At 46.6% G+C, this 1,102,131-nt stretch overlaps 2 protein-coding genes across 4 annotated transcripts; one reads left to right on the top strand and one right to left on the bottom strand.

Moving 5' to 3' along the window:
- The first annotated feature begins 51,672 nt into the window (after nt 1–51,672).
- Nucleotides 51,673–603,778, top strand: LOC138492612 (solute carrier family 2, facilitated glucose transporter member 9-like). 3 transcript variants are annotated; one of them, XM_069619904.1, is made up of 14 exons: nt 51,673–51,733; nt 241,907–241,998; nt 286,725–286,841; nt 320,140–320,238; nt 354,078–354,238; nt 450,886–451,010; nt 483,515–483,644; nt 495,185–495,333; nt 504,796–504,983; nt 517,787–517,897; nt 519,827–519,928; nt 591,427–591,502; nt 600,945–601,072; nt 603,432–603,778. In XM_069619904.1, the coding sequence occupies exons 2-14, from the start codon at nt 241,948–241,950 to the stop codon at nt 603,636–603,638; spliced, it is 1,644 nt and encodes a 547-aa protein (XP_069476005.1). In that variant the 5' UTR covers nt 51,673–51,733; nt 241,907–241,947; the 3' UTR covers nt 603,639–603,778. The 3 variants fall into 3 exon arrangements, with proteins under 3 accessions (XP_069476005.1, XP_069476006.1, XP_069476007.1); XM_069619905.1 differs by lacking the exons at nt 51,673–51,733; nt 241,907–241,998; nt 286,725–286,841 and adding an exon at nt 290,219–290,367; XM_069619906.1 differs by lacking the exons at nt 51,673–51,733; nt 241,907–241,998; nt 286,725–286,841; nt 320,140–320,238 and adding an exon at nt 290,239–290,367.
- Nucleotides 603,779–787,626: 183,848 nt separating this feature from the next.
- Nucleotides 787,627–1,094,562, bottom strand: LOC138492615 (solute carrier family 2, facilitated glucose transporter member 11-like). The gene is made up of 12 exons (XM_069619908.1): nt 1,094,433–1,094,562; nt 1,085,984–1,086,082; nt 1,048,192–1,048,352; nt 942,733–942,857; nt 924,446–924,575; nt 852,772–852,920; nt 849,501–849,688; nt 831,955–832,065; nt 829,445–829,546; nt 811,225–811,300; nt 789,962–790,089; nt 787,627–787,988 (listed from the first exon to the last, which is right to left on the bottom strand). Exons 1-12 carry the CDS (start codon nt 1,094,550–1,094,552, stop codon nt 787,782–787,784), a joined length of 1,596 nt encoding a protein of 531 aa, XP_069476009.1. The 5' UTR covers nt 1,094,553–1,094,562; the 3' UTR covers nt 787,627–787,781.
- Between the last annotated feature and the right edge of the window lie 7,569 nt (nt 1,094,563–1,102,131).

Raw genomic sequence — 1,102,131 nt, forward strand, 5'->3', positions numbered from 1 at the left:
CAGAACGGGGACAGACAGTGGCAAGATATCACCATTTCCCCGGTAGACTGCTGCGATGGAGGCTGGCCTCAGATATTCCAGTGCAGTGGGGCTTGGGCGGGATCAGTCTTCCCCAATGACTCAAAGTACCCACACCTGTGAACATGTATTCTCGTTTTTACAGTGTGGGTGGAAGGTGAGGGAGTATGGGGGGTGAGTGCCAGACTCTGTGCTTGATTCTGCTAAACAGCTGTATTTAATTGCTGCTCGACTTTAGTAGGAGGGGCAGGGACGTCATTTCCGGGTCGCCAGGGGTGACGCCTAGGGTCTCCCTAGCTACCCCTGTGGCCTCCCTTGCTGCCCCGAAAAAACAAAATCTTTTTTTTTTTATTTAAGCTCCTGTGCTGGCTCTGGACTGTGCCACATGGATCTTTGTTTCTGGAGTGGCCAGCTTTTTTGGTCAGGCCGCTTTAAAAAAAAAAAACATGGGTTTTCACAAGTGTAACACTTTCAGCAGTGACCCTAAATAAGAACGAATAGGAATAACAAATAATGTGTCGTTCTGGAATTCTATACAATAGTTATTAGACTCATTTTAGGGGTGAGTCACTGATTTAGTCTGTTCCTAAACACCTCAACTCAGCCTTTCACCCTTCTGAGGTCACTAAATGACTACTAACGTAGGTTGGGTGATATTGTATGTATATGTGTTCTATAAAAAACGGTTAAGTGTAAGTGCTTTATAATAACACATCTTCATCATTTAGCCTTGGACGTCTGTTTATATTCACAGTAATGGGCCTATAAACACTGATCTTAATGATACATATGGCGATTAATTCGTGTATAAAATGTATGTCACATTATAGTGATATCGTAAACATATTTTTCGTTGTGTACTTAGGAACAATGCTATGTGATGCCCCTTCCTGTTTTGTCAAGAGGTGAAAGGTCGTGTTCCATCGCTTCCCGTGATGGCACTTTGGGGCTGGGTCAAATTAAATCACTTTGTGTGTTGTCATCAGAGGTCAAGGGTCGTATGATGTCACTTCCACTAACCCAGGCATTTTTGTGAAATTACGTCCCTGAAGAGGAGTGGCAGAAAAGGGACCCAATAATAAGGCTGGTATATTTTAACTGTACAGACCTTTGGAAGCGGTAACTGTTAGGGAGAATTCTCCAGGATGGGTAATTTCCCTTACCTTTTAAGTCCCTCAGCAGCTTTGCTTGATTTGTAGGGTTTAATTGTTTTACCTGGTAAGAGTGTGAGACTTTTTCCCACTATTACAGGTGTTTTGCTGTGTGTTGTACATTTTTATGCTCATGGACTATGGAGTCTCACACACTCGATAGGCATCATCTTTTTACTGTGTGTCACCAAGCACCTTTCGTGCAGTGACACAGGGTTGTCTTTTCAGACTTCCCACTTTAAACTCCATTTTCTGGGACTGACTACTGTCTCCCAGAACATGTAAAGTTGCCAGTGACTTTACTAGTCTTTTTAAATTTACAGACCCAGTACACCCTATCTTCCAATAGAGTACTGGAGGGGTTAATAGTTATCCCCTTTTGTCTGATTCTCATGGAACATTATTTTGCTCCCATTTCTCTATGATTTGGCTGGTGGCAGTGGTATCTACCATTTTTATTTTACCGTGGACTATGAAAATAGCCTCAGTACCGTTAGACGCTATGGTGGTAGCCTCGAACGAAACCCGGCAATCCACGTTTATTCTAACTTGGTTCCAGTCGAGTTCTTTTGCCATATCTTTTAGTAAAGGTCTTTCTAGTGTTTTACTCTGCACGCCAAACAAGTTTCTCCTTGGATACCCAAGTCACACTCTTGTTTGATTGGCTAGGTGGCTGTCCTGCCAGGACAGCCACCTTGCTGTGTGATTAACAGTCAGGCTGTGTGAATGGTGGATTTAGTGCATAAAAAGCCAGTCTCTGGGACTGGAAGGCAGAGTCACCACTGGAACAAGAGAATCAACGAGGAGGTGAAGGAAGACGACTGCTGCTACTACTGGACACCCGGTGAAGCCCTGCTGCAGGTCGGAATTGCCTGAAACTTCGATGACAGAGGAGATCTGCAAGGAATCGTCTTCTCTTGAGCTTGGTGGGAACAACCAGGTCGCCAAACGCCAGGCAGCGGTCCTCATCCTGGTCGAATTTTCTATGCAACACTGCAGTAGATCGGATAGCCAGTGGAAAGAGAACCAGTTTGGGTTTTAAGGAGCGCACCTTTTATTCGACGTTTTGCTCCGCTGCTGGCTTCTTCCCTGGGCAGTGCAGGACCCTCCAGCTGTCCTCCTTATTGTCACCATGACTGAAGCTTCAGGAACCGCATTCCCACAGGAACTGCCAGGAACAACTGCCCCAGCTACAGCATTCTTCTTCTTTTAAGGTAGTGAGCAAATCCGGTCGTTCTTTCCATCCGACTGCGATGAAAGTGCTTGAAATCTTTCCCCTCTCCGAAGGCTTGTCGTTCTCTTCTCATTTAAATAACTTTTCCTCCGACCAACTTCGTTTTGAACTCTTGGCAAAGACTTAACCGCGAACTACACTGAACTGTGTGATCCTCTGCAAAAACTCTGAACCATTAACATTGTCCCAGGCCTGTTGACTTGAAACCTAGTTGTAGAAGCCGTTTCTAGATTTCCCTGCCTATAACTTGTTGATGTTGTTGATTTTGAATAACCTTCTCTTTTCTCCCTTTTAAATTGCTGGAGTGCCATTGTGCTCACACTTCAGTTTGAGCGTAACTTGTCCAGAATTGATTGGGTGTTATTGTAGTATAGTAAGACTGTGATTTTCTGCTGCTTTATATTAGTGAACTGTTTTATAAGTGATGGTGTAAATAAATGTATATTCTTTTACTCAGAAACCTTGAATCAGTGTGTGTTTGAACCATAGCAATTGCTGTCCTTTGTGTAACTTCTTGTACTGCTCATTTTACTCTTGAGATAAGTCTGGCTGCTCAGCCATCGCTACCACTTTACTGTGTAGTACAGGCTTGTACCAAAGGTGAAGTTGTACTGTCATTTGTAGTCTGAATTGTGTGTGATGTTTCCAAAGGGTACTGCATATGATTCTGCCTAACAGGAAGTAAGATTCCAGAGGGGAACACTTGTCTGAAGGGTTGACCCCAAAATCACTTTTTACAGTGTAGATTGCTAAGTGTTCATCTGGGGACTTCAAGTCTCTTCACCAAATCATCTCCTGTAAGTAGGCATGAAAACATCCAGGAGCCAATGAGCAGGCTGAAGCTTCATCTGACACTACAATAGAGCATTCTTTGACCAATAGCAATGCCTGTGATGCAAAGGCTATCCCTGCCTCAAACTCTATGCACCAACATCTACCTTCACAGTCTATACACTACTTCAAAAGTAGACCCATTAAGGGGGTCATTTTCCAAGAAATCTAATTTGCATGCAGGAGACTGCCAACATTAACACGTACACGCTGTGGAGGACCCTGCATGTGATTGTGCAGCTCTATGAGGCGGTTCTTTGTTCATTTATCGGCAGTCATTTTTTCGATGGGTTTTTGCTAAATTCTTTCCTCTCAAAAAAGCCAATCAGAAAACAGTTTGTTTTCTTTTTGGGGGGGTTCCGCCAGCCTCTTTCTCTATTCATTTGCTACTATTCCCGACCCCTCCTCGCCCCTTACATACCCTTCTCCAGGCCCCCCTATTTCTTTCACTGGGCTTTTCTGAAGAAGAAAATACAGCAAAAAAAACATCGAAAAAATGACTGTCTATAAATGAACGTCGTACCCCGTGAGGCGAGGTGGAAAAAGAAAGAGTAAAAGTGAGTTGAACTCGCTTTTTCTCTTGTCATTTTCCACTCGGTCTCGTGTGAAAGTAAACAGCGCCTGCAAATATGCTCTGCAGGTGCCCTTTACTAAAGGATTCCTCTGGAATCCGGCTGGTTTTTGCCCAGGTGGTAAACTGAGGTGGATTCCAAAGGTATAATTCATTTCTCACCTGCATGAAAATCATGAGCTGGCACCATTGAGGCCCACTGATAAGACGGAAGAGGACTGCATGGCGGGGATCTCATCTCGTCATTGCGGCAAAATGAGGCAGAGCGAGCAATGAAGGTGTAAAAGCATTACGCTTGCTTTTACACCTCTGTGTCCTGCTCCACCCCATTTAAAATGAGGCTAAAAGTATTTATTTATTTGTTTGTTTATAACCCGCCACAGGCATCAGGGCACACATAGAGACTCAAGACATAACATCGAAGACAGGACAACAAGACATTCTTGCAACATCTTTGTCACTTCTTCCAAAAAACATTCCTCTGTCATTTTGCAATAAATATTAATTACAAGCAAGGGGCCACCATCGTTAGAACTTACATGTCGCTGGGTACCCTCAATGCAATGGTAAATATTTGCAAAACCGATTGTATAAGTGAAGAGGAAAACTAAGAAAAATCATCCTTTGCTCTGCACTTTTCCTCACCTCTAAATTATGCTTTGCAGACATTATTTTTAAAATGGATTCCTATTGACTTTACCTGCTTTTAGCAGGTGGTAAATGGAGGCAGATTCCATTGCAAATCAAATCATCTTGCACTTGCATGAAAATCTCTTGGACGGGTGAAACGAAAGTCACTTTCGAGATGGAGGAGGAAAGCGTGACAAATATGTTAACTCTGCTTTGGGCCCACTAAGGGTGTTGCTAGGTCTGGAAAAGATCCGGGGGTGCAGGGACTCGTGGCTAGCCAGCCTTTTGGTTGTAGCCCCTGAGCTTCTATCTGGGGCTACAACCCAAAGACTCAGGGCTATAGCTCCTTTAGCGCCCCCTAGCAACGCCTCTAAGCTCTAAGGAAATAGAGAATGGCCCGGAGTGGTAAATGAAGCCATAAAAGCATCATGCCTTACTTTTACACATTAATGTACTGCTGCACACATTATAGAGTGACCCCATTCTGTCCTGCATTACATTGAAATGACCAACCCTTATTTTATTGGCTTACGTTTTTTCTGCAAAGGAAAATGTGAATTTCAAAATACTATGCCAAGAAAGAATGCCAGTTTATCTGTTGTGAGGTGTTAATGCCTATTTGGCAAGCATCACCTTGTGTTTGGGTCTAAACCCTTTCCTACATACTGTGTGAGCGACTAGTCTGTAAAGTTGACTTTCAGTGCCATAATAGTTACACCATGTTTTCTCAATGTGTGCAGCATTTCACCGGGAACAAGGTTATTTGTTTTCAGCAAACCCCCATTTATCAAAGCATCAATCTGGAAGGCTAGTCTAACCTTTCAGTCTTTGAAAGGATTATGCTATATCTGTTGGTATACTGACAGTACACTTTTCAATGCAAACGGTATTCTTAAAAGAAGAAATGCACCACTAGGATTGATAAACACAATCACTCACATAGATTCTTCATGGTATACCATCTTGCGATACACTCTAGTCAGGCCGCGTGCTGAGAGATTTGGAAAGGGATGACTATCTACAATACTATTATCATTAAGATCCCTGAGGTCAATACATAGCCTAAGCTGCCTGCAAAGCTTCTTTGTAAGTACAACTGGCCTATCCATTCAAAAAACGCTGTTCATTCACCCCTTTCGTAAACTGCTTTTTTTACATTTCCATAGCTCCAGGCTGCCGATAACAGGCACTTACCGTACTTTTTGCCTTCTAGGAGCAGTTCCCATTTCAAATATGATATTTTGCTGTAAAAACAATAATTCTGTTAACTGATCACCAACCACCGAACCATGTTTCTCTATAATGTCCTCCAAAAACATTCCCTTCACATACATGAGTTGTTTTCTTTTTAGAATTTAGATTTTTATCACATTTTTTAAACACACATGGCATATTGAATGTGTCCTTTGTTAACCGTAACTAATTTCTGTTTTCAAGTCTCTGCTGGGGCCGCATTCTTGTAACCCTGAATCAAGCCTCCCTAAGCCTTCTCATAGCACCTCAATGCCTGAGGGCTACAGTGCGCTTTACAAATGCAAATAAATAAATAAAATAAAATATACACTGTATGGCGATTCATAATACGCAGGCAATACATGAAATCACAGTGCCAACGAACATAGGCTAGCCCAAAATCATATTGCAGTCCATAAGGTATGTTGCAGCGTGAACTTCAATATCAACGCCCACCTCCTGCCATTACCATTTCCTTTCCCATCCCCATCCAAGTCACTGTGCAGGCTACGATCCAGCTGTTATGGCAGGCTACGGTCTTCGAAAGGGTAAAGCTTTCACTGAGCAGTTCGTACATAAGAGTGAAAGTGAGCCCAGGACGCCTCTTTCCTCTCCGTGCCGCATCCCCACCATGCCATCAACCGAGGACCCCGGTAATATCCCCCATGTCGACAGAAAGTCTGACTCTCTGTCCAATGCCCTGTAGATGACCTGCCCATAGGTACCAGCTTTAACCATTTCAGCATCCCACATGGTAGCGGTTGGGCTGCTCCACGATTTTCACATTCTCAGCACCAGTTGTTTCGCTACTTGCAATGCAGTGGACACCCGCCATTCCTCTAGATCAGTACAGGTGCTCAGCCCTGATCATGTAGTATACAAAGTGCTGAGTCCCAAGGATTCACCCTACCCAATGTGCCATGCATTCTCAGGAGCACACTCTCCCAGTAGCTCTGCGGCTCGGGGCAGTGCCACAGGATGTGTAGTAAGTTGCCTCCAGGGGAGAGACACCTCCAGCAATTGACTGTCTCAACCAGCTCTGCCTTCCGAGTTTATATGGCGTCCAATACCAATTGTGGAGGATCTTAAAGTGCATGAGTCTTAGACATTACTCCCATAGCTGCATAGCATTCCCTTACTCCTTTCTTATGATAGCTGATCACCTAGCATCGCCTGCCATTTCAACAGTATCCCTGCCTTGGTCAGGTACCCGAGCTTTGAATTAAGCAGGGTAGCATAAAATATACCAATCATACACCTTTCCCCTCTCCAGGTCCCTGCCAGCTTGGCGATGGGTGAGCTTCCTATGGGCGACTTGCACAACCTCTGTACCGCAGCTAGGCAGTGAGCCAGCTGACTGTATCTCCATGCTTCTTTAGTAGCTAGTCCTAATGTCTCTGCCACCTCTCCATAACTCCTGGGGCAGGAACTCCCCCACATATCCCTTATTTGGCGAACTCCCTTAGCAAGCCAGCTCGGCCAAAAGACAACTTTGTTTGCTATCCTTATTGCACAATGATGCCATACTGAGGCCTCTGTGTATCCGAGGCTATCTGTCCCCTTTCCCACGCCGCTACTGTGGTGTCCATGATGGGATGTTTCTGCATCAGACCATTCCTATCATATGGCATCACTGTCCCTACCCTTCCAGATAGAGTTTGCTCCCTTCTCGCCCACAGTGGCCTATCCTCAGGCTCCCAGGAAAAACACAGCCACCTGGGAGTGCTGATGTGCTAAGTAATTCTGAACTTGGCAGCCTCAGTACCCCCCACTTCCGTCAGTGAATGGAGCTTTTCCAGTTTCAGTCTAGGCCTAATGGTGCCCCATATGAATGATCGAATACCGCACATTACTCTCTTCATGATGTTGGGAGGTATTCTTAGGGGGAGCTTTCCAAATATGTAGCTAAGCCTCGCTATTATCACCATTTTGACTGTTTGCACCCTCCCCCAGATAGAAACCTTTAGGGCGGACCACCTCACCAAATTCTCTTGACTCTTGTCCCATGACCCTCCTGGATTGTCCTCAATCAGTTCCCCGATGTCCCTATGCAGATATATCCCTAGGTACGTGAGCCTGGCATCCGTCCATTTATCTCGCCCTCCACTGATACTCTGTTTGGTTGTCATATTATTGAGGGGCATAGCTTCTGACTCATCCTAGTTTACCCAATAGACCCAAACGGCTGAGAAATCTTGTATGATCTCCATCAGTGCCGACACAGATGTGTCAGGTGCGGCAAGGGTCAACAGTATGTCATCCGCATACGTAAACACATTGAGCTCCCCCACCGGTGTGCCAATGCCCTTTATTGCGGTGCGCGGATATAACACCAGGATGAAAAGCATAGCAGAGAGAGGACACCCTTGCCTGGTCCCTCTGCCAAAGCGGAAGGCCTCTGACAGGTGTCCCCCACTACTCATCCTGGCACTCAGGGTTCTCATATAATACCCTTACTTTGTCAGGAACCCCTCACCAATCCAAACCTATTTAAGATGCGAAATATGTACCCCCACTTCACACTGTCAAATGCTTTCTCAGCGTCTATAGAAAGAGCGATCCCCGTAGCCGTCCCTCCTGACATAATTTTGTTCTACTATGCATACAGACTCAAAGTAGGTAAACGAAATTTTCTTCTACAGGATGAAAAAAAATATGAATTCTTGTAAAAATTGTAAATCAATTAAACAAGTAACAATAAAAAAAACACATGTTGATAGCTGCATTATGCTCCTCCCTCAAGGTTCCCTTATCTGCGGCTTCGTTAAACATCTTAGTCAGGAGCTGTGCCACCACCATTTCCCCTGCCTTGTAGAACTGAATGTGGAAGCCATCTTCATCTACTGCCCTTCCCCGAGCCGTGTTCATTATACTGTCCCATACATTCTGCACAGTGATGGGCCCTCCCAGTACCTGCTGTTCCTCTTGGTCCAAGCGAGGGATCTGAAGGACCCTCATGAAGGCATCCTCTACCAAGGGTTCTGACACCGGCCTGTAGAGTAGAGCTTCCTATAGAAGGCTTGAAACTCTTTCTGGATCTTCCCTGGTATGTGAAGCCTCTGATCATGCTGAGTAGTTCCCCGTTTTCCCCAGGACTTTTCAGGAGCCTTGTGTTCATCCTCCACCTATTAGTTCCTCGTCTCTACAGCGACAAATCTAACTCTATGGAGATGGCGCAGGGGTCTGATATCCCACCAGGCAGGATTTCACCGCAGACCACTTTGAAAAGTAGCCTACGTGACACCACAGAGTAATCTATTCTGGTGCGCATGATTTTTAATGTGTAATCTCATGCTGTGGGATTTTCGAGCCTCCAAGGGTCTTCAAGACCGTGATCTGATAAAACCTGCTTGAAGATTCCGCTATACCTCTTATTCCCATGTACATGCATATCTGATTTGTCTATATAGGGGTCTAGATGGAGATTCCAATTACCCCCAATAATATTTATTTTATTTATTTTTATTTTACATTCATAAAGCACACAAAACCCTCGAGCATCACATTGCTGTTACAACCAATTACACCCAAAGTGCGAGAAAGTCAGGTACTTGTGGCTATGGTTGTAGCCAGTAAAAGTACAGGTGCTAAGCGACTAGCCAGGTTTTCAGAGCCTTTCTGAAGGTCCAGTAGGAGGGTTCTTCTCTTAGGTGATATGGGAGGGCGTTTCAGTGGTTAGCTGCCACAAGTGGGAAACTTGCACCGCCACTCTTTACCCTTTTACATTTGGGTGGGATCAGTCTGTGGGTGTAAGCCTTTCAACCAGGTCTGGTGGAGTGGGCTTTTCGGAATCTTTGTACAAGGTAAGGTGGGGCAGAGTTGGATATGCATTTTTGGGTGATAGACAGAGTGTGAAATATAATTAATTCCTTCACTGGCAGCCAGTGGAGGTTCCTTCTAGCCTTGGTTGTGTGCTCTCTTTTGGGGATGTTAAGAGCCACACGTATGGCATTGTTTTATATCACTTGAAGCTTGTGGATGTTGTGTGCCGAGGTCCCTGTGAAGAGGGCATTGCAGTAATCCAATCCAGCCGCGATTATGGCTCTGGCAATTGTGAGGCAGCTATTTGGGGTAAGGAATGTTCCCATCTCTGCCAGATCTCTCTGCATGCATGAGAGGAATTCCTGCCTGTACACTGATGGGGCATAGATGGAGCCCACTACAACTATGCTGTCTCCCAGGTGCAGTTTCACCGCCACAAAGCGCCCCTCCACATCGAAACCTATCTTGGAGACTTTAACAGGCATACGTCCACGTATCAGAATGGCTACCCTGTTCCTCTTCCCACCCTTCCTGCAGCTATGGCACACCTTTCCTACCAATCTCCTCTAACTTATCCACCTCTGCTTTGTAAGATGAGTCACTTGTACTAGGGTAATATCTGCCTGCTGAGTCTTAAGATAGTCTAAACTCTTTTTTCTCTTGATGTTGTGGTTAAGGTCGTTGATGTTCAGTGAAAGAATTTTAAGATTCCTCGTTGTCATGGGCTACCCGCTTAGCTTGTTGCCCGGGTGCTCTTTGCTTTAGTATGGTTAGTGCCCTCCTCAGAGGCATGATTCGCAATGGAGCCTCTCTTCCCCTAAGGCCATAACTAGGGCCACTTAGCTGCATTCTAAGAAACAACCAGTGTGAAATCAACATAGACATGAACTCGTTCAAACAGATATTTAATCTCCACACAAGCACTGATTAAAAGCATACAATCCAGCCCCGCCAATTCCCACAGAACCGCTTTCTTTTAACCAGGGCCACCATGAAGCCAGCACCCGTCCGCACCGCAGGCCTCCTCCACCCCTTCTCACTCTCCTCCCCCTCCCCTGTAGAGCATTTGACAATCAGCATGTAAGCACCTCAGCAAATTAATGTCAGATTGTCCCCCATGTCTGCCATCTGGCATGCCTATTTTCTCCACTCTGGACTCACCTCCCACCTGCCTTCTCACAAGGCCACTCCATTCCCACGACTCTGGGAGGTCAGGCCTCAAGTGTCACCATCTCATGAGTGCAGCTTGAGGGGTGACCTGGATTTCTCTCTGGGTCTGTCCCCACTCTCATCCCCATCTTGACCCATTTTATCAGACAGCAGCTTACGCCTACATCCCTGATGTCTTATTCTTTTCCATTCTCCTATGATTTCTTGCAGGCTCCTCCCTTTTCCCTCTTTAGTGAGCCAAGCCACTTGCAATGTTTCAATTGGGAGCGACTCAAACTGCTGGAGGAAGTCCCACAAGGCCCCCAGATCCAAGAATTCCTTGGTTATCTGAGTCTTTGTGATGATAATTGTCGAAGGATCTAGCAACCCATGTCTTGTGCCAAGTTTCATCACCAGGGTCTCAGGGACTCAAACATTTTTCTCACCTCCATCATATCTCTGGAGTAATCAGGGGCTGCAACATTTTTGTGACACTCCGACACAACCAGGCTCTTCTTCTTTGCCTCCGTCCGGATCTGTTGGACATGTTGAAACCGTAGAGAACATGCTATCAGGGGTCAGGCATTTTCAGGTTGGACGGATCCCGCCTTCTAATCCTGTGCACCCTCTGAATCTCCTGCGGTCTCGCAAATTCCTTTTGCATTGCAGTGCCGATCCTGCTCTCCACAAAGGTGACTGCATCCCCCTCCTCTACTTGCTCTGGGAATCCAAAGAAACAGACATTGCAGCACCTGCTACGATCCTCAAGGTCTGACTTTGCGACCCCAAGTTCATCCACCTTTGCCTGGAGGGAGGAAACTTTGTCGGCTACTTCTTTTTATGCACCTGACCCTCCCCTCCACTTCCACAAGTCTGTCATTGAATTTTCCCATCCCTAACATTACTCATAACACTTCTATATGCGTGCCCTTCACACTGCCGTCGATGCCAGAGTTAGTTTTGCTGATTTTGGCAAATTGCTGCAGGAGGAGATCCATCGTCATCCCCTTGGATGAGTTAGCATGTTCTGCCATGACTGTGTGAGGGGTCAGAATTGTGAGGCAGGCAACATTTGGATGATTTCTCAAAATTTGCCATTTTACTAAATTATAAGCTCCACCAAATGCCTCACTATCCCTACCGTGACGAGGATTTCCCTGTCTATCAAAACTAAAGGAAGCACTGGAACAAAGAATATCCGGCCTTTACACTTAAACATAAAATATGTAAGAAAATATATAGCAATTGATAACAAATATCAACAATTGTATTTCTAATATATTCACAGTCTCTCTTTATAACCTGGGTGAACTCCTCTTCCCCTAGTTTGAAGTTAATTTCAGTTCCAACTTTCAACAAAAAGAAACAAGGAAATCCGGGTTTGCAACAAAGTTCCAACTCAGTTCTTGGCTCATTCACTTTGTCAAAAGAAAGTTCTGTTAACCAACGTCCAACCAACAGAAAGATTTCTCTTCTTGAATAATGATTTCCACTTCATCAAATAGCATGAGTGATGTTCTGAATCAATACGCTTGGCCACAACTTACGAATGTCAAAGAAGAAACACAGCTCCATGCCAGATTCAAAGAAACACAACTTCTAGCACGTTTAACTAAACACAGCTTCTTGTTAGCTCTTCTCAATTCCACATGGAACAGTGCTTCTGAAGTTTTAAATTTACTGACAACCAAAGTATTACCACAGCTTCGATGGTTTGTGACTTCGTTAGTATGAATTTTTTTTCAGAAGAGACAAGATTCACTTTAGTGTCCCTCAACACTTCCAAGTAAGAAATGCACTCTTCTTTTGAACAATCACTTTCCTGTTGCTTTGCCACTCTTGTCTTTCTGCCACATCAACAACCAAAATGCCCTTAAGGATGCAATTCTACCTTTCCTTCTTGTGGCTTTTGCAATATGAGTTATACCAACATTGAGAGAACAATCACAATCAGAAAGCTTCACCTTTTTACAACCTTTCAATCACCGCTTTGCTTCTTGCAACCAGAGTAGTTTAATGGTATGCTTTATTGTTAGTCTTGTTTGGCTATAGACAATGGGCCTCATTACGACCCTGGCGGCCGCGGTATGAATGGTCAGACGTGCATACCGGCACCCGCGAGCAGACCAGGATGCTAACAATGTACCCGTCATTAATGGGTCCGTTGTTAGCATCCTCCCCATTCCCATTGAGCCCTAGGAGGGCTCAAATGGGAATGGGGACTTCCCGGGTCCGGGTCCCGAAATGGGAACTACCGGGCCCGCAAAAGTCGGAATGGCCCTTTTTACGGAACCCGGACATGAGTTTGGAGGTAGCCATGCCGGTAATGAGGCCGAATTATTGTACTATTCTTGCTAGTACGCCTCTTGGCCTTGGGCAATGCTTGCACCACTCTTGGCTTTTGGAAATGCTTGTTTCACTCTTGGCTTGGGCAATGCTTGTTCCCCAGAACTCACAATTATCAATGTTCAGTCACTTAACTTCAGCGTTACATTATTTTCAACTGCTTCACAATTGACTCTTCGGTTAATGTATACCTCAGAATCACTTTTAACCACACGCGACCTGTCTTTCATCTGTTCTTGGAGGTTTTAGTATTTTATTAACATGGTATAGAGTGTTTTACTCTTACGCAAGTGATATTAAAGAAGTTCGCTCATGCACGAGTGCTACTTTTCTAGCTTCCCATTGTCTGACAATCAACTGTCGGTTTAATACTGCTTTCACTCACACACGAGTGGTTCTGTTTGGCTACCATTACGTGTCTTTGTCCGTGCAAGGGATCAGAACACTCAGTAACTCTCACAGGCTTCTGTCTTGCTCCCTTCACGCACTGCAGGACTTCAGCTGCTTCTGGCTTTGTATGGAAATACACTCTTCCTCAGTGAAGGTGTGTTAGTTCCTGCCATGCAGTCAAGGAGCTCGTCTCATTACTGGGACCCTCGGCTGTACACCAACTTTCAGCCACAGCTGTGGGTACGCTTCCTGCTACGCAATCCACAATGTGGTTCAAATGGGGAAAAGCAGACTTCCTTCATTCCCTCCACTGCACAACCTCTTCACTTCAGATTTAGGGGCAATGAGACCCTCTCAGGACAGGTAGCTGAAATCTGCTTGGTCAAAGTCTCAGCATCCCTTCTTTCCACCAAATTCTGCCTGGATTGGCAACAACATGCTCTCCTTCCGCTGCAGCTACTGTTGCGACTATTCCGGCTCCATCTCCATCTAATGGCCTGCACCTGAAGGACCCTTCTAAACCTCGCTGCTTCCCTCAGGTGTGGGTCATTATTCTTTACAAGGTGACTAATCCTGCAACATCGCTTTGAGCCCTCTTCCTCGTCCGAGTACTTAGGGAATTGTGAGACTTGTAGCCCATAACAACAAAATTAGGTTTTCTCATTACTTCTACTTGGCAATAAGCCATTCGAAGTGTGGGATTGTGGGGAAAGTTAAACAAGGGGGGTTCCCTGTCTTCCTGACCTGTTTCCCCCCATGTGATCCTCCCGCAGAACACCACCCCAGGGTCGGGATCAGGAATCATCTGCCCTTCCCTGGCCACATGAGAAGTGTTCGAGGCCATGTTTGGGGGGGGCATTGTTAGGCAGAATTATATGCAGTGCCCTTTGGGAACACCACACACAATTAAGACTACAAATGACAGTAAAAGCATGGACTACACAGTAAAAGTGGTAGCGATGGCTGAGCAGCCAGACTTATCTCAAGAGTAAGTGAGCAGTATCAATAGTTACACAAAGGACAGCAATTGCTATGATTCAAACAAACACGGACTCAAGGTTTCTGAGTAAAAGAATATACATTTACTTACACATCAGTTGTATAACATTTCACTAAAGTAAAGCAGTTTCAAAATCACACTCTTAATACACCACACCACTCCCAATAAGTTCCAGACAAGTTAAGCTCACAAAATGAAGTGGGTCCAAAATGGCACTCCAGCAATTTAAAAGGGACGGAAAGACAAAGTTAATAGAAATTGAACCACACCAACAGGTAAGTGCTCAGGGCAACTGAGCAAGAGGAACTACAGTGATAGAATTAGGTAAAAAAGGCTTAGGGCCAAAGTCACTAGGACAAAGTCTTTTGCTCAAGATCACACGGTTCAAGGTAGTTTGCGGTACAGTTCGTGCCACGAGTTCCGGACTGGACTGGGGAAAGACTTCACACACTTTAACCGCATCTGAACAAAACGAACAACCGGATTTGCACAGTACCTTAAAACGGAGAAGAAGCTGTACCTGAGGCGGACGTTCCTGGTAGTTCCTGCAGGCTCATGGCTCCTGAAGCGACTGTCAGACTGACAAGAAGTAGGAAGACTGGGCGGTCCTGCACTACCCTGGGAAGAAACAGCAGCAGAGCAAAACAACAAATAAAAGGTGCGTTCCTTAAAACCCAAGCAGGGTCCGACCTTCCTGGCTATCCGGCCCACTGTAGCTCTGTACAGCGAATTCGACCAGAGGAGGGGTCCTGGCTTGAAGTTTGGGCGAACTGGTTGGTCCCACCAGCTCAAGGAAAGAAGATTCCTGGAGGATCATCTCTGTCGTCGGAGTCTGAAGATTTGGACCTGCAGCAGGGCTTCACTGGGCGGTTCAGTCGTTGTAGGGGTCCTCATTTGTCAGCTCCTTGTCGGCTCTTTCATTCCAGTGGCGACTCTGCCCTTCCAGTCCCAGAGACCTGCTTTTTATGCTTTTATCCGCCATACACAAAGCCTGGCTGTCAATCACACAGCAGGGTGGCTGTCCTGTCAAGGACAGTCACCCAGCCAATCAAACAGGAGTGCGACTTGGGTTACCAAGGGAACCCATGGCAGGGGTCCTATAACCCCTCCCTCACATCCTGCCTACCCAGACTTTCAGGTGCCCAGAGGAGGGCTTCTGTGCAGACGCCCGCGAAAAGACGGCGAACAAAGGAACCAAACCTGGTTTGGTGCGTAGAGACGAACACGAGAAAGACATTTTCAAAAAGAAATGGCGACTAAACCCAGCCGGAACAATATTAAAAACAATTTGGTCAAGCGGGTTTAGGTTCGAGGCTACCAAGCTAGCTTAAAACAATACCCTGGTTATTAAGATAACCGCGGTATTAAAAATAGGGTGGTTACCACTGCCACCAGCCAAGTCTTGATGAAAAGGGAGCGAAACAATGCTCCAAGAGAAACAGACAAAAAGGGATAAAAATTAACCCTTTCCAATACTCCATGTAAAATGGGGTGTACTGGGTTTGTGGTTAAAGAGACTAAATAAAGTTAATGGCAACTTTATATTTTCTGGGGGACAGTAGTCAGCCCCAGAAAATGGAGTCAGAGGTGGGAAGTCTGAAAAAGACAACCCTGTGTTACTGCAATGAAGGTGCTGCGTAACACACAGTAAAAAGATGATGCCTGAGGAGTAGGTGAGGCTCCTCAGCCCAAGATCACACAAATTGTCAAAACACTCTCAGCAAAACACATGTAAGAGTGGGAAAAAGGCTCACACTTTTACCAGGTGAATAAAATAAATCCTAGAAATCCAGCAAAGTTGCTGAGGGACTCAGCAGGTAAGGGAAATTAGCCATTCTGGACAATTCTCCCTAAGAGGCATCATTGCTGGTTCATCACAGACTTCCTCTGCTCCCTGCAGGTATTTCTGATGTCATGTCACTGCTTCAGTGACGTATAACGGTGCCGGTGAAGACTCCTCCAAGATGGCTGCCGCCCTCGTCTGCAAGGTGAAGCTCTCGCCACTGGTCCATGTCTTCCGGGATTTCTATACGCCCTTGAAAGCACACTTAGCTGCCCCGGTATCCACACCAGATCGACCTCTGATCTTTGGTTTGGGGTGCCAGAGTGAATCCACTCTGGCCGCCTTCTCACCTCACTATCTGGTGCTTTCATTGACACTGGGTGCAGCCGCTCTCCATATGGGGCCCACTGTCATCAAGCATTGTGGCTTGCAGACTGCTCTGCATGACAGACCACGTCCTTCATCTTGTCCCCAACACTGGCACCGCTCAGCTCTTTACAGGTACGGGCACTCCCTTAAGCAGAGGGAAAAGCCATGTCATCGGTCGGATCCCCGTCCTCCTAGGAGTCAGATCTCCCATTTGGGAGCACAACTCAGGCTTTATTAGAGAAAATAACAGGGAAGGGGGATGCATTTAGCAGAGCTCCAGAGCTAGGCAGACATTTTTCGGGCAGCTGACCATACCCCCCACATACATGACTTGTTGGGTAGAACATGGATCCAGAATCATTTTCAGTTTTTCTTACGTGTGGACAAACATATTCTGCATCAACATACAAAACCATCAGCCTCAATTTTCACTCAGGCATTTGCACCCCAGCAAATATTTCATGCGGGCAACTTTGGCATGTATGGCAAGTATGACACTCAGGAAGTCACAACAGGACCAAAACAACTTACAACACTTAACAAAGGTAATTCATTGCCTGAAGACTTACGTTTTTGGTTCAGGGTCTAAAGGTTGGTAACAAAAGGCTGTCATGCAGACTTCAGGCTGAGAAGGCAGCATCAGCAAGGATGGCCTTTTGCTCCCGCCCCTTTCTGGTACCTTTCGGGGGGAGTCATCTAGCACCTTTTTCCGCTGCACAGCCAAACCCCATTACCTGGCTACCACCGGCCCCCTGCTGCCGCCACTTACCAGTTGCACCCCGCCTCACTCTTCCTGGCTTCTCTGTAGACCGTGCCCCTACAGACATACAAACTGGAGGCAGCCTTAGGAATGAGGGCCTTTTGTATGGAGGCCTACTGACTGCAACCATATTTTTAACTCCTCTGTTAGTATTCCATGAATCCCAAACAACTGCATTTTCTTAACATCAAAACTGCCAGTAACAGGGGCTAGATCTATGCCAGCTGTGGCTTCCCTAGAAGCCAGACAGAATATGGGAGTTGGATTGCACAACCCCTGTATTTTACATGTTTAAAATGTAATTTCTAATCATATATTTATTTATTTACTTTGAGTGGTTTATTACAAACCTCTCACCTACCACTAAGATCACATAATACAAAATGTACGAACAGAGCAAATTATCGTGATAAAATCCCTTGATAACTTACATTACAATTCACGTAAATACATGTAATTCATACCGCTTCCCTTCACTAAGCCGGAGGTCATTAGCTTGTCCAATATTATCAGTGTTCTTAAAAATCAATAATCTCCACTTAAGACATAAAATTCATTCCCCCTATAATTTGATATGTGGCCCCTGTTACCAGCTTAGCTTCAATTGCTTTTTAAAGATAATGATTGAAAAGATTCTTCGAAAAACCTTATTAAAGCAAAGACCAAAGATAATTTTTCCCCATACAACAATGTAGGCCACTACTCTCTTTCACACTCAGTGATCTCCTCTCTGCAATGAATTCCTCCAGATATCGTGTTCTCATCCTCGTAAGTCAAGGACAAAACAACAAAATGTGGTTTACTGTCTCTATTTCTTTACTGTCTAAGCAGTATCTGTAAGACTTGCCTACTGGTCCCTCCTTCTTACATGCCCTTAATACCTCTTTAGTTGGGTATAAATTCATGCAGAAGAGTAAAAATTGAGTTTGGTGATAAGCGCTCGGAAATTTGCTTAAATACTTGGGTAATGTGTTAAAGGCTTTTGTTTTGTGATTTGTTATACTAAATAGCTTATATTATTTCCTTTCAGCCTGTTTCTGAATCCAGTCCAGGTGCCATACATCAGGACTGGACACCAACACATCCTCTGTGGTTTCCAGGTTATGCACAATAACTCAGCAATTAGTTTTCCATTGCTTTAACTCGCATCCATCCCCAGACACCTTCTTAAAAAGTTCGAATTGGGGGGACGCGTCATCCTTTACACATTTGTGAAATAGGGTCAAATTCTTCCAAACCACTATGGCGTATAAAGATAATAAATCTGAATCGTACCTAATTACCTGAATTGGTGCACCCTTCGGTAAAAGTAGCACTTACCTCCAAAATATTGCTTCTAGAATTGGCCAAATGTCCCACGATAAGCTAAGGCATGCATCTGCTCCATAGATGAGTATCGCTACTGCTTACTCGTGGGTGGTCATTTAAGCTTGAATTTAAACACATGTCCAAGTAAGTGAGGGATTGAACTCGTGTTATGGTCTCCAGTCCTAAGGTCCACTTAAAGGTGGCCTTACACTTGCATCTCATTGTTCTGAGGCACATTATTCTGGATTTGGCCATAGTTATAGCTAACTATTTTGTGTTACATAATCCTGCAATAGTATGAACTGGCGCTGTAAGCCGATAGGAGTCTGGCCAATCAAGGTCAGATCGTCGGCGTACAGCATCCAGCCTATTGCCTCCCCATTGATCTTAGGTGGGAAAGTAGCGGCTCTCCCCAGGGTGAAACCCAGATCGGATAGGAATAAATTAAATAAGGCCAGGGGCAGGGGAAAATGCTGTTTCAAGCCCCTGTTTGTCCATATTTCTTTTGATCAGTGGCCCGAAAGGTTTAATCTACTTGCAAGATGGTTGATGTGTATACAACCTTTATGATCTGGCACAAGTCATCTGGGCAACCCCAGGCTATCATTTTCTTCCACAACAGGTCCCTATCAACACTGTCAAAAGCCTGAGCTATATCAATAATGGCAGGTAGATTTTTGATCGAGATTTAATAGCTCTTGTTTTCCGAATGTTCAGCAAGAATTTGTTTAAACCGGTTCCCACACCCTTGACAAAACCAGTTTGGCAGACACCATAAAGCTTTGCATTCTCCACTCATTCAGCCAGATCTTTGAAAACAAGTGAAGCAAAGAATCTACCCAAGACATCATGGAGGGCAATAGGGCGGTCATTGTTTGGATCAGCCCTACTGCCCTTCTGAAATATGGGAACTATGACTGCTGACTTTAATGATTTAGGTACCTCTCTCGCTTTCATCACTTGGTTAAGAAGCAGCATCAAGAGGTGAGTCGACAGTCCCAGCGATGCCTTAAGCATCACATTTGTGAGCCCATCGGGCCCAGGTGCATGAGAATTACTAGCCTTCTTAATAAGCTCTATCATATCTGCCTTTTCAAATGGGATGTCCCATCCTCGTAGCACTGGTTCCCTTTTCACTTCCTGACATCCCTCTATCGAGGTAGAGAAATCTCCTAGATGTTCAGCCCAGGTTTCTTCTGTCACAACATTAGCCTGAAGGGCTAGCTGTGGTGTATTTCTAAAACTATTTAACTGTCAGATTTGGGTCGTATTATTGGAACAAATCACCCTTAACATCTTTTCTGCATTGCGCTGCAGCATACATGCTTTATGTGAGATTATCCATGTCCTGTTTTGTTGTTTCCTCTTCCTTAACAGTTAATTTCTCTCTCCATTCAGTAGCAATTTAATGTGTCTAATGTCCACTCTTAACCTTTTCTTTTCCTGCACTATCACCATATTATACATGTGTCTGTGCTTGAACCCAACCTTTCGCTCCCCCCTCCCATGTTCAACAAAATCAGTCAACAAAGGCACATAAACGATTACTGCCTTTACACCATCCCCATATCCTCTGGTCAAGCATCCCTTGTATTTCTCAATGAGTGCACCCACCTCTCTTGACTTCATTCGTAATTGGTTTCTACCCTGAGTTAACTCCAGGTCATAGGCCCACCTCACCTCCTCACCCCTTTTGGAATCACCCCAGATCACTTTCAAGATGGCATGGTCACTATTGATTGTCTGGATCACATCAAGATTCTTACCAACCAGCTCTGTATTCCAGGAGACAAACATATAATCGAGAACACCAAGCTGCAGACCCCTAGACCAGGTTGGCCCCACTGGTATGTCCCCTCTCGTTTGCCCATTTAATAGGTGAAATTCTCTCAGATTCATTTCTCTTAACCATGCAGCAGTTCTTTCCTCTAATGGGTTTGGTCTTTCTTAACATTACCTTTTTATCCACAGATCTTATGTTTAAGTCTCCACACACAATTATGAAAGCACACATCAGCAGCCTTGACTCATGTTCATCTTATTACAAGGTACAGGGTGGAATATATTATAGTCCAAAGCGAGGGTAGAAACCTTGGGTACTGATGGTGCGATACAGAATGAGTGAAGAATGTGTGAGTCAGCTCGATCTCAAGCCTCCCCCTGAGCCATTACCCAAGCCTCCCAGGTGCATGCCATAATGATATAGGGCCTCATTACACGGTAGGCGGTGGACCAAGGTGCTATTAGCACCTTGGTCCATGCCGGTAAAATACCCGCACCGCCTTGGAGGAAAGGGGAATTACCGCCCTATTCCAAGGTTGGCGGGGCGGTAATTCCCCCTTCCCCCATTGCCCTTCCTCATGTTCATCTTATTACATCAAGCTCCTGGCCTTAATCAGACCATTCCTTGACTCACCCGTCTGTGCTACTCTTGCCCGTGCCATCATCGGTGCCCACCTTGACTATTGTTCAAGTCTTCTGCAGGGCGTGGGTAAAAGTGTACTCAACCATCTTTCAAAATGACACGGTCGAGTGGTCTTCGGTCTGTGGAGCTCTGCTCATGTGTCAATGGCAACGAGATCCTTACACTGGCTGCTAATTGGAAAGAGGATTAGGTTTCGAACACTGCGAAATACCATGCCTGTCTCCATGGGAAAAGTTCTGTCTATCTCGCGAATCAGTTGCCTTGGCTCCCCTCTAGACGAACGCTGAGGTCTAAGAACTCTGGCCTGTTGCAAACACCAAAAGCCAAATGATCTTTGGTGGCAGAAGGGTGTTTCCCTGTGGCAGCCCCACGTCTTTGGAATGCGTGGTCCCTGACCTGAGGTCCTGCCCTTCCCTGGACACTTTTAAGCATAGGCTGAAGACTATTCTGTTTGAATGACTTCTCTCTATACTGGCCTGCTGATTTTTATAACTAGTTATCAAAATTTCTTTATGTATTTTGTGAGTTTGTTCTGTATTAGCGCTTCTATTACTGAAGGCCCTGTTCCAGTGCTTTAGAAATAAATAAATTAAATAAATGATTCTGGGGTCATTCATATTGATATGACAATAATCAATGAGCTCTATCACACCTGAAATAAATTCCTGTGTATTTATTGCTACTGGATTGTAATACAAGTTAAAAATCACCCTTAATCTAGACTATGAGGATTGTTGGGAAGGTTATGAACCTATCCCACCCCCCCTAAGCACTTTAGAGTAAGGCAAATTACATAAATACACGTGTGATGTGCTATGGAGGAGGGGGCATATAAAGAGGCCCTGCATGAACACAATACTATGCTAAATGTAGATGCTTAGACTTAGTGTGCGCATATACACAGGAGCCATTTTTGTAGTTATGGTAGACACATTCTGGCCTGCATGACTGTGCAGTAGACACAGACACAAACCCAACAAAGAAACCTGAATAGTCCCAAGCGCTGATGATAAAGAGACCCAGGCTGTTTGCCTCCCTAGATACTTCCCTTTGTTCCACAACTGTTGCCAATACACATTATCCCAAGAAGGTATGTGCCCTGAAAGGCCACGAGACAGTACCAGGGTTCCTCACAGTGCACCTTTATCGCAGCCCGGCCAAAGCAGGCCTCGGATCCCCACCCAGCCAACCCTGAGTTATGACACCCACAGCTGTTCCAGTCCAAGACACCTGAATTTCACGATAGTAGGTGACCACAGACCACCAACTATAAACCCACTGGCTATAAAAGATTTAAAAGGACACAACCATTCCACTTTATTTGATAATGACAATAGCAGTAATACAAGGTACAGGGTGGAATATATTATAGTCCAAAGCGAGGGTAGAAACCTTGGGTACTGATGGTGCGATACAGAATGAGTGAAGAATGTGTGAGTCAGCTCGATCTCAAGCCTCCCCCTGAGCCATTACCCAAGCCTCCCAGGTGCATGCCATAATGATATAGGGCCTCATTACACGGTAGGCGATGGACCAAGGTGCTCTTAGCACCTTGGTCCATGCCGGTAAAATACCCGCACCGCCTTGGAGGAAAGGGGAATTACCGCCCTATTCCAAGGTTGGCGGGGCGGTAATTCCCCCTTCCCCCATTGCCCTTCCTCATTCCCATTTTTGCCCCATAGGGGCCTCCTCACATCGGGTGTTCTCTGTATCAGGCCTTTCAATGAATGATCTTTCCTGTCTGTAACCCAGCTCTTGGTCAGCCGGGGCTGGTCAATGTTTCCGTTGTCTGTGTAGACTGGTTCATAAACTCATCTTCAATGCTTTGTTGGCTCTCGTTGTTTACTTCCTCTATCATCTGACTTTGACCATCATAGCCATTTGTTGCTGACGTTAATTGCATTTTCTTTTGTATACTTTTATTCGCTACCTTCGCACTATTCGCAAGAGCCGGAGGAGACTTTGGAAGTGCCAAATCGCCCAGAGATTTATTTGCATCATTTGACTTTGTTTTTTTTTGCTTTGGCTCATATTCAGAGTTTTCTTTTGCACTTGTTCCTTGCTACTTGTATCATGCCAGTTGGCTTGCTTCTTCTTCTTCAGCTTCTTCTCCTTTTTCCTGCTGAAAATTGGACAATCCTTACCAGAGGACTCATGCTCCTCGCCTTCACACTGCTGTGGCGAGGATACTAAAGACTCTTCCATCACCGCAATCTCTTGCACAGAGTCCATTAGCACTCTCTCACGTCCTCATTACTCGCGGGCGCGTCATGATCCAGAGATACCCTCCCTTCGCTGGTTTGGGCCATTCCTTTCTCCAATGTTAAGGGCTCAATTCTTGCTGGGACTGCATTCACACTCCCCACAGCCTGCATGCTGCTCAGTCCATTCATTCCGCTGACAGGTTGCACTTGCGATGGCCTTAGTAATGTGGCTTCTGCTAAGACCTGCTTCAAAAATACTTTTCATCCACTCGGTGGACCCCACAATAGTTTTTTCATCCGTAAAGTCTTACTCTATGTAGGTTAAGATTTTCTTTTGGTGGATGTTTGTCATCTCTGCCTCCTGATCCAGTCTACTTTGAAGGGCAGTCAGAAAGGCTTCCATGTAAATCGCCTTACAATGCACCATTGCCAACAGCATGGCCTGGTCTTTAAAGTTTTCATTAATTGATTCATATAACTTCAAAAAGGGTGCCAAGGTGATCGTTAGCACTGCCATGATGCTATTTTGCACCTGGATCACTAAAGTATCTAAATTTGAATTAGGGCAGTTTCTCCCATTCGCATCAGGCAAAAAAGAAGACGAAGCATCCGCTGATGATGAGGACCTGGCGGAGCTCACTGCCCCTTTGAGAGGGACTTGTCTTATCGTTTGCATTGCCCAATTGCCTCGTTTCCAGATTGCCAGAGGGCCACTACTCAATCTCATGAGGATCAGTCATAAGGGCCTCATCATACCCAAGCGGTACTGGCCTCACACACACCTCCCTCACATCTTCTGATCTTTTTTTCCGTTCCAACCTCTGGACAATGTTGATTCTAGCCCTTTAGGTTCAAGGAGTGGGGTTGCCAATAATGTTTTTTTCACCTTAGCTCTATTGGAAAGGAAGGGTGTGGAGGTCAGCGTCAGGTCACAGGCCACTGGCTGAGCTCCAAGGTGGCCGACAATGCCCTTGCCCCCCTCGGCCTCTTTCTCCCCCATTCACGGACCCTCAACTTCCAACATTTCATCACCTGTCATATCGAAAACCAGGCCATTACTATGCTCTTTTAATAACCTAGGCGTTGAGCTTGTATTAACACATGCCGGGTAAGTAGTAGCCTTCTCATTCACATACTCAATGGTTGTCGTTGTAAGCTTCACAATTTCAAAATCAACTGTTGCCAATGGGTTCCCTTAAAGATCGCAGCCGAGATACCCGTACCATCGCCCCAGGCCTCCAATACAAGATCATTACAGATCACAGGTTCTGGGTGTAACTACATCTGAGTCAGTAATGGAGGTTCTGAAGTACTTGCTGGGATCAGGTTATGGCTCTGACCACCTCCTCTCCGACTCTCATGACCAACCAGGGAGTTTAGCTGGTTATCCTCTGTGTCACATTGCTCGGGCGTATCACTCACCTCCATGTCAAGTCGGCGAGCGGGGGTGACTTGCTTCTCTTGCAGCCGCATCTGCCTTCCCGTTTGTGCAGAACATCCAGAATCTCAGACGTGAAAGGTGGACACTCTTCCTGCCGCCTGACTGCAGTTTGACTGAACTCGCTGCCGAACTAACACGCTGGTGCTATGCGCCAGGGCCAGCCTTTATCCAAGCTCCACAGAATTAAAGGGGGGCAGGTTTACCAACACAATGTTTTTCTAGCAATGTCTTCATCTTGAGTGAACTCTCTGTCGAACTCACGCCTGGTTTTACTTCATTTAGAGTGAGTCCAAATTCTCCCAATGTAAAGGGATCAATTGGAAACATCTAACTAGGCTGTGCTTTTACGGCAACTGTAAGTAGGGGACGTCTGAAAGAAATTAAATAATGTAACTGTAATTAAACCGGTCTGAGCCAGATACATTTCACTCCAGGAAAGTTACAGAGTTGTTACACCCTTAAGGCTTCCAGAAGGACTGACTATCCTTAGAGGTGACACCTGACTCAGATCATGCGCTGCTGTTAATGGCATGCTCTCTTGATTTATCTCAATGAGGTCCAGATATGCTGCTTTGACCGCTCTTGGAATATCCTTTCTTGGTCAACATGTTGAGGTGCGCGTGGCCTTTCTGACAAGGATTGCCATTGCAGGCATAGGTGGTACTACATGCTACTCTCCCTCTTGGTGAACATGTTGTACAATGTTGATGCAATGTTGATATTGCTTAAGCAGAACACTTTCATCATCATACACAGCTGAATGCATGGCACAGAAGATGGTCCCTTTTATGGTTCTGCATTTAGTGGAAATAGGAGGAACTACTTTTTCTACAGTGGCACCCCTAGAAATAACTAGATTGGGTATACGTATTCAGGGGACTCCTGGATTGTGGTTGTACTCAACGCTGTTGGGAATTTGCTCATGCTCCTCCCTTCCCAAATTGGAAAGAACAAGGACAGCCTTGCTATATAATGGCTTTGACATACTGTTTATCATACCCATATGAAATCAATACACACTGCATAATATCAGAGCATACTCTACTTCAAAAATCTAGCATTCAAATTGCCTACTACATTAGTCTATATCCTACAACAGCATAGCACACATACACATACCATACCATACTGCACAACACCATACATTTAATTATATGTTGTGCTTTGTATATGGGAGGGAGTAAAATGAAACATTAGGGGGAAAAATAAATTATGGCATTTGCAGCGAGTCACGGTCCCTTACCTTGCAAATCGATTATCAAGATAACTATGTTAGGAGAGACCCATTGGAGCATGTCATCATACAACCCTCCATACATGCCACAGTATACCATACGGTGCCATACCATACTATACATACCATCTACACCATAGCATGCCATACCAACACAATGCATGCCATAACATCCATTCCATCCATATGTTACTATACCATTTTATCCCATACAAATCCGATCATGCAAAATGATTCCATATCATCCATAAAGTACCATACTATACCACACCATACCATACCATACAATGTCATACCATAGAATACCATACCGATACAATGCATACCATTGATATCATCCATATGTTACTATACCATATTATCAAACACCAACCAGATCATGCTGTGTGATTCCATATCGTCCATCCTGGCAGGGTCACAATACAGAGCTTTCTGGGTGACTTGAGACCACTATGGTGATGATGGGCAAAGTATAAATACTGAATAACATGACATAAACATAATGTAACGTACTATACTACACCACACAATACCATACCATAGCAATACAATACATACCATTACATTGATATCATCCATATGTTCCATACCAACTCAACCATACCAAATGATTCCATACCATCCATAATGTACATACTATACCATAATACTTATTTACTGATGCTGTACCATAGCATAATACTCTACACTACACCATATCAATATATGCCATCCCATCCGTACCATGTCATCCAGTACTAACAATACCATATAGTACACTTTATATATGGAACAAAGTACCACCTACCATGTGTTATAAGGATATTGTGAGCCCCCAAGGAGTTCTGTGACCAAATAGAGGAATGAGCTTCATGAGACTCAGAACTGCTGAATTCACTGAAATACAGATCCGTGCAGGGGGCAGGCAGTAGCTGAAAGATTAGGGAGGGTTTGGATGGTCCAGGAAAGAACACAAGATATTAATTCCCAATGCACAAGGCATACTTTTCTTAAATTAATCAAAGAATAACCAGATGTAAAAGGCCAGGTGCTGACTAATTATAAGTTAAAGCTACATTCGGAATGGATTGACCAAGTCCCTAGTGGTTAGAACGGTATAACACTCATGTTCATTTAGCTAAAATTGCCGTAAATGCATGGTCAAATAATTCATAACATGGACCTCTCACACAGACTTATAATTCAAGAACAGTATCTATTCATTAGGGCCAGGCACAGACAAGCCCCTGTGTCAACTCCCCACATACTCTAGGAACCAAGGCATCTACCAAGATAAAATACAAACGAAGCCTCTGGCTCATGGCCTAGGGATAAAGTATAGTGCCTCCTTTCTTTGGGAGGGAGCAGTTTCTGGGTGCCTCTCCCACTACTCCCATTTATGGCCCATGTGTTGATGGCCTGACAATTGCCCAAGGCTGGTGAGTAAGGTGCCAACCAATAGAAACTCTTAATATTGTGCCACCCAGTATATTGTGAGAAACCTGAAGGTGTCTAGCTGACTAGTCCCCGGGGGTCTGTCATTTAGGTGGCCAGGTCACGGCCATTGCTATTAGATCCAGTTCCTTGAGGTGGACCAGTGAGGGAGTATCACCTGGATGGGGGTATCTTGGGGAGTGGAAATTGGACACCGACCGGTGAGACACAGTGTCCCCCTTCTTCCGACAACTTTTCCCCAACACGCAGGATACACAATCCCAGTGGTTCTGGTCAATTGCCTGACTTTGCCTGTCCCTGGTGTTGGGACATGTCAGGTAAATGGCTTCAGTGTTAGTCCATCGTCCCTCGTAATATGCAAAAGTGTTCATGTCCGAAAGGGGGGAGGGTTTGTATCCTATGTGGTAGGTGTTTTGCTTTTGTTGGGCCACACGTGCAAAGCTTACACTGACAACCCCTTGTCTTCTGCAAAATTAGTTATTGGATTCAGATAGGCAAAGAAATACACATGACACAGTTGCTATAATGAATATATGAATGGCTCATTATAGGCCCTTTATTCAAGTACAATATCTATGCCTATATAGGTAAGACAGAAAAAAACATAGTTAGACATACAAAACATAGAAATGTAACATCACCATTAAAAAGGTAGCGGAAGATACCTTCATCTCAGCCACAACAACACTGCTTAGTCCCAGAGCAGGTCGGCAAAGAGATTACGGGTCTTAACAGGAATCTGAGGCAGAGCATTCTCCCACTTAGCGAGACTGCATCACCCAGGGTCTGGCTTCTAACTAACCGTTCCACATATCTTCACTTGTTTTATGGGCTACTTTTGATCCCCTCCCATCATGGTTGACCACTGCTCCTGGCGCAAGAGCAGACTACAAGCATGAAGAGCCAAGAGTGAAATATTCCTAGCTTTCGTTCCCAGTGTCCCTTATCACCACACCTGCAGCGCACTCCAACTCCCTTTCTGATTTGTCCTTCAGCGGACAATACCATAACTATTCTCTCAATTAGCTCAACTGACATCAATCTATGACCTTGACTCAATGGCAGAAATACATGTTTACTGAGCCCATGAAAACGTAGGCTTTCATTGCTTTTTCATTGCGGTAATAGAAATGAGTGTCCAAAATGGCCATGCATCATCGCCATGTTGTTTAGCTCATTTTTCGCACACACACTACAGTAGGTTGGGGACATGTTGTCAGTAGAAGGGGGACACTATGTCTCACCGGTTGGTGTTCCACTTCCACTCCCCGGGGACCCCCCATCCAGGTGATCCTCCCTTACTGGTCTACCCACAGGAACCGGATCCAATAGCGATGGCTGTGTCCTGGCCACCTGGATGACAGACCCCCAGGGACTAGTGGGGGAGACACTTTCAGGTTTCTCAAATACCCTTCCCACATGCGCTGTAGCCACATTTGTTTCACAGGGGAACCGGGAAAGAAAATATACATTTCCCTGGCTTTTCCTTTTCGGTGTTCTGCAGTGAAACAATAGGGTTGTAGGTCTAGAAACCATCCACTGACCTTAGGGTTAGACTCTTTATGTTGGCTATTACAAACTAGGGGTGAGTGATCTGTGTTGAGTGTACATTTCCATCCTAAGAGGTAGTATCTAAGATGGATTGTGGCCCATTTGATGCCCATGACCTCTAGCGCTAACACAGAATATTTATTTCTCAGTGGAAATAGTTTGCAGCTGGTGAATAATATGGGATGTTACAATTCATCGCGAACTTGGGATAGGACTGCTCCTAATCCTGGAGGCATCCATTGTCATGATGCCTACCCCCGGGCATCAGGACCAAGGCCCTCAGCTCTGGGAGCAGGCATCCAGACATTTGTTTAAACCTCAGCAGCCCCGGCTAGGGGCTGTCTGGGTTCAGTCCTGGTGCCTTAGGCGCCAGGTTCATCATAGAAATCAGTCCTGGCGCTATAGGCGCCAGGCTCATAGACTTTACTCACCTGATGCAGACCATACTGCAAAAGAGTCCAAGCCTACATGAGGGCTGGATGGGACTATTTTGTTACAGGGACTATTTTCTACTCGGGTGTGGCTCTAGGGAACTTCTCACCTGGAACTACTTTGGAGGCTATTTAAACCACACCCGAACAGCAGCACATGTTTCGCGTTATTCTGCATCCAGCAGCGTGACGCTCACCGTGCCTGCAGCCAGCATCCAGTCTTGTGCAACGCCCGTGTGCCTGCAGCCAGCATCCAGTCTTCTGCCACGCCCGCCTCGAATCCGGAGCTCCTAGAATAAAGAAGAGGAAAAGGAGAAGGTTAGGAAAACAAACTTATTTCAAATTCCTCACCTAATTCAGGAACCATTTCATCTCCGGACCTGAAAAGTACATCAGTCCTGCACGCGCCATACTCACCAGTTCTCACTGCATCTTTCGATCCGGCACAGTCTCCATCATTTCTTTGCTGTAATCCGGCACCTAGGGGACACAAGAAAAAACAAGGTGAGCCAAGGGAATCAACAAATACAACCTCTTACCACCATAGACTTACCTGATTTACCACCGGCGGTATTATTCCATAACTCTCCACATTTTCATATGCCGCATCTGTAAAGAGGGAGAAAAACAACACGTTAACGCATGCAATAGTTACCGGATAGAGTTGGGTAACACAGACTCTTACCTGAACGCCAGCAGCAGCTACGAGACCTTCTTCTCACGAACTCAGTTGCAACTTAAGGAAGGAAGGGGACAAGAGTGAACATCAGGCACATTGAACTCTTTGAACTTGATACTTACCAATCCCGCCAGGGACTTCAGAGTCAGTACTTACCGGAACTCTCCCAATGACTTCAAACCAGTGAAGTAACTGGTATCTACGCGCCCCTGCAAGAAATGCAGGATGGAGAGCTCATCTTTTTTGAACATAAGGTGAGGTTACTAAGGGGATATTGGAGGTGATTAGTGGGAGAGAGCGAGAACAGTTGGGAGGCCATCACTAAAACCCACAGGTGGTTAACCCCTGTCTCCACTTGCAGGAAAATACTTCTTCGGATCCAGCAGACAAGACTAGGCTGGCCAGTCCAGACAGTCATCTCTGCACTACGCATCACGTTGAAGGAGACCGCAGCTGTCCGGGTCCGATCGACACCCCTGTGGGGTCCAGGTGAGCGTAACAGAACGCAAAGCCTCTCTACAAATACCCACCCGGGTGTTATGGAAACCTCGGAAACCGACCAACTGGCCCAATTATTGGGGGAACTTAGGGCGGAAGTACATGCCGCTCGCCAAGAGACTAATGCCCTCAGGAGAGAACTGATTGTCTCAAAGGAACGCACGGATGATCTGGCTAGGCAACTACTGCAAAACCAAGCTGGGCAAACGCCCCTACCTGGATATGGGGGAAACCCAACCCCCGTTTCATCAAGCAATCCTGTGCAAGTGGTTTTACCAGGAAATATTCCGTTAGCTCCACCCGAACGCTTTGCTGGGGACCCCAAAACGTTCGCTGTGTTTATGAACCAATGCCGCTTGCACCTTTTATGCAGACCGGGAGCCTTTCCAAATGACCAAGTCAAAGTAGCCTTTGTATTGTCATATCTTAGTGGCAGCACAGTGGATTGCTCCATTCCATTAGTCAACCAGGATGATCCTTTGCTCCGGGATTTTCAGGGTTTTCAAAGGAGCATGGAAAAACTATTCGCCAGACACTCACAGGGTCAAGCCCTGGACAACAAACTTTTATCCTTACGACAAGGTAACCAGGATCAGCTAACCTATATGGACCACGAATTGGTGTCAAGGATGAATCTACCTCTTTGCAAAAAGACCACTTCGGATGTCATCACCACAGTTGATGGAACTGAGATTGCCTCGGGGCCTGTAACTCATTCTACTACAGAGATGACACTGTTGAGTCAAGATGGGCATCGAGAGATTATTGTGTTTGATCTAATCAAAGCCCCACAGTTCCAGATAATACTGGGGATGCCATGGTTGGAAACACATAATCCTTGTATAGATTGACGAGAGAAGAGAATAACCTTCCCGGATTGTGCACACACCTGTTACCTGGAGAAAACTTTGAACAAAGGCCTGGATACAGTCGTTAACCCAATCGGGCAGTTACCTCAGGAATACCAAGAATTTCAGGATGTTTTTCAAAAAGAACAGGCCAATACATTACCTCCTCACAGATCATACGATTGTCAAATCGACCTCCTACCCGGTGCACAACCCCCATGCAGTAGAATCTACGCCCTCACGGAACCTGAAAATCGTCACCTACGGCAATACTTGGACCAATACCTTGCTAATGGCTTGATTCGTCCTTCCAAGTCTCTTGCATCCTCAGCTTTATTCTTCGTGCCAAAAAAGGAAGGTGACCTTAGAACGTGCATAGATTACCGCGCATTAAATCAGATTACTGTAAAAAACCGATACCTATTGCCTCTGATCCCCGAATTACTAGACCAAGTAAAGGATGCTTGTATCTACACTAAGTTAAATCTCCGAGGGGCATATCATCTGGTACGTGTCAAGAAAGGCGACGAATGGAAGACTGCCTTTTGCACCAAGTACGGATTATTCGAATATGAGGTGATGCCCTTCGGGTTGTGCAATGCACCAGCAGCATTCCAGTATTTTATGAACGATGTCCTTCGTGAACTCATTGACGTCTGTGTCGTCGTGTACATAGATGATATTCTAGTGTACTCCTCCTCAGAATCAGACCATGTTAAGCATGTGCGTGCAGTCCTTGAGAAACTACGCCATCACAAGTTATATGCAAAATTGGAAAAATGTGTTTTTCATGCTACGGAAGTTGAATTTCTTGGATTTATCCTGACTCCAAAAGGAGTCCGAATGGACTCTCGAAGGGTGGACGCAATTCTCAAGTGGCCATCACCCAGTTCAGTCAAAGGGGTACTAAGCATGCTCGGATTTGCTCATTTCTACCGCAGATTCATTCCGGACTTCTCCCATGTTGTACACCCCATCACAGCCCTTTTGCGAAAAAACAAACGCTTCTTGTGGACCGAAGAGGCTGAAAAGGCCTTCCAAGAGCTGAAAGCAAAATTCACATCAGCACCTGTCTTAAAGCATCCACGCCCTGAGCTTCCATATATAGTAGAAACTGTTGAATCCAGTTTAGCCATGGGAGCTGTCCTGTCCCAGAAGGATCCTGAAACCGGTCAACTTCACCCAGTAGCGTTTTGGTCCAGAAAGTTCTCAGCACCTGAGTTAAACTATGCGGTTACCGATAAAGAGCTATTAGCCATCAAATCTGCCTTTAAGGCTTGGCGGCACTATCTTCTTGGTGCCAGGCATTTTATTACCGTAATCACCAATCACCGGAACCTGCAGTATTTAAAAACAGCCAAAGCCCAATCATCGCGACAACTTCGATGGGCATTGTTCTTTGCCGAATTCGATTTCGTGATCACTTATCGACCAGGCTGCAAAAATGGCAAAGCAGATGCCTTATCCCGAATAGGGATGGGAGAAGCATATGCAAACTTGGAACTGGTGCCAATAATTCCCGAGCAAAGAATTCTTGGCATAACTACTCTACAGACACTAGAAGATATTCATTCAAAAATCCAACAACTCTTCGATCCAGCAACCCTGCAGGACTGGGTAAAGAAAGGCCCGGACTACTCAGTCGTCAATGACCTACCTTACTATCAAGGACGTCTATTTCTACCACACAAGGAAATACAAGAACTAGTCATCTCCAATTACCATGACACCCTGATGGAAGGGCACCCAGGTTTCGCAAAAACTGAAGCGAAAATTAAGAGACAGTTCTGGTGGCCCACTTGGCGAAAAGATGTAAAGTCATTTGTGATGATTGTGGCATTTGCGCCCAAAACAAAAGCCAGAAGAAAAAACCTGCTGGCCTTTTACAACCTTTGGATATACCACCTACACCAATGCACACCTTGTCTTTAGACTTTATTACAGATCTACCTCCATGTAATGGATTTAACGCCATCCAAGTTATTGTGGATCTTTTTTCCAAGATGGCCCACTTTATTCCTTTAAAACGGTTACCTTCTGCTTCGATTCTGGCCAAGGAGTTCCTCGAAAACATTGTTCGATTACACAGATTCCCTTCCGTATTGTTTTCTGACCGAGGTAGTCAATTTATCTCGCATTTTTGGAAGAAATGTTGTCAACTGGCACAAATCGACGTGAGGCTATCAACAAGTCACCATCCCTAGACCGATGGTCAGACGGAAAGGACCAACCAGACCCTTGACCAGTACCTACGCTGCATGCTACACCAGATCGAAAGCAATTGGAAAGATATTTTATGCATACAATAACTCTGTACATTCAGGAACCGGACAAAGCCCTTTTTATACCATATATGGACATCACCCTCGAACCTCAGAACTCGATTCGCCTCAGCACTTAGAAATGCCCACAGTTAGTCATTTACACTCTACTATTACACAAGCCTTTAAGGAAGCCACAGAACATTTGAAACAAGCAAAAGAGAAATACAAGAAAAATGCTGATCAACATAGAAGTGAAACTCCACAATACCAGATTGGGGATCAAGTCTGGCTGGCTACAAAACTTATACCTCTGAAGGGAACTCAGACTTTTAATCCTAGATATTTGGGACCTTACACCATTAAGGCCATTATCAACCCGGTGGCCTTCAAATTGGAATTACCCTCTAATATGCAAATTCATCCTGTCTTTCATGTTTCACTTCTAAAACCAGTTCAACCAGGGACAAGATTAACCAAACCACCTGACCCCATCTTGATAGATGGAGAACCTGAATTCGAGGTAAAAAATATCCTGGACTCCAAGATGATTAAATCAAAACTTTTTTATTTGATCGATTGGAAGGGCTACAGACCACAAGAAAGATCATGGGAGCCTAGCGACCACGTTCATGCACCTCGGTTTGTTGGGGGGGAAATTCTGCCGGGGTCGGCCGGACCGTCCGCAGACCTCCGGGCAGGGAGGCCCCAACTCCTCCCGTATATCCCAAAAGAGATAGAGTATGAGACACACGCAAGAAGCAAGGTGACTCTGCTGTTTATTAGACAAAACGGTAGGGATGGGTCAAGGAGCGTACGCGTCCGTCCTGACACACACACAATCGTGGGGCTCGCAGGCCCTTTTTACCTTAGTATGACGCGCTACTTGCGTCACTTGGAAAGTTTTAGCAAAAACCTATCTCCACTCTGGATTGGTTACTCGAGTGGTAGGGTTAGTATAGCGCACATATAGAGAATGGTGTTAGTGGCTGAGAGTTAGTCAGGTGGTATACCTGGGCTGTCCCTTCAATTTGATACATGAAAATTGTTACATGAAGACCTCTGAGGATTGGTCAATGTGAATGGCGTCAGTGATAAGAACCCCATGTTCTAATTGGTCCGCTCGCGAGCCTCCCAGTCTGGGACTATCGCTGTTCCCAGCTCGCGATGCACCTGTCATTTGCAACAATGTTTTAATATGGGTAGGTGTAAACAATGTGAGGATTTATTTATATGTTGGGAGGTCGAATACTCCCACTGCTGCAGATGTCCAAATGAGTCCTTTAATTGTATCTGCCTGTGTCTCGAAACGTGGGATTCAGGCGTCTCCTTCCTCCTGGGCTTGGCATCTTGTCAGGTTTGACTTTGTCACGTGAGGTGGAACCGTGTTTGAGGCAAAATTCAACACAATTAATATTGTTTTTCCTACTGTGTGCCTGGTTTATCTTGCAGGTGCGACCTTGGCGTTGGCTTGCAGCGTGCAAGATTGCAACATCGTGCCCTTGGCGGTGTGCTTTCGCCGGGCTCATTTTGCAGGGTCAGCAACCCAGTTCTTGCTCACTCAATGTTCATGGAAGCTTTTGCCTGCGGCCTACTTGGGCCTGGTGCATAGGTGGAACCGTTTGATGCAGGGCGCTTTAGGTTCGGTATCATATTGCTTTATCCTCAGTATCGTGTCCCCGTTATATTCTTCATTATGGTACATGGCTCTTAGAAGAAGCGTGAGCAAGCCTTTTTTATATAAGTTCATGATGCGTCTTGTGTTTCTGCATTTTGAGAGCCTATGTGGAAAATAATAAAGATGTACGTCCGTGAGTATGTCTGTCACCTACGTCATAGCACTGAGTATATTCTTCGTGTAGATTGGTGCAGGAGTGTCCGGTGTGTATATTTGCACAGGTGTGCTGACCGTTGGCTAGGTCGTCATGGCATCTCTAACGACGTGTAGGTTTAGTCGAGTTGGTCCATGCCGCAGGTGTCGGCATGGACAGGGCGGGCTGCTGGGCAGGTAGATGGGCACATCCGTATGTTCCTGTACCAGGGTATTTGGTCGTCCGGTAGATAGGCAAACTCCTCTCGTGGCGGGTGTCTGGGCCGTGATCCTCTAGGCCAAGCGCGAGAGGGGAAGGGCGGGAGCCTGTTCTTCCATTCTCCCACTTCAGTCCCCCCTCTGGTCGACTTGTCGACCACAAACATATCCTTTTCTTTATCTCCTCTTACTCTCCATATTTTAGTTATTCCTCCCAAATGTCCATAGTGGTTAACATGGTCTTCAAATGACCAATACATATATTCACATGTTCCTCCAGGAGTGCAGTATACCCATTTCCCTATGTAGCTCCTTGGGTTTCTTGGGTTTTCGAGCTTCACAGATGGTGGGTCCAGGTGGTTGGTGATGATCTGGTTGCGCAACTTCTCTCTCTCTTTTATTATTGTACCTGTGTGTTGGCCGTCATCTGTTGGCATCAAGAGGTGTATACCAACCATTTAGATCATCTCGTCTGTGGTGCGTGCCTTTCGGCCTTTCCAAAATCTTATTATGATCAATGTAGCTCCAGCCAGAATAGTACATCCAACTATAATCTTCAGTCCATCTGACAGCCACGATGGCATCCATGACCATAATATTGAAAACCAGCTCTCATCCTTTTTCACACCTTTACTTTCATCCATCATTTTTGAGTGCATCTGGGCCAATTGTGATACAGCTTCCGTGAGTGTACCATTGTCAGCATCGTTAGCAGGAATGAATGTGCAGCATGATTGTCCTATCTTTGCGCAAACTCCTCCTTCCATTGCTGTGAGGAGGTCCAGTACATATCTGTTCTGTAGTGCAACCATTCTTACTGCTCGCAATTCCTCTTTTATTGCATTGAATCCATTTACTGTAGAGTTGATTGTCATCATTAGTTCCCACCTAGTTATCTGGAGCCATTTTGCGTTTGCGTAAGCCTGCAGTCCAGGATGTATTATTGAGGAGAAGAACATAGCTGCTCTGCTGAATAGTCTGTGTTCCGGCGGTATTGAGGTCAGTGCTGTTTCCGACCTTCCCCACAGGTAATTTCCTGTCAGAGGTTCTCCTTGTCTTTTCCTTCTGTTGAGGACAGTGTCGTTGCTGTTGCGTCTGTTCTCTGATCCTTTCCGAGGCTGTGCAGATCTCTTCTTCCTTTTGTTTCCTTCATCCATCTTGGGGAAATTTGCCATATTCACATGCTTCTGGGGTACCACTAGTGATGGTACATTAACGTGTACTATAGTGCATACACCATTTCACAAAGGGGGCAGTGTGTGATACGCCTTGTCTCCACAGGCCCAGTAATGGTCCATTACTACTGCTGTTCCTGCTCCCCCGTCAGGTAACTCCATCACGCTTTCACAGTTGGTATTGTATCCTACATCCACCTCTCCTTTATGTTGGTAGCACACCTTAGGCGCAGTTAAAGGCAGGTTTGTTATTGGGTCTTCATCCTTCTCCATCCACGTGAGCATGGGTACGTACTTGATCCAAGTCATCCAACATCTATGGTTATGTCCATCAATAGTTGAAATATTTTCTCTTGTTACCATGTTGCTGCCAACCACTCCTATGTCCCATTTATTGTTCATGTACACCTTCCCTGTTATTGTAATCAGTGGTCTTTCCCAACATCCGTTTTTACCAGGGACTTCAGTGGCGTACCAATCACATGGTAGGTACTGCAGTGTTACTTTCCTTGTTTCTCCTTTTTCAGGACCACTTCTTATGTATCTGAATCCTTCAGCATGTAAACTGCTCTTGTGGTAACTCAAATAAGTCTTGAGGAAGTTATTTTCATATGGGTATGTATCTCGTGTTTTCCACACCAGTTGCACCATTGTCCCTTGAAATCTTCCTTTCGTCTGGAACAGTGCCAGGTATATTATACATCGTGCTATTTTTCCATCTATCTCCGTAGCAACAAATGTTCGAGAAGTGCTCATGGCATATGGGATCAATGAGCAAACGTAGCAGCTGTCTTCTGTTGTCTGCTTGCCTATTTTGGTCATGTGTTGGTACCACATGTTGTTAGAGACGTGTGCTGAATCTTGTACATAGTTGTCAATGCCTTTATTATCTGAGTATGTGCTGCGTTTAACTCTATTTTCTTGGTGTGGGGTTTTACTAGTACCACCTGACGTAACACCTGTTGCAGCTGGTGGTGGGGGTATATAGGTTTGGGTACAGCAATAATATCAATAGCATAGCTGTACTGCCATACAAAGGCAGCCAAGAACCCGGTGATCATTAAAATCCCTATCAATTTTATTACAAATGCTAATTTCACCGGCATTTTGCTCTTACCTTGCTGCAGTCCGGCAGCTTATTCTTGCGACGTTACAGTTGCCCGCCTGAAAATTCTTAATATGCTCGTTATTAAGGTTAGTTATTGTTATTAAGCTCTCCCTATCAAGTAGTCATTCAGTGCCCAGGCGAAGAGCTGTTCCCACGCCAATCTAAGCGATCTATCTCTTAGGGCAGGCAAGTATGGTTGGAGGTGGGGCATTGAATGTTCTATGGCCAAGAGGAATGCTGTGTAATAGACACGTACCCTCCTTCCTTTCAGGTACGTTTGCCGTTTTATTTCATATACAAATTGGTGTGACAATTCTTCCAGGTAATTATCGTCTGAGGGTACCATCTACTCCTGGGCAGTGAATTAGTTAGTTATCTACTTTCTTATCAGTACAATAATACGCTTTACCTGCATGTGCAAGAGAAAAGAAAGAGAACATTCAGGTGTTTACATGTGTATATGTGCAAAACAATGTCCTTCAGTTCAGTTATTACTACAGTGGGTAGGGGGTCAATGGGCAGAGGGTTTGGGGCTCAGGCTGGCGGGAGTCTCTTTACCCTTTTATCGTGTAACCATGGGGTGGGCGGTATGGGGATCACCCCTTTCTTTTCTAATAGTTGTCTCTGGGGAATCTGGGGGGTGGCAGGGTATGGGGACACTTAGGCTGTTAGTTGTGGGAGAAGTCTCTTCCTCCGTTGGTGATGCTGTTGTTGTTCTTCCTGTGGCCCTGTCGGTGGCGCTGGGGCAGGTCTGGAGTTTGTAGATCTTTACGTCGTGTAGGTGGTTCCAAGCACGTTTGTCCTGTAACTTTACTGCTCTCGTTGATACCTCTTCTACCAGATGGGGGCCAGTGAATCGTGGACTGTTCCACTTTCTGTTGAAATTGCGAAGTAGTACGTGGTCACCTTTAGCAACTTTGCACAGTCTTTCCTTTTCCAATTCTTTATCCACGTCTTCTTGTTGGTCGCTGTTAGACCCGCCCCGCGTGCGCTCGAGCTGTTGAGACACAAACACTACACTAGTAATCAAAGAAGACACATATTGGTACATTTCATCACCAAGAACACTCGCAGTACTCTTGTGGTCAGTAAATGCTCTTGATGTTGGCGTTAGGAGAAGGCGCATTTGACGTCCGGTAACCACCTCGTGAGGGGTGAGGTGGTGGTCGGACCCTGGTCTATTCCTTAGCTCAAATAGGGCTAATGGAAGGCAATATAACCAACTCTTCTTTGTTGTTTACTGTATCTTTGCAATTGCCTCCTTTAATAGGCCGTTCAGGCGTTCACATAGACCGTTGGCCTGTGGGTGGTATGCACATGCAAATTTATGCTTGATGTTCAGCAAGGATGTAATGTGCTGGAACATTTCGTTTGCGAAATGTGGGCCATTGTCTGACCTTAATACCTCACACACTCCCCACCTAGGGAAGACCTCCCTCACTAGGAATTTAGCTGCTCTAAATGCATCTGGGTGTGAACAGGGCCCTGCTTCAATCCACCTCGAAAATGGGCATACTACTACAATCATATACCTATTTCCTTGACATACGTTGATCATATCAACATAGTCAATATGGAGATGTCGGAACGGTCCCTCTGGCCGGGGTATAGTACCTCTTATCACCTTCAGAGTGTGGCCGGCCGTAAACTGTTGGCATGTGAGACAGTTGCTGATAAAATTTGACACATGAGAATTTAACTCGGGGCAGAACCAGTCTTCCCTAATTCGTGCTGCAATTACTTCTTTGCCTGTGTGGGCTGGGTAATGTAGTTGGCTCAGGGCGGTGTTCAAAAGTGCCAATGGTATTACAACCTTTCCAGTGTCACCCTGGCGCCATAGTGCGTCGGTTGGTGACATTGTGCATCCTCTTTTTACCCCTATTTCTTTTTCGGCCATTGGTGCAGCCGCTTGTAGCTCCATAATCTGTGTGGCTGGGAGATGTGTGTACCCTTCTCTTATCAACATCTCCTTAGCCATTCCCCTCCTTCTCCCTCTCTGTGACTCTGGGGGGTTCCATATCTCACCAAAGTATGCATCATACTTCGCATGTGCGTCTGCTGCTGCATTCCCTTTTGAGATGTGATCTTCGCCATTGGTGTGTGCGGTGCATTTCACTAAAGCTAATTCTTGGGGGTCATTTATTGCTTCAATTAGTTCAGCCAATAGGAGGGCATGTTGCACTGGAGTGCCATCAGCTCTCCTAAACCCTCTTCTTCTCCATTTCGACAGCCCTGAGTGGACAGTGGATGTAACATACGCGCTGTCGGAGTATATGGTCACTCGTTTGTCAAAGCTTTCCTTCAACGCCAAGATCAGTGCAACTAATTCCGCTGCTTGAGCGGAGTAATGCAGTGGTAATTGTACACATTTCATGGCCACACACACCGGTACCTCCATCATTTTTACCACTGCTGCCCCAGTCCTCCTTACACCATCCCTTTGGTCGATAGTTGATGACCCATCAAAGAACAAGAGCTCACCTCCCTTTAGCGCGTTTTCTTCAACCTTTCTAGAACATGAGTACATGTCAGTTATTTGCGTACAGTCGTGGGCATAATCTCCCTCCTCAATTACTTCTGCTAGGAACCTTGCAGGGTTGACCGTGCTACATCTAACAATTGATAGTTCAGCTCTGGATAAGATGATCTCATAACATGATGCCCTTTGCGTGGTTAGGGTGGACTTAGGTTTATTCAATATGGCAAATAGTGCATGTTCCACAAACAGTGTAGTTGGGCACCCCATGGTTATTGCTGATGCTTTCTCTACCGCAAAAGCAGCTGCGGCGAGACCTTGTTCGCAAGGGAAATGACCTAGCATCACAGGATCTAAGTGGCCGCTGTAAAATGCTACTGGTTTGTAGCCCATGCTTGTTTTTTGGGCCAACACTGCTTTCATTACTGCTGAGTCGCAATGTGAAAATATAAAAATGTGTCGCTCATAGTCTGGGGATGCCAGTACCGGAGCAGTTGATATCGCATCTTTCAACTCATCAAAAGCCTCTTTCATTTCCATTGTCCACCTCAGCTTTTTCTCCCCTTTATTAGCTTCCTTTAACGCCTCAAGCAGGGGCCCTATGTATGAACTGTAATCAAATACCCATGCTCTACAGTAGTTGCATAGACCCAGGAACTGCTGCAGTTCCCTCACTGTTTGTGGCACTGGTGTGTTTGAAATGGCCTGTGCTCTTTGTGGTGCAATCTTTCTTCCATGTTGGAATATGAGCTGACCAATGTAAAGCACCTGTTCTTGACAGTACTGTAACTTTTCCATGTCTACCTTGTAACCTTTCTCAGCCAATATTGTCAACATCTTTAATGAGTCCTCTCTGCATGTTCTTTCGTTTTTACTGCAAATTATTATGTCATCGACATACTGCAACACTGTGCTTTCCACTTCAATGTTACCCAAATCCATCTGTATTACTCTGTTGAAAATTGAGGGTGATTCGCAATACCCTTGTGGCAATCTGGTGTGTTTCCACTTTGTGTTTCTGTAAGTGAAGCTTGTCAGATCTTGTGAGTCTGGGTGCAATGGTATTGAGAAGAATGCATTTTTAAGGTCGATCACTGTAAATCGTGATGCTTCTGCTGGAATGCCACACAATATTGTGGCCGGGTTTGCTGCTATGGGATACTCTGCTTCTACTATGTTGTTCAAGGGCCTGAGATCCTGTATGAAGCGCCAAGAACCCCCTTTAGCCTTGCGCACTGGGTATACAGCCGTGTTACATGGTGATTCTGAGGGGACCAATATGCCATTATTTATAAGGGCCGTTATGGTTTCATATATGCCCTCATCTGCCTCTTTTGATAGTGGGTACTGTTTCACTCTGGGGAGTATTGCACCTTTTTTCAATTTTATCCTTACTCCCCCTATACTTTTTATGCACCCCACGTTATAGGGGCTAGTAGTCCACAGTGATGTGGGTACCTTTGTCATATACTCCTTAAAGAAGGGGACTGGGGTGCATGCGGGTGCCTCAAGTGCCATTGCAATTTTCCGTGCTTCTTGTTTGTACGCCACTCTTAGCCATATTTCCACACTCATCATAAACACCATTTCACCTTCCTCCTTTTCTTCTGAGAACAGCTCCTCATCTGACACCTGGGTGAGTCTACATCCTTCCGCTAGTGCTATCACTGCCCTCCATGCCCTTCCTTCTCTGTCTTGGGCATGTACAGCAATGTAATCAGCTGTTGCTATAATGCTCTCAATGTCCACTGGAACCACCTTTCCTTCTGGCTCATTGACTGGTGTTTCTGGTCTGAACAGATAGGCTGCTGGCCTCCTCCACATTTTTCGCTCTATCCCTGGCATCCATGCAAATGCCATGTCTGTCCCGTACTGGAAGAGCTCGCTATCTACTGGCTCCGCCCTAATCGCTGTTTGTCCGCAGTATGCTTGCATAATCTGTCGTGCTGTGAGCATGTTAATCCCTGGAGTGGAGCAAATTATGCCGTCCTCAGTAAATGAGATCGTCATATTCAACCTGTTCATTATGTCTCTCCCCAGTATATTTACTGGTGAGGCACTATAATATAGAAGTGGGACTGACAGGTCATAATCTCCTATAGATAAGGGAATGTTATCAGTAAAAGGAACCAACCCTTTAGCCCCAGAGAATCCTTGGGTGTTCATGGCTTCGCCTGACATCTTAAATTTACCCTCCCTTATGCAAGACCGGGTCGCCCCGGTGTCAACAAGGAATGATAACTTTTTGTCACCTATCGTTACCTCTATGCGTGGTTCCTCCGCACTATTAGGTGTTACTGACAGGATGGGACACACCAAGGCCGTCTGTGGGATGTCCTATTGAGGGTACAACGATTGACCATTTCCTGTGTAAGGGTTGTGTCCCAGGACCGTCACCCTACCCAGTTGTGTTTGTTGTACTTGGGGTTGTTGTGTTATCGCTACCTGTTGTTGTGGCAGTGAATGTGTCTGTGGCTGTTGTTGTGTTATTAGTTGTTGCTGTTCATTTCCCTGTTGCAACGTCTGCTGTTGCTGTATGCCCTGCTGTTCCTGTGTGGGCCTTGGTTGTCCCTGTTCACTCCATGATGGTGTTCCTGGTCTTACTCTACACGTGCGTGACATGTGCCCTAATAATCCACAACTCCAACACACCGGTGGTTCCCTACTCTGCCATGGAAAGCTCCCTGTGTTGTCCTGGTATACTGGTTGCCCTGTGGGATAGGAATTTCTAAGTCCTCCTACCTGCTGTTGGGTATTATATCCGTATCCTCACCCTCTCATAATTCCTCCTCTCCCCCTGTTGTAATTATAATACCCAGCTCCTGGCATTGGGTATCCTCCTCCCATGTTGGTCGTGTATGGTTGGAGTGGCTGCACCTGTTGTGTTATAGTCTGTGAAGGTGGTATTTGGGAGGGATCTTGTGCAGCCACTACTTGTGTGGGGCTTTGGGTCATCGTTGTAGGCGTAGTTATTAGTGCCCCTTCCATTGTGTATTTAGTAAGCTTTTTCTGTACTAGTTTAGCCTCTTCCGTTTTCCTGTCCTCTTCCTTTTGTTTCATTTTTCCTTGCCATGTCCTGCAATGATGCACTATAGTCAGTTGTATTTCTGGCCATGCTTTTGCTTCCATTCCCACTACTTTCTTCAGTTGTTTCTGAACTCCTTCCGGGAGCCCTTGTACTAGTATATGATAAAATATTGCGGGTGTTTTGTCCCATTGTTCTCTAGTTTCCATGCGCCCCTTCTCTTGGATTTCCTGGATATAATCAACAGGATCTTTGTTCTTACGCATCTTGCGGGAGGTAATTGCTCCTATGTCTGATGTGTCTGGGTACTGTACCCTCAGTGCCTGCCATAGTGCATGTCTGCAGTTTGCGAATGGTGCCCCATCATGCGATGTGTTTGTTATTGTTACCCCAGGGAATCCCGCTCTCTTCCAAATGTCATCCGTTGCATCCCCTAATATCGATATTAGAAGGCCCTTCACATCTCCTACTGCCAGTTTCTGTCCTGCGGTGTGTTTTTCCATTTCATATATCCACTTACCCGCACCTCCACTTAATGATGGGAGCCTGCATTTTATATTTTCTTTGTCTGCATGCTTCCAAGGGACATACTGTGGCCTAACCCCTCCCCTCTCCAGAAGTGGCATTAAGTTATGTCTCGTTTTACCCTTTGTGTTCCATAAAATCGAGTCCTCACACCCTTCCTCTTCTTCCCTTTCTTCTACATCGTCATTTTCATCCGTATTTCCCCTGCTCGTAACTCTTTCTTCTCCATCTTTTCCCCTTCTTCCATCATTTCCTGTATTTAATGTGGGCATGTGTATTCGCCTTTCCTGCCTGCGTCTAGGGAGGTCCCTAAGTCGACATGCATAGGGTGTCAGTTCATCTGTGAAGGGCGCAAGTTTTATTGTGCGTAACGAGCGTGAGGTGGTTGAGCATGTAGGGTGCGATGGGAGAGGGCGTGATGGGGACGGTGCGGCCTCATGTGTCTGTCTTTCCGCTATTCCTTGCTCATCCTCCTCACTTCTCTCCAGCTCATCCTTTCTCCTACGGATCCATGGCGAGTCTGTGTTGGTCCGGGTGATGTATAGTTTATCTAGGCTTTCCCTTTCACTGTTTCTTCCTTCCTTCTCCACTCCTTCTCCTTCCTCACTACAAAAGTCAGTCATAAACGGCACCCCCCACTCGGTCTTTTTCCCCTTTATTGTTACTGTTTGTAAGTCTATTAGGTCCAGTTCTCCTTTTTCTCCTTTATCAACCGCTCCCCTTTGCGCTGATGTTGTTGCTACTTCTGTGTCTTTATATACATCCCCCCATACTTCACTCTCCCTTCTCCTATCTTCTCTTTCTCCTTCATTTCTCTCCTCCATCTCCCTACCATTTTCCTCCCTTTTCCTTTTTAATTCCTCCATTACTTCACTACTCATCTGTTCCAATATTCTTTCATCCTCTTTCTTCCTTTCCCATTTCACCCTTTCCCTTTCTAATATGCTCTCTATCACCCTCCCTTCTTCGTATTTCTTAGTCGTTTCTGATAGTATCTCCTCTTCCACATTGCCATTTCTTTTTCTTTCTCTTCTTCTTCCCTTTTCTTTTCTCGCAGCACTGCTCTTGATACCCTTTCTGCTGCTGCTTTTACCCTTTCAGCTTCTCTCCTTTGCTCCTCAGTTCGTTCCCTTATTTTTTCCAATTCGTTCTTACCTTCTTTCCTTTTCCTTGCTCTCTCTCTTTCCTCCCTCTCGAGCTGTTTGATCAATTCATTCTGCTCATCCCTTAATTCTGCTAGTTGTTCCTCCAAAATCTCTTCCTTTCTCCTTCATTTCTCTCCTCCATCTCCCTACCATTTTCCTCCCTTTTCCTTTTTAATTCCTCCATTACTTCACTACCACCCCCCACTCACTACCACCCCCACTCGGTCTTTTTCCCCTTTATTGTTACTGTTTGTAAGTCTATTAGGTCCAGTTCTCCTTTTTCTCCTTTATCAACCGCTCCCCTTTGCGCTGATGTTGTTGCTACTTCTGTGTCTTTATATACATCCCCCCATACTTCACTCTCCCTTCTCCTATCTTCTCTTTCTCCTTCATTTCTCTCCTCCATCTCCCTACCATTTTCCTCCCTTTTCCTTTTTAATTCCTCCATTACTTCACTACTCATCTGTTCCAATATTCTTTCATCCTCTTTCTTCCTTTCCCATTTCACTCTTTCCCTTTCTAATATGCTCTCTATCACCCTCCCTTCTTCGTATTTCCTAGTCGTTTCTGATAGTAATCTCTTCTTCCACATTACCATTTCTTTTTCTTTCTCTTCTTCTTCCTTTTTCCTCTCTCGTAGCACTGCTCTTGATACCCTTTCTGCTGCTGCTTTTACCCTTTCAGCTTCTCTCCTTTGCTCCTCAGTTCGTTCCCTTATTTTTTCCAATTCGTTCTTACCTTCTTTCCTTTTCCTTGCTCTCTCTCTTTCCTCCCTCTCGAGCTGTTTGATCAATTCATTCTGCTCATCCCTTAATTCTGCTAGTTGTTCCTCCAAAATCTCTTCCTTTCTCCTTCATTTCTCTCCTCCATCTCCCTACCATTTTCCTCCCTTTTCCTTTTTAATTCCTCCATTACTTCACTACTCATCTGTTCCAATATTCTTTCATCCTCTTTCTTCCTTTCCCATTTCACCCTTTCCCTTTCTAATATGCTCTCTATCACCCTCCCTTCTTCGTATTTCTTAGTCGTTTCTGATAGTAATCTCCTCTTCCACATTGCCATTTCTTTTTCTTTCTCTTCTTCTTCCCTTTTCTTTTCTCGCAGCACTGCTCTTGATACCCTTTCTGCTGCTGCTTTTACCCTTTCAGCTTCTCTCCTTTGCTCCTCAGTTCGTTCCCTTATTTTTTCCAATTCGTTCTTACCTTCTTTCCTTTTCCTCGCTCTCTCTCTTTCCTCCCTCTCGAGCTGTTTGATCAATTCATTCTGCTCATCCCTTAATTCTGCTAGTCGTTCCTCCAAAATCTCTTCCTTTTGCCGTAACAGCTCTTCCCCTCTCATTCCACTCTCCCTGGTATTATCCTCGTCTGTTTTCCTTACTACCTCCCTCTCTTCCCCTGTTAATGAACCTCGTAATTTTAATAGTATCTGTGCAGCTACCCACTCATCATTTCCTATTTCCACAGTTTGTTCTTCTCCAGTCCTCCCCTCCCCTGCTGGCATCTTCCCATGAGCCACATATGGTGGAGGGCTGTATGCCGGGTTCGAGTACCCCTCAGCCGCCCTGAACTGACCTCTTTCTATTTCTCCTAACTCCCTTAAAGGGTACAACCCCCCTCCCTCCGTTTTCACTCCCTTTGCTAGGGGTATATCGTTGCTCGGTTCCTTTTTTATTTCAGTTGATGTATTATTCTTTTCTCCTCCCTCTTGTCCGTTCCCCGTGTTCTTTGGGTCTTCACTCCCCTTTTTCCCATCCTCTCCTTCCTCCTTAATCTCTTTTTCTTCCAGTATTTCCTCCACAGTGAACATTCCGTTTGGTCCTGGTCGGGACCCTTGGAACATCCTCCATAAGTTAAACACCTCCACGTGGTTTACCAACTTCTTCCCTTTGTATGTATTATGCAGATGGTTTAGTAGTGAATGTTGGGCATATGGATCGAAGCTACCATTAGGCGGCCACGGTGTTATCATTTTGTTGTCCGTCCCCTGGGTCCATTCTATACTATACTTAATCAGTTTCTCCCTATGGGGTGACAGTGTTGTACATATGTGCTGTAGTGGGGTAGTGAGGGTGTTCCCCCACCCTCCCGATCCTGTCCCGTATGACATAGTAGCGCTCCACTTGTTACCCTTCCCCTATTTGGTAGCGGTTATCTCACTAGCAGTTTACAATATACAGCCTTATATCGTTACCTGGCCCCGTAAGTTTGGGGACTTGCGATAGTCCGCTAAGGAAAGTTATAAAAATATAGTATTTACATTTGTATATTTTCTTCTGTCTTTCTTCCTTTACACGACACCCTTACGGCCCCCTGCGGCCGAGGCGCACGTAGCCCCCTGCGGCTGCGTGCCCCTTATGACGTTCTTATACAGTCGTCCTATTTTCACTTGTTCCTCCTCCTTCTTCTACACTTGCCGTGGCCGGCGCTCTCCGTGCGCAGCCACGTCCCCCGTTTCACCTTTCCCCGATCAACTCATTACCATTTGTCTCCGTTTCCACTCCCTTACCACAGTTCTCTTCCCCACCACTCTCAGAAAGAAAGATGCCTTGTGCTCGGGATATCCTATGAAAGCCCTACTGGTGACGTCACCGATCTCTTCGAGCTACTGGTAAGTTCTTCATATATTCTTTAAGTTCAAAATACACTTGCAATCTACCCCCGTTAACCTCACAGCTGTCTTCCTGTCACTCCTGGAACAAGGTAATCAATAATATAATCGGACTGCGCACACTGCGTCGCCTCGCGTGTGATACGCCCCTCGACAGGAGGGCTTAACCAGCCAATTATCTTCCATATTGGGCAACTAACTAGCTACCGCCTACAGGGAAACGTCATCTACCTATCGAGTTTCTTGCTCGAACAATAGGGATCCTCATCTACTCATTGATCAATAAATGCCAAATCGTAGGAAACCACACACACACACACCCTTACACGTAGTCGCGACCTAGGCCAATCAGTGTCTACGAGCGGCCGCACGTGATGTTTTCGTGCTCTGCCCCCCCCTCGCGTAACGTAGCCGACTGCTCTCACACTCGTTCGGCTACCATTCATTCCATTGCCAACACTAAATTGTCAAACCTTCGCCGCCCACCTGTACAACACCTCCCACCTCCCGTATTTAATTCCTCCCCCCTCCCTCACAATTTCACATTGCTTGTTGTGTGTGGCATGCTCACCAAGTTCTCTTGATGCGGGGCCGCTCGACTGCGTGCACCCCTCCAAGCGGCTCGCCACCTCCCCTCGTCTGGACCACGTCTGGACACTCGCCAACCGCGGGCGGGATACTTCTCAACCGGCTCCCGAGGGCCAATATCCGGATTGCGCTGTTCGGTCTTCTCGCAGCTCCGCGATGGTCCTGTAGTCCTCAGAAGGGGGCAACGGCAGAGGGGACCGCGCCGCCGGGCCTCCTCGCAACGTGATTACCTGGAAAAAGTAAAAATAAAAAAGCAGATCTTAAATAGATCTCAGCAGTGCCTCCAACTTGTCGGGGGGGAAATTCTGCCGGGGTAGGCCGGACCGTCCGCAGACCTCCAGGCAGGGAGGCCCCAACTCCTCCCGTATATCCCAAAAGAGATAGAGTATGAGACACACGCAAGAAGCAAGGTGACTCTGCTGTTTATTAGACAAAACGGCAGGGATGGGTCAAGGAGCGTACGCGTCCGTCCTGACACACACACAATCCTGGGGCTCGCAGGCCCTTTTTACCTTAGTATGACGCGCTACTTACGTCACTTGGAAAGTTTTAGCAAAAACCTATCTCCACTCTGGATTGGTTACTCGAGTGGTAGGGTTAGTATAGCGCACATATAGAGAACGGTGTTAGTGGCTGAGAGTTAGTCAGGTGGTATACCTGGGCTGTCCCTTCAATTTGATACATGAAAATTGTTACATGAAGACCTCTGAGGATTGGTCAATGTGAATGGCGTCAGTGATAAGAACCCCATGTTCTAATTGGTCCGCTCGCGAGCCTCCCAGTCTGGGACTATCGCTGTTCCCAGCTCGCGGTGCACCTGTCATTTGCAACAATGTTTTAATATGGGTAGGTGTAAACAATGTGAGGATTTATTCATATGTTGGGAGGTCGAATACTCCCACTGCTGCAGATGTCCAAATGAGTCCTTTAATTGTATCTGCCTGTGTCTCGAAACGTGGGATTCAGGCGTCTCCTTCCTCCTGGGCTTGGCATCTTGTCAGGTTTGACTTTGTCACGTGAGGTGGGACCGTGTTTGAGGCAAAATTCAACACAATTAATATTGTTTTTCCTACTGTGTGCCTGGTTTATCTTGCAGGTGCGACCTTGGCGTTGGCTTGCAGCGTGCGAGATTGCAACATCGTGCCCTTGGCGGTGTGCTTTCGCCGGGCTCATTTTGCAGGGTCAGCAACCCAGTTCTTGCTCACTCAATGTTCATGGAAGCTTTTGCCTGCGGCCTACTTGGGCCTGGTGCATAGGTGGAACCGTTTGATGCAGGGCGCATTATGGTACATGGCTCTTAGAAGAAGCGTGAGCAAGCCTTTTTTATATAAGTTCATGATGCGTCTTGCGTTTCTGCATTTTGAGAGCCTATGTGGAAAATAATAAGGATGTACGTCCGTGAGTATGTCTGTCGCCTACGTCATAGCACTGAGTATATTCTTCGTGTAGATTGGTGCAGGAGTGTCCGGTGTGTATATTTGCACAGGTGTGCTTACCGTTGGCTAGGTCGTCATGGCATCTCTAACGACGTGTAGGTTTAGTCAAGTTGGTCCATGCCGCAGGTGTCGGCATGGACAGGGCGGGCTGCTGGGCAGGTAGATGGGCACATCCGTATGTTCCTGTACCAGGGTATTTGGTCGTCCGGTCGATAGGCAAACTCCTCTCGTGGCGGGTGTCTGGGCCGTGATCCTCTAGGCCAAGCGCGAGAGGGGAAGGGCGGGAGCCTGTTCTTCCATTCTCCCACTTCAGGTTGGTGAAAAGATTCCATCGGAACTTCCCAGACAAACCGGGGCCAGAGGGAAGAACAACTTTAGGAGGGGCCTTGGGGGGGAGTGTTGTCATGATGCCTACCCCAGGGCATCAGGACCAAGGCCCTCAGCTCCGGGAGCAGGCATCCAGACATTTGTTTAAACCTCAGCAGCCCCGGCTAGGGGCTGTCTGGGTTCAATCCTGGCGCCTTAGGCGCCAGGCTCATCATAGAAATCAGTCCTGGCGCCATAGGCGCCAGGCTCATAGACTTTACTTACCTGATGCAGACCATGCTGCAAAAGAGTCCAAGCCTACATGAGACCTGGATGGGACTATTTTGTTACAGGGACTATTTTTTACTCGGGCGTGGCTCTAGGGATCTTCTTACCTGGAACTACTTTGGAGGCTATTTAAACCACACCCGAACAGCAGCACATGCTTCGCGTTATTCTGCATCCAGCAGCGTGACGCTCACCGTGCCTGCAGCCAGCATCCAGTCTTCTGCCACGCCCGCGTGCCTGCAGCCAGCATCCAGTCTTCTGCCACGCCCACCTGGAATCCGGAGCGCCTTTTCCCATTTGTATGGCCTCAAAGCGCTTTGTGGTAGGAACACCCTCAGGGAGCAAAGTCCAGATATGGGAAAGTTCTAAGAGGAGGCTTAAAATGTGTGTGTTCATTTGACCAAGATTAGGAATTAGGAGGGCCGGATAGGCTCCAGTAAGCAACCCAAGAGGTCAGGCACGTGGGCGGGTGCAGATGCAGGACAGAGCGCTAGTGCTGGAGACTCGATATGTAACCAGCTAGACCGAATTTTGTCATAGGTTGTCGCTGTATTCAAATGGCAGAGTTGTTGAGGCAAGTCTGGTGTTTCAGTGTGAAGTGGTCATGTGACCAGCTAGACCAAATGTGTCATAGTCTTAGCTGCATTCTGCAGTGTGTGAATGGATAGCTCTGCCTACTGAAGAGGTACGTTTATAGATACCTTAAGCTCAGATGGAGCTTATCTTTGATGTCACTGTGTCATCCATATTTTTGTGAGAAAGAAAAAGTCAGCTCGGGAGGATAGCTCAGGGCCAACGTACTCGCCTTGGAAGCAATACGACACAGAGCAACACAGGTTCGATCCCCGGTTCCGCAACACAGGTTCGATCCCCGGTTCCGCGCTTAGAAACCTCTGGGTATTAAGAGTGTTATAAATAACCTACCATATCATATCTCTGTAGACTTTTCTAGGCACTATGGACCGGCTTCCCTTAAGACCACCAAGTGCAATAAGATGCTTGTCCTAACACATCTTCTAGGTGGGACAGACAGGCTTCCATAGAAACTAGGCTAATGGGATTGCCTGAGCCCAATAGGCGGGGTTACCTTTATAGTTTTACTACGTATCTTCCATATGGCCACTGTCCCCTAGTGATGGGATGTGGCTGGCTCACAGGAGACACATGTAGGCACCTGTGTAGGGCCTGCTGCTCATTATTCCGATCCCAGCAAATCCAGAGTTAAACGGATCGCTGCGTGGCTGCCTGACGTTAGTAAACAAAGATTAAACCATTAGGTATGTCAGAAGTCAGAAGTCTTTATGTAAATCACTACTCCACCTTTCAAAACTGCCTCTGGGTCTCAGATGTACAGTGCGTCTGTGTTATTTGTATAATTAAATTGAAGATAAATTGCCTGGTCTTTACAAATGTGATCATTTTGCCAGTGAGTTCTCCCCGGTCATGGTTCTACAAGCAGCCTCTGGAGCGGGTAGTAAGGAGAGGTAATGTAATATTGTATTTATTCAATCCATTATTCATGGACATAGTTAATTATGATAGTTTGGGGTCAAAATAAAAGTCATTGTTGTCCATCCAAAGAAAAAAATCATGGAATAATATTGTATGTATTTGTAAAACATGGCCGCCCGCAGTATCCGTATAGAAGCTTGGAAATAATTTAATGCAGGGTAGTTGTGACATCACAACTGACCTGTAAAAGGAAAATGAAATCACAACTGCTCTGTAAACAGTTATTACGCTTCAGTTGTGACGTCACAATGCCTGCTGCTTGAGCCAGGTCAGAATTCCAGCTGTCACTGCAGCCGTTAAAGGCTTTTCAAATTCCGTGCTTGTTAAATAGTTTTCTGTGATACTTTACAACGATTAATTGCAAAGGAACTGTTTATGGTAGAATGTTTAATGTGTGCTCTGCTAAAGTTTAATACATGTGAGCAAAAAGCTGAATGTTATTACTTATCTTAAAGTACAAAATGAAAACGTTTTTTATACATTTCGTGAAAATGTTTAAACAATTTTTTTGCAACATTTTGAGAGCTGTATTTTTGCTTTTTTAAATCCAAACAAATTCTATATTGATTACGTGGATCAACAACAAATGGAAGATCTCTTACATTAAATTAAACCAGAGGCCAGGTATTAAAGGGGGTGACAGTGTGTGGCCATGTCTTAACATCTAGTTCCGGGCAAAGCCCGGCGAAGTGCAGCATAGTCCGGCTTAGCTGTCTTCAGCTCAGCAGGGGACCTACCTGTAGTGTTCTCCTCTGCTGCGCTGTGCCCATGCATGATCCTGAGAGCCGTTGCTCGGCTCACTTCTGCGTCTGGCTGAGGATGCTGAGGATGCTCTGCACCTCCTGTCGAGGTTGTCGTCTGAGGGATTCTTTCCTCCTCAGCTGGTCGGCGGCATGTCGGCTCTGCACGGGACCCGTGCCTGGGTCCGCCTCTTCCTGGACAGACCTGCCCACTGCCATGGGACCCAGGACTCTTAACATCTTATTCTGTGCAAAGCCCGGCGAAGTCGGGCAAAGCAGTTTAGATGTCTGCAGCAGTCCGCCGACAGGAGCTATACTAATTTCTTCTTTTATACGGACATTTTGAACTTCACTATGTTTCTTTCTTTTCGTTCCCATCACCTGCAGTCTGCTTTGTGGTTTCCATCTTGCCTGCTCATGCTTCCACCTGTGTGTCTAGCCTCTTCATGTATTGGCCATAATTTCCTTAACCACTTGGCACCTGTTTTGAATACTCTGCTCATAACCTTCTTTCACACTTCACACGTCTTTCTCTATTCCTACTTTATACTCCGATCATCTTCCCCCAACTTATTCTGCCTCTCAGATTTGATCAAATCTCCACTATCATCCTTGCGTTGACCTCCCTCCTCCAGTTAATATTGCCACATGGAACGCACGTTCCCTCTGTAATAAGGTCCATTCTATTCTTGATACTTTTATTCATATTAATCTACATTTTATGTGCATTTCCGGAAACCTGGATTTCTCCTTTGATCTCTGTCACACCCGCTGCTCTCTCTACTTCCTGCCGTTCTTTCCTTCACACACTACGCCCTTCTGGCCATGGTGGTGTGGTTGGTTTACTTTTTCATTCTTCTGTTTTTTTATGCTCCTGCCCTTCCCACTCTTCCTGTCTTTCCTTCACTTGAATATCACTAAACTTCTTTTTTAAGGCCCCACTCTTTTCTTGTAATCTACCATCCTCCCGGCTCTCCCGGCTCCTTCTGTGATGATCTTGATGCTCTCCTTTGCTCGCTTAGTCCATCCCCCAATCCTCTAATTGTCTTGGGTGACTTTAATCTTCATCTTTCCTCTACTCATTCCTTTCTCCCTTTACTTTCCATTCTGGACTCCTATCACCTCTTTCCTATTTCTACCCCTGCTTCTCATATTCCTGGCTCTCACTTTGATCTTCTATTCTCTTCTGCCCTATATACCTCTTCTGTCTCGGCTTTTCCTGTCCACTTCTCAAACCACAATTGTCTCTCCTTTCCCATCATCCCCCCTCCCTTTCACTCTTCTGTCTCTTCTCTCATTTCTCCTCATCACACTGTCCAAATGCTCTGTGAACCCCCAGTTTAAGCAGACATGGTATGCCGGGAAATCCCAGACTCAGAAACTGAAATAGTCAAGGTAAATGGCAAAACCTGCTTTACTAACAATCCACATAAAACAGGGACAGCATACCAGCAAAATAGGCTCGAGCTCTCGGCTCTTCTCGGGCATGACAATGGTTTAGAAAAATAGAAAACATGTTATCATTGACGTCCTATTACAATCTCGGTTACAAAAACATATGGGGTTGAGGGATGTGATTAAGGGAATTGCATAAATATAGAAGTCATAGGGGTTAGTCTATCCACTGATTACGCTTAATCTGATGGCTCCACCCAGGACCACCTCTAATTTGATAATAGAGAATTCATGTCATTTTTAAGTTAGTTCATTGCTTACTGCAACATATACTGGGCACCACAACATTAAGAGTTTCTATTGGTTGGCACCTTACTCACCATCCTTGGGCAATTGACAGGCAATCAACACATGAGCCAAACATCAGAGTAGGGGAGAGGCATCCAGAAAACGCTTGCTTCCAATTAAATAAGACACTATCCCTTATCCCTACGCCATGAGCCAAAGTCTTCTTTTGTATTTCTCCTGGCTGGGGGCCTTGGTTCTGAGAATATGTGGGCAGTCAATGCAGGTGCTTGTCTGTGCCTGGTCCAAATGAAAGGACACTGTTCTTGAATTATAGGTCAAGTGTGAGAGGACTATGGTCCGAATTATTTCACCCTGCATGTACTGACATTTTTTATTCTGTGAATGCAAGAGTTATTACCTTTCTAACCAACTTGGTTGATCCATTCCTTATGAAGTTTTAACGTATAATTAGTCGGCACATTGCCTTCAAGGCTGGTTGTTCTTTGATTAATTTAAGAAAAATATGCCTTGTGCCTTGGAAATGATTATCTCGCATTATTTCCTGAACCAGCCAAGCCCTCCCTAATTTTTCAGTAACCTAAGAAAGGGCCCAGCAACTTCTTCCTGCCACCTGCATGGATCTGTATTTCAGTGGTTCTGAGTCTCATGATGTTTCGGAGCCTTCTATTCATTTTAATCCGTGCAGCAACTTCCATTTTAATGAAGATGGCTGCATTCTATTGTTGTGTTTCTATGTTAGTAAACTATATACATATATCACTCCCCATGCCTTTCCATGTATACATTGTTCAGGGTATGTTCTTTGTGTCTTTATGGTTGCAATGTCATGATTCGCTCCCTTTGCTCCCATTCCCGCCACTTTGGTGCCTGATGTGGGGTTTATTCCCTACTGGACTTGCCTTCCGGACCTCAAGTGACATTGCTGTGGTGTATCGGGAGCGCTAAATCCTTATTTTCCATGTTACTTTACTTCTGGATCCATTCCAGGTTTTTGGCAGCCAGTATGCTGCTTTAATCTAAATGGTTCCCAGAATACCTGGCCCACTGCTCCATCTCCACCTTTTCAGGACAGGGATGGCTGGAGGCTGGCAGGTGCAGCAAGCAGCACACCTGAGGTGTGTGCTCATTAGCCAGCTTTAAAAGCCTCAGATTGCTTCAGTCCAGCACTGGTCATTGGTGCAGTGTTCCTGTTTGTGATTGGTCTCTTGATCCTGGTTCTTAGCTTATGGTCCAGTTCCTAGTTTCTATTTTCTTGATCCCTTTTCCCTGTATTTCGAATTTAGTGTGCTTATTAGTAATTTCTGCTTCCTGGATTCCCTTTCTGTCTCCCTCTGTTTTGCAGTCAGCACTTCCTAGTGCTTGCCTTTACTTCCCTGGGTGGGGATGGAGGAGGTTTTGACCTTGTAATTTCGTTTTCCCTGCTCCTGTTCCTTTAATTTCTCTTGGTGTCTGTTCCAGGTTGTCCCTTGCACTTCTCCCTTTGTTCCATTTTGATTGTTAGGTGTGATGTGCTGTTGTAGCCAGCTCTTGTGTGAATGACTATGTTTCCCTCACTATTCTGTAATCACTATTCCTACTTGTCCCTTGTCAGGAGTATGATGTGTAAATTATCCTCCCTTTGCTGTTATAGCCTTTCTGGGTCCCTGTTTGATCAACAGGGTTTGTGGCCTTTGCTCACATTTCAGGTGGTATTTCTCATGCTCGCGATTATTGTCTTCAAGATACCTCATACAATACCATCAAGTATCAAAAAGTCTCTTGCCACTGTGGGCCTTATATATTCAAATAATAAACAAAGAGTTCCTTTTCACATATAAATTGGGTGCTGACTTTTTCCACCCCTGTGTGGCCCTCTTCCGGGCAGGGACCCTTCTCAATTGTTAGCCTCCCTCTGCTGGGTTCACTATGGCTTTCAACACAATTTTTTTGTGACATTCACAAATCTTAATGTCCTTTTTAAACAGTTCACTGTGGACATCCCTCGACCTGGTTCACTCTTGCCAACACACTATATTTCGGGACTTTAGACTTTGTCCCCTCTTTATCGGCATCCCTCGTTCAGGTTCACTCTTGCCAATTTGTCAATTGCACCTTTTCCATTCAACTCTTACGATGCAGGATTCACTTCCCTTAGCTTCACAATCTTCTATCGGTCCAAAACTTTCAACTGTACACAGGATTTTACAAGACCCCTATATGACCATTTTGACCCCTTTTTCACCTTTCCCAAGACCTTCTGGTTATAGTAGTTTCAACAAATGGGTAATCGTCCACAATTTACTGAGTGAGCTTGCATCTGATGACAGACTCCTTGATCTCTTAATATCGAAGAGAAAAAGGGAGAAGAGCCGACCATCTATCCCGACCTAGCCTTCGCCCAGCGAAATTAAGCTTTTCTACAAGCAATCCCAGTGGGAGACGGCTTAGAAAAGGGAAAGCCATTTTTTTTTCTTTAAACAAGGATTGCTTTATAGAAGAGAGACATCCTTGGAAGGTCTAGTAAAAACACAATTGGTAATACTCAAGAGCCATGAAAGGTTGTACTGGAGATTGTGTATTCCCACCTTACTGGGGGCATTTAGGACAATCTAAAACTCAGGCGCATATTAGTCAGATGTTTTACTGTCCAGGTATTCACACAGATATCAAAACATTAATTCCAAATGAGCAATATATGTCAAAAGACCAGCACTCAAATCCCATTACCAGCCCCTCTAAACCCATTACCAATCATAGAAATCCCCTTGAATCAGCATGGACATAATTGGTCCTCTAGAAAAATCCCTTTTAGGCAATAAGTATGTCCTTGTGATTGTGGATTCTGCAACTAGATATCCTGAGGCCTTTACCGATGCAAAATAATACCACACAGTAGATCCTCAAACATCTGCTACCATATTTGTCGAGAGTCGGTTTTCCCAAGAAAATACTAACAGACCAGGGTTCAAACTATATGAGTAAGCTTATGGGCAAAGTCAAAGAGCTACTCCACATTACCACTCTACGAACTTCTGTGTGCCATCCCCAAACAAATGGCCTGGTAAAAAGATGCAATAGGACCCGAAAACTGATTTGACAGAAATTGGTCGGCAAGGACGGGAAAGAATGGGATCGAATGATCCCACTGGCACTATTTGTGGTGAGAGAATCGCCCCAAGCTTCCACAGGGTACTCACCCTTGGAACTCCTCTATGGTAGGGAGCCCAGAGATGTCCTAGACATGCTCTGGAAAGCCTGGGAATAACGAGAGGAAGTTCCGGTCATTTGCACTAGTAAGTGCGGAAATAAGTTCTAGAAACCAGGCAAAATCACCCTTATGCTCCTTATTTTATACTTTCCAATACAAATGATGTAAATGCCACCTGCCATTTACGCATGGCCGGCAGCATTTAAGATGGAATCCGCTGGATCCACCTGCTGTTTACTGGTACAATGAGCAGATGTATTCCATGGTGATCCTAAGCATTTGCACAGCATGAAAGTGCCACGCTGTTGTAAATCCTTGCGCGTTTGTATGACACAAAGGATGGTGGTGGCGGAAAGGGTCACTCAATTCTGTGCCCCCGCTCTGTTACACTCATGAGTTAAAATCTCGCAAACCACCACCAGAATGCGAAAACATATGAAATTGATCCGATACTTGGTGTGTACAAACATGGAAAAGGCCCAGAGCCAACCAAAAGTCACTTATGATAAAAAAGTGAATTTAAGATAATTGTGCATCGGACAGAAAGTACTAGTCCTCTTACCCACTTCAGAAAACAAACTTGTCACTAAGTGGCACATACCATATCAAATTATAGAGAGAACAGGAACCTGTACTTACAAAGTAGCCCAACCGGACAGAAAACAAATTCCAGTTATATCACATAAATCTCTTGAAAGAGTGGAAAGAGAACCCAACAGCCACCCATGCCAAAGTACTAGCCTGTCTGGTTCCTGAAGAGATAGATAACTTTGACTTAATCCCTCCCGAGCTATCTATCTAACAACAAGAAGATTTAAAAGACGTGGTAGACTCATTTCTCAATGTATTCTCAGAAAAACCAGGAAGAGTAAAAGGCCCATACCACTATATCAGAACACCTAAGGGTTAAGTGGTTAATCTAAAACTGTATCGACTACCAGAAGCCATTAAGCAGATAGTGATTGAGGAAGTCAGCAAAATGTTAAAGGCCAATATTATTGAACAATCTTTAAGCCCATGGTCCTCTCCTGTCGTATTAGTCACTAAACCTGACCGTTCCTGGAGATTCTGCATAGACTTCCGTCAAGTTAATGCTATCTTGGACATCCATGCATATCCCATGCTCGCCATCGATGACCTGATTGAGAAACCTGAAGCAGCCACCTTTCTATCTAACCTAGATTTAACCAAATGGTACTGGCAAGTCCCCAAGTATGGGCCAGATAAGGAAAGAATCGCATTCTCAATGCCTCTACGATTATTTCAATTTAAAGCCCTGCCTTTTGGCTTACACAGTGCACCAGCTACCTTCCAATGCCTCATCGATTAAATTTTACAACCATACTCTGATTTCTGTGGAGCTTACATTGACAATCTCGTCATTTATAGTAAGACCCGGGAGGACCATCTCTTCCATCTTTATACCATCATAAAAGTCCTCAGAAAAGCTGGCCTACCTGCCAACCCAGCTAAGTGCCGATTGGCCCAATCGGCCTTGAAATACCTAGACTTCTTTGTATGGAATGGGAATGTACAGCCCCAACATGAGAAGGTAAAAGACCAAAAGAAAACTTAGAGCGTTTCTCAGGTTAATTGGATATTACTGTAGGTTTATCCCCAACTCTTCGGATGAAACAGCCTGCCTAACAGATAAACTTAAAAAGGCCAAACCACAGAAACTTCAGTGGAACGTAGAGGATGAGATATGCTACAATGCCATGAACAAACTCTGAGACAAAATCTGATCATAAAGGTAGTTGACTTTCCTAAAGAGATAATTTTAAAAAACGGATGTTACGCTCACCTGGACCCCACAGGGGTGTCGATCGGACCCGGACAGCTGCGGTCTCCTTCAACGTGATGCGTGGTGCAGAGATGACTGTCTGGACTGGCCCGCCTAGTCTTGTCTGCTGGACCCGAAGAAGTATTTTCCTGCAAGTGGAGACAGGGATTAACCACCTGTGGGTTTTAGTGATGGCCTCCCAACTGTTCTCGCTCTCCCCCACTAATCACCTCCGATATCCCCTTAGTAACCTCACCTTATGTTCGTAAAAGATGAGCTCTCCATCCTGCGTGTCTTGCAGGAGCGCGTAGATACCAGTTACTTCACTGGTTTGAAGGCGTTGCGAGAGTTCCGGTAAGTATTGACTCTGAAGTCCCTGGCGGGATTGGTAATTATCAAGTTCAAAGAGTTCAATGTGCCCGATGTTTACTCTTGTCCCCTTCCTTCCTTAAGTTGCAACTGAGTTTGTGAGAAGAAGGTCTCGTAGCTGCTACTGGCGTTCAGGTAAGAGTCTGTGTTACCCAATGCTGTCCGATAACTATTGCATGCGTTAATGTGTTGTTTTTCTCCCTCTTTACAGATGCAGCATATGAAAATGTGGAGAGTTATGGAATAATACCGCCGGCGGTAAATCAGGTAAGTCTATGGTGGTAAAAGGTTGTATTTGTTGATTCCCTTGGCTCACCTTGTTTTTTCGTGTGTCCCCTAGGTGCCGGATTAGAACGAAGAAATGACTACTTCAATACAATACAATATTATATGTATGTGCTTTAGCCCCACAGATAGGCTGACAGGGTGGGCTGGTTTGGGATGTTCAAGTGTAATGGGATTGGAGAAGGAGAAGCCTAAAAGTTAGTTTATTAAAGTTTATTCGGAACATAAAATTCCATCAAACTCACACCATTAAAATCATCATTCCTCACATAGGCTAAGACATAAAAAACATACAATAATGAACATTGCAAACCGAATTGTGCAGTAACTTAAAAAGGGGAGATCTCAAATAATTAGGTTCATAATAAAAGTGCGTTCTCCATATAAAAGTAAATAGACTGTGCCACAAGAACATCTGGGGTAGAAAGGAGAAGCCTCAGGGCGGCTTGAAACATGCCTCACTTTCCTCACCCTCAACAATGAAAGAAGGAATCTCTTTCTTAGGATCACAAATACAGGGCAAAAAATAGGAAATGCTGTAAACCACACGCATTACGCCAAGAGCATGCACATTTCTGGTCATCAGTGCCGCTGTTCTGTGGCCAAAATGCTGGTTCGTTCACAAGAAGCAAGTTCGACCTTAAGCAGAGAATAATTTCCCTTTTCCTAGGGTTTGTGAACCAGCAGGCATAACTATGCCTGGGAACTGTGGGCATCACATTTTGTAAAAAAATGGCACCATATGTTTTTGCGATTAAATTTCCCTTCTAGCAGTTGCTAGACAAGAGACATAGCTGAGCACAAACTCCCTTTCTTCAGCCTTACCTAGCAGTATTTCCTCAGTGAAAAGACATGTGGAGCCGGGTTTACGGAATGAGATCTTGGTATAATTTAACCAGGGTGAAGGGCAGACAACATTTGAGGCCATTATGTTTCTCACCAGAGCTCGAGTTAGGGTTATATTGGGATTCCCCCATAAACGTAAATACTCGATTAATGGTTGGAGACAAATGTGGTCCTGTCTATGGACCAAGTCGGGTTCTTCATGCAGCAGGAATCCCGGGAATCCCTGTGGCACACCCAATGCTTTTTCTAAAGAATTGGTTTTCACAAACCTGCGGTGACTTCGCCTGCTGATGACCCCAGACGGCAGAGCTGTAAGTCAACAGCGGCACCGTTTTGGCCAAATAGATATTGGAAATATGGTCCAATGGCAACCCACCAATTATTGAGCCAAGCCTCAAGATTGAGCCATCGATTTGCAATGACTTCAGTGTTTGATCTCTGATGCGAGCGGACCACCTCATGTTGCATGTTTTTGTGACACCTAGGTAGCGGAACTTCCTTTTGCTGTCTATCCTGGGAACGTCGCTTATCAGGTCGGCCAGTGCACTTGGGGGTGAGTTTATATAGAGGTTAAAAAGAAGCGGGGCTATTACACATCCATGCCTCACCCCTTGGGGTTACTGGAAATGCCTGGGTTGTTTGGACTCTAGTCCCCACTCGGACTCTTGCCAGCAGGTTTGAGTGCAGCTGAAGGTCACACAGAACTTCCTATAACTTATCGTTGGATACACAATCAAAAGCAGTGGAAAGATCCATGAAGCCCAGGTAAATCGCTCCCTTGTAGACATGTAAATACTTGTCCAAGATTGAGCTTAGACTCAGGATCCGATTGGTCATGGCAGCTCCCTCACGAAAACCATACTGGTACTCAGAGAAAATCTGATTTCCTTTGGCCCAATCCAAGATCCTACCAGGCAACACTCGCCCGAACCATTTTGCTGAGGTGTTGATTAGGGAGATCGGGCGATAACATGCTGGATCGCTTTGATCACCTTTATGATAATCGCCTTTCTCCAAGAATCTGGTGTGACCCTCATTTGCAACATCGTATTTAAGATCAAGCTAAATACCTTCCTAAATAAATCAAAGACACACTTCACTGGTGAACATGCAATTTTGCTTTTCACTGGTTGGGGGTGGGGAGGATGGTCTTGTTTTCTGAAGTGAAGGGACAGGTGGCTGGTGGGGGTAAAATACCAAACACTGCAGGCCATTTTTCTGCAAAGTGTAAATTGCACAGTGGAGACATGTAACGTTTTCACTTAGGTGCTAACAGGACTCCTCCATGCAGTTCCGGTCATTTGCACTAGTAAAACCAGGCAAAATCACCTTTATTCTCCTTATTTTATACTTTCCAATCCAAATGATGTAAATGCCACCTGGCATTTACGCATGGCCGGCAGCTTTTAAGATGGAATCCGGTGGATCCGCCTGCTGTTTACTGGTACAATGAGCAGATGTATTCCATGGTGATCCTAAGCATTTGCACAGCATGAAAGTGCCACGCTGTTGTAAATCCTTACGCATTTGTATGACGCACAGGATGGCGGTGGCGGAAAGGGTCATTCAATTCTGTGCCCCCGCTCTGCTACACAAATGAATTAAAATGTGGAGTGGAGTAAAAAGCATGTGCTACATTTGTACAGCTGCATTTTACGCCTGCGTTTTACTCTCCTCCACGTAGAACAGGACCCTCACTGTGAGTGGTTGCGCTGAATTATCTTCATTTGTTTCCTGCTAGACCTTAGTAGGAGGGAAGGCACAAGTTTAACTGAACTGTGATGCAAGTTTATTGTAACCAATCTGACATCTAACCATATCCTTCACCTCCAGGGCCTGCCAATCCATGGTACTTTGGGGGTGAGGGGCAGATTCAAATGTGCAGGATCACCCACCCCAGATGAGGAACCCCATCTGCCACTGTAAGTGATATGGTTAGTGTAATTTCCCCGAATAAATTTCCTAGAAGGAGAATTCATCTAATTATTTTTTTTGACAGGTTGATTTTTCTGCATATATATGTGCCAACATCTGTTGCAAAAAACGCAACAAATTCTCCTTCGACAAAATGTATTGCAGCAAAATCTCCCATTCCCAAATGATACTTCCTCCCTCCCTCCCTCCCTCCCTCCCTCCCTCCCTCCCTCTTTCCTTCCCTCCCTCCCCTCCCTCCCCCCTCCCTCTCCCCTCCCTCCCTCCCTCCCTCCCTCCCTCCCTCCCTCCCTCCCTCCCTCCCTCCCTCCCTCCCTCCCTCCCTCCCTCCCTCCCTCCCTTCCTTCCTTCCTTCCTTCCTTCCTTCCTTCCTTCCTTCCTTCCTTCCTTCCTTCCTTCCTTCCTTCCTTCCTTCCTTCCTTCCTTCCTTCCTTCCTTCCTTCCTTCCTTCCTTCCTTCCTTCCTTCCTTCCTTCCTTCCTTCCTTCCTTCCTTCCTTCCTTCCTTCCTTCCTTCCTTCCTTCCTTCCTTCCTTCCCAAAAGCTACAATACCAAAGCTACAGGTAAGGTGACAGAGAGAAGAGGGCTTTGAGAGAAGGACGTTTGGTTGTTATAGTAACCAAAAATGCCTATGGCATGAAATGGCCAGATCCCCAAGTGCTTATTTAGTATAATGGAGCTTTGTAAAGCAATGAGTATGGGCGTTATTGACTGTGAGCCAATTAAATTCTATGGGCCTGACTCACGGAAGTGTTTTATAATGGCGCAATCCCATAGGAAAACGTTCCATGAATCAGGCCCTACGTTGGGAAAGGGTGCCAGCTGTACATTTTGTAACGGGGTGTGGAACATGTTTTGTTGGGAAATCAATGCTTTTACTTAACCAATGAGAATGCTCTAGAGAGTAGTGTGCAATAGGATGTGTTTGTGGCTTTGAGTAATATGGGGGGATGTTTGTTGTGGATTGGTTAATAGGATGTACTAGGTGGACCTTCATGGGAAGTGTGTGTGTTCCATGCGGTGTTTCACCATTTTCCCTGTAGCAACAAAGCGGTAAGTGTGTGTGTGTGTGTGTGTGTGATGTCTCAGGGAGCAGACAGTAGAAGTATGTATGAAATGACAGAATTGTTTGAAAACTTGTCACTAAGATGAATGCTTTCAGATGCCTAGTAGTCACATGCATGGACACACATAAGGTCATATTTGTGCGCACACGCACATATGAAAAAAAACACAAGTGTAGATTTTTTTTTTAGAATGTTTTATTGTGATATTGGTTGAAATGCAACCTTACTCAAAATACTTCATTACACATAAAATACACATGTTCACCTACACACATTTACAGACACATACACAGCGCTTGTTGCATTAAATTAAAATGACAAACATCTCTATATCTAGTAAAACATAGCATTTCATAGGTTAAAAATGCAGTTAAAATAATTCATAATGTGCAAACGTACGAGCTGGATCCAGGTCACAGTACACAGGCTGCATTAGCTCACGGGAATGAGCCCACGATTTACACATATTTAAAATTCATACATTCACCTGCTATTTACATAGTCAAAATATGGTGTGCCTTCGATATTTGTGTTCAACCTTGTCCATTACATTCAGAATCACACTTCTCAGAATATTTACTCTAGATCACCTTCCAGGTTTAATTTAAGTAGGAACTGAACTGTTGGAATATTTAGGGAAATATGCTGTGCATGAAATAACCTGGACCACATGTCTATTGCGTTCAATCCTTTGGATTTTCCCAAATATTTGTAAAAGTGTTCCTTCCTCCATGCTCCAAGCTTTGTGCAACTAATGAGGAGGTAGGTGTTCTAAAGTTTCCTTTTCCGTTGATAATTTACAAAATCTACAGTAACTAGGAACATTTGTTTGTTAGTTGCCCCGGGCTATTACGTCTCTCGTTCGTTAGCCGTAAGTTATTTTAAACATTTTTTGTAACTAGTTTATCCAATTTACTTTCATACAGACATTTAATGATAAATACAAATCATAAGTTAATTTAAGTTAACCTCAGTGTAGATGTACACTAGAGGTAGTCCGCGCAACCTATGTATACAATTGCACAGCCTTTTAAAGATATCGATCTTCTCCCTGATTCATGGATTATTTGCACCGAAAAAAACAGGATTTGTGTGCCATTCTGCCTGCAAAACCCCATTTGTTAAACAGGTAAGTGCATGTATGTTCATCCGGCCATGCATGTTGCTTCCTATTGCTGATTTATTCCACAGCAAATAGTTCTGGAGGTAATCATTCCTTGTGCCCTTTGTTCTGTTTTATTGAATTAAGCTCCTGCTTTGCACAGGGTATGGATGGCCGTGTGCAGTGGTTATTGAGAGGGTGCCAGCACACTGGAATCGGGTGCCAACTTTCCGTGGTGATCGGTTGCTGCACAGAGCAGGCTTCGGTCCTGGCTGGCTTCTGAGAACAAACTCATTGTAACCAAATGACAGGAATGTACAACTTTGAGAGTCTTAGTTTGAAAAATGCCCTCACGATTTGAGTCCAAACTCCAATTTGTACCATGTTCTGGGGCAAAACCCTGCTAATTATGATTATTGTAGACAATGTGTTTAAGCTAGAGACATGTAAAGTTACTGGGATATATATGGAAGGGAAATGTACCTTTGTATAATTTTTGATGAAAATCCCATATTGCAAAACCCACTAAAATCGAACATAAATTGCCATTTTTGAATGCAAGCTCCTAGAAACGCCAAAGTCGGGACAGGGACTATCTTTAGTAATATATGATGTGTGTACGTGATGTCAAACAACTGTGTTCCTTGGAAATATGTATTTGAATCAAATATAGATTTGTGGGCAAATTGACCAGGGGAGGATCCTCTGACCCATAAACAGACCTCATCACTCTGACTCACAACCCAATTCCCCCAATCATGGGAGAGGGGAGAATTGGGCCAATGCCAAGTAGAGAGGGGCAGGCTCAGTTATGCCACGCACACACCCACTTCCAAAACACAAATAAATGAGACTGATGGGACAGGTAGGACATTCAATTCCATTTTCTGCGGGACGCTCTGCCGGGAGACTCCAGACTTCACATCCATCAATCTTCAGAGACCAGAAATTTACTTCAGAACTTAAGGCAAGGGCCTAAACCCACAAACTGAGAACTCTTCTTAGCAGTCCTCAGCATCCTTAAAAATCATTTGCAAACTATTCCACAGCCGGGCGAGCTTTTGGAATTCTTTGCCAAGAACAATTGCCAGAGACCAGACCAGAGATCCATAGAGACCCAGACCGCTGTGAGCAGAACCAGTGCCTGATTGACCCACCAAGCAGAGAGAACCGAAGTCCAGTCCAGTTGACCAGATCCGTGACGAGGCCCATTCATTTCAAAATTAGGAGTGAGTATCCGTCAGAAGTGTGCAGAACCCAATCTCTTAGTTAAACTAATCTAATTCAAGCTATTTTAACCTAATTAGAAAAGCCTCCTAGAAATCGTGTCATCTGTCATTTTTTAAGCCGCACAACCGTCACCTGTCAATTCTGGTGCTGCAAGCTGTCACCTGTCATTTTGAGTTTTACTTTAAATCCGAAAATATACCTTTATTAAATCATCCGTATCTCCGGAACCGTTTGTGCTAGGAACGAGATTTAACTTTCATCTGAAAGCTTAGAATCTAGGCTTTCCAACGAACTTCCTACTCCCTATACTTATTCAGTAATCGCGAGACACGCACTCGCGAAATTTACAGCGATTTGCGATTTGGCCCGATTTCTTCATCTGTAGAAATCAGCAGCTTTTTGCTTCTCTTTGCTAAAATTCGTTTGCAATCTGCTAATCATTCATAGAGTATTGTTAAAGTGAGCCTGAACTAATATAAAGTGGCCATCACCTACCCTGAACCTCTAGAGGGAATTAAAAGCAATTTTAGCACCTTTTCACTTCCTTGCAAACCACATTAAAGTAATTTGCCTGTTTTCCCTAAGCTTGCCGGGAGAACTGGAACTGTGTATTGCATTATAAAGTGTGATTTGTTGGGATTCTTGAAGACTGTGTGCTCTCCTTCCATTTCTTGTATTGCATAGGGGGGAGTGAATTGTCAAAAGAAAAAGTGATCATATTACCTTTTGCTAAAATCATAACAAGTTATTTCTGTACTGCATTTCATTCATCATTGCGTTTCCTTGAGCCATATAAAGCATTCTTTCCCACCTTATTCTTCTGTTCCTATTCATAAGTTACCTCTTGCTGATTACTGCTCATATTCGCAAGTGTAATATCCATTATCAATTTATTTATAGAAGTGTGATATATATATATATTGTTTAAATTTCAAATAAACCTTTTAATTTCCAAAACAAACCTACTTCTTGGCTCAGTGGGATCAGGGGGATTCTAAGAGGGGGGTGTTATACAAGGGTTGTCATCCAGAGTACTGAACTGGATATAAAAATACATCAATAAGGGTTTTCCTCAGCATCCCAGACTAGGCATTGACTTAGCTGTAGTGTTGATTGAATATCGCTTACAACTGTTTTTGTAAATTGCATTTTTTTTAAAAAAAGCTTCCCGCAAAAAATGCTCTGTGACATACTTTCATCCCCATCACCAAGGCCAACACTGATGTATTGCTGGCCTGTGAGAGTTACTGCAGGAAGACTCGTAGAATCCCTTAGCTTTAATTACATTTCTTTTAGATCTAAAGAAATTACAAAGAACATGTTAACTAGATGACACAACTTTTATTAAGGCTAACAATCAGGTTTTATAGTGTGAACACAAGGGAGGGATTAGGGGGAAGCGCACATTCTCTGAAGGACTCCACAGCTAGGCCCTTCAGAACAGATACCTATATAATCAAAGGTTTCTGCTAAATGTAAAATCATGCATTGCCCACCATGCATACGTCCTAGTCTGTTAAAATGATGGCTATTTAGCAGTTCAATGGATGGTTAACATGTATTGGGAGAGAGATAAACGGGGACGGGGCGGACAAGGTAACACTGCATTTGTGAAAGCATAAAAATGTTCAATTAATACAGGCGAGAAATTTTATGTAATGGAAAATAAACACTATAGCCACCCGGAACCTGAGCACATGCGTTCTGTATTCTGGTGTAAAGAACTAACTTTTTACTAAACTGTATTGCAATAGAGCACTTAAAGGGGAAGTTTGCTCAGAAATTGTACTGGCCCAATCGATCAGACATGTTTTTTTGAGCATACATCGATTTTTCGTAAAAAACGATTCCAATGCATCTTACCTTAGTTTTTCTCACATATAAACATGCAAAACTAATAGGTCTGCTACTGCCATCTTGTGCTAAACATATCTGTTGATCCATTGCCCTAAGTTCAAGTGCCCTTGCGGCAGTAATTCAGCTCACCCGCACCGTAAAGCTGACATCACTAGTCAAAACGATATGCTTCACCTATTCTCATGATATTCGAGGACAGCGGAGCCAAACATACCCTTTCATCACTAATCTCATAACGTTACCTAACACAGAACCTTGAAGATAAACACACTCATCCACAAAAAAGTGAAAGTTTTGTTTCTTTTCACAAAAAGGAGAAATAACATACGTTTTGGAGAAAATAGTAATAGTCAGCAATGTTACAAGTGCTTCTTGAATAGTTATCGAAGTTGAATCTCAGTCCTTTTTTCAATGTATGTATTAATAACAGTGTTCAATAGAAAACATACATTAGTATTAAAATGTAGACCACATCAAACACTCTAAAATAAGTTTAGGTGCATGTCGCTTGGCCTCACCACTTGGATATTTGACCTGTCTGTGATTTGCTCCATGGTAACGGTCTATACTTCCATCAGTGTAGTCTATGTAAAGACAGGAATGGTAATTAACACATTTACCAAAATAAACAATTTTAGAGGACGCTACATACATTTTTAAAAAGGCTCCCATTGCACTGAACTATTTGTGTACCCAAAAACTAGGGATACACAATGTAGTCTAAAGTGAAAATGTATAAACTACTGTGCATTGTGTTGCAAAGGAAAATTGTGTAATGAAATTACTAACTAAATACATTTTTATATAGCGCAGCACTCACCCAAAAGGTCTCAGGGTGCTCACAGGACAAACAAACAAGGAACAAATCAGCTCAGAGTAGGGGAAAAAAGACGTTGCTTGAAATAGCGACTGACAAGAGTCCTTAAAAATGGCCGGGTTATCATATACTAGTGAGTAACTTTAGACATCAAAGAGAAACGTCTTAAGACGTTTTCTAAACTGTTGCAGAGTTGTACATTGTTTAAGATAGAGTGGAATCATATTCCAACTTTTCGGAGCCCAGGAAACAAAACTTGCTTAACCTAGTTTCTTCAAGGAGGTGCATGGTTGGACCAGTAACTTCAGGCTGTTAGAGCGCAGGGAGCACTTTGGTGTGGGCCATTTGGATCCTAGATTTCAGATATTCTGGGGCCTTACCTGAAAGACATTTAAAGACTATTACTAACCCTTTAAATTTCAGCCACTTCTCAATGGAGAGCCAGCGTCCCGGGAGGGTAACTCAGTGGCAACGTGCGCGCCTTGGAAGCAAGACAACACGAAGCAACACAGGTTCGATCCCCGGGTCCGTGCTTAGAAATCTCTGGGTTTTTAAGCGCATTATAAATACGCAACTAATACAAAAACAATTACGCAACTAATAAACAACCAATTCCTGTAACAGCGCCTCGATGCATGCGGGCTACGTGAGCGCTTTAAAAAAAAAAATAGCAAAACAAAAGCAAGTGTAGTTTTTTTCGATGTTCAGTGTGGAATTCCAAGGCGATGCCGGCCGAGGGGCGACCTGCCAGGTAAGCCTTTCGGAGCAGTTCGTAATATTATGATATCTCTAATACCTTGCTTCTTTCCTTTTTTCAGATCCTTCGGTCCGGAAGATGCGCTGATCCAAGGAAGCTGGTCACAAGAGCTGTGGGTGTTTAAAGTTGAAGATTGCAGGTAAGATGCTGCTCCTAATGATGTTCCTTTTATCTCCATGCAGGTTCTGCTTCTCCGAAGTTCGCGGGTATAGCTGGACACGGTGAGCGTCACGTTGCAAGATTGCAAAGTAACGCGAAGCGTGTTAACCAATTCGGGTGTGGTTTAAATAGTTTCAATAAAGTAGTCCAGATAAAGTAGTTCCTAGGCTACCACACCCAAAACACTATACCGCATAGCCTGGTTCCTAGGAGCCAAGCTATGTGGATGCATCCATGTTGGCTGGCAGATTCAAAATAAAGTAGTCCCCTAAGCACGTGTCTTTTCACTGTGTATGAGCCTGGCGCCATAGACGCCAGGACTGGCTCCAAGAGGGCCTAGGAAGTGGATGCCAAGGCTTCTTAGAGACCCGAGCCCATACCTCTCCTGGCCCATGGGCTTGCCAGAGGGGTTTTTGGATGTGGGTCGTGACAATATGTGATTGATGACTCAATCCACAAACAGCCCGTACAGCTCTGTTTTGTATAGTTTGAAGACTTCTGATGTTCCCTTTGGAGGTTCCTATCAGAATACTATTGCAGTAGTCTAATTAGGTGTTGAATATAGCTGCTGCAATAGATGCTCTACTAGCTTCTGACAAATATGGATGTATTTGCCATAGAAGGTTACTAAAGAAGCTACTTGACGATCTCAGGTAAGACACATGTTTCTGAAATATCGATAGAAATATTCCACAAAACAACAAAACCTTTCATCATGTTTTTTTGACGCACTATTTCAATAGGTTTTGTGATCATTTAGAAGACATATGTATAGAGACCAATTGAGTACACATGAACACACATAAATATTTCAACGTCCACTACTCACCCGAGTCAGCGTGTGCTGAAATTTAGTTGGAACTGCAATGGGAAGCGATTTGCGAAGGCGTCTGCGGGTACGCTTTTTAGTTTACTTTGATGGCTCATACATATCTTCTGAGAAGTGCATGATGCAGATGCGGAATCAATTGCCCCTCACGTCCTCCAAGACATCCTTGGCTCTGCTTTTAATCTCGGACACTGCAAATCCACAGTTCAACAGCCATGTTCTTGTTAAATTTAAATTCTTTGGGAAAACATGCATCACTGGACCATGAGTTTTGATTGTCTAGAAGATCGATTAAAAAAATATATTACAGTTAATAAAGTATCAAAGTGAGAAAATCAACCATCACATAGTAAGAGACCAGGAGATGCATCGCATGACTAAAGAATGAAGATCTGTATAATTAAGGCAGCCACGTGGGTGAGGGAGAGGGAAATTAAAGGAAAGGACCGACAAATGTGACCAAAGCATGGCGGCCATCTTGGTAGCCCCTTGGAAGGGGCTAAAGAGCCAAACAAAAAGAATAAGTACCCCAACAAGTGGGGGTTACATGTCAGCCATTTAGAGGAAAGGCCCAAGAATATGGCCAAGCACGGCAGCCATCTTTGGGGAGGAAGAAGAGTTGGGGCAAAGAACATGCAGTGAATGGAGGGACCACTGAAATAGAAAAAGGACTCTGGGTTTGCGCAGCAGCCATTTTGGTTGATGATAAGGCTGATGACCGAAAACACTTGGCCACTCATCTTCCTTGTTGCAGTACTGCAGCAGGGTGCTCATCTTGGATGGGGGAAGAAAGAAGAATAGGCACCTACACTCATTAACAAAAGCTGGCTTTTGCACGAATAGGCGTATCCCTTAATTTGCTTGGGGCACACCAGAGCAATAGAGAAGCAGGATTGTGTACAAGCAGTCCTGCAGCCCCACTCAGGAACAAGTGAAGACATCAACAAACACAAAGTCTTGAGTGACTTGTCCTCTTCGTCACCCTCTTCCTCGTCGCAGTACTTTTGAAAAAAATATTATAATAATACATTTAAAGAAAAAATAAAAGAAGAAAAGAAAAAGGAGGAACATCAGAAGCCTGCAAGGGCTGGCCTGCTGAGCCCTGTGACACGCAGGGAACAAAGAAAAGGAAGAATGGAAAGTACAGAGGAAGTGGCTGATCTCGTAAGGAGAATATAGCTGCCGCAAGAGACAAAGGCGTGGAGTCATTGCTCAGACAACGGCAAAGGAGGAGAGGGAGCAGGAAGCAGTGGTAGTGCTGGAAGATGCCGAGGGAGAGGACTATGTGCCACAAACGTCCCCAGAGAGTGAGCGACCAGAGCCCAAGGAGAAGGAGAGCGAGACAACGGGGGGATATTTTCCGAATCACCAGAGAGAATGGACGCAGCTCTGAAAAGGAAAGGCATTGAAGAGGAGAACCACCCACCAACAGCCAAGAGATTGCAATGAGCCAGGAAAATATTGTGGAAGGTGGCAGAAGCTAATGGGGAGGCGGACCCCACTAAAGCAGAAGCAGCAGGCAAATGCCAAGAATAAGAATCCGCTAGGGGCTTTACCGGCTGCGGCAGACCAGGACGCATTGGTTGAGAGGATCGCAAAACTGGTAGAGCTGCAGGTAGAGAGAGCGATGAAAAATTTACATGACAGCAGGTGGGTCGAAAATGTGAATGCTTGTAGTGATAAGAATGGGTGGCAGGTTGGGGAAAATGCGGGAGGAGGCCCGAGAACAGTGCAGAGGAGAGAAGCAGGCCTGCAACAGGGGGAACCAATGTAGCCATTGTGGATGGTGGAGTGCTGGCAAGGGGTGAAGCTGCACCCAGTCAGTCACTGCAGGGGAGGGGCGCAGCTCCCAAGCTAAGCAGGGGAGATCAAGCCAGAAAAGACAGATCCAGGCCCCTACCAGTGGGCTTTCCTGGGGAAGCATGGGGGCTCCAAAAAAAAAACAGGGGTGACCAAGGGGCGGAAAGAATAGCAGCCATTTGTGCATCGGCGATGGGGGTCACTAGGGCTGCAGGCTTAGTCTGACACGTGCATTGGAAATCAAGGAAATTATCTGGAACACGGTCTTCATCCACTTGTTTGCTCTGCTCGAGTTAGAGCAGGTGGGGATAGACAAAGTAAAGGAGGCCAGGAAGGAGGACGACAGGAGGGATAGCAGGAAGGGAGCGAGGAAGGAAAGGAACATCATGCATTGGCTATATTTCTTCAGAAGGTACACCTCCATCATGGTGGAAAGGTACCCAGGTGACTCAGCTGCGCTCATTACATACGAGCAGCGCATCCATGAGGCACATGGGGGGATGCTTGGCTCAAATACGATGAGGGCTTCAGGTTTAAGATGCAAATGTTTCCCAGCATGAAGTGGGACGACGAGGATGTATCAGGGTACATTCATGAGATGATATCGAGCAATGGGCACAAGAGTATGCCGGTGGGTGAGCAGCGGGCAGGGAGGAATGAATACCCAGATTGGGGGGACGGAGAGTAACAGAATTGCAAGAGGGAAAGGTGCCCCCTTCCGTGCATGGGTGGTGCCTGGCCTAGGGACAGTGGATCTGGGAGGGACACCTCCTGCTGCAAATTCGGCAAAGGTGATCTGCACGTAGGGAGCCAAGTGCAAGTTCAGGCACGCATGCAGCATATGCGACGGAGACCACATGGCTGCCTGGTGTAGTATTAAAGAGCAGCAAGTCCCCAAGCAGACGGAGCAAGCAAACGGGAAGGGACGTGGTCAGGAATTATTTCTAGGGCCACGGGGAGGGAGGCCAATCTTGGCTGAGGTCCCAAGGAGTGCCTGGGTATTAGAAGAGTGAGCAGTTCACCGGGCGGTCAGGGGTTGGCACCTCTTGTTCAGAGCTGGTGGAATGCCATGAGAGGAGGAGGATGAGAATGATAGGGCAGTTTTTGGCAGGAATGGGGTTGGCAAAGGGGCAGAAACCCCTTTTGCTGTGGTAGTAACTCAGGCGATCGACTAGTGCCTAAACTAACCTCCTGAGGGTGGTTTAAAAGGACAAAGGGTCACTGGCCCCCCGGTAGCCTAACCTAGCGAGGGGCCGCATGGTTTAAAGAGGAGGGGCACCCCCATGGTCATCAGCTTCCAGCTTGGGCTGGTGGACAAGAAAAGCTTAACGCCACTCCCTGCAGCCCATCAGCGGTGCGGGCCAATGTGTGTTGCCCAGACCGAGGCTCTGGGAGGTTTGGGGAGTGGTGGCCTAAGTATGCTGGAAAGGAATGGATAAGTGAGAGAAGAGCTGACTGGAAATAATGGAAGGAATAGAGAAAGGTAAAAATGTCTGTGCCATCGAAGGTGTAAACAGAAAGGTGCTACCAATCGTTTGGGATTGTAATAATGTGATAGCGTGAAATGCTTCTAAATAAACTGCAATCGTGTTATGCCACAAATTGGGAAAACTGATCTGGCCTCAGTTATGTAGCCGAAGGGGGGCTACAATGGGATTTATGTGTGTCTTGGTAGCTGGGGGGCAAGCAGTACTCGACTGCCCATGTTAGCACATGGCACAACCCCAAAGGGGCTTGAAGCGACAAGGCATAACAGGGTGCAGTGGCCAAGCCCCCCCCCCCGCCCCACCTGCTGCCTCACTGAGGAGGCAGACGCAGGAAACGTAATTAGGGCCATATACCATGGCCCCTATATATGGTACCTGCGCGGGAGAGTGGCCTCTTTGCACATCCGCTCCCCCTGCAGCAGGATCAGCATTGTCCCATCCAACCCACCCTAACATGTATGTTTCTTTTCAGGTCATCCAATGAGTGTGTTTTCTGTTGCAGGCGGTAACTCAGGCTATCGACCAGTGCATAAACTAACCTCCTGCAAGAGGTTTAAAAGGACCAAGGGTCACTGGCCCCCCAGTAGCCTAACATGGTGAGGGGCCGCACGGTAAAAAGAAGAGGGGCACCCCCGTGGTTGTCAGCTTCCATCTTGTAGTGGTGGAAAGGAAAAGCATTCCGGCACTCCCTGCAGCCCATCAGCAGTGCTGGACAAGAGGCTCTGGGAGGTTCGAGGAGTAGTGGCTTAAGTATGCTGGAAAGGAACAGATAAGTAAAAGAGCTGACTGGAAATAATGGAAGGAATAGAGAAAGGTGAAAAGGGGTGTGCCAGGCAAGGTGTACACAGAAAGGTGCTACCGATCGTTTGGGATTGTAACAGTGTGATAGCGTTCAATGTTTATAAATAAACGGTGGCCTTGTTATGCCACAAATGAGGAAAACTTGTCTGGCCTCAGTTATTTAGCCGAGGGCGGAGCTAAAACAGGATTTATGTGTGTCTTGACAGAGGGTGGGGGGGGGAGGCGAGCAGTATCCGACTGGCCAGGTTATTGCATGTAATGTAATAATGTTAAAAGGAAAACAAACACTATCACCACCCCGAACCAGAGTACGTGCGTTCTGTATTCTCGTGTACTAACTTTTTGCTACACTGCATTGCAATACAGCATTCAAACTTAGCTCTGACCGCCCTATTAACTGAACGTGGGGGTCTTAGGAAAAATGGCTGTGATAGGGTAGGACAGAATGTGCTGGCGTGCGTGTTGCAGGGCTATGGTAAGTGGCTTGATAGTATAGGTATAGGACAGGAATAATAGTGCTACATACCCACACTGTACAAAGGCTTTACTTTTCAAATACTTTTTGTTATGCTCTTATGATATGATAGGTTATTTATAACGCGCTTAATACCCTGAGGTTTCCAAGCGTGTACCCGGGGTTCTAACTGGTGTTGCTCCGTGTCGAGCACGTTGCTGCTGAGCTATCCTCCCGACACTCTTAATATGAATGCTCACTGTAATTTGTTGTGCACTTTAGTTTGCTGGCTGGGGAGGGGTCACTTTCCAGTGTACACTTTGTTGTTTGGGAGGGGAGTGCTTCTGTGCTTGTGGGGGCAGGGATGGCGTCAGGGACTTAAGTTCTTGAATTTGGAATGGGCTTTCAGCCAGGGGTGTTGCTAGGTCTGGAAAAGACCCGGGGCTAAGCTGATGTCAGTACTGTTGGGACTCGGGGCTAGCTAGTCTTTTGGCTGTAGCTCCTGAGATTCTATCCGAGGCTACAACCAAAAGATCAGGGGCTATAGCCCCTTTAGCCCCCCCCCCCTAGCAACGCCCCTGCTTTCAGCGTCGTATGTTTGCATTGTTACTGCTTACTACCAGAAATATTTAAGTTATTACGTTACATGTGTGCTTTGTTCTAGGCCGCACTTCCTGGCTACTGTGATTTTAATGTAAGGCTTTACATGTGTGCTTACATGTGTGCTTTAGTGGGCCAGAGAGCATCTAGCAGCATTGTTTTTAGCTTCTTGCAGAAGACATGTGGTGTCTGGTGGGGGATGCCTGCAGGTCTATGTTTAAAGTGTGGTGTGGAATGTGGCCTTTTTTTCTGGCGTTGGGACATTATTTTGCAGTTCCTTGGACATGGATCTCCCACCTTCCACCTCACTGAGAGTGTGCCATTCATCACATGTTTAACACTCCTAAAGTAGGAGGGCTGCTATAGCTGGTTAACTATTTTCAAACGTGTTTAACATTGTTTGAGGGTAACTTCCTTTTTTTACAGTAATTACTAAGGCTGTTAAAGGGTGGTATGTGTGTGTCTTTTCCTAACTAGCTTGGAAGTCCCTGCGCCCAGCAGAAGCGTTGAAGGTGTGTTATTGCAAATGCTTGCTTGTTCTCATTTGTCAAATGTTAGTGGTTTCTATAACGTCTTGCAGCTCTTTGGTTCTCCTCTGCTAGTGCCTTTTAGAAAATGCAGCTTTCACAGTGCCCAGCTGAAAATATACTGCATGTAGTTTATTTCTTTTATGTTTCTACTGCTGAATGTGAGGATGTACTTAATAGCTTCTTTCTGCCATTGTGCGACAGTAGATGCGAGATGTCTGTGATTTTGTGCGGATGGTTTCACTGCTTGTTTCATATCCTTCTAGTGGGGCTTTTTCAATCGGCTTTGCAGAAATGTAAGTTGTCTTTACATTTGTTTTGTGCACTGTGAAAGGTAGTGCTAGGACTGGGGATGAATTGCTAGGCACTTGCTTTAGTGATCCAGATATGTTTTACTTTGAGGCTACAGTAGAGCATGTTTTATGTCCATTTCAGTATATCACATCTGCAATTACTTTACAGTGTTAGTGGGGTTGTATCTCTTTCTCTAGATATATCTGTCTGTATCTATCCCTCTCTACCTATCTCTATCCATCTTTATCTCGCTAACTAGCTATATGTTTATCCCTCTATCTAACCATCTATCTCTTTCTCTATCTATGTCTTTCTCTCTCTATCTGTTTCTTGGTCTCTATTCATCTATGTATATTTCTCTCCATCCATCTCGTTCTATCTCTATCGGCCTCTCTCTATATCCTTCTGTACCAAGCTCCCTATCTAACTATCTATCCATTTCTACCTATTTGTGTATCTCTACCTATGTATGTATCTCTATCTATCTAGCTCTTTTTATACCCATATTTCTCTCTCGATCCATCCCTTCTTATTTGCTCTGTCTATCTTTACATATCTATCATTCTATCTCTATATATCTCTCTATCTCTTTTTATCTCTCTCTCTCTATTTCTATCTCTACCTATCTATCTCTATCCACCTATCTCTATTCGCCTATCTGTACCTTTCTGTTTATTTATCTACCTATCTCCACCTATCTATCTATATATATATATATATATATATATATATATATATATATATATATATTTCTATCTAATTCTTTATCTAGTTATCTAGGTCCATCTATATCTAGCTCTATCTAGCTCTATATATTTCTATCTGTATATGTATCTCCATTTCCATCTAACTATTACTATGTATCCTTATCACTATCTATCCATCTATCTATCTATCTATCTATCTATCTATCTATCTATCTATCTATCTATCTATCTATCTATCTATCTATCTATCTATCTATCCATCTATCTCTACATATCTGTCTCTGCCTATCTATCTCTATCTCTTTATCTCTATCTATTGTGTTGTCTCTCTCTATCTCCCTATGTATATCTCTCTAGCTATCTCTTTCTATCTCTCTCTATCATTCTCTCTCTCTCCATATTTATCAACCTATCTCTCTATCTAATTATCTATCTATCTCTTCCTATTAATGTATTGCTACCTATTTATGTATCTCTACCTATGAATGTATCTCTACGCATCTATCTCTGTCTATACATATTTCTCTATTTTGATCTATCTCTTCCTATCTATCTCTTTCTATCTCTACCCATCTAGCTCTATGTCTCTAGCCCTGTCTCTCTATCTCTTTATCACTACCTATTTATCTCTATCCATCCATCTTTATCTATTGCTCTATCTGTCTTTCTCTATTTCTCTCTGTGTATATTTATGTGTATCTATCTTTCTTTCTCTATCTCTATCTTGCTATTCATCTATATCTCTCTATCTCTCTCCCTCTATCTCATCCTAACTATCAACTATCTATGAATCTATCGCTGCCTTTCTATCTCTTTATCGCTATCTATTTGTAATCTCTCTCTCTCTCTTCTCTCTATATATATCTGTCTCAGTCTTTTTATCTCTCTCTCTCTTTCTCTCTCTCTCTCTCTCTCTCTCTCTCTCGCTCTCTTTCACTCTGTCTATCCCTCTCTCTCTCTCTCTCTCTCTCTCTCTCTCTCTCTCTCTCTCTCTCTCGCTCGCTCTCTCTCAGCCTCTCTCTCCACCCTTCTCTACCTATCTCTCTCTGTATATCTAACTGCTATACCTATTCATGTATCTCTACCTATCTACGCATTTCTACCCATCTATACACGTATCTCTCTATTTCGATCTAGCTGTTCCTATCTAGCTCTATCTCTACCCATCTCTCTCTCTTTCTATCCCTGCATATCTATCTCTATCCACCCATCTTTTTCTATTTCTCTATCTCTCTCTCTCTCACTCTATTTTACTCTCTCTATATTTATTTATATCTCTCTAGCTATCTATATCTATCTCTAGCTCACTATTTATCTATATCTCTATCTCTTCCTATCTACCTATCTATTTATGAATCTCTTTCTATCTATTTCTCACTCTTTATATCTGTATATCTACTTCTTGCTCAGTCTCCTTCTCTCCATCTATTTCTATCTCTCTCTATCTCTACCTTGATCTCTATGTATCATTCTTTCTACCTATCTATCTATCTCTACCTGTCTATCTCTCCCTACTCCACTCCCCCTCTATCTCTAAGTCTCTCTCTATATATGTGAATCTCTCTCTGTGTCTCTATCTATTTCTTTCCATCTAACTATTTATCTTTATCTATCTTTATACATCTCTCATTCTATCTATCTATCTATCTATCTATCTATCTATCTATCTATCTATCTATCTTATCTATCTATCTATTTTGCTGTACCTATTAGTTTCTTCATGTATCTCTACTTATCTATCTATACCTACTGCTCTATTTCTACCTATCTATTTCTCTCTGTATCTATCTATCTCTAGCTTTCTCTCTCTCTCTCTCTCTCTCTCTCTCTCTCTCTGTCTCTCTCTATCTCACTTTTATGTATATCTTTTTCTCTCTCTCTCCATCTATCTCTTTTTCTTTCTTTATCTCTCAGTTAATCTATCTCTACCTATCTCAGTTTATCTATCTCTACCCATTTATCTATATCTACCTATGTATATCTCCCATATATATATCTAGCTCTACAAATCTCTTTCTCTATCTCTGTCTATTTCTAGCTCTCTTTATCTCTTCTTATCTATCTCTACCTATTTATTCTACCTATCTATCCATCTCTACCTATCATCTATCTATCGCAACCTACCTACATCTCTATCTCTACCTATCCATCTCTCTATCCCTCTCTCTACATCCCTCCATCTCTATCTTTATTTTTATCTCTCTACCTATCTATCTTTCTCTCTCTCTCTCTTTCTATCTGTATCTACCTCTCTACCTATCACTGTACCTATTGCACTGCCTATCTCTCGACCAATTTCTACCTCTACCTCTCTCTATGCATTTATGTATATCGTTATCTATCTCTTTCTTTCTCTCTCCCAAATATTTCTACCTACCTCTCTATCTCTCGTTATATCTATCGATCTATCTCTACCTATCTCTATTTCTCTATATATCTCTATCTCACTGTATCTATTTCTTCCTATTTATGTATCTCTACCTCTTTCTCGCCAGATTTCTTTCTTTCTGTTTCTATATATATCTATCTCTATATCCATCTCTATCTATCTCTATTTCTCCTTCTATCTCTACCAATCTCTCGCTATAGACCTCTCTCTCTCTCTATATATATGCATATGTACACACACACACACACACACACACACACACACCTCTCTCTCTATATATTTTTTGATCTATCTCTACCTGTCTATTTAACACTACAATCTGTCTGCGTCTCTATATCTCTATCTAGCCATCTATATATCTATGTACCTATGTATATCGTTCTCTTTATCTATCTCTACCTATCTCTTCATCTCTATGAATTGATCTCTAGATATCTCAATCCCTCTATTTCTCTCTGTGTATCTCTATCTCCGCCTATCTCACTGTATCTTTCTCTACCTATTTATATATCTCTACCTACCTATACAGCTCTACCCATCTCTCTCTCTCTTACTTTCTTTCTCTCTCTCTCTCTCTCTCCCTCTCTCTATTTCCATCTCTCTCTCTCTCTCTCTCTCTCTCTCTCTCTATATATATATATATATATTCAATGAAAAAAGTTTGTTAAAGGGACGTTATGGTTAAGTTGCACTAATAAAAACCTATGAAATTCAATGAAAAAACTTTGCTACAGGGACGTTATGGATACAGGTAAAACCGAAAAACCTCCAAAATTTGCCAGTTATGGAAAGCTAAGCAACCATAACTCACGCGACCACCGTGCACTGCTAAGACTAACACCCGGGACATTAAAGATGACATTACAAATGTCATTGATGACATCACTGATGACATCACATGTGAAATTAATGTTGATGAAAATTTCCTACCTACAAGGGGTTGTTTTTATTATGTTGGTAACAAGATGTCAGGGGGGATTGTGTAATGTTAAACACATAATAACTAGCTAACAATTCACGACTTCCTACACACTTGTGCTAGTACAAACAATACATATGAAGACCCACAATGCATATAAATCAGAGGCACATACAGGGAAACTAAAGTAAGGAAGAAAGAAACAGCATCATCAGAAAATGTTAATAGCATTACAGTTTATCTTCCTGTACACAAATGAATTGTGTGTTTGAGGCCTGCCATTGCCCCATGCATGTGCACCATGAGCTGAGACCAAACCCCAATCAAAGTACTTTGAGAACATACAACAAGGTTAACGTTTTGATATACAGCACCTTTAGAATTTAAATATTCTGATTGTCAGTGAATAAAACCACCTGGCCTAGATTTTTCAGTGAAACAAAATAAGTGAGCCAGATATGTGATGTCAGTGACATAGATATCATTCCTTTTTTTGCCTTACATTTTGGTAATTAAAAAAAAAAACTACTGGACAGATTACACCAAATGAACAAAAGCACGCTTTCGGGCCAAGCCGCCGCTCCTACCGCAAATTTGGTGAAAATCCATCCAGCGGTTTGGGCTGTAGGCGCGACAGACATTTTTTCCGATTATGTCTATGGGAAAAAAAATTATTTTGGGACACGCCGTATAACTTTGCCCCTCTTCACCAAACATGCAAGTTTGGTGAGGATTCGTCCAGGGGGAGCAAAGTTATAAGCCACCCAAAAAGTGCTCTTTCTATAGGTTCAGCAACTTAACCATAACTACATGGCCGCTACCGCAGGCCATGTAATATATATATATATATAAATATATACATACCCCTATATCTATCTCACCGAACAATGAAAGTGGACTATGAAAATAATTGTCATTCAAACCTCCAGATAATTGCAGGACACCAGAAGCAATAGTATACACAAAGAGAGTTTGGCAGGATATTACAATATTAGAGAAATCTAAAACACCTGACAGCTTCCGCAACTTCAGCAATGAGGAGAGAAGGGCCACCAGAAATGTAACCTGCAACAAGGACATAGTAATCAGACAGGCTGACAAATGAGAAGCAGTGGTGTTATTGGACAGATCAGCTTACATTAATGAATGTATCAGGCAACTTGGGGACAATGTGTTATACACTTAGAAAAACTTGAAAAAGCCCTACAGAGAGAGTGGATTTCTAAGCAGGAATTTGAATATCTGAATGTTTTTAAACCATCTACACCAAAATTGTACATCCTACCCAAGATACATAAATCCTTGGTCAACCCTCCGGGTCGCCCAATTGTATCAGGTAAGGGGTGTTGTTAGAACCATTGCCCAAGTTTGCAGACAAATATCTGAAACCCCATGTGACGACCATGTATTCATATATTCAGGATACAACAGAGGTGATTAATCTGATAGAAAACTTACATGTTAACCCTGAAACTCAACTACTTGCAAGTCTCGATATTGGATCGCTTTTTACATGTATTCCTCAGAAAGCCACACTCAAGGTCCTCGAAGAAGTTCTTCTCACGAAAGGACTACAGGAACCACCCAGAACAGTTTCATCTTGTGGTGTGCCGAAATGGCACTCACAGAAAACTACTTTAGTTTTAACAAAACATTATACCATCAAACCCACGGCACAGCGATGGGCTCCCCAGTAGCCCCTACTGCGGCAAATTTGCATGTGGAATCATTTGAGATCCAGCATATCTACCATGCCTCCAATCCCTATTTTGATCAAATCGTGTTCTGGCAGAGATTTATTGATGATATTCTTACCATCTGGGAAGGAACGGAGAACTTGTTTGTTGAATTTACACAATGGATGAACCAGCAGAATCAATTTCTGAAATTTACATCTACATACAGTGGAAAGGAGATCAGTTTCCTCGACATCTCTATTGGATTGATCAAGAAGAACTAGTTCTAAAGATCAAACCCTACCACAAGCCTACAGATCGTAACGCCCTATCGAATTTCAATAGCTGCCATCCTAGACACACTCGAGAATATCTGCCTTTCGGTCAGTTTTTGCGACTAAACGCAACAGTGCTGAGCTCCAAGTTACTGAAAAAGGGATACCCAAAGAAAATAGTGAAGAGAGCCTTTAAAAGATCAAAAAATAACAACATAGAAGCACTATTAGAATACAGAAATAGAAATGAAACGAATACCGAAATCGTGTTTGTCAGCACCTTCAATACTCGGTCTAATGATGTCACCAAGATAGTCAAAAAACATTGGCACATATTGGAAGGAGGTGATTGCCCACTGTCAAAACTTTTGTGCGCTTTCAGGCGAAGTGCGAATCTCAAAGAACTTGTCATGAAAAATGACATTTAATTAAAAACCAATATGCAGACAAGTATCACAGAACAATGGGGTTTACCTACCTTGACAGGTCACTCATCTTGCGTCAAATGCTTTAATTGCATATATAATAGTCGCTCTAAAGAAGTAGACCTTGGACTTGAAAGATCATGGAGACAGACAGGGTTCACCAACTGTAACTCCACAAACATAGTGTATGCCATTTGGTGCCCTTGTCTGAAAATGTATATTGGTATGACCGAAAGGAAGGCAAAACAGCGGATCAGTGAGCATCGCAGCTGTATCAAAAATAAAGTTCTGACAGCTCCCCTTGTTCCCCATTTTTTGGCAATGGAGCACTCTAGTGATACACTTAAATGGACCATTTTATGGCACCCGCAAAGACTAACAATAGAGCAGCAGATGCAAAGAAATTGTTCTTTAGAGAACAGTGGTTCATCTTTTTAACCAAAGCATCAGAAGTTGGCCTGAATGAAATGATCACTTGGAGCAATTTCTAAACGTACTCAATGCAAAACTTAGAAGTTTTATAGAAATAGCTTCCATCTTGCCTGGCTTCTATAAACCTTTAATTGCGCTCTATCTGCAAACACATAAGTTAAGGCTCGTATCACTATAGTAGAAGGAGCAGTAAGATTTTTTACATACACCTAAAAACTGTCACCGCCAACGTGAAACTCAGGATGAGTGTAGTGCCAATACATGGGGCATGACAACAACACCAAGGACACCACCCAATGCTAAAACTTCTTGATCATGATAATTAGAACTGGAATTACGAGGGACATATATTTAAGCACATCAGAATTTTACTAATTTTTTCAATGTTAGGTACCTGTGGCTGAGCACAATAGAAATTGTTTTCAGTCATGATTGTGCCGATACACACTCGGAGTAGAGAACATTGGAGTAACGGATCAGTCGCAACGTGACGCGCGACATGTGACATCATTATGCAGTCAAGATCACCTGACCAACCGCGACGGGTATATGGTAGACAACAGAGAATCATACCTACACGGCAAGGGTAATCGAGCGGACGCAGACACATCGCGGATACATCACTGAAGTCTTCAAAAAGAAGCCTCATCGAGAGCTCCATCGGCGGTAAGCAATACTGATACTTTTTTGGCAGATTCGGAAGTCGGCCAGTTAGTCGAATTTGGGCAGTGTAAACTTAGAACATATACCGAACATTCAATGTTTTAGGTATATCTAACCGCCTTCGAGTCCTGACAACTAAAATGGACAACGGAGAGGTGTTTTGCTAGTTACACATCAGAAAATAGACTACACGGTTCACCCTACGGATGCTGCACCAATACGTGATTCTTTCTTGCCTAAGGTAAATTTCCTGAATTTCCCTTCCTCTCTCTCTGTCTTTGAATTTTTGGTCTACTGAGTAGACCTCCAATCCAAACTGAACACGTGTTAAAGGGAACAGAACTTCACCTTTTAACACGGTAAGCCTTTGTGAGAAAATTAATTTACTGCTCAGGTGGGAGGCAACTAACAGCCATAATTTGTTGCTAATTGTCTCCCTTTCTCTCTTTTTTCTTCTTTTCTTCCATCCTCCATCCCCCCCTTTTTTTAGGTCTTTGGACTTCGTGCTTTCACACTTCATACGTTTGGAAGGACACAATCAAGTGCCTTTTGGAACAGACATTAGTTATAAGAAGATGTTAGAGACTTTGGGGCCGATTCATGGAACAAACGTGTGCCGAAAAAATTGGCGCAAGCGTGAAAAAGCAAGCGCCCCGGACTAGCCTTTTTGGGATGCCTGGCGACCAGGTCTATGGCGGGTATAGGTTTCCACCTTGTATCATCCTAGACCTGGTCAGGGAGTGGGAAGGTGACCTTACATCACTCACCCTGTGCTCCCAAGCATTGAGCCCCTTGGAGAAGGTGCTCAATGTCCTGCATTTTTTGGCCAGTGGGTCATTTTAGCAGACAACTGCCATAGTTGGGGGGGTCTCAAAGGCCACGCAGTCACGCTGCCTACACCAGGTGTTGGCAATCATGACTCCGTGCCCCTCAGTCCCCTCGTACATGCCCAAAAACCCGCAGAAAGGCAGGCCGTGGTCTAGGACTTTTACAGGATGGCACACTTCCCCAAAGTGCTTGGTGCCATTGATTGCACCCATGTGGCCCTATGTCCACCTAGGGCCACTGAGCACATCTATCGAAACCGCAAGCACTGGCATTCCATGAACCTGAAGGTTATATGCGATGCCAAGGGAATCATCACCTCTGTCTATGCAAACTACCCTGGCTCTACCCATGACAGTTTCATATACAGAATGTCCACCCTGAGCCGGGCCCTGGAAGCTGGGAAGCATGGCGATACATGGCTCCTAGGTGAGTACAAATGCCTGTGCACATGCATGCATGTCACACACAGACAAATACACAAACCCAACTAATCACAACCATTAACACCTCCCCAGGGGACAGTGCCTACCCTCTGAGCAACCACATGATGACGCCAATCCGGAACCCCACCACACCACCCCAGGTAAGATACAACGTTGCCCATATTGCAACCAGGGGCATAGTGGAGCGCACATTCGGAGTGCTCAAGTCACTCTTCCACTCCATTGACCGCTCTGGCAGCCAGCTGCTATATGCACCCCCAGTAGTTTGCAGGATCATTGTGTCAGCATGTGTCCTGCACAATGTTGCAACACGGCGGGACGTACCGGTGGACATGGTGGTGCCACCACATCCCCAACCACATGCACAGGCGCTGCCCATGGGAGGGGAAAGGACACGTGGCGAGGCAGCCCAGACCCAGCTTGTGGCCACATTCTTCACCTAAACTCCCACCCCTGCGGAGTGCACACGGGCCTGGCACATGCCAGGTGACAATCGATGATGACAAAGAGACAGTCAACTGTCACAACCTTACCACCCTGAGAATGTTGCCATGGAAGTGCTACATTGTGTGCATCCACAGCTACTTAAACATAACCAATCCCATCTGACCAAAAGGAACACATGCAAGGTGTGTATCACACCCCCCCCGCAAAACAGGCCATGACAATCCCTGGTATGTCACCCAAACCCTCCCAACCCACATCACCCTTGTCTGCCACACCATGACATGGCATGCAATAGTAAAAGCCCAACACATGACCAATAAGATACGAAGTGACATGTGATAAATGGAAAGTGGCCCGAGACAATGACGCCTGACATGGAATCAGATGAAATGACTGACCAACAACCTCCCACACATACCAAGTCATACACAAATGCTTTCCACCAGTGGTAGCATGAACAAAACACTGAATGCCTGTTCACATGCACATTGGGCAAGGCAAAATCGCTACTTCCGAACCCATGTACTGTGTGTGTCTCCTGCAACACACTGCTCAGCACACAGCACAGTGAGCAGCCATTGTGTTGGGGATACACCTTGAGCATCACATGAAAAGGACAAACAAAATAAACAACCTATTGATGCATGTACAGGATCCCCAAATGGTAATAGATCATGCACTGCAGGGACACAGCGTGCCTGAGAAGGCAATCTGTGTGCACCTGTGGGCATGGAAGGGTGGTTGTCGTGTGGTGGAGCATTGTGCAACTGTGTGTGTCAGTAAGGACATGCACTCAATATATGCATGTGAAATCAAGTGACCCTCAATGTCCTGTACACATCACATGCGAACATTGGCCATGTGTACACCCCAGCATGTCAAACCACAACAATCCCCTGACACCTGAAAAGTAAACACAACACAGGAACAGGCATTGACCAGAGGGACACATCATGTATATAGTACCCCACAATTACAATGTCAGAGAGTGCCCAAACACTGTAGCCCAAGCCAACTGTCCAACAACAAAAGGCCCTCCCTCATTTATACATCACCATGACCTTCTGAACAACTGTGTCTGGGGTATGTAGCCTTCTTCCTTCAAGTCTACCTGGCTACAGGATCACCCTACCCCTTGGTCTCCATGTTCCACCTTGCGTGTAAATAGGGTCCGGCCCCCTCAGAGGCCACCTTGACTGGTAAAAATACCAAATTGCAGAGAACTCCCAGGAGCATAACCCCAGAACTAGGGAAAAATCCTGCAGGCACCAAAAAACCCTTCAAGAGTCTCCAGTAAATGACTTGAAGTAGCAGAAAATGTCCAAGCACATGTCCAAGCAGAATGATAGAAAAACCAAGGTAGCACAGTTCAACAATGGTTCAACAGGATGGGTACCATTTTCAGTACACAATATGCAATGAGGATGCAACAACTGATGGGTAGTGTCACAGCTCCGGTCTCCAGGCGCAGGAGTGGCATGAACCAACCACCCCCTCCGTGGTCAAACTTACACAGGCCTCCGAGACCACCGTGGGGAAAGAGGGTCAGGGATCTGTCTTTGGACAGGCATTGGTATTCAGGACAACTGGAAAGAGGGGCAGGAGAGGGGAGTTGGATTGGCAAGGGAAAGTAGGCAAAATACAAAATGCAGCTATTGACAATAACACATACTCAATCAGAGAAGCCATGTTCTTCATGCACATTGTCCAAAATGAGTCAAATGCAAGCCAAAGAGAGACTTATCTCTGGGGTGAGTGCTGGCCTCCTGCCTGCGCACTCTCAGGTCCGGTAACAGGAGCAGTTCAATGCTGCAAAGAGAGCGTGAGTTACTAATCTGTGTGTGTTTTTAACACACACAACACCATTCATGCCTCAAACTAAGTGACTGCTCTACAAACAAACACTCTTGTCTGATGCTTTGTACATATACGTTAGCTTGCCCCTGTGATGGTTTATACACTGTCAATGCAGTAAGGCAGGCGCACATGGCCGCGTGGTAAATGGAAGACAAATGTGTCAAGAATCACACATGAAAGAAAGGTCCCTGGGTGAGCTGCAAGACACATTTAGTGAGGTGCAACTTCAGTACAAGTTGTGTTCTGGCAGCTGCGGATCTCAATAGGTACTGCACGTGGCAATTTGCACATGCAAATGATATGCACTGCACTCGAGTCTGTGCCTCGCTGGCTGCCCCCGTGCGCTGCATTAGTGTCTGGCTAGGAACACCACTGCGCTAACAACTCAGCTTCTATGGAGCAGGGGGTACTCGAGGAAATGTGCGATGGCCCCTGCGTGTGCCCCTGACAACTTGTAAAGCTACTTGGCTTTCGTTCCTCAACGCGTCTTAGTTGTACTGTGCGCTTCTTCAACAATGCCTGGCCATGCTCCCCAGCACTGGCGCTACTTAGCAAGCATGTGCAAGTGGCCTGGTGGAAGGTTGGCTGTGGTGTGGCTCACCTTGCTTGGAGCTCCTGGAAACACGTCTGCTTCTGTCGGACGTCTGACCACAAGCCCTGTGCTTCTGCTTGCGCACACATGCGCACATGTGCACCACCCAACGTGGCCAGGTTTCAGTAGTTCTTGGCCCCCTGTCTGCTGGAAAAGGTAGTCTGGAGGTTCATTTTCCTGCATAAAGGGCATACAAGATATTAATAAGTCAGGAAAGTTCCCTGTGTGTGTGTCGTCATGCTGGTTGTCACTGGCCCATGTTGGAGACCTACATCGGAACTCCTCCCACCATCAGTGTGACTTTGACAGCCAAAGGGTGCAGGCAACTGTCTACAGCATGAAGTGCATCAAGCTCATATACAGGCAAGAAAAGAACATACATCACAATCAACATCAATAAATGGACATATCAATCATGGACTCACCCAAATTTATTGCAGACATGCCGTGGAGAAAAACCGCTTAATACCCACTGGGGCTGTTAACACAAGTAGTACAGCAGCAGGCATGCCACAGAAATGATGAAAATCCAATGCCCTTGTTTAAATTACTGTAACACCGAACCATCCTTGCAATCCCATGGATAAGGGAAGCAGGAGAGGCCTATGTGAGTCAGGACCCCAAGCTGCAAACACATACACGAGACAAGCTTGAAGTGCCCAGCTGGGACAGACAGTGGATGCTTTCAAAAGCCACAAAGCACCACACCATCACATGAATGCACAATAGACAAGCAATTTTAAATTATATTAACTAATTAAACTAACTATAAAAAATCTATATTAACTATTTAAACTAACTATGAAAAACCATATTAACTAAATAAGCTAACTACAAAAATCAAAAATGGCGACATATGACCTGGGGTGGAAGGCAACCAGGAGGGGGGAGGTACAGGGTGCACCTCAACACCCACATGTGATGCTGTTGAGACAAAAAAAACCTAGACGCGGGGGGAAGGCAACCAGGAGGGGGGAGGCACAGGGTGCACCTCAACACCCACATGCGATGCTGTTAGACAAAAAAAAAACCTCCATGGGCTCAACGCATGCACAGCCCGACCTGTGTGGGAGATAAGTTGTTGTCCTTATCACCCTCTGGCTGAAAAGGTTGACGTGGCACAGTACCCTGATCACGCCTATGCACAGCCTGGTTCTGTGAGGCGATGACATGTAGGTCAGCATGTAGAACCTTGCGTGATACGCGCGCTTCCTCTTGCAAGGTAACATGTGTAACACAGAGTTCTTCCTGCATGGCCTGGCTGGACAACTGGTACACCGCCCGGCACGCATGTAGCTCACCCGAGATGGTATTCACTAGCTGCTCCAACCTCTCCTCTGACCGCTTTCTCTGGGACATCAAGAGCACACCCAGAGTAGATCTGAGGGAATCATACTCAACCCTCATGGCCTCCATGTGTGCCTCTGCGTGAGCAGCAATTGCTTGCCGCAAAGACACCATTTTAGCCCGGCGTGCCTTGTCTTAGGCTGCCATGCCCAGCCTGAGCAAGCGGGCCGTGGACTGTGCCGCCCGCTGCTGGAGTTCCACCTGCCTAGCAGGGGGGAGCACGGATTAGGCCACACGTTCCATGCTCTCAGCGATGTTATCAATTGCTGCCCCCTGGTGTTCTGAATTGGCAACCATGGCTTGCTCCCACTCAGTATACCCCAGTGGTGCGCGGCCACCACGTTGCTGGGCTTGACACCTGCGGGGCCCAAGGAGCCGACGTCCTTGTTGGGTCAGCACCGCCCGCAGCTGCAGGACTACATTCCTCCGTTCACGTGATGCCCCAGGAACATCAGCAACTGGTGTGGAGGGTGACCCTGCGTCTCGATCCACCACAGGCGGAGTTCCCACCACCGTCTGGCCTCTCAGTGCAGGTGTCGCGGACAGAGGAGCGTCCACTTCGGAATCACTCACCCCTGACGAATGGACCTGATGCACATCCAACTCGACATTGTTGTCAGTGTGATCATCCGGGCTAGACTCATTGCCAGCCGTAGACAAGATGGTCTGTAACACAAGTGGGTTCTCGTGGTCTACCACCCCACGACCCCCACTTGTGCCGGGTTGCTGGTGTGATAGCAACCCTGTGCCTGGCATGACAACACCATCCTCTGGCTCCATTGCGTCATCATCTGAAAAGTGGAGAAAAATAAACATTAGTACACATGTCAGAAGCACATAACACACACACACACACACACACATAGACATCACATAGACAGCCAACACATGAAGCAGACATGTCACACACAAATGAGAACCTGGCATGCATCCAGTGGCCTTGATATGCAAACAAATCCCAAAAGCAGAAATGGATCTGTCTAAATAGCAAAGCCTATACAAGTACAAAATGTCGTATATGAACTCCATCAGACACCACCTCTGTCAGGCACATGTCACAGGCAGAAAAGACAGATGGCAACTAAGAGATGCAACACACCATATGCATTTCTGAACTGCAAATTGACCACTGCTGCAAGTGAATCCAAACACACAATGACACAGGTAACATGCATGTAGACATGCATCACTAAAGCACCATCAGCAATATAGCTCCATCCATCTGCAGCTAGGCCCGTACCGGGTGGCATGGCCCATGTAGATATAGTGAATGTACCAAGTAAAGCAAAGGCCTGCAACCAGGCATGAGGGACCATAACGCCCAGTACTGTCCAAGCTGCAGGCCATGAGGCCTCCACAACACCCCTCAGGGCCTGATTGAGCACATTGGGCTATGAATGTGCCCTATTCCATCATTCCTTGTGTAAAATCTCCACGCCGGGACCCACCAGATTAGCTAAGTGGGCCTGGGCATATACATTCTGCACAACAGTGAACCTTCAGGATCATGCCAGTTCCACATAACGTGCGCAATGCAGACATCTCACCAGCATAAACGTCAATCAACTACATATTAGTCAGTCAACATGTAAATGAACACTTTCACAAACACATAAATGAGTACTCGCAATGTTGCACTACACAACGTTGAAGCTGCTTGCATATATACATGTGAAAGCGTTCAAAAACACCCATTTCCCCATACACCTGTATTGTGAACATGACCAGCATCCAATACACCAAAGCAAGCAGCTACAACGCTGCTTGCTTTGATGTATGTGAAAGTGCACACATACACACGTGAAGGAAGCGCCACATTCATTACAAACCAATTGGCAGGCTACATTCAATCAGCGCCCTATGCCAGTTGGTATAGGCCGCAGATTGAACAATCAACTCATCTAAACAGTGCCTCGAGGCAACTCGCAGGGAGTTGGAGGAGGCCATGGCTGCATCCCTGCGAGACCTCGGGGCCAGGGAGAGGCCCGCCTCCAGGACGTTAAAGAGGAGTTCGATGATGCCCTGGCCCGGGACATCAACAAGTGAGCCGTAGGACTTGCCCGCCGCCATTGTATATAGTTCATTAGTGTTAGGTTTCCTTTGTATTTTTATTTCATTTGAGGTGCATGGCCTATGCCCCACCTTTTTGTATATAGTTCCTTATTAGGTAGGGTTTTTTGTAGATTTCCTTGGATTGTTGGGCTCATGGACCCTTGGATGTTCTTTTGTAAATCGTTTTCAATGTGGATTTCATTTTCTTGGACCCATGGTGGAATACATTGCTTTTTTTGGACTCTGATTTTTTTTAATGTACAGACCCATAGGAGACATTTTAGTTTGGATTTTATTGTTTGCAGCATTTATTTTTTTTGGTCATTTTTGGACTTCCGTACTTGGATTCTTTCTTTTCATTATTGTGTGATTTAGTTTTATTCATTTTGTTGATTCTTCAATATACTTCTTTTTCTATACTTTACTTGTGTGGTCTTCTATCATTTGTTTTGTGCATGTCACAATGTTGTTTTTCACAGTCATGTGTCACCATTGTGTGGGTCTGAGGGACATGTATTCATGGGCATGCTGGTTATGTATTTTCTATCATGACTTTGGGAATTCAATGTGGGGTGTTTGGACTGGGGTGGCCTGGGGTGGGATTTGGGTGGCCATAAGGCCCATGGGTCTGGAGTGTGATGACATGTCGGTTGGGGGGACACTGCTGGGTGGGTGGGGGTACAGCTGGACATGTATCGGGGCCTGCTGGCAGGTTCCCGTCACTGTTGGGTGGGTGGGGGGGTCAGGGGGACATGTGTTGGGGCCTGCTGGCAGGTGCCCGTCATTGGTGGGTGGGACATGTGTTGGGGCTCACAAGTGCATGGTGTCATGTGGGCTGCCTGCGGGGCATGGCCAGGGTGGATGGGTTGCCTGCAGGGCATGCCCAGGGTGGATGGGCTGCCTGCGGGGCATGGCCAAGGGTGTTGTGTAATCTCCTGTGGTGTGGGCTGCCTGCAGGGCCTGGGGAGGGGGGAGAGGGCACACCCGGGAGTACCCACACTGCCAAATCACATGTAAAACTCCCTGCGCACCCCTCAGAATACACGTACCCCTCTCGCACTAGTGAAAACAAATGTGAAAATCCCCACGCACCCCTCAGAATACACCTACCCCTCTCGTGCCAGCGAAATTGCGTATAAAACTCCCTGCGCACCCCCGGAATACACGTACCCTACTCGCACCAGCAAAATCGCGTGTAAAACTCCCCACGCACCCCCGGAATACACGTACCCTGCTTGCGCCAACAAAATCGTGTGTAAAACTCCCCGCGCACCCCCGGAATACACGTACCCCACTCACGCCAGCGAAATCGCATGTAAAACTCCCTGTGCACCCCTCAGAATACATGTACCCCTCTCGTGCTAGCGAAAACACGTGTGAAAATCCCTGCGCACCCTCAGAATACACGTACCCCTCTCGCTCCAGTGAAATCGTGTGTAAAACTCCCTGCGCACCCCCGGAATACATGTGCCCCACTCGCGCCAGCGAAATCGCGTGTAAAACTCCCAGCGCACCCCTGGAATACACGTAACCCGCTCGCGCCAGCAAAATCGTGTGTAAAACTCCCTGCGCACCCCCGCAATACACGTACCCTGCTTGCGCCAGTGAAATCATGTGTAAAACTCCCTGTGCACCCCTCAGAATACACGTACCCCTCTCGCGCTAGTGAAAACGCGTGTGAAAATCCCTGCGCACCCCTCAGAATACATGTACCCCTCTGGCGTCAGTGAAATCACGTGTAAAACTCCCCGCGCACCCCCAGAATACACGTACCCCACTCGCCCCAGCGAAAGCGCGTTTAAAACTCACTGCGCACCACCGGAATACACGTACCCCACTCGCGCCATCGAAATCGCATGTAAAACACCCTGCGCACCCCTCAGAATACACGCATGCAGCCCATCCACCCTCCCCATGCACCACAGGCAGCCCATCACCCCAGTGCATGCCCCACAGGCAGCCCACACCACAAGGGGGACTTTTACCACACGTTTTCGCTAGCGCAAGAGGGATACGTGTATTCTAAGGAGTGTGTGGGGAGTTTTACACGTGATTTTGCTAGCGCGAGAGGGGTATGTCTATTCTGAGGGGTGCGCAGGGATTTCACATGCGTTTTCTCTAGCGCGAGAGGGGTACGTGTATTCTGAGGGGTGCGCGGGGGGTTTTACATGCATTTTCGTGGTTGGGGGCTGTATGCTGCTCCACTGGCCTTTGCGCTATGTATTGGATTTGTGCGATGTTTATGGTGCATGGGGCGGGGTTGGGGGCATAACTGGTGCTGCTGCAGGGTTGCTGCGCCACTCTGTGCCACGGCTGGTTATGGATGTTGAAATCCATGAATACGCTGTGCGTTGAAATGGGTTTTGGCGCACGTGGCTGGTGCAGACCGCCGCACGTGCACACTGTGCACCAGCCGTGTGCGCCACTTGTGCATCGATTTCTATGACTTACCCTCTTTGAGTTTAGCTCAAAAAATGTGTAGTTGGTTCCCCTGAGGAAGTCTACAGAAAACAATTTCAATTTCTTTTTGATGGATGAAACATGTTGGGTCTTACACATTGGAAAGTAAACAGTGTGAACAATCGGTATTAGATTGAGTTCATGGTCCCCTATAGGCAGAACAAGGGTGACATTAGTTAGTGGATTTCTCCAGCTAGGCATCCTCAAAAAAGAGGAACTGTCTGGCTCTGTCAAACCATCACTCAACTTTATTTTGCACTTTATTAGCAACTTTGCACATTATCATTGTACTGTAAAGGTATTTGTAGGAAACACTGCACTATTGTTTTTTATCTTTGTATGGGAAGGGTGTTTTTATGAACCATTTTTATGTATGGTTTTACACTTTAGGTAGTTTTAGGATACATTTTAGAATGTTTATTGCATAAACTGTGCTCTTTTGGTACATGTTAGTTGTCTAAAAACATTTTGATGTGTGTACATTTTTGATAACATACGTGTTTTTGATGAATTAATAAAGAGAATGTTGAAAAAATAGAATTTCTGACTCAGGACCTATTTGGTACGCGGACCGAGTCATTTAAACAGTGGATGGAAGAAAAGGATAGACACCCTGGTTCCTGAGTCCTTTGGCAGTTCGAGGGCTGAACCTTGGTGTCTTTAAATTTGCCCAACTCGTCTCTTTTTGTTTGATGTGGAGCAAAGTTATAAGCCACCCAAAAAGTGCTCTTCCTATGGGTTTAGCAACTTAACCATAACTACATGGCCGCTACCGCAGGCCATGTAATATATATATATATGTATATGTATATATATATATCCCCCTATATCTATCTCTATCTATCTCTATCACACCTTTTATCTCTACCTATCACTCTCTATACATCTATATATCTCTCTCCATACATATTTACCTACATCTCTATCTACCTATCTTTCTATCTACCTATCTATCTCTGCTTCTCTTTCTCTTACAGTCAGTCTCTGTTTCTATCTCTCTATCTCTCTATCGCTATATCTGTCTCTACCTACCTCTGTACATATCTATTTGTCTCTCTTTCTCTCTGTATCTATGTACATCTCTATCTATATCTTTCTATATCTCTGTCTATCGCTACCTATCTTTACCTATTTCTCCAACTATACCTATCTACCTCTACTTATCTCTCTCTCTCTATCTATCCATCTATGTACCTCTCTCTATCTCTCTCTCTCTCTCTCTCTCTCTCTCTCTCTCTCTCTCTATAGCTATGTATTTCTATCTCCATTTATCTATGTATCTCTATTTATCTCCATCTCAATCACTTTCTATCTCTATCTCTTTTTATCTCTATCTCTGTCTATCTCGGTATCTATCTCTGTCTATTTCTCTCTATATATGTATCTCTATATATGTATCTCTAGCCCTCTCTATTTATCTCTATTTATTTCTATCTCTATTGTCGTGGTTTATTACATGGCACACGCACTTCCCTTACTATAAATGTGGCGCACAACAAAAATGATTTGTTTTTTATACTTTAGATCCTTTTGTTGAGGCCTCTAACCCATCTCGCACCAATCCCCATGAATACCCCGTGTCCCAATTGACTAGGAACCAGGCCGGTGTGTATTAAGAAGATATTTATTAATGTATCATTGATGTCGAATTAGAATAGACAGCTTACATCAGCCACCAATGTTGTGGCAACCCAAAGAGACAATATCCTTTTTTGTCAAGCACACTGAGATAACTCAAAAATATACAATAACAATCATTTCCTTTTACTTTTATCACCACTACAATCAGAGAACAGTTTGAAGCACACCAAGAAAATGAATGCAAACAAACAGGAAATAGAAGACACATAGAATGATGTGTTGGTCCCAACAACCCTCACCCACCCCCACCACCCTCCCTCAAACATCCACTAGGCATGTCTCTTTTGGTTGGAAAGCAGTGGCAAGGAGTGGGAATACAAGGGAAAATTGGATTTTCAGTTGTGCTCACAGAAACAATATGACAGCAAGAAAGGCAATGGGAGTATTCGTTTTTAGAGCACAATGGTAAAATCGGGTTGTAACTGTTTAGCACCACGGCTATGGGAAAGAATGGAAGTAAGGGAATTCATTTTTCTTATACTTAAAGGACAGACAGGGATTTATAGAATATCAGTTAGCACACAATGGGAAAATCGGATTTTGAAAGACTTGATCACTAAAACAATAGAGAGGAGACAGGGATGCAAGGGGAAATTCGTTTGGCCATCCCTGGCAGGAACACACAGGGTTTTAGGTTTATGGTCAGAACAGGATGGGAAAACTGATTTTGAGATGTTTAGCACAATTTCAATGGGGAAAGAGAAATGCAAATGGAAATTTGTTTTTACTTTACAATGGGGAATTAGGAACAGCATGGGAAAATGGATTTGGGATGATGAGCACAATTTTACTGGGGAAAGAAAAATGCAAATGAGAATTTGTTTTTACCTTATAATGGGACACACATGGAAACAGGGCTTGTAGATGTCAATTCCTTTGCAAATCTTTAGGGCTAGACTGGCTCACAAAAAACACTGGAAAAAGATTGTTGGTTTCGAATTCCACCAATACAGATCGCAGGGATTCAATGGTGGAATTAATTGATTTACTTTGACAACTATGCTAAGGATCTACACAGGCAAATGGGGATTCTTCAATGGGGCAATGACTGAAATACACAGGCAAACAAAGGATTCTTCAATGGAGAAATGACTGAAACATACAGGCAAAGGGGGATTTTGAAAAGGGGAAGTATCTAATGCCATGCTACAAGAATACAGGGCCTGCACACTCTATGGGTTTTTGTGGTTCAATTCTACTTACAGGAGAGATCTGGACTTATCATCGGGGAGCATCAGGACACTGCTGGGACAGCCAAAAAGGGGTCAGTCAAGGTCTCTGCTGAGTCCTCCAAGGGGTCCCAAGTCAGCTTCTAAATCTCTTGGCCTGCCTACAAGCTGGGCCTCTTACTTCTGGGATGTTGCTACATATTTCGCCAGCAGATCACCTCTGGGGTTAGTGGGAAAAGTCCTGCTCTGAGGCGGGCTTACTGAATTATAGTACAAATGACATTACCAATGTGTCATAGTTCCTGCAGAAGGGATTGGTTGAGTGTCACTAGTCCACTCCCTTATGTGTGCTGATAGATCCAGAAAATGTGGGAGTGCTTTGGGACACCATGGACGGAGACCACTTTACCATTTCACTTCGACAGGGGGCTTGGTCTAGTTTGTGGACTTAGATATCTCAATTCTTGATAAGTGCCCTTAATCTACAATCTACATGTTTTGACGGATATGAATGTGTTTTTTAAACCTATATTTTACTATGAATCAATTAAGCCTAGTCAGGTGTCTGTACGTCATTCCTGTGCCAAGATACAGTTTTTCTTCATTTACTCCAGAATTATATCAGTGAAAAATATGGCCCTTGGTGGGCAGCATATGAATCATACTGGGCACACTTTAATCAATTTTTATATCTCTCAAATTTACAAGGAGGGCCACATTACGTTTTCATTAATAACTTTAGCTGTGTTGATCCCACAAAAATCATTTTGGGATGACCAGAAGGGTCTAGCTGACACCTTTCCAGAAATCCCACAATAACTTTTGTGGGATAAATATTGTTGATTTTACACAATGAAATGCATTTCTCCTATTTCACACAATGGACACCTAAACCACTCCTTTGCTCTGACCCCCACCTTCCTGGAGCACATGACACCAGCAGAGAGGTCTGTGTTTAGATTAGCTTGCTCATTCCAAGCCAAGGGTTAATGACTAGCTAATGCATGTTTTATTGCGGCTTGTATAACCTGGGGTCACACATGCTGGGGAAAAGACATGTCTTTATTTTGTCCGGCATGTGAATTTGATTTCAGAGCATCTTATTCTGTGTATTTTTAAGGGAAGGTACACGTTTGAAGTTGCTGGCCTCTCTAGGTCTCCATGACAACCAAGGGAAGGAATGCAGTCCACATCTTATAGTACTGATTGATGATGACACCCCAGGACTGCCTTCAGGACAGCAAAAGGGGAGGTCCTAGAGCGAGCAAACGGCTAGCAGCAAACCTAAATGCATTTAAAATGACCTCTTATGAAATACAAGTTTCAGTATATTACACAGCCCACGGTAGCGGCTGTGTAGTTTGGTTAAGTTGCTAAACTCATAGGAACACTACTTTTTCGGCTTATAACTTTGCTCCCCCTGGAGCAATCCTCACCAAATTTTGCAAAAAAAAGTAAATGGCCAGCTCTGAATTCTTTCAGCAAATTTGGTGAGGTTTCGTGCAGGGGGGAAAGATATAGGGGGTCCCACATTTTTTTTCCCCACAGACTGACATGACAAAAACTTTGCGGACGACTACAGGCCGAGCAGCTGGACAGATTTGCACCAAATTTGTGGCAGGGGCTTGGGTCAGAACGCGTGCTTTTGTGTGTTTGGTGGAAATCCGACCAGTACTTTTGTTGCAAAGAACTGAAATGTACGTCTAAAAAATTGTGTGATATATGGCTCCACTCTGAGGACCCATTTCCCTGTTTGCTCCATGGACAGAAGGATCATTGGCTTGCAGTAGGCTGTGCTGTTGATGAACTTTGGACGCGGCCTGTGGTTGGCTGGAGAGAAGCATGCTGTGCATCAACATTTTTGGGAACCGCTGCCATGGTGTATTGGAGGGCAGTGTGCCGGCGAAAGGGACTGACAAACATAATATATGGCATGTGGTGGTAGGAAGAAGGGATGGAAAGGGTGGGAGAGAGAGAAGCGGAACATATGATATATTTGTTCAGGTCGAAGAAGACCGCAGTGTACGAGTGGTGTATGCGAGCACTGCACGAATTTGGTCGTGCCGCTAGGGGTAGAAAAACATGGTTTGCAGGATCGGGTGGGTGAAGGAGGAGGTGAAAATTTTGGGGGAGGGAAAAGTTACACATATGATACATTTGTTCAGGTTGTTGTCGGTGGTAGTGGGACGTTTGTGAAGTATGGTACGTGGCCAAATGTTGCCATGCATGCCTGTATTGCCTTGCAGTGGTTGTGGGCAAGGCCTAGCTTTTTGGGTTCATGGCCAGAGTAGCTCATCAGGGCACTACCTTCTGTGGCGACTGCGTGGCCACTCCCTTGGGAGTGGGGGCTGCATTGCAGATGATTTAAAGTAAGTGAGAATGCGTGACATTGCCACATGGAAGGATTTTGTACCATCACTGTTTTGCAATATGGACCATTTACACAGCTACGCACATATCCTTCGTTGGCGGGTAGCTGTGCAGGCAACTATCATTCTTTGGTGAATGCAGGCAGACTCCATTGGGGGGGGGGTGTGCATTGGAGACAATGTGGGAAGTAAGTTTGAGAATGTTGCCTTGTTTGGGTCCGTTAGTATACCCATATGTACCTCTAGGCAGGATTGCTACGTGGCCACATGTTACCATGCATTGCTCTATTGCCTTCTAGTGGGTGTGTGCACAGACTAGCCTCTTGGGTGAATGGGAGGAGGCCGTAGGATGGTGTGGGTTCCCATTGTGTTGTGCTGGTGGGTAGGGATGGTGGAGGCAGTGGTACGTGTGTCAAGTATGGTATGTGGCGCTATGTTCCCCTGCATGTCTCCATTGCCTTGTAGTGGTTGTGGGCAAAGCCTAGGCTTTTGGGTACATGGGCGTAGGCTGTAGGCCTTTGCATGCACCCAAGAGGCTAGGCCTTGTCTACAGCCTTGCCTCAAGGTGTATGTGGCGCAATGTTCCCCTGCATGTCTCCATTGCCTTGTCGTGGTTGTGGGCAAGGCATTTGCTTTTGGGTGCATGAGCGGAGGACCAAAGATGCTAAGCCTTGTCTAAAGGCTTGCTTGAGGGAGGGCAGTAAGACAATGCCACATGGAAGGATTGTTTTACCATCACAGTTTTGCGATATGCACCTTTTATGCAAATACTCAGATAAACTTCATTAGCGGGTAGTTGCACAGGCGACTATCATTTTAGGTGACTGCAGGCACACTGAATTGGCGATGGGGAGTGAATTGGAGAGAATATGAGGATATTTGCAGTCGGTGTACTATGTTGTCTTGTGCCTGCAAAGCCCCTACCTGTAGTCATGAAAGTTACATGGCCACATGTTCCCATGCATGGCTTTATTGCCTTCTAGTGGGTGTGTCCATGCACTAGGCTATTGGGTGCATGGGCGTAAGACGTGGGTCTCCGCATGTACCGAAGAGCTTAGCCCTTGAGTACAATCCCTGCAACGCAATGCAGCCATGTATGTGACTACTGTGATATTGGTATGTGCATTCTGTTTGCCTTAGCTCATTTGGATAAGTTATTATAACCATACCTTCTGACATCCCATAGTGTTTTAAATATGTAAGTGTCCTAACGCATTCACGTTTGCAGAATCATTTTGGAGGACACGTTAGAGGTCTTATAGTAGCAGTGGTGAGACATGCCACCGATTGCCTTTGTAATAGTGTGGCAGTGAACAGAGCCTTGCTTCAGGGAGTGCAGGAAGAAATTGGAACATGCAAGGGAGCACTGTCATAATGGTATCTCGAGTGCACACATAGATAAACAGAGTGTATGTCATTTGGCTCTGCTAACTTCAGTAAGTTATTAAAAACATTCTTTGTTCCATCCAATATACTTTACAATATGTGACAGTCCTAAGGTACACACCTTTGTAGATTCATTTTGAAGGATATGTTAGACTTGCTATAGCAGCATAGGTGAGATATGCCACCATTTCTGCAGGTACTCACATATCCTTCATTGGCGGGTAGCTGCACAGGCGACTACCTTCCGAGCCCATTGGGGATGAGCAGAGTATTGCAGATGATATCGGGAAATTTCCATTCACTGTACTATGTTGTATTGGAAGTGGCAAGTCCCGAGTGTCTTGTGTACATGGCTAGGGCCCTTTGCATTAACAGTCTAGATACAGGTTGGAAGTAGGTTTCCGAATGTTGCCTTCTTTGGGTTAGTTCCTACACTGATATGTAACTCTAGCATACACTCTTGCAAATATGCATGTCTCCTGTGGGTGCTCACCATTACAGAATGGTTGCAGAGGACATTTTGCAGTTGGTACACCACCACAGGTGGCGTGAAGTGCCTGCTCTTGCATATGGCGCACGTCTTTGGACTTGTTGCCGTTCATGGACTGACATGCCACCATTTGTGTTTGGTGTGGTGTGCCCCTGATAATACCCTGTGCTTTGAGAAAAATGGAAGATATGGCGACATGACACGAGTTACAAAGCAGTGCACATTTACAGTATGGATAATGTACAGACCGACCCACATATATTTTCACTGAACAAAATCATCAAAGCTGTCACGCCCTGCAATATACAGGACGGCAGGTCATCTGACTGTCAGCTTTCTTTTGCGTAATTATTGAGATGACCAATGAACGTGGTTGGCAGTCCTATTGTGTGCAATTGTAATGTGTGCATCGCTTTCATTACCCGTACCTGTGGGCAACATACACCATCGCAACAGTCACTGGCATAGCTGACTTTAGTTGTGGAAAATTCTTTACGCACAGAGTGCACTACAGGTATTTTTGTTACGTGCATGCCAAGCATAGCATACTCTGTCAGGTGAGGACATAGCTCAGGAAAGAAACAACACAAACAAAAGCAAAAGCAGACATGCGCACACAGTGCGTACAGTTCCAGAAAAATCCCATACTTTACCAACAACACTGTGAATCGTTGCAAGTCCTTTATTTTGCTACAGATTGTACACACGAATGTGTAAGGTGGCTGCCATCATCGCTCTTTTATTTTGCAAATAAAATCCAGTGTGTAATGCCGTCTGTGCACTTCTGTACTTCTTTTGTCGTCCAGCAAAGTGGAGAAAGCATGTTGGTTCGTATTGCCGGAACTGCAAATGGACATAACGGTTGGGCCAGATAACAACAACGGAAAAGACATAGGTCATGGTATTCTTGCAATGCTTGGTCCACCACCCGTCTGTTGGAATGTGGAAGGGGTGGCACGTGTAGAAAGGTGCCAGGTATCTGACAAGAAAGAGGAATAAGAATAGATGTTAGGAACCGCTATTAGTGGCAGCGTACAGGAGAAGAGTTAGCGGGAAGCTTGTCATAGTAGGTGGCTACCTCATGGACCATGTAGTGTGCATTATTGAGTAGCGTCATATGTTAACCTACGGCTTTGCTCTCTGATTTGTAGGTGATACTGTCCTTGAACGGCTCCACACAAGCAAAATGTCTTTGACACGCTGTCACCAGAAGCTCCTTTCATGTGTTTCCTTTTTAACAAAAAATGACAGCGGTAGTGAGTGTTGATAGACCCACGGCATAATGTCTCTGTGTATGTCCAAATAAAGAAAATAAAAAAAACAATTGTAATGGAGTTCCCCTCGGATTGCAGGAGAATGCAGGAGCCAGTTTGCTTAAAAATGCAACATTGAAATGTGAGCTGTTGATGTTTGCGTGCCGGTTGACCGATGCGTGAACTTGTGGCCATTATTACTTTCAATCCAATGAGGGGGCGTAGAACTGGTAATTGTTTGAAAGTGCAGAGTAAGGGCAAAACAGGGAAATTAGCACTGCACGAGTGGGTATAAGGTGTGCAGTTTCACTCTACGATTTGCCTTCCCTTTCCGTCTTGTACTTTATGTCTGCATTGGCAAGGGCTGGTTAAGAATGGCAACAAAACGAAGTACTATCACAGTTACAATTTACAGGGAATGGTGGAGACATGCCACTGTAATGGCGCATGATTACTGCAGTCACAAACCTCTGTACAATGCACACAGAGAAAGTGTGCGGTACAGTAAATTTATAATTATGCATACAGAACTGCAGCTTAATAAATTTTAGTCGTAATACACATGAGATGTAAAGTTGTACTTACATAACTTCCGCAAAATCCATGCTTCTATTGGGTGGGGAACAAACTGCAGTGTACGGCGTGCAGAATCGTTGCAGACTAACTTTGGGGCACATGGGCAGAGCAACTGCAGTATAAATTATGTATCCTTTTTTTCAAGAATTCCAATCAATGTCTGCCCTTGGAGCTAATCATGCTTTCCACTCAAGGCTGCTTTACAATGCGCATTTGTCCTGTTGAAGGATAGGTATGTTAGGTTTCGCTTTCCGGAGATGATGCTGGAAAAAAAAAGATTCAGCAGGCAACGTGTTTTGATTGTACCATGCAATTCCGAATGTTGGTGGTGTCATTACAGTGAAGTAAGTACAATGTATAAGTAGAGATGATGGTGCCCGTACACATGCTGCCCTACATGCACAGATGGAAAGATGCATAAAATGTGCCTTTACAGTCCCTAAGGAACATTTATATGTGCAGTGTCTTACGAGCCAATGGTATCCTTACGAGGAGGATGGCACACTGTGTGTGCATTGCCTCAGCATAAGTGGGTGACTCGACCATTGTACGCAGTTTGGTGTGTTGCAGGGTGAACATGTTTGGGGCTGTCGTTGCTGAAAGAAAAGGAATTACTGCTTACGTCCTTCAAACATTGTAAGGGGGTTATGGTGTGCAAAAGGTGTTTACATTATACAATGAGAAAGGGAAACAGAAGTTTAAAAATGTAAGGCGTAACGCAGTGGTTGAAAAATGGCTGCTGAGCTATGTATCATGTGCTGCCATGAAATCTGTGGTGGATACCTTCTTTTGATATGGTGTACATAAGAATGAAGATGACCTAATGGCCTAAACGGTGCCAGTGGAACGCAAAGAGCCAAATGTTGCAGCAGGTAGGACAGTTACGTAAGATGCATGGATGCATTGATCAATTTGCATTGTTGTGATGGTGCAGATTATCGGGCAGGTTACTGCAGTGTAGCGCATTCAGTGTGTCCACTTATTATAGGCTTCTGTGAACAGTGTACGTAGGAAACAGGTTATCTATGATGTTTGTATGCATAGTTGTACAGTGCAGCGGTAGTTGTGGGCAGGGTCTGCAATATTGAATGCATGGCTGGAGCCCTTACACTGTACTGGATGTAGTGAAGCATGTAGGGCGTAGGCACAAGGTGTGTAGTGTACTGTAGGTGTGCATTGCAAATTGTGGCATTGCTACATGTATGGCAGAAATAAGTGCATACCATGGGCATAGGACATGCAGGGATAGGTGGGACAAATCCCCCCACAATTTTAAGTGGGGGGATATAATAGCTTTTATCCCCCCAGATTATTTGTGTCACTGAAGTAAAATATGACTGCAGCCTGCACTGCAGGCTGCAGTTGTCATGTAAGCACTGGCGTAACTGGGGCCCCCCACCCCGTGCGGTGCGCTGGGCCCTATACATGTCTTGGTAGGGGCCCCTCAGACAACATTTTTTTATTTAAAATATTTATTTTACAAAAAAATTTCAAAACAGAAAAAACGATTTTTTTTTACAAATAATTTCTTTATGAAAGCAGAGTGACAAAAAAAAATCTATTTCTTTATGAAGTCTGACAGCTCCCCCACCTCATGACATGGAAGCCTAAAGGCTAGTGGCCTCCAAGTCATGGGGCGGGGAGCCCTGTGACTGCAAAAAGAAATAGGGCTTCATTACGAGGTCTGCGGTAAATGGCTGGTGTGACCAGCGGGTTGCCGCTGACCTCGTAATACCATTTCCGATAACTAGCTTCCCGGTGCTACCGTGACATTACAAGTCCTGGTGGACTGGGAAGTTAGGTGCCGGAAAATGTTGGTCCCCACGGGTTCACGGAAGCGCCAGCACTGCCACTAATGGTGCCTGTGCTTCTGTGATGAGTCTGTCTACTCAGGCCTCTGCGCCCACCAGGGTCAGACCTGTCGGGTGCAGCGGTCCCAGCAGGCATACTCTGAGTGTGGCGGTCCGGAAACAAGGGTGCTGGAAAGCTTGCCAGCACCCTTGTTTCCGGACTGCCACACTTATTATGAGGCCCATAGTTTATGTTTGTAGTAACTCTGCCTTCATAACAAAATTATTTGTGTTCCGGTTTGGTTCTTTAACGAAAATAATGTCTTTATGAAGTCAGAGTGACTTCAAAAAGAAACCATTTCTTTTTGAAGTAATGGGACTCCCCTCCACCCCATGACAGCGGGGGCCTCCCGATCCTCTGCAGATGACGGGAACAAGCATTCCTGTCTACTGCAGGGAGCTGAAGGTCTCGTTGCCTGGACCAACGGGTTAAAGGTAAGAACATTTATTTTCTCTAAATGTGTGTGCGTGCATGTAAGTGTGTGTATATGTATGTATATAATGTAATATGCATTAATGAGTGAGTGCATGATGCGGCCTGAATATGCCTGTGTGTGTGTATGGTGAAAGTGTACACACTCAAATGTATGGGTGGCTGGGTGTGCGTGTGTGAGTGTACAATGAAAAGGTACACACTTAAATATGTGGGTGGCTGCCTGGGAGTGCCTGTATGGTGAAAGGATGCACACTTAAATGTACAGGTGGCTGCCTGGGTGTGCTGTATGGTGAAAAGGTACACACTTAAATGTATGGGTGGCTGGGTGTGCGTGTGTGTGCATGTATGTGGATGGTGAATAGTGTGTGTGCTTGTGCTCAGGGGTTCAACAAAACCTACATTTTGGGAGACTGCTAACCCTTCAAATGTTGCGAGAGGCGCTAACTTCACAAGCGGTGGGGGAGTGTCCCATTTATTCATGTGGGGTCATTTAATTTCTTTACGCATTCTAATGAGACTATTCTAGTGCAGCTTCAATGTTACAAGCAGTTACCTCCCTCCTTTAAGTCTGAAAGCACCCACTTATGGACTGCTGTGAGAATGAGCGGTCTCCTGTCCCCTCTCTAACCTTCCAATCGCTCCCCTGGCATGCAAGTACTAAACCCATATCATGATTTCAACTGCCTAAAAACGAACAGTGGAATGCTTTACGTTAGTATTTACTGGACCTTTAGGAACAAACACAGGTGCCGTTTAACATCTGTGTCCTGTTTTGTCCGGCAACGGATTTGTATGTCAGCCAGGTCGAGTCAACATAGCCCAAACTTTCAGGGGGTGGGAGAAGAGGACTAAAGCCCAGTCAGATCAATGGTGTTGTGCCACTGCTTGTGTTTAATGCCATGATTACTTATTTATAATCTTCATTACTCGTATCCCCATTCTTCCTCATCCCAGTACTTGTGAATGAGGCACTTTGCCTCATACACAAGTACTGGGATGAGGAAGCGGGACATGGAGGTAATGCCTGGCTTAGTTACCCGCCATCTTCATTACTTCTAGCCCATCGTCCCAGAATTACCTCCACATCCCTCTTCCTCGTCCTTGTACTTATCTATGAGGGAAGGTGCCTCATATGTCAGCACTGGGACAAGGAAGGGGGATGTGGAGGTAATTCTGGGCCGATGTGCTGATTTTGGGGGTTGGAGCAGGTGGTTGGAGGGAGGGGGGATTTGTGGGAGCAGGGATTGTGGGATAAATCGTAATTGCAATCCATCTCCAGGCTAAGCAGGCATATGTGGTATTAGTGGCTTGAGAGGCATTTTGGTGCAACCGGTCTAGTCAATTTCTTAGTTTGGCTTGACTTTCTTTAAATGGGTATTGCCGATTAAGCAGTCCTGCTAAGTGTAATTACCTGGCTAGACTGGCTTTTGGTTGCTGCCAGCCTAGCCGTTTCTTACTGTGGCATTGTATATTTTTCTGGGCATCTGTGATAAAATAACCATGATAAGTGTTATTGCTTTGACTGCCATTTTGGTGCAACCAGTCTAGGTATGTCTAAATGTTGCCATGCTTTACTGTAATATGTTATTACGTGTCTAGACTGGTCTGCATTGTACAGCCAGTTGGACATGTTTTAATTGTGGCATGTCATTTTTAATAGCAAAGCTTTCCATTAATGAAAGCATTAATGTTCCTGTGCACTGTTGTTGACATGCATGTATTGGATTTTTGAACTGGTGTTACCCTACAAAACAATTGCAAACGCTCTGGCTTTTTAGCCAATTTTTCTCAGAAAGTGTGCTGTTTATAATGAACGTGTCCAGGCTGGGGAACCAACAAACTGCACATGCTCTGCCTGCCCAGTGCACTGCTGCGGGGCTTCAGCCTTCGTTTTTCAGAACGAAGGAGAAGCCAGGCAGTGAAGCGTGCTGCAGTGACTCTGTGCTCATAACAGCATGTGTGTTATCGAGGGAGACCGAGTGAGAACAGGCTGAGCAGGCAGCAGCTACCGTAAGGTTAGTCAGCAAGCCCCCCCCCTCCTCTCAAAAGTGCAGGGCGGCATGGGGAGGATTTATTGGAGGGAATGTGCGGCAGTGCCAATGTCAGATATAGTTTCTAAACACACGCAGCGCATTGCCAAACTGATCAGGGAATGCTGGCCCTTAATGTTTAAATGAAAACTTAATAGGCCAGGATTCCCTGATCAGTTTGCAACGTGCTGCGCGTGTTTATAAACTGTATAGCTGACATTGGCAGTGGATTTATTTGGGGTGAATTCAATGTGCCAATGTCAGATATACAGTTTCTAAACACGCACGGTGCATTGCAAAACTCATCAGGGAATCCTGGCTTCTTAATGTTTCAATGAAACCTTGCAACGTTCCGCGCATGTTTATAAACTGTATATCTGACATTGGCAGTGGCACACTTTCATGAATTGAAAAACCTGAAGCCCTGCCAGTGTCGCCCTCATGTTTTTCAATTCATGAAAGTGCGCCAAAGTCCCTGCCAAAGAGGAACATCACATTCGGATTGACTCTTTGTTTGTTCCTTACTGATAGGCAGCCAGGGCTCAAATTAAAGCTCCGAGCATTGGCCAACACGGGCTTGCAAAGCCGCCCAAAAAAATATGGAGGCCATTCACCTATACAGCAGAGGATCAAGGGTGCACAATTGAAGCCGGTATAAATTGACATGTACATGCAGTTTCTATACAAATGCCACAATACCGTTTGATATATTATGTATTGTCTTTTTTAAGGAGAAGGGCGTGATGATTATTTTTGCTGCTTACACTATACTAGTGCCCCTAAACCGACAGGTTACTTTGAGATTGTTTCTAGTTTATTTCCTTACAGTTGGATCATGCTGACTGCACCTGATACGTTTCTCTCCAAAAAAAATGACACATTCTATGTATCTATAACTGCTCCCCCAAAATGAGACACGGTCCCCCAGCTGGAGGTGACATCTATTGCTGTGACACTTTGTCCTTCTTCACACTCACTCAACATGCTTAGCATACATGGAGCAACAAGAAACTCTGTTAGAATTTTTACGATTGAGGCATTTCGTTATAGTGTACACTGCCAACTGAGTCACTTCTAGGTGATCCCAAGTAAACATATATAGAAAATAATGCACAGTGGGGGGTCACACGATTCGCCAGGATCACACAATCTGGCGAAGACTGACATTTCTCCCAGATGTCTCTGTACCCCAGGCCTGGCTTGCAAAGTGCAGACACTGCCTGAGATATCAGCCTGACATTGTATACAAAACCCTCATGAAACCATATAAAGTAAAATGAGGATGAGCCAATCTCAAGAAGGGCTGCTACGTGGGATGTGTGCTCTTTTCCATATTAATGTCTAAGGTAGGCAAGGGAAAACACTTGATGTATACTCTAATATCAGTAGGCCTCACTTAAGGCACACCCCTCCACATCTTCCAACCAGCTCACACCTGCTTGAAGTTTAGATGGTACCACACCTAAAGCTTGGTCTCTGACATGAGGGCTACCTGCATTTCGCTAGTTCAAACCCAGCAGCGGGATGCACTTAACCTTTCATAAATTCAGTGTTGTTCAAATAAGGGTAATAATGCATGTTATTACATTTGCTAGAAGCTGAAAACATCTAGCATGAAGCGCTATGACCAAACGGTTATTATATTCCATAAAGCAAACTATTACCAGCCCAGACCTGAACTCTGTCCCTGCCCAAAATAAACCATTTGTTGGTGCCTATCCTGCGCATTTCTTAAAAGAAATCAAGTGCTAATCTTCTGTAGGTCTTGGCTAAGCTTCACCCTGTTTTATTCAGCCTGGTTGTTTGTCAGCGTACTTGAGTGGTCACAGTGCGATCAGATTTTGGGGGTAGAGCCTCGGCAGTACGTGGGTTTAGTGACTTCTGTGTCTGTCCCCCCTTCCAAATATCCATGCTCCTGACTATTTCTTAAGAGTTAATGCTTGCAGGTATCAATGGCCTTTTTAAAGTCATGGATCTGGCATGCCTGTTTCAGCTTATTCTGAGAAACTATATGGAGTGGTTGGTCATGCAAGGCGGGCAATAGAAAACCTGTGAAATGTAAGCCAGGATATCGAGGGTGCTCAAGTGTAGATGAGAGTTGTGGGATACTGGCCATGGGGGAATGGGAAGCGAGGGACTGGGTTGCAGTAGAGTGTGGGACTGCAAAGTGAAAAAGGGTAGAAAGGGTGCAGAGGACAGAAAAAGAGAGGAGCCAGGGAGGGGAGAGATAGGAACAAGAACGTAGTGCAGATGAAAGATAGTAATGGTTTGAAGCACAGGGTGACTAGTGTGTGCAGGGGAGAGAGAAGTGCAAGAAAGACCAGGTCGAGTGGTGTAGGGCAGAAATGGCCTAGGAGGTGCTTAGGGTTTTGCAAATGAGAGAGAAGTACAGACAAGTGAGAAAGTGCCGAGGGCAGTGTGTCAGAGGAGTGACTTGGTGTGGGGTGCAGGGAAGGGACTTGGGAGAAAAGGGTGTACAGCAGATGAGAATGTGGAGTAGAGAAGGGTACAGAGGGGAGATTTGTACAACGAAGAATGGTGCCTCGCCTCATGTTCCCAGATAAAGGGTGCAGTCACAAATGCATCTTATTCTAACGCTTGATCCATTCTCACGAGGCCTAAACGAGAACGATTAGAAGTTGTTTGTTGGAATAAATGCAGATATATACACTACACCATATCTGTCTGCACATTGATTGGGCCTGATAATACACAAAGTGGCCCCCTTCTCCCAGGTGCAAGCCGGCATGGGGAGGATTTATTAGAGGGAACGTGGGAGCTCGGGCTTGACGCTCTTCCACTGCCCCATTGTCATCTGCGCTGCTGTCTGGTTCCTCTCCAGGACGAGACAGTCACAGCAGGCTGGTCCTGCATCAACTCCCTTTTCTCTCAATCTAACCTTCAGCCTAGGTCTGAGGTCAGGACTAACCTTAAATGATGTATATATTCACCTCTGACCTGTCCTGTAGTGGGAGCTTGTGCCAGGGTGCGTGGCATCTTGCCTTGCAACACAGCATCATGTTATTTGGGCTATTATAGCAACTTTCATGGGTTTTATGGTGGATGGATGCCACGTGGGCTGCAGACTCATTTTTTACGCCATAACCTATTCCTTTAAAAAAACACTAGAATGATCTATAAAGGCCACGTAAAGTGCCAGTTCTGGTTTAGATAAAGCCACTGACTTAGGGATGTTTACTACAAAGCCCTGTGTAATGAATAACTTAATTGGAGCTGGGAACATACTACTGGTGTAATACAAATGTCTTATCCAGGGATGCCTTCATCCACTCCTTTTCTCCTTAATTGTTCTTTGCACTCGCACTAACTCAAAATTTCGTCAGGCTGATTATGGTAGTTATTCTTCACATTCTTAATTGTTTCAAGGACCTGTAGGAATGTAACTGTATTTCTCCTATGCTCCCCCCTGAAGCGTTTTGAAACACATTGTTCATAGGCGCTATACAAATAAACAATGCTTCAATCAAAAATGAATCAATAACTCTATTAGCACAATGCATTTCCTTCACTGAAGTCCTGCTAAAAACCAGCAATGGCAAGTGTTTGCTTGTCTATACGTATTGGCTTTTGCCAGGCACTGCTATTAAATGTTCAGGTACTTGCACCATTTTGCAGCTGCTGCCATCAGTGGGTACCGAATACCACTATGGCAGTGCTTGGTAAGGGCCTTTTCCATGCCTACATTAAAGCTCAAATGGTTGGTGTTGCCAACGCTGGTTTTAAAATAGGGATGCAACTGCATTTTTGGTACCCACCACCAGCTGAATATTGAGTTGTAGACCAGTTTTAATAGAGGCCACCATAAGCCATCTGGGTGACCCAGAAAAAAATAAAGCAGAGCCTCGAGATTCAAAACAGCACTTGTTCCGCTATCCATGAAACACCAGTGAATACCCTGGTGCTGAGGTATGATTGCAGCCCATACGCTGCTGCAAAGGGGCACACTCATGTTCCATCATTGAGGGTTCAAGTGGAATAGGATAGGAAGGGTTGGCCAAACTCCATAAAGTATCTGCACTTAAAGCGCAGGTGAGAGTATTATAAAAGATCTCTCTAAAGGTCCATTGCTGGGTCCATTGCTGGGAGGATTTTATTCTCTGAACTGCTCTTCCTTTTCTTAATTTTCTTCAGTTTTCTTTTCTCTTGTTTTATACAGTGACGATATATGTAATTTAATACATACCGCTGTTTTAATTTTGCGAAAAGTCGAGTTCTTTGACTAAAACACAACAAATAAATGAAAAAAACAAAATCCACAAGGTGTCCCGTGTCCCCCCCAGATTTTATGGGTCTCCTACGCCCCTGGTGCACACATTGCACTGTGGACATTGTAGAGAAGTATGATACCACTGATTGCATAATTACTGTTTGGATTGGGGAGGGCCTGTGCTGTTTGATCTGTATGGATTGTGACATGTTGTAGTCATCGTTGCTCCAATATCTGTGGGAAAAGAGATCGGAACATGTTAGAGCAGGTATTTCGTTACTTTGTAGTTTAATACATTGTATATATTTATTTACTTTGTGGACCCTCATAACTAGTACTTTATAAGTACTATGCTTTGAACCAGTGTACTGTGCAACGCGCGCAGTTCCTGTGTTTCTTTGCATAATCATTGTTTCTGTGGGGAAATAAATCCATGCTTGATTAAAAAAAAAAAAACCTTCCAAATATCTTTGCTGCTATGCTGCACAATAAAATACAGTAACGTTTGGAGTGGCTATAGCACTTTTTAAGGTGTACTCTTGAAGTAGGAGGAAATGTAATGGTTTACACTTTCTGCCCTATAAATGTTGGTAGGGTGGGTGGCATTGTATAGCAGTTGGTGTTTTGTAAATGTTTACTTGGTTCCTTTTTGGTAGCACTGTTTCTCTATGCCTTTGGTTGCTGCTGGTGGTTTGCACGTATTGTGCCATTGTACTGTGCTACTGCAGAATTGTGACAGTAGTTACATACCTGTTTGAACCCGCGTACTTATTACTTTCCCTTTTACGTATCCTGTGGAAAATACAGCAACTGTGATTTCTGTACACGTACTGTTTGTGTGAGTGTACTCAATGGGTTCATTGGGGATAAAAATGTCCAACACACACTGTAATGCATTTCTTCCATGCTTGCTGTATGCTAAGTGGCTTTAGGTTGACAGTGTGGAAGGACATTTTTTTTAGTGCACATACGCAGGTACTGGTTGGTGCTGGGGAGTAAGGTATAGTAGGTTTGTACATTAAGGACATTTTGGCTTCAAGAAGATTAAGTAGGCATTTGCAAGATTTGCAGGTAATCTCTGCTTTGGAATAATGGAAGTATCATTGCATTCCCTCCATGACCATTGCTTTCTGATGTCTGCAGCATAGTGGCCTCCACTGGTTGTGTCGACTGTGTGGTAGATTATGGCTACTGTTGTGAAGGTTGTCTTGCCAAGTGAGACCTCTCCGTGTGTGAAGGCAGTAAATTTGCAGTTGCTTTTGGTTCCTTCGGCATTGTATTTTAAGAGCATTAATATTACATATTGACTATGTGAGTGTATATGTGGCATTGAGCGATTATCAGAATTGCACGACATACACAACATGCTATGGTTTGCATTTTGCACCAGTTGCTAAAGTGGAATGGAGTCACAGTTAGGTATTGCTACATACACAAAGCATTCATTAAGGACTTGTTCCTGAAAGACATGGTTGCAGAGACTCCATGTATATTTCCAAATGTAGGAAATGTGAAAGATTTACTTGATGAGTATGTTTTTCCTTTCCAGTATTTGTAGTAAGTACATTAGAAATTCCTGTGGATCTTCTTGTTGGTTTAACGTGAATTTCACCATTCCAGCACTGTAGTCCAATTCTTGCCTTATTCCTGAAACACTGTAAATGTTGTCAGGATTACTTACTGCATTTCTGTGAAGGACGGGCATGTGAAAACACAACTGGTCTGCGCAATTCACATAAATGTGTTCAACAATTGCTGGCATTTGGAATAGAACATTCATTGTTACATTTGCAAAGCAATTAACACCTGTTGTATTGGAAAATTTGATTGGACCAGGTACTTCTGTGTCTGAGTACTTTGATGAAAGGGTACATGGTTTCTTTGAAGAGGTACTTTTTTGTGTGTGGAGCTGGGTATGTCTTGTCTTATGTACTCCTTTTGTTTGTGCTTTTGGTAGTTGATGTAGTATAAGTTGATTTCAATTTCTTTGATGGTACTGTTGCCAAATCATTTACAACTTCTGATTGCATGAGCCTTCTTTTCAAACCTTTGGGTTTCTGAGGAACAGGATAGATGTTCAGATGGGGTGTGTGCAGTGCATGTAGTCTATTGTACTCTATGATGCAAGGAATGCCTGCGCTGACTGTAGTTGCATCAAAATTCACTAGATACAGTCCTTCCAGTGTGTGTAGCCGTGACAGTGCTATGTAACTCATGCCTTCTTTGAAGACTGTGGTGCCAATATCAATCAATGCTTGATCTAAGGTTAGACTTTGTGATTTATGAATAATTACTGCATAAGCTAGCAATGTTCTCTGCGTACATACATGTCTTTGAAAAGAAGGAATTGCGCCGTTGTGCGTCCTATCTTTTTAACTTCTGATAGTTTGTCAAACTGGATGTTCACGAACTGAATGCTTTTGTCCAGTGGGTATGTCTGGATGCCAACAACTGTACCAAGTGCTCCATTAACCAAGGTTACGTTTCAGCATTACTCTACAGTTGACACATAATGTTAAAATTGTCTCCAAACCTGCTGTGTTGGAGATAGAGTTTTCTAAAGTATGTAGTCGTGCTATGCCGTGTTGACACATCAGTATTGTCATACCTTGTACGTCCAGTTTGTCTGTGGCATGAATTTGCACTAGTGGTTGTTTTTCTTTTTTTAGCATTGTTGCATTGAATTGTGCACAGCTTGCTAGAGTTGGCATTAAGGATATACATGTGCCATTTTGGAGAGCTAATTGTTCCATGACATAAGTAGCACATGTGTTACACCCGTACAGCTCATGGATGCATCTAGTATTGAGAGTGGACTGCGCCTCCTTTGTTAGCACACCAATCCGTATGTTTTTTAAAATGTTGACGTAGGTGAGGTCTGCAGACTGACGCATGTTTTGAGTTAGTTCTCTGTATTGGAAATGTTGCCAGAGATTCACATTCCCAATGCTTCCAAGACTTTTACGGCACACTTTGTGTCCTAAGGTTTTGAAGATAGGTTCACCTTTCACTTGTGTTAACTGAAGAAGATCTCCGAAAACAATGACATGTATTCCTCCAAAGAGTTCTTTGTAGTCTGTTTTGAGGACCTCTTGCAATCTGAGGTGAATCAAAGCCAACATTAGGTTGGAGATCATGCTCATATCATCTATTAGGAGCATTTTCATTTGTTTCAAAACTCTGCATAGCTCCATAGCAGATTCTGTTGAAAGGTATAAAGTACTGTAATTTGTGTTGGTGTTCTACTGGAAGGAGTAGCAATTGGTGTAGAGTGACTCCACCTATGTTGTAGGCAGCCAAACCTGTAGGGGTGGTTACAACAGCTGAAAGGTTGTTGTTTGTTAATTGTTGGAGGTATTTACTGATAATTTTTATTAAGAATGTTTTCCCTGATCCAGCTTCACCACTTACATAGAGCAGTACAGGTTTGTAGTTGTCACAGGTGCAAGTTTTACTTTCGTGCTGTAGACCATGTTCAATTTTTTCACTTACTTCTAGAAAAATGGTACGCTGCTCATTGTTCAGTTGGGATTTCAGTACAGCCAACTCTTCTGCAGATTGTTCATACTGAAACATGGTGGTGGCTACTTCCGTCTTGGCTAGTTCTGCCTCATTTGCTATGAGTGGCTGTCCTAGTGGTTCTTGGCTGCCTGTTAAAGAAGGTTCACTGTTCTCAGAAGTGTCTAGATTTAGTTGTACATGAAGTTCTTCTTCTTGTTGGCTTTCATTGTCCAATATGCTTTTGTACCATGGAAAGTTTTCATATGTGATTGTACTTTCACTTGCATTGAAAGGATCTTCATAGGATGCGTGGGTGCCTAATAAATCTTCTTCTTTTCTCCATGGTTTGAAAAGTTGCAGTAGAGCCATGTAGTACAGTTCTTTGTGCTGAGAACTGTACTACATGGCTCTACAATTTCATATGATTAATTAGGCTGCGTTTGGTAAGTTTCACGAGGCTGCCTTCAACTTTCCACTCTGTATCTACTTTTTTTCTCATCTGGTTTAATGTTATTTTTGTATGCAAAGTTGTGGGTTATCTGGTACAGGCACAAGGCTTCTAAGGTAATACTCCTGTTTGGGTAGTATGTGTCCAATACGCTTTTCTTCAAAATGTCCTAGCTATTGGGATCACTTTTGGCTAGTGTTTCTATGTCTTTGTATGATTTAAATACTTTATTTCTGGATGCAGCAGGACCAATGCTTAGACATACTATGTTTTCAGAGTTCCCATATAAGGCGGTGCCGGTTAAACGGTCTGTGGCTTCAGAGCAGCCACGTTCTCTGTGGGACAGCATTTTTATGCCAAAGCTGTACAATTTTTGTGCCAGTGTTTTGTCAGATGATATGTCATTCCAGAGGCCTTTGAGCTCTGTTTTCTCTGCTTTGGTTAAGTAGTCTGTGACATATCGTGCAACTGCAGTGGAATTGTCTGCAATGTACTCTACATCAACATGATCATTCCACAGGAGGGCAATTATTGCATTGTAATCCTTGATGTACTTTGATGCTTCGCTCCTTTTTATGCAGTATGTGTTCTTAGGAGATTTCCCTTTCAGAATGTGTCTAACCGTAGACATGAAGCTGTTTACTTGCCCTGTTGTTGAAACTGGTCTAGGGAAACCAAAGCAGAATTTGGTGTAGTATTTTCCTCTGTTCTTATATTTGCGTTGACAATACTTGCCACACTTGTGTCTTTGGAATTGCAAAATGTGTGTGTGTAGGACACTATGTGTACTTTCTGAAGAGATTTCGCAAGTGAAATATTTGTGAATGAACTGTAAAACAGTTTCATCACTCTCCTCACCAAATTTAGGACCATTTTTATTCCACAAAAGCATCCTCTGGCTTGATATTCTTTTTTCCAAAAGAAGTGTTCCACTTCTCTGAGGGGAGTCAGTGCTTTATTGCAAATGAAGTGCAGCATGGCAAGGAAGCGATGATGGAACTACTGTGAAACATTTACTGGATCAAGACTGCAAAGTTTTTCTGGTGTTTTCATCTCTACACCTGTTTTTGTTTGCTATGCGTAGGAAAATGTGCAAGTCTTCCCATGCATACTCTGCACAACTTAAAGTGACAAACCATGTCGATGGGCCAAGGTTGCGTAGCATGCACCGTACATCTGCGTGCCATCAGAACCAGTACTCTTTCGTACCAGGCATGTTTGCCAAGAGATTTGTAATACTTGACTGTAAAACTGTGTCCTTCTCTTGCACCTTTTGAAGTAGCTATGTAGCAGACATGTTTTGGAAATGGGAACCTGTTTTCAATGTGTTGGCAACTCCATAGCATAGCGTTGCCAGTTCACTTTCAAAGAGGAGGTGGAATATGTACTCCACATTCTGTCTAAATCTAGGGTCTTCAGAATACATTTGTAAACAGCAGTATTCTGGTGCTGTTATTTGTGTGCATCTTTCATCATACCTTCCACCTTTTCCAGTCGGGAAGAGTAGAGGAAAGGCTTGTGCTTCTACACTTTTTCCCCATATACTGATTGGCACTCTTTTGGCTTGCCTCATTTGATATGTTTCTAGTGCATCGCCTTTGGTGTCTTCGGAGTGCAGTGGATGAATTGTATAGTGGTCTAAAATATTGGAGGCAGCACTAGGATTTAAACGTTCAAATTGGCCAGTTGTTATGGAGTCCTGAATTATTTCGGTTGTTTCTTTCAGGTTTTCTTCAACATTTATTTTCTTGTAGTATTCATTGTTTTCTTTAAGGTATTGCAAGGCTTCCCTAACTTTGCTTAAATCCACTTTTGTAGGTACACCATTTACCAGGATAATCAAAGATTCTTCTATTGGCCTTTGCACTCATAGAGTGTCTACATTTTCTTTGAGGTCTAACGATAAATAAACTACTTTCCCACAAATGCCTCTTGGTAATTAGGTGGGAGGCAATTTTGCAGTTTTCGGGTGAAGTCGCTTTTTTGCTTGAAATTGGTGCAGTGTTTGGATTATAATGCTCTCATACAAATTAAGCTTCTGCAGTGCATTTGGCAATGGAAATGCTTCCAAATTATTGCTGATTGCCGGTGAAGGCCTTTGGTTATTGTCATTTTTTGCAGTGCAGTATGTGCACAGCATGGAGGTGTTCGTAATTTCGTATTTGTTTTCAGTTATAAGGCACAGAGCTAAGTGAAACGATTGGGATTCCTCATTGCCTTATATTTTCTGCATTATATCGACAGTCTTGGTGCGCTTTCTAGAGAAAGTTCTATGACAACACACACATACTTGGTCTGGCATTTCAGCAGATGTGCTTTTGAACTTTTGTATTTCTTTTCTGTATGTGTGATATAAAAAGTTGATAGCTGCACTGTTGTCAGTACTGTTGTTTGACAATGCTGGAGTTTGTAAGTGCTCTTCAGTTCCACACTATTTTCATTGGATGTGCTCTATTTCTTCAAGCACTTGTTTGGCTGTACCGTGCAGAAGAATATCATTTAAATGTTGTAGTGCTAAAGTTGGACTTTTTGCATAGTATAGTTTGTAAACTAGATTTCTGACCGTTGAATAGTGGGTTGATAACATTTTGAAATGATGGAAGGTGCTTTTGCAAGCAGGTCCAGAAATACAGGCTAAAGAATGTCCTTGTATTCCTGTGTAGTTGCGCACTGGACAGGGGGCCATAGTTTGTAGTATTTTTCTATTCTTTTCTCATTGCCTTTGACATACTAATTGAGGAATTGCTGCAAAGATTTGATTAGGCATTGACGAACATTACACATTGATGTGCAAGGCCATTTGTAGGTGAGGCATGTTGGTTTGGTGGAATGGAGAGTGACATATAAGTTGGGTGGGGATATTTCTGAAAGCAGTGTTTCTTCTTCCATTGTGGTGTTGTGTACCTTTTCATACCCTAATCCACTCCGTTGTAAGGCGATTTGGTTTGTTTGTTCTTGTTTGTACGAATCTTAATTGAAGTATGGCTCTGTGTTGGTGGTGTGACTCCACTCACCTGTACAGATGTGGCCAAAGGTGTCTATGCTGATATCGCATTTGTTGCGAAGTGGTGCTGGCAATTTATTAATTCATCTGGTTAGTGGTTTCATTCTGTTCAAAATTACTATGAACAATTTCCGTTTCACAGATTATTGCACTGTCTACAAGAGCTTCCAGGATGACTTTTCTGCTGTAAGTTTTGAGGGTTGGACATGATTTCTGCCCTCTATGCATAAGGTGCTGAAGGTCTCTGTGGTGGAAAATATTTAGTAAAATAATTTTTTTTGGAATGCTTGCTTGTGGTTACATTACCATTTGTACGTGCTCTGTCAGTAGTTGTGTGCGTTGCACTGTTTTTAGCGCTTTTCTTTTCATTCTCACATTTTTGACAGATGAACTATACTGTCTTTACTGGTAGATGCATCTGTTGTCCTTAATGGCTGGATTAGCTCTTCTCTTTAGACTTTCTGTAGAAGTTCTGCTTGCAGTGGATGGCTACTTTCTATGTTTTTATGTTGCATGGCTCTATTTCTGTATTGCTTTCTACGGAGTTGCAGTTTGGTAGGCATTGTGTAGTAGGTATTGGCGAAGAAAAGGAAGTGTGGGTGTGCAGATTTTCAAATGTATATGTGTGCAATGAGCATGAGTGGATCAATAGGAGGGTAGGTATATAAATGGAAGTGTGTCACTGTGTAATGGCCTCTAACGTTCGGTTGGGGACACTGTCTTACTATGTGGGTATTAGTCTAATGGTGGTGACATAACAAACACTGAGCACCTGTAGAGGTGGCATGAGGAACAATGAAGTACATACTGGTGGATTGCTGCAAATCTATATGCTACACTACTGTGCTACCTGGTGAAAGTAGGTTTATTGCAGGTTGCATTTTGAAGTGCCCACACCAGTGGCTTTCCGGAGATAGGTGGGTACTGCTCCTATATGATAAGATGGTAAGAAAATATGTTGGCTAATGGCATAGTGCTTACATTTGTGCAATATATTCTTTAAAACTCTAGGTGGATGGCTAGGCAGGAAGTGCAAGTGTGTGTGTATAAATGCATGGCTTACGATATGACTGGGGTCTTGGGCGCATAAGCATGTTTGTGAAGGCGGCAGGTCGATTATTTGGGAGTGTATTTTATGACGTCTTATTGAACACGTGTGTGTATTAGTGATGGAGTATTTGCTTTCAAAATGGAATACTGCGCATTGTGGCAGGATGACAAAAAGGTGTGGAAAGATGTACAGAGTGCAAAGCGGAATATTTTTGTGTGTGCATTTGCATGTACTTCTCTGCATACACATACTTGCTACATGAGTGGAGCCATTGTTTCCGGTCTTTAATTTCCTTATGCACATTTATGAATGTTACTGCTGTCAATGCGGACATACATTTTTTGATTTTGTAAGTAATGTTGTAATCTATGAAGTGTGAGAGGTAAGTGGCAGGAAACTGTTGTCGTGCATGCAATGTATGCACTTGGCTTACTTTGGTGGGATACGTTGCCTGATACTTTTGTGTGCGATTTTTACATATTTGATAGGAGGTGCGTTAATGGGGGAAAGCATCGTAAAAAATGACAGACCAAAAGAACAGAGTAGCCGTTTGCATATAACAATGGTTGCTATGGGCAAATGCCAACTTTGCAACCACCTACCACAGTAGGAGCTATTTAATGGTAGGTGTTGGGAGAAATAACAGTATGAATGTATGAATGTCAAGTACGTTATGGAGATTAAGTGGCAGGTAACCTGTTGGTACAGACGTATAACACACTTGCAAATGTACTGTACAAAAAGTAGTAATACCTTCAAGGCGTGGCGACGGGTAGGTATGGCGATGTATGTGGATGCAGAACATGTAGATCATTTTACAGTATTTTCCAGTGCAGTTGCTTTTGATTTACGGGACACTTGACATCTGCGTGTTTAACGGTTGGTATGCACTGTTCAACAGAGGTGATAGCGTTAGATGCAGAATTCTTGGATGTAATTGGTGGATGCGTATGTGACCGTTTAACAGTAGCTAATGAGGGAGTGCTGAGAAAAGACTACTGGAAAGGGAGGAAGGACTGGCCCTGCAGTACTGGGGTGCAGCCCTCGCAGTAGTTGGGGAAAGCACACCTGCTACATGCTGTCTTTCTTCATATGCTTGCCATGGAAATGGGACTACGGATGATTGAATCAGGTCCATGGTAGGATGTTCTTCTGTGCTCATGAGAACCTTAGTACTTCCAGTATGACGCTTGTCAGTGGATTTGATATTTTTTTTCTGTCTACTAAAAATAGTCTTCTGTTCTACAATGTATAATGCACATTGCAGACACTCGTGTCATAATTTAAGGAGGAAAAGCAGACAGCAATCCCCAACAACTACCACACAAAAAGGTGTTTCTTTACACGTCGCTTTACAAAAATAAAAAATAAACACTTTTCACAACTACCAACAAATCGCCCATTCTCTATCATGCTTCAAATGTGTTTGTGCAGCCCCCGCCCACACACAGGACACTATGTTCACGAAAGCGTCAGCATTTGGAGATGTGCACATGCTACATCCGGGTCTTTTCAGTGTAACTGCAATGGGAATGTGCAGGAGTTGGATTGGTCAATACGATTTCACGGGTGTGGTGTGTAGCAACAGATTGTGCCAGAACGTGTGCAGATGGCTATGGGTGTTAGAGAGAATTCTCCAGATGGCTAATTTCCCTTACCTACTGAGTCCCTCAGCAGCTTTGCTGGATTTCTAGGATTTATTTTTTTCACCTGGTAAGAGTGTGAGCCTTTTTTCCCACTCTTATATGTGTTTTTGCTGTGTGTGTTTAACATGTTTGTGTTCATAGACTGTGGAGCCTCACCTACTCCACAGGCATCATCTTTTCACTGTGTGCTACACAGTGTAACGCTCACCTGACTCCCACGGGGGCGCTTGCCTGGTTCGCGCTGCTGTGACCTCGTCTAAGGTGATGCGCAGGGTTCGGAAGACGGACTGGACCGGGCCCCAGATCTGGCTTGTCTGACTCGCAGAAGTATCCTTCTGTAGGTGAGAATAGGGGGTTAACTGTCTGCGGGGTAATGCAATCGGCCTCCCACTTACCCCTCTCACCCTCCTCAAAACCCTTCTGTGCTTCCCCGTAGCGTCTCACCTTAGGGTCTGGAAGGACGAGCTCTCCATCCTGCTTCTGATGCAGGGGCGCGTTGGTATCCAGTTACGTCACTGGATTTTCGGATGGGTGAGAACCAAACTTGCTTGGCTTCCAGGTAAGTTTTTCTATAAGTGGTTCCCCTTGTGCTCATGCATTAATGTTCTAATGCTAGTGTCTTTTTCCCCATAGGGGCCGGGGTACGGAATGCCGGGGAACAGGCACCGACCCGAGGTGAGCGGTGAAATCCTTGTGGAAATCAGGTAAGTCTTTAATGAGTGTTTTGGTAATGTCTTTTCATTCACTCGTTAACGCTGATGTCTTTTTCCCCTTAGGGGCTGGGGTCCGAAAATGCCTGGATGCGGCGCGGACCCGAAATGAAAAGGGAATGACCCAACAGGTAAGTCTTGACATGGAGTTTTAGCTTCCCTTTTCCCTTCTTTCTCTCACCTTTGTTCTTGTCTTTGTCTCCCTAGGCGCGGGGGCGCGACTGCGAATCCGGATGGTCGCTGCTGAACATGGAGGCGCCCTGTAAAGGTGAGTAGAATGCGGCGCTGCAGCGATCGATGCGATGTGCTTTTAAAAATAAATGTCTTCCTTTTCTGGATTGTCAGGCGAAATGTCTCTGGGATGCAGATTTAGCAGGTGAGGCCTTTTCCTTCTTCTGTTCTCTTGTTCCCTTCCTTTGCAGGTGATTCAGGATGCTGGCAGGTGTGGCAGAAGTCAAGATGCAGGAGCAGGCACGGTGAGCGTCCAGCTGCTAGATGCAGAACAACGCGAAGCACGTGTGGCTGATCGGGTGTGGTTTAAATAGCCTTGGAAGAAGTTCCTAGAATGTGTCCTTCCTCCAATCAGGTATGTATCCTTCCCCGACCATGCCCGGGTGGTAAATGAGTCCCACAGGTAAAGTAGTTCCTTTCAGGCCTCAAGGAGGCTGGGGTTCTGCAGCATGGTCTGCATCAGGTAAGTGCACCCAAACACTTTCATAATGAGCCTGGCGCCTATGGCGCCAGGGCTGACGTTTTCTATGAGCCTGGCGCCATAGGCGCCAGGATGCTGTCCAAAGGGCCCCTATAAGGGGTTGCTGGGACCTTCCCCGGGGACTTGATGTCTGCTTTCGGGGACGCAGGGCCTGAGCCGGCTCCCCGGGAGCGGGCATCGTGACAGCACTCCCCCCCAAAGCCCCTCCCAAGGTTGTTCCCTCCGGGGGTTTTGGTTTGTTTGGGAAGAGTCGGTGGAATTTCCTGACTAATCGAGGTGCATGCACATGGTCACTGGGTTCCCACGACCTCTCCTGAGGTCCGTACCCCTTCAAATAAATTAGGTAGAAAAGCTTTGACCTAAACATTTTTGAATCTAAAATGTTCTTCACTTCGAATTCGGGTTCCCCATCTATTTGAATAGGTTCTGGAGGTTTGAGTAGTCGGGTTCCGGGTACCACTGGTTTCAGAAGTGACACATGAAAAACAGGGTGAATTTGCATATTAGCTGGTAAATCAAGTTTAACCGCTACTGGGTTAATTATTGCCGTAATAGAATAAGGTCCCAGATATTTTGGGTTAAAAGTTCGAGGCCCTTTGAGCGGTAAATGTCTGGTAGCTAACCACACTTGATCCCCAATCTGATACGGAGGTGCTTCACTCAGATGTAGGTCAGCATTCTCCTTGTATTTTCTCTTGGCTTGTTGTAAATGCGTGGTTGCCTCTTTGAAGGCTCGGGTAATGGTAGAATGCAGATGTTCTACTGCGGGCACTCCGAGGTTCTGAGGTGAGCCGAGGTTTGAGGTTCGAGGGTAATGTCCAAACAAGGTATAAAAAGGACTATGGCCAGTTCCAGAGTGTACCGAATTATTATATGCGTATTCGGCTATCCAAAGAATGTCTTTCCAGTTGCTTTTAGATTGCTGTAACATACTCCGTAAGTACTGCTCAAGGGTCTGATTTGTCCTCTCGGTCTGACCATCGGTCTGAGGGTGGTGACTGGTCGATAATCTTACGTCGATTTGTGCCATTTGACAACATTTGCGCCAGAAGTGGGAAATGAATTGGCTTCCCCGGTCAGAGATTAGTATAGATGGGAATCCATGTAGCCGAACAATATTTTTGAGGAATTCTTTGGCTAGGACAGAAGCTGAAGGTAAACCTTTCAAAGGAATGAAGTGGGCCATTTTGGAAAACAAATCCACAATTACCAGAATGGTATTGTATCCCGAACAAGGAGGCAAGTCCGTAATAAAATCCATTGATAGGGTGTGCCAGGGTGCTGGCGGTATGTCTAGAGGTTGACGGAGACCGGCTGGTCTTTTCTTTTGACATTTATTTTGGGCGCAAACACCACAGGACATCACAAAAGATTTAACATCTTTTCACCAAGAGGGCCACCAGAATTGTCGTTTCACCTTTTCCATTGTCTTGGCCCTCTATTAATGTATCATGATAACCTGAAATAACTAGTTCGTGTAAATCCTTGTGCGGCAGGAATAAGCGTCCTTGGTAATAAGGTAAACCATTATCTATGGTAAAGTCTGATCCCTTTTGTATCCAATCCTGTAGGACTGTAGGGTCCAGGAGTTGTTTCACTCTGACTTGAATGTCTTCAAGCGTCTGTAACGAAGTCATGCCTAGAATTCTCTGTTCGGGAATTATTGGTACTGGTTCTGAGTTTGTATCAGATTCTCCCATTCCAATTCGGGATAAGGCGTCTGCTTTGCCGTTCTTGCAGCCAGGTCGATAGGTAATCACGAAATCAAATTCAGCGAAAAACAAAGCCCATCGGAGCTGCCCTGATGACTGAGCCTTGGCGGTTTTCAAATACTGTAAATTCCGGTGATCAGTGATCACCGTGATGGTATGTCGAGCGCCAAGCAGGTAATGCCACCAGGCTTTAAAAGCGGACTTTATGGCTAACAGTTCTTTGTCAGTGATTGCGTAATTAATCTCTGGTGCCGAGAATTTTCTGGACCAAAATGCTACGGGATGCAGTTGGTTGGTTTCAGGATCTCTTTGAGACAGAACTGCTCCCATGGCTAGGCTGGATGCGTCAGTTTCGACGACATACGGGAGATCTGGACGTGGGTGTTTCAATATAGGTGCGGAGGTAAACTTAGCTTTTAAATCCTGGAAGGCCTGCTCGGCTTCTTCAGACCATTCAAAACGTTTATTTTTCCTCAAGAGTGCAGTAATGGGTTGTACTATGCGTGAAAATTCCGGGATAAACCTGCGATAGAAATTGGCAAAGCCGAGCATGCTTTGAACCCCTTTTACAGAGCTAGGTGATGGCCATTTGAGGATGGCATCCACTTTTCTTGAGTCCATTCGGACTCCTTTGGGTGTCAGGATGAAACCGAGAAACTCAACTTCTGTGGTATGGAAAACACATTTCTCCAGTTTAGCAAATAGTTTGTGTTGGCGCAGCTTTTCCAGAACTGCCCTAACATGTTTTCTGTGATCAGATTCTGAAGAGGAGTACACTAGAATGTCATCGATATAGACGACAACACAAACATCGATGAGTTCCCAAAGGACATAATTCATGAAGAATTGGAAGGCAGCAGGCGCATTTCACAACCCGAAAGGCATTACCTGGTATTCGAATAATCCATATTTTGTACGGAAGGCTGTTTTCCATTCGTCGCCTTCTTTTACTCGCACCAGATGATATGCCCCTCGGAGATCTAACTTGGTGTATATGCAAGCGTCCTTCACCTGGTCAAGGAGTTCAGGGATCAGAGGCAGAGGGTAACGGTTTTTAACCGTTATCTGGTTCAATGCGCGGTAGTCGATACAAGTTCTAAGGTCGCCTTCTTTTTTGGGCACGAAGAACAAAGCCGAGGATGCCGGGGACTTTGACGGGCAAATAAAACCATTGGCTAGGTATTGATCCAAATATTGTCTCAAATGCAGGTTCTCAGTTTCAGTAAGGGCATAAATCCTGCTACAAGGGGGTTGTGCACCGGGCACCAGATCGATTTGGCAATCGTACGATCTGTGGGGAGGTAACGTGTTGGCCTGTTCCTTTTGGAAGACGTCCTGAAAATCTTGGTATTCCGGAGGTAGTTGCATGGAGGCAGAGGTTACAGATGCTAGACTAATCTTCAGATTTTCTGGGTAGCAGGTTTCTGCACAATCCGGGAAGGTTATTCTCTTAGCTCGCCAATCAATTTGAGGATTATGTGTCTCTAACCAAGGAATTCCAAGAATAACCTGAAATTGTGGAGCCTTGATTACATCAAACACAACTGCCTCCGATGGCCGTCCGGACCAATAAGAGTCACCTCAGTAGTGGAATGTGTTACCGGTCCAGAGGCAATTTCAGTTCCATCGACTGTGGTGATGACATCTTTGCTGGTTTTAGGACGGAGAGGGAGGTTAATCCTAGAGAACAATTCACGATCCACATAGTTTCCAATAGCCCCACTATCAATGTATGCCTTTATTGCATGCAACCGCTTAGGCTTTTCTGGATCTACGAGTACCATTGGCACAATGAAATGCGAGGTCTGAGAGTTAGTTTTCAAGCTCGGCAAGCGGACCCCTACGCTTGTCGGGCTGAGTCGTTTCCCGAAACAGAGTCTTCATGGTTTTTATCAGCGGCTCCTACCGCTTTTCGGGGGGGTTTTGCCGGGCAATCTCGTAGAAAGTGTCCAGAGTTCCCACAATAAAGACATAATTTTAACTGCTGCCTCCTTTCACGTTCCTTTTGAGTTAAGGGTTCTTTAACCCCTCCAATTTGCATAGGCTCAGAGACATCAACTCCCTTGGGGTTAGCGTGGGTCTTGACCAACACCCGGGTCTCAAACCTGAACCGATCTGTTTTTCTGTTTTGAAGTCTGTGATCCAATTGGACCACTAAGTCTATATATTCTGTGCATTCTTGGGGCGGATTTACAACTTGGGCCAAGACATCTTTAAGTTCTCCGCGTAGACCTCGATAAAATAACGTGATTCTTTTATCCTCTGGCCATCCTGTTTCCACAATTAGTCTATTAAAGGTTGCAATATAGGATAGGAGGTCCTGATTGCCCTGTCGCAGGGATAGAAGTTCGTCATCCAGAGCCTGCCCCTGAGAGTGTCGAGCAAATAACCTTTCCATGCTTGCTTTAAATCCTTGAAAATCACGGAGAATCGGGTCATCTTGAGTAACCAGTGGAACTGACCAATCGGCAGCGCAGCCGCTGAGATATGACAATACAAAGGCTACTTTGGTCTGATCATTAGGGAAGGCCCCAGGTCTGCATAGGAAGTGCAAACGACACTGATTCATGAATACGGCGAATCGTTTGGGGTCCCCAGCAAAGCGTTCAGGTGGGGCCAGCGGCATGTTTCCAGGTAGATTAATCTGCACAGGGTTACTGGGAACCACAGGAGCGGGGTTCCCTCCGGAACAGGGTAGAGGAGTTTATCCAGCTTGACCTTGCAAAAGCTGTCTGGCCAGGTCATCAGTTCTTTCCTTTGACATTATTAATTCCCTCTTGAGGGCATTAGTCTCTTGACGAGCGGCATGTACTTCGGCCCGTAATTCCCCAGTAATTGGGCCAACTGATCAGTCTCAGAAGTTTCCATAGCGCCTGGGTGGGAATTTGTAGGAAGGCTTCGCGTTCTGTAACGCTCACCTGACACCCACGGGGGCGCTGGCCTGGTTCGCGCTGCTGTGACCTTGTCTAAGGTGATGCGCAGGGTTCGGAAGACGGACTGGACCGGGCCCCAGATCTGGCTTGTCTGACTCGCAGAAGTATCCTTCTGTAGGTGAGAATATGGGTTAACTGTCTGCGGGGTAATGTAATCGGCCTCCCACTTACCCCTCTCACCCTCCTCAAAACCCTTCTGTGCTTCCCCGTAGCGTCTCACCTTAGGGTCTGGAAGGACGAGCTCTCCATCCTGCTTCTGATGCAGGGGCGTGTTGGTATCCAGTTACGTCACTGGATTTTCGGATGGGTGAGAACCAAACTTGCTTGGTTTCCAGGTAAGTTTTTCTATAAGTGGTTCCCCTTGTGTCCATGCATTAATGTTCTAATGCTAGTGTCTTTTTCCCCATAGGGGCTGGGGTACGGAATGCCTGGGAACAGGCACCGACCCGAGGTGAGCGGTGAAATCCTTGTGGAAATCAGGTAAGTCTTTAATGAGTGTTTTGGTAATGTCTTTTCATTCACTCATTAACGCTGATGACTTTTTCCCCTTAGGGGCCGGGGTCCGAAAATGCCTGGATGCTGCGCGGACCCGAAATGAAAAGGGAATGACCCAACAGGTAAGTCTTGACATGGAGTTTTAGCTTCCCTTTTCCCTTCTTTCTCTCACCTTTGTTCTTGTCTTTTTCTCCCTAGGCGCGTGGGCGCGACTGCGAATCTGGATGGTCGCTGCTGAACATGGAGGCGCCCTGTAAAGGTGAGTAGAATGCGGCGCTGCAGCGATCGATGCGATGTGCTTTTAAAAATAAATGTCTTCCTTTTCTGGATTGTCGGTGAAATGTCTCTGGGATGCAGATTTAGCAGGTGAGGCCTTTTCCTTCTTCTGTTCTCTTGTTTCCTTCCTTTGCAGGTGATTCAGGATGCTGGCAGGTGTGGCAGAAGTCAAGATGCAGGAGCAGACACGGTGAGCGTCCAGCTGCTAGATGCAGAACAACGCGAAGCATGTGTGGCTGATCGGGTGTGGTTTAAATAGCCTTGGAAGAAGTTCCTAGAATGTGTCCTTCCTCCAATCAGGTATGTATCCTTCCCCGACCACGCCCGGGTGGTAAATGAGTCCCACAGGTAAAGTAGTACCTTTCAGGCCTCAAGAAGGCCGGGGTTGTGCAGCATGGTCTGCATCAGGGAAGTGCACCCAAACACTTTCATAATGAGCCTGGTGCCTATGGCGCCAGGACTGACGTTTTCTATGAGCCTGGCGCCATAGGCGCCAGGACGCTGTCCAAAGGGCCCCTATAAGGGGTTGCTGGGACCTTCCCCGGGGACTTGATGTCTGCTTTCGGGGACGCAGGGCCTGAGCCGGCTCCCCGGGAGCGGGCATCGTGACACACAGCACCTTCAATGCAGTGACACAGGGTTGTCTTTTAGACTTCCCAACTCAGACTCAATTTTTCTGGGAATGACTACTGTCTCCCAGAACACATAAAGTTGCCAATAACGTAATTAGCCTCTGTAAAACCACAGACCCAGTACAACCCATATTACATGGAGTACTGCAAAGGGTTAATACTTATCCCTTTTTGTCTGTTTCTCTTGGAGCATTGTTTCGCTCCTTTTTCATCAAGACTTGGCTGGTGGCAGTGGTAACTACCCTATTTTTCCTACCGCGTTTATCTTAAATAACCTTGGCATTGTTTTAGGCTATCTTGGTAGCTTTGCTTCTAGCTTCAGCTCAAGAGGAGGAGGAGAGTGAACCCCTACCTGACCTCCTCAAAGGCCAACCTTTGGATGAGAAAATAGAAGGAGTCAATCTCTCTTCTCAGCTGACATCTGAGTAACAGGAGGAGTGCAAAGTTCTGTTAAATCAGTTTGCCTCTCTGTTTTCACTTTCACCAGGCTTGACCCCTTTGGGGCCAGCATGATATTCTCACTGGTGACTGTCTACCTGTAAAAAGCAGGGGTTACAGCATGTCAGAACTTGTAAGATCCCATATCAAAAGGGAGGACAACAAGATGCTTGATCTTGAGGTTATGGAGGCGTCTACAAGTCCATGGCCTAGTCCAGTTGTTCTAGCACCAAAGGCAGGATCCAAGGAGTTGAGATTCTGTGTGGACTATAGAGCTCTAAATGCAGTCACTAAGACTGATGCCCATCCTTTGCCATGGACAGATGAACTAGTGGATAGACTTGGTTCAGCCAAGTACCTCAGTATAAATGATCTGGCGTCAGGCTATTGGCAAATAGCCCTGACAGACCATGCCAAGGAGAAAACTACATGCTCAATCCCAGTAGGCCTCTACCAGTTTAAGGTTATGCCTTTTGGACTAAAGAGTGCACCTACAACATTCCAAAGGATAGTCAATGAAGTTTTGAATGGGATGGAGGACTTCTGCATGGCATACTTGGATGACATTGCAGTGTTCAGCCCTACATGGAAAGAACATATTGATCACTTAGGAAATATTTTGCAGGCTCCTGAGCAGGCCCATCTGACCATAAAGGCAAGCAAATGTCAAATTGGTCAGAGCAAAGTGGTCTACCTTGGTCATGAGATAGGAGGAGGTGAAATAAAGCCATTGCCTAGCAAAGTACAAGCTGTACAAAACTGGGCCACCCCTACTACTCAAACCCAAGTGAGAGCTTTCCTAGTTCTCACTGGGTACTACTGGAATTTCATAGAGAGCTATGGGACCATAGCTTCTCTCTTGAATGTGATCTCCTCTCCAAAATTCCTAAAAAGGTTAGATGGAATGAGGAGTGCACTCAAGCATTTGAAAACCAGAAGAAAGCCCTTTGTCAAGCTCCAGTAGTCCTAAGAGCTCCTGATTATCACCAACCCTTCATTGTGCAGACAGATGCATCCAATACAGATATAGGTGCAGTCCTTAGTCAACTAGATGAGAAAGGTAGGGAGCACCCCATTTGCTTCGTCAGTAGGAAACTGAAGGGACCAGAAACAAGGTGGGCAACCATGGAGCGTGAATGTTTTGCCATTGTGTGGTCTCTGAAGAAGTTAAGACCATACTTGTATGGATCTACTTTTGTGATTCAGACAGACCACCAACCCTTGAGATGGTTAATGCAAATGAAAGGGAAAACCCAAAACTTCTGAGATGCTCAGTCTGCCTGCAAGGGTTTGATTTCACCATTGAGCACAGAAGAGGATGTCACCACCAAAATGCTGATGGTCTCTCTAGGATGTTTTTAACTGATTAGAGGTAGAGATTCATCCAGGAGTGGATTAAATCCTCCTGTCTCTTAGTCTGGGGGGTGGGGGGGTGAGTGTTAGGGAGAATTCTCCAGAATGGCTAATTTCCCTTACCTACTGAGTCCCTCAGCAGCTTTTCTGGATTTCAAGGATTTATTTGTTTCACCTGGTAAGAGTGTGAGCCTTTTTCCCACTCTTACATGTGTTTTTGCTGTGTGTGTTTAACATTTTTGTGTTCATAGACTGTGGAGACTCACCTACTCCAAAGGCATCATCTTTTTACTGTGTGTTACACAGCACCTTCAGTGCAGTGACACAGGCTTGTCTTTTAGACTTCTCAACTCAGACTCAATTTATCTGGGACTGACTACTGTCTCCCAGAACACATAAAGTTGCCATTAACTTTATTAGCCTCTGTAAAACCACAGACCCAGTACAACCCATCTTACATGGAGTACTGGAAAGGGTTAATACTTATCCCCTTTTGTCTGTTTCTCTTGGAGCATTGTTTCGCTCCCTTTTCATCAAGACTTGGCTGGTGGCAGTGGTAACTACCCTATTTTTCCTACTGTGGTTATCTTAAATAACCTTGGTATTCTTTTAGGCTATCTTGGTAGCCTCGAACTTAAATCTGCTAGACCATATATGTTTTATTAGGTTCCAGCTGGGTTTATTCGCCATTTCTTTTTATAAAAGTCTTTCCCGTGTTTTACTCTGTGCGCCAAACCAGTTTAGATTCTTTCGTTCACCGTCTTTTCGTGGGCTTCTATGCAGAAGCCCTCCTTAGGCGTCTGTATGTCTGGGCGGACAGGATGTGAGGGATGGGTTTAGGACTCCCTGCACAGGGTCTCCTTGGATACCGATGTCGCACTCTGAAATGATTGGCTGTGGTGACTGTCCTGGTGGGACAGCCACCCTGCTGTGTGAATGGGGGAAAACTGCATAAAAAGCAGGTCTCTGGGTCTGGAAAGGCAGTGTCACCACTGGAATGAAAGAACTGATGAGGAGCTGACGGAAGAGGACCCCTACCATGACTGAACCGCCTGGTGAAGCCCTGCTGCAGGTCCGAATCCTCGAACTCATACGACAATGAAGATCCTCCATGAATCTTCTTCCCCTGAGCTGGTGGGACCAACCAGTTCGCCCAAACTGCAAGCCAGGACTCCCTCCTCTGGTCGAATTTGCTGTACAGATCTACAGTGGGCCGGATAGCCAGGAAGGTTGGACCCCCTTTGGGTTTTAAGGAGTGCACCTTTTATTTGTTGCTTTGCTCTGCTGCTGGTTTCTTCCCTGGGTAGTGCAGGGCCCTCCAGTCTTCCTACTTTGTGTCAGTCCGACAGTTGCTTCAGGAACCGTGAGCCTGCACGAACTACTAGGAACGTCCGCCTCAGCTACAGCTTCTTCTCCATTTAAAGGTACTGTGCAAATCCGGTTGTGCGTTTCGTTCAGCCGCGGTGAAGGTGTGTGAAACCTTTCGCCAATTCGAGGGCTTGTCCTTTTCTTCTCTTTAAACTAACTTTTCTTCTGACCAACTTTGTCCAGAACTCTTGGCAAAGACTTAACCGCAAACTACCCTGAACTGTGTGATCTTGAGCAAAAGACTTTTGTCCTATTGACTTTGGCCCTAAGCCTATTTGATTTGGTTCCATCACTGTAGTTCCTCTTTCTAGATTGCCCTGCTTACTTACCTGTTGTTGCTGCTCATTTTTAGCCTAATTTTGTTTTTCCCTCCCTTTTTAAATTGCTGAAGTGCCATTTTGCTCACACTTCGTTTTTGAGTTTAAACTTGTCCAGAATCTATTGGGAGTGGTGTGGTGTATTTGTAACGTGATTTTTCAACTGCTTTACTTTAGTGAAATGTTATACAACTGATGTGTAAATAAATGTATATTCTTTTACTCAGAAACCTTGAGTTAGTGTTTGTTTGAATCATAGTAATTGCTGTCCTGTGTGTAACTATTTGATACTGCTCACTTACTCTTGAGATAAGTCTGGCTGCTCAGCCATCGCTACCACTTTTACTGTGTAGTACAAGCTTGTACCAAAGGTACATTTGTACTGTCACTTGTAGTCTTAATTGTGTGTGGTGTTCCCAAAGGGTACTGCATATAATTCTGCCTAACAATGGGTACGGATGTGCCGTTCGGTAGGCAGACTATATGGCTTTTGGGCCTGGATACATTGGGTACAAGTTTACGCAGAACGCTGTGCACTGGTAGCACACCTTGGGTTCCATAATGTCGATGTGCAATGGTACAGAATACGTGGGATGAAGTGGCTCCATGTGGGTCCTCTTTGTGCCAGTTTGGTGAAACTCGCTCATCCAGACATTCTTATTGTACATTGTGGAGGGAACAGTTTAGGGCATGTTAGCGGTATCTCACTGTAGTTTGCAATGAAGGAGGCATTACGTCAACTCATGGAAATGTTTCCAACGTCACACATCATTTTTTATTGCATTGCCCCGAGACAGAGGTGGCTACGTTCTTCCTCGTGTGGGCCATAAATGGAGACAGTGCAGGGTAATGTGAACAAGGCCGTTTGCGCTTTCTTGCGAGATGTTGGCATGTCCTCCTTTCACAATGAAAACATTACGTTTTGTAGTAGCAACATTCTTCGTTCAGATGGAGTTAATCTGACTAATGCTGGCAATGAGCTGTTTCTGCGTAATATCCAAAATGCAATGTAGCGCTTGCAACCATTTTCCCTGTGGGTGTTCATCCATTTGAATGTTGCAAACACAAACAATACAAAAAGGCTCGTTTCAGAGCCACCACTTCGTTTTGAGAATGTGTACAATGTTATTGACAGCTTCCCGCCATCCAGTGTTCACAACTGTGTACGCAGAGCTCATAGGCTGCGCCACCGCCTGCATGCTTTCATTCAAATTCTATTTTTGCACAGTGCAAGGTGGCTCTTAAAAGAGCCGTTTTGTCCCCCCCTCACCACTTCTGGTTGTTTTGCATTTTTTCTGTTGTACGACACGCCACAGAAGGACAGGAATGGGAGGGAGGTTTGGCAAAGGGAACCAACCACAGGGACACAAAATTGCACATGGAGAGCACAAGATGTTGCATTGACCTCACTTCGGTAGGGGGCAGTCTTTGTCATGCTGCCGGACCGAAGCCTCAAAAGCACTTCAAAATGTTTCCCCCTGCACAGTACTGCATCGCAGTACATGCACAAGACAGTGACCTTTGAAAGGTACAGGTCTGTAGTGGTGCGTATGTCCTGCAAGGCTGGTTGCGAGTAGCGCTGGCCCACTGGAGTGTCCCTAGTGGTGGCAGGAGCAGATACATAGGATACTGTAGAGGAAAGTAACCTACTGCCTTCTTGGAAGGGGACAACCCTCCGAACAGCTGCCTTGTGGTTTGATTTCAGGCGCCGCTGCATGGAGGTGGTGCTGTAGCTGTACAAGCCAGGTTTTCTGCGACCGATTACTATGCCGTACTCACTACATTTTACCTGTTTTGCACAAGATTTGGGCACATCTCCAACGGTCGTAAATAGTTTCCACACCCACGACTCATGCTGATGTGGCTGAGCTCTTCCACCTACTAAAACTACATCACACTGAAGTGGGAGAATGGAAGACCAGGCTCCCGCCCTTCCCCCCTCGCGCTTGGCCTAGATTATCACGGCCTAGACACCCGCCACGAGAGGAGTTTGCCTATCTACCAGACGACCAAATACCCTGGTACAGGAACATACGGATGTGCCCATCTACCTGCCCAGCAGCCCGCCCTGTCCATGCCGACACCTGCGGCACGGATCAACTCGACTAAACCTACACGTCGTTAGAGATGCCATGACGACCTAGCCAACGGTCAGCACACCTGTGCAAATATACACACCGGACACTCCCACACCAATCCACACGAAGAATATACTCAATGCTATGACGTAGGCGACAGACATACTCACGGACGTGCATCTTTATTATTTTCCACATAGGCTCTCAAAATGCAGAAACGCAAGACGCATCATGAACTTATCTAAAAAGGCTTGCTCACGCTTCTTCTAAGAGCCATGTACCATAATGAAGAATATAACGGGGACACGATACTGAGGATAAAGCAATATGATACCGTAACCTAAAGCGCTCTGCATGAAACGGTTCCACCTATGCACCAGGCCCAAGTAGGCCGCAAGCAAAAGCTTCCATGAACATTGAATGAGCAAGAACTGGGTTGCTGACCCTGCAAAATGAGCCCGGCGAAAGCACACCGCCAAGGGCACGATGTTGCAATCTCGCACGCTGCAAGCCAACGCCAAGGTCGCACCTGCAAGATAAACCAGGCACACAGTAGGAAAAACAATATTAATTATGTTGAATTTTGCCTCAAACACGGTCCCACCTCACGTGACAAAGCCAAACCTGACAAGATGCCAAGCCCAGGAGGAAGGAGACGCCTGAATCCCACGTTTCAAGACACAGGCAGATACAATTAAAAGACTCATTGGACATCTGCAGCAGTGGGAGTAGTCGACCTCCCAACATATGAATAAATCCTCACATTGTTTACACCTACCCATATTAAAACATTGTTGCAAACGACAGGTGCACCGCGAGCTGGGAACAGCGATAGTCCCAGACTGGGAGGCTCGCGAGCGGACCAATCAGAACATGGGGCTCTTATCACTAACGCCATTAACATTGACCAATCCTCAGAGGTCTTCATGTAACAATTTTCATGTATCAAATTGAAGGGACAGCCCAGGTATACCACCTGACTAACCCTCAGCCACTAACACCGTTCTCTATATGTGCGCTGTACTAACCCTACCACTCGAGTAACCAATCCAGAGTGGAAATAGGTTTTTTACTAAACTTTGTAAGATGACGCAAGTAGCGCGTCATACTAAGGTAAAAAGGGCCTGCGAGCCCCACGATTGTGTGTGTGTCAGGACGGACGCGTACGCTCCTTGACCCATCCCTGCCGTTTTGTCTAATAACCAGCAGAGTCACCTTGCTTCTTGCGTGTGTCTCATACTCTATCTCTTTTGGGATATACGGGAGGAGTTGGGGCCTCCCTGCCCAGAGGTCTGCGGACGGCCCGGCCGACCCCGGCAGAATTTCCCCCCAACAAGTTGGAGGCACTGCTGAGATCTGTTTAAGATCTGCTTTTTTATTTTTACTTTTTTCCAGGTACTACTGTTGCGAGGAGGCCCGGCGGCGCGGCCCCCTCTGCCGTTGCCCCCTTCTGAGGACTACAGGACCATCGCGGAACTGCGAGAAGACCGGACAGCGCAATCCGGATATTGGCCTTCGGGAGCCGGTTGAGAAGTATCCCGCCCGCGGTTGGCGAGTGTCCAGACGTGGTCCAGACGAGGGGAGGTGGCGAGCCGCTTGGAGGGGTGCACGCAGTCGAGCGGCCCCGCATCAAGAGAACTTTGTGAGCATGCCACGCACAACAAGCAATGTGAAATTGTGAGGGAGGGGGGAGGAATTAAATACGGGAGGTGGGAGGTGTTGCACAGGTGCGCGGCGAAGGTTTTGACAATTTAGTGTTGGCAATAAAATGAATGGTAGCCGAACGAGTGCGAGAGCAGTCGGCTACGTTACGCGAGAGAGGGGGGCGGAGCACGAAAACATCACGTGCGGCCGCTCGTAGACACTGATTGGCCTAGGTCGCGACTACGTGTAAGGGTGTGTGTGTGTGTGGTTTCCTACGATTTGGCATTTATTGATCAATGAGTAGATGAGGATCCCTATTGTTCGAGCAAGAAACTCGATAGGTAGATGACGTTTCCCTGTAGGCGGTAGCTAGTTAGTTGCCCAATACGGAAGATAATTGGCTGGTTAAGCCCTCCTGTCGAGGGGCGTATCACACGCGAGGCGACGCAGCGTGCGCAGTCCGATTATATTATTGATTACCTTGTTCCAGGAGTGACAGGAAGACAGCTGTGAGGTTAACGGGGGTAGATTGCAAGTGTATTTTGAACTTAAAGAATATATGAAAAACTTACCAGTAGCTCGAAGAGATCGGTGACGTCACCAATAGGGCTTTCATAGGATATCCCGAGCACAAGGCATCTTTCCTTCTGAGAGCGGTGGGGAAGAGAACTGTGGTAAGGGAGTAGGAACGGAGATAAACGGTCATTAATTGATCGAGGAAAGGCGAAACGGGGGACGTGGCGGCGCACGGAGAACGCCGGCCACGGCAAGTGTAGAAGAAGGAGGAGGAGCAAGTGAAAATAGGACGACTGTATAAGAACGTCACAAGGGGTACGCAGCTGTTAAGACGGATTTCTGAACTCTGTCCTGGTGGCGCAGAAGTTCAGAAGGCCAACCTAATTACTTGGAACAGGGTAACCTCTGGACGAGCCAGACCAATCAAGGTAGCGATCGCGGCGGTCAAGACTAGGTCTCAAGAGGGGTGAGGGTGACTGAAAGCCCGCAATGAGCACACAAAGCAAGAGCGCTTACAAACTACTCCAAACAGTTGTTATATCAAAAATATATACACATTTATTTTAAGGCCTTTAAAATAATGACCGTAGCGAGAAAATCACAATATCACAATATTAAGCCAACACATACCATATCAACACAATATATATACAAATACGACAGTCGCAAGCATTATATGCACGAAATGTGTAGTCCACCTGAAAGGGAAGGAAAACAGGCAGTGCGATAATGCTTTAGACTCAGTTCGCCTTCAGAGGCACCTAACTAGATGGAAGTCCGAGCCCTGCGAAGAGTGGAGCCTTGTGCTCAAAGTACCTGCACACGCTGGTGCCAACGGGCAAAAGGAGAGTCTCTTCTAAGGAAATCAGGCAGTTCAGTTCAGTGCACAAATGAAGGAGAACAAGTTCCGCGACTCAAGCGCAGCCTCCACAGTGGGCAGAAGCATAGCGCGAGTACGGACAAAAGGGTGCTGTTTTTACACAGCGGGGAAAAGCAATGGGCTACTGCAGGAGGGCGACCAGATCCTAGCTATACTACTCACCGGTCCCCGATGCAAGCAGACCCAGGCTTCTCCACGTTAGTTTCAGCAGCTGGCAGGTTCAGAAGAGCCGGGAATGCCTCGTCGTCGTGTAGAGAAAAAAGACGTCCCAATCGAAGAAACCTGCACAGTTTTGTCACCACAGCAGGGCAACGGAGCGGCCATGTGTATCTGAGCCAAATGTACACTACTCACTTCAGACTTGGGAACGCCAAGTGTACGAAGCGTGTGAGAGTGACCAGGACTCGAAATACAACACAACCTGGCGGCGGTTACAGAGCAAGGCTCCCGTGTAAACTGGTCAGTCAACTGGATGGCCCAGAGACGCTTCCGAAGGCTTACTGGCAGGAGATGATGAAGTCGCCAAGAATAGCTGTTCCTGCTATTCCAAAGGTCGAAGCACCAGTACATGCCTTCTGGTTCGATCAAAGGAGGAAAGGGTTTTACAGGACGACAGCAGTGCAAAGGAGGAGTCCTTCAGCGGATCACCAGCGATTCCTCGGTCCAGCCTTTTGGTTGCAGGATACTTGGCTCCTGTATTCCTTCGTTCGTGAGAACTCAGGAGATCGACATGGTAGTGGTGTTTCCAGCCCCCTCTTATCCACGGTTCCCTTCGCGCCAAAACGGAGGGGACCTAATGGGAGATCCGCTCATCAACACTCACACCATACGTGGACCAATCACGGACCACGGTGGTCCCAGGCATTCACACCCCCCTAGACTCTCTGGCACCCAGGATGTGTATTGGGACCAGACATCCCAGCCCACACCCTGGAGGCACACAAAAGACATGTAGAAGCCCGCAAAAGCAACCAGGTTTCGCGGGAAAGTACATGCCCAAATAAGGAAGGCCCCGGGTCGCTCGACCTGGGGAAGGTGAAGGGAGCAAGACGGTCAGTGGACAGGACAAAGGAGCCTCGTGGTCTGGCCATTTTGGGAGCCAGGCCACCATTTTGGGTTCAGCGCGAAAAACGCACTTAGAACGCCAAAAGGAGCTCAAAATACACAAAACGATCGCTGCCACCATTCCAGTCCCTGAATGACTTGCACCGATCAAATACATTCCTAAACGAGTATCTAGGGCCCGTAGAAGGCTAGAGACCCAAGAGAGCTGTAACTTAGCTTACAGTGCCCTCTTGTGTCATGTTGCACTAAAGCCGCAACATGATAAAAGAAACTACGGGAAACAGCGTTCCCCGGTACTGACTGTCTTAAGGGCATGTCAGTTTCCCCATAAGAAAAGGAGCGAAAGCCCAGAGGAGTGCGGCAGAAGGCTGCACTTCTCTGGTAAAGTCAAGAACAAGGTGAAAAACAACAGCAAAAAGTTTAGGGGTTGCCACATGGAAGGAAAATTACCTACAATTACGAAATCTTTCCTAACAGCAGCCGCAGGGGGCTACATGCGCCTCGGCCGCAGGGGGCCGTAAGGGTGTTGTGTAAAGGAAGAAAGAAAGAAGAAAATATACAAATGTAAATACTATATTTTAATAATTTTCCTTAGCTGACTATCGCAAGTCCCCAAACTTACGGGGCCAGGTAACGATATAAGGCCGTATATTGTAAACTGCTAGTGAGATAACCGCTACCAAATAGGGGAAGGGTAACAAGTGGAGCGCTACTATGTCATACGGGACAGGATCGGGAGGGTGGGGGAACACCCTCACTACCCCACTACAACACATATGTACCACACTGTCACCCCATAGGGAGAAACTGATTAAGTATAGCATAGAATGGACCCAGGGGACGGACAACAAAATGATAACACCGTGGCCGCCTAATGGTAGCTTCGATCCATATGCCCAACATTCACTACTAAACCATCTGCACAATACATACAAAGAGAAGAAGTTGGCAAACCACGTGGAGGTGTTTAACTTATGGAGGATGTTCCAAGGGTCCCGACCAGGACCAAATGGAATGTTCACTGTGGGGGAAATACCGGAAGAAAAAGAGATTAAGGAGGAAGGAGAGAATGGGAAAAAGGGGAGTGAAGACCCAAAGAACACAGGGAACGGACAAGAGGGAGGAGAAAAGAATAATAAATCAAATGAAATAAAAAAGGAACCGAGCAACGATATACCCCTAGCAAAGGGAGTGAAAACAGAGGGAGGGGGGTTGTACCCTTTAAGGGAGTTAGGAGAAATAGAAAGAGGTCAGTTAAGGGCAGCTGAGGGGTACTCGAACTCGGCATACAGCCCTCCACCATATGTGGCTCATAGGAAGATGCCAGCAGGGGAGGGGAGGACTGGAGAAGAACAAACTGTGGAAATAGGAAATGATGAGTGGGTAGCTGCACAGATACTATTAAAATTACGAGGTTCATTAACAGGAGAAGAGAAGGAGGTATTAAGGAAAACAGACGAGGATAATACCAGGGAGAGTGGAATGAGAGGGGAAGAGCTGTTACGACAAAAGGAAGAGATTTTGGAGGAACGACTAGCAGAGTTAAGGGATGAGCAGAACAAACTGATCAAACAGCTCGAGAGGGAGGAAAGAGAGAGAGCGAGGAAAAGGAAAGAAGGTAAGAACGAATTGGAAAAAATAAGGGAACGAACTGAGGAGCAAAGGAGAGAAGCTGAACGGGTAAAAGCAGCAGCAGAAAGGGTATCAAGAGCAGTGCTGCGAGAAAAGAAAAGGGAAGAAGAAGAGAAAGAAAAAGAAATGGCAATGTGGAAGAGGAGATTACTATCAGAAACGACTAAGAAATACGAAGAAGGGAGGGTGATAGAGAGTATATTAGAAAGGTAAAGGGTGAAATGGGAAAGGAAGAAAGAGGATGAAAGAATATTGGAACAGGTGATTAGTGAAGTAATGGAGGAATTAAAAAGGAAAAGGGAGGAAAATGGTAGGGAGATGGAGGAGAGAAATGAAGGAGAAAGAGAAGATAGGAGAAGGGAGAGTGAAGTGTGGGGGGATGTATATAGAGACACAGAGGTAGCAACAATATCAGCGTAAAGGGGAGCGGTTGATAAAGGAGAAAAAGGAGGACTGGACCTAATAGACTTAAAAACAGTAACAATCAAGGGGAAAAAGACCGAGTGGGGGTTACCGTTTATGACTGACTTTTGTAGTGAAGAAGAGGAAGGAGTGGGGAAGGAAGGAAGAAACAGTGAAAGGGAAAGCCTAGATAAACTATACATCACCCGGACCAACACAGACTCACCATGGGTCCGTAGGAGAAAGGATGAACTGGAGAGAAGTGAGGAGGAAGAGCAAGGAATAGTGGAAAGACAGACACATGAGGCCACACCGTCCCCATCACGCCCTCTCCCATCCCACCCTACATGCTCAACCACCTCACGCTCGTTACGTACAATAAAACTTGCGCCCTTTACAGACGAACTGACACCCTATGCATGTCGGCTTAGAGACCTCCCTAGACGCAGGCAGGAAGGACGAACACACATGCCCATATTAAATACAGGAAGTGATGGAAGAAGGGGAAAAGATGGAGAAGAAAGAGTTACGAGCAGGGGAAATACAGACGAAATTGACGATGTAGAAGAGAGGGAAGAAGAGGAAGGGTGTGAGGACTTGATTTTATGGAACACAAAGGGTAAAACGAGACATAACTTAATGCCACTTCTGGAGAGGGGAGGGGTTAGACCACAGTATGTCCCTTGGAAGCATACAGACAAAGAAAATATAAAGTGCAGGCCCCCATCATTAAGTGGAGGTGCGGGTAAATGGATATATGAAATGGAAAAACACACCGCAGGACAGAAACTGGCAGTGGGAGATGTAAAGGGCCTTCTAATATCGATATTAGGGGATGCAGCGGATGACATTTGGAAGAGAGCGGGATTCCCTGGGGTAACAATAACAAACACATCGCATGATGGGGCACCATTCGCAAACTGCAGACATGCACTATGGCAGGCACTGAGGGTACAGTACCCAGACACATCAGACATAGGAGCAATTACCTCACGCAAGATGCGTGAGAACGAAGATCCTGTTGATTATATCCAGGAAATCCAAGAGAAGTGGCGCATGGAAACTAGAGAACAATAGGATAAAACACCAGCAATATTTTATCATATACTAGTACAAGGGCTCCCAGAAGGAGTTCAGAAACAACTGAAGAAAGTAGTGGGAATGGAAGCAAAAGCATGGCCAGAAATACAACTGACTATAGTGCATCATTGCAGGACATGGCAAGGAAAAATGAAACAAAAGGAAGAGGACAGGAAAACGGAAGAGGCTAAACTAGTACAGAAAAAGCTTACTAAATACACAATGGAAGGGGCACTAATAACTACGCCTACAACAATGACCCAAAGCCGCACACAATTAGTGGCTGCACAAGATCCCTCCCAAATACCACCTTCACAGACTATAACACAACAGGTGCCGCCACTCCAACCATACACGACCAACATGGGAGGAGGATATTCAATGCCAGGAGCTGGGTATTATAATTACAACAGGGGGAGAGGAGGAATTATTAGAGGGAGAGGATACGGATATAATACCCAACAGCAGGTGGGAGGACTTAAAAATTCCTACCCCACAGGGCAACCAGCATACCAGGACAACACAGGGAGCTTTCCATGGCAGAGTAGGGAACCACCGGTGTGTTGGAGTTGTGGATTATTAGGGCACATGTCACGCACGTGTAGAGTAAGACCAGGAACACCATCATGGAGTGAACAGGGACAACCAAGGCCCACACAGGAACAGCAGGGCATACAGCAACAGCAGACGTTGCAACAGGGAAATGAACAGCGACAACTAATAACACAACAACAGCCACAGACACATTCACTGCCACAACAACAGGTAGCGATAACACAACAACCCCAAGTACAACAAACACAACTGGGTAGGGTGACAATCCCGGGACACAACCCTTACACAGGAAATGGTCAATCGTTGTACCCTCAATAGGACAGCCCACAGACGGCCTTGGTGTGTCCCATCCTGTCAGTAACACCTAATAGTGCGGAGGAACCACGCATAGAGGTAACGATAGGTGACAAAAAATTATCATTCCTTGTTGACACCGGGGCGACCCGGTCTTGCATAAGGGAAGGTAAATTTAAGATGTCAGGCGAAGCCATGAACACCCAAGGATTCTCTGGGGCTAGAGGGTTGGTTCCTTTTACTGATAACATTCCCTTATCTATAGGAGATTATGACCTGTCAGTTCCACTTCTATATTATAGTGCCTCACCAGTAAATATACTGGGGAGAGACATAATGAACAGGTTGAATATGACGATCTCCTTTACTGAGGACGGCATAATTTGCTCTACTCCAGGGATTAATGTCGGGGAGAAGCTGGATCCCCCCCCACCCCCAGGGCAGTGGGGGGCCAGCAGCCATAGCCTCACCAGCTATGGGAGGCCCCAACACCTCCCATATGGCCCCCAGAAATGCAACAGAGTGCCGAGCAGGCAGCAACATGTTTTCAAACTGCATTTATTTCTAGGCGAAGAAAAGGAAAAAACACACAAAGCATTTTGCACACCGCGAATTCAGGCGCCGTCTCCCCCGGGGCTGTCTTGCAAGTAAGTTTTATAATCACACTGCAGGCTGACCTCACAGAATTGGATCAGCTCCCAGAAACCTATCTCCTCCTGTTATTGGCTGCAGAGTGGTGGGTTACATATGTAGCCCTTATAGAGAGCCTGATAATTGGTTATTAACCTCCTGCGTCAGTGGGTTGATTTAGCTGTGCCAGCCCCCATTACCTAAGTCTAATCTTGTTGCAATGTGACTTTGTTCCCATAACTTTTCAGCTGAACAAGCAGTTCGCACCTGGCTTTGGCTTGTTACAAGTTATGTTTCAATGTTGTGCGTGTCCTTGAGAAAATGTCTTTCTTTCCCAGAAAGAAAAAAAAAGCACACTGGGTTGCCGTGGTTTATTCGCATTTGTGGATAATTAAAAAATGTCTGTCTGCAGAAAGCATTTTTATCTTGAATTTGCGGCCTTGGCAGGTCGGACTTCTTTTGCGAGGAATGTTGATAAGGCTCCCGCAGCCAGTGTTCAGTGTTCAGTGAGTGAAATGAACTTAGCTGTAATTTTCCTGAAACATAGCTTTACACTGTGCATTTAGACCATGTTAATTCATATAGGCATTTGCAAGCCTTTAAACAGGGATTTTTGTGTTTGTAGATTCTGATATTGCAGCATTGATTCTAATGTAGCATAGAAGTTGCACTGTTGGTGAAGTGGGTGTGTTTCAGCATATTTGTCACCCATGGGTGCGCTGGGGCGCTTGGGGTGCGGGGGCATGGATTTGGTCTCCATTTTACCTCTTCAGTCCCCCCTCTGGTCGACTTTGTCGACCACACCACCAAGCAACATTCACCTCCTTCCGGTCTGCATATCTTTGCCAATTCCTTGAAGTGTCCATAATTTTCTTCATTGTTGTTGATCAACAGTACATATAGGAGTGTTCCCCTTCTGTGTTCCACCACACTCACTTCCCTTCGTACTTCCTCTGATCACAGGGAGTGGCCACCTTTATTACTGCTGGAACCATGTTGCGCACCGCTATCTTAGTCCGGCTCTTCCTTTCACCATGTCTCTTATTTGCATTCCGATAACTTCTTCTGTTGTTCTCTTGCAATGTATCTCTATCTTGCACAATGGTGCTGTGCTCGGTACTCGTCCTTCCGTTATCACCTTCAAGCAACCAGGCAGTCATGATGTCATCCATTACCATGCAAGCACTAGCTAGTTCTTTGCTTTCTCTTTTCAGATACATTTTTTGCTGATCATTCTTTGGTATGCTGGTACTGCACCCACTCATTCTTCTTTCTCGCTCGAGAAGTAATTCCCCCCTCTTTTTACTTCTCTGTCTGTTTCTCTTCTTCCGTTGTTTTCCATCTAGGTGAATGTGTCACTCTTCACATCTTCCTTGGTCATCACCAACAAGGGCATGCTGATGCGCACCAATGAACACTCTCCTCCCCAATTCAGTGGTAGTTTCTCTTGACCTTTGGATGCATGTGGTCAATAGTAGTCCATAAGCAGTGATGTTCCTGCTCTCATCTCGCAACTTCTCTCATCCTTCTTGCATCCAGCATGATTGTCCACTTCTTGTCACTGTTGTGCTGGTAACATAACGTTGGTACCTTAACAGTATACGTCCTTCTTCAGTGACCATCTTTGCTCTTTTCTCTCACTCTGTTAGGCACTTATCATATTTTTGTCTCTTATTATTTTATTTGTTCTTCTCTCCTTTTGTTTTTCTTTCTTCTTTTATTATTTATTTATTTATTTATTTTTCAATCTCAATGTTGCTGTTTTCCCTTGCAATCTTCTTCGCACCTTGTCATACATGGGCGTCGTGCTCTGCTGTAGTAATTTCTGTTGTAATCAATTCTCTTCCGGCATATGTTAAAGAACAGTCAGGACAGCTCTCTCCAGTGGTGTCCCTACCAATTTTGTACATGTGTGCATGTTGTTGGTCACTTCTGATATGTGTGTTATGCGTATGTTTTACTCCCCTTGTGTCTGCCTTTAACTCTCCTTACTTTAGCAGCAGCTTTTCCTTACCCACTGACGCCGTAACTGTTCCTGCTTAGGTTAGGGAATGTTAGCAGGGGATACAGCGGTAATGCTCATTATTACAAATAATTTTCAAAGTACCACCCCCATAATTTCGTTCATCATTAATAGTCCCATCGTGAAGGTAAAAGTCCTTATTTGCTTGCCCATAACCACTTACGCTGCTGGGTCCTTGCAGCTGATGAGATGATAAAGTTGCCTGCCTGAAAATCGCAAGAAAAGCGTTAATACGTTAGTACATGTTAGTAACATCAAGCTCCGCGAACTAAACAATCACTAAGGGCAAAATCAAACCTCCCCCTGGACATTTCGTGTTTTCAAAATTTATCAATATGGGTAGGGAAAATCTTGGGCTGTTTATTCAATGGAAGCAAGGAAATATACTTCAGGGAAACATGCTCTAAGGGGTCTGAGGTTCTTGATAGGGTGGGCAATTGAGTGGGGAATGCTTCACAATGTTTTACTCAGTGGACCTCACAGTTTCTAATGGAAGATAACATTAAGGAAATTTCCTACACATTTCTAACAGCATACATACGCAACAACCTGCATGTGCGGGGAAAAGAGAAGAAACAAAACAGTGTTACAGCTGTAGGTGCACAAAATGTAATATGAAACTCAATTAAACTTTGGAAATGCGTGTGTCTGTCCCTATTCTAGTTGCTAGTGTGCGTTGGACCATGGGATGGCCATGTTTCCCTAACTCGGGAGAGTTCGTGCTATTTTGCAGTTCATGAAAATCTCTTGCGTTGGCCCTGTTGATCGTTGCTCCCTCGTTGCCAGGGTGGCCACCGCTTTGTAGGGCTTGACGCCTTACACTTCTGACAAAGTCTGTCAGGAGGGGAAAATGTCCCACTGTAGTCCATAGCCATTGGGTGTTGGTTGTCCGTTGTCTTCAGGCCTGCCCTGGGTCCTTTGTATCTGGCGAGAAATGAAATGGAAGCGCTTGAGACCTGAGAATTTACATATTCTTCAATTTCTTGACCTAACCTCTCTGCACTACTCTCACACTATTCAGTGTCCTAGTGGGAGGAGCCAATGGTACACCTATGCACCATCCTGTCACCACCTGGTGGCGTTCAATGGCGGTCTGACTGTAAATTATTACACAATTCGGAATGTACCCAGAAAATGGGTAGGCACTTAATTTTTGTGAAGATACTCATTACACACTTGGATCATATATATGCAATTTGGGTGCTAGTGTACAAATGGGCCTTTGGATCTTTGTATTTACTGTGCTTTTGTTATAAGTTATTTATAGTGCGTGCCTTTGTCCCGTGGGGCATCAGGCACTGACAAGCTAAATAGGGAAACATCAGGGTGGCAAATTTGTCATATGGGGTGGCTGTGTTTCTAAATTAAGTGCACCATGTTACTTAGTTAAGATAATTGCAGGGTTTTAAAATCTTTTTTTTAATTTATTTATTTATTTATTTTTTTCTATGGCTCCTCTCACACTTCTCAGGGCGTGCCTCGCAGTGAACTGCAGGCACTTTAAGCTGGTACTAATGAAATCCGCTACCAATTTACTCCCATTCTCTCTATCCCACCCCATGTCCACTTTTTAAAGCCTACCTACTCTGTTAATTACTCGTTTAATCTAGTATTTTATTACTCCACTACTGTAATTACTGTTACATTTAAACAATATATATTTCTAATTACTGTTACATTTAAACAATATATATTTCTCCCCCCAATATCTGCTCTCAAATTTTAATACAACCATTATGCTCCAGTTCGTGCAGCAATGACCTCTTTCCCTATGTGTGTTGGCTAATGCATTTGTGCCAGTGTTATTTTCAAAAGCGCTAGTGGCAGTACCACTTGCACTGTTATTGTGTCGCCAAATTAATTCTGTTGGGAACATGGATCATCCACCCTTTACCCCTATTTCTCTCCTCCTGTGGTGAACTGTCAATGAAATGTAGTCCTCCCCCCTCAAGTGCACCTTCTTCCACCTTGTGTGTCTCATTTAATTGTTCTGTGTTAATCGTGTATTCATGAGCCCAGTCTCCTCACTGAAAGATGTGTGCTCAAAATGTAGCTAAATGTACTCTCTTGTGATGCGCTATCATTATGCACCCCCCTCTGTACCGTGCACCCCCATTATTCTTAAACAATCTTCCTTACTTTCAACATGTGTATGCCTGGTGTTTAACAAGTTATGTATTTCTCTGTTAATAAGGTGGTCATATCCACATTGCTCATGATGTCACAAATGTCTCTTCCCTAATGCATGGCCTAGTCGCCCCACTGTCACCCAGAAAAGAAAATGTTTTGATACCTATCACCACCCCTATGCAATTGTCCTCTGCATTATTGAGTGTGCGTGAGTGTGTGTGTCGGCGCGCGTCTCGCCCGCTCTGTCGGTGAAGCGGAGCATGAGTGTGTGTGGCAGAGTGAGTCAAATCAAGTCTGTCTTGGGCTGTCCTATTAGCGGTATAATGTCAATCTATGTCCTTTGAAAGATTTGTTCCCCATCAGGAAGACCCCACCTAGTCATGTAACCGGTACCATTGCTATTGTGTCAGTGTTCTGTATGGGTGCTGGCTGCTGTGCAGTGCCCCTGTGTTGTTATTCTAGTCAGTCCTGGGGTAGTGGTGCTGTCATTTGTTGTGTCTGTACATGTAGTGGTGACAGTACCTGCATTGGTGCTTGTGGTGTCTGCTGAAATGATCCCATCCTGCCCCATGTATCCTCCCCACATGGGCGGTTCATATTGTGGTGATTGTTGACACTGCTATTGTGATTCTTGTGCGTGTGTGTTGAAGCTGTTTTTAACTGCCCCTCCCATCGCATGCTTGAATGATTTATTTTGTGCCTACTTGTCCTCATCTACCTTTCTCTGCCCCTGTGTCATCAAATATTACACTCCCGGAGGTTCAGAAGGATGAGTCCCCTCTTCCCTCTGCTCGTGTTTGTTCAACATCAGCTGACCCCTCGCATTTTCCTTTTCCTTCGTGCACACAGTTCAACTGTAGCCATGTGCTTTTAAAGCTATTCCCGTGTAAGTGCTGTGTATGTGTGTCCTTAGCGATTGCTGCACATGTGCTTTTAAAGCTATTCCCGTGTAAGTGCTGTGTATGTGTGTCCTTAGCGATTGCTGCACGCTTCTGGAGAAGCCGCCTATGAGCAGCCATGGTCTTTTTAATTTACCTTCAGTACTTTTGAATCTTTGCACACTATGTTTTACTGACTTATTTCAGCATGGAAGCTGTGTGCTACACAACAAGTGAAGGGGAGTCATTTCTGTATTGTGTGATACATTTTACCTCTATTCAATTCGAAAATTTCGGTAGTCCGCTGTTCAGGGAGCAAAAGTTAGAAAATAATTGAACATTTTTTCAACTTCTGTGAGCCTTCTTTGCTCCGCACCTTAGCCAGTGCACTCCACGTGCAATCCATCTTCACCAAACCATTGCCTTCTCCGGCACACTCCCACAATCTTGCGCATGTGTCTTCCACACACCGCCTCTTGGTCACCTATTCTCCAAATCCAAAACCACACCACTATCTCCTCACCATCAAAACTTTGTGTCCTTATGCATCAATCTGAAGGTGACGTCACCAAACTAAAAACACAATGCAAATGAAAAGACAAATGTGCATACACAGAACAATAACCCATTTCTCCCAACCCCACAAAAAATCCCAAAATAAAACCCCACAATCCCCACAGCTGTCTTCCTGTCTCAACTGGAACAAGGTAAACCACAATAAACTCTTATAATTGGACTGCACACACTGCGTCGCCTAGTGCATGATACGCTCCTCACCAGGGGACCTTAACCAGCCAACTATCTTCCGCACTCGGGAACAATCTAGCTACCTCCTGCGGGAAAACATCATCCACTCACTGAACTAAAACGCTCAATTAGCAGGGAACCTCATCTACTCATTGATCTATAACGTCAATTCATAGGAAATCCAGACCCCGTACATGAAATCACCATCCAGACCAATCAGCGCTGCACTCCTGTTCTAGACCAATCAGCGCGGCACTCCTGTTCTATGTGTAGGGAGTCACTACCCCACCCAATATGCTCAAAAACACAAGAAGGGACCACTGCCACCACCCCAGTCCCAACTACAATTCACGTGCCGATCACTACCAATGCGCTGAATTTTGTGACAATGTACAATCACCCACCACCCAATTTACAATCCCTCCCTAAAAAAAAAAAATTAAAAAAAAAAAAACACTTTAACATTTCTACTTTAAACATTTCCCCCCCTCAGAGCCCATGTTGCTGGTTTACTTACATTTTCCTATGCTGCACTGGCAATTGCACCACTGCTGGACACTCCCTCAATGCGCTTCACCGGACCCCTTCTCCTGCAGGGCTCTCACCTGCCCTCAAGCGGGGTATTTCCAAGTGGCCCCCGAAGCCTTTAGCCGGTTACGCGTTTTTCCGGTGGTCTTCAGGTGCAGGCGAGGGTCTCACAGCTTCCTTGAGTCGGCGGCAGGGAGCTCAGTCCATCGTAGAGCTTGCGCAGGCAGAGCTCAATTACCCATGTTACAATGAGCAATGAGCCTCACAGAGGGCACCAACTTGTCGGGGAGAAGCTGGATCCCCCCCCACCCCCAGGGCAGTGGGGGGCCAGCAGCCATAGCCTCACCAGCTATGGGAGGCCCCAACACCTCCCATATGGCCCCCAGAAATGCAACAGAGTGCCGAGCAGGCAGCAACATGTTTTCAAACTGCATTTATTTCTAGGCGAAGAAAAGGAAAAAACACACAAAGCATTTTGCACACCGCGAATTCAGGCGCCGTCTCCCCCGGGGCTGTCTTGCAAGTAAGTTTTATAATCACACTGCAGGCTGACCTCACAGAATTGGATCAGCTCCCAGAAACCTATCTCCTCCTGTTATTGGCTGCAGAGTGGTGGGTTACATATGTAGCCCTTATAGAGAGCCTGATAATTGGTTATTAACCTCCTGCGTCAGTGGGTTGATTTAGCTGTGCCAGCCCCCATTACCTAAGTCTAATCTTGTTGCAATGTGACTTTGTTCCCATAACTTTTCAGCTGAACAAGCAGTTCGCACCTGGCTTTGGCTTGTTACAAGTTATGTTTCAATGTTGTGCGTGTCCTTGAGAAAATGTCTTTCTTTCCCAGAAAGAAAAAAAAAGCACACTGGGTTGCCGTGGTTTATTCGCATTTGTGGATAATTAAAAAATGTCTGTCTGCAGAAAGCAATTTTATCTTGAATTTGCGGCCTTGGCAGGTCGGACTTCTTTTGCGAGGAATGTTGATAAGGCTCCCGCAGCCAGTGTTCAGTGTTCAGTGAGTGAAATGAACTTAGCTGTAATTTTCCTGAAACATAGCTTTACACTGTGCATTTAGACCATGTTAATTCATATAGGCATTTGCAAGCCTTTAAACAGGGATTTTTGTGTTTGTAGATTCTGATATTGCAGCATTGATTCTAATGTAGCATAGAAGTTGCACTGTTGGTGAAGTGGGTGTGTTTCAGCATATTTGTCACCCATGGGTGCGCTGGGGCGCTTGGGGTGCGGGGGCATGGATTTGGTCTCCATTTTCCCTCTTCATTAACATGCTCACAGCACGACAGATTATGCAAGCATACTGCGGACAGACAGCGATTAGGGCGGAGCCAGTAGATGGCGAACTCTTCCAGTACGGGACAGACATGGCATTTGCATGGATGCCAGGGATAGAGGGAAAAATCTGGAGGAGGCCAGCAGCCTATCTGTTCAGACCAGAAACACCAGTCAATGAACCAGAAGGAAAGGTGGTTCCAGTGGACATTGAGAGCATTATAGCAACAGCTGATTACATTGCTGTACATGCCCAAGACAGAGAAGGAAGGGCATGGAGGGCAGTGATAGCACTAGCAGAAGGATGTAGACTCACCCAGGTGTCAGATGAGGAGCTGTTCTCAGAAGAAAAGGAGGAAGGTGAAATGGTGTTTATGATGAGTGTGGAAGTATGGCTAAGAGTGGCGTACAAACAAGTAGCACAGAAAATTGCAATGGCACTTGAGGCACCCGCATGCACCCCAGTCCCCTTCTTTAAGGAGGATATGACAAAGGTACCCACATCATTGTGGACTACTAGCCCCTATGACGTGGGGTGCATAAAAAGTATAGGGGGAGTAAGGATAAAATTGAAAAAAGGTGCAATACCCCCCAGAGTGAAACAGTACCCACTATCAAAAGAGGCAGATGAGGGCATATATGAAACCATAACGGCCCTTATAAATAATGGCATATTGGTCCCCTCAGAATCACCATGTAACACGGCTGTATACCCAGTGCGCAAGGCTAAAGGGGGTTCTTGGCGCTTCATACAGGATCCCAGGCCCTTGAACAACATAGTAGAAGCAGAATACCCCATAGCAGCAAACCCGGCCACAATATTGTGTGGCATTCCAGCAGAAGCATCACGATTTACAGTGATCGACCTTAAAAATGCATTCTTCTCAATACCATTGCACCCAGACTCACAAGATCTGACAAGCTTCACTTACAGAAACACGAAGTGGAAACACACCAGATTGCCACAAGGGTATTGCGAATCACCCTCAATTTTCAACAGAGTAATACAGATGGATTTGGGTAACATTGAAGTGGAAAGCACAGTGTTGCAGTATGTCGATGACATAATAATTTGCAGTAAAAACGAAAGAACATGCAGAGAGGACTCATTAAAGATGTTGACAATATTGGCTGAGAAAGGTTACAAGGTAGACATGGAAAAGTTACAGTACTGTCAAGAAAAGGTACTTTACATTGGTCAGCTCATATCCCAACATGGAAGAAAGATTGCACCACAAAGAGCACAGGCCATTTCAAACACACCAGTGCCACAAACAGTGAGGGAACTGCAGCAGTTCCTGGGTCTGTGCAACTACTGTAGAGCATGGGTATTTGATTACAGTTCATACATAGGACCCCTGCTTGAGGCGTTAAAGGAAGCTAATAAAGGGGAGAAAAAGCTGGGGTGGACAATGGAAATGAAAGAGGCTTTTGATGAGTTGAAAGATGCGATATCAACTGCTCCGGTACTGGCATCCCCAGACTATGAGCGACAATTTTTTATATTTTCACATTGCGACTCAGCAGTAATGAAAGCAGTGTTGGCCCAAAAAACAAGCATGGGCTACAAACCAGTAGCATTTTACAGCGGCCACTTAGATCCTGTGATGCTAGGTCATTTCCCTTGTGAACAAGGTCTCGTCGCAGCTGCTTTTGCGGTAGAGAAAGCATCAGCAATCACCATGGGGTGCCCAACTACACTGTTTGTGGAACATGCACTATTTGCCATATTGAATAAACCTAAGTCCACCCTAACCACGCAAAGGGCATCAGGTTATGAGATCATCTTATCCAGAGCTGAACTATCAATTGTTAGATGTAGCACGGTCAACCCTGCAAGGTTCCTAGCAGAAGTAATTGAGGAGGGAGATTATGCCCACGACTGTACGCAAATAACTGAAATGTACTCATGTACTAGAAAGGTTGAAGAAAACGCACTAGAGGGAGGTGAGCTCTTGTTCATTGATGGGTCATCAACTATCGACCAAAGGGATGGTATAAGGAGGACTGGGGCAGCAGTGGTAAAAATGATGGAGGTACCGGTGTGTGTGGCAATGAAATGTGTACAATTACCACAGCATTACTCCGCTCAAGCAGCGGAATTAGTTGCACTGATCTTGGCGTTGAAGGAAAGCTTTGACAAACGAGTGACCATATATTCCAACAGCGCATATGTTACATCCACTGTCGAAATGGAGAAGAAGAGGGTTTAGGAGAGCTGATGGCACTCCAGTGCAACATGCCCTCCTATTGGCTGAACTAATTGAAGCAATAAATGACCCCCAAGAATTAGCTTTGGTCAAATGCACCGCACACACCAATGGTGAAGACCACATCTCAAAAGGGAATGCAGCAGCAGACGCACATGTGAAGTATGCTGCATACTTTGGTGAGATATGGAACCCCCCAGAGTCACAGAGAGGAAGAGGGAGGGGAATGGCTAAGGAGATGTTGATAAGAGAAGGGTACACCCATCTCCCAGCCACACAGATTATGGAGCTACAAGCGGCTGCACCAATGGCCGAAAAAGAAATATGGCTAAAAAGAGGATGCGCAATGTCACCAACCGACGCACTATGGCGCCAGGGTGACACTGGAAAGATTGTAATACCACTGGCACTATTGAACACCGCCCTGAGCCAACTACATTACCCAGCCCACACAGGCAAGGAAGTAATTGCAGCACGAATTAGGGAAGACTGGTTCTGCCCCGAGTTAAATTCTCATGTGTCAAATTTTATCAGCAATTGTCTCACCTGCCAACAGTTTACGGCCGGTCATACTCTGAAGGTGATAAGAGGTACTATACCCCGGCCAGAAGGACCTTTCCGGCATCTCCATATTGACTATGTTGATATGATCAACGTATGTCAAGGAAATAGGTATATGATTGTAGTAGTATGCCCATTCTCGAGGTGGATTGAAGCAGGGCCCTGTTCACACCCAGATGCATTTAGAGCAGCTAAATTCCTAGTGAGGGAGGTCTTCCCCAGGTGGGGAGTGTGCGAGGTACTGAGGTCAGACAATGGCCCACATTTTGCAAACGAAATGTTCCAGCACATCACACCCTTGCTGAACATCAAGCATAAATTTGCATGTGCATACCACCCACAGGCCAACTGTATATGTGAACGCCTGAATGGCCTATTAAAGGAGGCAATTGCAAAGATACAGCAAACAACAAAGAAGAGTTGGTTATATTGCCTTGCATTAGCCCGATTTGAGCTAAGGAATAGACCAGGGTCCGACCACCACCTCACCCCTCACGAGGTGGTTACCGGACGTCAAATGCGCCTTCCCCTAACGCCAACATCAAGAGCATTTACTGACCACGAGAGTACTGCGAGTGTTCTTGGTGAAGAAATGTACCAATATGTGTCTTCTTTGATTACTAGTGTAGTGTTTGTGTCTCAACAGCTCGAGCGCACGCGGGGCGGGTCTAACAGCGATCAACAAGAAGACGTGGATAAAGAATTGGAAAAGGAAAGACTGTGCAAAGTTGCTAAAGGTGACCACGTACTACTTCGCAATTTCAACAGAAAGTGGAACAGTCCACGATTCACTGGCCCCCATCTGGTAGAGGAGGTATCAACGAGAGCAGTAAAGTTACAGGACAAACGTGCTTGGAACCACCTACACGACGTAAAGATCTACAAACTCCAGACCCGCCCCAGCGCCACCGACAGGGCCACTGGAAGAACAACAACAGCGTCACCAACGGAGGAAGAGACTTCTACCACAACTAACAGCCTAAGTGTCCCCATACCCTGCCACCCCCCAGATTCCCCAGAGACAACTATTAGAAAAGAAAGGGGTGATCCCCATACCGCCCACCCCATGGTTACACGATCAAAGGGTAAAGAGACTTCCGCCAGTTGAGCCCCAAACCCTCTGCCCATTGACCCCCTACCCACTGTACTAACAATTGAACTGAAGGACATTGTTTTGCACATATACACATGTAAACACCTGAATGTTCTCTTTCTTTTCTCTCGCACATGCAGGTACAGCGTATTATTGTACTATTAAGAAAGTAGATAACTAACCAATTCACTGCCCAGGAGTAGATGGTACCCTCAGACGATAATTACCTGGAAGAATTGTCACACCAATTTGTATATGAAGTAAAAAGGCCAACGTACCTGAAAAGAAGGAGGGTACGTGTCTACTACACAGCATTCCTCTTGGCCATAGAACATTCAATGCCCCACCTCCAACCATACTTGCCTGCCCTGAGAGATAGATCGCTTAGATTGGCGTGGGAACAGCTCTTCGCCTGGGCACTGAATGACTACTTGATAGGGAGAGCTTAATAACAATAACTAACCTTAATAACGAGCATATTAAGAATTTTCAGGCGGGCAACTGTAACGTCGCAAGAATAAGCTGCCGGACTGCAGCAAGGTAAGAGCAAAATGCCGGTGAAATTAGCATTTGTAATAAAATTGATAGGGATTTTAATGATCACCGGGTTCTTGGCTGCCTCTGTATGGCAGTACAGCTATGCTATCAATATTATTGCTGTACCCAAACCTAATACACCCCCACCCCCAGCTGCAACAGGTGTTATGTCAGGTGGTACTAGTAAAATCCCACACAAGGAAAATAGAGTTAAACGCAGCACATACTCAGATAATAAAGGCATTGACAACTACATACAAGATTCAGCACACATCTCAAACAACATATGGTATCAACACATGACCCACATAGGTAAGCAGACAACAGAAGACAGCTGCTACGTTTGCTCATTGATCCCATACGCCATGAGCGCTTCTCGAACATTTGTTGCCACGGAGATAGATGGAAAAATAGCACGATGTATAATATACCTGCCACTGTTCTAGACTAAAGGAAGATTTCAAGGGACAGTGGTGCATCTGGTGTGGAAAACACAAGATACATATCCATATGAAAACAACTTCCTCAAGACTTATTTGAGTTACCACAAGAGCAGTTTACATGCTGAAGGATTCAAATACATAACAAGTGGTCCTGAAAAAGGAGAAACAAAGAAGGTAACACTGCAGTACCTACCATGTGATTGGTACGCCACTGAAGTCCCTGGTAAAAACGGATGTTGGGAAAGACCACTGATGATAATAACAGGGAAGGTGTACATGGACAACAAATGGGACATAGGAGTGGTTGGCAGTAACATGGTAACAAGAGAAAACATTTCAACTATTGATGGACATAACCATAGATGTTGGATGACTTGGATCAAGTACGTACCCATGCTCACATGGATGGAGAAGGATGAAGACCCAATAACAATATTGCCGCTAACTGAGCCTAAGGTATGCTACCAACATAAAGGAGAGGTGGATGTAGGATACAATACCAACTGTGAAAGCGTGATGGAGCTACCTGAGGGAGGAGCAGGAACAGCAGTAGTAATGTACCATTACTGGGCCTGTGGAGACAAGGCGTACCACACACTGCCCCCTTTGTGGAATGGTGTATGCACTATAGTACACGTTAATGTACCATCACTGGTGGTACCCCAGAAGCATGTAAATATGGCGAATTTCCCCAAGATGGATGAAGGGAACAAAAGGAAGAAGAGATCTGCACAGCCTCGGAAAGGGCCAGAGAACAGACGCAACGGCAACAACACTGTCCTCAACAGAAGGAAAAGACAAGGAGAACCTCTGACAGGAAATTACCTGTGGGGAAGGTCGGAAACAGCACTGACCTCAATTCCGCCGGAACACAGACTATTCAGCAGAGCAGCTATGTTCTTCTCCTCAATAATACATCCTGGACTGCAGGCCTACGCAAACGCGAAATGGCTCCAGATAACTAGGTGGGAACTAATGATGACAATTAACTCTACAGTAAATGGTTTCAACGCAATAAAAGAGGAATTGCGAGCAGTAAGAATGGTTGCACTACAGAACAGATATGTACTGGACCTCCTCACAGCAATGGAAGGAGGAGTTTGCGCAAAGATAGGACAATCATGCTGCACATTCATTCCTGCTAACGATGCTGACAATGGTACACTCACGGAAGCTGTATCACAATTGGCCCAGATGCATTCAAAAATGATGGATGAAAGTAAAGGTGTGAAAAAGGATGAGAGTTGGTTTTCAATATTATGGTCATGGATGCCATCTTGGCTGTCAGATGGACTGAAGATTATAGTTGGATGTACTATTTTGGCTGGAGCTACACTGATCATAATAAGATTTTGGAAAGCCCGGAAGGCACGCACCACAGACGAGATGATCGAAATGGTTGGTATACACCTCTTGATGCCAACAGATGACGGCCAACACACAGGCACAATCATAAAAGAGAGAGAGAAGTTGCGCAACCAGATCATCACCAACCACCTGGACCCACCATCTGTCAAGCTCGAAAACCCAAGAAACCCAAGGAGCTACATAGTGAAATGGGTATACTGCACTCCTGGAGGAACCTGTGAATATATTTATTGGTCATTTGAAGACCATGTTAACCACTATGGACATTTGGGAGGAATAACTAAAATATGGAGAGTAAGAGGAGATAAAGAAAAGGATATGTTTGTGGTCGACAAGTCGACCAGAGGGGGGACTGAAGTGGGAGAATGGAAGACCAGGCTCCCGCCCTTCCCCCTCGCGCTTGACCTAGAGGATCACGGCCTAGACACCCGCCACGAGAGGAGTTTGCCTATCTACCAGACGACCAAATACCCTGGTACAGGAACATACGAATGTGCCCATCTACCTGCCCAGCAGCCCGCCCTGTCCATGCCGACACCTGCGGCACGGATCAACTCGACTAAACCTACACGTCGTTAGAGATGCCATGACGACCTAGCCAACGGTCAGCACACCTGTGCAAATATACACACCGGACACTCCCACACCAATCCACACGAAGAATATACTCAGTGCTATGACGTAGGCGACAGACATACTCACGGACGTGCATCTTTATTATTTTCCACATAGGCTCTCAAAATGCAGAAACGCAAGACGCATCATGAACTTATCTAAAAAGGCTTGCTCACGCTTCTTCTAAGAGCCATGTACCATAATGAAGAATATAACGGGGACACGATACTGAGGATAAAGCAATATGATACCGTAACCTAAAGCGCTCTGCATGAAACGGTTCCACCTATGCACCAGGCCCAAGTAGGCCGCAAGCAAAAGCTTCCATGAACATTGAATGAGCAAGAACTGGGTTGCTGACCCTGCAAAATGAGCCCGGCGAAAGCACACCGCCAAGGGCACGATGTTGCAATCTCGCACGCTGCAAGCCAACGCCAAGGTCGCACCTGCAAGATAAACCAGGCACACAGTAGGAAAAACAATATTAATTATGTTAAATTTTGCCTCAAACACGGTCCCACCTCACGTGACAAAGCCAAACCTGACAAGATGCCAAGCCCAGGAGGAAGGAGACGCCTGAATCCCACGTTTCAAGACACAGGCAGATACAATTAAAAGACTCATTGGACATCTGCAGCAGTGGGAGTAGTCGACCTCCCAACATATGAATAAATCCTCACATTGTTTACACCTACCCATATTAAAACATTGTTGCAAACGACAGGTGCACCGCGAGCTGGGAACAGCGATAGTCCCAGACTGGGAGGCTCGCGAGCGGACCAATCAGAACATGGGGCTCTTATCACTAACGCCATTAACATTGACCCATCCTCAGAGGTCTTCATGTAACAATTTTCATGTATCAAATTGAAGGGACAGCCCAGGAATACCACCTGACTAACCCTCAGCCACTAACACCGTTCTCTATATGTGCGCTATACTAACCCTACCACTCGAGTAACCAATCCAGAGTGGAAATAGGTTTTTTACTAAACTTTGTAAGATGATGCAAGTAGCGCGTCATACTAAGGTAAAAAGGGCCTGCGAGCCCCACGATTGTGTGTGTGTCAGGACGGACGCGTATGCTCCTTGACCCATCCCTGCCGTTTTGTCTAATAAACAGCAGAGTCACCTTGCTTCTTGCGTGTGTCTCATACTCTATCTCTTTTGGGATATACGGGAGGAGTTGGGGCCTCCCTGCCCGGAGGTCTGCGGACGGCCCGGCCAACCCCGGCAGAATTTCCCCCCGACAACACATTTGTTGGCATATCTTGACCAGGCGCTGTGTTACCAGAGGTCACAGGAAGAGACATGTATGTGCGAAGTTGTGCGACGGACAAACGTACGATCCTATAACTACTTGCAGGCAATTCTGTGCATGCAAACATGCGGCCCGTAGTCGCGTCCTACGAATGCTTCCATTGTGATTGCGCCTAGGGCACCCAGGTGCGGCAGCCGTACAACTCCTCCATTTCCCTCACGTGCGATCATCCCCACAGTTACAATGACCTTCTTAAACCAAAGGAAAAGGCATATACAGAATCAGTAATAATTTACATATCAACCTTTATTAGCACACATTCATAGCCACTATTCGGAAAAGGAAGTGGGACCAGAATCAGATACATATACTGGGGATTTTGGTATTTCTACAAGTTGGTGGTGAGGGGAAGAAGGGATTGAGGTCTCATCGAAGTGTCTCTTATGACATGCAATCTGTGGGGATGGGGAGCTGAGAAATGGGGCAGGGGGCATGTGCAGGTGGGGCAATGGTGTCTTATGTTCTCCATAATATGTTGTTGTACAAAATTTTGCAAGACAGCAAAATTGTTCATCAATTCATCCATTTTGGCATCTAGGCGGTCTAGTTTCATATTTACAGTGATTCCTTCAGTTTCTGTGGCCATATGTTGCTGTGGAAAAGGTGCTGCTTCTGGTGTACTTCTTTGTATTCCTGTATGTTCTGTTAAAGAAAAACAAATGTGTTCAGTATACATGATGCAATGTATTGTAATTCTGTTACTTTTCACAGTGCGTTCCCTACCTATGGGGTTACTATGGTCACTCATTGCGTCATGCGGGAAATTCTCCTCCAGCCATTCTAGAATGCTTTCCCTTGCAGTATTTCTTTCCCTTTTTACACTGCGCCAGATAGCAATGGGGTTATCGTCCTCACTCATTTCTTCATGCGGAAAATTCTCCTCTAGCGACTCTAGGGTGTTTTGGCATAGCTGCGCACAAACAGAAAACATTATGCTTTCCTACTATTGTACACTACAGGACCTGTGCAATTATACCATAAACTTTAGTGTACTTACCACGTTGCAGTGACGTTCTACTCTCAGTAGTTGGTGTCCCTAACTCTGCCTCTTCGTCCTTTGCTGCAAGGTGAAGCAGGTGTGCGGTAAGATTATTGAACGCAAACGTTACTTCTCGTGTTGGTGCATTCCATTATGCTGCATGACCTATACCTTTACACTGTTTGTTTCGCCAGTGCAGACTTTGTGCAGCTACTGCATTTTCCGTTCTCATTCCCGCACTTGTTGCTGTTTGTATATGTTTCTTGTCTTTGCTACAAGGTATGACTTTGTACGACCACCCCTGTCTTTCTGGCCAGTTTGGAGTCTACCTGCTGTCCGTGAACAGGCACACTGTTTGCAACCACTGTGGCTATTAGTATAGACCCACCGGTTTCAGTATGCTGTATAGTACATCTATACAAACTAAGAGTATCCTGTTAAAAACCTTTGGAATTCAGTGAACAAAACATTACTATATAGACGCTATGATTAAGTTGCACTACTAAAACCCTATCACCTTTACTAAAAAAATATGCTAAAGGAACGTTATGGTTAAAGTGCCCTACTAAAAACCTATGAAATTCACTGACAAAAACCATTGTTAGAGGGACGTTATGGTTAGGTTGCGCTACTAAAACCTATCCCCTTTACTAAAAAAACAATGCTAAAGGAACGTTATGGTTAAAGTGCCATTCTAAAAACCGATGAAATTCACAGTCAAAAAACATTTGTAAAGGGACGTTATTGTTAAGTTGCCCTAAAACAGACCTACCAAATTCAATGCAACAACTATTTCAAAGGCACATTACAGTTACTTTGCACTAATAGCAACCTATCCATATCATGGTTACAAGTAAATCTGAAAAACCCCAGAAATTCGCCAGTTATGGTAAGCTAAGCAAACATAACTCGCTCAACCACCACGCACTGCTAAGACTAACACCCAGGACATCAAAGATGACATCACACATGCCATTGATGACATCACTGATGTAGAGACTTAAGGGCTTTGTGGATGGCCCAATATGAACCCTCCGCTCTTGGTGCCTGAGGGAGCGCATCCCATTGCTTGATGGCAATGACTGGGAAACTTGAGCCACCCGCTTTTGCTTGTTTGAATTTGGGAAGAGCCAGTCTGTGGGTGTAGGGGCTTCTGATAGGTCTGGTCGAGTGTGTCTTTGTAATTCTTTGAAACAAGTAGGGCGGAGAAGGTTTGGGGATGCACCTGTGGGTGACAGTCAGAGTCTTGAATAAGATCCTTTCTCTGATGGGAAGCCAGTATGCTGCTCTGTGGGCACCAGAGATGTGTTCTCGCTTGGGTATGTTGAAAGTGGTACAAAGGGCGTTATTTTGGGCAGTCTGTATTTTCCTGAGGTTTTGGGCAGAAGTACCGGCAAACGGAACATTACAATAGTCCAGCCTGGTATCCACTACAGCACGGGCAATCTTAAAGCAGCTATCGCTGGAGAGGAAGGGTCTGGCCACGCTAGGAAGTTTGGTTGTGTGTGCCACCGAAGATGAGATAGCATTTACTTGTCTAGTGAGTTGCATCCAGATAGACTCCGAGGGTTTTGGCAGCTGGGGACACTGGGATCAGGGATCCATCCATCTTAAAGGCTTCATTCTTGGGGTCTAAACCACCTAGGGCCAATGATGAGAAGCTCAGTTTTCTCACTGAGACAGAGGCCGTGGGTAGCCATCCAAGCTTGGATGGTGGAATAGGTAGCGCACAGTAATGCATTGTCGCTGATGTGGGAGCCTGAGAGTGGGAGGTGGATTTGCATGTCGTCAGCATAGTTGGTGGTGGCTATTCTGAGTGAATCTAGGAGGTAGAAAAGAGGCTTTGTGAATATATTATAGAGAGTAGGCGAGATGCAAGATCCTTCGGGTGCACTGCAATTGATAGGGGCCGGCGCTGCAGACGCATTCTCAGAGAATACTCTCATTACTCTACCTTTAAGGAAGGAAGCAATGCAGGAAGCTGCCTTGTGTGAGAAGGAGGCTGCAGAAGTAAGGTGGTGACAGAGAATACTATGGTTGACTAAGTCGAAGGCTGCGGACAGGTCAAGGATGAGCAATGGGCAGGTTTCCGTTGGTCCCTAATCTCATCCATTTGGTTTTTCAAGTGGATGAGAGCTGACACAGTGCCACAGCCTGGGTAGAAGCCAGATTTGTGGGTTCCTAGGATAAGGTTAGATTCTAAGTGGTGTTGTATTTGAATGGAAGCTGCTCTATCAAGTATTTCTAGAATGAAGGGAACTGTTGTATTGGGTCGGCAGTTATTGGTAGCGCTGGGTCAAAAGTAGTTGTTTTAGAAGGGAAGGGTATAAACGAGGCTTCCTTAAAGCTGAATGGAACCACCCCTTTTCAGAAGGGCGAGTTGATGATAGCCATGATAAAAGGCACCAGTGCTTCAGCACAGTCTTTGACCAAGGGGGCTGGGCAGGTTTCCCCTTTGCATCTTGATGGTTTTAGGCTTTTTAGAATGTGTAAGGTTTCTTGGGTGGCAATGTTGTGGAAAGTGAACAAAGGGATCTCAGATGGGTTGGTGAGGCGCATGTGTGTGGCCAGGCTGGAGTGGGTAAGGCTAGCTTGTTTTGCCAACATTTTTGTTTTTAGCAATTCTATTTTTAGCAGCGTAGCATTTTGAATGCTATCGTACCAGGCTTGGTGTTTTGTCAGAGAGAAGGCTTAGGCGACTGGGGCTTCCAGTTCCCTAAGGATAGCAAATAATTCTTCAGTGCTTTAGCTATTCTGGCATTGTAGGTAGTAGCTTTGGCATGGATGATAGCTTTTTGTATTCTAGGGAGAGGTTTGAGAAAGTTAATTTGGCAGAATCTGAAGGTTTCTTTACCTGGTGGATTTCCGCAAGTCTTTTTTTAGCTCTGAGGGCCGTTAGATCCTGGGTGTACCAAGAGTTGAGGTGAACAACCGGTGTGACTTTTTTAGTTCTAGCGGGGTGATGATGTCAATTGCGTTGGCCAATGTTTTGGTGTATAGATCCACTAGGTTCTTGGTGTCGGATGTGTCCAGTAGCTCTGGTTTGAGGGTCTCTAAGAAGGGGTGTAGGCTTTCTTTGGTTGGTTTCCGGGAGCTACGGGCCAGAATTGGTGGCAGCATCTTGGTAGGTGGTTTGTCAGATGGGCCAAAAGGGATTGAGAAGGAGATTACATGGCGGTCTGACCGTGGGCAGGGGACATTCCTATTGACAATGATGTGGCAATTTAGATCCACAAGCCAGTCTAGGGAGCACCCTTTATTATGTGTGGGGTTGTGGATGCACTTTCAGAAGCCTAGGGCAACCGAGAGGTGGCAGGTAGGTCAGTGCAGTCGTTAAGACCTAGGTTGAGATTGCCTAAGAGGAGCACTTGTGAAGACGGCTTTTGAAGAAGACTTAATATTATGACCAACAGTGTGAAGTAAATCTTCTTCGAATGCTAGAGTGGGACCAGATGCGCTAAGATTGTGTTTGTCGAGGAGGTGAATGTCGCAGTTGTCCTTTAAGGAGGTGTTGAATTGTCTAAGGTGTAGGTGGTCATTTGCTATGAGGGCAATACCCCCTCCTCTAGTGTTCCCTCTCTCATTTCTATAGATTGTGTAACATGGAGGGATTGCAAGGGCTAGGGCTGGTCCAGATGCTGCATGTAGCCAAGTTTCAGTGATAGCGAGGGCATCAAGGTTGTTCGCTGTCAGCAGGTCATGGATGTCTAGGGCATGTGCATGCAGAGAGCACGCATTTATCAGAGCTAGGTTGAGGTTTAGCTTGGGTGGCTTGCGGAGGCCTGCTTGAGTGGTGATGAGTTTGGCGCAGTTCTGTGTGGAGGAGGCTGACATGAGAGAGGAGATGGCTGGGTTCTGGTCACCTTTATTTATTTTTATTTATTTGTTTATTTATATTGCACCGAAACCCTGCAGGCAGTACTACCTTTGGCAGTACTGTTAATACTGGTACTGAAGTTAGCATAGCACACAGTGGGCAAGGCTTGGCTAGTAATACAGTTAGCTGGGAGACATTTGGCAATATTGTCAGTGCAGGTGATACACTTATCAGGAATACATTTGGCAATATTGTTGATAGTGTTACTACTGTTAACAGGGAGACATTACACATCGTGGGCAGCTGAACAAGTCAAGGCTTGGCTAGTAATACAGTTAGCTGGGAGACATTTGGCAATATTGTCAGTGCAGGTGATACACTTATCAGGGATACATTTGGCAATATTGTTAATACTGGTACTACTGTTAACAGGGAGACATTTCACATAGTGGGCCGGTGTGCACGACAATGCTTTGGGAAAATACAAGCTGTGATGATCTGTCAGATGGTGAGATAGAGTTGATCATCTGGGGTGAGTCCCGTGCAGCGTGTGCAACAGTGTCAGTGTTCAAGGCCACGAGTTGGGGGCTGGGTGCTTTAGTCATAGAGGGGCTAAGGTGTTAAGGGCAGGTTTGTTCACTGCAGGGCGAGGAGGCGCGACATGCACCTACAGTAATGTAGGCTTGTGAGCCGTGGTGATGGGGATATGCGATAGAGAGGATAGGATGTGGAGCTCAGGTGCATGTTGCGGACGCTGGTCGGCATGGGTCTAATGTGGATTTGGGTGCCAGTTGTGAAGCGGGCTGTAAGCCACAAGTTTCAAAGGGGAGCAGTACGGGGTGCAGACACGTGATGGCTAGACGATGTCGGTTCAACGGCATGGAGCCTCAAGGGGTGGATGTTGAGGGGCACTTTGAGAGCAGCGGGCAGAAACAGCATTGGCTGGATCGAGGTGTGATCCGGCAAATCGTTAGACATGCGTAGTGAGAGGATATGATTTGCAATGGAGGATTGTACATACCATAGCGCGGTATAAGGACTGTGGAGCCTTCCCGGATCCTGACAGGTCCAGACAGGTGTGTTTCCTGGCCTTCGGTGTGGGCTGGCCACCTGGATGTCCGTTTCTTTGTAGGCCTGTTGGCCTATTGGAGCACACTGGAGGCGGTAGTAAGCAGGGATTGCAGCTCTGCTGTGAAGCGGTGCCGCAACAGCAGACTTCTTAGCTTGGTAGGGCTCTTTTCTTCCAGAAAGCCCAACTGGGCTTATCATCTCCTTCCTGCAATCCTTTCCAAGATGGAAGGGGGCAACTAAGTGATCCGGTACTTTAGAGGAGGAACAGCTCCAAGCAGGTTTGTTTCCTGACCTTGTGTGAGGACCTTCGGTGTGGGCCGGTGAAGCCTGCAGGCTACCAGGATGTCCGGATTTTCATAGGCCAGTTGGCCTATCGAAGCACACTGGAGGCGGGTAAGCAGGGCCTGCAGCTCTGCTGTGATGCGATGATGCAGCAGTGGCCATCTTAGCTTGGTGGGGCTCTCTCCTTCCAGAAAGCCCAACAGGGCTTACCATCTCTTTTCTACAATCCTTGACGGGCTGGAACGGGACAAGTAGGCACTCCGGTGCCTTAGAGGAGGAAGAGGTCCAGACAGGTGTGTTTCCTGGCCTTGTGTGAGGGGTTTCCGTGTGGCCCGGGGAAGCCTACCGGCTACTAGGATGTCTGTATCTTTGCAGGCTAGTTAGCCTACTTGAGCACACTGGAGGCTAATAGTAAGCAGGGCTTGCAGCGCTGCTGTGACGAGGTGCTTCCACGGTGGCCATCTCAGCTTGGTGGGGCTCTTTTCTTTCAGTAGGTCCAACAGGGTTTACCATCTCCTTCCTGCAATCCTTGCCATGCTGGAAGGGGGCAAGTAGGCAGTCTGGTGCCTTATAGGAAGAACAAGTCCAGACAGGTGTGTTTCCTAGCCTTGTGTGAAGGCCCTATTGTGGGCTGGTGAAGCCTACCAGCTACCAGGATGTCCAGTTCTTTGTAGGCCAGCTGGCCTATCGGAGCACACTGGAGGCAGGTAGTAAGCAGGGCCTGCAGCTCTGCTGTGACGCGGTGCTGCCGCAGCGGCCATCTTAGTGTGGTGGGGTGCTTTCCTTCCAGAAAGCCTAACAGGGCTTACCATCTACTTCCTGCAATCCTTGCCCGCTTGCTGGGGCAATTAGGCACTCCGGTACCTTAGAGGAGGAACAGGTCCCAGCAGGTGTGTTTCCTGGCCTTGTTTGAGGACCTTCAGTGTGGGCTGGCAAAGCCTGCCAGCTACCAGGATGTCTGGTTCTTTGTAGGCCAGTTGGCCTATTGGAGTGTACTGGAGGCGGGTACTAAGCAGGGCCTGCAGCTCTGCTGTGACGCAGTGCCGCAGCAGCAGCCATCTCAGCTTGGTGGGGCTCTTTCCTTCCCGAAAGCCCAACAGGGCTTACCATCTCCTTCCTGCAATGCTTGCCGGGTTGGAATGGGGCAAGTAGGCACTCCAGTGTCTTAGAGGAGGAGCAGATCCAGAGAGGTGAATCTAATTCTACTTTTCTATCTATATCGTTATATATCTATCTCTATCTATCTGTATAGATATATCTCTAGCCTTCTCTTTCTATCTGTATCTCTCTTTCTCTATTTCTCTCTATTTCTCTCACTATATCTCTATCTGTCTTTTTCTGTCGATTAATCTGTCGATTAATCTATCTCTACCTATGCCACTCTATCCCTACCTACTTATCCATCTCTACCTATGTATATCAACCTATCTCGCTAATTCTCTTCCTATCTATCTCTTATATAGTTATCTCATTCTATCTATATATTTCTCTATATCTCTCTCTCTATATCTGTATCTATTTCTACCTATCTCTCGCTCTTACTCTCTCTCTCTCTTTCTATCTGTATCTATTGCTCTACCTATCTCTAGCTCTATGCATTTATGTATATCTTTCTCAATCTCTTTCTGTATCTCTCTCTGTCTATCTACCTATCTCCTGATCTCTACCTATCTCTGTCCTCTTTCCCCCTCACTCTCTTTCTCCCTCTTTTTCTCTATCCATCTATATATGTACATAGGCATATCTTTCTCTATACATCTCACTCTATGTTCATCTATTGATTGCTACCTAACTGTCTGTCTATCTATCTATCTATCTATCTATCTATCTATCTATCTATCTATCTATCTATCTATCTATCTATCTATCTATCTCTATCTCTCTATGTTTATCCCTATCTATCCATCTCTATCTGTCTATTTATCTCTACAATCTATTTCTCACTCTATCTCTCATTCTCTCTACCGCTATATCTATCTCTACCTATCTCTCTACCTATTCATTTCTCATCTCTATTTCTCTTTCTCTCTGTATCTATATATATCTCTTTCATTTCCATGTCTATCTCTATCTGTCTATCACTAGCTATCTCTACCTATCTTTCCAACTCTATCTATCTCTTTCTACCTAGCTATCTCACTCTCTCTATCTATCCATCCATCTCTGTAGCTATCTCTATCTCAATCTCTATCTCTATCAAACTCTCAAACTGTCCCTATCTTTCTCTATCTATCAATCAATCTATATATCTTTAACTATCTATATCCATCTCATGCACTATTTATCTCTATCTATTTAGCTCTACCTATTTGTTTCATTATCTATCTCTACTTATCTAGCTATCTCTACCTCTCAATATTTATCTCTCTCTATCTGTATAGATCTATCGCTAGATTTCTCTATATATCGATCCCTATCTCTCTATCTATTTATCTCTATCTATTTTTCTCTCTATATCTCTATCTGTCTTTATCATTTGATTAATCTATCTCTATCTATCCCACTCTATCTCTACCTATTTATCTATCTCTACCTATGCATATCTACCCATCTATCTAGCTCTACTAATCTCTCTCTCTCTTCCTATCTATCTCTTCCTATTTATCTCATCCTAACTATATCTCTCTCTATATATCTCTCTATATCTCTAGCTATCTGTCTCTACCTATCTCTCTATCTCTCTTTCTACCTGCACCTATCTCTCTACCTATCTCTATGCATTTATCAATATATTTCTCAATATCTTTCTGTATTTCTCTATCCATCTTCATCTTTTGATTAATCTATCTCTATCTATCTCACTCTATCTCTACCTATTTATCTATCTCTACCTATGCATATCTACCCATCTATCTAGCTCTACTAATCTCTCTCTCTCTCTCTCTCTCTTCCTATCTATCGCTTCCTATTTATCTCATCCTATCTATATCTCTCTCTATATATCTCTGTCATGGCCACTGGTCAGGGGCTATTTACTTTATGCCCTACAGGGTCTCAATGGACCCATTCCTGGTGCCTCTGACACCAAGCTCATTTAAAAGTGTGCTCTGCACCTAGTAGGCTTGAAGCACGTGCACCCAGGCTGGGCGTGGCCATACAGAAGCATTGGAAGCATGTGCAAAAGACAGGGGAAGTGGCAAGGTGGGGCCACAAGGCGGGGCTTAACGGGAGTGGCTGGGGCCAGGTTATATAACCCAGCCCCACCCACATGCTGGTGCTTCGCTTTAGTCTGCTGGAGCAGCGTAACGCTTACCGCTGTCTACAGATCCTACCTGTTTCCAGTTCAGCACGAGCATCTTTAGTCTCCGGAACCCATCCTGCATCTTACCTGAGACCAGTCACGTCATTGCTCGAAGCTCTGCTACCCGACTCTGACTCTGCAGCTACCGCACGCATCTTACCTGAGACCAGTCACGCCATCGCTCGAAGCTCTGCTAACCAACTCTGAATCTGCAGCTACCGCGTGCATCTTACCTGAGACCAGCCACGCCATTGCTTGAAGCTCTGCTACCCGCTTCCAACTCTGCAGCTACTGCGCGCATCTTACCTGTCTCAGCGAATCCAACTCTTGCAGCGCCTTGCATCCTTACCTCTCCCGAACGCCCAACAACACGGGTTCATCTTCTGGCTCAACATCCTCATGGATTCTTCCATCTGGCAACCTACAGGAGTTCGGAGCACCGCTCACCATCAAGCGCCGACTAGCTGAACCTGCAAAGGAGACAGAAAGCATAAGGTTTGCTTCCATCACAGCATACTTGTGGGCCTTCTTCATACCTAAAGGGGTAGGAAAGGACAATATAAAGTTACGGACAATAATCATTGGGGAAAATCACCACAAAGGATACGGACAATAATCATTGTTATAAAACACATACCTTCAAGGCGGGATTGGTCGCAGCTGGTCTGGGCCACCACGCATAAGGACCAGTGACGCAACTTGGTCTATCAACGGCACCCCTGCTGAGAAAAAGCAAGACGGAGAGCTCATCCTTACAATACAGCAGGTGAGGTTGTATGGGAAAACGCATGCTCATTCCCTTTTGGCACAAAGGGTTTGAGGGGGATTGCCATTCCACCGCAGTATTCTCATTGCCTCTTACCTTCTCCCAGGGGTATAACCAGCAACCCGAGCAGTCTACACTACCGCAGTTGAGGGAACCAGAGGAGTCCAGTCCAGGGAGGGCTCCAACCGTGCCCCAATGCCCCCCCGCAGAGACCAGGTGAGTGTAACAATCTCTCGATATCTCTTTCTATCTCTACCTATCTCTCTATCTCTCTTTCTAACTGTACCTATCTCTCTACCTATCTCTACCTATCTCTATGCATTTATCCATATATTTCTCAATCTCTTTCTTTATTTCTCTATCTACCTATCAATCTCTACCTATCTCTCGATGTCTACCTATCTATCTCTGCCTATCTCTCTCTCTCTTTTTCTCTATCCATCTATCTATGTAACTATGCATATATTTTTCTATATAGCTTGCACTATGTTCATCTTCCTACCTGTGTACCAACCTACCTATCTATAGCTATCTATGAATCTATCTCTATCTATCTATCTATCTATCTATCTATCTATCTATCTATCTATCTATCTATCTATCTATCTATCTATCTATCTATCTATCTATCTATCTATCTATCTATCTATCTATATCTATCTGTATATATCTCTATCAATATCTAGCTCTATTTCTATCTATTTCTATCTGCATATATCCTGATTTCTATGCATCTGTATCTATGGATCTTTATTTCTTTCTTTCTCTTGGCTTATATGTCTATCCATTTCGATCTAGCTCTACCTATATGTCTCTCTATCTCTACCTATCTATGTATCTCTATCTCTTGATATCTATTTCTCTATATTTTTTCTCTCCCTCTATGTATCTATGTATATCCCTCTCTATGTATCTCTTTCTGTCTCTCTACCCCTCTCGTTCTATCAGTCTCTGTCTATCTTTCTCTACCTATATCTCTGTCTAACTAGCTATCTATCTCTACCTATTTATGTTTCTCTACCTATGTGTCAGGCATCTGGAGGATAGCTCAGGGGTAACGCGCTCGCCTTGCAAACAATACAACGTGGAGCAATACAGGTTTGATCCCAGGTCCACGCTTAGAAACCTCTTGGCATAAAGCACATTACAAATAACCTATAATAATAATATGTATGTATCTCTACCTATCTATCTCTATCTATACCTATCTCTCTGGCTCTATATATTTCTATCTCGCTCTATTTCTACCTAGTTCTATCTGTATATATCCCTATTTCTATCTATCTATTTCTATGGATCTTTACTTTATCTCTTGATGTTTATTTCTCTCTCTATTTTTCTCTCTCTCTCTCTCTCTCTCTCTCTCTCTCTCTCTCTCTCTCTCTCTCTCTATATATATATATATATATATATATATATATATATATATATATATATATATATATATATATATATATATCTATATATATCTATGTATCTTTTGCTAGCTCTCTATCTCTCGCTCTCTCTCTCTCTCTCTCTCTCTCTCTCTCTCTCTCTCTCTCTCTCTCTCTATCTTTCTTTACCTATATCTCTATCTAACTAGTTATCTATCTCTACCTATTTATGTATCTCTACCTATGTATGTATCTCAACCTATCTATCTCTATCTATACCTATCCCTCTGGCTTGATCTATCTCTTTCTATCTATCTCCATCTCTACATCTCCATATCGCTCTATATCTATTCATCTCGCTATCTCTACCTCGATCTCTTGCTTCTTATCTATCTTTATCTATCTCTACATCTCTCTACATCTCTCTCTCCCTCTATATATATATATATATATATATATATATATATATATATCTTTTTATCTCTACTTATCTATCTTATCCATACATATCTCTCTACTTCTCTCTCTGTAAGCATTTGTGTATATCTCTCTATCTTGCTATTTATCTATATTTCTATTTCTACATATCTGTCTACCTATTGTAATGAATCCTATGGCATCCTCACAAAAACCCTACCTAAAGTCTCGTCTCAGGTGGCCAGGGAAAGGCAAACGCTTCCTGAACCTGACCCGGGGGCAGTGTCATCCGGGAGGATCACATGGAAGGTGCAGGGCCCCAGGAAAACAGGAAGACTTCATGGGATGAGACGCAGTACTTGTCTACCTCAAGGAAGGAGATATTATTAATGCCAACACATGTAATATCATGTTGTCAAAGAGAACGCATACTCCCTAAAACTGATTGTAACAATGTGGGTGTAGATAATTATAACCGGTCATGTATTAAGGGTGAGAAAAGCTCTTACACAAATTATAACATTCCCAGAAATAGAAATTCCTATGAGTCTCAGGAAAGGCATGCAGAGAGGTCTTTTAAAACTACCAATCTGAAACTAGAAAAACCTCAATCCTCTGTCAAACCGAATATATATTTTTATCCTTGCAATACTCCCTTAAGGAATATGTTTAAGGAGAAAAGGGAACTTTTTGGGGAAACTATTATTGAGAAGACTAATTTTTGTGTTGGGGACTTCATGTCCCAGAATTCCCAGAGTACAGGGACGAAGAAGAGGGCTGCAGAGGAACAAGGTTGCAGAGTGCAGCCTATTGAGGTTAATGACCCACACCTGAGGATGGCTGAGAGGCATAAAAGGCCCCCCAGGCGCAGGCCAGGAGAAAAATGAGGAAGAAGGCAAGGCAGCTGAAGCAGCAGCAGCAGCAGCGGGAGAGCAGCAGTAGTAGCAGCGTGTGGCGAAGTATTGGAGTCTCCACGGAGCAGCAGAGGAAAAAACTGTGGAAAATCCAGGACACCTGGACCAGGGTGGTGAAAGAAACTGATGCCCGACTTGAGAAGATCGTATGGGCTCAAGATTTCAGCTTCAGAGGGCGCGCAGCAGAAAATGCACCTTTTTGTGACTTTCCCCATTGTGAAGCATTTAGCAGTGACAGGCGAGCACCAAATCGCTGGGGAGGTTTTGACTGCAGAGGTCCCTCAGCGGGAAGCGTACCTTTCTGTGATTTTCCAAACTGTGAACTGATCAGAGGTAGCAAGTTTGTACCTGATCACTAGGGGAGCAGCAAGGGCTCTGAGAGCAGCCAGCACTCAACACTGGAAGCCATGCAGGAGAAGAGGCCGGACCATGTAGTAGAGCTGAAGCAGATGAGCTGGAAGCTGCGAGGCAAACCGGTGTGCATGCCAAACTGGTGAGTTCACTATGCTATTGTGACTGCCCGTTGCTTGAATCCAGTTTTTCTTCTGAATACCAAACTGATATGAAACAAGTTGATGATTGTGACACATATCAGGCTGATAGAAACTAAAATAGTTGGCATTAAGAGACTGCCAAGATTCCATCTGAAGGAGGTGACTGTTGCATAGTGGGGTATCCTAAAAGCCAACCACACAAAGGGACAATATCTCTGGAAGGGAACTTGAACCATCAATGTCAAAGCCAAAAGGGGATGACATGCAGGCAATTGGTAAACAAGCAGGGCTGCCTAAGCCGAAAGGAAATAACTGGCCTAATAGCGAGTGCGAAGAATATTGCCTAGTGTACAGAATGTTTCAAACCCACATTGAAACCCACATTGCCAAAGCCAAAGAAGTATGAAGAAGTTACTATCAGCATTTGGGAAATAATTCAAAGGTGGAACAAGATTGGCAGGAGGGTTTTCCTTCTTGGCAAACACTCAGGTGCAATAAAGAGCACCAATGTGATTCTTGTTCTCTTTGAAGATATTTTCAAATTTAATTGTCTAAAACTAGAAGACATTGTTAAAACCTTTGAAGTTGACCCTTACCACAGAAGTACTTAGAACTGGTAGTTTGGCCTGGCAAGAGAGTAAGCCAGGTCATAGAACTTTGTACCATTTGAACCGTTATCCTTAAATTGTCCAACTCTAAGCAACTTAAAAATACAACCACTTGGTATCTTCACCAGACCAAATTGGAAATACAATCTAACATGATGTATCTGGGTCATCCGATTATTGCAAGTCCCTTGAAAAGCTTTTATAGAAATTATTTAAGGGAAAAGGCTAGAATACATGCAATTTAATTGAGGTATGTAGATAAGAGGTATGGCAAGTGTTCCATTATCCCGACTGTTAGATTTTTTTATTGCAAAGGTGTTGCCTGGATTCTGTTACGGATTGGTGTTCTTTTCCTCCTGGATTCTGGCTGAACTGGATTGTTATGAGGCTTTAATCTGGCAATCCGTTCTGTACTATATTCCCAAATGTGTGACATATGCAGCTCTCCATTTTGAATTGGGTTTATACTCAATTCAGAGTATTGTTGTATGAAGGAGATTACATTTCATGCAGAAATGATATGCAAGCTCTGAATGTACACTATATCATTTATTGAGCAGGGATGCTAAAACAGGAAACCTTAGAAAAGGATATATCTATGATCTGTACAAGGAGAGTCTGCATTTACTGTATATAGCGTTAGTAGCTCTGGAACTACTCTTAACAAGGCCCTTAAAGATGAAGAACATTTTACAACTCAGAGATCGGGCTAATACAGTAGATTTCCTTTTAGGTACCAGTCTATACGTAAAGGTTGTGTCTACTTATCAAGAGCCAGGTACGATGGAAGCGTATGTGAAACGTTTCCCTAAGGAAAGCTTGAGAAATTATTTTAAGCGTTTTAGGTTCAATGTTTTTTTACCAAATGAAATTTTAAGTATTAAAAGAAAGTTGTAGATATTGTCAAAATAATGATGAAGTGGAAACGTTGCATCATCTGCTGCTCTCCTGTCCTGCATTGAGAAATCAAAGAATTGATTATTGTAGTAAATATGTATCAAACACTGAATGGGTACCTCTTTATCTATTTTGGATGAATATCATGCATGGAAAATCAGTTTCACTAATCTTAACGGTACTGAGGTTTTTAAAATTTGTCTGTAAAAACTGCTAATGAATTGAGTACTTTTAAATATGTTAATATTCTATAGTAATGATCTATGTAATGGTTTTAAGTAATGAATTTTGTGCTATTGTTATGTAATAAATTGTACTTTGTAAAGGTGTTTATAAAGCATAACAAATAAATACCAACACAACTTTACAACACTTTGGAACATTAGAATCATATTACAGTAATCACAAACCATTATACACGGGGGAGCGGGGTCCGGCTCTGTGCTATCATTATAGGTGATGTCATCTTTGATGTCCTAGGTGTTAGTCTTAGCAGTGCACGGTGGTGGCGCGAGTTATGGTTGCTTAGCTTACCATAACTGGCGAATTTCAGGGGTTTTTCAGTTTTACTTGGAACTATAATGTCCGTTTAACAAAGTTTTTCCTTTGAATTTCATAGGTTTTTATTAGTCCAACTTAACCATAACGTCCCTTTAACAAAGTTTTTTCATTGAATTTCATAGGTTTTTACCAGTGCATGCTTTTTTCCTACAACTTACTGATATCATACTTACCCAATATAGCAATATTTATGTCCAATTTCCAAAGTTTCACCTTAAAACTCTGCCATTTCCCACCATCTGGAATAATTTTTAACACTTCTATACACTTCTTGCAACTATTTCAACTAGTTTTGCATCCGTAGACGTCTACGAACATCTGACTTCATAGCGGACCCTCCGGACAGTGCCACATGACCATACACTGGCGTGCGGCATAATGACGTGTCTGAGAACCCGTCTGCACTTCATGATAAGATCTGTGCTTGACTGACAGTTTGGAACTGCATTTTCTACTGATCTAGGAACTTCGAACTTCACAATTTCCCTTGCACAGCTCCAACACCTATTCCTACTCAATATCCATTAACAATCTAGTACAAAGTACATACTTTTAGCAAAACTGCTATTTATCTTAAAATGGGATCAGCTAATGCCATCCCTCCTCCCCAAGAGCCACCACCACTGCTGTAATCAAGGAGCATGAGAAACAGTGCCCCCTAACTTAGAAATAACACATGTGCAACATTTTCCCCTGTCCACCTACCCCTCCACATTAGTGTTTGGTTGCTCTTCCCTCATTTCCCTCCCCACCTTTCGTTCTCAGCTCTCCTGCCAAAAAAAAATACATCCAAAAACAACAAACGACATATTCCTTTAGGAACCACCTTTCAGAGTTAAAAAATAGAACTAAAAAAAAAATGTATAGACTCCATCTACTTTATATTTCTCAGTAAAGTACATAGACTAAATAATGCAAAGTCTTTTATTGGTTAGATATACTTTTAGCCAAAAAGGCGTTGTATAACACAAAGACATACAACATATACAGGTCATCAATACACAAGGCTAAAATTACACAATTCTAAAATATGGCCTCCAATACACATTAAAATTCATCATTCAATACATTTTAAAATCGCCACAATCTTTACATAAAAGATGACAAAGTAGTATATTAGGTTGATGTCATTACCACGCATAAAAGACATCCATCATTCAGTTGTGTCTATCATATCGATTGCATTATTAAAAGATTTAAAAGATTTGGTTCTGATCGCAGTCAAGCTTTCACAGTTCATAATTAAGTGGTAAAGTGACTCATAAACATCATTACCACATAAGCGACATTTTCTCATTTCTTTTGGGATACCAAGTATATCACCTTTAGTTGCCAATACATTTGTCATATTAAATTTCATTAGAAGATAGGCGCGAAAAGTGCTGGTGCTTGGGTATGCCACAATATATTTTGGAGGCGTGATTCTGGTTAGGTACTCTTCAAGATATGGACCACTATTTGACTTGGAGGCAACACTGGTTATATTTTGCTCATTCCAAAGCTCAAACACTTTCTTTTTTATATCTCTTTTTTGGGCAGCAATCGTTAACATTCCTGGAGTACTCCCAGGCAAACACTTTCTATAAGATCTTTGTAAAGTGCCAAGAGTACCAACAAGCACATTACCTTCTAAGCGAAGGTATGCTTGCACATACGGCACAATAATCGTGTCATTTGCTAGGGTGACCACCTTTTCATAAGACAGTACGCATTGGCATGTATAGGCACACCAGATAACTTTGATCGCAAACTCCAAATACAGGTATCCTACACTAAGATTGTGTGGTAGCCTTAGTAGCTTCCTCAATAATTTAGCCTCAAATACTACCATGCGGTTGACAAAAGAGTGACGCCATATCTCAACGGCATATAAAATCATTGACTGTATTTTGGCCAAATAGATGTTAACAACCAGTATGACAGAATAGCCGCTGTTTCGACCGATAAAGGTACTCAAGGCATTTGTGGACACAATACACCGATTCTGAAGTGCTGACCATTGGGATTCCCAAGTGAGCCTCTCATCAACAATAATACCAAGATATTTGTATGACGTTATTTGTTCCAGTTTTTTAGAATCTAGATTCCACAAATATCTCTTATGTCTTTGTTTTTTTAGAAAAGTCCATAATTTTGCTTTTATCGATATTGATAGTTAGGCCATTGGCAGCAGAGTAGGCCACCAGGGAATCAAGCATATGCTGGAGACCTACTGGTGTATAGTCCAGTGTCACCAGGTCATCTGCATAGGCAAGCCAACCAACAATCACACCATTTACTTTCACAGGATTAGCATTAGTTAGATTGAAAGCATTCATCATATCAGACAGATAAAGATTGTAGAGGATTGCCGCTATCATGCACCCTTGTTTTACCCCACAACAGGTTGCCATATTTTTTGATAACCTGCCAGCTGCATTGAGTCTAATTCTTACTGAAGTATCGGTATGAAGCAGCATCAACATCCTCAAAAGACCTTGTGGAATTCCCCAAGCGTTACGTTTTTGCCACAATTTATTACGTAAGATTGTATCAAATGCGGCAGAGAAATCAATATAGGCACAATATACATCTAGATGCCGTTTGGCCCAGGCATGCTCAATAGCAGATGTGAGTAACAAAAGGTTGTGTGTGGTATTGGATTTCTCATGAAAGCCTATTTGATTTAATGGTAATATGTTGGAGGCGGCGATCCATACATTCAATTCTTGGAGTAGAACTTTAGTGAAGATTTTGGAAGATACATCAAGCATGGCTAGCATTTTAAAGTTAGCCGGATTTTCCCAAGATCCTTTTTTGTGTACCGTCAGAATATGGCTAGTTTGCCATGAAGGGGGAATCGCACCCAACCTACCAACTTGTTTGAATAACAGTAGTAATGCTGCACCCCATAGAGCAGGTTGTTTTTTAATTACTAAATTACAAACACCATCAGGTCCTGCTGCCTGGGAATTTTTCAGTTTGTCAATGATCTTAATGATATCAGCTACAGATGCATTACAGTCCCATGAGGCTTCCAGCAGCGGAAGGATGTTATTGGACAGTTCAGTTTTACCCAGTGTTTCTTCAATGTATAGGGCCCATGTATCCTCAGAAATACAATTAATGGACAAATCACGTTTTTTATGTTTTCGAAGGAGATGCCAAATGCATCGGTTGTTATTAGACATAGCCATTGTGGCGATTTTTCTCCATAATTGTATTTCAGTTTCCCTTTTATGTAACGTTTTGAGTGTTCTAATGTGACATGCAACATCCAGGACAGATAGTGTTGGGACAGTTTTCTTCACTACCATTCTAATTGCATTACGGAGATGCTTCTTTGCTTCTCTAATTTTATTATCATTGCCCATCCTATGAGGTATCATAATATTAGTCCCTTCACCAGCAGATTTGTAGGTCCTGCATTCACAAACATGTTCCCGAATTTTCTGCATTAGCAGACTAAATTGGGACAGAATAGTACTCGCAGTCATTTGGTCTGAGGCCCCTTTTCTCAATAAACACAGGTAACAAGTTAGAAACAACATGGTTGACATTCTCAAGGTTACGACTATGCCAAACTATTCTGTTATTACCTTCATTCACATAGATCGTCCCATTATCATCGTAGTCGGTTCCAACATCACATTTACCCGGGAGTGTAAACAGAAGGCATAGTGGAAGGTGATCACTTTCTTCACGTTCCACGATGCCCATGTCCCTTATGGAATGGAGGCCCAAATTATTAGTGATGATGTAATCAAGAATAGCAGCTGATCTTCCTTCAACCCTGGTAAATTTCATCATGGCATCACCTGGTGTGTGGCCATTTAGTATGATAAGACAATGGCTATTGATGAGATTAGCCCATTTACGACCTTGTCTGTTAGATTCCTGGATGGTTGCTGATCGCATCAACCCATCGTTTGTCTCAGAGTTATTACTAAGATCACCAATTTTAACATTCAGGTTGCCTAGTAACCAGATAGAATGGTGATGACTATACATCTTAAGAACAGCATCTACAGTACACACATTTTCAGTTGTATGGACCATATTAGGAGGATCGTAGACATTAATAACTATTATGACTTCCAATAGCCAGGTTAGTTTTGCAACTAACACATGTTGAGTGGACAGAGGGAGCTTTACAATCTTCCATGGTGATTGAACCGATATCAACAATCCCGCTTTTGGACGGCCAAGAGGGCCCTTAGTGGCTACCTGATGTATGGTACTTCTGTCATCTAGTTGGATCTCAGAAGATAGCCACGTTTCTTGGAGTGCAACAACTTTAAAGATAGACAAGTATTCGATAAGGCCCCCCACCTCAAATAGATGTGAGTAACCTCTTGTATTCCACGAGTATAACAATTGTAAGGAGGGCAGTCAATTACGAGACTCTGCAAAGTGGGATTTAAAAGACAGTGGTAACCATTGCCAATATCCTTCCGGAATGTCGTCAGAGCCACCATTAACCATATTCACTGCAGAGGGATTTCTTGTAAGAGGAACAGGTGGGCTTGACCCATGGGTTGCTAATCTATACCCACTTTTCGCCATTGGGCTGTGTTCCTGAATTAATTGTGGTGGGACACACGGGACGGTAAGAGTGGGCTTGTCCTGTACCATGTTGGTTCGAGATTTCACAACTGGTATCATTGCTTTATGTACGGCATAGCCCATATGTAATAAGTCCACCTCATAACACAAAACATAATTCAGAGTACCTTCTGCCTCAAAGCATATGTTAGAAGTGTATTCATTTCTTATTTCTAACTGGTCAACTAGATGAATATCGCTGGATGTAATTACTCGTAAAGGCACGATGGATTTGAATATACTCAGAATTGCTGAACGATTCAGCGGAAGGGGAGATGTGTCTATGTGCACTTGGGTGATTTGAAATGCGGACATCATTCCAACAGCAGTTACTTCCTTGATACAGCTATTAGATATTCCATTGCCAGAATGTTTCAACACCCGGGGATCGGGCAATATCATGTGCACCGACGCTACTGCATTACCATTTGTTTGGGCAGACGCTGCCGCACATACCTGCTTCGGCACTGGTGTGTTAACCATGGCCAAATGTACCACGGATTCGTCTAACACACAGATTTGGTCCGACGCAGCATCAGTGGTTTTGCTGTGAGCCACTTTAGTTTTTATATTAGCACCGACTTGCTTTTGTGTGTCATCATCATCAGTGGTTTAGACTAGTGGTGTGGGAGCGGCATAAATAGCAGCAGTTACAGCAGCATTGGAGTCTACATGTGGAGGCTTTTTCCTTTTCACAATTCTCTTGCTATACATAAAGGCTTGGGTAACACTTAAGGGTTTTCTTTTGACTAAGATAGGCGTCTTTCCTTCATTCATATCAATGCATTTTTTAGTCGGTTTTTTCAAGTTTGCTACTGCGGGAGTAGTTGCATGTGACAACACACACTTTTTTACGCATTCTTTACAGCATAACTCTTTCAGTCTAGTATGAATTAGCAATGATTGCACATCTATTTTTGTTTCTAAATGTAAACACTTCTCAAGTAACATTGAAAGTAAGTTTTCAAGAGCATTAAACATATCATCCGAATTCATACTGGTATCTGCATTGTTTTCACTTGAACCTTCCCCGTCTTCAGTAATCACATTTCTAAATGGAAGAGGGGACTTTTCAGACTTTCCATTCGAGGTGAAACTGAAAACAGGTGGTATGTTTGGATTATACGCCAATGCATGCTTTGGAGCTGGTTCAGTGTGGATGGCTTCTTTAATTATAAACTGCGGGGCCAGCACCATCTTTGAGGGGGGAGTAAAGTACAAGGGGGTGGCAGCTGCATCAACCAGGATCAGGATCGATGCCCATGTACTCAATGTCTAAGTCAATAAGCTCAGAGTTTGACATATCAATAGCACTTATGGGTTGACTGTTAAATTCCCTATGTATAGCTGCAGCAGTACAGGTATTGCCATGAGATACACTATTACCACTAGGAACACACAACTCATCATTGACAGACGGCATTTTCATCACATTAGGCAGTAAATCATTAGGAAGAAAATCATTGGCTTTTGGGTCAAGAAGACTTGGAATGGAATTAGTGGCAGCATTTCGGGCCTTATTACCACCTTCAATACAATCGTGTAGTTCTTCAATGGGGCCACATAACACATCACATAACAATTTTGCACTGACAAATCCCAAGTCACTAGTCAATTCAGTAACCAAATCAACAGAAGCAGAGTTGAGGGAAGCAATCTCGATGACCTCTGCCACCTCAGCCTCTGATGTTGCACATGGCATTTTCCCAAAGTAGTCATTGATCGAGTTTCCCTGTAAAGGGCATTTTTTAGGGCGCGAGATGATTTTTGGAACACAAATGCTGCGGTTGCGCAGATTCTTGTGCATGGCAAGTTCCTTCTCATAGTCATCCATAGTCAATGTCCTAGTCAGAATGAGGCACTAGTACAGGAGTGGACCAAAAAGCATATACCGTTCCTGCTTGTCTTCTGTTCCCACCTTCTTAGTACTCACGTTGCCTCTGCATCCGCATGTCCGCTCACACCAATTGTGCAAATAGCACAACAGAATGTGCAGCGAGGGGAAGGGCCGCTTCCTCAGTTCTGCTGCACGCCTGCAAAACAGCCACTTCTGAACCACCAAGCAACTTCTCGGAGCGCGCGGGGATTATGTAAACTACACAGGCTGTAATTGCACTCTGGGTCAAAACACTGGTTGCTCAAAGACTTTAAGAAAAGCCTGCAGTCGCATCCGGAGACCACATAGTACACAGCCTTTCAAACACTAGCTGCTCTGCTATCCCACACCAAAAGAAAAATGAGTGATCAGATTCAGATCAGATTCATTCTACTAATAACCAGCAGCCAGTGGAAGCCAGTTCAATTTAAATCATATATAGGTAACGTTTAAAACACAGCAATCTACTGCATGTAATACAGAGGTATTTTTAACGTGCTAGAGGTAGTGTATGTTCCAAGTACTTCCACCTAAAGCCAGTGGGTACGGAACTCCAGCAGCGACAGGTAAAAGCCTCCCCTGCTTACCGACCATAACCACAATAAAATGGGGAGGGAAGAGGTAGCTTGAAAGGGTGAATTCGAGCTTCAGGCTCACGACAAGCAGAGCAATAGAAAACCAAACCAATGCGTACCCCACTGCGTACCCCACTTGAGCTCAACTTGATTCAAACCGATTTGGCTACGGATTCAAAGCTCCCGGCTCCGGAGTGGCACAGCCTTGCTCGTCATGTCACGTCTCAGAGCGTCCCAAAGCCTCGTACCACGTCTTATCCAGGAGCAGCAGCAGCAGAACAGCAGCACCGTGGCACCGCAGCACCGTACCGCTGTTCCTTGGCCTCCACTGAATTTCCGCTAGAGGAAAGGACCTCACACCTAGACTAAATAAGATTTTCCAACATTCCCATTTGCATTTTGTGTTATGCTAATGGGAATATTGTGGCATTCATCCTCTGTTCCAGGGACTGGAACGGTGGATACCGGTCCAGCAGCCCACGTCATCAGCCCAAGCAAAGCGAGCGTGGATGACGAGGTCTCTGGACCATTATCCCCCCATTCCAGCCCCTGAAATAGGGGATGAAGGCCATTAGCACCCTAGGTTCCCAAAGCGGGAACCCGGGGTGTTAGAAAATAGGATTTTTCTTCCAACACCGGGACGCCTATGGCGTCCCGATGTAGGAAGGAAAATCCTTTTCCAGGATGGCCACCATGGAAAGCGAAGGTGAGGGTTCCATACAGGGCCCCTCTTTGCTTTCCATAGCAGCCTGCAGAAGGCAAAAAGAGAACCCTATGACCATATTAACACCAGCACATTTTTCTTTTAAATCTATCCTAATTTCGAATAACCTTACCACAAAGCCAGTCCCAGGTGGACATGGCCACTTTAATCCTATGTTTTGTCCCTTGTGGTCATGGCCAGTAGCCACATTGTCCCGATCATGACCTTTTTCCATGACCCGGACAATCTGGCCACTGCCCATGGCCACAGGCTACCCCTCAGTCACTAAAGGTATACTGCTATTTTTTGTAGCTACATTATGACACTTGTCAAATAATAAAAAACTGGCACATTTGGAAAACCATGCTTTCAGGTCCTTCTCAATGCTCCTTACGCAAGTTTGCTGGAAATCCACCCATGTTTTATTTTTTCAAAAGTGTCAAATGTATGCACATACAATCATCATATAACCTAGCCTCCACTTGACAAAATCCATTCAGACTTTACGAAAACATCTAAATCTAGCTTTATAATCTTTTTGCAAACCTTTGTGTAGATTTGTCAAATGGCACCTCATTTATTAGCCCTTACATTATTTTGGGACCCGCCCTCTAATTTTGCCCCCTCTTCACAAAATCCTAACAAACTTCAGAAAAACATTCATATCTAAATGTATTATCAGTTTCCCAAATTAAGTGAGGATTCATCAAGTGGCACCTCATTTATAATCCTTTACATTATTTTGGGACCCCCCTCTAATTTTGCCCCCTTATGAAAGGATCCCACCAAACTTTGCATACTCACTTAGAATCAGCCCAGGAATATACATGCAAAATGTCATGCAGTTCCATTAAGTGGTGCCAAAGTTATAGGCCATCCAAGAACTGCATTTCACCAACCCTGTAATGCTAAGGTGTTTGCGAACTTTCACAGGACTGTTTGTGAACATCAGGACTGTTCAGGGACTTTCGCGGCATAAAACACCCGTTTATTTGCTTCTTGCAGCCATATCCCATCCCATCATCATCAGCCCTCACCTCCCCAGAGATTATTTGATAAGTTTGACAAGTAGAATGCTGTGTTTTTTCATATGTTATTACCGCGATGTCAGCGGACCTAACCCGCTGTCCGTGAATCCAAGATGGCGGGCGTTTCCAAAAATCTGACGCACTTCACGCTCCTGACCATCCAATCAGTGAACACGTCGCATGTCCGCGGACATGACGCAAGCCGATTAGCCAATTAGGACACTGTCAGCGGAGCCAACAGGGAAGTGTGTCCGCGGACCGGACATAGATATCAGTAATTTTTTGTGACCTACTTTTTGGTCATTTTTTAAGATCTACTGGACGGATTTTCACCAAATTTACAAAAGCACGCTTTCGGGACCAAGCTGCTGCTCCTGCCGCAAATTTGGTGAAAATCCGTCGAGCGGCTTGGGCTGTAGGCGTGAGCAAAGTTTTTTCCCCATTCAGTCTATGGGAAAAAAAGAAATGTTGGGACCCCCCTATAACTTTGCCCCCGTCGACCAAACCTCACCAAACTTTGCAAAAAAATTCAGAGTGGGACATATCATTTTTTTGCAAAGTTTGGTGAGGATTCGTCCAGGGACAGCGAAGTTATAAGCTGCCCAAAAAGTGCTCTTCCTATGGGATTAGCAACTTAACCATAGCTACACGGCCACTAGTGTGGCCGTGTAATATATAAATCTGTACAAGTTTAATAACAATCTCCACTATTTCACTGTTCCTTTCTCCTTATAACTCAAAACTCTCTTCTTCAAGTTTGTCGATTATATCTTTTACTCTCTCCTTTCTATATACATTTCAAACTCTCTCAATCCACACTTTCCAACTCTCCCCTATTTTCCCATACTTCCTTTCACATTAACTACCTTCACTCTCGCCTCTCTTCTGTCTCCTATTATATCGATCTTCTTTCTTTAACTCTCAACCCATATCTTTTCCTGTGTTCTTCCCCCTCTTCCATCTCTATACACTCTCTGGCCTTTATTTATAAAATCTCTCATAACTTGTATGCTCTTTTATTTATTTAATCCATAATTACCTCCTTTATTTTTTATATATACTCCACAACATGATCATTAGGCTAATTTGATAGACTTTGCCAAATAATGTATTTCTTGACAGTATTTATATGTAAATAATTATAAGCCACCTTTAAATAACTAGCATATTTCATTAACCTTCATAGTTCACTAAATGCCTGCAAAATAGCTACATTAATTGTCACTTTTCCTCAGTAATAAAAAAAATATATATTACAAACATAATAAATAAATGTTTCAAAACATAATACACTTATTTTATCTCTCTATCCCTATTTGGATCAATCTCTGAATTGCTCTCACCTTGCTCATGCTCTCCTCTCACACTCTATCGTTATTAATTAAGTATAATAACTTAATTATTCTATAAACATTTTATTTTCTATGTACCTGTCTTAATAACTTTGTCTCCATCTGAAACTGTCTCCCTTAGCTTTCTAGCAATTTAGCATACCTTTGCCTCCTCTTAGTGCTGCAATCTACTCCAGGGAAAGTGACTCCCTCCCAGAGGTCTTTTCCACATTCAATGTAATTCAAAAGCATAAGGGAATGAATCTTCCTTGGAATTTTCTTTAAACAGTCCCACAACTCGGGTGCGGGTCCCTGACTCACACAACACCTGGTTTACTCCCCTGCCAGGCTCTTTTTTCACCATATGTTCTTGGTACTTGTGGGTCTATTTCGTTTTGCTTCCTAATTTGGTTAAAGTCACACTTGCTTCATTACCAAGCACTGGTTTGCACTTTATTCTGTCTTATGCATTGTGATATGGATTTATATGTTTTTAACATAAGTGCTGTCTAGTAGTAGTGAATGATCATGTTATATGTTGTTGTGTATAAAAGCATTATCATAACATTTATATATACATTTTTCATCATTGTTTTTCATTGCTTTCTTCCGGGGTTCAAGTTGGTTCTATGCCCATTGATTTCAGCAGGCTTTGTGGATTGTTGAATGGGATTATCACAATATGCCATTGAAACATGAGGAGTGGTTGGGATACCCCTAAAAGGGGAAGGGGGATACCATTTCTCATTTGACAGTCCCCCCCTGAGGGTTGCCTACCCCCATATGATCTTCCCTCGTGTAGCCACCCCCGGGTCTGAATCAGGTAGCGGCTGTCGTCCCCTAGCCACATGAGCAAAAGCTACCCCTGGGAAATGTAGGGAAGGCATGGTATCAAATTAAGACATACATAAGTGATCACTGTTCAAGGGTGTTTATTAAACTGTAAAATGGGTGATATAAACGCCTTATTTAAACCTGAATCTAAGATGGTAGTAAGCTATGACAATCAAATACTAATATTTCAGTCATAGAAAAGGGGCCTATACTAAGAAAACCTATTGCCAATCCTTACCGCTATGCTACAAAAGAGTGTTGGATAATGTTCACAAGAAAAGAAAGAAGTTTTCGCAAATGATAAGTCAGGATGTTATAGCCGGGGTCCCCCTTCCCCACATTTTTAGCACAGGACAAGGTGGGACTCTTGAGCACTGCACACTCCTGGGCTTCTTTGGCACAAACTTACAGTTCCTTTCCTCAATATCAGGGCCTTCTGTGCCCAAGTTTCTTTTTATGCAAAGCCTCTGTCTTCAGGGGGCCTGATATATCATAAACACAACAAATCAAAAGTTCCTTATGCTAATCTTCATGTCAGTTGATTACGATTCACCCTAGGATCCCCCTCAGCCGGGCTCCGATCCTTCTCTCCACGATAGTCTCCCTCAATCGGGCTCAGGCCATTTGCTTCATTGTGGACATCCCTCGGTCGGGTTCACGCTTGTCACAATGTTCACTGGGGTATCACTGTTCAACTAAATTCATAGACATACCTCAGTCAGGTTCACGTTTGCCCTTTTCCATAGTTCACCTAGTTTTCTTACGAATGCAGTAATAACTCCCCTTAGCTTTCACCTGGCATGCCTCCTTTGGGTTCACACTTGCCACAGTTCACAATTGAATAGGCTCATCAGAAAGCGGGGTTCCCTTCCCCAAGCTTTCTCCTGGCATTTCTCTGTCGGGTACACACTTGCCACAATTCACTGTTCAACAAAAAGTCATTCTAGAACCCTTAGGTTCTTCCCTGTTCCTAAGTCTGGGTCTCAGCCCCCAGTCAGGCTTTCGCTTGAGCCTCCAGTCAAGCTTTCCCTTAAGCCTCCAGTCAGGCTTCACATTCCTTCCACACTGGGTCAAAGACCTTCGACTGTACGAGGGATTGGGCTTGACCCTCGTATGACCACTTTGACACTTCACACCGGCCTCCCCTAAGGCCTCTTGGTACTTGTAGTTTGCTCAAAGTTAGTTCAACACATTCTCTTTGCTCAGGAGAGGTGCACCAGTCAGAGCCCTTTCGAATGAGCACCCACATGGTGCCGGACCATTCTGTTTCTGGTACCAAGTCCATTTACAAATCACTTCTGTCTATTATCTTTGTTCTTCATATACAATGTTGCCACTGCAACCTTGAGCCTAACACAGTTCGGTCCACTATCAGTCTCTTCCGACTCATCGGCTGTGCTGAACTCGTTGGCGTTTCCTTTGCTGATGGAGCCAAGGACGGTACCACAATGGCAACCACTTCTCCTCGCCCTGGCTATAAGTTTGGGAGGGTCCCATGTACCGCTGACATCGGTCACACCACTGGCCAGCTACGATTCCTGGTGTTACATTTCCTTTCTAAGAGACTTCACAGGTCTGAGTTGAAAAGGGCAAGGGCAATTCCCTCCTTGTCCTTTCAGATCTTGCCGCCTTTCTCGTCCATTTGAACTGCCATCCTGGAATAGCTGCTTCCTCATGCGTTTGGCCTTGCTCAAAATGTGCTCTCGTGCTCTGCCTTTTATCCCTGTGGGGAAAGGAAAGGGCAGTCAGGTGTGTGCACTTATCGGCAATTGCCTGACCTTGCCTGACCCTTTTGTTGGGACATGTCAGATAAATGGCTCTGTTGTTAGTCTGTTGTCTTTCATGATGTGAGAAAGTGTGTTGGAAAAGGGGGAGGACAGAGTTTCTAAATGTCCTATAGGATAGGATGGGGAAAAGGTATCACAAAGGGGAAACCGCATCTCGCCCTTCAGTGACCAACTTCTACCCCCTGAAGTCGCCTCATCCAGGTGATCCTCTCGCACTGGTCCACCCTCAGAAAACTGGATCCAATAGCGATGGTTGTGTCCTGGACACCAAGATGACAGATCCGCGGGGACTAGTAAGTGAGACACCTTCAGGTTTCTCACAGAAAGGAGCAACGGCATCATCACTTTTCTCTCTCCTATTACTTCCCTTTCCTTCTCCATATTGCAACTTATATATCCCCCTGAAACCTTCTTACGCACTTTGCATGTTTATAAGCAAATTAAATTAAATTTTGCTATTCAGTAAAAACAATACCACAAATGCAATTATTTAACAGATGGGAACCCTGCAAGAAATCATTGAAAATCCACAAGCAAGCAAGTCACCTTATCAACTCCCAACAAAAATCAATGTAATAAAATGCACAAGTAAAACACATAATTAAAATACTAAAGGAGAAGAAAAATGTCTTCATCACTTGGCATTAGCCGATGAAACTGAATCCATCAAAGCAACTTGCTACAAAGAAGACATTTACGAATACACTAAAGAATCATACAGACTACTAATTCAAAATTATATAATAAAATAACATATTATTATCATCACCAAACAAACGTTTCAAGAATAAAACCCGTACCATCAACTAATCAAATAGAAGCAGAGCATCATCTAAGTCCTCCAGGGCCACCTAAATCACCAATTAAAACTACAAAAACAGCATCCTTGAGAACACTTTTTGCAGTTGCAGAAACAGTAGAAGAGGAAAGAAAAGCAACTATAACCTTACTTCTACATTTTACTTTTAAGCACTCTACATTTAACTTAACTTTTCTTTAGTAACAAACCCACGACCAATATAAATTTCCCTACAGAATGAACACTCTAACAGCATTCTACCTATTAAATACAATGGGCTTCATTCCGAGTTTGGAGGTAGCCGTCCAAACCAAACCCGGGTCCGGGTCCGGTCTGGCAGAAAGGGGACTTACCGGGTCATTCCGACCTTGGAGGACCCGGTAAGTCCCCAGTCTGTAGACCATTCCCCATTCCTATTTGAGCCCCCACAGGGCTCAACGGGAATGGGGAAGGCGCTAATTACGGACCCGCAAATAGCGGGCCTGTTATTAGCGCCCTGGTCCCTTGGCGGGACCCTCAAAGGACGTTTGGTCAGACCACACGTCCTTTGCGGTTCTCGCTAAGGGAACTCGGAATTGGGCGGTAAGGGTTTACCGGCACCGGTCTCCTTACCGGTGCCCGTAAACCCTTACCGCCCAACTCGGAATGAGGCCCAATGTAGCTAAACGCACACTAAATGGCACTGTCATGGTCCAAGGCCCTCAGGCCAATCTCCTCCTCTTTGATAGGCGCTTCCCTCGCCTCATCAATTTCCTCTCATCTCCTGCTGTCCCCTCAACTCCCCCCTTGGCTACCTTGCCCTCTCTCTCCTCCTCCTCCTCTGCCCCTCCTAGGGCTCTTTCTCCTCCGCAGGGCGTACCTCTGATCTGTACCCCTCCCCGGAAGGTCTTTAAGGCTTGCAGCCTTCTTCATATTGCCACTCTCAACTCTCGCTCTGCCGTCAAACACTCCTCTGACATCTGCCACCTCCTTGAAGAACTAGACCTTGATGTCCTTGGTCTTACTGAGACATGGTTCACGGCCAGCTCTGTCATGAGCTTTGACACTCTCCTCCCTGATGGCTACAAGATCCTCTCAGCACCCAGATCCTCCCGGTCCGGTGGGGGGGTAGCCCTGATCTTTCCTGAGTGGATTCCTGCCTCTATCATTCCCACTCAGACCTACTCCTCTTTTGAATGCCTTGTCTGTAGTCTTTCTCTCTCGCCTACCCATTCTCTTACTGTGGTTACCATCTACCGGCCTCCTGGTCAAATCACCTCATTTCTCTCTGAGTGGGCAGACCTCTCCTCCTCCCTCCTGGCCTCTACCACTCAACTCCTCCTCCTCGGTGACCTAAATATACATTTAGACTCTCCATGCTCCTCCTCTGTACTCTTCCGTAACCTCTGCGACTCCCTCTCCCTGTCCATCCTCCCCTCTGTCCTGACTCACTCTGCAGGGCACACACTCGATGTCTTGATCTCCTCTGACCTCCCCCTCTCCATCCCTCTGACCACTCCTCTCTCCTGGAGCGATCACTCCCTCCTCTCATCTCATCACTTTCTCTCTTCCCCCAAGCCAAGCCTACCCCAACACTGCCACCTACCTTCTCGGACATCCGGCCCATGTAGCGTGTGTCAGTTGAGGCTTTTGCCGCCACTTTCTCTCCCCCCCTCCACCTTTGGCTGTCTCACATCCTGACACAGCCCTGCCTCTGTTCTACTCTACAATTTCTGATACGCTTGATGCTCTTGCCACTGTCATGAGGATCCGTTTGAAGTCCAAAGCCAAGTGCAATTCCTGGTATGACTCTGACCTAGCTACACTTAAACGTAAGTGTGGGGCAGCTGAGAGGAAATGGAGGACTTCCTGTTCATCCTCTGACAAACTGGCCTGTCACCTGCTACAAAGGCAATACCGACTCTCTGTCCTCACCAAGAAGAGAGTCCACATTCAAGCTCGTGTCTCTGCGGCATCTAACAACTCAGCCAAACTCTTTAAAAATCAGCAAGAGCTGGCCAAGCCTGCTGCAGTCTCTACCCCTCCTGTTGCCTCCCAGGCTCTTTGCAATGCCCTTGCCTCTCACTTCATTTCAAAAACCCAGGACATCCTGTCCACCCTCTCCACCCACACCCCTCCTCTTCCCTCTCCATCTGTGCTTGCTGACCCTCCTTTAGCCACCCTCCCACCATCCTTCTTGTCCTTTCCTCTTTTCACCCCTAACGAGGTCACTATACAAGTCCGATCTATGAAAGCCTCTTCAAAACAGGTTCATCCCTGTTCCTCTAAAACCATCAAGGACCACATTGACACTCTCGCTCCGGCCCTTGCTGATTTTTGCAACCACTCATTTGCCTCTGGATCCTTCCCCTCCCCTCTGAAGCACTCCTTTGTGCATCCTCGTCTCAAAAAACCCACAGCTGATCCTTCTTTTCCAGCTAACTATCGCCCAATTTCCATTACTCCCTTTCTTGGCAAACTCCTGGAAAAGTTGGCCATCTCCCAGCTTAACCTTCATTCCAATTCTGCTGGCTGTCTCCATGACCACCAGTCTGGCTTCAGAGCTGCCAGAAGCATGGAAACTGCTCTCCTGAACATCCGCCAAGATCTGCTCTCCAACCTTGACTCTAACATTCTCTCTGTCCTCATCCTCCTCGAACTCTCTTCTGCCTTCGACACGGTCAACCATACCATCCTGCTCAACCGTCTCCGTGAAAACCTGGCTATCACTGATCAGGCTCTGGCCTGGCTGACCTCTTTCCTCTCAGATCGACACTCCCAGGTCCAATTTTGGTCCTTCCTTTCATCTATCTTCCTCTCTACCTGTGGTGTTCCCCAGGGGTCTAACCTCTCGCCCTGGCTTTTCAACCAATACCTGGCAACTCTCGCCCACTGCATTGCCACTTTCTGCTCAAATTTCCAGTGCTACGCTGACAACACTCAACTCATTTTCAGGCTGCCCTCTGCCCCCTCCTCTCCCTCTCTCATCTCTGATTGCCTAACTGCCATTCAAGATTGGTGTGCCGCCAATGATCTTTGTCTGAATGCCAGCAAGACTGAGATCCTCCTCATCGGCACCCCTTCACCATCCTTTCCCCTCACTCTCTGGCTGGCCTCCATTGGCCCTTCTCCTACCCCCACCTGCGAGGCTAAGAACCTCGGGGTCATCTTTCACTCCACTCTTTCCTTCTCCGCCCACATCTCTGAGGTCTCTAAAAAGTCAAATTTCTGACTGCAGCTCCTCAGAGGTACTCTGCCTTTCCTCTCCTTCCCCCAGAAGCTCATGGTATCCCAAGCTCTGGTTCTCTCTAGCTTGGACTATTGTAACAGCCTTTTTCTAAATCTATCTGCCTCTACTCTCCGCCCTCTGCAACTAATCCAGAACTGGACTGCGAGACTTGTCCTTGGCCTCAAGCCCTGGGATCGAATCTCTCTAGCTCTGAAATCTCTCCACTGGCTCCCAGTGGATACAAGGATTAAATTCAAAACCCTCTGCATTGTCCACAAGGCTTTCTGGTGCCTGGGTCCAAAATACCTTCAGCTATCCCTCTGCAAATACCTCCCCTCTCAAGCTCTTCTCTCCTCTACCTCCAACTCCCTCAGAGTCAGTCGTTTTTCAAAGAAACGAGCTGGGGGTAGATCTCTGTCTTCGGCTGGGGCCTCCCTCTGGAGCAGCCTCCCCGCCACTCTAAAACCTGAGGAGAACCATCTCCGGTTCTGGAAGCACCTCAAGACCTTCCTCTTTTCTTCTGCCTTCGCTCCACCTCTCCCCTGCTGATCTGTTCTCTCTTTGCACCGTGCACTTGGCGACCCTCTGTCCTTCGGGCCCAGGTACCTGCTCACCCTGCCACCCTCCCGTACTGCCTCCGGGCCACCCCTTGCACTGGGGTCTGTATCTGAACCCATACAGCCCCCTCCTTTTTCTTCCTGCACTTATCAGACCTACCCTGTCTGCTGCCTTAAACCTAGCACTTGCAAATTGCTGGCTGCATTACCACTGTTTGTTGCCTTTATTATTTATTTATTGTTATTTATCTGTTTCGCCTCTGCGTGGCATTTTCCACTTCTCCCCCCTTCCATGCACTTTTCTCCTCCCCCTCTCCCATGCACTTACGCGTTCTCAATGTCACTGGACCTAGTAGGATCGCTGTTTTGTTCTCCCTTGTTCCCCTCCCTTGCCTTGTTGCGCGCTGAAACACTTGTGTACGAGCGCGATAGAAATAAAATATCAATCAATCAAAAACATAATACTTTGCCTTCATACCTACATGCTTTAATAAAAAACACCCCTTATGTCTTTCCACATGTAAACACTGCATTCCCCCAACTCTATTTACTTTTCCAAAAGAAACACAATTTTATAGAATATAACACCACAAACAAGTCTTCAACACAATTAAACAACTACAATACAGCGGTTGCACAGTATCCTTGACATAGCAATGTATTTACTGATAATAAGTACTGTACTAGCTTCAAGTAAATTCAAACCAAAAGAACTGCTCTAATCAACAACACTCCAAGGTACCCTTCACAGAGGAGAAATATCCATTTGCATATCAGTGTTTGTCCCACGCACAAGGGCAGTCCAGCACCGAAATGCTAGGCAATTCTCTTCTGAACAAGAGTACCATCAGCAATTCCAGACAAGGGTTTTAGCCTTATTGGGCCTCCTCAGTAAGTCAGTAAGGTGAAGCTGAGCCTCTCTAAGGTGCAGTGAGCAAGGGGTCCACAGACGGATTACCCTTGGTTACTTAGGGTGAAAGCTCAAGTTTTACAAAATTGAAATGGAATGTGGGAGTCCCTCTACCGAGAAAGAACCTGAGTCAAATATCCTGGTCTTTGGAATTTCTTCCACTCAGGAGGGTCTACAACCACGTTTTAGTTCACTGCACCCTTCACAGAGGAGAAAATATCAATTTGCATACCAGACTTTGTCCCACCCAAAAGGGCAGTCCAGCACCAAAATGCTAGACAATTCTCGTCTGAACACAAGTACCATCAGCAACCCCAGAACCATGTTTCAGCCTTGTTGGGCCTCTTCAGTGAGGTGAAGTGGAACCTCTCTAAGGCATATTGAGCAAGGGGTCCACGTCTGGATTACTCTTTTCTACTTAGGGTGAAAACCCAAGTTTTACAAAATTTAAATGGAGTGTGGGAGCCCCCTATCGAGAACGAACATGTGCCAAATACCCTGTTCTATGGAATTACTTCCACTCAAGAGGATCCACAACCACGTTTTAGCTCACTGCACCCTTCACAGAGGAGAGATATCCATTTGCATATCAGTCTTTGTCCCGCCCACAAGGGCAATCCAGCAATGAAATGCTATGGCAATTCTCCTCTGAACAAGAAATTAAAGTAAGCTAAAAGTATTGTTTACCTTTCAAAATATTTACATCTTCAAAATCAACTGTTATACACACATTGCCTAATTTACAAAAGCCTTTTCCAGTGGAAATATCCTATTAAAACATGCTATGTAACTCAGACCCACAATGTAAATATCAAACCTAAAAAAGTACTTAGCTCAACAGGACAACTACCAGAATGTTTACTTAAAAACTACTTTAAACTTCTCACGTAAATCTGGAAATAAATAATTTTATACCATGTTAGCCTAAAAAAAAATATATCAAAATTGTCATACCTTTTTAAAAAACGAAGTGGTAATTCCATAATCTTTCAAAGTGTATTCACCCAATATTTGCCATGTAATGCATAGTTTCCTAACACTTTAGCACAACAACTCTAATAAGTAGAACCCCGTAAAAAACTGTAATGCTCTTGTACAAACATTTCAAAGGTAACATTCAAATCCAAATTAAAAAAAAGAATATATATTTCAATCCCTCCCTGCGCAATCAAGCTTTTTAGGTACACAATCTTCAAATTATAATATTAAAAACATAATACATATTATGATCTTCCTAACAGTCACAACCAAATTATTATTTGCAACAACTAAAATGCCCAAACAACTAAAAAGAAGCACCCCGCACCAGTGTGTTAAAACTATAACATTACCAAAAATGAGTACACATTTTTGCAGCCTCTATGCTAAGCTAAAATCATACAATAGGTCAACCAGAATTACTTAAGCCTATGTGTATGCATATAATGAAATCAATACAAAAAGAGCTCTTTGCCAAACTGCGCAAACTAGAAACACCCATTGCCCCTCCAACCAACTGTCTCAAGGACCATACTTGGTGCACCAGCATCCAAAATGTGCTCCTGGGCAAATTAGAGTCACTCCAAATTAAAATCCAATCTAAAAGAGACAAACTCATGATACCAGAACAGCCACTACCCCCTTAAAATTGCCTCTATACTGCACTATTTGACTTCACCCAGGTATCTGTTCTAGAAGTGAAGAAAATCAGCTGCTTAAAACCAATAAGATGCCAATGGGATTTATGTCCAGCATCAGTCATCAAAGACTGCGCCACCGAGTTAGCCCCATTTATCACAGCCATTGTAAACTCTTTCCTCACGTCCAGCATGGTCTCTACTAACCTCAAAGAGGCCTGGTCCTCCCCCTCCTAAAAAAACAAATCTTGACCCTAGCATCCCAATTATCGACCTATTGCAACTGTCCCCTTTATCCTGAATATTCTAGACAGAGTAGCATACGTACAAATTCAGAAACATCCAGTAACCAACAACCTCCTTAGCCTGCGCCAATCTGGATTCCGTCCAGGCCACGGAACTGAATCAGCCCTCCTTGATTTAAAGATGCAAATGGACGACTGCATGGACAACGGAAATCTTGCCCTTCTCCTCCTCCTTGACCTCTCTGCCGCCTTTGACCTGGTGGACCACAATACACTTTGCCATCACCTGGCCTCAGCAGCACACTTCTCGCCCAAAGCGATCACCTGAATCATATTGTTTCTCTCCAACAGACCATGATAGTCTACTTATCCAGAACAGGACTGCAAGACTTGTCATTGGTCTCAAGCCCACGGATTGCATCCCTCCAGCACTGACATCTCTCCTTTTGTGGTCATTGCCGGGTCTTGTGGGTCCACTGGGAGACAAATTGTCCCATCAAGAAGGCTTTACATGCATCCCAGCATCTGGGTATTTGAGTGTTGCTAAATTGAGTCTCCCCTGAGGGATATTTTGGTGTTTGTGCGGATGCAAATGCATAGTAGTGCAGGGACATGTTATGCTGTGTTGTTGGGGGTACCTTGCACTGATCTACCATATACAATCTATTGGCTGGAATTTAACAGAAGTCTAGCCGGGCATAGCCACGGTGACGAGGAGAGGAAATAGGTGTAATCTTTTTCCGTTGGGTGTATGGTTCACCAGACATCAACAATTTGAAGCGCCGCCATAAGTGTGGACAATGGCGCACATTTTTTGGGGACCTGTTGAGTTGAGGATGGCGTGGATTGCCTATATAGTTTGTTAGATAATGTTAAAGTCCCCATCTATGAGCATCAGTTGGCCCATGCATGATGTTCATGAGCTGAACAGGTGGGTCAAAAAGCCAGGGTTATCTTCGACAGGGCCAAATATGCTTTTTATCGCTAGCTGTTGATGGAACAGGGTCCCATCACCATTACGTATCTACCTTCGGGATCTACTTTTGTGGTAACCTCTATGAAAGGGACCTTTCTATTATTCAGGATAGAGTCCCCCCCACATTTCCCAGGGCATGGCGCATGATGTGCCTGACACACCCATCCACTGTAGTCTTTGTCTGACTCTGCTTTGTCTGACTCTGCTTTGCCTAGATGTGTTTCCTGTATGAATTTTGTATCTGTTTGTTTGTCTCTCAAACAGTTTAGCATTCTACGTCCTCTGGTCGTGCTGCCTAATGCCTGACTGCTCATGTTTATACATGTGAGAGAAGTCATATCAATGATGTTCTTCCTGTGTGTTTATCTTGCTCACTGCCTTTTCTCTGGTTGTGCCATACCTATGTTCTCTGTCTTCCCCTTTTGTCACCTAGTGCTCGGAGGCCCTGCTTGTTTGTTGCTGGTCTGATGCACCTCCATTGTTTTCTATATGATGTAGTTTGTCCGATTTCCCTGTAACATGGTATAAACCTTTTGTATCAGGATTTCACAGGCCTTGCATGTAGATTAAAGACATGAATTGCAATAACCATCAGGCTACACAGTGGGACACTAAAGGAGGTCCGCAATAATAGCAAATCACTGCCTAAGCAAGTGATGCTGGGGGTGCCCAATTGTGGCCCTATGCCGAGCCCATGTAATAATGTCCCCGCAAAAATGTCCCCTGACAAAAAAAATACCTCTTTTTTTGCGGAGACATTGTTACATTGAACATGTAGGGGACATTATTGTTTTTTGCAGCAACATTATGCATGGGGACATTATGTATGGGGACAATATTACCTGATAGCCCTACCCTATGCCAGCCACTTCACATAAGAACGATTTGGATGGTAATGTTTTGTATGTTGCTGTGGGGGTAACCACATTTTACAGAAGCATAATTTGGCACTAGTGGGGTCTCCCCACCGGAGAACGAATGCAGTGTTATGTGGGCTTTTGGGAACATGCCAGGCCTAGGCTGGTACCCAACATGTTGGTTGGGTTTTCAGCAAGTCTGCCCACTCTTTGAGAGCTAAAAAACAGGTTTTTTCCCTTTATTTATTGTTCACAGGGGGTGTGTGTCGAACAGCGATAAGTAATATGAGATCACAGCAACCAACAGACACTACCCTCTCCTCCCTTTCCCGTTTTGTTTTCAAAAACAGTTACTTCATGAATCTTGTAGTTTTATGCACATGTTTCACTACACAAAAGACTCCACCTCTTTTTTAGAAAAACATATAAATCCGAATTATATTAAAAAATTGCGAGTGGTTTATACATGTCAATTGTCCGTTACATCTCTCTTTTTCGAATTGTTAAGGTCAAGAAATAAGGGAATATTTCATACTCCCTGTTCACGCTTGTGGTTACAAGCAAGAATCCTTAAACTGTACTGTTTGAATTAAATTAATCACATTCACTGACCCCTATTTTGCACATAACTCTGTATTATATGTATTGTGGTGTTATGATGAACTGCCTAAAGGAGATAAAAGATTTATATAAGTTCCAGAAAAAATAATACAATTTGGATTTATGAAAAATATTCATAAAGCTACAGGATTCACGCGGTAACTGTTTTTGAAAAGGAAAACGGGAAAAGGAGGAGAGGGTAATTTGTTTTGGTTGTTGTGTTCCACTCCCTGAGTGTGAGACACAGACACCGTTCTCGGTTGTTGTGCTTTTTAACCACGCCGAGATGGCGTGGAGCCGAATTTTCGAGTTCCTCTTGTCTGCAGATCAATTTTTTTAATTTCTGAGTATCTTGGGCGTATATGTCATTTCTGAATCATTTTCCAGCTGTGGTCCTCTGGGCTTTCACGCTGCCTTTTCCCAGTTCTTCCAGGCATCATGGTTGGTTGTATTTCGGTGTCATTTGAGTTAAGACAGTCTGGGCCTCATTACAACCCAGGCGTTAAGGGGTTAACGGCGCCGTAAAAGGTGTCGGCGCCATTAAACCCTTAACGCCTGATTACGAGGTCCCTTTGCAGGTTGCACTTTAACGCCTGCTTTTTGCAGGCGTTAAAAAACCAACCTGCAAAGGGATCTAGGAGCCAATTACGGCATCCTAATTTACGTTGCCGTAATTAGCGCCTTCCCCATTCCCATTGAGCTCTATGGGGCAAAAATGGGAATGGGGAAGGGCCATGGCGGCATGGGGAATTACCGCCCCACCAACCTTGGAATGGGGTGGTAATTCCCCATTCCGCCATGACAGACTCCGGCATGGACCATGGTGCTAATAGCACCATGGTTTAGCGCCGGAGTCGTAATGAGGCCCATTGTGTCTTGTGCTGGAAACACCATATCGCTGGGAATTGGACATAGTAGCAGTAAGCAAGAGACTTCAGTGCCTCAAATAGCATGTGGAATTCTTTGCGTCTTCTGGACACTTCAATTGAGAAGTCATTGAGCATGTGTATAGTTGCACCACTTTGTGTATTATGCCCTTTGATCAGAAGGCCTTCATAACGTTGGAAGTTCAAGAAGTGTTTTGTTATCCTCATTCTCTCACCCTTGTTAGGCTTTGGGGTTGGTGCTCTGTGTGCCCATTCAGTCACGTGGTGCTGTGGTTTTGGTAATTGCAGATCATCTTGTAGCATCCTATAAAGTGAGCCTTTTAGGTCTGTTCCTTCCATGTTTTCTGAAACATCGACCACTCGCACATAACTCCTTTTGGAGCGAGTTTCCTGGTCCTCGATTTTGGCGCACTCACCGTTGGCGGTAACAGTATTTCCGTCCGGCAGAATTACCTCCGTAAATGAGTTTCAGACAGTAAGTCTGCCTGGAATTGGCAGAATTACTTTTACCACTGTCACATTGGGTGCTAATTCTGCTGTTAGAATTACCACAACAGAATTACTGCCAGCGGAAATAGCACCATCGCCACAATGGAAAACGAGGTGGCGGCCATTTTGAAAAATCCAATTTAGCCTGATTATCCTATTTCCTGGTGCCACCTGGAGACAAGGATTGGCAATAACATGTCCCGAGAAAATGGGAAAGGGAAGGTGCCAGAGATGAGACTGTGGAAGCACATATTTGTGGAGGATAAACTGCAGCTGCGGATGTATTAGGTTGTGTCTCATGCTAAGAAGCTGTATGGAGGGAGACATCGGAGGACCTCTGGCCAGAGAAGGGCTGCCATTTGGGTGGGCATACCGAAAAATTGTTGTGGCAGTGGGCATTGTCCCACGTGACAGTCAAGACTGCCGCAAAAGGTGAAACTACTTGAAGGCCTGCATCCACAGCCTCATCGCCAAGCACAGACGTGAGACATTCTCCACAGGAGGTGGCACTGTGGAACCACTGCCCTCTACTCCATTGGAGGAAAAGGCCAGCTCAATCCCACACATGGAAGGGATAGAGGAGACCGGTAGCACTGAAGTGTGATCAAGAAGGCAATGAGATGTGGGTGAGTCTTTAAGTTCCCACTGCCATGTGAATGCACTTGCCAAAAGCATGGGTCCCCCAGCATAGATGAGCCCAATGGACAGGGGAATGGGCACCCACATGGCAATCTGTGCAAAGGCACATGGGACTACATGCATGTGCAAGGGAAGGTGGGATACTGTAGTAATACACATGCACTGTAGGGGAAATGTGCATGTGAAAACATGGAACAATGAGAATCAACCATGTGTGAGGTGAAAGTGCTTGTGGCATAGTGAACCCTCTCCTCCACCACAACAAACCATATTGTCAGGCCAACAGGCAATGTGGCCATGCATGTGCCATGTACACTCTCAACAGACAAACCTGTGTCACTGCACTGAAGGTGCTGTGTAACACACAGTTAAAAGATGATGCCTATGGAGTAGGTGAGGCTCCACAGTCTATGAACACAACACTGTTAAACACACACAGAAAAACACATGTAAGAGTGGGAGAAAAAGGCTCACACTCTTACCAGGTGAAAAAATAAATCCTAGAAATCCAGCAAAGCTGCTGAGGGACTCAGTAGGTAAGGGAAATTAGCCATTCTGGAGATTTGTCCCTAACACTTCCCCCCCAAGCCCCCAGACTAAGGGACAGGAGGATTTACTCCACTCCTGGATGAATCTCTACCTCTAGTCGGTTAAAAACATCTAGAGAGACCATCAGCATTTTGGTGGTGCCATCCTGCACTGTGCTCAATGGTAAAATCAAACCCTTGCAGGCATATTGACCATCTCAGAAGTTTTGGGTTCTCCCCTTTCATTTGCATTAACCATCTCAGGGGTTGGTGGTCTGTTTGAATCACAGAAGTAGATCCATACAAGTATGGTCTAAACTTCTTCAAAGACCACACAATGGCAAAACATTCACGCTCTATGGTTGCCCACCTTGTTTCTGGTTCCTTCAGTTTCTTACTGATGAAGCAAATGGGGTGCTCCCTACTTTTCTCATCCGGTTGACTAAGGACTGCACCTATACCTGTACTCGAGGCATCTGTCTGCACAATGAAGGGTTGGTGATAATCAGGGGCTCTTAGGACTGAAGCTTGACAAAGGGCGTTCTTCAATTTTTAAAAGGCTTGTGTGCACTCCACATTCCATCTAAACTTTTTAGGGAATTTTGGAGAGGAGATTACATTCAAGGGAGAAGCTATGGTCACATAGTTCTCTATGAAATTCCTGTAGTACCCACTGAGACCTAGGAAAGCTCTCACCTGGGTTTGAGTAGTATGGGTGGCCCAGTTTTGTACAGCGTGTACTTTGCTAGGCAATGGCCTTATTTGAACTCCTCCTACCTCATGACCATGGTAGACCACTTTGGTCTGGCCCATTTGACATTTACTTGCCTTTATGGTCGGATGGGCCTGCTCAAGAGCCTGCAAAACATATCCTAGGTGATCAATATGTTCTTTCCATGTAGGGCTGAACACTGCAATGCCATCCAAGTATGCCATGCAGAAGTCCTCCATCCCATTCAGAACTTGATTGACCATCCTTTGGAATGTAGCAGGTGCATTCTTTAGTCCAATAGGCATAACCTTAAACTGGTAGAGGCCTGCTGGGGTTGAAACTGCAGTTTTCTCATTTGCATGGTCTTTCAGGGCTATTTGCCAATAGCCTGACGTTAGATCAAAAGTACTGAGGTACTTGGCTGAACCAGGTCTATCCACCAGTTCATCTGTCCTTGGCAAAGGATGGGCATCAGTCTTAGTGACTGCATTTAGAGCTCTCTAGTCCACACCGAATCTCAACTCCTTAGATCCTGCCTTTGGAACTAGAACAACTGGACTAGACCATGGACTTGTAGATGGCTCTATAACCCTGAGATCAAGCATCTTGTTGACCTCTCCTTTGATGTGGAATCTCACATGTTCTGACATTCTGTAACCTCTACTCTTTACAGGTAAACATTCACCAGTGAGGATATCATGCTGGCCCCAAGGGGTCAAGCCTGGTGAAAGTGAAAACAGGGAGGCAGACTGATTTAACAGAACTTTGCACTCCTCCTGTTGTTCAGATGACAGCTGAGAAGAGCGATTGACTCCTCTATTTTCTCATCTAAAGGTTGGGGAGGTCAGGTAGAGGTTCACTCTCCTCCTCCTCTTGAGCTGAAGCTATAAGCAAAGCTCCCACTTCTGGTCTCGAGACATATGCCTTCATTCGGCTGTGAAAGACTCTGGGAGCCTCCATAGGTCTGCCTAAATCCACCAAATAGTTCACCTCTCCAGGTTTGCCCACAACCTTGAAGGGTCCTATCCATTTGTCCTGCAAGGCCCTCTGCCTTGTTGGCACCATAATTAACACAAGCTGGCCTTGAGTAAACTCAACCATGTTGGCCTTCTGGTCATGCCAATGTTTGACCAGAGCCTGACCTGCTTTCAAGTTATCACTAGCTTCTGCCATCATGTGTGACATTCTCCTCCGGAGACCTATCACATAATTAGTCACTCTGACTGGCTTGGGGGAAGGAGCACTCTCCAACCCCTCCTTATTCAGGGCCAACGGACCTCTGGCTAGATGGCCATAGAGAAGTTCAAAGGGACTGTAACCAACTCCCTCCTAAGGGACTTCCCTATAAGCAAAGAGAAGGCATGACAGTAGAAGGTCCCACCTTCTTTTAAGGGGTTCCTCTAAAGCACCTATCATGCTCTTCATAGTACGATTAAACCTCTCTACCAGTCCATTTGTCTGTGGATGGTAGGCTGTAGAGAACTTGTAAGTGACACCACCGTTATTCTACATGTTTTGCATGTAGTGGAACATAAAATTGGATCCCCTGTCGGATATCACTTCCTTAGGAAACCCTACTCTGGTAAAAATACCAAGTAGAGCCTTAGCCACAGCCTGAGCCGTAAAAGTTCTCATAGGTATTGCTTCTGGGTATCTTTTAGCATGGTATACTACAACCAGGATAAACCTGTTCCCTGAAGATGTGGGAGGGTCAAGGGGACCAACAATGCCGATGCCCACCCTCTCAAAAGGAACTCCCACCAGTGGGAGAGGCACCAAGGGTACCACATTCTTGGCTCCACTCTTGCCAGAGGTTTGGCAAGTATGACAGCTCCTACAGAATTTGTCAACTTCTGAACCTATTTTAGGCCAGTAGAAGTATAAGGAGAGCCTTTCCTTGATCTTTTTGAAACTCAAGTGACCCGCCAAAGGTATCTCATGGGCTAACTGTAGGAACTGGAGTCTGTTGGCAAGGGGCACTACAATTCTTTTGCAGTGCCCAGGGATAGACTCAGTCAGTTCACTGTAGAAGAGGCCATCTTCCCAGGTTAACCTATGCTTTCCAACTTCTTGCCCATCAAGTTGGTTAGCAGCCTGTTGTTGAAGACCTTCAAGAGGAGGACACTCTCTCTGTCCTCTGCTGATGTCCACCCTGTTGGGTCCACCTTCTGCCAGTAAAGACTGCAGCTCAGGATGGTCAACAGGGTCACGATCTCCAACTAAAACAGTGCCTTCTTTCAGATCTGATTCTTCAGGATGTTGCACCTCACACTCTGCCTCAGCAGGTGGAAGGATCACAGGTGTGATCTTGGACAATCTTGGGGATGTCCTTGTTGGAAGCACAGGGGTGCTGTCCGTCTTTTTCCTTGAGGTCTTGGGTTTCCCCTTTGCCTCATTCTTTCTAGAAATAGCAGTGAGCAATTCCTGTGGAGTGGGAGTGATAGTTTCCTCTGTCAACTCCTCTGGAGAGCCTCTCAAGGTCCTCTCCCTTGCAGGCCTAGTGAGCTCCTGTCCACTCTGACTGGGAGGGCTGGGGGTGCTTGACATAACTCCAAGAGTTTTCAGGTCATTACCCAACAGGACTCTCCCAGGCACTTCACTCTGCACACTAACAGGTATGTTGACAGTCATATCATTACACTGGATGAAAGCTGGTAACTGGGGAAGCATTTGCACAGGGCCTCCAGTCTCTTCGGAGGCATGGGTTCAGATCCCACCGCTGCCACCAGTGTTAGACAGAATTATATGCAGTACCCTTTGGGAACACCACACACAATTAAGACTACAAGTGACAGTACAAATTCACCTTTGGTACAAGCCTGTACTACACAGTAAAAGTGATAGCGATGGCTGAGCAGCCAGACTTATCTCAAGAGCAAGTGAGCAGTATCAATAGTTATACAAAGGACAGCAATTAGTATGATTCAAACAAACACTGACTCAAGGTTTCTGAGTAAAAGAATATACATGTATTTACACATACGTTGTATAACATCTCACTAAGGTAAAGCAGTCTAAAAATCACAATCTTAATGTACCACACCACTCCCAATAGGTTCCAGACAAGTTAAGCTCAAAATGAAGTGGGGACAAAATGGCACTCCAGAAATTTAAAAGGGGGGGAACGACAAAGTTATGCAGACATTTAACAGTACCAACAGGTAAGTAAGCAGGGCAATCTAGAAAGAGGAACTACAGTGAGGGAACCAAATTAAAAAGTCTTAGGCCCAAAGTCAATAGGACAAAAGTCTTTTGCTCAAGATCACACAGTTCAGGGTAGTTCGCGGTTAAGTGTTTGCCAAGAGTTCCGGATGAAGTTGGTCAGCAGAAAAGTTAGGTTAAAGAGTAGAGAAGGACAAGCCCTCGGATTGGAGAAAGATTTCACACACTTTCACCGCAGCTGAACGAAACGAACAACTGGATTTGAACAGTACCTTTCAATGGGGAAGAAGCTGTGGCTGAGGCGGACCTTCCTGATAGTTCCTGCAGGCTCGCGGTTCCTGAAGCGACTGTCAGAATGACACGAAGTAGGAAGACTGGAGGGTCCTGCACTATCCAGGGAAGAAACCAGCAGCAGAGCAAAGCAATGAATAAAAGGTGCGCTCCTTAAAACCCAAGCTGCTAGGCCATAAAGACTGCATATGGAAACAAAGGCATAATAACGGTATACCAGAGTGACACGTCAGACGCGAGGTTCATTTTCCAAACAAGTCTGGTTTATTTCAATGTATCCTCAGTCGGCCGACTGGGTCTCACCGCCTCACGATGTGTGTTCCCAAACACAGTAAAATGCGAGAGAGCGAACAGTGCTCAAACAGTAATATATATACATTGGACATATCCTTTGTTAAGGCAATTCGACCCACGCACATACGTGTCATACAGGCTAGGGTTCAGTTATTGACAATTATGACAATTATGACACGTCTTCATTCAGCCTAAACATAGTTATTTTAGCAAAGGCAGCAAAGACAGCTTTCTGTTATGGGGAACATGGAGCTCTGGCTCGGCAAGGGTATCGTGTTCTTAGAAGGGAAACATTCCTTACTACGTTATCTGTGTGTTTCGGCTCATGAGCTAAGGGTCAGATAGTTCTGAAGCAGAAAATACCACTCTCCGCGAAGGAGCACCGCTAGGAGAATATAATTCATGTTTAACTGCCTTTTACAACAGCGCTTGCAAGACAACCGGCACCTGGACTACTTATTAGATGCAGCTTCTGCTCGACTTCAGGGATTTAGTGAGAGAGAAAAACAATGTATTTCTGCACAGTTTTACATTCCTGTCTGTGTTAGTATTTCAGCATTCAAGCCGTGGCCTCGCACGGTGTGCGAGTCTAAAGCATAGAATGCATTTGCAAAGAGTTTTGACAGAAAGGAAAAAAGCAAATGGCTGACATTTCACAAAATGGACGCCCTTTAGTTACATTGATGATTCTTAGATTGCGACGTTTGTCACATGATGCGATTGGCTTCTGGCCAACATATTTTATATATCATTCGACCTTAAGGTTTACTTTTCTGGTATAACAAACCCTCCTTTTGGCTTTAAACCAAGAGCATCATCCATACATCGCGTCTTCATCGGACCAAATGTCCGATTCCGAAATACCCACGTCGCTATAATTGTCATCAGAAATATTAATTGCCATAAATTCTTTAATTATTTCATTTTCGTGTTGTGCACCTTCACTTAACATGCAAGGAGGTTTAGTTCTAATTGTATGTACACACCCATTTGTAATTTGAGAGCAGAGGACTGGCAGGCATTGTGTGGAACAACAGCAGAATATGAGGATTCCAAATATCATAACCAAAATTGCAATTAGTTTCCATCCCAATGATCGTAGCAGTTCCCAAAACCATGAACTTATATTCAGATTCCAACCTCCTGTGGGAACATGAATTTCAGAACTTAGGACATGCAATTTCTTAATTGCATCAAATATCCTGGGGGAGCAGTCACTTATGAATACACAGCACGCTGACCCCACCAATTTGCATACTCCTCCACGATCAGCCAAAATTATATCAAGCACCATTCTATTCTAAAATGTAATTTATCTGATTGCTTTTTGTTTCAATGTCATATTATAGAGTATATCTGTTGTCCCATTTATCGTTTTTTCTAACAGCCTGGACAGTTTTCTTATATTCCATGAGTTTATTGCTTGTCCGCAAAATGGTATAAATGATTTCCCTATATCCCCAACAATCTGTCTTGCGGTATCATCTCGGTGTGGCAGAGATCTAGATCATTTTGCTATTTCAGAAGTTTTGGAAAGAAATACACCAGGTAAAAGTATACCTAAATAACAGGTCCCTTCACAAGTTCTAGGTATCCATGGATAGGCCTGATCTCCACATATAAAATAGATAGAACCTCCTATATATAATGTTTTTTCTTCTTGTTCAAGTACAGCAATATTCATGCATCTAGTGAATGTTCCAACTGGATAGGAACCTTTTTTCCACAAGCAAAATGGGACAGAAAGTGGACTATGATTAATTGTATAGGAGGGAGGCACAGCATCGTTGTTTCCTACCGGAGCCATTTTAAAAGTGATTAGGGACTGCTAAGGCCTAGAGAGCCTATCTACTGGACTTGTTGTTACTGGTTTTATTTTGCATTCGCTTGTAAATACGGACCAACCCAACGGTTCTAATACCAGTCTTTCAAATTCATTTATGTTTGTTCCATCAAACTGACCAGTGACACTATCTTTCCATTTTCCAAAAAATAGCGCTCTTAATGATGCATAACAGGCAGTATTAAGTGGCAAAGGATGTACATACCAACCCATTCCTCTTTCCCTGTGTTGGGGTAAATGGGAACAGACCCAACAATTGGACCTTTTCAAGATAGCATGGGTCATATTCATAATCAGTAGTAATGTATTATTATCATACCCTTTTCTATGTTTCACTTCTTGTGAAGGGAGAGTATAAGAGAGCACATGTACTGGGCTGCTCATGGTAGGAGCATTGGTAGCAGTCAAGCGAGAGTTTAAGGGATGCACAGTTTCTAGATACCAAAATATTGGGACCAGTGTAATCAAAATGTAAAGCGGTATCATAATCATTAGCATATTATTCTTTCCGAACCAAGTCTTTCTTGGAGTAGGCTTATTCTCTATCTCTATATCATCAACAGCATCGGTGAAAGAGGGAGCAGGAGCGAATATAGGCATTATCTGGAATGTTTATTTCAGGAAAAGTTTTTCAGTGTCCGTCAGGGAAAGTTCTACACAGCAACACACGTTAGCAACAAACGTTCAGGCCAGTCCAGGCTAGCCTGCTTATAGATGATAGCAAGCTGATGTTAATTTGCACAGAGCTCCAAAAAGGCAGGAGCAAGTATCAATTTTATAGTGTCAGTACCATTTGCTAGGATGCAACGGTCCTTCACTTTCAATGGTAGCACTGGGAAGCCGTGTGTCAGAGCTTTCAACTCGATATAGCTCATATGCTCCTTTTCCCTAGGCCTCCATTCCCAGGTTCATCCGTGAGCTAGGAACAAAGGCGAAACAAAAACTGATAATTTCTGATTTTGTGAACATAGATTGTACCTTACAGCTCCAGGTATAGTATGATCAATGAACAATGCACTCTCATTTCCAGATGCAGGATCAGTGGCAACGTGTGATGCACTGTGTGATGATGATGAGGCAGCAGTCGGACAAAGTTGAGGCAACTTTGGCCTTTCGATCTTCGTTGCAATCTCCCCAGGCCCTTTCTCGGGCTTAGGAAGTGCTTCTGACAGAGAACTGGGGATGCTATCTTTGTGATCAAGTGCAGCTGTCTTTCTTTCGACGTCAGACTCATCAATCTCTTTCTCATGTGGCAAAGAAAATGGAACTCTTTTCGGGTGTGTTGCGTGGATCCAGTGCTTGCGGCCATTCACTCGGACTGCAGTCTGTGTTGCCAGTAGCACCTGGAATGGTCCCATCCAGCGCGGTGCAAGTGAAGATTTTCTCTCAAAAATGTTCACCAAAGTCCAGTCTCCAGGCTGCAGACAATGTCCTGGGCCAGTTTACCTGACAGTAAGAGCCTCCTGCACCTGCTGATGAATCAAAGGCAAGTTTTGAGTCAACTGTTGGCAGTAGTCAATAAGTAATGGGTATTCAATATCCCTCAACCATTTTGGCCGAGGCACGTTCCAGACATTTGCTGGTCTCCCCATCACAATCTCGTAAGGGGAGAAACCAATCCTTGTCTGCACAGCTGTTAGCATGCAAAGTAAAGCTAGGGGTAGTGCATCGGGCCATTTCAAATTGCCCCCGGCACAGATTTTCAAGATACCATTTTGTCGTTTTACCAAACCGGCACTCATCGGGTATCTGGCTGACTGGAATCGTTTATCAATTTGGAGACCTGCGCAAATATGCAAAATCACGGCCACAATAAAGTGCAGGCAATTGTCTGACCATATGACACGGGGTAACCCGTATCGGGGAAAATATTCTTTTAGCATGGCTTTAGCTGTGGACATAGCTGTACAATCTTTCAGGGGATAGGCCTCTACCCATTTGCTGAATGCGCAGACCACCACGAGGACATACTTATAGTTTTGGCACCTCTCCATTACTATGAAATCAAAATGGATAACTTCAAATGGCATAGACGGTGGGCCAAAACTTCCTACTGGTGTCACTGTTCCCTTTCCAATGTTATGTTGTAAACAAGTCATGCAATTCTGAACCAATCTTTCAGCAGTTTTTCTAATGTGTGGATTCTGCCATACAGAATCCAAGTGTTGTATCATTTTTCTAGCACATATATGTGTCGGACTGTGGGCCATAGTGACCATGGCCATCACATAGGCATTTGGCAACATCCATCGGTTATTTTGCTTTTCCACCCAACAACCCTCAGAATCTAATTCTGCTGGACCATCAGACCAATTTTTTATTTCATCTGCAGTAGCTTCTGCTTGGATTTCCTTAACTGTTGCAATTCCATTTTCTATCATGCAGGGTACTTCTTCTATTTTTTCGACATACATTTTTGTGTGTAAATCAGTGGCAGTTTGTTTTGCAATTTTGTCTGCAAATGAGTTTCCCTTTCCAACATTACATGTTACTTTTTTATGTGCTTTACATTTCACTATCGCTAGTCGCTTGGGAAGCGCAAGTGCTGACAACAGTTTCACTATCAAAGTGCCATGTTGGGTTTTGTTTCCGTGTGATGTCAGGAGACCCCTTTTAGCCAATAATGTACCAAAATTGTGTACCACCCAAAGGGCATACTGACTGTCAGTATATATGTTTACATTGAGGTTTGCAGAAATTTCACCTGCTCTTGTTAACGCTATTATTTCTGCAGCTTGTGCTGAGTTATATGGGATTCAATTGCTTTCTATAATAGTTTTCAGTGTGTTGATGGCATAAGCAGCAATTGATGTGCCATCTGGTAATTTAAAACAAGAACCGTCACAAAACAGTTCTCCATCTGGCTCTTTCTGTGGGGTGTCAGTTAGGTCAATTCTTCATTTTGTCTCTTGTTCAGTAACCATTAAGCAATCATGGGAGAATTGTTTTTCACCCCCTTTCTCATTTGGAGCAGGCATTAACTTAGCTCGATTTAAAGTGCAACATCTCTTAATTTGGATATGTGGTGCAAATAGAACAATTTCATACCTTGTTAATCTGGCTGATGTGAGATGTTGCAGACAATTTAAAAGAATGAATGAGGTACCATTACGGTTAAAGCGTGTCCTAAAACCATTCACTCAGTTTGTTTTACTGACACAGCAGCTGCAGCAACAGCTCGCAAACAACGTGGCAAAGCACATGAAACAGGATCCAACGTGGAAGAGAAGTAGCCGCATGGTCTATTTCTCCCTCCATGTTCCTGAGTCAAAACAGCCAAAGCACATCCATTGTTTTCATGCACAAATAATTTAAAACTCTTGTCGTAATTTGGCGTGGCAAAAACTGGAGCTGAACACAATGCAGTTTTGAGCAGGTCAAATGCTTCTTGACATTCCATGTTCCATGGCAAAGGTAAGGTAACATCCTTCCTTCTCAATGCCACTATCGGTTTCACAATCATTGAAAAGTTAGCGTTCCACTGCCTACAATATGAAGCCATGCCAATTAAAGCCCTGACTTCTTTCTGCGTATTTGGAATAGGCATATCAGAGATGCTTTCTATTCTTTCTGGTGTCAATCTTCTTCCCTCCTTCGAAAGGAGGTAGCCCAAGTAAGCCACTTCCTTTCAACAATACTGGAATTTTTTTAGCAATGCTTTGTGTTCATGCACTGCTAAATGAGCCAATATTGCAACTGTACTTTCTTTACATATTTCTTCTGTGTCTGCTGCTATTAACAAATCATCTATGTATTGTAGTAATACGCAACCTATTGGTAGTTCAAGCATATCTAGTTGTTCCTTCAATGCTCTACTGTAAATACTTGGACTCTCAGTGTAGCCCTGTGGAATTCGTGTGAATTTAAATGAACGTCCTGTCACGACCCTCGCCCAGAACCCCTTCTGGCAAACCCATTGGCCAGGTGGAGTCACGACTAGGGCCTTGTCATGATCTCTGCTTCCAAAAGGTCAGGGTTTTCCCAACTCCCTTGGAAGCAGATCCATAACCCAGGTTCCGAGTGCCAACCAGTCCCAATTGGGACCTTTTGGACCCAGTTCTGGCGCCAGTGGCACCAGGCTCATAAATATGCCCAGTCCCAGCGCTGGAAGCGCCGGGCTCATAATGCTTGGGTGGACTTACCTGCAGCAGACCATGCTGCTTACTTGCCTGCCAGTTGAGCCTCTGATCCTCTTCTGTTTGGAACTACTTTTCCTGTTGGGTGGGGCAGGAGCCACTCCCTAGATTCAGAACACTGGAACTCTTCTGGAAAACAGGAACTCTTTTCTTACCTAGGCGTGGCTGTGGAAGGAGACACCTAGGCACTACAGGAGGCTATTTAAACCACACCCGATGGATGAATCTTGCTTTGCGTTATTCTGCATCCTCTGCAGCAGAACGCTCATCGTGTCTTTTGCATCTGATCCTGGGCCTAAGGAAAAAGGCTTACCATCCTGAATCCAGTCTTCAGCAACACCTATAAAGACAAGAAAGAACAGGTTAGCATTACGGTCTTCAGTGACAGCGCTTCACTTACCAGGTCCATCGGCTGTCACCAACGCCTCGCTCTGCATTCCGGCATCTGAAAGACAAAGGCTTACCTACTCTTCGTGCGCTCCGGAGGTCTTCACACTGCATTCCGGCATCTGAAAGACAAAAGCTTACCAACTCTTCGCACGCTCCGGAGGCCTTCGGCGCTGCATCCCGCATCTGAAAGACAAAACAAGGTGCGTTTAAAGACATTGGGGAACTTTAATACTCACGTGCCATTACTCCTTTCCACATCTAACCCAATGGGTATTCCGGCACCCTGCAGCCGCTCCGAACTTGTACCTGCAAAATAAAAGACAGTTAGAGCGCATCGTGAAGCAGGCAACAAGCGCTTACTTACGTGCTTCCAGGCGCTTCTATTCATCACACGGGCTCCATCTTCAACTCACTTCAGCCCGTCATCCGCCATCGCCGGAACCCTGCAAAACAAGAGACATCATTACTAAAGACTTTAAAGACATTAGAATTACTCGAAACTTACCGTTCGTGCAGTAAACGACGGACAGCAGTCCTCTGAAGTCAAGAGGCCTGCTCCCCTTATCCAGTGAAGAAACTGGTTACAGCACCCTGCCCCGAGGCAGATGGAGAGCACAGCGTTCACTTACCTAAGGTGAGAGCGTTAACCTTTGGGGTTTTACAGGAGAAGAGAAAGGGAAGAAGAGAGAGACATTCAATAACCCAGTTCCTCAATCCCATATTTTCTATCTGCAGACATCTTACCCTTCGAGTCAGACATACAGTGCACAGAGGTCCAGCCCAAAGAGCCAGCCGTGTGTTACACATCACCTTTGAAGATACGGTATACGCCCAGTCAAGACCGGCGCCTCTACGGGAATCAGGTGAGCGTTACAGGCCTCTAGAGCCTGGCATCCTCTTAAAAAGTCCTCATGGGGCCAGTCCTGGGCCTATGGCGCCGGGCTCATACACCATGAAAAACAATGTGCTTGGGAACTACTTTATTGTATTGTCAGCCAAGGCATCCGCATAGCTTGGTTCCTATGAACCAAGCAATGCGGTCTAGTGTTTTGGGTGTGGTAGCCTAGGGACTATTTTACCTGGACTATTTTGTTGGGGCTATTTAAACCACACCCGAGCAAGAAAACACGCTTCGAGTTACTTTGCAGCTTGCAACGTGACCCTCACCGTGTCCAGCTATTCCCTCAAAGCTCGGAGAAGCAGAACCCGCAAGGAGACAAAAGGAACATCATTAGCAGCAGCATCGTACCTGCAGTCTTCATCTTTAAACACTCGCAGCTACTGAAAACAGCTTCCTCGAATCTGCATGCCTCCCGGACAGAACGTCCTGAAAGAGAAAGATAGAGGCAACATTATGAAAGCAGTAGAGACATTTACAAATTACGAACTGCTCAAAAGGCTTACCTGGCTGGTCGCCTCTCGGCTGGCACCACTCCGGACATTCCTCTCGCGCTGAAGAACACTGCGACCTACAAGGAAGGAAAACACAGGTTAGCAAAGGCAAGATTTTGCAGCGCTGCGCATAGCTCTTACTTACCGCATCATAGTGCTCTTAATGCGCCATCATTTACCAGCGGGGCTTAACCAAGCCAATTCGCCGCGCTGAAGCTCCGCATACCCCAGGGAGAAAAAAGAGACATTTTAAACAAAGAAAGGCATGCAGGATAGCAACAAAACTAAAGAAAAGCAATAAGACCTACCTGAACAATATAAAACGGGCCGGCATCAGTGAAGTAACTGGACCGCACTCGCCCATGAAAGACAACGCGTCCCTGTAAAGAAGGCAGGACGGAGAGCAAGCCTAATTCTACCACAAGGCAGAACCTTCCCCGCAGACCACATCAGGGAAAAGCTGAGAAGCATACCAGCGAGTAACTCGGCTGGGTGGCGCCCCTGTGGATACCAGGTGAGCGTAACACGTCCTTCTAGTGTAAAAGCAAACAAATATCTATTATACGGATGTACTGGGATACTAAAAAATGCATTTTTCAAATCGATTACACTAAAATATGTTGCAGAGGCTGGAATCATAGTCAAAATTGTAGTGACATCCGGGACTAATGGAAATTGCGGATCAACCACTTATTCACTCCGCGTAAATCAATTATAAAACAATAAGGTTTATCATTACCTACTTTCTTGTAAACTGGAAGAATTGGACTATTGAAAATACTACCAGTTTCAATTACGTTTCTTTTAATTAAATACTGCGTGATACGCAGCAAGGTAATTCCTTCTTTCAGAACAATCTTTACTGGCTCTACTTTCAAACAACCAACATCATTGTCGTTCACTGCCCATATAGAAACCAGTACTTTACTCAATTCAGTCGGTAGTGGCTTAGATACAAATTGTGATACAGGAGTCTTTTGTGGAGAAATTGTCAAATACACTCCATCAGGAGAACAATAAATGACTGCATTCAATTTCTTCAGCAAATTTAATCCCAAAAAATGTTTGCCGCAATTTTTTGTCAAAAGAAATGGGCAAGACTCTGTGAATGGACCTAGTGTTATAGGTATTGGTTGTGACACTGGACTAATTACTGGCGTACCTGAGAACCCTACTGAGACATTTTTATGCCCTGACAGTGGTATTTCTGGAACCCGCTGATGGTCAATTGAACATTTTTGTGCACCTGTGTCCACAAAATAAAATGTGCTCCCTGCTCCCAACCTTCATTTCTATGTAGGGCCCTTTCTGGTCAACGGGAATAGATACTGGTTCCAACCTCTGTCTTGGGCTGTCCTAGTAGAACAGTACATCGTCAGATGTAAAGTCGCCAGAGTAATATGCATTGGACTGATTATCAAAAACATTCCCACCATTTGTATTGTTTCGTTGTTGATTCTGATTACCCTGATTTTCCTGAAATTGTGGCACCTTTTGGTTTCTATTCTGTCCTTGTATTCCCAGATGACCTCCATTCTGTCTTCTCAGAAAAGTCCCATTTCTATTCTGTATATGCGGGCACTGTGCTCGCCATGGGCCTTCTTGTCTACAAAAGGCACATTGATTAATCCCTATTGGACCCCCTTGCATATTCGATGCTAATGCAAACTGGACTCTGGACGGTGTGTTCCCACCACTTCTATTATTGTTGCTACTTGCTGTAAAAATACTCTTGTTTTCAAATTCCCTTTGTCCCTTAGTTCCTTATCCTTTTCTGAATTTACTCTGTTCTCATAATATTGGGCCATATGTAATACTTCACTTTGTGTTTTTGCTTGCCATGCACTTTCAGATGTCATTATTAAACTTTGGATTTTCGGTAACAACCCTCGCACAAACCTATCAACAAACAATCTCTTCCCGGGTTCAGTACTTAGATCTTGACCACTAAAATCTGCAAATACTTCTTCAAAGCGATTAAAATAATCCATTGCTCCTTCCTCTTTGCCCTGTAAACAAGCAGTCAATTTATCCCAAGCTATTCTTTTTTCGGGCACTAAAGTTTTCAATTTCTCTACTATTCGCGATGGCAAAGCCAACATTACTTGCGGTGGCTTTTCTCCAGCCTTTCTCTCACTATCAATTCTAATCAAATTCTCCCATTTTTCCCCTGACATCGGCACGTCACTTATATTTCTAACCTGTTTCCATTTGTCTACAGGAAGAATCACGGGAAACAATAAATCAATGTCACTCAATGTAAAAACAGATTAATTCAAAACAGATTCAATTTCCTTATAGAATCCTGACAGATTTTTCCTAATATCAGGAATCATCTGCTTTACAGTATTTACCTCTTGCCTAGAAAAAGGGACATGTACAAACTGTGTGATATAATGAGCTTCTATCATTGGTGCTGGAGCTCCTCCAACGGCAGCAACCTCTACTTTCGGGACAAACATGGGAGGCACCTCCCTCATGGGTAATTGCAAACTAGGCGATTCTACATTCGTTCTTCTATTAAGCAACAAAGCTAAATCAAGTGAAAAAGCAGTTGTTCCAGTTTTAGACAAAAATACTCTTTTATAAATTGTCATTAGGTCAGCGGGACAACATATCTTATTCTTCATACATTCATCCTGTAGGTACTCTACCATAACCTGTAATACCTTTCTCTGCATTTCTGGTGTATACTGAATAAACGTATCATGCACTTCAATTGGGGAAATGGCGGTACCCGTAATCCATCTAAGCGCATCTCGCTGAAGGGGCCCCTAGGGGACCCTCGCGTAGTGGAAACAAGGCAAATCACCACACACGAACTGACATGCCAGACACAAGGTTTTATTCCCAAAAGCTAGGGTTTATTGCAAAGCAAATAGTCTCAGTTGGTCAACTCGGTCTCACGCCCCGCGACGTGTGTCTCCAGACATCGAGGGACGCAAGAGAGCAAATAACATACATCAGTTACATATATACGAAATGGACATCCTGCAATCAGTCATGACATGTTCATTACGGCCATTGTACAGTTTCTTTGAACTGGGCCTGATGATTGACAATTTCGACGAATATGACACCTTCAAACATCTATTTTAGCAACAATATGCAACATTGCGAGTCTAGAGACATATTTCTTTGTTGAACAGCACACAGTGCTTCTGTTCTTGCAGGCAAGCTGCGCACGGGGGAAGAGTCGCATTCCAGGCCTTGCTATCTCCTATTTGCTATTCGTGTCCTGGGAGTCAGCATGCTCTGCTGGGTTTAGGAAAGGGGGGCCGTAAGAAAAGCATAATTCAAGCCTTTAGCTGTTTCTTTCTATCATTTCTACCATATTAACGAGACTGGCTGGCATCAGTGAAATGATTAAATGCTGTGTTTCTCTCCTCCAAGGCTATATGCGGGAGGGGATTGGGCATTCCTCTCTGGGGCTGCCTACATTATGTTTCAACGAATAACTCCCAGCCTCGCGGCCTTGCTCTTTCGCTTTGAACAAGAAAGTAATCAGTGAAGCAGAATAAGCAGAATAAGCAGAATAAGCTTTTGGCTAAGCAGTTTTGAACAAAAAGCAATGAGCAAACGTTAGAGAACAAAATGGCAATTCTAGCTACATCAAAATGGCCACACATTGGTCAAACTTATGAGTCTGTATTTCTGACGCTTAGTGCATGAGACGGTTGGTCGTCGGCCAATATGATACATTGCCATTGGTCGTGAGAGGTATCTATTTTTCTAGACTGACAAACCCCTCCTTTTGGCCGATTGCCAAACGCCTTATCCATACATTGCATCCTCCTCTGATGATGTGTCTGAAGTATCTGAATTTGAATTTGAACCTGACTCTTGCATGCCACTATATGAGTCTTCATTCTCACCAATATTTATGGCCATGAATTCTTCTATTGTTTTCATTTCATGAGTATCTTTATGATCTTGGCCATATGTTTGTTTTTGGGTTACCATATGCATACACTCTTCACTTATCTCAGTGCAAACTAGGGGCAGACAGTGTATGCAACAACAGCAAGTCATAAATATTCCGAACACTACTACTAGTATTGCAATTAACTCCCATCCCCACGCACGTAATATCCCCCAGAACCAGGACCCTGCCTCCCAGTTCCCATTCATGGTATGGAGTTCAGAACTCAGGACGTGTAACTTTCTTATCGCTTCAAAAATCTTAGGGGAGGAGTCATTTACAAATACGCAGCACGCTGATCCCACGATTTTGCAAACCCCCCCACGATCAATCATGATTACATCAAGAGCCATTCTATTTTGCAACGTCATTAATCTAATCCCCTTTTCTTCTAACGTCATGTTGTATAGTATATCTGTTGTTATGTTTATTGTATTCTCTAATATTCTGGACAGTTGCCTTATGTTATAGGAATTTATTGCTTGGGCCAGAAATGGTACGAATGATTTTGCTAAGTCTTCTGTAATCAAAGCGCCTTCTGTACTTCTTCGCGGCCTAGATCTGGATAGCCTAGCTACATCTGCTGTCTCCAAGAGGAACACTCCTGGGAACAGTAGACCCAAATAACATGTGCCTCCCCAGTTTATGGGTAACCAGGGATACGCTTTTTCTCTGCATATAAAATAAACAGGATCACCTGCATACACTGGTTCTACTTCTCTTTTGAGAACCGCTGCATTCATGCAACCAGTAAACGTTCCTACTGAATAGGAGCCTTTCTTCTTTAGGCACAAAGGGACAGTTTGTGGGCTATAATTCACTGTATAGGAAGGGGGCATTGCATCTTTATTTTTTTCTGCTCTAACACGAAACTTGATTACTGATGTTTTGGATGGTGGAGACAATCTATCTCGTCGTACAGGTTTGGGCGTAGGTTTTTGGATTATCATTCGTGCTTTATGAAATATAGAACAGCCTACGGGTCTCATAATTATTTCCTCAAATTCATTCATGTTTGTTTTATCTAATTGACCCGTATCACTCTTATTCCATTTCCCATAAAATAATGCACTCAGTGATCCACTGCATGCAGAACTTAATGGTAATGGCTGCACATACCTACCTATTCCCTTCCCAGCATGCTGCGGTAAACGGGCGCATACCCAGCAATTATTTTTCTTTAAAATTGCATGTGTCATGTTCATTATTGGCAATAGGGTATTATTCCCATATCCTTCTCTGTGCCTCTCCTCCATTGGGGACAAGGTGTAAGTAATTACATGAACCGGGCTTTCAGTGGTAGAGGTATTAATTACCGGCAAGAGCATATTCAGTGGGTGTGTTGCTTCCACGTACCATAGTATCAACGCTGTCATTATTGGTGCTAACATACTCATAACACACATAACTATCGTTAAGATCAGCATACAGTTTTTTGGGCAATGTGTTTTTTCTAACTTTTCAGTCTTTATACCTTATTTGTTATCAGCAGCGGTGCAGGAGGAGGCTAAAGCTGGTTCTGGCATTCTCTCTCTCACAGTCCTTCTTCTTCCGCAGTGGTCATCGTGAATATCTCTCCTTGTGGCACTCGTCCAAATGTCAATAAGTTCGATAAATGTCAACAGTTCATTCTGCCAGTTCTTAGCAGCCTGGATTGCTTACTAGTTTAGGCAAGATCATTATGCATTTGCATGTTGCTCAAAAGGACTCCAGAGCAGTTTATCAATTGCCTTTGTACCATGTGCGCCCCGCTTGTTCACTCGGGTTCTGGACACATGGGTTTTTATGATCGCACCGAGGAGCCGCGAGTCTTGTGTTGCCCGATTTGCACAACTCTCACGCTTCTCTCCTCTAGACCTCCAGTTCCTTCTCCATCCGTGATGGGAACCAGAGGCAATGATGAAAGATCAATGAAATGTAGATTTGATCACTACTTCTTTCGAGGCCGCAGATTGTCCCGTTTAGCTCCTGGTACAGTGTGGTCAATGAATAGTGCCGGTGCACTCCCAGACTCAAACTCGGAGTCTTGTGGCGCAATAACAAGTGGCTGTGGGCGCCGCAGCGGTGATGCACATTTTGTTTCAGGCAGTGGCACAATGGCAGATGCTGGTGGGCGCCAAAGTGGTACACGCTTTGTGTCGGCCCGCAGTGATGCAGATTCAGCTGGCCAACGTTGGGGCACTCTTTGCCCTTTCTCCTTTATAGCAATCCTTCCAGGCTTCGCTTCAAGCTTCACTTCAGGTTTAGGCAGATTCTGTAGTAAGGGACTGGCAACAGTTTCTTTCGATTCTGGAGCTGCTGTTTCTTTCTGGTCGTCTCGGTCAGGCAAGTCTTTCAGCGCCGGTGGGATCTTTTTAGCATGTGTGGCATGGATCCACGCCTTCCTCCCATCCACACGAATCGCCGTTTGCGTTGCCAGAAGTACTTGATAGGGGCCACGCCATCTGGGTGCTAACGATGTCTTTTGTTGGAAGTTTTTAAGTAGCACCCAGTCTCCTGGCTCCAGCGCATGCCCCGGACCAGTATACCTCACGGATAAAGCCTCCTGCACCTGCTGATGAATCAAACACATTTTTTGTATTAAAAGGCCACAATAAGTACTAAGCACAGGATGCTCAACTTCGCAAAGCAGCTTAGGCTGAGGTGCGCACCAAACATTTGCCGGCCTCCCCATGACAATTTCGTACGGGGAGAGCCCAGTCCTTGCCTGTACTGACATGCGCATGCACAATAGCACTAATGGTAATGCGTCCACCCAACTCAACTTGCTTCCTGCACATATCTTACTGATCTTATATTTTAAGATTCCATTATGGTGTTCAATAGGACCGGCCGAACTCGGATGTCTCGAACTATGGAATCGCTTATTAATCTGGAGACCTGCACATATCTGTAATATCACTGCGCCCACAAAATGTGGACCGTTATCTGACCATATGACACGGGGCAAGCCGAACCGGAAAAATATTCCTTTAGCATTACTTTTGCCGTGCTCATTGCTGTGCAGTCCTTTAAAGGATATGCTTCCACCCATTTGCTGAATGCACATATTACCTCTAGAACATATTTCAAGTTTTGGGATCGCTCCATTTCTATGAAATCAAAATGGATTACCTCAAAAGGCATAGAGGGAGGGCCAAAACTTCCTGTCGGAGTCACCGTTCCCTTTCCTACATTGTGCTGTAAGCACGTGATGCAGTTCTGGACAAACCTCTCTGCATTCTTTTTTATGTTTACATTCTCCCATACCGTAGCTAGATGCTGGGTTATTTGCTTGGCACATATGTAGATAGGGCTGTGGGCCATTGTGACCATTGCATTTACATAGGAATTTGGCAACATCCAGTTTTTAGTTCTCTTGTCCACCCAACAGCCCTCCAAATTTAATTCAGCAGAGCCCTCAGCCCACCCTTGTATCACATCAGCAGTAGCTTCGGCCTGCATTTCTTTGACTGTGGCAATCCCATCTTCTATCATGCAAGGCACTTGCTCAGACTGTACTGTCATCATTTTGGTATTTAATTCAATGGCAGTTTGTTTCGCAATCCTGTCTGCAAATGCGTTTCCCTCTCCCACTTTACATGTCACTCTTTTATGCGCCTCGCATTTCACTATTGCTAGGTGCTTTGGAAACGTGAGTGCAGACAGCAATCGTACAATCAAAGGGCCTTGGATTCTGGTCCCATGTGATGTCAAGAAACCCCTCTCAGCCCAGAGTCGGCCAAAGGTATGAACCACGCCAAAGGCGTACTGGCTATCAGTATATATGTTCACATTTAAATTCTCAGTATCTCACAGGCTCTGGTCAAGGCTATTATTTCTGCGGCTTGTGCCGAGTTGTAGGAGATTCTTTTTTTTTTTTCATTATTTGAAAAAAACTACAGTTTTTACATAAAGAAAAAACTTTGGTTTCAAATGACATCCTAAAAAAAAGAAACTCCAATCAAGCCAACAAAACAGAACAAACAAAACAGTCTCTCCAATGTTACACAGTTCTTACTATAAGATATAGCAGCGCCCAATCATGTTTCTTGTCATCAGAGTATAAAGTGAGTCCAAAAAGAAAACCAAGATAATGTACTCAAACACGAACACAAATAACCGAGCAGCTATCCATCATGTATCATTTCCACTGAGAACATGAATAACCAGCTACCGACATTTGGACAGCGGTTATCTGCAGAGGCCACAGGGCTATACTATAGGGTCTACAACAACTTCAATAGCACAAGTTAACAAGGGAATTGCAGCAGCACATTTAAATAGTTTACAATGGCGCAAACGTGTTTCACATTGTTGCCACTGGAGATTAGACGCCACCAAGCTACCATGTCTCCATCAAGGGGTGCAAATTGACCAAGGTACTTAGAACGTACATCACAGATTTCCTGGCAGTCAAGAATCAGATGTTTCAAGGTTTCAACCAGACCTCGGCAAAAGCGACATAAGTTGTCTTTAATCAATGGATCTTTTCTTTGCTATAAGATTTCCTTGGTTTTCAAGATATTTAGTCGAAATCTGAGGAATTGCTCACGATAATATAATATGATGATTGAGAATTTAGTTTTTTATGGGCCGAACTCAGCCATTTTGTAGATGCCATATTTTTGTGTTCTTCCAAGTCGACAATCCATGCCCAAGAATCACATTTTCTTTTTGCGTGTTGTGTTCGAATAAACAGGTCATAATTACTGATTTCTGCGGCAACTACCCAATCTTGTACTCTTTACTGCCAATGATCTAATAGAACGTCTCGAGTACACTCATCAGTTCTTGGAAATATACGGTAGGCCACTGGTTTACTTTCTTCTTTCATCTTTCGCATCAGTGCGATGGATTTCCATATCATATGACTGTAAAGAGAATTTAGTGACAGTTCATGCCGTAGGGCAATGAGAGAAACACCTTGCGGGAGATTTAAGACTCGTCGCCAAAAGCAACCCTCTTAGCTGGTCCCAGGTTTGCTCTTTAATGTTCCAACTTGCTTCTGCACCAAAGGTGAGAATAGGTACTACTTTTTGTTGGTAAAAAATTAGAATTGGTGTTAGTGAAAATTTGCCAAAGCTTTTATTTATTTTTACCGCTTGAAGGGCCAGTCTTGAAGATTTCAGTTTCTGGTCTTCTACCGATTGGTGTTCACAGAGTGAGTTGTTAAACTGAACGCCCGGATAGCGTATGGATTTAACTGAGGCTAAAAGATGGCCTCCAACAGCCCACCTGAAAGCTTTGTCTTTCCTGCTGGTCACAGGTCCGACAGACACAATTTTAGTTTTTTCTGTGTTTATTTCTAGTTCATTGATGGACAAATAATCATAGAGACAGAGAAGAAGTCGCTGCAATCCGACTTGGGTACGATCCATCAAAACCAGGTCGTCTGCATAAGCAATGTATCTTACGGCAGTCTGGTTTATTTTGGGAGGAAAACAATGGGCTTGATCTAAATGAAGAGGCAGGTCCGCCAAGAATAGTTTGAATAGGTCGGCTGCCAGAGGACATCCCTGCTTTACACCTCTTGTTGTGGATATTTTGGCTGATAATTCTCCCATCTTATTAAGGCGGACCCAAAACGAAGTGTTTGAATGAAGCGCCATGATTGGGTTAAGAATGGTAGGAGGGCACTTCCATTTTTGTAACTTTGACCAAAGCAGATTGTGATTTACGCCGTCAAAGGCTTGCTTCATATCAATGAATGCTAGATGTATTTTAGAGTTTGCTTTCTGGGCTTCTAATTTCAAGATGGTTAATATTGCAAGATTTTACATCAACACCAATGCCCTTTGAAAAGCCAGTTTGACGGTCATCAAGAATGCCGGCCTCTTTAGGGCAAGCCACCAACTTCGTTCTTTAGCCAAAAATGTTGTCAATTGAATCGAGTAAGGCAATTGGGCGATAATTCTCCGGAATGTCCCACCGTCCCTTTTTGTGAATAGAAACCACAATTGCTGTTAGCCATGACTCAGGAAGTGTTTTATATTTGGCAATTTTCTTGAACAAGCACTCAATAAATGGAGCCCATGACAAGATATTTTTTTTACGCGTCACATTGCTAATCAGGTCAGGGCCAGCAGCACGCGAGTTCTTTAGCGATTTGATTGCACAGATTATGTCGACTTGCGACATTTCTACGTTCCAGGGCCCACGGTCACTCTTGCATTTTTATTCTATTACAAGATTCACTCTGTTGAACACTTTAGCAAAGTGCTCACACCAGATATCACTAGAGATGATATTCTTAGTCGTGTTCGGGCTGTTCGTAAGGCCCGTATTCAAAATTTGCCATATGTCGCGAGTGTTTCTGGTAATCATGAGTTTCATCATTAGTTCAGCATGATCCTGCTCAAGAATTATTCGATTAGACGTTGCCCAGTTCCTGTATAGTGCATGTCTTGCCTTTACTTCTTCTTGTGATTTACATTTTGATATGTTTTTTTTTATTTGTCTCAAGTCCCTTCTTAGTTCTTTTTTTTTCTCATCCATAAGCTTACAGAAGAGATTTTTATGAATTTTATGTTGTTTATTTTGATCCTTCTTGTCTGTCACATATACCGATAAGAGGGGGGTATAATTCACCCCAAGGGGCAGCCTCAAGAGTCTTTCAGTTAAGCCGCCAATCTGATTCACACTCAATCGGGTTCCACTCGTGTTTGTTTCTACTGTTAGATTGTATAAAAATGTAGAGTTAGATATAGGCAGCAGACATTTAAGATTTAGTAGCCTATGATCACTATGAGTCATGTTTTGAACATGCAATGTGTTAATCTTGGCTTCAAAAGGTCTCGAAATCCAGATGTAATCAATAATACTGTGTGAAGACTCTCTATGCCAACTTGGTTGTGCGGGCGTGTCACCTCTTACCGCCCCATTTAGCATTATACAGTCACGTATTTTCATTGCATTCAACCATCTTTGAGCCCTCTCTCCAAGATCTTCTTTGGGAATCATCTTGTAGGGGATTCTTTTGCTTTCTACAATGCTCTCTAGGGGAGTGATAGCGTAGGCGGCAGTTGATGTGCCATCAGGTAATTTAAAACAAGAGCCGTCACAAAATAACTCTCCATCTGGCTCTTTCTGTGGGGTGTCACTTAAATCAACTCTCCCCTTCGTTTCTTCCTCAGTAACCATTAAACAATCATGGGGACGTGATTCGTTGTCACCAAATTCCTCTGTGGGCAGTGGCATTAATTCTTCCTCCTTGTTCCTGTGTCAAAAGAGACAATGCACATCCTTCACTTTCGCATACAACAGTCTAAAAATCTTCTCATAATTTGGTGTGCCCAAAACTGGAGCAGAACCTAATGCAATTTTCAACAACTCAAATGCTCTCTGCCATTCTTCATTCCACTGCAAAGGCATCACAGCATCCTTTTTCATCAATGCCACCATTGGTTTCACAATTAACACAAAGTTTCCAATCCACTGCCGGCAATAAGAAGCCATGTCTATTATGGCTCTGACTTCTTTCTGTGTTTTTGGAATAGGCATACCAGAAATGCTCTCTATTCGCTCTGGCGTTAGTCTTCTCTCTTCTTTCGAAAGTAAGTAACCCAAATACGCCACTTCCTTTCGACAATACTGAATTTTATTCAAGCTGCCTTTGTGGCCATGCACTGCTAAGTGTGTTAATAGTAAAATGGTACTTTCTTTACAAATCTTCTCTGAGTCTGCAGCGATCAACAGATCGTCTATATATTGTAGCAATACACAACCTGTTGGTAGCTCTAGCATATCTAGTTGTTCCTTCAATGCCCTGCTGTAAATACTCAGACTTTCTGTGTATGCTTGTGGAATGCTCGTGAATGTGAATGACCGTCCACCTAAAGTGAACGCGAACAAATATCTACTGTCCTTGCTCACTGGAATGCTAAAGAAAGCATTCTTTAAATCAATCACGCTAAAGTATTCTGCTGATGCAGGTATCATTGTCAAAATGGTGGTGACGTCTGGCACTAAGGGAAATTGAGAGTCGACTACCTTGTTTAACACGCATAGATCAATTACGAAACGATAGGGTACCTCGTTATCTCCTTTCTTGTATACCGGAAGAATGGGGCTGTTGCATGTACTACCTGCAATTTCCTCAATTACCCCTAATTTCACCAAATCTGAAACAATCCTTTTCAATCCTTGCTCTCCGTCAGCTGAAATTCTGTACTGTGGAATACGCGGCAGCGTGACCCCTTCTTTCAAAATCACTTTTACTGGCTCTATCTTTAAGCATCCCACATCATTGTCATTTATTGCCTGTATACAGATTGGCAACTTACTCAACTCTCCGGGCAAGGGTTTAGACAAAAATTCAGACACCTGTGCATCATGTGGCCAAATTGTTAGAAACACACCATCGGGAGTGCAATGAATAACTGCACCTAGTTTTTTCAATAAATTCAATCCCAAAAGGTTTTCTCCACAATTATCTGTTAAGAGAAATGGACAATGCTCAGTGAATGGACCTATTGTTACTGGGACTGATTGGGACTCTGGGTTAATTACTGGTGTACCTGCGAACCCTACAGAAATATTCTTTTGCCCTGACAGTGGTTTATCTGGAATCAAGTGATGATCTATTGAACACTTCTGCACTCCAGTATCTACAAGAAAATGGTGCTCCGTATCCCAGACTCTCATCTCTACATGGAACAAGTGGGGGAGGGTCCCTTCTGATTCACGGGAATAGACACTGGTTCCGACCCCTGTCTTGGGCTGTCCTATTGAGGGAATAACACATCGTCCGATGTGTAATCACTGCTATTGCTGTAATACGCATTTTGTTGTGTATCGAAAATGTTCCCACCCCTTCCTCTAGCTCCCCCATTCTGGGTATTCCCATGTTGTTGGTTACTCTGGCCCTGACTCTGGTTGGTAGTGTTCTGATGCTGAGCTTGATTCTGACCTCCTTGGTTACTTTGGTGCTGCTGCATATTATTTCTATTCGGTCCATTTGCTCCTGGGTGCCCCCGGTGCTGTCTTCTCTGACCACCCCCAGTTCTATTTTGCAAATGTGGGCATTGCGCTCTCCAGTGCCCTTTTTCTTTGCAGTATGCACACTGATTCTGTCCCAACGGTCCTCCATGCATATTTGAATTACTCCTTCCTTGTGCGTTCCCCCTCCCTCTGTTGTGTCCCGCTACTTGCTGAAGTAGCACTCTCGTCTTCAATAAGCATGCTCTCAAATCCTCCCCCACCTGTTTTAACAATAATAACTCATCAACAATCGCCTTTTGCGTACTCCCTTTCCCAACGTCCTTGCTTCTATACCCAGGTGGGGTAAACATTTCAGCATATTCATTATCAAGTTCATTTTTAAGCTCAAAAAGTCCATATACATGGTCCCTTACTTCTTCATCTCTTTCTCTACAACGTGCTAATGCATTCAAATCTAACAATCGTTGTGGCGGTAATTTCCCAATTAACTGTTTCCATCTTCCCACTAAATATTCACCCATGTATTCCAACACTACCTGTCTTTCATTGCTTCTTCGGAAGTCATACATCGAGGCCAATGCTGTCATCCCATCGTTCCCATCTATATACATCTCTGCCTGAACTTGCAATTCCCGCTTCCTCTCCTTGCTGAACGCACTTCGGGTCACTCTTGTGCATCCACTTTGTACAGTCCCATCTCTCGCCTCCGTAGTTTCAAGTTCAACCGCGGGTGGGACGGACAAGACTGTGTCTGTTTCTAGGGCGGGAGGTGCGGATGGGATAACACGAACGGGAAGTGACTGTTGTGGTACTGGCTGGCTAATGGGAGGTGCTATATGCGCAGTCTGCGGTTGTGCTAGGATTTGAACAATTGGGAGGGGTGCGGGGGTTTGGGCAACAGGAGGGGGCTGAACAGTGGTTCCTGACACGTTTGTTTTACTTTCTGGTCTTGGACCCCGCTTTGTATTGGTCAACATTTTTTCTATTAAATCATCTGCCATATGCAATTCTCGTTGTGGGTATATTCTTTCTATGTTCAACTGTTCGCGTCTACCTGTCCTTCTCAGACTCTCAGTCCACTTCTCCTCCTCCTTTTCTTTCGATATTTCAGTTTTTGATTTATGCCTGCGCGCATGTTTCTCTCTACTTCTCCAACGAAGCATAGCTTCCCTTCTCCAGTCACTTAGGATATCGAATGCTGCGGGACGTGCTTCTTTCTTATCAACACCTTCTCCAAGTTATCTATTCTCTCAATCTCAAAACTCCCATTAATCAGCCACTGAAAATCTTCTTGGTTTCTGGTTTGCTTATGCCAAATCTCACAGAACATTATCGCACCCATACCATACTTTACATACATCTCGTACGCCGGCGTTCCCCCAGGTGGCGCAACTTGGCCATCTTCCAAAGATTGTCTACCGCAGCGGAAAAACCCCACTAGGGTGGACAATACCCCAGGCATGTTTTAACCTTACCCTCGGCTAATCAACCTTACACTGGGCGTTTGATTTTGCAAAGTCAACTCTCAACCAATATCAGGGCTATTTCGATTCGGGGTACGACTCACCTGATAAGTCAAGTTGTCTTCCAAGACACAAGTCGTCCGTATACTGCCGCAACCAATGACGTTGTGTCTGAGTCTCTTGGCTCTGCCTCGTTTCGGGACCCTCCCCTCCTTGTTCTCTGGCCGGGTACGTCGATCAGGGATCAGATGTGTGCAGATCTGCATAGGTGTCTCATCGCTTACACAGGGGCGCCCCGAACACCTCTTGATCCCGGCTTGATCATCCCGTCCTCGCCGTTCTCTCCACCTTTCTTATCTTACAACGTACACGATGGAACAAGTGGGGGAGGGTCCCTATTCGGGCGCCATCTTGAAGGGGCCCCTAGGGGACCCTCGCGTAGTGGAAACAAGGCAAATCACAACACACGAACTGACACGCCAAACACAAGGTTGTATTCCCAAAAGCTAGGGTTTATTGCAAAGCAAATAGTCTCAGTTGGCCAACTCGGTCTCATGCCCCGCGATGTGTGTCTCCAGACCTCGAGGGATGCAAGAGAGCAAATAACGTACATCAGTTACATATATACAAAATGGACATCCTGCAATCAGTCATGACATGTTCATTACGCCCATTGTACAGTTTCTTTGAACTGGGTCTGATGATTGACAATTTCGACGAATATGACACCTTCAAAAATCTATTTTAGCAACAATATGCAACATTGCGAGTCTAGAGACATATTTCTTTGTTGAACAAAACACAGTGCTTCTGTTCTTGCAGGCAAGCTGCGTACGGGGGAAGAGTCGCATTCCAGGCCTTGCTATCTCCTATTTGCTATTCGTGTCCTGGGAGTCAGCACGCTCTACTGGGCTTCGGAAAAATGGGGGCCGTAAGAAAAGCATAATTCAAGCCTTTAGCTGTTTCTTTCTAGCATTTCTACCATATTAACGAGACTGGCTGGCATCAGTGAAATGATTAAATGCCGTTTTGCTCTCCTCCAAGGCTATATGCGGGAGGGGATTGGGCATTCCTCTCTGGGGCTGCCTACGTTATGTTTCAATGAATAACTCCCAGCCTCGCTGCCTTGCTCTTTTGCTTTGAACAACAAAGTAATCAGTGAAGCAGAATAAGCAGAATAAGCTTTCGGCTAAGCAGTTTTGAACAAAAAGCAATGAGCAAACTTTAGAGAACAAAATGGTGGTTCTAGCTACATCAAAATGGCCACACATTGGTCAAATTTATGAGTCTGTATTTCTGACGTTTAGTGCATGAGATGGTTGGTCGTCGGCAAATATGATACATTGCCATTGGCCGTGAGAGGTATCTATTTTTCTAGACTGACATCGCGTACAAATTCGCATCTCTTCACTAACAGGTTTCAACGGTGGTAAAAACCATTGCTGGACATACAACATTTGTGGTTTATCGTTTTTCAATAATTCTTTATGCAATCGATCAAGTTCTCGCTTAAACAAATATTCGGCCTATGAGTTCTCATACTTTCGTCGCATTATCTCGCAAATTCGAAAGAACAACCAAATCACGCAACTCTTGCGGTACCACTGTATTGGTCAAATCACTCCATATTTCCACAAGATAATTCCCCATGCATTCTAACAATACCTGCTGTTCACCAAGGCCTCTATGATCAGATATGGAACTTTGCACAGCCACTTCATTGTCATCATCAATATATGTTTCAGCCCATTCTTTCAGTTTTTCTTTCCTTCCTTTGCTAATCATGCTATGAGTCTGTCTAATGCTTCCTTGAGCAGGCCCCCATCTCTGTAGATCTGCCTGATAAAGTGGCTAATTCATGCTCTGGCGGCGGTGGAGGAAATGATATCACAGGCATAGGGGGAGAAGAACTGCTTACTGCAAGTGCAGATGGAATAACGGGAATGGGAGCTACATAAGGAGGAGGTGCAACTAGATCAGTACTTTGATGTTTATTTCTCCGCTCATTTAATATTTTGTTTATTAGTTCATCTGATGTATGCAAATCTTGCTGGGGATATATTTTCTGTACATCTAATTTGAAAGCCCTGTCCATGTTCCTAATGGCTTCTGTCTGCTGATGTTGGTCATGCTCTAGCGCTTTCTCTAAATTTGTTTTATGTCTGCGCGCGTTTTTCTCCCTACTTGTCCAACAGAGATTAGCTTCCTTCCTCCAGTTTCTTAAAACTGGAACGCTGTAGGTCAGGTCTTTTTGCGCAGCAATACTGATTCTAGGTGTTCTATACATGCTAATTCAAAGCTCCCATTATTAGGCCACTGAAGGTCTGATACACGTCTGGTCTGCCTATGCCAAATCGCATTAAACACTATTGCCCCTATACCATACTTGATATACATTTCATGTGCCGGCGTCCTTTCGGGTGGCGCGACCTGCCCAGTTTCCAAAGATTGTCTACCGCAGTGAAAAAAACTCACTAAACGGGAAGACAATTTCCCATGCATGGTTAATTCGTACCCTTCTCTTACCCTGGGCGTTTGAACTTGCAAGTGCAACTCTCTACCAATATCAGGACGTTTAAGAATCGGGGCACGACTCACCTAATCAACCAATTTGTCACTCAGGACACAATTCGCCCATATACAGACGCAACCAAGAATCGTCGTGACTGTGTGTCTGGCTCAATCTGCCTCGTTCCAGGAGCCTCGCCTTGATGCTCTCTGGGCGCTGCTCGTCGATCAGAGATCGGCTGTGTACAGATCTGCGTAGGAGTCTCTCATCACTCTCCGCGAAGGAGCACCGTTAGGAGAATATAATTCATTTTTAACTGCCTTTTACAACAGTGCTTGCAAGACAACCCGGCACATGGACTACTGATTGGATGCGGCTTCTGCTCGACTTCAAGGACTTAGTGAGAGAGAAAAACAATGTATTTCTGCACAGTTTGACATTCCTGTCTGTATTAGTATTTCAGCGTTCAAGCCGTGTCCTCGCACGGTGTGCAAGTCTAAAGCATAGAATACATTTGCAAAGCGTTTTGGCAGAAAGGAAAAAATCAAATGGCCGACATTTCACAAAATGGACGCCCTTTGGTTACATTGACGATTCTTAGATTGCAATGTTTGTCACATGATGCGATTGGCTTCTGGCCAACATATTATACATATTATTCCACTATAGGGTTGCTTTTTGGTCTAACAAAGCAGTGTCCGACCTTCCTGGCTATCCGGCCCACTGTAGCTCTGTACAGTGAATTCGACCAGAGGAGGGAGTCCTGGCTTGCAGTTTGGGTGAACTGGTTGGTCCCACCAGCTCAGGGGAAGAAGATTCCTGGAAGATCTTCTCTGTCGTTGGAGTTCGAGGGTTCAGACCTGCAGCAGGGCTTCACTGGGTGCTTCAGTCATGGTAGGGGTCCTCCTCTGTCAGCTCCTCGACGGTTCTTTCGGTCCAGTGGTGACTCTGCCTTTCCAGCCCCAGAGACCTGCTTTTTATGCAGTTTTCCCTCATTCACACAGCCTGGCTGTCAATCACACAGCAGGGTGGCTGTGCCGCCGGGACAGTCACCACAGCCAATCATGTGTTACGCTCACCTGGTATCCACAGGGACGCCACCCAGCTGGGTTACTCGCTGATATGCTTCTCAGCTTTGCCCTGATGTGGTCTGCGGGGAAGGTTCTGCCTGAAAATACAGGAGGACTGTGTTCAAGACTGACCAACTGGGGTAGGTATCCTCCCTCCACCCCCGTATGCATTCAGTCCCTCTGGCGCCCTCTCCTCACCTTGTGGTAGAATTAGGTGTGCTCTCCGTCCTGCCTTCTTTGCAGGGGCGCGTTGTCTTTCATGGGCAAGTGTGGTCCAGTTATTTCACTGATGCCGGCCCCTTTGATATTGTTCAGGTAGGTCTTATTGCTGTTCTTTAGTTTTGTTGCTATCCTGCATGCCTTTCTTTGTTTAAAATGTCTCCTTTTTCTCCCTTAGGTATGCAGAGCTTCAGCGCGGCGAACTGGCTTGGTTGAGCCCCGCTGGTAAATGATGGTGCATTAAGAGCGCTATGATGCGGTAAGTAAGCGCTATGCGCAGCGCTGTGAAATCTTGCCTTTGCTAACCTGTGTTTTCCTTCCTTCTAGGTCGCAGTGTTCTTCAGTGCAAGTGGAATGTCCGGAGTGGTGCCAGCCTAGAGGCGACCAGCCAGGTAAGCCTTTTGAGCAGTTCGTAATTTGTAAATGTCTCTACAGCTTTCTTTAATGTTGCCTCTATCTTCCTCTTTCAGGTCGTTCTGTCCGGAAGGTGTGCAGATTCGAGGAAGCTGTTCTCAGTAGCTGCAAGTGTTTAAAGATGAAGACTTCAGGTAAGATGCTGCTGCTAATGATGTTCCTTTTGTCTCCTTGCAGGTTCTGCTTCTCCGAGGTTCGAGGGAATAGCTGGACACAGTGAGCGTCAAGTTGCAAGCTACAAAGTAACACAAAGCATGTTCTGCAGTCAGGGTGTGGTTTATATAGCCCAGGTAAAGTAGTACCAGGGAAAGTAGCTCCAGGCCTGCCACACCCAAAAAACTAGACCGCATAGCTTGGCTCTTAGGAACCAAGCTATGTGGATGCCTCCTGTTGGCTGACAATACAAGCACATTGTTGTTCATGGTGTATGAGCCTGGCGCCATAGGGCTTTTGAAGAGGATGCTTGGCTCTAGAGGCCCGAGTCCTGACTCCAACTGGCCAATGAGTTTGCTAGAGGGGGTTTTGGGTGAGGGTCATGACATCATGTCAGAGTGCGACATGGGTCTCCAAGGAGACCCTTTTGCAGGGAGTCCTAAACCCCTCCCTCAAATCCTGTCCCCCCCAGACATAAAAGGCGCCAAAGGAGGGCTTCTGTGTAGAAGCCCGCAAAAAGACGGTGAACAAAGGAACCAAACCTGCTTTGGCGCGCAGAGTAAAACACGAGAAAGACTTTTACAAAATGAAATGCCGAATAAACCCAGCCGGAACCAAAATAAAACATATATGGTCTAGCGGGTTTAAATTCGAGGCTACCAAGATAGCCTAAAACAATACCAAGGTTATTTAAGATAACCGCGGTAGGAAAAATAGGGTAGTTACCACTGCCACCAACCAAGTCTTGATGAAAAGGGAGCGAAGAAATGCTCCAAGAGAAACAGAAAAAAGGGATTAGTATTAACCCTTTCCAGTGCTCCATGTAAAATGGTTTGTACTGAGTCTGTGGTTTTACAGAGGCTAATAAAGTTAATGGTAACTTCATATGTTCTGGGAGACAGTAGTCAGTCCCAGAAAATAGAATCTTAGTTGGGAAGTCTAAAAGACAACCCTATGTCACTGCACTAAAGGTGCTGTGTAACACACAGTAAAAAGATGATGCCTGTGGAATGGGTGAGGCTCCACAGTCTATGAACACAAAAATGTTAAACACACACAGCAAAACACATGTAAGAGTGGGAAAAAAAAGGCTCACACTCTTACCAGGTGCAAAAAATAAATCCCAGAAATCCAGCAAAGCTGCTGAGGGACTCAGTAGGTAAGGGAAATTAGCCATTCTGGAGAATTCTCCCTAACATGCAAGCTTCAACTTTTTCCTACACTTTTATTTTAAAACTAAACCATTCCAGAACGGTTTCTTTTTAAAATAAAAGTATAGGAATGGTGAAACTTAAAAATAAAAAGTATAGGAGCACCGCTGTCGACCACTCCCGTCCACTTCGACCTCTGGTCCTGGTCTACAGCATTGGTCACTCCTGATGTTCCCTAGGAGAGATTAGAGGACAGAACTTGTTTCTTTCTTGAACGGCTCCTTCTTCACCTTTGGGGGATGGCTTTGGACATTGCAACTGATCCAAAGGACTTCCACGTGAGAACCTTCAAAACGTCTCTTCGTCCTTAAAGGATCTTTGAGGAACTGAGGGAATTCTGCTGAAGGGGTGTGAAACTCCTTCTTTTAAGGGCACAAGTCCTTAGATGATTGGTCTAAAGCTGGCCAGCCTTACGTGACCAACCCCTGCTCTTGGCTTGAGTGGACTTTGCCCTGTTGATCTTGCACCCAAAGTGCTTTGTTCCCGAGGAAGTGGAGGAGACAGGAAAGGGAGAAAGAGAAAAAGAGAGAGAGAGAGAAAGAGAGATAGAGAGAGAGAGAGAGAGGGAGAGAGAGAAACACAATGGTGGAAAGCTTCTTCCAGTTTCCAGAGCACTCCTGCCTATCCTGCCTCTTTCCCTCCTACTGACAACAACGACTTTCGGATATGCAACACCCTGGTGTGAGGCTACCCCTGAATGGGTGTGCTCCTTTAATACCTGGACCCAGGACAAGAGCCTGCTTTGTGGCTGTCTATGTGAGTGGGGGTACCATCCCTCACAAAGGGGATCAAAGAGAGGCTGTCTCCTCTGGGTTTCTGTTTTGCTGTGTGGCAGTATCGGCCCTTCTGACCCAAATACACATTCCCTTCCACAGCAGAGCTGACTCAGAGGAGCTAACACATGTGCAATATCAATTGGGATGTGGCAGCAATGATCATAAGTATCACCATGCACTATGCCTAAACTCAGGCATAGCTTATTTTAGAGATTACTCTGTCACCAGCATGGGATACTCATGATCATTGTGGGTTGGGTACAGGGGCATATCTTAAATGTCACCACTGTGGTGCAGTGAATGTCGCTGCAATGGTCAAGTTGGCATCTTGTGACCTTTGAACCCGCTCTCTGCCCCTAGCAGAGCCGGTGCTGTGGATCAGGCTACTGATGCAGCAGGGCACAAGTGCACTATGATTTTTGCATGGAGTTTCGACAAAGGGGGATATGGTTAGCATATTATACCTTTAGACAAAGAATCACCTGCATCATTTTATGTACTTATAAAAAAAAAGGCAGGGTTTGCACCCTTGTCAGATGGCAATTCCTAACAGGTCCCGCCTGTTCACATTCTGGGAATTGGAGTTTGAGGTATGGCTGGGCATATTAAAAGAAAAGGATGGGAGGCCAGCAAAGTGGACTGCACATGATTTGCACAGTTGTACTAAGCAGTTCTTTGGGTAATGTTCTGTCCCTTATGGGCATGTGGAGCTTGGGTGTAAGTATGTCTGGATATTTATGGAGAGGGATGCAGTGTGTGATGCAGCCAGAGTCCAATGTCACTCTGGTCTTATCATGTATTTTCGCTTTTCCCCCCAACGGGCAGGGTCAGACTGGGACAAGAAATAGGCCCAGTACCCAAAAAAAATGGGCCAACCCTCGCCTCAAAAAAGTGGCCCACCTGTCGCCTCATGACTCTTGACCTCTGATGACATCAACGGAAGTCATGTCCTTTGACCCCACCCCAAAGTGACATCCCGGGAAGCGATGAAACATGACCTTTCACCCCTTGACAAAACAGGAAATGGCATCAAATGGCATTGTTCCTAAGTACACTACGTAAAATATGGTTATGATTTCACTAATGCGATCTACATTTCATACAAGAATGTATCACCATATGTATCAATAATATCTGTGTGTATAGATCCATATTGACAAATGACTGCGAATGCAAGCAGACGTCCAAGGCCAAATGATAATATGTTATTGTATAGCACTTACGCTTAAACTCTTTTTTATAGAACAAATATACATACAATATCACCCAACCTGTGTTGGTACTCATTTATCGACCTAAGAAGGATGAAAGGTTTTTTGAGGAAAACAAATGTTTTAAAAAAAATATTTTTTCAATTTTCTTTTCTCCAAACCAGCCCAGGCATGGCCAGAAACCGGCCCCCACTCCCTAGGGACGATTTCGGTCCAGCCACAGGCCAATCTGACCCTGACAGCGGGTACCCGTTGCTATATATCAATGGCTCTCTCCCTCTGGGGCTCGGCATGTGGGGACTTGGCTTCAGTATTCACCCATATCTCCCAGGACAGGAGTGTGCCTCAGGCAGTTCGTCTATTTTGTTGTTGTCGGGGAGTCAGGGGCATGGTGCCCTACCCAACTCAACGTCTATTAGCCTCTTCTAATATTAGTGGACTCGCTCTCACTCTGTTGTCTAACCAGCAGCACCGGCATGCCTGCATCCAGAGCGGGCATGTTGCAGCACCCACACTGGTGATGTTGCGGCATCAAATCTGTCCAGAGCAGCTGTGCACTGGTTATTTTGCTTTTGTGGAGAGCCGCTCTGCTGCTTCTACTGCCCCATTTCTGTGCATTAGCGGCACCCTCGGCCCCGCCCTTCTCCCCTCTGCGTTGGAGGCAAGTCTGGTGATGGATCTGCTCCTTCAATACGCTGTCAGGGCTCCTCAAGAACCGCAAGAGCCAGTCGCTCATAACTTGCTAGGGAGACAGGCATCTCCTACAGGTCCTCAAACCTGACAAAGTTGGTCGACATGTGCCAAATCTCAGGATCACACCTTACCTGTGGTAGCACGTGGGCCCTCCCTGGGAAGAGATAAGATATGTCCTTTCAGGAATTTGTATTTGCATTTGTATTTGTATTTATTTATTTATATCGCACACCCAACCCTTAGGTATCTGGGCGCTTTGCTTATAGTTACATAGGTTGCGTGTTACAAACAGTAGGAAATCACATATAGAGGTTACTTTACAGTAGTTTCATATGGAGCAAAGTAGAATACAGGGTTGCAGATCACATATAGTTAAGATTATCAAAAATAGTAGTGTCATAAGGTTACATATGGTACAGAATACATTACAGAGGAATACAGGGAGGGTAGGTGAGGGTACAGGTGAAAGTACACAAATTACATCAGTGCAATTAAAGGGGAAGCAAATACTGTAGTAGGTGGAGCCTCGGCTTACAGTTCATGGGAGGTGAGCCATGTTTTTACATTTCTTCTGAAGTTAGTGTATGATGGTTCTTCTCTTAAAGATCTGGGTAGTGGGTTCTATTTTTTAGCTGCTAAAACCGGGAAGCTGTTGCCCGCTGCTTTCTGCAGCATAAATCTTGGTATTTTGAGGCAGTGTTGTTGGGCTGATCTGGTAGGACGGTCAGAAAGACGTCATACAATTTTGTTCCTCAGGTATTTGGGTGCCTGGTTTCAAGACATTTATGCGTAAGTGAACGTAATTTGAATACATTTCTTTGGTTAATTGTGAGCCAGTGTACACTACGTCTCATCTCAGATATATGGTGGGATCTGGGAACATTCAACAGTGATCTCAGTGCATTGTTTTGTAATGTTTGCATTTTTATTTAGGTGACGTTGGCTTGTACCTGCGTAGAGGGCATTACAATAATCTAATTTAAATAAGACAAGAGCCCTAGAAATAGTAATGCAGTTGGCCATGGATAAGAAAGGCCTAAATGCATTAATTTAATTTACATTGTAAATAATTTAATTTATTAATATGCTGTAAATGAGGCTGTCGCGTTAACAGGTCTTGTCAGTGTTAAGGATGAGTCGAGGTACATACCTAGTGTTTTCACCTCTTTAGACACTCTTATGTTATTGCCATCAATGTTGAAAGAGTCAAGTTGTTTGTCCAACCTTTTGAGTTTAGTTTGAGATCCTATAAGAAGGAGCTCTGTATTGTCGTCATTGAGGCACAGTTCATGTTTTGCAATCCAGGCTTGTAAGATCAAGTGAATGTCTTTCAGGAGTTTAGAGTCTGTGTCATAGTTGCCGGTAATTGGTATGAGTATTTGGGTGTCATCTGCGTAGTTGGTATAGGAGACACCCAAATGGTCTAGATCATCGAAGAGAGGCTTCGTAAAAATGTTGCAGAGCATAGGGGAGACGCAGGAGCCTTGGGGGACTCCACATGTGACTAGCGTAGGTTCTGCTGTTGCTGTGGGTGAGGACACTCTTGTGGTTCTATTGTCCAGGAATGACTGGATCCAAGCAGTAGCTTGGTCAGAGAAGTGAGCTACAGTCGTGAGGTGGTTGCATAAGACTTTGTGATCAACTAAGTCAAATGCAGCTGAAAGATCGAGTAACAGAAGGAGGGCTAGGTTATTCTTGTCTTTAATGTTGTCCATTTGTGTTTTGAGGTCTATCAAAGCAGTTTCTGTCCTATGTCTTGATCGGAAGCCATATTGTCGTAGTCCTTAAAGGTTGTTGTTTTACAAGTGTACCTGAATCGGCAAATATGCAGCCCTGTCGATGATTTTTAAGAGGAACAGGACTGTGGTGATTGGTCTATGGTTTGTAGGGATGTTTGGGTCAAGGGTTGTTTTTTTTAGGAGGTTGAGGTCCCAGGCATCTTTCAATTTAGTAGGAACAGTGCTTGTTTCGAATGAGGCATTGATAATGCAGGTTATGAAAGCAGCAATCTCCTTAGCAAGCTCTTTAACAGTGGTTGCAGGGCAGGTGTCTGCCTAGCATCTTGAAGGTTTTAATTTAGTGATTATGTCCCCGATGTCATTGGTAGAGAGAAGAGAGAACTTTATCATATTTTGGGGGTTAGGAAAGGATGCCAGTGTTTAGTGTCTGTCTCAGGTGGGGGTATAGGTGATTTTAGCACTCGAAGGATACTAAATAACTAGTGCTTGACTTAGCTTTAATGATTCTGTCGTTATATATATATCACTTTTACTCTTGAGGATGGAACTTTTGTAGATTGAGGATGCTGTTAGGAAGTTGTCTTTATTAAGTGCAGTGGATTGTTGCTTCGAGAGAATTTATGCTGATCTTTAATTTTTTCACAACGTTCTGAGTTGCGGGGTGAACCAGGTATTTAAGTGAGCATAACGTTTGGCCTTCCACATTTTTAATGGGGCAATTTTGTTAATGGCGTCACATAGGGTGTCATTGTACAGATCAACTAAAGAGGACAGGTCATTCCTAGCGATGGGGCCATTGATGATTGTTTGTAAAAGGGGAGAAGTATCTGTGCTGTAACATTTTGTAAGTTCCTAGTAGGGTTGGGTGGAGCAATCAAGGTACAGTGATTAGGAGGGTTGCTGTTATGAAGAGTGAATAGGATGGTATGGTGGGCAGACCAGGCACAGGGAGAGTTAGAGAGGATATTAATTTCACAATTAATGTCAGCGATCCAATCCAAAGTTCTTCCTTTGCTATGGGTGGGCTGATCGATGTGATGAGTAATGCCTAGTTCAGTTATGCTGTTAGCAACAGCTAGTGCCTTAACGCCTTTAGAGTCATGTAGGCCAAGGTTAAAGTCTCCTAGCAATATGACTTGGGACCCTCGCTTAATATTGGTTTTAAGTCGAGCAGTAATGTCTTCCTCCAAGGAAGATATAGGTCCAGGTGGTCTGTATAGTTGGTGGATAGTAATAGTTTGTGATCCCGTGATGGGCAGCTTGATTGATAATAATTCGGCGGAGGGGATTGCGTGGCTAGGAATATGTCCAGTGAAGTTTTAGCAGTAAAGGCGACGTCGCCACCTTTGGTAGATTCTCTCTCTAATCTAATGCTGGTGTACTCATCAGGTATAGCGACTGAAAGTGATGGCCCAGATGCAGGGTGAAGCCAGGTCTCTGTAATGGCAAGGAAGTCTAAATTGTTCTTGGTTATCAGGTCAGCTATATCTAACACATGGGCTGTCAAAGATCTAGCATTAATAAGCTCCCCCTTAATGGGAGGGGAAGAGCTAGGTATTTTCATTTTTGTGTTAGATGTGTTTTTAAGTGGTAGTGGCGTGTTCGGAATGATGTGGTGTTTCAATATTTTTGGTTTAGTTGAGGCAACTTTTTAGTGGAATTCTTTACATCATAGGTTTGTACAGGTCTGGTTGACAATGCTCTAGAGCCTAGTCTGGTGTTCCTGATATTGGTTGGGCATGGTTGGTTGGCAGTAAGTCTGGTAGTGAAATGTGTGATTCATTGGGCTGGGGAGATCAGTTGGGTGTCATTTTGAAAGCTATGATCAGAGTAGAGCAGTTTAGTGACCTTTTGTAAAGCAGGGGGTAGAAAATAGGAAGGAGTGACTTTGTCTGAAGGAAGTAGTGTGGCGGTCATAGTTAGTGATATGCACAGTCATAAATGACTTGCATTGCAGTGAGTAAGAGGTCAGGGAGTGGTGAATAATGAAGCCATGAGTAAGGGACATTATTAAAGTCAATGCACCCATGGTAAGTAATGAAAGCACAGGAATAGGTTTAGGGGCGCTTGTGGTAATTCTAGAAGGTGCGTGCAAGCTTCGTAATTACAGGGGTAATCGGGAGGCTTGTTAGGACCGAAGTGGGAATCCACCTCAATCTCTGATTGGATAGGGAGGGAGGCATGCTTCAACTAAGGACAGAACCCAATTCAGGGAAAAACTCCAGAAAGGAGAAACAACCCTGTAGACAGCTGACCTGGATGTTAGTGGATCTGCTGAATGGTCTTAAGGCAGCAGGTAGAAATAGACAGAGAGGAAGGTAAGTTCAGAATACTGTGATGAGGAGGAAACAAAGGGAGCACTGGAGTGAAGAAGGTGGAATAGGAGAAAAGGGGAGCTGTGGAAATGGCTCCACATGTGGACCCCTAGCAGCCTGTGGGTTTTCCTTGTTTTTATTTTTACATTTTACCAATGTATTGCATTTTCCCAAATGCATTCTTTGAGACACCTGAAGTTGTCAAACTTATTAGTCCCAATGGATCTGTCAGGACACGGCCATCGCTATTGGATCCAGTTCCTGGGGGTGGACTAGTGAGGGAGGATCACCTGGATGGGGGGTCCTTGGGGAGTGGAAGTGGGACACCAACTGGTGAGACGCGGTATCCCCCTTTTTATAACACCTTTTCCCCATCCTACCACGTAGGATACTCAAACACTCTACCCCGCCCCCTTTTCTGACACTAACAGTTTCGCACACCATGAAAGACAACGGACTAACACCAGAGCCGTTTACCTGACATGTTCCAACACAAGGGTCAGGCGAAGTCAGGCAATTGACCAGAATCACACACACCTGACAGCCATTTTCCGTCCCCACAGGGCTAAAAGGTGGAGCACGAGAGCACACAACGGGAAAGGAAGACCGCATGAGGAGACAGCTATCCAAACACGGCAGTTCAAGAGGAGGAGAAAGGTGGTGAGAACCAAGAGGGTGATAAGGAGAGAAGCAACCTTGCGCTTTCTTACTTAGACCTGCAAATCCTCTTTAGAAGGAAGTGTAAGACCGTGAACAATAGCCAGTGCGTGTTGCAGCAGTTGTCAACGGTACACAGAGCATGGCTACATGGATAAGCAGGACAGACCGAGGCACCTGCTACCGTGGTTCGGTCCTTGACTCCAGATACAAGAAAAGCCAAGTGGTTCATCACAGCCGGTGAGTCGAGGGAAGTGCCGGTAAGAAACCGAACTGTGTTGGATGAAGGTGGCAAAGTGGCAAATTAAGGGAAGTTCAAAGAACTGTTAACATTAAGGGAAACCCAGCTACAGATGGGTTCGGCACCATGTGAGTGTTAGCTTGAGAGACTCTGGTGGATCCTGCGTTTGTTGAAACTACCAATACCAGAAGGCCTTAGGAAAGACGCAAGGAAAAGATCAAAGTGGTCATACAGGGGTCCAGCAAAATCCTCTGTACAGTCGAAAGTATTTGACCGACAAGCCATTGGCAAGCTAAGGGAGATGAATCCTGCGTAGTGAGAATGGAGAAGGAACTATGTGGTTGACAAGAATGAACTCGATGGAGGGATGCCAACAGGATGGAGCGAAGCATGAACATTGTGATGACAAGAGTGAACCTGACAGAGGGATGTCCACAGTGCGTTTTTTAAAAAGACATTGTGCTTCATTACGAGTCCAGCGGCAACCTGCCGGTTTTTCCGGCTTGCTTACCACCGGACTCGTATTACCATTCCGCCTCTGTGACTCCCGGAATTACCAGGGCATTACGACCCTGGTGTCCCGGGAATTCTGGAGGCGGAATTCGGTAAATCACCATTCCCATTGAGTCCTGTAGGACTCAATGGGAATGGGGAAGTGGAAACACCGGCACCATCTCGTGATGGTGCTGGTGTTTCCACGTCCGCCTGCAGGCAGGCGGTGTCAAACCCACCAGGTCAGACCTGGCGTGAATGCCACCTCCCGCCTGCAGGACTCGAGATCGGGTGGTCCGGAAATAACAGTGGCAGCGGGTTTACCGCTAGTGTTATTTCTGGACCGCCCAACTCGTAATGAGGTCCATTGACAGTAACATTTTGTGGATCTGAGCCCGGAAGAGGGGAATCGAAGGGTGGTAAGCCATCACCCAAAGACAAGTGAATGCTGTGGTGAACCCGATGGAGGGAGGCAAACAGATGAGAAGGGTCTGAGCCTGGAAGAGGGGGACCCAGGGGTGAAGTCATCACCCAACGTACATTGGAAAGGAACTATATGTTTGTTATTTTTTTACACATCAGGTCCTCAGAGGCAAGAGACTTTTTGTAAAAAAGACACTAAACCATCGAAGGTCCTGATAGCTGAGAACGGAACTATTGTCTCATGCTGGGAAAGCTCGAGAGTGTGATGTGCTCAGGAGTCCTCCCTTGTCCCATGCTCAAAACATGGGGAAGAGAGACCCCCAGCTACCACATCCTGACTTATCATTTGTGAATACTTCTTTCTTTATTGTGAATGCCATCCCACACTGTTTTTGTATTTAGTGTAAGGATTGGCACTAGTTATTTTTAGTATAGGCCCTTTTATTTGACAAGATGCCACTAGACTGCCTTATTATTATTTGAGGGTCATAGCTTGCTCCCATCTTAGATTTAGGTTTAGATTAGGCATTTTTCCAACCTGCATATACAGTTTAATAAACACCCTTGACCTGTGTTCACTTGTTTCTGTCTTAACTGTTGCCACCATGAGTTCCTTACAATTCTCAATCTTGCACTCTATGCAACTGTATATTTGTTTTTCCCTGCCTATGAATCTGTATTTGAAGACTGCATTGTGATCTCTGTAGTTGCTTGGCTCCTGGCACACTAGACATTGCCCATCTTTGACCCTGTGTTCCTGCACTGTATGGATAGCAGCCATGTTGTCTTTAGTATGTGTGTATGTGTGACAGTGTCTTGCTATGTGTGCCTGTGCAGAGTTCTCATGTTATTCCACTCTGTGTCTCCTGCACCGTGTGTAAATTGTGGTGTGTTGTGGAACCCTAACCCTGCTCCTGACCAGACAAAGGGCGGGCTCTGCATGAGGGGGAAGTGACAGCCTTTTTAATCGTGTGGAGAAAAGGCTCTGGCTCTCTTTCTGGGTTTCCTGCCATGGTGTGCTGAATGTGTGGGTGGGAGCAGGGAAGCTGAGGAGGCCCTTTAGCAGGTACCATTTTCCCTGCTTGTCCTTAACCCTTACCAGCCCTCACCAACCATCTGTGCCCTGTCTCTGCCCCTCTCTCTCTGTCTCCCTCTCTATGTCTCTCTCCCTAACACACTTGCCCACTGTCTCTCTTTCTCTCTCTGTCTCCCTCTCTCTCTGTCTCTCTCTATTTCTCTCTCTTTCATTATTATTATTGTTAAGGTATTTATTGAGTGCAGACCTAATTTCGAGAAGCAACAGAATGCTTTACAGAGGTATACAACAATACAGATACACAATGGAGCACTTTACATAGGTATACAGCAGTACAGATGCATAACAGAGTGCTTTTCAGAGATAACAACAGAACAGGTATACATCTTTTTCTCTTTCTTTCCCTCTTCTCTAAGCCCTCACTCTCTCTACCAGACCCTTCTCTCCCCTCTCCTGCTACCTTCCAATGGGGAATTGTGTCCTCATCAGTCCCCAGTCTCTCACTCTCATTGCTTCCCTGCTGCTCATTCTTTCGTCTCTCTCCTCTCGATCCAGTCTCTCTCTCGCTCCTCCTTCCCAGCAGACTCCCCACTCAGCTTTTCCCTCTTCAACGCTTCCCTTCTTTTCTTGTTGTCCCTTCTTCTCCCCCCTACTTCCAAGTGTACTCCACAGGCCCCCGGTTCCCATGAAAGTGGGTGTGCCTAGCTTATATGCATGCCATCAATGCCCCGCTTTGTGCCTGAAGCCTAGTGCTGACAATCATCTGTGTTCAGTGTGCCCAGCTTACTCTGCCAGAAACAAACCTACTTTTCTGCATGTAATAAATCATTCATTGGTGTTCCCACTTTTGCGTGTAGCCTGCCTGTCTTTGCCAGAGGGGTTCCCAGTCCGTCTGCACACACAGCACACACTCATCGGGTCTGTTAATCCCTGGCCCAAAACTGTGGCTCTGCCTGGGGTCTCCCACATATCCTGCCCCATTTCGGCCTGCCTCCCACGTCTACAGTTTTCTGGTGCCGTGACTCAGATCTAGAGCTGGGTGTAGGTCCCTGATCACGTGAAGAGCACCTTAACTTCTGCACCTTCTATGACGAAACTCATCCCAGTTCTGCGACCTGCACTCATCTCATTTGCCCATATTCTGCCTTCAGCACCAAATGGACCGGGAGCAAAATGATGTCTTACGATCCTCTTGCTCCCGGTCCATTTTTTGTATATACTCATTGCTTACCTGGAGGACCAAGAACATACCAGGTACCCTTTCTTTTGTGATTGCCTTCAGCAACAGCCATTTCTATCCACATGGATTTGAACTTTCCCCTCTTTCAGAATCTACGGACCAGTTCCAGAGAGGAGGCCCTGGCTCCAACATGCCTACTGAATATGTGCCTGGCTACAAGTCTGTCGGATCAGGCTGTAAGGTAAGACCTGGAGCACCAGTCACACACACTGATTTTGCCAGCTTGTAGCTTGTGGGGAGGGCTCCTAGTCTCTGAGGGGGATCATTACACTGAGGGTCGGTCAATATACCCTTCCAGTCAAACCTTACCCCACTTCCAAAGCTGTGAGGTGCTAGCACATTGCCACCATCAGAGGAGGACCTGCACACCCAGACATCACACAATTGTACTGCCAAATTGTAGGGTGTACCCTTCCGGATAATCTACCCAACTAGTCATAGTCTCCAGATCGCAACCCCTAATTTTATCCGGATTTCAGTTTTAACCCTGAGAGTTCCTCAGGAGAGCAGGGTCGCCTACTCCATGAAATTTCACCTTCTAGGCCCATATTAGAGGGTAAACAAGGGTAGCTGTGGCTCATTGCTCACTTAGAGGCTCCTTTTCGAGCACACTGCTTGGCAATTAATTCAGTTTACCAGTACCAGGGTCACCTAGACTGCACCAAACTCATCTCATAGACATTCACTAGGAGTGAACAAGGCCAGTATAGAGCCCAACCTCACCCACTTACCCACTTTGATTGTGTCCATATCCTAGACGTGAGAGCTGTGTATTTCTTTAGGACCACTAGATTGGGCCTCTAGAGATTGTCTTTGCCTGGAACTCTTTTGTGTGGAGTGCCTGGTCTGCATGTCTGCCCAAATCTGTGCAGTTTACCAGGAATGTCTTGGAAATGTACCTGACACTCTATTTGGAAGTGAACCAGTAGCCTGGCATTACCATGCCCCCTGTCCTGCAGCAGTTTATCACCCAACCCCTTCCCTAGTTGAGCGCCTTTGAGTGTCATCTGTGAGTGCCTGTGACCGATTGTGAGTGTGCTAAAGTAACTCTGGTTGACAGACTTGGATAGTAGGGACTTAGTGCTGATGACCTCTGCCCTGTAATGATTTAGTATTTGTCCTGAGAAAATTGTCAATACATTTTGGTTCATGTACGACACCTTTTTGCCTGTCAGAATGATAATTTCTGTAAGCCAGGGAGTGAGCCTTTCCCCTGATTCCCCTTTGGCCCCCATGGCCACAGTGCATGGCCCAGATATTGTCAGATGGATGCCAGTATGGCATAAACAGATGAAGCTCCAGAATTTACTAATCTAACCCCAACAAGACTCCTTTGAGGAGACTCACCTAGCTGCAGTGTGTAAGGTCCTAAAAGGGAGAAAAGGAGCTCAGCAGTTAGGCAGTGGGAGGCCTTCACACTGTGGTCCCAGCAAAGTGTGTCTGCAGCCAGTATGAAGTGGCTGAAACAGCAGTGACACTAAATAAAAAGATAGGACAGCATAATATAGAGAAAATGAGAAATGACCCAAGTTATAGGTGTGACCGCCGCCTGTATCCAGTGTTGCCCCTATTAACCCCTTCTTCCCAAGAGGATGTTGTAGATCTTTCTGCATTTCCTCCTCCATCCAGCTATTCTGCTCCATTCCCAGCCCCTGCCCCTTGTGCATATGCCCCTGCTGCATCAGCCCCTTTACTGTCTAACCCCGCTGCATGTGTGCACCCTGTAGTAAAGGCCAGGACAGTCATAAATCGGCTATGTGTGAGGTGGAACATCATGTATTATTCGAGAAATTTGGCCCAAGCCAGGCTCTACTACAGCCAACCTAGGAAGAAGCAGGAGGACACTAAAGAGAAAATCATGCAGCTGAAGTTTACCCCTCTGCAGATGCAGGCTGATGCAGCCGCTGCTGCTGCTATGCCTGCATGCCCAGACCTGGATGTGACTGCCCTCCAGATGGTGCACGCATTCCAATTGGGGGCAGTATGGGGCTTCTTGAGAGCAGCATATATTTAGCAGGGGAGGCAGAGGGGGAATCATTTTGGGATGAATTTTAGTTTTGGATTCTGAATATTGATTTGTCAATTTTGTTGATTTTTGAAAATTTTATATTTTTGAATTTGAATATTTTTGCCTTTTTGACAGCTGGGAATTGCGATATTTAGAATATGATCAGTTTGGTGTCTGATCTGGATTTAGGGTGTGACAGTTCTGCTTTGAGTGTCTCCCAGTCTCTGATGAAGTGTGACCATCGTACAGCTACAGGGTACTAAGCTCACTTTGCTTTAAGTGTATTTTATTTTTACATTTTCTGTTCCAGAAGCCTTGACTTTCCTCTTTCCTTATTGCCCTAGGCCATTGTACCGCCTTTATGTACCAGCTTTGATTTCTTTTCAGCTTGCTTTCTTGTGGGGTCTCTGCTTTCCCCTGGACCTAGTGAAATTTCCATCTGCTCCCTGAAGGACTTGGAGGACAGAGGGACTCCGACTCATGTGCACACACTCTGGTCCAACCAGGTGTTCTTGCTCCCTGTCGGTCCCGAAAGCCAATCTGTAATGTCTGACATTAGCCAGTTAATGCCCGTTGCTCCTCCCTCCTGCTTTAACAGTCTACCAAGAGAATTCTTTCCTCCAGATCTGCCATTTGGCGGCATGCAAACTCAGCTGTTAGGTCTGTGCCCATATGCCTCCCCATGAGGGCGCAGAGTTCCCACTTCTAGCCGCACTTGTCAGTGTCTCCTCTGCCATCCCTGTAAGCCCAGTGCACACCTTGAAAAAGTGACACTAACTGTATGGTACAAGGCTACCTTCCCAGTGTGATTCGAGTGGGAAGGTCAAAAAGGGGCAGAAGATGCAGACACCACCACCAGATGCCAGTCCACTGTGCTCTGGTTGCACGAGTGCCCCCAGGTTACAAAACAGCCCGCCTACTACCTTACATTGCATGCTGGGTATGGAAACTACCCTTGCCTAACTGCCAGCCAACAAACACCTGGTTGGTACCTGAAGACCTCTTCTGGATCTGTGGCCGCAAGGCCTGCCAGCAGTGCCTGAACTCCAGAGCGACCACTGGGCCAAGTGGTGCCCACCATTAGGGTCACAAAGAAAGACCTCCCGGCAAGATCCAAAATGCCTATGACCTACAATAAGCAAGCCCATGATGTAGTGAACACATACACTCCTCTGATGGATGCACAGCTGTATGACATCACAGTAATACCCCAGATGGGTGTCATGAGAGTAGGTTTGGCTGTATATCAGTTGCAGGCAATTCTGGTAGTGCTGGTGAATGAAACTACTATCTCATTGGGAACACTGGCCGTATCTCAAAAAAACCACAACATGATATTGGCTTTGCATGGTGGAGTGTGTGCACTTATTAGATCAGAATAGTCTGCATTTGTTTGAGACTCCTCTGATGAAATCTTTGACCACAACACTCAAATTACCTCCTTTGGGGCCACAAACAGGGATACATCCAAGGACTTTATGGATCGAATAAAAGACTGTTTCAGATCTTTCTGGGGAAAGCTGCTTTCATATGTCCTGTATGCTGTTGGGGGGGTTGCTTACACTAATTGTCATCAGCACATTACTCTGGTGCCTCATATCAAAGTGTTGCCAGATCTGTGGGCTCTACTTTACCATGGCACATATCCCTCATAACATCCTGGATTCCAGACTCCCTAAACCAAGAACTTTACAGACTGGCCCGGGTTGACGTTTGGCACAGGTCCCCAGCACAATAGATGTGGCTCCTTTCGGGACCAGATGGGTGCTGTGGAAATGGCAGTCTCCATGTTTCCAATGTATGTCACTCGCTGTTTACTATTGGGTTTCTGTATTATTTATTTACATTTTACCAATCTAGTGCATTTTCCCAAATGTATTCTCCATCTAGCACTCTATTTGACTATATATTTCATTTCCCCTGCCTATGAATCTTGTGCCTATGAATGGTTATGCATTGATGTTTCACTGTACTTAATTTCAACATTGCAGGCACACTGCGTTTTGTACTGTTACTTTACGGTCTCTCTAGTTGCTTGGCTCCTGGCACACTGGACATTGCCCACCTTTAGCCCTGTGTTACTGCAGTGTATGGAGAGCAGCGACTCTGTTTTTAGTGTGTGTATATTAGTGACCCTGAATTGTTAAGTGTGCCTGTGTTGAGTTCTTATGTTCTTCCACTCTGTGTCCCCTGCACTGTGTGTATATTGTAGGGATGGTGTAGATCTCTAGCCCTGCTCCTGCCCAGCCATAGGGTATCAATTCCCTCCAATTCCTGGCCAACCCTCCCCCTTCCCTCCTGACAACTAAACTTGTTCCCAGCCCAGGCAACATCTGCAAGCTTTTACAGCCAGTGAAAAACCTGCAGTCTGGGGGCTGGCCCTTTCCTGAGAAACTTCCTATCCTCCCCAGGCCTGTCTTCAGCTCACCTGTCCCACACTCTGCGACCTCCTTCTCCCTTCCTGTCCCTGTAGGGGGGAAGTGACAGCTCTTGAGAGAGTACCTGTCCCTGCAAGTGTTTGCCCTACATTGTGTGACTCCTGCCCCCTTCCGCCTTGGACCCTGGGAACAGCTGTGTTCATCATGGGGTGGCTGCAGCTGGGCTCTGCATGAGGGGGAAGCAACAGCCTTATAAGCATGTGGAGAAGAGGCTCTGGCTCTCATTCTGGGTTTCCTGCTGTGGTGTGCTGAACATGTGTGTGGGGGCAGGCAAGCCGAGGAGGCCTTTTAGCAGGTACCCTTTTCCCTGTTTGTCCTTCACTCTCTCCTCTTGTTCCTCTTTCTCCCCCAACCTGCTCTATTTTTCCACTGGTCTGCCTCTTAGCCATCTCTGCTCCTGTCTCTGCCCCCCTCTCTCTCTCTCTCTCGCTCTAAAGATAATTGCCTTATACTGGCCAGAGCTTTAATCCTATCAAGACTTGACTATTGCAACGCCCTTTACAGTAGTGCCAACAAAACGATCATTCAAAACTCCAAACTCTCTCTCTCTCTCTCTTTCTCTTTCTCTCTCTCTTTCTATCTCTCTCTCTTTCTCTCTCTCTTTGTCTTCTTCTGTCTCGCCCTAACTGTCTATTTTTCTCTCTCTATTTATCTATTCCTGTCTCCTTCTCTTTTTCTCTGTATCTCTGTCTCTCTTTCTCTCCCCCTTTCTCTTTCTCTCTCATGGTCTCGTTTTCTCTCTTTCCCTCTCTCTCTCTCACTCTCTCTTTTTTCCCTCTTCTCTCAGCCCTCACCCTCTCTACCAGCCCCTTCTCTCCCCTCTCCTACTACCTCCCCACCGACTATTGATTTCCTCCTTGCTCCTCACTCTCTATCTCATTGTTCCACAGCTACCCATTCTTTCTTTCCTCTCCCCTGTATCCAGTCTCTCTCTGACCCTCTATCCTCCTTCCCATCAGCCTCCCCACTCAGCTTTTCCCTCTCCAACCCTTCCCTTCTTCTCTTGCTGTCCCTTCTCCCCATGCATCCAAGGCTACTCCACAGTCCCCCAGGTTTCCTGAAAGTGGATGTGCTTTGCGTGTTTATTTATTTTTACATTTATAAAGCACGCAAAGTGGCCCGGGGGCATCGTGGCACTGTTGCAGCAAGCTTACTTGGTTACATGAAAACATCAGTATCGCCTGTCTGTGGTTCTTGGTTACAGTGAACCGGATAAGAGACAGTTGATGGTTACATTGACATTGAAATAGTGGGCAAAGTTACAAGGCAAAAAGAAACACAGAGGTTTCCACGGTTCCATGGTTACAGAGGAGACTGAGATACCATCAGATTCCTGGAGCCGCTGTTTGCATGGGCCTTGTGAGGTGAGCTAATTGAATAGCTTTGTTTTGAGTGCTTTGCGCAATAAACGGTGAGAGGACTCATTCCTTATTGTCATAGGGAGGGCATTCCAGTGTTTGGGATCTAGGAATAGGAAGCTGGAACCTTCTACTTTGGCCCTTTTGAAGGTAGGGACATTAAGCTGATTGGAGTGGTGCGAAAGTTTGGGTCTGGAAGAGGTGGCTCAGACTATTTTCTCTGAGAGATAGGAGGGGGAGTGAGAGGATATGGCTTATGGCTAGGGTCTTGAACAGAATACGTTCTTTGACCAGTGGAGCCAGTGGGCATCACGCCTTGCGTGGGAGATGTGCTCCCTTTTGGGAATGCCCAACACTGCCCTGAGAGCATTATTTTTGAATGATCTGTAATCTGTTGAGGTTTTTTGCCGAGGTGCCGACAAAGAGGGCATTACAGTACTCCAGTTTTGCCCCAATGGTGGCTCTGGCTATGAAGAGACAGTATTCTGTGGATAGCTAAGGTTTGACTGCATTGATCAGTTTGGTTGTGAATGCAGCAGAAGATGCAATGGCGCTAACTTGGCACGTCATGGTGAGGGTGGAGTCGATGTATACCCCCAGGGTTTTGACTGCTGATGAGACAGTGATTTGGGTGTTGTCTATGTTAAAGGAGCTGTATTGTCTGTCAAGCTTATTGAGCATTTCCTTGGGGCCTACAATGAGGATTTCGGTCTTGTGCCCATTGAGGCACTGTCCATTTGCTGCCATCCATGCTTGGATGATGGCGTAGCTTTTGCGAGGTGTTTCTGCTTCTTTATCGTAGGAGTCCGAGAGTGGAAGGAGGACCTTGGTGTCATCGGCATAGTTTGTGTATGCTATGCTGAGATTGTCCAACTTGTCGAAAAGGGGTAGGGTGAAAATATTGTACATGGTGGGTGAGGTGCAGGAGCCCTGTGGGACTGTGCAGTGGATGGTGATAGGTGCCGCACATGCTTGATCTGAGAAGATCTTCATGGCTCTCCCTTCGAGGAAGGAAGTGATTTAAGCAGTGTCTTCAGGAGTGAATTGGGCTGAGTTCATGAGTTGTCTGCAGAGTATCTTGTGGTACACAAGATCAAACACTGCAGACAAGTCGAGGAGGAGTAGCAAAGCTGGCTTGCCTTGGTCTATTATTTCTCCAAGTTGTTTTTTTAGATCTAGTCAGGCAGATTCCGTCCCGTGACCTGGGAGGAAGCCTAATTGCCTCTTGCCTAGGATGCTGTTGTCTTCCAGGAATTGTTGAATTTGGGTGTATGTAGCTTTGTCTAGACTTTTTAGCAGGAATGGTACAGTGGTGATGGTTCTGTAGTTGGTAGGTGAGGCCGGGTCTAAGGATGTTTTTTTTAAGAGTGGGCGAACCCAAGCCTCTTTAAGGCACGGTGGGAAAAGGCCAGATGAGAAAGAAGCATTTATGAATACTGTCAGGAATGGTGCTAGGGCATCTGCGCAGTCCTGGAGGAGGTTGGCCAGGCAGATATCACCCTTGCAATTGGAAGGTTTTAGGTTTCTGAAACATCTCTGAAGGAGAATGCGTCTTTTCCTGAATGTGGGAATTTTTTGTTGGCGAGATGGGTAGGTCGGATTTTGGCAGGGCATTATAGTGAGCCTTACTTTTACTCTGCAACAGGTCTATTTTGTTAAGCATGGCTGTTTGGATGCTCTCGCACCAGGTAAACATTTCTTTAGACTCTGATTTAGCATTCGTAATTCTTGTGTTATAGGATGTAGATTTGGCTAGAGTGGTGGCTTTGTTATATTGGGTGGCAAGTAGTTTGTAGGCTTCGAAGGTGGATCTGATTGCCACTTGTTAAGATCGAAGCAATTGAGAGTGCGTAATTCTTGGAGTTCTGCTGTGTACCAAGAATTGGCTTGTTTCTTTCCTTTTGCTTTCTTTCTCTCTAGAGGGGCAATGGAATCGACTGCTTATTTGAGTGTTAGATTATATAGTTCTATTAGAGCTAGAGGGTTGTTCGAGAATAGCGGCTTGAGGGCAGGAGCCTCTAGAAACAGTAGGAGCTAGTATGCCTGTCATCAATGCTCCGCCTCGTGCCCACAGCCCAGTGCCGATACTCGTCCATGTTCAGTGTGCCCGACTTACTCTGCTGGCAATATACCTACAATTACAATAATATGTAATTCATTGGTGTACCCACTTTTCGGTGTAGCCTTTCTGCTTTTATCAGAGGGGGGACACACAACACCCCCCCACCGTGTCTGTTAATCCCTCACCCAAAACTGGGGCTCTGCCTGAGGTCTCCCACACAGCCTTCCCTATTTTGGCTTGCCTTCCACCTCCACAGAGCAATATGGAACTAGGAAGCAGAGGAAGTATCGTGGCAACAAGGAAATGAGTTGTGACGCAATAGCTTACCGGCCACGTCGGTTCTTGAACTGGTGATTCAGCTGTGTTAACACCTGCAGCATTCTGTGTTGCATATGTGCTTATGCTACGCCATGGACTCCACCTTGGAATGGTGGCTGCCATCTTGGAATGGGTGCAATTTGTCTCCAATGCTTCCATAATGACCAGCCTGGACTCACACTGACACCAAATCTATTTGAAAATTGTAAATTTGCATCTCCAGTGTGGGAGCACTGCTACAGAGCGGCTATCTTGCTCGGGCTCAAGAGCACCTCCACCAGCATGACATTTTGATACTGGCACAAATACTTTGGATTCTTACTGCTTTTTACACCCACTATGAGCAAGTTGATTAAAAGGAATCCATTGCAAACATTGGGCCTCATTACGAGGCAGGCGGAATGGGTTTAATGGTGCCGGTAATGGTGCCGGTGCCGTTAAACCCACTCGGCCCTATTACGAGGTTCCCTCGCGGGACCTGGGAAGGACGCCTACTCAGACCAGACGTCCTTCCAGGGCCCGTTGTTAGCTCCCACCCCATTCCCATTGAGGCCCTATGGGGCTCAATGGGAATGGGGATTCATTTTTACTGGGTCCATTGAATGGGCAATTAACGGGTCCGCCAAGGTCGGCATGACCCGGTAATTGCCCATTCAATGGACCCAGTAAATTTTCATTACCGGCGGCAGCCGTGCCCTTAATAAGGGCAATTCTACCACCAGCCTCGTAATGAGGCCCATTGCCTTAAATGCATAAATGGGAGGCAGCATTTATTTAATTTGTACTAAAAGCAAACATTCTAAGGCATTAAGGCAATGATTCCTGCATTTACACCTTTGTTTTACACTTCATAATGCAAATGATTAATATTGGATGCAGGGGGACCCGGATGCATTTAAGTGCAAACATACAAGTACCCTCCATGCAATTTACCATTTTAATATAATGAAAATATGTGCCACAGTCCAAATATTTTCGAGCATGCCTATTACACATTGGAGCTGGAGCTCCATGCTAACAGTTGAAACCACCTATGGCTGCTCCATAGAGTGTCACGTAATAATATTAACTTGCATTTATATAGCGCTGTGAACCCTCAGGTATCTGAGCGCTGCTTAGTATGGGCCACGGTGTGTGGTGGTCATTTATCAACCTCTGAAGAATGAAAGGCTGTGTTTGGCAGTGTCGGGATTCGTGCTTGCGTCGGCAGGCTCTGCACAGATGCCAAAGCGGGCGCTCTACTCGCTGTGCTATCTGACCAGCATATTTGAGGTTAAAGCTGCAACTCCAATTGGTCCATTGAGCAGGGGTGGACTACGAACGAAAAGAGGGCATGGCAATCATTTTCATAGCAGCCCCATATTACACATTTTCAGCAAGCCCAATCCTTTTCCTATGAGAACATTTGAAAATAAAATAGGATACCACACAAAAGAGGCCCAGGGTGCAGAGGCCTACTGGGAAATCACCAGTGTTCCCTATAGCCAAGTCCATCTCTGCCGTTGAGGGTGATGAATGCTTTGTGCAATTTACAGATTATCAATCGACATAACATGTCAGTTGTATCTGAAAATAAAAGGTTGTGTTTTTTTAAAACACATCATCAACATACTGCTCTGCTCCTATCAGTGGCAAGTGGAATGTTAAACACCTGCTCACTGTAAAAAGAGCCAGCATGCTTTCCTTCTACGGGAAATTGGGGGAGAAATGAAGGTAAAATCATTACTGAGCTGATGAAGTTGCCTGTCAAACACTGCAGCAAGATCTTCCTGCATAGGTTGTCACTCATGACAGGCGCTTCTCTTCGGTAATGGCCGGCCTTTTCACTCACCTTGCCCTTGTGTTGGGGCTGCTGCCGGGTGACTGTCCTGTTGTTGTCAGCCCAACCTGCTGGTTATTAGATTAGCCAATTTGCAGCAATGTCGCGCAGGCTGAGTAGAGCAGAGTGGGGGGCCTGGACAACATGCGTGACAGACATTGTCACCCTCCAACTCATTATTACTGAACATGGATAAGTGGCCCTGCCCTGCCAACCTGGGTGATCAGGTTCCTGAATAACCGGGATGCAGAGTCCCAGGCAAGCGCACACCAATGAAGTTGCCCAAACACCACAATACAATCAAGCTGGGATCAGAAATAAGTTCCATCACTCAGAAATAAGTGCTCGTGCTGAGCCCTAGCAAGCCCCCTACACACATTAAGCACCGTGTGCACACAATTCTGAAGAAGCACACCGCCTTCACTGAAGGTAGTGCCCTTCGTTTGCTTACACACCTCCAGCTCCTGGCTAGCCACTTGTCTGCTGACGTCACGTGTCTCGTGGGCCAGACCGCCCTCTTCCCTGTGTTACTTATTACTGTTGGTAGTGTGCACAGTCGTCCTTACCTTTCCCCCACTCACCTGTCAACCATAGCTGAGACGGCACGCGCCCCGCGCCGCTGTGCCTGTGCTTAATGAACTGGCACGTGGCCTGGTTAATGGTTGTCCGCACGCTTCACTCCTCACCATGACAAGGCCCTTTTGCCATCTGAGAGTCCCACTGAAGGTGCACTGCCCTGTACGGGTGCAGCAATGCCCACTGATGGCCCAATGCTTCTGAGAGCTGGGTAGTGATGGGGGGGGAGTCAGTCACAGTGATGTGCACTGTGAATAGAGCAGCGTGGCCAGGGCAGAGTCAGACCCACGCCAGGCACATGCTGATGTGGGACTGACCCTAACTCAGACCTACTCGCCTCCAAGGGGCATTGCTGTATAGTGGAATGGCCAGAATACACCTGAGGGTGTTTCCAGTTCACTGATCAATGCGTCCAGTCAAGCACAAAGGACCTTCTTAATTTTGGGAGATTATTTTTGACTTTGTATGAGTATAGTGGTGCTTGGAAGCTTCCACTTGCATTACCTGCAGGAATAACAAAGAAGGATAAGGCTCGGGAATCTTGCATTTCTCCCATAATTTCCCACGTTGTTTTGGGAGTATAGCTCAGGGGCAACGTGCTCGCCAAGGAAGCAAGACGATGCAGAGCAACACAGGTTCGATTCCCAGGACCGTACTTAGAAACCTCTGGGTATTAATTTAAGCGCATCTGCAAACAGGAGCTGGCTCCTCATTCATAGCTGTCGGTGCCGTGACATGCAATAGATCATCATGGCCGAATAGGTCACTGGTTTCAAAAATGCAATATTCACTTAAATTCCCTAGGAATCAATCTACCCCGCCCCCAACCCCTCAACCACCCGTTAGGGGGCACTTACCTGGTAGGTATTTGCCTGGGTGCCGACCTGGGGGCATATACAGAACTTAGCAAGGCCTCTTTGAAAGGCTTCTCATGAGCAGCTACACAAATGCAGGCCCCATTTAGTACCGGCCTGTTTCGTTGACACTTTGAGGACCCGTAGGATGTGGTTCACGGAATCCACATGGTTGTTGGTCCCTCAAGTCCATCCCTCTCCAGCCCTGAATGGACAACCACACTGAAGGCTGTCCTTTGGAACCTAAGCAGATCTTGATGAATCGCACACATAACGGGGACTCTTCAGGCAGCTCTCTCTGTGTGCTCACCAGGTGTAGCTTTCGACTCTCCGGATCATCTTCCAAGGCTATACGCTCACACTGTGCTTCGCCCTCCGGATCTGCCGCTGTTGAGTGGTTCATCTCTTGGCTTCCACCTTCTGCCTCCAGTCCGGCTCATGGTGCATCTGGGGAAGACTTGTTGTTGTTGATCAGGGGTCACTTCCTCCACTCCTTTTTTATAATTTTGAGGTAAGAGAGGCTCGTCCATATTTCCTTCTCTGACCACTTCCCTAAGAGCCGCAGGCTCAAATCTGAACCTGCCCGTAGTCTTCCTGTTTTTCACCAGTACTTAAACAATAGCAGGATTTTTGTCTCCCCAGCATGGCTTTCATCTTGCATTTGTGCAGAATTAATATTGTTGAACCTACATCCTGTTCATGGTCAATGGGCACTATGCCAGATGTGATGGGATGGTGGTCCGCAGGGGCCGACCCTTTGGCATGGCTGCTGGGGTCATGCCTTTAGAGGCATGTGAAGTGGCAAGGCAACCATGCAGGAATTGGTAAAGTGACCTCTCCATGTTGTTGAACCCTTCATGATCAATCTGCAGTTTCCTCTTGAAGGTGTGCATACACTTCCATTCACCTGAGGCCAATACTAGTGATGGGGATATCTTTTAACCCCCAAATCTTCCACACAAATACAATCTTCACCTCCTTGGAAAGGGAGGCACTTGTTGGTCTTCAGCACTTTAGTTAGGTCAAGTGCTGCCAACATGTTCTCCAACTTAGTGAACTCTGAACTCGTCGCTGTGAAGGTGACCACTTCAACTGCTGAGAAAAATCATCACCATCACGAACACGTGGTGGCCTGTAGGGATGGACCCGAAATCCACATTTGGCCTGTGTCTACTGATCGGTGGGGCTGGTCTCTCTAGGGGTCCAAGGCTGGACAGGGAACGCAGTTTGGTATTGCCTCCACCACAGCCTTCTTCACACTACCAGCTGCACCTCCTCAGAGGTATTCTTCCCTTCCTCTCCTTCCCCCAGAAGCTCACTGTCTCCCGAGTCCTGGTTCTCTCGAAGCTGGACTACTGTAACAGCCTCTATCTTAATCTGCCTGACTCCACTCTCCGCCCTCTGCAACTCATCCAGAACAGGACTGCGAGACTTGTCCTTGGCCTCAAGCCCAGGGACCGTATCTCTACAGGACTGAAATCTCTACACTGGCTCCCAGTGGCTGCGAGGATTAAGTTCAAAACCCGCTGCATTGTCCACAAGGCCTTCTGGGGCCTGGGGCCTAAATACCTTCAACTCTCTCTTCCTAAATATCTTCCTTCCCGATCCCTTCGCTCATCCGTCTCCAACTCCCTCAGGGTCAGCCGTTTCTCGAAGCAACGAGCTGGGGGTAGATCACTCTCCGCGGCAGGTGCCTCCCTCTGGAACAGCCTTCCTGCCTCCCTGAAACTTGAGTAGAACCATCTCTGGTTCCGGAAGCACCTCAAAACCTTCCTCTTTGCTTCTGCTTTCTCTCTCCCGCTCCCCTGCTAAATTCTTCACTGAAACTGCACTGAATCTGCAACTGGGCCACTCTCTCCGACCTCGGTCCTTGGCCGAGCCACTCTCCACTTGCACTGCCTCCCTGGCAACCCCTGCACTGCGGGACTGTCTCTGTATCCCTACAGCCCCCCCCTCCCCAGCACTTGTCTGCACTTACCTTGCACTTGCCACCAGCTGGCCCTATTATATATTTTTTTATTCTACTTACCCTGTACTGCACTTCCCCCCTCCCCTTCCCCTTGCACTTTTCCCTCCCCCCTACCCCTGCACTTGCGCGATCTGAATGACACCTGGCCTAGTAGGATTGTTGTCTGTCTTCCCCTTGTTCCCCCTCCCTGCCTCGTCGCGCCTTGAAACACTTGTGTATAGGCGCGTTACAAATGCCATATCATATCATATCATACCACTGAACCACACTTTCTCCTACACCCTGGCACTTGTCTTGTTTGTGCCCTGATGCCCGACCTGTGTGAGGCAGATTACCCTTTGAGTAAACTTTTGGGGGATGACAGTGTGGATAATGTGCAATAGGAAGTCCTCTTGCATGGTGGACATCTCCATACGGGCCCTGGATAGACATTCATGGATCTTACGTGATCTTTTAGTGCAGTGTTGGTGGGTTGCCAAGAAACCTTCCCACCGGCCACTCCACACGGCTTCCCTGACAATCCACAAGCACTCGTCCACCTCCAACACCTCAAAAGTCACCTTCAGCTACAGGGCCTTGGAGGCAGCTTGGTCAACAAGAGAGCAGACATGCGCCTCTGCGTACCTTGCTAGCCATTGCGTCCTCTTTGTGGCAGCCATGTGCCATCTTCCTAGTAAGTCGACAGGGTTGTCTGAGCCAGTTTGGCATATCAGGCCAAATTCATATTCCTGCAATTCAGGTCTTGACATCTAATGCACATCGGCGGGTACCGGGCAAAGCCCTTGAAAATGGTACTGAGCGACTTATGGTCCATCGCTACAGTGAAGCATGGCCATGTACGCACACTTGAAAATGCCGCCCCTCCCCCCAGAGTCCTGCTATGGAGTCTTTTTGTTCTGATAATGATCTTAGTTCAGGCAGCTTTAATGGCCAGCTGGCACATGCAACTGGCATGATTGCACCTTGATGATCATCCTGTGGCAGAACTACACCCAACCCAAATGGGATAGTATCCATCCCGACCTCCAACTGCCTTGTGGGATCAAAATATGCCATTGCGTTGTCTGATGTCAGGGCATCTCTGATGGCCTTGGATGCCTGTTGATGCTGAACGTCTTAGACCCATGGCTCCGTCGACCAAGTAAGAGACCTCAAGGTTCACCTTTCATGTTCAGATTTGAGCTAAATCTGCCTTTATGTCGCTGCACCAGCGGGTGTGGCGCACTGCCATCGACTGTGCAAAGATCAGAATATCTTCACTGACTATAGATAATCTTGGAATACCAGCCAGAATCCCCTTCAATTTGCCCTGAAAATCTTTCATCATAGATTAAACCACCAAAGCTCAGGCCGAGGCCAAGATGTGAGAATCACTTCACCGAGGCGGCTGTCACCCTGGAAGGCAGGGCACCGAGGCAACTGGCATGAAACATACAAGCAGGCATGAGAAAGCAATGAGAAACACAGGCCAAGGACAAAGACACACAAAATGGAGCATGCAACAGGAAAGTTGATGTGAAGACAGAGTTCACCTGGACTGGATTGAATTGTGTCAAACGTGATTTGAACTGAAAGGAGCGTTGAGATGCACTCAGCAGCTGTTAACAGACTTCAGGAAATTCGATGGTGTACCATGATTGTTAGGCAGAATCACATGCAGAACCCTTTGGGAACACCACACACAATTAAGACTACAAGTGCAAGTACAAATTCACCTTTGGCACAAGCCTGTACTACACAGTAAAGTGGTAGCGATGGCTGAGCAGCCAGACTTATCTCAAGAGTAAAGTGAGAAGTATAAACAGTTACACAAAGGACAGCAGTTAATATGGGTCAAGCAAACACTGACTCAAGGTTTCTGAGTAAAAGAATATACATTTATTTACACATTCATTTGTAAAACAGTTCACTAAGTAAGCAGCAGAAAAATCACAATCTTAGTATACTACACAACACCCAATCAATTCTGGACAAGTTAAGCTCAAAATGAAGTATGAGCAAAATGGCACTCCACAATTTAAAAAGGGAGGGAAAGACAAGGTTATACAAAATTAAGCAGCACCAACAAGTAAGTAGGCAGGGCAATCTAGAAAAGGCTTGCTACAATGAGGATTCAAATAAACAGGCCTAGGCCAATGTTAGTGGTTCAGAGTCTTTGCAGAGGATCACACAGTTCAGAGTAGTTTGCGGTTAAGTCTTTGCCAAGAGTTCGAAACAAAGTTGGTTGGAAGAAAAGAGTAGAGAAGGACAAGCCCTCGGATTGGGGAAAAATTTAAAACACTTTCACCGTGGTCGGACGGAACAAACAACCGGGTTTGAACAATACCTTAGAAGAAGAAGAATGCTGTAGCTGAGGCAGAGGTTCCTGTAGATCCTGCAGGCTCACGGTTCCTGAAGCGACTGTCAGACTGACATGAAGGAGGAAGACTGCCCAGGGAAGAAACCAGCAGCAGAGCAAAGCAACAAATAAAAGGTGTGCTCCTTAAAACCCAAACAGGGTCTGGTCCTCCTGGCTATCCGGTTCCCTGCAGCAGTGCACAGCAAATTCGACCAGGGGAGGAAGGCCTTGTTTGGTGTTTGTCAAATTGGTTGGTCCCTCCAGCTCAAGGGATGAAGATTCCTTGCAGATCTTCTCTGTCGTTGAAGTTTGGAGATTCGGACCCGCAGCAGGGCTTCACCGGGGGTTCAGTCATGGTAGTGGTCCTCTTCCTTCAGCTTCTCTTTGGTTCTCTCGATCCAGTGGCGACTCTGCCTTCCAAGTCCCAGAGACCTACTTTTTATGCAGTTTTCCCCCATTCACACAGCCTGGCTGTCAATCACAAAGCAGTGTGGCTGTCCTGGCAGGACAGTCACCTAGCCAATCAAACAAGAGTGCGACTTGGGTTCCAAGGGAACCCTGTTCACGGGTCTTAAAACCCCTTCTTCACATCCTATATACCTAGACTCTCAGGCGCCTAAGGAGAGCTTCTGTGCAGAAGCCCGCCAAAGGACGGCGAACAATGGAACCAAAACTGGTTTGGCATGCAAAACACGAGAAAGGCCTTTACAAAAAGAAATGGCAAATAAACCCAGTCTGAATCAAATAGAAGTAAATGGGATCCAGTGGATTAAAGTTCGAGGCTACTAACATAGCCTAAAACGGTACCAAGGCAATTTTCATAGGCTGCGGTAGGCAAAATATGGTAGATACCACTGCCACCAGCAAAATCTTAAAGAAAGGGGAACGAAATAATGTTCCACGGGAGACAGACAAAAGGGATAACTATTAACCCTTTCCAGTACTCTTTGTACGATAGTTTGTACTGGGTCTGTGAATTTAAAAGACTAATAAAGTCAATAGCAACTTTACATGTTCTGGGAGACAGTAGTCAGTCCCAGAAAATGGAGTTTAAAGTGGGAAGTCTGAAAAAAACAACCCTGTGTCACTGCATTAAAGGTGCTGTGTGACACACAGTAAAAGGATGATGCCTATGGAGTAGGTGAGGCTCCACAGTCTATGAACACAAAAATGTTAAACACACACGGCAAAACACATGTAAGAGTGGGAAAAAAGCTCACATTCTTACCAGGGGAAAAAATAAATCCTAGAAATTCAGCAAAGCTTCTGAGGGACTCAGTAGTTAAGGAAAATTAGCCATGTTGGAGAATTCTCCCTAACACGGCCCGGTACATGTCACGATGGCAACCAACAAGCCCTGGACAATGGTGTGTGCCTGGTGTCTGTGGATAACATGTCATCCTACAAATGGCCCGCAATGGTGTAATGTGTGTGGATTTTGCTTGGGACAGCACCCCTAGAAGGGGAAGAAGGACCTAGATTGAAAAAATAGTTGCATGGATGCCATGTGGCAGGCAAGACACATGTGAAAAGTGCAAGGAAACCCTCACCACCACAACCATCAGCATATGTCACAGCACTCAAACAGCTGTGCCTGCCACCCTCATGACAACTCTCCAACACAGGCCCTACAGTGACAGACCCCCTAACAACTATGAACCTACAACCACTGCCACCCTGACTGTTTTGATAAAACAGGAGGCATAGACACACCAGCCTACCATAACCATGTCTCTCCCTGCCACAAACCACAACACAAGTGACACATTGAGTGCCCTTCACTCATGTGCACAGGGTACCCGCCTGGCTTGCATCCACTGCATCCCACCTGGAAAGACATTTTCAAATTGTGAAGATATGCATTGCACCAACAAAAAGACACTGGACATCCATGGCAACTCATGTAGGGAACAAGGAAATAGGCATGGACCACCCAGCGTCGAATGATGACAGAGTGCAAGAGGGAGACAGGACACAGAGGGCCTCATTAGGACCCAGGCGGTAAGGGGTTTACGCCGGCGTAAACCATGCCGCCCCTTACCGCCTGAGTACGAGTTCCCTTAGCGCCATGGTGATTTTAACGCCTGCTTTTAGCAGGCGTTAAAATCCATGGCGCTAAGGGACCTTGTTGTTAATTACGCCACCGTAATCTACGGTGGCGTAATTAACGTCTTCCCCACTCCCATTATGCCCTATGGGGCCAAAAATGGGAATGGGGAAGGGTAAATGGGGATTGGGGACTTACCGCCCCGCCAAGGTCGGAATGGGGCGGTAAGTCCGCCAACCACCATGGCGGAGTTGGCAGCTTAGCGCCATGGACCATGGTGCTAATAGCGCCATGGTCCTCCGCCAAGGTCCTAATGAGGGCCAGAGTGACGATTGCCTAGCAGTGTAGTGGAGCGCCAGAGAGAGAGAGAGGGACAGCTGAAAAGCACTGCTAGGAGGACACTGGCTGGAGCGGAGATGAGGATGGATTGGTCTGACTTCACAGTCGGTGAGGGCAGATAGAAGTTGTCCAAGCGGGTAAGATGGAGAAATGAACACCTTTGCAAGAAGCATCCTGGTCAGAGACTCTTGAAGGATCAGAGATGGAAAAGTGCCACATGTATTAGGCCATGAATGTTAATGTCAATTTTAATGTTAAAGGACATTTGTACCGCACACTATCATCACCGGAGTGGTCCCCTGGCGCTCTGGCGGCTCTGAAAGAGGAAGGGAGGGTGAGTTAGTGGGAGGAAGCTGGAACAGTGCAAGAAAGCAGTGATGTACTGTTGGCAGCCTCAGCCCAGTGGGTCCGTTGGCGGGGCCTGGGGTGTTTGCTGCCAGTAGTCATTGTGTACTCTGTGTGTTTTTGTTTTGTTGTTGAAGTGTAGTGAAGTTTGTGCAGTTTGTTGTGCTGTAGGTTTGTGGTTGTGTTTGGTTAGGAGTTTGAGAGGTGTATGCAGAGGGGGACATTTTTAGTGGAATTGGTAAATTGGCATCTCTATCCTGAATTGGCATGTTGGGCTAGCCTAGTCTCTCCAGATGGGACGGGGGCACCCTGCGCCTCTGTCCTGATCTGGGCCCATCCGGCATTCAGTGTCCCTTTCACATCTCGCTCCCACCTCCACCAGCCTCCCTCACAACCCCATCTGACCACCCCAACCACTCAAATGGCCAGTGCACCTGCCAGTGTCCACAACTCAGTTAGTGTGGTGATTGGCAATATCCTGATAATTCCACAACATTGTGGTACCTAGTAGCAACTAAGGGACGAGTGAAGATGTTGGAAGGGATTGAGTGGGGTTGTTAACTCCGTCTCTATGGGTGTTGTCTGTGTTTCATTCTACCCAACGTCACCCGTCCAGGTGCCGTGGGTGCTTCTCATCGGTTCTGGGGCTTGTCAGTGTCCTTACCGGTTTAGTCATTCTTTTTTCCTTTCAGTTGTTTTAGTTTTTAGTTTTATTTGGTGGTGTTGAAGAGCCAGGTTTTTAGCAATTTTCTGAATTTTAGGTGATCTTTGGTGTTTCTTATTTCTTTTGGGATGTTGTTCCAGTTTTTTGCGGCTAAGTGGTAGAAGGAGGTGCCTCCAAGTTTTTTCTTAAGGTACGGTTTTAGTTCCAGGCGGATTTCGTTGCTTGACCTGAGGAGTCTCGTTGGCTTGTAGATTGTTATTTTCTTTTGTAGGAATTCTGCTCCTTGTGCGTTATGCACATTATTTTGAAGGTGATGCGATGTTTTACTGGGAGCCAATGCAGGGACGTCATTTGGGGGTCGCCAGAGGTCGCAAGAGCGACCTCTGCTGATTGGACAGCGACCTCTGTCACTCTCTTGCGACCTCTGGGAGGGGGCTTGGCTTCAGCCACCAAGCGTTGCGTGCTGCGTTCCTCCATTTTGTGAGCAGCACGTGTGGTGTGGCACGGCGCTCCTGCTTCACGCTGCGTTCCTCCATTTTGTGAGCAGCACGTGTGGTGTGGCACGGCGCTCCTGCTTCACGCTTTCCAACAAACAACAAACACGGTAAGTCAGTTAAAGTTATTAGATTTATGAATGTTTGTCTCTCAGGTCGTCACGTCACGTGTAGTGTGCTGCTGGGTTGGGGTGGGGTCTGGTGAGTGGGGTCGGAAATGCGGCGTCCTTGCCGCGGCGGGTTCCAGTGCTGAACTCCCCTGCGGCCGCGGCGCCGCTAGCCAAAGGCCCAGGCTGAAGTGTGTCACAACTCGGCCTGGGTCGAGCCTGCGCAGGTGACTCTCAGTTGCCGGCCTCCCCGTCCCATTAGAGAGAAACCTGGGGGAAACTCAGACACGTGCTGTTATTAACGAGATGCCGGCACTGGAGGTTCCCGGGGGCTCTTCTGTCGCCCCCTCTCTTCCCTTTCTACTCCACCCTGTGATCTATATTACGCGGGGGCCAGAGCCCGGCTCTGGTGCCTTATTCTGTGTCCGCGTTCAGCGGCCTCTCTATCTTGCACCGGGTCTGTCTTTATCCCGGTCCTGTTCCTCGCGGCTCTCTCCCTTCCCCGCCGACTTGCTGCTTGCTTCCGCCTCCCCCACCCTCCGCCAGCTTCTCCCCTCGGTTATTTCGTGTCCCCACTCCCCGTCGCCTGGTCTTCCCTTCTCCCCTGGTTCTCACGTCCTTTGTTTCGGCCCCTCAGTTCTCTGCCCCTCTGTTCTCTGCCCCTCTTAAACCCCTGCCCTCCCCTGCTTCTCTTGTTGGTTTTTATCCCGTCTCTCCGCCCCTCTTATCGTTTTATCTCGTTACTTTTCTCTTCCTCACCGTCTTCTTATTTTTCTTCAATTTGTTTTCTATTCCCGTCCTATAATGTTTCTTTTTGTTTGTTTCTCGGCCTGGTACTTCCTGCCCTGCCCCCCTCCCCACTTTCTCACCTTCGTGTCCTTCTCATCTTCCTTCACTGTGTTTAATTTTTCTTTTCAGCCTTTTCCTTTCTTCCTATACTCTGCCTTTACGCGTCCTCCTAATTGTTTTCTCGCTCCCCACCCTGCCCTTTTGATGGCTTCTGTTTGAATTTTCCTTCTGAAAGCTCGTAAATTAGCGCCCCCCTCCCCAGCCCTCAACGTAAAATGTGTATTCCATCTGCCAGTCAGGTGCTGGAAACCTGAAAAAACGACTCAGCCTTTTATCCTCCCTGCGCCTGTAGATTATCATGAAAAACATCTCCTCTTAGTTACAGCGCTTCGAAACGGCACGACCTGTGGCAACAAGCGCTCTATGAAAGGTGTCATTCTTGCATCTGTGTCGAAAACCTTCCGCTTTCCTTGCTCTTATTCTTTATCCCCTCCCCCCTCCTACGCACCATTCTCCCATCTTCGTCTCTCCTTTTTCTTCTTCTCCACAAACCTCCTCGCGCATTCTTCCTTCCCATCTCTTCCTCTCTCCCCCTTTATTTTTCTACATGTAGTTCTTTGTCCTGGTTCGCGGAGTCCCACTTTTCTGTTAGGACTGTAATCTTCCCTTCCTTTTTTTGTATCCCTTTCCTCTGTTACTGTACTCTGCCTCTTCCCTCTCTATCCCCCATTCGTCTGTTACCGCAATCCTTCCCTTCCGTCCTTCCCTGCTCCCTTTCCTCTGTTTCTGTAATCTCCCGTTTCCTCCCTTCTCTGCCCTGTTCTTCTGATGCTATAATCCCCCGTCCTACTCTCTCTGCCTCTTTTCCTGTTACTGAGCCAGTGCTGACGGCCAGTATGTTATAAAAAAAACTTGACAAGAAAAGGCAAACAGCTTGTTGTATAGGAGAGCACGCTTGAACAGACGGTTGAACATATTCCTCTCCCCCTATTGCAAAGTTGAAGTACTTTCAAAAGACACTTCACATGGGCACATTGCAACGGATGTGAATATTATGAAACATATAATATTGCAGTGATCATGTAAACATGGTCAGGTGTAAACTGTAAGCACCGCACCGCCATCCTGTGAAGACATTTGAAACACTTGTTGACCACCCTCAAATGCCCACACAGTGGTGTGGTGCTGTGGGTGCAGATGTGTGCCCTTTCTGTGCACGTCTTGTGTCATACCCTGCCTCCAGAGACACTTGCAAGGGAAACGCACGGAATCCCGTCCCCCTGCCCTTTTGTGTTTCCATGGACTAATTCCTCCAGTGGAAACGAGAACAGCTGGATTTTTGAGTGCACAGCCCAGGACATTAGCACCAGCAAGTGACAAGATTCATAAATGAAAGGCTAACCAGTCTAAATAATGTTACTGTGTGTCTACTGACGTCGCATATGCTGACTTTGCATGCTACATTAACGTTCACTATTACAGATGTTCAAACTCTAGGCTTTTTCTTTTTTTTATGTTTTCTGAACACACATAGTGTGCAGGGAGGTACTTGCCTCCCACAAGAATCCAATTTCCCATGGAAGACCTCCCGATCAGTGCACTCGCATACCCTGGAGAAATACAACACAACATTGTATATTTCCTCAATGGACGTCGCAAACTGTCTTGAGTTCATCGGACCGCAACCCCCACTGCTTGATAGGTGTCCTCTCCTGTGTATTTTGGGAAGCATTCCAGCCTGCTAGCATTCCAGACCTCAGCTCATGTGTCAATCCATTAAACCCATCAGAAACTCGTCTCGGTGTGACAGCTTTCAGGGTCTCCCCACCAAACCACCCCATGCATCCCCAGCAATAAAAATGCACAGCGCGCCTCATAAACCCAGGCTAGTAGGAAGGAGCTACACATCCGGGACTACAATGGTACATTTTACAGCACACATTTTGTGAAAGATTTGGCAAAAAGCCATGTACTCACAACACCTGCTAGGATCACTCAGAACCCTATGAGCCCATCCAGAAATCAGAGGCTGGCTCTGCCAAAAAATAAGTTGCCTTTACCTACTCCTTTAGAAATATGGACCTGTAAGAACCACCAAGATTAAGTAACCCTTTCTGGTCTCCCCATCAAAGTGTGTCATGTATCCACTCTGCTGAGCTCAAATGCCCATCCTCGCAGAAGCCTGGTCATGCCATCCCTGCTAGCTAGAGCCCCTAGGACCAGACGCGCGATTAGGCATGTCCCGCACTCACGCTTAAAATGTATATGTAAGGAGGAACATTTTAGGCAGAAAGGTCAGGAGAAAGAAACTGAAGTACAGAATAAGTGACTACGTGACAGGCAGATGCTGTGTGATTGTGTTACGCTCTGCCACTTGCCTTTGTTAGTGGTTCACCTAAGGCCTGTCCCGGCCAGAGTGCAGGGCAGGGCAGAGGCAGGGCAGAGTCACATAGCTGTCAGGTCACTGGATTGCTCTGAGTCCAATCAAAGTAATCACCTACCAGCCACTGTACAGACAGACTAATGATACATATGATGATCCATTCTTGTATGAAATGTCACAATACACTGATATTGTAACCATTTTTTTTCTTAATGCACTGAGGGATAATGCTTTATTAGGCCACTTCCTGTGATGTCATGGTGGGGGCGTGGTCTAATGACATCACATCCTGTGGGATGTGGTCAAATGACATCACTTCCTGTGGGGGGTGTGGTCAAATGACATCACTTCCTGTGATGTCACTCTTGGGGGTGTGGCACTGTGATGTCACTTCCGCTACCCCTGGCATTTTGGTGAAATGACGTCCCTGAGCCAATGTAGTGTTTTTAGGGCAGGAGTGATGTGGTCTCTTCTGGATAGCTTGAGGAGTAGTCTGGCTGCTGCATTTTGGATCTGTTGTAGTTTCTTCAGGAGGTATTCTGGTATTCCGAGGTAGAGGCTGTTTACATAGTCAATTTTTGACATGATGAGGGCAACGATAGTGAGTGTTTTGTGCGTGAAGGAGAGGAAAGGTAGGATTCTTCTTGCTGTGTGGAGGAGGAAGAAACATTTCTTGATTGCTGCATTTATTTGTGGTTCTAAGGTTAGGGTGTTGTCCATCAGGACTCCCAGATATTTTACTACCTTAGATGGTGATGGTGTGGTTCCCATTTCCGTTGGCCATGGGATGGAGGTTTTCTTCTCTTGGTCATTGGATATGATCATGATTTCTGTTTTTCCTGGGTTGATTTTCAGGTAGTTGGCATTCATCCAGATGACTTCTTTTAGGCAGTCGATTAGGGTTCAATGATCGGTTTGGGTGTCTTTGATTTTGTAGATGATTTGAGTATCATCTGCGTAGTTGTAGCATGTAATGTTGTATTTTTTGAATATTCGGATAACTGGGGTTTGGTAGATGTTGAATTACAGTGATAATAGTGAGGATCCTTGTGGTTGTCCACAGTCGAAAACTTGTGGGGTGGATTTGAGGGGTTTAATCCATATGGTTTCTGTTCTGTCTGCTAGGAATGATTTAGTCCAGCTTAGTGCTGTGTCTGTTATACCTATGTCTTCTAGTCTTTTGGTTAGGGTGTCATGGCTAACTGTGTCGAAGGCTGCGGAGAGGTCAAGCAGAATGAGGGCTGAGGTTGTGTTTGAGTCTGCGTTAGTTTTTAGGTCATCCCAGATGGATAGTAGCGTTGTTTCCATTCCTCTTGCGGGTCTGTACCTGACTTGAGCTTAGTCTAGCAGGTGGTGTTTTTCTACGTGTTCTTGGGTTAGTTTGTATATGTAGGTTTCCAGTAGTTTTGCCCGGTAGGGAATGTTTGAGATTGGTCTGTAGTTAGAGAGGTCTTCTAGGTCGCCACTTTTGTTTTTTAGAAGTGGTTTGATATATGCTGATTTGAAGGTCCTCTGTACAGTTCCTGTTGCTAGTGATAGATTTAGAATGTTTCTGTAATATTCTGCTGGTGTTCCTTGTGCGAGGATTGATTTGTAGATGTCCGGAGGACAGGGGTCCATGGGTGAACCAGCTTTCTTGCTGTGTTTTACCAGCATTGCAAATGCCTCTGCTGATATTTCAGGAACGTTTTTGAGTTTGTGCTGTGTTTCTGAGTTAGGTTTGTTTGGTTGTATGTTGTGGTTGGTTGGTCTCTGTTGAATGGTTTGTCAGATGTCATTGATTTTTTTCTTGAAGTGGTCTGCCAGGTCGTTGAATAGTTTCTCTGAGGGGGTTGGGGTGTTATCACAGCCTGGTGGGTTTCTCATTTCTTTAATGATGTTAAGCATTTCTTTTTGTGTGTTGGTGGCATTGGTGATTCTGTCATCATAATGCCTTCTCTTCGCCTTTTGAATTTCCTTCTTGTATGTGCGGATTTGTTTCTGGAACAGTATTTTTTTGTCTGGGTTGTATTCTTTCCTCCATTCCAGTTCCATCTATTTGTTTTCCTTTTTCATGGTGCTTAATAGTGGGGTGAACCATTTTGCCGTTGCTCTTTTTTTTGATGGGGTGAATGGTTTTCCTGGGGTGATCTTGTCAATTGTATCTGCAATCCATTTGTGTAATAACTCCGCTTTCCTGTCTAGGTCAGCTAGCTCTAGTTCTGTAGTTGACGGTTTAGTTAACTCCAGTTGTTCGAATAGGTTGATTTCTTTGACGTCCTTCCAGTTTGTTTTTGTAGTGGTTGTGAGTTAGGGAGGTTGGATGCAGACTTGAGTAGGCAGAGTGATCACAAATGGGATGATGAGATGGTCGCTTCACAGTATTTGTATCGGCGGTGCCGTGGTGATGAATTTTTCCTTGGCAAAAATTGCGTCCAGGGTGTGTCCTGCCGAGTGTGTTGCCCCTTTTACTAGTTGTCGTAGTTTAATGCTATTGAGTTGTTCAATCAGTGAGTTTTCGGAGTTGGCGTGACTGTCTTCGAACCAGATGTTGAAGCCCCCCAGGATGATTAGGTGTTCATGGTCAATGGCTATGTTGGTGATGGCTTCTATGAAGTTGTCGACGAAGGCTGCATCATATGTCGGAGTTCTGTACACCAAGATGAATGTGATGTTGGTTTTTGGGCTTGCTGTTAGGTGTATAACCATGGTTTCACAGTTCAGGATGTTGCGTGGTACGTCTGTTTTTATTTTCATGTGTTCTTTGAATGCTATTGCAATGCTACCCCCTTTTTTGTTTTTCCTGTTTATTTGAAGGCATTTTAAGTTGGTTGGAAGGCAGCTTTGGAGTATGATTTTGTAGTTGTCGTCCAGCCATGTTTCTGTGATGAATAGGATGTCAATGCCATTGTCATCAAGTAGGTTGAAGATCTCTGTAGAGTGTTTTGACATGGATCTTGCATTTATTAGATTGCAGTGGAGTTTGGAGGTGTAGTTTGGTTTGACTTTTCTTATTAGGGTCTTCTTCTGATTTTGCTGAGGGGTAGGTTTCGGGGTGTCGGCGTCTTCTAATAGTTCTTCTAGGTTTTGTCTTAGGTTTTTGTTTTCATCGGGTTTGTCTTCCAGGAGTTGTGGTTGTTGATTGGATGTTCTTCTAGCTTTGGTGATGTAAGGTGTTATCGCATCGGTCGTGTGTTTGTTGTTTCTGGTGTTGATCATCCTTCTTCTGCGTGCTTTTGTTAGGTTGTTTAATGTTGTTGCTTCTAATGTTGGGTTGGTTGGTCTGGTGAGCAGTTGTCTGCGAGGTATGGAGTTAAGTAGAGGGATTTGTCTTTTCTCTCAGTGTTGGTTCGATTTTTGTTCCTGTCTGTGGGGGTGTGTTCTGTAGTTGTGTTTCTTTGTTGCAGTTCCGGAGTGTTTGTTCATTGTTCTCTTTTTCTTTCCCTTGGGATGGGTCATTTGCACGGCATTATAAGATTCAGTGTTGTTTAGTCTTCGTTTGTTTGCTGATGTCCAGTTGGTTCTGCTTTAGTCTGGTTATCTTGTGGTGTAGTACTGGGTGTGGAGGGCTGTCCGCTACCGGTTTTGGGCTCTGTCTGTAGGTGGTATTCTGGATGATGTTGCCTACTCGCTGTCTTGGTAGGGATATGGGAGGTGGTTAAGGGTTACATAATTGGGTTTTTTCGGTGGCTCTCTTTAGTGTCCGTTTCCCTGAACGCGGTTCACTGCTGTGAGCTAGCTATGTAGGTTTAAGAAGGAAATGTACTAATTGAAGAGTGACTTTGAGGGGCGCAGCTAGGACTTACGCCTTATTAGGCGTAAGCCCCTAATCGGAGTGTCACTCCACAGTAATTCACTGGTGGGTTCTGTCTCACTTTAGAGTGCGTTGGTAAGTGAATTTGAGAGACCTGTATAGTGGGGGAGAGGCCTATCAATGCAATCTAACTATCACACAATACGATCTGGACACAGAACTCCGGCTAAACTTTGAGAGACAAAAGTGGGGACAGAGAAGGGCAGACTGGCAAAGAATGGGCACATGTCAAAGGTCAATCATCAGCTCTACATCAGAGAAACCACCACCCACCATGGCATGAAAAACAGAAAAAGACCCATGTACGCAGCATCCACGCAAAGAAGTGCCTACAAGCACATACCCATACCCTACACCAACCAACATTCACCCCTGATGGACACCACTGAAAATCAGCCTCAGGACAACATGCAGCTGTTCATCCACCTCCCAACAGACCACACACCCTGAGTGAGACTGTCCCAGTAAGTGTGCATTGATTCCAGGGTGCACACGCAACTCACACAGAGAGAACAGATGAAGACAATTTGTGGGGAGTGGACAATGTTACACATGCATGGGCCCACAATGTGCACACACAATGTGCACTCACTGACAGTGCCGGAAGACACGACCAAGGAATGCAAACCAAAAAACATGCAAAACACCCCGGAGTAGATAACCAACTGAAAGAAACACTGCACACAGGGTGATCTCATTGGGTAACACAGAAGCAGTCTGTCAGGGGTTCACATGCGCATATCTGGCCAACCCTACATGCATCAAGTGTGACAAATCTGTCCTTTTGAGTCAATGTGCACAAATGGCCAGAATTGTGTCACTAGAGGCAACGCCATGAAGCGGTGCAGCGGAGGATGGGCATACCTGATAATCCACATAGGTGGTACTGAGCTTATGGCCATTTGGAAACATGCATGCAATGGATGGGTTCACAGATAACTCTGAGCCCAAATAACCTAACCAACTCAGGAAGATGGCAAAGTACTGTTTTATTAACAATTATCTAAAACAGGGAGTTACAATGAACATCAACGGACTGACGCTCGATTTCTCTCAGCGATCTTTTCATAAAAACCCATTTATATACAAAATACGTCAGAGGTGACGTCATACTACGTGGCACATAATAGAAAACCTACTGGGGATTGCAATAGGCTTAAGGGGAACATCAATGTACACATTATACAGGAACTAGGATTGTGATTGGCTTCCCACTGTCAGGTGGGCAATATATGTCCACCTCTAAAACATGTCATCTTTAAAACCATTAGATACGTCATTTCTTATTGGTCTTCAAACTATAAGGTCCTTCATTATATGGACCACTACAATTGGTTGGCACTCTTGTGCTATGTATGGAACATTTGTTTCATTTAGCAGGACATAAGCCCAGACCCAGGTGCTCGGAGATGGGCTTGACTCTACCTCCCCACCCAATTACCAATTAGCCCAGCATCTCCCATCACGCAAGCCTTCTACCATGAAGATTGCATTTGAACTTGGCCTTGCAAAGTATCCTTGTCTCTGGGAAAACACGAGAGTGCAGGCACTCACTATCGTGGTCTGGGAATCCAAGTTCGACTCTATTTTCACCCTTGGCTCACGTGACAAGAGACCACAATTTGGTCCATTTTGCTGGTTTTAAATGTCTTAAATGAATACAACTTGCCACTCTTGGTATTCTTTCTTCGCACCTTAACAAGGGATGATTCATCCTTCGCACGTTCACACCTTTCCAGAATAGATAGCTGACCTTGGCTGCATCAGTCTTGACTCCAGGCTAGATAACCTGCCCATGCAGCTCCACAATTTGCGCATATTCTTGCTGCAACACAATTCTCCCTTTCCTCGTCATGGGTCCTGGCTTACTAAAATTCATGATACTGAACCTCGGTATCTGGGGCCCTTTACGATGAGGTAGCAATACTTAGAGATGGATGGGGATGCAGAACATACTCATACGTCAATAATCAAACCGTCTCAGTAAACTTAGTACTGTTTTATTTGCAATTATCTAAAACAGGGAGTTACAACGGACATCAACGGACGTCACACAGTACGATCTCAAAGCATCTCATAAAAACATTACTTTTATAGTAAAGATTCTTCATCATTAACGTCACACTGCGTGGCAAACTTCAAAAACCTACTTGGGGATGTGATAGGCTTACAGGGAACATATAAGTATACGTTCCATACTGATGGGGGTTATGATTGGGTCTCTAACATCAGGTGGACAACTAAGCAAGCCATCTTCATCTTCACAAAATACACGACTATTCATTGGTTACACAAACGAAAGGGCTCTCTGACACGTGACCATCTACAATTGGTTGGCACGCTTGTACCCTTCTAGAATATTACAGTTGCTAGCAGCAGGCAAGCTGGTCACCCCAGGTGCTGGGACGGTCGGCCTGATTATGTCTCCCCACCCAATTAGCCCAAAATATATCATCACTCCTGTTTCTTTATGTTTGCAACTGTAAAATCTGTTCATTTATAGCAATAAGCAGTTTTCTTATCACTGGGCCGTTTTTAGGATCCTGTAAAAAAGTGTGAATATTACATTAACAATAGCAAGTTAAGAATGCAAAAACCGCAAGCACAAGCCAATGAATGTCACTATTGGCAGGTACCATATGTTTCATTACTTAAAACAAATATTCTCCACAAAATGAATCTGGATACTGATCTCATTTCCAATTTCTGATCAAGAACTTACGTTTAGGCATATTTCTGATGCATTATTTTCTGCTTCATTTTGTATTTCTTAAAGTTCATTTCAAAATTCCTGGAATTCTCTGCACACTTTTTCACACGCTGCTAAAATATCTATAAGGAGTGTCCATTGAATTCCAGTCCAAATAAAGCATGTATTAATCACTCGTTGTTTTATCGTCCTTCTTCAAGATCATCGATCGGGGCTGCACACGCAGAAATTCTTGTTGTTGTCTTGCTCCTGGATCAGCAACAGAGGGAGGGAAGGTCTCACCTTTATAAATCTTGACACCACCCAGCTGTAGCCAAGCTCTTCTTCCTTGTATCTTGGCAGCAGAAGGGGACACTTCTTCAATAATAAAAGGGCCAACGAAACATGACTCATGCTGCTTCCTGGTAAACACTTTGAGTAACACTAGGTCCCCAACATATAACTTAGGTGGTGGTAATAGCTCACTTGGATTGGTTGCCAAATTATCTTCTTCTGTGTTCTTAGACTGACCCCACTGGCACTTGACTTGATCTGAAATTAAAGAAATACTAGAGGTCATACATGTCAAATGATCATGCATCTCATCACCTAAAGTTTTAACTACTCTCTGGGCATCACTTCTACTCCTAGAAAGAGGGGTAAGGGGCATTCTCATTCAATTCAACACCCTGGGCTTCATTCCGAGTATGGAGTAATCATGGCGCTATCTGCGCCATGACTACCTCCAATACCGGTACTGAGTCCGCCCTGGTTCAATGGGGACTTACCGGTCTATTCTGACCTTTGCGGGACCGGTAAGTCCCCACTGAAAAAGCCATTCCCCATTCCCATTTGAGCCCCCATACGGCTCAATGGGAAGGGGGAAGGCGCCAATAACGGTACCACAAAAATCGGTACCGTTAATAGCTCTAAAGTCCCTTAACGGGTCCCGTCCATAACGCCTGGTAAAACCAGGCGTTAAGGAAGGGACCTGCTAAGGGAACTCGGAATAGGGCGCAAAGGGATTACCGCCACTGGTGTCCTTACCGGTGCCTGGTATCCCTTTGCGCCCAACTCGCAATGAGCCCCTGTCACTAGTTCGTGTAGGGTGAGGTGGTGGTCTGATCCAGACTGATTCTGAAGGGCATATAAGGGTAGGGGTAGGCAATACAGCCATCCCTTTTTCAAAATCAATTTGATCTTGACAATCCTTTCCTTGAGGCTGTTGAGTCTCTCACATATCCCATTTGCTTTGAGTGGATAAGCAGATGAAAACGTGTGCTTTATGTTAAGTAGAAGCCCTATCTGCTCAAATAGCTCATTGACAAAATGTGTCCCATTATCGGATATTAGCACCTCGCACACACCCACCTCGGGAACACCTAATCTGCTAAAACTCTTGCTGCGCAAGTGGCATCAGGGTGTCTACACGGACCTGCCTCGATACACCTTGAAAAGGGCCACACCACCACTAATATATACCTATATCCATTACATGTCTGCAGCATATCAACAGTTGAAATGTAAATGCTGAAATGGATCATTCGGTTGAGGCATTACCACTCTAATCATTCTCAGTCTATGCCCATCAGTAAAGCTTTGACACATGATGCAGTTCATCATAAATAGTGCAACCTGTTCCAACAAATTAGGAATGAGCTAGTCTTCTGCAATACTAGCAGCAAGACTCTCTCTAGTTGCATGTGCGGGGTAATGCAGCTGTTCAAATGCAACGTTTAATAAAGTTACTGGCATCATTGACTTTCCAGTGCTGTCCTGTCATCATAATGCTTCAATGGGGGATAAAGAACACACCCTTGGTTTCTATCATTCTTGTTCTTCCTGTGGTGCACTTCCTTGAATCTCTATTAATTGGGTTATTGATAACTTATTAAACCCCTCGTGCACTAACATCATTGTAACTAAATTTTCTTGAATACTCACAACATCAAAACTCTAAATTTCTGGAGAATATGCAACCCTTTTGTCTTCTTCATCTGCGGCTTCGTTCCCACAAGCGATCAAATCTGTTTGCTTAGTATGCGCTGCACATTTAAAAACTGCAATGGCCACTGGGAGTTGCAGTGCCTTGATGAGCCTATCGAATAAGGATACATGCTCCACTGGAGAGCCGTCTGCGTAGATGTAGCCCCTCCTTTTCCAATGTGCTAACCCTGCGTGTACGGTTGATGTCACGTAGGCAGATTGGCAGGTACCAGCGCTGAAATACTGCAGGATCAGACAAATAGCCCACCAGATCACCCAAACAATTTTGCCCAGCAGACAATTACTACAACTACTGAGTAGACCAGCCCAGGGGAAATGGGAAGTGGATAATATAACAAATCATCAGGATTCCTCCTGTTTCTTTTCCTGCTCCTGGATCTCTAAACTCCTGGAAAACCTGCAATAAATGCATCTCAAGTTAACATAGTCATAAACATAATTTTCACTTTACTCAAATATTTTTTTCCTACTCCCTCCTTTTCCTCCTAGATTACCTGACAACCTCCACCCAAGGCCTGGAGGCAATTTGGGTAATGACGATGTACTAGTTGAATTGCTTCACTGTTCTGTGCTGCAGTTTATCCACTCAGCTGCTTACTAAACTCATGCACCAAATTCAGGAATATCAGCGTTTATTTACTTTTTTTACTTCACTGCTCCTTTAAGTAAATGAAGAGTTCTTCAAAGAATGCATTTCCTAAATTCTTCTTCAGTTCATTTACATATTATGTATGCATTACAAGTATAAGTTGTACATGCTCCTTCCTTAATTTCAAAATAACAAAAAATTGTCTTTTAACTGATTTGCCTTGCTGGGTGACTCTGCTGTGTTTCACCTTGACTTATTTTTCTACTTGCTAGTACCATGCTGCTTGTATATATTTCTTATGTGGGAAAGAATTTACAAGACCTTTCAGTTTGTATAAATAACTATGTGGAACTCTGCAGCGCTTCGCAGTTACTGAGTTCCTCAGCGAACGCGCTAAAACAAAAAACACTTTTCATCAAACAATGCTGCGTTGGGGCTTATGGCTTTCACTGTAATGTATCATTCCTACGTGCTTCACATTAACTGCTTTTTGTAGTGAACACGCGTAAATAAGCAACTCACTTCTTTAATTTATGCTGTGTTAACCTATGACATTGACTATATTTGCCGACTCCTCTGAATTACTGAAAATCCCATTGCTTCTTTGTACCTCAGCGATATCACAAAGTTAAACGTGCTTCTGAAATGACATGGTGAAACTTTACCAGATGCTCATACACCCATTGCCGGGTCCTTTTCTCAAAAGCAACTCAACTAAAATAACGAGCTCGTAATAATAACAATGCCACGAAAAATGCCTATGCATACAGGGCCTTGCAAATTGCACATGCGCTGGCAACTATAAACAAAACAAAAAACAAATCACTGCTGTGCAGGAAGTTCTCCATCTTGAACTCAGACAATAGTAGCTGGCTGATATCATTGTTAAGGACATTTTGTAGTCACATTCAATCCAACCGTCCTTAGCATCTACAACTACCTGTGCCACCTAAGAGTACCTGAACAATCTGAACTATCGCCTCCTGTTACCTGGGGATCTGACACAGAGACACTGTACACCGTCACTTCCTGCCCTTCATGTTTCTCAAGTATGACAATAAGCGCTACTAATTTGTCTTTTTGTGCTGAAAAAAGAAACAGTAGCTTTGCACTTGCCACTACTTCTTATTCTCCAATTAACCCGTGTCTCATCACTGAGGCGCCTGAATGCCTTTCCCCGCTAGTCTGATCAATTTTCGAAGAACCATCATTCCTACTAAGGCATTCTCTTCCACACAGGGTATATTGTTAAGCAGGAGTGTATGCAGTACCCCTTGGGTGCACTACAACAACCCTGGCAACCCTGGCAATAGGAACCCAACCTTTGGTATAAGTCTGTCCTACACAGGTTGGTAGTGTGGTCGAGTAGCCAGGCTTATCTCAAGAGGGGTCAATGTGAGCTTTAGGGGAGTTACACAGAGATTCACATTGACAAGTATTTAGATACAACTCTTACACACAAGCTTTCTTGAGTAAACAATTATTAATTTATTTACCAGTCAGTTATTGTAGCCTTCTTCAGAAGGGAGAAATGTTAAACAACACACAAATACACTTAAAAAATAATACAGACTCCTAGTTTTCTGAATCAGCAGATACCCATTGGGGTGGCTCACAGGCACTACCCACACCCTCAGTGATGATGGTGCTGCAGACATTGATATATCACTGTTTGCATTCAGAATTTCCTAGGAGAATGTCAAAGAAAAGAGGATCAGAATAAAACAAGTATTCACACAATGATTATTAAGCAGGTAAGTACTTTCAATAACTCCCGATGCAAATTCAGTTAAACCTTTCCTTTAAGGAATGCAAACACACTTAAACAGAGGAGAGAAAAGTAATTCAGGGAGCCAAGCCAGCCAATGTTTAAGTTAGCAAAGGTCAAGGTGAACTGAATCACTTCTTGCAGGTAAGTATGAAGTCTTTCACAATGTTTGAAATGTCTTGGTAGAATAGAAGAAATCAAAGTAGGGCCCCAAGATGATTAGGCTTGTGAAGTAAAGAAGCTGATAGTAACTCTACAGATGCTACCAAGCAAGTCTCCAACGAAGACAGGTAGCTAAACAAAAAGAGGTAAGTTCTCTTAGACTTTACAGTACTTTTAGGTTGATCAAAAAGTACAGCAGATGACTTCTGTTCCTGTGCAGCTCTGCATATCTCGCTGTTCCTAGGCCTCAGTCATGGGGCCAAGAGGAAGGACTTCTGGGGACTCCTGCACTACAATAGGACGGTCGCCGCTTGCAACCAGCAATCTTCACACAAGTGTCACTTCGGTGTTTCAGATCCTCGCGTCTACCGCAAATAGCAACACAGCAGTTCCTGGCTGTCGAGATGGGCTTTCTTTGCATCTGGGATCCCGCACTCTGTTGAGGGGGCTCAGGCTCGGTCAGTCCTGCTTCCTGGGAGTATGGAGGATCTTCCTGGAGCTCTTGGCCAGCTGAAAAGCAACACACATGAACTGGTGTTCCTCTCCCTGGCTATCCGGTTCCAGCAGCGACTGCAGTGGAAACTCGACCAGCTTCGAGGGGATGTCCAGGTGACTTACTTTGGAGTTGATTGGTCCCACCAGCTCAATGACAGAAGTCGTCCTTGCAGTGGCTTCTCTGTCGATATGAATTTGGAGTTTCAACACAGCAGCAGAGCTTCACCAGGCAAACCAATGGTCGAGGAGGTTCAGCAGGCATCCTCTTCAAGTTCTTCTTCAGATTCCTTCGACCAGTGGTCGACTCTGCCTTGCAAGCCAAAAAGCCTCGAATTGTATGCAGCTTGATCCCATTAATTCCAGCCTAGCTGTCAGTCACCCAGCAGGGTGGCTGTTCTTGCCGGACACCCAGGCGGCCAATCACCTCAGAGTGCATTCCTGTCTCCTAGGAGACTAAGCACAGGGAGTTTCAGGCACCTCCCTTGATTCCTGCCCCCGCCAGACACCCTGGAGCAAGAGGCGGGCTTCACTCGTGAATCCCACCAAAGGAAAAATGAACAAAGGGACCAAATCTGGTTTGGTGCACAGAGTAAATCTCAATAAGGAACTTTACCCAAAGAAATGGTGAAAAAAGAAGACAGGGGCCATTTTGAAAAAAATGGCCCCATTGGGTGCTTTACTGCAGCTGGGAACGCAGCCCACGGTAATTGCACACCACGGTAGTTAAAAATAAACCACTGCCACCACAGTCATTCAATGAGGAAAGGGCAACATAAAAATGTTACATGAGAAGCTAGACAAAGGAGATACTAAGTAAACCCTCCCACACCCTATTGTAAGATAGTGTGTGCTGGGTCTAGAAAGTTACAAATGTAAGTAAAGTCAATTTCACTTTACTGCTCTGGGAAACAGAAGTTTATCCCTGAGAAGGTATTTAAACCTTTTGGAAATCTGAAAGACTTCCCTGTGTCACTGCACTGAAGGTGCTGTTTGACACAATTTAAAAGATAATGCCTATGGAGTTTGTCAGACTCCACAACCAAAAAGAAATGCAGTGTACAAAATCACATAAAAATACATGAGAGAGTGGAAAAAGGGTCTCACACTATCCAGGTTCAAAAAATCAAGTCTTCAAAATCCAGCAAAGTTGCTGGGGGTCTCTAAGGTACAGGGAATTAGCACATTTCAGAGAATTCTCCCTAACATACATCATCATAAAATCAACAAAATAAGCACAGTCATGTACATGATCGCCTTCTTCTACTGGCTCAGCAATAAATGTGACAGGGTTCACTATTTTACATCTTACAATTTTAATCGCTGGGTTAGAAATCATTACCTCATAAACTGAAGCTCTTTGGGATTTCAATGTGCCCTTGGGTTTCTCTGAAATGGCAAATAGAGCATGCTTCACGAAGAGGGTCATAGAGCAGTCCATGACAATACTTGGAGACTTCTCAATCGTGAATGCAGCAGCTGCCAAAGACTGTTCACAAGGGAAGTTTCCTCTCATAATTGGCTCTAAAATCCCACTGTAATATGCCAAGGGTTTGTACCCCAATGTGGTCCTCTGTGTAAGCACTGCTGTCATGACTGTCCCATTTGTGTGCGAAAACAAATAGAATTCCCCAGCATAATTAGGAATTTCTAAATCAGGGGCTGTGCAAATTGTTTTTTTCAACTCTTCCAATCCTTCATCCATTTCTTTAGTCCATTCTAGTTTTGTTTTACCAACTTGCACTTTCTTTCATGCTTGCAGAAGTAGCCTTGTAGATGTGCTATAATCAAACACCCAGGCTCTAACATAGTTGCATAAACCCAATAACTGTTGCATCTGCCTCACTGTGTTTGGTTTCGAGGTTTTCATAATTGCCTCAGCTCTCTGGGGTGTCACTATCTTTCCTTCATGTTAAATAAACTGACCTATACATAACACCTCTTCTTGGCCATATTGTTACTTCTCTTTGTCTACTTTATATCCTGTGTCTGCTAGAATAGTCATCAACTGAACAGAATCCTGTATGCACTCATCTTCTGTGGTGCCATAAATTAAGATGTCATCTACGTATTATGTCAATCACTTCTGAGATCAATATTACCTAGATACATCTGTAGGACTCATGGGGACTCACAGTGCCCTTGAGGCAGCCTAGTATGTTTGAGTCTTTTTTGGCAAAACGTAAATGAAGTCAAGTCTTGTGAGTCCTTGTGCAACGGGATTGAGAAAAACACATTCTTTAAATAGATCACCGCAAAATATTGGGCTTCCACTGGGATAATGCACAATATTGTCGTCATATTAGGAACTAAAGGAAACTCTGTATCTGCAACCTGGTTAATCGACCTCATATCCTGAATAAATCTCCACAACCCCAATTTAGCTTTTTTTCATTGGATACACCTCAGTATTACACATCTCCTTGAGGGGTACTTGAGGGGTACTGTTTTGCTCGAGGTAAAATCACTCTGGGCTTAAGCTTTATTTTAACCTCTCCTATACACTTCAATAAGCCTACGTCATAAAGGCCTGTGTTCCAAAGGACACTTGGTACCTTTTCCAAATCTTCCTGAAAAAAATGCTGGTCTTTGCCCTTTTTGTCTGTGATAAAACAAACATTATTTCTGGTTTGATTTTTCATTTACCAATGTTTATTTTGTATTGTATTATTATCTGTAATTGTTTTTTGTTCTTGTACCATTCGAAATTGTACTTGTATTGAACTATAGAAAATGTAATGCAGTTTTTTATTAGCCCTGATTTGAAAAGGACACTGGTGTGTCGAAACACGTGTTATCTTGAACGGGCATCGTTTGTTAATTTATGCCAGTGAATCAAACTACATAAATCCAAACCAGTTCACTTACTCAAGTTTTTCAAGTGTGTGGCATGTTATTTCACTGTGTTTCAAAGGGGTTGGGGTATGTGCCCCTTTTTTGCCCCACACAGCTGCAACACTATTTTGAATTATAAATAGATACTAAGCGCATGGGTATAAGTTAAGTTGGTACCAACAAAACCCCAGAAACGGTGATCAAGTTTGCCGCATTATCGCCATTAGCAGTGGGACTTCCCTTTTCTCTATCCTTATCCAGTATGTAATCCTCATGAAGAATACCACTTCATCATCACTTCGGTCATACCCGAACATATCATCATCAGTTATGCCAGTCAATCTATACCCTTCCTCAAGAGCTATCACCATTCTCCATGGTCTACCCTCGTTCTCTACCCCTTCGAGCATTGCCATTTCCCTTCTTACTATGGCTGCTTACAATTCTATCAGAATAGCTATCCACCTTGCTCATCCATAGGTATTTGTGGTCTAAACTGAAACTCATCAGGTATTCTCACAATCTTTCCCACCAGGCCAGGTAGCCATGTCAGTAAAATGCTCAGTCCATTTAGAATAAACTCTGGATCTACCGGAACACCTTGCAGAACCACTTGTGTTAAGTTTTGTCATTAAATCTCTTCCCAAATTATTAACCAGTGTCTGTCGTGAATATAACAAGGGAACAGACATGTCACATTCTCCTACAGATTCTGGTAATGTATCAATAAAAGGAACTTGACTGGTAGCTCCAGGGAACCCATGAGCATTTATGGCAATACCTGACATTGGATATTTCCCTCTCGTATACACGAACAAGTTGCTCCAGTGTCCACAAGAAAGGAAAAGGATTTTCCATCTATCGTCACATCGACCCATGGTTTCTCTTGGGGATCTGGTGTCACATAGAGTACTGAACACATCAAGTCACCCTGTGAGCTGTCCTATTGTGGATACAGGCCCATCCCCATCCCTGGGAAAGGATTTCCTCATATCACAGTTAAACCTCCAATTCTGGGTGTCAATACTTGTCCTGTGTTTGCATATTGCTGTGTCTGCATAGGGGCTTGTTGTGACTGTCCTTGTGGCAGATTCATCTGCTTTTGGCCCTGCTGTGGTACCTGTTGTACTTGCGGTGCTTGTGTCTGATAAGATGTGTGATCCTAGGCAAAGCCTTCTCTGGTCTGTGTGCTATATGTTGGAGGTCAAGCTGTCCCCCCTCTAGAGAACTGTCCATTCTGTAAATTTCCTTGGCTCCCACATATGCGTGCAATGTGTCCTGTCATTCCACAATTCCAACATACTGGAGGAACCCTCCTATTAGTCCCTCCTTGGTTATATCCCGCCTGAGAATTCTGGTTCTCATTCTGTGTCCCTTGAAACCCACATTTATTATTTTGAAATCTACCTCCTCTTCCTCTATAATGCATACTTCTGCCTCGTGGTGTAAACCCATATCCACCTTGGTCCATCAGGGCAAGCTTATTCGCCTGTGATGCACCCATTACTTCCTGCATTCCCAATGCTTCTCTATTTGTCAATACTGCTCCCTGACACATTTTGACAATTTTTTCTGAACTAATTTGCCTTCCTCTTTTTCATATTCTCATCCTTTTTTTAGTTTTTCTCTTGTAATAACCGACAATGGTGCACTGTCGTCAGCTGTATCTCAGTCCATGGCTTTGCTTCCATCCCTACTTGTTTCTTCATCTGCCTCTGTACTGACTCAGGCAACCCCTGACATAAAATGTGGTAAAATAATGCCTCTGTCTTTTCCCACGGCTCGCTAGTTTCAAGTTGCCATTTCTCCTGAATATCCTTAATGTAAGCAATAGGGTCTTCATCTTCTTTCATCTTACGTGTCATAACTGCACTGATATCTAATGTGTCAGGATAATGTACCCTGAGTGCCCTCCAATCATCTGCTCTCCAATTATTAAAGGGCAGTCCATCATGGGCTGTGTTTTGTGCAGTCACACTTGAATGTTCTCCTCTCCTCCATATGTCATCAGCCCTCTCTTCAAGAATGGCTGCCAGGAGACCTTTTATGTCCCCCATGGCCAACATATTTCCTCTTGTTATTTTTTCTAATTCATATATCCATTTCCCAGCACTGAGGTCAAACTAGTGAGCTTGCATTTCAAGTTATCCTTGTCCATCTGTGGCCATGGAATATATTGCGGTCTTGCTTCCCCTCGTTCTAAAACTGCATAAACCCCATCCTATAGTCGGATCCCACTATTAGCCTATTCATGTCATGGATAATCGTCCCTGTCTGTCTCCTTGTGGGTAAGGACCTTAACCTGCTTACATATGGTGGAGACTCTCCCTTCCCACTATGTGATCGTCTCCGGGCACGCTCAGGATATGCTGTGGAATCTGGTATTCTATCTTTAGGTTGTTCCAAATCTGACCATCTCACTTCCTTATCCATTTGCAAACTTCCTTCAGGGGCGCACACGCTCCCTCCTTCTGCCCCAAGACCAGACTATCTTTCCTCATCTGACATATCTAGTCCCCAACTAGTGTGACTATCATCCCCTTCACTCTTATCTAAGTTCAGTCTGCTCGAAGACAATGCTTGAAGTTCATCACTAAACAGGTTTCCCTCCTCACTTCATGATTGAGGTACTGGAGATCGATCACCATTTCCTCAAGTTCCATACTCGCTACCTCACCTTAACTATTGATAGATCTTATCGATCCTTTCTCCAATGTTTTCAGCATCAAATCGTTCTTCTTCTAATGCTACTCTAGCTACTGCTGGCATTACTTCTGTTATTGGAAGAATCTCTTCCACTCTGTCCCATCGTATTTCTGGGCTCTGCCTCATTTGTTCTTTACAAATGAGAGTGGCATCGAGACCTTGCTCTGTCCTTTTCCGTTCTATTTCTTCATCTCCTTCCCTTTGCTTTCTTGTATCCCTTCTAATTCTTTCATCTTCTTGCCTTCGTTCTTCTCCTCTCCATCCCTTCTTTCTTCTTCTTCCCTTTGTCTCTGTAATATTTTGTCTTAATCTTTGTGCTTTTTCCTCCTCTCTCTTTCTTTCCTTTCTATCCCTTTCTTCTACCGTTCTCTGTCTATTGTCGTACTTTCTTTGTTCTTCTGCCCGTACTTCTATTTTCTCTTGCTCCTCCTGCTATATCTGCTCTTGTCGCTCCCTGCTTTTCCTTTTCTGCCTATCCTCTTTCAATCTCTTCTCTTGTTCCTTATCTTTACTTTCTTGTTCGTACCTATCTTCTCTTTGCCTAACTTCCTCAATACTTTTCCCTTCTATTTTGAGTGATATCTGTCCTCCCATCCATTCGTTCTGTATGAGCGCTACCTCGTCAGCCTTATCTATCTCTCCTTTCCATTAGTTAATCCCCCTGTCTGTTTCTGTCAACACATTTGACTGCTCACTCTTTTCTTCCTTGTCCTGTATGATCTTATAAATCTCTTCCTTTCTCTTATTCTCCTCCAGACTGTTGTCACTAATATAAGTGGGGGTGCATATATCGGATTACTATACCCCATCGCTGCTCTCAATTCCTTTAACAGATACACCGCTATTTCTTCTGTAGCAACACCCTTTACTTCATTTGAGGTAAGGGGATCTGAGGGCTGTACCCCTTCCTTCTTATGCTGATTAAGCATACACTCATCAGGTGGCGGGTCTTCTCTTTCCTCTTGATACATCTTCCAGAGCTCTAAAATCACTAATCTTTTCTCTAATTTCTTCCCTGTGTATGCAACATACAAGTATGTGGTCATGTGTTGCAAAACCGCTTTGACATTGGTCCCCCTTGTGGCCATGGCATGAACATTTTATCTGCTGTGCCTTTTAACCATTCTGCACTATACTGTTTCAGCTTGGGCATATGCTTTGGCAGTGTCTTGCATAGGTGCGTAAGAGGAGTATATCCCATAATGACAAATCTTGCTTGACTGTTGATACTTTTCAGATTGTTAAATAAACCTTACACTTCGGCTTAAATCACCACTTTTCAATGTTTTTTTTAAAACAACAAATATGAGCATATACCATCAATCGCTACTAAAGCCTCTTATTTTAATATTCTGTATATTCTCTTAATTGGCAAATATATTCTCTTGATTGGCGTATCTGTTCTTTCGATTGGCGCCAATCATTTTGCTATACTCAATCACTGTTGCTCCTCACCTTTTTTAATTTTTCACAATCTCTATCACTCTTTGATAGTTTTACTCAACAAACAACATTCAGCCTAGTCAAACAGTACACATGATAAACACTGTGACCACCTTTTATCTCACCTTTATTTTATACCCTATACAGGGATTGAGACATCACATTACGCAATCCTGATTCCACATTTTATATTTCACTCTACCTCCACTGGGATTTGAGATGTCTCCTTCAAACTCCCTGAGTCAGGGCTTCTAGGCGCTACATCTTCTCTTTGCAATTTTCCCATTACTCAAAAATGATCACGACTCCGTCCCCTTATTTGCCATTCCCCTTAGTTTACTCACCATTCGTTAATCGACTCCAGGCCTTCGGTATCGACTGCTCCTCCAATCCGACCACTTTGCCTTCCATCTGCAGAGTGCCGACGGACACTGGGTAGGGATTTTGTCAAAGGGGTACCTGGCCACCATCTCGGTTCTTCTTGCAAGTTTATTTCTATCGGCCACTCTCTACAGGAAATTCTGCGATCTTCCAGCTAATGGGCGAGGATGCCTGATTGTCCAAAATACTGGAGACAAACTAGTTTGGATCTTTTTGAACCATCCGCACCGCTATCACATGGGTCTATGGCCCTTTAGGAACGTGCATGCAATGGATGGGCTCACAGAATTAATTCCAAATAACCGAACCAACTCATGAAGATGGCAAGGTACTGTTTTATTATCAATTATCTAAAACAGGGAGTTACAATGAACATCAAGAGACATACACTCCATTTGTCAAAACAATCTTCTCACAAAAATACATTTATATACAAATAATACATCATAGGTGATGTCATACTACGTGGTAAATAATATAAAACGTACTTGGGATTGGGATAGCCTTAAGGGGAACATCTAAATACACATTATATTGGAAATAGGATTGTGATTGGCTGCCCACTGTCAGGTGGGCAATATATGCCTACCTCTAAAACATGTAATCTTTAAAACCATTAGATATATGCTTTCTTATTGATTTCTTATTGGTCTTCAAACTTTAAGGTATTTCGTTATATGGACCACTACAATTGGTTGGCACTCTCCATGATTTCAGGTTATTCTTGCTGTGACACAATTATCCCTTTCTTATTCATAGGTTCTGTCTTACTAAAATACATGCTACTGATGTCCAGCTCCTATACAGTGGTGGCTTCACCTGCATTCTATTCACTACATATAGCCAGCTTCTAGGATGACTTAGTCTACTTTGCATTTCAACATCTGTACAATGATTGAACGGTTGTATCTTTGCAATACTTTGTGCACGTGTAATCTTCTTATGCCTGATGCAAGGGACCATGCCCGTTGATGTAGTGCCCCTGTTGTTGGCTGCAGGTCTGCAACCCTCCCTCAGACATGAGCCCCAGGACCTGAAGCAAATTCATGGGAGGGTTGCCTTGCAGCCGTAACCGCTGCAGACATTGGGGCCCACCACTGACTGGACTTGTGAGGTCACTCACCTTCTCCCTCTTTGAGGTATACCCATCTGGTTCAGCATCAAAGCCAGTTGAGTCCGAAGAGCCTGAAGAGTCTGCAGCACGACTGAGGATGGTCTGGAGCACCAGTGGGTTCTCATGCCGTACAACACCACGTCCTCCACTGGTGGTCTGATGCACCACTGACTCTTCTTCCTCTTGCCCCTCCTCTGCATCTGGTGCATCCTCACCTGCACATGGACAGAGAACGACACATCCAGCCATGTGCAACGAGACACATGCACATTAGCATCAAAGTGCACTGAGACAAGAAATTGCATGACACGCAGGCATCAGACATTGTACATTCACAAACTGTGAGCTGTAAGCAACGTTTGCATGCCATTTGCTGATTGGTGTCCCCCTCCGTCTCCCACTCATGTCCATGCCAGTAGGTGAACACATTGACATATAAAGGTGGCATAAAAGCACAATGATGGGCCATGCAACTGACATGTCACCACACAAATCAGGGGAAAGTAATACACATGTGACATTGTAATGCTGAATGACATCACATGGCAACAGTCAGCCACCCATAACCACACACACTGCCACGGTCAACACATGGCACACAAATCAGGATTAGGACAAAGAACTGGAGACATTGATGTCCTGAGGGAAGGTGAGAAAGGGGACAATTCCTCTGACTATGCTCAGCTGAAAGTGGGCCCTCTGGGTAAAGTCTGTGAGAGGGGATTCGTGCATGACAGCAAGGTCCACAGCCCCACAAGAGGGTGACTGGAGGGGGGCCATGGAGTGTGGCCGGAGTGAGGGAGGGTAAGAGGGAGCAGATGTCCCAATCAGTAGGCTCTCTGTGTCATTGAGGCAGACATTTGTAGCAGTACACCCTGCTTGTACAGAAGAAATCCAGTAATGCATGAGAGAGGATGAGGGGGAGGTAGGTAGTGAGGCTTGTTTGAGAGCTGTGTGTCATCTACATTATACTGGCATGGCCCTACCTTGTCACTTCTGCTCCAAACATGCTGGTGTGGAGGCTGGGTATGTGCAAATGTGGAGGGCATAGAACATCTCCTGAGACACAGTAGTTGGACATGGTGATGGTGTTGGGATGACCTCATGACCCATAGCCATACCAAGGTGGTGGCAGCCCTCAACACGCAACCCACCATGGAGGTGTACCACGCTGGCTGCCACTGGTTCAACCAGATGGAGCTGCGGGTACTTGAGAGGTTCTAGCCAGACCTCCACTCTCAGATCTTGGCCTGGAGAAGTCGTCTGGATGCCGCTGGTGATTACCAATGTGGGACAATGCTGTACGGCGTATGTGTGGCATGTAAGTTTGGAGATGCTATATCCGGTTTGTGGTTTGTGTGTGCTGTGAGAGGCAGCTAATTGCTGACTCATTCAGATTCTTGGCATTTCCGGCATCAGGCATTGTATAGTGGCATTTGGGTGAGTATTGGAAGATTGAGCATGTATGGCTTATTGAACTTCAGCACGTTTAGTGTGTGCGCATAGAGCAGGTGATTGGTCATGAGAGATGGGAACATGCTATGTTGTGGGCATGTGAGTGACATATATGATGTACAAGTTCATGCGTGGCACACCTGACGTGCAATTTGTTCACCGATATGTGTGCCGGTACATGTTGCTTGCTTGCAGGTCATGATGTTTTATGTGCACATTTTTGCCTTTGGTAGTGTGGGCAGGTACCCTCGCACATGGCTGCATGTCATTTTTGTGTTTGTTGTTCATTGTTTTGGTGGCATTGCCTGTTTTTGGAGATGTGTTGTTGGCCACTGTAGAATGTGGGTTTTGGACATGTGCATGTGTCATGACTGTGATTGTGCCTTCACTCATGCAGCATTTGCATTGCTGTTTGCCTGGGCACATACATGTGTGTGTGCATTGTGTGTGTGTCAGTTGATGGTTGGTACATGGTGCATGATTAGTCATGTTTATTTTGTGTGTGGCACACATCCATTGACGGCGAATACTGATGTCAATGCTTTTTTGTCCCAATTTTTAACAGTTGCTGCAGCTCGGAAAGGGGGCAGAGGCATTGCGATGGAGCATAAGGGAAGGGACAGAACTACCAATCCTAAGTGCACACCCCAGCCAGTGTGACTTCACTCCACATCATCTGAGGGTGAGTTTTCTGGGGGAGCGCAAGTTCCATTGGGCGGAGCTGCTGCGGGTATGTCCCAGGAGGTTGTTGTTATGGAGGACTCCTCAGTGGCTGCGTGCCAGGGTGCTGTGGAAACAGAGGGGCCAACCAGGAAGGAAGGCTCTCTGGAGATGGGTAGGGGGGCGGTGGAGGAGGAGGGAGGTGAAGGCCAGTGCACAGGGTTGGGTAGGGTCATCCAGGACAGTGTTCAGGCTTCACCCCTGGACCAAGGACAGGAGGATGTGCAGTGCACCGTGGAGGGAGCTTCCCAACCACATCTCCGTGCTCCATCTGGTGCAGCAATGACCACCATCGTGGATGCCTCCAACCAGACTGTGCCCCCCGATTGGGGCCACAGGGATCATCCCTGAGATGACGCACGCCCTGCTGGCTGGCTATTGCACGATGGACGGCCATGATTCAGATTGTTGTGAGAGTTTTGTGTTCCAAGGTCTCACTGAATCACAAATCGATGTCCCTCTACCTGGGTTAGCTGGCACATGAGCTGCTGTCGGGTGGCGTCTGCGTGCAGGCCCATTCAGTTTCCCCCTCCTCTACTACCTCCTCTGTGCCCCAGGTGTCCTTTGGGGGGCCCTCCTTGCCATTTTCCATCACAGCCCCCTCTACTCCAAGCGCACCCACACCGCCATGTCTGGTGGTCAGCACGTCCCTGCCTCAAGTGGAAGTCACAGCAAATACAAAGGTGGTGGTAGCTGTGCCTGACCAGGCACCTGCACAGGCATCAGTGGGACAGCTGACACATCAGGACAGTGCTGGTACTGTACCCCCCATGGTACAACATCCAGATGGCTAGGAGGTACTTGCATTGTGTATGCTTGGCCAGGCAGCGGCAGCATAGGAGTGGGCAATCCTTGCAGGGCCCATCAACATCGAGGAAGCAAGCGGGACAGCTACATGCAGTCACCTGGCAGGAGGAGAGCAGGTGCTTTTGCGAATTGGTGTGCGTCCAGATGGGCTTCAGGATGCAGCTGATGGCGGAGAGGCAGCGAGCGAGGATGGCACGGGTTGCTAGGACAAGGGCAGAGGTGATGGGAGGAAGGACACAGAGGTGGGTGAGTCGCCATACTAGAGGAGGCTTGTAGGTTTACGGAGGAGGATTGGAGGTTGAGGGAGAGCCTTTAAGCCATCCAGGAGCAAAGGGTGGCCCACCTCCAAGTGGAGGAGGATGAATGTGGCTCTGCCCTCGGATGTCATGAGGGTCTACTGAGCCTGCTGCCTATGTATATAGTTCACTGTGTTGTTTTTATTTTTGGACGTGGTTGCATTTTTACCCTTGGACGTTTCCCCCTTCCAAGTAGTTTGTTGTCATAGTGTACATATTTCTAATACAGTTTTATCTTTGTTCTTCAGACAGTTGTTGTAGTCTGTTCATGTGCTGCATATTGTTTGATTTCATTTCCTTATGCATTGGTTCAGTGACTTTCACAGGGGTTGTGACCCTAACTGTGGATGTGTGTCATACACTCATCAATAGTGTAGTTGGGGGGGGTTGCATAGCCACCTACCGACACACATCATGTACAAGCCAGTGGGTGCTCTCATGTCATACTGCACATCTGCCACTGGAATGCTTCATCATCACATGTGAGTTTTTTATATCAGGCTGCACACATCATCCATCTGCTTGGCTCACACACTGCTAGACTTCCTTCCCATCACCCCGACACATGGCTGTTCAGCGTGTGATAGTTGCAGGGCCTTGAAATGCTATGCATTCCTACCTGAGTCACTTCATTCATTGATTGATGCTTGCTACTCTGCCCTCACATTACATGTGATTATGTTATATCAGTGATGTCTTGGAATTGTGTACTACTCAGTCATTCACCTACAGCACTTTGTGCCATTGCAATTGCACATGGGCACAATGATACGTCACATTGAAATCCATGGCTTTACTGTGTCACATGTACATGATGCGTTCACTGTGTCGCTGGTGCTACATTATGCTGTCCTGTTGCTGTGCCACTGGTTGTGATGTACCAGGGAGTCCTGTGATGAGCTACACACATGGATGATTCTGCATCAGTGCCCCCAGTTGTCATGTCTATGTGAGGTTCTGTGGCCAGTGTAGTTCAAGTTGGTGGCATGCCAGTGTAGTTGAGGTAAATTGTTGTTCTACATTGGACTGGTAGGGGGGTTCTGTGGCAGGGCCAGTATGGAGTGTCGTCAGAGGTGAGGGGGGCTGGTGGGTGGTGTCAATACTTGAGTGGGATGCCTGGGGGTGGTGTCAGAGGTGAGGGGGGTTTGGTGGGTGGTGTCAGGACTTGAGTGGGCTTCCTGAGGTAGTGTTGGAAGTGAGTGGGGCTGGCGGGTGGTGTCAGGACTTTAGGGGGCTGCCTGGGGTAGTGTCAGAGGTGTGGGGGTGGGAGGGTGATATGTGGACCTGAGGGGGAGGCCTGGTGTAGTGTCGGAGGTGATGGGGGCTGGTGGGTGGTGTCAGTACTTGAGTGTAATGCCTTGGGGTGGTGTCAGAGGTGAGGGGGCTGGTCGGTGGTGTCTGGTCTTGAGCGGGCTGCTTTGCAGTCGGGGTATGGGCCAGCAGTTACTGTGCAGGGGCAGTAGGGGGGACGGTTCGCAAGGGGTGCAGCCGTTACTTACATGGGACCTCGTGCAGAGTAGCTGGGGTGCAGCCGTTACTTATGTGGGACCTGGCACAGAGTAGCTGGGGTGCAGCTGTTACTTATGTGGGACCTCACGCAGAGTAGCTGGGGTGCAGCCGTTACGTGGAACCTCACGCGTAGTAGTTGGGATGCAGCAGTTACTTATGTGGGACCTCGCGCAGAGTAGCTGGGGTGCAGTCGTTACTTCCTGGAACCTCGCGCAGAGTAGCTGGGGTGAAGCCATTACATACATGGAACCTCGTGCAGAGTACCTGGGGTGCTGGATGTTGTGTCAGAGGTGGACACTGCAGAAAGGTTGGTCTACGGCTATGTTTTTGGTTTGCGTGGGGGCGTGTTGTGGGTGTTCTTCGTGCAGCTCGATTCCCTTTGCGGGTCGAGTTGAAATGAGCGTTTGAATCCATGATTACGCAGAGCGTGCAGATTTCCTTCTGCGCGCAGGCTCGCGCAGAGTCATTCTCGGAACACAGGATTTGCGAGTCAATGTGCACAATTGCATGAATCAGGCCCTGTGTCTTCATCGCGGGGTGCAGTGTCCATGCAATGGACCAGCATCAGCAGAGAGGTGGCTGCAATGTACGCAATGTCCTCACAGGGCTGCACCTTGATCCTTCACCAAACCTGAGGGCTGTGGAAAGCTCCCTCCTCTGGAGGAATGTCACCCTTATCCTACTTCACTGGACACACCGTCCAGCATTCTGAGCAATATATAACCCAGTCTCCATGGCTAACTGCCCACATTCGAGCGCAGAACTTTAACTCTGGACCATCGGTGCCCGCGCGTTTCTACAAGTGTGGCAGGAAAGAGATCAGGCCACGACAGGTGCCAATTTGACCCTCCAATGTCTAACCTACTCCACAACCTAGTGAGTACCTAAACCAATGTTCTTGTCTGATACATCCATGCTCTATACTTAATATGATTAGGTGTTGCCATTTAACACAATGAATGACCTTGTACAGCAGAGGTAATGTATTCAATTGCGCGATGTTATGTTTTTCGATGTTATGTTTTTCGATGTCATGTACAACCACCCGGAATCCACGTACGAATTGGATGTTGGAGTATTTTACTAGTGAGACTAGTTTTGGAAGTTGGGAGTGCAATTATTTTTTAGGGAGATAAAAAGTAATTACATTCCCTGTGGGACGTGTCACGAGGCGAGAAAAAATAGATTTTGACTCTAAAATACATTTTTGCAATCCATACTTCTTTGAATCTAGAGATCCAGGCAAATGAAGATGGATGTTCACCTTGCAGTCCCTCTCCAGATGAGGCAGCAATGCTATCAGAGTGTTTCCTGCGGCCCTGCTCTGCTGCGTGAGTGGGAGCAGGTTGCAGTTTAGCAGGTGTGCGCTGTTTTCTATGTGTCTAGGAGTTTTTTTACTCCCTTTTATTTTTTCGTTTGGAATATTTGCTTGTATTTAGGGGGTAAAGGCAACGGATTCGCTGCTTATCGGTAGGTCATGTACCACAGTGCCTAATGTGTGGGGGTGTTTGCCAGGACTCTGCCTGGCACGGGTGTTGTCTCCGACTCACTTTAATTATGAAGTGGTGGTAGTCAGTGCACCCATCAACCACAATGAGCAGGTTCGAGCTGTAATGTAACCCCAACTGTGTCGACACTGTGGGAAGCGGCTGTGGGTGGGGGCAGCAGTGGTGGGGAACTGCCCACCACCAGTGTCGCAGGAGGGCTATAACATATTTGGGCCCTGGCACTTATTTATTTTTTAACGAATGCGACCTTTACATGCTTCTTGGCGCTTTGAGTCCTGTAAGAAAAGCCGGGTGGATAGATGTGGAGCAGGGTTGCTTTTTTGCTGAAGTGGTGATTTGTAGCCATTCTGGTCACCCACACTCTGGTGCGTGTGTGCATTTACATAATATGGGAAGTGTGATAATGCGTGCTCTGCATCGTGCTGGCGCAAGGGGGTCAGGTTGCTTGATAGTAGAAGGCACACCAAGACGTCATCCTAGTCTGGGTGGGCGTGCACTTGGACAGGCTTCGTCGTGTTGCTCAGTGGGTAGTGCAAAGGTGGAGAGGAAGCAGCGTATGCACAGGTGCTTGCTGCATTTCCGGGGTTCTTGGAATTCGCGCTGTGAATATTGATTAGCTGCAAGTGATGTGTGATACTGTACTGGATTATAGCCGCTTCCGTGAGCTGGAATATTCATTCATCGCGGGGGTTGGGGGTGTTTGGACACTTTGACAATACTCTCCATGCCTATTGCAAGGGCTGTCGGGTGAGCGCCATTAAATACATCTGATGACATCACATGTGTATGTACTTTTCATGAAATATGTGTACAAGGGATTCTTATTATAATGTTGCGAAAAAAGTGTCAAGGATCATTACAATAAATATCATACCCTAATTAGTGCATTGAAGGATGCATTGATATAAATAGCATTCTATTATGGGGTTCTATCTAGTATACTAAGCTACTCATGCAGAAACATAGCATTGTGTGCAGCGTACAAGATGAAGGTATAATATTCGTAATGTTAATATGTTGAATAATGAAATGATAATTGTTTTCTTAATAGATTTTTGTGTACTGTGAAATATGTAATAAGTAGCTAATAAAACCCATGTATTACATAATTGCATTACTATAGACAAAACACAAAGACACAAGAACACATACCAATATGGGTATATACAGGGAAAGTGAAGTTAGCAAAAAAGCACAAGTAGTAGCACAAACAATTCATAACCTAACTGATTATTTTCATGCAAATAAATGATTGCTCTGTTTCAAAGCTGCTATTTACCCTATGTATATGTATCACTTGATGTGATTGGACCCTAAGGAAAGTAGTGCGAGTACAATGTATACTAATATGACCATATACAGGGAAAGTATACATTCCAACAGGACAGACACGGGGCATGAACGGGGGGTGAGGGGGAAGAAGGAAGACACGGGGCATGAGCGGGGGTGGTGGGGGAAGAAGGAAGACACGGGGCATGAGCGGTGGGTGGGGGAGAAGAAGGAAGACACGGGGCATGAGCGGGGGGTGGGGAGGAGAAGGAAGACACGGGGCATGAGCGGGGGGTGGGGGGAATGAAGGAAGACGCGGGGGTGGGGGGTACAGGAGGGAGACACGGGGCAAGAGCGGGGGTGGGGGGTACAGGAGGGAGACACGGGGCAAGAGCGGGGGTGGGGGGTACAGGAGGGAGACACGGGGCATGAGCGTGGTTGGGAGGGAAAGATGGGAGACACGGGGCATGAGCAGGGGGTGGGGAGGAAGAAGGGAGACATGGGGCATGAACGGGGGTGGGGGAAGAAGGGAGACACGGGGCATGAGCAAGGGGTGGGGGGAAGAAGGGAGACACGGGGCATGAGCGGGGGGTGGGGGAAAAGAAGGGAGACACAGGGCATGAACGGGAGTGGGGGGGAAAGAAGGGAGACACGGGGCATGAGCGGGGGATGGGGCCCCCACCCCGGGGCATGAACGGGGGTGGGGGGGAAGAAGGAAGACACAGGGCATAAGCGGGGGGTGGTGGGGGAAGAAGGAAGACACGGGGCATGAGCGGGGGGGGGAAGAAGGAAGACACGGGGCATGAGCGGGGGGTGGGGGAGAGAAGGAAGACACGGGGCATGAGCGGGGGGTGGGGGGTAAGAAGGGAGACACGGGGCATGAGCGAGGGGTGGGGGGAATGAAGGAAGACACGGGGCATGAGCGGGGGGTGGGGGGGAAGAAGGGAGACACGGGGAATGAGCGGGGGGGTGGGGGTAAAGATGGGAGACACGGGGCATGAGCGGGGTGGGGGGAAAGGAGGGAGACACGGCGCATGAGCGGGGGGTGGGGGGAACACAAGGGAGACACGGGGCATGACCGGGGGGTGGGGGGGAAACGGCACACACGGGGCATGAGCGGGGAGTGGGGGGGACAGGGCACACACGGGGCATGAGCGGGGGGTGAGGTGGACAGGGCAAACACGGGGCATGAGCGGGGGTGGGGGGAATGGGAGGAACAAATGGAGCATCAGCGGGGGTGGGGGGAACAGGGGAGACACAGGGCATGAGTGCGGGGGTGGGGGGAAACAGGGCACACACGGGGCATGAGGGGGGTGGGGGGTAACAGGGCACACATGGGGCATGAGCGGGGGGTGTGGGTGGGAAAGGAGGGAGACACGGGACATGAGCAGGGGGTGGGGGAAAGGAGGAGACACAGGGCATGAGCGGGGGTGGGGGGAAGGGGAGAGACACATGGGGCATGAGCGGGAGGTGGGGGGAGGGGGAGAGACACACGGGGCATGAGCGGGGGTGGGGGAGAGTTGAGAGACACACAGGGCATAAGCGGGGGGTGGGGGGAGAAGGAAGACACGGGGCATGAGCGGGGGGTGGGGGGGAAAGAAGGAAGACATGGGGCATGAGCGGGGGTGGGGGGTACAGGAGGGAGACACGGGGCAAGAGCGGGGGGTGGGGGGTACAGTAGGGAGACACAGGGCATGAGCGTGGTTGGGAGGGAAAGATGGGAGACACGGGGCATGAGCGGGGGGTTGGGGGGGAAGAAGGGAGACACGGGGCATGAGCTGGGGGTGGGGGAAAGAAGGGAGACACGGGGCATGAACGGGAGTGGGGGGGAAAGAAGGGAGACACGGGGCATGAGCGGGGGGTGGGGGGAACACAAGGGAGACACGGGGCATGAGCGGGGAGTGGGGGGGACAGGGCACACACGGGGCATGAGCGGGGGTGGGGGGAATGGGAGGAACAAATGGAGCATTAGCGGGGGTGGGGGGGAACAGGGGAGACACAGGGCATGAGTGGGGGGGTGGGGGGAAACAGGGCACACACGGGGCATGAGGGGGGTGGGGGGAGCAGGGCACACACGGGGCATGAGCGGGGGGTGTGGGTGGGAAAGGAGGGAGACACGGGACATGAGCAGGGGGTGGGGGGGAAAGGAGGGAGACACAGGGCATGAGCGGGGGTGGGGGGGAACAGAGGAGACACAGGGCATGAGCCGGGGTGGGGGGAAGGGGAGAGACACATGGGGCATGAGCGGGAGGTGGGGGGGAGGGGGAGAGACACACGGGGCATGAGCGGGGGGTGGGGGGAAGGGGAGAGACACACGGGGCATAAGCGGGGGGTGGGGGGAAGGGGAGAGACACACAGGGCATGAGCGGGGGGTTGGTGGGGGGGAGGGGAGAGACACACGGGGCATGAGCGGGGGGTTGGTGGGGGGAGGGGAGAGACACATGGGGCATGAGCAGGGGGGGAGGGGAGAGACACACGGGGCATGAGCGGGGGGTGGGGGATAGGGGAGAGACACACGGGGCATGAGCGGGGGGTGGGGGGGAAGGGGAGAGACACACGGGCATGAGCGAGGGTGGGGGGAGGGGAGAGACACACGGGGCAAGAGCGGGGGGTGGGGGATAGGGGAGAGACACATGGGGCATGAGCGGGAGGTGGGGGGGAGGGGGAGAGACACACGGGGCATGAGCGGGGGTGGGGGGGAGGGGAGAGACACATGGGGCATGAGCGGGGTTGAGGGGGATTCGAGTGACACACGGGGCATGAGCAGGGAGTGGGGGGAGGGGAGAGACACACAGGGCATGAGCGGGGTGTGGGGGGGAGGGGAGAGAGACACGGGGCATGAGCGGGGGGTGGGGGGAAGGGGAGAGACACACGGGGCATAAGCGGGGGTGGGGGGAAGGGGACAGACACACGGGGCATGAGCGGGGGGTTGGTGGGGGGGAGGGGAGAGACACACGGGGCATGAGCAGGGGGGGAGGGGAGAGACACACGGGGCATGAGCGGGGGGTGGGGGATAGGGGAGAGACACACGGGGCATGAGCGGGGGTGGGAGGGAAGGGGAGAGACACACGGGCATGAGCGAGGGTGGGGGGAGAGGAGAGACACACGGGGCAAGAGCGGGGGGTGGGGGGAAGGGGAGAGAGACACAGGGCATGAGCGGGGTGTGGGGGGGAAGGGGAGAGAGACATGGGGCATGAGCAGGGGGTGGGGGGAAGGGGATAGACACACAGGGCATGAGCGGGGGTGGGGGGAAGGGGTTTGACACACGGGGCATGAGCGGGGGTGGGGGGAGGGGAGAGACACTCGGGGCATAAGCGGGGGGTGGGGGGAGGGGAGAGACACACAGGGCATGAGCGGGGGGTGGGGGAGAAGGGGAGAGAGACACGGGGCATGAGCAGGGGGTGGGGGGAAGGGGAGAGACACGGAGCATGAGCCGGGGGGTGGGGGGAAGGGAAGAGACACACGGGGCATGAGCGGGGGGTGGATGGAAGGGGAGAGACACATGGGGCATGAGCGGGGGGTGGAAGAACAGGGGAGACACGGAGCATGAGCGGGGGGTCGGGGGGAAGAAGGGAGACATGGGGCATGAGTAAGGGGTGGGAGGGAGAAGGGAGACACAGGGAATGAGCGGGGGCTGGGGGGGAAAGAACAGAGACACGGGCCATGAGCGGGGGGTGGGGGGAAGAAGGGAGACACAGGGCATGAACGGGGGGTGGGGGGGAAGAAGGGAGACACGGGGCATGAGCGGGGGGTGGGGGGAAAGAGGAGAGACACACGGGGCATAAGCAGGGGGTGGGGGGAAGGGGAGAGACACACGGGCCATGAGCGGGGGGTGGGGGGAAGGGGAGAGATACGTGGGGCATGAGCGGGGTGTGGGGGAAGGGGAGACAGACAAAAACACGAACATGAGTTTGTGTGCAGGCGGCAGATCCCGATCCTCGGCCCTCCGCTGTCCACCGTGTGCCGATGGCGTGAGCGGGGGGTGGGGGGAACAGGAGACAGACACGGGCGTGAGCGGGGGTGGGGGACTTACTGTACAGGCAGCAGATCCCGCTCCTGCTGACCTGACAAAGCCTAAAGCCTCTCATGCGAGAAAGAAAGATGGGGGGGGCGTCTCTGAATCCATGACGCACTGCACGCTTTCACCGCATCCAATGAGAGAGCACGTCAGATGTCGGCGGACAACACGCAACCCGCTTGCCCAATCCCTGTCCTGTCCGCGGAGCGAACAGGGAAGTGTGTCCGCGAAGCGAACGCAGATATCACTAATTTTTTTTTACCTACTTTTTGGTCATTTTATAAAAAACTACTGGACGGATTTTCACCAAATTTGCAAAAGCACGCTTTTGGGACCAAGCCGCTGCTCCTGGTCCAAATTTGGTGAAAATACGTCCAGCGGTTTGGGCTTTTGGCGCGAGCACATTTTTTTCCCATTCAGTCTATGGGGAAAAAAAAAGTTTTGGGACCCCCCCTATAACTTTCCCCCCCCTGGACGAATCCTCACCAAACTTTGCAAAGAAATTCAGATTGGGCCATATACTTGTTTTGCAAAGTTTTGGGGAGCGAAGTTATAAGCCACCCAAAAAGTGCTCTTCCTATGGAAACAGCAACTTAACCATAACTACATGGCCACTACCGTGGCCATGTAAAATATATATATATATATATTCAGTGAAACAACTTTGTTAAAGGGACGTTATGGTTAAGTTGTGCTACTAAAAACCTATGAAATTCAGTGAAAAAACTTTCTCAAAGGGACGTTATGGTTCCAAGTAAAACCGAAAAACCCTTGAAATTCACCAGTTATGGTAAGCTAAGCAACCATAACTCACGCCACCACCGTGCACTGCTAAGACTAACACCCAGGACATCAAAGATGACATCACAAATGTCATTGATGACATCACTGATGACATCACATGTGTATGTATTTTTCATGAAATATGTGTACAAGGGATTCTTATTATAATGTTGCGAAACAAGTGTCAAGGATCATTGCAATAAATATCATAGCCTAATTAGTTCATTGAACGATGCATTGATATAAATAGCATTCTATTATGGGGTTCTATCTAGTATACTAAGCTACTCATACAGAAACATAACATTGTGTGAAGTGTACAAGATGAAGGTATAATATTCGTAATGTTAATATGTTGAATAATGAAATGATAATTGTTTTCTTAATAGATTTCTGTGTACTGTGAAATATGTAACAAGTAGCTAATAAAACACATGTATTACATAATTGAATTACTATAGACAAAACACAAAGACACAAGAACACATACCAATATGGGTATATACAGGGAAAGTGAAGTTAGCAAAAAAGCACAAGTAGTAGCAGAAACAATTCATAATTTAACTGATTATTTTCATGCAAATAAATGATTGCTCTGTTTCAAAGCTGCCATTTACCCTAGATATATCTATCACTTGATGTGATTGGACCTTAAGGAAAGTAGTGTGAGTACAATGTATACAAATATGACCATATACAGGGAAAGTACAGCCATAAAAACAAAAAAAACAGAACTATCAGAAAGTGCTCATAAGTCTATTGATTATCTTTATGCACAAAAAGGATTGCTGTCTTTCAAGCTTGTGTCTTCCCGTGTGTATATGTTTCGTGTGATGCGACTGGACTCTAAGGGAATTACTGTAAGAACCTACTTGAAGGATACGTCTACAAATAAAATAACATTTTTAGTTTCTGACTGTTACTGAAGAAAACCATGTGGCCTAGATATGTCAGCAAAAGAAAAAGAGTAAGCCAGACATGTGATGTCATCAGTGATGTCATCAATGACATTTGTGATGTCATCTTTGATGTCCTGGGTGTTAGTCTTAGCAGTGTACGGTGGTGGCGCGAGTTATGGTTGCTTAGCTTTCCATAACTGGCGAATTTCAAGGGTTTTTCGGTTTTACTTGGAACCATAACGTCCCTTGGACACAGTTTTTTCACTGAATTTCATAGGTTTTTAGTAGCGCAACTTAACCATAACGTCCCTTTAACAAAGTTTTTTCATTGAATTTCATAGGTTTTTATTAGTGCAACTTAACCATAACGTCCCTGTAACATTTTTATTAACTAAATTTTAAAGGTTTTTATTAGTGCAACGTCACCATAACATCCTTTTCAATAGATGAAGACCACTAACATCTTATGTTCTGGTAAAAAAAACAAAAACATTTTCCTTCCTACACCGGGACGCCTGCGGCGTCCCGGTGTAGGAAGGAAAATGTTTTACCAAGATGGCCACCATGGAAAGGGAAGGCGGGGTGTATAAAGAACACAACAGGGCATGAGCGGGGGTGTGGGGGGCACAGGGGAGACACATTGGCATGAGCGGGGGGTGAGAGGGAACAGGGTACAAACGGGGGATGAGCAGGAGGTTGGGGGGGAAAAGGAAGGAAACACGGGCCATGAGCAGCGGGTGGGGAGGAACATGAGGGAGACACGGGGTATGAGCGGGGGGTGGGGAGGAACACGAGGGAGACACGGGGCATGAGCGGGGGGTTACAGGGCACACACGGTACATGAGCGGGGGTGGGGGGAAAGGAGAGAGACAAGGGTCATGAGCGGGGGGTGGGGGGAACACGAGGGAGACACGGGGCATGAGCGGGGATGTGGGGGGTAACACGAGGGAAACACGGGGCATGAGCGGGGGATGGGGGGAACACGAGGGAGACACGGGTCATGAGCGGGGGGTGGGGGCAACAGGAGACAGACACGGGGCATGAGTGGGGGTGGGGCCAACAGGAGAGAGACACGGGGCATGAGTGGGGGTGGGGAGAACAGGAGACAGACACGGGGCATGAGCGGGGGGGTGGGGGGCAACAGGAGACAGACACGGGGCATGAGCGGGGGGGTGGGGAGAACAGGAGACAGACACGGGGCATGAGCGGGGGATGGGGAACAGGAGACAGATACGGGGCATGAGTGGGGGTGGGGAGAACAGGAGACAGACACGGGGCATGAGCGGGGGGGTTGGGGGCAACAGGAGACAGACACGGGGCATGAGCGGGGGGCTAGGGGGCAACAGGAGAGAGACACGGGGAATGAGCGCAGAGTGGGGGGTACAGGAGACAGACATGGGGCATGGGTGGGGGCAACAGGAGACAGACACGGGGCATGAGCGGGGGGTGGGGGGCAACAGGAGACAGACACGGGGCATGAGCAGGGGGTGGGGGGCAACAGGAGACAGACACGGGGCATGATCAGGGGGTATGGAGCAACAGGAGACAGACACGGGGCATGAGCGGGGGGTGGGGGGAACAGGAGACACACACGGGGCATGAGCGGGGGGTGGGGTGCAACAGGAGACAGACACGGGGCATGAGCAAGGGGTGGGGGGCAACAGGAGAGACACGGGGCATGAGCGGGGGGTGAGGGGAACAGGAGACAGACACGGGGCATGAGCAAGGGGTGGGGGGAACAACAGACACGGGGCATGAGCGGGGGGTGGGGAGAACAGACACGGGGCATGAGCAGGGGGGTGGGGGGCAACAGGAGACAGACACGGGGCATGAGCGAGGGGTGGGGAGAACAGGAGACAGACACGGGGCATGAGCGGGGGGTGGGGGGAACAACAGACACGGGGCATGAGCGGGGGGTGGGGGGAACAGACACGGGACATGAGCGGGGGGAGTGGGGGCAACAGGAGACAGACACGGGGCATGAGCGGGGGGGTGGGGGCAACAAGAGAGAGACATAGGGCATGAGCGGGTGGGGGGAACAGGAGATAGACACAGGGCATGAGCAGGTGAGAGGAGCAGGAGACAGCCACGGGGCATGAGCAGGCGGGGTGGGGGGCAACAGGAGATAGACACGGGGCATGAGCGGGGGGTGGGGGGAACAGGACACAGACACGGGGCATGAGCGGGGGGTGGGGAGAACAGGAGACAGACATGGGGCATGAGCGGGGGGCGTTGGGGGCAACAGGAGACAGACACGACACATGAGGGGAACAGGAGACAGATACGGGGCATGAGCGGGGGTGGGGAGAACAGGAGATAGACACAGGGCATGAGCGCGGGAACAGAAGACAGACACAGGGGGCATGAGCGGGGGTGAGAGGGAACAGGGTACAAATGGGGCATGAGCAGGGGGTGGGGGGAACATGAGGGAGACACGGGGTATGAGCGGGGGGTGGGGAGGAACACGAGGGAGACACGGGGCATGAGCGGGGGGTTACAGGGCACACACGGTACATGAGCGGGGGTGGGGGGGAAAGGAGAGAGACAAGGGTCATGAGCGGGGGGTGGGGGAACAGGAGGGAGACACGGGGCATGAGCGGGGGTGTGGGGGGTAACACGAGGGAAACACGGGGCATGAGCGGGGGATGGGGGGAACACGAGGGAGACACAGGGCATGAGCGGGGGGTGGGGGCAACAGGAGACAGACACGGGGCATGAGTGGGGGGTGGGGCCAACAGGAGAGAGACACGGGGCATGAGTGGGGGTGGGGAGAACAGGAGACAGACACAGGGCATGAGCGGGGGGGTGGGGAGAACAGGAGACAGACACGGGGCATGAGCGGGGGATGGGGAACAGGAGACAGATACGGGCATGAGCGGGGGTGGGGAGAACAGGAGACAGACATGTGGCATGAGCAGGGGGGTGGGGGGCAACAGGAGACAGACACGGGGCATGAGCGGGGGGCTGGGGGGCAACAGGAGAGAGACACGGGGAATGAGCGCAGAGTGGGGGGGTACAGGAGACAGACATGGGGCATGGGTGGGGGCAACAGGAGACAGACACGGGGCATGAGCGGGGGGTGGGGGGCAACAGGAGACAGACACGGGGCATGAGCAGGGGGTGGGGGGCAACAGGAGACAGACACGGGGCATGAGCAGGGGGTGGGGAGAACAGGAGACAGACACGGGGCATGAGCGGGGGGTGGGGTGCAACAGGAGACAGACACGGGGCATGAGCAAGGGGTGGGGGGCAACAGGAGAGACACGGGGCATGAGCAGGGGGTGAGGGGAACAGGAGACAGACACGGGGCATGAGCAAGGGGTGGGGGGAACAGGAGACAGACACGGGGCATGAGCGGGGGGTGGGGGAACAACAGACACGGGGCATGAGCGGGGGGTGGGGAGAACAGACACGGGGCATGAGCGGGGGGAGTGGGGGGCAACAGGAGACAGACACGGGGCATGAGCGAGGGGTGGGGGGAATAGGAGACAGACACGGGGCATGAGCGGGGGGTGGGGGGAACAACAGACACGGGGCATGAGCGGGGGTGGGGAGAACAGACACGGGACATGAGCGGGGGGAGTGGGGGGCAACAGGAGACAGACACAGGGCATGAGCGGGGGGGTGGGGGCAACAAGAGAGAGACATAGGGCATGAGCGGGTGGGGGAACAGGAGATAGACACAGGGCATGAGCAGGTGAGCGGAGCAGGAGACAGCCACGGGGCATGAGCGGGGGGGTGGGGGGCAACAGGAGATAGACACGGGGCATGAGCGGGGGGTGGGGGGAACAGGACACAGACAAGGGGCATGAGTGGGGGGTGGGGAGAACAGGAGACAGACACGGGGCATGTGCAGGGGGCGTTGGGGGCAACAGGAGACAGACACGGCACATGAGGGGAACAGGAGACAGATACGGGGCATGAGCGGGGGTGGGGAGAACAGGAGATAGACACAGGGCATGAGCGGGGGGAACAGAAGACAGACACAGGGCATGAGCGGGGGGTGGGAGGAAGGGGAGAGAGACACACGGGGCATGAGCGGGGGTGGGGGAAGGGAGAGAGACACACGGGGCATGAGCGGGGGGTGGAGGGAGGGAGAGAGACACACGGGGCATGAGCTGGGGGTGGGCGGGAGGGGGAGAGACACACAGGGCATGAGCGGGAGGTGGGCGGGAGGGGGAGAGACACACGGGGCATGAGCGGGGGGTGGGCGGAAGGGGGAGAGACACACGCGGGGCATGAGCGGGGGTGGGGGGGAGGAAGAGAGACACACGGGGCATGAGCGGGGGGTGGGGGGAGGGAGAGAGACACACGGGGCATGAGTGGGGTGTGGGGGGAGGGAGAGAGACACACGGGGCATGAGCGGGGGGTGGGCGGGGGGGAGAGACACATGGGGCTTGAGCGGGGGGTGGCCCGGTGGGGGAGAGACACACGGGGCATGAGCAGGGGGTGGGCGGGAGGGGGAGAGACACATGGGGCATGAGCGGGGGGTGGGAGGGAGGGGGAGAGACACATAGGGCATGAGTGGGGGGTGGGCGGGAGGGGGAGAGACACACAGGGCTTGAGCGGGGGCTGGGCGGGAGGGGGAGAGACACACGGGGCATGAGCAGGGGGTGGGCGGGAGGGGGAGAGTCACACGGGTCATGAGCGGGGGTGAGGGGGAGGGAGAGAGACACACGGGGCATGAGCGGGGGTGGGGGGGAGGGAGAGAGACACACGTGGCATGAGCTGGGGGTGGGGGGAAGGGGATAGAGACACACGGGGCATGAGCGGGGGCTGGGGGGAGGGAGAGAGACACACGGGGCATGAGCGGGAGGTGGAGGAAGGGGAGAGAGACACACGGGGCCTGAGCAGGGGGTGGGGGGAGGGAGAGAGACACACGGAGCATGAGCGGGGGTGGGTTGGAGGCAGAGAGACACACGGGGCATGAGCGGGGGTGGATGGGAGGGAGAGAGACACACGGGGCATGAGCAGGGGGTGGGGGAAGGGGAGAGAGACACACGGGGCATGAGCGGGGGGTGGGGGAGGGAGAGAGACACACGGGGCATGAGCAGGGTGTGGGGGGAGGCAGAGAGACACACAGCGTTCGTGTGGAGGCAGCAGATCCATTCCTCGGCCCTCAGCTGGGCACTGAGTGCCGATTGCGTGAGCGGGGGGCTGGAAGAACAGGGATGACACAGAGCATGAGTGGGGTGGGGGGGACAAGAAGGACACACGGGGCATGAGCGGGGGTGGGAGGAACAGGAGACAGACACAAGACTTACTGTGCAGGAGGCGAGGAACAAAGATGGCAGGCGTCTCTGAAGCCAGACGCACTGTACGCTTTCACTGCACTACCGTGACCATGTGATATTACATGGCCACGGTAGTGGCCATGTAGTTATGGTTAAGTTGCTGTTTCCATAGGAAGAGCACTTTTTGGGTGGCTTATAACTTCGCTCTCCCTGGACGGATCCTCACCAAACTTTGCAAAAAAAGTATTTGGGTCACTCTGAATCTTTTTGCAAAGTTTAGTGAGGATTCGTCCAGGGGGGGCAATGTTATAGGGGGGGTCCCAAAACTTGTTTTTTTCCCATAGACTGAATGGGAAAAAAATGTTGCTCGCGCCTACAGCCCAAACCGCTGGATGGATTTCCACCAAATTTGGACTAGGAGCAGCGGCTTGGTCCCGAAAGCGTGCTTTTGTAAATTTGGTGAAAATCTGTCCAGTAGTTTTTTTTAAAATGACCAAAAAAAAAAATTAGTGATATCTGTGTTCGGTTCGCGGACACACTTCCCTGTTCGCTCCGCGGACAGTGTCCTGATTGGCCAATCGTCTTGCGTGATGTTCGCGGACATGCAACGTGTTTGCTGATTGGACGGCGTGGAGCGTGAAGCGCGTCAGATTTTTCGGTAGCGCCCGCCATCTTGGATTCGCGGACGTCCGCGGACAGCGCGGTGAAGCTTTGTTCAAAATGTGTATTTTGTAGAGTGTGTTGGTGTGTAGGAGTGTTTGGGGAGGGTGGGAGTGTATGAGATAGGATGAAAGTTGTGTTTTTTATGTGTTAGACGTTCTTTTTGTGTTCGATTTGTTTGCGGACATCACAGGTGTTCTGAAATGTTCTAAATAAACTGACTGGGGGGTGTTCTAAGGACTCAATATGTGTCCGTTTTGTTCGCAAGCAAAGTGAAACTGTTCTAAGAACACTCCCGGTGTCCGGGGAGTGTTCGTAGGGGGTGTCCTGAGGACGCTGTCCGTATTGTTCTCTGTCAAGTTGAATGTGTTCTAAGAACACCCGCGGTGTCCTGAAATGTTCGCAAATAAACAAAATGGGGGTGTTCTGAAGACGTTTTTGAGAACACTCCCGGTGTCCTGAAATGTTCGTAGGGGGTGTCCTGAGGACGCTGTCCGTATTGTTCTCTGTCAAGTTGAATGTGTTCTAAGAACACCCGCGGTGTCCTGAAATGTTCGCAAATAAACAAAATGGGGGTGTTCTGAAGACGCTTCTAAGAACACTTGCGGTGTCCGGGGAGTGTTCGTAGGGGGTGTCCTGAGGACGCTGTCCGTATTGTTCTCTGTCAAGTTGAATGTGTCCTAAGAACACTCGCGGTGTCCTGAAATGTTCGCAAATAAACAAAATGGGGGTGTTCTGAAGACGCTTCTAAGAACACTCGCGGTGTCCGGGGAGTGTTCGTAGGGGGTGTCCTGAGGACGCTGTCCGTATTGTTCTCTGTCAAGTTGGATGTGTCCTAAGAACACTCGCGATGTCCTGAAATGTTTGCAAATAAACAAGATGGTGGTGTTCTGAAGCCGCTTCTAAGAACACTCCCGGTGTCCTGGAATGTTTCGTAGGGGGTATCCTGAGGACGCTGTCCGTATTGTTCTCTGTCAAGTTGAATGTGTTCTAAGAACACCCGCGGTGGCCTGAAATGTTCGCAAATAAACAAAATGGGGGTGTTCTGAAGACGCTTCTAAGAACACTCGCGGTGTCCGGGGAGTGTTCGTAGGGGGTGTCCTGAGGATGCTGTCCGTATTGTTCTCTGTCAAGTTGAATGTGTCCTAAGAACACTTGCGGTGTCCTGAAATGTTTGCAAATAAACAAGATGGTGGTGTTCTGAAGACGCTTCTAAGAACACTTGCCGTGTCCGGGGAGTGTTCGTAGGGGGTGTCCTGAGGACGCTGTCCGTATTGTTCTCTGTCAAGTTGAATGTGTCCTAAGAACACTCGCGGTGTCCTGAAATGTTCGCAAACAAACAAGATGGTGGTGTTCTGAAGAAGCTTCTCAGAACACTCCCGAGGTCCTGGAATGTTCGTAGGGGGTGTCCTGAGGACGCTGTCCGTATTGTTCTCTGTCAAGTTGAATGTGTTCTAAGAACACCCGCGGTGTCCTGAAATGTTCGCAAATAAACAAAATGGTGGTGTTCTGAAGACGTTTTTGAGAACACTCCCGGTGTCCTGGAATGTTCGTAGTGGGTGTCCTTAGGACGCTGTCCGTATTATTCGTTGTTAAGTTGAAAGTGTTCTAAGAACTATCGCGTTGTTCTGAAATGTTCGTAGGGGGTGTCCTGAAAACGGTGTCCGTATTGTTCGCTGGCAAGTTCAAAGTGTTCTAAGAACACTCACATTGTTCGCGGACATTAAAAGTTTCCCATAGATCATAGTTGAAATGTTTGACTCTATGGATGTGATATGCTGCGGTGGTTGTTGCCAGGGCATAGAGTCTTGGGTGCATGGCCAACCACCGCAGCATATCACATTCATATTTGCTTATAACTTTGGGTGAAAAACAAATGTATAAGGAACAAAGGTATTAGATACTATGGATGTGATATGCTGCTATGGTTGTCCTTATTATTGTATACTTACTGTTTGGTCTAGTAATGGGAGTCCATGTTTTTCTTCTTCATTTCTGTGATAAAAGAAAATAGCATGATAGTATTAGTATTTTGTAATGACTTATTACATTGTATAAGCAATATACTTTTATTTTTTTTCGACCCTCATATTTAGTAGAGTACAAATCAGAGTACTGTGCAATTTGCTCAGTTTCTGAATATGTTGCTAAAATCATTGGGTCTGTGGGAGAAAAAAAAATCCATGTTGGATTAAAAAAAAAAACTTTTTTGTTATGCTACAGTTTGTTTGTTTGTTTTCAGTGTTCACTTGTTGTTTCTGGCTAATGCTTTATACTTTGCTTTGTTGTATTTTTTTTGGAGCAGTAACAGATTCTTCATTTGTTTTGATATTATAAAATTTTGGAGCAGTTAGATACCAATTCGCGTATTCTAACTGTCTATTTATTTAATATATTTTAGTGGTTTTGATTTATCTATTGGATATTGTTAAATTTTGGGACAGTTAGATACCAATTGGCGTATTCTAACTGTGTATTTTTTGGCCTAATTTAGTGGTATTCATTTATCTGATTAGTTGTTGTAGAATCTTTGAGCAGTTAGATAGCTTTTGGAGTATTCTAACAGTTTATATTTTTTAACACAAATTTACTTAAAGGTTTAAATACAGTTTATTTATCAAATTTTGGTTTTAAGAACATCAAATAAGCGTTTGTAAGATTTGCTGGTAATCTCTGCTTTAATGGTACTATCATTACATTCAAACCATCCACATTTCTTTTTTATATATGCAGTGTAGTGCCCTGAATTGGTTGTGGCTCCTGCGTGGTAGATTATACCTATTGTTGTGAAGGTTTTCTTACCAAGTGATATTTGACCATGTGTGAATCCAGTCAGCTTGCAGTTGTTTTTGGTACATCTGCATTGTAACGTAGAAGCATTAGTATTACGTATTTACTATGTGTTTGTATTACTAACGTGGAGCGATTATCTGAATTGCAGGTAGAGCATAATCTACCATGGTTTGCATTTTGTACAAGTTGCCGAAATGGAATGGATTCACAATTTGGTATTGATATATATATGAAGCGTTCATTGGGGATTTCTTCTTGTGTCACATTGTTGCAGAGAGTGCATGCATGTTTCCACACGTATGAAATCTGAAAGATTTCATTTATAGGTATGTTTTTGTTTTCCAGTACTTGTAGTAAGTACATTAGAAATTCTTGTGGATCTTCCTGTGAGTTTATAGTGAATTTCACCATTCCAGCACAGTAGTCCAATTGTCGTCTTATTCCAAAAACACTATATGTGTTGTCAGGATTGTTTGCTGCATTTCTGTGATGTACTAACATTTGCAAACACAATGGGTCTGTACTGTGTAAGTAAATGTTGTTAACAATTGGTGGTAATTGAAATAGAATATTCATTGCTACATTTGCATAGCAACTTACACCAACTATATTTGAGAATTTAAATGGTCCAGGTAGTTCTGTATCTAACTGCTTTTTTTGGAGTTTGTCTTCCTTCTTTAAAGAAGTACCTGGTTTACTTTCTCTAATTGATTCTTTGTTGTTTGTGGTACTTGATGAAGTGTTAGTTTCTTTTACTCTCTTTGGAGGATTTGCAGTGACGTCCTGTTGCATTTCTGTTTGATTTAGTTTTCTTTTACAACGTTTTAGTTTTTGTGGAACAGAATATGTGTTTAGATGGGGAGTGTATAGTGAGCGAAGTCTATTATATTCTAAAATGCAAGGAATATCAGCGTTTACTTTACTTGCATCAAAGTTGATTAGAAATAGACTGTCAAGTGTACGTAAGCGTGATAGTGCTACGTAGCTCATGCCTTCTTTAAAGACTGTGTTACCAATATCTATCATTGCTTTGTCTAGGGTAAGACCTTGTGATTTATGAATCGTGACTGCGTATGCAAGAGTTAGAGAAAATTGTTCTCTGCGAACATACATATCTTTGAAGAGAAGGAATCTAGCTGTTGAGCGTCCTATCCGTTTTACTTCTGAAAGTTTGTCAAAGAGTATATTGACAAACTGAATTTTGTTGTCACGTGGGTATGTTTGAAAGCCAACAACTGTACCCAGTGCTCCATTAACTAGTCCTTAGTCCACGTCAAGGTTACGTTTAAGCATTACTCTGCAATTTAAGGATAATTTTAACATCTTTTCTAAACCTGCTGTGTTTGAGATTGATTTTTCTAAATTATTTAGTCTTGTTGTGGCTTGGTCACACATGGGTAGTGTCATACCATGTACATCTAGTTTGTCTGTGGCGCTAATTTCCATTATTGGTTGCATTTCTTTACTTAACATTATTTCATTGAATTTGAGACAGCTTGCAAGAGTTGGCATTAAGGCCATACAATTGACATTTTTGTGGGCTAATTGTTCCATAACATCTGTAGCACATGCATTATCGCCATAAAGTGCATTAATGTGCCCGGTTTTCAATGTTGCTTCTGCTTCTTTAGAAAGTATACCAACTCTCAAACTTCTTAAAATGTTGGCATAAGTTAGATCTGCAGATTGGCGCATGTTTTCTGTTAATTCTCTGTATTGGAAATGTTGCCAAAGGTTGACATTTCCAATGCTGCCAACAGTTTTACGGCAGAGTTTGTGCCCTAATGTTTTAAAAATAGGTTCACCTTTTACTGGTGTTAATTGAAGCAGATCTCCAAAAACAATAATGTGTTTTCCTGCAAAGAGCTCTTCATAGTCTGTTTTGAGTACTTCTTGTAATCTGAGGTGAATCAAAGCTAACATCAGGTTGGAGACCATGCTCACTTCATCTATTAGTAGCATTTTCATTTGTTTCAATACTCTGCGTAATTCCATTGCAGCTTCTGCAGAAAGTTTGTAATAGTCTAATTTGTTCTGGTGTTCTACTGGTAATAGTAGTAATCGGTGTAATGTAACACCACCTATGTTGTAGGCAGCTAAACCTGTGGGGGCAGTGACAACAGCTGACAGTTTGTTGTTTGTCAATTGTTGAAGGAACTTACTAATGATTTTGATTAGGAATGTTTTTCCAGAACCAGCTTCACCACTGACATACAGTAGTATAGGTTTATAATTATGGCAGGAACATTCTTTATTTTCATGTTTTACACCATGTGCAATTTGTTTTGTTACTTCTTGAAAAATGCTACTTTTCTCATTGTTTAGTTTTGATTGTAGTATAGTTAAGTCTTCCTTATCTTCATACTGACACATGGTGTTTTCTACTTCTATCATAGCTAATTCTGCCTCATTTGTTATTAGTGGTTCTTGGCTTCCTGTTACAGAAGGTTGACTACTGTCAGGAGTATCCTTATCTAGTTGGGCTTGGTGTTCTTCTTCATGTTGCTGTTCATTGTGCAACATTGTTTTGTACTGTGTAAGGTTTACATCAGTTATAGTGCTTTCATTTGCTTTGAAAGCATCCTCATATGAGTCATAGTTATCTAGTAATGGTTCTTCTTTTCTCCATGGTTTGAAGAGTTGTAGCAGGGACATGTAATATACTTCTTTATGTTGAGGAGTCTTCAATGACAATTTGATATGCTTAATTAAATTTGGTTTAGTGAGTTTAACTAAGCTGCCTTCACAGTCTGTCACTCTATATTTACCTTTTTTTTCATCAGGTTTCATATTATTTTTGTATGTGTAGTTTTGGGCTATTTGGTATAGACACATGTTTTCCAAAGTATTACTTCTGTTTGGGTAGTATGTGTCTAATAAATTGTTTTTTAAAATGTCTTGGCTGTTTGGATCATGTTTGGCTATTGTTTCTATATCTTCATATGATTTTAGAACTCTTTTTCTAGATTTAGCTGGACCAAGACTTAGCCATACTATATTTTCAGATTTACCATGCAATGAAGTATCAGTTAAACGATCAGCTGCTTCATAAGATCCACATTCTCTATGGGTGAGCATTTTTATGCCCAAGCTGTATATTTTCTGAGATACTGTTTTATCTGATGATAGGTCATTCCAGAGGTCTTGGAGCTCTGTCTTTTCTGCTTTAGTTAAGTATGCTGTGACATATCGTGCAACTGCAGTAGAATTGTCTGCAATGTACTGCACATCTATGTTTGCATTCCATAAGTGGGCAATGATTGCATTATAATCATTGATATATTTTTCTTCTTCTTTTCTTTTTATGTAATATGTATTTTTAGGTGACTTACCTTTAACACTATGTCTAACTGAAGACATGAGGTTGTTTACTTGACCTGTATTTATAACTGGTCTAGGGAAACCAAATCGGCATTTGGTGTAGTATTTGCCTTTGTTTTTATATTTGTGACGACAATATTTTCCACATTTGTGTCTTTAAAATTGTAAAATTTGTGCATGAAGATCACTATTTGTGGCTTCTGATGGAATTTCACAAGTGACATATTTTTCAATAAACTGTAAAACAGTGGCATAACTGTCTTGACCAAATTTAGGAGCATCTTTAATCCATAAAAGCATGTGGATATGTGGTGCTCCTCTGGCTTGGTATTCTTTTCTCCAAAAGAAGTGTTGCACTTCTCCAAGGGGAGGAACAGTTTTATTACAAATAAAATGTAGCATAGCAATGAAGCGATGGTGAAAATATCTTGAAACATTAACAGGATCCAAAGAACAAAGTTCTCCAGATGTTAGAATATCTATGTTTGTTTTGTTTTTATTTGATATGCGTAGGAAATCATGTAAATCTTCCCATGCATATTCTGCACAACTTAATGTAACAAACCAAGTGGGTGGGCCAAGGTTTCTGATCATTTAACGTACATCTCCATGACGTCGAAACCAGTACTCTTTAGTACCATGCATATTTGCTAATAGATTTGTAATATTTGATTGTAAAACCTCATCCTTTTTTTAATATGTGTGCAACTCTGTAACATAAAGTTGCTAGTTCACTTTCAAAGAGTAGGTGGAATATGTATTCCACATTTTGTCTAAATCTGGGATCTTCAGAATACATCCGTAATGAGCGGTATTCTGAAGCTGATATTTGAATAGGTCTATCATCATACCTTCCTCCTTTGCCAGTAGGAAAGAGTAGAGGAAAAGCACGTGATTCTATACTTTTTTCCCATATACTGATTGGCGATCCTTTTGTTTGACGCATTTGGTAAGTTTCCAGTACATCTTGTACGGTGTCATTACAGTGCAAAGGATGAATTGTATAATGGTCTAAAGTATTTGATATTGTAGCAGGATCTAGTAGCTCAAATTGACCAGCTTCTTGTGTTTCTTGAATTATTTCAGTTGTATCTTTCAAGTTTTCTTCAATATTAATTTCTTTGTAATATTCATTATTCTCTTTAAGATATTGGAAGGCTTGTCTAACTTTATATAAATCTACCAGCTGTTGCCATATTTTTTTGTCTTTTGTAGGTACTCCATTTACTAATATAATTAAAGATTGCTGCATTGGACGTTGCACTCCTAGAGTATGCACATTTTCTTTTAGATTTAATGGTAAATAAACTACTTTTCCACGAATGCCTTTTACCAATTCAGAGGGAGGTAATTTTGCTGTTTTTGGTTGAAGGCGTATTATTGCTTGAAATGGGTGTACTGTTTGAATTATGATGCTCTCATATAAATTAAGTTGTTGTAGAGGTTTTGGTACTGGGTATAATTCCAAATTATTTGTGATAGAACGTGAAGGAGTTTGGTTGTTGTCAAGTTTTGTAGAGCAATAACTGCAAAGTATTAAGGGCTCAGTTATTTCATATTTGTTTTCTGCTACTAGGTAGAGAGCTAATTCAAACCATTTAGAATCTTCATTGTCTTCTATTTTGTATGATAGGTCCACAGTTTTTGTGTTACTTTTATAAAAAATTCTACGGCAACATACACATACATGGTTTGGTACTTCAGCTGATGTACTTTTAAATTTTAGTATTTCTTTTTTGTATGTGTTTAGCAAAAGGTTGCCATGTGTAGAATTGTTGCTTAATTGGTTTAAAGCTATTTAATTCTGTAAATGGCTTTCACTTCCAAAATATCTTTTCTGGATATAGTGAATTTCTTCAAGTAGGTATTTTGCTGTACCATGTAGAAGGATGTTATTTAACTTTGCTAGTGCTAAAGCAGGATTTTTAGCATAGTACATTTTATAGACTAGATTTCTTATAGTTGAATGATGTGTTGATATCCTTTTGATATCATGGAAAGTGGTTTTACAAGTAGGTCCTGTAATGCAGGCCAATGAATGTCCTTGTAGTCCTGTGTACTTGCGCACTGGACAGGTATCTATATTTTGCAGTAATTTAATTTTGATTTTGTCATTGCTTTTTACATATTTATTGAGGAATTGCCGTAAAGATTTGAAACATTGTTTGGGAATGTTACACATTGACGTGCATGGCCATTTGTACACTAGACGTTCTGATTCAGTTGAATGGAGGGGTAATTCTAAGTTTTCAGGGCATATTTTTGTAAGAAGTACTTCTTGTTCCATTATAGTATTATTCACTTTTTCATAACCTCGACCACTGCTATGTATGGCAATTGTATTCGTTTGCTTTTGTTTGTACGCTTCTTCATTAAAACATGGTTCTGTGCTTGTAGTGTGATTCCATTCACCTCTGCTGATACTTAAGAAGTTCTTTCTGTTGATATTTCGCTTATTGAGAAGACTTTTTTGTAATTTAGTTATTAGTTTTGTTAGTGGTTTCATTTTGTTTAACAGTAAAATAAATACATTTCTTTTGAGAAGAATTGCACTGTCCATCAATGCTTCTAAGATTAATTTCCTACGATAGGTTTTAAGCTTTGAACCTGATTTCTCTCCTGTTTTTATAAGATTTTGAAGGACTTTGTGACGGTATATTTTGGCTAAAATACTTTTCTTGGTATGCTTACTTTGCACTATATTAAAATTTGAAGAAGTAGTTTTATCTGTACTGATAGCTGATTTTCTGTTAATTGTTTTTTGGTTTGTTTTACATTTTGATAGAGGAAGCAAAGTTGATTTACTTGAAACTTCTTGTGTTTCACTAAATGATTGTATTAGCTGTTTTGTTTCAACTTTTGTTTACAAATTCTGCTAGAGATGGATGCTTTATTTTCATTTGCTCTACTTTTGCGTTGCTTTCTACGGACTTGACTTTTGGTAGGCATTCTTTAGGGTCTGTTGAAAAAAATAAAGAAGATATGGGTTGGGGTGTTCTGGAATGTATGTATGCTGTGTGCATGAGTGTTTGAGTAAGATGATAAAGATGTATGTAATGGTGTGTGATTGTGCATTGGGAACTAAAACTAGTAGGGATAGGTATTCTTGAATTCATGTGTTACTAAACTGGGATTCAGATGACAAAAAAAAGTAAGCTAGTGGTGTGGAAAAGTACAAATAGTAAATCTAATGTATACAATTAAAACAGTTGTTTGTTCTATAATATGAAAATTGTAGTGGTTCAGTTGGGTAATTTGTGTGTCCAAAAATAGAAATTTGTGGGCCATTCTGGCTGTAAATCGCTGTTTAAGCCATGGAAATTTTTTGACAAAATGGTACAAAATCTCTATTTTTAGAAACCGAAATAGCTCGTATTAATGTTATAGTACATTTGATTAATAATACAAATATTATGGTCATAATTTACTTACTTCTTTTTTAAATTAACAGGTAACTTCTTAGTTTTTCTTTCTTCTTCGAATTCGGCTGCTTCTTTTCAGGAAACTGGTCTTCACTGCAATTGTAAAAGCTTCAAATTAGTAACTTTGTTTGTATATAGCACTGTTTTTAATTTAGATATTGATTTTATTTTTTTAATTGAAATCCTCAGTGCCTTCTGTAAAGCCATTAAACTAATTTATGTACATAAGATACATTGCATCAGTTCAGTACATATGATATGTTCTTAATGAACACATTGTATTGAATGACTAACTGTAGCAAAAAAAAATATCTTTACTATGTCTTGTGAAATTTATAATATATTAGTGAATACCAGTATTTCTGTAAGTAAACTGTTCTAGGTAATAGCGCCTCAATGTCATGTCTAACTTAAAGTAATTAAGTAAATAAATAAATAAAAACAAAAAATATGAAATTGTATAAGTATTTTTATAAAGGTTTAAACACAGATTGTGTTTGCATGCAATTTTGTTTGAATATATGTAGTCTATATATTTCATTTAAAAAATGTTAGTTTAACATGATTTGAGTGTGTGTGTATAATGAAAGTAAATAGTATAAAGGTTTATAAGTGATAGTTGATTTTAGGAAATTGAAAAAAGTACAGTAAATTCATTTTACAGATTTTACAAGGTAAAAGTCTGTTTGAAAATGTGTTCATCTACTATACAGAAAATATGCATACCTGAAGTTTGTGTTCATGCATATGGATATGCATGGAGCTGCAAGTAGAAATCTTGAAAACTTGTACAGTATTTCTGGTAGATGCTGCTTGCCAATGATATGACACTTGTACTCAGAGAGATTCAGAGTACATTTGCAGTGCTGATCTATGATGATGCAGTTAGATGTAGAGGTCTTGAATGTGATTGGTGCATGGTCATGTGATTTTTGAGGTACATCCAATGAGGGAATGTCAGAGAGAGTGTAGTGGAAATGGTAGAAGGGCTGTTCATGTTACAATATGTCCGCGGACATGGCGATAGTTCGCGGACATCGGGAGTTAATCCGGGGATTTTTGGGTTCAGAAGTCATGCAAATGAGAATAAGCACTGAAAGGGATTGGTCAGGAAAGTTTGGTGGGTGTGTTGTGCCAGGAGAGATTTTCTCAGATACTCTTTTTGCTGAGAGAACAAAAGATAGCTATGGCTGTGTGTTTCAGAAAACAGATTGTTTGGATTTTAGGAGATTCGTGGATACATTGGTTGAAGGTGCATGCAGAAAGCTGTGGAGTAGCTGTAGATCTTGGATTCCCATATATGGAAGTACACTGGCATGGAGTACGTGGAATGAAGTGGTTGGACTTGCTACCTCTCTGTGCTACTTTGGAGACAGAGCAACATCCAGACATAATTGTAATTCATTGTGGAGGGAACAGTTTAGGACATGTGAATGGAATTTTTTTGCAATTTGCTATGAAAGAAGGACTTAGGAAGGTTATGGACATGTTTCCTAATTCTCAAGTGATATTTTCACGGATTGCGCAGAGACAAATGTGGCTTCGTTCTTCTTCATTTGGTCCACAAATGGAAAAAGCAATGTGCAATGTTAATCAGGCTGTTTGTGCCTTTCTAAGAGATTTTGGCATGTCTTCTTTTCACAATGAAAATATTATGTTTTGTAGTACATACATTTTTCGCAGAGATGGAGTCCATCTTACTTATGCTGGCAATTAGATTTTTCTGAGAAATGTACAAAATGCATTGCGACCTTTTTTGGAATTACAACAACGATTTTGAAGTAGATGTTAAGCATTTACAATTTTTGACTTACAAACACCACCCAAAGGCTCTTTTCAGAGCCACCACTTCTTTCCAGAGAAAATTACAATGTTTGTGATGGCGTAGCAACCCAATTTTTTTAATGTTCGCGAACTGTCCGCGGACTTCTAAAAAATACAAAGAGCCCTGCTTCATTTATTTTCACTTCTATTTTTTAACTGGGAAAGGCGGCTCTGAAAAGAGCCTTATTTTTTTTTGATTTTTGTAATTTTGTATTTTTTTTTGGTTTTTCAGACACGACACACTAGGAGAGGAGGGTAAAGGAGGGTAAAGGGGGGGACACCAACCACAGGGATAAGAAAGGGCGAGCTGAGAGAGGAAGCTGTAGAGTGGGTTTTATTTGGGTAGTGAGCAGGTCTTCTCGTGCTCTGAGACGATAGTCTCAAAAGCACTCCGAAGTCACTCCCCCCTGCAGAGTACTGTGTCACAGTACATACATACAACTGTGACCCTCGAAAGGTAAGGGTCATCAGCATTCTGTATGGCCTGTGAGGCAGCTTGAGGAAGACACTGTCCCACAGAGGTGGTCCTTGTGGTGACAGGCTCAGAAACAGAGGATGAAGTAGAGGAAATCAACCTGCTACGTTCTTCGCAAGGTACAACCCTGCGAATAGCCCCAGAGTGAAATGACCTCAGGTGTCCCTTCATAGTAGTGGTCCCAAATCTGTACTTACCTTGCTTCCCGCGACTGAGTATCATTTTGCACTCATTGCAGGTAACACGTTTCGCACGAGCCTTAGAAACATTACCATGAATGGTAAATAACCGCCACACCCAAGACTCACGCCTAGTGCGGGTAGTAGGGTTTTCCTCTACCTCATTCTCATCATCCTCTTCTTCCTCCTCCGCATCCTCACTCCTGTTCCCCTCTTCAGGCCCTTGGGGAGGTGGCAGTGGTGGAGGGGGTGGGGGTGGTGCTGAAGCAGGTGCAGCACCAAGTGGCTGTTCAGCAGCCAAGGATGCCATCTCGATGATGGTGTAGTCTGCAGGTGGAGGCAAAAATCACTGTGTTCTGAAGAATAGCCAGAAACACAATGGGAATAAGCTCTTGGGCGTGGTCTTTTATAGGGGTGCTTGTGCGCGGTTCACGGTCATGCGCACTGTCCGCGGACAGATTGAACACAAAAAAAGGATCGGAAAGTTTCAAAAGGTATATAGAAACTCAAGATTGCTATGTGGGACTTGTGCCATGGTGAGATTTTATTGAAAAATATTATGGATTAACTGAAAATGTACTTTTAAATTGTTTGGGGACACAAACAGTGTCCGCATTTCAGGACACACGATGAGCGTGGGCGCGGTCATATGATCCGTTTGCGAACTAGTCCGCGAAGGAAGCGCCTGTCCGCGGACACCAAGTGCACGGAGATTGGTTAGCGCATGCGCATTGATGTCCTACGGACACTGTTCGGGTTCTGAAGTAATTAAAAGTGCGTCACACGTGAAACGAACATTTCAGGACACCGCGTGTGTTCTTAGAACAGTTTAAACTTGGTAGCGAACAGTAAGGACAGATATAGTGTTCTTCAGGACACGTGTAATTTCGTTTATGTACGAACATTTCAGGACACCAATTGTGTTCTTAGAACAGTTTCAATTGGGTAGCGAACACTACGAACAGGTATAGTGTTCTTTAAGACACTTTAATTTTTGTTTGTTTACGAACAATTCAGGACACCGCGTGTGTTCTTAGTACAGTTTCATGTTGCTAGCGAACACTACGAACAGTTGTACTGTTGTTCAGGACACATCATTTTCGTTTATTTACGAACATTTCAGGACACCAATTGTGTTCTTAGGACAGTTTTAAGTTGATAGCGAACATTACGGACAGATATAGTGTTCTTTAGAACACTTTAATTTTTGTTTCTTTACGAACATTTCAGGACACCACGTGTTTTCTTAGAACAGTTTCAACATGCTAGCGAACAGTACGAACAGGTGTGGTGTTCTTCAGGACACCTCCATTTTTGTTTATATATCAACATTTCAGAACACTCGCACTGTCCGCTGCCACTTTTATTGTTTTAAAAAAAAAAAAACAGAAACTATTCACAATATAATATAAAAATTAAACTTTATTTAACATATAGTAATAATTTATGACAGAGAATGTGAGGCAGAAACAGAAACAAAAACAGGAGAATTTGGGGTTTCATCATGATTGGTATTAGGTGAAGAAAGGATGGAAGTCTCATCAAAACGTTTTGGATTATGGAGAGGGTTTGGGGATAATTGACTTGGATATGGTGAGGAGGGACAGGTACATGTGGGGCAATGGTACGAGGTTTTTGGTTTGAAATGATTTTCTACAAAAGTTTTTAAATTATTAAAAGTAGCCAACAATACATCCATTTTTTCTTCTATATTGAGAAGACTGTTATCCATAACAGGGTTTTCTGAAGTTTTTTCTATTTTGGTATGCTCTGTACAAAAAAATAATATATATGTTAAATGTATATAAAAAAAATAATAAATAAATGGTTTATATTATAAAGTGTTTACCATTAGTTTCACTATCTTGTGACATTTCTTCATGTGGGAAATTGTCCTCTAGCCATTCCAGAGACTAGACATTTCTGTGAGAAAAAAAAAAGATAATATATTTTTTAATCTAATACAGAAAGTTTATAAATATATGAGTAAAATGAGGTACACTTACTATTTCTGGTAAGATAAATCCTATGTATTCAGTGGGTCTGGTCTTGTTCTCAGTTTTGTTGTGTCTGTGAGGTAATTATGTTGGAAGCCAATTTATCTTCTTGTGGTATATTCCATTTCAGAACATATTGTATTTAAGTGAATGGTTAGTGTGTTACATATATGGGTTACATTTCTTATGTATTACTATATATAATGTGTTTGTGTGCTGCTTTTTGAATTTGTTAAATGTTCCTATATTATGATATAACAATCAAACATACCCCACCACCCCTTCCCCCACAGTTTTTAGGTAGTGGTACTGTTCTCCAAACATGTCCGCGAACATTAAATAAGTTCGCGGACATCAAGTTCATAAGAAGAGATCTAGTCAGTTCCATATGACATGTATATAAAGTCAAAGTCATTATTGTTAAGTTGTGCTACTAATAAAACTATGAAATTCAGTGAAAAAACTTTGTTAAAGGGACGTTATGGTTCCAAGTAAAATCGAAAAACCCTTGAAATTCGCCAGTTATGGTAAGCTAAGCAACCATAACTCGCGCCACCACCGTGCACTGCTAAGACTAACACCCAGGACATCAAAGATGACATCACAAATGTCATTGATGACATCACTGATAACGTCCCTTTAACAAAGTTTTTTCACTGAATTTCATAGGTTTTTAGTAGCGCAACTTAACCATAACGTCCCTTTAACAAAGTTTTTTTCACTGAATATATATATATATATATGTATATATATATATACAATCATTGGGGAAGATGTACATTGCTACGGTTCTATTGAATGTTCAGTATAAGGTACTCATGATTCTTTGTATGTATGGGTATGGCAAGTTGTAACAGATAAGAATTGGCCAAAGCATCTGGTTAATGGCCACAGACCTGTAGGTGGAGCCGAAAGGTGGTGAGCCTTGTTGCCTGACTTGTTGAGTGTCTGTTCTTTCATGCTTATTTGGTCTTGTTTCTAATGTGGCTAATATTTTGCTTTCAAAAGTTAAAATAATATTGTGTTATAGAGATGACGTTTAAAGTATGCCAATCACATAATGAACCAGCCTGACAGAGCCTCATATACCCTTTGAGAAACATGTTACGCAACAATACCCTTTGAGAAACATGTTACGCAACAAGGGTTTGCAGGTAGTTTTATGGTCCTCTATCTGCAATGAAGACCACAAGTACCACCTGGCTTTTGTGTGCAATGTAATGAAAGGCCATAATAATTAGAAAAACATGTTTTGTGCATGAAAAGCAAGTAGACATCATGGAAATAAACTGGACAGTTCAAAAAGTTGTGGGGGGATTTCCTTTGTGACTCAAATTAATAGCCTCCCCACCCTTGCAGGGCCCTTACTTGTTCCCTACTTGGTGGATTCAAACTCTATGGGCAAACCTCTCGGGAAGTTTGAAAGTTCACGGGAATCAAAAACCCCAAAATTCAAGATTTGTCTGAGGCATTTCGCCCACCAGTTCAACACTAGTCACTATTGGGGTTACTATGCTTTTGCAGGTGTTTGGTGCTTCTGTGGGCCTACTTTGCAGGGTGTTTTGTGCCACAGGTGGTATATATTGGTGATAGTGATATATAGTCCTCTTTAGAGTGAGCGCGCGCGCTGTAGATTAGAGGGCACAACAGAAGAAAGAACAGAAGAGTGGAGCGACTGCAAGTTTTCTAAAAACTTGCTTAGTAGTGTATGGCTTCACACATCATGGCGAGATTCGGGCAAGGGGTATCTCTTGCGAAGATTATGGGTGCATGATGACCAGGCTCGAACTGGCCTATAGAGCAATAGTGTAATGCACGATGACCAGGCTCGGACTGGCCTATAGAGCAATAGTGCAATGCCCGGAGGGTAGGCCCAACATGCTGCCATGTGCCAATTTGTGGGTCAAAGTTGGCCAGTTCTTTTGGGTCAAAGTTGGCTATTGTTTTCAGTTACTTCAATGTGCGGCTGGTAGTTTTGACCAATGTTATTGGACAAATATTCACTAAAATTCACTATTTGCAACACATTTTACCCAAGAAACCTCTCTTGGGTACTACTCATACAGTCTATACTCTATCATGAATGGGGCAAATTTACATTTGCCTGGGGACACGTTTTCATTGGTGACAGAAGGCATTTTATGCCACAGTCTGACCCTGACGTTAACACATTGGTTGGGAGCCACTGGGAGTGCAAGAAACAAAGGTAACGGCAGAAACATTCCAGGCGGCCAATAGTCAAGATGTTTTTGTCTATCTTTTGCAGGTCCATTATCCCAGGTTATTTCAGCTGATCGTTGTCCTGGGATTTGGAGGAACGTTCCAATATGGCTTCCAAATTTCGGTTCTCAATTCCCCGTCACCGGTAAGTACAGATATCTTTTGGAATGGACGTCTGGCTGTCTCTCTGTCTTCTGCTCTTGGGAGTCTCATATCTCTCTGCTTGGCTCTTTCCAAACCGCTCTCAAAGCCTGGGTACATTTCCCCACCATTACTCACCATTAATCTTCAGAACACTGAGCCCTGGTCACTCTTGGAGCACTCCTTTGCTCTTGGGAGTTTGGCCTTGTTCCAGAAAACAGAGAATTGAGCTACAATTGTACAATTAACATAATCCCCTATCCTTTGGCAGAAAACCCTGAAACCTGATCCACATCTGGGGGTTCATGAATAACCAAGACTACCTGAGTGCAGTGGTCTGCAGCCATTGCCTCTCCAGATGGTTTATTTAATTTTATTTAATTGCTTGTAACGCAACACAGCCGCAGGAATCGGGGTGCAGAGTTGTGAACTACAGTACCCATGAGGCCAAGCCAACATAGTCAAAGCTGGGGGATCGTGGGAGTCATAGTCCAGGCCACCTCGAGAGCCATTGTGCCCAAATGGCACTGAATCAGTCTTGCACATAGAACACTCAGGCAGAAGGATGTTGGTATTTTAGCATAGTGATATGGAAGAGGGAGAGAAATGGAGTGAAAGGGTGGGCCTTACAGCACGGTCATCCAAACAGTTTGTCTTGAAAATCCATACATTTTTCATGAAGTGTTTAAGGAGTTTTCTTGAGCGTTTCTAACTCTGTAAGGTCCGTAGTTGTACCTAGGAACAATCAGCCTCATTACCAGTTTGGTTGTATCTCGGCGATAATACCACTGAGATACGACCAAATGATATTACCATTACCACCACTTCGTCCGGCGGTATTACCACCGGTGTATTACCACTGGAGGTATTACCACTGGATTACAAGTGGTCGTAGGCACTGTTAGTCCACAATAATTGGAGTCCATAGTACTCCATGGTGATTTTGGCGATATTACCAATGGTGGTATTACCATCAGCATTAATACCGCTGATTTGGGCATTTTATGGGTGGCAAGGAAGAGAAATTACCTCCAGCATTCTGCTGGAAGTGTTTCCTCTGCCTTACTTCCAAACCTGTAGTTCAGCGGTTTGGTAATGCAGCGGTAATCCAGGGGTACCACTGCATTACCACCACTTTTTACGACACCACCAAACTCATAATGAGGCCCATGTCCTCTGCAGCAGTACATACATTTAGGGCCCAATTCATGGAATTATTTGCATTGAAAATAGGGTACTTGTGTGCCATTCTGCATGCAAATCCCTGTTCATTGAGTCATGGAATCGAATATGTTGTACTTTTTTTTAACTTGCGTGGAGTTCGTGCAGAGTCAGCACGTCTCTGCGAGCCGTCGAGGGCCTTGCACAAGGCTCCATGCAGAGTGTGGGCGTGGCTTGCGCAGAGAGTTGTGAAGGGGCGGAACTCCAAAAATGGGTAAGAACTTGCTAAGAAATTGGCATTCCGAGGGACGGCCTGCAGGCAGTCCGTTGCACGCCCACAATTGCGCAGCATGAGACGTATTCATGAATTCGGTCGCGCATCCTCTCGACCGGTAAATGGCCACACATGTCCTTCATACTATCTGCCACCCGAAGGCAGGTGTAAGTACACTTGCGCGTAGGAATCACAGCGCGGAGGTGGGGTTGCATAACGGATATAGGATTACATGTACTCAACTGGGATTCCGATCTAACTTAGAGGTGCATGTACGCAGTTTAGCAGGGTGCAGGAAGAGTTTATGGGGATTCGCTTGCAGATTTGCTGAGTAATTACAGAGTTAAGATTTTTCATATGCATGTTGCGGTGCCGGATAACAGTTACGGGTGACCCAGCGCAGGTTCTCTGAGATGTAGGCCTGCTTGCAGGGGATCCCACGCACTGTTTGAAGGGTGTGTGTATTTGCGCCCGGGGGAGCGTGCAAAGTGTCACACTGTATTAGGACGGTCACACTCAATTTAGGGAGTTCCTTTCCCCCTCAAGCAAGGTGGTGCACAATAAAGCGATTTACAGATTCAAATTTGGTGAGGCCTTCTACGCATCTCGCAAACTCCCTCCCCACTGACAAGCACCCTACCAATGAGCTAGGAACCAGGTCGGTGTATAGTCAGAACATATATTTATTTTAAGTTTGGACCAAAAATAACAAGACAATCACAACTCAGCCACCAATGCTGTGGCTTGACACAATATCACAAATTCCAATTGTCTCCACCAACAGACTAGCATATATTTCCACTAAGCTTTTTGTTACTACAACATAAAGATAGAATTTCGAGATTTCCAGTCTGAATTAAATTTAGGTTTTGTTGTAAAGGAAACAATATAAAATATTCACAATATAATACAAGATCCACAGCGGTGGCTTCATTTGAAACAATACTTTTCTCCCAGCAACCCCGACCCTCCAGGCTTCAATTTAAATTGACCCCTTTGATTTAAAGGCAATGTGCAGGGAGTGAGAGCACAATGGAAAAATCGTTTTGGCTTCTTACTCAAAAAGGCACTGTTTGTGAATGGAATTCAATGGGAAAAATCGTTTTGGCTTTTTACTAGAAATACAATATTAGGGAAAGGAATACAGTGGGAAAAATATATTTTTTTGCAACACACATGAAAATGAAAGGCAGGGCTTTGTGATTTGAGTCATAGAAAAATGGGAAAAAGAGGAAATTTCGTTTTGCAACACACGTACAGGTGAGGTCCAATGCTTTGTAATTCTGATTTAAAATGAATGGGGATGAATGGGAAATGTTGTTTTGCACACTCCACGCTGACTTGAAAGGTAGCGTTTAGGGTTACTTATTTTGGGATTATGGACACCGCCCTTCGGGACAGGAGTCAAGGGTTTCAGAAGACAGTCAACAATGTCTTTATTGTCTATAACAGCTCTAACACACTGGGCATGAACTGCATTAGTTTCGAATTCTAACAACACTCATCCCATGATTTTCAATATGGGAATTAATTGATTTAACTTCAATTCAATGCGCTAAGGATTTACGCAACTCCCAGGGCCGGTGCAAGGAATTTTGCCAGCCTAGGCAAACTGTCAGGTTGGTGCCCCCCAATCCATATCCTAACCGTTCTCAACCAACTGTCCTCATTTGGTTACCGATTGCCACAAACCAATTACTGTTATGACCACTGTGAGGGGGCACAAGTTGTGCCACAAGCAGGCTCCCACCAGAACCCTGAGGGCCTGCAAAAGGGCTCCTGGAGCCAGTCCTGGTGCCTTTGGCACACGGCTCATATGTAGGAAGGAAGGGCTGTTCAAACTAGGTTCCATTTATCTAAACGGGCCTTTAAATCCAACATGGAAGCACCCACACAGTGTAGTTCTAAGAACCAAGCCATGCGGTCTAGTGTTTTGGGTGTGGCAGGCCTGCAACTACTTTCCCTGGTACTACTTTACCTGGGCTATATAAACCACACCCTGACTGCAGAACATGCTTTGTGTTATTCTTCAACCAGCAACGTGACGCTCACCGTGTCCAGCTCCTGGTTTTAAGCATCTTCCTGTAATCCTGCAAGAACAAGAACAAGATTATTCTGTCTTACCTGAGAAAACACCATCCAGCACTCAGCATCTCAACTAGGCTGCAAACTGTGGAAACCGAGAGAAGAAGAAACATCACTCACCTGTGAGTACAAGCTTAACGACTTCCAGCGAACCGCACCACAGCAACATCTGCAAAGGAAAAGAGACATATTCAGGTTCGCTTTCAATATTAAACAACCGCGCAGCGCTATACTACCTTAACGGATTCCAGGGGCCTGTTTTTCATCGTGCTCTCATCCACTTGCAGCACCACAGCGGCCTGTGAGGAGAAGAAGAAGAAAACACAGGTTAGCTTCAAAAGACAATAAAGGCACTGCGCTTCACGATTTCTCTTACCTAGAAACGTGCCTCTCCATCGGCACGCCAGCATCAAGACATTCGCACCCGAAAAGAAGGAGATAAAGACATTAACGAATTCCCATCATAAACAGAACAAAGACTTACAATTAACAAACCTACCTGCCTACCAGCAGATTCGGGGTCACAGCAGGCCTGGGCCCAAGGAAGGCGTACTGCACCAGCAAAGCAACTCGGCAGCTCGCCAACAATCGTCAAGTGCCCCTGCCCAAGAAACGCAGGACGGATAGCTCACCCTACAAATAACTCAGATTCATTATTCAGCACTGGGCAACTACGCATCCAGGGTTCCAGATCTCAGAGCCTTCCAGACGCCCCCGGCGATATCAGGTGAGCGTAACATTACCTCCACCTAAATTGCCATGCACAGCAACCTTTGAAAAATATTCTTGAAAAAAACAAAGTAAATTGTACACCATAACACTTGTACATATAGGGTTGTGCCACAGTAATACATGACTGAAAAATCATTGTGATATTGGTATATGAGTTATAATACCAAAGTAATAAGAAAGGAGCTTTTGTTGCCATTATAGACAATAGGGATGAATGAATGACTGAAAGAGAAGTGTGTGGATGAGTTTGTTTTGGGTTAGAAGTTGACTAATAATGTTATTGAGTATGATGAACTGTTTAAACATGATGAATTGTTTTAAATTTGTGTAGATTTTTTGTATTATAAAAATAAAATATTTTTTTAGAAGTAAGCAATAGATTGATTTCCTTGTCATCCTACTTACTCTGGTTCGAACCCCTTTATACTTTAGATGAACCAGAGGGTTTAACAGGTAACCCCTTATAATTTTGTAAAGTACACATAATGTCATTATATGTTGGCTCGCATCCGTGGGAAGGGGGCTGATGTGAGCATTTCATTTTGCTGAGGCAGATGGGCGAGGGATGTCTTCAAAGTAGCAGCTTTAAAGTTTCACTGCGTTTGTGCAAGTACATTTTTCTGATTCTGAACAAGCACAGTCAAACTTTAATACCGCCAGTTTCAGGAAAGGCTTCCCTCCTCACCTCTCTTTCAATAGCAAGTGCGCACATCAGCCTCTTCCAGGGGTGCATCTAGGTTAACATGGCAAGGGTGGAGGGAGCTAACCCTTCAAATGTAGGTACTAACTTCAGAGACAGTGGGGGAGGGGCAAACTTACTTGTGTGGGTGCATCTAACTACTTTACACATTCCAATGATACTATTCTGGTGAAGCTTCAGTGTCAAAAGCAGAAAACTCTGCCTGTTACCCCTGAAAGCACCCACTCAAGGACTGCTGTGATAATGAGTGGTCCTCTGTCCCCTCTCTAGCCTTCCAATCACTCCCCTGGCATGCAAGTGCTAACCCCACATCACAATTACGATTGCCTAAAAATGTATGCATATGAATGCAGGTGCTGACAGGGAAATGCTGTAGGTTAGTAATTGCTGGACCTTTGTTAACAGCAAAGCCCAGGTGCCGTTTAATGTCTGTTTTCTGTTTTGTCTTGCCACAGCTCTGTAGGTCTGTCAGGTTGAGACAACAGAGCCCAGGATTTCAGGGGGTGGGGGCTAGAGCCCGATCACTCAATGGTCTTGCCCCCACTGGTCACAAAGCACCCACTTAATCTGTAAACTGTATATCAAACAGTGGCTTAGGAGTATATTTTCTTTGGGTTTATACTCGTCACCCACCCACCCATGCTTTGCACAAAGACCAGACTGCATATCAACACATCGGGAATGCATGTGAAAATTGAGTTCCATTTTGCAACTATAGTCTATGCTAGAGTCACTCATCCAACAACAAATCGGGGCCACAAACAAACACTGTATAAAGGCTGCAGATCGAAATGCAAGGATTGTGTCCAACCAGGGCCAGGCAGACATCCGTAGATAGGCAGGGACATTTCAGAAATTCTATCATCATGAAAGACTTATGTACGATAGGACGACACTGTGGCACTGGCAGGGACACACAGCCTGTTATGAGGCCATCTTACTCACAAGAACGTGGGGGAAGGGCATATGTTGGTCCGCAAAGGGTTATGGCAGCGCCAGGCCATAGTGCAGTGCATGCAATGCACCATGTTGCACATGCAGAACAATCCTCATTAGGTGGTCATGGGGCATTGCTGAGCCCAGTTTTGTATATTTCGTTGTCTGGTGTTTTCATTGCACCTCCTTTATGTTCTTGCAAGAGATTTTGTCAAGTGAACACGGGAAGTGCGCCAAAACCTACATTTCATTGCATAATCTAATCATGTCCGCTCCGGGCGGCCCGGTTGTCACTGCTGACCTGAATCAATCTGCTTTCTCCACGTTCTGAGCCAGACGTGACTGGTGTCGGTCCATCGGCATCCCTGATCCTAACTAACAAGTCTGACGACCAACGCACAGAAGGCAGAGCAAGAGGGGCATGTGCAGTGCTTGCTCCGTAAGGCACAGGTGCCAGCGCTCGCTACCTGCGATGCGGCCGTGCCCATGCACATGATGCTGCGCCCACACCCATAATGCCACTCGTGAGCAGCATAACGCAGGCCTGATCCCCAACCTTCACGGCACTGCGTTGCCTGGTGTCTTGATGCTGGCACCAGCCGGCTGCACGCTGCAGACAGTGTGCAGGGTCCAGGGACAGGGCCGGTACCATCACAGGAAAGGCAATTCTGTCAGCATTTTGCCGCTCTAACATTTTGAACATGTAGTCAAGTGCCTACGCTTGCCTAGTGATAGCACTGGTCCTGAAAGCTCCCCCCGACCCACAATTTACTGGAAAGGATTAAGGCGTGCTGCTCCCCAACAGAATGCAATTTCAACAGAGAGGGTGGTTCTCTATGGGGAAATAATTTGAATGAGATTTGATAAATTCTGTGAAGGGCCTACCCAGTTTCACCCTCCCTTTAACCACTAATGGAAAGGGATAAAGGCAGATTGCTCCCCACGCAACTGATGGCTTTGGGATCTACTTACATGGGACCTCTTTTCTCTTTGCTCAGGGAGCCAGCCAGATTTGTAGGGCCCTCTTTTGGTAGGCAGTTCATAGCAGGCCTCTCCCACAGCAAGGTCACTCCAGATAGGCCTCTCTCATATAGGGCTTCCAGGTTTCTAGACAAGGTTTACCCTGATGGTCTTGGTGGCTCTCCTTGCCTCTCTGTTAGTTGTTCCTTGCTAGAGTCCAGCAGCAGGCTATCTCCCAGAATAAAGTGGAAAAGCCCTGTTCTGATGCAAGCATGCCCTCTTATAGAGCTGATGACATTACGACATTGTCCTACTTCCCACGGTCAGGATTGGATAGCTCTCCCCCTTCCACTCCCCCCCACACTCCCTGCCTGCTGATAGGACCAGGAATTGAGAGGAGTGTATGATGTTGGCTGAGGGAGGAGAAAAGATACATAATTTCAAAATGACAGGAAGTTTTACATTTTGTGTTCTGAAAATATATGAACATGACAACGACCTTAATATTTCAGATAACCACCTGAATATATATTTATTTGACCTCTACATTTAATGGCAAGTCACCCCATACTCATTTTATTTCAGCACACCATTCCTGGGTGGAGTTACAGTTTTTCATGGTTTGCTACTGCGCTGAAATAGCCAAAAATAGAACATTTCCCTATTCAAACCTTGCTTTCATGATCTATCATCTTGCCAGCTTTCCCATTTCTCAGATGTATGAAAATGGCAGAATCATACATTTTATCATAACTTAAGTTTTGTACATCACACAAATTTTATTTTTATATGGTCCCAATGGGCTTTTTATCCTGTTTAACACAAGCCTGAATGCATTACATGTGTCAACAAGTTTCATTTTTCCTCCAACCAATTCTTAAGTTTCCATTTCCCAAGTGCACTTACAGGACACCTGGCTTTCAGACCATGTGATTTTCAACTCCTTGACTTCAAAGGTCTTGGTTAGGAGCTAATGCACTTTTTATGAGAAGGCCTGACCTTAAGGTCACTTCTGTTGGTTGTGTTATCTGTAAATACAATCATTTCAATCTACTTCTTTGTATATCTTAGCATTTAAATTGACAATCAGACCTTCTTCTGCTGGGGTCCTTAGCCAGAGGTCTTGAGTTCAGATTTTCAAAGGGTCTTTGGTCCAAGCTGATGCACATTTAATGTAAAACCCGACCTTACAGGTAATTTCTGTTGACCATGTTATCTGTGCATCCCATAATTCAGATCTCTTTCTCTGTGTATTCAAGCATTTACTTGAAACCAGCCCTGCATTCCTTGCCTGCTTCAACCAAAGTGCTGTGAGGTCAGGATCCAGATACCCGATTCAGCTCACAGGTCAGTGGGGGATTTCAGGTCTGAGAGAAAAACAAGTTTAATTTTACCATTCTGAAAAGCTAGCATATTGCATTTACCCACCATGCACATGTACCTTTCAATACTGCACCAGGGCCTGTTGTTCACAATATACTCCTTTATTTATACAATATGTGGACAGGGATCAATGAAACAATCTCCTGAATACAAAATAGGCCATAGTTTGCACAGGGAATCAGTGTCCATTTATGAAAAATAAAATAGGCCTTTCTCTTACAAATGTCATTTTGATGTGCTGAAATCAAGTCTCCTTTTACAGGATAAAAACAGTCTGCTTTTGACTTTATTTCTGATTTGAAAAGGCATTATGCCTCCCTTTTAGCTTCCAAATGCACTGTTTTTAAAATATATCTTTTCTTTCTTTGTGCACTTTTGCAGTTTTGAATCTGTCAAAGTGGGCACTCACATAACGTCAGCATCTACAATGCCACATGTACTTGGAATCCATCGACCACAGTTAACAATATTCCAGTTCTAAGTCTCACTCTTTTCCAGTTGAATGCCTGTAAATTGTAACAAAACGGAGGGAAGCCCATTTTTGCTCATTCACTAGGCCTCATGTTGAAATCACTGCTTTGTACTGGCTTTTATATTTCAGTGGAACTGCACACTGAGGCAGCTTCACTTCTCACAATGGGGCCTAGCATGGCCTCTCCATCTCTGTCGGTCTAGGGCTGCCTTTTTACCCCACACATCCCCCCGGCTCTTTGATTCAGGTGACTCAGAGAAAAGTACAAGGAGAGAGTGTTTTTTCCCCTCGCTGGAGCACGTCTGCTCTTTTTTCTGTCCTGAGAGGGTGATGCTCTGTTCTGCACTCCACTCTTTTTGGATTTTGGGGTTTTGTTCCTGAACCCTTCACCTTTTGGAAACCTCACCCATCCCCGATAAAGGTAAGGAGTTATTGAATCTGCAGAGAGTAAAAGAGAGGTTAAGTATTTTAGAAAGCACTTCTATCCCTGGTACATAGGGATACAACTTGAACAACAAAACAGCAGTTTATACATTTCAACCAAATGTTAACATTGATGTCACTTGACACACACAATTAGACAATTTTATCTGTCTCTAAGTTTGGTGCATTCCTTATAAGTATAATTTTTTTTTACTGCATTTAAATGTGATATTCTCCATCCGGGTTTCCCTTCTTTCCTTTTAATCTTCAGATGGTTCCTGGGCTCTACCCTCACTGGGTTCTTCAATCAGTCATAAAGTCTGTCTGGGGTGACAGCCCATCAACTGATTGATATGGAACCATTTATCTTCCGTATGCTCTCCTTTGGGGATGCAGATCTTATAGGTGTTAGGCAAGATTTTATTGACAATTTCAAAAGCACCACGCCAAAAGGGGAGGACCATCCGCTACTTTGTCTGGTTCCTTTGGAAATTGTACAGGTAGACCCTGGGCCTCATTACAACCCTGGCGTTAAGGGGTTAACGGCGCCGTAAAAGGCTGCAGCGCCGTTAAACCCTTAACGCCAGATTCACACTTTAACGCCTGCTTTTTGCAGGCGTTAAAGTCCATCCCGCTAAGGGACCTTGGTGCTAATTACGGCACCGTAATTTACGGTGCTGTAATTAGCGCCTTCCCCATTCCCATTGAGCCCTATGGGCCAAAAATGGGAATGGGGAAGGGGCCATGGTGAATGGGGATTTACCGCCCCGCCAACCTTGGAATGGGATGGTAAATCCGCCATCCACCATGGCGGAATCCGGCATGGACCATGGTGCTAGTAGAACCATGGTCCCACACCAGGGTTGTAATGAGGCCCCCTGTCTCTTACTTCATAGTCCTTTTTGGACGTTTTTAAGTCATAGGAAGCTTTAATTCCTTCTGCCGACTTTTATAAATTGAGCTAAGCGTAAACAAAAGCATGCTGAAGGTGTTTTTGTAAATGTTGAATGTACTCATGGGTCATGGACGCATTGATCAGGGTCTTCTCTTGGGTTCAATAGGGCAGATGCTGAGGTAGCACCATTTTCCATCTAGTCATGAGCTTAAACTGAGACATTTTGTTTGCAGAAGACGACATGGACCTTATGGCCATCAGGACAAGCGGTAATCAGATGTCCCAACTAGGTCCAGAGTCTGCCACAAAATTCTTCAAGGTGCCCACAATTGTTTTCTTCTACCTCTCAACTCCCCTGCTCAAAGCTTGGCGGTAGGAAATGTGGAGTTTTCTCTTCACGCCTAGTATCTTCCACATCTTGGTAATTACCTTGCTGGTAAAATGAATTCCTCGGTCCGACTCAATCCTTTGGGGAAGGCCAAAACAAGAGAAAATGTGATTGATCATTAGTGCGGCAGCTGTGTCCGCCTTACAATTTGGGCCAGAAGACATTCTACCCACTTGGTAAACAAGCATGTCATGGTCAACATGTACTTGTTTTCTCTAGAGGAGTAAAACACTGGTCCAATGAAATCAACTTGCAATTCCAACCAAGGCAGTGTCATTTACCTTTTCTGTAGGGGAACTCTGTGTGTGAGAGAACTCGACTGAAACTGAGCACACACAAGACACCCCTATAAGTAGATGTCAAGGTCCTGGCCCATCTGTGGCCAATATGCGACCTCGTGCAAGATTTCTAATGTTATTTGAAACCCCCTATGACCGTCAGTGGCCACACCATCGGCGTCACTTAACACCAGGCTTCGGAATGAGGGAGGTACCTGTCAGGAATCTGCCTAAAAGTGAGCCCAGGTTATCATGCACACTCACTGCCATTTCTCCATATATAGGGAACAGGTCTTTGTACTTGGCTTCTCAGCCCCATTCATTTGCCAGGCAACCTACAAGTATACTACAGGAATGGCCCAACCTGCTGTGGAGGTTGCCGTGGCGACGTTGGGAGCCTCTGCATACACGACATCATGTAGACGTGCATACGGCAACCAATGAGAGGACCGGCCCTTGCAGTTAAATGACACGCTGTACGTTATGTGCATCACAGAATAAGTATTGCTTTCGCCGGTAGCCCAGCACTTCTGATTAGAGGTGTTCCTTGATTCTACGCACTCCTTGCTACCTTTTTGATTCTTCGTTGCTGACCTGTTTCTCTGACCCAGACTCGGCCCCCTGCTTCATCCCTGGAATCGATTGACCTTGGCATTGTTGACCAGGACTGCTTACGGATTGCTTTTTCCTTACGTTTCTGTTCCTCGCTGCCTGCTACATGCTGACAACCTGCTACGTGACCGGATTGCATCGCTTACTGCTTATGCCTTTTCTGCTGCCTGCCCATTGACAACCGCTTCTGTCCCTCGGATTGTTGTGCTACTGTTCTCCTCAAGGTATTTCCTAAGAGATGCTCTGCTGAAAACCACTTACCTGCCTTCTTGTCATTTGGATTTTTCTCCGCCCGACGCTACTGACTGTGCACAGACTAGAGACGTTTGTTGTGATTGCACCATCCCATGCGATTCAGATGTCCTCGTGCCGCTAGGACAGGTCCCACTAACCATTCCTTTAGCTTGCGTGCGTACCATACTTGGATTATTTGGGATCTATGCTTTTCAGCACTTCACAGATTAACTGCTCCTGGTAAGACTACTACCTCTGTAATCATACTGTCCCCATCTTATCTTTACCCAGTCGTATCTATCATACCTGTTATCCTCAGATAATCTCTGCCAATTTGGGAACACAAGGACTCCTGCTCCATCATAACACACCCATTACTGCTCCACTACGATGAGGCAACTCCCACTCTAGAGGTTAGCACTAATTCTCTCTGCTCTATTGTTATCAGAGAATATCAGTCTGTGTTGCTAATTTCTGTATTTTCCATATTACAGCTGGTGGTTTATGTGGTGTTTTTAGCATCTTTAAATTGATTAATTCCTCTGCTTGTTCCATAAGGATATCAGAGGGGTACATTTATAGAAAGAACTCGTCCTGACTTCTAAGTTTCTTGCAGTGTTTCAGATTCCTCAGAACCCCTGAGGCGGTGAGTCATAACAGAATCAGAAGCCATCTAAAAATTGACACTTCTGATGCTTTGGCCACCATTGTTCAATTGGTCTCTGAATTACGGGCAGATATAATGGCGGCAAATGAGGCTACTAACCATTGTATAGATGACTTGCAGACGCACCCACCCTGGGTAGAGGCCATCACCTTGGCAGTGCCTTCTGGGTCTGCTTACCCATTGCCCAGACATTGCCCTGTCCGCTCAGTTTCCTTTGGCTCCCCTGGAGAGGTTCAATGGAGACAGTAAACATTATAGGACCTTCATTAACCAGTGTAAGCTCCATTTCCTCTGCCGTCCTGCCTCCTTCCCATACTCTACCACAAATGCAGCTTTCATATTATCCTACCTGGGAGGAATGGCTGCTACTTGGGCAAACCTACTCCTGGAAAACAACAGCTATATGCTGTATGACTGTGACGCCATGATCACAACCATGACTCGTGTCTTTGACACAAGGTATAAATCACAGGCCACTGACCTGGATCTATTGAGTCTCTGATAGGGTGAAACACCCCTACTAGCTTATTTAGCTAGGTTCAATCATCTGGTAGCCGAAACAGGTTGGCAAGAGGATAAAATGGCTTCTATATTCTATAAAGGTCTTTCTGACTCATTAAAGGACTTTTTGTCCACCGTTCCTGTTGTTCCTACGGCCTTCCCTGAATTACTAGACCTGTTGATTCAGATTGATGCCAGAAAGGCTGAGAGGAAATGAGAAAGGAGAATAACTACACAGGTTCCCCCACAAGCTGAATCTTCATTGAGTGGGGACATAGAAACCCATGCAAATTGGTGCGGGCGTGGTCCACTAACACCAGCCAAAAGGGAAAACAGAAGGAAGAACAACTTATGTTTGGTTTGTGCTTCTTCTGAGCATTTTTTGCACTCTTGTCCTAAAAGACCATTTAAGAAACCGGGAACTCCAAATCTCGACAATAGAGGGAGTCCGATTGTCGAGCGAGTGCCTGGCCTACGGACTTAGAGTTATCTAGCGTTATGACCCCGTTTGAAGTTCTTGTCCTTTTCTCATTTCTTTCAGGCAAGCCCTGGATGACCTTGGCGGTTATACACTCAGGTGCAACGGGTAAGTGTCTTGACTTACAATATGCCAGAGAAATGGGGATTCTGGTTGTCACGAAAACTTCACCCAAAGTAGTGAATGAAGTGGATGGAACCGGCCTGCTTTCTGGCCTAGTGATGGAACGTACCACCGAGCTGGACATGTTCACAGAATGTGGACATACTGAGTCTCTGTCTTTTGATTTGATTTCTGCACCTCAATTCAGGGTGATCCTGGGCCTTCCTTGGCTCTTCCAGCACAATCCTGCCATAGACTGGAAAAGCCAGCAAGTCTGTTTTCCTTCAGACTATTGCGACTCTCACTGTTTTGGTTTTATCATTGCCCAACACAGAGGTCCTTGCTGTCCTTTTCTTGATACAGCATTGGTCGGTGGGGCTGTGTCGGCCACACTGGTCACAACTCTTCCTAAGGAGTATGAGACCGTTCAGTACGTTTTGACAAAGGGATGGCAGAGCAATTACCGCCTCACAGGCCCTAGGACTGCCCATAGACCTGATCCCCGGAGCCAAGATACCCACCGGTCGTGTGTACTGCCTTACCCAGAAATCAAACACCATTCTGAAAGAGTACATAGACGAGGCACTACGTATGGGTTTCATCCATCCCTTACGTTCTCCAGCTGCTTCAACTTTATTTTTTGTCCCGAAGAAGGAGGAAGACTTAAGTCCTTGAATCGACTATCGGGGTCTCAACGCAATCACAGTACGCAACCAGTATCCATTGCCTCTGATTTCTGTTTTACTTGACCAACTGGGATCATCTGTTCTTTTCATTAGGTTGGACCTCCACAGGGCCTACAACCTCGTTCTTGTTCGTGAGAGCGATGAGTGGAAGACCTCTTTCAAGACCCACTACAGTCTTTTCGAATACTGTGTTATGCCCTTTGGGCTGTGCAGTGCCCCTGCAACTTTCCAGTATTTCATGAACGATGTGTTCTGAGACATGCTGTATCAGTTTGTAATAATATACCTCAATGACACACTAATATATTTTCCCTCCTACGAACAACACATTCTACATGTCTACTATTGTATGTCAAGGACGAGAAGTGCATCTTCCATGACACAGAGGTGGAATTCCTTGGGTACGATTTGACCAGCACAGGTGTCCGAATGAACCAGTCCAAGGCTAAGGCCGTACTCGAATGGCCTACTCCAACCACACTGAAGACACTTCAATCGTTTCTTGGCTTCACCAATTTCTACAGGAGGTTCATCCGGTCCTTCTCCTCCATGGTAGCGCCTCAAACGACCCTTACCAGTAACAAGACATCCTTCTCTTGGAACACTGAATCCCAAAACATGTTTGACGTGCTTAAGGCTGCTTTTACATCCGTGCCTATATTACAGCATCTTAATCCTGACTTGCCCTTCATAGTGGAGGCAGATGCGTCTGTAGTAGCAGTGGGTGCTATCTTGTCCCAAGAGTGTCCAGCCACCAGTGTTTTACAGCCTGTTGCTTTTTACTCCAGGAAATGTACACCTTACAAACAAAACTACACAAAAACAGAACGGGAACTATTGGCAGTACGCAATGCCTTCACGGACTGGAGGCATCACCTGTTGGGTGCAACTCATTCTGTACAGGTCTATACAAACCACAACAACCTCTTGGCACTCAAGTCCATCAAGAGGTTTAACAGCCCAACACGCCAGGTAGCACAAATTATTTTCAATGTTTGACTTTTGTCATCACTTACCGTCCAGGGAATCTACACTCTAAAGCGAATGCTCTTTCCCGCCTACATGGGACCACAGTGTCACATGCATCCCAGGGTTCCCTCTTGCTCCGTAATCAGGTGGTTTGTGGCTGTACACCTCAGTCCTCTCCCCACTCCTCCATTCAACAATGGGTTTCTGTACTATCCAAGTACAATATGAAAGTTTTGCACGGCCTGCCCTATATACAAGGGTTCCCTATATTCCCGATGATGTATCCCGACAAACCGCTTTGCAGTGGTGTCATGACTCCAAACTAGCAGCTCATCCAGGCAGGAGGAAATCCCTAGACCTGTTACGTAAATGGTGCTGGTGGCCTTCCATCCACCGAGATGTGGCGGAATAAATCTCATCCTGTGCTGTTTGTGCACAGTGAAAAACCACTCTGAATAAACCTATGGGCCTGCTACAACCACTTCCTATATCCCAACAACCTTGGTATATGTTATCCATGGATTTCACAGTGGAACTCCCCATGGTATAAGATAATAACACCATATGGGTCATATCCAATTACTTTATGAAAATGGCTCTCTTTCTACCGTGTCGTGGCCTTCCATCTGCCCCTGTGCTCGCCAATTTGTTCCTGAATCAGGTGTTTCGATTTTTTGGGCTTCCGGCAATCATCATCACCGATAGGGGCTCGCAGTTCACGTCACACTTTTGGAGAGCCCTCACGTCCTCCTTTGGTATTGATGAGAGGTATTCTAGTGCCTACCACCGTCCGACTGACGGCCAAATGGAGCGGCTCAATGCTACACTCGAGCAGTATCTTTGATGCCTCATCCTACAACATCAGTAAACCTGGTTGTCAGTGTTAGGGACTGTGTAATTCGCCTATGTCAATTCTGTGCCTGCCTCCAGGGGTTCCTTAGCTTTCTTCTCCCTTTATGGACAGCACTCCCATGCTTTTCCCTTGAATCCTGTTCCTCCTCTTGACAGCCCCTCTGCTCATGCATGTGTCAGGGACTTGATTGAGCTGCATCTGGAGATCAAACAACACCTTGTGGATGCTCAGGAACACTCCAAGGCATTCACAGACCAACACTGTGCACCTGCCTCAGAATACCAAGCCAGGATACAGGTCTGGCTCTCTACTAGGAACCGCCAGATACCTGGTCACAAGGCCTTGCTGCCACACTTTTTTGGTCCTTATGTGATTTCCGAGATCATTAATTCCATGGCTGTACACCTTAATTTTCCTTTGCACTGGAAGAATCACCCTGTTTTTCACATTTCTTGATCAAAGCTTGGCTTCCTGGCACTCCCCTCTCTTCTTGTCCTTCTCCTGTGTCTGTTCATGGTTCGGACATCTATGAGGTTGATGCTATCCTTGACTTCAAGTTCCGTAGGGGCGTGCCTCAGTATCTCGTTGATTGGAAGGGGTATGGTCCTGGGAGCCTCTGGCTAACATCAACGCACCTTTGCTCCTTTGTCGTTTCCATGCTTCATGGGGTGTGGGGGGGATTTTGACGGAGGGTGCAGTCAGGAATCTGTCTCAAAGTGAGCCCAGGTTAAAGTGCATTTTGGGACATCCAGGTCACATACATTCCTATGTATATACATTGGCGCATCGCTGCAATCTAATTCACTACGTAGCCAGCCTTTTGAATACTTTTCCTTACTTGCATTTACAGCAACTGTACACGTGTAAACTGATTTACATATTCTTCAGTGTTTCTATAGACTGAGCATCTTCATCTCGAGCATGAAATGTTGCTCATCTGCACCGTCTTTTCTTGACATCTTTAGAGAATACTTGTTATGTTTCTTCTCTCCTTCCAGCTTCTAGTTACTTCAACTCCCTTTCATGTGATGTCATCATGCTCCTTTCTGTGTTCAAATGCACATTTCTTTTGGTACTTCATCCAAAAGAGTGCTATGTCTTCATCCAGTTAGACACGGTTTCCTTAATGGATATCTTGTCTCGAAGGGTCTCTGCGATATTGGTACACTAACTGGGACTGCACATGTCGTCATCTCTGGTTCCCAGCATATAGGCAACTTAGGGGCGGAGCTTTGAGCGAGGATGTCTGACTGTACCTCTACAATATGTTAATTATACACGGTTCTATCAGATCCCATAGGTGCTCCTGTAGCTTCATAAGGTCATTTGCATATAAGCATCTGCAAGATTTTATTCAGGATTTCTTGCTTCTTGCGGTTTCTGTGTTGCTGCGGTTAAGCTGATGACAAATTAATAAAATCAAAGACAGTATGTGTATGTATCTTTCCTCTAACTTATAGAACTGTTACACGTGTTCTTCAAGTATTTGGGTGTGTGTTTGTGTCCCGATGTGCGGATGGCATGTGTGCTTCCTGTCTAATGCTGCTATTTCGTGGTGTCTCTAACGACGTCAATAACGTTTCTTCCTGGCGCTTTAATCAATACTGTCATTTGAAGTCTCCTTAGTTGCAGCCTGCTGCCCTTCATCCACTCTGGTTTAAGGTTTGTACCGCTCCTAGTCTGTAGGGCTGGCTGAGTGGGTACCTCTAGACATACTGATCGATCATTGGAGCACTAGAAGTTGGTCTGAAATATTATGGGCAATAACGGTATCTTCTGTTCTTCTTCCATGCTTTGCGCCTTATAGGAGGAGCAGAAGGGGGTGAATTTGCCCATCCCTCTTCAGTCCCCCCTCTGGTCAACTTGTCGACCACATCCTTATATGACCATCCTTTTGCTCTGGGCTGCCATATCTTCGTTATTCCTCTGAGGGGTCCATAATTTATGTGGTCATCGAATGACCAGTGCATGCAACAGAATACTCTCTCGGGGTTGCACCAAACCCACGTCCATTTATAGAACTTTGGATCATGGGGAATGTCCAGCTTTATGGTCCCGGCTGGAAATAGTTCACACTGTGTAATCTTTGTTCTTAGCTTGTTTCGTTCTGCAACAATATGTTTCCATCCATCAGGATCTGCATTCCAGTAGCCTCTTCTGCTGTTTTCTTGTATCTTCCAGTGCATATCTTGATCCCTCATACTGATGCTACTCCCAGCACGAGGGCTCCAGCTATCACCTTCAGTCCATCTGACAAGCCATGATGGCATCCATGACCACGGGCCTCATTACGACCCTGGCGCTAAGGGGTTAACGGCGCCGTAAAAGGCTGCGGCGCCGTTAACCCCTTAGCGCCTAATTACGAGGTCCCTTTGCGGCTCCCGACCTTAACGGCTGGTCTGGACAATTTGCGGTACCGTAATTACCACCTTCCCCATTCCCATTGAGCCCTATGGGGCATAAATGGGAATGGGGAAGGGCCAATGGTGCATGGGGAATTACGGCCCCCCCAACCTTGGAATGGGGTGGTAATTCTGCATTGCACCATGGCGGACTCGTTACAATGGGCCTCATTACGACCCAGGCAGTAAGTTACCGCCTGGGCCGTGACTTTACCACCATGGCGTAAACTACGTTTACGCCATGGTGGTAGGCGGACTTACCGCCCCATTCCGAGGTCGGCGGGGCGGTAAGTCCCCAATCCCCATTTACCCTTCCCCATTCCCATTTTTGCCCCATAGGGCATAATGGGAGTGGGGAAGGCGTTAATTACGCCACCGTAAATTACGGTGGCGTAATTAACTCCATGGTCCCTTAGCGCCATGGATTTTAACACCTGCTAAAAGCAGGTGTTAAAACCTCCATGGCGCTAAGGGACCTCGTACTCAGGCGGTAAGGGTCGGCGCTGTTTACGCTGCCGTAAACCCCTTACCGCCTGGGTCGTAATGAGGCCCAATATCGGCAGCAACCATGGTGCTAATAGCGCCATTGGTTACCGCCGGTGTTGTAATGAGGGCCCATATGTACGCTAGCCAGCTCTTGTCCTTCCCTGTTCCTCGGTCTTCATCCTCCATCTTCGCATGCATCTGTGCCAATTGTACAACTGCATATGAGAGAGTTCTGTTATCTTCGTCGTTAGCTGGTATTTCTTCATTTAAAGTCTTTTTTATTGGCATTTGTTCAATTACATTACACTAGTTCCAAGTACCCTTGTACCTTTCTGCTCATTTATGTGCATTTCTACAATAATTCAATAGGATCTTGCCAGTATAACAAACACAGCAAAACCAAAGAACAAAACCTAACAAAACAAAAACAAAATAACAGTCCTCGCACATTGGATTCAAACTCACATATCACTAATACACATTAAAGGCCGGGCCATGGGACAACATTCTATATGATTCCGATCCCTTTACAGAGGTAGGCAAATAAGCAGTGCACAGCAATCGCCCATCAGTGTGCGTCAATCTGGGCACATAACTGCAGCCAGTTAATACATTAGCGTTACAATACAATACATTGAATAGTGGTTTTCTATTTTCAAGGGGGTTTGTCATTTGTTGGGTGGAACATGTCCCAAACTTTCCAAGACTTGTATGCGGCACTGGCGAGCACCTCCTGCCCCCTGATTGCTCTTCCCTATACTTTTGTTTCAATTTCAGTCCAGAATTCGAGGTCTTTGCTCCAGCATGTATTTGTGGGCTACAATGGCAACGCTCCTCTTAGCTAGGATGCACGCCATGTCCACATATTTCACTACATGCTCGCATTTACTATTTCTTGGGTAAGCACCCAAAAAACACTCCTATGGGGTTCAATTGTACCTTGTTATGCCAGCACTTCTGCAAGCCTGCTCAATTCGTGCCGAGTAACTTTGCACCCTCACACAACTCCAAAACATGTGCATTAAATCCGCCCTCATGTTGTTGCACCATGGGCATATCGGCCGGACCTTGCTATTGTAGCTAGCCAGCATCCTGCTTGGTGTCATGTAGGTGCAATACAGCACATTCAGCTGGAGTAATCTAAAGCAAGAGTTTCAGGACACCTCCCTGGGGTAACCCAGCATGTTGTCCTATTCTTTTTCATCAAACTACACCCCAAGATCCAATTCCCACCTGGCCCTCAGCTCAGCGCTCCTATGGTTTGGCCTATTTACCAAATTCTCATATAGCCTGGACACCGGTTTCCAGCCATCTTCCAATGCGTACATCAGGGACCAGAGTGGTGTTGCCTCTGGTTCCTCCGGCCTTTTCCACCATTTCCGTTTCGCCACTGCCCTCTCCCGCAAGTACCATAAGAATTGACCCATGGGTAACCCCACCTGCTCAGATAAGGACACCATCTCTCTAAATATGCCATCCACATACATTTCTCCCCATGTTGAGATCTCCCAGCCCTCCCAGAGCCTTGCCACTGTAAGTTCAGTTTTGTTCTTGCATACATCTATAGCCATTGGGCCCTCAGACGAGTATGAGTCCTCCAATTTTAGAAATGTCTGTGTTCTGTAATACACTTGACAGCCCAGAGTCCCCAGCGCAGGCACGCCACCCAGGCATCCCAATGGGAGCCATAAATCCTCTTCTAAGTGTGCCGGGGCTACCAGCTGCTGAAGTAGTGGCGTTTCCAACATGAGTTCATCGGAGAGCCATTTGGCGACAAAGCTAAGCTGTGCTGCGAGATAGTATCTTTCCAAATCTGGCTATTGCACCCTGCCCGCCCTGTAGGGCAGACACAGGGCCTCATTCTGAGTTGGGCAGTAAGGGATACCAGGCACCGGTAAGGAGACCGGTGCCGGTAAACCCTTACTGCCCAATTCTGAGGTCCCTTAGCGGGAACCGTAAAGGACGTGTGGTCTGACCACACGTTCTTTACGGGTCCTGCTAAGGGACCAGGGCGCTAATAACGGGCCTGCTATTAGCATGTCCGTAATTAGCGCCTTCCCCATTCCCATTGAACCCTATGGGGGCCCAAATGGGAATGAGGAATGGTTGGGTGAATGGGGACTTACCGCGTCCTCCAGGATCGGAATGACCGGGTAAGTCCCCATTCAGCCACACTGGAACTGGACCCGGTATTGGAGGCAACCATGGCGCTAGTAGCGCCATGGCTACCTCCAAACTCAGAATGAGGCCCACAGTGTCGATAGCGCAAACTTTGTCTCGATGGTCCCCAAAAAAAGTTTTCCAATAATCGAAAAAAGGGAGGCGCAATGTCATGATGTTCGTTATGGAAAAAATACAAGAATCTCAGTAGTATTATCATTTTTGTTATGGCCACCCTACCCATCACCGACAAAGGCAGTTGGAACCAAAATGTCATGGACCTCCTCAACCCCTGTACCACACCCCCAGTGTTGCGGTCATGCATATCATCAGATGTGTGCGTGATATGTACCCCCAAGTACATAAAGGATTCCAAAATCCAAGGGAGCCCTGAGTCTGGCAGATCGCAATTCACTAAACGCCTTATGCCAGCCAGTGGGAACAAACATGACTTCTCCCTGGTAAAGCATTTACCAGATACCCTGGCAAAATTATCAAGCACCTCTAGCACCAGTGGTAGGTTATGTTGTGGATTCTGAAGATAGAGTAAAATGTTGTTCGCATACAACGAGATCAGGTGGCCAACACCTCCCACCCATATTCCTGCCTCCAGAAACTCCTTGCAGAGATAGATTGCCATCGGTTCAAGTGACAGAACATTTAGCATGGGTGACGATGGACACCCCTGCCTCGTTCCTCTTTGTATATCCCAGACTGCAGACACCTGCCTACCCGACTTTACATGCCCCGCCGGCATAACATAGAGTAACCTCACCCAATTGATAACTGTACTCCAAATCCAAATGCCTTCAGCATCTCAAATAACCACTCCCAGTACAGAGAATCAAAGGCTTTAATTGCATCTAAGGATACCACCACGTATTGTTCTTGGCAATCAGCAGTCTGCGCCACAATATGTTGCAAGCGTCTAAGATTTAAAGCAGTACTGCGCCCGGGATAAAACCATTCTGATCCCCATGAACCAATCCTCCAATTACTCTGCAAAGCCTTCTCGACAATATTGTCATTAAAATGTTCATATCATACTTGAGCATGGCTAGTGGCTGATAGGAATCACAGTGATGAGTGGACTTCCCAGGCTTGGGGATCGGGACAACCAGCGTTTCCCTCATACTTTTCAGGAGCTCACCTCTAGCAGAAGCCTCAGTGAATACTTTGTGTAGCACCAGGGCCACCACCTCTGCGTATGTTTTATAAAACTCTGAGGGTATACCATCACTGCCTGGGGTCTTGCTGGTGGCCAGTGAGCTGATTGCCTCCTTCACTTCATCAACTGTAATGTCTGCATCTAATGCCTCCCACTGCACTTCCCTCAGCCTAGGAAGCCCTATCTCCTATAGGGTGCCCAGACCCTCCTCCTGCAGAACCAAACTCTTGTGTCTGTACAATTTTGAATAATAGTCTTCAAACACATCGTTAATGTTCCACTGCGTTCTATGTAGTTTACCTTCCCCATCCCTCAATTCTGGTAGTTTACCTTCCCCATCCCTCAATTCTGCAGTTAGATGCTTCGGGTGTTCCCTTTTACATAGCCAGGACAGGAGTCTACTGGGTCTGTCCCCTTCTATGTGGGCCCTGGTACTCTTAACTTTATGATCACATTTTTATAGTCTAATCCATGCCTCCAGACAGCATCCCCTAGTGTCTGCTAGTTTTGTCTCATTTATCTGCTGTCCAGTCCCTGGTACCTCAGGCTGCCTGATTTCCTCCTCTAGCCTTTCCAGGTCTGCCCGGAGAGTCTTCCTTATGCCCCCCCGCGCTGGCCACTACTTCGCCCCTAACAATCACTTTCACTGTCTCCCATACAGTTCCCCACTCCCTCACGCTGCCCATATTGTGCTCCAAGAACACCAGTTTCACTTTGTTAGCTGGTGTGAATGTGCAACATGAACTCCCTATCTTTGCACAAACTCCTCCTTCCATAGCTGTGAGGAGATCCAGAATGTATTCTCCCTCACGCTGCCCACATTGTGCTCCAAGAGCTCCACCAACCTTATTGCTCTGAGCAGCTCTTCTTTTATGTCGTTGAACCCATTTACTCTGGAATTGATTGTTACCATCAGCTCCCAACAAGTGATCTGTAACCAGTTAACATTTGTGTACGTTTGTATTCTTGGTATTATTGATGCAAAGAACATTTGTGTTCTGCCTAACAGTCTGTGTTCTGCTGGGATCTCATCCATTGCCATTTCGGTAAGGTCTGCACGCACTCGTAGTTCATCAAGATCCTGAACGTTGGCCTTGTTGGTCATGGAAATTCTGTTGCCAGGTGAGGCCACTGCTTTGTAGGGCTTGACATCCTGAAGATGATTCCAAACTGTCTTTCCAGTGAGTCTGACTGCTTTGTCCGCTACAGCCTCAACTACGTGAGGGCCAGAAAACCTAGGCTCAATGTCCCCCGCCTTTACTAAAGGTTTTTGTTCACTGTTTGTTGTTGTGTCATCGCAGTCAATCTCTTCAGTGGGCCTCATTACGACCCAGGCGGTAAGTTACCGCCTGGGCCGCGACTTTACCACCATGGCGTAAACTACGTTTACGCCATGGTGGTTGGCGGACTTACCGCCCCATTCCGACCTTGGCGGGGCGGTAAGTCCCCAATCCCCATTTACCCTTCCCCATTCCCATTTTTGCCCCATAGGGCATAATGGGAGTGGGGAAGGCGTTAATTACGCCACCGTAAATTACGGTGGCGTAATTAACTCCATGGTCCCTTAGCGCCATGGATTTTAACACCTGCTTAAAGCAGGTGTTAAGTCCGCCATGGCGCTAAGGGACCTCGTACTCAGGCGGTAAGGGTCGGCGCTGTTTACGCCGCCGTAAAACCCTTACCGCCTGAGTCGTAATGAGGCCCAGTGTCTTCAAGCTCTCCCTGGATTTGCTGTATCTGGTGAGAGATAAAAGAGGCGCTAGAAACCAGAGAAGTAATATACTCAAACCATTGCTGTACTAACACATCAGCACTGTTCTCACAATCCTTGAAAGCACGTGTGGGAGGAGCCTGGTGAAGATGCATGCGCCGTCCTGTCACTACCTCATGGGGTGTTAAATGCTAGTCGGACCCTGGCTAATTGCGCAATTCAAATAAGGCCAATGGCAAACAGTGAAGCCAGTTTTTCTTGGTGCTCTGCTGAGTTTTGGGTATGCACTTTGATAGGAGTCCATTCAGGCTTTCACACTCCCCATTTGTGTGCAGGTGGTATGCTCAGGCAAATGATGCCTAGCAAGGCTGTGATGCGCTCAAACAGTACATTGGAGATGTGTGGGCCGTTGTCAGACTACTGGACCTCACACTTGCCCCATCTTGGGAAGACTTCCCAGACCAGGAATGTAGCTGCCCTGATGGCTTCCACATGTGAACAGGGTCCTGCCTCTATCCACCTTGAGAATGGGCAGACAAACGCTATCATGTAGCGGTATCCTTGACAAACGTGGATCATATCCATGTAATCCACATGGAGATGCATAAATGGGCCTACAGGTCTCAGTATGGCTCCTCTCACAACTCTCAACGTATGTCCTGCTGTAAACTGTTGACAGGTCAAGCAACTGCTAATAAAATCAGTTACATGTTCATTCAAATTCGGGCAAAACAATGTTTGCCCAATGCATGAAGCAATGACCTCCTTGCTTGTGTGTGTTGGATAATGCAATTGTGCCAATGCTGTTTTCAGCAATGCCCGTGGCATGACCACTTTCCCTGTGTTGTTCTGTCACCATAGGGCATGTGTTGGAGACATGGAGTATCCTCCCTTTATCGATAGGTGCTTATCCTCCTGTGGTGCATGTTCCTCACCCCTCCCTGGGCCTTTGGTCTCTCCTCCAGTTCCCATAGTTGCCAAAGTATGCTGCACACCTTGCCACATAATCTGCTGCTTCTTTCCCTCTTGAGATAGGGTCTTCCCCTTTTGTGTGAGCCTGGCGATCACAGTATCTTCTGTTCTTCTTCTGTGCCATGTACCTTAATGGAGGAGGGGAGGGGCTGAATTTGCCCATCCCTCTACACTCCTCATCCCTCCTTCTGGGTATGGTGGGGAATTCCCCCCACCTCCCTGACTGTGGAGGTCTTTAAGATGCTCTTTTGAGGCCTAGACTCTGGTTCTTCTCTGTCAGCAAAACGGACACACTATTTTTGCTCGGTACAGTTGAACTATGGTTTGTAGCGACCAGCCTCCCTGTCTGCTAATAAATAGACTTAGGGTACGTACAATCTTTATGCAATTATTTTTATTTTGCTCCCAATTTACTATCCAATCAAGTCTATCATCTATGACAACACCAAGGTATTTATAATGTTTGACTATCTCAATTTCTTCATTGTTGATCTTCCAGCTATTTTTTGGGATCGCTTTTGTTTCACAGGGCAGACCATAACTTTGGTTTTGTTGACATTAATTCTTAATCCATTCACCACAGCCTAATTCTCTAAGGCAACAATACTGTGGTGATCATCATTAAATATCTGCCAGCAATGCAATGAGGCTGTTTGTGTTGAGTGGTTTTGGATACTAGAACATGTTGTTGTAGTTTCTGCAAGGAGGGAGTGATTGAGTGGCCACACAAATTCAACACTCTCTTTACCCTCCTTAGCAGATAGAAGAGACACTGGTTGGAAGTGTGGAAAGCTACCAGCCTTTCTTAGCTGAGATATTATACTCCTGGACCAGTACCAGCACTTCCAGGCTGGGCTATGATACATTTACTGGAAAGAATAGCAGTGATTGTTTCAGGGGCAGCACCAGAGCTCCAAAGAATGACTACTGCACTTTAATCGGTGCATGCACTTCTCCTCAGGTCTACTGTAGAGTATTAGGGTAATGCTGTATTCAATGAAAAGGGAAAGCTGGGGCACCACACCTGGTCAGAGCTAAATTATACCTGCATGCTCATTAAAAGAGTCACTTGCACCTTACGTTAGTTCTCATACACCTGATAATGTTTGGCAATTATCGTTGATGTTTTTGATTTTTCAAAACCTTTTATTTTGAAGCATTACCTTTACATAAGAAAAGGAATGTCTCAAACAGTTATTGGGCTTCATTCCGAGTTTGGAGGTAGCCATGGTGCTATTAGTACCATGGCTACCTCAAAACTCGGGTCCGGGTCCGTGGTGTCAGAATGGGGACTTACAGGGACATTCCGACCTATGCTGACCCGGTAAGTCCCCATTTCGAAAACCATTCCCCATTCCCATTTGAGCCCCTATAGGGGAAGGAACTATTAACGGGGCCGCAAATTGCGGACCTGTTATTAGCTCCATGGTCCCTTAACGGGTCTGACTAAGACAGGCTGTTAAAACCAGCCGGTCCTGGTGGGACCCGCTAAGGGACCTCGTAATAGGGCGGTAGGGGGTTAACGGCACCGGCATCCTTACCTGTGCCGTTAATCCCCTAACACCAAGGTCGGAATGACCCCCATTATGTTATTGTGTGTTATGGACTTTTTACCATGCTCCGCTGCTATATTCAAGGTCCCCGGGCATTCACATGGCTGTGAAGTGGAAAGAAGGGTAGGGGGAAGCGAATGGGACTGAAGGGTAAAGGGCAAGTATAAGGGTGTGTGTAAAAATGGCAATCATGCAGCATTTATTCTGCAACTGCCACATTACCACACCACCATACTTCAAGTCTGGTGGTAAACTGGAGGATTTACCTGCATCAAAAAGCTGTAATTCTACCAAAATCCACATGGAGTGCTATGGACACTGAAAAGGGGGATTAACACCACCCTTCTACCACTTGCAATCCTGCAATAAATCCGCAGGATCATGTGGCGGTAATCAAGTTTGGCAGTAACTTAGCAGATTTACTTACGAATTACGACCATACTCGTAATGAGGCCCAAGGTGCTGCGCTTTTCTGCTCATATGGCAAGAGCAACTTGCGTCTGTGTTGGAGTGTGTTTTCGGTGGATTGTGGCATTTACGCCTACGGGCCCAGAGGTACGCCTAGGGGCCTAGAGGATGGTTTGTGTGTTTGGACCATTGTATGGGTTTAGAAGCTGATTTGAGAGGTGTAGAATTGTGACTATCTTGGTGTGGGTCGAGGGTTGTGTTTAGCCATTTGCAATAGCGAGTTGCTGAGTGTGTGCTGAGTGAGGTTGTGTGAACAATGAGGTTGTTGGTCGGTTACGCTCCTTTTGGATTGTATGTAGCGCGTTAGTTTGACGTGCTGGGATTTTTCATTGGTCTTGATGATGGGGAGTTTTTGAGAGAGGGTTCATTTTCATAAGTTCTGGCTTCGGCAATGCTTTAATGAATATGGGAAGATTAGTTTTAGCATTAAATTGGCACTGCTTGAGCGGTGAACTGGACCAGTGGCATTTTGTTCCAATACTATTTGAGCATTCATGGAGGTTTGTTCCTGTTTGTTAGCTTGTTCCTTGTGAGATTTTCTTGTTTGGTGTGTGTTGGTTTTCCGGTGGAGGTAAAGGATGAGGGTTGCGCCTGTACCTTATGTTGTCCAAAGATGATAATAGTGAAAGAAGTCTGTCTTTTCTTTCTTGTTGGATGTTTGTTACCTTTGTTCATTCAGGTAGGATTGGGGTGGGCTGGGTGGGGGTCAGGTCGACCCATAAGGTTGCGTTATAGCTGTGTGCTATAATCTTTGTTTTAATATCTGTTGTAGGTTGTTTTTGTCCTGCAGACTCTGTGGTCTACTACTTCCGAGCTGTTGGGTGACTGCCTTTTGTGTCAATTGTTGTTTGTTTGTTCCATGAGAGATTTCGAGATCCTCTGGTAGTGGCACTGGTTCCCGAAGGGCTGTGCCTGATTGGCATGCTACCCCAATGAGAATGGCCTGCTGGGGTTTGGGTTTTTGTTGTGTTGCTCCTTGATGAATATTTGACCATTGTGTTCATTGTGGTGCATTGTTTGTTGGATGGCAGGTCTTGCAGCAGTGGAAATTTTGTGGTGGTGTGTTGTAGTTGGTTTGTCTCTCGCTAGGTTGTTCAATCAAAATATAGAAATACAACTGTCAGTTTCAAATGAGGCTACAAGCAGGACTCGGGTGTGATACAGTGCATCTTGCAAGAAGGAGTAGATCTGCCTTGGGTGACTTTCTTCCATGCACATGTTGATGTTGGCACTGGAGGTGCTCATACTCTTTATTTATTTATCAATTTGTAATGCACAACCCGGTACCCGAGGGCTTAAGGGCGCAGACGTACCACATAAAACAAGAAATAGGTATAACTACTCTGCAGATTGTGGGTGTGGAGGCCAACCGTTAACCATCAGTGTTAAAAAAAAAGAAAGGTGTGTAATTTCTTCTTAAAATCCAGTGTCGAGACAATGTTTCTCAGAGCGGGACTTAAGGAATTCCATGCGAGGGGGGCCGCTATGATGAAAGTTCCATTGCAAGCTTTATTGGTCTTGCAGCGTGGTATTTTCAGCAGATTTGTGTTGTCTCATCTAAGAGGACCAGTGCTGGGTTTCTTCACAATGTCATCTATTAGATACAATGGCATGTGACCACTCATGCATTTATGTGTTATAAGCAGGAGTCCAAAGCGGACCCTTGCCTGTTCCAGGAGCCAATGCAAGTTCCTTCTCGCCTCTGACACATGGTTTCTGCGATTAAGTCCTTTGATGACCCTCACAGCCACATTCCGCACCACCTGAAGGTGATGAAAATATGTTGTGGTAACGCCTATCAGCATGCTGCCACAGTAATCCAGTTTGGAGCAAATAATGGCTTTTGCCAGGGTTTCAGTGTTTTTCTCGGAAATTAAGGGCCAGAGACGGTGTAGTATCTTGATCGAGTATGAGGACGAAGAAACCAAACTGCTCACTTTAGCCTTCATATTGAGGTTCTTGTCTTATATGATGCCTAGTATCTTGACCTTGCTTTTGACTGCAATGACACATTTATCTATAAAGAAATTCATGTACAAGGGGCCTAGCTTCTCCAATTTAGTCTCAGACCCAACAAGCAAAGGTTCCGTTTTGGCACTGTCAAGTGCCAAACCATTGGCCACCATCCATTTTTGGATCTACAAGTAAATTTGATTGATGAATAATTCATTGTTGCAATGTACTCCTGAAATTGGGATAACACATTGCATGTCATCAGCGTAATAAGGGACAACAATCCCTACCTGCTCTAACATAAAGAAAAACAGAATCATAAAAATATGATAAAAACAGGGGGATACACAGGCTCCCTGAGGTACCCCAAATAGTAAAGGGACTGGGTTTGCCTCTGCCGAGTCACTAGCCACCCTAACCTGCCTGCCACTAAGAAAAGAGGAGATCCATAGGACGGCTTGGGGTGAAAAGTTAGAAATTTCACTCAACCTGGTGGACAAGATGGAATGGTCCACCAGGTCGAAAGCCACTGAAAGATCGAGGATCATCAATAAGGCGGTTTGTCCTTCGTCCGTGCCTTGATGTAAATGGAATTTTAAGGCTAAGAGGGCTGTCTCGGTCCCGTGGTGTTGATGAAAACCAGATTGAAATTCATGCAAGATATGATTATTGTTTCGGAAGAGTGATATCTGATTGTACGCTACTCTGTCCAAAATTTTCATCAGGAACATAATGTTAGTTATTTATTTTTTAATTTTTTATTTTGGTTGGCTGCCAAAGTCAACCTTTCAAAAACTCATGTCATACAAATCATATTATCATACAATTTCATCTCAATTTTGATCATTCTCAGATACATTTAAAACTAGGTTATGGTAAAACAACAAATAAATTAAATTCATAAAGAGGCAGATAAAAACAGCATAGGACGACTGCTTGCCATCTATATAGATAATTTGTCACTGACTGTACCCTTTTGACAGCTATTTAGAATAGATGTTTGTGTCAGAACCACATCAAGAAACTGTACCAGAGCAATTTTAACCGACATTCTAGTAGTGGTGAAAAGAGCTTGCCAAATGTCATCACGACTCTCATACATACCAATTCCATAAGATTCTTAAAATACATTTCCGTTCTGACTTCAGTGCAGAACACTCTACTACCAAATGCTATAGAGTTTCTTTGTGCAGTTTCATTGCAAAAGCGGCAGAAATTCAGTCCCTTAGATATAATACCTCGTCTGGCATGTATTTCGTTTGTGGGCCACAAGTTAATTCTCAATCTCAAATACTGATTTCGGATACAGGAAGAAGGACAGCGTGCTAAGTAGTACGCCATCTGGCCTAACTTCTTATGAGAAACATTAACACATTGAAATCACTATATTTAGTGCATTTCTCTCGAGTACACACCCAATCATATCTGTACAATTTCAGCTTGAATTTATCCGGATTTGTTAGTAGTTCATCAATTGATAAATCAACAGCAATGATTATATCTAACACATTGGGCCTCATTACGAATGTGGCGGTAAGGCACCAACGACGCTGGTAGTGCTACCGGCACCTTTGTTACCATACCTCCACATTACGGTCAGACCAGGCGTGCAGAGCAGCACCGGCAAGCAGAATTCGTGTTTGCAACCATGCTCCCCACCCCCATTCTGTCCTATGGGGCAGAATGGGAATCGGGAGCCCGGCCATACCGGCACCGCAAATGGGCAATTACCAGCCCATTCAACTTGTAATGGGCCGGTAAAGGCGCATTCGCGGGTGCCGGGGCCGGTAGCAAGTTTGGCGGTAGCCGTGCCCTTATTACCGCCAAACTCGTAACGAGGCCCATTGTTCCTCCACGTAGTTGGGAATTTGTCCATTGATGTCAGCAGATAGCAAGCTACAGTACTGAGTACTGTTCGTGATTCAACACCCAACATACATTTCCTAAAAAAGGAGCATGTTCTCCAAGCCACCTGAATAGCTAAGGATACAGAGCCTAATTCATACCTCATTAGGGCCATTGGTACACAATTAGGGAGTTTCAAAATGTCCCTCCAAAAGCGTGCCTAAAGCCTCTCCCATTTTGCAGAATCCCAAGGCAACATCGCTTCTGCACCATATGTAATGGTAGGGACCACTTTTTGATGGAAAAACAACATAATGTGGAAGTATGAAAATTGACCATATTTGTGAGCTAAAATCTTGGCCTGGGAAACCAGATTTCGGAGTTTCAGCTCTACAGTTGTCTGAAAAGTGGGGCTGGCGATATGACCACTAAACATCACGCCCAATTATTTGTACTGTTCTACGACCATTAAGTTCTACTGGTGTAATTTCCATACAAATGAGTACGATTTCTTCCCCACTTTTGCCCCACATATAACAACATGCGTTTTTTCGGTGTTAAACAAAGGTTGTTATCTTTTGCATAATCTTCCAATTTAGACAGCAAATTTTGCAGTCCCTGAGGTGTCTGTGACAACAAAACTAAATCGTCAGCATAGAGTAGCCAAGCCAATTTATGTTGGCCAAGTTTGGGAGCATCTGCTAGGGCCTCATCAAACTTCCACCCGATATCTTGAATGAATAAGTTGAACAAAGTGGACGCCAGAATACATACTTGATGTAGGCCACGATGAATTTCAAAAGTGGAAGACAACAGACCCTGAAGAGTGAGACGCACCTGCATAGGGGTGTTTGTGTGTAATGATTTTTATTAAAGTTAGCAAAGTGGGGGGGCATTTATAGGAAGTTAGTTTATTAAACAATATTTGGCGATCAATTGAATCAAAGGCCATATATAGTGGCTATTTCCGCATGGCCCCTTTTGCTCTAACCATGTTTAATGTTATTATGTTGGGAATAGTGCCAAGTCCCGCCATAAAGCTCTCCTGAACAGGATCTCTGTTGTGAGAAGCTATGGTCCATTGATTCAATTGTTTTAACATTATGTGGCTGTAGATTTTCCCCAGGGCGTCAAAGAGAGCTATTGGTCTGTAGCTCTGTGGTTTAGTGCAGTCACCCGTTTTTTAGATGGGTATCACAATTGAGTGCTTCCATGATTGAGGAAGCTGCTGTGTAGTGTTTATATAGGTGAACATCTCAAACAAGATAGCTGCCCAGTGTTCCGGCTGTTGTTTCAATAGGAAGTTTGAAAGTCCATCAGGGCCCGGAGCTCTGGATTTGCTCACCTTATGTCTAAAGTTGACAATGCCATCCTTATCAAACTTTAAACTAAACAACGAAGACTCTGCAGCTTCCGATATTGCGACCAGATCACTTGGTTTGGCATTTAGCTGTTTAAAATGTGTTACCCATTCAAGCTCAGAGACTCCGTTTACTTGCACACTAACTTGAGAGGCTGCACCTGCCTGGTTTAAGGTCGCCCATGTACGAGCTGTGTTTTTAGTTTGAATTAGTTCTAACATTTTCTCCCCATCTTTCAGATACAGGAGAGCTTTATGTGCCCTCATCCAATTTTTATGCTTAGTTTTGATTTTAGTTAGTGCACTTAACCTACCCACTAGTGTATGTTATTGGTCTATAATTAGAAGGCGTAAGGGGGCAGAGGTTGGATCTTTTTAGTAGAGGAATGATCCATGCGTTTTTTATATCGTTTTATATTATCTCCATGACCCCTGCATTGGTATCGAAGACACTACCTAACCATAGATTAAAATCACTGAACAATAAAAATGTAGTGTTGGGATGGGCCTCATTACACGGATGGCGGTAAAATACCGCCTTTACCGGCATGGCGCTAACAACGTGTCTGCGTTGGCAAGAGCCCGCTAATTGCGTGCCATTACGAGTACGCGGGCACGAGCTTAGCGCCATGCCGGTAACGACCCTTGCGACATGCCGGTAAAGACCCCGTAAAGACCCTTAGCAGCACTGATGAAAGCGCTGATAGCACTTCCGACCTCCTGCAACACGGCATTAGCGGTGACCGCTACTAGCGGTCACCATAATTAAGTGGAACCGGAAGTAGCGTCATCGCACAGGAATGGGAAATTGCACAGCGCCCATCTTTAAAATCACAATCCATTGCCATCCTCTGCCCCCAGGACCTGCATCCACACCAGTGCCATACAAAATCATCCAAGACCCCCTGACAATGCCCAAGGCAATCAAAAAAGGAGCGGACTGGCAGCGGAAGGAGCGATTCACCAATGAAGAGCTCAGCATGCTCACAGACACGCTTGCCGCAACGCAATAGGCTATTAGCGCCATGGCTACCCCCTTACCGCATTCCGGGTCCGGGTTCCCGAAATAGGGACTTACCGGGTGATTCCAACCTTGGAGGACCCGGTAAGTCCCAATTCCAGGAACCATTCCCCTTTCCCATTCGAGTCCCCATAGGGCTTAATGGGAGTGGGGATGGAGCTAATAACGGTGCCCTTACCGGTGCCGGTAATCCCTTACCGCCTACCGCGTAATGAGGCCCATAATCTCTATCAATCTCTCTGTCATTAATGTTTCTACTTCCTGAATTGAGGTAAATTCTGAACATTGGGAAAAGTTAGATGAACATATAGTATGGCATTTTTGCATACAAACGCTGTAATTATGCACTGATCGGTTATGTAGTTCTCATATAGCCATATACATGATCTAAGAAGGTTCAGGGAGGAGCGTTCTTTGGCGTAACTCCTATATTATGGAACTCGCTACCTGTCTCTTTGAGAGGTTTGCCTTCACTGAGTCTGTTTAAGAAGGAGCTCAAGACCTGGTTATTTCGGTAAGTAGCCTAATTTCCGATTTCTCACGCCCACGGGTTTATGGATGAGCGTTATAAATAAATAAAGTCAAAGTAAAGTAAAGTAAACGTTAATTAAGCATGTGATAGAAAGAAATAATTGATTATTGCAATTGCCAGTGCACCATTTCCAGTGGTGGGTTCTGTAGAGGACTCCTAGCCATATGGAATGTGGTACATGAAAGAGGCAGCATGATAGCACCCATATGGAATGTGGTACATGAAAGAGGCAGCATGATAGCCCTGCAGTGCAAAGAGGCAATAGGTTCAGCCAAAAGGCCAGGATCTATACAAGGCTGAAAGGGCTGCAGCAAAGCTTGAATGGCATTGTCCCTTAACTGAACTATAAAATGCAGCTATGGGGCACTCAGTGAAATTCACTGGTTCCTATGGACATTTGACATGTTCTCCTCTCTCTTGCAGTTCATCAAGGCCTTTATCAATGAGACCTGGCTCCGACGATATAACTCGCCAATAACTGGAGGTACTCTCACTCTGCTATGGTCCCTAATCGTGTCAGTTTACAGCATAGGCGGGCTCATTGGAGCACTCGTGTCTGGATATTTCATTGGACTATATGGAAAGTAAGTGGTGGAAACAGTCTCTCTCTCTCTCTCTCTCTCTCTCGCTCTCTCTCGTTCTCTCTCTCCTTCCAATCAGTTCTATTATAAAATGCTCAATATGGATGAATACATTCTATAACAATGCAACACACCTATCAGACAGTAACTGATTTCAAATGTGGATAAACACAACCAGAGTTGTGGTCATGGTCCCACACATGAGCATATTATGTGATGCTAGGAAAATCACTCCACTGCTTTCTCCCTCCACCATATACACAGACGTCTTTTGGGTCATTACGAATTGGGCGGTATACCAGAAGTTAATCTGCTGGAATACTGCCCCATGAAATGACCATTACCACCACTTCCTCTTGCGGTATTACTGCCAGATTACAAGGGGCAGTGGCAGTGTAAGTCCCCATTTTATTGTTGTCCATTGGACTCAATGGGACATTTTCGGCTCAATTACTGCAGCGGTAATTCTGCTGTGGTAATTTCGCTGAAAATGGACGGAAAATTGCTGGCTTTACCTCCAGCTCAGAGCTGGAGGTGAATCCTCCAACTTTCCACCCAACTCATAGCTAGGCCGTGCAGTAATACTGCGGTAATGGCATTACCACTGCATCTCTACTGGACTGCCTAACTCGTGATGAGGCCCTTCGTTTTCTCACTGGCCCTGCTTGAAAATCCCTAAAAGGCTAATAGTATTTGGAAATCATTTGCATGAGCCAGAGTACATGTCTATCTGGTCTGTTTTGGAGCAAATTCATTTATGTTTTGACAGGTTTTAATATGTGTTTTCAAAGGGATTATGAGGGGTTTCCTAGTGTAATGGTGCCAAGTTCACCATTTCACCTGACTGCCATAAAGATTCCTTGTCTGTGAGTCAATTTTTGGAGCACACTTGTTTGTGTGTTGCGGAGGCATCATGAAGTAAGACACAGACAACAGATTTAAAGTTCAAATAAAAGCTATTTATTAACTTGAATATCAGGCCTAACTTGCCTTATGCTAAGGTGGGATTTCCCTGAAACTAAGGAAAGTCTAAGTCAACGAGTTCAACATCAAAGTCTGTCTGTGTCTAAAACCTATTCTTGCCCTCACAACGAATGGTAACCAATGTGTAGGGATGTTACTAACACAAGGAATAGTGCTTAACTCAAAGTTCTGAACTTCTTCCAGCTTGCAGCTCTCTTTCAGCTGCCTTTCCCCAAGTGCAAGAAAGTTTCACAAAGGTCTCAAGGTTATCTTTCTCCAGTTCGAAATAATACAGTTCTAAACAATGATATGATATGATAATTTATTTATATCGCGCTCATACACAAGTGTTTCAGAGCCCGACAGGGCAAGGGAGGGGAACAGGGGAGAACAAAATAACGCCCAGTGGCATTGATAACGCGCAAGTGCATGGGAAAGGGAAAGGGGAAAAGTGCATGGAAGGGGGAGAGTGGAGAGTGCAGAGCAGAGGAGAACAGAATAAATAATAATAAATAAAAATAAATAGATAATAGAGGCAGTAAACAGTGGTAGTGCAGCCAACAAGTGGCAAGTGCTGTGTTTAAGGCAGCAGACTGGGTAAGTCTGATAAGTGGAGAAAAAGAAGGAAACTGAGGGGGGCTGTAAGGGTACAGATACAGTCCCCAGTGCAAAGAGTGGCTGCTGGGAGGCAGTGCAGGAGTGTGGCAGGGTGAGCAGGTACCTGGGCCCAGGGGACAGAGGGTGGCCAGGTGCACAGTGCCAAGAGAGAGCAGATCAGCAGGGGAGAGGGAGAGCGAAGGCGGAAGCAAAGAGGAAGGTCTTGAGATGCTACCGAAACCGGAGATGGTTCTCCTAAAGTTTTAGAGTGGAAGGGAGGTTGTTCCAGAGGAAGGTCCTAGCTGAGGACAGAGGTCTACCCCGAGCTTGTTTCTTTGATAAACGTCTGACCCTGAGGGAGTTAGAGGTAGAGGAGTGAAGAGTTCGAGAGGGGAGGTATTTGTGGAGGGATAGCTGAAGGTATTTTGGACCCAGGCACCAGAAAGCCTTGTAGACAATGCAGAGGGTTTTGAATGTAATCCTTGCATCCCGTGGGAGCCAATGGAGAGATTTCAGGGCTGGAGAGATACAATCCCCAGGCTTGAGGCCAAGGACAAGTCTTGCAGTTCTGTTCTGGATGCGTTGCAGAGGGCGGAGGGTAGAGGCAGGTAGATTGAGAAAGAGGCTGTTGCAATAGTCCAACCTAGAGAGAACCATAGCATGGGAGACAATCCTCAGGGTCCCCTCCCCAGGTTCCAAGCAATACAGTTCAAACACAAAAGGTCTTGAGATTTAGATTCTCAAGACAAGATAGGCAGTTCCTTAAATCTCAAGGTTTCCTTCCCCAAGACTTCAACTTCACCACTTAGGCTTGTTTCAGTCTTTTCAAAAGTGTAACACAATTTATGTTCAGCTTGACACTTTTTCTGGCTTGACTCACCAGTACACTCACAATGCTTCCCCTTGATTAGTTTCTCAATTGTTAGGGAGAATTCTCCAAAATGGCTAATTTCCCTTACCTAATGAGTCCCTCAGCAGCTTTGCTGGATTTCTAGGATTTATTTTTTTCACTTGGTAAGAGTGTGAGCCTTTTTTCCCACTCTTACATGTGTTTTGCTGTGTGTGTTTAACATTTTTGTGTTCATAGACTGTGGAGCCTCACCTACTCCATAGGCATCATCTTTTTACTGTGTGTTACACAGCACCTTCAGTGCAGTGACACAGGGTTGTCTTTTTCAGACTTACCACTTTAAACTCCATTTTCTGGGACTGGCTACTGTCTCCCAGAACATGTAAAGTTGCCATTGACTTTATTAGTCTTTTTTTTAACTTTTATTTATTAAAGAGAGCTGCTTCATGGCGGGGCCATTACATAGACATTACATTAAGGATCATGCATAATTATGTCATATATATGCACATACAAGGTGATATATACATGGAATCATGGGGAGGATGGAGGCGTTGTATCCGCCTCAGGTAGCAGATTACACAGATAAAGCCACAGCAGTGACCATATGTCCTTGGGGCGGCAGGCTGATGTAACAGACAGTACAAAGAGTTCCTCATTTTCGTTTACCATACATAAGTCTTTCAGGAAGTCAGGTCAAGTTGGTCTCGCTGAGGATTTCCAACACTTCAGGATACTTTATTAGTCTTTTTAAAAATCACAGACCCAGTACAAACTATTTTACATAGAGTTCTGGAAAGGGTTAATAGTTATCCCTTTTTGTCCGTTTCTCATGGAACATTAATTTGTTCCCTTTTCATTAAGATTTGGCTGGTGGCAGTGGTATATACCCTATTTTTCCTACTGCGGTTATTTTAAATAGCCTTGGTATTGTTTTAGGCTATTTTAGTAGCCTCGAACTTAAACCCGCTGGACTATATTTACCTTTATACAGTTCCGGCTGTGTATATTCGCCATTTCTTTTTGTAAAAGTCTTTCTCGTGTTTTACTCTACGCGACAAACCACGTTTGGTTCCTTTGTTCGCCGACCTTTGGTGGGCTTCTGCACAGAAGCCCTCCTTAGGTACCTGAATGTCTGAGGGGGTCAGGATGTGAGGGAGGGGTTTGAGACTCCCTGCACAGGGTCTCCTTGGAGACCCATGTCACACTCTGGTATGATTGGCTGTGGGGTCTGTCCCGGCGGTACAGCCACCCTGCTGTGTGATTGACAGCCAGGCTGTGTGAATGGGGGAAAACTGCATAAAAAGCAGGTCTCTGGGACTGAGAAGGCAGAGTGGCCACTGGATGGAGAGAACCGAAGAGAAGCTGACAGAAGAGGACCTCTACCACGACTGAACCTCCCGGTGAAGCCCTGCTGCCGGTCAGAATCTTCCAACTTTGATGACAGGGAAGATCTGCAAGGAATCTTCTCCCCTTGAGCTGGTGGGAACAACCAGTTTGCCAAACTGCAAGCCAGGCCTCCCACCTCTGGTCGAATTTGCTGTGCACAGCTACAGTGAACTGGATAACCAGGAGGATCGAACCCTGCTTGGGTTTTAAGGAGTGCACCTTTTATTCGTTGCTTTGCTCTGCTGCTGGTTTCTTCCCTGGGCAGTGCAGGTCCCTCCAGTCGTCCTACTTCGTGTCAGTCCGACAGTCGCTTCAGGAACCGTGAACCTGCAGGACCTGCCAGGAACGTCTGCCTCAGCTACAGCCTTCTCAATTTAAGGTACTGTTCACATCCGGTCGTTCGTTCCGTCCGACCACGGTAAAAGTGTTTGAAATCTTTTGCCAATCTGAGGGCTTGTCCTTCTCTATTCTTTAAAGTAACTTTTCATCCAACCAACTTTGTTCTGAACTCTTGGCAAAGACTTAACCGCGAACTAATCTGAACTGTGTGATCCTCTGCAAAGACTTTGGTCCATTGACTTTGGCCCTGGCCTCTTGATTTTATTTCCTCACTGTAGTTCCTCTTTCTAGATTGCCCTTCTTACTTACTTGTTGGTGCTGCTCAACATTTGTCTAACTTTGTCTTTCCCTCCCTTTTAAATTGCTGGAGTGCCATTTTGCTCACACTTCATTTTGAGCTTAACTTGTCCACAATCTATTGGGTGTGGAGTAGTGTATTAAGATTGTGATTTTTCAACTGCTTGATAATAGCGAAATGTTTTATAAATGATGTGTAAAGAAATGTATATTCTTTTACTCAGAAACCTTGATTCAGTGTTTGTTTGAACCATAGTAATTGATGTCCTTTGTGTAACTATTGGCACTGCTCACTTTACTCTTGAGATAAGTCTGGCTGCCCAGCCATTGCTTCTACTTTACTGTGTAGTACAGGCTTGTACCAAAGGTGAATTTGTACTGTCACTTGTAGTCTTAATTTCGTGTAGTGTTCCCAAAGGGTACTGCATATGATTCTGCCTAACAACAATGTTGTTGGTTTTGTCACATTCACGGCTTACTGGTCTAGGTGCAGTTGTCAGACCACACGTTCCACCCATCACAGGTCAGGCAACCAGGATCCCTCAGTTCTGAGGCCACACAGGTTCTTCACACCTGCCCCTGTCTGCCAAGTCTCCTTCATTTAATTCCTCTATTTTGGCCTCTTGGCTTCATGTGCATGTTTACACTACTCTGGCTTCTCCTTATCACCCTCTTGGTCCTGCCATCACGTGGCACACACCACTTGCCAGTCTTTTCCCTTGACACACCGCATTTATTTATAAAAGTTTACTTTGTATGGGTTTTGCTCATACTCCACCTTTTGTGGCACTCTTTCACACTTGCGCCTTTTCCTGTAGTTTATTTTCACATGGACACTTTGACTGTCCTTCAATCTTTGCTCTGCACTTAGCTTCACAATTTCTTCCAGTTCAGTATTCAAGATGCATGCGTTATGCTTAGTTTTAAATGTCCATTCAGTTCGGTATGTACAATGCCTTCGTAATGCTTAATTAAAAGTTTCCATTCAGTTCGATATGTATTATGCATTTGTAAAGCTTAATCTTAAATTTCTGTTCAATTCGGTTTTCAATTTATAGTCGCTGCTTTCAAGGACAGTTGCTTAGTTACAATCTGCAAGGAGAGCTCCGGTGCTCAAGTGTTCTCCCTGACACTCAGCAGCTCTTCTGCGTCTCCTTTCGATGGCCCTGGAAGCTTCCTCCTTGCTTGCGAAGCCGGCAGCCATCTGTCACTAGCCCTGCTCAATTGCCTGCCACATTTCTCTGCATGCTAGCAATTGGAGAGATTTCTCTCCAGACGCAATGGCGTCCTCTCGCAACCTGGTTTACCCGCAGCTCCTGGAGGCTTCCACACCTGTGTCGACAACACAGCCCAGTCGTCTTGTTCCCCACAGGTTCCCTGGGAAATCTGCTGGCATCCCGGCTCCTGCTTCAGTCCCACCATGGCTACCCCCATACCTCAAGGGTCCTCTGCTGGTCTCACCCACTCTGGCCTCCCTGTAGCTCCCCTCATACTGTTCTCTGATCCTCATTTGATACCTCTGCAACCATTTAACTGGTTGCAGCTGTGGACCCTTACCTAAGTTTGCTTGACTATGATTAAGGGGACATGCCTGACCCTGAAAACTCTCTTCAGGAATCTTCTTCGTCCCAGTACCAGAGTGGTAAAATGTAAGTGTAGTGTTCATCACTCTTGGTCTCCTCTTCCTTGTCGCAGTACTTTTAAATGTACATTTGGGGAAATTAGGGGATTGGTCTTGCAGTAGCCCATAAAGATTTGGGAAGGGTTAGCTTGGTCAATAACAGGGAAATGGGGATAGTATGTGTCGCCTGTGGTACACCACTCCCAATCTCTGAGACCCCCCATCCAAGTGATCCTCCCTGGCTTCTCCACCTGCAGGTGGATCCAAGAGTGATGGCTTTTCCCTGACTACCTGAGAAGAGGATCCAGGGGGGAGGGAGTGAGAATACCCTCAGGTTTCTCACAGTGTCAATTCTATTTACTCCACTTTGGGCCTTAAGACTGCAATGCTTCACACCCACTTCCAGTATGCTGGAAATTCCACCTTACACAGAGGTTTGTACAGCCCTGTACAAAGAGTAGATTTTCCACTGAACTGATGTTTGAGTGTTGGTTGAACAGTGTATTTCTGCGCTAGGGCTAACATGTTAATTCAATATGGGCTCAATCCAACCTTTGGGACTGTTTGTTAACCAGTTAATGAAACTCAACGCTACACCATTGCAAAATAATATAAACAAGTTGAGAAGACTGGTCCTGCCCTAAGTGCCAAAGTGCACTCATATATATTTCAGATCTCATAGAGAAATCAGACATATTTATTTGATAAAAAGAAAAAATCAATAGATTGATATTAACTGCAATCACATGAATACATTCAATGGAAATATGCACTGCCCGTGTTTCTGTGCTGTATGCATTCATAGATACAATGATATATATGTTAAAATGTTTGTTTACCAATTTCAGTAATATTTAAGTTAATATCATCAGCGGAAATGTTCATTACATATTTCGTACATTGTCCAAGTGTAAATAACAGGACCAGTCTTCTCAAATTGTTCCCCCTGAACTCAGCTGTTTTCCCAAAGTTAATGGTTTCTCCTTACTTGCACCTGTTACCCTAACTGGTGACTGGAGCTCAGGACAGTGAGTGTATATTGAGATTATTCCCAGAGGAGCCCAGCAGCTGCCTAACAGGGGCCCAGTCTCCACAACACCGAGCTATTCCCAAAGGTTTGCTGGTATTCTCAGCAGAAAATCTACATGCAGAAGGACACCATTACATGAAAGTCTATTGAGGGCCACCCACTTATCCTTACTGGAGAGCTGTCTGCTTATGACTGTGGGTCCCTCCAAGCTCTGAGGGTGAAGAGCCTTGAGGGATTCCCTGTGGCTGCAGGCAAACAACATTAACACCTGTCCACCAAAAACTGTAGCACTGGAGAACTGGAGAACTGTCTGATTATGACTGTGGGGCCCTCCAGTGCTAGAGTTATTGGTGGACAGGTTTTAATGCTGTTTGCCTGCAGCCACAGGGACTTCCTCAAGGCTCCTCAACCTCAGAGCTTTAAGGTGGCCTTAATGTGTTAAATAGAAATATAACTGAGAAATGTGTTTACCTTATAGCTAAGCATATTTACACTAATTAATGGACTTGAGAACAGCCTTACTATTTTCCTCTGTGTTAGTAGCAATTGTGATGGTTTGTAAGTCCTTACAGCGCCCCCATTGATCTTTGGGTATTGTTGGTTTATTTTAGTCACCTATATGTTGCCCATGAAAACTTTTCACACAATCGGGTGCCATACTACAACACGTCATACTACTAGAGTGCCAGGCTACAACACGTCCTACTACTAGGGTGCCAGACTACAACACTTCATACTACTAGGGTGCCTGACTACAACACTTCCTACTGCTAGGGTGCCAGACTACAACACTTTCTACTATTTGGGTGCCAGACTACAATACTTTATACTACTAGGGTGCCAGACTACAACACTTCATACTACTAGGGTGTCAGACTACAACACTTCCCACTACTAGGGTGCCAGACTACAACACTTCATACTACCAGGGTGCCAGCCTACAACACTTCATACTACTAGGGTACCAGACTACAATACTTCATACTACTAGGGTGCCAGACTACAACACTTCATACTACTAGGGTACACTTCCTACTACTAGGGTGCCAGACTACAACACTTCATACTACCAGTGTACACTTCATACTACTAGGGTACCGGACTACAACACTTCATACTACTAGGGTGCCAGGCTTTCACTGCGTATAGAAGGAGAGACACCCATTCAATCCCCTGCTTCTTCCTCCTATGTTTCCTATGTTTCCATTAATATTCACATTCAACAAGCACAGAGCCTATTCTTGGCTTGGCCACTCTGGACCTCCAGGCTAGGCAGTGCCAGTATTACTGTTCTGGATTTGTTTGGTTGGAGAAATTCAATTAGTACCCGGCGAGGGTGAACCTCGACAAGAAGGCTCTGAAGTTTCTGCTTCTCCGCCGCAGCCCCGCCGCAGCCCCGGGGTTCCTTCCCAGATTGGTGGCCATGGAACGGGAAAAGGCACTACGTGTAGTCCTTCCTCCCTTTACATGGCGGCCACTTTCTTTGTTTACTATGGCCATCATGGAAAGGGAAAACAGAATACGTTTCCCAGTCCGCAGCAGGCATTTTATTTTCAGAAATACAACACGTCACGCAACCGAAAAAAAACACCATTAGTACTCCGGTCTAAAGGGCTGGGGTACTAATGGGAATAAGCCCCTCGCCAGCAGGCCATTAATGAGTCTGATAATGCCCCTGGGGCCTTCGTTAAAGCCCTCACTATACTCAGGCCTGTAACTATGGGCCCCAGGGGCATTACCTGACAAGGTAATTGCCCGCCAGCTCGGGGCTTATTGGCAAAGTATTCCATAACAGCAAAAAGCCTGCATTCTTTAAGGGGTTCACTTGAGCACACCTTGAGTTCATCAAACAGCCACAGACTGCAATTAATTATACGTCCATGTGTCTTTCTTAAAATTGCCTTCAATTAAACAATTCCTGCTCCTTACTAACACCTTTGAATTTTCCCTGTACATTTTCTGCACTGTGAATCAAGATCTAGGTTTGGCTGGATCAACATGAACCAACGCTTTCACAAACATCATCACTCTCCTTCTTACCTGCCTCGCCTCTGCTTGAATCCCTGTTTGTTTTATCTTTCCCTTCCCTCTCCTATCCTTATACCTATATTCTTTTTCCACTTCCTCCGCTGACTACATTCTGGCTATCCCTGGTTAGGGCACAATGGGGGTCATTACAAGTATGCCGGTCTGGAATTAACGTGCCTGCAATTCCGTTTACCGGCACATTTCTGGACCAGCATACTCCAAGTTTGCAGATAAAACTTACTGGCAAAAAAGAGCTGGGACTCCATGGAATGGGGATTAACCATTGTTGCCTACACTCAAAATATGAGGGTAATTCTGCTGTACCGAGTGCCATTAACAGTATTCCAGTTTGGTGATATCACGCCAGATTTACCCGTGGGATACCACCAAACTTGTAATGAACCCCAATATGCCAACATTCAAGACAAGGCTCGTCGGTTTTTTGGCGCAGCATAAATGCTTTGTAACATAACATCACTTCACTGTCTAATTCATAAGGTTCCTTGATGGTACGGTTTGATGTTAAGTGCAACATGCAAGGTTTATGTAGATATTTACATTGGAAACAAACAATATTTTAAGAAACTATAACTTTTTTAACCCTCCATTGTTTGTTCAAGTTTCCTGTATTTGTGATTGAATTCATTGCATTCGATCATTGATGCACTGCTGCTTTCGCTCTAACCTGTAGCCACCTCAAAACACGGTTGGATCTGTTAGATGTGAGATTAAAAAACCCTATCTACCCTCAGGCTAGGCAAATCTAATGAGGAGTGCTACAAACTACAATTACCAAGTCAATGTGACCATAGGAATAATGAACCGATACATGACAGTGTTGAAAATGGGTCCAGCCATTGCTCATGCATTGGGAACACACTCTGAGATAACATTTTCAGTCGTCTACGTTGAAACATATCCTTTCCACGCGCATGCTGCTAACCTCAAAAATAGCAACCCATTCGTTGACAGTGTTGGGATGCATGGTGGAATGCATGTACAGCACCGCAGCCAGGCTAAAAGTTTCAGGCTGAGAAAAAGCTATTATTAAGCGCCACAGTGGGAGCAGTTTGAGTTTGGTGCGGCAGAAGGCGCACATATCACTTGTAGTTAGTTTTGACACATAATAGATACATCATATAGAAACACAGAATGAGCACCAAATGTAGTAATGTTGCGGTTTCAGAGGCTATAGATAGGGCAGTGTGTTATAGTTCCTGTGTTTAGAAATAGTACACAAAATTATGTTTTGAGTGAAGTGCAAGAAGGGAGCTGAAGTAGCAGAAAAATTGAGTCCGAAAGATATTATGGTAAGAGCAAGGTCAGCAGGTCGACATGACAAGAGTGCCACCATAATGAATTTTAAGTCCTAGTACACAAACAGCAGAATGTAGGCCCTGATGTGGAGCTGCGGTTCTGTTTAGCTCAGTTCCAAGGCAAATCCCCTGTCCATCCCCCAAGAGACAAGCCAAGGCCAGAGGAACCTGCGCTGTGCAGATAAACACTAATTGAATCCAGCTGTAGAGCTCGCAGGCAGTGGAAATGGAATGTTAGATGTAGGCCAGGAAGGTAGGGATGTGCCCTTTGAAGGACAGATTCATGAGAACATGTCACAAGGTTTTGGGATGCCAACAGGCCAGGCGAAGATTTAGTGCACTACTACCCTCACCCAAAGGAGCAGCCATCCCACTTCAACCACAAGTAGACGCATTATCAAAGCAAATAAATCCCTGAAATTGAAGCCCAAGTTGTGCCCTGGAAACGTCATAACTTGGGACTTGGGGTCTGAGGGAAATAAGGGGGGAACCATGTCTGGAACATACCGTGATTTTGGATAGAAGGAGCACGGATGATGCCACTAAATGTAGTCCAAGGTTGGAGATGCAGCTTGTATGTGTCACACCGTGTGGTGTAATGATAAGGCCCATTGTTTTATTAAAGCAGAGTTGGCCTTGCCAGTCTTACTTTGAACATGAATGGGTCAGAGGGGTGCACATCACATGACGGTTGAGATGTATTAGTTTTTCAATATACCTGTTAGCTAATCATGTACTAGGATTCAATAGTGACCATGAAGTGGGCCACATGCATATGGGAATGGGCTTAGATAAGGTGTAGCCAATAGGTCAACGGACTGTAGGGTGATATTAGCAAGAAAACAAGAAATGTTGACGGGCACCTCCCAGTCTTCTTTAATTATTCTTCATTGTTCATAAGTTAACAAAAATTTGAAAATCTTCTTAAATAAATTTTGAGGTGCATACCGCCATAAAGACCTAGAGACTCCTAGGTCCAAAAGGATCCAAGAAAACAAAAAAAGTGGAGTGTTACACACCCCACTAGACGGTTGCTCTCTCTTTCGTACCTCTGATTGAGGTTACCGTATTAAGTTAGAACAATATATGTCATTGTCAAAAAGTCATGCGTCCAAAAGTGATGTATGTTTCTTCACACTTGGGTGCTCATACTTTACTTAGTGTAAGCATGTGTATTCCATTAGATCATTATGGAAGAAAACTACCACATAGGGCTCGTATAAAACAGAGGGGTTCATTTTAATGTTGCCAATGCATTTCGGAGAATATTTATCTCCTTCGTCAGGGCCATGCCCCCTAAGCATCAATCGTAATATTGACATTTTGCAAAACCAAACAAAACAAAGATTATAACATATATGGATGTGTAAATAGAAAATTACATACCAATAGCCGAATTCAGGGAGTTTTCAAATCCAAGAAATGAGATAAAACAACAAAACAAAGTGTACATCAATTACAAGGCCTTATTATATAATACATTTCTCCTCTCTTTTTCAACTCTTAATTCAATACCTCTTTAATTTCTATTCTTCTCGAGATCACTAAACACAATGTGGTTCAGAAAACAGAATTTCCCTGAAATTAAACATATATCGTGTCAGAAACACCTAATCATCCCGATCATTACTGTGAATCACTCATATAGAAAAAGGTGAATGCACACCGCTTACTTACACGTTGTTCCTTGTCTGCATGTAGCTCACGTAGAGTAAACTCACTCCTTTAAAGAAAAAAAGAGAGTTAACCTTGTAAGTACCCATAGTAATATCCAGATCCTGAAACTATTCTTAACTTCTCCACAAAAATCATAACGCTCTACAAGGTCAAGTATCACCACTTCTATTTCTTATACCTTTGGCCGTGTAATGGGGAACGCGTACGTGTGCCTGCTGTACTCGTAAGTACTCATAGCCAACCGGGGTTAACCCACCCGCGTTGAGATAAGCCGATACTTAAACACAGAAAAGATCAACCTTGTAAATGCCTGTGATAATATCCAGGTCCTGACATTACCCGTAACGTTTCTACCCAGAAACACAACGTTACACATGGAGCAGCCTCTCTGCTTACCTTAATTCTCCTTTGTCCGTGCAGCGAGGAACGCGCACGCGTCCTCGCAGCACTTGTATATATTGGTAGTTATGGTAACAAGCGGCCGACGTCCGAGTGTGACACACCCGTAGGTGTGTCACAGCTCAGACGCCTCGTACCCCAGCTGTGCTCAGAGAACAGCTGTGCTCAGAGAACAGCGCCGGGATGCGTTGCCACCATATTAGCTGTGATCACACGTTTTTGACACTATCCACAACGTTTCAACCCTTTTAAACATAACGTTCAACACGGAGCAGCCTTTCTGCTTACCTTTCATTTCCCTTATCCGTGCAGCGAGGAACGCGCACACGTCCTCGCTGTACTTGTGTATATTAGTTGTCATGGTAGCTAGCGACTGACGTCTGAGTGCGACCCACCCGAGGATGTGTCGCGACTCAGACGTCTCGCGCCCCAGCCGCGCTCGAAGAACAGCGGCCGGGACGGGCTGTCACCGTATTGGATACGACCACACGTTTCAGTGAAATAAGCCAAAAGTGATCAGATTTCTAATAATGAGCAAAAGTTATTCCATACCTCGACATATGGTAAATAATACACCTAGTTAAAAAATCGAAAATTTGTGATGGCTAGAAGGACAATGTGTGTACAGCTGATTATAGAGGCTTTACAAATAGACAATTCTCATACAATGATGAGGAAGGCAAATCAAAAGAACAAAATAACAAAATATAAGCCATATAATAACAAGTCACTTAATGGGACAGGATACACTTCTAGAACAACAATGTGAGGTAATTTAGATGTGCATTTAAAAATAACAGTAGTACACAAGTGGCCTATGCAGTTACAGATAACAATGGTAGTTAATCTCATCGTTCATTCCTGCTGGACTCAGACAGCCCAATTTATCAATCCAAAAAGTCTCTCTTTGATCCAATTTGATGTTCATATTATCATGTGGATTCCTTGACCTCACTACTTCCAGAATCTGAAATCTTATCTGAGATACATGATGTTTATTTTCTATCCAATGTCTCGCTACTGTTGAACCCATGTTGGCATTTCTTATGCACGACCGGTGCTCGTTCCAACGTACTTTGGCCATTCTTTTAGTTTTACCCACATAGTGTAAGCCACATGGACATTTGATTCATAGAATCCAGCGCACAAGTAGCGCACGCGGCTGGCGCACAGCGTGCGCCTGCGATAGTCTGCGCCAGGCACGTGCGCTAAAACTGATTTCCGCGCACAGCGTATTCATGGATTTCATGCTCCCAAACCAGCCGTGGCGCAGAGAATCGCAGCGAGCCTGCAGCAGCGCCAGTAACGCCCCCAAGAACGCCCTCGCGCAAGGAAAAGCCATCAAAATCGCCAAATCATCGCTAAGGGCTGCGCTAACCCTGGACCACTTCACAGGGCAGGCAAACAAGGAAAGCAAAGCGGGCAATCTTCAAATCAGGAGTACGCGGGAAGTTCTACACGCGACTAGGCAGGGAACGTGAATTACAGGGGTACGCGGGAATTATCACACGCGAACAGCCAGGGAACGCGTATTACAGGGGTACGCGTGAAGTAGAACACGCGATAGGCCAGGGAACGTGTATTACAGGGGTACGCGTGAAGTAGAACACGCGATAGGGCAGGGAACGTGTATTACAGGGGTACGCGGGAATTATCACACGCGAACAGCCAGGGTGCGTGTATTACAGGGGTAGCGGGAAGTTCAACACGCGATTGGCCAGGGTACGTGTATTACAGGGGTACGCGTGAAGTAGAACACGCGATAGGCCAGGGAACGTGTATTACAGGGGTACGCGGGAATTATCACACGCGAACAGCCAGGGTGCGTGTATTACAGGGGTAGCGGGAAGTTCAACACGCGATTGGCCAGGGAACGTGTATTACAGGGGTACGCGTGAAGTAGAACACGCGATAGGCCAGGGAACGTGTATCACAGGGGTACGCGGGAATTATCACACGCGAACAGCCAGGGTGCGTGTATTACAGGGGTAGCGGGAAGTTCAACACGCGATTGGCCAGGGTACGTGTATTACAGGGGTGCGTGGGAATTATCACACGCGAATAGGCTGGGTGGGCCCTCACAGGTGTACCCTGTACACCCTCCACGGCCCCTGCAGGCAGCCCACAAAACAGGGGACTACCCTGCACACCTGATCATGTCCCCCTGCACCCCCATCCACCAGGGGCAGCCTCCACCAGGCCCCCACCCATGTCTCCCACCACCCCCACCCCCCAGCAGTGCAGGGGCACCTGCCATCAGGCCCCCACCCATGTCTCCCACCACCCCCACCCCCCATCCACCAGGGGCACCCTCCACCAGGCCCCCACCCATGTCTCCCACCACCCCCACCCACCAGCACTGTGGGGCACGTGGCCAGCAGGCAGTCAGGCAGCAGCAGATGGCAGGTGGGAGCGTGCTCAGGGCTCTGGGGGACTGTAATTTGGCCTCCTGGCCAGAAGCGTGGTCTTTCGTGTTTGAACGCGTGGACAGCCTGATAGGGAGTGATTTAGCACGTGAAAACCACACACTCAGCGAATCGCGCGAAAACCCGTCACCAGCATATGTGCGTCTATAGTTACCTGCACGTGCAGTGTCAAAGCGTGTGATTGGTGAAAATGGATCTACACGCAGGAGTGACAAAGCGTGTGATTGGTGAAAATGGATCTACACGCAGGAGTGACAAAGCGTGTGATTGGTGAAAAGTGAGCTACACGCAGGAGTGTCAAAGCGTGTGATTGGTGAAAAAGGATCCACACGCAGAAGTGACAAAGCGTGTGATTGGTGAACATGGGCCAAGCACGTACACGCCGTAAGTGACGCTGTACGTGTGGGCCTGTATATAAGGTAGTGTAGAACACCATTTCCTTGTACGTGCTTTTCGTGGAGAGCGAGTGGGTGAATTCTGTACTTCTTGTCGTTTCACACGCGATTTACTTCACGGCGTTTCCAGTTCGTACTCCCTGTTACCTCTGACAGCTTTTTCTCTTTTTCCTCTTGTACTGGTTTACCTGGGCCTGTTCCCTCAAACAGTGTCCCCTTCTACTGTTGTCCTGTCTCCTCAGACAGCGTACACATCTTCTTTTGGCGGGGGTGTTGCCAACCAAACGCGCTCATTTTTCACGCTCTTTTACCTGGCAGACGGTGAGTCACGCACGTATCTAACTTCTGTGCTTGCCCCGTGTGTAGCCTACCCCTTCAGAGGTCATTCTAGGCTGCGTGTGACACGCATACGTTCATTGTGTTACTGGATGCCACAGCGTAGTGCAGGGTTTTCCATCAGCACACGTGGTCTAGGAGGGGTATTGTGCACGTCCCTTAACTTTTCTGGGGTGCCTGTGCGTTGCGTGACCCGTCATCTTTCCCCAGGGGTGTCATATAGCCTTGCCACTGCACTAGGGTACGAATACCATCTGGTACCCAACCCCTTTGACACCCAATTGCCCAGGACAATTGTGCACACCGACTCCCATACGCACAATAACATCAGTGCCATGGTTGGGAGGCGTGCAAGCCGTAAGGGTGGCAAAGGTGGCCGAGCCACACGTGGTGGCCGTGGAGGATCCACTAGGGGACGTGGTTGTGACTTGCAGGGTGCCCCTGTCCCCCCCAGTCTGGAGGACCAGTCAGGGACACCCATGCCCCCCCCCTCCCCCCCCCCAGTTGAGGGTCATGTGGCAGATACCAACCCTGATCAGCCCTTGTCGGACCAGCCCATTGTGGCAGCAGACCTGTCCGAGGGTGATCCCATCGCTGACATCCAGGTCAGCAGGTCCACTGCACGTGCACCGGTGCACATTGGTGTCATCAGGGCACGCGCATCTATGCCAGATAGGTCATCTGCTGGCCCCCGTAGCCAGGGTGTGGCTCCATCCACCCCACCTCTCATACACCCTGCCAAGACTGTGTCGGTCCTAGTTCATGCACCTCAGATCAGGCCTGACCCCATCCCACTACCCCCAATGCCTGCACCTACTCCCATGCTGAGTGTGCAATCCCACACACCCAGTACAGAGTCCACCACGGCTCCTGCCCCTAGTGTCCACAGCGGCGTAGGACACTCTGGATCCCCACCCCCTTCCAAGCGCAAGAGGAAGAGTGCACGTCCGGCACAGGCTGATTCCCCAGGCACGGCTGCACAGTCCGGCCCATCAAGGAAGCCAAGCTTCACAGACGCCGAACTGAATGCACTTGTTCAGTATGTGTCAGATCATGATAGGGAAATGGTCATCGTTGCAGGGTCCAAGACCACACATGCCAGACGCCAGGCACACTGGCAGACCATTGCTGACAGAATAAGTGCCCTTGGAGTAGTGAGGCGCACAGCTAGTGATTGCCAGAAGCGCTGGAATGACCTTAAGCGCAGGGCAAAGGATAAGCTGGCCTCAAGTCATGCCGCAACCTTGGTGACTGGAGGTGGGTCCCCAGCACAGGAAATAGAACTCACACCACACGAGTCCGTAGCTGGATCCTACGTCACCGAGGGACAACTCCAAGGTGTGGGAGATCTCCCTGATTACGAGGCATCATCCGGTGAGTGCACATGCATGTGTGTATTATCCATGTGCATGGTGTGTGTGTGAAGCATTCATGTTGGGTGCCTGTCAAGGGGGTGTGTGGCAGAGTTGATAGTGGCACCCAGGTGCCTCATCCAGTATGTTCAGTGCAACACCATCTGCCCACAGCACTATCCCAACTGGCAACAGTGCACATATGGCCCTACACCATGGAAGTTGCCCTTGAATTGTCATTTTGTCACTACATTGTTGCTCATACTCCCCTGTCTATTCATCTGATGTCTTACATACCATTCCTATACTTTCCCCCAGCCAATCAAGTTTCATCTTCACATGCCTGACATGCAATGATACCACATGCTAATGCGTCCTCTGTATATAAATGCCAACCAACATGCTGTCATACTGTGGATGTTGCCTTGACATCCACCTCCTACCTGTGTGCTTTGGTACCGTCTGGTTTCGAGCCCCATTCCCTCACACTCCATGCTGCTCTTCATGGTCTATCTTCCCTGACTTCTACAGTTCAGACCATCGTGCCCTACTCACGACACCTGCTTGCTAACAGTCAAATGAGGGCACCCTGCCCTCCAATGCGACCCACCCTATTGCTGACAAGTGCATCTGAGCCTACTCAAAGCCAACTCTCACTGACATCTGCTCATACATGCCTTTGCCTGTCCCATAGACCCTTCACATGGTCCCTGTCCTCTCTCCTTGCTCCTCTTCCACCATCAATGGTGGGACCCGTTGGGGTGTACTCCTGGCCTCCTTCCAATCCTCAGAGGCCACAATTGATGTGCATGGTAATGGGAGCATCTCAGTCCAAGGCCCTTAGGCCAACCTCATTCTCCTTGAGAAATGCTAGCCACATCTCATCAACTTCCTTTCCTCTCCTGCTGTCCCCCCTCCTCTCTCCTCATCAATCCTGCACTGCCTCCCTGCACCCTCCCATGATCCTTCTCCGCCTCCCACTCCAACTCCTACACATGCTGCACCTCTGATCTCTAGCACTCCCCGTAAGTCCTCCAAGGCTGTCAACCTCCTCCACAATTACACTCCTTTCACTGCGGCTGCATCAGGCATTCCTCCGATATCTGTCACTTACATGAGGTTATGCACCTTGACATCCTTGGTCTCATGGAAACATGTCTGACGGCCAGCTCTGTCTGCATCCTTCACACACTCCTACCTGATGTTCAGGAGACCCTCTCCTTGGCCCGCCACTACTGTGCAGGGGGGGTGTGCCCTTGGCTTCCCTGAGGGTATTCCTGCCACTGTCACTCCTACTTAGACCTACTCCACTCTGGAATGGCTTGTGTGACGTCTCTCTCTACCACACCTTGACATTCACAAACTGTGCGTACTGTGTCTGGGAAAACTGGTCAAATGTACTACTTCCTTTCTGAGTGTCCTCACCTCTCCTCCTCACTCATGTCCCCAGACACAGAAATCCTCTTCCTTTTTGCTGTACGCATCCACCTGCATGCTTGTTGACCCCCCCACGTGACCTTTCTGTGACCTCAGCAACTCCCTCTCACCCTCTAGACTCCCGTCTGTCCCTACTCATTCTGCAGGGCACACTCTTGATGCTCTGATCTCATCTGACTTTCCCCTCTCCGTCCATCTCTGCACTCCTCTCTCCTGGAGTGATCACATTCTCCTCTCCTCCCAGCTCACCCTCACCACCCCACAGGCAAAGCCACCCTCACCACTGTCACACACCTTCTTGGTATTCCAACCCATGAAATGTGTGTCAGTCGAGGCTCATGCTGCCAAAATCTCCCCCCCATCCAGCTCCCCCTTAGGCTCACTCCCATCCTGACAGGGCCCACTCCATGCTCCACTCTATGTCAGGTACACTGGATGTCTTTGCCACGGTCATGACCACCTGTCTGAAGCCCCATGCCAATGCAGAGTCCTGGCATGACTCGGATCTTGTGAACCCAGACCACAGGTGCCGGGTGGCAGAGAGGGAATGTCCTGCATCATGCTCATCCTCTGGCAAACTGGCCTGCCACATGCTCCAAAGGCAATAGCGCCTCACCCTTTTCACCAAGATGAGATCCCCAATCCAAGGGCACATATCTGCGGCATGTGACAACTCTGCAGGACACATAGAAATCTGCAAGGACCTTGCCGAGCCAGATGCAGTGTGTACCTCCCCTGTCCCCTCCGAGCCCACAGCACTGCATGATTGTCTCTGTACCCCTATAGGCCACCCCCCCCAGCACTTGTCTGCGCCTAACACCATCTGCCCTTGACGTTAAGTCCTACTTACCTTGTACAGCACTTCCAGCCGCCACTTCCCCTTGCACTTCATTGTGCCACCCACCCCTGCACTTGCGTGACATGAATGACACCAGCACCAGTAGGATTGTTGACTGGCATCCCCTACTGCCCCACCACCCCTCAGTGCTCCGCTGTACCTTCATACATTTCTGGACCGGTGCTTCACGAATGCTATATGATTCCTTTACAGGTGATGGGGAGGTGGAATCTCATTGTTTACTGCATTTTGTTGATGTAGACAAGGCACTGTGCATCGTGGCCAATTTGGACTAGCAGATCCATGTACAACATGTTAACTTATTGATGTGATGATGCAATGTCAGGACCAGAGTGGTAGAAATCCAAAAAAGTTGCCCTCCTCTCCCTCTTCACTTGGTGGCTATGTCACATGCCATGTGTGTGATGGCATGTGCCTTTGACATGGCAATCACCGGCCAATGTGTGATGGCAGTGCTAGGCAGCATGGTGAGCAGGCGTTGCTCTCCAATCTGTACATTGTATGCCCTGAGCCTCCCCTACAGACCCAGTGATGGTGAATGCATAGGAGGTCTCCCAGTCATGTGGGACATGTGTCGTAGAACTACTGCCTCTGTTGTTCATCAGCCCTTGTTGCATGCCATGGTGCTAATGCCTGTTTCCATTTTTCTCTTTCATGTCTTTGCAGGGGACGAAGCACTTGTTGATGCTGGGGATGTGGTGGTTGAGCCGTCCCAGGAGGGCAACCCGGGCCGACCTTCCACAAGTGAGGGACGTGGTGTGTTTGTGGGTGAAAACCCACAAGTGCTGCAGGTCGTGCTGTCGAGGGGTGTCTCTGGGGGTTCCTCCCCCGAGCAGTATTCAGGTGTAGACTCGGAGGATGACACCTATGTGCAGTCGCAGGTGAGTGTTCTTGGGAGAGAATCTCCTCTGTCCGACCCACCTGCAGCCGGGCCATTGCCCTCAATGGGGATGTCAGTGTCGGCAGCTCAGCCTCCGGTGGTTACGGATGCAGGGCCACACCACACAATCTCTGATCCTGTTCCTGGGGCTGCAGATCAGAGAGGGAATGCAGTCCTGCAGCCTGAGGCCTTGCCGGCACAGCAAGGCGCAGTCCGCCTTGCCCCAGGCAGGTGTGGTGCCCGTCAACGTGGTGGCCGTATGCCACCTGGCAATACCGCTTGGGAGCAATCCATCTACGGTATGGCCAACCAACAGGCAGCATCATCCGAGATGATTGCACAGGCCATGGATAGGGTGGCCACTTCCATTGTCCCCCCAGAAAGGCTGATGGAGCGACTGGAGCAGGCTACAGAGTCCATCTGCCAGGCACACAGGGAGGATATGTTGGCGTCCAACAAGGACAGGCGGGCGGCACTGGCGACTCTGCGGGAATCACTTTCCATGGAGTCCCAGCGCCACAGGGAAGGCCTGAGGGAAGAATTCCATCACCTCAGGTCGACCCTGTTAGAGCTTGAGGCTTCATCCCATAGAAGGACAGAGGAGCAGCTGGAGCGTCTGACACGGACGCTCTCGGCCAAGATGCAGGCAACTCGTGCGGAGGTCAGGTCATCCCGGAAGTTACTGCATGGGGACCTCCGCATGATTATAACCCAGAACCAGAACTACCAGACCCGCCTGCTTGCAGCCATGGAGGAGCAAACTCGTGCTTTGCGTGGGCTGCCTCCCATTGTCACACCATCTTCTGAGGCAGCTCCCCCACCTCCTGAGTCAGCTGCAGGGTCTGGCCAGAGCGATAGCGACTCATCTCCCACAACAGAGTAGCCGTGTGGGCCACGAGCCTATGGGGTGTTTTAGTTTCCCATGATCCACACAGGTGGATTGTGGCGTGCATCCTGTCCTCGGACCTCATAGGTGCCCCCCCCCCCCCGCCGGCCCTTTCATGGCCATTTTTTCTCAATTTTCTTTTTTCTTTTCCAAGAGTGTTGCCTTGTGTGGGTACCTGGGCATACACTATTGTGGCTGGGCACATGCAGGCTTGTCCTGAGTTTGGTTTCGATGCTTGGGTAGCAGACATCCACACCCCTCCTGCTTCCGTTTCCATGGGCTTGCAAAGGGTGTGCCCAAGTGACAGCAAATTACACGGTGACATTGGACTCCCATGAGCTGTTGGCCAGTCCATAGTCAATACTGTGTAGACATTCATAGTGTACATTGTTGTTGCACCTAACTATGCATGATGGTTTGATATGTGCCTCTACTTACATATGTTGCTCATGTTTTGCAGGTATTTCACACAGTTCTTCACACGGGCATACTCTCTGGAGTCAGACTACATGTCGGTAGATGTGCACTGACACTTTTGCGTGGCGCCATCACTGTACATCTGGACGGTGAGGACATACCAGCAGAATCAGGTAATGAGACTACCATTGATTACATGCATTGTGTCTTGTTTGGGTGGGCTTCAGGGTGGGTTGGTGTGTAATTTGATTGAAATTACTCTTACACAGGTGTGTAGTAGTGGCTCCAGCGCGGTTAGCTGTTCAAGTGCGGCTATGTTCCATTTGGGGCACTGCTATTTGTGACACCGGTGTCATGTTGTGATGGCCAGTTTGTTTGCTCTCACATACCATGACATGGTGTCCTCAGTGGCGGGACTGTGAAGGGAATGGGTGACATGGCAATGTTGTCATGTAGTGAATCGCCTGTGGCAATGCATATTTGATTGATGGAGTTGTGTCTTTTCGTTGTGATGCATTGCTGGTGTATGTGTAGGTAGGGGTGCACACATAGTGACACTTCCATGTTAACAATCTCAGGCTGATGTGTATCTGACAGTTTATTGTCAAGTAATTTTGTGACATTGTCAGGTAGTGTCATCATTGATTGTCAGATGGTATGTGCCAGAGCAGTGTGCACTAGCCAGCACTGTGATTCCTAGGTGAAGAAGTTGGCCACCAGTTGCGTACGGGCTGCCACCCCCCGTGCCCTTTCCCCTCCCATGCGCAGCGGGCGTGCATGTGGTTGTGGATGTGGGGGCACCACCATGTCCACGGGCAGGCCCCGGCGTGTTGCAACGTTGTGCAGGACACATGCTGCCACTATGATCCTGCACACTATTCGGGGAGCATATAACAGCTGCCCGCCAGAACGGTCAAGGGAGCGAAAGCGTGACTTCAGCACTCCGAATGTGCGCTCCACTATGCCCCGTGTTGCAATGTGGGCTGTGTTGTACCTTACCTCGGGTGGCGTGGTGGGGTTCCGGATTGGGGTCATCATGTGGGGGCTGATAGGGTAGGCACTGTCCCCTGCGGAGGTGGTGATGGGTATCATTAGTGGTGTTGTGTCATGACCCAGTATCTGACATGCATGCATGTGCAGTGGCATTCATGCTCACCAAGCAGCCATGTATCTCCATGCTGGCCAGCCTCTAGGTCCCGGCATAGTGTAGAAATTCTGTAGATGAAGCTGTCGTGGGTGGACCCGGGATAGTTGGCATATACTGATGTGATTATTCCCTTGGCATTGCATACAACTTGCACGTTGATGGAATGCCAGTGCTTGCGGTTTCTATAGATGTGCTCTGTTGCCCTGGGTGGACGTAGAGCCACATGTGTGCAGTCAATTGCACCAAGCACTTTGGGGAATTGAGCCACACCATAGAATTCCTGGATGCACGTCCGCCTTTCTGCATGAGTCCTGGGGAGATATATGTGCCTGCGGACTGATGGCCGTGCAGTGATGATGTTCAAGACCTGGTGTAGGCAGCGTGACTGCGTGGCCTGTGACACACCACCCACTATGGCACTTGTCCGCTGAAAGGATCCAGTGGCCAAGAAGTGCAGTACATTCAGGACCTTCTGCAGGGGGCTGAGTGCTTGGGAGCACAGGGTGGGTGATGTGAGGTCATCCTCCCACTCACTGACCAGGTCCAGTATGATGTGTGCTGGAAACCTGTACCTCCCATACACCTGGTCATCAGGCATCCCGAATAGGCTGGTTCTGGGTGTGAATATTCTGGCCCTGACTCTCCTCCTCCTCCTCCTTTGGTAGCCCACTGCCACTGCTGCTAGGAACGGTATGTTCATCCTGGCATCTGGCTTGTTTATTGATAAGTGCGCAAATTAATGCCTTGCGCGTGTTCTAGGCGAGCGTGTGACCCTCGCACCCCTGGAATCTAGTTCCCACTCCAATAGCGTGTGGAAATTCCCACGCAGCAGGCATACAGGTGCGCTGACGTACTTGCGTGTGTAAGTGCCCGCGCACCCCTGAAATACACGTACATAGGCCAATGGCGTGTACGCGCACTTTTGGCCAATTACACGCGATGTAATACACGTACATTGGCCAATCGCGTGTACGCGCACTTTTGGCCAATTACACGCGATGACACTCTGACGTGCAGTATTTCCACGTGTGCTCCGTCATCACGTGCTGAGTGGGGAACGCCCGTGCGGATCACGTCAGACGCGCTTACGCGGTGAGGGACTCTGGTCCAATAGAATCGCGTATGCGTGCTGACGCACTTACGCGCTAAGGCCCTTTCCTCGGATTTCACGCTGACGTGCAGGAATTTCACGTGCCAAATCACTCCGTATCAAGCTGGCCACCCGAAAACACACGGAACACCACGCTCCTGCCCAGAAGGCCGAGTTACTGCCCCCCCAGTGCCCTGAGCAGCCTCCCACGTGCTATCTGCTGCTGCCTGCCTGCCTGCCTGCCTGCTGCCACCATGCCCTGCCATTTGGTGCCTGCACATCAGCCATCTGCAGGGGTCCAGTTGCTGTGTCCACCCCTGCTGGAACTGAAGACTCCCAACTGGGATTACATCGCTCCACAGCCCAGCCCCAGGACCCAGTTGCCCACCCACACCTGCCTCTGGGGTTGCCATGTCGGGCACTTCGACATCTGGCACCAGTGGCAACCCCAGGCCAGAGGGGCAGAGGGGCACCAGCTTCACTGCCACCGAAGTTGGTGTCCTGGTGGAGCATGTCCTGGGGCAGTATGATGCCCTCTTTGGATCGTCCCGCGCCAGCAAGGAAGGACGGGAGAGGATCTGGGCCGACTGTGTGGTTGCCATCAATGCGGAGGGGGTGGCAACCCGCAACGTCCAGAAGATCAAGAAGCGCTGGGAGGACTTGAGGTCCAGGACCCTTGTGAAGGCCCGGCGCCTCGTGGAGGGGGGCCGGGGCCGCATGAGTTCCATCCAGAAGAGGGTCCTGGAACGCGTACGCCCAGCGCTCCACGCCCAGGTCCTTGAGAGGGAGGCCCGTCTGGAGTTGAGCGGTAAGTGTGCAAGCATTACTGTGTGAGACAGGGCATGTTGCGGTGTGCTGGTTCTATGATACTTGCCTGTATGTGTGCCATGGGCCATGTATGCATGTATGTGTGCAGGGACATCATGGTAATGCATGTGCGACCAGTGATGTGTGACCCACATGTTTGTTGCATGTGTTGAAATGTGGCATGGGGAGCCCTATGCAGATTTAGGACATGAGAGCATGCCAGTCTCTGTACCTGGACATGGATGGGGGTGAAGGATGGGTGCTGATGCCAGGTACATATATGGTAGCCATGTCTGTGTGCCTGACCTGCGTGTCTGTGACTTGTGCATGCCATGGATGCATGACACATGTGTGTGACAATGCACAGATTCTGTGACGCACCCAACTAACCCTTGTTTCGCCTGTGTTCGTTGTGTTTGGGGCCAGATGGATGTGACTGAGGTGAAGTGTGTGCATGTGATATGCATGAGCCATGATGCATGTGAGTTACATATCATTGAATGTTTCAAGAGTCAATTGGACATGCATGGAAATGTGCATGGCATGCACCATGCCTGTTACTGTGTGTGTTTTGCCTGGACTGACCCATGTGTTGTGGAGGGACATGATGGAAGTGTACTTTGACAGGGGTGCTCATCTGCTATTGCTTCCTGTCTAGGGGACCATTTTACAGTAGCCTGATGCTTGTGTCCTTTGTCTCCCTCTACGCAGCGGCTAGTGAAGAAGAGGGCGGAGACGGCGCTGTGGAGCAAGGCGGCGGGGATGCCCCCACGGCTGCAGCGGAAGGGGTGGGTGAGCCCCCACAGGGGCCTGCTACGGCGGGAGACGGTGAGGAGCCATCCAGGTTGGTGGTTTGCACAGAGGAGGAGGAGGCCGACACTGGTGCACACATGGGGCCTGGTGGGAGCATCCCTGCTGGTGCAAGTGGTGCAGTCCAGGGCCAGGGGCAGGAGGCAGCACAGGTCACCGTGGAGGTGCCTGTGCATGTCGCTGTCCCTGACCCTGTGAGTGCACCACCATGCACCAGCAGGGATGCCCCGTCCCAGGCCCGTCCGCAGGTAGTGGGGATGTCCATATCAACTGACTCCCCTCCACCTGCGGCCGTGGGAACCCCTGGCCGCGTGGAGCAGGTCCTGATTGGGGTCGCGATGCGCACGGCTGTGATTCGTGATGACGTGCGTGCTTCCCGGGAGGAGCACGCACGTCATCACGAAGTGCACCGTGCCGACGTGGCCCAATTGGGATCGGCCATGTTCGGGGGGTTCCTGCATGTGTTGGCCAATCTGACGGCCCTCTCCTCCTCTGTGCAGGCTATCCACCGGTCGTTCTCCTTGCCGTCTTCCGGCCCAGATGCCACCATGGCCCCCTGTGGACCTGCCCCGACCAATGCAGCCAGCTCGGTGGGGATCCCATCCCTGCCACAGTTGGGAGTCGGAGGTCCAGCAGGGGTGGACGACACAGCAAGTGGACCCCAGCAGATGGAAGATGTGCCGGCATCATCGGGCAGGGCACGTGCACGACGGCGTCGGTGGTTACCATCAGCCAGGATGCCGTCGTGCTGGCAGAGGCAGTGGTGTCGGAGGCAGCAGCGGGCTCGACGTGGGAGGCATCATGGCTCAGGGCCATCAAGATCAGAGGGGCAGGCATCGGCCGGAGGGCAGGGCAACCCTGGCATGGCGGTGTGTTCCGTGTGGGAGGAGTTTGGCCAGCGGATAGGTGCGGAGCGGCAGCGGGCGGAAGAGGAGCGGCTCGCCATGGCCAGGGCGGAGATCTCCATGCGTCGGGCATTGAGGCGGGCTGAGTGCCTCGAGGAGGCTCGCAGGGATTTTGGTGAGCACATGGGGTTGTCCCTGCGAGACCTCGGGGCCAGGACAGAGTCCCGCCTCCAGGACATTGACATGGAGTTCGAGGATGCCCTGGCCAGCATCACCAAGTGAGCCGCAGGACTAGCCCGCTGCCTTTGTATATAGTTTTTTAGTTAGTTAGTGCTAGGTTTCCTTTATTTATTTTTATTATTTTGGACCGCTCGGACAATGGCCACTTTTTTGTACATATTTATTTTATTAGTTAGTATTAGGTTTCATTTGTGCTGTTGGGCTCATGGACCCTGGAACATTCCTGTATATATTGTTATATTTTGGGAGATACATTTTTTAATTTTTTTATTGTTTACACCATGACGTAATGGTTTTTCTTTGATTTCCTACTACATGGTTTTGCTTTGGACAAATTATATTGATTTTTTAATCCTTTGTTTTTTGGTTTATCATTTTTGTTCTCGGACATGGACCTTTTATTTACTTTGCCACATAGTTGTATGTTTTATTGGTTTACTTGATTTGTGTTTTTAATACATTTTTATATTATCTTACACTTGTGTTATTTTCTCTTTGGTTTCTTACATGTCATGATATGGGTTTTGACATTCACTTGCACCCATTGTGTATGTGTGTGTGACGGACATGTGTTCTTTTGCATACTTGCCTTTGGGGTTGTGTCATGTGATTGCATTCACTATGTGGGTGCATGCAATCCTTGCCTGGGTGTTTGTGCTGGGTATGCTGGCCATTACTGCCATGATTGTGTATCGTCAGGACCTGGGGCCAGGGGGACATGGGTGGGGGCCTGCTGGCAGGTTCCCCACAGTGCTGGGGGTGGGGGTGGTGGGAGACATGGGTTGGACATGGGTGGGGGCCTGCTGGCAGGTTCCCCACAGTGCTGGGGGTGGGGGTGGTGGGAGACATGGGTTGGACATGGGTGGGGGCCTGCTGGCAGGTTCCCCACAGTGCTGGGGGTGGGGGTGGTGGGAGACATGGGTGGGGGCCTGGTGGAGGGTGTCCCTGGTGGATGGGGGTGGGGGTGGTGGGAGACATGGGTGGGGGCCTGGTGGAGGGTGCCCCTGGTGGATGGGGGGTGGGGGTGGTGGGAGACATGGGTTGGACATGGGTGGGGGCCTGCTGGCAGGTTCCCCACAGTGCTGGGGGTGGTGGGAGACATGGGTGGGGGCCTGGTGGAGGGTGTCCCTGGTGGATGGGGGGTGGGGGTGGTGGGAGACATGGGTGGGGGCCTGGTGGAGGGTGTCCCTGGTGGATGGGGGGGTGGGGGTGGTGGGAGACATGGGTGGGGGCCTGGTGGAGGGTGTCCCTGGTGGATGGGGGGTGGGGGTGGTGGGAGACATGGGTGGGGGCCTGGTGGAGGGTGCCCCTGGGGGGTGGGGGGTGGGGGTGGTGGGAGACATGGGTGGGGGCCTGGTGGAGGGTGTCCCTGGTGGATGGGGGGTGGGGGTGGTGGGAGACATGGGTTGGACATGGGTGGGGGCCTGCTGGCAGGTTCCCCACAGTGCTGGGGGTGGTGGGAGACATGGGTGGGGGCCTGGTGGAGGGTGTCCCTGGTGGATGGGGGGTGGGGGTGGTGGGAGACATGGGTGGGGGCCTGGTGGAGGGTGTCCCTGGTGGATGGGGGGTGGGGGTGGTGGGAGACATGGGTTGGACATGGGTGGGGGCCTGCTGGCAGGTTCCCCACAGTGCTGGGGGTGGGGGTGGTGGGAGACATGGGTGGGGGCCTGGTGGAGGGTGTCCCTGGTGGATGGGGGGTGGGGGTGGTGGGAGACATGGGTGGGGGCCTGGTGGAGGGTGCCCCTGGGGGGTGGGGGGTGGGGGTGGTGGGAGACATGGGTGGGGGCCTGGTGGAGGGTGTCCCTGGTGGATGGGGGGTGGGGGTGGTGGGAGACATGGGTGGGGGCCTGGTGGAGGGTGTCCCTGGTGGATGGGGGGTGGGGGTGGTGGGAGACATGAGCAGGTGTGCAGGGTAGTTCCCTGTGGTGTGTGCTGCCTGCAGGGGCCGTGGAGGGTGTACAGGTAATGCCTGGGAGCACACAGCCAATTCGCGTGTGGAACTTCCCGCGCACCCCTGAAATCCACGTACCCGGCCATATCGCGTGTGGGACTTCCCGCGCACCCCTGAAATCCACGTACCCTGACTAATCGCGTGTGGAACTTCCCGCGCACCCCTGCAATCCACGTACCCGGCCATATCGCGGGTGGAACTTCCCGCGCACCCCTGCAATCCACGTACCCTGACTAATCGCGTGTGGAACTTCCCGCGCACCCCTGAAATCCACGTACCCGGCCATATCGCGTGTGGAACTTCCCGCGCACCCCTGAAATCCACGTACCCTGCCATATCGCGTGTGGAACTTCCCGCGCACCCCTGAAATCCACGTACCCGGCCATATCGCGTGTGGGACTTCCCGCGCACCCCTGAAATCCACGTACCCTGACTAATCGCGTGTGGAACTTCCCGCGCACCCCTGCAATCCACGTACCCGGCCATATCGCGTGTGGAACTTCCCGCTCACCCCTGAAATCCACGTACCCAGCCATATCGCGTGTGGAACTTCCCGCGCACCCCTGCAATCCACGTACCCTGACTAATCGCGTGTGGGACTTCCCGCGCACCCCTGAAATCCACGTACCCTGACTAATCGCGTGTGGAACTTCCCGCGCACCCCTGCAATCCACGTACCCGGCCATATCGCGTGTGGAACTTCCCGCGCACCCCTGAAATCCACGTACCCGGCCATATCGCGTGTGGAACTTCCCGCGCACCCCTGTAATCCACGTACCCGGCCATATCGCGTGTGCAACTTCCCGCGCACCCCGGTATGCACGCACACGTTTATTTTTTCTCTCAGCGCGTGTCTGTGTTTGTGGGTACCCCTTTGTACGTCATTTGTCCTGGAGGGCCACAGTATTGGACATTGATCATGTCTGTATATAGGTGCTATTTGTTGGCGCACCTTTTAGCGCACATTTCTTGCAGGCGCAGAGACGCTACCGCCTGCTTTCTTGTGGCGGTCGTGTTTGTGCCTGTTTGTGCCTGTGCGCTGCTTTGAGCGTGCGCTTTTTTGCCCTATTCTATTCCATGAATACGTGTTGTATGCGAGCGTGTGGGCGTTCCGCGCACTTGCCTCCTATACTTTCCCCGTGCCGCCCACATTCTTCCCCATTCCGAGTGTTGTGCCCCATTTTATTCCCCATTCCGAGTGTCCCGCCCTGTGTTCCGCCTACTTTAGAGCTGTGCGCTGCGCTCGGAGTGATAGCGCAGTGGCCGTGGCGCACGACGTTGGTTGACCTGTGCGCCGGCCTGCGCCGCGCGCTTTTTCAGCGCACGTCTTCTGCTTTTCTTGCGCACGGACTTCCATGAATCGACGTGCGCTGGTTTCCCTGCGCTTTTCGCTAATTTTCGGCGCAGCGCACGTATTGGCCCCTCTGCGCCGGGATTTTCGGCGCACATTTATTCCATGAATCGGCCTAACAATCAGGTAAATGATGTTAGTACTATCACATGTGGCGTAGTCTTTGAGTTTGATTTTCTGGCCTGTATGTGAATGGCTGACTGTGTCCCCTTTGGTAACGAAGTTGCAATTAGTACAATCTAAACATGGAAACGTTCCCTTTCTGTCAGTACTGGTTTTCCTTGTGGGTGGTCTTGTGGATATAAGTTTATCTCTTAAATTCCTACTTCTTTGGTAGGCAAACGTAGGAAATTCTTTAAACAGATGTTGCACCCTGTTGTCACAAGTGAGTATCGGCCAGTTCTTCTTGATTATGTTCTTAATCTTTTTGCTTTGAACGGAGAACTTTGATACATATACCAAATTAGGTGAATCTCTGGTCTTATCTCGAGTTTCTAATAAACAGTTTCTGTTCATGGTTTCTGCTCTCTCAGTAGCTCGAGTGATGTCTGTTTCTGTTTATCCACCTGCTAGAAATTTGTTACACATGTCCACTTGTTCCTGTTCATATTCGGATGGATCACTGATTATTCTCTTAATGCGTAACATCTGGCTATAAGGTAAGTTCTGAAATAAACTAGGCTGATGGAAGCTTAACCGATGAAGGAGATTATTCCTATCTGTCTCTTTACGGTATAAAGATGTTTTGAATCCAGTGTCCATTTTACTGACAAGTACATCAAGAAAATGGATCTGTGTACTAGAGTATTCATAGGTGAATTGAAGCCGTTGATCTATAGAATTCAGGTATTCAAAAAATTGTATAAATTCGTCTTCTGTTCCCAACCAGATTCCGAAAATGTCATCTATGAATCTGGTCATAGATGTATTTGTTGCTCCCATCTAGGATGCTTGAGTATGTGATCTGTTTCAAATTTGAACATAAAACAGTTCGTGTATGTGGGAGCCATCACGAATTTTCGATTTTTTAACTAGGTGTATTATTTACCATATGTCGAGGTATGGAATAACTTTTGCTCATTATTAGAAATCTGATCACTTTTGGGTTATTTCACTGAAACATGTGGTCGTAACCAATATGGTGGCAGCACGTCCTGGCCGCTGTTCTTTGAGCGCGGCTGGGGCGCGAGACGTCTGAGTCGCGACACACCCTCGGGTGGGTCGCACTCAGACGTCAGGTGCTAGCTACCATGACAACTAATATACACAAGTACAGCGAGGACGCGTGCGCGTTCCTCGCTGCACGGAAAAGGGAAATGAAAGGTAAGCAGAAAGGCTGCTCCGTGTTGTACGTTATGTTTAAAAGGGTTGAAATGTTGCGGATAGTGTCAAAAACGTGTGATCACAGCTAATATGGTGGCAACGCATCCCGCGCTGTTCTCTGAGCACAGCTGTTCTCTGAGCACAGCTGGGGTACGAGGCGTCTGAGCTGTGACACACCTACGGGTGTGTCACACTCGGACGTCGGCCGCTTGTTACCATAACTACCAATATATACAAGTGCTGCGAGGACGCGTGCGCGTTCCTCGCTGCACGGACAAGGGAGAATTAAGGTAAGCAGAGAGACTGCTCCATGCGTAATGTTGTGTTTCTGGGTAGAAACGTTACGGGTAATGTCAGGACCTGGATATTATCACGGGCATTTACAAGGTTGATCTTTTCTGTGTTTAAGTATTGGATTATCCCAACGCGGGTGGGTTAACCCCGGTTGGCTATGAGTACTTATGAGTACAGCAGGCACGCGTACGCGCTCCCCATTACACGGCCAAAGGTATAAGAAATAGAAGTGGTGATACTTGACCTTGTAGAGCGTTATGCTTTTTGTGGAGAAGTTAAGAATAGTTTCAGGATCTGGATATTACTATGGGTACTTACAAGGTTAACTCTCACTTTGTTTAAAGGAGTGAGTTTACTCTACGTGAGCTACATGCAGACAAGGAACAACGTGTAAGTAAGCGGTGTGCATTCACCTTTTTCTATATGAGTGATTCACAGTAATGATCGGGATGATTAGGTGTTTCTGACACGATATATGTTTAATTTCAGGGAAATTCTGTTTTCTGAACCGCATTGGGTTCAGTGATCTCGAGAAGAAAAGAAATTAAAGAGGTATTGACTTGAATTAAGAGTTGAAAAAGAGAGGAGAAATGTATTATATAATAAGGCCTTGTAATTGATGTACACTTTGTTTTGTTGTTTTATCTCAATTCTTGGATTTGAAAACTCCCTGAATTCGGCTATTGGTATGTAATTTTCTATTTACACATCCATATATGTAATAATCTTTGTTTTGTTTGGTTTTGCAAAATGTCAATATTACGATTGATGCTTAGGGGACATGGCCCTGACGAAGGAGATAAATATTCTCCGAAATGCATTGGCAACATTAATATGATCCCCTCTGTTTTATACAAGCCCTATGTGGTAGTTTTCTTCCATAATGATCTAATGGAATACACATGCTTACACTCTAAGTAAAGTATGAGCACCCAAGTGTGAAGAAACATACATCACTTTTGGACGCATGACTTTTTGACAATGACATATATCTTTCTAACTTAATACGGTAACCTCAATCAGAGGTACGAAAGTGAGAGCAACCGCCTAGTGGGGTGTGTAACACTCCACTTTTTTTGTTTTCTTGGGTGATATTAGCAAGTCATATAGGTGGTAGTTAATGAGGGTGGTGGGATGACTTTGTAACCTAAGAAAGATAATGTGTGGTTTTCCGTTATATAACTTGTAACTTCTTGGGGTGTGACGAGCTCCGTGTCAGTTCAGTTCTATGGGACCGTCTGAGACTTTTGCAAATAATAAACCTTGCTCTCCCTTGCAAAAGCAGTGCAGTGGTTATTTGACCTTCTTGGATTATTATTATTATTATACAGGTTTTGGGTGACGTCTCTCTACAATGGAAAAGCAACGACAAGTTGGATGCACCAAGTTTCAGAAAAATATAGTTTGAGATATTGAGACACCTAGACAATCTTTTCAATATGGTTATTCTTATACGGTCTGGTACATAATATTTGTGTTATATGCCATCCTCTGCTTTTGTAAATTAATGCTCAACCATTAGCCCTCTCAAAGTGTGCATTCTGCAACACTCTCATGCAATGTAATGATGAGATGCGAGTTATTCCCTTTCAGTAAATTGTACTATGACCCTGATAAAGAACCTTTGAAAATCTGTTCCCATGTACATGACAACAGAAGGGGGTAAATAGAACATTATGGCTTAGACAAATGGAAGCACAACCTACAGCCGCTATTGGTACATTGAAACCATAAGGGTACAATTGGGATGAAGAATTGCATGTATTTAAAAAGAATGTGTGGTCTTTACAGAAGGGGGTTAACTCTGATTGCGGCATGGCAAAATGTATACCTCTCAACTCTTTAGGAAGGTGGATCGTATAATGTTTTCATTGATGAGTTTATAAACATAGAAACTTAATAGCACTAACTCATTATGCCGCTTGAGCCGGATAACCAATGAAGGTGCTGTTGTTGCGTGTATAATTGAATACACGCCACATATTTTAAGTATGTATGATCATTTGAGCTATGCACCTGAGCTATCAAAGTGAAAGCAAGAGATAAACACTTCAACACATTTGTAACTCTGATTATTTTTCGAAAAATAATTGTGATAATACTAATTATCTGCTTGCTCCTTTGCTTCGTTTCTCCTCTCTGGATAACTGCCCATACTACAGGGAACTAGCATTCAGATGTTCTGAATGTTCCGACATAATAATATGATTTTAAAACAATAAGTATATTTACCTGATCTCAAGATGTATGCATAGGAATAAAGTGGATAGAAATACATTTGAGATATTTAATTACCTAATATTCCCATATTTGAATTGCAATTTAATATTTTTTGGATTTTTACATATGTCTGTAACACAATTAAATTTTTATTTTCAGTAATATTGATGGTTTATGTGATTTAATACTGTTTTATTTGTAAAGTAATGACTTAAAGTCCATATTATGATTGGCTTGAATGTTCAATATATTTTATATGTTTACTAAGCATTGGGAAACAAAGTGATTCATAAAGTGGTGGAGGCTTAGATAAATATTTAACTATCTCAATTATTTAAATGACTGCTAAATACCTAACAAAGGGCCCCTTACAAGTTGGCCGGTGCAGCCTTAACATATCAGTATTAACGTACACTGGCACGTTTCTGCACCGGACAACTACAAGTTTGCCAGTGTAGTGGGGGACTTACCTCCAGCTAATCCCGCCACCCTACTGGTAAAAAATCACCAGTATTACAGGCGCTGGGGAAACAGCTTGTCTGCATATCTCTGGAGGTCTTCTAGGGTGATGTACAGTATTATAAAATGGATGAACAATTACAGCATTACAACATTACAAAATGCACACTTAAAAGAACATGAAGAAAAATGCATAAATATTACAATCAAAGAAAAAGATTAAAAAAGTGCAGTGTAGCATGAGGTAGATCAAGATATAGATCAATATTAAATGAGAAACAGATAATAAACCAAGTATTAAACCTGGTCAGGAAAGGCTTTCCTGGTCATATACCTGTTTAAAGCCTTTCTTGGGGCTAAAGAAGAGGGAAGAGAACAACTAACTCTCCTTGGGTAGAAATGGTCACACTCTTGCTACTGAGGACAAGAGGCCATGGTTTGAATTATTAGCACAAATGAATTTGGCTCTAGCCAGCCTCTCAGATTGGCACTTCTAGTGACTCTGCTCCCCCAGAAATATGCAGATTGTCTGCAAGATAAAAAGGTGTTTTTCTTACTACAGCCTTGACACCCCGGAATAATATCCCAAATAATTAGGGACGTGTAATGGTCACCAACGAAGATGAAAATGAATGGGGGTTAAATTGAAATTTGTGGGTACCCACCATCAACCAAGCAGCAAAACAAAGGAACAATTACAATTATACTTGCTGGAAAACATTAAAGAAGAGCTTCTCCACCATCCCTCTAGGTAAAAGTAAAGCTTGTAGCACAGAGAGAAAGTTTAGAAGAAATAGTTGCATTCGTCTGACTAGAGATAGCAGAAATAATATTTCTGGAACAATTTAGAGATGTGGTGGAAGCAAATTACAAATAAATCTAAAGTGAAAAATAAATAGCAAACTTAAGAAACAAGTGTGGGTGTCACAGAGAAGGCGGCAAACCCAACCCAGATTGAGCAATAGAAGGTAAAGACGAAGGAGAGGAAATACACATAAATATGATTTTGGAGAGAGAGTGAATAGATATTCAGTTCTCTAGAGCACCCAAACAGTCCCTAAGGTGTTAAATACCTGCCACCAATGGTGCCTTTCCACCAAGCCTCCCGGGGGCTCCAAGCAGATGTTAAATAACAACGGGCAATATTGAACCCTGGGGTACTCCACAGGTAAGCAGAATGGCACTCAACCTGAATAGTGCAACTTCTGCCATTGTGAAGGGGGAGTTGTTGCACTAGTAGTAATTAAAGGTGAAGCGGAAGGAGAAGTGGAGGCAAGTTGTGAAACTGGAAAAGTTGATGAATCTAGACTGGACCTGTTTTCTGTGTAGGTGTGTGTTTCTAGGTCGGTTGTGTTGAGGCTATTATGGGTATGTGTATCTCAAACTGAGCTCCAGGTGTAGGTAGGTATTATGCTCAGTTTACTACTGGTGAAGCCTGCCCTGAGTGGGAAGAAGGGTTAAAGGCTTTTGGAGGGCTTGGTGTGAAAAGCTGGGAGGGGCAATAAAAGTTTGGCTGGTCTTTGTGTGCGGGGCAAAGGAGTAGTATCAGGTGTTCACCTAGAGTGTATGAGCGGCTAGGTAATAAACATAGTGTAGGGTGTCAAGTAGAAAGGGGAGCAACGAAATGAGAGAAGAAACATTCAGGAAGCCATATATATGAAGGGACAATCAATCAGGGAGGACTGTGTAATGTCACAATTAATAAAGGAGTAAAATATATGAGGCAGTGATCGAGGGAGCAACACACAAGCAGGATGCAAGAATCAAGGACCTGTAAGTACAATGCAAGAGTCAGGGATCTATACACGGGGTGCAGCAACAAGGAGCACCCTGTAATAGACAACAATGAAGGAGAAGCATGCGAGGTGCAAGAGACACCCTGCTGGGTTTAACTAATACTTCTATGTAACCACTTCCACCATTTAATCTAGGAGACACTTCATTGGTTCCCCACACAACCCACACATTCCCACAAACACACACACACTTCTTGAGGGGGTTTCATTGTTAGGAAGAATTATATGCAGTACCCTTTGGGAACACTACACACAATTAAGACTACAAGTGACAGTACAATTTCACCTTTGGTACAAGCCTGTACTACACAGTTATAGTGGTAGCAGTAGTGGAGCAGCCAGACTTATCTCAAAAGTAAGTGAGCAGTACAAATAGTTACACAAAGGACAGCAATTACTATGATTAAGGCAAACACTGACTCAAGGTTTCTAATTATATTTAAAAGAAAATATATTTATTTACTCAACAGTTGTATAACATTCCACTATTCTAAGCAAGTCAAAAATCACAATCATAAATACACCACACCACTTCCCTTAAATTCCAGACAAGTTAAGCTCACAAATGAAGTGGGAGCAAAATGGCACTTCAGCAATTTAAAAGGGAGGGAAAGACAAAGTTATTAGAAATTAGGCAAAACCAACAGGTAAATAAGCAGGGCAACTGAACAAGAGAGACTACAAGGGTAAAATCAGATAGAAAAGGCTTAGGGCCAAAGTCAATGGTTCAAAAGTCTTTTGCTCAAGATAATAGGTTCAATGTAGTTCGCGGTAAAGTTTGTGGCACAGTTTCTGGACGAGGTTGGTTGGTAGAAACGTTAGTTCAAAGAGAAGAGAAGGACAAGCCCTCGGATTGGAGAAAGATTTCAAACACTTTCACTGTGGTTGAGCGAAAGGCACAACCGGATTTGCACAGTACCTTAAAAAGGAGAGGGAGCTGTAGCTGAGGCGGACGTTCCTGGTGGTTCCTGCAGGCTAACAGTTCCTGAAGCGACTGTCGGACTGACACGAAGTAGGAAGACTGTAGGGTCCTGCACTACCCAGGGAAGAAACCAGCAGCAGAGCAAAACAACGAATAAAGGTGCGCTCTTTAAAAACCAAGCAGGGTCTGACTTTCCTGGCTATCAGCCCACTGTAGTTCTGTACAGCGAATTCGACCAGAGGAGGGGTCCTGGCTTTTAATTTGGGTGAACTGGTTGGTCCCACCAGCTCAAGTGAAGAAGTTTCCTGGAGGATCTTCTCTGTCGTCGGATTTGGAGATTCGGACCTGCAGCAGGGCTTCACCGGCGGTTCAGTCGTTGTAGGGGTCCTCTTCTTCCTGTTCCTCATTGGTTCTTTCGTTCCAGTGGCGACTCTGCTCTTCCAGTCCCAGAGACCTGCTTTTTTTGCAGTTTTCCCCATTCATATAGCCTGTCAATCACACAGCAGGGTGGCCGGCCTGGCAAGGCCAGTCCTCTTAGCCAATCAGACAAGAGTGCTACTTGGGTTACTAAAGCAACCCATGGAAGGGGTCCGAAGATCCCTCCCTCACATCCTGCCTACCTAGACTATCAGGCGCCTTAAGGAGGGCTTCTGTGCAGGAGCCCATGAAAAGACAGCGAACAAAGGAATCATCCCCGGTTTGGCGTGCAGAGAAAAACACGAGAAAGACTTTAACAAAAAGAAATGGCGAATAAACCCAGCCAGAACCAAAATAAAATGTTTTTGGTCAAGCGGGTTTATGTTCGAGGCTACTATAATAGCCTGGAACAATACCACGTTTATATAATATAACCGCGGTAGGAAAGTTAGGGTAGATACCACTGCCACCAGCCAAGTCTTAAAGTTAAGGGAGAGAAACAAGGCTCCAAGAGGCACAGACAAAAAGGGATAAGAGTTAACCCTTTCCAGTACTCCATGTAAGATGGCGTGTACTGGGTCTGCAGTTTAAAGTGACTATATAAAGTTAATGGCAACTTTACCTGTTTCTGGGGGACAATAGTCAGCCCCAGAAAAATGGAGTCAGGGGGAAGTCTCAAAGACAACACTGTGTCACTGCACTGAAGGTTCTCTGTAACACACACAAAAAGTGATGCACTTGGAGTAGGTGAGGCTCCAGTGCCCAAGATCGCACAAACTGTGAAAATACATACAGCAAAACACATGTAAGAGTGGGAAAAAGGCTCACACTCTTACCAGGCAGAAAAAATAAACCCTAGAATTCCAGCAAAGCTGCTGGGGGACTCTTTAGGTAAGGGAAATCAGCCATTTATGAGAATTCTCCCTAACATTCATAAAGCAAGCAGATGCAGAGCATGAAGTCCATTTGTTAAAATGGAGTCGCAATGGGGATATGGATTGGGGGCAGGACAGAGAAATGTCAAGAATATGGTTCACCATGTACAGATAGTTAAACATATTGACAGTACTTGCATCTGGGTGGACGATCTGTGGACAGGGATTGTGGTAGTATTTTCCCTTTCTCATGGGTGGGCATTCCAATAAAGGAGGCAAGGAGAGAAAGAGAACAGAAGCAGGAGCCAGCACACACATTATGGGGGATCAAGAGATGAAGTAATAAGCTGCAATGAAACATGTCAGTAGGAGAGCGGGGTGTAATAGGGTGAGCAAGGCAAGTGTAGGGCCAGAGCATGGTTGTGTGAGTATGAGAGTGGTGAGTAATAGGGTGAGCAAGGCAAGTGTAGGTCTAGGGCATGGTCGTGTGAGTAGGAGAGCAGTGTGTAATAGGGTGAGCAAGGCAGGTGTAGGTCTAGGGCATGGTCGTGTGAGTATGAGAGCAGTGTGTAATAGGTGAGCAAGGCAGGTGTGTGTAATAGGGTGAGCAAGGCAGGTGTAGGTCTAGGGCATGGTCGTGTGAGTATGAGAGCAGTGTGTAATAGGTGAGCAAGGCAGGTGTAGGTCCAGGGCATGGTCATATGTGTAGGAGAGCAGTGTGTAATAGGGTGAGCAAGGCAGGTGTATTTCTAGGGCATGGTCATATGTGTAAGAGAGCAGTGTGTAATTAGGTGAGCAAGCCAGGTGTAGGTCTAGGGCATGGTCATGTGAGTAGGAGAGCAGGGTGTGATAGGGTGAGCAAGGCAGGTGTAGGTCCAGGGCATGGTCGGATGTGTGTGAAAGCAGTGTGTAATAGGGTGAGCAAGGCAAGTGTAGGCCTATGCATGGCGTGTGAGTAGGAGAGTGGTGTGTAATAGGGTGTGAATGGCTGGTGTAAGTCTAGGGTATGGTAATGTGAGTGGGAGAGCAGTGTGTAATAGGTTGAGCAAGGCAAGTGTAGGACTTGGGCATGGTTATGTGAGTAAGAGAGCAAGGTGTAATTGGGTGAGCAAGGCAGGTGCAGGTCTATGGCCTGGTCGTGTGAGTAGGAGAGTGGGGTGTAATAGGGTGAGCAAGTCAAGTGTAGGGCTAGGACATGGTCGTGTGAGTAGGAGAGCGGTGTGTAAAAGGGTGAGCAGGGGGGTGGACCACTCTGGCCCCCCTGCAAATATATCTCAGGGCGGTTGTGCACTGTGTTACTGCAAATAGGACATACACGACAAACCAAACCAAACACTAAGAAATAGACACGAGAAATAAGATAACAATGGACACAAACGAAAGCACACCAGTCAGTCTCAAATATAACAATGGAATACATTTATTCAGACACAGCAATGCATGATAAGCACTTCTAGCAAAACCCAAATGTGCACCCCTTATGTTTGGGTGCAAACTGCAATAAATATAAGCCTTTCAGGCTTCTAATGCAAGCAATTGTATTGCAATTATTCCTGCTGAATCTATAATGCATTGCAGCCCAATAATAACAAATGCTAAATAGCAAAGTACATTGGACAAGCATTCCTCTTCAATCCACACCACACTTCTCTCTCTCTCTCTCTCTCTCTCTCTCTCTCTCTCTCTCTCTCTCTCTCTCTCTCTCTCTCTCTCTCTCTGTGAGCAAGGCAGGTGTAGGTCTAGGGCATGTTCATGTGAGTAGGAGAGCAGTGTGTAATAGGGTGAGCAAGGCAGGTGTAGGTCTAGGGCATGTTCATGTGAGTAGGAGAGCAGTGTGTAATAGGTGAGCAAGGCAGGTGTAGGTCTAGGGCATGGTCGTGTGAGTAGGAGAGCAGTGTGTAATAGGTGAGCAAGGCAGGTGTAGGGCTAGGACATGGTCGTGTGAGTAGGAGATCGGGCTGTAATAGGCTGAGCAAGACAGGTGTAGGTCTAGGGCATGGTCGTGTGAGTAGGAGAGCAGTGTGTAATAGGCTGAACAAGGCAGGTGTAGGTCTAGGGCATGGTCGTGTGAGTAGTAGAGCGATATGTAATTGGGTGAGAGAGGCAAGTGCAGGGCTAGGGTATGGTCGTGTGAGTGGGAGAGCAGTGTGTAATAGTGTGAGCAAGGCAGGGGTAGGGCTAGGACATGGTCGTGTGAGTAGGAGATCGGGCTGTGATAGGCTGAGCAAGGCAGGTGTAGGTCTAGGGCAATGTGATCAGGGATCTGTCGGGCATGGAGAGCTGGCAGCATGGAGCCGATGAACAGAAGTAGGAGAGGAATGGGGGAAGCTTTGTAGAAGGCCAGTAGTGCCGGGCTTCACAGAGTGCAAACCCAGATGTGAAGCCACGGAGCGCTGCACGACAAAAAAGATGCAGTCCAAGGATGCAGCAATATTGATGCAACTATGATAGGCTTCTAAGGGCACCCTTGAAGGTGCGTAGGGAGAGAGCTGCAGAGGTTTATAGGCCGGGGTATGCTTTTAAGGGACCCATTCTTGAGTAATCTGTTATTGGGTCTGCAGTTGTGCACCTGTTGAATAAATATTCCGGTTAGTTGCACAGGATTTGACATTGGTAACTGCACTGGTGATCCCCTCCCTTGCTTTCTTCCTGCTTCGTGATAGGAATCAGGTTTCTCCTTTTTCATCACCCCCAGAATAAGCGGCAAGCCTTTAAAAATCTCATCCCACATTCTTCCTGTATTATTTTTCTTTGCCAATATTTACCGGATTTCAAGAGAAACTTTGTGTTTCATTTTTCTGTTGCTCCACAGGGTACCACAATTTTTATTAGCATCACATTGACCCTCACTACGTTTATATATAGCACAAAATATACACAAAACAATGAAGCTCTTGCCTCATCTTTAGGCAACAAATGCAGATGGAACTGTTAAGAACATGGGTGGAATTGCTGCCTCCATAGCGGCCTCATGAGGAACGACTCCCTAGATCCGGTTGGGCCACCTAAGTATTAGCCCAGGTCACATAGCAGATTTATTGTATGCAGCAAATACAACAGAACACACATGAACGCACAGGCCAAGTTGCTCACGGCAGACAGGCCGCCCAACATGAGGGCAAGGGCAACCCCCTAAGATCATAACAAGACCCAGTCATATTAGCATTGGCCTCAGGGGCTTCAAACAGGGATTTATTACAAGGTGAGGCACAGAAGGATGCATACTGCAGCACAGTCACCCAACAAAGCAACTTTAAAGTACCCTTCATAACAGCCATCCCGCCCTCACATCTACCTCCTTTAAGAGGTGTGCTCTCTGCACATAAAGAGTAGCAATGTTTATATGTCGTTGATGGGCCAAAGGAGTAGAACGGGAGACTAAGAAATTCGTCAAGGTGTCATGTTTCACCGCTGCAAGGCGGTAGCTGCACCTTGGTTGCTATGGTGATGCTGGCTCTGGTGTCGCGCCAGCCCATTCCACCATGGTGGATCTTCCAGGCAAAGGGCGCATGTCGGCGTCCTGACATCACGTACCTGGAAGACGGGAAGAGCTGAAGTACTATATGAAGATCCTCTGATCGGCAGCTCCTCGCGTTCCAATATTGCCTACACTGCATAACGCTTGTTACCTTTCTGGTAAGCCTTGCTTGTTTCTTCTGTTGTCTCCCCTTTATTTCCTTCCTGGCTTCCCCCTTTCGCTGCCTCCTTCTGTCGTAATACTGGGAGTTGCTTGCTCTATTCTCTGCCTTGGAAACTCCCTGCTTTATCACCCTGGAAGTACCTTATCTTGTCAACCTGCAAGTTCCCTGCCTTAACATCCTGCAAGATCTCTGCTTGTCTGCCATTGAAGCTTCCTACTGGCCTGAATTGGAATTCTCCTGCTTACCTGGTCTGCATTATTCCAAGGACTTGCCATCACCTTCCTGCTGTGGGATTGTGACTCGTAATTGGGTTGTTTCCCACTGCTGGATTCCATATTCCCTTTGCAGAGCCAGTCATCCCCCTTTCATTACCTAGGTAATGGTTCCTGCCCATGGGAAAGGACGCCACAACCAACCTAAGAAAACACCTTCAGCCAACAAGGTAACGCGTGATCTTGATAGATTGCAATGCCTAGATTTGAAAGAAAACATTTACCAACTTCAGGATTTGCTGAACACTGTCCAAAGGCTTACTCACGAAAATGCAGCAGCTCCAACTGGAAAACGCTCAACAGCGTCATGCCCTTATGGCCCTTGAAATGGCCCCTGTTCCTTTGCCAAGCCAACCTATCATTGAAAAGTACCAAGGTGTTCCCACGAAACTCCAGGAGTTCCTGGATGCCTGTCTGGTGATCTTCTCATTCCGACAAAATGCATTTCCATCCAATCGCTCGAAGGTTGGCTTTTTGATTACTCTTTAACCGGCACTGCTCTGGCCTGGGCAACACCCCTCGTTGTAGATCCCCTTTTGGACAATTATGCAGGATTCGTTGCAGCCTTCAGGGGTATGTTTGATCAACCTGAATTGATCCATGGATACTCTGACATATGTTAGCAAATGTAAACAAGTAGCACAAGATGGCCTGAGGAGTATTGCTTCACTTTGTTCCATAGAGGGCTTAATGAGGAACTAAAGGATGGATCAGTCCAGTTCCTCATCCACAGACCTTTGATGAACTAGTGAAATTCACTGTGCAAAACGATTTCCAGATACAGGAATGGAAATCAGAAAGGACAAAGAAAACAAGCACGACTTGTAACCCTTTGGTAACCGTTCTAAAAAAATCAGAGTCCTCAGAACCCATGCAAATCGGAACTGCTGATCACCTGTTACATCTTTGTCCTGTGGCTCCTATGTCTCAAAATTTGACAAATTGATTCGAGTACACAAATAATCAACTCAAGTTATAAGTACAACTGTAGTTCAGAAAAAATGAAATAATTCCAGAGAACGGAAATCATACTGCGGGATGAGTGAATCGATGCAACAGCAAATTATGCTCCAGTAACAGAGAATGAGGGTCCAATCCAGTTAACAATCTGCAACATACCAATACGCATTGGCAGCATTTGCTTCTCAGCACAGATTTCGTTGCTCCCATGCATTTTTCCAGATCTATAGAAAATCGCACCAACAGCCCTGAGGATGAGCCTAGCTCGAAACACGTGTTGGCTGATCACATGTGGGCCAATCACATGCGTCTTCTAGATTTAATTTCCAATTCCATTCTCAACAGATGGATTCTATGTGCTCACTGGAATTATTTCATTTTTGCTGAACTACAGATGTACTAATAATTTGATTTGATAATATGTGTCCTCGGATCAATGTGTCAAATTTGGAGACATATGAGATGATTTGTCATTATTTTGTCTTGTATTTTGATGAAAACGATTTGCCTTTAATTCGTCTTGCATTATGATGGAATAATCAGTAACTCGTATATACTCACAACACTTTAAAAATCAACAGCACATGACTCTTGATTCATGAGGTGAGGCGTCCAGTGAGACTTACAGGCCGATTCATGTAATTCCTCACAAAAGTGTCGCACGCGGCTGGCACACAGCGTGCCCGTGCGAATGTCTGCGCCAGCCGCGTGCGATAAAATCAATTTCCGCGCACAGCGTACTCATGGATTCTCGCCTCCAAAAGCAGACGTGGCGCAGAGTGGCGCAGCGACCCTGCAGCAGCGCGAGTTACGCCCCCAAGAACGCCCTCGCGCAAGGAAAAGCCATCAAGATCGCAAAACCATTGCAAAGGGCTGCGCCAACCCTCTACCAGTTTACCGGACTGGCAAACAGCAAACGCAAAGCAGGGAACGTGTATTACGGGTTTCGGGAACACGCATGCACGAGAAGTTTCACACGCGATCTGGCCTGGGGGAGCGTGTGCGTGTTTTTCAGGGGTGCGAGAGAAGTCTCACATGTGATCGGGCCTGGGGGAGCGTGTGCGTGTATTTCAGGCGTGCGCGAGAAGTTTCACACGCGATCGGGCCTGGGGGAGCATGTGCGTGTATTTCAGGGGTGTGCGAGAAGTTTTACACGCGATTTCAGCAGGGTACGTGTATTTCAGGGGTGCGTGAGAATTTTCACACGCAATTTCAGCAGGGTACGTGTATTTCAGGGGTGTGCGAGAAGTTCTACATGCGATCGTGCTGGGCGCGTGTATTTCGGGGTTGCGCGAGAAGTTCCACACGAGATTGCGCTGGGCGCGTGTATTTCAGGGGTGCGCGAGAATTTCCACACGCAATTTCAGCAGGGTATGTGTATTTCAGGGGTGCGCGAGAAGTTTCACATGCGATTTCAGCAGGGTACGTGTATTTCAGGAGTGCGCGAGAAGTTTCACACGCGATTTCAGCAGGGTACATGTATTTCAGGGGTGCGCGAGAAGTTTCACACGCGATTTCAGCAGGGTACGTGTATTTCAGGGGTGCCGGGGAGTCCTACATGGGATTTGGCAGTGTGGGTCCTCCCAGGTGTTCCCTGTACACCCTCTACAGCCCCTGCAGGCAGCCCACACCACAGGGGACTACCCTGCATCCCTGGTCATGTCCCGCAGGCAGCCCACCCAACATGGACATGCCCCCCAGCAAAGGCACATGTCTCCTTGCACTACTGATCACCAACTCATGTCCCCTTGCACCCCCACCCCAGCATTGCGGGCACCTGCCAGCAGACCCCCACTCATGTCCCACTCATGTCCCCCTGCACCCACACCCCCCAGCATTGCGGGGCACCTGCCAGCAGGCCCCCACTCATGTCCCACTCATGTCCCCCTGCACCCCCACCCCCAGCATAGCGGGGCACCTGCCAGCAGGCCCTCACTCATGTCCCACTCATGTCCCCCTGCACCCCAACCCCCCAGCATTGCGGGGCACCTGCCAGCAGGCCCCCACTCATGTCCCACTCATGTCCTCCTGCACCCCCACCCCCCAGCATTGCGGGGCACCTGCCAGCAGGCCCCCACTCATGTCCCACTCATGTCCCCCTGCACCCCCACCCCCCAGCATTGCGGGGCACCTGCCAGCAGGCCCCCACTCATGTCCCACTCATGTCCCCCTGCACCCTCACCCCCCAGCATTGCGGGGCACCTGCCAGCAGGCCCCCACTCATGTCCCACTCATGTCCCCCTGCACCCCCACCCCCCAGCATTGCGGGGCACCTGCCAGCCGGCCCCCACGCATGTCCCCCAGCCAACATGTCATCACAATCTAGATCCCTGGCCCTTATGGTCAGCCTCCAAATGCCAAACACCCACCCGAGTATTGCATCCACCCACTTAGAAATGGCAATGACATGATAGAACCCCAATTGCAAGTTTGGAAATGAACACATGTCCCTCACATACACCCAATGGGTGTCAGTGAATCTCAAAACCCATATCATGATATGCATGATACCAATGAGATGATACTACACATTGAAGTTTGATGAAAAAAATGTATTAAAAACAGCATAAATTGAATTAAAAATAAACAAATGACAATGGGAATCAAAAATGAAAAGCAGCATGTCCATAAAATAATGAAAAACCACAAATCATAATCCAAAGGAAAGGTGTCCAAAGTCACAGTTCAAGAAAGTAAATCCAAGGTAAAAACAAAACTGAAAACCATTCCTCCATGGGTAAATCCAAAAAAAAAACTAAAATCCAACAGTCAACTATTTACAGATAAACAATCCAGGGTCCATGATACCAACTGAAGAAATGAAACCTATATAAAAATACTACCTAATAAAAAAACTATATACAAAAATGTGGTCCATTGTCCAAAAGGTCCAAAATAAATAAAAAAGCAAAGGAAACCTAACACTAACTACATAACTATTTACAAGGGCAGCGGGCTAGTCCAATGGCTCACTGGTTGTTGTCATGGGCCAGGGCATCATCGAACTCCTGTTCAATGGCTTGGAGGCGGGCATGTTCCCTAGCCCCGAGGTCTCGCAGGGATAATGCAGTGTCCAGATCCAACTCCCTGCGAAGACCCTCGAGGCACTCAGCCCGCCTCAGCGCCCTCCGCATGGAGTTCTCCGCCCTGACCATTGTGAGCCGTTCCTCCTCTGCCCGCTGCTGCTCCGCACCTATCTGCTGGCCCAACCGCTCCCACACGGAAGCCACTCCCATTCCAGGGTTCTCCTGCCCTTCGGCCGATGCCTGCACCCCTGATGTTGATGGCCCCGAGCCATGATGCCTCCCACGTCAAGCCTGCCGCTGCCTCCGACGAAACTGCCTGTGCCAGCACGAAGGCATCCAGGCTGATGGAATCCACCGACACCGTCATGCACGTGCCCTGCCCGATGATGCCGTCACATCCTCCATCTGCTGGGGTCCAGTTGCTGGTGTGTCCACCCCTGCTGGACCTCCGACTCTCGACTGTGGCAGGGATGGGATCCCCACCGAGGTGGCTGCATTGGTCGGGGCAGCTCCACAGGGGGCCCTGGTGGCATCTGGGCCGGAAGACGGCATGGAGTACGACTGGCGCATAACCTCCACAGAGGAGGAGAGGGTCGCCAGAGTGCCCGACACATGTACGAGACCCCCGACCATGACCGCTCCCAACTGGGCCACGTTAGCACGGTGCTCTTCGTGATGACGTGCGTGCTCCCCCCGGGAAGCACGCACCTCATCACGAATGACAGCCGTGCGCAACGCGACACCAATCAGGACCTTCTCCATACGGCCAGGGGTCCCCTCGTCCGCAGGTGGAGGGGAGTCAGATGACATGGACATCCCCCCTACCTGCGGACGGGCCTGGGATGGGGCATCCCTGCTGGTGCATGGTGGTGCAGTCACGGTGTCAGGGACAGTGACATGCACAGGCACCTCCACGGCGACCTGTGCTGCCTCCTGCCCCTGGCCCTGGACTGCACCACTTGCACCAGCAGGGATGCCCCCACCAGGCCCCATGTGCGGCTCAGTAGCGGCCTCCTCCTCCTCTGTGGAAACCACCAACCTGGATGGCTCCACACCGTCTTCCGCTGTTGCAAGCCCCTGTGGGGGCTCACCCACTCCTTCCGCTGCAGCCATGGGGGCATCCCCGCCGCTTAGCTCCACAGCGCCGTCTCCGCCCTCTTCTTCACTTTGCGCTGTGTAGAGGGAGACATAGAACACAAGCATCAGGGTACTGTACAATGGTCCCCTAGACAGGAAGCAATAGCAGATGAGTGGCCCTGTCAAAGATCACTTCCATCATGTCCCTCCACAACACATGGGTCAGTGCAGGCAAAACACATGCAGTAACAGGCATGGCGCATGCTATGGACATAAGCAAACATGTGCAAGGGACTCTTGAAGCATACAATGTTGTTTTTGGACTCACATGCATCATGGGTCATGCCTATCACATGCACACACTTCAACGTACTTTCATCCATCTGGACTCGTACACCCCAGACACAGTGGATGCAACGATAACTAGGCTGCATCAGTGATTCTGAACATTGTCACAGACATGTGTCATGCATCCATGGCATTCACAAGTCACAGACACGCAGGTCAGAAACACAGACATGGACACCATACATGTACATGGCATCAGCACCCATCCCTCACCCCCACCCATGTCCAGGAACAGACACTGGCATGCTCTCATGTGTCCATTCCGCATAGGGCTCCCTATGTTGCATTTAAACACATACACCAACTGGTCTCACATGCATGACCATGATGTCCCTGCACACACACACGTGTACATGGCCTATGTCACACATACAGGCAAGTATCAGACAACCAGCACACTGCAACATGCCCTATCTCACACAGCAATGCTTGGCCACTTACCGCTCGACTCCAGACGGGTCTGCCTCTCAAGGATCTGGGCATGGAGCGCTGGGCGTACGCGTTCCAGGACCCTCAGCTGGATGGTACTCATGCTGCCCCGGCCCCCCTCCATGAGGCGCCGGGCCTTTATGAGGGTCCTGGACCTGAAGTCCTCCCAGCGCTTCTTGACTTGCTTGATGTTGCGGGTTGCCACCCCCTCCGCGTTGATGGCAACCACAAAGTCGTCCCAGATCCTGTCCCGTCCTTCCTTGTCGGCGCGTGGTGATCCGAAGAGGGCATCATAATGCCCCAGGACAAGTTCCACCAGGACACCAACTTCCTTCTGACTGAAGCTGGTGGCCCTCTGCCCCTCTGGCTGGAGGTCGCCAGTGGTCTCGGATGGTGTTTGCCCCGACATGGCGACCCCCGAGGCAGGCGTGGGTGGGCAACTGGGTCCTGGGGCTGGGCTGTGGAGCGATGGTATCCCAGTCGGGAGTGTTCTGTTCCAGCAGGGGTGGACACAGCAACTGGACCCCTGCAGATGGCTGATGTGCAGGCACCAAATGGCAGGGCACGGTGGCAGCAGGCAGGCAGGCAGCAGCAGATGGCTCTTGGGGGAGGCTGCTCGGGGCTCTGGGGGGCCTTTTGGGCAGGAGCGTGGTCTTCCGTGTGCTTATGCGTGGCCAGCTTGATACGGAGTGATTTGGCACGTTAAAATTCTGCACGTCAGCGTGTAATTCGAGGAAAGGCCCTTAGCGCGTAAGCGCGTCAGCACGCATACGCGATTCCATTGGACCAAAGGCCCTTAGCGCGTAGGCGCGTCTGTGACGTATCGCGCACGGGCGTTGCTTTTCGTGGGGTGCGGTGCGTGTGTTTTGCAGGCATTGGGGTTCACAGGCTATTACTTCACAGTGGGTGGGTGTTGGCTACGCGTTCTTCTACACGCAAGGCAGACGGTGAGTGGTACCCTGCTCCCCCAGGCCTGATCGCGTGTAATACCACCCGTGAGCCCCTGAAATACACGTACCCCGCTCCCCCAGGCCCGATCGCGTGTAAAACCACCCGCGAGCCCCTGAAATACACGTACCCCGCTCCCCCAAGCCCGATCGTGTGTAAAACCACCCGCAAGCCCCTGGAATACACGTACCCCGCTCCCACAGGCCCGATCGCGTGTGGAACTTCTTGCGCACCCCTGAAATACACGCACCCAAGCCATTCGCGTGTAAAACTTCTCGCGCACCCCTGAAATACACGCACACGCTCCCCCAGGCCCGATCGCGTGTGAAACTTCTCGCGCACCCCTGAAATACACGCGCACAGGCCAATCGCATGTGAAACTTCTCGCGCACCTCTGAAATACACGCACACGCTCCCCCAGGCCCGATCGCATGTGAAACTTCTCGTGCACCCCTGAAATACACGCACCCAGGCTATTCGCGTGTAAAACTTCTCGCGCACCCCTGAAATACACGCGCACAGGCCAATCGCGTGTGAAACCTCTCACGCACCCCTGCAATACACGCACCCAGGCCATTCGCGTGTAAAACTTCGCGCGCACCCCTGAAATACACGCACACGCTCCCCCAGGCCTGATCGCGTGTGGAACTTCTCGCGCACCTCTGAAATACACGCACACGCTCCCCCAGGCCCGATCGCGTGTGGAACTTCTCGCGCACCCCTAAAATACACGCACCCAGGCCATTCACGTGTAAAACTTCTCGCGCACCCCTGAAATACACGCACACGCTCCCCCAGGCTCAATCGCATGTAAAACTTCTTGCGCACCTCTGAAATCCACGCACCCAGCACAATCGCATGTAGAACTTCTCACGCACCCCCGAAATGCACGCACATGCTATTATTCACACAGCGGGTGTCCGTGTTTGTCGCGTATCCCTTTGCACGTCATTTGTCCAAGAGGGCCCAGTATGGGACATTCATCAGAGCTGTATATAGGTGCTTTATGTTAGCGCACAATTTGGCGCACATTTTTTTCCTGCGCAGGGACGCTACCGCCTGCTTTCGTGTGGCGGACATGTATGGGCCTGTGCGCGTCTTTGGCCGTGCACTGTTTTTCCCTATTCGATTCCATGAATACGTGTTGTAGGCAAGCGTGTGGGCGTTCCGCGCGCTTGCCTCCTGTACTTCCCCGTGATGCCCACATTTTCACGAGTTGTTCCCCATCCTGCATGTAACGCCCCGTGTTACGCCTACTTTTGTTATGTGCGCCGTGCTATGTGCGAATTCGCTGTGGCCTTATCGCACGGCGTTCGATGACCTGTGCGCCAGCGTGCGCCGCGCACTTTTTCAGCGCACATCCCACATTTTGCGCGTGCACGGACTTCCATGAATAGATGTGCGCTGTTTTCTATGCGATAATCGCACTTGCACTGCGATTTTCGCTATTTCACTGCGAATCGCACGTTTTCGCACGCGTGCGCCGTTTTTTCAGCGCACATTCATTCCATGAATCGGCCTGTTGATGTAGTTGTACTTTTGCTTCATATTTGTAGCAACTGCTTTGATCATATCTTTCTGTCCTCCGCGTTCACCTCCTCTATACTATCTGTTGACCCGTCACCTTCAGACTGCCCTTACATCAACTTCATCTTCTTCATTGCCCCTCAACTCTCACTCCCCCCTCAACCATCACCAAAAGAAAATGTAAGCAATACTCCATGATCAACTACCTTAAACATTTAAGGACCCTCTTCCCAATTGCTCACTCTTTTGAACTCATCGTCCCTGATGCAAACGCAGAACTTACTTCCTCCTTTGACTTTCGTGTCCAGTCTGATGCTTTACCCCCTCTTGTCACCATGCTAAACCTTGGATCTACCCAGCTATCCAGTGTCTGAGGAACAACATGTGCCTCCACCTGCACCACTGGCACAAAGCTGGCTCTCCTACTCTCCTTACTGCTCACAAGGGCTCTTTCCTTACCTTCACCACAGCTCTTCATTCGGCAAAACCCTCCTACTACAAAGAGTTTATACCCTCCCTCACTCTCTACTGACATCTTCGCCTCATCCTTCGTTTTCAAAATACCTAAAACACATAACATCCTATTCTCCACCCTTCATCTCGCACCTTCAAACACTTGTGTATAGGCGCTTTATAAATGCTATATCATATCATATCTTCTATCACTCCCCTTTGCTTTCCCCACCTCCTTTGCTCCAACTCTATCTTCTCTATTCACTTCACTCTCACTTTCCCTACTGAGTCCATACCCTTCACCCGCTCAGCTATCCTACAAACCTGTTGATTCTGTTGCACCCCTATCAATCAAAGAGCTGTTACGTACCACCTGATCTTACCTTTCCATGCTCTTCCATCTCTCTCCTTCAATGGGGCTCCTTCCAGCCTGCTATGAAATAGCCATGATCATAAACATCCAAAAAACTGCTTTTGACCCGGATAATCTCTTTCTCTACAAACATCTCAATGTCTTATTCCCTCCACTCAAAAATCCTTGAGTGAGTTGTCTTTGACAATATCATAAACGACTTTGAAACTCATGAATTATTCAACCCTAGGTAATCTGGATTTTGGAGTAAACACTCAATTGAAACTGATCTCAATCATGTCACCAAATTTATGAACACTGTTCAACCTCATACCATATTTGTGATTTCTCTGACACCTTTAACAGCGTGTGTTTTCATTCCCTTTCTCCGCCAAACTGTTTCCTCCCTGGGATTCAAGGACGCCCTTATTATTTGGGGCACATTGCATCTCTCGGACCATTCCTTCTCCATTTCCTTGAACTCTGGCAACTCCTCCCCTTACTTCTTCCTGTAGGAATACCTCAAGGATCAGCCATGGGCTGACTTCTCGTCCACATTTGCACCTAAACCCATTGTATGACAATAATTGCTCACTCCTCATGATCCTTCTACTTGTCTTTGAATCGATTGACAGTCATGTCCCTCACTACCTTGCTTGCTGACTGCACCTGTCTCTATTCTCATCCTCAAAATGTATAATCTTCTTTCCTCAACAAACTATCTGATTCCTCCACCCGCCTGTGTCTCCTTCTCACTATTTGAGCCCATACACTGAAGTGCTCTCCCCTGCCATCAGAGCAGTGCAATCAGTGTAACTGCTCAAGACTAGACTCAATATTCACTCGAGGTTTCATACCCAGCCCCCATTGATACCCCTCCTCATTCATCCACCAAGCCTGACTTTCTCGTCAATGTTACTACAGTTGAATTTATTTATGCCCATTTCACAAATGTATGTCCTGGCTCAAGTCCGAAATGCCTATTCCTATCTGTGTTTGAGAAAGGCACAACCAGCTGAAGGTATCTTAGTGTAAATATACAGTCACTGAAACAAGGATATTGTATTGTATAGACACTTGAAAGAGCGCAAACCAGACCAATGAAGGCATCAAGGCGCTGGGTAGAAGGAGAGACGGTCACTCGGAGAACTCAAAACAGAAGAGTCTTTGGGTGCTTACGAAAAGAGAGAAGCTGCGGAATGGTGGGAATTTCAACTGGAAGAGCATTCCACAAGGTGGCAGCAAGCACAGAAAAAGACCGACCTCCAGCCCGAGTATGAAGGGTCTGTAGATCTTTGCGTTTACCGCGAAAATAAAAGCCAGAGACGAAAATGGCGATTTTTCCCCTCGCACAATTCAATGCAATTTCATGCGGGGGCGACCCCCCCTTACCCGACCCCATGCCCCATCGCATTATTTATTACCCTAATCCACACTGCCACATATAATTGCCTTGAAATTTGCAGTAAACTTTTCAGCATTTTTGTCAGGGTTATTTTCAGCTGCGGAGCAATGGGATGATACTGTGTTTGTATCTGTACTGTACTTCATGTACTACATTTCTGTTTTAAATATCCTCCAGATTTCCAAATTAATGCAAACACACACAAAAATTCAAGTTAAGTTGACTCCTTTTTAAGGCTGTGCGCATTTACTAGCCATCATACCTGTGCAAGACGTTAATGTGTGTTCTTCTTGGTAATTGCTCCAAAGGTAGCATCGGCCGAGGCTCAACTGAAGATCCCCTTAGTTTAAAGTGCTCAGATCTTCAGCCAAGCCTTTTCTGTGGCGGGACCCCATTTTTGGAACTCTTTTCCAGTTTCTCTTCGTATTGTCCCTTCCTCACCACAATTTTGCAAGGAGCTCACGTAAATGGGTGAATAGCTTAAGGGCTCGCCTCAGAAACATGATGCCTAGCCACTTGCGTTTGATTTTGCAGTCTGGCATTCCTAGCCCTTCCTTCACCAACCTCCGCAACCCACGTCAATAACTTGTGTACTATGAGTCGTTAATAATACAGACACCTATTACAGCACTTAGAAGTGGAATATGGCATGGAGCACTATATTTATTCATTTATTTGCATACATACATGGAAACAAGCTCTTTTGGTCATAAAGGAGAGTACAAAGTGTAACATGGCTGCTAAACAGGAAGCAGTGAGCATCTTAAAATGGGGATAGTTTGAGTGCCATGATGACTGGGTTTCAGAAGGTGTTTATTGGACAGATAAGGAGAACAACACCGTAGACAACCTTAAGACAAGTAAGTGTCAGTGTGTAGGCAGTCTTGCCAGTTCAGCATTAGCTATGACCTCAAATTATTACGTGCTAGTGTGGTGGGGAAAAGAGAGGGAAGAGCCTGATTAGCAGTGAAGGAATGTGTGTGTAGTACAGCAGGAGTGGTGAGTCAAGAGGATCGCTCAGCAGCGAAGAGGTCAGCTTTCAATTTGCTTTTGAATACATCAATGTGGACTGTATTTCAAATTTCAGAGGAGTAGGGAGATCCAAGTCAGTGGAGCAAGAAGAGTGAAAGAGAGGAAGTGAGAGGAAGCACCGGGTGGGGGAGGTGCCACAATGGTGGTAGTAGATGCAGAGTGAAGACTGCGAGAGGGTTTCTAGGGGGTTGTTAAAAGGGAAAAGATGTTGCAGTGCCTTACCGTAGATGAATGTATGCACTAGCAGGAGAAATTTGAATTTGGCCCTGTTTTGCATAGTTCACCAGCCAGCTCTGCTGCCGATAGGAGGAAGTAGGGGAGAAACAAGAGAGTTCAAAGAGAGTCCTGGTAGCAAAGTTAAGAATCTTGTCAATGGGACACAATGCATAGTTTGGAAGACCAAAGAAGATACTGGCACGGTCATCCAGTTCCGAGATGACAAGAGTGGTAATGAGAAGTTTGCTGGTTTTGAAGGGAAGGAGATGCTTGGTTTTCCTGATATTTAGGAGGTTGAGGCAAGCCGATGTTGCAGTTTTAGAGATGAAGGTAGAAATAAAGGGTCATAGATGACATCAAGGTTTCTAGCTGAAGATTAGTAGGGAAGAGTGTCAGTGGGAACTGGATAAACAGGGAAGGAGAAGAGCGAGAGAATATGGCAGGGGAGAAAAGCACCTCTGATTTGGAAGAGTTAATAAGAGAGTGCGCGACCATCTATTATTTGATAGCACTTAGACAGTTAGAGATTTTGGTAGATAGGTCAGTGGAGAGTTCAGGAAAGGAGAAAGAGATTTGGGTGTCGTCTGTGAAGAGTTGTTACAAGAACCCAAAGGAGGAGTTAAGTGCCCTGGCAGCAGAAGTGTACAGTGTGAACAGGACAGGACCCAAGACAAAACCTTGCGGAACACCAACAGGTCGAGCAGTGAGTTGAGAGGTGTTGTTGTTCCAGGAAACAGAGAATTGACAAGGTTCAAATAGGATTCAATCAAGGCAAGGGCTTGATCACAAACCTATATATATTATAGTAAGGTGAGCGGTCAGTTCCATAGAAAATAAAAATGCTAATAGATTTTGACTTGTACAATGAATGTGGCTGATATTTAACAGACAATTTTGTACACATGGTCCTCCCCCAGACTGGAAAATATTAATTAAAAAATAAAAAAGTTATTAAGGAAACAAAAAAGCACTTTTGACCTAGTCCCCATTCATTTTCTCACAGAGAAAATGGGTAATCTTTTTTTTTCCGATACGACAGACAACTGCGGTTATAACCGCAGCTACTGAAAAGGACATTTGCAGCACGAAAAATGACTAAATGCCATCAGGCTAGAGTACACAAAAAGACGTTCCCGTTTATGAAATTAGTTAACTTTGGAAGTACAACTTATGCTTTTTAGATGTTGTGGTGATTTATCACATATTTTTACAGATCTATGGTACCTGTATATATATTGTAACATAAATCCTGTGAGTTTTCAGGGTCTCAATGATGCCAAAATTGAAAAAAAAGAAAAGAAAAAGTAAATAAAGTGTACAACAAATAGTTTTCTAAATTTTTTTAGTGCAAAAGAAAATTGTCTGAAATTCATGAAATAGAAATTCTGGCTTAATATAGCGCAGATGAATCAAAAAGTGATACAAAAGCTAAATAAAATAGAGCAACTTGCGATTATTTCAACAATTAAACAGTGATTGTGAAACAATCTAAATGTACATTTGAAAATAATCATATGGGGAATAGCTAGCAACAGAGAAAATATTGTTGTGAGGAAACACAAACAGTAAGTACGAAAACAGTTTCAACATGAAATGGAAATGTCTAAATGCCACCAGGCTAGACATGGGGGGTGGATCACTGAATTAAATGTATGCGATAAATGTGCTGGTGGATAAATCCCTAGAACACAGCGGGAGCAGCCGGCACTTTGCGGGTTCAAAACCCTACAGCAGCGCTGACTTAGCCTTTCATCCTATACAGCTTGATGCGTTCAATACCATACAAATTGGTTTATAAAATCCACTTTGCTTACAGCGTGACAAATTCTGTATGAAGTCTAAATAAGCATAGAAAAGATTATTCTAGCATTAACCACCAAGATCTGGGCTGGGCCTCGGCATAATGGCCTGCCATCCCGAGCGCAAGGGCCTCTGTGACGGCTCGGTCCATTACCCATGCCGACGTCCGGGGAGTTAATATTCCTTTTTTGAAGGTTTTTATGGGAAATCGGCTTCACCAGTTCACACCTTTGCAAGTCTGCGAGAAGGGAAGGACTCACGAAGGCTCAGGTCAGTTACAATCGGGGCACGCGCAGAATCAGATGGTTAAGGGTGTTAGTATGTGCAGTATAGAGGATGGATTGCACACCTAGTTTGTATATGCACGTGAACTGTACCATAACTACACTTGATACTAAATGGGAGCTATCAGTGATGGTGCCACCTTGGCTTTGTCAGCTGGTATCAAAATATAATGGCTGGGCTCATAGAGACTTCCATGAGAACACTGATGCTCGACCCATAGTATTATTTTATTATAATTATTATGATAGATATTGATTGCAAACCTAGTTTTGAGAAGTAACTGTGGGCTTTACAGAGGCATACATCAATAACGGAGTGCTTTACAGATGTGTACAACATTACAGATGAATAACAGAGCGCTTTTGAGAGGTAAGAACAGAACAGATATACACCAAGGGGTAGGATACAGAGGGGTGCAGAGGAGGGGTATTGCTGTACAAGGTGGTGGGGAGCAGAGGGGTGGACGGCATCTAGCGATCCAGCTGACGCAGGGGGCGATGTGATGGTCGAGGATGCGCCCGTACGAGCAAGGTAAGAGCCCCTCACCTCAGCGGCGCATTAACTGCGCACCCGCACCTTAGCCCCGCCTACCCCCTCTGCACCCCCATCGCAGTACTGGAGGAACGAGCGCCTATGCTCGAGGCTCGTCTCCTCCTCAAGTGCCCGTCACGTCCCGATCTCTACCGCGTGTATGGCAGCCCTACCCCCGCATGGCCACCACCGCGCCTCCCCACACATGTGGAAGACACCTAATTCCTGCAATTTGACCTACCAGCGGAGGCACCCTTGCCTGCAGGACTCCTGCCGCCCAATGCCCCCTAATGCCTTGGCAGGCACACCCACCCACAAATTAAGACTTCCCCAGGACACCTCAACCCCAACAGATGGGCCACAGAGAAAACATTCCCGAGTGCACACAATGCGGTAAGTGCATCAGAGCATGCATGCTCCATCACTTCCATCACCCCCAAATCTACTAAATGTATTTCAACCGTTGCCTCCTTAATTGATGCCGGTGCCACTACTGTTGATATAATTAATGCCACTACTGTTGATATGGTTGCTGCCACTACTGTTGATATGGCTGCTGCCACCACTGTTGATATGATTGATGCAACTACTGCTGATATGGCTGCTGTCTGTACTGTTGATATAGCTGCTGCCACTACTGTTGATATGATTGATGCCACTACTGTTGATATGGCTGCTGCCACTACTATTGATATGGTTGCTGCCATTATTGTTGATATGGCTGCTGCCACTACTGCTGATATGGTTAATGCCACTATTGTTGATATGGCTGCTGCCACAACTGTTGATATGGCTGCTGCCACTACTGTTAATATGGCTGCTGCTACTATTGTTGATATGGCCGCCCCTATGATGAGTGAACGACACTCTGTTGCTCCCATGATTGATGCTCCTAACACAGCGGCACCCATGACCGATGCTGCCAAAAAGATCAATACTACAGTACCCACATCCAATACTGCCAAACCAAGCACTACACACAAGTTCAAGTGTTCTTTCATCAATGCACGATCACTCCCAGCCCATGCTCTTGACATCCACAACCTCCACTGTAACTCAAACCTCAATCTACTATTAATTAATGAGACATGGCTTCACGAAGCCTCTGGTCCAGCCCTCGCCCTCGCCCTGCCTGATGGATACACCATTTTATGCCAAGACCAAGGAACACAGAAAGGAGGAGCGGTTGCATTGATCGCCAAGTTTGTAAAAACAGTTTTCGTGGAAGTGGTAATTTGTCAATTATATATACATATGTATATATAAAGACTTCGTCAGTTTAACACATTGGTTTTCTGATAAGAAAAATGCACCTTTTTCTCTAATGCTGAACTGCCCCTCGTGCGTTCACTGAGTAAATAATATAGCAGTAAATACACACGCACGCTCGCAGCCTGATCCAAGATGGCTGCAAACGTTACCAGAGCTAAGATGGCCGACCAAACATAGAGTTTTTTCCGATCTTCTTGAAAGCACTTTATTCTATAGAGGCATCATAGCGGGATGGCGCTTAGTAGTGCAAGCATTTCCAAGGCTTTGAGGCACCGCGCAGACGCATTGATGCTCTGTCCTATGTACCATAACAGCAAGCGAGGTAAGAGCTGTGTTTAAATTGCTAATACAGCCTTATAACATTTACTGCTGCGTTCGTAGAAATAACGAACGCTTCTTGACTCACTCGCATCATTTTTTGACTGCTGGTTTGTCCATTGTTTTTAGACTTTATACCAGCCAACGCTTAAGCTGACAGCGCGATATTCAGTATCCACAGCGCTCTGGCGCGCTCTGTTCCCAGACATTTCGGAGCGGTGACGTTTCTCAGTATAGTGCGGTAAGATCACGCACAGACTTTAAGGGGCTATAAGGTTATCCCACTTCCTTTATACCTGTAGGCACGGTGGTTTAGACTCTGGAGTCCCTCCGTGCACGTATGTACACAACCACCCTCTTCCTCCCCCCCTCTTACCTTTGTCTCCCCATTGTTTTATGTAATAATAGGCACTACTTTGGACACATTCATTCGTTCACTATAGCAAGTAAGCCTAGTGATATCCTTAGATACACCTATGATAAGCAATAGAGGCATAGTAGTATACACCAGTAGCAGTGTGGATGGAACACAATGTGACTATTCCACTTTCTGTTTCTCTTTGATTCATATCCTATAGGAATAGAAATACACACGTAAGGGTGCAAGACAGCGTTCCCAGACAGGGAGTCAAGACCTTACAAAACAAAGTCCTGATGAAGATGACCCGAATAAGATGTGGTTATGAAACCGGTCGACCTTGATACAGCATGAGCTGGTCTCATGTGTTTTTTTAGATCTGTGTATAGAATTGCCTACATAGACGGTGTTACACATTTTGACATCATACTGTGTCTTATGTCTATACAAGTGTTTAGATGTTAAAAAGGACCCTTCCATTAAGGTGTCTTTACAATCTAAGCATCGTGTGTTATCGGTACAAGTGGTTTGATTCTTCTAGTTGCTGGCACCCTAGTGGCCATTAAATATTCATGCACTGGTTTGCAGATATAGCACTAGAAAACTCCAAGTACATTGGCATTATCTAATGTAAAATGCCTTATGTGTGTTTTTTCAGCTCTTACTTACACACTTGGTACTGATTTTTATTTGTTGGGATTGAATAAGTGGAACCTCTCTCTGATTTTGGAAAGAACCATGGACATACTGTAACGCTCACCTGATTCCCGTAGAGGCGCCGGTCTTGACTGGGCGTATACCGTATCTTCAAAGGTGATGTGTAACACACGGCTGGCTCTTTGGGCTGGACCTCTGTGCACTGTATGTCTGACTCGAAGGGTAAGATGTCTCAGGTAAGTGAACGCCGTGCTCTCCATCTGCCTCGGGGCAGGGTGCTGTAACCAGTTTCTTCACTGGATAAGGGGAGCGGGCCTCTTGACTTCAGAGGACTGCTGTCCGTCGTTTACTGCATGAACGGTAAATTTCGAGTAATTCTAATGTCTTTAAAAGTCTTTAGTAATGATGTCTCTTGTTTTTGCAGGGTTCCGGCGATGGCGGATGACGGGCTGAAGTGAGTTGAAGATGGAGCCCGTGTGATGAATGGAAGCGCCTGGAAGCACATAAGTAAGCGCTTGTTGCCTGCTTCACGATGCGCTCTAACTGTCTTTTTATTTTGCAGGTACAAGTTCGGAGCGGCTGCAGGGTGCCGGAATATCCACTGGGTTAGATGTGGAAAGGAGTAATGGCACGTGAGTATTAAAGTTCTCCAATGTCTTTAAACGCACCTTGTTTTGTCTTTCAGATGCGGGATGCAGCGCCGAAGGCCTCCGGAGCGTGCGAAGAGCTGGTAAGCTTTTGTCTTTCAGATGACGGAATGCAGTATGCAGTGCGAAGACCTCCGGAGCGCACGAAGAGTAGGTAAGCCTTTGTCTTTCAGATGCCGGAATGCAGCGCGAGGCTTTGGTGACAGCCGATGGACCAGGTAAGTGAAGCGCTGTCACTGAAGACCGTAATGCTAACCTGTTCTTTCTTGTCTTTATAGGTGTTGCTGAAGACTGGATTCAGGATGGTAAGCCTTTTTCCTTAGGCCCAGGATCAGATGCAGAAGACACGATGAGCGTTCTGCTGCAGAGGATGCAGAATAACGCAAAGCAAGATTCATCCATCGGGTGTGGTTTAAATAGCCTCCTGTAGTGCTTAGGTGTCTCCTTCCACAGCCCCGCCTAGGTAAGAAAAGAGTTCCTGCTTTCCAGAAGAGTTCCAGTGTTCTGAACCTAGGGAGTGGCTCCTGCCCCACCCAAAAGGAAAAGTAGTTCCAAACAGAAGAGGATCAGAGGCTCAACTGGCAGGCAAGTAAGCAGCATGGTCTGCTGCAGGTAAGTCCACCCAAGCATTATGAGCCCGGCGCTTCCAGCGCTGGGACTGGGCATATTTATGAGCCTGTTGCCACTGGCACCAGGACTGGGTCCAAAAGGTCCCAATTGGGACTGGTTGGCACTTGGAACCTGTGTTATGGATCTGCTTCCAAGGGAGTTGGGAAAACCCTGACCTTTTGGAAGCAGAGATCATGACAGTACCCCCCCTCAAGGCCCCTCCCAAACCGGGCTTCTCCGGGGGTTTTGGCTTGTCAGGAAATGTTCGGTGAAATCTTTTGATTAGGCGAGGAGCGTGGACATATTCAGCAGGTTCCCAGGATCTCTCTTGGGGGCCGTAGCCTTTCCAGTCAATTAGGTAAAATAGTTTAGATTTGGAGATCTTGGAGTCCAGAATGCTTTTGACTTCAAACTCGAGTTCTCCATCAACTAGGATGGGTTTTGGAGATTTAGTTAGTCGGGTTTGAGGTTGCACGGGTTTTAATAGAGAGACGTGGAAGACCGGATGTATCTTCATGTGCGGGGGCAAGTCCAACTTGACCGCTACTGGGTTTACAATGGTAGTGATGGAATAGGGACCAAGGTATCTTGGGTTGAATGTGCGTGGCCCTTTTAGAGGTAGATATTTGGTGGATAACCAGACTTGATCCCCTACTTGATATTGAGGGGCTTCCTTCCGATGTTGATCTGCTCCTTTCTTGTATTGTTCTTTAGCCCTTTGAAGGTGAGAAACCGCTTCCTTAAAGGCTTGGGTGATTGTAGAATGCAGGTAGTCTACTGCTGGTGTTTCAAGATCTTGGAGGGGATCCAACTCCGAGGTTCGAGGGTGACTGACGTATAAAAGAAAAAACGGGGTTTTCCCAGTTCCCGAATGGACAGAGTTATTGTAGGCATATTCGGCTATCCAAAGGATGTCTTTCCAAGTTTTTTCAGTTTGTTGCAGCATGCAGCGTAAATACTGTTCCAGAGTTTGATTGGTCCTCTCGGTTTGTCCGTCGGTCTGAGGGTGGTGACTGGTCGATAGTCTCACATCAATTTGAGCCGACCGACAGCAACTTCGCCAAAAATGAGAAATAAATTGACTACCTCGATCCGAAATTAGAACCGAAGGAAAACCGTGCAGTCGGACGATGTTTTCGAGAAATTCTCGGGCCAGAGTTGCTGCTGTTGGCAAGCCTTTGAGCGGAATAAAATGCGCCATCTTGGAGAATAAGTCCACGATTACTAGAATCGTATTATATCCGGAGCATGGAGGTAGATCGGTGATGAAGTCCATAGAAAGCGTATGCCAAGGGCGAGGTGGGATGTCAATAGGGCGTAAGAGGCCTGCTGGTCTTTCCTTTTGACTCTTGTTTTGGGCGCATACCCCACAGGACATTATAAAGTCTCTGATATCTTTTTTCCAAGACGGCCACCAGAAGTAGCGCTTGATCTTTTCTGAGGTCTTGGCCATACCGGGATGTCCTTCCATTAAAGAATCGTGATAACAAGAGATTACATTTTTCTGTAAATCTGTGCTGGCCAGGTATAATCGTTCTTGGAAATACAATAAGTTGTCCTTTACTGCAAAGTCCTTTCCCTGCAGATGCCAATTCTGTATGTCTGCTGGAGTTACAAGTTGCCTGGCTTTATCCTTAACTTCCTCTATGTGTGTGGCGATTACACCCAGAATTCTTTGTTCGGGAATGATTGGTACAGGTTTAGGGTTGATCAAGTGTTCTTCCACTCCCATCCGAGAAAGGGCATCAGCTTTAACGTTTTTTGTACCAGGTCGATAGGTAATTATGAAGTCAAACTTGGCAAAGAATAATGCCCAACGGAGTTGTCTAGAGGATTGGGCTTTTGCGGTTTTCAAATATTGCAGGTTTCGGTGATCGGTAATCACAGTAACGGTGTGTCGGGCCCCCAGCAGATAATGCCGCCAAGCCTTAAAGGCAGACTTGATAGCCAGAAGTTCCTTGTCAGTAATCGTGTAATTGATTTCAGGAGGCGAGAATTTGCGGGACCAAAATGCCACGGGATGCAACTGATTGGTTACCGGGTCCTTTTGTGATAGAACTGCCCCCATGGCAAGGCTTGAAGCATCAGTTTCCACGATGTAGGGGAGTTCGGGGCGAGGGTGTTTTAAGATTGGTGCAGAGATAAATTTAGTCTTCAAATCCTGGAAAGCTTGTTCCGCCTCGGTAGACCATTCAAAACGTTTGTTTTTCTTTAACAAGGCAGTGATGGGCTGGACTATTCGAGAAAATTCGGGGATAAACCTGCGGTAAAAGTTAGCGAAGCCTAACATGCTTTGCACACCTTTTACGGAGGATGGTGATGGCCATTTGAGAACTGCATCGACCTTCTTTGAATCCATACGCACTCCGCCAGGTGATAATATGAATCCCAAGAATTCAACTTCAGTAACGTTGAAAACACATTTTTCCAATTTAGCGAAAGGTTTGTGTTGACGCAATCTTTCGAGGACCATTTTCACGTGTTTCCGATGTTCGGATTCCGATGAAGAATAAACGAGGATGTCGTCAATGTAAACAACAACACACACATCTATGAGCTCTCTGAGGACATCGTTCATAAAATATTGAAAGGCGGCCGGGGCATTGCAAAGTCCGAAGGGCATGACCTGATATTCAAATAGCCCATATTTGGTGCGGAAGGCCGTCTTCCATTCATCACCCTCTTTTACTCGTACCAAGTGGTAGGCTCCTCTAAGATCCAGCTTTGTATATATGCATGCTTTTCTGACTTGGTCCAGGAGTTCAGGGATCAAAGGTAACGGATATCTATTCTTGACGGTGATCTGGTTCAGGGAGCGATAATCTATACAAGTTCTAAGGTCTCCTTCCTTTTTTGGAACGAAGAACAAAGCTGAAGAAGCAGGGGACTTGGAAGGACGAATAAACCCATTTGCCAGGTATTGATCCAGGTATTGTCGAAGGTGAAGGTTCTCAGGCTCGGTGAGGGCATAAATTCTACTACAAGGAGGAGTAGATCCAGGTATCAGGTCTATCTGGCAGTCATAAGACCTATGAGGAGGTAGAGAGTTAGCCTGGTCCTTCCGGAAAACATCTTGGTATTCTAGGTATTCAGGAGGTAACTGGGGAGTCTCTGAAGAAATTGCTGCCAGTGCAACACCAGGTGGAGGGTGACAAGTAGAGACACATTCTGAAAACTGGACCGTTCTTGCTCGCCAATCGATCAGAGGATTGTGTTTCTCTAACCAAGGTATTCCTAGAATAATCTGAAACTGAGGAGCCTTGATCACATCGAACATGATCTTCTCATGGTGTCCATCTTGACTTACTAGCGTCACTTCTTGAGTGGTATGCGTTACTGGTCCGGAGGCTATCTCCGTTCCATCCACCGTAGTAATGACGTCCTTTACAGCCTTGGGACAAAGAGTTAGATTCATCCTCAAAACCATTTCATGATCCACATAATTGCCGATGGCACCGCTGTTGACGTAAGCTTCAATTGCATGTAATCGATCCGGATTATCAGGGCTAATGAGGACCATAGGTATCACGAAATGCGAGGTCACAGAACTGGTTTTCACGCTCGGCAAGAGGACCTCTATTCTTGTCAGGCGAGGTCCTTTCCCTGCTCAGAGTTTGTAACTTTGGTAACTGCAGCTCCTACTGCCTTCTTGGCAGGTTTCACCTGACAGTCTCGAAGAAAGTGCCCTGAGTTTCCGCAATAGAGGCATAATTGCAACTGTTTTCTCCTTTCCCGCTCCTTTTGTGTTAGAGAACCTTTCAGGCCCCCTATTTGCATGGGTTCCCCGGAGTCTACTCATTTGGAGGGAGTTGGCGGTTTGGAAAATACTCGAGCATCAAACTTGGAACGATCGGCCTTCCTGTTCTGCAGTCTGTGATCTATTTGAACGACTAAGAGGCCGATTCATGGAATAATTAGCGCGGCGCAAGTGGGCAAAAACGTGCGAATCGCAGTGGAATAGCGAAAATCGCAGTGCAAGTGCGAAAATCGCACGAAAAGCAGCGCACGTCGATTCATGGAAGGCCGTGCGCGAGAAAACCAGCGGATGTGCGATAAAAAAGTGCGCGGCGCACGTTGGCGCACGTTGGCGCACAGGCCATCTAACAGCGTGCGCCAGGTCACAGCGAAAATCGCACAGGCCACAGCGAAATTCGCACATAGCGCGGCGCACGCAATAAAAGTAGGCGGAACACGGGCGTAACACTCGGAATGGGGAACAACTTGCCAAAACGTGGGCGTCACGGGGGAAGTACAGGGCACAAGTGCGCGGAACGCCCACACGCTCGCCTACAACACGTATTCATGGAATAGAATAGGGGAAAAAAGCGCACGCTCAAACCAGCGCACAGGCACAAACACGACCGCCACAAGAAAGGAGGCGGTAGCGTCTCTGCGGCTGTAAGAAATGTGCGCCAAAAGGTGCGCCAACAAATAGCACCTATATACTGCCATGATGAATGTCCCATACTGTGGGCCTCCAGGAAAAATGACGTGCAAAGGGGTACCCACAAACACGGACACCCGCTGACAAAAAATACGTGTGCATGTATACCGGGGTGCGCGGGAAGTGTCACACGCGATTTGCAGGGTACGTGCATCACAGGGGTTCGCGTGAAGTCATTCACGCGATCGGGCCTGGGGGAGCGGGCTACGTGTATTACAGGGGTTCGCGTGAAGTTCCTCACGCGATCGGGCCTGGGGGAGCGGTCTACGTGTATTACAGGGGTTCGCGTGAAGTTCCTCACGCGATCGAGCCTGGGGGAGCGGGCTACGTGTATTACAGGGGTTCGCGTGAAGTTCCACACGCGATCGGGCCTGGGGGAGCGGGCTACGTGTATTACAGGGGTTCGCGTGAAGTTTCACACGCGAATAGCCTGGGCGCGTGAATTTGAGGGGTGCGCGGGAAGTTCCACACGCGATCGGGCCTGGGGGAGCGGGCTACGTGTATTACAGGGGTTCGCGGGAAGTTCCACACGCGAATAGCCTGGGCGCGTGTATTTCAGGGGTTCGCGGGAAGTTCCACACGCGAATAGCCTGGGCGCGTGTATTTCAGGGGTGCGCGGGAAGTTCCACACACGAATAGCCTGGGCGCGTGAATTTGAGGGGTGCGCGGGAAGTTCCACACGCGATCGGGCCTGGGGGAGCGGGCTACGTGTATTACAGGGGTTCGCGGGAAGTTCCTCACGCGATCGGGCCTGGGGGAGCGTGCTACGTGTATTTCAGGGGTTCGCGTGAATTTTCACACGCGAATAGCCTGGGCGCGTGAATTTGAGGGGTGCGCGGGAAGTTCCTCACGCGATCGGGCCTGGGGGAGCGGGCTACGTGTATTACAGGGGTTCGCGGGAAGTTCCACACGCGAATAGCCTGGGCGCGTGTATTTCAGGGGTTCGCGGGAAGTTCCACACGCGAATAGCCTGGGCGCGTGTATTTCAGGGGTGCGCGGGAAGTTCCACACACGAATAGCCTGGGCGCGTGTATTTCAGGGGTGCGCGGGAAGTTCCACACGCGAATAGCCTGGGCGCGTGTATTTCAGGGGTTCGCGGAAAGTTCCACACGCGAATAGCCTGGGCGCGTGAATTTGAGGGGTGCGCGGGAAGTTCCACACGCGAATAGCCTGGGCGCGTGTATTTCAGGGGTGCGCGGGTAGTTCCACACGCGAATAGCCTGGGCGCGTGAATTTGAGGGGTGCGCGGGAAGTTCCTCACGCGATCGGGCCTGGGGGAGCGGGCTACGTGTATTACAGGGGTTCGCGGGAAGTTCCACACGCGAATAGCCTGGGCGCGTGTATTTCAGGGGTTCGCGGGAAGTTCCACACGCGAATAGCCTGGGCGCGTGTATTTCAGGGGTGCGCGGGAAGTTCCACACACGAATAGCCTGGGCGCGTGTATTTCAGGGGTGCGCGGGAAGTTCCACACGCGAATAGCCTGGGCGCGTGTATTTCAGGGGTTCGCGGGAAGTTCCACACGCGAATAGCCTGGGCGCGTGAATTTGAGGGGTGCGCGGGAAGTTCCACACGCGATCGGGCCTGGGGGAGCGGGCTACGTGTATTACAGGGGTTCGCGGGAAGTTCCACACGCGAATAGCCTGGGCGCGTGTATTTCAGGGGTTCGCGGGAAGTTCCACACGCGAATAGCCTGGGCGCGTGTATTTCAGGGGTGCGCGGGAAGTTCCACACACGAATAGCCTGGGCGCGTGAATTTGAGGGGTGCGCGGGAAGTTCCACACGCGATCAGGCCTGGGGGAGCGGGCTACGTGTATTACAGGGGTTCGCGGGAAGTTCCTCACGCGATCGGGCCTGGGGGAGCGTGCTACGTGTATTTCAGGGGTTCGCGTGAAGTTTCACACGCGAATAGCCTGGGCGCGTGAATTTGAGGGGTTCGCGGGAAGTTCCTCACGCGATCGGGCCTGGGGGAGCGTGCTACGTGTATTTCAGGGGTTCGCGTGAAGTTTCACACGCGAATAGCCTGGGCGCGTGAATTTGAGGGGTGCGCGGGAAGTTCCACACGCGAATAGCCTGGGCGCGTGTATTTCAGGGGTGCGCGGGTAGTTCCACACGCGAATAGCCTGGGCGCGTGTATTTCAGGGGTGCGCGGGAAGTTCCACACGCGAATAGCCTGGGCGCGTGTATTTCAGGGGTGCGCGGGGAGTTCCACACGCGAATAGCCTGGGCCCGTGTATTTCAGGGGTGCGCGGGAAGTTCCACACGCGAATAGCCTGGGCGCGTGTATTTCAGGGGTGCGCGGGAAGTTTTACACGCGAATAGCCTGGGCGCGTGTATTTCAGGGGTGCACGGGAAGTTTTACACGCGAATAGCCTGGGCGCGTGTATTTCAGCGGTGCGCGGGAAGTTTTACACGCGATTTCTGCACGGTACGTGTATTTCAGGGGTGCCGGGGAGTCCCACATGTGATTTGACAGTGTGGGTCCTCCCAGGTGTACCCTGTACACCCTCCACGGCCCCTGCAGGCAGCACACACCACAGGGGACTACCCTGCATCCCTGGTCATGTCCCGCAGGCAGCCCACCCAACATGGGCATGCCCCCCAGCAAAGGCACATGTCTCCTTGAACTAATGAACACCAACACATGTCCCCTTGCACCCCCACCCCCCAGCACTGTGGGGCACATGCCAGCAGTCCCCCACCCATGTCCAACTCATGTCTCCCACCACCCCCACCCGCCAGCACTGTGGGGCACCTGCCAGCAGGCCCCCACCCATGTCCAACTCATGTCACCCACCACCCCCACCCCCCAGCACTGTGGGGCACCTGCCAGTAGGCCCCCACCCATGTCCAACTCATGTCTCCCACCACCCCCACCCCCCAGCCACCAGGGTCACCCTCCACCAGGGCCCCACTCATGTCTCCCACCACCCCCACCCCCCAGCACTGTGGGGCACCTGCCAGCAGGCCCCCACCCATGTCCAACTCATGTCTCCCACCACCCCCACCCCCCAGCCGTGCAGGGGCAGCCTCCACCAGGCCCCCACTCATGTCCCCTATCACCCCCACCCCCCCGCCACCAGGGGCACCCTCCACCAGTCCCCCACTCATGTCTCCCACCACCCCCACCCCCCAGCAGTGCAGGGGCAGCCTCCACCAGGCCCCCACTCATGTCACCCACCACCCCCACCCCCCAGCCACCAGGGGCACCCTCCACCAGGCCCCCACTCATGTCTCCCACCACCCCCACCCCCCAGCAGTGCAGGGGCAGCCTCCACCAGGCCCCCACTCATGTCACCCACCACCCCCACCCCCCTGCCACCATGTGCAGCCCCCACCAGGTCCTCACAATCCCCAATCATGTGCGTAATGGTCAGCCTCCACAGCCAAAAAGACCTACCAAGTAACCCATTCACCCACATGGAAATGGAAATCACATGTTACACCCCCAATGTACATGAAGCAAATGAACCCATGTCCGTCACACACATATTTTCAAATTGAATGGGAAAACACACAACATGACATGCATGAAACCAATGAGATGAAACCACACAGTGAACAATGGAAAAAAAAATGTATTGAAAAAAATACAAATGCCAAAGAAAGAAAACTAACTACAATGTAAATGTGAAAAAATAAGCTGCATGTCCGCATAAAAACACAAAACTAGAAAATCAAATCAAAAAAATCATGTCCAAAGTGAAATGTAAAAACTCTCCATGCAACAAAGAACTATGTACAAAAATAACAAGGGTCCATCAACACAACTGAACTAAGGAAACCTCCTAAAAAACCTACCTAAATATCAACTATATACAAAAAGTGGAGCAGTGTCCGTCGACTCCAAATAATAATAAGAACGAAAGGAAACCTAAAACTAAAGAACTATATACAAAGGCGGCGGGCAAGTCCAGCAGCTCACTCTGTGGTGTTCCGGGCCAGGGCATCATCGAACTCCTGTTCGATGTCCCGGAGGCGGTCCAGTTCCATGGCCCCGAGGGTCCGCAGGGATGACGCCGTGTCCTCCTCCAACCCCCTGCGGATTGCCTCGAGGCACTCGGCCCGCCTCAGGGCCCTCCGCATGGAGTTCTCCGCCCTGACCATTGTGAGCCGCGCCTCTTCCGCCCGCCGCCGCTCCGCACCTATGGCGTGGCCCAACCGCTGCCACACGGAAGACACTCTCTGTCCTGGGTCCTCCTGCCCTCCGGCCGATGCCTGCCCCTCCGATGTCGAAGGCCCCGAGCCTTCATGGCTTCACCATCTTGCTGCTGCTGCTGCTCTGCCTCTGCCCGTGCACTGCCTCCTGCTGCCTGCACATCCTCCGCCGGCTGGGGTGCACCTGTTGATGTGGCCACCCCTGCTGGACGTCCGACTCCCGACTGTGGCAGGGATGCCTCCTCCACCAGCCTGGCCGCACTGTCAGAGGCAGCTCCACAGGGCACCCAGGTGACTGATGGGTGGGAAGATGGCACAGAGGACGACTGGCGCGTAGGGGGTCCAGTTGAGGAGGGGGTCGGAGCAAGCCCCATCAGACAGCGGAATCCGGCCTGGGTGACCTGTCCCAGCAGGCTGACGTGGTCAACGAGCCATTCGAGATGACGTGCAGTCTCTCCATGAAAAGACTGCAGGTCACCTCGCATGGCCCGTTGACGCAATGCCACACCAGCCAGGACAGGCTCAACCCGGTCCTGGATGGCCACGTCCGCAGGCAGAGGAAGGCCAGTTGACGTCAGCTCATCCCCTGCCTGAAAACGGGTCTGGACGTAGGCATTCCTGCTGGTGCAAGATGATGCAGGGACAGGATCGGGGACAGGATTGCACACAGGCACCTCCGCGGCCGCCTGTGCTGCCTCCTGTCCCTGGTCCTGCACTGCACCACTAGCACCAGTGGGATCCCCACCTCCAGACCCTGTCTCTGGTGCTTGCGCGGCCCCCTCCTCCACCAAACCCCCCACCAACCTGGATGACTCTGTGCCATCTTCCCCTGTTGGGCCCTGTGGGGTCCCAGCTGCCCCTTCTGCTGCCGAGGAGTCCAACTGCAACCTCCGCCTCTTGGACCTCCCCCCGGCAGCTGCGGCCTGGGACGCTGCACCGGACTCCTCACTCCCCGACGAGATGACAACACGGGAGGGGAGCCGGGCCTTGCGTCTCCGGCTGGCGGTCGGATCCCCGCCGCTGTGCTCCACAGCACCTTCTCCGCCCTCTTCATCAGTTGACGCTGCAGACAGGGAGAAACAAAACACAGGCATCAGGGCACTGTACAATGGACACATACACGCATGACAGTTGCACATGAGTGGCATTGGCAAACCTCAGACATGTCATCACAATCCCCAACACACATGTCATTGCAACTGGCACACATGAGCCATACCACAGCCATATCGCAACTGCCACCACCATCCCTACACATACAACAGCATCAGCAGCCAAAGGGGAGCCATACATCACATGCAACACAGGAAGTGCACCACACATGTACACACACCACCACACTTGCATGCATGTCTACACCTCTGCCAAGTGTCGCACTGTTCAGACGGGCATCCATGTCACATCTGCCAATCATGCTTCCACATACCGCTGTCACATGCATCCATGTAGCATCACTGTTGCACCTTTGACAAATACACACACATGCACATGTACACAGTGCTCATACATGCAGCCGAAAACAACATACATGCCTGACATCACGGACATGTCTACTTACATACACATTCATCCAAACATGTGTGCACGCACAACTGCATTTGCCATGCAAGCCCACACACACAAGCACCATCCATGTCTCACACATTACAGCCCTCGCATGTGTCAGCCCCACGGCCCTGTACACCCCCACCCATACTCCACCCCATACAAACAGATGTGCAACCGGCACAATGGGGAATGATCACCACACGCCCTGCTCACAACCAGGATGCATGTACTCTCACCGCTCGACTCCAGACGGCTCTGCTTCTCTAGGACCTGGACGTGGAGCGCTGGGGATATGCGTTCCAGGACCCCCATCTGTTCTTCCGACAAGTGGCCCCGGCGCCCCTTGGCATCCGCTGCCTTCAAGAGGCGCCGGGCCTTGTTCAGGGTCCTGGACCTGAAGTCCTCCCAGCGCTTCCTGACATGTTGTAAGTCCCGGACTGCCACCCCCTCCGCGTTGATGGCAGTCACGATGTCTGTCCAGATCCGAGTCCGTCCTTCCTTGTCGGCGCGGGAACTTCCAAAGAGGGCATCATACTGCCCCAGGACTTGCTCCACCAGGACACCAACTTCGGTGGCACTGAAGCTGGTGCCCCTCTGCCTCTTTGGCCGGGGGTTGTCAGTGGTCACAGATGGTGTTAGCCCCGACATGACAACCCCAGAGGCAGGAGTGGGTGGGCAACTGGGTCCTGGGGCTGGGCTGTGGAGCGATGGAATTCCAGTCGGGAGTCTTCTGTTCCAGCAGGGGTGGTCACAGCAACAGCACCCCTGGCTGATGTGCAGGCAGCAAATGGCAGTGCACGTGGGCAGCAGGCAGTCAGGCAGCAGCAGATAGCAGGTGGGAGCGTGCTCGGGGCTCTGGGGGGCAGTAATTCGGCCTTCTGGGCAGGAGCGTGGTCTCCCGTGTGCTCACGCGTGGCCAGCTTGGTACGGAGTGAATTGGCACGTGAAAATCCTGCACGTCAGCGTGAAAACCGAGGAAAGGCCCTTAGCGCGTAAGTACGTCAGCACGCATACGCGATTCCATTGGACCAAAGGCCCTCAGCGCGTAAGCGCGTCTGTGACGTGACCCGCACGGGTGTTTCCCACACAGCACGTGATGACAGAGCACACGTGGAAAGACTGCACGTCAGAGTCTCATTGCGTGTGATTGGTGGAAATGGCCGTACACCGGGATACAGGTGCGCTGACGTACTTGCGTGTGTAAGTGTCCGCGCACACCTCATATACACGTACATAGGCCAATCGCGTGTACACGCACTTTTGTCCAATTACACGCGATGAGACTCTGACGTGCAGTCTTTCCACGTGTGCTCTGTCATCACGTGCTGTGTGGGAAACACCCGTGCGGGTCACGTCACAGAAGCGCCTACGCGCTGAGGGCCTTTGGTCCAATGGAATCGCGTATGCGTGCTGACGCGCTTACGCGCTAAGGGCCTTTCCTCGGTTTTCACGCTGACGTGCAGGATTTTCACGTGCCAATTCACTCCGTACCAAGCTGGCCACGCGTGAGCACACGGGAGACCACGCTCCTGCCCAGAAGGCCGAATTACTGCCCCCCAGAGCCCCGAGCACGCTCCCACCTGCTATCTGCTGCTGCCTGACTGCCTGCTGCCCACGTGCACTGCCATTTGCTGCCTGCACATCAGCCAGGGGTGCTGTTGCTGTGACCACCCCTGCTGGAACAGAAGACTCCCGACTGGAATTCCATCGCTCCACAGCCCAGCCCCAGGACCCAGTTGCCCACCCACTCCTGCCTCTGGGGTTGTCATGTCGGGGCTAACACCATCTGCGACCACTGACAACCCCCGGCCAGAGAGGCAGAGGGGCACCAGCTTCAGTGCCACCGAAGTTGGTGTCCTGGTGGAGCAAGTCCTGGGGCAGTATGATGCCCTCTTTGGAAGTTCCCGCGCCGACAAGGAAGGACGGACTCGGATCTGGACTGACATCGTGACTGCCATCAACGCGGAGGGGGTGGCAGTCCGGGACTTACAACATGTCAGGAAGCGCTGGGAGGACTTCAGGTCCAGGACCCTGAACAAGGCCCGGCGCCTCTTGAAGGCAGCGGATGCCAAGGGGCGCCGGGGCCACTTGTCGGAAGAACAGATGGGGGTCCTGGAACGCATATCCCCAGCGCTCCACGTCCAGGTCCTAGAGAAGCAGAGCCGTCTGGAGTCGAGCGGTGAGTGTACATGCATCCTGGTTGTGAGCAGGGCGTGTGGTGATCATTCCCCATTGTGCCGGTTGCACTTCTGTTTGTATGGGGTGGAGTATGGGTGGGGGTGTACAGGGCCGTGGGGCTGACACATGCGAGGGCTGTAATGTGTGAGACATGGATGGTGCTTGTGTGTGTGGGCTTGCATGGCAAATGCAGTTGTGCGTGCACACATGTTTGGATGAATGTGTATGTAAGTAGACATGTCCGTGATGTCAGGCATGTATGTTGTTTTCGGCTGCATGTATGAGCACTGTGTACATGTGCATGTGTGTGTATTTGTCAAAGGTGCAACAGTGATGCTACATGGATGCATGTGACAGCGGTATGTGGAAGCCTGATTGGCAGATGTGACATGGATGCCCGTCTGAACAGTGCGACACTTGGCAGAGGTGTAGACATGCATGCAAGTGTGGTGGTGTGTGTACATGTGTGGTGCACTTCCTGTGTTGCATGTGATGTATGGCTCCCCTTTGGCTGCTGATGCTGTTGTATGTGTAGGGATAGTGGTGGCAGTTGCGATATGGCTGTGGTATGGCTCATGTGTGCCAGTTGCAATGACATGTGTGTTGGGGATTGTGATGACATGTCTGAGGTTTGCCAATGCCACTCATGTGCAACTGTCATGCGTGTATGTGTCCATTGTACAGTGCCCTGATGCCTGTGTTTTGTTTCTCCCTGTCCGCAGCGTCAACTGATGAAGAGGACGGAGAAGGTGCTGTGGAGCACAGCGGCGGGGATCCGACCGCCAGCCGGAGACGCAAGGCCCGGCTCCCCTCCCGTGTTGTCATCTCGTCGGGGAGTGAGGAGTCCGGTGCCGCGTCCCAGGCCGCAGCTGCCGGGGGGAGGTCCAAGAGGCGGAGGTTGCAGTTGGACTCCTCGGCAGCAGAAGGGGCAGCTGGGACCCCACAGGGCCCAACAGGGGAAGATGGCACGGAGTCATCCAGGTTGGTGGGGGGTCTGGTGGAGGAGGAGGCCGTGCAAGCACCAGAGACGGGGTCTGGAGGTGGGGATCCCACTGGTGCTAGTGGTGCAGTCCAGGACCAGGGACAGGAGGCAGCACAGGCGGCCGCGGGGGTGCCTGTGTGCAATCCTGTCCCCGATCCTGTCCCTGCATCATCTTGCACCAGCAGGGATGCCTACGTCCAGACCCGTTTTCAGGCAGGGGATGAGCTGACGTCAACTGTCCTTCCTCTGCCTGCGGACGTGGCTATCCAGGTCCGGGTTGAGCCTGTCCTGGCTGGTGTGGCGTTGCGTCAACGGGCCATGCGAGGTGACCTGCAGTCTTTTCATGGAGAGACTGCACGTCATTTCGAATGGCTCGTTGACCACGTCAGCCTGCTGGGACAGGTCACCCAGACCGGATTCCTCCGTCTGATGGGGCTTGTTCCGACCCCCTCCTCAACTGGACCCCCTACGCGCCAGTCGTCCTCTGTGCCATCTTCCCACCCATCAGTCACCTGGGTGCCCTGTGGAGCTGCCTCTGACAGTGCGGCCAGGCTGGTGGAGGAGGCATCCCTGCCACAGTCGGGAGTCGGACGTCCAGCAGGGGTGGCCACATCAACAGGTGCACCCCAGCCGGCGGAGGATGTGCAGGCAGCAGGAGGCAGTGCACGGGCAGAGGCAGAGCAGCAGCAGCAGCAAGATGGTGGGAGCCATGAAGGCTCGGGGCCTTCGACATCGGAGGGGCAGGCATCGGCCGGAGGGCAGGAGGACCCAGGACAGAGAGTGTCTTCCGTGTGGCAGCGGTTGGGCCACGCCATAGGTGCGGAGCGGCGGCGGGCGGAAGAGGCGCGGCTCACAATGGTCAGGGCGGAGAACTCCATGCGGAGGGCCCTGAGGCGGGCCGAGTGCCTCGAGGCTATCCGCAGGGGGTTGGAGGAGGACACGGCGTCGTCCCTGCGGACCCTCGGGGCCATGGAACTGGACCGCCTCCGGGACATCGAACAGGAGTTCGATGATGCCCTGGCCCGGAACACCACAGAGTGAGCCGCTGGACTTGCCCGCCGCCTTTGTATATAGTTCTTTAGTTTTAGGTTTCCTTTGGTTTTTCTTATGATTTGGAGTCGACGGACACTGCTCCACTTTTTGTATATAGTTGATATTTAGGTAGGTTTTTTAGGAGGTTTCCTTAGTTCTGTTGTGATGATGGACCCTTGTTATTTTTGTACATAGTTCTTTGTTGCACGGTGAGTTTTGACATTTGACTTTGGACAAAATTTTTTGGATTAGATTTTCTAGTTTTGTGTTTTTATGCGGACATGCAGCTTCTTTTTTCACATTTACATTGTAGTTAGTTTTCTTTCTTTAGCATTCGTATTTTTTTCTAATACATTTTTTTTAACATTGTTCACTGTGTGGTTTCATCTCATTGGTTTCATGCATGTCATGTTGTGTGTTTTCCCATTCAATTGGAAAATATGTGTGTGACGGACATGGGTTCATTTGCTTCATGAACATTGGGGGTGTAACATGTGATTTCCATTTCCATGTGGGTGAATGGGTTACTTGGTAGGGCTTTTTGGCTGTGGAGGCTGACCATTACGCACATTGTGAGGACCTGGTGGGGGCTGCACATGGTGGCAGGGGGGTGGGGGTGGTGGGAGACATGAGTGGGGGCCTGGTGGAGGGTGACCCTGCACTGCTGGGGTGTGGGGGTGGTGGGAGACATGAGTGGGGGCCTGGTGGAGGGTGACCCTGGTGGCTGGGGGGTGGGGGTGGTGGGAGACATGAGTGGGGGCCTGGTGGAGGCTGCCCCTGCACTGCTGGGGGGTGGGGGTGGTGGGTGACATGAGTGGGGGCCTGGTGGAGGGTGACCCTGGTGGCTGGGGGGTGGGGGTGGTGGGTGACATGAGTGGGGGCCTGGTGGAGGGTGACCCTGGTGGCTGGGGGGTGGGGGTGGTGGGAGACATGAGTGGGGGCCTGGTGGAGGGTGACCCTGGTGGCTGGGGGGTGGGGGTGGTGGGTGACCTGAGCGGGGGCCTGGTGGAGGGTGACCCTGGTGGCTGGGGGGTGGGGGTGGTGGGAGACATGAGTGGGGGCCTGGTGGAGGCTGCCCCTGCACTGCTGGGGGGTGGGGGTGGTGGGTGACATGAGTGGGGGCCTGGTGGAGGGTGACCCTGGTGGCTGGGGGGTGGGGGTGGTGGGTGACATGAGTGGGGGCCTGGTGGAGGGTGACCCTGGTGGCTGGGGGGTGGGGGTGGTGGGAGACATGAGTGGGGGCCTGGTGGAGGGTGACCCTGGTGGCTGGGGGGTGGGGGTGGTGGGTGACCTGAGCGGGGGCCTGGTGGAGGGTGACCCTGGTGGCTGGGGGGTGGGGGTGGTGGGTGACATGAGTGGGGGCCTGGTGGAGGCTGCCCCTGCACTGCTGCGGGGTGGGGGTGGTGGGAGACATGAGTGGGGGCATGGTGGAGGGTGACCCTGGTGGCTGGGGGGTGGGGGTGGTGGGTGACCTGAGCGGGGGCCTGGTGGAGGGTGACCCTGGTAGCTGGGGGGTGGGGGTGGTGGGTGACATGAGTGGGGGCCTGGTGGAGGCTGCCCCTGCACTGCTGGGGGGTGGGGGTGGTGGGAGACATGAGTGGGGGCATGGTGGAGGGTGACCCTGCACTGCTGGGGGGTGGGGGTGGTGGGAGACATGAGTGGGGGCCTGGTGGAGGCTGCCCCTGCACTGCTGGTGGGTGGGGGTGGTGGGAGACATGAGTGGGGGCATGGTGGAGGGTGACCCTGCACTGCTGGGGTGTGGGGGTGGTGGGAGACATGAGTGGGGGCCTGGTGGAGGGTGACCCTGGTGGCTGGGGGGTGGGGGTGGTGGGAGACATGAGTGGGGGCCTGGTGGAGGCTGCCCCTGCACTGCTGGGGGGTGGGGGTGGTGGGAGACATGAGTGGGGGCATGGTGGAGGGTGACCCTGCACTGCTGGGGTGTGGGGGTGGTGGGAGACATGAGTGGGGGCCTGGTGGAGGCTGCCCCTGCACTGCTGGGGGGTGGGGGTGGTGGGAGACATGAGTGGGGGCATGGTGGAGGGTGACCCTGCACTGCTGGGGTGTGGGGGTGGTGGGAGACATGAGTGGGGGCCTGGTGGAGGGTGACCCTGGTGGCTGGGGGGTGGGGGTGGTGGGAGACATGAGTGGGGGCCTGGTGGAGGGTGACCCTGGTGGCTGGGGGGTGGGGGTGGTGGGAGACATGAGTGGGGGCCTGGTGGAGGGTGCCCCTGGTGGCTGGGGGGTGGGGGTGGTGGGAGACATGAGTGGGGGCCTGGTGGAGGGTGACCCTGGTGGCTGGGGGGTGGGGGTGGTGGGTGACCTGAGCGGGGGCCTGGTGGAGGGTGACCCTGGTGGCTGGGGGGTGGGGGTGGTGGGTGACATGAGTGGGGGCCTGGTGGAGGCTGCCCCTGCACTGCTGGGGGGTGGGGTGGTGGGAGACATGAGTGGGGGCCTGGTGGAGGGTGACCCTGCACTGCTGGGGTGTGGGGGTGGTGGGAGACATGAGTGGGGGCCTGGTGGAGGGTGACCCTGGTGGCTGGGGGGTGGGGGTGGTGGGTGACCTGAGCGGGGGCCTGGTGGAGGGTGACCCTGGTGGCTGGGGGGTGGGGGTGGTGGGAGACATGAGTGGGGGCCTGGTGGAGGGTGCCCCTGGTGGCGGGGGGGTGGGGGTGGTGGGAGACATGAGTGGGGGCCTGGTGGAGGCTGCCCCTGGTGGCTGGGGGGTGGGGGTGGTGGGTGACATGAGTGGGGGCCTGGTGGAGGGTGACCCTGGTGGCTGGGGGGTGGGGGTGGTGGGTGACATGAGTGGGGGCCTGGTGGAGGCTGCCCCTGCACTGCTGGGGGGTGGGGGGAGTGGGAGACATGAGTGGGGGCCTGGTGGAGGGTGACCCTGGTGGCTGGGGGGTGGGGGTGGTGGGTGACATGAGTGGGGGCCTGGTGGAGGGTGACCCTGGTGGCTGGGGGGTGGGGGTGCAGGGGGACATGAGCAGGTGTGCAGGGTAGTCCCCTGTTTTGTGGGCTGCCTGCAGGGGCTGTGGAGGGTGTACAGGGAACACCTGTGAGGACCCACCCAGCCTAATTGCGTGTGATAATTCCCGCACACCCCTGTAATACACGTACCTGGCCAAATCGCATGTGAGAATTCCCGCGCACCCCTGTAATACACGTACCCAGCCGAATCGCGTGTAGAACTTCCCGTGTACCCCTGTAATACACGTACCCAGCCAAATCGCGTGTGATCATTCCCACATACCCCTGTAATACACATACCCTGGCCAATCGCGTGTAGAACTTCCCACGCACCCCTGTAATACACGTACCAAGCCAAATCGCGTGTGATAATTCCCACGCACCCCTGTAATACACGTACCTGGCCAAATCGCATGTGAGAATTCCCGCGCACCCCTGTAATACACGTACCCAGCCGAATCGCGTGTAGAACTTCCCGTGTACCCCTGTAATACACGTACCCAGCCAAATCGCGTGTGATAATTCCCACATACCCCTGTAATACACGTACCCTGGCCAATCGCGTGTACAACTTCCCACGCACCCCTGTAATACACGTACCAAGCCAAATCGCGTGTGATAATTCCCACGCACCCCTGTAATACACGTACCTGGCCAAATCGCATGTGAGAATTCCCGCGCACCCCTGTAATACACGTACCCAGCCGAATCGCGTGTAGAACTTCCCGTGTACCCCTGTAATACACCTACCCAGCCAAATCGCGTGTGATAATTCCTGCGTACCCCTGTGATACACGTGCCCTGGCTAATCGCGTGTAAAACTTCACGCGTACCCCTGATATGCACGTTACCCGCTTTGCGTTCCTTGTTTGGCAGCCCTGTGGACTGGTCCAGGGTTAGCGCTGCCCTTTGCGATGATTTAGCGATTTTGATGGCTTTTCCTTGCGCGAGGGCGTTCTTGGGGGCGTTACTGGCGCTGCTGCAGGGTCGCTGCGATACTCTGCGCCACGGCTGGTTTGGGAGCCTGAAATCCATGAATACGCTGTGCGCGGAAATCGGTTTTAGCGCACGTGCCTGGCGCAGTCAATCGCACGCGGACACTCTGCGCCAGCCGCTTGCGACACTTTTCTGCGAAATTCTATGAATTACCCTGTAAGTCTATATAGTCCGAACAATCTTGTGGGTGATTCACTACTTGGGCTAACACATCTTTGAGCTCTCCACGTAGACCTCTATAAAACAGCGTAATCCTTTTGTCCTCAGGCCATTGAGTTTCCACTATCAGTCTGTTGAAAGACGCAATATAAGCCAAAAGGTCTTGATTACCTTGTCGCAACGAAAGAAGCTCATTGTCCAAGGCCTGCCCCTGTGAATGTCTTGCGAACAGTTTTTCCATACTGAGCTGAAAAGCTTGAAAATCATGGAGGACCGGATCATCTTGATTTACTAGAGGGATCGACCAGTCTGCCGCATTGCCACTAAGGTACGAAAGCACGAAAGCTACTTTAGCTTGATCAGTTGGAAAGGCTGCTGGCCGGTATAAGAAATGCAACCGGCACTGATTGATAAATACTGCAAACCTCTTTGGGTCACCAGAAAATCATTCGGGCGGAGCCAGAGGTACATTCCCAGGTAGGTTGATCTGCACTGGATTCATAGAGGATGTAGAAGGAAGATTTCCCCCAGATGCGGGTAACGGGGTCTGTCCGGCTTGTGACTGTAGCAATTGTCTAGCGAGATCATCTGTTCGCTCCTTGGAAATAATCAGTTCCCTTCTTAGAGCGTTCGTTTCCTGACGGGCTGCATGCACTTCTGCCCTTAGTTCCCCAAGTAACTGGGCTAGCTGGTCGGTATCCGAGGTTTCCATAGCGCCTGGACGGGAGTTTTGCGGTAGGCTTTGCGTTCTGTAACGCTCACCTGATTCCCGTAGAGGCGCCGGTCTTGACTGGGCGTATACCGTATCTTCAAAGGTGATGTGTAACACACGGCTGGCTCTTTGGGCTGGACTTCTGTGCACTGTATGTCTGACTCGAAGGGTAAGATGTCTTAGGTAAGTGAACGCCGTGCTCTCCATCTGCCTCGGGGCAGGGTGCTGTAACCAGTTTCTTCACTGGATAAGGGGAGCAGGCCTCTTGACTTCAGAGGACTGCTGTCCGTCGTTTACTGCACGAACGGTAAGTTTCGAGTAATTCTAATGTCTTTAAAAGTCTTTAGTAATGATGTCTCTTGTTTTTGCAGGGTTCCGGCGATGGCGGATGACGGGCTGAAGTGAGTTGAAGATGGAGCCCGTGTGATGAATGGAAGCGCCTGGAAGCACGTAAGTAAGCGCTTGTTGCCTGCTTCACGATGCGTTCTAACTGTCTTTTTATTTTGCAGGTACAAGTTCGGAGCGGCTGCAGGGTGCCGGAATATCCACTGGGTTAGATGTGGAAAGGAGTAATGGCACGTGAGTATTAAAGTTCTCCAATGTCTTTAAACGCACCTTGTTTTGTCTTTCAGATGCGGGATGCAGCGCCGAAGGCCTCCGGAGCGTGCGAAGAGCTGGTAAGCTTTTGTCTTTCAGATGCCGGAATGCAGTGCGAAGACCTCCGGAGCGCACGAAGAGTAGGTAAGCCTTTGTCTTTCAGATGCCAGAATCCAGCGCGAGGCGTTGGTGACAGCCGATGGACCAGGTAAGTGAAGCGCTGTCACTGAAGACCGTAATGCTAACCTGTTCTTTCTTGTCTTTATAGGCGTTGCTGAAGACTGGATTCAGGATGGTAAGCCTTTTTCCTTAGGCCCAGGATCAGATGCAGAAGACACGATGAGCGTTCTGCTGCAGAGGATGCAGAATAACGCAAAGCAAGATTCATCCATCGGGTGTGGTTTAAATAGCCTCCTGTAGTGCTTAGGTGTCTCCTTCCACAGCCACGCCTAGGTAAGAAAAGAGTTCCTGCTTTCCAGAAGAGTTCCAGTGTTCTGAACCTAGGGAGTGGCTCCTGCCCTACCCAACAGGAAAAGTAGTTCCAAACAGAAGAGGATCAGAGGCTCAACTGGCAGGCAAGTAAGCAGCATGGTCTGCTGCAGGTAAGTCCACCCAAGCATTATGAGCCCGGCGCTTCCAGCGCTTGGACTGGGCATATTTATGAGCCTGGTGCCACTGGCGCCAGGACTGGGTCCAAAAGGTCCCAATTGGGACTGGTTGGCACTCGGAACCTGGGTTATGGATCTGCTTCCAAGGGAGTTGGGAAAACCCTGACCTTTTGGAAGCAGAGATCATGACACATACTGAACAACTTTTTTACTGCTATAATAGCCTGATGAAATGTTTATACATATTAAAATATGTTTTGAAAAATCACTTCCTCTATAGACCGTGATTGAGTGTGACAATGATTTTGTAATTCTCGGTAAGAATTGAAATTAAACCTTGTTTAAGGTTCAAGTAGATTTACCCTTAGTGTTCTACAAGATCTAAGAAGCCATGCTCAACAAACTAAACACCTTACAAGAAAAAATCATCAGCCACCAAAAGCATTAAAACAATAACTATCGGACCTACACCGGAATGCACCAGCTGAAATTCCATCATTCTCATTCCACGAAATGAAAGAACAGGAAGTCCTAGCTATACTTAATTCGATCAAGCCCTCCAGTTGTAAGGGTGACTCATGTCCTGCCCAGCTCATCAAAGACAGCGCTCCTGCACTGGCACCTTTCTTCACCGCTTTCATCAACGCTTCCTTCAAATCCAACCAAGTGCCCTCCTGCCTAAAAGGAGCCTGGGTGCGTCCATTGCTGAAAAAACCTACACTGGATCCAAAAACTACAGTCAGGCTTTCGCCCCAACCATGGAACAGAGACTGCCTACTGGACCTCAAGAACCAAATAGATAACCTCAGGGACGTAGGCAAGCCTGCCCTCCTACTACCTCTTGACCTATCTGCGCCCATCGACTTGTTCGACCACCATATCCTTTGCCGCCACCACTCAACTGCTGGCAACTTCTCACCAAATGCCACGGCATGGATCTCCTCCTTCCTCAGTGGTAGAGCGATGAAGGTCTTCTCAGACCAAACCTTCGCCCAACCCCACCTAATTAAATGTGGAGTTCCACAAGGGTCCTGCATTTCACCCACCTTGTACAACCTTTTCACAAGGTCACTATTTAATTACCTAGATTCCATGGGCATCACACACACCAGTTATGCTGATGATACATAGGTCCTCATTCCTCTCACGGGAGACTACAAGGCGGACCAGAAAACCCTCAATTCCATTTACGCCACCATCCAGTCCTGGGTGGCTGAAAACTGGCTCTGTCTTAACAGTGAAAAGACAGAACTCCTAATAATCCGATCGCAGGACACAATCAGAAAGATGGGCTCACAATATGACTACTTTCTCCTCAACAACACTCGCATCCCTATATCTCAGTCAGTCAAAACATTTGGAGTATATCTGAATTCGAATCTCACCATGACCAGACAGGTGACTGCAATGCCCTCAGCAGCAGCCTACCACTTGAAACTCATCACAGCTGCCAGACCATTCTTTTCGCAACAAAACTCCCTCACCATCGCCAGAGCAATCATCGGATCTTGCCTAGACTACTGCAACGCGCACCTACTAGGCACCTCAGCAAAGAACATCAGGAAACTCCAAACAGTGCAAAACAATGTCCTCAGAGCAGCCACAGGCATCTACACGAGAGATCACATCTCGTCCATGAGGAAATCTGTTCATTGGCTACCCGTCAAGGAACGTATCCTCTTTAAGTCCTTGGCACTTACCCACAAATGTCTCCATGACACTGCACCTCTGTACCTCTCTCAAAGATTCTCAGCGCCCCCCTCGAACAGTCTCACTAGATCCAGCTACACTAACCGTCTGGCCATCCTCAAAAGCCTCAAAACCCGGGCAGGCGGCTCAAGTTTCCCAGTGATAGCAGCCACCAACTGGAATCTGCTCCCTCCCACAATCAGAAGCATTGAGTCCCACGCGGCCTTCAGAAAAGCAATCAAAACAATACTGTTTGTATAACTCTAAGTAAGGATATCACTAAACTACCACTGTACTGGACAATTTCTCAAGTAACTCTTGTATGTCACCCATTATTTCACCTTCACCCTGTTAGGCCCTTGCTACCTGTAACCCATGCATCGGCTTGTACTTTTTTGTGACTAAGACACTTTCTTGAAACAGCGCCTTGATGCCTCCGGGCTGCTAGGCGCATTACAAATACAAAAATAAATAAATAAATAAAAGGTGGCCTAGGTTTTGAGGAGGAGAGACTCCTTGAAGAGATGGGTCTTGAGTTCTTTTCTGAATTGTAGGTGTGTCGGGGGAGGCTGATGCTGATGTGGAAGAGGTTCCATGATCTTGGGGCCTAGGCAGAGAAGGCATGTTTTCTTGTCCTTTCCTTTTTGCAGCACAGATGTCAAGTCTGCAAGTGTCCTGGCTCCTGGTGGTGCACTGTCACCGGAGATGCTGAGTTTCTCAGCGAGGTAGCTGGGTGACTTGAGGGCGACTGCCTTATAGATGATGCAGCAAGACATGAAGGTGACTTGTGAGTGCAGTGGGAGCTAGTGAAGGTCAACAAGGGCCGGGGTGATGTGGTGGTATCTGCATAGACCCTTGATGAGGCATGTGGCCACGTGTAGCATACTTCTCAGGGGCACAAAGGAGGACGACGGGGGGCCTTTGAGGAGTTAATTGCCATAATCCACGATGGGATAGGACCAGTGCTTGAACAGTGGATTTAAAGCCTTCCGGAGGGAGGAAGGGCTTGATGTTCTGCATGAGGAAGGGCTGATACCAAGCTATATGGGTTTTCTTAGCTATGTGTGTCTTGAAGGAGAGGTGTTTGTTGATGTGGGACCCGAGGGACTTTGCACAGGAGGTGAACCAGATGTGACGCCTTCAGTGTTAATTGTTGATAGCCAGGTCTGTATGTCTGGGCGTTCGGTGTTGCTGGTTAGGAGTAGAAATTCGGTCTTGGACGGGTTGAGCTTCAACCATGCACTGGACATCCAAGACTGGATCAGCGAGAGGCAGGTTTTGATCCTATGGATGTCCTTGATGGAGTCGATCTTGAGGTATAGCTGTGTTTGTACACTCTGTATTGTTATTGTGAAGGATGATTAATTGGCTTTATTATCCAAGAGGAAGGATACATTTCCCTGTTAAAACTGCATAAATTGCAACTCCATAATAAAAGATCCCATATACAGCATCCAACACAAGGACACAATCTACTTATATCATTTTGCTACTTGGGTTTCTCAGATGTCATTTATGGAATCAAATGTCCCTGTGGCAAGTTCTAAACAGGGAAGACTCGTTGAAAAAGTCAAAATTAGATGGAATGAGCATCGCTCTTCCATCTGTTTGAAAAATCTCAACTCATCACAAGCTAGACACTTTATTGACAATCATCATAGTCTTGCACAATTACAGTTTTGCATTTTAGAAGCGGTACCCTAACGGAAACGTGGTGGCGATCATGATATATTTGTATTACAACGCAACATCTTTTGGATCAATTTTCTGGACGATCATGGATGTGAACTTTTGATGCTACACCAAGTGTTTGTTTATCTTACTGAGCACACAGCATTCTAGTGGTCATATATGGAGCGTTCGCCATGCCGCACGTAATGACATTATACCTTTAAATTACGGGATCATCACAGATTGGGGCCATACGTGGCTCGCCGCTATCGATATTATAGTTATTGTGCCTTTGTTTTGCAGTGATTCTTGGCATGCAGACTGGGTTAAAGCTGTCTATGAGACTGGTACGCATCATTACAACAAATCTAGATCTTGGGCATGGTGGGGAGTACTTGGTGTGGATGCACATTGAGTATTTACAATACATTGCTCATTAGGTCACACACCTTTGGTCATTCCGGCGTCCTAATATTTGATGGCTAAATATGAACTTGAGTATGACGTTTTTTCGATTTTTATCTCTTTTTTATATATACTCTGCAAAGTCATCCTTTGACATGATGTTCACTTATCTTTTCTTCCACCAAAGAGTTGTGAAAATGTGTTGGAATTCAGACCTGTTCTGCTGCAATACTTAAAAGGGGTGTTGGGTGAAGCTTTGTAATGTAGAAATGTCCTTAATAAATGAATTCCTAACCTGTAAATTATATTTTCTTGATTTGTAGTCCTCAATACTTCTCATGAAGGTCTTATGACAGAAACGTGTAAAGTGATGAGAACCCACATTGGTTTACCACTTGAGGCCACTTCTTTTTAAATAAAACCACAATTTAAGAGACGGAATGTCTTATTTGCACTAATATTGTCAGCAGGATTTCACTCACCTATTTGTTTCTCGATAAGATATTTCGGAATTGTTGGAAAGATTACACTCTTTTTGAATGATTTACTGGTCTTTCGCTGCAATTATTTATGTTTAAATGTGGATATTATTTAACAACCAGCAATACCCAACTCACCGTTTCCCGGGTCTGTAGATGACAATGCACGTGGGGGTCTGCTATAGCCTTGTGAATGTTATACTATATCCTAAATTCCTGTTTTTGAAAAAGTCGCCACATCAGCAATCTCCTGTAATCACCCATACAGATAGCACAGGGCCAGACCCCGCCCTGTGCAGGGCGAATGGGTGGGGTTGGTCAAATGTCACTACCGCCAGTATATCCCAGACTGGTAGGCCAATCTTGTGCCAAACATTCAGCCCACAAACTGTTAATGGGACTGGAGCCAACCCCGAACATACAAACGTTACCAAATAAATATATAGATACCCAGTATACATACATTATGGTTCGAGCATCAGTGGTATCATGAGTGTCTCTATAATCAAACCAGGCCCTAAGGGTTTTAGCATCCCAGGCTAACAACTGGAGTGCTAATGTTCCTTTTTTAAAGGTTTTTACTGAAAATCGACTTTATGCATTTCTTGAGTACTGACTTCCCATAAAGAAATATACAAAAAAAGATGGCCACCAGGGAAACAGAAAAGAGATATGGTTGCTTTTCTGTTTCTATGGCAGCCAACGAGCTTATGGAATGAGGCACTGGGGCAGAAGGCAGCAGTAGGTATAGAGGTGGTGGGAAGAGGGAGGGAGGGGAAGTTGGGGCTGGCATGACTGAGGTGCCAGTAGAAAGAGGGATCCCCAATACCAGTGGCAGTAAAAAGGAATGGCTGGGGGTGTGGTACAGGAGGCAGCCAGCGAGGAATGGAACACATGCTTATACCAGCAGCGCAAGCCTGCATTTGTAGCCTCCTGATTGGCTACCACCCCCCCCCTGGTTCTTATACTAATTAATCCCATGGAGCCAGTTTCTTTATTTATATTTCCAGCAATCTTTACCTTTCTCAGCTCCAAGCATCCTCTCCTGGTCTCCTGCAGGCTTTGCAATGTCACTCCCTATGGTAGGAGGGTGTGCGGGGGCTGTGAGGGTGTCAGCTTCCATCTAAAGTGATGCTTAAGTTTCTGCAGATGATGACCAGATAATTCAAGCTTCATTAAAGATTAGGCTTTTCCTTTAAAGGAAAGTGAATTTGGGGAGGGTTTGCCTTGGATAACTGAAATTGAACCAATGAGACCAACACACCTGCCAATAGTGTTTTCTGAAAGGAAATCAAAAGACTGGAAGTATGGGGTCTATGTGGGACCGAGACTTCGGGTGGCCCTATTCTTGCAACGTCTGCCCTCCCATGCAGCATCTCCTTCCCGCTGCCTAAAATAACCACATTTTTAGCAAACACTGGAAAATAAATATATATATTGCTTTTGCAAACACCGGAAAAGCCATATTGTTAGACATTTTTCTGAGGAAAAACGAGGAAACACGAATAAACCCAAAGTTCATTTAAAAAAAAAAAACGCTGGTAAAGTACCACTGAAATTCATGGAACATAACAATTGAAAAAAGGAAATCTTTTAAATATCACCTAGCATTCATACATATTATGCAGACATTTCTAACATGACAGGCTCAGTCGACATTAAAGGTGAACTCACCGTTAGGGATTTGACTTTTGCTCATGTAAATTAATTCGAACATTGCAGGTTTTTTTCAGTACATCACATATTAACTTGACTACATTGAGTAAAGGTGTTAAGCATATATTTACTAACTTTCTCTTAATGCTCACAAGGTGAGAGGGAGCAGTCAGAACTCCTTTGTACCCTCGCGGCGAGCTCGGCATAACCCCATGGCAGATTTAGGGCGTCAGTGCTTTCATTACGCCCCATAATGAATGGTGGATGAATGGTGGATGAGGGTTGCTGCTTCTACATAGTTTCCATTAAAGCAATTCATTCTTCTTTGGCGAAGACAGATGCCCTGCCCAGGCCACTGGAAGGCACCTCACCTCCCAGTGCATACCCAGGTACCATCCAAAAAACTTTGTTTTTCACAAATCACAAATCTGGTTCCCAAATGGAGTTCATTTACTTTGCCTGGGACACCATTTTGTTCCAATCTGACGTTGGTAGGATGCTCGAGGCCAAGTATTTAAGATTCCCTAGAATTTGGACCAGAGTTGGCCAGCCTCTACGTAGGTCCAAGGGGTTGAAGGTACCCTGCGTAGTGAGTTAAAGCTGTATTTTCAGTTGAGAGGAATAGCGTTGTTACTCATGCAAAGTTATACCAGTAGCTTAGACATCTTGCACCCCACTATGCACATGGGAGGTGTGGGACTAGTTGGTGGTTAGCCGGCCCTCATGGTTTCAATTGGTGCTCACAGATTCTATGCAATAAGCTGTGGAGTGAGTGTTTGGGTCAGCACCTGACTTTTTTAGTTGAATGTCTTTTGTTTGGAGCCATTTGAAGGTGCATGTTATATTATTTATTTATTATTTATTATTTTTACATTTATATAGCGCACATACATCCCATGGGCATCGCTGTGCTGTTACTTGTGGCTAGCTTAGTTACAGAGAAAACGTATGCATGTGAGTCAAATATACATGTCAGACAGATGAGTACAATCATAGAATACATACATTAGGACATTTCTGATCATGTGGTGATGGATCACAAGTTAGCTGGGATTGGTCAGTGCTTTATGTGAAGAGCAGTGTTTTCATGGCTTTGCCGAATGCTAGAAGAGAGACTTCTCCTGGCAGAGGTGGTGGTGGGCCTTCCATTGCAGACCTGATAAGTATGGGAAGCTAGCGCCTCCTGCTCGGGCTCTCTTGACTCTGGGATTGAGAGCTTGTTTGCATAGGGTGTTATGGTCGGTCTTGTGGAGACTGTAGGGTGAATTCTCTCAGAGAGGTGGGGGGGCAGTGTGGTGGATAAACTTATGAGTAAGGGCAAGGGCTTTAAAGAGGACTCTCTCTTTAACAGAGCCAGTGTGCTTGTTTCCTGGCGGCCATGATGTGTTCTCTTTTCGGGATTCCGATGGCTGCGCACAGGGCATTGTTTTGGATTACTTGTAATTAAGCCATGTTTTTAGTAGAGGTACCCAGAAAGAGGGCATTGCAGTAATCTAGTCTAGATCATGTAATAGCTCTTGCAATGGTAATGCAATTGTGCTTGGAGAGGAAGGGTCTGGCTGCAGTCATGAGTTTGGCATGATATGCCGCCGAGGAGGCGATAGCATTGACTTGCCTGGTCATTGTTGAGTTGGAGTCAAGATAGACTCCCAGTGTTTCTACTGAGTTAGCAACAGGGATTCTGATGCAGTCGATCATAAAGTGACTGAACTGAGAGTCGAGGTTCTTAAGTGTTTCCATAGAGCCTACCAGGAGCACTTCAGTCTTGTCAGAGTTCAGACAGCAACCATTGGCTGCCATCCATGCTTAGCTAGTGTTGTAGATGTCGCTGAGCGTCATGGAGTCAGTGTCGTAGTCTCGTGTCAGAGTGAGGAGGATCTGGGTATCATCAGCGTAATTAGTGTACAAGATACCCAATGAGTCGAGAATGAAGAAGAGGGGCTGTGTAAAAATATTATAGAGGGTGGGCAAGATGCAGGATCCTTGTGGGATGCCACACAGGATGATAGTAGGTGAGGCTGAGGCCAGGTCAGAGAAAACTTGCATGGTCCTTCCTTGCAGGAAAGAAGAGATCCATGCAGTGGCGCTAGATGAAAACTTTGCTGTGTCAGATAGGTGGTGGCATAGGACTTTGTGGTCGACAAGATCAAATGCTGTCGATAGATCAAGGAGGAGGAGAAGAGCAGGCTTCCCTGAGTCTCTTGCGTTATCCGTCTGTTTTTTAGGTCACTTAGGGCAGTCTCAGTCCTGTGCCCTGGACGGAAACCCGATTGACGTAGCCCGAGAAGTTGATTCTCCTCAAAAAATTGGTGTACCTGTAGGTAAGCTGCTTTTTCCAATATCTTGAGCAGAAAGGGAAGCGTGGTAATGCGCCAGTAGTTATTGGGCGAGGAGGGGTTAAGGGTGGGTTTTTTGATAAGAGGGCAGACTCAGACTTCCTTAAGGCAGGACGGGACCTTACTGGTGGCAACGGAAGCATTCACAAATGCTGTAAGAAAAGGGGTAAGAGGGCTAGCACTGTCCTTGCTGAGTTCGGCTGAGCAAATGTCACCTTTGCAGTTAGATGGCTTAATGGATTTCATGATATTGATCGAGTCCAGTTCTTTAATTTCCTTGAAGGAAAAGGAGTTGGAAGTGACTGGGGGAGGTGGTGGTGCCGAGGCAGGGGGGATATTCAAGGAATGTCTGGTTGTCTGGATTCTGGTTTGGAGGGTGTTGAGCTTGCTGATCATGGCTGATTGGATTCCGTCACACCAGGTCTTGTCTTTGGAGAAATTCTATGGATTGGACGTGGGGGTCTCTAAGTCCCTAAAGATAGAAAAGATCTCCTTGTTATTGGATTGAGCTTCCTGGATCCTGGTTTCAAAAGCGATAGCTTTGGCACGGATTATAGCTTTTTTGTACTCTTTGGCCCTGATTTTGAAGCCCAGTTTGCTTCCTCTGTGTGGGTGGTTTGCCATAAGGATAAGGTTGCACGTTTCTTAGATCATAGTGCAAGGAGGTCAGTGGTAAACCAGGCATTGGTGTGGCTGGTCGGTTTAGCCTTCCGTAGTTTTAGTCACGCGATAGCTTCATGGTACGAGCTAGGATCTCTGGGTCAGCCGAGAAGGGGTGCCTAAAGGCTGGTCCTGATAGGTATGGGAGTAGCCTTTCTTTAGTGAGTTGCCGAGAGCTTCTGGAGAGGGCTTACAGCAGGGGTGGCGCAGAGATATACTTGTTCCTCGTAGTAGGGATACTAAAGCGGATAACATGGTAGTCAGACCATGAGGTAGGTGAGTTGGTGGTGATAGTAAGGGGGCAGTTGTGCTGGGCTATCCAGTCCAGGGAGCAGTCTTGAATGTGTGTGGGTCCAATAATAGCATTGGTGAACCCTAGGGTCTTGAGTGCGGCGTTGAGTGACTTGGCTGCAGGGTCATTAACCTCATTGAGCCCCAGGTTGAGGTCCACAAGTAAGACGGCTTTGGTTGAGTGTTTCAGATTGTCAGAGATGAGGCGAGTGAGGGCTGCTTGGAAATCGCCTATGGGACCTGGTGGTCGGTAAATCAGATGCAGAGTGATAGTGCAGTGGTTGGATAGATTAATTTTAGCGAGGAGGTAGTCGCTGATGTTATTTATGTCTTTATCTGTTTTTCCGATAGAGAGGGATTCTTTTACTATCAGAGCTACTCCTCCACCCATAGTGGGGTGGTCTGGTCTGATGATGGTGTAGCCTGGCAGTAGAGCTAGGGTTAGTGCAGACCTGAGGATTCGTGGAGCCATGATTCATTTATCATGAGGATTTCAAGGTAATGGGTAGTGATGAGGTCATGGATATCAAGGGTGTGGGCATTAATGGACCAGGCTTCACTCAAGGAACACCTCAGGTGCAAGCTATCATTGTTGCTCTTGGTAGTAGAGGTTTTAGTGGGGAGGGGAATAGCAACAATGCCAGTATCATCAGTGGTGTTAACCTTCTTAACGGGGGTAGTGTTTGTACCAGATAGTGGTATGCAGATGGCATCACTAGTGGTTTTTAGGATGTTAACAATGTTGTTATTGTTGGTAGCGTGGGGCATGCATAAGGCAGCAGTAGCAGTAGTAGCATCAGTATTTGTAATTGGATCATGGGCATTGTGTGGCATACATGCGGCAGCAATGGCAACATTGGTAAGAATCACATCATTGGGCATACATGTGGAAGCAGTGGCATCATTGCTAGGAATCACATCATGGGGCATACATGCGGCAGCATTGGCATCAATGGTAGTAGTCATGACATGGGCATCACAGGGCAAATATGCAGCAGCAGTGGCAACATTGCTAAGAATCACATCATGGGGCATACATGTGGCAGCAGCTGCATCATTGCTAAGAATCACACTATGGGGCATACATGCGGAAGCAGCAGCATCATTGCTAAGAATCACACTATGGGGCATATATGCGGCAGCAGCAGCATCATTGCTAAGAATCACATCACGGGGCATACATGTGGCAGCAGCAGCATCATTGCTAAGAATCACACTATGGGGCATATATGCGGCAGCAGAAGCATCATTGCTAAGAATCACACTATGGGGCATACATGCGGCAGCAGCAGCATCATTGGTAAGGATCACATCATGGGGCATACATGCGGCAGCAGCATCATTGCTAAGAATCACACTATGGGGCATATATGCGACAGCAGCAGCATCATTGCTAAGAATCACATCATGGGGCATACATGCGGCAGCAGCATCATTGCTAAGAATCACATCATGGGGCATACATGCCGCAGCAGCAGCATCAATGCTAAGAATCACACTATGGGGCATACATGCGGCAGCAGCAGCATCATTGCTAAGAATCACATCATGGGGCATACATGCGGCAGCAGCATCATTGCTAAGAATCACATCATGGGGCATACATGCTGCAGCAGTGGCATCATTGCTAGGAATCACATCATGGGGCATACATGCGTCAGCGGTGTAGTGTTAATATTACCACAAGGGGCCTTACATATATAGGCTTGGAGTTTGCATTGTGTAATGTGGGGCTTAGCGAAGTTCCTCCATGATAGTGTTTTGGTCGGGTAGTCAGGCTCAGTTTTGGAGGCGGGCTATATGCTTTGTGCATAGCCAAGACAGGCGCATAGCGGGCCGGTGGGGACATCCTGCCGCCAATATGCTTATTTCAGTACAAGAGGGAGGTGGAGCGGCCAGGATGTGGCACTGTGATGGTCCGTGCTCAGAGGCGTGCTCGCCTGATGTTGTGAGTGGGATGGTTAGTGTGATGAGGGGCAGTGATGGTGAGGGGACCACTAGGTCCGGTTAATTGCTCACCTTGGACTCACACAAAAGCAGTCGGGCCGGATAGCTTGTGAAGGCTCTGGTGCGGTATCGTCGATCAGCGGGCAGTGGTAGAGAGCAGGGAAGGCCTTTTCTGCTGGCCTTCTCTGCATGGCTTCGCCTGCCGGCACTCTCCAACTCCCTTTAAGGCAGGAGGGGAGGCGCTGGCAGGGCGAGCCACCCAGTCCGGACACGGGCCGGCGGCGGCAAAGCTTCCATGGTGTATTGTGTTGTCGTGGGTCTCCATGGCAAGGCGGTCGGCCACTTTGGACACGGGGGAGATCGCGTGTGCAGGCAGGCACAAAATGGATGCAGTGGACATGCTGGGGTTCTCCCGTGTCCTTGTAGGCAGATGAACAGCTTAGTCAGGCATCTGGTCTTCTGTGGGTCACAGCAGAGCGGCAGAGAGCAGGGAATGCCTTTTCCGCAGACCTTCTCTGCTTGCAGGGTGAAATGAAAGATCTTATACTCACGGTATATACATCAGGTAAGTCCAAGGGTAGGTTAGTAGGAAGGTACACAGGAGACATCCACCAACCTTCTCTCTCACAGGCTGCTTCACTCCAACTGACATTCATGGAGCTTACAGGGGCATCACAACATTCCACAGGCATTCTCTAAGGCAAGCACTCATGCAGGACCAAGGCAGGGAACACAAGACACAACACATGTCCCTCTTTAACAGAAACCAAGATAAAGGTACAGAAAGAAGTATGAGGGAAAATACACAAGGTAATGCCACCAAAGTATGAACCAGCAATGCTCTGGTCACCTCCACTCCAAACTCCAAAACTCCAATCAAGACCCACTCACTCCATTCCGAAGAACAAGGAGACATGCCTCATGCTCCCACCAAACCCCCAAAAGCCCTGGATTCCAAACCCCCCAAATCTTTGGCACGGGTGCCAGAACACACCTTTAAAACCAGTGACGGGTTCCAAACCCCAAAAACCAAAATAAAATAAAAAATAAAAATGAAACATAGTCCCTTCAACGACCTGCAAAACAGCAAATTCACTATCCAACATACTTAGAGTCTGTAGCAGGCCTACCACAGACACTCAGACCAAGGAGCCAGTCTTAACTCTCAACACACCAGCATTGCCACACAACCCCAAAACAACACCCTCATTCATCCTGGTGTCAACAACTGAGGTGCACTGAAACACAGCACACCCTCCATCTTCTAGTATACTGCCAAAACAATTAATCAATGCTCAAAATGCAAAGAGCACAGGCACCCACTCCGTGCATGGCAGGTGTAGAGGACCACCCCTTAAGGTACTGGCATCCAACTCCCCAAGGCACAGGCAGGAAATCCCCTCAAGTGCAGTGTCCAACACCCCAAAATTAGTGACACGGGTGGCAGAACTGCCCTATAAAACTTGTGTCGGGTTCCAAACCCCACAAATTGTTGCACGGGTGGCAGAACACCCCTATACTACTAGTGCCTAGTTCCAAACCCCAATATTTGTGGCACGAGTGGCAGAACACCCCTTTAAAACTAGTGCCAGGTTCCAAACCCCAAAAATGTTTAGCACGGGTGGCGGAGCACACCTTTAAAACTAGTGCCGCGTCCCAAACCCCAAAACTTGGGCCATGGGTGGCAGAACACCCCTATTAACACTTGTACCGGGTCCCAAACCCCAAAAATCTGTGGCATGGGTTCCAAACCCCCAACATTGTTAAAAGGCAACACTTCCAACATTTTACCAATGCACAGCATGTGTATGACACACCCATCACCCTCAACCACACACAGGATAATATAGTGCTAGCCATACATTGACACTCTAAACATTTTGTGAAACAGTCCATAAAGTACACGTTAGTGCCAGATATATCACATACGCATTCATTAAACCCCACTTCACTAGATAAGTCTCGACAACATCTCAAGGACAGACCTCCCATGAGATCTAATGCTATATCACTTCATTTCAAAAATCAACCAAAGGTCAACAGAGCGTCTCTAAGATGGTGAAACAAATCACTGCTATGGACAGCAGAGCGTCCCTCTGCAGGCCATCACCTTAGGTTCCAAAACGAAATTGGTGCTGTACTCCTTGCCGTGTTGGAAACAGTTTTTCGAGCATCCCGGCAAGGCGTTGACAGCAGCCCATCTGGTCGGCCTCAGTTCCTGAACGCGTTTCCCCACAAAAGAAATGCACTGGCTCTTGGCAGATACCAGGAAACGAAGAACTTCACAGCGTACCACATCGTGCGCACCCCTCGAATTTCCATAGCCTGGTGCTGGGACGTTGGGACATCACAGATACTCCTTTGACCACCGTTGGGGCATACACAAGATACTCTCCTCTAGCCCTCCAAGAACCTCAGAGAGCAACACAGCAGTTACAATCATGGCTCCCTCCCAACGTTTGCGGTACGTCATCAGTGTCCCTGCTGCAGCCGGCAAAAACAGAGCTCCCACGGACTGCGGAGCTCGCTCTCCAACCGTTCCAACTCCGGGCCTGCTTGCCTTCAACTCCGTCACACAGGTGCCCCTAGGGCCACTAGGATAGGGTCCCAGGCCACAAGGAAGCCCTGCTCCAAACTCTTACAGCCCCTTTACTTATTCTTTTATTCCGTGACCCAATGCTATAACAGTGGCCCCACTCCCAGTCTGTTTTCCCAGCCTGCTCTAATGGCCAAATAACTGTAAGGTGGCCCCACTGGTGCTTCTCTAGTTTCCAAAATCTGAAAGGTGGCCCTTCTGGTTCTGCTCCAGTGGCCGACATCTGTAAAGGTGGCCCCACTGGTGTTACTCCAGTGGCCAAATAACTGTAAGGTGGCCCCGCTGGTGCTTCTCCAGTGGCCAAAATCTGTAAGGTAACCCTGCTGGTACTCCAACTGCTGTGTCAGTTAACTCCCGCCCCCAGCTTCCTCCTTCCTGCCTTGCAACTCTGTTGGGCTATGGGACAGGGGTCAGCTCACCTTTCGGAGTGAGGGGCCGGTGGATGTCCCCTCCATGGTCTCACGGCTTCCTTCCTTTCTTCTAGGCTCTGCTCACTCTGGACAGCTGTAGGTTCCTGTCCCTTCCCTCAAGCCAGCTTGTCGCCAGTGTAGCGGGGTGAAAGGAAAGATCTGATACTGCATTACACAGGAGACATCCACCGGCCTCCTCTCTCACAGGCTGCTTCACTCCAACTGACATTCATGGATCTTACAGGGGCACTCACACCACAACATTCCACAGGCATAACATTCCATCAGGCATTCTCTCATGCAAGCATCCATGCAAGACCAAGGCAGGGAACACAAGACACAACAGAGTACATTGACCTGTTTAAGTGAAATGTGTGTCAGTGGGAGAGATTTCTGGGAGGGTGACACAATTGTGGTTTCACTTTCTAGGCAGTTGGGAATTGTACTGAACTGACCATAGGTGGCTATTGGTTGTTTACACCTCACTATAAAAGGAGGGAGCATCGCATCTGAAGAGTATTCAGGCTGAGTGCCTAGAGAGTGCGTGGCAGAGATGCTGCAGTAACAGGGAGGGAGAACAGGACAGGTGCCATGCATGGAGGCAGTGATGGTGGTGTGCTGCCCACTGCTAGTGCGAAAGGTATAGAAAGACTTGAAAAAAAAGCAGGTACAGGGTATCTTGTAGGTTGGGGATGGGGGGATGGGAGTTCCCTGTCCTCGAGAGAATAGCTGAAATATCTTCTGTTCAGAGTCCAGTAACTCACAAGGAGAACATGATTAAATATTATGGTAATCCATGTTCTTGCACTGAGGTGTTGACCTATCCTCAGAACGAATGCATCGCCAATGGCATGCAAGGCTCTGGAACGCCTCTCCTCATCCTCATCTTTAGAGAGACTTGTTCATACATTGCATTGAGACTCTGAATGTGAACACAGCACACAAGGAACAGTAGTACTTATAGACTTCACCCACTAGGATTACGAAGCAGGACAGAGACTAGCTAGGTGTCCGCTTAGTGTGCACCTAAAGGGAGTTCAGTTTGGACTTTACTGTGTGCTAGTGTTGTTTAGGGTTTAGTATGGACTCGTCACATAGGCTGCTAGTTACCTTAGTAAATCACTTGCCACAGTAGGCTTAACTCTGACATTGGTAGAGGGGTCATGTCATGTTTCTTTCTAGACTGCGGAACTAGCGAAGGATCTGTGCATTGGGGAGTCCCAGATGCAATCTTGGAGCAGCTGGGAAGGAGGTCTAGTACGAGCTGTATTGGCTCACTCCAAGGTGTACAGAAAGTGCCATAAGAAAAACATACACATCTAAAGTTGGGAGTATGTAGGACAAGGATGTCCCAAAAGGTTCTCAGAACTTGATCAAATGAAGTGTCACTGCAAGGAGAGCAATGGCTTGAGGATATAGTGGGGGCAGACCATCTCCCTCATGCAGGTGTCTCTGGAAGGCAGGTCATTGCATACTAGTGTTAGCGAGCTGTGTACCAGGGCCCATCTGGCTCCAAGGGCCAACGTTCACCCGAGAGTTAGCAATTTAGATGCGGGTGGAGGCACTGCACTTATTAGCTATGATGGTGGTGTATGGCGGGGTGCATCACCGGCATCAGTGACCAAGCACTCTGGTCCGCAGGTGCAGAGGCTGCAGGCTCCTGTGCATACTTTACAGTTGTCCATGGTGAGGTGGCTCCAGAGTTGTAGTTGGCCATAACTAGGCCCCTGTTTGTGCACTGCTGCTTTTTCTCTCTACGGCTATCTCCCAGCTATGGCTCATAAGGGGCAAGGGTCAGTGTGCAAGAGTGAGGAGGGGTTTAAGAAGCAGGCCCTGCATTTGGGTCCTCGCTCCCCCCACCTGATATGATCCCTCTGATGTAATTGTCTATCCTCACCTCACTGCCTTGTGTACTGCTCTTACAGGAGGACGTGCCAGGTGTGCAACAGCATCTTCCCGGTGGTGGCTTTCGTTCTCGTGGCCTGCTGCAGGATAGCAAGATCCTTTGAGATGATTCTGATTGGGCGCTTCCTCTTCGGCTTTAATGCAGGTATGCTCAGTTTGAACCCCTACCCACTCACCTCACCTATCCTATAAATAAACCTAATAGCTGTACTCATGTATAGCTCAATACTACCCCTGTGTATGACGAACCATTGCAAAGAACTGCTACTACCCCTTATATTTTGCATTTATTTGAGCAACCTTAGAAAGAGGGAAATTTGTGAAATGCAGGTTGTCATGGACCTTTGGAGAATCTGCAATAACACACTGAGCTATGGTGCTAGCTGTAAATTGGCCAACAGCTGAGGAGACAGAGTGAGAAAGAGTAAAACAGATAATGAGGCTCAAAGTGAGTGTGTCTCAGTGTGAAAGCATGTGAGAGCATGTGTCTGTGTGTACGCACACTTCTATATGTGTGAGAGAGAAACAGGGAGAGAGTTGGCTGTGTGTGTGTTGTGTGTTTGAGAGAGATTCAAAGAGAGTGAGTGTGCATGAGAGAGACTAATAAAGTGTGTGTGTGTGATCATTTTAGCTTTGATATTGTAGAACTTGGGAGTGCATCCTACGGGTTAGCGTTTGTGCCCCAATCATGGTCCCTCTATTTCTACTGCGGAGCAAGCTTAACCTATTAATGCTGCTGTCCCCACTTTTTTTAAGAGTGGTGAGCAAGCAGCTTCTTTTTTAGAGACTGTACAATACTCACATAGACTGAAACCTAATGGTCCTTGCAATCGAGGCAACACATCGTACGATAGAGGGAGATGCAGAGTACCTCTTACACCAAATGATAAGACCGACTCAGGAAGTTGGCAAAGTGTCTCGAAAGACTGTGTTAATTTAAATTGTCTAAAACAGGGAGTCGCAACGGACATCAACGAATGTCACACAGCATAGTCTCACCGTATGTCATAACAAAAACATACTTATATAGCAAACATTCATCAAATATGATGTCATACTATGTGACAAACTAAGAAAACCTACTTGGAATTGTGATTGGTTTAAGGGGAACATCTAAGTGTACTTTCTATAAGGGATTGGATTGTGATTGGATCTCTACAGACAGGTGGACAACTTCTACCCAACCCTACTGCAAGTCATCTTCAACAGTTACTTAATACAAGGTATATCATTGGCTATCAAACTATTAGGCCCTTTGTTATATAGCCATTTAAAATTGGTTGGCACATTTTTACCCTTCTGGAATATTCAACTCGTTAGCAGCATGTAAATTGGTACCCCAGGTGTTAGTGGGTGGACTCGACCATGTCTCCCCACCCAATTAGCCCAACATCTATCATCACTCATGCCTTCTGCCATTCAAATTGTCTTTGAACTTGGCCTTGCAAAGCATCACTGCTCCAGAGAATACAAGGGAGTGCAAGCAAGGTCTGGTGCTGCATGCCCAGTTTCTATTTCCATCCATAGACAGGAGACCGTGCTTTGGCTCCTTTTTTGTATTTAATAGTATTAAATGAAGAAAACTTGGAACTCATGGTGTCTTTTCTTCACACCTTAACATGGGCTGGTTCTGCTTCTCACATTCTCTGTATCTTCAAGGATAGATAACCAGTTCTTGGCTGGCCCAGCCTTTGAAATCAAGCCAGACAGCCTTCTTGATCCTTCCTCGATCTTCAGCTGCTTTCTTCGCTGTGCTCTCAGCTCTCAGCTATTAATCCTTCCTTCTCCATAAATCTGAGCTTACTAAAGTTGCAACATCGAATATCCAGAATCTATATATAGTGGCGGCACTGCCTGCAGTCTATTAACAACGTATAGCTAGCCTTCATGATTACTTAGTCTACTTACGCTGCTGCATCTTTACAGCCATAAAACCACTTGCATTTTCTGCAGTGCTTTTCACACGTGCAATCTTCATTCCGCTTGTGAAAGTCTTCTTGATTCTTTATTTCGTCATCAGATTCTATAAGGACTATACATTCTTTTCTTCGGTCACTCTTCTCAGTGCATCACCTTTACTTCGTGTGACGTCACCAATCTTCTCTTTCATTCATCTTCATATTCCTTCGGGAACTTCTTCCAGGAGACCTTCAGCTCTCCAGGGGTACATCAGATAGGGTTTTCTCAATGGATACCTTGTCTCAAAGGTTTTTTGTGGTAGAGGCATCATTAATGGCCTTGCGCATGTCGCAATGTCTGGCTGACTTCCAACATATAGGTAAAGTGGGGGAGGGACTTCCTGCAGAGGCATTCAGCTGCTCCTCTACGCTCCCTCCTCTGGTTGTGGTTGATTCATCTACCACTCCTTCATCAGTCTTCACATCTGGATTTCTTCCCTTGAAGATGTGTCTTTTTGGGGTCCAAATCTTCAGTACTCCCTTAAGGGATCCTGCTGATTCTACATGGTCATCAATGCTCCAGGGCATTTGGCTGCTTTGTCCATTCGGATTACAGTAGATCCATCATCCCACATATTTCCTGTGATTTCTTGGATGCAAGAACTTCGTTCCCTCAGTTACTTGAATGCTGGCCTCTATGTATTTTCTGATTTCTTCATCTGTCAGCTCCTTTGGTCCACACCCTGATTCGACATCAATCATAATCTTCATTTCTACTGCCTTTTTTGCTGTCTTCATACACTGTGTGATTATTATCTTGATCACACAGAATCCAAACATCACCATCACCAATACTGCTCCCAGGAACTTGAAGATATTCTCCATCCATTGTGGAACCCATGAGAAGATCGATACAAATCAACTGTCATCTGCAATGTCTTATACTTCATCTTCCATCTTGTTGTGCAAGTTCATCAGCAACGTTATGGCCTCTGCAAAGGTCCCATTCTCGTCATCATGAGATGGTGTGAACGTGCAAAATCATGGCCCAATTGTGGCACAAACACCTCCATCCATTGCTGTGATCATGTCCAGGACATATTAATTCTGAAGAGTCATCAGCCTTATTGCTCTTGTTTCCTCCTTGTTAGCATTGAATCCCTTTATGATAGTGTTTATTGTCTGCAGGAGCTCCCAGCAACCACTTCGCATTTACCATTGTCTGTATCCCTTGCATAAAGATAGTCATGAATATGGCTGAAGTCTGGCTAAACAACCTGTGTTCATACGGAATGGCATCAAATGCTTCTATTGATTTAGCTGTGAAATAATTCTCCCTCTTTGTTCAGTTGAGAAATCCAAATGATCTTCTCTTTCTCAAATTAGCATCTGCTTTTGGAAATTCTCCAATGATCAGGTCACTTTTTGGAATTACTAGTGCTGGAACATGAATAAGTACTATAGAACACGTTCCTCCCCAATCTTTGGGTAGCTTCATGTAAGCTCTGTATGCACACCTCCAATATCGGTCCATCAGGACGGCTGTCCCTGCTCCCATTCTAATAACATATATTGTAGTCGTGCAGCCTTTATTTCTTCTTACATAATTCTTTCCTTTTCTTTAAAAGCATATTGTTGCATTTATAAATGTAACCACCACCATCAGGTCTGAATCATCTTCTACCCATGTTAACAGTCTGGCATGGTTAGCCCATGACTTCAAACATGCATCGTTCAATCTCTGTACTTCTGGCAAATATTCTGATTTCAATAGATGAGCTGTGCAGGACATCAAGCCTTCTTCCCACCCTTTCATAGATTGCACCTGTCCATAAACTAACACTTGTGTTTGTTCCGAACATCCAGGCCATCCTGCTACTTCCTTTTTATCAGGGCAATTCTGTTTCCTCATCTATGCAACCACTACCTCTTCACGTCCTTACTCAGGGAAGGTAAGAAACTTGCTTTTCCATGCAGATTCCTTTTCCATCTGTGTAGTCTTAATATAATCATCCTGAAATGGAAATGACCATTGGAAATTGGCCTCTCGTCATGCATGCTGCAAGATGAACGAGATCTCTGGCATTGTACTTTGGGATTTCTCTGGCAATGAACGTTCTTGCTGCATCAATGGCATAAGGTATGAGAGTGCAGACACTGCAACTCTCCTTAGATGTTCTTTCTCCCACCGTTTTCATGTGTTGATACCACATGCTATTAGCCAAGTGTGCTGTACTATCTAGATATGTGTTTATCCCTTCATTATCTTCCTCTGTATTTCTCTTGCTTCTTATCACTACTAAATCAGTGCTTGCCCAACGATCATGAAGTTTATCAAAAAAGACTTCTCTGCTTGGGAAGAACCTCAGGAGTTCCTTCCATACTAGAAGAAAACAAATCAAGAGCAATGCCTATGGTAGGGGGAATCATAGTAGCCTCTACCTCAACAGGAGCGTTAAGATAATAAGTAATGCCAAATTGGAGAAACAGAAATACACAAAGTAGGTGGCACATAAGTATATCATGAACCAACACATAAGCCCCAGCCATTTACGATATTTCGAATTTCATTGGGCTTGGTCATTTTGCAAAACTGTACCATTTTCAACATTCCTTATGTCTGCTGTACTCAATTTAAGGAATGAATAACCACTTTACTCCGACAACTGTAACGTATGTGGTAACTGCAATAATTCTTCTACTATTGCTATGAGCAGCCTCCTAATCACTGGGCCATTTTTAGGATCCTGCAAAAAAGTATGAATGTCAACATTACGCCTAACAAGAGCAGGGTAAGCTCGAAGGATAAATACAAAAATAGTAAGCACAAGACGATGCACATCTCCATCTGGGACAACCATAAAATCAGCCAAACAAATATGCTGTAAGAAACAAATCGGGGTACTGTTCTCTTTTCCAATTCTTAATCAAGTGCTCTCGGTTAAGCATAATTTATGGCATATCAATAACTTTCTAAAGTTAATTACCAAAGATTCCTGTGGCTCAAGCAATGAGTTTGCATGCCTGCTATAGTATCTATAAGGAGTGTCCGGGGAGAGCCACAGTCCAAATGCAAAGTTGCATTTATCACGTCTTTGCCTTATCGTCCTTCTACTTCGTCATCGATCGAGTCTGCACATGCTGAAATTCTTCTTCTTGCCTTGCTTCTGGTTCAATCGTTGGGGGTATGACGGTTTCACCAGAATTATCTTTATGTAGTTGAGGTGGATCCAAGTTTGCCTTGCTTGGACCTTTACTGCTGAGGGAGTAACACCCTCCACCACATTCGGTCCAACAAATCTTGGCTCATGCCACTTCCTAGTGAAGTTTCTAATCAGTACAGTGTCACCAGCAAACAGTTTCCGTGCTGCTAATAGTTCTGAAGATCCGTTTGCTGAGTGGTTTTCATCTGCGTTCTGAGACCGACTACCCTGGTGCTTGAGTTGATCTGAAATGACAGAGATACTAGCGGGCATTCATGTCAAATGTGCACATAGCTAATTTCCTACCATTTCTGAAGTTTTCTGGCCATCACTTCTACTCCTCGATGGCGAAGTTAAAGGCATTCTCATTGCCTCCTTGTCACTGGCTCGTGGGGTCTGAGGTGGTGATCCAAACCTGGCTGATTCCTTAATGCATAAAAAGCTTAGGGCAGGCAATATAGCCATCCCTTCTTCAGTGTTAACTTAAGCTTGGCAATTCTCTCTTTAAGTAGACCGTTGAGTCCCTCACATATTCCGCTAGCTTGCGGGTGATAAGCAGAAGTGCTTAATACTCAATAACAGACTTATTTTTTCAAATACTTCATTAATGAAATGTGGCCCATTATCAGATCTCAGCACCTCACACACTCCCCATCTTGGAAAGACTTCTCATACTAAAAACTTCACTGCACAAGTGGTATCAGGGTGTGTACACAGACCTGTTTCGATCCACCTGGAGAAGAGACACACCACCACTATCATATACCTACATCCAATACATACCTGCAGCATATCAACATAGTCGATATGTAAATGCTGAAAAGGATCATTCGGTTGAGGAATTACTCCTCTAATTGTTCACAGTGTATGCCCAGCGGTAAACATTTGACATACAATGCCGATTACTAAATAAAACACAATGTGTTCTAACAAATTTGGCACAAACCATTCTTCTGCAATTGTTACAACAAGGCTTTCTCTAGTTACATGTGCAGGGTACTGCAGCTGTTCAAGTGCTACCTTTAAAAATGCTACTGGTATCACCGGCTTTCCAGTGCTGCCCTGTCACCATAATGCTTCTGTGGGTGAAAAAAACACCTCCTTTGTTTCCATAATTCTTGCTCTTCCTGTGGTGCACTGCCTTGAATCTCCATTCATTGTGTTCATGGTAAATTATTAAATCCTTCACTCACTACCATAATCGTGACTACTTTCTCCTTGACATCCTTGAAATCTGGAGTGTTAGAACTTGAAATATCTGGGGAATATGCAACCCTTTTGGCTTTTGCATCTGCAGATTCGTTCCCGCAAGAGATAAAATCAGTTTGCTTAATATTCGCTGCGCATTTATCTATCGCTATGGTTACTGGGAGTTGTAGCGCCTTAATAAGCCTGTCCAGTAAAGATGCATGTTGCACTGAAGTGCCGTTCGCTCGGAGGTAACCCCTCCTTTTCCAGTGTGCTAGCCCTGCATGTACAGCTGATGTCACATAGGCGGAGACACTGTACACAGTCATTCTTGCCCTGCATGATTTCTGAGTGCGACAATAAGAGTTACCAATTCTACCGCTTGCGCTGAAGAGTGAGACATAGTCTTGCACTTGCTACAACCTCAAATTTGCCATTTGTTCTATGTCTCACTACAGTTGCGCCAGAATGCCTTTCTCCACTTGTTTGCTCAATTTTTGAAGAACTATCAATAAAGAGAATCTCCCCTCCTGACAGCGCGTTTTCTTTTACACGCAGTATGTCATCATATAACTCTGTGCAATTTGCGCAATCATGCACACCGGGGTCCATCTGGAGGTATCTGTTAAAGATCAATGGGGACTAAAAGTACCCTTGAGGCAGCCTAGTATGTTTCAGTCGGATTTGGCAGAACATAAATGAAGTCAAGTCTTGTGAGTCCTTGTGCAACAGGATTTAGAAAAACGCATTTTTCATATCGATCACCGTAAAATATTGTGCTTCTACTGGGATACTGTATACTAACGTTGCAGGATTAGGAACTAAAGGAAACTCTGCCTCTAGAATCTGGTTAATGGGGTTCATGTCCTGCATGAATCTCTACGAGCCTCCCTTTGATTTTTTCCACAGGGTACACCGCGGTGTTGCACAATGATTCTGACGGCACCAGGATACCTTGTTCCATTAGCGCCGAAATAGTTTTAAAAATACCCTCATCAGCTTCTCGAGACATTGGGTACTGTCTTGCTCAAGGTAAAATTGCTCCTGGCTTCAGTTTTATCTTGACCACCCCTACCCCTTTCTATAGGCCTACATCATAAGGGCCTGCAGTCCATAAAGCACTTGGCACCATTCCCAAGACTTTATCAAGAAATGCTGGGCGCTGCCGAATTATCGCCATTCACTTTGGGATCTCTCTCTTCTCTATTCTAATCCAATATATAATGCTCATAGAGAATGCCATGTCATCATCTGATGGGTCATCTCTAAACATGTCATTGTCAGTGACGTCAGTCAGTCTGCACACTCCCCCAATGGCAATCACTGTTCTATGGTCTACCCTCATCATCTGTTCCTCCGAGCATTGACATTTCCCCTTGTACTATGGTTGCATCTAACTCCAGGGGAATACTCTGTCCCCCTTCTTCGCTCTTCATCCATGTGTATCTGTGGTCTAAATAAGAATTCATCAGGTATCCTCATATTCCTTCCCACTAAGCCAGGGAGCCATGTTAAAATAATGCTCACCCCATAAAGAAAAACTTCTGGTTCCATTGGCACCTCTCGAAGAGCCATTTGCCATGTAAATGCCAATATAAATTCGGCCACATTCATATAATGTATCCCTGGAGTGGAACACACTATGCCTTTGTCAGTTAAAGAAATCGTCATGTTAAGCTTCATCATTAAATCTCTCCCCAGAATGTTAAATGGTGTCTGCTGCCATGAATACAACAATGGAATAGACATGTCACACTCTCCTATAGCGACTGGCAATTCATCAGTAAAAGGAACTTGGGTTATAGCTCCAGAGAATCCCTGAGCATTCATGGCAATCCCGGACATTGGATATTTTCCCTCTCATATACATGAGCTAAAAACTAAAAAGATTTGCCTCCTATCGTCACACAAAACCCTTGGTTCCTCTTGTGGGTCTGGTGTCACTGATAATACTGAACACATTAAATTGCCATGTGAGCTGACCTGTTGTGGATACATGCATACCCATGTGCCTGAGAAAGGATTCCCTCCCACCCCAGTGATACCCCCTATTCTAGGTGTCAATAAGAGTCCTGTGTTTGCATTTTGCTGTATATGCATTGGTGCATGCTGTGAGTGTCCTTGCAGTGCATTCAATGGTGCTTGCTTTGGCTGCAATGCCTCTTGCATTTGCGGTGCTTGCCCTGATACACGGTCTGATCTTGGGCAAACGCTTCCCTAGCTTGTGCTGTATGTGTCATGATGCCTGCCCCCGGGAAGCCAGACCAGGCCCAGCAACCCCGGAAGCAGGCATCATGCCATTTTGAGCATGCCCAAAAACCCCAGTTAGGGGCTGTTTGGGTGCAGTCCTGGCACCTATGGCGCCAGGCTCATAAGGATAAAGTCAGTCCTGGCGCCATGGGCACCAGGCTCATTACAGAAAACCTACCTAATGCAGACCATGCTGCATACTTACCTGGTGCAGACCATGCTGCACAAAGCCACAAGCCAAATGGGGCTTAGGAGGGACTATTTTACCTAAGGGACTACTTTCTTCTCGGGTGGGGGCTGTGGAAGAATACTTACCTGGGACTTCTTCCTAGGCTATTTAAACCACACCCGGACAGCCGCACGTGCTTCGCTTTATTCTGCATTCAGCAGCGTAACGCTCACCGTGCCTCCAGCAGCTTCCAGTCTTCAGCCACGCCCGCTTCAGTCCTGGACCACCTGGAAACGAAAAGAACGAAGGAGAAGAGGTTCAAACTTGAAACCTTACCTGAATTCTTGATCCATCGCGCCGTCGATCTTGAAGAAGGAGTCATCGCACGCGCGTCGTCACGCACCTTGCAGCGCCGCGCTGAACTCACCATCCAGTGCAGCTTTTCCTCACTCCATCGCGAACTCTGCATTTCCAACTGCTCTCCGATATCTAAGGGGACAAGAAAAAACAGGTGAGCACGGGAATGCAAAGGGGCAATACAAGCTACCCCCAAAGACTTACCAGATTACTACAGGGGGGTACTCACCTCATCTCGGGTCGGCGCAGATAACTCTTCATCACCGCCGCACCCCGGCCCCTAAGGGGAAAACCACTATAGACTTACCTGACTCTCACAAACTGCCATTTGGACTCTTCATGGTGGTTAAGCCGGCAACCTACAAGGAATCGTAAAGAGTGAAGATCAGACATTTGAACTCTTACAAACTATTGGATTCTAGAGTCAATACTGGAACTCACCAATTCCTCCACGCCAGTGAAGTAACTGGTCATCTACGCGACCCTGCGCTCGATGCAGGATGGAGAGCTCATCTTTCCAAACCATCAGGTGAGAATAAGAGGGAACATCGGGAGTGGTCAGTGGGCAGACAACGGGAGTGGAAGGTGGGTTAACGCTCAAATTACGGGAGGTTAATTCCCTTTCTCCTTTGCAGAAAGATATTCATATGAGCCGACAAACAAAGTAAGTGGGGCTGTCCAGTCAGTCATCTCAGCACTAAGTGGCACCAGGCCAGTCCAGATCGACGTCCCCGTGGGAATCAGGTGAGCGTAACAGTATGCTGGAGGATAAGCTGTCCCTCCACTTGAAAATTGGTCTTTCTGTACATATCCTTGGCTCCCACATACGTGCGCAAAGTACCCTGTCATCCCACAAGTCCAACATATAGGAGGAGCCCCTATGACTAGTCCCCCTTGGTTAAATCCTCCTTGCGCATTTTGATTATCATTCTGCATGCTGTGAAACTCACCTTGGTTGTTCTGAAAACCACCCCTTCCTCTGTAGCCCATTCCTCTATCTCGTAGTACAAACCAATTTCCTCCTTGGTCCATTTGGCACTGATTATTCACCTGCGATGTACCCACTGCTTGCTGCACTCTAAATCCTTCCCCGCTTGTCAATACCGCCCCTTCTATGGCGTATATTTTCTTAGCTTCCTCAATTTTTCTAGCATCATCTCTTTTCTTACTTTTTCTCCTGCAACATCCGACAGTGATGCACTATAGTCAACTGTATTTCAGACCATGGCTACGCTTCCATTCCCACTAGCTTTTTGAGTTACCTCTGTAACTGCTTGGGCAACCACTGACATAAAATGTGGTAAAATACCACCACTGTTTTTCCCCACAGTTCTAGCGTTTCAAGGGTCCACTGTTCCTAAGTGGATCCTCGTCCTCTTTTATCGTACGTGTCATGATTGCGCCCATGTCTGATGTGTTCAGACACTGCACCCTGAGGACCCTCCAGACATCTGCTCTACAATTATTAAATAGCGCTCCATCATTCTCTGTATTCTGTACCGTGACACTTGAATAACCTGCTCTCTTCCAAATGTCATTTGCTCTTTCCCCATGAATGGCTGCTAAGAGACCCTTAATGTCCCCTCTTGCCGAGGTATTTCCTCCTGTCATTTTCATAAATCCATTTTCCTGCACCCGTCATTAAACTAGGGAGTTTGCACCTCAAATTATCTGTATACATCTGCGACCATAGAATATACATTGGTCTTGCTCCTCCTTTTTCCAATAAAGGAAAATGTGTAAACCCTAACCCACAATCGGCTGCCTATCCATAGTGCGGACAATGGTACCCGATCGTCTTCTTCCTGGCAATGATCTTAACCTGTTTACATGTGGCAGTTATTCTCTCTTCTAGCTATATGATCGTCCTTTGGGATGCTCTGGATATGCTATAGGATCTGGCGTCCTATCCCTTTTTGCTCTAGACTGGACCCTCTAACTTCCTTTTCTGCCTGCAGGCCTCCCTCGGGGGCGCATGCACTTCCTCTCCCTTCCCCACGGAAGGATTCCCTCTCTTCGTCTGACATATCTAGTCCCCAACTAGTGTGACTCTCGTCCTCTTCACCCTTATCTAAGGTTAGTCTGCTTAAGGACAAGGCCCTTTGCTCGAGGCTTAATGGATCACTCTCTTAGCTTTGTGATTGAAAACCCAGGGATCGATCTCCATTCCCTCGGCTTCCCAATTTGCTACCATCTCTTAAGTCTTGATAGGCTTTATCGATCCTATCTCTGATTCTTTCTACATGAGAGCTCTCTTCTACTCTTCTAGGGATACTCTAGAAGGCCCTGGCATTGGCTCCTTTAACTGAGGAAACTCCTCTATATGTCCCCATTCTATTACTGGACTCGGTTCCATAGCTCTTTTTTAATACGATCAATGTCGGGCTCCCGCTGCCTCCTTTTTTTGGTTCCATTTCTGCATCTAAATCTCTTTGCTTTCTCACCTCCCTTCTTACTCTTTCTTCCTCCTGTCTTATCTCCTTTCTCCTTATCCCTGCTCTTCCTTCTTCCTCTTCCTTTTGCCTCTGCATCCTTTTATCCCTTAATTTCTGTACTTCCTCCTCTTCTCTTTTCCTCTCTTGTCTGTCTCTTTCTTCCATTGCTCTCTCCATTATCATACTTTCTTTGTTCCTCTGCCCATTCGTCCTGCTTTTGTAAGTCCTCCCAATGCATTAATTCTCGCTGTTGTCTACTCTTTCTTTTGCTTTAATCTTCCTTCATTCTCTTTTCTCGATCCTTGTCCTTCCCATCTTGTTCGTCTTGATCTTCCCTTTGCCTGACTTCCTCAATGCTTTTTCCATCTAGCTTGAGTAGTATCTGCCCTCCCATCCATTCATTCTGTACGCGTGTTACCTAGTAAGCTTTGACTTTCTCTTCTTTCCGTCTCTTAATCTTTTGTTCTATGTCTGTCAATGCATTTGATTGCTCACTTTTCTCCTCCTTTCTCTTTGTCTCCTCTGGACTATCGCTACTGCTATAGGCAGGTGGTTCATATATCGGATTACTATCCCTCATCGCCGCTTTCAATTCCTTTAACGGATACAATCCTACGTCTCCTGTACTATCGTCATTTACTTCAGGTGAGACAAGGGGATCAGAAGGTTCAACACCTTCCTCCGTGCATTGGTTAAGCATCCACTCCTCAGGTGGCAGATCCCCTCTTTCTTCCTGGTAGATCTTCCAAAGTTCTAAAATAGCTAACCTCTTCTCTAATTTCTTCTCTGTGTACGCACCATGCAAGTATTGGTTATGTTTTGAAATACTGCTTTTGACAGCGATCCCCCTTGTGGCCATGGCATGAACATCTTGTCTGCTATGCCCTTTACCCATTCCGCACTGTACTGTTTGAGCCTGGGCATATGTTTCTGCAATGTCTTACATAAATGCATCAGAGGAGTACTGTCTCCCATTGTGACGAGTGTCAATTGACTGTCGCTGTCGACAGTTTCTCTAGATAAGAGGTCTTCAAACTGTGGGGCGCTCCCACCCAGGGTGGCGTGGCTACATCCCAGGGGGGGGGGGCAGGGGGCACGGGAGCCCAGCATGAAATGTAAAAAAAAAAAACATTATCTTTTTTTTAATATATATTTTTTTAGATTGGAGGAAATGGGCTGGGGTGGCTTACATGGTTGGGAGGGACCATAAAACTGTTTCAGGCACCAATAAAAAAGCAACCCGTAGTTGCAAATGGATATTAATTTCTTTAGTCACAGACTGAATAGTACCCAAGGGGGTGTTTTTTGTTCAAATGTAAGGACATTGTGATATCTAAAGATTATTTATTCACCAACAATGGTCAAAACTACTAGCTGCATAGTGAATTAACTCATCAAACGTGCCCACATTCTCCAGAAAAATGGCCCATTTTTACTGGCCTACACTGGCATTTTTCATTTTTGGTACAGGCATTGCCTATTGCCCTATAGGCCGGTACGGGCTTGGCAGCTCATCCATAATAGGCGAGGGGGTGTCCACCCAGTGGCCCCCTCATCTATTATGAAGGAGCCAAAGAGCCAGCTGAGTCAAAAACTGAGCACTCCCTCAGCTGTTTTTTCCAGCGGATGGAGTACTCCTGGGCTGGCTGAACTGTCAAAGGGAAACAGTGTTTCCCTTTGACAGCTCAGTTCCACATCCACACATGCTCACTGAGCCATGCAAGGCTAGGGGCGTTTTGCTTTGCCAGCCTTGTGTAGCTCATTGGAAATGCTGGCTGGGGCACTGCATGTCTGTATGTGTGAGGGGGAGCTCCTGCGCCTCCTCGCACATACGAACAGAGCAGCCTGGATCATTTCAGCAACCACGCGCAGGCCCCTGAAGAAGGTACGTTTATGTTCATTTATATATATTTTTATTTAAATTTGTGTATGGATGCATGTATGCTTGTGTTATGAGTGAGTGTATGGTGATGGGTGCTTGTATGAATGAGTGATTGCTGTGTGAATGTGTGTGTGTGTGTGTTTCCTTTGGTTTGTTGAGCTGATTTCGGTGAGTGGGGGGCATAGGGGGGAAGGAGGGTTGTACATTTTAAAATGCCTTTGTTGCACTATCCACCTACCCACCTGCCAAAATCAGCTCTCCTTCTGAGGCACTGTTGAGCCCAAGGGACAGGGTTGGATTTTGTTTTACTGGATATTTATCATAGATGTCCAGTCAAAAATACCATGCTTTCCCCTTTGGCCCCCAGTGCCAATTGCAAACTGTTTGGCTTTTTACCCATTTTTTTTAAAGTCTGCTCTAACCCATTATTTAAAAAGAATTCACGGGGAAAACACTCAAAACCCCCCTTCATTGGTTCGGGCTCCCTTGTGCACTCGGTCGCTATGCCATTTTTGTGGGAAATATTTATGCCCCTCCACTTAAAAAATTCACCAGCTCCTACTAGTCCTCGGACTGTGTTGGGAACGGGGTGGGGGGGCCCAGGGACTGTGGTGGGAGCAGGATGGTGGGAGCACTGGGATAGTGGTGGGAGCAGGGTGGGGAGAGCCCAAGGTCTGTGATTTGTTGGGGAGAGCCCAGGGAGTGGGTAGGAATGGGATGAGGGAGCCCAGTGACTGTGATGGAGGCAGGTGGGGGAGCCCACAGACTATACCGGCAGTAGGGTCTGGTGATGGCATACAGTAATAGGTAGCCATTTGTACATACTGTCCATTTGACATTTTTGGGGCAGCCCGGCCTGCCCACATTCTGTTCAGGGGGTCCCGGCCAAAAAAGTTTGAAGACTACTGCTCTAGATAGACAGTACAACTCCTTGACTTTCTCTTTTAATTCCTTTGCATATGTCACTCTTTGACACCTTAGTTTGACACAAATACATAAAAAGACAGACTAGTCGACTCTTCACATTAAATCACAGTGATCACCCTCATCATCCTGCCCCTAGTAATACCCTGATCAAGAGTGGAGATTGTCTACTCATATGGACCTGTCCTGTACGCAGCCTAGTTTTACTTCGATTGGAGTGTGAGATAATCTCTTCTAGAACCCCCTTTGGTTAGGAATCCCAGGCTTTTTCTTCTCTCTCTCTCATTACACACAAAATAAATCTCTCGTTACTTTTATAAATTCCCTGTTACTTTTCTCGTTACTTTTTAAATTACTCCAATCCCGTTACTTTTCCTGTTAATTTCTAAATTATCACAATGCTATGCCCTCAGTTTGCCATTCCCCTTAGTCTACTCACCATTCCTACGTTCAGCTCGAGGCCTTCGGTATCTGCTCCCTCCTCTAATCGACAACTTTCGCCTTCCGTCCGCGAAGCGCCTGTGGAAACCAGGTAGGGATTTCGTCAAAGAGGGACCCTGCCCACTGTCTCGATTTTCTTACAAGATTTCTATTCAGCGCTCTCCACAGGAAACCCTCGATCTTCCGGCAAGTCATCTTCAACAGTTACTTAATACAAGGTATATCATTGACTCTCAAACTATTAGGCCCTTCATTATATGGCCCTCTATAATTGGTTGGCACACTTGTACCCTTCTGGAATATTCGACTAGCTAGCAGCACGTTGCTACCCCAGGTGTTAGTGGGTGGACTTGACCATGTCTCTCCAACCAATTAGCCCAGCAACTATCATCACTCATGTCTTCTGCCATTCGTATTGTCTTTGAACTTTGCCTTGCAAAGCATCACTGCTCCAGAGAATAGAAGTGAGTGCAAGCACATTCCTATCTTCAGGTCTGGTGCCGCACACTCAGTTTCTATTTCCATCCAACCCATGTGACAGGAGACCGTTCTTTGGCTCCTTTTTCATATTTAATAGTATTAAAATAATAAAACTTGGCACGCATGGTGTCTTTTCTTCACACCTTAGCAGGGGCTGGTTCGGCTTCTCACGCTCTCTGTATCTTCAAGGATAAATAACCAGGTCTTGGCTGCCCCAGCCTTTGACATCAGGCCAGACAGCGTTCTCGATCCTTCCTCGATCTTCAGCTGCTTTCTTCGCTGCCCTACACTCTCAGCTATTAATCCTTCCTTCTCCATACATCTGAGCTTACTAAAGTTGTGACATTGAATATCCAGATCCTATATATAGTGGCGGCACTGCCTGCAGTTTATTAACAACGCATAGCTAGTCTTCATGATTACTTAGTCTACTTGCGTTACTGCATCTGTACAGTTACAGAACGGCTTGCATTTTCTGCAGTGCTTTTCACACATACAATCTTCATTCCGCTTGTGAAATTCTTCTCGATTCTTTATTTCGTCGTCAGATTCTATAAGCACTATACATCCTTTCCTTCGGTCACTCTTCTCAGTGTTTCACTTTACTTTGTGTGACGTCACCAATGTTCTCTTTCATTCATCTTCATATTCCTTCGGGAAGTTCTTCCTGGAGATGGTCACCTCTCCGGGGGTACATCAGATAAGGTCTTCTCAATGGATACCTTGTCTCAAAGGCTTTTTGTGGTATAGGCATCATTACTGGTGTTACGCATGTCACACTATCTAGCTTTCAACATATAGTTAAAATGGGGTTGGGTCTTCCTGCAGAGGAATTCAGCTGCTCCTCTACAAGACGGTCAGCCCTCCTCTCCTACTTTAGTGCTGTCCTCTTCCACTTCATCTCTGTGGCCTCATTTTCCCATCCACCCTCTCCCACTTCATCTCTGTGGCCTCACTTCTCCAGCCAATTTCTCTATCTTCTGTGTGCCACCACTTCACCTGCCATCTTCTCCAACTTCCTCTCTGTGGATTCACTTCTTCAGCCCTCCTCTCCCACTTCATCTCTGTGGCTTCTCTTCTTCAGCCCTCCTCTCCCACTTCATGTCTGCTGTCTCACTTCTTCAGCCCCCCTCTCTCACTTCATCTCTGTGGCTTCACTTCTTCAGCCCTCGTTTCCCGCTTCATCTCTGAGCACTCACTGTTCAAGCCCTCCTCCCCCACCTCATCTCTGTGCCTTCTGTTCTCCTGGCCAGCCCACCTGTTCCTCTTCATCTCTCTGGACTCACTGCTGCATCCTGTCTCTCCCACTTCCTCTCTGTGGCCCAACTTGTCCAACCCACCTCTCTCACATTATCTCTATGGCCTCAATTACCCAGCCATCCTTTCCCACTTCATGTTTGTAGCCTCACTTTTCCAGCCCTCCTCTCCCACTTCATCTCTCAGATCCCCGAACCCAGAGTGGCAGAGACGGGGCCCACGCGGTGTCCAGGGTGGTAATACAAACGATCCAAAGGGAAGCTGGTGGGAGACCAGGGGAGAGTTCTCTGTTCTTTGTGAAGGGCAGGGTACCCTGCAATGGATTTGCCCTGAGAGAGGGGCCCAACCCTTGGAAAGCGTCACCGTTCCCGGGGTGTCTGGTGAGCTCTTGCTGGTCCTTGAAAATATGGGAGAGATGGTGCAAATCTTGTGCCGGGCCGTACCCATATCCACAGCCGGTCTCCAATGTGAACAGACTCAGGCATGTTGGAACAATGTAGGTAAGGGAAGTCGGCAAGCCAGATCTGTTACTTTGGGATAAGGATTGGCTCTAAGGGCCGGGGGGCGGCGCTGACTCTGGATGCGAGGAGGGCCCTTCCTGTGGATTGGCCAAGCTGCAGTGGTCACTTCTCTCTGTTCCCCTGCCAGGGCTAGCGTTCCACCTCGGCTGATGCTTAGCAGCTGACTTAGAACTGGTGCGGACCAGGTGAATCTGTCTGTTTAATTAAAACAAAGCATTGAGAAGGCCTGCGGCGGATGTTGACGCAATGTGATTTCTGCCCAGTGCTCTGAATATCAAAGTGAAAAAATTCAATGAAGAGTGGGTAAACGGCAGGAGTAACTATGACTCTCTTAAGGTAGTTTTAGTATGAATACAGACTGTGAAAATGGGGCCTCACAATCCTTACTTTTTGGGTTTCAAGCAGGAGGTGTCAGAAAAGTTACCACAGCGATAACTAGCTTGTGGTGGCCAGGCGTTTACAGCTAAGTCGCTTTTTGATCCTTTGATGTCGACTCTTCCTATCCTATCATTGTGAATCAGAATTCACCAGGTGATATATTGTTTACCCACTAATAGGAAACGTGAGCTGGGTTAGACCGTCGTGAGACAGGTGATGATGTGTTGTTGCAACAGTAATCCTACTCAGTACGAGAGGAACTGCAGGTTCAGACATTTGGTGTATGTGCTTGACTGAGGAGCCAATGGGGCAAAGCTACTATCTGTGATATTATGACTGAACGACTCCAATTCAGAATGTATTTATTTAATTTAATGTATTAATTGTGCAATATAGTACATTAATTGGACTTTTCACACAGATGACACATTCAGAAACATTTGAACACAACACAATTTTAGAAATATTTCAAGAATTTTATAAACTATTTAAAACATCTTAAAACCACAATTCCACATAGTGACATTTTACACAGTACAAATACAAAATGCAAATACAAGTACAAGATTCAAAAATCCAATATTCAAAAGAATTTGATCCCATTAGGAATTTAAAACCACCTCCACAAATTCCAAAAATCTTAACGATAAAAAAATGTCATTGGTATTAAAATTCTGATCTATAGCTCCTTCTCAGAGACGAAGAAAAATAATTTGGTTTTCTCCCTCCACAGGGGCTGTAAAAAGGACAATTAATGCAAAGGTGCTTGAGGGTTTCATGTTTCATCCTCTTTTGCACAGTATTGACACAGTCTCATTCCCCTAGAGACTTTTCTGCTTAATCCCAAATCTCCATTGTTGGAAACAGATTGACTTTCAGCCGCAACAGTTTAAACCTGAAGTCTCTAAGTGTGCTTTTTCAAATACGGGGCCACGACATTAAAACTTTTTATTAACCAAGCAAAGTGATTGTTAAAGCATCGATATTTCAGCAGGTCAGCTCTCAACTGAATCCACGCATTTCTATACAACTTTAGTTTCACTTTATTTGGATTTTCTGTCATCTCCTGTGTTGAGGACTCAATTTGCAAAAGAGCCTGCGTGCAACGAACTACCCAACACTTTTCTCCAGATTTTGCCCTCAATCTTAGACCATGGTGCTCCATGTTCCATAATCTTTTTCTCAAAAATCAACTTTGGCACGATTTTGGCAACTTAATCAAAGGCCTCACTGAAAAAGTAGTGTTTAATTCTCCATCCAGACCATTTCTGCCTTTCCCATCATAAACAAACACACCCAGACATTTGTATTTATTTACAACCTCCAGAGCAAGGCCATTGATGGACCAACCACATTTTTTCCATTTCGACATTACTTTGTTTAGCACCAAAACGTTTGATTTAGTGCCATCAATTGAGAGGTCCAATTTAAGCAAACATTAATTATCTGCACACAAAGCTCTCTGCAGGCCAATAGGGGTCAGGTCCCAGATGACAATATCATCGGTATACTTCAGATGCTGCAATTTATACTCCCCAATTTTAAGGAGGTTTGTCCTCACCAAATTACAGCGTATTGATGTAAACACAAAAACGCAGCTCCCAATTTGTTTCTATCCAGTCCGTAAAAGAACCATGCAAGTCCAACCTGACTTGGATTCTGGCCCTCAAATGCATAGCCTCCAGAAAGCTAATTAAGGGCAGGTGGCATCCATTATCATGTAAGCTCTTCCAGAGGATAGCCCCATTCACATGGTCAAAAGCTTTACTTATATCAAGGAAAGCCAGGAGGACAGGTCTCCCTTGAGCTATTGTTTTTCCTGATAACAGAGACAATACAAAGTTGTTTAAAGATGTCCCCACTCCTCTCTTAAAACCTGCCTGACATTGATCTAAACAGTTAGCCCCCCCCCAACCAAATCTGCAGCTCTTTCAATCTTTCAAAATTATCTTTGCAAATGTTTTATTTGAAACATCCAATAAGGATATTGGTCAGTACTGTAGTGGGGATAATCTGTCCCCTCCCTTGAAAATCAAAATACCAGTGCTGTTCTCCAGGACCCAGGGACCTCATTTTTTTGCAGAACGTTCTCAAACAAATGAGACAATAGTTGAGACCATAACAAAATATTGATTTTAGAGTTACGTTAGAAAGCCCATCAGGGCCCGGAGCATTTGACTTTTTGCTTGACTTGATTTCTAAGGCAATATCATCAAGTTCCCAACATAGTGCCCCCTGCCACCTAACTTGCGAAAACAGACCAATACCCGTTAACCCCACACTTATGCAAACATCCGTAAAGTGTTTCACCCAAACCTCTGCAGATATTGCCTGAATCTACAAGAACTGGGCAGTGCCACTCGAAAATCTGTGTCCCTTCGACCAACTTCTCTAATTCTGTCTCTGCAACCCCCTCTGTAGTGCCTTGATATCCAAATGCATCTGCCTTTGTTGTACTTGAATCAGGGGGTCAAAACCTTGCATGTGCCTTGTTAGGGAGAATTCTCATAAATGTGCTAATTCCTTCACCTTAGAGACCCCCAGCAACTTTGCTGGATTTTGAGGACTTGATTTCTTTACCTGGAAAGAGTGTGAACCTTTTTTTCCCACTCTTTCATTTGTTTTCATGTGTGTTTTACACTTGTGTTCTTTGAATATGGGGTTTTAGATAACTCCATAGGCATAATCTTTTCATGTGTGTTACACAGCACCCTCAGTGCAGTGACAGAGGGATGTCTTTTAGACTTCTCAAAGGTTTAAATACCTTCTCTGGGATGAACTACTGTTTCCCAGAGAAAGTAAAGTGAAATTGACTTTACTAATCTTTCCAAATTCCTAGACCCAGCACACACTATCTTACAATGGTGTGCTGGAGGAGTTACATAGTTTCCCCTGTGTCTAAATACTCATGTAGCAGTCAAATGCTACCCTTTCCTATTGAAAAGGCTGGTGGCAGTGGTTTAACAACAAACTACCATGATTTTTCCCGACTACGAACACCGGTAGCTAGAAATCACAGGAGCCATGTTTTCCAAGATTTCGCCTTAAGCCCCTTTGTTGAAACAGGTATTCGTCTTCTTTTTCCGCTGTTTCTTTTTGGAAAGTTCCTTCTAGAGTTTATCTCTGCGTGCCAAACCAGGTTTGGTCCCTGTGTTCGTTTGCCTTTGGCGGGCTTCAGGACTGAAGACCGCCTATCGCGCCTGAGTTTCTGGGGTGGGCAGAAAGGGAGGGAGGTGCCCGAAACTCCCTGTGCTTAGTGTCCTAGGAGACCCAAATGCACTCTGGCGTGATTGGCTGGCTGACTGTCCGGCAAGGACAGCCACCCTGCTGGGTTAGTGGCAGCTAGGCTGGAATGAATGGGAGAAAACTGTTTAAAAGGTGAGTCTCCTGGACTGAAAGGCTGAGTCGACCACTGGAATGAAAGAACAGAAGAGGAGCTAGAAGAGGACGGCTGCTGCAACTCCTGGACAATTGGTTTGCCCGGTGAAGCCCTCCAGCAGGTCCGAATTGCCAAAGCTCCATTCGACAGAGAAGCTCCTTCAAGTGCGGCTTCTTCCTTTGAGTTGGTGGGACCAATCAACTCATAAGACACCTGGATACCATTCTCAAGGCTTGTTAGGATTAACCAGGGAGAGGGACACAAGCTTGTGCTCTTGAATCTACAGCGACTGGAAACTGAAGTGACTCCATCTTGTTTGCTTTCTTCGACGATCCCGTGCAGTGCAGGAGTCCCCTGACGTCCTCCCTCTTGTTCCCATGACTGAGGCTCACGAACAGTGAGATCTGCAGGAACTGCCAGGAAACCACGACTTCAGCAGCATTTGTTTCTTCATAATAAGGCACTGTGCCCATTTGATTGAGAAAACCTCTCTCTCGCGGTGAAAGTTCGTGAAACTTTCCCAACTTGCAGGCCTAATCAGCTTATGACCCGACATATGATTCCTTTTCCCCAAAACTACTTCTAAGAACTTTTACAAACACTTTACCGTTTGATACCAGAACTGCTCTTTCCTATCCAGAACACTAGCCCGTTGACTTTGGCTTGGCCTATTGACTCGAATTGAACTATTCTGGTGAACTGAAACTATTTGTACTGTCTACCAAGTAAATGTGATCTATTCTGCTACTTTATGCCTTTTTACTCCTTTTGAAAGTTACTGAAGTGCCATTTTGCTCCCACTTCAGGGGAGCCTAACTTGTTCAGAAACTTATTGGTTTAGTACTGAAGTATATCTGTGTATATTATTAAGTTGCCTAACACTAGTGAATGTTTTATAAATGATTGTGTAAATAAATTAATAAGTGTTTTACCAAGAAACCTTGAGTATAAGTGTCTACTTGAACCACTGTGATTGTAAGTCCTCTGTGTAATATCTTGTACTGCTCACATTCTCTCTTGAGATAAGCCTGACTGCTCAGCCCTGCTACCACTAAACTGTGTAGTACAGACTTATACCAAAGGTTGGTTTTGCTTACACCTGTATCCCTAATTGTATGTGGTGATCCCAGACGGAACTGAAAGCAATTCTGTCTAACATGCCCAACCCTCCTTGACCTTTTTCCAGATATTTTGCTGGTAATAGACCCCCAACACCGATAGCACACAAGGGGCAAAGCCATTCGGCGAGCATCGTTCTCTCTCATCAGTGATAAAAAGCCTTACAATCTGATCTTCGAGGGCAGAGGCTATCCTCTTGGACCATTTGACCGCAGAATTTCTAGGGTTAACTTCAATGTCCGATATCATGTCATTTGCACATTTCACCCAGGGAAGAGACAGCACACAGTGAACCATTGAGTGATCGCTCAACTAGGTGCTCGTAGTTGCCACATTTCCTCCCCTCTGATAGATATCGGCTGAGACAAAGAAGTAATCTAAAGTAGAGTACCAGGGACCACTATGCCAAGTAAAACAGGGAGGCACATCATCAGCACAGTTTTCATTCAATAACGATAAATACCATGCCTGAAACTCCTGTCTCACCATTAGACCCCTTTCACGAGCGGCCCATGATGTTTTCCTCCTGACAGGTTCTTGATACCAGGAGTCCTCCACACATTCATCATTAAAATCCTCCAACACAATCACTGAAGCACCTTCCTCTGGTATTTCCCCAACAACAGGAAAGAAATCGCAGACAAGGAGTCCTCCAATTTAGAAATCTCTGAGTTGAGATAAACATTTACTAGCAAACACTTGCTAATGGTCCCGGTGGCCATACTTACCCATTCAAGAACCATAGAAAGCATATCCTCTCTACGATCATGTATTTTATGCATAGCGAGCACCAGGTTTCGTCTACAAGATGTTAAAATACCCCCAAACGGCCGATCCTATAGGCCACGCTTCGCTTCAATGAACACTACATCAAACCCCACAATTATCAGTGTGTCCATCAACAGGGTTTCCTGAAGGCAAATAATATCACAAGAGGCAAACAAATCCCGATTTTTCACAATACTTACAAACCCTCTTGAGTGCCATGAAAGCAGTTTCATATCCACATTTCAAAATTCCTAACTCACTCCCCTCCCCACCTCTACCAGATCCTCACCCCAAACGCCCCACTCCTCCCTAACTCTACCAACTTGACCCTGCACTACATGAGTCAAAGGCTCATACGGATCCACTTCCATGAAATTCTGCTCCCCTTCCCTTTTACGAGCTAACCAGTCATAGGAGGCCGGACATCCAGAAATTGCGCCTTGAAACACTTGTGTATAGGCGCTGTTAGGGAGAATTTGCTGGATTTCTGGGGTTTCATTTTTCTATCTGGTAAGAGTGTGAGCCTTTTCTTCCCACTCTTAAAAGTGTTTTGCTGTGTGTTGTACATTTTTGTGCTCATGGACTATGGAGTCTCACCCACTCCATAGGCATCATCTTTTTACTGTGTGTCACACAGCACCTGTAGTGCAGTGACACAGGGTTGTCTTTTTAGACTTCCCACTTTAAACTCCATTTTCTGGGACTGACTACTGTCTCCCAGAACATGTAAAGTTGCCATTAAATCTACCGACCCAGTACACCCTATCTTCCAATAGAGTACTGAAAGGGTTAATAGTTATCCCTTTTTGTCTAATTCTCATGGGACATTTTTATGTTCCTCTTTCTCTAAGATTTAGCTGGTGGCAGTGGTATCTACCATTTTTATTCTACCGCGGCCTATGAAAATAGCCTTGGCACCATTAGAGGCTATGGTGGTAGCCTCAAACGTTAACCCGCAGGACCCCTTTCATTTTATTTGGTTCCGGTCGGGTTTATTCGCCATTTCTTTTTGTAAAGGTCTTTTTCATTTTTTACTCTGCGCGCCAAACCAGGTTGTGTTCCTTTGTTCGCCGTCCTTTGGCAGGCTTCTACGCAGAAGCCCTCCTTAGGCGCCTGAGTGTCTGGGTGGACAGGATGTGAGGGAGGGGTTTGAGGCTCCCTGCACAGGGTCTGCTTGGAGACCCAAGTCACACTCTAGTTCGATTGGATAGGTGGCTGTCCTTCCAGGACAGCCACCCTGCTGTGTGATTGACATCCAGGCTGTGTGAATGGGGGATTTTGGTGCATAAAAAGCCAGTCTCTGGGACTGGAAGGCAGAGTCGCCACTGGAACGAGAGAACCAACGAGGAGCTGAAGGAAGAGGACTGCTGCAACTACTGGACATCCCGGTGAAGCCCTGCTGCAGGTCCGAATTGCCCGAAACTCCGACAGAGAAGATCTGCAAGGAATCTTCTTCCCTTGAGCTTGCTGGGACTGACCAGCTCGCCAAACACCAAATGCCGGCCTCCCTCTTCTGGTCAAATTTGCTGTCCACTGCTGCAGTGAACCGGATAGCCAGGAGGAACAGAACCTGTTTGGGTTTTAAGGAGCGCACCTTTTATTCGACGTTTTGCTCTGCTGCTGGCTTCTTCCATGGGCAGTGTAGGACCCTCCAGATGTCCTCCTTCTTGTCACCACGACTGAAGCTTCAGTAACCGTGAGCCTGCAGGAACTGTCCGGAACAACTGCCCCAGCTACAGCATTCTTCTCAATTTAAGGTACTGTGCAAATATGGTTGTTCGTTCCGCCTGACCACAGTGAAAGTGCTTGAAATCTTTCGCCTCTCCAAAGACTTGTCCTTCTCTTCTCCTTTGAATAACGTTTCTTCCGACCAACTTCGTTTTGAACTCTTGGCAAAGACTTAACCGCAAACTACTCTGAACTGTGTGATCCTCTGCAAAGACTCTGAACCCTTAACACTGGCCCAGGCCTTTTGACTTGAATCCAAGTTGTAGTAGCCTTTTCTAGATTACCCTGCCTATAACTTGTTGGTGTTGTTGATTTTGAATAACCTTGTCTTTTCTCCCTTTTAAATTGCTGGAGTGCCATTTTGCTCACACTTCATTTTGAGCTTAGCTTGTCCAGAATTGTTTGGTTGTTACTGTAGTATATTAAGATTGTTAATTTCCTGCTGCTTTATGATAGTGAACTGTTTTATAACTGATGGTGTAAATAAATGTACATTCTTTTAATCAGAAACCTTGAATCAGTGTTTGTTTGAACCATAGTAATTGCTGTCCTTTGTGTAACTACTTGTACTGCTCACTTTACTCTTGAGATAAGTCTGGCTGCTCAGCTATCTCCACCACTTTACTGTGTAGTACAGGCTTGTACCAAAGGTGAAATTGTACTTACACTTGTAGTCTTAATTGTGTGTGGTGTTCCCAAAGGGTATTGCATATGATTCTGCCTAACAGGCGTGTTATAAATTCCATATCATATCATATAATCACCGAGGCCCCCTCATCCACTACTTCAAAACCCAGAGAGAGGAAGCATTAAAGTTCCGCCAAAATTGCGTTCTTGATGATTTGCGAACGAATATACATTTTTAAAATGTCATGGCAGTCCTCATGCACAAATTCCACGAGGTTAATGTCACCTAAGGTTACCAACCTCAACCTTAGAATTTCAAAGAATAATGATAACATGTAATGTCTATTTAATGGCATTCTTTTTGAACTTTCAAAGAGCCGACTTAGATAAAAACATATATCCCCATTTTCCAGCTTCTTCTTTTCTCGCTGCCCACCAAAATCCCTACCCCCTTTGTGCCCTTTACACCCCCAACTACGGCCCGGAGGGGCAGGGCAGTTCCTTGTTCCAATTGCTTGCTTTTAGGGGCCTCCGATCTCTGCTCTTCAATGGTATGACACAAGGGGGTGTAAAGTTTACATAGAGCACCCTGCGGATCGTCTTGTAGGGGTATTAATTCCCTGACAACCACTGATCTTGAGAATATTGAGTAGAGTTGTCCTTAATTGGCTAAGAATCTTCAGCCCCATTCTTACAAGGAATGCCCCCCAAAAGTGGATTTTTGTTTCCAATAAGTGGTAACAGTAATGCATCCCTCAAGGCCCAACATTTCCCAGAACCCACCTATTGGTATAGCCCCGTAATCAACTTCTGGCTGTCCTCCTTCCCCACCCGTATCCAGCAATTCCTCGTCACACAGATACTGTGAGATGTTGCTCAAATCAAAAGAAGGGCTCTCTACCTCCCGTTGAGCACCCAGAGAATCCTTCATGACCAACTCCTGCTCCTCACCTTGGGGAGAGTGACTCAGGAGCCCCTCAGACCCCTTTTCCTTCATCTTTTTGAAAAAAGCCCTTCTTTTTTCCAGATGATCCGCCTTTGAAAGGGCCATTCCCTTGTCGACCACCATCCCTATTTTTGGACGAGGCTAAAACAAAATCCTTCAGGAAGCTGCATTTTGCTGCAAGATCCTTAAGGGATTGTTTGACCTCCCGTAGTTCAAAATGAATGGAGTCATAACCCCTATCCATTGAATCCAAAAGCCTGGACAAAATAGGAAAGGATCATTCATCAACTACAGTTGTAGTATCCCCCCACTCCTGGCATGGCCTACCTCCTGAGCAGATGGACACACAGGCTGACTCCGCAGACCCCCAGCCTCATTCCGTTCTGGTCCCCCAAGCTACTCGGTGGTACCTCTGGCCGCCCACACATACACTAGTCAGAATCGGCGAGCAAGCAGCATCTATTCTACTTGGGAACATGTAGTCCGGCTGATGTAACATAATCTCAGTCAAGCCTTGGTCATGGGCTGGAGACTCTGGCAATGCCCACTGATTTGTCTTAAAATCCAAAGAGAGTCTCACCCGCTTCCCCAGTTCATGCGAGATAGCAGGTGCCAGTATTGCCACATCTGAAACTAGATCCCTCCCCTGTCCCCTGACTCAATGTCATTGATGTTTTCCTCAATTCTGCCAAGTGTTTGGTTCAGCATTCCTGTCATTACCATCAATGAGTTCTCTGTCTCCTTAGAAAACCCTGACTTTTCTCCTGCCACTATGGCCGCCCGGGCCGCACCCATCAATGGCCTCATAGCACCTCCATCTCCAATGATTGATGAGGATTCTACAGAGCTTGATGAAATAGCCCTTGGACTAAAATCCAGGCCACCCCCCACCCAGATCTCATGGGGTCCATCTCCAAATAGGGCAGCAAGGCTGGGAGCTCAACCACAGACCCCATACTTCTTAACATAGCCACCATTAGTTGGTCCTTTTACTGTTTTTGCTACTCCTTCAGTGACAGAAACACGCCCTCCCCAACTACCTGACGTACACCAGGCAGTGTTTGGAATAGATAAGCCCATGAGATTGAATAGCCACTGGAGCCCTCTTATCAGTAGCCAAGGCTTTATAGCAAAGGCTGCGGATCAAAGGGCAAAAATCCCCCACAGTCTTCGTGCACCTTATACTCAAGCCACGATTGTTACACGTTTAAAGACAGCACAGTCTATAATGTTCCCTCAATGAAATTTCTCCAGTCAAGGCTTTAGGCTAATAGTCCATAGGAGTCCATAGGAGGATCCCAGCAACGTAGCGCCTCTTGCTGTTTTTTCTTCCGATCCAGAAACCCTACGGAGTTCAGGCGCCCTGCTACTTTGGCGTGCTCTTCAGTATTAGAGTCAGCTTACGCAGTCAATGTAATCGGAGCCACAGACCAAGTTCGATGCTAAAGCAAAGGTTTAACACGGAGCCCACAATGCGCGCTACTTACAAAAAGTCCAGCCTTCTTGGATTCTAGCCTGTCTGTTACCGCATGTGAGGGATGCAGATAATTTCTGCGTACACCTTCACCTCCAGCGACAACAGCAACCACTCTACACACCACTCCACATCCGCGCAGCGCTCTGCGCCGGACTGCAGGTAATGTAGGAAATGCAGAGGGGCTCCAAGCATAGGCTCCTCCTCCAGCAGACACAGCTGTAGAAAGACTACACCACAGCAACCACTCTACACACCACTCCATGTCCGCCACATCCCCTAAACCATAACAATGCTGCAGCGCTGTGGAGCCTCGGTTGGCCTAGGATTGCCGGCCTCTGCGTCATTGTATGGAGCCACTCACCTCGGGACTTGAGTGTGGACTGAAGGGGGCCACCTCTCCTGCCCGCAGTGCACCGCATGTTTGAGTTTTCGTGTCACCGCCCACCTGTCTGTGGTGGCGGTCCCCGTGTAAAACAGGGGTAGCCCTGGCTCCCTCCGGAGGAAAAAGCTCTAATGTGCCCCGACTGGCTGTGGGTGTGTGGGGCTCCTGCCCTTGGGCGTGTTAGACTTCTACAAAGGGCTAAGCACCTGGAGGCCAGAGCCCCGGAGGCCCCCCATTTGACACAACCCTTCCCCCGGGCCATGGGTGCCCAGCGGCTGAGATGGATGCGAGGCTCACAGGACACTCCCTGGCAAGTTTCCCAGTTCCATGCTTGACACCTCGAGCCAGTCCTGCGTTTTTGCGTCCCGTTGCATGCTGGAACTTGTAGTTTCATTTTTCCCATTGCAATAGTGGGCTTACAAGTCCCAGCATGCGGTGCAACAAAGTAAAAAAACAGGACTGGCTGATTTCTTAATGGAACTGCAAACTTGGCATCTATGCATGAGGGAGGTGACAGAGGGACAAACTGCCCTGGGCCTCACGGTGTAGGGGGCCTCGCTTGGTCTGAGTGCCTCCCTGACACTCTTTGTCAGCAGTCCTATACAAAAACACACAGTCAGTACATACGCTTTGCAGCACACAGTGCAGGGGCCATCACCGGCACCATTGGGCTGGCATCAACTCCCTAGGATCATTAGCACCTTGAAATAACTCGAGTGGAGCCATGGCAGAGTGCTGGCTGACTTCAAAAGGCAGCTCCCATCGCGCCTCTGCCAGCTGCGCCCTGCACACTGAAATTACTGCTCAGCGATCTGGAGACTCTGGCTGCTTCAATTACTTGCTTGTTCGTTGCGGGACAAGTTGTAGGTCTATTTTTCCTACATACACGGAGATGTGCTACCCTGGCAGGGACACCCACTTTGCTGCCAGATGCAAAGTCGTTGCACATTTTCTACAAGATTCGAAAAAAATAGTCATGATAATATATAATGTGCTGATGAGGTTATGCTCTACTTGTGACAAAGGCGTGTGAGAGCCCCTGAGAACGAACATGGGTCGAATACCCTGTTCTTTCCACTCATGAGGGTCTGAAACCATGTTTTAGCTCACTGCACCTTTCACAGAGGAGAAATATTCATTTGTATATTAGTCTTTGCCCCAACCACTAGGGCAGTCCAGCACTGAAATGCTAAGCAAACTTTCTCTGAACAAGACTACCATCAGAAGCCCCAGACACGCCTAGTCGGGCCTCATTAGTGAGGTGAAACTGAGCCTCTCTAAGACACAGTGAGGAAGGGGTCCACATCTGGATTACCCTAGGTTACTTAAGGTGAACCCCCACGTTTCACAAAGTTACAGAGTGTGGGAGCCCCTCTAACGAGAACCAACATGGGTCAAATACCCTGTTCTATGGAATTTATTCCACTCAACATCATTGTACATTATTTACAAGACCCATAAAACAAGTCATTATAATATGTAGTGTAGTGATGAGACTATGATCTACGTGTGATTCGGTCAATTGAACCAGTTACATATTTTGTTTTCACAGTACTACATCCAGATTCCGTGTTCACTATAGCATACCCTATGTAGAGTTTTCACAAGTAATAGCGTCGATCATATGCAAAAACAAAAGTTGAAATGCATATTGAAAAATTTGAGTGCTACCATGGTTATGAAGGCAGCTGAGTAAGTTAAGCACTGGTTGCAGAGATCTGTGTTCATATTCTTTACCACAGTACCAAATTCTGGCATGGCCAAGTCAGGCTTTTCTCTCTCGAGGGTTGCTCATACCCTGTTAATAGCTATACTCACTGTGCTACAAAACCACTAACCTGCAACATAAAGCACTTGCTAGAAAAACTAAAATAGCATCGCAATGGTGCCTATCTATTTATCGTGCCTAATAAAGAGCATAATGCATTAGTCAGGAGAGGTGACCGTGAAACCAATGTGCCAATGCCTGTATCTCGGCTTCACCACCAGGCAATATAGTGACCCTGGGCATCTCATGTTCATTGATTGTATAGTACTGAGCTATATTCAGTTAAAATGTTTGCCTTCTCAGTTGCTGGCTGCATTCTTTAGCAGATTGCTTGCTCTTTCCTGTCATCTAGGCCACTTGAGTAGACAGGGTCCTAAACAGGATAGACCTGTCCAAATAGTAAAGGCCTCTGGTGGGAGTGTCTCACACAAACTCTGCTTTTAGCTAGAATGTCAAATGTTCTTCTTTATGTCATGAATAGCAACTTGTAGGTTTGTGATAACCAATTACTATACGTAGGTGACCTTACCACACAGTTGCCTTTGATAGGTGTATTTAAATCACTGCAATTGGGATTGATACATGTGGATTTCCATACACGATGGACAGATAACACTTCAACTATGCTCGTTTTGCACAAACATATTACTAAAATGATTGTTTTTAAAACATGTTGTCAGGTTGTGCACATTTCAAGCCAGGTTTGCAAAACATGGAATTACTTTAGTTTATGTATGTCAAACAATCACAAAGAATGCATCCTGCTGTATGGCAAGAACTTGGAAACAATGAAGTCGAGGCTCAAAATTGTAGACTGGGCTCAAATCTCAGGTTCACCGCTTAGTAAAATTGTGTGATCCTGGCCAACACATTAATTTCAGTGTCTAACCTGACATAATTTCCAATTCCTAAATATTTAGAAATTGTGAGCCACTAAACTCTTGAAACATGCCACACGCATAGCTTAAATGGCTATAGAGTTTTTTTCATTATGTTATTTTAGTGACCATTCATTTATTGCACACCACAAACTTATTTGTTTCTTAGCTCACTCATGGCAACACCATAGCCCTCTCCTAAGCTCTGTCTTTGGTTCACATATGTACACCTTCCTGATAACTTCTAACCTGTAGCCACTGTCGTAGACCCAGGCTTGAGCACTTTATTATTCTGTGAGGCTGGTAATGAGACTTGTATCTATGCAAGGGTATGTGTGCCTTGTTCATATGGCCACATGGGTGCTGCTGATCTGTGTCCCGTAAATAGACTACAGGTGGCATATCTTCTTTGTGGCCGCTGTTGTTGAAATTAGTATTTTACCTATCCCAGAACACAGGTACCTTTGTCGTGGATTACTAATGCTGCCCTTTACAATTACTTATGTATTAGCCTCATTCCTGCACAGATACATGGAGTTGCTTATTGCCATCATTGCAAGGGGAGGATATCAAATTATGGGTTGGATTAGGATGGAGGAAAGTAAGTGGTGAACCGAGATTCTTGGATGACTTAATTTTCATGGTTTGAGAGGGGTCTCAATTGGGTGTGTGCCCCAAAAACCGTTTCGATGGCCCCGTACAAACAGGGTTTTTTCTAGCATCGTTTGTCACATACAGGGTATTTTGTATCTCTAAATTTCTCTGTAAGAATATGGCGTTAAGCACCCATTCCAAGGGCTGGAACGGGTGGTAATGGCCTGGCGGGCAGAGTTAAAGGCTAGAGTGAAGCGAGGGCTTTTAATGAGGGCCCTGGGACATCACCATTTGTTAAAGCCCTTGGAACGGGTGCTTAATGCCATTAGCACACATCTCATGGGCTGGGACGGGGATAATTTAAAGTATTTTAGTTCGGTGAATGGGCCTCCTTGCGGCATCCCGTCACAGAACGAAAAGACTGTTCAAAGATGGCCACTGTGGAAATGGAAGGCGGGGCTCCGTACAGAGCCCCTCTTCCCTTTCCATTGTGGCCTCACATATAAGGAAAGAGGAAAAAGGAAGCAGTGGCGGCGAGTGCCACTCCCGCAATGAAGTAAGTGGGGAGGGGGATTATTCAAAAAGGGTTCCGGGGTAGTGGGAAGGTGGCGGGCAGGGGAAGCGGCCATCAGGTGGTTTGGAATGCGGGCAAACATCAGGAGATTCAATCTGTGTTCCTAACCTCCTGATTGGCTGGCTCCTAAAGGGTGCTAATGACTCATATATCTCATGGCAACTTGATGGAAAGGAGTAAAATGAGAGGGAGAGAGGCACTGCTCTACACCATTCTCGTCACAATTGGGAGACACACATACATACATATATAGTTAGGAATAAAACTCTCTCTGGTTGAGAGGCATGGCTTTTTTTGTATTTGCATTCATAACAAACAAAATACAATACATAAAACAAGGGAGCCTCCTTGTGACTCCTATCGGTTGCAGAGCAGCTGGGACAGTACAAAATAGTAATGAGGGGTCCTCACTAAATGTTTTGCCCCCGGCCTAACACAATCTTGTCACAGCCCTCTCACCAGGGGAGTGTAGAGGTCACAGTTGCAAACCCTTATAACCCATAAATGATGGCCCGGCCTGCCATCATACTCTGTGCTACTAAATGCCTCCACCTTAACACCTACATCAACAACCTCTGCACCTAAACTGAGACCGGGTGATCTACCCCTCTCCTGTTCCTGTCCTGGCTGTATGCAGATCCCTCGCTGCCAATTGCCTGCCCTTCCCCACATCCCTTTGTTGGCTCCCTGCTCCCTTGTATGTATCTGTTGTGATCTACATTTCTTGCTGTGCACTTCCCCCTATGACTTGTAAAGCACACTGTTGCTTCCCGAACCTAGGGCCGCGCTCAATATATACCCCAATAATACATGCCCTTTGGCATTGTGGAACCAATGTTGGCACGGCTGTACCACTTGTATAAATATTCGTAACTACACCTCTTATGACCCCCGGTCTATGGGGTATCAGCTTTATCACCGTTCTGAGAAGAGCGAGTAGTCGGATTTCGATGAACATGTGCCGTTCCTAAAGTTCACAGACGATGGCAACAATTTCAGTTAACCTCTTTCTCTTTCTGCTTCCAGGTTTGGGGCTGAACATTCACGCCCAGTATTTGGGCGAAATTGCCCCAAAGAAGTTACGCGGATTCACCAACGTCACATGCTCCATTTTTGTGACCTTTGGAAAGTTCTGCGGACAAATTGTGGGGCTCAGGTAAGACTTGCCACTTTTCTGTCCTGCGTGGTTTTGGCTAATAATATGGAAATTTATCTAGCAATTCATGCCGGATTCCTCCATCCTCCAAGCATTGTAATAATCAGTTTCACTATTATTACCCACTCGTGGGACTCAGTTACACTGAAGCTCTTCTATTTTACGCGTTGGATAAGATTCCATTTGTAGCTCTTCCAAAACCTAAATTCTGGAAAAGTAAGATTGGTGCTAAACATACGCATTATGACATCTTTATGGATTTATCTTTCTATGAAACCTCTTAAAATTGAAGCCTTCATACTTTCTGAGGAAGTCAGATCTGTGTGGAGTGGACGACGCTGCTCACTGTTAGGGAGCATTCTCCAGAATGGCTAATTTCCCTTACCTACTGAGTCCCTCAGCAGCTTTGCTGGATTTCTAGGATTTCTTTCTTTCACCTGGTAAGAGTGTGAGCCCGTTCCCACTCTTACATGTGTTTTGCTGTGTGTGTTTAACATTTTTGTGTTCATAGACTCCACAGGCATCATCTTTTTACTGTGTGTTACACAGCACCTTCAGTGCAGTGACACAGGGTTGTCTTTTATACTTCCCAACTCAGACTCCATTTTCTGGGACTGACTACTGTCTCCCAGAACATGTAAAGTTGCCATTAACTTAATTAATCTTTTTAAATCCACAGACCCACTACAAACCATTTTACATAGAGTAATGGAAAGGGTAATACTTATCCCTTTTTGTCTATTTCTCTTGGAGCATTGTTTTGCTCCCTTTTCATCAAGACTTGGCAGGTGGCAGTGGTAACTACCCTATTTTTCCTATCGCGGTTATCTTAAATAATCTTGGTATTGTTTTAGGCTATCTTGGTTGCCTCGAACTTAAACCCGCTAGACCATATAAGTTTTTATACGGTTCCGGCTGGGTTTATTCGCCATTTCTTTTTGAAAATGACTTTCTCGTGTTTTTCTCTGCGCGCCAAACCAGGTTTGGTTCCTTTGTTCACCGTCTCTTCGCGGGCTTCTACACAGAAGCCCTCCTTAGGTGCCTGAAAGTCTGGGTAGGCAGGATGTGAGGGAGGGGTTTTAGGACCCGTGCCATGGGTTCCCTTGGTAACCCAAGTCGCACTCCTGTTTGATTGGCTAGGTGACTGTCTGTCCAGGACAGCCACTTGATGTGTGATCGACAGCCAGGCTGTGTGAATGGGGGAAAACTGCATAAAAAGCAGGTCTCTGGGATTGAAAAGGCAGAGTCGCCACTGGAACGAAAGAACCGATGAGGAGCTGCCAGAAGAGGACCTCTGCAACGACTGAACCGCCCAGTGAAGCCCTGCTTCAGGTCCGAATCTTCAGACTCCAACGACTCCAGCAATCTTCTTCCCCTGAGCTGGTGGGACCAACCAGTTTGCCCAAACTGCAAGCCCTCCTCTGGTTGAATTAGCTGTACAGAGCTACAGTGGGCTGGATATCCAGGAAGGTCGGACCCTGCTTGGGTTTTAAGGAGCACACCTTTTATTCGTTGCTTTGCTCTGCTGCTGGTTTTTTCCCTGAGTAGTGCAGGACCCTCCAGTCTTCCTACTTCGTGTCAGTCCGACAGTCGCTTCAGGAACCGTAAGCCTGCAGGAATTACCAGGAACGCCGCCTCAGCTACAGCTTCTTCTCCATTTAAAGGTACTGTGCAAATCCGGTTTTGCGTTTCGGTCAGCCGCAGTGAAGGTGTGTGAAACCTTTCACCAATTCTAGGGCTTGTCCTTCTCTTCTCTTTAACCTAACTTTTCTGCCTAACAGCTTTGTCGGGAACTCTTGGCAAAGACATAACCGCAAACTACCCTGAACTGTGTGATCTTGAGCAAAAGACTTTTGTCCTATTGACTTTGGCCCTAAGCCTATTTGATTTGATTCCATCACTGTAGTTCCTCTTTCTAGATTGCCCTGCTTACTTACCTGTTGGTGCTGCTCAATTTTAGCCTAACTTTGTTTTTCCCTCCCTTTTTAAATTGCTGGAGTGCCATTTTTCTCACACTTTGTTTTGAGTTTAAACTTGTCCAGAATCTACTGGGAGTGGTGTGGTGCATTGGTAACGTGATTTTTCAACTGTTTTACTTTAGTGAAATGTTATACAACTGATGTGTAAATAAATGTATATTCTTTTACTCAGAAACCTTGAGTCAGTGTTTGTTTGAATCATAGTAATTGCTGTCCTTTGTGTACCTATTTTTTTTATTGAACTTTACTCAGTTAACTAGGTTTTGTCAAATTTTCAGATTATCTTCAGAGTGCTGCCAAACAGTGCAACACATACATTTCCCAGCGTTTAGCAGACCGAAACTCGAAGTCAGAGACTGAAAGTCCAGAACCTCGCCCGACTAGCCTGTCAGGTCAAGAACCTTGAACACCCTTTACTTTCCACTCGCTTCAATCCGCTTCCGGTCCCATAACAGGTGTTCCGTCTGATCTATTACGGTTTATCTGGTCAAAAGTGAGTTCAAAAAGTTTTGCCAGAGCTTGGGTCCATCTCGTGTTTTCGCCGGAGATCAGTCTCTTCCATAGTTCATCTGGTTGAAAAATCCAAAGATTTTCACCCAACGGGGTGAGGTAGATGTTTCTATTTTTCTTTGTAATTTCGCAATCAATCACGAGTTGTTTCAGCGTTTCAATGGATGAGTCCTCTTTCCATAGGCGACACCGCTTTTCGGATAAGTCTCCTCTGATTGTTAGGATTTCCCTGGTTGGCATCAAGTTGAGTCTTGCTCTCATGATGGAATTTCTCAGTTTCTTATCCGGAAACGTTACACAGTACTTTAGTGGTTGTTTCGCTTTATTAAATGTTGGCGGTAGGTGATTTAAGAGTTTGTAGCCTGAGGCTTTCTCCATTGTACAGATCCAGTCCATTTCTTCCGTTTTCCTTTTGATGCGATCTGGGTTTTCTTTCAGGTCTATTTCTTAACATTCTATATTTGCCAGATCGTCTTTTCTAGCCTTGGTCCACTGTTTCAGGGCCGCACAATTGCCTGTTTCCATTTCGTCCTGTATGATGTTGAAGATGGGAGGTGTGTCTGACATAATTATTCTTCTATATAGACGCATCGCACTTTGGTCTATCATAGATGCTAAAGACACAAGCCCTAGATCTCTCCTGATGGCCGGAATAGGCGGTGATTTTGGTAAACTCCACACACGCCCTTCAACTTTTGACTTGAAGTTGCGCAGAAAGTATAACAAAGCCTCTATGCCATAGATCAAAGCCGGGACCACTTTGGCTCTATAAAAGGATAATGCCGGTGTTAGAGAAAATTTGCCGAACTTTCGGTCAATTGCTCTCATTTGGGAGGTCAGGCGTTTTGTTTTTTCCCATATTTGCTTTTGAAGGCTCCTTTTGTTCTGGAACTGTCCATTTGTATCCCTAGATATTTGAAGTTGGTCACTACTTCGATTTTGGTGTTGTCCAGGAAAACACTAAGTTTTTTCGCTGTTTTGCTTTGGCCTTTCTCTATCACCAAGATTTTAGGCTTTGATTTATTGATCTCCAGATAATTATCGGCAATGTAGCTCTCCAGGTTACTTAGTTTTCTTTGTAAGCCCACTTTAGTTTGGTCGATTAAGATGACGTCGTCAGCGTACAACAGGCGGGGGATCTCAGTTTTCCCGATTTTTGGCGGGAACGATCGAATCCTGCTTTCTGATGTTTGGTAGTCACCTAGAAATGCGGTAAACAGAGCCGGCACCAGTGAACACCCCTGCTTCACCCCTCGATTGACTCTAATTGCCTCTGACAGCGCTCCCTGATGGTTGAGTTTGATTCTGATTTTAGTATGCGAGTGGAGGGCTTTTATGGGCTCCAAAATCGTGGCTGGGCAATTCCACCCTTGCAGTTTAGACCAGAATCTGGGACGGTCAAATCTGTAAAAAGCCTTTTACAGGTCCACAAAAGCTAAGTGGACCTTAGGAGCCCCTTCTTTGACTTTCGCTTTCAGGATGTTAAGTACCATTAGGTTGATCAAAGTGGAACCGCTTTTCTGAAATCCCGTTTGCAATGCATCATTGGATTGGCTATCTTTTCCCCATGCTCGTAGGTGTTCTAGCAGACCGGAGGCGTATATTTTGCCTATTATGTCTAAAAGGGTGATCGACCTGTAGCTCGCTGGCTCATTCCTAGGCCCTTTTTTGTAGATGGGGACTATTACAGCCTTCTGCCATGCTTCGGGCACCATCTTTGTTTTACCACATTCGTCAAATATCTTGCTTATCATTTCAGCCCATTCTTTAGGACACATTTTTAGGTGCATATTGGTAAGCCCATCCAGACCCGGACCTCTCAAGGTCTTCAGTTTCCGTATGTACAGTTCGATATCTTCCTTGCTCGTTAAGTCAACCCATGGTATTTCGGGTCCCTGACTTTCGATTTCTGTATCTGTCGAGTAGCCCTCGAATTCAGCCGTGAAATATTGGCACTAGCTTTCTTCGGCCACTGCGTTGGAGAGTGATGAAGTCTGTGTGTCGTTTGACTCTTTTATCAGTGTCCAAAATTCGCTCGATTTTTTTGATTGAAGTTTACTTATCATAGTCTCAGCGTCATTTTGGTATTGAATGATTTTGTGCTGCTTCCGCCAATTTTTGTAGATTTTCACTTCTTGGCGCCAGGCCTTCCGGTCGTCCTCTGCATTAGATTTCTTTGCTATTCTTAGCAATCTACAGCCCAATTTTCTTTTTTCAACTAGGTCCTTATCGTAGGTATGGTTGTAAGGGGGACAATATTTCATTTTATTTTGACCTTTAACCTGGAATTCCAGAAGTAGCGGTAAGTAGTTCGGTCTCTCTTTCTTTTCTTCTTTAGACTCGTGTGTAGCTTTATTAACCCATGCCTGTCTAATTTTCACGATGTTTCGTTCAGTGAGACATAGGCGGGTCTGTTGCGACTTAGTTTCAATTGCCCAATCTTATGTTCTTACTTTCCGATTAGTAATTGGCCACATGCAGGACAGTAAGTTGTGATCACTGTTCTCCATTTTTACAACCTTGTACCTATTTGATACTGCTCACTTGCTCTTGAGATAAGTCTGGCTGCTCAGCCATTGCTACCACTTTTACTACGTAGTACAGGCTTGTACCAAAGGTGAATTTGTACTGTCACTTGTCGTCTTAATTGTGTGTGGTGTTCCCAAAGGGTACTGCACATAATTCTGCCTAACACTCGCCATCTACCCTCTTCTTCGAGTCCCACATCTGTAAGATTGTCTGTTTCACGGGATATGTTTTCCAGCTGAAATGCACTGCCTAACAATCTCATTTGCCAAAGATTGTGTTTATTTAATTTAAATGTTTTCCTAATTCTTTGCTTTCATGACCCCCTTTCACATCTCCCCACCTTCCTTTCACTGATGTTGAGTTTGGGGTCCACACCTCAACTCTCCTTCCCCCCTACCTCTCTTAATCCCCATCCTCATCCTTTCCTTCTTTTAGCTAGTATTTAGCTAGCATTTTCTTTCATTGAATGGACTGTTCTTTTCCTGTGTCCATTTTCTTGGATGAGGTCTCCACTCACTGCTCATCCCTTTCTACTCACCATTCCTCTGAATCTAAGGGTGCCAGGCGGCTCCATGTCATGAGGGACATCCTGCTCCACTCCTGGGCTTTGCTTTTACATTAGTTTTACTTAAGTGCATTTTATTCAGCTGAAGTGGCTCAACATTAAAAATCCCAATAGGCAAATGATGGAGGTGTGAACCAGTACTGGGATGGACCTGTCAAAACTCTCTGCGGCGGCCATTTCACTGCATTTTTGGTAGGATTTGTATGCGTCGACACACACACCCTCCTCTACGACACTAATCCCAATAAAACAGTTCCCTTACCCCTGCCCCTGAAAATGACACATAAATGTGGTAAAAGGGACCTTCATCAAAATGTTTCGAAACAGCCACCGTGGGTTGGGTGGGTACCTACTGGGACATTGTGTTCCTTGCGACATGGAAAACATGTGTATGTATATACAAGAGAAGTGAAATATGTTTGAAGACAAAATGTGTATGTCTCTTTCCTCCTAAAGCTTCAATCCCAACAAGTCCTGATTAAATGGATGATGTAACATGTGGCATACACAATATACACAAATATTTTTATTTGAATAAATATTCACTTGATCATGGCAAGAGACATATTAAAAGTCTAATAAATAGACATCAATACAAAGTAATGCACAAAACCAGTCCAAAATCACATAAAAACAATACACAAAAGTGTTCCCTCAAACTTTTAAATCAACTAATACAACAATACAATCAGATATTGAACACAAATACAGTAATCCCATTTGTGTTCTAACTGGCCCTACATGTTTCATGTTTAAAGAGCTGGAGGTAAATCAGGCCCCCACAGGCAAAAAAAAGCCAGTATTACCAGCACCGGTATTACCAGTGCCAGTAATACCAGTAATCTCTAACCAGTAATTTTTAATGGGGATTTACCTACCGTTGTCAGCACCTGTAATATCCCTGAAATTCTGCAGTGTCAGGTGGCAGTAACGGTAGGTTCATTTTCCGGAATCCCGTCGGAACTACCGGCGGGATACTGACCAATTTATAATGACCCCTATTGTATTCTATAGAGGTACAAAATAACAGGAATTTTCCATAGTAACAACTTTCAATGGTTTCCTGCTAATTCAAAGCCCTACCATCCTCCCATTTCGTTATATATTTCAGTGCTATAAGGATGTTATGGTAGCATCAGTTTGAAACTCAAAATAAGACAATGGGCCTCATTATAGCTCTGGCGGTAGCCGTGCTGTTAAAAACGGCACGACTGCCGCCGGAGTTCAATTTTTTCCGGCTCCCGTGAATGGGCAAAAACCGGTAATTGCCCATTTACGGGTGCCGGTAACATGAGACTCACTCCCCATTCCCATTCCGCCCCATAGGGCGGATTGGGAATTGCGACGTCAGATGCACTGGTACATACAGAGTTATGCCGGTGCATCTGACGTGCTGTGCTCGCGGGTGCCGGTCAGCCCACCAGGAAAAACCTGGAGGGATGTTAGGCACCTGCGAGCACAGCCCATAGTATGGCTGTCCGGGAACTACAGTACCAGTATGCTTACCGGTACCGTAGGTCCCAGACCGCCATGCTTGTAATGAGGCCCCAATGCCTACCTATTGAGCCTTGCTCTGCCCATTTGGAGCAAGGTAAGCATTTTTTTAAACCATATTGTTAATTTAAATATTTCAAAAAAGGTAGCAGGTGCTCCTCTCCAGAAAGAACATGGCATGATAACCTGTTCTGAGATCAGAGTTTGCAGCACACGCTTTTTGCTCACTGTACCTTTCACAGATGGGAAATAACCATTTGCATATCGGTCTTTGGCCCACCCACATAGGCAGTCCAGCACCGAAAGAACACGGCATGATAACCTGTTCAGTGGTTATTAACCACTTTGAGAGTTCGCAATCATCTGCTTGTGGGACAAAGACTGATATGCAAATGGTTATTTCCCATCTGTGAAAGGTACAGTGAGCAAAAAGCGTGTGCTGCAAACTCTAATCTCAGAACAGGTTATCATACCATGTTCTTTCTGGAGAGGAGCACCTGCTACCTTTTTTGTATTTTTGGAAGGAACTTGGGGTTGGTCACCATACGTTACCTGGGGGCAACAAGAGGTGGACTGCCTGTTCTCTGTGCTCAGAGAGGCACAACTTCACCTCACTGATGAGGCTCAACAAGGCTGAAACACGTGTATGGGGTTTCTGTTGGTACTCTTGTTCTGAAAGGAATTGCCATAGAATTTCGGTGCTGGACTGTCCATGTGGGCGGGACAAAGACTGATATGCAAATGGATATTTCCCATCTGTGAAAGGTACAGTGAGCAAAAAGCAGATGGCTGCGAACTCTCAAAGTGGTTAATAACCACTGAACAGGTTATCATGCCGTGTTCTTTCGAGAGAGTGGCGCCTACTACCTTTTTTGTCAATTTAAATATGCAGATTTCGATGATTCCTTATTTTGAATTGTTGTAAAAGTTTTGTGAGGAGTCAGAAATGAAAGCCAGGCACAAAGTGGTCATGTTTTTGGTTAAATACATTTATTAAATAGAAATGGGTTGGGAAAAAGCCTCTCTGGCTCTATCCTAAAGAGGAACTTCCCTACCTAGAAACCAAAAACTAAGGATCTGTCTGTGTCAAGATGCCAGTGACGGAAAAGCTGTCCTTGTGTCCAAACGTCCCATCCTAACCCTCACATTGCAACCAAAATAACAAAGGGGTGCAAGGAAATGTCTTTAACTTTATGTTGGCAAATGTTTTCAAAACCAAAAGTAGAAGAATGACTCCAACGATAATGTTCTCCAAGGTAAAGACCTTTGGATCCAGAAGGTGGTCCCCTTCCCCTGGATTCTTAAATAGGATGACAAAAATGTCTCTTTAGCTAACAGTTCCTTATTCAAACAAGTTCTGAAACAGTCTTTCTTTCGCACTTCTTGTAACTTTGCAGATCACCTGGTATACTCCCCTGCCAGGAATCTCGATACAATTTCTGTTGCCTGGTGTACTCACCTGCTGGGACCTCTTATGGGTTTCGCATTTCTTTGGCTACACCACAATTGCATATAGCATGAGGTGTTTGGTATATTTGTCTATGGTAACATTTGCTCAAACTTCTCCTCCACACTGGCATCTCATAAAGCTGTCCCTGATTGGTGTTTGCCTTTGTACTTTGCCTTGTCTGCATTCAAACATTATTCTTATTGGGTGTTATATTTGCACTTTAGCTTGACTGCATTCAAACAAACTTCAGGTAGTTTTTGCATCAGCAATTTCGTACCATTCAAACATGTGTTGGCATGCTTGTCAATGCCCCAGGTTCCCCAGCTGCTTTGGGCATACTCACAGGTTCCTTTCAGCGACTCCATTCCTGCTCGCACCTCTGCGGGGCGGTTCCTTCACCCGCTTTCCACTTTGGAGTGTGCAGATGTTCTTCCAGTCTCCTGAGTGGCTCTGCGATTAGACACCTGGGCTGGAGGACACTCTCTGAGCAGCTGAACATCCAGGAGCTCTTGCATGGCTCCCAGCATCTCTACAGCCCTTCTTGCTGGCACATTGCATTTATCCTCTTGTCCGAGCTGTCTTCTACGTTCCACCACACCTGTCTGTGTGCCTCACGTTTGTTATCCTCAGCATAGTCTTCAATGTCTTCTCCTGCACTACTCAAGTCAACAGGGCGGTATCCTTCTTTAAATGTCCCGCGCACCAAAGACTAGTCTGTACTTTGAGCTCCTGTCACTGTGCACAAACTCCTTCATCCTCCTCGTATCAGTACCTGGGTGGTTATGGGGGTTGGAGTCCATGGATGTTATTGGACTTTTAACTCTTAGATGGTTTTTCTCAGAGATTTCACATAAGGGCACATCAGAAAAAGGTGAAAGAGTTGAGTTGTGGGCGTTTGACCAGAGTAATGTAGAGAAGAGGTCTCTTGACTTCCTTCACAAGGGGGGGGGCATTAGCTGACAATAGGCCATTAAGGTCTTGGGTGTCAGAGGGTCGTCTTTATGGGAAAGGGGGGATACTGCGTTCCCCCCCACCACCGATGGATTCAGATTATCTCCCTGGTAGTTGTCTTCTCCCATGTGATCCCCGCTTATATAACCACCCCCAGGGGCAGGATCAGATAACGGCTGCTGTCCCCTGGCCACATGGGAGGAGGTCGCCACCGGGAAAACAGGTTTGAGCCCATTGGATTCATCATAGTATATAGACAGCACAAACAACTCAAGTAAATCATAAGAACAATTCAAAAAAGGCAAAGAAATATGGGTGTGAACATTCATAGGTATCAGCTAAACCCGATTTCATATAGTTAAACATTTGGTTAGACTGACAGTTAGTGTAAGCAATGTCACAATCGTCTGGGGAATATCTCCCTGAAATATTCACAAGTTCAGCTGCTCTATAGCCTTATAAAGCAACACTCTAACAAGAAGGAATACTGCAATGTGAATTTCCATCCTTTGACACAAAGCATTTAGTGGATTGAAATTGTGACTGTACAACATAATTGCAATGCTATTTTTATGTTTTTTAAATTTTTTATATTTATTTGAATTTATTTGAATCTTTTGGAACTTTTGTGTAAGATATTTGACTGTGAACATGTTGTGTATTAAATACATAATTAATAAATTAGGGATTTTCTACATAAAAATATATCATAGTTGACCCTGTCAATATTTCAGGGCGATGCTCACCATACGAGTGCATCATTGCTTACACTAACTGTGAGTATAACCACAACGTTATCCTTATTTTGAAGAGTGCGTTTCATCAGCTTCCCACATAATAGTTGCCCACTTTTCAGACCTCTAGAATGTATTTCATGCAGTTTTCTGAATAGCCAAAAGTACCCCGTTTCTGCCCATCTGAGGAGGATGTGTTGAGCTGGCTTCCATCGTCTTGTCATCCTGCTCCTAACCTGCCCTAAACGAGACAGAAGGATAACTCAGTGAGTTAAGTGCTCGATCCAAGTGCTGGCCCAGCATGCAGTTGGCAAGTTCAAATCATGGTATGGCTGACCAACCCTTGAGCTTTCTCGGGTTAATAAATTGAGTACTACTAAATTGGGTAATAATCAGACCTAGTGACGCTGGAGCAATCCAGCATGAAGCACTGTGCAAAAACATGATCTTATCATTACAATGAACATACTAATGAGAGCGCGTGCCTCAACAGTGCTCCGGTGCCTGCTTTCCGCTTGTGCCGTCCTCCAAGTCATAGAAGGCCACTTTTGGCCTCTCCCAAATCCTTCATGTGTGTATCACATACAATTATTTATTTTTCTAAGTGAAATTGCTGTTTCATATCGCACTTCATGCTGCAATGCGGCTCTACGCGCGGGACCGGGAACCGAACCCAGGCTGCTCTGCATTGTCTTAGTTCCAAGACACGTGCTTTGTGCTTTCATTATGCTCCCGGTGTACTGTGTCACTCGCTCACTTATGTACTGCAGTGCCTGGTATGAAGCACGGATCCTGGTGTGTCTCCTACAGGTAAGGTGTTCCTTGCCACTTGGCCTTCCTTGTGTCCACGAGTTTATTGTAATACTCAGACTGTGAATGAGCCCATGCTGGTTTTTCTCAAATCTCTACTTCTGCTGTTTTATTATGTGATTGGTTTTTGTTTGCACTGATTTTCACATTTGTTGTCAACTCGGACCAAAGCTGTGAGGTTATCAATCATGTGCCCTAAATCCCACCTAAGTGTTGGAGTGAGCAGGGCTGCCAGTGATAGCAGCTAAGGGGTTAAAGACCAGAGTTGGAAAAAACATTTGGCTGAAAAAAACTCATTGAAAAATATGGGGGTGCGGTGGAAAAGGGGATATAAGGGATATGGGCGTGTGGGGAATAATGACTAGATAATAGGTAAGGGCATTTAGGGGGGAAAGAAATCAATGAGTGAGTTTAGCCAAAAATATTCAGTAAAAAACTCTATGAAGAAAATACTTGCTCATCTTAGAACATAGAACCGTGGGAATCTGTCTGATGCTCATTTCCTTTGCCATTCACAGAGAACTCTTTGGGACGGAATCCCTGTGGCCCTACGCAATGAGTGTCTGCGCAGTCGCGTCACTGGTCCAGCTGTTTTCGCTGCCATTTTTGCCAGAGACGCCCCCATACTTGCTCATGGAAAAACAAGATGAGGCCGGCTGCATGAAAGGTACTTGGAGACAGAGTCCTCCTCAATCCGTTACTCTCTTCATTTTGTCCATCAAAAAAACTTACACTTTGAGCCTTATCCAAGACGTCGTGTGACGGAAATTCTATGCCTTTACGGGACTCATGGACTCCTTTAGAACAAGCTTTGAGAGTAGGGCAAGACCCCGATGATTTCCTCTGGATATTCACTCATCAACCATGACCCTGTGACAGTACATGGGTGTGTATTATGTTGTGTTATAAAGATTTATACCATGCACCACAGCCATTTGCATGGCCTCCAGGCTCTCACATGGCTCTGTAAGGAAAGTGGGTGGGGTTAGTTAGTGAAGGACAGTGCTTCATTTGTAAAAAAAAATAAGTGCCAGTGCCCAAAGAATCCTGGATCACTAATGACAGCCCCGGCAGCGCTGCAGTGCCAGGGGCCCAGCTCAGTGCTAGATCGGCCCACAACTTCCCATCACACTGCTACTGTGCCATGTCAAATGTTTAGCACTGCAGCATCTGCTGGCACAGGCTAGTAGTGAGATGGATGTGGAAGGAGCACACATATCTATCCTTGTTTATTTCACAACTTATTTTATTCCATGTTTTAAATCACTGAATGTACTGTGGGATTGACTAGATTGTTCAGGTTGGCATTATCTTGCATTCTGGGAGTTATAGTTTAACAATAAAACCACAAAGATGATCTTTTGGCTTAAGGTGTTGTTGTAAGGATTTACATGCTGTCATGTGGCTTTAATTAGAAATGTGTGTTTTTTTAAGTAAACTCTACAAGACTTTATTACTGTGTAGACCTTGAAATCCAACTATTTGAGTCAAGGTTTGTGATCCTGGGCAGACGCCCTCCCCCCTCGACATCCCCTGCTATGACCTAGGATATGGTCACTGGCCACTACATGTCTTTTCTATGTGGGTTTCCTATTCATATTGTAGTGGAGGTTATGTTCAGGATAGCCCTCTTGTCTTCTGGCTCAGCACCCGTAGTGCTGCCTTGCACATACAAAGCAGGACAGGCACCATGCACACTTCACCACCTGACAAAGGTCCCGCTGCTACGCAGAAGGCAACTGGGCTAACACCTTACAATGAACACGCTTAGCTTCTGGGTGGCCAAATGACTCCATGTCCCCTCCGGACAGCAGTTTACTAATCCGGGACTTTTCTTGTCAGAACCATGTGGTAAGAGGCAGATGTGTAATTCCAATGTGTCTAATGGGGGAATTAATATCCCTAGCACCCTTACAATACACCCCAGGTTTGGGTTAGGAGTGCCCGGTGACCTGGAGTCACCTGATCCTACCAAGGACGTTACTTCACCCCCACATGTTCATAAACGCTACTGTTGAAAATGGTCAGGTAACTTTTGAATTGAGGTTTGGCACGCAAGTGAACTGACAACATACTTAATGCTATACACACATTACACACCTACTTAAGCATTCTGCACTTCCTCGTAGAATCGTTCGCCTTCTAGTTTCTGAACAAATACCCGGGTACACTAATGCATGTTGCCTCGATTAAAATTAGGCCCAAGTCACCTTTCATATATAACCAAGAGCATGTCTCTGCTCCGATTGGTTGATTTAAAAAGTCAGCCAAAACAGAGATCCCCAGGCACTTGCTGAGACTGCCCACGTTTCATCTTTTTCACTCTGGGTCATGCCGCTCAAGAACGAATGCATAAAACCAGTGCCTCCTCTCGGCCGCTCACGCATCTACGCTGATAGTAGGTCATACTTGCACCACTTAACAGGACTGCCATACTTCAAATGAGGCTGTTATATCTCTTCTTAACCCAGTTATGTTTCTAATGGGGCGCTAGCAGCACTTCCAAGCCCAGGATCCATATATTACAAGGCTAGTAGACTGCTCATGGGAAAATATTGGCATTTGTTAGCAGGGTCACTATACCCTCAAGTTTCCCTTGGCCATGCGTGAGAAGGTCACCCCGTCCTTGTGTTTGTTTCCATTTGGACTCTGGGACTTGTATTTTTCCTAAATGTGAAATGGGGAAAGACATAACTACAAGTGGCAGAATAACGGGACTGTGTGGCTTTCTCACGCATGGCCACTGGAAACTAGAGAGCTATGGATTTTTTAATCGTTTTAATTGTTTATTTTACAGTTTGTTTGAATTGCTTCCTGATAACACACACGCTGATATTCAGAGCGGACAAGGTCTTGTGTATTTATGCAGATACTGTGGTGTTGCTCAATTGGGCGTTTTCTCTTAAGGTGGGAAACCTGTTCTCGTGGGTGTGATATTTACAACACAGGATAAAGACTCGATCCAGGACATGAATTTGTGTTCTGGGGTTGGAGACTGCAGCTCCGCATGCTGGGACTTGAGTGATGTTTGTTCCTATTATATCAGTTGGCACACACCCAATTCGTCAGATTATAGTTGCTAATTTCACAGCCTGGGGCACAGGTCGAGATGCCGATAATCCAGTTTCACGCTCCCAAAACAGTTTACTATTCTCCCCCCGTGTGTGTTTTGCACTTTCTACCTGCCACCAACCTCCATACTTCAGACACACATACCAGTAAAATGCACACTGAAGGGAAGTGGCCGGACCTACCCGATTTTTTCAGGACAGCCAGGATGTTTTGAACGGGACAACAGCAGCATTTCTCAGTGTGTCTGTACCGCCCCTTGACACCCCTTTCACACTCCGGCAGGTCACCTTCCCTTTTTATAAACGTTGGCATTGAGTACTCACATACAGTTTTTGTTCTAAGATTAAAGCTAATCAAAACCACAACTCCCAGAATGCAGTCGTTTGTTAAACGAAAGCCAAGGGCTGGAAATGAGATCTCCTGTTGACATGTGGTTATCCAGTAATTTACGTGAGACAGTAACAGCATTTCTGTGCATGAACCGCTATGCAGTCCCTGCTCCTCGCCGAAGTGACTGACTGTGGCCCCAGGTGGGAGAGTCACGCGGCATGGGAGTGTACATGGCAAAATGACCCAGAAAATGGTGGGGAATCACCCCTCCCTTTTTTTTGGGATATGACTTTTATTCCTGGACTTACAAGTTCAAGAATGTAAAGGTGGGGGAGGTGGAGACAGGATTTGAATATCATGCTGGATGTATGGGACTCTCACTGATCTGATTGGTCGATACAGGGGCCCACAGCAGTGGCTCTACAGTCAAGTCTGGAGTACTGCTTTTATTACATGCTCATGGGTGACATCCAGACCGATGGACACATAAGAGTCGGCCATGCACTTCCCAATATGACCAAGGAAAGAGCAAAAGCGTGCAAGGATCCAACATGCCTGTGCTCTTTGCCACTACCTCATTGCTAATCTGACTCGCTTTGCTGCTGTGCGCGTTCCCTCTGTGGCATGCTTCCGCAAACATATCCCCGGGCTCCCCTATCAATGAGGCACAGAGGAAGGCCCTCATCGGTTGGGCAAACCCATAATGCTGCTCCTGGCTGGCTGCCATGCTGGGCGGCGTTTACTAACTGTTACTGACTTTATTACCCGAGGTATACGCGTTTCACAGATTGTAAAAAGTGTGCAGATTCCCTAGGGCTTGGAGCGCTTTATAAATGTCCAAAGTAAAATAAATCCCACCAATTTCATACTGACCTCGAAGCCGAATGCTCATTCTTCAAACCCACGTAAAACGTGCACATACGCCGCCTCGCCAACCTTTTAGCACTTATGCTACCACACCTTTGCGTCCCTCATGGAACCTTCTTAAAATTTAGCCTGAAAGTACAACCCAATTACCACAACACCGTAGGACATATCCCTCACCCCAGGCGCAAGGACAGACAATGGGGTACCAGGGCTTCTTACCGGTAGCCATCGACGGAGCAGCTACTCCCCAATCTCACGTCGCTCCAATTCAAACGAGGTGGCATAGCTTAATGCAGGCTGATGCAGATGCTTGTCTGAATGCAGGCAGCGTGACGTTCACCCCCTCGGGTGATAAATACAACCCTTTGTCCTGCGCACAGCTTCCTATGAAAACTCCTCCTCCCCTTCAACTCTCTCCCGGCCATTCCCTGAAGTAGATACAGTCTCTCTCTCTAGAGAGCAGCGCACGGCGCCACGCTGGCGGGTAGCTGGGGCACTGTCAGCATGACCTCAGCGAGCGATTGCATTCATGAAAGAAAGTTAACCCTTACGTGTTGACTTTCTTTGATTAATGCCTTCATCCCCTGGGCACTGCTGCGCAGTGAGCCGTGATGAAGGGCAGCTGCAGAAAGACTGTCGGTGCCGCAAAAACTGTGCCGGTGTTGGCCACCGACAAACACCGGCGCAAATTAAGCACTGGAAGGAAGAGGGATAGGATAGAGGTTGTGCACTCAATAGAGCCCACCCAGAAAGCTCACACGACAGACCCCAGTTTCTCCTGGTTGTAAAGCATCAACAGAGACAACGCTGAGTCTATAGGCAAGGCGTTTACTCAGCAGTCTTTCAATTTCTTGCCTATCACCGAAGATGAGCTGTCTAAGGATGTTATCCAGCTTAAAATACTAGCTGCAAGGGGGACCCCTATTCCTCCATGATTATCAAAGAGTGCTCAGTGATGATAATACTGGCTCTCACCAAATTTGTGAACACATTGTTTGCAAAAAACCACGTCCCTGAAGGACTAAAGCTGGCCTGGATCACCCCCTCCTAAAGAAGCCAAATCTTTGTCGAGTTAGACCAACTAATTATAGGCTTATTACTAATGCACCTTTTCTTTTAAAGATTCTGGATAGGCTGGCCTATAAACAAATCTCTTCACACCTTAATAGCCATCAGATCCTGAACAAGTTTCAATCGTGTCTTAGACAATATCATGGTACCCGAGACAGCTCTTCTAGATTTGAAATCTAAGCTGCTGGAATCGATGGATATTGGGCAAGCCTCTTTGCTCATGATTCTGGATCTCTATGTGGTTTTTGACCTGGTGGATCATTCCATCGTGATCACCAGGTCAAAGGATGTCGCCTTATTTTCAGATCAGGCTGCATAATGGGTAGTGTCTTTTCTAAGTGTTGAGTAGCCAGTGGGGAAGCTGAGTCTAAATATTTCTAGTATATGGCATGCTTCAGGGGGCTTGTGACCCCCCTCTCTTTCTAACATCTTTATGGTTCCCATCTTTGACCTTCTAGTGCACAATGGCATTACATTTATTAACTATACGGATGACACACAATGTGTCATCCCATTAACCAGGTCACATAGCAAAGATGAAAATAACATCAAGGTCTATGATGTGTTTCATACATGGATGGTACAGAATGGCCTAGCGCTTAATAATGATAAAACCAAACTTATGGTGTTCAGTACAGAAAATAAGTTTGCTAAGCTAGTTCCCTTGTTTAACAGCTTTACCGTTGCCAACTGCAAACTAGAGGTGCAAAAGTAAGTGAAAACTTTAAGTATAACCTTAGACCAGAATTTAACATGAAATCACAAGTGAGTAATTTGGTATCCGCATCAACCTGTTACATAAAACTTCTTTCCCACCTCCGCCCATTCATCTCGCAGAAAAATGCATAGAAAATTGCGAGAGCCATAATTGGCTCATGAATCGACTATTGCTGTAGTCTCTTCATTGGCATTCCACAATCTGAAAATAACCGTCTGCAGGTCCTCCAGAATGTTTCAGTCATGGTGGTTGAAGGCCTTAAATAGAGAGACGACATGTCGAGGCCAAGCAGAGTGTACACTGGTTGCTAGTGAAGGAAAGAGGCAATTTTAGAATGCTACTGATTACCCACAAATGTTGCATGTGTCGCAAGCTAGCGTACCTGATGGAGAAGTATAGAAACAGAATTCGAGACATCTTATGTCAAATAACAATTATCAGCTGAAAACACTTTGCTGTAAAACCAGTAAAGCCCTTAAGGGAGCATTCATATTGCACCTCTATAGCATGGAATGTGGTCCCTCTGGACATTAGAGGGATTAAGTCCATTGACATTTTTAAGAAGAAATTGAAAACACTACTATTCTGTTCGGTCCCGGAACAGCTTGCTCTTCTCTTTTGCTAGCCATTCTGAATTAAAATAATTTCTCCATGAGTGATTTTTGTGATAATTAGTTTGTTATATATGTGTCCTTAAGCCTTTGGTTACCTGGTGCATGGTATAAATGCAAAGTAAAGAAAAGTAAAGCTATTAAAAGAACAAACAAATTCAATTATTTTAATTTTAATAAAATTGTAAACTTTCTTTTTTTTAAATGGTACAATTTTCATTACTAATGATAACTTCTTGTTTATATTGTACTCATAATAGGACTGCTACATGTGTCTTACTGAGAGCAGGTTATGAGGTGAACTACAAAAAGAGATTGTTGCAGCCAGCAAAACTAATAATAATGTAATAATTTACATTTTGAAGTTTATGAACAAAGCCTTTTTCAAGAACGATGTAACAGTTTATATTTTAAACTTTTGCAATAAGAAATTATGAGTTTGAACATCTAAAGTGTGAAATTAAACACTGGAAATCAAATTGATTTGCATGAAAAAGAATGTGATCACTCATGGTGCGAGATTTAACACCGAGACAAATGAAAATATATTTATTTCTACACCTCTGTAATTAAGTTTGTGTTATTACTTTTATAACAACAGGATACTTTGAAAATAAGCATACTTGACTCACCAAACAAGCTTTATACAATCTGAAGTTGGCGCATTAGAGTAACCTGTTTTCCCAATTCAAATTCAACCTTCATATCAGGTGGACTATCTAATGCAATTCTATTGAATTCTTTTAAAAAACCCAGATGACAAAGTAGGAGTGGCAAATAACACCAGTGTGGGTTACTGAATGTTTTGCATTAAATCAAAGAGCATTTTGTGAACATGAGAAGTACAACAGATTAAATATATTTAACAAATGTATCTGTGACAAAAGTGATGCATGGTTGAATCACCAAGTAGACATTCAGGCCTGGTCGTGGTGCTCATTTCAATTTTCACAGCTCTCGCTCTCACATTAAATGTTTGTAACATTGAACTAAACATTCTGATTCGGTAAGCTCCAAATATGGACGTGATGACAGAATTACTGTGACATCTGTAAATCCAATGTGGTTAAAGGAACAGTGCGGTCAAAAATATTATTGTCCTAACAGATGGGCAATAATGAAAAACATGCATTAAACATAATTTTAATGAAAGTTCCTATGTAAACTTTTGAGCAAACAAGGCTCAAAGCGTTTACATGGGAGCATCCTTTGTGCCATTTCAGGCAGCCTCCTCAGCTCATGTTAAGCTCTGCCCTCGCGGCACTAAACAAACAGCAAAATCCCCCTACTGGGAGCTTTTGCTTACTGCAGCCAGAGCTGAGCTTGGGAGGCTGCTTTCACTTTCATTTTATGTTTTCGGTGCTCCGCAATCCCAGGGAAGCACAGTAAACATGAAATGAAAGGCAAAAAGCAAAGGCGCAGCAATTACAAACACAACATTGTTGTATTTCTGATTGCGTAGTTGGAAAACCACGGCAATCACAAATACAATGTTGTTGTATTTATGACTGTGGCGCCTTTTGCTTTGAGTCTCCTGGGCTCCCCCGGCACGGGGGAGTCCAGGAGACTCAAAGTGAAAGCTTCCGCATTCAGAAATACAACCTTGTTGTATTTCTAAATGCTGCAGTTTTCTTTTTACGTTTCTCGGGCTACGGGAAACGTAGAAAGAAAACTGCAGCATTTTTAAATACAACAACGTTGTATTTAGGTTTGCTGTGGCTTCAGCTTTGAGTCTCCTGGACTCCCTGGAGCCGGGAGAGCCCAGGAGACTCAAGGCTGAAGCAGCCGCAGTCAGAAATACAACTTTGTTGCATTTCTAAATGCTGCAGTTTTCTTTCTATGTATCTCAGGCTACGGGAAACGTAGAAAGAAAACCGCAGCATATTTAAATTCAAGAATGTTGTATTTATGTTTGCTGTGGCTTCAGCTTTGAGTCTCCTGGGCTCCCCCGACCCGGGTCAGGGGAGCCCAGAGTCAGGATCCCAGGAGACTCAAATCTGAAGCCACAGCAAACATAAATACAACGTTATAAATGCTGCGGTTTTCTTTCTAATTTAGAAAGAAAACTGCAGCATTTATTTTGCAGTGCATTAAAAAAAGAATTAAATTTAAAGCACTTACCTGCAACAGCTTGTGTTAATCTCTGCTCTCCTGCAATAATGAAGCAAAAGCCACCTTCTGGTAGCTTTTGTTTATTACAGCTGGCTGGCTTTTGCTTCATTAGTGCCGCAGGGCAGAAATTAACACAAACACAGGAGGCTCATCCATTTCACAAAATGGATGCCTCCTAGTTTTTCCGTTTGTCAGTCTGAGCCTCATTTGCTCAAAACTTTACATAGGAACTTTGTTAAAAAATATTTTTTCAGATATATTTTTGATTATGGGCCATCTCTTTAGCCAATACAATTTTAGAGTGAACTATCCCTTTAACGAGATGCAGAACCTTAGCAGGGACTAAGGGTAAGGATGGCTGTGCACATGCTGAGTTCCCGATGCACAGGATGCCAAGGCAAACCAGGGTTAGACCAGGCATGAACTGGCAGATAAGGCCCAAGAGGCTGGTATGAGACAATGTGGGAACATTTGAGATCTTCGTACATGGTGCAACTGGTAATTTTGACTATTTTAACAAAATAAACTAATTTTTAAAATACACTATCTATCACAAAGGTTATCCGAAATGTGCAAACAGGTACTGCTCAAACAGTTTGCTGCCAAAAGAATGATTTCAGATTTGCACTTGTAGACCAGTCTTTTTTATTCCCTGACTTATTTTCTCTCTGTGAGGTGAAGTGTTAGACATTAGGAGGTGGGATGAGAAATAAGGATGACATGTGAGGAGGAAAAATGATAACGTCTTAAAATGAATCTTGCGTGTGACAAGTAAGGAAGAGGGGTGAGTTAGAGGAATGTGGTTTGAGAAGGAGCAATGAAGTGAGGAGGATATGAGAAAGGAGTAGGGTGAGGAGAAATGAGAATGTACTGAAATGTACGCTATAATGGGGAATTAGTAGACGGATGGAAGCAGAGGGAAAGAATGAATAGAGTCACAGGAGTATGAATGACTGAATGGCCGTGGGAGAATAGAAGTACCATTTGAAGTGATCAATACATGAATGGATAGATGGGCAGATGAATGGGTCAATGATTGGCTGATTGGAACAAGACTGAGGCCATATGCCCCTCGGCAGTGGGCTGACCCTGTCAGTAGCGGCCCTCTACCCAAGTTAAGGGCTAGAGCAAAGTGAGTATCCCTTAACGAGGGTGGCAGTGCCACCGAGGGACATATCGCCATGCGCACCCGTGTAGTTCACTAATGGCATCTTAAAGAAAAAAGAAACAAACCTTTACTGAGAATTGAAGAATCAACTTATGGGTGTGTGGAAGTCGTTGTAAATATGACTGAAGAATTCATCCATTGACTTGCCCAACTCTTTGTTTTTTCTTTTCTCATTTTCAGCTGTACAGCAGCTCTGGGGCAAAGGGGACCACAGAGCAGAAATTGAGGAAATGAAGCAAGAGAAAGCTGCCATGAAGTCCACTAAAATTATGAGCGTGCTTGATTTGCTGAGAGACCGGTCTGTGCGCCTGCAGTTATATGTGATGGTCACCTTGATGGTTGGACTGCAGCTCAGCGGTATCAATGCAGTTAAGTATGGTCTCCATGTGTTTACGCAATTGATGCTTGCCAGCTATGCCAGATATGTATTGGGAATGGGTACTGTTCGTTATGCCCATAGACCCATTACGTGTCTAGTCTTCAATCGGTGTCATAATTTGATTAGAGTATTCGTAATAACCCTCCATGGCTGATGATCTGATCATGTTAATGGTGACCTTGGTGTAGGTTAGTGTATGCTTCCCAGAGAACATGTTCTTGCCGCCCAATGGTGAATTCTTGGCAGTGGCACCATCAGTCTATGTCAAATAAGCCTATAGGTTTGAGGGACAATAGAATGGTCTCAAGTGACCCAGGTTCTGGAGACCAAAAACGAAGTACAAACAAAGGCAGCCACGCGTAACAAATGTAAAGTCAGAAAAACCCATTATCTTATAAAAAGCCATACTTGTCAGTTTTTAAATAGTTTTAAAGGCAAACAACACAGAAAGTGATTTAAACAAGAAATGCAAAGGCAAGTAAGACACTGTATAGGGCAATCATGTTTATATAGACATAAACCAAGTTTCCGGATATAGTCTCAAGCATTACAATAAGTCTTTTGGAGACATGATACCCTGCTGTGAAAAAGTCCAATAGTCTCCAATAGTCTACAAATTCTGCTTCTTGACATATCTCCCACCTGTTGCTGAAAAGCATAAATCTGTCACTGTTAACGAGAAAGGTGAAGCGCTTGAGTTTTTTACAGTATCCCCTGGTGCTACTACCTGACCCTTCTAACAGGGTGTTTGGAATGCATGCAAGACACCTTTATCTGGTCTCTGAGCTTCATAGGTTTGGGGCAACAGCCAGTGTGGTTTAGCATCCTTCCATGAACTGTCAAATACCTTCCACTGGATCTTCAGAGAAGCAATTCATCAAGCTCAATTTCCCAGCTTATAACTGTACACCTGTACATGTTCATTGTGACTATTGCCAAAACTTGTTCAAAGTGGGTCCTTTGAAAATCTAGAGAAAGAGGGTGTTACATAGCCCATGCCATTGATAAAACAGTGGAAAGCACATTGCAAGTGCTTCAAGTAGCATCTGTTCATAATGTAAATGAACATTCCTGGCTGAGCATTCTTAGGATTTTTATACTCTTGATTCTGTTGTGCTTAACTGTAATATTTCATTGTCTAGCATTCCCGGCTGAGCATTCTTAGGATTCTTGTACTCTTGATTCTCTTGTGCTTGATGGTGATATTTTATTGTCTAGCATTCCAGGCTGAGCATTATTAGCAGGAGTGGACTGGCCCATAGGGAACTTTGGAGATTTCCCAGTACACTTCTGCACCCTGGGCCTCTTTTGGGTGGTAACCTATTTTATTTCCACATTTTCTCATCCGATAACGATTGGCCATGCTGAAAATGTGTAATTTGGGGCCACTTTGAAAATTAGTTCCAGGGCCTCTTTTTGGTTCCCAGTCCACCACTGATTCTTAGGATTTTCATACTCATGATTGTCTTATGCTTGATGGTAACATTTCATTGTCTAGCATTACCAGAGTATCCCGGTGAATTAGTTTCATGTGGAAATTGTGTGTAAATGTGGTACTGGTTGCTTTATACAATCAATTGATGAAATGGAGTTTCCATAATTGAGGGAAAGCGGTTGTGTTTGAGATGGGCACTACCTGGAGTCTGGTGAAAACACTTTGTAATATATGTTCAAGATGCCATGGCAGAGTAATCTGCAGGTTACTGTACAGAAGACAGTTTTGCCTAATCAAACCTTTAGGTACCCTCAAAGATAAAGGGAAAATTGCACTTCTACTATTGTTGGATCTATTGGTGGCATTCGACCTGGTCGACCATAGAGTTCTTTGCAATCAGCTTGCAACAGCAGCCCACTTCTCTCAAAACACAATCACATGGATCAAATCCTTCCTTAATAACAGGACCATGAGAGTCTTCTCACCGTTTGCAGCAGCTGATCCAATACCTATCCCATGTGGAGTACCTCAAGGCTCCTGTGTGTCCCCCACCTTGTAGAAGATCTTCACTAAGCCCCTATTCGATGATTTGGATCCTCCTCCTTTTAACGGGCAACTATGATCCTGACGTACGACTAGTGAACAGAATTTATCTGATCATTTAGGCATGGATGGCCACCCATGGCCTCTGCCTGAATGACGACAAAACAGAGTTCCTACTCCTGGGCTCCTCAGCCAACCTGAGTAAACTCAATTCAGACTATGCCTCATTTAATATAGATGGGAAGAATATCCCTGTGGCCTAAGATGTAAAAACACTAGGTTTCCATCTGGACTCTACATCAAACTTACACAAACAAGTTAACGCAATGGCATCTGCTGCCGCCTATACGTGCAAACTGATAAGGGCTTGCAAGCCATTGCTTTCCATAGAAAGCTCTCTTATATTAGCCAGAGCACTTATCCTGTCCATATTGGACTATTATAATGGACTCTACTTGGGTGCCAGTAAGTTTCTGCTAAACAAATTGCAAATCTTGCAAAATAATGCTCCCAGGACTGCGCTGAGCATCCCAAGGAGAGAACACATTTCAGAATTAAGGAGACAACACAAATGGCTCTCCATCAAGGATAAGATTCAGCTGAAAATGTTATCTCTCACATTTAAATCCCTGAATCATGCAGCCTCCCCTTCCTAATGGAGAAATGCACTATTAGATCCTAAACACAGGTCACTAGGTCGCCCAACACGTCCTGTCTGATAGTCCCAAGATTTAAATAAATAAATCAGGGGGGGAGTAGTTTCCCTGTCATGGCAGCCCAGCTATGGAACACACTCCCAACCTCCCTCAAGTTGACCCATTCCTTTACTAGTTTCAGGAGAAAGTCCATCACCTGGCTAACTATGAAAGACTAACCTCAACCTCAGGAGCCTAACATAACTAAGGCCTCCCCTGTACACCACTTTTGTGTACACCGCCTCTTACCTGTGACATTCTCAGTCTTCTCCACTAGCCCATTCCTACAGCTAAAACTACAGCTTCAAACTACCTGCTTTCACGGTATGTAATTTGTAATTGATGCCATGACGTACGTAATTCCTGTTTCTGGCAATGCACCGGTTCTCTAATGTACCTCAGTGCCTTCTGTAAAGGGCTACTTGCCTAGTCTTGTAACTTATAACTGTACGTGCTCTCTAATGTATTTCACTGCTTTCTGTAAAGGACTACATGCCTAGTCTGTAACAATTGTAACTTGTAACTGACTATCTGTCTAGCTATGTAACAAGTAATTTGCTCAAATGCTATTTCTGTAATTAGTGTATGTTGTTCGAATGCGCCAAGATACCCTAGGGTGCGGTGCTCTATAGAAATAAATAAACAAACAAGCAATAAAGGGCACAATAAAGTAAGTGAACTGCTCCATAAAGACACCTTGAGCAGACTCCATGAAGTAGGGCTGTGACATATGCAACCCCCCTGACCACCAACACTCAATGGCCCTCATTACAACACCGGCGGTAACCAAGGGCGCTATTAGCACCATGGTTGCTGCCGGTATTGATCATTTATTTTGCAGTGCAACTATTAATTCATTGTCGTCACCATGTTCGTGCATTTCTGTGAATGTGCTGTGACTCAAAAGTAAATCGAATCAGGGCATCCCGTGCTCTCTGGCCATCATGTGGACCCCCAGGGGGTAGGCGGTGCCATCCCATCCCCATCTCCATCTCCATCCCCATCCCCATCCCCATCTCCATCCCCATCCCCATCCCCATCCCCATCTTCCTCATCTGCGTCTGGTGGCATTGGGATGTTCCTGCGCAGGCATATATTGTGCAGCATGGCACATACGAGCGTGATTTTACCCGTCTTCACTGGGCTGTACAGCAGTGATCCGCCAGATCTGCTCAGACAGCGGAAACGGGCCTTCAGCAGTCCAAATGTCCTCTCAATCATTCCACGTGTGCGGATATGTGCCCTATTGTATGCCTCTTTATGCCTGTTCCTTGGTCTCCGTACAGGTGTCATCATCCATGGCGTCAGTGCATATCCCGCATCACCTACATGGGATGTAGATGGGGGAACATGTCAGTGTTTGTGGCATCATGTCCTCATCTGCTGCTGTGCATTCTTGTATCATCATTCATTCATGCATATCTACCATGCAGTGTATGGAGGTATGTTTTGGGCATCACGATGTATGTCGCTAACTGGATATGGGCCTACACATTAACTTGCATGTTTACTGTGCCCTGCGGGTGACATTTGATTGTGTACATGTCACGGTGCAGTGCTGTCCACACATGGCAGAGTGACTCCACTGTACGGAAGTAGTAAATACACGTTGTCTCATTTACACGCCTCTCGTGCCTTTTGAGGCAGTGTTTCAATTGAGGGTGGGTGTCTGCAGTGGCACAAGGTTCATGGGACAGTGACGGGATTGGCTGTGCCAGCGTGTGCACGGGCACATTGTGGTGCCCTGTCATGTCTTCCTTCATGATGTTTGGCATCCGCTGTGTATTTGGTAGATGGAAGGGGGGTGATGCATGTGCGGTCACAGCGGCACACTCACAATGCTCATTGGCCTGGACACACACACACCACTTCGACAGGGTTGTAGCATTGTCAGCTGTACTCACCCAATAGCCATGTGCTTTGTCCGGCATAGCGTTCCATGTACCGTGGCAACGTGGAATTCCGCAGTACCATTGAGTCATGTGATGAGCCTGGGAAACGTGCGCAGCAGTGTGTACTCAGTTGCATGGCATCACAAACCATCTGGACATTCAAAGAGTGATACTGTTTCCTTTTGCGGAACACCGCCTCAATTGCACGTGGTACTGTCAGCTCAACGTGGGTGCAGTCAACTGCGCCTATGCAATTTGGCATGCCTGCTATGGCATGGAAGGCCAGCTTGGTGGCAATGAGCCACCCTCGGGGAGGGTGCAGGGTAGGGCTATGTGTTCCGACACATGGCGCAACAGGGCATCTAGTACCTGTACCAGGATTTTTGAGAAACAGGGTTGTGATATGCCGTGCAGCACACCAACCGTGTGTTGATAGGTGCCAGTGCCAAGGAAATGCAGTACTGAGACAACCTTCAAGAGGGGGGGGTGGCGGTGGGGGTGTCAATTTGGCTGCTGATGTTGTCCTCAATCATGGCGGTGATGTGCAGGATTGTTGCATGGTCCAGCCGGTATAGTGTGTGGATCTGTCCTGGGGTGAGGTTCCAGGGTGAGGCCCTGATGCGTGGTATTGCTGGCTGGCGGCGGGGTCGGGCTGGCTGGGCAATGGGGTTTGCCATAGCTGCAGGGTTGGCTGGTTGCCGCCTGCGCCTCCTCCGCCTACGCCTCCTCCTCTGCGCCATTACTGCCACCATGTGCAGTGCTGCCTGTTGGTTGAGTAGGCCCAGTCCCAGTGCTAGTAGACCTGCTGCCTGCATGGTTCTGTGTTGTGTTGGGCTGGGTGTGGCCGTTTTGTAGGCTCCCAGTGGCCTGCTAGGTCCAGCTGGGCTGATTTGGTGCACCTGTGCCCTGATTCAGTTCAGCAGGCAGTGTATAACGCCATGTTCGCGGTGGCGGCGGTTCCGCAACCGTGATTACGGTATTTACGCCATTTTTTTGCCAGTATTTCCGTGTCTGCGCTAGTTGTGATGCTCACGGTGTTTCGTGTTGACGGTAACGGAGGGGTTTCCGTGCAGACGGACTTAAGGGACCCCTATTTCCGCGGTGGCGGTTGAGGGTGGTGCTATTACCGGGGCCGCGGGTCATGATTGGGCGGACATGGAAACGGTGCCGGTATGGTTTTACCGGCAGTGTTAATTCCAGACCGGAGTACTTGTAATGAGGCCCAGTGACTTAATAGGTGCATGTACCCAGCCCAGACTACTATTCACAGGTAGTCTAAAACATTTTGGAAGTAGCATATAATAGTAGGGTACTGTTGCTCTTAGTATTGATTTCATTTCTCAATGATCTACAGAATGAAATTATTTTGTTATGTATCATTAGTTATGCCTTTATTCTTATGGCAACATTGGACAAAATCGGGCACGTGCAAATGTTTCATCCATCTCGGGCCTTTTTAAGGCACAAAACACTTTTTGACCAAGGCACAAAAACATTGTTCTAAATCTAGGGCCATCCCAAGGCATAACACGTCTTGTACATGGCACAAAAACATTGTTCTAAATCTAATAAACACGTCTTGTACATGGCACAAAAATATATTTTCACACTTTTTCCAAACGTCAATTCAATCTCAATCTCAATTTGATTCGCATTTCAGTTCCATTCCATGATATCTGCTAATCATGCATATTTCTGGTTTATATATGTTTTCAGTCCAAGCCCAGGAACCAATTTCGCTCTGGCCATTCAAGTTATATTTCATTATGTATTTACCATGTTATTTGTTTGTCCAGTTTTGTGGACATTCTTTAGTATTCCATTCCTTATTGAAATCCTCTTAGCTTAAGCACTTGTTTTAATGCCCTAACATTATATGGTTATAACATATTCCACACAGGAGACCAACAATTAGAAGAGAGTATACATTTTCTGATTGTTCTTATGGTATAAAAAAATACATCGTTTGTGTTCATCTATTTGATTATTTTGACTAACCATGGGACTATGTTCCACTTTACATGGATGTGTGCAAATTGTTGTGGTCTGTGCCATAATAAACGGTATTATTCTTTGTAATTCCCTACAAAATAACCTGTGATCCTCATTTCATTACAATATTCAAATCATCTATGACAGCTTACATTTTTCATCATAGGTTACCTGTTAATAATGTTCACCCACACAATTGTATAATTGTGTGTAGTTGTAGATCCTGATCTGCTTCAGGCTATATCCTCTGTTTTTCTTCTGTCCTGGATGATTATACACTGCAAATAGAATTACTGTATTATTCTATTTAGTGTTTATTGGCATCAGACTATGGGCCTCATTCCGAGTACGGCGCTAACCAATGGCGCTATTAACGCCTTGGTTGACGCCGTACCCGGACTGGCAGCGCCTTGGTGGATGGCGGAATTACCGCCCCATTCCAAGGTTGGCGGGGAAGTAATTCCCCATTCACCAAGGCTCTTCCCCATTCCCAAATGAGCCCCCATAGGGCTCAATGGGAATGGGGAAGATGCAAATAACGGTGACCGTTCATTACGGTCACCGTTATTGGCTTGGAGGCCCCTTTGCGCCCTCGACTTTAACACCTGGTCAAAGCAGGCGTTAAGGGCGAGGGCGCAAAGGGAACTCGGAGTATGGCGGTAAGGGATCACCGCCACCGGTCTAGTTACCGGTGGCTGCTATCCCTTACCGCCATACTCGGAATGAGGCCCTATGTATCTATAAGTCACTAGACTATATATCACTTTATGTTCATTTACATCATATAGCCCTCAAATATTTCCCTTGAATGTACCCAGCATATCATATCACAACTGGTCATCATGTTGTTCCCTTTTTTCCCCATAGTTTATGCATCGTATCATGAAAAAGTGGGTCTCTATTTCCAGTCATTTCTAAAGTATTTAAAGGACTTACTGTATAGGTTTTTCAGTTTCAGATGGTGCCATTCCGCCTGTTCCCCAGAACGCTGCCATCTTGTTTTGTCTTATATGGTTTCCCCGTGATGACATCATGTGTTTCAGCACTGTACCAAGTGATGATGTCCTTCTAGGTAAAGATGGACGACCAGGTTAACTTCCAGTCCTGTATCCCCTCCGGCCTATCACCTCTGTGAGGCCTTCCGCCCCAGGTGAAGGGTTCATAGTTTTGGCCAGCTTGTACCGACGTGATGCACTGGCATCAGTTCAACCTCCATTTAACAGTGCCCTTAGGCCGACAGAAAGCTCTCTGTCTACGGTTTTAGTGCGCATGTAGAGTCCAGTTCATGTCAACGAAGTTTTGACTAAGGCCAATAGGGAGAAGGGACGTTTTATCTATTTTAAATTCTACTTTAAAATAAATATAACACTTAGGTTCGGTGTATATAGGATGATGCCACTGTGGGCAGGTAACATATACATGTATCTTTCTTTCTGCAAAGTAAATAAAAAGCATATTCGTTTCCTTGGATTTTCCCCATCCCTTTGATTATTTATTTATTTTCTAACTAATTGAGGTCTGCATTGTCACTCTTAGGTGAAGCTGTTCTGACCTCTGCAGTGATCCACTGTGCAGTGTTTGCCATCTGAATATCCTGGGTTTTAACAATGAAATAAATATACAGATACCAAACAAACAATAAAACATATGCCTGCCAAATCAAAATTGACATATATAGTGAGTCAACTGTTATCATAAATAACAAATCATTTTAACAGCAAAACTTAGCATTCGAAAGTACAATGTCCATATTAAAGTACTTTCAAAATGTGAATACAAACAGGCTCACCATATTTTACATTAATTGCAATAAAACATAGATGCTGTGATAAAATTATACTAACGCACAAGGGTGACAACAAAGAGCACCAAAACATTTTTAGGCTTAGACTTACTCGAAACAACCGATTTCTAAAACCTATCTCAAGCTTGGGCTGACAGGGATAGTTGAGTTCTTTTTGGAGGGACAGTAACAGAAATAGGTTGTTTAGTCTAAGCCTAAAAAATGTTTAGTGCTCTTTGTGGTCACTCTTGTGTATTGCAAAATATATGACTCTGGTGATTATGAGGTAAATTATGTATGAAACAGCTTCCCTGCTGATGTTTGATAAAATTATACCAAACCTTAAACACTGTGTTAACAAGGGGTGTGGGGCAGCTGGAATAAAGGGGAGGAAAGGGTGAGCAGAAGTGAACTTGCAAAGGCTTGGTTATATATTCAGAGGACTATAAATGAGCTGGGTCTTTCGGGATCCCTTGCTACGAAAAGACCAAAGTCTGAGCCTGGTCTGTTCTTGTTTCTATGGGATGCAGGTAGAGTACGAAGGGAGCAGATGAATATTCAATATGCCCAAAACAAAAAGAGTACATCTAATGATAAGAAGTATTGGAACATGTAGCACTTCATTTACCCTGTCTAGAAACAAACCACTGTTTTTTATCTGAATGCCAGATTTGTTAGAATTTTTTGCTGAACATTTTGAACACATCTACCATTCCGACTGATTACAGTGAACAAGAGCTGCAAGGGTTGCGGGACTGTCCCCCGCACCCTTGTTTACTGTAATCGCATCAGGGGTTCTGGGGGTGTCCCCCGCGACCTTCATAATAAAGTTAAAAAAGGGTAAAAAAGAAAAGGGGACCCTGCAGAACTGGTTCCCATGCACAGGCATGGAGCGAAGGGAACCGGCATTGCAGAGGGATGGCGGAGGCGGCGGCACAGAGTGATGTGTGCCACCCGAAGGTAAGTAACTGGGTGGGGGAGCGAGCGGGTTGTCGGAAATGTCTGTGGTAGACAAACCGAAAGTTATTTCTGACATTTTAGATTTTTTTTTTCTTTTTTCGAACAATGCATGGACAATCATACGATACTATGTAACAACAATGACAATTATCACAGAGCTGAGGAATGGAAGCAAGCCACATGAAGCACTATACAAAAACATGGCATTACTACCTCATTTACACAGGCTTCCTATTCCTGCCAAAATAATGTTTAGTGTCAATGCTAGCTCATAAGTGCATCCATGGAAATAGATTCCGACCTCTTGGATTCCACTACAATTAATTTGATCTCTGCTGGTGGAAGGAGCTGCTCTGTGCAAGGTGCGAAGATCTGGAACAGGCTCCCAGAGGCAATTAGAGCTAAATTCATACTGTGTCATTTCAGGAAAGATCTGAAAACACATTTGTTCCACAGACATCTTGATCACTAACTCGTGTAGCTGGTTCCTCCATGCTTCTCTGCTGACGCGGGATGTTCTAATGCCTTTGGGGTTTGAGCGATATGAAACATGGTATAACTATACTTACCATTATCATCTCCTCAATGACTTGATGGAATATATTCCCTTGAACAAGGCATATGTGTGCTGGCCTCAGCATTCATCAACAATCCAGCATTTGGCTTGTTTCTTTTCAGTTATGAGTCTCAAAGGTGCCCTATCCTAAGGAAACATTGGGTCATATATTATATAGTTACCTAACAGGGTTCCTTTAGACTTTTGTATTTACCATTTAATGAATATAAAACAAAAAAGCAGCACTATAATTACACATTTACATAGTGTTGTGAAAAGTCATTTCATATATGACCTTTTAAATAGACATCAATGTGTTTTCAATAAAACACAGAAGAAATTTAGGCATAAAAATAGAAAAATGATGACTCCCAAATAGAGAAAAACAAACGTATAAATTCATTCATTATACTTCCATATTACAACTCAATTACATATATCCATGTATTACTTCAAGATAATCACTTAACTTTCAAATCCATCATGTCCACTTTCCAATGACAATTAATGAGAAAACAGGAATGGCCACGTCTACTCAATTTTGTATTGTGCATGGCCTTCTTCAGGGACAATTAATTAGTACGCGATCAGCATCAAATCATCTCCAAGATGCATTTAGTATTGGAAATTTAGCATTAAGTCAAATTAACATTCGTGGGCCTTAACATAATATAAATAAACATACCTTGTTTGTAAAGTCCAGGGTGTTATGGTGTTATCCCCAATACTAGGCATAGAACATTTTTTGACTAGTTATCTAGATGCTGCCCACACCCTGTACAGCACTCTGCTGCTCTCAAACTAGGTCCACAGTTTAAGTAATACAATCAAAATAAAAATACCTAGCTGTTCCTGGCGTAACATGCGTCATTCTGGAATATCTTAAAGGTCAATATCGGTCAGTATTTCATAGGGTCATTTCTGTCCCCCTTCTTAAACATCGAAATTACCACTGATCAATTCCAGGAAGGGGACTTAGGTCCCTGTGACTTATTAATGGTCATTGAAAAGGCTAACCATGTCGGAAACTATCTTTATTTGAATTTGCAAGGCATATTTGTATCAGATGGAATGAGAGGTATGCGCGGTAAAAGAACAGTATCTCAGTTTAATCCACCGATTACACAGGCTCTATGATGTGTCTTTGTAAATGTGTAATTCTCAACCTTGTTCCATTGCAGAGTCCCTGTGATGGCATAATGTTGCATAGTAGCATAATTACAGCAGCTATTTCCAGTTTTTGCTCGTGAGGATGTATTCATCCTACAGTGCTTTGCTCTTTATAGACTGAAACGTTGAGCCAGTACTTAACTTTTCATTGACACTGGAACTGCCGTGCCCTGTGTGAAGAGAAGTGGGGGTGGAAAGAAGTAACTTGAAATTATTCAGAATGTTTGCTATAGTGGACGATGAAGGTGACTGTGTTGAACTGTGCTCATTTTGTTTGTTATAATGATAGCTGTTGTTGACGTGGAAGTGCTGACAGAGGTACCCGTTGACATTTGGATAGCAGAGGGCAACCTAACACTGATAATTTGCATCAGCTGATTACAGAAACAAACCTAAGCATTTTATATATATAGATAGATATTCAATGCTAACTGATCTTGCCAGAAATATGCCATAAGAGGATAGCTCACACACAAAGCAGCCCCCTCCAACATAGGAGCAGCCTGCATGTTGAAGTTTGAATCTTTGACTGGGTACTAATGCATCCACTACAGAGGTCTATGTTTGACTTAACAATCTCAGGATATAATGCCGGCAGATCCACTCAGCCTTTCATCCTTCTGAAGTCACTAAAAAGAGCACTATTGAATTGGCTAACAATTAACATCTGTTATCTGTCAATAGCGCACAGATAAACCTCTGGGGGTGAACGTGTGCAAACACACATATAGTTCATCGCTAGGATAATGATGAAATAAGTATCATTAAATTGGGTTATGACAATGCAATTATTACAGCAAACTCAAGCACTAAGCACTATGGAGAAATCAGATATAATTAATAATAGATGTTATAGTCGGACATCATATAAATACACTATTGAATGATTTTCAGCTGCTGGAATACAGTCTTTAAGATTGCAATGGGCATCATGAGATTTTCAAAATCAATGTTTATTTATCCGCTTGCAGACATTATCAGTAATTACTTCCTAGTACTGATCCACAAGATATAACTTCCAAGCCCCCAGAAAGAAAGATCCTGTATAGAGAATACAATTCCAGTGTTTGAACGATAAGAGATGCTCCTTCATGGTGGGCATGAGAGCTAAGGCAGCAAATCACGTAAATTGCTACAGTTGTTTACACATGATATAATTTACTGTGCTCATAGGTTGCAGACCCCTGAGGGAACACGAAATCAATGCATGATAGCTGGCATACTGTAAGAGAGGAGGAGTGGGTGTGTTTTGGAATGATTTTAATCTGAATGGTACATGCAAGATATCATTTGGTACAAATCAAGTACTTGTGTCCTTGGATTATTCTGGTTGCACAAAACCTTAAAGCAGTCGGAAATGGGTGGCAACACCTGTTTCGGCATGTGCTTTCGCTTGTGTACATTCCTTCTTCAAGACCAGGCTCTTCAAAAAGGCTTTAAACAATGTTTATAATCTCTTAATTTTAAACGAGGAGAAATATGGTGGGGGTTCAGATTCAGCATCATAGCTGTGTTGCTCATTAGCATAGATTCTGTATCACAGGGGAGTAATGACCTGAGTGCTTTTTCAGGTACTCTCAAAGGGAAATTGAGATGATACAAAAAGGCTTCCCCTTTTGTGCCGTGACGCCATCTTAAATTTGAAAATGGTTAATGTCTGCAGCAGAAGAGGGCATAGATATGTCTTTTAACTTGATGGGTTTAGAATGTATTTAACTTGTATTGACAATGTATTTTCTTTATAATTCTGTAATTGTTTCTTCCAGATCTACTTCTACTCCTATGAGGTGTTCAGGGAAGCAGGCTTCTCTGATGATCAGATCCCTTACATTGTTCCTGGAGTCGGAGTCTGCGAAACCCTCTCTACCGTGATCAGTGTAAGTGGCCCCACTGGATACTGCAGAGAAGTAGGGCTCAATCCAGCCATTAATTACAAGAATCAGACCTTACAATAAGAAAACTCAATATTTCGTGACAATTAATGAGTGATCACTTTGAGTAAAGCTCTGAAGGACTTAAAATAAAAGCTATTCACCGAAGTAACAGGGCAACATGGGTCTGTGGCATTAACCTCAATTGTCCAACAACCCAGGTGTTCTTGTGCCAAAGCGGAGAAACGAAATCAGCACTATGAGAATTTGCATTCCTGTGCAGCTTTGTGATCTTGGGCACAATTTAGGTCACCAATTCACAAAGAAGTTACACTGTGTAATACAGCTTGCACTGGACTGACAACGTGAATGTGAAAATTAGCCGTTGTAACTTCTTTTGTGAATAGCATATCCCTCTTCAGGGGTACTTAGTGTAAATACATCACGGATTAGTCCCTTTGTATTTTTATGTATTACATAAATGTGTTACTTAACTTCTTCATTACATCATTAGTTATTGAAATCTCACAAACTGCATTTCATTGCCTTCTAATCACCCACATTGTTTTACCATTACATTCAAAATTGTTCATTTAATCCTAGCCCCTTCAATATTCATGAGAATATGATGTTAGCTTTCTCATCAAGGCAACCTATACGCTGAAAATAAACACTGTTGGGCAAACAATATTTGTTTTCAGCCACTAAACACCCGTACCAACATTTTTTTGAATTGGTGTAATTATATAACCAAACTCCATTCCTAGAATATGTGGGAAAGTGTCGGATATAGGCTAAAAAAGTATATTGTTTACCCAACGATGTTTGTTTTCAGTGCAGAAATCACTGGATACCAGCTGTATTCTGTGTTTGATACTTTATTTTAGTTTTGGTTATTGGGTGGCATTGAAAGCACTGCCTTTAAGCCAACATTATTGTTTGGGAAGTGAAGAAAGGAGAGAGATGAGATTTGAGGAGGGCACACAGCCGATGTTTTTTTCTTTGGTTATTTACCTACCCATTCACTCCCTGTGACCTTGCTTGTCCTTGTGGTGAATTTCCACCCACTGCCTGCTCCTCCCTGTCCAAAACACATCCTCCTAACTGAGCATAGCTCTGTGCTTTCTGAACACCCTTCTGGAAGGTAATGGCTAGGTTGCAGATACAAACGAGCTAATCCAGCTCCTGCTACAGTAAAACTGTTTTAAACAAGAGTGCTTATACCCAGATAATAAACCTACGGCAGTGGTTAGAAAGTGAGATGTTACACCTATACAAAGGTCCAAACTGTTGGCGTTGCCTATGTTTATTTTGAATACTAAGGTGTTCCAGTATCGTGAAAGCACAACCACTCGATAAGAAGTGTCATGTTTTAGGGTTCTGAAGGAAGACAGAATCCCTCTGGCTATCCGATTACTAATGTGAGAGGTTTGGATACCCACTACATGCTTTCAAAACCCCTTTCCAGTTATGTCTTTTCTGATTTGTTCACATCCAATCTAAGTGCTCTTTCCTTTATTTTGGCCACCAACATTGATAGTGCACGTATAAAAATATAGAGAAACTGCATGCTGGCACATGTCAATGTAGAGGTTTCTCACTCCTATTGTATTCCACTGAAAGGCTGCCAGGGCTGGGTAAGTGCCAGTCCTTTGGAATGGAAGCCAGATATTTGCCTGACTCTACCAGGCTCTCAAAGCTCCAGCGCTGGTTGGGAACTCTTCTGTCTACACAATAGGCCTACCTGCCTCTGAGGGCATGCCCAGTCTTCTCAGGACCAGGGCTGGTTGGAGGGACTTCTGATTGCCTCACAGTGGGGCCCTTTCTTCAGGCTTCCTCACCGTAGGAAAACTGTTTTGGGGCACTCAGTATATGATGGCACACTGGTTTCTCTCCTAGTTTGCCGGTAATGATAGCAATTGCTTTTCTCCCTAGGGTTTCCTCGTCGACAGGTTCGGCCGAAAAGGTCTCATACTGACTGGATATTCTCTCATGGGCTTGGTCCTCGTTCTTCTCACCATCACCCTCTCCTTAAAGGTTAGAGCATGCTTTATACATTCAAGGCTTTGCAATTACATGTCATAAATGTTTTGAAGGCTGGGGAGGGAAGGAGACCTGGGTAAATGTGGTGACATGACAAAATATCGAGTGGATAATAAGGTTAGTCTAAATATTCAATACACAATATCTACTGCACCAAACTTAAGCTTAAAAAATAAAATCAGTATGGGCAATGTGTAGTGCTGTTGGGTTGTACAGGGCCGTGGAGTGTAAGGGGCATCTACAGGAACATTTGAGCACATTTGAGTTAACTCTGCGCCAACGGTGCCAGCTGGTATTGATAGGGTAAAAGGTAGAAGTCATTATTTCACATATAGAACCAATAAAATGTATAGGGTCATGATGTGTTTAAAAGAAACTCAACATTTTGAGTTAAGATATTATGAGGTTGATATTAAGGTAGACTTTATTTTATGCCACAATATTATGCCCTGGAACCAAATGTACTCTCAATTGGTTAAGAAACCATAAATATTCCATCGAGGATGCTAACTGGAAATTTCGATTTCACTTAAAGCGAATGATAGCAAAACATGTTGGCAACATTGTCGCAAATATCTATTGAGTGGCAAGGCACTGAAATTGAATTAATTAGGAAAGTGTCTGGAAAAGGTTTATTACTACTCTATACTTTGATAATAGTTTAAAAACAGCTGGAACTGGCATTCCTCAAAGGACACCTATTATGTGTGAAGGCTGAGGATATCCTTATTATGATAAGTAAATTAAAGCCCTCTCTTGGCCCAGGCCCAGGCCCGGATTTGATGCCTAATAAAGCCCTTCCAAATGTTTGGGCCCCTCTATTGGAATTTTTATATACAAGTATTGTCACTGATGAGGCACTTTCTTTTAGTTGGAGGGAATCCATCCTGGTTCCCTGCACATAAAAAGGGGGACCGGCTGGCACCCACCAACTATCGCTTGTTGGCGATGCTGGATACCAGTTCGAAGATGATTGTGTCAATCCTATTAAAAAAGAGGACAATGAGAGGGTGTTACGAAAAAAATACCAAACAGGTTTCTGACAAGCACACAACACATCCAACAATATCTGCGCATTGCAGCATGTAACGGCCAATTTGGCAGGCTCTCACGGAAAAAAAAAATGTTCATGTGCTTTTTGATTATTCTAAAGCCTCTGACAATGTGTCTCGATCAAAACTTTGGAATACATTGGAACAATGGGGATTAGACCCCAGACTTTTATTCCTCATTAAACAACTGAATATGGACACAAGCGTGAGAATACGCATTAACCAAAGTGGATCCCTTAGTTAGAGCATTGCAACCAATCGAGGGTTCACACAGGGGTGCGTGTTAGCTCCCCTTTTATTTAATATTTATGTCGGCGATATGGATGAAAGTATTAAAAATGGATTTAAATTGGATGAGCTATGCAAACGATACACTGTTGTTATATCTTACACCAATCGGTCTGCAGCGCTCAATGGATAAACTTGCAGACTAGGCCTCAATAAATGATAGCTGAATAAATCCAGGTAATTCTAAGGTCATGATAATAGGCAATCACACTAGGAAGAAATATCCATTTGCGTGGTCTATTGCGCAACATACCCTGGAGGTGGTGAATGACGATGTATATCTGGGGTACCCAATCGTAACAAAGCATACACTTCCCTCTTATGGGGAGTTTATCTCACTTAAAATAATGAAAAATAGATGGTAAGCAAGAAATGTATTACTAATAAGGGTAGGGAACAATGTAGAAGGCCTTTGCATCATTTTGAATACCAGTATCGTACCAGGCATATCACATGGTCTTAAAGCCCTGTCTTCCGCTCATTCACTCTGGTTCGAACACTTAGAAGGGAAGAGCTTGCACTTCATTCTTATGTTAGCAAAAGCAACATCTTTGGAGGCATTGAGAAGTGAGTTAGGAATAACATCAGTCAGATCCTATTGGCTAATCCAAGGGAGGACATTTATTGTAAATCTCTGTATTCATTCATCTAATACTTCCACAGTGTTGGGGTCTTAGCTAGTCACCTCCAGGATTGTACACCTAATCAATATTTTTTGGCTGATCTTCAGACCTCTGTCTTAAAACATTTTGATAATATCGGCGTAAACTTAAATTGTGCATTAACCTCTCCTAATACTCCTGACCTCAGGAAACAAGCCCGCTGGCTCCCCATTAAAGAATGTGTCATCTTCAAAACACTGGCCCTCACACACAAATGCATCCACAATACAGCCCCCCTGTACGTAACACAAAGAATCACAAGACCACACACAGCTAGATCCACCAGAACCCCATACAGCAACCGAATCACAGTGCCAAAGGTATCGAGGGCACGGACGGGAGGTTCCAGCTTCCCTTTTATTCCTTGCCACCCCACCTCAGAGGAATAGCATCCCACCTAGCCTTCCGCAAAGCAATTAAAACTATGCTGTTCGTCTGAACCTGCCATCAGCCCTTTACAGAGTACCCACTGTTCTCAATGTGATGATTGTAACTGTAATTGCCTCATGTAACTACAACACCGTAAAGTACTTATGCACCATAACTCTGCTACACTGATTGTAAACTCTAGCAATGTATGTACCTTTTTAACTAAGACACATTGCCTGTAACAGCGCCACAATGCCTCCGGGCTGCCAGTACGCTTTATACATTTAAAACAAAAAATAATAATAATAATCTTCCAGTGATCTTCAAAATTAAGAGTAAGATACTGCACCGCTTGGAGAATATGGCTGAATTACACATCAAGAGGAGATATGCGCAGTATTGCACGCAGAGTTTTGCAACTAGCACTCCACGCACATATTTAAAGAAACTGTGTTCGAGGGAAGTGAAAAGGTTGATCACTCTCTTGCGCTTTTACATTCTGCCCATGATGGACTATAATGGTGGATGAACTAATGTTCCATACGCTGATAGAAAATATTGCATGTGTCTAAAAGAAACATAAACCTGACGCCATATTTTGACTGTATGCAACTTTTTGGAACGGCATCATGCCAATGTTTATAAAGACTTTGCATATAAAGGGGATTTTACTACGGGCCAATTCTCAAGCACACTATGTGGAGCGGAATCTCTGGTCATTTTGCCAGCGGCCCACACTATTTGGATTTTTGCAAATGAACAGATGGCACTTTTAACTTGGCAAAATATGAATGCCCATGCCACTTTTTCTTGCCCTATGGCACTATCATCAGAGGAATTTAAATTGTGGTATTTATACATTTGGAGTAATCTGATTTTAATGATGATATATGCACTATATTAGATATGTGTAATAAGTCTTTTGTAAACACGTTTTCTTTATGGTTAGTGCAAGAGGTTGACATTTTTAACCATAAGCACTTAATAAAAGAAAATACTCTCATCAGGATCTTCTACATTTGTCTTTGATCTCCTTTTCTAAAAACCGGTCACTTCTTCTGAACAAGCCCTTCCCTTATTCTCCATTGACCTAATGGCTGTGCTAGAGATCTGCAAACCTTGGGTCTTCAGAAGTCTTGGATGGCAACTCCCAACAGCCCTAGCCAGCATAGACGATGGTGAAATGGTGAGGGATTATCGAAGTCAAAGCCAAAACATCTGGAGTGCCACATGTTGCAGACCCATGTACTATGCAGGTTGAATGGAACTACCTTGTCAGTTCACAGGTGTATTTCTTACCATGACCACCCTCTGTGTATTCCTGAATAAGCACATTGCCTTTGCCAAAGACACAATTCTCAATCATGTGCAGATAATGTTAATAAAGGAGACATTAGGATGTTTCTAAAGCAGCGAAAGTGACCAGCTGAGGACCTCCAACAGGCAGCCTCATAGAGTGTTCCTCTCAGGTACTGATTAAACAGATGCCCATTACAGGCCACCATAGCAATGCTGATATGTTATGATATGATATGGCATTTAAGATGTGCCTGTACACGAGTGTTTCTAGGCGAGATGCTGCAACACGATAATGCTTCTGAAAGCAGAACAAAGGGTTCTATATCTCGTCCTATTTTGCAAATTATTCCAAAGACTCTGACACACGCTTTTTATTTGTCAGACCTATGTACAAATGCATCATGCATGTGTAAGTCTCAATTCAACTTCACCTCCTGAAGGCATAAGTCAGTAAGGTTGTGCATTAGTCAGCCTCTCCTTTAGTCTTGAAGATTGTGGTTACACCTTGTCAATTCTTTAAGATCACCTGAACCTCTGCAGTTCACTGTTTGTATTATGGATGCGAAAACTCTTAGTGTTTTGAGAGTCCATTTGACCAGGCCCTCTTCATATCAGGACAGGGAAAGCTCTGTGCAAAATAAAATCTTCACAAAATATGAAACCATCTCTCATCTCATTGCCGATGATCTGCTCGGCCAGCCTCCCGGAAGCCCTTGTTTTCGATGCTCCAACTAGCATCTCATATCATGTGATAGTTAGTTCTACAAATGCATCGAAGAGCAATGCCTCATAAAACCAATCAAACTTCTTCGTACAGACAGGCATAGGGGCAATTAAACAGCACCCCACAGCTACCTGCCACACACATCATTCCATACCCACAGGAGGTTACCCGCTTCACATGGTACCTATGTATCAATATCATTAGGTAGTGCTTGTGAAATTGCCTTTAATAGAGGAATGGGCCCTATGGTCCTTTAGGCAGCCAGAGATTATCCTGTTGTTCTAGGTTAGCATTTTACCATGCAAAGCGGATAGCCTCCTGTGGGTATGGAAGGATGCAGGTAGCCGGTAGTTGTGGGGTGCTGTTTTGTTGCCGGAAGGATGGAGCTATACTTGTCTGTATGAAGAGCTTTGTTTGATTGGTTTCATGAGGCCTTGCTCTTAGATGCAAACCAAAAACAAAGTTCAGACCCCCTATGCCTGCACTCAATCTAATTTGCACTCCACACACTGTGTATAACATGTATCCAATGTTGTGGTTATAGATGAGCAAACCAGTCTCTTCAAATGTGGCAATGTGTATTGTAAGGGTGCAGAAGAGTTGGACACAGGGTGGCATGTTTTTGGGTAAATACTTTTATTAAAGAAAAAAAGTTTAGAAAAATACCTCTGTCCCTAGATCTAAGAGGCGTTTGCCTCTCTCTAAAAAAAACGGATGAAAATGTCAGGAAGTCCAAAACTAATTGTATCAGTCCATGTTATGTCCAAGGAAAACCTACTTATGCCCCTAATACTAATATACTGCTATAACTGTGCAAGGAATGTCTAAACCGAAAAGTCTCTGGGCTTGCTGGATGTAAAGTAATGCAAAAATAACGTTCCAATGTTAGCAAGTTCCAAAACTAGGGTGACGCTCCTTTCCCATAGGTTTATTATCCTTCCAAGAAAGTGGATAGCACACAAAGAATTATCTCTTGTATTCCAAATCCTTCAATCCCCCTAACTCGGCATACTCCTCTACCAAGTATAGGTTTTGCTTTAACAATTCCAGAGTCTTTGGGCCTCATTACGACCCTGGCGCTCCCGTAATGAAGGGTGCCGGTACGGGACCGGCACCGTTCATTACGGGACGCCCTATTATGAGGTTCCCTTAGCGGGTCCCTCAAGGGGACCAGGGAGCTAATAACGGGCCCGTTATTAACGGGCCCGTTATTAGCTCCTTCCCCATTCCCATTGAGCCCTGTGGGGGCTCAAATGGGGAAGGGTGTTTTCAAAGAGGAATTACCGGGTCCTCCAAGGTTGGAATGACCCGGAAATTCCTCATTGAAGGAACCTGGTCCTGGAACCCGGTATACCCTCTATACTCGTAATGAGGCCCTTTGTTCCCCTGGTTTTCAATCTTCTAGGTAAGAGCGTGTCTCAGACTCGCACAGGTGGTTCTCACAAAATGTCTCTTCCGGTGGGTCTCAGACCCTTCTGGCTTTGGGCTTTAGTTTCTGATATGGTTGCGGGTCCCAGACCTGCACAGTTTCGCTGACACCTGGGTTCACTCTCATGGAAAATATGCAACTCCATGGTCCCAGACACTCTGCTTATTGTTTATTTATTTGGGTGTGGGTCATAGAATCACACAGTTTTGCTGCCCCTTGGTTGACTCTCTTGCCAAGTATGCAACTCTCTTTCAGTCATTTTTGGGTCCCAGACTCTCAGCTACCAACTCGTGTTGATTGTTGAGTCTCTGGCAGCTCCCTAGTGAATGGTGGGGTCTGCAGCAGTTTCTGCAGGTGTCTCTCCTTCTCTGGTTGCACGTCCTGCCTTACAAGCGGCTTGCGGATGCCGGGGTAACCTGGAGCTGAGTATCGACAAGAACCCTGTTGGTCCTCCCTGATCGGCCCCTTCGTCAGGTTTTCCTTCCCCTCGTTTTGTGGCTTCCAGCTTGGTTTCTCTCTGCCCGCCCAGTGCAGGCATCCCGCTATTCCTCCTCAGAGGATCGTTCTCCCTGAGCTTCACAGCTGAGCTCCTTTTGAACTCCTGCAACAGCCAGCTGTGTTCTTTCAGAAGCCTGACATTGTGAAAAAGACTAGACTGCTCACTTTGTTTCCTCCGAGTGATCTTCTTCGTCCCAATCCTGGTTTTCCACTCTGAGACAGAACACTCAGTATTCCCTACCGAGTGAAGGTTTTCAAGTATATTAGAGTCACTAACCTTGCAACAGAGTATATTGGTTCTGCCTACAAAGGAGCCCGGGAGATGTGGTATCTGAGAGGAGACTGGGTGTAGTAAGGTAGAAGAATACCGTGTTCTCTGAGAACAATCCTCCCCAATTCCATAGGTGGCTTCCCTCCCCATGTGATCCTCCCTCTGTCCAGCATCCTCAGGAGATTATTGTAATTAGGACACACAACTCTGGCCCAATGGGAAAGGTCTCCCCCTAGGGAAGAAGGGACAATATCCACAGATTCGTCACAGTATTTGTTCAATAAAAACAAACAGTTTCATTGGAAGATGCTCATTTCATGTTCCGTGTTCAAGCCGGTGGATGCAGTCCTGTATTTGCACATCATGTCAGCTTCAGCCTGTCTTAAAAGACGTTCCCTGTCAGCACCCCTCAAGGGTAACTTCACAATCTTCAATCCAACAAAACAAATGCCCTTCTTTTTGTCGTCTGTTTGATGGTTCTCCTGCCAATGCAGAGCCAATGGAAATCGGTGATCCTGACTGCCAATGGAATTTAAATGCTCCCTGACACATGTCTGTAATTCACGAATAGTGCTTCTTAGATATATACGGTTGCAAACACACTGTATCAGGTATACTACAAAACTAGAACCCCAGTTAATAAAATCTCTGATCTCAAATGCATCCCTAGTGTGTATTTCAAAAGACTTACAAGTATGTGCATATTGGCACATGCTGTAAGAGCCACATTTGTAAAATCCTGTCAAGTTAGTATGCAACCAAGTCAAACAGACGCCAAGAAGGGCATTCGTTTTGTTGGACTGTACATTGTGATGTGCATCTTTAGGGGTGGTGCCCGTGAACGTCTATTAAGACAGACTGAAGCCAACATGATTTGCAAATAAAGGACTGTATACAACACCTTGATCATGGAACATGAAATTAGCATCTTTCTATGAAACTGTTTGTTTTACTGAATAAATACACATTGCCACATTTGAAGAGACCGTTTTGGTCATCTTTAACCACAGCATTGGATACATATCAGACTCAAACAACTGCATGGAGCACAAAATAGCTCGAGCCCGGGCATGGGGGTATGAACTGTGTTTTTGTTGCTGCTTGGTGACGTTGGGCCAACGTCTCCAAGTCTCCATCCCTGCAGCTTCTATCTTTCACTATTGCCTGGCAACCCTGCTCTAACCCCGGAATGGTCTCCGTTGTTGACCTACCTCCCGCAAACCAAGTTTCATCATCTCACATCACCAGATTTTCATTATTGCCTACGAGAGTGTCTTCACATCGCACCGTCAAGTAATATTCCAGGTCAGCGATTCAACCCTGGGCATATTATCAGTGCAAGGGGATTGTCTCCTACATACTACCAACAACCAGCTCAAACCAGCGAGCCAATCCCACCACCAAGATTCCTACAAGAGCATCCACTCCTGCACACTACCAAACACCCTCTGAAACCAACCATCTAGAATCATGGCTTAGTTTCCAACAAGAGCAGCCTTTGCTACCCTCCTCCAAAAACCATTTTGAACCAACCTATCAACATCATCACTTAGTGATCTAAATGAGCATCCACTCCTGCACACTACCAAACACCCATTGAAGCTAACCAGACAAAATCATGGCTTAGTTACCTACAAGAGTCGCCACTGCTGCCCTCCTCCAAAAACCATCCCAAACAAATCTATCAACATCATCGCTCAGTGATCTACAAGAGCATCCACTCCTGCACACTACCAAACACCCATTGAAGCCAACCAGCCAAAATTATGGCTTAGTTACCTACAAGAGTAGCCACTGCTGCCCTCCTCCAAAAACCATCTCAAACAAATCTATCAACATCATCGCTCAGTGATCTACAAGAGCATCCACTCCTGCACACTACCAAACACCCATTGAAGCCAACCATGCAAAATCATGGCTTAGTTACCTACAAGAGTAGCCACTGCTGCCCTCCTTCAAAAACCATCTCAAACAAATCTATCAACATCATCGCTCAGTGATCTACAAGAGCATCCACTCCTGCACACCAACATAAACCCTCTTACACCATCACATGCAGGAGCATTTCTTTTCCATAGGTGATTCACCATTACATACCCCTCCAGCCTTGTCATCCTCTTACCTGCAGGATCATTCTGCCATGCACATCACTGAACAACAGCCAACGTCACCCATAGAGTATTCAAGCATGGCGCCTCTTGCACAACATGAAATACTCTCTTAGACCAAATCGAATTCATCACTTCACACCTCAAAGAGCATCTTCTTTTTCTTACCATGAAACACCACCAGATCAAATAGCCAATCTTAGACATTCCTACCTAAAGGAGATACCCCATCTCATATAGTATGTTATATAACTATGCCTGTACTCTGCCAAATCACCACCAGAGTAGTTTCAAAAGGCCAATCTTTGTCGATGACGTATGTGCGTCTACCTGGGAAGCCATCTCTTAGTCTGCTGGGAAGATATGAAAGAGAAAGTGTGAAGTAAGATGGTGGAAAGGTGGGGGAGGAGGTTGCAGATGCAGGGAGGGAGCTAGGTAGGGAGAAATGCTTTGTGTTAGCCTGGATGCATTTTAGTCCACTGTATAATGACTATCTTATAGAGGAATAAGACACAGAAAAGTATATGTTGGGTTAGGTTACCAGACATTTGGTCGATTTTTTATTTTTTTTGTATTTTCACTTTTTTTTTTTTTTTTTAAATGTGACCATTTGGCTTTCGACCAAATGGTGTCGACCATTTGTCCTATCGACCTTTTTTTTTTCGACCAAATGTCTGGACACTGTTGGATTATTATAGGCAGTGAGATTCCAAGGTAGTTTTGAAAGAATTATATTTTAGAGATCTATAGTTTTTGATGTGTGGGAGATCCAAGAGCATGCTTGGGCAATCTGGACAGATGTGTAGGTTTAAAAAGCCTGAAGTGCTCAGCTATGTACCATGGGTATATTCGTAAAGAGCGATTCTGGAACTGCCAAGCCAACTCCAGAAAATGGTTTAGTGCAAGTTTAAAACATATGAGAAGGTGAATGTTGTTGGTAATAAAGGACAGGGCAGTGGGATACATAGAATTATTAAAGTAAAATGTGATTACCCCTTACTACTAGATGTATATGGATCTCTTGTTATTGGTTGACTTATGAGGTAGCGTGTTCATGCAGTTGGCTTAATGCAGATGTGTTGCAGCAACCCAGTGTGGGGTTTTCTTACCCAAGATTACCTGTTAAATTATTCCATGAGGGCAAGCTCCAAAATAATATTTTGGGATGGCCTACAGGAGGCTAGAAAAAGCCTTGTCTTGGATTGTGTGCAAGTGAATGTAGTTGGAGAAAAAAAAGGATGAGATGGGCTGGCTTGAAACTGTGAACACATGCTAGACATTATTGCAGGCCTTGCTCTCAGAAAGAGGGGGGGATCATTTAACATTTTGATAATAAATTGTCTGGGGGAGTGATGTTGATACACAGCTCAGGGATCCCATTTAGAGAGCTTCAGGTAGCTATTTATGCTACATAACTGTTAATATAAGTCTGTGGCAGGCTTTGTTGCTTGTGTAGTGTTTATGTCACCGTAAGGCCTCCTCACAGGACAGGAGAGCAGGAGGAGAAACCTTGAGACTGCAAGCCAACAATGTGAACACTAGTGTGCCCAACAACCCCACTGTGGGTCCCCTCACCTAGCCAGCCAGCCAATGTAGAGGGAATGGGCATGAGACAGAAGTGAATGTGCTCCAAAACGGACTCTGGCCAATGTACTTGGATACACTTTTAATAAAAGCATTCAGGAGCAGTTGTACATCCTAAATTTGAAATTACGATTTGTTGCCACGCCCAGACGAGATTTTATGCTATACACCGCTGCCATTTTCATGGTTTCCAAGCGTTCACATGGCTCTCTCAGAGGGTTGGATAATGAGGGTGAGAGGGATAGGCTTGAGGTTGTGCTCATCTGTTGATGCGTGCAGACTCAGGAGAAACTGGCGTCTGTGCATGTGAGCTTTCTCTGTGTGCTTTGTTGTGTGCCTTGGGCATGCTGGGCATGCAGTGTCCGGAACGGTGGTCTCCAGTGTCTGATTTGCTTTTTGTCTGCATGAAGAGAGTGGGTTTCTGGAATAATAAGAGAAAGGTGTGTAGTTTGCGTATTTTGAGGGTTATTTCACTAGCCCTCTGGGTGTGTGTAGTACATGAGAGTTGTGGGGGGGTCAAAAAGAGTAGGGGGTTTGGTTCCTTGGCTTCTAGGGATCTCTGGGTGTTGAGTAGTTTTATTGTCAGTTTTCCATTCTGTATTGTCCCATGTTTGCTTTGATCCAGGAGTATGGTTTGTAGCAAATGTTCCTTTTATATGTTACGTTATTAAGTTTTAATATTATGCAAAATCAGTGCTGCAGCAGTCTCAGAGTACCTTGGCTTGTCTTTTTGGGCAAGTGCTCAAGGACACGAGGGCTGTCTATGGCTCAGCAGTGATCAGGCCTGTAAGCCATTGACAGTGCCAGTGTTTCATTGTGAGCTTGGGTAATCCATGCGCAGGAATTCAGAAGAGCAACGTCCTTCTACTTAATCCCATAGGCCATGAAAAGCCAGGTGTTATAGACAGGAAGGCTGGGAGACTCTATTGGCACTTTCAGATGGTGGTAGGTTTTGAATCGTGGCTCCACTGGAAACAAATCCCTGAACCAGGCTTCCTGAAAGTTCTTGAGGCCTGATAGGACATTTATGTCGATGGTTGTAGTGGTGACTGAGGCAGGAATCCTCCTGGGCTGAGGCCTGGCTGTTCTGGTAGTTAATCTGCACTGTCCAGCCTCCTCTATCTTTTTGGATTAGGGATGCAGTTACCTTTTCCTGCAACTAGAGGGCAGCATGAAGATCCTAGGTCCAAGGAGAGCTTTAGGGTTACCTCAGCACCTTACATTTGAAGGTCTGTTTTGGGCATTGGATCCAGTTTCACAAACTGAGCACCCCTCATGTATTATGTATAATTGGGGGAGCTGGGCATTAGCTACCACCGTATGTGTGTATCAAAGCGCTTGACTTTAGACATTAATGTGAAACAGCACAACAAAACAAGACATGATGTAACCTGAAATAATGTGACCTAACCAGCAAAAAGCAACATGATGTTCCAAAAAATAAAATAAATACATAAAAAAACAAAATATAAAATAAATGAGCACAACTTCATTAAAAACCAAAAAATTCCAATTATTTTGAAAGATCGCAGTTACTAAGGGAGAATTATGAAAGGAAAATGACAAGGGCATGGCAAAGTTAGGTTTACATGCAGTGAGAAAGGAACTGGAATTCCAAACAGAAGTGTTTGGTGCTGGCATCCGACTAAAAGCAAAAAGGAAGGAGTACATCAAAAGCATACATTCAAATAACATGCGTTTCTATTTGGGAACAAAACAAAAAGAGCCTAATAGCATACCAAACCAAAGAGACCACAGCATTTAAAGCAGAGCAGAGTATTGCAAATACAGCATAGTGCAGCCACATAGCAAAAGCATGCCAAAGCTACATATAACACACAAATAATTATGTAATCCAGCAAAACAGAATTGCAAAGGTAGGATGTCCCATAGAAGATGTTGCAGTGGTTGCATCACATACACACACACACACACATACACATGCGCACACACACACACACACACACGTGCACACACACACACACACACACACACCCACACCACCGCATACACACACACACACACACTACCCCAGACTCACGACTTGTGAAGTCTGCTGCTCTGGAGGTTGACTGAAAAGGTGGAATGCAAAGCTGCCTTGGAGAACAATGCCTCCACATCCTTCCTCCATTCCACCCTGGGACAAATTGCTCTTTCCTCTCAGTATGAGGTGGTACCTCTCCGGACTACAAGAAGAAATATTGGGGCCCCTTCAGGCAACAGAGGAAGGTCTCATTATATGATATGCCCAAGTAATACCTTGAAACACCACTAGATCAACCAACCCACCGCTGCCTTTGCTTTCTAATGCAGCATCTCCTTTTTCAAAACACCATCAGACCAGTCAACCAATCTCTGCCTTCTTCAGATCATGAAAGGCCATCAGACCAATGAACCTCAGACTTTCATTTGTAGAAGAGCACCTCCTTATTGATAAACTGTAAAGGTCTATGCAAGCATTTCATAATCTTAATTAACATACAGTGCGGGTTTTATTGCTTAACTGGTGATGGATATGTAACACATGCAGCCCCCAGTGCAGGACCCCTCAGCTGTGCAGTGACTGCACACTCAGGAAATATATAACAACATATACTCAGAATATTGCACTGTTTGCTTTCGTCACACCCGTCCCTTGGTCTGTGGCCAGGCTAGTATGGCACTCTAAGGAAGGTCTAAACATTTGCTTTCTCTCCCCCCATGTGTCCACTTCTTTCGCCTGTCACACAATCCCCTCTGTCCTCTGTCCCTCCTGGCAGTCAGATGGGCAGTCCCTACTATATCTTGCTGGAATCTGGCAGGTGCCGTTAACACCTAAAAGAAAATAAAGCTGCCATGCTTCAAGGATAGGCTGAACCTCATCTGAAGCCCACAATGCAACCATGCACTGGCTAAATTCAGTATTTCCCCATAAGTACAAGAAATTGCCAATACAGTTATGCACTCATTCACAGGAACATTAAGCATTTGCCCCTTTCTGATCAGTGATAAGCTTTAAGCATTCTATGTTGACTCTGCAGGCATGCAAACTATCACAAACTCCATCCCTGCCACTCATTCCTTTTCTTACCAGTCCAAATCTTTCATGTGCATTTGACCACTCCCTAGCCCCTTATCCTTTCCCCTTCTCTCCTCCCCCTTTCTATTTCTCCCAGGCCAAGGTCTGGATACCTTTGGTGGTTGGGTGGGTGAGGGGAGGGCAATGCTCCATGTTGCATTCCTCTCTGGCAAAGATGAATCCATTGAGTTCAGTGTAAATTGATTTATTTAAGTTCTCAGAAATATAAGGACCTCACAGTGGCTGTGCAGGCCATCTCCATCAACCGCTCCACTCTCCAGTCCTTGTCGAAGGCCACACAGTTCCAGGAGGACCTCACACCACGAGGACCAATCTCCAGGCTTGAGCTACTGGTCTGGGTAACCGTGGGGAACGGCAAGGAGAGTGAGTATAGAAAGGACAGTGAGGATAAAAGGCGGGTTCATGGGTACAGTAGTTTGGGAAGGGTAACATGGATAACCAGGAACCTATTGTAAACCACAACCACTTTTATTGTCCAACGGAGGACCAAACACACCACTCTCCAGATAAGCCACTTAGACCAGTGCAAAGATACCAGCATACACCTCTTTCAGGTATTCTCTATACAACCTAATTTATGGCATGGATTTACACGAAAAGACCCATGGAATGACATAAAACACATCATACTCCTAGGGTGCCATGGGTTGTACAGATTCGTCTAATTTGCACCTCCTTTTTTGCGTGTTTATTTATATAGCACCTTAATCCTGCCTTTCATTCCTGTTCCCAGTGTTTCTGTTCCCTTTCACCTATCACACATTCTGGACTGTGCCACTCTTGGCCCTCTGGCTTGGCAGTCTCAGCAAAAGGAACCTTTCCTCTCTACACAGGCACCTTGGAACATACTTGCCACATTGAACACTATTCGTTCACGTTCCATACTTATTGGAGTTTCATGCAACCAAGCTTTCCCAATCACTACCTTCTCCTCTTTAACTTTTTAGTTTGTCTTACACTGCTTGTCCTTTATTTCTCTTTCTCGCTTCCACATCACCTATTCCTCTTCTTAGCAGACTACTGCCTGGAAGTCCCTTGAGGGGGCACAGTATGCCTACTTGCAGACAAGCCTTGGTGACTACAGTGGTAATTTGGCATAGTCTGAAAACGTTCTGACATAGTATGACCTATCACAAAACACCATCAGACCTACCAACCAACCCCAGCCTTTCATACAACAGCTATTAGTCACACAACCAAACTCCATATCAGATTAACCAACCTTTCACTGTCTTCCGGGTCTACAACAACCTCACTGTCGTACAATCAGACAAAATTCATCATCTCAGATGAACGAGCCAATGTCAGCCCGTAATACCCACAGGCCCTTCCTTTCTGCGGCCATTAACACATTTTCTTATTTTGTTAAAAGTGTTAATTTCATGCAGGGAAACAAAAACCTTAGCCGTTAGGTTTTCTTGAGTCCCTTTCATGCAAATTTTCACTTTTACAAAAAGGAGTGTGAAGATAAAGCGCAAAATCAGGTAAAATCCTTGTCATTCTTTGCTTGTACTCTCTGTTTTGTAAAAAATCTAAATGCCATCTATTATGTTCCAAGTAAATGTCCACACAACTATATGGGTTGATGAAGCTTTATTCAGGAAGTCAGGTAAGGCTACACCGCTCTGTCTTTGGCCAGCACTTCAACTCATTCACTTACTACAATACCATTCTAATGTCTCTACATTCTAATTGTTACCAAGGGAAGTGTTTTGTGAAGAATGGTATGAGGTCACAGAAGCACTGGCAACTTGAACTATGTACAGTGAAGTTTACAATTACATCACCACCTGCAATTCACGCTTTGCAGACGGCATGTACATTGGATTCCACTTAACTCCACCTGCTTTTACCAGGTGCTAGAAATGGGTGGATTCCTTGGGAATCCATTGCTTTTACGGCCGCAGGAAAATCTCATGCAGCCGTAATAGCACGAGGCAGGAATGCTTGGCGGGAATGTTAATTTTGTCACATGCTCTTTCTCTGCCTCCAAATGGCTGCAGAATGCCCCGGAATGTCAAAGTAATGCATGAATGGCAAACGCCCTGCTTTTATGCCCACTCCAGGGTTTAGAAAATAAGCCTCTTCATTTACTCACAAGTTCATTCTTGGCCCCCAAAACATTGCTTCTCTTTGAAGTTATAATAAGTAACAAGTATTTTTAAAGGGGGGTGAGTGAATGGCATTTGGGAAGGAAGTTTCCTTTCTGTGTTAAATGATGGCCATGACTTATTTTAGTATAAAGCTTCAACGCAAGGGAATTCATTTTGAGCTTGTTGTAACATACATAAAATGAGATATCTGCGGCCAAATTAATGCGTGATGCGCCACTAGAGATACGTGCCTACAACACTCAGCAGCGCTATATTACACTGTTTCCCGATCCGCAAGCACGAAGGATGTTTCTGTTGTTTAGACTAAACTTGTTTAAAACCATCAATCGCCTCCGTTTATGGAAGAGAAATGAGCCCCTAAAACCTGAATGCAGACTTTGCCTGCAAGCTAACGAATCTCTCAAACACTTGGTGCTATTCTGCACTAAGCTAAGATCCGAAAGAACGTTTAATTTGGGTCCATGGAGTGTAAATCACCCATCCTTATGTGCAGATGACTGGTGGAAACAGATGCACCAAGGAACAGATTTCAAATTGATACTTGATACTCCCACTAACACGTCTCTTGAAGTCAATTGAAAATTGCCTGATGAGGATTCCAACAGAGTGAATATGTCTGTAAAACCAGGAACTGCAAGACATGCTGGACAATAGTGTATGAGGACTCCGTCCGAAAGTTCATAACTGATGATTGTATGTTTTTATGTTGTATGTATATATGTTGTCATTTTAAAGGTTTGAAAAAAACCAATAAAATAAATTAAAAGAAAAAATACATAAAATGCATAAAGCCTTGCATAAGGCTTTTATGCATTTCATTTCCTTTATGGCTCATTTTCCTTGATTGGTACGGCGGAGGGGAGGTGCGGAACGCAACTTACGTTTTCGCTGCTCCCTTCCTCGCCACCATACAAATACTCCCTCATTTGCACCAGCAAAAAGCAGGCAGAACCCAAAGGAATCGATTGTAAAGCTGCCTTCCATGCGTACATGGTAGGCAACGTTTACTTAATTTGCACAGTGGAGTGCAAAAGGGCGGTCTCCCCTTTTGCACTCCTCCGTGCAAATGAGGAAGATCCAACAGCGAGGCACCGTGTACATGCAAGAGTAGCTGTATCAGTCTCCACTGCAAAATTACAGAGAACTCCAAAATGAGCCTTGAGGTTTCATGAGCGCACGATTTTAGTGGGTCAAATGGTAACGTTTCGCTGAAAATATGGGTTAAACAGACACAGGATGAGATGAATTGGAGAGGTTATGTTATGGTGTGGTTTGTTAAGTATAGTTAGATTCACTGTGTAATAGGTTGCGGGCTTGAAGGAACACATTAGGCACAAACGCTCTATGAATAATATATTACACTCTCAGTGACGACTCACAAAGGCAATATCTTCATTTAACAACCGGGGAAGGGTGCTCAGCCAATCAGGTGGCTGGGACTGCAGGCGGAAAAACACAGTGTACCGCCCGTTGTTCCAGCCCCGAGGTGCTTTCCCGGGAGGTGGCATATTTTCTTTTTTAATGTGGGGAGGTAACAGGGACCCTCTCTCTCTCTCTTCTGTCTGGTGGGCCGTTAGAGCCCATATACACCCCCCGCTGTGGCGTGTTTGCTACATTAGATCTTGCATGCATAGAGCTGGAAAAATGTGCATAGGTGCAGAAATCAGAATTCACAAAGTGGCTTCTGAATGTGAACATCACTGATATGGAAGCTACTTTTAACAGCAAAAATTCGAGCTGTAGCTTCCCACATAACTCTTTATCACCTCAAACACAATCTCCCCCTAAAATCCATAGTATTCTGCCGCTACGCCCATACACACTGCACTTAGACATGGATGACTAGCAGGGTCTTGGCCACCCTCGCATAATTTTAATGGCTGAAATGCACACACGCATAATAGCTCCTTCCAAACTTTCCCACATTTTTGACTCTGGTCCCTCCCAGGACATTCAACCAAAGGCACTTTGGGACCATAATTATGTTGGAAGGCGCTTTAACAAATGACAAAATGAATGAAAGGAATGAATGAACGAATATGCTCCTTCGATTCACAGTCTGAAAATGTGAGCAAATGCTCAGGATTTCCCCCTGTTTTGAACATGCACGGGGGGGAGAAAATGGTGCAGAAAGGTGTTTCTGATCCTTCTCTGCATTTCCTCATTTTGAGAAAGAACAGCATGAACTGCTACTGTCAAAAAATACATTTGCACCCCTCTTCCTAGAGAAGAGCTGTATTCATTAACCATCGTAGAGTAGTGCGCTATATCGGATGCTGATATCAAAAGCCCCTGTCTGGCACTCACATCAATTTAGTGATGCAGTGGTCAGTTAATTGTCTGGCGCATACAGCTGAGACTACGGTTTTCGTTAGAGTGGGCTGTGTGCAGGGTCGGGCAAATAGGAACTGAGACACAATATTGAAACAATCAGGGCAAATGGTTCATTATATTGCATATTGCCCAGAGATATTGGACACAAATACCAACTGCACAGTGCATTAAGGCACCAGATTGCCCCACATTGGCCCACAAAACTGTGCCACACTGGTCAGTCGGGTCAGCGCTTCAGGCTTTGGCGTGTTGCCCTCTGGGCCTGTTCTATCCTGGCTGTGCAGCATTATAAGGGACCACCTAACAATTTTGAAATTGGGCATCTCCTCGAAAGGCATCATGGCACTTCACAGAAATGCCCAGGTTCTAGCAAATTGTCTCCTATAATAAATAAAGATGTCTTACTATAAACAAATCTATCAGGTTACCTTTACATATATCCAGTGACAGAAGGGACGACTCAATGGCAGATCATGGGTACAGAATCAAATATGTGGGTACATAGGAGGTACCCAGCATATCTATGCCAATCTAGAGCTTTCTCTTTCTCTCGCTCTTTCTCTTTCATTCTCTCTCTTCTTCTCCCTCTGTCTCACCCTCTCTTCCTCTGTGTCTCACTCGTTCTCTGTGCTTGAGATTTGTGCAGACAGGTGTGTGTTGGACAGGACTGTGGTGGGGGCAGGCTGGCTCAACATTTGGAGAGTTGGCGGGGCATAACCTCTGATGCTTGGACACTGTAGACGATGGCTCACGGCTACTGCCTCCCTTTCCTAAAAAGAACCACAGATTGTCCTCTAGGAGGCCAAGCATTGGAAGATCTGCATCTGCACCTCCTACAGGAGATTCTCAACCTGTTGGAGAAAGGTGAAATAGAGTCAGTACCTGTAGCGGAGAGGAATCAAGGTTGGTACTCTCCTTATTTTCTAATCCCCAAGAAGGAGGGAAGACTGTGACCCATTTTGGACTTGAAACGCTTGAACAGATTCCTCAGGAAGGACAAGTTCAAGATGGTTGTTCTTTTGTAGATTCTTCAGGCCATTCGACTCCAGAATTGATTGGTGTCATTGGACCTTCAGGATGCTTAATTTCATGTGCCAATTCATCCCAAGCAAAAAAAGTACCGGAGGTTCACAATTGACGGTTCTCATTTTCAATTTTGAGTTCTGCCTTTCGGGCTCCCCCCCGCCCCAAGGATCTTTACAAACTGGTGGCGGTGGTGGCAGCAAGTCAAAGGAGGGAGGGATTTACATCTACCCCTACCTGGATGATTGGCTGATCGGGGCCTGCGAGTAGGCTCAAGATCATCTCAGCTATACTATGCTTGCCACTTCCTTCACAGAATGGGTTTCTCCCTGAATTTCAAGAAGTCCCACTTGACACCTTTTCAGAAGCTTCACTTTATTGGAGCGGTCCTGGACTCGTCTTCGGGGAAAGACTGCCCCCCCCGGAATTGAACGCTCAATATCTTCTGCAGATGACCCAAAAATGTCAAAGTGCTCAGTATCTTCGATTTCCTGAGGCTGCTCGGTCTCATGGCATCCTGCATTTTCCTGATGCCAAAGGCTCATCTCAGAATGAGGTCCCTTCAATGGACCCTGAGATCCCAGTGGTCACAGTTCTCTGTCAGAATGATGGACCTTCTTCAGGTCCCAAACATGGTCGCACAGGATCTCCTGCGGTGGGCCTGTCAGGAGAACGTGATGAAAGGAGAACCTTTTTGGCAACCAGGGTCGGAGATAACAGTTGAGACAGACACCTCCTTCACAGGGTGGGGAGCACACATGAATTAGCGGTCGTTGGTTTCCTTCAAAGTCCAAACATCACATAAACCTTTTAGACAGGGGTCAAGTCCTAAAAATTAAAGTAGCGGGACTCATCAACAAACGCAATGGGATGTGACATCGCCAGAAAGTAGCATAACAGGGTGAAATATGCACATTTCATTAAATTAGCTTTGCATAACCACCCAAATTGCACAGGATGAATGGCTTCTGCTTTCCATAAAATAAACACACATACAACCAAGAGAGGATATTTTTATCGAATAGATTTTTGGGAAATGTTAAAAGGTGTGCATTGTCACGGATTCAAAGGCACGGTACACTCCAGACCAGGACTTTCTCCAATGGTGAGGGATGTGGCGCACAATAAAAATGCTTTTTAATTTATTAACCTGATTCTGTTTTGATAAGGCAGCCAACCTGTCTCACACCCCCCTTAACGAACACCCCGTGTCGCAATGGACCATGAACCAGGCTGGTGTGTAATATGAAATATTTATTTATTTTTAAATTCAAATTAAAAAATCAAACACATTCAATATAGTGCAGCAACCACCCGTGTGGTGATAATTACACAGCAAAGTGATAGTATATCCTTAATTTAGCTTTCTAACCTCAGACACATTAATGCAAAACTGAATGAAAACAAGATTACTTTTTGGTAATGCCTTTAGATGGCACCACTGTTATGCATTAACCCTGCAATACTCCCTCAAACCCCTGTTAACCAAACCTTGGGGTGGAGAGGAGTATAGCAAGGAGTCAGGTATACTAAGCAAAAATCAGATTGGAAATCTTACCTACCACCCCTGAATGGTAGGCAAAACAAATTTAAAACCCTTGAGAAATTAGCAAAATGGCACTCAGAATTCACTGAATAGTTATTTTACATGTGCGGTTGAATGGATCAAACATGAATTTGTGTGGCTGCACTAAATAAGCAGGAAAACTTCCCAGCTACAAGGCAGGGAACTACTACTACATAAATACAGATCAGGAAATCGACTGCAAAGGAAATCAGTGCAGCAAAATTACACGTGGCAATGTTACAATTTCTTAGATTTCACGGGTTTAAAACAAGCAAGCAACTTAGAAAGTGAGCTAACAGTCAAAATTGGAAATCGGTTTTACTGAAGAAGTACAAAGGCACATAGCAGTTATGATACTAAAGTGAAAGGATGACTCTTGATGGGTGACCCTGTGCGATTCTTTATAGGAAAGGAAAATCGCATTTTAAAAGGGTAACAGTTTCACGGGCAAACTCGGTTTTGTTAGCAAAATGGTTTGTTTTACTGCAACTATATTTTATTGGCTAAATAATTAAAGAAAGACACGGTACACGGGGAGGCTAATTTGCAAGGTTAACCTATCCACGCCGTGACCATCACTATGGGAAATTAATTAATGAATTCAAAATATTACTAAGGACTTACACAACGGACTGAAATGATTTGGAAAGAACTACGCTAACACATGGAGACTAACACAGATTCTTCTAAGGACAAGATACACACAAGATTCTGACAATTTAGGAAGTTACCAGGGGTATCTATATGATTTTTATAGGGTTGGACAGAAGGCAAGGTAACAATACAATGTATCAGCTTTTTGGTTAGTGGGGAGGGTGATGCTTACAACATGCACTTGAATTGGTTAGTTTGGACAGCTAACCGGGTCTCGGGACAGCGGGACAAGGATCTGGTCAATGGGGCTGTGGCGGGCTCTCCTTTAGGGGAACAGTGGGGCAACCGAGGTCTGGTCTCTGTGGACAGCGGGATGCATCAGCTGGGCAAAGACAGGTCTGGCCACTGGATTCTGCCAAAAGGGTCAGCAGCCTTTCCCCCTTTCTCCCTGAATTACTGGGATGTTTTCATTCATTTGGAAGGAGTACCCTGCTGACTGCCTATCTACCTTGACTGCAGCACCTTTTGTCCTCCCAGCACTGCGAGCAGAGCTCTTGCTGGACATTGGTTGGCTTCCTGGAGGAGGCGGACTTCGTCGCGGTCACGTGACGAATCACGTGACTCACAGCCCGCATTTAGTGCCGGCCCAACCGCCCGAGCGGCGTGTTTTCATTCATTTGGAAGGAGTACCCTGCTGACTGCCTATCTACCTTGACTGCAGCACCTTTTGTCCTCCCAGCACTGCGAGCAGAGCTCTTGCTGGACATTGGTTGGCTTCCTGGAGGAGGCGGACTTCGTCGCGGTCACGTGACGAATCACGTGACTCACAGCCCGCATTTAGTGCCGGCCCAACCGCCCGAGCGGCGTGTTTTCATTCATTTGGAAGGAGTACCCTGCTGACTGCCTATCTACCTTGACTGCAGCACCTTTTGTCCTCCCAGCACTGCGAGCAGAGCTCTTGCTGGACATTGGTTGGCTTCCTGGAGGAGGCGGACTTCGTCGCGGTCACGTGACGAATCACGTGACTCACAGCCCGCATTTAGTGCCGGCCCAACCACCCTTGCGGCGTTAAGCCCTGGAGGCAGTAAGGGCTGGAGACGCTGTTTTGCTGTTCGGCTGTGGCCGTGTTCGTGTGCAGTGAGTACTACAGTTCAGAAATACCTTGTTCTGTTCCGTTAGCTACATAAGCTCTCAATTGCCACAAGGGTAAGGGGGGAGAGACGGACTCTGGCAGCTCCTTAAGCTGTCGGGCGTGCCTTACCCTGCGGCTGGATAGCCCTGTGAAGTCCTACTTTGCCGCGGCGAAACGAGTTCTCATATTCTATATACTCGCCTTTTTTGTCTTTTCACTTTCCTCTTCCTTTCCCCCTCCCCAAACTATTCCATCTGTCTATAGTGAGCGGATTTAAATGATTCGCAACCCTAGCGAACCGTATCGTCTCACAACGGAGATGCCGTGTGACATACGCCAACGGATTATGTCAGAATCCCAAGCGTTCCCAGAGGAACGATCCCTTACAAAGGTGACCAAAGAGTTATGCTCAACTCCTAAGCAACCACTACCTAAAAGTAAAACTAATCAAAAGGAAAAGTTGAAAACGGCCAATAAACGCAATGTTGATATACGAAATTATGGATTCGGAGTGAAAAGTAAACCTGCTGCAAATCTGATCCCTGCTGCATCTATGCCGCTGGTTTTGCCATCCAATGTAAGTCCGCCGACTGATTCGGTAGTGTGCATGACCAAGGTTGGTTCACAAAGCAGTATTGTTGAAACTGCTGTATGTGTGCCAGCCAACTCCATAATGTGTTTAATTAAAAACACTATGCCTATGTCAGATTCTCACATGCATGCCGAGGGAAATGTCACTTTGCCAGAAATGCCAATCCCACTTTCTGATAGTATGCTATTAGAAAATGTCTCTATAGGTGTCCCAGTTGTTGCAGCCCCCAATATGAATGGCATTGCTAAGGAAATCACAGACACCACAGATACCAACATTATGAGTACCTCGATTAGAGTAATTGAATCTAATTTATCTAAATCTCCTGAGATGTTTAATCAATCGGAAAACAGCATCTCCACATTAGACATCTCTTATATCCCTCCAACCCCACGGAGGCTAAATAACGCCCCTCTGAGTTCGGAAAAAGTACTCAATTCCTCGAAATCTACCACGTTAACATTAGAAGTTATGAACATCGCTCTTATGGCTCTTGCGAAACTCTTTGAAACTGTTGATAGTTCATTAAAAAATATGATTGAGAATATCAAAGCAATGGAAATAGATCAAAAGAAACGCAACTTAGTTGCCAACTCCAGGCATAATGACATCTATAATAAATTGATCCACATTATTGAGCATCAAAATGAAATAACACAGCGTGTGATTCAAAAACAAGATGAAAATCTAAAAACCAACATGATAGGAATTTGTGCTTCTACCCAAACACTTGAAGATCTTGACTGTGAAATCATAGAAGTAATTCTAGACTCACAAACATATCTTCCTCCCCAAATGCTAAATTACCAACATAAGGCTAACTCGGACATTCCATTTGTTGAAGGTATTATAATAGAAAAAATTGTAACAGCTACCTCCACAAATCGGCATGTGAACTGCCCGCTCTCACAAGGAGAACAAAAGTCAGACTGTGGACAAAAATCCCAACCCACGTATTCAGTTTTCGACATGAAAGTGGCCAATGAAGCCATAATCAAGTCAAAAAAGAACTGTAATAAACCCTCAGACCAATTAAAAAAGACAAAAAATGAAAAATCTGCGAAGATATCAGGAAAATCTTCCACTAAACAATTTATTAACACTCTTGCTAGAGCTAATTTGAGAGCGACAGCGGCTGCGAGCCTTATAACGAAAAAATATACTGCGTTAGCGAATTTAAGAAAAAAAAATAAACAAGCAGAATCTATTCAATTGACAAAAAAAATTGCAGACCATCCTCCACTAGATGAACTCATCAAATTGGCTGAAAAACAGAAGTCTGCACACGATAAAAACCCTGATGCGATTACGAATCCCATGCCAGTCATCGGTGGTGATCAGAAAATAGAGAACAATGAGGTTAACAAAGATTTAGCAGATTCAAGAAAGGCCATAAGACATGAAATCGATTCGTATCTTGAGTCCCGATCGTTTGAACCACCAATCTTCCCAATTATAACGAATGGCCCTGCCAAATGCTCTACTGTGACTCATTTTGACACATTGTCAAAGACGAATGCAACAACAAACAGTCCAGGAAAGCGAGTCTCGTTTGCTGAGCTCGGTCCCTCCGGTGTTGAAAACAAGAGCCAAATCCACACTACCAATAATAACATATTACAAACAGATTTGAATGAAATCAAAGATTCGATTGCGCGTCTGTGGCAACTCAATACTAGATCACAGACGGTATCATCCTCAAAACAAGCAAATGAAAGACAATGGACAAGCCTGCAATCTGTTCCAAATATAAAATCTTCCCTAGGCAAAACATCAATGCTATCTAACACCCGATTAGCAAAAGAGGAGAACAGACATTCCGTGACACTTTCGTGTCGACAGGATTTAGGTTTGTCATATAATATGAATCGTCAAAGCATCCTAAGACTTTTTGGTGATGTGAAATCATTACAAGAAATTCAGTCACAAGATCTTGATCAAATTGAATTTCCAATCGTAGATGATAACACCATAGTCCTGATATGGTCCCGGTCACTAGTAATCCATAACATCATTTGGGCCGCGCGACAGGACTTATTTAACTTGGGATTTCTACTCACTCGTAACGGAAACAATCAAAAACAAATTAAATCCTGCCTGAAATCAACACCTAGATCTGAATCTTACATCCCAAGAATTCCTGCTGACCCCACGAAAAACATGTATAATGCCCAAAACTATATGACTAGAGTATAACTAGCTAATAATGAAGAGTTTGCAGAGCTAGCAGTATTGAGCTGGAACACACGGGGGTTTAAGCATCTAATCAATAACAAGGATAGTATATTGGGTGATTATGATCTAATTTTCTTGCAAGAAACATGGCTCTCCATTACACCAACATGGAATAATTATGATGTGTTGCTTAATCCAGCTATAAAAGCAACCAGAGGCAGACCTATGTCAGGATTGCTTACAGCGTCAAACTCTTTAGCAGACATTCAGCTTTGTTCAACACCTTCATCGAATGCATACATACAATGCTCTTACGTCACTATCAGACTGATTAAGATTGCATGCCTTAATATTTATTGGAATCCTATAGGCATAACATCTGCTCAGTTCTTCAAAAACTTAACGTCTGCTTTAGAGAATGCTAGGTTGAAATATGAAACTACTCACGTGATCATTGCTGGTGATCTAAACTTACATCTTGTAAATAAGAAAAAAGTGAAAGATAATGAACGTATATGCATGTGGAACAAATTTATGAAATCTTGGGATTTAATCATGCTAAATGGTACGAGCGTGGCTGACTCGCCTCCTCATGACACTTGGTTTAGAGAAAAACAATCAGCTATCATTGATTACATATTTGTTTCGAGAAGTTTGTTTGCACATTCAAACAACTTTGCAGTCAAAACATCACAATACAGCGATCATCGACCATTAACCTTCAAGATCAACCTACACCTCACTTCAACTGCACCAAGATATTTACTTAAAGGTCAATATGAAATTAATAATTCTTTAAATCGACTGAAATGGTCACATGAATCTCTAATTTCATACTATGACCATCTACAATCTTATAAATCATGTGAGTCATCATCTGAACCAAATAAAATATCTCCGTTTAGCCTAATGCAACTATATGCCTCCCAACAAAGCATTAACACCAAAATAAGTAAAATCTCTGATAACATAGTTCGTACTCGGAAAACAGTATTCAGATCACAAAAAAGAGAAGCCATGAAATTACCAGCTCATGTAAAAATACAAGCCATGAAATCCATCAAAACCAGCTATAAAAATTGGTTAAAAGAATACAAAATTACCAAACATCAGAATGATGGAGAACTCATGCTAACTGAAATTAAAAATAAAAACACGTCACAGCTCTGGCAATTACTAAATTCGGTAACCACCCCGTCCCAACTATCTTCACACATTAATGGTGTTTCAGAATCTGACTGGTGCCAACATTTTAAAAATGTGTATGCTGCGCCAACTGCAAATGAAAATGTGTATATGACCTCCACTCCGTTTTCTCTTGAATTTGACGAGGATGATATTTATCATTTTATCACCAAAGCCAGTATGTCTCGAGCTCCCGGCCCAGACGGTCTATCTAATGCCATCTTAAAAAAAAACATTGACCTATGGGCACCGATTTTATTCTCTCTTTTTCAACTTATTATTAGTCATCAAAAAATTCCATCATCATGGACACAATCGATCATCGTTCCCATCTTCAAAAAGGGCAACAGGCAAGATCCGTTGAGTTATCGGCCCATTGCCCTCCTTGATGTCTCTGGGAAAATTTTCTGCAGGCTGATATTGCGAGAACTAAACAACTGGTCACTACAGTTTAAACGAAGAGACCCTTTTCAAACTGGGTTTGTTTCGGGCATGGGCACGGCCATTAATTTAACTATTCTCAATGCCATTAAATGTTCGTATGCCGTGCGGAAGCAACCACTTTATATAGCATTTGTGGACTTTCGCATGGCTTTCGATTCAGTGGACAGAATACTGCTAACTCAGAAACTGCTGCGATATAGCTGTCCGGAAAACTTGATAAAAATTGTGACGCTGTTACACTCTAACACCTCTGTACAAGTTAAATTAAATATGGAGGGCTTACTTTCCAAATCTATTTCGACTGCAAGAGGCCTGAAGCAAGGATGCATCCTTGCATCCACCTTATTTAACCTTTTTTTACTTGACATGGCTGATGATTTCATGAGAACTCAATCAGATCCTCCGAAGCTGGGTGATCACGTAGTTCCCTGGCTTCTATATGCGGATGATTTAATTCTGCTATCTCAAACTCCTTCTGGTCTTCAAAAAATGCTAAATGCTCTTGAGGTTTATGTTGCGAAAAATAACCTCACAATAAACGAGACCAAGACTCAAATTGTCACTCTTGGAAGACACCCAACTTATTCACATAAAAAAGTTCCAGTGGACAATTTGTGATAAGAAACTTCAAGTAGTTACTGAGTATAAATACCTGGGCGTAGACTTTAACAATCTAGTATCTGAAAAGACAATCGAGATAAAACTTCAATCCAAACTAACAGGACTCATTTCCCAAGCAAAAATAATTCATGCTAGATTTGGAAAATTTTCCTGTATACCGGTAATGAGGTTTTATCAGCAGAAAGTACTACCTATAATTACATATGGCTCAGAATCTTTGTTACCCAGGCCTTCCAACTGCCTAACCAAATTAGAAGCTAAATTCTGGAAAACCACCCTTAATTTACCAAATGGCACCCCTAGTCTGTTGCTTAGGTTTGAACTTGGTCTGTTATCAATCCAATCATTGGTTACTTGGAAAATGTGTGTTCTGCTAAGAAAATGCATAATGGGTCTATTCAAACAAGACTGTCTAGCCATCTTAGCAAAGTATCTTCTAACATCATCTCATTCTTTTCCATTAAAATGGAGAACCCATGTATTAGATGCCCTTGTGGCGGCAAAAATCTCTATTGAAATATTACTCACCAATCCGAACCGGGCAAAAACCAAAATTTTCCAAGCTGATTGGATTATGACCCAAGACAAATGTTCTAAATTAAAAAATTTTAACAGGATGTTATTTGGTCATAAAGAATACCGAAGAATGGCAGACTACTTAGTTAGATGTCCATCCTTGAGCCTGAGACAAAAAACACTACGATTTCGATTAAATTTATGGCCTGTCAACGAAATCTTGCTAAAACGAGGCCTCATAACTAAAGAGCTAAGTTATTGTCGATTCTGCTCTAATAGATCGATTCTTGAAACTTTGGAACATATTATTATGCAGTGTGAAGCCTTTGTACCTCAACGTTTAAAAATAGCTGAATGCTTAGCCTGGAATCTTGCTTATCACACGCTGAATGAAATATGGCATGAAATCTTTAACTCCAGAAAGATTTCAGTTAGAATCGCGACAATGCGATTGCTTGATTTGGCTTTTCCGTTTGTGGTAAAGATTGCAAATAACAACCAAAGAATTCAATAAGGTGATTCCCTAGTAACTGAGAAGTTCCTTCTTTATATACTTACGTCACATGAAGCGCTTGACATTTCAACATGTAAAACTATGTAAAAAGTGTCATATGTCATATATGCACAAGTGTTTTATTTCATTTATTGTCATGGATTTTAACTTATGAACTATCACATATGAGATGATCCTATGATGAAATATGGTGTGAAATTTGAAATGTTGTAACTTAATACTGATTTTATTTGTTCATCTGTAAAAAAGTGAAAAAAAAAAAAAATTTGTAAAGTTGAACTAACAACTAAATCAAATTAAATAAATAAATAGAATTACTGGGATTTTTGTAGGGTTTAATTCTGAATTGAGGGTTCTGCCTGGATAGGAGATTCTGCCTGGGTCTGGATATTTGAATGTCAAAAGATCTGGATCCTATAGCTCTTAACTTTTGAATGTCCTGTCTCTCAATATGCCTCCTCCTTTTACAAGCAGGATGACATCATATAATTTTTACTATGTGGGCGGAAGTAACCTGGTCATACCTCTAAGATAGGATAGGTCAGGCTGCGGATGTCGCCGCCTCCCTCCATGCTGGTTGGACTGAAGGATTTGATATCAGTTTTAGTGTGGGTGTTTTATGATGTTACTTTGGCCAAAATAAGTTATGGAACGAAATGCTTATATTTACAATTGCTATCATCCTGAAAATTAGATCGGCAGATCCCATATTTCACAAGGAATGTGCCTGTCAAAATGCCAAGTCTGTGCGATATTGATTTTCCCCCCTGGCACTTTTTCGCAGTTTCTATGAAAAATATTTCACCTAAAATTCTACAAATGGATACAGGGAAGCCTATCAATGTCAGGCATATTTCCATAATATTTTACATCTGCGTCATGTACGCTTTCCCCAGAAATGCCTCTTTAATGTCGTTCATGTACCCCATATGCTAGGTAGACCCACGTCGTTTCATCTTGACGATTCAAAAATTACATTAAAAAACATCATGATTTCACATTACTGCTTTTTCAGATTACTGGAATAAATGTCTTACTATGAAAAGTCTTTTAAATCAAATGGGCTGGCTTTGTTCCCAAAATTGGGCAGTCTTTCCAGCCCCCAGCCAAATGTTGATTTCCTGGTCAGCTTGTTCATGGCTTGTCATGACTCCTTGTTTGAAGTCCTTCAATTTGAATGCAGGAGATTTCACACTTCTGAGGGAAACACATGGGTTGGAATCTCCCTTTGTCCTTGAGAGCATCTCTGCCTAGCAGTCTGACGAGGTTGCAAACTTCCACACCTTGGACCCTTTAACGTGCCCGGGGGCTGGTCCACTTGGGGGAGGTAATTATGTTCCCATGGGAGGCAGGGCACCTTTGAAGTGCCTGCCCTGCCAAACAGGTCCTGCTGCTTTCAAACAGCTTTCAAACATTTTTTCTTTTTCTTTCACAAAAGCCAAGTCTTTTTGTAAATAAATATGTTATACATTTAAACCAAACCTGAGCCCCACACAAATAATACTTTTTTTGTGTTAATATTGGAATGATTTAGCATTTTTAGCTTTAAAAAGTGTCATTTCACAGCATTTTGCAAAACGAATTTACATGAGTTTATTTTACATGGGGATTTCACCAAGATGCGGTTTCTTTGTCACAGATTTGCTGAAAGGCCCTGACAGATCTGAAAGCTTGTCAAAGCTCTGGTCAGTTTCTATACATAGGGATATGCTTGGCAAATGGTGTCTTTGAAACTGACACATAGCAGGTGAGAGAGCATCTTTTGAAGTGCCTTGCATGAGTTAATTTGTTTCCAAAAGTAAATTTCAGCTGTGTTTCAGTAGAGGTTCGAATTCTTGGCCTTTCAATGGGTTTCCCAGCACACCAGCTACTCTGGGAATGCTTCTGCATCATCTCTTGCTACACAGCAGAAATGAAGCATGTCAGGAGGGGTTTCCCTGAAGGTCCCAATCATTGTGGAAAATTAATCAAGAACAAATTTCAAAGCCGTCTTGGGTGTCATGTGCGCAGTTTGAGGATTCAACAATATAGAACAGAAAAAGGTGATGCCGTTCTGCGTAGAGGTCATTTTCAGCTTGATTTTAGATGACAAAGCAAATGCAGCCATTCTTTGTAGTGGCAGTGTTGAGAGATTTCCACCCCTGCGCCAGGGAAAGAAAGCACAGCCGCTTTTGGGTGAAATGTGGAAATGTGGGTTTTGTTGTAGAAGGTTTCTGTAGGGCTGGCAAATGTACCCCACATGTCCCCCCTTGCCCCTGCTCTGCAGTGACTTCTTGTTGAGGGAGAGGAGGGCAGAGTGGGATTTTTCTGGTGGAGTTCTTCTTCATCAGGAAGTGGTACACCATGATCTTCCTTCCGTCTTTCGTTGGAGAGTGTGGAGCTACACCCCCTTTCCTTCCTTCCCTTTCCAGGTCCCCGGGGAGGTCCTCCTGCATTCTGGGAGGGAATTTAATGAACAATTTAATAGGAGATAGATAAAGACAGCTTTTAGAATCTTTCACTGACAGTCTTCCCAGAAGGTTGACGTCAGTGGAACAAGGCATACATTTACAATGATCAGGGGTATTTGAACAATATCAGCAAACAAATTACTTCACAAGACAAAGACATGATTGGACTTTTATACCATGGTTGCGTTATACATTTTGCAATAATAATGAAGAAAAGTACTCCCTGTTAGATAGATATACCTAGGGACCTACCTATTCCCTTCTGCTTTTTCTTCTTCTTTCTTCTCATTCTCCAGATGTTGTCTCTATTTGATTTTCCTTTGGCTCCTCAATCAGCTGCAAAGGGTGTCTGGGGTGGCAACTTTTTAACTGATTAATGTGGACTCATTTCTCCTCTGACAGCTCTCCTTTGGGATGCGGATTCTGTTGGCGACAGGTGAAATGTTATCTACAATTTAAAAGGGACTGCACCAGGAAGGGAGACATTTCTGTTCCTTCGTCTGATTCCTCTGAAAATTGTACAAGTAGACCCTGTCGTCTACTTGGTATTCTTTTTTGGTTGTTTTTAAATCGTAATGAGTTTTCATCCCCTCTGCTGATTTTTCCAGATTCCGCTGAGCGTACGCAAAAGCATGCTGAAGGTGTTTTCTTAGATTCTCAACATATTCATGTGTTGTGGAGGCATTTATCAGTGTCTGCTCTTGTATTCTAAAGAGCAGATGCTGAGGTAGCACAATTTTTCATCTAGTCATTAGCTCAAATGGAGACATTTTGGTCGCAGAAGATGGTGTAGATCTGATGGCCATCAGGACAAGCGGTAATCGGATGTCCCAGCTAGGCCCAGAATCGGCCACAACCTTTTTAGAATGCTCACAATGGTTTTATTGTACCTCTCAACTCCCCCACTAGAGGACAGCCGGTATGCAATATGAAGTTTCCTTTATACCCCAAGTATCGCCCACATCTTTGTCATCACTTCGCTGGTGAAGTGACTTCCTCGGTCTCACTCAATTCTTTGGGGAAGGCCAAAACGTGAGAAGATGTGGTTGATCATCTGGGCAGCTGCTGTTTCTGCCTTGCAATTTGGGGCCGGGAGAAATTTCACCCATTTGGTGAACAAGCATGTTACTGTTAACATGTATTTGTTCCCCCGAAAGGAGCGAATCACGGGCCCAATGAAATCTATTTGTGAATCTGACCAAGGCAGTGTCACCCCCCTCTTCTGGAGTGGAGCTCGGTGTGTGAGTGAAGTTTACTGAAATTGTGCACACATAAGATACCCCTTCAAATATTGGTTGAAGTCCTGCCCCATGTCTGGCCAGTATGCAACCTCCCGCAAGATTTCTAGAGTAGTATGAAACCCCCGATGACCGGCTGTGGCCGCGTCATGGGTGTGACTTAGCATCAGGCTTCGGAATGAGGTAGGTACCACCCACTGGTCACATCCAGAGATGGATCTCCTTACCAACAAACCGTATTGAATTCGGAACATTTTGGGACACTTCATCAATACCCTGAGGTCCACTTTCCCAATGTAATCAGTTTCTGTCAGAGGAAAGTTCTCAGGGTCCTCAATGTGTTGGTAAAATATCCCAATAATCAGATCCCCTTTTTGTGCCGTGACTAAATCAGCATCTGGGGTCTCCTTACTCCACTGGGCAGTTGAGAGTTCATTGTGAGCATTTGTCTGGGACCTGGTGACAGCAGTGACCTGGATTTCCCCCAACAGGGACTCGATCTCAAGGAGATCCCCCTGGATGGCTCCAGTTTTGGCCAGCTGATCAGCCAGGTGTCTTTTCCAGTTTTGTCTGGTCCCTCTATTCTGGAATAACCCTTAATCTTTTTCCAATAGATGGTCATCCCATTAGAGGTGACCAGATCATCAATATTTTGTATGAGCTTGCCATATTTAAGTGGTTTGTTATTTGCACACAGCATGCCTCTGGTTCTCCAATTGATCAGGTGCTCCACGAACCCGTTCCAGACATAATCTGAATCAGTGATTATGACCAGTTTGTGGAGTCGGTGTTGCACGACAGTGAGGATGGCATGATGAACTGCCATGAACTCTGCCACCTGACTACTGCGGGGTCCGATTTTGTACCCATTGGAGGGCTCTGGGGCATCATTCACCCAGGCATTCCCAACGCCGGCCACCGGTTTACTTTCCCCTTTGTTGTCAACATGGTAGGAGCACCTGTCCACATAAACTGTGGGCATTCCCTGGCACGTGTCTTCTTCATAGACTGTGTACAGGGAATTCAAGTACGCCTTCATGTTGTCCTGGGTTTTGAGACTTTCGTCCTCGAGACAGTTTTCTCTGGCACAATCATGAAAGTCAGCCAGACCTTGCGTGAGGGGATTCTTCTTGTTTTGGCCATATCTGACCTCTCAGGGAAAGCCTTGCATTGACAGAATCCAGGAAGTAATTTTGGAATTGCTTACATTTCCAGCCCAGATTCTGTCACTTTGGATTTATTGCAAAGGCTAGGATGTTCTCCCCTGGATAAATGGGCAGTAATTTTTCAATGCACACACTGTTGCCAGGAGTGCCTTCGTTAAATTTTTCCTCCACAGAGGATAAAGTCTTACTTGCATAGGAGATGACTTTATTGACCTTCTCATGCTTTTGGTATAATACTGATGTCAAGCATGTATTCGAGAACCCCTTCTCCAAGAAGAACTCCTTGTTTTTGACAGGGTAAGCTAGACAAGGCGCTTGTGAAAGGCTTATTTTGAGTTGTTTTACTGCCTCGGCTTGTTCTGGACCCCACTCCCACTTGACCCCCCCTTCAACAGATGGACCAGCGGTCTTGTGACCTCTGCATAATCCTCAATGAACTTCCTACTGTAATTAGTCAGTCCAAGAAGTCTCCTTAGTTCAAGCAGAGTTGTGGGGTCTTTCAGTTTTAGTAGTGCTTCCACTTTCTTCTCCTGGGGACAAACACCCTCAGGAGTTATCTCATGTCCCAAGAAGTTGACACAGGTCCTACACCACTGTGCCTTCTGGAAGGACAGTTTTGCTCCGGCCACCCTCAACTGGGTCAGAACATAGTGAATTTCCCTTTATGTGGTCCTCCACAGTTGAGCTTTTAATCAAGACATCATCCACATAGGCCAGGTTGTCCCTTTCACCCAAGTCGGGCATGGCGTTGCGTAGGAAGATGTTGAATTAATTGCCAGAGTTTATGTATCCGAAGGGAGTCGGGGTCCATGTGTACTGCTGCCCCGTGAAGGTAAAGGCCAGCTTGTACTGGTCCTCCCTACTGATGGGCACGGTCCAGTATGCATTTGTCAGGTCAATTGCTGTGTACACCTTTGACCCCTGCATCTGGGCCAGCCCCTGGTCAATGTAGGGGAGAGCCCATCGGGACATGTGGACACATTTGTTCAGCGCCCTAAGATCTGCGCGAAATCTCCATTGGCCATTTGGTTTTAAAATCCCCAGCACCGGATTATTAAAGGTGCTGTGGACTGGACCAATTATCCCACGGGACTCTAGGTTTTTGATGATCTCTGTCAGGGACGCCATAGACGCGAGCGGCAAGCGATATTGCTTCACGAATACAGGAGTCATCCCAGTGTCCATGGGAATTGAGGTAGTATGTATCTCGGTGCGACAACAGTCGTACGAGTCCACAGCAAAGATATCTTGAAAATCTAAGAACACCTGTTTCAACTTTTGCTTTTGTTCCTCAGTCTCACAGGCATCTGCGAGGTTGACCCGCACTTGAACCATCTGCCTGAAGCCTGGAAAGACTTCGGGTTTCGCGATCTCAGCGGCCTCCTCCAGCTGTGTGGAGAGGTCTCTGGTTAGGGTGTTGACCTGGAAGATCACCTCATCCTTCCTGATGTCACCGGTCACCTCTTCTCCCGTGTAAGGGCAGGAACAGTACTTCAGGAAATACCCCCCTTGCCGAGTGAAGATCCTTTCTGGCTGTATGTCATTGTCATTGTCATAGCAGTCATTGGGTATTGGTCCTATAAATTCATTTCCTAAATCTATGGAAAAATGCTGATCATTAACCGCTATTCCAATAATTTCAATTTCAATTTTGATTAATAATGTGATACAGTTTATAAATAAACTTTACACATGATTACAAAATAAATTAAAGAAGAGCAAGTAAAAGAAACAAGAAAGAAAAAGTAAAACACAAAATGATAAATAAGTGTACAATTAATAGACATCTCATTCCAACATATTTCCCAATCAAAGTGTCACCATGTACAGTCATAAAAGAAGAAATGCCTGCAATATTGAGAAAAAATGATAACATCGTTTCCACTTATCTAAATATTACTTTGGCATTCATCGCAGTACAGTATGCCTACAAAATTAGCGCATCTCACATCTATCGTTGCTTCAACACAACTGCATTTGTTAAGATAAGTTTATAAACAGAGCTTTAAATCCATAACTGGCCTAATGCCCAGTAATTAATGGCACTTTCTGCGTTGATTTTACAGATACTCAATATTATCAGTTGATCTTAGATGGAAATACCCAAAAGATTTTCAATTTTGAGCCAGACATTAAACATAGAAATTGATAGTTTGAAGCTTTGGGAATTAATACAGCGAGACCAAATCATGGGTTCTCTAATAGACTCCAAATCATGTACGTGATTTCTGTAGCATAAATGGTATCATTCATGCTAACACATTGGGCCTCATTACAACCCAGGTGTTAAGGGTTTAACGGCGCCGTCGGCGCCGTTAACCCTTAACACCTGATTACCATTTTAACGGCTGCTTTAAGCAGGCGTTAAAATGCAAGGCGCTAACCCGCCTTGGTGCTAATTACGGCACCATAATTTACGGTGCCGTAATTAGCGCCTTCCCCACTCCCATTATGCCCTATGGGGCAAAAATGGGAATGGGGAAGGGTAAATGGGGAATGGGGATTCACCGTCCCACTCACCTTGGAATGGGGCAGTAAATCCGCCATCCACCATGGTGTAAACAAAGTTTACACCATGGTGGTACACCATGGTGGTAAAGTAGGGAACTTACCGCCTGGGTTGTAATGAGGCCCATTCTGTTAGTATGTGTTTTGCAGTTTCTTTAATCACTCCATTTTTGCAAATATGGCAGAATCTTTCCGAGGAGGACTGATGTCTATGTGCACTTCTATTTGTCAGGACGGGTAGATTGTCCATCCTCAGTAGTAGGATGAATCGCCTTAACTTACTTGAAGGGCAAAGATTCAAGTAGCTCTGCATATCTTTAAATGTATATAGCATATAATGTATGTATTGGTATTTCTGAAGCTTACCAAGATGTTCATAATTTTCAAGCCAATCCCAGAGATCAACCTTTTTTTGATAGAGCAAGTTTTGCAAGATGACTGAAACCATCACCGCTGGTGGTCCAGCATATCTCCCTCAGGAAACGTTCTGTTTTTTCTTTGAGATGGTAGCTGGTGGTTTCCTTAGAAATGTCATGATAAATAGCTCTCATGAGGAGATTCTCCGGATTGCTGCTCATCCTTAAGTACATTTCTGCTCTCTTTTTCAGAACTATAGATTTTAAAGAAGATAGTCCCACCTCGAGTCTAATCATCGCCATTGGTGTAGATTGTGGAAGCCCTAATATTCTCCACCAGAATTTACCCTCCACCACTTGCAACCAATTCAGATTGACAGATAGGAGTGCCTCAAGACCATAGACTACCATAGGTGCCAAAACCTGTGTATATAGTTGTCGGACTCCGCAGAGGGGAAAACCACAATTTTTGGTCGCAAATTGACTTATCAAAGATGTTATTTGGGTAGCCCTAATTTTGCGTGATTGAAAGCATGAGTTATATTCCCTCTTAACGTCTATCTCTATACCTAGATACCTGTATTGTTGTGTGTATTTGATTTCAGTTCCATAAACTGTAAGTCGGGGACGGGCAATCTTTCTACCAGAGAATACCATTACATGGGTTTTTTCCCGATTGATTATCAGACCATTACTCTCTGCGTAATCCCTTGAGATGTTAGCTGATCTTTGGAGCCCACTAAAAGTGTGGTCCATGATTATGAGATCATCCGAATAGGCCAATACTGGACAATGGGCAGTACCGATAGCAAGGGGACAATTATGTTCGGCAGATATAATGACAGGGAGATCATAAGTAAATAAATTGTATAGAAAGGGAGCTGTCACGCAACCCTGCTTAACTCCTCTGTTCTGTGAGATCAGAGCCGTCATGTTCCCCTGACTATCCAGCCTGAGCGCAACAGTATTGTCTTGGTGAAGTAATTTTAGATAATATAGAAGTTCGTTAGGACAACCCAGAAGTTCTAATTTAGCCCATAACTTTTCTCTCCGAACTAAGTTGAAGGTGGTCCGAAAGTCAACGAAGAGGGCATACAAAGGAGGAGTACCAATTTTCATGGCCTTCTTACATAACATGTCCAAGATGGTAATATTTTGTATCGTAGAGTATCCTTTCCTAAAGCCACTCTGGAAGCAATTAAGTATTCCAGCAATGACAGCCCATTCCTCCAGTTTCTCTAAGAGTAATGACGCAAACATTTTACCCGTGCGATCCAGCATAGATAAATGTCTGAAATTGCCGGGATCCTTCTTATTGCCTTTCTTAAAGATTGGAACTAGAAAGGCTATTTGCCATGATTTAGGGATCCTTCCTTCTGCCAGGATTTTTTCAAACAGAATTTTCAGGAGATTGGCCCAGAATTCAGGTTTGCTTTTCATTACTACGTTTGCTAAGCCGTTGGGACCGGGTGCACGTGATGACTTAAGAGTTTTAATTTTAAGGATTAAATGGTCAATTGTAATGCTAAATGGAGACAACAAAGGTTTCAATTCCACTACGAGCGGGCCCACCTCACTATGAGGGATATTAAGGCTAGCTAAAAAGTCTGTCCATTGTGTGGCTCCTATAAGGTTGATCATAGCAGTTTTACTGCTTCCCCTAGCTTGCCCACGCATGGCCCAGATGCTTCTAGAATTCTTAGAGCACATAATGTGCACCATATTCTGCCAAAGCCTGAACTTCTGTAGGGTTCTCTTTGACTTAATCCAGGCTCTGTACCTATTTTTCCGAGACCTGTAAATGGAATGATAGGAGTTGGGTGATCGTCTAGTTTTTGTAGCCCTGCAAATTGCTGCTCTAAGTACCCTTTTCGCGTCCCTGATGGTTTTATCATAAGGTTCAGATGGCTTGTCATCTTTAACTATCATACTAGTTGCCGATGTGGCATGAGCTGAAGAAAAAGAAGCAATCCAATCTTCAATGTCATTCACTGACATTGGGCCTCATTCCGAGTCGGGCGGTAAGGGTTAACGGCCACCGGTAACGAGACCGGTGCCGTTAAACCCTTACCGCCCCATTCCGAGTTCCCTTTGCGGGTTGGAACTTAACACCTGCTTTTTGCAGGCGTTCAAAAACCACCCCGCAAAGGGACCTTGGAGCTAATTACGGCACCGTAATTTACGGTGCCGTAATTAGCACCTTCCCCATTCCCATTGAGCCCTATGGGGCAAAAATGGGAATGGGGAAGGGCCCATGGTGAATGGGGAATTACCGACCCCGCCAACCTTGTAATGGGGCGGTAATTCCGCCATTCACCATGGCGGAGTCGGAATGATAACGGCGTCAACCAAGGCGCTAATAGCGCCTTGGTTAACGCCAGGGTCGGAATGAGGCCCCTTTTTTGAAACTGACCAAGATCACCTATGTGCAAAGACTGAGCCGTAAGGGCTGCTTTGTTGATATTTTTTCTGACCAACGAATACGAGTACCGGGTTGGTTGACTGCCATGTTGCCCAGAGGCTTAGCTGGCTGTTCTACACCATCAATCTTAAATGTTAAGGTGAGTGAACAATGGTCGCTCCACCCATTCGAGTTGATCTTCATGTCTGTTACACTCGAAGCCATTTCTGGACTTACAAATATGTAGTCTAACATACTTTTAGATCTACTACTTTGCCATGTATATTTAACTGGATTGTGGCTAAGTGTTCTGCCGTTGATCAATTCCAACTCCCATTTGCTAAAGAAACTCAGCCAGCACAGCCCCTCAGGATCTTCAACATCATGTATCATGATACTTTTAGGGTTAAGTGAGGGATTAATGGAGGCACCCTTGAAGCCTTTAAAGTGGCAGTTAAAGTCCCCGGTAATGACTACCATTTTATTCCTGGGTATCAATGTCCATGAGGCAAGCAGCTCATGAATGGCTTCCTGAATGGTCTCAGTTGTGTTGCCTCCTGGTGGACTGTACAGGCAAATTAAGAGGATTCTTTCAGCTGTAGCTCCGTAAATACCCTCTAACTCAACCGCAATTATTTTATCTGCGAGAATAGTTCCAATGCGGCGCGATTTTACTGTATGTCTAATACCTATGATTATGCCCCCATAAATTCTACCCCTCCTCCCCTTTTTGGCCAAAGACTGATAGATTATGTAACCATTGAGCGTAATGGATGAGGTCAACCAAGTTTCCTGTAAACATATACAGAGGTGGTTAGTGAGGGAATGAAGCGAGCCTGTAGGGGAAGCAGATGCTTAAAACCTCTGCAGTTCCATGACACAATTGCGGATTCTCACTGCGGGTTCACAACCTTAGGTAGAGAGGCTGCGAGCCAGGTTAAGACTTTCTGAATGTCAACAACCTGGATCTGTTCACCCTTAGGTAACGGAGGGGAGCAGGCTGTTTCTTGTGTTTCCACCATGCTCTTCTTGGGCCATTTCAGATCTTACAATTCAGGATCGGCATATATTTCGATGTCCACCACACAAAGGCTCTCCTTGAAACTCTGCATTATTTGTGCCGAGGAAACAAATTTGCTCTTAGTACCTGTAGCTGTGGTACTGAATGAAGTCTTACCATAAGATTAGTCCTTGTTAACCAATTTCGCTCACTTTGCTGGTAGAGATTTTTCATAAGACATATATGGTTACCAGACTGCATGGCCGCCTTATCTTTACTCGATTTGTTTGGTGTTAGCCTCTTCCACCATGGCGGTATCTTTAAGTTTTTTATTTTGTGTAGAAGAATACTTATCTTGATCCTCATCGAGATGTATAGTTCCCAAGTCAGGCAGGTCTCCGTCATCTCTATCACTCTCGACTTCATTATCTGAGAGGAGCCAGCTAGTTAAATAACCCGCCTTCTTATCATGCGTTTTTTCGCTAGTGATGCTTTTTTCTTCGCCTTTTTAGGGCGCTTGCCCAAGAGTGCAGTCTCAGTTAAAGCTGAAGCCACCACACATGGTTTCTTGCTCATGGCGGCTCTTTTAGCTAGCCTCCGCTGCTTACGGGAAAAAAATACTTCCGATGTGTCCGTTCCATTTGGTTCAACATCGGGCTTCCCGTTGGTTTCAGGGATATCTATCTCTGGCTGTTGATGCTTAGTGGATTCTTTTCCAGAGATTAATATTTTGGCTGAGTCCTGTGGTATCAGACTAATTGTTGTTTTGAGTATACAGCCACACATTTTAAGCAAGATCTTAAGGGCAAACTGTAGCGAGGCCATAGACGATTGCAATTCAGCCGAGTCTGAGGGGCTGGCAGAGGAAGCATTACTTGCTTCGATGTCTCTTCCTTCTGTAGAGGGATCCATCTGTTCATCCATATTCGGCGAAGCTGACAATCTCACTGATTCATCCTTCTAAAGTTGGGGTTCTTCAGTCTAGGAACCACTTGGGTGTGTATCCAAAGGTTTCATAATTGCTGGTGTCATGGATCTCTGCATAGACAAACAGAGCTCCAGAAGAGAGTTATTGTCAATGTCACCATAGTTGGAATAATCCTGAGGATTCGTGTTGTTAACCACAACTACCCCAGCTTCATCCATAGTGGTGGAATTATTTTCAGGATGAGCATTCGCCAGAAAAAAGTCTGTGATTGCACCTTTAGCTAAAGGTTCTTGCTTTTTCTGCTTGCCCTTGGTCATCACGCTGCCGTCAATATGCGTGTTGCTTTTAATGTTTCGCTGGCGCAGATTGTAATTTGATTGCTGGGCCTTCTTACGCGGCGGCATGTAGCAAATTTGCTGACCACTTCTTTGTTACAGTAACAGTGTGCACGTTGTGCCTAGGGGTCACTGTCCAGATGTCTAGCACTACAATGCTTATGCAGTGACTGCTACGATTTGGTCTGCACAATTTAGTTAAAGCTCCGGTCTTTTCCTGTGATCTTAGTGAAAGACAGTGGGCCTCATTACGAATCAGGCGTTAAGGGGTTAACGGCACTGTAAACGGCGCCGACCCTTAACGCCTGATTCCGAGGTCCCTTTGCGCCATGGTGAGTTTAACGCCTGATTTTTGCAGGCGTTAAAATCCATGGCACTAAGGGACCATGGTGCTAATTACGCCACCGTAATATACGGTGGCGTAATTAGCGCCTTCCCCACTCCCATTATGCCCTATGGGGCAAAAATGGGAATGGGGAAGGGTAAAATGGGAAATGGGGATTTACCGCCCCACTCACCTTGGAATGGGGCGGTAAATCCGCCATCCACCATGGTGTAAACTTAGTTTACACCATTGTGGTAAGGGTACGACCCAGGCGGTAACTTACCGCCTGGGTCGTAATGAGGCCCAGTCTCTTTAACAAGTCCTCGGTTACCTCCCAATTTGTGCAGCGTGTCCAATACATTAATTTGACTCACCGTGTGACTGATGATATTTCAATATTTCTAACTATAGAATAGTCAGAGAAAGGACCATAGACGTGGAGCCCAATGAAAAAAGCCAAATCTGTTATATCTTGCTGGTTTACTGATGTACTGCAATGTAGTACATAGTCCAGGTATCGCTTAATTCAAAGAGCAAACAAGAACTGGTAAAATACCCCCTGCGGTCTCCCAAAAACCTCATAAGGATAGAGGTAGGGCTTCAACTATTGTGACTGGTCATGCGTGGAACCCAGAGGATCTAATAAGCGTCTGCCCGATATGCGGGCCTTAGCTAACGTGTGACCTTGATATTAATGCGAGTAAGGGCGGGCAGGATCAAAGGGAGTTCTCCCCGCAGTCTCCTGCTCGCGTCCGATGCATGCGGGCTCAAAGTGCTCAGGTGCTCAGGTGTCCAGGTACTCAGGTGCTCAAGCCACATCTAAGCCCCAGAACAACCTGAGAGGGACCGCAAACAATCAGCAGACAAACTATGCGCTGACCCACCAGCGGCTGCCCAGGCCCAGCGTCTTGCAGTAGAGCACGACAGTAACAAATATAATCTGTCGCTCTGGTAGCCCGGATAGCTCACCTATACCAGTGCATACAGTGTATCGTGGGTCCTGGCGCGCTGCAGTCAAACGTCATCAGGCACTCACACGCCCTTGCAGATGGTGAATGGGACTCCGTTGGCACCGACCCCGACTCCGCAGCGCCACTCCGACACCAACACCGTGGCCACCAAATGCGTGTTGAATTCAGTTCTCAAGAACAGGATCAGCAGCTTCTCAGCGTTGTTACTCGCTCACTCGAATTCGAGGAAGGGACCCTCGCCAACGTAGCCAACGTGGCTAACGCTACAGAACGCAGTGTCAAGCCGCACCTCCAATAGCCTCCAATAGCAAGAACTGAGGCAAAAGGCCACTTCCGACACAACCATTTTTTGTATTAGTTGTAAGGTTTGGTCTTAAACCACTCAAAGCCATTCCAATAATGGTGCCTGCGCCCAGAGTGATACTCCTGAGGTTGCTGTTATCCACCACTATTGGAATGGTGTTGTGTTCTACATTGACTAATGGTGTTGGGTTTAACCCCAACCCCTGCTGTTAAAGATGGGCATTGAGGTGTACATATGTGTCTGGATTTTGTAGTTTCTGTCCTCTTTTAATTTTAATTTTAAGTCAAGTGGGAATTGTCGGGTCTGTCCTGGGATGGTGACCTCCTCTCCAATTTGAACTTCAACTGCATACGGCAGCAATTGAGCTGACTGAAATGCCTTTTCAGAATCATCAAAGCCCATGGGATTGCCCCCCAGTCGGGACCAGGCCTTGTAATTTATAAGGTCCAAATTAATTGCAAACCGATTGAGAATGTCACTGCCTAAATAGAATGCAGCAGGGACATCTCGCACGACCCAACAATTATGCTCTATGCTTTTATCACCTATAGACATTTTGAGCATACACCTGCCAGGCAGGAAATGTTTAGAGTTGGGGGCTTCCAGGCCCATTTCCCATTAATCAATCAATTTAAATGTGGGAATGGTTGGATCTTCTGGGAGTTTCCTGAATAGTGCTTCACTGATGAAGCTCTTACCATTATTCAGGCATACTCTGGCGAGAACAGACTCCTTCCCCTCATTTAAATGAATAGGGAGGAATGGCTGTTCTCTAATTTTCTGAATGTCAGCTAAACTTTGATCTGGTTTTTCATCACTTTTGACTACAGGATTTGGATTTTCAGATTGGTAATTGGTATAAAATTTCAAAATATTTCGTTCCAGTGTGAAATGCCACTTGAAACTGGAAGGGAGATTGATTTTCAAGTATGGAGAGGAGTTCCCATCACCAGTTTGTTGTCCTACCGCAATTACTGTAATGTCCGGTATTTATTTTTATTTTGGACATGAAACTCAATTTGATCAGATTTTTGCTCAATCGTGTGGCATGTGCCATTTAAACTAACTGACACTTTGCTTTAATTTTATTGCCCGGTCAGTCTGAGTCCAGAGGACCTTATTTACACAGTCTATCGGGGAGACAGCCTGCGCAAGATGTCATTCCCTAATAGACATGGGGTCCCCTCTGGAGTCACAACTATAACCGGGTGCTTCACCTTATGCCGCCCTATTTAAATTTCCAGATCCACAGTCCCCTCGATGGGAATTTCATTCCCGTCGAAGTTCTGGAGTTGTCCAGGAAGAGGGGTGAGAGGGATCTGGTGTCTTTCCCCCCTTCCTGAATTTAGCTGCTCAAAGGCCCTTTTGGGCAGAAGAGTGGCTTGGGATCCAGTGTCCACCAGTGCTGAAAATGCACATTGCCCTTGCATTTGGACAGAGGCGTAGAATCTACCTTCTTTCTCCTCCAATGGGCAAAGGTAATGGGCATTTTGGGCAAGCTGGGCGGTCAGTTACTTTATTTTGGACTCTGACACTGTGGGATTTTGGACAGTATTCTGTGCCAGAATCTGGGAACCTGTAACAAAAATTTGGAATCCTGAAAAAGGCGGGATTTTGGAATCCCCTTTTTCCCTTAGCCCAGTGCTGTCCCCCCCCTTACCAGGAGACAGTCACCGGAACCAGTTTGTGGGGAGGATCCCTCAATTGTGGTTACATTCACAGGATGACATTTCTGGGTTTCAGGGATGGGCAATTCTGAATCAGTCCCCACACCTACCCAGTCTAAATTCTAGTCTCTTGGGACCCATTTTTCTTTGGGAGGAATTCCCCTGTCCCTGAAGGAGAAGATTTTCTTCCCAGAATCCTCCAAGGATTCTTGCCCTTCAAACTGGAGGACTCTGACTTCTTCCACAAAATGGGTCTTTCTGGTTTCTTTATTTTTCCTACCCACCCTCTGTTCCCTGGATTGCAGATTTTGGAGGGCAAGAGATTTTAATTCCGGTTCCGGGGTGTACAGGGGCTTTTCACGGGTGAGGAAGGAAGCTTCCTCTAGGGCTTTGGACCCCCCTTTCTCCCGTGCCTCCTCCTTTGGAACCGGTGGGTTGTTGGGGTTCTCTCCCCATCATTGTTCCGGGGTGACAGACCCTTGGTTTGAGGGGTTCTGAGCCGCCATGCTCATCTGAGGGTTATGCTGAGTCCTCAACATGTGACTCAGATCCTGAGTGAGGTTCTGGACCTGGTGCTCCAGTTGGGACACCCGCTCTGGCGGGTAAGGGGGTCTTTGATCAAATCGGTTGTTCTCGGGAAGGGTAACTATCCCTTCTCCCGGAGTATCCTGGGTATTGGGAATTCCCTTGGCAACCCTCCACCCTCGGCCTCCCCTCTCCTGGATTGGGTGGTCTGGACTCCTGAAAGTGGGGAATAAAGGAGGGTTTTACTGCAGGTTGCGGTTTGGAAGGTACCGGGGGAAGAAGCTTAACCCAGGATTTGGAGGATTACTGCCCTCCTGAAGGGAAGTTAGGAGGGAAGTTTCCTGGGGCAGTACTCACCTGATTGGATCCTCCCCCTTTGGCCGGGGGAGTCCACACGTACCCCAAGATAGGTCTGTTTCCCTTATACCTGGGACTGATATAGTCAGCAGAGTTAGAGGTCACATTGGTGGGGTTTCCTACCTGACTACCACCTGCTGCTGATTGATCAGAAGGTCTTCTTTGCCTCTGATTTGGCTGGTTTTGGGGAGGTGTGTTTTTGGGCCCCCCCATTTCAAGGTCCAAAATGGGGGCAACCTTCACCTCCGCCACCTTAGCAGAAGCGGGGTGTTGGTTGGCGTGGGGTTTTTGATTTGGTTTTTGTTCTCTACAGGTTTTTGTACCTCGTAGATCTGGGTAGCCTGCTCTTCTACCCAGTCCAGGGTCCTGTGTCATTATATATTTTGGGAGTGCATGAAAATAGGTGGTTATAAATTTCCTACTATCCGTGCGCACCCACCTGGTAGTTTGCGCAAAGGTGCGTTTTAGCTCCTGCACAAATTCTCTTGGGGCCTGATCTTCTCCACAATGCAGATTGTAGGCCGCTTTGCGGGCCTCCTGGGGGTTTCTGTATGTGGAAAAGTGCTTCAAGATGGCGGCCTTGTAGGTGGATCACCTTGAATGGTTTTGGTCTTCAAGCCCAGCGAAGAAGCTGGAGTACTCTGGAGAGAAGGTTCGGTTGGTTGGAGCTTAGAAGCTAACGGGCCCCTGCGCTAAATTGATAGGGGTTAGTTGGTTGCTGAATTGGAACCTGCGTCCTGGCACATGGTTTGTCTGGGAACCAAAACTCCAAAGTTCCCAATGGAAAGTTTACTGGGTGGTTTGACAAACCTTGCTGGTTAATGGCGCTGGTGGGTGGTTGATAACCCAATGTTATTGGTTGCTTCAAAGGTATTTATAATAAGGAGCAAGACTCCTGACTTGTTGTCATCAGTGAATGCTGTTATACATATAAAACAAAAGACATAGGCCCTCATTACGACCCTTGCGGAAAGCGACTGACCGGAGCGCCACAGCGTAAATAGCGTTTCCGCCATTGTACGAAGGAGCAAAGTGCGGCCCATTCCGACCCATCGGGCACGAGCACCACGCCACGGCGGAAGTGCAAAGTCCGCGATGGCGGAAATGACCCCAAAACGGCCCACACCGCCGCCGTACGGCGCCCTAGGTGCAATACCGCCACCCCACTTAGCGGTCACCGCAGTGTGCGCCTACCGGAAAGTACGGTGCCCGGAAATATACGGAAACGGAAGTTAAAACATGGGCCCGGAACGGGAAACATCCCGGCGTACACCTATAAAAACACCAAAACCACACAACCACTAAAATCACTACCCTGAAACACACCCCAACCCGTCAACCACCCTAGCGAAACCACGAAAAATGGGAAAAGTAGCGAAGAAAGCGTGCGACCGCAAGCGGCAGGTCCACTTCTCCCGTGAGGAACTCACCGTGCTAACAGAGACCCTCCAGGAGAATGCAGCCGTCGTCTTCTCCACGCAAATGACCAGGACGGCACTTGCAAACAAGAAGGCCATATGGGCTCTGGTGGCACAGCGGGTAAGTGCGGTGGGGACCGCACCCCGCACCCCACAGCAATGCCGCAAGCGATGGGACGACCTGCGGATACGCGTCCGCAGCATACTCTCTGCCAACCGCAACATTGCCACAGCCACCGGGGGAGGTCCTGAATCACCCATCAAGTTGACCCCCTGGGAAGAAATCTGTGCCTCCACCATCGGAATGGAGAGCATAGAGGGAGTCGGAGGGATGGAGAAAGGAGTGCAGACATCCGAAGATTCAGGTAGGTGGGCCAGATAAAACAATGCCAAATCCACAAAGTCCAACCATGTGAAGTACCATGCGTCCACATAGTGCAACAGAAACACATGTCCAGGAGAACGTCCACACACATCGGCCTGAAAGCGCACGTCAAAACCCACAATAAATACATAAATAATTAAAAACCCCTAATACACGCACTACACGTGCAGCAGGCACACCCTAACTGCAGGCTGCCAAACAACTGCACCCTCACTCCACACACAAATCAAAGCACCTCCAAGACCCCGACCCAAATCACCCTCAGGTACCACCCCAATGCATGTGATACAATGCCATTCCAATTCCCACTGACCCATCAATAACCCTCGCCCTCCTTTACTCCACCACAGGGTCCGATCCAAACGACGAGCTACAGGACACCCCTACCAGCACACCTGCAAAGAGGGCCAAGACCAACGGCCAGAGACCCTCCACCTGAGCTGCACGCATCAAGACACGGCAGCAGCACAAATCAGGTGGCAGCACAGAGGAGGGAACATCAACAGGCACCCCAGCAGCCAGCATGGCCACAACACCACCACCACAGGTCCCCCCAATGGATGCCACAGAAGGCACTGCCTCTGGTGGCAGCAGCACCATAGGTGACACCCCATTGATGGCAGCATGCTCGGACACAGAAGACGGGGATGTCGAGGTCAGATCCATCCATGACCTGTCCCAATCCCCCTGTCTGTCCCCTCCCGTACAACATGAGGATACCACGCAGGTGCAGCCACAAGACGACGACTGGCCATCCCCCACAAGCCCTGTGGCAAGGCAACATGAGGACAACAGCCCCTCTGTGACACCACCGCAAATGGCCATGGCCCAGCAGAGGCAACAGTCCCTCGACAAGTTAATCGTCCAACAGCAGCAAATGGCCACACTCCTCAAGGGCCATGCCGATGAATGTGGGGGCACCAAGGCAGACATAGAAACATCAACAGAGACACTTAGGGCAGAAATGGAGAGAGGTACAGAGACGCTAAGGGCACAAATTGAGAGTAGCACCGAGAGCCTGAGAGTCCAAATGGAGAGTAGCACCGAGAGCCTGAGAGTCCAAATGGAGAGTAGCACCGAGAGCCTGAGGGGGGAACTGCATGCGACGTCCAAAGACGTATGTGCCGAACTTGCCGCAGTGCGCCGTGTGCTCACTGAGCTCTCGCAAACCCTTAGGGACATGCATGGACGTGAGCAGGCAGACACATCATCCGTTGCAAGTTCCGTCCAGGGCAGCCCCCAACGTAGATCTGGAAGGACCCTGCGCTCCACAGGCAGGGGTGCCCCTGATACCCGCAGAGGGGGCATGCAATAGCGGCAGCCCACTGACAATGAGCATCTTTGGACACTGGTGTTCGGGTGGGAGGTAGGAGGGTGGAGGGGGTGTGTTGGGCTCACTTGGGTGGCGGGTCGATAGGGTGTTCAACATGATATCACATATGCCATAAAAAGTGCACGATCAACCAATGAGAAGTGTGGACATTGATCTTTGTGTACTAGGCCATCATAGGCGTACAGTCCATATTGTGCATGTCCCAGACACACGCAGTGCCACGAGTCCCGTGTCCATGCATCAGCCACCAGGCGTGAGTGCTAGAAGCATACATCAATGAGATGCTGACGAATGTCACGGCCCTCCGGTGCCTCGCAGACTCCATGAGGTGCTGCCACATCCCCACCCTCATCATGACCATCATCAGGTGCTTGCAGTTCTGCGTCAGGGGGCATGGGCACATTTCTACGTACGCACATGTTGTGGAGCATGACACATGCCATCACCATCTTTGCAACCTTCTCATGGAGGTACAGGAGTGCCCCGCCAGACCTGCTGAGGCAGCGGAAACGGGTCTTCAGTAGGCCGAATGCCTGTTCTATGACTACACGGGTACGTGAGTGGGCATGGTTGTAGTCCTCCTCATGCTGGTCCCGTGGGTTCCGGACTGGTGTGAGGAGCCATCTCTTCAGTGGATATCCGGCATCACCTGTATGTGGACGAGAAACGTATGATGTGGAATGCCATTGATACGTACGCACACCCCCCCCCCCTTCCTGGCAGGTCAATGCCAATTCACATACCCCACATCATCATGCATGTAATGAGACTCACCGAGTAGCCAGGATCTGTTCCCTGCGTGTCGTTCCATGTAGCGTGGTATTGTAGAGTTCCTCAAGACCATAGAATCATGGGTTGATCCAGGGAATCGGGCACAACAATGTGTAATGATCCTGTTGGAGTCACACACCATCTGTACATTCAGGGAATGAAATTGTTTTCGGTTGCGGTACTGGGCCTCCATGGCATGTGGGACGACCAATTCAACATGGGTGCAGTCGATGGCACCAATGCAACCCGGTATGCCGGCAAGTGCATGGAATCCCACTTTTGTGTTGGTAATTTCCTGCTCCGAGCGTGGTAGAGAGATGTAGTCGTCTGCGTGCTTCAGGAGGGCATCGAGCACTTGCAATAGTGTCCGTGAGAACAGTGGCTGAGAAATGCCATGCAACTGTCCGACTGTGTGCTGGTAGGTGCCTGTGGCCAGGAAGTGGAGTACAGACACCACCTTCAGTAGGGGTGGGATGGCGGTTGGGCTATCTATCATGCTGACAAGGTCAGCCTGTGTCATGTCCACAATGGCGGCTATGGTGTCCCGGTCCAGACGGTAGAGGGTGTGGATCTGCTCATCAGTGAGGTTGAACGGATGTGCTCGGAGGCGTTGAATTGCGGGCTGCCTGCGTGGTGGTAGTGGCTGTGCTGGTGGGCCTTGCTGGCCCTGCCTTGGCCTCCTCCTCCTCCTGCGTCTCCTCCGTGCGGCTGGTTGTAGTTGGTGTTCGTCTACTTCTTGGAGTCGGAGCACTTGCTGTGCTATCAGGTCCCCCAGGGCCAACATCGCGAGTCCTGCCGGTAGCATTTCGGTGTGGTTGTGGGAGGAGACTGGCTGTGCAATTTATGTGTTTTCAGGCTGTATGGCCTCCACCTGTGGTGATTGATTCCACCTGTGCAAACTGCTCTCCCCTTTGGCCGAGCACGTCCCGCGCACAACGCTGCAATTCGGGGAATTGTATCTTGCTATTGCAATCATGTATTAGTACCCGATGGCCGTGTAAGATTGGTTGATATGTTCATTCTGCTGTGGTCCCATTGTTTCACATACTATCTGTGCAGTCGCGAACAGACTTGTGAGGGGTCAGTGGGACGTAGTACTCGAGTAACGGTGGGCCCTCATGCATCACTGTACCGAGTTGCAACGACGGGCGGGGCGTCCCATTCGTGGGTGAAGGCAGTTGCCATTTTCACACACAGCCGCACTCGATGGGATGATTAGTGATTTCAAACGGCCACAGATGCCTTTTCGACGTGATGTTGCAAATGAGGAATTCGAAGGGCGGCGCTTTCGGTTTCCAGCTAGCGGCGAGGAGATGCCCACAGGTCTGACTGCAAATGTAACGTTCTATTGTTCTATGTCCTTGAGACAGGGCCCATGGCGAGGGAGCAATGATTGATATGAATAGTTTGGGATGCGCAATAGCTACGTGGGCGATGAGGCCGTCCGTTCCCAAATACATGTTACTTCACAACACTGGAATTACGGGCTGGGGCACTGTGGATTTAGCAGGCTGCATAACGCACAGACTCAATGGATGTTTCTAATGTCATGTGAGTAATTATTCAGGCATTTTGATCCCGGGATGAGGGAATGATGGATGGATGCATGGGCAGGTGATTTGATACAGAGTTAGCCATGTACAGGGCTTCTTGGTATCTATCCGCCTCCCCTACGCTATGTGATGCAGGGCTGCCATAGTGGGACCATCGTCCATCTGGCCTTGTTGAGCCCTCCCTGTCTCGAGGCGCCCTCAGACACTCGTTTGCGATGGTGTTTGCACCTCGATATAGATGGTTATGAGTCGCAAGTGGTTTTGGGGTGGTGATGTTCCTTTGGAGTGGGCTAGCATGCATATGGCTGTGGATTTCGTGTGATCATTGAAGTGAGTTGTTGGTATGTAGTTCTGATGGCCATTCTGTTCTTTTTCTTTTCTTTTGGTTGACAGGTATCTCCTCCCCTTTTGCAACTGCCATCTGTATGCCACTCCTGCAGATGGATTTTACTCCCGACACCTGCTGCTTCGTGTTAATCAGTGGAGCAGCATTACGATCTTATGGGACGATCGCCAATGGGCCACATGCCCTTACGCAGTACTGGTGGCTCGGAGCAACATTTCGGCCTTTCAGCTGGACTAGTGCCTCCCCATTGGGACGGCCCTGCGGTTCTGTGCGCTTCCATGTTGCCTTATCGGACGTGAATGTGGCTCTGTGTACCATGGGGGAACAGGGCGACACACAGGTAGTGGCTGGTCATTTCTTGCGGAAGCAGCCCACAATGGTGATTGGTGTTTTGGATTTCATGGCCTGATGGCTGTATGTGCTTGGTGATTTTGATGTGCATAAATATCTATTCTGATTTGGCCCGTGTAGCGTTTTTCTTTGCAAGTGATGTGGCATATGCCTATTTGGGGGGCGATGTATTGTGAGGAGATCTGCATTGGGTTCCAGCTTCGGGGTTTCGTTGCGTGGTACTGTGCTGTGCGCGTTTGCCTACGAAGCCCAGTGAGGTCAGGGATGGGGGCTGCCAATATGCCAGTTTGAATGTTGTCATGCTCAGGGGCGGGGGATTGGGTTTTGTGTAACAGATGCCGGTCAGCCAGGTGGACTGGTTGAATGATGTGGTTTTCGGTATATTGCTGGTCACAGGTGCCTGTGTTTGCGTGCGTTTCTTGGTGGGGGACTGTGGTCATGTCCATTGGGATGGCTTCTGTATTCGTGCCATCTGTGCCCTGCAGCTCCCATTGGCCCCTGTTGTGTTTCTTTTGTTCGTTGGCATGCATGGGTGACTTGTACATTTCAATGGTTGCATTGTGGCTTCATTGCACCTACGGGGAGTTGTACTTTGTGGGCAGGGAGCGGTGTACAGGCACTCAGTGGGGCCGTTTACGGTTGATTCGCGATGCCGTACTTCTCGCCATGGCGGAATGGTACATTCCGCCATGCCTGATGGCGTTAGGTACATGTCCGCTAGGGTCGGAATTGGCGTACCGTTGCACCATGGTGGTGTTTGCGGTTTGGCATGGCGCGCGCGCGCGTGCTTGGTGCAGTTAGCGTTGGCGTTCACTACGGTGTCGCTAATGGCTTCGTACTTTGCGGTGACGGGTCATAGTCGCACCGAGCGCTATTCGATGGCGGTATTGCATTTCCGCCATCGTTTTTCGATTTCCGCCAGGGTCGTAATGAGGGCCATAGTAAACATGCTAGGTATGGGTGAAAAAGGGGAAGCCAACGCGTTTCGACCGTGGTCTTTATCAAGGCTGTGATGAGTGGTATGGTGAGGTGACAATTGTGAAGGCATAATGGCGCGTCAATCGGAGGTCAGTCATGTTATACAGTTTACATACATTGTCATTGTTCACATGGCATGGTTGGGTGGAGGTGTGTGGGGTGAGGTGGCAGTGAAACAAAACATGTATATAGTTTGGTCAGATACAGTTTGACATTTTTAATATTTATAACATGTTGCAAAATTCCAACCGGCATGTGCCGTGATGTCAAGGTACCAGGAAAGAGAAGAGCTGCTGCTATTTGAGGTCCCTTCTTTATCTTCTAGGTGCTCCCTCATTCTTTGAGCTTGTAAGTATCTCTCAGAATGGTGGGGCCTAGTTTCTTCTCCCCTGTTTTGCCTTGGGCTCTCTGGGTCACTCCTCTTGGACTCCCTCTTTTGCACAGGCGAGTGGTCTTCTGAATACCCCTGCTTCCAGGGTTGGTGGAGGATCCCCCCCACTGCCTTGATTGGGTGGAGGTTTTTAGAATGCTCTTTTGGGGCCTCAATTCACGCTCTTTTTGTTCTGCAAAGCAAACCAAATGGTCTCTTTGTAGATGATGCTTCTGCAGGTCTAGCTCCCTGAGTTTCTCCTCATAGGAGTCTTCCTGATCAGATGTATTGGCCATATTATTTTTGAATCTGTATCTGATGGGCGGTGGCCTGCCTGCTCAATCATGCTGGATCTACTGGAGTCTGGCTGCCTCTTGATTCCCGGTACTTGTGAACCAGTGGACATGAAGTCAGCAGTGTCTTGCATATACAAGGGGGTAAATGGGCTTGAGGCCCTTAGTACAGAGGGCATCACGCTGTGATCAGGGATAGCCCAGTCCCTCTCTACTTGTTCGGGGTCCCTCAAGCTTTGGTTCAGCCTCGCATACTCTTTTTTTCTAACTGCTCAAGTTTCTCCTTCTCAGCCCCTATCTCGTGACGGTAGACAAAGGCCTGTGCCTATTGCTCTGCTATCAGGGTTTGACCTACCTCTATTACTTTCTCTTGGGCTGCTACCTGACTCTGGAGTCCACTGTTCTCCTCACAGAGGGCTTCAATGTCTTTTTGTGCTGCCTGTATGGCCTGGGAACACTGAGACCATTTTTGTTGCAGGAGATTCATCTCCTGACTTTGCACATTTTTAGCTTCTCTTCTAGAGCACCTTCTACTCATCTTGTGTGCCCCAAAAACTTGTCATATTCTACTTTTAGTTCATTCAGTTCCTGGAGGTCTAACTGTCTTTTCTGTAGGTCTGTTTTTAAACTGCACACTTCCTGACATAGGGCGTCTTTTTCCTGAGACAGGGCACCCCTCTGTTCAGCCAGTTCATCCCTCTGTTGTTTAGAAGTATTTAATGGCTGGCGTTCTTGGTTAAATTCTGTTTGGAAGTGGAGTTCTTTGATGATTTATTTATTATTCTCCTCTTCCAACTTTTTGATCTGATTTTGTAACAGGGTTATTTGTTCTGAGCAGGTCCTGACACTCCTCTTTTAATGTATATAATTAATGGGTCTCTTGCTCTGAATTTTTTTGTTGTTGTGCAGTCAAGTCCTCTTTTAGCTATTCAATGTAGTTTTCAAATTCTACCTCAGAAAGTTGGCTCTTTTGCAATTTATCTTCTACTAGTTTTAATTCAGTCTGGATTTGGTTTAAGAGCTCAGACTGGTTTTGCGCAAGGGTTCTATTTTCTCCATATTTTCCTCCATAACCCCCATGTGGGGACATATGTAGACTGTGAGTCGGACCATTTTAATCTGCTCCTCTTTAATACTCGGGGTCATATACAACTCGCCCAATGCTTGATGTAACAGGCCACCATCCTGCCACACATCCATGTCCATGGCGGTGACCTTTTGCATCATTTCTACTAGCCAGGCCTCCTGATCTTGCTCTGCCCACTCTCCTCTAAAAAATAGTTTATGCAGAAGGTGCTGTCTAGCCATGTTTATCTCTACTGTGGTCATTATGAAGAGTGTTCTTCCTTTATTAAATTATTGTCAGGTCCGATAGCACAGCGAGTAGAGAGCTCGCTATGACATTTGTGCAGAGCCTGCTGATGCAGGTTTGAATCCCGGCAGGGCCAAGCTCAGATTTTCTTCCTTCCGAGGTCGATAAATGAGCACCACACACCGTGGGTAATAATTAGCAGCGCTCAGATACCTGAGGGTTTGTAGCACTATATAAATGCTAAATTATTATTATTTATATAAGGACAAATCTGTACTCTGTTGCTTTTTGTCTAGTTCAGGGTTGATTTTACTTTATTTTTACACACAGGCCTGATACTTAGGGTCTATGTTTTCGGATGGCGCTTTTACAGTGTAACACAGTTTTCCAACCCCAAGAAGGATCACTACTTTTTCAGGGTTAGCCTGCTGTGTTAAGCTGTCACGGGTGGAAACACTTATCTAAATCCCGGCGAACGAGCCCCCACTGTGCCACGGATTCAAAGACCCCGTACACTCCAGACCAAGACTTCTTCCACTGGTGAGGGATGTGGCGCACAATAAAAATGCTTTTTAATGTATTAACCTGATTCTGTTTTGAGAAGGTAGCCAAACTGTCTCGCACCCCTCTTAACGAACACCCCGTGGTGCAATGGACCATGAACCAAGCCGGTGTGTAGTAATGAAATATTTATTTATTTTTAAATTCAAATGAAAATCAAACAAATTCAATATAGGGCAGCAATCACCCGTGTGGTGATAATTACACAGCAAAGTGATAGTATATCCTTAATTTAGCTTTCTAACATCAGACACATTAATGCAAAACTGAATGGAAACAAGATTACTTTTGGTAATGCCTTTAGATGGCACCACTGTTATGCATTCTCCCTGCAACACTCCCTCAAACCCCTGTTAACCAAACTTTGTGTGGGTGGAGAGGAGTAGCAAGGAGTCAGGTACACTAAGCAAAAATCATATTGGAAATCCGACCCACCACCCCTGAATGGGAGGCAAAATGAATTTAAAACCCTTGAAAAATTTGCAAAAGGCACTCAGAATTCACTGAATAGTTATTTTACATGTGCATTTGAATGGATCAAACAGGAATTTGTGTGGCTGGGCTAAATAAGCAGGAAACCTTCCCAGCTACAAGGCAGGGAACTACTACTACACAAATATAGGTCAGGAAATCGACTTTGCAAAGGAAATCAGTGCAGCAAAATTACACGTGGCAAAATTACAATTTCTTAGATTTCACAGGTTTAAAACAATCAAACAACTTTGAAAGTGAGCTAACAGTCAAAATCGGAAATCGGTTTTACTGAAGAAGTACAAAGGCACATAACAAGTATGATACTAAAGTGAAAGGGAGACTCTTGATGGGTGACAGTATGGGATTCTTTATAGGAAAGGGAAATTGGATTTTAAAAGGGAAACAATTTCATGGGCAAACTCGGTTTTGTTAGCAAAATGATTGGTTCTACTGCAACTATATTTTATTGGCTAAATAATTAAAGAAAGACACGGTACACAGGGAGGTTAATTTGCAAGTTTAACATATCTACTCCGCGTTTATCAGGACTTACACAACGGACTGAAATGATTTGGAAAGAATTCCGCTAACACATGGGGACTAACACAGATTCTTCTAAGGACAAGATACACACAGGATTCTGACAATCTAGGAAGTTACTGGGGTATTTATAGGGTTTTTATAGGGTTGGATAGAAGGCAAGGTAACAGAACAATGTATCTACTTTTTGGTTAGTGGGGAGGGTGATACTCACAAAATGCACTTGAATGGGGTAGTTTGGACAGCTAACCGATTCTCGGGACAGCGGGACAAGGATCTGGTCACTGGGGCAGCGGCAGGCTCTCCTTTAGGGGAACAGCGGGGCAACCGAGGTCTGGTCACTGTGGACAGCGGGATGCATCAGCTGAGCAAGGACAGGTCTGGCCACTGGATTCTGCCAAAAGGGTCAGCAGCCTTTCCCTCTTTCTCCCTGAATTACTGGGATTTTTGTAGGGTTTCCTTCTGCATAGATGGTTCTGCCTGGATAGAAGGTTCTGCCTGGATCTAGACCTGCTAGCTGTGGCCTGGCTTCTGGAGTCTTGCAGGGTGAATGTGGAATGTCTGGATCTCTGGATGTTGAATACCCTGCATTTGGAATTTTGATTTTTGAATGTCTGAAGGTCTGGATCCTGTAGTTCTTGACTTTTGAATATCATGTCTCTCCCTATGTCTCCTCCTTTTACAAGCAGGGTGACATCAAAGAATTGTTACTATGTGGGCGGAAGTAACCTGGACATCCGTCTAAGATAGGATAGGTCAGGCTGTGGATGTTGCCGCCTCCCTCCAAGCTGGTTGGACTGAAGGATGTGACATCAGTTTTAGTGTGGGTGTTTTATGATGTGCTTTTGTTTCACCAAAGTTACTTTTGCCAAAATAAGTTATGGAACAAAACGCTTATATTTATAATTGTTATCATCCTGATAATTAGATAGGCAGATCCCATATTTCACAAGGAATGTGCCTGTCAAAATGTCAAGTCTGTGCGATATTGCTTTGCCCCTCTGGCATATTTTCGCAATTTCTATGAAAGGTATTTCACCTAAAATTCTACAAATGGATACAGGGAAGCCTATCAATGTCGGGCATATTTCCATAATATTTTACATCTGTGTCATGTACGCTTTCCCCAGAAATGCCTCTTTAATGCCGTTCACGTCCCCCATATGCTAGGTAAACCCACGTCGTCTCATCTTGCTGATATAACAATTACATTAAAAACCATCATAATTTCACATTACTGCTTTTTCAGATTACTGAAATAAATGTCTTTCTATGAAAAGTCTTTTAAATCAAATGGGCTGGATTTGTTCCCAAAAGTGGGCAGTCTTTCCAACCCCCCAGCCAAATGTTTTTTTCCTGGTCAGCTTGCACATGGGTTGTCATGACTGCTTGTTTGAAGTCCTTCAATTTGAATGCAGGGGATTTCACACTCCTGAGGGAAACACATGGGTTGGAATCTCCCTTTGTCCTTGAGAGCATCTCTGCCAAGCAGTCTGACGAGGTTGCGAACATCCACACCTTGGCCACTTTCATATGCCCAGGGGCTGGTCTACTTGGGAGAGGTAATTCCGTTCCAATGGGAAGCAGGGCACCTTTGAAGTGCCTGCCCTGCCAAACTGGTCCTGCTGCTTTCAAACAGCTTTCAAACATTTTTTCTTTTTCTTTCACAAAAGCCAAGTCTTTTTGTAAATAAATATATTATACATGTAAACCAAACCCCAGCCCCACACAAATAATACTGTTTCTGTGCGAATTTTGGGATGATTTCACATTTTTAGCTTTAAAAAGTGTCATTTCACAGCATTTTGCAAAACAAATTTACATGAGTTTATTTTACATGGGGATTTCACCAAGCTGCGGTTTCTTTGGCACACATTTGCTGAAAGGCCTTGACAGATATGAAAGCTTTTCATAGCTCTGGTCAGTTTCTATACACAGGGACATGCTTGGCAAATGGTTTCTTTGAAACTGACACATAGCAGGTGAAAGAGCATCTTTTGAAGTGCCTCGCACGAGTTAATTTGTTTCCAAAAGTAAATTTCAGCTGTGTTTCAGTAGAATTTCGAATTCTTGGCCTTTCAAGGGGTTTCCCAGCACATCAGCTGCTCTGGGAATGCTTCTGCCTCATCTCTTGCTACGCAGCAGAAATTAAATATGTCAGGAGGGGTTTCCCTGAAGGTCCAAATCTTTGTGGAAAATGAATCAAGAACAAATTTCAAAGCCGTCTTGGGTGTCATGTGCACAGTTTGAGGATTCAACATGATAGAACAGAAAAAGGTATTGTCGTTCTGCTCAGAGGTCATTTTCAGCTTGATTTTAGATGACAAAAGCAAATGCAGCCATTCTTTGTAGTGGCAGTGTTGAGAGCTTTCCACCCCTGCGCCAGGGAAAGAAAGCACAGCCGCTTTTGGGTGAAATGTGGAAATGTGGGTTTTGTTGTAGAGGCTTTCTGTGGGGCTGGCAAATGTACCTCACTGCATGTTTTAAACTCCAAGATCCAATACAAATGTTTTCCCTGGAACTCGCAGTACCTAAATGACACATTTCACCTTTAGTTGTTTGCTATTTTTCTTCAGGTTATATAGTGCAGTGGTGAAGTATCCGGCTTACAAACTTGACGATTGCGGTTCGTCCCCAAGGTCGGCTTTAATTCATAAATTCAAAGAGGAAATTCAATGTTTCATTTTAGCTGGGGTGGACAGTGGGTGGACTCCGTCCACCCGCGTGTACCCTCAACTTGAGCCCTGCTTTTAGAGCTGAGAGCAATCAGACTAGCGCTGATAGCTCTTCTGTCTTCTTTACGGGGGAAGAATGTCGTAATAAAGATGATCGATACAGTGGCCATGTATTACCTCAACAAGAGAGGATGTGTAGGGTCACTGCCACTGTGTAGCCAGGCAATACAGCTCTGGTTTTGGGCACTACCAGAGAGAATATCTATGTCAGCATTTCACCTAGCCGGAGAAGAAAACACAGCGGCGGACACTCTGAGTAGTCAGAGCACTGTCTCCTACAAGTGGGAGTTAGCTCAGGAATCCTTCTAGAGATCTTTGCCCTTTGGGGAATCCCTCATGTGGATCTGTTCATTTCCAGTGTCAACAGGAAATACAAGCTATTCTGTTCTAGGGAATTTCCTCAGAGAGGAGTTCTCGGGGATGCCTTCGCAGTGGACTGGGAGTTTCCACTCCTGTACACGTTCCCACCAGTCCCTGTCATTGCTCATTTCATCGGGAGGTGGAGGAAGTTCAGGAAACCCATGATTCCCATTGCTCTGGATTGGGTTTGGAGAATGGAGTGCCCTGACCTTCTAGAGATGGCCATCTGCCCTCCAATTCATCTCCCCCCAAAGAGAGGATCTGCTCTTGCAAGAGAGAGGTCACATTCTTTACCCAGAAATCAGTACTCTAAACCTTCAAGCCTGGTTTCTGAGAGGTTAAGATACAAGGATTGGGACATTCCGGAATATGTAATTGTTAAGATGGATTTCTGAACTCTGACCTGGTGGGCAGAGGTTCAGAAGGCCCGCCTAGTTTCTTGGAACAGGGTAACCTCTGGACAAGCCAGACCCTTCAAGGTAGCTATGGCAAGCGGTCAAGACTAAGTCTCAGGAGGGGTGAGGGTGACTGAAAGACCTCAATGAGCACACAGAGCAAGGACACTTACAAATTACTCCAGACAGGTGTTATATCAAAAATATAGACACATTTATTACAAGGCCTTTGTAACATCGACCATAGCAAAAGAATCACAGTAACACTAAGTAAACCAACACATCACAATCAATACAATATATATACAAGACCATTGGGGTCTAAAGGGTTAAATGCACGAAATATGTCCACAACCTAGAGGGGAAGGAAACAGGCAATGAAGATAGTATTTAGGCCCAGTTCGACATCGACAATACACCTAAGAGGCAGTCCAAGCCCTAAGAAGAGAGGAGCCTTGAGCTCAATAGTACATGCAATGCCAGCGCACGCGCTTGTTCCAATGGGCAGAATAGGGTCTCTTCAGGGGTCTCTAACAGCTCGGGAAGGTGGATGAGGCGATGCAGAAAAAGTTCCTACTATTCAAGAAGGACCTCCACTTGAAGGCAGAGGCAGTTCGAGAGTTCCGTATGCAGTCGCTATTTCGCAATAGCAGTGGAAACGAGAGGGACCCTCAGGGGCCACTCGTGAGTAGAAATGGGCCTTTGCGCTAGGGGCCACTGGCTGGTGTATGGAGTACTCACCGGTCCCCAACGCAAGCGAACCCACACTTTGCCAGTTCAGTCCACTTCGCTTGCAGGTTCGAATGCGGCAAAAAGGACGTCTCGGCACCTTTCAGTTCCTGAGATACAGCGATGATTCCCAAACGGGACAGTGATGATTTCTCCGCTCCGGGTGGATGAATCAACCCAGTTTCAATGCAGGCTTCAGGGGCAAGAGGGTCACAAATGCAGTGGACTTGCAAAGGACGTTGCCACGGCAGGGCACCAGGGTAACCGCGTTTACTCCGGTCCTTGCGCACTCGTCTCACTTCAGACCTGGGAATGCTAAGTATACAAAATTCGGTGTGAGGGTGCTGGGGACATAGAGATAGCAGTATACCAAGTTTCGAGGGCCTCCTCAAAACGGCGGCGGTGACAGAGCAAAGCAACTGGGTAAACTGGTCAGTCCACTGGTTGGCCCAGGGACACTTCCGAGAAAGCTTACTTGCAGGGTTTGATGAAGGAGCCGAGAATAGTTGGTCCCACTATTCCAATGGGTCGAAGCGTCTTTGCAGACCTTCTAGGACGATCAGATGCAGAGGGGTCCCACGGGACGACAGCGGGCTCAGGGTGCCAAACCTTCCATCGGATCACCAGCAGTTCCTCGACTCGGCTTCGTGTTGCAGGATACTTGGATCCTATCCTTTGTTCAGTGAGAACTCAGGAGATCGATATGGTAGTGGTGTTTTCAGCCTCCTCTTATCCACAGTTCCCTTCACGCCAAAATGGAGAGGACCCAATGGGAGATCTGTTTACAAACACCCACTCCATACGTGGACCAATTACGGACCACGGTGGTCCCAGTCATTCATAGCACTCCAGACTCTCTGGCACCCAGGATGTGTATTGGAACCAGAGGTTCCAGCCCACATCCTGGAGGCACACACACAAGGCATGCAGAAGCCCGCAAAAACATTGGGTTTCATGGAAAAGTGCATGTCCAAATAAGGGCGGACCGGGGTCGACTCGATCTGGGGAAGGTGAAGGGGCAAGATGGCCAAAGGACAGGACAAAGAACCTCGATGCAATGGCCATTTTGGAGCCAGGCCATCTAGTCGTGCCAAACGCGGTTAACACAGTTAACATGGCAGGAAAGGGTTAAAAAGAATGCAAAAAGATAGCTGCCACTAGTCCTGTTCATGACACATCTGCACAGTTCATAAAAAGTCCAGCGAGAGTTTCTGGGGCCTTTGGAAATTACTATAGACCAATTGTGCACTTGTTACATGTTGCACAAAAGTTGCAACATGAGGAAAGGACTAATGGAAACAAAGTCTCCCAGTACTGGCTGTCTTAAGGGCATGTCAGTTTCCCCAATAAAAGTGAGCGAAAGCCCAGAGGAGTGCAGCGAAGGCTGGGCTTCTCTGGCAAAGTCAGTCAATGTTGTCTAAACAGCAGCAAAATGTTTGGGGGTTGAGACATAAAGGGAAAATTACATACAATTATGAAATCTTTCCTAACACTCGCCCCTCCCAGACTAAGGACAGGGGGAACTAATCCACCCCTGGATGAGTTTCTTGTTCAGGTCAGTTAAACATTCTGGACAACCCATTAGCATTGTTATGTTGGACACCTGGCCTATGCTCAATAGTGAAGTCAAAGCCTTACAGACTTATGGAACACCTAAGCAACTTTGGATTATCTCCCTTCATGTTCAGTAGCCACTTTAAGGGCTTATGGTCAGTTTGCACAGTGAAGTGGGTCTCATAGAGGTAGGGCCTCAGCTTCCTTAGGGCCCACACAACAGAGAAACACTCTTTCTCTACTGTGGACCATTTGAGCTCTCTGTCCTTAAGCTGGCAACTAATGAAGCCAAAAGGGTGTTCCTTACCCTTCTCATCTACTTGTGATAGTACAGCTCCTATCCCAGTGTCAGAGGCATCTGTCTACACAATAAAAAAGTCTTTGGTAATCAGGGACCCTGAGAACAGGGGCCTGGCATAAGGATTCTTTTAAGCCATTAAATGCCTTCACACACTCTTCAGACCAAGTTACCTTTATGGGTTTCTTTGGAGTAGTGAGAGTAGTCAGAGGGGCAGCTATGGTACCATAGTCTGCCATGAAATTACTGTAGTACCCAGTGAGTCCCAAAAAAGCTCTCACTTGGGTCTGTGTAGTGGGGGTAGGCCAGTCTTGTACTGCTTGTACTTAACTGGGTAGAGGCTGTATCCTCCTTCCACCTACTTCATGTCCAAGGTAGACCACTGATCCTTGTCCAATCTGGCACTTACTGGCCTTTATGGTCAAGTGGGCCTTCTGAAGAGCCTGTAACACAATCCCCAGGTGTTTCACATGGTCTTCCCAGGTGGCACTGAAAACTGCTATATCATCCAGATATGCAAGACAGAATTCATCCAACCCATTCAACACATGATTCACAAGCCTCTGGAAAGTGGAAGGGGCATTCTTCAACCCAATAGGCATAACCCTGAAATGGTAAATACCCTCTGGTGTTGAGAAAGCTGTCTTCTCCTTGGCATGTTCTGCAAGGGCTATTTGCCAATAGCCTGCAGTGAGGTCAAATGTGCTGAGGTACTTGGAGGCACCCAAAGTATCCACCAGCTCATCTGTCCTAGGCAAGCGGTGTGCATTTGTCTTGGTGACAGCATTCAGAGCCCTGTAATCCACACAGAACCTCAATTCAGAAGTGCCTGCCTTTGGAACCAAAACCACTGGGCTGGACCAAGGACTACTGGAGGGTTCAATCACCCCAAGATCCAACATTTTGTTGACCTCTGTCTTAATGTAAGACCTTACTTTGTCCGACATTCTGTATCCCCTACTTTTGGTAGGGTCACTGTCTCCTGTGTCAATGTTATGTTTGCACCAAGGTGTCAAACCAGGGGACTGTGAAAACAAGGGGGAAAATTGCCCAAGCAAACTTTTCACCCCAGCCTGTTGATCAGAAGTAAGGTGAGGGGCCACTTGGAAACCCTCAATGGAGCTGTCTGAATGACTGCTTTGGAACCAGTCAGGGAGAGGTTCTGACTTCTCTTCCTCAACATCTGAAGCCAGCAGCAGTGCAGCGATTTCAACTCTTGGGAAGAAAACCTTCAGTCTATTTACATGGAACACTTTTGGAGCCTGTCCAGTCCTTCCAAGGTCCACTAAATAGTTGATCTCACCCAGTGACTCCACCACTGTGTAAGGGCCTGACCATTTGTCCTGTAAAGCTCTAGGCCTTATAGGTTTCATGATCAGGACTTGCTGACCAGGTGTGAAATTGATGAGGGAAGCCTTCTGGTCATACCAATGATTCACCAGAGCTTGCCCTGCCTTCAACTGTTCACTAGCCAGACCCATCAGGAGTACCATCCTTTTTCTGAGCCCTAGCACATAGTCTACTACGTTGGTAAAGATGGGGGGAGTGGACATCTCCCATCCCTCCTTGGCTATGGCTAAGGGTACCCTTACAGGGTGACCAAACAGAAGTTCAAAGGGGCTGAAGCCAACACCCTCTTGTGGTACTTCTATGCAGGCAAACAGTAAGCATGGTAACAGAAGATCCCATATTATTCTTTGAGGTTCTTCCAGAGCCCCAATCATGCCTTTCAACCATTCAACCAGACCATTGGTCTGTGGGTGGTATGCGGATGAAAACTTATAGGTGACATGACATTCCTTCCACATGGCCTGCATATACATTGACATAAAGTTACTGCCCCTATGAGACACAACTTCTTTAGGGAAGCCAACTCCAGTAAATATGCCAAGCAAAGCTTTTGCAACTGACTTGGCAGTCACAGTTTTCAATGGGATGGCCTCAGGATACCTGGTGGCATGGTCCACCAGCACCAGGATAAACCTATTGCCTGAGGATGTTTGAAGGTCAAGGGGACCAACAATGTCGACCCCTACCCTCTCAAATGGTACCCCCACGACTGGGAGTGGTACCAATGGAGCTTGGATTGTTGAGCCACTCTTACCAGATAACTGGCAGGAGGCACAACTCCTGCAGTGACTTTCTACTTGCACCCCCATCTTGGGCCAGTAGAAGTGCATGGATAACCTTTGCTTGGTTCTCTTGATTCAAAGGTGACCAGCAAGGGGCACTTCATGCGCCAGCTGCAGGAGTAAGGGTCTTACAGCAAGGGGAACCACCAACCTCCTATGGTCTCCTTCTGTAGACTCTGTAGGCTCACTATACAGGAGCCCACCTTCTCAATAAATCCTGTGCTTCCCAGGAGGTTCACCCTCAAGCTGGGTGCAGGCCTGTCTCCTTAGGCCTTCCAGAGATGGGCACTCACGTTGGCCCTTACTAAATTCATCCCGGTCAGGACCACCTTCTACTAACAAATCATTTAGTTTAGGATGGTCATTTGGGTCAATTACTTCAGGTATCACCACCTCTGGTCAGGTCCTGGTGACTGATCAACTACCTCCACCTCAGTGGTAGGTAAGTTAGGGGGAATGCTTTCTCTCCCTCTTTTGGATTTTCTTACTCCTTTAGCCTTGGGTTTCCACTTTGGCTGGGGCAATGCATTGGTCTTGGCCAGTGCTGCCCTTGTTTGAGACCTTGTGCAGGGTCTTTCAGCTGTATCTCCCACAAACCCTAAAGCTCTGAGATCATTTCTCAGCAAGACCTTTCCTGGGACACTCCTCTGTATGCTCACTGGAATTCTGACTGCTGTACCGTTGATAGTAAGAGTTACAGGTATTACTGGGAACATGAGAGGTGGGCCATAAGCCAACTTAGTGGGTACCAGGGGAGCTCTGGCAACTTCCTCTGGGTCTACCAAGGTAGAATCCACTACAGTTCGACTACACCCACTATCCCTAAGAGCTGGAGTATCTACTCCATTGATCAGCGCACTGTCTTTAAAGTAGTGCTTGGTATGATCGGGAATCATAGCATAAGCCTCTGAGACTTTAGGCTCCCAGGAACCCAGGGAAACTAAAACTACCTCAGCTTCTATCCCACTGGGGAAGGAGTCTGAGGAGAAGGATGCCCCTGTAGTCTCTTCTTCCTCATAGGAGGAGAAGGCCAGATTAGCAGAGTGGACCCCCAAGGTTTTGACCTTACATCTGGGATCCCCCTTCACATGGTCAGTTGCGCCACAAGCAAAACAAGATCCACTGGGTCTGTTTACATAGGGAGGCTTACTAGAACCAGAGTTCTGTTTTTGAGGCTGACCTCCACTACCCTGTAAGTTCTCTTGTGTCTTACCCTTATTTTTCCTTTTGTGGCCCTTCTGGGAGGAAGTTTTATTAGATTCCCCACCCTCCTTATCTTTGGACATTTTCCCCTCCTCCTGCGTACCAGGATGAGTCCTGTCCTTATGGGACACTATATGTGACACCCACAAATCTGCTGCTATGGCAAGTTTCTTAGGATCTATCTCCTTTGAGTCTGCCAAGTGCTGCTTAAGCTCAGGGGAAGAAGATGCAAACATGTGTTCCAGCATGACAAGACATATCATACCTTCAAATGTAGAGACCTTATAACCTTCAACCCAGCCAGTCAAGGTTTTTAAGGATTCAGTTACATAAGATACCCAAGTACCACCTTCTTTCTTTTTGTACTCTCTGAATCTTTTTAAGTATTGGGCAGGAGTCTTTCCAAACTTTAAGATGAGAGTTTGCTTCAACATTGCAAAATCTGCTCTCTCAGCTTTTGACATTTCCATAATGGCACTGCAGCCAGAATGGGGCAGTCTGCTAAGTAACCAGGCAATTTTATCAGCATTGTCAACTTGTTGAACTTCACATGCATACTCAAATGTATTCAGCCAGTCCATAATGTCATTCTTTTCCTCATATACACTGAGCAGATACTTAGGAAACCTTGGATGAGAGGAGGCCCCAGACCCATGTCCAGGACCCTTGGATCCATTGGCAACCTGAAGCTTGGCCAGTTCCAACTGGTGATATCTGTCTTTTTGTTTTTCTGCCTGCTCTATTTTCAGTTTGGCCATGTTAAATTCAAGCTCCTTCTGCCTAAACAGCAGTTCTTGCTTCTTGAATTCAAGTATGGCCTCACCTTCAGCACTGGCAGAGGAAACATTAGACATTACATCCTCCAAATCCTCATGGTCTCTGTGAATCAGTGCAGCGGCAGAACTACCAGTTCTGCCAGTGAGAGCAGCCCCACCTCCTTCTGCACTGTCATCAGAAGCTATGGCACCAAGCTGAGCTTATTGCCAGTCCATGATTCTTTGGATCATTTCCATTTTTGTGCCTTGAGCAGAGATACCTCTCTCAGAACACATCTTTCTCAATGTTTCAGATTTAGAAGCATTCAAAGTTAACAAGGTACTTGTTTCCATATTGTTAGATAGAACTATGGCCTTTTTCAGTTATACTACAACAATTCACTATGTGTCCTGGTAGGAATAACTCAAAATGCCTTCAATAGTATGCAACACTGGATACCTTCTGTTCTATCCCACCGCTGTACACCAATTTGTTAAGATGGATTTCTGAACTCTGACCTGGTGGGCAGAGGTTCAGAAGGCCAGCCTAGTTTCTTGGAACAGGGTAATCTCTGGACAAGCCAGACCAATCAAGGTAGCTATGGCAGGCGGTGAAGACTAAGGGCCTCATTACGAGTCCGGCGGTAACCGAGGTGGTAAAACCGCCTCGGTTACCGCCGGACTCGTATTACCATTCCGCCTCCGTGATTCCCGGAAATACCGGGGCATTACAACCCCGGTTTTCCGGGAATCACGGAGGCGGAATGGTGTTAATCCCCATTCCCATTGAGTCCTATAGGACTATAGGACTCAATGGGAATGGGGATCATGGAAACACCGGCAGCATCTCGTAATGCTGCCGGTGTTTCCTCGTCCGCCTGCAGGCGGGCGTTGTTGAACATCACCTCCCGCCTGCAGGAGTCGGGATCAGGCGGTCCGGAAACAACGGTGGCGGCGGGTTTACCGCCACCGTTATTTCCGGACCGCCTGAGTTATAATGAGGCCCTAAGTCTCAGGAGGGGTGAGGGTGACTGAAAGACCTCAATGAGCACACAGAGCAAGGACACTTACAAATTACTCCAGACAGGTGTTATATAAAAAATATAGACACATTTATTACAAGGCCTTTGTAACATCAACCATAGCAAAAGAATCACAGTAACACTAAGTAAACCAACACATCACAATCAATACAATATATATACAAGACCATTGCGGTCTATAGGGTTAAATGCACGAATTATGTCGACAACCTAGAGGGGAAGGAAACAGGCAGTGCAGATAGTCTTTAGGCCCAGTTCGACATCGACAATACACCTAACTAAGAGGCAGTCCAAGCCCTAAGAAGAGAGGAGACTTGTGCTCAATAGTACATGCAATGCCAGCGCACGCGCTTGTTCCAATGGGCAGAATAGGGTCTCTTCAGGGGTCTCTAGCAGCTCAGAAAGGTGGATGAGGCGATGCAGAACAAGTTCCTACTATTCAAGATGGACCTCCACTTGAAGGCAGAGGCAGTTTGTGAGTTCAGGATGGAGTCACTATTTCGCAATAGCAGTGGAAATGAGAGGGACTCTCAGGGGCCACTCGTGCATAAAAATGGGCCCTTGCGCTAGGGACCACTGGTTGGGGTATGGAGGACTCACCGGTCCCCGACACAAGCAGACCCACACTTTGCCAGTTCAGTCCACTTCGCTTGCAGGTTTGAATGCGGCAAAAGGGACGTCTCGGCACCTTTCAGTTCCTGAGATACAGCGATGATTCCCAAATGGGACAGTGGCGATTTCTCTGCTCCGGGTGGATGAATCGACCCAGTTTCACTGCAGCCTGCTTCAGGGGTAAGAGGGTCACAAATGCGGCAGACTTGCAAAGGAAGTTGCCGCGGCAGGGCAACAGGGTAACCGCGTTTACTCCGGTTCTGGCGCACTCGTCTCACTTCAGACCTGGGAACGCCAAGTATACGAAATTCGGTGTGAGGCTGCCGGGGACACAGAGCTAGCAGTATACCAAGTTTCGAAGGCCTCCTCAAAACGGTGGCAGTGACAGAGCAAAGCAACTGGGCAAGCTGGTCAGTCCACTGGTTGGCCCAGGGACACTTCCGAGAAAGATTACTTGCAGGGCTTGATGAAGGTGCCGAGAGTAGTTGGTCCCACTATTCCAATGGGTTGAAACATCTTTGCAAACCTTCTAGGACAATCAGATGCAGAGGGGTCCCACGGGACGACAGCGGGCTCAGGGTGCCAAACCTTCCAGCGGGTCACCAGCGGTTCCTCGACTCGGCTTCGTGTTGCAGGATACTTGGATCCTATCCTTTGTTCAGTGAGAACTTAGGAGATTGACATGGTAGTGGTGTTTTCAGACTCCTCTTATCCAAAGTTCCCTTTGCGCCAAAACGTAGAGGACACAATGGGAGATCTGCTCACAAACACACACTCCATATGTGGACCAATCACGGACCACGGTGGTCCCAGTCATTCATGGCACTCCAGACTCTCAGGATGTTTATTGGAACCAGACTTTCCAGCCCACATCCTGGAGGCACACACACAAGGCATGCAGAAGCCAGCGAAAGCATTGGGATTCGCGGGAAAGTGCATGACCAAATAATGACGGACCCGGGTCTACTCATGGCCATTTTGGAGCCAGGCCACATATTCATGCCAAACACGGTTAACGCGGTTAACATGGCAGGAAAGGGTTATAAAGAAAGCGAAAAGATAGCTGCCACCAGTCCTGTCAATGACACATCTGCACAGTTCATAAAAAGTTCAGCAAGAGTTTCTAGGGCCTTTGGAAATGACTATAGACCCAAGTGTTCTGTATGGTAAGATACATTGCACACTTGTTACATGTTGCACAAAAGTTGCAACATGAGGAAAGGACTAAGGGAAACAAAGTCTCCCAGTACTGACTGTCTTAAGGGCATGTTAGTTTCCCCATTAAAAGTGAGCGAAAGCCCAGAGGAGTGCAGCGGAAGGCTGTGCTTCTCTGGCAAAGTCAGTCAACGGTGTCTAAAGAGCAGCAAAAAGTTTGGGAGTTGGCACATGGAGGGAATATTACATACAATTATGAAATCTTTCCTAACAGTAATGGAGGTGTTGCTTTTGGCCAGAACGCCAGAAACAAAATTTCTGTACAGAGCTTAAAATATTGATGCTTTCACATGCAACACTCCATCTGTGTTGTCATTTTTACTACATCTGGCCCATCAAGGGATTCCGGTCTCCACGATTAAGGGTTACCTTGCAGTGCTGTCTATTTTTAAGCGCTTGCCTGATCAGGATTCCTATTTCAAAATCCCTATAGTAATTCAGTTTCTGAAAGGATTGAGAAATGTATTTCCTCTGGTCCCTTTTATTGTACCAGTATGGGATTTGAATTTGGTGTTAAGGTGCTTAATGGGAGCTCCTTTTGAACCCTTGCATTCTTGTCCACTCAGAATGCTTACCGTCAAAACTACCTTTCGAGTGGCAATTTCATCGGTCCGCAGAGTGAGTGAACTTCAGGCTCTTTCTTCTAAGCCACCTTTCACAACCTTTCTTAAGGATACAGTGGTTTTGAGCGTGCATCCCTCTATCCTACCTAAAGTGGTATTGGAATTCCGTTTAGCGCCAAAAATTGTTTTTCCTCCTTTTACACGCCCCTCGTCCCTCTAAAGAGGAAGAGAGGTTGCATCATTTAGACCAAAAGAGGGTCCTAAGCAAGTATATTTCTAGAATGTCCAAACTCAGGCAAGATGACTAGCTCTTTGTGGGCTATTCTGGTTAAGAATTGGGGCAAGCTGTCATCAAGCAAACCATCTCTCGCTGGATAATTTTACGCATTTCTGAATGCTATTTTTTGGCGAGCAAAGATCTGCCTGATGGTTTGAGGGTGCATTTCATCCGAGATGTGGCCACTTCTTTGGCTCTTCAGAGAGGGGTGCCGGCGCAGGACATATGAAGTGCTGCAACTTGGTCTACTTTGCACACGTTCAGCAAATATTATTGCCTGGATTCTTTATCAGGTAGGAGGCAAGGTTTGGAAAGGCTGTGCTTCACAGCATTAATCAACAATAAATTCTCTTTGCCCACCTCCTTCGACATAATACTTTGGGAGTCTATCGAAGATGAGGAATTTGTGGGAGAACACAATCCATTCGAAGAACACATTACTTACCCCAGGTAATGTTCTTTGTACTGTATGTTCCTCCCACGTATTACTCATCGCCCTCCCATTCTACCCCTCTGTCTTGGCGAGGATTTCCATATTTTACACCTTCCTCTCTTTCAACGTCTGGGTCATACCTTCAAGACGACTGAGGATGGGAGGGGAATAAACTGGAACTGAGGCAAAGGGTGCTGTGCAAGCTACTTATACCAGCGTCGACGTCACGGCCGAGGACAGGATGGAAACTGTCAAAAGCAACAAATTGACGAAGAACGGTGCCTGCTACTATGAAAAAAGTTTCCAAAGCTACAAGCAGACTATATCGTTCTTTGTAACACATTAAACGTTTATATTGTTGTGTTTCCCATATGGAAGACGTTTTGCATCAGACTGGTGAAGAGACTCAAGCCTTAAGTGAAATGATGGTCTGATCGTGTATTATGAGGACTAAAATAAGCCAATGTGTACATTATACGGATATTGCAGATCTCCTCTGCAGTCTGTGACCTTAAAATGGATGCCTGCCTTTAGCCTTGTTCCTCTATATGGTCTCAGAACTTAGTGACCTGCAATATTCCTATAATGTACAGTAGGGGGCACTTTATCCCACATATCATAGTCTAGTTGCGACATCACTACTGACCTGTAATACGATAATAACTTCACAAGTGGAGTTGTGAAGTCAAAATGTCAGTGGCCAGAGCCACCACTAAAGTAACTTGCTGTGACAATGTACATTTGTTTGTGGTAGTATGTTTATGTTGTGCTCTGATGGAGTTTAACACGGGAGAGCAGGCATATATATATGTTATATAGTGACTGTCTGTGTTGATCTGCCATGTGTGAGTGTGTGATGTCATATGGAATGTTGTTGGGTGAATGATGGAATGCTGATCTGAGGGTTCCATACTGAGGCAGGCAGTTAGAGCTCCCCTGCCTGGGTGATGGGGCCAGTGCTGATAATACTCCATACTCCTGTTTTTACTTCCATGTAACTGTAATTGAAGTGTCTTTAATAAACCTAATATATAACCTAAGTTAAGCCTGCAAGTCACTTCGCAACAATATATAAGCATGTTACCATTCATTGCATGACACAAAACCGGACTTTAAAATAAATGCACCTTATTAAACTGCTTAAAGGTTTTGTTTGCATTCTGGTGTGTTTTCTGCACCCTGACAGATTTTAAATATCAGCAACTGGGAAAACCAAAGGGAATGACGATGGGCTAACGTGTTCCTAAATAATAAAATACCCCCTGGCAGAGGCTGAATGAACATTGCAAGTCACCTGGGGGGCCCGCGATCCTTTAAGGGAACTTGACCTTCTCTGCCTAGTTCCTCTGTTTGATGACTTGCAACATCCTTTAATGCACCTTTAAGGGTACTTTATAAATCCCCAAATCTCACCATTTAGCAGGTTTTGCCTGATTTTAATGATCCTTTAGACGGTAATGAGCCTCATTGGGTCAAGTAACAGCTTCAGAGCAAACCTCAAGTTTAACCCATCACAATTCTGACTGTCCTTGTTCTGCCAACATCAAACTGGGTACCACTGAGATGATTAGCGATAAAACATTGTATTTTAAAAGACAAGTTTAATCTTGTGATTTGTGTTATATAAATCGTTAGTAATATGTATCCCACTTGCATAGCTGAAGGCTTGCTGCGTGCCTTCTTCTTCCTCAGCATTTGCCCCCTCTCTTTAGATTAGCCCCCGCTATCTTGCCCTGATGTTCTCTCTTGCTTGTGATTGGTCATACTCTAACCCTGGCACTTCTATTCCCTCCTCCAGGTCTGGTTCCCATGGCTGTCCTATGCAAGCATCGCTCTCATCATCCTTTTTACGCTGCTCTTTGGCGTCGGCCCATGTAAGTACTCTCCATTAGTGGGGGCCTCTTGGATGCAGGAGGGGGCTGGCGAGACATATGTGCTCTTTATTTTTATCTGAGCACAGGTATACGCTGACGGAAATTCAAGATGACGAATGGTTTGAATATGAAAACTAACAGAATTGTTCCCAGAACATTATGCCTATTTAATCATGAAGCACATGCAATTGAATGGCTAAATTAGCTCATCCTTAGTTACCAAATACATGTGTGACTTGTGTTAAGGCAGGTGCCTTACCAGCATTAAGTAGAGGTAATGCCACATTACTTGCAAGAACTGTTCAGGCATTTACGTGGCCTACATAGACAGGTCGACAATGTTTCGGCCACGTATAACAACTAAAAAGTGGCCTTTTTCAGGATTATGAATCCAAATATCCTTTCTATAATGTTTACTGATGTGGAATCTGTGTATCATGTCTAGGTCCCATGGAGGAATCTGTAGGTCTTCCTGCAAACAAGAAATGATGGAGCTGATTACCTTCAATTCTTTGCTCTCTCCAAAATGGGAGTTATGAGCTGAAGGCAGATGTGTTGCACCCTGATTGCTTTGCAGTGGAAAGAATACAAGTCTAGAAGACATACTAGCGACTAATTCTTGCTAAGATCCTGATAAAAAAAGAAATCTGTTGCTGTTGCTTACGATTGCCAGGGTGCACTGGCATCCCATTGGGTGATCTATGAATTATGGTCAATTAGATGCATGCTCAGCTAGGGGTGCGGGGGGTAATCTGTCACTCAAATTCTTCTACCACTCAATAAGTATCTGATCAATCAAGTATGATATGATATGTCATTTATAACGCGCCTATACACAAGTGTTTCTAGGTGTGACAAGACAAGGGGGGGAAGAAGGAGGACAAGACAAACGATCTTACTAGGCCTTGTGTCATTCAGATTGTGCAAGTGTGACAGCGCACAAGTGCAGGGGGAACGGAGGGGGGAAGTACCAGGGAGAGGGAAAAAGGGGAAGTGCAATCGGGGCAGCATTGTTCTGACTGAGTGCATTCAGGGCAGCGAGACTCTGGGTAAGTGCAAGGATGGAGGGGGCTATAGAGGTTACAGTTATAGCCCCTAAGTGCGCCGTAGGCCCAAAGGCAGAGCATAGGAGACTGATCATGGTAGAGCCTGGTACCCAATGAGAATCTGGGGGTAACCACCAAGCAGTCGGCGCAGCAGACAGGTAGGTCAGCAGGGGAGAGAGAGAGAGAGAGAGAGAGAAAGCAGAGGAGAAAAGGAAGGTATTGAGCACCTTCCAGAACTTCAGGTGGTCCTGCTCAAGTTTGAGAGGGGCAGAGAGGCCATTCCAGAGGGAGGCACCTGCAGAGGAGAGAGCTCTACCCCCACTCTCTGCTTGGAGAAGTGTCTGACCCTCACAGAGTTGGAGGTAGCTGAGCGAAGGGCTCAAGAAGGAAGGTGTTTTGAAAGAGAGAGTTGGATGTAATGCGGGCCCCGGCCCCAGAACACCTTCTGGATGATGCAGAGGGTCTTGCACTTGATCCTTGTAGCCACCGAGAGACAGTGGAGAGATTTCAGGGCTGCAGAAATATGGTCCCTGGGCTTGTGGCCAAGGATAAGTCTTGCAGTCCTGTTCTGGATAAGTTGAAGAGGGCGGAGAGTAGAGGCAGGCAGATTAAGATAGAGACTGTTACAATAGTCCAGCCTAGAGAGAACCAGGGCTCTGGAGACAGTGAGCTTCTGGGGGAAGGAGAGGAAAGGAAGAATACCTCTGAGGAGGTGCAACTGGTAGTGTGACTTCTTAGAGACGTCAGAGATGTGAGGAGAGAAGGAGAGAGTGGAATCGAAGACGACCCCAAGGTTTTTAGCCTTGCAGGTGGGAGCAGGAAGAGGGCCAAGAGAGGCCGGCCAGAGAGCTGCAGGGAAAGAGGGAGTGGGTGTGCCGATGAGTAGAATCTCGTTCTTACTGGCATTAAGGCAGAGGTCATTGGCGGCACACCATTCCTGGATAGCTGAAAGACAGTCAGAGATGAGGGAAGGAGAGGAGGAGGCTGAGGGGAGCCTGAAAATGAGCTGGGTATCATCCGCATAGCACTGGAAATTTGGGCAGAGAGAGGCGATGCGGTGGGCAAGGAGTGCCAGATATTGGTTGAACAGCCAGGGAGAGAGGTTAGATCCCTGGGGGACACCACAGGTAGAGAGAAAGGTATCAGACAGGAAGGACCCAAGTTGGACCTGGGAGGGTCAGTCGGAGAGGAAAGAAGTCAGCCACGCCAGAGCCTGACCAGTGATTCCCAGGTTATCACAGAGACGGTTGAGCAGGATGGCATGGTTGACTGTGTCAAAGGCAGAAGAGAGATCAAGCAAGATGAGGACAAAAGGGGTGTTAGAGTCAAGATTGGAGAGCAGGTCTTCACGGATGTTCAGGAGGGCAGTTTCCGTGCTTCTGGAAGCTCTGAAGCCAGACTGATGGTCATGAAGACAACCAACAGCTTCAGTGTGGAGATTAAGCTGGGAAATGGCCTATTTCTCAAGGAGCTTACCCAGGAAGGGAGTGATGGAAATTGGGTGATAGCTAGCCAGGCAGGAGGGGTTGGCAGAGGGTTTCTTAAGATGGGGGTGCACAAGGGAGTGCTTCAGGGGGGTTGGGAAGACTCCAGTGATGAAGGAGTGGTTGCAGAAATCAGCCAGGGCAGGAGCCAGTGAGTCGATATGGTCCTTGATAGTTTTGGAGGAAGAGGGATGAACCTGTTTTGACGAGACTTTCATAGATCAGACTTGTCTAGAAACCTTGTCTGGGGAGAAAAGGGGAAGGGAGGAGAAGGAGGGAGGAGGGGTGGCTGCAGGAGGGCCAGAGGAAGAGCAGGAAGTAGGGGAAAGGAGGGAATAGGTGGAGAGTGTGGACAGGATATCCTGAGTTTTAGAGATTAAATGAGAGGCCAGTGCTGTGCAGAGGGCCTGGAAAGGGACAGGGGAGGTAGAGACTGCGGCAGGATTGGCCAGTTCCTTGCAGATTTTAAAGAGTTCAGCCGAGTTGTTAGATGCCGCAGAGACGTGAGCTCTCTTCTTGGTTTGGACTGAGAGCCGGTATTGCCTTTGAAGCAGGTGGCAGACCAGTTTGTCAGAGGATGTACATGAAGCAGACCATTTCCTCTCTGCCACCCTACAATTAAGTTTTAGGGTGACGAGGTCGGAATCGTACCAGGAGTTGCACTTGGCTTTGTGCTTCAGGCGGATTCTCATGACAGGGGCAAGGATATCAAGAGTATCAGAGATGGCAGAGTGGAGCATGGAGAGGGCTGTGTCAGGATGGGAGTCAGCCAGAGGTGGGGGGGTGAGAAGGTGCTAGCAAAAGCCTCATCTGACACGTGCTTTATGGGTCGGATGACTGAGAAGGTAGGTGGCAGGGATGGAGGTGGCTTGGCCTGAGGGGTAGGGAGGGTGAGGTGGGAGGATAGGAGACAGTGATCACTCCAAGAGAGAGGAATGGAGAGAGGATCATAGAGGGGAAGGTCTGAGGATATCAGAATATCCAAAGTATGCCCTGCGGAGTGAGTCGGGCCAGAGGGGAGAATAGTAAGTGAGAGAGAGTCGCAGAGGTCACGAAAGAGTACAGAGGAAGGACAGGAGGTATCAAGGTGAATGTTGAAATTTCCAAGAAGGAGGAGTTGAGTGGTCGATGCCAGGAGTGAGGAGGAGAGGTCAGCCCACTCAGAGAGGAAGGAGGAGATCTGACCAGGTGGTCGATAGATAGTAGCCACGGTAAGGGAATGGCTAGGTGAGATAGAGAGCCTGCAGACGAGGCATTCAAAGGAGGAATAGGACTGCGTAGGAATGACAGAGGTAGGAGTCCACTCAGGGAAGATCAGGGCAACAGCCCCTCCAGAGCGGTTGGACCTGGGTGCGGAGAGGATCTTGTAGCTGTCAAGTAGGAGCGTGTCAAAACTGGTGACAGAGCTAGCCGTGAACCATGTCTCGGTGAGACTGAGGACATCGAGGTTGAGTTCTTCCAGAAGGCAGCAGATATCAGAGGAGTGTTTGACAGCAGAGCGGGAGTTAAGTGTGGCAATATGGAGAAGGTTGCCATCCTTGAAGGACTTCCAGGGAGGGGTACAGATCATAGGTACGCCCTTCGGAGGTGTAGAGGGTGCCCAAGAGGGGGCAGGAGGGTAAGGAGGAGAGGGCAAGGTAGCCAAGGAGGAGGCAGAGGGGGGAGGGGCGGGAGCTTTGGAAAGGGGGACAGAGGGGACAACAGGAGAAGAGAGGAAATTAATGAGGCGTGGGAAGCGTCTGTCAAAGAGGTGAAGGTTGTCCTGAGGGCCTTGCACCAAGACGGTCCCGTTTGAGCACGCAGGAATGTGTGCTCTGCCAATCACAAGAAACCCGGCGAGCGTGTCCTTCAACTCAGACTCTAACATGTTGGTTTGGAGGTTAAACAGGAGTGGTGCTAAGACACAACCCCGTTTCACACCACCACCTATGTTGAAATATTCCATACACTCGCTGACAGCTCCAAAACCTATAGCTGCCTCAGTGTCAAAGTGTAAAAGCGTTATTACTGATAAAGGTGTGGAGGTATTTTTAAACCTTCTAGGACCGCCAAGAGCCTGGCCCTATTAACCATATCAAAGGCAGTAGAGAAGGCCATAAAAGCCAAGTAAATTGGTGCTATATACAAGTAATAATATTTTGCCACTAGGAGATACAAATTAAGAGTTTGCTCTCTCGTACCTAACCCGGAGAGAATCCTTCCTCTGACTCAGGAAAAAATCCCTTCTACCAGGACCACTCGTTTAGCCTGGTAAAAACCAGTTTGGCAAAGAGCTTGCTAATTGCATCCAGTAGCGAGATTGGGGGCATGATTGGGGAGCTGCCCGGTCACCCTTTTTATGGATCGGCGCAGTAAGGGCCTTTCTCCAGCTCTCGGGAATTTTCCCTGTCACCCAAATGGCATTAAAAACATTCATTATAAAGGGGGCCCAGAGGTCTACATTAGACTTAAAAACGAGCGGCCCGAATCGCATCAGGACCGGGTCTTTTGAAAGCTGCTTGTCTAGTGATTACTTTGGTAACGCCTTCTAATGAGAACTGAACCTGTGAACCATGAATAATACACCTAATAGCAATTGACTGGTTAAAACTAAATTCGCCGTCTATTGCTTCAGTTGAATATTTATATTAGAGGTCTTTCAGTACAGGTACCTTGTCCAAGAAAAGGCTATATTATGCTCCCGTCCACTGTAAACAGACCTTAGTCTGTAATGGAAGAGAATTGATGCCAGTTATTGGCTCATAGGCTTGGCTTAAGTGCCAAGTACGAGTATGCTCGTCCTTTTTGCACAGACTTGCATAATAGCCTGGCACTTAAGGGCTTGAACATATGCAACTGTTTCCACGCATTGTGTTAGTTTGGGTCTATTAGTAAACAAGAACTCTCCTTTATCTCCCCCTTGCAAAGCGTTGTCTCCCCACATACCAGCTTCCCTCTCACTCTCCTCCACACTTTGAAACAGGTATGTTGTAATTTGGGGCATTATAAAACATCAATAAAATGAATATTAATAAAAACAATACAGCCTCATGTGCCAATTGCAGCCTAAAATGCTCCTGCATTGTCACATGTTGCCTGTCATGTGTGTGCATGTGCATGCCTGTCATAATAATCATATGTGTGGCGCAGAGTCACTTATGCTGCTATACATTCACATTGTTTGCAGGCATATAACCTTGGCACCATTTAATACATCTTTATAGAAGATAAAAGAAAATGTAAAAACAAATGTACCCAACTAGAAGGTTTTGTGAAGCTTCTTCATGGGTGGGAGGGGGCACGTTTTCCCATTAATTTCCCATAGTCAAAACTGTGCAGGCAGAACTGCTGGACAGATTCAGATCAAACGTATGCGTTGCAAGGAGCAGACCTTTCACCCCAAAAGTGTGGTTTTGCAGATTTAGTACAAAACCACCCAGCAGTTCATTTGAAATCTTCTCAAAAGTGGGCAACACCAAATATGCTACATCTGGGTTTACCCAGAACAGTCCACGGACCCACATCCAACCTTTTAGCCATCTGATTGGCTTTTGCCTCTGCAGGTCCCCTTCTGAACGGATCCAATTCCAGGTCCGTGGACCCAGCAAAGTGTAACCCGATTGGCTACTGAAAAAGAGCCAATGTGGTTGGTTACCATGGGGAAAAATACTAAGCGGGCTGCCTTTATGGCCTGCAGACTTTAAGCCGTTTCTGGCTGACCCTGCTTTAACATTTTCATAAAGTGGTACATATTGGCTATTTTGGGGTTGCCCTAACACTACGGAGAGTGAAGAAGGCCCAGAGGGGTCAACTATGCCCTTGATAATGTACAGAAAGGAGCCTTTATGGGATATGTGACCTACAAGATGGCTCCCCGAGCCACAGAACACCAGGCAGATCAGTGGGCTCCATCAGGGCCACAGCCCTTGTGTGCGATTCATAATCCAAGATGATGGCTTGCAGTCCCACCTGGTGGCCTGCAGGTTGCCACTAGGGTCAATACAGCCAGTGGCCACAGGCCACCTTCTATTTTGTCATGCACAGCTCTCCATTCTAGGAGTACTGGGCCTAACATACTAATCACCTGCTGCCTGCAGTGATAGAGGCCCTGCAGGCCCTCATTTGGAGTGCTGTCCCAGGTGGGGTGGAGGCACTGAATGCAGCAGGGGAACAAGTGAGCACAGTTGACATATTTTCCTCCGGACCTTGTTGCGATGAGATTCAAAGCTGGAAATGTCAATCAACTTGAATTTGTGTTTCCTTTTACTGTGTGATGAGGCAGAGTGAGGGGCCGGGGCAGGAGAGGAGCAGGAAATGGTACATGTAAAAATATACGTGAAAAAGAAAAGGTGTGGGTGCATGGGTGTTGTTTGAATGTATGTTTCTGTGCGAATATGAGCACATGTGTGTTTATGTGAGCCCCTGTGTGCATGTGTGGGCACGTGTATGTAATGTTTAACCATATGTGTGGGGTTGGCAGTGTGTTTGGGGAAATAAAATGTGAGCTGAGCTTCCAGACATCTTCTTTTCAATGGCAATCTTTGCATATTTTGGGTACTGGTTGCAAGAAAATGTGTTACAGGGCAATGCAGGCATATATTGACTAAGCCAGTATGAAAGATTCTTCTTCTTCTTAGAGTGGCAATACTGGCATGATGGAAATATTGTCACATTCTCCATGCATGTGTCTTTTTACTGTGGCAATACTGCCATTATTGGGCCCTGCCAACAATGGTGTGATCTTACAGTGGCAATATGTCAGACATCAAATCGAAAATCACTGACCTGAACTCTCAGGAATCAGGAAGTAAGTAACACTTGGGATAAATGGGGAGGACGTTAATGTGGGGGGCACTAAAACCCGAAGACCGTGCTCCCAGACCACTGTTGAGGGCAGCGTGGGTAACTGTATGGGAACAATAATCCTGTGAGAACAAAGTCTATATGAATTTACGTACCCCTAGGTGAACCCTCTTGATTGCCTGTGAATGGGAAAGCACATTCTTTGAAAGCACAGTGTATCCTGTTCCAGCACAGGAGTGCTTAGCCATTCAAACTAAAAGAGGCAGACTACTGACAGTCTGTACTGCAGTCAATGGCCCCAACACAAATAACAAAAAGAACTCCTAATTGCCTAGTAAAAACGAGAACAATACAGATCAAAATCCTGGAGCAGTCCTAATGAGCTCAATGAGCTCTGTGGTCCTTGGCATCCAAGGTTTGCAAGATGCTGAACCCTGTGGACATCCTTCCTTATGTACATGGGATGGCGTGTTGACGTAGGCCACACCTCTATCTACTATTCACCTGTGGTGGCCATCTTGTAATGGGAAATTTCAACAGCAGTGGGAAGCAGCAATGGCTGACATTGTCTATGTCTCAACGGCTGAGTCCTGTTGTGGGGTACCTCCACCCTGGCAAGGTATCGCTATGTCCAGTGGGGCTGTCACAGCCGCCTGGGGAGGAGACGGCTGAAGCGATCAACTCCAGGTAAGCGAGTCCTAACACTATATTTGTAAAGCCAGCACAGACATGCCTTCTTCCATGTCTTACATTGGTAATACTTCCATATATTGGCGCAGCCATGATGAACATGTCTTCTGAGAGAGGCAATACTGGCATTATTGGACACAGTCACCATGAGTGTTGTTATACAGTGGCACTATTGGCATATTGTGGCACAGCCAGCATGAACATGTCTTCATATATGTGTACAAAACAGACATTATTGGGCACAGTCAACATGAGTGAGTTCTTAAATGGCCAATACTGACTTATATCGACACAGCCAGCATTACAATGGCTTCTTATAGTGGAGTGGCAAAATGCTTGCATAAAGTATGAACGCAGGTATCATGAAAGTGTTTTACAATGGCAATGGTGACATATACAATATGGGCACAGGCATCATGTACATGTCCTTTTCAGTGGCAGTGCTGGCACATATTGTGGGCAAAGGTAACATGAACAGGTGCTTTACATTGGCAATGCGAGCATATATTTTGGGCATAGATATCACGAAAATGTGTTGTAAAATGCTTGGGTGTACTATTGGTGACGTGACATCTACTGGATTTGTTCGTGTTTTGTAAATTGTGAGGCTTTTTACCGAATGTTCACAAAACATGTGCTGTAAAATCGCCCATTTCAATCTATCATTTTAAACCTGCTCTTAGATTGACACCCCCGCCCCCAAAACTCTCCTTGGTTAGTTTGAGCTCCCTCACCATGCTTGGTCACTCACACTCATAAGGGGACATTTTCAACCCGGTCCCAGTGGAAAAACTCACCAGCGCCCACCAGGGTCATCTTTAGAGAGGTTGGAGGCAGGAGCTCACACACCTTTGAGGTCCGTGAATGCCTGGTTGCCTGTTCCCCCAACCCCCTTTTACTGTGATTTTAGCCCCTAGCTTAATATGCTCTTCCGGCAGTGCTTGCAATGATCCAAGTCCCCTTTTCTCCTTCAGCCATCCTGGAATCAGGATTATGTATACACAGCATATCAAGGGCAACATTTGCAGTTCATGATGAGGCTGTAAAGGGGTAGTATGCCAGAGATATTGTTAGGGGCGCTGTGAGAACCATCATGATGATAGAGGATATATTGGTACTTGCCAACACCAAGGTGCGTTCCAGCCCGGGGTTTCAAGTGACATCACTGACTACTCGAGCTTCACTCTCTTTGTCATGATATTCCTGGGAAGCCGATCAGTGTGATCTAATTTTGTATTTGAATGGTCTCGATGTATGCATCTATAATTGTGTATTACCTGCTGCTCCCGAGCTTACCTTTATCTGAGCTGTATCTCCCTATATGGAAGACACATGGTAGTGAAAGACCTAGCAACAGTTTTCAGTGATACATTTTGATGCTGCCCTACAATTTACTTATGGTTCATCCAACTTAAAGAGACTTGTTTTTCCCCCCTTTAGCTGGCGTCACTATGGCCATCTGCGTTGAGATTTTCACTCAGTCCTCTAGAGCGGCAGCCCTTGTGGTCGCGGGCTCCCTGAACTGGGTGGGCCTGTGCATGATCGGGATGGCCTTCCCATACGTTGTGGTAAGTAACACGGTTCAGGTATGCCGTCAGCCTCTTTGGGCTGTCCCATGTGAGAAATATTGACCGCAGTTGTGATACATATTCTAAGGTTGTATGCCCTGCCGTTCCTCGCGGTGACCTCTCAAGAGACCCATAGACCGATAGAGGCTGCAACAAAACCACAAATATTGAAATTATGTGCTAGTGAGATGTTTCTGTAAGTGAGCTATATTTAAGTGGTATTACCCAATTTGATTGATTTTAATTGATCGAATGGAACATCTAGCCGAATTCGGCCAGTACCATTCGATCAATTAAAATCGATCAAATTGGGTAAACACTACCGAACATGGGGGATCGGGGTTTGCAGGGCTGTCCCTCGCTCCCCATGTTCGGTATTGATGGCCTTGGGGATATCAGGGGTTTCCCCCACGTCCTAAAGATTGGAGGTGGGGAACGGGAACAAGAAAAAAAAGAGAAAAGCAGACCCTGCAGCCTCAGATCTGACCCGCGAAGGAGGGACGGAACCAACGCCACAGGGCCAGAAGGAAGCAGACGAGCACAAGTGGGAGGGGGAGGAGGGATGTATTGGAGGGTGGGAGGGGCATAGATTGTGGATTTTGGCCGCAGCAAAATTGGTTTCGCAGCAAAACTGACTACAGTCAATTCCGCCATGAACAATGCCACGGCCAAATCACACAGATCCTACTTAAGTAGAAAAGACCTTGATAGTTAATAAGTTGAGAAAATATCTGCACTATGGTTGCCATGTTTCTGATATCCATTACAATGTCCTGAAGCCCATCTCTGCTCCGAGGCACATTCCTACTCTGAGCCCATACCAGCTTTGGGACTTTCAATATGCCCACTCTGCACAGGGCAACAAGGAACCCGGAACCCCAGATGTGTGGGTCTCTTTGGGAGCAGTGCAATTTTAATCTCTGGGTTAGATTGCAGTAAATTGGCTTCATAGTAGAGATTAAAACAGACTAGATTTAAAAAACAAAAAAATAAATGTAGGATTTCTTTCCTGTGGTGTTCTCAGTGGTCTAGAATTAATGGCCCAAGCTGCTCCTTCTCATGATCTGTTCAGTGATAGATTTCTTTAACTCCTGTATTTGTATTTCGTGCCTTTCGTGTGTCTATACCTGGGCTACTCCATATTTACCCCAGGCTCCCAAACACACTAGGGTGTCTGCCGTGTGACTGACACTGCCCCAGACCCACTGGGTTTTCCAGAGGCACCGGTCTGTCGTTCTGTCCTAGTGTTCCTAGGGATCAGTCAAGGGTTTTTCATCTCAAGGTGTCAATGTGACCAAATAGTGTAACAGAAAGTTAGTGGGATGACCAGGAAAGCAGAGGGGAAGAGCTTTGCCAGTAAGAAGGCAAGAGATGGTATTACTCTATAGGGGTATATAGGGGCATACCCTACAGTGCATTGACCATTCGGCCACATACCAAATGACTGGATAAATATTCAGCCAGAGCCAAACAATTGTTTTTTTTCCTAAAGTGAATTCATATTTAATAAACACTCTATGGATTAGCTGTAAACACAAATAATTCTTGTGATTCTTTGTTCCCTTGTTCCTTTCAGTTTTATCAGCAGGGCTTTTGTAATGAAAGATATGAGTAAAACAAATAGCAATTAATCAGAAAGCAACATTAGATTTAAAAAAAGCCAAATGCTGACCTAAGGGGGTTTGTAAATCTGGGCCACCATTCAGCCAATGAAAGCCATATATTTCTGGGGAAGCAATCAGGCAAGTACAGGTGGCAATCGTGCAATCTGAACTATGGCCAACCTTTGCACTAATATTGAAATCCAACGTGGGGACATCACCACTGCTGTGTAAGTCAGGGGTCTGCAACCCCTTGCTCTTCAGATGCTTTGAACTACAACTCCCATTAGCGTATGTGTCAATTGCGTAGCATTAAGGGAATCTTGGACCAAAACATCTTGAAAGCCATAGGCTGGAACCTCCTGGTATAAGTTGTCCGTGGCATCTCATTAAGTAGGCGCCATTGCGTTATGAGGACTTATCTAAAGGGATATTAGAGCCAGTCCTGCTGAGTGAGACATACTGAGAGGGTGTAATGCATGTGTCTGCAACCTGCGACTCTGTAGATGTTTTGGACTCCAACTTCCTTGATTCCTCTCCATTTGCTATGCTGGCTGGGGCTGATGGGAGTTGTAGTACAACACATCTGGTTATCCAAATCTTGCAGACCCCTGGTGTAATGTCTGCATCAGAAATGTAGGGAAGAGACACACAAGAAGTGAAATCCATGTCCACGACTTTGGTAGTGTGATAGGCAGCACTCTCTTGAATCCCTGACGGCGACTTACTAACAGCACACTTTGTTTCTGTCTTTTCAGGTCGGCCTGAGGCAGTACTGCTTCCTCGTCTTCTTGGTCTGCATTGTTCTCACGGTCATATTTTGCTTCATGTTTCTCCCTGAGACAAAAGGGAAGTCAGTCCTGGAAGTCACAGAGGATTTCCGCAAGTATAAATCCCCTCGTAAGCATGTCCTGGGCCCAGCAGAGAATTCCAATAATCAGCGGACAATGGCTACAAGGCTCTGAGTTAGAGACTGCAACATGGGCAGGACACCTGCAGACTGCGTGGAACTTGTCAATGGATTGGAATATGCTATTTTCAAAAGCAACAGGAAGAATGCAACAGAAGGAACACTTATTTATTAAACCACTTACCTGTAAATGTACATTTTGGGTGTTATTTCTCATAAGAGATCTGTGCTGGTCAATTATGACTTATGATATTAGAGAGTGTCTTCCACAAGAAAAAAAAGCAATTTAAAGGTTCACTTTATGGAAAGAGAAGCAGAGCACGTGAAAATAATAAAAAGAGTAAAAGTAACCGCAAAGGGAAGAAGGGGAAAGCATAAAGGAAAGAAAACAATCAATGATGGAAGACAAGAAAGAGAAAAGTATATACAATAGGGACAGGCCAATGGAACGAAAAAAAGAGTTTGGGGAAGTGGCAAATATTCAAAAGAAAAAAGCCAAAACATTACAACAAATAAAATATGGAAACTGTGACAATGAGACAGGTAGGCGGCTTGATGAACATTAAAATGGGTCTTTATTCAGACTATTTCAAAAAGGATAAAAGAAAATAAGCTTTAATCAAAATTTTCTGCAGTGCCCGTTCTCTGTGCTTAGGCTTCTTCTCTGATCCTTGCAGGGGATCTGGTAAGGACTTCTGGCAAGGCTTCTCCTCCTAGTCCTCATACGCCCACCAGCTCGGCAGCTCCTGATGTCCTGTCTGGTTCGATCTGCAACAAAACCAAGAATGAACACACTCTCGCCTTCCAGGGTTGTCTTTATATAGATGGAGTTATAACAGGCCAATCAGTGTTCACTTCCTCCTCTAGTCTATATAGACTCTCCCAAGCCCCGCCCCCTTTTCCCTTGAGGCATTGCAAGCTGTCTTCGACCTCGACCTCCACCCGCTCCCTGTTCCAGTCATCTCTGACCAGGTGAGTTCTTAGTTCCTTCCTGGAAGGGTTTTGGTGGGTCTCTGGGAGTCTGGTGTTTTTGTCCTGCTCTATTATGTTGTCGCAACGCTGTTTTTCGTAATCCGCGGCACCGCGGTTCTCAGTTGGGTTACAACTGCCGAGTACCCGTAGGTCTCCTATGCCGCGGCAGCCCCGCCTCTCCCTGCTCACGGTTCATTGACTTCTCTGCCGGCTGTCATAGTCGATCGTCGGCGTCTCTTCTAATTCACATGAGTGCGACAATCTGACTCTCGTGTGTCCGCCCGAAGGTTCCATGTCTTTCAGACCGCCGCCAGAATCGAACGTTAGCGTCTCTGCTACTTCGCAGAAAGGCTGCGTTCCGACTCTTTTGGGCCCGTCCTAGAGTTTCATATTACAAGTCTCCGTCTGTGCTTTGGCTGGATTAGATGTCTCCTGACCCTACCATTCCCCAATCGGGTGGGTTTCTGGGTCTCGGGCACGTCCGTGGTATAACTGACCCTCTTGACTGTTACAGAAACATTATTTAGAAAACACATAGAAAAGAAGAAAAGGCATAAGGAGAAAGGAATATGTATTTAGGAGAGAGACCATGAGAAAAAAGGAAAGGATAAATGGAAAACATAGAAATGACAGTAAAGGAATTCAGAAAAGTGTGCAAGGACAAACAATAATGAATAATAGAAAGGGAGGAGGAATTAACTAGAGAAAAGATGGAAACTGCAAATAAAAGAATGGAAGAAATGAGAGTTTTTATAAAAGGGAATCTGCAGGTGAACTTTGCTGGCAGATTTGAACCACTGATTCACAAAGGGATAATGTCTCACGTGTGACAGTACCCATCGCTGTCTCCCCTGCATACTAAAACTATGGTGATACTCACTCTGTATGCAAACTCTCAAAAGCTCTAAGTTTAAACATCTTAGACACTTCCACTTTAATAGCATCTCTACTTTCCTCAAGTAGTTTTTATGTCCTCAGTCATACCTGTTTTCTAGAAGATGTGCCGTTGTGATGGTAGAATCTTTTCATTGTACCTGGTTTTTCTGAAGCAAACTCACAGGAATGCCCAATCCAGTCTTGAAGATTCTCAGGTTCATCTTCAACTCTGGGGTAGATTACGGCATTTTCTCTTGGCCAGCAGTATTTGTCTGACTGGCAATATGAGTGTGATTTATTATCATGTGTTTAGATTTGCTCTTCCATGCCTTCAGCCAACTGATGTGGTATACCTCCTCCTTCGCCAATGGGCTAATAATGTAATTTTCATCATAACTTGATCTCCTACCTTCAAATGCCCTTAGCTTAATATGTTTTAATGATAGCTGGTTTTCTGAGTTTTCATGAGGATGCAACACGTTTCTTGACAAAATCCTGATTCATTTATTTTTTCCCTGGGTCTTATGTATACACTGTGTGCTGTTCAAAGCATTATAATCCTGCCCCTCTCATTTTTTTGTGCTTTCAATTTCTTGTATATTAAACAAAGCTCTGGGAATTAGTTCATCCCATGCTTTCCTATCCTGAGCTACCAATTTCCTCAGAATATGCTTCAGCATCTTATTAAACTTCTCCACCAAGCAGTCATTCTGAGGGTGATAGGTTGGTTTATTCAGGCTCCATGTGTTTAGGAGCATTTGATTTCACCCATCAGTTTACTCATGGGGCTTAAGCCCTGGCCTGTCAGTATTCTTTTGTGAAACTAACTCTTGTGAAATATAGTATCAGATATTTCAAGAGATTCTGAGCTCTGTTATCTCAAAGTGTGAAGACCTTGTGATAACAGATGGTGTACCCAAGGATCACCAGAATAGAGCAGTTCCCATTACTTGAAGGTTCTAATGGTCCCACGCTGTCCATGGCTATCCAACTGAACGGTACATTGAGGAGAGGTTGTAGCAGTGTTTTTTTATGTTGGAGTCAGATGTCTTCTGTGAAATGGGATGTGTTATGTCCTGTCCTCTGTGTGTTGTATCTGTGAAGGAAGGGAGATATGTTATGTACTGTCTTGTGTGTACAGGGACTGAGTGATGTCATTGATTGAATATTCTGTTAGTGTTGGATTGTTGCTGTGTGAGAGTGTTCCACCCATGGCAGTTGGAGCCATGTAGCCTGGGTGGTGGGGGCCAGTGGGCTTCCTTCTCAGCTCCTGTCCTATTCTGTAACTCCTACTATATTAGCATGAAGGAACTGAATAAAAGAACCTACTCAAGCCTTACCTGCTAACTCAACTAACTTTAATTTGTAACAACTGGCGATGAGCTGATCCTTGATCTGGGCCCAAGAGGTGAAGGAAGCTGTGTAGATGTGAGGAAGGACAAGAAAGGACAAGTCAGAGTATCTCTGTATGAATGTTCTCTCTCTGGAGTTAGAGGAAACTGGGGGAAACAACTGTTGCCCTAGATTGAGAGGTTACGTGGGAGCCCTAGTCTGTGAGGTCACATGGGTCCCTGGTGCCTGCAGAAGTTCAGTATTGTCGCCAAGGAGAAGAGAGAGGTGCCTTCTGCAAAGCAGTTTTTCTTATGTGGTGATGGCAAGTACTGTGGTGCAGACGTCTGACCTGAACGCACTGCACACTCTTCAGTTTGTGCGGTCAATAAAGATGAAGCTGAAGCTGGGGATTCCCTGAGCGTTTGCTGGGAATGGCGAGCCCGTTTACTGGAGTGACTGGCATTCTGGTGACAAGTGGTTGTTAGCACCACCAGCCGTTGCGGCGGGTGGTTGAGCGGAGCTCCACTCTCTGCTCTGGCGGTGGCCAAAGTGATGACATCACCAACACACTGTGGGTCCTGGTGACGATGGAGTCCTGTATGCTGTGACAGTGCTCGCGTTCTGATGAGCTACCAGCTTTCGACTCTCTTAAGAGGTCAGCATCAGCTGGTCTGGAGGAAGAGACCACTGATGCCTATTTTGAGTGAGGGGGAAGTCCTCTTCCCAGAAGCAGAGAACGCACTGAATGCCTGGATGACAGAGCCTATATTGGGAGGACACCTGGTTCATCTTGCTCCTGTGATACCATCATGAAATGCATCTGAGTCCTGTGTTATGATTGTGAGGTTTAAGTGTACGCTGTTCCTGGTACACCAATATGTGAAGTCTAAGTGTATGCTGTTCCTGGTAAACCGATATGGAGGAACTGTTTCTTTGTTATGGTTCGCCTAGTGGAACACAGTTTGGGAGACCTCGGAATGGTGGCTATCCTCCGGAGTGGTGGCAGGCTGGGTTTCTGCAGTCTCTGGAGAGCACCTGGCTGCTGCTGTTAGTGGAAATCTGAGGGATTTTAAATGTTTTGGGAAGAAGCCTTACCTGCTGCCTCAAGGAACTTTCATTTGGAACATGATAGGTTGCACAATATTGTTTTAGATTGTGGTATATTCTGAGGCCAAAATAAATGGGAGAGGACATGATTGAGCAGCTCTAATGAAGATGTACAGCTGTTAGTTGTCAATGTGCCAAATCTATATTAGTATACTAGAATTGCTGGGGAACCAATGATAGCTACCTACATTTGGACTCTTGCCAGGTTCACGGGTATTGTGCACCAGTTACTATTTGTACTTTACCAGGGATATAATACTTTCAGTGATATAGTGCCCTCATCCTCACTATTTCTTTAGGGATAGAGTGCCCTGCTTGCTATTGCAGCCATCATTAGAATGTCATCCTTTGGTCTGGCTGTTTACTGGGTATGCAGGTGTATTTCATCAGGTCTATGAAATTGCTCAGCTCCCACAGTCCTCTGGGCTTTCTCAGGTTCCTCAGCTCCTCTGGGCCCCTCAGCTCTCTCTGGCCTCTCAGGTCTCCCGTCCCTCGCAATTTCCAGTCACCTCTGCTTTTCCAAACCCCTCAGGTTTCTTAAACCCACCAGCTCTCTCAGACCTCTCAGCTCTTTAAAGCCCTGAGCTCTCTCAGTAGTCTCTGGCCTCTAAGATTTTGCAGACCTCTCATCTCTTTCATGCATTGTTGAAGATAGGAAAGGGGGAAAGGCGTCAGCTGGCACACTCAAAGATCACTTCATAATATCGCAAAGTCCCCCCACCTCCTCACCAGTCCCAAAAATGAGTGATATATGGTGTGGGGGCGGAGGGTGACCAAAGCAAATATATATTATGTTTCAACCCGCAAAACTCCACTCACATTTGAAGAGATACTTACTGCAGGAAAAACCAGTTCGGGCTCAGGCAGGAACTTCATAATGACAAAGCCCCACTTCCTGCTGGATATCACACTCAACCATCGATACCAAATCGGTCTTCACATTCAAGAAAGTAACTACGGGAGAAGTTCAAAAATCATCACCTCCTTAAAACCCTCGAACTGCAAAGGGGACAGCTGTCCCGCCCAGATCATAAAAGACGCAGCTAGAGATCTATCCCCCTTCATCACTAAACTTATCAACCTATCATTCATCAATAACTCAGTCCCCAGCAACCTAAAACAATCATGGGTTCTCCCACTCTTGAAAAAACAATCACTAGACCCAGCCATACCCACCAACTACAGACTTATCACCACAGTCCCATTCCTATTAAAAATCCTGGACAGAGTCGCCTACCTCCAAATTCAGGAATATCTGGAATCCAACCAACTGCTAGGAATACATCAATCTGGCTTCAGACCTCAACATAGAACAGAAACTGCCCTTGTTGACCTCAAAAGTCAGATTGATGAAATCAAAGACAAAGGTAATGCCGCGATCCTACTCCTCTTAGACCTTTCAGCGGCCTTCGACCTGGTCGATCACAAAATCCTCTGCAGCCACCTAGCCACCGCAGCTCACTTCTCCTCCTCTGCCGTCCTTACACCTAATTTGGTCTCTGCAGTGTTTTGCCGACTCTCGAACACGGCTCTAACACTTCCGGGTATTAACGGAACGGGCTGTAACGCTCTAGCGTTCTCTCCAGATCTCAATCGAAGGTTGATCACGCCCCCTGACTTCCGCATAGTATATCCAGACACCCAACCCGTCGCAAGATGCGTTGCTTCTCTCTTTACGACAAGCTGTACGCTCCAATACCCCGCCGGGCTTGCAGGCAAAGGTTCTTTCTTCAGTTCGAATCTTCCTTGTTCCTTTTGTGATTTCCACAGGTACACTACGCTTAGTGGTCTGTTTCTTTCCATTTACTTATTATCTCCGATGGATACTTTTATTAGTTATTCTTTGCTTTTTTTGTTATCTTTACAATAGCAGTTCCGACCCTAGCCATAGCCACGGAATCAGTAGGATATTCTACCCGGAAGTACAGGACAGGGATTTCCCTTTGTTGCAATCACAAAGACGGTAAGGGAGGCACTTTTTAGTAAGACAGTTTGTAACATACTATTGGAAGGTTAACCAACTTATCCTTCTTTAGCCCTATAGAATCAGGACAGAATTCCGGCTTCGTCTTGTTCTTACCCTAAGATAGACCGGATAAGATTCAGGTAACCCGTGTTTTCTGTTTACTTTTATCTTTCTTACTTTCACTCCCTGTACTCACCAGCCTCTCATTTTTGTGTATTACTCTACACAGTTGTTTCATTTCTACGGGTCCCTTGACGATCATCTCCTTGCCTGAATAGAGGAAGTTTATTCCGGCTGGTTTCAGGACTCTACGAACCCTAGCAGCCCGACACAGGGTTTTTTCCCCCATTGGGGGTTTTCCCTGGGGGTTTCTGTGCGTCCTGACTCTTGGAGTCGGAGGTATAGGGGTCCCTAGGAGGAACCTCATTGTCTTCTCTTCAACATTTTCGGATCCAGTTACCAAGCAAGTCTTGAGGTGGGTAACAACTTGTGTGATTGATACTTGAGTTTGTAGAAAAAGACATTACAGTAAGCAACGCCAAATTGGCCTAGAACTGAGTATCGGTTTACAAGTTGTTATTTACCATGGATCAACAGATTCAACAGTTAATAGCAGCAGTACAGTCGTTGACTGCAGAGGTACAGAACCTCAAACAGGAGAATGCCAATCTACGGCAAACACAACAGAATCAGCAACAGGCCGCTCAAATTGCAGCTCAACAATCAGCTGTAAGTAGAGTCCCTCATTGTTCTGAAGTCCCTCCGGGGCCCTTGCCTGGGGGGACAATTTGATGGAAATCCCCACAAGATCAAAGAGTTCCTTGATGCCTGTTCGATTCAGTTTTCTTTTAAGAATGCCTTTTTTTCACACTGATCGCGATCGAGTGGGATACATGATTTCTCAAATGGTGGGCCCAGCTCTTGCCTGGGCAACTCCGTTGGTTACGACTAACAACATCATTCTCGATTCCTATCCTGCTTTTTGCAACAGTGTAAAGTCAATCTTTGGAAGGCAAGAGATAAGAATAGCTGCTCAGGAACACATGCTTGACCTTATGCAGGGAAGTCAGGACTTATTGACATATATCACTAGATTTCGACAGATTGCTAGTGAATCCAATTGGTCAGATGACGCCCAAGTTACTTTGTTTAGGAGGGGTCTTTCGGAAGAGTTGAAGGACGAGATTTCTAGGGTGCCTCGCCCAACATCCCTTACTGAATTCATTACTTTAGTGATGCAGATAGATTATAGGTTGAAAGAAAGAAGTAGTGAAAGACGTAAGGGAAGATTTACTCGTACCTTTTCTGCTCCTGTCTCTATTAATAAGGGATCTAGTTCAGAGGAACCCATGCAGTTGGGTGCAACAGGGAGAGGTCCCCTTTCACCAGACGAGAGGGCTCGTAGAAGGTTACAGGGTCTTTGTATGTATTGCGGCTCTAACTCCCATATGGTACAAGAATGTACCGTGGCCCCTCCACGGAAGTCGGGAAACGCCAACGCCCGGCCGTAGGAGGAATCACGGTCCGGGATCCTGACACAAAATTAGGTTCCTCCAATCTCTTGCAGACTTTTCAAGGCATTACTCCCTCAGCCTCAAACATGTTGGTATTACGTGTTACTTTGAAGTTTGGAAACCAGGTCCTACCGGAAGTATCAGCCTTATTGGATTGTGGCGCAGCCGGACTTTCTGTTGACGATGGCTGGGCTGTACAACATCATATACCCAGAATTACCAAGACAGAGGCTGTTCCGGTAGAGAGTGTTGATGGTAGCCCTCTCATCTCTGGCCCTATTATCAGTCAAACTATCCCTATATCCATGTGTATTGCGACCCATCAGGAGTCTGTTTCTTTGGACATCATACGTGCAGCCCATTACCCCATTATATTAGGATTACCATGGCTTCGAAAGCATAACCCTTTTATAAATTGGACGGCTGGGTCATTTTTCTTGGGATCTGAGTTCTGTTTAACTCATTGTATCAGTGATTCAGAGGAGAGATCTGTGCAAGTTTCTTCTCAAGTTGAAACCCCTAGACAGGGTATCTGTGGACCAGTAACTTCTCTCAATTTTGGAGCAGGCCTCCCTACCGAATATCAAGAGTTTTCTGTGGTTTTCTCCCCGGTGGAATATACTCAATTACCACCTCACCGAAGAGATGACTGCGTTATTGAACTCATTCCAGATCAACCTTTGCCCTTTGGCAGGATGTACATCTTGTCCACTTCTGAGAAGGAGGTTTTGAGAGATTATTTAGATACCAACTTGAAGAACGGCTTGATTACGGAATCCACCTCTCCGGCCGCAGCTTCCCTCTTCTTTGTTCCAAAAAGAAATTTTACAGAACTGAGACCTTGTATAGATTTCAGAGGGTTAAATAAAATCACCATCCCCGATAGGTAACCTATGCCCTTGATCCCAGATATCTTGGAAGCCGTCAAAGGGGCAAGTATTTATACTAAATTGGATCTTAAGGGGGCCTATCATCTAATCAGAATAAAAAAGGGGGATGAGTGGAAAGCTGCCTTCCGGACACCCTTTGGACATTTTCAGTATCAAGTTATGCCTTTTGGACTATCTAATGCTCCAGCGATTTTCCAACGATTTATGGATCATTTATTTTCAGATTTACTGTTACATTATGTAATAGTTTACCTTAATGACATCTTGGTATTCTCTAAGGACAGGTCGGAACACAAGGTTCACGTCAAAGAAGTCTTGCAAAGACTACTGAATAACCATCTTCAATGTAACTTTGAAAAGTGTTCTTTTCACCAACCCAAAGTAACGTATTTGGGTTATATTTTGTCAGCTCAAGGCATAGCCATGGATCCGGAAAAAGTCACGGCTGTTCAGGATTGGCCGATTCCCAACTCATGTAAAGACATTCAAAGATTTGTTGGATTCTCAAATTTCTACCGTCGGTTTATTCCTAACTTTTCTACTCTAACTCAACCTCTTACCAATCTGTTGAAGAAGGGTGTTCCATATCTTTGGACTGAGCTTACACAAAAGGCGTTTGATACTTTAAAAAGACGCTTTGCCACAGCACCCATCCTTAAGACTCCGGATCAATCCCGGGGATTAATCATCGAAACTGATGCATCTCAGTATGCTTTAGGAGCGGTCCTTCTACAAAAGGATGAGCAAGATACAGAACGACCTATTGCCTATCTATCCAAAACTCTTCCACCAGCAGAATTGAATTACACCATGCTCGAAAAGGAACTTCTGGCGATTAAAAGATCTTTTGAAGAATGGAGGCATTTACTATTGGGAGCTGTACATCCCACTGAAGTGAGAACCGACCATCAAAATCTCCGGATTCTGCAATATGCACAAACCTGTAATAGCCGTCAGGCTAGATGGGCTCACTTCTTTTCCCCATTTAGAATTATTTTCACCTTTATCCCTGGGAGAAATAATGTGCAGGCTGATGCTCTGTCTCGGAAAGATGGGATCTGCAATCGGGCTACCAGGCCTGAACGCATTTTTCCTTGCCTAGCGATGAGTTTGGTTAAAACTCCCAGTTTTGTACACTGTCTTGAACAACATTCTGGCCCTTCCTCTCTTAAATCACTCACTAAAAATGAACAAAACAACCTGTCAGAAAAGGAAGGGTGTTATTTCAGGGGCAAGCAAGTCTATGTACCTACTAAATCTTTACAAAGAGAAGTGTTGAACATGTGTCATGATTCTAAAACGGCTGGGCATCGTGGATATGCTACCACTTATGAATTGATTTCCCGTGACTTTTGGTGGCCATCTCTTAAAGAGGACATTCGAAGTTATGTGGAATCTTGTCCCTGCTGTTTACAATCCAAAAGCCCCAGACATTCTCCATTTGGTGCATTAGTAAAGATGCCATTGCCTGTTCGACCCTGGCAAATAATCTCAACTGATTTTATTGTCGATCTTCCCGTGTCTGGAGGATGTTCCACCATCATGGTAGTTATTGATTCTTTCACCAAACAGGCTCATTTCTTCCCGTTGGCAGCTTTACCATCGGCAGCAGTTATGGCACGTATCTTTGTTACCCGGGTGTTCTCCTTACATGGTTTACCTGATACCATCATTTCGGATCGAGGATCCCAGTATACGTCTAGATACTGGAAACATATTTGCCAAAGACTGGGGATTACTCGGGCCTTAAGTTCGGGTTATCACCCACAAACTAATGGTCAAACAGAGAGACTTAACCAAACTGTAGAAGGTTACTTGAGGAACTACATTTCTGCTGCACATGACAATTGGAAGGACTTGTTACCAATTGCTGAATATGCCTACAACAATTCCTACTACTCTGCTATCAAAACATCGCCATTCTTTTGTACTTATGGTTTTCACCCCACAGTGTTTCCTGTGAAGAGAGCAGAGGATAATAAGATTCCAGATGTAGACTCTTTACTAAAACAGATCCACCATGGCCAAGAAATTGCTAAGGAAGCTCTAAAGAACACCCAGGACAGGGTGAAACGGTATGCAGACCAACATCGAACCCCTGCTCCAGGATTGAAACCTGGGGATTGCGTGTGGCTTTCTTCTAGGTTTCTCCCGCGACATCTGAGACCATCTAAACTCTCACCTAAGTTTATGGGCCCTTTTCGGGTGGTGGCTCCCATGGGCACTGCAGCATTTAAACTGAAACTTCCTAAGACATGGGCACGCATCCACCCAGTGTTTCATGTTTCTCAATTGAAACCTGACCGACGGAGTGTCTTTCACCCCCATGTCTCCGCTCGGCCTGCTCCTGTTTTTACGCCTACAGGACCGGAATATGAGGTTTCAGATATTTGTGACTCCCGGCTGCACCATGGGAGACTCCAATATTTGGTCAACTGGAAAGGTTACACCGCCTCTGAGCGAACTTGGGAACCGAAATCTGCAATACATGCACCTAAACTGTTAAAACGTTTTCATATGAGACACCCGGGAAAACCAGGGGGGACTGGATCTGAGAAGGGGCATACTGTTATACCTAATTTGGTCTCCACAGTGTTTTGCCGACTCTCGAACACGGCTCTAACACTTCCGGGTATTAACGGAACAGGCTGTAACGCTCTAGCGTTCTCTCCAGATCTCAATCGAAGGTTGACCACGCCCCCTGACTTCCGCATAGTATATCCAGACACCCAACCCGTCGCAAGATGCGTTGCTTCTCTCTTTACGACAAGCTGTACGCTCCAATACCCCGCCGGGCTTGCAGGCAAAGGTTCTTTCTTCAGTTCGAATCTTCCTTGTTCCTTTTGTGATTTCCACAGGTACACTACGCTTAGTGGTCTGTTTCTTTCCATTTACTTATTATCTCCGATGGATACTTTTATTAGTTATTCTTTGCTTTTTTTGTTATCTTTACAATAGCAGTTCCGACCCTAGCCATAGCAACGGAATCAGTAGGATATTCTACCCGGAAGTACAGGACAGGGATTTCTCTTTGTTGCAATCGCAAAGACGGTAAGGGAGGCACTTTTTAGTAAGACAGTTTGTAACATACTATTGGAAGGTTAACCAACTTATCCTTCTTTAGCCCTATAGAATCAGGACAGAATTCCGGCTTCGTCTTGTTCTTACCCTAAGATAGACCGGATAAGATTCAGGTAACCCGTGTTTTCTGTTTATTTTATCTTTCTAACTTTCACTCCCTGTACTCACCAGCCTCTCATTTTTGTGTATTACTCTACACAGTTGTTTCATTTCTACGGGTCCCTTGACGATCATCTCCTTGCCTGAACAGAGGAAGTTTATTCTGGCTGGTTTCAGGACTCTACGAACCCTAGCAGCCCGACACAGGGTTTTTTCCCCCATTGGGGGTTTTCCCTGGGGGTTTCTGTGCGTCCTGACTCTTGGAGTCGGAGGTATAGGGGTCCCTAGGAGGAACCTCATTGTCTTCTCTTCAACATTTTCGGATCCAGTTACCAAGCAAGTCTTGAGGTGGGTAACAACTTTTGTGATTGATACTTGAGTTTGATGAAAAAGACAAGTTCCGAAAAAAAGACATTACAACCCAGCCATACCCACCAACTACAGACTTATCACCACAGTCCCATTCCTATTAAAAATCCTGGACAGAGTCGCCTACCTCCAAATTCAGGAATATCTGGAATCCAACCAACTGCTAGGAATACATCAATCTGGCTTCAGACCTCAACATAGAACAGAAACTGCCCTTGTTGACCTCAAAAGTCAGATTGATGAAATCAAAGACAAAGGTAATGCCGCAATCCTACTCCTCTTAGACCTTTCAGCGGCCTTCGACCTGGTCGATCACAAAATCCTCTGCAGTCACCTAGCCACCGCAGCTCACTTCTCCTCCTCTGCCGTCACATGGATACAATCCTTTTTGGCAAACAGAACCATGCGGGTTTTCTCTACAACAGCTGCAGCAGACCCCATCCCTATCTCATGCGGGGTCCCACAAGGCTCCTGTGTCTCCCTCACTTTGTATAACATATTTACAAAGCCACTATTTGACCAACTGGACCGTCTGGGTGTCACCTACACAAATTATGCAGATGACACCCAGATACTCCTCACCATCACAGGGAACTACCATGCAGACGTCACCCGGATTAATGAAATATTCTCCATCATTCAGGCATGGATGGCCTCTCATGGCCTTTACCTGAATTATGAGAAGACGGAGCTCCTCCTTGTCGGCTCTCCCAGTAACCTGTCTAAACGTAATCCTAATTACAACAACATCATTATCGATGGTCACACCATCCCTATTGCCAAAAGCGTGAAAACTCTCAGCTTTTACCTTGAAGCCAACTCTAACCTCTCCAAACAAACTAACATGATCGCCTCAACCTCCGCCTACACCGGCAAGTTTATTAGGACCAGTAGACCCTTCCTATCATCTAATAGTTGCCTCACTCTTGCTAGAGCCCTCATACAGTCCAAACTGGACTATTGCAATAGCCTGTACCTAGGTGCTAACCAATCTATAATTAACAAATTACAGGTACTTCAAAACAACGCACTACGTGCAGCACTTAACATCCCCAGGCGAGAGCACATCTCCACTGCTAGGAAATCGTGCAAATGGCTCTCCATACGACAAAAAATGTATTTGAAAACCTTTTGCCTCACATACAAGGCATTAAACCACCTATCCCCACCATATCTCACTAATACATTTACCATGAAACCCGCCACCAGAACCACTGGATCCTCCAACACTTTATGCTTGACAGTGCCTAGATTCTCCTCAAAAAGAGCTAGAGGTGCCAGTTTCACAGTACTTGCCTCCCAACTCTGGAACACCTTACCACTCAACATTAAAACTATTGAGTCCTTCCAGATCTTCAGGAAACATGTTATCGGTTGGCTCCTGAACAAAGAGTAGCACCACAGATATGTGGGTACACCTCCTTCTGCTTAACTATGTCTGTGAACTCTGTAAACTGTTGTATATTGAAATTGTCGTACTCCCCCAGATATGTGCGTACACCTCCCTCTGCTTAACACTGTTTGTATACTCTGTAAATTGCTGTATATTGAAATTGTATATATCACACTATGTAACCGTCTTCTTTAAGCGCCCTTCTACCTCTGGGTTTGGAGCGCTATACAAATAAATAAAACAAACAAACAAACAAACACACATCCTCTAACAATCCCCCCATAAAATGTGATGCTGCTGAGGGCGTCATCATTCCCTGTTCTGCAGACATGAAGGCAGAAGCCTAGAGATTTAAAAGAAGGCAAAAATGTTGCTGAAGCATGACAAGAAGGTGTGAGCCCTTCCTGCACCCACTTCAAAGAGCAAACTGCCAATTTCAAAGGGACTCTTAAGAATCTCTGGTCACCGGCTGAGCCCAGAGGAAGACAGATAGCTCTGGTGGATGAAGCGGCCCTCCCACAGGTGGAACAAGACACTCCCAATTGACAGAAAAGACTGATTTCATTTTTAGGCATTTTTGCGCAGCAATCAGAATTAACATTAATTTAATTTCGTGCAATTTTTCATGTAATGTCCAGGCAGTTTTAAAGATATAAATTGCATTTACCTCGGACTCTGGGGACTGAAATGGCCATTTAGACTAGTTTGCTGGCTGATCTGGACATGTGACAAATGGGACAGTTGGTGAAAAGATGGAAAATGAAATTAGGAACATGCTTGTTCATTTGCAGATTCATAACTGTTGTATATTTTATGAAAAGGACAGAAATTTGCCACATGGCCATGCTACATTGTACGGTTTTTGGCGATCGGCTTACCTAGTTCCCATGACCAGCTAAAACCACATATCTGTTTCATATGGCAATAGCTAGTATAATTATGAAGTTATGAGACATGACTAGTTTTTGCCAAAAAGTTGTTATAAGAACAAAGGATGGTACTAAATGCAAACAGACAGATTGTGCTCTCCTCCCTTGAACCAGTCCTGACAGGGGGCGGAGAGAGGGACGGTATCTGTCCAATCCAAGCGGCAGGGAAAATTACAGGGTACTCCCCCTAGATTGTAAAATTAGTAATGTAATTTCTGCTATATAAGGGAGACTGTACTAAGACTCAAGACACACACAAAATCCGGGGAGACAGAAAAGGAGGACAGAGAGAAGGCTGCTGAACCTTACCATCTTTGAGAGTGCAGTGAACAGACCCTTGCCCTTTCTTTACAGAGTGTCATGAAATCCAGCTGGCCATGCTGAATCCTAAACCAAGGCGTGCTTTGTAAGTAGCATATAACCCCACCCCTAAATTGATTAACCCTTCATTTTTGCAGTAGTATGTTTAATGTCATTTCCCATTGAAAACACCAAATTTCTAGTGTAATTCAGTCATCTCCCCTTAGAAGAGTATCTTTTTGCCTGTGTATGGTAGCATATCTCCTCTGAAAAACCTCTAATTTGTCTCTGTAAATCCATAGTATCTTTTTTAAGTAAATCAATTAATTCCCCACTGAAATTCACAGTTCAAGATTGTTGCAATTTGAAATCAACCATCTTGTTCCTGGTGTTTTTATTTAATTGTTATAGTCTGTAAAGTGTTGCCTCAAAAGAATTATTCTCCTTGTAACTAAAAAAAAAATGTATCCGTGTATTGTGTGCATTACCAAACAAATTCCTATTTGCATCTGTACTATTAAACCCAATCCGTTGGTCCCATTGTGAGCAATCCCTGTTGCTTAGAAGTCTACCTGTTATGAGCCTCTGTCACTGAAAACCGAATTTACTATTGTAAACTAAACCTCTTCCCTGAGCTGCCTGTCATTGTAAGCCCCAGTGTAAACGAATTTCCATTTGCTACTGTATTTTCCCTTCGCATTTGCTTTTTCTCACTTAATTTCTATTTTGCCCTGGTGTACTGATTAGTATTCTCTAAAACGATCCCTATCTCCTAAATGCTAAGTGTAAGCAATACCAATTTCCTTCTATTCTGTCCCCTAGCAGTTGTGAGTAATAACCAAAATCCCATTCTTCCCTTTTGCTCCCAAAATGGGTTTTCCTTTTCTTTGCTGGCTTCCCATCTGGTCGTTTCCCTCTATATTCCTACTCCTTGCCACTGCCTTCCATTCAAAGGAATCAAGTTTAATTGATGTTTGGGGGTGAGTGTTGCAGGGGGGAGTGCCAAACCGTTGGTGCTACCACTTTGTAAAAATGGTTCTTTTTTTGTTTTGCCATTAAAGATCTGAGTGATCTCTAATAGCATATCTTAACCTTGTGTTCTGTAGAAATCATTGCAACACTGGTGGCTGCTGTATTTTGAGTATTTTCCTTTTTCATTAAATAATAAATGAATAAATATCTTATTGATACACACCGGCCTGGTACCTAGTCCATTGTGACAGGGGGTGTTTTTGGAGGTTGGGTGTAAAACGGGTTGGAGGCCTACTCAAAAGAATCTGTAGTTTATTAAAAATAAAAAGCGCTTTATTGTGCGCCACATCCATTGGATTGGAAATAGTTCCCTAGTTTGTTTGTTTGTTTGTTTGTTTGTTTGTTTGTTTATTTGGTGTAGCGCAAAACCAAACCCGCAGGTAGCTGGGCGCAGACATTACAAGGATACTTGAGAACTTAGTTACAGTAACAGTGACACACAAATAAACAGTAGGACAGTATGGCATTGTTGCAGGCTGAATATACTTATACAGTTAATGCCAGTTGTCGGAAGCATATTGAACTACGTAACAATCATCCAAGGTTTTGCAGTCCAGGTGTGAACCGGTGAAATTCCTAGATACTAGCAGTGGTAGTCGGAGGTCCATACGGAGGGATCGGGTTAACAACGGGCAGGGTCGGGAGGTGTCACTCAGGGCGAGTGGTTCTAGTAAAGAGGGGTGATCACATTAGATGTCATTGGATCGTATCCATGTAAGGACCTTACGCCTGAAACTCGGGTAGAGTTGGTCCATTCTGAGTTCTAGAGGGAGTTTTTCCAGGTTTGGGCAGCTATGACTGGAAAGCTAGCACCGCCAGCTGTACTCTTTTGTATCTAGGCACCATCAGAGTGTAAGCGTTAGTCATTCTTGTGGGGCGGTTTGAAATTCTCTTGTTAATTCTATTTGCTAAATAGGGAGGAGCTATATTGTTAAGGCATTTGGACGTGAGCGAGAGGGTTTTAAGGGCGATCCTGTCCTTAATTTTTAGCCAATGGATATTTCTTCTGGAAGTAGAGACATGGGCTCTATTAGGAATGTTTAAAGCTACTCTAAGAGCATTATTTTGGAGTGTTTGGAGTTTATTAAGGATATACTTGTTAGATCCCGCATATAGGGCATTACAATAATCCAATCTGGATATGATAAGTGGATTGGCTAAGGTAATGCAGCTGGCCTCTGTTAGGAATGGTCTACATGCTCGGATCAGTTTACATGTATAGGCTGTGGAAGAAGCTAGGTAGTTAATTTGTTTCTTAAAAGTGAGTGCTGAGTCAAGATAGACCCCAAGGGTTTTGACTGCGGGCATCACTTTGATGACATTGTTGTCGATGTTAAACGAGGCATAGTTCGGGTCAAGTTTTTTAATCGCTGTCTCTGTGCCAAGGATCAGAAGCTCCGTTTTATCGTCATTCAGACAGAGGCCATGGGATGCCATCCATGCCTGAATGAGGAGATATATCTTGTTTACCAAAGCTGAGTCTTCCAAGAAGTTGCCCGAAAGGGGGATGAGGATCTGAGTGTCATCTGCGTAGTTAGTGTAGATGACACCCAGTCTATCCAACTTGTCAAAAAAAGGTTTGGTAAAAATGTTGTACATTGTAGGAGATACACATGATCCCTGGGGGACACCGCAGGAGACTTGTATGGGATCGGCAGCTGCTAGGGGGGAGAAGACTCTCATTGTCCGGTTAGCAAGGAAGGATTGTACCCAAGTTATGGCATCACTTGAAAAATGGGCAGCGGAGCCGAGGTGATTGCATAAGACTGCATGATCTACCAGGTCAAAGGCTGCCGAGAGGTCAAGGAGGAGTAGCATAGCTAATTTTCCATTATCCTTCAACTCGTCAATTTGGGTCTTTAGATCAATCAAGGCTGTTTCAGTGCCGTGAAGGGGGCGGAAGCCGGATTGTCGTGAGCCTAGAAGATTATTAGTTTCAAGGTAATCCTGAATTTGCAGGTAAACTACCCTGTCGATGATTTTAAGTAAGAATGGGACGGTGGTAATAGGTCTATAATTTGTCGGAATGGAAGGGTCGAGAGTTTGTTTTTTTAGCAAAGGTAGGACCCAGGACTGTTTAAGGTTATTGGGCACTAGGTTAGACTTGAAGGAGGTATTGATCAGTTTAGTGATAAAGGGAGCTAGGTCTCTCGCTGCATCTTTTATGATTTGAGCAAGGCAATTGTCTCCTTTATAATTAGAAGGCTTTAGGGAGAGTATAATTATTTATGTCTCTAGTATGGTTATTTGTTTGAAGCTAAAGGGGTGAGGAGTGTTATTGGGCTAGTTTAGGGAGGGCTGTACCTTGGGAGTAGGCTCCACTGGCAAAAGCAGGGCAGCTTTTTTTATTGCAATTTTGGTTTGAAGAGAGATATTTTTTCCTGCAAGGGCATTTTGTGTATTAGTGAAACAGAGTTTATTTTTGGGAGTATTATCAGTCTGTGGTATGGGTGATTCCATTTCACAAAGAATGGAGAATAATTCCTTAGTGTCTGATTTGGCTTTAGCTATTCTGTCGTTGTAGGTGTTCTTTTTTGTGCTAATAATTTCCTTTTTGTACCGTTTGGCATGGGTGGCTAACTTAATTTTGTTCTCCTCAGTGGGCGAGTGTCGCCAGATTGAATGCAGTTTTCTTTTTTGAATTCTAAGGTCTTTCAATTGTGGTGTGAACCAGTTATTTGGGTGAGAAAGTTGTTTGCCTGTACGGATTTTGGTAGGGGCGATCAGATCAAGTGCCTTAGTCATGGTGCTATTATAAGTTTCCATTTATAAGTAGGGTCGGGTCTGTGATATTGTCTACATTGTTAAGGGTGGGGAGGAGGTTTAGTAGGAGTTGTTCTACTGTAATGTCTTTTTTACTTCTAGTGGGGAGTGGCAGGGCCATAATTATAGGTTTAGGGTGGGTATGGTCAAGTGAGGCAGAGAATGAGATTAAATGGTGGTCTGTCCATAATTGAGGAGTTATATTTGTAATACTGATGTTGCAGTTCAAGTCAGCAACCCAATCTAGAGTCCTACCTTTAGAATGAGTAGGGGTAGTGACTTTTTTGCGTCAATCCATAATCATGCAGTTGTGCGGCAACAGATAGGGCATGTTCATTATTGCAGTCATTGAAGCCAAGGTTGAGGTCTCCTAATAGTAGGATTTGCGCATTGTCTTTTGTGTTATTAGTCAGGATACTAGTTAGGTCGTCCTCGAAGGTTCCTAGTGGTCCAGGTGGTCTGTAGATCACATAGATGGTGAGAGTACGGTTGCAGGAGAGTTGGAGTTTAGCAGTGAGGAGTTCACAGGACTGAAATGGCGTAGTAGTGGCTAATCTGATAGGAAGGTTGGCTTTGTGGATGATGGCTAAACCACCTCCTTTGGTATTAGGTCTGTCAACTCTTAGCAGTTGGTAGCCATCTAGTATTGCTAGCATAATAGCGGGGTCAGCAGCCTCATGGAGCCAGGTTTCGGTTATGACCAAAAGGTCCAGGTTGTCATTAATTAGGGTGTCTGAGATCTCTGTGGCGTGGGCTACCATGGATCTAGCATTGATGAATGACCCAGTTAGCAAAAGGGTGCTAGTTGGTGTGGTAGTAGAGGGTTGCATCTTTTTAGTTGAGGTAGCTACTTGAGATGGTAGCTGATTGGTAGTTGGGATGCCTAGAAGCAGAGGAGTAAACTTGGCGTGTTGTGAACGTTTGTTCGTTAGGTTAGTATAGCCCCTAAAGGTGTGGTAGGATGATGGTTCATGAAGATAGGACAGTCTAGCCCTTAGTCTCATATTTCTATCTTTAGGTGGGCAAGAGGCAACGGGCGCAAGTGCCACGATAGTAAGGAGGCTCAATGCAAAGTGCAATGTATGGTTTTGGGAGGTTTTCATTGTGATCGTGGGCAGGGAGGAGCTAAGTTTGTTAGTACAATTAGGCTAGGACCTGGACTTGCATGGACATGTATAGATTAGACAATGTGCTGGAAGTTAGGCAGACTAGGCAAGTACAATTATACTATAATCTACGAAGGCCTAGACATGAGCAAATTAGGCAATGTACTGGACATTAGGCGGACTAGGCAAGTACAATTATGCTATAAGCTTCAAAGGCCTAGACATGTGCAGATTAGGCAATGTACTGGACATTAGGCAGGCTAGACAAGTACAATTATACTATAAACTACAAAGGCCTAGCCATGTGTAGATTAGGCAATGTGCTGGACGTTAGACAGACTTGGCAAGTACAATTATACTATAAACTGCAAAGGCATGGTCAAATGCAAATTGCACAGAGTACTAGGATTGGCAAGAACTAGGGTTCACTAGTATTGGTATTGGCCAGCGAGTCGGACAGAAACAATTACAAAAGTTCAGATAAACGGAGGATAAGCGTTGAGCTCTACATGCCGCATTCTCTCAAGGAAGGGTACTTTAACATGCATTTGGCAAAGGGCAATACAGCGGACATTAGGCTGGATACATAACGTGCCGTGTGCATCGGGGAGCCGAGTCATGGACTATAGTAGGAGTATATATATGTATATATAGGATGCAAAGCGTAGCATGCCTACAGTGCCCAAAATGTGCGCGCCCACATACCAGTTGGCGTGTGCCATGTAATAAACTGTGACAAAGTAGGGGCTTGTGCCGTGATTGAGAAAAGTGTTTTCACCCATGGCAGTGCAGCACAGCAGACTACCCGTTGAAGGTATTGTTGTTTTAGTGGATAGAAAGCTGGGTTGCTTTGTAAAGGCGCCATCCAAAAACTTGTACCATAGGTATTAGGGCTGTGTCTCAAAATAAAATAGTGTCAGCATAAACTAGGCACGAGCAGGGTGGAGATTTTGCCCTTGCATAGATAACCCACCAGCAGTAGAACACACTTCACAATGAGCACTGTGGAAATTAACATGGCTAGACAGCATCTCCTATCCAAATTGTTCATTAGAGGGGAATGGGCAGAACAAAATCATGAAGCCTGGCAATCTAGAATGATGCAAGAGGTGAACCCTATAACTATGGATGTGTGGCAGGGCAGTGGACTGTTACATCAAGCCCTGACCGAGTTCTATATGATGCAGAACATCAAAGATGAGCAAATTAAAATGGTCCAACTCACTGCATATATGTACTTTCACATGATAGTTATGGAAGAAAGGTACCAGGAGAGTGTAGTCTCTGGGCAGAATCAATCTGACTTTTTGGAGAAAGTAAAAGGGGAGTTAAGGCAGGTAGAGGAGAAAATACGAGAGAGCCAAAATTCTGATTTAGAATTAGGAAACATCATTCAGCAGCTAAAGGAGGAGTTGGCAGTACAGCAACAAAATAGCAGGAGTCCCAATTATCTGCACTAAAAGAGGAGTGCCAAGAAAGGGTTGTTTCCCTGAAAGAGAGTCAATTAAAATTGAACCAACAAGTGACTTACAATAAAGCCTGCTTAGAGGATATGTGCACTTTACAAAATCAGATCAAGCAATTGGAAGAGGAGAATAGCAAGTTAATTATTAAAGAGGTCATTCCCAATAGGAATTTGACCAGGAGCGCCGAAAGTTGAGAGCTATGAAACAGCAGAGAGATTACCTCAGTGAACAGAATAGCACACTGTATCAGGAAAAAGATGCCCTATGCCAGGAAATAAGCACATTAAAGGCAGACCCGGAGGCGAGTCAGGTCTTCAGGAATTGACTGATATAAAATTAAAGAATGAACAATTAATAGGGCATATGAGACAAATAGAATGTGACCTAGAGCAGACAATACTGGTCAAAAATGCGCAGAGTGAGGATATTGGTCTCCTGCAACAGAAATGGTCTGATTACTCCCTCACTCCTAAGAAAATGAGGCCCTTTGTGATGAGAACAGGGGACACCATGGTCAAGAAGTAGCACAAGGTGAGGTCATAGAAGCCAGTCAAGCTCTGATAGCAGAGCACAAAGCTCAGGCCTGTGCATACTATCGAGAAATAGGGGCTGAGAAAGAGAAATCAAAGAGATTAGAGAAGGAGTGTGCTACGATTAATCAAGCCTTGAGGAACCCCAAACAGTTAGGGAATGGAAGGGCAGCCCCTGACCTTGGTGTGATGTCCTCTGTACATGGGGCTGCAAGCCAACTTACCACCCTATATGCGCAAGGCACTGCTAATTGAATGTCTACCAGTTCACAAGAACCAGGAACCATGAGGCAGCCGGACTCAATTAGGCCTAGCACGATTGAGCCGACAGGCCAGCATCCATCAGAGATTGATGGACGTGCATCACTGCTTAGGTTCAAAAATATTTTGGCAAATGTTTCAGGACGACTCCTTTGAAGAGAAAAATAGGGAGTTAGACTGGCAGGGACATCAGCTACAAAGGAACCATCTGGTCCACTTTGCAGACAAAGAAGAGCCAGAGTTTAGGCCCCAAAGAGCATCCTGAAAACCTCCACCTGTTCATGGGGGTGGGGGAAGTTCTCCACCAACCCCGGAAGAAGGGAGGAGTCGGATGAGTACTCCCCTGTGCGAAAGAAGGAGTCCAAGCAAGGGTAGTGACCCATAGAGCCCACAATACAACAGGGGAGAAGAGACTAGGTCTCGTCATTCTGGGAGACACTCCCAGTCTCAAAGAATCAGGGAGCGCCTAGAGGATAGGGATGGGACCTCAAATAGCAGCAGCTCTGAGTCTGAGGGCGAATGGACGCAGATACTGCAGAAAAAGAAGGCTGCCAACCAAAAGAGAACTTTGGTAAAAGACCCCATTAGACAAATAAAAGCCATTAGAAATGTCATGACCCTTTACCATAAAAATGCCAAGTACTCCATCTGGGAGCATCTGGAGCTGTATGACCAGATGATGATGTCATTTGACATCAAAAATGACCAGAATTCTATGAAGTTTGCCAAGTGGACATTCTCCCCAGAATACTCCAGCTTCTTTGCTGAGCTGGAGGATTGGAATCATTCAAGGTGGTCTACCTACAAGGCGTCCATCTTGAAGCACTTCTCGGTGCACCGGAACCCCCAGGAGGCTCGCAAGGCGGCCTACAACCTGCAGTGCGGAGAGGATCAGGCCCGAGAGAATTTGTTGAAGAATCGAAGCAGGCATTTGCACAAACCACTAGGCGGGTGCCCACGAACAGTAGGGAGTTCATTAATACCTATTTTCATGCCCTCCCAAAGTACATAATGACGCACCTGGTTAGGGACTTCCACGAAGAAAGGACCCTGGACTGGGTAATAGAACAAGCTACCCGGATCTATGAGGTCCAAAAGCCTGCATAAAATAAGAATTCCCCCAAAAATCCCAAACCAACCAACACCCCCGCTGCTGCAAAGGCGGCGGAGGTGAAGATTACCCCAATTTTGGACCTAGAAATGGGGGGCCTAAAAACATACCTCCCACTAACAACCAACCAGAGGCAGAGGAGACCCTCTGACCAGTCCCAAGGAGGTGGTAGCCAGGCAGGGTACCCCACAAATGTGTCACCTGACACTGCCACCTACATCAGCCCAAAGTACAAGGGAAACAGACCCATCTTGGGGACTCCACCTGCTTAGGGGGGGGATCCAATCAGGTGAGTATGGCCCCAGGAAACTTCCCTCCAAATTTCAGTCCAAACTTCCCTCAGTAGGGCAGTCATCTTCCACCCTCTAGTTTAAGTTTGTTCCCCAGGTACCCTCAACACCCCAACATTCAGAACAACCCTTCTTTCTCTCCCTGCTTTCAGGAGTCTAGACCCCCCAAACAGGGAGAAGGGGGGCCAAGAATGGAGGAATACCAGGGAAACCCTCAACACTCAAGTTACTCTGGGAGAAGGGACAGTTACCCTTCCCGAGAGCAGCAAAGATTTGACCCAAGACCCCCATATCAACCAGAGAGGGTGTCACAACTGAAGCGCCAGGTTCAGAGCTTGACCCAAGATCTGCGTCGCATGTTGATGGCACAGCCGGGGCCTCAAATGAACATGGCTTCCCAGAACAGCTCAAACCCAGGCTCTGGTACCCCGGAACAGTGACTGGGAGAGAATCCCAACAGCCAACACGTTCCAGAGGAGGAGGCTTGGGAGAAAGGGGGATGCAAAGCCCTAGAGGAAGCTTCCTTCCTCACCCGTGAAAAGCCCCTAGAGACCTCTGAACCCAAATCTCCTACCCCGAAATAACTGCAACCTAGGGAACAGAGGGTAAGTAGAAGAAACAAGTGATCCGAAGACCCGTTTTGTGGAAGTCAGCGTCTTCTAGTTTGAAGGGGAAGAATCCCTGGAGGATTCTGGGAAGAAAGTCTTCTCTTTCAAGGATGGGGGGATTCCTCCCAAAGAAAAATGGGTCCCAATAGACCCTAACCTAGACTGGGTAAGTATGCGGACTGACCCAGAACGGTTTCCAGGCATTGCATCGAATACATAGTATCAAATGCAAAAGCATCGAAAAAAATGCATCGAAAAAATGAATTTTTTTGTAGGTAAAAGTTTTTCTTTTTACTATAATCGGTTTTAAGGGGTAAAAAACAGGGGTTGGTGGGGACCCCCCATTAAAAATGTTTTTTTTTTAAATCATTTTTTCGATGATTTTATTTTCAATGGTTTTGCATTCAATGCTTTTGCATTCGATGCAATCACAAGGAACCACCCAGAACCACAAATCCTTTAACCCCAAAATGTCACCCCAATGATTCTGAAATCCATGACCCAAAAGACGCTAACTCTCACTGGGTAACTATGGGGACTGACCCAGAACCACAGATCCCTGAACCCTAAGAATGTCACCCCGATGACTCTGAAATCCATGACCCAGGGGACCCTAACTTAGGATGGGTATGTATGGGGACTGACCCAGAACCACAAATCCCTGAACCCAAAAAATCACACCCGAATGACTCAGAAATAAATGAGAGATCCTGCCCCCAAACCAGTTCAAGTGATTGTCTCCAGGAAAAGGGGGACAGCACAGAATCAGGGGGAAAGGGGGATTCCCAAATCCCCCAAACCGGTTCAAGTGACTGTCTCCAGGAAAAGGAGGACAGCACAGAATCAGTGGAAGAACGGGATTCCCAAATCTCCCAAACCGGTTCAAGTGACTGTCTCCAGGAAAAGGGGGACAGCACAGAATCAGGGGAAGAAGGGGATTCCCCACTCCCCCAAACTGGTTCAAGTGATTGTCTCTAGGAAAAGGGGGACAGCACAGAATCAGGGGAAAAGGGGGATTCCCAAATGCCCCAAACCAGTTCAATCGACTGTCTCCAGGAAAAGGGGGACAGCACAGAATCAGGGGGAAATAGGGATTCCCAAATGCCCCAAACCAGTTCAAGTGACTGTCTCCAGGAAAAGGGGGACCGCTCAGAATCAAGAGGAAAAGAGGATTCCCAAACTCCCCAAATCTCAGAATGCCAAATTTTATTTACAGATTCCAGAACTCCGACACAGAAAACTGCCCAAGATCCCACGGTGTCGGAGTCCAAAACAAAGAAATTATCTGCCCAGCTTGCCCAAAATGCACATTTTCTTTGCCCCCTCGAGTAGAAAGAAGGTAGGTTTCATTCCCCAGTCAGGGTGCAAGAACAGTGTGCCCTTTCAGCGATGGTGAATACCGGATTCCAAGCCATGTCCAAAAAGGCATTTTAGCAAATCTATTCAGGAAGTGGCAGAATCACCAAATTCCCATCACACCTCTTCCTGGACAACTCCAGAACTTCGATGGGAATGACATTCCCGTCAAGAGGACTGCAGATCTGGAGATTAAAATTGGGTGATACAAGTTGAAACACCTGGTTATAGTCATTACCCCAGAGGGAACACCCTGTCTCTTAGGGAATACCTCTTTCGGAGGTTGTCACCCCTAATAGCCTGTGTAGACAAGGTCCTCTGGACTCCGACTAACCGGACAATAAAATTAAAACAGAGCAACACTATGTTAGTCTAAACGGCACATGCCACATGGTTGAGCAGGGGTCTGACAAAATTGAGTTCCACTTTAGGAACAATCAAGCCCCTGAGATAACTGTAATTGCTGTAGGAGAACAAACTGCTGATGGGAACCCTTCTCCATTCTTGAAAATCAACCTTCCTCCCAGTTTCAAGTGACATTTCACACTGGAAGGAAATACCCTGAGATTGTATACTGATCCACAATTTGGAGAAAACCCAAATTCCATGATAAAAAATGATAAAAATCAATGTCAAAGCTTGGCTGATATTCAGAAAAAGGGTGAACAGCTGTTCCTCCCCATTCAGGTAAATGAGGGGGGAGCCTGTTCTCGGCAGTGAATGCCTGAATAATGAGAAAAGCTTCATCAGCAGAGCATTATTCATAAACTCCCAAAAGATCAGGCCATTCCCACAATTTAGTAGATTTATAAGTGGGAAAGGGGCCTGGAAACTCCCAATTCCCAACATCACCTGCCTAGTAGGTGGATGCTAAAAATGTCCATTGGTGAGAAAAGCATAGAGCATAATTGTTGGGTCGTGCGAGATGTCCCCTCTGCCTTCTACTTAGGCAGTGACATTCTCAATTGATTCACAATTAATTTGGACCTCATTAATTACAAAGTCTGGTCCCAACTGGGGGGTAATCGCCTGGTCTTTGGCAATCCTGAAACAGCATTTCGGTCAGCTCATTGCTACCGTATGCAGTTGAAATTCAAACTAGAGAAGATGTCACCGTCCCAGGACTGGCCTGACAATTCACCAGCCCCCTTAAAATTAAGAGAGCAGGACTCGTGGCTGATTACAAAAAACAGTCAGGGTAGAGCCTGGAATCCTCCAAAGAGTACAGATAAGGAACTGGTACCCGGATGAAGGAAATCATTACACAGCCACGGCAGTGGCTGTGTAGTTATGGTTAAGTTGCTGTTTCCATAGGAAGAGCACTTTTTGGGCAGCTTATAAATCCGCTCCCCCTGGACGAATCCTCACCAAACTTTGCAAAATAAAGTATATGGCCCACTCTGATTTGGTGATGTTTGGTCCAGGAGGGGAAAAGTTATAGGGGGGGTCTCAAAACGTCTTTTTTTCCCATAGACTGAATGAGGGAAAATTCGCACGCCTACAGGCCAAACCGCTGGACGGATTTTCACCAAATTTGTGGCAGGAGCAGAGCTTGGTCCCGAAAGCGTGCTTTTGTAAATTTGGTGACAATCCGTCCAGTAGTTTTCTTTAAAACGACCAAAAAGTATGTCTCAAAAAATGAGTGATATCTATGTCCGCTCCGTGGTCCCACTTCCCTGTTTGCTCCGCGGACAAGATAACGATTGGCTAATGGGCTCGCATCATGACCGCAGACACATGACGTGTCCGCTGATTGGCTGGAGTGAGGCGTGATGTGCGTCAGATTGTTCTGATGCGCCCGCCATCTTGGATCCGCCGACAGCGCGGCGGCGAACAGAGGCGAAATGCAGTTTTGGGGGGTGTTTTGGTGTGTCAGAGTGCTTGGGGAGGTTTAGGGAGTGAAATACTGTATTTGTTTAGGCGGAAGGTGCTACTGATGTATTCGCCATGCTCGCGCTGTCCGGGATGTTTGTAATTACTGAAAATGAGGTGTGTCCTAAGGATAGTATTTCCATCCGTGCTGTGCGCAGGCAAGTTGAAACTGTTCTAAGGACACGCGTGGTGTAAGCGGACATTAAAATTGAGTACATGCCACAGAATCAAATATGTATCAGGTGGTTGTGGGAAGGGCCTAGAGTGTTGGGTGGAAATTGAGTATATTGCGCAGTTAAAATGTTTAATTCTATGGGTGTGGTACTGACTTATAAATCGCCATGGGTGTGATATGCTACGGGTGTATCTATTGCTGTGATATACTGCGGTGGTTGTGGCCAGGGCCAAGACCTAGAGTTTTGGGTGTATGGCCATAGATATTCGAATCTATGGGTTTGATCTATGGGTGTGATATGCTGTGGTGGTTGTGGCCAGGGTCTAGAGTCTTTGGTGTAAGGCCTACGGCCTACGGCCTACGGCCATGTACCCAAGACTCTAGGCCCTGGCCACAACCACCGCAGTATATCACAGCAATAGATACACCCGTAGTATCGAATATCTATCAGGTGGCCTAGAATCTTGGATGCATGGCCAAGGTGTGATATGCTATAAGGAGTCAAATTATAAGCCACCATGGGTTTAATATACTGCGGTGGTTGTCAGCAGGACGTAGAGTTTTGGGTGCATGGCCGCAGGCCGTAGGCCATAGGCAATACACCCAAGACTCTAGGCCCTGGCCACAACCACCGCAGCATATCTCACCCATACATCACACCTATACAATCAAATATCTATCTGGTAGGTGTGGGCAGGGCCTAGAGTCCTGGGTGCAAATTGAGTATATGCTGCAGTTCAAATGTTTCATTCTATGGGTGTACTAATGACTTATAAGCCACCATGGGTGTGATATTCTGCGGTGGTTGTGGCCAGGGCCTAGAGTATTGGGTGCATGGCCGCATATACCCAAGACTCTAGGCCCTGGCCACAACCACTGCAGCATATCACACCCATAGATACACCCATAGAATCGAATATCTATCAGGTGGTTGTGGGCAGGACCTAGAGTCTTGGGTGCATGGCAGTGAAGTTATAAGCCACCATGGGTTTTATATACTCTGGTGGTTGTGGGCATGATGTAGAGTCTTGGGTGCATGGCCAAAGGCCATGCACCCAAGACCAAAGTTGTAAGTAGTGAAGTTATAAGCCACAATGGGTGTGATATTCTGCGGTGGTTGTGGCTATGACCTAGAGGCTTGGGTGCATGGCCGCAGGCTGTAGGCCATAGGCTATACACCCAAGACTCTAGGCCCTGGCCACAACCACCGCAGCATATCACACCCATAGATGCACCCATAGAATCGAATATCTATCAGGTGGTTGTGGCAGGGCCTAGAGTCTTGGGTGCATGGCAGAAGGCCATGCACCCAAGACCAAAGTTATAAGCAGTGAAGTTATAAGCCACCATGGGTTTGATATGCTGCAGTGGTTGTGGCTAGGACCTAGAGTCTTGGGTGCATGGCCGCAGGCCGTAGGCCATAGGCTATACACCCAAGACTCTAGGCCCTAGCCACAACCACCGCACCATATTACAGCCATAGATCACACGTATGGATTTGAATATGTATGAAATGTTTGAAATTATACTTACTGTTTCATTTGTTGAGATTCGATATATTTTTTACATGACTTTAGTACTTGGAGGAAATATTCTTTTTCAATTTCTGTGATAAAAGTAAAGAGCATGTTAGTGTATGTATTTTATAAAGACTTATTACATTGCATAATAGACATTTTAGCTTTTTTTTACCCTCATATTTAGTTTACAAAGCAGTGTACTGTGCATTTTGCTCAGTTTCTGTGTTTGTTTTTCAAATTATTGGGTCTGGGGGAAAATAAATCCTTGTCGGATTAAAAAAACCCTTTTTTTGTTATGCTACAAACTATGTGTTTGTTTCCTTTGAGTGTTCACTTGTTGTTTGTGGTTAATGTTCTATCTGTTGGCTTGTTGCAGATTTTTGAAGCAGTTAGATACCTGTTGGCGTATTCTGTCTATTTTTTGTTACAATTCAGTGCTATTCATTTATCTTTGTGGTTGTTATACAATCTTGGGCCAGTTAGATACCTGTTGGCATGTTCTAACTATTTATAGCCTTTTAATTGCATTTTTGTTAATGTTGAAGTACAGATTAGTTATAAAATTTTGGCTTTAAGAAGATTAAATAAGTGTTTATAAGATTTACTGGTAATCTCTGCTTTAGAGTAATGCTACTATCATTACATTCGAACCATCCACATTTCTTTTTAATATATACAGTGTAGTGACCTGCATTGGTTGTGGCTCCTGCGTGGTAGATTATACCTATTGTGTGAAGGTTTTCTTAGCAAGTGACACTTGACCGTGTGTGAATCCAGTCAGCTTGCAGTTGTTTTTGGTACCATCTGCATTGTAACGTAGAAGCATTAGTATTACGTAGTTACTATGTGTGTGTATTAGTAAGGTGGAGCAATTATCTGAATTTCAGATAGTACATAATCTGCCATGGTTTTCATTTTGTACAAGTTGTTGAAATGGAATGGATTCACAATTAGGTATGGATACATATACAAAGCACTCATTAGGGATTTGTTCCTGTGTCACATTGTTGCAGAGAGTGCATGTATGTTTCCACATGTATGCAATCTGGAAGAATTCATTTATAGGTATGTTTTTGTTTTCCAGTACTCGTAGTAAGTACATTAGACATTCTTGTGGATCTTCTTGTGAGTTTATAGTGAACCTCACCATTCCAGCACAATAGTCCAATTCTTGTCTTATTCCGTGAACACTATACGTGTTGTCAGGATTGTTTGTTGCGTTTCTATGAAGGACTAACATTTGCAAACACAATTGGTCTGTACTGTGTAAGTAAATGTTGTTAACAATTGGTGGCAATTGAAATAGAATATTCATTGCTACATTTGCCTAGCAACTTACACCAGTTACATTTGAACATTTGAATGGACCAGATAGTTCTGTGTCCGAGTCATTTTTTTGGAGTTTGTGTGAGTTACTTTCAATAATAGGTTCTTCTTTGGTTGTGGTATGTGATGAAGTATTAGCTTCTTTTACCCTCTTTGAAGGATTTGCAGTCAGATACTGTTGCATTTGTGTTTGAATTAGTTTTCTTTTACAACGTTTTCCTTTTTGTGGAACAGTATATTTTTTCAGATGGGGGTGTACAGTGAACGTAGTCTATTGTATTCTAAAATGCAAGGAATATCAGCGTTGACTTTACTTGCATCAAAGTTGATTAGAAATAGATTGTCAAGTGTACGTAAGCGTGATAGTGCTACGTAGCTCATGCCTTCTTTAAAGACTGTGTTCCCAATATCTATCAATGCTTTGTCTAGGGTAAGACCTTGGGATTTATGAATGGTGACTGCATATGCAAGAGTTAGAGAACATTGTTCTCTACGTACATACATGTCTTTGAAGAGAAGGAATCAAGCTGTTGAGCGCCCTATCCTTTTTACTTCTGAAAGTTTGTCAAAGAGAATATTGACAAACTGAATGTTGTTGTCACGTGGGTATGTTTGAAAGCCAACAACTGTAACCATTGCTCCATTAACTAGTCCTTGATCCACGTCAAGGTTACATTTAAGCATTACTCTATAATTTAAGGATAATTTTAATATTTTTTCCAACCCAGCTGTGTTGGAGATTGAATTTTCTAAGGTATTTAGTCTTGTTGTGGCTTGTTGACACATGGATAGAGTCACACCATGTACGTCCAGTTTGTCTGTGGAGCAAATTTCAATTATTGGTTGCATTTCTTTTTTTAACATTGTTTCATTGAATTTGGAACAGCTTGCAAGAGTTGGCATTAAGGCCATACAATTGACATTTTTGTGCGCTAATTGTTCCATAACATCAGTAGCACATGCGTTATCGCCATAAAGTGCATGGATGTGCCGGGTTTTCAATATTGCTTGTGCTTCTTGAGATAGTACACCAACTCTAATACTTTTTAAAATGTAAGTGAGGTCTGCAAATTGAGACATGTTTTCTGTTAATTCTCTGTATTGGAAATGTTGCCAAAGGTTGACATTTCCTATGCTGCCAACAGTTTTACAGCAGAGTTTGTGTCCTAACGTTTTAAAAATAGGTTCACCTTTCACTGGTGTCAATTGCAGAAGATCTCCAAAAACAATAATGTGTTTTCCTACAAAGAGTTCTTCGTAGTTTGTTTTAAGTACTTCTTGCAATCTGAGGTGAATCAAAGCCAACATTAGGTTGGAGACCATGCTCACTTCATATATTAGTAGCATTGTCATTTGTTTTAATACTCTGCATAGTTCCATTGCAGCTGCTGTAGAATGTTTGTAATAGTCTCATTTGTTTTGGTGTTCTACTGGAAGGAGTAGTAATCGGTGTAAAATGACACCGCCTATGTTGTAGGCATCTAAACCTGTGGGGGCGGTTACAACAGCTGACAGTTTGTTGTTTGTCAATTGTTGAAGGAACTTGCTGATGATTTTGATTAAGAATGTTTTGCCTGAACCAGCTTCACCACTGACATACAGCAGTATAGGTTTGTAATTTTGGCAGGTACATTCTTTATTTTCGTGTCGTACACCATGTGCAATTTCTTTTGTTACTTCTTCAAAAATGGTGTGCTGGTCTTTGTTAAGTTTTGATTGTAGTAGAGTTAAGTCTTCTGTATCTTCTTCATAGCGACACATGGGGCCTCATTAGAAGGTTGGCGGTAAGGCAAAAAGATGCCGGTATGGTAATACCGGCATTGTTTGCTGCTCTGGTGTATTCTGAATACCTGGTATTACCGGCACCCTAAATAACGGTGCCGCTAATAGCGGCATGGGCGCATACACGCGCCCCTTTGGGGAGCAAATACCGGCATGCCGGTAATAGGGGGACATCCCAACCCACGCGGACATGCAAATACCGGCATCGCGAAGCCGTTAATTACGGGCTGCACGATGCCGGCCATACAGGCATCGCGGACCACCCGCAAACAGCAATCGGGAAACAAGCCAACTGCCACAGGTGCACACAATCCCCACAGATGGAGGCAATGGAGGCTGGGCCAGTATAAAATGAGCACACCCACACAACACACCCCTTCCAACACCAAAATGCCACCAATGGCTGTTGCAATCATGGCGCTGGAGGACATGCCAATACTGCTACAACTACAGCAACAACACCAACTACAACAACAACTACAGCAGCAACAACAGGCAGCACAGAGGAGACGCAGGAGGAGAAGGAGGGTGAGACAGGCCCAGCAAATAGCACCAGCCCCGCCAGCAGTGCCTCGTAGGCAGCCACCAAACCCTCGCACCAGACCCAGCCCATTCAACCTAACCCCTGAGCAGATCCACACCCTGTACCGGTTGGACCCGGACACCATCACCACCATAGTGGACATGATACACAATGACATAGGCAGCCTCATAGAAATGCGCACTGCCATCCCCCGCTACTAAAGGTGGTGTCCGTGCTCCACTTCCTGGCCACAGGCACCTATCAACACACAGTGGGGCAACTGCATGGCATTTCACAACCACTTTTATCACGCATGTTGAACCAAGTGCTGGATGCCCTCCTGAAGCACGCAGGCACCCACATATCCCTACCATGGACTGGCCAGGAGATAGCCGACACCAAAGTAGGCTTCCATGTACTGGCAGGCATGCCCAATTGTGTTGGTGCCCTGGACTGCACCCATGTTGAATTGGTAGTCCCCCATGCCAAAGAGGCGGTGTACCGCAATCGCAAGCAATACCACTCCATCAATGTGCAGATGGCATGTGACTCCAGCAAGATCATCACACATTGCTGCGCCTGATATCCCGGATCAACACATGATGCAAAGGTACTGCGCAACTCCACCCTACCCCGTCACATGGAGCTACATGCAGGACCACGTGCCTGGCTGCTTGGTGAGTTGCACAACTGGGCCATGGCAATGCTCTGGGTTTCTGATGTGTAGGGATGCATACTCCACCTTGTTGGGAAAGGGGTGGGGGGATGCATACCCCACCTGGGTGGCAATTGTTGGTGATTGGAGAATGCATGCAGAGCTAAACACTCCAGACCTGAACCTCACAAACGGAACATGACACATCACTGGCACAACTTAAAAAATTAATGCATATCGATGACAACAAGTAAGAGGCACAACCAGGCCACCATGGTGATGGCAAGCAATGCATGACTGTACAGGATGGCAACTGGGCCAATGTGGCTAGTGTGACCATGCATAGAACTAACTGCTTGAATGGGAGGCTAAACATTGTCGTACTACCACAGTACATCCGCCTCAGCATGCATGATTACACCCTGCATCATCTATCGAACGCCTTACAGACTACCACACCTCATAACAGTTTTGAATGCATCTAGGTGACAATTTTGCATACATACAGGGACATGTGCGTGTCCACACCAAATAGCTGCCACCATGACTGTGCTTCCTGAAGGTGCCAGCTCAGAGTGACACACACCTATTTGTATTTTCTAGCAGGTGACAGAGGATATCCCTTGAGGCCGTGGCAACTTACCCCTGTGCGGAACCCGCAGAACAGCCATGAAGAGGAGTACATTTGTGTGCACACCCGCACCCGTGTTGTGATAGAGCAGACCTTTGGCCTGTTGAAGGTGCGTTTCCGCTGCCTAAGCAGGTCTGGTGGGGCACTCCTATATAGGTCTGAGAAGGTGGCAAAGATCACATGGCCTGTGTCATGCTGCACAACATGTGCATCCGAAGAAATGTACCACTGCCACCTGACATTGACATGCATGCCCCGGGTGAAGATGATGAGGATGGAGACGGAGGTGAAGTAGCACCCCTGCTAGTACATGATGCATGGAATGGCCATGCAGTATGCCAAGCACAGATTCACAAATACTCCTGACCCACAGGGACTATGAAAGACATGTGTCAGTCAGACACTGGGCCAATGTGGACATGCACACAGGGAATGTTGGGAGTTGGGCACTGAACACCGTAACACATTAAATGGATGCACACATAAATAACAATGTCCAGCCATGGATTTTTCTTATCACAACGTGTGTATTATTTACAAAAGCAAAAATGTGCCCACTGCCCCCTCCCTAACCCCCCCCCAACAAACTCCCAGACCCCCCAACAAACTCCCAGACCCCCCCAACAAACTCCAAAACCCCCCAGGAAACTCCAAAACCCCCCCAACCAACACCAATACCCGCAATAGACTCCACAAGATGCACCCCTTCACCCCCAACCTTGTGTCCCACTCCCATTGTCCGCCCACACTACTTCCAGGACTTCTTCCTGTCCAGAGGCGGCAGTTCAGTGTGCCTTGCACTCCTACGTGTCTGGCGCACTGGGCTGGTGGGGACAGATGAAGCTGGTGTGGAGGTAGTAGATGAGTCGCTGGCAGGTTCCACACACCCTGCAAGCCGTGGCCGCTGCATATGGAGCAGCATTGAAGTCAGCACCTGTGTCACCACCCCCAGGCAGTCCCTCATTAGCCGAGCCGATGCATTAACAGTGGCTGTGTTGGCTGCGATAGCCACTGTGGTCCCCGCAATTGCTGTGGCAATACCCCGCCAGGTTTCCTCCCCATATGCTATGTACTGGCGGAGTAGGTTTAACATGGCCTCCTGTCGGGCCTCCACCGTCGACAATCAAGTCTCCAGGGTTTTGGAGGGGGCTGGAGTGGTGGGTTGTGCAGTCACGTGGATGGCATTTTCGGGACTGTACTCCTCAGAGGTGGGTAGGTCACAGTCACGGAGGCAGGGATCAGCTTCACTGCAGGTGGGTGACTGCAGGTGTTGGGGTGAGGGGGTGGGCACGGGGCTCGGGGTGGCCGGGCATGTCACCTTGGTGTCTCCCTCAGGCTCCACACTGGCATCAGGTTCTTCCCCAGTGGAGGCGGGTGCTTCCAGGGACTCCCCTCTACAGGTGTGGGTGTGGCCTGCTGGGTCAGTAGTCTGTCAGGCACACTGGCAGCAGGTGTTGCTGGCTGTGTCCCAGCTCGCACAGGCACACTGGCAGTGGCTGTGGCCTGCTTGCCTCCAGCGGAGGTGGTGGTGGTAGCCCTCTTCTTAGGGTGTGAGGTGGATGCCCTCACGGTGGTCTCCTGGGTTGCTTCTTCCTCATCAGTGCCTGGGGGGTAGAAGAGATGCAGGGCATCAGTGATGGTGTGACATGGCAGAGGCATACGATGGTGCTGTTCATTATTAATTTGATCATGCATTCATGTCTTACAGGTGTGTCACGCAGGGTATTCAGAGGCGGCATGTTAGCATTCACTGCATGGCAGGTGGCATGCCGTTGATATGGGGTTTGTGTGTTGGGTTACATGGGCACGGTCCTTGTATGTTGCCCGTGTTTAGGTTATGGGATTGGCACTCAGCATGCATTTCTGTGTGGCAGGGTTTGGGCCACAATCTTGACTTGGATATTTTGATGTGGGTGTAGGGACATGCATTGCCTTGCCTAGTCTCACATCCACGTCACTAATGCTTAGTCATGTTTTCCCCTACAGGGATGTGCAGAGTCAATCACCTCTTTCTGTGGATGATGCCGCACCCATCTCCATCTCTCCGAATCCCTCTATTGACTCAGGATCAATAAAAGTGCTGGCAGTCTCCTCCCAGGGCATCATTTTAGCAGGTGAATGTGGACCCCCACCTGTCTCCATGGCCACCCTCCTGTTGCTCGATAGGATGTTTCGCACCCTCAAGCGGAGGTCGTCCCACCTCTTGCGGCAGTCACGCATGGTGGGCGGGGTGGTCCCCACGGCCGACACCTTCCGGGCAACCTCCTGCCAGATTTCCTTTCTCCTCATCTGGGCTTCTCGCTTCATATCATTGCTCTTCATTATGGCACCCAGAGTGTCAGCAAGCATATTGAGCTCAGCGTCTAAAAAACGCTTCTTCCGCTGCCGGGTGGTAGTCTTCCGGGTGGCCTTGGACATCCTCAGGGTTTACCAACACAGCACGACACGAAAAGACTGGTGGTTAGGGTGGATGGCAATGGATTGTGTTTTTAAAGATGGCTGCCGGCCCATTTCCCGTTCCTGCGCGATGACGTAATTTCCGGGTCCGGTTTTATGAACCCAGTATTACCATGGTGGTATTACCGGGTCGGTATTTAGGGGTTGCTCTGAGCGGTACCGGTATCGGCGGGTGCCGTGATGCCGATATCGGGGGGTTGGAGGGCCTTTAGCGGCATGCCGGTATTACCATTACCAGCATGGGGGTTTGCGCGTGCTCGCGCACTCATAATCACCCGCTATTAGCGGGTTCATACGAGCACGGACCCACTCTTACCAGCATGCCGGTAATGAACCCGTTTTTACCGGGCTACTCGTAATGAGGCCCATGGTGTTTTCTACTTCTGTCATAGCTAATTCTGCCTCATTTGCTATTAGTGGCTGTCCTAGTGGTTCTTGGCTTCCTATTACAGAAAGTTGACTACTGTCGGAAGTGTCCTTATCTAGTTGGGCCTGGAGTTCTTCTTCGTGTTGCTGTTCATTGTGCAAAATTGTTTTTTACTACGTAAAGTTCACATCGGTGATAGTGCTTTCATTTGCTTTGAAAGCGTCTTCATAGCAGTCATAGTTATCTAGTATCTCTTCTTCTTTTCTCCATGGTTTAAAAAGTTGTAGCAGGGACATGTAATATAGTTCTTTCTGTTGAGGGGTTTTGTAATGACAATTTGACATGATTAATTAAGCTTCGTTTGGTAAGTTTCACTAAGCTGCCTTCACAATCTGTCACTCTATTTCTACCTTTGTTTTCATCAGGTTTTATATTATTTTTGTATGCAAAGTTTTGGGCTATGTGGTATAGACACATGGTTTCCAAAGTGGTACTCCTCTTCGGGTAGTATGTGTCTAGTAAATTGTTTTTCAAAATGTCTTTGCTGTTGTGATCAATTTTGGCTATTGTTTCTATGTCCTCATATGATTTGAGAACTCTTAGCAGGACCAAGACTTAGCCATACTATATTTTCCGATTTTTTATACAAAGCAGTACCGGTTAAACGATCTGCAGCTTCATAGGCACCACATTCTTTGTGAGAGAGCATTTTTATGCCTAGGCTGTACAATTTCTGAGATAGTGTTTTGTCTGATGATAGGTCATTCCAGAGGTCTTGAAGCTCTGTTTTTTCTGCTTTTGTTAAGTAGGCTGTAACATATCGTGCAACTGCAGTGGAATTGTCTGCAATGTACTGCACATCTATGTTTGCATTCCATAAGAGGGCAATGATTGCATTGTAATCATTGATATATTTTGATTCTTCTGTTCTTTTTATGTAGTACATGTTCTTAGGTGATTTACCTTTAACACTATGTCGAACTGAAGACATGAAGTTGTTCACTTCACCTGTTTCTGTAACTGGTCTAGGGAAACCAAAGCAGCATTTGGTGTAGTATTTCCCTTTGTTTTTCTATTTGCGACGACAATATTTGCCACATTTGTGTCTTTGAAATTGTACAATTTGTCCATGAAGGTCACTATGTCTTGTTTGTGAAGGGATTTCACAAGTGACATATTATTGGATGAACTGCAAAACAGTGGCATCACTGTCCTGACCAAATTTAGGTGCATCTTTAATCCATAAAAGCATGTGGATATGTGGTGCTCCTTTGGCTTGGTATTCTTTTCTCCAAAAGAAGTGGTGCACTTCTCCGAGGGGAGGAACAGTTGTATTACAAATAAAGTGTAGCATAGCAATGAAACGATGGTGGAAATATCTTGAAACATTAACAGGATCTAGAGAGCAAAGTTCTCTAGGTGTTAGTATATCTATGTTGGTTTTGTTTTTGTTTGATATGCGTAGGAAATTATGTAAATCTTCCCATGCATGTTCTGCACAATTGGGCCTCATTACGAGGTATGCCGGTAAGGGAAAAATGATGCCGGTATGCAAATACCGGCATCATTTACCATTCCGTAGCATTCCGACCCGCAAACCCAGTATTAGTGGCATACCAAACAACGGTGCCGCTAATAGCGGCATAGGAGCGTACGCGCGCCCCTTCAGGGAGCAAATACCGGAATGCCAGTAATAGGGGGTAATTCCAACCCACGCATACATGCAAATACCGGCATCGCGAAGCCGGTAATCACGGCCTGCACGATGCCAGCCATACAGGCATCTCAGACCACCCGCAAACAGCAAGCAAGATGCAAGGCAGCTGCCACAGGCGCACACAATTCCCACAGGTGGAGTCAAAGGAGGCTGTGCCAGTATGAACTGAGCACACCCACACACCACAAACCCCCCGGTGTAGGCAATGCAGAGTTGCCCAGTACAAAAGGAGCACAACTAAACACCACACCCCTTCCGACACCAAAATGCCACCACTAGCATTTGCAAACATGACGCAGGAGGACCTGCCTATACTGATACAACTACAGCAACAACTGCAACAACAACAACAACAGCAGCAAGAACAGGCAGCACAGAGGAGACACAGGAGGAGAAGGAGGTTGAGACAGGCCCATCCATTACCACCAGCGCAGCCACCAGAGCCTCGTAGGCAGCCAGCAATACCTCGCGCCAGACCCAGCCCATTCAACCCTACCCCAGAGCAGATCCACACCCTGTACCGGTTGGATCGTGACACCATCACCACCATAGTGCACATGATACAGACCGACATTGCCAGCCACATACAAATATGCACTGCCATCCCCCCACTACTAAAGGTGGTGTCTGTGCCACACTTCCTGGCCACAGGCACCTACCAACACACAGTGGACCAGCTGCATGGCATTTCACAACCACTATTTTCACGCATGATGAACCAAGTGCTGGATGCCCTCCTGAAGCACGCAAGCACCCGCATATCCCTACCACGGACTGCCCAGGAGATAGTCGAAACCAAAGTAGGCTCCCATGCACTGGCAGGCATGCCCAATTGTGACGGTGCCATCGACTGCACCCATGTGGAATTGAGAGTCCCCCATGCCATAGAGGCCGTGTAACGCAATCACAAACAACACCACTCCATCAATGTGCAAATGGTATGTGACTCCAGGGAGATCATCACCCATTGCTGCGTCCGATTTCCTGGATCAACACATGATGCCATGTTACTGGGTAAATCCACGGTACCCCATCAAATGGAGCCACATGCCGGACCACGTGCCTGGCTGCTTGGTGAGTTGCACAAGCCATGGGATGGGGTACTGATGTGTGGGGATGTATGAGGGGGGGGCAATACTGCACCTGAGTGGGAATAGCCGGTGATTGGAGAATGCATGCAGAGCCCAACACTCCTGACCTGAACCAGTCAAACAGTACATGACACTTCACTGGGCCACATATCACAAATAATGCATATCAATGAGAACAAGTAAGAGGCACAACCAGACCACCATGGTTATGGCAAGCAATGCATGAATGAACAGGACGGCAAGTGTGGCTATGGGGGCAGTGTGACCATGCATAGTAAATAATGAACAGCATGAATTGGAGTCAAAACATTGTTGCACTACCACAGCATATCTGCCTCAGCATGCATGATTACACCCTGCATCATCTATTGAATGCCGACCAGACTACAACACCTCATGACAGTACAGATTGCACCTAGATAACATTTTTTCGTGCTTACAGGGACATGTGCATGGCCACACCAAATAGTTGGCGGCATGACTGTGCTCCCTGAATTATGGGAGTTCAGAGTGACACACACCTATTTGAATCTGCTTGTTGGTGATGGAGGATATCCCTTTAGGCCGTGGCTACACACCCCTGTGCCTAACCCGCAGAATGGAGTACAATCGTGTGCACACCCGTACCTGTGTTGTCATTGAGCAGACCTTTGGCCTGTCGAAGGGGCGGTTACGCAGCCTCAGCAGGTCTGGTGGGGCACTCCTATATAGGCCTGAGAAGGTGGCAAAGATCACCATGGCCTGTGTCATGCTGCACGACATGTGCGTCCAGAGAAATGTACCATTGTCACCTGACATTGACATGCATGGGCCAGGTGAGGATGATGAGGAAGGAGACGGAGGTGAAGTAGCCCCACTGGCAGTACGTGATGCATGGGATGGCCATGCTGTACGGCAAGCACGAATTCAAGTATACTTCTGAAACACAGGGACTATGAAAGACTTGTGTCAGTCAGACACTGGGCCAATATGAACATGCACACAGGGAATGTTGGGAGTTGGGCACTGAACACCGTAACACATTAAATGGATGCACACGAAAAATGACAATGTACAGCCATGGATCTTTCTTCTCACAACTTGTGTATTATTTAAAACTGCAAAAATGTGCCCACTCCCCCCTGCCAAACCCCTCAACAAACTCCCTCACCCACCCCACAAACCCCAGAAAATACCCCAGCAAACTCCCTCACCCACCCCACAAACCCCAGAAAATACCCCAACAAACTCCCTTACCCACCCACCAGATCCCAAATGTCCCCATGTGTGCAACAAACAGTGTTCCTTCACCAATGTAGTTCTTCACATTGTCATTGGCCATACTGTTATTTATTTGAGACTTTTGGGTCTGGGGGTGCCATGGCCGAGCGCCGTGCGCTCCTGCGCGTTAACCGCACAGGGCTCGATTGCACCGAGGTGGAAGGGGTTGTTGTAGTGGAGGTGTCTATTGTCAGTCCCATGGCTGGGCCAAGGTGTTGCCGCTGCATTTGCGGGATGTTTGCAAGAAGGGCCTGTGTCAGTGACCCCATGCACTCCCTGAAGGCACACGTAGATGCCTCCACAGCAGCTGTATTGGCTGCAATGGCCGTGGCTATGGCCCTCAGGGCCTCATTCCCAGCGTCGACCTGTCGATGCATGATTTGCAGCATTGACTCTTGGCGGGCCTCTACCTTTACCAGGCGAGCCTCAAAGGAGGTGTCGGCCGCAGGTGTACTGGTGGCTGGCAAGGTGGTGGCTGGCAGGGTGGTGGCTGGCAGGGTGGAGGAAGGCACCTGCGTGGGCTCCTCGTCCTGGGCACTGTCCTCCTGGAAGATCCCAATGTCTGATTCTCCAAGGTCAGAGTCATGGAGACACGGATCGTCCAGGCTCTCAGACTCCGCAGGTGGGTGGGGGGTGGCAATGGGGCTTGGGGTGGGTATTTCAGACATAATTTCAGACTCATCATCCAACTCTGTGGACACAACGTCCGTGGTGGCTGGCGGAACAGCTCCCACTGTTGTGGGTGCCTGCTGCTGTTCTGTCGCTGCAGGTGCCCCCTGCAGGGTTGATGCCTTGTGTGGCACACTGGGTGTTGCTGCAGGCATTTTCTTGGACGGGGGGGCGGCAGTGGCCCTGGTTCCTTTGTGTGCACTGGATGTACTCGCACCCCTGTCCTGTGTTCCACCTTCCTCATCGGTGCCTGGGAGATAGAAGAGATGCAGGTCATCAGTGATGTTGTCAAATGGCAGCTATGATGTATTGCGGTGTGATATGTTCATACATTCAGGCATCATTTAATTTCTGGTGTGTGGCATTTGGTGTACTGAGGGGACATGTTGGCAATCAATGCATGGTGGCATAGCATTGGTTTGGTGTCTGTGTGGTGGGTCCCATGGGCATGGTTGGGTCATGTTGCACCTCTGTTGGGATTGGGATTTTCACTCAGCATGCGTGTGGTGCAGGGTGTGGCACTCATTATTCTATGGATGTGTTGATGTAGCCTTGGAACATGCATTGCCTTGCCTAGTCTAACTTCCACATCACTTGTGCCACATCATGTTTTGGTATACTTGGATGTGATGGTTCACTCACCTTCCTCTGTGGTAGTTGCAGTGCCAAACTCCTGGTCTCCTAATCCCTCTATGGATTCCGGGTCAATAAATGCACTTGCAGTCTCCTCCCATGCAGTGAGCTTCACAGGGGAGTGTGGGCCACCGCCTGTCGCCATTGCGGCCCTCCTGTTCTCCGCCAGGATCTTCCTGACCCGGAGGCGGAGGTAGTCCCAGCACTTCCGGCAGTCACGTACACTCCTTGGGGTGCTCCCCACTGCCGACACCCTCTGAGCGACCTCCTGCCAGACCTGTTTTTTTTTGGTTTGTGCAGCATGCTTGAGGTCTGTGCTCCTGATTGTGTCTGTATGCTGTTCGAGGGTGTAGCAAGCATAGTCAGTTCAGCATCAGAAAAACGCTGCTTCCTCTTCCTTTGGGAGGATTTACTGGTGGCCTTCGACATCCTACTTCAGTTGTGGCACACAACAACACAAGTGTAGTGGTGGTTATGAAGGATGACAATGGATTGTGTTTTTAAAGATGGCCGCCGGCTCATTTCCCGTTCCTGCACAATGACGTAATTTCTGGGTCCTTTTTTGCGACCACGGTAATACCGTGCTGTATTACCGTGCCGGTGTTTAGTGGTTGTTATGACGCGGTTACGGAATGGGCGGTACCCGCAATGCCGGTATAGGGGGGTTGGTGGCCTGTTACCAGCATGGTGGTTTTGCCAAGACCGGCATGGGGTAACGCGCATGCTCGCGCACTCGTAATCACCTGCTATTAGCGGGTTCATACGAGCACGGACCCGCTCATTCCGGCATGCCGGTAATGTACCCGGTTTTACCGGGCAACTCGTAATGAGGCCCAATGTAACAAACCAAGTGGGTGGTCCAAGGTTTCTGATCATACAACGTACATCTCCGTGACGTCGGAACCAGTATTCTTTCGTACCATGCATGTTTGCAAACAGATTTGTTATGCTTGATTGTAAAACGTCCTCTTTTTCTTGCACTTTTTGTATTAATTGCATAGCTGACATATTTTGAAAGTGGGTTCCCGATTTCAATATGTGTGCAACTCCGTAACATAGGGTTGCTAGTTCACTTTCAAAGAGTAGGTGGAATATGTATTTCGACATTTTGTCTAAATCTGGGATCTTCAGAATACATTCTTAATGAGCGGTATTCTGATGCTGTTATCTGAGTTGGTCTATCATCGTATCTTCCTCCTTTGCCAGTAGGAAATAGTACAGGAAAAGCAAGTGCTTCTATATTTTTTTCCCATATGCTCATTGGTGAACCTTTGGTTTGTCGCATTTGGTAAGTTTCTAGTGCATCATCTATGCTGTCATTAGAGTGCAATGGATGAAGTGTACCCAATAGCCAGTGTGTATATTTAGAAGTTGTGCCCAATAGCCTCTCTGAGAAAAGTTGCATTTAGAAGTTGTGCCCAATAGCCTCTCTGAGAAAAGTTGCATTTAGAAGTATACCCAATAACCAGTGTGTATATTTAGAAGTTGTGCCAAATAGCCTCTCTGAGAAAAAGTTGCATTTTAGAAGTGTACCCAATAGCCAGTGTGTATATTTAGAAGTTGTGCCAAATAGCCTCTCTGAGAAAGGTTGCATTTAGAAGTATACCCACTAGCCAATGTGTATATTTTGAAGTTGCATTTCGAAGCTGTGCCCAATAGCTGCTCTGAGAAAAGTTGCATTTAGAATTGTGCCCAATAACCTCTCTAAGGAAAGTTCCATTTAGAAGTGTACCCGATAGCCTATGTGTATATTTAGAAGCTGTGCCCAATAACCTCTCAGAGAACAGCTGCATTTAGAAGTTGTGCTCAATAGCCTCCCTCAGCCGCCGGCTCATTTCCCGTTCCTGCGCGATGACGTAATTTCTGGGTCCTTTTTTGCGACCACGGTAATACCGTGCCGGTATTACCGTGCTGGTGTTTAGTGGTTGTTATGACGCGGTTACGGAATGGGCGGTACCCGCAATGCCGGTATAGGGGGGTTGTTGGCCTGTTACCGGCATGGCGGTTTTGCCACTACCGGCATGGGGTAACGCGCATGCTCGCGTACTCGTAATCACCAGCTATTAGCGGGTTCATACGAGCACGGACCCGCTTATTCCGGCATGCCGGTAATGTACCCGGTTTTACCGGGCAACTCGTAATGAGGCCCAATGTAACAAACCAAGTGGGTGGTCCAAGGTTTCTGATCATACAACGTACATCTCAGTGACGTCGGAACCAGTATTCTTTCGTACCATGCATGTTTGCAAACAGATTTGTTATGCTTGATTGTAAAACGTCATCTTTTTCTTGCACTTTTTGTATTAATTGCATAGCTGACATGTTTTGAAAGTGGGTTCCCGATTTCAATATGTGTGCAACTCCGTAACATAGGGTTGCTAGTTCACTTTCAAAGAGTAGGTGGAAAATGTATTTCGACATTTTGTCTAAATCTGGGATCTTCAGAATACATTCGTAATGAGCGGTATTCTGATGCTGTTATCTGAGTTGGTCTATCATCGTATCTTCTTCCTTTGCCAGTAGGAAATAGTACAGGAAAAGCACGTGCTTCTATATTTTTTTCCCATATGCTCATTGGTGAACCTTTGGTTTGTCGCATTTGGTAAGTTTCTAGTGCATCATCTATGCTGTCATTAGAGTGCAATGGATGAAGTGTACCCAATAGCCAGTGTGTATATTTAGAAGTTGTGCCCAATAGCCTCCCTCAGGAAAAGTTACATTCAGAAGTATACCCAATAACCTATGTGTATATTTAGAAGTTGTGCCCAATAGCCTCTCAGAGAAAAGATGCATTTAGAAGTTGTGCTCAATAGCCTCCCTCAGGAAAAGTTACATTCAGAAGTGTACCCAATAACCTATGTGTATATTTAGAAGTTGTGCCCAATAGCCTCTCAGAGAAAAGGTGCATTTAGAAGTGTACCCAATAACCTCTCTGAGAAAAGTTGCATTTAGAAGTGTACCCAATAGCCTCTCTGAGAAAGTTGCTTTTAGAAGTTGCACCCGATAGCCTCTCTAAAAAGTTGGATTTAGAAATTGTGCCCAATAGCCTCACTGAGAAAGTTGCATTTAAAATTGTGCCCAATAGCCTCACTGAGAAAGTTGCATTTAGAAATTGTGCCCAATACCCTCTCTGAGAAAGTTGCATTTAGAAGTGTACCAAATAACCTATGTGTGGATTTAGAAAATAAACAAAGTATCTGGAGCGTATATAGTACAATCTGGAATGCAGAGAATGTTCGAAAGAGCATATAAACCATCATATCACACCACCACGCTTACTCTCTCCTTTACATCACCACTCAACTAGAACGCAGAGATACTATGACACCATTCGGTATAACTGTTCTCATACCAACATCGGCCGCTTACGCCACATCACTCTAAGTAAACACTGCTGGTTTCACCCCCCCCAGCCAGGTGTTCTCCTCAGGCCTAACGCAGCCACATCCGTTCTGGATAAATCCTGCCAGAACAAACACATTCTCCTGATCTCTTAACCACCACACCTATCACTAAGAAGCAGCTATCACACAAATACCGCAAGAGCTGCACACATATCCGGTGCTCACATGCACCTCTTTGACTCTCTCTACTCTCTCTACTGATCTGAACTTCGGTTCCAAAGGGCGTTCAACCTACGAGCACTTTCAGACCATACCAATGGTATATAAGGCGCTATATAAGTGCAAAATAACATAACATAACAAAAGAGAGGATACTGCAGCAGGATCCAGAAGTTCAAATTGACCAGTTTCTGATGACTTTTGAATTATTTCAGTTGTTTCCCTTAAGCTTTCTTCAATATTTATTTCTTTGTAGTATTCAATATTGTCTTTCAGATATTGCAAGGCTTGTCTACCTTTATGTAAGTCCACAAGTTGTTGCCAAATTATTTTGTCTTTTGTTGGTACACCATTTACTAAGACAATTAAAGATTGCTCTATTGGACGTTGCACTCCTTAAGTGTGAACATTTTCTGTCAGATCTAATGGTAAATAAACTACTTTGCCACAAATGCCTTTCACCAATTCAGAGGGAGGTAATTTTGCTGTCTTTGGTTGAAGGCGTATTATTGCTTGAAATGGGTGTACTGTTTGAATTATGATGCTCTCATACAAATTGAGTTGTTGTGGGGGTTTTGGTAGTGGGAATAATTCCAAGTTATTTGTTATAGCACGTGAAGGAGTTTGGTTGTTGTCAAGTTTTGTAGTGCAGTAACTGCAACATATTAAGGGTTCACTTATTTTGTATTTGTTTTCTGCTAAAAGGTAGAGAGCTAATTCAAACCATTTGGAATCTTCATTGTCTTCTATTTTGTATGTTACGTCTATAGTGTTTGTGTTACTATTGTAAAAAGTTCTGCGGCAACACACACACACATGGTTTGGTACTTCAGCGGATGTACTTTTAAATTTTAGTATTTCTTTTTTGTATGTGTGTAATAGAAGGTTGCCATGTGCAGAATTGTTGCTAGTCTGTTCTAAAGCTATTGCATTTTGTAAGTTGCTTTCACTTCTAAAATATTTTCTCTAGATACGGTCGATTTCTTCTTGTAGGTATTTGGGTGTACCATGCAGAAGAGTGTTATTTAAATTGGCTAGTTCTAAAGCAGGACTTTTAGCATAGTACAGTTTATACACTATATTTCTTACATTTGAATGATGTGTTGATATCATTTTGATATCATGGAAGGTGCTTTTGCAAATAGGTCCTGAAATGCAGGCTAATTAATGTCCTTATAGTCCTGTGTATTTGCGCACTGGACAGGTATCCATATTTTGCAGCACTTTCATTTTGATTTTGTCTTTACCTTTCACATACTGATTGAGGAACTGGCGTAAAGATTTGAAAGATTTGTTGGGAATGTTACACATTGACGTGCACGGCCATTTGTATACTGGACATTCTGGTTCAGTCGAATGGAGAGGTAATTCTGAGTTTTCTGGGGATACTTTTGTAAGCAGTGTTTCTTGTTCCATGATGGTATTATTAATGTATTCATATCCTCGTCCACTGCTATGGATGGCAAATGTGTTTGTTTGGTTTTGTTTGTATGCTTCTTCATTAAAATATGGTTCTGTGGTTGTCGTGTGACTCCATTCACCTCCACAGATATTTAAGAAGTTATTTTTGTTGACATTCCGTTTATTGAGAAGTTTCTTTTGTAGTTTAGTACTTAGTTTTGTTAGTGGTTTCATCCTGTTTAAAACTAAAATAAATAACTTCCTTTTGAGAAGGATTGCACTGTCTACGAGAGCTTCTAGGATTAATTTTCTACGGTAGGCTTTAAGGGTTGTGGATGATTTCGCTCCTGTTCTTATTAGATTCTGAAGGACTCTGTGGCGGAACATTTTTGCTAAAATACTTTTTTTCCTATGGTTTCTTGCTAGTATATGAAGATTTATAGGAGCAGTGTTAGCAGTAATGGTAGTCGAATACTTGTTAAGCATTTTCTGTTTCGTTTCACATTTTGATAGAGGAGGCAACGTTTCTGTAGTTGAAGCTTCTTTTGTTTCGCTGAATGACTGCATTACCTGTTTTGTTTGCACGTTTTGTACAAACTCTGGTAGAGATGTATGCTTATTTTGGACACTTTTATTTTCATTTGCTCTATTTCTGCGTTGCTTTCTACGGACTAGTTTTTTGGTAGGCATTCTTTGGGGTCTGTTGAAAAAAAAAGAAGGTATGGGTCGGTCTGTTTTACAATATATGTGTGCTGGGTGCATGCGTGTATGAGTTTGATGGGGAAGATGTTTGTGGTGGTGTGTGAATGTGCTTTGGGCAGTTACAATGAGTTGGGAAGGCTATTTTTCTGTTTGTATGTTACTACACTGTGCTTCAGATGAGAGTAGAAAGTGAGCTAGTGGTGAGGAGAAGCTGTAATAGTAAACGTAATGGTATAAAATTAAAACAGGTATTTGTTTTGTAGTACTAACATTCTAAGGCTTGAGTATGTTATTTGTGTTCCAAAAAAACAGGGATTTGTGTGCCATTCTGCCTGTTAATCTTTGTTTAGTAAATGGTGATTTGTGGGCACAATGGTTCAGAAATCGATTTTTTTTTTTTGGTGTGCAAATTACATGAATGAACCACACAGTCTCTTTGAGGAACAATAAGAATATAAAGGTAGTATTGTACTTACTTTTTTTTGTGGAATGAGCAGGTTTCTTCGGATATGTTGTTTGTAGTTTAGATGCTGTTGATTTTCAGGAGAGTGGTCTTCACTGCAATTGTAAAAGGAAGAAGTTAGTAATTTTGTGTATTTATAGCACTGATGTGAATGTACACATTGATTTTTATGCTTTTGTGGTAGTTTTCTCGTTTCATATCTGAACATAGTCTATGCATGCATTTCATTTGACTATGTGCAGCCTTTATATGTTATTTGCTGTATGTTAGTTCAACCTGCTTCGCAAATGAGTAGAATTTCAAGTTAATGAAATTCCCTTGTTTTTTTGCAGCTGTGTTGTAGATAGCAGAGAGGTTTGAAAGTGATAGTTCATTATAGTAGATCTGAAAAATTTGAATAATTTCATATTATACCTAACATGCGAACAATCGGGAGCACCTGAGAGGGAGATTTGACCACAGCATTCGGGAATGTTTATTTTTCTCATACAATGGGATTGGGATTAGCATTAATTTAGGCGGGAGACAGTAAAAATGTGTGACATTTTTTAATGAAAAATCGAGTTTCGCGCGGAAATCGGGAGGGTTGGCATGTATGTATAGGTTATGCGGGAGATAGTAAAAAGTAGTGTGATTTTTCAATAAAAAATTGGGAGTCTCACGCTTAAAGCGGGAGCGTTGGCATGTATTTCTTGGCTATGCAGATTTAATGGCATTAATTTGTTTATATGGAATCATAAGAGTTGTACATGTACTATGAATAAAATATGCATACCTGTACTTTGTAATCATGCATGTGGATATACTTGGAGCTGTAAGTAGAAATCTTCGAGGCTTGCACAGTAGTTTTTGTAGTAGGTGCTTTCCAATGATATGAGACTTGTATTCAGAGTGATCAACAGTACATTTGAAGTGCAGAACTCTGATGATGGAGTTAGATGTAGAGGTCTTGAATGTGATTGGTGGATGGTTGTGTGACTGCTTAGCTGTGACCAATGAGGGAATGGATTTGCGAGTGATGTGGAAAGGGTAGAAGGGCTGGCTAAGAGTTACGTGCCGTGCAGACACCGCGCCTGTCCGTGGGTAGGGCGTGCCACATACAGGGTTTTACTGCAAATCCAGCATGGAAAGGGGACTGTAGGGATCAGCCAATCAGATGTTGACATTGTGGATTTGTGTAGGAAGAGAGTGTGTGTAGTGAAGATGGCAGAGGTGGAGACAGTCAGGGTGTTGGTGCTCGGAGATATGTTTGTCCATGGTTTACAGCACTATTCTCAACGCAGGCATGTGGCCAACAATTTCGATGTTAGAGGAGTTGAGGTGGTGTGGAGCGCTGCGACTGACTGCAATGTAGAGGCAATTCTCCAAGTTTGCAGAGATATGCGTAGGATGAACAGTCCCCATGTGGTAGTTTGCACTATGGTGCTTTCCATTTGGGCTACGTGAGTTCCCCTACTTTGTTGGGAGATTTGGAACAGTTGGTTCAAGCAGTAATCAACATCCTTCCAAATGCGATAGTAATTTTTTCTGGATTACTTCCTAGAGCAAAATGGGACAACAGTTCTGTTTTTTGTCCTGATCAAAGCATTGCTAGGTGTGGAATCAATCGCGGCATGCGTGCTTTCATGCTAAGAGCTGCTATGTTTCTCTGTAGCCACGAGAACATTGTTTTGAGTAATGCAGCTTATTTTGAAGCGGAAGGGGTTTCTTTATCTTTTTTGGGAAATGCCATGTTCTTTTGGAATGTAAGGCTTGATTTGGAACAGGTTATGTGATGATTTTAGGAGTAAACTAAGAAGAAAAAACTCAAAAAAATACAAAATAACAGGTGTCTGTCAGGCATCTGCAAAAACCACCAAAACAACGGCTCAGAGCCCACCTTAAAGGGGAAATGGAGAACACTACTTAAATGTACATTCGCCACGCATGATCTTCTACATGTCCGCGGACATGGCGGTAGTCTGCGGACAGCGCGTATTACATATTGGGATTCTGGGGTGGAGTGGCATGCAAATGAGAATGAGCGGAGCTAGGGATTGGTCAGTAAGGTTTAGTGGGTGTGTTGTGTACGGAGAGATTTATTGAGGACGTCTTTTTCCTGAGAGGAGAACAGAAAGCTATGGCTGTGTGTGCTCGAAAACAGATTATCTGGATTTTGGGAGACTCATGGATACATTGGTTGAAGGTGCATGCAGAACGTTGTGGTATATCTGCAGATCTTGGATTCCCTCATGTGGAAGTGTACTGGCATAGAGTACGTGGAATGAAGTGGCTGGACTTGGTACCTCTCTGTGCTACTTTACAGGCAGAGTGTCATCCTGACATAATTATAATTCATTGTGGAGGAAACAGTTTAGGACATGTGTCTGCAATTTCTTTGCAATTCGCAATGAAGGAAGGACTTGAGAAGGTCATGGGCATGTTTCCAAATTGCCAAGTAATTTTTTCTCGTATTGCACAAAGACAAATGTGGCTGCGTTCTTCTTCATTTTGTCCACAAATGGAGAAAGCGAGGCGCAATGTCAATAAGGCTGTTTGTGCCTTTCTAAGAGATGTTGGCATGTTCTCTTTCCACAATGAAAATATTATGTTTCGTAGCACATTCATTTTTCGCACAGATGGTGTCCATCTTACATATGCTGGCAATCAGATTTTTATTCGAAATGTACAAAATGCATTGCAACCTTAGTATAGTTGTCTATTTTGCATTACATGTTGACGAATCCCAGTTTTTCAAACACACAAAACACCACCAAAAGGCTCTTTTCAGAGCCACCACTTACTCTCAGAGAAAAGTGCATTGGTTTTGCTAGGGTTGCACCCCAAAATTTTATCTGTCCTAGGACTGTCCGCTGACTTTTAAAAAAAATGCTCAGGGGCCTGCACCGTTTACTTGATAGTTTTATTTTTAAACTGAGGAAGGCGGCTCTGAAAAGAGCCTTTTTTTTTTTTACTTTGTTGTTGGCTTTTTCTACACCCGACACACTAGGAAAGGAGGGGAAAGGAGGGTAAGGAATGGACACCAACCATGGGGATAAGAAAGGGCAGGTGGAGAAAGGAAGATGTAGGGTGGGCCTTATTTAGGTAGGGAGCAGCTCTTCTGGTGCTCCGCGACCATAGTCTCGAAAGCACTTCAAAGACTCTCCCCCCTGCAGAGTACTGCATCGCAGTACATACACAATATTGTGAACCTTGAAAGGTAAGGGTCAACAGCATCGCAAATGGCCTGTGAAGCAGCTGGAGGGATGCACTCTCCCACAGGAGTGTCTCTTGTGGTGAGAGGATCAGAAACGGAGGATGCGCAGAGGAACTCAACCTACTATGTTCTTTACATGGTACAATCTTGCGAATGTCTGCACCGTGGAACGAAGTAAGGTGTCGCTTCATGGATGTCGTACCAAAGCTGTACGAACCATGTCTACCACGACTCAGCACCATATTGCAATGGTTACAGGTGACCTTGTTCTCACGTGCTTTTGGTACGTTACCATGGCGAGTGCTGGTAGTAGGGAGTTCCTCGACCTCATTCTCTTCATCCTCTTCATCCTCGTTCTCTACATCCTCACGCGTATTCCCCTCTGCAGGCCCTTGGGGAGGTTGTGGTGGTGGAGGGTTTGGGGGTGGTGCTGAGGCTAATGTAGCAACAGCAGCCATGGATGCCATTAGGGTTGGTGAGGTAATCTCCGCTAGAGCACTAAAGGAAGCAAACGTCAATCTCCAATAGCCAGAAGTACAATGAAGATGAGCTCTGGGGTGTGGCCTTTTATAGGGGTGGAGGGGTGCATCTCGTGACCATATCGATCACTTAAAAGTGTTCAAAAAGTTCCAAAAAATATGTGGAAAACTAAGGCCATTGTCTGGGACATGTGAAATGGTGATGGTGATTTTTTTACTGTAAAATAATTTGGATTGTCTGCATAAGTTCTTTTAAAATGTTGGGGAAGCGGACAAAGTGCGCAAATTAGGACACACGCTCAGCATGGGTGCGGTCACATTATGACGTTGTGAACACGTCCGCGAAGGAAATGGGTGTCCGCAGGACACCAAATGCACAGGAACAGTCGTGCGCATGCGCGCGGGTGTTCTACGGACATTGTTTGGGTCCTGCAACTAATTAAAAGTGCGACACAAGTGAGACGGACAGTTACGGACAGGCGCGATGTTCGCAGGATTTACGGGTGTGGCGCGCATGTGCGTAGATGTTCTGCAGACTGTATAGCCAGGAATAGTGTCCTTAGGATACCACCATTTTGTTTCACTACGGACATCCCGGACACCGCGCCTGATCTATGGACAATTCCATCTTGGTTGCGAACGGTACGGACAGGTATAGTGTCCTTAGGACACCCCCATTTTGTTCATTTACGGACATCCTGGACACCTGGTGTGTTGTAAGAACACTTTATTCTTGATTGTGAACGGTACGGACAGGTATAATGTCCTTAGGACACCCCCATTCTGTTAATTTACGGACATACTGGACACCTGGTGTGTTGTAAGAACACTTTAATCTTGGTTGCTAACGGTGCAGAGGTATAGTGTCCTTAGGACACCCCAATTTTGTTGATTTACGGACATCCCGGATAGCTGGTGTTTTCTAAGAACAGTTCCATCTTGGTTGCGAATGGTACGGATAAGTGTGGTGTCCTTAGGACATCCATATTTTGTTAATTACGGACAGGCCGGACAGGCGCGCTATCTGCGCCCATTTTAACTGTTTAAAAAAAATATATATTAGACACAAACAATTTCATTAAAACTAACATAACATTTTATTTATCATACACATATACAGCAATTAAGAAAGAGAGGGGGAAGCAGAAACTGAAACAAATATAGGGGAATTAAGGGTTTGCAGAGGATGGTTGTGAGGGGATGAAGGGATGGACGTTTCGTCAAAACGTTTATGTTGTTCGTGAGGGTTTGGGGATGGTTCACTGGGACATGGAGAGCAGGGACAGGTACAGGTAGTACAGTGGTATCTAATTTTTCCTTTGACGTGGTCCTCCACAAATTGCCTTAAACCATTGAAATTATCTTTCAGCATATCCACTTTCTGTTCTATGCGTTGCAAGGTGTCTTACATTGTGTCTTTTGGCGGAATTTCTTCAATTTTTGCATGGTCTGTTAAAAATAAATATATATATGTTAAGTACACATAAAGTACTGACCATTAATTTGCTTATGCAGAGAAGTGTGTACCATTATTATCGCTATCTTCCGACATTTAGTCACACGGAAAATTCTCCTCGAGCCACTCCAAAGTACTGCACATTTCTGTGTGAAAAACACAAATATATTATTTGCTCTGTACCTCATACAAAAAGTATACAAATATATAAGAAAAATAAAGTTTACTTACTAGTGTCTGGTAATTTATATTCATTGTGTTGTGTTTGTCTACTGTCGCTCCTAGCTCTGCAGTTTCTGTGAGGTAATTATGTTGGTGGCATACCTTTTTTGTTATGGTACAATCCATTTCATTATATATGGTATTTAAATGGATGGTTGATGTGTTAGACGTGTAGGTTCCACTGCTTATTTATTATTACTTATAATGTGTTTATGTGCTGCTTTTTAAACTTGTGCAGTTTTTATATGGTATGATAGAACAATTTCAGATACCCCCTGAGGGTTGTTGGGTGTCTTGACCCACGTTCAAGTTATTATGCTGCAACATTTGGTGCTGTGGGCTTAGAAAATCCAAGATGGCCGAAAAGCCCACATTTGCGCCAGAATCCAGGAAAACCGTGCCGTTTTACACACACCAAAATGGTCGCCTGACCTGCCACCCACCAGTGCGAGCGTGATGGGCCAGAAGTGCCATGAGTGAAACGTGGTGCCAAAGGAAAAACAGCAGTGCCTGTTGGCTCAAAAAGCGCTTTGAAATCACCTTTGTTTTTCTGAAATGCAAGCTAAAAATGCCTATTTTAAACATTGCAAGATATTCAAAAATCTCACTGAACACCAGCAGACATTTGGCAGAATGTAGTCTTGTGTGCATACAAAATCTGGAAAGATGAAGAGCCTAAAACAATGTTTATAACGAAACTGGCTGAGCTGTGGATGTCAGCAGCTTAACTGAAATTGGATTTAAAACCACTAAAATCAAAATGTTTAAAATAAATGAGTGACCTACTTTTGAGTGTCACATAGGTTGCAACTGTTTAAAGGTCATAGTTTTGAACTTAGAATCAGCGTTCTAGCTGCATGTGTAAAATTTGTAAGTTTGATTTGAATGAAGAAAACTGGAACAAAAGTGACATTGGGCTGAAGCCTGGCTTGAAGAGATTGAATTCTGCCTGGCAAATACCCCTGACAGGAGTTGAAACTTGCCCAGCAACTGCATTCGCAGGCCTGGCTGCCTTCTGCTGTTCCCACCAAAAGGAGATTACACCTCTCTGATTGAATCAGGGGAGGAGCACCTGGGAGCAGGGAAACAGAACAATGAGCTTTCCTTGGCTCTGGCAAATGTTAAATTAGGGGGGATCGTAAATGGCTTCCTCTTGGAAGAAACTGGGAGGAGCAGTGCCTCTGTGAGCAACCTGAGTTGGAGGAAGTGGACAAACCAGAAATTCCAGCATGTGCTTTGGGAAACCACACCCCTCTGGGCCAGAGCATAATTTTAAAAAGATGGATAATTCATAGTATGGACTTGTCAAAATTGTATAATTAATATCATTATTCTTGTGATTTTTCAGTGCACATTTTAAGAGGTGTTAGGACTCTGTGGTATGTTCTGGGGGGTAGTAGCGGAAAATAAGGTATTAATCCGAATGTCTGTATGTTAAAAATCTGACACTTTATCATCTGATGCCCATATTCCTTTTGCATGTTTGTGTAAATTCTGGAAAAGTTTAGAGGTCGTGTTCTTGATGAAAAGGGCAGAATTCTGTCATAAGTGGACACAACATCTTACAAAGACAGGGATCGGATGGTTTGGTGCTACAGAAAATATGTTAACTGGACATATAATATTAGAAAAATGGTACATAGATAAATATGTATTTGGATCAAAAATAGATTTGTGTGCAAAGTGATAAGGGGAGTGTTCTTTCTGTATGCCATATAATTGATGCCTGATGACACTCCATTCCTTCCCCCAATCAAGGGAGAGAGGAGAGCTTGGCCAATGATACGTTGTGAGGGGCAGGCTTAGTTATGCCCATGCACACACCCATTTTAAAAACACATAAAAAGAGACTGCTTTGGACAGGCAAGACTTCACTTCCCCTTTCTTGCGAAGCGCTTTGCCGGACCAGACAATATCCAGAAGGACTATCTCCAGAACTTAGAATCCAGACTTCAGAACTTGTAGCATTGAGGCCTGAACCACCAGCTGAATCCTTTTTCAGCAGGCCTCAAAATAGTTTGGAAATTATTCAAACAGCCGGGCTGAGCTGTTTGATTCTGGCTAGAACCCTGTGCCAGTACCCAGAAAGCAGTGCTGTATCCAGAATTCACTTGATCCAGACCAGCAGAACCAGCGATCCAGACCGCCGTGCAGTGCCGAGTGCCAGACCAGCAGAGCAGAGCTGACCCAGAGAGCTGTGACTTCAGAACCACCCACCAGGAGTCCAGTCCAAACCTGACCAGACCCTGACGGCCTATTTCAAATTTATAGTGTGAGTACTCAGCCAGAACTGTGCAAACCAATCTCTTAGTTTAAAATAATCTAATTCAAACCATTTCCACCTATCTAGAACTGCATCATAGAATTGTGTGTCCATCCTGTTGATCCAAAACCTTCAACAGCTCATCTGTCATTCTGAAACTTTAATTTAATTTCTGAAAATCTATCTCCACAAAATCGTCCGTATCTTTTGATCCGCATGTGCTAGGAACGAGATTTAACTTTCATTTTAAAGCTAAGATTCTAAGCTTTCCATCAACCCGACTAAATAGTTATTCCATAATAGCGCTCGACGCACGTGACTAAATTGCCGCAAATTGAAAAATTAGCTCCTGTCAAAATAGCCGTCTTTTGCTCGCAACTGCTGAAATCCGTTTTCCCTCTGATAATCATTCCTGAATCATTGCCAGTGTGACTTGAACTAATCTTAATAGCTATCACCTACCCTGAACCTCCTACAGGGAATTAAAATCATTTTTAGCATATTTTTCCCTCTTTGCATACCACATTTAAAAGTACTTTTGCCTGTGTTTAAAACCATCCCTGTTTCTCTAAGCTTGCTAGGGGGGAACTGAAATTCGTATTGTATTGTGATTGTATCCCTGAAAACTGTGTGCTTTACTTCCATCTCCTTATATTGCATAGGGGGGGGAGTGAATTGCCACAAGAGGAAAAGTGAACACATTATCTCTTGTTGAAACCATATCAGTTTATTTCTGTACTGCATGTTATTCATCATTGCATTTCCTTGAAACCATAAAGTATTCTCAGCTACCTTATCCTCCCTATACTAAACTCCTAAGTAATTAAATCAGTGTGCTTGTGTAACATCATACATTGTTGATCACTGTCATATGCCCAAGTGTGATCTCAAATATTAATTTATTCATAAAAGTGTGATATATCTATATACATATTGTTTAATTTTCAATAAATCTTTTAAATTGCAAAACAAACCTACTTCTTGGCTCATTGAGGTCAGGGGGATTCAAAGAGAGGGGCGTTATACAAGGGTTTATCATCCAGATTATAACTTGTCATAAAAATATATAAATAAGGGCTTCCCTTGGGCATCCCAGACAAAGGCGACTTAGTGGGAGTGCTGAATTGAAGTCACATTAACAGTGTTTGGGTAGTGTTGATGTCGTCCACGCCCGTCCACGGACATACGCACAGTCCATGGCCTTCAAAAACCATTGGTGGGGGGGTTCAGTATGTTCTATGTTACATGTATATAAAGTAAGGGAATCCTAGTAAACATCTCCCAAATTCACACGATGAAAGTGTATATTGAGTAAAAAAACTTTGTTAAAGGGATGTTATGGTTAAGTTGCGCTACTAAAAACCTATGAAATTCAGTAAAAAAACGTTGTTAAAGAGACATTCTTTGTAAATCCTCTGGGAAAAATGTTTGTAAAAAGTACTGAAACTTGTTTTTTTTAATCTTCTATTAGAGAACTAACATCCTTAAATTCCAGCCTGGAGAGAAGAACCCCAGGGACCTGGAAGAGAAGGAAGAAAAGGGGGTCCCATGCCATACCCACCACCGAAAGATGGAAGAGGATATTGGAGTGCCCGCTCCCAAAAGAAGGAAGGAAAGGGGGTGCCATGCCATACCCCCAACCCAAAGATGGAAGAGGATACTGGAGTTCCCACTCCCAAAAGTAGGAAGAAAAGGGGATGCCATGCCATACCACCCAACCCAGAGACGGAAGGGGATAATGGAGTGCCCACTCCCTGATGAAGGAAAATTATGTTATGTTATGTTGTTATGTTACTTCGCATTTATATAGCGCCTTATATAACATTGGTATGACCTCAAAGCGCTGGTAGTTTGAACGTGGGGGAGGAGGGGTGGAATGGAGAACACACCTAGATTCGAAATATTAAGGCATGCAATGGAAAATGGGGGTGTGGGACGGAGAAAACCCCAAGATTCAAAATATTAAGGAAGGACAACAATGCAATGCATAATGTGGTGTGTGGGATGGAGAACACCTATATTCGAAATAGGAAAGGCACACAATTCAATGCAAAATCCTGTGTGTGTGATGGAGAACACACCTAGATTTTAAATAGTAGGAAAAACAGTACAATGCAAAATGAGGTGTAAAACACCTAGATTTAAATATTAAGTAATGTACACAATACAATGCAAAATGGGGTGAGTGGGATGGAGAACACACCTAGATTCCAAAAATTAAGACAGGCATGCAATGCAAAAGGGAGTAGTTTCTTACGTCACTCAATTTCTCCAGCGTTGTATCGTTCATGGATTCACATGCTGTGAATAGACTACGTAGCAGTAAGAGTACCTGCAGGTGCATACAGGCAAACCATACCTATACACCAGGTAATATAACCAACCATAAGAAGACAGCAATTTCAGAACCGAAAACAGCAGCAGAGTCAGAACAAACCCCAGAAGCTGCGGGGCTTACCTTACTGGAATTGACGTTGAAGCACAGAACATCCAACCTGCACGTCCTCTCTTTGTTGTTGATTCAGACAATAGTGTCTCGTGAAGTTGTGTGGCACTGCCCATGTTGCTGCCTGCAAATGTCACCCAGCGGTATGCCTACCCAAAGAACCACCCACATGAAATATTAAGAAAGGCACACTGCAATGCAAAATGGTGGTGTGGGATGAGAACACCTAGATTTGAATTATTAAAGGCACAAAATGCGATGCAAAATGGAGTGTGTGGGATGAGAACACACCTACATTTGAATTATTAAAGGCACAAAATGTAATGCAAAATGGGGGATGGGATGGATAACACCTAGATTTGAAATAGTAGGAAAGTCACACATTGCAATGCAAAATGGAAGTGGAGAAAACACCTAGATTCGAAATATGAATTAAGGGACACACTGCAAATTGGAGGTGGAAAAAACACCTATATTCAAATTATTAAGCAAGGCACAATGCAATGCAAAATTGGGGTGTGGGATGGAGAAGACACCTACAATTAAAATATTAAGACACACAATTCAATGCAAAATGTGGGGTGGGATGGAGAACACACTTCGATTCGAAATATTAATAAAGGCATGCAATGTAAAATGGGAGTATGGGACGGAGAACGCCCCTAGATTCGAAATATTAAAAAAGCACAATGCAAAATGTGAGGTGCAGGATGGAGGAAACATTTGAAATATGAAAGGCAGACAGTGCGATGCAAAATGGGGTGTGTGGGATGGAGAACACACAGGTTCGAAATATTAAGGCACATCATTCAATGCAAAATGGGGGGTGGGATTGAAAACATCTATACTCGAAATATGAAGAAAGGCACACAATGCAATGCAAAATGGGGGAGGAGGGGTGGAATGGAGAACACACCTAGATTCGAAATATTAAGGCATGCAATGGAAAATGGGGATGTGGGATGGAGAAAACCCCAAGATTCGAAATATTAAGGAAGGACAACAATGCAATGCATAATGTGGTGTGTGGGATGGAGAACACCTATATTCGAAATAGGAAAGGCACACAATTCAATGCAAAATCCTGTGTGTGTGATGGAGAACACACCTAGATTTTAAATAGTAGGAAAAACAGTACAATGCAAAATGAGGTGCAAAACACCTAGATTCTAAATATTAAGTAATGCACACAATACAATGCAAAATGGGTGAGTGGGATGGAGAACACACCTAGATTCCAAACATTAAGACAGGCATGCAATGCAAAAGGAAGTAGATTCTTACGTCACTCAATTTCTCCAGCGTTGGTATCGTTCATGGATTCACATGCTGTGAATAGACTACGTAGCAGTAAGAGTACCTGCAGGTGCATACAGGCAAACCATACCTATACAACAGGTAATATAACCAACCATAAGAAGACAGCAATTTCAGAACCGAAAACAGCAGCAGAGTCAGAACAAACCCCAGAAGCTGCGGGGCTTACCTTACTTGAATAGACATTGAAGCACAGAACATCCAACCTGCACGTCCTCTCTTTGTTGTTGATTCAGACAATAGTGTCTCGTGAAGTTGTGTGGCACTGGCCATGTTGCTGCCTGCAAATGTCACCCAGCGGTATGCCTACCCAAAGAGCCACTCACATCACTGTGGACCTTGTAGAGTGAGCCCTGGCAGTCGACTGTAAAAACGATATTCATCGTGAGATGCCTTGCTTCAAAATTGGTTTCCCCTTGTTAGAGCGGCTGAAAGCCACAAAGAGTTGTCTCGATGTCCTGAAGGACTGAGTCTTGTCCAGATAGAACTTCAAAGCTCTCTTGACATCCAATGAATGTCATGCTTTCTCTGCTGGCGTGTTAGTCTTGGGAGGTTGGTAAGGCTATCGTAGAGTTCTTGTGAAAATTTGATGGAATCTTAGTAATAAAGTGGGGATTTGTCGAGAGGAGAACCTTGTCCTTCATGAAACGTAGGGAAGGAGGATCAATGACCAGAGCCAGTAGCTCCGACACCCTCCTGGCCGATGTAATAGCCACTGTAAAAACCACCTTCCACGTGAGAAACTTCAGAGCGGCCCGTGACATAGGCTCAAGCAGTGCTTTAATGAGGGCCGAGAGCACCAAGTTGAGACTCCAAATCGGAGAAAACCTCTTCGGCAGATAAGTCATGAACAGGCCCTTGAGCAAATGCTTAATCAAACGGTCACTGAAGAGAGGTGTAGAGTTGCAGCATCGTTTGAACCTTGAGATGGCCGCCAAGTGGACATTGATCAATGATAACGCCAGACCTTTCTCCTCCAACAGCAGATAAGGAAGAAGTTGTGAAGGCGAAACCTGTAATGGCTGGAAGTTTGATTGCTGTGACCGCGAGATACAGAAACTTTTCCACTTACTGGCCTGCATGGAACCCTCTGAACCATCTGAATTGGCTCTGAATCGTCTTCCTGATATGCGGAAGGAAAACCCAATTTGCCCTACTCTTCCCCAACAAAGTCATGCAAGAGCAGGGGGGGAGGTGTCGGGTGAATTTAAAGGCCCCAAACAGAAGCCCCTTTCACCTGAACAGTAGCATTTAAACACTGCCACCAAAAACGGCCTTGCTTTGCTTTCACTGTCACATGAGTGGCAAGCATTGAAATAACTGCAACCAAAAATGTCCTTGCTTTGCTTTTATTTCACATGAATGGCAAGAAACTCTACACTGCAACCAAAAACATCCTCGCTTTACTTTATTTCACACGAGGGGCAACAATTTCAACACTACAACCAAAACAGCTTTTGCTTTCCCTTGCATCTGTCCAGAGCCCTTTAAACACTACAAACAAAAAACAGCCTGGCTTTTTCTTTTTGTTCATGGCAAATTAAAGAACCATGTGGAAGGGGGCCTACCCATCATCATCTATGGACAAACAGCAAAAGTAAATTCAACCAAGAAGGAGAAATCAAAGAATCCTGTGACCTGCAAGACAGGATTTTAAACATTAAAACCAAAACAGCCTGCACATGTGTGAAAATAAAACGGCTTTCAAAAGCCACAGTGGAAAAAGATAGCACTGCTAACACTGCTCACACAGAAAATGTCAGGGAAATATGGTGTGGGGGGGGGTGACCAAAGCAAATGTATATTATGTTTAAACCCACAAAACTCCAGTCACATTTGAAGAGACACTTACTGTAGGAAAAAACAGTTTGGGCTGAGGCAGGAACTTCATTATGACAAAACCCCACTTCCCACTGGATATCACACACATCCTCTAACAAGCCTGCCATAAAATGTGATGCTGCTGAGGGCGTCATAATTCCTTGTTCTGCATTCATGAAGGCAGGAGCCCAGAGATTTCAAAGAAGGCAAAATGTTGCTGACGCATGACAAGAAGGTGTGAGCCCTTCCTGCACCCACTTCAAAGAGCAAACTGGCAATTTCAAAGGGACTCATAAAAAAAAGTCTCTGGTCACCGGCTGAGCCCAGAGGAAGACAGATGGCTGTGGGGGATGAAGCGGCCCTCCCACAGGTGGAACAAGACACTCCCAATTGACATAAAAGACTGATTTCATTTTTAGGCATGTTTGCGCTGCAATCAGAATGAGGATTAATTTAATTTCATGCCATTTTGCATGTAATTTCCAGGCAGTTTTAAGGATATAAATTGCAATGACCTGGGTCTCTGGCGACTGAAATGGCCAGTTAGACTAGTTCTCTGGCTGATCTGAACATGTGACGAATGGGACAGTTGAGGAAAAGATAGAAAATGAAATTAGGAACATGCTTGATAATTTGCAGATTCATAACTGTTTTACATTTTATGAAAAGGACAGAAATGTTCCACATGGCCATGCTACATTGTACGGATTTGGAGATCGGCTTATCTAATTCCCCATGACCAGCTAAAACTGCATATCTGTTTCATATGGCATTGGCTAGTTATGAGACATAACTTGTTTTTGCCAAAAAGTTGTGATAAGAACAAAGGATGGTAATAAATGCAAACAGGCAGAACCCTGAACCAGTCCTGACAGGGGGCGGAGAGAGGGACGGTAACTGTCCCATCTGAGCGGCAGGGATAATTACAGGGTACTCCCCCTAGATTGTAAAATTAGTAATGTCATTTTTGCTATATAAGGGGGACTGTACTAGGACTCAAAACACACACAAAATCTGCAGAGACAGAAAATGTGGATGGAGAGAAGGCTGCTGAATCTTACCATCTTTGAGAGTGCAGTGACCAGACCCTTGCCCTTTCTTTCCAGAGTATCCTGAAATCCAACTGGCTTTCCTGAATCCTAAACCAAGGCTTGCTTTGTAAGTAGCATATACCCCAGCCCTAAATTGCATAAACCCTTCATTTTTGTAGTAATACATTTAATCCAATTTCCCATTGAAAACAGCAAATTGCCAGTGTAATTCATTCATCTTCCCATAGAAGAATCTCTTGTTTGCCTGTGTATGTCAGCATATATCCTTTGAAAAACCTCTCATTTGTCTGTGTAAATCCTTAGTATTTTTTTAAGTGAGTCAGTTAATTCCCCCATTGAAATTCATGGTGCAAGATTGTTGCAATTCGAAATCAACCATCTTGTTTCTGGTGTTTTTATTTAATTGTTATAGTCAGTAAAGTGTTGCCTCAAAGGAATTATTCTCCTTGTAACTAAAAACCAAATTTGTCCGTGTAGTGTGTGCATTACCAAACAAATTCCTATTTGCATCTGTTCTATTAAACCCAAACCGTTATTCCCATTAAGAGCAATCCCTTTTGCCGAGAAGTCTCCCTGTTATGAGCCTCTGTCCTTGTTACTGAAAATCGATTTTTCTATTTAAGCTAAACCTCTTCCCTGAGCTGCCTCTCATTGTAAGCCCCAGCATAAACAAATGTCCATTTGGCACCGTATTTTTCCTTTGTATTTGCTTTTTCTCAAAACCGATTTTAGTGCTTAATTTCTATTTTGCCCTGGTGTACTGATTAGTATTCTCTAAAACGTTCCCTATCTCCTAAGTGTAAGCAATACGAATGTCCTGCTATTCTGTCTACTTGCAGTTGTGAGTAATAACCAAAATCCCATTCTTCCCTTTTGCTCTCAAAACGGGTTTTCCTTTTCTTTTCTGGCTTACCATTTGGTGGTGGTGGGCTTTACCCCAAAACCGATTTCCCTCTATATTCCTACTCCTTGCCACTGCCTTCCATTGAAAGGAATCAAGTTTAATTGAGTGTGAGTGTTGTAGGGGGGAGAGCCAAACCGTTGGGGCTATCACTTTGTAAAAATTGTTCTTTTTCTGTTTTGCCATTCAAGACCTGAGTGAACTGTAATTTGATATATAAACAGAGTTATTCTGTAGAGGTTATTGCATGTTGTGTTGCCACAACACTGGTGGCTGCTGTATTTTGAGTATTTTCCTTTTTTCACTAAAAAATAAATGAATAAATATCTTATTGATACACACTGGCCCAGTTCCGAGTCCATTGTGACAGGGGGTGTTTATGGAGGATGGGTGCGAGACGGGTTTGAGGCCTACTCAAAAGAATCCGTAGTTTATTAAAAATAAAAAGCGCTTTATTGTGTCCCACATCCATTGTAGGGAAAGGAGTTCCCTAGTTGGCATGTGCCGTGTAATGAACCTTGAAATCTCCAGGTGCGGCCCCCAGATGGCCCAGCCTCCCTCAGGGGCTGATGGTGATGAGCTGTTACAACGCTCACTGGGTCTCATAAACCTGGCTGGGTGAAAGTTAATGTTCAATGTCTCTGTTATTCTTTGGGCTGCAGTGAGCAGGACTCTGTTGGCTGCCTCTCCACTCTCCTTTGTGTGCAATGTTCGAAGTCACGACTTTCTGAGGTTTGTTTCCAATTCAGATACTCTGGAGCCTGGGGAAGGATACAGGCAATAGTAGAGAAGGACTCTGAGTTGTCAGGTGTCTTTACCCACGTTCAAGTTATTATGCTGCAACATTTGGTGCTGTGGGCTTAGAAAATCCAAGATGGCCGAAAAGCCCACAATTGCGCCAGAATCCAGGAAAACCGCGCACTTTTTGCGCACACCAAAATGGTCGCCTGACCCGTCACCCACCAGTGCGAGCATGATGGACCAGAAGCGCCATGAGTGAAACGTGGTGCCAAAGGAAAAACAGCAGTGCCTGTTAGCTCAAAAAGTGCTTTGAAATCACCTTTGTTTCTCTGAATGCAAGCTCAAAATGCCTATTTCAAACATTGCAAGATATTCAAAAATCTTACTGAACACCAGCAGACATCTGGTAGAATGAAGTATTGTGTGCATACCAAATCTGGAAAGATGAAGAGCCTAAAATAATGTTCATAACAAAGCTGGCTGAGCTGTGGATGTCAGCAGCTTAAGTGAAATGGGATTTAAAGCCACTGAAATCGAAATGTTTAAAATAAATGAGTGACCTACTTTTGAGTGTCACATAGGTTGTCGTAGTTTTGAACTTAGAATCAGCGTTCTAGCTGCATGTGTCAAAATTGTAAGTTTGATTTGAATGAAGAAAAATGGGAACAAAAGTGACCTTTGGCTGAAGCCTGGCTTAAAGGGACTGAATTCTGCCCGGCAACTACCCCCGACAGGAGTTGAAACTTGCCCAGCAACTGCATTCCCAGGCCTGGCCTGCCTTCTGCTGCCTCCACCAAAAGGAGATCACACTTCTCTGATTGAATCAGGGGAGGGGCACCTGGCACTGCAGGAAAACAGAACAATGAACTCCCTTTGCTCCAAGCCATTGCTAAATCAGGGGGTCGTAAATGGATTCCTCTTGGAAGGAAATGGGAGGGGCACTGCCTCTGTGAGCCAGCTGAGCTTGGAGGAAGTGGACAAACCAGAAATTCCCCCATGTGCTTTGGGAAACCACACCCCTCTGGGCCAGAGCATAATTTTAGAAAGATGGATAATTCATAGTACATAATTGTCAAAATTATATCAATAATATCATCATTCCTGTGATTTTTCTGTGCACATTTTAAGAGGTGTTAGGACTCTGTGGTATGTTCTGGGGGGTAGTAGCGGAAAATAGGGTATTACTCCAAATGTCTGTATGTTAAAAATCTGACACTTCATCATCTGATGCCCATATTCCTTGCGCACATTTGTGTAAATTCTGGAAAAGTTTAGAGGCTGTGTTCTGGATGAAAAGGGCAGAATTATGTCAGAAGTGAACACAACATCTTACAAAGACAGGGATCGGATGGTTTGGCGCTACAGAAAATATGTTAACTGGACATATAATATTAGAAAAATTGTACATAGATAAATATGCATTTGGATCAAAAATAGATTTGTGTGCAAAGTGACAAGGGGAGCATTCTCTGACCCATAAACATACCTCATCACGATGACACTCCATTTCCTTCTCCCAATCAAGGGAGAGAGTAGAACTTGGCGAATGATGAGTTGTGAGGGGCAGGCTTAGTTATGCCCACGCACACCCACTTTCAAAAGACATAAAAAGAACCACTGGAAGCCAGATGGGGACTGCTCTTTCCACTTTCTTGCGAAGCACTTTGCCGGACCAGACAATATCCAGAAGGACCATAGACTCCAGATAGACTCCAGAACTTTGAAGCAGAAGGCCTACTGCAAGCTAAAAGTATTCTCAGCTGGCCTTACAATTTTGCAAACTGATTTTACCCCAGACTTCCAAGGGGCACATCAGAATAAAACAGCCGGGCTGTGCTGTTCGTTTCTGGCTAGAACTTTTGCCGGAACCAGAGACCCAGAACAGACCGTGGTGCCAGTACCAGACCCAGAAAGCAGAGCTGTATCCCAACCGCAAACCAGACCCAGACCAGACCTCTGTGCAGTGCCAGAACTTTGGCCAGAACCAGAGATCCAGACCAGCAGAGCAGAGAGAACCACAGCTAAACCTGTTGACCAGATCTGTGATGAGGCCCATTCCTTCCACAAATAGGAGTGAGTATCCAGCCAGAGCTGTGCAAAACCAATCTCTTAGTTTAAAATAATCTAATTCAAACCAATTCCACCTATTTAGAACTGCATAGAAATCGTGTGTCCATTCTGTGATTTCAAACCTGTGAAAGTGTCATTTGTCATTTGAATCTTAATTTATTTCTGAGAATATACCTCCACTAAATTGCCCGCATCTTTTGAACCGCACGTTCTAGGAACGAGATTTAACTGTCATCTTAAAGCTAAGAATCTAAGCTTTCCAACAAGCCTCAACCCCACTTTTATAGTTGTTCCGTAATCGCGCTCGACGCATTTGGAAAAAGTGCAGCGAATTGCAAACTTGCTCAATCTCACCACACGTTAAAAAAAATAGCTGTCTCTTGCTTGCATTGCTGAAATTCGTTTTCAACCTGATGATCCCTCATGAATCATTGCTAGTGTTGACCTGAACTAATTCAAAGTAGCTGTCACATACCCTGAATCTCATATAGGGAATTAAAATCATTTTTAGCATATTTTTCACTTCATTGCAGATCACAATTAAAAGTATTTTTAACTGTTTAAAAGCATACCGGTTGCTCTAAGCTTGCTAGGGGGGAACTAGAATTTGTATTGCTTTTGATTGTATTCCTGAAAACCTGTGTGCTCCCCTTCCATCTCTTTATATTGCATAGGGGGGAGTGAATTGCCACAAGGGGAAAAGTGATTATATTCACTCTTGTTGAAACCATATCAGTTTATCCCTGTGCTGCATTCTTTTCCATCATTGCATTTCCTTGAAACCATAAAGTATGCTCAGCTACCTTATCCTTTCTATACCAACTCCTAAGTGATTGAAAAAAAGTGTGCTAGTGTAATATTATCCATTGTTGATCACTGTCATATTCATAAGTGTGCTATCAAATATTAATTTATTTATAAAAGTGTGATATATATATTGTTTAATTTTTCAATAAATCTTTTAATTTGCAAAACAAACCTACTTCTTGGCTCAGTGAAGTCAGGGGGATTCAAAGAGAGGGGCAGTATACAAGGGTTTATCATTCAGATCTATGAACTTGTCATACAAATAGATAAATAAGGGCTTCCCTTGGGCATACCAGACTAGGCAGTGACTTAGTTGGAGTGCTGAATTGAAGTCACTTAACAGAGTGAGTTTGAGGTTATGTTATGCAATGTTAAGTTGACTTATACCACACACTGCCTATCGTTAGCAAGGTCACTAGGCGCTCACATGGCTCTCTAAGAAAGAGAGCAGAGTGGGTTAGTGAGGGGAGAGGGTTAGGATAGAGGTTGTTCTCTTCTGTTGATGCTTGCAGAACTAGTAGAAACCGACATCTGTGTGTGCCGACTTTCTAAGTGGATTTAGATTGTGTGCACTGGCTTGTTGCATCCAAAAGGGGTAAGGCCCAGTGTCTGGGATTGTTGGCTGTTTGCAAGTGTTTGTTCTGTTGCATGTGTGTTTTGTGTGTTTTGTTTGTAGTTTGGCTGGCCCTGGGGCGTGTGTGGTACTCAGGGATGCAGAAGAGGAACAGGTTCAGGGTTGGTTAGTTCATAGGCTACCCTCACAAGTCACCTAAGTGAAATACATTGGCTACCCTCGAAAGTTATTCTAAGTCTGTTACATTGGCTACCCTTTTGGTTCGAAGTGCAACACATTGGTTACCCTTGAAATTCTTCTAAGTGCAATATATTGGCTACGCCTTTGATTCTAAGTGCAACACATTGGCTACCCTTGAAATTCTTCTAAGTGCAATACATTGGCAAACCTTTGGATTCTAAGTGCAATACATTGGTTACCCTTTTGATTCTAAGTGCAATACATTGGTTACCCTTGCACCTAGATTCAATACCTTGGCTGTGGAACTCTACTGGCATGGGCCGCTTTTTGCTAATTTGGAGCAAAGCAAACTCCATCCAGAGACAGGGGGCCTGCTGGGCCTGCACCTGCATCTAAGATTAGCTGCAGAGATAGTTGCCTATTAGTTGGCTCCTGGCAACATTGCTCAAAAGACCCAAGATGCTGCTCTGCAACCTTACCCTCATTCTCTTCTACAACATAGGTAAGGAAGCGCCTAGAGGCATCTGCGTATCCCCCAGACTCAGCCCACACACCCAGAAGATTCAGGCAAGCTTTACACTGCATGCTGACTGTGAACTCAGCAGCTAACACAGGGCATGTGAGTGCCCACTGCATATTCATGATGAGTTGAGTTTGAGTGGAGTTAAGCCCAAACCATACAGTACTGCATGATGTGTGTATCAGAGCAGAATTACCCTGTCCGCAGGGGTGGATTGGCCTATGGGGAACTTTTAAGATTACCCATTAGGCCTCTGCATCCAGTGACTCATGTGTGTGGTAACCGATTACTTTTCCTAATATTATCATTGGAAAAGTGTTGGGCCTGCTGAAAATGTGTTATATGGGGCCACTTTGAAAATTATTTCCAGGGCTTCTTTTGGTTCTAAGTCCACCCTTGCCTAATCGGAATATGAATGTGACTAGGTATGCCTGGCAGGCCCGCCCCAAACTGAGTGCTAGCCCAGAGCAATACTCTTTTAGTTTAGTCCAGAAGTGCAGGACCATAAACAGAAGCTCAGTCAGAATACCCAGGGCTGAGTGTAAGTGCAGTGCAGAGTGATTGCCCTTGCTTAGTCTGACTCTTGCTAGCACCATGCGTTGAGTGTACATTTCAAGGAATAGAATGCTAGGGTATATATTTGTATTTATGAATGTATTTATTTATTTATTGAGCATTTGTTAAGTGCCTATACAACAAAATGGTGTTTCCAGGCGCCACAAGGCAAAGTGGGGAGGGAGCAAGGGGGTAAATAACAATGGAAAAATAGAAAAGAACAAAATAAACCCAGTAAATATTCAATCATGGTCCTACTAGGCCTTGTGACATTCGGACGTGCAAGTGCAGTGAAGGGAGGTGCTGGAGATAGGGAAGGGAGCGGGAGAGGGAGGAAGGAAAGGGCAAGTGCTGGCGGGAGCCCTGGAGGGCAGTGCCACGGATGCCAAGGGAGGATGCTGCTGGCGAAGTGCTAGTGCAGAGATTTCCAGGAGGTCCAGCTCAAGTCTGAGAGGGGCAGGGAGGCTGTTCCAGAGAGAGGCACCAGCTGAAGAGAGAGATCTGCCCCCACTCTCTATTTGGAGAAGTGTTTGACATGCAGAAAGATGGAGTTAAAGGAGCTGCGAGTTCTAACAGAGCAGTATTTAGGGAGATACATTTGGAGATAGCTTGTTCCCAGTCCCCAGAAAGCCTAGTGGATGATGCAAAGGGTCTTGAATTTGATAATCGTGGCTACTGGGAGCCAGTGGAGAAATTTTAGACCTGGAGAGATATGGTCCCTGGGCTTGAGGCTGAGGATAAGTCTTGCATCCCTGTTCTGGATTAGCTGGAGAGGGCGTAGGGAGGAAATGGGCAGATTGAGGAAGAGGCTGTCGCAGTAGTCCAGCCTAGAGAGGTCCAGCGCTCTGGAGACATTGAGCTTCCGGGGAAAGGAGAGGAAAGGGAGAATGTCTCTAAGGAGTTGAAGCAGGAAGCTGGCTTTCTTGGCAAGGTTCAAGATGTGAGGGGTGAAGGACAGAGAGGAGTCAAATATGACCCCAAGGTTTTTGGCCTCAGAGGATGGTGAGGGTAGTGGGCTCAAGAAGGGTGGCCAGAGGGTAGGAGGGAAAAAGGGTGTACGCGCCCCAATAAGAATGATCTCTGTCTTACTGCCATTAAGACAGAGATTGTTAGCCGCACACCATTCCTGGATAGCAGTCAGACAATCAGGGATGATAGAGGAGGGAGAGGAGGTAGAAGAGGGAAGTTTGAAGCAAAGTTGTGTGTTGTAAGCATAACACTGGAAGTGAGGAGAGAAGGTGGAGAGGGGTGAGATATTTGTTGAAAATCCACAGTGATAGGATAGAGCACTGGGGGATACCGCAGTAAGAGAGTGAGGTGACAGAGGAGAAAGGTCTCAGTTGCAAATGGGAAGGGCAGTCAGTGAGGAAGGAGGTCAGCCAGTCCAGTGCCCGGTCCATGATGCCAAGGGTATCACAGAGCAGTTTTATGAGGATAGAATGGTTGCATGTGTCAAAGGCAGAGGAGAGATCAAGGAGAATGAGAACAGCAGGAGGGTTAGCGTCAAGCTTTGCAAGCAGGCCTTCACAGGAATTTTGGAGAGCAGTTTCTGTGCCTCTGTATGCCCGGAATCCAGATTGATGGTCATGGAGGCAAACCACAAGTTCAGTATAAAGGATCCATTGGGGAGCTCCAACTTCTCCAGGAGTTTGCTCAGGAAGGGGTTGATGGAAGTAGGGCGATAATTATCCAGACAGGAGGGCTCAGCAGATTGTTATTTTAGGAGAGGGTGCACAAGGGAGTGCTTTAGGGATAGAGGGTAAGAGCCAGTGGCGAAGGAGTGGTTGCCGATGTCGGTGTGAGTCGTGGCAAGAGAGGAGATGTTGTCCTTAATGGTTCTAGAAGAGCAGTGGAGAACCAGTTTGGATGATACCTTCATAGAGCGGACAACTTTAGAGACCTCATCAGGTGCAATGGGCAGGAGGGAAGAGAGAGGGGGCGGAGGGAGGGGGGCCAAAGGAGGCAGGGGAACAGGTGTGTGGTGTGGGAGTGGAGATGTAGGTGGTGGAGAGTGAAGACAGGATGTCCTGAGTTTAGGATGTGTTATGGGAGGCCAAAGCAGTGCATAGAGCCTGGGAAGGAAGGAGAGAGGTGGAGACTGAAGTTGGATTCGCGAGTTCCGTGCAGATTTTGAAAAGTTCAGCCGTGTATAGTATATCATGCTGCTAGGCTGGCGCAAGAGATGTATGCCATGTTATTTTGTTGCCGTACCACCTGTCAAGTCATGGTCTGGTCTGGTGGAGTATTCTTTTTTTAAACTTTTCTTTATTTGCATGGTGAGAGAACAGACAATCAACACACTGTACAGCATAGCAAAAGTGACAGGTATATACATAGTAGTGCAATACATGGGAATGTTAGGTAGATATCGGTGGGGCCATTTCCCAGCTCCAAGCGGCACAGCAGTGGATTAGATTACATCACCAGGAGGAGGGGAGGACAATAGCTCTAGGTCGTCTTTGTTATTTAAATATGTATAAAATTCTGTCCACACATTCCTGGGGCGGGAGGCCAGCGGGAGGGTATTGATATAGTCCTCCTCGCACGATTGAGTCGAGGTGAGGGCCCTCATCCACATCTCAAACGAGGGGGGGGATCGGCGCTTCCAACATTGTAATATGCATTTTTTGGCTATTATGGTGGCAACATTGAGAAACCTAGACCTTTTCCTCAATTCCAGGCTATCCCACAGGCCGAACAGTACAGCTAGAGGTTCTGCAGGGATACGGGACGCTGTAATGTCTGAGAGAGCTTCAATTATGGCCTTCCAGTATGGGCCCAGCGCGTCACAGGACCAGAACATATGAGTATGATCTGCAGCAGGAGAACCGCCCTTAGGGCAGGTGCGGGCCTGGGTGTGTGCAAACCTGTCCAGTCTTTGAGGTGTGTAATATAGTCTGTTAAGGAGCTTGTATTGCATACATCAATGCCTGGCATTCAGAGAGGTGGTCCGAGTGTGTGTGCACATTTTCCCCCACATTGTGTCCATGATGGGGAGGCCCAGCTCCTCACTCCACGTATCTCGCACCTGGATTGGCATGTCTGTGGGGTCGGCCATCAACAGTTTGTACAGTGCGGATATATCCCCCTAGCACCAGCCGAGTTGGATATATACTGGATCTCAGGTGAGTCTGGAGGCTCATCTGGGTATAAGGGCCACCAGGCGCGGAACGCCACTCTCAGCCTGTAGTATTGTAGCAGTTTCAATGCAGTACCTAGGTGTCCGGGGCGCCACGTCTGCGGAGTGATAAACTTCCCGTCAGGGTAAAAGTCGGTCAGGGCCCGATAGCCTAGATCATGCCAGTGTTTCATCAAAAGCTTATCATATGTAGGGCTGAGGCCCGGAAACTGCCAGATGGGCAGCCATTTGTAGTACGGTTGGTGATCAGGTTGTATCTGCAAGATATGTTTCCAGGCCCTAACAGTGGCCGCCACAGGGTCTGCCGGGGCGTTGGCGTGATATGTGTGATGGAGGATGAGGGAGACGGTGTTAACGCTCTCGCTCGCTAGTTTCTCGAGCTTCACATGAAGGGGGGGTCGGAGAATGTGTACCAGTATGTGGCGTGTTGGGCCTGCGCAGCTGTCCAATATTTGGCAAAATTGGGGGCGGTGAAGCCCCCGTTGCCAAAGGGGAGAGTCATGTGGTGCCATTTCTTGCGAACCGCGCCCGAGTGCCACAGACATTGGGCACACGCAGCGTGTAGATTCTTGAAATATCACTTTCCGGGCCAGATCGGCACATTTGCAAAGACGTAGAGGACTTTAGGGACCATAATCATTTTGATTAGAGATAGTCTACCCGACAAAGAGAGTGGGAGACTGTGCCATTTCAACATTTGAGCCTCAGCAAGCTGCGCCACAGCCGCATAATTGTCAGCCAACAGTGAATCTTTAGTGATGGACACCTGCACTCCAAGGTACCTGATGCCTCCCGGTGACCATCGAAGAGGGAATTCGCAGGACAGTTGTGTAGTGGACAGGGTGAGCGGGAAGATTTCGGATTTGGAATAATTTATGGTGAAGCCCGAGAAAGTGGCAATTTTGGTTATCTCTCTCAATATCGGATCTAGGTGGGCAGCCGGGTCTCTAATATATAGGAGCACGTCGTCGGCGTATAGAGAAATTATCTCGGGAGTATCACGGAGACGTATACCTTTGCGCGTATGTTTGTCCCTTACGTTATCAGCCATGGGCTCTATGGCGAGCGCAAAGAGTATTGGAGAAAATGGGCAGCCCTGGCAGGTAACTCTGTGGAGAGCAAAGGGGGCCGAGGCCCTGGAGTTGACCAGGACTCTGGCAGCGGGGCTTGTGTAGAGGAGTTTGATGTACGACCTCATGCGTGGGCCAATTCCCATTTTATGGAGCACCGCCCACATGTATTGCCAGGACACCATATCAAATGCCTTCTGGGCATCGAGGGCGACTGCCACGGCCTGTGCGTTGGGGTCAATTCTAGCCAGAACATTGAACAGGCGACAGATATTTTGGGCAGTAGATCTGCCGGGCATGAAGCCACTCTGGTCGGGGTGGACTAGGTGGGGCATAATGGGGAGAAACCTATTGGCTATGATCTTGGCGAATATTTTAGTGTCAGTATTGATCAGAGAAAGGGGCCTATAAGACCCACATTCGTCCAATGGTTTGCCTGGCTTGGGAAGTACAGTTATAAGCGCCTCACGCATGGATGGGGGTAGGATGTTTGACTCTAGGGATTCTTTCCACACATCCAGGAGTCTGGGTGCCAGAATGGCTACATGCTCCCGAGAAAACTCTGAGGTGAGGCCGTCGGGGCCTGGCGCTTTGCCCCTGGGGCAGTTCGAGATGACCGTGGTTATTTCATCGAGGGTGATAGGGGCCTCAAGGAGGTCACTGGTCGTGCGGGAGAGGAGGGACATGGGGATCTGATCTAGTAGGGCGTCAGTGTCTTGCAGGCTGTGTTCTTGCTGTGGGCCATATGGGGTCGTATAGAATGTGGTGAATGTCCCGAGGATTTCCTGGTCGGACCAGCACATGGAGCCTTGTGTGTCCTTGATGCAATCAATGCGATTCCTGCCCCCCTCAGTACGGACCAGTCTGGACAGTGTTCGACCCGGCCTATCCCCCTCACCATACTTCCTGGCGGGCGAAGTACCGAACCTCTCTCAGGGCGTGGGACTCGAATGTTTCTAATTCCGCTCTAATCTGTGCCAGTGCAGTCAGGGAAGGGGAGGAGGCATATGCCCTCTCAAGCTCTTTTAATTTCGCTTCTGACTGTTGCAAGCTATTTTTATGGCCTTGAGGACCCCAGCCTCCCTAGAGATGCACATCCCCCTGATGAAGACCTTGAATGCCTCCCAGCGCACTCCATCGGAGGTGTCATGCCTGTTATTGCACTCAAAGAAGGTGTTGATGTCAGCTAAGATATCGGGCCTCATTCCGAGTATGGCGGTAAGGGATAGCGGCCACCGGTAACGAGACCGGTGGCGGTGATCCCTTACCGCCATACTCCGAGTTCCCTTTGCGCCCTCGCCCTTAACGCCTGCTTTGAGCAGGTGTTAAAGTCGAGGGCGCAAAGGGGCCTCCAAGCCAATAACGGTGACCGTAATGAACGGTCACCGTTATTTGCATCTTCCCCATTCCCATTGAGCTCTATGGGGGCTCATTTGGGAATGGGGAAGAGCCTTGGTGAATGGGGAATTACCGCCCCGCCAACCTTGGAATGGGGCGGTAATTCCGCCATCCACCAAGGCGCTGCCGGTCCGGGTACGACGTCAACCAAGCCGTTAATAGCGCCATTGGTTAGCGCCGTACTCGGAATGAGGCCCATCGGCTTTAAAGACCATGGCCCTCATTACAACTCAGGCGTTAAGGGTTAACGCCACCGTTAACCCTTAACGCCTGATTCTGATTTTAACGCCTGCTTTTAGCAGCCGTTAAAATTCATGGCGCTAATCCGCCATGATGCTAATTACGCCACCGTAATTTACGGTGGCGTAATTAGCGCCTTCCCCACTCCCATTATGCCCTATGGGGCAAAAATGGGAATGGGGAAGGGAAAATGGGAAATGGGGATTTACCGCCCCACTCACCTTGGAATGGGGCGGTAAATCCGCCATCCACCATGGTGTAAACATAGTTTACACCATGGTGGTAAAGTTGGTGTGCTTAGCACCAAGGTTGTAATGACCTCCCATGTCTAGCAGGTCCTCCGACTTAAATCTCCAAGAGGAGCGGGGGGCTGGTCATGTCCCAGTGTTATCTGGAGTGTTACCAGTGAATGGTCCGATAGTGTGCGCGGTAGTATCTTGGTCTCCATGACCCTGCCCATCATGCAGCTCGATATGAGGAACATGTCGATCCTGGAGAGGCTATCGTGTACCGATGAGTAAAAGGTGTACTCTCTAACTTGTGGGTTGAGAGCTCTCCATGCATCTCTGAGATCCAGTGTGTCGATATGGGCGTGTAGCCTGTGGGCTGCACGTGACGGGGCTCTGCGGGCCATCCCGGACCTATCCAGGTCTTTGTCTAGGATCAAATTCATGTCCCCGCCCCAGATGATGGGAATCCCAATGTATTTCAGAAGCGTGGTGGTGATGGCATCAAAGAACTCAGGGGCATCAAAGTTCGGGGCATATGTGTTCACTAGGAGGCATTCCATATTGGCGAGTGAGCAATGGAGGATCACATATCTACCCTCAGGGTCAATATGGCTGGAGCGCAGGGAAAACTGGACTGACTTATGGATTAGGGTTAGGACCCCCCTGGATTGGGTGGAATACTTCGTGTAGAATCTGTTGTTGCCCCACGTGGGGGCGAGACATGCTGCTAGGCGCCCGAGAGCGTGGGTCTTTTGGAGAAAGAGGATTTTGGCGCCATGTCGCTGGGCATAGGCAGTTATCCTGCGGGCCTTAGTGAAATTGCTTAGGCCACGAACATTTCATGTGACAATGTTTAAAGCCATAGCAATATATTATGGAACATCCCGGTAGGAGTAGTCGTAAGGATTGTCCCTCATGCACCTGCCGTGTGCACAGCAGTGTTGAGTTAAGGTCATGCGTCTCTCAGCCATGTTTTTAACTGTTAACACAATCCCAAATACGCCACCCCCCACCCTCACTGCCCAACCCCAACATGCAGTGCAGCTCCCCCACCCCAAAACACACCCGATGCCCCTTGGGCTTGCTCCGACTGGGAACCAAAGGTCGGAGGACCATATCCAACGTGGATAGGGCCACATCCTAGCCCAACAGGGGCCAGTCAATAGGAAGAACAAAATAAAAGTGAAAGCAAACATTGCAACTGCAACGGGGGCGCTAGTGCCGTGCGGCCGGCATGTGTGGCTTGATGTGGGGCAGCAGGCGCTGTCCCGAGTGTATTGCTGCGGTAAAACAGGTATCATAGACAGCCTCCGAGAACCAGAGAGGACGCTCTGGCAAGATGACATCGCAAGAGAGAGCAGGGCACAGGGATAGCTCCAGGGGGCAGGTGAGGGAGAAGGCAAAGAAGCAGTGCAGGAGCTAGCCCGTGGCTCGCAAGAGGCAAGCCGTTATTGAGTGGACATGGTGGGGTTGCCATAAACACATCAAAAAGTCACGGATCCGTGGACATTTTGAGAACATCGTAGGCTGTGTAGTCGGCTCGCGGCCCGGGGAGGGGTATATGTAGTTCAATAAACTTCACCGCTTCGTCAAGGACAGTGAAGAAGAAGATCTTACCATCATGGGTAATCTTTAGTCGTGGTGGGAACAGGATGGCGTAGGGGACGTTGCGCTCCCTGAGCAGCTTTTTGACGCCTAGGAACTGGCGCCTTTCCTGCTGCACCACCAGCGAGAAGTCCGGGAAGATTCTAACCGTATGGGCTTCAAAACGCAGGTCTCCCTTTTCCCGCGACAGACGGAGGATGAGATCTCTGTCACGGTAGTTGAGAATCTTGGCGATAATGGGTCTGGGGATGTCGCCGGGTCCGGGCCGTGGAGCCAGGGCCCGGTGAGTCCGCTCGACCATGAAATACGGAGAGAGAGCAGGGTCATCCAGCAGGTCCTTGAGGAGTTTCTCCACTGCATCCTCCATCCGCCCCGTGAGGGCATTTTCGGGGACCCCGATAATGCGCAAGTTGTTCCTACGGGAGCGTGACTCCAGATCGTCACACTTCACCTTGGCTCCTTTCATGTCACGCGTTGGGGAGGCCACAGTGTCCTGGAGCGCAGTGATGCTATCTTCGTTCCCCGAGATCCTATTTTCTGCCTCGGTGATCCTTGATCCTGCCTGGTCCACTCGAGCCTTAAGCGTAGCGACGTTAGCGTTGATGTCGTCTAATTTTTTATGGAAGAAGGCAAAGTTTTTAGCCATGGATTCCATCAGTAGGGTGAGGTCAGGGGCCTCAACCGCCCGGTGCAGGGTTAAATCTGGCTCGTCCTGTAGCGATGATGTGCTGGCTGGGTCATCTCGAGGGACCGCTTTAGTGTATTTGTCCATTGTGCCTCCTTGGGCCCCCGCCTTATTTCTGCTAGGCATTGTCGTTGTGGTGGGCACGGTTGCAGTGAGGGCCCACTTATGGGTAGGATGGAGAGCTGAGATGGGCCAGGGCCGGCAGGCTCAAACGCAGTGTCCTTTGGTGGCGGTAGGCGGTTAGAGGCAGGTGGGGGACCGCCGTGGATAGCAGAGAGTCAGCGGGGGAGCGGCAAGTCTGCGATGGCGAGCGATCGCGGCCTCCTTATGTGTACAGGTTGCATGGGGGTGCCAGCGGGATCTTTCTTAGGGGGGCGCGGGCAGAGACGGCGACACTGTCAGCGGAAAGGTGGGCAGGCAGTATGATGAGGGCCGCTTCTTTATGACAGTACAGGCCCGTAGTGTCGCAGACAGTGGGCAGAAGTCTAGACGCCCACCGCTCCAGCCCCCGCTCACCTGGTCCTCGGCAGCGGGACGATGGGATCCTCCATGTCGTCGGCACCGGGGGGTCGCAATGTTCACTGACGCAGCAGGTGGCATCCACAGTGTGGCGGCGTCCGCAGCAGGGCCCCCTGGCACTATTTCACAGAGCGGCGGGCAGCGGGAGCGGGGAGGGGACCCAGGAGACAGGCAGGCCAGGCGGGAGGGCCGGATGTTAGGCAACCGCCGGGGCCGGGTGGAATGCTAGGCCCAAATCCGACAGGGCCGCCAGCCAGGTCCCAGGTGGGCCGATCGAGACCAAAGTCGCACAAAATGTCCAGTGCAGTGGCAGAAGCAACTCGGCCAGCTGATAGTCCTTCACAATAACGGGAACCGCAGATGGGAGCAGATGAATGCCGAGGCTGCACAGAGCTGAAAGGCTAGGCAGCCATCTTGGGCTGCTCCACAGAGCCACCCCCGGTCTGGTGATGTATTCTGCGTTTCAGTGAGAGTGTGGACCAATGAGCAACCCACCTCAAAGAATCTTCCACAAGTGCAAGAGTATTCAATGTTAGGAAGGCAGGAATGTAAACATACACGTTCATTCAGGAGGTGTGTGTCCAGTCCTGCTTTTCTTTGCATTCTGGGACTTGCAGTGCTGGGTTTCCCATTGAATATCCAGGATTACATGTCCCAAAATGCATGGAAAAAGTCGGACTGGGCGCACACCTCCCGAATGGCATATGAGGCGCATGTATGCAAGGGTCATCTTCAGCTACTCCTGGCATTTTAGTCAACAGCGCTTTCCACTCTTCTAGTTTCAGTATTCTTAAGAAGGTTATGGGCTTGCAATCTCAGCATGCAGGATGCAGCTGCCTGAAAAGCCAGGACTGGATTAAGATGACCCGGGTGATATGTCTCCAGTTATGCTTTAATTTGGAGCACTGCCCTTGCTCGGTATGGGACTGGAGCGGTACCATATGCTAAGTGTAGTGCTTTTAGTGGCCTCTGCCCTAGCTAGCTCCAGCCCATTTAAAGCGCTGGCTAAGTGTGAGTAGAAGTTCAGTAGCCTTTGTGTGTCTGATGTTCGGAGCGCAGGTTCGGAGCACTGCAGTACTATGTGTTTGGAGCACCAACATTTATTGAGAGTGAGGCTGGAGAGCTCCCATCACGTGATGAGAGATACTCTGAAGCAGTCGCTGCTGCAGGATGGCGTGATAGCCATGTATAGTAAGATCTGGACCTGTGATGCACAGTAAGCACAGAGCAGGACCACAGCTACAAGAATGTTTGGGGTTTGAGTGATGTTTATTTATTTATTTATTTATTTCAAATTCTTGCAAAGCGCTACACGCCCATAGGCCTCAGAGCGCTACACAAAAAACAAACATAACAGGTGAAAAAAACAATAAATAAACAGAGAGATACAAATAAGCAACAAAAAAGCCTCAGCAGGAAATCTATGAAACAGCAGACATATACAGAAAACTGAGATTCACACTATGAGTCTTAAGTTTGAAGAACCCATTGGGGTATTTACACCTGGAAGGGTACTGATTCCACAGCACACCACAACACAATCCCTATGTTTCACAGTACACCAGTCATCAATTTTTACTCTGCGTAGAAACTTAAGATCAGAGCTTCTAACTACACCAGGGCCAGTTCTTAGACGGAGCCATGCCAGTACTTTATTTCGTAAGGCCTCCCTTGGTTCTCTCTCACAGGGAAAATTCACATTAGTCATAATAAAGTCCCTATGGTCAGTTACCAAGTCTCTAGTTAGGCAATCCTTAGGGTTAGGCATTTGAGATTTTCTTGACCGTAAATTCTGAATATTGGCTGGTTTGGGAACAAGGTCCACAGACCCAGGCATGTCAGCCAGGCGCACCTTTACGATTCTGGTGGGAGCTAGAGAAACAGTGTTGACAGAATGTGGAAAATCAATTAAAGGTGGAACAGTCGAGGCAGAAACATTCAATGCAAGAAACGATTTTGATAACAGCATTTCAGAGCAATTCAGGCATGTGGACACATCAGTTTGACAAAAATCATACACTTTGTTAGGAGCCACATGTGCTACAAGCCGTGTCCGGGGAAACAGAAAGACACGGTATCCTAGTTTGAACCAAGTGGTAGCTCGCAATCAATTTCTGATCATGGTCCATCCAAGCCATAAGGTCATCAGAATTGGCACAATTGTTAAGTTCAGCAGAAGTTTTGATTTGAAAAGTTTTTCTCAGGCGAGCTGTCTTTATCCGGAGAGTTTATTCCAGCAGAGGGTATCAAGGAAGCACAGCAGCTTTCGACATGTGTGACCGCAGAGGAGATCCCCGTCCCAAACACCATGGCCCTAACAGGTGAGCTACTGAGATGAAAAGGTTGCACCCAGTGGGAATCAGTAGGAGATGCCCATGGCAACGTGGCTGAATCCTGAACATGGATGTTGGTAAGGTCCGCTGATGGGACCGTTTGCTTGGCGTGGATTCTCTGCCTCTTATGCAAGCTAGAGGCAAGTACCTCGGCTATGCGGTTGTTGATGAGCGCCGGTGACATTTCCAAAAACGTAGAAGTCACAGCACCCTGTTTAGTCGACCTCAAAACATACGAGGCCTGGGACGCTGGGTAGGTGGGCTTATATGGAGAAGGGGAAGACATGATAAGAATTAAGAATGCGGGCGTTGGTCACACTAAAAAGAACACAAACATGTATCACTGGATATCATGCGTGTACCTGAGAGAGGTACACGCGTCTGCTGCAGCCGTCAGGACAGTAGGGGGCACGTGTGGATAATTCAAGAAGTGATGAAGGTTAACACAACAGACCACAGCCTGCAAGCCCGCTCACCCTGGCTCCCGTTCAGCAAAGAAACGGTCGACATGGAGCAGGTGCTGCAGCCGCAGCAGCCGTAACAGGAGAGCGTCAACGCCGGTCCAGCAGCCTGAAAGTTAGAGGAAGTGACCTGCTAACTGTCCCAAAGGAACTTCAGGCCGCACTGCAGCATAGACTCTGCACCTTCACCCAACCCTGAAGATGAAGAGCAGGGTGACCAGCTATCCTGGTTTCCCCAAGACTGTACTGAAATGTGTGCCTTTGTCCCCCTGTCCCAGGAGTTTTTTTATTTAAAGACCTGGTCCCAGTTTTTGGGTAAGTGAGGGAGACCACTGGTAGAATCACATCTGTGACATCTCGCTCACGAACAATCATAAACCAAATAAACATTATTAGCACATGAAGATCATTATTGACCTCCTCTCAACCAATGGGAATGTTCAAAGCACAGTCAATAACGACTGGTATTGACTGCATTCTGACTTCAAAAGTAGACTGGGAAACCACAATCCAATTTCCAGGCAAGGCTTCTTTCAACAAGACACTTCCTTTCTTTGGGGACTTTTTCCTTGCAGAAACACCCTATTTAACACACCAGAGAGAAAGCTAAAACATGGGGATATGCTTTCACTTTCTTATAGGAAAACAGTTTTCTGTTACAGGATGCCTAATGCATCCCCATGTTAAACCCCCTCCAATTTAACTAAGTTTGATATTAAAATACTGAATTTAAGAAGATAACCTAGTTTTTTAAACACTACAAAATTAAACCACATTTAATTTACTGAGGCTGTCTATTTACTTTACTGAATATTAAGGTAACTATTTTACTTCACCAGCAAAACTGCAGAGCATGTATTGATACTACTACTATGTGCTAAAAGCCTTATAGGCCTCGGGGGTGGGGGAGGGGAGGTTAAGTATTGCTTAGGATAATATGGCCATCAGCATAATTTACCACCAAGCATAATGATCCCTCCCTCGGTCTATAAGGCAGTATTCAAGTGTGTTGATTTACATTAATACTGGGCTCAAGCCCCCAACCTTTCAGTTGGCACCCATATGCGTTACCTTGTTGTGCCACAGAGACTGCTTGGGAACGGGCTGCATAGCACTGCATTAAATAGCACTCAGAGCAAAAGCTCACAATATTGACGCCACAACAGGGCAAATTCAGTCTTTGATTGATCGACATATTTGAGAGATAGCTGCATTAGGCCGACAGGCTCAACCTTCAAGTGAATGACCTAAGAGTACACCATTACACTGGTCTTTTGGTTGGACTCGCTTACTTATGTTTCAGCATGCCAGGCTCCCAAGGCCCACTTTCAGAAAAAGGGCGCTTCTAGAGTGACTGAGTGAGAGGGTTGAACACAACATGATTAGAGCAGTGGGGAAGGGGAGAAATAGAAGGTGACACAAATGGATCATGGGACATGAAGAGCGACACACACATCGAAAACGAGACACATAGAGGACTATTCAAATGGAGGGGCGACACAGAGTTACATTAATAGAAATGTTTCAGGAGACCTACAGGGCACCGCGCGAGAGCAGATTTTAGACCTTTCTGTTGGTGAGCCCTGGCCCAGCTAAAGACTGGGTTTGTGAGTACCTGCATTTCTTGTTTTTTATTTAAAGCACTCATGAAAACATCTGATTCCCAGTCTTAGCCTTGTATGCATCAATGACCATCTAGTGAGGGGCAGAGCCTCCCCCAGGGCAGCACATCCTAACGATGGCGGTGTGGCAATGATGAGCACTGAATGGCTGGCCTATTCGCTGCCAAACAGGGAGCCGGTGACGTTCTGTCGCAGAATGAGGGGCACAACTGTCTGCAGTGCCCAGAGCAGCAATGGAAGCCAGACAGGGTTTCTCTAAACTATGCTAAAAGTAACAAGAGGCAGCTCGTATCCAGCCACATTTCCCGGGAATGCCAGTAGTTTGTTTTTAAACTCCTCCAAATGATGGCAGATAAAGCGCAGAGATAAAGTGATGACACAAAATGTTCAAGTGTGAACATCCAGATGATCGTGTGGCCAGGAGGCCTTTACTGTTCTTGAGGCAAAAAGAAGCACAATAGCTTGGCCATGCCGCACAGATTCACAGTCCAGCAAAAAGCACAAGTGCGGAGTCTGACATTAGGGCAAACGTTTCCTGCTGAACACACGAGAGTGTTACTAGTTTTAATGAAAGCAGGGGTTGTGGTGGCAAGACTGGGTGGCCCGTTATGCGTCATCATACTACTTAGAGGGCATATGCATGGTGTGTGAGAACCGATGGATGTAGCGGTGGACCTCCACCGTGGGCGTTAAGTGAGCTTTAAGTGGACCAGGGCTCAGCCCCGGCAGTCTCACAATATTGCTCTTGAGCCAGGGCTCTCCGAACTGACTTCACTTCCCACATTTCTTTAAAACATATGAGTGGCAAAACTGCTCTTTACCAGTAGATGTCACCGGCAGTAATCTTTAGAATCACAACATTATTTGAAGAACTTTGAAATTAGGTACTTTTCAAACAGGAAAGGGACATTATAAGAGAATGCATTGTTTGATTGTTTCCTCACATTGTATGAAAGTATTATTATTAGAATGTCTATAATCAGTATGCATGAATACTGGATTGCTTTCAGAAGAACTGTGGGACTGCATGGTGTTCTGACCCCTTTTCAGCCAGTGGAGAGCAGTGTAGACACCACATGCTCATTTTCAGGTAGAGTGTAATTTGGTGGCAGGAGACGTTACGTGTAGACATACATGTAGGTCATTTGAACGGTGGGATGGCAATGTGCAGGGCAAAAGGCTGCGTACACATGTGTATAACGCACACTGGCAGGCAGCACTGCACTATTAGAGTCCCTTTCTCTGAGTTCTACCTGCTGAAAATACCAATGGCCTCTACAACTGTGGGAATTTGTGGAAATAGTGCATAACCCCATATTGACATATACCTTCAATCAGATCGCTAATATGACTACACAAGCCAATGTTGTTGGCTTTGTCAATGCTTGTTTTTAACAGGACTTAAAGTACAGATATGAAACAAGCGGTTTAAGGCACACATAGTTAAAGCGATTATATTACACCAACTGTGCATTCACAGCTTTAATCAAGAAGTTGACCCAGCAGACAGCTTAGAAATAACACTGAAAGGCCAATGTTTGAAGTTACTGCTTGATAGAGCTAGGTCATATAGATCCCATGAACTTGTGTTTTTGGGCGGGGAGTGGCAGATAGCCGGTGGGAATGGCCATAGGCATTAGTATGGCAAAGAGTGTTCAGTGGGTGTGCAAATAACCCAACAACACCCGCAAGCTGTACTATGATGTAATAGTTTCGACTTATGGGTGGCAGTTAAGCACCACCTTATAGCCAATACTCAAAATCCACAGGATTTACAGTAATTCTGAAAACTTGAGTTCTCAGCAGAAGTCACTCGACCTGCTGAGGTATCTTTCCAATGTCTCAATGCTCTCAGTGATCCCCTGATAGTGATGAGTGCAGTTCCTGCTAATGGTTTGTAAGCCAATGGCTTTGCTCTCCAGCAGGTGCAAGTTCAAGGGTGCGAGGTGTGAAGAGGAATTCAGGAAGAGTGGGCATAGCAATACAGTGACAATACAAGAAAAAAGGTAGAGATATGTAAATATAATTTTTAGTTGCACGCAAAATAGCATAGTGCAACAAACAGATAGTGCACCACCATGCTTAATGATTTCACTTGTGTCTCTATATATAAGCAGTTTCACATAGCAAAATAGTAGTAGTAGCTACTCAATGGTGGCCCCTAGGGGCTCTTCACCCCTCCTGGGGCCAAAAAGTGCCTATGCAGGGGGCACTCGAGAGCCGGAAACAGCATGGCGGCTTCTTTGTGGGCTCTGCCACCAGCTACACTATCCTGTAAAAATCCTGTAGATTCAGGACCTTTGATGTCCTCCAACTATGTGCTATGGCACACACAGGAGTGTCAGACACGGAAATTGTGAGAGAGTGTCCATACTGCGGCTCGACTAGCAGACGCAGCCGAGAGGGAACGTGACCTGGGAAAGGGGTAGAGTGGTGGAGGACGAAGGGCTGCCGGTCTAGATCCAGTGGGACTTAGCAACCGGCTGTAGAGGAGCAGGTGGATGCTATCACACTAGTTCCCACTCCCTCACTGCCGTCATATTGGAACAGCAGGAGAAGAGCAGTAAATGGGGTCGCATGTATTGTGCCTATACAGCATCGATTGTATAAGAGACTCAATGCACTCAGACAGCCATACAGAATGTACCCCCACGCTGAAAGTGTGGAAGGATGCCGCATGGAAGGATATCGCGTTGCACCTATGGATATCATGGAACGTTAAAGTGAAATCTGACAAGGGCAATGTGATGACATAAGGAGAATATATGAGCCTATGCAGAAATGATATGAAAATACCTAAGAATAACAATGTAACTGAAGCACTAAGAGAAACATGTAGTTAAACCTGAAGTACTCGTGAATACAAAGAAGTAATTTACTGGTCAATAATTGTTAATAAGCAGTACCGCAAGGTAGAAAGGAAACATAGAGGCTTACTATAGAGGAATATATAACATGGCAAGGACGGCCATTATAGGAAAATGCACACTGGCTCATGTCGAATTCAACCAAGATACCTCAGAAACAGATCGAGGGTGTAGAATCAGGAAAGGCTGGAAATCTCTGTGTGCAAAACAACAGCAAGGCTATGTTGGCCTAGGATCAAGGATGATATTTTAAGGCATAATTGCAAGGCACAAGGGGAGTTAACCAGGATAAACTGCACGAAGGAGACATTCCTCTTAGATTAAAGAAGAAGAAATTATCTGCAATGAAGTGTATGAAGTCTATGCAAGGTAGAGTGGGCAAGTCTCTAGCGGCCAAGAGGAGCAACAGCACCTTGCATGCTTAAATCAAAGAGCAGTAAATAACCGGCTGAAATTGACAAATTCTTGGTCTCATCACATGTGACTCAGAAGTCAAGACAAAACAGCCACGCCTGCCGCCGGTGTAGCATTTTTTCCGGCGCCCAGAAATGGGCACTTACTTGGTCATTACGGTCTTGCCGGACCCGGTATTTGCCCATTCCTGGGCGCGGGAAAAAATTCTTCCCCATTCCCATTTGAGCCCCATAGGGCTCAATGGGAATGGGGAGGTTGGATGCACAGGCACCGCTATCAACGGTGCCTGTGCATCCGAAATGCTGTGCTCGCGGGTGCCTTTCTTTCCGCCAGGTCTGACCTGGCGGAATGAAAGGCAATCGCGAGCACAACTCAGAGTTTGCCGGTCCGGATACAACGGTACCGGCAAGCTTACTGTTACGGTTGTATCCGGACCAGCAAACTCGTCTATTCATTAGAGCCTTAGATGGAGAAAGTGGTGTGCGTGCACTCCCTTGAATGTTCCAGGACAGGAGCAGGCTACAAGGTCAAATACAGATAGAATACTTTGGCTTATGTCCGACCGATGAGAGATGATGACCTAATTGGGAACACAGGGAGTAGTCTGACGGGATTCAAACACCTTAGTTTCGTTTCAAGTTTGTGCTGCTAAAGAGCTAGAAGTCCAAGGTCAGGGTAGCATGCCAACCAATCAGTGGGTCTTATGGGCAGCCTAACATACAATGTTGCATAGATCCATCCACTGCTATTATGTCTGCTATAATCAGTACTATACATGTTTAGAGGTAGTTAAAAGCGTGCCCTACAGATAAGGGGCAGTCAATAAAATACTAATCCTTATGTGTTCTATATGTAGACTTGTTCCCTTAAACCAATCCCTTCCCTTCATAGGTTTTGTGATTTTCCATGTGGAGTGATGTCATAGATGATGGATATTGGGGTATAAGATCCCTAAATGTAATCAAATTGCTTGTGAGTGTCTATGCATCAGTATGATGTCTGCCAGTTCTCCCTGCATTATTAAATGAGAATAAAGTAGTACTTTGCTGCACTCTTAGAGTATGTCTGATTATTTGGTCTGTGATAATTATTGTAATTCCATTTAGCACAACAGACGCTTCAAGGTGCTAGAGCACACTCCGATACCATCAAGCACGGACGCTGCCATGCAGAGCACATCTTGGCGCCCTTTGCTCGGCAGGCTGCTTAGAACACAGCAGCCATGGGGATGCTGTGCGGAAACCGGTGTGGCCACTGTCAAGTCGACACGGCACATGCGACAGCGTTGCTCCGAGGACAGGCAGCGATAAAGTGGGCCCGATGAGCAGCGTAGAAATGTCCTAAAATCCGTACCACTTGGGCTGAGGCGCTCCAAGCTTGGAGGGGGGACTACTCGGCTGGACATATTTCCGTATTTCCATATTGGGAATGAATTCAGGAAACACTTTACCACCTTCCCAAAGCAGGCATCCACTTTTCTGTTGCTACACAATGTCATTAAGGTGCTGGAATGGGTTTGCTTGGTCTCGCAAATATACGTTAGATTACTATACGAGACCCCAACGGTGGGTGATACTTCGAGACCAGGATGGGAAAATAACCTGGGAATTGAGATCCGGTAGGAGGAATGGTTGCATATAATGGGCCAGATATGGAATGATTCACTTTAATTTCATGCACCCATGGGCCTAATTTTGGGGGGGAACAGGGATGTTTGTCCGCCACAACTTTCATGGCACACCATTTTGTCCTCATTCATTTGGCTGGGGCACCTTTTCTTTAGATGTCATGTCCCCCCAAACATTTTCAGAAAAGTTACTCCACTGCATGCACCATTCAAGATACATAAATATTATCCAGAAGTATCGCAGGAATGTGTAAGATTTAGGGCTATCAAAGCTGATTTTGTTCACCTGGCTTGGTTCTGCCCCAAGATAGCTACTTTCTGGGGGGAGATCCTTAACACGAAGAGCAAGTAGGCGTAGGTATTGGCACTTATGGGGCTGACCGCTAACCTACCAAGGCAGGTAAGATGGCTGGTGGGTCTTCTCTTGGTACTGACCCGTCGTAGAGTGTCCATTTCCTGGTGGAAGGGTCCGGCGCCTGGAAGTGTTGGAAGATATTCCATATTGTTACAATTTGGATGTCGCATTTATTCTTACATTTGCCGTTGCCTGCTCGTCCCCCGGATGTATGGGGGGCCTCTACGTGCTGTTAACAGCGAATGCAGGCTCTACCACGGACCCTTGAACTGTCCTATGCAATGCTTATAGCAGTGCACAGAAAATGTTCAATGTGCAATTCATCCTTCTATTGTCAATGCGAATTCCGGGCACTGTGTTGTTGTCCTTGTGTTGGTTATATGTTCTATGCAAAATTAATAAACTCAACTTTTTTTCTAAAAACGGCCTATGCCACAGCTGTCATGCCCATCAGTGCTCTCAGACCCCTCAAATCTCTGAGACACCTCTTGGGCTTCTCAGCTCTCTCAGATCTCCCAGGCTTCGCAGTCTCTCTAAGGCATCTCAGCTCTCTCACACCTCTCAGGCTTCTCAGCTCTCTCTAAGTCCTATGAGTTCTCTCATACCTCTCAACTCTCTCTAAAGCCTCTCAGATCTCTCAGACCTCTCAGGCCTCTCAGCTCTCTCTAAGGCCTCTCAGCTCTATCAGACCTCGCAGGCCTCTCAGCTCTCTCAGACCTTACAGCTCTCTCACACCTCTCAAGCTTCTCAGCTCTCTCTCAGACTTCTCAGCTCTCTCTAAAGCCTCTCAGCTCTCTCAGACCTCCCAGGCCTCTCAGCTCTCCCTATGGCTTCTCTGCTCTTTCACACCTAGCAGGCTACTCAGTCACTTTGGGGCCTCTCAGCTCTCTCACAACTCTCAGGCTTCTCAGCCCTCTCTAAGTCCTCTAAGCTCTCTCATACCTTCCAGATCTCTCACACCTCTCAGGCTTCGCAGCTCTCGCTAAGCCCTCTCAGCTCTCTCTAAAGTCTCTCAGCTCTCTCAGACCTCCAGGCCTCTCAGGTCTCTCTAAGGCCTCTCCGCTTTCTCCCACCTAGCAGGCTTCTCAGTCTCTCTAAGGCTGCTCAGCTCTCTCACACCTCTCAGGAATATCAGCTCTCTCTAAGGCCTCTCCGCTGTCTCTCATACCCCTTTGTGTCTGCCCCTGCTCCTACGTTTGCAATTTCCTTTCTATGCTTGCTCCTGAGAGCTGTCACCCACCCCAAATATCTGCTTGATTTGGCGACTTGCAATCTTCAATAGGGGTTGGCGATTACCTTTCTCCAACAAGGTTTTGCATTGATTGACCCCCGTGCTCACGCTCCAATTACTCGTTGGACTGGCTCATTGCCTTAATTTGGTAACAAGACTCATCCTTGCGCTGCTTTGCCGAGTCTTTGAAAGGGTCAGTGGCCATCTTGTAGTCAGGCGGAAGTCGCAATTCTGTGTTACTGTACCAGTGGGGAAAAGCACTGCATATCGTGTGTGTGTGTGTGTGTGTGTGTGTGGGTGAGAGAGAGAGAGAGACAGAGAGACCCAAGACCCAGGATCATACGTATTATTCAGATTTCTCTGGTGGTCTTCAATGGTTGCAATCCATAGCCTCACAAATGAACAGTGGCCTGGGCTAGGAAGGAGAGGAAGCAATCATCACGTCATTAAATAAAGGATTTTATCTCTACTGATTGGTCCAGGTGGGAAGGTGTAATGAGAGGATGACTCTGGGAAACCAAACACTGTGCCCCAAGAGGCTGCTCAAAGCAATGGCCCAAGGGTCAAGGTAGGCCAACTTCCCTGGTCCAAACAGTCCACCTCAGCCCTTGGGATTGGGTCAGTCCACTGTATGTCACTTTGATCTCCGAATTAGCTCTGGCTAAGGAATGGCAGGTTATGCAGATTGGCTGTCTATGAGCCCCCTCGCCTATTTCTTTGATCCACAGGTTGCATCTGATGAAAAGGTGCCCCCCAAACATTAAAACACCTGATGCCAATGCTGCCACATTCTGAAATTTTCAAAAGCCAGGGCCCTGTCCACTCCATCAATGAAGGGCAAACCCAGCCCTCATCTGAAGCAGCATGTAAACATGGCATGCCTTTCAAGAGAGCTGGACTAGGGGAGGGTCAGGAGCAGCAGGCCACGGGAAGCTCACTCTTCTGCCTTCTCCCCACTATGTTCCACTCTTCCTGCTCTCCCTGCATGTTGCCCTCTTCTGCTGCCACTCTTTCTTTTCCGCTTCTCCTGCTCGCCCTTCTTTGTCATCTCCCTTCTCCCGCACTGTTTTCTGCACTTGATGCTCTGGCTCTCCCCACTTTTCCTCATCCCACATTTAAACATTTCCTGCTGTCAGTGCTTTTCTCCTTTCCGCCTTCTTTTCCAATCCTTTGTCTATTGTGACCCCTTCCAGACTTTCCAGATCTGGACATACATCTCTGTCCTCTCCCTTCGCTCCCCTGTTTTTCTACGGGTCATTACGCAACCCTATTGTACTTGTTTCACGACTATGCCTAGCAACCCTTGATCACCACAAGAGAAGCCTGATCAGAGGTATGGCACTGGATGACACTGCTATGCTTTGATTCTTCCTATCTTGAACAAACTCTTGATCCTTCCCTACGGTCGAATTATCATCCTATCTCTCTTCTCCCTTTTCTTACTAAAGACCTCACGCAAGTTGTCTACTCTTATATCTCTATCTTAAGCTGCACTCTCTTCGTCCCCTTCACCAAACCAGATCCGCCCTAGGCATTCCACTGACTCTGCTTTGCTCTGTGTCACCAATTCCCTTTTTACTGCCAGACACTCTAAACACTCTTCTATTCTGGTGCTACTTGATCGGTCAGCCGCATTTGACACGGTTGTACGCCACAGCTTTCCTTCCTCTCTCTGTCTTCCATGGGCTTTTCTGACTCTGTCCTTCACTGGCTTTCATCGTACCTCCCCAATCACACTTTTTCTGTTTCATGGTCCGGTTCTCGTTCCTCTTCTTTTCCGATATGATTTGGTGATCCCAAAGGATCTATTTTTGCACCTCTGCTCTATCCCTCTATACTTCTCACCTTCGTGAAATAATTTAAAAATACGTTTTTTCTTTTAATTTCTACGCCGATGACACTCAAATCTTTCAATCCTTCTCAAACTTTACTGATTCCCTTCACACGTCCCTTTCCTCTTGGATACTTGCCATCCCACACTCGACATTCATGTTTCCTTCACCTTAATCCTTGAAAGGCTGAAGTTCTCTTCCTTCCACCTTCCTTGTCTGCTACTTCTTTGCCTGATTCAAGGGTGCTATTGGTCGAACCGAACAAGTGGATTCGTGAAAATAAGATCTTGCCACCTAACTAAACTGGTTTTAGAGCACAAACTAATACTACTCACAATATCATTATATTGACCACAGCTGTAGAATATGCTTGGAGGAGGTGTGAATCAAATGTGTTTTGCGCAAGTGCTGATTTTAGTGCAGCATTTGATTCGGTTAATAGGAATAAATTGTAGGCAAAATTAGTTAAATGGAAGATTTCAATGGGCCTACTTAAAATGTTGATGCTTTTGTACACCGAGACATCAATTTGTGGACGACTTGATGGTATTGGGAGACTCTCTAAATCCATACCTACCTTACAAGGAGTCAAAAAACGGTGTATAGTGGCGGCAACGCTATTTAACTTTAATTTGGCATATTTAAACAATCACGTTGATGGCTTATTGGTTTGTCCTGTAAAAGTAGGAGCACTACCCATGAGTTTGCTAGCTTATGCCGATGATTTGTTAGTACTAGACCATACCCCTCAGGGATTACGAATCACTCTTAACGCTTTATGTGAATATGCTAAAAGCAATAATCTACAAGTCAACATAGGAAAAAGCTAAATTATGGTCTTCAAACACAAACACTGTGTGACTAAAAAACACATTTGGTCGTATTATGGTGTACCCTTAGAACAAGTGGGGACCTATAAATATCTTGGCCTATATGTGGATGACATTCTGAACTGGAAGACTCATTGGAGTGAAAACAAATCTAAATGTTTAAAAACAGTACATACTATTAGCAAATTTATTGGACAAAATATGGGCTATTCTGTACATACTGTATTGTTACTTTATACAGTGAGAGTAAGACCCATGTTAATGTATGGTGTTGAAATCTGGGGACATAAGCTTCTAGGTGAGCTGCAAAAATTTGAGGCACTTATATTGTGAAAATTGTTTAGGCTTCCACAGAATGCTTCTGTCGAATATATTTTACTTGAATTTTATCTGAACCGTGTTGTTACAGACTTTTATTATAGAACAACAATGTGTTGCGATAGACTGCATAGATTGGCCAATGACACTATTGCTGTCCAGTTTTTGTGCGCATTTATGCATATGGACAACTGTTGGAAGATGGGTATATTGGGGAAAATGTTGTCTCTACAGAAAAAATGAAGTAACTGTTTTTAAAACATCTATGTACCCACAAGATCACTTGTGTTTTAATCTTTGATGAAAAACAAGTGTAAAGAACTGAGTACAGAGAATAACATTGTTCAACTAGTAACTCTCATTAATAGTGGCAGTTTCCTGACTTATAGAATGGAACCCATACCTACCACAGACTATATAAGAGCATATTCATCTCCAAAGATAATTAGGCAGTTCATTTTAATGAAATTGAACAACTATGAGACTTTGGAAGTCAAAGGTGCTAAATTGATTATAGGTAGATCAGAGAGGTGGTGTCTCCTATGTGGGGAACAATTATTAGAAACACTCAAACACTTGTTAGTCGACTTTGCAAGTCTATCAGCTATAAGAGATACTTTTCCAAAATCATATGATAATCACTGTAACTGTAAAGATGTATCTATGGTTTGGAAACATTTTATGGAAGGTAATGATATACATTTTTATATTTTTCATTGTGAAGTTTTATTGGAAATGTAATGAGTTTTTAAAATATAACCAAGCTGTAATATGGGAATGTTGCAGACCTATACAAGGTGATCCAATTAGTGTGTTTTAGTATTTTTTAAATGTGTAATGTGTATATTTAATGTTTGTTCTAATGTTTTAATGTATATACAAATGCTCGTGGTTAAATGTATATTAAATCAAATAAATACATTTACCTGATTCTGCTCAATCCCTCCTGACCTATTATCCTTCTCTGATACTGCAAGCAATCTAGAAAAACTCTTTCATTCCTCTCGCTCCTTTTCTCATCATATTACCCCTATAGCTCTAAACTGCTATTTTCACTTATTTAACGTAAGATTCCATATCTTTTGTCTTTCTCTGCTACTAAAACCTTAATTTCTGCATTTGCCTTGACTTCTCCCTTTAAATGTTCTTCTTTATCTACCATCTTTCTATCTGCATACTTCTCTCCCTCACTTCTCGCTCTTCCATTTGCTCATCTCTTCACTCTCCTGGCTTTCTTTTGAAGCTCATCTTCTTTTCAATTTCCTCTGTATCATCTTTAAGTGTCTCTATGGCATTTCTCTACCTTGTCTTTTCTCACTGAGCTCATTCTATTCCCTTTCGTGTTCCCTTCATTCTCAATCTCTCTTTCTTCTAGCCATGTTCAAGCCACCAGGCTCTTCATTGCTTTTTCGTTCCTTTTCTCTCCTTGCCCTGGACCTTGCTTCCTGTCTCTATCCGTTCTTTCTCCTCTCTGTCTGACTTCCGCTCTAGATTCAAAACTTTTCTTCTCTCTTCTGCTTCTTAAATAGTTCTCCTGATCCTCCATTGTTTTCATTTTTATTTTACCGTTCATTTTTTGTTCAGCACTTAGACATAGCACTATATAAATAAATAAATAAATCTACAATACAAATGTGTGTAAGGTATGAACAGTTGCAGCTTTATTGACTCACTTGGTTGCTGCACTCTACCCTGTATTGCACCAAGCCCCTTTCCAGTGCAGAATCCCCCCTTGTAAATGCTTATTGGTTCCCTTCAAGCGCTATAGTGCCTCTACCTTTACGGCAGACATGGATACACCTGAAATGCTCACATGTCTTACGCTTGCGGACTATGTGCACATATTTACACTGGAACTCTTAAGGGACTCTGACTCCTAAATCAATCAAAGAAAAAGCTATCATCTCAGATACTGCTTCTGCATACGTTAGAATCCATTACCCCTCACTTTGGCTTCCTCCTTGCAACATATTCTGTCCGGGTTCTCTGGGTGAGACCAATAGGAAATACATCACAAAGGGCTGTGAAGCTCTCCAAAAACATACAAATAAACACAAAGTACATGTTGGCGTGACTCAGTTTATTAAAAGGACCATAAGACTCAAAGAAGAACTTGTAAACTGGCAAGATTCACCAGTTTCCCTTTATTAATAGGACAAGGGAACTGCAACACAGGTTGAGAAGAGTAGACAAGGCTGGATTGTGCAATGAACTACCAGAAGAACCCAGCCTCAGCTCAGGAGGGATCTATACCTATAGGTTTGTGATGAAGGTAACAAAAGGCTGACCTTGCAGATTCCATACAGAAAAGACTGCATCCTCAGGACCGGCCATCGGTTACCAGAACACACCCAGGTTGTGCAGGCAGGCCTAAAAGACTGACCATCCGGTGAACCAAAGGGATGCTTGGATCACTAGGACATGTCACACAAAAGAGCACCAGATTGTCACTGCATACAGGCCTTATAATGGACAGTTGCCTTCCTTTGACGTAACTAACGGGCCATGCAATATTGTGCAACCTTACCCCGAAGTCAATCCTATAAGAGTACAATAGTCAATTCCTTTTTTTAAAAAATGGGGGTTGGATTATTAACAAACCTTTCATAAAATATGAATTACAGGAAAAGGCAAAAGCCAGGACAAATACATAAAAAAACGTTATCCATGATTCAGAATATATAATAAAATAGCATGCAGCTGAGGTGAAATTTCATGTAATATACACAGTAAAAAAAAAAAAAAAACAGAGGTTCCATATTGAAAATGGTATACAGGCTAAAATAGCATTACATTGCCTGATACCCAGTATATGAAGCAGCAATGGTAATAAAATTTGACCAAAAATCGTAATAAGACTGATATTAGACCTGTATGGACTCCTGTCATCATCCGTTTCCATAAACTTGAGAGGAGACTAATGACCACTCACAAATGTATTTATTAAAAAGCATGTCTTAATTCCTTAAGCATTGGGCAGGCGATAAAGAAATGTTTTAAATAGTCAATACCACCATTCCTCCCCTAACGCACCTGGATGCCAGTAGGTGGCCATACAGGGGTGACCCTCTAGGTTGATGGTCTACACTCCCTATTCTTCTCCCCCTTGTGCGCACTGCATTCACCTTGCACACAGTCCACCCTGGGCTCTGTCACTTTTGACAGCTGGAAGGGCAATTCCAGATGTTTCCGTCTGGGGTCTTGCAGTTTGTGGTTGGACATACTGAGCAGTCAAGCCTCCATACTTCAAGGGTGCACAGGAGCAGAACATCAACTCATCGGACCCCCTCTCACTGACTAATTTCAGTACTTTTCAAAAGTACTGGCAACTGCCCTCATGAGTTAAGCGTTTGCTTTCAGGGGCAGTATGAGTACGCTCTTTCCAAATCAGTTGTGCGCTCTGATCTTCCTGCACTGAACCAAACTCATTCATACTAACACAAACTCCACTCCTTTCTTTCATCCGTCTCTGGACATTACAAATCTCTACGGTTTGTCTAAAATCTTCTCCCTCTTCACCCCTCCTCTCCTATTGTTCGCTTAGCTACTCCTCCCCAGACTAGTACCTGGAGAGGCCTGAAGGGGGCACAATATGCCAAGTGGTGACGGGCCTAGAATAAAATCTGAGTAAGGTAACATGCATGAAGTGGCGTATTTAGGCTTTCTGCTATCCTAGACCCAACAAAGGTCATGCACCCCCTACACTTTACTCTGCCCCTTTGCAGATCCCGCTTCACCCCCAAACTTATCTTAAAGATATATGGGCCTTATTCCAAGTACGGCTGTGCAGTAAAATACGGCAGTAATGTGGAAGTAATGCTGTTACCGCCACATTATTGCACCGCCGTACTATAGGTTTGGTGGAAAGGTCGAGGATTTGCAATTCCTACTACTGCAACAGTGCACCTTAAACATTGCTATAATCATTGCAAACGTTACTGTAATGTACTGTGCAACGTAACAGCAAATACATTTGGACTTTTTTTTTAAAATCCAGCATGGACTTTTTTTTTCTCACATACCCAATGATTACGCAAAGAAACACAGGAACACTTACTTGTTTAAAGCATAGTACTTATGAAGTACTAATTATGAGGGTCCACAAAGTGTAGAAATACCTGGAATGCAATGAAATGCAAAATAACGAAATAGCTGCTGTAACATGTTATTATGTTCTCTTTTTACACAGATAGGGAAGCACCGATTACTACAACATTTCACATGCCATACACAAAAACTGCACAGGCCCTCCACAATAGAAACAGTAAGCATAACATTATTGATGTCAGACTTCTTTTTAATCTTCAAAGTGTAATGTGTCCACATGTGTCCACATATTTCTGCAATCCACATACCAATGTCACAATAACCAATGTACAGCTATATTACACTGTGCTGCTTGTACCAAAGGCCTACACTCTTCACTACACACCGTACAGTCTACAGGCTCCAGCCATGCACTCAATATTGTAGACCTTGGGCACAACTACCACAGCACAGTACAACCATGCATAGTAACTTCTACCCACTTACCACAAACCCGACACATAATAAAAAAAAAAGCACGACACGTGCATCATTACCAATCGATCAGATGCCTCATAGAACCCGGGGGCAGCTGTTACACCACCTCCCTGCCTGTATTGAGCACGCCTCAACGCACACAGTAACCATCAATATAGGTTATAGCGTACTTGTACATGGCCCTGTACGTACCTGACACTGCCACCGACCCTAACTAATCTGCACTATCTATAACTACATAGCTATTGCTACCTGCCTGAAAACCGATCTAGTCCACATTCAGCGCAGCCTATACTTGTGCTTCTCTTCTTCCTCTGCTATAATGGAGAGCTCCGCTCCTGACCTAATGCTGCAGCAAGACTGCTCCACATTATTGTCAATGTCTATGCTGCTATAAAATGACTGTTGGCTCCTCCTCCACATCTTACTATTAAGCCATGGGGGAATTCGCAAATTATGCCAATGCTGTCAGATTGTTCTCAATGCCTTGATATACCCTCGAATGTCTTTGAACACTTGTTACCTCATTTAGACAGTCATACTTCAGTCCAATACCGCATTGCCAATTGTTAGCTCATATGTTCTGATCTTGACTAAACTTTCAATTCGTCAGTTATTGCAATCACTCTTGGCTCACTAATTGTGCCTAGGTTTTTTTTTAATCAGCCTGTACTGTGCCATCCGTACTCTGTACTTACTATTAACTATGAAATCAACAGTTAGCGCCAACATACGTTTCCCAAATAGGTATAATTGAGCAAGCTAAGCGCATATTAAGTGACCTACTGCCTGGCTCTGCCTAGCCATAGCCTTTATACAAGCCATCACCTAAGGCCACGCTTGTCCCTTCTCCAAATTAATCGTAGCAACCCTAGGATTCATCCTGATGCCCTATGCTACCGTTAGTCATCTGTAACCTTCCGGACATACTGCCACTATCTACCTAGCCCATATGTGCCTTGCCATGGATTGTCGTATTCTGCCCATATGTGCCTTGCCATTGACTGTCGCATTTAGCCCATATGTGCCCTGCCATTGATTGTCGTATTGAGCCCATATGTGCCTTGCCATTGATTGTCGTATTCAGCCCATTGATTGTCGCACTTAGCCCATATGTGCCTTGCCATTGATTGTCGCATTTAGCCCATATGTGCCTTGCCACTGATTGTCACAGTTAGCCCATATGTGTCCTGCTATTGACTGCCGCATTTAGCCCATATGTGCCTTGCCATTGATTGCTGCATTTAGCCCATATGTGCCTTGCCATTGATTGTCACATTTAGCCCATATGTGCCTTGCCACTGATTGTCACATTTAGCCCATTTGTGCCTGCCATTGGATAGTTGCACTTAGCCCGCCTGTGTAGTTGAGCTCCATGTTAATATGCTCAATTACCCACGTTATATGCAACTTATTATGTCACTCCCGACCTTAGTGACCCAGTCTGCTGTATTTAGACTAAGCATTTAGAGTACACCCCCTTTGTATCACGTCTTAGTGATGCCCAAGTACAAGTATATACTACCCTAACAGTGATGCACCATGAGCATCATAACACTTTGCCTTTGGTCTATCACCTACCCACTGCTCTCCTGCCTAACACCCGATATCAGCCTCCACCTCACTACTAAGAATCTCCAATACAACCCACCTTGTATAGCCACCTCCCACTGCACCACCATGGAGCAAGCTAACACCAGTGGACCCAGGTCTGGAACTACCAGCGAACCCCCAAGCAGACCATGTAGCCCACCCACCAGAAATTCCAGACTTAGAGCAAGACTTACGAGACTACATGAGCCTTTGACTAGATCCCTCCCTAGCACCAACAAAAGAACCATCACTCAACTAGCTAGCCCGGCTAATAGCAAAACTAAGACTTCTTTAACCTCCTCTGTTAAAACCAAACAAACTAAAATCACCACTGCAGCCCCTCCGCTTAAAGGCAGACTAATAAATGCCAGATCCCTAACGGCGCATGCCACTGACATTTGTGAACTTATATTGTCTAATAAGTTAGACTTCCTCCCCATCACAGAGACCTGGCTGCACGAGGCAACTGGACCTCTATATCTCTAGCTATCCCAGATGGCTACACCATCCTGAGACAAGATAGAAATAACATGCAAGGTGGTGGCATTGCCATCATTGCCAAAATCAGCCTAAACATGAGAACTATCTCCATTCCAGACTCAAACTCTTGCGAAGTGTGCGCTATCAAACTCCCACTTCAAAACTCACAAACCATGACCATCTACCTTATTTATAGGCCCCCTGGCCCGGTGGCTACATTTGAAGAAGATATTAACTGTCTATTATCTACCAATCTCAAAACCTCCACACAACTACTCATTCGTGGAGACTTTAATCTAGGTTATAATGACCCATCAGACAAACATGCCCGCAACGTGGCTAATACTCTCACTGAATTAGGACTAACACAAAAAATTGTGGAACCCACCCATAACAGAGTAAGAACTCTCGATTGGTTAGCAAACTACAACTGCTCCGCCTCCATTACTTCCATCTCCCCACAATCATGGACGGACCACTACTTGGTAACCTACAACTTATCCACCACTAGGCCACTCCCTCCTGCAGCCAATATGGCCCCTTCATGCCCGACCAGGAACAAAAAAAGTATAACTAAGGATGAAGTCATTCCTGCTATTCTACCCATCCGAAACCAACTCGATGAACATCTAGACCCAGAGATGCTTGTTGAAGAGTATAACAAAATTAAACAAACCATCCTCGACAACATAGCCCCCTAAAAACTTAGACCAAGTAAACCTAAAGCCCACCTTAACAAATGGTTTAGCTCTGAACTGAAAGATCTCAACTTAAAAGAAGCTTCCAATCCACTTGGAGACTTACCCCATCAGAAGACCATAAAAACAAACTCATAGAAATCTCTTCACAATACAAGAAGGAAATTATCCTGGCCAAATGCAACTCATATAATAAGCGTATCTCCACGGCCAACTCAAGTATGAGGGAGCTATTTTCCATCCTAAAGGAATTAGAGTCGCCTACTCCCATTCCAGATATATGCACAAAAGACAAAGCCTGATGCACAGAGATACAACAAGCACTGGCCAACAAAGTTACCATGCTCCAAAAGAAAATAGCGGCTAAGAAACCAACAATTAATCAACCGCCTATATCCAACGCCAACCCACCTTCTCTAGAGCAAAACATAACTACTAAATTCAGATTTGCAAAAACGTCGATCCGGGAGGTGGAGAAAGTCATCCTCACTCTCAAGCCTTCCAACTGCCAAGGCGACTTGTGCCCTGCACAACTTATAAAAGATGCCGCTAGAGAACTTTCCCCCTTCATAGTTAAACTCGTAAATGCCTCATTCACTTCAGGCACTGTGCCGTCCAACCTGAAACAATAATGGGTACTGCCATTGCTAAAAAAAACAATCCCTAGACCCCCTCATCCCAACTAACTACCGCCCCATTACTACAGTCCCCTTCCTGCTAAAAATCCTGGACAAGATTGCATATACCCAAATCCCAAAATTCCTTGAACAACACAAGCTCCTAGGAGCAAGGCAGTCTGGCTTCCGCCCACAACATGGGACTGAGACTGCTCTCCTCGATTTGAAAGCTCAAATTGATGAGCTAAGAGACAAAGGTCAAACAGCCCTTCTCTTACTCTTGAATCTCTCGGCCACATTCGACCTTGTAGATCACAAAGTCCTCTGTAACCACCTAAACTCTGCTGCACACTTCTCTAAAGAAGCCATAATATGGGTTGAATCCTTCCTTAGCGAAAGGACCATGCAGGTGTTCTCCCCATCAGATGCAGCAGATTCGATCCCCATCCTGTGCTGCGTTCCCCAAGGCTCCTGTGTATCTCCCGCACTATACAACATATTTACTAAGCCCCTTTTTGATGATCTTGACCTTCTTGCTATCACCTACACTAACTATGCAGATGATACCCAGATCCTCCTCCCACTTTCAGGGGATTACAATAAGGATTCGGCCTTGGTAAATAGGGTGTATCTCATCATCCAGGCATGGATGGCAACTCACGGTCTATGCCTGAATGATGATAAAACAGAGTTTATCATTCCGGGCACACAGTCTAATCTCATCAAACTAGGCCAGGATTACTCTGCCTTTGAGATCGACGGGAATACCATTAAGGTAGCCAGGGAAGTGAAGAATCTAGGTTTTCATCTAGATGCCACCCTCTCCTTCAACAAACAGGTAAATTCACTGGCCTCAGCCACAGCTTACACATGTAAGCTCATCAGAGCAGGTAAACACTATCTCAAACGACAATTGCATCATTTTAGCTAGACCTCTCATTCTATCTAGACTCGATTACTGCAATGCTTTATCTATTGAGGCCAATAAACACATCCTACATAGAATACAAATACTACAAAATAATGCCTTGAGAGCAGCTCTTGGTATCTCCAGACGATCACATATGTCTAAGATAAGGCGTAATAACAACAGGCTGGCGACCCAAGACAAAATCTTACTGAAAGTGGCCTCCCTCACACATAAAGCACTGAACAATGCTGCTCCTCCCTATCTCTCTGATAGATTTGTAGAAAGAAGATCCTCCAGACCCTCAAGTATCTCCTATGCCAACACACTTATCATTCCAAGATTCAAATTGACCAAGGTCGGAGGCACCAGCTTCCCCGTCCGGGCGGCCCAAGTATGGAACTCACTGCCCCACACTATATGTGAAGAGAAATCTTACCTTAAATTCAGATCCAATTACATCAACCACCTGAAGCAGTCGACCAACTAGCCAATTCTCCTTCCCCCACCACCCACCTGATATTTTACCTGTAACCTGTATAATATCCAGTATATAATTTACTGTATTACTGCTACTACATGTATATTTTATTAGCATTATGTGTAATTATGTGTAATCATGCAACTATGTAACCTAAGCTTTGCATATCCTGTACTGCTGCGCCCTCTTACCCTCGGGTCTGGTGCGCATTATAAGTGAATAAAACAAACAAAACAAACAAACACAGCCACCTACCGCTTAGCCACTTCAGTTCACATAGTATTACATAACTTCCACACAATGGACAACCTCTTTGCTGAATGCCCTCTTCACCCAAGTCTGTAATAACTGGACACATTCAATGCACTATAGTACAGTAACCTACCCAATAATCTGCACAATCACCACAACCCAAACACAAACATGCATCCATATGTCTTATATAACTGTCCTATCTTCTGAAAGGTTTGCCTCTGCACATGCCACTGGCATCCCTTAAGCCATTAGTTCATCTTTGTTGTTATGTACACCATTTGACTGGAATGTATAGAACATACAATGGAGTGGAGCACATGGTGCACAACTCAGCAACCATATTTGAAAGTCTGCTGTACTCCTTAAAATTTCAAACTCCTGCTTCTCTTTTTTAATGTGTAATGGAGACACAATTTGAAAACCATGCGCCACTTACACTGTTTGGAGAAGTTGTAAAGTAATTCCTTTTGTTTCATGAACGAGAGCCCAAAATATCTCTGTGCCCAAAGACACCAAAGTGCATAAAATGGCCCTGCTACCCTTTATGCGGAGCCATCGCACACACAGTCTTCCAACATACACCATTGCTTCGTAAGACACTGCACATATAAATAGTACATAGGGTCCGTAAACGTACATTTATATATTGTGTCATCTGTGCATTCATTGCACCATGCATAAGGTACCATCATCTGCCCATGTACGTAATACGAACTTCTACATAACTACACTACTTACATTCTGAAATGGACGGTGAAATCATAACACGTTGCCGCCTGAATCTTTTTTATTTGCTGCATGGTGGGCGGAAATTGAAACCTAACATACCTCTCTTTCAACAGGACAAGTCCCCATTGTAAAATAGCCTTGAGCGGTACACATGAATTGCTCCAAGGGCAGACATTGTATGAAAAAAAATAAAATGAAAGATAATGTACAGTATACTTGCAGCGCACATTCTCCTCAAAGGTAGTCTGCAACTGTCAAATACGCTCTACAGAGCACTTTCCCGTTGACACAGTGTAACCATGGAATTTGCAGAAGTTATGTCAGTACAACATTACATAACATGTTTATAGGAATTAAAAATTTAGTAGGATACAGTTCTGTGTGCATAATTATGAAGGTACCATCCCGTAGACTTTGTCCGTGTGCACTGTACTGGGTTTTGTAACAGCAGTCTTCATGCTGCGTTACAGTGCAATGGTTTTGCTTACATGGTTCTCCAACCCATTCAAACGTATACATAGAGCACAACACAGAAAGTGAACGCAACTCGTGCACTGAAACAGCATACCGTATGTTCAAGCGTGTGCTGAAAGATTGGCTGTATTGTCCTTTCAAACACTTAAGAGTAATACGTGCTTTGATTCTATTAATATTAGTATTCGGCCGGCACACAAACATCGACAGGTAATATTTTACTATTGGATGTTTTGGCAAAACAGCTCCCGCAATCGCAGCGGTCCCCCAGGAGGATATATTTTTTTAAATGTTTATTTGGGCACACATGGAGAGAATGTGCCGTGGGTCTGACGACACTCGCTGGCACTGATATCATTAGTAAAAAGCAAAGACATGAGAGGAGGGTGTGTTGGCAACGTTTGAAAGACTATTTGCATGTGTGTAGCCATGGAAGGAGAGTGGCACCTACAAAACAGAGAGCAAGCCAGTGGGTGAACATCCAACGCTACTCAATAATGCAAAGTAGCTCACCCAAAGGTCCATGAACCGGCCACCTAGGGCGCTTTGTGACATCCTTCCCTCATAACCCTTGTCCTTTATGCTGCCACTGATAACGACTACTTAAATGTATTCTTATTCCTCTTTGTTCGCAGATACCTTGTACCTTACTGCCTTTCATCACTCCTTCCACTTGCCGACAGACGGAATGTGGAACAATCATTACAAGATTACCATAAGCGATGTGTTTTCGCTCATCGTTATCTGGGACGACTACTATGGCCCTGCATGTCCATTTGCGTTTCCGGCAATAAAAATCAACATGCAAACGTTTATGATGTAAGCCATCACAGAGACAACAAATGTCACCTTTCCTAACAGACAAAGTGTGTTCTCCCACACGAACCACCAAGGACCATAAATGAATCATTTTGCTACTTTGCCAGACCACAAAAGAGGTACAGAAAAGCACAGATGGCATTCTATGCTGTAATTTACCTGCAATATGAAAAAAGTGGTCGTTTCAGGCAGCTTACACTTTCTTGTGAACATTCTATGAAAAATAAAACCACTTGCCACAGTACACAGTGTTGCTCATAAATTATTCAAATATTCTCTGACCAACTACTATGTACAACAAGAGGGGGCCGTATGCTCTGTGTGCTCATGTCTGCTTTAGCTTCTGTTTATGTTCCTGTTTTCCGGACCTACGTGCTCACATGGCACGTTGCGCTATGCTGTCCACGAACGTTATAAAAGTAGCTGGAGTGCAAGGTTTGAGAAACTACTGTAAACAACTAATGTCAACTATTGAGGCGAGTGTTGTGATGCAGTGCCGCGCCCTCACGTAAAGTTAGTACACACGATGCACACATAACATTAGCACAAAATGGCAACGCTGAGCGCCTTCTTTCCGCATCTGAAAAAGTACACAAAACAAAGGTAATAGTGAGATGGCCAACCGTCCTATATTTTGCGGGACTTACCTGCATTGATAGTTTTGTCCGGTGATTTGCTGGCATTCTATACGGACCTCTAAACATGCAGAATTTGCTTTCACCCCCTGTCTGATTCAAACCTTTTGCGCCATGAGCTCACACTTCTGTGTGATAATTAAACGCTAGGGACAGAAATGCAGTAGCGGAGCTCTCACAGGACGTGCAGCATTTGAAGATGTTGCTCTGTGTAAACAGAGCATTACAATGGCAGCAGATAAACATCAATAGGGGCCATGGGGGATATTAGCAAGGACTAATCTCCCTTAATAAATTTGAACTCAGAGCGATTACAAGCGACAGTGCAGCATGTTGTCTTTCAAGTAACACTGTAAGTTTCAGAGTGAAGTGTACTTTTTTTCTCACACAGTAGTGTGTCTAGTACTGCTGTACCTTCTATACTGGATGGGGGTGAAAAGAATAACAGCATACTCATTTTGCTGAACATATTTCTACGACCAAGTGCAAGGGTATGTTACTGTGAAATGCTCCTTTTCTTTTAATGGGATATGTTTTTTTTCCAAAGTATTTCTATAAAGAAAACCTTTCATACATAGCTATGTCAAGTAGACCTTCAATTATATGTGGTTAGCTGCGTACTTTGTCCATATTTTAAATGTGTGATGCTAAGGAAATCCTTTCATGTCGCAATATCTTACTTCACTCCCTAGGGAAAGGGTCTGATCAGGGGCAAACCATTGCAAACGCAAATGGTGTCATATCACTCCGTAATGGACAGCAAGTCTAATGAAGTACACCATATGGAAGTGTACGCATTTCAGCCCACCTCTAGTGCTCTACCAAGTCTAAAATGTCCTCCACAACCATTCTGTAAAGGTGACCACCCTAGGAGAGATGCATATTTAAATGTGTGTACGATGGAGCAACACATGGTTATAACAACTTACCCAAACAATAGAAGCAAAAGAAAAAAAAAACTATGTAAACATATATGTGGAATCCAAATACCAGTATCACAGTGTTCACATGCATGGCTGCATTACGTTGCAGTGGTTGTGGCCAAGGCATAGCCTCTTGGGTGCATGTGGAGGCCTAAGGCCTCTGGCCATGCACCCAAGAGGCTAGGCCTTGGCCACAACCACCGCAATGCAGCCATGCATGCGTACATATGGCCAGTTACCGCAACCCACAAACGTAACACAGCCACTGGCAGCCCTACCCAACCACTGCAACATAATAAACCTATGCATGTAAACATCTAGCCAGTTACCAGAACCCACAAACATAACACAGCCTCCGGCACGCCTACCCACTTCCGTTCATATACTATTATACTACTTCCAACCAAACCACAAAATCCTCAGAACATTGCCCCTGCACCCAAGACTGTATTAACTACTGACAACCAATACATCATAATACAGTATAGTACTCAGTCATCTGGCCAATGGGCGCAACCCAAACAGATAAACCATCCACTTGAACCCTATCCACTTCTCTACACACAGTATTCCAACACTTCACCCAGTGGACACACTGCAAGGCTATTGACTCCATCACCTCCAGCCATGCACCCAAAACTGTAGGACGTTCTTACAATCACCACACCCATGCAACCAACAATGTGTACACTGCGCACAAACCACACACACACAAGCCATCAGTGTGAAACTTACTTGCAACCAGTGGGCATATTCTTCGGTGCAAGGCCTTCAGCCATGCATCGAAGGTGCTAGGTGCTTACCACACACAACACAGCATAGTACACCCAATGCAAATATCCTCATATCATCTGCAATCCACTCTTCATCCCAAATTGAGCCTGCCTGCAGTCACCACAGAAGCTCGTCGCCTGAGGAGCTACCCGCCAATTGCCGCAGTACTCGCAGACACCGCTTGCACACCACCGTCTTCTTCCACCTAAACAAATATATCATATGAACCACTTTTCACTCCTCCACCCTTTCTATCACCTTTTCCCGCCACCAGATGCTGCAAAGCATGTTTTCCGCACCTTTCTTGGATCCGACATGGCGGCGTTACCCAAAATTATGACCCACATCACGATTTCCTCCAGCCAAACACCGGGCGTGTCCAATGTCCGCCGACATCACGCCACACTCCAGGCCAATCAGACTTTTGACCGTGGAGCGAACAGGGAAGTGGGACCACGGAGCGGAGCCAGATATCACTAGTTTTTTACCTGTTTTAAAGAAAAGTACTGGATCGATTTTCACCAAATTTACAAAATGCTGTTTTTGGGAAAAACCACCGCTCCTGCCGTAAATTTGGTGAACATCCGTCAAACGGTTTGGGCTGTACGTGTGCGCAAAGTTTTTGTCCATTCAGTCTATGGAAAAAAAAATTAAACATTTGGGACCCCTCCTATAAATGTGCCCCCCTTCACAAAACCTCAGCATACCTCCCAAAAAAATTCAGAGTGGCCCATATAGTGTTTTTGTAAAGTTTGATGAGAATTTGTCCAGTTATAAGCCTGCCAAAAAGTGATCTTCCTATGGGTTGAGCAACTTAACCATAACTACATGGCCACTACCGCGGCCTTGTAATATATATATATATATATAGATACACATACATACAAACTGACCACACCTAAGGCCATGGCTAAAGGGCTCTGCAGAGATCACAGCCGAAGGCCGGCAAAGGCCAAAGGCCATGGATAGTGGGCCCTGCAGAGATCACAAGCACTAGGCAGGTGGCAATGGGTGTTTGGGAATGGAGTGTTGTAACATGGACAGTGGCCACAGCCAAAGGTCATAGCTAGTGGGCTCTGCAGAGATCAGAGCCGAAGGCCGCGAAGAACAGGGCCACTGGCAAAGGTGGAAGGCCATTGCTAGTGGGCCCAGAAAAGATCACAAGCACTAGGCAGGTGGCAATGGGGGTTTGGGACGAAATGAGTGTTGTAACAAGGACAGTGCCACAGCCAAAAGCCACAGCTAGTAGGTGCGCAGAGATCACAGCTGAACAAAACCCTTGAAATTCACTGAAAAAACTTGAGTTAAAAGAGAGTTAAGGTGATCAGATCAGATTCAGAAGGTGTGAGAAGGGATGATCATCTTCACTCTGCATCCCCCATGTTACAAAGCCCTTGAGCACATACACAATGATGGGATTCTCAATGACATACAAGATTAGATCATGGGGTACATCAATGGGGGGACGCCGAGTTGACAATCTCTTCGCACATTCTCTGAATTTTAACAGTTTTGTTGCATTAAATCTGAGCACCTAAGCTCTCTCACATCTATGTTTTTTTCAGTGGTATATATATATACACCCACACATACATGCACACATACACCGATATGTACCATGCCCTTGAAGTCATACCTTGTTCTTTCCCCCCTGGGTCTTGTAGTCCTGGATTTATAGCGGGAAAGAGAAAACGAAAAGTCAGTTACAGAATAAAAATTAAACATAGCTGGCTCCGATTCTCCTGAACGACCTGGGCCATGTTTACATGTCGGTCTCAACGGTCTTTCATTTAGAAAGGATTGCCCTCATTTCACCTTTAGCCCTCATTTCACCATAAGCCCAACCAAAAAAGAAAGAGCCGCCAAAATGTAAATCCTGTCCAAAGGATTTCCAGCAGTATTTCAATAATCTGAAAAGTCCAAGGTTTGAGGATATTGCTCCCACATAATCTAAGCATCCCCAAAACTGATAGTACCATTTTTGAAATAAAGAGTTAGAGAATTGAGTTTAAACAAGTGGGGGAGGAGCGGGAAAAGGGTCTAATGTTTCCCTCAGAATCTTTTATACTTCTGCTCAACGCCTCACCATGCTTTTTCCATTTACCTCAGCTGGCTCTCACCGCCTCTGCTGGCTCTCGCCGCCTCCACTGGCTCTCACCGCCTCTACTGGCTTTCGCTACCTCCGCTGGCTCTCACCACCTCAGCAGGCTCTCACCACCTCCGCTGGCTCTCACTGCTTCATCTGGCTCTCGTCGCCTCTGCTGACTCTCACCGCCTCCGCTGGCTCTTGCCGCCTTTGCTGGCTCTCACCACCTCTGCTGGCTCCCACCGCCTGCGCTGGCTCTCGCCACCCCCACTGGCTCTCACCACCTCTGCTGGCTCTCACCGCCTCTGCTGGCACTCCCCATCACACTTTCCAGGATGCCCCCGGGCTGAAAGTGTTTTATTAGCTCTATGTCTCGTTGTTCTAAGGCGAGGGAGCTACAATTGTTCTGTAGCGACTTTTCTGATTTTCAGTTTAGTTCAAGGTTATGTAGCGCCGAGATAACATCAGGTGACTGTGCCCTCAATAAAACCACCATATAACATAACATAACAGAACATATCATAACATGCTTGAATAGCAAGTTTGTACGAGGGCAAACTGCTGCTTACTTTCTCTGGCTCTCGCCGCCTCAGCTGGCTCTCATCGCCTCTGCTGGCTCTCACCACTTTTGCTGGCTCTCACAGCGTCCGCTGACTCTCACCACCTCCGCTTGTTCTCGCCCCCTCAGCTGGCTCTCACCACCTCTGCTGGCTCTCACTGCGTCCGCTGAATCTCACCACCTCCGCTGGCTTGCGCCGCCTCAGCTGGATCTCAACGCCTCTGCTGGCTCTCACCATCTCTGCTGCCTCTCACAGCGTCCGCTCACTCTCACCGTCTCCGCTGGCTCTCGCCACCTCAGCTGGCTCTCGCCACCTCTGCTGGCTCTCACCGCCTCTGCTGGCACTCCCCATCACACCTTCCAGGATGCCCCCGGGCTGAAAGTGTTTTATTAGCTCTATGTCTCGTTGTTTTAAGGTGAGGGAGCTACAATTCTTCTTGGCCCAGGCAATTAGACTATGGAAAGCTCTACCCACCGAGTTACATAGAGAAACCAACCCTTTCGTTTTCCGGAACAGATCCTGTTCCGACTGTAGCGACTTTTCTGATTTTCAATTTAGTTCAAGGTTATGTAGCGCCAAGAAACTATCAGGTGACTGTGCCCTCAATAAAACCACCATATAACATAACATAACATAACATAACATAACATATCATAACATGCTTGAATAGCAAGTTTGTACGAGGGCAAACTGCTGCTTACTTTCTCGCGGACTTCCCTTTCATCCAAGGCATTGGTTCTGGTGAAATCGTTTGCTTTCCAAGAGGATAGCTCAGGGGAAACACGTTTCTCTTAGAACCAAGACAACGCAGAGCAACACAGGCCCTGCGCTTAGAGATTGGTCTCAACGTTCTTAATAAAAGATTCATTCATGGATAAGAAGCAACCGCAAATATTTATGTGGTTTAGATTTAATGTCTTACCAACCCGAGAATTCACGGCCTTACGAAATAAAGGAAAGGAGTGCTCAACGTGCTGTAGGTTGTGTAATGATCCTGATGTTTTTGAAACTTTGGAACATTTATTAATTGACTATATTAGCCTTAGAATTCTGCGTATTGAGTACTTTGGAAAATGTGTCAATAGCTATGGGTATGTGAATTTGAATAGGCTCTGGGGCGAAATGTTACATGGAAAAAGAATTGCTCTACAGTTGGCGGTGATTAGATTTTTTAATGGAATCTGTAAATTGATAGAGTGAATAGAAATGTGATGAAGATTTTAAAGATTTTAACACTGAATCTTATTTAAATTAAACTAAATCATTATGCTTTTGTACTAATCTGTAATTATAGTATTTTAATATGTATGAGTAGCGTAAATGTTCTTGCAAAGTACTATCTCTTTCATTGTTTTTTGGCTTATTTTTGCTTTTGTTGTATGTTCGATTTCTTTCTTCTTGTTTTTTGTGTGTATTCTGGTATTTTACTTTACTTTTTTTTACTTTATTACCTTTATATAGCACAGCCATAGACCGTAAGGCATGAGGGCGCTACAAGACACAGACAACAAATAATAAAGATCATAAAAAAAAAATACATGTGTGAATGCTAAAAAAGGAGTTACAATCATCAGATAAAAACTATGAATAAGTCAATTAAAAAGGTGAGTCTTCAGCCTTTTCTTGAAGATCTCAAGTGACTTGATGCATCTCATATCCAGGGGAGAGCATTCCAGACCTTAGTCCCAATGGAGAAGAAAGCTGAGTTGGCCACTTTAATAGTTTGACATTTCGGTACAAATAGCAGATGCTGATTATTAGATCTTAATGTGAAGGTATTGTTTCTCGTAATAAGGAGCTGTTATAGGTATTCAGGCATGTTGCCAAGTCTACATTTTTGTACTAAGGTCAGAGTCCTGAACAGGATTCTGGACTCTACCGGCAGCCAGTGGAGATCACGTCTTGCAGTCGTGACATGATCTCTGTATTTAAGTTTCATAACAGTTCTGATCGACCCATTTTGGCACACTTGCAATCTGTTGCAATCAGACCTATTGAGTCCCATTAGGAGACTTGAACAGTAGTCAATTTTTGATCCTATTATCGTTCTTGTAAAGGTTATGTTTATAACCATATACAAATAAATAAATAATACATTCATTCATTATTTTTCTCTGACGAGACACCTCACACCCACAGCGACTGGGCTCTTTTGTGTGTCACTGTAAGGATCCCATGAGGTCTTCGTAGCATGAGGCTCCCACTCCTCATGCCTCACGGTTTTTGAGGGATGGAGAAAGTGTCCAATGCATGGTTGGGTTTGGAACCGAACCCCAATGAACAGGAGGATCCCAGAATTGATGCACAATCCCCCACCTTCCTCATTGTACACTCTATTACCGCTGGAATCACCCTCTCCATCACTGTCTCCTCTCTACTGGATCCTGCTATCGAGCCTCATTACAGCTCCCCCACGCGCCCTCTCACTTCCCTTCTCCTCTTACTCTCCTTTCTGTTGTTCATGCTTTTGACTCATCATACGCTCTTCCTCCAGTCCCCTCTCTGTCTCTGGTAGCATTCTATCCTTGACTCCCCTTTTCCCTCTCTTCCTGGCCCATCCACACGTGTCCTCATCCCTTTCAGAGATCCTTCTTGACCTTATCTGATCTCACTATCTTCACTCTGACACCTTTTGTCTCTAAGATGGCACTTTCCCTTTCTACTCTTTTCTTTTCCACTCCTTCCCTCCCTCCTCTGCCTCTCTTCCTTCTACATTGCTCTCTTCTCGCTTCCCATCTGTCCCTGTTATGGCCTTGTCTGGCCCTCATTCTTTGACCCACTCTATGGTGCTCCCGTGGCCCCCTTTTCCCACCCGGCACATACCCAGGGGCTGCCAGTGAATGGTATCCTTGCTGGCTGGGAGCTTTTGCACTTACTAGCAGAAAGTGTGGACCAGCACTTCAGCACTTGGTCTTGCTGTGGAATCCTTCAGGGGGAGCTGTCTGACAAGAGATTGCGCAATGAGTCCCAGATCACAATACATAGTTATAAAATAGCCCTTCAGCCCTTTTCTTGCTTTGCCTTAGGCAGGAAATGATTCAGGCAAGGATCAGCCCACAGCGACAGCCGCAGACACCGAGAATTCAAGTGGCCAGGTCCGTGCACTGGCCAAAGGTAACCTGGCCGCATGCAGTGGCGGCCACTATCATAGGGCGGCAGGGCGCCGCCCCTCTATCTAGGACCCCCCACCAGGTGTGAGTGTTGTAACAGATTCAGAAGAAGTTCAGAAGTTCTTCTGAAACTGTTTGTATTTGCCAGCAGCACAGGGGCACGGTGGCGACAATTACCTTCCTATTGTTGCTGCCGGCCCATGAATAGGATTCCTATTCATGGGTCGGCTGGAACAGCGGGGCGCGTCCTATTTTGCATTGCTTTTGCCAATAGTAAAGTGCGTGGAGCTACGAGCTTCAGGTAACCCTTTTAAATTGGAGGCTGGCAGGGCGCTTGAGGGGCGGCCCCGCCAGTATCACTATGTGCGCAAACAGTGCACCGAAGATCTAACCTCCCTCCCTCCCTGCATAGATACAGTAATGTCATTGGCTGTTTGCCAATGGCTGGCAAACAGCCAATGACATTACTGTATCTATGCAGGCGGCAGCCAATGACTTGAGCGTGGGGGTGGGGTGCATGAGCCATCCACACTTCTCTCTATTCCATCATCGTCCTGCACGTGTTGTTCATGTTTGTGCTGTGCTGAGCTGCCCTGCCCACCAGAGAGAAAGAACAGTGAGCAGAGCAGGCCAAAGAAGTTTGCCCTCCTACTTAGTCCGCCGCAGTAAGTACACTGTTGACTGTTCTGTATTGGCCACGGCAACGTTTACTTGTTGCTTGCAATGCTTGGCCTTATAGTGCAGTGCTCACGTGAGTCGGCTCCATTAGAAGCCAGTCAGGCACCTCTCTCGTCATGTGAGAGAGGTGCCGACTGCTTGTCAAGGTGTACTGTCTCCAGCGCTGCTGGAGACAGTACACCTTGGGGCCTGTGGGGCAGCCCTGGGCCCTGGTAGTGCTCCTCCAACTGTCCTTGCGCTGCTGGAGACAGTACACCTTGGGGCCTTTGGGGCAGCCCTGGGCCCTGATAGTGCTCCTCCGGAGCCTCTGACTTCGGGCCCTTCTACTAACAAGCAGCTAAAGGGACCTTCGAGGGCGAGGGGCTGGCACAACCAGAGAGGAGGCCTCAGGAAAGGAGGGTGGTGGGAGCTTCTGGCGAGTCACTGCTGGATGTGTCGTGTGTCTTACTGTCTTCCTGACTGGGGGAGACGACACAGTGCTGCCGATCCGTGGTGCGGTTGGTGTGGCGGTTTATGGAGCGTGTGTAAAAATGCTGCATCCGTCCCGGGGCAACCCTGCAGTGCCTTTTGGGTTGGAGAATGTAGACTGTCACTTTTCTGGGGGGTTAGAAGAAGCGGCAAAATGTTGTAGAAATGTGTACGCAACAATCGCAGCATGACTTCATTCTAGTTTTAATTCGTGAAACATATGCAGTGGATGTTTTATGCTTTTAGAATCATGTCTGAAAAGTCTCCTATATGCCAATGACAGCACGAGTTCTCTGCAAGCAACACGTTTGTAAATGGATGACGGCAGTAAGCCCTTATTCTGTGTGGTTTAACGATCCACTGCTTGCGGACGCTTGTACAGAAAGGAAGGTTGCTACCGTGGACGTGGAAAGGCATACTGGCACAGGACAACACGTGCTTATTCTAAAAAACAAGTGCAAATTAAAAAAATAAGTGCCGAGGTTTGCACCTTTTTTATTTGCACTTGTTTTCCAAATGTGCAGGTAATCTTATTCGTTAAGACCACATGCATATTTCAGTGGAGCAGGACCACAGTGCAAAAGATGCGCTATCCAGGAAAGCACCCTTGCATAAATTAGTGCTACCGCCCTGGTCTTGTTGGCCGACACTGTGCAGTGAACGATAGGCTGAGTCCGGCCTGGCAAGCCCTGGCCTTCCCTGGTTAGTCGGTAGGTTTCCTATAAAGTCCTCTTGTGTGTATATATAACTCAAACTATGGTGCTGCTACTTCATAGAAGCTTGCCCATCGGTGCCCGGGGCTGCCCCCATCCTTTTTGCGAAGGTCTGAAAATGGGGGCGTTTAAAACCCGCAAAATGAACATAAGGAATTTCAGGGCACTGAGTGCTGTGTGAATCATCTTGCCTGCAGCCTTAGACACTCTGCAATGCACACTTTAGTAGGCCATGTTTAGTCTGTCATTATAACTTTGTCAATCCTTAAATGTGCAAGAACTTGTGGCATTTGGAGTACACGTATGTAGAGCGAAAAATAAACATTTGCTTGTGGCAAAACGAAACCAGCACAGTATGTTATGTGGCGAAAATGCTTACAGGCACACTACACGCGCCATATACAGTTGTCAGGCACGCACGCCCAAGACTCCAAATGCCATTCCATGCGCCTTTGCGCTTCAACACAGCTCTAAAGGAGATCCCATATAACAACTCATTCTCTGCATGCTTGTTAAGAACAAGCATGCAGAGAATCAGACGGACACTGTTGGCAAGGTTGCACCTTCGGGGCATGCTGCGACGGTGCACGCTCCGAACAGGCCATGAACAAGATGAAAATCTGCTCCTGCACAAGGAGCATGTGTGGTCGCAGGTGACTTTCGCCAAACCCTCTGCTCCCGCGCAGAGACCGGGTCCGCGAGGAACCTCCTCAAGGACTTTGATAATTTAAAGAATCGTGTCTGTGCTGGGGGGAACCTATGTATCCGGCTCTCACGTGGTTTGTAATGTGATCGTTCAAACTCAAAATAACGAAGGCAGGCAAGAGGCCAATGTCTGAGCCACATGGCAATATGAATCAAAGCTAAATTATTTTGCCCCAGTGGCTTCTAGGTTTCCTGACCCTTTCCATCGGCAGCAGTGGGTGGAGGTGGCTACTCTTCAAATGTTGGGAGAGGGGGTAACTTCACAGACTGTGTGGGGAGGTGCAAGCTTACTTGTGTGGTGGAATCTAACTTCTAAAGAGAGTCTTCTTCTGGTAAAGCATAAATTTAAAAGCAGCTACCTCGCTCGTCCTGTCCTGCCTGCCAATGGCCCTGTACCTGAGCCAGGTCAAGTCAACACAAACCAAAATTTCACGGGGTCTAAAGCGCCGTTTGCCCAGAGATCCACATATAGAGTAACTATAATGAAATTGTGCCAGAGGGCAATGCTAAATCACTTAGCTCAGGAGGTGTTAAAATCGCATATTTGTCCAGTTGAGACACATTCATCATGGTCCCTAAACAGAACCTCCAGCGCATGTGTCCATATATGTGATATTTGCTTAGAGCTTCGTTTTGTTGCAGAGTATCTAACCTTAGGTGATGTGATGTCATGGATCAATCATACGATTTGTGATGTCAACTGGGGTCAGGGACATTCATTAGCCTTTCATCCTTCTGAAGTCGATAATTGAGTACTACTCTGTGGGATAATAATGTCTTCTGTTATTTCAGCGCTCTGAGACTTATGGGTGTGTAGCGCTATATAAGAAATACATTATTATTATTACTATTATGGCAAGGCTTGATTAAGGTGAGCTACAAGAGTTCCCATGAGGAGGTGTTTTGGGCGGCGAGTGGCAGGAACTGGGTAGGAAGGGCCAAAGTGATTACCATGGCCATGGGCAGTCAGTGGGTGGGTAAATAAGAATAACATTTAAGTTGTTCTGTTATGTTTGTTTTTATAAATAAGGCAACACATTTCGGTGGGGTGGAGGGGCTAACCCTTCAAATGTAGGGAGCGTAACTTCAGAGACTTTGGGGAAAGGGCAAACTCATTGTAATGAGACCATTCTGGCGCAGCTTCAATGTTACAAGCAGTTAACTCTCCCCTTCACGCCTGAAACCATTTTAATACTGCTCTGAGCCTATGTTGCCCTTTCTCAGATCAGTCTCTCGCGTTCTGTTCATGCATAAATTATAGTACCAGCTATTCTCAATACAAGCTGCTGTAAAATACACTGTCACACTTGCACACGTAAGAATAATGTACCACCATTAGTATGTAAAACCTAATGCTTTTTATGTCATATTTTGGTGGGTTTTGGACATTAAATAGCACATTATGGAGGCCATTTTTCAAAATTTCGTGGTGGGAGTACACCCCCCCGCCCTTGGGTGGTGTAGGCTTGCGTGCTGCCAAATTCCCCCTGGGATCTTTGCGCCCCACCAGCTTAAAAACTCACCAGCCGCCACTGGCCGCATGGGTCCCCCGAGCAAGAGAAGGGGTCACATATATTTCATGCTGTGAAAGGCATTTGCCATTGTGCTGCGCAGAACAAAAAATCCATTGACAAGGTCCGAGAGGATAGCTCAGGCACAACATGCTCATCTTGGGAACAAGACAGCATCCAATAGGGGGGTTCGATACCCGGTCCTGTGCTCAGAAGCTTGAGCCTGGCATCTGTTACAAAAAGCCAATTTAATTCAATTGTCTACATTCCTCTTCACAGAAAGTCTGAGTGACATGCTTAATCCAGAAATACATAAAATGGCCAGCAGTTACACCCGCACGAGGATTCAAGTTGTTGCAGAAGAGTGGGGGTCATTCCCCTAAATGTTTTACACACCCGCAATTTGCGGGTTGGTGCCTTGGGAGGTCTGACTGCCAGTGCTCCTATGCCACCCACTACCCCAATATAATGAGAGTGCAAGGGGGATCGCTGCTAGCCAGTGCTTCCTTCTGTGCAGTTGTGACAACGTCACATGCCTTGATGTCGCATGCAGTGACATCACTGACGTCTCATGACACGCATCACGTCTTTGGCAGCCCAAATGTGAGAATGAACATTGAAGGCCATAAAAAATCCACATGCAGCTCCTGCAAAACAAAACAATTAAAACATATATGAAAATGTGCCACTTCCCTGCCATCTGCCGCTCTAGGCCATAGCCTAGTCAGCCTTGTTTTAAATATGTCACTCTGGTCCTAAAATGAAACTTTTCACTAAAAATAAAAGGGAACATTAGAAAACAAGCAGCAGCAATCTGCATTTTCATGCAAATGGGTGGTGGAATGGACTTTGCGGCCCATTGCATTTGGGCAGAAGTTTGGGAGAGGGTGGGGCAAAATGTAGAGTCCGAAGATGGGTACCCTTTTAGACTGGGCTCACATCACAGCTTTACCACTTAGCAAAAGCGTGAGCTCCTGGGTGGTGATTTAATCCCAGTGTCATTTAACTGAAACCATTGGGGGAACACTAATAAAGTATCCTCATTCGCGGATTGCTAGACTCTAGGGTAGCTTTGGCCGAGCTAGAAATCATGGCTTGTGAACAATGAAAATGTTTTGTATTTCAGAACACATTCACCATACAAAGAAATATTGATTGTTTCCTAATGTGTGGGTCACCCTGAGGATCTCGGTTTCTGGTGCTGTTTCTATAAGGTAAGAGGAGGCTATTGGCTGCTCAAGTTACATTTTCAATTAAGAGCAAAAGGATGGAAAAAAGATACCGCAGCAGCAATGGAGACTTTTACGGCCGCAGAATCTTGGTGCCTGCCATTTTCACATTGCACCTTAACACGAGATAATGAATTGGAATTCTTTGTTTAATTAGTTTCTACTTGTCCTATCTATGTATTACTTTTAACTACCCTAATTACAATGTAATCAAACCAGTGTTCAAAGTCTGCCTGCTTGTTTTCACGCACGCCTTGGTATACCCGCTGAAAGGACATCGCAGGAAGGATGCTCCCCCTCCTGCCCCATTGCACTGGGGAACATCCCAAACCAGCCTCCACTCTGGCAGCCTGCCAGGGAAAATCCCCTATATCTTCTATGGCCATTGCCGCCTACTGATGGGATGTAGCTGGTCACAGATGCCGCGTGTGGGCACCTGCGCCATTCCCGGACATGGGGGCAAAGGGGCAATTGCCCCATGGGCCAGAGCTCCAAAATATAAAATAAATTATTGAAAAAGATGAAATCCTTCAGACTCTAGCCTGCCACAAAGCAACCAAGTGCTGCAAAGCCGGCTCAGATTCTGTGTAAATGGGGGGAGGCACTCGTCTTGATATCCACAATGTTGTTGATGTGCCTGGACGGCCCCCACACGAGAGCCTCCAGAGTGAGGGAGGGAGGCTTAGGCTGCAGGGACATGTTCACACCGCTCAGTGGCAATGTATGCATTTAAATGACAGATTCTCTGACCCTGGATGGTAATGTTTCCTCTGGAAGACTACAAACTGAGAGGCTCCTTTAGAGTTGGGTGGATTTTGTAATACTACTGATACTTACCTCCAGCAGAGGTAGTCTTTCTGGAATACCACCTCTGATGACACTAATGTAAAGTTTTTTTTACATATTATTTCAGCCATTTTCAGCATCCCTGTGAAGGGAGCAATGCATTATGACTTATATCACTACTCTTGATTTTCTATATGCACAAAATCGTCCATAGTGGGCCTTTTATGCATTATGGGCCAGGTGGTGAAAGGAGGCAATCAGAGATGCCCACCTTTTTACCCTCTGAATATGGCCCTTTGTAAAATCCGTTTTAACTCTAATGAAGGGAAGCATCTGCGCTTCTGTTCTATTTATTAAAAATAAAGATTAAAAGCATTTGGGGCCAGTTTGGATTTTTTACCACCACCTTGAATGTGGAGGTAGTGGTATTTCATCAAGTCCTTAATTGGATGGGAAAATCAACAGTATTTGTCAAATACTGACAATGTTACAGTTACCACCCAACTCTGAATGACCCCCTAAGTCTGTGATAGTTTGTCATTGTCTTGTCCAGGAGACTCTTTTCTTATGTGACAAACAAAAGACAAACATGCTCATCAACACCGGATTCAGATATCGATACAAAGTCACGTGAACACAGTTACATCCTTCCACCTACACTTTACACTGTCAGATATACACTCAAACACGTTGACACAGTCACAGAAACTGAAACACACACACACATACACTCCACCTTATTTGAAATCACACATAAATATGATAGGCCGCTTTTGCTCCCTCTCCATCAGCACGTCCAATCCCTATTCCTCTTGCAGTTCTCTCTAATTCCGTGAGTTCAAATATGCAGCCGATGTTCCATGAAAGTAAAACTTGGGAGAACAAAAAAAGCTGCATCCCCTCGCCATCCTTTCCTCTGCATTATCCACGTGCAGACCCCATAGCCACTATTACCAAAAAGACCCCGACCATGGCTTCTTGTGGTGTCTGGCAGAGTCTGGCAAATCAAGGAGGTCTACTGTGTAACTGTACGCCAGGGCAACGGAAGGTGGTGAGGGGCAGGGATGGGCATGTTGTGATGGGAAATTAAAGGACGTGAGAGGCAAGGAATTGGTGACTGATCTATGTGGTCCAGGGAAGAAGATTGAGGTAATAGTTAAAAGATGAAGCAAAAAGGGAATAGAGTTCTGAAAGCAATTGTAAGAAACAAAGGACACTGAGAATGTGGTGCATGGGAAGGACATTGGTGGATGATCGGTATGGATAATAGGGTAAAGGAGATGCAAGTAGACTTCTGGAACGGTAGGTCAGTAGGTTGACTCTTGCTGAGATGTATTTCTGACCTGCATGCCACTGCACTTGATTGTGCGACTGGCTTCACCCCTTTCTTTTTTCTGACTAATCAATGTATACTTACTTCATGAACATATATTTCAATTACTACTTCTCTTATATTTTTTCAGGTTGCTTTATCATGTGAACTGGGGTTTTGAAAGTACACTCAATTGCATATACTAAGATTATTATCATAGTAAGTTTTCATTACAATGTTAGTCTGTTTCTCAGATGTATTTGCCTGAGGATACAGAGTATTGGTGCTTTGAAAACCAGATATTTTGAACAGTAGACTAGTTCAGCCCTTGAGCAACAGCTTTGCAGAAAGCATATTTTTTGTTGCTCATATTGTAGATGGAATAGCAGAATATGAAGTCTCCCCTGCTTTCTGAATTGGAAACTGTGGAACCAGGAAGACAAGGCTCAAATCCCCACCTTCTACAATTCATACATTATGTAATCCTGAGCAAACCACTTTTCATCACTGTGCCCTATTTTCCTTAACTATCTGTAGAGAAAGCCTCACTCAGATGGGTTTCAACTCCATAGTGTTACTCCCTAAATAATGATAATGTTAACAATTTATGTTAAGAATACTGATGAGGAGGCAGGATGACAAGTAATGGTCTTAAGTTGTGGGGGTGGGCTACACAGGGTGCAGGAATGGATTTTGTGTTCTGGGCTGGGGAGGCAGGAATCTAGGAATGGGTATTTTGCCATGCCAGCTCATTTTTGACTATGAGAGCAAACCCGGACCCCCTGGTTCAGCAATGGTTCTGCTCTAACAATACATTCTGTAGCATTATCGCCTCTTTATATTGTTGTACAACTAAAGATGAGATGTGATGGAAGGAGATGTAGCCTGCTGCCAAATTACAAACTCTAACACATTGAAAACTGGGCTCAAATCTAGCTTTCCCATTTCATCAATTATATCAGTCTGATGAAATCATGTTACCATGTTTGGTAAGCGGGAGAATTTCCAGGGGTCCAGGTCTCTAAGAAACCACAAACATAACTGAAAAATATGTTGCATAAAAGGAAAGAAATGGCAATAATGTCTACTATATATACTTGAGATTGTGTAAGAGGGGGAGAGGTTGGTATTAAGATTACATGCTCTGGAAGTTGCGGACCACTGCACTGTGGACTTGGGCCATTGCACTATGGGCCAGAAAAGTAAACTTGCCTCCCAGGACTAATGTTGCCAGTCCTCCCCAGCCAGCCACTCCATGGTTAAATGGATTCTCGCCGCTATGAAATAATTAGGTATGCCACAAATATTTTTTTATGTAAATCTGCACTGCTCCCTTTTAAAATGCCTCGGGTTCTAAAGTGTGTTTGTGTTTTTTTGTAAATAAACTGCCTTCTAATTCGGCCCATTTTCTGCAAATGTGACCATTTTCAGAGGGAGATCCCTCTGACATGATCCGCAATTAACCCTGGGAGCGATTAGTAATGCTACATATTGGAATATTTCATGTATTTAATCCATTATCCGGCCTTCCATGGACGAGCAAAGTATTGGAGAAGATTGCCACATCTCAATAGGAGCAATACGTCGAGAGAGAGTCCTTAGTAGATCCCCTGCAGTCAGGATTACAGTCAACATTTGGCATGGAGACAGCGTTGTTGTTGGCCGTTTGAGATGATCTCCTGAAGGTGGCAAATCAGGGAGAATTATCCTTATGGGTCATGCACTATCAGAACTGGAAGAAGCACTGGGTCTGGAGGCCCACTCAACCCTTCCAAGATGGCCGCCAAACTGCCTTTGTCCACACTGGGCTTCCCTGCAGCCCTGGGCCTGCAACACCCTGATTGGTGAAAATCTGAACTTGAACTGCCCTCCACCTTGAGCTGGAAGGCAAAGCCAGTCCCCACAGAAGGCCAACACAAAAGGCCGGAGTCTGTGGTCGCTGTCACGCTATGTGCGAAGCTACGCATGCTGTGAGCCCATGTGTCCTCATCTACAATGGTAAACTAACCTGTGCTCCTCCATATGTTCCATTCTACGAGAGCCTTGCCCCTACTTCGATCCCAAGCTGGTGCATCTGCCTAACATGCACACTAAACATCTCCCTGCCACTGTCTACTCTGTTACTCATGTCCGAAACGCAACAAGATCACACCACTCCAGAGGCCAATGATATATGATATGATATGATAAGTCATTTATAACGCCCCTGTACACAAGTGATTCTAGGCGTGACAAGACAAGGGAGGGAAGACACAGGGAAGACAAGACAAACAATCTTACTAGGCTTTGTTTCATTCAGATCGTGTAAGTGCAAGAATGAGAAGTGCAAGGGGAAAGGGAGAGGGGATGTGCAAGGGAGAAAATAGGGCAGCAATGCTAGGAGTAAGTGTAGCCAGGGCAGCACGGCTCTGGGTAGTGCAAGGAGAACAAGGGCCTGTTGGGTTACAGTTGCAGCCCCTAAGTGCATCATAGGCCCGGAGGCAGTGCAATGGTGACTAATCAAGAAAGAGCCTGGTACCCAGTGAGACTTTGAGTGTAGCCAAGCAACCAGTCGGTACAGCAGACAGGTAGGTCAGGTAGGTCAGCAGGGGAGGGAGAGAGAGAAAGCAGAGGAGAAGAGGAACGTTTTGAGCTGCTTCTGGAACTTCAGGTGGTCTGGCTCATGTTTGGGAGGGGCATGGAGGCCATTCCAGAGGTAGGCACCTGCAGAGGAGAGAGATCTACCCCCCCACTCTATATATATTTATATTTATATATATATATATATTTATATAGCACTTTGGCTTAAAGCGCTATATAAATTCAATAGACATAAACATAAACATAACACTCTCTGCCTGGAGACGCATCTAACCCTTAGAGAGTTGGAGGTAGCTGAGCAAAGGGCTTGGGAAGGAAGGTACTTTGGGAGAGAGCATTGGCTGTAGTGCGGGCCCCAGCCCCAGAAAGCCTTGTGGACTATGCGAAGGGTCTTGAACTTGATCCTTGCAGCCACTGGGAGCCAGTGGAGAGATTTCAGGACTGGAGAAATACGGTCCCTGGGCTTGAGGCCAAGGATAAGTCTCACCGTCCTGTTCTGCATTAGTTGCAGAGGGCGCAGAGTAGAGGAAGGCATATTGAGATAGAGGCTGTTGCAGTAGTCCAGCCTAGAGAGAACTAGGGCTCTGGAGACAGTGAGCTTCTGGGGGAAAGTGAGAGAAAGGGAAGAGTCCCTTTGAAGAGATGCAGCTGGTAGTGGGACTTCTGGGCGATGACCGAGATGTTAGGAGAGAAACAGAGAGTGGAGTCGAAGATGACACCAAGGTCTTTTGCACCGCAAGAAGGTGAAGATAGAGGGCCCAAGGTGGGCGTCCAGAGAGAGAGAGGGACAGCAGGGCTAGGGGTCCCAATGAGAAGGATCTCCATCTTACTGGCATTAAGGCAGAGATCATTGGAGGTACACCAATCCTGAAACTTCGATAGACAGTCATTTCAATGATCGCACATTTAAACTGCATAGAAATCCACACGGTCCTCTTAGCATGACAGGTTTAGGGAAAACTCTGAGTACCTGCGTCCCAGCTCAGACTGTGTTACCAAGCTCTCTTGCCAAATGCATATACCACCAGCGGCGAATCACACCCCGGACCATTAATGCATGGCAACCGAGAAGGACGGCCTCTCGCTCCCAGCAAGAGCCGGAAATTGGATGGCCACCACCTACAACGCTATGCTCCCCAGAAGTTTGTTAGTTGCAATTCGAAGCCCCATGAACCTGCCCTACACCCACCGCTGGGAACGCTCTGCTCCCTAGTTCAGAGTAACGCCTCACTCCAAAGCCGAACGCTCCCACAGCTCAGATGTGTATGCCAACGCCCTCTCGAGGCAAGACTCCTATTTCTACGTGTACGCACCACAAGGGCACCTGCCACATATACCACACTCACGAAAGACATTATTAACAACTTGCTGGACTGCCGGGATTCAACCATAGCTCGCTCCTTCAACTTCCAGTCAAGTGCGCAACTATGACCACCAACGGCTGCAAGCACCGACAATGAAACCACTAATTACAGTAAATCTATACAAGTGCTTCATATGCACACTCTCCTCAATCCTCTCTGTAAATGCCACTTGCTCGTTACATCTCCTGCCCTCCCAGAATCCTGCCCAGCTGACTCAGCTGATGCCACCATTTGTACTGGTGCTACTATTGCCTATGATGAGGCCCCCATTTGTACTAGTACTGATGTTGCTTATGCTGATGCCACCATTTGTACTGGTGATGCTGTTGCCGATGCTGATGCCCCAATTTGCACTGGTGCTGCTGCTGCCTATGCTGATGCCCCCATTTGTACTTGTGCTGCTGTTGCCTATGCTGATGCCCACATGTGTACCTCTAACTACTCTCACCCCACGCCACCACCAGGGAAAACACCAACTCATGCCACCCATAGGCCGGAGACACCCCACAACCAATGCTAAAACCTCATTGCTGAAGTGTGCACTGATCAATGCATGCTCTATGACTGCCCACGCCTTTGATATCCGTGACCTCCTTACTTCTCACAACCTAGACGCCCTTGCCATCTCAGAAACATGGCTTCATGAAGCTTCAGGCCCAAATCTATAATGGGGAAACGGACATGCGAGTCAGATTACTCATTGACACATCATTCAATCAACACCAGTACACTGATCATATGTTGGTGTTCAAAGCAAAGACTGTGGGGGTGCACTGAGTAGATAGAGCGAAGAGATAGAAGGCTAGTACCTGTGTTGGCCAAGCCAAGAAAGCCAAGTACCCGCAGAGAAGTTGAAAGAAGGCGATCCAGGTGGACTTCACCAGAGGGTGACCAAGCCTAAAGGGTTAAGCAGTGGCAACGAGATAAAGAAGGACTGGCTGAATGGGGTGAGTTGTTAATGTGTAGGCCAAGTGTACGTACAAAAAAAGCTTTGTGGGCAATCAAGATTATGAATAGACCTCATGGATTTTAATGAGTACAGCATTGCAGATTTCCATCCATTTACAATGTCTTGTATACCACAAGATGGTACTCCATGAAGAATCTATGTGGCTGAGTAGTTTATCAGTACCTGTCGTCGTCAGTTGCAATATCGGCTCACGTGCAATGACCCTTTTGCTAGTCAATGAGCCCATGTTATCTCGTCAAGTAAGCTCTGTTTGATTTATTTCGTTTTCTCAGCACTGATATCCCTAAACAGAAAGTAACTGCACCTCTGTTGCTCGCGCATAGAGTTTTGTCCGAGCTGAGTGCATGGTTACTTATGTGGATGTGTTATTGCTTATAAATGCTGCGTCTGCAAAATACCTTTGCAGTGTGGAAGGGCCAAAGCTGGTGTCACCTTTGTAACAACACTACAGAGGTATCGGTTTGAAGACCTGTGCGATCATTGTAGATTTTAATTCACAGTCACCGTCGCCTTTTATGTTATTGAGTTTTATTTTGTGTCTGGTATGGACTTGCACCTTGCATCATCCAGCATAGAGGGTGTGGATTTATTAAAGTAGTACAGAATTAAAAGATGGTTTAAATAAGCAATAATACATCTTACAGTAATTGCTTTAGTTTCAATGGTATATGCCTTTTCAAGTATATGTGGGTGTTCATATAGTACTCAAGCTGTGACTGTTTTTTAATGTTGCTTGAAGACATCAAAACAAAAAGCCTCTACCAAAATTAATTTTGATAAAGACCACTCTAACTTACTCCACTCATCATCCTGTTTCATCACTCTGTCCCACACAATTCACCTCCCCACATTCTTGGTCACCTTAATCACCCACTCAACCTCAACACACTCTTGCTCAGCCCAATTGGCCACTCACCCAACTCACCTACGGTACCTCACCCTTCTCACCCACTCTACTGTATTAGCACTCCCCCGAAATAAATCCAAAGTAAAGGAGCAGACCAAAGTACACGAAGGTTAATCGGCCGGAAGAAGGGACAAGATGTTCTTAAAAAATGTTCAACAAACCAAGGGTTATATAACAAATTGACTACGTCGCCATAAGTATTAAAACTACTATTCTAGCATCTTCACTGGTTGTTAACAAGCAACAACCTATATTTTTCAATAGGTTATAAATACTCATTGGTCAACCCTTAATCTTCGATCCCACACAGGGTCCATCACTCCAGGTACAACATCACTTCATGAGCGTCATCAGAACAACTTTTAATAGGCTGGTACTGCAATATGCTGACACTGCTGAACAAATTGTGCGCTATTGGTAAGACATTAATAACCATGGCCAGCTTAACCTGTCCTCCCTCACGGTACACACTGTTACTTACAGGTGCATAATCTAGAACCCATGTGATGAGGGACCGCTGTGCAAAATCAATTTCTCTTAGTTATTTATTTCGCCACTGTGTTGTTAATCTCTTTTACCATTATAGGCAATAGGCATGCATCTTGCCCATATTTCTTTGGCAATGTTGCCACCTGCACCTGGCAGTACTGATTATTGCATCTCTGGTCTCAAGCCCTGGGAATGATCAACTCGTGCATTTCCCGCTCCCTCTTATTGTGCGCTCCATTCCTCCTCGACCAATGCACTACTGTTCCGTCTGAACACCACGAACAATCAAAAATCTCTATTAAGCCATTTAAACTCCACTACTGTGCAACTCTAACTAAAAAAGTGACAGGGTGTTGCTCGAATAATGGCAATACTTATGCTTGCTTGCTAAAATGTACATGCTGTGTGTTACACATATATCTATGAATGCCGCCATCCAGTGCTTTCCCTATCATGTGTATTCAGCTTCCGATCCCTCCGTATAATGAAATCTACTTCCCATTAGTGTGGCCAAACTTATTCTAACCTGCCTGTGTGATATTCTGCTAAACATTACGGTGCCTGTAGACACCAACTGCTATAGTTTTCTTATTCTATATTTCCGTTCCCGCTTGGGGAGGGGAGGGAGCATGGCCCTACATGGCTCAGATCTTATCTGCACCATCACATTCTGGTCAATTCATTGACCTAAAGCACTCCATTTATCATCCTGTCATACCCATCCTTCGGTATCCATGCTCTACAGGACCCACCTCAAGCTGCCTCCTTGTGCTACATATTAATCTGGTTCACAAGTCATGAAACTGCAGTCACCATCTCCTTCATAATCTACCCAGTGTTGGGTGTAATTCTCAGGATCACAAAGGGGTGTAAACCTAGTTCCATGTGGACCAATAGGCCTCTCAATTGGGACCATTATAATTTCCTCTTTTCCAGGTTAAACATCTGTCTGCAAATGAGTGTGCACTGAGAGAGCAGTACCTCCTAAAGTAACTAGTGTAAGTAACATCATATGTGCCTATGCTTATTTTCTCCTACTCCCCTACAATATCCCAATACTCTCAGTAAGATGAAGAGGCTGACCAATAATCTAACAAGGAGAGGCACTACTACTTTAAAAATCTTTTGCAAAACCAAAGATCGAGAAGCTCTTTTCTTTACGGCCACATCCTTAACTGCTGGATTTTCATTCAATGCCAAAACGTGGCTCTGAGGCACGATAAGTGCCGATGAGTACAGAATGGTCAAAGAACAAATACCATTCCAATTCAATGGGAGATGAATGTATGCCCGTGTATCGCATGACCAATGATGGTCCATTAATACAGAAGTGCTAATTTCATTCCTGGCAGGTCCATAATACGCTTACAGCATTTGCTTCTACCCACTTCCACTGTCCCATTGTATCTGAAATATAAGGAAGTGCCATACTTGTTATGTGCATGAGCTCTTTCTTCACATCAGCCCAAGTCAGTAACTTTGAGTATTTTTTCCAATCAGTAAAACAAGCGTCATTTATAAATGCTACCGTTTCTCTGTTTCCCTTTCTCTAATGGCTTGGCAGGCGAAGAACGATGGTCTGGAGGGATGCCCAGAGCAATTGTTAGAGGGTTAAGATGAATTCTAAACCTTCCAACCATCACCTTTTTGTTTTTAATTGTCACCCCATGTGAGACTAGTATGCCCAGCCATGGGTCCCATCCCTGCTGGGCCTAGAGACCCAAGCTACTCCTCACTGATGATGCCCCATGAGGCCGAAACATGTCTGGGGATGCTTGTGGTCGAGTGCAGAAGGGATGTGACCTAGCGGTTCGGTGGCTGGACGGCACCTTTGGGGTGGGGCTTGATTTGCATATTTTCTTTCCCCTTTCAGTAATGGCTTGGAAAGGGAAGAACGATGGTCTGGAGGGTTGCCCAGAGCAATTGCCAGAGGTTTAAGATTAATTCTATACATTTCAACCATCGCCTCTTTGTTTTCCCTTGTGAACTCAACCAGTACCTCTGCTCTGCATCGTATTATTCCTTCTGCCCTTGTCTCTCTCGTGAACACTTCTCCAATGATGTGTAGCTGTGGCCTTGACCACCACCATGAAAGTTCTACTTCCATAGAATTGCTACTATTTTAGTCACGGGAGGATAGCTCAGCAGCAACGTGCTCGCCTTGGAAACAAGAAAACACGAAGCATCACAGGTTCGATCCCTGGGTCCCCGCTTAGACACATCTGGGTATTAAATGCGTTATAAATACGCAACTAAGACATATTCCGGTAACAGCGCCTTGATGCCCCCGGGCTGTGTGAGTGCTTTGAAAATGCTAAATAAATTTAAAAAATGCAAATAAATAAAAAAAATTGATGTCCTGTGTCCTATATGTCACTTCTCCTTTGTGGGGGCACTGTTAAGTGTAGTGCATGGCAATATTCTTCAATCCCAATCTATCTGCCATTCTTTTCTGATTAATAAAATCATCTGCAAAAACCGAATCATCTGTCTCTAAAACTATGCATAGGCCCACCGACCCTGAAACAACCCTCTCGATTTGCAAAATGCAAGATGGACCAGACAATGTGCTATATTTATTGGTACTTCATGTGCTATAGACAGTCTGGGGCACCCATGGCATGAGGAATGAGAGTGCACGTGTAGCAAGTCTCATTTGACCTCTCCCTTCCCATCTCTTGCATCTGACCGTATCACATGTACTCTGACCAAAATTCTTCATACTTATTTCTTAAACTTAATTCTTCATTATATATTTCTATTTTTACTCTTAAGTGTTTCCCACTCCAAATAAATATTCTATGTTTTGCTGCATTATATTTCTCTTAAATTCAAGCAAAAGAATGGAAAGGCAAAACAGGAAAATAATTATACCCATTATCATCCATTGCAATTTACTTATTAATTGTTGATGTGTCTCCTGTACGTGGGAAATTAGAAACTGAATCGATGTGTGAAACTGGGCATCCAGAATTCAGGAACGTTAATTTCAACAGTGTTGCTCATTCTCTTCTTCTTCCTTGTCTTCTGACAGGGGGTGCTGCTGTTGCTTTTCTTCACGTTGCTGAGGTGGAGCCAACCTTTTCTTTTGCATATCTTCACTGCTGATAGGGTCACCCACTGAACCTCATGCAGACAAGTAAAACAAGGAGAATCCCACTTGAGCACAAAATTGCGTCCATACACCAAATCACCCGGGTAAAACTGACAGCAACGGCAGTGGTATTACTGCTGTTGGATTCTTAACTTCTTCCTTTCATTTGGTGTCCTTGGCCAGTCCCCCTTGTTATAGTTTTACCTGGTGAGATGTAAACCTCAAAGCATCAGTAATTTCAGTTAAAAATGCATGAAGTTCATCGCCAAGTACAGTTGCAGAATTGCGGGCATTGGACTGAGCAGGTATAGAAGAAAGGGGGACATTCATTCTTCTTCTAGTAAAGAACTTGTGTGGAGTAAGGTGATTGTCTGTGCCTGACTGATTGTGTAAGGCAAAAAGAGACAGCGGTAGAAAATAGAGCCAATTTCTGGAAAGTGTAGTAGGTAATTTATCAATACGCTCCTTGAACAGGCCGTTTAAGCGTTCTACCATACCGTTCACCCGGGATGATAGATGGAGCATAATTTTTGTTTGATGCCCAGCAAAGATGTTATAAACCTTAAAGAGGTAGTTTGGGAAGTTTTGCCCATTTTCTGATCATAACACTTTGCACACTCCTGAGCTGGGAAACACCTCACGTACAGGGAATTCTGCTTCTGATTTTGCATCTCAAACGGTACAAGGGCCTGTCTCTATCCAGCGTGAAAAAGAACACACCACTACTATCATGTAACAATAGTTGTTACATCTTTGTGGAGATATGGAAATGGCACCGAAGAGTGGGGTAAGGTTGCCTTCACCATCCTTAATGTATGACCCCAAGCAAATTGCTGGCAGACTGCACAATTACCAATATAACTTTGAACATGCTCATTTAAATTAAGAGCAAAACATTGATCACTTATTTCTGCCTCAACATACTCTTTTTAAGTATGTGCGGGTTAATATAACTTCTCCAGTGCCACTCTCAATAATTCTACAGGCATTACAGGCTTTTCCAATCATATTTTGTCTCCACACCTGGTCAGTAGGTGTCAAGGAGCAGCCCATTTTCGTCCACAGTTCTTTCTCCTGCTGTGGCGCACCTCCCTGGAACTCAAACACCAGTGTGAGGGGCACTGCAGTAGTTCATCTATCTGCACTTTTTTGTTTCCCTCATCAGTTGGTTTCACCACTAGCTGCAATGTGTCTGATAAATACAATGCTTCCTTGGATGCTGTGTCTTCTGCATCGTTACCTTGTGCTATCAAGTCAGTGCCATTAGAATGGGCTGTACATTTAACAGCTGCCACCAACATAGGCATTGACAGTTCATCTATCAATCTTGACAACAAGTCGGAAAGCTGCACAAGCGTGCCGTCCGATAGCTGAAAACCTCTTCGTAGCTGAATGTACTGTTGATGTGACATATGCAAAATCAGAGTAGATCATCACCTCTATATGCGCGTACATTTCAAGTGCCATTATCAATGCCACAATTTCTACTGCCTGTGCAAAGTAGTGCAAAGGCAATCTTGCTCTTGCTACTACCCCGAAGTCTCCATCTTCACCATGTACAACTGATGCTCCCGTTTGCCTCAATCCCATCCCAGAAGGCAATCACTCCCTCAAGTTTATTTTCCTTAACAAGGGGTATGTCATCATATACATCAGTATATGTCGAGCAGACATGCACATAATCTCATTTCTCTACTGGTTCCATGATAAATGCTGCGAGATCTACTGTGCAACACCACACAACCTTAATAGCAGGATTGTATATTATCCCCTCAAACCAGACGCTCGCTGTGTAGTGAGCGTGGATTTTGGCTTTTGCAAAATGCAAATGGGGCGTGCTCTACATAAAGTGTTCTGAAAAACACATTGTTATTCACAATAGCAAAGGCTGCTGAAGCCAATGCATGTTCACATTGAAAATGTCCCTTCATTACTGGATGCATAAAACCACTGTAATATGTAAGGGGTTGTACCCCATAGAGGTTTCCTGTGTGAGGACAGCCATACTTACATACCCATTTGAATGGGAAACAAAAAGAACTCCTCTGTATAATCAGGTATTGCTAAAACTGGTACAGTATTGATCGCTTCCTGTAATTTGTCATATGATTCAGTCATTTCTACTCTCCACACAAAGGTACCTTTCTCTGTCTGTGCCTCCTTCAGTCCCTGAAACAGGGGCCTAATGTAAGTGATATAATCAAAAAGACAGGATTGACAATAATTGCACAATACCAGAAACTGTTCCCTTTCTTTTACTTTAGTGGGACAGCACACAGTGTGAATTGCTTCTACTCTTTCTGGTGCCACCATCTTTCCCTCTGATGATATTATTTGTCCCAAATAAATCACTTCCTTTTGGCAGTACTGCACTTTCTCTCTGTCAACTTTGTACCCCTTCTCTGGTAACAATGTCAATAGTATCATTGATTCTTCTCTGCATTGCTCCTCTGTGGTGCTACACACCAAAAGGTCATCAACATATTGTATGACAATGCTCTCTGTCTGTATATTTCCAAAATCCATCTGCAAATCTCTATTAAACACACTAGGGGATTCACAGAACCCATGAGATAATCTTGTGTGTTGAAATTGTTGCCCTCTATATGTAAACGCTGTAAGATATTGCAAGTCTGGATGCAGTGGTATAGAAAAGAACACATTCTTAAGATCAATTACTGTGAAGTATGTGGCATTAGTAGGTATATTACACAGAATTGTGGCTGGATTAGGAACCACCAGAAACTCTGCCTCCACTATATAATTTAAGGGCCATAACTCATGTACGAATCGCCACAACCCTGTTTTTGCTTTCTTTACTGTGTCCACAGCCCTGCTTTATGGGGATTCTGATGGTACTATTATAACTTGCTGCAATAGCACAGCAATGTTGTCATATATCCCTTCGTCTTTGTCTCTTGACATGGTCTCCTGTTTCACTCGGGGTAGTATTGCCCCTTTCGTCAAGATTATTCATACTGCTCCTATTCGTTTCATGAGACCCACATCATGGGGATTACTAGTCCATAGTTTCTGCGGGTACCTCCAGTAAATCCTCCTGGAAGTGCAGTGACAATTGTTTGACCACCAATATTTTCTGGGGAACTTCTCTGTGCTCTACATTTAATTGACATAGGGCCTCATTACAACCGTGGCTGTAGCCGCCAGTGGAGTTGCATTTTTTCCAGCCCCTGGAAATTGGAACGTACAGGGCCATTCTGACCTTGGTGGATCCTGTATTTCCCCATTACCAGTGGCTGATTCCAGCCCTAAAAGGGCTCAATGGGAATGGGGAGGTCGAATGCACCGGTACCGTTTATAACGGTGCCAGTGCATCTATCATGCTGTGCTCACGGGTGCATTTCTGCCCGCCAGGTCCAACCTGGCGGGCACCCGCGAGCACAACTCGTAGTTTGCCAGTCCGGGAACTACGGTACCGGCAAGTTTACCGATATTGTATTTCCCGGACCGGCAAACTTGTAATGAGGCCCATAGAGTACAAATCTGGAAGATGATCTTATTCCCATCGTCCTCATTTGGGAACAACTGTCGGTCAGTCATGTCTGTAAAACACAATGCTGGATCAATGGCTAAAAATGTGCACCAAATTAATGCCCTCTTCATCTGCCCCATGCAGTATCCCTATGTCCTCCCTCACCACTGCTGCTTCCAAATGATATGATATGATATGGCATTTGTAACATGCCTATACACAAGTGTTTCACAGGAAATTAACTGTAATCACTGTCCGACGTTCAATATCTGTTGGTATTTTAGGTCTGAACAAAAACACTGTGGGCAATCATAAAATGCTGTCTTTTATTCTGGGGACCCAACCTAGTAACACCTGTACTCCATAAGAAAACAAATCTGCGGCACTCCTCTCAAAACCTCTTGGCTGCCAAATGCTTGTATGAATGCTTTGGCATGTATATAGTGAATACCTGGTGTAGAGCCCACTATGTCCTTCTCTGTGAATTAAATAGTCATGTTCAATTTGCTCATCAAATCTCTGCCTAATATGTTCACTGGTGTATTTTGTGAATATAACAAGGGTACTAACATTGTGCGTGTACCTACCAAAACGCCAAATCCTCTGTGAACCGAACCGCTAACATAGCCCCAGAAAATCCCTGCGTGTCCATGATCAAGTCTGACAACAGAAACACTCCACATCAAACACAAAATCTAGTCACCTCCGTATCCACTAAGAAGGATAATGTCCTGTTTCCTATTCTCACTCCCACCGTTGGTTTCTCTTTCAAGTCTGGCGTTACTGATAGAATAGGGCATATCAGAGCCCTCTGTGGGCTGTCCCATTGTGGATATGTAGTGATCCTGGGAGATGTAAAAGGATTCCCTCCTGTAACTGTGAACCCACTGCATTGTGGCAGAACAACTGATGATATCAAATTATTGTTCCAGTGCTATGTTGATTGCTGTGCTTCTATCTCTAATGCATTCAGTTGCAGTTGCTGAATTTGGAGCGGTTGTTGCGCTGCTACATTTGGAAATGGCTGTTGCTCCATGTACTCAAAAGTGTCATGGTGTATGGTGTCTGCTGTTCATGCGGTATATTGTACAGATACTGTGCCTGATATTACATGGAATTTGTGGGTGTGAGGTATGCTGCTCTTTCTGTATGGCCTTGAGGAGATAATCCATACAGTTTCATCCATCTGCTTCTTCATCCTTGTGCATTATGTCCTGTCATTCCACAGGTCCAACATGGCACTTCATAATTCCCATCAAATCTTGGTCTGAGGCCCTATGTTTTTAGGATATGTTTGGAGTTGATGGGGGATTTGCAAAGGGGGCAGAGCAAAGTGTATGGGGTGCATGACCTTTGTTGGTCCTAGGACAGCAGTAAGCCTAAATACGCCACTTCATGCATTTTACATTACTCAGATTTTATTCTGGGCCCATCGTCACTTCACTTGTTCAAAGTGTGGCATATTGTGCCCCCTTCAGGCATCTCCAGACACTAGTCCGTGGATGAGTAGGCAAGTGAACAATTGGAGAGGAGGGGTGAAGAGGGAGCAGATTTTAGACAAATCGTTAAGATTTGTAATGTCAAGAGATGAAAGAAAGGAATGGAGTTTTTGATATGAGTGTTGTTCAGTGCAGATAGATAAAAGCGCACAACTGATTTGGAAAAGAGCGTACTCATAAAGCCCCTGAAAGCAAACACTTAACTCATGAGGGCAGTTTCCAGTACTTTTGAAAAGTACTGAAATTAGTCAGAGAATGGTTGTCTGATGAGCTGATGTTGTGCTCCTGTACACCCTTGAACTATGCAGACTTGATTGCCCGATATGTGTTCCCATAAACTGCCAGACCCCAGACGGAAACATCTGGAATTCCCCTTGCATTTGTCAGAAGCGACAGAGCCCAGAGTGAACTGTGTGCAAGGTGAATGTAGTGCGCACAAGGGGGAGAAGAATAGGGAGTGTAGACCATCATCCTAGATGGTCACCCCTGTATGACCACGTGCTGGCATCCAGGTGCAATAGGGGAGGAATGGCAAATTGACTATTTAAAACATTTGTTGATTGCATGCCGTATGCTAAAGGAATTAAGACACAGGCTTTTTAATAAATGTATTCATGAGTGGTCGTTAGTCTCCTCCCAAGCTTTATGGAATAGGATGATGACAGGTGTCCATACAAGTTGAAAATTTGCCTTATTATGAATTTTGGGCAAATTATATTACCATTGCTGCTTCTTCTACTGGGTAACAGCCAATGTAATGCTATTTTAGCTTGCATACTATCTTCACTATGGAATTTGTGTTTGTTTTGACTGTGTATATTACATGAATTTTCTCCTCAGTTGCATGCTATTTTATGATATATTTTGAATCATGGATAAAGTAGTCTAATATTATGCATTTGTATGTATTTTTCATGGCTTTTGCCTTTTCCTGTAATTAATATTTTATGAAAGGTTTGTTAATAAACCAACCATAATTTATTTTTTTTAAAACAGGAATTTACTATTTTACTCTGATAGGATTGACTTCGGGGTAAGGTTGCACAATATTGCATGGCCAGTTAGTTACGGTAAAGGAGGGCAGCTGTCCATTATAAGGCCTGTATGCAGTGACAACCTGGTGCTCTTTCGTGTGAAATGTCCTAGTGACCCATGCATGCCTTTGGTTCACAGGATGGTTAGACTTTTAGGCCTTCCTGCCCAACCTGGGTGTGTTCTGGTAACAGATGGCCAGCACTGAGGATGCAGTCTTTTCTGTATGGAATCTGCAAGGTCAGCCTTTTGTTACCTTCATCACAAACCTATAGGCATAGATCCCTCCTGGGCTGAGGCTGGGTTCTTCTGGTAGAGCATTGCACAATCCAGCCTTGTCTACTCTTCTCAACCTGTGTTGCAGTTCCCTTGTCCTATTAATAGAGGGCAACAGGGAAATCTTGCCAGTTTACAAGGGTTTCTTTGAGTCTTATGGTCCATCTCATAAACAGAGTGGTGCCAACATGTAGTTTATGTTTATTCGGATGTTTTTGGAGAGTGGCATTCCTGGTGCTTCACAGCCCTTTGTGATGTATTTCCTATTGGTCTCACCCAGAGAACCCGGCCGGTATATGTTGTGAGGAGGAAGCTGAAGGGGTAATGCTTTCTAATCTATGCAGAAAATAAGTGCTTTGAAGCAGTATTTAAGATAATAGCTTTTTCTTTGATTTAGTTAGGGGTAGATAGTTAGGGGTTAGTTAGGGGTAGAGTCCCTTAAGAGTTCCAGTGTAAAAATGTGCACATAGTCCACAAGTGTAAGACATGTGAATATTCCAGGTGGATCCATGTCTGCCATAAAGTACTGGCACTTTAGAACTTACAGGGAACCAAGAAGCATGTACAGGGTGGATTCTGCAATGGAAAGGGCCTAGGTGCGATACACGGCAAAGTGCAACAACCAAGTCAGTCAATAATGCTGCAACTGTTCATACCTTACGTGCATTTGTATTGTAGTTTTATTTAATTATTTATATAGTACTTATGCCTAAGCACTGAACAAAAATGAACAGTACAATAACATTTAAAACAATGAATGATCAGGAAACCAATTTAAGAAGCAGAAGAGAGGAGAAAAGCTTTGACCCTAGGGCGGAAGTCAGGCAGAGAGGAGAAAGAGCGAATAGAGAGAGGAAGCAAGGTCCAGTAAGTAGGTGCAAGGAGAGAAAGGTTACGAGAAAGCGATGAAGCACCTGGTGGCTTGGACATGAATAGGAGAAAGAGAGATTGAGAATGAAGGGAACGAGGAAGGGAATAGAATGAGATTAGTGAGAAAAAACAAGGAAGATAATTGCCAAAGAGACACTTAAAGACGATACAGAGAAAATTGAAAAGAAGAGGAGCTTCAAAAGAAAGCCAGGAGGGAGAGTGCAGAGATGAGCAAAAAGAAGAGCAAAAATTGAGGGAGAGAAGTATGCCGATGGTAAAATGGTAGATAGAGAACATTAAGGGGACAAGAGCAGACAAATGGCGAAATTAAAGTTTTAGTGACAGAGAAAGACAAAAGGTGGGGAATCTTATTTTTATTAAATAAGTGGAAAGGGCCGTTTTGAGCTATGGAGGTACTAGGGTGAGAGAGGGAGCGAGAGGAATCAAAGAGTTTGGCTAGATTGTGTGCATTATCAGAGAAGGATAATAGGTCAGGATGGATTGAGCAGAAACACATGAAGAAGAAGCAGATGAGGAAGATGGAGAGAAACTGTCCATCTTTGAAGGATTCAGGTGAAGGAAAGAAGAATGCATCGAGTGTGGGATGGCAAGTAAGCAAGAGGAAAGGGACGCGTGAAGTGAATCCGTAAAGTTTAAGAAGGATTGAACGATTTGAGGGACATCGGCGAAGAAATGAAAAGAAAAGCCGAATTTAGCAATTGTTTTTCAGGACAGTGAGAATTATCGAGGGAAACAGTAGTGGTCCAAGAGCAGAGCCTTCAGAATCACCAATTCATAGGACAATGAGAGTCGGCAAAAAAGTTGGACTTGAGAGGTACGAAGAAAATGAGCAAAGGACAGAGTCAGAAAAGCCGACAGAAGAGAGAGAGGATAGAAAGTTGGGTTGTACAACCGTGTCACATGTGGCTGACAGATTATAATCATAATTGTTTTTTTATAATGCGCTTAATATCGAAGAAGTTTCTAAGCACAGACCTGGGATTTAAACCTGTGTTGCTCAGTGTTGTCTTGCTTTTAAGCCACAAAGCTATACTACCAGTGCCAATCAAGTAGCACCAGAATAGAAGAGTGTTAAGAATGTCTGACAATGGTGACACAGAGCAAAGCAGAGTCAGTGGAATGCCTGGGGCGGATCTGGTTTGGTGAAGGGGAAGAAGAGAGTGGAGCTTAAGATAGACAACTCGCGTGAGGTCTTTAGTAAGAAAAGGGAGAAGAGAGATAGGATGATAATTTGACGGGAGCGAAGGATCAAGAGTTTTTTCAAGATAGGAAGAATCGAAGCATAGCAGTGTCATCCAGTGCCATTCTTCTAATCAGGCTTCTCTTGTGGTGATCAAGGGTTGCTAGGCATAGTCGTGAAACAAGTACAATAGGGTTGCGTAATGACCCGTAGAAAAAACAGGGGAGCGAAGGGAGAGGACAGAGATGTATGTCCAGATCTGGAAAGTCTGGAAGGGGTCACAATAGACAAAGGATTGGAAAAGAAGGCGGAAAGGAGAAAAGCACTGACAGCAGGAAATGTTTAAATGTGGGATGAGGAAAAGTGAGATCCAGAGCAGGAAGTGCAGAAAACAGTGCAGGAGAAGGGAGATGAAAAGGAAGGGCGAGCAGGAGAAGCGGAAAAGAAGAGTGGCAGCAGAAGAGGGCAACATGCAGGGAGAGCAAGAAGAGTGGAACATAGTGGGGAGAAGGCAGAAGAGTGAGCTTCCCTTGGCCTGCTGCTCCTGACCCTCCCCTAGTCCAGCTCTCTTGAAAGGCATGCCATGTTTACATGCTGCTTTAGATGAGGGCTGGGTTTGCCCTTCATTGATGGAGTGGACAGGATCCTGGCTTTTGACCATTTCAGAATGTGGCAGCATTGGCATCAGGTGTTTTAATGTTTGGAGGTGCACCTTTTCATCCGATGCAACCTGTGGGTCAGAAATTGATCTTGGAATAGCCAGAGCTAATTCGAAGATCTAAGTGACATAGTTATAATTGTGGACAGTGGACTGACCCCATCCCAGGGGCTGAGGTGGACCCTTTGGACCAGGAAAGTTGGCCTACCTGGGCCCTTGGGCCAGTGCTTTGAGCTGCCTGTTGGGGGGGGAGGGTTGGGTTTTCCAGATCCTCCTCTCATTCCACCTTCCCACCTGCACCAATCAGTAGAGATATATCCTTTATTTAACAAAGTGATTATTATTCCCTCTATTTTCTCACCCAGTTCACTGTTTATTCGCAAGGCTATGGATTGCAATCGTTAATCACCACAAGAGAAGTCGGAATCATTGTTATGATCCTGGCTGACACACACACAAACACTTCAATGTAGATATTCACAATGGCGAAAACTGGTGATATGGCATTTATAACACGCCTATGCACAAGTGTTTCAAGGCGCGACGAGGCAAGGGAGGGGGAACAAAAGGGACGACAGACAGCGATCTTTCTAGGCCTGGTATCATTCAGATCACGCAAGTGCATGGGAAGGGGGAAAGGGGAAAAGTGCAAGGGGGGAAGGGAGAGGGGAAAGTGCAGTAGATGGGATAGTAGAATAAATAAGATAAATAAAAACAGCCAGATGGTGGCAAGTGCAAGGTAAGTGCAGACATAAGTGCTGGTATGGGGACTGTAGGGAAACAGAAAACAGTCCCCAGGTGTAGGGGTGCCCAGGGAGGCAGTGCAGGTATGCAACTGGCGGTGCCTGCGCCCGAGATCAGACAGGCTGGCCAGGTAACCAGTGCAGTTTCAGCCAGGAATTCCGCAGGGGGGGAGAGGGAGAAAAAGCAGAAGCAAAGAGGAAGGTTTTGAGTGCTTACGGAACTGGAAATGGTTCTCCTCAAGTTTCAGGCAGGCAGGAAGGCTGTTCCAGAGGGAGGCCCCTGCCGAAGAGACAGATCTACCACTAACTCGTTGCTTAGAAAAGCGACTGACCCTGAGGGAGTTGGAGGCGGATGAGCGAAGAGCTCGAGAAGGAAGATATTTGGGAAGAGAGAGTTTTAGGTATTTCGGCCCCAGAAGGCCTTGTGGACAATGCAGAGGGTTTTGAACTTAATCCTCGAAGAAACTGGGAGCAAGTGCAGAGATTTCAGTCCTGGAGAGATACGATCCCTGGGCTTGAGGCCAAGGACAAGTCTCGCAGTCCTGTTTTGGATGAGTTGCAGATTGCGGAAAGTAGAGGCAGGCAGATTTAGGAAGAGGCTGTTGAAGTAGTCCAGCCTAGAGAGAACCAGAGTTCTGGAGACAGTGAGCTTCTGGGGGAAGGAGAGGAAAGGAAGTATACCTCTGAGGAGGTGCAGCTGGTAGTGTGACTTCTTAGAGACGTCAGATATATGAGGAGAGAAGGAAAGGGTGGAGTCGAAGATGACCCCAAGGTTTTTAGTCTTGCAGGTGGGAGCAGGAAGAGGGCCAAGAGAGGCCGGCCAGAGAGCTGCAGAGAAGGAGGGAGTGGGTATGCCGATGAGTAGAATTTCAGTCTTACTGGCGTTAAGGCAGAGGTCATTGGCGGCACACCATTCCTGGATGGCAGACAGACAGTCAGAGATGAGGGAAGTAGAGGAGGAGGCCGAGGTTAGCCTGAAAATGAGCTGGGTATCATCTGCATAGCAATGAAAGTTGGGGCAGAGAGCGGCAATGCGGTGGGCAAGGAGTGCCAGGTACTGGTTGAAGAGCCAGGGATAGAGGTTAGATCCCTGGGGGACACCACAGGTAGAAAAAAAGATATCAGAGAGGAAGGACCCAAGTTGGACCTGGGAGGGTCGGTCAGAGAGGAAAGAAGTCAGCCACACCAGAGCCTGACCGGTGATACCCAGGTTATCACGGAGACGGTTGAGCAGGATGGCACGGTTGACAGTGTCAAAGGCAGAAGAGAGATCAAGCAAGATGAGGACGCAAGGGGTAGTGGAGTCAAGGTTGGAAAGCAGGTCTTCACGGATGTACAGGAGAGCAGTTTCTGTGCTTCTGGCAGCTCTGATGCCAGACCGATGGTCATGAAGACAACCAACAGATTCGGTGTGAAGATTTAGCTGAGAGATGGCCAGTTTCTCCAGGAGCTTGCCCAGGAAGGGAGTGATGGAGATGGGGTGGTAGTTAGCTGGGTAGAAGGGGTCGGCAGAGGGTTTTTTAAGAAGAGGGTGCACAAGGGAGTGCTTCAGGGGGGATGGGAAGATGCCAGTGGCGAAGGAGTGATCTCAGAAATCAGCCAGGGCAGGAGCCAAGGAGTCAATGTGGTCCTTGATGGTTTTGGAGGAACAGGGGTGAACCTGTTTCAACGAGACTTTCATAGATCGGACTTGTCTAGAAACCTTGTCTGCAGAGAAAAGGGGGAAGACAGAGAAGGAGGGAGGGTTGGTGGCTGAAGATGGGCCAGAGGATGAGCATGGAATAGAGGAAGGGAGGGGATAAGAGGAGAGTGAGGGCAGGGTGTCCTGACTTTTTTAAATGAAGTGAGAAGCCAGTGCCGTGCAGAGGGCCTGTGAAGGGACAGGAGAGGTAGAGACTGCGGCAGGATTGGCCAGTTCCTTGCAGATTTTAAAAAGTTCAGCCGAGTTGTTTGATGCCGCAGAGATGCTGGCGTGGATATGAGCTCTCTTCTTGGTGAGGACAGAGAGCCGGTATTGCCTTTGCAGCAGGCGGCAGGCCAGTTTGTCAGCGGATGAGCATGAAGCACGCTGTCGGGGGGGAATTCTGCCGGGTCGGCCGGGCCGTCCGCAGACCTCCGGGCAGGGAGGCCCCAACTCCTCCCGTATATCCCAGATGAGATAGAGTATGAGACACACACAAGGAGCAAGGTGACTCTGCTGTTTATTTAGACAAAACGGCAGGGATGGGTCAAGGAGCGTACGCGTTCGTCCTGACACACACACAATCGTGGGGCTCGCAGGCCCTTTTTACTGCATTATGACGCGCTACTTGCGTCACTTCAGAAAGTTAACAAAAACCCTATCGCCACTCTTAATTGGTTGCTCGAGTGGTAGGGTTAGTATAGTACACATATAGAGAATGATATTAGTGGACAAGGTGTAGTCAGGTGGTATATCTGGGTTGTCCCTACAATTAGATACATAAGAATTGTTACATGAAGACTCCTGAGGATTGGCTAATATTACTGACGTCTGAGATAAGAGCCCCATGTTCTGATTGGTGCACTCGTGAGCCTCCCAGCCTGGGACCACCGTTGTTCCCAGCTCTCGGTGTACCTGTGATTGCAACAATGTTTCAATATGGGTACGTGCAGACAATGTGAGGATTTATTCATAGGTGGAAGGCTGACCGCTCTCACTGTAGCAGATGTCCATTGAGCCTTTCAAGTGTATCGGCCTGTGTCTCATAGTGAGGGACCCAGACGCCTTTTCTCTCCTGGGTTTTGGCATCTCGTCAGGTTCGGCTTGGTCACGTGGGGAGGGACCGTGAAAGAGGCAGAATTCTGCACAATTAATATTGTTTTTTCTACTGCGCGTCTGGTTTAATTTGCCGGCGTGCCTTTATCGTTGAGGCGCGGAGTGCGAGGTTGCAACATCGTGCCTTTGATGATTTGTTCTTGGATGTGGGTTTGCAACATTGCGACCTTGGCTGGTTGCTCCACCGGGTTCTTTCTGCAGGATCAGCAACCTGACTCTTGCTTTGTTAATGTCCACGGAAGCTCTTGTTTGAGGCCTACTCGGGCCTGGTGCTTAAGTAGTCTGTTTGGTGCATAGGTGCTTTTAGGTTATAATAGCATATATTTCCATGACCAGTATCGTGTTTCCATTATACCTCTCATGGTGGTAACGGGTTTCAAGAGAAGCGTGAGCAAGCGTTATAGATGAGTTCATGATGCGTCTTGCGTTTCTGCATTCTGAAAGCCTATGTAAAAATAATAAAGATGCACGTCCGTGAATATGCCTGTCGCCTACGTCAGAGCACTGAGTATGTTCTTCGTGTAGATTGGTGTGGAAATGTTCAGTGTGTATATTTGTACAGATGTGCTTCCCGTTGTCTAGGTCGTCATGGCATCTCTAACGACGTGTGGATTTTAGTCTAGCTGATCCTAGCCGCAGGTGTCGGCATGGCCAGTGCGGGCTGCTGGGCAGGCAGATGGACACATCCGTATGTTCCTGTACCAGGGTACCTGGTCGTCTGGTAAATGGACAAACTCTTCTCGCGGCGGGTGTCTGGGCCGTGACCCTCTAGGCCAAGCGCGAGAGGTGAAGGACGGGAGCCTGGTCTTCCATTCTCCCACTTCAGTCCCCCCTCTGGTCGACTTGTCGACCACAAACATATCCTTCTCGTTATCTCCTCTTACCCTCCATATCTTAGTTATCCCTCCGAGATGTCCATAATGGTTTACATGATCTTCAAATGACCAATACATATATTCACATGTTCCTCCAGGAGTACAGTATACCCATCTTCCTATGTAGCTCCTGGGGTTCCTTGGGTTCTCGATCTTCACTGATGGTGGGTCTAGATGATTGGTGATGATTTGGGTGCGCAACTTCTCCCTTTCTTCTATTATCACACCTGTATGCTGGCCGTCATCTGCTGGCATTAAGGGGTGCATTCCCACCATTTCCAGTAACTCGTCAGTCGTGCGTGCCTTCCGGGCCTTCCAAAATCTAATTATGATCAGAGTAGCTCCAGCCAAAATAGTACACCCCACTATTATTTTCAGTCCATCTGACAGCCAAGATGGCATCCATGACCATAATAGTGAAAACCAGCTCTTATCCTTGTCTACATCGTTACTTTCATCCATCATTTTGGAGTGCATCTGGGCCAATTGTGAAACTGCTTCTGTCAGTGTACCATTGTCAGCATCGTTGGCAGGTATGAACGTGCAGCAAGATTGTCCTATCTTTGCACAAACTCCTCCTTCCATTGCTGTGAGAAGGTCCAATACATATCTGTTCTGGAGTGCTACCATCCTTACAGCTCGCAGCTCCTCTTTAATTGCGTTGAACCCATTTACTGTTGAATTGATGGTCATCATTAGTTCCCATCTGGTTATTTGGAGCCATTTTGCGTTTGCGTATGCCTGCAGTCCCGGATGTATTATTGAGGAGAAGAACATTGCTGCTCTGCTGAATAGTCTGTGCTCTGGCGGTATTGATGTTAGTTCCGTTTCCGACCTTCCCCACAGGTAATTTCCTGTCAGTGGCTCTCCTTGTCTTTTTCTCCTATTTAGGACAGTATCATTGCTGTTGGTCCTGTTCTCTTGCTCCTTCTGAAGTGGTGCAGATCTCTTTCTTCTCCTATCCCCTTCATCCATTTTAGGAAATTTCGCCACATCGACATTCTTCTTAGGTACCACTAGTGATGGTACATTGACATGTACCATTGTGCACACACCATTCCACAGGGGAGGCAGTGTATGATATGCCTTTTCTCCGCAGGCCCAATAATGGTCCATTATTACTGCTGTTCCCGCTCCCCCCTCAGGTAACTCCATCACGCTTGCACAATTGGTGTTATATCCTACGTCCACCTCTCCTTTATGCTGGTAGCATACTTTGGGCGCAGTCAATGGTAGTATAGTTATTGGGTCTTCATCTTCTTCTACCCACGTGAGCATTGGTACATACTTGATCCACGTCGTCCAACATCGATGATTGTGTGTCTCGATGGTTGAGATAGTTTCTTTTGTTACCATGTTGCTGCCAATCACTCCTATCTCCCAGCTGTTGCCCAGATACACCTTTCCTGTTATCGTCAGTAGCGGCCTCTCCCAGCATCCTTGTTTACCCGGAACTTCAGTGGCGTACCAATCACATGGTAGATACTGCAGTGTTACCTTCTTTGTTTCTCCTTTTGCAGGGCCACTTGTTATGTATCTGAATGCTTCAGCATGTAAACTGGTCTTGTGATAACTCAGATAGGTCTTGAGGAAGTTGTTTTCATATGGGTATGAGTCTCGTGTTTTCCATGTCATGTGCACTACTGTTCCTTGAAATCTTCCTTTCGTTTGGAACAGGGCCAAATATATTATGCACTGTGCTGTCTTTTCATCTATTTCTGTGGCAACAAATGTTCGTGAAGCGCTCATGGCGTATGGTATTAATGAGCAAACGTAACAGCTATCCTCAGTTGTCTGCTTACCAATGCGGGTCATGTGCTGGTACCATATGTTGTTTGCGACGTGTGCTGAATCTTGTACATAATTATCAATACCTTTATTGTCTGAGTATGTGCTGCGTTTAACTCTATTTTGCTTGGGTGCAAAGTTACTATTACCACCTGACGTAACACCTGTTGCAGCAGGGAACGGGGGTATATTAGGTTTGGGTGCAGCAATAAAATCGATAGCATAGCTGTACTGCCAGACAGAGGCAGCCAAGAACCCGGTGATCATAAAAATCCCTATTATTTTTATTACATATGCTAATCTCACCGGCATTTTGCTCTTACCTTGCTGCAGTCCTGGCAGCGTATTCTTGTGACGTTAAAGTTGCCCGCCTAAAAATTCTCAAAAGTGCTCGTTATTAAATGTTAGTTTTGTTTCCTTTAAGCTCTCCCTATCAAGTAGTCATTCAGTGCCCAGGCGAAGAGCTGCTCCCACGCTACTCTAAGTGATCGGTCTCTTAGGACCGGCAAGTATGGGCGGAGGTGGGGCATGTAATATTCTATGGCCAGGAGGAAGGCTGTGTAGTAGACACGTACCCTTCTCCTTTTTAGGTATGTTGGCCTTTTTATTTCCTATACAAATTGGTGTGACAATTCTTCTGGGTAGTTATCGTCTGGCAGCACCATCTACGCCTGTACACTGAACTTGTTAATTAGCTTTTTCTTAACAATACAATATTACGCAGTTCCTGTATGTGCGAGAGAAAAAAGAGAACATTCACGTGTTTACATGTGTATTGGTGCAAGCAATGTCCTCCAGTTTTAATTACAACTGTACTTAGCAGTCAATGGGGGGGGGATTTGCGCTCAGATGGCGGAAGTATTTTTACTCTTTGAGCGTGTGACCATGGGGTGGGCAGTATGGAGATCACCCCTTTCTTCGTCAGTTATCGTCTCCGAGGGAACAATTGGGTCGTTGTCTGTGGTGTAACTTTCTTCCGCTGTCGGGGATGTTGTTGCTGTTCTTCCAATGGACCTGTCGTTGGCGCTGGGGCGGGTCTGCAGTTTGTAGATCTTTACGTCATGTAGGTGGTTCCAGGCACGCTTATCCTTTAGTTTTACTGCTCTTGTTGATACGTCCTCTACCAGATGGGGGCCAGTGAACCTCTTCTCGTTCCACTTTCTATTGAAATTGCGAAGTAGCACGTGGTCACCTTTGGCAAGTTTGCACAAGTTCTCCTTTCCCAATTCTGTACTTGCGCCTTTTTCTTGATTGCTGGTAGACCCGCCCCGTGTGCGCTCGAGCTGTTGAGACACAAACACGACACTAGTAATCAAAGAAGACACATATTGATACATTTCATCACCTAACACACTCGCTGAACTTTCGTGGTCGGTGAATGCCCTTGACGTTGGGGTTAGGGGAAGGCGCATTTGACGTCCAGTAACCACTTCGTGAGGGGTGAGGTGGTGGTCGGACCCTGGCCTATTTCTAAGTTCAAATAAAGCTAACGGAAGGCAATACAACCAACTTTTCTTTGTTGTTTGTTGTATTTTAGCAATTGCCTCCTTCAATAAGCCATTCAGGCGTTCACATACACCATTAGCCTGTGGGTGGTATGCACATGCAAATTTGTGTTTAATGTTCAGCAGGGATGTGATATGCTGGAACATTTCGTTTGCGAAATGTGGGCCGTTGTCTGATCTTAACACCTCGCACACTCCCCACCTGGGGAAAACCTCCCTTACTATGAATTTGGCTGCTCTAAACGCATCAGGGTGTGAACAGGGCCCTGCTTCAATCCACCTGGAAAATGGGCATACTACTACAATCATATACCTATTACCTTGACATATGTTGATCATATCAACATAGTCAATGTGAAGGTGCCGAAAAGGTCCTTCTGGCCGGGGTATGGTACCTCTTATCACCTTTAGAGTATGACCGGCCGTAAACTGTTGACATGTGAGGCAATTGCTGATAAAATTTGACACATGAGAGTTTAACTCAGGACAAAACCAATCTTCTCTAATTCGTGCTGCTATTATTTCCTTGCCTGTATGGGCAGGGTGATGTAATTGGCTCAGGGCGGTGTTTAACAGTGCCAACGGTATTACAACTTTCCCAGTGCCACCCTGGCGCCATAGTGCGTCGGTTGGGGACATTGTACATCCTCTTTTTACCCATACTTCTTTTTCGGCCATTGGTGCAGCCGCTTGTAGTTCCATAATCTGTGTGGCTGGGAGATGGGTGTACCCTTCTCTTATTAACATCTCCCTTGCTATTCCCCTCCCTCTCCCTCTCTGTGAGTCTGTGGGGTTCCATATCTCACCAGAGTATGCAGCATATTTCGCATGTGCGTCTGCTGCTGCATTCCCTTTTGATACGTAGTCTTCTCCATTGGTGTGTGCGGTGCATTTGACTAGGGCTAGTTCTTGGGGGTCGTTTATTACTTCAATTAGTTCAGCCAACAAGAGGGCATGTTGTACTGGAGTGCCATCAGCTCTCCTAAACCCTCTTCTTCTCCATTTTGATAACCCTGAGTGGACAGTGGATGTAACATATGCACTGTCGGAATATATGGTTACTCTTTTATTAAAACTTTCCTTTAATGCCAATATTAGTGCAACCAGTTCCGCGGCTTGAGCAGAGTAATGCTGTGGTAATTGTACACACTTCATAGCCACACACACCGGCGCCTCCATCATTTTTACTACTGCTGCCCCAGTCCTTCGTATCCCATCTCCTTGATCAATAGTTGATGACCCATCAATAAACAAAAGCTCACCTCCCTCTAGTGCGTTTTCTTCAACTTTTCTAGTACATGAGTACATTTTAGTTATTTGGGTGCAGTCGTGGGCGTAATCTCCCTCTTCAATTACTTCTGCTAGGAACCTTGCAGGGTTGACCGTGCTACATCTAACAATTGCTAGTTCAGCTTTAGACAAAATAATCTCATAACCTGATGCCCTCTGTGTCGTTAGTGTGGACTTAGGTTTATTCAATATCGCAAATATTGCATGTTCCACAAACAGTGTAGTTGGACACCCCATAGTTATTGCTGATGCTTTTTCTACTGCAAAGGCAGCTGCAGCAAGACCTTGTTCACAAGGGAAGTGGCCTAACATCACAGGGTCTAAGTGTCCGCTGTAAAATGCTACTGGTTTATATCCCATGCTCGTTTTTTGTGCCAATACTGCCTTCATCACTGCTGAGTCGCAATGTGAAAATATAAAAAAGCGTCGCTCATAGTCTGGGGATGCCAGTACTGGAGCAGTTGATATCGCGTCTTTCAATTCGTCAAATGCCTCCCTCATTTCCATAGTCCATCCCAACTTTTTCTCCCCTTTATTTGCTTCCTTCAAACCCTCAAGCAGGGGTCCTATGTATGACCTGTAATCAAATACCCATGCTCTACAGTAGTTGCACAGCCCCAGAAATTGCTGCAGTTCTCGCACAGTCTGTGGCACGGGAGTGCTTGAGATGGCCTGTGCTCTTTGTGGTGCAATCCTTCTTCCATGTTGGGATATCAGTTGGCCAATGTAAAGTACCTGTTCCTGACAGTATTGTATCTTTTCCATGTCTACCTTGAACCCCTTTTCAGCCAATATTGTCAACATTTTTAAGGAGTCCTCTCTACATTTACTTTCGTTTGTACTGCAAATTATAATGTCATCCACATACTGTAACACTGTGCTTTCCACCTCAACGTTACCCAAATCCATCTGTATTACTCTATTGAAAATTGAGGGTGATTCACAATACCCCTGTGGTAACCTGGTATGTTTCCACTTTGTATTTCGGTAAGTGAAGCTTGTCAAATCTTGTGAGTCTGGGTGTAATGGTATTGAGAAAAAAGCATTTTTAAGGTCAATCACTGTAAATCGTGATGCTTCTGCTGGAATGCCACACAATATTGTGGCCGGGTTTGCTGTTACTGGATACTCCGCTTCTACTATGTTGTTCAAGGGTCTGAGGTCCTGTATGAAGCGCCAAGACCCCCCTTTAGCCTTGCGCACCGGGTACACAGCTGTGTTACATGGTGATTCTGAGGGGACCAATATGCCATTGTTTATAAGGGCCGTTATGGTTTCATATATGCCTTCATCTGCCTCTTTTGACAATGGGTACTGTTTCACTCTTGGTAGTATGGCACCTTTTTTCAATTTTATCCTTACACCCCCTATGCTTTTTATGCATCCCACGTCATAAGGGCTAATAGTCCATAATGATTTGGGCACCTTTGACATATCCTCCTTAAAAAATGGGACTGGGGTGCCTGCGGGTGCCTCAAGTGCCATTGCAATTTTCTGTGCTACTTGTTTGTGAGCCACTCTTAGCCATATTTCTACACTCATCATGAACACCATTTCATCTTCTTCCTTTTCTTCTGAGAACAGCTCTTCATCTGACACCTGGGTCAGCCTACATCCTTCTGCTAGTGCTATCACCGCCCTCCATGCTCTCCCTTCTTTATCTTGGGCGTGCACAGCAACATAATCAGCTGTTGCAATAATGCTCTCAATGTCCATTACAAACACCTTCCCTTCCAGTTCGTTAACTGGTGTTTCTGGTCGGAACAGATAGGCTGCTGGCCTCCTCCATATTTTCCCTTCTATCCCTGGCATCCATGCAAATGCTATGTCTGTGCCATACTGGAATAGCTCGCCATCTACTGGCTCCGCCCTAATCGCTGTCTGTCCACAGTATGCTTGCAAAATCTGTCGTGCTGCGAGCATGTTAATCCCTGGAGTAGAGCAAATTATGCCATCCTCTGTAAAGGAGATCGTCATATTCAACCTGTTCATTATGTCTCTCCCCAGTATATTTACTGGTGAGGCACTATAATACAAAAGTGGGACTGACAGATCATAATCTCCAATAGATAATGGAACGTTATCAGTAAATGGAACCAACCCCTTAGCCCCAGAAAATCCTTGGGTGTTCATGGCTTCGCCTGACATTTTAAATTTACCTTCCCTTATGCAAGACCGGGTTGCCCCGGTGTCAACAAGGAATGATAATTTTTTGTCACCTATCGTTACCTCTATGCGTGGTTCCTCCGCACTATTAGGTGTTACTGACAGGATGGGACACACCAAGGCCGTCTGTGGGCTGTCCTATTGGGGGTACAATGATTGGCCATTCCCTGTGTAAGGGTTGTGTCCCAACACCGTCACCCTACCCAATTGCGTTTGTTGAGTTTGGGGTGGTGGTTGTATTAACGCTACTTGTTGTTGTGGCGGTGGCAGTTGCTGTGTTATTTGTTGTTGTGGCAGTGAATAAGTTTGTGGCTGTTGTGTTGTTTGTTGTTGTGGGTCACTCCCTTGTTGTGACATCTGCTGTTGTTGTATGCCCTGCTGTTCTTGTGAGGTCCTAGGTTGTGCTTGTTCATTCCATGCTGGTGTTCCTGGCCTGACCCTACATGTACGTGACATGTGTCCTAATAGTCCGCAGCTCCAACACACGGGTGGTTCCCTGCTTTGCCATGGGAAGCTCCCTGTGTTGTCCTGGTATACGGGTTGCCCTGTGGGGTAGTAATTTCTAAGTCCCCCAGCCTGTTGTTGGGTATTATATCCGTATCCTCTCCCCCTCATAAACCCTCCTCTCCCTCTGTTATAACTATAATACCCAGTTCCTTGCATTGGGTACCCTCCTCCCATGTTTGGTGCGTCTAATTGCAGAGGCGGCACTTGCTGTATTACACCTTGTGGAGGCGCTATTTGAGCGGGATCTTGTGCAGCCACTACTTGTGTTGGGCTTTGGGCCACTGGTGTGGGCGTAGTTATTAGTGCCCCTTCCATTGTGTATTTAGTAAGTTTTTTCTGTACTAGTTTGGCCTCTTCTGTTTTCCTGTCCTCTTCCTTTTGTTTCATTTTTCCTTGCCATGTCCTGCAGTGATGTACTATAGTCAGTTGTATTTCTGGCCATGGTTTTGCTTCCATCCCCACTACTTTCTTTAGTTGTTTCTGAACTCCTTCTGGGAGCCCTTGTACTAGTATATGATAAAATATGGCTGGTGTTTTGTCCCATTGTTCTCTAGTTTCCATGCGCCACTTCTCTTGAATATCCTGGATATAATCAACAGGATCCTCATTTTCACCCATCTTACGGGAAGTAATGGCTCCTATGTCTGATGTGTCTGGGTACTGCACTCTCAGTGCCTGCCATAGCGCATGTCTGCAGTTTGCAAATGGTGCCCCATCATGCGATGTGTTCGTTATTGTTACCCCATGGAATCCCGCTCTTTTCCAAATGTCATCCGCTCTATCCCCTAATATTGATATTAACAGGCCCTTCACATCTCCTACTGCTAGTTTCTGTCCTGCGGTGTGTTTTTCCATTTCATATATCCACTTACCCGCACCTCCACTTAGTGATGGGAGCCTACATTTTATATTTTCTTTATCCGTATGTTTCCAAGGTACATACTGTGGTCTAACCCCTCCTCTCTCCAACAGTGGCATTAAATTCTGTCTTGTGTCACCCTTTACGCTCCATAATATTGAGTCTTCACACCCCTCCTCTTCCCCCGTTTCCTTTACTACTTCAAATTCTTCCTTACTACCTCTGCTCCTACCTCCCTCTTCTTCCTTTCCCCTTTTTTCGTCATTTCCTGTGTTCAATACGGGTATGTTTATTTGTCTGTCTTGCCTGCGACTAGGGAGGTCCCTAAGCCGACATGCATAAGGTGTAAGTTCGTTCATGAAGGGCGCGAGCTTTATTCTGTGCAGTGAGCGTGCGGTGGTTGAACATGTAGGGTGTGACGTGGGAGGGCGTGATGGGGATGTGGGTGGCGTGGTTTCATGGGTTTGTGTTTCCCCTATTCTTTTCACTCCCTCCTTACTTCTCTCCAGCTCCTCCCATCTTCTACTCATCCAGGGCGAATCTATGTTTGTTCTAGTGAGGTATAGCTTATCTAAGCTTTCCCTTTCACTCTTTCTTCCATCCTTCTCCACTCCTTCTTCCTCCTCACTGCAAAAGTCATTCATAAATGGCACCCCCCACTCTGCCTTTTTTCCTTTTATTGTTACTTTTTTTAAGTCTATTAAGTCTCTTTCTCCCCTTTCGTTGTTATCAACTGTTCCCCCTAGTGCTGATGTTGTTGCTACCTCTCTACTTTTATATACATCTCCCCATCTTTCACTCTCCCTACTCCTCCCTTCTCTTCCCCCTTCACTTCTCTCCTCCATTTCCCTACTATTTTCCTCCCTTTTTCTTTTCAATTCCTCCATTACTTCGTTGCTCATCTGTTCCAATATTCTTTCATCCTCTTTCTTCCTTTCCCATTTCACCCTTTCTCTTTCTACTATACTCTCTATTACCTTCCCCTCTTCATATTTCTTAGCTGTCTCTGATACTACCCTCCTCCTCCATATTTCCATTTCCTTTTCCTTTTCTTCTTCTTCCTTCTTCTTCTCTCTCAGCACTACTCTTGATACCCTATCTGCTGCTGCTTTTACCCTTTCAGCTTCTCTCTTTTGCTCCTCATTTCGTTCCATTAATTTTTCCAATTCGTTCTTACCTTATTTCCTTTTCCTCACTCTCTCTCTTTCCTCCCTCTCAAGTTGTTTGATCAATTCATTCTGCTCATCCCTTAGTTTTGCTAATCTTTCCTCCAAAATCTCTTCCTTCTGCCGTAATAGCTCCTCTCCCCTCATTTCACTCTCTCTGGCACTATCCTCGTTTGTTCTCTTTACCGCCTCCCTTTCTTCTCCAGTTAGTGAGCCTCGTAATTTCAATAATATCTGTGCAGCTACCCACTCATCGTTTCCTATCTCTACAGTCTGCTCTTCTCCAATCCTCTCTTCCCCCAGTGGTATCTTCCTATGAGCCACATATGGTGGAGGGCTGTATGCCGGGTTCGAGTATCCTTCAGCCGCCCTGAACTGTCCTTCTATTTCTCCTAATTCTCTTAAAGGGTACAACCCTCCTCCCTCTGTTTTCACTCCCGGTGTTATGGGTGTCTCATTGTTCGGTTCCTTTTTTATGTCGTTTGATTTATCAATCTTTTCTCCTCCCTGTCCTCCGTTCCCCGTATTCTTTGTGCTTTCGCACCCCTTTTCCCCATCCGTTCCTTCTTTCTTAATCTCCTTTTCTTCCGGTGTTTCCCCCATAGTGAACATTCCATTTGGTCCTGGTCGGGACCCCTGGAACATCCTCCATAAGTTAAACACTTCCACATGGTTTGCCAACTTCTTCCCCTTGTACGTATTGTGCAGGTGGTTTAGTAGTGAATGTTGGGCATATGGATCGAAACTACCATTAGGCGGCCATGGTGTTAACATTTTGTTGTCCGTCCCCTGGGTCCACTCTATGCTGTACTTAATTAATTTCTCCCTATGTGGTGGCAGTTTGGTGCATATGTGTTGGAGTGGGGTAGTGAGGGTGTTCCCCCACCCTCCCGACCCTCTCCCGTATGACATAGTGGCACTCCCCTTGTTACCCTTCCCTTTACCAGCAGTTTACAATATACAACCTTGTATTGCTTACCTTGCCCCGCAAGTGTGGGGACTTACGGCAATCCTTTGACAAATTATGCAATAATAATAAATATGATGTTATATTATATTCCTTCCCCTACGGCCCCCTGCGGCCGAAGCGCACGCAGCCCCCTGCGGCTGCGTACCCCTTACGACGATCTTATACAGTCGTCCTGTTTCTCCGTTCTCTTCCCCCTTTTACACTTGCCGTGGCCGGCGTTCTCCGTGCGCAGCCACGCCCCTTTCCCCTTCTCCTCTTTCGGTCCACTCGTTTATCGTTTATCTCCGTATCCGCTCCTTTATCATGTTTCTCTTCCCCACCACTCTCAAACCCAAAGTTCCTTGTGCTCGCGATATCCTATTAAATCCCTACTGGTGACGTCACCGATTTCTTCGAGCTACTGGTATATTCTTGTTATGTTCTTTAAGTTCAAAATACACTTGCAATCTACCCCGCTAACCCTACAGCTGTCTTCCTGTCTCTCCTGGAACAAGGTAATCTCATCAATAATATAACCGGACTGCGCACGCTGCGTCGCCTCGCGTGTGATACGCCCCTCAACAGGAGGGCTTAACCAGCCAATTATCTTCCGTTTTGGGCAACTATGTAACTAGCTACCGCCCACAGGGAAACGTCATCTACCTATCGAGTTTCTTGCTCGAACAATAGGGAACCTCATCTACTCATTGATCAATAAATGTCAAATCGTAGGAAACCACACACACCCACCCTCACACGTAGTCGCAATCTAGGCCATCAGTGTCTTACGAGCGGCTGCACGTGATGTTTTCGTGCCCCGCCCCCCTCTTTCGCGTAATTTAGCCGACTGCTCTCGCACTCGTCCGCTACCATTCATTCCATTGGCAACCCTCAGTTAAACCTTCGCCGCACATCTGTACAATACCTCCCTCCTCCCTTATTTACTTCCTCCCCCTCCCTCACAATTTCGCATTGCTTGTTGTGCGTGTCATGCTCACCAAGTTCTCTCGATGCAGGGCCGCTCGACTGCGTGCACCCCTCCAAGCGGCTCGCCACCTCCCCTCGTCTGGACCACGTCTGGACACTCGCCGACCGCGGGCGGGATACTTCTCAACCGGCTCCCGAGGGCCAATATCCGGATTGCGCTGTCCGGTCTTCTCGCAGCTCCACGATGGTCCTGTAGTCCTCAGAAGGGGGCAACGGCAGAGGGGGCCGCGCCGCCGGGCCTCCTCGCAACGGGAGTGCCTGGAAAAATTAAAAATAAAAGTCGATCTTAAACAGATCTCAGCAGTGCCTCCAACTTGTCGGGGGGGAATTCTGCCGGGGTCGGCCGGGCCGTCCGCAGACCTCCGGGCAGGGAGGCCCCAACTCCTCCCGTATATCCCAGATGAGATAGAGTATGAGACACACACAAGGAGCAAGGTGACTCTGCTGTTTATTTAGACAAAACGGCAGGGATGGGTCAAGGAGCGTACGCGTTCGTCCTGACACACACACAATCGTGGGGCTCGCAGGCCCTTTTTACTGCATTATGACGCGCTACTTGCGTCACTTCAGAAAGTTAACAAAAACCCTATCGCCACTCTTAATTGGTTGCTCGAGTGGTAGGGTTAGTATAGTACACATATAGAGAATGATATTAGTGGACAAGGTGTAGTCAGGTGGTATATCTGGGTTGTCCCTACAATTAGATACATAAGAATTGTTACATGAAGACTCCTGAGGATTGGCTAATATTACTGACGCCTGAGATAAGAGCCCCATGTTCTGATTGGTGCACTCGTGAGCCTCCCAGCCTGGGACCACCGTTGTTCCCAGCTCTCGGTGTACCTGTGATTGCAACAATGTTTCAATATGGGTACGTGCAGACAATGTGAGGATTTATTCATAGGTGGAAGGCTGACCGCTCTCACTGTAGCAGATGTCCATTGAGCCTTTCAAGTGTATCGGCCTGTGTCTCGTAGTGAGGGACCCAGACGCCTTTTCTCTCCTGGGTTTTGGCATCTCGTCAGGTTCGGCTTGGTCACGTGGGGAGGGACCGTGAAAGAGGCAGAATTCTGCACAATTAATATTGTTTTTTCTACTGCGCGTCTGGTTTAATTTGCCGGCGTGCCTTTATCGTTGAGGCGCGGAGTGCGAGGTTGCAACATCGTGCCTTTGATGATTTGTTCTTGGATGTGGGTTTGCAACATTGCGACCTTGGCTGGTTGCTCCACCGGGTTCTTTCTGCAGGATCAGCAACCTGACTCTTGCTTTGTTAATGTCCACGGAAGCTCTTGTTTGAGGCCTACTCGGGCCTGGTGCTTAAGTAGTCTGTTTGGTGCATAGGTGCTTTTAGGTTATAATAGCATATATTTCCATGACCAGTATCGTGTTTCCATTATACCTCTCATGGTGGTAACGGGTTTCAAGAGAAGCGTGAGCAAGCGTTATAGATGAGTTCATGATGCGTCTTGCGTTTCTGCATTCTGAAAGCCTATGTAAAAATAATAAAGATGCACGTCCGTGAATATGCCTGTCGCCTACGTCAGAGCACTGAGTATGTTCTTCGTGTAGATTGGTGTGGAAATGTTCAGTGTGTATATTTGTACAGATGTGCTTCCCGTTGTCTAGGTCGTCATGGCATCTCTAACGACGTGTGGATTTTAGTCTAGCTGATCCGAGCCGCAGGTGTCGGCATGGCCAGTGCGGGCTGCTGGGCAGGCAGATGGACACATCCGTATGTTCCTGTACCAGGGTACCTGGTCGTCTGGTAAATGGACAAACTCTTCTCGCGGCGGGTGTCTGGGCCGTGACCCTCTAGGCCAAGCGCGAGAGGTGAAGGACGGGAGCCTGGTCTTCCATTCTCCCACTTCAACGCCATTTCCTCTCAGCCACCCTGCACTTGCCTTTTAGGGTGACGAGGTCTGAGTCATACCAGTAGTTACACTTGGCTTTGGGCTTCAGGCGGATTATTATGACAGGGGCAAGGATATTAAGAGTATCAGATATAGAGTGGAGCGTGGAGATGGTTGTGTCAGGGTGAGAGTCAGCCAAAGGAGGAGGAGGTGGAGAGAAGGTGGCAGCGAAAGCCTCAACTGGCCTCAAGTATGTCTCTGCATGGAAAGATGCAATGGCAGTGCTCTTCCCTTGAAGCCTCACACAAGTCTCAGTCAGAAACCGCTCCCTAGAGAGCTCAGAACCACTTATTTACCAGGGACAGAAGCTTGACTTCCGCCTGACCACAAGATGGCCACTGACCCTTTCAAAGACTCTGCAAAAAAGGACAAGGAGAAATGTGAGTCGGGTTACCAAATTAAGGCAAAACGCCAGTTCAAAGTAGTAATTGGAGGGTGTGCAGGGGGGTCAAACAATTCAAGGCCTTATAGGGTAAATGTAGTGACCCTAAGCCCTATAGACGAGTGGAAGGTGCCAAAAGCGCAGATATTTGGGGTGGGTGACAGCTCTCAGGAGCAAGCATAGAAAGCAGATTGCAAATATAGGAGATGGGGCAGACACAAAGGGGCATTAGAGAGAGCTGAGTAGCCTGAGAGGTATGAGAGAGAGTTGATAGGCCTTAGAGAGAGAGAGCTGAGAGGCATGAGAGGTCTGAGAGAGCAGAGAGGGATTAGAAAGAGCTGAGTGGTCTGAGAGAGCTAAGAGGCCTTAGAGAGAGCTGAGAGGCCTGAAAGGTCTGAGAGAGCTGAGAGGCCTTAGAGAGAGCTTAGAGCCCTGAGAGGTCTACGAGGCCTTATAGAGAGCTGAGAGGCCTGAGAGGTCTTAGAGAGCAGAACGAGATTAGAAAGGAAGAGCTGAGTGGTCTGAAAGAGCTAAGAGGACTTAGAGAGAGCTGAGAGGCCTGAGAGGTCTGAGAGAGCTGAGCGGCTTTAGAAAGAGTTGAGAGGTCTGAGAGAGCTAAGAAGCCTTAAAAAGAGCTGAGAGGCGTGAGATGTCTGAGAAAGCTGAGAGGCCTTAGAGGGAGCTGAGAGGCCTGAGAGGTCTGAGAGAGCTGAGAGGCCTGAGAGGTCTGAGAGAGCCGAGAGGCTTTAGGAAGAGATGAGAGGTCTGAGAGAGCTAAGAGGCCTTAGAAAGAGCTGAGAGGCCGGAGATGTCTGTGAGAGCTGAGAGGCCTTAGAGAGAGCTGAGAGGCCTGAGATGTCAGAGAGAGCTTTGGTGTCTAAGAGATTTGAGGGGCCTTAGGGAGCTGATGCGCATGAAAGCTGTAGCATTGTCAGTTTCTGGTCCCAGGAGGGGTGAAGAGCAACATGCCTTGTGTGCATTATCTGCTTGTTGCATTATGCTATTTTGAATGCAAATAAAGATTATTACAATTTACATATCAGTAGCTTTTTTGTATTGTCACTGTACTGCTATGCCCTCTCTCCCTGAATTCCTCTTCATACCTCACACCCTTTATCTTGCACATTCTACTGGTGATGAAAGCCATTGACTTGCAAGCAATAACAGGAACTGCACTGTGATACTCATCACTATCAAGGAATCATTGAGAGCATTGAGACACGAGGCACACAGTTGAAAAGATACCTCAGCAGGTAGAGTGACTGTTGCTGAGATTTCAAGTTTTCAGAATTACTGTAAATCCTGTGGATTTTTAGTGTTGGCTATTAGCTGGTGCTTAACTGCCACCTATAAGTCAAAATTATGAAATCGTAGTACAGCTAGTAGGGGATGACATATGAGGATGGAAAAACAGCTTGCGGGTGTTGTTTGGCTATTTGCACACCGTCTGAACATTCATGGCCGTGCTAATGCTTCGGGCCATTCCCACCCACTACTTGCCACTCCCCGCCTAAAACACAACTTCATGGGATCTCTTTGACCTAGCTCTGTCCAGCAGTAACATCAAACATTGGCCTTTCAGTGTTATTTCTAAGCTGCCTGCTGAGTCAACTACTTGATGAAAGCTGTAAATGCACAGTTGGTGTAATACAATTGTCTTAACCATGTGTGCCTTAAGCCACTTGATTTATATCTGTTCTTTGCACTGATGTCCTGTTAAAAACAAACGTTGACAAAGCCAATATCTTTGGCTTGTGTAGTCATATTAGAGAGACATTTTGCAGGTACTGCTTTAATATTCCCATTTAGTCACACCATGTTCCACCTGATGTCATTTTATGATCAGGTAGTAGCATTATGGCAGCGCCAGGCAAAGGCCTATCCTATGCCAACACAAAAGCCAACACTCTTTGCTTTGCTAATGATGTTTTCGAATATCTTCTAAAAAATGTTCTGCTTCAACCAAATATTTTAAAATAACGTTTCGGGGTGCTCTGCGGGGGCATCCCAACAAATCCTTCGGAGATGTTGGACATCTTGCCTTCCATGGCTCACATTAAGGGGGTGGTATGAAAAGTTGGCACCAGTGCATGTCTGTTCGTTCTGCTCCATTTGGAAGATGTCTTATGAGATAGCAGACCCCATCAGTGACATTTTAAAATATGCATTTAGCGATGTATGGTCTGACATGCACCTGGGTGTTGTAGGGAGTTGAGGGGAGGCCATCTGGCATTGCAAGGTCCTTCAGGATATCTAATTGAAGGTATATGTCAATATGGAGTTACGCACTATTTTCACAAACCCCGACAGTTGTAGAGGCCATTGATATTTGCAGCAGCCAGAGCTCAGAGAAAGACACTCTAATAGTGCAGTGCAGGCCCAGTTCCAGGAATATTCATCTGGGTGGACCAGTTTTGTGATCAGAGGACCCCAAATTCCATTGGGTGTGATTCTAGGAATACTCTAAAGAAAATGCTGGTATTGATCCAGATTTCCCAGATTAGTGATCCAGCAAAAATGTCTTCCCAGATCTGGAAAAATATATTTGCACCCCTCTATAAAAAACAGTGCAGAGCAAAAGGAGAAGCAAGGAAAATAGTGTTGCAATATCAATCTACCTACCTTCCCATCTGCTCTCCCCTTCCAATAATATCCTATCCTCCTTCACCTCTCACCCCTCAGTCACCTCCATTCAGCTCCCCTAACCACCATTCCCATTTACCTCCACCATTACCTATTCCGACCAGCCCCCAGCATGTCTTGCTTATCCTGGCTGGGGAAAATCGAGGATGATGATATGATATGATATTTATAACACACCTATACAAAAGTGTTTCAAGGCGCCTCTACCTCATCTGAGAGGGCTGAGCAGTGAGGCCCCCAGTCTTTGTACCATCTCAGATGGTGTTCACCCAGCAATGCCTTCCTGAACACTGTGGCTACTCCCAGCAGGCCCCAGAGGACATGCTTGTGTTCCCTCCATCCTATGTGAAAGATAGACCCATCCTCCAGAATACTATAGCAAGGAATAGGAGATTTCATTTCTTTTCTAAAATTACATTGCATTTTTGTAGCACATTTAAATTGTGTGAGGGAGTGCTAGCATGTAGGAGAGAGTGCTATGGATGGGAGAGCTGCATCAGGAGGCAGTCTGTGCATGTTGAGGTTTCCAGCCTCCTGGTTTTGCTCCTCGTGGGGCGTGGCAGGGAAGAAAGGACCTTGCTCCCTGCCATGCCCTTGTACATCATTGTCTGGTACATACTGGTTATAATATGCAATTGTCCATGATGACTTTTTGTTTGTTGTGTTTACTTTGATTTGATATTGAATAACACCATTTTTGTTCAATAAACGCAGCCTGATATTTTCAAAGAAAGATGGGTGTGTGTGTGTTTTCTTGGTGGGTCCTAATGCCTATGCTGCCCATCTGTTAAACCATAAGTGGGGCTTTTGGAATAGGTTAAAATTCAAACTGAATCACTTCTAGGGGTACCTCATTTTAGGCATAGTGAAATTATACTTGACCATTCATCTTTAAAACTAATTTGGTACACATATGTGTTGAAGTTTGGTTTTGAATATCTAAAATAAAACTCCATTTTATACAGATTACTTAAAAAAAAGCACACATGAAAAATGAATCTGACAATGTATATATACATCATTGCAGAAATGTGTGGATGAAAAGAGTAAGGGGAGCGTTTTGTTTTGAATCCTAAATTGCACACGGACCACTCCTATTTGCACTTTTTCCAAAAGGGGCAATTCATTCATTGTAATTGTTTCAACCAAGTACTGGAAAAGTAAAGTGTAAAACACAGGTGAAAATCACATTTGCTCTTACATTTTTGCTACGTGTCTGCGAAAGTGTAAATCACTTGTCACAGTTAACGATTGTGGGAGCCACCCACAATGGATTCCTTTGGAATCTGCCTGCTTTTACCAGGTGTAAATGTCAGGCAGATCCCATAGGAATCCATTAGTTTTCTGGCAACATAAAACTACATGCTGGTGGAAAACCAATCAGATTTGGCATGCGGACCTCTGCGCTCCAAGTTCACGTGCCAAATCCTGCAAAATCCTGCAGGTCATAAAGAGTGGAGATAAATGCACTTATTGCCACCTCTTACAGTCCTATTCATTGGAAAATGACCCCCTGATGATTGTAGCTTTAAGTTCCCCATTCTGAATGGAAGCCTATAGGCTCCAGCATAGACGTTAATGAGAATTTACAAAAAATCTCATACAGACACAATGTGAAATGAAATGCATGACAAGGTCATTGTTTCACACACCTTGTTCTGTATCCTCTTGATTTCTAATCACCCAACAATCACACATAAATAGTTTTTTCAAACCCTATATAATTTAAAGAAAAAAGTGTCACAGCAATGATCACTGCCTGTAACCTTTTCTCATCTCTATACATTTTCTGTTAATCACTTCCTGTTGTAAACAGGTTGCCTCTGAGACACGTTAAAACAATATGACCTAAGTGGGAGGGCCTATGAAGCCCTGGCTGTTTGTATTTGGGGGAGAGAGGCAGAACAGGGGGGCATTGGCATGTCCCCGGTCCAAATGTCAAATCCACCTCTGATTGCACTTTTCAGTTTTAAAAGATGTACACCTTTATACTTTGTGTGCAACATTATAGGAAACAATCGTATCTTGTGTTATTTTAAAGGTGTTCATGTTTAATTTCCGGCACTGTCTAAACACCCAGCAGGCAGGATTTACATTATACTTTCCAAACAAGACCCACAATACACATGATATATTCTGTTTGAATGCAAACTATGTGCAGTTACTCAAAAAGAATGAGTTTTTCAAGTCAGTACTTAGTTTGAATCATGAAACGTTCTGGCAGAGAAGCCTAGGCTACCACACAGACAAAGATACATTCTATTTAGGTCAGAGCCCCACTGTTAAGTAAGCATGAGAAGATCTGAAACTGGTCATACTTGCCATCCTAGCCTTATCACTTTCAGGCAGGGTCTTGTTGGGCCAACTCAGTGAGGTGCAACTTGATTCCCTAGGCATAGCAAGCAAGGCACCCACATCTGGGCATATATACGTTATACGTTAACTTCGGGAGACACACTGAAACCAATATGCATTGACAAAAGCTAACAGCTTGGGCTTTTGCTTAGGCATGGATAGGCATTTGCCAGGCACTGCCATACAGGTACCAACTGGCCATAAAATGGGAACAGCTGGAAAACAGTGTGAGTACCTGGACATATGATGGCATTGCCTTGCAAAAGTCTAATACCTGTGCGCGAGCCAAAACTGTTGGCTTTGCGATTGCTTTTTTAAGGCAGTACTTCAGTGCAAGGGACAGAGGCATTGGCAAATATATTGCTTATTTATTTATTTATTAATTTATTTATTTATTTATTTATTTATTTATTTATGTCGCTGAAAGCCTGCAGGCATCGAGGCACCAAAACATGAACACAAAAAGACAAAGGAAGACAGGACATTGATCAGAGGGTTAGAGCAGATCATGAATGAGAGTTACTTGAAGAGAAAGGTTTTAACTCTCATTGGAATCGCATTAGGTTTCGTCCTCGTCTTAAGGCTAGGCGGAGGGAGTTCCAGAGCTCGGCTGAAAGGACTGGGAAGGATTTTCTCAGTCTATTGGTCCGCTTAAAGCTTGGATGTGTGATCAAACTTTGAGCCGTTGAACGCTGAGTTCGTCTGAGCTCGTAGAGGGTCACCATTAGTTTAAGGTAAACTGGCAGCATCCCGTGGAGACATATGTGAGTGAGCACTACTGCCTTGAATTGGAGCCTTGCATATAGTGGGAGCCATTGTAGGTCTTGACGGTAGCTGGAGATATGTGCCTGTCTTTATATAGTTTTGATGATGCGGATAGTGTTATTCTGTGCAACTTGAAGTTTTTGTAAGCATTTTTGTTAGCTCCTATTAGTAGGGTGTTACAGTAATCAAGCCCCCATAAGATTAAGGCCAGTGCTATAGATGTACAGTTGGGTACAGAGAGGAATGGACAGCTATTTTTTAACAGTCAGAGGTAGTAGGCATAGTTTTTGACCACCTGGTTGGCATGAGTCTCAAAGCTTAGGGGCGACTCAAGGTGGATGCCTAGAGTTTTTACTTTTTCAGATACCTGGATGTCACACTCTTGAATTGAGAAGACTCAGTAACGGGTGGCGAGTTTAAGCCTTTCCTGAGGTGACCCAAATATCAGCAGTTCAGTTTTGTTTCAGTTAAAACACATCCAGTTAAAGTTCATCCAGGACTCAATCTAGGAGCAGATGTGTTCTAAGTTATTGGTATCAAGCTCATAATTCCCATAGAGTTGTAGGACTAACTGGGTGTCATCTGCGTAGTTGGTAAAGTAGACACCATTCTCCTCGAAGAGGCTACATAGAGGTCTGACATATAGGTCAAAGAGTAGTGGGGATTAGCAGGCCCACTGCGGGACACCACAGTTGATTGGAGCCGGGGGAGAGTTTGCTTGATTTTTAATCATAACTAGTAGCGAGTAGAGGTGCACTCAGTAATTAGAAAAAATCAGTAACAGAATTCAAGCAATGTATGTATGTAAAATTGTGCCTCCAAGGGAAGATAATTTAAGTGCACCTGATAAGGTCTTGGCTACAAGACGCTGTAACAGTGTAGAGAAATGGTCCTCTGTGAACACCGGAGGGCAGAAAATCAGGACACACTTTCAACACTATAATTGTCAATCAATTTACATCCAAACATAAACTGTTCGAATTCCAGTGGTGGAATTGCATTAAACATTTATTTAGCTGTTGATTTTTAATCAAAGCAGGAGCTCATTTACAGTGGCAATTAAGTAATTACACACTAAAAGAATGCTTAGATATAACACTGGCAGGCCCTATATATCAACACGTTTGTTGTTACTTTCTGATAGAGCTTGCTCAAAGAGTTCCAGAAAGGTTACATTTTGGGGGTGAGGGGAAGGTAGTTGGTGGTAATGCCATAGGCTTTAACATAGCCATGGCTAGTCCTTGGGTGGGTACATTACTAAATACACCCATACAATGTTTGTTTCTCCTCACATTATTGTCCTAATTCATGGCATGTTTTTCAATGGGATTGCGCCATTATAAAACACTTCCATGAATCAGCTCCTATATCTCTTTCCTATCTGCATGAGTTCTGGCTTGCACCTAATTGGAAAAAGTCTCTGAATCAATTATAACCACGTGCATTGCTTTGGCCAGCCTTCTATACCATTGTTTGCAAATCAGCCTTGGCCCTGTCACTAATGTGAGAAGCCCTTCCCAAACTGCTAGACCATAAGGCCTAAAGATGCCTGTGGTTGCTTTTGTTCCAGTGCAGAGGGGACATGGCCTGGCAATTGAGATTGAACTGCACCTTTTGGTGGCAGCACCAAGAGTCATTTGCTAATGGCTTGTCCCCTTCTGTAATGGCACAGACATACTACAGCATGTTGGCATGGAATGCTGCACAGAACAATGTTAGTGGTAATGTTTAATTCAAAGCCTTGCATCTTTCACTTTTTATATCACTACACTCACCCCTCCAGAATTTCATTTGTGTTACTACCAAACTTTTCTTTTCACTTAGACTCAAGTAGTTAATGCAGCAGAATATATACTTTGAATGTAATTTTTGTAAGGTCCCCCAGTCAGATGATGCACCTTCTTCAGAAACCTGTGTTCAAGCAACATCACCTGTAATTTATTGTTTGATATAGTTAACATTTCATTAAGCATGATGTGAAAAACCGCTGTATTCCCACAACAGATAAACATACTTTAAATTACAGAAAGCAACACTGATTTTAGGTTTGAGAAAATGTAGTTGGCAGCCAGCTTGAATAAGTGTGCTACCTCGCTTATAGTTGTGCAGGGCCCTCCTCCTCCCTGCTCATTGTTATGGCTGTGGGGCATACATCATTGTTTAGGGCAAGCAAACAAATCATGGCTGATCTCCTGCAGTTCAACCTCTCAGAATGATATCTCCGAGGTTGCTGCTGCATGTTTAGAGTGAAATCCACTGCCACATCCATATTCCCTCGGGTCCCACCGGCATGGCCTCCTTTGTAGGGGGGACAAGAGGGTGGTATTGAGGGTGCCTGGCCCCCCTGCTGGAGCCAGGCCTGGTGCAGTGCTGCCTGCCAGTGTCTGTTATACGAGAGACACCACAAAGCTCATTTTGAGCTATTGGTGGAGGGAGCCATCATGTGTAGATATACATGTAGGTCATTTGAACAGTGGGGTACAAATGTGCAAGGCAAAAGGTGCCATACACGTGTGTATGCAGCCTTTTGCCCTGAACATTTGCACCCCACTGTTCAAATGAGTAAACACTGCCTACCATGTGAGTATGGCAGGCAGCGTTTACAATTACAATTAAACGCTGCCAGCGTTTAATTCTAAATGCTGCGTACCATGCGCGCATGCATGCCGAAAAGGAGCCCTCATGTAGTTCTTTAACTTTTTGTAAGCACCGTTTCCCATGTAGTCTCTTCAAAATCTAATGTTAACTTAAAGACACACACACACACTCACATTCACAAACACAAAGGTTGAAGGCATGTTATACATATCTAAATGTGTGTTTTTTGTCACACCGTATGCAAAAACGTCCGTATGCATCATATGCAATATACAAAATACATATTTGCACAGGGAGTGAATGGTTGAGGTATATAATTCTGTTGACAGCGTTTTTTCCTAACCAATCACATCGCTGTCGAGCTCCTGGGGGATCCTGATTGGCTTGTGCTGACGTTATTTCCTGTACTTCACAGAAGGACCTTCAATGCTCACTGTTGCAAGAAGTCCTTAAACGCTGGAAACAGGACTTTTCCAATAGAACTGAAACAGGGATTTACAGGGGGGAGAAAAGACACATTTCATATTACCTCTTTGCAATTAAGGAGCCAGGATCGGATGTAAATTGGCAAGTAAATGTGCGCCCTCTTGGCCTGGTATGACCTGGTGCAAGGTGGCATTAGGCTGGCTTTACATTTTAAGAAGGAGCCAAAAAGGCTGTGCCTAAAAGTGTTGACCTCACCTCGGCGGTTTAGGGCAAAGTCTAAAACCACACCCTAATAATTTCTCTGATCTTCTCTTCCTGGTATTTCTATCACAATCTATTATTGGACCCCTTACCTTCCCCTTGCTCATCTCTCTACCCCCAGCAGACTAAAGCCTCAGGGGACCTAGTGTTACACCCCAAGGACAGGCGTAGGGGCTCAGAAACTACTACAGCAGTGATGTGCCGCAGCACAACAGCATGTTAACATTACACAGATGTACAGCAGCAAGTGAATGCATTAAAAGTCCTATTGATTAAAGAAAACAACATCAGGCTTTTGAATCTTGCAGAGAAAAGAATGCTCTTCCCTGTTGGCTGTATTTTAGCTTTTATTTTCCCATTGAGTGGCACAGATGGACTGGCACACAGCCCTCAGCTAAGGCAATCATCAGTCTGGCACTGTCTACCTGGCACTGACAGCCTTTATGATGTTGCCACAACGCAGGCATTGCCATGTGGTGTTCCAATGTAGCTGTGCCCTTCTTCACTCAGCCTGGCCGCATGCCAGTACTTGCAATACCCACACTAGAGAGCTGCGCCAACCGGAAGTGTGGTGGGGTAGGGGATCGAAGGGGTCGAGGCAGTCCTTTAAGTGGTATTAGAAATCGTGGAGGGCTGTACTGTGTCGTGATGCAGTGTTTGGGGGCAAACTCTAAAGAGGGTCTTGTGCAGCCTCAAATCCCAGGTAGATAATACAGCTTTGAAGGAGGAGTGACCTGTGTAATTAAAGGAGTGTCCTGACAGAGCCAATCAAGTTTGCACATGTGCAATGAAGCGGCAAACATTCTGGTTTAAAAGATGTATTTCAATATGGTTAATATGTGTAAAAATGTTGACCAAAATACATATATTCAAATCGGAAACAGAACATCAAATCAAAAGGTGTCAGTACACCATTCAATCCCACAGTTCTTATGAAAGCAATCCATTATTCATACATGCTAATTATAGGCATTCGAATAATAATACTTTCATACAATGTGAGGCAAAAATCAAAGATTGCATTCTCTTATAATTTCCCTTTCCTGTTTGAAAAGTACCTAATTTCAAAGTTCTTCAACTAATGTTGTGATTCTAAAGATTACTGCCGGTGACATCTACTGGTAAAGAGCAGTATTGCCACTCAAATGTTTTAAAGAAATGTGAGAAGTGAAGTCAGTTCGGAGAGCCCTGGCTCAAGAGCAATATTGTGAGACTGCCGGGGCTGAGCCCTGGCCCACTTAAAGCTCACTTAACGCCCACGGTGGAGGTCCACCGCTACATCCATCGGTTCTCACACACCATGCATGTGCCCTCATAGTAGTATGATGATGCATAACGGGCCACCCAGTCTTGCCACCACAAGCCCTGCTTTCATTAAAACTAGTAACACTCTCGTGTGTGCAGCAGGAAACGTCTGCCCTAATGTCAGACTCCGCAGTTGTGCTTTTTGCTGGACTGTGAATCTGTGCGGCACAGCCAAGCTATTGTGATTCTTTTTGCATCAAGAACAGTAAAGGCCTCCTGGCCACAAGACCATCTAAATGTTCACACTTGAACTTTTTTTGTCATCACTTTATCCCTGTGCTTTATCTGCCATAATGTGGAAGAGTTTAGAAACGAGCTCATTGCATTCCGGGGAAATGTGGCTGCATACAAGCTGCCTCTTTTTTACTTTTAGCATAGTTCAGAGAAACCCTGAGGCCGATTCATGGAATAATTAGCGCGGCGCAAGTGGGCAAAAATGTGCGATTCGCAGTGGAATTGCGAAAATCGCAGTGCAAGTGCGAAAATCGCACGAAAAGCAGCGCACATCGATTCATGGAAGGGCGTGCGCGAAAAAACGATCTGATGTGCGCTAAAAAAGTGCGTGGCGCACGTTGGCGCACAGGCCATCTAACGGCGTGCGCCAGGTCACAGCAAAAATCGCACAGGCCACAGTGAAAATCCCACATAGTGCGGCGCACACAACAAAAGTAGGCGGAACACGGGGCGTAACACTCGGAATGGGGAACAACTTTCCAAAATGTGGGCGTCACGGGGAAGTACAGGGTGCAAGTGCGCGGAACGCCCACACGCTCGCCTACAACACGTATTCATGGAATCGAATAGGGCAAAACAGCGCACGGTCAAACCAGTGCACAGGCACAAACACGACCGCCACAAGAAAGCAGGCGGTAGCGTCCCTGCGCCTGTAAAAAATGTGCGCCAACAAATAGCACCTATATACAGCTATGATGAATGTCCTATACTGTGGCCCTCCAGGACAAATGACGTGCAAAGGGGTACCCACAAACACGGACACCCGCTGACTGAAAAATAACGTGTGCGTGTATTTCGGGGTGCACGGGAAGTTTCACACGCAAATTGGCTGGGTACGTGGATTCCAGGGGTGCGCGGGAAGTTTCACACGCGATTTGGCTGGGTACGTGGATTTCAGGGGTGCGCGGGAAGTTCCACACGGTATTTGGCTGGGTACGTGGATTTCAGGGGTGCGCGGGAAGTTCAACACGTGATTTGGCTGGGTATGTGGATTCCAGGGGTGCGCGGGAAGTTCCACACGTGATTTGGCCGGGTACATGGATTTCAGGGGTGCGCGGGAAGTTCAACACGCGATTTGGCTGGGTACGTGGATTTCAGGGGTGCGCACAAAGTTTCATATGCGATTTGGCTGGTTACGTGAATTCCAGGGGTGCGCAGGAAGTTTCACACGCGATTTGGCTGGGTAAGTGGATTTCAGGGGTGCGCGGCAAGTTCCACACACGATTTGGCCGGGTACGTGGATTTCAGGGGTGCGCAGGAAGTTCCACACGCGATTGGCCTGGGTATGTGTACTACGGGGTGCGCGGGAAGTTCCACACGCGATTGGCCTGGCTAGGTGGGGGTGCACGGGAAGTACCACACGCGATTGGCCTGGGTACGTGTATTCCGATGTGCGCAGAAGATTCACATGCGATTTCTGCAGGGTACGTGTATTTCGGTGGTGCGGGGGAATGCTACACGTGATTTGGCCATGTGGGTCCCCCCAGGCGTTCCCTCTACACCCTCCATGGCCCCTGCAGGCAGCCCACACCACAGGGTACTACCCTGCACCCCTGCTCATGTCCCACAGGCAACCCATCCACCATGGCCATGCCCACCAGTCAACCCACATGTCACCTTGCACCACTGATCACCAACACATGTCTCCCACCACCCCCACCCCCCAGCAGTGCAGGTGCAGCCTCCACCAGGCCCCCACTCATGTCTCCCACCACCCCCACCCCCCAGCACTGTGGTGCACCTGCCAGCAGGCCCCCACTCATGTCCAACTCATGTCCCCCTGCACCCCCACCCCCCAACCACCAGGGGCAGCCTCCACTAGGCCCCCACTCATGTCTCCCACCACCCCCACCCCCAGCAGTGCAGGGGCAGCCTCCACCAGGCCCCCACTCATGTCTCCTCAACTGAACCCCCTACGCGCCAGTCGTCCTCCGTGCCATCTTCCCACCCATCAGTCACCTGGGTGCCCTGTGGAGCTGCCTCTGACGGTGCGGCCAGGCTGGTGGAGGAGGCATCCCTGCCACAGTCGGGAGTCGGACGTCCAGCAGGGGTGTCTTCTGTGTGGCAGCGGTTGGGCCACGCCATAGATGCGGAGAGGCAGCGGGCGGAAGAGGCACGGCTCACAATGGTCAGGGCCGAGAACTCCATGCGGAGGGCCCTGAGGCGGGCCGAGTGCCTCCAGGCAATCCGCAGGGGTTTGGAGGTGGACACGTCGACGGCCCTGCGGACCCTCGGGGCCATGAAGGAGGACCGCCTCCGGGACATTGAGCAGGAGTTCGATGCTGCCCTGGCCCGGGACATCCACAAGTGAGCCGTCAAACTAGCCCGCTGCCCTTGTACATAGTTATGTAGGTAGTGTTAGGTTTCATTTTTTTTGGGATTTATTTTGGACCTTTCGGACATTGGCCAAATTTTTGTATATAGTTTATTTTATTAGTCAGTGTAGTTAGATAGGTTTCCTTTCTTTTGTTGGGATAACGGACCCTGGCTTGTTCGTATGTACATAGTTCACTGTTGGATTGTATTTTTCTTTCGCATTTTCACCATGGAGCAATGGCTTTCTATTTTATTTCCCATTGGATTTTGTTTTCTGGACAGTGACTTTGCACACCATTACTTTGGATTTTTATTTTTTATTTTTGGTTTTGCTTTTTTTTCACGGACATGCTTCTTTTCATTTTTGTACATTCCCATTTCTGTTTCTTTATTTTTGATTCTATTTATCTTTCCTTCAATACATTTTTTTATCATACTTCAATGTGTAGTATCATCTCATTGGTTTAATGCATATCATGATATGGCTTTTGAGATTCACTGACACCCATTGGGTGTATGTGAGGGAAATGTGTTTGTTTCGGAACTTGCAATTGGTGTTCTGTCATGTAATTGCCAATTATGAGTGGGTGGATGCAATACTCGGGTGGGTGTTTTGCATTTGGAGGCTGACCATAGGGACCAGGGATCTAGATTGTGATGACATGTTGGCTGGGGAACATGAGTTGGACATGGGTGGGGGCCTGCTGGCAGGTGCCCCACAGTGCTGGGGGGTGGGGGTGCAGGGGTACATGAGTTGGACATGAGTGGGGGCCTGCTGGCAGGTGCCCCACAGTGCTGGGGGGTGGGGGTACAGGGGTACATGCGTTGGACATGAGTGGGGGCCTGCTGGCAGGTGCCCCACAGTGCTGGGGGGCGGGGGTGCAGGGGTACATGAGTTGGACATGAGTGGGGGCCTGCTGGCAGGTGCCCCACAGTACTGGGGGGTGGGGGTGCAGGGGTACATGAGTTGGACATGAGTGGGGGCCTGCTGGCAGGTGCCCCACAGTGCTGGTGGGTGGGGGTGCAGGGGTACATGAGTTGGACATGGTGGGGGCCTGCTGGCAGGTGCCCCTGACTGCTGGGGGATAGGGGGTGGTGGGAGACATGAGTGGGGGCCTGGTGGAGGCTGCCCCTGGTGGCTGTGGGATGGGGGTGGTGGGAGACATGAGTGGGGGCCTGGTGGAGGATGCCCCTGGTGGCTGGGGGGTGGGGGTGGTGATAGACATGGGTGGGGGCCTGGTGGAGGCTGCCCCTGCACTGCTGGGGGGTGGGGGTGGTGAGAGACATGGGTGGGAGACTGGTGGAGGCTGCCCCTGGTGGCTGGGGGGTGGAGGTAATAGGGGACATGATTGTGGGCTTGGTGGAGGCTGCCCTTGGTGGCTGGGGTTGGGGGGTGGTGTGAGACATGAGTGGGGGCCTGGTGGAGGCTGCCCCTGACTGCTGGGGGGTAGGGGGTGGTGGGAGACATGAGTGGGGGCCTGGTGGAGGCTGCCCCTGGTGGCTGTGGGATGGAGTTGGTGGGAGACATGAGTGGGGGCCTGGTGGAGGCTGCCCCTGCACTGCTGGGGGGTAGGGGTGCAGGGGGACATGAGTGGGGGCCTGGTGGAGGCAGCCCCTGACTGCTGGGGGGTGGGGGCGCAGGGGGACATGAGTGGGGGCCTGGTGGAGGCTGCCCCTGACTGCTGGGGGGTGGGGGTGGTGGGAGACATGGGTGGGGGCCTGGTGGAGGGTGCCCCTGGTGGCTGGGGGTAGTGGGAGACATGAGTGGGGGCCTGGTGGAGGATGCCCCTGCACTGCGGGGGGTGGGGGTAATAGGGGACATGAGTGGGGGCTTGGTGGAAGCTGCCCCTGGTGGCTGGGGGGTGGGGGTGGTGGGAGACATGAGTTGGGGCCTGGTGGAGGCTGCCCCTGACTGCTGGGGGCTAGGGGGTGGTGGGAGACATGGGTGGGGGCCTGGTGGAGGGTGCCCCTGGTGGCTGTGGGGTGGGGTAATAGGGGACATGAGTGGGGGCCTGGTGGAGGCTGCCCCTGCACTGCGGGGGGGTGGGGGTAATAGGGGACATCAGTGGGGGCTTGGTGGAGGCTGCCCCTGGTGGCTGGGGGGTGGGGGTGGTGGGAGACATGAGTGGGGGCCTGGTGGAGGCTGCCCATGCACTGCTGGGAGGTGGGGGTGGTGGGAGACATGCATTGTTGATCAGTGGTGCAAGGTGACATTTGGATTGGCTGGGGGGCATGCCCATGGTGGATGGGCTGCCTGCGGGACATGGGCAGGGGTGCAGGGTAGTCCCCCGTGGTGTGGGCTCCCTGCAGGGGCCGTGGAGGTTGTAGAGCGAACACCTGGGAGGACCCACACGGCCAATTCACGTGTAGTACTCCCCAGAACCCCTGAAATACACGTACCCTGCTGAAATCGCGTGTGGAACTTCCTCGCACCCCTGCAATACACGTACCCTGCTAAAATCACGTGTGGAACTTCCCGCGCACCCCTGGAATACACGTACCCTGCTCGCACGGGGCCAAACGCGTGTGGAACTTCCCACGCACCCCTGAAATACACGTACCCTGATGGAATCGCGTGTGGAACTTCCCGCGCACCCCTGGAATACATGTACGCTGCTCGCACGGGGCCAGTCGCGTGTGGAACTTCCCGCGCACCCCTGAAATACATGTACCCAGCGGAATTTGCGTGTGATACTTCCCGCGCACCCCTGATGCACACGTACACAGGACAATCGCGTGTCGAACTTCCCGCGAACCACTGAAATACACGGTACCCGCTTGGCGTTTGCTGTTTGCCAGCCCTGTGAACTGGTCCAGGGTTAGCGCAGCACTTTGCGATTATTTGGGGATTTTGAGGGCTTTTCCTTGCGCAAGGGCGTTCTTGGGGGCGTAACTGGCGCTGCTGCAGGGTCGCTGCGCCACGCTGCGCGACGGCTGGTTTTGGATGCGAAAATCCATGAATACGCTGTGCGCGGAAATCGATTTTAGCGCACCCGGCTGGCGCAGACATTCGCACGGGCATGCTGTGCGCCAGTCGCGTGCGCCACTTTTGTGCGATTTTCTATTAATTACCCTGCCTGTCTGGCTTCCAGTGCTGCTCTGGGCCACTGCAGACAATCCTGCACCTCATTCTGCAACAGAACGTCACTTGCTCCCTGTAATACAGCGAATAGGCCAGCCATTCAGTGCTTATCATTGCCACACCACAATCGTTAAGATGTGCTGCCCGGCTGGAGGCCCTGCCCCTCACGAGATGGTCATTGATGCATACAAGGCTAAGACTGGGAATCAGATGCTGTCATCAGTGCTTTAAATAGAAAAAGGGAAACGCAGGTACTTACAAACCTAGTCTTTAGGTGGGCCAGGGCTCAGCTCCAGAAAGGTCTCAAATGTGCTCTCGCGCCGGGCCCTATAGGTCTCCCTGAACCATTTCTATACATGTTACTCTGTGTCGCCCCCTCCATTTGAATAGTCCTCTATGTGTCTCATTTTCGATGTGTGTGTCGCTCTTCATGTCCCATGATCCATTTGTGTCACCTTCTATTTCTCTCTCTGTCTCTCTCCACTTCTCCGCCTCCCCACTGCTCTAATCATGTTGTGTTGAACTTTCTCATTCAGTCACTTTAGAAGTGCCCTGTTTCTGCACGTCGGCCTTGGCACCCTGGCATGCTGAAACATAAGTAAGGGAGTCTAACCAAAAGCCTAGTATAATGGTGTACTCTTAGGTCATTCACTTGAACTGTGAGTCTGTCAGCCTAATACAGCTGTCTCTCAAATATGCTGATCAATCAAAGACTGAATTTGCCCTGTTGTGGCGTCATTATTGTGAGCTTTTGCTCTGAGTGCTATTTAATGCCTTGCTATGCAACACTTTCCCAAGCAGTCTCCGTGGCACAACAAGGTAACGCATATGGGTGCCAATTGAAAGGTTGGGGGCTTGAGCCCAGTATTAATGTAAAATCAACACACTTGAATACTGCCTTATTGACCGAGGGAGGGGTCATTATACTTGGTGGTAAATTACGCTGATGGCCATATTATCCTAAGCAATACTTAACCTACCCCCCCTCCACCCCCGAGGCCTATAAAGCTTTTAGCACATAGTGGTGGTATCAATACATGTTCTGCAGTTTTGCTGGTGAAGTAAAATAGTTACCTTAATATTCAGTAAATTGAATGTGGTTTCATTTTATAGTGTTTAAATAACTAGGTTATCTTCTTAAATTAAGTATTTTAACACCAAACTTAGTTAATTTGAAGGGGGTTTAACATGAAGATGCATTAGGCATCCTGTAACAGAAAACAGTGTTCCTATAAGAAAGTGAAAGCATATCCCCATGTTTTAGCTTTCTCTCTGGTGTGTTAAATAGGATGGTTCTGCTAAAAAAGTCGCCAAAGAAAGGAATGGTCTTGTTGAAAACAGCCTTGCCTGGAAATTGGATTGTGGATCCCCTGTCTGCTTTTGAAGTCATTATTCAGTCAATACCAGTAGTTATTGACTGTGCTTTTCAACATTCTGATTGGTTGAGAGGAGGTCAATAATGATCATTCATGTGTAAAAAATGTTTATTTGGTTTATAATTGTTCGTGAGCGAGATGTCACAACTGTGATTCTGCCAGTGGTCTCCCTCACTAACTCAAAAACCAGGACCAGGTCTTTAAATAAAAAAAAAACGTCCTGGGACAGGGGGACAAAGGGATACATTTCAGTACAGTCTTGGAGAAACCAGGATAGCTGGTCACCCTGCTCTTCATCTTCAGGCTTGGGTGAAGGTTATGTTAATGTTAAAGGACATTTGTACCGCGCCACCGTAGTGGTCCCTTGGCGCTCTGGCGGCTCTGAAAAAGGGGGAGGGGGAGTTGAGTTAGTGGGAGGAGGCAGGAAAAGTGCAAGAGAGCAGTGGTGGGTCCGTTGGCTGGGCCTGGGGTGTTTGCAGCCGGTAGTCGCCGTGTACTGTTGTGCAAGGCTATGTGTGCTTTTGTTTTGTTGTTGCAATATAGTGAAGTTTGTGCGGTTTGTTGTGCTGTAGGTTTTGGTTGTGTTTGGCTTGGAGTTTGAGAGGTGTATGCAGAAAGGGAAATTGTTAGTAGCGTTGGTTAGTTTGCATCTCTATCCTGAATTGAAGAACTCAGCTTGCGTAGTCTCCCCTGTTGCGGCTCTATCCTGATCTGGGTCTGACTGGCCTACAGGTTCCTTACTCCTCTGGCCTCCACCTCTAACATGCTCTATCATGGCTCCGTTGTCCTCCATTTAGACTCTAGTGGCCAGTGCATCTGTTAGAGTGCAGAGTCACAGGCAAGTCCTGCACCGCCATGGTCTGAATTAACCTGCTCGCTACACATCAGTGTCACTCAAACCCAAAGCATTCTGGTAGCTGTGGTCCTGCTCTGTGCTTACTGTGCATCACAGGTCCAGAATCTTACTATACATGGCTATCACGCCATCCTGCAGCAGCGACTGCTTCAGAGTATCTCTCATCACGTGATGGGAGCTCTCCAGCCTCACTCTCGATCAGGGGTGTTGCTAGGACTGGAAACGACCCGGGGCTACACTAATGTCGGAACTGTAAGGACTGGGGGCTAGCTAGCCTTTTGGTTGTAGCTCCTGAGATTCTATCCGGGGCTACAACCAAAAGACCAGGGGCTATAGTCCCTTTAGCCCCCCCCACCCCTAGCAACGCCTCTGCTCTCGATATATGTTGGTGCTCCAAAAACAGGGTACTGCAGTGCTCCGGACCTGGGCTCTGAACAACAGACGCACATACGGTACTAAACTGCAACTCACATGTAGCATATTGTCGCACACAATCCCATACCGAGCAATGGCAATGCTCCTAATTAAAGCATAACTGGAGCCATGTCATCTGGGTCATCTTAATCCAGTCCTGGCTTTTCAGGCAGCAGCCTCCTGCATGCTAAAATTGCAATGCCCATAACCTTCTTGAGAATGCTGAAACTAGAAGGGCTGTTGACTCAAATGCCAGGACTGAAGATGACCCTTGTATACATGCGCCTCACATACCATTCGGGAGGTGTGTTCCCAGTCCTGCTTTTTCCTTGCATTCTGGGACATGTAGTCCTGGATTTTTAATGGGAAACCCAGCACTACAAGTCCCAGAATGCAAAGAAAAGCAGGACTGGACGCACACCTCCCGAATGGAACGTGTATGTATGAATTCCTGCCTTCCTAACATTGAATACTCGGGCACTTGTGGGAGATTCTTTGAGGTGGGTTGCTCATTGGTCCACGCTCTCACTGAAACGCAGAATAATCTACCAGACCATGGCTTGACAGGGGGTACTGCAACAAAATGACACACACCAGCCTAGCAGCATGATATACTATACACGGCTGAACGTTTCAAAATCTGCAAGGAACTCGCTATTCCAAATGCAGTCTCCACCTCTCTCCTTCCTTGCCAGGCTCTGTGAACCGCTTCGGCCTCCCATTTCACATCCAAAACTTAGGACATGCTGTCCTCGCTCTCCATCACTGCTTCTCCACTCCCGCACCTGTTCCTCTGCCTCCCCTGTCCCCCTCCCTCTGCCCCCTCTCTCCTCCACCCTGCCCATTTCACCTGATGAGGTCTCTTAAGTTGTCCGCTCTATGAAGGTCTCATCCAAACTCCACTGCTCTTCTAGAACCATTAATGACAACATCTCCTCTCTTGCTCCAGCTCTCACTGACCTCTTCAAGAACTCTTTCGATACTTGCTCTTACCCTCTATGCCTAAAGCACTACCTTGTGCACCCTAAAATATCCATCTGCTGAGTCCTCCTGCCCAGCTAATTATTGCCCTACTTCCCTCAGCACATTGCTGGGCAAACTCCTCCCTTTCCTCACCTTTCCCCAGAAGCTCAATGTCTCCAGAGCTCTGGTGCCCTCTTGGCTGGACTATTGCAACAGTCTCTTCCTCAATCTCCCATTTCATTCCTACGACCCCTGCAGCTAATCCAGAACAGGGCTGCGAGACATATCCTCGGCTTTCCAGCCCTAAAATCTCCCCACTGTCTTCCGATGGCCCCGAGTATCAAATTCAAGACCCTCAGCCTCATCCAGAAGGCTTTGTGGAGCCTGGGCACACACTATCGCCAACTTTCCCTCCCTAAGTACTGCTCTGCTAGAGCCCTCCTCTCCTTGAACTCCATTGTTCGGTGTGTCAAACAATTCTCAAAATAGAGGGCGGGGGCAGGTCTATGTCTTCGGCTGGAGCCTCTCTTAGGAACAGCCTCCCTGGCCCTCTCAGACTTGAGCTGGACTTCCTTAAGAAAGAAAGCTTTTGTCTACCTCTTTCCCTTCCCTGCTAATCATCCCTCTACCACTGAGACTGGCGGCCTGGTCGTTCATGAAACTCACAGTTACCAGGCCCTATACCCTAATGGCCGTGCATTCCACTCTTGGCAGCGGCCTCCGCCCTTGGCACCCAGTGGCACTTCCCTGCCGGGCTCCCACAAGCACTTGCCCATTCCTTCCTCCCTCCCCCGCTCCCTTCCCCATCTCCAGCACTTCCCTTCAGTGCACTTGCACGTCCAAATTTCACAAGGCCTAGTAGGACCACAATAGTATATTTACTGAGTTTGTTTGTTCTTTATTATTTTGCCATTGTTATTTACCCCCTTGCGCCCTCCCCACTTTGCCTTGTGGCACCTGGAAACACCATCTTGTTGTATAGGCGCTTAACACATGCTCAATAAATACATTAATACATAAATACAAATATACACTCCAGCATTCTATTCCTTGAAATGTACACTCAACGCATGGTGCTAGCAAGACTCAGACTAAGCAAGGGAAACCACTCTGGACTGGACTCACACTCAGCCCCGGGTATTCTGACTGAGCCACTCAGTCCTGCACTATGGTCCTGCACTTCTGGACTAAACCAAAAGAGCATTGCTCTGGACTGGCACTCAGGCCTGTGGCGGGCCTGCCAGGTGTACCTAAGGAAATTCATATTTTGAATGGGCAGGGGTGGACTCAGAACCAAAAGAGGCCCTGGATATAATGTTCAAAGTGGCCCCATATTACACATTTTCAGCACTCCCAAACTTTTCCAGTGAGAATATTAGGAAAGGTAAAAGGTTAGCACACAAAAGAGGCCCTGGATGCAGAGGCCTAATGGGAAATCTCCAGAGTTGCCCCTGGCCAGTGCACCCCTGCGCACAGGGTAATTCTGCGTGGACACACACATCATGCAGTACTGTATAATGTTCCCTACATATATGCTCAGACTTCTCCGCACCAAACGGTCCCTCTGCAGACTTATATCAATTATGCCATATGGCTCATACTCAGGATGGGCTGTTACTCATACCTTACAATTGGCCAAGGGTTCCTGCAAAACATGTGAAGTTTCTCAAACAAGTCACTTAACTTCACTCAAACTCAAGATGCAGTGGGCACTCACATGCCCTGTGTCAGCTGCTCAGTTCACAGTCAGCATGCAGTGTAAAGCTGGCCTGAATCGTCTGGGAGTGTGGGCTGAGTCTGGGGGATACGCAGATGCCTCTAGGCGCTTCCTTGCCTGGGTTGTAGAAGAGAATGAGGGCAAGGTTGCAGAGCAGCATCTTGGGTCTTTTGAGCAATGTTTCCAGGAGGCAATTAACAGATAACTATCTCTGCAGCAAATTTTAGATGCAGGTGCAGGCCCAGCAGGCCCCCTGTCTCTGGGTGGAGTTTACTTTGCTACAAATTAACAAAAAGTGGCCAATGCCAGTAGAGTTCCACAGCCAATGTATTGAATCTAGGTGCAGGGGTAGCCAATGTATTGCACTTAGAATCAAAAGGGTAACCAATGTATTGCACTTGAAAGAATTTCAAGGGTTGCCAATGTGTTGCACTTAGAATCAAAAGGGTAACCAATTTATTTCACTTAGAATCAAAAGGGTTGCCAATGTATTGCACTTAGAATCAAAAGGGTAGCCAATGTATTGCACTTAGAATCAAAAGGATAGCCAATGTATTGCACTTAGAAGAATTGCAAGGGTAGCCAATGTAACACTCAGGTGACTTGTGAGGGTAGCCTAGGTACTAACCAACCCTGCTCCTGCTCCTCTCCCGCATACCTTAGTACCACACATGCCCCAGGGACAGCCAAACTACAAACAAAACAAACATCCAGCACAACAAACACTCGCAAACAGCCAACCATCCCAGACACCGGGCCTTACCCCTCCAGATGCAACAAGCCAGTGCACACAATCTAAATCCACTTAGAAAGCCAGCACGCACAGATGTAAGTTTTTCCTGGTTCTGCAAGCATCAAAAGAAGAGCACAACCTCTATTCTAACCCTCTTCCCTCACTAACCCACTCCGCCCTCTTTCTTACAGAGCCATGTGAGCACCTGGAGAAAATGCTAATGAAAGCTGTGTGTGGTATAAATTAACTTAACATTGCATAAGATAACCTCGAACTCCCTCAGAGGCCTTGTCTACTGCTCCCTGCCTCCTTCCCCAGGCTCCAGAGAATCTGAATTTGAAACAAACCACAGAAAGGTGTGACTTCAAACATTGCACACAAAGGAGAGCGGAGAGTCCAGCCAGCTGAGTCCTGCTCACTGTAGCCCAAAGAATAACATGTATTAAACATTAACTTTCACCCAGCCAGGTTTATGAGACCCATGAACATTGTAACAGTTCACCGCCATCACCCCTGAGGGTGGCTGGGCCATTTGGGGTCCCGCCTGGAGACGACTGCAACCATTTTAAATGACCTCATGCTAACCGCTCTGACTCTGACCCGGGCTCGGCCAATTAAAAGAAATCACTCATGTTTGGGACTGGTGAGGAGGTGGGGGGACTTGAGTGATGTTTTAGTGTGGCGGCTCACGACTTTGCCCCTTTCCCATCTTCAACAATGCGGGAAAGAGCTGTGAGGTCTGCGAGATCTTAGAAACCTGAGACTGCTGAGCGAGCTCAGGGGCTTTAAAGAGCTGAGGGGTCTGCGAGATCATAGAAGCCTGAGAATGCTGAGCGAGCTGAGTGGCTTTATAGAGCTGGGGTCTGCGAGATCTTAGAAGCCTGAGACTGCTGAGTGAGCTCAGGGGCTTTAAAGAGCTGAGAGGTCTGCGAGATCTTAGAAGCCTGAGACTGCTGAGCAAGCTCAGGGGCTTTAAAGGGCTGAGGGGTCTGCGACATCTTAGAAGCCTGAGACTGCTGAGCGAGCTCAGGGGCTTTAAAGAGCTGAGGGGTCAGCGAGATCTTAGAAGCCTGAGACTGCTGAGAGAGCTCACGGGCTTTAAAGAGCTGAGAGGTCTGAGAGAGTTGGTGGGTTAAGAAAGCTGAGGTGTTTGGAAAAGCAGAAGTGACTGGAAACTGAGAGGGCTGAGAGACCTGAGAGGCAAGCGAGAGCTGAGGGGCCCAGGGGAGCTGAGGAACCTGAGACAGCCCAGAGGACTGTGGGAGCTGAGGAACCTGAGAGACCTGATGAGAAACACCTGCATACAAAGTAAACAGCCAGACCAAAGCATGACATTCTAATGATGGCTGCAATAGCAAGCAGGGCACTCTATCCCTAAAGGAATAGTGAGGATGAGGGCACTATATCACTGAAAGTATTATATCCCTGGTAAGGTACAAATAGCGACTGCTGCACAATACCCGTGAACCTGGCAAGAGTCCAAATGTTGGTAGCTATTATTGGTTCCCCAGCAATTCTAGTATACTAATATAGATTTGGCACATTGACAACTAACAGCTGTACATCTTCATTAGAGCTGCTCAATCATGTCTTCTCCTATTTATTTCGGCCTCAGAATATACCACAACCTAAAACAATATTGTGCATCCTATCCTGTTACAAATGAAAGTTCCTTGAGGCAGCAGGTAAGGCTTCTCCCCAAAACATTGCAAATCCCCTGGATTTCCACTAACAGCAGCAGCCAGGTGCTCCCCAGAGACTGCAGAAACGCAGCCTGCCACCACTCCGGAGGATAGCCACCATTCCGAGGTCTCCCAAATGGTGTTCCACTAGGCGAACCATAACAAAGAAACAGTTCCTCCATATCTGTGTACCAGGAACAGCATACACTTAGACTTCACGATCATAACACAGGACCCAGATGAACTTAGATGAACTTCACTATTGTATTCCAGGAGCCAGGTGTCCTCCCAACGTAGGCTCTGTCAATCCGACATTCCGGACTTCCTCTGATTCCGTGAAGAGAAAATAGACATCAGTGGGTCCCTTCCTCCAGACCAGTTGATGCTGACCGCTTGAGAGAAATGAAAGTTGGTAGTCCATCAGAATGCGAGCACTGTCACAGCATACAGGACTCCATTGTCAAAAGCACCCACAGTGTGTTGCTGATGTCATCACTTTGGCCAACGCCAGAGCAGAGAGCGGAGCTCCTCTCAACCAACCACCGCAACGGCTGGTGATGCTAACAACCACCTGCCATTGGCGTCCAATGACAGTCACTCCAGTAAACAGCTTGCCACTCCAGGCAAATGCTTGGGGAATCCTCAGCTTCATCTTTAATGACCTCACAAACTGGTGGGTGTGCAGTACGTTCAGGTTAGACGTCTGCACCACAGAACTTGCCATCGCCACATAAGAAAAAATGCTTTGCAGAAGGCGTCTCCCTCTTCTCCTTGGCGACAATACTGAACTTCTGAGGCCACCAGGAGCCCATGAGACCTCCCAAACTAGGGCACCTTCACGGCCCCTCAAACTAGTGTAACAGTTCTTCCCCCCCCTAGTTTCCTCTTCACTCCAGAGAGAGAGAACATTCATGCAGAGATTATTTTCCTTCTCACTCCATCTGCTGGCAGGCCACACTCTCTTGGGGGACAGATGCTCACTCCTTCACTTGTCCTGAGTGGTCTTTGGGGGGTGTGGGACCTGCCCTTCTTTCCCAAAAATATGCTCCTTCTGATTGCACCCCCGCAGCTGCTGACTTGTCCTTCCTCACATCTGCAGATGTCTGACAGCTTCCTTCACCTTTTAGGCCTGGATCAAGGACCAGCTCATCGCCAGTTGTTACAATTGATAGTTACTTGAGGCAGTAGGTTAAGTGGGTTCCTTTATTCAGTTCCTTCTTGCTAATATAATAGAGGTTACAGAACAGGACAGGAGCTGAGAAGAAAGCCCACTGGCTTCCCCCACCCAGGTTATATGGCTGCAACTGCCACGGGTGAAACACTCTCACACAACAACACTCCAACACTAACAGAACATTCTATCAATGACATCACTAGTCCCTGCACACACAAGACAGATAATAACACATCTCCCTTCATTGACTCACAGTTACAAGACACAGAAGACAGGACATAACACATCCCATTTCACAAAAGATATTTGACTCCAACATAGAAAATACTGCTACAACCTCTCCTCAATGTACCATTCAGTTGGATAGCCATGGACAGTGTGGGGCCATTAGAACCTTCAAGTAGTGGGAACTGCTATATCCTGGTGATCCTTGGTTACACCACCTGTTATCACGAGGTCTTCACGCTTTGAGCTAACACAACTCTTGAAGTATTTGATAGTATATTTCACAATAATTAATTTCACAAAGGAATACAGACAGGACAGGGCTTAGGCTTACTGACTAAACTCATTGGTGAAATCAAATGCTCCTAAACACATGGAGCTTGGGTAAACCAATGTATCACCCTCAAACTGACTGCTTGGTGGAGCAGTTTAATAAGATGCTGAAGCATATCCTGAGGATATTGGTATCTCAGGATGGGAAGCATGGGATGAACTAATTCCCAGGGCTTTGTTTACAATAAACAAACTGAAAGCAGTCACACTTTGAGTTGGTTTATGTGCTGGATATGCCCCACAACAAATGAGAGGGGCAGGAGTATAATGCATTGAACACCACACAGTTTATACATAAGCACCAGGAAAAAATGAAAATGAATTAGGATGTTGTCAAGAAACATCTGTTGGATCCTCATAAAAATCAGAAAACCAGCTATGATTACAATATACTAAGTTAAGGGCATTTGAAGGTAGGAGATCAAGTTATGATGAAAATTACACAGCCCATTGGTGAAGGTGCAGGTCTATCACATCAGTTGGATGAAGGCATGGAAGCGCAAATCTAACCACATGATAATAATTCACACTCATATTGCCAGTGCGAAAAATATTGCTGGCCAGGAGCAAATGCCGTAATCTACCCCAGAGTTGAATACGAAAATGATAATCTTCAACACTGTATTGGCCGTTCCTGTGATTTTGTTTCACACCAACTGGGTATGGTGAAAACATTCTACCATCACAACCGAACACCTCCTAGAAAACAGGTATGCCTGAGGACATAAAAACTCCCTGAAGAAAGTAGAGATGCTATTAAAGCAGGAAATGAATAAGATGTTTAAACATAGAGCTTTTGAGGGTTTGCATACAGAGTGAGCATCACCATAGTCTTAGTATGTAGGGGAGACAGTGATGGGTACTGTCACACATGAAACATCATCCCTTTGTGAATCAGTGGTTCAAATCTGCCAGAAAAGTTCACCTGCATATCCCCTTTGTTTACAGTCCCATCAACAGACTGCAGCAGTTTTCCTGATTTGTGTGCACCAGTGTCTATCAGGTGTGACCATAACCCATCTGTGTGATAATAGCTCAGCCGCAGAAATTGATCGCATACTACGTGTTCCATCGCATTGGGTTAGTTCTTTAAGGATGGCTGGCCAAAACCTCTAGACCATGGATCCGTGTGAGCAACTCACCAAAGTGGACTCTGTGGGGAAAGGTTTCTCATGGCCTCCAGTGAAGTGCCTGTTGAGAATAGGTTTGCATTAGTGCGCGTGCCGCCGCGCGAGCCTCCTTCCCTTGTATATGTTCTAGGGGAGGGGATTTGCGTGACGGCAGCGACGGTTGGTGTGAGGCAGCTTAGAGAGTAGATGTGCCGCCGGGCTCGTTGTAATAAACTTGATGTTTACTTACCAAATGCCGTGTCCGGATCTTCCCCACCGTGCCCTTGGGAAAGACAGAGCCCACATCCAACCCAGAACCCAGCTCCAGTTCGGAGCCATTTTGGAGATCTCTGGTGTGTGAGGCTGTGATCTCTGAAGTAATTTAGAAATACGTTTATCATCGGCTGTTTGCATTGTTCTCAGACTTGGTAGCAGATTTAGAATGTTATGGTGGTTTTGTGGCATTGCAATGGTTTAGGTATCCACAGACAGATGATTAGATGTCACATTAGTTAAGGAGTCACCTTTGATGGGCCCAAGCCTTTTCTTTTGGGGTGTTTTACTCTATGCTTTTGTTTATCTCACTACGGTTTCCATACATGTTTATCTCTATTCTATATCCAGAATCTTTCCTTCCTTTTTTTCTTTTTTCATATACTGATTTATTTTTTCTTTTGCAACCTATTTTCTTTCCTTTGGCTGTTATTTTTCTCTCTGTTTTTCTATTTTCTGACATCTCCTTTTTCTGGCTATGCTTCTTTTTTTATTTTCTACCTTACCTTTTCCTTTTCCTCCTAATGCCTGTCAGTGAGTCTTTCAATATTTAATAATTTCTTTATTTTGCTTCTTTCTTAATGTTCCCTTTTTTCTCACTCCTTTTTACGTTTACTTTGCTTTAGTCTTTAATTATTTTCTATTTTGTGCCTTTAACAGAGTTCTTCTTTTGTATTTCCTTAACTTCCCCATAGCGTCTCCATTCCTCTTGCCTGTCCTTATTTTTTGTATTTCTAAATTTCTATTAGTCTTGATGTTTTCCTTTGACCCTTTCTTGTTTCTAACTTTCCTTTTTTTCCTTTTTTCTTTATTTGGTTGTTCACTTTTTTCCTAATGTTCATCTTTCTTATTATTTATTTCATATAGCTTCAATCTGTCCATTCCACCTTTTCTATCTTTTGTTCGTGTTTCTATATATTTAACTTATTGTATTCATTTCAGGTTTTCCTTCTTTCTATTTTTCTCACAATATTTATTTCCATAATGTCTCATCTATATATTTAAAAGTGAAAATTTGTGTGTGGGTTTGTCGGGTTTGTGGCAAGAAGCCTTGTTCCTTATACAATTCCAAACAGTTTCACCAGTCTGCACCAAATTTTGCATAGATACCTGTTAAGACGCTCTGGACATTACTGGCTACATGAGTACCCAATTTATTTGTGGGTGTGTGGCCTGCTGACAAAGCCGTAAACCATTTTCACCGGAAGGGAAACAAGAAATGTATGAGAGGCGAATGGACCTGACAGACGAAGGTGAAGGCAGGTAGCATTCCAGATATTTCCGCATTTTTGACACATCAGGTGAAATTACTTTTCCAGAGGATTTTTGCGAGATGGTGCCTGCCGACAAAGCTGTAAACCATATTCACCAGGAAGGGAAAGAAAAAAGGTTGTTTCTCAACTGGTCCCGACACGAGGAACAAAACTGCAGGTTCCAAACCACGTCTCATGGCCCTAGGATGCACGATTTCCAAGAAATTTGCACCGCAATGCACTGCAATGAACTGCACCACACCAGGGTAAGGCGGAACAGTGACCTACAGGATCATTCATTTTCATCAATTAATGAGTGTCATCATATCCGTCTACAGAACCCGTACGGAGAATGGGTACTTTTGCTAGTATGTATTCATTTTGTCTGGCCCTTTCTCATTTTCACCCTCTTTTCTTATTTTATAAAAACTCTAATTTCTTCTATTCTTTTATTTGCAATTTCCATCTTTTCTCTAGTCAATTCCTCCTTCCTTTCTATTATTCATTATTTTTTGTTCTTGCATTCTTGTCTGAATTCCTTTACTGTCATTTCTATGTTTTCCATTTATCCATTTCTTTTTTTCTCTTGGTCTCTCTCCTATATCCATATTCCTTTCTCCTTTCTGCCTTTTCCTCTTTTCTATTTGTTTTCTAAATAATGTTTCCATATTCTATTTGTTCGAATATTTTGGCGTTTCTCTTTTGACTGTTTTCCACTTCCCCAAACCCTTATTTGTATTTCCATCGTCCTGTCCCAATGGTATATAGTTTTTTCTTTCTTGTCTTCCATTATTGATTGTTTTCTTTCCTTTATGCTTTCTCCCCTTCTTCCCTTTGTGGTTACTTTTCCACATTTCGTTATTTTCTCCTTTTTCTTTACACATGCTCTGCTTCTCTTTCCATAAAGTGAACCTTTTCTTTGCTTTTTTTCTTGTGGAAGACACTCTCTAATATCATAAGTCATAATCGACGAGCACAAACCTCTTTGAGAAATAACACCCACAATGCACATTTACAGGTAAGTGGTTTAATAAATAAGTGTTCCTCCTGTTGCATTCTTCTTGTTGCTTTTGAAAATAGCATATTCCAATCCATTGACAAGTTCCACACAGTGTGCTGATTTCATGTCCATGTTGCAGTCTCTAACTCAGAACCTTGTAGACATTATCTGCTCATTATTGGAATTCTGTGCTCGGCCCAGGACATGCTGACGTGGGAATTTTAACTTGCGGAAAACCTCTGTGACTTCCAGGACTGACTTCCCCTTCGTCTCAGGGAGAAACATGAAGCAAAATATGACTGTGAGAACAATGCAGACCAAGAAGACGAGGAAGCAGTACTGCCTCAGGCCGACCTGAAAAGACAGAAACAAGGGGTGCTGTTAGTAAGTCGCCGTCAGGGATTCAAGAGAGTGCTGCCTATCACACTACCAAAGTCGTGGACATGGATTTCACTTCTTGTGTGTCTCTTCCCTACATTTCTGATGCAGACATTACACCAGGGGTCTGCAAGCTTTGGATAACCAGATGTGTTGTACTACAACTCCCAGCAGCCCTGGCTAGCATAGCAAATGGAGAGGAATCAAGGAAGTTGGAGTCCAAAACATCTACAGAGTCGCAGGTTGCAGACAAATGCATTACACCCTCTCAGTATGTCTCTGCTTGACTGGCTCTAATATCCCTTTAGATAAGTCCTCATAACGCAATGGCGCCTACTTAATGAGATGCCACGGACCACTTATACCAGGAGGTTCCAGCCTATGGCTTTCAAGATGTTTTGATCTATGATTCCCTTAATGCTACGCAATTGACAATTAAGCTAATGGGAGCTGTAGTCCAAAGCATCTGGAGAGCAAGGGGTTGCAGACCCCTGACTTACACAGCAGTGGTGATGTCCCCACGATGGATTCCAATATTTGTGCAAAGGTTGGCCATAGTTCAGATTGCACGATTGCCACCTGTACTTGCATGATTGCTTCCCCAGAATAAATATGGCTTTCAATGGCTGAATGGTGACCCAGATTTACAAACCACCTTAGGTCAGCATTTGGCTTTTTTAAAAAAAAATCTAATGTTGCTTTCTGATACATTGCTAATTCTTTTAATCAAAAATGTCATTGCAAAAGTCGTGCTGATCCATCTGAAAGGAACACGAGAACAAAGAATCACACAAATTATTTTTGTTTACAGTTTATCGATAGAGTGTTTATTAAATATGAATTCACTTTAGGAAAAAAAACTGTTTGGCGCTGGCTGAATATTTATCCAGTCATTTGGTATGTGGCCGAATGGTCAATGCACTGTAGGGTATGCCCCTATATACCCCTATAGAGTAATACCATCTCTTGCCTTCTTACTGGCAAAGCTCTTCCCCTCTGCTTTCCTGGTCATCCCGCTGACTTTCTGTTACACTATTTGGCCACATTGACACCTTGAGATGGAAAACCCTTGACTGATCCCTAGGAACACTAGGACAGACCGGTGCCCCCAGAAAAACCAGTGGGTCTGGGGCAGAGTCAGTCACACATGTGTTTGGGAAACTGTGATAAAGAATGAGGAGCCCAGGTATGGACAAACGAAAGGCATGCAATACAAATACAAGAGCTAAAGGAATCTATCACTGAGAAGGAGCAGCTTGGGCCATTAATTCTAGACCACTGGGAACGCCTCAGGGAAGAAATCCTACATTTATATTTTAATTTTTTTAATGTAGTCTGTTTTAATCTATCGAATGAAGCCAATTTAATGCAATCTAACCCAGAGATTAAAAATGCACTGCTCCCAAAGAGACCCACACAACTGGGGTTCCGGGTTCCTTGTTGCCCTGTGCAGAGTGGGCATATTGAAAGGCCCAGAGCTGGGATGGGCTCCGAGTAGGGATGGGCCTCGGAGTAGAAATGGGCATCAGGACAGAGGTGGGCCTTGATAGAGGGATGTGCTTCAGGACATTGCAATGTATAACAGAAACAATGGCAACCATAGTGCAGAAATGTTCTCAACTTATTAACTTTCAAGGTCTTTTTTACTTAAATAGGATCAGTGTGATTTGGCTGTGGCATTGTTCGTGGTGGAATTGTCCGTAGTCTTATTAACTTTCATGGTCTTGTGCGACTTAATTATAGCTCACATACAGAAACATCTCTCAAGCACATTGTGCCACTTTGTGTAGTTTCATACAGCCTCTATGGGTCTATGGATCTCTCGAGAGGTCGCTCTGAGGAACGGCAGGGCCTACAGCCTTAGAATATGTATCACAACTGCAGTCAATATTTCTTACATGGTATAGCCCAAAGAGGCTGACAGCAAAGCTGAACCGTGTTTTACTTACCACAATGTATGGGAAGGCCATCCCGACCACATACAGGCCCATCCAGTTCAGGGAGCCCACGACCACAAGGGCTGCAGCTCTGGAGGTCTGAGTGAAAATCTCAACGCAGATGGCCAAGGTGACGCCAGCTAAAGGGGGGAAACAACAAGTCTCTTTGAGTTGGATGCACCATAAGAAAATGAAGAGGGCAGCATCGAAATGTATCACTGAAAGCTGTTGCTAGGCCTAACACCACCATGTGTCTTCAATTAGGGAGATAAAGCTCAGATAAGGGTGAGTTCGGGAGCAGCAGGTAATACACAATTATAGATGTGTAGATCAAGAACATTCAAATACGAAAATATATCACACTAGCCAGGTTCCCAGGAATATCATTGAGTGAAGCTCCAGTGAATGTGACTGATAATCCATTATTCGACTGTAAAGTCACCAGGAAAATTACATAAAAAAACAATTAAAACATTCATAAAAATCATTATGTCATGAGTCCAATAAAATACAACAATTACAAATCGTCTCTCCATTTCTACCTAGCTAGCCATTTTCCTAGCTATCCACATACACATGCACTGCTCCACTAGTCCAATAACATACAAGCATCATTGAATCGGCTAGACACGTCCTGACAAGCTGTCCAAAGATGAGATCTGTGTATGAATGTTATTTCTCCCAAGTTTGGTGTTGATTTAGAATATATCACCAATGAAATCTTCTGGCTGAGATGTCTGTCTGGACGTAATTATTGACATTACACAGGTCTGGAAGAGTGTAGTTACATACCTGTGGAAATTCGAGGAAGAAGTTAAATCGATAGTAGATCTGCAGTCCTCTTTCCAATGCAGGGAAGCTAATTCCAGATCTGTGTTTCTCTCTCTTTTTGGTTGGCTATCATTAAAGTGTAGCTCTTATTTGTATAAGGGATTTTGGTTTTATTCATTAAGTTAATGTGATAGTTTAAGTTTATTGTTGAATTTCCTTCCTCTATTAATTGTGATTAACTGTGATTGTGTTTTCTAATGTTTTGCTGTGTATTTCTTTTAGTATGCATGTGTATGTTTATATATATATGTGATTTGTGTGAAAGTGTTATAACTATATGCACAATAAAAATAAATAAAACAATTAAAAGACATAATTCCAATTCTCCATAGCTTGCAATTTTCTAACTATAAACACATGAACAAAACATAAAATAGCTTATTGTAAGATTGCAGTCCTTGTCGGTTTCGTTTTACTATTCCGGCGATATCTTATATGTGCCAAAAAAGTTATATATTCACCCAGAATCTGCACCCTTGATGCTTTTATTGCGACTGCTGCAATTTTAAAGGTAAGTTTACTCGTAGAAAAGCACTTTAGTGGGTTGCGCTCCTGTTATAAGTATTATAGACACATAATTATTGATTTACCTTGAAGTTTATTTGTTCTTATGTATGTTGATACACATATTTGTGTTGCAATTTGCATAGCATAGGTCAAAATTCCATAAACAAATATTTTTCTCCAATTGCATTGACATTCATGCAACTACAGATATATTTCTCTCTTTGTTTGCATTATTATTCGTGCAGGTTTTGTAACAACATTCAATTTACCACAATTAACAATGTCTTTCTAAGTTGCATTAACTTTCATGTAACACAAGATTTCGTTTTTCACCTTTCATTCCTTGTATATGAATTTATTTCCCTCAACACGTGTTGTCCCACAGTATGTGACTGTGGTTCTTCAGGAGATATACTAAGTAGAAAGTGTAGAAAAAAACAAAAATCAAAAATATATAGAAGTTGAATGATTTAAAAGGGGGGGTGGGAGAATGAATTTAACAGTGTATACAGCATATTTGGCTCACTCAACTAAAATAGTTTCTTCCTGGTTAAGAATGTTGATATTTATCTCACTTTCTGGATTCGTATATATTTTATTCCTTCCATACAATATTTAATGTACTTAGATCTGGAGCTACAATTTGTTTCCCAAAGCTACATAACCTTGATGTATCTATTGGCAGGGGAATCTATTTGGTTTTTGACTTCCTGGTTAAGTATTTAAGAAGAGTAAAAAATTAGCATTCCCTAACTATTCTCCATATAATTTACCTTTGAACTTCTTGTTCTTCTCCTCAGTGCAGTTGTCTCTAGATCTGCGCCAGGATCCGTGCTGACTGTTTCTCTAATTTTCACTGTTTATGAAGCCCGCGGTCGCGTAACGTATGACGTCATAGCATTACGTGGCGCGATGATGTCGCGCGTCATGCAAAAACGGCAGGCAGCCATTATAGAATGTTTACTTGGGGCTAATTGTCTCAACAACTGTGTACATTTTACAAAAAGATATTTAAATAAAAAAATAGCCGTACTACATGAAAAAAGTCCATATTATAAAAACCAAGAAAAGAAAAAAGAAGGAAAAAGATAAACAGAGAAAGATAAAACAAACACGAGAGGTGGCATGAACAAAAAGGAGAAAATGCACAAGGTTAAAAGCATGAAAAACATTTGGTGAAATAGAATTACAGTATATAGAATTATTTGCAGATAACTTTTTACAGCATTTTTATGGTATCTATTTGAATCAAACTGTATTCAATATATGTATACATTATGGTCATTAAGAGTCATTGAAGCAAAGTTCTAAGTGTTATAACCAATAAGACACCTCAAGTTCTGAATTCAGGCCGCAGTGGCACGTGTCCAGAGTACAGATCCATTTTGCTTCTCTCCTTCGTAGTAGAAGCTCTCTGTTTCCTCCTCTATCTGGTGTGTCAACTCTTTCTAGGCCAAGACATTTTATGTTTTTGATTTCTGTTAGTTGGTGTTCTTGAGTATAATGTATTGCCATAGGGTATCTGGTGTCTCCATTTTTGATGGCTCTCAGATGTTCTTGAAGTCTGATTTTGAATGATCTAATGATACTTCCAACATATTTTTTCCACAAATATAAATTATTGCATAAATTACATATTTTGTATTGCAGTTGATGTATTATTTATTTTTTTGAGTTCTTCCATTTGGAAGCATCATTTCCTTTGTTCCATTTTCTATTTGAGTACAAATTCCACAATTGCCACATCTGTGGGTTCCTGTTGGTGCTGACACTTTTAAAAATTGACTTAGGCTGTCAGTTCTGTCTTCTTTGAGGTGACTAGGACTAATTTTCTGTTTCAAAGTTGGTGCTTTACTCTAAATTATCCTTGGTTTGACTTCTATGCTTTGTTTAATTGTTTCGTCCGTTTGTAAGATATTCCAATGTTTTTTCAAAAGTTTATTTAGGACAAATGCTTCACTGTTATAAGTGGTAATGAAGTCTACTTTTGTCTGTGTATTTTTCAATTTTGGTTTATTTGTTAACAAGCTTGTTCTTGGTATTTTTTCGGCTTTTTTTATTGCTCTATCCACTTCTTCTGTTTTGTATCCTCTCATTATAAACTTTTCTTTGAGATTTAGTACATGCTCTTCGAATTTGTCTTTAAAACATAAAATACCAGTTAGTTTGCACAGAGCAGATAAGACATGGGCAAATTGGAAGGAGGACAGAGATGGCAATAATCAACATCAGGTGTGACATTGTTAGGTCTAAAGTGTTAACAATAGATGTGTTCTTAGCCAGGCTCGGTGAATGCACTCGGACACAACATGGGTTACTACCAGATCATGCAATTTTTACGAATACAGGGATTGGCGTTGCTTAAAGTGCGAACATCTTGCAGTACAAGCAGGAGTTTGAGGGAGTTCGTTCTTAGGTATTTCAACCATTCACACAAAAACAGAAAGTGGGCAATGCCTTCATTAACTGCACCCCATAATAGACAATTGCCAGCTGATGCATTTTTCCATTTGTTGTGTGTGTTCCCGTACCCTGAAATATCCCATTCTAAATTCTCTGTACAGGGCACGGGAATAGTTTGGAGCAATCATATCCAGGTAGGGCTCATACACAGCCATCTGTTTAGATGCCAAGTAACCCATGCCCGAGGCAAACATGCTCCCTTCATGTATTGGCCCTCAGTGTTACCCAGGCCCTTTTCATCTCAAATTTCTTAGGTTTTGTAATCCGAATTGGAAGCTTGAGTTGTCAGTGATGTCACTTGAAACCCTAGGCTAGAATGCACCTTGGTGTTGGCAGGTACCAATGTATCCTCTATCACACCATGACGTTTCTCACAGCACCCCTAACAGGAACACTATATCTGGAATACTATTACCCCTTTTCAACCTCATCATGAACTGCTAATGTTGCCCTGGACGTGCTGCGTAATTCCAGGATGGATGAAGGAGAAAAGGGGACTTGGATCATTTCAAGCACTGCCGGCAGAGGATATTAAGCTATGGGCTATGGGGAACAGGCAACCAGACATTCATGGACCTCAAAGGTGTGTGAGCTCCTACCTCCAACCTCCCTAAAGATGACCCTGGTGGCGGCTGGTGAATTTTACCACTGGGAGGGTGTCGAAAATACCCCCTTATTAGTGAGAGCGACCAAGCATAGGGAGGGAGCTAAGGAGGGTTTCGAGGTGGGATTTTCATCCTAAAAGCAGGTTTAAAATAATAGATTGAAATGCTGGATTTTACAGCACACTTTTTGTGAAAATTCAGTAAAAAGCCTCACAATTTACAAAAACATAAACCCATTCAATAGGTATCAAATCACCAACAGGACACCCACGCATTTTCCAACACCTTTTCATAATATCTGTGTCCACAATATATGCCTGCATTGCCAATGTAAAGCACCTGTTCATGTTACCTTTGCCAATATGTGCCAGCCCTTCCACTGAATAGGGCAGGTACATGATGCCTGTGCCCATATTATATATATCATCATTGGCATAGCAAAACACTTTCATGATGCCTGCGCTCACCCTTTATGCAAGCATGTTGCCACTCCACTATAAGAAGCCTTTGTATTGCTAGCTGTGTCCTTATATGTAAGTATTGTCCCTTTAATAACTCAATCATGTTGACTATGCCCATTCTTTTTATTGTGATATTTGTTTTATTTTATTGAACATTTGGTAGGTGCTTCTACAACAGAATTGTGCTTCAAAGTGCCACAACGCTAAATGGGAGGAGAACAAGGGAGAAAAAAAACAATTGAAAAAACAGTAAATATACAGTCATGGTCCTACTAGGCCTTGTGGTATTCAAACGTGCAAGTGCAATGAAGAGAAGTGCAGGAGATAGGGATGGGTGGGGGGGCAAGGAATGGACACGTACTGGTGGGGGGCCCAGCAGGGAAGTGCAATGGGGAGCCAAGGAGGAAGCCTCAGACTAAGTGCTAGTTTGGGCCATTCCCCTCCCAGTGCAGTGGGGGGGTGGTGCTGATGTTGAATGGGTATAGTGGTTGTTCATACCCAACCTTACACATACAACAATAGTAAAACCTTTACATTTCAAAATTAAAAACGGTCATGATCATGAATTAACACAATCAAAGTTATAAGTCATAAACAAAGGAAAGGAAAAACAATACACAATTAGTGTAATTTCAGCTTTCGTACAATAATAATCCCTAGCAATCAGAAAGGTCACCGTTATCTCCACCTAATTCTAAACCAAGCCTGCATATTTCAAAATTGTAACCAGTGAAATAGTCACTACTGTTTGTTCCCCTCTCGAAATTTGACTAATGAAGTTTAGAAAATATCTCAGAAATTGCTTGTGCCAATAAGAATTGGATAATGTTTGTAAGTACATCAGGATTACCCCCAATGGCGTATCATGAGTGGCCAGACTCTTGTACAGTTTCATAGACCCCATTTTTGATTTTGCTAGCATACATTCATGGTCAAATAGGCATTTTTTCACAGCCATTGGATTGCTGATCAGGTCATCTACTGTCGAGTCACAACTAGCCAGCACTTGGTCAGCACATATTCTAAAATGAGTTGTTTCATTATCTCTGCATGGTCAGAATATAAACATCCCACTTGAGGGACTAACAGTTTCCTGTCCATCATCAGGATCCTCCATCCCAACTGGGAACCCAAACATTCTAAGCCCAACTCAAACCATGAGGCTCCCATAGGAAGACAGTTTGGCAAATTCCGGGCTCACTTGCAAACTCTAGACTCCACCTTTTCATAATTCAGAGCCCTTGTATTTTTTGCCTATTTCCGTACCGTACAGCAGCTTTGGCATGGCCTTCATTTTATAATAGTTTAGCAGAGGACGTATAGAGAAGCGACAGAGCTTAAAGTTGATTTTCTTCATTTGGGCTGATATTTGCATCTCCTTGGACTTAATACACTACATTAAGATACCAACATTATCCGCAGTGTCCAATCCAAAGCCCAAATAAGTGAAACCTTTATACGGATTCACCCTCAAGCTTCCCATATTCCAGGTATAGCCCATGTGCTTTTTGATATTATTATTATTGAACCTGATAATCCATCTTTTGTTCCCCATTAACAATAAGTTAATTTTTAGCAGAATATTCCAATATCAGGTCCAACTGCCGCTGTAGGCCACCAGGGTCTCTGTCAAAGAGAATCACGTCATATGCAGAGGTAAGGTAAGGTACAGGCAAAGTGGATATCCTGGGTGGTGCAAAATAAGATTTTGACAAAAATTCTCCCAGGTCTGACAGGTAATGTTTGAACAGGCAGGAAGCCAACACGCAGCTCTGTCAGAGTCCCGTTCGACTTGGGAATCGCTCCATCAGGGCTCCCAGTACATTCAACCGAACCTGTAGAAAAGTAGAATTGTGTAAGTGGACTAAAATCGAGAGAAGGGCAGGAGTAATCTGCCAATCTTTTAACTTCTGCCACAGATTAGGATTTATGAAGACAAACCCTTGAGAATAGTCAATTTCTACAATATAAACGGGTGAGCTACCAATCCTCATTGACTCTAACTTCAAACAATTGACTACAAAACCTTTGAAATCATTGGCCAGCCCCCTCCGGTAAATGGTTTTGTACTTTTGCAGGCAACCGGTGGAAGATGCCAGTTCCCTAAACACCAAACCCGCAAAGATTTTACTTTCACAGTCAAGAAGGGAGACATGGAGATAGTTAGATGGGCTATTCCTATCCCCCTTCTTGTCCATGGGGAACTAGCACTGCGAGTTTCCAGGAGGGAGGAGTTACTCCTGTCATTATTATTTCTGAGAACAGAATAAATAGGATCAGAGGAAACAGAGGATCTTCTTTAAAACCGCATTAGGTAGGCTGTTAGGGCCTTGATGTCGAGGCTTTTCTCATTATAACCTCAATTGCCTCAACTGAATTGACAGAAACCAGCGAGTATCCTGTCTGTCGAAAGGAATAATGTTCTCCGACTCCCTGTAGAGATACTGTCACGCTTACCTCTGGTGCCCTGCAGGAGTGCCTGGTCTGGTCTGTACTGATGCGCCGCCCCCTAGCTAGCTGCCTTCACCCAGCCACTCCTTCCCTCACTGGTCGATTGGGGATTAACTCCCAGGGGACAGTGAGGTTGGGAGGGACCTGGGTGGTTTCGGGACTTTGGGTCTGTATTGTTTTGGGGGTCAGGGTGACCTAAAGGTAAGTACAGGGTCAATATAAGCATAGTACCTTCCCTTCTGCCCCTCCCCTCCAGACCCTGGGTTGGCTGGCTGGCGCGAAGCAACAGCTGCTCACTGCATTGCTTGTGACTACGGTCGCAGTCCTCTAGTCCGTATCATCCTCCAGTTACTTCACTAAAGGTGTGTGGTCCGGGCCGGCTGTGACACACAGGAAACAAAGGTGAACAGGTAAGTCTTGATTTAAACTTGGCAACAGGTAAGTCTTGGTTAAACACGAGTATCCAACTTGCTGCGCTTGCAAACTTGGTCTGAGCTTAGTTTCACAATGTCTTGGCCGACACCGCGATGAAATGCTGATGGAACAGAGGTGGACTCAATGTGCAGGTGAGCACACTAGGCACTGGGACGAACGGTGGTCGAAGAACGGAATGGGATCTCTAACGCTGTTGCTTTGCCTTTCAGGTCCTTGGATGCTGCGGGAAGACCCCAGTCGGAAAATGAGGAAGGACCAAGATGAGCGGAGATGAAACACCAATGTCCAAGATGAGCAGGAGATAAGGAACCAATGTCCAAGATGTGCAGCCCCACCGGTAGACTCTGGGTGCTGTTCGGAAGAAACAAAAAAGAACACAGATACCGAGCCTTTACGCAAGGGCGTGGATCCTTGTTTCAGGTGAGTTTCCTCAGGTGAGTTTCCACTGCTTTCCATCCATGTAAAGTTGTCAGTATATGCACTGAAAGCAGGAGCGGTAAGCGAGACACTGTTCTTACAAATACCAGAAAAAACGCTAAGCACAGGGTGCGTTCCGGGGTGTGGTCTTATAGCCTTGGGCCACGCCCTGTCAGCGTTAGACTGCCAGGGGCGTTGGTTCTTCGCGCCTGCTCAGCGCTCCTTTGCCCGTGCCAGGCGTTTTCTCTCTCTCTTGGTAGGTGCACTGGTGCAGATTGTGGCCTTGCTCCATTCTATCCCCTTACGCCAGCCAGCCACCATACTTGTCCACCACCTCCCTACTCTATCACGGGGGAATACCCTTCTCCCTTGGGCCCGACCGCGTTGGGTCCGTAATGGGATTGTGACAGATACAAAAAATGTTTTACCCAGAGTTATTCAGGAATAGGGTTACTTAATACACATTCTGTTGGTGTGTTCATCCTGTTAATCACCTCCCAAAAATGTTGGGCGTCGTTCTTAGTCAATATTTAAAGCATTTTTTCCAATACTTTTTGAAATAAGATGAATTCGACCCTTTAACCCCGTTCTTGTATGTCTGTCTTTATTGCCTAATGTTTTCCTTATATTCTGTGACAGTCAGTATCATAATGTGCACGCCATTCTCCTCCCCCAAGAAATTTGCAAAGATTTCAGACAGCTTTCGAATAAAAAAAAGAATAAAATGTAGGCATTTTCTGCCTCTATTTGATTTCATTCGAATGTTTCTGCGGAATCCAATCCTAACTCGTTAGCAAGATGTTTTTATGTAAATTGCAGAGGTAAGCAGCGTGAAGATCACCCAGTATCATAACGTGCACGCCATTCTCCTCTCCCATAAAAGTTGCTAAGATTTCAGACGCCTTTCCCAAAAAGGCCCATTGGCTGCTACATCAAGAGTTCGTGTGAATATTCACAAGGAGGATAGGTTTAGCCAAGATCGATTCCTTCAATGTAATTTTACCAACCAACAGACCATATATGATGTTTAATACAACCTTGCTATTGTCTAGGATGGTATTCTTAATAACTACTATGAGACCCCCCCTCATGCTTGGCCACCCATGCCCTTAGAGGCCTTCTGCTGCTCAATGGTGTAACCGTCCGAAACGATCGACTCTGTCAGCCATAACACCCGCAAAAGTATTATGTCAAATTTATATAGGATCTTTGTTCTTTCCTCATGCTAAAAAGCTGTTAAATCCGAAGAGTTCCAACTCAGTATGACTAACTTCCTGAGGGCAGAGAAGGCAACTAAAGCCCTATATTATTATCACACAATTTCCTGAATGATCTTCCCAGTGATTCCTGCAGCCATTTCCAATCTTGTTGTCCACTACTGGGCAGCATGGACTGTAAATTCCAGCACCCTTCTCTTCTGTTGCCCCACAATGCAAGTTACTTTCAAAGCGGGACAAGAGCCCAAATTATAAGAGACAAGTCCCCTCAATGGGCCCTAATCTATTGAGTCAAAATCTCCCCAAATCATTGCATCCTGGATCGTAGCCCAGCATTCGGAAGGAATCCATTTCTACCAAGATCATCCATACAAGTGACTGAGATTTAAAGTCCATTTGAACATAATCACCTCTGTCATTGTAAGGATAATAAGCCCTGTCAATGTCTTGCAATACTAAAAGGCGCAGCTGGGGGATTTCATGTAGCGGATTCATCCCATTCAACCTGTTCAACAGGATGAGGTTGCTATCCTTCTCCAGTCTCTCCCAAAAAGTCTTGTAAGCTTGGCAGGAAGTGAAGGCTTCCTAGGAGCCAACTGGCCCTGTAAGACCTGTGACAATAGGGTGGCAGAGGGAACCCAGATCTTTATGTTTCCCTGTTGGAGCCGTGGGCGGTCCACGTAGGGCCCTCCTGATGAAATACATGTGGAATAGTAGCCTGCTGTAAAACTTTGTAATGGTCTCCCAAGATAGTTTCACAGAGTTGATCATCATGAGAGGCACACAATGTTACATTTTTTCGTATCAAGGTGATGTTGAAAACATGACTACCTTTTGTGTTCTTTTTTGTTGTTAATTTTTCGCTTTCGATCACCCTCAAAGTTTTACACAAATATTGAACTCAGGCAAAAACTCAACGGCTCCCAAGATATTACATTGTAGACCAATCCCCATTTTAAATGTCTCAGCTTCATTTGCTTTCTGTGTTTGGGTTTGCCTAGGCTTGCTGCCGCCAAACGTGAACATAGGGTAACTGCGTGCTCCTGGGCTCGATCGATCGTCATCATACTTTTCACATTGAGACCCCATTTCCTTTAGTTATGTAACCGTATTACTCACTACAACAGTGTAGTCATATGATCTTCCAACAGGGAGGCCCTTATGGTTGTGGCCTGACAGGATCTTTGAGACTCTCTGCCACCACCTTGTTCAAGAGAACTGGCATCCATAATTGTATTACTAGCCAACGCGGCAGCTACTTCCGTCAAATGGAGATTACAAAGACAGTTCCTAGAATTTAATCTACTGACTTTTTTGTCTTTCTTTCTAGCCCTTCATGTTTTCTTAGTAGCAGGGCCATCAGTAGGTAACGTTACTCCAGTAGCGTGTTCACTACAAAGTTGGTTTGTGATTTTAGCTGGAGCGGAATTGTCGGGAGGTTTCACCCAGGGCCCCATGACACCTGAAATGTCAACTGCAGAATTATAAATCCTTTGCAAGTTGATCTTGATGTTGCTGAATTGAAGGGTATGCGTAACCAGTTCTAATTGGATATTATCGTACATTGACGAAGGTGAGCTCACAACCATATTTTGGACCGATATCTCCGGGGCTGTCAATTGAACCCGAATATCTACTTCTCTCAGTACGTAGTATAAGGACTGATGTTGAGCTGTTGAGCTAATCGCTGTGTCCCCCACAGACAGACCAGTCAATCTATTTGCATGCTCTGTGAGGAAAGAGGGAAAGTCCTCAATCTCAGTTTGAGCATTAAGTTTCACTGGTCCTTTATTAAGCTCCATTTCTTCGTTAGTACCCTGACCGACATGTAAACCCAATTCCAAAAGGATCTGGCCACTTATAAGGTTCTCATATGGAATTGCTATTCTTTTCCCAATTCTTGCTGTTACAGGAAGCCTAAGATCAGTACTCGTAGGTGGTCCTCGTTTCTTAAAATAATCTGGCATTGTTTTTGTAATGCCATTTGGGAGAGGAGTAGATAAGAACCTCACTTGGCCCACTTTCAGGTGTGCTCCTTCCACTCTACCACTCCCTAGGACTGTGACTGGTGATGATGTAATGAAGGCAAACGTAGAGGAACTCCCATCTGGCGTTGTCCTCCCTCAACATCTGCCAGTTCGACAGAAGGGTTCACAATCCCCTCCCGCAGCAGGACTAGACAAGCAGACACCTGAAACTAGAGGAGCAGCCTCCTCCGCATCATGGAGTGACGACCCCCACAAGTCCTATAGTAATGTATTCGGCACCCTTCTCATGGTTCCCCATTGTAGGGTCAAGTAAATAATCAGTTGGAACAGTGAGAGCATGGATGTTCTCTTGCCGGGGCGACCACTGAACTGCACTGTTATAAACCAGGCGCAGCATCAAAGGCAGCTACGTTCAATCAAAAGACTTTGAGGAGTGGATGCTAAGGAAGAGACACAAACACTACCAGCCAGCAGCTCACAGGTACGTTTAGTAGTAGTCCCCTTAAGAAAAGCCGACATGGCCCCCTCTCCATTGTGAGTTGAAAGATCCATATCACCAATCGTCTCTATGAAACCATTTGCAATCAACCCAGAGTCATTCTTGTCCACCTGCAGCGTGTCAACGGTCAAGTAGGCTTCCCTCAAAGCACTTACTCCAAGTAATGGCGGGAGCTTAAATAAGCCAACCAAAGTCATTGGACGGAGGTGTAACTAGAGTAATAATGGGTTGGTTCTGTGACTGTATCTCGGGCTCACCCACCTCACGCTCCCCCATGGTCGGTGAGTCATTCATGATTAATAGGACTTCCTCCACGCCGAAGCCGTCCTCGTCAATTGCTTCTCAAGTTGCAGCACCTTGACATTGTGCAAATAGGTAACTCTTCCAACAAGTCACCAAATAGGGTCAATCAAAAAAGGAGGGCAACTTCTGCAACCATACTTATGACCAATGATTTTGTGAAAGCCGATGCTTCATCGGATCCCCACGGACTGCCACAGACTGCAGCACTCTGGTAGCACTCTGCACAGCGCTCCTTGCCCAGAGGCTCTTTATGTCAGCTGTTCAGGCCAGAATGAAGCGCGGGGTCTTCCCCTACAACACAAGGACGGGTAGAAAGATTCCACCACCTCCAACACTTTAGCATGCCGCTACTGTGATTTTTTCTGTTCAAAACCAGCTCCATGAACACATATGAAATGATAATGTAACTGCCACAGATTGCAGCACTCTGTTAGCAGTCCGTGTGGCACTCTGCATCCGGGCGCTATTTATGTCAGCTATTCAGGCTGGAATGAAGGGTGCATTGTACTGCACCTCAAGGGCTCCTGCCCTACAACACGATGGCAAGTAGGAAGATTCCACCACCCCCAACACTTTAGCACGATGCTACTGTGAATTCCACTGATCAGAACCAGATCCACGAACACATATTAAATGCCACTGCCACAGACTGTAACACTCTGGTAGCACTCCGCCCACTATGCCCAATAATGCCAGTTGTGTGCCAATATATAGTACCAATATATGAAGACATGTTCATGCTGGTTGGGCCAAAATAGGCTAATATTCTCACTGTATAACAACACCCATGTTGGCAGAGTCCAATAATTCCAGTATTACCACTCTCCGAAGACATGTACATCACAGTTCTGCCAATATATGTAAGTATTACCAATGTAATACATGGAAAGAAGGCATTTCTATGCTGGCTGTACACATATTGCCACTGTAAGAGCAAACTAGTGTTGGCAGTGCCCAATAATGCCAGTATAGCCACAGTAAAAACACATATACATGGACAATGAGACAATATATTTCATCATTACCACCTCGAAGGGGCCACCCGTGTTGTCTGTGCCCAACAATTCCAGTGTTGCCACTCAAAGAAGACGACATTTGCATACTGGCTGAGTCAATATAAGCCAGTGTTGCCTTGCAACACACTGTCTTGTAACCAGTAACCCAAAATATGCAAAGATTGCCATTGCAACTCCACTGCCATTTTATTTACCCACATGCACTGCACACTACACACACACACACACATGGATAAACAGTTCATACACATGCCCACACAGGCACACGTGTGCTCACGGAAACAACACTCATGCACCCACACGTTTTCCATTTCACAAGCACCTTTACATGTACCTTTCCCTCCTGGTCTCCGGCCCCGGCCACTCGGCCTGATGATATACACTTTGTCTACACCCAGTAACAGGAAACACAGAGGCAACTTGATTGACACTTCCAGCTCTGAATCCCACATCCACAAGGCCCAGAGGAAAATATGAGGAGAGTATCTGAATAGTTATTCTCTTTGCTTCCTATCAGCTGTGCTCCCTTGTCCCCCTGTTGCATTCAGTGCCTCCATCCCACCTGGGACAGCACTCCAAATTAGCACCTGCAAAGCCACTGTCCCTGCAGGCAGCAGGTGATTAGTATGTTAGGCCCAGTACTCCTAGAAAGGAGAGCGGTGCATGACAAAATAGTAGATGGCTGTGCCCCGTGGCTGCATTGACCCTAGTGGCACCCTGCAGGCCAACAGGTGGGTCTGCGAGCCATCATCTTGGATTACGAGTTGCATTCAAGGGCTGTGGCCCTGATGAACCTCATTGACTTGCCTGGTTCCCATGCAGCCTAGGGGGCCATCTTGTATGCCACATATCCCATAAGGGCTCTTTTTTGTAAACGGTCAAGGGCATTTGTTACCCCTCTGGGCCCTCTTCACTCACCCTAGGGCTAGGACAACCCCAAAATAGCCAACATGTGCCACTTTATAAAAACTTTACAGCCGGGTTCGGCCAGACACTGCTTAAGGTCTGCAGGCCACAATGGCAGCCAACTTAGTATATTTCCCCTTGGCAACCAACCACATTGACTCTCTTTCAGTAACCAATCTGGTTGCACCTTGCTGGGTCCACGGACCCGGGACTGGATCCGTTCAGAATGGGACCTACAGAGCCCAAAGCCCGATCAGATGGCCAAAAGGTTGTATGTGGGTCTGTGGACTGATCCAGGTGAACCCAGAAGTTGCATGGTGTGCGTTGTCCACTTTTGAGAAGATTTAAAATAACCTGCAGGACGGGTTTGCACTACATTTGCAAAACCACACTTTTGGGGCCAAGAGCCCGCTCCTAGCGAAGTGTAGGTTTGATATGAATCTGTCCAGCAGATCGCGCAGCACTGTTTTCTCTATGGGAAGCTAATGGGAAAACCTGCCCCCCTTTCACCCATGAAGAAGCCTCACAAAACGTTCTAGAAATATTCCGAGTTGGGTAAATATTGTTGAACGTTCTATGAAGATTTGTTAATAGGTGCCAAGGTTATGTGCCCCCAAACAATGTTAATATATAGAAGCATATTTTAGTCTGCGCTTTACATATGATGATTATAACAGACATGCACACACACGACAGGCAACATGTGATAATGCTGGGGCATTTTAGGCTGCATTTGGCATCTGATGTCAGAAACTGCACACATGAGGCTATATTTTTTTTAACGATATTCATTTTATTGATGTTTTATAATGCCCCAAATTACAACATAGCTGTTTCAAAGTGGGGAGGAGAGCGAGAGGGAAGCTGGCATGTGGGGAGGCAACGCTTTGGAAGGGGGAGATAAGGGAGAGTGTGATAAGTAATCACTGTATTGTTGAGAGTACACTAGTTCTTGTTTACAATAGACACAAGCTAACACAATGCGTGGAAACAGTAACATATGTCTAATCTACCAAGGCTATGAGCCAAACACTGGCATCATTCTTCGTCCACCAAAGACTAAGGTCTGTTTACAGTGGACGGGAGCATAACATAGCATTTTCTTGGACAAAGTATCTGTACTGAAAGACCACTATTACATACATGCCAACAATCTGTGACCAACAATCTGCAGGAATCTTAAAGTTTCAAAAATAGTAAGTAGCATAATGATGACATCACGTGACATGATGTCACATCAATTTTACCCAATGAAATGATAAAGAAATAAATCTGGGGTTTAACAGCCGCCAATTATCACAAGATGGCCAGAGAGCAGAGAGCTGAAACAAGAAATACCCACTGAAAAGTTAAACATCGTTCTACGCCAGCAAGTGCCTGCTGTGGAGGAACCAGTGTGACAAGGCAACAAGGTGAAAACACTTCTGTATACCCCAAGGGAAGTGACGGCTGCAAGAGCTCCCGTAAATGCAGCTTGTAAGTAATATAGAGAGAGATATATTGCTGTGTTATAAGACTGCTAACTGGGAACATGGGGCCGTGGCTGGGGGCATCCCTGAGGCTCATTGCCCCTTTCAACTGAAAAGGTTGAAAGGCCATGACGCCATCCCTGCCCTTGACACATGAGACTCTTGTTCCACCATTCCTGGATCCATTCATTAGTTTAACGTCTTTTTGTGCACCAAGTCTGTTTCACTCTGTGTGCAGGCATACATCCATCAAATGAATGGGCCATTTAACAAGCCCACCTCCTGAATGCCGGGGCTGGCTGGGCCTGAGGCAGGCAGGCCTGGGAATTGGTAGGATTGGACACTGGAATCTGTAGGCATCAGTAGTCTACCATGCAAATAGATGGCACATTTAGTTTTCGCCAGGTATTTGCTATTCGTTTTATTATTCATGGTTCACAGGTTCAGTTTTCATTAGTAGAAGTTACTGAAGTAATCTCTTTTTAATGAATGTTTTTAATGCCATTTGGGCCACAGGTCAAATTGGGCCCTTATTGTGTCAATATATAAAAAGGGTGATTGGGCGGCTCCCCAATTATATCATACAATCGCTCTACTGGACACAGTCAGCACACACTTTGCCAAACTGGTTTTCAGCAGGATAAAAGAGTGGGTGCTGGAAGAAGGGATTTCAAAGGGAGGATTCTGCCCCGGGTAAGGTACGAGAAAGCAAACTCTTAATTTGCATCACCTGATGGCAAAATATTATTACTTGTATAAAGCACCAATTTACTTGGCTTTTATGGGCTTCTTTTCTGCCTTTGGTATGGTTATTAAGGCCAGGCTCTGAGCGGTCCTAGAAGGATTAAAAATTCCTCCACACCTTTTATCAGTAATAAAGCTTTTGCACTTTGACACTCAGGCAGCGATCCATTTTGGACCTGTTGGTGAGTGTATGGAATAATTAAACATAGCTAGAGGTGTGAAACAGGGGTGTGTCTTGGTACCACTCCTGTTTAACGACTACACCAACGTTTTAGAGTCTGAGTTGGAGGCAACGCTTGTCGACTTCCTTATGATTGGTGGCAAACATATTCCACTAATGAATTATGCCGGTGATGCAATCTTAGTTGCCAGGACGGCTAGAACATTGCAGGCTCTTATTAACAAATATTCTGAATTCATGGGCATAAGAGATCTAAGGGTTAATGGCACTAAATCAAAGGTGATGCTGATCGGGGGAAAATGGGTCATCCTCTTCCTTTATGCAGATGTCAGGATCCGTCCATGGACAGGCACCCGATCGCCGAGGAGCCTCACAGGCTGGTGGATACCATGGTGCCTTTCCCAGCGCCATGTACCATGGTGCACCACAAGCACCAGAAGCCCACAGACCTGAAACATGCACAATGGCGTCACCACTTATGCACACGTGATGGCTCCACACGTGACAGACCCCGCATACCCCGCAGCCTGTGATGAAGCATAAAAAGCACCGGAGTCTGGGATTTCCAAGGTAAGCTGTCATTGTGCTTGACCTTGCTACTGCCTTCTTGACTGTTTGTTCCTGGTTTCCCCTATTGAGCTCTGTGTTCAGGATTGTCTTCTGCATGTTTACTACACTTCTGTTTACTACGCTTCCATTGACTCCCCAGGCTCCGACTACTGCTTCCTCTGGGACCTGCTTCTGGATCTTCCTTCCTGGTTGTGGCGAAATTGTTGTTTTCCCAGTGGTTTTTACCTGAATCCTATTCTTCTATTTTTTATTGCATCTTGGACTTTGGTTTTTTTTGTTGATTGGCTAAATTCCTGGATCTTTCTTGTGAAGGAACTGATTTTTTTTCCTTTCTTGTTTGACTCCCTTTGATTATTTGGACTGTGAGACATTGATGCCTGCCTGATTCTGATCTATTGTGAAACGATGGAACTACATATCCAACACGTTAAGATGGTGTTAAGAAGTCTGAGAGAGAATTCCCTGGAGGTGGAGTTCCTGGCTTTGTCTGACACCACGAGGAATACAAATGAGCACAAAAAAGGTCAAAGTGACTCTAGATTGGCCTACCCCTACTTCAGTGAAAACCTTTGTCATTCCTTGGGTTCGCAAACCTTCACAGAAGGCTCGTTAATAGGTGTTCTGTGATAGTAGCCTCTCCTAACCATTTGACGCGTCCATCCGTTTCCTTCTTATGAACCGAAGACACACAAAGGGATTTGATAATCTGAAAACAAATTTTACAACTGTGCCAGTCCTGCACCACCCAAACCCAATCGGCCATTGGATCTGTTCTGTCTTAACGCTGACCGACCAATCAGGTTCTGAACCCGGTTGCCTTTTATTCCAGGTGTCTGATGGTGGCAGAGCAAAACTATAGCATTATGGAACACAAACTGTTGGCAATAAGAGCTGCACTCAAGGAATGGTGTCACCATCTCCTGGGTTCCATTTATCCTTTGACTGTGTACTCTGACAATTGTAATCCACAGGGACTCATCACAGTACGCTGTTACAATGCACGACAGGTTAGCTGGCATCGTTTTTTTGCTATCTTTTATTTTACGATGACCTATCGACCTGAAAGTAAATTTTGAAAAGCAGATGCCCTGTCTCGAATGACTGACACGAAATACATACCTAAACTGGACACTCATGTGCTTTCCCCATATCATGTGGTATGCACTTGCACAGCCAACACTGTTCTGTTCTGGGACTCCACGGGAATGGGGACTTACAATTTATCGGTGCTTGACTTTCAGAGCCGCCAGGGTTGTAATCTCCCAGTGGCACCGGTAAGTCAGGCACCAGTAAATTAGTCTGAGTCCAGCGGCAACCCGCTGTTAGCACTGGCCGGGTTTCCGCCAGACTCGGAATGAGGCCCATTATCAATCTTCTATTATAGCGTGTTAAGACTCAGAATACGACAGAGTGGTACGTTGTAGCATAGGAATGAAGTCCTAGAACTTGGAAAAGACTAGCAAAGATACAAGGCCTCATCACGAGTTGGGCAGTAGTCTGTTGGTAAATGTGCTGGGATACTGCCCAATGCTATTAGAGTTACCGAACTTGGTCCTGCGCAATTTGGGCTGCATTCTAAGTTGTGTGCGCTGTTAATTTGCGTGTATTCTGATGGGGCTTTTCAGTGCTATTACCACTGGCAGTAATAGCGCTGGCGGTAATATTGCAAAAAATGGGTGGATTGGGGAGGTTTTCACCTCCAGCAACCTCCTACTTTCCGCCCAAACTCAGGATTGGGCAGAGCGGTAATGCAGCGGTAATAGGGTTAGCGCTGCTTTTTTACTGTACCGCCCAACCCCTGATGTGGCCCACAGTGTCTAATCAAGCAACAGGTCGTGTTACCATAAGAGGGAAGTGTAGCCTGTTTTCCTGTTTCTATAATCTGAAAACCTATCAGGCAAAACCACGTACAATAGCACTTTATGGTTAGATTTGGGGATTTGAGGTCACCTATCTAATTCAACTAAAGGAGGACGCCATTATTCGACGTCTCCTCGATGTCCTGTACTCTGCCCTGCTTTTTGCTATGCACTCTGAACTGAACCATCCCTTTGTAAGTGCTGAGCTTAGGTTAAGGTTTATTTGCATGTGGTTAAACCTAGGGACTAATCCCAAAGCTGTTCTCTCCAGATAAATGTTGAGGGACCTTATTGCCAGAGAGAACATATATAGTATCCCCTGGTTAAATGATGTGTTTGAGGCTCTACTGAAAGTGAATGCAGGGGACCGCTTTATGAACCCGGGTATTATATTTCCCAAAAAAGATGTTGGGCTGATCAGTGGGAAATAAACACTTATTTGGGATACATTGAGGTGTGAAAAAGAACTTCTCAAACAGTCGAACAGAAAGCATGGCACTATTTCTATCAAAGCATAAAGGATTGACTACTTGGACCACATTGGTTTCTGCAGTGGTAGGTCTCTTATAACACGTTTCAGGTTCGGCTTTTTGCCGAGTGGTTAGGTGTACAACTGGAGAACACACTCCCCCCTCCAAAGGTCTACCTGCCCAGACTGCCCTCAAGTAGAGGGGGCCACCAAGCACTCTATCCTCCTGTGTAAGTTATTCACAAAGATTAGGCAGAAGACCCCTTTCCCCCTGTTTAGGCGTATGGCCATTATAGCCATTAGCGTAGCTCTGAAATATGTATTAGTTGCCGCCGAGCCGATAGTTTCAGTAGCCTTACAAACCTATATTTGTATTGCATTAAGGCTAAGAAACCAATACATAGACAGGCCACTGGTCCCCCCAGAAGAATGTGCATCTACTTTTAAATATCATGTGTTGTATTGTGCTAACCATGTAACGTATTCTATCCATACATGTATGTTAAGCATGTTGATTTTAAATGTGATGCACTCTTGGGGCTTGTGTAGAATCAAGTTTTATGACTGACCACTTAAGAGACGATTGGCGTAGTATAAAAGCTTTAACATAGGACGGCCCAACGGGGGCATTTGAGGAGGTTCTCTGCATATAATAGCAGCCACTATAGATGTGAGACTTTAGCTTACATGTGACATTTTTGTTACATATGGTGACTACACCAGGCATATGAGGCATTGGCTGACATATGTTAGCAGCCACTAAACACTTGAAGATTTCCTAGTTATATTTCTTTTTTTTATTAATGTCATGCGTGTTATAGACTTTTAGAATTTCTCAAATCTCACTTCCTGTGATGTCACCCGACCCATAGGTTATACAAAGCCTCTTTTTATGATGTCATTGGGCTTGTGGTATGGTTTCACCTACCCCAGCCCTGGCAGATTTTGTGGTGCATTAGGAATTGCAGGAGATTTACATGGAACTCTCCGGCTTTATGCAGGCAAATTGATCCTTTCGATGGATCTGTTTCAAGCATTTTTTAGGCTTGCCTATAGAGCAGGAATAGAAAGACAGGATTGCTCTGAGACATATGAAAGACCCGTACTTGATGGGGTGGTGAACGAATATGAGTGACAGCCCCGAGCACGCATCTAAAGGACGACCATTCATAGACCGCCCAATCGGATGCCAGTGCTCCCTGGCAATCGTAAGCAATAGTAACCGATTGATTTTATCAGGATCTTAGCATGAATTAGTCCCTAGTATGTCTTCTAGACTAGTATTCTTTCCACTGCAAATCAATCAGGGTGCAATACATGTTCCCTCAGCTTAGAAATCCCATTTTGGAGAGAGCAAAGAATTGAAGGTAATCAGCTCCATCATTTCTTGTTTGCAGGAAGACCTACAGATTCCTCCATGGGACCTAGACATGATGCACAGATTCCACATCAGTAAACATTATAGAAAGGATATTTGGATGCATGATCCTGAAACAGGCCACTTTTTAGTTGTTATACGTGGCCGAAACATTGTCGACCTGTCTATGTAGGCCAAGTAAATGCCTGAACAGTTCTTGCAAGTAATGACACATTACCTCTACGTAAGGCTGGCAAGGCATCTGCCTGAACACAGGCCACAGATTTATATTGAAAGACAGCATTTGTAACTAAGGATGAGCTAATTTGGCCATTCAGTTGCATGTGCTTCATGATTAAATAGGCATAATGTTCTATGAACAATTTTGTTTGTTTTCATATTAGAACCGTTCGTCATCTTGAATTTCCGTCAGCGTATACCTGTCCTCATATCAAAATAATGATCACATATGTCTCGCCAGCCCCCTCCTGCATCCAAGAGCCCCCCCACTAATGAATAGTACTAACCTGGGCCGACGCCAAAGAGCAGAGTAAAAAGGATGATGAGAGCGATGCTTGCATAGGACAGCCATGGGAACCAGACCTGGAGGTGGGAATAGAAGTGCCAGGGTTAGAGTCTGACCAATCACAAGCCAGAGAGCAACTCCCCTTTGAGAACATCAGAGCAGCAGGGAAAGATAGCGGGGGCTAATCTAAAGAGAGGGGCCAACTGCTGAGGAAGACGAAGGCAAGCAGCAAGCCTTCAATAATGCAAGTGGCATTCATATTATTAACAATTTATATAACACAAATCACAAGTTTAAACTTAACTTTTAAAATAATAGGTGTTATCGCTAATCATCTCATTGGTGCCCAGTTTATTGATGTTGGGAGAAATGTGATGGGTTAAACTTGAGGTTTGCTCTGAAGCAGTTACTTGACCCAATGAGCTAATTTACAGTCTAAAGGATCATTAAAATCAGGCAAAACCTGCTAAACGGCGAGATTTGGGGATTTATAAAGTACCCTTAAAGGTGAATTAAAGGATGTTGCAAGTCATCAAACAGAGGAACTAGGTAGAAGGTCAAGTTCCTTTTAAGGATCGCGGGCCTCCCAGGTGACTTGCAATGCTCTTTGAGCCTCTGCTGGAGGGTATTTTATTATTCAGGAACACGTGAGCCCATCGTCATTCCCTTTGGTTTTCCCAGTTGCTGATATTTAAAATCTGTCAGGGTGCAGAAAACACACCAGAATGCAAACACAAGCTTTAAGCAGTTTAATAAGGTGCATTTATTTTAAAGTCCGGTTTTGCATCATGCAATGAATGGTAACATGCATACATATTCCAGCTCTCCCGTGTTAAACCACATCAGAGCATAACATAAACATACTAGCAAAAACTCCTACTTCTCAACTAAAGAATGTACATTGTCACAGCAAGTACCTTTAGTGGTGGCTTTGGCCACCGACATCTTGACCTCACAACGCCACTTGTGAAGTTATTATCCTATTACAGGTGAGTAGTGATGTCACAACTAGACTATGATATGTGGGATAAAGTGCCCCCTACTGTCCAATATAGGGATATTGCAGGTCACTAAGTTCTGAGACCATTCGGAGGAACAAGGCTAAAGGCAGGCACCCATTATAAGGGCACAGAAAGCAGAGGTGTTCTGCAAAATCTGTATAATGCACAGATTGGCTTATTTTAGTCCTTATAATACATGGTCAGACCATCCTTTCACTGAAGGCTTGAGTCTCTTCACCGGTCTGATGCAAGAAGTATTCCAGATGGCAAACACAGCAATATACAACCTGCAATGAGCTCCAAAGAAACTATTTCAAGCAGTTTTATAAAAAGAAATCCAATTAAAAGCCATCTTTGTGGTTTAAAATAAGAGACAACTTGCAAATAGATTCCTGATCTCATGGCGTAAAGCCAGCAGCACACTAGTGAAAGACACTATCATAAACGGCTCCATAGTTATCAACTAATGGCTGTGACTTGACAAATTAATGAATTCAAAAGAACGGAATCTGATAAGCTTCTCATGGCTTTAATGAAGTAGTGGATGGAATTCTACAGAGATGTGCATTGCACACACTGTGGTAGGTCATTATTAGAGTCATGAGGTGTAATAGGAATGATATGTGCAGGCTTTTACAGAGCGATGCCGGGTGCAGTGCTATACAAAACCTAAGTACCATGTTTAATGAAAATCTTTCAGGGGTCCATCCTATATCTAATTCAATCAAACAATATAATAAAAGGCCAGATACGTTTGTCCCTGTATGTTTGTCTGATGCAGTATATTTTGTCACCGCTAGAGGGAGCTGTTTCCTTAGTATACATAGAGACAATGCCAATTCGCATAGCTTCACCTGTTGTCACCACTAGAGGGAGCTGCTGGCTTAGGATATATAGTGGTCATATTGTGTCAATGAAAACCTGCACTTTGGCCCGTGTACTCAGGCCTGTACACCAGGATGTATATAACGTCTTAGGTTGTCTGTACAGACCCTGCTGAACTTCTGCAGTTTGGACACTTGGACAAATGACGTCACAGCTGTTTTATCCTTACACCCATGTCTTGAGACAGAATACTGCATTCAATGTTACAACATTTTGGATGAGTGTTATGAAAAATGTATGAACACCAATCCCAGTGTGCATTATGTACTTAGTGATTCAAGCATACAACCCTTTTCCCACAGGCATATTAGTCAAATAAAAAAGATCTGTGGCCATTCCAATGTTCCCAGAATGCCTTTTTATTTCAAGCAAAGCTGGCTGGCTCCCCTTCTAATGCTATGAGTCCCCTTCCTCTATCTCAGAGGGGTATTTCGAAAGAGTGCAGTAGGATTGTACCAGACATCTTGGAATGATTATTTTCTATTTTGTTTTTAATTGTGATATGGATTTATATTAAAACCATACACATGTCATGTGCAAAATACCGAAGAAAATGCATGTCACGGATAGAACGGGCTCAAAGGGCAACATGCCAACGCCTGAAGGGCTGACCCGACAGCCAGTGTGGCACAGTTGTGTGGGCCAATGTGGGGGAATTTAGTGCTTCATCTACTGAGCAGGTGGTGTCTTTGTCCAATATGTCTAGGCAATATGCAATATATTCAATCATTTGCCCTGATTTGTTCAATATTGTCTCTCAGGTATTACTTGAACATTCAGGGAAAAAACATGAAATGTGATATGCAAAGGTGGGTCACTTTTCTTTTGGTGTCTGGGCTGATTATTGTGCCCCAATCTGACCCTGCACACTCTACACACTCTAATGCAAACCAAAGTCTCTGTTCTATGCACCAATTAACTGACTGACCATTGAATCACTAAATTGATGTGAGTGCCAGGCAGGGGCTTTTGATATCAGCATCCAAAATAGTGCAATTCTCTATGATGGGTATTAAATACATCCCTTCTCTAGGAAGAGGGGTGCAAATGTAGTTTTTGACAGTAGCAGTTCAGGCTGTTCTTTCTGAAAATGGGGAAATGCAGAGAAGGACACAAAACACCTTTCGGCAATATTTTCTTCGCACTGTGGATGTTAGAAACAGGTGAAATTCCTGAGCATTTCCACACTGTGAATTGAAGGAGCTTATCTGTGAGGTTCACATTCGGACGCCCCCTTGCAACTTCTGATTTGTGCATCAATGCACAGTATTCCACGTATCTATATGCAAGAGCTAATGTATCAATTATGCCCCAGCCGCAGGGAGTAGATGGGCAGTAACGAACGAGCAGTCCAGGCCGATGCAAGGACTGGCAGAGAGGTTGCCATCCCACATGATAGACAAAAGATGTCACCACTCGCGGAAGGGCCTCGGGTGGCTGGAACAGAGGGCAGTACGCTGTGCGTTTCCGCCCGCTGACCCAGCCACCGGATTGGCTCAGCACACTTCCCGGGTGCGAATTGAAGGTATTGCCTTTGTGAGTTATCACGGAGTGTGTAATATATTATGTATAGAGCATTTGTTCCTAATGTGCACCTTCAAGCCCGCAACTTATTACACAGTGAAATGTAACAACTATGCATCACAAACCAGAACATAACATAACCTCTTCTGTGTCAGATTCACCAATATTTTGAGCAAAAGGTTAGCATTTATCCCACTTAAGTTTTACGCTCATAAAGCGATCACATTTTTCCACCTTAGGGGTTATTTTGGAGTTCCCCGTAATTCGGGAGCAGGGACTGATATGTCTACACTTTCATGCACAGGGGATCCCACTGCTGAATTTGAATCGTTTGCACAGAGGAGTGCAAAGGGGAGAGGGGGCACCCTTTTGCACTCCACCGTGCAAATTACGTCAATGTTACCTGCCATGCATGCATGACAGGCAGCTTTTACACTCGATTCCTGTGGGGTCCGCCTGCTTTGTCCGTGGACTCCATAGTAACCCACAGCATTTGCGGCGGCATGAACATCCATGCTGGTGCAAATGAGGGAGTATTTGTATGGTGGCGAGGAAAGGAGTGGCAGAAGCATAAGTTGCGTTCCGCACCTCCTCTGCGCCGTACAAATCAAGGAAAATGAGCCATAACAGAAATGAAATGCATAAAAGCCTTTTGCAAGGTTTTATGCATTTCATTTCAGTCATCACAAGCTCAACATGGCCTCCCTTCCGTTTACCCTTTCTACGAAAATATGTCATGTTAATCATTTAACACAGAAAGGAAACTTCCGTCCTAAATGCCATTCACTCACTTGTTGTGATGTAACGCCGACGTTGTTCTCGAGCCCGGCAGGTTCGAGAACGCAGCCGGAGTGAACGAGCATCTGTTGCTTCACAGGGATTGCACCCACCTGGGGGCTCTCGTAATAAATACACTTAACCTAAATTTACGTTGTCCGCTAGATCATTCAATTTACAATAATTCACGACGAGGAAGGGAGAGCCTCTAGAGAGAGAGAGGACCACTGCCTGAGGCCCCACGAGCACAGGTTGAACAATGCAAAAGGTGTCTAACGCAACAAGCAAGCCGGAACAGAATAAATTAAAGTCAGCGAACCAACCGCAAGTACACTGCACAGGGGGGCCAGAATGGATATATTATAAAACCAAAGAGAGGCGCGAGGACACTCAACATGTAACACAAAGAGGAATCATTCAATTACAGGGCCCGGCGCGCATATGACGTTGATCCTTGAAATTACTAGAAGAAAGGACCTAAAATGTTCCCACAATTGACGGCCATCTTGCCTGCAAATCATTGGGCCTCATTACACGGTAGGTGGTGGACCAAGGTGCTATTAGGCACCTTGGTCCATGCCGGTAAAATACCGGTGCCGCCTTGGAGGAAAGGGGAATTACCGCCCTATTCCAAGGTTGGCGGGGCAGTAATTCCCCCTTCCCCCATTGCCCTTCCCCATTCCCATTTGTGCCCCATAGGGCATAATGGGAATGGGGAAGGTGCTAATTACGGTACCACAAATTGCAGTACCGTAATTAGCAACCTGGTCCCTTTGCGGGTTGGTTTTTAACGCCTGCTAAAAAGCAGGCGTTAAAGTACCAACCCGCAAAGGGACCTCGTAGTAAGGCGGTAAGGGTTAACGGTCACCGGTACCATTACCGGTGACCGTTAACCCTTACCGCCTTCCGTGTATGAGGCCCATTGTGTCCAATGTTACTATAGCAACACAATACGGACCGTAGTCAGCATTTTCAGTGTTGCATAGCCACGCTGTTGCAAGGACCAGCACAGCAACAAAATCGCTCATTTGTATTCACTATTCTCCAAACATCAGCAGAATAACGAGGCCCCACACTATATCAGCGGTTTAGCAAACATTATGAATGCTTTAATAAATTAAATAATAACAAAGCCTCATCACACTTTATGCGATCCAGAACCCCATTATACAAAATGAATGCTTGCACAATGGACATAACAAATAATGAAAGAGTTAACAGTGAGTAAAACCCAGTGACCAGTGAGCAAAACACAGTGAACAGCGAACATAACAATGTAGAATACTCCTGCTCCTTGCCCCTTCCTTGCAAATCCTGATAACCCCACCATACAGTGGGAACAGTGGGCGGCACACGCCAAGTGTACTTAGAAGCTATTGGTGGAACAAAATTCCACGATGACCTTAAAGAGGCCACTCTGTTAAATTGCATAGGTGCTGAAGCACTCAGAATTCTCTGCACCCTATCCGACCAAAGCAATAGTGACGAGGGAGTAGAAGATTCCACTAGTGCTAGTAGCAACAAATGCTATGAAGTTGCCCTTCATAAACTCTCCAAACATTTTGGAAATAAAACAAATGTGGTACTTGAGAGATATCATTTCTTCTCTCGGAAATTGCATAAAGGTGAATCAGTGGACACCTATATTGCTGTTCTAAGGGGATTAATGGCAACGTGCAGGGTCACAGGCGTTGCAGAAGAATACTTAAGAGATCAATTAGTGCCCCACACTGCTGATTCCCAAACCACACCACAGCAAAGATTATGGCAGGCTAAAGACCCCACTTTAGACCAGGCAATGGAGATCGCCAGGACTATGGAATGGGGAGGTAGAGGCATGAAGACAGTACTAAACAAACAAGATACAGAGGAAATCAAGAGGGTACAAGCGGAAAAAGGTGATGCTGAAGAAGATGCCATAATAGCATTGATAAGAATGAGACCTTCTGAAAAACCTAGAAGAGAAAGAGAAAATAAAATGCAATGGAGATGCCACAAATGTGGTCGAGGTAGACACACAAATGGTGACAGAGAATGCCCAGCATATGCAGAAGAAGGAAAAGTGTGCAGGAATGGCAGAGAAATGGGAAGAATGGCTCTAAACGGCAGAACATATGAGGAAAGTAACCGCCCACTAATGCTAATATTAGAGCTTTGGAAGAAATAGGAGACCCAAGCAGCATATTGTCTGTGTTAAATTCCAAATAAAAACGTGACATACAAATCTTGATGATCACCCCAGGAGGAAAGAGAGGTTTATGGGTGTGCATGTATATCAATAAGATACCTATGCAAGTGATGGTGGACACAGGTTCACCATACACAATAGTAGACCTCCTAACATTCAACAAAGAATTGAATGGGCGATATGAAGATTTGAGGACAACAAATGTCAGGACCACAGGATACAGCAAAAGTCCTATCAACATCATTGTTTATAAATGGGTTCTACTAAACTTTGAGGGAAGAGAGACGTACTGTAAGTTGTTTGTGGCAGGAAATGGATCATCGGTGGTAGGAAGGGAAGAACACGCAGCCCTCCGAATAAAGATACACCCAGGAGAGAGTATTCTGATATTATGTGTGTCCAATGAGGATTATAATACCAATGAAGGGCTAGCAAAAAGATTTCCTTTAGTATTCAATGAAAACATAGGTATGCTCAAAGGTTTCAAACATAGGATTGTTTTGACGAGACATGCCAAGCCCATTGCACACAAGGTGAGAAACATTCCATTGGGAACGAGAGTTGCAACTGCAGAAAGACTTGACTAAACTGTTTGAACAGATGATTATAGAGCACATCGAGCCCTCTGAGTGGTTATCCCCGATTGCAATTGTACGCAAACCAGATAATTCCATAAGAATGTGTGTTGACCCTCTGTATCTCAATGCCAACATTTGGATGATAGGCATGCCCTACCGAATATAGGTGAGATGCTGACAAACATGAAGCTTGCCAAATACTGTACTACACTTGATTTATCGTCAGCATACCATCAAGTAGTTCTGGATGAAAGCTCAAAACACTTAACATCATTTGTCACTCCCCTGTGGTCTTTCAGATATAGGTGCATGCCTTGCGGCTTAGCATCTGCTTCTGCAGTTTTTCAGAGACTGACGCAACAGTTGTTTGGCGGCCTTCACAGTGTATATCATTTCCAAGACAATATTCTGATTGCAACCATGATGGAAGAATAACACAATGCCAAAATGTTAGGAGTTCTGCAGGTCATACAAGAAAAAGGTCTCACACTTAAAATGGATAAATGTAAGATTAAATTGAGAGAAGTGACGTATTTGAGACACATTATAAATACCGAATGGGATCAGTCCAAAGAGAAATCTGGTGGAAACAATATAAAAAATGCCTGCTCCTTCAAATAAAGACCAACTGTGCAGTTTCCTGGGGCTAGCGGAGTACTATTTAAAATCCATACCACGTTTTACAGACAGAACACAGCACATGAGAGCTCAAGAACAAGTCAACAAAGTTTGAATGGTCTGAAGAGTGCAAAGATGAACTAGAAAACATTAAGAAGAACATAAACAGTGCACCAACATTCACCATGTTCAACAGCACAGCCCCTAACGTAATTACAGTTGATGCTAGTAATGTTGGCCTGGGTGGAGTTTTGGAACAAGTCCACGATAATGGTACAGTACCAATTGCTTTTGCTTCGCATGTACTGAGAGAAGCAGAACTAAACTACTCAACCAAAGAAAAGGAAGTCCTTGGAGTCAGATGGATTCTGGAACATTTTAGAGGTCTAATATGGGGCCTTCCAGTAACCCTCAAGACTGACCACAAGCCATTGATAAACATCTTACATACTAAGAATCCGCACTTAGTGTCCCCTAGGATCTGTAGGTGGATCCTTGACATAATGCAATTTAATGTGAAGATAGTGTACATGCCTGGAAAGATGAATGTAATTGCAGATTGTTTCTCTATTTTAACTTGGGATACCGGAGAACAAAATGAAGAGTTTTTTTAGGAGAAATATATGGAATGCATTATTGCACATATTGAACCAGGAATACCAAAAGAAGAGTGGGTCTGATCATCTGCAGAAGACCCCGAGTAAAGTTTACTGTATCAAGCCGGACAAAAAGGATGGGGGAAGGTTGACCATGCACTGAAAGAATACACACAAATTGAGGATGAAATTGCAGAAGATTCAGTGTGTGTTTTCAGGGGCGATCAAATAATTCTTCCTGTAACATTAAGGAAAAGAATAATGGATTTGGCACATTCATGGCATCTTGGAAGAAATCGTATGAAAAGAAGAATCAGAGAATGTTAATGGTGGCCAGGGATGTGGAATGAAATTGAAGAGCTAGTAAAGAATTGCCAGACATGTGCGGTAAGCGATAAGAGCAAGAAGATGCATGTTACACCATTATAACCTGTTGAGAGATTTCAAACATGGTGTGTAAGAAATTGGACATAGACATTACAGGGCCTTTCGAGAAATTTGATACCCAAAAATATATATAGTTGTGTTGTTAGATTACACCTCAAAGTGGGTTGAATGGAGAGACAATGGGGCACAATTTACCTCAGAGAAAATGCAAGCGTTTTTAAAGGATAGAGACATTGAGAACATAGTCACTTCAGTTTATCATCCCATGGCTAACGGATGGGTGGAGTGCATGAATGGTTTTGTAAAGAATATAATACAACTCACTGTGGTCAATTTGTTACCATGGAGAGATACACTAAAAGAGGCATTAAATGCGTATAGAATGACTCCTCATTCTACAACAGAAGAAGAACCGTTTATCGTGATGAGAGGGGAAGTAGCGTTAAACAGGTTGAGACCACAATGGTTACCAACAAAAAGATGTAAAAGAATAGACATTGAGAGTATAATAAGGAGCGTGAAAGAGAAACAAAAGAAATATAAAGAGAATTTTGACCATACTTGGCATGTAAGGAAAAGTACATTTAAGGAAGGAGATTGGGGGTGTGTAAAAGAACCTAGGAACATTTTAAAAGGGTTGCCCAAATTCAGGGACAGAGAGTGGTAAAAGCATCAGAGAAGTCAGTAGTTTTGGAGGATGAAACATAGTGGCCATGTGATGATATTTTATCTTCTGGAGAACTGCACAGATCAAGTGAGCTGTCGTATGATTTCAAAGGTCAAGAACAGATTCAAGACCAACCCTATACTGATACTGCGATGAAGACTAGTAGTGGTGATCCATTCCCTGCCAAAAGGATGCTCCTGAGGAACAGGAGAGTTGCTCCAAATTTCAAGAGTGACCATGTTTACTATTAAATGCATCCTTTTTATTAATATAGTTTATCCCTGCTTTGTCCCTTTGTTTCTCTACTCTGTTTTCCTTTCCTTGATCATCCTTGGAGGGAGATGTTGTGATGTAACTCTGACGTTGTTCTTGAACACGGCAGGTTCGAGAACGACACTGGAGTGAAAGAGGATCCATTGCTTCACAGGGAGTTCACCCACCTGGGGTTTCTCGTAATAAATACTCTTAACCTAAATCTATGTTGTACGCTACATCATTCAATTTACAATATCACCCCCTTTTAAGAATACATGTTGCTCATTATTAGTTCAAATAGAAGCAATGATTCAGTGGCTAAGAATGAACTTGTTGGTTTATAATGGGGCTTATTTTCTAACCCCTGGAGTGTGCATAAAAGCTGGGTGTTTGCCATTTATGTATTACTTTGACGCTCTGTGACATTCTATAGCCATTTGGAGGCAGAGAAGGAGCACGTGACAGAATTAACATTTCCGCCAAGTATTCCTGCTTTGTGCTTTTAAAGCTGCATGAGATTTTCATGCGGCAGTAAAAGCAATGTATTCCCAAGGAATCCACCCATTTCTAGCCCCTGGTAAAAGAAGGTGGATTCCAGCGGAATCCAATGTACATGCCGTCTGTAAATTATGAATTGCAGAAGGTGATGTAATTGTAAATAGTCTTAAATGTACATAGTTCAAGTTACCAGTGCCTCTGTGATCTCATACCATTCTGAATAGAACACTTCCCTCGGTAACTATTAGAATGTAGAGACATTAGAAAGGTATTGTAGGAACTAAATGAGTTGAAGTGCTAGTCAAAGGGAGAGCACTGCAGCCTTAACTGAGTTCCTGAATAAAGCTTCATCAACCCATCCAGTTGTGTGGGTATTTACTTGGAATATACTAGATGGAATTTAGACACAAAACAGAGATAGATAGGAAATTTGCATGATAGTGACTCAACAAAATCTAAGTACTAAGGTTTGTGTTTCCCTGCATGCAATTAACACTTTTGACAAAAAGAAATGTGTTAATGGCCTCAGAAAGGAAGGGCCTGTGATGACTGCCATTTGCTCGTTCATCTGAGATGATGAATTTTGCCTTATTGTAAGACAGTGAAGTTGTTGTAGTCCCGGAAGACAGTGAAAGGTTGGTTAATCTGAGATGGAGTTTGGTGGTGTGAATAATAGTTGTTATATGTATGAAAGACTGGGGTTGGTTGGTTGGTCTGATGGTGTTTTATGATAGGTCATACTATGTCACAACATTTTCAGACTATGCCAAATTATTACTGTAGTCGCCAAGGCTTGTCTGCTAGTCGGCATACTGTGCCCCTGCAAGGGATTTCCAGACATTAGTCTGCTAACAAGAGGAATAGGTGATGTGGAAGCGAGAAAGAGATATAAGCAAGGTAAGACAAACTCAAAAGTTAAATAGTACAATGTAGTGATTGGGAGTGCTTGGTTGCATGAAACACTAATAAGTATGAAACGTGCACGAATAGTGTTGAACGTGGCAAGTATGTTCCAATGTGTCTGTGTAGAGAGGAAAGGTTACTTTTGTTGGAACTGCCAAGCCAGAGGCCCAAAGGTGGCGCAGTCAAGAATATGCGATAGGTGAAAGTGAACAGAGAAATTGGGGATAGGAATGAAAGGAGGTGCCATTTAGATGAATCTGTACAACCTATGGCACACTAGGAGTATCATGTGTTTTATGTCATAAAATTCCATGTGTCTGTTAGCGTACATCCATGCAATATATTTGGTTGTATAGAGAATACCTGAAAGAGGTGTCTAATTGTATATTTGCATTGGTCTAAGTGGCCTATCTGGAGAGTGGTGTGTTTGGTCTTCCTGTGGACAATAACAGTGGTTATGGTTTACAACGATTCCCTGGTTATCCATGTTACCCTTCCCAAACTACTGTACCCATGAACCCACCCTCTATCCTCACTGTCCTTTCTATACTCACACTCCTTGCCATTCCTAAGGTAGCCAGACCAGTAGCTCAAGCCTGGACATTGGTCCTTGTGTTGTGAGGTCATCCTGGAACCATGCAGACTTCGAAAAGTTCTGGAGAGTGGAGAGGTTGATGGTGATGGCCTGAGCAGCCACTGTGGGCTCCTTATATGTCTGTGAACTTAAGTACTTAAATAAATCAATTTAAAATTAACTCAAATGCATGGATTAATCTTTGTCAGAGAGGAATGCAACATGGAGCATTGCCCCCCTCGCCCCTAACCACCAAAGGTATCCAGAACTTGTCTGGGAGAAAATGGCAAAGGGCAGCAGAGAAGGGGAAAGGATAAGGGGGAGGGAAGGGTCAAATTCATATGAAAGAGTGGTAAGAAAGGAATGAGTGTTGGGGATGGTGTTTGTGATAGTTAACATTCCTGCAGAGTCAGCATAGAATGATTCAAGCTTATCACTGATAAGAAAATGGCAAATGCTTAATGTTCCTGTGAATGAGTGCATAACTGTGTTGGCAATTTCTTGTACTTATGGGGAAATACTGAAATTATCCAGTGTGTGGGTGCATGATGGGCTTCAGATGAGGTTCAGCCTATCCTTAAAGCATGGCAGCTTTATTCTTTTTTAGGTATTAACGGCACCTGGCAGATTCCAGCGAGATATAGTAGGGACTGCCCATCTGACTGTCAGGAGGGACAGAGGACAGAGGGGATTGTGTGACAGGCGAAAGAAGTGGACACATTGGGGAGAGAACTGAAATGTTTAGACCTTCCCTTAGAGTGCCATACTAGACTGGCCACAGACCAAGGGACAGGTGTAACGAGAGCAAACAGCACAATATTCTGATAATATGTTGTTATACATTCCTTGAGAGTGCAGTCACTCCACAGTTTAGGGTCCCTACACAGGGGGCTACATGTGTTACATAACCATCACCACTTAAGCAGTAAACCCTGATGGGTGGGGGCTTTGCTGGGCCAGGTAATGCCCGGTCCAGTTAGATGCCCTTTAGCCCCCACTGGGTGCTAATTGAGATTATGGAATGCTTGCAAAGAGCTTTACACTTTATAAAGGAGGAGGAGCTCTTCAACAAAAATAAAAAGAGTGAGGTTCATTTATCAGATGGCTTTTTATGATCTGAAGAAGAAGACACTCCTCTAGGCAGAGATTGGGTCTGGTGCTGTTTTGTGGAATGAAGAAGGAGATGCTGCATTAGAAAGCAAAGGCAACGGTGGGTGTGCTGGTCTGATGGTCTTTCAAGGTATGACTGGGACATATGATATAATGAGACCTTCCTCACTTGCCAATGTTTCTTCTTCTTGTCTGTAGAGGCACCACCTCTTAATAGAGCAATTTGCCCCAGGGTGGAATGGAAGAAGGATGTGGAGGCATTGTCCTCCAAGACCGCATTGCATTCCAACTTGCCAGTCAACCTCCAGAGCAGCAGACTTAACATCTAGTAGCTGGGGGGTGGTGTGTGTGTGTATGCGTTTGTAGGGTGCAACCACTGATATATCTTCTATGGGACATTCTACATTTGCAATTCTGTTTTGCTGGGTTACATTATTATTTGTTTGTTATGTGTAGCTACACCATGTTTTTGCTATATGGCTGCACTATGCTCTGTTTGCAATACTCTGTTCTGCTTTAAATGCTGTGCTCTCTTAGGTTTGGTATGCTGTTAGGCGTAATTTGTATTGGTCCCAAATAAAAACACATGTTAATTGAATGTATACTTTTGATGTACACCTTCCATTTTGCTTTTAGGCGGGTGCCAGCACCAATTACCCCTATTCGGAATTCCACTTCCTCTCTCCCTGCATGCAAACCTAACCTTTCCCTGCCCTTGTAATTTTCTTTTTGTAATTCTCCCTTAGGAATGGCAATCAGAATTTGAATCTTTTGTTTTTTAAGGGAGTTATGCTAATATTTAATTTCATTTTTAAAAGTATTTATTTACCTCTTTTTATGTTTTGGAATATGATGTTGTTTTTTGCTGGTTAAGTCATATTATTTCAGGTTACATCATGCCTTGTTTTGTTGTGTCATTTCACATTAATGTCTAAGGTCAAGCACTTTGATGCACATATAAGATGGCAGGTAGCACACCCCCCTGCCAAATATCCAAATGAATAAATCATACATGAGGTGTACTCAGTTTGTGAAGCTATGAAGCAAGAAATCATTCCCAAAATAGATCTGTAAATGTAAGGTTCTGAGGTAACCCTAAACCAATCTTTGGACCTAGGATCCTCCTGCTGCCCTCTATTAACAGGAAAAAGTAACTGCAGCCCTGATCCAAAAAAATAGAGAAGGCTGGATTATGCAGATTAACTTCCAGAACAGCCACGCCTCAGCACAGGAGGATTCTTGCCTCAGTTACCACAACAACCATGGCCATAAAGTTCCTATCAGGCCTCAAGAACTTCCAGGGAGCCCGGTTCAGGGATTTGTTTCCAGAGGAGCCACAATTCAAAACCCACCCCCATCTGAAAGTGCCAATAGACTCTCCCAGCATTTCTGTCTATAACACCTGGCTTTTCCTGGCCTATGGGATTAGGTAAAAGGATGTTGCTCTTCTGTATTCTTGCACATGGTTTCAACTTGCCCAAGCTCACAATGAAACATTGGCAATCTCATTGGCTTACAGGCCTGATCACTGCTAGCCTAGGTACTCTGAGAATTGCTTTAGCGCCAATTTGGCACAGCATAAAACATAACATAACATAAAAAGGAACATTTTACTACAAACCATACTCCTGGACCAAAGCAAGCATGGGGCAATACATGAAAAAACAACAATAAAACTACTCCACACCCAGAGATCACCAGAGGTCAACTAACCAACCCCCCTTCTCTTTTCCACCCCCCCAAAACTCTCATGTACTTGTAGAGGAACAGTCGAATGCCTCTGCAGGAAGTCCCGTACCCTACTGCCTGTATGTTGGAAGCCTGAGACTGCACCATGCTTGACACCAGTAGTTGTGACCATACAGTGACGAGTGTTTGAGGAAAGGTATCCGTTAAGAAAGCCATACCAGATATATGCCTGAAGAAATGACAATCTCTTGAAAGCGGTCCTCGAAGGAATATGAAAACTAGAGAAAGAGAAGCTAGTGACATCACAAGAAGTGAGAGACGCACTAAGAAGGTAAGAAGAAGATGATGCAAGGACCTTATAGAAACTGATGACAAAATAAGGAATCGAGTGAACGTTCCTATGCAGAAAGAAGATTGCATATGTGTGTGTGAGATGCACTGCAGAAAATGCAAGCCATTCAAAATGTACAGATGCAGCAACACACGTAGACCAAGTGATCATGGAAGCTGGCTATATGTAGTGAATAGACTGCAGGCGAAGCTGCCATTATATAGAAGCTGGACATCAGTGTCAACATTTTTGTGAACTCATACCCATGGAGAAAGAAGGATAAAAAACTTAAGAAGGGCTGTCTGGCCTGATGTCAAGGCTGAAGGCAGCCAGGAACTGGTTATCTATTCTCAAAGGCAGAGACGTGAGAAGCTGGATCATCCCTTATTAAAGGTGCAAAGAAAGAACACCGTGAGTGCCAAGTCTTATTAATTCAAGACAATTAAATGCTATAAAATGGGCCTAATTGCGGTCTCCTGTCACGTGAGCCCTGGATGAAAATAAAGTTGGGCACGCATTACCAGAACTGTGGTAAGCGTGAGCCCATGCACCCTTATATTCCCAGAGAAGAGAATCTACAGCAAGGCCACGTTCAAAGACAATCTGCATGGCAGAAGGAATGGGTGGTGAGAGATGTGGGGCTAATTGGGTGGGGAGGTGAAGTCAAGTCCACCTCCTGGCACCTGGGTAGGAGCTTACGTGCTGCTAGTGAGCCAAATGTTTTAGACATGGCACAAGCGTGCCAACCAATCTTAGAGGGCCATATAACAAAAGGCCTTATAGTTTAGGAGCCAATAGTATTTTGTGTACTTAATAAGTGTTAAAGATGACTTGCACTAGAGGCAGGTTTAAGTTGTCCACCTGACAGTAGATGCCCTATCACAACCCGATCCCTTATAGAAAGTATACTTAGATGTTCTACCTGACCTGATCACAATCCCCTGTAGGTTCTTCCTATTTGCCACATAGTGTGATGCCCTGTATGACGAGTTTCTATGATATAATTGTGATTTATTATGAAATGCTTCGAGACAGATTGCTGTGCGATGTCCGTTGTAACTCCCTGTTTTAGACAATTGATATTAAAACAGTAAATTGGACTTGGCTACTTTCCTGAGTCGGTCTGAATATTTGGTGTAAGAGTTACTCTGCATCCCATCTGCTACATGTCATGTTACCTATTAAGGACCATATGTTCATAATCACACACCCAGTGGGCTAGTGAAACAATGCACCAAAACATGCAAACCACACACCCCTCGCTAATCATGCTAAAAACCCAATCTCTGCAGACAACAAACAACTCAGTCACTGGACGCCACCGTCCTGGACACAACAATCCAGTGCACGTAACAATGCACACAGAGAACACACACACAGATGGCAGGTTCCCCTGAGTCTGCATGCATGAACAGATGAGCACAACCTTTAACCTATCTCTCCCTCCCTCACTAACCAACACTTTTAGAGAGCCATGTGAGCACCTGGAGACCAGGATGGCAGCAGTGTGCAGTATAAATCAACATAAGGTTTCTTCTGGGCATTGCAGAAATGATGTACTCACATTCCTTATATACAACCACTCCTGAATGTTGGTAGACAAAGTTTTTCCATGTGCACACATTGGCCAGAGTCGGTTTTGGAGCACATTCACTTCTGTTTCATGCCCATTCCCTCTACTTTGCCTGGATGGCCAGTTGAGGGGCCCCAGTGTGTGGATCTTTGGGCTCATTAGTGCTCACATTGCTGGCTTGCAGCCTAAAGGTTTCAGCTCTTGATTTTGGCTTGTTGGTTTCAGAGGATGCTTGTTAGTGTGCAGGAGTGGATGCTCCTCTTGCAGGAATCTTAGCCGTGAGATTGGCTCGCTGGTTTGAGGTGTTTTTTGGCAGTATATAGGAAACAATCCCCTTGTGATGAATACATGTCCAGTGTTGAATCACTTCCCTGGAATATTATTTGACGGTGCGATGTGAAGATGCTCACGTAGGCAACGAATAAAATCTGGGCATGTGAGATGATGCAACCTGGATTGCAGGAGGATATGCTGCAATATCTATTGATATCATTAGATAGCGCTTCTATAATTGATGTATGGGCGCTATGGTCCTTTAGGCCTTACAGCCAGAATTTATACTCTTGTTCTAGGTTGGTATTTTACCATGTGAAGCAGAGAGCCTCCTGTGGGTATGGAATGATGTGTGTGGCAGGTAGCTGTGGGGTGCTGTTTTATTGCCCCTAGGACGAGCTTTGCTTGTCTACATGAAGAAGTTTGATTGGTTTCATGAGGCCATGCTCTTAGGTGCATATGTAGCACAGACTATCACATAATCTGAGATGCTAGTTGGAAGCTGGGCGAGCAAATCATTGGCAATGAGATGAGAGATGGTTTTATGTTTTGTGAAGATTTTATTTTGCACATAGCTTTCCCTGTCCTGATATGAAGTGGGCCCAGTCAAATGGACTCTCAAAACACCAAGAGTTTTCACATCCATAATACAGACAGTGAAATGCAGAGGTTCAGGTGATCTTAAAGAAGCATTATCGTATTGCAGAATCATGCCTAGAAACACTTGTGTACAGGCGTGTTATTAATGCCATATCATGTCATATCAGCATTGCTGTGGTGGCCTGTAATTAGCATCTGCTTAATCAGTACCTAGGATGAAGAGTCTATGAGGCTGCCTGTTGGAGGTCCTCAGCTGTTCAATAACACGCTTTAGAATTATGCAACATCCTAATGTCTCCTTTATGAACATTATCTGCACATGACTGAGAATTGTGTCATTGGCAAAGGCAATGTGCTTATTCAGAAATACACAGAGGGTGGTCATGGTAAGGAAGGAATACACCTGCAAAATGAAAATACTGTTCCATGCAATCTGAATAGTACTGGGGTCTGCAACATGCGGCAATCCAGATGTTTTGGCTTTTAACTTCCATGATCCCTGACCATTGTCTGTGCTGGCTAGAGCTGTCAAGAGTTGCCATCCAACACTTCTGAAGAGCCAAGGGTTGCAGACCCCTAGCACAGCCATTAGGTCAATAGAGAATAAGGCTGGGGCTTGTTCAGAAGAAGTAACCTGCATGGGTTGACGAGTGATAGGCAGATGACTTCAGTCTGGTTCATTGAAAAGAAGATCAAAGACAAATGTAGAAGATCCTGATGAGAGTATTGTTGGTTCCATTTTATAAAAGTGTGACATAAAATAAAATGTACCTTAATATCAAACTCATGATATCACATGCAAACCCTATTTCTTTTATTGGTTTTGTATGTCAAATATTGACTACTACCTTTTCGCAAGAATCCTTACCAGCATCTAGCATCCTTACCAGCTGGCTCAGTTGGTGCAGAGTTAACAGGGGGAATGCCTGTTGTGTTCAAATGTTCCTGCAGGTGCCTCTTACACTCCACGGCCCTGTACAACCCACCAGCACTATACATAGGCCATGCTGATTTTATTTTTGGAGCTTGAGTTTGGTGCAGTAGATATTTTGTATTGAAATTTTAGACTAACTTTATTATCGACTCGATATTTTGACATGTCGCCACACTTGCCAGGTCTTCTTCCCTCCCCAGCTTTCAAAACATTTATGGCATGAAATTGCAAAGCCTTGAATGTATAAAGCATGCTCTAACCTTTAAGGAGAGGCTGACGGTGAGTAGAACGAGGGCCAAGCCCATGAGAGAATATCCAGTCAGTAGAAGACCTCTTCGGCCAAACCTGTCGATGAGGAAACTCTAGGGAGAAAAGCATATTATTGTAGTGCCCAGAAAAAGTATAATATCTAATGCCACTACCAGAGCCAAGAGCCAAACCTGCTGGTATTGCCAATGCATGTTTTTAACAGAAAATCAGTGCAAGGCACAGATGCCAGGGCAGCCATTCTGCATGTACTTTAAGAGGCCGAAGGCACTCTTGTTAAAGACAGTTGTATTGCAGCAGGAGCTGGATTAACTCGTTTGTAGCTGCAACCAAGCCACTACCTTCCAGAAGGTTGTTCAGAAAGCACAGAACTACGCTCAATGATAACATAGGGGGATGTGTTTTGGGCAGAGAGGAGCAGGCAGTTGGTGGGAATTGACCGTAGGGACTGGAAAGGTCTTAGGAAGTCAATGTGTGGGTAAGTAATCAAATAACCCCACCGCTTGTGTCTCACTCCTCAAATCTGATCTATCTCCTATCTTCACTTCCCAAACAATCATTTTGGTTTAAAAGCAGTGCTTTCAATGCCACCCAATAGCCAAAACTAAGAAACTATCACACACAGAATGTACCTGGTATCCAGTGCTGGAAACAAACATTGTTGGATAAACAATATTTTGTCCAGTCTATATCCAACACTTTCCCCACATATTCTAGGACTGGAGTTTGTTTATATAATTGCACAGTCCTATAATATATTGGTAAGGGTGTTTAGTGGCTGAAAACAAATATTGTTTTTTTATTATTATTATTATTTTTGTGTTAATTGAGCGCAGACCTAGATTCCAGAGGTAACAACAAAACAGATATAGAGCGGGGGTAGGATACAGAGAGGTACAGAGGAGGAGTACAGCTGTTCTGGGTCATGGCGAGTCAGGTGGTGCGAGGGCCAACGTGATAACCTAGGAGTTGAGGAGGAGAGATTCCTTGTAGAGGGGGGTTGAGTTATTTTCTGAATTGTAGGAGCGTGGGGGTGAGTCTGATGCTGACAGGGAGGAGGAGGTTCCATATTCTTAGGGTGTAGGCAGAGAAGGCTTGTTTTCTTGTCATTTCCTTTTTGCAGTGTCAGATTTCAATTCTGCACGTGTCCTGGCTTCTGGTGCTGTGCAGTTCGCAGGAGACAATGGGGGTCATTACAACCCAGGCGCTAATTGCGCCAACTTTACCACCATGGTGTAAACTATGTTTACACCATGGTGGATGGCGGATTTACCGCCCCATTCCAAGGTGAGTGGGGCGGTAAATCCCCATTTCCCATTTTCCCTTCCCCATTCCCATTTTTGCCCCATAGGGCATAATGGGAGTGGGGAAGGCGCTAATTACGCCACCGTAAATTACGGTGGCGTAATTAGCATCATGGCAGGTTAGCGCCATGGATTTTAACGGCTGCTAAAAGCAGCCGTTAAAATCAGAATAGGCGTTAACGGTTAACGACGCCGTTAACCCTTAACGCCTGGGTCGTAATGAGGCCCAATGAGTTTCTCCGCCAGGTAGCTGGGTGACTTTAGGGCGACTGCTTTATAAATGATGCAGCAAGAATTGAAGGTGATTAGTGCTTTCAGTGGGAGCCAGTGAAGGTCAATGAGAGCAGAGGTGATGTGGTCGTATTTGCGTAGACCCTTGATGAGGCGTGCAGCCGCGTGTAGCACACTTCTCAGGGGCACAAGGGAACAGGAGGGGAGGCCTTTGAGGAGTGCATTGCTCCCATCCATGTAGGAAAGGATCAGTGCTTGAATGGTGGATCAACAATCGGTTTACTCAATGATGTTTGTTTTCAGCGTATAGCTTGCCTTGGAGAGAAAGCTTAAGTCATTTTCTCGTGAACATTGGAGGGGACAGGATCAAATGGCCAATTTCGAATGTAATGGTAAAACGATGTGTGTCATTTCAAGGGAAGGAATTGCAGTTTATGATATTTTAAAAACTAATGATGTAATCAATATGTTAAGTAACACATTTATGTAATACATAATAATACAAAGGGACAAATCCACAAGGAATGCACATTAAGTAACTCTGAATTACCACTAGCTTATCCCTGAGAGGGCTATGCTATTCACAAAAGAAGTAACACTGGGCAACTCTGACTTGTAAGTCATGTGTAAGTTGTATTACACAGTGTAACTTCTTTGTGAACTGGTAATGTAAATTGTGTTCAAGATCACAATGCTGCAGAGTAATGACATTCTCATGGTGCTGATTTCTTTCCTCCTCTTTGGCACAAGAACACCCTGGTTTTTGGACAATAAAGGTTAATGCCACAGACCCATCGGGTCCTCTGACTTCTATGAATAGTTTTTTTGAAGTCCTTCAGAGCTTTACTCGAAGTGACCATCCATTCGTTGTCACAATATATGGAGTTTTCTTATTGTGATATCTGATTCTTGTAATTGATGGCTGGATTGAGCGCTATTTCTCTGCAGTATCCATTGGGGTCACTTACAGCGATCACGGCAGAGAGGGTTTCACAGACTCCAACACCAAGAACAATGTAAGGGATCTGATCATCAGAGAAGCCTGCTTCCCTGAATACCTCGTTGGAGTAGAAGTAGATCTGGAAGACACAATTACAGAATTATAAAGAAAATACATTAGCATTACAGCTTAAATACTGTCTAAACCCATCTTAAAAGACGCATCTATGTCCTTTTCTGCAGATGCCATTAACCATTTTCAAATTTAAGAGGGAATCCTGGCACAAAAGGGGAATCCTTTTTGGATCATGTCAATCTCCCATCGGGAGTACCTTCAAAAATAAATCAGGTAATTATTCCCCCTCGATACAGAATGTATGTTTATGAGCAACACAACTAAGCTGCTGAATCTGAAACCACCACCCATATTTCTCCTCTTTCAGAATTAAGAGATTACAAGCATCTTTTGAAGCCTTTTTGGTGAGCCTGGTCCTGAAGAAGGAATGTACAAAAGCGAAAGAACATGGCGAAACTTGTGTTGCCACCCATTTCTGACTGCTATTTCTGAATAATCCAAAGAACACATTTTACCAAATGATATCCTGCGTGTACCGTTCCGACAGTATGCCATCTATCATGCATTGCTTTTGTGTTCCCTTCTTTGCACTACTCCTATGAACACAGTAAATGATATTATGTGTAAACAAATGTAGTATTTTACATGACTTGCCACTTTAGCTCTCAGGCCCACCATGAAGGGACATCCCTTATCTTTCCAACACTGGAATTGTATTCTCTCTACAGGATATTGCTTACTGGGGCAGGGAAGTTATATCTTGTTGATCAATACTAGGACGTGCTTACCAATGATGCCTGACAGCAGATACATAAACATTGATTTGCAGATCTCACGCTGCCCATTACAATCTTAAAGATTGCATTCTAGTAGCTGAAACACATTCAGTGGTGTATGTATATGCTGTCAGACTATACCAATATTAATTATATCCGTTCTTTGCATGTGCCTCATGCTAGAGTCTGCTGTAACAATTGCTTTGTCATTACCCACTTTAATGATACTTATTTTATCAACATCCTAGCAATAACCTAAGCAATAACCTAAGAGATGTGTTTTTCGCTAACATTGGGAAATGAAAAGCTCATTGCTAATATTTCCCTGGAATTTTCATGGGGACTGAGTATTGTGTATGATGTCCATGGTCCATGCCAACATTTCCCATTGCTTGTTTTTGCTTCTAATGTATTCATACAGGCTGCCCATCCTCCCCCTCTAGCTGAGGACTCGCCGGCGCCCTCTTTGGATTCAGGAGAGTTCATTATGTGCGGTCTGTGAAGTATTGTCACAAGAATGATATAGGGTATATCATACATTTGTAAGTATAGAGTGAGGTTGAGAGACAAGTAAGTAATGCTGAAGATGTTACTGCTAGAGTACAAAAAACACTGTCAAATCTCTCCAAAATCCATCTGAGATCGAGTTCCATGTCTTAAAATCGTGGTAAAAATGGCTGTGATTACAACATTTTGCGGCAAAAATGCAGTGGTTTTGCCGCCACAATCATGTAAAGGATGTGGGGGGAAACCCTGCAACCCCTGGAGCCATTATACCATTTAAGGGGAGCGGGGTACACCCCCGCAGCCCTCTCTCCCCTTAAATGGTATAATGCGGTACACCCTTACGGGGTCAAACCACAGCATTTGTGATTTTTTTTTACCAGCAACATTTTTGCTGCAATATTATTACCTGATACCCTGAGATCCTTGCAAATTGTTACAGAATAAATAACCTGCGGATTGTGTGCCTTCTACAGGTATTGAAGGGGATAATCCTATTCTGTTTTTAAATACTGTGCCTCCTAAGCTCCTTGTCCTACTAACGTCTGTTCAATTAAACATCCAAAGAGCTCATCGGGTGGGTCCAATTAACTCAGTGTGCTTGTCTAATAATATCTCCAGAACTTTTATATTTGCATTACTTGACGATACACATGTGCTACTCATAATGGACCGAGTGAAGCTAACAAAGCTGCTCACTTGGAATGGTAAGAAGGTTTTTTATATCCCAGGCTGTATCCAATGTGACTGCTGCCAGAAGAAAAGAACTACTTGCCCTAAGACCAACCTCCAAACAGCTAAATGCGAGATATGGTATCGTACATCCAGCCATTCTTAAAGTCACCCTCAACGGACCCACTTCTACTTTTCAAAATCTGACATATTTGAGAAACTTTATTCAGGATCATAAAAGAGATGATATGGATATGTCAAGACCACCTGCTTGAATTTGGCTATTTGGTTAAGTTTGCGCTCGTCAAGGGTGCTTTACTTTCTGCTGTTCTGCTATTTGCTGGACATTTGTATAGAAGCATGTGAGACATTGAGAGAACGTGAGAACAGAGAGCAGAGAGCTGCATTTGCACCTGCAACCACTCGTGAGCCCTGAGCCCTGTGAGCAGCGAGTAATATTGGGCACTGCTGCGTTAAGCCTCGTGAATTCGGCTGCCCCGCCCCCTTCCAGGAGGCGGAGCTCAAAAGGAATGTTGCAACACCCTTGCAGCGTTAAGCCTGCGCTCGTCAAGGGTGCTTTACTTTCTGCTGTTTCGTTGTTTGCTGGACATTTGTTTAGAAGCCTGTGAGACATCGAGAGGACGTGAGAACAGAGAACAGAGAGCTGCATTTGCACCTGCAACCACTCATGAGCCCTGAGCCCTTTGAGCAGCGAGTAATCTTGGGCACTGCTGCTTTAAGCCTCGTGAATTCGGCTGCCCCGCCCCCTACAGGAAGCAGAGCTCAAAAGGAATGATGCAACGCCCTTACAGCTCTAAGCCCGCGCTCGTCAAGGGTGCTTTTCTTTCTGCTGTTTTGCTGTTTGCTGGACATTTGTTTAGAAGCCTGTGAGACATCGAGAGAATGTGAGAACAGAGAACAGAGAGCTGCATTTGCACCTGCAACCACTCGTGAGCCCTGAGCCATGTGAGCAGCGAGTAATCTTGGGCACTGCTGCTTTAAGCCTCGTGAATTCGGCTGCCCCGCCCCCTCCAGGAAGCGTAGGTTAAAAGGAAAGTTGCAACACCCTTGCGGCATTAAGCCCACGCTCGTCAAGGGAGCTTTACTTTCTGCTGTTTCGCTGTTTGCTGTCTTGCTGGACCTGGAACTGGATTCTATTCCAGTTTGGCGTAATGACCACTATGGCAGCAGTTTCAAGGTAAATTGCTTCATTTACATACTTGTTTGTGGATCTAGCATACTGTGACATGTTCACTGATTCTAGTCAGTGCTGCTTGTCTCGTGCAGTTGGCTGGAACTAGATTGGGGACCCATTCCCTCTTACTCTTTAAATAAATCCTCTGGACATACAAAACTCAACACATACTTGCATTAATTCTTTTTGGCAGGCGTTCGCTCTGTTCGTAATATATGTACATAAATCGTGGTACTGACACACGATCCACTTCCACCAAATTACGCTGCCACTTAGAAATTTGCATTCAGAAGGCGTATTGCAACTACGGAACATTTCTGAGATTACGCGCAGTGACTGCGGGCATTTAGCCCTGGAGCTGCACGACCTACCAATTATCACTCCTTCCTTTTACATAAGCAGTGTGCCTCAGAAATTGTTTTATGTGCGGTTGAAGACTGTTGGAACTAGGTTTCTTTGATTCTACCGCTCAGGAGAAGAAATAACCAATTCCATAGTTTCAAAGGTGGTTTTGCATAACTAAATCAGGCTCCCAGTGGGTCTGTGGCATCCGCTAAATGATACTCTCCATCGTATAAAGGAAAGCATATTCATTGACCGACTGTCACACTTACAGGTGAAGACACAAGTGACTATGAAGTTGCGTAGCAATCCAACTGAGGATGATCTTTGAGCTCCAGAATGGGAGGAGCCCAATACATTCAATACTCCCCCTAATGATGGTACTATGGGCACTATCGACACGACTAGGAAGGACCTATTACCAACTATTGGTAAACAACAGATACCTGTGCAAATTCATAAAGACTTCTCAAATTCGACACCTATTAGAACCACTGGAGTACAAGAAGAGAGAACCCCTTTGGTAGAAAATTGGAAAAAACGGCTGGAATTTACAGTTACCACAACAAAAATACAAAAAAGAATTTAAGAGCACTTTGGTGAAAGAAAATCTCAAAATGAAGTTTCCTTAATGTTGAACTCCAAAGAAAGATTAAGAACCCAAAACTGTTCCGCGATGATATAATTGGACCCTGATACAAGTTATCAACTATTGGAGAAGTTAGACCTTTCTAACATGATAAAAGAACAGGAGTTATCAGATTTTGTTCAGGAAGAAAACCTGTCAGAACTAGAAGCATTACTGGAGAACAAGAATCCGCGAAAAGAAATCACTCAAGCTAGATCCAGTTCAAATGAACATACTTTGAGCACCCTTAACTATGTATTAAATTCGTTAGTATCTGTCTTTGAATTGTTGAAGGGTGAGGTGCAGTCTCAAACTGGCTCCTTGCTGGAATTGACAAAAGAGGTTGCCTCATTCGATGGGGCGGTGGTTGGATGCTATAATCTTATTAACACAAATATTCTGCAACAATTACAAGAACTGAAAGAGGGATCAGCAAAACAGTCATGGACCTCTCCGCTATTCAAAGATCTATGGCTCTGAAAAACAAATGTGACGAGGTAACTGGAACCATAAACCAAGATCTTTTGATACAGTTACAACTTTTGAACCAAAAAGAACTGGTATTGCATCAAAAAACTTGCGAAGAAGAAGATAACCCACAGATGGATGACACCCCATTATCAGAGTCCATCCTAGAAGAATTTCGAAGATTGGCCAATGTGGGAGAAGATTATCAAGATGAAGTTCTTGTAAATAAACATCCAGCAATCAGCTCCCTGGCCCAAGATGGAGACCAAACACAAGAGGAAAAAAAGCGGTTGTGAACAAAACATATCTCTAGGTGGTAAAAAAGAAAGAAAGAGAGAAGCCAGGAGACAAAAAAGACTTAAAGGGAAAGCTGCTAAGAAGAAGTGTGAAAAAAAACGTTTAAATCGCATGATGGCCAAGAATAAGACCCCAGATAACAAATGCAATCAAGAGAAGACCGCCAAAGAAGTTACAGAGGGAGAAAGAAAAGTGGTCCTTATGACATCTACAGGCTCACAAACCAGCAAAGTGACGACCGACCAAACCACAGCTACACCACCACCACATCTGAAAGAGGGCATAAAAATAGCTCCTCTTTTTCTTAAAAAAGCATCAAAAATGGGGGCCGGATTACAATCAGTTATAGAAGTGGAACTTAGAGCTGTAAAAACACACCAAAAAATTGCCTCCATCTTTCTAAAAAAACTCAAGTACAAACTCAGGAAAAAACATCACAATGTGTGATAGAAATAAAACTTGGTGAAGGAAAGTTCAGAAGTCTGGGGTCAAACGGGTTAGAAGCAGAAAAATGCAAGGAAATACAAAAGAAACTAAACCCAAACCCCAAACCCTCGACCATAGAGGGAAATATGGCCGTACGATACTCTGAATCTAATATGAACCAAAAAAAGGTAGTAGGGCAAATGAAGAAAACAAAAAATATGGTCACATTTAAAAATGACTGCACTTTGAAAAGCAAGCGATTTGTCAAAACATTAAATACCCCTCGGAAAGGTGCAGCACTGGTTTTTAATGCTATTTCTAGGAAATATAATTTACAAGCTTTAGCTCATAAAGATAATGCTAATAGCAAAATTACCACTCCTCATCAAATGGGCCCCATGTCAAATCAGCTGTAGTTGGACTCGTGACATCTGAAAACGGCATAGACCATATTCAAACTGTGCCCGCACAAGGAAATAAAAATCAAAATGAATATGATATTCTTTTACATGGATCCTCACAGCAGATCTTGGAAGCACATAGAAAAGAGATTCGGCATGCTGTTGACGCCTACATGACAACACAACCAGTGCAAAAATACCTTACTTATTGTGAAACTGGCCAAAACCTCCTGCCGCAGGAACCCGTGACGCATGCAATGGATGGAGTTCTAAACGGCACTCAAGCACTTCCCAATGAAGCTCAGACTCCCTTTGGTCGCTCTTTGGCCCAGACATCTTTAATACACAATTCCGCCCAACCTGATACAACTCAACATGCACTGTTGCCCACAGGGAAAGCAGCAGAATCGACCACTGACCTTGGAAGAAGAAGCATCATCTCGGCATTGGCCCAGAAATCCATCGGTTAATAAAAACAGCCATCACAAATTCGACTGACAAAAAAACGCTGGTACTTCCATCCATTGTCAGTGCCAGACCAGATCCAATCCAACTAAAAAAATCTATTGCAGGAAATGTCAAACACCCAGCTCTACACTCGCTAATTATCTTGTGTCACCCACCCCCCAGTATTCAGTTTGATCTGAACCGTAAGTCTATTCTTACCATCTTTTCGGAAATTCCAGAACTAGAGGATATCAACTCTGCTGACATTCAATTAGTTGAGTTTGAAGATGCGCACATACTCTCCTCAGTTAGACTTTGGATAAACTCCAGAGTGGTCCTCAATACGATATAGTTAGCAAAAAGTTGTTTATATGACCTAGGATTTATTATAGATGTGAACTCATTGACATCTAAAATTTCACCAATAAATCCTCCACTCTCTGTAGTCATCCAAAGGAGCGGTAACACAGACAATGCTGACCTGAGTTTAAGAGAAAATGCAGAAAAATCTTGTAATTGTCATCTTAACCATAACATGCATTAACTAGGCCAATCCATGAAGCGAATTCAAGTCTCCCTTATTAGTTGGAATACAAGAGGGTTCCATCATCATTTAAATAACTCCAATCCAAACATTGAAAATAACGATATAGCCACATTCCAAGAAACGTGGCTCACTACAACTCCGACTTGGGATAAATATGATATACATTTAAATCCCGCCCAAAAACGTAATCATGGCAGACTAACATCTGGGCTACTTATAGCAGTTAGAAAAGATCCGCTATTTAAATCTGAGAACTGGTCATCCCCAAATCCATTTTTACAGATGATAAAGCTTATGGTTGGTAATACATTGCATGCCTTGATAAACGTATATTGGAACCCTGTTGGCATTTACGACCACATCTTCATGAGAGACATGACCTCCCTAATGGATTTGGTTTCCATTGACAAGACTGTACCCTATGTAATTATAACAGGGGATCTAAATCTGCATTGTCTGGGTACATCCAAACACAGTAACAGACTGACATTATGGAACCATTTTTTGAAAGATACAGTCTTCAGATTTTGAATAGTACCTTTGCAGACGATATGCCTCCGCAACCGACATGGCATAGAGGCAGGACTTCTGCAAAAATTGACTACAGCTATGTGAATCAGCCTCTCATTGCAGAACTTACAAAATTCCACATTAATTCTACAACGTTGAGTGACCACAATAGTCTCTTGTCTTAATTCATTGGAATGCCACAGAACTCGTAAATAACACCATACTTAAAAGTACTGCAAACCTTATAACAGTTCATTCTGGTTGTAATAAACTGCGATGGAGTGAATCGTCTCTGAAAAGATTCAATCAATTTTATGCAATAGAATTAAATAAAACGAATATGAATCAACATCAAGGAATTGCATATCATGATCTTATGCAATTATTTCAATGCCAAACAAATACATCTAAGACAGCCAAGACCCCAACCATGCATGCATGTAACAAAGAAGTAGAAGCAGCAAAAAGAACATTTCGTTCAAAAATAGTCAAGCCTTGAAACTCCCGTTACACATCAGACGAGCAGTCATAACCCAATTGAAAACAAAGCATAAGAACTGGTTACGAACATACAAAGCAGTTTTGATATGCTGACTGCTCTAGCTGGTAAGAATACATCACAAATTTGGGCCATTATCATTCAAACAACTATAGGGCACCAAATTGTTTATCAGTCGAATAATGTAGCAGAACAAACTTGGGTGAAACACTTCTCAAACTTATTTCTGCCACCCTCAAACCCATGCTGCCAAAGCCCATTACAACCAGTAGAGAAATTCTCTTTGACATTCGACAAGGAGGACATTCTTTACTATATAAATCAGGCAAGTCAATCGAGAGCTCCAGGGGTGGGCTCTCGAATTACACATTGAAGCAGCATCCCGAAATATGGTCTGAAATACTATTCAACATGTTTTCAAATATTATTCAGACACAATTAATACCTCAATCATGGAAACATTCCTTCATTCTTCCGATTTATGAGAAAGGTTGCAGATCTGATCCAGCGAGTTATAGGCCTATTGCCTTGTTAGACGCCCCCCCGGGAAAGATCTTCAATTGCGTTGTGCTCAGAGATCTGAATAATTGGGCATCTAGTTTAAGGAAAAGAGACCCCTTTCAAGCTGGTTTTGTGTCTGGTCTAGGGACTTCACCAAACATCATCACTTTGAACATGTTAAAATCCCAGTGTGCATCCCAGAATCAGCCACTATATTTGGCATTTATTGACTTCCGGGTTGCTTTTGATTCTGTTCATCGACGTTTACTTTATAAGAAATTAACTTGCTATGCCTGTCCTTCTTCTCTCATCTCCATAATTAAGCAATTACACACCACAACCTCCTTACAAATTCGACTCATAATGGAAGGGTTGTCTCTAAATTGATTCCCACTGGGCAAGGTCTTAAGCAGGGTTGCATTTTAGCATCCTTTTTATTCAATCTGTTTATTCTCGATCTGGGCGAATCATTTTCTATTAGTGTATGTGATGCACCAAAATTGGGTCTTCAGCGCATATCCTGGATGTTATGTGCGGATGATCTTGTCCTATTATCAGAAACACCTAGTGGGCTTCAAAATCTATTGTACAAATTATCTGCTTATTCATTGTTGAACAATCTCATCATCAACTTGGAAAACACTCAAATTGTCATCTGTCACAAGAACAGAAACAAAAGCCAAAAAAAATACAGGTGGCAACTTGATAATGCAGTACTATTGAATGTCCAAGATTATAAATATCTAGGTCTGACAATGTATAACACCTTGTCTGAAAATGCCTATATTGTTTCACTGAATCTTAAATTGTAAACGTTGAAATCTCAGGCAAATATATTAGTGTATAAATATGGCAAATTTTCATACAGTCACATTATGTCATTTTATCAAGCTAAAGTGGTGCTGATCCTATTCTATGGAGTTGAAACTAAACTTCCAATGAAGTGCAATATTTGGGAATCATGTGAAGATCGATTCTGGAAATCTGTGCTGAAGCTACCACAATGCACTCCGCTTCCTATGATTCATTTTGAACTGGGTTTGGTTTCGCTTTTTGCACAGCTATTATGGAAGATGTGTAGTCTATTCTGAAAATGTCGGTTCTAGGTCAAAGGATCGACAGTAAAAGGGTCGAGAGGTCAAAGGGTCGACACCAAAGGGTCGACAGGCCAAAGGATCGATTTTCCCCCAACTGCTCTTTTTTTGCTAAAAAACACTTTTTTCACACAAAAAAAAATGTGACAAAAAAAAATTAGATCCTTTGACCTGTCGACCCTTTGGTGTCCATCCTTTGACCTGTCGACCCTTTATATTCGATCCTTTGACTAGACACAGAAAATGTCTACTAGGCTTTGCAAATAATAACATCTTAAGCACAGTTGCGTACCATCTTGTCAGATCATCACATTTCTTTGCATATACATAGAGAAGTTGTGTACTGCATGCATTATCTGATGCCTCCATATCCATAGAAACCTTGCTGACAAATCCAGATCGAGACAAGCTGAAGTTATTCCAATATGACTGGATATGGAATCGAACTAAATGCTGCACCTATAAAGACTTTAATGAACAATTATTTGGGCCTCAGAAAATGCGAACAATGTCAGATTACTTGATAAAATTCCCCTCACCATACATTAGACAACAATATTTACGGTTTAGATTTAATCTTTTACTGACAACAGAAATAATGGTAAGGAGAGGAATTCTTCCTAAAGAACTAAATTACTGTCGATTTTGTCATGATCTGAATTGTCGAGAAACTCTGCAGCATTTAATAGTGATCTGTCCAGCTTTAACCTTAACGAGGAAAACTTATTTTAGTGGACTGTTATGTGTGTATACCCCAATGGATGAAAATTAAATATGGATTGCGATATTCAGGAGCACGAAATTGGCAATTAGGATTGCAATAACACAATACCTAAATGCCATTCTACCAAATGACAACAACGAACTTGAGTGATCACCTGTGTAGCATTTGGATCAGCACTATTCTACACTTTGGAGTAACCATATCATATTTATTATATAATTCTTTTCTTATTTTTCCTCTTTTTATACAGTAATTGTTCTTGTGATCATATATTTGTTTTCTGTATTTTTGCACAACTATGGATTATTCTTTTGTTATTTGCGCACATGAAAAATGATGTATGTGTTTTTAACAAAGACAATGTTCATCTCTGATTGTATTTGAAAGGTTGATTTTATCAGCCAACCAAATAAAAAATAAAAAAAATAACGTGTGTAGCGCAGCCACTGACCCGGAGGCTTAAGGTCGCAAAACACAAAAGACATGGACAGACAACCTCACTTCATACCGAGAAATGTCACAGGGGAATTAAAAGTAACAGGGATAATATTAATTAAATAGAAGGGTCTTAAGTCCCTTTCTGAAGACCCTGAGAGAGGTCTTTTCTCTCAGGTTAAGGGGTATTCCATTCCAAGAGGCTGGTGCTGCCGCAAAGAAGGCTCCCTTTTTCACCTGTGACAACCTGCATGCAGGGATTTTTAGTAGTGAATGGTTGTTAGATTAAATTATATTTACTGGCTTTTGGTACCAATTCATCATTGAGAAATGTCGGCCCAGCGTTTTTCGTGCAATTGTGCGTGATCACCATCAGCCGAATGCAAATTCTTTCCTTGATTGGCAGGCAGTGTAAGTCCCTTCTTGCATCAGAGATGTCTACGTTCCACAATAACTCTCACTGCATTATTCTGCATCACTTGGAGTCTGTTAATCTCACAATTAGGTAGACCAGTTAATAGACTACTGCAATCATCTATTCTTGATCCCATAAGGGCACGCTCTAGGGTTTCCCGACTTGTCCTAGAAAGAAAGGGTTGTGTATGGGCCAAAAGTTTAATGTGGTATACTGCAGAGGCCACCAGTCTGCCAACCTGTGCTTTCATGTTCAGGTTGCAGCCCAGGTAAAGCCCCAGTGTTTTAACCTTATTTTTAATTACAATAGTACACCCATCAATCTGTACTTGGGTTTACCTTTCTTCCATCTTACGTGTTTTGGTTTCAGTACCCACAATCATCAGCTCTGCATTTGCTTGCATTAAGTGATAGGCCAATAGCACACATCCATTCTTGGATAAGGCCGTAGATCCAGTTCCTGTTGGCATCATCATCCGCAAAGACACCAGTGAGGGTTATGACATTGAGTGTCATTGGGGTAGTTAGCAAACTCAATGCAATTAATGTCCAGAAAATCCAAAAACATCACTATAAATATATTATAAAATATAGGGGAAAGACAAGCTCCCTGAGGTATACCTTGAGCCAGCCCTATGGGATTAGCATCAGCTAAGGCACTACTCACTCTCCACTGACGTCCCCCAAGGAACGATTTGACCCACTGAGCTGCCAAGGTGGTGAAACCCGCTCCCTCCTCCAACCTGGTGACCAGTGATGTGTATTCCACCAGGTTGAAGGAGGCAAACAGGGCCAGAAGCATAAGCATGCTCGTATTTCCCTGATCCGTATGTCGGAGAAGTCTGGACTGTAAGTCCAACAGTGCTGTCTCTGTCCCTTGCCTTTCTCTAAATCCTGATTGCCCCTGGCATAGACACATAGACTCACACAACAGTACACGACGAATACCGGCCGCAAACACCCCAGGCCCAGCCAACGGATCCACCGGGCTGAGGCTGCCAACAGCACATCACTGCTCTCTTGCACTTTTCCAGCTTCCTCCCACTAACTCGCCCTCCCTTTTTCCCCTCTTTCAGAGCCGCAAGAGCATCAGGGGATCACTCTGGTGGTGATAATGTGCGGTACAAATGTCCTTTAACATTTACAGTAACATACAATTCTGAATATTTATGATCCAACATCTCCAGACCCCTCCTGTTGGGTACAATTAAGAAACCATATTTTCAATCCAATCCTAATAATCTTATTGTATGTGGAGATTGCAACAAAATTATGGACCTGTTCTTGGATAGGAAAGCCAGTGTACATTTTAAAAACACCAAATCTCACACACAATTTCCACATTTTATATCCAAATTAGGCCTTATCGATGTTTGATATGGAATTTACATTTTTCTCTAATCCCCACCACTCTTTCTCAAGATTGGAAAATGTATCCATTTTCTTTTTCCAATTCTTCTGGATGCCCACATTGAATGTATAGCACTGTCAGACTATGCGCCAGCCCATATTCAACTGACTTCCTCAGAGAACACTTGCAAATCCAATAGATGGAGATTTAACTCAGCCCTCTTAACAGATGAGTCATTTACACCCTTCATCACTCAACAACACAACAATTTCTTTTCAGAGAATAAAAGCCAAGACAGACCTGTTGCCAATAATTGGGATTGCTATAAAGCTGTACTTAGAGGTCATATTTTATATTTTGCTGCTACTAAAAAGAAAAAAGCTCAAACAATAATAAGACAATATTGTCAAACAACTCAAATCCCTTGAATCTCAATATACACGCACCAACACTCTGTCTATTCTTATTGATATTATTAAGCTCAGATAGCAATATAATAAAATTGTTACACAATATTCTTGTGCTAATCTTTTCAAATATAAAGCAAAAATATATCAATTCTCTAACAAATAAAGTACTTCACTTGCCTCATACCTCAAACTTAAAAAAGAAAAAGTCAGAACTTTGCTTATCAATGATCAAACGGGCAATAGGACCTTTTCAGATAAAGAAATTATCCACATTTTTTAAAAGGTCTACCATAAATTATACACGTTTGATGCTTCTTCTAAAAATATGCATGTTCATGCAGCTCATACTACTTATCCTACTTATCCCAGGGTTGATTTACAGAAATTGAATGTTCCTATCTCTCCCAGTGAAATGTATAAAGCTATACAAGATCTCAAAAACAGTAAAGCCCCTGGTCCTGATGGCTTTCCTATTGATTTTATTTGTCCACTTTAATAATCTATTAGTTGCCAAGTTTAATTAACTCATTTCATTATAGAAAAGAAGGCACAAGGCTCATTTTTAGAAGCTATGCTAAGCGTCTTTCACAAACCCAGTAAAGATCCTGAACTGCCCCAGATGTATAGGCCAATCTCCCTTATGAACACAGACTGTAAGATTTTATGAAAGATTTTAGCAATGGACTCCTTCCTTTTCTACCCAACTTACTAAAAGATGATCAGGTGGGATACGTCAAAGGTAGACTATCTTCCTATAACATTAGGCTATTTTTTAATATTTTAGACAATATTCATGCCAGTGTTCTGGAGAGAGCTGTGATTTGCCCTGTAACTTTTTATGATTGCTCCTTCATCAAGGGGAAAATTAGATTAATAAATTGTACAATTATTAAATCTGCCCGTAATCTTAGAACCTATATGTTCCCATATATTTCAAATACCTCTCTGTTTATTTTGCCATGCATTTGGTTTAATTCGCTAATAAGAATTAATAGAAGGTCTATCGATTGGAGGGCCTGGCTCTCTTTGGGCATTAAATATCTAGACCAGCTTTATGTACAAGGTGCTCCAGTCTACTTCAATTAATTCACTGCAATATTCCATATACCGGTTTCATATATGCAGCAATATATGACTATCATTGATGCAATTATAGAAATCTATGACACGTTGATATGTAAATCTACTGCTCCCAATGTTCATAGGTTGCAATGTATACAAAATTCCAACATGACTGCCTCATTATTCTACAAAATTCTTTCAGACGTTTCTTACCCGGAAACTATGTGGGGTTTTTATCATGCTTGGCAGCAAGATTGCACTCTACGGGACAGTCAACGACACTGGCCTCAAGTATGGAATCATATTTCCAAGGTAACCACGTCAGCCAGTCTACTTCAAACATTATGCTTCTTTCATCGTAGAGCTTTTATCACCCCTCTTCTACTCCTCAGGGGTGGTACTGTGCATAACGACAGTTGTTGGAGTTGCCTACATGCGCAAGGTACCTTTAAGCATATGTTTGTTGAATGCCAATATGTTATCATTTTGGAAGAGTGTGTGTAATACGCTTAAGATGCTTTTTAACTTGCAACAAGATTTCTGTCTTCAATTTCTCTTTTTGGGCGGTATGTCATAGATAGAAATGGATGTTACCTGTGTGATCTTCTTTTTTAGTATCCATTCAAGCCATGACGTTCAATAGGAATTATGTAGATCAACTTTATTATAAAGTGCAGTGGAACTCAATTTTCAACATTCATAGATTCGAAAGATGTAATGCCTCTACTCCTCTTTTACTATCAAAGCATGAACTAAAATGGCAGCCTTTTCTAGGATTCTTAGCTCGTGTAGCCTCTACCTGATTAATAATCAACAAGTGAAATTTCTGTGCATCATATCCATGCTACTCTCTCCCCACCCTTCACTCCCTTTTGTACATGTTTTGTTTTGTTTTGTTTAAGTGTGTGTCATGCTCTTTCACTTACGAGTTTCATTCATATCCATACACGGCCTTCATGTATTCTAATGTTCATTCCTGATTGCCAATTTGTTGCATTATTAACATGTTTAATGATTTACAATGTAATTCATGTATGCCTTGTATGTCTTGCCTTGCATAAAAACTTTTAAACTAAAAAATAAAAACCCTATCCCGACCCCCTTTCAGCCCTTTCACCCCTTAACCCACAACCACATATACAAGTAACTTCGAAGTAATTTCCATGTACTAAATTACCACAAAGTAATTTATTTTGTGGAAACAACAGACGACCAGAAAAAGAAATGTCTTATCCTGGATTTTGTAAGATAACATGAAGTAAATTTACAAATGTTGTGCCTTGCTGATGGCGATAAGGAAAGTATTATTGGAAAGCTGATGATTAGAGTAAAGGCTCATGTTTCACCCCACGCCTGTCTGGACCCTGGCTCTCCCATGGATCATGTGGTTGGAGACACTGCCGGCAAAAGAATGAGCATGGTCTGGTTCATAAATCAGAGATTTCCCAGCATTGGAAACGCCATGAATGGGTGCTGTAGTCTTTGGATGTGAGGGAAACAGGTCGACAGCCATCATCAAACTACAAAGATAGGCCGAAATCTTAAAGGCTCCAGATCACTTCTACCACTATCACCTAATTTTTAAGCTCTATGCTGCAGTTGCGATGACCGGGATGAGCAAGGATGGGCAGGTAGATGTTTGCTGTTGATGCCAAGAGCCTCAAATAGGGGGCATGACTCTGTTGGGAGCCAGAGTGAATGGTGCCAGCCATTTCAGTATTGAGTGTTGGTGGTCAAGGGGGGTTGCATATGCTGCAGCCCTAATCCAGTGAGTCTGAACAAGGCGTCTTTATGGAGAGGTGCACTACCATCAGGGCTCTCTTTCTTGGTACCTATTGATTTTATTAGGCATGCCTGTCTTCTGTACAGCAACCTCCCGTTTCCTCTGCCCTGGCCTCTTTTACAAGTTCTACAAAGTCTATCCACTAGACTCCAGGCAGTGCCCAACTCAAAAAACACCCTCATTCCCTGGCTTGTGGAAGCTCCCATTCATCATTCGAGTGTATAAAGGAACCAATACCACATGTTCACAACATTTCTACATGAAACACATTCACTGGGATTCTTTGGGAATGCTAGACTATGAAATATTAACATCAAGTACAACAGAATTAAAAGTATTACAATCCTAAGAATGCTCAGCCTGGAATGCTAGACAATCAACTATTACCATCAAGCACAAGAGAATCAAGGGTATAGCAGCCCTAAGAATGCTCAGCCTGGAATGGAATGCCAGACAATGAAATATTACCATCAAGTACAAGAGAATCAGGAGTATAACAATCCTAAGAATGCTCAGCCTGGAATGCTAGACAATCAACTATTACCATCAAGCACAAGAGAATCAAGGGTATAGCAGCCCTAAGAATGCTCAGCCTGGAATGGAATGCCAGACAATGAAATATTACCATCAAGTACAAGAGAATCAGGAGTATAACTATCCTAAGAATGCTCAGCCTGGAATGCTCTACAACTAAAGGCCTGATTAACAGAATTGTTTTATAAAAGTGCAGTCCTATAGGAAAAAGCTCTGTGAATCAGTCCCTAAATGTTACCATCAAGCACAGAAGTATACAAATCCTAAGAATGTTCACCCTGGAATGCTAGACAATGAAATAATACGATCCAGAACAAGAGAATCAAGAGTATAAAAATCCTAAGAATGTTCAGCATGAAATGTGCATTTACCATTATGAACAGATGCTTGAAGCACTTCCAATGTCTTTTGCACTGTCTTATGAATTGTATAGACTATGTAACCCCTCTTTCTCTAGACCCTTGAAGGGCACATTTTAACAAGTATTGGCAATAGTCACAGTGTACATGTACAACTGCACAGTAACCAGCTGGTACAATGTCCTCGATCAATTGCCTCTTTGAAGTTCTAGTTGAAGGTATTTGACATTCTATGGAAGGATGCCAAACACGCTGGCTGTCGCCCCAATCCTACGAAGCTCAGATACTAGGTAAAGATGTTTTCCATGCATTCTGAAAAGCCTTTTAGAAAGGCAATATAGTAGCACCATGGTGATATTTTATAGAACCCAAGCGCATCACCATTCTCTTAAACAGTGGAAGATTGATGGCTTTCTTTCACAGGTTGGAGATATGTCAAGCAGCACAGAGCAGAGTGTCATGCCTACAAAAGACTTATTGTAAGGCTTGGACTATATACCAAAGCTTGGCTTATCATGCAACATAGAGTGTCTATATAAAATTCATTGCCCTATACAGTATCTTACTTGCTTTTGCATTTCATGTTTACATCACATGCTGTGTTGTTTGCCTTTAAAACTATTTACAAACTGAAAAAAAGGTTTTTTGTAAGATAAAGTTTTTTTTATAGCTTTACATTTTTTATGTGTGGCTGCCTTTGTTTCTACTTCATTCTTGGTCTTAAGAACCTGGGTCACTTAGGACAATTCTATAGTCCATCAAAACCCAGAGGCTTATTTGGAGAATTGTGGGGGAATAGAGTACCCTGTCGAAAGCCAAAGGTCTCCCACTGAGGTTCTGTGGGCAGATATAGACAGATGGTGTCACTGGCAAAACATCACCTTTGTGGGGTGTGAACATGTCCCCCGGAAGACATACACTAGCTTACACCAAGGTCACAATTAACATGATCAGATCATCCGCCATGGAGGGTTACGAATACTCTAATCAAATTGCGACAACAATTGAAGGCTAGACGTGTAATGGGTCTGTGGGCATAACGGACATTATGCATTCCCAATCTATATCTGGCATAGCAGGCAAGCATCAATTATGCAAACTCATGGAGACCATACTAAACTGCATTGATACCGCAGAGCTGCATGCCAACCATCAAGGCGACCATCACGTATATCTGCAGGCGCACAGACCGGTCTCTCAGCAAATCAAGCACGCTCATTATTTTAATGGACTTCATGGCAGCTTTCTCTTGCTTCATTTCCTCAATCTCTTCTCTGTGGTCCCCTTTGCCCCAAAGCTGCTGGACAGCTGAAAATGAGAAAAGAAATAACAAAGAGAGGGGCAAGTCAATGGATGAATTCTTCAATCATATTTACAACGACTTCCATACACCCATTAGTTGACTCTTCAGTTCTCTGTAGTTCCTTCTGACCAACAATCATATATTCATCCACCTAAAAATCAATCACTAACCTAAACCAACAGCTAATCCAACAAGATCACCCAGCCTACCAGAGAAACAGTCACCCACTTGATTATCTAATGATGTATTCATCCCCATTATAGCATGTATTTTGGTACATTCTCATTTCTCCTCCTCACGCTACTCCTTTCTCCTCTTTTGTCCTTTTCACTCCTCAGATACACTCCTTGTGCCACTTCTCCTTCTCAGATCTCAATCCTCCAACTCACCCCTCGTCCTTACTCGTCACACATAAGGTCCATTTTAAAATGTTATCATTCCTTCCCCTCAAATGTCATCCTTCTTTCTCATACCACCGCCTAATGTCTAACACTTCACCTCAGAGAGAGAAAAGAAGTCTCTATATATAAATAGAAACTGGACTGCAATTGCAAATCTGAAATCATTAACTTTTATCGGTAAACTGTTTGAGCAGTACCTGTTTGCACATTTTGGATAACTTTTGTGATAAATAGTGCTTTTTAAAAATGAGTTCAGTTTGTTGAAATAGTCAAAATTGTGTCCAATCGCTTCACACTAGCCTTCTTGGCCTTATCACCAAGTTCAGGCCTGGCTGCACATGTATCCTTTGCGTTGGGAACTGAGCATATGCACAGCTATCCTTACCCTTAGACCCTGCTAAAGTTCGGCGTGGGATGACAGTCCTTTTACCCAATGGACTGACAGATGTCACACTCCTTCTGTTATCACGTCCAAAATTGAGGCTTTCTGAATCAGAACATTTAGTTCAACTTTACAAACATTTAGTTTAGTAGTGAGGGTTGTGAAAATTGAAACGAACTCCAAGACCAGGCCCCATTGTTTGCTTGGTGATTGAACGTTGCATCCCTTTTATCACAGATATATTTGTTAAATATATCAATCTGTGGTAATTCCCATCTTCCCAAAATGCTCTTTGATTTTATGCAAAACAGTCAGGAACCCCACTGGTGTTATTTGCCACTTCCTCTTTCTTATACGGGTATTTCAAAAGAGTGCAACAGAATTGTACTAGACTTCCCACCATTGAATGATAACCTACTCTCAGCAAGGTAAGTGTAACATTCTTATTATGAGTACAACATACACAGGGAGTTATTAGAAATTAACATTTTACAATTTTAAAATGTCAATTTACAATGTTCGTGCAATTAAAAGAATTGCATATTTTTTTTTTTGGTAACTGCTTTTGCAAAACACACTGCCCCGTTCAAGATCCAAGAGATCTGTTTTTCCTCTGGTCTTGGAGCTTTCACCAACAGATGGTGTGGGGGGCATGGCTAGGGGAAGTCGAGTATGATGAAGACAGCGAAGATGAAGACAGCTGGGAGAATGTAGGGCAGCATACCAGACAAAGGAATGCAGGGAACAGAATTACAGGAGATGCACACTTAAAGTCCCTTCATGGATATGGTGTAAACTGTGAAAACGTGGTATTTCACATAACTCCTATTTATTAAATACCACCTAATGATTCATTGTGATTGCATGGGATATTTAAGGCATGGGATACATAGACACTGCTTATTTATCCCTTGATGTAAGAAATGACCTCCTGTTTTTCTCTGCCCTTATGACATGCAAATCCATAAGGAGGTAGTACCAGCAGCAGATGCATGAAGGTATTATCTCTGAAGAAATGGGGGAATACAGCCAATGGTTTTTCCTCTGGAAGTAATTCCTGCATTCACCAATGGAATATGGGCCATCAAACGATGGGCTAACTGCAACTCATCATCGGGTGGTGATTCACCCATCAGAGCTACTCCCTATCATCATGTAAGGCCGCAGCAGGCCTACTCCTGAGACTTAACCGAAGAGACCACAACACCCCAGCTCTGATATGTCCGTGCTGGCTACCAGTAAAAAAATGCATTCACTTTAAAGCCCTCTGCATCACCCACAAATCTCTACATGGACAAGGAGCCACATTCCTCCAAGCTAAATTCAACCGCTACCAGCCAGGAAGAAACCTAAGATCGAGTAATGACCTCCAAATCGAAACTTGGAGGAACTGCATTCTCTTATTTGATAGCCAAACTATGGAACTCGGTACCAAAGGAAATAAGAATGACAGAAGGGCACCTGACTTTCAGAGAATGACTGAACACCTGGCTATTCAACTCACTGAGATAAGCAGAAAAACACACAACCCCACACATCATACACTGGGACCAAAGCAAACATGGGGCAATACGGATTGAAGAACCAACAATAAAGCCACCACACACCCAGAGCCAAACAGAAACCAACTAACCACCCACCTCCTTTAATACACACCTGCATACCTCTCACATACCACACAGACCCAAAAGGGCCATCAAAACTATACACCAAAAAACCATGCAAACAACACACCCACCGCTAACACGCCACAAAAACGAACAGTTGCAATCAACAAACAACTCAGACACTGGACCCTACCCATGCGGGCACAACATGCCCAGAGCACACAAGAAAGCACACCCAGAAAGCTCACACGACAGACACCAGTTTCTCCCGGTTCTGCAAGCATCAACAGAGAGCACAACCTCTATCCGTTCCCTCTTCCCCCACTTACCAACCCCACCCCCTTTTCTAATAGAGACACAAGTGCACCTGGAGTCCATGCAAATGGCTGTGGTGCATGATATAAATCTTTATAACATAACATAATGCGTGCCCATGCACTGTCACAGGGTCATGGTTGGTGAGTGACTGTCCAAATGGAATCAGCGGGGTCTTCACCCACTCTCAAAGCTTGTGTTAAAGGAGTCAGTGAGTCATAACTAATTAATTGTCAAGTGGCCTTTTACACACTCACCTTTTCTGTCCCACAAAGACATACCATTTCTGGACTCAACATATTAGATAAGGCTCAAAGTGCAAGTTTATTTGATCGACAAAATGAAGAGTGTAAAGGATTGAGGAGGACTCTGTCGCCAGGTACCTTTCATGCAGCCGGCCTCATCTTGTTTTTCCATGAGCAGGTATGGGGGCGTCTCTGGCAAAAATGGAAGCAAAAACAGCTGGACCAGTGACGCGACTGCGCAGACACTCATTACGTAGGGCCACAGGGATTCCGTCCCAAAGAGTTCGCTGTGAATGGCAAAGGAAATGGGCATTAGATAGGTTCACAAGTACACATTATGCTGCCTATGGCGGTCATGCCACCTCTGGTCTTTAACCCCTTTGCACCGCGCTGAAGGTTCCATGAACTAGGCCCTAGATGTGAAAATCAGTGCAAACACAAAACCAGTCACAAAATAAAGCAGCAAATTTAGAGATTTGAGAAAAACCTGCATGGGCAATTAATACAGGATCATTGTGAATCAATATCCCAGAGCAGGAACACTTGGAAGTAGCTAAATATTACTGCAGATTAAGTCTACCTGGGCACACTCACAGTCTGAGTATTACAATAAACCCACACAAGGCAGGCCGAGTGGCAAGGGATACCTTACCTCCAGATATAGGAGATACACCAAGTGCTCCAGTTTACTCCAGGCATCACAGTACAAAAGTGAGATGCTAAAATTGGCTCGGGAGGATAGCTCAAGGGTAACGCACATGTTTTGAAAACAGGACAAAACAAAGCAGCACGGGTTCGATAATTAACATCACCCTTAAGAGCTGAGCTCTGAATTGTAATGCAATATAAAAAACGAAATGTCATTGTTTTTATTTGAATACATTGTGCTGTTAGAAACACACATATGGATCTTACAAGAAAAGAGCTCTGTCCTCTTCTGCATGATGAGTTCACTTTGTTACTAACAAAGAGGCCAAAAGTGCAGTTTCATAACGTGGAAGTCACAAGCGGATGGCAGGCGTTCTCTAATTTCTATGTTCATTGTAATAATAAGATCATGTTTTCACACAGCGCTTCATGCTGGATTGTTCCAGCTTCTTAGCACTAGCTGTGATTATTACCTAATTAATAGTAGTACTCAATTTATCAACCTCAGAACGAACAAGGGCTGAGTCACCAATGCTGTGAATTGAACTTGAAAAATAAACCTAGGGCCCTCGCTTGAAGCAAGCATGTTACATGCTCTGTTCCCTGTGTGTGCGTGCATGAATAGAACCTTGGGTGCCTGGTTGTTAAATGGACTTCTAGAATGTTCCGTGTGTTTTCTGACCGGAGTGCCCCATGTGTGTCAGCTTGTCGGAGTCTGTTAACTTTCCCTCATGTGTGGATGAATGGAGTCACTGTCCAACTTATGCCTACTTACCTTCGTACTACTAATGACAGGTGCATTTGCAGAATGCACATTCACTGCCCAGTGGGCATCTTGGCGCTATTGACAGATAACAGATATGTTATTGTTACCCAACTAAATGGTACTCACTTTATCGATCTCGGAAGGAGGAAGGGCCGAGTGGACCTGCCGGGATTTGAATCTGTGACCATGAGATCAAACACAAGCCCTTGTAAGGGATGCGTTAGTCCACTGAGCCACAGACCCGGCTGAAGAACATTCGCCGTACAACAGGCCGACTTCCGTTGTTGGACACCCTAACTCACTGATTTATCCTCCCGGCTCTTTTAGAGCATGTTAGGAGCAGAATGACAAGTTGTTAGAAGCCAACCAGATGTTCGGAAGGGCAGACATGTAGTACTTTTGGATTTTACTGGCACTGCATAACATTAATTCTAGAGTTTAAAAGTGGGCAATCATTACATGGGAAGCATGCTTATGAAAAAGACTCTTGAAAATTAGGATAACGGTTTGGCTACAATCACACACAGAGGCCGATTCATGGAATAATTAGCGCGGCGCAAGTGGGCAAAAACGTGCGATTCGCAGTGGAATAGCGAAAATCGCAGTGCAATTGCGAAAATCGCACGAAAAGCAGCGCACGTCGATTCATGGAAGGCCGTGCGCGAGAAAACCAGCGGATGTGCGATAAAAAAGTGCGCGGCGCACGTTGGCGCACCGGCCATCTAACAGTGTGCGCCAGGTCACAGCGAAAATCGCACAGGCCACAGCGAAATTCGCACATAGCGCGGCGCACGCAACAAAAGGGCGTAACACTCGGAATGGGGAACAACTTGCCAAAACGTGGGCGTCACGGGGGAAGTACAGGGCACAAGTGCGCGGAACGCCCACACGCTCGCCTACAACACGTATTCATGGAATAGAATAGGGGAAAAAAGCGCACGCTCAAACCAGCGCACAGGCACAAACACGACCGCCACAAGAAAGCAGGCGGTAGCGTCTCTGCGGCTGTAAGAAATGTGCGCCAAAAGGTGCGCCAACAAATCGCACCTATATACTGCCATGATGAATGTCCCATACTGTGGCCCTCCAGGAAAAATGACGTGCAAAGGGGTACCCACAAACACGGACACCCGCTGACAAAAAATACGTGTGCGTGTATACCGGGGTGCGCGGGAAGTCTAACACGCGATTTCAGCAGGGTACGTGCATCACAGGGGTTCGCGTGAAGTTTCACACGCGATCGGGCCTGGGGGAGCGGGCTACGTGTATATCAGGGGTTCGCGTGAAGTTCCTCACGCGATCGGGCCTGGGGGAGCGGGCTACGTGTATTACAGGGGTTCGCGTGAAGTTCCTCACGCGATCGGGCCTGGGGGAGCGGGCTACGTGTATTACAGGGGTTCGCGTGAAGTTCCTCACGCGATCGGGCCTGGGGGAGCGGGCTACGTGTATTACAGGGGTGCGCGGGAAGATCCAGGGGTGCGCGGGAAGTTCCACACGCGAATAGCCTGGGGGCGCGTGTATTCCAGGGGTGCGCGTGAAGTTGCACACGCGAATAGCCTGGGCGCGTGTATTCCAGGGGTGCGCGGGAAGATCCAGGGGTGCGCGGGAAGTTCCACACACGAATAGCCTGGGGGCGCGTGTATTCCAGGGGTGCGCGTGAAGTTGCACACGCGAATAGCCTGGGCGCGTGTATTTCAGGGGTGCGCGGGAAGTTCCACACGCGAATAGCCTGCGCGCGTGTATTTCAGGGGTGCGCGGGAAGTTCCACACGCGAACAGCCTGGGCGCGTGTATTTCAGGGGTGCGCGGGAAGTTCCACACGCGAATAGCCTGGGCGCGTGTATTTCAGGGGTGCGCGGGAAGTTCCACACGCGAATAGCCTGGGCGCGTGTATTTCAGGGGTGCGCGGGAAGTTCCACACGCGAATAGCCTAGGCGCGTGTATTTCAGGGGTGCGGGGGAAGTTCCACACGCGAATAGCCTGGGGGCGCGTGTATTTCAGGGGTGCGCGGGAAGTTCCACACGCGAATAGCCTGGGCGCGTGTATTTCAGGGGTGCGCGGGAAGTTCCACACGCGAATAGCCTGGGCGTGTGTATTTCAGGGGTGCGCGGGAAGTTCCACACGCGAATAGCCTGGGCGCGTGTATTTCAGGGGTGCGCGGGAAGTTCCACACGCGAATAGCCTGGGGGCGCATGTATTTCAGGGGTGCGCGGGAAGTTCCACACGCGAATAGCCTGGGCGCGTGTATTTCAGGGGTGCGCGGGAAGTTCCACACGCGAATAGCCTAGGCGCGTGTATTTCAGGGGTGCGGGGGAAGTTCCACACGCGAATAGCCTGGGGGCGCGTGTATTTCAGGGGTGCGCGGGAAGTTCCACACGCGAATAGCCTGGGCGCGTGTATTTCAGGGGTGCGCGGGAAGTTCCACACGCGCCACGCGAATAGCCTGGGCGCGTGTATATCAGGGGTGCGCGGGAAGTTCCACATGTGATTTGACAGTGTGGGTCCTCCCAGGTGTACCCTGTACACCCTCCACGGCCCCTGCAGGCAGCCCACACCACAGGGGACTACCCTGCATCCCTGGTCATGTCCCGCAGGCAGCCCACCCACCATGGGCATGCCCCCCAGCAAAGGCACATGTCTCCTTGAACTAATGAACACCAACTCATGTCCCCTTGCACCCCCACCCCCCAGCACTGTGGGGCACCTGCCAGCAGGCCCCCACCCATGTCCAACTCATGTCCCCCACCACCCCCACCCCCCAGCACTGTGGGGCACCTGCCAGCAGGCCCCCACCCATGTCCAACTCATGTCTCCCACCACCCCCACCCCCCAGCCACCAGGGTCAGCCTCCACCAGGCCCCCACTCATGTCCCCCACCACCCCCACCCCCCAGCCACCAGGGGCACCCTCCACCAGGCCCCCACTCATGTCACCCACCACCCCCACACCCCAGCAGTGCAGGGTCACCCTCCACCAGGCCCCGACTCATGTCACCCACCACCCCCACCCCCCAGCCACCAGAGGCACCCTCCACCAGGCCCCCACTCATGTCTCCCACCACCCCCACCCCCCCAGCACTGTGGGGCACCTGCCAGCAGGCCCCCACCCATGTCCAACTCATGTCCCCCACCACCCCCACCCCCCAGCACTGTGGGGCACCTGCCAGCAGGCCCCCACCCATGTCCAACTCATGTCTCCCACCACCCCCACCCCCCAGCCACCAGGGTCAGCCTCCACCAGGCCCCCACTCATGTCTCCCACCACCCCCACCCCCCAGCCACCAGGGGCACCCTCCACCAGGCCCCCACTCATGTCACCCACCACCCCCACACCCCAGCAGTGCAGGGTCACCTTCCACCAGGCCCCGACTCATGTCACCCACCACCCCCACCCCCCAGCCACCAGGGGCACCCTCCACCAGGCCCCCACTCATGTCTCCCACCACCCCCACCCCCCAGCACTGTGGGGCACCTGCCAGCAGGCCCCCACCCATGTCCAACTCATGTCCCCCACCACCCCCACCCCCCAGCACTGTGGGGCACCTGCCAGCAGGCCCCCACCCATGTCCAACTCATGTCTCCCACCACCCCCACCCCCCAGCCACCAGGGTCAGCCTCCACCAGGCCCCCACTCATGTCTCCCACCACCCCCACCCCCCAGCCACCAGGGGCACCCTCCACCAGGCCCCCACTCATGTTTACCACCACCCCCACCCCCCAGCCACCAGGGTCAGCCTCCACCAGGCCCCCACTCATGTCTCCCACCACCCCCACACCCCAGCAGTGCAGGGTCACCCTCCACCAGGCCCCCACTCATGTCTACCACCACCCCCACCCCCCAGCCACCAGGGTCAGCCTCCACCAGGCCCCCACTCATGTCTCCCACCACCCCCACCCCCCAGCCACCAGGGGCACCCTCCACCAGGCCCCCACTCATGTCTACCACCACCCCCACCCCCCCAGCCACCAGGGTCAGCCTCCACCAGGCCCCCACTCATGTCTCCCACCACCCCCACACCCCAGCAGTGCAGGGTCACCCTCCACCAGGCCCCCACTCATGTCTACCACCACCCCCACCCCCCAGCCACCAGGGTCAGCCTCCACCAGGCCCCCACTCATGTCTCCCACCACCCCCACCCCCCAGCCACCAGGGGCACCCTCCACCAGGCCCCCACTCATGTCTACCACCACCCCCAAACCCCAGCCACCAGGGGCACCCTCCACCAGGCCCCCACTCATGTCACCCACGACCCCCACACCCCAGCAGTGCAGGGTCACCCTCCACCAGGCCCCCACTCATGTCACCCACCACCCCCACACCCCAGCAGTGCAGGGTCACCCTCCACCAGGCCCCCACTCATGTCACCCACCACCCCCACACCCCAGCAGTGCAGGGTCACCCTCCACCAGGCCCCAACTCATGTCACCCACCACCCCCACACCCCAGCAGTGCAGGGTCACCCTCCACCAGGCCCCCACTCATGTCACCCACCACCCCCACACCCCAGCAGTGCAGGGTCACCCTCCACCAGGCCCCCACTCATGTCACCCACCACCCCCACACCCCAGCAGTGCAGGGTCACCCTCCACCAGGCCCCGACTCATGTCACCCACCACCCCCACCACCCAGCCACCAGGGGCACCCTCCACCAGGCCCCCACTCATGTCTCCCACCACCCCCACCCCCCAGCCACCACGGGCACCCTCCACCAGGCCCCCACTCATGTCTACCACCACCCCCACCCCCCAGCCACCAGGGTCAGCCTCCACCAGGCCCCCACTCATGTCTCCCACCACCCCCACCCCCCAGCCACCAGGGTCACCCTCCACCAGGCCCCCACTCATGTCTACCACCACCCCCACCCCCCCAGCACTGTGGGGCACCTGCCAGCAGGCCCCCACCCATGTCCAATCCATGCCCCCCTGCACCTGGGTCCCAACATTCCCCAATCATGTCCGTAATGCCCATCCTCCCCTGCCAAAAGGCCCAACCAACTATCACACCCACCCACATATCAAAGGCAATTACATGTTACACCCCAAATTTAAATAATGCAATTGAACACATGTCTGTCACACACAATGGCTGCAAGTGAATGACAAAACACCCAACATGACATGCCTGAAAGCAATGAGATGATACGACACATTGAAGATTAAAAAAATAATATGTATTTAACAGCAATTAGAATGGAAATGAAATAAGAAAAAACACAAAGCAAATCAAACAAAACAAGATGAATGTCCAAGAAAATAATCTGAAAAATTAAAATAAGCCAATGAAGAAGATCATCCTGGGTCCATGAGCCCTACCAAATTAAACCTAACTATGACTACTAACTAAAAAGTGAACTATATACAAAAAAGTGGTGCATTGTCCAATCGCAACCAAAAAAAAATCAAAAAAACAAAGGAAACCTAACCCTAACTATACAACTATATACAAAGGCAGCGGGCTATTCGGACGGCTCACTGGTTGTTGTCATGGGCCAGGGCATCATCGAACTCCTGGTCAATGGCTTGGAGGCGGGCATGTTCCCTGGCCCCGAGGTCCCGCAGGGATAACGCAGTGTCAAGCTCAAACTCCCTGCGAAGACCCTCGAGGCACTCAGCCCGCCTCAGCGCCCTCCGCATGGAGTCCTCCGCCCTGACCATCGTGAGCCGTTCCTCCTCTGCCCGCTGCCGCTCCGCACCTATCCGCTGGCACAACCTCTCCCACACGGAAGCCACTCCCATTCCATGGTTCTCCTGCCCTCCGGCCGATGCCTGCACCCCTGATGTTGATGGCCCCGAGCCATGATGCCTCCCACGTTGAGCCTGCTGCTGCCTCCGACGCAACTGCCTGTGCCAGCACGATGGCATCCAGGCTGATGGAAACCACCGACGCCGTCGTGCACGTGCCCTGCCCGATGATGCCGTCACATCCTCCATCTGCTGGGGTCCAGTTGCTCTGGTGTCCACCCCTGCTGGATCTCTGACTCCCGACTGTGGCAGGGATGGGATCCCCACCGAGCTGGCTGCATTGGTCGGGGCAGGTCCACAGGGGGCCCTGGTGGCATCTGGGCTGGAAGACGGCAAGGAGAACGACTGGTGGATAGCCTGCACAGAGGAGGAGAGGGCCGCCACATTGGCCAACACATGCAGGAAACCCCCGAACATGGCCGATCCCAATTGGGCCACGTCGGCACGGTGCACTTCGTGATGACGTGCGTGCTCCTCCCGGGAAGCACGCACGGCATCACGAATCACAGCCGTGCGCATCGCGACCCCAATCAGGACCTTCTCCGCACGGCCAGGGGTTCCCACGTCCGCAGGTGGAGGGGAGTCAGGTGACATGGACATCCCCTCTACCTGCGGACAGGCCTGGGACGGGGCATCCCTGCTGGTGCATGGTGGTGCACTCACAGGGTCAGGGACAGCGACATGCACAGGCCCCTCCACGGTGACCTGTGCTGCCTCCTGCCCCTGGCCCTGGACTGCACCACTTGCACCAGCAGGGATGCCCCCACCAGGCCCCATGTGTGCCCCAGTGGCGGCCTCCTCCTCCTCTGTGCAAACCACCAACCTGGATGGCTCCTCACCGTCTCCCACCGTAGCAGGCCCCTGTGGGGGCTCACCCACCCCTTCCGCTGCAGCCGTGGGGGCATCCCCGCCGCCTTGCTCCACAGCGCCGTCTCCGCCCTCTTCTTCACTAGCCGCTGCGTAGAGGGAGACAAAGAACACAAGCATCAGGGCACTGTACAATGGTCCCCTAGACAGGAAGCAATAGCAGATGAGCACCACTGTCAAAGTACACTTCCATCATGTCCCTCCACAACACATGGGTCAGTCCAGGCAAAACACACACAGTAACAGGCATGGTGCATGCCATGGACATTTCCATGCATGTCCAATGGACTCTTGAAACATTCAATGATATGTAACTCACATGCATCATGGCTCATGCCCATCACATGCACACACTTCACCTCAGTCACATCCATCTGGCCCCAAACACACCAAACACAGCGGATACAAGGGTAATTTGGCTGCTTTACTGAATCTCTGCATTGTCACACACATGTGTCATGCATCCATGGCATGCACAAGTCACAGACACGCAGGTCAGGCACACAGACATGGCTACCATATATGTACCTGGCATCAGCACCCATCCCTCACCCCCACCCATGTCCAGGTACAGAGACTGGCATGCTCTCATGTTCAAAATCTGAATAGGGCTCCCCATGCGGCATTTCAACACATGCAACAACCATGTGCATCACACATCACTGGTCGCACATGCATTACCATGATGTCCCTGCACACATACATGCATACATGGCCTATGGCACACATACAGGCAAGTATCATAGAACCAGCGCACCGCAACATGCCCTGTCTCACACAGTAATGCATGGACACTTACCGCTCAACTCCAGACGGGCCTCCCTCTCAAGGATCTGGGCGTGGAGCCTAGAACACGCGCAAAGCATAAAATTGCGGACTTTAACAATAACAAGCGCAGACGGCAGGATGAACATACCGTTCCTAGCAGCAGTGGCAGTGGGCTACCAAAGGAGGAGGAGGAGGATAGTCAGGGCCAGAATATTCACACCCAGAACCAGCCTTTTCGGGATGCCTGATGACCAGGTGTATGGGAGGTACAGGTTTCCACCACACATCATACTGGACCTGGTGAGTGAGTGGGAGGATGACCTCACATCACCCACCCTGTGCTCCCAAGCACTCAGCCCCCTGGAGAAGGTCCTCAATGTACTGCACTTCTTAGCCACTGGATCATTTCAGCGGACAAGTGCCATAGTGGGTGGGGTGTCACAGGCCACCCAGTCACGCTGCCTACACCAGGTCTTGAACATCATGACTGCACGCCCATCAGTCCGCAGGCACATATACCTGCCCAGAACACCTGCAGAAAGGTATGCTGCCGCCCTGGATTTTTACGCAGTGGCACGATTCCCCAAAGTGCTAGGTGCCATCAACTGCACCCATGTGGCTCTACGTCCCCCCAGGGCATCTGAGCACATCTATAGGAACCGCAAGCACTGGCATTCCATCAACTGGCACCCTCATCTGGATGGAACTCATGCGGCCCCGGCCCCCCTCCACGAGGCGCCGGGCCTTCACAAGGGTCCTGGACCTCAAGTCCTCCCAGCGCTTCTTGTTCTTCAGGACGTCGCGGGTTGCCACCCCCTCCGCGTTGATGGCAACCACACAGTCGGCCCAGATCCTCTGCCGTCCTTCCTTGCTGGCGCGGGACGATCCAAAGAGGGCATCATACTGCCCCAGGACATGCTCCACCAGGACACCAACTTCGGTGACAGTGAAGCTGGTGCCCCTCTGCCCCTCTGGCCTGGGGTTGCCACTGGTGCCAGATGTGGAAGTGCCCGACATGGCAACCCCAGAGGCAGGTGTGGGTGGGCAACTGGGTCCTGGGGCTGGGCTGTGGAGCGATGTAATCCCAGTCGGGAGTCTTCAGTTCCAGCAGGGGTGGACACAGCAACTGGACCCCTGCAGATGGCTGATGTGCAGGCACCAAATGGCAGGGCACGGTGGCAGCAGGCAGGCAGGCAGGCAGGCAGCAGCAGATGGCACGTGGGAGGCTGCTAGGGGCACTGGGGGGCAGTAACTCGGCCTTCTGGGCAGGAGCGTGGGCTTCCGTGTGTTTTCGCGTGGCCAGCTTGATACGGAGTGATTTGGCACGTGAAAATCCTGCACGTCAGCGTGAAATCCGAGGAAAGGCCCTTAGCGCGTAAGCGCGTCAGCACGCATACGCGATTCTATTGGACCAGAGTCCCTCAGCGCGTAAGCGCGTCTGTGACGTGACCCGCACGGGTGTTCCCCACTCAGAACGTGATGACGGGGCACACGTGGAGATACTGCACGTCAGAGTGTCATCGCGTGTAATTGGACAAAAGTGCGCGTACATGCGATTGGCCTATGTACGTGTATTTAATGGGTGCGCGGCCACTTACACACGCAAGTACGTCAGTGAACCTGTATCCCGTGGTGCGTGTGAATTTCCACACGCTATTGGACTGGGAACTGGATTCCAGGGGTGCGCGGGTCACACGCTGTATCCCGTGGTGCGTGTGAATTTCCACACGCTATTGGACTGGGAACTGGATTCCAGGGGTGCGCGGGTCACACGCTGTATCCCGTGGTGCGTGTGAATTTCCACACGCTATTGGACTGGGAACTGGATTCCAGGGGTGCGCGGGTCACACGCTCGCCTAGAACACGCGCAAAGCATAAAATTGCGGACTTTAACAATAACAAGCGCAGACGGCAGGATGAACATACCGTTCCTAGCAGCAGTGGCAGTGGGCTACCAAAGGAGGAGGAGGAGGATAGTCAGGGCCAGAATATTCACACCCAGAACCAGCCTTTTCGGGATGCCTGATGACCAGGTGTATGGGAGGTACAGGTTTCCACCACACATCATACTGGACCTGGTGAGTGAGTGGGAGGATGACCTCACATCACCCACCCTGTGCTCCCAAGCACTCAGCCCCCTGGAGAAGGTCCTCAATGTACTGCACTTCTTAGCCACTGGATCATTTCAGCGGACAAGTGCCATAGTGGGTGGGGTGTCACAGGCCACCCAGTCACGCTGCCTACACCAGGTCTTGAACATCATGACTGCACGCCCATCAGTCCGCAGGCACATATACCTGCCCAGAACACCTGCAGAAAGGTATGCTGCCGCCCTGGATTTTTACGCAGTGGCACGATTCCCCAAAGTGCTAGGTGCCATCAACTGCACCCATGTGGCTCTACGTCCCCCCAGGGCATCTGAGCACATCTATAGGAACCGCAAGCACTGGCATTCCATCAACGTGCAGGTAGCATGTAATGCCAAGGGAATCATCACCTCAGTATATGCCAACTATCCCGGCTCCACCCACAACAGCTTCATTTACCGAATGTCCACCCTAAGCCGGGACCTAGAAGCTGGGCGGCATGGCGATACATGGCTGCTTGGTGAGTATGTATGCCACTGCACATGCATGCATGTTGGATACTGAGCAAGGTCACAACCTCACCAATGATACCAATACCCACCTCCACAGGGGACAGTGCCTACCCTCTCAGCCCCCACATGATGACGCCAATTCGGAACCCCACCACGCCACCCCAGGTAAGATATAACACAGCCCACATTACAACCAGGGGCATAGTGGAGCGCACATTCGGAGTGCTAAAGTCACGCTTTCGCTCCCTTGACCGTTCTGGCGGGCAGCTGTTATACGCTCCCCCAGTAGTGTGCAGGATCATAGTGGCAGCATGTGTCCTGCACAACGTTGCAACACGCCGGGGCCTGGCCGTGGACATGGTGGTGGCCCCACATCCCCAACCACATGCACAGCCGCTGCGCATGGGAGGGGAAAGGGCACGGGGGGAGGCAGCCCGTACACAGCTAGTGGCTAATTACTTCACATAGAAATCACACCCCTGTGGAGTGCACACTGCCCTGGCACATTCCATCTGACAATCAATGATGACTCAACCTGACACTGATCCTGAATGTCTGGAGAATGAACCGGGAATACCATGTCAGCCTGAGATTGTTCACCTGGAAGTGTCACAATGTGTGCATCCCTACCCACACAGACACCACCAATGCAGTTTTGTGAAGTTACACATTGAAGCAGCTAAAATGAATACCCACTTGCAAAATGCAACAAGAGGACAGTGCCATGTCAGCCAACCCAACCCCAGCACTGCCACACGACACACCGTGCCATGTCATGCTAATTGCAGGTAAACAAAGTAATCCCCACAACATGACATCAGTCTCACTATGTACAGTGGCACTATTAGAAACCTGTAACACCTGAAATGCTCACAGCAATGCCGGACCAACAACATACTTGAGCACGTAGTACCATTAACATGACATCACAAATGTTACATATTAGTAGTCTCACCACCTGGAAATGCCTGCACTCCCACCACTACCAACTGTGCAGTGTTGTCGCCATGTAGAGTTGTAGGTGCACTGCTGCCAACATGGTCCCCATCTCCAGACTAGAGGTCCTTGTGTGGACATGAGGAAGGGACCTGCAAATTGGGAGGTAGACACAGAAGAAGAGTTACACATCAATGCAACATGCAGTGTACAATACAACAGCAATATGCACTATGAATGTATACACAGTATTGACTACAGACTGGCCACACAGCTCATGGGAGTCCAACGTCACTGTGTAATTTACTGTCACTTGGGCACACCCTTTGCAAGCCCATGGAAACGGGAAGCAGGAGGGGTGTGTGTGACTCAAACCCAAGCATCTGAACCAAATACATTACAAGCCTGCATGTGCCCAGCCACAATGCAGCGTATGCCCACAGGAACCACGGAAGCCAACAGATCGAAGCCAACAGATCGTCCAAAAAAAATTGGGAATAAAAGAAATAAAAATAAAAATAAAAATAAGAAACAATCAAAAATGGCCATTGATGGGCCCGGGGGGGTTGGGGAGGCCACCCAGGAGGTCCGAGGACAGGATGCACACCAGAACCCACCTGCGTGGATCCTGGGAAGATAAAACACCTCCATGGGCTCATGGCCCACACGGCTACCCTATTGTGGGAGTATCACTGCTGTCGCTATTATCACCCTGTGCAGCTGCATCCGGAGGTGGTTGCACTATGGGAGGCAGCCCACGCAAGGCCCTAGTCTGCTCCTCCATGGCTGCAAGCATGCGGGTGTGGTAGGTCTGGTTCTGGAGGATGAGTGTGCGGAGGTCCCCATGCAACAACTCACGGGATGCCCGGACCTCCGCCCTCGTTGCCTGCATCTCAGCTGAGAGCGTACGGGTGAGACGCTCCAGCTGCTGTTCTGTCCTTTGGTGTGTTGAAGCCTCAAGCTCAACAAGAGTCGTCCTGAGGTGAAGGAGCTCCTGCCTCAGGGCTTCCCTGTGGCCCTGGGACTCAATGGAGATGGCCTCCTGCAGAGTCGCCAGTGCCGCCCGCCTGTCCCTGTTGGACCCCAACATGTCCTCCCTGTGTGACTGGCAGATGGAGTCGGTTGCCTGCTCTAGTCGCTCCATCAGCCTTTCTGGGGGGACAATGGAAGTGGCCACCCTATCCATGGCCTGAGCCATCATCTCGGATGATGCAGCCTGTTGGGTAGCCATACCGTAAATGGATTGCTCCCATGCGGTATTGCCGGGTGGCGTACGGCCACCACGTCGGCGGGCACCACACCTGTCTGGGGCAAGGCGAACTGCGCCTTGCTGTGCCGGCACTGCCTGAGGCTGCAGGACGGCATTCCCCCTCTGATCTGCTGGCCCAGGAACAGGATCAGATGTCGCGGAGTGTGACCCTGCATCCGTAACCACCGAAGGCGTAGCTGCCAACACTGACATCCCCATGGAGGGTACTGACCCTGGTGCAGGTGGGTGAGACAGAACAGAATCCCTCCCTGGAACACTCACCTGCGAAGGCACGTAGGTCTCATCCGAATCAACACCTGAGTACAGCTCGGGGGAGGTGCAGCCAGAGACACCCCTTGAGAGCACGACCTGCAGCACTTGTGGGTTCTCCCCCACCACCACACCACGTCCCTCACTGGTGGTTGGTCGGCCCTGGGACACCTCCTGGGTCTGCACCATCTCCACAACCCCAGCAGTATCAGGTGCGTCTTCCCCTGCAAAGACATGAAAACAAAGAAATGGAAACAGGCATTAGCACCATGGCACACATTGAGGGCTGAGAAGCAAGAGAACCAGTACTTGATTGACACATGTCCCACATGACTAAAACCCTCCCATGCATGCACCCTCACTGCGTATGAAGTGCAGGCAAATGGCACACACTGATGACACCAAGATGGAAGATGAACACATTTTCTGCATGCTGCCTGGCAGTGGCATCACACATTGGCCTGTGATTGGCAGGTGAAACACACATGCCATCACACAGATGGCATGTACTATTGCTATTGAGTGAAGATGGAGAGGAGGGCAGCACCTATTCATTCAGTCCAGTTCCCGCATGTAATTGCTTTTCTAATTCTAACAGGTCAGATTTTTCACCTGGAGCTGCCAGTCTGAAATGGTCAAATTGCACAGGGACATGTGTGTACAAATGATATCCAGGTAACAAAGTCACTCCACTTTACCATACCAATGTCAGACATGTGACTAGTGGACAGCGACATGCCTAGTGAAAGTGGTGGAATGCAAACAAACTGACTGAATGAACAGTGAAAAAGAAGCAAATATGTTGTGTCAAGGTGACACTTCAAGGGCAACTGGCGTGCAGTTGTGCTAGATGTCTACTGTTGGCAGAAGGGATACTGCTATGGCCAAATGCAGCTGCGCAGGAAGGATTGCATGAAGCACATGGCTGACCCATACGACTCAGGCGCACACACTCTCACCTGGCACCCGAACAGAAGCCCTCACACACACACCATGCACATGGATGACACACACATGCATGTGCACTCACCGGACAATGCCTCGTAATCAGCCAGATCTCCCACGCCTTGGATCTGTTCCTCCGTGACGTAGGTCCCAGCGACTGACTCATGTGGAGTGAGTTCCATGTCTACTACTGGAGACCCACCTCCAGTCACTAGAGTTGCGGCATGACTTGAGGCCAGCTTACTCTTTGCCCTGCGCTTTAGGTCATTCCAGCGCTTATAGCAATCATTGGCTGTGCGCCTCACGATTCCAAGGGCACTTACGATGTCCGCAACGGTCTGCCAGTGTGCCTGGCGTTGTGCAGCTGTGGTCTTGGATCCTGCAACAATGACCATCTCGTTGTCATGTCCGGACACATACTCGACAAGTGCATTCAGTTCGTCATCCGTGAAGCTGGGCTTCCTGGACGGGCCGGACTGTGTAGCCGTGTCTGGGGCATCAGCCTGTGCCGGACGAGCACTCTTCCTCTTCCGCTTGGAAGGTGGTGGTGATCCTGAGTGTCCTGCGCCGCTCTGGACACTAGGGGCAGGAGCCCTGGTGGACTCTGTATCAGGAGTGTGGGATTGCACACTCAGCATGGGAGTTGGTGCAGGCATTGGCTCTAGTGTGATGGTGTCAGGGGGAATGTCAGCAGCATGGACTAGGACCGACACTGTCCTGGCTGGGTGTGTGAGGGCTGGGGTGGATGGAGCCGCAGCTGCCCCTGCAGCCTCTCCGCCCTGCCTCCTTGGTGCAGCAGATGACCTTGCTGCCCCAGATCCACGTGGCATGATGGCATCAACGTGCACCAGCGCACGTGTCGTAGCCCTGCTGACCTGGAAGTCAGCCATGGAGTCAGCCAGGTCTGGTGCCACAATGGGCTGGTCCAACAAGGGCTGAGCATGGATGGTGTCAGCCACATCAGCCTCAATGGGAGGGGGGGAAGGGGGGGGATTGTGGGTGCCCGTGACTGGTCCTCCACACATGGGGGGACAGGCTCACCCTGCAAGTTACGACCACATCCCCTACCGGATCCACCACGGCCACCACTTGTGGCTCTTCCACCTTTGCCACCCTTACGGAATCCTCGCCTCCCAGCCATGGCACTGATGTTAATGTGCGTATGGGAGTGGATGTAGACTATTGTCCTGGGCAATTGGGGGTCAAAGGGGTTAGGTACCAGATGGTAATTGTACCCTAGTGCTCTAGCAAGGCTGAATGTAACCCCTGGGGAAAGATGACGGGTCACGCAACGCACAGGAGGCCCAAAAAAGGGAGATGACGTGCACGCAACCCCTCCTAGACCACGTGTGCAGAAAGAAAAACCTGCACTACGCTGTGGCACCCAGTAACACAAGAATGAACGTATGCGTGTCACACGCAGCCTAGAATGACCTCTGAAGGGGTAGGCTACACACGGGGCAAGCACAGATGTTAGATACGTGCGTGACTCACCGTCTGCCTGGTAAACGAGCGTGTAAAAGGAGCACGTTTGGTTGGCAACACCCCCGCCAAAAGAAGATTTGTCCGCTGTCTGAGGAGACAGGACAACAGTAGAAGGGAACACTGTTTGAGGGAACAGGCCCAGGTAAACCAGTAAAAGAGAAAAAAGAGAAAATGCTGTCAGAGGTAACAGGGAATACGAACTTGAAACGCCGTGAAGTAAATCGCGTGTGAAACGACATGAAGTACAGAATTCACCCACTCGCTCTCCACGAAAAGCACGTACAAGGAAAACGTGTTCTACACGTACCTTTTATACAGGCCCACACGTCCAGCGTCACTTACGCGGCGTGTACGCGCTAGGGCCATTTCCACCTATTCCATGCTTTGTCACTTCTGCGTGTAGGGCCATTTCCACCAATTACACGCTTTGTCACTTCTGCGTGTAGGGCCATTTCCACCAATCACACGCTTTGTCACTTCTGCGTGTAGGGCCATTTCCACCAATCACACGCTTTGTCACTTCTGCGTGTAGGGCCATTTCCACCAATCACACGCAATTCCACTCTGACGTGCAGTCTTTCCACGTGTGCTCTGTCATCACGTGCTGTGTGGGAAACACCTGTGCGGGTCACGTCACAGACGCGCTTACGCGCTGAGGGCCTTTCCTCAGTTTTCACGCTGACGTGCAGGATTTTCACGTGCAAAATCACTCCCTACCAAGCTGGCCACGCGTACGCACACGGAATACCACGCTCCTGCCCGGAAGGCCGAACTACTGCCCCCCAGAGCCCGAGCACTCCCACCTGCTGCTGCCTGACTGCCTGCTGCCCCTGCACTGCTGGGGGGTGGGGGTGGTGGGTGACATGAGTGGGGGCCTGGTGGAGGGTGACCCTGCACTGCTGGGGGGTGGGGGTGGTGGGTGACATGAGTGGGGGCCTGGTGGAGGGTGACCCTGCACTGCTGGGGTTTGGGGGTGGTGGGAGACATGAGTGGGGGCCTGGTGGGGGCTGCCCCTGGTGACTGGGGGGGTGGGGGTGATAGGGGACATGAGTGGGGGCCTGGTGGGGGCTGCCCCTGCACTGCTGCGGGGTGGGGGTGGTGGGAGACATGGGTGGGGGCCTGGTGGAGGCTGCCCCTGGTGACTGGGGGGGTGGGGGTGATAGGGGACATGAGTGGAGGCCTGGTGGGGGCTGCCCCTGCACTGCTGCGGGGTGGGGGTGGTGGGAGACATGGGTGGGGGCCTGGTGGAGGCTGCCCCTGGTGGCTGGGGGGTGGGGGTGGTGGGTGACATGAGTGGGGGCCTGGTGGAGGGTGACCATGCACTGCTGGGGTGTGGGGGTGGTGGGTGACATGAGTGGGGGCCTGGTGGAGGGTGACCCTGCACTGCTGGGGTGTGGGGGTGGTGGGTGACATGAGTGGGGGCCTGGTGGAGGGTGACCCTGCACTGCTGGGGGGTTGGGGTGGTGGGAGACATGGGTGGGGGCCTGGTGGAGGCTGCCCCTGGTGGCTGGGGGGTGGGGGTGGTGGGAGACATGAGTGGGGGCCTGGTGGAGGCTGCCCCTGGTGGCTGGGGGGTGGGGGTGGTGGGTGACATGAGTGGGGGCCTGGTGGAGGGTGACCCTGCACTGCTGGGGTTTGGGGGTGGTGGGAGACATGAGTGGGGGCCTGGTGGGGGCTGCCCCTGGTGACTGGGGGGGGTGGGGGTGATAGGGGACATGAGTGGGGGCCTGGTGGGGGCTGCCCCTGCACTGCTGCGGGGTGGGGGTGGTGGGAGACATGGGTGGGGGCCTGGTGGAGGCTGCCCCTGGTGGCTGGGGGGTGGGGGTGGTGGGAGACATGAGTGGGGGCCTGGTGGAGGGTGCCCCTGGTGGCTGGGGGGTGGGGGTGGTGGGTGACATGAGTGGGGGCCTGGTGGAGGGTGACCCTGCACTGCTGGGGTTTGGGGGTGGTGGGAGACATGAGTGGGGGCCTGGTGGAGGGTGACCCTGAACTGCTGGGGTTTGGGGGTGGTGGGAGACATGAGTGGGGGCCTGGTGGAGGGTGACCCTGCACTGCTGGGGTTTGGGGGTGGTGGGAGACATGAGTGGGGGCCTGGTGGGGGCTGCCCCTGCACTGCTGCGGGGTGGGGGTGGTGGGAGACATGGGTGGGGGCCTGGTGGAGGCTGCCCCTGGTGGCTGGGGGGTGGGGGTGGTGGGAGACATGAGTGGGGGCCTGGTGGAGGGTGCCCCTGGTGGCTGGGGGATGGGGGTGGTGGGTGACATGAGTGGGGGCCTGGTGGAGGGTGACCCTGCACTGCTGGGGTTTGGGGGTGGTGGGAGACATGAGTGGGGGCCTGGTGGGGGCTGCCCCTGGTGACTGGGGGGGTGGGGGTGATAGGGGACATGAGTGGGGGCCTGGTGGAGGGTGACCCTGCTCTGCTGCGGGGTGGGGGTGGTGGGAGACATGAGTGGGGGCCTGGTGGGGGCTGCCCCTGGTGACTGGGGGGGTGGGGGTGATAGGGGACATGAGTGGGGGCCTGGTGGAGGCTGCCCCTGGTGGCTGGGGGGTGGGGGTGCAGGGGGACATGAGCAGGTGTGCAGGGTAGTCCCCTGTTTTGTGGGCTGCCTGCAGGGGCTGTGGAGGGTGTACAGGGAACACCTGTGAGGACCCACCCAGCCTAATCGCGTGTGTAACTTCCCGCGCACCCCTGTAATACACGTACCTGGCCAAATCGCGTGTGATAATTCCAGCGCACCCCTGTAATACACGTACCCAGCCAAATCGCGTGTGATAATTCCCGCGCACCCCTGTAATACACGTACCTGGCCAAATCGCGTGTGATAATTCCAGCGCACCCCTGTAATACACGTACCCAGCCAAATCGCGTGTAAAACTTCCCGTGTACCCCTGTAATACACGTACCCAGCCAAATTGCGTGTGATAATTCCCGCGCACCCCTGTAATACACGTACCCAGCCAAATCGCGTGTGATAATTCCCGCGCACCCCTGTAATACACGTACCTGGCCAAATCGCGTGTGATAATTCCAGCGCACCCCTGTAATACACGTACCCAGCCAAATCGCGTGTAAAACTTCCCGTGTACCCCTGTAATACACCTACCCAGCCAAATCGCGTGTGATTATTCCAGCGCACCCCTGTAATACACGTACCCAGCCAAATCGCATGTAAAACTTCCCGTGTACCCCTGTAATGCACGTACCCAGCCAAATTGCGTGTGATAATTCCCGCGCACCCCTGTAATACACGTACCCAGCCAAATCGCGTGTGATAATTCCCGCGCACCCCTGTAATACACGTACCTGGCCAAATCGCGTGTGATAATTCCAGCGCACCCCTGTAATACACGTACCCAGCCAAATCGCGTGTAAAACTTCCCGTGTACCCCTGTAATACACCTACCCAGCCAAATCGCGTGTGATAATTCCCGCGTACCCCTGTAATACACGTGCCCTGGCTAATCGCGTGTAAAACTTCACGCGTACCCCTCTAATACACGTACCCTGGCCAATCGCGTGTTAAACTTCCCGCGTACCCCTGTAATACACGTACCCTGGCTAATCGCGTGTAAAACTTCCCGCGTACCCCTGATATGAACGTTACCCGCTTTGCGTTCCTTGTTTGGCAGCCCTGTAAACTGGTCCAGGGTTAGCGCAGCCCTTTGCGATGATTTAGCGATTTTGATGGCTTTTCCTTGCGCGAGGGCGTTCTTGGGGGCGTTACTGGCGCTGCTGCAGGGTCGCTGCGATAATCTGCGCCACGGCTGGGTTGGGAGCCTAAAATCCATGAATACGCTGTGCGCGGAAATCGGTTTTAGCGCACGTGCCTGGCGCAGTCAATCGCACGCGGACACTCTGCGCCAGCCGCTTGCGACACTTTTCTGCGAAATTCTATGAATTACCCTGTTAGTGTCAATCCGTGGGGAATGTGAGGTCGGAAGCGGCCTCTCCTGATTGCATTGGAGGAGGTGCGGCTTGACGTTTTGTTGTAGCGTGTCGCAGCGTTAGTAAGGGTCCTTTACTCTGAACGCCACACTGAGAAGCCTGACGTGTTGTACGGCAACGCTCCATTCTGGTCTGATTTCTTGGTATGCCGAACAGGGTCTGCTGCTCCTAGGTGGCCTGCTGGCCGTGGTTGGAGTAGGAGAGACCAGGATCCCCACCGCAGCCTTTTTTCCAAAGTGCCTCCTTATATGCCCACTAGCCATTGAAACAGCGGTGAGTGCTAAGGGCAGTGGTGCTGTGACGGCCTAAGAGCCAGGTGTGCGCTTAAGAGCCCTGATACCATATGGTGGACCCTAAAGCAAGGACTGCAGTATTGTAGCGTGATTCTGACTAGTAATTAGTGCACCGCACGCTTTGTAAGGAGGGGCTCAGCCCATTCTCATTTGAGATCTTTTGACTTTAAGATCTGCAGGTAATTGACTGGTAACTTGTTGGTATCCTATACCTATTACAGGTCTGATTGTGCCTCTCGACTACCTGAATTGGTGTGTGTAGGATTAAGCACACGTAAATTGCCTAGTATTACCTTGGCTGTGGCCATTATTTCTTCTTGGATCAGTGGAGGGCCAAGATTGGTGGGTGAAGCACTGTGGTGGACTCCCACGAGCTTGGGTCTTGTGGATTCAGGTGCCTTTTGTCCCCTTTTGAACTCCGACAAGCACCCTACATCAGCGCGATATCTGTGACTGCTAATTGTGTTTTGGTGGCCTCTGCACAATCTGTCTGACTAAGCCACTCTGGGAATAAATTCATTGAAAGGTAATCCTTTGAAACTTTGAGTTAGGACATATAAAAATGCCACCAGCGAAAAAGGCCACTCACACCAAATATAATCTAAGAAGAAAGAAGGTGCGAGATAATGTGCTTTCTGAAGAGGAGCCCAATGGCCTGAAAATAAATACAAAAAAGAAAACTAAGAGGAGTGTCCCTCCGGATCAAGGTGTAATCACAGCCTTCTTTCCTCTGAATCCCCAAGGGGAAATTAACTCCACGGTTATGGAGGAAATTATTGCCGGAGGAAAATGCTCCTAGTCTGGTGAATTTGATGAATTTTGAAGACATTGACAATCATTCATTACTGGAGCTACGTCTGAGCATCCAGAGAGCATGACTCCACAAGTACCTGTGATTATGGGGAATGCAAGCATTTCACCAGCCGAGAGTCAGTTGAAAGATCTAACTAGACCATCTGGCCCTGTGGGGGATATGGGCAGACTGTCGGCTTCCCCAAACTTAGTCATAGATACAACCTGTGACACTGAGGCCGAGAGGTCTGAAGGTGCTTATCCTTGGGTCACGGAAATTGCAGAGATTCAATCGTCAGTAGCATCTCTACAATTTGCACTTAAAATATTGCTATAAATGTCTGGACGTATTCTGGTGAATACAAATTCTTTGGCAATAAATAAGGAGGCTAGAATCAATGCTGACAACGATGTGGAATGTAATTTGTCAAAAGCTATCCAGATTGCTGATGTGATACAGAATCAACAAGACCAAGGTTTGGATCCTGCACCTATAGAGAACTCTGAGGTGCTATTCTCACGTAAACAGCAAAGATTGGCTAGGAGAGAGGCAATGAGCAAGAGGCCGAGTACCATGGCCTCCCCATTGACTGAGTCCGGGGCAGCTCCTCCTCGCTCAAAGAAAAGCCAAAAAAAGAGCCGCTAGAGAAAAGAAAAAGAATGCCTTGGGTGAGGGTCATTTGACCAGTTGGCTGAATCCTGAGCGGGAGAAGATTTTGGAGCAGGCGGTGGACTTGGAAACTTCAATCATTGAGTCTATGATAGAGAAAGACCTTAATCCTCTAAATGTCATCAAGGCCCCGGGGTTTCTAGTTGGGCCGAAAGATCCAGCAACTGCTCCAATAACGCTAGGCGAAGAGAAGGAAGAAACATGGGAAAACCGTGTTTGCCTGATTAAACATCTGTATCAAAGTAGCAAACTCAAATGGCTCTCGCGATCGGAATTCTTGCCCAGAATGCACTCAGTGCCACAATTACGAGTATTAAAATCGGATGATTTTCAATTTGTCGAACCAATGTGAGGACCTTATCCGGATGTCTCAGCACTGCACTGCCAATTTCTGTCCACAGCACAAATGTTACGGTCATATAAAGAAGAAACGATGGCAGTGGATGTTGAGATCGATGCCAACTTGAATCAGGAGGACCCTAATTGCTTGGAGGTGGAAATAGCATCGCCAGCAAGTATCAACTGGAAAATAGGTGGAGCTAATGGATGTTCAACAGGTATTAAAATGGTTGGTTGTCTTACTGCCCATGGCTCTTTCAAAGCAATAAGAACTCACCATCCTGTTATGGAATTGCCAAGCCTTTACCCATTTATTTTCGCTAGAGGGATCAATGGACCACATTGCCATCCATAGTTGTATTTGTTTACAAAAGACATTGGCTATGGACCCTCTGCTTTTGGATGGTATAAGGTTTATCAGGCCTTTGCTAGGAGAGGAGAAAGAGGATGACCATATGGGGGTCTCCTTATAGGGGTGGTAAATGCTTTAAGCTCTAGGCAGATTGTTGTATCACAGGAGCATAGAATGATAGCTGTCGAAATTGAGTATGTATGTACAGGGAGTGTGGAAAGATTTTTATTAGTGAGTCGCTACAATCCCCCTGGGGCAGCTTTAAGAGAGCTAATACATGAACACTTGCATGACTTAATTGCAACTTGGCTGTTGATTCAAGAGAATGTAGCAGTGTTTGTGGTCGGAGACTTCAACTGTCATTTGACAGGGGGGGGGGGTGAGCACCCGAAAAATAAAATCTAAATGTGTCATGGTGCATAGCAAATACGATATCGAGGGGCTAGGTTGGTTACAATTTTTTGAAAATTGGGAGCTTGAAATAATTAATGGTAGAACTGGCAGTGACCATGCAGGCAGACATACATCGAGAAATGGTGCAACGGTTAGCACGCTGGATTACATGTTTGTCAGCCTGAAAATGTTACTGTTTGTTGAAGATATGGTTGTGGAGCCTAATAAATGGAGCGACCATGCCACCCTTGTGTGTACTTTATCTATTCCTGATGGTGCCAAGGAGTTTGGTGGCATGGGAAACATAAAGATGAACCAGGCGGGCACAAGAATTTGTTGGTCAGATAAGAATGTGCAGCTAGTGGTAGATGCTCTGTCCATCCATAATTACCCTAACTTCTCGGAATTTCATACAATGACCATAAATGCAGTAGAAAGTTGGATCTATGCATTTTCTGGCAAACATGTGACCACTCCAGCTAAAGCTATGATCAGAGAACAGGGAAAAGAACCTTCATATGATAGATACATTCGAGATGCGAAGAGGAATATTAGGGCAGAGCTTTGCCATGTTAAGAAACTAAGTATGTCACCTGGGAACACCAAGTGACTATCAAGAGAGTTAAGAACAGATGTTGAGCTGTGATTAAGACCAAGAGAAGTACTGAGCGAATTAAATCCTGGCAAAGTATAGTGCAGACTATCTGCTCAAGAAAGCACTGTAACATCTGGTCACTTCATAATGAAGCTAGGGGGTCTATGACAGGGCAGTTAGTGAAAACTATTGGTAGCGCTGAGTGGGTAAGGTTTCTTGAGAGTCGCAATGCACACTCTAAGTGGGAGGTAAAAATACCGGTGTGGAGTGTTCCATCAGAACCTACCATTGATATATCGTATGACAGGCTTCTAGCTGTGATTAAACTGTTGAAGTCTTCTAGAGCTCCGGGACCCAATGGACTGGCTAATATAGTCATCAAGAGCCAGCCCAAATGTTGGGCCTAATTGCTTACCATCTTGTTCAAGAAGATTTTAACTGAAGGCAAAGTGCCTTATTCTTGGCAGAGGGCAGTCCTAAACCCGGTCTTTAAAAAGGGAAATTGCCTTGATCCCAATAATTACAGGTTACTCTCTATGTTGGACATGACAAGTAAACTATTTGCCTCTCTAATACTTAAAGAGCTGCAATTATGGGTGGACCAGTCAAACATCCTCTGTAAATTCCAAAGCGGGTTTAGAAAAGGCTATTCTACCGCCCACAATCTCCTGATTATGGATATTATGCGTACTAGAGCGCAGAAGAGTGGGCAGCCCCCTCCCCTATACGCGCTATATATCGCCTTCAAGGGCGCATTTGATTCTATCCCAAGAGGTACATTTTGGTTGAAGCTATAGACGATGGACTGTCCTGATGTCCTCCTTTATTATTTTAGGCTGCTACACCATAATACCACTGTGAGACTGAAATTAGATCAGGATGGCCATATGACCGAAGAGGTTTCACAGAATAGAGGGGTCAAGCAGGGGTGCGTTACTTCCCCCCTTGTGTATAACTTATATGCCCATTACATACCAGTGGTATTAACCCTAGTTAATAAGTGTCCTCCTAGCATTGGTAAAGCTGCTTGCTTGGTCTTAGCATGTGCACATGATTTGGTCATACTTCACCATACCAATAGCGGGCTACGGCGATCTGCCCTTGCACTATGGGAGTGTGCTGAATGAAATGGCCTCACTATCAACTTAGAGAAAAGCCAAGTCGTAAGATATAAAAGCAAAAAAACTGCTTGCGTTAAGCTTTTTGTAAGAAATATTGAAATCTTGCATGTTCCGTTTTATAGATATCTCGGAATTGACTTTGAACCTAGCAGGGATTTTTCTATATGCAAGCAAAAACGCACTGTTAGAGCTGCACAAATAACTGCAGTGTTCAATAGTTTTACCATCAAGCAGGGAGGCTTTACATTGTGGGGAACTCATCAATTGTATTTACAAGTACTGTCCCCCATGATGACAGATGGCCTTGAAGCACTTGTACAAACCGATCTGAATTGGCTGCAGGTTATTGAGGGGAAATGTTGGCGGAGGATCTTAGGTCTCCCGGCCTGTATCCTCATGGCTCTTATAAGGCCCAAGCTAGGGCTGATTTCCCTAAAGGCATTAGACCTGAAGAAGAGGGCTCTGCTTTATTTAAAATGATTTGTGGAACTGAAAATGCTTTACTGGCTGCAGTGTATCAGGAAATAAATAGAGAGAGTACTACCTGTTTGCTGATACATCATATGGAAAAACATATGGAAAAACATATGGAAAAACATATGGAAAAAATGTTGACAGATATATGTTGGTCAGACCGAGGTGGGCATTTCTCAGAGGCAATGCAGAAAGCATTGGGGAGAAGGGTAGAACTATGGGATTGGTTGGAGAATTTTGACCATCTCCGCAGGTTAAAAAAGTATCAATTTGTACATTTAGGCTCTATACATTTAAGAAGCCGCAGAAATGTCTAAATGTATGTCCCTCCAAGAGGCTTAGAAGGTTCACTCTCTTATTAAGATTGGAACAGCTCCCCACTAGGACGACAACTGAAGTGATGGATAAAATCCCGATGGAACAGCGATTTTGTCGTCTTCCACCGGGAAATTCCTAAGACGACCAAGCATTTGTTGACTGAATGCCATGATATGGCTGATGTCATTAAATATCATGTTGGTAATTATGTGCACAACTGGGAAACTACCGGGAAGTTGTCCCTTTGGATCCGCTGCACAAAAACTGATAGCATGCGCTTGTTTACGGCCCTCTATAACATCTGGCTGAAGGTAGAAACCAAATTGGGTATATCACTATAGGGGACCGGGGCACAGCCAATATAAGTCTATCCTAGTGGGAGATATCTAAAAACATCTCATGATTGCCACTCTGAACTACTATCGAACTTGCAATGTCATCATTCACATTGAAAAGGAGTGATTTATATTGCAAAACTAGCAAAGGATTTTGAGTGGAGGTTTGAATTTATGTTCTCTAAAGATGTTTGATGGAAATTGTGAAATATGCTACTTAAATGGCGTTACAGGAAATTAAGTATTTACGTTTTGTTTTGGTACTAGTGTGTGTTATTGTTATATTAACATATATGATATGGCATTTGTAACGCACCTATACACAAGTGTTTCACTTATACACATAGCTTTATCATTACATTTTAATATATATATTTTTGTATACGGTTATATGTAAAGTTTATTATGTAAACTAAATCACATTAAAGATATTAATTAATTGTAAGCAATGATGCATGAGTCATACATCAGACATGAAAGATAAAAAAATAAAAAAGTGTAAACAAGCCCTAAGAAAAACTTTTAAAAACCTTCAAAAAAGCATTTGCATTATCTTGTACAGTCACAATTTCAATCCATTAAATGCTTTGGGCCTCATCACGAGTTCGGCAATGACCCTTAAATCCGGCGGTAGCGCTGTTACGCTGAAATCCACCGGCGGTAAGAGCGTGAAATTTCCCCATTGAGCCCAATGAGGAATGGGGCATTCCTGAATGGGCTCAATGGGGAATGGGGACTTCCAATTTCGCCAAACCCGTGATCCGGCGCTAATGGTGCTGGTTGGTTTGGCGGTAGGGCAGATAACGCCCACGCTATTAGCGCCGGCATTACTGCCCAACTCGTGATGAGGCCCTTTGTGTCAAACAGCATGGAAGTTAACATTGTGGTATTCCTTCTTGTTAGTTAGAGTTTTGCTATTTTGACGAATCAACTTCTGGGGCAGCAGTGGTCAAGGGATGACTATCCGTTCTAGACCATCAATCAACCCCACATCCCTAGTACACCAGAAGGGATCTGAACAGATTGGAATACTAGTAAATTATAAGACCTCATTGTCCAATTTTGGTAATGTGGACGGAACAGCAGGTTTATCTCCACAAGATCGTGGACCGTTGGTTAGTTGCAACACAGCAAAAATACAATTTTTTATTTTTTTTTATTTTTATTGTAACATTAGTTTTATACAAAAGAAAGAAAAAAACTTTAAGTTACAGTTCTTCACCAAATAAGATCAAAAGTATCACTCTGTGTTGTTGTTTATCCTCAGAGCATCCATAAAATATATTATAGCACAAGTTAACTGAGTATTGAGTCCTGCAATCAAGTAACACCACCATGCATCCATGTTTCCCGACAATGGTGCAAAGTGTGCTAAATGTAATCCACGCTGTGCTGTGATCGCTTCGCATTCAATAATTAGATGCTGCACAGATTCTGTCGCTTGATTGCAAAACTGACACTGTGCGTCCTGTACAAGCGGATCAAGCATCAACACTTGTATCTCCCTTGTTTTGTAAAGGTTGAGACGTAGGCGTAGGAACATGTTCCGATGATAGCATGATGGGAATTTCTCCAAGTATTTGGTGATTGCATCGAGTTTGTTTAAAGTGCTTCCAAGGTCCAAAGAAGATACCAGATTGTTACAACTCTCTTTCGTTTGTTTTCCAGTTTCGTAGTCGAATTTTCTTTTTTGCAACTTGAGGACGTAGCAGCACTGTCTCGAGGGAGACATCAGCATTGTCTAATATGAGATGTAATTTTTTCCCCCACTCATTCAGTAAAAAGGCAGATGGGTGCTCTGAGACTGAGTGTAGAATTTCGTATGGTTTTACTACTGACTCCAATCGCATTTTCCTAAAGGTGGAGATTGATTTCCACAGAACGGATCCATATAAAGAGTCGATACCTAACTCGTACCGTATTGCCGCAATTGAAGAATTATTCAGCAATCTTAGTACCTTGTGCCAAAATTTCCCTTCGAGCTTGTCCCACAAATGTTGTGGAATATTCCAGCTTGTTTCACTCCCAAAGGTTATCGCAGGAACTACTTTTTGGAGATAAAATGTTAAGATTGGCTTAAAAGTACATTTTCCGTGTGCTGCAGGCAATTGTGCCCCCTGTAATGCAAACATTTTCATGCGAACCAACAGATCTTGCGTCCAATCCCACTCTCGTATTGAGGTGTTGAATAATACACCTAAGTATCGGATGCTGTGTGATATCTCAAGGAATTCGTCATTTATCTTCCAGGCAGATTTACTTAGTCTCTTTAGCTTGCCTTGACCAACCACAATGATCTTTGACTTTTTGATGTTGATTCGTAAGTCATTTTGCAAGCAGTAGCCTTGCAGCACATTTAGCAGTCGCTGTAGTCCCATTGGAGTGCAATCCATAAGCACAATGTCATCTGCATAGATAGCCCAACTTATTTTTTGCCCATTGACTGACGGGGGGAAGACCCTTTGGTCATTTAATGTCAGCGGCAAGTCTGAGATGAAGAGCTTGAATAGTTGAGCCGCAAGGGGATAACCTTGCTTCACTCCTCGTTTTGTGTAGATTTCATCAGATAGGTCGCCTTGCTCGTTTAGCCGTACTCTGATGGACGTCTTAGTGTGTAGAGCAATCAGTGGAGACAGCAGCTCGCTAGGACAATTCCTACCCAATGATAAAGGGGACTGTGAAGTCACAGTTGTATAAAAATATCTACTTTATTATTACTAAAACAGACAGTTCTAGCACACTACAACTACTACCCACACTGTAAAGGAACACAGAGGACAGATGGTTTCACAAAGGAATGGGATGCACTCTGGATACTGACAAGAGGGTAGTTGGTAAATCAATCAGTCTTACTGTTCAAGGTTATTTGGTTTCAACACCAAAGTGGCAAAGGGTCATAACTGTCTCTAGGGGCCTTCAGAGAAGGACCACGGGGGCAGAACCACAATGTACCTGGTGCTGAAGAAGTTCTTGGTGCTCAACAGCGTCAAAGTGGTTTCAGGGAGCTTCACAAGCGACAGAGTTAGTGGCGGGAGACAGCTGCGGGTACCAGGCGGTAGGCAGTTCGGCAAGCGAGGCTGGACAGATGTTTGCAGGCTGTACGGCGCAGCAGCTCAGGGGCAAGAATCATTGTCTCTGTGCTGGTTGGCGGATCTGGAATACTGGTTGAGGTGTCTCGGGTGGCTCTGGTGACAGCGGCGTGACAACAGCCAGCGGTGCAGCCGGATGTGGTTCGAGGACTCGACTGTCTTGAAATTGTCCTTAAAAAGATGGACGCTGCATGATGCTTGTGTGGCACGCTTCCTACCTTCTTCGCAGGGCTTGAGTCCTTTCAAGGCAGACGGCCCAAAGCTCAGGATGACTACAGAGTACAGTATCATGAGCCAATGCTAATCTTATGTGGCGATCTGAACACATAACTTATATCACAAACCATCGACACAGTGAGGCTGAATGGGAAAATCAAACTGAAGAAAAACATTTCAAAAGCTGCTAAGTGGTTGAAAGAACTTAATGAGAGGAATTTTCATCTCTTAAATGGTCAAACTAAGGGAGATGTTCCTGTTGCGCCCACATGGAGACGAGGAACCCAAAAGGCAACTTTGGATTACTTTTTTGTCTCTGTAAATGTCTCTCCTTGGGTTAGATCGCTGAGGATAGTACACACAATTCACAGTGACCATGATATGGTGGAACTATCTTTACATATCCTTATTTGAAGAAACAAAGGAATGTGGAGTCACGATAATGAAGTCTGCCCGGGGTGAGCCAGATTGCAGCTCAAGGCACAAGATGTTCAGGTCATTCATAATAAGCTTAAACAAGCATGTGGAATACACAATGTTAATATCGATTATACACCCCTGTTTAGCGAATTCCTCTTGACAAGAGCAGCTGGACCAAAAACCCAATGCTGACTGAAACATATATATGATCAAGAAGTCATCCGGAAAAAACTAGAACTGTGACATGACATAAGAAAACTATGCACAATTCAAGATTCCAACAAAGTCCTTCTCATAAAGGAGCGTAAGCAACAATATAAAAACTGGATAAGAAGTCACAAATTGTTTATGGTGCAGAGAGATGCAGAACACATGTTAAATAGTATGTCAACCAATGACTCAAGATCCTTGTGGCTTGCTCTAAATGACACAGGAGGGTCCCAGAATGGGTTTCAAGATAATGCAGTTCCAGAAGATGTCTGGAGGCGCTTCTTTGGAACCTTCTTTGGAAAAAAGGTGCACAGAAGTGTCTTCCAATAGGCAATCTGAGTGAGCGGAGTGGACAATCTTGTTTGATAAAGAGGAAATAATAACAATGATTGAAAAAATCAGTAAATCACGAACACCAGGCCTCGACGGTGTGTCAAACTAAATGCTGAAAGATTCAAAGGAAGAGTGGGCTGGTTTTTGTCTAACCTTATTTGGTGCAATTATAGCCAAAAGAAATCCCAGATTCATGGAAAACAGCAATCATTTTCCTGATCTATGAAAAGAGCAATAAAACCAATCAAAACAACTATCGATGTTCTGGGAAACCTATTAGCGTCCCTGATCTTAGTGAGTTCAAAAGACTGGGTTAGGGAATCAGGACACTTTGATCCTCGACAAACAGGATTTTGTAAAAGGTGTGGGATGTGGTCTCAGTCTATTCATATTGAATATCCTCAAAATAAGCTCCCTGAAGGAAGGCACAAAAATCTATATAGCATGAATTGATCTTGCCCGAGTCTTTGATAGTGTTGACAGGGACCTACTGAAAATGGTCGACTGGGACCATCTAGAATGGATCTTGGAACCAATCAAAGTTTTATATACAGGCAACTGCATTTAAATTCGATTGAATAAACAAGGTTTACTAAGTAAAAAGATACCAACATTTTGCGGCCTAACTTGCCCAATGACCGCTGAACTGTTTAAACTATTCATTGCGGACATAAAGGAAACTATGTTGCCTGATGGTTCCTATCCACCAAAAATAAATAGGGAACTGCTGGGCTGGATGATTCACGCCAATGATCTTATCATTTTAGACCTGGCCCCTATTGGCCTACAAAGAAAATTTAACCTCCTGCAGTCCAACATTGAAAATAACGGACAACATTTTTTTTCTCCAAAATCGGCCATCCTGGTGTTCCAAAGAACAAGAGGTATTCAGAAAAAAAGTCATTTTCGTTGGCATCTTAGTAATGAACCTATAGCACAAGTTAGTGCCACGAGATAGTTGGGGATTGACATAATCCAGACTGTATGCAATAAGTCTGGTATAGTTGAACTGAGATCAAAAATAATATATCTTGCCACCCAAAGAGTGATAATACATAAAAGGTATGGGAAATTCTCATTGATAAAGAGAAAGTTAATTTCTCTTGCCCACTATCTTATAAACTAAGTAAGGCAAGTAGTTAATAGTAAGTGGCAAGTGGTTCCTAATTCGGAACCAAACCTACTACTTATTGATTTGATAAAGTACATTCAATTGATGAACAAATTATGCGAGGTTAAGGAGTAAAATGCTTAAACAATCTACAAATAACCATTCAATAGTAAATTAATTCATGAATTTAATGAACAAATTGCCCAACGCGTTTCGAGTTATACTATTCATCAGGGGCTTCTAATCAGAAGATTTCTACAAAGGAATATAAACAAAGATAGCATACATTTTAGAAATCCAATTGTAACTTAAATATGTAACATATTCACAACGGTAATATATCTCCAATTCAAGAGTAAACAATACAATCCTTAATTGTTATTACTCAAATTCACATGCTTGTACTCTCCACCAGTGATGGTCACTTGGATGTAAATTCTCTAACATTATTGTTAGCCTCTGATGTTATGGGTGGATCTGAAGTCCTCAACCTATTGTGTGGCTCTCTGTGTTGTTGAGGTAAACCTAAATTAATTAGAAATACTTTGATACACTGGTATTTAGGTATGCAAACGTCTGTACCTATGTGATAAAGCTAAGAAGAAATTCAAACCTCATATTTTGTCCACAATATTCCATGGGACCAAGTATGTTTTCCTCTTGATGCAATCACCATACCTGCAGATGTACTGTGTGTTCTGTATAGGGATGAATAAAAGCTAAATGAACATATTTGTTATTTGTATAAGAGCTAAAATAGTAAAAGCTTGTAAAACGCCTAACAACTTTCAATAAGTCTTAACACAAGATTTTCCTGCTAGAAGAATGCTGCTGAGTCTCTTAAAGGCACCACGCCTCATTTGCTGCTAGGTGAAAAGATGTTCACTATAAAGAGAAAGTTGACTAATGACCTAAATGAATGGAGATAAAACGGGTACTTTTATATAATAAGAGGACCACGGATGGCTACTTACAAGATGAAGAAGTTCAAGATGGAATTTCATGTTTGAACCATTATTGCTGGCTCATGTCAATACGTGGAGAATCAGGGCTTAATTAAGTGCTGTGCGTGCATGCAGCATATCTGCAACACCTAAACAAATAGGTAAGTAAGGACACCTATAAGCATAAGGTTCAAGCTGGATGTCAAAAGAAGTTTGAAAAGCTGACGAAGTCTGAATACTTACAGACAAATGATAGTTTGGGTACCGTGAGCAGTGGGACCGCTGCAGACCGCATTCAGTTAATTATTCAAATAAAGCAATGCGCATAGAGATTATTATGTGATTTTCTGTTGTCCTCTGCACAGAAGAACAAAGAAACGCAGCCAACAGGAGAGACAAACCCTTAAGTCATCACTTAAGAGAAGTTGTAAATCTTTCTTTGTCAGAGTCGCAGTGCCTCCCACTCACCAACATGCAGGGCCTATTTAATTTGAATACATTAAAATGCCCTCACATCAGCCCTGGTTGTGACCATGAAATTATGCAATGTCTCCACAGGAGGTCCACACACACACCATGTTTGCAGGCTAACCACTGATCATAAAAAATGACATTTAGAGTCAGTTAAATGAAATGATTGTGTGTGGGTATCCTGTAAATATGGTGTGGACTTGGGCCTTGAGGACCGGACAGCCAGAGCCCTACGCTATCAAAATATGTGCTAAAAGAAAGGAACATGAAAGGGCATTACATAACCTTTGTGTCTGATGAAGTTATAAGGGCAGAAAACAAGTTAAATAAGTTTAAAACTATAAATGAATTTCAAAATCATGATATTGCCATCGCATTAAATGCCACACTGGCCATGAGTCCAGTGCTTGCCTCTGCTGGGGGGTGCAGGGCTTAGAGGTCGCAACCAAATGCATGTTTAGCACTTTTGCCATAGGCAGGGTGCAGTTGACAATGATAGGCCAGGGCCCCAAAAACTAGTGGCCCAAATGTGCAAATTGCAATTCTCGACTTTAAGAACAAGCTGTTTGCGTGCTACCTGGGAGCACATTTTGTCTCAAATGTATGGAAAAAGGTACCTTTCAAAATTCACTTCTCATGTAACATTGATCAAAACTACCATGTGCAGAGTGGACTAAGTCATGAAACTGGCCAATGTTGGCCAAAACATGAAGCAACCACAATGACCATCCTGGCATTGCCATTGCCCTATTTTTCTACTTGCGATTCCAAACCTAGAAGCCGAAATAATCAGCTGCATACATTAATGTGTCCACTGTCTTTGCCTTTAGTAGAGGGCGGTCATCATGTTTTGTCCTAAACTCACATGCAGCCACTTCCCCCTCTCCCTTCCCTGTGCACTTTTGCGCAGTCACACTTTCACAATCTGAATGATGCAAGGCCTAGTAAGATCGTTTGTCTTGTCATCCCTTTGTCTTCCCCCCTTGTCTTGTTGTGCCGATAAACACGTGTGTAAATGGGTGTTATAAATTACATATCATATCATATTATATTACCCCAATCACTGAATGCACAGTGTACAGGTAGCAAGTTATCCAGGAAATCATTCACTCATCCTAGTGGTGACTAGCTGCAGGCTGCTGTGGCTGCCACTTTGCAAGTACAAGCCAAGCAAGGTGTGGGGTAGGGTGTAGTGGGGCAATTGTTGACTAGAGAGTTGACTAGAGAGCATATGCCTTCCTGCCTTCCTCAGAAGAAACAGAATTATAAAATCAGAAAGGACATATTTTGAAACTGCACTTTAAATTCTCCTGGAAATGCAGCTGGCACAAAGAATAGTTAGTTTCGCTACACAATTAGGGGACAGATAAGGCATTAGCTTGCACAATTAGTGTGTTTTTAAATAGCATACACTAGGTGACAGGGAGGTGTGTACCCAGGATATAGGCTCACGACACAGGTAGGGCAGCATGGCGATAGGTAGGGTGAGGTTGCAGCGTACCATATCATCATATCATATCATATTGTAGAGGTATCATGTGCCAGGCATGCACCAGGACTTGGTAGATAACAAAATAAATGCAGAGCAAATGTGTCCTGCAGAGGAACATAATGTGACCAGCCGCTGCAATTTTAAACTGCACCAGCACAGCAGAGAATTGAGCTCTGCAGCTTTAAATCTTAACAGGGTGGAAGTAGCATGACTCACAAAATTGTTATTCATAAATGTGTCAAGAACAGGATGGCGGTTACTGTTGCGACAATAGGTCCTTGAGACTCGGCTACAACATGGCAGGAGATAACATGGGCTATTTTATGTAGGAATAGGGCGAATACACGTGTCCTCTCTCTCCTCCCATCTACATAAAACATGTAATCATGCAGCCATTTCATGGAGAGTGTGACCACTTGTTAACCGATGAGCACAGGTCTTTTTTCACTGCAGAAGTAACTTAGGGCCTATCAATAATATTTATATGTGAAGCACATTTTTTATGGGATGGTTTATGGGTGGCATCTTAGATACGGGTGTCCAATCACTAATTGTGGACCTATAGAATTATATATGTAGCTTAGTAGAGTGAGCCAATTACCTAGAGTGAGCCAATGACCATGAGTGATAGACTTTCATAACTGTGACATCATATTGCCTGTAAAACATGTTGTTTCCTGTTGCTTTTACCCCCAGTCTATATTGCAGTCAAACTGGGTTGCCTTGCAATTGGCATACCACAATCACTCTGTGTTGTCTCTTCTTTGACAAATACCAGTTAGAGGTCTATTTGGCTTTGACCTCTGTTTCATCTAGTAGCAGAGACCGGTTGGGACTGTGGACGTTGGGGTGCCCTGCTACCCTCCGTTTTGGACAGCGGATCAGTCAGGAGAGCAGAATTTCTTTTTTGGTTGTGCACAACTTATCAGGAAGGACAACAGGGGAAGAAATTGGCCTGGTCTCCCACTGGAAGCAACAGGAGGAGCTGGCAAAGTGAGGGTACCCCAGAGCCCACAACCCTCAAAGGTCCACCGAAAAAAGCTGTAAGTGTGCTAAGGGCATCGTAACAATTGAGGGATTGGAAATATATTGTATGGTATTTAAGAAACAGTGAAAGTGATAAAGGATAGCCCTAGACATGGTCTTGGAAGACTGCACAGTAGGGCTCCTAAGGGCCCATCCTTCTTTTGAGGGTAGAGTTAAAGAGACAGAGCGATAAGGTACCCCAGGGCAAAAGTAAGAAACCGGAAGACAGCTGTATTTTATTGTGCTGTATTGTGTTTTCATTGATTAAATTGTTGATTGCCGGCATTGCGTGTGTTGTGAGACAGGTCCTGTAGAGGTGGTTTTTCAGTGTGTGTTGTGAGAGTAGCAGATAGTATTGCTTGATAGATGTTGATCGGGTAAGTGCAAACATTTAGATTGTAAGCAGATTTTGTTTTTGTGACCCAGAGGTATGGTTTGGATATTGGGGTGTGGCCCCAGATAATGAAAATGGATTAAATAGATGGTGTGAGTAAGGGAAAAGTGTGAGAGAATTGCAAAAACTATTTCTGTTCTAATTATTGGTAAGGGGACCACTATTTTGCATCGTTTATTCTGTGCAAAGTGCCAAGCTGCACGCTGCTTAAAAGTTGTCACCATGTCAGATACCCAATAATTCATCTATGGAAAGCATTCGCTAAATAAAGTGCCAAAATAATTAAGTATCATGCTGAGTGGCTGAAAGGGACTGCTGGGAAGATGTACCCGTCATGGGCACAAGAGGAAACTCACTGTAAAAATGTACTCCAACACATGTGAACATACTTACACTCCACACACAAGGGCAGGAAGCTCAAGAACAGGCTAGGTGTATTAGAACTCTGGAAGGCCTTTGAGGAAGAAACAGAGGGGCTTAAGAAGGAATGGATGCTTAATATGTGTCTGGGGGAGCACCAGCAGCCCACAGCGCCGCCGTCTCCTCCCTCTGAGGAAAGCACTTACATACAGCCAACAGCTCCACCATCACCAGCTGAGGCAGGCACCCACACACAATTCACAGTACCTCCTCCGTATGAGGAGAGCACCCCAGCCTCGACCATCCCACGAATATGCCCAGTACAAGCAGCAGCTGTAGGGTATAGTAATCCCAGGTATGAATCCCCTGGTAAGGAAAGTGATGATAATAGGAGAAGGGTGAAATTGGTAAAAGGAAAGGCGTCATTAGTGCAAGTGGAGACTGAAGCATGGTGCAGCTGAGAGACACAGTTAAGGGATGAGGAAGAGTATAGAGGGCTATACAGCTTAGAAAAGCAGCTAAGAACAGCTAAAGAAGAGCTCCGGAGTATGAAAGGCATGCAGATAGATGGTCACAGGGTAGGAAGCATACCCATAGGTAATGGAGAGAGTGGAGAGACTATGATGGAACCAGAGAAATGGGTAGGAAGAAAAATATAGTTGAAACTTGATAGGAAAGACACAGAAAATAATTACGTGAAGGTAGTGGAGTGTGAAGAAATGAATGAAGGAGCCAGGGAGGAAGTCAGGAGGAAGACACAGCAAGGGAGAAAGAGAGGGAACAGAGAGAATCAGCAAAGAAGATTCAGAGAGAGGAACAGGAAAGACAAGGAAGGAAGAGGGAGGTAGGAGAAAGGGATAAGTGTAAAGAGGCTAAATGAGAAGAACAGGTGAATGGCAAGAGAAAAGCAAGTCATTGAAAAAAATAAGGAAGGAGATGAGACAAAAGATGAGCAGAAATATGATGCCAGAGATGTGGGAAGAAGGGAGTGTGACAATAACCCCAGAGACCAGGGGCAGAGATGTGTTGCCAGAGATAATGAGTGGAACATATATAAGGGAGCCTGCTAAGGGAGTGCGTTTTGATCTCATACTTGAGGATGATGAGAATGGAGAAAGTGACAGGGAGACAGATTGGGTAGACACTGATGGTGAAGAGGGGGGGGAGAGGCAGCACAAGCCCCACAAATGTATACCACAGGACCAGGCGTAGGAAAGATAGCAGATTTACTGGGGCCAAACTTAAACCTGTATCACCCCTCACATCAGTACTGCCCATAAATGAAGACCATAAATCACCATATTTCTTAAGAAACTTGCCAGAAAGCCAGCAACACCATGTAGCTGAGATATTGAAAAGGAGAACTCGTGCAGCATCACCTTTGCGCAAGAAAGGGGTAACATAATTCCCTCTGTTCCACAAGGGATTAGGGCAACCCCACTATACTCCATGGAATCAGACAGACAAAAATAACTTGATGGATAAGCTACCATCGCTGACAGCAGGGGCGGCCCGGTGCATCTACAAGCTAAAACAAGAGACAGCTGGGATAGCATTAGCTATAGGTGACATGAAAAGCCTATCTGCATCCTTATTGGTTCACCGGGCAGAGGACGTGTGGAAACGAGCAGCGTATTTTGCAGTGACAGAACATAGCACCACTAAATATTATGGATCACCTTCTAATAATTGTAGAGCTAATGTATGGAAGGCACAGAGGGTATATCAATCTGACATGAGTGCCATAATAACCAGGAAGATGGGGCTTACTGAGGACCCTGTTGCCTATATTCAAGACATTAAAGAACGTTTGCTTTTGGAAACTAAAGACCATTAGGATAACAATATACCAGTGTTTTATCATATTGTATGTCATGGCCTAACTGAATAAATACAGAGACAGTTAAAAAAGATTGTGGGGATCGAAATGAGAGCATGGCCAGAGATACAATTAACTATCGTACATCACTGTAGGTTAAAGCAGGAGAAGGATCAAAAGAAAAGAGTGGAAAGACAAAAGGAAGAGCCAAAATGTTGGTCAAAGGAGCGGTATTGATAAATACAGGAGACAGGAATAATGGACAGGGAGCTATCATGCCACAGCTGGGAATGGGTGGTTATTTTGCAGGAAGAGGGGAGAATAGTTTTACTCCAGATGAGGACGAATATTCGTTCACAGAGGGAGAGGATTTGGGTTTGGTGTCGGACAGCCCCGCTTCGGAGGACCTGGGGGAACTGGAGCAGTATATTGGACATGTGGTAAAGTAGCACACATTTCTTGAGTGTGTAGAAGTAGAGGAGCAATGCAGCAAGGTACAATGTAGTATGGGCCAAGAGCGGGGGTGGTAAATCCAGCACCATATGGTGCATCACTGTGAAACTATGAGTACTATGACTACACACAATATTCACCAGATCAGACGCATGCACATCAGGGGCCTCAGCCACATGGGCCACAGATACAGCCACAGATAGTGCCACAACAACCACAGCAGACATTGACACAGCAACCACAGATTGCAGTGCAATCACAACAAGCAGTGACACAGTGGGATACCAATTTTCTGCCACAGACACCACAGATAGGAGGAGTGACAGTGTTAGGGAGAATTCTCTGTTTAGGCTGAATTTCCTAACCTAGTGAGTCCCCCAGCAGCTTTGCTGGATTTCGGGAGTTTGTTTTTTCCATCCTGCCAAGAGTGAGACTCTTTTCCTCCCACTCTGGGACATGTATGTGTGTAATTCCTTTGAAATATCAATGTGTTCGATGGGCTATGGGGTCTTTTACTCCATAGGGTCTCATATGTTTTTCTATGTGTGTTACACCGCACCATACGTGCCGTAACACTGGGGCGTCCTAGTGGACCCCCACCATAGACTCCATACCCGGGGACTGACTACTGTCTCCCCGGGCATGTAAAGTCACCATTGGCTTTACTAGAACTAAATTTACTAACAGAACTAGTACAAACCATCTTATTGTGGGCGTACTAGTAGGGGTAATTTGATTACTCCTGGATCTGTTACTCAAGGGGGCACTGTCCCGTCCCCCCTCGTCGAGTTTTGGCTGGTGGCAGTGGAAACTACTTGTTATGTTCGACCCCGAACATAACCCTATGGGATTCGTCCCATTCTTGGAGATTGATACTTTTTCTCGTTAATCTCTAACGTACCACCGATCTACTTATCTTAAATAGGTTTATCGGATGGTATTTTCTGCCAGAACTCGGTTTGTAAAATGGCGTCTGTGTTCGTCTCTGTGACTCCTAAAGCAAAGGTTGAGCCCTTTGTTCCACTTTTGGCAGGCTCTGTACAGAGACCCTCCAAAGTGGTGCCATTCTTTCTGGGTTACCACAGGGGTGTGGGAGGGGGTTTAGGCACCCTGGACCGAGTTGCCTTGCCAACTCCGGTCGCACTCTGGAGTGATTGGCCCAGGTGGTGAGCCTTCCCGCTCACCACTTAGCATGTGTTGATTGACAGCTAGGCTGAATGAATGGGGGTTTTCTGCATAAAAGCAGGGCTTTTGGGACTGGATCTTCAGAAGTCGCCACAGGACCTAAGAATCCGACGAGGGTAACGCTGAGCCGACCTGCAACGACGACACCTCCGGTGGAGCCCTGCTGAGCCGACTCACCACTTCCCGACGACAGAGGAGATCTCCCTGCCAGAGAGTCTCTTCCCCTGGCTGGTGGGAACAACCAGCCCCCTTTGCTTTTTATTCGCCTCAGGACGCAGTGGTCGAATTGCCCGTGCAGAGCACCTCGGCAACCGGATAGCCACTACCCCTGTACCGTGACCAAAAGGTGGTGCCTTGTGACGGAGCACTCCGTGGCTGGTCTCTTCCCTGGTGGTGCACCGGACTTCACTTTTCTTCGACGACGATAACCTCTCTACTCTTGGCAAAGACCCGATGTGCATCCACCACCAGGAACAACTGCCCCCGCCAGAGCTGCCCTCCACAACAAGGTACCGTGTCCGCCTGGCTTCCCTTTCGATCGGATTGAGTGAGGTGTCTTAATCCTCTCCTTTCCGTTGGGTCGCCTCCAAGCTTTTCTCAATTATTGTTCTGAACTGGTTCAATCTGCCGATAATAATTTGCTACAAAGACTTGAATGCATCTCCGCTAGAGACGTTTGGGACATCGCGCCTTGCCTCTCTCCGAGTGGGCCTGGCCTCTGAACTTTATGATCTATTGTGATTCTTGCCTTCTTGCCGTGCATTTTACCCGCGAAGTATTGAACTGCGTTGATTTCATAACCTGCCTATCTTTTTCTCTCCCGTCCTAACTAATATTCGAGTGTCATCTAGGTTGAGGTATACACCTCTGTCTGAAAATAAGTGGTACCGGTAGAACCTAGAGTTGTCGAGATATTGCTAGGGGGATTGACCGTTTCTTCTTCGTAGAGTAATTGTGTTTGATTTGTTTGCCGTGATAGTGCCATAGTGTCTTTCATAGATGTTCTGTTATAAATAAATACCTTAATATCTTTACACTAAGCCTCGTTGCGTGTTTGCTTGTCTTGCTGTGAAGAATTGCCCTATTTTGTATACTCCACATACTGCTCAACTTTTCTTGAGAGAGGTCTGACTGCTCAGCCACAGCTACCAAGTGAATCTGTGTGGTACAGACTGCTACCAAGTGGGTTCACCGCCAAACGCCTGTAGTCCTAAATCTTTTGCAGTGGTCCCAGAGGGAACTGCACAGGTTTCCGCCTAACAGACAGCGTTTGGGGGAACCCTTTTACAGGGACAGGACTGAACATGTATTCCCAATAGGACAGCCCCCAGAATAGCCTGATGTTCCCTATCCTATCAGTAACCACAGACCCACAGGACCTAAGAATCCGACGAGGGTAACGCTGAGCCGACCTGCAACGACGACACCTCCGGTGGAGCCCTGCTGAGCCGACTCACCACTTCCTGACGACAGAGGAGATCTCCCTGCCGCAGAGTCTCTTCCCCTGGCTGGTGGGAACAACCAGCCCCCTTTGCTTTTTATTCGCCTCAGGACGCAGTGGTCGAATTGCCCGTGCAGAGCACCTCGGCAACCGGATAGCCACTACCCCTGTACCGCGACCAAAAGGTGGTGCCTTGTGACGGAGCACTCTGCGGCTGGTCTCTTCCCTGGTGGTGCACCAGACTTCACTTTTCTTCGACGACAAGAACCTCTCTACTCTTGGCAAAGACCCGACGTGCATCCACCACCAGGAACAACTGCCCCCGCCGGAGCTGCCCTCCACAACAAGGTACCGTGTCCGCCTGGCTTCCCTTTTGATCGGATTGAGTGAGGTGTCTTAATCCTCTCCTTTCCGTTGGGTCGCCTCCAAGCTTTTCTCATTTATTGTTCTGAACTGGTTCAATCTGCCGATAACAATTTGCTACAAAGACTTGAATGCATCTCCGCTAGAGACTTTTGGGACATCGCGCCTTGCCTCTCTCCGAGTGGGCCTGGCCTCTGAACTTTATGATCTATTGTGATTCTTGCCTTCTTGCCGTGCATTTTACCCGTGAAGTATTGAACTGCGTTGATTTCGTAACCTGCCTATCTTTTTCTCTCCCGTCCTAACTAATATTCGAGTGTCATCTAGGTTGAGGTATACACCTCTGTCTGAAAATAAGTGGTACCGGTAGAACCTAGAGTTGTCGAGATATTGTTAGGGGGATTGATCGTTTCTTCTTCGTAGAGTAATTGTGTTTGATTTGTTTGCCGTGATAGTGCCATAGTGTTTTTCATAGATGTTCTGTTATAAATAAATACCTTAATATCTTTACACTAAGCCTTGTTGCATGTTTGCTTGTCTTGCTGTGAAGAATTGCCCTATTTTGTATACTCCACATACTGCTCAACTTTTCTTGAGAGAAGTCTGACTGCTCAGCCACAGCTACCAAGTGAATCTGTGTGGTACAGACTGCTACCAAGTGGGTTCACCACCAAACGCCTGTAGTCCTAAATCTTTTGCAGTGGTCCCAGAGGGAACTGCACAGGTTTCCGCCTAACACTGGTGTACAGCGGTGGGATTTGTATCGAGTATACAGTTTAGAGTGCTTTTCGACACTGTAGGATAACTAACCACAAAACTTTGCACAAAAAGCAACTTTCAAAAAACATGTCTACGATGGAAACTTACAGTCAAGAGTCCTTGTCAGATGAAAATACTGAGAGCTTGCGAGCTCTTTGTAGGCAAGCAAATCTTTCTGTAAGAGGCAAGAAGTTAGAACTAATCGAGAGATTGCTGGCGAACCAAAGTCTGGGTACTGGTTCAGAGGAACCAATCTCTCCAGCGACTGTAGATAACAGTGATGGTGTTGATCTGAATCATAATTCTGATGATAGCGATGAAGAGGCTGACGAGGACGGCGAGGCTAACAAAACTGTCTCCCCTGCTTACCAGCTGTGCCTACGGGGCCCATACCAGGTCCCACAAGTAACCCTGCTTATTTTGAACTTGAAAAAATGAAGCCCGAACTAGAATACAAACGGTTCTTGGCTCAATCTGAACGAAACCAAGAGCTCGAGTTCAGACGGATGAATGCCCAGGCTGAGCAGAAGCAAGCTGAGTTAAGATTCAGGGAAATAGAACTTAATCACGAGTTAGAGATGAAAAAGTTGTCTATGGAAAATGCTTCTCTCTCCTCTGGTTCCTCTAGGAGCTCCAGTCCCAAAAGACCCCGGATGCCGAAGGAATTAGTGGGTATGTATGAACCGAGATTGGATGTGTTGGATTGGTTGAAACTGTTTGAATACAATCATGGGCTCCAGGACATCACCGGGAATGCTTTGCTTCCCTGGTTGTTCTCTAGGCTCCCTCCTGTTGCGACTGATGTGGTAATGGAGTTGGGGGAGGCGGATAAGACGGATTACGAAAGTGTGAAACTAGCTTTAATAGCTAGATTTGGGAAGACCCCTTCCCAGTATCTTAAGAGGTTTAGAACCCTCAAAAAGCATGATGGTACCCCTTGGGCTACCTGGGTGAGTGAAGGGTTGAAAAACTTAGAGGGATGGATTAAGGGTTACAAAGTGAACACTTATGAGGGTATGAGGAATCTTTTTATGTTGGAGTCTATTTATGATGCCTGTTCTCCTGAGCTCAGACAGCACTTGGCTGATTCGAAGGAATTGGATTCCAGGGAGCTAGCTAAGGCTGCTGACTTGTGGGTTGCCAACAGGGCTACTCATAAGGATTCTGGGGCAACTCAGAAAAAGGATGAGGGAAAACAGCCTAAAAAAGACTCAAAAGAGAATTCTAATAACTCACATTCCAAAGAGGGCCCCAAACAAAACCAGAAGGGTAAACCACCGGGAAAACTGCAGCAGAATAGTGTGCCTTCTGGTGCCAAACCGGAAGGAGGTCAGAACAAGCCACCATTCCAGAAAGCATTTGGTAAATGCTTTGTTTGTGGCTCGACTGACCACGTGAAAGGAGATCCCAGATGTAAGGGTAAACCTTCAGGGGTCCAGCTTGTCTCCTTAGCCTTCGCTCCAGAGGAGGAAGTCCAAATGGCAAGTGGAAACTTTCTACTGCTAGCTGACAAACCCATTGGAGTCTCAGCCAGCGTTTCTTTAGTATCTCTGGGGTTGTGGGAACAACAGAATTTAGATGTCTATAATTCTATCCCCGATAATACTAAAGAGTATTATAAGGACAGTGTCCAGGTGAATGGTCAGGAGACTCCTGCCATTAGGGACACTGGGGCCAGCATAACTGTGGTAGATAAATCGTTTTTTCAGGCTGAGAATGTTGCTAAGGCACCCAAACGCCTCACCAAGTTAGCTGGAGGGCCTGTGCAGATGCTTCCCCAATTACCAGTTCTCATCCAGTGTAACGACATGACTGTGAAGATACCTGTCAGCATACAGAGTGAGGTACCAGGACGCGTACTGTTGGGTAACGATTTGAAAACTCTCGGAGTTGTATCGCATACTCCCAGACCTCCTAGTAAACGGTTACAGGAGCTAACCAGACCTGCAAGAGAGAGGACCATGCGGGGTACTCTCCAGGAGATGATGAAGAAAGATATCACTCCTGCTCCACTGGAATTGTCGGCCGCTGTCTCCAAGAAATCAGAAGCGAAAGGGAAACCTAAGGCTTCTACCCCGAAACCAGCAGCCCGCATTCCAGTGCAGCCAACATGGACTTCCCCGCGGTTGTCCACAGTTACACCCATAACTCCACCTCCAGCCGAGGCTGAGAGGGAGGTACAACCCTGTGTGGTAGAATTAGACTGTGAGGAAGAGCTAATGGAAGGCCAGGAACTCATTGGAGATCTGGATCCTGTTGACCATCCTGAGCTGCAGTCTTTACTGGCAGAAGGGGGACCCAGCAGGGCAGACTTCAGTAAGGGACAGAGAGAATGTCCAACTCTGGAAGGTCTTCGCCACCAGGCAGAAGCTCAGGCTGAAGGGCAAGAGCCTGGGAAATACAGGTTGCACTGGGAAGATTGCCTCTTCTACAGTGAACCGACCGAATCTGCACCTGGAGACTACAAACGACTTGTAGTACCCCAAGAGAACAGACCACAGTTCTTGCAGTTAGCCCACGAGATTCCTTTGGCTGGTCACTTGAGTTTCAAGAAGACTAAGGAAAGGCTCTCTCTCTACTTCTATTGGTCGAAGATGGGGGCCGAAGTAGAAAAACACTGCAGGAGCTGCCACACCTGCCAGATCTCTGGTAAGGTTGGCTCCAAGAATGTGGCACCTTTAGTGCCTCTCCCAGTCATGGGAGTCCCATTTGAGAGAGTAGGGATTGACATCGTTGGTCCCCTTGATCCTCCAACCTCCTCAGGCAACAGGTTTATACTTGTTGTAGTAGACCATGCTACTAGGTATCCTGAGGCAATTCCTATGAGGACTGTTACAGCTCCGGCTGTGGCTAAGGCCCTCCTTGGTATTTTTACTAGGGTCGGGTTTCCGAAGGAAGTAATCTCTGACAGGGGGTCAAACTTTATGTCCCACTGCATGAAAGCCATGTGGAAAACCTGCAGAGTTACTTACAAGTTCTCAACGGCTTACCACCCACAAACCAATGGGTTGGTAGAACGGTTCAACCGAACCATGAAGAGCATGATAGGTGCTTTAAAGGAACCCCTTAAGCGCAAGTGGGACCTTCTACTGCCATGCCTTCTCTTTGCTTATAGAGAAGTCCCTCAGGAGGGCGTAGGTTACTCGCCCTTCGAACTCCTCTATGGTCATCCCGTCAGAGGTCCATTGGCCCTGATTAAGGAGGGGTTGGAGAGTGCTCCTTCCCCCAAGCCAGTCAGAGTGACTGACTAAGTGATAGGTCTCCGGAGGAGAATGTCGCACATGATGACGGAAGCAAGCGATAACTTGAAAGCTGGACAAGCATTGGTCAAGCACTGGCATGATCAAAAGGCTAACATGGTTGAGTTTGCTCAAGACCAGCTCGTTCTCGTTATGATCCCAACAAGGCAGAGGGCCTTGCAAGATAAGTGGATGAGACCCTTCCAAGTAGTGGGTAAACTCGGAGAGGTTAACTATCTGGTGGACTTGGGCAATCCCAAGGAGGCTCCGACAGTCTTTCACACCAACTGACTTAAAGCGTATGTCTCACGACCTGATGTAGGAGCGTTGCTTCTAGCATCATCCGAGGAAGAAGAAGAGAGTGAAGCTCTTCCGGATCTCCTCAGAGGCTTGCCTTTAGACGAAAAAATTGAAGGAGTAAATCTCTCCTCCAATCTGACACCCGAGCAACAAGACGAGTGCAAATCGATGTTGAATCAGTTTGCCCCTCTGTTCTCGCTTTCACCAGGCTTGACCCCTTGGGGCCAGCACGACATACTCACTGGTGACTGTCTGCCAGTCAAAAGCAGAGGATACCGCATGTCAGAAAACGTACAAACCCACATCAAAGGTGAGGTCAGCAAGATGCTTGATCTCGGGGTAATAGAGCACTCTACTAGTTCATGGTCTAGCCCAGGAGTTAGTACCAAAGGCCGGATCTAAAGAGCTTAGATTCTGCGTGGATTATAGAGCTCTTAATGCAGTCACCACGACTGATGCCCACCCTTTGCCAAGAACAGATGAGTTGGTGGATAAACTTGGCGCCGCCAAGTTCCTCAGCACATTTGACTTGACGTCAGGCTATTGGCAAATAGCCCTGACAGACCATGCCAAGGAGAAAACTGCATTTTCTACCCCTGTTGGCTTATACCAGTTTAAGGTAATGCCTTTCGGATTGAAGAATGCACCTGCTACGTTTCAACGGATGGTAAACCAGGTTCTGAATGGGATGGAGGACTTCTGCATGGCATACTTGGATGACATCGCAGTGTTCAGCAATTCCTGGGAAGAACATGTAACCCACCTGAGAGATGTTTTGCAGGCTCTTGGACGAGCCAATCTGACCATAAAGGCGAGTAAATGCCAAATTGGACAGAGTAAGGTAGTCTATCTTGGGCATGAGGTAGGCGGTGGAGAAATAAGGCCTTTGTGCAGTAAAATTGAAGCTGTGCAAAATTGGACAACACCGACTACTCAAACCCAGGTGAGAGCCTGCCTAGGCCTCACTGGGTATTACAGGAATTTCATAGAGAACTATGGAACCATAGCTTCTCCACTGAATGTCATCTCCTCGCTCAAATTTCCTAAAAAGGTTAAATGGAACGAGGAGTGCAATCAGGCTTTTAAAAACCTGAAAAAGGCTCTTTGCCAAGCCCCAGTACTCAGAGCTCCTGATTACCGCCAACACTTCATTGTGCAGACAGATGCTTCGAATGTAGGAATAGGTGCCATACTCAGTCAACTGGATGGGAAAGGTAGGGAGCACCCTGTTTGCTTCATCAGCCGCAAGCTGAAGGATCCTGAAACAAGGTGGGAAACAATCGAAAGAGAGTGCTTTGCTATCGTGTGGGCTCTGAAGAAGCTTAGGCCGTACTTGTATGGTTCTACTTTCGTCATTCAGACTGACCACCAACCCTTGAGATGGTTAATGCAAATGAAAGGGGAAAACCCAAAACTATTGAGATGGTCGATCTGCCTGCAAGGGTTTGATTTCACCATTGAGCACAGGTCAGGATGTCACTACCAAAATGCTGATGGTATCTCTAGGATGTATGTCATCGACTAGAGGTATGAGATTTATCCAGGAGTGGATTAAATCCTCCTGTTCCTTAGTCTGGGGGGGGCAAGTGTTAGGGAGAATTCTCTGTTTAGGCGGAATTTCCTAACCTAGTGAGTCCCCCAGCAGCTTTGCTGGATTTCGGGAGTTTGTTTTTTCCATCCTGCCAAGAGTGAGACTCTTTTCCTCCCACTCTTGGACATGTATGTGTGTAATTCCTTTGAAATGTCAATGTGTTCGATGGGCTATGGGGTCTTTTACTCCATAGGGTCTCATATGTTTTTCTATGTGTGTTACACCGCACCCTACGTGCCGTAACACTGGGGCGTCCTAGTGGACCCCCACCATAGACTCCATACCCGGGGACTGACTACTGTCTCCCCGGGCATGTAAAGTCACCATTGGCTTTACTAGACCTAAATTTACTAACAGAACTAGTACAAACCATCTTATTGTGGACATACTAGTAGGGCTAATTCGATTACTCCTGGATCTGTTACTCGAAGGGGCACTGTCCCGTCCACTCTCGTCGAGTTTTGGCTGGTGGCAGTGGAAACTACTTGTTATGTTCGACCCCGAACATAACCCTATGGGATTCGTCCCATTGTTGGAGATTGATACTTTTTCTCGTTAATCTCTAACGTACCACCGATCTACTTATCTTAAATAGGTTTATCGGATGGTATTTTCTGCCAGAACTCGGTTTGTAAAATGGCATCTGTGTTCGTCTCTGTGACTCCTAAACCAAAGGTTGAGCCCTTTGTTCCACTTTTGGCGGGCTCTGTACAGAGACCCTCCATAGTGGTGCCATTCTGTCTGGGTTACCACAGGGGTGTTGGAGGGGGTTTAGGCACCCTGGACCGAGTTGCCTTGCCAACTCTGGTCGCACTCTGGAGTGATTGGCCCAGGTGGTGAGCCTTCCCGCTCACCACTTAGCATGTGTTGATTGACAGCTAGGCTGAATGAATGGGGGTTTTCTGCATAAAAGCAGGGCTTTTGGGACTGGATCTTCAGAAGTCGCCACAGGACCTAAGAATCCGACGAGGGTAACGCTGAGCCGACCTGCAACGACGACACCTCCGGTGGAGCCCTGCTGAGCCGACTCACCACTTCCTGACGACAGGGGAGATCTCCCTGCCAGAGAGTCTCTTCCCCTGGCTGGTGGGAACAACCAGCCCCCTTTGCTTTTTATTCGCCTCAGGACGCAGTGGTCGAATTGCCCGTGCAGAGCACCTCGGCAACCGGATAGACACTACCCCTGTACCGCGACCAAAAGGTGGTGCCTTGTGACGGAGCACTCCGCGGCTGGTCTCTTCCCTGGTGGTGCACCAGACTTCACTTTTCTTCGACGACGAGAACCTCTCTACTCTTGGCAAAGACCCGACGTGCATCCACCACCAGGAACAACTGCCCCCACCAGAGCTGCCCTCCACAACTAGGTACCGTGTCCGCCTGGCTTCCCTTTTGATCGGATTGAGTGAGGTGTCTTAATCCTCTCCTTTCCGTTGGGTCGCCTCCAAGCTTTTCTCATTTATTGTTCTGAGCTGCTTCAATCTGCCGATAAAAATTTGCTACAAAGACTTGAATGCATCTCCGCTAGAGACTTTTGGGACATCGCGCCTTGCCTCTCTCCGAGTGGGCCTGGCCTCTGAACTTTATGATCTATTGTGATTCTTGCCTTCTTGCTGTGCATTTTACCCGCGAAGTATTGAACTGCGTTGATTTCGTAACCTGCCTATCTTTTTCTCTCCCGTCCTAACTAATATTCGAGTGTCATCTAGGTTGAGGTATACACCTCTGTCTGAAAATAAGTGGTACCGGTAGAACCTAGAGTTGTCGAGATATTGCTAGGGGGATTGATCGTTTCTTCTTCGTAGAGTAATTGTGTTTGATTTGTTTGCCGTGATAGTGCCATAGTGTTTTTCATAGATGTTCTGTTATAAATAAATACCTTAATATCTTTACACTAAGCCTCGTTGCGTGTTTGCTTGTCTTGCTGTGAAGAATTGCCCTATTTTGTATACTCCACATACTGCTCAACTTTTCTTGAGAGAAGTCTGACTGCTCAGCCACAGCTACCAAGTGAATCTGTGTGGTACAGACTGCTACCAAGTGGGTTCACCTCCAAACGCCTGTAGTCCTAAATCTTTTGCAGTGGTCCCAGAGGGAACTGCACAGGTTTCCGCCTAACAGACAGCGTTTGGGGGAACCCTTTTACAGGGACAGGACTGAACATGTATTCCCAATAGGACAGCCCCTAGAATAGCCTGATGTTCCCTATCCTATCAGTAACCACAGACCCTGAACAGGAACTGAGGGTGGAGGTATCTATAGGCGACCTAACTCGTTCCATCTTAGTTGACACTGGGGCAACAAAGTCCTGTGTCAGAGAGGGCAGATTTCCGATATCAGGAATATTCATGGACACTAAAGGCTTTTCTGGGGCTACAAATATGGTTCCTTTCACTGATAGTCTTCCTGTGACCGTAGGAGATCAGATGGTAGCTATCCCATTCCTATATTCCTGGAATACACCTGTTAACATATTGGGAAGAGATCTTATGGCCAAACTCAATATGTCAATATCATTCACAGAGGATGGCATCTCCAGACCAGGCATATATTTTCAGATAGAAAAATAATACATACAAGCCTTTCATTGGCAGAAAGTGCAGAGGGGAGTACCAGTGGATTCTGAAGTATTTTTCTATGGAGTGCAAGTAATGTTAGCATGGCTTCACCTGCCTTGAGGGAAGTTATTGAGACTACCCACAGACTTTTTATTCAGAACACAAATGCCTACAGATGTAGCTGAAGAGGAACTGGTTAAAATTGAGCTAGAGATGGCTGAAGTGGGGGAGAATACAGTGATTTTACACAGCACTGATGAGGAAGGGGTGAGTTGGCGCACAGTAATAGCACTTGACACATCACACAGACTGACCCATTTGACAGATGATGAGCTGTTTGACTACAGTGACTACGATGATGAGCTATTGTTTGAGATAACTATACCATGTCAATTGAAAACAGAGTATATGGAGGTGGTACAAAAAATAATATTAGCTAAAAAAGTACCATAATTTATTGAAGAAGATTTGGAAAGGGTAACCAGGCACAATGTGGATGACCAGTCCATATGATGTGGCCTTGTTGAAAGGAATTAGAGCAGTAAAAATTAAATTAAAGAAAGGGGCAATTTTATCTCAAGTAAAACAGTATCCAATGTCCAAATAAGCAGATGTGGGTACTTATGAAACAATAAATGCGCTCATGAAGCAGGGAGTAATAATAGTGCCATCAGAGCCTGCTCGCAATAATGCTGCATACCCAGTGAGAAAAATCTGAGGGAAGGTCCTGGAGATTCATACAAGATGTACACCCCTTGAATAACATTGTTGAGCCTGATTTTCCAGTGGTACCTAATCCTGCCATTGTATTGTGTAATATACCTCCCATGGCTACACATTTCACAGTGCTTGATCTGAAAAATGCATTTTTCAGTATACCCCTTCATGAACATTTACAGTATTTAACCACATTCACCTATAGAGGAGCAAGACTGGAACATTGTCGTCTCCCACAGGGGTAATGTGAATCCCCCAGTGTGTTGAACAGGGTTTTGCAGATGGAGTTGGGAAATATACAAACTCCCAGTGCAATCATACAATATGTAGATGACTTGCATGTATGCAGCGACTGTCAGGAACGGTGCGGAAATGGCTCAGTGCAGCTACTGACATTTGTAGCTGAGAAAGGGTACAACATTGACAAACAAAAATGCAATATGATCAGGAAGAAGTACTTTATTTGGGCCAAATAATCTGGAAATAAGGGAGGAAGGTGACATCTGAAAGAGCAGAGGCAATCAGTAATACACCTCATGCAAACTCGTTGAAGGTGTTGCAACGGTTCTTGGGATTATGCAATTATTGCAGAGTATGGGTACTTCACTACAGCTCATACATCCAACACTGTTAGAAGGGTTAAAAGGAGCACAACAAAACAAGGATCCCATACAACGGACCAGAGAAATTAGCAGCACATTTGATGAACTATAAAAAGCCCATAAGTACAGCACCTGTGTTAGGAATGCCAGATTACGAAGCAGAATTATTTCATTTCTCCGATTGCAATGGAGTAGTGATGACGCCTGTGCTCACACAGACGACTTCAATTCACACAGAAGACTTCAATGGGACATAAATCATTGACTTATTACAGCAGGTTGTTAGACTCAGTGATGAAAGGGCATTGCCCATGTGAACAACTTTTGGCCGGAGCGCATTCACAGTTGAGAAATCATCCAGTATGATGATGGGCAGCTCAGTAACATTATACGTGGAACATGTGCTTTTTGCAATACTTGAGAAGCCTAAAAGCACATTGACTACACTGAGGGCTTCAGGATATGAGGTCATTCTAACAAATCCATTAATTAAAATTGTTAGATGCCATGTGGTAAATCCTGCAAAATACAAAGCATATTGAGTGCAGGAAGATGATTATGTCCATGACCGCACAACCTACACAGATTATTATGATGAGATACTCTGCGCCAAGGAGGTGGCCTTAGATACAGGAGTAAAAGTGTTTTCTGATGGCAGTTCAATAATAGACACACATTCAGGGACAAGAATGACGGGAGCTGCAGCATTAAGAGCAAAACAAAATGGAGAGTTTGAGACTATTGAAAGCAAAAGACGATCTGCACATTTTTCAGCACAACCAGCAGAATTACTGGCAATGATTATGGCACTAGAGAGACATGAAGATGAGGATGTTACGTGTACTTCGATTCTGCCTATGTGATGTCCACAGTGAATTCTCGACTGTCACGGTGGGTACGGAGGGGTTCTCTGTGCGCTGACAGTATACCTGTGCAGCATGCCGCACTGTTAGAAAAACTGATTTCTGCATCATCCAAACCATCAGAGGTCTCCGTGGTAAAATGCTTAGCACATACCAGAGGCTCAGATTTAATGTCCTGTGGAAACACAGCAGCATATACCGAGGCCAAACAAGCAGTGTATTTGCCAGACATAGTGGCGGTACCAAAGTCCATGCAATGACATGCAAAAATGATGGCACTGACTGAAAGTTACAATGTACTGCCAATAGCACAGTTAAAAGAGATACAAGGGCGGGCATTACCAGAAGAGCAGAAGCTGTGGGAAAAAAGAGGCTGTTCATTGTGCCCCATGGATCTTCTGTGGCAAGAGGGAAATAGAGAAAAGCCTGTAATGCCACTAGAATTACTCACAGTAGTATTAGAACAGTTACACTACTCAGCACATATTTTCAAAGAGTGTATTGCAGTGCAGATTTCCAGTGAGTGGTTCGTGCCCAACCTGCATGAACACTTGACAAACCTTGTCATCAATTGTGCAAGTTGTCAGAAATATCCAGCAGGCTACTTAGGACCCTGAGAGGAAAAATACCCCGCCCAACTGTCCCATTCAGACACCTGCATGTGGATTATATTAATATGGCCCAAACGTGTAGAGAATACAAATATGTAATTGTGGTGGTGTGCACCTTCTGCAGATGGATAGAAGCAGGACCATGCACCCACCCAGATCCCATGTCAGCAGCATAATTCCTTGAACATGAAATGTTCCCCCAATGTGGAGTGTTTGAGGTGCTGAGATCCGATAATGGACCTCATTTAAAAAATGAGCTCTTTGCAAAAATAACATTGTTATTAGGCATTTGGCATAAACTCTGTTCGCCCTACCACCCATAAGTGAATGGCATTGTGGAGCACCTCAATGGCCTCCTGAGCATAAGGATTGGATGTATTGCCTTCCGTTGGCTCTCCAGGCCCTACGCAATCAGCCAGGCTCCGACCATCACCTGACTACTCATGAGTTGGTGAGAGGTTGCATGATGCATGTGCCCACTACCCTGCCGACGTACACGCAGACAGATGCCCCAAACACTGTGGCTGTATTAGGAAATGAGTTACATGACTATTTGATGTCCATGACTAAATCTCTCTCTTTCATTTCTCGACAGGTAAAGGACAGGCAGGGAGGTGTCACAAAAGGCACAGAAGAAGATGAGACAGAATTGGATACTGCCACAGTTATTCCACCTCTCCAACTGTTCCCTGGGGACCTTGTGCTGTGCCACAACAATGTACAAAAGTGGCACCACCCAAGGTTCACAGGTCCCCCTGTTGTGTCTTATTGTACCGCTACATCAGTAAAATTGCAGTATAAGAAGGCATGGGTGAACCTTACCAATGTAAAGCCATGCAAGAGTGCTGCCTCCCTGCCCAACTACCAGGATCTAGAGGGACAAGAGAACTAAACCATACCCAGGACAAGAGCTCAAGTGCATGCTGAGAAAGAAGATAAAATGAATAAGGAACTTGACAATAAAGAAGATATACATCACATTGCATCACTTGAGGAACACTGTTGCTGAATTATCACTGGAACAGCAAGAAAGGAATTGATGCTGAGGACTTTTTGAATACATAACCATCACAGTATTTCTGTTGATGCTGAGGATTATTTTTCACAAGAACATACATCTATATCTATAACAGACTATTTGTTCTACTTTTCTAGCTTTACCTTGTATTGGGACTATTTCTTATACTATTTTTCACAAGAGCATACATTTACAACAGACTAGTTTTTTCTAATTTTCTGTCTTACATTTTTATTAAGACTATTTCTATCTTCTACATTTTTTATATTTGAATGTTTTTTATCAGCACTATTTTTATATTTTTCAATGAACCACATAACAGTGGAAGGGGTTTGAAAATCATTAACCAAATCGTTTATTGTTTTCATTATATGTGGTTGTAAAATATTTTGAAAAGGGTATATAGAGGTTGCCTTTCTCACCATTGAAAAATAATACCCTACTATGGCCTGGTGCTAAGTAAACTGTATGAATGTTTTCATATCCTTATGTTCCTGATACTGATATGATAGCCGGTCAAGTGGCACAGCGAGTAGAGCGCTCGCTTTGACATCTGTGCAGAGCCTGCTAACGCAGGTTTGAATCCCGGCAGGGCCAAACTCAGCCTTTCATCTTTCCGAGGTCGATAAAATAGCACCACACACCGTGGGTAATAATAAGTAGCGGTTAGGTACCTGAGGGTTCGTAGCGCTATATAAATGACAAATTGTTATTATTATTATTATTTTCATAATACCCTGATAAACATGCCACAGGACACATCTACACACAACAGATATTATTTTATCTCACACTGCATTTAACTGATTATGATAAGATAACTGTGTCCCCATGGCATAATGTTAGTGAAGAAGTTAAAAACAAGTAGATTTCCAGTTAGAGCAGGAAATGCTATTGGCCCAGTTGTGGAGACAATAAGGGCTAAGAGAAGTATTGCAGATGATGAAAGTTATATGAGAAGGTATTTTGATAATTCCATAAATATTGAACGAAACTCATGGTATAGGTCAATGGAGAAGGTGGGAAGAGAGAGATCAAGGGAAAGCTGCTTTGTTTGCTCACTTATCCCCCATGCCATGACAGCCTCTCGAGTATTTATACCTCAAGAAGTACCTGAGTAAAGAGCACACTGCTTTGTACATCTCGCAGTATGCCAGAGCAGAGGACAATTTCAGGGACAATTGGCTATGATGAAGTATCTCACAGGATCAGAATTCCCATACGTGGACAACTATGTAAAAGAGGCACACATGATGGAGAGTATAAGAATGAAAAGTAAGGTGCTCAAGTACATACTATCAGGTGCATAAAGAGGAGATGTTGAAGTACTGGATCACTAAATATTAAGAAGCACAGATGCCCAGTTTAATTTGATACCTCATTGTGCCAACAGACCACTATTGCAAATAAAAGGGAAAGTATATTCCTCAGGAGGATGAGTTTATGTAATAATGGGATGCAAAGCAGAGGCAATGTGGACTGCACCAATAGAAGTGATAAAAAATGCAGACAGAGTGTGCTGGGAGGAATGGAAAGAAACTGCAACATTTTTAACATGGTTGGAAGATGAAGCAGGACCACTATCCATAACCGAACTACAAGCACCAACATTATGCTTTAGAAATAATAATTCACTAAAGCTTATTGACAATGAAGGGTTAAAACGCATTATGGATTTACCAGTTATGAAAGTTGGCACAGCTGTACTAAAGGACCAATACTGGGCCTGCGGTACAAGAGCATATATGCAGCTTCCACCCAACTGGGCTGACATATGTACAATAGTGCTACTACATGCACTGGCACTTGTAATACTACAAAGTGAGGTTTGACATTGGGACCTTTCCTTCAATGGACAAAGCGCCTAAAATGCACTCAAAAAAACAATTCTTCCAAAGATCCCATATGCTGCATTGGATGATATCCCAGACAGTCATAAGTTGTTTGGTAAAACAACAATGTTCTTCACATCCTTTCTAATGCCTGGCCTGCACGCAGCAGCAAATGCACATTGGATCCAGATAAGTAGGTGGGAACTGTTACAAACTATTAATGGCACAATAAAAGGCTTTGATGCCATCAGGGAGGAGTTAAGAGCGGTCAGATTGATGACCCTACAAACAGGTATGCTCTGGACCTCCTCACAGCCGTGGAGGGAGGAGTGTGCACAAAGATAGGGCCAAGTTGTCGTACATATGTACCCACACATGATGAGGAGAATGGGACTTAGACAGAGGCCATATACTCCCTGCAATAGTCACATGATAAAATGGAGGAGGAAGTGGATGGCATTGAGGACAATAGCTGGTTCAGTTATCTATTCTCCTGGATGCCTACCTGGCTGACAGATGCATTAAAAATTCTGTTGGCAATTTTGGTACTGGTCTTAGTGGCGTTTTGCATCTTGAGGACAGCAATAAGCCAATGTAAAAAGACTTGCATGAATGCACTCCAAATGACAGTAATAGTTAATGTGGCTGACAACATACATCAAACTGATTATGAAGTTTACTGTCCCATGTACCCATTGGGGCAGGGAACTGGACAACCTGGAACATTGTTTACATGCCCAAAAGATAACCATAACTACAATAAGCAATGGTTGAAATGTGACGACAATGGATAGTGCTGGCTGAGGACATGCAGTCCAGCAGAATACGTAACACACAGAGGTAAATTGAGTGGGGTCACCAGAGTGTGGATGCCAAAGGATGGCTATAATATGATGAGACAAAATGAAGGTGTGGGCGATGTCTCGACCAGAGGGGGGAATATAGTGGGGCAATTGTTGACTAGAGAGCATGCAAAGAGAGCATGCAACCCCCTGCCTTCCTTAGAAGAAATTGAATTATAAAATCAGAAAGGACACATTTGAAACTGCACTTTAAATTCTCCTGGAAATGCAGCTGGCACAAATGTTAGTTAGTTTTGCTATCAAGTAGGGGACAGCTAAGGCATTAGCTTGCACAATTAGTGTTTTTTTAATTAGCATAGACTTGGTGACAAGGAGGCATGTACCCAGGATAGTGGCTGACTTCCCAAGAAGGGCAGCAAGGCAATAGGGAGGGTGAGGTTTCAGCTTATCCATAGGTACAGGTATCATGTGCCAGGCATGCATCAGGACTTGGTAGATAGCAAAATAAATAGAGAGCAAATGTGTCCTTCAGAGGAAAATAACGTGACAAGCAGCTGTCATTTTAAATTGCACCACACAGCAGAGAATTGAGCCCTAGTTGAGCACGCTTGAACAAATACACTTAATTCAGGGGACATTGATTGGCCAGCTAGATGCTTGCTTCCTCAAAGGAATGTCAAAACGCAAGGCTTTGTAGGGAAGGGTTACATGGCAGAAACAAGATACCACTGTGTGCATCCAGCTGTTGAGGTAAATTAAGTTACGATAACACGGCAGACCATTTCAAATCTATGGAAAATACTGAACATCCCAGGAAGTCATAAGTAGTTGGCAGATTAATGCTTCTACAATCAGCTAGGTGTCACAGACGAACGTGATGCGAATAAAAAGACAACTAATTGCCGCAATTAAATCTTAACAGGGTGGAAGTAGAATGACTCACAAAATAGTTATTCATAAATGTGTCAAGAACAGGATGACGGAGAATAGGTTCTTGAGACTTGGCTCCAACATGCCAGGAGATAACATGGGCTATTTTTTTTAATTAAGAATAAGGGGATACACTTGTCCTCTCTCTCCTTCCATCTACACAAAACATATCATTTTGCAGCCAGTTCATGAAGAGTGTGACCGCCTGATAACCGATGAGCATGTCTTTTTTCACCACAGAAGTAATTTAGGACATATCAATAATATTGAAGTATGATGAGTAACACTTTTTGTAAGGGAAGCTTATGGGTGGGATCTTAGATAAGGGTGTCAAATCACTGGTTGTGGACCTAAAGAAGTATATATGTAGCTTAGTAGAGGGAGCCAATGACCAGGAGTGATAGGTTTTCATAACTGTGATATCATATTGCCTATAAAACATGTTGTTTCCTGTATAGTTGTGGAGAATCCTTGAGTGAAAGCTTGGCCTTTAATCTTGCTTTTCCCCCCAGTCTATGTTGCAGTAAAGGTGGGTTACCTTGCATTTGGCATACCACAATCACTCTGTGTTGTCTCTTTTTTGCCAAATAGCAGCTAGAGGGCTATTTGGCTTTGATCTTTGATTCAAGATCAATGGCAATGTGCATCCTGGGTCCCCGGTATGCCAGGCTATCCATTGTAATCCCCCTTTGCTGCTTTAATTCTCCCCTGCCAGTCTTCAGGTTGGACACTGAGTTGGCATGCCCCATGTATGCATCTAGAAAAGCATGGACACAGGAAAAGCAGCCTGCTCTGCTGCAAATGGCATTATCAGAGCAGAGCAACATTCAGCCCCCTTTGATGGATCGCCCACTGGTCAAGCTCCAAAAATCGTCTTATTGACATGCCACCTCTTCCTGACCATGAATCTGGGATGGCCAACTAGTTGGCACCAAGTGTTGCAAGGAGTAGGCAGCTAAGGTTTGTGGCCTTGTGTTGTCTTAGCATAATCTGTATTTCTCAGAGCAGGCCTACTGCTTGTGGGCTGAGCATTATGTTTACTGTTTTGACATTAGCACCTAGGCCGGTCGAGGCAACCAATCAGGTTACTTCGATCGCGGGCTGAATCCCATGATCTTAACCAGGGTTCCGAGCAGCCTGATCGCTGTGCTCAGGCCAATACCTTGGACTCTGGCCGTTATCACCTGATCCAGCCCAGTCGGATCGGGTGTGATTGCTATATTAATGATATACTGGCCTCTTATATAATGATATGCCTTTGGCTATTGCAGTTTCTAGGCAACACATTTAAATTAGCTATAGACTTTCCATGGTCTGAGCATGACTTAATTTATTTATCTCTTGGGGTGATTATGATTTTGATCAACAAAAAACAACTTGTGCAAGACTGTGCTTAAAATCAAGTTACTAAGCAGTGAAAATAAATCATGGAATTGGTTCAGGTATTTACAAGAACTATAGTCGACTGCACCTAATTTTGGGGATTGAGTAAGCAAGACCATTAGGTTGAGCACTTCATGACATATTCCTACTGCTTTTAAGCACTGTAATTATAACACTTATTCTCACCAAATTCGATAGCATGCAAGTTATTGACATAGAAAGGATGAGATGTCTCCTGCTGTGGGATATCACATGCTATTGGGGAAACTGGTACAGAGTCTTCACCGTCCAGGCAACCGTATGAATACTATGACAATACTGTAAATAATTGGATAACCAATACTAATATTTTTGCTTATTAGTTCATGCTAGTATACTTTCAATTGTTTATCCTGAATCATTGTGGACAGTTTCAACATGGAATGGTGTGCACAGTAGAGACAATATAAAAATCTACCAATTCATTAAAAAATATTTTATTAGGAATAAGCTTTTAAAATATTCAAAACAAAATAAATATATGTGACTAGCCTCTCTTGATATCAGATAAACAAAATGAGCTCATATCCCATTTACACTTATACCACAATACTTTCTTGCATTCGGGCGTAGGGTGCTCAGCCAATGAGATGACTAGAAACGTGGATGAGAAGTGATAGTGTACCACCCATATTTTACCAGCCACCTGCGGCCCTTGCATGGGTGCTGCCCTTTTTTGGCACCCCTGGCCCCTCCTCTAGCCCGCTGGCCCTAAACCTCTCTGGCTCACCCCTTCACTCCAAATCATACATCAACCCATACCCTAGTTACCTGCTTGGGCTTTCCGAAACCGTTGTCTCCTTGCTGTCGGGCCGCCGCCAAAGAAATGGAAAATTGACTTTGTCCCTTTTCTATTTTCTATGGTGGCAGCCATCTTGCTCTTTCATGGGCGATTAGGCTCACGCAATACACATTAGGCCATCTCCCTTGTAAAACCCTTTGATTAAAAGTAACCCTATTCTCATCCTCGGACAGACACAATTTCTGGGGCACCAGTGGTCCAGCGATGAATATCAGTTTCTGAACCATAAATCAGCCCCACATCTCTATTACACCTGAAGAGATGTGAACAGATTGGAAGCACAAAGTAGATTAAAAAACCTCCTTGTCCAATGTTGGTGACGTGGACAGAACGGCAGGCTTATCTCCGCAAGGTCATGGATCGATGGTTTGTTGCAACACAGCAAAAACCCAATTGTTAACCAGTGATAAAAGGGACTGTCCAGTCAAGGCTGTATACAAATATCTACTTTATTATTATTATAAAAGACAGTTTTAGCACACTACAAAATACATACCACCCTTTAAAGGAACACAGAGGACAGACAGTTTCACGAAGGAAAGGGATGCACTCTGGATACTGACAGGAGGGAAGTCGGTAAAGCAATCAGTCTTAACTGTTCAAGGTTATTTGGTTTCAGCACCAAAGGAGCAACGGGCCGTACATGTCACTAGGGGCCTTCGGAGAAGGAACAGGGAGACAGAATGACAATGTACCTGGTGCTTGAGATGATCTTGATGATCAACAGCGTAAAGTCGGTTCCAGGATGCTTTGCAGTTCCTGTGAAAAAGTTCAAGACAGGAGACAGATGTGGATATCAGGCGGCAGGCAGTTCGGCAAGCGAGGCTGAATGGATGGCTGCAGGCTGGCCTACATGGCAGCTCAGGCTCAAGAATCATTGTCTCTGTGCTAGTTGGCAGATTTGGAACACTGGTCGAAGCGTCTCGTACAGCTTTAATGACTGCAATGTGACAACAGTCAGTGTTTCAGCCGGCCACGGTTCGATGCATCGACTGTCTTTAAAATGTCCTTAAAAGATGGACTCTGGCTGATGCTTGTTGTGGCACTACTCATAGCTTTTTCGCAGGGCTCGTGCCATCCTTTAAGGAGGCTGGCCCAAAGCTGAGTGGAGTGTTTGCAGGCAACAGACTTGCCCTTTGTTCAGAGACTCTCTGGCACTTCCCACCTAAGAAGCTCGCTGGCAGAACCTTGGAGGGCACGCTGTATGCTTGCTGGATACCGGTTCTGGAGCTGCTGGATGGGTCTTCTGAATTTGAATTTGAATTATTTATATAGCGCACACAACAAACTGAATCAAATCCTGGCGTGGATGATATCATAGGCTAAAAATACAGAAACAGCCAATTTGGTGGATAAATGCCACTGAAATGTACCAGAGAAACAGAAAGAAGAACCACATTTATTTGAACATGTAGGTCTTTTAGCCAGCTCTAAAAATTAATAGAGAATTTGCCCTTCTTAGATTCAATGGAAGACTATTCCATAGTCTTGGCCCAGCAGCTGAAAAACTGCGATCTCCTCTTGAGACATAGTTCGTCCTAGGGATAATAAGTAGACTGGGGTCTACCGATCTAAGAGCCCGTGTAGGCTGATAGCGCTTCAATTTGTTTATTAGATAGGTTGGTGCCAGCCCATGCATACATTTGTACACCAAATACCCTATTTTAAATTTGATACAGTCTTTACCGCTAATCAATGCAGCGACCAACGAAGACCAGTGATTGGGGTGTTTTTGGCTTCACCAAAAACCAGCCTTACATCTGCGTTTTGGGCCTTTTGAAGATGGTAAATCTGTTTGGCCGGAACTCTAACCAAGAGTCCATTGCAGTAATCTAACTTAGAATTAACTAAGGCTCTCACGACCACAGCACAATCATTTTCAGGAACATAGGTCAGTGCTTGGTGTAGGAGACGGATGTTATAGAAAACTACTTCTACCTTGACTGAGACTTGGCCATTACAGCCCATATCGCTTTGCCAAATACAGCCTAGGTTTTTAATCTAAGTAGCATATTTAAGACTAGTCCCTAAAAACTGGGGAGGTGGGGTCAGCTCTCTCCCTCGAGCAGATGCTTCGGACCATACAATATCACCTCAGCTTTTTTGAGGTTCAGTTGCAACCAGTTTTTTTCCATACTGGTCCCTATTTCTTCAAGACACATACCAACTACGGTGAAAGCATCCACCACATCATCAAGCCTAATATATAGCTGGGTGTCGTCAGCGTAGGAGTGCAATCTAAGATGATATTTTCCAAAATGTCCATTAAGACACAAAGATATATATTTAAGAGTACTGGAGAAAGTGCTCATCCCTGTGGCACACCACAACACAACACCACACATCTCCTCTGAGTCTGGTATCTCCCTCATTTCCCTGGGACATGTTTAGGGGAGGAATCTTGCTTCCCTCTTGGAAATCCTGGCCCTCCTTCACTGGCCGAATCTGTAAGGTTAGACTGTACCTTCAGCCAGGGTCCAAATGAGTTCTTCTTCTTAGACCTTTCAACATCGTTGGATGATCTGCTAAGTGAGGGCACCAGCCCTCTTTCAAAGCCAAATGGACCCACCCCAGTGATTGGTGCAGGCTAAACCTACCTTAATTAATAAATCCTGGGTTCCCACCAACAATATTATGCATGAGGTCATAACGAGACTGCTTTGCAACAGGAAAGGTAAGTGGTGACAACATGTACTATTAAGTCACACCCATCTTCCTGACTGTTGTGGATTAAAGTGTGTCTCTGGTTAATTGAGCTCTCTGTGACTCATGATCAAAGCGCAGGTCTCCCTTGAGGTTTGTGGTGAGAAAAGACTTTCTGTCTCCATCAAATCAGATACTTCTTCCCTCCAAAAGGGGGTTCACTGCAGGGGTTGCCTAGTGTAAAAAGTTGTCCGAGGTCGATAAAATAGCACCACACACCGTGGGTAATAATAAGTAGCGGTTAGGTACCTGAGGGTTCGTAGCGCTATATAAATGACAAATTGTTATTATTATTATTATTTTCATAATACCCTGATAAACATGCCACAGGACACATCTACACACAACAGATATTATTTTATCTCACACTGCATTTAACTGATTATGATAAGATAACTGTGTCCCCATGGCATAATGTTAGTGAAGAAGTTAAAAACAAGTAGATTTCCAGTTAGAGCAGGAAATGCTATTGGCCCAGTTGTGGAGACAATAAGGGCTAAGAGAAGTATTGCAGATGATGAAAGTTATATGAGAAGGTATTTTGATAATTCCATAAATATTGAACGAAACTCATGGTATAGGTCAATGGAGAAGGTGGGAAGAGAGAGATCAAGGGAAAGCTGCTTTGTTTGCTCACTTATCCCCCATGCCATGACAGCCTCTCGAGTATTTATACCTCAAGAAGTACCTGAGTAAAGAGCACACTGCTTTGTACATCTCGCAGTATGCCAGAGCAGAGGACAATTTCAGGGACAATTGGCTATGATGAAGTATCTCACAGGATCAGAATTCCCATACGTGGACAACTATGTAAAAGAGGCACACATGATGGAGAGTATAAGAATGAAAAGTAAGGTGCTCAAGTACATACTATCAGGTGCAAAAAGAGGAGATGTTGAAGTACTGGATCACTAAATATTAAGTTGCACAGATGCCCAGTTTAATTTGATACCTCATTGTGCCAACAGACCACTATTGCAAATAAAAGGGAAAGTATATTCCTCAGGAGGATGAGTTTATGTAATAATGGGATGCAAAGCAGAGGCAATGTGGACTGCACCAATAGAAGTGATAAAAAATGCAGACAGAGTGTGCTGGGAGGAATGGAAAGAAACTGCAACATTTTTAACATGGTTGGAAGATGAAGCAGGACCACTATCCATAACCGAACTACAAGCACCAACATTATGCTTTAGAAATAATAATTCAGTAAAGCTTATTGACAATGAAGGGTTAAAACGCATTATGGATTTACCAGTTATGAAAGTTGGCACAGCTGTACTAAAGGACCATTACTGGGCCTGCGGTACAAGAGCATATATGCAGCTTCCACCCAACTGGGCTGACATATGTACAATAGTGCTACTACATGCACTGGCACTTGTAATACTACAAAGTGAGGTTTGACATTGGGACCTTTCCTTCAATGGACAAAGCGCCTAAAATGCACTCAAAAAAACAATTCTTCCAAAGATCCCATATGCTGCATTGGATGATATCCTAGACAGTCATAAGTTGTTTGGTAAAACAACAATGTTCTTCACATCCTTTCTAATGCCTGGCCTGCACGCAGCAGCAAATGCACATTGGATCCAGATAAATAGGTGGGAACTGTTACAAACTATTAATGGCACAATAAAAGGCTTTGATGCCATCAGGGAGGAGTTAAGAGCGGTCAGATTGATGACCCTACAAACAGGTATGCTCTGGACCTCCTCACAGCCGTGGAGGGAGGAGTGTGCACAAAGATAGGGCCAAGTTGTCGTACATATACCCACACATGATGAGGAGAATGGGACTTAGACAGAGGCCATATACTCCCTGCAATAGTCACATGATAAAATGGAGGAGGAAGTGGATGGCATTGAGGACAATAGCTGGTTCAGTTATCTATTCTCCTGGATGCCTACCTGGCTGACAGATGCATTAAAAATTCTGTTGGCAATTTTGGTACTGGTCTTAGTGGCGTTTTGCATCTTGAGGACAGCAATAAGCCAATGTAAAAAGACTTGCATGAATGCACTCCAAATGACAGTAATAGTTAATGTGGCTGACAACATACATCAAACTGATTATGAAGTTTACTGTCCCATGTACCCATTGGGGCAGGGAACTGGACAACCTGGAACATTGTTTACATGCCCAAAAGATAACCATAACTACAATAAGCAATGGTTGAAATGTGACGACAATGGATAGTGCTGGCTGAGGACATGCAGTCCAGCAGAATACGTAACACACAGAGGTAAATTGAGTGGGGTCACCAGAGTGTGGATGCCAAAGGATGGCTATAATATGATGAGACAAAATGAAGGTGTGGGCGATGTCTCGACCAGAGGGGGGAATATAGTGGGGCAATTGTTGACTAGAGAGCATGCAAAGAGAGCATGCAACCCCCTGCCTTCCTTAGAAGAAATTGAATTATAAAATCAGAAAGGACACATTTGAAACTGCACTTTAAATTCTCCTGGAAATGCAGCTGGCACAAATGTTAGTTAGTTTTGCTATCAAGTAGGGGACAGCTAAGGCATTAGCTTGCACAATTAGTATTTTTTTAATTAGCATAGACTTGGTGACAAGGAGGCATGTACCCAGGATAGTGGCTGACTTCCCAAGAAGGGCAGCAAGGCAATAGGGAGGGTGAGGTTTCAGCTTATCCATAGGTACAGGTATCATGTGCCAGGCATGCATCAGGACTTGGTAGATAGCAAAATAAATAGAGAGCAAATGTGTCCTGCAGAGGAAAATAACGTGACAAGCAGCTGTCATTTTAAATTGCACCAGCACAGCAGAGAATTGAGCCCTAGTTGAGCACGCTTGAACAAATACACTTAATTCAGGGGACATTGATTAGCCAGCTAGATGCTTGCTTCCTCAAAGGAATGTAAAAACGCAAGGCTTTGTAGGGAAGGGTTACATGGCAGAAACAAGATACCACTGTGTGCATCCAGCTGTTGAGGTAAATTAAGTTACGATAACACGGCAGACCATTTCAAATCTATGGAAAATACTGAACATCCCAGGAAGTCATAAGTAGTTGGCAGATTAATGCTTCTACAATCAGCTAGGTGTCACAGACGAACGTGATGCGAATAAAAAGACAACTAATTGCCGCAATTAAATCTTAACAGGGTGGAAGTAGAATGACTCACAAAATAGTTATTCATAAATGTGTCAAGAACAGGATGACGGAGAATAGGTTCTTGGACTTGGCTCCAACATGCCAGGAGATAACATGGGCTATTTTTTTTAATTAAGAATAAGGGGATACGCTTGTCCTCTCTCTCCTTCCATCTACACAAAACATATCATTTTGCAGCCAGTTCATGAAGAGTGTGACCGCCTGATAACCGATGAGCATGTCTTTTTTCACCACAGAAGTAATTTAGGACATATCAATAATATTGAAGTATGATGAGTAGCACTTTTTGTAAGGGATAGCTTATGGGTGGGATCTTAGATAAGGGTGTCAAATCACTGGTTGTGGACCTATAGAAGTATATATGTAGCTTAGTAGAGGGAGCCAATGACCAGGAGTGATAGGTTTTCATAACTGTGATATCATATTGCCTATAAAACATGTTGTTTCCTGTATAGTTGTGGAGAATCCTTGAGTGAAAGCTTGGCCTTTAATCTTGCTTTTCCCCCCAGTCTATGTTGCAGTAAAGGTGGGTTACCTTGCATTTGGCATACCACAATCACTCTGTGTTGTCTCTTTTTTGCCAAATAGCAGCTAGAGGGCTATTTGGCTTTGATCTTTGATTCAAGATCAATGGCAATGTGCATCCTGGGTCCCCGGTATGCCAGGCTATCCATTGTAATCCCCCTTTGCTGCTTTAATTCTCCCCTGCCAGTCTTCAGGTTGGACACTGAGTTGGCATGCCCCATGTATGCATCTAGAAAAGCATGGACACAGGAAAAGCAGCCTGCTCTGCTGCAAATGGCATTATCAGAGCAGAGCAAGATTCAGCCCCCTTTGATGGATCGCCCACTGGTCAAGCTCCAAAAATCGTCTTATTGACATGCCACCTCTGCCTGACCATGAATCTGGGATGGCCAACTAGTTGGCACCAAGTGTTGCAAGGAGTAGGCAGCTAAGGTTTGTGGCCTTGTGTTGTCTTAGCATAATCTTTATTTCTCAGAGCAGGCCTACTGCTTGTGGGCTGAGCATTATGTTTATTGTTTTGACATTAGCACCTAGGCCGGTCGAGGCAACCAATCAGGTTACTTCGATCGCGGGCTGAATCCCATGATCTTAGCCAGGGTTCCGATCGCTGTGCTCAGGCCAATACCTTGGACTCTGGCCGTTACCACCTGATCCGGCCCAGTCGGATCGGGTGTGATTGCTATATTAATGATATACTGGCCTCTTATATAATGATATGCCTTTGGCTATTGCAGTTTCTAGGCAACACATTTAAATTAGCTATAGACTTTCCATGGTCTGAGCATGACTTAATTTATTTATCTCTTGGGGTGATTATGATTTTGATCAACAAAAAACAACTTGTGCAAGACTGTGCTTAAAATCAAGTTACTAAGCAGTGAAAAGAAATCATGGAATTGGTTCAGGTATTTACAAGAACTATAGTCGACTGCACCTAATTTTGGGGATTGAGTAAGCAAGACCATTAGGTTGAGCACTTCATGACATATTCCTACTGCTTTTAAGCACTGTAATTATAACACTTATTCTCACCAAATTCGATAGCATGCAAGTTATTGACATAGAAAGGATGAGATGTCTCCTGCTGTGGGATATCACATGCTATTGGGGAAACTGGTACAGAGTCTTCACCGTCCAGGCAACCGTATGAATACTATGACAATACTGTAAATAATTGGATAACCAATACTAATATTTTTGCTTATTAGTTCATGCTAGTATACTTTCAATTGTTTATCCTGAATCATTGTGGACAGTTTCAACATGGAATGGTGTGCACAGTAGAGACAATATAAAAATCTACCAATTCATTAAAAAATATTTTATTAGGAATAAGCTTTTAAAATATTCAAAACAAAATAAATATATGTGACTAGCCTCTCTTGATATCAGATAAACAAAATGAGCTCATATCCCATTTACACTTATACCACAATACTTTCTTGCATTCGGGCGTAGGGTGCTCAGCCAATGAGATGACTAGAAACGTGGATGAGAAGTGATAGTGTACCACCCATATTTTACCAGCCACCTGCGGCCCTTGCATGGGTGCTGCCCTTTTTTGGCACCCCTGGCCCCTCCTCTAGCCCGCTGGCCCTAAACATCTCTGGCTCACCCCTTCACTCCAAATCATACATCAACCCATACCCTAGTTACCTGCTTGGGCTTTCCGAAACCGTTGTCTCCTTGCTGTCGGGCCGCCGCCAAAGAAATGGAAAATTGACTTTGTCCCTTTTCTATTTTCTATGGTGGCAGCCATCTTGCTCTTTCATGGGCGATTAGGCTCACGCAATACACATTAGGCCATCTCCCTTGTAAAACCCTTTGATTAAAAGTAACCCTATTCTCATCCTCGGACAGACACAATTTCTGGGGCACCAGTGGTCCAGCGATGAATATCAGTTTCTGAACCATAAATCAGCCCCACATCTCTATTACACCTGAAGAGATGTGAACAGATTGGAAGCACAAAGTAGATTAAAAAACCTCCTTGTCCAATGTTGGTGACGTGGACAGAACGGCAGGCTTATCTCCGCAAGGTCATGGATCGATGGTTTGTTGCAACACAGCAAAAACCCAATTGTTAACCAGTGATAAAAGGGACTGTTCAGTCAAGGCTGTATACAAATATCTACTTTATTATTATTATAAAAGACAGTTTTAGCACACTACAAAATACATACCACCCTGTAAAGGAACACAGAGGACAGACAGTTTCACGAAGGAAAGGGATGCACTCTGGATACTGACAGGAGGGAAGTCGGTAAAGCAATCAGTCTTAACTGTTCAAGGTTATTTGGTTTCAGCACCAAAGGAGCAACGGGCCGTACATGTCACTAGGGGCCTTCGGAGAAGGAACAGGGAGACAGAATGACAATGTACCTGGTGCTTGAGATGATCTTGATGATCAACAGCATAAAGTCGGTTCCAGGATGCTTTGCAGTTCCTGTGAAAAAGTTCAAGACAGGAGACAGATGTGGATATCAGGCGGCAGGCAGTTCGGCAAGCGAGGCTGAATGGATGGCTGCAGGCTGGCCTACATGGCAGCTCAGGCTCAAGAATCATTGTCTCTGTGCTAGTTGGCAGATTTGGAACACTGGTCGAGGCGTCTCGTACAGCTTTAATGACTGCAATGTGACAACAGTCAGTGTTTCAGCCGGCCACGGTTCGTTGCATCGACTGTCTTTAAAATGTCCTTAAAAGATGGACTCTGGCTGATGCTTGTTGTGGCACTACTCATAGCTTCTTCGCAGGGCTCGTGCCATCCTTTAAGGAGGCTGGCCCAAAGCTGAGTGGAGTGTTTGCAGGCAACAGACTTGCCCTTTGTTCAGAGACTCTCTGGCACTTCCCACCTAAGAAGCTCGCTGGCAGAACCTTGGAGGGCACGCTGTATGCTTGCTGGATACCGGTTCTGGAGCTGCTGGATGGGTCTTCTGAATTTGAATTTGAATTATTTATATAGCGCACACAACAAACTGAATCAAATCCTGGCGTGGATGATATCATAGGCTAAAAATACAGAAACAGCCAATTTGGTGGAAAATTTCCACTGAAATGTACCAGAGAAACAGAAAGAAGAACCACATTTATTTGAACATGTAGGTCTTTTAGCCAGCTCTAAAAATTAATAGAGAATTTGCCCTTCTTAGATTCAATGGAAGACTATTCCATAGTCTTGGCCCAGCAGCTGAAAAACTGCGATCTCCTCTTGAGACATAGTTCGTCCTAGGGATAATAAGTAGACTGGGGTCTACCGATCTAAGAGCCTGTGTAGGCTGATAGCGCTTCAATTTGTTTATTAGATAGGTTGGTGCCAGCCCATGCATACATTTGTACACCAAATACCCTATTTTAAATTTGATACAGTCTTTACCGCTAATCAATGCAGCGACCAACGAAGACCAGTGATTGGGGTGTTTTTGGCTTCACCAAAAACCAGCCTTACATCTGCGTTTTGGGCTTTTTGAAGATGGTAAATCTGTTTGGCCGGAACTCTAACCAAGAGTCCATTGCAGTAATCTAACTTAGAATTAACTAAGGCTCTCACGACCACAGCACAATCATTTTCAGGAACATAGGTCAGTGCTTGGTGTAGGAGACGGATGTTATAGAAAACTACTTCTACCTTGACTGAGACTTGGCCATTACAGCCCATATCGCTTTGCCAAATACAGCCTAGGTTTTTAATCTAAGTAGCATATTTAAGACTAGTCCCTAAAAACTGGGGAGGTGGGGTCAGCTCTCTCCCTCGAGCAGATGCTTCGGACCATACAATATCACCTCAGCTTTTTTGAGGTTCAGTTGCAACCAGTTTTTTTCCATACCGGTCCCTATTTCTTCAAGACACATACCAACTACGGTGAAAGCATCCACCACATCATCAAGCCTAATATATAGCTGGGTGTCGTCAGCGTAGGAGTGCAATCTAAGATGATATTTTCCAAAATGTCCATTAAGACACAAAGGTATATATTTAAGAGTACTGGAGAAAGTGCTCATCCCTGTGGCACACCACAACACAACACCACACATCTCCTCTGAGTCTGGTATCTCCCTCATTTCCCTGGGACATGTTTAGGGGAGGAATCTTGCTTCCCTCTTGGAAATCCTGGCCCTCCTTCACTGGCCGAATCTGTAAGGTTAGACTGTACCTTCAGCCAGGGTCCAAATGAGTTCTTCTTCTTAGACCTTTCAACATCGTTGGATGATCTGCTAAGTGAGGGCACCAGCCCTCTTTCAAAGCCAAATGGACCCGCCCCAGTGATTGGTGCAGGCTAATCCTACCTTAATTAATAAATCCTGGGTTCCCACCAACAATATTATGCATGAGGTCATAACGAGACTGCTTTGCAACAGGAAAGGTAAGTGGTGACAACATGTACTATTAAGTCACACCCATCTTCCTGACTGTTGTGGATTAAAGTGTGTCTCTGGTTAATTGAGCTCTCTGTGACTCATGATCAAAGCGCAGGTCTCCCTTGAGGTTTGTGGTGAGAAAAGACTTTCTGTCTCCATCAAATCAGATACTTCTTCCCTCCAAAAGGGGGTTCACTGCAGGGGTTGCCTAGTGTAAAAAGTTGTCATAGACATGTCATTCACTGCCCTCATACAGAGGGGTGGCAGATATCTTCAAGCTGACACATTGCATATCAAAGAGGTGTTGGTGTTTCCTATCCATTGTGTTAGTTCTGTGAGCTGTCATCTTTGCAGGCCTGTTTTCATTTAACTCTCATCAGTATGTGCTGCCACCACACTGAACTCTAACAATAGAACAGGGTGGATCTATGGAGCCTTTGATATTTTAATTAGGCTGGCCAGGGCTGGAGGAAGGTGTTGCCTTCGCCCTTCAGTGATGCTTTGATGTACCTATTGCAGTCACATTCCAGCTAAATGTGTCAGGGAGGACTGCGCCTGTAGGCTGTGTCCCCCCGGATTACACTTGACTATGTGTTTGTTGTGCGGCAAGCATAGTAAAATGTGTGCGGATTAGCCCCATGCATTTTCTGAGGTTGATCTGCCATCATTCATTTTTATATCAAAACTTCAAAAAAGCCCTTGCGAGCGCTCACTTCGTGTGCGTATGGTCGAATTCCTTAAATAGAGGTAAGCACAAAAAGAGGAACGGAGCAAGGACATCAGCGGGTGGTAGTAATTTGGCTACCGTTACCAGGCGGCTCTATGTTACAGGGGTCACAATGTTGCAGTATGTAACAAGCTATTTTGCCACATTTGGCGAAGGACATTTTTACACATTTATGTGGCATTTTTAGGGTGTGTGCTAGGGTTAGCATCATACAAATCCCACACAAAATGCAGTGAAATGTCTGCTGCAGGCAGTTTAACAAGATCCGTCCAAGTACTGGATAACTCCTCCATCATTTGCCTATTGGGATTTGTATTGTTGGGCCACTTCAGCTGAATACATTTAAGTAGAATTAATGTAAAAGCAAAGCCCAGGGGTGGAGCAGGGTGTCCTTCATGACATGGAGCCACCTGGCAGCCTTAGATTCAGACGAATGGTGGGTAGAAAGGGATGAGCAGGGTTTGTGACCCCAACCAAGAAAATGGACACAGGAAAGGAACAGTTCATTCAATGAAACAACATACCAGCCAAAAGAAGGAAAGAATGCAGATGGGGATTTGGAGAGGTAGGGGGGAAAAGAAGAGTAGAGGTTTATACCCCAAACTCAACATCAGTGAAAGGAAGGCAGGGAAATGGGAAAGGGCGTAATGAAAGCAAATAATTAGGAAAACCATGAAAACATTTAAATTAAATAAGTAAAATCTTTTGCAAATGAGGATGTTAGGCAGTGTATTTCAGCCGGAAAACATATCCTGTGAAAATAGACAATCTGCCAGATGTTTCCACTGCACACAGATCTGACTTCCTCGGAAAGTATGAAGGGTTCAATTTCAAGAGGTTTCAAAGCAAGATACATCCATAAAGAAGTCATAATGCACATGCTGAGCACCATTTTAGGTTTTGGAAGAACTACGAATGTTATCTTATCCAGAGTGTAAAATAAAAGAGCCTCAGTGTGACTGGATCCCACGAGTGGGTAATAATAGTGAAACCGATGCTTGGAGGCTGGAGGAATCCGGCATGAATTGCTAGATACGTTTCCAAATTATTAGCCAAAAACACGCAGGACAAAAAGGTGATAAGTTTTACCTGAGCCCCACAAGTTGACCACAGAATTTTCCAAAGGTCACAAAAATGCAGCATGTGACGTTGGTGAATCCGCGTAGTTTCTTTGGGGCAATTTCGCTCAAATACTGCGCGTGAATGTTCATTCCCAAACCTGGAACAGAAAGAGAAGAGGGATCTCAAGTAAATGATGGAAAGAGAAGAGGGATCTCAAGTAAATGATGGGGGTCACTGAGGCTGCAGACATCAGTGGTCGAAGTATACGAAAAGAAATAGTGGAACTATGTTCCCTGCTGGCCTGCCCCTGCTCCCCACGAACCCCATTGCCACAACCCCTCCCACACACAATACACCCCCCCCAAAGGGAACGTTCAGTGCAGTGCACTAAAAGTGAAAGTTTCAACTTCAGCCTACACTTTTATTTTAAAACAAAACCATTCCGGCACGGTTTCTTTTTAAAATAACAGTATAGGGGCTGTACAAGGTAATTAAAAAAAGTATAGGAGCACCGCTCCCAACCACTCCCGCTCACTTCGACCACTGGTAGACATCAGTTATGGACCATGTTTATCGCAGGGCAGTCTGACAAATCCAACTACTGGCGCTTCTAAGAACTGTCTTAAAACTGATGCCCCGTAGACCGGGGGTCATAAGAGGTTTAGTGGCGAATATTTACACAAGTGGTACAGCCGTGTCAACATTGGTTCCGCAATGCCAAAGACAAGGCTGTGCCTTTATGGCTCATGTATAAAGATGGGCAAGGTTTCCACATAAGAAGCAGATTTCGCCTCTTTTTCTAGCACCCACCTCTCCACAAAAATCACATCCATCCATGGGCAAAGGCGACATGGGGCCTGATTCTGAGCTCCGCTTAATATTAGCGTGTAAAGGCAACATTCTCCCCTACAGTTTTCGGCACCACCAGACTGAGGTGGGTGGGTGGAAAGATTGGAGGGGAGATGTCATGCTTTCCAGCTGTAAAAAGCTCAGCAATTATGTCTTTATGGTGCCGGTGTGTGCACCATTTATATTGCAAGCATTTCTGCAAAGTCTGACACTTTTCTTATTTACAAAAGTCGCCTTGATCCTTTAGTAAATAAGAAAACTGGTGCTGCATACTGAAAAATGCCTTCATTATACAGGAACAATCTTGCAGTAGATGTTAACAACACCTCAGAGGTTGTGCATTTTAACACCTTGTTTTACATGCCAAACCAGGGCTTTTGGAAGGAAGAATCCCCTCGCAGCGCCCGCACTGCATTACTGATGGTTGCTAGGGTTGTTGTCAAGCCCAAATCAGGCACATGCGAAAGTCGTGGCTTTGATGCCAGACCAACAGTTTTTCAATATGGTGCTTTTAAGAAAATTGTTCTTTCATCGAAGAACACGTTTCTCTTTTTGCACGCACCTCAGAATCAGGGCTTAGGTTGTAAGGCAGCCCAGCATGCACAATTCCTGACTGGGGCATGAACATTTCCTGCTTATTAGGGGGCCAGAATTTCCCAAATGTTCTAATTGGCTGGATTTCAATCAATCAGATTATCCACGAAATTCCAGACTTCAGACTGGAGTGAAATGTGTCGGCCGTGAAAGCCACACATGCAGAAGGATACATACAGATTGGAGGTAGTCTGGGGTTGAGTTTGGAAAGTGGTGCATGCTGGAAATCAAAAGACACAAAGAAATTAAATATGTACACTGAACGAAATGAAGGATATGGCGAATGCTTCTTTTTTACTAATGAAATTTCACTGCAGTATTTTTTACCACCATTTTTCCTGATTGGGTGCCACAAAATGCAGGGGAGAGACTCCATCCGAGTCGCCCACCATCTCCCCATCCCACATTGCCAAACTCGAACATGCCCCTGCATTTTGCAGCAAACAATTGCTCAAAATACATTTTCGGTGAAAATGCCTTGATAAAAGACTTTAAAGGGCATCATTATAAGTACAGGAGTGGTGTGGGAAAAACAGGGTTTAAAGTCAATGGGCCTCATTACGACGCAGGCGGTAAGTTACCGCCTGGGCCGTGACTTTACCACCATGGCGTAAACTACGTTTACCCCATGGTGGTTGGCGGACTTACCACCCCATTCCGACCTTGGCGGGGCGGTAAATCCCCAATCCCCATTTACCCTTCCCCATTCCCATTTTTGCCCGATAGGGCATAATGGGAGTGGGGAAGGCGTTAATTACGCCACCGTAAATTACGGTGGCGTAATTAACAACATGGTCCCTTAGCACCATGGATTTTAACACCTGCAGGTGTTAAAAGCTCCATGGCGCTAAGGGACCTCGTAATCAGGCGGTAAGGGTCGGCGCTGTTTACGCTGCCGTAAACCCCTTACCGCCTGGGTCCTAATGAGGCCCAATAAGTCGAATTTTAAAAAGTCGAATACCAAAATGTCCAAAAAAAATGTTTTAATGGGGGGTTTTCCCCACAGCCCCCCGTTTAGTTTTATTAGCTAAAGCAAAAAAAACATACAAATAAAAAAAACACATTCGGATTTTTTTTTTCGACATTTTTGTATTCAACTTTTTTCATTCGACATTATGGCCGGCCACCGGAAAACAGCAGTAATGCAGTGGAGAGTTGGAGGATTTACCTCCAGCATTCTGCTCCAGGTAAATCCTCAACTCCAGGACCATATGGCACGTGGGGTAAGGCAGTGGTAATTCTGTTACCGCCCATTTTTCCCTGCACTGCCATACTTTTAATGAGGCCCATGAGTAACTTTGACTTACCTGTATCCCTGGAGTTCTTCAGTACTAACCTTAGTTTCTTCATGGTGAATCGGCCGCCATGTGTTTTTCATTAACCCTGGTATTTTCAGTCAAGTTTTTACATGCAGTCAGGGAGCATTCACACTTTAGCAATAAAACCTGCCAGATCGGCCCCGGCGCCCATACCAACCGATCCAGCCTGCCGGACCGGGTACTATTGGTATTAGCACCCCAGGTTGCCAATCCCGTAACTGGTGCTGACAGCAATGATTTTTGTATGAATTAACAGGACGGGACGCCTTGCATCATTCATACAAAATACTTACACAAGATGGCCGCCCGGAGCTGGACGATGAGGCTCCGAGCGTAGCCCCACTTCCATTTCCATGGCGGGCAGCAGGGACATGGAGTGGCAGCAGCAGTGGCAGCAGGGGTGCCGCAGCTGCGGAAGGAATAAGGTAAGTGGGGCTGGGGGTGGGAGGAATTGGAAAACGGAGCGGAAGGGAGAATGGGGGAAGATGGCGGGCAGTGGGAAGCAGTGGTCAAGTTGGGATCTAGCCCACGAGCCAAACAACCTGATTGGTTGCTCTTTCAGTCCCGGGTGCTAATAAATGATTGCGATTATCTTTCCAATTTGAAATATTTAAATTAGAATGTCTACACTCAAGTGACCACAACTAGTGTTGGTCTTGCAAGATGGGTGTAGTCAGTTGTATTTGCAGGGTGATCCCATTGAAGTCAATGGACAATGAACAATGTTTGGGAGAGCCATGCATGCCAGGGTGATACCACTGAGCTCCAGCCCATATAGTACGGTTTTACTTTCCAATGTATTCTTAAGCAGCTGTACAACTGAATGAGTCTTAAAGCAGCCCTTCTTGAACATTCTCTTTTAAGCATTTAAGCAGAAAACCATGTCAGTCGATCTGGAAATGTGATGCTGATTAAAGGCAGGTGCAATTTGTTTGTTTTTCAAAGATAATCTCACCTCCCATTCCATACCGGTACTGTAGCATGGAAGTGGCACGCTTTGGTGCCAGAAGGGACGAGAGGCTCCTCATGGAGCACCAGTCAATGGCCCTCATTCCGAGTCATGCCGGTAAGTATAGGTATTTTCCGGCATGCCGTAAAGTACGACACTGTGCTGGTTGTAGGCTGAAAATTACGGCCCATTCCGAGCTCACGGACACGTGCTTTCCGCCATGCCAGAAAAGGACCGCGCAGCCTGCCGCAAAACCCCCCGAAAAAGCCCTACCCGCATGCAGCGACACGTAAAGTACAACACTGCCCTGTAAGCATTAGCGCCAGTGCATAACGGTGACCGTAATTAACGTTGACCGTAAATTACGGTGACCGGAAATTACGGTCACCGAAAAAAAAGGAACCGGAAATTACGACATCGCACAGGAACGGGAAGGAGAGCGGCGGCCATCTTTAAAAACACAATCCATTGCCATCCTCATCAGCCAGCAGCCCTGTGAGGAAACTAAAGTTGGGAACCGGACCAGGCACCGCAGGACATGCCGAAAGCACCAAAAAGGGTGGGGGATCGCATCCGCAAGCAGAGATTCTGCCCCGATGAACTCCAGGCCATGGTGGACTACCTGGCAGAGCATGCCGATGTAGTCTTCAGTAGCGACATGCGCAAGGAATCGACCCTCCGCAAGAAGGCCATCTGGGCGGAACTTGCACAGAGGGTGAGCGCTGTTGGCAACACCCCCCGCACTCCCAGGGACTACCGCAAGCGGTGGGATGACCTGCGGGTGCGGGTGCGGGGCCTCCTCTCCAGCAACCGCAGCCAGGCCCTGCAGACGGGAGGTGGGCCAAGTACCCCAGTACAACTCGAGCCGTGGGAGGAGACCTGTGCGGAGCTCATTGGCACTGAATCGATTGAGGGCGTGGGGACCATGGAGTGCGGGGGAACGACTTCTGCAGAAGGAGGTGAGTGTCGACAGTGTACACTGGCAATGTCCATTGCATGATGTAAACTGACCCAGGGGCCATGGAAGGCACCCTCTCGTGTTGCCCTCCCCCCATACAATGCATCCCCCCATCCAACAAATGCTGAGGCAAGTGCCGCCTAATGCTGACCCAAGTGCGGGTACATAACGCACATCAACCATAGTGCATTGACTTGCACAGCCCATCATGCACACTGTCCAGCGTGGTAGGCATGGTACCGGCCAAAATGTACATGACCAGGGCACAAAGAATCACTCCCAAACATGTGTATATGTCATCACCATGCACATGTACCACTGCTATAGCTACCCCCCAAACCGAACAAACCGTAAATGACCAAAATGTCCATGCAACCATGTATGCAAATAGGACATTGCACATACACTAATGTTGTCCCTCTCTCCTACCCCCACAGGCACAGACCATGACAGCACAGAGCCGCAAGGAAGTCGCCCAAGCACCTCTGCGGGTACTGGCAGGGTCAGGCCGAAGCCAGCAGCAAAGAAAAACATCCCCCAGCCTATGGAAAGGCCACTTGAAGCTGGCAGACCAGCAACCCCCCTAGCTCGGCACAGTCGAGCATCTCAGGTGAGGCTGCTGCTACCGCGCCGGATGAGTGGGAGCCTAGCCCGCCACCCATCCAGGGGCCCATGTCGGAGGACGAACAAGACAGCATTCACATGCCGGATCCATGCCTCGTGACCCTGGCGTCATGCAGCGACTCTGGAGATGCACAATCACCCGTGCACAGTCTTGCACTTGACCCGCAGGGGTATGACGTTGATCCCCCAAGTCCACCCATACCACCCCCTGCAGAGCATGCTGGTGCAAGTGGATCCTCAGATGGTCTCCCTTCTCATGACCAGCACCGAGTGCGCCAGGTGAGCGATCTCATTGAGAACTATATTGAGGACAATCGCCAGGCCAGGGCAGAACTACATGAGGAACTAATCCAAATGCGGCAGTCCCTCACTGACTGCACCACCACATTGTGCGACTCCCTGACGAACAGCACGACCCGGCTATGCCATGTCCTGAATCGCATAGCGAATGCCCTTGAGGCAGGGCAACACAATACGGAGCCACAGCAGGAGGACACGTCTGCGACAAGTGAGGCCACGCAATGTAGCCCGGAGAGACGCACTCGGCGTTCCTTGCGTCACCGGGATTTGCCTCCCCCAGACAAGGGGGGCAAGAGACATTAGCCATTCCTGCTACATGTGGGCCCCACACCCTACATGGGACTACTGCTCTGGAGTTGGGGGGAGGGGGGTGATGGTGTGTTCTGGAGTTGGGGGGGGAGGAGGGTGATGGTGTGTTCTGGAGTTGGGGGAGGGGGGAGGGAGGTGATGGTGTGTTCTGGAGTTGGGGGAGGGGGGGTTATGGTGTGTTCTGCAGTTGGGGGGAGGGGAGAGGGGGCATGGGCAGTTGCTGATGTAAGCACTATTTTTTTTTTCATTATCACAATACACAATTTGTGTCGCAAAGTTCAACCGTTGTGGACATTGATCATTGCACATTTCTTTATTGACTACTGCCAGTGCATGGTGTACAAGTATGCACAAGTCCGTTGCCCTGTGTGCCCATGTCATGACACCCTCTACTGACTTGTGTCCTGGAGACCTTGTCCACTGTAAGTACAGAGCATTACATGGCCCTCAAGTGCACAGCCTCAATGGACCTTTGTTGGCACTGCACCCTCCGCCTTCAGTGCATCGTCCTGTGGTTGTAGCAGTACCATGTCAGGGGTGAAAGCCGCTCACGTAGGGATGCACTTTTTGTCCATCTGCACATATGGCATGGGCCCATTCGACACTAGATATCATTGGAGGGGTCAGCCACCAGTCCTGGTCCGCCGGCACATATGTGCACCACGCAAGCCTGGTGACTGCTTCATCTATACGCATGGACGGGTATGGCCATAGTCTGGTTGCCCCATGGGCCTGTTCAGGGGGTTCATGGCAGGGGTCATGTGGCTTGCTGTCAGGGGACAGCCAACAACAGCTGCATGTGTCACCAAATGAGGTGGGTGTGTGGACTGTCATGGTGGAGAACAGTACTTGGCTGTCATGGCAGGGTTCCAATGATGGCCATCTGGACATGTCCATGGATGTATTGGGCACGATCAGGGACACAAATATGTGTCTGATGCAATGTAATGCAGTGGGGTGTTGTGTATACATGATGGTCCGTGAACGATGGTGTGGACATCTTGAGGTACATGTTCCTTTGTTGCATGCTGGTGTCCTGATGTCGGATCATTGTGGTGCTGTGTACTGTGTTCATTCTTATTTGGGTGTGATGGCTGTAGTCTGTGGAGCATGGTATTCATCCTGCTCTGATCCATTCTATGGTGATTCCCAACACTCCTATGGGGGTGCCATGCCGGTGACGTGTTTTCGTACCCCTGCTGCCCTCCGTGAAAACCACTCCCAGGGATGGGTCTCCAATGTGGTGCAAGGCTGGGGGATGCCACATTGTGCATGTGCAGTGTGTCCTCCGATATGCGCTTGCGGTTGTGGTGTCCGCCAATGAGTGGTGCTGGTGTAGTGTGCTTAGCCCTTTGTCAGTTGGTGGAGATGTAGTGTGATGTGGGTGCCTTATTCTGGCAAAGTGGGAATCTGTTCACATGTGCCGTTGCACTGGTTCTGTAGCAGGTTTGTTTTTGGGGTGAACTCCGTACAGTGGCTTCATCGTTTCAACGCAGTTGGTTCATACAGGCACCCACCCCGTGGCACCAGTGCACTTGCATGACACAGTCAGACGACTCAACAGCCAGCCAGACAGGTCATCCTGCAGGTTGGGCCATGTGGCGCGGTGGCGTGGTGATCAGCTGGCCATTTGAGTCATGTGTAGTTGTTTGGTGTCGGGCCCACCCATGTGTGCGGTTCTTGGTAGCGTTGCATTCCACCTGCATGTAGGGGGAGTGGTATTGTTTGCAGTTGCTGTCCGCAACGTGCATGCCAAGCTGGTCCACATACGACCTGTGGGTGCTGTCAGGGGCACCATTGTCATTTGGCATGCCTCCATTTGCATTAGGTCCAGCTTTACTGTTGTGTATCTCATGGGTGGTCCATGTTGGGGATTGGTGGACCCTTGTGTGCTTGGGGAGGTGTAACGGCACTTGTATATGTGGCCACATAATGGACGGTTGTGACATGCCACTGTGTGCTGGTGGGTGCCTTTGGCATGGGTGTGGGGCACAGGCAACACCATCACTTGTGCCGGGTTGGCACTGTACATTTGTATGGTGCTCGCTTTTCTTGTGTCTGTGGCGCAATATGGTGGTGACGGTGTCACGGTCTAGGTGGTCAGGGGTGTCTATCTGGTAGGACTTCTCCTAGAGCGGCCGGACATGCTGCGTGTGCATGGGGGCTGCTGGGGTGGTAACGGAGGCTGCACTGGTGCTGCATGCAGGGCCTGGCTCCCCCCTTCTTCTATTCCCTGTGTCTCCTCAGTGGGGGGGTGTGTTGTTGTTGCAGGGGTTTGTGTGGTTGTGGCCTTGCTTGTTCGATTGGTGTCATCTTGGTGTAGGAGGGGGGTGGTGTGTGGGTGTGTTCCTTTTCTGCTGTGGCAGACTCCTGGCCTCTGTCTGTGTTGCATGTGTGCACCTGTGGCTCTGGGTCCCACTGCTCAGGGTTCTTTACTCCTTCTCTGAGATGCCTGTATGTACTCCATGCCGGTAAGGTACTTTACGGCCTTGAGGAGGCCGTAATTTACGTGTGCTCCTTACTTGGAATCAGCTCCGGTTTACGCCTTGCCGTTAATTTCGCCATGGTGGGGCGCGCGCGCGACCCAAGACCGTAAATTACGGCATTGTATTTTACGGTGCCGTAATTTACGGTCTGAGGGGTCGGAATGGCATGGAGCGGAAATCCATGCCGGTAAATCATTACCGGCATGGTTTAGACCTTACCTCCATGCTCGGAATGACCCCCAATACCATTTCCAATTCTTTGGGGGTGTCAGGAGGCGCACATTGGTTTATGAAAGGAATTCTGAGCAGCCTTCCCATCCCCCATTATCTTACCGAGCTCCCCCACTGGAGTGCAAATGTGGTTCAGTCGCAGAGCCTCACTCACTACAATTATTCCTTTAGCTTCCAAGCCCTTATTCTTCACAGTTCCTATGGCATCAGGTAGCACTGCTCAGAATGAGCTTCAATAGGTCGACTAAAAGCACTGAACAACCTGCCTGAATGTTTCAAGAGTAAATGTTTTGGTCCACAAGAGTTAGGGTTAAATATGGAGCATGACACGACGCCCTGTAACAAGAGCGTAGCATGACAGGGAGGAGGATCGGGATGTGGGCAAGAAATCAAGAGCTGGATATGATATATGTCATTTATAACACGCCTGTACACAAGTGGATGAGAGAAGGTAATCATTGTGGGCGGGCTAAGGAAAGATGAAAGGAGTGGCACTTCGCCAGGAAGAGGTTGTGGGGGGTGTTCTCCATTCGTGGTTTTGGTTGAGCCGTTTAGGAGGGTGGGGCACAGTGAAAAGGGGCTTATGAAGTGTGTAGCAGGAGACAGTTCAGAGGTATCGGGTTGACATTTTTGATGTAATTGACCTGCAGCTGACCATTGACTCTTAGGAAGTGGACATTCAGTAGTCTCAATTTATGCGGCCTCTCAATCGGTGGGGTCATCTTTGAGCATGGACCGTTCGTACCCAATAGACGATGACTTCCTTTGGGGTTTTGTTATGGTTGAATTACTTTGGGGTTCAAACAAGCAGCAAAATGTTTATAGTTAGGTCGTCCTAGATTTACAATTCTCTTAGCATTGGCAAATAACCATGCGCACACACAGCTAATATTAAATTCTTAAAGAACAGCCCTTGGGCCACAATGGAGTGACCGATGTTATAGCCACGACCTGAATCATCATCTATGGTTCAAGTTTTCAAACATTTAAATTGTAGGATGGATTGTTGTGAAAAATGCAATGAGCCCCAAACCCGTTGTGCATTATTTACTTTGTGATGTAAGCATGCAACCCTTTTATTACAGAGATATTGATCAAATATAAAGATGTGTGGTCACTCTTAGATCCCCAACATGTCCTCTGATTTTATGCAAAGCAGCCAGCAACCCTTGCTGGTGTTCTGTGTGTCCTTCTCGTTCTCATAGGGGCATTTCAATAGAATATGATAAGTCTTTGTCAGACTCTCCATCTTTGAATGATAAACTTCTGTAAGAAAATAATTGATATGGTTATTCTAGGTTTTGTGAATATGCTTTGTATTCAGATTTTTATACCACAAACCTAGCTAGGATGCAACAGAGCGCTGTACAAATAATTTGTGGATAACAGAGATTGGGAGAAGGGGATGTTACAGGTTATAGTAGCTTGCCTATCCCATACTATAGGGGTGGTAGACATATGCTTAGATGTAGCAGGTTCTAAGTGACACCTAGGCTTTCCCTGAAGAGCAGAGTCTTGAGTTCCTTCCGGAACTGCAGGAGCGTGGAAGCAGTCCTGATTGCGACGGGGATGATGAAGAAATAGGCTGAGGCATAGCGAGAGAAGGTCAGTTTCCTAGTTTTCGTGGCTTCGCTCGGTATCCAGTGATATTAATGAAAAACAATACACTGAAACACATCGAAAGTGATTCGATATTTCTTTAAAGGCACTATCCAACACTTTCCCCATACATTCTAGGACTGGAGTTTGATTATATAACTGCAACAGTCCTAAAATATGTTGGGGTGAGTGTTGAGTGCCTTTAAAAAAAATATCAAACCATTTTCGCTGTGATTCGGTATTTTGATTTTCGTTAATATCACATAGATCCTGTTTGCTCATTGAGGCAAGTGCTGCATTCTTGTTAACATTGTTAGATTTTAAAAAAGAGTCATACAGAAGTACGCACGCTGACACACATGCTTTCTCACATGTTGTCACGCTGTGACACTCACTCTCTCTTACTCTCTATCTCCCCAGCATTTCGTAATTTACGGCTAGGATAGTAGCTCTGTGGGTTAATGCAGGCGGAGTGGTGTGAGAGTGGGCAGTCTGCGGCAGTCCCTCTCAGTCTTTCCACAGTCTTTCTTCAGTGGCTACAGAGACATTTTTTGGCGCCTTTTTCCTTCAAAATCAGAAGGCAGCAGCGAAGCGGAGCGGAGTGGTGTGAGAGTGGGCAGTCTGCGGCAGTCTGATGGCGTCTAGGGCGGATGGGGGAGAGACCCTGGACCTGAGACACAACATCTCTGAAGAGGAGGATGCTCCACGAAGACTGCGGAGTGCCAACAGTTCGTCTGCCCTTTTGTTGGCTCCCTCACCTTCTAGAGAAACTCACTCTACCCTGCCTTCTAACACTCTATCCTGTGTAGGCTCTTTGAAAAGATCAGGAGGCAAACTACAAAACGTCCCATCAAAGAAGTTACTCAAACCAAATGTGCAATCAACTGTGCAACAGCATGCCACTAAAAACAATATCTCCATACAGAAGCACAAACAACAACTACTACCAGAGGAGTGGATCGAACATACCCCTGGTTTCCCCACGGCTGGGGACGCCGCTGGCAGATCGAGGCGACTGGAGCAATGTAGCACTTTCACCTTAGAGCCGGTGAGGGGCACCAGCCCCAGAGGAGCCGCGGCGCCGCGACCCCCGGCTGCATCGGTGGACGGCGTGGGGGGTCCCCCCCTCGTAGGAGGGGAGGCCTCCCGGGCTGGAGACCGGGTGGGGCCGGGGTCGGATGGCGTCGGCGAGGAGCTCACGAGCAGGGCTGGCGGCAGGGCTGGCCGCGGCTCCCCGGATCAGCGGCGCTGCGGGAGAGCCTCGTTTGAGCAGCTGTTGGAGGCTGGGGCCGAGCGCGGACGGATTCGCACAGGAGCTGGGCAGGCTGAGGCCCGTGGTCCAGTCCCGGTGGATGACTCGGAGGAGCCGTCCCTCGGAGGAGGGGAGGCCTCCCGGGTCGTGGACCGGGGGGAGCCGCGGCTGGGCTGCACAGGTCCTGTTGCACGCAAGGGAGCTACGTGCACACTCCAGCATCCGGATGAGGAAACCAGAGTCTGTGGGGCAGAGAAGCCCTTAAACTTGACTCCTCCTGGTTTAGCTGCCCCACAGCGCCACCAGGCGGACACGAATATTGTGACAGAGCCCCCACTACAAATTCTAACAAAGGCTCAAGTTCACAATAAACTTTCTTCACCACCAGCAGAACGTGCGGAATTGTCCATTTATGAAAGAAATGGCCTAAAATCGCCAGAGGGAGGGGACAAGACCCTTAAACACTCAGTTGAGACGATTTCAACCTCGCCCGCACCAACCTTCTCTCCTTTGGCCCCCATAAGTCTTGAGCCCATCGAACCTGAGGTTGACAAATCTAAAGACTTGAGGAGGGGTAGCAAACAGGGGGATCCAACTCGCCAATTACATGGAATCCCATTTAGACTGCTTTCTAAGAAAAATTTTGACCTTCCAAAGTCTACCAAGTGAACAGCTGCAAAAAAACCTCCGAGATTAGCAACACCAATGGCGAGTCAGCGTTTGGAAAACTCACTAAAAACGCTTTTTCACAGACAAGCCATAAAGAAATTGCACCAAACAGGGCTTGGGGAAATCTCAGACGCAGATCTTTTGGAAGCTCTCCTAGAACCTCTACTCACTGTATCATCGGGCTCTCAGAAGAATACCTCCAGCAGTGGGTTTATGGCTCCATCAACTCATACAAAGGCGCATCCAATAGATACTCCTAACTTTGGACCATCAGGCTCACCAACTATCTTGGAACTACAAAAAAATGGGACAGAGAAATCGGTAACTCCACCACTATCACTAGTGCATAACGAGCCTTGTGGTGAAGTCCAGGAGTCTCACAGGGAAGCCCCAACTGCCTTGGTGGCTGAGCTTTTAATTGAACCTCTACTGGGCAGTAAGAATTTCTTACCCCAGTCAGACAGTACAGGATCAATACCACCTTTACCAGTGTCACCGGATTTAAACAGTTTGGGGCTAGCTGACAGTCCAAGTCTAACGGAGTACCCTTTTGAGAAAAGCAACTCGGGACACAAGCCCACCCCTCCGGTGGCTCCTTCGGCCAGGGATGCACACGAGGAAAATGGAAACAAAGAGGTCCTGCTGGACCCCCGAGAGGGCTCCATCCCAAGGTTGACGACCTCCCAACAGAAATCAAAGGAACTCCCGCGGCTATGGCCGCCTTCAACACCTGTGAGTTCCGCATCTAATAGAAGATCAAGTGACGCTTCTTACACTATCCCTAAGGAGACTCCGTCAAAAAAAGCGGATTTCATGTACATCATGTCTGCTGTAACCATCGCTCTAGCACCTTTTTGCAAACTCTATGAGGCAATAAACGACTCTTTGAAAGATCATACTTCTATCTTCGCGATGATGAACTCTAAGCTCATTTACTTAGAAGGTTACATCAACGCTTTAGAGAAAAGAAAAACTGACCCAATTGGTGTTTTGCAGCTCCAACAAGTTGAGTTCATGGAAGCCCTATCAAGCTTAAGAAAAACCAACAAAGATAGCCTAGGGATGGATGTAAGTACCCAAACAACAGCACTAGTCAATCCGTGTAGCGACGTATCCTACACTGACTGTGGGACAAGGCCAAAAGCGGGCTCAACCTCCATGTCAGGCTCTCTCAACACACTGCCAATCAGAGCAAATCTGACATCTAACAATCTGAGCGTAAACGATGTAATTTGTTTGGACGCCATCCTCCCACAGAAAGACCACTTAGGATCGAAACTTACCCAAGGCCCAGGCCACAAACCAATAAACCCAGGGCCGCGTTGTGAGGGGAATTTGGACATGAGACCAAAGCAACAGACTCTCAAAACGCACACATGCCTCAAGACGGCTCCTTTGTTTAAAGCATCTCCAGTAACGCCGCAATGTGATCTTCAACAAAAAGATCCCTTACCAAAGACGCCCCAAAACTGGGGAGGGATGAAACCGGTGACAATAAAAGAGACAGACACAGAGGCACACCTAGAAGTCCCATCGCAGTCACCAAAAACAATAGAAGATTTTCTTATGCAAAAGGACTTGATGGACATAAGTCAACACTTTGACGACTCCCCGGACATACAGAAAGGGGCGAACTCTCATCTAACTAAGACGACATACAACCAGCAGTCAGTCACGAGAAACCTTTCAGGCTTCAGTTCACTGGATGAGCGCTTCAAATCCCTACGTAGCACCCAAGGGGATCAATTCAGGAAATTTACTGAAAAGCATCCTGAACAAAATTGTGAAGTGGTTTCACCTTCTCATCGGCCTCAAGTGACGTATAGATCAAGAGTTCACACTCAAACAAAATCTGATCTACCGGATAATTCTAAAGACTTGACGTATTTTCACAAGAGAAAGGGACCTCAAGAATATAAACAACATGAGAATGGGGATCGTAGATTCCTTTATACGAAGAAGTCGCACCAAGACTCGAAACATCACAACAAGAATCCAGCGGTCAAAATACGACAACGGTCTGGGAACCAAAAATATCTGGTACTAAATAGACGTACGGTGTTGAGACTGTTACATAGTATCTCCTCTTTAAGAAATTTAAAATCAGAGGACCTTACAACGGTGGAACCTTTCCACAAGGACCATACAGCATATTGTCTGCTATACACATCATCAGCTGATGTGACTTCAGCACTATTAGCAGCAGAGGAAGTACTATTCAAACAAGGGTTTGAGCTAACAATAACCAGACCACCTAGAACAGATAATGACAAGACAAAGGATTGTACAATGGAGGAAAGATCAAACGAAGAATGTCAGTCCACTAATTCAAAGGAAAATTCCGTAAAGAAACCAGCAGCTACTCTCAAGTCCAACACGATCGACTCTATTCCTCAGGGGAAAGCAAATTCCCCTAGTAGCTCTTCTAACACAAAGGCTCCCACAACCTTAGAAGAGACCCAAAAAGTGACTCAGACCAGATCGTCTCTCGAATCGTCTTCATGGGCCTGGCTACCAAAAGCTTTATCCACACGCCTCCAGAAATAGCCATCAGAATCTTCAAAAACTGACCAAGACCAACATCAACTGACTCTGGCAACATGGAACACAAGAGGGTTTTTACATTTGACAACTTCTGGAGACATCAACTTAGGGGACTATGACATCTTATGCCTCCAAGAAGTCTGGTTACAAACCAAACCAACATTGGATGGTTTTGAGATTGCCTTTTCAGAAGCAGTAGCGGGCCCTAAAGGAAGACCATCATCAGGCCTAATCGTCGCAGTCCGGATGGGTGTGGGTTTAGAAATAATTAAAACCGTCTTGAAGACCCCATACGCCATCGCGGTACTCATCTCGTGGCAACGAAAGGAGGCTGGGGAAGAACATCAAACATGCACCCCCCTGTTGGTGATGTCGATTTATTGGAACCACAAAGGGATCCAACAGACCACACTGTTTGATATAGTAACCTCCACATTGGATTCAGTCTACTTAGAGTTTGGGGTTTGCGATGTTATAATATGTGGAGACTTAAACATCAAGTGCCCATTGGTTAATAATAACACCACAGACCCCGTACAGAGTAAGCCTTGTAAACAAGGCTTAGCCTGGCAGAAGCTGATGACGGCCAGACATCTTTTCAACTCTGCAACTACATTTTTTGATTCTATCTCTCTACCAACATGGAAAAGAGGTTTGTCCAGCTCAACAATTGACTACATATTCGTCTCCGAATTGCTGTTAGCCCGGTTGATAGATTTCAACATTTACCAGTCACAGCAAAGCGACCACAACCTGCTGGCCATCAAATGGGCCTCCACAAAACCAGATACAGATCATTACGCTGAAAGAATCGAACCGGTAGGAAAAGGCAATCGGGTAAGGATCTCACGGATCAACATTCAAGAAATTACTTGTTTGTATGGAAGCAGCAAGGAGGCCGCAAAGGTGGATTACAGACCATTTTTAGATCCTTATAGAGCCCCGTTAAAAAGATCGAAGGGGCCCAATACAACCCAGACCTACCATGCACATACTTTTGACTCGCTTTTGGTGGCACAGCGAAACATCCTCCGCAAAGCTAAAAGAATGGCCGCAAGAAACAACTCGCCCGCTACCAGGGTTTACATGAAGGAGACAACAAGAGCCTATAAAAACTGGCTACGAGGCTACCGTTTAAAACTACACCAACAAGACTCTGAAAACATGCTAGAACAAATTGGAAAATCCAACTCTAGAGATTTTTGGAGCCTGGTTAACCCACGAGCTAAGGAGGCAACTACAATGATGCTAAACAGTATATCGGAACCAGCATGGACTGGGTTCTACTCATCACTCTTTAAATCTCCAGACTCTGAGGAAGGACCTCTACATCCCCAGACGACAACTCGGTGGGTCGACCTTTCGGACAGAGCTGAAATCCTGGACAAAATACTCAAGCTAAAGAAATCAAGGGCTCCAGGGCCTGACGGTCTGTCAAACGAGAACTTGAAATCCGCGCCAAAAGAATGGGCAAACCTGCTGAGCATAATTTTCTACAAATGCACTACCTCCCGCTCAATCCCGCCCACTTGGACCTCAGGAGTCATTATTCCTATATTCAAAAAAGGAAGGAAGGACGACCCTAGAAATTTTCGCCCGGTGGCCCTCCTAGATGTGATAGGGAAAGTTTATGGTTCCCTTCTGTTGGATCACTTTAATCAGTGGGCAAAAAGTGCGCCCTGTAATGACCCTCTCCAATCGGGGTTTAAAAAAGGAGTAGGAACTAGTATAAACATCTTTATACTCAGCCTCTTAAAAGCAAAAGCTCGTGAAAAAAATCGGAACCTGTTTTTGGCATTTATAGATCTGTCCCAGGCCTTCGACTTGGTCAACCGAAGGAAGCTCTGGGGAAAACTTTCCAGTTGGGACTGCCCTCAGGAGATCCTGAACCCCATCAAGGCCCTGCACGCTGCCACATCAATGCAGGTACGACTGAACACCAGTGGCCTACTCTCGACATCCATAACAACAGACAGAGGGGTCAAACAAGGCTGCCCACTAGCACCAGCCCTTTTTCTGTCCTATTTTGGGGACTATAAAGATTCTCTAACCAGCAAACGAGTATTCCCCCCAGAACTGGGTAAAGAGAAGATCCCGAGACTCCTGTATGCAGACGACCTCATTCAATTGGACCAGACCCCAATTGGTTTACAACGGCAGCTGTCCGCATTGACCACATATACAGCCGCCAACGACCTAGAGGTAAACAAACAGAAAACGAAGATAATGGTATTTGGAAAGAATCAAAAAAAGATTAAGATGAAGAATATTTCGTGGTATCTGGCCACTAACAAAATCGAACAAGTGGCTGAATTTAAATATCTTGGAGTCCTCATTGACTCCACGGCCAATGACTCAGCGATGCAGCACCATCTTTCTGGAAAAATGAAAACTCTAGCCTCGCAAGCAAAAATACTGGACAACAAATATGGACGTTTTTCATTGTCGCCACTACTTAAATTCTACAGGGGCAAAGTTATCCCGGCCATCACCTATGGAGCCGAGGCCATGCCATCTTTACCTCACTTCATATGGGCCAGACTGGAGAGTCAGTTCTGGCGCTCAGTATTGAACATGCCATCTTCTACTCCGATTGCTCTGATTAGACGTGAACTTTCCCTCTCCTCCTTAGAGTCAATTGTGAAAAGAGCGTCAGTTATGTTATATCGGAAAATAATAGATCCTTCTTCCTCTGCAATTTTCCAGATGGTCCATGAAGAGATGAATTCAAGCAAATCCATGTTATCGTCCAAATGGGAGCAAATGTGTCTACAGCAACTTGATATCTGCGGCAGCTCGATTGAAGAACTTCTGGGGAACCCGACAAGAACTAAAACCCGACTAGAAGAATGGGACTGGATAAATACATTGGAAAAGGCATCTGAGTACAAGTTAACTAGCCACCTTCCACCAACAAACAGAAAACTGAATGTACTCCAACCCTTCCTGACAAAGCACCCAGACAAATAAACTAGGAACACTTTACTTCGTGCGAGGCTAAATTTGCTACCTACAAATGAGATTCTGTACACAAGGGGCCTTTCAACAACAAATACTTGCCGCTTTTGTAATAACATTGAACAAAGCGAAACATTACGGCACCTTTTACTATTATGTCCAGGTACTGACAAATTTAGATCACCATACATTCTTCATCACTTAAAAAACTCCTATCTGAGGGAGGAAGAGCTCTGGTGGGAGCGCCTAATAGGAGGCTTGAGAACATCTTGGTCTATTGCAGCCACAAAAATTTTGGATCAGATCTTCGCACATGTACCCCCGTCTTAACGGGCCTGGCCACAGTTAGACAGTCTGACAGATAATTGTTGGAACTGGGGAGTGTTTTTCATTCATCTTCTTGTAAAAATCACCACGGTGATTATACACTCGTAATAAAAAAAAAAAAATAAAAAAAAATGCAGGTTCTGCAAAGTTCTATGACAACCTGCATTTCACAGGTTCCTCCATCTGAGGATGCTCAAATTAGTGCAAAATCTAAGGGGTAGTAGCAGTTCTTTACAAAGGTTCATCATCACACACAGGGGTAGTATTGAGCTATACATGAGTACAGCTATTAGGTTTATGTATAGGACAGGTGAGGTGAGTGGGTAGGGGTTCAAACTGAGCATACCTGCATTAAAGCCGAAGAGGAAGCGTCCAATCAGAATCATCTCAAAGGATCTTGCTATCCTGCAGCAGGCCACGAGAACAAAAGCCACCACCGGGAAGATGCTGTTGCACACCTGGCACGTCCTCCTGTAAGAGCAGTACACAAGGCAGTGAGGTGAGGATAGACAATCACATCAGACGACTCATGTCAGGTGCGGGGAGGGAGGACACAACTCCAGGACCTGCTTCCAGAAGCCCTCCTCTTGCACACTGACCCTTGCCCCTTACAAGCCACAGCTGAGAGAAAGACACAAAGATAAATGGCACCAGTACACAACCCGAGGCCTAGTTGGGGGCCCACTACAACTCTGGAGCCACATCGCCACGGACCCCTGTAAAGTATGGACCGGAGCCTGCGGACCAGCGTGCTTGGTCAGTGATGCCCGTGATACACTCCACTGTACTCCACCATCATAACCTATGAGTGCAGTGCCTCCACCCACATCTAAATTGCTCTCAGGACAATGTTGGCCCTTGGGGCCAGATGGGCCCTTGTACACAGCTCGTTAACACTAGTATGCAATGACCTGCCTTCCAGGGAGGCCTGGCCTACATGCCTAGTCCAAATTTCCCATGTCCAGTAATGAAGAAATGACCTGTTCCTGACCTTCTTACCTGCACGAGGGAGGTGATATGCCCCCATTATATCCTCAAGCCATTGCTTTCCTTGCAGTGATGCTTCATTTGACCAAGTTCTCAGAACCTTGTGGGACATCCTTGTCCTACTGACTCTCGACTTCAGATGTGTAAGCGTTCCCATAGCACTTTCTATACACCTTGAAGTAAGCCAATATAGTTCTTACTAGACCTCCTATGCAGCTGTAGTAAGGTTCGATGCAGGTCTCCCCAATGCACAGATCCTTCGCTAGCTCTGCAATCTAGAAAGAAACACAACATGGCCCCTCAACCAAGGTCACAGCTGGTTAAGCCACAGTGTCAAGTCACGTACTAAGGCAGAGTCCATACTATAGCATTGAGATTTGAGAAGGCGGGTTGGATCAGGTGTTATCGGCCCGGGTTAAACAAGGGTCCCGGGCCGATAAAACCCATTCCAGCCCACCAAGTTGAGTCTTATGGCTATCAGCATCTCAGGTTTCCAATCCAGAAATCCGGGGTGTTCCAAAAAAACATGCCATGAATGTTGAAGGTGGGACTCCATACAGAGCCACTATTTCATTTCTATGGTGGCCACATAGCGATAGCAGTAGCGTGGCAGCGGAAGAAACGAGTAAAGTAGTGTCGGAGGAACCAAAAAGTAAAGGAGATGTGAGGGTGGGGGGAAGATGGCGCTGCGGGCCAGGGGAAGCGGACTAAGGTTCCATGGAATGCGGGCTGAGATCAGCAGTTTCGAGCCGGTATGCACTATATAAGTACAGTATCGAAGTTTAATCCATCGATTACACAGGCCTCTATGATGTGTCTTTGTAGATGTGTAATTGTCAACCTTGTTCCATTGCAGAGTCCCTGTGATGGCATATGATTGCATAGTAGTGTAAATACAGCACCTACTTTCAGTTTTAGCTTGTGAGGAATCATTCGTCCTACAGCGTTTCACTCCTTAGAGACTGAAACGTTGAGCGGGTAATGAACTGGTCCTTGACACTGGAACTGCCGAGCCCTCTGTCAAGAGAATTGGGGGTGGAAAGAAGTAACTTCACATTATTCCGAATGTTTGCGATAGTGGAAGGTGACCGCGTAGAACTGTTAAAATGATAGCTGTTGTTGAAGTGGAAGGTTCACTTTTCCATTTGGGCATCAGAGGGCAGCCTAACACTGATAAATTGAATAATCAGCTGAGTATGAAAGCATACCTAAGCATTATATATATATATATATATATCAGTGATGTCATCAATGACATTTGTGATGTCATCTTTGATGTCCTGGGTGTTAGTCTTAGCAGTGCACGGTGGTGGCGCAAGTTATGGTTGCTTAGCTTACCATAACTGGCGAATTTCAAGGGTTTTTCGGTTTTACTTGGAACCATAACGTTCCTTTGACAAAGTTTTTTCACTGAATTTCATAGGTTTTTAGTAGCGCAACTTTACCATAACGTCCCTTTAACAAAGTTTTTTCCCTGAAATTCATAGGTTTTTAGTAGCGCAACTTAACCATAACGTCCCTTTAACAGAGTTTTTTCATTGAATTTCATAGGTTTTTATTAGTGCAACTTAACCATAACGTCCCTGTAACATTTTTTTTTAACTAAATTTTAAAGGTTTTTATTAGTACAACGTGACCATAACATCCTTTTCAATAGATGAAGACCACTAACATCTTATGTCCTCAAAGTGGGAATGCCGGGTGGTAAAAAAAACAAAAAGATTTTCCTTCCTACGCCAGGACGCCTGTGGCCCCCCATGGAAAGGGAAGGCGGGGTGTATAAAGAACACAACGGCGCATGAGCGGGGTTGGGGGGGCACAGGGGAGACACATGGGCATGAGCGGGGGGTGAGAGGGAACAGTACAAACGGGGCATGAGCAGGGGGTGGGGGGGAAAAGGAAGGAAACACAGGGCATGAGCGGTGGTGGGGGGGAATACGAGAGAGACACGGGGCATGAGCAGCGGGTGGGGAGGAACATGAGGGAGACACGGGGTATGAGCAGGGGGTGGGGAGGAACACGAGGGAGACACAGGGCATGAGCGGGGGGGTACAGGGCACATACGGGACATGAGCGGGGGTGGGGAGGAAAGGAGAGAGACAAGGGGCATGAGCAGGGGGTGGGGGGAACACGAGGGAGACACTGAGCATGAGCGGGGGGCGGGGGGTAACACGAGGGAAACACGGGGCATGAGCTGGGGTGGGGGGAACACGAGGGAGACACAGGGCATGAGCGAGGGGTGGGGGGCAACAGGAGACAGACACGGGCATGAGCAGGGGGTGGGTGGCAACAGGAGACAGACACGGGGCATGGGTGGGAGCAAGAGGAGACAGACACGGGGCATGAGCGGGGGGTGGGTGTCAGAACAGTGAACCTTAACAGGGTAAAGCGCCTGGTGACCGAAGAGGAGCTGTTGAACCCGTAGTGCAGTAGTATATTCTTCCCACCAATGTAACACTCAGTTGTGTATAAAAAACAGTCTGAGCGTTCAATTGGTTGAAAGATGTTTGAAGAAGGAACAGGACACTCTGGAACTCCTGATGACTGCAACTTCCTTGCTGATATTTGGCAATTGCACAGGACACACTGAAGGCTCACTGATTGTCAGTAGGGTAAGGTGCAGTACATATCCGACAAGAAAACGACAGCAGATTGGAACTAGACAGTCTCTGAAATGATACAAGAACTTATATAAGACAAAGAGAAGCAAAAGAGCCAATAACTGGAAAATGAACACAAAATGAAAATTCTTACTTGTATATCCGTAAGAAGGGATGCAACGAGGAAAGATGTATTAGATCTAAACGGATCCAAAGGGAGAGTCCGAGATGAACACAGTCTCACTGATGCTGAAGGTTTCTTCTGTCCGGTGCAATTCCTATTCCCGCCGGCACGCGTACGCCTAGAAAGTTCAGCGTGATCCCAAAAGTGCTATAGGCAGTCTCTAGTCCAGCACTCGTTTCCTATTCACGCCGGCACGCGTACGCCTAAGGTGAAGGATCCTTCTTCTGAGAGAAGTAATAATCCAAATGTTCCGGGTCAAAACCAGGTAAGCAGACAAAATGAAGCAAGAGACGAGAATCGAAGTCAAAAGGAAGTCCGGGTCGTAGCTGTAGTTCGTAGCAGAAGTACCGTGGGCAAGACAAGAGCAAATCCAATAGACAGGCAAGAGGTCGAGAAAGGACAAGATCCAAGATAGCAAGCGCCACTGTAGTATTCCAAGGAAAACGATCAGAAGCACCGAAACAGCAAACGGGGCGGACTTAAATTTGCGTGACCACAACGCGGGAGTCACGTGACCGGGAAACTGGAGCAACACGTGACTGCAGACGTACTAGTGGCCAACGTCGCCATGGCACCCCCAATGCCTTTGAAACAAGCCCTTAAAGGACTGGAAGCGATTGCTGCTGTTCCTAGCTATTTTGGCTCCCGAAAGACTGTCGGGTAAGCGGGAACGTGCAGTAGGAATTGGTGTTCTGACAGTATCCTCCCCCAAAGGTCCCCCAGACCTCAAGATGCTAGAAACTGGGATAACAGCATGGGGGCATGGATGTTGGACTCAGGTTCCCAAGTGCGATCCTCCGGACCGTACCCCTTCCAATCCACCAAAAACAAACGTACGCCACGAGATAGTTTAGTATCTAAAATAGCATTAACCTCATATTCCTCCACCCCTTGTACCAACAGGGGGGGGGGGGACGGGCAGGTAGCCTCACCTGCTCAGAACACGGCTTGACCAAAGACACGTGGAATACGGGATGTATTTTCCAAGCAGGAGGCAGTTCCAACTTGACCACAAGGGGACTAATCACCTCCTTAACAACATAAGGACCCACAAAGCGAGGTAACAGGGTCTTGCGACCTGGAATACTGAGATTCTTGGTAGAGAGCCAAACACGCATACCTGCAGTATACTGCGGTGCTGGTTGGCGATGGCGATCGGCATACTTCTTAGCCTGTTCCTGCGCATGTGTCAAGTGTTCCATAACGCTCTTACGTAATGATGTCAGGTCCCAAAGACAAGATTGGACCGCTGGACAATCCGAGGATGAAAAAAAATCCAAGGGCAGAGAGCGAGGGTGTTGTCCATACATGGCATAGAAAGTAGAGACCCCCGTAGAAGAATGCGCGGAATTATTATAAGCGAACTCTGCCATGGGCAATACGGAGAGCCAGGTTTCTTGGTGTTGTAGAATAAGACATCTCAAGTATTGTTCCATGGTGGCATTGAGGCGCTCGGTTTGGCCATCAGTTTGCGGATGGTAAGCCGTAGAATATCTCTCGTCAATGCCCATAGACTGTGTAAGATGTTTCCAAAAACGAGAGGTAAATTGCGCACCCCTGTCAGATATTATGATCTCCGGAAGACCAAAGAATCGGAAGACATTACGTAAAAACAGGTCCGCCAGGATAGTAGCGGATGGAAGACCCCGACAAGGCACAAAAAGGGACAACTTTGTAAAACTGTCGACTACCACCCAAATAGTGTCAAATCCACCAATCGAAGGTAGTTCCACTACGAAGTCCATGGAAAGCATAACCCAGGGTTTAGCAGGTACTGGCAGGGGTTGTAGAAGACCCATTGGTTTGGCCGGGGCGGTTTTACATTGAGCGCAAACTGCGCAGTTTGCAATGTACAGCACAATGTCTTTTGACATGAAGGGCCATCAGCACCAACGTTTGAGTAACTCCAAAGTTTTACGATGACCGGGGTGTGCGGCCAACATGGAGTCATGACACCAAGACATGGCAATTCTGCGGGTATGAGAGTCTGGTATATAAATTTTACCTTGAACGTATGGCAAGGATTGAATAACGTCCAGATTAAGATCCTCCAACTCAGGATGTTTTTCTGAGACCCACTGCTGAATGGCGGTCTTCAAGGACGGTTGCAATGTGCAGCCACAAACAACCTGGTTGGGCAAGAGTAGTCGACCTTCCTGTGGCCGAATCACCGGGTCTTCATAAAGTCTTGATAGGGCGTCTGCCTTGGAGTGCAACGTCCCCGGACGGTAGGTCAGTACAAAGTTGTACATAGAGAAGAACTCATGCCAACGTGCATGGCGCGCTGTAGTGCATTTCAATGATTGAAGGGCCAGTAGGTTTCTGTGATCAGTGAATACTTGAATCGGAGTCTCTGCTCCCAAGAGATGATGTCTCCAAACTGTAAAAGCCTCCCGGACAGACAGCAGTTCACGTTCAGTGATGGTGTAGTTTACCTCGTATGGAGTAAGCTTGCGTGAATGATAAGCGACAGGATGGAGGACCCCTGTGTCAGGACAAAACTGGGAGAGGACTGCCCCTACTGCCACGTCTGACGCATCAGCCTCTACAACAAACGGTTGTTTGACATTAGGATGCTGAAGTACCGGAGCTGAAGTAAAGGCTTCCTTGAGAGTCTCAAATGATTTTTGTGCTTCGGGATTCCATTGAAACGGATGCTTATTACTGGTTAAAGCAGTAAGTGGAGCCACAATGCTAGAGAAGTGCCTGATAAACCGCCGATAAAAGTTTGCAAACCCCAAAAAGGACTGTAAAGCTTTTAGTGTGCCTGGGACTGGCCATTCCAGTACTGCCTTGACCTTGGTTTGGCTCATCTGAACACCCTGGTTAGTGATGTCATAGCCCAGGAATTCAACTGAAGTAGTATGAAAAATGCACTTCTCTAGTTTTGCGTATAGTTTATTCTTACGCAAACGTTGTAGTACTTCAGTAACATGTTGGATGTGTAGTTCAAGAGAAGGGGAATAAATCAAGATATCGTCTAAATAGACGATCACGAACCGATCAATCATGTCCTGAAAAACGTCATTGATAAAATGTTGAAATGTGGCAGGGGCATTACATAGCCCAAACGGCATGACCAAATATTCATAGAGGCCGTATCTGGTTTTGAATGCCGTCTTCCATTCGTCCCCCTCTCTTATCCTCACCAGATTATACGCACCCCTGAGGTCCAACTTGGTGTATATCACTGAAGAGCCTAGCTGGTCCAAAAGTACAGAAATCAGTGGTATGGGGTACTGATTCCGTATCGTGACTGCGTTCAGGTCCCGATAATCTATACATGGTCTCAGGTCCCCCTCTTTTTTCGGAACAAAGAACAGGGGAGATGCAGCAGGAGAACGGGAGGGGCGAATGAAACCAGAAGCCAAAGCCTTGTCCAAATATTCCTTCAATACTGCATCTTCCTTCAAAGTAAGAGAGTAAATCCTCCCAGAGGGGATTCGAACTCCCTCCTTAAGGTCTATGGGACAGTCATAAATACGATGAGGCGGTAATTTTTCTGCCTCACCTTTGTCAAAGACATCTGCGAAAGCCTTGTATTCTGGGGGTAAAATAGTATTGACAATACCACCTACCGTTGAAACAGATTCCAATAAGGCTTGACATGGGTTGTTTTTCACTTGGGTTGATGGGCCACAATGTCCTGAACAATAAGTTGAGGTAAACGAGACAGACCCAGCAACCCAATCCACCAAGGGATTATGGACCCTAAGCCATGGTAGACCCAGAATTAGTCGAAATTGAGGTGCAGTAATGACATCAAATGAAATGACTTCGCTATGACAGCCGTCTATAAGTAAGTTCAGGGGCACTGTAGACTCCGTTACCAACCCTGAGAGCAGTGTGGTACCATCAACTGCGTTGACCACTTCAGGTTGTTCCTTTGGTACCAGTGGAATGTTCCAATCTTTAACATACTGGAGATCAACATAATTTCCAGTAGCCCAAGAATCCAAAACCGCTTCAGAGGACCAGGTTTCGCCGTCCGGAGATGCCAGAACGACCTTAATAGTGAAAGGAACTGAGAAGTTGGAGCCCGGAAGATCAATGCTCGACATAGGGGCTCCCTCTATTGTCGGGCTTTGGAGTTTCCCGACTTCTCGGGTTTCTTGGGACATAAACTCAAGAAATGACCAGAAGAACCACAATAAAAGCATAACTTGTTCCTTTTACGCTTCTCTCTTTCTTCGCTAGACAGTGGTCCTCTTATCGCCCCTATTTGCATGGGTTCCCCATTACCTGAAACCGAACTTGTCAGGCTGACAGGGACCGGGGGCAAAATCCTCTTCTCCCCCTTCCTTTCCGCTTTACGGGCATCGATCTGAAGAACTAGATCCAAAAAGTCAGGAAAGGAGACGGGGACCACAGGTACCGTAGCAATTACATCCTTGAGGGAGTCTGACAAACCCTTATAAAATAAGGCTGCCTTCTTCTCGTCTGGCCAGTTGGTTTCAGCAACCAATTGGTTAAACTTAGCCAGATACGTCAATAGAGAAGAATCGCCCTGCTGTAAATTCAATAACTCCAAATCAGTGGCCTGAGACTTGTATCGGGTGTCAAAAACTCTCGTAAGCGCCTCTATGAGAGCGTCACAGTCAAATAACAAATGACTTCCTTGCTCCAAGAGAGGATTAGCCCAGACTGCAGCAGTACCCCCTAGATTAGACAATATAAAAGCGGCCTTAGTGGTTGAATCGGGAAACGATGTTGGTCTACAAAGAAAATGCAGTCTGCATTGATTGATGAATGTTCTGAAGGCTTTTGGATCGCCCAAAAAACGTTCAGGAGGAGCCAACGGAAACTGTGCAGTCATAACTACCGGAACCGGGTCTGCCCTGGCCTGAGCACCGGCCGTACCAGACCCGGAAGCTACTGCGATTGATGGAGGTTCAATGGCACCAACCCTTAATCCCGCTTGAATATCATCAATACGGCGATGGGTAGCATCATGGGCAGTTTGCATGTCAGCTCGTAAATCAGCCACTAATTGAACCAAGGTAGCCAAAGGATCAGTGGCTGTGTCCATTTTAAGGCTTCTGATTCTGTCAGAACAGTGAACCTTAACAGGGTAAAGCGCCTGGTGACCGAAGAGGAGCTGTTGAACCCGTAGTGCAGTAGTATATTCTTCCCACCAATGTAACACTCAGTTGTGTATAAAAAACAGTCTGAGCGTTCAATTGGTTGAAAGATGTTTGAAGAAGGAACAGGACACTCTGGAACTCCTGATGACTGCAACTTCCTTGCTGATATTTGGCAATTGCACAGGACACACTGAAGGCTCACTGATTGTCAGTAGGGTAAGGTGCAGTACATATCCGACAAGAAAACGACAGCAGATTGGAACTAGACAGTCTCTGAAATGATACAAGAACTTATATAAGACAAAGAGAAGCAAAAGAGCCAATAACTGGAAAATGAACAAAAAATGAAAATTCTTACTTGTATATCCGTAAGAAGGGATGCAACGAGGAAAGATGTATTAGATCTAAACGGATCCAAAGGGAGAGTCCGAGATGAACACAGTCTCACTGATGCTGAAGGTTTCTTCTGTCCGGTGCAATTCCTATTCCCGCCGGCACGCGTACGCCTAGAAAGTTCGGTGAGATCCCAAAAGTGCTATAGGCAGTCTCTAGTCCAGCACTCGTTTCCTATTCACGCCGGCACGCGTACGCCTAAGGTGAAGGATCCTTCTTCTGAGAGAAGTAATAATCCAAATGTTCCGGGTCAAAACCAGGTAAGCAGACAAAATGAAGCAAGAGACGAGAATCGAAGTCAAAAGGAAGTCCGGGTCGTAGCTGTAGTTCGTAGCAGAAGTACCGTGGGCAAGACAAGAGCAAATCCAATAGACAGGCAAGAGGTCGAGAAAGGACAAGATCCAAGATAGCAAGCGCCACTGTAGTATTCAAAGGAAAACGATCAGAAGCACCGAAACAGCAAACGGGGCGGACTTAAATTTGCGTGACCACAACGCGGGAGTCACGTGACCGGGAAACTGGAGCAACACGTGACTGCAGACGTACTAGCGGCCAACGTCGCCATGGCAACCCCCAATGCCTTTGAAACAAGCCCTTAAAGGACTGGAAGCGATTGCTGCTGTTCCTAGCTATTTTGGCTCCCGAAAGACTGTCGGGTAAGCGGGAACGTGCAGTAGGAATTGGTGTTCTGACAGTGGGGGGAACAGGAGACAGACACGGGGCATGATCGGGGGGTGGGGGGTACAGAAGACAGACACGGGGCATGAGCGGGGTAGTGGGGGGCAACAGGAGAGAGACATGGGGCATGAGCGGGGGTGGGGGGTACAGGAGACAGACACGGGGCATGAGCGGGGGTGGGGGGCAACAGGAGAGAGACACGGGACATGAGCGGGGGGGTGGGGGGGTACAGGAGACAGACACGGGGCATGAGCGGGGGGTGGGGGTCAACAGGAGAGAGACACGGGACATGAGCGGGTGGGGGGAACAGGAGACAGACATGGGGCATGAGCATGGGGGCAACAGGAGACAGACATGGGGCATGAGCGGGGGGGTGGGGGGGCACAGGAGACAGACACGAACATGAGCGGGGAGGTGGGGGGTACAGGAGACAGACACGGGGCACGAGCGGGGGTGGGGGGCAACAGGAGAGAGACACGGGGCATGAGCGGGGGGTGGGGGAAGGGGAGAGACACACGGGGCATGAGCGGGGGTGGGGGGAGGGAGAGAGACACACGGGGCATGAGCGGTGGGCGGGAGGGAAAGAGACACACGGGGCAAGAGCGGGGGTGGGCGGGAGGAGGCAAGAGACACAGGGCCAAGAGCGGGGGTGGGCGAGAGGGGGCAAGAGACACGGGGCCAAGAGCGGGGGTGGGCGGGAGGGGGCAAGAGACAAGGGGCCAAGAGCGGGGGTGGGCGGGAGGGGGCAAGAGACACGGGGCCAAGAGCGGGGGTTGGCGGGAGGGGGCAAGAGACACGGGGCCAAGAGCGGGGGTGGGCGGGAGGGGGCAAGAGACACGGGGCCAAGAGCAGGGGTGGGCGGGAGGGGGCAAGAGACACAGGGCCAAGAGCGGGGGTGGGCGGGAGGGGGCAAGAGACATGGGGCCAAGAGCGGGGGTGGGCGGGAGGGGGCAAGAGACACGGGGCCAAGAGCGGGGGTGGGCGGGAGGGGGCAAGAGACATGGGGCCAAGAGCGGGGGTGGGCGGGAGGGGGCAAGAGACACGGGGCCAAGAGCGGGAGGGGGCAAGAGACACGGGGCCAAGAGCGGGGGTGGGCGGGAGGGGGCAAGAGACACAGGGCCAAGAGCAGGGGTGGGCGGGAGGGGGCAAGAGACACGGGGCCAAGAGCGGGGGTGGGTGGGAGGGGGCAAGAGACACGGGGCCAAGAGCGGGGGTGGGCGGGAGGGGGCAAGAGACACGGGGCCAAGAGCGGAGGTGGGCGGGAGGGGGAAAGAGACACGGGCCAAGAGCGGGGGTGGGCGGGAGGGGGAAAGAGACACGGGCCAAGAGCTGGAGTGGGCGGGAGGGGGAAAGAGACACGGGCCAAGAGCGGGGGTGGGCGGGAGGGGGAAAGACACACGGGACAAGAGCGGGGGTGGGCGGGAGGGGGAAAGACACACGGGCCAAGAGCGGGGGTGGGCGGGAGGGGGAAAGACACACGGGGCAAGAGCGGGGGTGGGAGGGAGGGGGACAGACACACGGGGCAAGAGCGGGGGTGGGTGGGAGGGGGCAAGAGACACGGGGCCAAGAGCGGGAGGGGGCAAGAGACACGGGGCCAAGAGCGGGGGTGGGTGGGAGGGGGCAAGAGACACGGGGCCAAGAGCGGGGGTGGGCGGGAGGGGGCAAGAGACACCGGGCCAAGAGCGGGGGTGGGCGGGAGGGGGCAAGAGACACGGGGCCAAGAGCGGGGGTGGGCGGGAGGGGGCAAGAGACACGGGGCCAAGAGCGGGGGTGGGCGCGAGGGGGCAAGAGACACAGGGCCAAGAGCGGGGATGGGTGGGAGGGGGCAAGAGACACGGGGCCAAGAGTGGGGGTGGGCGGGAGGGGGAAAGAGACACGGGGCCAAGAGCGGGGGTGGGCGGGAGGGGCCAAGAGACACGGGCCAAGAGCGGGGGTGGGCGGGAGGGGGAAAGAGACACGGGCCAAGACCGGGGGTGGGCAGGAGGGGGAAAGAGACACGGGCCAAGAGCGGGGGTGGGCGGGAGGGAGACAGACACACGGGGCAAGAGCGGGGGTGGGCGGGAGGGAGACAGACACACGGGGCAAGAGCGGGGGTTGGCGGGAGGGAGACAGACACACGGGGCAAGAGCGGGGGTGGGCGGGAGGGAGACAGACACACTGGGCAAGAGCGGGGGTGGGCGGGAGGGAGACAGACACACGGGGCAAGAGCGGGGGTGGGCGGGAGGGAGACAGACACACGGGGCAAGAACGGGGGTCGGGGGGTACAGGAGACAGACACAGGGCATGAGCGGGGGGTGGGGGCAACAGGAGACAGACACGGGGCATGAGCGGGGGGTGGGGGGCAACAGGAGACAGACACGGGGCATGAGCAGGGGTGGGGAGATCAACAGAGACAGACACGGGGCATGAGCAGTGGGTGGGGGGCAACAGGAGACAGACACAGGGCATGAGCGGGGGGTAGGGGGCAACAGGAGACAGACACGGGGCATGAGCGGGGGGTGGGGGGCAACAGGAGAGAGACACGGGACATGAGCGGGTGGGGGGAACAGGAGACAGACACGGGCATGAGCAGGGGGGCAACAGGAGACAGACATGGGGCATGAGCGGGGGGGTGGGGGGGTACAGGAGACAGACACGAGCATGAGCGGGGGTGGGGGGTACAGGAGACAGACACGGGGCATGAGCGGGGGGTGGGGGGCAACAAGAGAGAGACACGGGGCATGAGCGGGGGGTGGGGGGAACAGGAGACAGACACGGGGCATGAGCGGGGGGTGGGGGAAGGGAAGAGACACACGGGGCATGAGCGGGGGTGGGGGGAGGGAGAGAGACACACGGGGCATGAGCGGTGGGCGGGAGGGAGAGGGACACACGGGCAAGAGTGGGGGTGGGCGGGAGGGGGCAAGAGACACAGGGCCAAGAGCGGGGGTGGGCGGGAGGGGGCAAGAGACACGGGGCCAAGAGCAGGGGTGGGCGGGAAGGGGCAAGAGACACGGGGCCAAGAGCAGGGGTGGGCGGGAGGGGGCAAGAGAGACAGGGCCAAGAGCGGGGGTGGGCGGGAGGGGACAAGAGACACGGGGCCAAGAGCGGGGGTGGGCGGGAGGGGGCAAGAGATACGGGGCCAAGAGCGGGGGTGGGTGGGAGGGGGCAAGAGACACGGGGCCAAGAGCGGGGGTGGGCGGGAGGGGGCAAGAGACACGGGGCCAAGAGCGGGGGTGGGCGGGAGGGGGCAAGAGACACGGGGCCAAGAGCGGGAGGGGGCAAGAGACACGGGGCCAAGAGCGGCGGTGGGCGGGAGGGGGCAAGAGACATGGGGCCAAGAGCCGGGGTGGGCGGGAGGGGGCAAGAGACATGGGGCCAAGAGCGGGGGTGGGTGGGAGGGGGCCAGAGACACGGGGCCAAGAGCGGGGGTGGGCGGGAGGGGGCAAGAGACACGGGGCCAAGAGCGGGGGTGGGCGGGAGGGGGCAAGAGACACGGGGCCAAGAGCGTGGGTGGGCGGGAGGGGGCAAGAGACACGGGGCCAAGAGCGGGGGTGGGCGGGAGGGGGCAAGAGACACGGGGCCAAGAGCGGGGGTGGGTGGGAGGGGGCAAGAGACACAGGGCCAAGAGCGGGGTGGGCGGGAGAGGGAAAGAGACACGGGCCAAGAGCGGGGGTGGGCGGGAGGGGGAAAGAGACACGGGCCAAGAGCGGGGTGGGCGGGAGGGGGAAAGAGACACAGGCCAAGAGCGGGGGTGGGCGGGAGGGGGAAAGATACACGGGCCAAGAGCGGGGGTGGGCGGGAGGGGGAAAGACACACGGGCCAAGAGTGGGGGTGGGGGTGGGCGGGAGGGGGAAAGACACACGGGGCAAGAGCGGGGGTGGGCGGGAGGGGGAAAGACACACGGGGCAAGAGCGGGGGTGGGCGGGAGGGGGAAAGACACACGGGGCAAGAGCGGGGGTGGGCGGGAGGGGGAAGGACACACGGGGCAAGAGCGGGGGTGGGAGGGAGGGGGACAGACACACGGGGCAAGAGCGGGGGTGGGCGGGAGGGAGACAGACACACGGGGCAAGAGCGGGGGTGGGCGGGAGGGAGACAGACACACGGGGCAAGAGCGGGGGTGGGAGGGAGGGAGGGAGACACACGGGGCAAGAGCGGGAGTGGGGGGACTTAGACAGACACACGGGGCAAGAGCGGGGGTGGGAGGGAGGGAGACAGACACACGGGGCAAGAGCGGGGGTGGGCGGGAGGGAGACAGACACATGGGGCAAGAGCGGGGGTGGGCGGGAGGGAGACAGACACACGGGGCAAGAGCGGGGGTGGGCGGGAGGGAGACAGACACACGGGGAAAGAGCGGGGGTCGGGGGGTACAGGAGACAGACACGGGGCATGAGCGGGGGGTGGGAACAGGAGACAGACACGGGCATGAGCAGGAGGGCAACAGGAGACAGACATGGGGCATGAGCGGGGGGGTGGGGGGGTACAGGAGACAGACACGAGCATGAGCGGGGGTGGGGGGGTACAGGAGACAGACACGGGGCATGAGCGGGGGATGGGGGGCAACAGGAGAGAGACACGGGGCATGAGGGGGGGTGGGGGGAACAGGAGACAGACACGGGGCATGAGCGGGGGGGTGGGGGAAGGGAAGAGACACACGGGGCATGAGCGGGGGTGGGGGGAGGGAGAGAGACACACGGGGCATGAGCGGTGGGCGGGAGGGAGAGGGACACACGGGGCAAGAGCGGGGGTGGGCGGGTGGGGGCAAGAGACACGGGGCCAAGAGCGGGGGTGGGCGGGAGGGGGCAAGAGACACGGGGCCAAGAGCGGGGGTGGGCGGGAGGGGGCAAGAGACACGGGGCCAAGAGCGGGGGTGGGCGGGAGGGGGCAAGAGAGACGGGGCCAAGAGCGGGGGTGGGCGGGAGGGGACAAGAGACACGGGGCCAACAGCGGGGGTGGGCGGGAGGGGGCAAGAGATACGGGGCCAAGAGCGGGGGTGGGTGGGAGGGGGCAAGAGACACAGGGCCAAGAGCGGGGGTGGGCGGGAGGGGGCAAGAGACACGGGGCCAAGAGCGGGGGTGGGCGGGAGGGGGAGAGAGACACAGGGCCAAGAGCGGGAGGGGGCAAGAGACACGGGGCCAAGAGCGGGGGTGGGCGGGAGGGGGCATGAGACATGGGGCCAAGAGCGGGGGTGGGCGGGAGGGGGCAAGAGACATGGGGCCAAGAGCGGGGGTGGGTGGGAGGGGGCCAGAGACACGGGGCCAAGAGCGGGGGTGGGCGGGAGGGGGCAAGAGACACGGGGCCAAGAGCGGGGGTGGGCGGGAGGGGGCAAGAGACACGGGGCCAAGAGCGTGGGTGGGTGGGAGGGGGCAAGAGACACTTGGCCAAGAGCGGGGGTGGGCGGGAGGGGGCAAGAGACACGGGGCCAAGAGCGGGGGTGGGCGGGAGGGGGAAAGAGACACGGGCCAAGAGCGGGGTGGGCGGGAGAGGGAAAGAGACACAGGCCAAGAGCGGGGGTGGGCGGGAGGGGGAAAGATACACGGGCCAAGAGCGGGGTTGGGCGGGAGGGGGAAAGACACACGGGCCAAGAGCGGGGGTGGGCGGGAGGGGGAAAGACACACGGGGCAAGAGCGGGGGTGGGCGGGAGGGGGAAAGACACACGGGGCAAGAGCGGGGGTGGGCGGGAGGGGGAAAGACACACGGGGCAAGAGCGGGGGTGGGCGGGAGGGGGAAGGACACACGGGGCAAGAGCGGGGGTGGGAGGGAGGGGGACAGACACACGGGGCAAGTGCGGGGGTGGGCGGGAGGGAGACAGACACACGGGGCAAGAGCGGGGGTGGGCGGGAGGGAGACAGACACACGGGGCAAGAGCGGGGGTGGGAGGGAGGGAGACAGACACACGGGGCAAGAGCGGGGGTGGGGGGGACTTAGACAGACACACGGGGCAAGAGCGGGGGTGGGAGGGAGGGAGACAGACACACGGGGCAAGAGCGGGGGTGGGCGGGAGGGAGACAGACACATGGGGCAAGAGCGGGGGTGGGCGGGAGGGAGACAGACACACGGGGCAAGAGCGGGGGTGGGCGGGAGGGAGACAGACACACGGGGCAAGAGCGGGGGTCGGGGGGTACAGGAGACAGACACGGGGCATGAGCGGGGGGTGGGGGGCAACAGGAGACAGGCACGGGGCATTAGCGGGGGGTGGGGGGCAACAGGAGACAGACACGGGGCATGAGCGGGGGTGGGGAGAACAACAGAGACAGACACGGGGCATGAGCAGGGGGTGGGGGGCAACAGGAGACAGACACAGGGCATGAGCGGGGGGTGGGGGGCAACAGGAGACAGACACGGGGCATGAGCGGGGGTGGGGGGCAACAGGAGACAGACACGGGGCATGAGCGGGGGGTGGGGGGCAACAGGAGACAGACACGGGGCATGAGCGGGGGGTGGGGGGGAACAGGAGACAGACACGGACCATGAGGGGGGGTGGGGAGAACAGGAGACAGACATGGGGCATGAGCGGGGGGTGGGGGGCAACAAGAGACAGACACAGGGCATGAGCGGGGGTGGCAGGAACAGGAGACAGACACGGGGCATGAGCGGGGGGTGGGGAGAACAGGAGACAGACACGGGGCATGATCGAGGGGGTGGGGGGCAACAGGAGACAGACACGGGGCATGAGCGGGGGTGTGGGGGGCAACAGGAGACAGACACGGGCATGAGCGCAGAGTGGGGGGTACAGGAGACAGACACGGGGCATGGGTGGGAGCAAGAGGAGACAGACATGGGGCATGAGCGGGGGGTGGGGGGAACAGGAGACAGACACAGGGCATGAGCGGGGGGTGGGGGGCAACAGGAGACAGACACGGGGCATGAGCGGGGGGTGGGGGGCAACAGGAGACAGACACGGGGCATGAGCGGGGGTGGGGGGCAACAGGAGAGAGACACGGGGCATGAGCGGGGGGTGGGGGGAACAGGAGACAGACACGGGCATGAGCGGGGGGTGGGGGAAGGGGAGAGACACACGGGGCATGAGCGGGGGTGGGGGGAGGGAGAGAGACACACGGGGCATGAGCGGTGGGCGGGAGGGAGAGAGACACACGGGGCAAGAGCGGGGGTGGGCGGGAGGAGGCAAGAGACACGGGGCCAAGAGTGGGGGTGGGCGGGAGGGGGCAAGAGACACGGGGCCAAGAGCGGGGGTGGGCGGGAGGGGGCAAGAGACACGGGGCCAAGAGCGGGGGTGGGCGGGAGGGGGCAAGAGACACGGGGCCAAGAGCGGGGGTGGGCGGGAGGGGGCAAGAGACACAGGGCCAAGAGCGGGGGTGGGCGGGAGGGGGCAAGAGACATGGGGCCAGCCAAGAGCGGGGGTGGGCGGGAGGGGGCAAGAGACACGGGGCCAAGAGCGGGGGTGGGCGGGAGGGGGCAAGAGACACGGGGCCAAGAGCGGGGGTTGCCGGGAGGGGGCAAGAGACACGGGGCCAAGAGCGGGAGGGGGCAAGAGACACGGGGCCAAGAGCGGGGGTGGGCGGGAGGGGGCAAGAGACACGGGGCCAAGAGCGGGGGTGGGCAGGAGGGGGCAAGAGAAACGGGGCCAAGAGCGGGGGTGGGCGGGGACACGGGGCCAAGAGCGGGGGTGGGCGGGAGGGGGCAAGAGACACGGGGCCAAGAGCGGGGGTGGGCGGGAGGGGGCAAGAGACACGGGGCCAAGAGCGGGGGTGGGCGGGAGGGGGAAAGAGACACGGGCCAAGAGCGGGGATGGGCGGGAGGGGGAAAGAGACACGGGCCAAGAGAGGGGGTGGGCGGGAGGGGGAAAGAGACACGGGCCAAGAGCGGGGGTGGGCGGGAGGGGGAAAGACACACGGGACAAGAGCGGGGGTAGGCGGGAGGGGGAAAGACACACGGGCCAAGAGCGGGGGTGAGCGGGAGGGGGAAAGACACACGGGGCAAGAGCGGGGTGGGCGGGAGGGGGAAAGACACACGGGGCAAGAGCGGGGGTGGGAGGGAGGGGGACAGACACACAGGGCAAGAGCGGGGGTGGACGGGAGGGAGACAGACACACGGGGCAAGAGCAGGGGTGGGCGGGAGGGGGCAAGAGACACGGGGCCAAGAGCGGGAGGGGGCAAGAGACACAGGGCCAAGAGCGGGGGTGGGTGGGAGGGGGCAAGAGACACGGGGCCAAGAGCGGGGGTGGGCGGGAGGGGGCAAGAGACACGGGGCCAAGAGCGGGGGTGGGCGAGAGGGGGCAAGAGACACAGGGCCAAGAGCGGGGGTGGGCGGGAGGGGGCAAGAGACACGGGGCCAAGAGCGGGGGTGGGCGGGAGGGGGCAAGAGACACGGGGCCAAGAGAGGGGGTGGGTGGGAGGGGGCAAGAGACACGGGGCCAAGAGCGGGGGTGGGCGGGAGGGGGCAAGAGACACGGGGCCAAGAGCGGGGGTGGGCGGGAGGAGGCAAGAGACACGGGCCAAGAGCGGGGGTGGGCGGGAGGGGGAAAGAGACACGGGCCAAGAGCGGGGGTGGGCGGGAGGGGGAAAGAGACACGGGCCAAGAGTGGGGGTGGGCGGGAGGGAGACAGACACACGGGGCAAGAGCTGGGGTGGGCGGGAGGGAGACAAACACACGGGGCAAGAGCGGGGGTTGGCGGGAGGGAGACAGACACACGGGGCAAGAGCGGGGGTGGGCGGGAGGGAGACAGACACACGGGGCAAGAGCGGGGGTGGGCGGGAGGGAGACAGACACACGGGGCAAGAGCGGGGGTGGGCGGGAGGGAGACAGACACACGGGGCAAGAGCGGGGGTCGGGGGGTACAGGAGACAGACACGGGCATGAGCGGGGGGTGGGGGCAACAGGAGACAGACACGGGGCATGAGCGGGGGGTGGGGGGCAACAGGAGACAGACACGGGGCATGAGCGGGGGTGGGGAGAACAACAGAGACAGACACGGGGCATGAGCAGTGGGTGGGGGGCAACAGGAGACAGACACAGGGCATGAGCGGGGGGCAACAGGAGACAGACACGGGGCATGAGCGGGGGGTGGGGGGCAACAGGAGAGAGACACGGGACATGAGCGGGTGGGGGGAACAGGAGACAGACACGGGCATGAGCAGGGGTCAACAGGAGACAGACATGGGGCATGAGCGGGGAGGGGTGGGGGGGTACAGGAGACAGACACGAGCATGAGCGGGGGTGGGGGGGTACAGGAGACAGACACGGGGCATGAGCGGGGAGTGGGGGGCAACAGGAGAGAGACACGGGGCATGAGCGGGGGGTGGGGGGAACAGGAGACAGACACGGGGCATGAGCGGGGGGTGGGGGAAGGGAAGAGACACACGGGGCATGAGCGGGGGTGGGGGGAGGGAGAGAGACACACGGGGCATGAGCGGTGGGCGGGAGGGAGAGGGACACACGGGGCAAGAGCGGGGGTGGGCGGGAGGGGGCAAGAGACACGGGGCCAAGAGCGGGGGTGGGCGGGAGGGGGCAAGAGACACGGGGCCAAGAGCGGGGGTGGGCGGGAGGGGGCAAGAGACACGGGGCCAAGAGCGGGGGTGGGCGGGAGGGGGCAAGAGAGACGGGGCCAAGAGCGGGGGTGGGCGGGAGGGAGACAGACACACGGGGCAAGAGCGGGGGTGGGCGGGAGGGAGACAGACACACGGGGCAAGAGCGGGGGTGGGCGGGAGGGGGCAAGAGATACGGGGCCAAGAGCGGGGGTGGGTGGGAGGGGGCAAGAGACACGGGGCCAAGACGGGGGGTGGGCGGGAGGGGGCAAGAGACACGGGGCCAAGAGCGGGGGTGGGCGGAGGGGGCAAGAGACACGGGGCCAAGAGCGGGAGGGGGCAAGAGACACGGGGCCAAGAGCGGGGGTGGGCGGGAGGGGGCAAGAGACATGGGGCCAAGAGCGGGGGTGGGCGGGAGGGGGCAAGAGACATGGGGCCAAGAGCGGGGGTGGGCGGGAGGGGGCCAGAGACACGGGGCCAAGAGCGGGGGTGGGCGGGAGGGGGCAAGAGACACGGGGCCAAGAGCGGGGGTGGGCGGGAGGGGGCAAGAGACACGGGGCCAAGAGCGTGGGTGGGCGGGAGGGGGCAAGAGACACGGGGCCAAGAGCGGGGGTGGGCGGGAGGGGGCAAGAGACACGGGCCAAGAGCGGGGGTGGGCGGGAGGGGGCAAGAGACACGGGGCCAAGAGCGGGGTGGGCGGGAGGGGGGAAAGAGACACGGGCCAAGAGCGGGGGTGGGCGGGAGGGGGAAAGAGACACGGGCCAAGAGCGGGGTGGGCGGGAGGGGGAAAGAGACACAGGCCAAGAGCGGGGGTGGGCGGGAGGGGGAAAGATACACGGGGCCAAGAGCGGGGGTGGGCGGGAGGGGGGAAAGACACACGGGCCAAGAGCGGGGGTGGGCGGAGGGGGAAAGACACACGGGGCAAGAGCGGGGGTGGGCGGGGAGGGGGAAAGACACACGGGGCAAGAGCGGGGGTGGGCGGGAGGGAGAGAGACACACTGGGCAAGAGCGGGGTGGGCGGGAGGGAGACAGACACACGGGGCAAGAGCGGGGGTGGGCGGGAGGGAGACAGACACACGGGGCAAGAACGGGGGTCGGGGGGTACAGGAGACAGACACAGGGCATGAGGCGGGGGGTGGGGGCAACAGGAGACAGACACGGGGCATGAGCGGGGGGTGGGGGGCAACAGGAGACAGACACGGGGCATGAGCGGGGGTGGGGAGAACAACAGAGACAGACACGGGGCATGAGCAGTGGGTGGGGGGCAACAGGAGACAGACACAGGGCATGAGCGGGGGGTAGGGGGCAACAGGAGACAGACACGGGGCATGAGCGGGGGGTGGGGGGGCAACAGGGAGAGAGACACGGGACATGAGCGGGTGGGGGGAACAGGAGACAGACACGGGCATGAGCAGGGGGGCAACAGGAGACAGACATGGGGCATGAGCGGGGGGGGTGGGGGGGGTACAGGAGACAGACACGAGCATGAGCGGGGGTGGGGGGGTACAGGAGACAGACACGGGGCATGAGCGGGGGGTGGGGGGCAACAGGAGAGAGACACGGGGCATGAGCGGGGGGTGGGGGGAACAGGAGACAGACACGGGGCATGAGCGGGGGTGGGGGAAGGGAAGAGACACACGGGGCATGAGCGGGGGTGGGGGGAGGGAGAGAGACACACGGGGCATGAGCGGTGGGCGGGAGGGAGAGGGACACACGGGCAAGAGTGGGGTGGGCGGGAGGGGGCAAGAGACACAGGGCCAAGAGCGGGGGGTGGGCGGGAGGGGGCAAGAGACACGGGGCAAAGAGCGGGGGTGGGCGGGAAGGGGCAAGCGACACGGGGCCAAGAGCGGGGGTGGGCGGGAGGGGGCAAGAGAGACAGGGCCAAGAGCGGGGGTGGGCGGGAGGGGACAAGAGACACGGGGCCAAGAGCGGGGGTGGGCGGGAGGGGGCAAGAGATACGCGGCCAAGAGCGGGGGTGGGTGGGAGGGGGCAAGAGACACGGGGCCAAGAGCGGGGGTGGGCGGGAGGGGGCAAGAGACACGGGGCCAAGAGCGGGGGTGGGCGGGAGGGGGCAAGAGACATGGGCCAAGAGCGGGGAGGGGGCAAGAGACACGGGGCCAAGAGCGGGGGTGGGCGGGAGGGGGCAAGAGACATGGGGCCAAGAGCGGGGGTGGGCGGGAGGGGGCAAGAGACATGGGGCCAAGAGCGGGGGTGGGCGGGAGGGGGCCAGAGACACGGGGCCAAGAGCGGGGGTGGGCGGGAGGGGGCAAGAGACACGGGGCCAAGAGCGGGGGTGGGCGGGAGGGGGCAAGAGACACAGGGCCAAGAGCGTGGGTGGGCGGGAGGGGGCAAGAGACACGGCGCCAAGAGCGGGCGTGGGCGGGAGGGGGCAAGAGACACGGGGCCAAGAGCGGGGGTGGGTGGGAGGGGGCAAGAAACACAGGGCCAAGAGCGGGGTGGGCGGGAGGGGGAAAGAGCTACGGGCCAAGAGCGGGGGTGGGCGGGAGGGGGAAAGAGACACGGGCCAAGAGCGGGGTGGGGCGGGAGGGGGAAAGAGACACAGGCCAAGAGCGGGAGTGGGGCGGGAGGGGAAAGATACACGGGCCAAGAGCGGGGGTGGGCGGGAGGGGGAAAGACACACGGGCCAAGAGCGGCGGTGGGCGGGAGGGGGAAAGACACACGGGGCAAGAGCGGGGGTGGGCGGGAGGGTGAAAGACACACGGGGCAAGAGCGGGGGTGGGCGGGAGGGGGAAAGACACACGGGGCAAGAGCGGGGGTGGGCGGGAGGGGGAAGGACACACGGGCAAGAGCGGGGGTGGGAGGAGGGGGACAGACACACGGGGCAAGAGCGGGGGTGGGGCGGGAGGGAGACAGACACACGGGGCAAGAGCGGGGGTGGGCGGGAGGGAGACAGACACACGGGGCAAGAGCGGGGGTGGGAGGGAGGGAGGGAGACACACGGGGCAAGAGCGGGGGTGGGGGGACTTAGACAGACACACGGGGCAAGAGCGGGGGTGGGAGGGAGGGAGACAGACACACAGGGCAAGAGCGGGGGTGGGCGGGAGGGAGACAGACACATGGGGCAAGAGCGGGGGTGGGCGGGAGGGAGACAGACACACGGGGCAAGAGCGGGGGTGGGCGGGAGGGAGACAGACACACGGGGCAAGAGCGGGGGTCGGGGGGTACAGGAGACAGACACGGGGCATGAGCGGGGGGTGGGAACAGGAGACAGACACGGGCATGAGCAGGAGGGCAACAGGAGACAGACATGGGGCATGAGCGGGGGGGGTGGGGGGGTACAGGAGACAGACACGAGCATGAGCGGGGGTGGGGGGGTACAGGAGACAGACACGGGGCATGAGCGGGGGATGGGGGGCAACAGGAGAGAGACACGGGGCATGAGCGGGGGGTGGGGGGAACAGGAGACAGACACGGGGCATGAGCGGGGGGGTGGGGGAAGGGAAGAGACACACGGGGCATGAGCGGGGGTGGGGGGAGGGAGAGAGACACACGGGCCATGAGCGGTGGGCGGGAGGGAGAGGGACACACGGGGCAAGAGCGGGGGTGGGCGGGAGGGGGCAAGAGACACGGGGCCAAGAGCGGGGGTGGGCGGGAGGGGGCAAGAGACACGGGGCCAAGAGCGGGGGTGGGCGGGAGGGGGCAAGAGAGACGGGGCCAAGAGCGGGGGTGGGCGGGAGGGGACAAGAGACACGGGGCCAACAGCGGGGGTGGGCGGGAGGGGGCAAGAGATACGGGGCCAAGAGCGGGGGTGGGTGGGAGGGGGCAAGAGACACAGGGCCAAGAGCGGGGGTGGGCGGGAGGGGGCAAGAGACACGGGCCAAGAGCGGGGGTGGGCGGGAGGGGGAGAGAGACACAGGGCCAAGAGCGGGAGGGGGCAAGAGACACGGGGCCAAGAGCGGGGGTGGGCGGGAGGGGGCATGAGACATGGGGCCAAGAGCGGGGGTGGGCGGGAGGGGGCAAGAGACATGGGGCCAAGAGCGGGGGTGGGCGGGAGGGGGCCAGAGACACGGGGCCAAGAGCGGGGGTGGGCGGGAGGGGGCAAGAGACACGGGGCCAAGAGCGGGGGTGGGCGGGAGGGGGCAAGAGACACGGGGCCAAGAGCGTGGGTGGGTGGGAGGGGGCAAGAGACACTTGGCCAAGAGCGGGGGTGGGCGGGAGGGGGAAAGAGACACGGGCCAAGAGCGGGGGTGGGCGGGAGGGGGAAAGAGACACGGACCAAGAGCGGGGTGGGCGGGAGAGGGAAAGAGACACAGGCCAAGAGCGGGGGTGGGCGGGAGGGGGAAAGATACACGGGCCAAGAGCGGGGTTGGGCGGGAGGGGGAAAGACACACGGGCCAAGAGCGGGGGTGGGCGGGAGGGGGAAAGACACACGGGGCAAGAGCGGGGGTGGGCGGGAGGGGGAAAGAGACACGGACCAAGAGCGGGGTGGGCGGGAGAGGGAAAGAGACACAGGCCAAGAGCGGGGGTGGGCGGGAGGGGGAAAGATACACGGGCCAAGAGCGGGGTTGGGCGGGAAGGGGAAAGACACACGGGCCAAGAGCGGGGGTGGGCGGGAGGGGGAAAGACACACGGGGCAAGAGCGGGGGTGGGCGGGAGGGGGAAAGACACACGGGGCAAGAGCGGGGGTGGGCGGGAGGGGGAAAGACACACGGGGCAAGAGCGGGGGTGGGCGGGAGGGGGAAGGACACACGGGGCAAGAGCGGGGGTGGGAGGGAGGGGGACAGACACACGGGGCAAGAGCGGGGGTGGGCGGGAGGGAGACAGACACACGGGGCAAGAGCGGGGGTGGGCGGGAGGGAGACAGACACACGGGGCAAGAGCGGGGGTGGGAGGGAGGGAGACAGACACACGGGGCAAGAGCGGGGGTGGGGGGGACTTAGACAGACACACGGGGCAAGAGCGGGGGTGGGAGGGAGGGAGACAGACACACGGGGCAAGAGCGGGGGTGGGCGGGAGGGAGACAGACACATGGGGCAAGAGCGGGGGTGGGCGGGAGGGAGACAGACACACGGGGCAAGAGCGGGGGTGGGCGGGAGGGAGACAGACACACGGGGCAAGAGCGGGGGTCGGGGGGTACAGGAGACAGACACGGGGCATGAGCGGGGGGTGGGGGGCAACAGGAGACAGGCACGGGGCATTAGCGGGGGGTGGGGGGCAACAGGAGACAGACACGGGGCATGAGCGGGGGTGGGGAGAACAACAGAGACAGACACGGGGCATGAGCAGGGGGTGGGGGGCAACAGGAGACAGACACAGGGCATGAGCGGGGGGTGGGGGGCAACAGGAGACAGACACGGGGCATGAGCGGGGGTGGGGGGCAACAGGAGACAGACACGGGGCATGAGCGGGGGGTGGCGGGCAACAGGAGACAGACACGGGGCATGAGCGGGGGGTGGGGGGGAACAGGAGACAGACACGGAGCATGAGGGGGGGTGGGGAGAACAGGAGACAGACATGGGGCATGAGCGGGGGGTGGGGGGCAACAAGAGACAGACACAGGGCATGAGCGGGGGTGGCAGGAACAGGAGACAGACACGGGGCATGAGCGGGGGGTGGGGAGAACAGGAGACAGACACGGGGCATGATCGAGGGGGTGGGGGGCAACAGGAGACAGACACGGGGCATGAGCGGGGGTGTGGGGGGCAACAGGAGACAGACACGGGCATGAGCGCAGAGTGGGGGGTACAGGAGACAGACACGGGGCATGGGTGGGAGCAAGAGGAGACAGACATGGGGCATGAGCGGGGGGTGGGGGGAACAGGAGACAGACACAGGGCATGAGCGGGGGGTGGGGGGCAACAGGAGACAGACACGGGGCATGAGCGGGGGGTGGGGGGCAACAGGAGACAGACACGGGCCATGAGCGGGGGGTGGGGGGCAACAGTAGAGAGACACGGGGCATGAGCGGGGGGTGGGGGGAACAGGAGACAGACACGGGCATGAGCGGGGGGTGGGGGAAGGGGAGAGACACACGGGGCATGAGCGGGGGTGGGGGGAGGGAGAGAGACACACGGGGCATGAGCGGTGGGCGGGAGGGAGAGAGACACACGGGGCAAGAGCGGGGGTGGGCGGGAGGAGGCAAGAGACACGGGGCCAAGAGTGGGGGTGGGCGGGAGGGGGCAAGAGACACGGGGCCAAGAGCGGGGGTGGGCGGGAGGGGGCAAGAGACACGGGGCCAAGAGCGGGGGTGGGCGGGAGGGGGCAAGAGACACGGGGCCAAGAGCGGGGGTGGGCGGGAGGGGGCAAGAGACACGGGGCCAAGAGCGGGGGTGGGCGGGAGGGGGCAAGAGACACGGGGCCAAGAGTGGGGGTTGCCGGGAGGGGGCAAGAGACACGGGGCCAAGAGCGGGAGGGGGCAAGAGACACGGGGCCAAGAGCGGGGGTGGGCGGGAGGGGGCAAGAGACACGGGGCCAAGAGCGGGGGTGGGCGGGAGGGGGCAAGAGAAACGGGGCCAAGAGCGGGGGTGGGCGGGAGGGGGCAAGAGGAGACAGACACGGGGCATTAGCGGGGGGTGGGGGGCAACAGGAGACAGACACAGGGCATGAGCGGGGGTGGGGAGAACAACAGAGACAGACACGGGGCATGAGCGGGGGAGGTGGGGGGCAACAGGAGACAGGCACGGGGCATTAGCGGGGGGTGGGGGGCAACAGGAGACAGACACGGGGCATGGGTGGGAGCAAGAGGAGACAGACATGGGGCATGAGCGGGGGGTGGGGGGAACAGGAGACAGACACAGGGCATGAGCGGGGAGTGGGGGGCAACAGGAGACAGACACGGGGCATGAGCGGGGGGTGGGGGGCAACAGGAGACAGACACGGGGCATGAGCGGGGGGTGGGGGGCAACAGTAGAGAGACACGGGGCATGAGCGGGGGGTGGGGGGAACAGGAGACAGACACGGGCATGAGCGGGGGGTGGGGGAAGGGGAGAGACACACGGGGCATGAGCGGGGGTGGGGGGGAGGGAGAGAGACACACGGGGCATGAGCGGTGGGCGGGAGGGAGAGAGACACACGGGGCAAGAGCGGGGGTGGGCGGGAGGAGGCAAGAGACACGGGGCCAAGAGTGGGGGTGGGCGGGAGGGGGCAAGAGACACGGGGCCAAGAGCGGGGGTGGGCGGGAGGGGGCAAGAGACACGGGGCCAAGAGCGGGGGTGGGCGGGAGGGGGCAAGAGACACGGGGCCAAGAGCGGGGGTGGGCGGGAGGGGGCAAGAGACACGGGGCCAAGAGCGGGGGTGGGCGGGAGGGGGCAAGAGACACGGGGCCAAGAGCGGGGGTGGGCGGGAGGGGGCAAGAGACACAGGGCCAAGAGCGGGGGTGGGCGGGAGGGGGCAAGAGACACGGGGCCAAGAGCGGGGGTGGGCGGGAGGGGGCAAGAGACACGGGGCCAAGAGCGGGGGTGGGCGGGAGGGGGCAAGAGACACGGGGCCAAGAGTGGGGGTTGCCGGGAGGGGGCAAGAGACACGGGGCCAAGAGCGGGAGGGGGCAAGAGACACGGGGCCAAGAGCGGGGGTGGGCGGGAGGGGGCAAGAGACACGGGGCCAAGAGCGGGGGTGGGCGGGAGGGGGCAAGAGAAACGGGGCCAAGAGCGGGGGTGGGCGGGAGGGGGCAAGAGACACGGGGCCAAGAGCGGGGGTGGGCGGGAGGGGGCAAGAGACACGGGGCCAAGAGCGGGGGTGGGCGGGAGGGGGCAAGAGACACGGGGCCAAGAGCGGGGGTGGGCGGGAGGGGGAAAGAGACACGGGGCAAGAGCGGTGATGGGCGGGAGGGGGAAAGAGACACGGGCCAAGAGAGGGGGTGGGCGGGAGGGGGAAAGAGACACGGGCCAAGAGCGGGGGTGGGCGGGAGGGGGAAAGACACACGGGACAAGAGCGGGGGTAGGCGGGAGGGGGAAAGACACACGGGCCAAGAGCGGGGGTGAGCGGGAGGGGGAAGGACACACGGGGCAAGAGCGGGGTGGGCGGGAGGGGGAAAGACACACGGGGCAAGAGCGGGGGTGGGAGGGAGGGGGACAGACACACAGGGCAAGAGCGAGGTGGACGGGAGGGAGACAGACACACGGGGTAAGAGCAGGGGTGGGCGGGAGGGGGCAAGAGACACGGGGCCAAGAGCGGGAGGGGGCAAGAGACACGGGGCCAAGAGCGGGGATGGGTGGGAGGGGGCAAGAGACACGGGGCCAAGAGCGGGGGTGGGCGGGAGGGGGCAAGAGACACGGGGCCAAGAGCGGGGGTGGGCGAGAGGGGGCAAGAGACACGGGGCCAAGAGCGGGGGTGGGCGGGAGGGGGCAAGAGACACGGGGCCAAGAGCGGGGGTGGGCGGGAGGGGGCAAGAGACACGGGGCCAAGAGAGGGGGTGGGTGGGAGGGGGCAAGAGACACGGGGCCAAGAGCGGGGGTGGGCGGGAGGGGGCAAGAGACACGGGGCCAAGAGCGGGGGTGGGCGGGAGGAGGCAAGAGACACGGGCCAAGAGCGGGGGTGGGCAGGAGGGGGAAAGAGACACGGGCCAAGAGCGGGGGTGGGCGGGAGGGGGAAAGAGACACGGGCCAAGAGCGGGGGTGGGCGGGAGGGAGACAGACACACGGGGCAAGAGCGGGGGTGGGCGGGAGGGAGACAAACACACGGGGCAAGAGCGGGGGTTGGCGGGAGGGAGACAGACACACGGGGCAAGAGCGGGGGTGGGCGGGAGGGAGACAGACACATGGGGCAAGAGCGGGGGTGGGCGGGAGGGAGACAGACACACGGGGCAAGAGCGGGGGTGGGCGGGAGGGAGACAGACACACGGGGCAAGAGCGGGGGTCGGGGGGTACAGGAGACAGACACGGGGCATGAGCGGGGGGTGGGGGCAACAGGAGACAGACACGGGGCATGAGCGGGGGGTGGGGGGCAACAGGAGACAGACACGGGGCATGAGCGGGGGTGGGGAGAACAACAGAGACAGACACGGGGCATGAGCAGTGGGTGGGGGCAACAGGAGACAGACACAGGGCATGAGCGGGGGGCAACAGGAGACAGACACGGGGTATGAGCGGGGGGTGGGGGGCAACAGGAGAGAGACACGGGACATGAGCGGGTGGGGGGAACAGGAGACAGACACGGGCATGAGCAGGGGTCAACAGGAGACAGACATGGGGCATGAGCGGGGAGGGGTGGGGGGGTACAGGAGACAGACACGAGCATGAGTGGGGGTGGGGAGGTACAGGAGACAGACACGGGGCATGAGCGGGGGGTGGGGGGCAACAGGAGAGAGACACGGGGCATGAGCGGGGGGTGGGGGGAACAGGAGACAGACACGGGGCATGAGCGGGGGGTGGGGGAAGGGAAGAGACACACGGGGCATGAGCGGGGGTGGGGGGAGGGAGAGAGACACACGGGGCATGAGCGGTGGGCGGGAGGGAGAGGGACACACGGGGCAAGAGCGGGGGTGGGCGGGAGGGGGCAAGAGACACGGGGCCAAGAGCGGGGGTGGGCGGGAGGGGGCAAGAGACACGGGGCCAAGAGCGGGGGTGGGCGGGAGGGGGCAAGAGACACGGGGCCAAGAGCGGGGGTGGGCGGGAGGGGGCAAGAGAGACGGGGCCAAGAGCGGGGGTGGGCGGGAGGGAGACAGACACACGGGGCAAGAGCGGGGGTGGGCGGGAGGGAGACAGACACACGGGGCAAGAGCGGGGGTGGGCGGGAGGGGGCAAGAGATACGGGGCCAAGAGCGGGGGTGGGTGGGAGGGGGCAAGAGACACGGGGCCAAGACGGGGGGTGGGCGGGAGGGGGCAAGAGACACGGGGCCAAGAGCGGGGGTGGGCGGGAGGGGGCAAGAGACACGGGGCCAAGAGCGGGAGGGGGCAAGAGACACGGGGCCAAGAGCGGGGGTGGGTGGGAGGGGGCAAGAGACATGGGGCCAAGAGCGGGGGTGGGCGGGAGGGGGCAAGAGACTTGGGGCCAAGAGCGGGGGTGGGCGGGAGGGGGAAGGACACACGGGGCAAGAGCGGGGTGGGCGGGAGGGGGAAAGACACACGGGGCAAGAGCGGGGGTGGGAGGGAGGGGGACAGACACACAGGGCAAGAGCGGGGGTGGACGGGAGGGAGACAGACACACGGGGCAAGAGCAGGGGTGGGCGGGAGGGGGCAAGAGACACGGGGCCAAGAGCGGGAGGGGGCAAGAGACACGGGGCCAAGAGCGGGGATGGGTGGGAGGGGGCAAGAGACACGGGGCCAAGAGCGGGGGTGGGCGGGAGGGGGCAAGAGACACGGGGCCAAGAGCGGGGGTGGGCGAGAGGGGGCAAGAGACACGGGGCCAAGAGCGGGGGTGGGCGGGAGGGGGCAAGAGACACGGGGCCAAGAGCGGGGGTGGGCGGGAGGGGGCAAGAGACACGGGGCCAAGAGAGGGGGTGGGTGGGAGGGGGCAAGAGACACGGGGCCAAGAGCGGGGGTGGGCGGAGGGGGCAAGAGACACGGGGCCAAGAGCGGGGGTGGGCGGGAGGAGGCAAGAGACACGGGCCAAGAGCGGGGGTGGGCGGGAGGGGGAAAGAGACACGGGCCAAGAGCGGGGGTGGGCGGGAGGGGGAAAGAGACACGGGCCAAGAGCGGGGGTGGGCGGGAGGGAGACAGACACACGGGGCAAGAGCAGGGGTGGGCGGGAGGGAGACAAACACACGGGGCAAGAGCGGGGGTTGGCGGGAGGGAGACAGACACACGGGGCAAGAGCGGGGGTGGGCGGGAGGGAGACAGACACACGGGGCAAGAGCGGGGGTGGGCGGGAGGGAGACAGACACACGGGGCAAGAGCGGGGGTGGGCGGGAGGGAGACAGACACACGGGGCAAGAGCGGGGGTCGGGGGGTACAGGAGACAGACACGGGGCATGAGCGGGGGGTGGGGGCAACAGGAGACAGACACGGGGCATGAGCGGGGGGTGGGGGGCAACAGGAGACAGACACGGGGCATGAGCGGGGGTGGGGAGAACAACAGAGACAGACACGGGGCATGAGCAGTGGGTGGGGGGCAACAGGAGACAGACACAGGGCATGAGCGGGGGGCAACAGGAGACAGACACGGGGCATGAGCGGGGGGTGTGGGGCAACAGGAGAGAGACACGGGACATGAGCGGGTGGGGGGAACAGGAGACAGACACGGGCATGAGCAGGGGTCAACAGGAGACAGACATGGGGCATGAGCGGGGAGGGGTGGGGGGGTACAGGAGACAGACACGAGCATGAGCGGGGGTGGGGGGGTACAGGAGACAGACACGGGGCATGAGCGGGGGGTGGGGGGCAACAGGAGAGAGACACGGGGCATGAGCGGGGGGTGGGGGGAACAGGAGACAGACACGGGGCATGAGCGGGGGGTGGGGGAAGGGAAGAGACACACGGGGCATGAGCGGGGGTGGGGGGAGGGAGAGAGACACACGGGGCATGAGCGGTGGGCAGGAGGGAGAGGGACACACGGGGCAAGAGCGGGGGTGGGCGGGAGGGGGCAAGAGACACGGGGCCAAGAGCGGGGGTGGGCGGGAGGGGGCAAGAGACACGGGGCCAAGAGCGGGGGTGGGCGGGTGGGGGCAAGAGACACGGAGCCAAGAGCGGGGGTGGGCGGGAGGGGGCAAGAGAGACGGGGCCAAGAGCGGGGGTGGGCGGGAGGGAGACAGACACACGGGGCAAGAGCGGGGGTGGGCGGGAGGGAGACAGACACACGGGGCAAGAGCGGGGGTGGGCGGGAGGGGGCAAGAGATACGGGGCCAAGAGCGGGGGTGGGTGGGAGGGGGCAAGAGACACGGGGCCAAGACGGGGGGTGGGCGGGAGGGGGCAAGAGACACGGGGCCAAGAGCGGGGGTGGGCGGGAGGGGGCAAGAGACACGGGGCCAAGAGCGGGAGGGGGCAAGAGACACGGGGCCAAGAGCGGGGGTGGGCGGGAGGGGGCAAGAGACATGGGGCCAAGAGCGGGGGTGGGCGGGAGGGGGCAAGAGACATGGGGCCAAGAGCGGGGGTGGGCGGGAGGGGGCCAGAGACACGGGGCCAAGAGCGGGGGTGGGCGGGAGGGGGCAAGAGACACGGGGCCAAGAGCGGGGGTGGGCGGGAGGGGGCAAGAGACACGGGGCCAAGAGCGTGGGTGGGCGGGAGGGGGCAAGAGACACGGGGCCAAGAGCGGGGGTGGGCGGGAGGGGGCAAGAGACACGGGGCCAAGAGCGGGGGTGGGCGGGAGGGGGCAAGAGACACGGGGCCAAGAGCGGGGTGGGCGGGAGGGGGAAAGAGACACGGGCCAAGAGCGGGGGTGGGCGGGAGGGGGAAAGAGACACGGGCCAAGAGCGGGGTGGGCGGGAGGGGGAAAGAGACACAGGCCAAGAGCGGGGGTGGGCGGGAGGGGGAAAGATACACGGGCCAAGAGCGGGGGTGGGCGGGAGGGGGAAAGACACACGGGCCAAGAGCGGGGGTGGGCGGGAGGGGGAAAGACACACGGGGCAAGAGCGGGGGTGGGCGGGAGGGGGAAAGACACACGGGGCAAGAGCGGGGGTGGGCGGGAGGGGGAAAGACACACGGGACAAGAGCGGGGGTGGGCTGGAGGGAGACAGACACGGGGCATGAGCAGGGGTGTGGGGGGCAACAGGAGACAGACACGGGCATGAGCGCAGAGTGGGGGGTACAGGAGACAGACACGGGGCATGGGTGGGAGCAAGAGGAGACAGACATGGGGCATGAGCGGGGGGTGGGGGGAACAGGAGACAGACACGGGGCATGAGCGAGGGTGGGGGGTACAGAAGACAGACACGGGGCATGAGCGGGGTAGTGGGGGGCAACAGGAGAGAGACATGGGGCATGAGCGGGGGGTGGGAGGGGGTACAGGAGACAGACACGGGGCATGAGCAGGGGGTGGGGGGCAACAGAAGAGAGACACGGGGCATGGCCAGGGGGGTGGGTGGGTACAGGAGACAGACACGGGGCATGAGCGAGGGGTGGGGGCAACAGGAGAGAGACACGGGACATGAGCGGGTGGGGGGAACAGCAGACAGACACGGCGCATGAGCAGGGGAGGCAACAGGAGACAGACATGGGGCATGAGCGGGGGGTGGTGGGGTACAGGAGACAGAAACGGGGCATGAGCAGGGGGGGCAACAGGAGACAGACACGAGGCATGAGCGGGGGGTGGGGGGTACAGGAGACAGACACGAGCATGAGCGGGGGGGTACAGGAGACAGACACGGGGCATGAGCAGGGGGTGGGGGGCAACAGGAGAGAGACACGGGGCATGAGGAGGGTGTGGGGGGTACAAAAGAGACAGACACGGGGCATGAGCGGGGGGTGGGGGCAACAGGAGAGAGACACGGGGCAGGAGCAGGGGGTGGGGGGCAACAGGAGACAGACACGGGGCAGGAGCGGGGGGTGAGGGCAACAGGAGACAGACACGGGGCATGAGAGGGGGGTGGGGGGCAACAGGAGACAGACACGGGGCATGAGCGGGCGGTGGGGGGTACAGGAGACAGACACGGGGCATGAGCGGGGGGTGGGGGCAACAGGAGAGAGACACAGGGCATGAGCGGGGGGTGGGGGGCAACAGGAGAGAGACACGGGGCATGAGCGGGGGGTGGGGGAGAACAACAGAGAGACACAGGGCAGGAGCGGGGGGTGGAGGGCAACAGGAGACAGACACGGGGCAGGAGTGGGCGGTGGAGGGCAACAGGAGACAGACACGGGGCCAAGAGCGGGGGTGGGCGGGAGGGGGAAAGAGACACGGGGCCAAGAGCGGGGGTGGGCGGGAGGGGGAAAGAGACACGGGGCCAAGAGCGGGGGTGGGCGGGAGGGGGAAAGAGACACGGGGCCAAGAACGGGGATGGGCGGGAGGGGGAAAGAGACACGGGGCCAAGAGCGGGGGTGGGCGGGAGGGGGAAAGAGACACGGGCCAAGAGCGGGGGTGGGCGGGAGGGGGAAAGACACACGGGGCAAGAGCGGGGGTGGGCGGGAGGGGGAAAGACACACGGGGCAAGAGCGGGGTGGGCGGGAGGGGGACAGACACACGGGGCAAGAGCGGGGGTGGGCGGGAGGGAGACAGACACACGGGGCAAGAGCGGGCGTGGGCAGGAGGGAGACAGACACACGGGGCAAGAGCGGGGGTGGAAGGGAGGGAGACAGACACACGGGGCAAGAGCGGGGGTGGGCGGGAGGGAGACAGACACACGGGGCAAGAGCGGGGGTGGGAGGGAGGGAGACAGACACACGGGGCGAGAGCGGGGGTGGGAGAGAGGGAGACAGACACACGGGGCAAGAGCGGGGGTGGGCGGGAGGGAGACAGACACACGGGGCACAGACACACGGGGCAAGAGCGGGGGTGGGAGGGAGGGAAACAGACACACGGGGCAAGAGCGGGGGTGGGCGGGAGGGAGACAGACACACGGGGCAAGAGCGGGGGTGGGCGGGAGGGAGACAGACACACGGGGCAAGAGCGGGGGTCGGGGGGTACAGGAGACAGACACGGGGCATGAGCGGGGGGTGGGGGCAACAGGAGACAGACACGGGGCATGAGCGGGGGGCAACAGGAGACAGACACGGGGCATGAGCGGGGGTGGGGAGAACAACAGAGACAGACACGGGGCATGAGCAGTGGGTGGGGGGCAACAGGAGACAGACACAGGGCATGAGCGGGGGGCAACAGGAGACAGACACGGGGCATGAGCGGGGGGTGGGGGGCAACAGGAGAGAGACACGGGACATGAGCGGGTGGGGGGAACAGGAGACAGACACGGGCATGAGCAGGGGTCAACAGGAGACAGACATGGGGCATGAGCGGGGAGGGGTGGGGGGGTACAGGAGACAGACACGAGCATGAGCGGGGGTGGGGGGGTACAGGAGACAGACACGGGGCATGAGCGGGGGGTGGGGGGCAACAGGAGAGAGACACGGGGCATGAGCGGGGGGTGGGGGGAACAGGAGACAGACACGGGGCATGAGCGGGGGGTGGGGGAAGGGAAGAGACACACGGGGCATGAGCGGGGGTGGGGGGAGGGAGAGAGACACACGGGGCATGAGCGGTGGGCGGGAGGGAGAGGGACACACGGGGCAAGAGCGGGGGTGGGCGGGAGGGGGCAAGAGACATGGGGCCAAGAGTGGGGGTGGGCGGGAGGGGGCAAGAGACACGGGGCCAAGAGCGGGGGTGGGCGGGAGGGGGCAAGAGACACGGGGCCAAGAGCGGGGGGTGGGCGGGAGGGGGCAAGAGAGACGGGGCCAAGAGCGGGGGTGGGCGGGAGGGAGACAGACACACGGGGCAAGAGCGGGGGTGGGCGAGAGGGAGATAGACACACGGGGCAAGAGCGGGGGTGGGCGGGAGGGGGCAAGAGATACGGGGCCAAGAGCGGGGGTGGGTGGGAGGGGGCAAGAGACACGGGGCCAAGACGGGGGGTGGGCGGGAGGGGGCAAGAGACACGGGGCCAAGAGCGGGGGTGGGCGGGAGGGGGCAAGAGACACGGGGCCAAGAGCGGGGGTGGGCGGGAGGGGGCAAGAGACACGGGGCCAAGAGCGTGGGTGGGCGGGAGGGGGCAAGAGACACGGGGCCAAGAGCGGGGGTGGGCGGGAGGGGGCAAGAGACACGGGGCCAAGAGCGGGGGTGGGCGGGAGGGGGCAAGAGACACGGGGCCAAGAGCGGGGTGGGCGGGAGGGGGAAAGAGACACGGGCCAAGAGCGGGGGTGGGCGGGAGGGGGCAAGAGACACGGGGCCAAGAGCGGGGTGGGCGGGAGGGGGAAAGAGACACGGGCCAAGAGCGGGGGTGGGCGGGAGGGGGAAAGAGACACGGGCCAAGAGCGGGGTGGGCGGGAGGGGGAAAGAGACACAGGCCAAGAGCGGGGGTGGGCGGGAGGGGGAAAGACACACGGGCCAAGAGCGGGGTGGGCGGGAGGGGGAAAGACACACGGGCCAAGAGCGGGGGGTGGGCGGGAGGGGGAAAGACACACGGGGCAAGAGCGGGGGTGGGCGGGAGGGGGAAAGACACACGGGGCAAGAGCGGGGGTGGGCGGGAGGGGGAAAGACACACGGGACAAGAGCGGGGGTGGGCTGGAGGGAGACAGACACGGGGCATGAGCGGGGGTGTGGGGGGCAACAGGAGACAGACACGGGCATGAGCGCAGAGTGGGGGGTACAGGAGACAGACACGAGGCATGGGTGGGAGCAAGAGGAGACAGACATGGGGCATGAGCGGGGGGTGGGGGGAACAGGAGACAGACACGGGGCATGAGCGAGGGTGGGGGGTACAGAAGACAGACACGGGGCATGAGCGGGGTAGTGGGGGGCAACAGGAGAGAGACATGGGGCATGAGCGGGGGGTGGGAGGGGGTACAGGAGACAGACACGGGGCATGAGCAGGGGGTGGGGGGCAACAGAAGAGAGACACGGGGCATGGCCGGGGGGGTGGGTGGGTACAGGAGACAGACACGGGGCATGAGCGAGGGGTGGGGGCAACAGGAGAGAGACACGGGACATGAGCGGGTGGGGGGAACAGCAGACAGACACGGCGCATGAGCAGGGGAGGCAACAGGAGACAGACATGGGGCATGAGCGGGGGGTGGTGGGGTACAGGAGACAGAAACGGGGCATGAGCAGGGGGGGCAACAGGAGACAGACACGAGGCATGAGCGGGGGGTGGGGGGTACAGGAGACAGACACGAGCATGAGCGGGGGGGTACAGGAGACAGACACGGGGCATGAGCAGGGGGTGGGGGGCAACAGGAGAGAGACACGGGGCATGAGGAGGGTGTGGGGGGTACAAAAGAGACAGACACGGGGCATGAGCGGGGGGTGGGGGCAACAGGAGAGAGACACGGGGCAGGAGCAGGGGGTGGGGGGCAACAGGAGACAGACACGGGGCAGGAGCGGGGGGTGAGGGCAACAGGAGACAGACACGGGGCATGAGAGGGGGGTGGGGGGCAACAGGAGACAGACACGGGGCATGAGCGGGCGGTGGGGGGTACAGGAGACAGACACGGGGCATGAGCGGGGGGTGGGGGCAACAGGAGAGAGACACAGGGCATGAGCGGGGGGGTGGGGGGCAACAGGAGAGAGACACGGGGCATGAGCGGGGGGTGGGGGAGAACAACAGAGAGACACAGGGCAGGAGCAGGGGGTGGAGGGCAACAGGAGACAGACACGGGGCAGGAGTGGGCGGTGGAGGGCAACAGGAGACAGACACGGGGCAGGAGCGGGGGGTGGGGGGATCAACAGAGAGACACGGGGCAGGAGCGGGGGGGTGGAGGGCAACAGGATACAGACACGGGGCCAAGAGCGGGGGTGGGCGGGAGGGGGAAAGAGACACGGGGCCAAGAGCGGGGGTGGGCGGGAGGGGGAAAGAGACACGGGGCCAAGAGCGGGGGTGGGCGGGAGGGGGAAAGAGACACGGGGCCAAGAACGGGGATGGGCGGGAGGGGGAAAGAGACACGGGGCCAAGAGCGGGGGTGGGCGGGAGGGGGAAAGAGACACGGGCCAAGAGCGGGGGTGGGCGGGAGGGGGAAAGACACACGGGGCAAGAGCGGGGGTGGGCGGGAGGGGGAAAGACACACGGGGCAAGAGCGGGGGTGGGCGGGAGGGGGACAGACACACGGGGCAAGAGCGGGGGTGGGCGGGAGGGAGACAGACACACGGGGCAAGAGCGGGGGTGGGCAGGAGGGAGACAGACACACGGGGCAAGAGCGGGGGTGGAAGGGAGGGAGACAGACACACGGGGCAAGAGCGGGGGTGGGCGGGAGGGAGACAGACACACGGGGCAAGAGCGGGGGTGGGAGGGAGGGAGACAGACACACGGGGCAAGAGCGGGGGTGGGAGAGAGGGAGACAGACACACGGGGCAAGAGCGGGGGTGGGCGGCAGGGAGACAGACACACGGGGCACAGACACACGGGGCAAGAGCGGGGGTGGGAGGGAGGGAAACAGACACACGGGGCAAGAGCGGGGGTGGGCGGGAGGGAGACAGACACACGGGGCAAGAGCGGGGGTGGGCGGGAGGGAGACAGACACACGGGGCAAGAGCGGGGGTCGGGGGGTACAGGAGACAGACACGGGGCATGAGCGGGGGGTGGGGGCAACAGGAGACAGACACGGGGCATGAGCGGGGGGTGGGGGGCAACAGGAGACAGACACGGGGCATGAGCGGGGGTGGGGAGAACAACAGAGACAGACACGGGGCATGAGCAGTGGGTGGGGGGCAACAGGAGACAGACACAGGGCATGAGCGGGGGGCAACAGGAGACAGACACGGGGCATGAGCGGGGGGTGGGGGGCAACAGGAGAGAGACACGGGACATGAGCGGGTGGGGGGAACAGGAGACAGACACGGGCATGAGCAGGGGTCAACAGGAGACAGACATGGGGCATGAGCGGGGAGGGGTGGGGGGGTACAGGAGACAGACACGAGCATGAGCGGGGGTGGGGGGGTACAGGAGACAGACACGGGGCATGAGCGGGGGGTGGGGGGCAACAGGAGAGAGACACGGGGCATGAGCGGGGGGTGGGGGGAACAGGAGACAGACACGGGGCATGAGCGGGGGGTGGGGGAAGGGAAGAGACACACGGGGCATGAGCGGGGGTGGGGGGAGGGAGAGAGACACACGGGGCATGAGCGGTGGGCGGGAGGGAGAGGGACACATGGGGCAAGAGCGGGGGTGGGCGGGAGGGGGCAAGAGACACGGGGCCAAGAGCGGGGGTGGGCGGGAGGGGGCAAGAGACACGGGGCCAAGAGCGGGGGTGGGCGGGAGGGGGCAAGAGACACGGGGCCAAGAGCGGGGGTGGGCGGGAGGGGGCAAGAGAGACGGGGCCAAGAGCGGGGGTGGGCGGGAGGGAGACAGACACACGGGGCAAGAGCGGGGGTGGGCGGGAGGGAGATAGACACACGGGGCAAGAGCGGGGGTGGGCGGGAGGGGGCAAGAGATACGGGGCCAAGAGCGGGGGTGGGTGGGAGGGGGCAAGAGACACGGGGCCAAGACGGGGGGTGGGCGGGAGGGGGCAAGAGACACGGGGCCAAGAGCGGGGGTGGGCGGGAGGGGGCAAGAGACACGGGGCCAAGAGCGGGGGTGGGCGGGAGGGGGCAAGAGACACGGGGCCAAGAGCGTGGGTGGGCGGGAGGGGGCAAGAGACACGGGGCCAAGAGCGGGGGTGGGCGGGAGGGGGCAAGAGACACGGGGCCAAGAGCGGGGGTGGGCGGGAGGGGGCAAGAGACACGGGGCCAAGAGCGGGGTGGGCGGGAGGGGGAAAGAGACACGGGCCAAGAGCGGGGGTGGGCGGGAGGGGGAAAGAGACACGGGCCAAGAGCGGGGTGGGCGGGAGGGGGAAAGAGACACAGGCCAAGAGCGGGGGTGGGCGGGAGGGGGAAAGATACACGGGCCAAGAGCGGGGGTGGGCGGGAGGGGGAAAGACACACGGGCCAAGAGCGGGGGTGGGCGGGAGGGGGAAAGACACACGGGGCAAGAGCGGGGGTGGGCGGGAGGGGGAAAGTCACACGGGACAAGAGCGGGGGTGGGCGGGAGGGGGAAAGACACACGGGACAAGAGCGGGGGTGGGAGGGAGGGAGACAGACACACGGGGCAAGAGCGGGGGTGGGCTGGAGGGAGACAGACACGGGGCATGAGCGGGGGTGTGGGGGGCAACAGGAGACAGACACGGGCATGAGCGCAGAGTGGGGGGTACAGGAGACAGACACGGGGCATGGGTGGGAGCAAGAGGAGACAGACATGGGGCATGAGCGGGGGTGGGGGGAACAGGAGACAGACACGGGGCATGAGCGAGGGTGGGGGGTACAGAAGACAGACACGGGGCATGAGCGGGGTAGTGGGGGGCAACAGGAGAGAGACATGGGGCATGAGCGGGGGGTGGGAGGGGGTACAGGAGACAGACACGGGGCATGAGCAGGGGGTGGGGGGCAACAGAAGAGAGACACGGGGCATGGCCGGGGGGGTGGGTGGGTACAGGAGACAGACACGGGGCATGAGCGAGGGGTGGGGGCAACAGGAGAGAGACACGGGACATGAGCGGGTGGGGGGAACAGCAGACAGACACGGGGCATGAGCAGGGGAGGCAACAGGAGACAGACATGGGGCATGAGCGGGGGGTGGTGGGGTACAGGAGACAGACACGGGGCATGAGCAGGGGGGCAACAGGAGACAGACACGAGGCATGAGCGGGGGGGTGGGGGGTACAGGAGACAGACACGAGCATGAGCGGGGGGTACAGGAGACAGACACGGGGCATGAGCAGGGGGTGGGGGGCAACAGGAGAGAGACACGGGGCATGAGGAGGGTGTGGGGGGTACAAAAGAGACAGACACGGGGCATGAGCGGGGGGTGGGGGCAACAGGAGAGAGACACGGGGCAGGAGCAGGGGGTGGGGGGCAACAGGAGACAGACACGGGGCAGGAGCGGGGGGTGAGGGCAACAGGAGACAGACACGGGGCATGAGAGGGGGGTGGGGGGCAACAGGAGACAGACACGGGGCATGAGCGGGCGGTGGGGGGTACAGGAGACAGACACGGGGCATGAGCGGGGGGTGGGGGCAACAGGAGAGAGACACAGGGCATGAGCGGGGGGTGGGGGGCAACAGGAGAGAGACACGGGGCATGAGCGGGGGGTGGGGGAGAACAACAGAGAGACACAGGGCAGGAGCGGGGGGTGGAGGGCAACAGGAGACAGACACGGGGCAGGAGTGGGCCGGTGGAGGGCAACAGGAGACAGACACGGGGCAGGAGCGGGGGGTGGGGGGATCAACAGAGAGACACGGGGCAGGAGCGGGGGGGTGGAGGGCAACAGGATACAGACACGGGGCCAAGAGCGGGGGTGGGCGGGAGGGGGAAAGAGACACGGGGCCAAGAGCGGGGGTGGGCGGGAGGGGGAAAGAGACACGGGGCCAAGAGCGGGGGTGGGCGGGAGAGGGAAAGAGACACGGGGCCAAGAACGGGGATGGGCGGGAGGGGGAAAGAGACACGGGGCCAAGAGCGGGGGTGGGTGGGAGGGGGAAAGAGACACGGGCCAAGAGCGGGGGTGGGCGGGAGGGGGAAAGACACACGGGGCAAGAGCGGGGGTGGGCGGGAGGGGGAAAGACACACGGGGCAAGAGCGGGGGTGGGCGGGAGGGGGACAGACACACGGGGCAAGAGCGGGGGTGGGCGGGAGGGAGACAGACACACGGGGCAAGAGCGGGGGTGGGCAGGAGGGAGACAGACACACGGGGCAAGAGCGGGGGTGGAAGGGAGGGAGACAGACACACGGGGCAAGAGCGGGGGTGGGCGGGAGGGAGACAGACACACGGGGCAAGAGCGGGGGTGGGAGGGAGGGAGACAGACACACGGGGCAAGAGCGGGGGTGGGAGAGAGGGAGAGAGACACACGGGGCAAGAGCGGGGGTGGGCGGGAGGGAGACAGACACACGGGGCACAGACACACGGGGCAAGAGCGGGGGTGGGAGGGAGGGAAACAGACACACGGGGCAAGAGCGGTGGTGGGCGGGAGGGAGACAGACACACGGGGCAAGAGCGGGGGTGGGCGGGAGGGAGACAGACACACGGGGCAAGAGCGGGGGTCGGGGGGTACAGGAGACAGACACGGGGCATGAGCGGGGGGTGGGGGCAACAGGAGACAGACACGGGGCATGAGCGGGGGGTGGGGGGCAACAGGAGACAGACACGGGGCATGAGCGGGGGTGCGGAGAACAACAGAGACAGACACGGGGCATGAGCAGTGGGTGGGGGGCAACAGGAGACAGACACAGGGCATGAGCGGGGGGCAACAGGAGACAGACACGGGGCATGAGCGGGGGGTGGGGGGCAACAGGAGAGAGACACGGGACATGAGCGGGTGGGGGGAACAGGAGACAGACACGGGCATGAGCAGGGGTCAACAGGAGACAGACATGGGGCATGAGCGGGGAGGGGTGGGGGGGTACAGGAGACAGACACGAGCATGAGCGGGGGTGGGGGGGTACAGGAGACAGACACGGGGCATGAGCGGGGGGTGGGGGGCAACAGGAGAGAGACACGGGGCATGAGCGGGGGGTGGGGGGAACAGGAGACAGACACGGGGCATGAGCGGGGGGTGGGGGAAGGGAAGAGACACACGGGGCATGAGCGGGGGTGGGGGGAGGGAGAGAGACACACGGGGCATGAGCGGTGGGCGGGAGGGAGAGGGACACACGGGGCAAGAGCGGGGGTGGGCGGGAGGGGGCAAGAGACACGGGGCCAAGAGCGGGGGTGGGCGGGAGGGGGCAAGAGACACGGGGCCAAGAGCGGGGGTGGGCGGGAGGGGGCAAGAGACACGGGGCCAAGAGCGGGGGTGGGCGGGAGGGGGCAAGAGAGACGGGGCCAAGAGCGGGGGTGGGCGGGAGGGAGACAGACACACGGGGCAAGAGCGGGGGTGGGCGGGAGGGAGATAGACACACGGGGCAAGAGTGGGGGTGGGCGGGAGGGGGCAAGAGATACGGGGCCAAGAGCGGGGGTGGGTGGGAGGGGGCAAGAGACACGGGGCCAAGACGGGGGGTGGGCGGGAGGGGGCAAGAGACACGGGGCCAAGAGCGGGGGTGGGCGGGAGGGGGCAAGAGACACGGGGCCAAGAGCGGGGGTGGGCGGGAGGGGGCAAGAGACACAGGGCCAAGAGCGGGGGTGGGCGGGAGGGGGCAAGAGACACGGGGCCAAGAGCGGGGTGGGCGGGAGGGGGAAAGAGACACGGGCCAAGAGCGGGGGTGGGCGGGAGGGGGAAAGAGACACGGGCCAAGAGCGGGGTGGGCGGGAGGGGGAAAGAGACACAGGCCAAGAGCGGGGGTGGGCGGGAGGGGGAAAGATACACGGGCCAAGAGCGGGGGTGGGCGGGAGGGGGAAAGACACACGGGCCAAGAGCGGGGGTGGGCGGGAGGGGGAAAGACACACGGGGCAAGAGCGGGGGTGGGCGGGAGGGGGAAAGACACACGGGGCAAGAGCGGGGGTGGGCGGGAGGGGGAAAGACACACGGGACAAGAGCGGGGGTGGGAGGGAGGGAGACAGACACACGGGGCAAGAGCGGGGGTGGGCTGGAGGGAGACAGACACGGGGCATGAGCGGGGGTGTGGGGGGCAACAGGAGACAGACACGGGCATGAGCGCAGAGTGGGGGGTACAGGAGACAGACACGGGGCATGGGTGGGAGCAAGAGGAGACAGACATGGGGCATGAGCGGGGGGTGGGGGGAACAGGAGACAGACACGGGGCATGAGCGAGGGTGGGGGGTACAGAAGACAGACACGGGGCATGAGCGGGGTAGTGGGGGGCAACAGGAGAGAGACATGGGGCATGAGCGGGGGGTGGGAGGGGGTACAGGAGACAGACACGGGGCATGAGCAGGGGGTGGGGGGCAACAGAAGAGAGACACGGGGCATGGCCGGGGGGGTGGGTGGGTACAGGAGACAGACACGGAGCATGAGCGAGGGGTGGGGGCAACAGGAGAGAGACACGGGACATGAGCGGGTGGGGGGAACAGCAGACAGACACGGGGCATGAGCAGGGGAGGCAACAGGAGACAGACATGGGGCATGAGCGGGGGGTGGTGGGGTACAGGAGACAGACACGGGGCATGAGCAGGGGGGGCAACAGGAGACAGACACGAGGCATGAGCGGGGGGTTGGGGGGTACAGGAGACAGACACGAGCATGAGCGGGGGGGTACAGGAGACAGACACGGGGCATGAGCAGGGGGTGGGGGGCAACAGGAGAGAGACACGGGGCATGAGGAGGGTGTGGGGGGCAACAGGAGACAGACACGGGCATGAGCGCGGAGTGGGGGGGTACAGGAGACAGACACGGGGCATGGGTGGGAGCAAGAGGAGAAAGACACAGGGCATGAGCGGGGGTGGGAGGAACAGGAGACAGACACGGGGCATGAGCGTGGGGTGGGGAGAACAGGAGACAGACACGGGGCATGAGCGAGGGTGTGGGGGCAACAGGAGACAGACACGGGGCATGAGCGGGGGTGTGGGGGGCAACAGGAGACAGACACGGGCATGAGCGCGGAGTGGGGGGGTACAGGAGACAGACACGGGGCATGGGTGGGAGCAAGAGGAGACAGACATGGGGCATGAGCGGGGGGTGGGGGGAACAGGAGACAGACACGGGGCATGAGCGGGGGTGGGGGGTACAGAAGACAGACACGGGGCATGAGCGGGGTAGTGGGGGGCAACAGGAGAGAGGCATGGGGCATGAGCGGGGGGTGGGAGGGGGTACAGGAGACAGACACGGGGCATGAGCAGGGGGTGGGGGGCAACAGAAGAGAGACACGGGGCATGAGCGGGGGGGGTGGGGGGTACAGGAGACAGACACGGGGCATGAGCGGGGGGTGGGGGCAACAGGAGAGAGACACGGGACATGAGCGGGTGGGGGGTACAGGAGACAGACACGGGGCATGAGCAGGGGGGCAACAGGAGACAGACATGGGGCATGAGCAGGGGTAAGGGGGGGCACAGGAGACAGACACGGGGCATGAGCAGGGGGTGGGGGGGTACAGGAGACAGACACGGGGCATGAGCAGGGGGGGCAACAGGAGACAGACACGGGGCATGAGCGGGGGGGTGGGGGATACAGGAGACAGACACAAGCATGAACGGGGGGTACAGTAGACAGACACGGGGCATGAGCAGGGGGTGAGGGGAACAAAAGAGACAGACACGGGGCATGAGCGGGGGGTGCGGGGCAACAGGAGAGAGACACGGGGCAGGAGCGGGGGGTGGGGGTCAACAGGAGACAGACACGGGGGAGGAGCGGGGGTGAGGGCAACAGGAGACGGGGCATGAGCGGAGTGTGGGGAGAACAGGAGACAGACACGGGGCATGAGCGGGCGGTGGGGGGTACAGGAGACAGACACGGGGCATGAGCGGGGGGTGGGGGGCAACAGGAGAGAGACACGGGGCATGAGCGGGGGGTGGGGGGAACAACAGAGAGACACGGGGCAGGAGCGGGGGGTGGAGGGCAACAGGAGACAGACACGGGGCATGAGCGGGCGGTGGGGGGTACAGGAGACAGACACGGGGCATGAGCAGGGGGTGTGGGGAACAGGAGACAGACACGGGGCATGAGCAGGGGGTGGGGGGAACAACAGAGAGACACGGGGCAGGAGCGGGGGGTGGGGGGCAACAGGAGACAGACACGGGGCAGGAGCGGGGGGTGGGGAGAACAACAGAGAGAGACGGGGCAGGAGCGGGGGGTGGAGGGCAACAGAAGACAGACACGGCGCATGAGCAGGGGGTGGGGGGCAACAGGAGACAGACACGGGGCATGAGCGGGCAGTGGGGGGCAACAGGAGAGAGACACGGGGCATGAGCAGGGGGTGGGGGGAACAACAGAGAGACACGGGGCAGGAGCGGGGGGTGGGGGGCAACAGGAGACAGACATGGGGCATGTGCGGGGGTAGGCGGGAGGGGGAAAGAGACACGGGGCAAGAGCGGGGTTGGGGGGTAGGGGGAAAGAGACACGGGGCAAGAGCGGGGGGTGGGCTGGAGGGGGAAAGACACACGGGGCAAGAACGGGGGGTGGGCGGGAGGGGGAAAGACACATGGGGCAAGAGCAGGGGTGGGCGGGAGGGGGAAAGACACACGGGGCAAGAGCGGGGGTGGGCGGGAGGGGGAAAGACGCACGGGGCAAGAGCGGGGGTGGGCGGGAGGGGGAAAGACTCACGGGGCAAGAGCAGGGGTGGGCGGGAGGGGGAAAGACACACGGGGCAAGAGCGGGGTTGGGCGGGAGGGGGAAGACACACAGGGCAAGAGCGGGGGTGGGCGGGAGGGGGAACGACACACGGAGCAAGAGCGGGGGTGGGTGGGAGGACGAAAGACACACGGGGCAAGAGCGGGGGTGGGCGGGAGGGGGAAAGACACACGGGGCAAGAGCGGGGGTGGGCGGGAGGGAGAAAGACACACGGGGCAAGAGCGGGGGTGTGCGGGAGGGGGAAAGACACGGGGCAAGAGCGGGGGTGGGCAGGAGGGGGAAAGACACACGGGGCAAGAATGGGAAAGACACATGGGGCAAGAGCGGGAAAGACACACGGGACAAGAGCGGGAAAGACACATGGGGCAAGATCGGGAAAGACACACGGGGCAAGAGCGGAGCGGGAAAGGCACACGGGGCAAGAGCGGGAAAGACACACGGGGCAAGAGCGGGAAAGACGCACAGGGCAAGAGCGGGAAAGTCACACGGGGCAAGAGCGGGAAAGACACACGGGGCAAGAGCGGGGGTGGGGGGGAGGGGGAGAGACACACGAGGCATGAGCGGGGGGTGGGCGGGAGACGGAGAGACACACGGGGCATGAGCGGGGGTTGGGCGGGAGGGGGAGAGACACACGGACATGAGCGGGGGGTTGGCGGCGGGTGGTGAGAGACATACGGACATGAGCGGGGGTGGGCGGCGGGTGGGGAGAGACAACACGGACATGAGCGGGCGGCGGGTGGGGAGAGACAACACGGACATGAGCGGGGGTGGGCGGCGGGTGGGGAGAGACAACACGGACATGAGCGGGCGGCGGGTGGGGAGAGACAACACGGACATGAGCGGGCGGCGGGTGGGCAGAGACAACACGGACATGAGCGGGCGGTGGAGGGCAACAGAAGACAGACACGGCGCATGAGCAGGGGGTGGGGGGCAATAGGAGACAGACACGGGGCATGAGCGGGCAGTGGGGGGCAACAGGAGAGAGACACGGGGCATGAGCAGGGGGTGGGGGAACAACAGAGAGACACGGGGCAGGAGCGGGGGGTGGGGGGCAACAGGAGACAGACATGGGGCATGTGCGGGGGTGGGCGGGAGGGGGAAAGAGACACGGGGCAAGAGCGGGGGTTGGGGGTAGGGGGAAAGAGACACGGGGCAAGAGCGGGGGGTGGGCTGGAGGAGGAAAGACACACGGGGCAAGAACGGGGGGTGGGCGGGAGGGGGAAAGACACATGGGGCAAGAGCAGGGGTGGGCGGGAGGGGGAAAGACACACGGGCAAGAGCGGGGGTGGGCGGGAGGGGGAAAGACGCACGGGGCAAGAGCAGGGGTGGGCGGGAGGGGGAAAGACACACGGGGCAAGAGCAGGGGTGGGCGGGAGGGGGAAAGACACACGGGGCAAGAGCGGGGTTGGGCGGGAGGGGGAAAGACACACAGGCAAGAGCGGGGGTGGGCGGGAGGGGGAACGACACACGGAGCAAGAGCGGGGGTGGGCGGGAGGGGGAAAGACACACGGGGCAAGAGCGGGGGTGGGCGGGAGGGGGAAAGACACACGGGGCAAGAGCGGGGGTGGGCGGGAGGGGGAAAGACACACGGGGCAAGAGCGGGGGTGTACGGGAGGGGGAAGACACGGGGCAAGATCGGGGGTGGGCAGGAGGGGGAAAGACACACGGGGCAAGAGTGGGAAAGACACATGGGGAAAGAGCGGGAAAGACACACGGGGCAAGAGCGGGAAAGACACATGGGGCAAGAGCGGGAAAGACACACCGGGCAAGAGCGGAGCGGGAAAGACACACGGGGCAAGAGCGGGAAAGACACACGGGGCAAGAGCGGGAAAGACACACAGGGCAAGAGCGGGAAAGACACACGGGGCAAGAGCGGGAAAGACACACGGGGCAAGAGCGGGGGTGGGGGGGAGGGGGAGAGACACACGAGGCATGAGCGGGGGGTGGGCCGGAGGGGGAGAGACACACGGGGCATGAGTGGGGGTTGGGCGGGAGGGGGAGAGACACACGGACATGAGCGGGGGGTCGGCGGCGGGTGGTGAGAGACATACGGACATGAGCGGGGGTGGGCGGCGGGTGGGGAGAGACAACACGGACATGAGCGGGCGGCGGGTGGGGAGAGACAACACGGACATGAGCGGGGGTCGGCGGCGGGTGGGGAGAGACAGCACGGACATGAGCGGGCGGCGGGTGGGGAGACACGACACAGACATGAGCGGGCGGCGGGTGGGGAGAGACAACACGGACATGAGCGGGCGGCGGGTGGGGAGAGACAACACGGACATCAGCGGGCGGCGGGTGGGGAGAGACAACACGGACATGAGCGGGCGGCGGGTGGGGAGAGACAACACGGACATGAGCGGGGCATGAGCGGGGGGTGGGCGTAAGGGAGAAAGACACACGGGGCAAGAGGTGGGAGGAACAGGAGACAGACACGGGCATGAGCGGTGGTGGGGGACTTACTGTGCAGGCGGGATACAAAGCCTCTCATTCGAGGAACAAAGATGGCGGGCGTCTCTGAAGCCAGACGCACTGCACGCTTCCACGCATCCAATGAGAGAGCACGTCAGAGGTCCGCGGACATCACGCAAGCTGCTGGCCCAATCACCGTCCTGTCCGCGGAGCGAACAGGGAAGTGTGTCTGCGAAGCGAACACAGATATCACTAATTTTTTTCACTTACATTTTTGTCATTTTTTTAAAAACTACTGGACGGATTTACACCAAATAAAGCAAAGCACGCTTTCGGGACCAAGCCACCGCTCCTGCCGCTAATTTGGTGTAAATCCGTCCAGCGGTTTGGGCTGTAGGCGTGAGCAAAGTTTTTTCCCATTATGTCTATGGGAAAAAAAAGTTTTGGGACCCCCCTATAACTTTGCCCCCCCTGGACGAATCCTCACCAAACTTTGCAAAAAAATTCAGAGTGACCCAACTACTTTTTTTGCAATGTTTGGTGAGGATCCGTCCAGGGAGAGCGAAGTTATAAGCCACCCAAAAAGTGCTCTTCCTATGGAAACAGCAACTTAACCATAACTACATGGACACTACCATGTAATATATATATATATATATATATATATATATATATATATATATATATATATATATATATATATACACATATATATATGAATATATATATATATATATATATATATATATATATATATATATATATATATATATATATATATATACATATATATGTAGGTGATGTCATCACTGAAGCCATCTGAGATGTTCCTAAATGTGCTCTAGTTACCAGACATGTCATTGATGATGTCATATGTAAGGTCATATATGATGGGCTCAGCAATGTAATTTGTGATGTTATCAGTGGGCTTATGGGCTGCACAATGGGGGGTTCATAGTTAAGGTTAAATATCTTCCAACACCTGCTGAATTTCAGGGGTTTTGATGCATTAAATCGGCACCTTAACTTCACTTCAATTAAAGTTATTTCACTATATTTCAAGGGTTATGTTGTAACAACTTAATTGTAAAAGTTTGTTTCACTGAATATTTTTATTTATATGTATTTAGCTATGTCTACATATTACATGGAGGCGGTAGCGTCCATGTAGTTATGGTTAAGTTGGTGTTTCCATAGGAAGAGCATTTGTTGGGTGGCTTATAACTTCGCTCCCTCTGGACGAATCCTCACCAAACTTTGCAAAAAAAGTATATGGCCCACTCTGAATTTTTTTGCAAAGTTTGGAGAGGTTTGGTCCAGGGGGGAAATATTATAGGGGGGGGTCCCAAAACTTTTGTTTTTTCCCATAGACATAATGGGAAAAAACTTTGCGCACGCCTCCAGCCCAAACCGCTGGACGGATTTACACCAAATTTGCGGCAGGAGCGGGGGCTTGGTCCCGAAAGCGTGCTTTTGCAAATTTGGTGCAAATCCGTCCAGTAGTTTTTTTTAAATGACCAAAATGTAAGGCAAAAAAATTAGTGATATCTCCATTTGCTCTGCAGACGGACTTCCCGGTTCGCTCCGCGGACAGTGCCCTGATTGGCCGAGCGGCTTGCGTGATGTCTGCGGACATGCGACGTGTTCGTTGATTGGACGGCGTGGTGCGTGAAGCGCATCAGATTTTCTGTGGCGCCCGCCATCTTGCATTCACCAACGACCGCGGACAGTGCGGTGAAACTTGGATTAAAAATTGTATTTAGTGGAGTGTGTTGGTGTGTAAGAGTGTTTGGGGAGGGTGGGGGAGTATGAGATAGGTTCAATGTTCTGTTTTTTTTATGTGCTAGACACTTTTGTTGTGTTCGATTTGTCTGCGGACAACACGGGTGTTCTGAAATTTTCTATATAAACTAAATGGTGGGGTGTTCTGAGGACGGAGTATGTGTCCGTTTTGTTCGCAAGCAAGCTAACATTGAGCTAAGAACACTCGAGGCGTCCTTAAATGTTCGTACATAAACAAAATGGGGGTGTCCTGAGGACGCTGTCCGTATTGTACTCTGGCAAGTTGAATGTGTTCTAAGAACACTCGCGGTGTCCTCAAATGCTCTGATTACTTACCAGTAATCTTCATTACTCCTAGTCCTACTCTTCCTCGTCACAGTACTGACGACCCTCGTCACCCTCCCTGCGGGGAAGGTCCCATGCTCTGGCTTGGTAATATGAAACTGAGTGATGTGGATGTGGGGGAGAGGAGTTATAGAAATTTAAAGAAATAGAAGAAGGACCTGTGTCGGAGGCAGGGGCCTCATGAATTAAGTACTGGGACGAGGAAGAGTGGACGGGGAGGTAATGTTTGCAATTAAACAAAATGGGGGTGTTCTGAGAATGCTGTTCGTATTGTTCGTTGTCAGGTTGAAAGTGTTCTAAGAACCCTCCATATGTCCATTGACATTATAATTTCCTATGGGCCTTACCCGACTTTTTGTCCACTAAACAAACGATAAAACAGGCTGCTGTGCGCCGACATTATGTGATAATCCTGTCACTTGCCCCATCGACCTGGCTGACCTGCTTTTGCGACACTAAATCATATCTCCCGCCTCTAAGCCTGACATTATCAAAGCTTTCATATTCCCCGTCTCTCTCTGTGACGTTACAGGGTGCGTAGCCAAAATCGCCCAGTCGTCTCCAGTCCTACGTGACCTTACACAGAACCCGGAAAACAACACAGATCATCTCACAACACAGCGCGCCACAATTCGGAATATGAAACTGTGATTTAAAAGCAAACAGCAAGATTGTACATTTTGTAAAGTACTTTTATTTGACATCAAATGTTTAGAGAATATTCAGCGATTTGCATTTGTCTTTGCTGTCGATCCGCAAAAGTTCATCTTGAGTCACGCGCTGTTCCTTTGCGGTACACAGGGTGTTGGTTTATGATAAAAGAAGCACTATGGTCGCACTGATAATCGGAAGGCTGTTCCAACAACGAGGCATTAGACCACCATAATGGTTGGCATGTTGCTTCTAGCCGATAGTACCATGTAAGGCCCAGTCGTCTCCAGTCCTACGCGACTTTACACAGAACCCGGAAAACAACACAGATCATCTCACAACACAGCGCGCCACAATTCGGAATATGAAAATGTGATTTAAAAGCAAACAGCAAGATTGTACATTTTGTAAAGTACTTTTATTTGACATCAAATGTTTAGAGAATATTCAGCGATTTGCATTTGTCTTTGCTGTCGATCCGCAAAAGTTCATCTTGAGTCACGCGCTGTTCCTTTGCGGTACACAGGGTGTTGGTTTATGATAAAAGAAACACTATGGTCGCACTGATAATCGGAAGGCTGTTCCAACAACAAGGCATTAGACTACCATAATGGTTGGTATGTTGCTTCTAGCCGCTAGTACCATGTAAGGCCCAGTCGTCTCCAGTCCTACGCGACTTTACACAGAACCCGGAAAACAACACAGATCATCTCACAACACAGCACGCCACAATTCGGAATAGGAAACTATGATCTAAAAGCAAACAGCAAGATTGTACATTTCGTAAAGTACTTTTATTTGACATCAAATGTTTAAAGAATATTCAGCGATTTGCATTTGTCTTTGCTGTCGATCCGTAAAAGTTCATTTTGAGTCACGCGCTGTTCCTTTGTGGTACACAGGGTGTTGGTTTATGATAAAAGAAGCACTATGGTTGCACTGATAATCGGAAGGCTGTTCCAATAACGAGGCATTAGAACACCGTAATGGTTGGTATGATGCTTCTAGCCGCTAGTACCGCGTAAGGGCATATTGGTCCTTGGCGATTGTCCCATAAAATGGTGAGGGTCATGAAGTTGTTTAGAAGTAGCTGCACCTGGCAGTTAAAAAATCCGTCGGCCGGGGTCTGAAAATTGTGGCATTGACAGTAGGGAAGGATGTACCTGTTTTAAAAACATAAAATAGTCTCACGAGCCGATCTTCATTAAAAATATTAATTTTATTTATTAGGGTGTGAAACTATTTGCTAGCAAGGATAGTGCAATGGAGTATGTTAACTTATTCCCACTAACCCACCCTCTCTCCTCTGCCTTTTTCAGAGCCGTCTGAGTGCCAGGGGACCACTTCGGCGGTGATAGTGCGCGGTACAAAACAATATGCCACATTGAACGAACAAGTACAACTTAACCGGGCTTTAACGCCACACTATTTTTATTATATTCCGGTATAAAATAATCTAAAGGGTTACTTACATTATATTGGCATTTTCCATTGTCTACGCGTAATGCAGTCCCTAAATATGACTCCGTCTGTGCCAACGATCTTTCTCATAGTGATATAATATATAAAAGCGGTTTCGTTTCATAAATTTCATCCTTATCGTCTCTTACGTTTTGCACCCCGCCTTCAAAAGAAGTCTTTTGGCACGATTTGTGATGTCATCTTTGATGTCCTGGGTGTTAGGCTTAGCAGTGCACGGTGGTGGCGCGAGTTGCTTAGCTTACCAACTGGTGAATTTCAGGGGTTTTTCGGTTTTACTTGGAACCATAACGTCCCTTTAACAAAGTTTTTTCACTGAATTTCATTGGTTTTTAGTTGCGCAACTTAACCATAACGTCCCGTTAACAAAGTTTTTTTACTGAATATATATATATATATATATACATTTAAAACATATCCAAGCAACAGTGCTCATCAATATGAGTTTCAAGAGAAGTCTTGGGTACTCTTTCGCTGCGTTGATAAAGAAATTATTTTATTTCTCTAAAGTGTAGAGGAGGTCCCAAACACGATTTGCACCCCAACTGCCCATTTTGAAGTGGCAGAAATGCTCACGCCGAAATATGTGACATATGATGAGCAAATAAACCAGCAGAGAGCTGCAGCAGGGCTCTGTCCAGTACCTATCAGACTGACAGCAGCTATTGAAGTACCTGCACCTAAGAAATCTTGGACAGTAAGGTACCCATTGAGACAACCATACCGACAAGTGAAACAGAATGACGATTGTCAAAATGCAATACCGGAAGAAGCCAAGAAAGTCCTAAAAGAAGATGAATGGTGACATCACAAGAACCCGGACTGACTCACACATAAAAGATATGACGACCTATGAATGATGAAAAGAGACAAAACATCATGGATAAGTGACATCCTGAGTTTAAAGTGAAACGAGTGATGTCAAATGTAAAAAGCTTCAGCCATGTGCGTGAAGAAGACATGCAGCCAGTTTACACATGTACATATGCAAGGAACCGCAAGAAGCTAAGAAAATCATGAGGCTGGCTAAAGCTTAATAGTAAAATAGAGTGCGGCACGCACCGCCTATACATATCTACCTCAAGAAAAGAACTGTATATAAGTATACTTCCACTATGCACAAGAGCAGACTGACCAAAGGTTACTTAAGGTCTCACGAGGAGAGTTTTGCAGCTTGAAAATCGAAAATTAAGGACAGGCAGAAACTCAGACGAAGACAAGACATGCCAAGAAGCCAAGGTCGTACCAGCTGAAGTAGGCTAATAGTAGATACATTTCATGAATAGAAAAACAGAGTATCCTATTCTGAAAGGTCAAGATAAGCCTCAGGAGGCAGATGGCTAACAAAAGTAAATCAAATGCACGAATTACATGGAGAATAAGACGACTTTCACAGTGTCAGAATCACGTGACCGAGCCAGCAGCAGAGATGAAACTTTCACACCTACGTATGGAATTGTGCCGTGCTTAGGCGCCTACACTTTTCTGGCCCAAGAGCAGTCTCAAGGCCAAGATACAAAGAAATAATTCACACATGACCGCTGAAGTGATGATTGATTGTTATAATAAATGGAGGGAGAATGGGGGAGCGAACAAACTCCCTGCACCTGGCCGGATATTCTGCACACTGTTGGGCTGGTGGAAAAGTATGAGTGGAGTTGATGCCAAGCCAATCATAGTGAACCAAGTAATCTAGAGTCCTATAGTAAATAGAGCCAATGAGACATCATACTTTTAGTGACGTCTACGGTAGCCATTTTGAAGGAAGGGCTCAGCTGCCCCATCTGACACTGTTTATCCAATCCCCTAACTTCGTTACCATATACAGATATGGTACCTATATTAAAGTTACCTTCCTAGAGCAAATAGAATTGCATGCAACATTTTAAGCATTACACATCAGTGATGGCGAGTTTTTAGTATAAATGACGTGTTTTTTATGAAGTTCGTTGGAGTTGTGAAGCGAGAAGGAAGATCAAGCAACAGCTGATGTTCATGAGCTCCCTGTTTTTTGTACTTGTCATTAAACGGACTCCCTTTGCCAAACTATTGAGTTGTCATTATTGATTCGATGGAAGAGTATTAATCTGCATCCCCATCCATCTCACGGGTGCTGCTACTCATCTTAAAGTGCTATTGGGCAACTCCCAGCTTTATGGGCTAGTTAGGGTCCTAGTGCTCACTTGGTAGCAGAGAGAGGATCGATTAGAGAAGACACCCATTGACCGTTGACATAAGTGACTCTAGGTCCTTGGCAATATCACAAGTCCTATGTCATTTGGCTAAGTAGACCGAGAAGCTCCCTGTAGATAGTGGCTATAGTAAATTATAAAATCTGCAGTTGAGGTCTGAAAGAACCTGTGTTTTCACCCACAAATCCCTTCCCACTTCTACGAGCAGCCTTCCAGAGGAAAAGCAGGAGAGGAAGTGATGAAGGCGGTGATCCCGAGGATCCAGAGAGGAAAAACATGTGAACGGTGAGTGAGAAAGACTAAATGCTTTGGCAAAAAGTTGCATGCCTTAGAACAAGTAAGGGAAGGTAACGGAGGGAGGTGGGACAAAAAAATAAAGGCAGAAGTAGAGTTGAATGTATATATATATAAGAGGAAGGTAATATTGACTCGAGGGTGATCGAGCAAAGCATAGAGGATACTGTGAGGATACCCGAGCTAGAGAGAGGATACCAGGTGGATACCTGAGCAGAGAGAGGATACGCCTAAATACCTACACTTTAATATAGTGGCTAGAAGAAGCCTGCATTCAACGTCCTGAAAAAATAAGGCAATAGGAGACCAAAACGGTTAAAGACGTTTTCGAAAGGAATGGGCCTACACTCCATGTCAGAGTAAATCATAGAGGCAGGACATTTATGTAGCAGGCTGGAGTCTGTCTAGTCTGTCACGTCTGTCTTATGTTTTTTTTGTTTTTTTTCTCTCTGACGTCATAAGAAAAAATAAGACATTTTTGGAAGAATTAGTGCGAAAATTACGCAATTGTGTAACTAAGATATTGTATAATGTGAATTGATGGTTGTTGTGGAAAAAATTATTTTTGTGAAAAACGGGATTAGAGCTTGCGACGATTGGTGCTCGCTCATATTGTTGATTTTGTTTAAAACATGAAAAAGTATTGTGTGAGGAGAAGATAAATAATTTTAAGTATGGAACATATTACACTGCTAATACACTTGTGCAAACAGTTGCCGAAACATGCACCTAAGCTGAAAAAGTACAGTTCAGAATGTGTCAAAGGAACCGCCCATAAAATGTTTATGCCATGGCATCAGGGTGAATCGCTGTATAAAGCAGTCCTACACCACATGACGACATATTTGCATGCCACATATACTGGGAAAAAGTTAGACAAATGCCTTGTTAGGCAGAATTATATGCAGTACCCTTTGGGAACACCACACACAATTAAGACTATAAGTGACGGTACAAATTCACCTTTGGTACAAGCCTGTACTAAACAGTAAAGTGGTAGCGTTGGCTGAGCAGCCAGACTTATCTCAAGAGCAAGTGAGCAGTATAAATAGTTATACAAAAGACAGCAATTACTATGATTCAAACAAACACTGACTCAAGGTTTCTGAGTAAAATAACATACATTGTTTTACACATCAGTTGTAAAACATTTCACTAAAGCAAAGCAGTTGAAAAATCACACTCGTAGGGTGGCGGTCCTGGCGGGGCAGTCACCTAGCCAATCAAACAGGAGTGCAACTTGGGTTACCAAGAGAACCCATGGCAGTGGACCTAAAAGCCCTCCCTCACATTCTGCCAACCCAGACTTTCAGGCACCTAAGGAGGGCTTCTGTGTAGAAGCCTGCGAAAAGAGGGTGAACAAAGGAACCAAACCTGGTTTGGCGCGGGGAGAAAAACACGAGAAAGACATTTTCAAAAGAAATGGCGAATAATCACTGCCAGAACCATATAAAAACCTATATGGTCTAGCGGGTTTAATATCGAGGCTACCAAGATAGCCTAAAAACAATACCAAGGTTATTTAAAATAACCACGGTAGGAAAAATAGGGTAGTTAACATTGCCACCAGCCAAGTCTTGATGAAAAGGGAACGAAACAATGCTCCAAGAGAAACAGACAAAAAGGGATAAGTATTAACCCTTTCCAATACTCTATGTAAGATAGTTTGTACTGGGTCTGTGAATTTAAAAGACTAATAAAGTCAATGGCAACTTTACATGTTCTGGGTGACAATAGTCAGTCCCAGAAAATGGAGTCTGAGTTGGGAAGTCTAAAAGACAACCCTGTGTCACTGCACTGAAGGTGCTGTGTAACAGACAGTAAAAAGATGATGCCTATGGAGTAGATGAGGCTCCGCAGTCTATGAATACAAGAAAATGTTAAACACACACAGCAGAAACACATGTAAGAGTGGGAAAAAAGGCTCACACTCTTACCAGGTGAAACAAATAAATCCTAGAAATCCAGCAAAGCTGCTGAGGTACTCAGTAGGTAAGGGAAATTAGCCATTCTGGAGAATTCTCCCCAACACGCCGAGCTAGTTTAGAGCTTTGGAAGATGTACCAAGAGGATAAGGAGGAGGAGCCACCGGTAGATTGGATACTTAACATATGCACAGAGGGGGGCGAAGCGCCTTCAGCGCCACCCGCCCCATCTGAAACAAAAAGCAAAGCCAGTAAAGATGAAGGATTATATCCATTTAGAGAACTTAAAGCAGCCACAGGATATAGCGATCCGGCATATGAGTCACCTACGCAAAGCAGTGACAAAAACCCAAACAAAGACCGAGACAGAGATATCACCTCCAAAGTCCCCAGGGGCAAGGAGAGGCGCGAGAAAGAAAAATGAGATCAGGTACAAGCAAGTACATCTCTAGATACGAATAGAGAGGGAAAAAGATGGAAAGGAGATGAGGACAGAACTGATGAGATGGCATTCACACAGAACAAATGGATGGGAGGTCAGATTCTATTGAAACTCGATGGTAAAGGCATTGAGGATGTCAGACAAAAGTGAGAGCCAGACGATTCACAAAGAAAAGAGAAAGAAAAGGAAAAAGGATTGAGAGATGAAAGGATAAGGAAACAAGATAGACAGAGACGAGAACAGCTGTATGACGAAGAGCAAGAAAGGAAACGCGATAATAAGCCAAGAGCAGCTAATGATCAGAATAGGCAGGAACAGTGGAGAATGGAAGAAGAAAAACAAAAGATAAGAGAGAAGAGAGTAAAAAGACAAAGGGCCTCATTACGACCCTGGCGCTAATGGGTTAACAGCGCTGTAAAAGGCTGGGGCGCCGTTAACCCATTAGCGCCTGATTACGAGGTCCCTTTGCGGGACCCGACCTTAATGGCTGGTCTACACCAGCCGTTAAAGTAGGGACCCGCAAAGGGAACTTGGTGCTAAGTATGGTACCGCAATTTGCGGTACCGTACTTAGCGCCTTCCCCATTCCCATTGAGCCCGATGTGGCAAAAATGGTAGTGGGGAAGGGCCATGGAAGAAGGGGGAATTACCGCCCCGCCAACCTTGTAATGGGGTGGTAATTCCCCCTTTCTCCATAGCGGAGTCGGTAAGTTACCGGCATGGACCATGGTGCTATTAGAACCATGGTTTTCCTCCTGGGTCGTAATGAGGCCAAAGCGATGAGGAAATACGAAGGGCAAATGAACCTAGAGCTGCAAAGAAACGGGAAGAAGATAGGGTCAGGGAAGAAGCAAGGAAGCACAGAGAGTTTGATGATAACATAGAATGTAAGCGAAGACAGAGAGCATGCGATCTTGAATATCTGGAAAGAGAGGTTAAGAAACCCGATCCAGTAGTAGAATGGGAATACATAGAAGAATTATTTCCTGAGAATGATTCTGTACCAGGCACGTCTAGGGCAGATATCGAAGATGACTTCGATACCAGAAGCATCAGAGAGACGATCGATAGAATATATTATGAAATGGGGCTAGAACAAGTACCCCAAGGGAGAGGGGAGGACGAGCGCCTTGAGAGCACTCAGTTGACTGATGCTTAGGACACCTCCTGAAGTAGTAGAAATAAAGAGCTGTCCCTAGATAAGTTGACTCTAAACAGAAACGAGGAAGATGAGAGGAGTTACATGAGTTGGACACAGACAATATAGGAAGCAGAAAGAGAGGAATATGAGGAAAAGGAAGAAGAGAGAAGACGCCAAAAATGCTTCTGTGCAGGAAAAGGGATAAGATGGTCAGATGCTAGCACATCTGCACCTAAGGCATCAGAGTCAGCCACACAGTGAGACCGACATGAAGGAGCATCTAACGGTCAGAGGGGGGTGTCTCCACCACCCTATGTGAGCCGACTAAGGACATTGCCAGGTAGACAGCGATGCAGTACTATCACCCCTGCAGTGGATAGAAAAATTATGAGAGAGGAAAAAGGGTGCCATGTATTACAATTCCTGTTGCTCGAAAAAGGAGGAAAGAGGTCGCAGTATATTCCATGGCCACATATGGACCGAGAAAATCTGAAAAACAAGCTTCCAATGTTAACATCAGGAGCCGGAAAATGGACACATGAGCTGGAAAAAATGACAGGAGGGAACACGTTCGCAATAGGGGATATTAAGGGTCTTTTAATCGCCATACTTGGTGATTGAGCTGACGACGTGTGGACATGTGCAGGTTACACTGGTGTGACTACATTTAACACTGTGCAAGATGGAGCTTCTTTTAACAATTGCAGAGCCGGGGTATGGAAAGCATTACAATTGCTATACTGGGATACGTCTGATATGGGAGCCATAATGACCTGCAAAATGAAGGAGTCAGAAGATCTATTGCTTTACATTCAGAATTCCCAAGACACATGGGTGCTGGAAACTCGTGAATCTTGGGGGAAGTCCATACCCATGTTTTACCATATATTATGCCAAGGGCTGCCAGATCAGGTACAGAAGCAGCTCAAGAAATTGGTAGGAATCGAGGCCAAGCCATGGTCTGAGATACAATTGGCCATACATCACTATTGCAGACTTCTCCAATAAAAGAATCACAAGAAAGAGACTACACGAAAAGCTGATGAGGCAAAGTTAGTGCAGAACAAATTGTCAAAATATGCCATTGAAGGGGCAATGATAACTAGCACAGATGTATCAAACATACAGCAGGTCAATAATCAACAGCAGGTTAATAAGGGCAGTAATGGGTTCTACGCCAGAGGCAGAGGCTTTCGAGGAAGAGGATGGCAGAGTAATCAGGGACGTTTCCAAGGTATTCAGGGAGGTTTTCAAAACATGCAAAGTGGCAATCAAGATATGGCAAATGGGCAATTAATCAGACCACCGCCAATATGTTGGACGTGTGAGATGACAGAGCATCTAGCGCTCACATGCAGAAGTCCAGGCATGGTGCAAACAGACCAAGGAATCAGAAGAGGAATGGTGACTGCTGTGAGCAGCTCACCGGCAGCCATGATGTGCTGGTAAGATCCCAGCTGGTACCCGGGGCCTCAAGAGAGTTATTGTGTTTTTGTTTTCTTTGGCACCTCGAGCGCATTCCTTCACCCTCCCTCCCTCCCCCTGCAGCCACCTCCTGGTCCCCACTCCCTCCCGCCTCCCTGCCCGCACCCCCCCCTTTGATTGGTGCTTTCTGTGAGTCCTCCTGGACTAACCGCGCGGCTGTTCTCCCGCTCGCTTCCTGGTTCCAGCGAAGCGGGTGTGAGCGGCTTGCCAGCAGCCACAACATGCTAGTAACATCCCAGCTGGTCCTCGGCGCCTCCAAGAGTTATTATGTTCTTGTTTTCTTTGACGCCTCAAGGGCATTGCTTCATCCTCCCCGCTCCCCCTGCAGCCACTTCCTGGTCCCCACTCCCTCCCGCTTCCCTGAAAGCCTGCCCACCCTCACCTCCCCCCCATTGGGTTCTCATTTGGTCTTAACTGACCCTTCTGGGCAGCCCCCTACCCGGCAGCCCCACGGCTAAGGGCCCCTAAGGCAAAGGGCGGTTCCCACGGTTGTGGCTCCTTGTGTCTGCAGGTGTCCGCAGGGGACACCAGTTGCCAGCCATTCTCCCTGGTCTGTCCCGCTAGCCTCCCTGCCTACCCCTCACAGACCCTCAAACACGGCTGTGCTGTCACCTGTGTTGCTGTAAAATGCACTGGTTCTGTATTTAAAATTTTGCACTGTGAAAACGAGGCCTTTTCTCCCCTTTCAGGATTCTCAAGCTTTGGTGGCCTCTCCACAGGTTGCTGTAATACGCACTGGTTCTGTATTTAAAATTTTGCGCTGTGAAAACTAGGCCTTTTCTCCCCTTTCAGGATTCTCAAACGTAGTTGGCTTTTCGACAGGTTGTAAAGTTGAGCATTTCAGAGCTCTTTTACCCTGAGAGTCTGTCCTATTGCGCTACCTGATTGTCACTCGCTATCTTGTCTGCCTACTCTCACCGATCTACGAAAGTCTCGTCGAAACAGGTTCACCCCTGTTCCTCAAAAACTGTCAAGGACCACATCGACTCCCTTGCTCCTGCTCTGGCTGATTTCTGCAATCACTCCTTCGCCACTGGAGTCTTCCCACCCCCCTTGAAGCACTCCCTTGTGCACCCCTTTCTTAAGAAACCCTGTGCCGACCCCTCCTGCCCGACTTACTATCACCCAATCTCCATCACTCCCTTCCTGGGCAAGCTCCTGGAGAAACTGGCCATCTCCCAGCTTAATGTCCACACTGAATCTGTTGGTTGTCTTCAGGACCATCAGTCTGGCTTCAGAGTTGCCAGAAGCATGGAAACTGCTCTCCTGAACATCCGTGAAGACCTGCTCACCAACCATGACTCCAACACCCCGTGTGTCCTCATCTTGCTTGATCTTTCTTGATCTTTCTTCTGCCTTCAATACAGTCAACCATGCCATCCTGCTCAACTGTCTCCGTGATAACCTGGGTATCACTGGTCAGGTTCTGGCATGGCTGACCTCTTTCCTCTCCGATATCTTTTTCTCTACCTGTGGTGTCCCCCAGGGATCTAACTTCTCTCCTTGGCTGTTCAACCAATACCTGGCACTCCTAGCCCACCGCATCGCCGCTTTCTACCCAATTTTCAGTGCTATGCAGATGGTACCCAGCTCATTTTCAGGCTACCCTCAGCCTCCTTCTCTCCTTCCCTCATCTCTGACTGTCTGTCTGCTATCCAGGAGTGGTGTGCGCCAATGACCTCTGCCTTAATGCCATTAAGACTGAGATTTTACTCATTGGCACACCCACTCCCTCCTTCCCTGCAGCTCTCTGGCTGGCCTCTCTTGGCCCTCTACCTGTTCCCACCTGCAAGGCTAAAAACCTCAGGGTCATCTTCGACTCCACACTCTCCTTCTCTCCTCACATCTCTGACGTCTCTAAGAAGTCACACTACCAGCTACACCTTCTCAGAGGTATTGTTCCTTTCCTCTCCTTCCGCCAGAAGCTCACTGTCTCCAGAGCCCTTGTTCTCTAGACTGGACTATTGTATCAGCCTCTATCTAAATCTGCCTGCCTCTACTCTCCACCCTCTGCAATTTATCCAGAACAGGACTGCAAGACTTCTCCTTGGCCTCAAGCCCAAGGCCAGGGATCGTATCTATCCAGGACTAAATCTCTGCACTGGCTCCCAGTGGCTGCGAGGATTAAATTCAAAACCCTCTGCATTGTCCACAAGGCCTTCTGGGGCCTGGGGCCGGAGTACCTTCAACTCTCTCTTACCAAATATCTTCCTTCTCAAGCTCTCCGCTCATCCGCCTCCAACTCCCTCAGGGTCAGTCGCTTCTCCAAGCAACGAGTTGGTGGTAGATCTCTCTCTTCGGCAGGTGCCTCCCTCTGGAACAGCCTTCCTGCCTCCCTGAAACTTGAGGAGAACCATCTCCGGTTCCGGAAGCAACTCAAAACCTTCCTCTTTGTTTCTGCTATCTCTCCCCTTCTCCCCTGCTGAATTCCTGGTTGAGACTGCACTGGTTACATGGCCACCCTTTCTGATCTCGGGCCCAGGCCCCGCCAACTGCACACCTGCACTGCCTCCCTGGCAATCCCCGCACCTGGGGACTTTTGTTCTGTATCCCTACAGTCCCCCTACCAGCACCTATGCCTGCTCTTATCTTGCACTTGCCACCAACTGGTCGTTCGATTATCTAATTTATTCTATTATCACATGTACTGCACTTTCCCCTCTCCCTCCGCCCATGCACTTTTCCCTTTCCCCCCTTCCCATGCACTTGCTTGATCTGAATGACACCTGGCCTAGTAAGATGGTTGTCTCTCTTCCCTCTGCTCCCCCTCCCTTGCCTCGTCGTGCCTTGAAACACTTGTGTATAGGCGTGTTATAAATGCCATATCATATCATACATGTGTTTTTACAGCAGGGTGGAAATGGAGTTGCACAGAATCACACGGTGCAACAGCGAACGCCAGAATAACAGCAAAGCTTGCATCCTCAGAACTTGATAAGTTTTCCATAAAACTGATGCAACTGTCACAGACAACAAGTGCAGGACAGGCATTTCGGTGCTGGACTGCCCATGTGGGCGGGACAAAGACTGATATGAAAATGGATATTTCCCATCGGTGAAAGGTACAGTGAGCAAAAAGTGTGTGCTGCAAACTCTCATCTCAGAACAGGTTATCCTGCCATGTTCCTTCTGGAGAGGAGCGCCTGCTACCTTTTTTTTCAAAACTGGTGATGGACGAAGTCCATTCACGCATCATGGGACAAGGTTATATATGGGTTAGGACAGCTCACTGGGAAACCTGATGTGTTCTATCCTATCAGTGACACCTAACCCTCACGATGAACCAAGGTTAGATGTCTGTATAGTTAGTCAGCATGCTTGACAGCAGATACGCCGCCAGTTAGAAGTACTTTTGCAATTGTTTAATTGAATTTGATTGGATGTGTTGCTAAATGTGTTGCTAAGTATTAGAACTGCTGCATTAAGAATAATACACCCTAATTACGCTGCATCAGTGTTTTTGCCTGTTTGTAATTAGCAGTTTGGAACGCTCAGTTGCGTGTGTTAAATTTTCAAAATACAGCCTGAATTTGCCTAAAACTACCAGTCTGCTACCTAGGAAGTAGCGTGAGCTGATAGTATATTGTACCTCAGCCGTCCGCTTTAAAACAAATCTTTTGTGGAATATTTTTGAACTTGCCACTATACGCACTACAATTCCCAGCAGCCCTAGTTCTACTGAAAAGGATACGTCTGGCGCTTCAGCACCGGCGCTTCGGGGATGAAGCCAGTCTACCCCGGTCCATGGCGTCCCACGGCTCACGGCACGAAACTCTGCTGAAACCACCTCAAACAAATTGGTGACCGATCTGCAGGTATGGGATACCCTAAACTTTGCCAACTGCTGTCCCAAGCTACTATTCTACAGAACCAAGGACTAGTTAAAACCTACATCAACTCCAGGCTTGACCCCTCCACATCCATTACACCACTGACTGACTTTATTTTACAGCCATTAGACCTTAATGCTAAACCCATAATAGAGATTCACACGCCGAATGAACCTGAAACCCCAAAACTTAAAATTGCATCGCTTAATACCAGATCACTGACTAAACATGCGCAGGAGATCCACGACTACATTGTTGACGAAAAGCTGGATATCTTATGCCTCACAGAGACATGGTTACAAGAGCCAATGGGCCCTACCATAGATATTGCAGTACCAATCAATTATACCATCTATTTTAAAAATAGAGAGACCAGAAAGGGTGGAGGAGTGGCTATTATTGCCAAACAAAACCGTAAACTCTTCCCCTCCCCTATACAGTGCACCGGTTGTGAGATTATACACCTTAAACTGACACCCACCTACAATGACTGTACGAACATAATAGTCATCTATAGGCCCCCATCCTTAATCTCGGAATTCAATGATGAATTAATCAATATTTTGAATAGCCTTAAAATATCTAATACAGAGACTATCCTCCTTGGTGATATTAAGAGATGGAGGGGCAACACCAATGAAGCCATTAATCATGAGGAAGAGCTGCAGAATTGTGCCTTAACAATAATCAACAAAGGTCCCACTGCTAACACTGGTAACCAACTTGATTGGATAATCAAAAACAACTCAGACATAACAATGTTGGGAACTTACCCATGCATCTGGACAGACCATTATAAAATTGAAGCCCTACTTCCTCTCAAACAAAAAACAGTGAAAATTAACAACTCACCCAAGATAGTACTAGACAGAAACCTAAAAAAAATCACCACCACCATTTTATCAGAAGGTATAAACAAAATCATGGCCAATACTAAAGATGACGATCCATGTAAAGAAATCACACTGGTATACAACCAATATATAAAAGAACTGTTAGACCTCCATGCTCCAAACAAACAAGTTAGGCCTAACACTAACCATCAAAAATGGTTCAATGCTGACGGCATCAAACTAAAAAAGGAGAAACGTAAGTTAGAAAGGAAATGGTCAAAAGATCCTACAGAACCAAATAAAACAGACTGGAAGAACACAGACAACAGATACAAGACCAAACTCATAGAACTCAAGAAAAATCACTACAACAAACTTATCAGTACGGCCTCCAATTCCACCGGTAAACTTTTCCAGATTCTTAAAGCCATTGATAAACCCAAGGCCCTGACCCCGCCGTTTCAACCAACAGAACTAGATTGTGAGAATGTTGAAACAGCTTTCCACAACAAAATCATCAAGGCTAGAGAAACCATCCTAAACTGCCAGAATAGTAACCCACCTATTCAGGACAAACCATGTGAGACCAAGTCTGGACTACAAAACCCTAAACTCCATTTCACACCCATATCATTGGAAGAGATGAAGAAAACTCTTTCAAGTATTAGATGCACCTCATGCACAGAAAAAGTGCTATCACCCAAAGTAATACTGGAAAATACTGACATCTTTGCTCCTTTTCTTAGAAGAATGGTAAATGCGTCCTTTAGGGACCGAACTGTACCTACCATAATTAAAACAGTCACTGTTACACCGCTACCTAAGAAACAAGAGCTAGACCAACAAGACCCTGCCAATTTAAGAACAAAAACGAATTGCAATTTCCTATTGAAAATACTAGATAAAATTGCCACTGAACAGCTCCAAGAATATGTGGATAGCAATATACTCCTGCATCCCCAACAATCGGGCTTCAGGACTGGTCACAGCACTGAATCTGCATTACTAGATCTGCAGACTGAAATGCTGGGTATCCTCAACAAGGGTAAAACAGGTCCACTGATTTTATTAGACCTCTCGGCAGCCTTTGATCTGCTTGATCATAGGAGGCTCCGAGAGGCCTTGGAACTTTCAGGAAACTGCTCACAGGAGGCATCTGAGTGGGTGTCTTCCTTTTTACAAGATAGACAATCCAGGATCATCTGGGGTAACCACGCCTCTCAAACCAAACCAGTGGATTGTGGAGTTCCACAGGGAGCCAGCTTCTCCCCCCTGTTATTCAACCTTTATATGCGTTGCCTATGTACTATGCTGACCCATCTAGGCATATTCTTTATTAATTTCGCTGACGACACTCAATTAGTCTTCGAACTTAGTGGAGATTATAGGCAAGACAGCGAAAAACTCACATCTATATATAGCATCATTGAAGGTTGGATGAAGGCTAACTGGATGTGCCTTAATGGTACTAAAACAGAGTTAATGATTTTTGGGTCTCCATATCCCAGGAAAAAACTGAGCCCACCATATTCCGCATTTGATATAAAAAATTCACAAATTGTAGTATCAGAAAAGGTGAAGACACTTGGAGTCTACCTGCAGGCCTCACTAGGAGCAGAGGCCCACATTTCTACCTGAAAAGAAACTGCCAATACCACCAAAAACTTCTCCAAAAAATCAGACCTTTACTGGATCAGAAGAATAGCACCACCATAGCCAGAGCTACGATACTCTCTCGACTAGACTATGGCAACTCCATACTCTTAGGCGCAAACAGCAAATGCCTGAAGCAATGCTAAGTGATTCAGAACAACGCCATTAGGGCTATCACGGCCAAATCATGAAGGGAACATATTACAAGTGACAGAAGAGACCTGCATTGGTTGGCTGTCGAGGAGAGAATCATATTCAAGTCTCTCACTCTAGTCCATCAATGCCTTTATGGCAAAGCTCGGTATACTTAAAAAAGCACTTCAAACGGCATGTACCATTCAGAAACCTGATATCTTCTGATAAAGAACTTCTCCAAATAATTCCAGCAAAAAAGACGAAAGGTCTAGGCAAGGCCTTCACGAGCAAAAGTGTCCTTAAATGGAACAAACTACCTGTGACTTTGCGGCTGGAAACAAACTATCCACACTTCAGAAAGCAATTAAAGACTTTCTTATTTAAATAAGTTCCGGTCAGGTCCCCTTAAACCGTGCATTCTGCCTGAATGGACTTATATGTGTGGTCCGCCACTGTCCCGTACACTGTCCTCTCATGTCCTGTCTTCATGGAATGCGCTCTGATGCCCGTGGGCTGCAGCGCTATACAAACAAATAAAAAAAATAAATAGGGGATAAAGAATATTCCTTCTTAGTTGACACAGATGCAACACGCTTGTGTATACGTGAAGGCAAGTTTTCCTTGTCCGGTGATGCCATAAATACTCAGGGATTCACAGGAGCAACAAGTCTTGTTCCTTTTACAAATGAACTTCCAGTCTCTATAGGAGAGTGTGACATAAAGGTGCCATTGCTATATTCAAGGCAGACCCCAGTAAATATATTGGGCAGAGACTTTGAAGTGGGAGAATGGAACAACAGGCTCCCGCCAATCCCCTCTCGCGCTTGGCCTAGAGGATCACGGCCTAGGCACCCGCCACGAGATGAGTTTGCCCATCTACCAGACGACCAAATACCCTGGTACAGGAACATACGGATGTGCCCACCCACCTGCCCAGCAGCCCGCCCTGCCCATGCCGACACCTGCGGCATGGATGAACTTGACTAAACCATTACATCATTAGAGATGCCATGACGACCTAGCCAACGGTCAGCACACCTGTGCAAACATGAACACTGGACACTCCCACACCAACCTACACGAAGAATATACTCAGCGCTATGACGTAGGTTACGAACACACCCACGGACGTGCATCTTTATTATTTTTCACATAGGCTTTTTAAGATGCAGAAACGCAAGACGCACAATGAACCTATCTAAATGGCTTGCTTACGCTTCTCCTAAACCCTATAACCTAAAGCGCCTGTGCACTTAACGGCTCCATCTATGCACCTGATCCAAGTAGGCCGCAAGCAAGAGCTTCCATGAACACTAAAATGAACAAAAGCTCCGTTGCTGACCCTGCAGAATGAGCCCGGCGAAAACAGACAGCCAAGGGCGCAATGTTGCAAACTCGCATCCTAAAAGCAGACAACCAAGGGCACAATGTTGCAATCTCGCATGCCGCAAGCCGACGTCCAAGTCACACCTGCAAATTAAACCAGGCACACAATGGGAAAAACAATATTAATTGTGCAGAATTCTGCCTCAAACACGGTCCCACCTCACGTGACCAAGCCAAACCTGAAAGGATGCCAAGGCCAGGAGAACGGAGGCGCCTGGATCCCTCGTTACGAGACACAGGCAGATACAATTAAAAGACTCAATGGACATCTGCGACAGTGGGAGTAGTCGGCCTTCCAGCATATGAATAAATCCTCACATTGTCTGCACGTACCCATAGTGAAACATTGTTGCAAATGACAGGTGCACCGCGAGCTGGGAACGGCGATGGTCCCAGACTGGGAGGCTCGCGAGCGGACCAATCAGAACATGGGGCTCTTATCACTGATGCCATTAACATTGACCAATCCTCAGGGGTCTTCATGTAACAATTCTCATGTATCTAATTGCAGGGACAACCCAGGTATATCACCTGCCTGACCCTTAACCACTAACACCGTTCTCTATACGTATGCTATACTAACCCTACCACTCAAGTAACCAATCCAGAGTGGAAATAGGTTTTTTGCTAACTTTTCGAGGTGACGCAAGTAGCGCGTCATACTAAGGTAAAAAGGGCCTGCGAGCCCCACGATTGTGTGTGTGTCAGGACGGACGCGTACGATCCTTGACCCATCCCTGCCGTTTGTATAATAAACAGCAGAACCACCTTGCTTCTTGCGTGTGTCTCATACTCTGTTGGTTTTGGGATATACGGGAGGAGTTGGGGCCTCCCTGCCTGGAGGTCCGCGGACGGCCCGGCCGACCCCGGCAGAATTTCCCCCCGACAAGTTGGAGGCACTGCTGAGATCTGTTTAAGATCTGCTTTTTATTTTATTTTTCCAAGTACTCCAGTTGCGAGGAGGCCCGGCGGCGCGGCCCCCTCTGCCGCTGCCCCCTTCTGAGGACTACAGGACCATTGCGGAACTGCGAGAAGACCGGACAGCGCAATCCGGATATTGGCCTTCGGGAGCCGGTTGAGAAGTATCCCGCCCGCGGTTGGCGAGTGTCCAGACGTGGTCCAGACGAGGGGAGGTGGCGAGCCGCTTGGAGGGGTGCACGCAGTCGAGCGGCCCCGCATCAAGAGAACTTGGTGAGTATGCCACACCCAACAAGCAATGTGAAATTGTGAGGGAGGGGGGAGGAATTAAATACGGGAGGTGGGAGGTGTTGCACAGGTGCGCGGCGAAGGTTTGACAATTTAGTGTTGGCAATGAAATGAATGGTAGCCGAACGAGTGCGAGAGAGGGGGGCGGAGCACGAAAACATCACATGCGGCCGCTCGTAGACACTGATTGGCCTAGGTCGCGACTACGTTTAAGGGTGTGTGTGTGCGCGGTTTCCTACAATTTGGTAATTATTGATCAATGAGTAGATGAGGATCCCTATTGATCGAGCAAGAAACTCGATAGGTAGATGACGTTTCCCTGTAGGCGGTAGCTAGTTGGTTGCCCAATACGGAAGATAATTGGCTGGTTAAGCCCTCCTGTCGAGGGGCGTATCACACGCGAGGCGACGCAGCGTGCGCAGTCCGATTATATTATTGATTACCTTGTTCCAGGCGTGACAGGAAGACAATGGTGGGGTTAACGGGGGTAGATTGCAAGCGTATTAAGAACTTACCAGTAGTTTGAAGAGATCGGTGACGTCACCAGTAGGGCTTTCATAGGATATCCCGATCACAAGGCATCTTCCCTTCTGAGAGTGGGTGGGGAAGAGAGTTGTGGTAAGGGAGTGGAAACGGAGATAAACGGTAATGAGTTGATCGGGGGAAGGCGAAACGGGGGACGTGGCTGTGCACGGAGAACGCCGGCCACGGCAAGTGTAGAAGAGGGAGGAGGAGCAAATGAAAATAGGACGACTGTATAAGAACGTCACAAGGGGTACGCAGCCGCAGGGGGCTACGTGCGCCTCGGCCGCAGGGGGCCGTAAGGGTGTTCTGTAAAGGAAGAAAAGAAAGAAGAGAATATACAAATGTAAATACTATATTTTAATAATTTCCCTTAGCGGACTATCGCAAGTTCCCAAACTCACGGGGCCAGGTAAAGGTATAAGGCTGTGCATTGTAAGTGTTAGTAAGATAATAGCTACCAAATAGGGGAAGGATAACAAGTGGAACGCTACTATGTCATACGGGGCAGGATCGGGAGGGTGGGGGAACACCCTCACTACCCCACTACAACACATATGTAAAACACTGTCACCCCATAGGGAGAAACTGATCAAGTATAGCATAGAATGGACACAGGGGATGGACAACAAAATGACAACACCATGGCCGCCTAATGGTAGCTTCGATCAATATACCCAACATTCACTATTAAACCATCTACATAACACATACAAGGGGAAGAAGTTGACACACCACGTGGAGGTGTTTAACTTATGGAGGATGTTCCAGGGGTCCCGACCAGGACCAAATGGAATGTTCACTGTGGGGGAAACACCGGAAGAAAAAGAGATTAAGGAGGAAGGAGAGAATGGGGAAAAGGAGAGTGAAGGCCCAAAGAACACGGGGAACGGACAAGAGGGAGGAGAAAAGAATAATAACTCAAAAGAAAATGAAATAAACAAGGAACAGAGCGACGATATACCCCTAGCGAAGGTAGTGAAAACAGAGGGAGTGGGGTTATACCCTTTAAGAGAACTAGGAGAAATAGAAAGAGAACAGTTAAGGGCGGCTGAGGGGTACTCGAACCCGGCATACAGCCCGCCACCATATGCAGCTCATAGGAAGACGCCAGCAGGGGAGGGGAGGACTGGAGAAGAGCAAACTGCGGAAATAGGACATGATGAGTGGGTAGCTGCGCAGATACTATTAAAATTACGAGGTTCATTAACAGGAGAAGAGAAGGAGGTAGTAAGGAAAATGGACGAGGATAACACCAGGGAGAGTGAAATGAAAGGGGAAGAGCTGTTACGACAAAAGGAAGAGATTTTGGAGGAACGACTAGCAGAGCTAAGGGATGAGCAGAATGAACTAATCAAACAGCTCGAGAGGGAGGAAAGAGAGAGAGCGAGGGAAAGGAAAGAAGGTAAGAATGAGTTGGAAAAAATAAGGGAACGAACTGAGGAGCAAAGGAGAGAAGCCGAAAGGGTAAAAGCAGCAGCAGAAAGGGTATCAAGAGCAGTACTACGAGAGAGGAAAAAGGAAGAAGAAGAGAAAGAAAAGGAAATGGCAATGTGGAAGAAGAGATTACTATCAGAAACAACCAGGAAATACGAAGAAGGGAGGGTGATAGAGAGTATATTAGAACGGGAGAGGGTGAGATGGGAAAGGAAGAAAGAGGATGAAAGGATATTGGAAAAGATGAGTAGTGAAGTAATGGAGGAATTAAAAAGGAAAAGGGAGGAAATTGGTAGAGAGATGGAGGAGAGAAATGAAGGGGAAAGAGGAGATAGGAAAGGGGAGAGTGAAGTAAGGAGGTATGTATATAGAGATATAGAAGTAGCCACAACATCAGCACAAAGGGGAGCGGTTGGTAAAGGAGAAAAGGGAGAAACGGACCTAATAGACTTAAAAACAGTAACGATCAAGGGGAAAAAGACAGAGTGGGGGCTGCCACATACAAATGACTTCTGTAGTGAGGAAGAAGAAGGAATGGAGAAGGAAGGAAGAAATAGTGAAAGGGAAAGCCTAGATAAACTATACACCACCCGGACCAATACAGACTCACCATGGATCTGTATGAGAAAGGATGAACTGGAGAGAAGTGAGGAGGAAGAGCGAGGAATAGCGGAAAGACAGACACATGAAGCCACACCGTCACCATCCCACCCTACATGCTCAACCACCTCACGCTCACTACGTACAACCAAACTCGCGCCCTTCACAAACGAAATGACACCCTATGTAGGTAGGCTTAGAGACCTCCCTAGACGCAGGCAGGGAGGACGAATACACACGCCCACAGTAAATACAGGAAATGATGAAAGAAGGGGAAAAGATGGAGAAGAAAGAGTTACGAGCAGGGGAAATACGGACGAAATTGACGATGTAAGAGAGACGGAAGAAGAGGAGGGGTGTGGGGACTCGATTTTATGGAACCCAAAGGGTATAACGAGACACAACTTAATGCCACTTCTGGAGAGGGGAGGGGTTAGACCACAATACGTCCCTTGGAAGCATGTAGACAAAGAAACTATTAAGTGCAGGCTCCCATCATTAAGTGGAGGTGCAGGTAAATGGATATATGAAATGGAAAAACACACCGCAGGACAGAAACTGGCAGTGGGGGATGTAAAGGGCCTTCTAATATCTATATTAGGGGATGCAGCGGATGACATTTGGAAGAGAGCGGGATTCACTGGGGTAACAATAACCAACACATCGCACGATGGGGCACCATTCGCAAACTGCAGACATGCATTATGGCAGGCACTGAGGATACAGTATCCAGACACATCAGACATAGGAGCAATTACCTCGCGCAAGATGCGTGAGAACGAAGATCCTGTTGATTATATCCAGGAAATTCAAGAGAAGTGGCGCATGGAAACTAGAGAACAATGGGACAAAACACCAGCAATATTCTATCATATACTGGTACAAGGGCTCCCAGAAGGAGTTCAGAAACAGCTGAAGAAAGTGGTGGGAATGGAAGCAAAAGCATGGCCAGAAATACAACTGACAATAGTACATCATTGTAGGACATGGCAAGGTAAAATGAAACAAAAGGAAGAGGACAGGAAAACGGAAGAGGCTAAACTAGTACAGAAAAAACTTACTAAATACACAATGGAAGGGGCACTAATAACTACCCTGCAACAATGACCCAAAGCCCCACACAAGTAGTGGCTGCACAAGATCCCTCCCAAATACAACCCTCCCAGACTATAACACAACAGATGCCGCCACTCCAACCATACACGACCAACATGGGAGGAGGATACTCAATGCCAGGAGCTGGGTATTATAATTACAACAGGGGAAGAGGAGGAATAATGAGAGGGAGAGGATACGGATATAACACACAACAGCAGGTGGGAGGACTTAGAAATTCCTACCCCACCGGGCAACCAGTATACCAGGACAACACAGGAAGCTTTCCATGGCAGAGTAGGGAACCACCAGTGTGTTGGATTTGTGGATTAGTAGGGCACATGTCACGCACGTGTAGAGTAAGACCAGGAACACCATCATGGAGCGAGCAGGGACAACTAAGGCCCACACAGGAACAGCAGGGCATACAGCAACAGCAGACGTTGCAACAGGGAAATGAACAGCAACAACTAGTAACACAACAACAGCCACAGGCATTTTCACTGCCACAACAACAGGTAGCAATAACACAACAACCCCAAGCACAACAAACACAACTGGGTAGGGTGACGGTCCTGGGACACAACCCTTACACAGGAAATGGTCAATCGTTGTACCCTCAATAGGACAGCCCACAGACGGCCTTGGTGTGTCCCATCCTGTCAGTAACCTCTAATAGTGCGGAGGAACCACGCATAGAGGTAACGATAGGTGACAAAAAATTATCATTCCTTGTTGACACTGGGGCGACCCGGTCTTGCATAAGGGAAGGTAAATTTAAGATGTCAGGCGAAGCCATGAACACCCAAGGATTCTCTGGGGCTAGGGGGTTGGTTCCCTTTACTGATAACGTTCCCTTATCAATAGGGGATTATGACATGTCAGTCCCACTTTTATATTCTAGGGCCACACCAGTAAATATACTGGGGAGAGACATTATGAACAGGTTGAATATGACGATCTCCTTTACAGAGGAAGGCATAATTTGCTCTACTCCAGGAATTAACATGCTCACAGCACGACAAATCATGCAAGCATACTGCGGACAGACAGCGATTAGGGCTGAGCCAGTAGATGGTGAACTATTCCAGTACGGGACAGACATGGCATTTGCATGGATGCCAGGGATAGAAGGAAAGATCTGGAGGAGGCCAGCAGCCTATTTGTTCAGACCAGAAACACCAGCCAATGAACCAGAAGGAAAGGTGATTTCAGTGGACATAGAGAGCATTATAGCAACAGCTGATTACATTGCAGTGCATGCCCAAGACAGAGAAGGAAGAGCATGGAGGGCAGTATTAGCACTAGCAGAGGGATGTAGACTCACCCAGGTGTCAGATGAGGAGCTCTTTTCAGAAGAAAAGGAGGAAGGTGAAATGGTGTTTATGATGAGTGTGGAAATATGGCTAAGAGTGGCGTATAAACAAGTGGCACAAAAAATTGCAATGGCACTTGAGGCACCCGCATCCACCCCAGTTCCCTTCTTTGAGGAGGATATGACAAAGGTACCCACATCACTATGGACTACTAGCCCCTATGACGTGGGGTGTATAAAAAGTATAGGGGGAGTAAGGATAAAATTGAAAAAAGGTGCAATACTCCCCAGAGTGAAACAGTACCCACTATCGAAAGAGGCAGATTAGGGCATATATGAAACAATAACGGCCCTTATAAATAATGGCATATTGGTCCCATCAGAATCACCATGTAACACAGCTGTATACCCAGTGCGCAAGGCTAAAGGGGGGTCTTGGCGCTTCATACAGGACCTCAGGCCCTTGAACAACATAGTGGAAGCAGAATACCCCATAGCAGCAAACCCGGCCACAATATTGTGCGGCATTCCAGCAGAAGCATCACAATTTACAGTGATAGACCTTAAAAATGCCTTTTTCTCAATACCATTGCACCCAGACTCACAAGACCTGACAAGCTTTACTTACAGAAACACAAAGTGGAAACACACCAGACTGCCACAAGGGTACTGCGAATCACCCTCAATATTCAACAGAGTAATACAGATGGATTTGGGTAACATTGAAGTAGAAAGCACAGTGTTACAGTATGTCGACGACATAATAATTTGCAGCACAAACGAAAGAACATGCAGAGAGGACCATTAAAGATGCTGACAATATTGGCTGAAAAAGGTTACAAGGTAGACATGGAAAAGTTGCAGTACTGTCAGGAACAGGTACTTTACATTGGTCAGCTCATATCCCAACATGGAAGAAAGATTGCACCACAAAGAGCACAGGCCATTTCAAAAACACCAGTACCACAAACAGTGAGGGAACTGCAGCAGTTCCTGGGTCTGTGCAACTACTGTAGAGCATGGGTATTTGATTACAGCTCATACATAGGACCCCTGCTTGAGGCGTTAAAGGTAGCTAACAAAGGGGAGAAAAAGTTGGGGTGGACAATGGAAATGAAAGAGGCTTTTGATGAACTGAAAGATGCGATATCAACTGCTCCGGTACTGGCCACCCCAGATTATGAGCGACAATTCTTTATATTTTCACATTGCGACTCAGCAGTAATGAAAGCAGTGTTGGCTCAAAAAACAAGCATGGGCTACAAACCAGTAGCGTTTTACAGCGACCACTTAGATCCTGTGATGCTAGGTCATTTCCCTTGCGAACAAGGTCTCGCCGCAGCTGCTTTTGCGGTAGAGAAAGCATCAGCAATCACCATGGGGTGCCCAACCACACTATTTGTGGAACATGCACTATTTGCAATATTGAATAAACCTAAGTCCACCCTAACCACGCAGAGGGCATCAGGTTATGAGATCATCTTACCCAGAGCTGAACTATCAATTGTTAGATGTAGCACGGTCAACCCTGCAAGGTTCTTAGCAGAAGTAATTGAGGAAGGAGATTATGCACACGATTGTATGCAAATCACTGAAATGTACTCATGTACTAGAAAGGTTGAAGAGAACGCACTAGAGGGAGGTGAGCTCCTGTTCATTGATGGGTCATCAACAATCGACCAAAGGGATGGGATAAGAAGGACTGGGGCAGCGGTGGTAAAAATGATGGAGGTACCGGTGTGTGTGGCGATGAAATGTGTACAACTACCACAGCATTATTCTGCTCAAGCGGCAGAACTGGTTGCACTGATCTTGGCGTTGAAGGAAAGCTTTGACAAACGAGTGACCATATATTCTGACAGCGCATATGTTACGTCCACTGTCCACTCAGGGCTGTCGAAATGGAGAAGAAGAGGGTTTAGGAGAGCCGACGGCACTCCAGTGCAACATGCTCTCTTATTGGCTGAACTAATTGACGTGATAAATGACCCCCAAGAATTAGCTTTGGTCAAATGTACCGCACACACCAATGGAGAAGATCATGCCTCAAGAGGGAATGCAGCAGCAGACGCACATGCGAAGTATGCTGCATATTTTGGTGAGATATGGAAGACCCCAGAGTCAGAGAGAGGGAGAGGGAGGGGAATGGCTAAGGAGATGTTGATAAGAGAAGGGTACACCCATCTCCCAGCCACACAGATAATGGAGCTACAAGCGGCTGCACCAATGGCAGAAAAAGAAATATGGGTAAAAAGAGGATGCACAATGTCACCAACTGACGCACTATGGCGCCAGGGTAACACTGGAAAGATTGTAATACCACTGGCACTATTGAACACCGCCCTGAGCCAACTACACCACCCACCCCACACAGGCAAGGAAGTAATTGCAGCACGAATTAGGGAAGACTGGTTCTGCCCGAGTTAAATTCTAATGTGTCAAATTTTATCAGCAATTGTCTCACATGTCAACAGTTTACGGCCGGTCACACTCTGAAGGTGATAAAAGGTACTATACCCCGGCCAGAGGGACCCTTCCGACATCTCCATATTGACTATGTTGATATGATCAACGTATGTCAAGGAAATAGATATATGATTGTAGTAGTATGCCCATTCTCGAGGTGGATTGAAGCAGGGCCCTGTTCACACCCAGATGCATTCAGAGCAGCTAAATTCCTAGTGAGGGAGGTCTTCCCCAGGTGGGGGGTGTGCGAGGTACTGCGGTCAGATAATGGCCCGCATTTCGCAAACGAAATGTTCCAGCACATCACATCCTTACTGAACATCAAGCATAAATTTGCATGCGCATACCACCCGCAGGCCAACGGTATATGCGAACACCTGAATGGCCTACTAAAGGAGGCAATTGCAAAAATACAGCAAACAACAAAGAAGAGTTGGTTGTATTGCCTTCCACTAGCCCTATTTGAGCTAAGGAATAGACCAGGTTCCGACCACCACCTCACCCCTCACGAGGTGGTTACCGGACGTCAAATGCGCCTTCCTCTGACGCCAACATCAAGAGCATTCACCGACCACGAAAATACTGCCACTGTTCTTGGTGATGAAATGTACCAATATGTGTCTTCTTTGATTACTAGTGTAGTGTTTGTGTCTCAACAGCTCGAGCGCACACGGGGCGGGTCTAACTGTGATCAACAAGAAGACGCAGATAAAGAATTGGAAAAGGAAAGACTGTGCAAAGTTGCTAAAGGTGACCACGTACTACTCCGCAATTTCAACAGGAAGTGGAACAGCCCACGCTTCACTGGCCCCCACCTGGTAGAGGAGGTATCAACGAGAGCAGTAAAGCTACAGGACAAACGTGCCTGGAATCACCTACATGACGTAAAGATCTACAAACTCCAGACCCGCCCCAGCGCCACCGACAGGGCCACTGGAAGAACAACAACAGCGTCACCAACGGAGGAAGAGACTTCTATCACTACTAATGGCCTAAGTGTCTCCATACCCTGTCACCCCCCAGATTCCCCAGAGACAACTACTGAAAAAGAAAGGGGTGATCCCCATACCGCCCACCCCATGGTCACACGATCAAAGAGTAAAGAGAATTCCACCAGTTGAGCCCCAAACCCTCTGCCCATCAACCCCCTACCCGCTGAAGTAATAACTGAACTGAAGGACATTGTCTTGCACATATACACATGTAACACTTGAATGTTCTCTTTCTTTTCTCTCGCACATGCAGGTACAGCGTATTATTGTACTGCTAAGAAAACAGATAACTAACAAATTCACTGCCCAGGAGTAGATGGTACCCTCAGACGATAACTACCCAGAAGAATTGTCACATCAATTTGTATATGAAATAAAAAGGCCAACGTACCTGAAAAGAAGGAGGGTACGTGTCTACTACACAGCATTCCTCTTGGCCATAGAACATTCAATGCCCCACCTCCAACCATACTTGCCTGCCCTAAGAGATAGATCGCTTAGAGTGGCGTGGGAACAGCTCTTCGCCTGGGCATTGAATGACTATTTGATAGGGAGAGCTTAAAAACAACAACTAACACTAATAACAAGCATATTGAGAATTTCCAGGCGGGCAACTTTAACGTCGCAAGAATAAGCTGCCGGACTGCAGCAAGGTAAGAGCAAAATTCCGGTGAAATTAGCCTCTGTAATAAAATTGATAGGGATTTTGATGATCACCGGGTTCTTGGCTGCCTCTGTATGGCAGAACAGCTATGCTATCAATATTATTGCTGTACCCAAACCTAATACACCCCCACCCCCAGCTGCAACAGGTGTTACATCAGGTGGTACTAGTAAAATCCCACACAAGGGAAATAGAGTTAAACGCAGCACATACTCAGACAATAAAGGTATTGACAACTACATACAAGATTCAGCACACATCTCAAACAACATATGGTACCAACACATGACCCCCATAGGTAAGCAGACAACAGAAGACAGCTGCTACGTTTGCTCATTAATCCCATACGCCATGAGCGCTTCTCGAACATTCGTTGCCACGGAGATAGATGAAAAGATAGCACGATGTATAATATACCTGGCACTGTTCCAAACGAAAGGAAGATTTCAAGGGACAGTGGTGCAACTGGTGTGGAAAACACGAGACACATATCCATATGAAAACAACTTCCTCAAGACTTATTTGAGTTACCACAAGAGCAGTTTACATGCTGAAGCATTCAGATACATAACAAGTGGTCCCGAAAAAGGAGAAACAAAGAAAGTAACACTACAGTACCTACCATGTGATTGGTACGCCACTGAAGTTCCTGGTAAAAAAGGATGTTGGGAAAGGCCACTGGTGACAATAACAGGGAAGGTGTACATGAACAACAAATGGGACATAGGAGTGGCTGGCAGCAACATGGTAACAAGAGAAAATATTTCAACTATTGATGAACACAACCATAGATGTTGGATGACTTGGGTCAAGTACGTACCCATGCTCACGTGGATGGAGAAGGATGAAGACCCAATAACAATACTGCCGCTAACTGCGCCTAAGGTATGCTACCAACATAAAGGAGAGGTGGACGTAGGATACAACACCAACTGTGCAAGCGTGATGGAGTTACCTGAGGGGGGAGCAGGAACAGCAGTAGTAATGGACCATTACTGGGCCTGTGGAGAAAAGGCATACCACACACTGCCCCCTCTGTGGAATGGTATATGCACAATGGTGCACGTCAATGTACCATCACTAGTGGTACCCCAGAAACATGTGAATGTGGCGAACTTCCCCAAAATGGATGAAGGGAACGAGAGGAAGAAGAGATCTGTACAACCTCAGAAGGGGCCAGAGAACAAAATCAACGGCAATAATACTGTCCTGAATAGAAAGAAAAGACAAGGAGAACCTCTGACAGGAAATTACCTATGGGGTAGATCGGAAACAGCACTCACCTCAATTCCGCCAGAACACAGACTATTTAGCAGAGCAGCAATGTTCTTCTCCTCAATAATACATCCGGGACTACAGGCTTACGCAAATGCAAAATGGCTCCAGATAACTAGATGGGAACTAATGATGACCATCAATTCTACAGTAAATGGATTCAACGCAATAAAAGAGGAACTGCGCGCAGTGAGGATGGTAGCACTTCAGAACAGATATGTACTGGACCTCCTCACAGCAATGGAAGGAGGAGTTTGCGCAAAGATAGGACAATCATGCTGTACATTCAACCCTGCCAACGATGCTGACAATGGTACACTGACAGAAGCAGTTTCACAATTGGCCCAGATGCACTCCAAAATGATGGATGAAAGTAAAGGTGTGGAAAAGGATGAGAGCTGGTTTTCAATATTATGGTCATGGATGCCATCTTGGCTGTCAGATGGACTGAAGATTATAGTTGGATGTACTATTTTGGCTGGAGCTGCACTGATCATAATAAGATTTTGGAAGGCCCGGAAGGCACGCACCACAGACGAAATGATCGAAATGGCCAGTATGCACCCCTTGATGCCAGCAGATGACGGCCAACACACAGGCACAATCATAAAAGAGAGAGAGAAGTTGTGCAACCAGATCATCACCAACCACCTGGACCCACCATCTGTGAAGCTCGAAAACCCAAGAAACCCAAGGAGCTACATAGGGAAATGGGTATACTGCACTCCTGGAGGAACCTGTGCATATATGTATTGGTCATTTGAAGACCATGTTAACCACTATGGACATTTGGGAGGAATAACTAAAATATGGAGAGTGAGAGGAGATAAGGAAAAGGATATGTTTGTGGTCGACAAGTCGACCAGAGGGGGGACTGAAGTGGGAGAATGGAACAACAGGCTCCCGCCAATCCCCTCTCGCGCTTGGCCTAGAGGATCACGGCCTAGGCACCCGCCACGAGATGAGTTTGCCCATCTACCAGACGACCAAATACCCTGGTACAGGAACATACGGATGTGCCCACCCACCTGCCCAGCAGCCCGCCCTGCCCATGCCGACACCTGCGGCATGGATGAACTTGACTAAACCATTACATCGTTAGAGATGCCATGACGACCTAGCCAACGGTCAGCACACCTGTGCAAACATGAACACTGGACACTCCCACACCAACCTACACGAAGAATATACTCAGCGCTATGACGTAGGTTACGAACACACCCACGGACGTGCATCTTTATTATTTTTCACATAGGCTTTTTAAGATGCAGAAACGCAAGACGCACAATGAACCTATCTAAATGGCTTGCTTACGCTTCTCCTAAACCCTATAACCTAAAGCGCATGTGCACTCAACGGCTCCATCTATGCACCTGATCCAAGTAGGCCGCAAGCAAGAGCTTCCATGAACACTAAAATGAACAAAAGCTCAGTTGCTGACCCTGCAGAATGAGCCCGGCGAAAACAGACAGCCAAGGGCGCAATGTTGCAAACTCGCATTCTAAAAGCAGACAACCAAGGGCACAATGTTGCAATCTCGCATGCCGCAAGCCGACGTCCAAGTCACACCTGCAAATTAAACCAGGCACACAACGGGAAAAACAATATTAATTGTGCAGAATTCTGCCTCAAACACGGTCCCACCTCACGTGACCAAGCCAAACCTGAAAGGATGCCAAGGCCAGGAGAACGGAGGCGCCTGGATCCCTCGTTACGAGACACAGGCAGATACAATTAAAAGACTCAATGGACATCTGCGACAGTGGGAGTAGTCGGCCTTCCAGCATATGAATAAATCCTCACATTGTCTGCACGTACCCATAGTGAAACATTGTTGCAAATGACAGGTGCACCGCGAGCTGGGAACGGCGATGGTCCCAGACTGGGAGGCTCGCGAGCGGACCAATCAGAACATGGGGCTCTTATCACTGACGCCATTAACATTGACCAATCCTCAGGGGTCTTCATGTAACAATTCTCATGTATCTAATTGTAGGGACAACCCAGGTATATCACCTGACTGACCCTTAACCACTAACACCGTTCTCTATACGTATGCTATACTAACCCTACCACTGAAGTAACCAATCCAGAGTGGAAATAGGTTTTTTGCTAACTTTTCGAGGTGACGCAAGTAGCGCGTCATACTAAGGTAAAAAGGGCCTGCGAGCCCCACGATTGTGTGTGTGTCAGGACGGACGCGTACGATCCTTGACCCATCCCTGCCGTTTGTATAATAAACAGCAGAACCACCTTGCTTCTTGCGTGTGTCTCATACTCTGTTGGTTTTGGGATATACGGGAGGAATTGGGGCCTCCCTGCCCGGAGGTCCGCGGACGGCCCGGCCGACCCCGGCAGAATTTCCCCCCGACAACTTCATGACAAAGTTAAACATGACAATCTCGTTCACAGAGAAGGGCATAGTATGTTCGACTCCAGGAATGTATTATTTATACATCTACGAAATGATTATAGCATATGCGGGACAAACAGCTATGAGAGCTGTCCCATTGGAACCAAAAACATTCGCGTATGGGATGCGCATACTGATAGCAGGGTTACCAGGCCTCGCAGAAAAAACCATGAGAACCCCAGATGAATTTCTATTTAGGACAAGAATACCTATGCACGAAGAAAAGGGACAAGTATTTCCCTTGGCAATATACACAGCCATAGTGTGAGGGAAAATGGTACTGATCGATGGTTGCGATGATGAAGGCAGACAATGGTGCACAGTAATCGCCATTGAGGAAGGGTACAGATTGACTGACGTCACTGATGGCAATCTTTTTGATGAGAAAAAGCATGTTGAGGAAACAACAGTTGAGGTAAATCTCTTTTTTGGGTGAGAATGATCCAAAGAGAGGTTCCCCAGAGAATGTTGCTGGCACAAAACCATCCTGAATATTTTGATGATGACATGGCCCAGGTGCCTGTCTCAGTGTGGTGCACAGGCCCCTATGATGTAGGCTTATTGAAAGGAATCAGAGAAGTAAGGATTAAATTGAAAGCAGGAGCAATTTTGCCAAAAGCATAACAATATCCAATGTCTAGGGAAGCAGAGGAACGGATTTTCAAGACAATTTCTGCAATGATGGAGCAGGGCATTTTAGTGACGTCAGAGTCGTCATGCAACACCGCGGTTTATCTGATTAAAAAATCAAAGGGAGGGTCGCAGAGACTAATTCAAGATTTACGCCCGATAAATGATATTGTAGAGGCTGAGTTCAATCTAGTCCCTAAACCAGCAACAATCCTATGTAATATACTTGTTGAGGCTCAATATTTCACGGTGATTGACTTGAAAAATGCATTTTTTCAATCCCATTGCACAAAGACTTACAAGATCTGACGTCATTTACATTCAGACAGATGCGCCTGAAAAGCACGAAGTTACCCCAGGGGTACTGTGAGTCTCCTTCGATTTTTAACAGAGTCCTGCAGATGGACTTAAGCAATATTGCATTAGAGAGTGTTGTCTTACAATATGTCGATGACATCTTAATTTGCAGCACAACAGAGGAGAGATGCAGACGCGATTCTGTTCAGCTATAGAGCATATTTGCTGAGAAAGTATATAAAGTTGACAAAGAAAAGTTACAATATTGTCAGCAAGAAGTGCGGTACATAGGCCAGCTGATCTTGCATGAGGGGAAAAAGGTTACCCCTGAAAGGGCTGAGACCATATTGAACACAGCCAAGCCACACACAATAAAACAGATAAAGAGTTTTTTAGGACTTTGCAATTATGTCAGTGCATGGGTCTTTGACTAAATCTCATACATTAAGCCCTTGTTACAAGCCCTAAAGGATGCACAGGGGACAAAAGAACAAATTGAATGGGCTGAGACCATGGAAGAAGGCTTTATTGAATTCAAGAAATCCATTTGCACTGCACCAGTCTTAGGGATTCCCAATTATGCAGAGGAATTCTACCTGTTTTCACACACAAACGGTAGTGTTATGACAGCTGTACTCACACAGAGAACCATATTGGGGTACAATCCCCTGGCATCCTACAGTGGGAATTTGGACCCAGTGATGAGAGGTCATTTCCCTAGCAAACAGAGTTTAGCTGCCGCAGCGTTCGCCATAGAGAAGGCTACAACCATTGTAATGGGATGCGCAATGACATTGTTTGTCGAGCACTCACTATTTGCCATTCTAGAGAAACCAAAGGGCACATTGTTTGTTTGTTTGTTTATTTTATTTATATAGCGCACCAGACCCTGGAGTGAAAGGGCGCTTACAGACAAATTACAGAAGGCACAGTATATGTCGAATTTACAGTTATACAATAAGTGGAGGTAATGTACAATATATACAGTCAGTGTCATTAAGGTAAACAATTGAGGCAATCGAATAGTATGTACAGTATATACAGTATGCGTGGGCTTAGTCGGGCTGAGGATTAGTTTATTGTTTGCCCAGTAGCCTACCAATGACTAGCTTCCTGAACATATGGAATGAGGGGGCAGACTTGATGTTCAGCAGTAGGGAGTTCCAAAGTTGAGGGGCGAGGACCGAGAAGCTTGAGCCACCAGCTCTTTTAGAGGAGAACCTAGGCACTATGAGGCAGAAAGTGTTGGCGGATCTGGTAATTCTGGTGTTAGGTTTCAAGGAGAGTTTGTTGGTAAGATAAGGGGGGCAAGGTGGTTTAAGGCTTTGTAAGTGAGGCAAAGAGTTTTTAAGTTGATTTTTTGTTGAATGGAAAGCCATTGGCAGGCGATTCTGATGGGGGAGATGTGCTCTCTCCTCGGGATGTGTAATGCTGCGTGCAGCGTGTTGTTTTGGAGAACTTGGAGTTTATTAACTATGGCTTGGTTAGCCCCTAGGTAAAGGCTGTTACAGTAGTCAAGATTAGATTGTATAAGCGCTCTCGCCAGTATGAGGCAGCTATTCGTGGATAGAAAAGGTCTGCAAGCTCTGATTAGTGTCCCGGTGTAGGCAGTAGTACAGGCAGTCATGTTGACTTGTTTTGACAGGTTGGTGTTGGCGTCAAGATAGAAGCCTAAGGTTTTGACGTGTTTGGCAACGGGGATGGTGTTGCCATCAATGGTGATGTTGGAGTAAGCAGGGCGGAGTTTCTGTAGATTATTGGGAGAGCCAACTAGGAGAAGTTCCGTCTTCTCATCATTCAGGCAGAGGCCATGTGTGGCCATCCATGCCTGAATGATGGGGAAAATGTTGTTGATCCTGGTGAGGTCAGCCAGGTAGTTGCCCGAGATGGTGAGGAGTGTCTGGGTGTCATCTGCATAGTAGGTGACACCCAGATGGTCCAATTTGTCAAAGAGGGGTTTTGTAAAAATATTGTAGAGGGTGGGGGAGACACAGGATCCTTGTGGGATGCCACAGGTGATGGGGATAGGATCTGCTGCAGCTGCCAGTGAGAAGACTCTCATAGTTCTGTTGGCTAAGAAAGATTGTATCGAGCTGACAGCTGAAGGTGAGAAATGGGTGGCGGATGAGAGGTGGTTGCATAGTATTTTATGGTCGACAGGTCGAAAGCTGCAGAGAGGTCAAGAAGGAGTAGTATTGCTGCTTTTCCTTTGTCTTTGATGTCATCAATCTGACTTTTGAGGTCAACAAGGGCCGTTTCAGTTCCATGTTGTGGTCGAAAGCCAGATTGATGTAGCCCTAGTAGTTGATTGGATTCTAGGTATTCCTGAATTTGTAAGTAAGCAACTCTATCGGGCACCTTTAGCAGGAAGGGGACCGTGGTGATCGGCCTGTAGTTTGTGGGAATGGCTGGGTCTAAAGATTGTTTTTTGAGGAGGGGGAGAACCCATGATTGTTTAAGATTGTCAGGTATAGAGTTGGTGGAGAAGGAAAGGTTTATGAGTTTGGTGATGAAGGACGAGAGGTCTCTTTCAGCATCTTTGATGATCTGGGCAGGAAAGCTATCCCCTTTGCAGTTCGAAGGTTTGAGAGATGCTATGATCTTTTGGACTTCCAGTGTGGTGACCTGTCTGAATGTCAAACCAGCAGAGGTATTGGTAGGGGTCGATGTGCTGGGGTGGAGGAGTTGCTATTGGATAGTTGTAGTCGTTTAGCCTCAATTTTAGTTTGGAGGCCAGAGATTTTGTTGGCAAGGGCATTTTGGATACCGGTGCACCAGGGTTTGTCTTTTGCACAAGTGTCTGTAGGTGGGTTGGGGTTTTCTAATTCCTTCAAGATGGTGAAGAGTTCTTTCGTAGACGATCCTGCCTTATCAATTCTCATATTGTAGGCTTCCTTCTTAGTGCAGATTATCTCTTTTTTGTAATGGGAGGAGATGGTCATCAGATTTGTTTTGTTTTTTCGACTGAGGGGGTGGTTTTCCATAGGGTTTCCAGCTTGGCTTTCTGTTTTCTGAGTATTTTGAGATCAGGTGTGAACCAGGAGTTCAGGTGCGCTCTAGCTTTGCGTTTACGTGACTTGAGAGGGGCCACAGCGTTGATGGCGTTCGATATGGCATCATTGTATGTGCTGACTAGGAGGCTGAGGTCAGCGGTGGTTGGGAGCGAGTTAAGGAGGGGGAGAACTAATGGTATGAGGGTGTCTGCTGTGATGTTGACATTGACATCTCAAAGAGCTTCTGCTTATGAAGTGACCATATCGAATCCATCAATTAAGATAGTACAATGCAAAATAGAGAACCCAGCTATGTTCATAGCAGAGCTAGTCACTGAAGGAGAACTGATCCATGACTGTGCAAATTATGAAGAATTCGATGATGATATTCCCAGAGTGAAAGAAAATGCATTGGCAGAAGGAGAAATTGTCTTTGTTGACGGTTCTTCGAGAATCGATCAAAATGATGGGCAAAGATATACCGGCGCCGCTGTAATGAAGCACACGGCAAATGGAGAATTTCGAGTACTCATTAGTGCACGATTACCATCTTATTATTCAGCAAAGGCTCCAGAATTATTAGCGTTGATACTTGCCATTGAGAATCATGCAGACCAGGAAGTGACGGGGTACAGTGACTCTGCCTATGTGACATCAACGGTGCACGTAGGCTTAGCGCGCTGGAAAAGGAGGGGCTACCTCCGAGCGGATGGCACGCCAGCCCTATTGGAGAGGCTCATTAAGGCACTACAGCTCCCAGTGGGCATAGCTGTCGTAAAAAGCGTCGCCCGCACGAAGGCGACAGATTTTATCTCACATGGAAATTGAGCAGCAGACACAGAAACCAAGCGTGTGTCCACCAAAGACGAAGTTGTATTGGATGTGGAAATAACTGATGTGCATGAGAGAATGATTGTTGCACGAAGTGTACCTGACAGCTATAGTAACATGGAGCAAACCCAGTTAATGGAACTCCAAGGGGAAGCACCACAGGAGGAGAAAAACCTCTGGAAGTGGCGAGGTTGCTCTTTAAACCCAGCCAAAAGCTTGTGGCGACATGACAGCACTGGTAAACCGGTGATGCCTATAGCCTTATTGAAGATAGCAATGGAGCAATTGCACTATCCAGCACATATGACAAAAGAGAATCTAGAAGCAACACTCACTGAAGACTGGTTCATGCCGAACTTATCGGAGCACATTGCATTTTTTATGATGAACTGTACAATCTGCAAACAGTTCACGGCTGGGCACACACTAAGAGTAATTAGAGGAGTCACCCCAAGGCCTAATGGACCTTTTCAGCACTTGCATGTCGATTATGTCGATATGATTCAAGTATGTAATGGGTACAGGTACCTAATCGTTGTGGTGTGTCCATTCTCTAGATGGATAGAAAAGGTCCATGCACATACCCAGACTCTACCTGTGCGGGCACATTTCTGGTGAGAGAGGTATTTCCCAGCTGGGGAGTATGTGAAGTCATGAGGTCAGATAATGATCCTCACTTTATTAATTCCGTATTTGAGCAGATCAACTTGCTGCTTGGTATAAAGCACATGTTCTTCTCGGCGTATCACCCGCAAAGTAATTGGATATGTGAGAAGCTTAATGGCTTGTTAAAGGAAAGGATAGCAAAGTTGAAGCTTACGCAAAAAAAGGGATGGCTACACTGCCTTTCATTGGCACTGGACACGCTCAGAAACCAGCCTGGCTCTGACCATCATCTTACGCCGCACAAAATAGCAACAGTCAGAAGGATGTGTACTCCACTGACTCACTATCCCCCCGAGCTAGAGCTAGATGTGATGCTCAGCCAACAGGAGAAATCTTAGGGTCTGAAATGCAATATTATTTGAATTGCATGACATCTTGTCTTACTGTAATTTCAGGACTGCTGCAGCGATGACAAAAAGGGTGCAGGGCAGCACAGAACACAGAAGGAGATACTACAACTGACCCAATTCAAGGACTACATCTAGCACCAATCTTTCCTGGAGACGTGGTCCTGGTGAGGAACCACATGAGAAAGAAGTGGGACGAGCCAAGGTTCAACGGTCCATTTAGAGTGGAGAATGTTACTCCCTCTGCAGTCAAGCTAGAAGGAAGAAGAGCTTGGCTCTTTCTGGGTGACATCAAAACATACATCGGAGAAGGCACCCTGCCCGCACCCAAACGTGTAGTGACTACAGACAATCGGAAATAACTACATCACGTGCAGACGAGATCCATGACAAGGAAGAATGTCGCATGACCAGCAAAACAAAGACAAGGAGCTTTTGTGCAAAGTTGTGGCTTAAGTTTGGACATTTCCTCTGAGCAAAAAAGGGGTAAGGACATAAAAATACAGACACTCTGTGCATCCTAGTTGCAGGGTGAAGTAGAGAATTGCACGTATAAGCCACAACCTATTCTGTTGACTTTGAACTTTGGACTGAGGCATGTTGAAGCCATGATAAGAAAAGGATATGCCAAATTGTGATCGAGGACACACAAATTGGAAGAAAATACAATATCCGGACTCGTTCCAAAAAGAAGAATTATTTGGACTCACTTATGGTGTCCCACAGCAGTGACATCACTAAAGACGTTCTAAATTACTTTGACCTAGTCTTGAGGTCGTACCCGTCGTTAGTGGGAAGGCTCACTAGCATCACTGAATTTCTTCAAGACCCTGAAAACAAAAAGACAATAAGGAGGTTGCTCACTGTGATCGCCAAGCAGTTCCTCCTGTTACCAGAATACAGAGAGGAAAAAACAAATGTCCCAAGAAGAAGAAGAAGCGAATAGGCTTGTTACCATGCTGTTCTTTTGCTTAAGTGAAGACTGCCCAGATCTTGTTGGGAGACAAACTGACGTCTTCACATTTCTTCGAGATCCTGCAAACAGAGAACGTCTGAGCATAATCCTGAACGGAATCATAATCCAAGTTGCTCTTGAAGCTCACCAAAATCACAGAATCTGCCCACAGTGCAACAAGCACAAGACCAATGTCCCTGTCATCAGAAGATAGCAGACTGATGAGTAATGTCTTCTTTCGCATAATTGAGGACTTTCCAGAACTTGTGGGGAGGTTTGCCGGTGTTGACGTCCTCACTTTCATCAGAGAACCAGCAAACTGTACACAGCTGAGCATGCTCCTGCATGGTATTGTGATGCAGGCTGAACTGTCTAATCATCATCAGAATTTCCGAAGGAGACGGTAAAACTTTCCACCGAGGGACAGATCGAGAAGGTGTTGCCAGAGACTTCACTCTTGTTTATATTATCAAGAACACGACAGTTTGTCTGGAGTGAAACAGATAAGAGCAACAGACTGGGAGCTTCTGTATTTTGAACACGTACAGTAAAAGAAGGACTTGTCGAACGCATTGCCTTCATTGTGACTACAGCAAAGAGAACTGTATCCAGAGACAATAAGACAATCCATTGTCCTGAAAAAGGGGGACAATTGTTCCAGTACCTATAACCAACAAGCAAAGACATCAGGATCCATAGATATTGTTACATAGAATATAGTACTGTAGTCTTTTTCCTTAGATGATACAGATGGGGAATCAAAACAGCAGCATCGTCATCCCTCACGGGGAAAGATGGACTCATTGTTCCAGAACTAAGTGTTGCCGCCTAACCTACAGAGGCATAATGTACATATGTATTGTATTTATCATTGTTCTACTGTCACTGATGATTTGAATTGCATTTTTTATTGATGCACAAAGTGTTCCGATTCCAGTGCACCCACCTAATGATGTACCCATGACACCCACAAAAGTACCCAGACGTTTTATGGACCTTCCAGTTCCTAGTCAAGCTGACAAAGTGGTGAGTGAGCTTGAAATGGATGTGATTAGCCATGACACACACACACACACACACATTTGGTAACAAACAAATTGAAATGCCGGACACAGGGTCGACAGAGCAAGCACGAGAAAGGATTAATGAAAAGTACGCACGCACAAACAGTGAGTACACTTGCACCAGGTCTAGTGTCAATAACTGGAGAACCACAATCCAAAGCATGGGAGAAGAATGGACTGCCTATTAGGAGAAGTTCTACTACAAATTAAGTAAAAAGACAAATGGAAAAAAACAGAACTTTTAAAGAGCCAAAAGGAGGTGGAGAATGAACCAACAAAGACAGCATGAGTAAGCACACATGTTCCAGTGAAGGGGACAAGTACAAGTACACTGCAGCCATATACTGAGCCAAAAGCAGAGTGCATATGGACCTTTATAACCAAGAGAAAAAGGATGCAAGAGGAGAAGGAAAGGATTGCCAGACTTCCGCCTACTCCATTAGTACAGATGAAGAGACCTGAACCATGGATGGAGGTGCCTGAGCATGCTCCAATGAGAAGAGGCTACATGGATGCTATTAAGGATGTGATGATAGCAAACTACATGAAAACCTTGAGAATAAAGAGGAGCATAAAAGGAGATGACAATGAACTAAACAATTACCTGGACAGCACAGCATACTAGGGAAATAACATATGGTACCAACACATGAAAGAAGTTGGACAACGAAATTCAGAGGGGTAATGCTTTGTTTGTGCACTCCTACCTTACAGCATGGGGAAGTCAAAGATCTTCGTAGTTGTGGAAATCAATGTCCAGACAGCACACTGTCTACACACGTAGCAATGTGCATGACCAGAGGCCAGTTCATGGGAAGTGATGCCTCACTGAAATGGGCAACTGAAGCAACTGAGCAAAATGAAGATGATTATGTCCAGGACATAAAGACAAGAAACAATGGAAAAACAAAACAGATTGTGATCAGATTGTGATCAGATACGAGAACCCTGGAGTTAAAAGAGCAGAAGTCAGAAGAGAGGCAACTCAAAAACTAAACGTCCAAGGAAAAACTCCACAAAATGGAAGAACAGAGGTCAAATGCAAATCTGGGGAACAGTGCTTTCACCAAACGGATGGGAGAAAGGAGTAGTGATATGCAGGGCATGGATGGTCTTCAGTCACTATGAGTCCACCATCAACATAGTGCAAAATGGATGCAAACCCATTATGGCCAAAACATGCTAACTATTGACATGGGTCGAAGACAGAGGAGGACCCTTACAGATAGTGCCATTGGAAAGACCAAAATTCTGCTTCAGGAATAATGGCACAAGAAAAATGGGGAGAATCAAAACTGTGGATGAGTTTTTGACCCCCCAGGAATTATACATGGTACCGCAGTGATCATGGATCATTATTGGGCATGTGGATCAAAGCATATATCAGACTGCGAGAAACTGGGTAGGTATATGCACAATAGTAAATGTCCATGTTCCAGCAGTGGTGTTCCCAAAAAGTGATCTGAATATTGACAGTTTCCCTAAAGCAGATGCTCACCTGAGGAAAAGGAGATCTGTGGAACTGATGAGCCGAATGAAGCGAGAGAATTACTTTTCTGCCAAATCCATAGAAGCTGCTGATGCTATCCCTTATGAACATAGACTGTTCAGTCAGACTTCTTCAGTGTTCACGGCAAATTTCATGCTGAGAATTCAAGTTGGAGCAAATACTAAATGGTTGCAGATAACCAGATGGGAATTACTGCAGACCATCAACAGAACCATAAAAGGATTTAATGCAATCAGAGAAGAACTGAGGGCAATTCGAGCAATGACTCTACAGAACAGGTATGTCCTTGACATGATCACATCTATGGATGGAGTAGTTTGTGCAAAAATTGGAGAATAATGTTGCACATTTATACCATCTCACGACGAAGAAAATGGAACGTTAACAGAGGCCATATGTATGTTGACGAAATTACAGAATCAGATGATCGATGAAGCTGACGAAGTAGATGACGACAGCTGGTTTGGCTCACTATTGGGTTCCACAATGGATGGCAGATGCATTTGAGTTGCTAGGAGCCCTAGTAGTGATGATATTACTCAGATTCTGTTTTATCAAGATAATAATCTCTCAGTGCCAGAAAACTGCAAAAAAGCCTATAGTGATGAAGCTCATGATCGATATCGAACCAGGATGGAAGCCCCAAAGACTTAACTGATGAAGAAATAAGAACATTTGTGAAAGCTAGCATTCATGCACCAGAAGGAACCAAGTGTCGGTGTCCAAGGAAACACAGAATCTATGTGGTAAAATGGATCTATTGCTGTCCAAATGGACAATGTCAATTCATGACATGGAATAAGGACGAGCACATGAGAACAGCAGGGAGCCTGAAGGGAGTCATAAAAATATGGACTCCAAAGAGACATTTCTTCAGACCTTCATGTGTGGACCCAGAAGACGAAGTAAAGATGGATCCAGAAGAAGAAGTGAAAGTGAATGCAGCGGATGCAGGAAAGATGGCAACAAAAGAAGAAGTGGGAAGTGTAGAGGAGTTCCCAAACACGATTCACAACCCAACCACCCATTTTGAAGTGGCAGGAAGGTTCACGCCGAAATAAGTGATGTATGATGAGCAAATAAACCAGCAGAGAGCAGCAGCAGGGCTCTGCCTAGTACCTATCAGACTGACAGCACCTATTGAAGTAACTGCACCTAAGAAACCTTAGACAGGAAGGTAACCATTGAGAAAATCATACCGACAAGTGAGACAGAATGACGATTGTCAAAATGCAATACCGGAAGAAGCCAAGAAAGTCCTAAAAGAAGACGAATGGTGACATCACAAGAACCCGGACTGACTCACACATAAAAAATATGACAACCTATGAATGATGAAAAGAGACAGAACACCAAGGATAAGTGGCATCCTGAGTTAAAAGTGAAACGAGTGATGTCAAATGGAAAAAGCTTATGCCATGTACGTGATGAAGACATGCAGCCAGTTTACACGTGTACATACGCAAGGAACTGCAAGAAGATTAGAAAATTGTGAGGCTTCCTAAAGCTTAATAGTAAAATAGAGAGCGGCAAGCACCACTTATACATATCTACCTCAAGAAAAGAACTGTATAGAAGTATACTTCCACTATGCACAAGAGCAGAACTGACCAAAGGTTACTTAAGGTCTCACGAGGAGAGTTTTGCAGCAGGAAAATTTAGAATTAAGGACAGGGGGAAACTCAGACCAAGACAAGTTGTGCCAAGAAGCCAAGGTCGTACCAGCTGAAGTAGGCCGATAGTAGATACATTTAATGAAGAGAAGAACAGAGTATCCTATTCCAAAAGGTCAAGATAAGCCTCAGGAGGCAGATGGCTGACAAAAGTAAATTAAATGCATGAATTACATGGAGAATAAGACGACTTTCACAGTGTCGGAATCACATGACCGAGCCAGCAGCAGAGATGAAACTTTTACACCTACTATGGAATTGTGCCATGCCCAGGCACCTTCACTTTTCCAGACCAAGAGCAGTCTCAAGGCCAAGATACAAATAAATAATTGACACATGACCACTGTTAGGCAGAATTATATGCAGTACCATTTGGGAACACCACACACAATTAGGACTGCAAGTGACAGTACAAATTCACCTTTGGTACAAGCATGTACTACACAGTTAAAGTGGTAGCAGTAGCAGAGCAGCCAGACTTATCTCAAGAGTAAGTGAGCAGTATCAAATAGTTACACAAAGGATAGCAATTACTATGATTCAGGAAAACACAGACTCAAGGTTTTCTAAGTAAAAGAATATATATATTTATTTACTCAACAGTTGTATAACATTTCACTATTCTAAGCAAGTTAAAAAAATCACAATCATAAATACACCACACCACTTCCCTTAAATTCAAGACAAGTTAAGCTCACAAAATGAAGTGTGAGCAAAATGGCACTCTAGCAATTTAAAAGGGAGGGAAAGTCAAAGTTATCAGAAATTAAACCAAACCAACAGGTAAGTACTCAGGGCAATTGAACAAGAGAAGCTACAGTGAGGAGATCAGCTAGAAAAGGCTTAGGGCCAAAGTCAATGGGTCAAAAGACTTTTGCTCAAGATCACAGAGCTCAGTGTAGTTCGCGGTAAAGTTCGTGGCACGGATTTCAGACAAGGTTGGTTGGTAGAAAAGTTAGTTCAAAGAGAAGAGAAGAACAAGCCCTCGGATTGGCAAAAGATTTTAAACACTTTCACCGCGGTTGAACGAAACGCACAACCGGATTTGTACAGTACCTTAAAACGGAGAGGGAGCTGTAGCTGTGGCGGACGTTCCTGGTGGTTCCTGCAGGCTCACGGTTCCTGAAGCGACTGTCGGACTGACACGAAGTAGGAAGAGCGGAGGGTCCTGCGCCTCCCCGGGAAGAAGCCAGCAGCAGAGCCAAACAACAAATACAAGGTGCGCTCCTTAAAACCCAAGCAGGGATCCGACCTGCCCGCTGTAGCTCTGTACAGTGAATTCGACCAGAGGAGGGGTCCTGGCTTGCAGTTTGGGTGAACTGGTTGGTCCCACCAGCTCAAGGGAAGAAGTTTCCTGAAGGATCTTCTCTGTCGTCGGATTCTGAAGATTCGGACCTGCAGCAGGGCTTCACCGGGTGGTTCAGTCATTGTAGGGGTCCTCTTCTTCCAGTTCCTCATTGGTTCTTTTGTTCCAGTGGCGACTCTGCCTTTCCAGTCCCAGAGACCTTCTTTTTCTGCAGTTTTCTCCCATTCATACAGCCTGGCAATCAATCACACAGCAGGGTGGCTAGCCTGGCAAGGCCAGTCCCCTTAGCCAATCAGACAAGAGTGCGACTTTGGTTACCAAGGGAACCCATGGCAGGGGTCCAAAGATCCCTCCCTCCCATCCTGCCTACCTAGACTTTCAAGTGCCTTAAGGAGGGCTTCTGTGCAGAAAACCGCGAAAAGACAGCGAACAAAGGAATCAGCCCTGGTTTGGCGCGCAGAGAAAAACACGAGAAAGACTTTAACGAAAAGAAATGGTGAATAAACCCAGCCAGAGCCAAAATAAAATGTATTTGGTCAAGCGGGTTTATGTTTGAGGCTACTATAATAGCCTAAACCACGTTTATATAAGATAATCGCGGTAGAAATGGATATGGATTATGGATATCTTAAGAAAGCACGGTATACAGTTTCACTCTTACGCGGATGATACCCAGGTGTTCCTGAGAGTACAGAATCAGGAGGAAACTTATGAGAGAGTGCAACAGTGTCTACAAGAGATACAGAGCTGGATGTGCGCAAACCAGTTATTGCTGAATGCCAGCAAAACTGAAGTAGCTGTTTTTGCCTCAAAATATCATTTACAGAAGGAGAAACTGCATCCCCCTGCCTCTTGGGGACGCAGCTGAATTTCTCCCAAAAAATTAAGATAATATGGAAAGTGGAGCTCAGGTGAGTGCATAGGTGCAGGCAGCTTATTACTCATTGCGCATGCTGAGACACATTCTACCTTTTATTACGAACAAGGACAGAGCAGTCGTTACCGGTACTCTGGTTAACTCAAAGCTCGACTATGGCAATGCATTATTGTCAGGTATTCCAGCCTACCAATTGCGGAGGTTGCAGCTGGCCCAAAATGCAGCAGTTGGACTGGTGCACAAGGCAAAAAAATCAGATTCAATCTCTACCTTGAGGAAAGCCCTGCACTGGTTGCCTGTAAAAGAGAGAATAGAGTTTAAGATCCTCTGTCTGGTCTATAAGGGTGTGAATAAGATAGGACCAGCATACCCATCAGACAAAATCAGAAGGTATATTCCTACCAGACAGTTGCGCTTGGCAGACCAAAATCTGCTCTGTACACCAGGCACCAAATGTGTGAAGAAAGGGGATCGTAGATTCTCTGTCTATGGGCCTAGAGTGTGGAACAAATTACCTAGAGAAATTTGTGATATTAAAAGCCTCTCGGTTTTGCGGAGAGCTGCAAAAACTTTTTTGTTCTGCTAGGCCTCTGACAGAGTAATTGTGCTAATTATCCTCATAAGATTCAGTGGATCATTCATAGATATATGTTCACTTGAAACATCTGCGCCCATTACGATTCAGTTCGTCAGGTGCGCGATACAAATACCACAATACAATACAATACAGAAAAGTTAGAGTAGTTACCACTGCCACCAGCCAAGTCTTAATGTTAAGGGAGTGAAACGAAACTCCAAGAGGCACAGACAAAAGGGACAAGAATGAACCCTTTCCAATACTCCATGTAAGATGGGGTGTACTGGGTCTGTGATTTAAAAGAGACTACATAAAGTTAATGGCAACTTTTCATGTTTCTGGGGGACAGTAGTCAGCCCCAGAAAAATTGAGTCAGTGGGAAGTCTAAAAGACAACCCTATGTTACTGCACTGGGGGTGCTGTGTAACACACATGAAAAGTGGTGCTCATGGAGTAGGTCAGGCTCCAGAGCCCAAGAACACACAAAATGGTAAAATCACACATAGCAAAACACATGTAAGAGTGGGAAAAAAGGTTCACACTCTTACCAGGTGAAAATAATAAATCCTAGAAACCAGCAAATCTGGTGAGGGACTCATTAAGTAAGGGAAATCAGCCATTTATGAGAATTCTCCCTAACAACCACTGAAGTTGTTGTAATAATTGGAGGGAGATTGGGGGAGTGAACAAACTCCCTGCACCTGGCCAGACATTCTGCACGCTGCTAGGCTGGTGGAAAAGTATGAGTGGGGTTGATGCAAACCCAATCATAGTGAGCCAAGTAATCTAGGGTCCTATAGTTAATAGAGCCAATGAGACGTCATACTTTTAGTGATGTCTACGGCAGCCTTTTTGAAGGAAGGGCTCAGTTTTATTCTTCGGTATGCTTGGTTAATTAGATGCCTGGAAAAGAGTTTTGATTTAAAATGATGGGCAACAGATTTGGTTTTCAGATTTCACTCCACTTATCCACTTATAAAGAGGTATTTCATTTTACTCTATGAAATTCCCTAAAGGAAATGCTGTTTAATAACGGGGATGATTGCTTTTTTCACGTAGGACCTTATTTCTACTAGTACTTTAAGGTACTTCATGTGCACGAGTCGTTCATCAATGATGTTGAGTTTAATATACAGGAAAGCTATTTCTGTAGTGCTTATCTGATTTGTTAAATGTACAGTAACATTATTGATACTGAGACAAACAATGTATTTTTCCAAGTCTATTTGAGGACTTTTCCATATGATAAAAAGATCATCTATGTAGCTGGACCTATGTATTAAGTGATTTACATATTGTTCATTTTGAACATGCTTCTGTATCCGTCCACCACTGCATACTGAGATTCATATAGTTTAGAAGGTACGTTTAGTTTCATTTCAAATTTATTTACATATGTGTATGGATGCATGTATGCTTGTGTTATGAGTGATTGTATGGTGATGGGGGCTTGTGTGAATGATAGAGTCATTGCTGTGTGAATGTGTGTGTGTGTGTGTGTGTGTTAGTTTTGGTCCATTGAGCTGATATTGGTGGGTGAAGGGTAGAGGGGTGAAGGAGGGTTGTACAACAAAGGCATTTTAAAAATGTCGATCCTCTCGGATATTCAATTTGGGTTTCGTCCCGGAGTGGGTACAATGGAACATAGTCTAAATGTATATATTTTAGTGGCCAACTCAGTTTTTTGTCAGGGATAGGCAGTATACTTGGCTTTCATGTACCTGAGCACAGCCTTTGATAAGGTGGATAGAGCAAAGCTCTGGGCTGTGCCCTGGTCCTTAGGGTACCCCGGGGACATCCTGTGGGTGTTGGTGGACCTACACACAGACAATGAGGCATGTGTGCGTAGTGGCCCACGGGGGCATTGTACGGCTTGTTTTCAGGTTGGGCGTAAGGCAGGGCTGTGTGTTGGCCCCCATATGTTTTTGTCTTTATATTAATGGGCTCTCACAGGACCTTATCAACATTATGGCTGACTTTTTGGCTTTGGGGGGGAAGGGGCTTTCCAGTATTGGCCTATGCTAATGACACAGTCCTGCTAGCTGTAAGCGATATTCAATCAACACTACAGCCAAGTCAATGCCTAGTCTGGGATGCTGAGGAAAACCCTTATTAATGTATTTTTATGTCTAGTTCAGTACTCTGGATGACCACCCTTGTATAACACCCCCCTCTTAGAATCCCCCTGACCCCACTGAGCCAAGAAGTAGGTTTGTTTTGCAAATTAAAAGGTTTATTTGAGAATTTAAACAATATATATATATATCACACTTTATAATAAATTAATATCTGATAGTACACTTAGACATATTATGTTGATCAACAATGGGTAATCTGGCACTAGCACACTTCTTTACAATCAATGAGGAGTTAGTATAGGATGGATAAAGTAGCAAAAATACTTTTATGATTTCAAGGGAAAAGCAATGAGGAATAAAATGCAGTACAGAAATACTTGATATGATTTTAGCAAAAGATAAGATAATCACTTTTTCTCTGGCAATTCACCCCCCTCCCCTATGCAATGTAAGAAATGGAAGGAGATGGAAAGAGGAGGACACAGTTCTCAGGAATGCAATCAAATACAATACGAAATTCAGTTCCCCCCCAGCAAGCTTAGAGGAAACAGGTAGGAGTTTGAAACACAGGCCCAAAATGCTTTTTAAATGTGATGGCAATGGATGGGAAAATGTGCCAACTGATTTTAATTCCCTCTAGAGATTCAGGGTGAGTGGAAGATGCGTGTTGGTATTAGTTCAGGCTCACTTTAGCAATGCTCTATGAGTTATTACCAAGTTGCAACGGATTTTAACAAAAGAAAGAATGGAGCTGCTATTTTGACAAGTGGAGAAATTGAGCCAAAATCGCAAATCGCGGTAAATTTCGCAAGTGCGTAAATCGTGATTGCGGAAAAAGTATAAGGAGTAGGAAGTCGGTTAAATCTCGTTCCTAGCCCAAACAGTTCCAGAGATACGGACGATTAAATAAAGGTAGTTTTTCGGATTTAAAGTAAACTCAAAATGACAGGTGACAGCCTGTAGCTGCAGAATTGACAGGTGACAGTTGTGCAGCTTTAAAAATGACAGATGACACGATTTCTAGGAGGCTGTTCCAATTAGGTTAAAATAGTTTGGATTAGATTATTTTAACTAAGAGATTGGTTCTGCACAGTTCTGCTAGGTACTCACAATATAAATTTGAACTAGGCCTCGTCACGGATCTGGTCAATACGTCCGGCTGAGGTTCTGTCTGCTCGGCGGGTCAATCAGGCACCGGTTCTGCTCACAGCGATCTGGGTCAGCTCTGCTCTGCTCGTCTAGCCTCTCTGGATTCTGGATGTAACACTGCTTTCTGGGTACTGCTACAGGTTCTTGCAAAAATTCTCAGCAAAATTCAAACAGCTCGCCCGGCTGTTGAATAGTTTGGTTGGTATTGAGGCCTGCTGAAGAGGATTCAGCTGATGGATTCAGGCCTCTCTGCTACAAATTCTGGAGTTAATTTCTGCTACAGGTTCTGGAGATTGATGGATTTGAAGTCTGGATCTCTGGATGTGAAGTCGTCGGTCAGCATGCTCCGCAGCAAATGGAATTGAATCTCTCTACCTGTCCCAGCAGTCTCTTTTTATGTGTTTTGGAAAGTGGGTGTGTGCGTTGGTCATAACTAAACCTGCCCCTCTCACTTATCATTGGCCAATTCCTCCTCTCTCCCTTGATTGGGGGAACTGAGTTGTGAGTCAGAGTGATGAGGTAGATTTTATGGCCAGAGGGCCCTCCCCTGTCATCTTTCCACACAAATCTATATATGATCCAAATACATATATCCCAAATACACAGTTGTTTTTACATCACCTACACACATCATATATCACATGAGGTAGGCACTGTTCCGACTCTGGTGTTTCTAGGAGCTTAGGTAAAGAAATGGCAACTTATTTTCAATTTTAGTGGGTTATGCAACATTGGTTTTTCATTAAAAATTATACACATATACACGACCTGTCCATACATACTCCAGTAAATTCCCATGTCTCTAGCTTAAACACAGAGTCTGTAGTATCAATAAATAGCAGGGTTTTGCCCCAGAACATCACACACATTGGAGTTTGGGCTTGAATTGTGGGCAAAGTTTTCATTTTAAGGATCCCCAAATTTCACATTTCTGTCATCTGGTTACCAAGAGTTATCAGTGTTTCTGTAAAATATATATTTGCTTTCAATTCAAAGTACTGCAGTGTTTGAGTCCGCCCCCCAAAGTTTGGGGATGACAGTGATCACATGTCTCTCCTGGCTGGCAGATCTTTGTTGACAGGAAACAGTCAAAATCACCATATCCTATTCAAGGGAAAAGGTCTTTTGTGTGGGCTCCAGCAAGCTGAGGTCAACAGACCAGGGGGCCACTTTGCATTTGGTTAGCATGACCATGTGATATCCTGGGCTTTCTGAGGTGAGAAGGTTTCCCAGCCTTTTAGCCTGTTAATCAAATCAGATTGTCTCTGGAAACAGCAGGTGGTTAGATTTTCAATTAACTAACAAGCTTTGAAGTCCCAATTGTCACAGAAGGCTGATTAGCTTCTGAAGTAGCAGTTCTCCTGTCAGAGTTTAGACCGCTAGCGCTGCCTGGAGTCCAAAGCGGGTACTGCATGCATTTTTTTTGGATCAGTCTTGAATTAATGCATTTCAAACAAGAGATTTTACATGGAAGTATCATATCCAGGTTCAGCACATGGCACTGGTGTGGTTCTGCAGTAAAATAATTTTGTGCCCATAATTTAGCCATATTTGACCTGAAGAAAATGAATTCCCAATAGTTATGGGTTGCTTTTGGCAATCAGCATTGCCCCTTTTGCAATGGTTTCAGGCTACTGTGTGTAGCCCAATGGTGGTTTTAGGCAGTGCCCTTCTGTGCCCACAACATAGGCAACAATGGGTGGCAGCCTATTCTTCAGGCATTTCCCTGTGCATTTTCTGGGAAGTTCTGGCCATCATGATGTTTTCAATGCCAGTAAGGCACAGTTTTTGTGGTAGGGCTCGGATGCATGGGTAAAAACATCCCACATAGCGAGAACACCAAGAGCATTACAGGTTCTGATTAATACCTACGAATTATTCATGGGCAATCTGGGCCTAAAAATAAACACTAAAAAATCAGCAGTAAGGGCCTGTGTAGGCAGAAAACGTTCAGTGCCCATGAAACCGATGCTCTGTGCTGGGGAAATCATTCCCAGAGTCAAGGTTTTTGACTATTTGGGAATCAGTTTCTCTGAAGCACTAAACGGCAGGGCCCACGTGGATAAACAATCTGTAAAGATGAGCCAGCAACTAGGAGGTCTATATAAATTCATGCCAAAATGTAGGGGCCAGCCACTGGATGTCATTACGAAGATTTATGGTGCACAAACTGTGGCAGTCACGATGTATGGTGCACCCATATGGGGCTTCCAGAATGCAGCCGAAATCCAAAGTAAAGAGACCAAATTTCTTTAAAAAACTGTTGGGGCTCCCGACCTGCGCGTCATGAACAGCAACGCACAGAGAAATGGGTGTGGAGTTCTGGGAGGACCAGTGGGCGTTGGCGCCACTCTTATTTTGGGTTCGGCTGTGGGCAAATGAACAAGCCTCTCTCTGCCACTTTATCATTCGGACTGTGTTGGGAAGAGTTGGATGACAAAAAATCCCCTGGCTTGCTTAAATCTCCAAGGTTCTTGGGGAGATTAATTTAAGTGTCCTTTTTCCGCCTGCTTCATTAATTACCAAGAAGGAGGGGGCATGTTACAAAATAGTTTTGGGTGAGATTGCAGTGTGGAAAAGAACACTTATGGAGTATGGCCATAAATCAGGCCAATTCCGTAGCAGTATCAACAGGCCTACTGGAATACAACCATATTTAACATGGAGCCCGTACAAAAAATATAGATGGTTGATAACGAGGGCACAGTTTGATTGCCTTCGGCTGCAAGGAAATACCTATAAGTGGAAAGGTTTTCCTGATTCCACGGGTTGCCCGGTTTGTGGCCATAAACGTGAAGACTTGGCCCACCTACTGTTTTTTTACATAGGTTATGTAGGTATTCGTAGAGCAACCTTGATTCCTGCCATCAAGAAGACAGAGATCCGTTCTCACAAAGAAGCACTCGTGTTTCTCTTGAGCGCGGATACGGTCTATACAGCCTGGGCTCTACTTATGTTTTTGAAAAGAGCAATGTATTTTAGAAACAGTCTCTTAAAACTTCAGGGTGCTGCAAGTTAGTAACATAGATTTTATAATATGTGAGGAAATGATTTTAAAGGCGTGAGCTCTTTTGTTATTGTTCGTTTTATCATTCGCTTTTATAGAGCCACTATTTATGAAAGTTTGTATAATATAACCCTAATGTATCCTGCTTTTTTCATGAATGTTTATTGATCCTGTTACGGAAGTTTAAACATGTTTTATGAATCTGTAATCTTTTGAAAGTATATAATACTGTTTTCTTTCTTTTTGTTGTTTGATGGATTTTTTATATATCCGAATAAACTTGTTTGACTTGACTTGAAAAATGCCTTGTTGCACAATCCCTTTACCCACCTGCCCAGAATCAGCTCTCCTTCTGAGGCGCTGTGGAGCCCAGGGTACAGGGATGGTATTTTCTTACTGGATATCTATCATAGATGTCCAGTCAAAAATACCATGCTTTCCCCCTTGGCACCCCAGCGCCTTGCATACACACATCATCATGTTGATTGTGTTAGGCACTGTGTGTCCCAGGGGACAGGGATGGTATCTTTTACATCTATCATAGATGTCCAGTAAAAAAATATCATGTCTGCCCCCTGGGCCCCCTGGGCCAATTGCAAGCTACATGGATTTTTACCCATTTTTTTAAAGTATGCTCCAAAATGTAACATTTTAAGCCATTATTTAAAATAATTCATGGGGGGAACCCCCCCCCCGAGCCCCTCTTGATTGTTACAACCAAACTCGCTGTGCTCGGTCGTAATGGCATATCTGGTGCAAATATTTATGCCCCTCCACTTAAAAAAATCACCAGCCACCACTGGCCTGAGATTGTGCTGGGAGCAGGGTGGGGGAGCCCAGGGACTTTGGTGGGAGCAGGATGGGCGGGAGCCATGTGATAGTGGTGAGAGCAGGGTTTGGAGAGCCCAGCGTCTGGGGTGGGGTGGGAGAGCGCAGGGACCGGGCTAGAAGTGGGATGAAGGAGTCTGGAGACTGTGATGGCAACAGGTGGGGGAGCCCACGGACCATATTGGGAGTAGGGTGCGGTGACGGCGTGCAATAGTTCATAGCCATTTGGACTTACTGTCCATTTGGCATTTTTTTGGGGGAGGGGCCCGGCCTGCCCACATTTTGCTCAGGGGGTGCCAAGCCTAAAAAGTTTGAAGACCACTGGGTTAGAGCGAAAGCAGCACTGCATCAATGATCAAATACAATGAATTCAATCACAAATACAGGAAACTTGAGCAAGCAATGGAGGTGTCTGGGTTAAAATGGTATCCAGTCAATGCCTCGAATACAAAGCATTGAATGACCAAAGCATTGAAAAAAAGGCATCGAAAAGAAAGCATTGAATACATTTTTTCAAAGGTAACGGTTTTATTTTAATTGTAATGGGTTATAAGGGGTAAGAAAATGGGGGTTGGGGGACCCACCCCCATAAAAAAAATGGAAAAAAATATATATTCGATGTTTTTTTTCATTGCTTTTTCTTAGATGCTAAGGCATTCGATTCTTTGGCATTCGCTGCCATCACTATAAACCGTTAAAATAAGTAATCACTTCTTGTTATCCAACTAAAAATATTGTTTCCAATGTAAATATCTATATAAACCTTGTATACGGCACTCAACATCAAAACGTACCATTAAAGAACCTTATGAATGGGACGGTGAAGTGATGTTATGTTGCAAAGCATTTATGCTGCACCAAATCACCACCACAGTGGTTTCAGAGGGACGAGCCTTGTCTGGATGTAGGCATATTGTGCCCTAAACAGAGATAGTCAGAATATAGACGGAGGAAGAAGTGGAAAAAGAATGTAGGTGTAAAGATAGGGGACAGGAAGAGAAAGATAAAACAAAGAGAGATTCAAGCAGAGGCGAGGCAGGTAAGAGGGAGAGTGATGATGTTTGTGGAAGCGCGGGTTCATGCTGATCCAGCCAAACCTAGATAGCTGATTACAGTGCAGAAAATTGACAGGGAAAATTCAAATGTGGTAGTAGGGAGCAAGGATTGTTTAAGTGAAGGCAACTCTTTAAGAAAGACACATGTACGTATAAGTAATTGCAGTGTGTGGCTGTTTGATGAACTCAAGGCTTGCTCAAGTGAACCCCTGAAAGTATGCAGGCTTTTTGCTGTCAAGGAATTCTTGAATTTCTCCGACCAAACAAACTCCAGAATAGTAATACTGGCACTGCCAAGCCGGGAGGCCCAGAGTGGCAAAGCCAAGAATAGGCTCTGTGATTGCCGAATGTGAATATTAATGGAAACATAAGGGGACGAAGAGTGGGATAGGATGGGTGTCCCTTCTTCTTTACTCAGTGAAAGCCTGGCACCCTAGTATTATGAAGTGTTGAAGTCTGGCACCCTAGTAGTTTGAAGTGTACTCTAGTAGTATGAAGTGTTGTAGTCTGACACCCTATTAGTATGAAATGTTGCAGCCTGGCACCCTAGTAGTGGGAAGTGATGTATTCAGGCACCCTTGTAGTATGAAGTGTTGTAATCTGGCACTCTAGTAGTATGAAGTGTTGTAGTCTGGCACCCTGGTAGTTTGAAGTGTACCCTAGTAGTTGGAAGTGTTGTAGTCTGACACCCTAGTACTATGAAATGTTGTAATCTGGCACCCTAGCAGTATGAAGTGTTATAATCTGGCACCCCAGTAGTATGAAGTGTACCCCAGTAGTATGAAGTGTTGTAGTCTGGCACCTTCGTAGTAAGCAGTATTGGAGTCTGGCATCATAGTAGTATGAAGTGTTGTAGTCTCTTACTCTATTGTGTGAAATTCTTTCATGGGGAACATATTGGTGACTAAAAGAAACCAACAATACCCAGTAGAATGGAGGCAAAGATCAGTGACTACCTCCTTCCTAGCCTCTTGTAGTTGATCCCTACTTTTCACCCCAACCTTCTCCTCCTGTCTCCAACCAACCGACTTCTGATGTTTAAGTCCAGCCTGCTCTTCCAGTTCCAACCAACCAGTAAGGACTTGTAAACCATGACAATTACTACTAAAATAGAGCACAATAGTAAGGCTGTTCTCAGGTCCATTAGTTAGTGTAAATATTCTTAGTCATAAGGTAAAGAGAATACATCTTTGAAGTTAATAGCCTGGCAACATTTCTCAGCTACATTTCTTTTTAACACAGTAAGGTCACCTTAAAGCTTTGAGGATGAGGAGCTGTGAGAGAGTCCTCGTGGCTGCAGGCAAACAGCATAAACACCTGTCCACCAAACTGGAGGGCCCCACAGTCATAGGCAGACCGTTCTCCAGTAGGGATAAGCGCGTGTCCCTGAAGACACTTTCATGCAAGGCTGGCCTTCTGCATGTAGGGTCTCTTCTGAGAATACCAACACACTTTTGGGGATTGCTGGGATGTTGGGACTGGGCCCCTCTTAGGCAGCTGCTGGGCTCCTCTGGGAATAATCTGCATACACACCCAAGATCCTGAGCTGCAGTCACCAGTTAGGGTAACTGGTAGAAGTAGGGAGAAACCTATTGATGATATCAATGTAGATATTGTCAAGCAAACATTTTAACATATGCAGCACTGTATCCATGATTGCCTAGAGCACACTAACATGTGCAGTGCATATTTCGATTGAATATATTAATGTAATTGCAGTTAATATCCATTTTTCTTTTGATCAAATAAATATGTCTGAAGCTTGCAATCGTCTATAGACTGGAGAGATTCCTCCATGAGAGCTGAAATGTATTTGAGTGCCCTATTGGCACTTAGTGCAGGACCAGTCTTCTCAAATTGTTTATATTATTGTGTAATGGCATAGGGTTGAGTGCCACCACCTGGTGAACAAACAGTCCCAATGGTTGGATTGAGTCTGTATTAATATTTGAACCCAGGCACAGAAATACACTGTTCAACCGACACTCAAACATCAGCTCAGTGGAAAACCTACTCTTTCCACAAGACCTCTGTGTACGGCAGGATTGCCGGTACACCGGAAGTGGGTGTGAAGTACAGTCTTAAGGCCAAAGTGGAGCAAATAGAATTGAAACACAAATAATTGCATCCAAAAATTGACTTATAGACAGGGAACCTCTATGGCAGTCAGGCGAAATGGTGAACTTGGTATCATTGCACTATGAAACCACTCATAATCCCTTTAAAACCCCATGTGAGTTTGCATTAAAACCTGTCAAAACACAGAGGAATTTGCTCAAAAACAGACCACATAGACATGTACTTTGGTTCATGCAAATGGTTTCCAAACACCTTTTGCCTTTTAGGGATTTCCAAGGAGAGCCATGGAGAGCACAGCGACTTCTATGTATATGGTGGAGTGAGAAAGCAGTGGAGTGATTTTCCTAGCATCACACAATATGCTAATATGGGGGACCATGACCACAACTCTGGTTGTGTTTATCCACATTTGAAATCAATGGCTATAGTTGGATCCCTGGTGGTAATGGCGGTAGTTACTGGCCAATTGTCTGCAGGCGAGTATTGGTACATTTGCATGACGAAAAGAATCCAACACGTGTTTCGACCAGGGGTCTTCAGCAAGATGTATGAGAAGGGGATGGGTTGGCCCTCGTATGAGTAGCTGGATAGCTGCTGCAGTGCCCGGCGGGGCCTCAGTGTGTAGTCTCTGCTTACGGCGATATTTCGATGATCCCACTTTTTCCTTTAAGCTCCCACCTTCACCTCACATTTGAAATCAGTAACTGTATTATATGTGTGTTGCCCCATAAGGAGTTATATAATTTAAACATTTAAATACCCATATTGTGCATTTTATAATAGAACTGATTGGAGGGAGAGAGAGCGAGAGAGAGAGCGAGAGAGATAGAGAGAGTGAGACTGTTTCCACCACTTACTTGCCATATAGTCCAATGAAATATCCAGACACGAGTGCTCCAATGAGCCCGCCTATGCTGTAAACTGACACGATTAGGGACCATAGCAGAGTGAGAGTACCTCCAGTTATTGGCGAGTTATGTCGTCGGAGCCAGGTCTCATTGATAAAGGCCTTGATGAACTGCAAGAGAGAGGAGAACATGTCAAATGTCCATAGGAACCAGTGCATTTCACTGAGTGCCCCATAGCTGCATTTTATAGTTCAATTAAGGGACAAGGCCATTCAAGCTTTGCTGCAGGCCTTTCAGCCTAGTATAGATCCTGGCCTTTTGGCTGAACCTATTGCCTCTTTGCACTGCAGGGCTATCATGCTGCCTCTTTCATGTATCACATTCCATATGGGTGCTATCATGCTGCCTCTTTCATGTACCACATTCCATATGGATGCTTTCCTGCTGCCTCTTTCATGTACCACATTCCATATGGGTGCTATCATGCTGCCTTTTTCATGTACCACATTCCATATGGGTGCTTTCATGCTGCCTCTTTCATGTACCACATTCATATGGCTGCTATTATGCTGCCTCTTTCATGTACCACATTCCATATGGGTGCTATCATGCTGCCTCTTTCATGTACCACATTCCATATGGGTGCTATCATGCTGCCTGTTTCATGTACCACATTCCATATGGGTGCTTTCATGCTGTCTCTTTCATGTACCACATTCCATATGGGTGCTATCATGCTTCCTGTTTCATGTACCATATTCCATATGGCTGCTATTATGCTGCCTCTTTCATGTACCACATTCCATATGGGTGCTATCATGCTGCCTGTTTCATGTACCACATTCCATATGGGTGCTTTCATGCTGCCTCTTTCATGTACCACATTCATATGGCTGCTATTATGCTGCCTCTTTCATGTACCACATTCCATATGGGTGCTATCATGCGGCCTCTTTCATGTACCACATTCCATATGGGTGCTATCATGCTGCCTCTTTCATGTACCACATTCCATATGGGTGCTTTCATGCTGTCTCTTTCATGTACCACATTCCATATGGGTGCTATCATGCTTCCTGTTTCATGTACCATATTCCACATGGCTGCTATTATGCTGCCTCTTTCATGTACCACATTCCATATGGGTGCTATCATGCTGCCTCTTTCATGTACCACATTCAATATGGCTAGGAGTACCCCACCAACTGGAAATGATGCACTGGCTATTGCAATAACCTATTATTTCTTTACATCACACGCCTAATTAATGTTTTCAAAATGTATATGAGATATGAGAGCTACATACCCGATCAGTGCATACTTACAGAGTTGTGTATGCCAAATTGGCATATTAAATGTTCATATAACTTTTCCCAATGTTCAGGATGTACTTCAATTCAGGAAGTAGAAACAGTTATGACATATAGAGATTATTCGTTGCTAAAATAATGATAGTACGAGCACCTCCAGTGCCAACATCAGCTTGTGGATGGAAGAAAGTCACCCAATGCAGATCTACATCTTCTTGTAAGATGCAATGTATCACACTCGAGCCCTGCTTGCAGCCTCATTTGAAATTGAAGTTGTATTTGTATACTTTGAATATTTGATTGATTTTTTAATACACCAGGATTGAGTATTTCTAACAACCTAGCCAGAGGCGAACCAACTACTACAAACCAGCACAAAAATGCCACTGTCGCAAGACCTGACACCCATCCAACAAACAACGCTCTACAATGAACACAATGATTAAATATTCAACAAGGAGCAACACAACAGAAACCGAAGTCCCAGCAGGCCAATCTCATTGGGGTAGCGTGCCAATTAAGCAGAGTCCGTCGGGCACCACTGCCACCACCAGAGGACCCCAAAATCTCTCATGGAACAGACAAACAACAATAGACACAAAAGGCATTCACCCAACAACTCGGGAGTAGTAGACCACACAGGCTGCAGGATAAAAAAAAACCTGTGACAGATATTGAAACAAAAAGGACAGCACACAGATATAACACAACCCTATGGGATGACCTGAACCCCACTGACCTCTCAAAGGTCCTATCTGAACGAACAAAGGTAAGAAACACTGAACAGGAAAAAAAAAGGCAGACTTCTTCCACTATAATCAACTTTGGACAACATAACTTTAATTTATTTAATAATGTGAAACAGTTTAAATATAAACTTTACACATATACATAATAATAAACGAATGATGAATTTAACAGATAATAGAAGATAAGAGAAATAAGATTTAAGTAGATATAAAATATTATTATAAAAAACAGAAGAGAAAGAAAACAGAATCAAGGAAACTCAGGCAGAATTTGGAAGACAAAGACCTCATTTAAAAAGAAAGACAACTAATAATTCTTATCACAAAATTTCATAGATGAAGAATCAATCTATATAACAATAACATAATAATGCTACTATAGCTAAAAACAAAAAATGATAAGTACAGTTAATAGTTCTGTATAGTGCATCATAAGAAATATGCTTCATTACATTTGCAGGGATCAGAGTCTTCCCTTCCCTCAGTCAGTGTAGCTGTAAATACTTTAGATTAGTTTCAAAAGGATCGGACATTGTGCAGCAATAATCCTCAGTGATGATAACGATCTCTATAGGTTGTATGATAGAGGACATAACCTGCTGGTTCGGTAAAGTATGATGAAATTCAGTTGTTCAATAGGCTAGATGGTAATTGCCAGAGATTTCTCAATATTCAGCCATGTGCTATACATGGCTATGTGAGTTTTTATAGAGGAAGAGTTTAGGCTGTGATACCAGACCCATGGATCTTCTATGTGCTCCAACTTATGGACCATATTTCCATAGCATAGTTCATAGGTTTTAGACATGGTCGGGCAGGCTGTTAGTAGATGTATAGCTGTTTCATTAGTGGAGGTGTCCTTACACATTAAACAATGTCTTTCATGTGAGAGTAGATGATTATCAATCCACTTATTGGCTAGTACTGGTAGACAATCAAAACGCAGCAAAAGAAGGAAACGTCTAAGTTTACTGGAGGGACTCAAGTCAAAGTATAGCTGTGGTTTCAGATAAGTATATAGCCTATACTGTACAAATGTATACTTTGTAAGTTTGCTCAGATGATCGTAGTTCTCGAGCCAGTCCCATAGATCTTTTTGTTTAGAAAGAGCCTTCTTTGATGCGTCACATGCATCCCTCAGTGCTGGAATCCAACCAATCTGCTTGTACAGGTTTTCCATATGAGCTTTTAGATGGTAAGGAGTCGTATCTCTAGAGATTTCTTGGTTCAATGATCTTAATAAAGAATTCAGTGGTTTGGTTGGTCATCTTAGAGTAGATCTCAGCTTCTTTTAAGTATGGTTGCTTTAAGGGAGCTTAGCCCCAATTCCAATCTGAGTATCGCCATTGGGATACATTGGGGAAGGCCCAATATCTGTCTCCAAAATTTGCCCTCTATGACTTGGAACCAGCTTAAATTGATGTGCAGTAAAGCCTCTAGTCCATAGGTGATCATGGGAACCGGTATCTGCAGATATAGTTGGCGCACGCCCCACGTAGTATAGCCACAGTTTTTTATTGCAAAGCTATGTATTAATGCTGTTAATTGTGCAGCTCTGGTAATACAGGTTTGTATGCACGTAGTATATTCTCCTTTAACGTCAACCTCCACCCCCAGATATTTGTATGTTGCGGTATATTTTATCTCAGTCCCCTGCATGACTAACTTTGGTCCGGCGAATTTTTTTGCCGAGAAAACCATTAATTGGGTTTTTTAGGTATTGATAACCAGTACGTTTTTGAGAGTGTAATCCCAGAGCGCATTGGCCAATCTAGACAGGGCGCTGAATGTGTAGTCCATTATGATCAGGTCATCAGCATAAGCGAGAACTGAACAGTGCTCGGATCCGATCCGCGGAGGGCAATTGTGTACTGCCGATACTGCTATGGGAAGATCGTATGTGAATGAAGCAAAAGACAAGGTAAACTACCAAGTCATATAGCCGCTCTCTAGTGTACCCAACCTGGGTAGTGGTAACTTTCAAGATTTGTGCTAGTTCAAATTGAATCTCTGTTTCAAGTCTCAAAAAAATTTGAAGAATCCGTTATTTTTTCAAAATCATATTTATCTGCAACAATGATAAACGTCAAAAAAATGAGTAGTCACTAATAATTTCTTAGTGAGGAAGAGTTTGCCACAATTGACTAATCAATCAGACCAAGTTATGCCAATGAATTTCGGAAAAAAATCCTTCATCAGGGCAGTCTAATCATAATTCATACCAAAACATGTATTAAGTTAACAGTGCAGAATAATAACAATGCATGAAAAACAATTCAGAGGAAATAATTGTAAGAAATTATAGTAGTAAAGTACATACAATGAAAAATAAGAATAAAAACATACCAACAATTTGTGGTTGCACTAGCAGAAGAGTGCAGCAGAAGAAAATGAAAAGAGAAAGCGAAAATGACTCATCAATCGCTATCGCCCAACAATATGTGTGTATATTACCATAAGTATGGTGCCAAGAAGTAATGAATTACCTGAGGCAGGTGGATATCAGGTAACACGTGGCAAACTAAAGTGAGGCTTGTCAGATGATGACCAAATAAACTGTCCGAAATAAATCAGCACAGTTTGTAAGCCTGCAACGCAATGGCTGTAAGCAGGAAAAAAACCTATTAGTGTCAGTAAATGACATCCATGGTTAAACAGAGCTAGGAGGAGTAAATAGGCTCATAGTATGGAAAGCGGGAGCGGGTCAGTTCTCTCAAGGTCTGCAAGCAGCAGACTGCCGTCCTCGCATCGGTGTGTTGCCAAGGCAATGTGCATAAATACAACACGTGACGCGCTCGAAGGGCGCCCTAGAAACTAAGGCAGCATTCCGGCCCTAGGGCTAGTATTAAGAGCTAAAATTAAATTGTCAGGTCTCCTAGTGTGTTAACAGAAAAATAGGTGATGAAAATAACATTAAGTGTGAAATATCATAGGGAATGGAAAGAGAAGAAATACTGTATAGTGCACAGGCCAAAGGGCTAAAGCATGGCTAGATAAAATAACTATAGGGCCTTTCCAGGAAAAAAGAGGAATAATCAGAGAGAAAAAATACAAAAATTAAACAATGAACACAAAAGAAATACTATGGTTAGAAACCATACTGGTCAACAACAAAAGCAGATAACCATTCATAGTATGAAACTCCGCTGCTACTGGTCTCGTCAAACAGTCGACACTTTGGGTCCTAGACACAAGGTCCAGGAAATGCAGCATTTAGGTCAAAAGTGGTATACATCCTGCAACAGTGTACATGATTTGTAGTATCAAATGGTGGTACCATGGGTCTAAATTTAACATTTTGATACATTACTATAAACCTTCACATTCAATGGGCCCAGGTCACGCTATATCAAGTGTGAGTGTAACCAGAAATCACAGAAAACAATGATAATTAATCTCCTCGTTGAGTCCATGAGGTGTCAAGCTGCCGAGTTTGTCTATCCAGGAGGTCTCTCTACGGTTGAGTCGTTGGCCCAAGTCTTCATGTGGACTGTTTTCAACTAGTACCTCTAGGATAACAAATCTTATTTGTGTCACATTGTGTCTATTCTCAGCCCAATGTCGTGCTTCGGCCGAGTTGGTATTAGCATTTCGAATGCAGGATCAGTGTTCATTCCACCTTGTCTTAACTGTTCTTGTCGATTGCCCAACATAAAATTTGCCGCATGGGCATTTAATGCCGTAGATAGTGTTGATGCTGTCACTGGTACCAAATGTCTTAAGCGGAATCTTCTCCCCTGTTCTGGGGTGATTGATGGTATTGCCCTTAATGACAGAGTTACGCAATGGAGACAAGGAAATGTTCCCGTACGTTGAGTTGTTGGTCCTTTGGGTGAAGGTTTCATCTGAACCAATTCATCTCTCAGGTTCCTAATGCGTTGGTAGGCAAACACCGGTAATTCACTGAACAAACGCTGTACTCTGATGTCATTTTTGAAGATCCCCCAGTGTTTTTTGATGGTTTTTTAATTTTGTTACTCTGAACGGGGAATTTAGATACGTATACCGGTGACTTCAATTCTCTTTTGTTTTTGGGATTTTGAGTCGATAGTAGGGTCTCACGTGACAGAGCGGTAACCCTGGCAGATGCCATCTCCAGTTCATCATTTTTATAGCCCCGTGCAAGAAATTTCTCTTTCATCTCCATTTGTTGTGTCAGACAGTCCTCAGGATCACTCACTATCTTTTTGACTCGTAACAATGACTGTACGGCAGATTTCTGAGTAGGCTGGGTTGGTGAAAGCTGAGACGGTGTAGAAGGTTATTGCAATCCGTTGTTTTGCGAAACAGAGATGTACTGTAGCCAGTTGTTTGTTTTTTAACCAGGACATCCAGGAAGGTGATAGTGTCGTACGAGATCTCCCTTGTGAATTGGATCCGTTGGTCTATGTTATTGAGGTATTCAAAAAAGATCTCAAAGGATTCCTTGGTACCTTTCCACACTCCAAAGATATCATCAATGTACCGCGTCTACAGGCGGATATCCTTGTTCCATTCCTGTTTACTCAATACATTATCAGTCTCAAACTTGTGCATAAAACAATTGGCGTATGTGGGTGCCATGGTGGCCCCCATCAACGTCCCTGATGTCTGCAAGTAGAATTGGGAACCATATTGGAAGTATGAATTCTCAGCGAAAAACTGTAGGAGAGCTAGTATAAATTCCTTCTGCGCTCGGATTTCCGATGTCTCTAACAGTAGCCATTCAACTGATTCAATCCCCAAATCGTGTGGTATAGAGGTGTACAAGCTCCTTGCATTGATGGTGAACATCCAATCATCCTGTTGAGGCGTGATGGAATTAAGTTTCTGCAGGAAATGGGTAGTGTCGCGGGTGTAAGTGGAAGTTTGTTGGATTAAAGGCTGCAAAAGGAAATCGATGTAGATACCCAGAGGTTGGTTAATGCTTTCCATACCTGCGACAATAGGTATGCCTGGTGGTTTGGTACTATCCTTGTGGATCTTCGGTAACGTGTAAAAGTTTGGGATCCTAGGATGGCTTTTCAGGAGAAATGTCTGTGTATGCCCATTGATCCATTCCAATTCAAGTGCTTTAGCTAGTAGGCTTTCCAAATTTTGTTTGATGGAAAGTGTAGGGTCATGGTCCAAAAGAGCATATGTGATGTGATCTCGGAGCTGTCTCGTGCATTCAGCATCATAATCAATTGTGTTCTGTCACATGAGACCCTACTATCGACTCAAAATCCCAAAAACAAAAGAGAATTGAAGTCGCCGGTATGCGTATCTAAATTCTCAGTTCAGAGTAACAAAATTTAAAAAACCATCAAAAACACTGGGGGATCTTCAAAAATGACATCAGAGTACATAGTTTGTTCAGTGAATTACCAGTGTTTGCCTACCAACGCAGTAGGAACCTGAGAGATGAATTGGTTTAGACGAAACCTTCACCCAAAGGACCAACAACTCAACGTACGGGACATTTCCTTGTCTCCATTGCGTTAACTGTAACTCTGTCATTAAGGGCAATACCATCAATCACCCCAGAACAGGGGAGAAGATTCTGCTTAAGACATTTAGTACCTGTGACAGCATCAACACTATCTACGGCATTAAGTGCCCATGCGGCAAATTTTATGTTGGGCAATCGACAAGAACAGTTAAGACTAGGTGGAATGAACACCGATCCTGCATTCGAAATGCTAATACCAAGTCAGCCGTAGCACGACATTGGGCTGAGAATAGACACAATGTGACACAAATAAGATTTGTTATCCTAGAGGTACTGGTGAAAACAGTCCACATGAAGACTTGGGCCAAAGACTCAACCATAGAGAGACCTTCTGGATAGACAAACTCGGCAGCTTGACACCTCATGGACTCAACGAGGAGATTAATTATCATTGTTTTCTGTGATTTCTGGTTACACTCACTGTTATTTGATATGTTCCTGACCATACTTGATATAGCGTGATCTGGGCCCATTGAATGTGAAGGTTTATAGTAATGTATCAAAATGTTAAACTTAGACCCATGGTACCACCATTTGATACTACAAATCATGTACACTGTTGCAGGATGTATACCACTTTTGACCTAAACACTGCATTTCCTGGACCTTGTGTCTAGGACCCAAGGTGTCGCCTGTTTGACGACACCAGTAGCAGCGGAGTTTGATACTATGAATGGTTATCTGCTTTTGTTGTTGACCAGTATGTTTTCTAACCATAGTATTTCTTTTGTGTTCATTGTTTAATTTTTGTATTTTTTCTCTCTGATTATTCCTCTTTTTTCCTGGAGAGGCCCTATAATTATTTTATCTAGCCATGCTTTAGCCCTTTGGCCCGTGCACTATACAGTATTTCTTCTCTTTCCATTCCCTATGATATTTCACACTTAATGTTATTTTCATCACCTATTTTTCTGTTAACACACTAGGAGACCTGACAATTAAATGTTAGCTCTTAATCCTAGCCCTAGGGCCGGAATGCTGCCTTAGTTTCTAGCGCGCCCTTCGAGTGCGTCACGTGTCGTATTTATGCACATTGCCTTGGCAACGCGCCGATGCGAGGACGGCAGTCTGCTGCTTGCAGACCTTGAGAGAACTGCTCCACTCCCGCTTTCCATACGGTGAGCCTATTTACTCCTCCTAGCTCTGTTTAACCACGGATGTAATTTACTGACACTGATAGGTTTTTTTCCTGCTTACAGCCATTGCGTTGCAGGCTTACAAACTGTGCTGATTTATTTCGGACAGTTCATTTGGTCACCATCTGACAATCCTCACTTTAGTTTGCCACGTGTTACCTGATATGCACCTGCCCCAGGTAATTCATTACTTCTAGGCACCATACTTATGGTTATATACACACATATTGTTGGGCGATAGCGATTGATGAGTCATTTTCGCTTTCTCTTTTCGTTTTCTTCTGCTGCACTATTCTGCTACTGCAACCACGAATTGTTGGTATGTTTTTATTCTTATTTTTCATTGTATGTACTTTACTACTATAATTTCTTACAATTGTTTCCTCGGAATTGTTTTTCCTGCATTGTTATTATTCTGCACTGTTAACTTAATACATGTTTTGGTATGAATTATGATTAAACTGGCCCTGATGAAGGATTTTTTTCCGAAATGCATTGGCATAACTTGGTCTGATTGATTAGTCAATTGTGGCAAACTCTTCCTCACTAAGAAATTATTAGTGACTACTCATTTTTTTGACGTTTATCATTGTTACAGATAAATATGATTTTGAAAAAATAACGGATTCTTCAAATTTTTTTGAGACTTGAAACAGAGATTCAATTTGAACTAGCACAAATCTTGAAAGTTACCACTACCCAGGTTGGGTACACTAGAGAGCGGCTGTATGACTTGGTAGTTTACCTTGTCTTTTGCTTCATTTGTTTTCTTGGCTTGGGTGTCTCCAAACCTTTTTACAGCCTGCTCCTTTATAAATTTTATGCACAAAGATTTTTTGAAAGAATTTTTTCCTATTACAAATTTTGGAGACCAGAAATAAGTGGATTCATTCCGTAGTGGTGCCCACTCACTTTGCTTCCAAGATCGCATGTGAATACATTATATAGGAAAGGAGCTGTGACACAACCTTGTTTTACTCCGCGATTCTGTAGAACTGCAGCAGTCATATGGCCTTGTGAGTACAGCTTGAGTTTAGCAGCAGTGTTTCGATGTAAGGCTCTCAGGTAATAGAGAAGTTCTTCAGGGCAACCCAATAGTTTCAACTTTGACCAGAGTTTATCACAGGGACAGTGTCAGGACAGGGACAACATAACAAACAGGCGCAAACCTCTGCTTTATCTCCACCGGAAAACCAACACACACTAAACAAGAAAATCCCACAAGGAACAAGCTAAAAAACAGGAACAAACCTCCATGAATGCTCAAATAGTATTGTAACAAAATGCTACTGGACCGGTTCACTGATCAAGTACAGCCAATTTAATACTAAAACTAGTCTTCCCAAAACGTCAAACTAATGCGATACATACAACCCAAAAGGAGTGTAACCAACCAACAACCTCATCTTTCACCCAACCACACTCAGCACACGCTCAGCAACTCGCTATTGCAAATGGCTAAGCACAACTCTTGACCCACACCAAGATGGTCCCAATTCCACGCCTCTCAAATTGTCATGAACTTCAGATCATGCCCCTTTTGGACCTCATGGTCCTTGTCTCAACAGGGCTTACATTCTGTACTACTTCCAACATGGCCGTCCAGCGCTGAAGCCCTTGCTCGCTCCATGCGCTGAACGCGGCGTGATCTATTTATAGACCACGCTTTCTGCGGCTCCGCGCGTCTCAATGCTATTGCACAGTAGCCTCAGATGTGTGTTCGTAGCTTGCGGTATTGTTTCCTTTGTCCCAGTGCTATTAACCGCTCCTGACTCTTTCCCCCTTCCTGATTCCGAGCATTACTAGCTTTTCCCAGACTCCCGGATTCCTGGACTCTGCGCTCCCGGAACTAAACGCAACCTGGAACCAGATGAGACTCGAGCAGCGCTGTTCAAGACCAGGAGCGTTCGCAAGAAGGCAGCGATCGAAGACACCGGCAAACACCGTACCCAGGTGAGAAGGGGGGAACTCCTTGACAGTTTGAGACGCCACCTGATCGAACCTAAAAACGAGATGGAAGCCGCCGTGCAGGACTTAATGCGACGCATGCAAGAATTATCAACCGAGGTCCAAAATCTTAAGGTGGAAAACGCCACGCTCAAACAATTGGTCTTATCCCGGGATTCTGCTACAAAGGAGGGTGCCCTGTTGGGCGGTATTGTTGACAAGTATGATGGTTCGGCAAAAACACTTCACAGATTCCTGGATTCGTGCCTGGTCCACTTTACCTTTAAGCCCTATTATTTCTCGACTCCTAGGGCTAAGGTGGGTTTCATCATATCCCACCTTTCGGGCAACGCCTTAACTTGGGCAACACCCCTTGTTAACTCCGGCGATGCCCTCATAGACGACTATGATGGGTTCATACAGGCCCTTAAAGGCATGTTTGACCGTCCAGAGCAGGTCTATACTGCCCAAGAACGCTTGCTGGACTTTCAACAGGGCTCCCAAGATATGCTCACTTATGTGACCAGATTTAAACAATTGGCTACGGAAGCAGACTGGTCCTCTGAGGCTAGTGTTACCCTGTTCAGGAGAGGCCTGAACGATGAGATCAAGGATGAACTGGCCAGAGAGGCCCGACCAAATTCATTCCAAGCACTAATGAACCTGGCCTTGCAAATAGACTTTTGCATCCAGGAAAGGAAGGCTGAAAGGAAGAAATCCAAGGGAAACCCACCCAAAACGTCCTTTGAGAGCACAGCCAGAACGGACGTAAACCCAAGTCCAGCCCCAGAACCTGAATCCATGCAAATTGGAGCCTTTCGTGGACCCATATCACCTCAAGAAAGGTTGAGAAGGATCCATACGGGTTTGTTTATGTATTGTGCTTCAGACAAACATTTGGTCAGGGAATGTCCTCTGACACCTCCTCGGCGTTCGGGAAACGCCAGCTCACGATCTTAAATGGAGAAGAGATCCGGATTCCTGGACTCCGCGCTCCCGGAACTAAACGCAACCTGGAACCAGACGAGACTCGAGCAGCGCGGTTCAAGACCAGGAGCGTTCGCAAGAAGGCAGCGATCGAAGACACCGGCAAACATCGTACACAGGTGGGAAGGGGGGAACTCCTTGACACAAATCAGCTTCTAAACCCATCCAATGGTTCAAACACAGAAATCATCCGCCCGGGCCCCTAAGTGTAAATGTCACAATCCACCAGAAAACACTGCCACACAGATGCAAGTTGTTCTTGTTCTACCAACAGCAAAGCACATCACCTTGGGCCTCACTCTGAGTTTGTTGGTAATTCGGCAGTAAATATACTTGGTCCCGCGGATTTACTGCGGGAATTACAACTGGTGGTAGGGTGAAGTTAATTACCATTTTCTGAGTGCGCAGGACTCCATGGTGATTATGGAAGAAATGCAGCTATTTGCTGGAGTAAGTCTTCCAATTTACCAGGGACTTCATTTGGGGATCAACAGGGGTTGCAGCCACAACCCCTGTGTTCTCCCTTGCTACCCCTGCAATCTCCCGTGCTACCACTGTGTAAAAGATATATGTTTTCTTTTTTTTCTACTGAAGCTCCTGATATAGCAAGGGCCCCTAACCAACTGCAGTGTAGGGGCCCCACAACACTAGGTATGGGGGTGCCCCAGTGCAGTCTTCACCCATCAGGGTGAAGGCTGGGCCGGGGCTTGCAACGCGAGAAGAAAGCGCTCATTAGGGTTGGAGCTGACTGTGACATTTGGCACGTGTCACATGCCACGTTCAGCTCCAACCCCTGCTCCTCAGGCTTCCTCGCGGCTCATATACAGGAACCAGCAAGCTCTCCCAGCTTCCTGCTTCCTGTTTGTGAGCAGCACGAAGGAGCCAAGGGTGGCCTGGAGTGACAGACAGAAGTTGGAAAAACAGGTAAGAAGCCTTTTTCTTCTAAATGTTTTTGTGTATTTGCCATGTCTGAAGTATGTGTGAGATGTATCTATGTGCTATGAGTCAGTGAGTGGTGGCTGAATGAGATGAAATGTGATAGTGTGGGTGTTTTAATGTTCTGGGTGGGTGGGTGGGTGTGTGCCTGTGTAGATAATGCAGTGAGAGTGGATTTAAGAGAAGGTGTATGAGTGATTGACTGGTGGGTGAATGAGTATGAATTTGATAGTGTGCTTCATTGTTCTGGATGGGTACTTATCTGTGTGGAGAATGCAGTGTGAGTGGACGAGAGAGAAAGTGTGTGGGTCAGTGAGTGGTGGGTGAATGAGGAGGAATGTGATAGTGTGTGTTTGAATGTTCTGGGTGGGTGGTGAGAGAAACATAAGGGTATCCTCACTCCTACCCTGACTGGATCCTCTTCTCAGGTGGCCAGGGAAAGGACATCGCTTTTGGATCCTGACCCTGGGGTTGGAGAAGCAAGGGGAGATCACCTGGGATGGGAATGGGGTACCCACAGCCGAGAGACATGATATTTCCCCTTTTCCCTCTGAAAAACAACCTAACCCCCTACCCCAGACTTTATGGGCTGCTGTAAGACATCTCCCCTCACTTTTCTCCATACAATACTGCGACGAGGAAGAGGCGACTAGGAGTGGTGAATACCAATAGGTATTTTCACCACTCTGATACTGAGACAAGGAAGAAGACTGCACAAGAGTACCAATGGAGAAGTCAGGCATGTCCCACAAATAGGGTGCCTAGAGGTCACGGAATTGAACTTACTGACCCACACCTGTAGACCCTTAATACTCCTAGAGAGTATGAGAGGAAGGCCTCTGTGAGAGCACAGAGAGCAGGAGACAGAGCAGGGCTGGAGAGACACATATCAGAGCCAGGATTGGGAGCCGTGTGAGTCCAGAGAAGATGAAAGACACCTCAGCCGAGTGTGGTCCATGAGGGGGTCTGAATACCCGGCTGGGTTCCGGTTGCCGATAGCAACATCAGGAAGCTGTGCTCTGAATGAAGCCCACAGCCGCATCGGCAAGCGGGAGAGCGAGGGAAGCTTTCAGTGGCTGCAGATAGGGCGGCAAATCTCGTGGAACCCGGAGGATCGAAGAAAGCTGCAGAGAGTGGTCGTGCACAGCCCGTGAGTGTAATGCAGGGAACACTCTGTGCGGAGCGCCCCACTAATGCTGACACGTACTCTGAGAATGCTGAGCGAACTGTAATAAGTATTCTGTGAATACAGAGTAATTTGAAAGGAACTGGACATAGTTCTAAAAAGCACATTTAAAATGTTTGAATATCAAGCAAGTAATGAACACTTCAAATAAGATGTTAAGCAAATATTGAATACCAAACGGAAAAAAAAACGTTGTGGGCAAAGCTACAAGCTGGGAAAGTGCCCATTTAAAAGCGGACATACGAAATAAGAGCACACATGTGAAAGAGCCTGACAGAAAGGTGGGGAATAAATAAGACCACCACATAGACCACCACATAGTGAATTTTATGAAAGAATGCAATACGGCAAAGCCAAAGACTGGCAGAGGTTGTGTAACACATTGCAGCAAAGCCAAAAAGCTAACAGGGAGTAGCCAAGAGAATGTGCACCTGCACATAAAGCCAAGAGGCAACACGGAGAAGCTAAGTGAATGTGAATCTGCACAGCGGGGCAAATAAAGAGAAACCTGTGTGGGCTGAACAGTCTAGGGTTCCTGGTTGCGCGACTTATGATGGGTGGACCGTGTGGTCTGACATCTGCGCCTAGACCAGAGAACCCTCCATTGTGAAAGATAAAGACATTGTGAAACAAACTAAGAAGGAGCACCTTATGTGAGCTGTTAACGCCACCCAGGAAGAATGCCAAGTTGACCTGGAGTTTTGTTGCACATTGGAAGACTGTAACCAAGTATACGTTGTTATGTTGGAGTCTTGAGGGAAGGGAACTGTGAGGCTTGATGAAATGAAATGCTGTTTTGAGCAGGGAGCCCTCAAGACCCTTTTCTTTGGAACTGTGTTGCCTTGAACTTGGGGAATGGAACCCCAAGTATTTGTGGAACCTTCTTGCAATTGAGGAAGGGAAACTCGAGAATTGTGTGGAACTGTGTTGCTTTGAACTTGGGGAAGGGACCCCCAAGGATTTGTGGAATGTTCTTGAACTTGGGGAAGGGGAGCTGAAAAAGAAGCTAGGGGCTGGACACAGCTCAGAACTTTGGTTGATTACTGTTTCTTTTATTTTGGATATCCCTACACATTGTTTAGCTTTAGTTGTGAGGGCAAGGATGGGTTTTGGACACAGACTTTTAAGTTGAACTTTCACACTCAGACTTTCCTGAGTTTTGTTCAAGTAGGGAAATCACTCTTAAGCAAAGGGCAAGTTAGGCCTTCAACCAGCCTGACATTTGGTTTAATAAATCATTTTATTTTGAACTTGGAACCTGTTGTCTTTGTCTTGCTTCATGATGTTTTCACAGTGGGTGCGTTCCTGTGTGGAGAATGCAGTGCAAGTGAATGGGAGAGGTTTATGGGTGAGAGAGTAGGAATGTGAGTGTGTGTGTATGTGTGTGTGCGAATGTTCTGTGTGGGTGGCTGCCAGTGTAAGTGTATGTGAGAGAAGGTATATGGGTGAGAGACTGGCTAGTGAATTGGTCTGGATGTGATTGTGTGCATGACTGATCTGGGTGGGTGGGTGCATGCCTGGGTGGGGAATGCAGTGTGAATGAATGTGAGGGGAGATGTATGGGTGGGTGAAAGGGGATACCTGCCTATGTGTGTATGTGTGAAAGGCCCTGGGAGACTGGGGATCACTAGAGCATGTTTGACAGATCCTTTATTGACTTTGCTTGCTTTACTGGTATTTTCGGCAAAGCCAAGTTCATGTGTGTCATTACCTGGCTAGACTGACATTTTTGTACCTAGTGCCAGTAATGATACTACAAAACACATCTCAAAGAGAACATGGGTATGTTCTTATATGGGAATACTAGCATATGTTGGTGGAGCCAGCATGGAAATGTATACGAACAGAATGTTTTTTATACTGGCATACATTGAAGGGACTGGCATTACAATGCATTGGGAAATGCACTTGTGCCCTTTTGGTGACTTGCATCTATTGTACTTTTTTTTCCTAAATCAACCTACAAAACCGATTGCAAACTGTCTGGCCTTCTACCCATATTCTCACAGAAAGAGTGATTTGTAATGCACCATATTAACCCATTATTAAAAAAGAAAATTCAGGGGAGGGGTAAGAATCCTCCTAAATCCCCAAACACGTTTTCGTTCATTCAGGCCACCTCGCTACGCTCGGTCACAATTGCATATTTTTGGCAAATATTTGCACCCTCCAATAAAACAACTCACCAGCCACCAGAGATGGCTGGTAAATTTTGGGACCAGGCACTGCCCCCGTGTTTCTAGGCTAGGTGACATATTTTAGCTTTGATTAAAAAAAACACATTTACTTCTTTCACTTGGAGGAGTGCATGCCCCTGCAAGGGCACAATCATCATGGACATTGCGCACACGTGGTGGTCCAGGCCAGCCCCATGTGCGGCATGCCCTGTGATTTGTTAAGGAGCTTGGGAGGGGGTGCCCTTAGCATGGCTCAAAGGGTGGCCCCCAAATTCTGTGCTGCGCCACTGATTGGGCTCTGCTCACCTTGAACGCATTCAAGTGTGATGCGAATGGTTGAGAGGGGCCGCAATCTCGACCAGGACCCTGCTCATTTGCAACAATGTTTAAGAACATAAGCGTTGGACACAGGGTCTCAGAAGTTGGAGAGCCATGGAGTGACCCACCCCTCCCCACTCAAACTCCTTCTTGGAAAAGGCTTTGTGGAAGCTTCAATAGGTTTCGTCTATCATAGTGGCAACTGACTCACAGATACATTTATAACCAGGGAATTTTGTTGATACTAAATGCTGGTCAGCGATTTAATTGTCAGTCCTTGCTCATGCAGCATTTTTCTCCTGGGTAAACAGACAGCACACGCCTCCCCAGGTCAGTGCTTTTTTGGCTTGTTTAACACATCAATGCCACAGATAATGAGTACTTATGTGTCCATTGATCTATAGATGTTTCATACACTAGCTGTAGAAGAAATGTGTGCTCGAGGACACATCTCGCTTCCCTCTGTGCCTCGGTTCTTATATCTGGCTGAAATGAGAGTGCCTGGAAACACAGGTTTTAGACACATCTGAAGGTCGTGTTCCTTCACGTTTGATATCACTTGGGGGTGTGGTCAAATGACAAATGCAACGCGGTGACGTAAGGCGCTTTAATAAAAGCCCCGCCCCGAGTAGGGGGAGGCAGTTCCGGGCAAGGCACGAGCCATCTGTGTGTGTCTCCCTTCTTTGTGCTCCGCAGGTAGGCCTCGGCCCGTGGGGCCTCACACGTGCTTTCCCTCACCGGCGCACCGGCAGGGGAAGATGCAACACTGGCGACGAGGGAACGATCATTGTCAAACCACGTGCGCGTGCCCATCCCCCAATGAAAAAATAAATAAAAAAGAGTTTAAAAAAAAAGAAAAAATGTTTTTCTTCTATACTGCTACAACCCATCTGGCACACTGCTTCTATTCTCCCTGCATCAAACCCACCAACGTGTTTCCATCACAATAACATACCATTGATGCATGTCTGAGGCCACTGCATGCTTTGAGCTGGCCAACAGACCTCCAGGCAGACCAGGCAATACAACACCTCCAGCTACAATCCCCCTGAGGTGAGGAAATTTCGGTGCACGCTTTCTACTACAGCCCTCATTTTCAGCACATCATTGGGACGGGCCTATCCATACCCAGGCCTGGCACGCCATCGAGGATTGCAGCAAAACTTTCGCCCACAGCACTGACCCCGTGACAGCAAGGGGGTACCACCATGGCATTTGGACCTTTTGACCCATACACAGGCCCCTCATCTGTGGGCCCCCGATGGCTGTAGTGGGTCCAAAAATTTGAAATGGCCATGGACTGCAAAGACGTCACAACACCCAGGAAAATGAGGTCACACCTCCTTCTCAACGTGGGTGAAAAAGTCCTATGCATCTTCAACTTGCTCGTCATCGGAAATGGTTTAGATGTCTACCAGCTAGCAAAGGATGCTCTCAAAGCCCACTTTATGCCACAACTAAACCCAGACTACGAAACTTTTATTTTCTGCACCACCATCCAGTTAGAAGAGGAAACGCTCGAAGCATATCACTCAGAAAACTCACGCACTCATGTGAGTTTGATAACATCGAAAAAGAGATCAGGCGCCAAGTCATCAATGGCATGCACTCGGAAAAGCAGGATGGTGTTGAGCGAAAAGGGCATCTCGCTGGCCACGATCTTTGAATACGGACGTCAGAGGAGCTATCACTTGCGAGGGCGGCACACATGAGCACCACCCTGCAGAAGCTCCAGATAACACCGACGACAGCGACGATAGCGCAAATTGCCAGCCGCCAACAGTCAAGAGACGACCCCAATGACGCAAACACTCCACCTAGGTGGCAATCAAGGATTCCAGGCCCACTGAATGTGGTTGGTGCAGAGGCACACGTCATGGAAGGCAAAACTGCCCAGCACAAGGAACCACGTGCGGGGCATGTGGCCGGAAGGATCACTACGTGAGAGTCTGCAGATCGTCAGGGCCCACACAACGCCCCCAGCTGCAACAAGAAAAAGGGACCCAGAGGAAAAAGAAACAGGCCAATGCCTGCCACATCGAGACAGCCAAGTCATCCACTGACGAAGAAGGTGATGGCGACACTACAAAAGAGACGTAAAGCACACAACTGAGAAAAGGAAGGAAAGTGTACCTAGTCTCTGCACTTGACCACAGAAGCACATGGTCGACAAAAACGCAAAGACGGAAATGCATAGTGGCCATACAAGGCCAAGAAATACAAATGACAATCGACACAGGGGCGTCAGTGAACGTTATGCTGGGGACCATGTTCCGAAAAACTACGCCCCCCCAGTCCTAAAGAAGACAGACATGCTGCTATTCGCCTACGGGTGCGAAACTCCACTACCAGCGTTAGGGCACTTTCGGACAACTCTCAGCAGAGGCGGCCGCACAATACAATCCAAGGTGTATGTCGTCGACGCGGGCATCGAATGCAGCAGAAGATCTAGAATTAATACGCTTTGTCTGCAACATAAACGACCCATCGGACATTGCCAGCCTCCTTGACAAGCACCCAGGCCTCCTCAAAAGTATCAGATGCCTTAAAGGCAAACTCATCAAACTCCATATCGACGAATCAGTACAGCCTTGAGCGGTGCGTCACAGAAGGACACCGTTTCACATGAGAGACCAAGTCGAAAAGGAGCTGCGGGAATTTGAGAAAGCTGGCATCATAGAGGAAGTAACTGGGCCGACACCCTGGGTTTCACCCATGGTGGTAACCAAGAAACCAAAACAACCGGGGAAGGTAAGGATCTGCATCGACATGCACCTCGCCAATGCAGCTATCAAGCGGGAACGACACATCACCCCCATGCTTGACAAGATCATCACAGACATCACAAGATCAAAGGTGGTCTCCAAGGTTGACCACAATGTGGGATACCATCAGCTGAAACTGCATTGGGACTCGCGATATATCACAACCTTCTCCACACACCTGGGTTTGCGACTTTACAAAAGTCTGAGCTTCGGTATATCCTCAGCAGCCGAAATCTTCCAGCAGGCCGTCCAGGAAGTGATACAGGGCATCCCGGGAGTTCTCAATGTCAAGATGACATTCTAATCCACGCCAGCGACAGGCAAGAACACATGCGCCGCCTCGAGATGGTACTCAGCAGGTTGAAGACTGCAGGGCTAGCCCTTCACCGGGAGAAGTGCGAATTCATGAAGGAAGAGATCTCTTTCTTCGGATATGTGTTCAACAGCGCTGGAGTCTCAGCCGACCCACAAATGTTGCGGACATCAAAGAAGCCTCATCCCAACAACACCCATCGAAGTATGCAGTTTTTTGGGGATGGCGACGTACTGCGGGAGATTCATCCCCAGTCTGGCAACGATGTCCGAGCCACTCAGGGAACTCACCAAATCTAACACTAAATGGGTCTGGAGCCCCAACTGCCAGGAGGCTTTCGAGCAGATCAAGACGTCCCTATCAGCCAACATCAGAATGACATACTACAACCCCAGACTGTCAATTGAACTATATGTTGATACCAGCCCTGTCGGCCTCGGAGCGGTCCTGGCCCAGGTTGCCCAGACAGGAGAAACAAAGCCGATTGCCTATGCGTCCCGCGCATTAACTGCCACTGAACAACGGTACTCTCATATTGAGAAAGAGGCCATTGCAGTACTGTGGGGCTACCGTCACTTTCACATAGACCTATATGGACCTAAATTCAAGGCATACACGGACCAAAGCCTCTCATCCCCATTTTCACAGGTTCCTCTTCACACTGTCCGGCGAGGATAGGGAAGTGGCTGTTACACCTGCAACAATACAAATTTGAATTAACATACCAACCTGATACCAGCAACCCTGCAGATTTCCTATCTAGATACCTGAGAGCGGCCACGTCAAGAGAGGTGAATGTGGCAGAAGAAATCGAGGAACACATCTGCCAGGTCGTGCACATGATGAAACCAAGAGCAATCAGCATTGAGGACATTGTACAAGCCACACATGCTGACCCCTGCTGTGACCTTGTTAAGGACTCCATCATCTCCGGAGAATGGAAATCTTTTCTGCGAAACGTACACAATCGTACACCAGAAACGAGAGACTTCCTCACTGGCATATTCCCAGTGCGACAAGACCTGTCTATCACCAAGGAAGGACGGATACTAAGAGGGGCTTGGATCATCATACCCACAGGTCTGCAAGACAGAGTCATTGCGCTGGCTCACGAAGGTCACCAAGGCATGGTCAGGACCAAAGCCAGGATTAGGCACCGAGTATGGTTCCCGCACATCGACACCAAGTTAGAACAACTCATATCAGCATGCCTCCCGTGTCAGATCACAAGCGCACCACCGAACCCCGAACCCATACAAGTGGCAGAGCGGGGGTCCTCAAGATGGGGCGCATTCAGCATTGATTTATTCACTGTCCAAGAAGGCACGTATCTGCTAGTGGCCATTGATGACCACTCAAGATATCCCAAGGTGGAAATCGTGTCATCAACCTCCACAGACATGGTGATGCCGGCTCTGGAGAAGATCTTCGCCACCCATGGCCTACCTCGGCGCATCCTGAGCGACAACGGGCCACCATTCCAAGGGGCGGAAATCAAAAAATACCTAGATGATCTGAAAATCAAATTCCACCACATCACGCAGAGAGGGCCCCAAGCCAATGGAGACGCGGAGAGGTTCATGCGTACGCTCAACAAAGTGTTACGCCTATCCTGGGCGCACTCCAGCACATGGAGGGTAGACCTGTACCAGTTCCTAAGGAACTACAGAGTGACACCCCACAGCACCACAGGATTACCACCGGCAGACGTCATGTACGGAACTGTGATAAACTAATCCATTCCACACCATCCAAGCAGGGGCACAGATGCCTACGACAGCGAACGCACAAATCAAAGGAGATTCACGGCAAATGAGAGCATGAGCACCAAAAGACACGCAAAGGAATCCAGACACCAAGTTGGCGATCAAGTGCTGGTGAAGCGGAACCCCTCGAGAATGAAGCTGGACACCCGGTACGACGTGGTTACCTGGACGATTACTCAACGACGAGGAACCATGATAACGGCCACACAAGGGCAGCATCAGATCGCCAGGAACGCATCATGGTTCAAGGGAGTGCCACGACAAATGTGGACCGACAGGGATGAGCAGCCCTCGGAGGCAGCAGGGTCGCCGCCAGAAGATGAATACCAACAACCCGAGGAAGAGTCGACCGAGGAGCACGAGACAGACAGACTGTTGGAGGAACCGAGGGAGGCGTCTCAAAATAAGGCAGGTGAGCTGTAACCAGACACAATTTCGGGGATAGCCCCTAGAGGTGGGCGCTATGCCCTAAGAACTGCACCGAGAGCCCCAGAAAAGCTAAGAGACTATGAGTGGTAGGACCACAAGTTGTGCTGGACTAGAATGCAGAGTAGAGTTAAGTTGAATCAAGTTGACATGATTGGAGTTAATGTGTTATGTGTTAAATTGTTGGAAAAAATGATGAATGTTGTGTACGCCTTACGTCCCGCAACACGGTGATGTAAGGTGCTTTAATAAAAGCCCAGCCCCGAGTAGGGAGAGGCAGTTCCGGGCAAGGCACGAGCCATCTGTGTGTGTCTCCCTTCTTTGTGCTCCACAGGCAGGCCTCGGCACGCGGGGCCTCACACATGTTTTCCCTCGCTGGCACACCCGCAGGGGAAGATACAACAGTAACATTTTCCTTCCCCCCCTCCTCTGAGTTAACAGGACACTATTTTGTGGATACTATCATGGTGGTATACAACACGATGCCTACTATAAGGCTATATGGATATAATATAAGAATGACGTTTAAAACTCTTTTATTATTCTCGAAGGAACAATTGGACAACCATCTAGAGGATTTGATTGGTGATTTCTAACGAAAATGGTGCTTGACGAGGCAATTGCAGAGCTGGACACACTCAATGAAGAGTCTTACAAAGACATGCAGCTGCTGAGGGATAACCGTTCTCCGTAAGAATCAACAGAGGAAGCCACTACCTGATCGGATGCACATACAATAAATCTCCACCCAAACTGGTAGGTTCGTATAATTATTATTTTTTTTTTATTTATTTGAATTTATATAGCGCACTTACAGCCCGGGGGCATCGAGGCACTGTTATGACAAGGTAGCTTAGTTACATGATACAGCACTGCTTACTGGTTACATTAGGCAAAGCAATGTAGTTACAGGACATGGAATTGCTTACTGTTTACATTCAGAATATCAATGTTGTGGAAGGTTACAGAGGTGATTGCAATTATTTATGCAGCAATGTACATATTTACAATAGATAGATTCCTTGGATACTTTTTCTTACTTGGGTATAGTCTGCAGAAGAAGTGCCAGGATACAGGCCATGGGGTCACAGGTCTCAGGAATGCAGCCACTTCTTGACGTTAGGCTTAAAGCAATGGAAGGGAGATAAGGCACTTAATGAATCAGGGATAGAGTTCCATAATTGCGCAGCCAGGACTGGAAAGCTAGCGCCTCCTGTTTTTTTAAGTTTGAACTTAGGTATTCTGAGGCTATTGGATTGTGCTTTTCTGATAGGTTGTGTTGAGGTGGGTTTGGTAAATCTATCAGTGAAGTATAGGGGTGCCTTGTTTGACAGATATTTGTGAGTGAGGTTGAATGATTTGAGCTTGATTCTGTCATTTATGGAGAGCCAATTGGTGTTGAATCTCACGTGAGAGATATGCTGTGTTTTGGGTATGCCTAGAGCCGCACGTTTGCTGGTGCCTTAATATAAGGCATTGCAGTAGTCAACTTTGGAGAGGATTAAGGCCCTTGCAATTGTAATACAGCTTACCGTGGACAGGAATGGTTTACATGCATGAATCAGTTTACATGTATAGTTGGTGGCAGAAGCTGTGGCATTGATTTGTTTATTGAGGTTGAGAGCCGAGTCCAGGTAGAAGCCTAGAGTCTTGACCTCCTTGGAAACGTTCATCTTAATTCCATCAATGAGGACGGAGTTGTATTGGTTAGAGAGTTTCGTCAGTCTATTACGGGACCCAACGATTAAAAGCTCTGTCTTTTCGTCGTTGGGGCATAGGCCGTGGGTGGCCATCCATATTTGTATAATTAAATAGATTTTGTTGATCATGGTTATATCTTTATCATAGTCACCTAGGATGGGGATGAAATCTGGGTGTCGTCAGCACAGTTGATGTATGAGACACCTAGATTGTCAAGTATGTTGAAAAGGGGCTTTGTAAATATATTATACAGGGTAGTGGAGACGCAGGAGCCCTGTGGTACTCCGCATGTAATAAGTACTGGGTCTGCTGCGGAGGAGGGTGAGAAGACTCTCATGGATCTGTTGTCCAGGAATGATCTTATCCAGTGGTGGCTTCCTTGGGAAAGTGGGCAGCTGTTTTAAGGTGATTGCACATGACATTGTGGTTGACTAGGTCGAACGCGGCAGACAGGTCCAACAGGAGAAGAATGGAGGCTTCACCTTTGTCTTTCCAGTCGTCTAGTTGATTCTCAGGTCATTGAGGGCCATCTATGATGATGATGCATATAAGGTATACAATGCTGGCTCGATCAGGTTGCAAGAATATATGAACGGGAGTAACAGAAGTTTCAGATAAATAGACGAGTTTTGATTAACTTGCGGGAACGAGGTGGTATGAGATGTTTCTCAGGCTCAGAGGTAGGGCGTTCCATTGAGTTGCTGCAATGAAAAGGAAGCTTGTGCCTCCAGCCCACGCTCTATTGATGTTGGGCAAGGCAAGGATCGACATAGGGTGTTCTGGTAAGTCTCTCTGTGTTGGATCTAATGATTCTCTGTGAGAGGTAATCTGGTACTGTGTGATGGAGACACTTGTGAGTGACGGAGAGTCTTTTGAAGAGAATGCATTCTTTTCCTGGTAGCCAGTGGGCTTGTCTTCTGGCGGCTGAGGTGTGGGCTCTTCTGGGAATGTTAATGGCAGCTCGGAGTGCATTATTTTGGACGGTTTGTAGTTTAGCTATAGTAAGGTAGTTATCCTTCGTCAGGTAGGGCCAAACTGCAGTAGGATGAGGCAATGGAGTTTACTTGTTTTGTCATGGAAAGGTTGGAATCTAAGTAGACATCCAAGGTTTTTACAGCCTGTGAAACTCGGATTAGGATGTTATCAATAGTGAAGGCAGTGTATTGGTTGTCTAATTTATTTAGTGTTTATGGTGAACCCAACTATAAGTAGTTTTGTCTCCACTGAGACAGAGCCAGTTTTGGGCCATCCAGGTTTGGAATGCGGAGTAGACGGAATTGAGTGATTTGGAATCGGCTTCGTAATTACCTGTGAGTGTAAAGAGGACCTGTGTATCATCAGAGTAATTAGTATGAGTGATGCCTAACAAGTCTAGGATAAAGAATAAGGGCCCCGTAAAAATGTTAGAGAGGGTAGGTGATATGCATGATCCCTGAGGGACTCCACATTTGATGGTGTTGGGGTGTGCAGAAGCTAGATCAGAGAAGACTCTCATGGCTCTACCTTTAAGAAATGAGGTGATCCATGTTATGGCCAAGGGTGAGAAATGTGTGGAGGTTGACAAGTGTTTGCATACGGTTTCATGGTCGACGAGATCAAAGGCCGGCAAGAGGTCAAGGAGGAGTAACTGGGCTGGTTTGCCAGAGACTCTGATGTCCTCTATTTGGTTTTTAAGGTCTAGTTCCGTGACCGGGGCGGGAACCTGACTGTCGGAGGCAGAGAAGGTTATTGGTTTCCAGTAACTGCTGGACTTGCAGGTATGCTGCTTTGTCTATTATCTTGAGGAGAAAGGGGACTGTTGTGATGGGCCTGTAATTGCCTGAAGCGGAGGAATCTAGTGATGGTTTCTATAAAAAGAGGCGGACCCATGCTTCTTTGAGGCAGATTGGAACTGTGCCTGTAGAGAAAGAGGTGTTGATGAAGGCCGTGAGGAAGGGGGCAAGGGTGGGTGCGCATTCTTTAATGATTATGGCTGGGCAGATATCATCTTTGCAATTCGATGGTTTGATGGACTTCATGTGTGCTATAACTTTCTTTTCGGTGACTTCTCTGAATAGGATTGAGTTTTCAGGGGTGTCAGTGTGCATCTTGACGGGAGGGAGGTGGGGTGCTGGGTTATTAAGAGCCTGTTGGCTGGTTTGGATTTTATTATGTAACATGTTGAGTTTGTTAAACATGGCGTCTTGGATGCTGTTGCACCATGCTTAATCTTTTTCAATGACTTGGGGGGGCGGTGTTTCTAGCTCCCTGAAAATGGAGAAAATCTCTTTGGTTTTGGAGCTTGCTGAATCTATCCTGGTGCTAAATGAAGTTGCTCTAGCTTCAATAATGTTTTTTTGTATTTTTAGAAATTCTGTTGAATTCACTTTTATTGGCGTTACAGGGGTTTGCTTTCCATGTGGAAAGTGCCTCCCTTTGTTTGGAGCGAGGTTTGAGGAGGTCAGGAGTGAACCAGGCATTGGCATGTTTGGTGCGCTTGGGTTTCCTCAGAGTGAGTGGGGCAATGGTGTCTATAGCTTGGGAGATGATGGTGTTGAACGTTAGGATGAGTCATACGGGGTCTTTAGAGAAGGGTGGTCTTAAGGTAGGGACTGCAATATGGGGTAGGAGTCTCTCTTTGGCTAGTTGGCGGGCGCTTCTGGTGTAAGTGGAAGGGAGGGGTGTCATAGGTTGATGGGCTATTTTAGTTGTGGTGATATCAAAGAGGATGGCGTGGTGATCAGTCCAAAGGATGGGTAGGTTTGCTTTAATGGTGATTTGGCAATTGCGCTGCGCTATCCAATCAAGGGTACGTCCTTTGATATGAGTGGTGTCTGAGCTAACTTGTTTGAACCCTAGCGTTTTGAGTGCTTTGTTCAGGGTTTTTGCTGCCAGATCTTTCTGGTCATTCAGGCCAAGGTTGAGATCGCCTAGGAGGATAGTCTTGGTGGATTTTGTAAAGTTTTTGACAGAAGGTGGGTCAGGGAGGCTTGGAAGTCAGATATGGATCCCGGAGGCTGGTAAACTATGTGGATGGAGATGGTGCAATTAGGGGATGGGTTGAGCTTGAGGAGTAAGTGGTTACTGTTGTTTTCTTTACTTTTCTGATGGGGATAGAGTCTTTTGCAATCAAGGCAACTCCACCGCCTTTGCGTATTGGGCTATCCTGTCTAAGGATGGTGTAACTAGGGGGAGGGCAAGCGACAGGGCAGGACCAGAGGCTTTGTGGAGCCAAGTTCCACTAATAGCTAGGAGGCTGAGATTGTTGGATGTGATGAGGTCTTGAATGCCGAGGCTGTGGGCTGGGAGTGAGCATGCATTGATGAGGGGGTAGTTGAGTAATTGGGGTAGCTTATTGTGCACAATGGAGATGTGGGTATCAGACTTGGTGGTGATGATTGAGGGTGTCGCAGGTGTTGGGTCGTGTGAGAGAAGATTAGTGCTTATGCCGGTCGTGGTCGTGCTTAGGTTGTCGGTTGGTCGGTTGTGCTTGGTGCTGGCGGCATTAGTTGTAGGCTTCTGTGGGGCACATATGGCAGGCAGGCTGTGAGTTAGGTGGGCAGGTTCATCAAGACTGGTTGTTTGTGAACCAGAAGGGAGTGTGCTTCGTGTCTTTCAGTAGGGGATGACGGCTGTGGTAGAGGTGTTGCATGGTTGGTAGTGGGTGAGGAGGGTATAACGGATGGGTTGTCTGCAGCTGGAGTGGAGGGGCGGATGGGCTTTTTTAGTGTGCAATGTGATTGGCTGTCTAGATTAGATCTCCACGGACTAGGTATGGACTGGGTTGTAAGAATGAAGTTTCTAGATCTGAGGCGAGAGTTTCTATTTTGGCCTTGAGAGGGGATTGGCAGGTTGGGTTGGTCAGGGGGATAGTGGTCATATTGATGGAGGTAGGAGTGGAAGGTGATGCTGCGGTGGTGGTGGGTAGGAAGTCCATAAAGAACGGCGAGGGACATGTGGGATGTATTGACCCACTTTTGCTCTGCTATGCTGCATCACTCTGTTAAGATGGTGCCAGAAACAGCAAACTGGCTGCAAAACCTTTGTGCGCACCAAACCCCCCCTGAAAATTGCGTGTTTCAATGCACAAAAAGATGGCTGCCAATCTGCCACGGATGTTGTCAGTGGGGTAACAGAGCTCTCCCTACTGAAATGTGTCACTGGGCTCCACAATATTTGAAAGTGGAGTGCAGAAGGAAAAAGTAGTGCTTTGCTAAATGAAACTCCAAATATTGTTTGAAATCACTTTTTCTTTGTTGCTGAAATTTCAGAATGCCGGTGTAAAACACCTTTCTAAAATTTCATAATTCTTGCTGGATGCTACAATACACTTAGTTTAAGAAATCATTGTGAACTTATAAGGAACTGAAAAGCTGAGAGCATAAAGAGATTTCGACAGCAAAAGTGGTCTGCTGGGTGGATCTGTCAAAAATCTCTGTGCAGCAGAGGGCAACTGTGATGACAGCTGTCAGGGGCCTGCCTGAGTAAACTTTAACATGTATAAACTGAAAGTCAAATGTTTGCAATCTAAGAGGCCTGTTACTGATAGTAACCCATATTGCAATTGTTTTGATCCTATGGTTTAAAATCATCTTGAATGAGAATTCTAGCTGTTATTTGATATAACAAGTTTGTTTTCTGCTAAGAAAAAGGCCACAGGATTTAACAATTAATTTAAACCTCGATGAAGCTGCAGAACTTGAATAACAGGTTTTTCTCACAGAAGGAAGGTCTTTCCCCCAGCAGGAAATCACAGAGAAGTGTTAATTACAGGGTAGGAAAGAACCTGGTCTACAGAGGCAAAAGGAACAATGACAAGCTGCAGCTCAGGAAATTCGAATTGTGAGACAGTTGTAAATAGCCTCTGCAAGGAACAAACATGGAGGGTGGCTCCTGGGCTTCCAGGGGGAGACCAAGGGTAGGAGCAAAACAACCCTGTGTTGCTTAACATGAACAAAGAACACACAAAGAACACACTTTAAAAAGCCTGATAACTTTCTATTTAAAATTGTGAAAAATATAATTTAATTTCTGGCTGCACGGGTGAAGAGGCGCCAGAACTGTGTGACATGTTCTGGACAGCAATGGCAAGAAATTTGATTTTACGCAAAATGTATTTCCGCTAGAATTGCGAAACTTTATACACTTATTCCCATGTTAAACATGCACACTTGTAGAAATTTGCTTAAAAATTGGACATTGTGTTCCTAGTGAAAAGGGCAAAATTCTGTGAAAAGTGGAGAGAAGATCCCACAGCTACGGGGTTTTGAGGAATAGCTGCTATGGAAAATATGCAATCTGTATATGTGATTCTTATAGAGGTTGCACATGTGTAAATATGAGTTTTCCCAAAAGTGGATTTTGTGTTCCAGGGGTTAGGGGTGGATTCTCAGCCTCATAAAATTGCACCATAAAGATGACACTCTGTTTCTCTCCTACTATCAAGGCAGAGAGTAGACCCTGACTCAATCACCTTTCAAAGGGGCAAGCTTAGGCTAAACTGGCCCACACACCCCCTTTATAATGTCAGTTCATGGCATGAATAGAGACAGCTCACTACACATAAAGACAGATTCACTCACTATCCTGATGCTGGCGGAGTACCCTGCTGCTGAACTCTACATCTTCCTTGCTCCAGACTCCAGAAACTTGGCAAGGAAAAAAAGGCCCACTGCATAGCTGAACCATTCTCAGCTAGGCCTCAAATTCCACAACAAAACCCCACAAGCCTAAGGGGAATAATCATAATACAGCCGGGCTGTGCTGTTACTGCCTGCCTGCTGAAAAGAAATAACCTCAGAGCCAAGAAGGGCCGATCCGATCCAGCCCTGTGCCGTGCTGTGACCAGAGCGACCTCTACTAAAACATCTGTAACTCCCTCAGTATTCTCCCGTTATCGCGAATATCGCGCAGTGAAAAGTTTGCCGCAAATTTTCATTTTGGGACATTTCTGCACGTGTAAAACAGCTTTCAATTGCTTCTGACTTGAATTTTAAGATTTCAAATGTTTTCTTGGGATTAAATAATTGCTTGTGTTTGTGTCCAACTATCCAAAGCGGCTCCCATACGAATTTATAACAATTTCAGCAATTTTGACCATATTTGTTGTTTTGGCCCAGTCCATTCGAAAGATAACTTTAAAAGCCATCCTGACAGCTTGACAGTCAATTCTGTTTTTCTCTTGTGTTTGCTGGGGGAAAGTGGGATTGATATTCTGCTTGAATTCTGCAGTTCCTGAATACCTACTCTCTCCTCATATCTCTTTATATTACCTATTGGGGGTTGAGGGGTGTGAAGGGGGAACCTCTAACCACAGTGCTATCAGATCTGAACCAACACAAAGGTATTATTTCTGTGCTGAATTGCTTTCCTCACTACTTACTCCTTGTGTATTAAAGGTATTATTAAGTGTTACATCACCCCATTGGTGATTGTTGTGTACCTATTAAGACATATCATGATTCATTTTGAAATACCTAAATAAATATTTACCTTTGCAAACCACCCTGATTCCTGGCTCAGTGTGACTGCGGGGGGTTCCAGGAGAAGGGCGTGATATGAGTGCTATATCGTTCAGAATAAAGAACTTTTAGACAAAAATAAATAAGGATTTCAGTTGTGCACTACATGCTAGGCGTTGACTTGGGTGTGTGCTGGATTTAAATCACTTACAGACAATTGCGCGGGTGGTGGCTTGGACATCCTAAACGGGTGAGACCATTGCCTATATACGTGAATGTCCCTGCTGTGCAGGACAGGGTATGGGCTATGGTCTTGGGAGTGGGGGGTTCATATGAGTGTGTAGATGAGTAGGTGAGACTTGAGAATATAGTGCACTGTTGGGTAGTGGTTTGGCTCGGCATGATGTACAGTGATGCAGCTGTGCTCGACTTGGAAGCAAGACGACACGGAGCAACACAGGTTCGATCCCTGGGTCCGCGCTTAGAAACCTCTGGGTATTAAGCGCGTTATAAATAACCTATCATATCATTGTGTTAGGTGTGCTGTGATGGTAAGGCAGGGCAAGTAGACTTAAGCTAGGCTAATAGTATGTTTTAAGCTGTGGGCTGAGCAGGGTTTAGAGTGGTAAGGTCAGTGGCAGGGTAAAATGATTGGGCGAGTGCCTGTGAAGAGGCTAGGCTAAGTGTAAGACAGTTTAACAAAGGTAGCGGGCACAGTGAGTAAAAGCAGTGGCTGCGAACTCTCAAGTGGTTAATAACCACCGAACAGGTTATCATGTCTGTTCTTGCGAGAGAGGGGCGCCCGCTACCTTTGTTAAACTATTTGTTAAGGAACCTGGGATTGGTAACCCTAGGTCTCCTGGGGGCAACCAGACGTGGTCTCCCTCTCACTGTGCTTAGAGAGGCATCAGCTTCACCTCACTGATGATCCCCAACAAGGGTGAAACACGTGTATGGGGTTGCTGGTGGTACTCTCGTTCAGATTGGAATTGCCATTGTATTTCGGTGCTGGACTGCCCCTGGGCAGGACAAAGACTGATATGCAAATTGATATTTCCCATCTGTGAAAGGCACAGTGAGTAGAAGCAGTGGCTGCGAACTCTCAAGTGGTTAATAACCACCGAACAGGTTATCATGTCTGTTCTTGCGAGAGAGGGGCGCCCGCTACCTTTGTTAAACTATTTGTTAAGGAACCTGGGATTGGTAACCCTAGGTCTCCTGGGGGCAACCAGACGTGGTCTCCCTCTCACTGTGCTTAGAGAGGCATCAGCTTCACCTCACTGATGATCCCCAACAAGGGTGAAACACGTGTATGGGGTTGCTGGTGGTACTCTCGTTCAGATTGGAATTGCCATTGTATTTCGGTGCTGGACTGCCCCTGGGCAGGACAAAGACTGATATGCAAATTGATATTTCCCATCTGTGAAAGGCACAGTGAGTAAAAGCAGTGGCTGCGAACTCTCAAGTGGTTAATAACCACCGAACAGGTTATCATGTCTGTTCTTGCGAGAGAGGGGCGCCCGCTACCTTTGTTAAACTATTTGTTAAGGAACCTGGGATTGGTAACCCTAGGTCTCCTGGGGGCAACCAGACGTGGTCTCCCTCTCACTGTGCTTAGAGAGGCATCAGCTTCACCTCACTGATGATCCCCAACAAGGGTGAAACACGTGTATGGGGTTGCTGGTGGTACTCTCGTTCAGATTGGAATTGCCATTGTATTTCGGTGCTGGACTGCCCCTGGGCAGGACAAAGACTGATATGCAAATTGATATTTCCCATCTGTGAAAGGCACAGTGAGTAAAAGCAGTGGCTGCGAACTCTCAAGTGGTTAATAACCACCGAACAGGTTATCATGTCTGTTCTTGCGAGAGAGGGGCGCCCGCTACCTTTGTTAAACTATTTGTTAAGGAACCTGGGATTGGTAACCCTAGGTCTCCTGGGGGCAACCAGACGTGGTCTCCCTCTCACTGTGCTTAGAGAGGCATCAGCTTCACCTCACTGATGATCCCCAACAAGGGTGAAACACGTGTATGGGGTTGCTGGTGGTACTCTCGTTCAGATTGGAATTGCCATTGTATTTCGGTGCTGGACTGCCCCTGGGCAGGACAAAGACTGATATGCAAATTGATATTTCCCATCTGTGAAAGGCACAGTGAGTAAAAGCAGTGGCTGCGAACTCTCAAGTGGTTAATAACCACCGAACAGGTTATCATGTCTGTTCTTGCGAGAGAGGGGCGCCCGCTACCTTTGTTAAACTATTTGTTAAGGAACCTGGGATTGGTAACCCTAGGTCTCCTGGGGGCAACCAGACGTGGTCTCCCTCTCACTGTGCTTAGAGAGGCATCAGCTTCACCTCACTGATGATCCCCAACAAGGGTGAAACACGTGTATGGGGTTGCTGGTGGTACTCTCGTTCAGATTGGAATTGCCATTGTATTTCGGTGCTGGACTGCCCCTGGGCAGGACAAAGACTGATATGCAAATTGATATTTCCCATCTGTGAAAGGCACAGTGAGTAAAAGCAGTGGCTGCGAACTCTCAAGTGGTTAATAACCACCGAACAGGTTATCATGTCTGTTCTTGCGAGAGAGGGGCGCCCGCTACCTCTGTTAAACTATTTGTTAAGGAACCTGGGATTGGTAACCCTAGGTCTCCTGGGGGCAACCAGACGTGGTCTCCCTCTCACTGTGCTTAGAGAGGCATCAGCTTCACCTCACTGATGATCCCCAACAAGGGTGAAACACGTGTATGGGGTTGCTGGTGGTACTCTCGTTCAGATTGGAATTGCCATTGTATTTCGGTGCTGGACTGCCCCTGGGCAGGACAAAGACTGATATGCAAATTGATATTTCCCATCTGTGAAAGGCACAGTGAGTAAAAGCAGTGGCTGCGAACTCTCAAGTGGTTAATAACCACCGAACAGGTTATCATGTCTGTTCTTGCGAGAGAGGGGCGCCCGCTACCTTTGTTAAACTATTTGTTAAGGAACCTGGGATTGGTAACCCTAGGTCTCCTGGGGGCAACCAGACGTGGTCTCCCTCTCACTGTGCTTAGAGAGGCATCAGCTTCACCTCACTGATGATCCCCAACAAGGGTGAAACACGTGTATGGGGTTGCTGGTGGTACTCTCGTTCAGATTGGAATTGCCATTGTATTTCGGTGCTGGACTGCCCCTGGGCAGGACAAAGACTGATATGCAAATTGATATTTCCCATCTGTGAAAGGCACAGTGAGTAAAAGCAGTGGCTGCGAACTCTCAAGTGGTTAATAACCACCGAACAGGTTATCATGTCTGTTCTTGCGAGAGAGGGGCGCCCGCTACCTTTGTTAAACTATTTGTTAAGGAACCTGGGATTGGTAACCCTAGGTCTCCTGGGGGCAACCAGACGTGGTCTCCCTCTCACTGTGCTTAGAGAGGCATCAGCTTCACCTCACTGATGATCCCCAACAAGGGTGAAACACGTGTATGGGGTTGCTGGTGGTACTCTCGTTCAGATTGGAATTGCCATTGTATTTCGGTGCTGGACTGCCCCTGGGCAGGACAAAGACTGATATGCAAATTGATATTTCCCATCTGTGAAAGGCACAGTGAGTAAAAGCAGTGGCTGCGAACTCTCAAGTGGTTAATAACCACCGAACAGGTTATCATGTCTGTTCTTGCGAGAGAGGGGCGCCCGCTACCTTTGTTAAACTATTTGTTAAGGAACCTGGGATTGGTAACCCTAGGTCTCCTGGGGGCAACCAGACGTGGTCTCCCTCTCACTGTGCTTAGAGAGGCATCAGCTTCACCTCACTGATGATCCCCAACAAGGGTGAAACACGTGTATGGGGTTGCTGGTGGTACTCTCGTTCAGATTGGAATTGCCATTGTATTTCGGTGCTGGACTGCCCCTGGGCAGGACAAAGACTGATATGCAAATTGATATTTCCCATCTGTGAAAGGCACAGTGAGTAAAAGCAGTGGCTGCGAACTCTCAAGTGGTTAATAACCACCGAACAGGTTATCATGTCTGTTCTTGCGAGAGAGGGGCGCCCGCTACCTTTGTTAAACTATTTGTTAAGGAACCTGGGATTGGTAACCCTAGGTCTCCTGGGGGCAACCAGACGTGGTCTCCCTCTCACTGTGCTTAGAGAGGCATCAGCTTCACCTCACTGATGATCCCCAACAAGGGTGAAACACGTGAATGGGGTTGCTGGTGGTACTCTCGTTCAGATTGGAATTGCCATTGTATTTCGGTGCTGGACTGCCCCTGGGCAGGACAAAGACTGATATGCAAATTGATATTTCCCATCTGTGAAAGGCACAGTGAGTAAAAGCAGTGGCTGCGAACTCTCAAGTGGTTAATAACCACCGAACAGGTTATCATGTCTGTTCTTGCGAGAGAGGGGCGCCCGCTACCTTTGTTAAACTATTTGTTAAGGAACCTGGGATTGGTAACCCTAGGTCTCCTGGGGGCAACCAGACGTGGTCTCCCTCTCACTGTGCTTAGAGAGGCATCAGCTTCACCTCACTGATGATCCCCAACAAGGGTGAAACACGTGTATGGGGTTGCTGGTGGTACTCTCGTTCAGATTGGAATTGCCATTGTATTTCGGTGCTGGACTGCCCCTGGGCAGGACAAAGACTGATATGCAAATTGATATTTCCCATCTGTGAAAGGCACAGTGAGTAAAAGCAGTGGCTGCGAACTCTCAAGTGGTTAATAACCACCGAACAGGTTATCATGTCTGTTCTTGCGAGAGAGGGGCGCCCGCTACCTTTGTTAAACTATTTGTTAAGGAACCTGGGATTGGTAACCCTAGGTCTCCTGGGGGCAACCAGACGTGGTCTCCCTCTCACTGTGCTTAGAGAGGCATCAGCTTCACCTCACTGATGATCCCCAACAAGGGTGAAACACGTGAATGGGGTTGCTGGTGGTACTCTCGTTCAGATTGGAATTGCCATTGTATTTCGGTGCTGGACTGCCCCTGGGCAGGACAAAGACTGATATGCAAATTGATATTTCCCATCTGTGAAAGGCACAGTGAGTAAAAGCAGTGGCTGCGAACTCTCAAGTGGTTAATAACCACCGAACAGGTTATCATGTCTGTTCTTGCGAGAGAGGGGCGCCCGCTACCTTTGTTAAACTATTTGTTAAGGAACCTGGGATTGGTAACCCTAGGTCTCCTGGGGGCAACCAGACGTGGTCTCCCTCTCACTGTGCTTAGAGAGGCATCAGCTTCACCTCACTGATGATCCCCAACAAGGGTGAAACACGTGTATGGGGTTGCTGGTGGTACTCTCGTTCAGATTGGAATTGCCATTGTATTTCGGTGCTGGACTGCCCCTGGGCAGGACAAAGACTGATATGCAAATTGATATTTCCCATCTGTGAAAGGCACAGTGAGTAAAAGCAGTGGCTGCGAACTCTCAAGTGGTTAATAACCACCAAACAGGTTATCATGTCTGTTCTTGCGAGAGAGGGGCACCAGCTACCTTTGTTAAACTAAGTGTAAGACAGGGCTGACATGCAAAGTGGCGAATCTAAGCAGATTATGCAAAAACCAATTACACCGGCAACACGTGTATTCAGCAATTTAGAATTAAATGTGGCGAGTGCACGTGTACTGCTCGGTAGCAGATTTGTCAAAAAGCAATACAATTTCAAGTACACGCCAATAGGCAATCGGGATGTTCACCAGTTTTGAATTGAGCAGTGCCTCCCCAGAGGATTGCGAGAGCACGTGTGCAGTCCAGTAAGTAGCAAGTTTAGCAGAAAGCAGTACAGTAATAATTGCGTGTGTAGTAGAATGCCGAGGGGCCTGGGAGGCGTAGGGTGCAGGCAGTGAATTGGGTATGCCAATGCACAAGGTACTAGTAGGTTTCAAGCATATGGTGGGGCACTGCCTAGGCATACAGGGGGGCGTTTAGCAGAGTATCACGCATAGTGGAGCGCGTGCAGAGGAGCGTAGGGCTTAGCAAGGTGCCGAGCACTGTGGAGGGATTTGTGTGATAGAAAAGAGAGACTGCTCCCGAGGAGAGTGGGTGGAATAGGGTCGCTCTGTGAGCAGGGGCAGTTGCAAATGATGCTGAGGGAAAAGGTAGCGAGTGTTGGTTGATGCACGCGAGTGGCGCGGGTGGCAATGATAAGAAGGGATTCTGATTAGGCTGGTAAATATGCACGCAGCATTGAGCATAGGTTCGTATTAACACAGGTTGTTCAAATGCTTAACGCTTACCATCAGGAAGGAATTGAGACATGAAATTGCGACACAAGACTTAAGGGCGCTTGTTGGCGTTCTTGTCTGAAGTTGATTGAAAGTTTCAGGATCACAGTCTACAGTAAATAGGGAAGTTAGTGTGGTGGGCAACGAGTCTGGCCGACAGCACATGGCGTCTCGGACATGCTCAGACAAGGCCTTTTTCAAAATGGGCCTTTGAATAGAATAATCAGGGCCGGCTTCTGCCTCAAATGCGGACGCTTCTGTGATGAACACACAGCTGACCAAACAAATGAAAGGCAGCTTCCACGTATCACTGTCGGTGTTGGGGTGGTCCTCCTGGGCCGGGCTTCTCTGGCGAGGTGTGCTGGATGCAGCTGAGAGGGCCCAGTAAGAACTTTAATTGAGAATGTGCAAAGATTGAGAGCTTCTCACTAGGCATGTAGTAACTGATAAGAACCTTTTCTTGAGAATGTGCAAAGATGGAGTGCTTCTCACTGGGCATGTAGGAACTGGTAATAACTCTTTTGGATCATTTTTGCAGATGGAGGGCTTCTCACTGGGCATGTAGAAACTATCAATACGTTTAACAGAGAATGTAGAAATTGGCAGCACCCAGAGAAGTTCGCTCAGCCAATCAGGTGACTGGAAACACTGATGAGAACTGACAGTGTCCAGTCTTCGTTTTACCAGGCACTAAAGACTCTTCCCCGGGTGCCGCCATTGTTTCGTTGGCACCCTCCAACACCTCCTCCAGCCCCCTCCCCTTCGCCCTACCCATCCCTTCTCCCACGTCATCCCTCAAAATAACGCTGTTTGCACCCTCGACAGAGCCCTAGATCGTGAATAGCTATCACTCCATTGTTTGGTGGTGTGCAGGGCAGGTAACGGTCCTGATAACTCGCTGAGGTCCCTTACTTCACTCGAGCCTATCTAGGCTCAGGCTGGAGGACTTTTACTGGCACGTTACACCCCCCAACGGGGGTACACGGGGTGATTTCGACGTGAACTCTTACTGAGAGTACGGAAAGCTGCTGTATCTCCTGTTGAAAATCAGTGATACTGGCAATCTCTTTTATAACAATTTTAACATATGTTTATAACATGTCCTTGATACCCTGGACACTGGATCTTGGATCTGCAGGCTTTATAAACTGTGGAAGATTTATATTGGCCTTTTTTATTAGGCATCGAGCATCACTTATTCCGTGGCGTAAACATGTGTGTGTTGTGTACAAAGTGTTTTTTTTTTTGCCCATATCATGTTCTCATGAGAGCATACATGTATGTACTGCTGCAGAGGACATTGATTCTAGGTACAGCTACAGCGCTTCCAATGTTTGCAAAGTTGACGAAAACTCCTTAAACACTTCCTGAAAAATGTATGGATCTTCAAGACAAACTCTTTGGAAGGATGTGCTGCAAGACTCACCCTTTCACACCCTTCCTCTCACTCTTCCACGTCACTATGCTGGAATGCCAACATCCTTCCGCCTGAGTGTTCTGTGTGCAGGTAGTCTGCAGCCTGAGGCTCTCCAGGTGATCTGGACTATGACACCCATGATCCCACACCATTGACAATGCTGGCTAGGCCTCATGGGAGTTGCAGTCCACACCATCTGCAGAGGCAATGACTGCAGGCCACAACACTTGGGTCGTCTTGGTTACTCATGCACCCCCAGATGTGGGTCAGGTCTCTCGGTTTTCTGCCAAAGGTTAGGGGATTATGTGAATTGCAGAATTGCAGCTTAATTGCCTGTTTTCTGGAACAAGGCCAAACTCCCAAGAGCAAAGGAGTGTTCCAAGAGTGACCAGGGCTCAGTGTTCTGAAGATTAATGGTGGGTAATGGTGGGGAAATGTACCGAGGCATTGAGAGCGGTTTGGAAAGAGCTGGGCAGAGGGATATGAGACTCCCAAGAGTAGAAGACAGAGAGACAGTCAGACGTCCATTCCAAAAGATATCTGTACTTACCGGTGACGGGGAATTGAGAACCGGAATTTGGAAGCCATATTGGAACGATCCTCCAAATCCCAGCACAGCGATCAGCTGAAATAACCTGGGATAATGGACCTGCAAAAGATAGACAAAAGAATCGTGACTATTGGCCGCCTGGAATGTTTCTGCCGTTACCTTTGTTTCTTGCACTCCCAGTTCCTCCCAAACAATGTGTTAACGTCACGGTCAGGCTGGGGCATAAAATACCCTCTGGCACCAATGAAAACCTGGTCCACAGTTGCAAATGGAAATTCATTCCGTTCATGAGAGAATGTTTGAGTAGTACCCAAGGGAGATGGTTGGGTAAAATGTATTGCATATTGTGAATTATAGAGAATATGTGTTCAGAAACATTGGTCAAAACTACCAGCTGCACAGTGAAGTAAGTGAAGAGCCACAAAAAACGGACCCATGTTGACCAAAGAACGGGCACATCCTAGAATGTTGGGTCTGTACTTTGGGCATTTCACGATAGCCAGGCTCAGACTGGTCTTTAGGGCACCCAGAGTCTCCACAAGAGAGACTCCTTCCCCAAATCTCCCCATGATGTGTGAGGCCATACACTACAAAGCAAGCTTTTAGAAAACCTGCAGTCGCTCCACTCTTCTCCTCTCTCTTCAGTTGTCCCCTCTAATCTACAGTGCACGCGCTCACTCTGAAATCACTATGGCCCTCATTACGACCCTGGCGGAAAGGGTTTTACGCCAGCGTAATGCATGGCGTACCTTTCCGCCTTACTACGAGTTCCCGTAGCGCCATGGTGGTTTTTTCGCCTGGTTTTTCCGGGCGGAAAAATCCATGGCGCTACGGGACCTGTTGTTAATTACGCCACCGTAATTTACGGTGGCGTAATTAACGCCTTCCCCACTCCCATTATACCCTATGGGGCAAAAATGGGAATGGGGAAGGGTAAATGGGGATTGGGGACTTACCGCCCCGCCAAGGTCGGAATGGGGCGGTAAGTCCGCCAACCCCCATGGCGGAGTTGGCAGCTCTGCGCCATGGACCATGGTGCAAATTGCACCATGGTCCTCCGCCAGGGTCGTAATGAGGGCCTATATATAATTATCATCAATATACACCACCTGGAGCACAAAATACCCTGCAATGTAGGCCCACTGCAGCACCAAACAACTGCAAAAGCATCGTAACCCCAATGATGACTAGTGATGAGCTGGTGGGCGAAAGGCCTCGGACAAATCTGCAACAACTTGAATTTTGGGTGATTCGACTCCCGTGAACCTTTCAATCTTCCCCAGAGGTTTACCCCATAGAGTTTGAAGCCATCAAGTAGGGAACAAGTAATGGCCCTACAAGGGTCGGGAGGCTATTAATTTGAGTCACAAAGGAAACCCCCACCACAATCCTTTGAACTGTCCATTTAATTTCCATGATGTCTATTTGCTTGTCGTGTTTTTCTTGGCACTATGACCTTTCATTACACAAGCAAGGTGGTACTTGTGATTCTCAATGCATACTGAGGCCAATAAAACTACCCTCACACCCTTGTTCCATAACATGTTTCTCAAAGAGTTAATGAGACTCTGCCATGCTAGTTTACTATGTGATTTGTGTAGTTTGAACGTCATCTCTATAACACAGTATTATTACTCTAACTCCTGAAAGCACAATATAAGTCACATTAGAAACAAGAACAAATAAGCATGAAAGTACAGGGACTCAACAAGTAGGGCAACTAGACTCACCACCTTAAGCCTCCATCTAGACTGTGAGACTTGTCCTTGGCCTCAAGTCCTGGAATCGTATCTCTCTAGACCTCTGAAATCTTTCAATTGGCTCCCACTGGATGCAAGGATTACATTCAAAACACTCTGCATTGTCCACAAGGCTTTTTGGGGTCTGGGTCCAAAATACCTTCAGCTATCCCTCCGCAAATACCTCCCCTCTCGAGCTCTTCGCTCCTCTACCTCTAACTCCCTCAGGGTCAGTCGTTTTTCAAAGAAACAAGCTGAGGGTAGATCTCTGTCTTCGGCAGGGACCTCCCTCTGGAACAGCCTCCCCGCCAATCTAAAACTTGAGGAAAGAAAACCATCTCTGCTTCCGGAAGCACCTCAAGACCTTCCTCTTTGCTTCTGCCTTCACCCCCCTCTCCCTTGCTGATCTGTTCTCTCTTGGCACCGTGCACCTGGCCACCCTCTGTCATCCGGGTCCAGGTACCTGCTCACCCTGCCACCCTCCCGCACTGCCTCTGTGACACCCCTTGCATTGGGGTATGTATCTGTACCCATACAGTCCCCCCCCTTTTTTCTTCCTGCACTTATCAGACCTACCCTGTCTGATGCCTTAAACCCAACACTTGCCTTTTTCTGGCTGCACTACCACTTTTTGTTGCCTTTATTATTTATTTAGTATCATTTATCTGTTTCTCCTTTGCTCTACACTTTCAACTTCTCCCCCTTCCATGCACTTTTCCCCTCCACCTCTCCCATGCACTTGCGCGTTCTCAATGTCACTGGGCCTAGTAAGATATTTGGTTTGTTCTCCCCTGTTCTCCCTTTCCTCGTCGCGCTCTGAAACACTTGTGCACGAGCGTGATAGAAATAAAATATCAATAGCAATATCATATACAGGTCTGCGTCCATTAACCAGATACTTTGACCAACTCTTAATTGTTACAACTCGCCATACCCATACATGAAAAGAATCATGAGTACCTCATACTGAACCTTCAATGGGAACCGTAGCAATCTGTCCCAATGATTTTATGTATTTATTTAAGTAAATCACATTCAGCAATGGAGGGTAACCACAAGTGCACCGCTATGAACCCGGTACCCACTGACCCTTAACGCATCCTAAATAACTGGCAATTCATGGCATAAACCTCAATAAGTGTCGCCCACTCACCAGCTCAGTCGCCACACTTCCTCTTCCACCTCCCATTCTGGGAATCATCCAGTTAAGACCCTGTCAGCGGCAACTAGGCCGCTCATGTAGTTCCCTCCACAGATCAACCAGGCGTATCTGCTGAATCCTCCCGCCACAGATCAACCAGGCGTATCTGATGAATCCTCCCGCCACAGATCAACCAGGCGTATCTGATGAATACTCCCGTCACAGATCAACCAGGCGTATCTGATGAATCCTCCCGCCACAGATCAACCAGGCGTATCTGATGACTCCTCCCGCCACAGATCAACCAGGCGTATCTGATGAATCCTCCCGCCACAGATCAAACAGGCGTATCTGATGAATCCTCCCGCCACAGATCAACCAGGCGTATCTGATGAATCCTCCCGCCACAGATCAACCAGGCGTATCTGCTGAATCCTCCCGCCACCAGGCGTATCTGATGAATCCTCCCGCCACAGATCAACCAGGCGTATCTGATGAATCCTCCCGCCACAGATCAACCAGGCGTATCTGATGACTCCTCCCGCCACAGATCAACCAGGCGTATCTGATGAATCCTCCCGCCACAGATCAAACAGGCGTATCTGATGAATCCTCCCGCCACAGATCAACCAGGCGTATCTGATGAATCCTCCCGCCACAGATCAACCAGGCGTATCTGCAGAATCCTCCCGCCACAGATCAACCAGGCGCATCTGCTGATCCTCCCGCCACAGATCAACCAGGCGTATCTGCTGAATCCTCCCGCCACAGATCAACCAGGCGTATCTGATGAATCCTCACGCCACAGATCAACCAGGCGTATCTGCTGAATTCTCACGCCACAGATCAACCAGGCGTATCTGATGAATCCTCCCGCCACAGATCAACCAGGCGTATCTGATGATTCCTCCCGCCACAGATCAACCAGGCGTATCTGATGAATCCTCCCGCCACAGATCAAACAGGCGTATCTGATGAATCCTCCCGCCACAGATCAACCAGGCGTATCTGATGAATCCTCCCGCCACAGATCAACCAGGCGTATCTGCTGAATCCTCCCGCCACAGATCAACCAGGCGCATCTGCTGATCCTCCCACCACAGATCAACCAGGCGTATCTGCTGAATCCTCCCGCCACAGATCAACCAGGCGTATCTGATGAATCCTCACGCCACAGATCAACCAGGCGTATCTGCTGAATCCTCACGCCACAGATCAACCAGGCGTATCTGATGAATCCTCCCGCCACAGATCAACCAGGCGTATCTGATGAATCCTCACGCCACAGATCAACCAGGCGTATCTGCTGAATCCTCACGCCACAGATCAACCAGGCGTATCTGATGAATCCTCCCGCCGCGAGGCTTTCCCGCCACATGGCTTTCTCACATCTGCCCATGCTCGTAGGATTAATCTTGTTGCTAAGCACCAGAGACTGATATCTGGAGTACATTTTCCAACACAAGGTGATTCATACACTCACCTCTCCTTCTGCTTCCACTAACTGCCCATCTTCACCTGCTACCTTGGAGAACCTAGCCCAAAGGGATCCCCCAAAATGGCAGCAGGCCTGGTACAAAAGATCCAATTTAATTTAATTGCATGCTTATACTAAATAGAGCTGAGAGAACGTTTGGCAAAGTGCCTAAATTGCACACTGTGCTCAAATTTCAGTGGTTTAAACACTTAACTAAATTGTGTTATCCTGGGCAATTCATTTTATCACAATATGTATTATCTGCTAAAAGTTGGCATCCACAAAAATCATTCACAGTGTGCGCTATTCAAATAAATTGTCACTCATGTTTATCAGACTTGTTGGTCCATATTAGTTATTCGACTCTCAGTTTACTCATTGCACTTTCAACCACCCTAACCCCCCCGCCTACCCCTACACTTACACACTCACCATGCATTTGCTTTTGAGGGCCACATGTCAAGTTCCATGATAAAAGTAAGGATCTTGTTTACTAGTGAGGACACAAAGTGAATAGCCAGCAATTGTTAGGTACTTTACGATATTGGTACAATTGTGGAGCTATTTAATGGTTTATTTCCCTAATATTGTGCTGCAAACTTCCTATATTTTGAAGACCTGACTAATCGGGGCATGTGCATGTCAAGTGCCAGCATGCATGGTATCATTGAATTGAAGGCTATTATATGTTCTAGGAGTAAGAGATTTGCTCCCCACTGTGTGAAGGTCCGTGGAGTGTATGGTGCTCTAGTAGCTAATAGAAGAAAATGCCATTGTGCGTCAATGGGGAACATTAAGAAATGTCCCGCATCCGCTGTTTTCTCTAGGAGGCATGCTTTTAATAATCTAACAACTAAATATACACATTGGATAAGAGTCCACAAGCAAAGCCAATGTAATGTTCAGTGGTCAATTATGTATGAGGCTTTGACTCCTGCTTAACTGCTGAGCTTTAATCAAGCCTATACAAAAAGGACGAGCACACTCGTCCTTAGCACTTAAGGGGTTAAAAATGATACAAAACTTGTTGGCATTACATTAATAGGCACATAAGAAGAGAACCTAATGCAATGGTCAACCCTATATCTGAAAGAACGTGGGCAGTTATTTCAAGAATCTCCATTGTGCAGCTGAGTAATTTACTATAAACTCTACAAATGTAATTGCCAAAGTGTCACCTAGCGATACTTATAATTGTAATTGGTTCACGTTTAACAGTGAGAACATTATGTTCAGATCTTGTATAGGCTGTTCCTGGAAATGACAAAATCTGACATAATCCTTCCTTCTCGGAAAAAAGCCAATATAGTTCCTATCTTTGAAAAGGTAAGTACAATGACCCTAGACATTGCTGGCTGTTGGCCCTTTCTAACAGAATTTCGCAAATGTTTGCAACATATCTGCTGGAGGAATGTACTTGATGGATTAATACGTTACTACCTTACCAACAGACTTCGTGTCGCAAAGGGCTTGGACCTTTTTATAATATGTTCATTTTAGCCCATCTAATTAGACATTCTATTGAGGTAAAAGGTAGTAAATTATATATTTGTTTTATAGACTACGGTAAAGCGTTTGACTCAATACCACGAGATCTGCAAAGCAAAAGATGCTTAATTTGGGCTGTGATTATTCTCTTTTAGAAAGGATTAGGCAATTCTACGAAGGCCCTTCCGTTACAATCCGGCTGAGCAGTAATGGTACTTTATCCTCTGACATCACAACCAATCATGGCGTTAAACAGGGGTGTTTTCTAGCCCCCATGCTCTACAATTTATTTGTATCAGACATGCAGCAGTGTTAGAATGAGAGTAACAACTTCCCCCTAAACTAGGGAAAACTCCTGTGATTTGGCTCTGATACGCCGACGATACTCTTTTGCTAGACACGACTCCACTAGGGCTTCAGCGCAGTCTATCAGCCCCCGCAGATACTCTAAATGCAGCAAGAACCTGTGCATAAAACTGCATCCTCTCCACCTTTGCACTACCCACTGAGCAACACGATGAAGCCTGTCTAAGTGCACGCCCACCCAGACTAGGATGACGTCTCTGTGTTCCTTCCACTATCAAGCAACCTGACCCCCCTCGCGCCCGCCCCATGCAGAGCACGCATTATCACACTTCCCGTAACACGGTAATGCACACAAGCACCAGAGTGTGGATGCCCAGATCGGATACAAATCACCACCTCAGCAAAAAAGCAACCCTGCTCCCCAACCAATCCACTCGGCTTCTCTTACAGGACCGAAAGCGCCAAGAAGCATGTAAAGGTCGCATTTGTAAAACATAAAATAAGTGCCAGGGCCCAAATATTTTCTAGCACTCCCGCGACACTGCAGGTGGGCAGTTCCCCACCACTGCTGCCGCCACCCGCAGCCGCTTCCCACAGTGTCGACACAGTTGGGGTTACACTACAGCTCGCACCTACTCATTGTGGTTGATGGATGCACTGACTAAGCACTGCGGTAGCAATAAAAGGGAGTACAAAAACTCCCAGACACATAGGAAGCAGCGCACACCTGCTAAACTGCAACCTGCTCCCACTCACTCAGCAGAGCAGTGCCGCAGAAAACACTCTGATAGCATTGCTGCCTGATCTGCAGAGGGACTGTAAGGTAAACATCTATCTAAATATTCCTGGATTTCTAGATTCAAAGACGTATGGATTACAAAAGTAGACCTATGTTAGCGTCAATATATATTTTTCCTCGCCTCAAGTCATGGAATGTAATTACTTGTTGTCTCCCTAAATAATTATTTCACTGCCAATTTCAAAATCTAGTCCCACTTGTAAAATACTCCCACTTCAAAATCCTGCCTGGATCCCAGATTGTTCTACATAAGATCCAAAAACATAACATATCACAAATGAATTCATTATGTCTGGTGCGCAAGGTCATGCATGATGTTAAATGGCAACACTTTCTCACATAGTATCAAAAATGGAAGGCTCTTATAGTGACCCCTCTCCTTCCTGTGGCCTAAAAGGCTGAGAACCAGCCCTCAAACAATGAACTCTCACCACAATGGTATCATAAACAATATCAAAAATACGTCTTTATTATACAAATCAGATACAAATGTCATGATTCAGTTAAAACCTTTTTCACAGTACACATACATCAATTCACATATTGCACATATTGTATAAAATAAACGTATGTTATTAGCTCCAAACCAAAAAGGTGTTTGTGGAACGTGAATGCAGAACATTACAAATGCATCTCTTAACACTCATTTATAGCCCTACATGTTTCTGTCCCAAAATGCCTTGATCAGCAGGACATTCCTCAGGGGACACAATTATCTACAAACGTATTATGAGCTCCTTTTTTAATTAAAAACTTCACCAGGTGTACTGGAAGAATTAATCTTCCACACTTCTCCAGGGATTACCTATAAAGGTAAAGAATGACATCCTTAGTCGAAAAGGTCTGTTAAATGACCTCATTCACCCCTCACACAAACACCAATAAATGGTTCCATGTAATAATGTCCTCGCAAAAATGTCTCCTGACAAAAATGTCACTGTTTTTTGCGGAGACATTATTGCATAGAACATGCGGGGGACCACCCAGCAACCCCTGAATTTATTTATCTTTTTACAAGGGAAGCAGGGGACATCCCCGCAACCCGTCCCCATACAAAATATCACTATATACAATGCCGCCAATGGCTTTTCCCGGCAACACTATGTATGGGGACACTATGTATGGGGACATTATTACCTGGTACCAAATACATGTTATTAGTGCACCTGGAAGAGTTAGCCATGGACTCCGACAAGCATGAGTGTTGAATTCCCAACATCACTAGTCTGTGTGGCTTTAATAGATCAATCATCACCAATGCCACTCTGTAGAAAGGAAGCCACAGGAACCTTTGTTAGGTTAGAGTGATTGCTGAGCTCTTAATTAATGTATTCCTACAACAGATCACCCAAATGCTTACCTCTAGTCATGTCTGTCCACCAACTATACTGCCTGGCATCTGGGCTAAAATCAATATTCAGACCGGCATTCACCCCACTTAATCATATTAAATTTATAGCATGGATGTATCAGACAAGAACATTCGTTCAGGTACTCACTAGGTTGTGGAGTAGGTTAGACATTGGAGGGTCAGATTGGCACCTGTCGTGGCCTGATCTCTTGCCTGAGACACTTGTAGAAACACTGATGATAAATGATCCCTTATCCCCTGTGCCCATGGGCACTGAAGGTCCAGAGTAAAAGTTCTACGCTCGTTCGTGGGCAGTTAGACATCAAGTCTGGATTATATATTGCGCAGAATGCTGGACAGTGAGTCCAGCCAAGTGTGATAAGGGTTGCATCCCTCCAGAGGAGGGAACTTTCCGCAGTCCTCTGGAGCCCAGACTTGGTGAAGGATCAAGGTGCAGCCCGGTGAGGGCATTGCACACATTTTATCCATCGACCTGCTGATGATGGTCAATTGCATAGAAACCGCACTCCACAATGAAGAACAGCACGCATGGGGGAGGCAGCCATAGCCTCCAACGGGAAGGAATTCAAGTGTTATTGAAGGATGTCAAGTGGATTTCCTTCATCCCTGTAGGACCTTTGGTTCATTAGGTAGGCCAATATACTTGGCCATCCTCTCCACATTCAGTGCATCAGCGAATGCATGCATGTATGCAGGGGATTATAAAGCGGACACCAGGGCCTGGCAAGTAAGGTGTGGGCATTGCGATGGAGCTAGGATGAGTAGTGGGAGCAGACGAGGGGGCGTGGCTTCCTTCAGAAGGGAAGAAGCAGGTTGAATGCCATTGGAGAGGTGTTGTTTGAAGAGTAGGGTCTTCAGGTTCTTCCCAAAGCATTGGATGGAGGGAGCGAGTCAATGAACCCCACACCACCTACGCCCCATTTTGGTTTGCGAGTAAACACCATCAGTTTGGTCATATCTCCATCATACCTCAGATCATTTGATTTGCAATATACATTCCGATGATCACATGATCTTTGGAGTCCAACAGATGAAGAGTTCAACAGGACGATGTTGTCAGCAGAAGGACATCGTTCCTAAATGTACAGCACCCAATATTAGGGCAAGGGATTAACATTTTTGGAATATTAGGCGAGTGTAGCCAGAAATAGGATATATGGGGGAGGGGAGTGGACTAATAGACACCCCCTGTTTTAAAGGCAACTCAATCCATCTTAGGAGGGCACTGTCCCCTTGAAGGTGAAGGACCTGCACCCATGCAATGGCACTGAACAATATCACAAGCCCGGGCAGGGGATGGGCAATGCCCTAGTTTAGCAATTTGAACCAATGCTTTTCTGGATTGATGCTGTCAAGTAGCGGCGCTGACTCCGTGGGGCCAGGTCAGTCCCCTAAAAACATTTCCAGATGGGGCTGAGTCCAGGCCGGTCACAGGCAACTTCATTAACATTAAAAAAGGCCAAATAGGGGATTTGCCCCCCGTTTATTTGTTCTCAACAGCCCTTAGTGTCCCCGAGCCGCAGGCGGACCAAGCAGTGAATGTCCCAGGTATTCGAGGTGGGATTGGCCTGTTAAGCCTCAGTGAGAAATCATCACCTTCTGTGGTAACTAGTGTTGACTCTGAGCACCTTTCACATGTGTATATCAAGGTCTTGCCTCCTCCATAAAAACATAGGCTCAGTGCAAAACAAGAGCATGTTCTTACACTGGAAAGCACCGTGTCCTTCAGTACTGTGAAATATGTTTCGTTTTTGGTGAGAGTGCAACTTGTAATAGGATGATTGTATCGAGCAATGCCTAAGATCAGGGGTCACACATGTACAGCCCAGAGAGCGTTTCAAGACGTCTTGAGCGGAATCATGTCCAGTTTGAACTGCCCAGCCAGCCCTGGTATTATTAGGCCGGTGTTTATAATGGGAGCTTAAAGGCACATATAATGTACAAGAATACAGAGTCATGTGAGTCAAAAGCCAGAACTTGAAAATATCTCATCCCTTCACCAGAACAAGTTGTAACCTTTGTTCAAAGCTTTTTTTCTGCAATTTTTAAATACAATACGTGTGACTATGTAAGACTTTTAGAGGGTTAGGCCTTAGTTTCTCTTCTTTTAGGCAGACTAGCAGGATGTTTGGGACTGACAAGATGAAGGATTCAGAATAATTGTTATGACCAACCTGCAAAGGAACAGCTTTTGTTTTTTTTAAACTTTTTCTTTGGTTTGCTCGGTAACAACATATTCAAAGGAACAACTTTAAAACCTGGCCACTGGTCCTCCCCTCTTCTAATAAAAACAACATTTTGTGTTCTTATACAGCGCTTCATGCCAGATTCCTCCCCCTTCTACGCGCTTTAATAAGTGGTGTTATTTTTACACTGATTGTAGGTACTCAAAAGATCAACCTCAGGAGGAACTTGCAAAGTGCAGGCCCCGCCCCATGTGAAGCGCGAGTACTACACTTGTGACCTAACTACTGGTGACCTATTCGCGCTTCACCCACCTCCTCCACCTTTTGGAGGCTGAGTGCCACTTTCCAAGATGTCACTACTGGCTCCGTCAAATCAGATTGAGAACCCAGCACCAAAATAAAGAAGTTGGCACCCATTGAAAAGGTACACATGGAGCCGTTGCCAAGCTGCCATGCAGACAACACTGTGCACGACTGAAAATGCTGCAGAATGTACCGTTTGAAACCTGCACAAGTGCAGACTGTGCAATGGGAAAACCCGTGCTTCTAGCCCGATTTCCCCACTTGATCAAATGATGTCATCCTGGGCAAATCACTCACTTAAATGGGTATTATTTCCTTTGGCTGTCAACATTGGGATCGCCTATAAGTGACTCTGCAAAGTGTGCACTAAACAAGCAGCCTCACGGGTCTGCACTTGAATGACTACCGTGTCTGTTCTGTATATAATAATGTTAATGAAAAGTTTATTAAACTGCAGCATATTCTCCATACATAATACTAATTAGTATTATTATGAGAGTATTTATTGAACGTGGACATCGCTTTGGGAGGCAAAGGAGCGATTTACAATAATAATATCGATCATTTATATTGTGAACCCCTCGAGCTGTGAATCACACCTTGGCTTGTTCAAGGCACCATTGGTTTTACGACATGTTCTCTCGGAAGAGAAAAGAAAATTAGACGATGCACTGGAAGCTTTTGGGGGCCAGGGGTCTTTCCTCAGGCATGGGCCTTGACTGTGTAAGGAGTCTGCCTGCTAGTTTGTGAATACGCCAGTAGGAGGCGCACTGGTCTGGGGCTCGAGGGACGCCTGCTTAGACCTAATGCTTTCCACTGCTTTAGCTTTTCTCCCCTCTCTCCCACCATCCAGGACCTGTGGGTGACCGCTCCTGCCCCCACACCTGGCCACTAGGGGACAAGGGACATAAGCCTGCTAGCCACTCAGCTCTGATGGCTGCTCTCCTCCTCCCCAGACATGAGGGCATATTAAGGTTACTGATTGTATCAGTCGCAGAAGGATTACGCGCTTTGCTGGGCCATCCAGGTAACACACGAGTGACCTGCCGCTGACATACAGATCACTGCAGCAGGTGTAGCAAGCGACTGAGGGACCTTACAAATTATATATAAATTATCTTCTATTGTTTGGACTTACCTAAATAAGGCAGGGTGAACAAATAACTGTTGGTAAATGAGGAGGGAAGCAGTGTAAAATCAAAATGGTTCCATGTAATAATGGCCCAGCAAAAATGTCCCCTGACAAAAATGTTGCTGTTTTTTGCAGAGACATTATTACAATGAACATGCAAAATGGAAGCAGGGGACATCTCTGCAACCCGTCCCCATATATACTGTCATCACATATAATGTCGACAATCGCTTTTCCCAGCAACATTATGTATGAGGACATTATTACCTGATAGCATCAGAAGTGAAGTATGCAATGGCTTGAGTTCATCATAATCACTATCATTGTTATGGGCAGCCTTACATATCATAATTGTGCAGCCCACCTGCATGATAACAGAAAGGGACCAGCCACATACAAATGATCTCGGTTGTGTCACCAAAAGGAGCATTGAATTATCAACTGCTGGCCCTTGTGCCCCCAGCATAGACCGCAAGCAACCCAAGCCATGTTCCGGCATTGTGGTCTAGCAGCATGATGCTAAAGAAGGTTACGGAGATTTTTGATTGTTTCAAAACCTTCCATCTATCCATGTATTGTTTTAGTTTGTCTGTTAGAGATAGAGTGCATGGTCAGAAATGGGTCCCCTGCTTGCTGCGCCCACGGAATCCAGCTTCTCATTACTGATTCGGTCCAACAAGGCTGAAATATGTCTGAGGTTGCAGAGGGGCAAGACCTAACAGCACTGACTGGACTGTGACCATTGGTGGCAGGGCAAAGACTGGTCTGCCAATGGCTGGTCTTCTTCTATCATATGGCATACATAGTGTGCTGCCAACAGGTAAGTGGGAGTTCTTGTGATGGCATGTAGTGGGATGTCACTCTACGTGATGTCACTTCCCATGACATCACCTTGGTCAAATGTTGTGCCAAAATACGGTTCCCCCTTGTCAATTTATCAGTTAGCACTCCTGCTCTTGAAAGCACAATAGAAGCCAATACATATCGGGCCTCATTACATGGTAGGCGGTAAACCATGGCGCTATTAGTGCCATGGTTCATGCCGGTAATTTACCGGTACCGCCTTGGAGGAAAGGGGAATTACCGCCCCAATCCAAGGTTGGCGGGGCGGTAATTCCCCCTTCCCCCATTGCCCTTCCGCATTCCCATTTTTGCCCCATAGGGCTCTATGGGAATGGGGAAGGCGCTAATTACGGTACCGCAAATTGCGGTACCGTAATTAGCTCCACTGGTCCCTTTGCGGGTTGGTTTTTAACGCCTGCAAAAAGCAGGCGTTAAATTCCCCAACCCGCAAAGGGACCTCGTAGTAAGGCGGTAAAGATTTACCGGTACCGGTAAAATACTGGTACCGGTAAACCCTTACCGCCTACCGTGTAATGAGGCACATCGTGTATAAAGTTAGTTCCCTAACCATTGAATATGTTGGATCTATAATATCAGGCAGTTGTCAATATTATCTGAGCCCTTTGCCCCTTTAAATTTAGTTTATCAGAGACATTTCCTCCAGTAACTTTTTGGGCAATGAGCATATAGTTACCTGGGTCCAATCAAACACTTTTTTAAAAATATCGAGACCAGGTTTCTCCTCACCACCCCTCTGATATGTTACTTGCAAGAGTCACCTTGCAGAAATCCTGCATGATTCTCAGCTCCCATTCTGGAGGGTTAGATTGTATTATGGCTGCCAACTTGCAATCTAGGGCAGAAATCCCATAGGTAAGTACAGAGGGTAGTCACAGAGACTAACTTGCTGACGGTAAATTCTATGTTACCACCACTGGCACAGCCATGCTACCCAGCTGTGACCTGGCAGAAGACTTCACTGATGGGGTGCATGAGGATGAACTGGATGACATCATCCAAGACTGATGCCTCAAGTGACAGGAAGTAAGACTGCAAACAGATGAAACAGTGCAATCTGGCACCGCCAAACAGAGGCACATCCCAATTCCATTTCTGGACCAAGCTAGAGCATGAACTCCTGGGCCTTGAAGAATCAGCCACAACTGAGAGAGTTCCAGAGCCCACACAATAGGTGTCTCCAATTGTGGTGGCAAGTAAACTGATCATCCTGATGAAGCCCGCATTTGGGCCAACTTGCCCCAGCCCAAAAGAATAGTCAAGAGGTAGGGACAGCCCATTGCCACAATCAATGGCATTGCAACTGATCTACAAAGAACACACCATTTAAGAACGCACCATTTCTGTAAAATTAATGACGGGCCTGTTGTTAACATCCTGTACTGCTAGCGGGTCCCGCTCTGCAAGTCTGGTCTGGCCAGGCATACAGAGTGGGACCCGCTGCAGAACTCGTAATGTGGCGGCCCGGAATGAACGGTGCCAGTCCCTTACCAGCACTGTTCATTCCATGGCTGCCACATTTGTAATGAGGCCCAGTGCCTATTCACTAACTTCAGACACAAACAGGCAATTGATTTCACTATCCACAAATTCTCAGAACAGAGATGCCAGACATGGCCAAGTTCAAAGCTAGATGCCCTGACCTGTGACCTCTGAAATAAGGGGTGGCGTCTTATTTAAATGGAAGAAGCAGTCCCTTGATGTCACTCCCCCGACTATTTTTTGCTGATGTGCTGATCACCTGCCAATTGTTCAAGGTTGGTAAGACCAATGCCAACCAATCACAACTCTCAATGTAATGCTGACCTGTAACCGTTGCATTGGCCTATTAGCTGTTGCTAAGATGATGTCTTTCTTATCTTTATCAATTTTGTGGTGGTCCAAGATGGGGCCATCAGAAAGTTATATCCAATGAAAAGACTAACCCATATACAAACTATATGTAGACAATTCCCCTAACCAATCCCTCGACCCTGTAGGTTTTTGCAACTAGGATTAGACTTATTGCTGTCCTTGCTTTATGCAGATTGTTAATAAAGCAGACTTTGTCATTTACTTTGACTTTTTCCATTATTGGGCATAGAATTTCCCAGCCTGTCTGTTCTGCTTGCGTTAGATCCTTTTGGCACCCCATTACAAAGTACACGGACATCCATTAGCCAGACTATGGGCCAGTTCATTAAGCAGAGGCAACACCGCACCGCTACACGGGGTGCGTGCCGTCTCAGCTATAGCGTGACAGGTGAGTGGGTGAAATGTAAGGGAGACTCTACACATTACCAACAGTAATAAGTAACATAGGGAAGGGGGGAGGTCTGGCCCACGAGTCACATGACATCAGCAGACAAGTGGCTAGCCAGGAGCTGGAGGTGTGTAAGCAAACGAAGGGCACTACCTTCAGGAAATGCGATGTGCTTCTTCAGAATTGCATGTATTGTGGGGGCTCAGCCGCAGAACTTATTTATAACCCCAGATTGATTATGTTGTGGTGTTTTGGAAACTTTATTGTTTAGTCAGCCATAGTAATATAACAGTCAACAACAGTGTGCACTTGACAGGGACTCTGCATCCTGGTTATTCAGGAACCTGATGACCCTGGTTGGCAGGGCAGGGCCATTTATCCATTATCAGCAATTATAATGAGTTGGAAGGTGATAATGGGCCTCATTACGACTGTGGCGGTAACGGTATGAACAGTGCCGGTAAGACGCCGGCACTGTTCATACCGTTCTGCCGAATTACGAGTTCTGCTCGCGGGTGCCGCACAGCCCACCAGGTCTTATCTGGCGGGCTGTGCGGCAGCCGCGAGCAGAACTTGTGATTGCACCGGCACCATTATCAACGGTGCCGGAGCAACCCTGCTCCCCACCCCCATTCTGCCCTATAGTGCAGAATGGCGATCAGGGGCCCGGCAATACCGCCAACCCACGAATAGGCAATTACCGGCCCATTCAACTCGTAATGGGCTGGTTATAGCCCAATCGCGGGTGGCGGCACCGGTAGCGAGCATGGCGGCAGCCGTGCCTGCCATACTCGTAATGAGGCCCAATGTCTGGTGTGCATGTTGTCCAGGCCTACACACTGCTCTACTCAGCCTGCATGGCATTGCTGCAAATTATCCACTGTAATAACCAGCAGGGTGGGTGGACAACAACAGGGCAGTCACCAGCCAGCAGTCCCAACACATGGTTAAGGTCAGTGAAGGCCAATATCAAAGAGAAGCGCCTGTCATGAGTGACAACCTATGCAAGAAGATCTTGCTGCAGTGTTTGACAGGCAACTTCATTAGGTCAAAAAAGGTAGCAGGCGCTTACATTCATTTGTCCCTCAATTTCTCACAGAAG

This window comes from Ambystoma mexicanum, chromosome 10 (assembly GCF_040938575.1).
Source record: "Ambystoma mexicanum isolate Mex_15411 chromosome 10, UKY_AmexF1_1, whole genome shotgun sequence".
NCBI classification, from domain to species: domain Eukaryota; kingdom Metazoa; phylum Chordata; class Amphibia; order Caudata; family Ambystomatidae; genus Ambystoma; species Ambystoma mexicanum.

Excerpts from the sequence above, each read along its gene's own strand:
- LOC138492612 (XM_069619904.1), top strand. The coding sequence starts at position 241,948 with ATGCCTACTGAATATGTGCCTGGCTACAAGTCTGTCGGATCAGGCTGT. Across the intron at positions 241,999-286,724 it reads CTGTCGGATCAGGCTGTAAG|TTGCTGCAGCTCGGAAAGGG; the intron begins GTAAGACCTGGA and ends AATTTTTAACAG. Across the intron at positions 495,334-504,795 it reads TGAGGCCGGCTGCATGAAAG|CTGTACAGCAGCTCTGGGGC; the intron begins GTACTTGGAGAC and ends TCTCATTTTCAG.
- LOC138492615 (XM_069619908.1), bottom strand. The coding sequence starts at position 1,094,552 with ATGGGCACAGGGGATAAGGGATCATTTATCATCAGTGTTTCTACAAGT. Across the intron at positions 1,048,353-1,085,983 it reads TTCTCAATTCCCCGTCACCG|TTCATCAAGGCCTTTATCAA; the intron begins GTAAGTACAGAT and ends TCTCTCTTGCAG. Across the intron at positions 924,576-942,732 it reads CCTCTTCGGCTTTAATGCAG|GTTTGGGAATGAACATTCAC; the intron begins GTATGCTCAGTT and ends TTTCTGTTCCAG.